Source organism: Cylas formicarius, unplaced genomic scaffold (genome assembly GCF_029955315.1).
Source record: "Cylas formicarius isolate icCylForm1 unplaced genomic scaffold, icCylForm1.1 PGA_scaffold_1__22_contigs__length_36826433, whole genome shotgun sequence".
Taxonomy (NCBI): domain Eukaryota; kingdom Metazoa; phylum Arthropoda; class Insecta; order Coleoptera; family Brentidae; genus Cylas; species Cylas formicarius.
In genome coordinates, this window is record NW_026844264.1 from 25,530,146 (window position 1) to 26,607,732 (window position 1,077,587).

The 1,077,587-nt window shown below is 33.2% G+C and overlaps 68 protein-coding genes and 1 non-coding gene across 112 annotated transcripts; 31 read left to right on the top strand and 38 right to left on the bottom strand.

The window, feature by feature from the left end:
- Window positions 1-10,871: 10,871 nt before the first annotated feature.
- LOC132696724 (uncharacterized) lies at window positions 10,872-43,389 on the top strand. Of its 2 annotated transcripts, XM_060661716.1 has the most exons (7): window positions 10,872-11,204; window positions 35,907-36,199; window positions 36,256-36,419; window positions 38,005-38,130; window positions 38,230-38,298; window positions 39,905-40,126; window positions 42,815-43,389. In XM_060661716.1, the coding sequence occupies exons 1-7, from the start codon at window positions 10,980-10,982 to the stop codon at window positions 42,883-42,885; spliced, it is 1,170 nt and encodes a 389-aa protein (XP_060517699.1). In that variant the 5' UTR covers window positions 10,872-10,979; the 3' UTR covers window positions 42,886-43,389. The 2 variants fall into 2 exon arrangements, with proteins under 2 accessions (XP_060517699.1, XP_060517700.1); XM_060661717.1 differs by lacking the exon at window positions 38,230-38,298.
- A 5-nt stretch (window positions 43,390-43,394) lies between these two features.
- On the bottom strand, window positions 43,395-74,598 carry LOC132696723 (GTPase-activating protein). Its single transcript, XM_060661715.1, has 11 exons — window positions 74,516-74,598; window positions 74,222-74,342; window positions 73,563-74,168; window positions 61,116-61,308; window positions 60,263-60,408; window positions 51,962-52,445; window positions 49,734-49,909; window positions 49,470-49,576; window positions 49,163-49,406; window positions 46,073-46,354; window positions 43,395-45,998 (listed from the first exon to the last, which is right to left on the bottom strand). Exons 1-11 carry the CDS (start codon window positions 74,568-74,570, stop codon window positions 45,896-45,898), a joined length of 2,517 nt encoding a protein of 838 aa, XP_060517698.1. The 5' UTR covers window positions 74,571-74,598; the 3' UTR covers window positions 43,395-45,895.
- Window positions 74,599-80,877: 6,279 nt separating this feature from the next.
- Window positions 80,878-90,915, bottom strand: LOC132696822 (uncharacterized). The gene is made up of 5 exons (XM_060661874.1): window positions 90,841-90,915; window positions 89,738-89,830; window positions 88,965-89,112; window positions 88,570-88,862; window positions 80,878-86,848 (listed from the first exon to the last, which is right to left on the bottom strand). The coding sequence occupies exons 1-5, from the start codon at window positions 90,902-90,904 to the stop codon at window positions 86,697-86,699; spliced, it is 750 nt and encodes a 249-aa protein (XP_060517857.1). The 5' UTR covers window positions 90,905-90,915; the 3' UTR covers window positions 80,878-86,696.
- Window positions 90,916-93,549: 2,634 nt separating this feature from the next.
- Window positions 93,550-101,197, top strand: LOC132697136 (uncharacterized). Its single transcript, XM_060662428.1, has 7 exons — window positions 93,550-93,746; window positions 95,856-96,096; window positions 96,149-96,282; window positions 96,525-96,674; window positions 96,837-97,004; window positions 99,227-99,592; window positions 100,843-101,197. The coding sequence occupies exons 1-7, from the start codon at window positions 93,671-93,673 to the stop codon at window positions 101,145-101,147; spliced, it is 1,440 nt and encodes a 479-aa protein (XP_060518411.1). The 5' UTR covers window positions 93,550-93,670; the 3' UTR covers window positions 101,148-101,197.
- A 984-nt stretch (window positions 101,198-102,181) lies between these two features.
- Window positions 102,182-106,429, bottom strand: LOC132696792 (uncharacterized). The gene is made up of 5 exons (XM_060661826.1): window positions 106,293-106,429; window positions 103,237-103,477; window positions 102,786-102,919; window positions 102,583-102,732; window positions 102,182-102,531 (listed from the first exon to the last, which is right to left on the bottom strand). The coding sequence occupies exons 1-5, from the start codon at window positions 106,381-106,383 to the stop codon at window positions 102,377-102,379; spliced, it is 771 nt and encodes a 256-aa protein (XP_060517809.1). The 5' UTR covers window positions 106,384-106,429; the 3' UTR covers window positions 102,182-102,376.
- Window positions 106,430-109,289: 2,860 nt separating this feature from the next.
- On the bottom strand, window positions 109,290-113,635 carry LOC132696795 (uncharacterized). Its single transcript, XM_060661831.1, has 6 exons — window positions 113,498-113,635; window positions 113,310-113,407; window positions 110,680-110,929; window positions 110,497-110,630; window positions 110,291-110,440; window positions 109,290-109,609 (listed from the first exon to the last, which is right to left on the bottom strand). The coding sequence occupies exons 2-6, from the start codon at window positions 113,365-113,367 to the stop codon at window positions 109,458-109,460; spliced, it is 744 nt and encodes a 247-aa protein (XP_060517814.1). The 5' UTR covers window positions 113,368-113,407; window positions 113,498-113,635; the 3' UTR covers window positions 109,290-109,457.
- A 2,264-nt stretch (window positions 113,636-115,899) lies between these two features.
- LOC132697137 (uncharacterized) lies at window positions 115,900-127,008 on the bottom strand. The gene is made up of 9 exons (XM_060662430.1): window positions 126,802-127,008; window positions 125,572-125,812; window positions 125,372-125,505; window positions 124,754-125,056; window positions 123,595-123,740; window positions 121,466-121,610; window positions 117,137-117,377; window positions 116,908-117,041; window positions 115,900-116,214 (listed from the first exon to the last, which is right to left on the bottom strand). Exons 1-9 carry the CDS (start codon window positions 126,854-126,856, stop codon window positions 115,910-115,912), a joined length of 1,704 nt encoding a protein of 567 aa, XP_060518413.1. The 5' UTR covers window positions 126,857-127,008; the 3' UTR covers window positions 115,900-115,909.
- LOC132696800 (uncharacterized) lies at window positions 122,691-124,655 on the top strand. The gene is made up of 3 exons (XM_060661838.1): window positions 122,691-122,837; window positions 123,521-123,728; window positions 124,526-124,655. The coding sequence occupies exons 1-3, from the start codon at window positions 122,826-122,828 to the stop codon at window positions 124,612-124,614; spliced, it is 309 nt and encodes a 102-aa protein (XP_060517821.1). The 5' UTR covers window positions 122,691-122,825; the 3' UTR covers window positions 124,615-124,655.
- A 151-nt stretch (window positions 127,009-127,159) lies between the features above and the next one.
- On the bottom strand, window positions 127,160-130,288 carry LOC132696797 (putative beta-carotene-binding protein). Its single transcript, XM_060661833.1, has 4 exons — window positions 130,130-130,288; window positions 129,833-130,073; window positions 129,082-129,215; window positions 127,160-128,928 (listed from the first exon to the last, which is right to left on the bottom strand). Exons 1-4 carry the CDS (start codon window positions 130,188-130,190, stop codon window positions 128,627-128,629), a joined length of 738 nt encoding a protein of 245 aa, XP_060517816.1. The 5' UTR covers window positions 130,191-130,288; the 3' UTR covers window positions 127,160-128,626.
- Window positions 130,289-133,842: 3,554 nt separating this feature from the next.
- LOC132696796 (circadian clock-controlled protein daywake-like) lies at window positions 133,843-136,616 on the top strand. Its single transcript, XM_060661832.1, has 6 exons — window positions 133,843-134,000; window positions 135,188-135,280; window positions 135,337-135,475; window positions 135,553-135,686; window positions 135,799-135,948; window positions 136,315-136,616. Exons 1-6 carry the CDS (start codon window positions 133,928-133,930, stop codon window positions 136,464-136,466), a joined length of 741 nt encoding a protein of 246 aa, XP_060517815.1. The 5' UTR covers window positions 133,843-133,927; the 3' UTR covers window positions 136,467-136,616.
- Window positions 136,617-136,850: 234 nt separating this feature from the next.
- On the bottom strand, window positions 136,851-139,764 carry LOC132696799 (uncharacterized). Its single transcript, XM_060661836.1, has 5 exons — window positions 139,582-139,764; window positions 138,601-138,841; window positions 138,197-138,330; window positions 137,216-137,353; window positions 136,851-137,160 (listed from the first exon to the last, which is right to left on the bottom strand). The coding sequence occupies exons 1-5, from the start codon at window positions 139,646-139,648 to the stop codon at window positions 137,009-137,011; spliced, it is 732 nt and encodes a 243-aa protein (XP_060517819.1). The 5' UTR covers window positions 139,649-139,764; the 3' UTR covers window positions 136,851-137,008.
- Window positions 139,765-143,668: 3,904 nt separating this feature from the next.
- On the top strand, window positions 143,669-149,689 carry LOC132697138 (uncharacterized). Its single transcript, XM_060662431.1, has 9 exons — window positions 143,669-143,794; window positions 143,855-144,095; window positions 145,077-145,210; window positions 145,273-145,570; window positions 147,685-147,758; window positions 148,423-148,666; window positions 148,742-148,875; window positions 149,234-149,386; window positions 149,511-149,689. The coding sequence occupies exons 1-9, from the start codon at window positions 143,737-143,739 to the stop codon at window positions 149,666-149,668; spliced, it is 1,494 nt and encodes a 497-aa protein (XP_060518414.1). The 5' UTR covers window positions 143,669-143,736; the 3' UTR covers window positions 149,669-149,689.
- Window positions 149,690-149,887: 198 nt separating this feature from the next.
- Window positions 149,888-153,047, bottom strand: LOC132696791 (uncharacterized). The gene is made up of 3 exons (XM_060661825.1): window positions 152,889-153,047; window positions 150,587-150,952; window positions 149,888-150,529 (listed from the first exon to the last, which is right to left on the bottom strand). Exons 1-3 carry the CDS (start codon window positions 152,989-152,991, stop codon window positions 150,225-150,227), a joined length of 774 nt encoding a protein of 257 aa, XP_060517808.1. The 5' UTR covers window positions 152,992-153,047; the 3' UTR covers window positions 149,888-150,224.
- A 2,452-nt stretch (window positions 153,048-155,499) lies between these two features.
- LOC132696793 (protein takeout-like) lies at window positions 155,500-158,750 on the top strand. 2 transcript variants are annotated; one of them, XM_060661827.1, is made up of 5 exons: window positions 155,500-155,615; window positions 156,900-157,140; window positions 157,764-157,897; window positions 158,379-158,528; window positions 158,581-158,750. In XM_060661827.1, the coding sequence occupies exons 1-5, from the start codon at window positions 155,522-155,524 to the stop codon at window positions 158,730-158,732; spliced, it is 771 nt and encodes a 256-aa protein (XP_060517810.1). In that variant the 5' UTR covers window positions 155,500-155,521; the 3' UTR covers window positions 158,733-158,750. The 2 variants fall into 2 exon arrangements, with proteins under 2 accessions (XP_060517810.1, XP_060517811.1); XM_060661828.1 differs by lacking the exon at window positions 155,500-155,615 and adding an exon at window positions 155,714-155,778.
- A 336-nt stretch (window positions 158,751-159,086) lies between these two features.
- Window positions 159,087-169,724, bottom strand: LOC132696789 (carboxylic ester hydrolase-like). The gene is given in 11 exon segments (XM_060661823.1): window positions 159,087-159,305; window positions 159,386-159,521; window positions 160,721-160,871; window positions 162,512-162,690; window positions 163,558-163,629; window positions 163,632-163,722; window positions 163,778-163,977; window positions 164,941-165,135; window positions 165,194-165,341; window positions 165,591-165,734; window positions 169,502-169,724. Coding segments are annotated over 11 exon segments (1,710 nt in total). The 5' UTR covers window positions 169,691-169,724; the 3' UTR covers window positions 159,087-159,100.
- Window positions 169,725-171,470: 1,746 nt separating this feature from the next.
- LOC132697139 (uncharacterized) lies at window positions 171,471-174,684 on the bottom strand. Its single transcript, XM_060662432.1, has 5 exons — window positions 174,493-174,684; window positions 173,339-173,471; window positions 172,586-172,810; window positions 171,663-171,787; window positions 171,471-171,611 (listed from the first exon to the last, which is right to left on the bottom strand). Exons 1-5 carry the CDS (start codon window positions 174,682-174,684, stop codon window positions 171,471-171,473), a joined length of 816 nt encoding a protein of 271 aa, XP_060518415.1.
- A 3,216-nt stretch (window positions 174,685-177,900) lies between these two features.
- LOC132696787 (ras-associated and pleckstrin homology domains-containing protein 1) lies at window positions 177,901-271,469 on the top strand. Of its 4 annotated transcripts, XM_060661813.1 has the most exons (11): window positions 177,901-178,042; window positions 189,261-189,368; window positions 260,019-260,217; window positions 261,638-261,882; window positions 263,189-263,423; window positions 263,481-263,866; window positions 265,597-266,086; window positions 266,257-266,520; window positions 266,582-266,742; window positions 266,860-267,543; window positions 269,478-271,469. In XM_060661813.1, exons 1-11 carry the CDS (start codon window positions 178,007-178,009, stop codon window positions 269,913-269,915), a joined length of 3,246 nt encoding a protein of 1,081 aa, XP_060517796.1. In that variant the 5' UTR covers window positions 177,901-178,006; the 3' UTR covers window positions 269,916-271,469. The 4 variants fall into 4 exon arrangements, with proteins under 4 accessions (XP_060517796.1, XP_060517794.1, XP_060517797.1 ...); XM_060661811.1 differs by lacking the exons at window positions 177,901-178,042; window positions 189,261-189,368 and adding an exon at window positions 229,077-229,388; XM_060661814.1 differs by lacking the exons at window positions 177,901-178,042; window positions 189,261-189,368 and adding an exon at window positions 236,398-236,627.
- Window positions 193,948-195,898, bottom strand: LOC132696206 (uncharacterized). Its single transcript, XM_060660916.1, has one exon. The coding sequence runs from the start codon at window positions 195,896-195,898 to the stop codon at window positions 194,411-194,413; it is 1,488 nt and encodes a 495-aa protein (XP_060516899.1). The 3' UTR covers window positions 193,948-194,410.
- Window positions 239,540-252,084, bottom strand: LOC132696798 (3-hydroxyacyl-CoA dehydrogenase type-2-like). Of its 2 annotated transcripts, XM_060661835.1 has the most exons (6): window positions 252,001-252,084; window positions 251,787-251,948; window positions 251,564-251,728; window positions 251,186-251,423; window positions 250,937-251,128; window positions 239,540-240,284 (listed from the first exon to the last, which is right to left on the bottom strand). In XM_060661835.1, the coding sequence occupies exons 1-5, from the start codon at window positions 252,001-252,003 to the stop codon at window positions 250,959-250,961; spliced, it is 738 nt and encodes a 245-aa protein (XP_060517818.1). In that variant the 5' UTR covers window positions 252,004-252,084; the 3' UTR covers window positions 239,540-240,284; window positions 250,937-250,958. The 2 variants fall into 2 exon arrangements, with proteins under 2 accessions (XP_060517818.1, XP_060517817.1); XM_060661834.1 differs by lacking the exon at window positions 239,540-240,284 and having other exon boundaries at window positions 250,317-251,128.
- Window positions 253,654-255,115, bottom strand: LOC132696794 (3-hydroxyacyl-CoA dehydrogenase type-2-like). Its single transcript, XM_060661830.1, has 5 exons — window positions 254,686-255,115; window positions 254,471-254,632; window positions 254,254-254,418; window positions 253,967-254,204; window positions 253,654-253,914 (listed from the first exon to the last, which is right to left on the bottom strand). Exons 1-5 carry the CDS (start codon window positions 254,710-254,712, stop codon window positions 253,745-253,747), a joined length of 762 nt encoding a protein of 253 aa, XP_060517813.1. The 5' UTR covers window positions 254,713-255,115; the 3' UTR covers window positions 253,654-253,744.
- A 1,123-nt stretch (window positions 271,470-272,592) lies between the features above and the next one.
- Window positions 272,593-277,821, bottom strand: LOC132697053 (Krueppel-like factor 10). Its single transcript, XM_060662313.1, has 3 exons — window positions 277,629-277,821; window positions 275,338-275,809; window positions 272,593-273,829 (listed from the first exon to the last, which is right to left on the bottom strand). Exons 2-3 carry the CDS (start codon window positions 275,398-275,400, stop codon window positions 272,888-272,890), a joined length of 1,005 nt encoding a protein of 334 aa, XP_060518296.1. The 5' UTR covers window positions 275,401-275,809; window positions 277,629-277,821; the 3' UTR covers window positions 272,593-272,887.
- A 127-nt stretch (window positions 277,822-277,948) lies between these two features.
- On the top strand, window positions 277,949-279,003 carry LOC132697054 (pre-mRNA-splicing factor ISY1 homolog). Its single transcript, XM_060662314.1, has one exon. It carries the CDS (start codon window positions 278,133-278,135, stop codon window positions 278,952-278,954), a length of 822 nt encoding a protein of 273 aa, XP_060518297.1. The 5' UTR covers window positions 277,949-278,132; the 3' UTR covers window positions 278,955-279,003.
- Window positions 279,004-281,402: 2,399 nt separating this feature from the next.
- Window positions 281,403-494,703, top strand: LOC132696788 (zinc finger protein ush). 6 transcript variants are annotated; one of them, XM_060661816.1, is made up of 8 exons: window positions 281,403-281,637; window positions 352,628-352,684; window positions 485,259-485,518; window positions 485,581-485,834; window positions 489,170-490,685; window positions 491,807-492,013; window positions 492,072-492,372; window positions 492,426-494,703. In XM_060661816.1, exons 1-8 carry the CDS (start codon window positions 281,598-281,600, stop codon window positions 492,731-492,733), a joined length of 2,943 nt encoding a protein of 980 aa, XP_060517799.1. In that variant the 5' UTR covers window positions 281,403-281,597; the 3' UTR covers window positions 492,734-494,703. The 6 variants fall into 6 exon arrangements, with proteins under 6 accessions (XP_060517799.1, XP_060517801.1, XP_060517802.1 ...); XM_060661818.1 differs by lacking the exon at window positions 352,628-352,684; XM_060661819.1 differs by lacking the exons at window positions 281,403-281,637; window positions 352,628-352,684 and adding an exon at window positions 382,877-382,955.
- Window positions 494,704-494,823: 120 nt separating this feature from the next.
- Window positions 494,824-496,125, bottom strand: LOC132696790 (uncharacterized). The gene is made up of 3 exons (XM_060661824.1): window positions 495,884-496,125; window positions 495,469-495,827; window positions 494,824-495,349 (listed from the first exon to the last, which is right to left on the bottom strand). Exons 1-3 carry the CDS (start codon window positions 496,025-496,027, stop codon window positions 494,965-494,967), a joined length of 888 nt encoding a protein of 295 aa, XP_060517807.1. The 5' UTR covers window positions 496,028-496,125; the 3' UTR covers window positions 494,824-494,964.
- Window positions 496,126-496,309: 184 nt separating this feature from the next.
- LOC132696662 (charged multivesicular body protein 1b) lies at window positions 496,310-497,423 on the top strand. The gene is made up of 4 exons (XM_060661618.1): window positions 496,310-496,493; window positions 496,571-496,668; window positions 496,727-497,094; window positions 497,156-497,423. The coding sequence occupies exons 1-4, from the start codon at window positions 496,460-496,462 to the stop codon at window positions 497,277-497,279; spliced, it is 624 nt and encodes a 207-aa protein (XP_060517601.1). The 5' UTR covers window positions 496,310-496,459; the 3' UTR covers window positions 497,280-497,423.
- Window positions 497,424-497,995: 572 nt separating this feature from the next.
- LOC132696950 (uncharacterized) lies at window positions 497,996-507,929 on the top strand. Its single transcript, XM_060662131.1, has 23 exons — window positions 497,996-498,295; window positions 498,452-498,641; window positions 498,735-499,011; window positions 499,358-499,428; window positions 499,481-499,624; window positions 499,677-499,862; window positions 499,912-500,004; window positions 500,055-500,167; window positions 500,227-500,632; window positions 500,773-500,992; window positions 501,057-501,298; window positions 502,092-502,288; window positions 502,348-502,460; window positions 502,977-503,092; window positions 503,682-503,781; window positions 504,223-504,311; window positions 504,368-504,777; window positions 505,570-505,806; window positions 505,864-506,096; window positions 506,151-506,349; window positions 506,405-506,624; window positions 506,702-506,870; window positions 507,309-507,929. The coding sequence occupies exons 2-23, from the start codon at window positions 498,498-498,500 to the stop codon at window positions 507,707-507,709; spliced, it is 4,380 nt and encodes a 1,459-aa protein (XP_060518114.1). The 5' UTR covers window positions 497,996-498,295; window positions 498,452-498,497; the 3' UTR covers window positions 507,710-507,929.
- A 225-nt stretch (window positions 507,930-508,154) lies between these two features.
- On the top strand, window positions 508,155-509,012 carry LOC132696742 (EKC/KEOPS complex subunit TPRKB-like). Its single transcript, XM_060661748.1, has one exon. The coding sequence runs from the start codon at window positions 508,207-508,209 to the stop codon at window positions 508,717-508,719; it is 513 nt and encodes a 170-aa protein (XP_060517731.1). The 5' UTR covers window positions 508,155-508,206; the 3' UTR covers window positions 508,720-509,012.
- A 207-nt stretch (window positions 509,013-509,219) lies between these two features.
- LOC132696741 (paternally-expressed gene 3 protein-like) lies at window positions 509,220-517,729 on the bottom strand. Of its 5 annotated transcripts, none has more exons than XR_009618071.1 (6): window positions 517,441-517,709; window positions 514,833-515,041; window positions 514,495-514,777; window positions 514,101-514,441; window positions 509,375-511,931; window positions 509,220-509,296 (listed from the first exon to the last, which is right to left on the bottom strand). XR_009618071.1 is itself a non-coding variant. In XM_060661746.1 (6 exons), the coding sequence occupies exons 1-6, from the start codon at window positions 517,629-517,631 to the stop codon at window positions 509,966-509,968; spliced, it is 2,046 nt and encodes a 681-aa protein (XP_060517729.1). In that variant the 5' UTR covers window positions 517,632-517,709; the 3' UTR covers window positions 509,645-509,965. The 5 variants fall into 5 exon arrangements, 4 of the variants coding, with proteins under 4 accessions (XP_060517728.1, XP_060517729.1, XP_060517727.1 ...); XM_060661746.1 differs by lacking the exon at window positions 509,220-509,296 and having other exon boundaries at window positions 509,645-510,039; window positions 510,984-511,931; XM_060661744.1 differs by lacking the exon at window positions 509,220-509,296 and having other exon boundaries at window positions 509,646-510,039; window positions 510,526-511,931.
- A 229-nt stretch (window positions 517,730-517,958) lies between these two features.
- Window positions 517,959-520,998, top strand: LOC132696937 (small ribosomal subunit protein eS4). Its single transcript, XM_060662093.1, has 6 exons — window positions 517,959-518,043; window positions 518,358-518,616; window positions 518,842-518,939; window positions 519,000-519,104; window positions 519,165-519,361; window positions 520,784-520,998. Exons 1-6 carry the CDS (start codon window positions 518,041-518,043, stop codon window positions 520,905-520,907), a joined length of 786 nt encoding a protein of 261 aa, XP_060518076.1. The 5' UTR covers window positions 517,959-518,040; the 3' UTR covers window positions 520,908-520,998.
- LOC132697521 (small nucleolar RNA SNORA16B/SNORA16A family) lies at window positions 519,391-519,530 on the top strand. Its single transcript, XR_009618167.1, has one exon. It is a non-coding gene; the product is annotated as a small nucleolar RNA SNORA16B/SNORA16A family (small nucleolar RNA).
- A 32-nt stretch (window positions 520,999-521,030) lies between the features above and the next one.
- On the bottom strand, window positions 521,031-526,017 carry LOC132696932 (coiled-coil domain-containing protein 6-like). The gene is made up of 7 exons (XM_060662078.1): window positions 525,470-526,017; window positions 524,776-525,069; window positions 524,515-524,663; window positions 523,951-524,109; window positions 523,714-523,904; window positions 523,180-523,451; window positions 521,031-522,759 (listed from the first exon to the last, which is right to left on the bottom strand). Exons 1-6 carry the CDS (start codon window positions 525,683-525,685, stop codon window positions 523,183-523,185), a joined length of 1,278 nt encoding a protein of 425 aa, XP_060518061.1. The 5' UTR covers window positions 525,686-526,017; the 3' UTR covers window positions 521,031-522,759; window positions 523,180-523,182.
- A 434-nt stretch (window positions 526,018-526,451) lies between these two features.
- LOC132696939 (programmed cell death protein 10) lies at window positions 526,452-527,832 on the top strand. Of its 2 annotated transcripts, none has more exons than XM_060662096.1 (5): window positions 526,452-526,811; window positions 526,864-527,041; window positions 527,095-527,224; window positions 527,278-527,442; window positions 527,498-527,832. In XM_060662096.1, the coding sequence occupies exons 1-5, from the start codon at window positions 526,746-526,748 to the stop codon at window positions 527,580-527,582; spliced, it is 624 nt and encodes a 207-aa protein (XP_060518079.1). In that variant the 5' UTR covers window positions 526,452-526,745; the 3' UTR covers window positions 527,583-527,832. The 2 variants fall into 2 exon arrangements, with proteins under 2 accessions (XP_060518079.1, XP_060518078.1); XM_060662095.1 differs by having other exon boundaries at window positions 526,463-526,811; window positions 527,092-527,224; window positions 527,498-527,829.
- A 54-nt stretch (window positions 527,833-527,886) lies between these two features.
- LOC132696931 (uncharacterized) lies at window positions 527,887-530,044 on the bottom strand. The gene is made up of 5 exons (XM_060662077.1): window positions 529,707-530,044; window positions 529,246-529,646; window positions 529,000-529,186; window positions 528,718-528,926; window positions 527,887-528,550 (listed from the first exon to the last, which is right to left on the bottom strand). Exons 1-5 carry the CDS (start codon window positions 529,868-529,870, stop codon window positions 527,922-527,924), a joined length of 1,590 nt encoding a protein of 529 aa, XP_060518060.1. The 5' UTR covers window positions 529,871-530,044; the 3' UTR covers window positions 527,887-527,921.
- Window positions 530,045-530,105: 61 nt separating this feature from the next.
- LOC132696938 (mitochondrial assembly of ribosomal large subunit protein 1) lies at window positions 530,106-531,136 on the bottom strand. The gene is made up of 3 exons (XM_060662094.1): window positions 530,721-531,136; window positions 530,409-530,669; window positions 530,106-530,348 (listed from the first exon to the last, which is right to left on the bottom strand). Exons 1-3 carry the CDS (start codon window positions 530,992-530,994, stop codon window positions 530,179-530,181), a joined length of 705 nt encoding a protein of 234 aa, XP_060518077.1. The 5' UTR covers window positions 530,995-531,136; the 3' UTR covers window positions 530,106-530,178.
- Window positions 531,137-531,596: 460 nt separating this feature from the next.
- LOC132696936 (serine/Arginine-related protein 53) lies at window positions 531,597-533,243 on the top strand. 3 transcript variants are annotated; one of them, XM_060662089.1, is made up of 5 exons: window positions 531,597-531,799; window positions 531,877-531,984; window positions 532,033-532,352; window positions 532,418-532,656; window positions 533,103-533,243. In XM_060662089.1, exons 1-5 carry the CDS (start codon window positions 531,726-531,728, stop codon window positions 533,199-533,201), a joined length of 840 nt encoding a protein of 279 aa, XP_060518072.1. In that variant the 5' UTR covers window positions 531,597-531,725; the 3' UTR covers window positions 533,202-533,243. The 3 variants fall into 3 exon arrangements, with proteins under 3 accessions (XP_060518072.1, XP_060518073.1, XP_060518074.1); XM_060662090.1 differs by having other exon boundaries at window positions 532,042-532,352; XM_060662091.1 differs by having other exon boundaries at window positions 532,045-532,352.
- On the top strand, window positions 533,200-535,875 carry LOC132696935 (divergent protein kinase domain 2A-like). 4 transcript variants are annotated; one of them, XR_009618096.1, is made up of 4 exons: window positions 533,200-533,990; window positions 534,168-534,277; window positions 535,252-535,421; window positions 535,482-535,621. XR_009618096.1 is itself a non-coding variant. In XM_060662086.1 (4 exons), exons 1-3 carry the CDS (start codon window positions 533,210-533,212, stop codon window positions 535,410-535,412), a joined length of 1,020 nt encoding a protein of 339 aa, XP_060518069.1. In that variant the 3' UTR covers window positions 535,413-535,421; window positions 535,482-535,621. The 4 variants fall into 4 exon arrangements, 3 of the variants coding, with proteins under 3 accessions (XP_060518069.1, XP_060518070.1, XP_060518071.1); XM_060662086.1 differs by having other exon boundaries at window positions 533,210-533,990; window positions 535,284-535,421; XM_060662087.1 differs by having other exon boundaries at window positions 533,210-533,990; window positions 535,284-535,421; window positions 535,468-535,606.
- A 111-nt stretch (window positions 535,876-535,986) lies between these two features.
- LOC132696934 (arrestin homolog) lies at window positions 535,987-538,004 on the top strand. Its single transcript, XM_060662085.1, has 7 exons — window positions 535,987-536,225; window positions 536,477-536,749; window positions 536,808-537,031; window positions 537,086-537,243; window positions 537,294-537,437; window positions 537,589-537,718; window positions 537,801-538,004. The coding sequence occupies exons 1-7, from the start codon at window positions 536,117-536,119 to the stop codon at window positions 537,906-537,908; spliced, it is 1,146 nt and encodes a 381-aa protein (XP_060518068.1). The 5' UTR covers window positions 535,987-536,116; the 3' UTR covers window positions 537,909-538,004.
- Window positions 538,005-538,731: 727 nt separating this feature from the next.
- On the bottom strand, window positions 538,732-543,471 carry LOC132696933 (cytoplasmic protein NCK1). 5 transcript variants are annotated; one of them, XM_060662079.1, is made up of 7 exons: window positions 543,325-543,464; window positions 542,859-543,018; window positions 541,763-542,001; window positions 541,482-541,692; window positions 541,195-541,420; window positions 540,066-540,339; window positions 538,732-540,010 (listed from the first exon to the last, which is right to left on the bottom strand). In XM_060662079.1, exons 2-7 carry the CDS (start codon window positions 542,965-542,967, stop codon window positions 539,807-539,809), a joined length of 1,263 nt encoding a protein of 420 aa, XP_060518062.1. In that variant the 5' UTR covers window positions 542,968-543,018; window positions 543,325-543,464; the 3' UTR covers window positions 538,732-539,806. The 5 variants fall into 5 exon arrangements, with proteins under 5 accessions (XP_060518062.1, XP_060518063.1, XP_060518067.1 ...); XM_060662080.1 differs by having other exon boundaries at window positions 542,859-543,013; window positions 543,325-543,454; XM_060662084.1 differs by lacking the exon at window positions 542,859-543,018 and having other exon boundaries at window positions 541,781-542,001; window positions 543,325-543,471.
- A 312-nt stretch (window positions 543,472-543,783) lies between these two features.
- Window positions 543,784-547,335, top strand: LOC132697231 (importin subunit alpha-3). Its single transcript, XM_060662565.1, has 6 exons — window positions 543,784-544,082; window positions 544,246-544,944; window positions 545,547-545,735; window positions 545,793-545,934; window positions 545,989-546,350; window positions 546,567-547,335. Exons 1-6 carry the CDS (start codon window positions 544,020-544,022, stop codon window positions 546,660-546,662), a joined length of 1,551 nt encoding a protein of 516 aa, XP_060518548.1. The 5' UTR covers window positions 543,784-544,019; the 3' UTR covers window positions 546,663-547,335.
- A 1,385-nt stretch (window positions 547,336-548,720) lies between these two features.
- On the bottom strand, window positions 548,721-572,568 carry LOC132697229 (chromodomain-helicase-DNA-binding protein 7). 7 transcript variants are annotated; one of them, XM_060662560.1, is made up of 19 exons: window positions 572,343-572,568; window positions 568,285-568,806; window positions 561,509-568,232; window positions 561,127-561,413; window positions 560,840-560,929; window positions 558,429-558,662; window positions 557,444-557,729; window positions 556,704-556,856; window positions 554,860-555,353; window positions 553,584-554,807; window positions 553,353-553,524; window positions 552,926-553,294; window positions 552,494-552,869; window positions 551,841-552,231; window positions 551,205-551,770; window positions 550,603-550,802; window positions 550,337-550,543; window positions 550,025-550,274; window positions 548,722-549,572 (listed from the first exon to the last, which is right to left on the bottom strand). In XM_060662560.1, the coding sequence occupies exons 2-19, from the start codon at window positions 568,752-568,754 to the stop codon at window positions 549,418-549,420; spliced, it is 12,648 nt and encodes a 4,215-aa protein (XP_060518543.1). In that variant the 5' UTR covers window positions 568,755-568,806; window positions 572,343-572,568; the 3' UTR covers window positions 548,722-549,417. The 7 variants fall into 7 exon arrangements, with proteins under 7 accessions (XP_060518544.1, XP_060518543.1, XP_060518540.1 ...); XM_060662557.1 differs by having other exon boundaries at window positions 554,860-555,356; XM_060662558.1 differs by lacking the exon at window positions 572,343-572,568 and adding an exon at window positions 572,004-572,147 and having other exon boundaries at window positions 554,860-555,356.
- A 396-nt stretch (window positions 572,569-572,964) lies between these two features.
- LOC132697386 (ribonuclease P protein subunit p30) lies at window positions 572,965-575,509 on the bottom strand. Of its 4 annotated transcripts, none has more exons than XM_060662849.1 (8): window positions 575,156-575,509; window positions 575,058-575,093; window positions 574,746-574,983; window positions 574,473-574,696; window positions 574,353-574,421; window positions 573,835-574,109; window positions 573,657-573,736; window positions 572,965-573,582 (listed from the first exon to the last, which is right to left on the bottom strand). In XM_060662849.1, the coding sequence occupies exons 3-8, from the start codon at window positions 574,837-574,839 to the stop codon at window positions 573,440-573,442; spliced, it is 885 nt and encodes a 294-aa protein (XP_060518832.1). In that variant the 5' UTR covers window positions 574,840-574,983; window positions 575,058-575,093; window positions 575,156-575,509; the 3' UTR covers window positions 572,965-573,439. The 4 variants fall into 4 exon arrangements, with proteins under 4 accessions (XP_060518832.1, XP_060518833.1, XP_060518836.1 ...); XM_060662850.1 differs by having other exon boundaries at window positions 575,044-575,093; XM_060662853.1 differs by having other exon boundaries at window positions 574,473-574,686; window positions 574,746-575,093.
- A 505-nt stretch (window positions 575,510-576,014) lies between these two features.
- On the top strand, window positions 576,015-579,648 carry LOC132697385 (uncharacterized). Its single transcript, XM_060662848.1, has 7 exons — window positions 576,015-576,238; window positions 576,777-577,000; window positions 577,779-577,841; window positions 577,906-578,087; window positions 578,385-578,618; window positions 578,683-578,804; window positions 578,877-579,648. The coding sequence occupies exons 1-7, from the start codon at window positions 576,152-576,154 to the stop codon at window positions 578,886-578,888; spliced, it is 924 nt and encodes a 307-aa protein (XP_060518831.1). The 5' UTR covers window positions 576,015-576,151; the 3' UTR covers window positions 578,889-579,648.
- Window positions 579,649-580,191: 543 nt separating this feature from the next.
- LOC132697384 (protein FAM13A) lies at window positions 580,192-588,573 on the bottom strand. Its single transcript, XM_060662847.1, has 8 exons — window positions 588,416-588,573; window positions 585,991-586,273; window positions 583,977-584,213; window positions 582,631-582,971; window positions 582,314-582,572; window positions 581,872-582,253; window positions 580,742-580,957; window positions 580,192-580,683 (listed from the first exon to the last, which is right to left on the bottom strand). The coding sequence occupies exons 3-8, from the start codon at window positions 584,201-584,203 to the stop codon at window positions 580,282-580,284; spliced, it is 1,827 nt and encodes a 608-aa protein (XP_060518830.1). The 5' UTR covers window positions 584,204-584,213; window positions 585,991-586,273; window positions 588,416-588,573; the 3' UTR covers window positions 580,192-580,281.
- LOC132697140 (ethylmalonyl-CoA decarboxylase-like) lies at window positions 586,162-593,094 on the bottom strand. Its single transcript, XM_060662433.1, has 5 exons — window positions 592,923-593,094; window positions 590,881-590,937; window positions 590,583-590,835; window positions 590,301-590,531; window positions 586,162-586,273 (listed from the first exon to the last, which is right to left on the bottom strand). Exons 1-5 carry the CDS (start codon window positions 593,092-593,094, stop codon window positions 586,162-586,164), a joined length of 825 nt encoding a protein of 274 aa, XP_060518416.1.
- A 1,594-nt stretch (window positions 593,095-594,688) lies between these two features.
- LOC132697383 (bifunctional 3'-phosphoadenosine 5'-phosphosulfate synthase-like) lies at window positions 594,689-600,801 on the top strand. Of its 2 annotated transcripts, none has more exons than XM_060662846.1 (10): window positions 594,689-594,749; window positions 598,254-598,479; window positions 598,536-598,769; window positions 598,975-599,129; window positions 599,180-599,413; window positions 599,466-599,702; window positions 599,753-599,961; window positions 600,017-600,212; window positions 600,269-600,554; window positions 600,609-600,801. In XM_060662846.1, exons 1-10 carry the CDS (start codon window positions 594,744-594,746, stop codon window positions 600,707-600,709), a joined length of 1,884 nt encoding a protein of 627 aa, XP_060518829.1. In that variant the 5' UTR covers window positions 594,689-594,743; the 3' UTR covers window positions 600,710-600,801. The 2 variants fall into 2 exon arrangements, with proteins under 2 accessions (XP_060518829.1, XP_060518828.1); XM_060662845.1 differs by lacking the exon at window positions 594,689-594,749 and adding an exon at window positions 594,803-595,059.
- Window positions 600,802-603,613: 2,812 nt separating this feature from the next.
- Window positions 603,614-605,219, bottom strand: LOC132696200 (endocuticle structural glycoprotein SgAbd-8-like). The gene is made up of 3 exons (XM_060660907.1): window positions 605,194-605,219; window positions 604,858-605,089; window positions 603,614-604,138 (listed from the first exon to the last, which is right to left on the bottom strand). The coding sequence occupies exons 1-3, from the start codon at window positions 605,203-605,205 to the stop codon at window positions 603,975-603,977; spliced, it is 408 nt and encodes a 135-aa protein (XP_060516890.1). The 5' UTR covers window positions 605,206-605,219; the 3' UTR covers window positions 603,614-603,974.
- A 1,602-nt stretch (window positions 605,220-606,821) lies between these two features.
- Window positions 606,822-608,110, bottom strand: LOC132696199 (endocuticle structural glycoprotein SgAbd-2-like). The gene is made up of 3 exons (XM_060660906.1): window positions 608,051-608,110; window positions 607,228-607,459; window positions 606,822-607,085 (listed from the first exon to the last, which is right to left on the bottom strand). The coding sequence occupies exons 1-3, from the start codon at window positions 608,060-608,062 to the stop codon at window positions 606,907-606,909; spliced, it is 423 nt and encodes a 140-aa protein (XP_060516889.1). The 5' UTR covers window positions 608,063-608,110; the 3' UTR covers window positions 606,822-606,906.
- Window positions 608,111-610,853: 2,743 nt separating this feature from the next.
- On the bottom strand, window positions 610,854-613,075 carry LOC132696274 (endocuticle structural glycoprotein SgAbd-2-like). The gene is made up of 3 exons (XM_060661013.1): window positions 613,064-613,075; window positions 611,667-611,898; window positions 610,854-611,339 (listed from the first exon to the last, which is right to left on the bottom strand). Exons 1-3 carry the CDS (start codon window positions 613,073-613,075, stop codon window positions 611,182-611,184), a joined length of 402 nt encoding a protein of 133 aa, XP_060516996.1. The 3' UTR covers window positions 610,854-611,181.
- A 5,916-nt stretch (window positions 613,076-618,991) lies between these two features.
- Window positions 618,992-626,299, top strand: LOC132697141 (uncharacterized). The gene is made up of 8 exons (XM_060662434.1): window positions 618,992-619,126; window positions 620,695-620,837; window positions 621,103-621,269; window positions 621,377-621,501; window positions 624,618-624,701; window positions 625,283-625,413; window positions 625,795-625,949; window positions 626,006-626,299. Exons 1-8 carry the CDS (start codon window positions 619,112-619,114, stop codon window positions 626,125-626,127), a joined length of 942 nt encoding a protein of 313 aa, XP_060518417.1. The 5' UTR covers window positions 618,992-619,111; the 3' UTR covers window positions 626,128-626,299.
- A 52-nt stretch (window positions 626,300-626,351) lies between these two features.
- LOC132697512 (endocuticle structural glycoprotein SgAbd-5-like) lies at window positions 626,352-628,930 on the bottom strand. Its single transcript, XM_060663113.1, has 3 exons — window positions 628,886-628,930; window positions 627,813-628,156; window positions 626,352-626,617 (listed from the first exon to the last, which is right to left on the bottom strand). The coding sequence occupies exons 2-3, from the start codon at window positions 627,941-627,943 to the stop codon at window positions 626,356-626,358; spliced, it is 393 nt and encodes a 130-aa protein (XP_060519096.1). The 5' UTR covers window positions 627,944-628,156; window positions 628,886-628,930; the 3' UTR covers window positions 626,352-626,355.
- A 2,710-nt stretch (window positions 628,931-631,640) lies between these two features.
- Window positions 631,641-633,560, top strand: LOC132697511 (endocuticle structural glycoprotein SgAbd-4-like). 2 transcript variants are annotated; one of them, XM_060663112.1, is made up of 3 exons: window positions 631,641-631,690; window positions 632,527-632,651; window positions 633,159-633,560. In XM_060663112.1, the coding sequence occupies exons 1-3, from the start codon at window positions 631,679-631,681 to the stop codon at window positions 633,442-633,444; spliced, it is 423 nt and encodes a 140-aa protein (XP_060519095.1). In that variant the 5' UTR covers window positions 631,641-631,678; the 3' UTR covers window positions 633,445-633,560. The 2 variants fall into 2 exon arrangements, with proteins under 2 accessions (XP_060519095.1, XP_060519094.1); XM_060663111.1 differs by having other exon boundaries at window positions 631,675-631,723.
- Window positions 633,561-634,759: 1,199 nt separating this feature from the next.
- Window positions 634,760-761,778, bottom strand: LOC132697510 (uncharacterized). Of its 2 annotated transcripts, none has more exons than XM_060663109.1 (15): window positions 761,492-761,778; window positions 761,314-761,410; window positions 682,081-682,203; window positions 667,577-667,747; window positions 665,433-665,577; window positions 660,899-661,026; window positions 651,228-651,431; window positions 645,272-645,497; window positions 643,699-643,836; window positions 643,068-643,273; window positions 642,574-642,879; window positions 641,950-642,014; window positions 639,740-640,093; window positions 637,373-637,492; window positions 634,760-636,715 (listed from the first exon to the last, which is right to left on the bottom strand). In XM_060663109.1, the coding sequence occupies exons 1-15, from the start codon at window positions 761,606-761,608 to the stop codon at window positions 636,488-636,490; spliced, it is 2,628 nt and encodes an 875-aa protein (XP_060519092.1). In that variant the 5' UTR covers window positions 761,609-761,778; the 3' UTR covers window positions 634,760-636,487. The 2 variants fall into 2 exon arrangements, with proteins under 2 accessions (XP_060519092.1, XP_060519093.1); XM_060663110.1 differs by lacking the exons at window positions 761,314-761,410; window positions 761,492-761,778 and adding exons at window positions 711,888-712,125; window positions 720,361-720,500.
- A 6,661-nt stretch (window positions 761,779-768,439) lies between these two features.
- LOC132697142 (uncharacterized) lies at window positions 768,440-789,163 on the bottom strand. The gene is made up of 19 exons (XM_060662435.1): window positions 788,905-789,163; window positions 787,814-788,051; window positions 787,509-787,732; window positions 787,385-787,447; window positions 786,241-786,342; window positions 786,139-786,177; window positions 784,781-784,881; window positions 777,483-777,692; window positions 776,848-776,898; window positions 776,640-776,768; window positions 776,137-776,344; window positions 773,746-773,926; window positions 773,141-773,324; window positions 771,503-771,640; window positions 769,948-770,086; window positions 769,607-769,844; window positions 768,880-769,112; window positions 768,672-768,824; window positions 768,440-768,625 (listed from the first exon to the last, which is right to left on the bottom strand). The coding sequence occupies exons 1-19, from the start codon at window positions 789,004-789,006 to the stop codon at window positions 768,596-768,598; spliced, it is 2,763 nt and encodes a 920-aa protein (XP_060518418.1). The 5' UTR covers window positions 789,007-789,163; the 3' UTR covers window positions 768,440-768,595.
- On the bottom strand, window positions 771,263-774,066 carry LOC132696834 (uncharacterized). 3 transcript variants are annotated; one of them, XM_060661888.1, is made up of 3 exons: window positions 773,965-774,057; window positions 773,746-773,901; window positions 771,263-771,640 (listed from the first exon to the last, which is right to left on the bottom strand). In XM_060661888.1, exons 1-3 carry the CDS (start codon window positions 774,026-774,028, stop codon window positions 771,630-771,632), a joined length of 231 nt encoding a protein of 76 aa, XP_060517871.1. In that variant the 5' UTR covers window positions 774,029-774,057; the 3' UTR covers window positions 771,263-771,629. The 3 variants fall into 3 exon arrangements, with proteins under 3 accessions (XP_060517871.1, XP_060517869.1, XP_060517870.1); XM_060661886.1 differs by lacking the exon at window positions 773,746-773,901 and having other exon boundaries at window positions 773,925-774,066; XM_060661887.1 differs by lacking the exons at window positions 773,746-773,901; window positions 773,965-774,057 and adding an exon at window positions 772,870-772,988.
- Window positions 775,784-776,996, bottom strand: LOC132696833 (uncharacterized). Its single transcript, XM_060661884.1, has 3 exons — window positions 776,848-776,996; window positions 776,640-776,796; window positions 775,784-776,344 (listed from the first exon to the last, which is right to left on the bottom strand). Exons 1-3 carry the CDS (start codon window positions 776,915-776,917, stop codon window positions 776,107-776,109), a joined length of 465 nt encoding a protein of 154 aa, XP_060517867.1. The 5' UTR covers window positions 776,918-776,996; the 3' UTR covers window positions 775,784-776,106.
- On the bottom strand, window positions 781,597-782,490 carry LOC132696832 (uncharacterized). Its single transcript, XM_060661883.1, has 3 exons — window positions 782,310-782,490; window positions 782,073-782,226; window positions 781,597-781,885 (listed from the first exon to the last, which is right to left on the bottom strand). Exons 1-3 carry the CDS (start codon window positions 782,383-782,385, stop codon window positions 781,630-781,632), a joined length of 486 nt encoding a protein of 161 aa, XP_060517866.1. The 5' UTR covers window positions 782,386-782,490; the 3' UTR covers window positions 781,597-781,629.
- Window positions 789,164-789,809: 646 nt separating the features above from the next.
- LOC132696770 (protein grindelwald) lies at window positions 789,810-795,725 on the bottom strand. The gene is made up of 4 exons (XM_060661781.1): window positions 795,327-795,725; window positions 794,445-794,498; window positions 794,035-794,192; window positions 789,810-793,690 (listed from the first exon to the last, which is right to left on the bottom strand). Exons 1-4 carry the CDS (start codon window positions 795,544-795,546, stop codon window positions 793,475-793,477), a joined length of 648 nt encoding a protein of 215 aa, XP_060517764.1. The 5' UTR covers window positions 795,547-795,725; the 3' UTR covers window positions 789,810-793,474.
- Window positions 795,726-802,227: 6,502 nt separating this feature from the next.
- Window positions 802,228-803,887, top strand: LOC132697025 (hsp90 co-chaperone Cdc37). Its single transcript, XM_060662273.1, has 5 exons — window positions 802,228-802,409; window positions 802,517-802,804; window positions 802,859-803,137; window positions 803,186-803,410; window positions 803,489-803,887. The coding sequence occupies exons 1-5, from the start codon at window positions 802,377-802,379 to the stop codon at window positions 803,756-803,758; spliced, it is 1,095 nt and encodes a 364-aa protein (XP_060518256.1). The 5' UTR covers window positions 802,228-802,376; the 3' UTR covers window positions 803,759-803,887.
- A 129-nt stretch (window positions 803,888-804,016) lies between these two features.
- Window positions 804,017-807,230, bottom strand: LOC132697024 (BRCA2-interacting transcriptional repressor EMSY). Its single transcript, XM_060662272.1, has 4 exons — window positions 807,055-807,230; window positions 806,831-807,005; window positions 806,401-806,775; window positions 804,017-805,517 (listed from the first exon to the last, which is right to left on the bottom strand). Exons 1-4 carry the CDS (start codon window positions 807,113-807,115, stop codon window positions 804,449-804,451), a joined length of 1,680 nt encoding a protein of 559 aa, XP_060518255.1. The 5' UTR covers window positions 807,116-807,230; the 3' UTR covers window positions 804,017-804,448.
- Window positions 807,231-807,529: 299 nt separating this feature from the next.
- Window positions 807,530-808,601, bottom strand: LOC132696907 (reactive oxygen species modulator 1). The gene is made up of 3 exons (XM_060662039.1): window positions 808,432-808,601; window positions 808,247-808,377; window positions 807,530-807,728 (listed from the first exon to the last, which is right to left on the bottom strand). The coding sequence occupies exons 2-3, from the start codon at window positions 808,375-808,377 to the stop codon at window positions 807,620-807,622; spliced, it is 240 nt and encodes a 79-aa protein (XP_060518022.1). The 5' UTR covers window positions 808,432-808,601; the 3' UTR covers window positions 807,530-807,619.
- Window positions 808,602-808,964: 363 nt separating this feature from the next.
- LOC132696317 (WD repeat and FYVE domain-containing protein 2) lies at window positions 808,965-811,619 on the top strand. Its single transcript, XM_060661070.1, has 6 exons — window positions 808,965-809,208; window positions 809,310-809,657; window positions 809,767-810,013; window positions 810,702-810,865; window positions 810,921-811,088; window positions 811,143-811,619. The coding sequence occupies exons 1-6, from the start codon at window positions 809,051-809,053 to the stop codon at window positions 811,276-811,278; spliced, it is 1,221 nt and encodes a 406-aa protein (XP_060517053.1). The 5' UTR covers window positions 808,965-809,050; the 3' UTR covers window positions 811,279-811,619.
- A 95-nt stretch (window positions 811,620-811,714) lies between these two features.
- Window positions 811,715-813,357, top strand: LOC132696318 (sperm-associated antigen 7). The gene is made up of 5 exons (XM_060661072.1): window positions 811,715-812,292; window positions 812,376-812,532; window positions 812,585-812,756; window positions 812,813-812,975; window positions 813,029-813,357. Exons 1-5 carry the CDS (start codon window positions 812,214-812,216, stop codon window positions 813,142-813,144), a joined length of 687 nt encoding a protein of 228 aa, XP_060517055.1. The 5' UTR covers window positions 811,715-812,213; the 3' UTR covers window positions 813,145-813,357.
- Window positions 813,358-820,672: 7,315 nt separating this feature from the next.
- LOC132696302 (homeobox protein aristaless-like) lies at window positions 820,673-936,914 on the top strand. Of its 4 annotated transcripts, none has more exons than XM_060661051.1 (5): window positions 820,673-820,875; window positions 825,992-826,216; window positions 911,255-911,492; window positions 913,249-913,294; window positions 935,299-936,914. In XM_060661051.1, exons 2-5 carry the CDS (start codon window positions 826,042-826,044, stop codon window positions 935,806-935,808), a joined length of 969 nt encoding a protein of 322 aa, XP_060517034.1. In that variant the 5' UTR covers window positions 820,673-820,875; window positions 825,992-826,041; the 3' UTR covers window positions 935,809-936,914. The 4 variants fall into 4 exon arrangements, with proteins under 4 accessions (XP_060517034.1, XP_060517035.1, XP_060517033.1 ...); XM_060661052.1 differs by lacking the exon at window positions 820,673-820,875 and adding an exon at window positions 824,745-824,771; XM_060661050.1 differs by lacking the exons at window positions 820,673-820,875; window positions 825,992-826,216 and adding an exon at window positions 834,081-834,351.
- Window positions 936,915-962,884: 25,970 nt separating this feature from the next.
- LOC132697143 (mucin-2-like) lies at window positions 962,885-975,445 on the top strand. The gene is made up of 13 exons (XM_060662436.1): window positions 962,885-963,143; window positions 963,546-963,578; window positions 964,231-964,425; window positions 965,345-965,386; window positions 965,493-965,687; window positions 966,158-966,205; window positions 966,288-966,335; window positions 966,872-966,913; window positions 967,014-967,178; window positions 973,009-973,194; window positions 973,289-973,471; window positions 974,505-974,696; window positions 974,845-975,445. Exons 1-13 carry the CDS (start codon window positions 963,104-963,106, stop codon window positions 975,219-975,221), a joined length of 1,746 nt encoding a protein of 581 aa, XP_060518419.1. The 5' UTR covers window positions 962,885-963,103; the 3' UTR covers window positions 975,222-975,445.
- On the top strand, window positions 972,219-973,709 carry LOC132697265 (peritrophin-1). Its single transcript, XM_060662611.1, has 4 exons — window positions 972,219-972,297; window positions 972,839-972,935; window positions 973,009-973,194; window positions 973,289-973,709. The coding sequence occupies exons 1-4, from the start codon at window positions 972,241-972,243 to the stop codon at window positions 973,480-973,482; spliced, it is 534 nt and encodes a 177-aa protein (XP_060518594.1). The 5' UTR covers window positions 972,219-972,240; the 3' UTR covers window positions 973,483-973,709.
- A 3,772-nt stretch (window positions 975,446-979,217) lies between the features above and the next one.
- Window positions 979,218-981,791, bottom strand: LOC132696998 (uncharacterized). The gene is made up of 3 exons (XM_060662225.1): window positions 981,670-981,791; window positions 981,185-981,485; window positions 979,218-979,562 (listed from the first exon to the last, which is right to left on the bottom strand). Exons 1-3 carry the CDS (start codon window positions 981,692-981,694, stop codon window positions 979,397-979,399), a joined length of 492 nt encoding a protein of 163 aa, XP_060518208.1. The 5' UTR covers window positions 981,695-981,791; the 3' UTR covers window positions 979,218-979,396.
- A 1,666-nt stretch (window positions 981,792-983,457) lies between these two features.
- Window positions 983,458-985,742, top strand: LOC132696532 (caveolin-2-like). Its single transcript, XM_060661408.1, has 3 exons — window positions 983,458-983,562; window positions 985,308-985,487; window positions 985,545-985,742. Exons 1-3 carry the CDS (start codon window positions 983,491-983,493, stop codon window positions 985,740-985,742), a joined length of 450 nt encoding a protein of 149 aa, XP_060517391.1. The 5' UTR covers window positions 983,458-983,490.
- A 98-nt stretch (window positions 985,743-985,840) lies between these two features.
- LOC132696531 (cell surface glycoprotein 1) lies at window positions 985,841-995,505 on the bottom strand. Of its 2 annotated transcripts, none has more exons than XM_060661406.1 (24): window positions 995,443-995,505; window positions 994,612-994,662; window positions 994,508-994,558; window positions 994,314-994,355; window positions 994,195-994,239; window positions 993,821-993,865; window positions 993,365-993,409; window positions 992,755-992,799; window positions 992,632-992,676; window positions 992,508-992,552; window positions 992,268-992,312; window positions 992,148-992,192; window positions 992,029-992,073; window positions 991,910-991,954; window positions 991,787-991,831; window positions 991,663-991,707; window positions 991,544-991,588; window positions 991,421-991,465; window positions 991,297-991,341; window positions 991,178-991,222; window positions 991,058-991,102; window positions 990,740-990,784; window positions 987,840-988,076; window positions 985,841-986,043 (listed from the first exon to the last, which is right to left on the bottom strand). In XM_060661406.1, exons 1-24 carry the CDS (start codon window positions 995,486-995,488, stop codon window positions 985,841-985,843), a joined length of 1,440 nt encoding a protein of 479 aa, XP_060517389.1. In that variant the 5' UTR covers window positions 995,489-995,505. The 2 variants fall into 2 exon arrangements, with proteins under 2 accessions (XP_060517389.1, XP_060517390.1); XM_060661407.1 differs by lacking the exon at window positions 987,840-988,076 and adding an exon at window positions 990,359-990,394.
- A 2,922-nt stretch (window positions 995,506-998,427) lies between these two features.
- Window positions 998,428-1,005,361, top strand: LOC132696625 (beta-galactosidase-1-like protein 2). Its single transcript, XM_060661563.1, has 8 exons — window positions 998,428-998,697; window positions 1,000,678-1,000,897; window positions 1,001,424-1,001,644; window positions 1,001,703-1,001,975; window positions 1,002,831-1,003,211; window positions 1,004,569-1,004,805; window positions 1,004,854-1,005,051; window positions 1,005,108-1,005,361. Exons 1-8 carry the CDS (start codon window positions 998,430-998,432, stop codon window positions 1,005,293-1,005,295), a joined length of 1,986 nt encoding a protein of 661 aa, XP_060517546.1. The 5' UTR covers window positions 998,428-998,429; the 3' UTR covers window positions 1,005,296-1,005,361.
- The last annotated feature ends 72,226 nt before the right edge of the window (window positions 1,005,362-1,077,587 follow it).

Here is a 1,077,587-nt window from a genome sequence, read left to right on the forward strand (position 1 = left end):
TAGAAATATTTGTTTAGGTGAATTTTTCTTGATAAAATGATTTTATGTATGTATGTAATGTCGTACTTACTGTTATCAGAACAAAAACTGGAATAAATTTATAAATAAAAATTAAAACCGCTATTGTTTCTTCATTTATTGCCTCACGAATATGAATCACCAGGTACTTTTCAAGTTCCAATTGAGGACATAAAGGATGATAGTTTTGTAAATAATTTACCTTCGCTTGTCCGTGATGCAATTACACACTGTAGTATCGCTTTTCATCTCCGCCGAACGCCGGGCCTGTGAATCATTCCGTCTTGTCGTGTTCTTGTAAATTGACGAAATAAATTTGCGTTCTTAATAATGCCAAAACGTAAAATAGCCAATACTGAGAAAAATTGGAAGTTGAAACGAATTCAAAAAAAGCTCAAAAAATTCAGAGCACACTGCAGTGTTGGCTACAACAGGTAACATATCTCATACAAAACAGCCCTTACTTTTTAGGAATCCGCAAATTATTAGTTATTGCCAACCTTATGCTCATACAGAAGAGTACGGTAACACTCGTTACCTTTGAATATCGTTGATATCAACAAAGGAGAGTGAAATCATGCACCACGCATGCGGTAACACTCGTTACCTTTTTCCATTGATGATATCGACAAAGGAGAGTGAAATCGTCCGATTTCAATATTCCTCGAGATCATGTGATCCAGACGAAAGGTAACACGCGTTACCCTTTTATATCGACGATATCCACAAAGCAAGTTCACAGAGGATGGAGGAGAGACCACTAATCAGAAGAAACAAGAAACACTGTTACCACCAGGAAATAACTTGCTTAAACAAGGTAAATTTTTAGATACGTGGGAAGCGATAATCAGTGACTGAACTAGATCAGAGGGATACATCTACCCTTTCATAGAAAGTCAAAACAATTGTGTACACCTAAGCCAGTTACTGCTTGTCTTAGAACATTAATCATTCTCTTGGTTGCTTACTTCGGCGATGTTCTGATTATGAACTTAAATAAATCTCAATGACAAAAAAACATTTTAAAGTTCACCGTAAACTACCGTAAACCGGTGGTCAGGTAGGCAGCAAGGAGCCCGCCAGTCTTTAATCTACAAGCGATTGGGGCAGTAATTTGACGGTGTTTGCAAACTACATTGCGTGAACAGAAAAAAATAAAGCGGACAAAGAGTCTAGATCATTACCACTCGATACCGAATGCGAACCGAACCAAACCAAAAAATTACTAAAAAATTCGGGATTCCTGAAGTAGACCTATTGGCTTCACGAATAAACAATAAGTGCAAAAGGTATATTTCCTGGCTTCCCGATGCAAATTCTTTGGCGGTTCACTATTTGGTGGAACAAATATTACTTTTACACCTTCCCACCTTCACAAGCGTGGTACCCTATTTTTAAAAGACTGTTGAAGAATGAAGAAAGATAATACACTCTAGACGGCAATATCAACCATGGTCAAGTCGCTAGCAGAAGTCACTCCCAATCATTACTTCAGTTGTTTGAAAAATATTGGACCTTCCTCCACGAGGATGATACAAAAATCATTAGAAATTTTTAAAAGTGTATCACGCTATCACGTGGAATTGGGATCGGGTGCTGGCGGTTTTAAAAACTTGGTTTAAGTTTAGAACAGTTAACGTACAAACTAGTCTTTTACTGTCAATCTCATCAGCAAGTAGAGTACAAACCTTGACGGCACTAAAAATGGGGAATATACTGTGGACGGGAAAATAGAAATTTGAATTACAGACAAGATTAAAATATCAGCTCCAAATAAAACCAACCCGCTTCTGAAATTCCCTTATCTTCACAAAATGGTAGAGCTATGCGTAGCTCACAACGTAGACTTATTTAGAAAAAATTCGCAACAAATATGAGCAACTGCTACTAATGCATAAAAAAAACCATTTCACACACCATAAGGTTCCTAAAAAGTTAGGTGGAATTGACACCAAAATATTTTCCGGCCCCCGTTGTGCAGCAACTTCGGCTGCTTCAAGATAAGGTGTCAATATTGACGTAATATCCCGTACAGCCGCTTGGACACGATGCTTCAATACATTTTTTAAATTTTATATTGGACCCTTAGTCCAGCCCTAAGAAACGTTCCCAAAAAAGCACTGAGCATAGAATAAAACACCATCATTTAAAAAGATATACTCGTTATTGTATATATTATTGTGTAGATAAAACTACACCGTTGTGGGTCGTTATTGCTTTGGTTCATATTGTTATAAATTATGAAAAATATACCTCCAGCTCCAGCTGCAGCGAAATCGCCTTTCACTCTGAACATCTACAGTGTGTAATCAAGGACAAGCGAAGGAAAATTAAAAGATTAATCGACGTAACTGGAAGATTAATATTAATTTTCAGAGCATGTCGGTAGGTTCAATTACAAACTTACCCTTTACCCAGTGATACCCCCTAGGCGATTTTGTTTCAAAACGAAATGATCCACAGGCGTTCGGCGGAGACAAATAGCGAAGAAAACACGTTTTTTCATTTAAACGTCGTAATCGAATACATGATGAACAAGCTCGGAAAATTAATATTAATCTTCATGGTAAGTCGATTATTATTTTAATTTTCTCAGATTTTCTTATAATTATAGAACGTGTTTTATATTTGTTACCCATATATTGTTTTGTGATTGTAGATGGCGTTTAATTCACTTTAAATAGACGGTTTTGTGTTATGATTTCAGTGCCCAGATAATTCGGGTTAAGTTTGCACAAAAGTTCTACATTTGAACCCGTGTACATTTGCTGTATAAACAACGAGCAATGTCACATAAATGTAATTATGCTTACACCCGCTGACCCAGATGTTTGCATTAAAAGTAGAATAACATCAGAAGTTCGTGTTCATTTTTGCATTCATCCGCTAAAAAATCGATATAATATTTTGAAAAATTTTGACCCAAAGCATCTTTTCATATTTTAAATGTGATTTTAGTTATTTTTGTGTTATACTCTATGCATATTTTAAGACAATCTTACTCTTCTTTCTTTTTTAACTTAAGGTTATTTGTTTTTTTTTGTTTTACTTCAATACCTTCATTTTAATAGCAAATATGTTTAATTTAAAGAAGCATTGTAGGGAAAGTTTTCCCTACAATGCTTGCCCTACAATGCTAGTTAGCCGACCAACGGAAAAAGATGTATATATACACCATTAGATAATATCATTGATTCACTAACCCGCACTTTGCGCGATTTCATAATAGCCGTTTCAATATTTTTTGATGTTATTTTCAAAAGTGGAAAGGCGTATTTAGTAGTTATATTTCATTAATTATCTCAATTGATTTTTAATAGCTGTAAATAAATTGTTTCTTCATGCTTGTTACTTAAAAGTACTTCTAAAAATAGTGATAATACTGAACCTGGTTAAATTTGAATTTGAAACAAATTTCTTACATATAATATACTAATAAATATTGGGATTAATCTATTTATATTATTGCATACATTATTATTTGAGGTTTTGCTTGAGTTTGTGAGTTTCTAGTCACTTTTTAATTTACTTTTTACAAGATTCATACCCTCGGATCCTAAAATATTAAGATATTGAATTAAAAGGATCGTTTAAAAATATTATGCCGTGCATGATTTAACCCGCAAATCATTTATTCTTTCATTCACTTTTTCAAAATTTCAATAATGGTGGTATTGTTGTTAAATTAAGGTCCGTTATAAAACTAAGTAAAATTAAAGCAAAAACTAAATATTTACGATAAAAATTTATCATAATATTGTGTACAGCGATTATGTTAAAAGGTGGTGAACTAAAGTTTTATTTTTTGTCAGTGAGAGTTTCCTGAATAAGCTTAAGAGGTTAATTGACATGGGCTACGAGTTATAAAATTGTACTCGCTTAGTAGTTTCGATACAAGCGGAATATATGTTTACCGCGTAATAAATAACATTAAAGCTTGCACGGAAACAACCGTATTTTAACTTAAAATTGACTTTCTACTTCAAAACTAAATCGGGGTATTCAGTGGCGAGCACAACAACATAACGATAATTAAGTACAGTTACGTAGCTTATAACGACATGGCCGAGAAAGAGAGCAAAAAGTGGCAAATTTTACCGCATTATAAGTTTTTGCAGGGTTTTTCTGAAAGCGGTATATAAGCCGAAAAATATAACAATAAAATGATTTTGGGAAAAACGCGTAGTCTCTAATCGCAACGTTTCGTGGTTGCGATTAAATTTGCGATAACAGAACAATAGGAAATATTAACAATATCGCTGGTAATTAACACTGGCGCCGGCGTAACCTAAAATTTGGAATTTTTAGGACGCGTTCGGCGATATTTGATACAGACACAAAGTGGCCACTGGATAAAGATTATTATATTAGACATTATATAAATAATGTATTGTAAATATTATACCTATGGCACTTTGCACTTTCAAAGATCAAAGTAATTATGCTAAAATAATTCGCACAATTGTAATACCGGCGAGTAAACAGATTAGCAAATTAAGTTTCTGAAATGAATTCATTTGCTATTTCTAGAAAATAATTGGTAAAAAGATAAAGAGGATACTAATTTCTAGTTACATACCTAAATAGTAACCCGTCACATTTCAGAATTGACTTTAATTTGAAAGATATGTCAAACTTAAACCAAAACAACTTAGAAAATAAGAAGTTTTCTTGTAGTAATTTTTCCAATTCCAATAATTTGACAGGGATGCTTTTTCTCTTTAGTATTATCAATTTTTTCCATATGGAAAAGTTAAAAAAATTTAGTCCATTCTTGTGAACGATAATAAAAAAAGGTGATACTAAGTTTATCAGTAACTCATTACAATAAACTAAAACAGAACGAAATCTTTTTATCAGAAAGATAACAGTACAAAAAAATTAAACCGAAAAATATAACAGAAGTCAGTATCACCATTGCAAAACAAAACAATAAGAAGTTTATTGGAAAAAGAAATAAAAAGGGGTTAACCCAAAAACAGGAGAAAAGTATCGAACATAAACTTAAACCTTCAAAGCTGATGGCGACAGAATTAAAATATTTAATTACATGATAAGCGGACGTTCAGTGTTTATTGATTTTATTTAGAACTCAAAATTAATTGTACATTTTTTCGCAAATATCCGATCGGTGAAATAGGTGAAAATGTGACGCAAAGATTTCTGAAAACTGGTAAGCAGGTAGGCAGTGCCGGGGCCTGGAGGGAAGGACGACCGAAGTGTAGAGTTAAAACGCCTTTTCTTTCAATTAAAATCCGACTATTTCTGATGCATTCAGGTACGCCGAAAAACAATACCTGAAGAAATTATAATTGCATTGTAATGATATTATTTATAATTATCCGATCGCTGGCTCTCATTTTGTTCTTATTTTGATTGTCTAACTAATCTCTGTCTTCAGTCCAGCCGCATTCCTGAGTCGTGGAAAACTTCCAGAGTTTGCCCAGTTCATAAGAAATCAGACAAGAATGTCATCAGTAATTATAGACCCAACTCGATAATATGCAACTCCCTCAAAGTTTTCGAAATCCTTCTCTATAATGTTATTTACTCGGCGACGAGTCAGCAGCTGTGTTCGAAACAGTACGGTTTTATAAGGGATTGATCGACAACTACAAATTTATTTCTTATCACGCAGGATATAGCTAATGCCATCGACGGCCATGCACAGCTGGATGTCATTCATGTAGATTTAACAAAAGCCTTTGACAGACTAATCACAACATTCTGTTAAACAAATTATCTAGAATTGGATTTTCCTCCTCTTTACTCACGTTGACGGAATCATACTTAACTAAAAGCAGGCAGTACGTTTTCGTGAATGGTTTCAGTTCGAGCGAATATAATGTAACTTCGGGTGTGCCACAGGGCTCCGTCCTAGGGCCCTTATTGTTCATTCTATTTATTAATGACATAGGGCTGGACCTTTCCTTCAAATACCTTCTTTATGCAGATGACTTAAAACTGTATGCTGTCATAAATCATTTTCTTGATTGCATTCGACTGCATCATGATCTGAAGATTCTAAATCTGTGGTGTAACAACAACATGATGCCTCTTAACATTAACAAATGTAGTGTCATGACTTACTCTTTGAAATCGTCCCCAATTCTCTTTGACTACAGCATTGGCTCAACATCTCTTGCTAAACCGGACTTAGTGCGCGATCTAGGTGTAATATTCGATAAAAAGTTGAGTCAATAGTGGCAAGCTCATCTAAAACTTTAGGTTTTTTGGTCAGATGCGGTAGGGATTTTGCTTCACATAACTCGATAAAGCTTTTGTTTACCGCTTTTATTCGCTCGAAGTTAGAATATGCCCCTGTCGTCTGGTCGCCTGGTTATAGCGTTCGTTCGCAGAACTTGGAGTCCATTCAAAGGCGATTTCTAAAATATATGTATTATAAAACTCATGGATTTTATCCTGAACAGGGTGTTCCTCAGACTGAGTTGCTGAATTTTTTTTCGATGGACTCTCTGCAGACCAGGCGCGAATATTTGTCACAAGTTTTGTTATACAAGCTGATTCATAATTCGGTAAATTATCCTGACTTACTTGAGCAGCTGAATTTTATGGTTCCGCGGTTAGCATCGCGATACTCTGCTACCTTTTACATTCCCACCGCGAGGACTAATGTCTTGAAGTTCTCTGCCTTATATAATATGTGCAACGTATCCAACCGTACCAGCGATTTAGACATTTTTAATTGCAGTTTGAGTAGCATTAGGCTAAAATTCTGTTGTGCCTAGTCTTCTTGCAAGTTCGTTGCCTTCGAAGTTGAGTAATTTCCTTCATTAGTATTTTTCTTATGTTCATTTTGTTTCGGATCATCTTTTTTGCAATATTAGTGTATTTGCGTGGTGGTGTTTATACTTTGTAAATAATTTTGTAATTCTGATGAAATGTAGTTGGTGTTCTCCTGCTCTATAATTGGGTTTGATCCTGTTGAGCAGTATATGTAAATAAATAAATAAATAAAATAAAAAATGGGGTTAAGTTTTAGAGAAATGTTATTTCTCAGGTTAGACTCACCTATTACTCTTATTGTCTTTTGTTGTCTTTGTTCTATAGTAAGTAAACCACAGGAAATTAATCAGTTTTTATTGCGAAATCATACAACGCAATCTAATGGGGATATTTAACATAACTAACAAACTCAGGAGCCAGAAGACAATCTTCTAGACAATTTTATTTGATCTGGCCATATTTGCAAAAAATACTACCGATTAACATTTTTTTATTTTGGTTACAACAGTACTTGTATTATCAGCATATATATATATATATATATATATATATATATATATATATATATATATATATATATATATATATATATATGTGAAGCCTTTATCCTTCGCAACTAGTAAATGCTGCTGGTTTGAGGATTATCAAAAATAGAAGCACATCGGTTAGTGATGGTGGAGCTAACAGACCGAATTAAAGCTGTAACACTTATCTAATTCTTGCACTTGGCTAGATACTCTAAAAAAAATCTTATGAAAAAACCTACATCTAATGGTTTCAGGGGTGTCCTATCTCTCAACCGTATTTGGTGGGTTTTGGTCTATAATTCCTCAGAGTTGAACGCACTTTATTCTTTTTATACAGCGTGATTCATTAATAATAGAAAATATTTCCACTGTTGAATATAAGTATTAAGACCTTAGATAAAATGTGTTTGTGTTTAGGTTGTGATAGATAAATGTTGAACGTAACTATTCATTGGAAAAAATTGTAATAAATAAAATTATGCTTTTTGGTAATACGGATTAAAGTTTGATTTGCGTAGTATGTATGTTATTTGTGCAAAATATTAACAAATCAAAAAATTATACCAAAATGGCAATTTTGTCAGTGGCGTAGAATTTGGGGAGGGTCAACCAGCCATTTGAAATTGTTGCATACTGTACTTTCCGTGTGGTAGGGATTCTTCAAATAGGTTTCCAATTACTAATGTATTACCCCATAACAGGCTGGAAGCAAGTTTTTCAATGCGATTGTACTGGTAAATCGTTGTTGGTACAGGATCGGTTAAATAGGATCAGAGTATTTGGATGCAAAATGCTCAAAAGCTACCAAAATTAAATTATCAAAATTGGAAAATATTTAAGAAAAACTAAATTCTTTGATATTAGAATTTTCCTTGCAGCATATTTATTTGCGATTTCATAAACAAAAAGTTAAATAAAAGTTGTAGGATTCAAAATTAGTTTCTTGTTGTTTTGTTTTACCAACACTGAAATTTTAAATAAAGCAAACTCTGTTATTATGCATTCTTAGATTCCTTATAAAAAACTAAACTAATTTTATGTTATATATTTTACTTAATTTTGACAAAAAAACTATTGAAAATCCGAATATTCTCAATTTTGAAATGAAATCTCTCAATTAATGAAATGAAATATTCCTTACTCAGTAGTAAAATTACAACAAATTGAAATAAGAGAAAGAAAAAATTCAAAAAGGTACATTATTTCGAATTGAATACGAATTTCATCATAATCTAAAAAAACGATTTAGTTTAAATTTAATCTTGGTAATTTCAGGGCATTACCTATCCATATTTTTTGTTTTGTTTGAAAGTGGTTGAAACTTACCTACACAGTTCGATCTATTTCTTCTAAAAATTCTGCTATTTTTAAAGTTTTTGCTCAAAATACCAAAATAATTATTAGATACATTATAAGAGTAACGTCATGGTTGTTCTGTTACTAGACGAGTGTATTTTGCTGTTGTTCAATCTCATATGAGCTATCGCTTATTTTTCCACCGTATTTGTCCCGCGTTTACTGGTTGGCCATTCACGGCGGCTCACAGTTGGCGGAAATGGTCTACGTCGCGCAATCAGACAGGAGGATTTCCGATTTTCGTCTGAGGAAAATTCGCGGATAAGTGGATGGTGGTCCAGACAGCCGACGTAGACGACGCCCTGCATCGCGGTTATTCGATTTTGGAGACGGGGATTACCGCTCTATCATACCAATCGCCAAGCAAGCGAAAATACCGCGACAATTTAATGGGTGCCACACAATGGGCGTTCATGATGCTGGATAAATTTAAAATATTCCCGAGGGAATATATTTGAAAAGATTACAGGTGTAAGGGAGAAAAATCTCATATGTCTAGACTTCATATTTTTTGCCTGGCGGGAAAATTGGTAATGTGTCGGAAAATTGCGAATTCATATCTAAATTAACCAATATTTAACATTTTTTATTCAGTGTGATATACCGAAATTTTTCAGAATAATAACTTATCTTAAATTTAATTATCTAAAAGAGTTCCAGTTATGTAGGGGGAGTATACAAATAATAATAATAATAATAGGTCTTTTTTTTGACAAAATTACTAATAAAAAATACCAATAAAAACTAATATACTTACATACTTTTCAAAACGCAAATTCTAGCGTAAGATCTTGATCTCAAATAATCAATATTAACCATATATCGAATATTACAATAATACTAAAACAACAAAGTATAAAAGTCCAAACCCCTTTTTTTCCCAAGCACTAGAACAGATGTGGATTCAAAATAAAAATATTTATAATAATAAATCATAATATAAATAAAAAATAATAATATAATAAATATAAAACATATTTCATAACCTCAAATACAAGAACTGCTGGTAAAAATTGGAACAGTTTTGATCCATTTCAACTCAAATACTTTTTCTGAAATGCCAGCAAACTTTTTAAAAACCATAAAAAAATCGGGCACGGCTGTTCTGGATTGTTGCGATCTGCTTTCATTAGCAAAGGTTAAAAATAGAAAATAGACAATACAGTAAATTAATATAGCGCGTGTCTGAGAAAACACAAAAATTAGAATATCGTAACATTGCTTCTTCGTATTACTATACGGCATGTTTTGCTAAAATAAAATAGCTACGAATTCTCTTTATTAACCTGTCACATATTATGTATCTCATGTGACGAATAAAAAATAAGTGGAAGCGACAAATAAATGTATTTAAATGTTTTGGTCTAAAAATTAAAAGTAATTAGAAATTGGAAGCAAATTTTATATTTTAGTTATAATAAGCATTTAACAAGCTAATAATTTAGTAGGTAGTCAACCTATTCTTATATCGGTTGGCGGATTCATAAAGATATATTGGAGGATATGGCTTATACGAATGTATAAATTGTTAGTTTTCTTTTTCAAGTGGGTTTTTTAGGTTTTGTCTTATTTGGTAGAAAATTAATGAAGAAAAATATTGCAGGAAAACATTGTATTTGCCTTAATATTTAAATTATTAGGACTATAGGCCAGATTTTCTAAGAAGGTACAAAAATTACAATATCTAAATAAAATAATTGCAAATAACTTCTATTAATTAATATTTCATTTTTCCTCATTAGTTGACGCATTGACAGACATTCTTTATCAAAAAGTATGTTAAATATTATAATAGAACATCATACGGAAAAGGCAACTTAAAAACAATTCGTGTATTCACAAGTTTTTAGTTCAAAATTTTCATAGTACATCTGTAAGCAACATGTTTAACTTTTAACAGCTCCTCCTGAACTGGTCGTCCTGTATTGGTACGAGTGTAATTTATTGCCCCCATAACACAAAAATAAGGCCTAGTTACAGCTACATAAGGAAAAATCGCAAGCTCGACGAAAACAATCACCAACAATTTCGGTTTAAAAAAAATTCCGCCACTACAGTTCAAATTTTATTTTTATTTGCGTGTTTTATTTTCAATTTCAATCAATTTCTGAGCCCGTTGGCGCACCGAGCTTGCGCCTTTCCGAATATGCCTCTCCCACCGTTCCAAACGAAACAGCTGAATTCTCCACGTCGTCGACACTTTGACTTGACAGTTCTCTCCAATCCGTAGAAGGAGTGAGTACGTTTTCCTTGCTCATCAGTAAGGATTCAACGTGCTCTTATACTGCGGAAAGCGATTAATAATCGGCGTGTTCCTTCGTTTTTGCGGTGATGTTGTTGCACTCGGACAGCTGTAGTTCGAGCGGTACCGCCACCAATACCACACAGGGTGGTACTTCGGCTAGAAGAAGCGGCGTTGGTGTTCCGGTAAAGAAGGAATTGATTCATCCGAGGATAATGGATTCGCCAACGTTAGCCAGGGTGGAACGCGCCATGCTGAGACACGAAGGGGTCAACAGAGAAGGCCAGGATGTGATAAGAGCTGGGTTTACTCAGGTCGGTACCACTTTGAATTCTTTCTTTTTTATAATGGATGCAGTGTAGAAGGAACAAATCTAATGTTTTTTTGTGATGTATCTACTTTTCTTACCATGACTTTTTTTTAAGCCGAAACGTAAAAACAATTGCAAATGGTAGTTAGCAGTCACTTTTTTATCCTTTATAAGAAGCCATTTCAGAACAAAAAAAAAACATCTAATTACTATATTAACCTCGAATAAATACGGAAGTTGGAAAAGTATTTCCTTGCATTGGTGGATTTTTATGGCGACCGCGGCAAACTTTTATTTTACAAAAAGGAAAAGGAAGTACTTACGTTCAACATGAATTTGTTGTGGGTAGATGGAATTATGTCCAAGTCATCAATGTTTTTGTCGTTCTAAGCATTTTTTTTTAATTCTCGTTCGAACAGGTAGATAAAATTGACAAAACGTACTAAAGAAAATTAGAAGTTAATGTTTAACAACCAGTATCTTGGAAACTATACAAACTGTTTTTTTTGTGTACAGTTTCATTTCAAATGGCAATTCGTTTTGACGAATTTGTAATTTGTTGCCGCCATTAAAAGATACAAGTAAAATTGTGAAAACATAAATCTTAAAAGAATTTGATTGCCGGTTATCGACAAATAAAAGTTTTGTCCTCCTGCCAAAAATTTGCGTTATTTTTAGTATCGGTGTCCAAAAGAAAAATTCGAATTTTCCAAAATATGTATTTGAAATAGAATATTTGATTAACCAATTACTAGGTATATATTCGCGTTTGCTAAATTATAAGTAATTATTATACTTAATGTCTTTCGTTTATGCTATATTTTAAGCGAATTTCGAGATTTTTTTTTAAAAACGAACAGCCTTCTATAAACATAGTCGCGGGCACTTGTTCCGGATGTTTACCCGTTTAACGCTCCACATCCGCATATATATGAACTTCTGGGTTTTTACTTCAAAATTCCTCGTAGATTAGCAGATACAGATTAGCATAATTCTTGAGTAAAATTTTATATTTTAATTCCTTGTGGTTAAATAAATATTTCGTTTAGTTAGGTTAGGTTTGGATTTAGGTTAGGGTTAGACTATGATTAGATTTTTTTTAAAAATGGTACTTTTAAAAATCAGTTTTTTTTTACTTTTTTTTTAAACGATGTATTATCTAGACTAAGATGCTATTTATTAGCTATTCGATAGGGTTTTGTCAACTGAAAATTTTGTTTTATCTGTATTAAGCATATTCAGGCAACTTGCACTATCCTAGTAAAAAAAATAAATTTTACACTTTACAATTTAGTTATTTCTTATATTAAATCTTTTTTTATTGTCCCAAGACTGACTAAAATTTAATATTTCGAAACCTATCGGACATAAGATAAAGCAAAAGAAGGTTATTATACAATTTGTAACAACAATAGTTTGCAGCGAGTGCCAAATATAAATATTTTTAAAAATGCTATAATATTCATTTCCTATGTCGAAAAAAACATAAAAATAGCAAATTTCATTTCGATAATTGTAGAAATGTCATATTAACGGCAACAAAACAATATTTCTATTTTATCTTTTTAACACCCCGTATATTCAAAGTTTCTGAGTTTGGTTTGACGAAAAAAGCAGTTATTGTGTTGTGTGCTACCCATTATTATAAACTTCTTGGCATATTGTTAAGCGAATTTGTTAAAACTCGGTACTTAGTTTAGTTAAAAAAAATTACCAAATTATTTTTTTGTCTATAAGCAAAGCAAAGATTTTTTTTATTGGTTTTGGTTAGTCGCACCCAAAATGCGCGACACACTGTATAGTGATTACGGGAACGATACACTAGTTACCGGGTTAAAAGGGGAACTTTCCAGTAGAGCTCCTCGTTTCCCTAAACTTTCATAGTCCTGTTTTAAAAGGGGATAAGGGCTTGGCTATTTGCGTCAACAATGGAATTATACACTTGCACTTATATGTTAATTTAATATTTCTCCCATATAACGGATGCTTTTACGGCTCTATCAGGCGATTGCAATTTAACGTTTTGTTTTTAGTCGATTAAATGGGTCTCGAAATATTTTTATAACCACTTATTTGACGCACTAAAAAGAGAGAAGACTAAGACCTAGAAATTGGGAAAAAAATTTAATAATTTTTTCTTGTGTATTTTTTCTTCACAAAGAATGTAGCATTGTCGTTACTGATAAGGACATCACCATTCTCGAAAAAAAAATATTTCAGATTGATTTTTTTATATCCTCATGCGTGAATTGAATCAAATCCAAATAATTTTAGAGCAAAGGGTATGAGGTTTACATATAAACTTCTAATTTCTGGGACACCCTAATTGTAAACTAAATAAAACTAAAATTTTTGTTTACCAATCGAGATATTTTTGCAACCTTCGTGCGTGTTGTACGATATCGACAATTGCGCATCGGCTTTGCCAGCGACCTCAAGAGGTCAACTCGTATGAGTTGAAACGAAAGGATGGCCGCGCAAGATCGCGACTGAGATTGTGCGTCTACAGATTAAAATTTTTTTTCGTGTAATCTCCATACAAGGCAATGATCGAATGAAACTGTTATCGTCGGGCGATAAGGGCCCCAGGACTCGACGTCACGCCATTTATGCTGAGGACATCTTCAGGTCATTAGCGGCGTAATTACCGAGAAATTTGCCTTTGGATTTGGGGAATTAATTAATCGCTCCTCATATTACATACACACAGTATTGCGTTCGTATAAACCGGTCGTGATAAACATTTTAATGTATAAGAAATAAACGAGTACAATTCAACCACCCAAAAAAATGTTGCTTGTGCCGTTTAAACAAAAAATTGATATATTTTTATATTATGCCAGCAGGTAAAACTAAAAAATAAAAATTTATATGAAAAGTTCCAAATTGTACTATGTGACTTTTCAGAGCAAAAAAATATTACGTAGCAACAAAAAACGTAAACAACAAATGACAAAAAATAAAACAGATATGTAGATTTAGATTTTTACCACCGAAAAAGAACGGTACTGCAATAATGTGACCAACTTTTAAATCTATCCACACTTATCCACTTATACAGTTTTTCCCACAATGACATTTTAAACCTTTGCTTTTAAGATATGACAATCAACAATCCTAACAATTTTGGAAATTTGGTTTTGTTTCCGCAATTTTATTTTTTACTAGATTTTCAAAATATTCTTGTCAAATTATTGTTATGTTGTTTCCATTTTTTTTTATTTCTAATTATACAGGACATGTTAATGTTGAATTCGGCTGTTCGACTTATCGAATCGAATGGTTGAAACACTTGTAAATCACATTCGTATGGCGTTAAATCCGTGTCATCTCAAATTTTTTCACGTTTTCGTGTAGAGTGACAAATATTAGTAGAAAAACGTTGAGCCCGATTGTGAAAAATCATTGAGATATGTATACTATTTTTCAATGGTCGTATTTGACAAGCAGCACCCTTAGATTTACACGAATGTCAAAACAACTTGAAAATAATATAAATACTTTAATATTAATTTATACATATATACATGGATTTACATAGTTCAATGGATTAATAGTAATTGTTTTCATAGCCTAACTAAGCAAAGCTACTGATGTTATAACTCGATTATGTATGGATGTAGTATGATTCAGTAGAGGACCAAATTTCATGATTCACACTGCTTCTATATTTATATAAATATTTTCTAAATGCCCGGCATATTATAGTGTTAAAACAAAAGCAGTTGACAGCGAAGAATCTCCGTCAGCGAGCACCAAATATGAACATAAACTTCTGAAATCGTTCCCAATTATGGAGAAGTAAAATTTATCACGCTAATATTTTAAAATAAAAGACATTGGGCATTAAGGATTTTTTTCTTTGCTGCAAACGGACATGCATGGCGCAGATGTTAATTATTTTAGCCTTTTGACAGTAGTCTATTATTGCCTAATCCGGTACAAGTTTGTAAACATTTTTCAACGATTGCGTTTGACTTGTCAACGAAAATATCGCACCATGTCGATGTTTTGATTAGTCGTACTAATAAACTCCAACTGATTAAACATACGTTTCTAAACTAAATTTTTGTTTTTTTGGCGATCCTTTCGTGTAAAGTATTTACCGAACTTGTTCCCTAAAAGCCCATGCGCGGGCGGGTCAAATTAAATTAGCTAGGAGAGAAACTTCATAAATATATCAAAAGTAACTCGGGGGGATTTGAAAATTCTCCGAAGCAGGGTCCTTATTACACAAAAAAGAGATAACTTCGACGGCGAAAAATTTCCACAGGCGACCACCGAGTGTTTCTTAATTATTTTGCGACGATAATGCCCGCGAAGTAAGTTCGTTGGAAGTTTAATGGAGTTGTCGGGCTTGCGTTGATGGATGGAGTCGAGATCATTATCGACAAATTGTAATCGGTTGGTCTTCAAGTTTATTTCGGCTCTTGCGAGCCGACAAAATCACATTTGAAATGAAATATTTGTGCTTGCAGACATTTCATTCCGGAATTCAGTCAAATCCTTTCGAAATGCTGAAATTCGATTTTTTTTTTAATTCTTGGACAATCTGGTGTCCACTGCTACCGGGTTTTTTTTTTCTGTTAATTTAAAAATGTTTTTTTCATAAAATTTTATTTGATAGGCCAAATAAATAATATGTACGTTTTTATTTTTGTTGGATAAGGAAAGTGGGCAAAATGAAACAATTTTTGAATCAATTTTTTTAACTTTTAATGTTTTTTTTTTTTAATGCGGAAACCAGCACAATCAAGATCACTCCATCTCAATCGCTCAATCTCATAAAGTACATTACTCTAATGAATATCCACAAAAAGGGAACACCATCGAAACCCTGGCTAAAACTACCAACCTTTGAAGAGGAAATTTTCTCAAAGGAAGACGTCATATTCAAATTCGCTGATTGCTGATTTAGCTTTTTATAAAAAGGTAGCAATATTTGACTCTTCGACAGCGGTTTTTACCAATTTTCTTTGTATATCAATAGATTTTAAATATCTAGTATTCTAATTTTAGTATTCTAGTATGGTTTGTAATTATAATGAAAATAAACGAATTAAGTTCACCAAATATTCGGACCTACCCCTCTGGTGCAGATGAGTACGAGTAATTGAAATAACATCAAATTTTTTCACCAGTTGTTTGTTGAGTTTCGGTAGAACAAAATCATTTTCGATTTGGTCTATAAACCCTTGGAACGACGTGAGGACGTTGTTAATTTTACGTGAAATGCTAATAAACGGAAACGAATGTTTAATTGCCACTCTCTAAACGAACTTATTAACGTGTATAGAAAGCCGAAGTGTCTGCGCATTTCTAAGTAAGAGAACCCCATAAATTAGTTGATATTTTTCGGAAATTTTCGTATGTCTAATATGGTCCATCTGTTTTATTGGAAAATTGTGTTCAATAGTGTCAGCGCGAAGACAAATGCGCACGTAATTCAGGGACACCAGGATTTAACAAAAATGACCCACATGAGTCAGTCAGAATGTCCAGCAAATTGAATAATTCTTTAATTACGCGTTGCTTTATTTTTAGTGGCGATGGAAACTTGTCGTAGTGATTCACCAGTTAACTTTAAAATAAGCGTTTCGCATTGCGAAGATGCTGGCCTGTGAATAAAACAATTAATAACTAAATGATGGACCGGCCGCACAATTTTAAATACGAGAACCCTTCAAAACCGCCTACGTATTGTTTGCATAATAATGCCATTGTATAAGGACTGACTACAAATTTATTAATTTGAAATAAGACAGACAGGCCCAGTGACGTTAGCAGAGATGCTCTACCGTTCATGTAGAAGCAGTGTTGCCCAGTCTTCATAAATGTGGCATCAGTTGAGACAAACATTTTATTAGTTATTTCGTTTACCAGTAAAACCGACGGAGAGGGATTATTTTGGCCTCAAAACTATATCTGCACGATCCCAATTTAATTTAAGTTAGGATTTAGTGTCAGTGAACATATTTGGCTGCTTACACTACTTTGAGTGGCGAGAGTTAACAATACTTTTTTTTAACTTGTATTTTAGATGCAATAAATTTGATATGTCGGAAGAGTACATTTTTTCATCAAAAAATATGTACACGTGTTTTGTTAATATAGTTGGTTGCACCTGGTGTCCCCTACTATATCAGCTGTAAAACTAGGCAACAATATCCATTTTCCACCAAAAAATAGTAGATGTTAATTTTTAATTTGTTAGGTTTTATGGTTTATATATCGCATATATTGATTGTATTATTTGGGAAGGTAATAATAGAGGAGAATCATGGATTTTTGGGTGGTATCAATAATACGTAATTAATTACATAAAATTAATTCTATAAGGTACTCATAAAATTAATATTAAGATAAGAAAACTATTATTAGATTCAAACAAAATAAACCCATTACTTAGCAAATGTGCCAGTACTTTACTTTAAAAATGTCCAATTTTACCATTGAAATATTAAACCGAAAGCTCACCGGTGAAGCCCGAGGAAAAAAGAAAAAAAACACCAAGAACTTACAAACTAGTGAAACAGCAGTAATATGTTTTGCTAATTTGATATAGATGTCGTTTTATTAAGATTTTGATTAATTGTTTTTTAGAATAATTATTTTATTAATAATTTATTAATAATTTATGAAATTGTTATCATTATAAAAAACAAATAATAATAATATAGTTGATACATATTATATAGTGTATATAGTGTATCGCTTAAAACTAATCAAAATATCGCCGTTTTTATAAAACTGGCACATTTTATTAGTATTATAATAGCACTAACTTTTGAACCCTTTTCCAATAAAACTTTCGCTATTATGATTTGCGCAGTGTTTTTCTATAAATGGCTCCACTGTGCGTCCTCGGTTTCAATAATAAAGAAGTCTGCAATAGTGCTGACTTCAATTTATTCACGCCCTACGTAGTGTCTATACTAACAGATTCCATTCATTTATAACAAAAAAATAACTTTAAATAAAATATTTTTTAAACCTACCTAAACAGAGAATGGCATGTTACTAATACACTAATAACAAAATCGTTTATTTATCGTTTAATAAGTACCTACTACAACAATCGCCGGGCCTGTACCGTAACATAAATTAGTTTCTGGAGTTTGTTGGACATACTGTTAAACCAGAAACAGTTCAATGTATACACGCCCTAGATTTGGTATTCTTAATACAGAAATAATATTTATGCAGGCGCAATTAACACCTAATGGTCTATCACCAACCTCCAAGCATCATTGTTAAGACAATACATCATTGTGTCTACAATTTGTACTTCGCGTGTACTCGTCTAAATATTACGCAATTTTAATTTTCTGGCGGGTTAAAGGATGGCGTTTTTTTTTTAATTTACATTTGACATTGATAGCTATAAATTTCAACTAACAATTAATTTAATTTCGAGCATATAAATGTTTCATTTAAAACTGAAAACATGCATTACTCCCCCTAATTCTTAGTCGTTAATTGTTATTCAGTTGTTTAGACTGTTTCATAATTTGGTTGTTTTTAGTTTTTTTTTTGTTAGAAACCCGCCTATAATGTTTACAAAGGAGTGAAATGGGTTTACGTGAGTGCGAGTCAACAACGTGTTCCCTCTTTACCACAATTTTCTTAGTAATTGGCCGATTATAACGATTTCGTGCTTTTTTGTTGTTTCGAATGATAATTAAGTGGTTGTTACTATCACAACTTTATCGTTTTACAAGCGAACGCCGCAGTCGGGTATTGCCATAAAACAACAAAAAATTGTACGATGTCAAGAAGCCACCGCTTCCTTCCGGCTTGAAGTTTGATAACGAGCAGACGAATGTACTTCGCAGCTAGTGAAAAATTATCGCTTTGGAAAAAGCTTTTTTTTTTATCTATGGAGGTTAAGTGTAATACGGAATACTGGGATATGATTTAAGTATAGACGTTTACCTAGTTGAAACGTTTAAATCTGTACCCAAAAATTTCGTTATTAGTAGCTAGTCTATTGAATCATTAAATAAGTCACTATTTAAGTTGCCTTGAAGAACAAAGACACTTTGATGATGCTGCGACGAAAATTTATTTCTCCATCTTACATCGTACATGTATTTCTAGGAGTAAGTCTATCTCCTAGTAAATTCGACGTTTATTAAAATAAAATTTGATTTTTCATTGATGAAAGATATGATGGTTGTGGAATTGACCGTTCAAATTTTTTTATGTCGATTGACCGAAATAATTTTAAGAATACCATGGTCGTCGCGTTGCTCTGGGAACCAAATGCAGTCGGTATTATTATTGGGATTCCCCAAATCGCTAAGTATCGTATTCGGACATTCCTTGAAGGGGGTTACAGGTACATTGGACATCACAAACCCATAATAATTTAATATTAAATGCATATTATTATTAAATAATGATAGATAACACTTTACAATTGCAAGGAGTCCATTGACCACGGTTAATTGGTCAGTCCCAACACTAATCACCAGCATATTCTGCAAGACACTCATATTCTTCAAAATGTAAGAGGCCCAATGTCTTAGTTAATAATGGTTTTTCTAGTTCAACATTTAAAGTATAGTCTTTAGTGACATGCGCTTTTTAAAATATGTTTTTTAAATACCTAGGATATTATAGCGTTGATTTAAGCTCAACATTAATATAATAAACATTACATGTGCGTGTGAAAGTTCTAGTCAGATTTCGAATTATATGAAGTTGAGTAAGAACGAAAACGACATTAGAAGTGAAAAGTTGGCTACTCTTAACTTATCTCTGATTTCATTGATTTGATTTCAAGTTTGATTTTTCTAGATAAGCCAAGCCGCGGTCCGAGCAATTAAATTAAATTGGATCAGACGGCTTATATCAAATCAATATGCTTTGTTCGTTGCCCTATTTAGATTCCGAGGAACGTGTATAACTGTAGGTAAAGTTTGTTAATAAAACCTTCAAGGCAAATGCCACTCGGTGACATTAATGCACACGCATCGCATTTTATATTGGAAAGCCATCCGGACACAAATATATCGCTTTTAAATGTCACTTCATATCTGCCCTTATAGCCCCCTTCTACTGGCGCCGGTTGCAACTATCGATAACGAAATTTCCATGCATTTCAATAAACACCCTCCAAACGACCTTTGGAATTTCAATATATTATCCCGACACACACCTTCGCACAAAACGTATTATATCATAGTCGAGCGGTATTTTCATTTTTAATATAATTACGTCGGAAATGCGATGAAACGGAGGAAAATGGATACACTTGTAAAATATAGATGCGAACGTTTCTATCTTTGCTATTTCCCGAAAAATCTGGGTTGCAAAAATCAAGTTGCACCCGTTTCGTTTTTTTGTTTCAATATTGCAAGGTTCCATATGAGCTGGCGTATTATTTTTTCATGTTAACTATGACGCAATTTTTGTATGAGAAACCGTTTTCAGACAGCTCGACAAACTACATAGAGCGACTGGCAATCGAAAGGAAGGCCTCCGAGGTATCCGCTTAGAATTTTGATGAGGTCCAATCCCGATGCCCATATCTATACATCCATTTTATATTGCAAGCGTTTCCTGTCCGATGACCCCACCCACTAGCTATGTGACTTATTTTCGCAAACCGTATCCATTTATGACGTTCAATTCTTATGAATTCTTCAATTGTTGCGGATGTTATTTTGGATGGTTAAATAAACCGTTGTTATATTTTGTTTGGTACTGTCTTCGCCCCAATATTTGCGGCAAGAACTTTGTGGTCATTGGCATAATAATAATAATAATAATAATAATAATAATAATAATAATAATAATAATAATAATAATAATAATAATAATAATAATAGTAATAATAATAATAATAATAATAATAATAATAATAATAATAATAATAGACTTTAGACTTTAGACTTTAGACTTTATTGGCCATTAAATACATTACAAGAACAACAAATGGCAAGTCACAATATCAAACACATTCTAATAACATTCATAGAGAGCAACATAATTATCAGATAGACAAACACCAAACACTTAAACAAAAATTAGGTAAAAAAAAAGTAAATAAATAAATAAATAAATTCCCAATTAGTATTATGGAGACACTCGTGACGCAACACGGATGTAATCATCTGCAGTATAGAATGCGTTCTCCAATAGAAATTGTTTTATTATATTACAAAATTTAATAATAATAATAATAATAATAATAATAATAATATCACTTTGTAGTATAAAATGGAACAGTCTACATTTTATTATACAGTTTCAAGTCCTGCAGAAAACTTATTTTTGATCCGCTTAAAAAAAAAAAAGAATATAAGGATATACAACTTTTTTTTTATTTTTACTGTGCGTGTATATGAGGTGTGTTGTACATTCGATATATTTTTTTTTGTGATGTTGGTACACATGTCCCTAACATATATTTACAGTTTCATCTAGTTTTGCACGTTTACCTTTTTTTGTGGGACAGAAGCGTTAGACGTGTTTTGTGTGCTCGGCGATTTTCTGCTGTCAAAAAAAAATGGAACAAAGCATTTGCATAAAATTTTGTGTAAAAAATGGAATACAGTGCTGCAAAACACATGAAATGTTGACAACGGCATATGATGAATCTGGTTTGAGCAAAAAAAATGTTTATAAGTGGTAAGCTGTTCCAGGATGGCCGAGAAGACGCCGATGATGAACCTCGTTCCAGCTCGTCAATAATTGATGAGAGCGTTAAAAAGTGAAACAAATGGTGTTGAAAAAGCGTTGATTTTAGAGAAGTGGCTAAAGACGTCGGCATCTGTATTGGTTCGTGCCATGCAAGTTTTGGGCAGGAAACTGCTTAATTTTGAACAAAAGGAGCATCGAAGGAGCATCGCTCAAGAGCTGTCAAACGACGTCAATGCTGAAAAAGTCATAACTGGTGACGAATCATGGGTGATATGACGTCGAAACCAAAGCTCTGTAAGAGAACCCAGAATCGCAAAGACCATGAAATGTCAAGGTTTTGCTTAATGTTTTCTTTGAATATTGTGGTGTAGCACATCAAGAGTTCTTACCAAAAGGTCAACAAAGAGTATTTATTACCTTGAAGTTATGCGTCATCCGAAAGTGTGGAAAAAAAACTCATGGATTTTGCATCACGACAATGCACCTGCTCACTCATCGTTGCTGGTGTCTAACTTTTTTCGTAAAAACAAAACCACAATCATGCCTTAGCCACCATATTCACCGAATATGGCCTGCAACGTTTTTCTGTTTCCAAAACTCGAGAAACTCGTGAAAGGACGGAGGTTTGGAACGATTGAAGAGTTTTAAGAACTCATTGTTCTCCCAGAATGTGCTTCCCAAAAGTGCTTCGAAGACATTATAAATAGTATAAAATTTAACATATTGAATTTTTACTATGCTTTAATTATTTTTGTTGAACATAAGATATAAAATGCATGTATATAATATGTAAAAAGATCATCACAAAACCTAGGAAAGTAATTCTTTAAGTGGGCTCGTATTGATGGTTTTTGAGTATTGCAAAATAGTTATTGGCGACTGCCAGTACAGTTTACCTGCGCTAGTGATAGCGTAAGAATTATTAGCGTTCCGTTAACAGTTTTTGTACGGGGTGGTTTGTGGAAAATACCGTATTTAAATTTTAATGTGGAAAGGAGACGTTTTGCGGAAGGCGAAGCCCTATTAAATGCAAAGCATGTGATTTTAATTGGTTCTACTGCAGGGATCGATAATTCAAATGCCATTTTTGCATTGTGCGTTCAAACAAGCAAAATTAAAACTCCGCATGAAATTAATAGAGTTTTCTGCAATTTTCCTAAGTTGGTCAAGTGTGGATTGGTTTAAAGAATCAAATAATCAGTTCAATATCATATCAAATTTTATTTACAGGGGATTAATTTTTTTTCACCAGAGGTCTCATTACCTTGTAAAATTCCTACATTACCTAACATACAAGTCTTAAGACAATAATGTCTATATTTACTTTAAATTGCCACCGAGTGTACAGTCGCCCATAAAAATGACAAAATTACATATTTATTCCATAGAAGTAAATTCGAAATTAAAAACAATTAGAATGCGGAATTATTTTAAAATTCCGATTGGTTTTTTAGCACCGCAAAAAATAGCGCAAATGCAAACTGCAGGTTATAAATAAATTCCCAGTCAACTTTACGCATTATTTAATTGTATAAGTTCGAATTAACGAGCCCGCAGATTAACACGCCAGATAAAGCTCAGCCTCAGCTTGCTATCGGTAAAGTGATTTTTATTGTGGCCCGTTTATTAGTTTACCGTAATTTCAACAACCTGATCGCATGGACGTTCTACGTGCTTTATTTATTTAATAAAAAAATTTGACCGAGTCCCAATGTATCGAAATTATAGTTCATTTTGGGTTATTGGATGGTAAATTGTGAATTTGAGTTTCTTAAACAGAGTTAGTGGAAAGTAAAAAGGAATGGAATGTTTACACAAATACCTAAATATATGTAAACATTAAATCTCAAAAGGAAAATTTATTAACCAAAATCAACCCGCCTCGAAAATGAAGAAGCTTTTGCTAAAATTCCGTTTGTTGGACAGACTACAAAATAAAAAAAAACTAATAATATGTCATCATATGTACACAAGAACGGTTTTGAATAATCTTGGGAGCCCTTTTTTACGCCAAAATGAGCTTTGGTTTGAAAAACCCGAATGTTACGCCTATGCCATCCCGTTACCGCAATCGCACTGACTATCGCAATTACGGTTTTTAATAGTTGCTTTACTCTCGAGCGACTGGCAACTAGGAAAATATTAAATTAAATCAAACAAGTTTCCAGAACGATTTGATTTACGTTGCCGATGCCCTCATGCGAAGAAATTGCGCAAATAAATATAAAATTTTATATAATATAAACTGATGGGTCTTTATTTTTTATACTTGGGAAGCATTGCGGCCTGCCAAAACTTGTTCACGTCTTGGAAATAATTATTTTGCATGCGAAGTTTGGGGGTCTCCCGAGAATTGTTGTAATTGACCTCCCTTGTCAATTTTAGTTAAATACGTAAGAAACTTCTATAGGCAACTGTCATACTATTTACAAAACTTCTGGATTCCTCCGGCTGTTGTGTCGAACTTGTTAACGTTTCTCCAATCATCCTGTAGGCTTCTTCAGAGCTTAATGAAAACAGATTTTTTTGAATAGTTGTATTAGTAAAAATGTCATTTTATACAAATATGTGTAGAAAATTTTGTTTGATTAATAATATGTAAATAATTTCTGTAATTCTATAACGATAAACAACAAGTCATTTTCTTCCATTTATATTGGGTTGTTCGGAAAGTCATTTCGTTTTTTTTGGGGAACATGAAAGACAGTTTTCGTATAATGAATAAATATTTTATTAAATTATATATTGGCCGTTCTGGTCCAACACCTTTTGCCATCTTTCTGGCAGTAACATAATTCCCCTCCCATAAAAGTTTTGGTCCTTGCTGGCAAAAAACTGCTTCAGGTGGTTTTTGACATCTTCATTTGAGGTAAAGGTTTTGCCGTCCAAAAAATTTTGGTTAGTTGGGACCGGAACAAATAGTAGCCGGAAGGGGCCAGATCTGGAGAATATGGTGGATGTTGCAGTACGTCCCATTCAAGCCGTAAAAGTTTTTGGCCAGTGACCAAACTTGTGTGAGGTCTCGCATTATCCTGGTGCAACACTACACCCTTCCTGTTGATTAATTCGGGCCTCTTCTCTTTAAGTGAATCATTCAATTTGTCCAGTTGATGACAATAGACTTCTGAATTAATCGTTGTATTGTCCCTCAAAAGCTCAAAAAAAAAACGATTCCTTTTGCGTTTAACATTGTTGTATGCAACCCATTTTTCGTCCCCAGTAATAATCCGCTTCAAAAATGGATCATTTTCTTGACGTTTGAGGAGCGAATCACACACGTCAACGCGACGACACAAATTTCGCTCCGTAAGGACATGGGGCACCCACACATCGAGCTTCGAGGTTAAGCCCATGCCTTTCAAATGGCCATAAACAGTCGAATTCGAGAAATTTAATCTCTCACCGATCTCTCGTGTGGTTATTCGCCGATTTGCATCAACTAATGCCTTTCTTTGTCAGCTTCGACCGGCCTTCCAGACCGTGGTGCATCTTCGACATTAAAATGGCCGGATCGAAATTTTGCAAACCAGTTCTGGCACTGGCGTACTGTTAACACGCCTTCTCCATACACATCCGTCAATTTTTTTCTCGCTTGGACAGCATTTTTACCTTTTCTGAAGTAAAAAAGTAAAATATGATGAAAATGCTGCTTATTGCTCTCCATATTTAAGAGGGCACCAACCAAAAACTACTGCGTAGAATTAATAGAACTTTTTCACACGCAAGCCTTGCAATATCAGCTCTCAAGACATATAATGGTTATGCGGCTTAAGTGTGAAGTTGGTTTCGAAAAAACGTAATTAAGTCCTCTGACGGGAAAAAACGAAATGACTTTCCGAACAACCTTATATAAATGAGCAAGAGAAAAGAGAACAGAATCCCCAATACTAACCGTCTTATTTATTCTATTGTAAAATTTGCCTCACTTTTCTATCATGCTCTGGCCATTTTAGATCTAGTTCATTGTTTTGTAAAATTCACTATATAAAAACATAGTGCCAATTGATATGGAAGATGTACAAATACTTGGCTCAATTGTTATCACTGCATTTGTATGCAAGTTATTGGTAGAACTAGAACCTACCTAATTACTATCCTAAAGCTTTAGCATATAATATATTAGCGTTAATGAGGTATATATGCTTATGCAAGCAATAAAAAATTTAGCCCAACAAATCGAGTAAACAGTTTTGATTAGGTTTTGCGCAGCGAAATGACTGATAAATAAGTTAATCGGCGAAATATAATCGTTAGATGATTATATAGCAGACTTTCAAAGCCAAAATTCACGTTAAGGAAATGACTGCCTAGGCATTTAGAGGAAATGCATAATTTAGTAAACTCAGCGTCATACGCTTTTATCAGGATATTTTTGATGAACACGATTCGGTAGTTTATTATTATATTTACATAAAACTCGCAGGAATCGCTTACTTGCGGGGATATACTATGACGCGCCTTTGGGAGAGTAAACCGTTCGATTTGGTTTCAAGTGATTTCGCATTTTTACAAAAATCGACACGATACTGTTTCGGTTAAGCTCTGAAGAAGCCATCAGGACGATTGGCGAAACTTTAGCAAGTTCGACCCAACAATAACCGACGCAGAAAGAATCCAGAAGTTTTGTAAATAGAATTCTGAAGAAACCTTTTTTATAGTTGCCATATTCTCATAATTTGACAACAGCAGAAACATAAAATATTCAGGACATTATTTCAGGTTAAGTTGAACATATGTACATACTGTCTCTCGCTCAAAATGATTGTTGATCTAAAGAAGGAAGATTTTCATTTACCTTCAAATAAGAAATTAGTCATCATGTATCATGGGACATGGTTGGATACCCATAACACCACCAAGTACATGTCAAACCAAAACAATTTTCAGGAGAGGATGAAACTCCCAGCTAGAGAGATGAAATAAAGATTTCAATTAATTGAGCCGGAGGAACTATACTGCTAAATGCTTTTTAAAAAATTTATCAAAAAGGGGCGTCCGCTTCATAAACAATTCAGAAACAGAAAATTGCACTCTTTGTGCGTTGTTAGCTGGGGGTGACTCACATATCTGAAAGCTCGATAATCTGTATCAAATAGCACTCCTCGATGCTATCGCTTTTCTGGGGCATAAAGCGCATTCCGCCGAGGGAGGGTGACGTGCCTTTAAATCTCACCCTCTCGTGCGTGCAGTTTTCGTAAATAAACTCCACGGGATTATTTAGGGAAAAGAGCTGACAGCAATATAAACGTTTTGAGAAACGGAACATGTATCTAAAGGAAACAAATATCTAAAACCTCTCTCCTGTTACCTTGGTTTGTATTTATTTATTAATTCGTCATCATTATAAATAGTATCGTGTCGACTTTTGTAATAACGCGAAATCACTTGAAACCAACCGAACGGTTTACTCTCCGAAAAGCCCGTCATAGTATATTCCCGCAAGTAAGCGATTCCCGCGAGTTTTATGTAAATATAATAATAAACTACCGAATCGTGTTCATCAAAAATATCCTGATAAAAGCGTGTGACGTAGACATTTTAGTTTACTTAATTACGCATATCCCCTAAACGCCTAGGCAGTCATTTTTTTAACGCGAATTTTGGCTTTGAAGAAAAGTCTTGTATATAATCTAATCTAACGAATATATTTCGCAGGTAAAAAAAGAAATTTATTAGCCATTTCGCTACGCGAAACTGAATCAAAACTGTTTACTTCATTTGTTCGACCAAATTTTTTATTGCTTGCAAAATCATATCTACATTAATGCTAATATATAACATACTCAAGGTGTAGTATAGTAATTATACTAGAATGGCAACAGTGTGATAAAAAAGTGAGGCAAAATTTAACAATAGAACAACACTGCTAGTAATGCGGTTTGTCTTCTCTTTTCTCTTGCTTATTTATATAAATGAAAGAATAGGACCTTCTTGTTGTTTATCGATATAGTCTTACTGAAATTATTTACACATTATTAATCAAACAATACTTTCTCCACATATTTGTATAAAATAACATTTTTAATAATATAACTATTCAAAAAAATTTAACAAGCGCATACAAATTTATTGGTCAGAAAATACGTATTTTTTAGGAGTATTATCTCATCATCTTATCATGTCGTGCAAATCAAATTCACGTTTTCACAATTCATGTATTAATTACATAATAACTAGATCAAAATTGTCACTATCAAAAATAGTCAAAAAAGTATCACAACGAAGAGTTCAACTAAAGACAAAAAATATAAAATGCGTACATATTACTGATGAAAGTTACTTGATATCAGTAACATTTACGCATTTCACTGGTTTGGTATACTGAAAGTAGTGGAGGCTGTTGTTTTCTATTTTTTTATTCGTTAGTTTGGATATTAATAATAATTATTGTATTTGAATAGTTAATAAACATTAATTTTAGCAGGGGTTTTGATAATTTAAATATATACGGTTTCGTCTATGAAACAAATAAATAAACATTGTTTTTCTACTCCCGTCTGTAAAATATCTAATTACCCACCCATCTAGCGTGCGGGAAGCGTCACTTTACCACGTCCAGTTTCCTTTCCCACGAATCCCAGCCACTTCGGACATTTCCGAGATTTTACCGCACGGGTTTGGGAGCAATCGGATGTTTTCGGAGATATTTCCCACGCTTTGAATTTTGACGTTTGCCAATTCTGACGGTCATGTATTCGTGTTGTTGTTTTACGAAACTGTACCCAAAAACTGACGGTCGTAGAAAAATTATAGTATGCAACACGTTCGGTAAACTTTTTAACTCACTCGCTCCGTTCATGTCAAATAAACTCGTGAGTCAAATACCGTTTACCGCACTTGTTGCATAGTATACTATTTTCGTTTTCTATGTGTTTTATGAATAACTTTCCTAACCAATATTTTTTCTCAAAAGTTCAAAACAAAATACAACCGCATCAATCCCTATTGCGAATATAATAAACAGTTTAATAGATTTAACACAACCAAGTTACAACAAGCGTAATTAGTAATTTAAATGGTAATTCAACGATCGAGATTAGATTTTTGTTGGGATTTTCAGCGCAGATCTCTTTAATTAAGTTGCGTATCTAACGAGATAACCCACTTTCGCAAAAATCATGCTTTATCTGGTCTACAGCGTTACCACCGGATAACGTTTTATATTGTTTGCGGAATGTATTAATCTAAAACGTTACGAAGCACTTTGCTTTGCTTTGCTTTAGTTTTTTAACGTTTGATTTCTTCTAGTTGGCAATTGTACTAAATTCTACAACTACACCATTACAACCACTAAAAAAAAGATGACCTCTTAAGAATTCATTTTATGGAGATAAGCATCATTCTTGCTTACGAGTGTGTGTTTTAAACATCTTTTGCCCACTCTTTCTATGAGATCCATCCGTTTAGCATCAGGCACTAGTATAGTATATAAGATGTGACTTAATAAAGTAAACTGCAGATGAACTCGAAGATCATTGGTTCTTTTGTAGTATTATCAATAAGATGCAAATTTCACCAGTAAAAATTTTGAAAAGTATATTCATCTCTTGAACCGGGTTGTTTTTTGGTGTCAACTCCAACAGTTAAAACACTGAGAATTTCAAGGTTCGTTACCCCAAAACAATATCCCTGTGTAGTTCGCAAGTATCCAAACAACGCTTGCGGGGTAAATATCGCTCGAACAAAGCGAACTAAAGGGTACACGTATCAGATTTTCGCCGAGGTTTGCATTTTGCCGAACTTTATCCTGCAGTTTTTGTTCTTCGAAGCGACGAGGGTTGTTTACTAAAGAAACGACGCTTCCAGACTCTGAAAATTGGAGTTTACGCGGATCGTTATAACACTACGAAATAAACACAGTGGCATACACAAAACATACCCTAATGTTTTAAATAATTGTCAGATCAACAAACTTTCAAATCTGTTTTGCTGTCAACTTATTGTCATACAGACAAATCAATCCAAAAAGTATATGTTTTTATCGTGTCTTGCTTTGCCCATGTGACCAACTTGACAAGTGAATAAAAGGAATTGCTCACGTGGGCTGAACATGATAAGGAAAAGACATACCTGCCTTACAGTGACGTGCAGCGGGCGCTGCCAAGCGACAGTGTAAATAATACAATACAAACCGGAAGGCCGCATCAAGTGCTGTTCCTTTCTTTAACTTGGAAGTAGAAATTAGCATTATATTATACAAGTGCGGTAAACGGCATTTGAGTCACAAGTTTATTTGACACGGGCGGAGCGCAGCGAAGCGAGTGTTTAATTAACGAGTGACTTAAAAAGTTTACCGAACGTTTGCATACTGTACTTTTTCTACGACCGTTAGTTTTGGATACATTGTCGCAAACGGAACTGACGTGGTAAAGTGACGCTTCCCGCACGCTAGATTGGTGTAGATTGGAGTAGAAAAAGTATAGTATGCAACACGTTTTTTAAACTTTTTAAGTTACTCGTTTATTAAGCACTCGCTCCGCTGCGCTCTGCTGTGCCAAATAAACTTGGGACTTTCCTCACTGTATTGAGTTGAATTTTAAATAATTTTGTTAAGAATTATGGAAAAAGATTATGAAGAAAATTGTAGATGAACAAAGTATAATATACCACCGAAAAACAAAACAATTGGATAATTTTTAAATAGAAAAGTGTCAAAATTTTATGTGCTCGTTTATTTGCACTTACACAACAATTTGGTAGTTTCTGTGTTTCCTGATTTGATCAATCTATAATTCGCATTTCTTGTCAAAAGCCAAAGTTCCGTTGTTGGTACCACAGCGGGATATTTTAGAACGTTTGGAAAGTAGCAAAATAAACGATCATTTTCCGCTGTCTAAATTCGCACAATGCGTTCGGATAAAGCGTTTTAATTTCAATTATTTAGACGCGTATAACCGGCTACATAAGTGTTACGGTGATGATTTCGTGTATACGGGGTGTCTTAAAATCCGACACTCGGTTTTAGAAATTACGTAACATAATAAACATACAAATTAATCAACATTACTTTATTTTCTTGAATATGTTAAGTTTGTTATTTTTGCATTAATTGTTATTATTTTATTTAAGAAAAAAATAATTTAAATAAATTTAATTTAAAATTATAATTTTTAGTAATCGAATCCACGCTTCTATAGTGGTTTAAACATAGTAATAAAAATTGTCGGTTTTATTTGGTAATTTTAAATTATACTCAGTTAAAAAAGCACTGCGTTTATATTTTTGCTTTTCTTTCAACGGAGGACTTAAAGGAACAAATGTTCTTTTTGGCAATCTTCAAAAACTCTGATTGGATTTGGATTGACAACAGAAAAATACCATTTTATACGTCGCTATTTGATTAATTTGACTGGAAATATTCAGTAAAAATCATTTTGATTCTATAAAAAAGTATTAATAGAAATGCTGCCAGCTTGCAGCAGCGGTGACTAATGCTAATGTGCAATTTGAATTCCAAAATGCCGGGTTTAATCATCGTGTAAATATTTTTTAGGAAAGTGCTTCATTTGGTATTCAGTTGTGGGCTAGCGATGAAAATTGCCACGTCGAATAACAATTCCAATACGTTTCAATAATTATTTTTATTAATCGATTGTTCTTTAATCATGATGAATTTGACGTTCTTCGAAATCATACGCAAACCTATTAAACGTTATATTACGAATTATACCGGACGTCTATAATTAATTAGTGGTAAAAATACAAAAATCATATCGATACGTCGACATAAAGTTGTGCAAGGTTTATAATTTCACCATTTTAGCCTTGCCTTTTGCGTCCAAACTTGGTAACAACTTGCTTATTTAGAACTGAACACCAATTACCACTTTAATTTGTTTGCCTTTAATTAAGTATCGTTTTTGGGATTACGGCCAATTATCATTGAAATGGACTATTAAAAAAGTTGCTATATTTGGTTTAAAATTTTGCTGGTAGGTGCATCTAACAAGTAGAGAAAGATGTTAGTTTCAAATTGCAAAAAGCTATTTTTATTTAACGAATACCTAATGCTCCTACCACCCACAGGTGGTACCTACGTAAAAGATGTCAATATATGAAGATATATTTCCTTAAACAAAAACCGCAAGATTTATGGTAAATTTCATCATCTATATACAGATTAACGACAAGATCCTATCCGCTTTTTTGACTATATGAGAATGAAAATTGAAACATTTGATTACATTTTAAACCAGTGTAGATAAAAACTAAATAAAAATAGTATCTGATTGTATTGCAGTATTGAGTCGATAGTTAAATTAAACCTCCTAAATGGCAATAGTTAAATTTCACATGATGTTTTGGAAACGGTGGTACCGTGTTAATTGCTTTTAATTAAAAGCTCATTATGTTTTAAAAATGCGTCGATACTACCAATTAGCTTTTAAAAGTTTTACATCGTTAAGGTGTAAGGGATAAAATATAGAAAATCAAAGCCTATTCATTCAAGCATTTCAAACGCATCTTTTGCAGAAATCCAATATTGCGTTCATACACAGAATTAACTTTGTTTCTATAACTTGTGAAATACATTTTCCTGTGAATTGTTACATTTTTTGGATTTTTTTTTCAAGTCTTATTTTATTGTTTTTTGGGGTATTTTAAAATTTTAAAGTTAATTTTAACGAAACCTTTTTTTATGAAATTAATAATTATTAAATATTGTTACAATACAATAAAGATCTTTTTTATTATTATATATTACTGAGATTATAAAAGTAAAAGTCTAATTTGAAACCGTTTGCAATAGAAAAAAATAATTATGACATTTCAATAAAATAGAGCTCACGAGTACATACATACAAAAATGTTTTATTGTATTTATTTAGAGTCGGTTTATTAAAACATTTATCAAAAATATGCTAATCGAATGATTCTTAAACTTAACAATTTAATCATAACAAGTTTGCGCTAATGATGCTTCTAACTATAAACAAACCCTAAGGAAGCCACAAAGTGCGTTACGACATCTCTTTACTTGAGCATCTCAGATAACTCGTAATAATATTTATCAGCGTTGTAAACGCCTGGTTCATTGTTTATTTACTTCAAATTAGGGTCGCGCAGTCGTCAGACAAGGGAAACTGATAATATTTACCTTACTATAAATCGACTCCTGTAAGAATATTAGAAAAATGTGTAAGCGAAAACGTTATTGGAAGCTATCGTGGCGAGTTTTGGTTAAAACTCTTCCAACTTTTTTACAGTACGCGATTAATAACAATTATACCAGATATGGCCCGCAAGTAGTGTTTTATGGCGTGCCAGAGAAAGTGCGCCAAGTTCGATTTCTTTTTTGTTCGGCTTATAAATTATGGAAAATAGCTCTAAACGGTGTAATTATATCTGCAATTTTCCGATACCAGATTTGTTACTTCAAGGTACAACTTGAACAGGCAATACTTTGGCAATTATTTGTAGTATTTGAAATTTGTTTTTTAATCCTTAACATTTCGTTTTAAATGGCGTAGAATACGCATACAACACTTCGCAAGAATGTAAAAAAATTAGATAACGTATAACATCGACTTATCTATCTATTTATTATCATATATGCTAAAATAATTGTTGAAGACGCGAACATAGACCAAGAAAATAAAATCACTTGCCGAAATATAATTGCTTTAGTTTCTTTGGCAAGTTTAAAAGTTTCTCTGATATCCTGAACCGTAGGGACTACTACGGAAAGATGTAGACGGACAATCAACAAAGTTCCAATGCCATGCTGCTTTCTATCCTTCTTTAAAACATTGATCATAAAGATGGAGATACGAATATAGGCGATGATGGTACTCGTTTTTGTGATTTACATTTCTGATTCGTGATCAGTGTGGCTGATCACTTATCGATTCTGAATCTAATGGATTTGTTGAGCTAGCCAGCTATCAGAAATTAAAAAAATCTTCAACCATGTTATACAATCATAATTCAGATGAACAATTCGAAAGTTGTGGTGTAACACCAAAAATAAAAAAGTGCACATGCGAATACGCTTTGAAAACTTAGTGCCTCATTTTGTAAATAATTTTGTGGTTTTAATTACATTGAAGAGTTTATTGAAGAGCCAGTTTTATGGTAAATAATAAAAAATACAAGAAATTTATTGAAAATTTGGTATACGCTATTTGGCTGTATATTTCAGCTATTATTGTCGAGTTATATTATCGAAAACTGGTGTAATAATAAAAGTATCTTGTTATATTATGTCTAATTGTTGTTAACTAGTTTTATAGTAGATATTGGCATAGAACGTGGGCAAAAGGTTATTAACACGGATAGAAAAACACATCTGCTTCGAATTATGTAAAACAAAATGATTCATCGACTCAATTCAAAACGACGCGACGCAAGGCGGCAATGTTAAATGTTAAAAAGGCCAAAAGGGCTCGCAGTACACTTATTAAACATCAAGTTTGCGTTTTTCGAGTGAAAACATTAGAACATTTAGAACAAGATACTGTTAGTACAATGATTATTGAAGTCAATTTTGACTATAGTGGTGTTAACTGACCTCATTTAGAAGTCACGTTTCTAACCGTCAATTTGGTCAATTTTTCACTCCTGAAACTACTCCCATTAAAATGCTTAATTTGCGCTAGTCGGGATCGTTAATAAAACTTTCCTTTTATAGTGTAAATTAATGCAATGCAAATTACATAACATTATGATATCAGGCGCTTTACTTTTTCGTAACACTAGGCAGTAGACTGGAAAAAAAAACTTATAGGTAAAAATTTCGCAAATTTAAAAGTAAACAACTCTCGAAAAAAATTTTTTACAAAATCCCCAAACAAATGATGAAATAAGTTTGCTACTGTACCATCCATTAGAGGTGTGCTATATTTATTTGGTTTAACTATTTCACTGAAATTTTAAAAGCATTTTTCAGTTTTCTCTTACCTAAAAGTGGATCATTAGGGTGCTTCATTTTTAGGCGATTTTTTTTATCCCGGTGCTACCTCAAAATGTGATACTTTATAGAAAATAAAAAATTATACCGCCGGGTAAAAGGCTTTAAGTGCAATAGCGGCATAGCTCATTTAAAAATTCATTTTCCTACTTAAATAACACAGAAAAAATTTTGTTTTGCTACAAAAAGTTCCTTTGCGTACATTCTCCCCGACCAACAGCTTTTAAGTTATAGAGCAGTGAAAATAAATGTTCATTATAATTGATATCAAATCATTTTCAAATTAGGATTTTTTATTTTTACATTAAATAGCAATTAATTATAAACAAAAGAACGCTTTATTTGAGTTATTATATGATTGAAGTTTCTAATTTCCAAAATTATTGTGGAACCAAACAGAGAAAATTATAATTCAATTATTAAAAATATATTGATTATAATTAAATAATAATTAATTATAGACATTTAGAAACTAATCATGTTTGTCATCCAGTGACCACTCTAAAATTTAGTGAACGAATTTTAATTAATAAATAATAATAATAATATTTTAAGGTTTTTATTGACTCAACAGAAACACACAACCATTTGTTTGCCGAAAGTCTTCAAAGAAATTAGAAAAACCAACCGCCGAAGACGAATCACTCTCCACGATGACAATGCAAAAAAAGAACTTTTTGAGCATTAAACACGTTGATTTGATGAGCCATCCATCATATAGTCCGATTTTTGACACCAGAAGAAGCGATTGATGCGTTTAAAGAGCATGTTTTGGAAGTGTCCAAATCGATGTGGGAAAAGTGCTTTGATAATTGGTTTTTGTCGAATGCAAAAGTATTGATCATCATCATCAATAGTGAATATTTAGAGATACAAGTCTTATTTGTTGGTAGCTTATAGTTTTTTATTACAAATCCCGAAATATAATACGTAGCCCTCGTAGTTTGTCCTGTTCATAAAATTTTACCAAATGTAAAATATATGTAAAGAAAACGAGATAAAACCCCCAAAAAATGTTTGACTTTGGCCTTCTAAAAAATGTTAATTGTTCTCATTTGGATGCCGAATTTAGAATAGAATGGATAAAAATATTACGACGCGGTCTCTTTTGGTTATAACTTCATTTGTTGATATGTTTTTTTCCAGTCGTTATTATCTACGAGTAATTACGGCAAAGAGTCGACCCACGCGATCAAAAGGGGCCTCCTGTGGCAGCAACGGGACAAACTTTTTAGCAGATGGAAGGAACGCTACTTTATTCTGACTAGAGACTACCTGCATTGTTTTCGGAGAGCTTCCGGGGCTGACAGGATATCTGAAATGGGTCAGTTCCTCTTCAAAGTGAAGCTGGTTGACGTCGACAAGGTGGAATGGGAGAATAAAAAGACATACAGCACCGTAGCGCTGATCATCGGTAGAGACGGCAAAATTTACTTGAGGTAATGGCTAGTTTTCGATATTGTTTACGGTTATGGCTGAGAATAAATTGTGACAGGGCTGCGGATGGTCTTGAAGATTGGTTCGAACTACTCGAGGAGTGTATGTTGACCAGCAAGGAGAGAAGGAAGGCGTTGAGGTATTCGCATGACGGTAAGCAGAAGGACAACAATAACATTGCCCTTGGTTTGGATGACTGGTTGGCTGCTCGTCAGAAATTTCGTAAGTAAATTACATATTCCATTTTAATACTCAAAATTACATAAATCTTTGCTTTTATTGTCGTAAAGGCATAGCTGAACTTAACACATCATATGTGGTGAAATGAATGAAGAAAATTAAAAAATATATATATATATATATATATATAACCATGTTAATTGCAAAAATGAAAAAAGTTAACGAATACTTATTCTTATTCTGAAGCTTGTCAATTTGTTAGCAGAAATAACTGGATATTTAGCTCACTATAAATCTGGGTCCATTCAGACAATTCAAGAAACACTGCCCAACAATCTCTCGCGACCGTGTGAATATAAAAATCATTTAGACGTTTTTCAAATTTAATTTCCTACATTCAGTTTCTTGTCCATATTCATTAGCCAGAAGTGAATACAATCAGTTGCTCGTATTCGAAAACACGAGTACAAAGCGTTTCTTTGCCTCCGCTGCTCGATTTTTTTTATTTTCAGTGTAATTAGCAGATAGTAAAACCCCCTTTGCTTTATATCGGGATTTTTCCTCCGCGTTGCAGCTAATTTCGCAGTCTAGAAAGTTTTTAGAGTGCTGATGAATCGTCGGCGTTTTTCTAATAGCTCCACGTCGTTGACGTTTTAGTTAGTTAGGTTAATGTTTTAACGACGAGACAGAGAAAGTTTCAATTAAGGTTTTTGTATAATTAATATTTTTTTCAATGGAAATTTGCTTTTTTCATTCAAAATATTTCCGGTTTTTCAATCGAATTGTACAGGGCGTCCAGTTTTGGGCACTTTCCTGGGTTATCAAAATATCCGATCGCTCCCAACCCCTAAATAAAATATCTAAAGCTAATGATTCAACGTTACTCTTTGTGCACGCCTGATCGGTGCATAATTTTTTTATATAGAGTAGGGAGTAAAAAAAATAATTGTAAACGAATCAAACCAACTAATGGTACCTACCAACCAAATTTTAACATTTAAGGTTAAGTAATTTCTTGAAAAAGAAAGTATAGTCATTAAAATAATTTTTCCTTTTTTTAATTTAAGAAATCTAGATTAGAGAACCGTTTTATGCGGGCTGACGAACATTCTCAACATTCAAATCAAAAAAGTACATTTAATTTGGTCAAAATATTAAACTAACCAAGATGATACTTATCTTTCGAGGTCCGATGACAGTTTTGGTTACAGCGTCTTCCATGAAGAAAAAAAATTTTACCCTCATCACGTTTATGAATAATCTACAAAAATATATATATTTTATTATTTTTGTTACACTCGTTATAATAGTTAGCCTCTGATTAGAAAAAAGGCTAAATACTTTTGACTACTTATGAAATATATCTCGTTTAATAAAAAAATATGATTGTTTGCGACTTTATGGGACACCTGGTACCTGATTAGTTTCCCCATTAACGAACAGTAAAGTTTTCATGGTACATTACATTTCATTTGTCAATGGTGGATCGGTAAAGACCAACCTATTAAAAATTAGCATAAAATATACGGAATCTCCCATTTAAAGCTTGCACAACACTATAATTTGTTGATGTTGTCCAAGTGATATATTTCTTATTTCAATTAATATAAATATTATTTATTTCCAGCGGTAGGACGACTGCTCGCAGACAGTGTGGCCAAATCGACACAGGAATCCTCTTGTGATAGGCGTAGAGACTGGACACCCAGGGAGGAGGACTGGGAACATCCGACTTTGGACAATAGATTATCGCGTAAGTACTTTTTAAGCGTGTATTTATAGTGTTGACGATTTACGATACTTTTTGGGAGTTTCGTATATTATGCGCACATTATTTTTCAAATTGCGATAGGTTTATTGAGGGCAGCCAAACAAGGATCTCGGGGCCGTAAACGCAAATGGTTTTTTCAAAGTAAAACTCGTAAGTACCCGACCACGACAGGGTCAAATTTCGTGTGTGTGACGTCACGAGGGGTACATGTTTCGGGAATATTTTATTCGTCCATGTATATCAGGCGCGTTTTATGGTTTTTTAGTTGAGGGCTTAGTTTTCTCAATTTGTATTTTGGATTGTCTGCTTTCTGTTTGTTTTTCCACAGGACACATTATTATATAGATACCTAGATAGATTACATTTAACACTTACTTTATAAAACTTAAATTTTAATTGAATTTGAATAACATTTAAACTGGCACAGAGTTAAATTTTATTGATAGGCACTTCTCTATTTTACACAATTTACCTAGCTATCGGTTAATATTATTTAACATCAAAAATCACAGATCAAAGAAATCATAAATAGACTAATGCAACTTTATGAATCCTGGTCGCCTACTGAGCTGACCTATGATGGAAATGTGAAGGAAAGTTTTATTATAACATATCTAGGTTCGGCTCAGGAGACAACCAGGATTTATGAAAATGTATTATTTGAAAAATATAAAATTATGATTGGTTTCTGTCTATCATTTCTCTTCTTGTTTTTTGTGCATATCTGAGTTCCTAGTTAGCTTGGCAACTATTTTAAATTCCACCTTGTCTAACTTTTTGGATCGCAAATATTCGTTTTTTAGAGATATTTTTTGAATGTAATTTTGTTTTAAACATTGTTTCTTATTTTTTCCAATTTTGTTTATTTTTTTTATTTTTATCTCAATCCACTGACAACACATTTCTTATTTGCTTATCGTATTTGAATACATAATTTTCTCGGTGATTTGTAACTAATGAAAGTCATTTTAAACTTGGAGGTGCCATATTAAAGGAAAGTGTATTAGTAAAATTCATTACCGAAACCAGTAAACATTTTAATCGACTGTAAAAGATTAATCCTAATTTTAAACATAATTTGAGTTAGGTGTAAAATTAAGATTTTTTCTGCCATATTGAATTTTGAGAATAATGCCACCCATGTAATTTAAAAAAATTGCAACCTTTAAGAAAGTGCTTACAAAAAAACTAATCAAACAACTGTTCGATTGTTTTCGTGGACATTTCAATAGGACTGTTTTAAAAAAAAATTATTATCCCATAAATACTAGCTTACAATTTTTGTGCTGAATTTTCTCTCGTCTGAATTATTTAGTTAAAATTTCAGCAATACTTGCCAGATGGAACTTAAATACGTACCCGCCTTTTTTTTAATAGCGTCTTTCATTTTGCCATAGAAATTACTTTCTAAATGAGATCTACGCGCCAAAGAATTGAGAGTGCTTGAAATTGATTGAAAAAAAAACGCAATATCGAAAAGTGATGTTTTAAAGGAATCGAATGTATACGACGCGTTTTTTAAACCAGTAGTTCTTTCGATTTGTTCAGCGTACCTTGAAAAATAATCACCGAGAGAAATACGAAACGCGGAAAGAAACGTTTGCGATGTAAATTAATATTTGGTTCGCTGGTCGTCGCGGCGCTCAAAATAATTTTTAATCGGCTACAATAATGGGGTCTGGGAGCGACCCAAACTTCTTGCTTCGAAGGAGATCGAAAACGAGTGCGACGATTTAATTTATTTTTCTTTCTTCAGTGCTTACCGACATAGATATCAACAGCTACGATGACAGTACCTTAGGCGCCCCTTCAGTTACTTCATACAGGTTGAGTAGGGATGTGTTGTGTGTACAGCCACCCTCTTTAAGAGCAGCCGGCTCTTTCAGGTCGACCAAGGAGGGCGGGAACCCTCCGGCAAAGAGGAACAGTCCGATGGTAAACGTACCGGAGGGTCAGTGCCAGTACATCAAATTCAGAGGTCAGTGTACATATCTCACTCAGAAACTCTAGTTTTTTGAAAAGTTTAGTGAAATTTGTAGGTTTTAATAAAAGATTTAATTGATTATCTTTTCATAGACCGGGTGACACAAGAAAGTGGGAACACTTGTTGTTGTTTTAAACGGCTGGAAGGGTAATAATTTTTTGACAATATGTAGTCAATGGTTGCACTTCCAGTAACTTTCGAATTTTAAATGGTACAACCGATATTTTTTCATTTTTTAGTTCACGATGTCATTTTACGTAGGTTAGGACAGTTTTTCCCATTTTGTTTTGTTCTTTAAAATTTTTATTTAATTTTTGAAAATTGTGTCTAGGAGGCTGTGACCATCATCAATACTATTTATCGGGTCACATGATCATGTGAAAAATTGGAAACGAAATGACAAATAACATTTTTTGAAATAGCACCCTAGTGAAAACAATCGGTATTTTTTTTTACACCAAAATTTTCAAAATCCGTTAATAAGCTCGCAGGAAGGAAAAAAGCAGATAAGTAAATACATTTTTATAAAAACAAAATATTACTTACATGTCGTGTTATCGAGTTGGAATATCATGGAAAACAATGATGATCAATATACAAATGGAGAAAAAGTTGATATGTTTCTGATATATGGGGAATGCAGAAAAAACTCTCGACAGGCCCGTGCATTGTATGCAGCCCGCTATCCGGGACGTCGCATTCCTGCACATTCTTTCTTTAGAAAGCTGGAATTGAAAATGAGAAATCCACGAATTCATCGACATGATAATTTTATTATAAGTGAAAATCAATGTTGTGGGATACGTCAACGTAAATTCCGCTGCGTCGCTAAAAGAAGTGGCATTAGAATTAGAGATCTCAAGAGAATCTGTGAGGATAATTAACTTAATTTTGTTCATTGATCACAATACTATAATAATACTATGTTTAACCGACAGAACAACATATACTGGTCTTTAAATAATCAAAGAATTATTTGTCCCGGACAGTTTCAAGAACGGTTCGGAATCAATGTTTGGGCAGGAGTGATAGACGACTTATTGGACCTGTTTTTTTTCATGGTGCCTTAACTGGTGCACGATATTTACAATTCCTAAGAAATGAAATTGAAGACTCGTTATATGATTTGCCTCTTTCCATGACATTAAATTAAAAAACAGCAGGTTGGCTCGCCTCCCCATAATTTTAGAAATGTGACTGAACACCTACGTGATGTTTATGGGGATAGACTAATCTCAACACACGGTCCAGTCAATTGGCCCTTACGGTCACCGGACTTGACACCGTTAGATTTTTTTGTTTGGGAGTACTCGAAAGACAGCGGAGAATATCAGCTGCATTTTTTTATTGTAACTCCCGAAATGTTAGGAAGGGTTACAGCAAATGTAATTTCTAGAGGCAGGGAGTGTCGTATACATGAAGGAGGTTATTTTAAAAACATTCTATGGAAGTTCTATCGCACTCATTTAATTCAAATAAATAGAAAACTCCAGTTGCAAAATAAATGAATGTTATGTTTTGTGTCAATGTAAAACTTGCCTTACAGTAACACTCTTTCAAGTTGATTCTACGGACAAAAAGTGACAGATTTGAAAAAACAAAAAAAAAGAGAAAAATCGTTACGTTCTACGTAGAATGATCTCCTGAATCCAAAAATGCAAAAAAATATAGGTTCTGGCATTTAAAATTCGAAGGCTACTATCGTTTCCGCTCAAAAAGGAGGTGCAATCATTGACTACATATTGTCAAAAAATTCAGTCCATATTAGCAATTTCAAATTTCAAATCGCTATTTCAAGCCGTTTAAAAGTTATAGAGTGTTCCCACTTTCTTGTGTCACACGGTATACTTGTCGTTCACGGACTTTTACTTTTTAATTTATAGTGGGATATTACATATTGGGTTATTATATATTTAAATAAGTAAATTCGCTAAATAAAGTTTTCTTTCACAAGCGTGTGAGACAGACAAAATACCTTGTTTGCTTTTATTGCACATGCTCAGACATATTTTTAATATTTAATATTTTCTTATTTCCGGAGCGATACTTGTGCCATCTACGTTCTATCAAGTTAAAACACGGTAGCAGTAGGCTTATGCACATTGACACCGATTGAGATATTCTTGTTTAGACGACTGGTTTCAGTTATTTTTTGGTTGCATATGAGATTTTGTGAGAGAATTTGTTTGTGGCGACATAAAACATAAAAGTGGTTGTGAATCAGTTAGACGTTACTGGGGATTATCAACGAAACTGCTATTTTGATATATAATGTGGGTAATTTAAGAATTGCAGTCCAATCGTAAAGAAAATTACGATCAAACATTAATAATAATTTGTGTCGAAATTTTTAATGTATTTTTTTTGGAAAAGTAAATTCTCGAGTGTTTAGTGATTTTCTTAAGGACCTATTGACTATAAGATCAGACGATTATGCTCAGGAAGTTTTTTTTTTTAATTTTAAATAAATTGTTAGCGGTTCAGCGTTTTCTCTTCTTTCTTAGCTAGGCCTTGAAATCGGCTACTTGCTTCTCAGCAAACGAAACTTACGTCACTATTATGTTATTTCATCAGTTTTCAATTGCATTCCAGCCTGCTGTAAATAAGTAATAATGAAGGAAGGAATTTTAAATATTTTTAATTCTTCAGTCTTTCGACTTTAACCTTTACTTTTGATTTCAGAACGTTCTTACAGCGACATACAGCACATCGAGAAGAAACCATGGAGGGCGTTAGCGTTGCCCCGCCAGTAAAATAGCAATAAGAGTAATTGTGCAATACCCTAGTCAATATTTAAACTTAATCTGCACACGCAGGTACTCACGAAAAAAGAAGGCGCCACTCATCACGGAACGTTTTCGTTAGTAAAAAGGTTTTATTTTTAAAAAATTTTTATTGCGTGTTACAGAACTGTTTGACTTTTTTTACTTAAATAGTCCAGACTATTATATTAGGATTTCTTGTGTTTTTAGTTTAATTTTTCAGTAAAAACATTTTGTCAAAAATTTCTGACTGAGGACCAACTGTGTACTCTGATCTCTTTCTTCTAAAATCTGCATAACAAAATATTTTCACCAAAGATTTATTTGCGACTGATGCACCAATTTTATACTTGCTCACTTAAGAAACGTTCTATTTATTAGCTCTGTTTTTTGTATGTATATATGTAATAATTTGCATGTGTTCCAATAAAATATCAGTTAAATTATTGTTGTAATCAAATTCGCGGTCGCTAAATAAATAACAAGCAAGTATACGTCGAATTGAAGTTTTATTGGACGTTTTGTACAATAGAAATATTCACAAGGGACTATATCTTAATAATTATAATAAAAAAAAAACAAAACATTAACATTGAATAATTTAAATTGTTAATAAGTTAATAAAGAACAATCAATATTAGAAATGCATTAAATGCGCGGAACAAGAAGAAAACCCACTGAGAAGATCAGTACAATAGACATAAAATACTATTTACAAAACAAAAAAGTATTTGGGAAAAACAACAGATTGGAATATTAGAATAAATAGAAGTTAGATAAATAAAAAGCAACGGAGTTATGTCTAACCTATATTGATTCTAATAGTGTATCTTCATGTTAAACAAATCGTCTTCAACACCAACTCCAGTATTCAACTCACTCTGTTAACAAAAACGATGAAACTGTTACAATATTTTTGATTTTGAGATATTAGTTTATAAATTGATTTTTATCAACTCACTACTTTTAGTGTCTTCTGCACACCACATGTCAATCTAAATGTCTTTTTCTTAACAACAACTTTTCATATAGTGATAAGAAAAATATGTATGTTGATTTGACAGAGTCTAGGAGGATACAATAAACAAAACTAAACCTGAACCATTCTAAAAAATTAACTCAAATAGTTATAAAATCTGATGAAAAAATTACTTGCATTTTTTCCAAAAAAACAAGTGATTTATTTTCTGATTCTATTTATTCTTATTGTTTTTTTTTTAAGACACACACTCTGTTTATGGTTTTTCTGAAATGTCGAATTCTTGTGGAGAACAAGAACAGAGACAATTCCATATGCAGGGATTAAAAATTGTTGCAGTATTTCATAGTCAGTTTACTCATTTTAGTCCACAAGAGCAGCAGAATACCCTGCGTCCAAGAAAAAAAATATACACTATTTTACAAATCAATAAAAAAATATTCAACATTCTAATGACCATACAAAAAAATTATAAAAAAAAGGAAACTATATACAGGAAGACACTTTTAACTATTCAAAAATTTAATTTCTAATCACTCTATCTGCATTATTGCTCATGAAACTTTTTCTTGTAACGATACCGCGTTTAATTTAGTTTCTTCTTAACTTGCCCGTACGACTATTGCTCTCTCCGAAAGAATGCGACCAGGTCTGTAAAATGAGATCTAAATTTCGTTTTTTATTGCCCTATTTATAGGCTTATTAATTTGCAACTTCAGTTATACACAAAATATATTCAAGTTTTGGTTTCCTTTTATCTTGAGTAAAGTCAAATGAAAAAAGTCATCTCCATAAAAAGGACATTTTCTAAGCACTAAAAAGTCTTAACAATGTGACTGATGGTAAATTAAACTGCTGGGATAAACACAAAACCTTCAAATTTCCGTTGTGTCTGGAAAATTAGGATCTTGATTTAATTAACAATATAAATTTAATTTTTAACTTAAAAACCAAGTGAAATTTGATATCAATGCACAACAATCTTCAAAAGGCATAAAAAAATATGACTGAGGAAAGCTAGTTGTCTACAGATTTGCAACAAATATTAACCTATTTCTAATGTTTTATGTATGTATTTGTCTCGACGTGATTTTTGTGATGTTGCTTTGTTAAATTTGTAGGACTCAGTTTGCAATAAAAGATATTATTATAACATAATACTTACCATTTCGGAGATTGCGATAGTCGCTCAACATATAAACAACCATTGTAGAAACTCATATTAAACCACCAAACAACGCAAAAATTCTTTACGATTCTAATTAGGGCTAGCGTCTTTGTACTTAGGATAATATATATACGTATATATATATAAAAACGAAACAATCTGATTGTCTATGGACATTTAAAACTAATAAAAAAATATGATTCTTCTAATCTTTATCCATACATATAAATTATTATGTATGCGTCTATATACAGGGTCGATCGCTAATAATTCTTCCTTTTTGGGAGAGCTAATGGAAGTAACTGGAACGATTGTTTTTTCTTTTTTAATTAACTTGGTGCCAAAACTACACTACATTAACTTTTATTAAGCAAGTATGAGGTTGATATTAAAGAGTCCCATAAAATTAGCGTCATTAATTATCGGTCGACACAATAATTCCACGTTTTAAACAGAAATTAACAGTAACACGTCCAGCTACCTCTACTAACATATGTAGCATATCTTGGTGATCTACTGTACTGATCGACCAAATCAATAACCAAAAACGACCATGTACAGGACTTGCAATTTCAAAAATTTTATATTCAGAGACACCTGTTTGACAATAGAACGCGAAGCCACAGTCGCCCAAATAGGCGACACCAAAATCGGTTGCTTACTCGATTTTTAAAAAATCGGTTAGTGTCAAACTAGCCATGTGAGGAGTCCTGTATTTGGCTCACACACACTCCCTTATGCGGTAGATATATATTTAGAATTGTTACACTGGTGTTCCTTAATTGCTTACATAATAAGTGACAGTCTTACATTCTGAGAATCTCCGGGGGTGTACATCCTGGATAAGTGCTCGGCTAAGGGACGGTCGCTTCGCTCGATATACACCTAAGCATTAGGTTAGGGTCTAGGTTCATTCGAGAGGCCAACAAGTAGTTATCATCGCCGATCGGCGCGGCCCTGCAATAAATATCTTGTCGTTATGTCAAGGTTACAAATTAAATAGACAATGTAAAAACAGAACAACCACTTACAAGCTGCCATATTTAGTATTTCTGTCTAGAGCCCTTTTGTATATCCGATGTCGTTGCTCAATCTGAAAAGCGACCTCGCGCAGCTGCTTCAAGATATCGCAGATAGCAAGCCCTCGTTCCTCCAGCAACTTGATAGATGCTTCCAGGGGCTGTATGTGACTGATTACGAGTGAATGGATCCGCTGGAGGTCCCGTTCGGGATCGAGAGTCATGTGATAATTGTTACTGTCGACTTGGGAGACCTCGCTGCAGCCCGGTGCCAACTCATTTGGTGACTTGCAGCTGCAGGATTGCAAAACTTAACGATTGTGCGAAAAATAATTTCTTACATTCATAAATATTAACTAAAACGTTTCAATTTTGAGTGATCAGCATCCACGTTATCCTTTAAATATGGTGTAAAACTTATATATAAATTGTGTAACATTGATCAAAGCAGTAAATGAAGCCATGTTAAACAATTTAATATTTTCTGGCTGAGATAAATATGAAAAGCGTTGCAATTTTTATAGACTAACGTATTGAAAGACTGATTTCTAGTATTCCATAGGGATTATTAATAGAAAAGAAAATCACATTCACAGTTGCATTACATATAAAAAATTTGTAACTAATAAAAAGAGACGTTGACAACTACACTAAAATAAACGTGGCATTAACTTTAATTTGTAAATTTACAATTTGCATTGCCAGAAATCACAGGATTTTTCTGTTTGACATTTTATGAAGTAAATAAGACGATGGGCTATGCAGCTCTGATCAGTTCCAATAGATTACTTTCTCTTGGAAACAATGTCTGCTACTACAAACCTTCAAACTCACGGATACCCAATTGTTGCATTGTAAATATGGATAGGGTGACCAATATAAGGTAACCCTATCCCTTATCTCAGAATATACAGGCTGTACGAAAAAATCTTAAATACAAAAGACATCTGGTTTGAAACGACAAACCCACAAATTTCATAATTTTATCTTATTTACCATTAAAAATAAAGATAAGTGTGTACAAGGTTGTCTATGCCGAAAATGTTTAGTTTTTGAAACATTGACAAATTCTTATCGTTATATGAAAATTTTGCTGCGGGTTTCAAGTTTCAATTTATTCTTTGTTGGCTATGAGAGCGCATAAAATCAATCATATTCCAAAGAAAAATATTAGGCTGAGAGTTACAATTTCAAAATTACCAATAATTTTTTTACTTAAATTTGATAAAATGTGCCATATTTTTGGTTAAAAAAACTATAATATATCAAGTTTCGGCAATTCTTTTTATTATGAACTAAAAATAGTATTACAATAAATTTTCAAAATGCTAGCCAAACACGTCGTATATATAGTTTCCAATTTATTTATAGCATCACTAACCATATTAGATCTATTGATATCTAGTATTTTCTGCATTATTTTGTCTTTTAAATTCTCCCTATCTTCAATCCGATTTTGAAAAACCTTATTTTTGAGGTTTCCCCATAGAAAGAAATCTAAAGGCGTCAAATTAGGGCTACGAGCTGGCCAAGTTGGAAATCGGTTGTTCAGTCAGCTAATAACAGGTCTGGACGTATAATACGGAGCACTATCTTGTTGAAAGAGCGTCAAGAAGCGGATAAAATCTGCGTAGCTAGTAGGTTTAAATTCATTAAATATCGGCCCAATAACTCTGTTAGATATTATACCACACCAAACAAATACACTTCTGTAATGCTGCTTCTGAATAATTTTAACACGGTGTTTCTTACTAGAAGACCAGTAGTAGCTATTTTTCCTATTAAAAATGTCGGCCGTATTAAAAATAGCTTCATCAGTCCACAATACTTTTTCAAATATATTGGATTCAAAGTAACGGTCCATCACTAGAGCGCAAAATGTTGCTCTTGCACTCTTATCCTCAGCTGTTAACTGAACAGGGAGGAATTTAAATGGAAAATTATTATTTACTTTCAAAGTGTTTTCAATGCTACTTCGATTTACTTCTGGAATGTCACGCCTTGGGAACTTTGTTAGCTCTCCTGAAAATACAGCAGAATATCTCATTGTTTTTCTTGAGTAAGGACAGTTATCGGTTTCATTCTGGTGTTTATTATGACTGAACCATTTTGTAGGTCACACACTATTCTACTAAAAATCTGTTTAGTGGGTAATCCGCTTGCTGGATATAACTGCCGGTACTCTCGAAGAGCCAAAGCTGGACTTTCATTATTGGGAATAAAGCACTCATATAACTTTAAGCGCTCTTCAACAACGTAGTAATAAAATAAAAACGATGAAATGTGATATTCTCGGCTTTTTTGTTTATCTTGGCCTTCTTGACTTTTTATTCGTTGACAAATATAACAAAGCTTGAAACCCGCAGCAAAATCGTTATATAAGAATATGAATTTGTCAATCTTTAGAAAACTAAACATTTTCGGCATAGACAACCTTATACAAACTTACCTTTATTTTTAATGGTAAACAAGATAAAATTATGAAATTTGTGGGTTTTCACTAAAAAAAAAAGAAGATTTTTGGAAGTTTTCTTAATTTGGTATTTAATCTTACTTTTTTGAACACCCCGCATCATTAGTTATCGAAATATTACACAAATTCTATTAAAGTAAGTTCTTGTCAACAAGGTATTAAACCCAAATTAAAAAATAAAGTTTTCCTTTTAGGAAAAATTGGTATTTTTCTTAGGGCCTGCAAATGACATATTTGAGATAAAAACTTAAATATGTTAAAAACCATTAGAACATTATATATGAAATTTTCCTAGAAACTTGAGTAGAATCCAAACATGTATTAATATACAGGATGTTCCATTAAAAAAAAAGAAGTGGCGCTTACCCAAGCAACACTGAGTGCGAGAGTATATGCGAAAATAAAATACAATAAAACTTTGTTGGAAACAAATGACATTTGTATTTAAGATTTTTTTCGTACGCTCTGTGTATTCTGAGATGAGGTATAGGGTTACGTTATATTGGCCACTTTATAATGCAGAACAGTAATACGACAACACAGGTATTTAATTTTTACCTGTTATTTGGTAATCTACAGTTTACCATATGCTTAATGTTTAATGTTATGTTTAAATATATAAAACTTACCACATCCACTCGCCATTGATAAATGCTGATGGATGATACTTTTTTAATCGATTGGCGTTAGTTTGACAAATTTTAGTTAGCAGATCCACCCACTCCTTTTCCTCCACACAGTTAGCCGCCTGAACATACAGCGCCCTCTCGGGCTGCACGATTTGGAACATATTTTTCATTTTAAATGATGTCTCGGCCAATCTTTCGACAGCCAGGATATTCGAGAGCGGTATCACACACAGCGCTTCCTTCCCTTTAAAAAATAAATAGACCATTGCTGGGTTAATCCGATACATCCGAGACGTAAAACACTCACCTCTGCACTTCGAATAGCTGAGGTTATGCGTTGTCAGTTTGAAGTAGCGTTGTTTAAAATTTTTCCTGCCGAAGCGCTTCCTACCTTGGGCTCTTTTTATCATTAACCTAAAATAAAGGCATAATTGTATAGCATAATCACGCAAGACGCGACGTTGAATAGTTGCAGTACCTTTTTATCTCCCTAATTGCATTAAAAAAAAAAAGAAAGGAAATCATTAATTGATAACGTGTTTAACTGGATTAATTCAATTTTTATGCTTACCCTTCTTTGAGTGTGACCGGTTTGTCGTTTTCGATTATCTGCGGACTAGATGTGTTGGCGGAAATTATTTCGAGAAATTTCCGCATGGCAGTTTTGTGTGTTTCAGTGCCGAATGCCTTGTAAAGGCAATCCATGTACTCCTCCTTGCAAACTTGCTGCGTTGATCGACAACTCACCTGCAGAAGAATGAGCAACCGATCTGGTAATGGTTATAAATAATCTAAAGTCGTTTTCAGGATTCAGGACCCGATATCGGTTAAATTAGGGTTGTTTCGTTTTTCATGCTTTTTACAAATTTGAAAAAAAAAAACAGTAGGTCCGTTTATTCTCCGAACTTTATTTTTAATGTTTGTATGAGAACCACGTCGTTATGTCAATAAATGCAATAAAGCACATATTTTTTATATGTATATCTTTTTAATGTCGCTATTATTTATGTAATAATAATAGGCATAAAGTCATAGTCACAAATACTTTTCACACTTTTTTTAATAGTATAAAAGCTATGATCAGTCACGCTTACGGCACAGGTCAATTAAGAATATATCTTCGAAAAGGGTTTATCTAGCTAGCACTCCGCAAAACATTCTACAGTGAACTCCGGTTATAAAGTACCCTCTAAGGACCAGAAAATGAGTACTCTATAAGCGCAAAATTTTTTTGTAGGTACGAACATATTTTTATTTTATATGAAAATAGAAAACTAATAAACACTAATATAGGTACTAAAAATGAAAGAAACTAAACTGCCTACACTAAAAACTATATAAACTTTACAACATACAAGTACATACTTTATTCTTTTTGAGAAATTCGCTATTTTTTCTCAATACAAATTTTATATTCTCCCTGAAGTAACATCATTCCAACATTGTGCAAGTAATTTTATGGAGTCTAGGAGAGTGATGTTGAAAGGTTCCTATTTTCAAATGACTGGATCAAAGGATACAGAAAATATCTGCCTGATCCATTAGATTTTTTGGATGAGCTTGTCAACCAGAGGCAATATTTTGCTATTCTGACGTATTAGTTTTTCATCCTAATAATTACAAAAAATTGCTGAAGTCATCCTGCTCGCTGGTTCGACTTATAAATGACAGGTAGATTTTTCACATTTTTCATGCATCTCGGTCGTTCATATTTACCAATAACAAGAAGTTTGATTTTTCGCTTCCTGTCACATTTGCACAAACCCAAACGGTGTACCTCAACGTCGACTGCTTCCCACCTAAACACTTTTCTCCTCTAAATTTAAGGGTACGATCTGGAGTCATTTTCTAAAATAGCCCAGTCTCGTCAACATTGAAAATATCCTTACAGCTGTAATTTTATGCAATACTGGACCACTTATCCTCTAACCAGTTCAACATAGCACCAGAAATTTTTTGTTGTGAAGAACTTTAAAACGTTCGAGCCAACCTGTAGAACAACTAAATTCCTCACCCTGTAATCCCCTGGTTAATTCTTCGGCTTTCGATTTCAGAACTGGACCACTTAATGCAATATTTTCGGATCTTCGAATTTGAAACCATCGTTAAAGAGCTTTATCTACATCTGAACGTACAGCATTTCTATTTTTTTTTAATACTGTGCAATTTACAGTTACTTGCTTTCTTGAACTTTTCGCGATTTCGCGATTCGAAATTGTAAATATTGTTGTTTTTGCCAATTTCTTTTGTCCAGCAATTTCCCCCTTACCGATGCCACTCTCAATACTTCTGATAATCTCCATATTTCCTTTTACATTTTTTTAAGACGCGCTGATCCGCCATTTTAAACTCAAAAAATCGTGCTAGCCCACCATTCCGTAAAACAATAAGAGAAAACCTCGCAAATGATTACTGAAAATCCCCAATTTTTTCGGGGAACCACCGCTCGATAATCCGGTTTTAGCGTACACTCGTACTTTATAACCAAAATAGTGAAAATATTGTACTTTATAACGGTAGTAGAAGTTAATTAAAGTAATATTCGATGAAAAATCAAGACTATTTTGGACGGACCAGTAAAATATGTACGTAATACCCGAAAATCCGTTATTTTCCATGTACGTTATAAACGGAGTTTACTGTATATAACACACATATTAGAAACTTTAATAACTTTTCTTTTCAAATTTATGGATATTAAAATTAAGTTTAACTACCGTTTCTAAGAACTTAACGGTGCGATTTAAATGTGTAATACCCCGTATAAATAATTGATATATTCAAAAATGCAAAACTCACCAAATTGCCCAGCGACTGTATGGTTTTCGAAATCAGCGTCAGCGTTCTGTTGGTCTGGCAGTCGATCGCTTGCGTCGTCAGATCAAACAGTCGGGGGCCCAAAATGGCGGGAGCGAAAAATCGCAGAAAAATAAATCCCGATATAACGGAATACCGCACCTCCTTGTTGTTCGGGAAGTACATCATCGCGCACTCTTTCAAATTGTGGAAAATTTGGCACATGAGCGCCGGACAATGAACCGCACTCTGGGTGATGTCGTCGAAGATCTTCTGGATATAGTATTTGAGGTTGCTGAAGTTCGTCTGAATCGTGTTGGGGTCTTTGACTCGCGTGGGGTCGATCTCGCACGGCTTCTTCTCATTGAAGATCTCCTCTAGTGTCGGGCGAAGAGTTTTGTGGAGGTACTGGAGGCCGATCAAACGCATCGCTTCGTCCATCATTTTCGAGACGAGAGTGTTGCCTCGGAATATGGTCGTCGGGTCGCTAAAATTGAAAACCATGATCGATGCTCACAAATTTTGGACAGAATTTGAAATAAATAGACGACTGATTATTACGTAGCTTGGTGTGAATGCTCTATAATTTTGTTAGATCAACTCTGACGTGATTAGTGATATGTTGTCAGCAACACCATAAGATCAACTAATATATGGAATACAGAATGAAGATGTTCGGGAAGCATTAGATAAAGAAAGTATTTCCTGTAGAAATTGTTGTTATAACAATACGAATTAAAATTTAATTTTCTTATATGGATTTGACGAGTTAAATTTTATTTAGAATGAGAAAGGTAATTAGTAATAAAGATTGTTTTCTTTGCCCTACAAATTAACACTTAATAGGAGATAACTAACTGTAATAAGAGATTTTTTATAATGACATGAATTTTTCTATTTGTTGATTTTTAAAGATTGACACGCATTTTGTGAAATAATTTCCACAAACATTTTTTAAAATGATAAATTCTTGTGTAGCAGATGGTGGAAGTAATGAAGATATATAACGGGCAAAAGAAAGTTTTTTTATGGGGTCACACCTTTTGCATATTACATGATCTAATTTGGTTTTGAAAATAAATTATAACTCATCAATTAAATATATATAATTATATAAAGTATTTCCATGTAATGATAGGTTATTGTATTAGTGTGGTACACGACTTATTTGGCACTAGTGGAGCGCAGCCGTTGCAAAACTTGTTGCATAATATACAGTATATACAGTTTTATCATTTGTATATGACATGGCAATAGTATATTATGCAACAAGTTGGGTAAACGGCATTTGACTCACGAGTTTATTTGACGTGAGCGGAGCGAGTGTTTAATAAATGAGTGACTTAAAAAGTTTACCGAACGTGTTGCATACTATACTTTTTGTACGGGGGTACATTTTCTCAAAACACGAATACATTCACTGGCATGACCGTCAGAATTGACAAACGTCAAAATTCAAGGCGTGGGAAATACCTCCGAAAGCATCCGATTGCTTCCAAACCCGTTCGGTAAAATCCGGGAAATGTCCGAAGTGGCTACGATCCGTGGGAAACGAAACTGACGTCGTAAAGTGACGCACGCTAGATTGGTGTGTAATTAGGTAATTAGGTATTTTAGAAAAATATATATTTGCCTATATTATATAGAAATAAATAACAAATCAGTATTTGGCATCCTTTTAATTATTGATTTAAATCCGTTTTTTTTTTAAATAAAAAGGATTGGTCAAATGTACATATTTATTTTTTTATGACACTTGTAAAGACTTACTTTAATATTATGCATTTGTAGGTATATTCATATATTAATATCAGATATCTAAATAAAATATTCTTTGATCATCAAATAAATATTGTGCAAATTATTTCAGTAAGAATACATCAATGAACAACTATCCCCACTAGATATAGATAGAGATATTTTTTTTAGATCGAGTTGATTGCATCATTATAGAAGTAACTGGGAAAGGTTTTGGTTTTGTTAAATATTGATATGAAGATTTTTAGAAAGAAAATCGTAAAAGCGAAAAATTTAACATTCGTCTGTTTCATACGTAACATTTAATCTGATTATGCTTGTTCCACTGTAGGTGAACTACTAGAATCTTTTATATTAAGTTTAAGTTTCGTTTAATGAGTCTCGTCGTCTCGAAACATTTATTTATAAATTTCCTTCAACCAAGCATTCAGGCATTTGGTCTCGTAATCTATAAAATCGATAGTGTGTTAGTGTGCTGTAATTAAGCATTCGGGACGCGTGATCCCGCGGCGGCCTGCCGAATAATCGAACGGTAATCGTGGATTTGATCAGCTCGACCGGACATTGTAAATTCATTTCGGTATTTGTCGATCCATGTTCTCATTGTTAATTGTTGTGCATTATTTGCATATTATGTGCCTGGCGTGCAATTATCAATCGGATTATTCGCTCGGCTGTACATTGACGTCGTTACAAACGCAACGATGTAAAAATTTGAATTGCAAAGAAGTTGAATTTTATCTGTTGAAAAATCCCAAATGTGTGGCGCAAACATCTTTTAAAACACATATTCTCAATTGCCAATAAAATGTTGTAAAATTTGGAAAAAATAAAAAATCCAAAAAAACGTTTTCCTATTATAGCATATATCTTTTAATCTGCATATACATTCTAAAATTTTAGTAAAGCTCCTTTCGTTATTATGTCATAAAGGAGGTTTCCTAAAATCTTGTCAACTTGACTCATTTTAAACTATGTATGTACCTGCTATACGGTTTTCGAATTGACCGGTCAAATTTTTTTGTGTCAATTGACCGAAATAATTTTTAAAATGCAATAAAATTTATATTTATTAATTTTTTTATATTATATATTCATTTATATTATACGTTACGTCGTGATCTCGTCGTTCTGAGAACTAAATAGGGTGGATATTTTTATTGGGATATTAGATATCACAAACGCATAATAATTTATTATAAATTGCATATTATTATTAAACAACTGTTATTTAAAACATTTTGATCGAATTTGACTAGTCAATTAAGAAGTCGGTCAATTGACCAGTGAATTAAGAAGTGGTCAGTTGACCAGTCCCAACACTAAACTGCTACATTTACATTTTAAATTCACATAATAAACTTAATACTCTCCTTACTTGAAAATAAACACGTTTTCTATTTCGTCTTAAAAAGTTGGGCAACGTGTCATACAAAAATATCTAGCAATTTATTTTTGTATTGCCACGCTTTTATGGAACGCAATGTTAAATTTTTAAATTAAAATGTTTTTCGATTTTATACAACACCTACAAGACAGGTTTTTTCCAAATAGTGATATATATATATATATATATATATATATATATATATATATATATATATATATATATATATAAATATATATATATATATATATATATATATATATATATATATATATATATATATATATATATATATATATACTGTTCAGAACAGTACATTGGGCCGAAATGGGTGATTTCCGCGAAGAGGTGTAGCGTATAATTCCGATCGAACTTCACTTACCAGGTAAGTTCGTTTGATTATCGAATTATTTGTTACACTTTTTCTATGAATTCAATATACGTAGACTTTCAAAGGCAATTCAGCAATCATTCTCTTGGCTTCTTCAGAGCTTGAAACTGACTCGTCAACGTAAAAAAGATTCTACGCCATCTATGGTTCGCAACCTTAAATCTGTTATTAAGGCTCTATCAGACTCCGTGAAAAAATCTGTCACCCCATGATTATAAAATTCCTCGTCTCCACGGACTCCCAAAGATCCGCAAACCAGGATTACCCCATCAACCTACTGTCAGCACTATTGGTTCTCAAAGATATTCTCAAGCTAAACATCTAGTTTCCTTATTAAACCCCTTTATAGGGAAAACTGATACTTTCGCACTTACTTCATTGAACAATTAAAAAGCATTACATTAGATACAAAAGATATTCTAGTCAGTTTCAACTAACCAAAGTTCCTATTCCTGAAACTCTGAACATCATTTCAGATATATTAACATCCGAGAATCTAGAACCAAACCTTCTCACCTTAATCGAAAGATGCTTGTCTGGAACATATTTTTCTTATAAAGGTCAAACTTTGGAACAAATATCGGTAAAAGCTATGAGTCCTTCACTATCACCAGTCATCGCGAATAAATTTATGGAGCATTTGAGAAGAAAGCTCTAGACACCTTTCAACTAAAACCAAAATTATTCAAACGTTACGTCGATGATACTTTTGTTATTTGGCCTCACGGTCAAGAAACCCTAGATTTCTTAGCCATTTAAACGATATACACCTTAACATACGTTTTACCACTGTTTGGAAACTAATAATAACTTTCCATTCTTAGATATTCTTAAAACTAAAACTCTTGCATGTACTTTCTTCTACCAACGAAAAATCCGAGAGTCTATAGAAATATATAAACAACCTAACAATCTTAACCGCGACTCAGGCCTCTACCTGTCACCAATATGGGTGGGAATCAGTCATCCGAGACGGTGTTTATGCTCCTCATAATGAGAGTCAATTTCAGTCAAGCTCTGAAGAAACCAACAGGATGATTGGCGAAACGTCAGCAAGTTCGACTCAGCAAAAACAGACGCAGGAGGAATCCAGAAGTTTTGTCAAAAATTTTAACATAACAAAAGTATAACATTATTTCCCCTCAGGGACTGCCTTTAGCTTTGCCTTGCATGGTCACCTTTTTGTCTTCATTATAACAGTTTTCCCCGCGTCTCAAATCCTAAGATAAAAAAATTGGACTTAAATATATGTAATTACTTAGTCTGAGATCATTCTAAACAATTGATGCATACCAGAGCAGTTCCTCGCCATTTCGCTACCGCGGAAAACCCGTTCACTATCGTGAACATTTACGCAATACGAACCGCATCATACCGCAAACAAAGCAAATAACCAGAATGAAATTCAAACCCCTGCAGTCTCGAAGCATCTGTTTTTCGTGTTTTTTCCTCGTACTTACTATCGAACGCTACACAAACACATATGCACAGGCTGGACTGTTTTGTTTGTGTTAATTTGGCCGCTTCTGTTTGCCAACCAACGCGCAGAATAACAATAAAAATTTTACCACGCATTGCGATCGAATGTTATGTGTGTGTCGTCGGATTGTGAATCATCGTCGGTTGCCGACAGCCAAAGTCACGTCGTTGTCGAGTCGCTATGGGATATTTTTTAATTTGTGGGACCGCGGACGAGGAAATTTTATGTCGTCGATTAGGAAGGTTTAGTTTCCGATTTCGCTGTTGAAATTTCAGAGAAAGCCATTAGATTAAACAAAATTTAAGGGGTCCTGATATTGGAACTGAAAACTTTCTTTGCAGCACGCCATAATATATCCTAAAATGGATTACCCAAATTGGTTGCCTTTTATGAAATAAAAAAAAAAATAAAAAATTTGAATAAAATATGCTATTTGTGCTGTCATCGTTCTTTAAAAGCAGAGGTTTCAACAAATGGTAAAGTTTTTCATATACGTGCAATTTGCATTTGACAAAACCGGCAGAAAAAAATTTGTATAACTGACTGGTCCGTTGCCAGCAAACGTAAATCTTAAAAAAGGGATTAAAACCTATTCTTCGCATATGACAGCTAATTCTTACACTTCCTACATAATTTGTGTTATTCTATAAAATAATCGCTTTTTCTGATCACTTTATCTGGATTTCCACTAAATCTCCACGACTTTTTATTATTGTACAGAGCAACCAAAATAGTTGTAAATATTCTTTTAGATAGCTGTTTGATCATGCATTATATGGATGTCCCAGTAAAGGAAACGAGAAAAAACGGACGCAAAATTTTGGCTGGAAATTATTTTCGAGTTTCTGAAGTAGCCATTTTAACTGTGGTTTAGAATGTTTATTGAAACCGATTTTTCAAATTTAAGATAACAATTACGCCCGCTGGTGGTCATTCCAGAAATTCGAAAATAATTTCCATCACTTGGCCGAATAGATTTTTTGTGGGACATTGGGTATATCTAAGAGTTTTGTTTGTTTGCGTGAAATAAGTTGATTATTTTCTCACGGTTAAATTATGACCGAATATATTTTGCAGAACATACCCGCGTCTCATCACAAATGTAAAATTACTCTAAAACATTGGCTACTGAAAAACTAAAATAATTTAAAAATATTATAAGGGCATATTTAAATCAACTAGTAAATTTCGAATGAGCCTAATCTCGGGGTCTCGACTACATGATCGATGGGTTCATAATTATAACGTCAAGAGGTGATGACGCAAATAAGGGTATCTAATACCAGATACATTTTTTAATCTGTTGGCACAACACTTTCAGAGTTTTAGGAATGGATAACAAATAATTAATGTGGATTAGGTATTCCTTGGACCAGTCTGTAGTCCATTTGCATATCTAATGAGATTTTATTACTCTACACCTTTCCTAAACTATTTCTGGATTCCATTCACAAAAATATTTTTTGGTTACGAAGGCTGTCCAAATTTCCCAATCAAGCCCATCACTTTGGAGACACTCGGTAAGTTAATATTGTTAAAAAAATTTCTCCGAATTCATCCACCTTCGTCGATTAAAATGCACGAGGCCGTTTCCTCCGCGTAGTTATAAAGCGAGAGCAAAAACGGTTCGAATTAGATCGTTCGGTGGGCGACGGCGCCTACGAAGGAAAAAAAATTGCGCGGCGGCGCCACAGACAGCGACAAAATAACACCCGACCGATCCAGCGATTATCCTCCGGGAGATAGAGGGCGGAGCCTCACCTTTAACAGTGTAATCACAACGTTAAGGGGCAAGCCGCATAAAACTAAAAATAAAGCGTTTCGGGAATATGTTCCGGCATTGCTAGCTATCAAGGGTCTTTTTTACGTTATTCCCATTTCATAAAACATAGTCTATTGCAGACCTAGGAGCGTTTTGCACACTGCAGATCCAGTCACTGCAGAGATGGGAAAATTCAACAACATTCTCATAGTGTTGAAAGTAAAAATATTTTTCTATTCCATTCCGTAAAAAACCTAATTATAAACAGATCTAGCTTGCGGAAAGTGTCATTTTACGATGTCAGTTTTATTTCCTACGGCTGCCAGCCGCTTTGGACATTTCCGAGATATCACCACACGAATTTAGAGCAATCGCTTGTTTTCGGAAATAATACCCACTTCTTGAATTTGGACGTAATATTTTATTTCGCTTATTCTGATATCGTCTTCTGATATTCTGATATACATTTCAATTTCAATCACTTGAAACGAAAAATTTCGTTTCTTTTGCATAATAAGCGACTATTGAATTAACGCTGTTAAAAGATGAATTGTAAATAAAAATCAAAACAGGAACAAAGTAAAGTAAAAACCATTGAAGTTTGCTTGCACATAAAGTGAAAACTGTTCAATAAATCGTTTAAAAGATTAATTATAGAGAGAATCAAAATATGAGACAGTTGATACGAGTCAGACGAATGGGTAATTGGGAACCGAGAAAATGAAGAAAATTCTTCGTTTTTTTTTTATCTACGTGGTTTGTATCAGTATAGGGTAGGCGCATTTGAAGTGTATTAACAAGAAAAAAATCTATTTCTGAATTAAATAGTGCAAAATCGACTTGCATGCCATGGACTTGATTCTTAACAACTATTTAACAGAGAAAACCGATGGCGATATTTTCACTACCAACCGGAATATAAGGCCTAATTCAATTTTAGATTTAGATTTCTTTCAGTATTAATTAAATTATTCTTAACGTATCCCTTCCTTTTACATAAACAAAAAAGATCTTAATCCGCCATTTTTTATGACAGATACCAAGAACCATGTATGATTGAAGAGTAATCAACACGCGTATTTTTTTTGAAGACCATATGAAATAAAAAGTTGCATTCATTTGTTGAAAGGAGCACTTTGACTCAAAACCAGTGCCTTAATAATGCTTTTAACCGAATCAGAAATTAAATTCAAAAGTTATCGAATCTTTAAAAACGTCCTATATATGTCGGCTAGCTTTGAAATGTATATTCTATCAAAAATACTCCTGTAAGGACCACCCAGTACGAGGTAGACAGATGATTAGTTTTCGCACAATTACTACAGTTTGAATTTTCGGCGTCTACTCATCAGGGATGGTCCGATTTTGAAATTAAAATTGGCCAACCTTTTTTTCCTTGACTTATAATAGTTTGTTAGCTCTCCGTTGCAGTTTTATAAAACAAAGGAGATTTTTAACGTTAAATTACAAAAAATACAATTAATAATTCGCAATACACATATAGCAGCTCCTAAATAACTACTTACGTGACATTGGATATTTCTACGGTAGCTAGTGACCTAATAATGGGCACCACCTTATCACAGTGCAAGAATATCCTCACCAACGGCTGCGCTATCTCCACCTTGTTAATTATCTCACCCAGGATGTAGACGGACGTGGCGGTTATAGGCTGTTAACAAAAACTTGTAGAAACGTCTACCCATTTACCTTTTAATAGAATAAAAAAGACAAAAATTTACCATATTCGATAACCGATGTAAACAAAACTAACCAACTAATTCAAATAAAAATTAATATTACCTTATCAATATTTTTTAAAGCGTTTTGGAAAGTTCGATACGTGTTTGTCAAAGTATCTACTAGTGAAATTTTACAGCAACAAAGTAAAACACATTATGATGTATGTATATGAGCTGATACTGTTTAGTTTTCTTTACTAGGTAGCACGGTAGTCAAAAGACCAAAATTTTATCATAGAAGATCGATATAATACTCCGTTTACAACTTATACAATGTTCTAGACGCGCGTTGCTCTTACCCAGTGAACATAATCAGTAGATAATATAAAAATGAGAATAATGAAGGTCCTTATTTCCAATAATAAACAAAAACAAATAAATTTAGAAAAAGGCGAGCTTCAGTTCAGGTTCCCTGACCTGTTCTTATACCTAACGTGAAAACTTAAGGCCTAAGAAATGCAGAGGGCAGATGTGACAATTAAGAAAAGGTATCATACACAATGAAATCTTTATCTTTAATATAAACGGTTCATATTGGTTGGCAGATGGCGCTTCTACGAGGTTGCAATAGTTGAGGTTGTATCTCAGCATTTAAAGAATAACAGATTCTGAAGAAAAAAAAACATCTAAAACTGACCTGTGTGTGTATACTTTGGAGTAGCAAATTCCTTAGATTGTCGTAAACCGACGCTGGAAATACCCTGTCTTCCGTGTACTGAACTTGCAGCCTCAACGAGCCAAGGCTGTTATCGTTAGACAGTCTGGTACCGGGCGGAGTCGAGTGGGTCAAAAAGGGACGGTTTTTACCAGAGCGGGGTTGAAGGAAGTACCTGGAATAAAAAAATGCACTTGAAAACTCCGGCATGCAACGAATTAAATATTAATATGTCAACGAGTTTGAATTATAAACAACCGACGCAGAAGGGATCGAGAATATTTGTAAATATTGATATCAATTAATTCCCCAGGAAATTTTTGAATATGATTTTGATGTTGCTTCAATTATTAAGGCTTATCTATTAACTATTAAAAAATAATTACTATACAATAGTATTTTCTGGAAATATGCAGCACGATAAAATCAAAATCCCCGTTGCGTAGGGTCAATACGATAATAAAACATCTAATTTATGAGAGAAGCGCAATTAAAAAAAAAAAGGTGCGAAATTTCAATTACGCGAATCAATGCGAAATCCGAAAACCTTAAAAATAAACCGAATAAAAGTTAGAAGAGTAAATCAATGCAAGCGTTAAAACGAAAACTCTCTCAGCCTTCTTATTTCACGCGAACTAAATATGATAAATTTCGGCGATGACCTTTCTACTCGGAGGAAAATCAATACGAGTGACGTCACACACCATTTTCCCACGGCCGTTTTACTGCAGGGGGAACGTCTGAAAGCTTCTTGACGTCATAGATATAGCAAGGCAACACGCTTGAATTGCCCGGTTTTTAGGGGTTTCTGTTGATAGGAACAGTTTGACGATCAAGCTGCTGATAATTTTTGTTTACTAAATTACTCAATGGTGCGCTACTCAATGTCAACTTCGTTAATTACTAGCCAATTCGAAAGTCCTGTATTTTAGTCACGGATTGGGTGGGATAGGATGTTTTCGGTAGGTTGAAAATATTGATAGTATTTTGACGTTTGTCGGTTCCGCTGGTTCTGAATTCACCACGTCACACAGACAATTATTATCCCTGTTTTCCACGTTTTACCTCTATTTTCCTTGCATGATTATATGGAGCAATTCATATTTATTTCTCATTACATGAGCAAAATAATCCAGCTTTCTTTGTTTTCCACATGTTGCAGAACCGCTATCCACCCATGATATCTTCAACATTCTCCGGTAAGCCCACATTCTCCACAAAGCCTCAATCACCTTACACATTGTTCCATTACGGATTCATGCTTCCATACTGTAGAATAATATGCTAAAGACATACCAACGCAATAATCATATTCTTAAGGGAATTCTTAAGGCTCTGTTGCTTAACACATTTTACATGTTCTTGCTTGCTCTATTCCGTTTTTCATTTCTTGAGTTGAGTCCCAGTTTTCATTCACCCAGCACCCCAAATGCGTTAAGTTATTAGTTATGTTTTTGTTTTTGCTGATGCCCATCCATTTGGTTTTCTTTATATTTAAAGCCTAGACCCATTTGTTGGCTATGGTCTGTTACCGCTGATACAAGTAACTATAAATAACCCTTATCTGTTGTTAGTGAGACCGTGTCTTCGGCGTATCTTAAATTGTTGATGACGATTCCATTAGCAATTACACCCTCTGTTCTTTCTTCGAAGGCTTCCCTAAAGTTTTTTTCTGCATATAAATTAAACAAAAGGGGGGAGAGCACACATTTCCTCTAATAACAGGCACTTCTTCAGATGTCTGGCCGTTAACTCTTATGTCAGCTGTCTGGTTCCAGTATAAGTTGGCTATTATCCGAATGTCCCGACCTTCAGGCCTATATTGTTCAGTATAACTATCTAGACATCACTTTATAAGAACCTGGATGCTAAACAGCGCCTCTCTTGTACCGAAAGATGACCTGAGCCAATTTTTAGGAATTATCCTGGCTTAACTTAACAGAAGTGTGCTATTTTCCCCCAACGTTTTCAAGACCTCTATTTGTATTTCGTCTGGTCCTGGTGCATTTCCATTTTTTACACTTGATATAGTGTGTATGAGTTCTGCATTGGAGTTATCCATCCCGTCTTCTGGAGTAACATGTGAAGTACTCCTATTGTCGCCGAAGAGATTTTCAATATATTTTTTCCATAAGAATTTGTATTGATCATTCATGAGACTGTTTTTGTTGTTCTTTTTATGTTGACCGGACGTAATAGCGAATTTATTTCATTATAAATTATTTATTATCAGTTATTTCGGTTGACGTGAAATTTCGTACATCCTTTAAATGGACATTTTGGCCAATCAACAGCAAATAAGCATTGAAGGATTATTCAAAAATCAAAATCAAACTGAACTAGGTTTTAAAAATTCATCCGAATTATATTTGACCGCACCGCAATTTTTTTGCCACGTTGCAATAAACCAACGTAAAGAGACTTTAAACAAACAGAGATCCCTAAAAGGGGAACGCCGAGGCGACGCCTCGTATTAATTACGTCCGGATATCCTTCGGGTCTATAAAATCGGGCGTCGGCACAACCAGCTGACAAAGTTAAATTTAACTCGATTATTATCGCGTCATATCCTACGAATAGCGCGTTTGTAGAAAAACAATATTGCTTATTAATCGTTTCCGGTTTCGCGTTCATAAGGCTTATTTGATATTATCCACCGGACATTTGAAGAGTTTTTCAATTTGGATTATTTGATTTGCGTCGGCGGTTTGGTCAGCGCTAATATCACAAAAGGAAAAACTACATGAACCTAAATATTTTTTTTTCTTTACAATTTTATACCAATGAAAATACCATAATAAAAAATTATATATTAACATTTAGTAATAGTACTATTAAAATACTGTCCTGTACGCTTTTACAGCCAACAGTATTCAGTTCCAAACGGCACGAGTTTAGGGAAAATTGAGGTAGTATGAAGTATACAAGACTCCTCAACAACAGATCCCTCAGTTGAATGTGTTTTATAATGCATTTACCCAAACACCTGCCCAGATGTCTGACAGAAGGTCAGAATTACTCACGTCCTAAAGAAGGGAAAAGCATCTGATATCTGATATCCAATTACAGGTCTGTATCGATAATAACACCTTTTACGAGGGCATTCGAGATATCGCCGCATGATAGTATTTTCAATCAAATGAAACACTTGGTAACCCACAAACAACATGATTGCTTTAAAGGTCGAAGCACCAACAGTAATTTGGCTTGCATTACAGAATTCACTGCTAAGGCTTTGGACGAAGTCCGTGCTATACACGGACTTTTCAAAAGCTTTTGACCAGGTGGACCACACTGTACTGCTCTCTAAACTGAGGATGCTTGGATTATGTGATGATCTGGTGGCAGTCAGATCTGCATAACAGAATACAGTATGTAGCAGTAGTAGCTAACAAGTAAGTAGCAAATTTTGCTCTTTGCTGATGATGTGAAATTGTTTAGAATAATTGATAGTGTGGTCGACTATGTGTCTCTGCAGAATGATTTGGAGATTGTTGGTGTGTTTCTAATAACCTACCCCTCAATACAGATAAATGTGTCGCAACTACATTTTCAAACAAAACTGATACCACCAATAACCTTCGTAATCAAATAAAATCGTAATCAAATTGATTATGTCAGTGGACATGTTTTCTTTTTTGGATTGATCTGACTATCTGACTATCTGAACCTGAACAGAGAGCCTGTATATTAAAGTCCTTTTCATATATAACGGTACATTAAGTGTCGTTTCTAACATATATAATATTAAACGGCAAAGAAATTTACCTTTAAGAAAGTTCTTGTAATTACAAATGAGTAAATTTCTTCTCTCATATAAAAGCTGTTTGTTCCATATTATAGTTTTCACATATTCTGCTATGTGGTGAATAGCAAGTTGGAGTTCTGGAAAATTCATTCTCGGATCAGGAAACATTCAAAATTGGAAAATGGAGTTCATAGGCCCCTTTAAGAGAGGCGAATTCACCTGGTTTTGTTGTTGTGAAGTTCTTAATGCAGAAAATCTTTTCAGTAAAAGTTAAAGCGAATTCAGCTTCAAACTACCAAAACTAACCGAAACGAACAATTGGGTAATGAAATCACCTTCGAAAGAGCATTTAATTTTGTGTTTGACAGAAACTCTGTGCCAAATACTGAATCGATGTCACACCTAAACCGACAAGATGTGCCTGTCAGTAAAGAATTGCAGGTTTGAGGTGCTGAAAGGTGTAAACAAAATCCATTTCAAAAATGCCTAAGCGAACTTTATGTGCCGTTCGAAATGCCGTATTCGATGCCAAATACCTATTCGGTAGTTAATGCACTAAATGTAATGATTAGTACAGCGAAAAATTCCCAAAAAAAAACTTCCAGAACGTGAAGACCGCATTTTAACGATAATTAACCGTGCCCAGACCAGTGAAATTTCCAATGATGAACGGGAATGAATGGAAACCTCACCGCGAGACCGGCAGATAACAACATCCAGCGTAATTTTTCTCGTACCTATTTTATCGAAATTTTATTTATGCTTACGCCTAGATTGTATTAGCGGAGTGAACGGATATACATGCCGGCGGCAATAAAATCCCACGCGGTTTCATTCAACAATTCAACATCGAACGACTGACATCATTCCCAATTGCCTATTATATTATTTACGGCGCGATGTTGCCAAACAACATTTTCCATTTTTTTCTTTAACGGATAAAAGTGTGATTGTGTGATTTGTAAAATATCTTGAGTTGACGGCACGAACACTATATTTCTATTTACATCTGAGACTTCACCAAGATTCATACAGTTGTAGTTACTAGTAGACATTTTCTTCGACCAGTTAACCCTGCAGAAGAGTGGAAATTAAATCAAAACCTCATTTTTTTTCGACACATTGTTAACATTTTCTTAATATTAAGTGCTAGTTTGCAAAATTCACTACATAGACATTTTGCACACTATACAATATAAAACACAATAAGTCTTACCAGCTTTATATTTAAAAAATAATTAATTCATGGACATTTCCTTATTTTACAAAAAACTTAACTATATGACAAAGTATATCATATATTAGGTAAAAAGTAAATAGAGAATCAAGATCGACAGAACAAAAAAAACAGACTAAGGACTATCGCTAGATTAAGGAGGGTTTAGAACAGTTTTATTCTAACCGACATCTAAAAAAACTGCTATACAAAGAAATGACAAGGCGAACAAATTGTGGAAAAATATTTTTTATTTTTATTTTCATTCAAGTGATTTACCAACAATGACTGAAATATGATCTGAAAAATTGATCATAACTAATATAAAATGAATTAAAACCATTTCAGTGGGCAAAGGAAATAGAGCAATGAATGTTGATTAGCGAAAATCTCAAGAATAAGGCGTAATTCGACTTCTTAGGCCACCTTGAAAGCTAAAAATATGAAGTAGCAAAATTTTACCAAAAACAATATTCTGGTCCAGCGCTGTTTTATATTTCGTGATAATTGTTGGATTTTTCAACATGTAGATAAACAAATTAATACAAAGTAACAATTTATTACGTTCTGTTTCATTACATTTATACATAGTATCATTATTAATATACAAAATATTAATTATAATAATAATAGAGTATCAGAGTGTCGTTCTCGATAAATATTTTATTCTTTTATTACTCGTTTTTCACAGTTAGACCAGCTTTGAACTGATATTTTAGCTACCCCTTGCCGAATTAGATTTATGGTACTATCACTAAATTTTAGTGCACTCTTTAACACTATTTACTTTATAAGGGTCGTAGATTATACGCCTAATTAGATCTGCTTGTTGCTCTTTAAAAACTCGCATCTTCTCTCACTTTCGTCTTGACTATCCCACTTGCAACAATTTTTCTTCGGAACTTTAGCCATATCACTTGTTTTATTGCTGCTAATTGATTATAATAAATATTTATCTATATTTTTATGACGTATCTACCGCGAATATTACCTTTAGTCTTTAAAAAGACGATTGTTGCTTACAAATTGAAGAACTATGTAGAAGAAACAAAAATACAACAAGAAGAATGTTGTTAATCGACAGGCACACAAGACTAAAATAATTATTTTCAAACTTAAATGGAACAGCCTCGCAGGGCCAAAGCTCGAGAATCAGGTACATAAATACATACTTACTTAAATTCTTAAGAACGATACATATCACCTGATGTTCCACTTATTCGAAAACACCCCGCATCATCAATGCTTAATCAAATTTAAAACGTTTCAAATAAAAATTTCGAGTTTCCCCAAATATTTCGGTTTTACCACGGTCCTGCGAAGGTCTGCGATTTAGGTACTGTAAAATACTGAAAACGTCAAAGCAATAAATGCACTATATTTTTGGTCGCATTATACGCTGGCTAGAATCAACTTCGTAAAACTTATTCTACCATTCAAAGCTACTGGCTGGCTTCTATGCATAAATATTTGTTTATGTTGGCTGAACGTTTCTACGTGGTTTATGAATGACTTGACATGTCAAGGTCCCCACGGACTTTTGCAGACTTTCCCTGAACTTTAAAAAGCTAACTAAATCTGAAAAGGGGACTCAAACGACGAAATACAATTTCATAATGAAAAGAACTAAAAACAATATGCGTGTGGTAATTTTTTACCCTTAAATTTAGATTTAGATGCCGAATATTTATTTTAAAAAAATGTCACATTTCGAAAGCATGTCGAAAGCATGAAATCATTTTCTTATTAACGATCGATCATTTTAGAACGCACAATTAAAGTAGTCATGTGTCACTGATAGATAATTTCTTTCCAGAGAAAAACGACTTGGCCGTATCCTATTTGTAAATGATAATACGAGGACGCGGCAACATGGTTCGCACGGTAAAACAATGAATGAACCAAATGATTTTTTAATTCGTGTATACCTAGTTCGTTTTGAGGCTACGTTTCACGCACGCGGCAAAATACGAACGAACCGTTTTCTATATTATTATACCGACGTTTCTCCTTCATTGACGCAACGAAACGTCATTGTTTGCCGTAAATATCCATGACCAACGTATCACCACCTATTTATTAGGAGCGTGCAATTGTGGGCAACCGTCGCATATATAGCTTGATTCACGTTGAGTATCACAGTGTTCGAATTATTGAAGAAAATGGGAATTTTCCAAATCAATAGTATTTCAGGAATATTTTAGCAAATAGTCAAGGTTCTATTTGCTAAAATATTCCTGAAATGGAAAATTCCCATTTTTTTCAAATAGGACTTCCACATTTCTTCGTGATCCGGCTACATACAATTCTAAGTAACTTTTGTCTACGATGTTTGTTTGTTTTTCTTTTTCTGACCTATTGCTTCTGACAATGTGTAAAGAACGAAGAATTACTTGAACTACGCAAAAATAGAAGGCAGAATTAATGGACCGGCAAAGCACCATCCAAAAATAGTACCACTAGATTTTACACGCCCATATCAAATTTCACAAAGATTTCATGAATTTCCCAAAGATTTTACGGAAAAAAGAAAATTTTAAAATCTCTTTTCAATAAGTGAGACAGTTTTGTTAGTGTCTAACCAAGAAATCCAAATTAAACATCCCACCAATCAAGTTAATTTGATAATAGAACGTTTATACTTATGTCTTGTGCATTTTTTTGTTTACCAAGAACGCTATTTGCTCATCGAAGGATCGAGCGATATGTCCCTAAAAAACATTATTTTTCTTAAAAAAAAAACATTTACAAATTTTTCAGGTACATTTTCCAGCACACGGCATAAATACCTCAGCGTCGCGTCACATATTGAATTATTGAATCCTCTAAATTTCCCGAAATTCCCCCAGAAACTACCCAAAATACCAATAAATTGACCACTTCTTATTTGACCAGTTAAATTAGATCAAAATGTTTTAAATAACGTCTTGCAATTGTAGAGTGTTATCTATCATTATTTAATAATAATATGTATTTTACAATAAATGATTATCAATTTACCTATTATTATTATTATTACGTATTATTATTATTATTATTATTATTATTATATATAGAAATTACATTTCTACACCAAAAAATCCATATCAGACATCACATAAGCCTAAAAAAACAAAATAGTAAACTAGAAAGGAATTGTTAGGTTATTAGAAAACTCCACGGCACTTAGAGCATTATACATCGACAAAAGATCTCATCAGGTTTAATGAAGTAAGCGCAGCCTTTATTGGTGAATTTCAGAAAAATATTAGGTAGGCATTAATTGTGCCATAATTCTTAAAACGGCCATTGAATTGGCAATTTAAATAGTTGGTGGTGGATTAAGCAACAAAGCTTGAGAAAAAATTCGTGTGAACCGACTATAATGTTAAGATCTGCTTCAAAAAGTTTTGTTTTACATTATAAGATGTCATTTTTTTAATGTCTTAGAGTTTGATATATGAAGTATGTTTCAAGGCGAATCAAAGCACTTGAAGTTGATTTAGGAAAAAAGATCGTTCTGAAATAAATAAATAAATATAAATTTCATTATATTTTTAAGATTATTTTGCTCAATTGACACAAAAAAATTTGACCGGTCAATTCCACAACCTTACCTTAGATCTCCTATGAAGTTTCTTTCTAATTTTATATTGGCATTTTTAAAAATTTTATTTGTTTATTTTTTAAATCGTTTTTATTAATGCTCAAAGTGCTAAAAAAAAATTTTTGGAAATGCATAAAAATATTCCAAATTTCTCCATGATTTTATGGACTGGAGAAATGCATGCATGCATTCTCCAGCAGGTAAGGAAGGTACGCGTTTACGGTTGGGTACCTAAAAAAAATTTTACTTAATCCGAGCTTAAGAATTGCTAGAAATTTCTAGTGCCCAAATGTCCAATGTTGCCATTGATTTCGGATAGATCTGAATCTTAATAACGATGGAACCGTGAGATGCAATTTGTAAAAACGGATTATTATTTCCGGTGATAAGACGCGTCGCGATATAATCTCAAGCGCTTTGAAGAAAAAAAAAACAAGGTAAACGATCTGACGATTTGAATGCGGCCTACGTCGCAAAAAAGTGCAAGAGAAACAATGGTGGCCGTTTAATGTCCCTCCCAACACAATTGATAATAGCTGGCGCGCTTTTAATTATCGCCATAGCTCGGTAGTGCCCCTGTATTGTTCTTTGTCTAGACTCCGGGCACCGGACAAGACTGGCATTATGGTCGAGCGGTTGCGGTTTTTGCATTTTAAATAGGCGTTTCGCCAAAAAATAAAATAAAAGGTTTAACAAGGTGTCATTACTACCAATGTTGTCATCTGTGCCGTAGTGGTAATACCCCCGCCTCTCTTTAGATTGAAAAGAAAAGACGCTGTTGAAGCTGCTCAAAAATACACACAGCCGTAATGACTGATATTGTTTTATACATTTCAATGAATCGTCGTTTATCTGAACCCTTACATGAATCAACGAGTGTGAGTTGCAACCAGAGAAACATTCCGGGAGCATGCTTATATGGCGTAATAAATAGAATTGCCATTTACACTTAACTTTAAAACTGAAATCCCTGAAATATTTGTGACATCCATTTATTTCCATTCATTAAAGCATATTTAAATAATAAGCAAATTAACATTAAAAAAATAAGTTTCAGTTATTTGCAGATTGCGTCTAAGGTGTAACATTTGGTTGGACCATATAGCAACTAGACATTTAGAGGTTCTGCCCATGCTGACAGTAGAGGAACTCATGAAGCAACTATGTAATTTTTTTTGAGAAGCTCCATTCAACGGGCGGATGCGCGCGAGATTTAAAATTTCGTTTTTAACGAATGATAGCTCTAATGGCAAATTCTGACGTTTATCCCATAAGACCTTGCGGCTTTCAACACACAACATGGCCGCTGACTGATCGTCCGTGTTTGGATGCGGCATTTTTAAGGCAGAATTTTCTCAAAATATGTCGAAATCCTATTAAATTTTCAGTCAAAAAAGGAGTTAAGGTCTGGAAAAGCAGTGTAGAATTGCAGCACTCGCGTCGGCGTCAATATAATTCTGTAATTAATTTGGCGTTTTTGTTCTTGAAGCCCTGTAGATACGACGCATGCATACATGTATATTTTCATGTAAGCTATTTTCCGATTTGTTTTGTTTGTAAATCGACGCAAATCGACTGATAGGTTTAATCTCTATTGAAATAACTTTGAGATGCTAGATATCGCACAAGAAACATATTTAATGGAAAAAGTCTTCAAGAAGCACCGCCTATAGACAGTAGTTGAATATGGGTATATCTTATGCTTGTTCTGGTAAAAATTCAACTTGCAGCTTAATTATTTTCTTATATTTCCTGTAATTCTTGTACACTAAAACATATGACCCAAACATTCTTCGTGGCTATTTAAGTGTATCTAAAAAAACGTATGGGAATTCTTTTAGTAATTTCTGTAAGTCTATTTTATAGTTGTAAAATATATAGTAATCACTGTTTCTCGAAGATCTTATTAGGTCCTCATATTTGCCACATTTGCTGTAATTTCATCAAAGAACAAAGTATGGAAAGCACCAATTATACAAGTTTGTGAGTAAGGTACGGAGATATTGACACCAAAAATAAAAACAGCAATGGTATAGGGCACTGACTGTTCTGTGCGTTGCTAATTATGTTCGCATTTCAGTTGTGCTCATAAAAATTAATCGATTTTCCAGAAAAATTAAAGCAATGTCACACGTCAGTCTATTGGGGGTTGACGCTTACACACCTTCTCTACGAAAATATCATAGCCACCTGCAACGCATCACTTTTTAACGTAGTAGGGCCACTATATTATCTTATAGCTATATGGGTTGGACGGTAATCAATTTTCACATAGCATTGGTGCTGTCTCTTTTAAAGAATTCAATAACTAACTAACCAAAATTATTCCCGACAGCAATTTTTTTTTTTTTTGAAATATAGATATTCCCCTATAAGGTTGTCTAAGGTAAGCTGGCGTTTTAAAGTGATCCTTTGCGCACTCCTGATCAGTGCCTATATTACATATACATTGGTACATAGATATAATATTTAAAATGATAATGACGTAATTCATTTATTCAACAATGAAAACTTCGTCACCGTTACCACTGACTCATCAAAAATGAGAAGTGAACTCCGGGAACTCGAATAAAAAATTGCGTTCTCATAATCTAGCCGTTTTCTTGGTAATTTACTAATTGCCGTAGAGCCGAAAATAATGTGGCTGTTTGTGTTGTTATATACACTCATTCAACGTCACTTTCAAGCATATTCCGATCGACGCGTTTGATGTTTTCAGCAGACACCGCGACGCGCCGTCCAGAGGATGTGACAGACCTCATGACGAGGGCGTCCGCCCGATTGGTATTCATCGGTCTGTCCCAGAGAAAATCTCTTGGAAAATGTCCGCCCATTAATAAATTATTCATTAGGAAGCGGTTATTATTATCACCTTAACGCTGCTTAAGACCGTCCCTTTTAATTGTGACTAACTCGTTTTTTTTTCTTTCAACGATATTTTAGGGTCTGTAGTACTTGTTACCCATTCCCTTTCTCTTATTATATAGGGTGAGAATCCTCGAATGATTTTAGAAAGAAAAATTACTTAATTATAACAAGTCATCTTAGATTTTGAGCCTACGTGGATATCCTCCCAAAATGGCAACAAAATATCAATATTTTTAGTTTTTGTTTTTTTTTGCACAAAAAGGTAAGTAAGTCACAGATAAAACTTGCTCCAAAAATTAGAGTAAAAAAATTATGATTAAAACGCGTGTATACAATTTCATAAAAGTACCTAGAGGGATAAGAAAATTATTTCTTATTATTACCGCATGTTGACATAAACACTTAAGTGGTCGGCACTCCATTTATCCACACTTCTTGAATATATAATGGAGTTATGGCCGGTCATCAGAAAAAAATTGAAATAAATAAAAATCAATTTTTAAATGGTTGAAACTCGCATGAGGCTGATGCTTGTTTTTTTTTTCTTTTAATATGAAGTTGTATATAGAGGTGTATGCGTTTAATATTGAACAAAATCACAAAAAAATCAATTCTTTTATATTAGACTCAATATTAGGCAAACATTTTTTAAACTTATTTAAAAATTCGGAATAAAGAAACAATATTGAAAAAGTAAGTAACATTTGGAGATACAAATAAGGATATTCCTATTTACACGCCAGCGGATAAGCGCGGTGAAAATCGAGGTAAAAACATATAAGTAACAGAGGTTAAATTCTACTTGCTACGAAGAAAATATAAATTTGTGAAATTCACAAAAATATCTAGATTCCGATTTAAAAAAGTGTTAAATTTCAGTACTCATATTTTCCAATTGATTAAAATTTTTAAAATGCTTGTTTAGTAGCTTAATTTTGTTGGCAATCATGAATGGGTAAAACACGTTTCGGCTAAAAATATGGGAACCTTAAACAATTGCAATAAACTCACCAGGCTTGAGGATGAGCCGCATTTTGTTGCTGCAGCCCCCTGAGTTGAACCCTGACTTCCCCCAGAAAAACATCATCGCTCATGCCAGGGGTGTCATGCCACAATGACACTAGCAGCTCACAGATTTCAGTCTCACTGTCACTGTCCTCAGAACTATTAAATGAAAACACTTCTTCAAATTGTGGATTTGTTGTTTTTTTGCGAGTTTTCGTCCTTTTTGACACCCTTTTACCGTTTGTGTATGTTACAGACACTAAGGCGTAGGGATCGCACGCACCATTTTTGAGAGTTAAATCTCTGCACTCGACAATCCGCACTGATAACTTCTTATTAGCACCATAATTCGATCTGCTTCGATTATTGTACACAGGTTCAAATTTTATCTCGATATTCGCTTTACCCTGCACCTCCGAATCTGCGTCAACCGCTTTTATGGGAAACCAGTGGTCTTTGGTGTTGTATGAGGCCAAATGCTCCCTCCTAATAGCAACTTTGCCCAAGATCTTATCTTGCTTGTTATTTTGACGGTCTTTATCATAAACATAGATAGAGATGAAACGGAAATGTCTTGGGACGTCAAACTGGAATTCCTCGCCGAAAAATGGGCTAAAATACATCAAAAATTAACATACAGGGGCGTTTTTGAACCTCCCGCTCACCTCAAAGTTTGGTAAACCACAGAAGTTCTAAATATTTCTTCTTGGTCCAACGATAACGTACAATACACATCTCTCTGAGTCGAAGACCCGTGCGAACGTGCTTGCAGATTTTTCGCTTCTCCTAAAAAACGAAACAATTAGCTCAAAGCGTCATTAAAAATCGTTTGATACACAAATCCAGCCACCTGCATTCAAATCGAACCTTAAATTCTCGATGACGTATTGCCACACTTATTAAACATTCGAATGTCGTTTGGCTGATTGGCAATTATTTATTGGGAAAGATTTACGTACCGATTTTGATTTTGAGCCGTTCCACTAGCCTAACTTTGTAATTGTCTTCCGCCATGTTTGCTACTCCATGTTCTCGGCCGAAAAGTGAATGGACGACTCGAAACACGACGGAATACGATGCACGCCGCAGCAGCGTTGCCACGTCGACAATGACTTTCAGATAGTACTAATAAAGGTGGTATTATTATTCAAAAATATATAAAAAACTGTTATAATTTGTTAGTGTAAAGGACAATTTTCTAATTACTGTCTCATGGCGTTATTCTGAGAATCAATTTTAGGCACACTGGTTTTTCTAAAGACATATTCTCCTCCGATTTATTTCTCTTATATTTTTATTACCTACCTCAACGAAATTACTAAAATGATTTTTTTGTAAGTATTACGGATAATTTTTGTACGTCACGTGGGTAAAAACAGTGCCGATTAATCAAAGCTGTGAAAGCCTCACATTTCAGTAAATAAGTCTGGTTGATCTATGTTTAATTGCAGTAATTTGTAATTACATAATGATTTTACCCACTAGAGTAACTTTGATTTTTTACTTCAAGCACATAACTATTAAAAATTAACCCCATCCATGATACTATCAAATCTAATTTGAACTCGTTAATATTAAACAATAAGTAAATTTACCCATAAAAAAATTTAAAGGCTTTTTTTGTTACTTTTACTGTAGAAAAAATTTGAATTATCACGGTTTCTAGAAGTAAATTGTATTTCTATAACTACGTACATGCCTATGTGTCCTACGTTTGACGTTCGATGTTTATTTACTGTCGGGGGACGTCACTAGAAAAAGATAGCGGGTTTGCGGCATTTTTAAATCCTTTTTTATTTGCAATTTAAGTTAGAGTTACAAAAATCTGTGAAATAACCTATACTACCAAAATTTCAATTAAAATCAATATTTAAAATGCAATAACCGGTATCAAATATGTAGCTCGACTGTTTAAAAATCGTTTAGTCAACTACAGAGTTGTTCAAACGGAAAACCGAAAAACCGGTAGACGTAGCAACATGGCGCCGTCTTCGAATTGATGCGGTCTGGCAAGAGTGCCCGAGAGAGAAAAAGACAGACGGCAAGTGAGACGCTAAACCGTACACAATCCCACACGTTTTGGGTTTATTTAACGACGCGCCTTCGAAAAGAGTTTAAAAAGCTCGACCGACTTCCTCTCTAAATGCCGCATTATCGTCGGGTTTTTCGCCGAGGAAGTAAGACGAAAATCGCAAGGGTCACGTGAGGGTAGGATCGATAACCTAGCGCGCGATTGTCATGAATGAAAGGTGACGTAGGTATTATAGGTATGCTACGACACTGCTGCTGCATCGGGGGTAAAGATACGCACTCGCGCGGTAATATGAATGAACGGACGGTATCGATTAATTATTTTTCGCTGAAAAACCATTCACGAGTTCGATACCGATAACGAAATGCCGGAAAACGATTAGACTTTGACCGCCCACGCGAATAATTAATGCAAATATACCTGCTCGATCGCATGTTATATTTTCGGAACGAGAAGCGCGTTTATAAAAATCCGCCTTGTGTAAACAATTAATAATTTCGTAATTTGGCCGGTCGCTATTCATAGAACTCATTCATGTATCGTAATTGCGGAAAACATGTGTGCTTTGCCGATAAATTCGGTAAATATACGCGTTAATGGTCGATAGTATTGACCTTAGGGTGCTTTTTTTTAATTAATACGTATATCAAAAGCATAAAAAACTGATTGGAAGAATTGAAAAATTTATGCTGATGCTAATTAAAGTGAGCATTCGTTATTTCCAAACGCAAATACGTATGCAATGTGACCCAAATTTACCCATTAAATAGTTTCCAGTTTACCAACTTGAGGTCGGGACTTTGATTCAATAAAAAAATTCAAGCTATTCTGATGATGTGATGTGACTGAGACAAACTTTAAAATAGAGATTGTAGTCTTTCTCTTGATCGTTTATATAAGTGAGGGTGTTTAGGTTGTCAGATTACTTTATTTACTGATATATCTTTATTAAAATGTGTTGCCCAACTTCTTTAAAACCCTTCGAACAAAGCGCATAGAAATTGATATACATGGAAATTCAAGATATTTAAGTCCTTCTTAAAAATATAATGAAAAAGTTATTGGTCGGGAAAGAGCAGGGTGCATTTTTTCAGGAGACATCAGATACGCACGATTTACCTAAATAGTTAACATTTTTTGTTTCTTGACAAAGAAAAAATTTTCAATATTTTTTTTAAATCTATAGGTAATGAATATGAACACTGGGTGCAATAATGGCATATATTAAAAAATAGATATTTTTAGTTAATTGTACCATAAAGCTCGCATATTTGTATTGTAACAACGAACAATACCGGCACAGTTATCTTACTTTAGTTCCGCTAGAGCGAGAGTGAGAGCCATCATTGAATTTCCCGCGTTTTTCAACGATCTTACGCGCAAAACCGGCACATAACCCAGTGTGTCTGTGATCGCCGCAGAATACGTAGTGTTCGTAAAAAAAAAGTTTAATGACATAATGGATTTGCTAAAAAGTAATGCTATTAAAAAATGTCACAGTCTCTGTTATAATAGCTTGAAAGGTGCCAAAGACGGCTTTTTAGTTACATTGAAAATAGCACTTTTTGTTTGTTTACATGCCATGATGATAATTCTTGTTACTTAGAATTTTAAGGACAGTAGCTCTCTATCAAAAACTATGTTCCGTTGTTTTTTATTGTTTACGTGATAAGAGACTACTAATCTGATAGTTGTTTTTTTATTTTAGAAATAATACCTACTAACCAAAATTAACCAGAACGATTTTTTTTTTAGTTATAGCTTTTCGATGTTTTTCGTAGCTATTGTTTGCATACCAAGACACATTTTTTAGCGTTTTATGTTTAGCAAGAGTTAACGAAAATTCTAATATTCATTATCAAGCCATTTATTTACCCATCTAGTAAACTTATACTTTTGTGAAGAGAAATTTCCTTGGCGCCAATAAATTGGAAAGATAGTCCATTATTACATAAAAAGGTAGTAAAACAAATATTAATAATTACAGACCAGTTACAGTCACCATGGTTTTCTCGAAGTTGTTTGAGTACGCATATTTGCAACGACTTTCATTCTATCTTGAAAACAATTAAATACTATCTGATAACCAGTTCCGTTTTCGAAGTGGGAGATCCTCCATTCAAGCAGTTACTTTATTCTTGGAGGGTATTGTTAATCCTATAGAGTCCAGCGAGCGTCTTGATGGGGTATTCTGTGATCTCGCAAGGGCATTGGATTATGTAGATCACGGCATAATGTTATCGAAAATATCTTGCGGATAAGCGTTCGTCCACTGAAATTTGTGGAGTCCTTTTTATCTTATAAGAAACAATATGTTAGCCTAATGTATAAAACGGATGGTGTATACACTGAAATAAAGTTGAAGTCATCCATGGTAAAATGATCATCCCTCTTGTATCGACGGTTTAGAGAGTTTGCGTGGCTCGAAAGAGTTCGAGAAAACAGCGTTTAAAAAGCTTACTGATGACTTTACGATATCTATGACGAGTAGGTGTGATTCATGCCTGGAAGACAAATGTAACATTGTTTTTGAGTGATGTGATTGATTTAATGATAATAACTTATAGATTAATCCACTGAAACATCTTTTATAAGATTCCATTATAGTGAAAAGCCATGTAGAGACCTTTCGCTTCATATGAATAGTGAAGATTTAATTTGATATTCATTTATTTATTGCTCTTCTTTGGTATGAGGGTTGGGGGCCATTACATAACCTGAAGGATATTTTAACAGAATCACAAATATTAAGTGTTTATTGGTCGGAAATGGTCGACTGATTCGACAAATGCGCTTGTGGTTAATATTGTATAGTCGATATTATGTATTTGAAATGCCTGTTTATGTGTTTCAAAATAAATCAGGATTTTTCGTTGACCAGTAATTTTTACTCTGTGAATAGATCTATAGACGTTAGAGTTCCTTTTGCGAAATATAATAGTTCTTATAGAATTCCAAGTGTAAGTAGTGTGCGATTTTTTAACCTCTTACCGAATGAAATTAAAATGTGTGATAATTAGTGTAGAAGAGTACTTTAGTTAATCTTTTTCCTTCCTTGTTTATAGATTACTGTTTGTAATCTTAGAATATGCGTCATTTTGTTGTAATTCATTATTGACAATCTCCTACACATTGAATTTTTCGAATTGAAAAACAAAGATTATTTTTATTATTATAAAGTCAAACCCTATAAAAAAAAGATACCCGAGCATTGCAAAAATTGTCGGAATTCGTTTGTTTAATCTTCGCGTAGCTTGATCTCTTACCTATCTAATATTATCTAAGAAATTTCTCAAATTATAAAATATAACTTCCGTGTTCATTTTAATCCTTCGGAATTCTAGATGTGAAAATATGAAAGAAAAAAACAAATTTCCAATATTTAAAATTCGACTGTTTTTGGAAACCAAAATGTAAATTTTATGCGGAAAAAACACGTTTGATGTATTTTTGGAATTAATATATCGTACATTATTTAAACAAGAACACTGTTGTGTACAGAATGACGGCACCGGATGTGAGTATTTATATTTTGATATAAAAGTTGTAATATTGCTGCTCGCTTGGATGTAGATTCTGTAACATATAAAATAGTACGAGCGGTTTCGTTAAAATTTTATTTGTTTACGTTAAACGATAAGCGAGGATCGATGGGGGAAGGTCAGATGGGGGGCCGTATTGATAGCAATATCGGTTGTGTTGTATAACCTAAGTTTGCTTTGCGTGGCAATTCCGTAATTCTATAACAATTTAAGTCAAAAAGAAAACGGAACAAATAGCCAAACCCCAGCTAGATAACAAACGACTTGTAACGCTTTAAAAATGTTATACGATTGGTGATAAAAAGTAGGTCGATCAAACTAATTTATTAATTATAATACTTATAACGCCCTTATTGTTTAAAATAGACGACTGTCAATTTATCGATTTCATATACGCCAGTTGATCTCTTCAATCAAACCATTTAGGTATTCAATTAATTAATGTTTAATTGAAACTTATTAGTTGTGAATTAAATATAGTCTAGTCTGTCCAGAAAAAGATGAGGACATTGTTATTAACGATCAAAATTATTGAGTCATTTCATTCTGCAGAGTCGTTGTGATCCCGATTTAAGTTGCAGGCCATACTGCAGCATTGGCATTGCAGTACCTGGCCAAGTGTACTGTCCCATCAATCCTGATGATAATATTTAGAAATTGGGCGTAGTATATTTTTTGAATAATCGCCAATATTGGCGTTTCCACTCATAACTAGATGTAGTGTTAGATTTATTTTTTTGTTATTTTGTTATCTTATGTTCACTTTTTTTGCGAAACCAAAAAAAATGGAACAAAAAATTTGCATTAAATTTTGTGTCACAAATGGAATATAGTGCTTAAAAACACTTGAAATGTTGAAAAAGTCATAAAGTGAATCTACTATGAGCAAAAATTGTTTATAAGTGGTACAAGCTGTTCCAAGATGGCTGAAAAGACGCCGATGACGAATCTCGCTCTGGACACGCCAGCGCGTCGATAACTGATGAAATCGTTGAAGAAGTGGAATAAATGGTGTTGAAAAATAGTCGAATAACTATTAGAGAAGTGACTGAAGACGTCGGTATCTCTATTCCCTCGTGCCATGCAATTTTTGGACAGCGAAATTTGTTTCGAAACAGCTTAATTTTGAAAACAAAATGACCGTCGAAAGTGCATCGCTTAAGAGCCGTTAAACGACGTCAATGATTATCATGATATGCTCAATGGAAGAACCCAGAATCGCTAAAACCGAAAAAATCACATCAAGTTCGATCAAACGTCAAGAGTTCTTACCACAAGGTCGTATGGTCAATTAAGAGTATTATCTTGAAGTTTTGCACCGTTTGCGAGAAGCAATACGAAGAAAACATCCGGGAAAACAATTCATGCTCCTGCTCACTCATGGTTGCTTGTGTCTAACTTTTTGCGACTTTTTTCTGTTCCCAAAACTCAAGAAACCCAAGAAAGGAAGGAGGATTAAAACGATTGAGGAGATAATGAAAAATCGCTGGAACTCAAGACTATACCAGAAAGTGCTTCCCAGAAGTGCTTCAAGGATTGGAAATAACGTTGGCACATCTGTTTTATATCTGGGGGTAGGGGGAGTTACTTTGAAGGGACTAACATTAATTTTGATGAATAAATAAATTCTATTTTGGTTTTCTAGAAATTTTAATAGCTATAATAATGCAGTATATAAATGTTAATAATATAAAGAAGAATACATTTAATTTATATTTCAATTCAACATACATAAAATATTTGTTTAAATAATATAGATTGGCTGAAATTTTTTAGGGCAATGAAATATAAATATATAAGCCTATGAATAAAAGATCTACTGAACGTAGCAAAATATTTACAAAGATTAAAAAATGAATTTGCAGTGCGTCTTTTTGCAGGAGAATTTCCAATACGTACCAGATGTGGGTGTATGTACAGGAATAAAGGTAGACTAAACGGTGCTTCCTGCATATCCGAAAATATCCGATCAGGGTCGTTTTAAAATCCTCATTACAGTTTAATATTATTCTCCAATTTATTTACTAGTGTTATATAGTAATCGTTCTATTCGTCATGCCTAATAAAATTCTCTGTCTAAGTACCGGATGTCCCATTTATTATAGTTCCTTGTACGAAACTTCGTTATTATTAAAGATAAAAAGCTACTTTTTGAACATTACTAATATTGAAAATAATTTGAACTCAAAGTTTTGTTTTTTCGGGGTCCGAATGTTAAATGCAAGAATAAATTTTCATTGCATAATTTATATTCGTTATATAGTTGTTTTCACTAATGGTTCAATTTAAATTTTATTTTTTTACTACTTCCCCTAAAATACCCAGTCACCCAGTACTAATCAAGACCGCATAAAGTGTAAGACGTCCACTCCGTTAGCTACTATGGCGGGCCAATTCGGAAGTTTCCGGTACTTTAGCCACGGATTTGGGAAGTACTGGATTTTTTGGTAGATTTTAGGGAGTGACTTTTCTCACATGTTTGTCAGTTCTGATTTTGACGTCACACGTCACTTAACGAGGCTGTTTTGCAAAAATGTTCTCAGAAGTTAATGGTCTTAGAAAAAGTTTAGTCTGCAACACGTCGATAAATTTCTTTAATCACTCCTTTATTTTAAACACTCCCACCTTTGAGCGCTGCTCGCTCTTAGTTAACCTAGAGACTAACATGGCGTTCATCAAACTTGTATGATATAGTATTTCGCGATGCTTCAACACTCAAAATATTTTTTTTTACATTTTATGTATTGTATCTATTCTGATATCATTATAATATAATAATCTAATCAATATAATCTATTCAAAAATCATTGTTTGGATGTTTTGAACTTCCGGGCGTCAATGTAAACACTTAAATTGGGATTCTAAACTGCTAGTGATTGATTGATACAGGAATTTAAAGTTAGGTTTTATAGGATTCTGTAGGTAACAATAAAACTATCGAAGCTATAAAATGGCTTTTTGAGACAATATATTAGTATAATTCATAATAAATAATAATTGTCTTTTGTCATAAAATAATAAAACACATAACGGCTTTAAATTCAAACATCACCAAATCAAAATATGATTTATATTAAAAAAGATATGGCGTATACAAGTCCTAACAGCGTTGGACCGTAGTCTGCAAACGACATCTTTGTATCTTCAATATTAACTACCACTGACGACCACAACGACACATCGATAGTGGGATATCACATTGGAAAATTTTGTATGTGCGACATTTTAGAAAACTGTTTTCGAAATTTGAAACAAAAAAAACAGGTAAATAAAAAATGCACTATAGGTTACCAACATTATATTAGTGAAGACCTTATTTCCTAAAGTGGTGTATCCTCCTTGTTATCCAATACTAATACTTAAGAATTGATTAAATTTATAAATAAAGACATTATATATTATAGGTACTTTGCACATGAATACCTCATTTTAGATTATGCCCACAAGTTATTATCTGATTACAAATTGTGCAATCGCATAAGACAATTAAAAAAATAAGTAACCAAAAAGTATTGTGCCACAAATGGTAATGTAATTCCCCACAATTCGAACGTGTATCATCGAGCAATTCATAAAGACCACATCCCATTCTTTGTGCCGGACGAACCAAATATGCAAAACGAAAATTGAATTACAAATTCAAAATGGACGCCTTTTGTGAATGGACGGGAAGTAACATGATTAATTTAGAGTGATCAGTATTACTGAAATTTTAACTGACACTAAAATGTTAAAATATTAAATATGTTTCAATTAGTTAAAAACGCCTTTTCAGAAATCACAGTATTTCATAAAAACCATAAAAACCACATCCCATTCTTGGCACGACTAATAGCTTTAAATATTAAATATAGCTTTAAATATTAAATATTCCTTGAAAGTGCCTTTTCCGAAGTTTCTTTTATGGCTTTGCAGGATATCTCGCCAATTTTGCAAGACTCAAAATTACGTTGGAACATGACGTCAGTATACAACGGCTGTCGCTGCCTTTTTGAGTGGTTTTTGAATTGCTTAATTTTTTATATACAGGGTGGTAATTATGAAGCTCCAGTTACATTCTACTTTTAAAAGTTACCTATGTATCATTTCACATCTCCTTGGTGTTGAAAATGTCTCAATATGAAATTGTCTAAAGCAAATTCACAAAAAAATATTTATACCAAAATTTCTTATACCAACGTATTTATTTTTAATGAAGTTGATAGAGCAGAATAATTCTGTCCACCTAAGAAGTTCAGCGGTGGAACCTAATTTAATATTTTTAAGACACTTAACATTTCTAATAATTTATATTTGTGTAAAATGTGTATTTTGAAATGTTTAGAGCTAATTTAATTTTAATTTCTAAATATAGCCACGCTACTGGATTCTACGAAATTACATCAGTAACCAAAACTAACCGAAACTATTATTATAGAATGTTGAGGTGTTGTCATGTCAAGGTCAACATGCAATGGAAATGCATGTCCATCACAATTCCTACTTTTTTTTTGATCATCTAATATTGAAATTTACCTTCGCGTAAAGAGTAGTCAATCTAATTCGATTTTCAAAATTTACGTAAACATACCAAAACCAAAACCAAACCAAACTAACGGATAATGGTTTGTGTTAATTGATGCACTACCAACGGGAAAAGTTTAGAGTAAGTGCATCAATTCATAGTAAATATCTGTAGACCATTTTCCGAGTGATTGATCCCGTGATATTGCATCTCACTGAGAGAAAATAGAAGTCCGTATGCGAGATATAATTTTATTTTAATTCTTTCGAACGAAGAGAAGCAAACATACAGGATGTTCACACACTCGGTTCTGACGTTTTAAAAATACATCGTCAAAACGGTGGCGTTCCGGCAAATCTAAAATTAATTTTAGACATCGGGGCTCGGTGGCCTATACGTCTATACTACGCCATGTATTAAAAAAAAGCGATAACCGGGGGAGTTATATGAATTCAAATTTAATTAGTCAAAAAGATTTATTTTATATATTATTATGTAAATTTCGGTAATAGCTGGATGATGTACAAAGACAACCTAGAATTCCATTTCTGCTAGTTAATAAGGTTTTTTCATTTTTTAATTTTATGTTTATTATTTATTCGTGCTAGGAAATTATGCATTCGTATAACATATAACTGAAGCTTAAGGAGCCAACAGTAACGTAAGCCAATTCCAGTAATCAATAAGAGACGCGGAGGAATGCAAAAGATTTGTAAATAGTATTACAGTAGGCTGTTTTTTTGAAAAACTCACCACTCTCAATGTCATAAGGACTGGTAGAGAATATTTCATTAATTTTTAGCTTTTACAATTTTTTAGATTAAATTAAACTAATAATATTGGAACAATAATAGCGATATGCAACAGAGTTATTTTTTCCTACAAGGTGAAGAAAATTACAGCAAAAAAAAACTTCTAGAATGCATCCCCAAAATTGTAGATGGCGAAAGTTTCATTTGTAGTACAAAACATTTTGCAGGGGCACTTTTATTTTTATTAACAAATAGTTGCTATTGTTGTTCCGATATTCCACTCGACTATGTGTGTATATGTATGTGAAGTTACTTACTATGATTAAAATACCGCCGTTTATTAACAATATTATACATAATAATTTGACATCTGAATATGGTTTATATAGCCTACAATCATTTTCTTGAAATAACTGTAGGTATCACAATTACTCTATATAACTACTAACATATGTTAACTTTTAAAAAGACACTTCTGTATTCTCACGAAAATATGTCCGGTCAACCAAAACTTTTGTTATTGTTATTAAGTATTTGTCAGAAATTTATTCGACCTGTTCACATGTTTAATTGTTATTCCCAATTGAGAATTTGCAAAAAGGAATAATTTATCAATTCTACAACAATGAATAAGCACCAATACTTAAAAAGATATAGGTAGTATGCAAAACAACCTGTAAATCGTATTGTTGAGGTAAGCACGCTCACAATATAGATATATAGAAATAATAAAAAAGGGAACATAAAGCAATTTCCGGTTAAATCGGATTATAAACTGGGAACTTATCCAGCAATTTGTATTGTTCTAGTCGGGAAACACTTTCCGCAACTTGACATTAAGCTGAAACGACATAGTGTCGAACTGATGTAAAAATATAAATACCTCTTGGGAAGTATGTCCCGAACAATAAAAACATTACGGAAAACAATGAACGTGTCTGAGATAGCGAAATTTTCCTTTTTAATTGTTTCTTGTGGCCGTTTGTTGAAAAGCAAAAACAATTGTTTTGTTATTTCCCAAAGCCAAAGCCCGAGGACTTTTTGTTTCGAATTGTCAAAATTTTAACTCAGCAATTAAGTTACGCTGTTAGGACGATTTTACGCCATACTACAAAACAAAGAGAAAATATACATTTATGATGAGCAATAAACAGAAAAATGCAAGCACATGTATGTTTTCAAAATTCGATTTTTTTTAGAATTTCGCAACAGGTTATGTCATTTACCTAAGAATTTTTATTAATCAAATGAATTCAAACAGCTATTAGTATGATTCATAACGTTTAAACTCAAAATATAACAATGGGTTTAATTTTGTATGATGAAAACTTTACTTAAAGCACTGCTGCTGAGGGATTTTGACGGCGATTTCTACATCACCCACTTTCAGAATCAAGGAAAAGTTTTTCCTTTAAAATGATACTTCATTTAATTTAAAAAATGCTGTAATAGCAAAAATAATATAAATAATTCATTACTTGAATGAGTACCAGTACTCCTTATCTATTTAAGTTTGCTTTATTTGAAAGTCTATTAAATTTGACGAACCCATCACTGTCAAGTATAATTAACTGCTTTTTAATGGGGAAACATATTTCTTGGTTCATTATGCATTTTACAATAGCACTCATTAGATTACAAAAAGTTATAGCAATATTTATACATTTTACATAATTTGAAACATAATTTGATCTAATTAATACTCAACATTTTGCATACAGTTATAGCTAACAAAAATAAATTTTAAAAGTTTGAAGTATTATTTTCGCCTTGCTTTTACCTATAAAGTGAAATAATTAAATTTTTTGAAACTTTCGTTTGATTGCAATTTGGTAATCAGGGTCGACTTAAAACTGTGTTATTTTTCTACAAAACTGCCAAATACAAAATAAAATAAAACTAGTACATAATTTTGGAAAGCCAAAAACAAGATGAATAATAATAATAATGATGATTTGACGGTATCCCATTAAAGAAACCAACTTTTGCTTGACCAGAGCAGCAAATATTCTTGTCGCATTGGTTACTGTAATTCATGCCCAATAAGGAGGCAGAAACAGAAGGAAACATTTTATGTAAAAACCGTTAAATTTGCTGACCAAAGTCTAGTTTAATTTTCTTCTTTTGAAAATAAAGAAGCGTTGGAAAAGTCACACTAATATCGTACTTAGAATATCTACAGGTTGCGATTACGGGAGACACTTTGCACCGAGCCATTATTCAGACTTGCGGTTGCGTATTTTTTTGTTTACGCGTCTGCAAAGCGGAAGCGAAAAACCACAAGCGCACAATTTCAACACTCGGGAATCCTCAACGCGCAAACACGCTCTCGAACGGGAAGTACTGGAAGTCCTTGTTGAAAATTTCGGTGAAGGCGGTACCGACCAAATCATTGATTAATGGCGCCATAATAACGAAACCCGGTTGCCACGCGTTGTTGATTATCCAATCGAGCATGTTTTCTGAAATTCCGAAAAATGTTTTGCAAACATTGAACTTCTTCTGCACGATTTGGTAACATAAAATTACCATAAAGACTGACAGATCGACTCACTTTGTACGGTGGAAATTATGATGTTGATGTTATTTTTTCTTTGCTAGAGAAATAGTATTTCGTTATTTAACTTCTAATAATATGTACGTTCGTGAGGAGTGCACACTTTAAGTTGGACAGCATTTAGCAGAATTTATTGTTCACAAATTCGTATTGTAAACAAACAACAACAGTTTTATGTAATCACCTTTATGTAATGCAATTTTTTGATTAATTTCTTCTATAATAAATTTTCATGATAATTTTTTTTCATGCCTACCCTTACCAATACACCCGCAATGTTAACAACTTCTTGGGCAATAAAGAATTGTCGTTGTAAACCTGGCCTTAAACAAGATGTTTTTCTTTTTTTGCACTCCCTTCTGTAAAATACCCAATTAGACACCAATCAAGCGTGCAGAAAGCGCCACTTTACCACGTGAGTTTCGTTTCACAAGGATCCGAACCACTTCGGACATTTCCGGGATATTCCGCACGCGTTTGGAATCAATCGGATGTTTTCGGAGATTTTACCGCAAAAACCAACGGTAGTACAAAAAGTTCAAAGTTTGGTGAACTTTTTAGGTTACTCGTTTATTAAAAACACGCTCTGCTCGTGACTCAAATGCCGTTTACCACACGTATTGCATAATAAACTATTCTTTCTATTTTCCTAAGTTCCTACACATATCTAGCACTTTTGGAACCTTTAGTACAATTCTTTATTTTTTTTTGTAAACAAATCTGTCAAATGGTTCAATTTGTCCTAGGCAGGGTCATAACAAAACAGTTTTATATAGCATGCCCTACTTCCACAAATAAAGAGGGGAGTAGGAGATTGAAACTCCAAACCAAAGAATATCTAAGAAAAAATAGAAATTTCAATGCCAACAGATATTTATATTAATGTCAAAATTCCTACACAATATGAAGATGCATAAAGACTGTCTCATTTTTAATGTGTCGGTAGGATAAGGTGGTCAGACTTTTAGATGGGCAAATCGGGACAATTCTGTTGTAGTGGGGGGAGGTATCAACAAAAATTTTCATACAGAATAAAAATAACATCGTAATGTTTCTTAATTCCTAACATAAGTACAATTTATAAATATAACAAAATGTAATATTTGACACATAAAATGGGATTTCGTTAATTTATAAAAAACATTATTTGTATCGCTAGACAAATTGTGAAATATGGGGACGCGAGAACGGGACGTCTGGTCACCTTAACGTAGGGGAAACTTCTTTATATTATATTCTTTATATTACATTGAATGGCGCCTGTAGTTTTTGAGGTACATGGAAAAATTGAACAATTGTCGATTTAAAAAAATTCGTCTGCCCTTAATATGAATGGATCTTTTGATTTTGTAGACATTTTTCTAGTGCAACTTTTTAAAAGAAATAAAATGGCACATTATCGTTATTAAATATTCTTATTATACAACCGATTTTTGGGCCAGATCATAAACTGATATTAAATAAGATAATGGGTGATACATTTGAAAATTACTTGATAAAATTGTCTGCTTCTTGCTACTGGAATATAAGCTTCTTCCAGTCAACAAATATTTCGAATTATTTCATTTAACTTCGCTCGTTAGCCTGGCGCATCCGCCTTATAATTATCGTTTTAAAGTGACTTACCCACAATCGTCCTACCCCCAGCTAAATTGCCTATATGCAATTCTAACTTTTTGCAAGTCTGAATGTTGCATTTCACTTTCAGTGGCGGTCGCTTTACGGGATTGCCTCTCAAGTCCCTCGCAGGCTTTCTCATCACTGTCAGCGTCTGCACATAGTCGAACAGCTTAAGATTCCAGGAACCCGAATTTTTAATTTTCTGACCAAGGAATGTGCCCTCGATTTCATAGTAACCATCAAGACGCTTGTCGGGAAAGAACTGCGTGACATGGACCGTATTTTTAGGCAAATCGCTTCTATGAAAATAAGTAAATGAACCTAAATTAGTAGACGAAGTAAACGATAACAGTGTAAACTTCCAAAAGCCAGCAGTTTTGGAACGTATAACTAATCGCTACCTAAATTTTGTAACTTGCGATTCTGTCCACCCAGATTCTGTGACATTCCTGAGGACGAGTTTGTAGTCGAAAAAGGCGTTACTTCTCTTCTGACGCACTTCGGTTGCGTAGAAAGGATCGAACGGATCCACACCATATTCCGGCAAGCCTGTAGATGCAATAAACATAACATACACATTGTCTATAAAGTAATGCTTGACAGAAACAGGGTCGTTTCAGAGTTCTTCAGGCAATAGCTTTAAAATATTATTACCTGTTGCATTTTCTTTAGCGGTTGGATCTGTTAAGTAGTATTTTGTGAAACTGTGCACTTGGCATTGTTCGTGTCTGCGCAATTTTAAAATTGACAATCCCGACATTGATTTCAGTAAAAAATTTCTGACATTTGTAGTATAAGCAAATAAACCGCAATAAATTGACCCCAAAAATTACTTCCGGGTGATGAAACATTTGTGCAGCAGAACAAATTTCTGCAGAATTGGCTTGTAAATTTCGGACCATAAATAAAAGGCAAATCTTATGCGGTTTTGTTTAAGTTCAATCAATATGGAGCAGAAAATCGTTCCTATTGTCGTGGTTTAATTATCTTCAAATAGGAATGAAACGAATCGACAAGCAATGTCACCACAGTTCTAAAATATATAAAAACGAAATAAAAAACCGCAATGGTACTGTAACAAACAATTTCGCCCAAGGTGTCAGTGAAATTTAATTGCCTTTAGCATATCAAAGAATCAATAGGATTCGTTGATTCCTTAAAACGTAATGCTTACCTTGTTTAAAGTATGGGTTTAAAGAGTTCATTCCTTCTTTCACACAGGTATCGAATGCGGTCGATCCCATCTTACATTTTCCAAAATAGTTTTCTGCAAGAATATGCGAGTTCAGTTGACAATCAATTTAACAATTGTGTTGCGAAATAAAGCCTAACGAAAAGAAAATTAACGCTTAAGAATGGCCCGATAGATGAAACTATGTAAGGTATATAAATGTTTCAAATATTGTAGATTTAAAAATATTATGATTTTTCTTCCAGAATAAAAATTGTGAAACTTGGATAAATTAGTGATAGCTCGAAGTATTGCACCGACCACGAAACAGATCATAAAAATACACTAATTAAGGAAACCTATAATATAAATTATTTTCAAAAATATTAATAATAAATAAATGAAGTTCATTCGCAGAAAATTAATTACTACACACATATTTGCATAGATTATATACAATTATTCGCAAAAAGAGACTAAAGGCAATTTAGAATTAGTCAAAGTTCAGTCCTAAAAGTATTAAGTATTACAATTATATGTCTAGACATAAAAGCTAAGTTTTATGATCCTAAGATTAGATTTTGAATAGACAAGGGAAGTGATAGAAAAAAAAAGAAAATAAAGTAGAACATAAGGATTTAAAGGCGTATTCACAATTAAAACGTAATCCACCGAACGGTTTACAAACCCATAAACCTTTATTTTTGAAGATAATCGGTTCATTCTTATTTTGTCTTAACAAGCGTCGAATCTGCTTCTTGTGGCCTCTAAAATTCAAAGCCTTCTGACAAATCTGGCAGTAAATTTTTTACGACGGCGATAGATCTGCCTTTTATAAAGATAAAGATTTCATCTCTATTCTATCTCGTGAATGTATAAATGAAATAATATGAAATGAAAAAATAATGTATTAATGAAAGGCAGGACTGAATTGTTTAGGTAAGCGTGTCTGTTATTTCATAATTTGGTAGTGGGATGACGATTATAGTCGTTCTTACAGCGTTTCGACTTAATCTTAAGTCTGGGAATCGCTATTACCTTTTTTGTAAAAACACAGACGTTACGGTTTTGTAAACAATGTTTCTACGATATTTGCAGATACTTACTCAAATCCACTTGGCATGTCGTACCACCGATTAGCAACACAAACGTGAACAGCAGTCGCGACATTTTTGTTTTCAAAAAATGCATCGGAAAAATTATACTTAAATACTTATTTTTGCAAACATTGGAAAAAATTAATTAGAACCTATATGTCGAACCGCGACTACTTTATTTTCTCGATATACACGGTGTGTACGTGCATGTGTTATTTCTCAATAAACGAAGAATCTGAACAACGCTCCCCCACCTTAGCGCAACGATTTACCCAATTTTATCTTTGAAAACGCCTGGTAGCACATTTTTAAGTATTAAAAGCTTTCTACTATAGACAGTGTGCAATAATGTGTTACCTAATCGGTCCACATTATGTATAACACAATTTTCTTCTTCTGCCGATATCAGTGTGTGCGAGAGAAAGGACTTGTAGAGAAATGGGGGAGACAATGACCTCCTTAACTTTGATACGAAATGTTACTTAAAACCGCTGACTATTGTTTAAAACATTGACCAAATATACATTTTTTAAACAAAATTTTCTCAGAAAATGACTGGATAACTCAAAAAAAGCATGTCTAGCCCAAGGTGGCTACAACCTATACTTTAAAAATGTAGAACGTTTGTAATTAAAGAAGATATCTAAAATCTGTTTACGTCGTGAATATGTAGTCCAAAAATTTGCGGTCCAACCCTGTACGTTTAAAAGTAATTTTGGTGTGAAATATTTTCGAATGCACGAAACTTGTACTTATACCTATTATAAGAAAATAGTTTAAATTGCTTATATAATTTGCGCAAATTGACAATTATCAAACTGTGATTAGGGGTAGAATCAAATGCGATTAGTATTATAATAACATAAAAATGATGCTTTACGTGCAACGAGGTTCTATCGCAATTAACTGCTTAATTTGAATTTAAATAATTGCGGAAATTTCTTCATGGCGTGAATTTCTTTAAGCTGGTTTCAGTTAATAAAATGTATGGTCCTGTATCTTTTGAGATTGTGTTTTATTTCTACGGATAAAATACAGTACTATGATTTTATTATTTATAAAAAATTTCATTAATCTTTATTTGAGCCTTCCCGCAATTTTCTTGTTCGAAACACACCTCGTCAAGTGTAAAACATGCACAAACAATTGCTAAAATATTTCGTCATTGTCTCCAGCAAAAGTGCTATTTTTAGCGAAACACTGTGTTTATATTAAGTCAGTCTTAAAAATTATAAGAACTAATTAAAGAACAGGCAAGCGTGAAAAAATGTTTTCCAGTTGATTTATGTGGGTTACAAATAAAGGCGGAAAGTTATAAAAATGTTTATAACTTTGCAGAAAAAGATAGGAGGTAGTTATAGTCTAAATTTCGTTTTAATACATGCATATTGAAGTTGTAGTGTGACAAAGCTTTATTATTATAGTAATAGATAGGCCAAATTCTTCAATAAATTTAAAATCATTCATCAAATTCACAGCAGAAATGTTTAGAGCGCAGAACATCAGCAATTAATACTAATAGACAATACGATGCCATTAAATATATAAAATACTCAATAATTACCCAAAGTACGTTTTTATTTAAAATCTAATGTATTTTCAAGTTTTACAATGTACTTTACTGCATTTTCTAGCTCTCAACAGATGTATTATTAATTACAATATTAATTAAAGTAGGAGCAACATATTGTCTTTTAAAAGCATATGAATTTAACGCTTTTAAACTTGCCAAAAGTTGCTGGATTCAAAATAAATATCATTTTGTAACGAATTTTCAAATTGAATTTTTTGTTTTTTTGGTAGTTTTTTAAATGGGTGCTTCTTATAGCAGTCTGCTGTGATAACTGGCTGGAGAAGAAACACCATCTGAAATAGGGGAACGTCATTTGCAACTCTAAAACGAAAGCTATAGCAAATGTGTCACTCGATTAATGCAATTGAGGCAGATTACTTAGATTTGTAACCATATAAATTCTATCCTACATGTAAGGCTATTGTTTTGAAAACTATTGTTAAAGTTGCATTAAATTGAATTGAATTATTTAATATTTAACGTATAATTTCATTAAGCGAGATTTGAGCAAAATATTATTTCGTCGTTTTGATGATAATTAAAAATGTGCACGAAGCTCTCCGCAATTTTTCGATAAGTTTGAGGCACCGTTTGCTATTTTTATTCTTATTTTATATAACATTGAGTTGGATAGGTGAGACATGAGACTCGAATTTTAGTACGAAAATCTTAACCCAAGCACTCCAATGCCTCATTTCAATACCAAGGCGTTTTACAACAGTTTCAGTGTTATTGATTGTTATACTCACAATAACGAATATCAATTTCATTAAGATCACTTACAAATGTTTGTCATATATGGAAGCTCCACGAAAATGAAACTGTATGAAATTATCCTCTTCAATGGAATGACTGATACAAAGTAACATTTTTTTCTTTCAATATTGTTTCCCATTGATTTTATGATTAGGGTTGACCCTATTTTTATTTTAATTTGTTGATTGATTATTACATTCACCATTTTTTCTTTTTTTCATTATCTTTACTATATTTCATGAAAATCAGAGAAACTCGGCATGTCCAGTTTCCGTCATTGTACTATTAAATTACTGTTAATTTCCGTGCAACGATAGAAATGCGGGTTTACAACCTATCTCAAAGCGCGACATGCAGAGAAAGTCATCGCTGTACCGAGTGTCCGAGCTAACGCCACAAATTGGTAATCCGCAACCGTACGCAACACTCATTTATCATTTGAAGAGGAATCTTCTCTTCGGCGCAGTCGAGGTTTTTGAGTCTAAAAATCAAACGACTTAGTGTATAATAATGTTATCGAAGATAGTGACTATCACTGGTGTGCTTTTATTGGCGGATTGCCTCGAAATGGACGCCGATCATCCACGTAAGTTTCTCGCTTAATGTATGTCGTGAAAAAGGCCAAATGGATACTGGTGTCGATTAAACTGATAAATTCTATTACATGGGGTGGTTATATAAGATGAATGAAAGTTGTCAGACAAACAGAATACTAACCAGCCATAACTAGATACGAATGGATCATATAGAAACAACTTCCTACTTGTATGAAAGTTCTATCACTACATCCCCGTTGTAATGTTGAGGATCTAGAAATTTTTGTGATATTGGGAAAAAAACTAATATGGCACTTCTATTTTTTTCTCATTAAGGTGCGAAAAATGGCCAAAAATTTAAGTGGTTTTTTTTTACTATTTTGCTTCTCTACTAAACTAGCACTCAGTTTAATGAGAAATGTAAAATTAATTTCTTTTAACTACAGTAAAAGTGACAAATTTTCTAGGCAATTCTAATGTGTAGTTAAAAATACCAGTACTTGGATTGTCGCGTGTCTTATAAATAAATAAAGGGGATTTCTATTGTTAATAACTATTTCGGGTCAATAGAGTTTTCCAAAAATCGTCGACGATTTAAGCAGTTTAGAAGCGGAACGACCTCGTCCCTGTTAGGAAGTGCGAACGCCAATTTGCTTTTTTCTCTCTTGTTCACATGAAATTAACAATCTGTTATGAAATTTTAACGAACAGCCATTCACCTGCAACATTTAAGTGCAGTTTATTCAGCGGCGTTTTAAATTGCGTTGTTACAATTCCAACACACTCAAGGCAAGACTAATGTGATAAAAGAATTGAAGCTTTCGTTGCAGAAATATGCTTTAATTTTTTTTTTATTTAAGAACTTTTAGTATTATTTTTGGATAACAAAAAAATATTACAAATCGGCTTTTTTATATCTTATGTATTTTTTGAATCTGTCACTCTTTCCTATACATATCGATACATTGTATATGTAATTATGTAGAAGAAGAAGACATTAATATGTCGAGTGGTTGACGAAAACAGTTTGGAGGTCCAAGATAATTGTTGGTAAACATTTTGAAAACGCACCACTCAAAATTATCATAATTAACACAGGCTAACAAAGCTGTAACATTTGGAAAATAGAGAATTTAAAAAATATATATAACAGTATTATTAGCAGTTGTAAAATTTGCATATATTAATTTTTTACTTCCTGAAATACCATAATTTTTGGATTTTGACGATAGGGAGAAGGTTTTATTTATTATAGAGTGTGTGAATGGTACATGTTTTTATGTTGAGGTGGGGAAAATAATCACCTGGACCTATATGAAGAAAAGTCTATTTTTTGGGTAAAATTACACTTACACCTGGAGAAATTCTGTTTTTTGAGGTTCTTTTAGAGATTTTGAGTGTGTAACGAATCATCAGTTAGAGATAGATTTGCTAGGACATATAAAAAAATGCAAAGAAAATTGGTATTGTCTTTTTTTTAACTTCAACAAGTAATTCATTCTGCATTGTTACGTTCCCCGAAAGATTGAATACGCTTTCACCTTCACCTGCATTTCGTGAAACCTCTCGTTTATCTCCTTGTGCGAAAGTTGCTAATTAGTAGTACATTCACCTTATTTTGTTTATGTCTTATATAGTTACGCAATTAAAATTGCGTATAAAGTATCCCCATTAAAAAAATACTTTTCATCAGACACTGTTCAAGTCTCAATTTAATGTAAACCAAATTACTCTAAGAACAAAAAAAATGAAATAAACAAAATTAAATAAATTAATTATTAATTAATTAAATCGTTAAATGTAGTTTTCGATAAAGAGAGAAGTCGCAGGACAAAGGAGAAAGCAGAGTGGCTTTCCGATACAGAAATTATGGAGTTCCAAGAAGATACTTTTTATGCCGGTTTTTAAAAGTTTTGGTTGATATTGTTAAATCGAAAACACTTAAATTGTTTATTGTGTGTGCAATGCGATAAGACAAATTTTTAATTTTTTTTTCTTAGATTCAATTCATGAACATCTGTACGAAAAGTGCTTTTGTTAAAAAGATATTCAGGAGATTTATACTTAATTAATTTAAAATAGAATGTAGCACGGTGCAACCTAAACTTTGTTAGGGTACTTTCTCGAGACATGGATAAACAAAAGATGAATTTTTATAGCCCCCTACGTAAAGCAGTGTTACCAAGGTGATCCCAAAGTCATAGAATGCTTCAAAAGCGCATTAGAGCATTTAAGACCATATTTGGCCGCGGGTATAACCGAAGTGGAGCTGCCTTCCGTGGAACCTTTCCTAATGGACGAGTTGACTTTATCCTTGACGGGCGGACCAAATGGATATCGGATATCTTTGAAGGAAATGAACATATTTGGAGCTAGCAACTTTACCATGTCTCGCCTAAAGTGAGTAGGTGAGTGAAACTAGTTGGCAACGAGCTAACCTTTATTATTTCAGACTCAGTGAAAATGATAGGCCTTTTGAAACAACGATAAAAATCCCTTCATTAAAAATCAACGCCCGATATCAAAGTAGTGGCGTGCTAATAATCTTACCTGCCAGTGGCAATGGGACATTTGTTGGGCAATTTGGTAAGTAACCAAACTCACTGAGATAGTTGACGAGACTTTTATGTTGAAAAGTGCTCCTAAAACTGGTGACAGATGGCTTTTAATACAACCTCTTAAGTACGCCCACTTGAATTAGAGATTTATCTATATTCTTGATAAAATGGTGGATGCCTTCTCTATTGATAAATTCGTATCTTTATTTGAAAGCTATAGATTTGTAAATTTTTCTTTGATATTTTTATTGTTTAAAATTAATTTTTTAGACGATTTGGTGGCCATGATCAAAGGTCGGGCCAGTTTCAATGACAAAAATGGTAAAAAATACCTACATATCGATTCTTTGAATTTGGATCTAACAGTTCAAAAAATGAGGATGATGGTGAAAAATGTTTACAGGAATAATAGGATTTTAAGTGAGTATTTTGAATATTACAATTTACATTGCAATGTGATACATACTATGTTGTATCGGTGTATCGGCAGCACTGAGTGTAAACGAGAATTTACACTATCAGCAAATATTTAATTTAAATGTAATGCCTATTAACTTAACATTAGGTATTTTGATATTTCAGCGGAAGCTATTAACCTGTTCCTGAGAGAAAACGGGCAGGAAGTTTTTAAGATTATGTTGCCTCAACTCAAGAAAAAACTGGCCACATTATTCATGAGTATATCGAACAAGCTGCTCACGAATGTACCTTTGGAAGTCTTTTACGTACCTGTATCCAAACAAGGACTCAGCGCCTAGCTGAACGCTGTGAGACAAGTCGTCTAAAAATTGTGATTGTAAACATCTAATATAAGTGTTATTTATTAAGTTGAGTTGGTTAAGGACAAGTGTTTCAATTTTCTGTTTTTAAGGGAAATGTAATTTTCTATGGCGTTTTGCTTAATTGTCTATAGACATAATTTCACATTAAAATTCAATTATTGGAATGTATAAATAAGCTTACCACCACTGTAAAACATTGGTGTATAAAACACGAAAACAATGTCTTTTTTACGTAATTTTGGTTTAGCCAATCACTGCTTCAAGGTGACACTCTAATTTATTTACCTGCGAATGTAAAAAAAATCAAATATTTTTTATTAAGGGTAAATATTAAGGAAAATATTTGCGAATGGAATATTTTTAAAAACGTTTCCGTTCAAAAATGTTTTCCCTTAAAAATGGAATCATGTTTTATTTGAAATATTTTTGCACCTACTGACGTAAGGAATCGATTTATATTTTTTAGTTTAAAACAAAAACACTATTTGTTATTGTAATTAATAATGCTGATTCTTAGATTGGCACTTGTCCAAATATCCTTATAAAAATTAATGGTTTCGCAAGAAAATTTAGACGCTTGTGTATACAACTAAAATTCGCTGGTGGAATATTAATGTTTTCGGCGCATCACCTTGTGTTGGTTATCACTGTGAGGTTTCGGAACTACAGGGGACAATTTCACGCACATTTTGTTGACGACGTTTGACCATATAACACACGATTTCATTCCGATTTTCGTTTTTGATCAAATACAGTCATGAATTTCACACGAATCATATTGTGTATCCTAATGGCGGTAGTGAGAATGAATGGTTTGGTGGCAATAGCAAAAAAATTTCGTAAGTTTAATTTGATATTCCATTTAATTGTATGAAAAATGGTCTAAGAAAATCGCCATCCATTTTTAGCTTATGACGAAAATACAGAAATATGACAGTTCTTCTTCCTTGTGCAACTTATTAACAGGTTATTAAGAATAATTATTAGATTTCTATTTTATTATTTTTAATATTACCGAATGCAACGTTTTTCAATTTCGTCGATAGTGTGTTTTCTATGTATGCGTAATTAAAGGCGATCTCCCTATATGCTGGATAAACAATGAGATTACTTTCACCCATAAATGAACCTCATTTTCATTTTTTTTATCATTTAGCTTAGGCATAATTAAATTTGATTGCGAAATATGTGGATTTTGACGACACATATCACATGTTCAATTTAGTTCAGAATCAAAGTTGATTTTTCAAAAAATTCAGGATTATACTGTCGTTATAACCACTATAATCACCATTATCACTTAAATTCGGAAATTTACACAACAGAAAAATACTTTTTTAACTTTTATTTGAACTACCTAAAAAGGAATGCTGGCTAATTACTTAGGCAAATCCTAGATTGACATTCTGGCCGTTTGATGGCGTAATTTGAATTTCAAGTATTCACAACATTGCGCATTAATTGATTTATTTTCAAACAAAATTTTTGAAATGTGTTTTGTCAGCGTAGAGAAATATTGAAAAGTTTTAATAAAAAAACTAATCATCCACATACAATGGATGAAAATGTAAGTTAGTATATGGCAACGCAAAATGCAGGATAAGGATTTTAAGTTCCAACTTGTGAGGAAAATTAACTTTTTTTCCTCATAAACGAAAGTTTTAAATTTCTCTTAAGTTCCTCAAATATATCGATTGAACTGTCTTCATCGGCTTGTCTCCACTTGCCGGTATTTTTCTGACCCATTATTTTGACCCAAAACGCCGACGCATGTTGCACTTATTGGTAGGTAAAAAAAGCCATTTTTAAAAATCTCTGCACAGAATTTTCCTGAATAATAAAAAATATCCTAATAGAAAATACGAAGCGATCGTTACAACCAAAACTTCAAAATACCACCTACAGCGATTGAATCAACAAAATATGCATATCACGCACGGACACTGTCATTGAGCCATTAAAATTTCATTATTATTAAGACCGTATTCGGATTTCTCAATAGCCCACTCGCGACATTTCTGTAGCATTGATTAGCCTGAAATAGCAAGTAAATTGCTGCACAGGGAGGCGATAAATAGAAACTAATGGTGCAATTTTCAAACATCAACCTCCGTGTTTCCTGCCCAATTGTAAACAGCGACATTTGCCTCTATCAATATTCTAAACAGCTCCTGCAAAACAATCTTGCAGCTTCCTACATCGAAAAGTGTCACCAAAACGACACCGACTTCAACAAATGCCTTCTGAAAGCCGTCCAAACTTTAAAACCGCACCTGCAGGATGGCATCCCCGAATTCAGATTGCCCAAGATGAACCCCCTGATTTTACCCGAGGTGGGTCTGGATGCAGGGGGTGGTTTTCAAGCGAAATTCGTCAACGTGGAAATCTATGATGCTGACAAGTTCACGATCAAAGATTTCGACATAGATCTTGACACGAACAAAATCAAATTCGATATGGGGTTCGACCACATCAGGATTAAAGCGCAGTATTCTATCGTTGGGAAAGTGTTATTTTTTAATCTCGATGGATCGGGACCTGCTGACGGAAATATTAGTAAGTATTTCTAAAATTTTTTTCCTCAAAATTCCCAATACTACATTTTTCTCGCAGTGATTTTTCTGTGGCGATTAAGTTTGCTTAAAATTTATCTACCAGAATTATAAACACAGTGTTTTTATAGACAATTTTGAAGATCACCAGCGTCCAAAATAATGATTAATATTTAATTCAATTTGCTTGCTTGGGTTTGGTCTGTCAAAAAATATTGGATAAAAATAACTTTAAAACAGAAGCAAGGAGAATACGAACTGTATTTTGTGATTATAAAAAAAATAATTTGCACTGATTGGCAATTAATTCGTATATTAACTTGTATTAAATTATTATATTAAATTAACCAGCAATTGAATTGATCGATAGATTTTTATTACATAATTTACTAAATTTACACGGTCATGCATAAAGAGCAAAGTAAATGCAAACTTTGCGAATTCAGTAATTAATAAACGGGGAGGTGATATGCAGCTCTCCAAATGATTTCTACATCGAACTTCTTAAAACAGTTTCTTTTCTGATAAATTGGTTAATGCTTTCGCGGCCCGTTGATAAGCTATTATCTTCATTCGGGTTTAAAGGCCGTCGTCTACGTCTACGTCTACGTCTACGTCCAACATCGGAGATGGAAGGACCTCTGAAGAAGCTCGCCACTCGTGCTAGCGAAACGTTAGGAAGTAATTCCAATCGACGACGGCCTTTAAACCCGAATGAAGATAATAGCTTAGTTTCTTTTCTTTTGAAGTTTCAAAGATCATAGCAAAAAATTTGAGATAACTACGAATTTATTATCAATACAAAATGTGAAATGTGAAATTTACTGTTAGCTATTTTAAATTGAAAATTAGAAACTGCACTGGTTGGAAATCTGCTTCTTTGAATAGGTGGAATATAGGACCATCAATAAAGTGTTGTATATTGCAATTATTTGAAAAGGTGGTATTATAAAAGAGTGGTATTTCGAGAAATATCCACCCGGTTACATCAATCTGAGGTTGTATCTAAGATTGAATGCTTCGCATATGCCATTTTTGGTTTCACTTTCACCTCCCAATATTTTGTACGAAGCTTTTCATACATTCTGTATAAAATACCATTTCGTCGGCACCATAAGACGTCATTTTATTTGTCAGGAATTAAAAACCAAATTACACGTTGCAATATAACTTACTTCCTTTATTTATGTTCACAATTTAGTATTCTTATTATTATTATTAATATTACTATTATTATTATATTAATATTTATAGCGGACGTAAAAGTCATGGCAACGATGTTGGGCCGTAGACAGTTCAAACAAGGCAAGCAGTACTTGGTGTTTCCCGAATTGGATATAGAAAGTATCGATTTCGGGCAGCCCAATTTCCACTTCTACAATCTGTTCAAGAACAACCCAGAGCTGACTGAACAGACTAATAAAATCCTCAACGCCAACATGGATCAGTTACTGGAAGACCTGCGGCCTACGCTCGAGACCACGATCGGAAAAACTGTTTTGGAGTTCGTCAGTAGGGTTTTCAATAGATTTTCTGTCGATGAACTGTTTCCGAAATAATGTAGGCTGAGTAATTTTAGAGAAAAATGCAGTTGAAAGACTTGGTTAATTTAATACAACGCCCCTCTAAATACCTCAACGGATAGAGACATCAAAAGTTCAGAAAAGTTTTTAGTAGACATTTTGATACAGTCAAAACAAATCAATAGGTGATAACGAATGCTATTTATTTCTATTTTGGAACTTAATTCGCTTATTTACATATACACAAATAATATTAATTATAGAGAATTATTTGTTCTCGTTTTCTTAGTTTGTTAGTATTAAAAGGCCGGCAGGATAATTTTCTTTACAATATTTTTAAAAAAATTTTGATGTCTATGAAATTAATTTAAATAAAGAAAATATTTGCCTTGGATATTGTTGACATTTATCGATTGGGCCTGAAGGTTCATTAGCATTTTTTTTTCAGTTAAATTATTTTTTACCCAATAGTAATAATACTGCCAAAAACTGTTGGTCCGGGATATTGAAAGCCAATGAGCTATTGTAGTGTTTCCTGTAGCTTAGTTTATTATACATTAAATATATGTTCCTACGTTGTCAATTCATACACGCTAGTTTTGGTTACGAATAAAAGTATTTTGTGTCTGTATATTTATTGATAAATTTACTTTCCAAACTTTTGTGGAATCTCTGAATAGTGCTTGTTTGTGGTATTTAAAAAAAAGTTTATCCAGCACAGCAATCATGCGTTGTTCAGTCCTGTTGCGTGTATTTTAATATATTTTAATCAGAAAGGAGTTTTTTTGTAAGCAAATAGTATCGAAATATTAAAAAAATTACCATTAACGGGGTGCAATAGATTTTTCTAAATAAATATATAATTTTTGTTTTTTAAAGAGCCTAAACATTACATTTTATAAAATTAATTTTTTAACGAAAAGTAGATATCTAAAGTAAAATAAATATTTGGATGTTTTCAGACCATCTTGGAACCGTATTTTGGAACAAAATTTCTTTAATTAATTTTCATTTTTAAAAACGAGGGTAAATCCAGTGTAATCTAGCAAAAAAAAAACCTTAGTAAGTTTTTGTCTTTTTTTTTCGCAAGGAGCCAGAATCGAGCAGCAAACGCAAATTTACAAAATAAGTGTTCTCATTACTTCCAAGTCAAATACTATATAATTTTTCCATCTGATTTTACTATATAGAGTATAGTTTCTTGTTTTCACTTTATCTGATTCACAAATACTCTGTGCAATACGAATACTATCTGTCCAGATATATTACTTTGGATACAAGTTATCGTAAGGGATATTCACAAACAACGATTTGAACAGAATATCTTCCAAAATACTGGTCAACGTTTGCTCTACCACAGGTTTAAGTTCCGCAAAAAGTTCGTCCACGTTGTCATTGATGGCTTTATTCGTCACATCATCTGAAATTGGTGTATTAGTCCCGAATATGACGTTGTGTTCGTTTCACCTACTTAATTGGGCGTTACCGCCAAACAAACCATCCAACTTAACCCTGGGACCACTGACATTGATGGTGCTGTTGGTAAAATCGGGGGTCAAGTAATCTAAGCCGTTTCTTTTCAGCAGCTTCACCTTTTGGTAGACGAAAGCTTCGCAGGAATCTAAAATAATAAACCATGTATCTGCTTTAGAAAGTTTGCTTTTACCTTTGCACCTATTTTAGCGGTGAACCTGCCTTTTCCCTCAATCGGAGCGATCAGAACTCTTCCGGTTACAGTGTAGTCACCTTCTAGGTTTAATCCCGGAATGGTGGCCTCGCAGAAGAATTGGAAACCCGGTATATCGTAACTGCAACGTAAATCTCGCGAACATACAGGATGTCCGATAAGTATTTATTAATCTCTTGGTGAGTTTGCTACAGTTAACTTTTTTGTTGCTGCTGCACTCGAGGAGCAAGAGGCATCTCGTTCTGGGTTTGAAATTTGAAATATAAACAATGATTCAACCTGAGTGTCGTACTAAGTAATAATAATATTTTTTTTTAAATCAAACCGAGAACAAAGTTTCCTTCTGTAAGAAAAGCATTACAAGAAAAATTGAAATGGTTTAAGCTCCCATGAGATTAATAGTTACTTAAAGACGCTCAGTATTATGAGTGAACTAACTCGAATTTAGTGAACTTGTAATTCGACAATCCGTAAGCGAGGACGTTAGTTAAAACGGCTTTGAAATTCAACGATCTCGTCCCTTGTGCCAATTCTATTTTAGGGATCTGAAAAGGTTCGAAAGGAGGGATTTTGAGCGAGGGAACTCCTTCCGCCAAGAACGGTTTAACTTTTTCGGTAGCGTCCACTAGACATTGATTGATATTAGGGTCGGTTCGTTTACAGACGGGGAAGTTTGATGCTAAAAAACGAGAAAAGAATATTAAAATTTAAACATTAATTTCGCTACACTCATATCCATAGTTTTATTAAATTTTTTGTATATTGGAGGGGTGTAGAATATTCAAGGTCTTCTAGTACAAAGTGCCTCGATTGGAATCTAATCAAATGAGCCAGAAAGGACGGTTTTACGTCGAAATCTGCGGTTTTATTAACGTTTTCGTTATAATAAAGGCCGAAGATGCCGATCTTGACTAGTATTTCAACGATGGTGACATGAAAAGGTAACTGTTTGCATCAAAAAATGATAGTTTAAGCTGATATCTGGAGTTTTGATGCGGTTTTAGATACGATATTTGTCGGAAGGGCAGATTTTAACTGGAATCTGGTTGAAATCAATAAGAAAAATCTACTATCAATCCAAGAATGTGGGTTTTTAACTAGCTATCTGCAGCTTTAATGTCAATATCGTTCAAAATCGGCGTCTTCGGCATTTATTGCAACAAAGACGTTAATAAACGAGCAGATGTCAGAATTTGGTTTTTCGCGTCTTATTGAACCGAAATGTACCTTAAAAATGTAGATATGATTTTGAAATCCCCGTTTCTGGTACAAATAACAAATATAAATAAACTTACCGTACTGAAATCTACATTAAAGCTGCAGAAAAATACTTTAGAAAATAACTTTCTTGGGTTGATAGTAGGTTTTTCTTATTCACTTTTTCTTATTGTACCGAAATCTACCTTAAAAATGTAGATAATTTGTTTTCCCTCTTGATTTCGAGCAGATCCTAGTTAAAAACAACATTTTAACTGAAATCTAATCGAAATCGGCAACTATTTGACCCAGCAAGGGCGGTTTTCCGTGGATATCTGCAGGTTTACTAACGTTTTCGTTACAAAAAAAGCCGAAGAAGACGATTTTGATTGGATTTTGTTTGAAATGAACAAGAAAAACCTACCTTCAATCCAAGAAAGTGGGTTTATAAACAGATTTATTGTAGATTTCAGTCCGGTAAGTTATGAAAATGCTATTTTTGACTATGATCTGCTTGAAATCAAGAGGGAAAACTAATTATTTATCACAAAAATAGGTGCATTAAGTTCATATCTGCTGCTCACAGAAAAGTAGGATTTTTTTCTGTTTTTTTTTGCGACATATAATAATATAAAATTATTTTAATATCGATATTTAAATTTTGCCTCCAATTCAAATAGGTCACACTATATAGTCATATTTCCACATTTTTTACTAGTATGATATGGACTATAGGAAGTTGTTTCCATTTCATCGTCTATTGAAATACCCAGCGCATTGGACCTAGCCTGTATTTTCCAAGAGTTTCTTCAATGCAATTTTATGAATATTAAGTAATTTTAAGTAATGTACTATTTACTGATTTTTTGTGGAATATTGAGGTCTTTTAGCACCAAGACTACGAAACTTTGCATTTATTTGTTGACTGCTTAATCTTATTTTTTTTTTTAATAATCAACAAGAAACGCATCGTCCACAAAAGTTCTGAAAACAATATTGGTTCTTTCGGCTTTTTATTATTGGCTACTTGGTTCAATTCCAAATTACCAGGAGCCAATATGCCTCACTAGTGCCCAGTTATATCAGTTTGTTAATTTAGTGAAATCCCTAAATACAATGTAGGGTCAAATTTGAACTACAATGATTCACTGATCCTGTTCAGACCTAAATTATATTACGTGTATTAATTTACTCAAAAAATTTCTTCAAACAATTCATTAAAAAAAAGTTCAAAATGGTAGGCACCGAAAACTGACTTTTAAAGTCACCGTAGGTCTAGTAGTCTAGTTATTTGATAGCACTGTCACAAGGTTGTATGATTTGAAGATGGAGTTGATTTGATCCAAAGAAGATCAATAAGTGTGTATTTTGTAATGGCTATCAAAATTGTTAATGATTTTCAATTTTGAAGTGAGCAGCCTTCGTATATGTCTTGAATTGATAATAATCGAAAAATCGGGTTAGGACAAATGGCCCAGGTTTCTTTGTCATTATGGTTGTTTTGAAGCTAAAATGGCATACTGAATAAAACTAATAAATAAATTAAGTCTTGTACAATTTTTACTTAAATAAATACGGGTGGTAGTTCATGGACGACCGGAAAATGGTGAGCAAACAAATAAAGTTAAAAGGTGTAATTAAAACACTTACCGCCTTGACCGAGCTTGTAATTATTAATTAATAGTTGTCAAAGGCTACAAGCAAATCTAATAACAGAATTGTTAATTACGGTTTAATGATAGGAAAATTCGAACTAAGAAAGTTTTTCCAAACGGTCGTCGGTTCTTAATTTTTTTGTTAATTTCGAGAGTAAAAAAGGTAATTCTGGAAAAATCAAATTGTTTTTTTGTTAACATCGCACGCTAAATCTGTTCATTGCAGTAAAATGCATAAAAAGGAATAATTGTCATCCTCATTCCCTCAATCACGCGCGTAAAAAAGGAAGTATCGACGATATTGTGAATACAAAGCATGAAGGTACTATCTACTGACAATTAAATGTAAATGATTTTCACCATAAAAATAATAATTTATTTTTAATTTATGCAAATTATCTACGACTTTTCTCGAAGTTTCTTGCTGCATTTTTCATTGGTAATTTGTGAAATGTAATAAGACATAGTTTTGGAAATATACATTAGTTTATTTTAATTTTACTTATTATTATTCTTTTGTCTGTGTGATTAATTAAGTTTTTTATTTTTATTTTCATTTTTTCAATTATAATGTACATTTATAGGACTATTGTGAAGATGAGAATGTCAATAAAAACACAAGAAAATATTATGTTTACTTACGCAACGATCTGCCCTTTCCGTGACAAACACTCAACCATAACGAAGCCAAAAACAGGTTTAGTAAATGTAGGGCGAAAGTGCTGCGGAACATCGTTCCAGTGCGATATTTAAACCAATAAATGTAAACATTCGCAAGCGGCGTATGATTTTAATGTTTTTAACAGAAAACTTGTCAATGCTAAACGAGACATGGGCGTATCAGAGCGAACATAGTTATATTCGCTTCTACAAATTCTCAATACTCAATATCGTTTATACGAATCCTAAAAAACGCTTGAATGTCTCTTTTGTAGCCTATTTTAACATTAAGATCCTTTTATTATTTTGAAAAGAGAAATGAACTCAATGGACTGAAAAGTTTAGTTATTTCATAAATTTAAGTTTATTTTTACATTATAAAATCTGATCTATTAAATTAATAATCTACTAATTTTCTTGTTCTTTTATTTTTGTTTTTCTAATATTTATGTTTGGTCATCTATAGTAGCCTAGACACATTAGATTATTAATATTATTATTTAGGCTTCTTGTGTTTATTTTTTCTATTTATTAGTTTGGTTTAATTAAAAATTCTATTTCTTTTTATTTTAAAATTATCTGTATTGTGTTTTATTATTAATTTAATTATGTTAAAAGTGGAAAAAATGGAAGGAAAGGATAGGAATGGTAAGAAAAATGTTTATTATTTCTATATTTATTTTTATTTTTTCATTTATTTATTTTTGATGTTTTTATTATTATTATTTACTTAATACTAATTAAGTTAATTCGTTAATAACTTAACCCAAGTCTAGTCCGTCAACGTCTGGTATCCGTGTATGTATAGACTGGAATATTCCCAACATTTCTTGTAATCACATTCATCTGGGATTTGGCCAAGAAGACATATAGGTCATGTACTGTCAGTATATCTTTAAAGGTTTTACATTTTTTTATACCGGCCTTGGATATTGCAATACATAAGCTTCATAGAGACCTAAATGGTTTCTGAAGATGAATTTTTGCTCGGCATAATTAAAAAAAATCCAAAAGTCGGGGTATTCGTCCGCAGTCCTACTTTCTGCCTGCCTCTCTAACATTATGTTATTATACTTACTGATAATGGTTCTACCTTGTATGTAATTTGGAATAATCTTTGACAAAAATAAGGTACATTGTAGTTAAAATGGCAATATATGTTTCCGTTGTCATCTCTTTCAAACAAAATTTCGCATGACATTCACATCCTTTGCCTTTTCTTATTGGATTACGTTCTTCTTGTAGGTGAACGATTTTTAATAGATCCTCGACGAACTGCACTGACCAAAGGAATACGATAATTACATATCTTGCCTTTGCAGACCTAAACGCAAGGATATCCTGCAACGATCGATCGTATGTCTGACTCACTTTATTTTCGGAAATTTTTTCTAAAGGTCCTTGTAGAAACTGGTATATTTGAGAGATTTGATTCAAATTTATGGTAATAACAAGTTTTGTTTTACGTGTGGTCAGTCTAGTCTACGGTTATTTTCTTTTGGAAAATTTTTAGGCATGGCAGGATGTTTTGAGCTAATGACGCAAAAGTATCTCATATCAATATATCAATTTTATAAATAAATAGACTGCTGAACGAAACACGCACCTACCAAATTATACAGAACAATTAACGCTCCAAGAATGTTTTATATATCTGCCTCGAATTTTTGATTTAAATAAAAAAAATAACCTATTAGTTCTGGTTCCATTCTGATGGTTCTTCAATCAGGAATCTAATTGTAAATTGATTGATTTCTTCTTACTCGTCCGTTTAACCGACTTAACCGTTTCGTCTGAAAACATCAATGAATAAGCAAAAGAATGATTACTTTGTATTGAGTGCTGATGGGTTAGGATAAAATTAGTTTTATTCTCCTTTGTTTAAAAATTCTAAATTGAATTGTTATCACGGACGTTCAACTAAAAGACACCGCCTAATTAATTCATAAAATTCCCTTTGTATTCTCTTTGTTGTGGTCGCAGTATAGGCATTTAGGCAAGGGCGTGATGTAAGAAGTGTTGCCTAGAAATGAATGATTAATTTTGTTTAGTTACATTATAAATAACTAAATTAAACAATACATAACCGATGCTTTGAATGTTTTTTGAAAATACTAAGATAATACTAAGCACAAGTATGCAAAATAAGAAAATAAGTGCACACGTCTTCTTCCATTTGGTTATTTGCAGTTGAAATGACACTTCGGAATTCAAAACGCAAAGTTCTTCGCAAACTGCACAGTATTGATGCATTTTTGCTATCAGTCTTTGTAATTCCAAATCCAATATCCAAAAACACCTTAACCTTAACAAATAAAATGAAAAATAGCAAAAGCATATGCATTTGAAAGCAATGTTAAAAACTCCCCTATATTGCTGTTCTCCTTTATTCATTATTGTTAAATATTTGTTTTTTTTAGGGGTATATTGAGTTAAATTTCTTATTTACCTATGCCTTTCAATACACAAATATTATTCTGTGAATAGTATCGGTTAAAATTTCATGTGATGTCCAGCAAAGGCAGCATTGTTTCTGCCCGTCAAGCTATTTGCATCGCATTGAAATGTAAACAATGCTATCTCCGTTGATTGTGGTTCACATCATCTTAAATTGTTATAAATCTCTTAAGTTTTATTACGTTCATAACTATTGAAATGTTAAAGATTTAGTTATTGCTTTGTATTCAGTTGTATGGGAGGAAGCATCTTTAACATAATTCAATGGAAATCCTTGGCTTATTTAGGAGTAGGTTATCGACTTGTTGGCAATGATAATTACATCAAGCTTTATTCTTAGTAAAAGAACTGATTGATTTTTCCTTTTATCTAATCTAGGGGCATATTATTTTTTTAACAGTTTTGTAATCAGAAATAACATTATCGGTATTCATCAAATTAGATATAATTCAACCACAGCACCTGTTGCGAATCTTTCGCAATGCTACGGATGAATGAACTTGTATGTATTTAACAAAAACATTATAAAATTTCTTAGTTTTTTATTACAAAAATTTAATCCCCAAACTTCTTCCTCAAACCCCCAATTTGTAAGCTGAACATTTTATGACTAGCAGCGGTAACTAAGATTCACTGATTGAATGGGCCAAATAAACAACTTTAATTGAACACTTCCGTTGCTGATGTTGGTTAGGCCGGCAACCATTCTGACGCTGGCAGGTTGGCCAAAATCTGATCGGCCACAACTCTGAATAGCTCGTTGGATGTTTCGACAAAAATCGGGTTGACAGCGTCCATTACACGTCTGGGATTTTCGTTGAAAAAAGACGATATCAAATCGGCTAAAAAAAATATACACGTTAGTTTTGTTATACTGAATGATACATTAATTAAATAGATTTGGGATCAAAATGTGCTTGTACAAAATTCTCACAACTTTGTGAAAAGTTTTTTTTTGTGTTTTTACCAAAAATGAATGAATTGACGTCATGGATTTTCGTTTTAAATCAAATGAACTCCAGACAGCCATGACGTCAGTTCAATCAAATCAATTAAACTGCTGCGAAGATTCGTCCTTCTCAAGAGTTCACACTGAAAATTAAAGAAAAGTGTTAATTAGGATAGTGGTCACATGACGAGCAGGAGTTGAATTTGTTCTAAACCACTCCAGAATCTCGTCTGTTGGCGCAAAACCTATAATAATTGTCTAAACTTGGAATTAAATATTACGTAATATATTATCATTAAATTTGAAACTTTTTCCAACACTGACGATTTCCTGTAATATAAATAGAATAAAATAGAAATATAAATACAAAATTGAAGAATTTGTTCTAACATTTTTTATACTTTAGCCTGTTTATCAAGTTCCAGAAAGAATTTTTTTTTTTTCGTGATTAAAGTTAAACAAAGTTCATTCAAACCCCGATAAATCAGAAAAAGATAGGGAAATTAATTTGTTGCTTATTTGTTTGGTGCAGTGAATGGGAATTGGTCGAATTTGCAGAGCTACCAATACCCACCGCCCAGCTGCAAATCTGGATTTTTCGATATTAGCTTAATGTATCCATCCCCGACAGTGATTTTGCTGTTGAGTTTTTGGACCCTGAAATAATCCACGCCATCTTTTTGGTACGTTTCTAATGACCCTTTGACGTGAATTTGCGTATCAGCTGCAAAATCATATTAATATTTGTGTTGAGCATGCACACGATGGATTAGCACTTACTAAAATTGCCTCTGAAGAAACCTTTGCTCCTGAGTGGAATGGCCAGGAGTTGACCGGTCACTTCGTACTCCATTTCCAAATAATTCCAAGGGATGGTTACCCTTATCTCGCCAGAATGGCTAAGTGGATCCGCCCTGAAAATAAAAGATACATAATGACATCAAGAAGTAGGAGAAAATTTACTTGACACCGTCGATTACAGTGTTCGCTCCACCCAACACTCTGATATTCCTGCAAACTGCTTGAATGGCGATCAAGTCGTTCAAAGTCCTGTTGACGGTCATAAGCGGGAGCTCAAATGGGTCTAATGGAGGGAAACTCATTTCGGGAATTCCCTTCAGGAAATAAGGACGAGCATTTTCAAAACCATTCAGCACACATTTTTCATATTCCGGATCGGATTTGTGGCAGACAAACGGTTTCAGGTAATCGGCTGAAAATATTTTAGACCATTTTAGTTTAAATAAAATTAATTTTGTTGTTCATGTTGAAAGAAAGGAACATTTTATTATGTCTTCTTTTAATCAAAACTAAACAAAAACTTTTATTAAAATCTGCTAGCCTTTCGAATTTCGAAAATTTTTGAAATATCAATATTGATATTTATTAAAAATTTAAGAGTCATTGAAAAAAATGTTTGCAGTTGTTTTTGGTTTGCCTTTTAAATTGTAAGTTTGTTATAGGCACTTTTAGTTACATACCTATAGTCTTATAGTAGTAGTAGTGCCAAATTAAACACGTCTATTAAACCGTTTCCATTTATTTGATAGTTTTAATTTACTACTTTTAAACTAACAAAGTTTTTATTAAAATTCCATTCGAAACTCAAATAATTTTGAATATCTTATAGACCCTATAATAACTTTTTACTATATTAAATAAAGAAAAAACAATAAGACCTCAATAAAATGGTTACATGTGAAAATAAAACTTCATTTATGTATTCATATATGTACAATACGTAGATAATAATAATATATAATATAACATAATATTCCAATGGTGACAACTTAAATGTATATTTTTACTCCTCCTCCAAAAACAGGAAACTGTATTGGAAATTATTATTATTGAAATAAAATTAATTAGAATATATCAAATTGCCTTTTAAATTGTAAGTTTGTTAGAGGCACTTTTAGTTACATACCTATTGTCTTATAGTAGTAGTAGTGAAAATTTAACACGTTTATTAAACCGTTTGCATTTATTTGATAGTTTTAATTTATTACTTGTAAATTAACAAAGTTTTTATTAAAATTCCATTCGAAACTCAAATAATTTTGAATATCTTATAGACCCTATAATAACTTTTCACTATATTAAATAAAGAAAAAACAATAAGACCTCAATAAAATGGTTACATGTTAAAATAAAACTTCATTTATGTATTCATATATGTACAATACGTAGATAATAATAATATATAATATAACATAATATTCCAATCGTGACAACTTAAATATATATTTTTACTCCTTCTCCAAAAACAGGAAACTATATTGGAAATTATTATTATTGAAATAAAATTAATTAGAATATATCAAATTCAAAGAGAAGCATCAAATTTAGTTTTTTTAGTTTTGGTTAGTTTAGTAAGTAAGCATTGTTAATGAACTACCTAACCAAACATAATACGTCAAAGTTCAGTTTTCAAAACCTATTATTTTCCTAATTGCAGTTTTAACCATTGCATTTTCATTTGGCGTCTCCTTGACACACAAAATTCGTATATTGTATATGTTCCAAATTTAATACGTTGTAAATAATTAGAATAGATCATTGGTTTAAAGAAAAGCTAAATGATAGACCGAAATGCATTCGCCAGTAAAATAACAATGTCAGCAACTTGCTAATATTGGCGGTGAAAGTTAAAAAATGTTGCGTAAAAATTAGCTTCGGATTTTTACGTAATATTTACTGTGGCGTCTTCAGCGGCCGGTATATTATTGTTCGTTTAAGCGCAGCCTTGCAAGAACCGTCTTGGCAATTAAAACTGATGAAAAATTCTGTTTCAAGTATGCGACGTAATTTGTGAAACAGGTTCTTAGTTATGGTTAAAGATAAAAAACATTAGTTTTTGTTTTTATGCAGTGACGAAATACATAGTTGCTTTCGGCATTAATTAGTTAAGGAAACTGATTAATTCCATGAAGAAGATAAAAAATCTAAAAAATATATTCTTATTTTTTTACGCCTGACATATTTATCTTCTTAAAACTATTTTTAATTTATTTTATCTTAATTCTTTTTCCAAATCACATTTAAGTTACATGATATATAACAAAATTGTTATGTAGTAATATATTTTAGTCACATATTATTAAGCATGTTTTATTCATAAATCTAGCAGCTTTTGAAGAAAAGATTGAATAATTTTTCTTTTCTAAAAAAAAGATTGTCGTTGCAATTTCATTAGACAATATGAAGAAATATTAGGTTGAAACAATTGCCGAAAATTATTGCCAATTGATAATGATTAGTCAAAAAATGTAATAAGTTTTCACATAATATACTAATTATCGTTAAAACGGTAAAATTTAGATGGTAGATTGGTAAAAAGGTACCATTTAATTCCAGACTATTAAACAAGTCTCTAAAATGGCGTTTTACACGCTTTTGTATTGTCAAGTTTATACAAGAAATAAATATTTTATTAACTGACATTTAACATGAAACTAATCTAAATTCAACTTTTTAAAACTTGGAAAAAAATTGTTTGAAGTAATTTACTTCTTCGAGACTTATCTCTTCACAAATATTTTATGCTAAAAAAAAGTAAATAGCGATGATCAAAATTAAACTATAATACTTACGTAAAACTTTGGCATTAGCAATACCCAAAAGTAAGAGTGGCACAAAATAAGTCTTCATATCGAATTGAGTTGCAGATCTGATTGGGAGTGTCACCGGGCTGTGCGGACATAAAAAGCGAGACTGGAGGTTCCACCACTTTCGATTTCGCAAACGAAGATAATATGGGGTCTTTTGTTTTGTTACTTACTTTACGAGGGACCGCAAAAAAGTGGTAAATAAAAATATGATATATTTAAATATCTAGGATGAACAAAATTGTCCAGCCTCTCTCAGGCACTCGGGAAGACTGGCAGCGTTTCTTTCGTTTCTGACATGCGTTTTTGATGTTTTTGTCTCATCTAGCTAAATATTTAATAATATGTAATTTTAGTAACTGAGCCTGCTGCACATTATTTATAAATAAAATGATACGACGCGAGAGAATAAATGTTTCTATCTCTTTGATTTTTGAGTTTGCGCGTTTCAAGCAGTCGCAGTTAAACGTGTAATTTATTTAAGGCAAATATGATTCTATATAATTAAACCCTCCCTAAATAGCGTATAAATAGTGTAATCTTCAACGCAGTCTGGTGAAAGCCTTTGTAAGTCAACGTCCGCAACATTCTTTACAAACTGCCTTGATTGCCCATCGCCGCCGTTCCTTCCGCTTCCGACCACAATATTTCTTCCAGAACAAAGAAACTCGTAGCTCTCTATTTTTTTTATTACGTAACGCCGCGTTAATATTAGGTAGAAAGACGTTTTCCAATTCGGTTGTTTAAAGTAAATCATGATGAAATAATCTGAAAACCTTAGAAAAATAGAGTTGAACTGTGCTCCTTTGAAAATAGCATATCGATACTTGAAACGGATAACAACACAATAAGTATAATAAAAAATAAATTTTTTAGTATGATTTTCTGTCGCTTAAATCGAAGATGAAATAATGATGAGTAGCAACGTTGCAGTGCATTTGGATTACTTAGCAAAAAAAGACAGGTCGGCCCCAATATGTTTGCTGACAAACATTTGAAAATGTACCCAGACTCAGCTGTTCGATACTTTTTTCTGTGTTTTACATTTTTGAGTTATACCAGATTCTCGGTTCCTATTGATATTTTTATTAGGGGACAAATTCAATATAATCGTCTCATGTTTTTCTTGGTGCAAGAGTTAATTAAGCTTTAATACTTTTTACATGTTTACAGTTTAGTAATCACTAATAAGCAAGTTATTGCGTAAGTGGTTTCAGTAATGAAGTATTAAAACTTGTTACTTTGTTGTTGCAATTTGTCAATTGTTAAAGCTTTTGCTTTTGGATGGGGGGGGGCAGGAAATTTATATTTAATTGCTTATATTTATTCTAAACTAAGGTAAAAAAACTTTTTACTTAATGAGCAATATTCGATTCTTTGTGTATTACCTTAGCAGAGGCTGCTGATATTAAGTTTTTTATATCCTAATTGTAAGTAAAAATGTAATATACCGTTACAGAAAATGTGAGTGCTATGTCGACAGTTTCTTGCGAAATTTGAATTAATCTGCACAAAATAACATATTTAATGTTTTGGAAATTATAATTCTTCAAAAAAAAATTATCTGTCCTTTTTTAGTTTGGTTGACACTCGAAGGAAATCAAACCTTGGGTTTGAACAAAATGTATCTTGTTGCTATAACAAATTTGGGCCCTAGTTATAAAAATTTCCAAGTTTGAAAATTTGCTTAGGCTGAGGTGGCTTTTACTTGATGAAAATGCATTTAACAAAATAAATAAGAACTAAAAGTTCAGATTTTCACGAAATTATATATTTTCAGATGACAATTTGTTTGTATTGGACAAACAGGTAGATTCTTCAAGAAACGCATTAACGAACATAAAAGAGCATTTAAAAACAATACTCTAGATTCTAATTATGCTACACACTTAACCACAGAAGAAGACATTTTTGACGACAATTTTGATATTTTATATACAGCCACGAAAAGTAGAAAATTAAATTTATTGGAAGCCATGAAGATTAACAATGTGAGAAAAATTCTCACAACAACGTTAATTAAGGTTTTATTGTCATTTTTCGGTATATATAGTAGCAGGTAGTTTTTAAATATTACCAATTGTATTGCGAAAATGTATAATTTCGTGAAAATCTGAACTTTTGTTTCTTATTTATTTACTTAGGCCTCAATTTAACAAATATGAAAACTACCCCGTAATATTCAAAATAGTAAAAATTTGTAAGTTTGATTTTCAAAACGGTTGGAATTAGACAATTCAATATTTGATTGGGCCCGCGCACCCGCCATATTATCAGGAATTTTGAACAAGCCGTATTAATGATTGAATAAAATAATGTAGTAATATTCAATTTAATTTGTTGCTTGCTAGATAATATTATACTTTTAGTTTTGTTCAATCTTATTTAGCCTTTGAGGGTGGGGGGGGGGTTTATAATATATTTTATTTTTGAGTTTTTGACATTCACTTACTAACGTCGATCAGACGTCTGTGCGCATTCCTCGTTTGTGCCGAAATTAATGTAGTTTCTTCACTTGCCAGTCGAATTGGAAAAAAACTAATAACAAATAACAAAATAAAACAATTATAGCCATTTAAATCATTTTATGTCGTAGGAAACAGTTCCTCATATGCAAATGTGCTAGTAATACTATTGGCGATATCGGTAAATTTTTGGGCTAGGGAATTCTCCAAAACGGGCTTTATTTCGTTAACAAATAAATCCGCATTATCTCTAACCACTTCGTTCGTCGCCCTACCAAGAACCGCGTCATCGGAGAACAAATTACCCAGATGCAGATGGCTTTTTCCTATCGACAGCTTTAAGCCGAATTTTCGGAAGTGCAAGTGTTGTTTTCCATCTTTTTTCACAATGTCGCCTTTCATTATGCAGTCGAAGTTGTAGTCAGCTAAAAAACGGATATGGCAATTATTATCGTTACGAACCTTAAAACCAGTAAACCAGACAATTAAGGTCATCGCCCCTATTGTTTGAACAATTGGAAATATCAACTTGATTTCTGCAATTGACCAAAATGTTGAGGGAAGTGAGGGCGCATACTTTTGTACCCGGGTACAGCGAGGTTCAAAATAATGCGAAAGGAATCCAATTTACTAATGACAATTTACTAATGACTAGACCAACCGCACTCGCGTTATCGTGAGGTGGTGGTTTTCCGGTTGGCTGAATCAAACGTACTGACAATCAGCAGAAAGAAGACTTTACAGGAATTTGCTTGAATTAACAAGAACGTGCAGCATTATATGAACTTGAATATTTTCTACAAAAAAATAACCGGCACCTTTTCAATGTAGACCAAAAATTTATGGAATCCCACTTTTTTTAGTGGAATGCAATGTGTATTTTTTAAAATTTTGATTGGGAATATTGTACGCTTTCGAAATATATAGTTGTTTTCTTTATTTTTAAATTGTTGGCAATTCGATACAGGTAACCTCATTAAAAATATTAAACGCAAATACTAAAATCATGGCAGATTTGTTAATTTCATCATCTCCTCCACATTATAGAACACTTTCCATTGAGAAAGGAGTGGCAAGTCTAATTTAAATTAATACATTTTAAAACTCATTGTACTTACTAAAATTTCCAGTGATGGGACCTCGTCCTTGGTATTTCAAGATTAGTACGTTCATGTCTATATCGTAATCCCCTTCAAAGTACAAATTGGGCAGAGTCACCCTCACTACAAATTTATTCTTGGCTAGGTTGGGCCTGAAACAATGCACTTTATTAAATTGAAGTTTCAATTCCAAGTTTTAAGTGGCCGCAGGCCAAAACATGCTCAATAAGAATTCTAATATACTCACTTAAGATCAATGATTTGAAAATGCGACGGACCCCACACTTTGACGTTTGTGATGTTGGCGTCTATTTTAGCCTGATTGGGCCCACTCCTCAACTTGATTTCATCCAACGGCAGGGGCTCTATGCTTGGCACCTTTAATTCTGGAATTCCATCCCTTAATTTCGGACGAAGTTTGTCTATCGATTCGATGATACATTTTCCGATATTGGGATCGCTTTTTCTGCAGACCTTTATATAAGACGCTGAAAGAAATTGAATCTTTATAGTTTTTTTCTGCTTTACTATTTTTACTATTTCCTTAATTTCAATAAAACACACTCTTCAACATTCTAAAACGAGTTCAAACAAAATCAGATGTCTGAAGACCACGACTTAAAATTTAATCCAAGTGAATCATGTGTTTCGGTGTTTGCGAATGACATGAATATTAACTTCCCAAAGAACAAATTAAATATAGTGATCAGCAACAAAATTAAATTTAAAAGATTGTGCCAAGAATCTGGGAATTATCTTAGACAGCAACTTAGATTGAAAGAACACCTAAAAAAATATTCAAAAAATCCTTTGCCTAAATGAAGGTTTTATATAATAATAGATATATTTTAAGTAAACAATTGAAACGCGGTTTGCGTTTGTGTTTTTGTCGGATCAGGAACATAAGAAGCGTGTTCAGATAGTACAATACGCACGTCGTTTATGGCTCAAAATAAATGAGCGTAAAGTCCTACATTTCTTGACATTTTTGTTTCGTGTAATAAATGTTTAATATTTGGTAACACTGTCTACAATATTAATATTAGAAATAATGCCAAACTAAATATGCCACGTCATAACCCTGCAATCTTTCAGCGCTCATATTAATACACAATAAAGTATTTAAACTCATTTCCCAACCAGTTCCTTTACATCTCATTACATAATTTCAAAATAAAATGTTAAAATATCTTTTAAATCTCCATTAAATGGCTTAAACTAAAATAACAAATATAGTGCCTATGTATATATATATCACTGAGTTCAAAACATTATCGAACCAATTAATTCTCCTTCAATGTTATAACCTAAAAGTAACTACAGTGTATATAAATGTATATAATTTATTTTTGCTTAACTTATTTCCACAGGCATAATTACAGGAATTTCTCTAGATAAAATTTTTATATAATTAACGTAGTATTGTTAAACGATGTTTGTGTCTGTTTTTTTCAGTAGAGTAACCAGATAGACTTGTACTAAACTTGGACCATTTATTTCTTTGAAATAACTTTGACCCATCATATTGTTCAAGTAAAGACAGTAATATTATTATTATTATGTTATTAAAAGTGTTATTTAAAAAAATACAGGCGCAGAACATTGGAAAATGGCTATTACTTTTAAAAGACGCAAACAGATTTGGCTGCGAATTCCAAGAATTCTAAATCAATGTTCAATGTACGATACCCACATCAAAAAGTTTAAATTAAAAAACAGTCAAAATTGTTCACATATGAGCTTTATTAAAGAAATACACCTCAGTGTGATGCATCTCTAATTGCCTTATATTTAGTAAAATTTAAAATGCAATCAACACTATAACAAAAGGTGAACTACACATATAAAAAAAACATGATAAAGGCCGCGCAACTTATGTCTCCATTCCGGTTTGTTCGGTTTAATTTTTTATTTAATGAGTCTTTAAGTCAACACAAACAACTTTGTGTTGTATACGGGGCGGCACAAAATATTTCATAATAGCCATATACATAAATTTCAAATCGGTGTATACAAGTTTAAAACTAGGCTAAACATATAGTATACAAATATTTTGTGTTATGCAGCAATGAATAATTGAATGAAATTCAACTTGAAATAGTGAGCAAAGTTAAATCACAAGTGGCAACTAAATAGTGTGCTCAAGCAACCCATTTATTAAAGCAAATTGGTTGCACACTTCTAATAAAATATTTTCTTTTGCATACCTGGATTATAAGATCCAGATCATTGACTATACGGTAAGCATTGGTGTATTTACAAAAGGGTCTATTAAGGCTTTTTTTTTTCAAATAGCGTTTTTAACGATTGCAATGTTCTATTGAAGTTTCAAAATTATAAAGAATATATCTCTATTCAATTCAATTTGTATTTTCAGTTAATAAAAATTTTAATCTAACAAATACATTTTTATTCTATTGCGGTCTGATGTGGTTTTAGTCCTCAATAATTATTCCGGTAATTTCACAATTCAATATATATATATATATATATATATATATATATATATATATATATATATATATATATATATATATATATATATATATATATATATATATATATATATATATATATATATATATATATATATATATATATATATATATATATATATATATATATATATATATATATATATATATATATATATATATATATATATATATATATATATATATATATATATATATATATATATATATATATATATATATATATGACACTATATTCCGGGATATCATCCGTTCGCTTGTTGAACTCCGACTGGAATCCTGCAGACGTTTCGCCAAAATCTCACTTGGCATCTTCAATGCTCGCGCTCCGAAAACACTTCGAACACTGTTTTCGGAGCGCGGATTCCAGTCGGAGTTCAACAAGCGAACGGATGATATCCCGGAATATAGTGTCATCACATTTTTCCATCCGTGAATCAATACTTAAAAAAATATATATCATGCGTCTCTGTTTCATAGCACCGCCAAACCGCCAAGCGCCAATGAGACAATTCAACAAAGAATCACGATAAATTAAGTTTAATAAAATACATTACTCCTCATAAAAGCAAGCAAAATGATACGTGCCACAATTTAATGGTTCTATTAACAAAATTCCAAGGTAAATTTTATTAAGGTATTCTGTGCAGGTTTCTTTGGGAATTTTAATGAAATAACGACACTTTTTTCTAAAACTTCAATAATTATTGAGGAGTAAAACCACATCAGACCGCAATAGAATAAAAATGTATTTGTTAGATTAAAATTTTTATTAACTGAAAATAAAAATTGAACTGTAAATTACACTAAAGACCATAACAATAATAATATATTTTTAGCGGGTGCCAAGGCTATTTGCTACCAAAAAAATTGTTTGCGTATACAAAGCGGACTTATAATTTATGCCATTTTTTTGAAAACTTGATTGATTCTTACAATTTAAATAAAGGTTTATGAAAGTGAATAACTGCTCTTCTACATCGAATATCCATGTAATGGACAAAATAAGTTATCTGCACTTTTAAAATTACAAACATAAATACATTATTCAATCCAATAAAAATATAAGCTACTATTTCCCTCGATGTGAAAATTAGCATTTTTGAAAAAACATCAAATGCTAAATAAATTATGTACAAAGTTCCTTGAAACCGGACTAAAAATTAGTATTCGCTTTCCGTGTTTCTTATTTACGATGGATTGCTATAAGATTATTGTTTATTTGTACATTGAAGCTCGATAAGTTATGCGCGCCTCATCGTAAGGCGCCCGAAATGACGAAAAAAAAATATCAACCTACGTTACGAATTAAATTTAAAGGCCGTGCGGTGCATTGTTTAACAATATTTATGGGAAATATCTAACAAATTGAGCTCTTGAACACAGTTATAGTTCAAACTGGAAATATTTTATAGTACTTAGGGACTCGCAACTTTCTAATGAGGCGCTTTAAACCGATTAGTGAAAGAATTTTGAAACTGTGGCAGTGGAATTTATTCTATAAAATAAAATGGTTAATTTTAGTTTTCTGATGAACTCTAAAGAAAAATGAATTGAATTTTTGTATGTACATTTTTATAGTTATTTTTTATTCTTACAATCATTAGTGGAAACTAGCAAATTTATTAAATATTATACTAAACCGTGTAGTTTGATATTGTTTGTTCGGAACTTGAGTCTTTGTTACAATGTGCATATTTAAAAAAAAATCATAAGAGATAGAGAGCTGGGAAAGTATACTTATGGAAATTGTCATCACACATTGATTTACTAGTGCATAACAGCACCGTAGTAACAATATTCTATTGTCTCGGAGCAGTAATTAATCTTTTGTTATATTCAAGTAGCCATCAATACATTATATTTAATACTATACAATAGGTTTAATAATGGTTAATGGTAATTTTGTTTATATGGTTCATTGTTATTACGACAATTTGCTCTGCAAGTGGTTTCTAAATAATGGTTAATATCATTAACGATATCTATCAAAAAGTTCTTCGTCTTTCATCAACAAAAGGGACGTAAGTGTCAAACTTGTCAATGCAAAATCCTTTCAAAATATAATGCAGAATACTTACGTATAATCGCATCTATGGATGGCAAAACAACTATCACAATGACAACAACGCCGGAAAAGGACACAAGCCAAGAGGCGTTCATGTTCGCAAATTCTTTGCTTTGCCGCCGATTAGGCGGTTGACGAAATAAGCAGGCATCGCGATACTACACCGGTTTTATAAGCAAAAGATGGTCCGCGACAGAGCCTTGAAAAATACTCGACCTCAACAAAGTCCACGATAAAAATTTTTCCATATTATTAGGTCAGTGACAATTTTTAAGATTTTTTTCCCATTTAGTAAATAATTTTTTTTTTAAATCATTTCTTTATAACACTGATCCCATTCAGTGGAGAAAAAACCTTGTGGTAGGGGCAAAAAATTATTGCAATTACAATAGTTTATTTTTCATATCCTTTATAAAACCTTTGTAAGATGTAAATCTCGTGAGTTCTCATATTCTGAATTTCTACTGTCTCTGTTTGAAACGCCGTTTTTCTGTGTTGTGTCGTTAAACAGAACACATGAACTTAAAACGCTCCAAGCTGTGAATAAGCGTATTCAATCCACAATTTGTTATCACTTCAAAACATAACTATAAAAACGCGATAGTCATTATACATGTTCCTATTGCTGTTTTCTTTTTGAACACATTTTATTTGAAGAGATTGTGACCCCCGAGTTCTTAGGTTCGAAATTCATGAAAAACTCACTGGCACATATGAAATCGAAAAAAATCCAGGGGAGGAGCTGCCTCACGAAACTCCCTGTATAAGGACTTTCAATATTATGGTGTTTGGCATAAAAAATCGCTTGAGCAATGCTTTTCCAAATTTAATTTATTTATTGAAATAAAAAAGTTTTGTAACGTTTTTGCATTGCAGATATGTTTCACTCTCTAGAGACTGAACGGTTCTCGATAATCAATTTTAGTTTGAACCGGTGAGTGTTCTATTAAATTCGATTCTGAGAAATAAGAATTTGCGGAACCAAAATGTTGGTCCACATTTTGTTTACTCCACAGTATAAAGCTGGACTTCGTTATACACGAAAAGAATCGATATTTGGCCCAGCCGCAACTACAACTTGTTGCCGTTATGAGTAATTGATAGAAAAAACGATAAACATATTTATTAATGTATATTATTCAAGCGACTTTTTGTCGAATACACAAACAAGTAGTGCACTGTATCCACCTAACATCTGTTTGCACTATGTTGCAACAAGACACAAAGCGGCGTAAGACAATAACATATAGTGAAGGTTAAGGTTATGGGTATGTCAATTCAAGATTCGTTACATATATAAGGAAGGGGTGTTTGATGGAAACTGTATCAGTTCAGTTTTCGCCTTTGCGGTGTATCCAATCCATCGACTCAAAATGAACTCTGTGGTAAGATTAAGTATAATTTCCAACACGAAATCAATATAAACAAATAACTAAAAGATATTTTCTATTTGGCACTAAAAGTGAATAAAGATATGTGGGCAATAAATGATATAATTATTAATATAGTTGCAAAAAAATAGCACATAAAATTATTGAACTTTTCTTTATATATTTTGCTGATATGAATTTAACCAGTTTTATAAAAGTTGTATTTCTATGTTTCGCGACTGTGATAAATGCCCAAATTTTTATTATCAAACAGTAAAACACCGATTTTATTTTAATTTGGTAAAAGTAATAATGCAATAATTGGTAATTTGTTATTTGCCAGTTGGTAACTTAAAGTTCTTTGAGGTTCGTTGTCTGATCGACCATTCAGCTCTCACAACAAATTATCAAGAAAACTTTTCGCTATAACATAGACGAAAAAAGATAAAAAGATATTTTTTTACAGAAATGATGTCTGCAAATAGCTTTAGGTCGATCATGGAAATTATCATACCGAAAATAAATAAAAACTTATTTATTTATATTTGTAATACATTTTTATTATATTGTATATAATATATATCAATATATCAAACAAATAAACAAATAATAATTCCTACTTGAAGAAATTGCATCGTATTGGAGATCCTGTAACAACGATTGCTCCCATAACCCTAAATATTTTTTCCGCAATGTAGATCGTAGCATGCCTGGTAGCCAGCCTGGCAGTTTATAGTCACGCAGGCCTCCTAGGTTTGGGTGGACGTGCTACCTTGGTTGGCCCAGGTAATCCGGGTGCTCTTATAAAAGGACCCGCCGCCGAAGGAGTCCTTTTGGGACCTGACGGCAGCCATATCGCTGCCGCCGCCCAAGCCGGGATCGTGGACGCCGCCCCTATCCCCGGAGGTAATAAAAATACTTGAGAGAAAATTATCGCCATGGTAACGCGACGTCCTTGTCTGAAATGGGTTAGGCGATTTGAATGAAAAATATTTCCTCCTGCTCAAGAAGCAATTATATATCCGCGGGTGTTTCACATCATATATTCCTGTGAAAAATCTAAATAAAGTTTTTGACGTTTCTTTTTTCTTGAACCATTAATTTTTTTTTTCATATTGATACCTGGATCAACAAGAAAATTTACTTTATCCATGATAAACATTTCTTACGATATTTCGTTTTCTTTAAATCATGAAATAACTTCATGTATTTATGTTTTTAAGTTATATTTTTATTGAAGTATATAGAATATATTATTAATGCTTTTTTGACATCAGACATTATTAGTGAGATTATAAAATTATAAAAATTAATTATAAAATATTTTAAGCAATCTCATCGAACTTTGTACCTCTTATTTCATGGACCTCTAGCAGAATGGATGAGCTGATGAGTTAGCTAATCAGATAAAATGAATACGGAATGATTTTTATGATATAAACATGCAAAATTGGCGTCGATGGAGATGCATCTAATTCAAAAGATGCACCAAAAATTTGTTATATTTAAGTTTACTTCATTACTGACCATTTTTAATAACACAATGACCACAAAAAAGAACACAAAGTCGTCATATCACTTACAGTAGCTGAAATCGCACTAGTTTGAAAAAACTTGTACTTATTGAGTTTTAACCAGATCGGAAAATGTGAGCTAATTAAACATAATAAAACATAAAAAACACATTTGTAATTATTTTTTAGGTGTGGTGAGTGCCGCTGTAGCCCCAGGTCGCATTGCTATCGGTCATGGAGGTTTATTAGGAGGTGGCCTGTTGCTTGGATTGCATTGATTCCAACGTCAGAAAAGTAAAATAAAAATGTTTCGCAATCAGTAGGCATTTTGATTCTTTTTTGCAAACTTAGTGACGGAAGTCACTAATTTGATTTAAAACAATCACTGTTTAGATTGTGCATTGCATAACGCGCATCATTTTTCCGGAAAAAGTTCCCGATAAGGTGCGGATTCGACGATACGATTTGAAATTTCCGTTAATGCTTCTTCCAAGGCTTTAGCCAGCTCCGGCGTGGTTTGTTCAAGAATTAAATCCGAGTTTTCTCTAACCACGTCATTGACGCCATTTGCTATGGCGGGGTCTTTGAAATCCAAATCGCCGAGATGTAAGAAACTAGGTCCGGTTTTCAAATCGATTTTGAACCTTCGAAATCGTAGGTAATCTTCGCCACCTTTTTTGAATACGTCTCCTTTCATGTCGCAATTGAACGTGTAATCGGCTGAAAATTAAAAAAATGTTTTTAAAATATCTCAAAAATTAGTGATCACACATCAACTCCCACTTTTTGGATTCGTATAAAAAGAAGAATCTGAAACTTGTGAGCTTAAACGCATCAGCTAAAAATTATTACAATTTCATATATTTTATCATTTTTAAAACACTTGTTTCGAACGACACTCGATCTGATTACAGAATCTCCAGAATTTTCCGGTAACATAGAATTTTTACTGCGGACGATTGTCTACACTCACGATAAATTTACTAATGCGTTGTACTCGTATCTAGCATACAAATGAGTAAAAAGAAATCTTACTAATATTTCCCTTCATGAGTCCTTTGCCTTTGTATTTAAGAATGAGCACGTTCATATCCAAAACGTAATCTCCTTCAAAATATATGCTCGGTATGATTCCTATTGATTTAAAGTGGTGTTGGCGTATGTTCGCTCTGAAATCAAATCAAGCATCGCCATAAAGTAAGGTGATTAGTCCGTCGCGTCTAAATATTACGTACTTGAGATCCGTAATTTTCATGGTGGACGGTCCCCAAACCTTTAAATTAGTAAGATCAACGTCAATTTTAGCCTGGCTGGGTCCACTGCGAATCTGTATCGATTTCAGAATGAGTGGTTCCATCGATGGAACGTTTAACTCCGGGATTCCAGTTACAAGTTTGGGACGAATATGGTCTATAGAATCTATTATACATTTGTTCAAATTAGGGTCCTTATTGCTGCATATCTTTAAGTATGGGGCTGCAAAATGCGCAAATAATTACGGTAAAGAATAAATAAAATATTCAGAAATATAAGAAGAAAAATATAAAATAACTGACAGGCAGTATTTTGTTGCAAGTGTCAAACTAACCAAAAACTATTTTATTTCACTAATTTGGTTAAAATCGAATCTCTTGGTTTTCGACAAATAGGAATTCAAAAACCCCTTTTAGTTGCAAACTAACCAAATCAGATTCTCTGAACAGAATTTTCCTATTCGTTTTGCTGTTCCTATTCTAGAGGTGCATGCCCAAAATAAATTTAAATTACTTTTAACTGTTTTTCTGTGGCGCATTTTGCTTTGCTTTGCGGAAAATTTTTGAAAATAAAAAAATCATTTAACACAAAAAAATACCTAATTTAATACCTATTAGTGCGCAATGTGTGGGTGGCAAAATTTTTTTCACACTGGTTCATTTGTCAAGCATGCCAAAATGTTGAAAAATTTATATGAAACATGTCACTTTTTGTGTTTTGTTCTATTTATTTGCTTTATTTATTTCATTCATTAAGTTACTACAATTTTTTTTACGTTTCAAGTTTATTAAAAGGAAATTTCCTCGCAATATGAATGTGACGTTTTAAATGGAAGGATTTACAATCAAATTCAGGCTTAAATAAATTAGTGTACACTGATTAAACTAGTACTAATATTTGGAAAAAATTATAAATTAATGATTACTTAATTAAAGCAAATATTATTTTTTTAATATTAGTAGAGCTCTATCAGTACAAAATAAATTATTATATAATTTTTTAAAATAATGTTGCGTTTTATAATAGCAATATTCCTATATCCACGTGCTAACTCTCAAAAAACAATAACAAAAAATCAAGTGCATATGAGCCACAAGTGAAAATACTATTACTAAACATAATTTTTTTTACAAACCACCCATAACATTTTATAATAACATATTTTGACATGCAAAAAATTAATAATTTATTTATAATAAGTATGTACTTACGAAGTCCACAATACGCCACAGAAAGCACAACGAAAATCGTCAAAATCACTTTCATAATTTTGGTAATTGGAAACTGGTTGTACGAATTGAAGCAATATTTGGATTTTATTGATTTTTATATCGGGCTATCGGTGCCGACTTGTCGGCCTTGCTTGGTTCACTGCTAACTTGATCTCATGGATTTTGGATGTTTTTCTTGACCACCCCACTTTTGTTATGCACGAGCCGATTAAGTCTTTGCACTTGGTAAAATACACACGCGCGACTAAAGTTATGTGCATAGCTGAGGTATGTGATAATACATAAAAGATAAGAACAATTTAAATTTCAAAGCGTCGCAAATACGCAAACAAAAGTATTGTCATCAGAAGTTATTTATTAATTACAAATATAGTTATTACAGACAATTTTTCAAAGAGTAAAAATAATTCTGCAAAAGGATAAATATAAAAAATTTGGTGCAAAATTTAGTTTAATCGATATATCTATTTGTGAGGTAGTTACCTATATATTTCCTTAGCTTAGCTGTCCTTTTGTTTATGATTACCTTTAATATACAGGGTGAGAAAAAAGGTAATTCACAAATACATTGGGATAGGAAAAATTAAAGAAATTAGAAAATACTGTCTAAAATAGTTCGATTGCCAAAGGGTCATTTTAAACCGGGTTAGTAACGCTTAAATAATTTCATAACTGGAAAGTTGGAAATTCAATATTTGGGAATTTTTGAAAGACAAAATTCAAAACTGAGTACAACAGTGTTGTCATATTAATCATCGTAAATTAAAAAATTCTTAACATCCCAGAATTCAAAATATGGTCCAGAAATTTTACAACATTGCCGTTAGTATTTTTAAATTCCGTATGTTCAAAAACCTCCAGGTATATATATTATATATTTATATGGTTCATATTAAAGAAATTGTCTTTGTGAATAAATAACTTACTCAACAAACAATCGTTTTTCATGCACTCTTTATTCGTATCTTTCCAATAGCATATTTCATTAATAAGAGTAAAACAAAAAAATTAATTTGGATTAAATCGAATCAAATTTTTAGCCAGAGTTTTACTGTTGGCTTTGCTTTTCTTATAATGGAACTTTGTAATCCAGTTTTGCTCACACATCAAAATGAATTTCAATCTCTTTTCTTATATGGCACATTCACCGTAGGTCCACAAAATTTTTAAAATAAAAAAATTGAACAAAATAATTGCAATATTTGTAACTACTAGTAAGTAACGTATTGGCGAAACGAGCAAAGCGAACGAGACAAACGGACAAAAATAATAATAAAAAATAATTGGTAACTTGGGATAAATGTTTTCTTCTTAACAATGGTTAAATGTTGTTAAATGAGAAAATAAAACGATTTCACTTTGGATCTGATAACCTAGTAAAAATATTCGAAGCATGCAACCAATTATCAGCTTAAGACTTTCGGAAAAGTAGTAACATGATTAAAAGGATTTTAGTATTTGAAATAATATTTATTATTGATAATATTAATATTTAAAATATATTCTACAGCACCGTATGATAGGGGATTTGAAAAGTTTGTTTTAATGTGAAATTCCAGTCATATTTAGTACTTTTAGTACTTACTTGAGTACCTAATTACTGGTTATGTAGGAATTAGGTAGGTATTATATAAAACAGGTATTATATAAAACATGATGATTAATTTTGATCTTTTTTCTAGAGCTCCCAATGCTGTTTTAATCCAAAATATAATTTCATTAATTATTTTCTGTCTGGTGATAATATATTATGAGGTACAATATTTAAGAGAATTTTGTGAGGTTATTTTCGTTAGGTTAAGGGCTAAAGCGGAAACAGCTCTTCGTATGGAAAAGCTTCGGTGATATGATTTCCTATATCCGTAAAAAGTCCTTCACAAGCTTCGGCCAGACCAGGAGCAAACTGCTCAGCGATCATATCGCCGTTCTCCATCAGCACCTGGTTGATGCCCTTGCCCAAAACCTCGGATTTGAATTTTTCATCACCAAAAGACATTTCGATCTTTCCAAGGGTCATGCCGTTTTTTACTCTGGGAAAGTGCAAGTATTGGACGCCATTTTTGTTAATTATTTCGCCGTTCAATTGAAATGTTAGCACCATATCGGCTGAAAAATATATAAGTTACGATTATTTAAATCCAAATATCAATAACCAAGTACAAATTTTATTTTTGCCGTTCTGAATTACAAGATCGAAACCGTTGGGGAACGATATTTTGAAATTTTTGTTTTAGATATTATCATGCTTAGCATACTTACTCAGATTGCCAGACATAGGACCCTTTCCTTTGTAGGACAGTACCAACATTTGCATATCGAGATCATAAGTCGCTTCGAAGTAAAGGTGAGGTATTAACACCTTTACGAAAAAAGAGAGTTGGGCTTCATCCACTCTTAAAATGAAAAAGAAAGTTCAAAAATTTTAGCAAACCGTTTATTGTGATGATAGTACAATATACAATATAGGATTATTTGCGTTTTTATTTATTTTTTTGCGTATTTTGCAGTTTTGATTTAACAAAATTTAAACAGAAGATAGGGGCCTTATTACCCTCTATGATTGGAAATAAGGCCCAATAACGAGTTTACGTTTTTTTTTAAAGAAAACCTGTTTCATGTTTTGTTACAAATTATTTTTACAAGAGAACTGTTTTAAATAAAAATACTCGTTTGATGTTTTAATTTAAATAATTATTTTTAGCAACATTTTTGTTTATGGTGGACCTTAACACGCCCGGGGACCTGCGAGCTTAATTAATTTAAAAAAATCTCATTGTGGTGTGCCGTTACACTATCCTGTATAAATATTATACTAACGAGTAATCTCATCCGTTAATCCACCCTGTACATTTCTGAGAAGCTTGTAACAATTGTAATGAATTTTTAAATATTACACAGGGTGCCATGTCAAAAAAACAAATATTTATTCTAGAATTAAGTAGTAACCTATAAAATTGTAGAAAAGTAGACACAAAATTCATTGGACGACGAAGGTAATCTTCAAACTTACTTCACCTCCGTAATGTCGAATTTTGATGCACCCCATATTTTCACATCATTCACTCCCAGATTAATCCTAGCCTGGTCCCTCCCACTGTTAACTTGGAAATGATCGATGACCAACGGCTCGAGACTCGGTACATCTAATTCTGGAATACCGCTTGCTAATTGGGGCCTCAAATAACTGATAGATTCTTTGATACAAACATCTATGTGAGGATCGTTTTTGCTGCACACCTTAATATAGGAAGCTGCAAATTCGAGCAATTATAGCTCTACTTTAACGAATTAATCTTCAAATGCTTACGTATGGTACAGTCCACCGCCAAAATCCAAGTGAACACGGAAATTGTCTTCACCCAAAACATATCTACTCGTGTGTGGGGAGGACATAGACAATTTTGTTGTTTTTATAGCTTGTGGGTTTTAATTGTCCGAAGGTCCAAATCAACGGGCAAAAGTCACCAGAAACTCTCCTAATCAACTAAAACGCCTCTTTAATTAGAAAAATCGGTAGCAAAAAGCGGTTGTTTACAACCTAATTGGGTTATAATTGGCATTAATGCACAAAATATCACATATTGCGCAACAAATTGGTCGTTCCATACAAAAAGTTGTGGAAAAGTTAAATTTTGATTTGCCGTTAAAACGGCTTCGCTTTTAGTGCATAAAATTTGCACTGACCTAATCACGAAATATTATTCCTCCATAGCTAATATTCTTATCATAAAAAGGCGGTAAGTGAATATCATTTACAAAACGTGTCAAGAAATCCAGCTTGCATAATGTCATATTTTGTTCTCTTTTATATCCAGAGGATAGCAGCCATTTCGAATTCACAAAAAGCATTGAATTTCCAACAATGTTAAAATTAACATGAGCCAGTTGTCAAGTAGCGATTTTTACATCCAGGTATACATACATACATATCATTAAAATTTTGTATCATGATCGTTATGCCATGATATGCAACTGTACTTTTCTTTTCTTTTTCTTTTTGCAGCAGCAAAAATTTTGGATTTACTCTAGACTCCCAGCAAAAATAGAGAGAGCAAGTTACCAGCAAGTTAAAGTTTGCAATACAGTAATATAAAATTAATTTATGGAAGTCGTCACAGGATTCTAAACGGCTTCTTTGCATTACTGCAGTACTATAACATTTTAATCATTGTAACAGCATATTCATGCCTTGTCTAGATAATATTCATATGTTCACGGGGTGTTTTCTGTACTACAAAATTAGATTGTGGACTTACTGTGCCACAGCAACGAAAAGAGCATTTGAAAAGGTCCCTCTCACACCAAATTGTAAATATAATTAAACAATCTTAATAGACTTTTCTCTGAAGCCATTGGCCCTGAATACAAAAATTGCATTTTGGACGCATACTAGCAAGATTTCATTTACCTATTTATTTACTTAGATTGTTCCTTGTCCTTTATTATCCCCAGTCTCACTCCAAATGTTATTGTTAATTTAATTCTAAATTTTGGGCTGCAACAGTATCTGGTGTACTTTTTACAAAAACTTCTGCGTCGGTTTTTGCTGGGTCGAACTTGTTCTCTTCCTAGTGGACTCAATATTTTGTTAATAACAATAATATGAACCATAAAAACTACATAATAACAATGAGTACAATAGTAAACTACAAGTTGGATCAATTAATTCAGAAAAAAAGATTGCTTTGTCGCTACAAAACAAGGTTTTCTAAGAACATTTTTTTCGTGATAATTTTACACTTGTGAATATTAATTTAAACTAGTGCTAATATAGGTTTCGACTGAAGCTTTTTGGAACCAAATGTAAATTTAATGCCAAGTAAGCATTATTATGAGCTCTCACTCCTTTTTGGATTTACCTTTTCGTCGAAATTCGAACAACCAGCCTCACGGAAATGAACCCACTTGGGAGATATGTTTATATGGACATTTTTCAATTAAGAGTAAGCAAGTAAAATTACTAAACTGAACAAAAATAATTCAAAGCGAGAAAGACAAGAAATGAAAGTTCCTAGAAAATAAAATTTTGATAGTAATAAAAATTAAATTAAAAGATCTGAACCTTTCGGAAAATAATTTTATTCAAACAAACGAAGTATATGATGGTTAAAGATAGAATTGTGTGCTAAATCGTCTTTGTTTATGTACATACCGTTTTAATTAAATCGCCAATCTTATAAAGTGAAAACTGAATCCTTTGAAGTCTTCCCCTGCATGCAAATATTTATAACATAGCTAGGACTAACTACATATACATATGTTCTAATAAATATAAATCCGGCGTCTTTGTTTATGACTTAAAACGTGTAAATAAAAAAAAAATCAAAAACCCATTCGCCATATTTGATTGAATTTTTCATTAAATGTTTCCAAAATATGTTTTTTTATAATCAGACGAAAAGTCCAAATATACGCTAGTCCAGTTATTTAAAAGGTACTTCGAAAAAACTCGAAAATTTACATCTTTAGCTTAACTGAGTTCGTTAAGTAAATCAAAAAACGATATGTAAATAGTAAAAATAGTAAATATATAGCATATAATATCCTATTTACAAAATATGCAAAACTGTAGCGATATACATACTCTTCTTATACCCTCCCCCATTTCATGCACCACTTCAATGTTAGTTCACTCGACATTTATTCCTGTTGGAATTTTGGAAATTCGTTTTAGTTCGCATCTATCAGCACATACAAGAAATTCCAACTATAATCTTAGAAAAAATTATTGGCTCAATCAATTAGGATTTATAGTTTATGATATAACCAAGATATTAATTGATTGGATCAAGAGATTGCCAATAAATGAAAAACCATGTGCATTTTTTTGTTATTTCTCTGAAGTCAAAGTTTTCAATAAAAAATATCATTAACAATGCCGCACGACAAGCTGTATGTCTTCAAACGTATACTTACCCAACAATTTTTGTATGGCACTTTATCAAATGTATTATTATTCGTAGGATAATACACGGATATCGCTCATTACTTGTATATCCATTCAATGTAAACATATGTTTTGTTAGACGAATTTTTTTGCATTTAGATGCTATTCACAATTAGTTCAATAAACACTACTTATGCTTAGAAAATATATTCCGCGCAGATCTATGTTAATTACAAACATTTTTATTGCTCTTATCGTTCGGTCTCTGTTAAAAATAACAAAGATTTTAAAAAAATCACTTAGGAACTCAGTTAGCTTCTAATTCTGAACTCTTATAAAATAAATCATTGTGGATTGAATCAAATCAACCATCTTAGATTAATAGATAAAGAAAACTTTTTAGTATTAAACCAGTTTTTTATTAATTTTTTTAATTGATCGACCTTTTATTGTGTTTACCCGTGATATTTTGCTATTATCGTCGTTTCAACTGGTAGTCTCTATCCCGTCGTTCTCTAGGGAAAAATTAAATTTATTACATTATAATAATTCCTTAACGTCGCCTTCTAGAATTTCCTTGAACACTAAATTAAATTGAAAATTGAGAATTAAGAACTCTTGCAAACAATTATAAGGAAAATGTAGTTTTACTTTAGGAACTGCAAACAGCACATGAAATATGTACCAGGATTATAGCATACACATTTTCCATTATTCACTTGAAATATTGTAAAAATAAATAATTAAAGATAATAGATAATAGATAATAGATGACTAAGAAACTTTCTTGACTCAAAAATCATGATCAAACTGTCTCGTTTTATTCGAAAAATCGCATAAATCTGTTAAAATTATAAAAACATAACTCATAAAGACCTCTTGATGAGCTCTTTGTACAATTTTTTTATTTTTTTGCGGGGATGTTGTTAAAACGTTCAAAATAAATTCCTATTTTTTTTAAATAATAAACAGGAAAATATCTGTAAATAGCCGATAACTAGATAGAGTAAGATCAACATTAATGGAGGTTAACATGTTAAGAGTCATTAAAAGACTAAATGTCTGTTTCCAATAATAGGGAACGTTAATTGCGAAAATTGATAGCGTTATCAGGAAATTGCGTGCGAAACATTTCTACCGTAAAATTTATATAAACGACGCCGAAAACTGGGAAAATGTCATCGCGAATAGCCGATCTCTTGCGATCTCTTGTACGCAATGCGGTTCGTCAGTATTATATTCGTATTTTTGGTGTATCGGATCAGATGTGGAGCGTTTGCGGATGAATTACGTAAGTGATTCTTCTAAAGTGTTCAACAGCAATAACAAATAATTCTTGTATCAAACGACGAAAAACCGAAATAAACAACAAAACAAAATACCATATGTGATGGCAAATTGTAATTTTTCTGCACAAAAATCGTACAACAATATACCTGGAACGATTATCGTTGATTTAAAGTATCTTGATTCTCTAACAAAAAGCAAAAATCATTCTCGTAAACAAGGTGGTTGATTTTTCCAAAGAAAAATTTTAATTAATTACACTTTAACACAACAAACGCTTTGTTTTCTATCACGTTGAAATTTTGATTTTTTACAAATTTTTTCTCAATTTATTTTCTTGTCTGATAAAAGTTATAGAAAAACTAATTTTGTGCAGTATGTATTAAGGGTTTAATGTTAAGACATTTTTTTCTTGCAAAATAACTCGTAATAAGATTTTTTTGCTTAGATTATTTCAATCATGTCCAGCAAATATCGGCCACATTTTTTTGATATTTCATGTAACAACCTATTTTTCGAAAAACTAATATCTTAACTTTTACTATTTCTTTATTTAACCCTATCAATGTTTGTAATTACATATTCCTTGTTAACATAATATACGGTTTCGTCGTCATCTCAGGGGCAAAATTAAAATTTTAATATTTAACATTCATCTCATGATCTTCCATGTCGTCTGACTTAAATATTTCATAGTTCACCTCTAGAACTTCCATTGTCCACTAACTTTCAGATCCCTAGTTACCTTATAAAGAAATTCTTTTAATACTGCTGTACCCATATTTCCGCATTTTCTTTTCAAGAATTTGAAGGATTATTCAAGGCATTCAAAGGTACAGTAACAGCAAATTTAAATTGCTCCTTCCAATAAATAGGATCGGTCGAACGTTTTACTGTTTTGACTCCATTTGGTCTACTTGACTTTTTGTAATTGTGTTGTCCTAGTTTTGGACACGCAAAATTAAAAAAAAAAGTATTGATATTATCGCTTTTTCCCACCACAGGATTTCCGGATTCCTGTGTTTTGTCTTTGCAATATATTAAATCAATATTGCAAGAATTTTTGAATATTTCGGGAAAATTTAATTAAATAATAAATTCAGGACGTGTAATGTGGTCACGAGTTATTTAAATAATTACTTTGATTTGATACATTATCTAGTTTTCTTGTTATACATCGGATATTTTCAGCCTCTTTTCTCCACGTATGTCACCGTAATGATCCCAATTTGATCCCGTGCCTGATAGCAGCGGTCGAAGAAATCAGACCTTTCCTCGTCAAAGGTATTTCGAGAATACCATTTTGGTACCTGCAGAGTACATCCCTTAAATAATTCTAGGTGTTCCCGAATACAATCTACCCAGCCTAGAGCCTCTGCATATGAAAGACTTTTTCGCTGAAGAGACGGCAGGGATGACGATAAAAGTGACAGAAGTTAGCGCGTGGGGATGCAGCGACTATTTCGTTAGAGGCATCGAGTAAGAATTTTCATAGTTCATAAGAGAAGTTGGTGTCGACTGAAAACCGAAAATAAATTTTTGGATAATATTTTCAGAGCAAACATGGATACCAATCAGTTCGTTGTTGATGTGGATCTACCCAAATTGAGAATCGAAGCACACTATCACGTCGACGGAAAACTTTTGATGGTTCAAGTGAGGGGTGACGGTGACATAGAGGCTAATATAAGTAAGCTAAAATATTTCCCACATGTTACTCCTGCATAAGTTATTGTTTCCAATAATTTCAGACGTTTTATTAGGGGATCAACGATATACCTAACAAATCGAAATTATTTTAGCTGACGTTAAAGCAAGAGCGGAACTCCAGGGAGAACTTTACGACAAAGATGGCGAGAAATACATGAAATATACCGATGTCAAACTCAAAGTCTCGATCGGTGGGGGATCTGTTAGACTGGCAAACTTATTCAACGGTGATCAAGTGCTGCGTAAGTGATTGCTAAGACGAAAATATTGTACATGGTGCTTTTTGATTCCTTGTGAAGTCTAAAAAGAAAGGGTGCATATAGTCACGGAAATGCTTAAGTTTCACTGGTTTCAAAAATTTTGTAAAAATATTTTTTTGGCAATGGCTAATTAGGTTAGCTTTTTTGACAAAACCAAATTTTTGAAAAAACGTGGGCGGCACTGCCTTTTGTATTTTTTTCAGACAAAATAAGTGACAGTATATGATATATTTTGATTCGCTTTGTTTTTGATATGTATGGTTATATGCATTTTTTATCTTTTCGTCGGTTAAACTTCCTCCTCCTGTGCATGTACATAACAGCCGTACTACAATTTAATTTTTTTAGTGGCCATGATCAATGACGTGGTTAACAAAAACCTGGACCTGTTTTTGAAAGAGCTGATGCCAATTATTCAAAAGTCGCTGGAAGGGGTCGTTATGAATACGGGAAATGCTATAACGGATGCTTTCTCATATAAGCAATTGTTTCCCCAGTAATATCATTATTGTCGCTATCGATTATTTTAAATAACCTGTTTAACCATGTCATTTTATTGCAAGTGCTTAGTAAAAATGCAGAATTCGACGATTCGGCATATTTTGTTGATCCGAATCCTCATTTTAATTTTAATAAAAGTTTGCGGATTACGTAGTCCTCTGTTCTCACACCTTTATTTTAAGTTACGCTGCTATAATTCACCTTGTTTAATTTTTTTTTTTTTCAAAATAGAATTTTTGCACGTATAGTTCGTGAACGATTTGTATTTTTTTTCTGTATAGATAATGGCTGCATGGAATACAAAAAATCTAAATTTTTAACGTATTCTTGTATAAAATGAATTTTCCTTTTACGCGAAAATTTTAGCGCATTCAGTCGAAATATACTGTTCAAAAATAAGTATATTATAACACAATATTTAAGCCAACAAGTTTGTATAGCATAGAAAAGTAACAAAAATTATCAAACACGTTTTGCTAGAGTAAGAAAATGACACAAATTATTTTGCGTTAGAATAACAATATTTTTTCAGTAGGGCTTTCTAAACCGGAAATAGTTCATCGTACTTGAGGTTTTCGGTGATCTTATTGCTTAATTGCAAAAATATTTCGGAACATTTTCTCTCAATGAACGGTATGGAAAGCTGAATTAGTTCATTCTTGTTGGTGTTAATCAGCTGGTTGGCCGCTTGACCTAAAAAAAATGTTTATTAAATTTGAATCCTGTACTTATTAAAAGGGCCTCTTACTTAAAATTGGGTCTCCCTTAAAAAGGTTCTCCAAACGGACGTTGTAGTCTCCAATTTTGATTTTAAAATCAATCGATTTAAATCGCAAATAGTTATTCTCCAAACTTGACTGAATGATTACGTTTCCTTCCACGTCAGCTGTGGGTAATACACAAGCATTAAAACTTTTAATTTAATTGAAACATTGATATCAAATACACCAAATATAATATAATCATTAGAAATCATAATATCACGAATATGAACAAGAAACATTATATTTATGCAAATTGTTGGGAAAGCCCATTTTAAATCTAACCAAACGATTTATAGTATGTCCAATTAACTGGACAGCATATAAAAAAATTATTATTAATTTCGCAAAAAAAAAATTATTCCATATAAAAGTTCTTCATATTCAAAAATCTAAAGTACAACTTCAACACGATATCTGAGGGTTGCCAAATTTTGCATAAGAGTATAAAAATATGTATACATCAATATTTTTCAACAAACCTCCTATGAGGTACAAAAAAAATTAATGTTGTTATTTTATATTTGTATTTATCATTCGAAATGAGCTTCAATCATTTTCAAATCCAAACGGGATTTTCTGGTAATTCGGCAACATACTTAGTGTAAGTACCTATTCAGTATTCGCCCTTTGTGTGAAATGTAAGAAAAACAACCAATTTTGCATATTTACGCATATCGCGTATTTAACATTTTATTTACTATATAAATTTATTATACCAAGTAATATAAATTTAAAAAATATATTTTTAAGAAGTAATCCTAAACATCTCCTTCATTTGTTAGATTAAATGAAGTTGAAGATGCATTTACGAACAATTTTACAGTTAGTTCTAAGGAAATGAACCATATGCGTTGCATATAATTTTCAAATTCCAAAATATATATATATGGACGAACTTTGACTCCTATAATGACCTTTAATTATAGAAAAGCATAAATGTTGTACTTTTAAAACAAATAACTTACTGGCATTGGCGTAGAATTTCCCGTCCCCGTCTATTGGAGCAACCAAGATTCTAGCGTGAACACTGTAGTCCCCTTCCATATCCAAAAGATCGAATCTGACTCCCACTCTGTATATCCGCTTGTCCAAATCTAACCTGCGTCGTTTTAACATAACAAATGCATTAAGTAATTATTGTTTGCCAACACACTATATACATTTTCTAATTAAAAATGCAACAATTTAACAATACGTTTGCTGTTTCCCTTCCTTATTCGATCGTTTTCGTGCAACCCTCTGTGGAACAAGGAATTAAACCCAGGATACCCTCTCCCTGATAAAATATATCGAATAATGAAAGTATAAAACTACAATAATTTCTATTGTCATTGTGATTTCAATGGTTTTTTCTTTTTTACTCACGTACTTCAGTTTAGTTATTTCAAAATTTCCGGCGTTCCTGACTTCCACGTTGTTTAATGACGCCGTGAGCTGATTGCTGTCGCTGCCGTCGAAAATCACTATCTTATCTAACTTAAAGGGATCGATTCCGGGAACGCTCAACTCCGGAATTCCATGAACCAGTTTTGGTCTGAGAGCTTCTATGGAATTCTGAATGCATTTGGCTACGTCCGGATCATTTCTGTGGCAAACGTGAATGTACTCGGCTGAAAAAAATGTTGGGTTTTAAGGCAAAATACTTATTAAAATCAGCTAGTTCTCTTATTTCAATATCCCGAATAATATGGTGTGTTAACGTTATTAAATCTTAATGGCCCCTACCAGAATTTAATTATTTTATTTTTTAATTTAGTAATTATACTGTTATATCTCCTAATTATACTGTTCTCAGTATAATTAGGAGATACATTCTCTCCTAGTCAAAATTGTGGTTTTTATTATCTAATATTTGAGATGTGACATATTTTATTGATAAATATGTCATTTTGTGTACAATCTAACGAACGCTAATCTTTATACCGATCATTCTCAAATATTTTATTTCAACCTAATGCATTATATAATTTTAAATACAGTCAATATTACGTGACAAGTACTTGTTAACAAAGACCTTGACCATTTGTTGTTGAAAGTTATATCGCACTTAATCGAAGGAAGGCTTTTTTAAATTAATTAATTCATGAATCTGCAAAAATCTCTACCTACAAATAACCGACAGAGAAATAAAACATAAAAACTGTCACTACGCTGTCGCAAGTTACCTTAAAAACAAAATATTGTGAACATTTAGAATTAAGGCAATTTTTTTCTGGCCGGCTGACAAATAACAAACCGGAATAAAAATCAAAATAAACTTCCCCGTTCTGCCTGTTGATATTTAAAGCATTAAATTGGACGTACTAAAAGAAATGAAATTAAACGATTGTGCTAATATTACAGAACTTACGGATAGTGCCGGCTGTAAATCCAAAAATCGTCGCAAAAACAATATAAAAATACCCCGAGAAAATCATGGTTTCACGCCCTTCACCGTCGACCAGTATTGTTGAATAATTAGCGCAAATGAATTTGCTTTTATAACATTTTCACGTGACGTCATAATTTATTTAAACGAGCAGCTGGAAACACTGCGACTACAGCAATGCGTCTCGCTTCAGGTTTAAGTAAAACATAAAAACAATAGAAAAAGACAGTTTTCCGCAGAGAATTTTTGCATTTGACCTCGTAGTAAAAACTATCGGGTATGGTAGTGTATACAGTCACATTATTATTGAACCCCTTGAGTATTTAATGCCGTAAATTAGTATTTAAATTTTGAATGCAATGAAACAATTTGTCGATTTTCGCTAATATTTCGCATAAGTCGATGACAAGGGAGTTAAAATGCAAAACTTCATTACGGTGAGGATTGGTTTAATTATTATTCGAAATCCACAAGACATTTTGTTTGATGATCTTGACCGGTATTACCCCAAACAATGACTGCTCAGAAGCAAATAAATTTGAACAAAAATCCTTTATGTAAAAAAAATATTTAAAGAAAAAAGAATTGTTTAACCTAAAATTAAAAATTCACCCGACATGTTAGTTAATCGGAATGATCCGCATTCTATCAAGTCTCTTTTTGATAGATTCTTTGCATTTTCATCTTTTATAGTTTATTATGCGAGTGCTTAATAAACTCGTGAGTCAAATTTCGTTTACCGCACTTGTTGTATATTATATTTCTTCTACGACCGTCACGAAAAAACACACAATTTAACAAATTAAAAATAATAACCGATTATCGGAGTACTAAATTTCGTACCATTCAAACATTATATTTACTAGTTGCCATTAAACCTATTCGCTTTTCATTCCGATCGGCTCTGCTTTTGTTATCTTTTTTGAACTGTGTACGTTAGACAGAGAGAGATGTATTTTTGGATATGTTTTATAAATAACGAAATAAACACAATTTCAAAACGTTATGTTTTTTATTCATCTTTTACAATTGATCATTAAGTGGTTTACTTAAAGAAAAATACTGTAATTAGATAGAGGATAGAGCTTTTATGAGGAGTAAATTTTTAAGATTTAAGCAAGAAAAATTAGGTAAATTTTTAATTACAGGTATAGGGTTATAAATTTAAATTTCACAACGGAGCTACCAACAAATTTAGTTTTTTGCTTTTTGAATGATTATGTAAAATATCAAAATTTTCGTCAAAGTTGTGCATTTCTGAATTTAAATGAGTCGCATAGTTAGAATCCGAACTTTTATTTTTATACGCCCTTTTATGTTCGTTAATGCGTTTCTTAAATGTTGTACCTTTTTGTCCGATTTGTCCGGATTATTGAGTTTTTCGTAATTTAGTTTTACTGGTTTTTAGAAAATGTCCTATGGTGTTTTCAGTTTTAAGAGCAATATTAAAAGCGGCACATTGATGAAAGCATAAAAGGCAGACATTTTTTGTGTGTAAGGGTGATTTGAGTTATTATGTATTATTGTGTCCGTGTGTGGGGGTTTATGGTAAATGGAAAAATCTAACTTGTTCTGTAGTTTAGTTAAAGTTAAGTCCAGAAAGTTTAGAGAGTTATCGAATTAATATGATTCAAAAAGGACTGCAGTTGTCTTTCGGTTCGAGTGAAACAAGTAAAAACATCATCTACGTATGAATAGCACCAGAGAAATCCTGTACTCAGAGGATGTTTATGTATGATATTTTCTAAATTGTCCATGAAAATTTCTGCAAGTAGTGGATTAAGTGGGTTTCCCATAATTAATCCTTCTTTAGCAATATAAAATTGACCATTAAATTTAAAATAATTTTGGTCTGACCAAACTATTAAACAATCCAGCAAGTCTTGTTTTATGACAGGGTTAACTTGTCTCTGCGTGAGAATGAATATTGTCTATTGGGTTTATTACGTCAATTGGTGGAATGCTAAGAACTAAGTTTTGAACATCAAATGAAACTAGAATTGCCTTTGGATGATTTTTTGTCTTTAATCTTGTTTATTAGTTCGAATGAATTTTTGATAGCATATCTAGGTGTAAAGTATTATATTCTAAAATTTTAATTAATCTTGTTGAAAATTGAACTGATGGTGCTGTTACAAAAGAAACTACAGGCCTTGGGATATGCTGTTCGTGTAATTTAATTAAATAATATAACTTTGTAGGATGAGAGTTCATAATTATTAGTTCGGATTCTAACTATGCGATTCATTTAAATTCAGAAATTCACAACTTTGACGATAATTTTGATATTTTACATAATCATTCAAAAAGCAAAAAACCAAATTTGTTGGAAGCTATGGAGATTAACAAAATGTGATATTTGAATTTATCGCTTATTTTTCAATTGGATTTAAATGCGCCTGCGTTGTCAAAGTTAAATTTATAACCCTATACCTGTAATTAAAAATCTATTACTACCTGTTTTTATATATAAGTGTCAGAATATAATCATATTTTGTATTTGACAAAGGAACGGTGTTGCCGAAACAGCTGTCATAAAGTATTAAAAACTGTGGAAACATTTTTTGTTCTAATTTAATTTGTGTTAAACGGATTTTCATCAAGTAAAAGCCACCTTAGTCCGAGGTTTAAAAATTAGTCGTTTTGCAAACCTAACTGTTTTCATTTATCTTCTTTGCAATACACGTTAAATCCGCGTGAGAAGTCACTGCGAAAGCAAAAAAAAAAAACTAACCGCAATTCAAATAATTACTTTTCAAACTTGTTGGCTGGTATACTTTGAACTCTTTTTTCGTTGACTCCACGTAATCGGAAAATCCAAGAACGAAAATATAGTCGTCATAGGCGCTAGACAAACAGCTTTAATGCATTGCGATTATTGTACCGGTATTTTTTTATCCGTAGCGAGTTTGATGAGAAATTAAGCGACGAACCCTATCCACTGTGCTTCTAAATCTAAGATCTGTTTTGCATAAAGTTTACAATATTTAGCAGAATTAATAAGACACTGTCATCGAACTATACGCTATGACTAGTGTACGGAAAGCCAAGGTTTTCGAATGGGTTAATTGAACATGTAATGGCAATCAGGAAATAATGCTTTAATGATTCTTTAATTTTTTAGCTTATTTGCGAATTTTGTGTGAATTCCCAATATTAATTTAAAATATCCGTAACGATTTTAAAAATTCAACAATGGTTAGTGACATATACCGTTCGAGAAAATGACTTAGTTTTTGCCAGTAACGCTTCTTTAAAACAGAAGACGTGCCCTTGAAAATAATGCGCAAAAACAATTGTTTTTTACACAAACCATAAATTAAATATGCAAGCAATTACAATATCTTTAATTATCCATTAGGAACAGAAGAAATATTTTGTATTATTTTCGATATAGCGTTCGAGGCACCATTTAGATACCTTTATTTACGTATTATTGAAACTATTACACAGAAGCAGATATCTTTACTTCGCTTTTTTATAACCTTTCTACAAAGACCAACAGATGCCGCCAGTTGGCAGGACTCAGTTATACAGTTTTAGCAAATTTTACAGAATTCAAATATTTTAATTCTGTCAACTTTGGTTTTAATTAATTTTTTAAACGCGGTTATTATATAAAATTTCACACAATCTTGACTATGTGAAGATGTAGATAATAGAGAGGCCACGATCTCATAACATGTTTATTGTAAATATGAAAATACTAATCCTTTTGAGAGAGTTTGAGACTGAAAATGTGGTCCCATGAAAAAAAGAATTAACAATTGACGTTGTAAATAACCAAAATTAATCCAAATTGGCATATTAGTTTTTTTTTATTAATTTCTCATCTAACATAAAGATAGATTTCTTTCTTTCTTTTCTTTTATTATTGTTTATAACAATGGAACAATTTTTCATAGTGAACAATTCTGTGTAAAGTTCAGGAAATGCAAAAATAGACTCTAAAGGTTCGTCTTTATTGTCGATCAACTTATACAAAGTTATATTACTGTTTGTTCAAAAATCCCGTTAAAATTGAGTGCAATAAAAAAAAAACAAAAATTACATGACTTTTGCCCGACAATTATATCGGCGGATCTCGAAACGTTTTCAATATACTTACTACCACTACATCGCAATAGTTCAAGCAATATGTTTCGAATTCTAAGTTATATTTCAGCGTTAATTGTTTTTGCGGAATGCACTATACGTAAGTTTCCAGTTAATCCAACTATAAATAATTAACTAACTCATTGCTTTGCACTCGCAGCCCCTTTCATAAAGGTGTGTAAAAAGAATGACCCCAATATAGCCAAGTGCATCACGGATTCAATTATATACCTGCGACCAAAATTAAAATCTGGTATACCCGAAATCAACGTTCCCGCCATAGAACCTCTATATTTAGATGAGGTCAACATTAGGAATGGTCCAGATCAAGCGAAATTCAGCGTCGATATAATCGATGCCAAAGTTTGGGGACCATCAAGTTACGAAATTTATGATCTCAAGTAAGTTAGACACTCCAATCAAATAAAACATTTCTGCGCAACTCCATCAGGGACGTAATTTTTTTGTTGTTTTGTTGTATTTGTTATGGTAAAAGAATATTGTTTGAAACAATATTTGACAGAAATGGTTTATGTAATATATAGAGTTTTCTAGAAGCAAATCATTTATTCATATTGTTTGTTCCAAAAACGATCGAAGAAAATAATGTATTCTCACTTATTTGTCAGTGTCTTGAAAAAACAGCTTTAATAAATATTACATATTATCAGAAGATAAACATTTAAAAAATATATTTTTAATTCTACAATCATTTTTTAATTCATTAGATCAATTGTTACTAAATTTGGTTTTGGTAAACCTGGATTCGAAATTATATTAATTCTTGTTCATATTGGCAAAAAAGAAGTGAAACAACAATCCCTGTTAATTACTCGAAATCAAGTAAAGTTACAATTTGAAACAGTAAATAAATTTGAAGAATTCACTTCACAAAAAAGACTAAGAAATTAGTTCTTCAATAATCTTTCTAATACCTCTTCGAATAGACTATATATTACTTTTATTTAATATTTCTCTATTTCTATATAACGGAAAAAACTGAATTGATAGGCATAGGTATAGATTATGGATACAGGGTTTCCCAATTAAAAAAGCAGAAGTATGTAATTTAAATTTCGTCAAGTTGGCAAGAATTTTATAAGACGGCCCATGAAATAATTTGGTTCACTAACTCTAATCAACATTTTTGGAGGAATCATATCTTGCAAATATAAATATTGTGTTCTAGATAAAAAAATATGTTAACCTAAATAAAACGTTTGTCTTTTTATTTTACGAAACACTTTTAAAATGATTGCTCCACTATTGCGCCACCCTGTATGTAATCAATATACGCAAATATAACTGTGATATACACTGAAAAATTTCTATCAGTATTGTTTTCAAAATTTTCGTTGTCTTATAGATATATTTATTTCCAGTGTAGATATTCCTAACAATCATTTCCAAGCCAGATGCGGCGTTCCACATATTTATTTCGAAGGCAAATACAAAATCGACATCAACGTACTTGTTTTAACTTACAAGGGCACGGGATTTATCAGTGGAAACTTTTGTAAGCGAACAGATTATTATTATACGCCCTTGAGGCGCTCTTTAATGAGTTTATTTTTTTAGCGAATTACAAATTCACGTGCGACATGCAAGGAGAACTGCACAAGAAAAACGGTGCGGAATATTTGCAGTTTCCCAGGATCCTGATCAACCTGAAACCTGGAGGAATACATCTTCAACTGACTGGAGATGAAGGGGACGACACGATAACTAGAGGCATCAACCAGGTGATTAGGGAGAACAGCGACATGATTAGCGGACAGATAGTTGGTCCGGTAACCAACGCCTTGGAAAATATTTTCACCGAGGTGGGAAACAACATAGCCGGATCGTTTCCCTACAGCGAATTGTTTCCCGAAAAGTGATAAAATATATCTACCTTAAACTCACGGGTTGTCATAAATGAAACTATTGAATATATTTTTAGTTTTTTGCAGTTTGGTTCCGAGGAATAGCATTGATTGAATCGCATCCCGGGTCGCTGACCGGCTGTCTATTATTTCCTTTTTTTCCAATATATGTAATTTACCACAAAAATCTGACGCAAATCGAGGTTTCGTAGAAGTAAACAATTTTCTTGACATATTCAAGTTTTTTATTTTACGGCATAAATTATAAACAAATCGGGAATTAATTGAGTTGAAATTAACGCCATTAACGGTAATTACTGTATATTAAAACGATTAAGGTAGTTAAGTGTCGCAGAAAGTTAATAGGATGTCCTAAAAATCGATGAGAAAGATAGATTGGAGCATCCACATCCATCTTGAGGATATCAAATTTTATTAGTTTGTCAGTAAATATCCCTGCCTAAGAGAAAATTTAATATTTGGCATTGGCGTTTGGTATTGACATTTGGTTTTATTTAAGTTTTGGTTAGCTTAGTCTTCAAAATTTTTAGCCTAGCTGACACAATTTTCTCTCTTGTATAGTATGTGAAAGCACTGGTATATCTTTTAGTTTTTGTATTGCCTTCAAATTGAATTTTATATAAAGAATTTTTTTCACGAAAATAATGCCACTAACCTCCGTGGACACAAATATTTATTTGCAAGTGACAAATTTTTAAATCTTTAAAGTTATCCTTTTTTGTCAAATAAGACTAGCTTTTTTGCAGCATTATCTTCACTAGAATGCTGGCTATGGTCGAAAAGTAGCGAACCTAATTACTGTCGTACTTCTAACGAAGACATGTACGAAAATGTTGAAGCTATAATAAGGTCCTTTTAACATGTTTAGGTCCAAGCAAAATGTACTTTACGGCACTGTACTATCAAAAATGTTAAAAGGGAAACATAAAAAAAAGTATGTTTTAATAATCAACAGCTGGGTATATTGTATACTTCAACGAAATCTGCGTATTAATTGGGAGGAGGAGGTTTTGCAATATCAAATACTTTTCGGTTTGATATTAAATATATAAAATTACTAAAACCTGTTTTTTCGAACGGATATTTTTCAAATTATACCATAAACTGCCGAATTTCGTCACATTCCAGGCGTTGGTATGAAAATTATGCAAACTTTGACTTAAACATTAACATTAAGATGCCACAATTCAATACAACAATACAATAAACAGCACCTCAAAATATTATATGACTGACTAGTCTTAGATATACGACTAATAGCTTTTGCATCTGGTCACTATAACGTTGTTTTATAAAACAGGATCTAGATAACTTGCATACAGTAAAATTTTCAAACCTCAGATGGTTATTTTTTTGGCAAGGAAACCCTAGACTTTTTTCCATAGAACTAACTCTTTCCAATTACATATTTTTTTATTTTATATATTTGCCAATCATTTGTTTCAGTTTCTATTTGTATGAATATTTTTTAATATCGGATCTACCTAAATTTGAAAGGAAAAGTTTTTTCAAGCATACTTGCTTCGACACAATTACGCGCAAGTCGCTTTTAACGCATTTCTTCACTTCTTACTTTTAGCCACGATGGCGTCTATAAGGATGGTCACCACTATCTACATTGTCGATTTTAAATAGCGTACATAACTGGGAAAATTTGAAAATTGATTCGAGAACTAAAATAGAAAATATTTAATTTACAAAAAGTAGATAGGGAAATATCGCTTCCGACAATAGTGTAATTACCATTTAACTTTTTAAAAACAAGTTTCGATAAATAAACTAACAATTTTGTTTTATACTCAAAAACCAGCGGGTTAGTGTTGCTTAGGTGAATACAAGTAAGCGTATTATCATTAGAAATTAGTCATTAGCACTATTTCGCTACTATGAAATATTCAATTATAATAGTCGATTCAATGCGCTGGGAACAATCCTATCGAATTTTCAATCAGTCAACAATGAAGAGAGTGAGTGTCCCAAAAGCCAACATCCTCGGTCAATGTCGACTTTTCTTACGAGGTCAGTCGACGACCGACGGACTTCTTTATATCTTCAGGAATTAAATTCTTTAGGATTCACCGTTAGTTGTCGAATTACTATACAGTATTATGTGTACGTTACCATTTTCTGTGATCGTTTTAGTGTTTCTTGCAACTGAAGATGTGGCTAGCCAAAACCGTAAGTATGAATTTGTAGATTAACTAAAAACACACATTACTGTATTTTCTAATAAGCATTTCTTTAAGCATATTGCATATACATCTTTATCACAAAATTCTAAACAAATCTAATTCAATTTCAAATTTCAAATTAGCGAGAGTACAAAAAATGGATTTCATAAAATGTTACCCAACAAACCCCAAAGATTTCAAGTTAACTGGAATCAAAAGAAAGTATGTTTTTCAATAGTTCTTCAATCTTACATGTATAAATATGTCCACTGAGTCGCTCAATTCTCATGTGAAAATGAAAATAGACATAGGTAAACTACCCCCAAATTGGGCTAACAACTGCATATCATATATACAGGATGTGGAATTTAAAAATAGAAGAGGAAACAAGAAACATTTTGTATATTTTAAGAAATTGGTAAAAATGCGAAAATTTACTTTTTTGATAGAATCTAATATTCCAGCTATATCCAGGAGAAGTTATTTAAACTTATTCAGGTTGTCACGTTTATATATACCGTTTCTACATAAGCAATACGTACTTTTATTTCAGTATTTGTGAGTTTTTTAATTGCTTTTGTTATTTTTAACAACAACCTAGAACTTATAGTTGCTACATCTAACTTTAATTTTCTTCTTGCTTTTCACATCTGAAATGGTGAAGTTTTTAGCATTCTATTACATAAAGCAGTGCCACAAGGAAGACCCGAACGTCAACATTTGCCTTAAACAAGCTACCAATCACCTAATAGCTAACATCAACAGAGGAATTCCGGAATTGCGTCTGAGCGAACCAGAACCTATTCTGATCGATCAAATCCAACTAGCTTTAGGCAGCGGACCTGATGGTTATAAGGCAACGTTCAGGAACATAGAAGCGTATGGAGTTAGCAACTGCACAGTAACCGCAGTCAGGTAAAAAAAATGTTTTTATATGGTACTTACTTGTTACGGCTATTTAAAAAAATAATTTGGTCTTTTTCTTTACAGGTCGGACATAGATACAAACCAGTTTCAATTCACCCTGTATATACCGAAAATTTCAGCAACTGCCAAGTATGAATCAAGTGGAACGCTTATATTGATACAGGCCTCTGGCGGAGGAAACTATTGGGGAGAATACGGTAAAAATACAAAGTTAATAATAAATACACCTCGAATTTGCCCTACAGATTGAAATACTGTCAACTCAGTTTAATTTGAAATATAAATAAGTTTCTTGCTATATACTGATCACAATCAACTAAACTAAATCAATAATTCCCATAGCTGTGTTTATATGGTTGCGGGAATGCTGGGCGTTTTCATGGGTTTTACCTATTTTTTGTGAGCAGCGCCGAATCCTAGTCTTGTATTATTCGATATATTAGGTTAAGATTTTGACTACAATTTATCTATTGTTTTTGTTGTGGAATAGCTTTATATACCAGTCCAATTTTCAATTCCGATTTCCTTATTTTTGACTGTTAAAATTTTTCTTAGACGGCGTCAAAGTGAAAGTATACTTGAAAGGAGCCAGGGTCCCAGCAGACGATGATCTTACCTACCTTCAACTTCAACAGATGAAAATGGACTTTAGTGTAAAAAATATCAAAATGGGGGTCGACGGAATACATAAAGGCAACAGCGTTTTGCGTAAGTTCCATTTTCATATCCTAAAACTAAATTTATTTTTCATTAAAATTATAGTTTTTATACCGAATCACATAATTTCATTTTAAAATAATCGAATGCTCTGAAAAGAAAAATGTATTTGCAGAAGCCGCGTTAAACCTTTTCATAAACTCGAATTCCCAAGAACTGTTGAAGGAAATGAAACCGCACCTCAAAAAGAAGCTGCTGGCCATAATGAGAGATTTCGTGGGAAATGTCCTATCTGAAGTACCTTATGAAGCTTTTATCGCTGAAGGCCACTGATGCGGGATTAGTTTAATTAAACAATGAAACTTGGATTTATTTATTTTTGAGTCTGTAATTTTAAACATTTACATTATCAGTTATTTATTATTTTTTAAATAAATCGACTTATTTTTGTTAATATCACTGTGAGAATTTTGCCTCATAAGTAGTTACGGATTGGTAATTGTAGTTCTAAGAACAAATAAAAATAATCTGAGATTATTACATTGATTTTGGGAAGGCTAAAAAATAAATTCGTAAAAGATTTCTTTGTAAAATAGTAGTTTATTAAGTTAAATCACAAGCTCAGAGCCGTTTGGTATGTTCACATTTCAGTTCCATATGTATTCTTTTTAGTTACGTATGTTAAAGATAAAAAAACTACACAATTCAAAAGATGGACGCGCTGTTTCTGAGTTACCCTAATGAAAAGCAATCATCTTTGGGTTGGGTAATTACTTTGAATTTAAATCCGCGGCTTTGAAAGCGCAATTTTAAAACGGAAAAAAATTTGTTATTTTTACATATTAGGGGTTTTTCCAAGGTGATTTAAAAATAAGGTCGTCCATCAAGTTTAAGAAATTGGAAATAAATCATTAATTGAATATCGCGAGAATAGCCTATTCACCACGCCGAAAACGAAGTCGCTGACAACTCCTTGAATGACTGGCTGAAGTTCCTCGATGATAGTGTCGATGTTTTCGTTAATAACCCTGTTCGTTTGATCGTTGAGCTGCTCGTTGTCTCCGAATATTTTGTCAAAGAACAGATGACTCTTTTCGATGGTAATATCGATTTTTTCTCGTTCCCATTTTACAAAATTTTTGTTGTTTTTATTAAAAGGAGTGCCTTTCAGGTTGAGATGTGCCTGAACGTTGGCTGAAAATATGAAAAACGTTATTTAACCACTCAAAAAAAGCAACTAGCATAACTTACTATAATTTCCATCTGCCGGTCCTTTGCCGTTCAAATTCAAAACCAACAACCTTCCGTTGATATTGTAGATCGATTTGATCCTCAGGGTTGGAAATCCGATTTTGATATCTACTTTGTATTTCTCCAAATCCATGTCAAAATTGTGCAAGTGGAATTTGTCGGCGTAGAAAAGCTCGATATTTGTGAAAGTGGCTTTGAAAGCGTTGCCGCTGTCAAGAGTAGCTCGAGATATCAGCAGCGGGTCAAGGGAAGGTATGAAGAGCTCCGGAATACCTTGTTTCAATTTCGGCCTTATGATTTCGACGTTTTCGTTGATGCATTTGCTGAGGTTCGGATCGTTGCGGTTGCATAGTTTCAGGTAAGACGCTGTAATGGACCGCAATTAATCAACTTTAAATAGAACAAAAGAAGAATATGCGTTGACTCAAAACAACTTTTTTTGCAATGGTTAATTAGTTTAAAAAAGCAAGTCGGCGCCCTTGAAAAACAAGATCTGCTGATATACCTACGAGGACTGCTTTTGGACGTCACTGGAATGTTGTTGACAGCGAGAAACACAATGAAAAATGATTAATAATTTTGAACTTTTTTTAAATGAATTAATAAATGTTATATACGGTGTACATGATACCTCTAAAGCGGAGAATCCTGTGAGTGATTTTAAGATAAAAAGTGCAAATAAACTTTTTGAATGAATTGAATTGAATTTGGAATGAACGTGTGCCACTTCTTTTTTCTGTAATATGTATTTATATATTTGCAACAACGAACTAACAAAACTAACCAAAATTAAATTAAAATTAAGAACAATCAATGACGCAAACTTTTTTGTTCAAAATATTTGATATTCACAATTTGGTTAAATAGAATTAGGAAGTAGTGAAAAAATAAAATAAATTGATAGGAACAATAAATACCTTCGAAAAGTATTTAAGTAATTTAAGTAACATCCTTTGCTTCCTAACTTGTTATAAAATTAACCCCTAGCACCGAAACCGCTCCGTATTCACATCCAGCTAACCAATTCTCTGAACTATAATGAAACTTGGATGGGAAATGTTATTTAAAAAGAAATATGTTATCCATAGACAGTACATCGGCGATCTTATAATATTTAAACGGTCATTTATTTCTTGACGAATGGTATAATGAAGTTGTATATAAAACTAATAAGGGTTTAGCATATTATTCATAAAAAACCAAAACCGTTTTGAGGAGTTTACCATAAAATTTCAATGGAGATTTAAATATTTTTCGTACAAAATATTTTTTTGAATGACGGCTGGAACTATTTTGAAGCAAAATCAAAATAGTTCCAGATCAAATGATAGAAGAGTGGTTGGTATAAGCGATATTACCAAAACTAACTACTAAACTACATACAATTAAATTACGTTTACTCTTATTTTAAGCATATTTAAAGATAAAATATTTAATAGATTGCGGATGTTTTTCTGAAAGATATGAAATAGCATAAATGATAACTTTATCTGAAGTAAAATACGTAATTTTCCATAGAAAATTTTTTATTATTATTTGTTATTTAGTAATATTTTAATAAAATGCATACTTACTACTAAACAAAATATTTCAAGTATCTTTCACACCTCAAAAAAAATGTTAGTAATGGATACGCCATTTAGTAAAAATACTTAAAAGAGCTGTTATCTCTGATGATATATGGCGAACTAGATTGAAAATAATCCCAATTATCATCCAATGGAAGCTTTCTCCACAGGCCCTGTATATGTCCATAAGAAACGTGTAACTCATGCGTCATACAAAATTATAGCTGATTTGTTCTCACCATTGTGTGACGTGTTTAAGCTATTTTGAACATTAAACCAAAAACATAATAAAAAAATTAGCACATATTATTTATTTATTTACTATTTCAAAATAATAATGCACGTGAACGAAAATCTGACATCCTGTTATGGTGTATATTAATTAATTAACAAAATACTTGCAAAATCCCCAACGACAATTAAATTACATGTTCTAACACCACCTAGTAAAAAAACAATTAACAGTGGAAAGTAAAAGTGTCATCATCAACGTTAAGGTCAACATCTATACCTAGTAGATATTCTTGATCTGTTTCTGGTAAAAACGCTAAATTGTTTTTTTACCATTAACGTTCATTAAGCGAAGTTAGCTTCAATCCCTCTAGATTATAAAATACATATAAAATAGAACGGAAAATATTTTATTAAATTATTTAGAGGAATAGGGGGAAATAGTTTTTTTTTTCAATTTCTCTGTTTTACACTATTCACAAATAATCTATTGAAATACTTACGTAGACCTTTGGCCGCGACATCTTCAAAATAAATCGCACATATTACTGCCGAAACTAAAAAAACTGGTTTCATGTTATCAATAAGTGTTAATAGTGATATCATTGCCGCGGATACTTCTGAGCGACTAGTGCGGTCATTTAGCGCCCGGTCACTTTTATAGAATTATTTCGTTGATGCACCAGTTGGTTTACTCATCACTTTTGGTTGGGTACGCGCGGGACCCAAATTTCAGGGACGGCTGCATAGACCTAGAGGGGATTACCAAGTACATATTCGCAAGGCGCCAACCTGGTAAAAAAAATTGTAGATTGCGAAAACAAGACTGTTTTGCTTCTTTCATTCAATTTAATTAAGTATAAAGTAAAGATTAAATTGCCACTGCAGACCCTTTAATTTTAATGAAGCTTTTTCGACTTTTCATTATTCTATATTATTCTTCTTATTATTTTTATATTCTGATTTTGTACCACGGTTGCATTCAGCAAGGTATAATTACTAAATAAATAAAGGAATTCCTCCTGCGTCGGTTTTTGTTGAGTGGAATTTGCTACAAAAACCGACGCAGGAGGAATCCAGAAGTTTTGTAAAATGTAGTGCAGTAGCCTATGGAAGTATCTTTGAAAAAAAAAAGATTTGAGAATTTTATAGCGCACATATTCATATTTATAGGCGAGGGGAGATAATTTAAAATTTAGTTTTGTTATTGTATATGTTATACATATTGTTATCATATTATGATATTGGAACACCACTTGTCCTTTACTATTCTAACACTTCATGTAATTTATTGCAAGCGATATCAATGGACTATAATTTTGACTTAAATTATATATTTTTATCTAATTAATATAATAATTCAATACCTACAGAGGACGCCTACTTTACTCAGGGGTAGAAGGTTAATTGCAGACGTAATAAAAAAGACGTACCGTAAAAAAATCTCGATGATATTTTTTTTTTACTACAATTCTAGTATCTTGTATATTCTAGTATCTAGTATCAAATTATCTTGTTATAATTGTAATAATAAAGACCTCTTATTATCCTTATAGCAGTTCGTAAATAGCAAGTCTTGTGGCGAGACCAGTCAACAGCCTATATTATCGCATTGAACACGGGACTAAATGAAAAGAAACTCAAAGTTTTAAAAATAATGCGTAATTGAATTATAAACATTCTCCGTCGGTGATGTCTTAATTTAACTATTAACGAAATTTAGTCAAATACTTTAAAAATTTGAGAAGAAAAAAGGACAGAAGTAAATAATTGTTGGCAAAAATGTATGTAACGCATCTAAATTGTAGCATGTCGTGGAAATCTCGGTAAGCTTGCCTTCTCAGTAAAATGTTATTGTGTATATTGTAGTAGTTACAGAGGTCAAATTTAACATAAAAAATCGCAAAAGTGTAATGTTGGATGGCCTTCTCTGGTTCGCCCGAGATCTATCTTAATTGGCCAAAAACAAGCACCGGTCTTAAATATTTATGTATAATTTTTGATGATTTCGCTTGCGAAATCCGTCGGAAATTATTTATTAAATTTAACAGCACCACCAACAAGTGGTAAACCGAAAATAGCAATTAAATAGGCAGGTAGTAAGTAAGTAAGAAGTAAGTAAAAATATATAACTAAATGAAGCTAATTTTTGTTTTAAAATATGATCAAAGAGAGACCTAAGCTGTAAGTTAGTTTTACCCGTTTCTTATATACAAGTAACATATAAAATCTTCGGATTGAGTAAAAGAAAACGGGCTACTGATCATAATTTATTAATATGTAATGTCAACAGAGAACATCAGTTAATTATAATAAACTCGCTTTGACCCCGGCTTTTCTGAAGTGAAAATGCTAAATGAATATTTGTATATTGGCAATCATTTATAGGTTTCAAAAAGGCCTTGTATATAAGAAATGGAATATTAATGACAAACAAAAATTTTGTAATTAATTATTATATACTTTTAGTTTCAATAGTTGAAATAATTTAAGAAAGTGAAACAATGTTTCTCAAATTACAATTTCTTAATTATTTATAATAATTTTGTCCAACTTACTACCCGCTGTCCTTCCAAACAGTTTATTGCTGTAAGGGATGAAATATTTATTGTTTTTTTGAAATAAATATTCGTATCGCCCGCAAAGAGCAATATTGCGTTACTTGTGTAACAATAACAAACAATAAAACAACAATGGGCTGAGGGTAGATTCTTGTGACACCCATAAATTGTGATTTACAATTAACAAAAATCGCTTGGTTGTTTCAGAGAAAAGAGAGAACTGTCAATATGAAATATTATTTCACTCTTCCCTTGCCAAGAAAACTAATTAGTCGGCCATTTTTCTTTTCGTTCTCAGCTCAATACATGTCTTTATGAGAAAAAATTGATTTACATAGGATCCGCAACTAAATTTGCTTCATTCCTGATGCGACAAAAAATAACGAATGAAAAACATCGCCAATTATTCAACCTTGGCAAAAACTGGGTCATGCGCTTCCAGAGCTGCCTCTTTTAATATTTTCTAAACAAATTTACAAAATGTTTATTTGATTTAGTGCTGACCCGCAATTTAATTTTTTCAAATGCGTGTCATTACCGATGTTATGAGCGGCCGACGTAATTATAGAAATAAAATGAAAACTGGTAACATCAACGTGTACTTGGTCCTGATAGCAATAATTAGTGTAGCTTTGGAGACCCCGGCCGTTCAGGGAAAAGACGCATTACGTAAGTTCTTCATCATTTTTTTTCTTAAATGGCGTAACCATTTTTTTTATTCGGTTCTCGGAGACGCGTCTAACGAATTAGTTAATAAATAGAGTGGCGTAAACTATATTCATTCGTTTGTATTGGTTGCTGGTCGTTTATACAGAGTGAGCGTTCTATAATGGTATACAACTATTTATTATTTATATGACGGAGTGATAAATAAAGTGATAACTTGAAAACTGTAAAAATTATTGGAATTAATTAATTTTTTTTTAAGCTGCTTGCGATATTTCATTTAAGTGACGAAGCTAAAAATTAGATGTATAATATATATAGTACCGCTCAAATGTTTTAATCTCGTGTTACGTATTAGGTACATGTAAAATAAAACACAACATCATGGATATGTTATATATTGATATATTCAATGTGTGGTTGATTGTGTGTCTCTGCGGAATGATTCGTGCAATTCATTAGCGGATTGCTCTGAGTTACTGAGACAGCTGAACTTTCATATTCCTTTAAGGAGTGTAAAGGCATCACCTGTATTTCATTAGTAACTGCAAGACAATTTTTTGATCAAAGGTCCTCTCTATCGGTCGATGAAATGATTGAATGACTTCTGTAATGATATTGACGTTTTTTGTCTTAGTCGCTCACAGTTTACCACATTGATTAAAAGTAAATTTCAAATACTATTCACTATTACTTTGCCGGAGTGTATATAGTTGACTACTTATTGTATTTATAGTTATAGTTCTCAAGATGAAATTGTCAGAGAGTAAAGATCGTTATTATTATATATGCAATGACTTATGAAGGGACTCATGTATGTATATTAATTAAACTCCCTGACATAAATGTCAGACCAAGTAACAAGTTTGGAATGCATTCATTCATTCATTCATTAAATACGGATGTTTAGTTGTTTCCACTTTCATTCCAAAGAAAGCGGCAATTGGGTATCCGTTTCTAAGTCTGCTGTGCTTTTACATATTTTAACCTAAAAATAGGCAAGTTACTCTATTTTGAGCTAACAATGGTTGTTGCTAAAGGATTTTGCCTTTATGTAAACACAACTTATATTTCATTTCACTAATAAAGATACAACCAATCAATCAATGCTTTAATTCACCCTAAATAAAACAAAAGTTCGTTCGAGTAAATAATAATAATAAAGAGCTCTTATTTTTTTATGAACATAAATACAAAATATATTAAAGCATGTACAAAGGTGTTCGTCTATTTTTTATATATCCGCCTCATTCAGCGTAATTGTAAATTAATCTAAATATGTTTTAGCGTCATTTTTAAAAATTTGCCGGAGGTCTGACACTAAGCTGAAAGAATGCATGAAGGAGTCGATAGAAACCCTGCGTCCCCTATTGGTCGATGGTATTCCTGAATTTGATATACCTAGTATAGAACCTCTGATTATTCCGGAGGTGATCATAGATCAAGGAAATGGACCGGTATCCGTCAAATCGATATACCGAGACATCAATGTACACGGACCCTCAGAATTTGTAATCAAAAATGTCAGGTAAGTCTACAGATACAGATACAGATACAGATACAGATATCCAGTTTTTGGAAGTTTTCTGTGGCGTTTCTTTTCTTTTTATAGAAATGGAAGTAAGAATATAATTTTACAATACTTACTGATCTCTATCACTAAATGGCAAAAGTCATTTTTATATAGTTGCATATTTTCGAGAAAATAAACTTGTAGTTTTTATTTATTTCTTAAAAATAGGCAGCAAGCAGTCCCATTGTTGGTGTATTATTTATAAATAATGCTGTAGGGGTCGTATTACTTTGTCATTACTTTATTATTTCAAAGTTTCTGCTACTGCAAGCATTTCAGCCAATTTGAAATGTGAAAACAACAAAGCTCGAACAAAATTTGGTTTTGCATGAAAAAAAAGCAGCTTTAAGTTTTCCAAAAATAAGATATTTTCTATTATAAACCAAGCACGCAATGTAAAAATTTAAAGCAATATATTTTTATTACTGGAAAATTTTAAATAACATATGTCTCAGGAACTAATCGTGGAAATTGTGTTTGCGGTGTCTTTCATTATTCGTAACATTATTAAGGTAGTTAATTTGTTTTTGATGCAGCGTGTATTGCCACAAATTTCATTTAGCAATTTATTATTTTAGATTCGACTTCGATAAGGACAAAGTAAAGGTGAAAATTTGGTTCCCTTGGCTACAAGTAAACACGAACTATTCCATGGACGGCAGGATTCTAATGATGCCGATCAAAGGATCAGGATTGAGCTACGGCAATTACAGTAAGCTTTATTCTACTTTCTACCACTGTTACGAACTCCTACATTTCACAGGGTGATTTTTCAAATATTTATAAAGTAAAAAGTTACTATAACCTATATAAAATGCATACAATACAAAAAATAAAAAAAATGTAGAATAAACTTATTAGTCTGCATTAAAGAAAATATAAACATCGATTAATTTACGTAAAAATGATTAAGGAATTTACTTTTTATACCAAAAATATAATACGGTGTCCTACATAAACTCAAGACCCTTTGAAAGTGAGAAAAAACATGTAGATTCCGCCCTCTCCAAGAAATTGTTTAATGAGCAACAAATTCAAATTTTCCATGCCAGAAAAACTTCAAATTCCATTTTTTTTAATCGGAAAAAACAAAAATATAAATAAACCTTTGACTTTGACCATACATTTATAGAAACTTTTTACCTAAAAAATAATTAGGAAATCACCCCGCGCAATTTCGTAATTGTTTGTAGCCGACATAGACGCCACAGTATCCATGAAAGCTCAAAGGCTACAAAAGGGCAATGAAACTTTTTATAATATTAAAGATTTTTTCGTCGATTTTAACATCGGCAAGGCTTCGTTATTTTTCGACAACCTTTTCAACGGAGAACCCCAATTAGGTAAGCTTTTCTTGAAGCCCTTTGCGGACTTTAATTTCTACTGTTGTTGCAGGAGAAGCGATGAATCTATTTTTAAACGACAACTGGAAGAGCGTGTCGAAAGAAATTAAACCCGTGCTTGAGGATACAATAGCAAAAATTTTCAAAAAGTTTTCCAACAAAATATTTCATAAGTATCCGATCCGGGTTTTGTTTCCCGAGTGAATTTTAAACCCGGCCCCAGCGCCATTTTCTCTCTAAAGTTTTCTAATTTATTCAATATTTCGTTAAGAGAAATAATATATATTTTAATTTATAAAATACGTACATTCATATTTACAAACGCAAATAAATTAAGATAATTTTGATGCTATATGTGATTTGCCATATACTAAACAACTGGTAATAATTAAAAAGCTAGTAAAATAACATTGAAGATAACTTCGCCCTACCATGGAAGAAATCTACTAAATAAAAATGAATCAGTATTTAATCGGTTTTACATTATAAAATTTGTAAGATGCTTCAACTGAAATAAAATAATAAAGAATAATGAACCTCTGTGATAAATACTTTCAACCATGTTAATATTATCACAATTCATCCCTTTTGCCTATTTCGTTTTCAACTAGCCGAGGATTTGCATTCAATTGCCTCCAAAATTTAGCCCTGTCGAGCAACAACCCGTTTCTCATCCCGCTGCCCTTGGAATCGATGTAATAGTATTCCATATTGTCCGACTGTATAGGGTGCCACTTCTCGCGGATTGTTTCGTCTGAGTCATCGGGCGTAGGTTCACTTAAAACAGAATGAATGTTTTCAATTACCGAATGTCTGAAAAAGTATAAATAGCCTAATATTTATGAAAAAAAACTCACCCAGTTCTCGCAAAATTTGTCCATAGCTTGGTGAATAGTTCCGTCACATAAATGTCGTCATCATTTGGCTTAACGTCTGGGAAAAGGTCAAGACCCACAGGGAACAAATATTGTAGGTCATCCGCGTGGCATACCCCTACAATACACACGCGCGTCGTTGAGAAGAAAATTGTCACGTGAGGCAGAAAAGTGCAGTCAAAATTAACCCATATTATCCCAAGCAAAAAAAAATGAAAAAATACTTTTTTGCTCTGAAATTATTTATTTATTTAAACCTCGAAACATACAAAAAAAATACTGGTGCGTAAACGAATCACTGGGAAAAAACATTAAATAATGTTTTGGGGCACATAAGATGTAACATATAATGTATACATAATTATACAAAAGAAAGTTCAAATTCGACAGAAAACAACTAAAAGAAGATTGTTTTCCAAATAAAACCTGATTTGATACAAAAAAACGCACAATATTTTATGGTGCGTGAGCGCACCACTGGTAACACCCGGTTTCATTTTTGGTGATATTTTACAATGCATGAAGTATGTAAATGCACATTGCACTTATTACAAACGTAAATTGTGTGGCTGTGGCAGATTCTACATCTCCTACGGGCTTTATAAGTATGAACAATCATGAGGTAACCAGAAAGCCTATTTTTTTAGTTCCTCACATGATCTAAATTCATCGGATATAGGTGTGTGAGTGTACTCAATCTGATCTTTCTTCCATTTGACAGTAGAAAGAAGCAAGTTTGTCTCTTGCAGAAAGCATACGTCTTGTTTTGAATTCCAGGGTTTCATCATCTGATGAGTCCCATTCAGGTTCAGTAGTTGATGAATTACAGGACTGTTGAAGGACAGCTGTGTCATTCGGTGTATATAACTCGAAAGTTCCAACTATATCTATATCCAAACTGTTGTAGATTTATGTTATAGTTCAAATCTTCTTCGTCAGTCAAGGTATCTACGTCGGGTGGAATATAGACCTCATCAATATGTTCTGTAAATATGTTTTCACGTTATTTTTAGCATAAATTTACAAGGAATGGAATGCTACAATACATAAGAATACGTAAATCCAAATAATACTTACGACTTTCATTGTTAATGTCCTCATCCATCACGATCTCCTCCATAGCCACCTCTAATTCCTTTTGAGTCAAATACCTCGGAAATGCCATATTTTACGAACTATAACGTTCACTGCACAAGGCACAAACTAATACTAAAGAAGACGCTAATTGTTGCTAAAGTTTTGTTTCACAGATAAAACCAGCACCAGTAAATATCAGACTCAGACAAAATGGGTTAAAGACATTTGTTTCTTACTCACCGTAATCGGTATCTCCCCCGCCGAATATCTTGGAGAAACTCGCCGAACCTCGATACCCGAAAAGATAGTAATAGACGGGGTGCTGCGAATATGTTTTGTGCAACACGGCAGTCTCGTCAGCGCAATTCAAAAACCACCCGTCGGTGTACATCTATAATACAACACGTCTAAGAAGTTTAACGCAATAGGTGCATTGGTTATTAGAATTCCTAGTTTGTTCTTTAATAATCACTAGCTAAAAAATATGAGGAAAAGTACTAAAAACATCTAAAAGTGATTTTTATTTATAAATTTGTTTTTTTCGGGACTAATAATATAATCTCTACTGAAGGTGCAGTACCGCCTGTTTCAAAAACGACGATAGGAAGAAGATTATTGAATTAAACTTTTATTAAAACCGACTTATAATACTCTGCTAAAGGATTATATTAAAACACATAATAAAGCCTCTGTGAAAACAATGGCATATATAAAAACGTCTGGTAATAATTTTGATATCAAAAATAGATACAAAGAATTTTTTTCGAATGATTCATTTAAAAAAATAAAATAACATTTTTAAAGTGTCTATCTATGATGAATCTCTAGACTTATTCTATATTTTCTACTCGCTTCTCGAAAATGCCCAGTTATACACCGATCTAGCGTATGTCAGTTTTGTTTTTCACGGATCTGAGCCACTTCGGACATCTCCGGGAAATTACTGCACGGGTTTGCGAACAATCGGATGTTTTCGGAGATATTACCGAACGGCTGGAATTTTCCCGTTTTGTATGTACCCCAAAAAATAACGGTTGTAGAAAAAATTTAGTGTATGCAACACGTTTGGTAAACTTTATAAGCCACTCGTTTATTAAGCACTCGCTCCGGTCGTGCCAAATAAGCTTGTAACTCAAATGCCATTTACCACACTGGTTGCATAATATACTATTAAACATTAAAATAATATGAATCAATTAAAACTTTTTTTTATCCTCTTTGACCTATGATTTCGTTATGGAAATTACAAGTAATTGGTGGAAGTATACTGGAATTATATTGATAATATTAGGTAATTGAATTTTTTAGGTCGCTCAAAGCAGGTTTCTGAAATATCGTAAACTTAAGTTCTGTAGAAATAGAAGAATATGCTATACTATAAGATGAGAGACAAAATATTGTAAAATTTGAAAATTTCTTAAAACCACAAACAAACAACTGTAATCTAAAAGAATCCCTTCAAGAACTTCACCATTTAGTAACTTACTAATATAAAAATCATTTTTTTAATTTGTGTTTGTCTACCGAGCGACTCCCGAATATGTGCTGTGGATGAAATTTTTTTTTTTTGGACTACACTATTAAAACTAAAGAATGATATCAAAATACAATAATTTGCCAAATATGAATGATGAATGATGACTTAGATTTTAGCTGTGAACTATATGTTGTTAATTTGTTGTAGAATTTACCAAAAAATCGTTTTATTTGCTGACTTTTATGTTTTTTTTGTCTAGATTGGGTGTGTCAAAATATGTTTTGTCATATCCTGAATACATGTCAGAATTTATATATTTTTTTAAGAAGTGCTATTTCAAGAAAGATAAGTTTCGTTTGCATCGTACTTATTTTTAATATGCTTGTACTTTGATATTATTTGTTTTAAAAACCTTTTTTAGTTATAATTATTTAGGTAATTAGGGGTACATAGATCCACTACTAAAATACAGCTCGAAAATTTGAAAAATCACTACAGCAGAATTTTGCGTAATTGCCTGATTCTGTGCAAAACATAGATTTGGTTTCACTTACGTTTACCACTTCCTTGGACTTCGAAGCATTGACTTTGTCGCCGCCAAAGTAGAATTGTCTTATTTGCTTGGTAACCGAGCTGACATCTGCAGCCGTTTTCTGGTACATCAAACTTATCGGTACCACCTTGTCAAACTCCCTATCCAATTCCGTCAAAAGATGCGGATTCCCTAACACACCTGCAGTTCGATAACAACAGTTAAGTAGATGCTTAATGGGTAATACATAGGTAAAACGAGAATTTACTAACGACTGTAGAAAAATAACCATCTCTCTTTATTGAATTCCATTATTTTAAATTCTGTCCCAACACTAATACTCACCATTGCCAAAGAAAATAATGCTCTGAAGTTATTAATACTAATATTTATTTTGTATAAGGGAAAGGGCGTTTGAAATTTCTTGGTCACCGTGAATCTTTAAAATGAATAATAATCTTCAGGTGGTTCTTAAAAATTCTAGTGAACTAACTTTTAAACATTATATATATATATATATATATATATATATATATATATATATATATATATATATATATATATATATATATATATATTTTGGCAAATGCAGCATTGTCGTATGTACCCAAAGCTAGTGGCAACTAATCAAATTCTTTTGTTTGACTTTAGATAGGCGAAATTATCCAGTAATTTTAATGAAATACTTGACTGGGCCGAGTTAAAACAAAACTTTTTGTTACTTATTAAACCGATGCCTGGGATCTTGAAAAACGGTGCAAAATCGGTGGGAGATGGGTATAGCAATACACACTGTGTTGCATTAACAAGAAATCATTTTTTATAATTATCAAATTTCAGAAAATTGAATTTTTGAGTAACTTGTGAATGTAAATAAACATTAAATTTATTTACCTAGGATTTTCTACAAAATAATATTTATTCAACCTATCTTGTTAGAATGTAAGTTAGAATTTTATATTTTCAATATATATATATGGCAACACTGCATTGGTAAAGGTAAGTTTTATTATATAGGTCATGCCAAACCTTTTACAATCATGATAAGTACATTGGAAATGAACTTACCCGCTCCTCTAAGGCCGCCATCTTCAGAAGTAACACCGACGACGAAAGGTACCTGAGCACTTTTGCCGCCTTTATTATAGTCACCGGTTCTTCCGTTAAAAAAGCACCCTCCACGTTTGGTTCCACTGTAGGCTTAAATGGTATCATCGGATCGAAATCCCATTCCTGAAAGAACATACTTTTTTACTTTTTAATTTTCATTAGGAAACGTTCAATATACCATAAACATTACGTCGTTTCGTACAAAGTCCAGGGGATCCCCAATCCTCCTCAAACATTCCACCATTTGTGTGGAACAGTTCGTCGGGCAGTTTAACGTCACAGCAAGTTTTTTGGAGTGGTCGACTGACTCTCCTTTCGGGGCGAAGGCCCATATGCATTGCGAAGTGCCACTCTGTGCTATACCTCTACTAAACAGACCTAAAATATGTGATATTGAAAGCAACGCACGTATTCATTATTAGAATAATTAGCGTTAACAAAAAATATCGGTTCCGATAAAAGGAAAATTTAAATCAAAACAAGGACATAAGTCAGTCCATCAATCAATTTTATGATTTATAGTGAATATTAAATCACGATAAGTTTTTTATAATAGAATTATGCTGTTTTAAATTTAATTTCCTACGCATATCGAGAACTAAGTGGAGTTACTTGTGGCTATAAAGAATAATAATGAAAATAAACTAGTGTGACATTGAGATATAGTCAAATCCATTCCTATGTATATATAGGCTTATTTTTTTTTAATGGATATAGTACACTTTTTTTATTACATAGTATATATATCATAGGAATCTCATGGTTTTGTTAAAACTATTTATTTTAATTACTAAAATGTCAGTAAATGTACAAATCTCATTGGTAAGAAAATCCAAAATTAATAGTAACAGTACCGATATTTGGTCCAACACTGGAGATAAACCACATGTCTCACTATTTCTCGCATCTGCCATCTATCAAAATATTTGCTTGAACTTTTCAAAACCGCTGGCACTGGAAGACCTCTCTAATGGGCAGTAATATTCAGTATTAAAGAAAATATTTTACAAGACATCTTTTACACATGTTTCAAAGTTATTAATTTAAATTTCAGTTAGATACCAAAAACTATGATTTATCATGACTATTAGTTGATGTGCAACCATGTGCTACAGTGGAACAATTTCTGAATAAATGTTGCCTTATAATATTTCTTTTTGCCTTACATTAATTTAAAAACTTATCCATAGTTCAATAATTAAAATGAGAACTGCAATTTCGCGGCGACAACTTGTTTACGTTAAAAATAACCCAAACGATTTATTTCTCGCCCTATTTTCAATTATTTAGATATCAAGCGCTTGTTTAAATGTATTGGTGACATCTAAATACAGCATTTACCTTTACTCATTGGTGACAACATGTGGTAATGAACGCTGGCTCCTCCAGCCGATTCACCAAACAGAGTCACACTCTTGGGATCACCGCCAAATGATTCGATGTTCTTTTGAATCCACTTTAAAGCCAAATTTTGATCCTTTAGTCCGTTGTTGCCGGGCACCACTTCATCGCCGGTACTTAAAAATCCCAATGCACCTAAATAACAGGATTGTTAAAAAAATTGTCTTATTATTAAATGAATGCATATACTTACCCAGTCGGTAATTAGGGATGACCAAAATCACATCTCTGTCGAGGAGTATATCGGGACCGTACCATTCCGAGTTGCCTCCCCCGCATAGCCAACCGCCCCCGTGGAAAAACACCATCACAGGAAGTAAATCACTATCTTGGGTTGGAATCTAAACAAGTTTCCTCGTAGAAGCAACGGGTATAAATTGTTTGATTAAAATGGATGAAAACTACATTTTTCACTTCACTTTTGTAGAAACGATGTTTTCAGCAACATCATGCATTCCAAAATAAGCACAGTAATATGAAAATGAAAATAATCGAAATAACATGGCTCGTGGTCAACACTCTACCTACTTTTTTCTATTCCGCTACAGTTTTTTGATTATTTACTATTTTATAATATATATATCAAATACCTTTGGCGTGTAGACATTTAAATACAAGCAATCCTCTTCCCCTTTGAAAATATTGGACCGTCGGTAAATATCCCTTTGGGGACACACGGGGTGAATTTTAGTTGCGTTGAATACCCCTTTAAATGGAGGTAATGGAACTGGTGGCTAAAACACGAAAAAAAAATACGCTATATTATTATCCTATCCTATCCTATCCTGTAATTCTATGCTCAGGCTTAAACTGTATCAGTTGGCCCACTCAATATTGTTCAAATATTATATTGGCAATGTTGAAAAATAATTTGTTATATGATAAAACCTTTATTTAAAAAATAGTCTTCGTCAATATTGAGAATTTGTTTGTCATTACTCTTTACTTTTTGCGAGTTTAATTTTATGTTTGCCGTTTCTTGTACCAATGGAATATGGAAAGTTTATTTGTGCATATCCTTTGTTTATGATGTTATTCCCATAATAAATACCATTTTTAGTCACTTGAGTCTTTTTATTGCGTCTTTATTTTATTATATTTCTTATATTTTATACTTTTTATATCTTAATCCGAGATTTATGATTCATTATAAATTGTGCACTCGATATTAGTGAGAAAAGACCGATATCGCAACAACATTAATTTTCCCATCTCGCCTTTGAAATGTTGGGCCAATATTTTTCAATGTAAGGTTATGCAATTCGCACGCAGGCTACGATTGTTTAAAATATCTTACGAGCACCTTTTAATGCCTATGTCCCGAAAATATTTGCCTCGAGCTTGGTTCTAAAAGATTTTTTTTTGTTATTGGTTTCTCGTTATCCTTGCGAGATTACTAATTGTTATAAGTAACCGTAAGTAAATAGTCCGGATTCAGCGAGCAGAAAATTCCCATTTAATCGCAAAAAGCGCGAAAGTGTTATTGCGGCAACCTAGATTAAACTGCACGGGATGGTAATGCGCGAAATTCGATATGCCTTACCGTATTATACACAATTAAGTGCGTGAGCGCGTAAATAAATATTCAACGGTTTTAATTAATTACAATATTTATTTGATTTGATCGCATGTCGATTTTATAATGGCATAACATGACAATTTTTACACATAATTGTTTTTAGAAAGGGAAATTTTCAAAAAATTCGTCATTGCATAATATTAGTATATTTAAACCACGTCATTTTCAGTACAAAATACATTCACTGTTTTTTTTTGTTAAAGAGTAGTATTTGCAACTTGCCCTAAGGATTTAACTGATACCATCGCCAAACAAATTTTTATACATTATTTCAACAAGACCCAGTATTTTGATATAAAAATACCAAAATAAAACAATTCTAATTCTCAACCAAACGCAATTGAAATAAAATTTGTTCTTGGTTAAGGTCTTCCCCAAAAGAGTTGATTGTTCTGCAACTTGCTTCAAGATGTTTATAATTATATAGGTGGGATAGTTTTAATTTATTAATTTAATGAAGGCACTATTATGTATAGGGTGGGCCTTTTATTTTGGGAGACTACCTTATCTCAGAAACTATAGGGAATGGACCCAAAAGTTAAACACAATAGTTAATTGTATTTAACGAACAATCAAAAATTAGAAGTTAACAAGGAATAATACTAATTGTAACAGTTGTTCAATATATACAATACAAGTAGCATTAAATATCCGATACCTTCTCTTAATCCGACGAATAAGTTCGTCGGGAGTGGGCGGATTGTGTTTATAAACTAACTAAATCTTTAAGTGTATCCCATAGAAAAAAATCTAAGTTAAGTCGTTGCTCCTAGGCGTAACTACCATTCTCCAAAATTAATGGTCTTAAATAGGTACTCATTTCTTGACTTCTGACTAGCCAAATTAAGTTTCGACGTCCCTTTTCAGGCATTTCATTTTCAACAAAGAGATAGATAATATTTAAAAGCTGTCAGTAGCGTTGGGAATTTACATTCTGATCAAAAAATACTGGATCTATTATTCTGAACCCCTAAATGGACCACCATACTTTGACAGAAGTTCCACCTGAACTTCTAACTTCCATATGTTTTTTATTATTCTTGTTTTTCCAGTAATTGGTATTTTTCCGATTAAATTTTAGTTGAAGTTGTAAATACGGACTCATCGGTAAGATTGTTGCAAAAATCTAACATGATGTAATCCCGTTGCACTATTCTGCACTGAACAGAACTTATAGTGCTTCCAGTTGTTTATTTAAAAGCACGTTCAAAGCGTTGTTCTTTTGACATCTAAAGACGCATTTCGTGTTAAATCTTCAGGTGTGTCTGCAAAATGCAACAAAATATTAAGGTGCTCTTCATTATTCAAAATAAACCCTGTGGAAGATCTTTTTTTTCGGGGCGCCTCCTTAATGAAAATTTTCTAATATAATCGCCAGGGTCCGATTTTTATTGTTCGATATGTAACTAAGATATCAATCTCTTCCTCTGTTTTAAACATAATACGGAAGCAGCCTGCTAGCACTTGTTTTGCTTACATTAAGTGAACTTATATGGCAACAGTAAAAATATTAGGCATATGAAACGTTATATAAAATTTCCTTTATTTTTGAATTCTAAATATAACAAGATTATTTAAAAAAAAAATCATTTTTAATCTTATTTTTCGAGTACCCTGTATTATTATGTATCGAAATTTCTTATGAAATCCGTTATTCCAGTCCTTTGCCTACAACCAAACTTACTCAAGTGAAACAATAAATGCTTCCGAATGAAGAAATTGGCAGATATTTCAGGTCTTGCAAACGTCATTTTCCACATAAAAAATTAAAAATATTAAAATCATTTAGATTTAGATATAGTCTAGAATTTTGTATAGAATTAAAAAATGAAGCAATATACCAGACGTTCCATTTAAAATAAGGATGTTGATACTAGCCCACGAAAAATGAACCACTCTGAACACACACATCAAAATAAATTGAAGGTTTGTAATATCCCCATTAACTTTTCTATTTAACTTTTTCCCAAGATAAACGGCCCATCCTAATTGCACGAGGAAACAATAGCAGGGTTAATAGATATTAATACTATCTTTTATTTGTTATTTTTTATCACCATTTGTTACAAATAATGAAAATAATATATTATTGTTATAATTTTAACTTAAAGAATAAATCTAAATAGTGTACTGAGTCAATTTTTTATTGTATTCTTAATACAAATCTTTTATTTTGCAATAAGTAATTTTCAGATTGACCATGAAGATCTTTCAGGAAACGTCTAGGTTAATAGGAAAAAACTTATGTTTAATTTCCAAAACTATATCCCCAAGATCTTGATGTTTATTGAAACACCCTGTATAAACTGATATAATGATCATTTATTGACATGTTTTTATTTTATATGTAATATATTTTATATATAATATATACCGATTCGATTTAGATACTAGCAAAGGTTTTTTTTTACAAAAAATACATTGCTACGACAACGATGTATGTTTATAAACCTTTTTCCGGGCAGTTCGAAATAAAATTTAATTATACGTATTTCGTAAGTAGGACCAATACTGATAAAATAAGTTACTTCTGATTGACTATGGATCTCAAAATTGTATATAATTATGCAGATTGGAAAAAAGAGAGTAGTAAAATTTGGTTCCGCGAACCTATAAACTTGTAGTGAAAGTATTCGTGGGTTTTAGTAACACGTTTGTAAAACACTTCACTTAATGTTTGTAATTGAAATAATATCAACACAAAAAGAATGAAATATTACATAAGTACCAAAAGAGGAAAATTAAAAACTAAAAATTCAAATCAATTATTCCACGTAACTACGGAATTTTCAAAAGTTTGTAATAAATTCTTTTTGCTTTTCCTTATTTTTGGAATATTAATATTTTCCAATGAATGAAAATGTTTGGTTTCTAGTAGTTCGTAGTAAGATTTTCGCTCCATATTTTTAATGCCATGTTTACCTTAAAACGCAAATCACCAATGGGTGGTTCAGCATAAGGAATGCCCATAAAACCGCTGAAAGTTTTACCGTTTCGAGTTGTCATGTAGCTTCCGCTAATGACACCACTTTCGCATTTCACTTGTGGTATTTTTCCATCACAAAAACTAACGAAAACCACCAATGCAAGAAACAAAGCCCGGATTTTCATCGTGGGCCAATCAAATTTGAACTCTCGCCGCGCTTACCAGTAGATAAATGATAGATATGAGCTGGTAAGAGATTTGCGAAGATTTATCAATTTAGTTGCTTTAAATATAACAGGTGGGAACTTATAGTAAGCGGTTGAATGTCTCACAACTTAATTTATACATGCAAAGTTCAATTAAAAGTATGTAAACTGCTGCTTATACAAAAGCGACAAATCTGATTAAATTTATTTTAGAAGTAAATTGCTGAGGACTCCAAAAATTTTTTTATTTCAAAATTGTTTCAACAGGCATACATATTTTTTATTCCTAGTGTAAGTGAAAGTGAAGAACAAAAAATATTTTTAGGTTTTTCAAGTTCTTTAAAACTTAGTTCGTGCAAAAATTTAGAAATACGGTTACGGGTGATGAGAGCTTTATATAGTACAATACAATACAATTAAAAATTTTTATTCGTTTCATAATTGATGAAAATTGTTTTCCTCCGATGTAACACTAAAATTTGTCTTGTAATGATAGCAAGGATAATTGGAAAAATGTGACCTTGCTTAACACAGATCATAAGGAAATAGCGAGTTATTTTTTTACCACTTTAATTACTGATGCAAGACGTTGAGTTTGTTGCCGGACTGTAGTTCTCATAATTTAAGCAATTTTCACGCAATTTAAGAAAACAAATTTATTTTTATATTATTCACATTCATTAATTCATTAATTTCACCGAGTGATTGAAATTGTTAACTGAGGAGAGTGTATATAATATTGGTATATTAATACGCATTCCTGTTTCGTGTACTTTCCGAAAAGTTTGGTTTTTTCGAAATAAGTCCAAAAGGTTGCAAAATATCAATTAAAAAAAATTCTGAAAAAATTAAGTTTTAACAAAATTTACTACCGACTGAGGGGTTTATTACAAGTTTAATATTTGGAGAGTAAAAAAATAAATAAGCCTGAGTTTGATAGCAAAATTATTCCTAAAAGAAAACAAAAAATATATTCTGTTCAAACACTATATATATATATATCAAAAAATAAATATCAAAAGAGTGTATTATTTAATTTTATTTTTTTTAATCGTATAATTTTATTGTATTTATCTATGGGCGAACCAATCTAAATGATTCATAAATCCAACTTTTTGTTTAAATAATTTTTATGTGACCACACGATTTTTCTGTGGCGTATTCTTTGAAGAATCTCACAATCTCTTAATAATTTAATTTTTCAAGTTGTTATAATTTGCGCATCCTCTAAGAATAGTTATAGTAATAGTAATGTGTGTCCGTGTTGAGAATATATTTTTTAAATATGTAAGCGGTTTATTACGCTTTAGATATATATATAACCTAATAGTTTTTACACTAATAAGTAACCAAAACAATTACAAAGCTGCAGTTTTTTTCCTTAATGTTTTATTTCGGTCTTGGACCGTAATTATCTCTTTTCCCAGTTAAGATTTGAATAATTATTCTCATTTAGTCTAAAAAATGTATAAAAAATATATAAAACGTTTATATAAAATAATACAGCAAGACTATATTTGAAGGGACATATTCAATATCCAATTTTTTTTTGAGTGCCACGATAGGTATTCTGGGTAATTCAAAATTAAAGTAAAATTATTGTTATTCTTTATTCAGATGATTTCGGGAGAATAAACATGTGAATTTTTGTCTATTAAAAAAACTTAAACGTTAAACTTACATGAGATGTTTCGTATACCGCATTATTAATTTATCAGTCATCGTACCACTTCTCGCCACTTTTTTTTAATAAGTACTCTTATTTGCAAGTCGTGTCCTGAGCAGTTAGTGGTACCGTGCCAACCATCATCGCACATGTATAATTCCCAGGTCCAGGATCGCAAAAAACCAGTTCTCCAAGTGGGTCCACCCAGTTCGCATATTCAACTTCATACAGTGTCTGCAAGGGATGATATTTTTAACTATACTTTTTCATTTCCTCTAAACTCACCCGATCTATGCCCACTCTTGTGGCGAGTTTCTGCATGCTGTAGCTATTAAATATACCCATCACTGTGGGAATCTTCAAATGTCTAGCCACGTCCATGCCCGCTCTCATTAGATGATACCCCAACCCTGCAATATAATTTAATATGGTCATTGATCGTTTTTAGGGAATGTACAAATTCTGAATTAAAAAAATGGCGCTAATGTCAATGATATCATGATATCAAAAGACTGCAATAAACGCTGACAAAATTTTTAGAACATAGTGTGAATTGAGTTGACGGAAGTAGTTGTACCTATATATAGGGAAATAAATAAAATTTTAATAATGTATAATGTAGTACGCGGGTTGTGACATCGGGTCTTCATCAAATTGAATGATAAGAGGTATTTAACTCATAATTGGAAGACTAACTATAGAAAGGTAGAGAAAAGGACAAATTAGACCACGCGATCTTACAGTCAGTTAGGCAACCGGCCGCACCTTCAGATTGAATAGTGGGTCACGAACCGCCGGAAGCTTTAAATGGAATAGTAATGAATCTATGATTTAGATATGAATGATGTAATATAAATATTTAGAAGACAATAAATCGAAATGTATTATAACCCTTTAAGAAATAGTAATTCAATTGTTCTGTTGAAGTTCCGTTGGCAATAATAGACTAGTGTGCTTTCGGTAGCTTTTAAGTTTCTTTCCTAACAACTTACGGGTGTTGGAGGTGACTTTTAATTTATTCTATTCCAAAGCCAACTTCGATAATTAAATCACGTATTTAATTTGCTTTAACGTTCTATAAGTTATGTAGAAGGAATTAAAATTGGGCTCTTGGCCGTTTTAATGGGTGGAAAAAAATGCGTCTTAAGATCGCTTATAAAAATAGCTAATGCAATGCAACTGTAGTGGATACTTAAGAATAGACAGACCTTGACCTCTGTACTCTGGCACAATACAGAGCAAGTAAAATTGAAGATAGGTGTCATGCTGGCATTCTTCAAACACATCCACTTTTCGGTTAACAAAATTCATAAATTCTGATATACTCTTGTAGGCGTTGCCTTCGACCAACATCGTTCTGCTGTAAATCCGAGCGAAATCGCTTTTGTTTACCACATTGAGCAGAAGAATGCCTGTTACTTTATTTTCATGTCCTAGAAGAGTTGTTGACTTTCATTTTAAAATTGAAATAAGATGATTGTATTGTATGCAATTGTGTAGAGTGATCATAATTAAAGTATTTTAACAGGGACAGAGTTTTTCTATACAAGATAAATCAGAGATAGAGAAATAGTTCTTTCCTGTTCCTATTAAAACATTCCAGTTACGATGACCCTGTATTATGCTACCCAAAGTCTCCTTTAGGCAATTTTGCGATTAAATTTTAACTTTTCTAAACATTTCTAATGGTGCGCCATTTGTTTTTCTATGCCATCACATCTTATGCCAATAAATTCAGCATAAAAACAACAATCAAAAACTGTTTTTATCATTTTAATATCACTAGAGACTGACGAAATACTGGGTACCTTTAAAGATACACATATTATGAAATCATGCAATCATATAAATATTAGATGTTTGTATCTTAAAATACGATTTAGGGCACAACGAATTTGGAATGCATTGTAATAAATAAGAATACTCAATACTCAATATTCTTCAAATATTCTTCAATATACCTTCATCTATAGCTATAATAGAAGTGCTGTCTTTAAGTTTATACATAATTCTTCTTCCGAACGATTCTTGTGATGAAGGATCATCAGCAATCTTCGTATTGCGAAACAGGACATCCTCGTTTATAAAATATTTCTAAAAATATTTTAAACAATTTATTCCGCCTAGAATATATACACAATGTAAATAATTAGGAATAGGAAAGATTAGGAACAAAGAGGAAGTAAAAAAACAAAATTAAAAAAAAATACAATGGCCAGTTTCTAAGCGGATAAAGATAATAAAAACATAATTAGTGTCCTATCGTCTACGAATGTAAGAATAAATGTGTTGACAAGACAAGTTGATTGTCATGCATCAATGATATTACTGCAAACAAATTTACTAAAATTTTAACATAATCTCATTATCATCGCCTACTATTAACATTTGCCACAACATGCACACAACAAACTAAAATAAATTCACCAGTTTTTAACTATATAACGAAAGAAAAACAGTAGCCTACACACTAATTGAAACACCACAAGCCACATTTTTTATATTCTATCTCAGTCAATTTCTGCTTCACGAACAAGCTTCTTTATGTTAGGACTTAAGAGACTGTAAGAAAACCTCAAAGCTAATCTCATCAGACTCTCCCTTCTCCCTAAAGCAGAACAAAATAATTATTTCTATTTATTACGGTGAATGCGCAAGGAAGTATAGCTTAAATCATACTTTGAAGCATCACAACGATATTGTTCGGTAGAAGCATGCATTATCCAAACAAGAAGAATAAATAAATTAATTATTTCGTAAATTGTAAAAATTCCCCTTCTTCGATTAAAAAAAAAACTTCAAAAATTGATATGACCGAAAAATTAAAATATATAAATGCCATAAATTTTAATGTCGATATTTGATTCTTGGTGGGAGTGGTTTCAAATTAATTATTTTTAGCTCTACTCAAACTTTCAGGCGAATATCAGGAAAACATTCTTTAAGAAATTTAAATTGAAGAGAGAAGAACGTAGGTGGTATGTTAATAAGCAGTTTCATTTATTAAATAAATGTTTAATTTAGTGAACTCGCTTGTTGGTAAATAGGATAGGGTTCAGTTAAGCTTTAAGGGAGAGGTGTTTACAAAATAATTTATTTGTTCGTAGCGAATTACCAAAATTATAGCTACCGCATCTTCATAATAATTCGATTTTAGATCTTGAATTTTAATTCCGCTACCCAATCTCCGCCAAACCAAAGGAGCAAAAATTTTTTCTTGCATCAATTTAATCTTATCCTCTTCCTCTTGTAATTCCTCTTTTAAGAGTTGTAATCTCTCTTCTTCCAGCCGCATTCTCCTGCTCATTGCCGCAAGTGCAATAAACTGAGAATTTTGAATGATCTTTAATGTTATAACAAATTTTTTGACATTTTTTTGGTATTTGCTGTCATTATCGAGAACGTTATAGAAAATGTGTTATTCCTGCTTGCCCTGATATATTCAGCAAGTCATATTTGTAGGATACACATTTAAATTAGATCGTTTAACAAAAGTTAATAATAAATATGCATGAATTATTGAGTTTCCTCAGATCAGACATTTAAAAATGGTTCAGTAAAATATCCTTTCTGCATTTTTTGAATAACTTGTCCAGCAATGTGAATTAAAGTTACATTTAAAAATCTGCGAGAACTTCTGTTTTATCAAATAGATGACAGCACCATACTTAAAAACGAAAAGGTTTCTTTACCGGAATTTTTAATATATAACAAATAAAATTAAATAATAATAATTATTTATTATTATTAGTTATGATTCCTCACGGTCTATCGCGCTGGCTCTTTTGACACTTAACTGTAGTGTGTGGCGCTTACCCATATATTTTGGGTAATTGTGAAAACATCCTGACATTCCTGCAGTTTTCTAAAACTCTGGCAGCAGGTTTTCCAGATATGCAATTTTTCTAACACCTTCTGCACAATAATTTATAATTATTAAAGAAAAACAATGGGGCCAGACAGATTGAAGAATGCGATAGCTGTCAGCTGCACGTTTTGTAGCTATGAGCCGCGCTTCTATTGCATTTTCCTGCAATTTTCGATCGATACTTAACAGTTTTGTATCAAACGCACTTGTACAACGAATGGGTGCAAATGCCATTGCATTATGGAGTTTTCAGAAAATAGAAGGTCGTTATAACAAAATACATTTGTTATTTCAGATTCCATTTTTATAAAACGGAAATTCATTCAAATACATTAACTATATTGTATTATACTATATCACTATTGATTTTTTTTTTAATTTCGTTTAATTTCATTTCCATTAACACAAATCCAGTCGAACACCACGATAAGTGAAATTAGTATGTTGCTTTTTAATTTTTATTTATTCGTGAAATTTTCATTTTCAAAGTTGTTGGAATAAATGTATTGTATAAATACAACGTACATACAATGTACATCCACCAATAGAACTTTTGATTTGGTAATTTTTAAGATCATTAATATTTCACAGCAATGATAAAAAAATATAAAATAACCCATCAGGTTTGACAAATGTCAATAGTATATTAAGCAACATGTTTGATGAACGCCATTTTGATTTGGCACGAGCAGAGGGCAACGGGGTTAAGTTGTACTTTAAAATTAAAGGGTACGACTCTAAAACAACCAGTTGTGCACTGACCAGGTATGCGCAAATGTTAATTCATTAAATACAGTCGAGAGCCGTGTGTTTAGTAAGGGGTTTTCGGTAGATATTTGAAACACTATTGGTATTTTGATGTTTGTCAGTGCTGAAAGTTCCTATGAAGCGTTAAATTAAAAAAATATAGTGCTTCCTAATCTAAAACGCACACCTCTGCTACTCTCGTGCTCAAACAAACTCGTGATTAAAGCATCTCTTATAAAGCTTGTTCTATAATATACGATTAACTGTATTCTACAACAAATTCTCGGCTTCCATTAGAATTAGCTTTGTTAAGGTCTGTGGATTGTTTCTACTCTAATACTATTTTATAATTAAACTATTCACAAAAGTGTTACTTGAAGAAATAGACAAAAACATTCAAATAATCATCATCATAAAAACGATTATTAGATAAATCATTAGAATTTAATCGACTTAATCAAAATGTGAATCACCATTTGATACAATTAGTATCGGAATTAAAACAGACACTGTAGTACTAACATCATAGTACTACAGTTACTAAAACTAAACATAAAAAGAGGAATCAGACAAGGGGATTGGATAACATTAAAAACAGCCTAAGCTTAGATCTAGAATGGGACGATTCAGAGGACAATTTGCAACAGCTACTTCACCTTTTTAATCAAGAAGCTAAGCGATTAAACATGATAGTGAACATCAACAAGACTAAATGCACATCATATGACCCGATAAGATGACAATTAGAAATTGTTGCGAAAATCGTTAAACGAGTCAATTAATTTACGTACCTGGTGCAAACGATGGATATTTAAAAATTACAAGAATAGCTGAAGCTTCTTTTATTTCTGGACGCCTAAAAGATATGGAGGAACAAATATCTAAACACTGAGAGCAGAGCCAGGATATATAAAAGCGCCTTTAAATAAAGGACCTTTATTAACCTATGCAGCAGAGACAAGATCAGAGACTACCAAGTTAATGAAATGAAAACTGTAAGACTATACGACAGAGTAACAATTGAAGAGAATAATAATAAAGTGGAAACCAACAAAATGGATAAGAATTAGAAGAAAATTCTGGAATAAAAACGTAAACAGAATGAACGATGACAGAAAATTGGCAAAAAACAATATACTAGTCCAAAGAAAACCCAGAAGACCACCTTCCATATAAGAAACTATCTTGAAAGATGACGAAGAAGCTCTGAAACCGCACTCGCATTCATTTTATTGTGGTTTTCTGATCACCGTTTTTGATCGTTTTATTTTAGATTGCTTTAGCGTATTACATTAAGTGATGTTGGAGTTGGTTGTTTATATAACAACAAAACAACAAAATACTCTGTATCGCAGTAATGAGCGCCGTGTTTGGTTCCATGTCATAACTAACTAACTATTCAAATTTCTGATTGCGCGAAGCCTATCTGACGTTAATTTTGTAAGCGGAAATGTCATAAATCTTTTCGAAAAAAAACCGCTTAAGCAACTATACGTAGCAAAAGTAAACATTATGTAAAATCTTGGAAAAACATGCATGTCAATACAGCAAGGGACGAACCTATGTCTGTATTTGTTTGCTTTTCCACGCAAGTCGCAAAATCTAAATAAAGTACATTCGTAATTATTTACGGATGCACCGCAATACGAGAAATTCGTTTCCCATTGCACCTTCTCCGAAAAACGTGATCGAATAATGTCCAGCGCGCATGCGTCGCGACACCACGTTGTCGCGAAGAGTTCAAATAGGACCCCAAGGGAATTAGCTTCGAAGAAATTCTGTCTTGCGAAATATCTCGCGTTTCTCGGGGAATTGCGCGTGGGCGGCAACACTGCGCGACGCCCGTCGTCTACGGACGCCCGACTGTATCGCAGAAAATAAACATTAGTCAGTAACGTTCCGACACTGCAGAGTAGCGCGCGATGGTGTTGTCCGTGTCGCGTTTCGCCATTTGACAGTGGATTAACATATTCCAGTGTTTAGCGTGTTTCCTGGCGATATCGGTAGTGTTTTGATGTATTGCGTCAACGGAACCAGTATTTATGACAAAGTAAGGCCCGTTTATCTTACACATTTTTCTGGAAACTTCCCAAAAAGTGCAAAAATTGGGGTTACGTCGTCGATTAATGTTGGAATTCCAACGAATTGTTTATCATCGCACATGAACCAATACGTTAATAAATATTCCGTAATTTTTATTAATATGTCGTAGCTCATGAAGAAATATTTTTCCAATTTTTTAAAGACGATATTGCGGATTTTTTTTTTCTTTAAAAACATAAGTATACTTTTGGGATTTAAGTATAGCATTTGAAAATATATAAATCTTTCGTTTATAAACTACTCAGAAACAGTCGCAAGACTATATTAATTAATATTCCATACTGCACAATTCGCATTGACAATAATTTGTGCATCCGTCTAACTAAATGCAAAGCGCTTAACACAGACTAATGAAGATTTTTTTTCTGATAAAGAAAAAAAGTTTTATTATAGCTATTTTATTTCCATGGCCGTTATGTAGATCTCCGGTATATTTCTGCATCCTACCTACGCATAGAATAAAAAGAGTAATTCCAAAAGATATTTTCCATTATCACAGAATAGTAATGTCGCCCGTAATGTTCACTATATATGGGAAATTTTGTGGTTTGTAAGATATGAGAAATCTTTCTATGTGCAATCGTTCCTGCATATCTGATAACCTGAAAGTACACTTTGACATGAGTCCCCAATGTCATGGCGGCAAATTCGAAAAATTCAATCTCAAAGTTACGGTTAAATAAAAAGAACAATAGAACAATATTACTTGAAAGGAGCGTTAAGAATAACATTACATAACATTACATATTTGAAACCATAGGACTACTGAGGCAGACAATGCATAAAATCTATGTTATACTATTTTTTGAAATATATAAGGTATGACGTTAAGTAAGATTAATTAATTAGAAAAAAGAATTTTATAACCATATTTCTCTAAAAGTATCGGATAAAAAAATTGAAAGTTATATATAGGTATTTTGTGTATTCCATTTTCCGCTAACTACTACGACCGTTGTGCAATCAAATCAAATCAAAATCAGAAAATCAAATAAGTAATAATAATATTATACAATAACATTCATATCGCGTTTTCTTTTTTTCATAACCAAAGTAATGGTAGCGCCGACCCAACTGACTGAAGCGAGATAAATTGAATGACACACTTCGTATACAGCTGGCCTCCTAGGATCATCATACTTATATGAGACTGGAAAACTGGCGAAATAAAGGCCTAAAGTTAACCCATCTTCTGGATTAACAATTGTAGTTACATCTAAGAACAAGCAAACCGAATGTTGAAAATTAGGGATTTTATGCAAATTTGTACAAACCAAAAACAAACGAAAATCCTTTTCGAATTTTTAAAATTTTCTCGCTGATAGAATGAGGGACACACTGAATCTCCTAATAAGGGCAACAAGGTACGCTGTTGGAGAAATGGTACTAGAACTTTGAAAAAAAAAAAAGTAAATCGGCTAAGAGAACATGTTAGAAATTGTTTTCGAGTTCCTGAAATGGGCACCAGGGGGCGTAATAAATAATAATGGTAGTTGGAGTTGTGGTTATTTTAAATTAAAACCTTTTATTTCAATGTTTTGTTGCTTATTGCCTTGCCGGCATTTGGAATTTTCTGCCATAATCAAAAAAAAAATTACGTCACTAGATAGTCAAACAATGTCCTAACAATCCCGTGAAAACCGTATCCTAAATATTTGTATTCTATCCTAAAGTATGAATGAAAAAACGTAGAAAGAAAAAAAGGTTGAATTTTGAAAACCATTTCTACTTTACGGATTGTTATTAACGCAAATTTGTTATTTAGAATGCAAAATGGTATTTAGAAACTTAAATAAAATGTCGTTTCTTCTTCTCACCTTTTTAAAACACCTTCGAAAAAGATATAAATTGTAAAAAATTTCAATTTGTCTCAGTTTTTAAGCAGTACTACTTCTAACCACGGGTTAATAAAAGAAAATTTTGTAAAAACTGGGTCTTAAAAATCAATATAGAAGATAAGTCCTTGGTGGCCATTTTAGAAATTTCCAAATAATTTCAAACATTTTTTCTAGGATTACTTACTGGTATACTCGATAAAATTATTCCCATTTTCAGACAAAAAAACAAAAAGTAATGCCTTGCAAGTATTTTTTCGTATTTTTGCATTCTGTTCCTGATAAGACATTTTTCCAATTTTTGTTTGTCAATTGACTTCAAGTTCAAGTAATGTAAGCATTTCGGCAGCTGTGATCACCTTGAAGTACTCAGTGAGTTTATTTGCCGAGGAATTTTGAAATTTCAGGATTAAGGAGTTTTTTTTGAGTTTTTGTCAATTATCAATTATAAAAAATTCGATCTGCAAACCATATATAAAATATCAATGTAGGCATCTTAAAATATTTAAGCGACAACATTAGGATAATACAAAGTTTTGCCATAATCACGTGATCACATAGCGGGAAATTTAATTCTTACACCATATGAGTGCCTTACAAATATCATCTGACATCGATTTTGTTCATACGTTTGTTAATACCAGCTTGCATTTTTTTCAAATCATCTTATTTGTACCTTAAACGGTGTCCGTAATGATGGTAGCATTAACCCAAATTGCCCTTGAAGGCTTTAGATAACTGAAAATGTAATAAATAACCCATTCGTCCACGGTCGAGTTACACAAGTAAGAAGAAGTATAAGTATGGGATCGGTATTTACCCAACTATTTGCTGTTGTTATCATTTTTACACCTCAAATATTGATAGCGGGCGAGACGGTTTGAAAAGAATTCGAACGAACTTTCCGTTAATCGTTCGCATGTCTAAATTCCCATAATTTTTCCTAAAAAAAAAAGAAAGTTTATTTGGGATTTTTTTATTTGATTAGGTTCTTTCCCAATTCACCAATAAAAGTATAGTTTATTTTTGATAGCCACAGAGAAAATTCTGAAGCAATAAATATCGAGAACACACGCCCACTTTTTTTTTATCAGAAGTTAATTCATACCTTGATACCTTAGCGTCTGATATGGGATAGAAACTGCTTTTAAGCCTAAAAAAATGAATTATGGGCATGGAAATACCCATAATTCGTAAAAACAGTCCCGATTTCTGACTTCCCTCATATTTTTGAAAAACATTTCAATAGCAAACAAAAAATTCTGGAGAGATTGCTGTTTTTGTTTTTGAAAAAGTTTTTTTTTGTACGTGTAAAGTTTTCGTTAAATTTTAATGCTTTATTAACTATATAATTTTCATTTATCCTGTTGAAAATATACGGTACAGTTTCCTTCATTTTGTGAGTATGCTTTCTATAGTAGAGCTATTGATAAATTTCTTACAAAACGCATTTGAATTGATCGATATCTTCGTAGCGTCCCGCGGTACATGCTGCATGCTTTTACTTCTATATTATAAGCCGTCGCGGACCGTTTTAAATAAAATAAAACCTCTTTCAGTCTCTCGACAGCTCTTCCAAATATGGCTAGCGACTTATTTACAAACTTTCCGAAAGAACACCGAATCCGAGCGAACAATAGCTCATTTGGATGCTGTGTGGCACAGACCATATGTGCACGAAGTGACTTTTGCGTTTGTTGTTCCTGTTGGTATGCACGAAAAATAGATGGTCGGTCAATAATTTTACAGTTCTTGTAAAAAATGCCCTTCGCCAACCAAACGCATATTCGACGGATGTTTAGGATCAGCAATTCCAATGGGTTCCCTTATAGTTTTGCCATCATAATGAAACAACGAACGAGAATTTATTTCATATTATGAAACCAGTCACGAATTAGATAGTATCAGGCATTTAAGTGCATTTCACTGTTGCAACTAGACTGGAGCAATAAAAAAAAATTTAATGGACGAAACGTTGTTGTCTCTTTATAAAGAAACAAATTTGCAGAGATTGATTGTTACAGAAACAACACGAATGACTCACACTCCTAAAGTTTCTATTGTATTGTCTTTCCATAAAACAGTGACGATTTCTACGTTTTGGTCGACTCTGATAGCGATTTTGAATAACTTCTTTTATGATGTAAACACTCTCCAGAAAACGCTAAAAGTGTATTCTTCTAAAATCTTTCAAAACCTTTGCAATATGAATTCCGTAATAGAATATGATGCTAGATGCTCCACATTTATTTTTCACCATTTCGATTCCAGTAACAACATGGCAGTGTTCATAATAATAATAATAATAATAATAATAATAATAATAAGTTTATTTATCAATCAATATAAGCCACAATGTCAGGACTACAATATAAAAATAAAATAAAACAAAAGATTATTTAGCAGAAGTAAATAGACTAAAATATCACCAAAGAAATACTTACTAAAAGGATGTCTTTATTTTTAACTTACACAACGTTTTTGACAGTTATATCACTACCCGTTATCAAGTGTAAACTTTTAGTTTATACTTGGTAACGGGTAGTAATACAACTGTCCGAAACGTTGTGTAAGTTAAAAATAAAGACAATGGAAGTTCGACATCCTTTTAGTATTTCTACTGAATCAGTGTCTACCGCCTTCAAGCAAACGAAATAAATACTTCTTGTCCTTGAGAATTAAACTTATAGGTCTTATATAATTATGGAAAGTAAAAAGTGTTAATGAAAGATATAGAATCCCTTCCTAAATTATTGGAAAAGTCAAAAGGGTAATGAAAAATCGAACGGTAACAAATTGAATGAAAACTAAAATGAAAATGAAACATTGGTTTGTCATGATCAGGTACAGTGTAGTGTAGTTCTGGATACGTTTTCTTTGTTATGTGTTTTTATTGACACATTCGAGAATTTATTTTTTTCGTCGTACTTTTTAAGCTAGCTATATTTTTTCATTAGTTATGAGATTAATTTTTGTTATAATAATTATAAATATATAATAATAATTTCATTCTCTCCGTTTAAGATAATTAGTCATTTTGTAGTTATAAAGATCGCGAAACAGTCAACAAATAGTATTTTTTTATAATAACAATTATAACATTATTTTTTTGCTTCTTATTCTATATTCCAATATATAAAACATATAGTTTTAATTTGTAATTTATTTTTTATCCACAGAAATAAATTTCTATTTCATAAAGGACAAACTTTAGTAAATATGGAATTTGAAATGGCAAAATATATACAGGGACATAAAAAAATCTTACCAAGTTGTTTTTCCAATATTTTCTAACAAATTTTTTGTCAGGTAAGTCAAAGAAAATTGTATCATGACCCTGTATCAGTAGCTTTATATACATTTTATAGTGCTTGTACTTGAACTTGTTGAAGTTTAAGCAGAGCATTAGCAAATTGGAAAAAGAACGTACGTCGGAAAAGCATCTACAAAATAATTATTTAACGATAAAATAGTTTCGCGTTTATTGAACTTACCAGCTACCACTTATGAATTGGGACATTGTTGCCAACGAAGGTTAACGATAAACAATAAACCGTTTCGTATCAATCTATATTTACTTGCGAGCTCACTGGTGCATTGATCAATAAATAATTGACACCCTTAAAATAGCCGTATGAAAAATTAGCGCCATCGCGTTTAGTATTGTTAATCAGTTATCAGCATGGCGAATTTGGCAAGGAAATATTTCTCGTTGTTAAGAGGGTCGCAGCTGGCAGCGCATTTATAAAATTTTTAATTTGTAAAGTGTTTCAGGAAATTGTACGTATTAATTGTAAAATTTGGTATTGCCCGGTGTGGAATTTTCATGCAGACATGATGCAGCAACCAGCAGAATGGTTATATAACAGTAACCCTGAATATACAGTAAAGTCGTTCATTTATATAATCTATTTAATACTCACCTTATTTTAAAAAATACATTTTTGTTACTAACTATATTGTTTTGGTAAACCAGAGTTGAAATTTTGATTAGTTCTTTTATTTTCAATTAAGCCATTAAATAACTATTTAGTTACGCGAAATCAAGTAAAGGTATCCTCTTGAAATAGTAAATAAACCTAAAATAGTTATTTAAAAACTAGGACGAAGTAGTTAGTTGTTCACTAATCCTAATAATACCTTGTTTAATGCAGTTTAATTTGTTCTTTGTCTTCCGATGTCAAAAATGAAGAATACACAAATTTGTTATATTTAGTAACAACGCAAAAATATTTTTGAGCAAACAGAGCATTAAATCTATTATTTATTAAATTTAAAATTTTAATGTATCACTTTTATTTTATATTCACTGTTTTTGGATTTTTTATTATTTTCTCCCAATAAGATCGCAAAGAACATATAAGGTCCAGATTCGGTTTAGGAATCATATTATATAACGATTTTTTTATATATAAAAATGAATTATTAAACTCAACAACTTTTTACTGTTAATTCTAAACTTTGAGTTAGACTTCATATTATAGTTAGTAAGAGAGTTAAATACAAATGACTCTATTATATGATTACATTGCAAGAGGTATTATAAGCCCAAGTTTTTCACGTAGATTCCAATTGACATTGATGTATTAAAGGTAATGTCGCTCTAAAGGCACAGAAATTGGAGTTTTAATGAGCTTAAAGTATTCATTCGTAATTTACATCGAAGGTGCATAGTGAGTCAACCCGAGTCAGCAGGGTATCCTGTAAATATGTTTACATAAAATGTTTATCATTTGAATTTATGCAACATGTTTTAAAACATTTTTTCGAAAAAGTTAGAAAAAAGGGAGTAGTTTGCGATACTCTTGCGCCACCCTGTATATACCCCTTGCTGGCCCACTCTGGATAAGTCGGGGAATCCAACCTCCCTTATTCTATTATTCTTATTCTAAACTATTTTTATTTAATTCCTTTTATTTAACACAAAAATTAGTATTAATGTTTAAATTTTGACAATGCTGTTAACTATCTTTCTCGACTCCGTACCCTGAAATGCCCAATAATGCCCGGATCATGCGTGGGGAAAGACGTCGCCTTCATTACCCATCGTCTCGAGCTGCTTCAGACATTTCCAGTCCTTTAGTGACGGGTTTGGGAACGATCGGATTTTAGTGGATCGGATGAGTGGAAAAAAAATGGCGTTTATCAAAATTGTTCCAACTATATAATTCATATAACTATAAAATACATTTTTCATTGTACGCATATTCACTTTTTATTCAGTCTGTGTGTCAAGTACATACGTGAACTATAACATAAGGTAAAATATGCCTTCAAAAGGTTGAAAATTCGTGCATTCGTTTCGAGCTTTCGTCGATCATAGTCCTGAAATTGTGCGGAAAATTGTCGACCCAATTTCTGAGAGAAAATGTTCAAGCGCCGGAAAAGCCATTCTCTGCGACGCGGCGTTCAGAGATGACAGAAGTAATTATCAAGAATTTCGCGGAAGAAATTTTAAGGTCGTCCTTTAAAATCGGTCCAATATGTTTAATCAAAATTCCTATAACCGCCGCTTTCCGTTTAAAAATTTGTAGGACCACCTACATCGATAATCAAATTGCGTCCTTTGGCACAACAATTGTATTTCCGTCATTAACCGCGAATGAAATTGCGTCTTGTCAACTTTCGGGTAATCAATTTGCATATCGTTTCATAGAAGATTCCAAACAAGCGGTGAAATTATGGCCGTCTGCCCTTGATGATCTTCCGGGGAAGTCATTATTTTATATCGTCGAATGGTTGTCTTGATGAGACTCGGGTCAAGACCTTTCCCGTTCTTACTCTGGGTCTACTTAATATCATTTAGTACTATATTATTACAGACAATAAAACCGACTATCGTCGGTTAATTTATTTAGTTTGAAATAAGGTTTTAAAAAAAAATAAACAATGTATTTAAGTAGCTTATTTGGATTATTATTGGATTCTTGTTCTCAGGAAATCTTTGTTTTGTGCGTGCAGTTTTATTATTTATTTATGATTGATTAACAAAACTTTCGCTGTCAATAATGACCAATTGACATTCAATTGACATTTTACAAACCACGATGCATTTATAGAGGATGTATCAGGTCAAGACAGCAGCACCTTGATCAACAGAAGAACAAACTAGCAAGTACTTAGTTTTCGCTAGTGGGTGTTGAATTTTTAAAGTAATTGGTGATGTTTATTTCTATTTCTAAAAGATATCAAATTTAAACTATGCTAAAATCCCCGTTACGCAATTAGTTTTCTACTTAACCATGACGTTTAAACATTATTTTCGTGAGTCCTATTAACGCTTTATTGTATTAATTTAATGTGTATCTTAAAGTGTGTGTTTTTTTGTTATCTTGTGTTGAAAACATAAATAAAATAAAAATGAAACAAATGTTCCCAACGTCTTTGGCCATATTTCTCAACTTAAATACCTACATTGTACATCCTGTTTTTTAAACGGGATCGCTCTGGCAAAATGTTTACGTTATTTTTTTGCCTATCAGATTTCGCATGAGAAATTTTCGGTTTATGACCGTCAAGTCTGGCATTTCTAAGACGTCAGCCACATCGTGTAAACTTCTTGGTAATGTTTATCCATTAAAAAATTGTATATACAATGTTCACGATTAAATGAATCGATCAATTTATAATTCAGTTGAATATTTTGTGAAATACATCAACTTCATGGAGTACTAGTTGCGTCTGCTTTGTGCAAAGCATAATTATCACATTTTTTCGACGATATCCTTTAAAGGTGGAAATTTGAAGAGAAAGATGGAGGAATAAAATTTCTCGCAAAATCCAAAGATTTTTGCCGTTTTCGCAAGGCGTTGGGCACTACTTTCTTTTTTCATATGTGAAACGATATGTCTGAAATTTCATAAAGACTACTTTAATAACTGAAAAACTAGATCGAAACACACGTTCTCAAATTCAAAATTCATATAAGTGAACGGACAAATTGTCCAAAATTTTTTATTTATACTTGGTGTCCTTATTTTGAATAAAACATTTTAAAATTCCGACACTTTTTACACAGAAAGGGAGCTCTACTCGGGATAAGGCACACAAAGACGCATTTGTTGTTTTGGAAAAAGTATCAACTTCAGCTAAAATATGGGGGCAAATTTTTCTCAAGTCTCGAACTTGCACTACCCACCCACTAACATGATAAGATACTAAGTTTCAAAATGGAGCTTAGATAGTTTAGTAACTCTACTTAAGTTTTATTTGATTATCTTATATCACCTTTAATACACTCTATTTTTATTTTCGAGGCACCTTATTTTCTGTGTATGCTTATTCCTTAATACCTAAGCCTGGTCGACTTTTTGTGAACGGACGACAAAATTCCGGAAAACGCAGGTCGTTTCTTATTTTTGAAAGCACGTTTGGAAAAAAAGAACCACATCTACCCTCACAGATGCAATGACAGTGCACCTCGAATTCAACAATCCACCCACGTACTTTTCTCGGACCGTTCACGCCGAGATTTGAATACGTAAAGATTAAAAGACATAAAACGTGGGAGACATATAATGGTGGGTTGCTATAGGAAACACCAGTAGAATAATGGGTGGCAGTAGGAGGGTGTTTCGAACTTTGCTGGTCCATTTTTAATTTCTTAGACTCGAAATACATTTGCCTTTTATTATTTTTGTTCGACTTTTTGTCGAGGTTGATTGCTTACGATAGATTATTTTTATTGCTATACAGTGAGCTCCAAAACCAGGGTCAACGAATTTTTGAAGTGAAATTGTACCTAATACTTAACTTAAATTTAATTGACTTAAAATTTAAAGTTCTATTTCTTTCTTTTCGAGTAATTGTTAATAACCAAAGTTTATACTTATTAAGCGTATAAAATTTGCAAAAAGTATTTTTAGGTTCGACTTTGCCGTGTCACTTTCTTTCCAAATTAATTAGTTTTGCTTCTCAAGAACAATGAGCGATCTAATGCAGCGGATTAGACGTGAACACAAATATTACGCAAGAAACTTTTGCAACTGTTCCAACAAGCGCCCCTCCCGTCTATTTGAAATTTTCAGGGTTTTCCCTTGGCATTTGTTACGCAGACAGCTAGATACTATTTTGCCGTCAAAAAGTAGTATATGTACTCAGTATTATTGGCCCCCCGAGAGTTTACTTCTCATTAAATACTCAACAGAATGTTACTGCGCTGAATAATTTCTTAACGATATACAGACAAACAAACAACTTATCCGAATCTTATGAAACAGGTGATATATTAAAAAAAAAAAAAAAACAAAAGTCTGTGAATTGAAATTATTTGAAATTATCAAATAAATGTTCTTTATAAGTTGTAACATTTTTATATTTAGTTTTGGTTAGCTATTATTAGAGTAACTCATTAAGACTCCTCATGCTTCTGTTGAAAATTCTTTGAGTTCGTTTATGAAGCGTTACAGCTGCATTTTTAACCGGAGATAACATAACTAGTTTGAAAATGTATTTAAGGTCCAAACAATTCAATTCAGCTCTATATAGCTTGGAGCAAATATCGATAAAGCAATAAAGTTGAAAACTGAAATTAGATATTTTGGAAACTGTTCAATATAATGCCAGTGTTTATTATTTAATTATTATTTATTAACAATGCAGAACTTTGGTTTTCAATAATGAGCAATTGACATTTTACAAACCACAGGTCAAATGAAGTTTAAACTACGCAAAAATGATTAATGTTTAGGAGCTATAACTTCAATACGCAATTATTTTTTTAATTAACTATGGCGTTTAAGCATGGCTGTGTAAACTTTTTTTTAAATATTTTAAGTATTCCTAAAAGCCTTTTTGTGCATGTTAAACTTTTGTTATAACATTACCCTTGAAATTTTTTGTTGTTAGTGTTCTAATCAATTCATTTTTGTATAGAATTTTGTAATCAGGTATTTTAAATAGCAAAAATGAATAATGTTTAGGAGCTACAACATCAATACGCAATTATTTTTTTAATCAACTATGGCGTTTAAGCATTTGTCGGCCATGGCTGTGTAAACTGTTTTTTAAATATTTTAAGTATTCTTAAAAGCCTTTTTGTGCATGTTAAAATTTTGTTATAACATTACCCTTGAAATTCTTTATTGTTAGTGTTCTAATCAATTCATTTTTGTATTGAATTTTGTAATCATCAGGTATTTTAAATAGTTTCCAAATTATCTACAAATACCTGATTTTAACATTACACTCTGTATCTTTTATTAATGCCAACCTTTGGAGTGCACCAGCTAAATATAACGCAAAAAAAACGCTCTTAATGTACGGCGCTTTACAAAACCAGACATAAAAAATAATAAACAAAAATCGAAAAATAAGAAGCGTTTGTTTCAGATGAATCGCCTGAGTGACACCGCAGATATACAAGATGGCGAATCGGACACGGAAGATCCCGAACAGCTGCTAAACGAGTGGCTCGGGGAACTCGACAATTTGACGGGGGTGAGCTTAGAATTAAATAGTTTATTGATTTTATAATTTATTTATTCAGACTTCCAATAATTGTAACTGCTCATTATATGAATGAATAAAATTTAATAAATTAAAATAAATTAAAAATAAATTCAAAAATTTCATCTACACTTTTGGTGTTCATTGCTATAATTTTTATAAATTCTGTTTGTTTTATTGAATTTGTTATTTTATATTATATTTAATTATTGAAAATACATTGTAGGGGATTTAAAATCGAGCACTGTTTAAGCAATGTCAATGCGATTAGTTTACAACTTTATGCGTCGACATGTTAATTACATGGGCAATAAAGGTGACACGCGTTATGATATCCACATATCAAGGATTTCTTGTTAATTAACTATTATTATTACACTATTCTGTAATACTAATGTTATAACGAATATTATTAAGACAACAATAATGCACTTTGCTGCTGCGCTCGTTTTTGTGTGTGTCCTTTTCAAAAGTTAGTTATTTTTTCAACACATTATAATAAAAAATTACTTTTCATTTTCTTAGAAATTGCATAGTTTCTGTTCTCGATCAATATTTAAAAAAGTTTTAATGTATTTGTATTTTATTCGATATATGTATGATCGTTAGCGTGGTTTGTAAAGCCGTGAAAGTAAGCTTAGCACAAAGTTCACCAAAACGAATGAGTTAGTCATGGCCTCTTTCATTTTGCACCATTACTAATTTGCGTATATCGATGGTATCCCTTTAATTTCTCCGTAAACAATGCGTCCACATTCTAGGTCATCGACGAGGATTTTTTCTTGAATTAGAATATTTTATATATGCAGCTACTGCTAATTTTTCCTTTTGAATGGTAAAAGCTCTGATTTTTCTAATATGTGTGCAGAGTTCGTTATGTACTGTGTGTGTGTGTGTTTGTCAAAAAGTAAGCAACAAGTTTTTAATCAGAATTTCAATGTTTTCTATGACAGAGTTCGAATCGTAAAAATGCTAAAAAAAAATTTGAAGTTCAAGCAAATAACCCAGCTCTAGTTGACTGCAATGTAGTCTTTCTCGGGTTAACAAGTAATCAATTTATGATGGGTTTTACAAAGTAGCAACAAAAACTTAAGTTTTAGAAAGTCGGTGTAGTAGAAACGAGTTTCAATAATGAATGTATACACAACAACAATGTTGGAGACAAAAACCATACAGAAATATCAATTTCAACATATTTCGATATATATCTGGATCTACTTAAAGATTTATTTCATAGATAGTTAGCAATTAAGTGTATTAACGGAGTATTTTCTTGAGCAAAAAACAATGTCATCTACAATTGTAAGTACAATCTTCCAAGTTCCTTTCAAGTTTTATTTGTTGTTGCATTTGTGATAACATTATGTTCATTAATCAGACCTACGCAGAATTCAGCATTTAAAAATACCCAAAACATAGCGTCCAACAAAGCGGAATCAGCCATTAAATATTTATGTTCAGTAAGGTATTCTTTATTGCGAATTTAATTATTTAAAAACCGGAAGCTAAAGTGTCGCCAACCATTTACCACGCCACTAGAATATTAATGTATATAGGCACGATGGTTGTTTTTTTTTGGGATCTGCATTGCTAAATATTCGGCGTAATTTTTGCCACTAATATTGAAAGAGTGAAGTAACCAAATCCCTCATTAATAATCCCGAATTTGTGGGTTGCTTTTGTGCCAAAAACAATGAGTCGGCATCTGAGGGGTTTGTCGGACACCGCAACCCCAATAGCGAATTTGACGGAGCCGAATGCGATTAGCCGTGGACGTGTACAAATGAAGGCACAACTTTCGCTGTAGAAATCGCTTATTCGATTTGACATATCGTGCCTATACATTGTTCATATTGATTACCGGAGATATAAACCAATCCATTTTAGTTTTGCTGCGCGATGTCAAGTTTGTCAAGAGAAAATAAAGTATGGATGGTATACTTCTTGAGTAAATCGAATTATTCATTGTCGGTAAAATGGGACAATGAAAACAATATGAAAATGTCACTTGCTCTATGTTTTGAATTTAGATGTTCAACGTCATTCACGACGTAAAAACAATTTTAGTGAAAAAGTAAAATTTGGAATTATTTTTCATTTAATTAAACTCATACCAATATGTAATAAATATAAAAATTTTAAAATGCAACAAACAAAAATGCCCTAGATTTCAGAAAATTGTGCAATCATACATACAGTCATCAGAATGGTGAGGGCGAAACAAAATATAAATCGACGAACTTAAAGCTAAAAAAAGTATAATTTTGAGAGGCATATCCACTTTACGGGTTGTTATTAGTGTCTAATTTTTTATTTAGAATGCCAAATGATATTTAAAATACAAATAAAATTTCGTTAGTAGCTAAATGAGTTTGTGATATCCTGGAAAACCATTTTTATATGCTATAAACCCATAAAAGAGCAAATTTTTGCAAATATTATTTATATTATTATGTCCTATTACTACTATTTAAAAACTTCTGGATTGCGTCGGCTGTCGTTGAGTTGAATTTGCTAACGTTTCGCCAATCATCCCGTTGACTTAGCAAGTTCGACTCAACAACAGTCGCAGGAGGAATTCAGAAGTTTTGTAAATAATATTACAGTAAGTAGCCTGCGGAAGTTTCTTTGAAAAATTATGTCCAATTACTATTTGAAATACCGTTTGTATAAGGATCATAAAATTTAAGAAAAGCGTTAACGCTTGCTTATTCATATCTACTTTTTTATATCATTATAATGACCTTTATTATTATCTCATTGTGTCAGTATTTAATTTTTTTTTTCTCTAAAACATTTGTGATACCTAAGCATTGGCGAAGAGTCTGTTGCAATGGATTAATCAAGTTAAGGTATAAAAATCGTGGTAGCTTAAATTCTCTCTTTTGACACCATCGACCCGAATTTATCTTCTGGACTAAACCTAAATGGTCGTGAACATTCACTTTGACACCCTATTATATCTTTATGATGAAGGAATTTACGACACACTTTTATATGAGCTTTTGGTCGTAAACGAAACATCATATTTAGGGATAGCTCGTATACTTGTATTTAACCGGTTAATGCGATATGGCAATAAAGGCCTCGAGTTTAGATATCATCCAGACCACACGAGCGGATTCTGCCGAGTTGTCAGGTCCTCATTACAATATGTATACACACAAAAGCGCTTTAATTGCAAAATGCACTTACAATTATTGTTTATGCCAAGGACTGAAGCGTCATTACATGGGGACCTTTTATACCTAACATTTGCGATTAACATACACATTGTTGCGAATAAATAGAATTACCTTAGCAATTTATAAATATTATCCCAAAGTTGGTGGTTACAATAGATACTGTTCTCGGACAATTTCTAAAAAGTGCATCGAACGTTTGATAACGGGTAATTCCAAGTTTTACAATCATATCGGTCGATTAATCGAAACACGTTACGTTTTATGCAATTCGATAGCGTTATGCGGATTACTTGGAAACTAAATTAACGATTACCGTGTTCCCCTAAAGTGTTTAAAAATCTTTGCTTACAATCATTGCCTTTTGTTGTAGCATTTCGTATTTCAAACCTTGCTTGATTGATTGCCTGCCCGAAGTTGTAGCGGGTTTCGTTGTTATTATGTTTAAGAATTTGCTTAGAGCTTTTCAGTTTTATTGCCTTTGGCGTATTGAAAACAGCTTCCTATCGGGTACCCTCAATTAAGTGAATTTGAACGAGATGACCGCTGAAATTGAAAAACAGAACCGTAGCGATGTTGTAGAGTGAAACTTTAAGAGCGACCAGTGATAGCCAAAAAGAGACATAGTGCTCTCACAGACCGGTTGCAACACAACCAGCACAATCAGACATGGAAGATAAACCAAGGACCGACAAAGATCGATTTATTTTATACCGTCGTCGCTTGGTATTGTCATTAGTGCGTGAGACACGCATGTACTAGGCGTGTTACGGTTTGGGGTGTCATGACAGTTGGAAATAAGTCTCGTCTAATTTTTTTTTGGAAAAAAACATAAACACTGTAAGACAATGTCATGCAAGGTCACCAGACTTATCACTGACTGTGGGATATGATAGATATAATGTTGAATCGGTTGTTATATCTTATACTGGATGTACAAGGTTTACGTCATAAGGTAAGATGCCACGAAGAGTTACATTAGAGAACTATTTCATTTTTAAGAATTCCTGTGAAATCAATAAATTTGTTTCCAAAAAATAATAAAATATAAGTATTGACATTCACTGGAATTGCAATGCCACCCAGTATTTTTTAAAAAGTATCTGTCGAAAATGATAAATAAAAAACACTCAATTAAGTTCTATATGAAACGCCCAAAGTCTTTCACCTCTTCCTCTATGCATGTAAATGTTGGGCCTTTTCAATTCTCTCTTTTGTTTTTTATTTTTGGGATTGGCCAACGTAGGAGTACCGTCAAGCACACATTAAGCCCTTGCCATTTAATACGAGTACCTGATAAGTATATTTGAGTCAATATTTGTTTGATAATTTTCATTATAATTATAATGCACTACATTACCAACCAAAAATGAAAAATGTTGCGGTTGTATATTTTTATTTACTATTCCAAATAAATCGGATCGCTTCCACAAAATGAGACAAATAGCATATTTCATTTTTCTAAAAGCAGTTTCGATTCGCTGTCGTCTCATTCTCCTGCTGACACTACGCTGCGTAAAATTTATTCTGGAAGGAGATTTTAAAAATGGAATCTGCCAGACCCATTATTCTTCGTCGCAGGACTTTATGTAATAACTGTTTTTACATGAACACGTACCCCTCAGTTGAATTTATATTATCACTTAGGCCGGGTAGAGCAATATGGGATTCACTATATAACGCGTGACATCGAACGGGTATAAGAATAAGTAGCTGTAATTTTATGGGATTCAAACTTTATTTTTACTCTACAAAAAAAACAGAACCCTCCCACATAAAATAAATAAAAAATTTAGGTTGTTTGAAAAATTGACTCGCAAGTTGCGACGAGTCTACACTAAACATTCTGTCTTATTTTATTTTTTTTACGACCCTAGCAAAATCAAACTCTTCACTTTTAACCAAAAACGACAACTTTCTGCTTTGACGATTGAACAGTACTTCAATGTCTAGAACGTGCAACGAACCTTCATTCTTGCCGTATTTCGTCACTTTATACCCGACCAATTCGTAAGTGGTTGTACCCAATTCATCCTCCAAAATCCGATAACAGTCTTCCCTAAATACCGCAGGAAATTGTGAAGTTTCGATAAGCTCTTCCACGGCTTCTGTCAGAAGCGCTCTGAAGTTCGAATCACTGTCGAACAATTCCAGAGCGAACGGCGTTTTATCCACAAACACGAATTTTATAAACTCTTCTTTGTCGTTTAACAATTTAATAAAAAACTCTTTGCTTCCGCATTGCTGTAGTCTTTGAAGCGCACCTTGTAACTTAATCTCGGGCATTATGTAGCTCACCGATTTCAAATAATCGTCAAAAGACATTTGAATGTCGTCCGCCGCTATTTGGAGTTTTTCCAATTCTTCCTTGAGATGATTGTGGTAATATTTCATGAAGAACGAAAATTTACGTTGCCTGAATGCACTGTCAGTGGTCAAGGAAAGAAATAGTAGCACATCGTGCGCAGGTACGTGATATCTTATCAGTTGAAAGTCTACTAATAGAGCTTCTATCGGTTGAGTGGAATCACCTATGTATTTATACATCACGTTTTTGGCCCACATGTCTCCTTTGCACACCACGTTACGAAACTTCGTTTGGTGTTTCATCAAATTTAGAGCTTTGTCTACTAGAATCCGAAATTTTTGTCTAAGCGCGTCCACCGAAAGCCCCGACGGTGCTACTTTCGCCAGTAATGCATCTAAAGCTTTTACTCCACCTTTGACCCAGGCGTAACCCAAAAATCCATCCTCACGTCTTACTAACGGTTCTTGTATTAACTTCTCGTCGCCAGAAAATAGTCTGTACTCGTAGCCTAACTCTGCAGACTTGTATTCCTCGAAAGCTAGGCATCCGGCATGGTATTTCGCTAGAGTTTTCAATATCAAGCAGATGTGATCTTCGTCTAATAGATTCAAACTTGGTTTTCTTGGCATATGGTAGTTTTTCAATGAGAGGTCTTCAAAAACCATTATATCGTCCAGCTTACCCAAGAGATATTGAGGCACGAAATCTATAGTATATCCAGGTAGGGTTCCTTTGAGATTTGGCAAAAGCGTCTCGTAGAAATATATTTCCCTAGCCCAACCGTCCATGGATTTTAAATATTCTCCTTGTTGTTGGTGTCCGTAAGGAAAGCGCTTCAAGAAGAATCGATGATTGATTTTCTCGCCGTCGATATCCACTTCCGTTTCTAGTAACACATGTTCACCCAAGAAGCCGTTTACTTCGTCAAAATAATTCGACGTTTTGAAACTTATCACTCGAAAATTTTCACTATTTATGTAATTTTTAACGATAGTGTAACAATCTTCTAGCGCTAGTACGTCCGACGTCATGATCGCGCGTTCAATAACGGTATAATGGCTGTAATAAATATTTTATTTAAATAGCGTTTATCTCCAGTCGTACGATAAGAGAGTAATTTCGGGTGCTCAACGTTATTTTTATCTATTCAAGCAGCACAATCAATTTTTCGGGTAATGCTAGACCTGTTTTGCAAATGAGATTAAGTCTTCCTGTGATTAAAGTCTTTCATCGTAATACTCCACTATTGTGTTGTTTCTACCAAGTTATCTAATGACTGAACTGATTACCAACACGAACTGCATAATTTTGTTTTTGAGGAATTTTGATTTGATATAAGACCAACTTCATAAATTGCGTATTGTGTTATTTGAAAAGTGAAACTTTGCATAATGTAGATGTTGATATACGTCCAAAATAATCTTGGACATTATCCAGTGAAAAGTTCGCATCGATGTACCAAACGCCTTGCATATTAAACGAACCATCGCAACTATTTATCTAGTCTTCTCCACTCTTCTGTGTCCGTTGTCCTGTTCATTCATATGAATCCATGCTTCCTCAAATCATCCTCTCATGTCATTTGAGGTTTTGCTCTAGTTTTCTTATTTCCCCAAGCAAGTTTTTAATAGTTGTGTTCCATCTATCGTCTTTTTTATATCTTCATTGACATTTCCATTGATCTCTATGCTTTTGCTTACTTTAGCCATTTTTGACTTTGTGATTGTCCATGTTTGCGATCCATAGATGAACACAAGGAATACGTACTTCGGTTTATAGCTATTGTGAAGCTCAAATTGCTGAATGCCTTATGTTATGTCGTTCTATTTTTTCTTGTGCAATTTTGACTGTGATGTTTTCACCTGTGTTAATTGGTGTAGTTCATATTGAGACCTACATTTGTAACCGCTGTCAACCGTTCAGGCAGCTCTTCTTTTTTATCAGTTATCTAGGTGATATCATCCGCGTATCTTAGGCTGTTCAAGTGTTGTCCACCTATTTTTATACCTTTTTCTTTCCAGTCTATTTTTTAAAAAACATCCTCTAGCGTCTGGTTAAAAACTTGTTAAAATTGTGTCGGTGAGTGACACCTCTTCCTATGCTTTTGGGTTTTGTTCCATCATGAATTTTGAAATACGTTTGCTAAAAGGTCCGTGTATTCTGCTATTAACTAAAGAGTTTTTCATAGCCCAGTGTTCAGCATTTTCTAAATCAATAAACACAATATATAATGGATGTCATATTCGTTCGCTCGTTCGTTTTGTAAGGAGTTTATAATTTACATTCAAGAGTGGAACGTGTTGATAGTTTTGGAAGAGATTCTTTGAGTTGTCTAGGATTTGTTGTAGGTGATGTTTGACGTCTTCACATTTGTAAAAACGGAATAAATGTTGTTCTAGTACATTCCAAATTAACTTAATTTTTTGTAAGTCAAATTAATAGAATAGTGAGCATATTAAAAAATAAATGAGTTAAAATGAGATTCCGATTTATTTAAATTAGTTATTGTACTGCAGTTAGACGTTAATATTTTAACCACGTATTCTTTGACCCAAAATAAGGATTAAAGTTCATATAAACTAGGGTCCAAAAGGTCTTAGTTTTTAACATACAGGGTATAAATTTTGAAGGGGTGATGGCGATTTTTGTAAATATTTTCGAAACACGTAAATATCTTTAAATAAAATTTGGTACAGTTTTGGAAATTTATTTACAAATTATTTTTTTTATTTTAATGTTTACAATCGAGGTGCAGCTAATCATTAGTAAGCCTTGGAAGTTAATGACACGTTCCATTTGTTTGTGTTGCTGGGTAAATAAAAATTAATTGTCAATTATTCGACGGCTTTCAATTTTATTCATTGTTGGTAAAAATAGTTTTTACTTGGATTGTTGTTATAAATCTTTTTATTAACGAAAGACAAATCAAACTATCAACTGGAAACCTCACTATTCTAATAAAAATTATAAACTTTAAATATTAAAAAAGGTTGATTGTTGATGAAAAATAAGCTATTTAAATCTGATGGAGTTTTTTTCAAATAGAAAATTAGCACATGTATTGTTTGTAATTATTTTGCCCGCAAATTTATCTTAGACTGAAAGTTAGTTTTTTAAAAGTTGCTATTTTATCCAAAAGCTGTTTTTTTACCAAAATAAAGAGTGTTGAATAATTTCAGATTATATCCCCAATATTCGCGCAGTTACTTGAAAAATTTTCCCCCTACACGCATAATCGCCACTCCATTGCAATTGTGTAGTGCCCTCATAAAAGGCATTGATCTTCTCCGGAACTCGAAGAGCTTAAAACGAGTTGTATTTCTTTGCGGACATCTTTTTGGGGGAGACGATTTCAATAGGTTTCAATTAAAAAAGGGGGATTATATGCTTGTTTGTATTCAGCTTTTCAAGTCGGGATTGCACTTTTATTTCCTTAAAGTGGTGTGTCTGAGTATTTCCATAGACGCACAAAAACCGCTTGTCTGAATTTATTGAAAAAACACAAGGAATTTTTTATTGGAAGAAAAAACGGCAACCGTGCATTAAACGGTATCTGGAAAAAGTGCATTATCTATTTGTGCGGCAGCTAAAAGAACAATGGTCCTTTGAGGGTCTAGAGGCGAATATTACTTCGGTCAGTGCAGCGAAACATCTTGAACCGTCTGACCCTTTGGCCTCGAGGAGAATCGATCGAGTCCCCTGCACTCGGCTGGATTTTGTTTTAGTTATTGGTGTTGTTTTGGAGGGCATAGATTTTTTGTAAAAAATATTTCAACGATCAAGTGGAAAAACGATGAGGTTCCTTCTGTCTCGTCAAATGTTGGAAAATATATAATATCATTTTCATACTAATGTCTCAATATTTATCCAGTTATTGCAATAACATTTATTCAATCGTGTTTCGGGATCATTTTTCTGTATATTTTCAAGCTTGAAAAAAATTTATATAAAATTATTCCGGAATATCGCCTGTTTAAAGTTAGCAAGTTAAATAATCAAGAACAAATTTTTATTGTTCTTGGCACTTCATAAATATATTTTTTTTAATCATTTTTTATCAATTTTATTACCTAGACCCCTGACTTTTAATTCCCTTAGTTTCAATATCACTTTTAATAAATATTAATTAAATTTTTCATTTTGTATTTGCTGCTGAAGTCAAAATGACTTGCGAAAAGTACTTATAAATATGCACTAAATGTTCTAAAAGTTATTGATTGGACGAAAACTGTTGCACCGTTAGTTAAGAAAGTTTTTTCGACGTCTTAGCAAAAGGTTTCATTATTTCATATAATAAAATTTAAAGATAATATGGATCGTCATCTACACTGGACCCTTGATTTGCTTGATATTTAAATCCACATATTTGATTTCCACGATATTTTGATCTATCGACAGCTCCTGTTGAAGATTTCCTAGTCCTATTAGGCTCCAAAACATTTTTTCAGGTTTTTAAAAGGCGTTTTAAAGACAAATAACCTAAGCTCGTAACAAAACACGTTGCACCAAGGCAATAAGGAATTGCTGTCGTCTTCGCAACAACCTTTTTCAGCCAACATTGTAAACTAAATTTCAGCAGGCTGCAGTAAACCGAAGATCGTAAACACTTTAGAAACGTGAGGTTCCCATATGTGCGACGCCAATGTACCGGAAAGCCGCTTAAACAGCTTTAAAGTTCCACTTTGTAACTTATTTTAATTTTAGTTACAATTGACATGCCATTGTATAGTTAAGTAGAGCAAACCCTTCTGGCATTTTGCTTCAGATTGCAGACATTCACCCGACTACACAAGAAAAATATAACTCAATATCAGCTGTTAGAAAAACTTCTCCTGAAAAGTTTTGCTCTTTCATAATTTTAAGTTAACTCGGTTAATTCGCCACAAAATGTCAGCAAACTTGCTTAAATTTATACCTGAGCTTACCGAACCGAATCATCGTCTTTAGTTCGCAAGCGAAAGCTCAGCCAAAGCAGTAAGAAACGAAAATTTATGATAACTGAGGAATTCCGATCGTCGGAATTGTCGGATGTTCAAGAAAAGTGACAGATTAACGCGATTTATTAGCGATCGGTTCATTAAGTTTCGCCGGATTGAACTACTCGATGTAGTTCCAAACTTTTCCAACTTCCTCAATAATGCGCTTCCGGTTTTGGCATTCACGGTTTTTCCCTAAAGGTCTGTTTTCGCCATACAAATGGAAATCGACGAATGGGGACCATAAAGAGTGGATGTCGTTGGGCGATTAGGGAGTTTTGGCTTGCTGCGGCTGCGAAAAAGTTTTGATGAAATGTTAAAGGTAAATATAAATGTGGGTATAGATATTGAGATAGGTATTTGTAAAACTTGTATTGTCAATATTTGGTTTGAAAAATGATGTCGCAGAAGATTTCAGAAGAACAAAAGGACAAGTTTTAAGTACGTATTAGATGCCATGGTAACACCGGAACTTTTTTTACTAAAGTGAAAAACCTTCTAACAATTGTAAGGCTATTCCACTCACTAGACATCACAAAACTATTTTAAACGCTTCCCAAATCGCAAAATTAGCAACAGCAAACAACCAACGAACAAACAATGATGAATGGAACCAGATAAACGCTATAGAAAAAAACGGGATAGACCTCCTGGTAGATTGTTGATTTTCCGTGTCTGAATTTTGCCATGATTTTGCCAAAGTTTAACTTTCGACCGAAAAAGGAAATTTGTGAAAACTGGTCGCGAGGTTCCGATTTTCCCACAACAATGCCGAGTATACAAGCGCACTCGTACGTATACATGCCTACCATTATTATACAGCGCCGTTATCGTGTATCAGCGCTTGGCTATCTTGTCGAATAAATCGGCGTGCAGCGGCAACAATAGCTATAGTAGCGATAAGCATCCAAAGTGGTCGAGCCAATTAAAAATGGCGAGTGGCGCCAACCGAACTGGCATTTCAATTTGTTACTACTTTAGGGTTGAAATTATTATTTAATATGCGATTTAGGAGCGATATAGTTTTCATTATCGTTTTTATTACGTTGAAAGGAGATGTGATAAACTAACGAATTGGGTTGCTAAAAAGCCAATGTTAGTGATAAGATCACACTAATTTTTGGAAGGGCTCAATGAAACACTGAAATCTTTTCAGCTTTCATGTGGATGTTTCGGCCATTTATTAAGCAGGAAAACGTAGATGAATAAATGTCCTAAAAAATTTCCACTTTTGTGTAAAAAAAAAGTGTGAATGTAGAGTATAATAAACCTGTTTTTTTTGCTTTAATGACATTGAAAAAGAATTGGACTGATATGGCTTTTACTTGATGAAAATCCATTTAACACAGATTTATGACAATTGTTTCGGCAACACGGTGTTGCCGAAACAGCTGTCATAAATCATTAAAAAGTGTGAAAATCTGAACATTTTTTGTACTAAGTTAATTGTATTACATTGAAAAAGCTTTCGATACCAGGTGACCTACGAAATATACTTGAGGGGATGATTCCAGAGACAAGGTGGCTCATTAAGTCACCTCGCGATGAACGAAACAATTAAAAGACTTCAAAAAACTCCACGACGCAACTCTGACGTGAATTTGAACAGTTCTGTGAGAATAACAGCTTATGATATCTTAAGCTTCAACTTTGTAACACTATCATCGTACAAGTGCCATCCTTCAAGGATGTCCAAATAACAAGGATCAAGAACATCAACGAAGAAATCAGATTTCAAAATATTACGGCGTCCGCCATGAAGAAGTTTCTAGCAACCGAAATAAAAGGTCTACGAAAAGAAAACACTGAGAAGAAGATCAAGTCACAGATGGCCAGGATTAAGAATGAAAACATCAGCGATAAGTACAAGATTGAAACAGTTAGCGCATGGGTCCAAAGGAGGAGGGCAGAGAGAATGAAGACCGATTGGTGACGAGGTTCATGACAACATCCCTTTAGGAAAGAAAAGTCGTAGCCGACCATGAAAGAGATGAAAGGACACTCTGGATTAAACAGCTCCTAAACCTGTTACTATAAATCAGAAGTAAAAATAAATGTGAATTTCTACAATCACATTTTTCTACAAAATTTCGTAAGAAGTTTGTGAATTCACACTTATTGAGAGAAATTTATGACAATGACAAATGATTTTGGAGTTCAGGCACTGGCATTTGGATAAAATACTCGCATAAACACTTTTCCAAAAATAGAAAGACGCCATTAAATCTACGATAGAAAGTCTTTCGGTTTACCATGCTATTAGAAGCCACCTAATGTGCACAAATAAAGAAAAATATGCACAATGACGTCGATTAATTGGATAAAATAATTTATACCATCTAAATGCATTCACACTGCGTATAGGCAAATGTTTCCATTGAGGTTAATTCCGCGTAATAGGGATTTGAGTAATGTTTCTGGTATTAGTTTTTAAACGCAACTAAGTAGGTGTGTAACGTGTATTTCCAGGATTTAATCTGGTTTAACGACTGCTCGCTGGCGTAAAGAAATATGAACACGGTTATCGTAAATTTTTTAGTCGCTCACGATTCGGAGACAATTTTTTTTAAGTTGCTCAAATACCGTTACAATCGTGTAAGCAACATAATTTTCGGAATAAACATGATATCGTCGGTAGGATTCTCCGAAACTGTGTTTTCTGGTCATCAAGGCAACGTTAGTGAATTTCCGGAAAGACGAAGTTAAAAAAACTCATTAGGAAGGAAAGGGCGCTGTTGAAAGTCGATTGCCAGTTGAAAAAACGAATAACTCTCAAAATGACATCTTGGCATCGGTAGTTCAATAAAAATAAAACCAAACCAACCAAATAGTTGATGTGTAATTTTTGTATTTATTGATTTTGCGTAACTGATTTATACCGATTTTTTTAAGCGATGGTGAATAATATTGGACATCTGTCAATAGTTTTGAATTATGATTGACTTTTCTTAATAACAATTGTCAATGTTTTCAGAATGAAGGATGCTTTGCTCTTGCAGAAAATTCATATTTTCCCAAACTTTCTATAGTGCTCAAAAATTCAGTATTTCAAGTTTTAGATCATGCAGAACTTTAAACAATGAATAAATAAGTTATCTGTATGAACTTAACCGGACGTACTCTTTATGTCACACTTATTAAAATACTCATATATATTAACATATTTACCAGTCTTGGTGAGTTTTTATTTTTGAATTATCAGAAATTACAGAAGTAAATTTAACCGGATCTACTTTCAGCCGAAAATATTGCGTATAATTATCGATTGTTGATATTGATATATTCATGCGTCTTTGCATACAAAATGAGCAAATTAGGCGCTCGTCTGAGCGTATAAGCGAATCACAAAAGGGTGTCACAGTCTGCTGAAATTTTGCGGTTCCGCTCATTGAAAACGCAACCACTCTACTATAATAAATTGGTGGGCGTCACCCACTTTTGTATTCCGCGTTTCGTTTTATCCACCCACATGATTATATTCAAACATAAACGCAGCCTGGAATCATAATTTGATAAATCTGCCACTCGAACTACCATCACATGAACAATTATTTTGACTCCAAGTACCTCTTGACAAGTGATGAATTCTAGCATAACATGTTCCATGCGAAAAGTTTGAAATATTAAAATTAGCATTAATTTTATTATGCCTATATGCCTCTCACTTCTCAAAGTAAATATTTAGGTACATATCCCTCCATTTACACTGTCAAAGCAATGACAGAAGATATATTTCAATGATTCCCTTTTTTGAATCTTTGAAGACTGTGTTTCGTAATTTATTTTATTTAATTTAGTAAGATATGTCTCGTTACAAAAGTAGAAAAGAAAACAGCACTCACTCGACAACACAATATCTTGTTTGAGTTTCCAGAGTTTGGTACAGGGTGGTTGCGAAATTTTAAATACCAGCTAACCAAAAATGCCTTCATATACAATAAAAATTCCTGTGATCGTTCGTTTCTTTGCTCTGGATTTTCTCACGCCTATAACTCAATTTTACGAGTTCCGTATGTGCGATTATTGAAGGCGAAAGTTTTCATCTTAAATGGGTAAACCGGAATCATTATTCCGATTCTCAAAAAGACCGGAAATAAATTCGAAGCATTTGTCACTGTCGTCAGTAAGGGTTGAGCTCGAAGACCCCTTATTATCTACATATTTAAATTTAAAGGGGTCGGTATTTCCTTACAAAAAAAGGAAAGAAATGGAAACTGTTGTAAAATGGAATATTTAATTGAGAATTGTAACACTCTGTCATAAATAACTAAGTGATTAAAAAGCAGTTTGCAAAGAGCACTACCGGGTGCGCAAAAGCAAAGCGTGATTAAAAAAAAAGAAACTCGTTTAATTTTAAAATTCCAACTTGCTTCGTCTGGCGTACAAAAGCGCTGCTTTTGTATTTGAGCTTTCCTTAATTAAATGGAAAACTTTGGCTCTAATCATGGGGAATGAATGTTTGCAGAGATGTAAAATATAATTCGGTTTAATGAAAGCGTTTTACTCTGTTTTACGTTCCAGTTAATCTGCTGCATTGCAACATAAAACAAAATTTAGTTAGGGCTAGAATTATCTAACTCTTAAAAAGTTTCAATTATTTAGAAATCACGTCCCATTTTAGGACATTTGTTTAAATGACCCAAGCAAGTGGTTAAGGTATTTTTCATAATGCAATTTTACCAAGATGAACAGAGACCCTCCTTTGGTTCAAGCATTTGTCGACGCGGTTTGTCTTCCCGGCGGTAGGTGGCGCTATGTTCTTTATTAATTTGAATTTGATTTTTTTTACAACTGTTTATATATTTTGCAAATTCTGGTGCTTGCAATCTCTTTTTTTTTTTAGTTAAGTTTAAGTATTAGTATTTTTCTTTTATAATTTCTATTTTCATTCGGTGATTTTTGTTCATCTGTCGGCTGAAATTTTAAATAAATTTTTAAAACTAGGCTTCTAAAGAATGGTGATACTATTAGCAGTGTTTATTCATTGGTAAATAAAAATGATGCCTTAACAATAATTGTTGTCGGTCAAAATTCGAAATTCATTTGATATGACTACAAAACACATACAAAAAAAGTAAATGTGTCGCTGCTACAGAAAACGTAACTTAAATTTTCAAATAATATTTTATCTATGTTTTAAGACATTTTAAAAACGAAAAACATATTTTTTTACCCCCGACCCAAATCTATACTCTGACTTATTATCATAATGCTAAAATCACTTACATTCTTGGTTTGAAGTTGAATCACGGCAACTTTTGAATATTCAATGACACCTCCAGTATTTTTTGATTTTTTGATTCAGGAAATTTTTTTCTACTGCTTCCATTTTTTTTTATTTGGCTTACTTGCCATTTGACTTTGAAAAAGTTATCTGAGCGACTGCGATCATAACAACAATGATTGAAAAACATGTTATTTCATTATTTTAGAGGTTATTTGGCTTTAGATAAATAAAAGGCTTCTACTTAGAAATTTTCCGATCATGAAAAGATGATGTGCATTTATAATTCAAAAGTCATTTTCAGTCATGCACCAAGTATTATGGTCGAAAAATAGCACATCACACTCTATCGAATCTTCCAAATTTCAAATCGCTATCTACAAATGTTTAACTATTTAGTTTAGAGTGTGCCTTCGTTCCTGGGCCACGCTGTATGTCGTAGGCATATAATTGCTTTTTGCCCACGACGTATGCGATAATAAAAACATTTAATCGGACCATAGGTCAATCAAAGATATACTGAGACAAATGGAATCATACAGAGGTACGCGGAATAATATGTTGTTATCAAATTATAAGGAATGCTGTTGCGTCCTTAACACTATTTTCGAACTTAGCTTAATGTTACGATCAATTGTTAATATCTTAAATGCGCACACACACAAACACAATCCCTTGCAGATATTTCATATTTTGTGTTATATCAAGGAGCACTAAAACAATAATCTACTATGCAAAATAAACTTTCTTTGTTAAAAGGCTTTTATTCATCTTAATGTCTCCTGATTTCTAAGTATTGAAGGTACCAGTGGTTGGTGCATTACAGTTATGCTTGTAAAATTCCTTGCTTAAAAGTGCTTATCTATGCACAGCTGAAACCAATACGTAAGAGTTTTGAAACTTCTCTCGTTTATACGTTTATTGAAGAAAGAGCGCAAATGTTGGTACCTTTTTCGTCTGTAAACGTTAGCTTTTACATGTAGAAAAGAGATTTGTATATAATTCCAAGCATTTTTCTACCATTTCCGATGAACTACCAAATATAACCTACCGCTTTGATTTTGGGGTTTTTATTTTTTTAATTATTCGTATCTGTTTTGAAGTTTAAAACCTATTTTCCATAAATGACTGCTAATTTGAGTCACCGAATTGAGAAAGGGATAACGGTATTGAATGTTAAAAAAGATAAAACTGATAAAGGTATCAAAAATCTCCCAAATTCCTTACCTACTTACTTTTACTTATGTTTAATACAAAAACTTTATATGAGCTAAATATGAAACAAAAAATTGTCATCTGTTTGAAAAAAACTCTTTCATCACCTAGTTTACCTACTTGTAAAACCAAAATCTCACAAACCGAAATTTCGGTCCTTTTTTATTGTTTCACAACCTTCTGAAAATGTAAAACAATTAAAATCGCTGTAAATGACATGATGAAGCAGAAAAAAAGGCAATACATAAAATCGCTTCGAGAATTGACGACAGAGGATATTAGTGGTAAGCTACGCTTAATCCCCACATCTGAGATAGGTAAGTACTTCGCGCTAATATTAATCCGATCTCTCATTAGCGACTCGGCATGTGGCTTGTCCAGCAGATATTTGCATATTCCGTGTTTATCTTTGCAGTTGCGACCACTGCCGTTTTTGCAATAAAACAGCTGCCAAACAGATTGAGCGTACCGCTTATAAATATTAATAAATTTTAAGTCCCGGCGGCCCCCTTTCCCGCTGTCGTACTACTTGTTTAAGTTGTTACAAGTCAAACCGGGCGCAGCTTTATCCAAAAGTTGTGTAACGTTTTTATCGGCTTCTACAGCTATATCTGGTACTAAAAAAAATCCGAAAGAGTTCTTTTTGTCCTGTCTGAAGTGCTCGTTATTGGAAAGTAAAAGTTTTGTAGGAATAAAGGTTCTTCTTGTAGTGCCCATCTGGTGCGGATATTGACAGTTCACCGCAACGACAACCGACAAATTCTTTCTCGACTTTCAGCTCATATTGAGTGTCATTTTCCAGTCTTCTAATGTTCCGTGCTCTATCATAGAGTAGATCTCTTGTGAAAGTTCACTGAGTGGCACATTAGGGAATTGCAATTGCCCCTGGCTGCAGAGACTTTCAAACGAGGTGGTCCATTGGTTTTGTTTGAAGGCTTTCTTTCAAACAACGAAGATGCAAGTTTGTATTACAAAGATCCAAGAATTTATACTTTTTTTTTTCGTAGTTCACACTCACTTAACTTGATATCTAATTTTTTTTTATACCCAATACCCAATTAAACACTGTTGCATGCGTTTCCGATTCTTTAATCAAGATAATTTTGGTATTTTGACCTTTCTTGGTTCTGATGATAACGTGGCGTCACTCTGTGAATGTATTGGTACTGTTCTGCAAAAATGTACCCATGTACTAATGGTTGCAGAAAGTATGTAACACATTCAGACACTCGTATTAAACACATAAACAACATAATTTAATGGAATTTAAGCTCAATCACAGTGTTAAGAATATTTAACATTTAAACGAACTCTACCTTTGGTCTGTAGTCCTGAAATATTCGAGGATCAAATAAAAGCAATTCCATTTTTTTTTTGAGTTTGATATTTAAAAGTGGGTTCCGTAAACCCAGATTAAAAACTTTTAATATTAAAACATTATTATCACCGCCCAACAAAGTACGCTGTCGTTTTTTTTCATAATATTAGTAATCATAATCAATAAATGATACCCATTTTAAATTGAAGTGATCTATTAAAGCGTTCAATCTAAATTACATAGAAGTAAAATCATTAATATTTTTCTTTCTTTCTTTTACAAGTTTTGCAAAGTAGAATTTAAAAAAATGTACTTAAGTTTCAAGTTCCAAAAAGGCACAAGATTTTTTTTTATTTGTTGTATTTATACATATGTTTATGTGTTATTTCAAGAAAATTTTAGATTCACAAAAATAGTTTCAAAATAACTAAATGGTGAGTTGAGAATATATGGAGTTTTTTTTACTTCAGGACATACACATAAATAATTGTAGTGCATTGCATAACTGAAATTTGTTTTAACTAGTTTTGGTTACTTAGAATTTTGCAATATTGCAAAAAGTGTAAAATGTTTAAAAAGCGATAATTAAAAAGTAACATTAAATTCTTTAATTCTTCCTCTTCGCACATTTTAATTACAGGTAAAAAAAACAAATATTTATAAATAAGGAGTGTTAATTTTGTTTGTGGTTTTCCTAAGTAGTTTTGTTTTTTTCTAATTTTTCATTCCATTTAAATTTTTCAAATAATGTATTGTAATGTAAAATTAGTATAATTAAAAAAAAATAACTTGACTAGTTTCTGATTTTAAGTGTTTAAGTTGATGGCAGGTGCTGCATGATTTTTTAAATGTCACGCTTGTGGGTCCGTGCGTACTGGACGGACGGGCAGATGCCACAATTCATGCTTGTTTTTTATCTTTTTTTTTGAGTTCTTAAGATATTATATTTCGATCTCGACGACGATGACGATACACTTTGGATATCATCGAGAGCAGGTGGATAGCTAATTATTTTATCGTATAGCGTGATTATAAGTACTATAAAGCCCAATTAGCAATTATCATTATTAGATGTTAAAATTGTGAACATTTTGAAGTTCATTTTGGAATTATTTCATTTTGCGCATTTTGTTTACCATAAGGTGCCGATCAGAGATGAAGCGAAAGGGCTTTTCAAGGTTAAAACGGGCAAACTTTACAATGTTTCGATTTCGCCCCAGTACCAGATGCTGGCGGTTCTCATTTGACGTATCCTTCGATCTCCGTATGGCTTCCCGACGATGCAGATGCGAGATTTCAAGAACGGAACGGCATAGTGGGGTATCAAGGGCAGATGGCACACGACCCAGAGTTTGTGCCCGTGCCTCAGATTAAACATTTGACTATTAGTATTTGCCCAGTCATAATAACACACAATAACGCGTTTTACCACAAACCGAAACTCAATTTTATGTACTCGACGCGCATTTCGCCCACCAAGTTGGCATCTTCAGGAGAAGATTAAAACTAAACCTAACAACAAATTGGCACGGCCATGGGAAATTGTTTATCTCCTTTCCTGGCTGAACTTTTCATGCATCATTTTGAACATAATGCTAAAGAAAATTTCGAGTGCTTTCCTAGGATATGGTATAGATACGTCGACGATGTTTTCGCGGTTTTTGATACAACTTGCATGGATTTAAATGACTTTATTTCAAACTTGAATAATTACTTCCCATCTATTAAATTCACATATGAAATAGAAAGTAACATGTAGTTGCCTTTTTTGGACGTTCTCGTTATCACAAACAGTGAAAATCATATAGTTTTTGACATTTATACGAAAGACACTAGCACTTTAAGATACATAACCAATTATTCTAACCATGCTTTTCAACATAAAATGGTAAGTTTTAATTTTCTAGTCCATAGACTTGTCACATGTCCTTTAAATCAAGAAAGGTTTGAGGTGGAAAGAAGCTTTATAATAAAGGTGGCTAGAATCAATGGCTAAGAAGATAGTTTTATCGATAAGTTAATTAGGCAATTTAGATTTAAAAACAAACTTCAAAAATCAACGACTTTTCAAGCTGATAAGAAAAATTTAGAAGTAGTATCAATCCCTTTCTGGACTTGATAGAGTCTTCAGGGCCGCAGGTCTTCGAAGTGTCTATCAGTCCGGATCAAAATTAAAAAATCTCTTGGGTAATCCCAAGGATAAACTAGATGCCCTTGAAAAGTCGGGAATTTATGAAATATGCTGTAACGATTGTGACAAGCCATATGTAGGGCAAACCAAAAGATCAATCAATGTTAGATTTAAGGAACATTTAGCTCATTTAAAATTTGGTAGATTAGATAAATCAATTGTAGCCGAACATATGTTCAACAATAATCATAAGGTAGATATAAGTAATTAGATGCCTATGAAAGCTGAGAAATTGTTAAGAGAGGGAATAAGGCACTGAACAAGGACAGAGGTCCAATCCCATTTAGCCCATTATACGCGCTGATTGGTTGGGTGAACAGTGCGTAATTCCCTCTCCCACTTCCCGATGTGTATATAGAGAGCATCTGTCTATTAAGTTTAGTTTTAATCTTCTGAAGATGCCAACTTGGTTGGCGGAACATAATGCTAAAGAAAATTTAGAGTACTTTAATAGGATATGGTATAGATGCGTCGACGATGTTTTCGCGGTTTTTGATACAACTTGCATGGATTTAAATGACTTTATTTCAAACTTGAATAATTACTTCCCATCTATTAAATTCACATATGAAATAGAAAGTAACATGCAGTTGCCTTTTTTGGACGTTCTCGATATCAAAAACAGTGAAAATCATATAGTTTTTGACATTTATAGGAAAGACACTAGTACTTTAAGATACATAACCAATGATTATAACCATGCTTTTCAACATAAAATGGCAATTTTTAATTTTCTAGTCCATAGACTTGTCACATGTCCTTTAAATCAAAAAAGGTTTGAGGTGGAAAGAAGCTTTATAAAAAAGGTGGCTAGAATCAATGGCTATGAAGATAGTTTTATCGATAAGTTAATTAGGAAATTTAGATTTAAAAACAAACTTCAGAAATCAACGACTTTTCAAGCTGATAAGGAAAATTTAAAAGTAGTCTCAATTCCTTTCTCTCCCCAATATACAAGTGGACTTGATAGAGTCTTCAGGGCCGCAGGTCTTCGAAGTGTCTATCAGTCCGGATCAAAATTAAAAAATCTCTTGGGTAATCCCAAGGATAAACTAGATGCCCTTGAAAAGTCGGGAATTTATGAAATATGCTGTAACGATTGTGACAAGTCATATGTAGGGCAAACCAAAAGATCAATTAATGTTAGATTTAAGGAACATTTAGCTCAATTAAAATTTGGTAGATTAGAAAAATCAAGTGTAGCCGAACATATGTTCAACAATAATCATAAGGTAGATATAAGTAATTTAAAATTATTTAAACATGTAAATAATAGTAGAAAATTAGATGCCTATGAAAGCTTAGAAATTGTTAAGAGAGGGAATAAGACGCTGAACAAGGACAGAGGTCCAATCCCATTTAGCCCATTATACGCGGTGATTGGTTGCGTGAACAGTGCATAATTCCCTCTCCCACTTCCCGATGTGTATATATATATAGAGAGCATCTGTCTATTAAGTTTAGTTTTAATCTTCTCCTGAAGATGCCAACTTGGTTGGCGAAACATAATGCTAAAGAAAATTTCGAGTACTTTCCTAGGATATGGTATACATACGTCGACCATGTTTTCGCGGTTTTTGATACAACTTGCATGGATTTAAATGACTTTATTTCAAACTTGAATAATTACTTCCCATCTATTAAATTCACATATGAAATAGAAAGTAACATGCAGTTGCCTTTTTTGGACGTTCTCGTTATCAAAAACAGTGAAAATCATATAGTTTTTGACATTTATAGGAAAGACACTAGTACTTTAAGATACATAACCAATGATTATAACCATGCTTTTCAACATAAAATGGCAAGTTTTAATTTTCTAGTCCATAGACTTGTCACATGTCCTTTAAATCAAGAAAGGTTTGAGGTGGAAAGAAGCCTTATAAAAAAGGTGGCTAGAATCAATTGCTATGAAGATAGTTTTATCGATAAGTTAATTGGGAAATTTAGATTTAAAAACAAACTTCAGAAATCAACGACTTTTCAAGCTTATAAGGAAAATTTAAGAGTAGTCTCAATTCCTTTCTCTCCCCAATATACAAGTGGACTTGATAGAGTCTTCAGGGCCGCAGGTCTTCGAAGTGTCTATCAGTCCGGATCAAAATTAAAAAATCTCTTGGGTAATCCCAAGGATAAACTAGATGCCCTTGAAAAGTCGAGAATTTATGAAATATGCTGTTACGATTGTGACAAGTCATATGTAGGGCAAACCAAAAGATCAATTAATGTTAGATTTAAGGAACATTTAGCTCATTTAAAATTTGGTAGATTAGAAAAATCAAGTGTAGCCGAATATATGTGCAACAATAATCATAAGGTAGATATAAGTAATTTAAAATTAGTTAAACATGTAAATAATAGTAGAAAATTATATGCCCATGAAAGCTTAGAAATTGTTAACAGAGGGAATAAGGCACTGAACAAGGACAGAGGTCCAATCCCATTTAACCCATTATACGCGCTGATTGGTTGCGTGAACAGTGCGTAATTCCCTCTCCCACTTCCCGATGTGTATATATATAGAGACCATCTGTCTATTAAGTTTAGTTTTAATCTTCCCCTGAAGATGCCAACTTGGTTGGCGAAACGCAGGTCGAGTACGTAAAATGGAGTTTCGGTTTGTGTTAAAACGCGTTATTGCGTGTTAGTGCAGTGCCGAAGGTTCCAGTCAAGAGTTTGACAGTCATAATGACGCTCTATTAGACTCATGATTTGGTGTATTTAAAATAGGTTTAATTGCTAATAATAGTTAAAATGTACATGCAAATGATGTTTATATGAAATAAATGAAGGAGAGGGCTTAAAATAAAATACAATAAATGGAATTTTTAAAACTGAAAAAATGTAAATATATATAATAGGCTATGCAACAAGTTTGATAAACGACACTTTACTGACCAGTTTGTTTTGGCACTTGGAAGTTTATAAACGTGTGTGTGTTCAAAAAGTAAGGTTACTTTTATCAAAAAGTATTTATTTGTTAATCAATGTTAATGTTGTCTCCTTCAAAGTTATCCCCCCCCCCCCAGATATATTACACTTGTGTCAACGTTTTTTTCAATTCTCGAAGCACTTCTGGTAAGCACTTTCTGATATAGCCTTCCAGCGATTTTTGCCATGTCACTTCTCTAATAGTGATTCGACGATTTTTCAACACCATTTGTTTCACTTCTTCAACGCTTTCATCAGTTATTGACGAGGTTCATCATCGGCGTCTTCTCGTCCATCTTGGACCAGCCCATACCACATATAAACATTTTTTTTGCTCAAAGTAGACTCACCATGTGCCGTTGTGAATATTTCTAATGTTTTGCAGTACTTTATTTCATTTTTTACACAAAATTTTATGCAAATTCTTTGTTCCATTTTGTTTAACAGCAGAAAATTGCACACAAAACGCTTCTATCTCACAAAAAAAAGTAAACGTGCAAACTGGCAACAAATATCGAAGATCGAATGTACGTAGCCCGCCCAATTACAAAAGTCAACTTACTTTTTGAACACACCACGTACATTCACTGGGTAACGCGATGAACACTTATAGAACCGCCAAGACTGACAAATGTCAGTGTTTTAAATACCTAACGAAAATATACATCCGATCTGAAGCACATATCCCTATAATAAAATTACGGACTTCATATGAGAACTCCGATGGAAGATTTATAAAAAATTATTGCACAACAATGGATAGGACGAAATCTACTCTAAAGCTATAGCTACACTACACAATGATTTTGTTTGTTACAAATGTAGGCATGGGTAATACTTTTTATGTACACCACATTGACATGAATTTGTTTTAAATATACTCTCTAGTATCGGAATAACAAAAATCATGCATAGTTTCCCAACGATATTGGTTATTAAATTCTACTTTTAAGCAATAAACTAAAGTTAAATTCAAACTACTTAAATACCAACGACTTTCATCCCAAGATACATCGTATTCCGTTAGAAAAAAAGTGGAGTTCATTTTCCTTAACTTGACAATTGAAGATCATGTTTTTCTTTTTTGTAGTATATTATGCAACTAGTTTTATAAAAGTAGACTTTAGCCACGCGGGTTTGTTTAGGCTCAAGCGGAGCACGGCGGAGCGAGTGTCCGTAAAAGGTTATAACTAAGTTTTTTTCATCACCCTCACGAGTGACGCGATGAATGCAGAACGCATGCGGAACCATCAGAGAAGACAAACTTCAAAAACACTATCATTTTGTCTTCTATACAATCATGTGAATTTTTATTTATTTATTATCCAATTGTACCTCTAAAGTAAGTGCAAATAATAAAATACTAACAGCGTAAATTATTACCGAACCAAAAAATTGTTTTGCAAATCATTTAAAAAAGAGGACACACTGTATTGCTAAATTTTTTACGATAAGTGGTAGGTTTTAAGTTGTACGGTGAATACCTACTTAATTATATATTAAAAAATTAAAGTACTTAGGGTCGAGTCAATATTTTGCTTATAATAAAATTGAATTTTCTGTGAATTGCCCGAGATCTCGCACATTGATACTTTGACCTGGTACTTTATTTTTAGCAAATGTTAAGATTTTTAGTGGAATTTATATTTAAACTAATCAAAACATATATAGAGCTATAATTACGAATTTGTTAAATTAATATTATTTTTGTCGGCGTATGCTAACACGCACTGTAAAAAAGGTTTATTTACAAGACGCACACGGCGGAAGTTGACTATCACATTTCCTTGGTCCGATGTTATCCATTTCCAATGGCATCACGTACACCGAATTAAATTTAGTAATTGTTGATCCAGAGGACCAAACAAATATAGCACATAACTAATATACTGATTCAAATTTTGTAGTGTTCTGCAAGTTCCTCAGTGAAAACATAAATCATGTGGTTCAAAACAATTGACAAACTTTAAATAGACATGGCTTTATACTTTTAGCTAATATAATTGTTCAAAATTAATGTTTAAAAATACGGAATATTGTAAATGAAGACCATATATTAAAAATTGCAAAAAAAAATTGTTCAAACGTCGGGTTTTGATAAATAACAACTCTATATTGCTAATTTTTATATTGTGCCAAAAGTCTTGAAAGTGTTGAACTTTTTATTGTTTGGAATAAAATAATTCAACACTGTTAAAAACATCTTAGCGCGGTTTATTAAAATAAAATTAGTGAAAAATATATCACTGTAACATAAATGAAGATCAGCGAAAGAACGCAGTTGCTTCGTTGAGATTTCTTAACTAACTACCTACAAACGGTCTTAAAAAGGCATCATAGAACCATGTGGTATATATCATTCAGAAGTACCAATAAGCAAAAAACGGACCAAAAGTAACACCAGCACTTTAATAGCAAAATATCTAAAAGGTGCAGATGTTACAAATAATACAATTTATGAGTCTTCATAAATCTCAACAAAAAGTGCTTCAAAAAACACGCGATTAAATTGAAATCTCTGTTAAGTGCTAAATTATAAGTTCTGTGTCAATCTAGTATGTTATGCAACGAGAAAAGGTAAAGGGTAAATGATAATGCTATAAGCAGGAACGTCTGATTAGATTACCTGACAGGTTTTAACAGTTTGCAATTTTGAATTATGACTAAATGTACGCTGTTTGAAAAACCTCCGGGTCCAAGTTATTGCTAAGGCTTATTAGGATTAGAATATAACAGTTCTGTTAAATACAGAATGTTTCATTTTAAAAATGAAAATCGGGATAACTTATATATGTATTGCGACAAACGAGTCGTCTTTTTGCCAGTGTTTTTAAGGGCATTTCCCGTTTTAAAATCCAGCAGTAGTCCACCATCATCGTTATGCTCCATCTGCCTTGGTATCGCCGTTCCATTTCCTTGATGTTCTGGTGAAACCTCTCACCCTGTTCTTCGCTAACTGCTCCAAGATTATCAAGTGTGAAAACAGGAAATGCTCTTTCAAACTCATAATACGACCCAGACGATGAGAGTGTTGTAACATATTTTGAACAATACTTTCGTAGTTTTCGTCCTTAGAGTTCTCAAGAAACTTATCAATGATTGATTGATTTCTCCTGTTGAATCCTTGAACATTACATGAACAAAAATAACAATTACCACTGTAATTCCTTCTTTCCATATTTATACGTTCCTGCAGCACTATGACCAATACAACCAAACTGAGCATAAACAAGTAACAACACTGTGTTGAGGCTTCTGCGTCAACTCTATTGCTTTGCAGAGAAAACAGGCAGTGTTGCCAAATCACATTTAATTTCATAAAAATTTAAAAATCATGCCTAACATTGAACAAACATATTAATATCATAGGAATGTATATTAATAACATAATGTTTTTAAGATATAGAACGTTATAAAAAATGACGTGATCCCAAATAGCACAAGGACGTCCGTAAAACGTCCTCGGATATCTGACGGGACATAGAGCTTATATCTTAGGGATACACTGTTTCAGCTAAAGGATATCCTTAAGACGTCTCAAGGATATACGATGTTCCTAATTGGAACGTCCACAGTATATCAGATACATATGTCAGTAGGATGTTTGTTAGGACATACTACGGATATCCAGTTATACTAGTTGAGACGTCGTTAGTATATCCGACTGTGAGGATATAGGATATATCTTATATAGATATTATAAGATTATAAGTTATTTCCAACAGCCTATGAGAAATACTGGAAAGGTAATGTCCAGTAGTCCAATTGGTTGTACGACAACAAAAATTCTATTTCAGTATTTGGTACTCGCGTGTGATAGCAGGCGATATTTGAAATGTACAAGTTTTTTCCAATTAATATTTCATCTTTAATTTTGCCTTTGATGGTAAAGGTGAAGGACTGCCGATTGATACCATTAATAAAACACATTTTATACACATCTGATTTTTTTCTATTGTAGATCTGAAAAAATTGTAGGTATGTAATATAGCAAAAATATAGAACAACCTAACCTAAAATATCTTAAAAATAGAGTAAGACGCTATATCTTGAACTAAACCCTAAAAGAATAACTAATATTTGACAGGCTTCCTGTCATTCTTTGATGAAAGTAGCTCTTTTCAGCCAAGCAGCTATTGAATTCTCACATTCTTTTGATGTTTGTGATGTGCTTGCCTTCTTATCCGCATCTGAAAATATTTTAGTTTTGAGAAAGACAGCTTTACTTTATAAAAAACAATAAAAAGAACGAGACTGGTATCTTATATGTTTAAAAAACAGATTTAAAATATCTGCCTTTTAAGTAAAGGCTTGATTTGACGCTGATAGAACTCTAATGAAAGTGATCTTAGATGCTGATCTCCACGATGATGTAGGTAGACATTTATGTATTTCATTTCATTAAATACAAACCTTATCGGTAAGATCTTTTTCATAATAGTAGATACTATCGCGCGCAAAAAAAAACTAGATCAAATATGTCTTTTCAGTTTGACAGTAAGGGCCTGTTCTAATGCATTCTTCTATTCTTGCATCCATTTTAAGGAAAAAAATACTGACTATACTATAAAACTAAAAACATTGTTCGGGAGGAATTTCTCTAACATTGCTTACTTTAATAAAAAATTATTTTAGTTTTGTGTGCCTAAATTTAACTGCTCAAAAATCATGAAGAGAAAGTGGATTGTATTTTTGTTTTCAAAAACGAAAAGAAGTCTAAAATCAAAAAACATATGTGATCTGAAACGTATAACATAGGTTTAGGTTACAAAAAAGTTAGTTTTATCTTAACTCTGTCCAGCAATCACTCCTCAAAAAAGTATCTATCTATTTAGAGGATATCTGTGGTATATCGTGTATAGTAAATCCACAAGCTATCCATTCATAGAATGTATTTTACAGTATATCCTTAGTATATATGCTAACGCATATCCTAAGAATATCCTCCACATGTTCCGGGACATGCGAGTTGAATGGGATATTGACCGGATATACTGGAGATATTGTGTGGTATCTGGGATAGAGCAAAAATATGGTGTTATTGGGAAAAGGGCCCCCAATAATATATATAAATAAGCAAGCAGCATCAAAGTCACTGTAGACTTGTGTTATTTATATATAACCCTGTAGAATTCGTAAAAACACATTTTGCTCTTAGAACTTCGCGTTGTTTGATTCTTCATCCACCAAAAGGCTAAGAAAATTCACATCGGGTCAGTAACATTCCGTCTTTCAATAAACGACCCGCGTTCCGATCACACCGCTAATTGCGATAAATCGCCCCTTAAAGGGCAACGCACACCACTGGCACGCCGTAACTAAAGGTGGTACTGTTGCGAACGTGGCGCACCTGCCCGGCAGGTGTCTTTATCTCAGTCAACGTCCAACGCGAAAAACCGGAGTGAAAACGTGCAGTGAGGGTGCAAGGATTTGATTTTTCAAAACACCCACTTAATTGTCCATAAGTGCCGTTGCGACCCGAATACAACTCCATACTTTCCGACACCAGACAAACGGTGGCCCAGTTGTTGTTGAGCAAATGGACAGTTGTTTTGTTTAAACGATTTTAAGCTCGGTTAAAGTTAACCGGAATCCGTTCTTCTTCTATATCGAACCGGTTAGCAAATTTGTCCATTCTAATGCTACTTATTTTTATTAATTTCAAAATTTTTCGTCTAATTCTTAAACCCAATAAACGCCAAAAAACTTATTAGTACTACTCCTCTATAAACTAGTTGATAAGCATATTATGGCAGAAGCATTATTTGTAATATAGTATATTATACAAAAATACACATATTATTTTGATAAACGCCATTTTGGTCACTAGCGAGTGTTTAATAAACTAGTAACTGACCAACTGTCAAAATATCATCAGTGGTTAAAATCTATCAAGAACATCCGATCACCCCCATAGACGTGACTAAGGTACCGGATGCGACTGTAGGGGCTCGCGCGGCGTGGTTAACAAAGCTGACGTCTCAAAGGAAGGCTTTGTGCACACTTAATCAGTGCTCAATTGGATCTCTTAAGGTACGAATTAGAAAAATTAATTTAATGCCAGTGTTTTTTTTTTTTTTGGCTTTAAAATGTCAAAAGCAAATGGATCATGAATAAGTATTATTTAGTTTCAATGTCGCCTTATTCTTTTGTTATTAATAAGAGATTATATTTTCTTAATAATTGTAACATCAAAAATTTTGATTTCAATTCAAAGTATGTGGCCGTTGATACCAGCCATTTATTTATTATGTTTAGATATTTCAAAAAAAAACACCAAGCTTTAACAATTCTCCTCTAACTGTAGCTATCTGAAATTTTAGTTTTTCCTATACGTACTGTATTATCTACAACCTTTCTTTTTAAGAGATAATATTATACTATAAATATTTTTCTCAACTGCATTTTGCAACTGCACTAACACAAAACGATGTAAATAACACTATTATTAAATAATAATAAATTGAAATAGTATATAGCTATATTATTGCAATCAAAAATCAACGAATATTACCTAAACAGATTTTTTACCTTACATCCTTACCCCACTATGTCTCTGTCTAAAGCTGATCTCAGGGGGGCAGGATATCATTGGTACACTGACGGCTCCAAAACGCATGAAGGCGTGGGAGTTGGCATTTATGGGAAGCACAAAAGGATGAAAAATATCAATTGGTCTTGGTACATTGGTATTGGTATTGGTATTAAAGGGGAGCGCCCTCGCGGGCGTCCAAGCACTTAGGCCACCAGATGGGCCCGTTGTGCCCCCAGGCCGCTCTAGAGGGCGTCCAGAATGCCGCCCCTCCTGTAGAAGGTCAGCAACTCCTTTAGCCCAATACCGTGCACTGAGTCCGGATCGATCAGGGCCGTTCCGAAGACTCCCAATCTTGCCCATGTCAAGGCACTCGGTGAGCAGATGATACGGGGTCTCCTCCCCTTCCATGCACCACCTACACTCCGGGTCGTCTCCAATGCCTAGCAAGCAGAGATGCCTCCTAAGCCTGCAATGTCCTATGTAGGCCCCTGTTAGTGCTCTACACATGGTACATACCCGAGTATATTCCAACCGGAAACACATGCTATTCAAATCTGCAGAAGGGAACGGGAAAATAAGCAACTTGTGCGGAAAAGAATTAATATATTACCGAAATACTCCTACAATGGCCACTGCAGTCTCAAAGTCATATGCACAAGTTTGGAATGGCGGTTGTACATGGAAGATGAGAAAACGGCAGTTGCCCTCAAAACTGCTGGCCAAAAACCGCCGACTTGAGGATCTAAGCAAAATATCCCCCCAAAATATAGCGCACTTTCTACGAGGGCTGAATGTGAAAGTAGGTTCGATGATTGAATTTAGACTGGCCGATTCGATAGCAAATGTGTGCTGAGCAAAAACCAATTGTATAGAGGTTCTCAGTATAATACATTAAATGAAAAATAAAAATGAACAATGCGCTATGAGTACAAATACTCAAAATAAAAAAGTTAAAATTACTGAAACGCGTTGATTTTAATTTTTAATCTGGAACTTCCTCAGAACATTATTATTTTTTGCGTCATCTGTATGAGCGCAATGACCTCCATCTTTCAAATGTTTAAATGACAATTATATTTACATGTATATTATATTCAGCCATATCAATTGTCATTTTTCTTTTTTATTTTATGTTTAATTTGAGTTGGCATATCGTACACTGTTGTCATATCGTCAAAAATTTCGTCAGCAAACGGCTGTGCCGAAGGGCCTATAGTGCAATTTCACCAAAATACATTATGTAAGAGGGTAGCCGCACGAATTGATATCGCTTGTACTCCTTTGAAAATTTGGGTGTATTTTCGTCACAATTGGTATTACTCGTGGTCGTTTCGCTTCGTTATTAAATTTACCCGCCAAAAGTATCTTAACGATATGCAATCTGTAAGATGAAAAGCACACTATTAAAGACAGAATGGAAGAATACTCGGAAAAATTAAAGGAGGATTCAGAAAAAATAGATCAGCAGATCAAGTCTTCATAAAATAAATAAGAACTAAAAGTCCAGATTTTCACGAAATTATATATATATATATATATATATATATATATATATATATATATATATATATATATATATATATATATATATATATTCACATGGCAAATGTTTCGACAACATTGTATCTTTATCAAAATATTTGATTGAATTTAAATAATTAATCATGTTAACGAAAGTTTTAATGGGTTTCTGTGAACAAAATATTCCTACATTTATGCTGTTTATAGATTTCATATGAGAATATGATAGTGTGAACAGAGCAAAATTGATAGAAGCTGTAAACAACCTTACGATGCCACCAAAACTATTGAAGATATTAAAACTAATACTCAAAAAAACAGATATTGCAGAAAAGTATAAAGAAAAGTAAAGTAAAACTTGTAATATAGGCAAACCATTAAGACAACAACCTTGTTCAATTTGAGGCTAGAGGAAATAATAAAAAAAGTGAGATGAGCAGACAAGGCACAATGTTCTATAAAAGCCACCAATGCCTATCATACGCAAACAAAAATAAGACTCTACAAGACAGTGGTCCGACCCACTTTAACTTACTGATGTGAGACATGGGCCCTCAATCAAAAAAACCAACAGAAACTAGGTATACAGGAAAGGAAAGTATTAAGACGAAACTTTGGCGGAAGAATTCAGAGCATGGCTGGGAGAGAAAGACGAGTAGAGAACTCTACGAACTATTTGACTACAATGGCTAGGGCACCTCACTAGGATGAACAATAATAAAAAAGCAAAGGAAGTGGTATTGAAAAAATCAGAGGGGAGGAGGAAGCGTGGAAGACCAAGGAGAAGATGAAGGGAGAGGAAGGAAGGTTTAAAAGAAGAAGAAGAAGATTTAAAAGAAAGAAGGATCATTAATTGGAGAAATATAGCAAGAAATAGAATCGAATGGAGGAAAATTACACAGCTCTGGGCCTAAATGGCCTGTCAAAAAACTGATGTATATAATATAAATCATCTTAACAATCTTTTGCGACCCATTGAAACGAAGGGCTTCCATAATTGCAAAAAATCAATAAAATAAATTATTATCCGATCTGTGTTCGCCACCACCTTAGAGGTCAACCGGTTTCAAAACTGAAAAACGAGCAAAGTAAACAAAGACATTAAATTTGATCTGACCAAATCTAATTAGTATGTACGGTTAAAAATTGTATATCCATTTCAACCAATTTTTATTGTGACAGCTTACGAAAACGTCTCAAAACACGAAAGAAAGAATGTGAGCAAGTGTCTCATTCCTCATCAGAGAACAAAAAGAAACAACTATGATGTCGTTGCTCATCATTTCACCACAACAGTGTAGTGTTATAATAAGTCTGAAGATAGAGATAATTAGTTTGAGATAAATTACAACCTAAGAGCTTGCTGCAGCAGTAAACTAGAACACCGTCAATTTCGTATCGAGCGACTTTGACTCTAGTCGCGTGTCAGGGCTGTTCACTGAACCGGATAAATAGAATAATAATTTAGTTAAACATGTTTTGCTTTGCGACATGTAACGTTTTATTTCTGTAAAGGGAAAACGGCACACACGAGTCAAACTCCCACGGTGTTTCGTTCTTTTTTGCATAATAATTGTTAACCGCAAATATAAGGCACACCCACATCTAACACTCGATATCGGCAATTTTCCTTGAAACACGGGATCGTTTTTACTTCAACAGCTATTATTGCTGGTAAGTATATAACGTTGGTAAATGTTGTACCATAGCGAAGCACGCTTTCTTTTGTTGAACGCTTTCTATCAAGTTTTAGATCGCCGGGTTGATGAGAGAAATGAAGTACTCTACGGTATTTTTGAATGCGATCGATAAGTAGATTTTCTCAAAACTTCCTATTTAAGTGAGATAAAGCTGCTCCGATTATATATGGAACTCCGAGCTAAGTTAGAATTTTTGCCAAATGATTTTTCAGGACAAGCATTTCAAAAATTCAAAATTTAAATATTATATTGGGTATATTTAGCTAATAGCTTGTTTTTCTACTGCTTGCACTAAAATAGCCATTTATGCGTTCGGAAAATGTGACTTTACGCACGTTTACGTTACTTTAGTCAACAGGTAGACAGCGATCGAATATTTTCGGTAGATTTTAGACACTGGTGGTGGTCGTAAAAAAAAGTGTAATATAGTTATAGTGCTCGTGGAACACCGGGGTCCTTTCCAATTTTCGCTTTGGAAACAGCTCTACCCTTAAAACTGTGGTCAAAATAGACAGGCTTACCTTTTTTTAATTAAATATTTGCCCTTATAATCAGAGACAGAATCAGACACCCTAAAGACCATGCAAATGATGCGCATAGTGGAAATGAAAACAGTAACATCAAAGTGGGAAGGAATAAGAACATTCTGGACCAAATGACGTAAACAGAATAATTGACGACAGCTAACGTGAAAAATAACAATATACCAGTAACAAGAAGGTCTAGAAGAAGGCCGCCGCCGCCGAGGAAACAATGCCGAACATCCTCATCAGAAACTTTACTAGCTTTACTATGGAAAACTATATTGAAAGAAAAAGAAAAGGAAGAATATTCAAATCTAGGATGTTTTAGTTCATCGACCTACCGCAACATCCATTTGTTTTTTAATACATATGTTACTCCTACCGTAAAATTTGGGCTACAAGATATTTAGTTTCAGAAAATTCTTCTAAAAACAACGAAATAAATTATTCAGTCCCGAAGATGACGTTTTTGAAGAAATGGAAGAAACTAACCAAAGGAAAAATTGATCCTGCGATGGAAAAAAATAATATTGAAAGAAAACACTTTGTCTACAACACATTCAGTTCCGGAAGTCGTATTTTCGAAGAAATGGAAAATAACATCATCAAAAAAAAAATTAGCTCAACTCAAATAAGTGCTCTGTGTTTCTAATTCAATTGGTGAACTATATAGTAATGGGGATTGTAATGTAAGAATGCATGTAGTAGATTTATTAATATTTTCATGCTGGTGTTAATAAATAGAGATTTAATAAAAAATTTAATTCTTATATTGCATATGGTTGCAGTAACGTATATACAACCGGCAAAAGAAATTTCCGTTTGAGTGAGTAAAGCAATTACACCTATTTATAAATAATTAATAATTATTCACCAAGAATACCCGATTCACCTTAATTTCTAGTTTATTTTTGGAAAATTATGGTTTTTCTTTCTCACTCGAATTAGAATTCTATGCCCCACAATTTGTAACCTAACGGCAGATAAAATTATATCAGACAAAAACCATAATGACAGTCGTAAACTTATGCTTTAAATATAGGCTCTAATTTTATTGCCGTCCCGTATCCGCTAGACCCGAACGCGTGCAACTTTTCGATAATGTGCCAGTCCTATTTCGTCGTCTATCTGTAGAATTTAATTAAATTGTCCGCTTCCTGAATTGAAATTTATGACGGCTCCTGTTAATATTAATCGAGGAGCGCAAGGGGGAGTTCGGTTATTTGACCGCATTGGATTTTTGTTAGTATTTAGCAACAGATGGAAACAATGGAAACTAAAAAAATAATTGCATTTAACAAAGCTGTCACCGAAAGCATCTCCCTTTTCACGTGAATTCGGTTCACATGTGAAAAGCTAAAAATAAAAAACTCGCCGCCTAAAAATAAAAGCTTCGATTCATGTTCGTTTTATCGGAAACCGTCAGACGAGAAGCACCAAACTGTGTGCCAAAATCGATCATTGTTCCGGGACATTTTCGTTAGTCATTTTTCCCGGAAAACGTATATCGAATAAGTGTGTTGCATGTTATATTAGTTTTAATTAATTTTTAAAAAATTAATAAAATAAGGGTGGCATTTTCCAGACAGATGAAAGTGATAATTTACTGCTCTTATTAAACGATCCAATCTTATTCGTTATAAAGAAAATTTTCGAAAAAAGTGGAAAATTCCTGACAGAATAAATTATAGAAAATCGATAATGTAGTAAAGAATAATAAGAAAATAATAATTAATTAAATAAAATAATATAAAAAATTAAAGAGGTTTACTATTAAACACACATAGTGGCATATTCGACTGACAGTGTGTACACAGGGTTATTCACGTTATTTTACACGAAGCTTTATGGCTAAAGGTCTTCCACAAAAAGCAAAATGTATCAGAATTGATTTTTTAATGGATTGCGCTGTAGTATCCAGATTAATGCTTAATTTCTAGATTAAATTATCAATTATCTAGATTAAATTAATAAAAATATAAAAATGGTGAAAATATTACAACCATTTTTGTATATCAAATCATTTTTCATTTTTCTAGAACCTTCAACAACATTTGCAACATTTGCTGGGTTACGTGTTGGAAGACATTGTCGGAGATTTAATATAAATCATCCCTTTAACTTATCCCCCCAAAAAATATCCGATGGCGTTAAGTCGGGTAATCTTTGAGACTAAGCCTGGAAACCATTACCTCCGAACCATTTGAAGCCACTTCGTTTCTCTTATGTCTAAAGGAATGCGTTGTAACTTGTCCAGACTTAAAAACTATCACAAGTTGTAAAAACAACCTGCCACTCTGTTCTTGGAAAAAGGAAGGGTCATTTAAATATTGACCCATTATTAGTGCCCACACATTCACTGATTGGAATCCGAATTATAGTGAAAGTTGTGTCGATTATCAGTACTATTGCCAACAGATGCACATCGTTATTAAATATAGCAAAATCTTTATTTTTCTGCAAACTTTTCTAATACACACTATCAAAATTTAACTCGTCAATCGTCTTCGAACAGTTTTTTTCTGAAACAAAACTAAACAAAACTATATATTCCATTTAAAGGTTCAAATTCAGTTTCAGCCTTTTCTGTCACAAGTTTTCTTTTATTGGTTTTTCATACTGAACACTAGTATTGGTCAGTTGACGGCCAATTGACCACTTCTTAATTGACTAGTCAAAATGTTTTAAATTAAATAACACCTTGCAATTGTAGAGTGTTATCTATAATTATTTAATAATAATATGTATTTTATAATAAATTATTATGCGATTGACTGGTCAATTAAAAAATGCTATTGAACACTAATAGTTTTTCTAAATTATGTTAACATTCTTTTTTTGAATAAATTTACATTTTTACTAAATAGAGTTATGAGAGTTATGGGTGACTTGATGAATAATATCTTGTGTAAAAGCAGTTTACATAATGAAAGAGTTCATAGTAATTTGAAAACGTAAGGAGCATGATATATGACAATATACTAACACTCTATAGATAATTAAAATTCAAATCTATTGTTAAACCTTCAAAAAACATCAGGCTTGGGTTTACAAACCTTAATTAAACCCACTCTCATTTTGATCATACAAACTAAAAATTTAATAATATACAGGGTATATAATACTTCCATGTTTTAGAAAAACCCTGTTTAACAAGATAATGTAAAGCCTCGGCGAGCCCCTAAGGAAAATATTTTACAATCAAATAACAACATGTTAGGCATTCTGCCACCGTCCGCTAAGTAGAAGTATATTAGACAGAGATATAGACAACATACAGCAGGCTCAAAGTGTCCTATCCTGTGTATATTAGACGCTTCAGTGTAAATTAAAAAGAAAATAGTACCACGTATCAGGTGTTAAAAGTTAAAGTCAAGAAATGTAAAATAGTGAAAAATAAGACAGTACTAGTAAAAGCTCAATAACTATTAAACAAGAAGCAATAAGTGGAAAATCTAGATATAAAGCAACACTTAATTAGTGACAATTTCTAATACCTGCGATTGACACGTTTACCACCTATTGTTGTAGAAAACACCTTTTTACTTAATTCAATCAAGATTTAATAACGCAAACACGTAGATAGTGGAACGTATTGGCAATCGAGTGCATTTCCTGGTGCCTTTCATATGGGCGCCGATGAAAGCATTCGCGATCAAACACGCATCAGACCGAAGCACAAGAAGAGATTAAAATATGGAGCCCGCAATCAGCGCACTGGCGCCAGTCGCCGCGGCACTGGTGACGCAATAATTGGAAATTGATCGCCTATATATACCCGAAGTGCGTACCACAAGAGCCTCTTATAGAAAGTAGTACGCCTCGGGTATCGGTCAGTTGGATATCGAAGATTGAATAAATCTCATTGTGTTCCCGTTTCTTGATTGACAAGGAACAATATTATTTTTAGCGGGCCCGAATAACTATTAAATGCGTCCCTAAAAAGGCAAGAAATTTTCGATGCGACTACAATAGATATTTAGTACAAAGAAAAGAAGAAGTTTTTTCTTTCGATCGTACTATATATAGGTACTACATGGATAGAGGCCTTAGTTATGCTGTTAATATAGGCACTTTTGTAACAAATATATAAAAATGTTGAGAAGGAATACTTACTATGTGCACGAGCAGCCATTTTCGAGAGTTTTCAGTTTTTTGGCAGTATTTTCTCAAAACCAGCCTAGATCCCAGTAAATAGCCAACCAGTGCGAAGATCTCAACAAAAAAAAAATGCGCATTTTCTGGCGCGTGTCGTACTAGCCTAAGTATAAAAAACTGTATTAGTATTCCCGACAGCGAAAATGTCATCCAGGTAAAACTATCGGCAAATTGTAAAGGCGGTTTCCTGCATTAAATTGTTATTTACTTGTACGTGCGTATGATTGTTATTAACATTCAAACACCTGAACTGTCGACGGACCGTGAATAATCGACAAACTCGTTTGAATAATGCCCTCTTAAGACTCCCGTTTCCTTTCGTTGTTGTATTAATTGGAAGTGACGTTTTAACAATTTGTCTATTTTTAAAGTTTTTTAATAGATTTTTAAAGAATATGAAGAAATATCAAAAAAATAAAATTATCGAGTTGTTTACCTATATTTTATTTAAATGGCGTTTGGTTAGTTGTAGTAGGTGTGTGTGAGCAACATCATATTGTGCGCTTCATGGTCATCAGAGTTCTGCAAAATGGCAAATGCCATGAACTTGCGCCAGACGTAGGGTCTGTGAAATTGCTACAGGGAGTTTTTGCGAAGCGCATTTATACTAAACAAACAAAAACCAACCAAAACCAGAAATTTAAACCATTTTAAATATTTTTATAAAACATCCGATTGCTAAATATTTTCTTTTTTATAAAATATTGTGTTGAACGTTTTCCAGCTCGAAGTTTGCAAAATTTAATAATTCCTTTAACGCATTTTAGGCTAAAATATTCCCAATTTCTATTTGGATTTTTTTTACCGCTTTGTGTTCCTAACTACTTGAGACTTTTTAGTCATTAGTAGTTTTAGGGAAACGAAGTTTTAAAGACCCACACGTATTACTGAAATATTGGAAAGATTCAATTCAATATATTTATCAACAATTTCGAACAAACACCTGCCAAATCGACCACTTTTATTGAATTTCAACTTCAATTTTAAGTGGAAACCCCTGATATATATCAATGTCAAATCTCCCACTCTTATTGAATGAAAAGTGGCATTTTTTATGCTCTTTGAAAATGAAGAAGATGAAGATGAAAACATTCCACCTTTGAAAAACAGTTTAAATCTGAAACCAATTTGAAACTGTCTGTCAATATGAAATTATTAGATTAGAATTTCGAGTTGAAAATCCGGTCTTGGAGTGCGGATCTTTAAACCACATGTTATGTTTTACATATTACACGTATTTCATCTCTATTTGCAGTTTCTTTCAATGCTTTTTGCGCCGATTCCTCACTAGATATATAGTGTAAACCGTTGAAGGTGCCTTTACAAATTTAATTTTGATTAAGTGTTACAAATGTTGTTAATGTTTGAGGCAGATGTGGTGTAATAAATATTTGGATCTCAAAATAGCCCTCTTTGATGGATAATTAGTTAATACTTCAAAAACGCCCAAAATTTATATTTTTTTGAATAAAAAAACTCTTAAAAACCTAATTAAAAAAATCTGAAATTAAATATAAAGGTAGACTGGGTGACCAAACCAACGCCAACGGCCATTAATTGTCCTGTTTGTAGTGCCATTTTCAACGTTTTATCGAAGCGTGCGACAGACTTGCCAAGATATTAGTTGACAGGAACTCAATAACTTCCACCTTCGTCGGTAGCCCGAGGAACCATGTCGTTTATTTACACGGAACAAACACATTTTCGGTAACGGTTTGGTTATTATCCCATTACTTTCGAACCAGAAGCATTCGACTCGCGATAGATGTTGTCTTAATGCGTGTTATACGTTTTCGTCATGTTTGAACGTCAGCGCGCACGCCACTGTCGATTCACAGGTAAAATGTGTTCCGAAAGGTAACCCGCTTCGCAACAACATGGTCAAGACGCAATCAGTTTAACAGCGTTGTTGGTACCATCGACACGCTGGTCTAACGTTGTTAATACTAATTTTCGACGCCGTTTCATTGGGATGCTGTTTTTTTCCTGCTGAAACTGATCGAACGAGTGTAGAAATTGTGACGATGTTTTGTGGTGGTAGTTTTCGGTCGAAATTGGTCGAAAAAAATGACGAGTACAGAGTAGTGAGGATAAACAATACCGACGTAAAGATTTTGAGATCCGCTAGTCTTGGTAAAGGCGATAGATCAGGAGGTAGGAAAGTGTACGTCGTGCCTCCAAAAGTGCCACATTTAGCGGCGAGGAGATTCCAGTTGGAAACTCAAAAGGTAAGCTAAAATCCGCGTTTATTTTAATTGACACGAAAAATAGATTTATTCGCGATTTTTTAAATGCACGATCCTGAAGCTGATTGTAATTATGAACAGTTCCAACTGTATCCAAATCACTCAAGCGTCGTGGTTATTCCTTGATGCATGTCGATGTTACTAATAATATTTCTTTTTGTTCTTTTGTTGTGACGACATATAACATAAACATAAAACCAAAAATAACAATACCAGTGGTGCCATATGACTAATGAGATTTTTACTTTTAACAAATCTGAAATTTGTTTTTAGAGTGAAAATAAAAAATATTAATATTTTCTTCAATGTCAGTTGCACTGTGCAAATATTTTCTTATGTAAAATATTAGATAAATTGTTATTTAGTTTTTTATTTTTATTAGAAGGTTATGATTGACATTTGGGCATAAATTTTGCTGACAATGTTTGATAATAATTTGGAAAATGTACTTTAGTTTTGCTTTTTAGCTCCTGGCTGTGTTCTTGAGCATGAAATACTTTTCAGAGCATCCAGAGAGTTACAGTTCAGAAAGTTCTATACTTTTTTATTTGATATATTCAAAAAAAAAACAGAAGCACACTTAATTCACCACACGGTCAATATTGGTACATATTAAAACTTTAAAACATACGTGGAAAAATGCACATACTTTGAAGCAAATATTGGTAACAATGGTTGTTTCCATGGCCACCCAATCAATTTGTTTATTTTATCGAAACAAATAGGCCAGTCATTATAATAGACTTTCACGTTGCCTACCGAACCCTTAGAAATTACGTTTTGTCCAAGTTAGCCGAAATAAGCAAGAAATTGAGTTCAATTTTGATTAGTATTTACCTATTAATCTTAAAGCTTGTTCTCAGTCCATAAAAAACTTTACGGGGCTTATTGCATCTTTATCACTCAAGGTATCCGTTTGCAACATTGTTCAATTTTTAATCCCCACCTCAAAGACCCAATTATTCCCAAATACTGTTACTTAAAATATTGATGCTTCGATATTGGGCGTTGAAAATAAATATACTCACAACATTTGGCGGTAACAAATTTAACATTTTTAAAAGATATTCCTTTTTATTAGCAATATATTTTAACACAAAAATCCAAACTACCAAGAGTCATTATCAAATCATTAAATTGATGCCTTCGCTGTGGGGTATTTTTCTAGCCTTTCGTTTTTGAGAATCTGGGCCTTTTTGAAAACATTGTATTGTAAGTCTGCTTTTTAAAATAACCATTTACATAACCTTACATTTTTGAAAACCCACATCATTCCCAATTAATCTCAATAACAAAATTAACTAAAACCATCCAATGTTGGGCATTCTTCTTTGAATTTTGTAAGATTGCGCTCGTTGCCGTATAAAATTCAGCTTAAAATTGGTATGTTGTTTTGTAACAGACTACATAAAAACTACCAATTGTCATTTTTCTCTCACAAAAAAGTAGCTCACTATCCCTCGGCATACTCTGTACAAACAAACGAAAATTTTACCTTTTTCTTGATTATCTAAATCAATTAATCAAGATCAACTTTCACACCACGCAAGTTTAACGTTATGGCAACCTTATCGATAAAAAAAGCAATACCCTGTATTGAATTAATGTTGGTCACATATTTTGCGTGCTTCGATACTCAGTTCATAGCGGTTCGACGGTTGCTTAAAAATAAAACCGGGAAATCAGTTACCCATTTACAATCGATTAACTCACACTGGCACCGTGAATTTGAAATATAAATTGCGATATCTCGTAATTAGTCGCAGTCGACAAGTCCTAGATACTTTTTACAGTTTGTCGGTTTTTATCGGATCAGCCAACCAGGAAATCGGTTATCTATTCTAAATGTTAATTACTTGTTTGTTCTTGTTGTTGCGCTTGAAAAAAAAAGCACAGATAAAGCAATCTTCATTGTTGTTTCCCCTTAGGAACAAAACCGTGGTAAATATGCCCAAAATCATATAGACCAAACGAAACAGCTACCACACACTAATAAATAATTCTTGAAAATCTGAACATCATTCTAATTCAACTTGTTAAATTGATTTTCATCAAGTAAAAACCAGCTCAGTTCAATCTATAGTTTTAAATTAGACAAAGTAGAAAAAGAATGCTTGTATTAAAGAAGAATTAAAAATTGAAGTTTTCGCACGTTAGTATTCGGCTATAACAAACTATAATTTATATTATACAAATATTATAACAAACGAAACGTCCAGTTCTACTCCAAACCAATCACAACCTTGGAATTTCAAATGGAACACGGTATATTCAGATACCACATAAAAGGGCATTTTTCCTTAACAGAACCTTTATTTTACTGTTAGTTAAAGATCTCCAAGACAGCCTGTGTGGTGTATTGTCATTATAACTTGATGATCTTACGTTATCTAACCCAAGGAAAATTTTATTTACATATATATATTTTTTTGTTTAATTCTCCTTATTATAGGAAATATTTCTTATTTGTGAGGGCTGAGACATTTTTTTATGGATTATCGCTCCTATTATTTGCATTCCAAGGTTCGTATACCTACTCCAGAGAAAAGGATTCCAAGTATAAAGTTTTTGCTTCGTACTCGTTTACATTAGTTAATTGACAATCGTGCGCATCGGGTTGGAACGAACTTAAAGAAAAAAATTCAAGCTGTGAAAAGTTGAGACAAAATTGGAACCCAACATTAACAGTGGCGCGTGATTATCTTGGAGGATACGTATAATCAAAGATTTGAATATATAATTTTTTGGTTTAGCTGTGTTATGTATTCGTATTGCGTGCACCCACACAGATATGCAGGCAAGGGTAGGGCGGTTTAAAAGCAGTTCAAGTTTTTAATAGCCGGTCCACATAAATATAACTTTTATGACCCTCTTTTTGTACAATGTGCGATGAGAGTCCGACATGATTTAAATGCCAGATCCGCCCGCTTCAAGAGCTTGAATTAGAATACTCTTCTTATCGCCCTTCCTACTCTAAAAAAAAATGCGTACGCGTCTATATTTGGGCCAAACCACATATAGCGTATTCACATGCACGCTACGTAAACGTGCACACATAATTTTTTCCTTCCCTTAAGAGTTTGAGACAGGTGACCTCTGTTTTTTTTTAAATTGGTCACTTTTAGACGCACCAATCGGTTTTGATGCGGCGAACACGTCGAAGAATGCAGAACGACAGACATAAGTGTTTTTACGAGTCGTTTTGGCGGCATTCGTTCAAAAAAAGACGAAGGCGAATTGACGGAATGCCTTTGGAAACGGGTTCCCACAGAACCGCTCGCAGCGAGAGAATGCGGCACCAGGGCGTTATGTCACGCTTAGGGACACCCTCTTTGTGTAGATTTGGGATGAGTTTATTTCTATTTTGTTATGTTCGAAGTGATTAACATTTAACTTTGTAATATACAGATTTCGCGCATTTATATCTAGCACTACTGCTTGGGAATATAATATAATATAAATATACAAAGAAAAAGTTACAGTTACCAGAAGACTGTAAGAAATTGGATTATATACATTGACTTTTTGTTCAGATGATGATTTGATGATCGCCAATGTCACAGCTATTCGAGTGTCAATTTTACTGGAATAAAATTTTTATTTTAATTTCTTATCATATGCCATGGGAGGCGCCCACAAGTTGAAACAGAAAATGAAGGCATAATGTGGATAATGCCTAGCCTTGCGCAGGCCTGATTTTTTATAATTGAGTCCATTTTGACATGGTGAGAATTCGCTGTATTTTCCACAACATTATTTTCGTAAAACTGCATGCATTTATTTCACATTGTTAGCTGGAGGAATTCGTCGAAATTATCAGTGGGTGTAACATAGCAGTGTAGATAATTGATGGTGCGAAATGAAGATCATTAGAGAGAGATAAACTGATAAGAACGTTGCCTATACAATTCATATAAAGACGTTTTATGTTTTGCTCTAAGACTCGTTATTAACTAGCCTGGTATGATTAAAGCTTCTGTATTCTTAGGTGTATAATTATAAACCCGTTTTATTATTTAATTATAGCATTAACATAAATACATGTTATTACACCTAGAAAAATAGATTGAAAGGTGCACATGAACATCGCTCCAACTTATAAAAATAACCGCCCGATCAAGATAGACGTATTGCAAATCTGAAAAATCCGTGAAAAAAGAACTAAAATGTCTGTTTCTGTTGATCGATCATTCATCATGTTAACCGTTCATTTCCGATAATGAGCTTGCGTAACATGCAGCGCTCGCTGCGGCGTGATCATCTATTTCAGGATCTATTTGATTTATTTCGGTCAGTATCGCTATAAAATGAATATTTTATCCATCTTGAAATACTGATTTTTTTAAATTAAGTAATTCTGCAAACGCCATTGCTGGTCATATTGAAAAACTGATTGATTGATTGATTGATTGATTAATCCTTAACAGTGGGTTATAAAAGCTAGTAATTGGTAATTCTTATCACATTCGAATTGCTCTACCCTTATTAGAACGCCAAAATTTATAACATTCTGCGGCTCAGTACGTATGAATCGTATTTTACGCAGTTTCGACACATCTTTTTAGAAAGTTTTACGTAGTGGTTAACGAGCATGTCGATCGATGTCTCCAGATTACGACAACGACAATTACTAAGCGCAAAGAACGAGCTTGCATTGAAGTTCTCGTTTTGTATTTGAATTCGAGTATTAATTCGTTCTAGAATCGCAACTGTTTTATGTATTGTCGTCACATACTTTTTCATAATTGGTCGAGACCTTTATGACCCTCTATGAACTTGGTTAGTTGGACGTTGCTTGCTCAGCGTTAGTCATTTGAAAGGGGACAAATGTAAAAACCACTTGCTCTTGTACATGCCAATTTGTATGGAAAGTCCTGGTGTAGATGCTGCGTATTTATTCCAGCTTAGGATTATATTTTCTTGTTTCATTTTGGTACAAATCGACTTTTGTCATCCTAACTTAAAAATTGGCTTTACGTATACTTAACAGCAACCAGAAACTGAAAAGGATACGTAGGTACCCCCTTTGCCACTATATCATTGCCAGGTCACAAAATAGTTTCGAGGATGAGTTACACCGAAACATAGGTTTCTCCTTTATCAATCTCACACCATCTGATCAGGTTTACACATTGCATACATCCCACATATTTCTTCTTTTTTAGCGTTTTCAAATCCACGCCTCTGCAAATTCCTTCTTCCATTTTCTTCTGCTAGAGGCTGTTTGTACCGCCGGCGATTAGTTTCAAATCATCCGTCCATCTCATTGGTGGTCTTCCCCTGGGTGTTCGAAATTCGTATGGTCTCTAACTAACCATTTATTCGTTTCTCTAGTCTTGCGTATTCCCAGTTCAGTCTTAAGGCTTTGTGCACTACGTCGGTTATCCTTGTTCTTTGTCTTATCCATGTATTTGTCCTCTTATCTGTAAGAGATATTCCCAGCATTGCCCTTTGGTCCATGTTTGTGATGCGTATGTATTGGCAAAATGCATGTGTCAAAAACTTGAGTTCCTAAATGTAGTAGAATTTATTGATTCTTTAGCATATAGCTTAGTTTTACGAAGGCAGCCCAAGCTAGTGTTCGCTTTCTTCCGTTTAGATATCTCTATTGAGACCAATTTTTTTGGCTCAGGCGGCCCCCTCTATTTTCTTGTTGTCTATCTTTGTGTCATTTTGTTCCGTGTACATTACCTTAGTATTTTCAATTTCCATCTTCAAACCAACCTTGCCGGACTAGGTGTGCAGCTCTGTTAGAACTTCTTGCAATTCTCTTACGTTATTAGCTGTTAGAATTATATCGTCGACGAACCATAGGTTATTGAGGCGTTTTCGATTGATGTTTACGCCTTTGTTCAGTTCGTTGAATATATCTTGTAGGACCAAGGTGAAGACTGTCGCCTTATTTTCTTTCTATATTCACTGGTTTTCTGTGTTCGTTCTGGTTGGGACTGATTCATTGTATTTTGTATTAGGCTAATGTATCTACTGTCAATCCTTCAATTCTTTTGCTTGAATGCTTTTTCATAATCTATGAATGGCAAATCGAGTGTAAATTTGTACTCGTATTTTTCTATCAGTATTCTCATGGTTAATAAGTGGTCTGATGTTGAATAGCCCTTTCAGAAGCCAGCTTGTTCGATTGGTTGGTATTCATCTAGCAAGTAAGAATAGTAGCCTGACTGATTGCCTGTTGTCCTTGGTATTCATTATCATTAATGGTTTGTCTGCACGTAGATTACAACATCGTACTAGTACTACAAGTACTACTACTGCCAGACTCTAGTTAGTAGTAGTGAGTAGTGGGATCGCATCTTTTATCGTATTAATGCTTCTAAAAATTATATTCTGGTAGTCTTACTGATCAACAAAACTAACTATTTCTCTTTGTGTTGTAACACATAATAGAAGTTAGTTGATAAGTTAAAAAAAATGAAACTACAATTTCTGTGATTGATTTTCAAATTTTCTATTACACGGGATGACATTGATATGTACCTATATATGTTTTCTATTTTAAGTTTTATTGGGAGGCTTTAAGTAAAGTGTAAGCTAATCCGGTCTCGTTTAAGTTGCCACAAATTTATTCGTTTTTTTTTTAATTTTACTGTTTGTAATTCATGTTTTCTGATTAAAATTTCCATAATTAGATACTTATATTGAGATTATAGCTTTACGAGGTGATAAAAATTGATTCTATTAAATTCTACAAACAATGCAAACTGTAAATTATATTTTTTTAGTTATAAATTTGAAAACAAAAACACGCCAGGATAATATTATAAGCAGCCGATAATATTCTCGACAGGGCTCTTTATGACTAATTCAACTACACGGAGAAAGATTCCCGGCTTGCCACATCGTGCAGTGGGTGACGCGTGTGCCCGTACGAGTGCGAGTGAGTAAGTTACTGCCTACTCTGTTTTCTTATGCAAGCAGCCAGACTTTTAGTTTCGGTTTGCTTAGTTGCTCGTCGAATTCGTCCGTACTACAACGTTTACGCTGGCGCGGCCGCCTTTAAAAATGTCTTCGGGTGCGCGGTTGCCCTTTCCGGTGGGTACTTCATAAATTCTTATAGTTTTTTGGTTGCGTTATAACGTAAGGATCTCGAAAGCCATGTCTTGGATGAGCAGGTCTTCGGAGCCGGTGGTCAAAAGGACTTGCAAAATTTCCGGTTACGAGTGCGATGCGGAAGACAGCAGTTCCATGTACTCGGATGATTCGGTATGACCAAGTCAACTGTTATGGTTCAACATTTTTAGGTTACCGCTCGCACTTAATTTCCCGGTAAATATTGCTGTCAAGCTATTTAGATTGGGTTTTTGGCTGTTAAATTCAAAGGTCTCTTACATGTTGCCTATGTAGTCTATTATCTGTGTGTGTAACTTGTCCCTGTTACAGTTCAGGGGAATAAAGAGTTTTATGACTATTCTTCTTGGTATTCATACTGGACTCGGCTCTTACCTATTTTAAGCATGATATGAACACGTGGGGCATCTGGTCTGAAGATGTCGGGTTTTCGTTATTTGTTGCCTGTCAGCGGTGGTACTGCGAGCGCTGTCTTAAGGTACCCATTCATATGCAGTTCGCCTGCAATGTAGAACTGTCGATTTACATGTCGTCAGTTAAAATTTGTCCATATACGTACAGATCGCCGACATGTTTGAGCCTGCAGTTTGTGTATGGAGAAAAATATACAGTTCACATCTTCCCAGCATTAAACCTGTTATAAAATTTCGTTGAATAAGCATATATCTTTTACTAGTGGCAAAATCTAGCACCTTTTCAAGTGAGTTTATTAACTTCTTGTCTGTTTAATTATGACTCACAAAATTGCTTCTAAATAAAAAGAGATAACAGAAAAAAGCGATCGAATAATACCAACTTTATAAAAAGTGTCTTACTTTTGAAAAGACCGAAGTCCACAGTTTGAAACGTGAAACATCTGGCCTTTGACAAGAAACAATCTTTATATTGTCAATCCCAATAATAGAGTACCGGAAGCAAATACTAGTTTGCCAACGGAGGGTGCGATTCAGTTCATTTCCCGGCCGGGTTTCAAATACAGGGTGAAGAGTTTGGATACGTTCCCAGCGCGTATTTTTTAAAGGAAATTCTCTGTTATAACTTAATGTTCAATAGTATTGCCTTTTTTCCATACCAAAAAAGCCTAACAACTAACCAAAACTACTAAAAATTAAAGGAATGCATATTTATTTCGATCAAAGTTGCGACGAATTGAAGACTTATTGAGGTAGAGTTTAATAAAAAAATATGTTTTCTTGAAAAGTAGACATTTTATGAACTTTAATGTACTTTTCCGATTTCGCGAGCAACACTTTTTGCGTTTTCACATTCTAATAATTTTATAAAAATGTGTTAATATTTTATTTTAATAAACGTGTTTTTTTTTTCTGAATTTCTTACACTAGTTGGGAAAATATTTATTTTGATTAGTTCACATTTTTAATAATATATTGTATTTAAATAAAACAATTGTAATTAATTAATATCATAGGTTTGGGATTGTCCGAAATAATTTTTAATAATACAGTCAAATTTATATTTATTTATATTGTGCGTGTTCAGAACTAAATCAGAATCGTTAAGTATCGTATTCGGGTATGATGATAGATAGCACTCTACAATTGGAAGATGTAATTTAAAACATTTCGATAGAATTTGATTAGTCAATTAAGAAGTGGCCAATATGATTGTTCTGAATGCATACATTTATGCGCGATGATTTAAATATAAGACCATATTGTTATTAAGTATTATTTATCAATCCCTGCAATAAATACATAGAAATTAGAAATAAAATATTAAATATACATATAATTGTTTTGTGGTGATCGCCAGAATAAATTTAAATAAATCAATTTATTATTTTTTAAAATGAATTTAAAGGAACCCGCACAGGCGCTAGGCATACTATTCTCCCTAGTTTTCTCCTACCCAGTATCGTTCCTATGATAATGACTTATTTCGACTGGCTTATGTAAATGCGAGAGTCTAACTGGAGTCTAACTAAGTGGAGATGTGGCTCATATTATTAATTGCTAGGCACATTGGCGTCGTATTTATAGCATTAAACAAAATATTTATCGGGTGAGGGCTGTAGAATATTGTCTTGAAATTTTCAGACGTTCTCGTTATACAAGAAAACATTCATTCATTCATCATTGTCATCAGACTTTGCAGTTAATCTCTAGTCATTAATATCAAACCATTTATGTATTTATTTATGTTATACGTTTTGACCTTTTGTTTCACAGCCAGTAAAATGTTACAATTTCTTTATGCCTTAAAATATTTTAAAATTATATTTTCAAAAAAAAATAGTCACTCTATCCTGCTTTTTTTTTATTATCGATTTAAAGGAGCAGTACGCTACTTGTATCGCAATGCGTCGTCATTATTATCAATGGAAACGCCGCGTCCTCATAAGCATTGCCGCCGATTATTAATTAATGTGTGTCGCTAATTGATGCGTATAACACTGACGACAGAGTGCGGCGAAGATTGATGGTTTGGCTGCAATGCCGCTTTGGCCGACCGGCGACGCCTTGACATCAAATTGCATACGTGACCTTTGCCAGAGTTCAGTGCCTGGCGACGACGAAGGGTTGGCTGAAATAATTCCACGTATTTCGGTCGTCATCCGAACGCATAATATTTCAAACTCTTTTCCATCTGTTTAATCAATCGCTTCTGTTTGAGCAATCACTTCGATCGCAAATAAACGCCGCGCTGTAGATAGATCAAAATCCAACGTTACGCCGTAAATTTTGTCACGTGCTTTAAAAATAAGTAAATGTGACAAACTAAACGACGCGTCCTAGAATTAACGCTTTGAGAATTAACTACACCCGCATGGTACTTCAACCGCACGCATATTGTGCTGTAACTACATTAATTACCTACATTGTTTTTGACCTTGCGAACAAAACGCTGGCACGCTTGGGCCCCTTGTTCTCAATTGTGTGGGAATTTTCATTTGTTAAAACAAAATTAAGTTTTTTGTTATATATTTCCCAACAACACAGTATCAATTAGTATAAGCATATTTAGAAAATAATCTGAAAATGTAACTTGAACTAACACAATGTTAAAATCGAAGCTTTACATGGGGACAGCAACAGTTCTTGCTGAATGCAATTCAAAGTCGTAATTTTGAACCAATAGTTCTTATCCATCTGTAACAATCTAATTTATTAACAGACTAAAATCATGTTTAACACCTATTGTAGCAAAAACAATCACTAGCTGAGAAACATCTTCGCAAAAAGTGCTCCAAACCTTTTTCTCGGCGGGACATCACCCTTTTTTCATTTCCTTGGTAACACTTTTGCTTTCATAAGATGTAATTCAAGCTAATGCAAGCCTAATAATACTAAATAATTTTTTCAGTCAGTATTAAAAGTTCTGGGCCTATTACAGAACATCCCCAAAGATTTTTCCTTATTTTCAAAAGCTTCTGAGAATTTGTTGATAGAATGATAAAATTGCTTCTCAAGCCAAAAATATCAAGTTCTTTTAGAAACAATGCATAACTGTGTTTGGAAATACTTATAAAGGAAGGCCTATGTAGCTCTATTGACTAAGAAGTAGAGAACACCATAACGAGTACGTCTGAGCAATAAGACGTAAATTGTTTACATCACTTGTGCATATTCTAAAACAATGTTTTTGCATTCTTGAATTGAGAAATCTCATAATACGAAACTAGTTACTAGTGTGCACTATGAAAACTCAGTTAAACTCCTTATAAAATGCTGTTGCATCACAACACATCACAAGACATTCACAGAATCTTCTTCGTCTTCTTCTTTGCTTTTCCTTAAAGTGGGCACGTCAACCAAGGACAATTCACAAAATCTGAAACATAAGTTAACAAATTATTTAAAGAGAAGTGAGATTGGTAGCGGAATATTTATTCTACATATACTCTTTGTGTTTTTATGAGGACGAAAACCAAACTGTTGGGTAATAATAAAAAAAAAATCAAAATTGTAACAAAAAAAATTCTTTGTTGGAGAATACGAGTATCCGACAAGTCGAATTTAATTTCAGGATGATTCACCAGCTCAGTATTATATCGGGTGCATTTTCGCCAGGGGGATGATGCATCAGCTGGGCAGTGGCGTCTCAGGAGTCGAATATGTCCTCGGATAATCATGCAACGCTTTCGCATGTACGAAAATCGCTATTTTTCAAAATTATATCATTCGAACAATTGCAGTTGTGACAGTGGTCAGTCGGACGTAACACATATAAACTTTCTATTAAACTGTGGGTTCGCGAGCAGTGAAAATTTATTCCACGCCACTGGCAACCCTCGCGAGCCCTCCCTGGTGTTTACCGAAATTCGGAAAAGGGGGCTGCCGGCTTCTCAGTCGAAATTAACAACGGAACGCAATTTGACGAGGAAACGTGATTCATATTTCATAAGGTACCTAACTAAAAATCGTGGATGGACATAATTTGCGTCGCCCTTGTTGTCGTTAAGTATTTATTTGTTGAATTTAACCCTAATTTATTTCAGTACTCAAAATCTTGTAAGTTGAACTTGTTTTGCCGTATAAGTTTTGAAAACATACTGCAATGTTACAGGATGTCCCATAAGTTATCCGCCAGAGGGCAGCAGATTCAAATAGATAACCTAAATGTGGTGACAACTTATGATCGTTGAAAACATACTGTGGTTGAAAAATGAAAATTAATTTTCCAAAAATTATAATAATTTCGAAATGGAAAATTCAAAATTTGGTATTAGCGTTTACGAAGGTAAGGAATCCGAATTGAATGTTAGTTTGAAGCTTGAAACAATTCCTAGAGGACTTCACTTGTTCCATAATTTTTTATCCTGCGAAGCTGAGATAGTTTTGACTTTACTTTAGAAGAAAGTAGTAATTTTTCATGCCAATAAATAGTAATTTTTATTTTTTATAAAATTATGTCTTGGTCCCATCGCAGATCGCATATATTGTGAAAAAGCGAGATTCAAGTTTTTGTCTTTGATCTTAAACGAGACACAATTAAAACTGCTCTATTATACATTTGGGGAGGTGCATCTCTGTATCTAATAGATCAATTAGAAAAAAATTGAAAAATGGATCTTAAAAGCAGTTTACAAGAAAACGGTGCCCTTCCCAACACAAGGATTATATCATTTGGCAAAAGTTCTCGATTTGCGTCAAATGTTCTGCCAGAATCTGTTATTATTATTATTATTATTATTATTATTATTATTATTATTATTATTATTATTATTATTATTATTATTATTATTATTATTATTATTATTATTATATTATTATTATTATTATTATTATTATTATTATTATTATTATTATTATTATATCGATATTAAGTCATTTGCGAGATATTTGCCCCTGATATTCCATTAGGTATCTTAACTAAACTAATGAAACAAATTTTGATTTATGGTGTCATCGATTGCAGTTGCGCTAAATTTTTGAACCATAGAAATATTTAATCCTACATGCTTATAAATTCAAGTGAATTAGTTTTAGTATTAACAACTTGCTTTTTAATTGGTAATAAATTTCGATTGGCCATTTCTCCGCTAATTAAATATTGGTATTACTTTGGGAAAAAGCGAATATGTATGTAGGTGCTCTTGAATGCGTATAATTTTTTCACCACTATTTTATTTTCTTTTCAAAATTCTACAAAATTTTATAAGGGACACTTTAGTAACGAGCTTGTTTTGATCAGTGTAAGTAAATAAGTTTAACGTGATGCATACTATACTCTTTCTACGACCATTACTTTTTGGGTACATTCTCATAAACAAACATAAAGGTTTAAAGTGTTTAATTATTTCAAATATATTATAATATCAACAATAATTAATTTTAACAAAAGTTTGCTTCCAATTGTCTGGATTTTTGACCGCGACGGTTTAAGCAGTGGTAAAAATAAAAGAGGAAAGAATTTTTGTACACCGTGGTATTTGATTTCGTTTCAAAGAATTTTATATTTTGTATCAAATTCCATCCACTTCAAATATAGTATCAATTTTGTATTAATAATATTCGCTAAAAAACGTATCAATATGAAATCACGCAACCATAACACTTTTTAGTATATCTAATGATTAAAGTAATAAATGCAAACAGGTCTTACTTGAGTATAAAATCCCTCGATGTTACGTATTCAGAACGAACAGACATAATTGGAGTAAAAGCGGACGCAGCTTGGTAAATAAATATATCGTCGAAGAATTTGAAAAATGTCAGATAAGCGCCTCTTACAGTGTCGAATAAAAATAAACCGGGACTTTGTCTAGAACTTCCCAAACATACACTGTAGATTGTAGATTTCGAGTGACAAAAGATTTATCGGTATTTTAATGTGAATAATTTGAAGTCGTATTTTTAAACAGCCATCGATGGTACCTTAAACAAAAAAAGTTTTATACGCCATTTTTATCCAAGTGGAATTTAATCTAATAATGGAAATATCTAGATATAGCGGGTTTTCATACCAAGAGCATAGTTTCCTGCGAGTTTGCATGGCAATAAATTTAAATTTAATTTTTTATCAGAAGTCAATAGTAAATTAGTAAATGGAAAATTCATATATGGCTTAATAATAAATAAATATAACAATGTATTTAAATACAAAACAGTTTGGTTGAAATAAATTTATGTAAAATTAATTATTAGTCGAAGAATTTCAATGGCGCATGTAACATAATGGCGTTTCCGCGCTAGGGAAAATGTCTGACTTTCGTCCGATGGCGCCATATAAGGGAAAGTTGGTGGGTATCACAATAATTAAATCTATTTTTATTAAAAGTGCGATATATTTTGTAGAGATTTATATTTTTTTATTTATCAGCTTTCCATGTAAAGCAAAACTCCTGAAGAGAATTCTTTTCTCGTCCACGAATGTTCGTCCTAGATGTTTTTGCTCTTGTGGGTTAAATTATTATTTTTACATGGAAGTGTAATAAAAACATATGAGGAGCGTAGACTTAAATTAAAATGTGTCAGGACAATTAAAAATCAATTTAATTACAATTTAGTTGGTTGGTCAGTCAAAATAAACAAACAATTGTTATGAATGGCAAACTAGTTACGTTTCTACTGTTTTGATGGTTTGTACAGGGTGGTCCATTTTAAACGCTCCTATACCTTATCTCAATAAGTTCGACACTGAGGGAAAAAAGTTAAATACAAAAAGTGTTTGCCCCCAAGTATATATTTTATTAACATTATTTTTATGTATACAGGGTGTTCCGTTGTGTCTGGGCAGTAACCAACTTTTTTTTTGATGGAATGCTATTAATATTCTTAAAAATTCTAATTATTCCCTTAATTTTGAGTATTTTTTTTCATTAACGAAATGTTTATATTTTTTGAGAAAAATAAACCTTTCCATTGTTTTTGCGGAAATACGGGACTTTGGAAAAATGTGTTTTTTACACTTGAAAACTAAAATTGAGAATTTTTATTATTGATCCACGGAAGTAGTCAATATTGGCGAAATTATATTATACAGGGTGTTCACAAGTGACCATAAAAATGTTTTTTCTAATTAAAAAAAACCATTTTTGTAAAATGAAACAACCTGTATTTAGCGCTTTTATTGGTTAGTTTTCCACAACAACTTTACTTTAAATTAACTAAACCCTATATAATATCCTATTCTGACTAAGCTTTTTTTAAACATTAATTACTTAAATTCAATATAAAATCGACAAGTAATGTAAGTAAATAGAACTTATTATTAACAAAACATTTTCTACATAAACTCCATCTTTCGCAATTCAAGTAGTATAAGCCTCCTGCAGACTTTTCATTTTTAACACTATTACACCTGTATTTATACACTTCGTTTTTATGAAACTCCATAAAATAAGTCCATAAATGTCAAGTCAGGGGTCCCCGCTGACTAATCTATGCTTCGGTACCGACCAATCCAAAATGGCAAACAAATTCATTTCGTGAAAAAATATGTTTCGTGGTTCCCGTCTTGCAGGATACAACCTATTCTCTATATTCTCTTAGGGCTATTGCTTGACTCTTATTTTTTAACTTATTATTTTTATTAAACGCCCTTGAACACTGTAAAATGACATTTTTTCTTTTAAAAAAGTTGGTGTCAAATAAAACTGTGTATTTCTGTCAAGCCAATAATTTTACTAATTCTTTTTTTCCATGGATATCTTCTAACAATAACTACGAGTTTACGGTTCGAAAACGTTTTGTAATTAGTAATAATAAGTTGTATTTACTTGCATTACTTGTTGATTTTGTATTGAATTTAAATAATCAATTAGTAGAGGTTATTATACAGATTTAAAATAAAAAACACCAATTGTTTGCAGAAAATTGGCCATAACTTCTAAACCACCCAATACAGGTTGTTGAATTAAAAAAAAATAGTTTTTTTTAATTAGAAAAATACTATATTATGCAATAAGTGCGGTAAACGGCATTCCACTCACAAGTTTATTTGACACGAGCGGAGCGAGTGTTTAATAAACGAATGATTTAAAAAGTTTACCGAACGTGTTGCATACTATAATTTTTCTACGACCGTTAGTTTTTGGGTACATTTTCGCAAAACAACACGAATACATTCACTGACATGGCCGTCAGAATTGACAAACGTTAAAATTCAATGCGTGGGAAATATCTCCGAAAACATCCGATTGCTCCCGGAAATGTCCGAAGTGGCCCTTCCCGCACGCTAGAACGGTGTGTAATTAAGTATTTCACAAACGGGAGCAGAAAAACATATATAATAATATATTAGTTTTGGAAATTGGTAGTGATCTTTCAGTCATTCGGAATCATTATTAGCAAATTAAAACTATGTGAATACATTATATTGAGATAATGCTCTAATGCGAATAAAGCACAACGGGTCATGGACAATTTGCGGAATAATAGAAAGCGTAGAGTCAAGTAATCGCTTACTTCCTGATAATGTTAAATGTGTCAGTGCGCGCGATAAGGACAACATAATGAAAATTCGTACACTATTTTGCTCCTTTAAAAACAGATTATTATAAACATATTAATATCGCAGAAGCTCAATAACCGCCGTCTCAGACTTTGACCGACGATTACGTTTAATAAAAAAATGCTTGCTAGGAAAACAGTATTAGGTACAACAATAATATATCATAGTTTACGGAATGTATATGTTTTCTGTTGACTTCGATAATATACTCAGAGTTATTGTCTTTCTGGCGCGACCACATTCACGCGAGTTTTCGTTAAGTAAAATTGACATTTAAGAGCTATTTCAACTAATGAACTGTGGCACTGCTGAACGCTTCGACAAATTTCCATATTTATAAGTCCAGCGACATGGTTCGTATGTAAAGTGTAGGTAGATAAAGTAGAGATAAAGAATGGGTTTTTGTTGTGGTTCGTCTGAAGTGGGACAGATACACAGAAGTCGTTTTCGTCGAAATATGTCGAATTTAACGGTAAAGCCTCGGATGTAATAGACAATTTTTTTTGAAAATTTCGAATTTTGAATAACATTTTTTTATGGGTTGAACACTATGACATTAAATATAATATTAATTAAATGTTTGAAATTTGGTTACTCCGATGTTTATTTATCATGAGGCTGACAAATAGGTAACAATATTTGAATTGAATCTTTTTCGTATGACTGAATTTTCCTTAGATGAGGTTGATCTTTGTCAACTTCCTAATAATCTGCTAGATCCAAGAAAGCAAATTTGTTTGGACATGCTATTGGTATTGGTAAACATTTGAAATTTAGTGCTTTTTGCTCTAGTGTCTTAGTCATCGTGTCGTGCTAGTTTTTGACTTGGTATTTGCATACCTTGAATGAATTTATTTTCATCGGTTAAATCTTCAAATAAAATCGAAACTAAACGTTTTGAAAACAGCCGGAAGACGCTGAGCCGCCACTGTCCTAAATGAAACGACGAAGTTTAAAGTGACCAGACCCGGCTTTATGCGTAAGAGTTTTTACAGTTATCTAAACAAAGAGATCTGGGAGTTAGTTTATTAACATATGGACCCGGCCCAAGCAAAACAAACAATACAAAAATAGTAACCGAAGATTTGAAGATAGGAGGTAGCTCTCTCTGTGACAGTGTGCCGTATGAAAGTCGTTTGCTTACGGATCGCGCAATGTGTTTATTTTTTTATTAGCTTAGATGAGTGATTTTGCAATTGAGAAAAAAATCTTGCTTTTCATATACGACAAAATTTTATAACTCATTCTTATATCTTAGATTCTTAAAGCACGCCGAACCGATAATTTATGCGTACATTTTTATTAGAAATCAACGATAATTCAAAACTTACAAAAAATTTTAAATAACAGAAATGTAATGCACAATAAAACATGAGTTTGGGGCGTTTTCTAGATAATGCTGGGAGTGTCTCTCATTTATACATATGACGTAGCGTAATTTATAGATAGTTCCTTATAAGCCGATAATTCTTCGACTGACATCCCCCCTTTGGAAAGTGAAAATTTATCGGCTCAGACGATAGATTTTCATTCATGCTGTATACGGTATAAAAGTAAGAATATTGAGTGATCTCACTCCATCAATCTATCTCAATGTCGAAGTGGAAAACTTTATTTGTTTCCATAGTTAGAAAAATTATAGCTAACAGAACAAGCCAGTTTAAATCAACACTTGCCGAAATTGTTCCGTTTCTAACATAACGGGTGATATTAAACTTTAGGAGTAACACCCCATTTTTTATTTTATGTACATTTTTTGAACATTTTACATTAAAATTTGGTACTTTGAATGCCGCCGTTTAACAGGAACTTCGCACTGCAATTGAAATGACCGTAACTCTTTTAGTGTTTTTTTTTTATTTGTTTCATTCAAATTGTTTTGAAGAAAATAAATCTGTTTTCTCTCTTTGATGGCGAAATTTTCAAAAAAAAAAATCTGACTTAGGTTGCTTAGTGTTAGATTAAAATTTTATAAACGGAGTTTCCAAATTTTTGGATTTTGGACCGAGATATGTCTTATTTTGACGTCAATGGAACTTTTAGAGACACTGTATATATATAGCTACAACTACTTATATGATTTAACGTACTCAAAATTGTCTCAATGAAATGAATGACCGAGCAAATAACCGAAGTGCCTAATAAATAATATTTGCCATGTCGGCCGACATGTCCAAGCGCAAATCGTAAATAAAATTGATTACGTGTAGTTGAGGGTCGGGTATAATCGAGTAGAAGACATAGACACGTTATAGGAAGTGTTGAATAATATTTCCTGTCTAAGGACTCGGGATGGGCCATAACCGTTATTTCCGGTCGAATATGACACTCGTAGGTACAATTGTCTACGAACAGTCGGCAACGCTGCAGCTTATTGTTTCACAGCGTCGGACAGCTTGAACAAAGTGCGAGATTTCAGGGTCAACATTACGACCAAGTAATGTTGACTTAGCTGATTCCCTCGACCCACGAATGCCGGCGATTGCAAAATCGTTCGCGTTTTGGTTAATTTGTTACCTATTTTATATACCGAGCGAGATACAAACATGTGTGAATAGTCGAATGAAATTGAAATTTGTGTAGCTTTATATGAACTAAACGTACAAATTTTCGAAGGGGAATTAATGGTCACAAACTATCGAATTGTAAAATTTTTTTAATGTCTATCAATAGTACCACATGAAGTTTTTAAAAATTGCTCTAATTTCCGTTTCTCGTGTGATCCCGTATACTGTGAACTCCGGTTATAAAGTACCCTCTGGGAACCAGAAAATGAGTACTCTATAAGCGGTAGTACGCTATAAAAAAAGCAATAAAAATTGTGGAGGTACGTACATATTTTTATTTTATATAAAAATAGAAAACTAATAAACACTAATATAGGTACTGAAAAACGAAAGAAACTAAACTACCTAAACTAAAAACTTATCGATGTAAATAATCTTTACAACATAGAAGTAAAAATACATACTTTATTCTTTTATTTTTTTATTTTTTCTCAAAATAAAACAAAAAAAACAACCTTCCAGGACGCTTGCATAATATCATCAGTTACATTATCAGTAGATTGTAAAACTTTTTAAACAATTTTAGCTTCACAAAGCGCTCAGAATCGCTTGGTATTTCGTCCCGTTGAACATCATCGTCGCTTTTGTTACAAGAGCTTTGCGAATAATTTGGCTGTAAAACTTAATAACTGCGTTGTTTTTAAATTATCATCAACAGTTGGGAAGCTATCCAGCTCGGGAAGATACGTTTGAAATTTGGTTAGCTCTTGACTACTATTGCACAACCAATTACTTTAGGGGAACCTCCCAGTCATCGTCGTCATTATTTTTGTACTTCTCGAACCACTGAACCAGAGATAAGTCCTCGTCTGAATCGAACTCATCTTCCGATTTTATCAGACCTGCATGTCGAAAGCTGTTTGAAATAGTGGTTGTAACATCATTCCAACAAGTAATTTTATGGAGTCTAGGATAGTGATGTTGAAAGGTCCCTTATTTTCAAACGATACGAAAAATTTCTGCCGTAATATGTCTTAAGGCATTTTTTTATGCACTGATCCATTGGTTGGTTCACTGAGGTGCTAATTGGAGGCAAAAACTCTAGTCTGATATTTGAAAGGATTAGATTTTTTGGATGAGCTGCACAATTGTCAACCAGTAGCAATATTTTTCTATTCTGACGTATTAGTTTTTCATCCCAATCCTTTAAATAATTATAAAAAATTGCTGAAGCTATCCATGTTCGCCGGTTTGACTTATAAACTACAGGTAGATTTTTCACATTTTTCATAAATCTCGGTCATTAATATTTACCAATAACAAGCATTTTTCGCTTTTCTCCTCTAAATTTAAGGGTACGATCTGGAGTCATCTTGTAGAATAGCTCAGTTTCGTCATCATTGAAAATATTCCTAGAGTTGTAATTTTGTGCAATACTGGGCCACTTATTCTCTAACCAGTTCAGCACAGCTTGTTTGTTAACATCTCCTGCTTCACCAGAAATTTTTCCGACGTTTATGTTGTGACCAACTTTAAAACGTTCTAGCCAACCCGCAGAACAAATAAAATCATCAGCCTGTAATCCCCGTGCTAATTCTTCGGCTTTAAATTTCAGAACTGGACTACTTATTGCAATATTTTCGGATCTTCGAACTTGAAACCATCGTAAAAGAGCTTTATCTACATCTGAACGTACAGGATTTCTAATTTCTTTAATTCTGTGCCATTTATAGTCTTGCTTTCTTGATGTTTTCGCGATTACTCCAAATTGTAGATATTGTTATTTTCGCCAATTTCTTTTGTCTAGCAATTTGCGCCTTACCGATGCCACGCGCAATACTTCGGATAATCTTTTCTTTCACAGTGAAAGAGACTTTCGCCTATCCTTTTTTTTAACCAGAAACTCAAAAAATCATGCTAGCGCACCTTTCCATAAAGCTATAAATTGGAAACTATGGGCCGGACACACACGTTTCAAAGTAAACCTCTCAAATGATTACTGAAAAATCACCGTACTTTATTTATAACCAGAGCAATAGTGAAAATATTGTACTTTATAACCGTAGTAGAAGTTATATATCAAGAATCAAGAATACCTGGAAGTATGTTATATAAACTCCGTTTATAACGTACGTGGGATATTTAGTTCCTCTTAAAGATGAAAAACCGTAAACTGGGCAACCACTTGGTAACTGCAATTTGAGGAACGGTTATGCCCAAGAACAAGTTCAGTCTTTATTTTAAAAATCCATTTCTATTTTGTAAATTTTGTGTATCAGATAAATTCGGGGTTAAAATATACCTCGAGTATACCATAAAATGTACCAAAAAGTAAGTGCTTACATAAAAAACGGCTACAATTATTTTAGTGTAAATATTGTTTCTTTTATTTATATAAAGTTTGTCAAAATACAACACTCATTTATTACAGTCATTAGAGCTAAAATATGGAGTAATCGTGTCTCAGAAAAGTAATTAGAAAATACCCAAATTTCTCGTTAATATAAAATTATACTTACTTAGTAAACTTAGTAAACATTACGTACATCTAAGAATAATTGTCTCTAAGAACTGTAACCTAAAAACACGACTATAATGGTTTGCGGACTAGAATTAAACAACTCATATGTTAAACTTAACCAATAACCAATTTCACATTAATATAAATTATAGTTGTTTTGTTAACTTTGTTAAAATTCAGCACACTGAAAAAGCGATTAAAACTATTTTAATACAAGTAAATTACATTTCATATGTAAATTTCGCCAACGTACAACATAGATCTATTACACCTATTAGCTAAAATCAGGGTTAAAGCGTATTATATCACAAACAGCAAGTACCTACTAAAAACAAAAAAATATTGATTCCAATTCAGATGTTAGATCATTTTAACGAATTTTAACGTAACGATGTTAATATAAATCACATTCATTTTGTCAACTTTGTCAAATACAATAGTCTATTACCGTTACGTAAAAGCGAGGATAAGGTGTTTATCAAATTAAAGAAATTACCTACCGAAATCACTTATTATTACATTCTATACGGACTGTCCCGCGTCAAATCGAAGTGTACAACCATTGAGCATTGGCGTAGTTAACACGACTTTTACGAATTCAGCCAATTCTTCAGGCCGACCTCCCCTGTTTGGAAATTGAAAATTTATCGACTCAGGAGCTACATTTTCGGTCATGGGTGTATGAAAAAAACCTGCAATTAAAATTTTTGAATATTGAAAAATTTTTGAAAAAGGTTCCAAAATTTCACCCGGTGCTATATCAACCACCCTAATGCACTGGCTAGCAAGCTCTTTGGCCAAAGCCGAGGTCATTCCAGACATGGCCGCCTTGCTAATTGTGTAAGCGATGTTGCCGGGTCTACCGTCCAATCCGCCAATGCTAGATATGTTGATAATCACACCTTTTTCGCCAATGTTGTTGATTTCGTTTTGCATTAATAAAGTTAATGCCAGTCTTATTACGTTGAATGTTCCAGTTAAATTAACCTAACATGCAACGGTCACAGTTAAAAGTTTTCAGAACATAATATATAAATGGTGAAAACAAATTTCTACAAGTCTCTTTAGTAAATTTTGGATGTATAAGTCGCGTGAATGTAATTGTTGAATTTTTACATGTTTTTTACCTGTAAGACTCTGTTAAAAAGTTCTAAACTGTGGGGACAGTTCGTTTCGAAATTGTAAATCGAAGCGTGGGCAAATATTCCAGCCGAATTGATGACGCCGCTGAGCTTTCCGAATCTAGTTTTTACCATTGTTAGTGCTGCCAAAACTTCGTCTTCTGAAGTTATCTATATAACAATAGCCGAACGATCGCTGTGTAAATCTCTCCGTAATAGCGAAACTTACGTCAGTTTTTATATAAATCACATTAGTTCTGTGTTTGTCCAAATCAGTTGAAATTGGCGGCTCGATGTCCAAAATGGCTACTCTACTTCCATCATCGAGCAATGCGTGCACTATAGCTTCCCCCAATCCGGAAGATCCTCCCGTTACCAAATAAACCGATTCCTAGAAAAAAAAATAACTGGGTTTTGAAGTTGCATTCAGTAGTTATACTGACCATGTTGCTCGATAATAATTTTCAATTCATTAACTTATTCCGGAAACTAATTTCGCTTTTTATACTACGGTATCCGTAGGCGACCCAACTTCGATTGAAATGGATATCAAATGGCAGCAGACGATACAAATACAATATAAAAAAAACTGTAGAAAAACATTTTTGAGAGTGGTTTTTAATTTGGATTCTTTATACGAGGCGTACCAGTAAAAATATAATGTCACGGTGTCGGTTTCGTTCAATTTACATTTAAAAGCCTTTCTTATGTCGATTATTATTTTATGAGTAAATAAATCGTATTTGCCAATATAGCCTCATGATATGAATTTGAAATCAAAATATTTTAAATTATTCCATATAAAAACTGGCAACCCGGCCGGTAACGAAGTTGAAATTTATTGGGTAGGTCAGCATTAAAATATGTCGGCTATAATGAAATATCCATTGGCGGAGTATCCAAGCGTCTTCTGGGTACCAACTCTTTCCCACAAGCGATTCTAATAAAAATATCTCTATAAAGAGGCCCATACTAAACGAACTCTTAATTGACTCACCTTCACACATGGACATTCTCTCGTACATTTATTTAGTTCACCAGGATTTTTGAATGAATATTCCATAAGTAAATCGTGACTATACTTTTATGATGCGTAATTCAGAAAATGAAATATAAAAAAGCATACCTTTTTTATAACCAACATAACTTGAACAATAACTTATGTAGCCTTTGTTTTTGGACACCCTGTATCATTATTTTCATATTATTTCGATAGGTAATCGACCATGTCCATACATAACAGCAATCCTTTGCGAGTATGTGGTGATTCAATGTGATGAAATAATTTTCCATAACATCCGTTCGTTTGTTGAATTCCGATTTTAATCTCGCTATCTTTCCCTGGTGATTGATGGAAGTTAACCGATGGTCAGATGGGTCATCTCAAAAAGACCATAATAATACCATACCCTCAATTTTTGTTTATGTTGATAATCCCTACATGGAGATGACTAATGTCACTAATATCAAGATTATATTGACCGACATGTGATAAACAAAGCGGATCGACTAGACCGGAGATAAAAATGTTTTGCGTGCTGTAATTAGCTGTACGAGTTATATATAGTTGTTGCCAGTTGTGGTTGTATAATAATACTTGGTATAATTAATTGTTATAAGTATAAGCAACATTGTTTGTTACTACAGAAAATTCGGCCGGATGAAGTCTTCGGTCCTTTCGCTATGGCGGTCATTTTAATCGCCTTCTAAATCCAGATTGTCTTAGTTATTTTTGCAGTCTTCAAAGATATCGTCTATTTATAAAACCTGGTAACTCCAACACTTAGTGTTATAATTAAACCATGGTAGTTGAGGTTATAAGTATTATTTTTTATTTAGCGAAATTTGGAGAAAAATAAATTATAGTTGGGTGATTTTATATTTACTTTTTTTTCCAAAAACGGCCACTATCAATTCGTTGAGAATTTAATGTTGTTATAAGCAGAATCATGAAAAAAAGAAGTCGCAAGGACATTTGTTTGTTTTTTTTCTAGAAGTTACTTCTTTAATCGTTGATCATACACTCTGGTCCGTTTACCTGCACACATAATGATAACAGAGGTGTAAAAAAAGACATTTGGATTTCGTTAAAGAATTTTTAATAGCATATCGTTTAAATACAAGCGGTGATACCATTGACGTAATAATATAACGAAGTATTTAACAAATATTAACCTAAATGTATGTCTAAATTGTTTGTGCCGAATCCAGCCTGATAGTGGTGCCATTGAGAACGGGCAAGTTTATTATAGCCTTAACCAGTTCAGCAAATTCTTCTGGTCGGCCGGCTCGTTTTGGAAACACGTATTGCAGTGTACCCAACGCCACGCCTTCGGTCAGGGGCGTTTCGAATAAACCTAAAATTAGGTGTCGATCATAGAAATAATAAAAGTTATAAAATTGCCATACCTGGCGCTATGTCCACTACCCTAATTCCTAGGTCGGATAACTCTTTTGCCAACGGTTTCGTCATCCCAGCCACGGCTGCTTTACTGACCGAATAAGCGATATTGCCGGGAGCGCCATCTAAGCCCGTGATGCTCGAAGTATTTATGACGATTCCTCTTTCTCCGTCGTTATTTGGTTCGTTTCCCAATATCAGTGGGATCGCAAGTCTCGTCACGTTAAACGTACCTATTAAATTCACCTAAAATACACATTTGTATCATCAAGTATTATAAAGGTATAATAGCCACCTGAATAATTTTGGTGAACAGTTCCAAGCTGTGGGGATTTTTGTTCTTCGAATCGTAAATGGATCCCGCTGCGAAGACCCCCGCACAGTTAACGATCCCATTGATTTTGCCGAATTTCTCTTTTACGATTGCCAGTGCGTTCGAAACATCCTTCTCTGAGGATACCTAGAAATAAGCGTGGCAAACCACGTCGTAGGTAAATTTTAGACAAACCCACATCCGCTTTAATAAACAAGGCATTATTTTCAAATTTTGCTAAGTACTCGTCCACTGGGGACTGAATGTCCAACACTGCCACCTTCCATCCGCTCTTCAGCAAGCCAATAGCGGCGGCCTTACCAAGACCGGAAGAACCTCCTGTTATGAGGTACACTAACTTCTGTTGAGCAAAACAACTCAAGTGAAAAAAAAGATAAAAGTTAAAATACTTACCGAGTTTTCGCTAGCTCGAATCGACATTATGAACTCTTTGCTTTTTTGTATGAAAAACCGAACCAACAATCCAAAATTTCTCAGCCCGTTTATGTGGAATTCGTGAACAGCTAGGAAATAAAATTCTAAATTCGGTATATAATCTAGAATAAATCCGCAGATCTAGTGCAAATTAATAGATTTTTCTTTAAAACTTTGGTTAATCAAGTTAACTACTCAAAAAATTTGAGAAAAGTTTATCCTATCAACGAGAATTTGAAAATCAAGTGTTCGCTCGCTTTTAGGAAGGTCTCTTCGACACCAAATTTGAATTGCTATTGGCGATTATTGACCATAGGTCAAGTTAAAATGACTTCGATATCGATACAGGCTACTGTGTTTAATGTTTTTATCGTTAACTGCGTTTGGATTGTTTTTTTTTTTCTTTTTTTGCAAAATGTAAATGGCTGCGTTACAATTCGGAATTAACAGCGGCGCCCGATGGAAATCCGCATTCATTTGCGTGTTGGAAGGTTTGCGTGAGATAACTTTAAACAAAATGACAACACATCGTGTTATGTGCACTCGCAGTTATTTACATTGTTGTAGTTGGTTATGTTAGAGCACAGTTTTCTGAAATCTGCTAGTTGTTTTAAAGTGCCACATTTTTATTCATTAGTTTTGCTATTCAGTATTTTTTGAGGGTAGGCAAGATTTGAATATAATAACGATGCTGGAGTTCTTGCGCAATAAAGGTTTCCCACGCAAAAAATATTTAAACTAAGCGATAATGGCACGAAATTCACTGTATATTTATTCGCTTTTTGTTAAAAAAGCAAACAATTTTGCAGCAGAACATAAATATAGGCAAAATTCAACTTGACAGCTTTATAGATTATAATGTGGGTTCTGATTTTATACTTTCTTGTGTGTAAACACTATTTTTATCCACAAATCTTTCTAATTTAAGTACGTATCATTCAACTTAAATCTTGTTTGTGCAAAAGGCTCCAATTTTATCTAAAATATAACCAGAACATCTAACCAAAAATGGTTACTTAATCTTAAATATACGATTAGTTTCCTGCGTTTTTTTAAAATATAATTAGCACTCAAATGCAGAGACGCTACCGGTTTCGTTTATGTAGAACGATGTTGCCAAAGAAACTTTATAATTATCTGTTATGAAAATATTTGAACATTTATTTTATGAATTATATCAATACTCTACATTGTGCGCCTATTGTCTGTAACGACCCGAAATTAAATTTTTGCTATTAATTTATATTTATTAATTTGGTGAGCTTTTAGAAATTTCTTCACCGCGTATTAGTTATTTTCCTTAGCAATTGATTTGTATTAGAATTGCAATACTGTTCTTTTGCAAAAACAACTTGCCAGCCCACTCTGTTCATACGATTGACATTGTAACGTGATACAACGTGCTATATAGGAATAAATAAATAAAAATACCCCCCAAAATAACTAGAAACCATTTCCAACGAGCCCGTCGAAAGAGGCTGTTTTAATCAATGACCCTTTTTACATTATGGACCGGAAACCAGAAAACGTTCGGAATTTCTGCCACAATATTCATTCAGTTCAAAGTAAACCGTGTCGAATCGGAATACTGCCCTTCTCTCTTCTCACATTCGGCGTACGTTTGTTCAACCCTCGCGTAAGCCGAACGTAGCCGAACGGGCCACTCGTTGAAAGCAGGATTACGAGGCTGTGGCATCGGCAGGATCCCGGGCAGCAGTAGTGTGACGTCACGAGCGGAAAAGATCCAGCAACACGACTCTTTCCTCCGTCCCGTTATACCATCCGCCACCGGCGTCAAACTAAATTTCCTGTCAATTTTGTCCATAATCTAATCCGCCCGCGTGTACCGGAGCATCATCGTGTTCGGTAATAAGAACGATTCATTGCGAGGGAGCTTTTCGAAAAGAGAAACTAGCTATAGGTTTATATACACGTAGAACAATGTATAATTTAATAGTTTTTATGGTGAACGAGAAAAATATTGTGATAGTTTCGCGGGTTCGGCCGGCGCCGTGTGTAATTTGGCATCATCGTGTACTCACCCTAGCAGGTTAAAGACCAGAGCCGAACCGAAATGCCTCAAAGATGTTCAAGGGATGGATGTTTGGCAATAAACAGGTTCGATGTTCGTATTGATATTAGAATGAATTAATTTATCGGTGGAGCCTGCGTAGGACTCGAGCCGGGACAATGCAGAACGGATGGGGAAGGTCAAAAAACCCACCGTTTCGCGTTATTTTTAAATGCCGGTGTTGTGGCAACATCATCGTTTGAGACGACAAATTTCCACTTTCGGTCGTACCGTGTATCGTCCCGGTCGTCGACTCTATTTTAGGCAAAGAGGCAAATATTCTATTATTCAATTAATTAAAGTAGATTTTCGTATATGACAAGGCGTTAATGAAATTCGCATCATATGCTTAGACTATGCGGACTCTTATTTTATTATTTAAGTAGCCTGGTATGGCATCTCCGGAAAACCGAATTTTTATTAAGATATAATTCTAGCAGATCAAAAATATTAGTATAAAAGGAAACATGTACGTATATAAATGTGAATGCAATACAAAGCAAACAAGTATCAAATAACAAAAACATCTAAAATACAAACAATTAAATGACCACAAAAAAAAACAAACTATTAATTATTTACTATGAAGGGATCTGTATTAGATTTTAATTTGCGTAAAAGACAAATCTAGCAGTCGACATTAAACTATTAATTATTCAGTATGTTAGATGTTTCAGATTTTAGTTTGTGTTGAAACCCAACAATAGATTAGAAACAGTGTACAATTTTTTTTTCTCAAAACATTATATAAGGCAAAATGGAGATGATTGCCGATAGATAATTTAAGACAATATTTGAATAAATTATTGCCATATCTGCTATCATAATTATGATGATTATGGGAAGGTCCGCTATTGCTGAGATGAAGGCTATTAAACTGCGATCATCGGAATTTTTAGGAATATAGGCACGATTTTTATGGTATTTTTATTTTTATTTAATTGACAATTTTCATAAAACTATATTCACACTTTTCTTTATATATGTAAAAAGGTCTATTTGAAATTTTACTCTTCTCCTTGAATTTTCGTGCATTCTTTATATTATCTAAATCTCTAGCGCTAAACTAATACTAATTAATTATGCTCAAAGTACTTAACTGGAGGATCGAATAGAGAATCTAAATATACTTGTCGCAGATGAGCGAGTATGTTAATTTATCTATCTAAACCTGCTGGTCTGTCGCATTTCTGGATAAAGTTGACCATATCTTTTCTAAAGCAGCTGTTCAATTTCCATTTGTTTGTACATGGTGTGTTTTAAATGGGGACTGTTTTTTTACCGAAAATTTCTTTCAAACTTCACTTAAGTATATTATTATTCTTTAAAAAACAACGACAATAGTATTTCTACAAATTGAAACTACATATGCGTGCCAATTTGTGTGTTTTATACACGCATCATAGAAAGATTTGTTATTAGAAAAAGTTAAATTTTACATGCAGACTTTCGATGTTGCTGATGCTATCGTAAGATGAATCTACGTAATGACCATGTTTGTTGGTAGAACTTCTTTCGTCATTGGAGTGCTTATCTAAATATTTAAATATTTAATTCAATTTGACCTTTCAACGCTTTGGCCAATTTCGTTTAAAAAAAATCGGCATGCGTGCCAAATTTATGCGCATGTGTGGAATCCTGGACAAAAATATCATAGTTGCCCGAGGTGTAACAATTTTACGGCCTCTATATTATCTGGTAGATGTATGGTAGCTACCATTATTTTGAACGAGCCAATTTTCAACCCACCTCGATTTTCAATCACTTTGTTGCTCATTCCCTTACTTATATGTATTTCAGAACAAGTGACAAGCATTGAATTCAGTTTAGCAAAAAAGTAAATATCGATATAACTGTTATACATTTTAATTAGTAATAATAATTTTCACTAGTAAAGTGTTTTTAAATAATTCATGGCGAAATCTTTTTTGCCATCGCCATATCGGCAATATTCCAAGCAAGTGGGTGGAGTATCTTGGGAAAAGTCGTTCGGTTCGCCCTTAACCCAGTTTTTCGTTTTCTATTGCGCGAGGAAAAAATAGGGTGCGGGAGCGGTGCATTTGTTTTATCGACGATAAGAATCGCCTGACGGACACATCTCGGAAAATGCCATTAACTATATTAACTTTTGCTTGAAATGCGGCTCATCCAACATTGTTTCATATTTCAAATTTGTTAATGGTCATATCATAATTTTCACCTCTTATCGTCTTTTTATCTCGAAAATAGAATTTTGTTTTACTTTTTGATTTTATTATTGCAGGATGCAGGAAACCCCCGCCACCTCTCTATTTTTTAAATTAATGCAGCCGCAAAACCCTGCATAAGATTTCAACATTTTTCCGTTACCAATTATGTTTCTGACTTTTAACTAGGTTCAGTTAATCTGGCAATAAAACAAACAAGTCCTAAAAAAATGCTGCTGTCATTTGAAAAGTGTTACAGTGCTACCAACTCACATTACTTATTAACCATAGTAAATCATTTGCAATTCATGAGAGGTTTGACTTTGTTAGTGTGTCTGAAAAGTGTTTCAAAACTTTTCGCGACGCTGATGCCCATAGGGACCTAACTTGTGCAGATTTCCCCGTAGATTTTCTTTTTTAGGTTATTATAAGATCCAGGATGTACGAGCAGAGACCACCGTCGGGAGATTTCAAACTTTATGAAAATTGCGACTGAACAAACGATATTCCTACTCCTATGCCTATAAATTATTGATGTATTAATTATCTATTAACGTTTTTGTTTTGCTCTCAGATTATACAAACGCAACCCAAAAGCTATAAGTTGCAAACACAGTTGCGGTAATATCTAATGGTAAATAAGATACCAATTGCTCACTTTTTTATTTGAGCAGGTGTTTTTACGACCACGGAAAAGTGTTTAAACTTGTTCAAATTTGAAATAACAGCTTTTTTCCAACTGCAGTCGAAAACTGGAATTGTAAATTTCTGTCACTCAATTGATTTTTTGATACGATGAATGTTTCTTGCCTGACGAAAAAATCGATTGAACGACAGGAATTTACAGTCCAAACCGTTTTCTGGCTGCACTTAGAACAAAGCCATTAGTATACATTTTTCCAACCGCAACAAACTAAATTCTAGGAAAAACAAAATACGTTCACACTGAGCTGTTATGTTTTTTTTTCATGTTTGAAAATATGCTCCAATCATATATACATACACTCAAACCTCACACATGAAAGTAGTCAGTTTACATTTCTATTCCTTTACAGGGATTGGATCCTGCGGGACACTTGAAGCCCCTAAACTCCGACATAGCCGCTCCACGGATCGACAGCTATCGTTTCTCCATGGCCAACCTGGAGGACTCGCAGGACGTAGATCTAGACGCTATCCTAGGCGAACTCTGCGCTTTGGAGACGGTGTGCGATCGAGAGATTGGCCACGCCAGGGAAAGCAAACGATATTCGGGTAATTTTTTACTTATCTTACTTAGAAATCGGTTAGGCTGGAAGCAAGAGGATGTCATAGCACATTAATTATTCGTTCCGCCGAGATGTTAGCGTGAAATAACACAGACATCCTGGATCGTATTAGCATATTCAAATTTAGTTCCGTCGCATTATATTGGCCTTAGTTCAAGATTCCCAAAGTCATTGTACAAACATGCTTTTCGAAAATAGAATTCGGATGGACGTGACACCTAATAACAGGACATTACGCCCATCCTTCACCCAGGAAGCAGCGTTATGTCACAGTTAACGTAGTCTTTTAGTCACGGCCTACGAAGCTTTCTAGTGGCCTTCTTTTTGCAAAGGTTAAGTTTTTCACGGACTGGACTCAGACGATACTTAAATAATAAATAAATAATTCAAAAAATAGTCGCATTAATCTCTTAAAAAAAAAACTAAAATCAATCTTCACCGCTCAAAAAATGGCACAAATCGACGAGACATCGACATTAGACAACTGTACCACCTTTTATATTGTTTGAGAGGAGCGGAGCTAAATGAGGGGCATAAACACCGTCTCGGATGACTGATTCCCATATAAGTGACAGGTAGACGACAGCTGAGTCGCGGTTAAGATTATTATTATTATTATTATTATATTATTATTGATTACATGCAAGAATTTTAGTTTTATGGAATAAAATTTTATGTCCGGTTTCGTGATTGTGTTCGGCAGCGGCTGATGAGTTTATGTCCTAGTCTTAAGGCTCTTTCATGTTCTTCAGCAGTTGCCGAACCAATCACGAAACCGAACATAAAATTTTATTCGATAAAACTAAAATTCTTGCATGTAATCAATAATAATATAATAATAATAATAATAATCTTAACCGCGACTCAAGTCTCTACCTGTCACCAATATGGGAATCAGTCATCCGAGACAGTGTTTATGCCCCTCATTTAGCTCCGTCCCTCTCAAACAATGTGAAAACAAGTATAGAGTAAACTACGAGCCACTTTCAGTCAAGCTCTGAAGAAGCCAACAGGGTGATTGGCGAAACGTTAGTTCGAGTCAACAAAAACCGACGCAGGAAGAATCCAGAAGTTTTATAAAAATTAACTTAGCATCTGATGTATTGAAATAGACGAGGTTTTGATTTAACTAGCAGTTATCACTTGAGGGACTGGTTTACAATCTGTCAACTATAATCACCGATTTACGCTTTTATTCGTAACAAGTCTAGGTGTGTAGTGCTAGTGCTTAGTTATCAAATTGTAAATCAATCCTTCAAGTGCGAGTAAAGTCTTTTCTCTATTGGCAACACTTCGTATATTAATTTATGATTAAACACTTATTGTACTTAACAACAAAGTGTAAATCGGCCATTAGAAAGGATTCACCTTATTTATTATTGATTGATGATTGATTCTAATTACAGATGTTCAAAAAATGGCGTCACAGTACGAATCACGAATGCATAGTCGGTCGTCTTCAGAAGCGTCGCGTTTAAAGCTCGACTCTGATGATGGCATGCTCCTCAAGGGCGATGCCGCTCGAACGGAATCGCCCGATAATGATTCGGCATTCAGCGACACCGTGTCGATGTTGTCCAGCGAGTCGTCGGCAAGTAGCGGAGCTAGCGGTGCCAAACCTCAATCGCTCAACCTACAGGGCATCCACCAGGTGCATGTCTTAATAGGACTCTTTTTTACATTTTGTGCTCAGAAAATGCAAGTTGTGTGGCATACATTCAAATCCAGACATTTCCACTTTTAAGTGTTTATCTCTTTAAATTGGAATGTGCATAGTTTAGTCAAAGTCGGACAAATCCAAAAATTTTTCATGTTTTTTCGAAGTTAATTTATAAAGACGTGGTTGTTTTTATACGAATGCGCTTTAATTAAACAGTACCACATAAAACTACAACCACATTCAAATATGCAAGGTGAAAGATTTTCTGCAACTTTCCGTTAGAGTGGTTTAAAAGATTTAAGTTCAAAAATAACAGGGAACTTGAACAAAATTTTAATACAAAAAATATTTCTTATAAAAGTAAGCATATACTATTAAAAGAACCACAGTTAACAAAAAAATGATGTCCTAGTTCTACGTAATAAATATTAGATATTAAAATTGTAAAATTCAAATCCTCTTTGAAACGTGCTGTCATTGGCTGTGGCCGTTTGTGACGTCAATTCGCTCGTTAGACTACACGTCAGCCGGCCGGTAGAATTATTTATTGCAACTTAAATATTGGGTTTTGATATTTGGTATGCGTTATTTCTATACATGTACGGTTCTTAAATTTTGAAATTTTTATTTCAAAGTCAGATTACAATTGGACGATAAATAGTCCCCAGAAACTCCCCAGTTATTAATTAAATTTAATACGGTTTTACAAACTTATTATTTAATGATGCAGTTATCGTCTTGCATATGAAAGACCGTATCTCAGTTTCTTTTATTTATGATTATTTAAAAATCTACAACCACAAAATTAAACCGTTAAAAAATGTTGAATTTATTGTGGAACAACAAAACTTGTAGATCGTTCCTCTTCGATGAATACCTTTATTTTTTGTTTCTTAGTACTGGTATCTTTTTTAAAAATTATGCTATGCCGTTTTTTATTAATAATATATTTAATTTCGGAATTGACGATAGCAGTATGTATTTATGTTTTCAGAGAACCTTGTTATAAGAATTAAATTGTTTTTTCTTAGGGACATAGTAATAGTACAGCCACAAAAACCTTATGGTCTTTAAGAAAAGTTTTAATTGTTTCAAGAATATAGAACGCTTCCTCTTATGTAAGCCCATTTAATAATTAATTAGGTAAGAACCGAGTTCGACTAATTTTGAAATTGAATGCCACTCATTCTTTCGATTGAAAAATATTAAAAGAGTAGTGTACGTAATTTCTATGCTTTTCAGTTCTAAATATTATTCTTACCATTATTTCTGCCACCTTACACACTGGATTTTTTAGGATGACGCATCCCGTGTTAAAGCCGAGAAGATCCGAATGGCGATGGAGAAAATCAAAGAAGCGAACATTCAAAAGTTGTTCCTCAAAGTGTTCACTACCGACGGTTCCGCGAAATCGCTTTTGGTCGATGAGAAAATGCTCTGTTCGTACGTCACCCGCTTGCTGGCCGACAAGAACCACGTAAAAATGGACCCAAAATGGGCGATTGTTGAACATTTGCCCGAACTCTATATGGGTACGTCTGAACGTAAGAATGTCGTCACCAGGAATTAACGCTCTCTCACGATTCCAGAGCGTTTTTACGAAGACCACGAGCAGCTCGTGGACAATCTGCTGCTCTGGACGAGGGAATCGAAAAATAAAATATTTTTCGTAGAACGGCAGGACAAAATCAAACTCTTCCTGCGGCCGGAACATTACTTACTGTCCACGGTCGATAAAAGGGAGATCGCGGAACACGACGAGCACTCAAGGAACGTTTTGCTGGAGGAGTTCTTTTCCACGACGAACGCTAGCGTGCCCGAAGTGGAAGGACCGCTTTACCTGAAGGCCGATTCGAAAAAGGGTTGGAAAAAGCACCACTTTGTGTTGCGGGCTTCCGGTCTTTACTACTATCCCAAGGATAAAGTCAAATCTGCTAAGGATTTGGTCTGCCTCGCCACTTTCGAGAACAATCACGTAAGCAACGCCACTGTTATGTATTTTGGAATATAGAACATGAAAATGGACACAATCAAAAACACCTTATAACAGCCGTTTAAATGGACACAATCAAAAACACCTTATAACAGCCGTTTTTTTGCGCAATAAATTTGGATCATGAATTCAAGATCATCTGATGATCTCTGATGAACCCGATTATAGGAAAATTCTTTATAAATTTCACCTGCAATTATTTAAAAATTTATTTGAAACCAAGTTTGACGTTTTGCCTTCTAAGGCATTGATTAACATCTTTTTTTATAAATATCACTCTTACAGAACACGAAAAATTTAAAACAATTTCATACATAGGAGAACCTAGTGAAAAAGTTTCAACACATTTGTCAAAATGTGGTTTAAAAATAGCTTTCAGAACTAACAACAGAATAGAAAATTTTTTAAAAAACAATAAAACGAAATGTCCAAAATCTCGAAAATCAGGTGTCTACAGATTGAAATGCGGATCTTGTCCTAAAATTTATATTGGACAAACAGATAGATCCTTCAAGAAACACATTAACGAACATAAAAGAACGTTTAAAAACAATAGTCTCGATTCTAATTATGCTACACACTTAAACACAGAAAAACACATTTTTGACGACAATTTTGATATTTTACATACAGCCACAAAAAGTAGAGAATTAAATTTATTGGAAGCCATGGAGATTAACAAAATGAGACATTCAAATGTATTGCTTAAAGATCAGTTAGATTTAAATACCTCTCCTTTATTGAACTTAAATTCTCACAACAACATTAAATAAGGCTTGTAAATATTACATTTGATAAAGACATGGTGTTGTTGAAACAATTGTCATGTCAAAATATATAATTTCCTGAAAATCTGAACTTTTAGTTCTTATTTATTTTAATATTACTCTGCTGTCCTAAATTTTGTTTTATTAATTGTTAAGTTGTTTTAAATAAAACATTCCCGCTCCTATTTTGTTCATTTCACTTCAAACTGTTTAAATAAATCCAAATATGTAAATATAAAAAATGTCTGCACAGCTCCATCTTAGTAATAAATTCACAAAACTCCGGTGCACTCACTAAAACTCTCAAGGTAGGAAGGATAGACTAATTTTTCTACTGCCTACTCTAAAGAACCCAATTCATTACGCGTGCTCAAAGTGTCACCTTAAGATGTTAACTTCATTAAATTCTGTCGCTAGTCAGTTCCGGCATTTCCGGTACTTTAGTAACGAGTTTGGTAGCCGTGAAATATTTTCAGTAGATTGACGTTTATTATTTCTGAGGATTATATCACACATCACTAAGAGAGTGTATTCGTGCTGTTTTGCAAAAATACACCCAAAAACTAATGTCACAGTGTTTTACAGATTGTACTCAAACACGATGGCACAATTTGTAATATTATTTTTGTGTTGCTTGCATTATTATCATGTAAAGCGCAGTAAGCACAAATACAAACTGGAGATTAAAGTACAAACGCACTTTTATAGGAGCCAAAAATAAACGTAAATAATATAAATCTTGGCCTATAACCTGAGAATAACACCAAAACATGTCGCCATATCGATCGAAAAGCAGCGGTATGACGTCACGATCATTCCTGCGCGTTTAGTCTCGTTTAAAAGTTTTTCTATACATAAACAATTGTATTAAAGAAATTTGTTTACAACTACGCGACAATTATGAATTAAAAATAAATTGGCTAATCCCGGCTTAAAACTTTTTAGATTTACTGCGGGATAGGCTGGAAGAAGAAATATAAAGCGCCGACCGATTTTTGTTTCGCGATCAAGCATCCGCGCCTACAAGAACCGAAATCGACCAAGTTCATTAAATATTTGTGCGCGGAGGATCAGACGACGCTGGAAAAATGGATGGTCGGGATGCGAATCGCCAAATTCGGCAAACAGCTCATGTACAACTACAGAGCGCTCATCGACGAACTGGCGCAGGAAGAAATGGACATACTCGCCAACGCCAGAAGCTGCTCGGTAAACTCGATTGCCGCGCAAGGGCTGCAATCGGGTATCGCCACTCCAACGCAGGGATATTCGGGAAGCGAGGCGGGCTACGGCACTCAAAGTGAAATTTATTCCGCCGCCAGCGAGTCGAGTTCGGGAAGGCACAGCCGGGCGAGCAGCTCCAGTTCGAGTGGCTGCATGTCAGACGGGGCACCTTCCAGCTGCGAGAACGCGTTCGATTCGGAATTTCCTATGGGTATTTATTTGATGAATCATCCATTGTCGTCCATTCGGCCCAAGATATAGCTCAAGTCGTAATATATTCTAACACAAATATTTAACTTCTTTGAAGTTGCTTCAATAATTGCTGTGGATAATTGTAACTAATAAACCAGTCTTCGAGATTTTTAAGTATGGAAATTTTAGGGACGATAAAAAGAAAACCGTCAATGAAACCCAGCCTGCCGCTTACGAATATCACAAGACAACTGAAAGAGGTGGGTGAGACCAGGGATGAGGTCGACGGCACCGCTCTCCCTACCAGTCCGATCTCATACACCAACACGGGAACACTAACCCGGAGGCACAGCCGCAGGAAATCCAATTCCGCCACAGACGACTCGTCAAATTCCGGCACTCTAAAGCGGCAGCATTCTTATAAATTGAGAGGCTCCATCGAATCAGTGGGAGGTTAGATAAATCACATTTATTCCCATACTTTTAATTGTATGGCAATTTGTCCTATTTACAGTGAGGACTGGCAACTCTACGCCACTGTGCGGTACGCCAGTTAGGGAGAGGACATCGCCTTTTGGTGAAAGGAATAGCCCTTTCAGTGAAAGACCTCCAAGTGCTACTTCTCTCAGAAGTCCAACAAATGTTCCTAGCAATATGGAGCTGCCCTCTTGTATGGTAAGTTAAAATCAATAAAATACAAAGCATATTTACTCCCTAATTTGAACCTCTCGAACAGTGGAATGACGCATTATTGAGATTGATAATTTTGATTTGATTGTGATTTATTTTCAGGTGGATTCAATTACTTCGCTTCCTCCTCCTCCGCCAGAAAATGGTGGCGATCTCATATTAAACGAATCTCCTAGCGATCAACAACTCCCTCCCCCACCGCCAGAAGTTTACAACTCGACGCTTTCCCTGGACAGTTTGCCGCCTCCGCCAAATCCCGCTGACCTGCCTCCGATGAGCGGCTCGGATTTGACGGGCAGTCAATTGTCGTTAATGTCACTTCCGCCTCCGCCGGAAGACAACACGCGGATTAAAAACAGTACGCCGCTGGATGAAACGCCCACCCACTCTAGATTGAATACTCCATGTGTCAGTCCGCCAATGTCCAATTGCAGCACGCCCACGCAAAGCAATCCCCCGTCGAGCTTCAGCCCTACCCATACCGCGGTGTATGGTCAAAATCACGATAGAAACACCCCTCCACCGCCTTATGTAAATCCTCCGCCGTTTAGACCCAATGGTCTGAGATCGTCTCTGAGGCAAAGTTCCGCGTTGCCCAGGCAAATATCCTCCACCAGTATTGCTTCCAGCAATAGTTCCAGTTCCTCGGGAAACACCTCCCTTTACAGTACCTCTAATGAAATTAGAAATTCGCCCAAGCTTCAGAGGAAGGTCAATTTCCAGGAGCCAGCTAGTCCTAAGAAAGGCATAGGAAAAAAGATATCCTTCAATTTAGCTCCCCAAGAGGTATGTATATCAAATAAGATATGTTCAGTTGATAATTATATTGCGCAAAATTTGTTCCGACTTTTAAAACGTAAATATTTGCTATTTTGTTTCTCAATCTGAAAGGGAAATAAAATTTTCTGTGTAATTCATCTTTTTGAGTGATCTTGATTTCATGTGAATTAAATATTTTTGTACCTGTTTCACATGTAATTCTTTTTTTTTTTTGCTTTTTTGGTTCATGATCTTGAATATGTAAAATGAAATAATCACTTTTGGTGAACAAAAGCGTTAGATATATCTTATCAATAATTTGGCTAATTCTTCATTGCATTTATCATAGAAATGAAATTTCTAACTAGATCTTAGTGAATTTTTTGAATCATTCTGGATCCACAAATCACACCCAAAATGGGGATAAAACTAAAAGATGACTGATTTGTCTTTATCAATCCACCTAGTAGTCAAATGTTAAACCATTCGGTAGTACATTGATGCTCTTCTTTATGTGCTGTCTCCTCTAAGAAAGTTGGCTATCATCATGGTGATTTTCCCTTTTTATGCCGCTGCTCGGAATTATTCTATTGATGTATAGTGGTACCACTCTTTTTCAGCCATGAAGTGCGCACGCTTCCCTTGCCTTCGATTTTTCCCTGTATTATTGTAGCATATGCTACCTTTTTCCGCGCATAACGGGACCCAGGTAAGCAAGATTCCTTGTCTTTACAGTCTCCACTATCTCTGTTACATTATCCATTCGTCTTAATATCTCCGCATTTGTTACTCTCTCTGTCCAAGAAAGTCTAAGCATGCGTCTCTATACCCACATTTCAAAAGCCTGGAGACTTTTAAATCATCTTTGTTGTCCACGACTATGTTCCATAAAGAAGGATTGAAAAAATATAGCTTCTGGTAAATGCAGCTCGAGCTTGTCGTATTCTGGATCTTATTTCTCAGGTATTTGTACTCACTTACTCTCTCAACTTCCTCATTGCGAACATACAATCTTTTTTGTTCATCATTCTTTGTAGGACCGCGTTACTCTGGGCTATTACCAAGGTATCATCGGCAAAACGGATATTATTTATGAGTTCACCCTTTATCCTTTTTCCCGCTGTGTCTTCAGAAATAGCCTCCTGCATGATTTGCTTCGAGTAGAGGTTACAAGTGGTGCAGAGTAATTAGTAAGATTTTTGGCGTATTTGATTTTTACTTTTGTGCAGTTCTGTTTTGTTATTGACATCCAGAGCTGAAAGTTCAAATCGTTTTGATACAGACAAAGAATTAAGCTTCCATTTGTTTCATCCGCTAAAAAGAAAAGCTTATGTAGAAACCTTTTACTTCATACTTTTATGACTCTAAACATTATTTAAATATATTACACACCTTGTAAAACGTAAAAGAAATGAGGGAATATGCATATTTTTAATAAAAAGCTCTTTATTGTTATGCATTAAAAGTTTACCAAATATTTCAAACGCACGTTTTTAAAAATCTCTTTTAGAGTTGAAGTTGAAGTTTTACTTGAGACGCCATTGCTTCCATTTCCTCCTGTTAGGCTTAATGTTAGCAACACGATTCTTCCTGAAAACAGAAAAAGGTACAAAAGTAAATTTTGACTATGAAGAAACAATTGAGTTTTTGCACATTACCGACTTCACATTAACAAATTTACCAAAAACAAAGGTTATGTAGTTGTTCTTTTTTATTTCTACAACCAAGGCTATGTTTTTAATTTGAAATCCCAGCTAAAACCCAAAACGTGTATTTAAAAAATATATGAAACTAAAACTATCAAACATAAATCCTTTCACTTTAAGGACTTAGTTTTGTGTGTTTATTTAGAAAGAAAATCAGGTTGTAAATGTGGACTGGTGTGGTTGTCCTCCTAATGCACCCTTATTACACCCATTCACTCTTACTAAGTAATTGACGTGACGTCTCCAATATTGCAGGTGCCTCCGCTACCGGTGAGAAAACCGTTGCCGCCCAAAAGATCGGAAACGACGAAACTATCGAGCCCCAAGAAACTGGTGGAACCGCCGACAGAATTTTTGAAAGACTTACAACGGGTTATGCGGAAAAAGTGGCAGGTGGCGCAGAAGTGCAAGCTCGAGCCCGAAACGACGCCCCACGAGGTACTCGGCTTCAGGGACCCCCATCCGCTGTCGTTACCCGACTACAAGGAGCACAACGTGTCCAATTGGGTCAAAGAACACTACGGGACCAACAATTTCTATGAAAACGTTTACAGGGAAAGCGCGGAAGCTGACACGGTGGTGGAATATGTCTCGAGTCCCGTTCGAGGTACGGGAGTAAAGAGACCGCCGCCTCCTCCCCCGCCCAAACGCAGCGATACTACCCATTTAACCACCTCGCATAAAAATTACTGATGTCGTCTCTCCTAATATGACTTTTGAAAAAACCCTGATGTACAGGGTGGTTCGTTTATCTTAGTCTTCTGTCTTATCTCGACAATATACGAAAGGACGAGAAAATTAATTTTCTCCTAGGTTATGGAGTAAAAAAGTCTAATGTTAATTTGTTTTTCACATATGATTCTTTTTAATAAACATTTTTTACATTTCTAAAATAGCTTTCATTTTTTCCTGCCTTTATTAATGATAAATAACTTGAATTATTTTTTATATATTCGACATTTCCAAAATGACTTCATTGGTTTTCTGAGATAAGATAGCGTCTCAAGATAGGTGTGTCACCCTTACTGACTCTCCTATATCTCATATCAATGGAAAAATATAATATGCTTTGCAATATTTAGTACTCCCTGGTTGGTAGCCAAATATTAGTATAGCCCTAATGTCGCAAAACATCAGTACTTGAGTATCTACCCCACTTTCAGATTTATAATCTTAATAATTGTTTGTTTTCTCTTTTTGCCTTAGTGGTTGGATAATAAAAAGAAGACACTGCCGAACTTTATACTGCCAAGCTGAGCTTGTTTTAAGTAAAAATCTATAATAATATATACATTAATTCTGTCCATTAACGAAATCAAACAAATTCAAAAGTGTTTGTAAATACCATGTGGGACCAGCCCAACGTCTAGAGATTTTTAGTATTGAGATCGTTTGAATTGAGGTTTATTCAAAAGTTGTGGGATGCAAACGAACTAAAACGCGATTGTGATTTTTAGAGAAAAGCTTAACAAAAATTTTATGTGCCATTTACATTCAGTTATTCTTAAACGTTATAGTGAAACGGGACTGACTTATTTTAGGAAATTTAATGTGGAAACGTCTGTGTACATATTAGTTTCTTAGTAAAATTTTTTTCAAATGAAAAATGTCAAACATTGTTATGGTGCTTTTTATAGATAATATAATTATGATAAAGATACCTGTCGCAGATAATTGTGCGACGAATACTAGCGAATGTTGTGCGTTTTTTGTAAAATTTTATACTTAACAAATTGATTTACTATTAAGTATTGTAAAGTTAGTGTTAAGTACAGGGTCAGAATGCACTTAATTTGAGTTTTATGAACCTGAGTAATATTTTTGTAAATACAAACGGCCATACCTACAGACCTGAAGGAATATACAATTTTTATTTATAAAATTTTAAATTTAGTGATTGATTTCTGCAATGCCGCTAAATTTCATGTAAGTATTTTGTTCCGTTTATCTTAATGATCGCTTGGGTTTAAGGTATTTAGGAACATTTGAAATTTGGGTGCTGTATAATTTACCTACCGTGCAATTTTTTATAAGCGTTCTAAATCTTTGCGATCCAAATTGTAGTAGCTAGGCGTTGTAGCGATCAAGTATTTTTATGGGATATTTTATTTCTTGGAAAAGAGGTTATTTTTCAAGGAGTTTTTTTGTTTTAAACTAGGGTGCTTATAATAAACACTTTGTATACTGTCTACGATTTATACATTATTGATATACTTATTAGTGGTTACAATATGAAACCATATAATAAAACTTATTTAAACTATGTATAAGTTTCTTTGTCACCCTTTTTTTCTATAGCGGAAACCGCAAAAACGGTTTGCCAAACACTTATTGAGTATATCTAACATCTTCGAAGACTCACTAACAACTTTTTATTGCAAAACTGCTTAATAACTTTTGAATTTATATGAAGTTTGGATAAATATTTTGAAGAATAAATTATATATATATATATATATATATATATATATATATATATATATATATATATATATATATATATATATATATATATATATATATATATATATATATATATATATATATATATATATATATATATATATATATATATATATTTTTTCATGTATTGTATTGATTCACGGATGGTGAACTCGCGGAGCACGAGCATTGAAGATGCCAAGTGAGATTTTGGCAAAACGTCTGCAGGATTCCAGTGGGAGTTCAACAAGCGAACGGATGATATCCCGGAATATAGTGTCATCACATTTTTCCATCCGCGAATCAATACGTGAAAAAAAAAAAAATATATATATATATATATATATATATATATATATATATATATATATATATATATATATATATATATATATATATATATATATATATATATATATACATACATACATACATTTCAATTATTTTTTCTAAAATCCACATATCGCATTAGCCATAATTACGAACAGGTTTAGTAAGGATAGGGAATAATCACTTTGCCGCGTTTTTTACAAGAGTTTATACAGATGTTTGATATCATAGTTGAATGATTCTCGCAGTGTGTCTGGGGTTCTTAAAGGTACTGGCGTCGTTAATGGATAGCCTGGAGACTTAATACCAATAAATTTAAACCTTCCGTTTACAAATAACCTCATTCATATCCTTTCCTAAACGTACTTTTTAAATACCTTCAACCTTGAGCGTTAATAACATTTAACACGTGAATAAAAACATATAAGATGGTGCCAGACCCACCTTATGAAATATTCCCGCATTTTTAAAATTTAGTAAAATATAAGTAAATTTTCATATCGCTGATGATTTTGTTCATTCAAAAATAAAACGACAAATATTTTTGTATAAAAAGATTATATTCTTAAATGTAATAAACTTTTTTGTACAACAAGGTGTGAGAAAATACAAATTTTAAATAAATAACAGAAATTCCTATTGTAAATCACAGATCGTAATATCCTTAACTTCTTTAAACAACACTAAACAAATCCGCATTCATGGGAATGTCGAAATAAAAAAGTTTGTTTTTTTTTTCAAGCTACACTAGAGAATAACAAAAATCAGTCAAATATAGTAACATAGCTGAACATTTCATTTCGCAAGTTTAAGGCGAATCCAAAATCCCTTTTGAGGACCTGCACAATGCTCATAACGGCCAAGCATAAAACAGGTCCAAACGAGCTAACTGTTTAAAGTCCTGTTGCGGTAGTTATCGGAACTGGTTCCAGTCTCCTCAACACGGGAACGAATTTTTCTTTGGAGTGCCTCTTGACATGTTTCGCTAAATGGTCAGACCGCATAAACCTTCTTTGGCATACCTCGCATTGAAATTTTTTCTCGCCCGTGTGCGTCCTCTTGTGCCTGCTCAATTCGTCGGATCGTGAGAACTTCCTCTCGCAGTCCGTCCACTGGCAGACGAAGGGTTTCTCGCCCGTATGGGTACGATTGTGAGCCGTCAAGTGGGACGACTTGAAGTAATTTTTCCCGCAGCCTGCGTACGTGCATTCGTAGATTCGCTTCCTTTGCGGTTGTCTCGGAGGAGATACCAGGACTAACTGCGTGGGAACCATCGCTCCGACAGAGCTGATGAAAAATGTTTGGGGTTGGGATGAAGCGACGAGTTTCGGGGCGATTGCTGGGAGAATAGGAACCGCTAATTTCACCTGTTTGTGGGAAACTTTTTCCCTATTGGTGACTTTCTCGCTTAAAACTACCTGCTCCTTCCTATTTCCCATTTTAAACTTGATCGTTTTAACAACATTTTCTTCCACCAAGTCGGGAATCGGCAATGAAGTGCAAGAACCGTCGCAGTTGGCTTTCATGATAACGGAAACGGTTCTTTGCAGTTTCGGTGGTGGCTCGGGAGTTGGCGGAGTAACGATAAATCGAAATTCTGGAATTTCGGGCGGCGGGGTGGCGGTTGGGTGGGGGACACTAACGGGATTTTTAAAGACCCTTAAAAACTCATGGTCGTTCCTGATGTGACGTTTCTTCAAAGGAAAGTCGTGTTCCTCTTCGGAATCTGATGGCTGCGGAGTGGGCGGAAATGCGGTCGAGGAGGTCCTTTTCTGACCCAAAAACTGACGCAATTGATATAGTGCCGACTGTTGTTGTTCGTCGTCGGATCCGGCCTGAAACAAGGAAAAGTATACGTCACACTACGCAATTTAATATTAGAACAGTGACGACACCATCCTTGCTTTGCGACACCAGCAGACGTATAAAACCGAAGGTTAAACATTTTTTTTTAAACCCATAGAATAATAAATAAATAATGTTCCGAAATAAAATTCTCATTCTCTTACGAGGTATTTGTATCAACGACAAATAAGAGGCACTGCCGGGCTCTCATGAGGGTATAATTAATATTTTTTCCTCGTGCTTTGAGAATTCCTCAAAACCTTTATAATGAGCTTCATGGCACATTCTAATGTCTTGCTTGGGCCAAGAAGCCTCAAGTATCGCCTATAAATTTTACCATGAAAAATATATCTTTACAAATATCAGTGAATATATAGTATCGAAGTTTATATACAGTGTGTTCAAATAAACAGTATCGAACGATCTTAACGAAGGTAAAAGCTACAAGATTAAATTAAACGGAAAATCTTTTTTTTTTATTTAATCTATTTTCGCTTAATAGTAAAATTCTACCAAATTCAAAAAGTACAGCAAAAACTTAAAGAAATAAAAAGAGAGAAGAAAAAATATTCCCGGTGGCTTTTGTCATATTAAAACAAACAGTTTTTTGAAAATTAGTTTTTCTCATAAAATTCTTTAGCTACATATTTTTTGATAACATTACATGTTACATACATGCATACAAAGTTTGGACAAATCACTGCCATAACAAATAATTTCTACTTGCTTTCTTTTTAAGTTTTCCTTATTTCTTGTCTTCCAAACAGTTTTAAGGTAATAAATACATTACTTATTTAATATGCCAACTAACTCAAAACCTTCTGTTGGTTTATACCATCAGCTCGCTTCAGCTACTAAATACGGATAAATTCAATAAAAATTAAAAGTAAGATTTTCTAAAGAGTTCTTGACGTCACAGTCACGTATACGGGTATAACGAAAGGAGATGACGTCGCTGTTATTTCTTTAATGAGATGCCCTAAATTTTCGTAAAAACTGGATAGAGTAAATTTTTCTACATATTGCAACATAAATACAAAATCAAAACATCCTTTTTATATAAACCTTGGAATCTACTTCACTGTAACATAAAAAACGTCGTAAATCATAAAATATTATCATCGGGTTTTTTCCTTTTCAAAAACGTGAATTATTTTTATGAACACACTGCCTGTATTGTATATTCATAACGACCCCACTTCAATAATTATTCTATCAGCGATATTATAGCCTGCAGAGCGCAATCACATCCAACGTGCGTGATATCCCGGCCTTAAACATGAATATTTTCAGACGCTAGGTCCAGCGTTGTTCGAAAAAAATACATCAGTTTAATACGTTTGGTTTTTAAATTTGGGAACACATTATAGCGAATAATTCTATATCTCATTAACCATGGGTAAATAGGATGTGCCCCAAATATCATAAACAAAAAATATTAGCACAAATGTTGCGAAATTAAGTTAAAAAGAAGAACAGATAAAAACAAAAAACTTACGATTTTTAAGGGTGGCGTGCTGGGTGGTGAAAGGACCAAACTTCCTACTTCTTTTATATCCATGTCCGCAATAACAAAAACTTAAACGAACACAAATATTAAAAATCTTAAACACTTTACAATTAATCACTCCTCTTCGCTGGGAACAAACGATCAAAAGTGGCTCCTTTATTTTGAAACCCGTTGTTGTTGTTCTTCCGTGGCATGTATTGTCGGGGTGTGTATCTGAATCAAGCCAATCGCAGACGCGGGCTCGTCTGTTTTGACGAATAGCGAGAGACATGCCATGCACAGACAGCGTGATCGACGTCGTGATGTTCACGTGAACACCGGCTGATTACGAGGACCACGCTCCGTGATGTTGACGTCATTTCGGCGTGTTGCGGCGATGAAACGTCACAGGGGCGGCAAGCCCGCGTCGGATTAGAGGTGTGCTACTCGTGGCCAAACGTACGTTGCCAGATCGGAACTTCTAGAATAGAATTTCCCTTTGGCTGGTTAGAGGACAATTTTTGTCTCTAAGTAGATTCAACAAATTAATGTTTAGAATAAATATTTGTTTTGTTTGTTTTTGTTATTATGTAATTTAAATTATAATTAATATAATTTAAGTAAATATGCAATCATTAAACCCTAATAAATACTCACAATTTGTATTTTGTATATTGGTATTTATAACTAAATATAAACAAAAATCTGGTATGAGCGGAGCTCAGCGAATCACATGCTTAAGAGCACAAACTTAAGAATGTCTAAAGAATTTGTTCTGCTATTTCTAAAACCATTAAATTTTGGGCACATTTTTGTCAAATGGCACGAATACATTTACTGAGTGACGTATGTGGTCATCTAAATTGACCAACGTCAAATGACCATCCATCTACCTAAAACATCCGATTACTAGTAAATTCGTGACTAAAGTACCGTAGAGCCAGCGATGGCAAGCGACCGTGGGTAATGCGCTGATGTCTTAAAGTGACACTTTCCGCACGCTTTATCGATGCATACCATGCATGCATGCATGGGTATTTTAAAGTAGAAATTAGAAAAATATAATTGATTGTGAAAAAGAATCGTTACTAGATCCATGAGATTTTCCTGAAGCTTGGCAACAGCGTGATGGGTTATTTTCCTTTCCCATTTAGTCACAATAAGCAGCAAGAAACAACTTTTCTGTGCTTAGGGCGTGAAACAAAATCAACCAAAAGAAAGTCACAATAATTAATTACAATTACTTAATACCTGGTCCTATTACAAAAAAAAATTGAAAAAATATTCTGAAAAACAAACTGTGTAAGGAATGGTACCTGCCTATTTGATTCGAAAGACATTAAAAGCATTATTGAACTTAGATGTTGGTTTTTCAAATTTTTATTATGTTTTGAATTATGAGTGTTATATTTAATATATGTTACTATGCAATAATATAGTTCAGAACGTCAAAGAGTCATTGCAACAAAATGGTTAGAAGTAAAATGATTTATGTGAAGTCACTTTAAGGAACTAGAATGTGCTCACTCTTTGTACCTACCTAAATAATTGAAATATTTCACTATTAACTGTATACGTATATACAGCAATTTAGTATCGAAAATTTCCGCTGACAATCACAGAAAGGTTGTTACAAATTGGCATACAAGTGTTACGTTACTACGTTATATTTTATATATTGGGTTTATTTTGTTGATATGCCAACTCTTTCTGAGAATTTATATTCTCAGAAAGAGTTTTTTTTTTATTAGTTTTTAGTTATAGTTTTTTAGTTGTTTCAATTCATTATAATATTTTAATATTACAGCCACGCATTTTGTTATGTGATATATTAGGTTCCTAATTAGGTACCGCCCCCACTTTCGACTAAATATAACTGATATTGCTACGTAGATCTATATCTCTAACATTCAAATACCCTATGTATTTGTATGTTATACAATAATAATCAAGCGGTCTGCAGTTGAATAACTGGGGTAACATCAGTTTTATAATTTCAATAAAATCTTTAGCGTTATTAGTGGCCTAGTGTCGATATAGGGAATTTGTAAAAATACAAAATTAAGAAAATAACTCAATTTTTGTTCTCATGTTTTCATCTAGGTTTATAGTTGGAACAAGAACATTTATTTATTGGAAAATTACTTTACGCTAATATTAAATGAGAAATATAAGACAAAAATCTTTAATTTTTTGTGCAAGAAGTTTAAAGTATATTTTATTTGTTGCGTTTGGTGGTATAACGATCCAAAAACTTTAGTTTAAATAAAGTTAGATCCCTTTTGTTAAAACCCACTTACCTACTGGTTTCTGATTCTAGTTTTTAAAAAATCCAACAGAGGACGGTAGTTTACGGTGCAGCACTCAATTCTTGAACAGTATCAAATTCAACTTCACCTGTTACTTGAGCAATTGAAATTACGGATTTAATCATTATTCACTGTAACGGCTTCTTATAATTATCTGTGCCTGAAACTAAAAGTAACTTTGAGAAGCGGTCCGTACATCTATAACGTATTTGAACATGGAAAGGTGACATCTCTTCTCTCACTAAATAACCGGATTACTGTCCTTGGTCTATGCCCATTTCGATTCAAGTCTGTGCCTAAAAATTATTGTGGTCCTTGGTTTCGTATTCAGTGGTTCTTTACGCCTCAAAGGGGTTAGTTTAATTTCGGGGATTCAATCCATAGACAGACAATTATAGGGAAGCGAATTAAATTTTTTTTTTTATTGTTGCGTTATTAATTTGCAGTAAATGCCAAGTTATTTTTTTAAACCGGTTAAGTACATAATTCTGGGTAATGGCAAGAAACGCTGAAAAGGCTATGACGACGTTAGCTCGGTGGAGAGCGGCTCAACTAGGGGAACATGAGAAACACAAGAAACGGCGTCCATATTTAGCATCCGAATGTAGAAGCTTGTATGCCTGTGAAAAGTGGAGAATGCAAATTATTAGGGAAATCGCAAAAAAGGTGACTCAAATACAGAATGCTGGGTTGGGTGAGTTCCGTATCAGAGATCTTAATGACGAAATTAATAAGCTCCTAAGAGAGAAACGGCATTGGGAAGACCAAATAAAGGAGCTAGGTGGACCAGATTATCAAAAGGTTGGTCCGAGAATGCTGGACCATGAGGGTAAAGAAGTACCAGGCAATAGAGGTTATAAATATTTTGGAGCAGCAAAAGATTTACCTGGTGTAAGGGAACTGTTTGAGCAAGAGCCTCCCCCTCTGCCGAGAAAAACACGTGCAGAAATGATGAAAGATATTGATGCTGATTATTATGGTTATATGGATGATGATGATGGTATATTGGTCCCACTTGAAATGAATGCTGAAAAAACTGAAGTGCAAAAATGTATCGCAGATTGGAAACAAAAGAAAGAGCAGCGGCTGGGTAAGGATACTGAAACTGACGAAGATCTCGAAGAGGAAAATATTTATGCTGAAAAGGATTCTCAAGAAGAAATAATGGAGACTGAAGTGCTAGATGGATCGCAGCAAAGATTTGTTGCCCATGTTCCAGTACCCTCACAACAAGATATTGAACAGGCGCTTTTACGACAAAGAAAACAAGAACTTCTTAGAAAATATGGGCTTCAAGAAGAAAAAACTTCTGTTTGATTTGTCTATACATATCCATATTATTTACCCATTAAAGTAATTGTAAATATTTCGAGAGTGCTTGTTGATAAATAAAGAAAACTGCATCACCACTTTTTGCTCACTTACTAAACATAATTAGTAAAATTCATAGAATACATAGATATTAGTTGGTTGCCTATTATTTATTAAGTTGCTTATTTTTATCGTTGTATATCGGGTTGCCTACCCATCAGGCCGTTTCTTATACAACTTTGAGTAGAGTTTAAGTTTACTTTTTAAGAATACTTTGGAAACATTTTATTTTACTTACCAATACCATAATTTCGAAAAGTTCTTGGTTACAATTTTGGACAGGAGATTGTGTTGGAGGGCTCAAAGCCTGCTTTGTAATTAAAACTCAAAAAAATTAAGTTTCTTTCGAACCTATGTTATGCAATTGCATTCTCGGGAATCGCTTGCATTGTTATATCAAGGGATCAAGCAACTGATCTTGATATAATATTTATTATTCCAAATTTAATTTTTTTAATTAATTAAACCTATCATCAATGAAATCATGCAAAGAAACCTTTAGGTCAAAAAAGCTTTTAACGTTCTATGAAATATATCTTTACAAACTTTTTATCTACCTCCTCAGTCACACACATAGTCACAAACACATAAAAAAGGCAGGCATTTACGATTATAAATTGCTACCTAGTGAATATAAAGATTCGAACCAAAAAATATAATACATATATACAAAATATATACATACAGACATTAAATAGAAATAATCTTAACATTTGACCTTTTTCAGTTACTTTATTCATTTTTAATTTAATAATGTTGATTACTTTATTAAATGCAAATAGCAAAAATTTGCAAGAAATGAGGATTTCTGGATTACATGGCGACGTAAATACTTATATTACCTTATACAGAATTGTTTTACGATGTTATGTAATGTTTAAAAATAAAATTTTATGTTATTGATCACTCACTCGTCTATTTATATGAATGAATTATGTGAATCCGAAATAGTTTCCGTCATTTTTCAATCGCATAACATCTAATAATTTTTAGATTCGTATATAGAACTTCATTGGAAGTTCAACTTACTTTCGTTCATTCAGCTTAAGGCATTTACTAAAATTGTCTATATACGGATTGCTCGAACGATTTAGGCGTAAAAAATAAATATTAGGTAATTAATATCATATTGTCAATAGTGTTTAATTCCCCAACTTATCTGAACGGTTATTAATAATTATGGAATTTAACTTCAATATATTTAAATAACTAATTAACCTTCAAGTTTTTGAATAATTGTTAAAGTTTGCAACCTGTGAAACAATTAATTCCTATTTTTTGCATTTATTGATGTCTCTAAGAAAATCAAAAGCAAATTACAGTGTGCTTGTGTGCATTATTGTATCCAATAAACTTTATTACTGTTATTTATTATTTATTATTAACATTTTCAAAAATCTTTTAATTTTTTCGTTATTTTACATAAAATGCTGTGGTGAAAATATAAACGTAGTAAGACTTTATTTCTGGTTATCCCCAAAATAAAAAAATTACAATTTTTCTTTTTGTCAGTTTTTGTATCAAGATTCAATATCTGCTCAAGGAACACTTATCGCTCCAATTTTTCATCGAATACGCTTTTTCTTAACGTTTCGTTTCGGATATATAAATAATTTAATCAGAAGCAATGTCTACTATGTGCATAATTGCTGCAACTGGAATTAGACGAGCAAACAAAACTCTTAATTTATCTCCGTCGATGTTCAATGGTTGTTGATTCCCAAAGAGCACGCACATCTTATTAATTAAGTACGTTAAATCTTAATTTTTGGTTTGTAATGTAAAGGCTGAAATGCCTACATGACTACAAAACATTTGTAAATAAGTCTTATTTAACCTGGATTGTTTTCGGCATACTTTTTCGATTAACTTCTCCTGTCAAAAGCGATCGAGATGTTGTACCGAGCGAGAATTTAAACTACATTCTAGCTAGAATGGTAGAATGCTACATTTACTACTGGTGCTTATTATCAATACAATTCAGTATTTAAAAAAAAAAAATAATAGTTTCATTTAACAAAATGCGTTCTGCAGTGGCAATGGTATTTTGGAGAATAAAATGGCAGGAGAGTACCCTCTCGGGTTTGAAAGTAAATTTGAAGTCAACATTAGGAATGGTCATTCGAAATAACGAACATTTAAGCTAAAACTGCCAATACGATTGTGAAGTTAAGTAAATGACAGTACTTTATTGTTCCCGTTTTCGCGGAACATTGAGCGCCAGCTGGCAACATCGCACCGACGCCAGCAACAATCACCGTGAGTCATTCTCTCTTGCCCGACAGTCGCTCGCCGTTCTAACGGAGGTGTGGTTTATGCCCGCCATCTGTGTGCCGACATATACGTAAACTGTCAAAATTGTCGTCCCAATGCCGGCAAAAAGCCGCGCTCCGTTTTAAACATTGGTTTTGATTTTGTTTATATATTCACCTACTAGTTGTTTTTGTTGCCTTATTGTTTTGTTGTGTTTTCTCGTCTCGTGGTGCTTTTGTGTGTTTTTATTTTGTATTTTTGTTGTGTTTCCGACCCGTTCGTGCCATGTGACTGAGCTTTCCGAATAAAAATCTGATCGAAGTGGGACAGTCAGCGATGTCTAGGCGTAAGCAAAGCAATCCGAAGCCCCTAAAAAGTATGTCGTTTTGTCTAGATTCCTTAACCGATTATATTAAGTAGTTCTATGGTTTAACTGTTTGTTTTGGTAAGCGCAATTAAATTATTGCTGATATAGCGAGCTAACTCGGTCAACCTGTCCTAAAAGGTACAATTTACCCGTCGAAACAAATATTGGTCATGGGGTGTCTTCGTTGTATTCGTTGTTTTAATCCGGCCAGAGTTTTACAAAACGGTATTGCTTGTAGGTGTACTTTAAGTTGATACCTACTTTATACTTTATAGCGGATGTAAACAAAGGACATCCAGTAGTAATTTGAAATCTAGGATGTTAATCTTGAGATAATGTTTACGTTCTGTTTGGTAGGTCTGTAGGTAGGGCAAAACGTGTAAATATATATGCAGGGTGAAACTCGGGGTTAAGTACCTATACCCACTAAATATCGGTTTCATAACATCTCTAAATATCAGAAATTATAATTAGGCCCCCATAATTCATACCTAGCGTTAATTAAATATGAAACATTTAAACTATACCCACAAAGAAACCTATATTTTCTGGATACCACATTATACCGTTTTATTCGAATTCTTTGATATTTTTAAAAATTAGATTAAGTTCCGGTTTATTCATAGTTTCAGAACATTTATGCGCGTTTATTTATCTATTTTTCCACTCGGAAGAGCTCCTGGGACATATACTATATCCAAAGGTTTCTCAGGTCTTCTCGATTTGGTGTGTATGGGATATGGTCATCCGGAAAAGGCGATAATCCTGACCAAATTACCATACAACGAAGGATGGTTGCTTGCCAATACAACTGTTCCAATTCTCAAAAATTGTTATCATTGTTATCATTGTTAATACTTTTGAGTTTTTATCGCAGGACGCCCCAAATTCGAATCGAACATCCATGCGCTTTAAAGCATGCCGTTTGGAAAGTTTTAAAATTCCGAATAGTTCCGTAGTTGTTTCGAAAATCGTAATTTCAATGAATCGGGGAATTTTCGTCGCTCAGGTGGTATGTTTTAATGCAAAACATGATAATTCAAAGTTAACGCCCGGATCTCTTTCGCCTTGTATATCTTATCTCAACATTTAAATCGGGTTTCCCCCAGTCTCTCACTAATTCTTTTTTTGCTCGAAAATTAAAACAACCAGAATCCATTCGGTTTCCCTTATCGTAGCGCTCGCAACGTTTCTAAATTTATCGCGTTCTTATCTGCACTTCGCCAAAACAAAACCATGTAGAAACACACGTACAGTTCGTGTTTGGTATTTCTTGGGGAATAAAAAGAGAAAGACCGGGGCGAACACTAAGGCGCACTATCTCGACGAGAGCGAACCCCCTTGTATCGCGAAATCAATCAATCCAAATTCCGAACCGCGCTTTCTTCGTCTGCTCTTTTTCCTTATCGCTATCGATTTCCATTATTAACCGCTTATTTCATGTTTAATAAATTCGATCATACAACGGGGTAAAAAACTGATGACTAACTAACTATTTTAGCAACCGGTTACTAAACAAATATTTTCCATCGAAGCAGGGATGTCGACATATACGAGGTGTGTTTAAAAAGTAATGTGACTTTTGCAATTGGGGGGTCTAAGTACATTTGATCTTCGATATATTTTTTGTTATATAGGTACACATATCCCTAACATATGTACACAGTTTCAGTCAGTTTGCATGTTGATTTTTTTTAGAGACGGAAGCGTTAGACGCGTTTTGTGTGCAAAACACTTGAAACGTTGACAACAGCATATGGTGAATCTACTTTGAGCAACAAAAGAGGTTGATAAGTGGTACCAGCTGTTCCAAGATGACCTCGCTCTGGACGCCCCAGGCCGTCAATAACTTGATGAAAGCGTCGGAGAAGTTGAAAAATCGTCGAATCACTATTAAAGAAGTCGCTGAAGACGTCGGCATCTCTATTAGCTTGTGCCATGCATTTTTTCCGAAGATTTGGGCATGAAACCTTTAGCAAAATTTGTTACGAAACTGCTTAATTTTGAAGAAAACGACCATCGAAGGAGCATAGCACAAGATCTGTTAAACGACGTCAATGGTGATCCTGATATGCTCAAAAAGGTCATAACTGACGATGAATCATGGGTATATGGTTTTGACGTCGAAATCAAAGCCCAGTCGTCCAAATGGGTTCTTCCATTGGAAATCGCCAATACCGAAAAAAGCACGTCACTGTTTTCTTCGATTATCGTGGCGTAGTACATCGAGAGTTCTTACCACAAGGTCGTACGGTCAAAGAGTATTACCACTAAGTTATGCGCCGTTTGCGAGAAGAAAATGTTAGGAATTGTTGGAAAACAATACATGGATTTTGCATCACGATAATGCACCTGCTCACTCATCGTTGCTTGTGTTTAACTTTTTGGCCAAAAACAAAACCACAATCATGCCTCAGTCACCATATTCACCGGATATGCCTCCCGGCGACTTTTTCCTGTTCCCAAAACTCAAGAAACCCATCAAGGGAAGGAGGTTTTGAACGATTGAGTACATAAAGAAAAAATCGTTGGAAGAACTCACTGCCATACCAGAAAGTGCTTACCAGAAGTGCTTCGAGGATTGCGAAAAACGTTGGCACATCTGGGGGGAGGGGGGATTACTTTGAAGGTTACAACATTTTGATAAATGAATAAATAACTTTTGATAAAACTTAAATCACCTTAATTTTTGAACACACCTCGTAAGACACATTCTCGACGATTATTAAAAGTTTTGACTTTTTGACTTTTGTGGTTGTTTACATGATCTTAAAAGTCGAGTCCAGCTGAGCGCGAATAATATTTTGTCTTATGGTCTGTGATCATAAGATGGGATTTTTTGACATTCCGAAGTCAGTCTAGACCGTCGGTCGCAGTTTTCCTTTCCTGTATCACTAATTATTAAAAAACACACACATTTGATAAAGACACGGTGTTGTCGAAACAATTGTCATGTCAAAATATATAATTTCGTGAAAATCTGAACTTTTAGTTCTTATTTATTTTGATAAATGGATTTTTATCAAGTAAAAGCCGCCTCAGTTCAATCATTAATTACGTCATTAAATCGTGAATGTATTATAGCTGTGAATAGTTGATTCCATTTAGGTTCTTTCAAAATGCGCATAACATGTTTTTTAGCTTTTTTAAAACATCGCATTTTTAAGTTTCGTCACAAGCGTTTGTATTTTTATTAAAAATTATTTTTTTGTCAATTATTCGCATGCTGTTTTGAACAAATCGAGAAGAAAACAATAATTTTTCATGCATTTTTATGTATGTAATTTTTACCTAGGATCCAGATAAAGATGCTATTCTGCCGGGTATTAGTTAATCATATATAATAAGCCATTGATGTTTATTTTTTTCTTTTTTTAATTTGGAGACCTAGCGACGTTAAACACTGTGAAGATTCAAATAGAATTCTTCTACTCACTTTAAGATGTTATGTTGGCAAGCCTGTTAGGATGTTTCCGGTATTTAGGTAGGAGTTTCAGCCATATTTGACATTTGCTAGTTCTGATGCTCACGCCATTCAGTAACACAATTTACTAATCGTCCGTATAACGCAGAATAAAATACCACGTATTTACACACTCGATCGTTGGCGACTAACAAGCCGGTATCATTTTTTCTACAAGACATCCACTTTCTTACTTAAATATAGTACTAGTGATGTAACAATATAATCGTGCTGTTTTGCAAAAATGTTCCGAAATGGTTGTCAAAAAAGTATTGTGTTCGACATATTGATAACGTCAGTCCAACTCGCTCCGTTCTTGCCAAAATGTGATTAAAGTGGCATTTATTAAAATTACGGTGCAAATTGGTCATTTAAGAAGCACTTTGAAAGTATTAGAGTATGTCTTATTACTGGAACCCTATGCACCTCTCAAATTTCAAGTCGATCAAACGAATAATACCTCTAACAAAAATTTAAAAGATGTGCGTAAGTATATTGTTTAGAAAATTTTGTTTTTCTTTCATCTGCTTATAAAAATAAATCAAGGAAAAATACCAAGATAGGGATGTACTAGATATTTAACTTTTGATTAACAGTTTGATTGATTAGCTATTCGAACTAGTTAAACAATTAATTCCTTGGATCTATTTAATTTTGACAAATTCTGCTGAGAGTTTAGCGTCTTTGCTTGTAACTAACTTATAACCATGTAACTATTACATAATATGCGGGCCCTACTACGTTAAAAATGGATGCCTCTGTTAACTATGATATTTTTGTAGAAAACAGACTAATTTTCCTCGTATGCTTCACCCACTAACCCGCATTTTGCGCCATTTTCTTTCTAAACAGTGATATCCAGACACTTAACTCCTTGTTGTCTAGATCTGGACATATTTTGCATCTAAACTTATTGACGATTTGTCATCGGCCATGTTGATTGTTGAATCCCGCTATGTCATTGGTTAAAACGAGATTTTCAATCTGTCGCATTTTTCATAGTCGCTACATAAGGTGCTGTATTATGTACAACATACATATTATGTATGTATATTATATATATTATTATATTATATTATGTATTATGTATGTATATAACACACGGTAAATTACAAAAGCTACTAAATACGGTTAGCTAGACATATTTGTGTCGGTTGTTTATGCCAATTTTCCTCGAAATTTTTTATCCGGTATTGTAGCATAATTCACTGTGGTTGATCTTATTGTGTTCCGTGGATTTTTGATACTCGGAGCACTCGGATTGTGCACCTTTCACACTTTCCTGCTATTGTTGGAGCTCAGAAAAACCCACTGAGGGTCTTGGTTAGTTATATTTTGGATGTATTCAGGGTCTTGCACTTTATAAAACTTGTGCATGTATTTGGAAAACAAAACAAAACTAACTTTTTTGAAAATTAGGTTTACCTTTGCATGAATTCGTTCGATTTGGGACGGTACCCTCCTCGTAAAAAAAAGGTTGCGGCGTTCAACAACTACATGGTCGCTCACAGTTCGTCCATTGGACAGTTTTTAGTTTGGATGTGGCGTTATATCCTTATTAAAAAAAAATGACGTAAAGTGCAGGTTGGTGTGTAAAATTTGGTAGCACACTCAGAAAATGTATGAAAATGACATATCCGCTTTGATTAGGTATTGGCTCAGCAAGTCCACAGTGCATCGTTAATAAAGCTTCACTAAGATTGGGCAACAGCTGTTTACTGAACTACCTTATAAAGTAAAAACAATTTCATAAGTTAGTTTTTTCCCAAAGTATATTAGTATTTAGGAAATAAGATTTTCCTTGGGTACAAACTTTTATCTCTGGTCATAGTTTCAAAAAAGCCTACTTTTCCCATAATAAAGTAATACAAATCACCTTTAAAAATTTGCAATGTTTATTGAGTCATGGTGGTCCCACGATTTACAACCCGATTTAAAAATAAGACCGGCGTACTCCACAAAGCTATTTTTTTTGAGCCAGCATGTAAAATTATTTAGCTCCTTCACCGTATTTTTTCCGAACTGTTTGTAGAGAATCGTCTTGCCCGCTTTTTCTAGACGCTCCTTTACTAAATATCCAAGTCTGGTCCAAACATACTGAATTGAATAAAAAAGCATCAGATCAGACCAGATATTTCCGGCTGGAAATACCGCATTTTATACAACAAAATTCCAACCTTTTTAACCCACCATGTGAAATATCATTACCATCGACTTTGTGTGAATATTTGCGTATCGATTCTGCTGTGCCATATAAGAGAGGAAAAGTAATGAAGTTTTTCGATCCAAAAACCGCGAAAAATGTATATAGATTTTTGAGTTTACCTACGCACAAAGAAGCCGTGCCACAAATTATGTTATTCATTTGGAAAAAGGGAAAGTTTCAAATTCAATTCATGTTTCAAGGGGTTTATTACAGTATCATCGACAACACTTTACAATCAGACATAAAAATGAGATGATTTTAAGTATGGAAACAGCGAAAACTTACATTGTGTATAGGGTTTAAGGGTAAAAGCGGTTTCCCCGAATTTTTTTCTCTAGTGAAATAATCTAACCCAGTCAAGTTTTAAAATTATGGCTTGTTTTTTTTCAGCAAATCGTTGGGCTATTTTGAAATGGTTTAATTATTCGCTATATTTAAAAATGTTAATCTTGACGGATTTCAAATAAAAATCCTGTGTCAATTTACGTCATCCAGTAATAAACTAGATAAATATGTCATGCTGTGATGTAACTGCACAATTATTCTGACTGGACTTCATGCTGAAAATACAAGGCACTGTTGAATGCGACATAAAAAAGGTTGCGGCGTTCAACAACCACACGGCCGCTGACAGTTCGGCCATTAGACAGTTTTTAGTGTGGATGTGGCTTTTTATCCTCAATATTTTGCCAAAATATGCCTATTACATTTTGCAGGGAAACGACGCATTGAACGGCGTTGAATGTGTTTAGGAAAAAAAAAATGACGTGTAAAATTTGGGAGCAGAAGCGGAAGATGTATGAAAATACCATATCCGCTTGAGACCCATCAATTTTACGGTATTTACGGCCCCTATATTATGTAATAGGCATACCTTTGGACATAATCGCTCTGCTCGTTCGGCCGTGCGGGCCGACCCTACTCCAAACCCTACCCCACCCTACACTGTCCAAGTTTAAATGAACGCATATTGTATATGTAACTACTTATTACCCTGTTTCTATTGCTAATTTGTTCCTAAATAACGTATTTAACTTCCCGAGGAACTTCGCCACAAATTACGCACGCCTTTTACGAAACCTTATTAACTTTTCCAAAGATAATAAAACGCCGTGGCAGACGTGCGGCGGACAGCGAAGCGACCGCATGCGGGTTCGACTTTTATCGCGGTCTGGACATTTTTTTTGTACTTTTTAATAAACCCCGACCCGAGTAACTCGACTATATATTATTTATTTCTCAAGAAATATTGCTCCCTACTCCTAAAAAAAAATTCTCGCATCCCAGCTGACGCTAAAACCGCAACTGCTTTAACATATTTAAATCTGCATTCAAATACAGAAGTTTATTTTTTCCACAAAAATAAAACATTCGCACTACTTACCTTATGAAATTTCTGAAAAACTGTTCATCATCATCACGCTGCCTATCCACTTAATGGATGTTGGCGACCACACGCTGAAATTGGTCTCTATCTCTTGCCGCGTTGACAAGTTCCCCAATTGTTTTTAGACCTGTCCATTGTCTAATGTTCCTTGCCCATGACATCTGTTTCCTTCCTATTCCTCTCTTGCCATCTATTTTACCCTCTAATATGAGTTGCAACAGCTGATACCTATCATGTCTAAAAATGTGTCCGAGGTAGGCCGTTTTCCTGCGTTTTACGGCTGTAAGTAGTTCTCTGTTCTTATGAACTCTTCTTAGTACTTCGTCGTTAGTTACTCTGTCCGTCCACGGGACTCTCAGAAGACGTCGGTAGGTCCACATTTCGAAGGCTTTCACTCTGTTGATCATTTTTGCATTCACAGTCCATGCCTCCACTCCGTACAAAAGTACCGACCAAACATAGCATTTTGCATATCGGACTCGAAGAGACAGGTGCAGGTCTCGATTTCTAAGGATTTTTTCATATCTCATGAATGCCGCACGTGCCATCTCTGTTCTGCACCTAATCTCTTTTTCCGAGTTCCATCCTGCATGCAGCCAACATTCTAAGTATTTGAACTGTGTTACTCGTTCTATATTTCGGTTTTCTATCTGAATTGTGGCATCTGTATACATTGGTTTTTTCCTACTGATTATCATAAATTTGGTTTTGTCGGCGTTAATGTTTATCCCGTATTCGTTGCTGCTGCCACATAACCTAGTACACATTCTCTGTAGTTCCTCAACATCATTGGCAATGAGGACAGTGTCATCCGCATATCGGATATTCGAAATTGGTATTCCGTTCACTCTCACTCCCAACTCTTGTTCTTCAAAAGCTTCGTTGAATATCGCTTCGGAGTATAAATTAAAAAGCAATGGAGACAGGACGCATCCCTGTCTAACTCCTCTCCGGATATCAATATCTTCAGTAATAATGTTTTGTATGGTAATATTAGCTGTTTGACCCCAGTACAATCTCTGGATACACCTTATGTCCTTGTCGTCGACGTCGGTTTTTCTCAAAATCTGCATGAGTTTTGAATGCTGTACACGATCGAAAGCTTTTTCATAGTCGACGAAACATAGAAATATGTCCTTATTAACATCTAGACAGTTTTGTATTAAGACTTGGAGTCCGAAAAGCGCCTCACGTGTTCCCATACCTGATTTGAATCCAAACTGGCTAGGGCCGATAATTTTCTCGCATCTGTGCTGTATTCTCCTGTGTATTATTTTGAGGAAAATTTTTAAGCAGTGGTTCATCAGACTTATGAGTCTATGATCTTTGCACTTTCGGGCGTTGCTTTTCTTGGGTAGGGGTATAAAAGTTGATCTTAACCAGCTTCGGGGAAAGTGTCCTGTATTGTAGATATAATTGAATATTTTGAGCAAGACGTCGATATTGTCGTCATCTATCAGTTTCAAAACCTCCCCTGGTATACCATCTGGTCCTGTAGCCTTATGATCTTTTGCTTCCATAACCACTTTCTTTATTTCTTCCCTCAATATAGGTGGCCCTGATAATGATTCGCTTAACTGGTTGTCTTTTAGGCCTTCACGAGAATCATCGGCAAATAAATCTGTGATATATTCTTCCCACAGCTGTTTCTTTTCATTTGCTTCTATTATGAATTTGTTTGTGTCATCGGTATATATTCCTGGAGGTCGTTTTTTATACATTCCAGATGCTTCTTTCATCTTTTTGTGTTCTTCACGTGTATTGTGTATTTGTTGCAAGTATTCAATTTTCTTACACTCCCCCTCCAGCCATTTCCTTTTAGCCTTTCTAATATCGGATCTTATTAGTGAGTTTAGTCTCTTGTATTCATCATGATTAGTGTTCTTGTGCTGTCTGCGTTTGTCCATTAGTTGTAGGATCTCGTCAGTCATCCATTTCTTTCTGCTGCGTCTTTTTTCATATCCCAGACATTCAATTGTGACGTTCTTTATGGTAGTTTCAACTGTTTCCCATACTTCCAGTGGTTGTTGATCTGTTTGGTCTTTCACAAATGGAGAATGCTGCCCAACCCCACTAAAACAGAGGTGTCATGCTTCCACCTTTGTAACCAATCAGCGAAGAGAGAGCTTACCATCAACTTCGAAGGAAAACGCCTCAACCATAACAACCACCCCAAATACTTAGGAGTCACACTGGACAGGACGCTCTCCTACAAGGAACACCTGATAAAGACCGCAAGCAAAATGAGAACAAGGACTAACATCATTCATAAATTGTGTGGTACCACCTGGGGCTCCTCAGCGGACACGCTCCGTATATCGGCAGTCGGTCTTGTCTACTCTGTGGCGGAATACTGCGCACCAGTGTGGATTAACAGCCCGCACACTGAGAGAATCGACACTGTACTGAACGACACAATGCGCATAATCAGCGGCACGATTAAGTCCACACCAATTGCTTGGCTGCCTTTCCTGAGCCACATACTGCCACCTGAAATTCGACGTAAAAACAGCCTTGTTAGGGAGTATCAGAAAATAAACAATAATACAGAGCTACCTATACACAATGAAATAGGCGATCTAGAGCGCAAACGACTGAAGTCGAGGAAACCAGCGCTAATCACCGCTAAAGAGCTGTTGGACTCAAATTTCAACGCAGCGAACGCCTGGCAACAAAGATGGCAGGAAAAATGCCCATCGCACTTTCAAACTTTCCTTACTTCAGAGAAGGTTGCTGGATCTGACTTGCCTCGAAAAGTGTGGACTACATTGAACCGAATACGTGCTGGCCATGGCAGATGTGCTGACGCTCTTCATAAATGGGGATGGATAACCTCGCCAGAATGCGACTGCGGGGCCAATAATCAAACAGTGACTCACATAGTGAAAGATTGCCCAAACCGTGCCTACCAAGGACCTATCACTGATTTTATGACTGCAACAGAAGAGGCGATTGATTATATTAAAAATTTAGACATAAAATTGTAACATCAATATCTATATGCTCTGAGAACATATAATAGCATAGCACAATGTACGCCATACGATAAATAAATAAATGTTTGGTCTTTTATTTGTTTCAATTTTTGGTTTAGTTTGTTCCTAAGATCAGACTTTATCTTCTCCTGCTGTAATTTCGAGGTGTCTAATTTTCTTATTTGACCTTTGTTGACCTTGCACAAAGCTAGTTTTAGCTTTATGCTTATCGTTAGAAGACAATGATCGGATGGCACGTCGGCGCCCGGGTACGTCTGCGCTCTTGAGACGGTTGTGCTGAACCTCTTGTTAACGAGGACAAAATCGATTTGATTCCGTACAATATTTCCAGGTCTATCCTGCGGTGCCCTCCAGGTATACAATCTTCTCGGAGGTAGGGAGAACCAAGTATTCATGATTATAAAATGTTCTTCTTGACAGAATTGTATTAGTCTGTCTCCTCTAATGTTCCTTTCTCCCAGACCCCAAGGACCAACCACTCCCCCGATCACTTCTCCTTTGCCCACTTTGGCATTAAAATCTCCTTGGATAATGTTCAGATCATGCGGCTTCGTGTACTTTAGGAGCTGTTTGATGTCCTCATAGAAGGATTCAATTTCTTCTTCGGATTTGTCTAGGGTGGGGGCATATACTTGAATTATATTGATATTTATTGGTTTTGCTTCAATTTTTAGTAGCATTGTTCTATCATTGTATGGTATAAAATCTGTTACACCCTTGCTTAGGTGTTTATCCACGATAATGCCAACTCCGTGTCTGTGATATTGATCTTCGTTGCCAGAATGGTAAAATACTGCGTCGTCAGTAATGCAACGTCCAGAGGAAGGCCACCTTGTTTCGCATATTCCTAACAGTGCTAGGTTTAGTCTTCGCATTTCTTTGATGGTGTTTGCGAGTTTTCCAGCCTCGAACAGGCTTTGCACATTCCATGATCCTATGTTAAATTTATTTTTGACTCCGGGGATTCTTAGCACCCTCTTTTTGCCGGAGACTGAGGGCCGTTCACTTTCAACTTCTTCCATGTAGTTTTCTTGGGAAAATACTTCAGTGGTTTCCCGTTGCCTTCTGAAGGGTTTGTAGTTTTCCTTCTGGTTTTCGACCGCCCCTAACATGGAGTCAGACGTCGTTTGAAGCCGCTTCTCACCTGAAGAACAGACGCTTCACTAGTTTTTGGTCCGCCCCGGGTATTTCATTTCTCCGGTACCACCCATATCTGGGAGGCATTCCCCGATCCGCCACCTGGGGAGGCGCCCGATGGGGGAACTAGTTAACCCCACACGAGGTTGTAATTATACAACACCAAAATAAACAGGATGGAAATAAACGGTGTCTTTGATTTTGTTGCTATATAATATTAAATCGAATATATAAGCGATTACATAATTTTAAAACCAGATTTACTACTCACAAAAGTCTCCCAACTTCTTCGATTCTTCAATTTCCGTTTTAGACACCAGGAGTTTACATTCCATGCATATGCGGCAAAGAATACATTGAAGAGGCCGGACCAAAAAATCTAGGTTAAAACTGCGTGAAAGCGCCTTAAGACTGCGATAAATAAGCTTATCAGCATTTGCCGAACATAATCATCAAACAGGACATTAAATCTTAATCGACCAAACTAAAATTATTACGCGTCATCAATTCTACTTCCACTGAAAAATCTTGCAGTACAGAGTAGAATGCAAACAAAAATGCAAAATGCAGGTAATCTCAGAAGCCAACAAGATGATTGTTGAAACGTCAGTAATTTCAATTAATCTACAACTGCGCAGAAGAAATCCAGAAAATTTGTTAATAGTATTTGCATAGAATTTAGAAAAATCGATTGTCTCCCAGAAAAAGATCGGTTAGTCACTTGTGGATAATACCTAATTTCTGGTTACCGAAAATAATGGTCTAAGCTACGGTCTAAGTTACTTTAGATAGTGCATCCTTAAGATTGTTACTTTCTTAATCGCAGCGTGTGCTTGTGATAGGGGTCGAATATTCGAGTCGCCTACCCAAGAAGCGGGCAGGGCTGGGCCCAGCCAATGCGATGCGCTCGTCACAATATTGTTTCAACTATCTCTTTTGTCATATCGTTAATTATTATTTAAGTGGAGATCCCACTGACAAAAGCGAAAAGGTGTTTGGGCTATTAATATAACACCCCCGCTGAGACATAATGGCAATGCAATGCAATGCCGACGAAGGTTTATGCGGTGCTGGAATAGTGTGTACAAAGTATCCAATACTACGTTAGCGTTGCGGTTTTCGGAAATCTTCATAGCCTAGACTTTATCACACTGATATTTTTTTTTGCACTCTTTGTGGCTCATTCTCCTATTTGGGATATCGGAATAGTAAAAATAGTTGCGGTTATAATTAACTTAGTAAAACCTTCTGAATTGAGTTCCCAAAAATGTTGCATTTGTGAATCTAATAAGTCAGGAATTTATCAGACGAATAAAAGAAAGCTTTATCCCTGAACCCTAATTTTCATATTTGTGACGAGGCTTTTGGGTTAGCCAAGCTTAGAACAGATTTTTTCAAATATTTTATGTTTAATTATTTTAATTCCTATTTAAAATGTGTTTCCAAAGAAACATTGGTTTCAAAGTTAACGCTGTGCTCCAGGTATTCTCTAAAGTATTTAGGTGTCCTCCATTTTTTTTTAATCTGGTTAGAGGCTTCAAGTTATTGCTTTTTTGCGTTTCTTATTATAAAATAATGATTTTTTTGGTTAGTTGCTTCCCACCCTCGACCATTTCCTCTTTCTTTGTTACTGACATTAAAAATACAATATCTATATTTATTCTATTTGTAAGGATATTATTCTGGTTAACTTCTTTAGCATTTTTATAATACTTTTAAACGATTGTTAAAGACGACATTTTTATAATGATCAGTCAAAAGTCAATTTTAGAAGAAAATCTTCGCAATCGTTACCTTTACTCACTGCTGCGACAAGAAGTAAAAAATATGAGGCTACGCCAATGAATTAAGCGATTATGTACGTTCCATATCGCTAACGGTGTAACGTTACTGGTTGTATTTTAAAAACTTTATCAGCCCGTATATAAGCCGTTATCGCTTTTCCAAGTGATAACAGTCTAAAGCACCAGTATAAACAACATTTGAAACCATACAAAAATAACGAAAATAATGCGTGTACGAGAAATTACAGATACCAACTTTACTATCGTTCATGCTGGAATGATACCGAACGCCGATAAGGGCTTTGCTTAGCGACCGAAATTTGGTAAAAATATTATTTTATTTACGCTATTTATGTCAAAGTAATTAATGCGTTTTTAAGGAACGTGTAAAAATCAAAATATTTTACTTGGTGATTATCACTATAATTTGAGAATTTGTTGATAAAATTTGTGAAATTAACCGAAAAAATGTAAGTGAAACTTAACTATCCCTTTAATTTTTGCGGGTATGCTCAGGGTGTCCGCTAATTAATGATGATAGGTGTCATTAATTAACCAAAACTCCCTAAACTTACCCCCGTTGAAAAGTAGATAATAATCAAGTCACAGTCTCAAAAATTTTCATTCGATTTCCGATAATTCTATAAATAAATTCATTTTTGTATTCTCTTAAATGCATTTGTTGAATTTGGTTTAGCTTTTTTGGCAAAAAAAAATATATTGGCATAGTTACAATCAGGCTTTTGGTTAAAGATTTAGAAAAGACAATTATTTTATAAGTATAGGCGTCTGTAAATTCGACCACTTTTGAAAGTTAAGCCTTTCGTGGGCGTCGTGCATAATTACCTGTCCCAGGGGAAGTTTCTAACCAAAACAAATTTTTCAGCTGCAATTGCTTAACCACAGATTAACAAATCTTTTTTAGCAATAACAAATTACTTATAATAACAGTTTGATTATTTAAGAATATGAACTGGAGATAGTTTGTGTATACCATTAAACAATGTTGCGAGCCACTTCCAGCGTGTTAAGTACTTTAGCCACGGAGTGAAAGATTTGAAACACCGAATGGTATTTTGACCTTTAATATTAATGGTTAATAATTGTTTAGTAGAAAAATATGCTAATTGTGAACGTTTTATTCAGATTCTTTGCATTTTTAGAGCAAAAAAAAAATTGCGTTATGGTTTGTTGATGCACTTGGTGGCACCTAGCTTCTATGTTTAATTGTGAAATTAGTACAATTGTAACACTTTTCAACTTAAAAAAATACATACACTCTATGGCCTAAACCAGAAAGTTTTGGGTAGTTAAGTTAGATTAGATAATTGCGCTTTGAATCATCTTGCATATTTTCCAACTTTTTTTTGCTATTCTAGAATTTAGGCAAAATTACAGTTTGTATTGGGTTGTTCGGAAAGTCATTTCGTTTTTTTTGGGGAACATGAAAGACAGTTTTCGTATAATGAATAAATATTTTATTAAATTATATATTGGCCATTCTGGTCCAACACCTTTTGTCATCTTTCTGGCAGTAACATAATTCCCCTCTCATAAAAGTTTTGGTCCTTGCTGGCAAAAAACTGGTTCAGGTGGTTTTTGACATCTTCATTTGAGGTAAAGGTTTTGCCATCCAAAAAATTTTGCAGGGACCGGAACAAATAGTAGTCGGAAGGCGCCAGATCTGGAGAATATGGTGGATGTTGCAGTACGTCCCATTCAAGCTGTAAAAGTTTTTGGCGAGTGACCAAACTTGTGTGAGATCTCGCATTATCCTGGTGGAACACTACACCCTTCCTGTTGATTAATTCGGGCCTCTTCTCTTTAAGTGAATCATTCAATTTGTCCAGTTGATGACAATAGACTTCTGAATTAATCGTTGTATTGTCCGGCAAAAGCTCAAAAAAAACATCCCACCAAACGGAGAGCATCACCTTTTTTTGGTGAATGTTGGCTTTTGACACGCTTTGAGCCGGTTCATCTTTTCTGCTCCATGACCTCTTGCGTTTAACATTGTTGTATACAACCCATTTTTCGTCCCCAGTAATAATCCGCTTCAAAAATGGATCATTTTCTTGACGTTTGAGGAGCGAATCACACACGTCAACGCGACGACACAAATTTCGCTCCGTAAGGACATGGGGCACCCACACATCGAGCTTCGAGGTTAAGCCCATGCCTTTCAAATGGCCATAAACAGTCGAATTCGACAAATTTAATCTTTCACCGATCTCTCATGTGGTTATTCGCCGATTTGCATCAACTAATGCTTTTATCGCATCTTTGTCAGCTTCGACCGGCCTTCCAGACCGTGGTGCATCTTCGACATCAAAATTGCCGGATCGAAATTTTGCAAACCAGTTCTGGCACTGGCGTACTGTTAACACGCCTTCTCCATACACATCCGTCAATTTTTTTTCTCGCTTGGACATCATTTTTACCTTTTCTGAAGTAAAAAAGTAAAATATGACGAAAATGCTGCTTATTGCTCTCCATATTTAAAAGGGCACCAACCAAAAACTACTGCGTAGAATTAATAGAACTTTTTCACACACAAGCCTTGCAATATCAGCTCTCAAGATATATAATGGTTATGCGGCTTAAGTGTAAAGTTGGTTTCGAAAAAACGTAATTAAGTCCTCTGACGGGAAAAAACGAAATGACTTTCCGAACAACCTTATAGTTTTGAATTGCATAAAAGAAATTTTGCAGTAAATAATTGCAGGCTTTAAATTCTTTAGTTGAATTCTTTATAGGATGAAGTTGCTGGTTGTAAATTTTGTTTTGCTACACTTTATAATAGGCGAAAATATATGCTGTGTTAGTTTAGAAGATAGAGGGTGTAAGGTTTGTAAGTTGCATATACGTTTTAGTACTGAATTGTGCACATTTTTATAGCAGCAATTATACTTATTTCTGTTTCGTAAGTTATTAAATAATTTTGGACTGGGTGTCTATACAATAATTAGACCACCGCAGACTTTGTATCCTGCAAAATACGATATCTGCGCAAAGTTTCCGATATCAACGGGTATCTAATTTGACGGTAATAATTTCCACCAACCTTCACATATGACATGTCATTCTTAAAACTCCAGATACCCGTTCACCCAAGCCGCACTTAATTTAGATGACTATCGGTGCCCTATTAATATACATCATGATCGCCTTTTCCTCGAAGGACTTTACAACCAGGTGGGTGGCTACATATACGCCCCCCTCTCGTTTAGTTTATTGTGATGTAGATAAGACACTCTATTTTCTATTTTGTAAGGCACACTTAACTCGGCGAGATTATTACTAGATGGTCAATAAGAGAGTCTACGATATGACCGCATACAATGTGTTGTTATTAATATTTAGTAAACTACATATTTCAGCTATTTTACGTTGAAGGGAAGTTCAGGCTCTTTATTCGCTTTGGTTTCACACGTAACGGTATTTTTATGGTGAACATCGCGTTTATCTACACTAGAGAAGTTGAACTATTCTCCTATATGGGATCCAATCATCCGTGACACCAAATGAATCTCACCTGCTGTTAGCCTCGACCTCTTTTACATTATAAGGTGTGCATTGCAATTTTGTTTTGATCGCTTTCTCGTTTACAAGAAGTCCTTCCAGTAGTTATTCGGTGAAACATCCGGAAGATATCTATCAAAAAGGAATCTTTGTTTTTAGTTTAGTTAACATTTCAGGACAAGAAAATAGCTAGATGTCTCTAGAAGATTATTTGTGGAAAATGGTAATACATTTTTTTCAAGATATTTATAGAGGCAAAGCTAATTTTGATCTTGCGGTGCAGGTTTTTCATTAACTTAGTCAAAAAATTATCATGCTAGTTGTTTCAAAAAACGCGCATGAGTTAATCATCGCGTGGCTGGGAAAAAATGATATAGCTAAGGTATACAAATTATACAAGAAAAATCCCTTTTTTTAGCATTTGAAAAACTATGATGAGCATCTTAATATGGAAGAATTTATAGAACAGATTATTTATGCACTGCATTGGTTATTGCGATCTATATAATTATTTGAAATTTCTCACATATAGTATTTTGTTGTTAAAGTAATTCAATTAGGTATGTATACCTCGAGGTCTGGCCGTGACTAAAGTGTGAGGCTTAGGGGAGAGTTTACTTTTATTGGTTGCTTTTTTTGTAGTTTTAGTTTTAGCACCGCTAAGGACTTAGTAAGAATGTTTGCCACAATTTCTGAAGTTTGGAACATAGTATCACAATATAGCAATACACTGCCTCACAAAATGATGTTTCCCAATATTTTTTCACGATATCACCAACGGAGATCTCTTTCAATATAAGGGTAAAACGAGTAAAGTGTGTGGAAATGGCTGTTTAGAAAAAAAATGGCGCAAAATGCTGGTATTCCCATTTCTAGTAAAGTATCATTGTTGTATATTTAATGGCTATATAATTGGGAAATAACTTGCATTTTTTGATGTTGAATTTGAGAGGCAACTCAACTCTTCTGACACGTCCCACTGAGTAGTAATCCGAATTGGTAAAAAAGTGGGTGTAAATCTTTTACCATCCATGCTGCGTTTTCTTTATTTGACGCATTCTCAGCGGGCCCTTCTGTAAAAACAACTTCGCTAGAAATTTCACCGTTTCCGAGTGTTTCGTTGACATTTTTTCGATATTGTGGGACTACTGCCAAAAAACCTAACCTCTAGAACTTTCCAAATTAAAATCTACCTTGTCGCTGCAATCAGACGCTGATGAGCGAACTGGTATATAAATTATTTAAAGACACGTTTTTAATTGGTGTGTTGACCAACGTTATAGACTGGTCACTCTAATACAAGAATTGCTTCAGTTATATTCGTAATACTCAAGACTTTAAATGAATTAATCCAAATTTATAAAATCGCATAAACAAAGATATTGTGAAACTTGCGTATGCGGTGCAACAAGTGTTCCGCTCGCACTAGGAAGTGTTTTGTTCGAATCTTTTAATAGACGCAGTGGCTTGGCCGAGCCATACGAGTGAGCCCTTCATTCGTGTGATACGCGATAGAACACATAATAACAATAGTCTTTCAAACAAGCAAATTCCCGAGATAGAATCACAATGTCGGCGAAGAAGATAAAGCAAAAACTATTAGCCTTTCCGCTCGTCCCTCTCCATTACTAAATTGGTCGTAGCTCGCGGACGCGATCACACAATAAATCAGAAAGTTAACAAGACGCACGTTCGTTCATGAAGTGCGAGCCCCGCCTTCCGATCACGACTTGATCCGGCCCGCCCTCTCGCATCATATGGGACGATAGTGGCGACCCCTTCGATCCCCCCGAAGATACGACCCGCGATATAATAAAAATATTTGCTCAACAATTACCGAGCGACCGTTATCGATGGTCGGGCATACCGGACGTTGAGATTTTAACAACGTTGTTTGTTCGTTAATATGTACCTGTTATCGGTGGATCGGCCTCAAATTGCGTAGAGAATGGGAAATCAATGGGAGGAGGAGGAGGAGGAGGAGGCCGGGGCCGCCTTGGCCGCCCGGCTTGCATCTCAGCCGAAGTATCTGTACTTCATCAGTGACCATTTGCCGTATTGCTCGTAAGGTTTTAGGAGCGTCCGATAAATCAAGCTCTACCTCTATACGGTTCGGACATCGACACTGCCGGGTTCGTCTGGTAAGAGTCCGGATTAATAAGGATAAACAATACTAAATTCGGTTTGACGGTTTCAACGGAAGCCGTTTACACTGAAAAGAAATGGCGGTTGGTACAAAATTTTTGAAACAAAGCAAAATATATATATTTGTGTTTGAGAGCATTTGAATAGGCAATTACGTTATCGCATCTATAGCAGAAGTAGAGGATTTATAAATTTTTGACATGACTGATTTTATTAGTTATTTGTTATACGCCCAACGACAATGTTGATTAAGTTATAATTGAAAACCCAAAAGAAATAAAATCTGTGTGTGAAATGTGTTTACTTCTAATTTACGCCTAATAATTATTGTACACATACATACATATTTTGTTAGTGCGAAATAAAGTTTTTTTTTTTAATTGGAACTACAATTGAAAAGTGTGAGTCAAGTGGAAACAATCTACACAGATTTCTCCGTAATGTTCAGAATTAATTAATTTATAAATGATCTCTGTCAGTGCTTAGAAAATGTTGTTTTTTACTGTTGACTTCGAATTATTGCTAATTATCAAAAATATATATAAAATTGGTTTCTCCATTCATATCGAAGCTAATTACAATGAGTGGTTAAGCATATTAGTACATTTTCGTTCAAGTTGGCCTTACGTGAAATGCAACAAATGCTAAAAACAATTCAAGTAGACTTTGTAAACAGATTCATTTCGATGTTTAATGCATTATTGTGGATAATCTCAGTATATTTCTGCTGGTCTTTGGAAATTCTTCGCTGAAAGGATTGAAAATTTTCGTTCTTTCATAACTAATTTTATCGAACAAATTATGGAATTTAGAAAATAATAAGTCTCAGCTATAGTTTCTGTGTTTAATTTGGATATCGATATTTTTAATACACCTTACGCTTACCAGTTTAATAAGTGAAAACAAAAAAAATTAGTTGGTGAGTCGATACCTCTTGCGATGATTCTTATGAATGACGTTTTAATATATAATAAAAAATAAGTTCGTGCAAGAAAATTTTAATGTTTGTATAATTATTATTATATAATTTTACTGTTTAACAAGTAACGGATTGAAATGTAATAAATATATTGAACAAAATCGTATTTCAAAATGAAATTTTAAATCGAATCAAACCAAAAGTTTTGCAACCTACGAGCACTTAACATTTTCAATAATGAAAATCATGAAACATTTTAATTGATGTGCATTAAATAAACTACTGTTTTCATTGAGCAACTTACATATTGGTAAGAGTATTATATTCGGTTTTATTTAAACATCAGAAGTTTTACCATTAATTTTATTTGTCAAATAATTAAATTTGGGATCAACGATATTTTTGAAATGAAATGTTGTACACATTTTTATTACCGATTTTAAATATTTCTTATTTTATGGTTGAATAAATAAAATGGTTGAATTAAAATAACTATGAATAACGTTGAGCGCTGCCTATTGCGTTGGTTTGTGTAAATTTTCACTATTGTCACACGACACAACTGGAACTGCAATCTGCAGCGCCCAATTAAAATGTCGTTAATTTCAATTCAAACATTAAATTCAACGAACAACAAAAAAATAGCAAATTGCTCTAATTATGTCACAAAAATGTTTAACAAGCATTCAATAAAAGATGATTAAAATTATGTTTCGTGAATTTATTTGTTAATTGAAGAAAGTTAATTCTTCCATGTACATTGCAGAACTTATAATAACATATTGTGTATATAATAATTGTTGCCCAAAAATTTCTGTATTGCATAGTAAAATCAAATGTTGACATAACGTACTACATTAAAATGATTATTATTATTTTGTATAATTTTTTGTTGCTATTAAAGAATACAATTGCGATTACTCACCCGATTATTTCTATATCCCATTAGCACATTAATCGAAGTAAGAATCGAATCAGTTTCGGGAAACAGTTGCGTCGCAAACGCTCAACCCAAAAAGTGAATTTCTTACAAGGATACCGAAATAAAGCAAGCCACTTCTTGCGATCGTAACGTACGGTTGAATCGGTGGCCAGTTGGCAGTTGACCAGCCGAACGATTAGTTCGAGCTAATGAAATGTCAACGACGAACAACGCGCTGGGTTCTTTACTGCGCTACACTTTGTATGGGTCGTTAATCTCGCGTTAGGCGGCTCGGCAAAAGGCCTATTCAATATGAAATGGGCGACGGACGGTCCCCCATGGTATAACTTCAACTAGCTCACTGGGACTGATTTATGCCATGCCACGGTTCGGATTTATACGCGAATACAAATAACTCAATACCGCACAATAGTAAATCCGCGTAACACGTCCGTAAGAGTTTTCGAAAATTACTTTTTTTACCTTTCTTTAAATACTCTTTCCCCCTTTTTGGAAGCGTATAAAAATAGTCCACGCGGAAATAATAAAAGTGAAACTCTGCTACCTGATGTTTTTATTTCCCGAGATCCTGATTTGAGATACTAGTCAGTATTGTGAACTGGCATTTAAAATCTACCAAAGCGGCAAATTTTTATTTTTTGACCATTTAAATCACTTAAACTTTAACAGCTGTTGTAAATATAGCAACTTGCCTCTCAATGCAGGGAAATGTAGTAAGTATCTTTTACTTTAAAGCGCAATGGATGGTATGATGGTGCCCTCTCAACTATATTTGAAGATTCATGAGTGATATTTGATGGTGGATTCGATGTACGTATATTGAACATTGTTGTTGTTGAATGTTCAACATTTTTATCAAAATTTTAGCTGAATTTAGAAAGCACTTTCTATCTTCTTAGACCTAGCATAAGATTTGCAGATCTTCTCCTTTGCGTCGAGCATGTATTGTCTATAACTGTATATACTTTCTGCAATAAAAGATTTTTACTCAAAACAAAAATATATTGGTTTTTTGTGCATTTTTCCGTATTGATATATTGCATTATATTTTTGATTATTAGAAACAACCGGATTTGACTGCATAAGCAAATATTTGCGTTCTTGATTCTGGCATATTGGATAATGGCATATTAGTTGAGCAAAACTTTTTCTTTGAGTTAAGTGTAGAGGTTTGAAATTACCTTTTGCGATGGGCAAATGAGCATACTCTGGCCCCAGATATCATATCAAAAATCACTGCGGACGTAGGACGGTCTGTTCCGTGTACATTTCCTCTTTGAACATTATTGCGAAAAAGTCGAGCTCGCGCTGGTGATCAATCGACGAACCAGCTATAATGACGAGGCTGTCCGTCCAGAGAAGTAACAAAACCTTATAGTCCGCTTCGTCTGGCAATTTTTCCTGCTATTATTATGAGTTATTTTAATTGTTCTTAGTGTGATTTTTAAGCAGGACCGCTAAATAAATTATTTGAACGTCACGTGCCGATATATCGACTCACCCATTCCCCGCAGCCAGAAAGAGACAAGATTCGTATATCAGCTACTTGACGTGCTGCACCGTACAATACATTTTACTCGCATTATATTATTGTAAATGTTTGCATTGTTGCCATTGCATTTGCCTCTGTTATCTCGACTGCGGAAAGCAGATATCGGCCGATATTAAATGTATTTACATCGGCGCTCCTAGCGCTATTTAGACACCGCACACACCGCTCTAAAATGCACAAATAATGCTCAATAGTAGTAGTAGACGTAAGCCAGCAGTCGCTAACTACGTACACAAAGAAATGATGGAGAGACAAAGAAGTATTGTTTCTTTTCAGTTCCCTGGCGAATCGCACCCGCAGATTAGCGCGCTCTGTGCGAAGTGGGATATATTTTCGAGCTAAGGAAGCTCGATGAAGTTTATTTTTGTTTCCGCGCTGGCAGATAACGATAGCGTGGATTTGGGACTTAAATTGTCCCGCTTGTGATTTTTTTTAGGAGCATTGAGGCTTGTTGCTGATATAGTGACTAATTTTTACCGACCGGTGAAGGCACGTGTCGAAATTGTCGAAGAGAAAATAAGTGAAAAGTGTCAGAGAAATACGACACGAAGAAGAAATTATCGTGAGTCGAAGAATCGCCAAAGGTGAAATGAAGAGAAGAGAAGGAAATGGATAGCTGCATCTACGAGTTGTAGCTAAGGAGGATAATAACGTAAAGCAACGTGAATTGACGATGTTTATTCTGTGATAAGATTGATTTTTCTACTCGCTTTGGAAAATCGTTTTCTGCTCGTCACCAATAATTTTGTTTCATACAGAGCGGTGAGTGTTCACTTCAGTCCTCACGATTTTGAGTCACTTTAACAAACTAGAAGTTTAACAGCTGCTACAAGGACACACAATTTTTCACAGGGTTGTCAGCCATAATTCTTCCTCGGCAGTACCTGTGTCAGAAAAGAGCAATTTTTAGTTTTACTAAGTTTAAAAATATTTGTGTGCCAATCAAATGACCAATGACAAAACTGTTAAAGTCACCAAAAAGAAACTTTGGTAATGTATTTAAAAAAGAAGTATACGTTGAGAATTCCTTGAGGGGGGGGGGGCATTATTTCAATGGTTGTCCTAGTGAAAAGGTACTATAATTAATGCCAGAATATTATTAAAATTTATTATGCGGACCACTGCGACAGTGTCCCTTATTGCAACATGATACTGCAACACCACAAGAAAAGGAAGGTAATTTCGAACCATTGACGATGGGAATTTAACTTCAGGTGCCATAAATATAATAAATGTATTCAGTTAAATGAAGATTATATTGAAAAACTTCAAATCTGACATTTTAATCTAATCTCAAGTGCTCCAGTTTTTTATTTGCCTTTTATTGTCTCAAACGCCATTGCACCCTTGGCGATTTTCAAAAACTTAGGAAAAGTACATAGTTCGTGTGGTGAATGTTATAAGAGATAAATATTTGATGTTGCGCAGGTAAGAATACCAAAAAGTTATTATTGTATTTTACGAGACTTCACTTCCAGTAGCTCCTCAGCAAGGTATATTTTAGTTATATATCCATCCATGTCATGACGTGCGGGTAGGTTTTGACTTTGAGTACATGTCCGCATAGCTGTAGCTTTCCCCTGGAGTCCGGTCATTATTCAGGCGACGACAACGCACCCCAGATTATTCGCAAACAGGCTCCTCGATTAAAGGGGTGATCCAGTACTCGCGGCTGCAATTAATTTCTCGGGAAGATAACCAGTCTGGTGGCGCTTTATCGCAGCAGGCAACGGGACGCATCCTTTCAATACACCAGTCAGCCGGGAAAACGTGAGAATTCGCGAATCTGATATAGTCGGAGGAGGCCGAGCCGATCCTAGCGCCCCCTGGCTGTTTGATGATCGGCCATGATATGCGGAAAGGTGCGCCCGCCACGCTACGGACCAAACGCACTTCAGCCGAAGAAACAACAATGAACAGAGAAGGAAAAAAGAGCGCACTGAAAAAGTGCCAAGGAAAGGTCAAAAGTTAGCAATTTTCCTGTAAGAATAGGCGAAAAGTTCGATATTTTTTGGATTATGTTATTTTTATATGATGGTATCAAGTGATAGCCAGTGTAATTTTTTTGTCGTTTTTTTAGCGGTCGCCGTCTTCGAAAAGTAGCATATATTTGCAGGTTGGTTTTATACTTTGCTTACGAATTTGATAGACTTCTCCGCAACTCTATATTTGATAAATATTATCTTAAATTAAATTGGACATGTTTAAAAGCAACATCTGTTCTTTCCTCCACTAATGCATCTGCATTTTATCAAAAATTTAGAAGAAAAATATTTTTAAAGAAGAATTTTTGTTTTTGGTCATACATAAATTGAATGTAACTTTTATAATTTTGATTTTATATTCAGGGTCGAAAGAGATGAAGGCAGACTCTAATTTCTAGATCAGAAAAAGGAAAATTGACGTCGGCATTAGGGGCTCAATTTTCATAAAAGATGTACATATTGGTGAAAACCGGACATGGAAATCTATTATCGTTTGAATGTTATATGGTCTTTTTGGAAAATGTACATTTTTAAAAAGTTGCTGCAAATTTTCTGGTATGGAAAATTTTGTGGTCCCATGTTTGCACCATTGTTTTTTATGAAAATTGAGCGGCAAACACCAACCTCAGTTTTGGTCGATTTCTTTTAGAAACGTGGATTTTCCTTCCATTCTAAAATTGTTCAATTCGGCTCACCCTGTTCAATGTGCCTAAAATTTTCTCATAAATGGTATATTTCATAAACCTCTGTTGAGATCTGATTTGGGTTACACTGTATGCTACTGTATTGATGAGGAACTGTAACGTTTTGGATATTTCGAACCTTTTCACAAACAAAGAAGTTTTAAATAATTTCCTTTTGGATTTTTTAAGGGAAATTTTCAAATCGATCTCTAGCAACATAAACCAAAAAAATGACCAATTTTATCCTATATATCAATTAGATGGCAATAATACAGGAACTTAGGAAGATACTTTTGAGAAGGTCCATTCGACATGCGCATGTGCTAGATTTAAAATCGCGCTTTCAATTAATGGGCAAGGTCATTCAACAACCAGCATGGCTGGGAAAATAAGTTAAGTGTGTGAAAATCGTTGTTTAGAACGAAAATGGCTCGTCAATTTTTACCGTAGTAGGGCTAGTAGTTATATGGTTTTATCGCATCACATCAAGATTTTTTACTATAGTTTTTGATTAGTTTTTAGATATTGTACAATTGTAGGCATAGACCCATGAAGGGAATGGAAATAGGCGTTTGATATGCTTCTGTTTTTTGGATTCATTCGATGTTAGTAATCGTATCAATTGTTGTCGCTCTGTGGTCGCATTTTTGTTATGGATAGTTTTAAGTCTAAAGTATTCTTATTTTGTAATGAAAAGTAACTATACCCTGAATGTATGACATCAAGCAGAAGTGCAAAAAAACATTTTCGTATATTCAAAATCTTCGCTACGTATCTGTTTTTTTGATCTGTAAGGAATGGCTATATTTTTGTATACAACTCTATTCTAAACACATGTTTCAAACAACTTTTTAGATGTTTTCGCTCCGCTTTTCGGGCTTTCGACTTTCTATTACTATTTCTCATTAATTCAATTAATAATTATAATAATAATTAATAATTAGTAGTTATAATTAATATAATAATATAAATTAATAATTATAATAATAATTAATAATAATAATTTATATAAAAATATAAATTAATAATTATAATTAATAATTAATAATTAGTAATTGAATTTATTTAATGTTAGACGTTTGATGTATATCAAGTATTACCATACTGACTCTGCAAATGATGCTTACCTATCGTATAAATCCTAAGGTTCAGTTAACAAAACGACATTATTTTAAAACAAAACCTAATCAATCAAAGATCAAAGAGCGTCGCTACTTAACTTATCTTAATCAACCCGAGGAACAAGAGAAACCGTTTAAATGATATCTTGAGTCGACGCATACCATCACTTAAAAAAAAATGAAACGGTCGACTGTGGGTGGTATAAATTAATTCCAGTTTTGTCTTACGTGTGCGTGTCTAGGTATTCATGTAGGGTGCTAGCTGGTCCTCGTTCGCATGCTGTTGTCATTACGTCCACTGATTACGTCTTGTAAACATCACGTAGAACTTTTTAAGGTTGTGTAAAAAGACACCTGTACTTGTTTTGGGATGGACGCCTTTTAAACAAGGTTATTAGGTGGGTGGAGTTACATATAAAGTATGGTAATTCACAAAGTGAGTCGGCAAGAGAACCTGACATATTTAAACCTATACTCTAAGGTAAATTTACTGTTGATTATAAAAATAAAAAGTTTTGTTCCAATCCAAAGATTTTAATGCAACACAGATGTTTGTTCAAGAGATGAGATTACAGTGATGTTTTTAGTTAAACTTACTAATATATTTACTAAACATTTTAATAATTATTTATGAAAATAGAAGCTGATTTAGTAATTCTGAACACAGGCATTAGAAAATAGTCTCCGAAACAGACAGAAACTGATTTCACAGTGACTACTGGCTGATATAATAAATATTTTGACCAGTATTATTAAGTCTTCATATATAGTTTTAAATCAAAAATAGCGATCTAACAAGGACGTTATAAAATATTGGTGTTAATTTACAAAATCTTGTAAATGCGGTTGCAATAATTGTAGTTTCAAGATATATTTTTTCGAAAAACTAGCATCTTCTTCTTCCCTATTGGTTTAACACACATAATTTGCAGTTTTAGAGTTAATTATTTGTATATTGTGCAGTAAAACTAATGATCTCAACATATAAAAATTCAAAAGTCTCGCGTGTTTTTAAACGATTGTTTCTGGAAGTAGTGGGTGATGTCCACCACTATATTGCATTTACGTTTTTGATTATTTCATCCGAGAACATAATTTTTTTAAATGGGCAACTGCGGGCATTCAATTTTATTACTAATTGCAGAAGTCCAGTCTTTCCATATAAATTATTAATCGTTTTTAAAACCAGATTCTTTTCTTCGGGTGTTAATGCATATTTTTGCTTTTGAGGGTTCAACATATCGGCTATGAGATGATATGGCGTGAATACCTACTTATATCGATCCTGAATTTTTTGTGTTTTTGATAAAGGTAATTCTACAACATAAATGTTTCCACTGCTCTACAGCATCTGAGATAGTAGCGTTTTTTCTCGCCAAAATATCAAGAGCAACTGATATTGGTTTTAAAATGCTTAAATATTCGTGTGCTGCATGTTTGACACCTTTTTGATTTGATAAAATATCAAATCAATTTGGTTGTTGTTTTCTTCATAGATTTTTAATAATATATCCCACTGGATGACGTACATCTTTAAAGATCACACATCACTTTGCCTCCTGCGTGACTGAATTTCGCTCTAGCTAAATGGTTCTTTGACGTCTGGTATTTGTGAGCCCTAAGTTAAAACTTTTGAGTCCGTGCTTTCTTTTCCAAAGTTTTTCTGATGGTCATATTTGCTGCTTTATCTGTCATAAAAGATTTTACCTCTCCGTCATCTTGTGTACGTTTGCCACCCGTCAATATTCACACATTGACCTGACAGAGATGTCATCTAAAAAGCTTTTTGATAACGTTTTTCTTGAGGGCGGCGTATAACCAGTTTTAAATAAGTGAATAGATTTTTTTTACTTCAGTTTTCAATGCATTGAAAACTCGAATTAGTAGCAAAATTTGCCTTTGCTATTTGGTTGTCAGTTTTTTCTTTTCAGCTGTTGATGTTCACATTACGAAACTACTCAAATTAGGCTGATTTTCAGTTTTTTTCTTTTTCTTTGTTTGGATCTCTTCTTTGTGTGTCGTGGAACTCGGGGCAGACGATGTAGTAGAAAGGTGAAAAGAAAACACAAACACTAAAAAGATAATTTACAAATTTATACCATTGGATTTTATTAATTTTTTTTTTTAATACACTGAAGCTCCTGTACATTCTTTCCTAATATAAAGAAATTATACGATATGAATACGACATACTTTTTTTATATGTCACAAAAATTAAAAATGAGTAACTATCTAGAAATCTACGAATTCAAATTTTCGCAAGAAAGACAAAAATGCGTTAATTCTTTGTAAATATTTTGTGAATACCATCCTTCTACATCTTACTATGTGGAAAGTTAGATAAATGCGAAATAAGTAATAATAAAACAGAATATTATTTGAAATAAGTAATAATAAAAAAGTATCCATTTTTTACCCACTTGTATTCGTTTCTTGCTGCTTATTGTCACAAACTTCATGGTGTGCTTTCAACTATCCCTTCTTTCTTGCAGATTTATTGGATCTGTCGTTTTAATGTAAAACTGCACTATGCTAGCTATTTTATTTTCTTCCAGTGTTTTTACCTAATGCTCTATTTTTTACTAGTTTTACTCCTTTATCAAAGCACCAACTAAATACCCGAGACGTATTCGACAACGACAATTTATAGATCGCGACAGAAATGCAAAAAGCGAATACTTAGTGTGTGTACTATATTGTTTATTGTACTATATTGTTTATATTGTTTGTAGTGGCATTAAAATATTTTGTAATTGCTATAAAAAAACGGGGAATACATATAGACGCAAATGAATAGATCATGTAAAATGTAGAATCATGACTACTTCATCGAACGTACTGTCGACTTGTTATTTATAACGTTAAAAGTAGATGACAATCCTGAGATGACGCAGAATATTATGTTTTTTTATAATTTATATTATGTATAATGTATTTTTTGTATAATGTTTAATAAAAATAAAAGTTACATAATAGATAATGGGTATTTTTTATTCTTCTTTTTTATTACGAAATCTTTAATACGAGAATCCTACCGGGACGTTTTGGAACATTATAAGTTTCGGTGACAGGATAACAATGAGGAAAAACCATAAATTGACTCAAACCCGAGTGGTACTACCTGCATTCGATAAAATTTTGCAATGAAATAATTTAATTTCTTAGTTACCGTTTTTGCGCTTGGCGCTGCAATGTCGCTCAAAGTCTGCCAATTTAAAAAATGAAGAAAGTGTCACTGAATATAGTTTCTTCAGTTATATAAGATTGAATGTGCAGTTCAGGAATTGCAGGTGAACAGAACCTCTACTCGAAGTACCCTTCGTATCGAAGCGTTCCGCTCGCTCAGTTTATTCTTGCCGTTCTCTACATTTATCTTTGGTTAATCGCGAAGCTGGCAGCGGGTGGCGCGACGCCGCGGACGCCTCGTCCCGATAACCGACGCTATCCGTCCTCCGCATTTTCGAACACTTCGCGATTTCATGGTGTCGCAATTCACGGAGCGGCGCGCCACCCGCTCAATAAGCTGGAACTAAGCGGAATGTATGGAAGTTATCAACTTTTATGTCGGCAACCTTATCGCGGTTACCGGGCTACAGTTTAACCTCCTCTATCAGACATTTTTCATTGTTGTAAACATTGGTTAAAAATCGGGCGCCCTTTTTTTATTACGTATCTGTCGGATCTTTTGACGTGCGTGTGCGGTCAATGACGTCGTAATCGCTTGCAGCCCACAACAAAATAAAATTCTAAACGCACATGAATGCCGTCGTCTCGCTTTTATTTTTCAAATCATTAGCGACATCGTTTCTTGAAATTTTGGGAACGTGATAAATAAAAACTAATTTTTGTGAATTAGGCATATTTGGGACATTAATGGAGGCAATACGATACCGAAAACTATCATCTGGCGTTGCGTCTCATTTAATTATTGCGTAGAATATATATTTTTGTACTCCCGTCTGTAAAATGTTTAATTAGACACCGATCTAGCGTGCGGGAAGCGTCACTTTACCACGTTAGTTTCGGTTCCCATGGATCCGAGCTACTTTGGACATTTGTCAATTCTGACGGTCATGTCAGTGAATGTATTCGTGTTGTTTTGCGAAAATGTACCCAAAAACTAGAAGTCGTAGAAAAAGTATAGTATGCAACACGTTCGGTAAACTTTTTAAGTCACTCGTTTATTAAACACTCCCTCCGCTCGTGTCAAATAAACTCGTGAGTCAGATGCCGTTTACCGCACTTGTTGCATAGTATACTATAACGCTAGGAGATCCAATAAGTAGTCACATATTGAGAATTAGTTTGCATTTTAATACAGTTGTAACCAAAAAATTTTGTATAAAAGTTTTCAATATTAAATTGATCAAATATTTTTAAAATAAAATTAATTTAAACAAAAACAAAAGAATCTAAAAAAAAATGGACAAATAATTTTGGCATTCTTTGCTTTTATTATTTTTTTAATGGTATTTTTTGTAAAATATTTTTTTTATTTCTATATATATAGAAATAAAATATATATATATATATATATATATATATATATATATATATATATATATATATATATATATATATATATATATATATATATATATATATATATATATATATATATATATATATATATATATATATATATATATATATATATATATATATATATATATATATATATATATATATATATATATATATATATATATATATATATATATATATATATATATATAATATTATGCAGGTATTGAAGTTTTATAAAATATATCTAGAAACGAATGGTTGTATAAAAATTATTGTAAAGTATATATACAACCCGGCAATAAACTGCTTCAGTCACTCATTTATTAAACATTCGTTCCGCTCTTGCCAAATCGAACTGCGTTAGTGTTTGGATACATTTTTGCAAAACAGCACAAAAATTCATTCGTTGAATAATGTGCTACGTAAACCTCAGAACTGACAATCATTAAAATATTAGAAGTGTTTTGAATCTACCGAAAATATCCTATCGCTCCCAAGCTCGTGACTAAGATGAACATCTTAAAGTCACACTTTGCGATCTCCTGATCAGTCCATAATTGGGTATTTTAGAGGGAGCAATAGAAAAACAATTGTACAGTAAAAAGTGGTTTTAATTAAGAATCCATAGTGTTTGGTTATGTTATTGGTTTTGTTAAAACAACTGCGCACTGTAGACCAATTTTTACCCGCTTACAGATTATAACCCTGCCTTGTATATACATATACCGATCTGTTTCTGTTTAATATATCCTTGAAAATGTTGATGTCTATCGAGTAACTGCTAATAGGCACGACTACAATACCAGGCAAGTTTTCGCAATCTAATAAGATTAATGTAAAATTTTATAATGTTCTTCCGTCAATTTTTAAGAACCCACATTTTAAGCAATTTAAAATAATTTCTTTTTTAATTAGATTGTCTTTTATAACACTAATAAATACTTGGAACTACTTAGTCATAATACGCTATAATGAACTTTCGCATTTTGTGTACTCTCATTATTAAATTTGTTTGTATTATAATATATATAATAGTTATTAGTTTTGGACGTACAGAGTGACCCGTTTAATCTCGAAACTTACGGGGTTACAAAAAATTAATTAAATTCAAAAGTTCGTCACTTTTTTATATACAGGGTGGTAAAACAAAGTTACATTTTTTAAATAGAATACCCTACATTTTATTGCATTTTTGGATAGTATTTTTAAAGACAAATTCAACGATATATATGAGTATGGGTCTTTGATGCACCGTTTCGAACTCATTAGCGATCATATTCAGAATTCGGGTTAACGTTTAAACTATCATTGTCGGATTGCTTATTAACTTTTAAAACTTTTTTAATAATAATAATGCTTTCCTTTAGGCAATATATTTTCTTAAAATACGCGGTGGTACCGCGTTTCGCAATATGATACTTTTCTCAATTTTCTTAAATCAGACACACTGTATATTATTGGATTTTCGCTTTAAAGAATATTAAACTTTATTCACTTCTGGGCACAGCGATTGGCAAAAGACTGAGTGACAGACTGTAGTCGACTTGATGCAAATGGCCCAGTGCCAGAGACAATCTGGATCTGTCTGAGTTTAATCCGGAAATTAGAATTCAGTTTGACTATACACCCTTGGAGTTGATATTCCAAAGACAAATCAGCTTTAATTAAGACAAGTATGTAAGTCGAGTCAGCATCAAAAGTCGTCCGCCAGCCGAGGTGGTGAACCGAATGAAGGTCAAGAGCCGATGGTGGTGAATATCTGCTGACTATTCACTTGGTTGGCAAAACACGGCCCAGTTAATTGGGTACAGTGCGTGTGAAATGTATTACTCTAAATATAATTTATAAAAACCCCGTTTTCCTATTTAAAATGCGCTGCCGAGTTGTTTATTTTGTCGATATAAACATTTCGATCCTTCAGGTGTCCCACCATACTGATCGCCCGTTGGAATATAAACACCGATGATATATAACAGATATCAGTCGGTGTGGGCGGTAAACGTGAGATAAATAAAGCAGATAAAAAAAGGTGGTGCTGCCGCCGTGGGTCATGAGGAGCGCAACACGGTGATGTATGGGCCAGAGAAGAGTATTCGATTTTGGAAAATTGATAGCAAATTGCTGGTCTGATTTCTGATTTTATCGTCGGCCAGCGTATATGCTTCGAAATATTTATTGTTCTCAATGATGTCTGCGACGAACCATTGTCCGTTTTGGCGAATTCGTTTTTTTTTATTAGCTCTTAGGTTTTTCGATAACATACTGACCAAAAGCTGCTACAGTTTGGTAAATTTGATTGGTTGAATGTAAAATGCAGAAGTTTGTAATATCCACATTTTTTCTGGTTTTACTTTCTATTGCATTGATGCACAATGTTGTTAAAACTACACCACATTAAATAGAGAAAAAACGGGAATGGAAATTATAAATAGAAAAACGACAAAAGTTAATTAGGAGCCTCTCAGCTCTTTACATTAAATTGGAATCGAAGGGATTTGGAGTATATTTTTATAAACGTTTTATCGATTCGTTATACAGGATGTTTCAAAATTCAATACGAAAATTTTAGGAGCATATTTATGAGCCAAAAATAAGTCTCTTTTTTCAAATAAACACGTAACCTCTATTTTAAAAAAGTAAAGGTAAGAAGAATAAATATTATCGCTTTGCGTTAAAAGTATGCTTTTCAATAAATACATTCAATAACAAATAATAATCATACCATGATCACAAAAAACCCAGCCATTCAAATTTGAAGAATATGAGTATGGGCAATCATCTGACGCTCAAAATATTTGGTAAGTTGGAAAATTTTACATTAAGGGTTTAAGAGCCAATTTTTTTTTAGTGTTTTCTTGCCTTTAGATGTTTATTTTTTGTCATACTTGTTTCTACGACTGCTTTGAAAAATATCAAAAACCAAATGCCTAACAAGATCTTAAATTGATTAATTTTTCTGAGTTGATTCATATTTGTAATACGATAATACGAAAGTTTGCCTTTAAATTTTGACATGAACAAAATCTTTTTGTATTAAGTTATATTATTTAAATAATACGTATTGATTGATACACCACAGGATACCTCTCCTGGATATATTTTAAAGAACTGCAAACATTACAGGTAGTTGGTTAGTCCAGCATTATTTTAAAGCTATTATAACCTGCTTTTATTTTATTTTAAAAATATTGTCAAAATCGAAGGATTAAAAATTATAGATGGATCATTAAATGTGACGAGGCACAGAACTTAATCTTCCCGTCGTGCTTTTGTTATTGAAATTAATTACCAGCTGCTACCAAGGAGCGAATACGCACTCACACGTATTAATTACACCGCAGATTCATACCCGTAGAACGGAGTATAAAAAGTCGCTAAATCCAAGATGTTAGCAAACAGACGGCCACATATATGCGATAAATTACTCGGATTCTGTGCGGCTCTTACCCAACAGCCGTACGCCCCTGACTGGAGGCCATGTAAAGTACAGCAAATACAGATTTTATACCCGATATGCAATAATTATATTCCCGGAGAAATAAATCAAAACGGCGTAGGTTATATTATATCCGCGATAATATATTCATTAAATACGTATCTGGGTGAGTTATGGCGATGGTGTAGATAAGCGCGAGACATTTTATAGTGGTTTCGATTTTTTTACGGTTCCATGTCGCCCATAAGGTTTGGTTTCCTTGTTGTTTATCTCAGTTCGATGTTATCATGTGTGAAAAGATTCGATGTGCGGGTATCGAAAGATTTGGCAGATTTGCCGAAACAAGAATGCACTCGAATGGTAATCAGTAAAGTCGTTGAGGTTTACCGGGGTTCCCAATATCGTTGACCTACGAGAAGTAGGTATATCGCCAACCAAAAATGATAGCACATCATATTGTGTTTTTATGAGGCCATGATCTTCGTTTTAAAAATATTTACGACGTTGCAGTGTTGCCATATATACTCGAAACATGTTCTTCTTAGATTTTAAAATCGAATTTCGATTGTGACATTGTTAGAGTCTCTCCAAGATTTCTTGCTGTTTTGGAAACGTTTTTTAAAAAATGTGACACGAAACATAACATAAACAAACAAAAACATCACCAAAATCATATTAGATAAACATATATAAATTTTGGCAACCGCATAAGATCTCAATTATTAACTACCATTTATAAAATTATAAACACTTTTATAGTTTCATTATCTTCTTCTTAGTCGTATTCTCATGTCTTCCACGTTTGTCTATCCATTGCTTCCGTTAGTATCTATCCATCTAACAGGTGACCTGCTTTTTGGACGTTTTCCTTCCACCTTTCCCTGTACTATCAGTTTCTCCAGGTTGTCGCCATCTCGTCTTGTGGTCAGTCTGTCATCCGTAGCATACATCGCCAACACCACATCTCGTCTATCGTTCGTATGTCTGGTGTTTTCATAGTCCAGGATTCCGCTACGCAGTTTTTTTACCGCCTATTGACACTCCTCCCTCGAAGTCGTCTAGGGCGTTTTTGATTATGTTTTCGCGTAGGCATTAAAAACCCTGGGGGACACCCACCCACTTTTGTCGCACCCCTTTTTGTATATTAAAAGTCTGTGATGAGTGGTTATCTATTCTCACTATGGCTTCATTTGATTCATATAGATTCTTAATTAGACTTATTAGGTGATTCGCTACTCCTAGTATTTGCCACAAGCATTTCCATTGAACGCAGTCGAATGTTTTTTATAGGCAATAAAGCAGAGTAGCATAGGGGAATTAATTTCTCCTGATTTTTCTATTAGGTGTCTAACATTGAAAATTCGGTCTCGTGTTCCTCTTCCTTTCACAATGCCGGGGGTATTTGTGAGTCTAGGCAAAGCTGTAAGCGGCAGTCGATTATTCTTGGGAGAATTTTGCTCGCGTGCGATATCAAAGAGATTGTTCTATAGTTTTCACATTTTTTGGTCGAACCTTTCTAATGTATAGCGATAAATATGGACTTAATCCAGTCGGTTGGCCATGTCTTCGTGTGCCAGATCTTGTTGCAAATGTTCAATAGTATGCCTATCCCCTGTTCCTCCAGTGTCTTTAGTATTTCGGTATTTATGTGATCTACTCCTGTTGACTTATTTGTCTTCAGATGTTGTATGGCCTCTATCACCTCAGCCTTTAATATATTCGCCTGTGTTTCCTCTGCCTGATTGTCACCGTAAAGTTCTTCGCAGTACTGTTTCCATCTATTCAGAACCTTTTTTAGTCTCCCACAATATAGTTCCGCTTTTATTCTCTATAGCCAGTGTTTTAGGTTTAAAATTTCTGGACAGGAAATTCACTTTCTAGAAAAGATCCCTCATTTGGTTGGTATTCTTGTGCTCTTCGCATATCTTTTTGATATATGTATTCATTTTTATCTTTTCGATATCTTCTCTGAATTTCTCGACTAAGGTGAGCGTGCTTCAATTGATTTTCATTCTTTTTTGGAATGTTTCTCCGTTTCTCAATGATCCTCAATGTTTCCCCTGTCATCCAGTGCTTGATCTGCGTGTTTTTCAGTTTCATTATAAAGAGCGCAAATTACTTGTTAACTCACCTATTTTGTTTTAATATTAAGTTAATTTCATTTTAACCTTAAGCGTTACTATATTAATTTTTTTACTTCAGTAGTTAGTTTATACGGACATCAGGGCATCGTCAAGATAAAAATATATCAAGTTTAAAGTCTGTTTTTCTGTTAGGTGTTAATTAAACCAACTCTTCATGCATTTCCGATTTTGTTTCTATTAATATCAAAATGTAGGATCGGCTGAATTATTTTTTTGGATAAATTGTAATTTCTATTTCTTCGTCTATTTCCATGATTCCATTAACTTGTTCATCTATTTGTTTGGGACCTGAACTCACTCATTAGTTCCGACTTCATCATCTTCATCATTTTTTAATACAAATAGGTTGGATGGCGTCTTTATTTTTGCAACCGAAATTAAGCATCTTATTCCACCGATTATCCGATCCGAAAAAAGTCGACAATCGCAACGTGCCGCTGAGTAAATACCGAGAGTACTTTTATATATACATATATTTCCAACGCATGTTCTCCGCTTGTTCGTAATTTGTTCTTTGAGTTATCTCTTGATCTTGTTAGTTTCACTTTAAATAATCCTGATAAGTGATCGTAGCAGCATTCAGACCGGTCTCGGTCCTTTATTTGGATATAAACTGCGTGGGCCGTACACGTTATCGGCTATGGTCTGTCTAAAAATTAACTTATCTGATGTCTTCTGAGCAATTTATACTTTGACGGGTGCGGAGGACGCGGCAGTAACGAACAGCGTTGTTACGTGTTTCAATATCGGCTGGTTCTAGATTACTTTGCGCTTTTCTAATTTGCGACGTCTCAATTTGCCGTGGTTTATGGGAAGATTTACTTTTGCCGCACCCTTTGCGTTGTGTAGCGGGTTCCCGGGAACTTAGAATGGACGTAATCTACTGGTGCGTACAGTATACCTACACTTTCCGCCAAGCATGACCAAGGATACGTTAAATAGTTTTCAAGTACTGTGCAAAAATATGGTTTTCTACTCCCGTCTGTAAAATATCTAATTACACACCGATCTAGCGTGCGTAGAAAAAGTCCATTATGCAACACGTTCGGTAAACTTTTTAAGTCACTCGTTTATTAAACACTCGCTCCGCTCGTGTCAAATAAACTCGTCAGTCAAATGCCGTTTACCGCACTTGTTGCATAATATACTATTTTAATTTTCTAGTAAAACACTTTTTAATCCTATCTAAGTGGTTTGAGTTGAATCATATTTTGAGCTTATCATTCTGCAGTTTATATATTTGGGTTTATTGTTGCCTTCATTTGGGAGTATATTTTTTGTGATAATATTTTAATGTTCTGTACAATAATGATATATTGTGCAACATGTGCGGTAAACGACATTTGACTCACTAGTTTATTTGACACGAGCGGAGCGATTGTTTAATAAATGAGTGACTTACCGAACCGAACGTGTTGCATACTATACTTTTTCTACGACCTTTAGTTTTTGGGTACGTTTTCGCAAAACAAAACGAATACATTCATTGACTTGACCGTCAGAATTGACAAACGTCAACATTCAAGGCGTGGGAAATATTTCCGAAAACATCCGATTGATCCCCACTCCGTGTGGTAAAATCCCGGAAATGCCCGAAGTGGCTCAAATCCGTGGGAAACGAAACTGACGTGGTAAAGTGACGTTTCCCACACGCTAGATCGGTGTGTAAAACTAGAAAAAATATTTTATACAATCTTCCCTATAAACTTCGATAGCAGTTTCTAAATTTTAATTAACTTGAACTCAATTGTTAATACTCAGGAGATGCTAGCACAACATATGGCTCATTAACCACGATTCCCCGACTAAAAAACACATAAGTAACTTTACCGATTAACAATTAGTAATTGAGTCAAAGTATCTTTGATGAAACATCATTTTCGAAAATGGAAATTTCATATAAATCCTCATTAAAACTTGAGATTTTGTATTTCATTCTGGTATTTTGGGTCATTAGTTTATAATTTATAAGCTTATCAAAAGATATCTAATGTTTTAAATATCACTTTTTTTAACAGATTAGGCGATTTAGATAAGTCTTTTTTTTATGGTAAGTTATTACTTTTGATTGCACAATGTTAAAATTTCTGGCGCCTAAATCCCTTTTCTTACATTACTTAGAGAGTGTTATTTTTTAATTGTCAACAGTGTCATACCTACCACTGCAACATCCGAGCCAAATAGAAATAGATAGACATTTTCCCATAAACTCCCATTCCGTGTAGACCATACGCCTTTTATCACACATCAAAGAGTTTCAAATTAATTTTTTCCGTATTAATTATCCAACCCTTTATTTGTTAGTTTTCCTGTTAATTACAGCCGTCCGGTAACATTAGTAACATCGTCGGGAAGAGAAGTACGTTTTAGACATGCGGCAGCAGAGACGGAATTTGATTATTTAATTCAATTACTTATGTAGTATTAATTTGAAATTATTGACGTTTAGCCAATTCGTTTAGCTTCTTCAGAGCTTAAATGAAACTAACTCGCGGTCTTCTGTGTGCCTGCTTATATACTGTTTGAGGGGAACGGAGCTAAATGAGGGACATGAACATTGTCTCAGGTGACTGATTCCAATATAGGTAAAGATCTGTAGAATCTATAAACAATCAAACAATCTTAACGCGAGCCCATTTCAGTTAACTTCTAAACACGCCAACAGGATGATTGACGAAACCTCGGCTAGTTGGATTTAGAAACGACCGACGCAGTGGGAATCTAGAATATTTGTAAATAGTATTACAGTAGCTTGCGGCAGTTTCTCGGAAAAACTACAAGAGGTGTACGACAGCAGCAGGTGGTTAGTTGACACTCCCCAAATTCTCCCCCGCTGGTGGATTAGCACAATTTTTTGACTCTATAATGCTTTATATATAAGTAACACGCCCGTTCTGTATAATATATTTAAAGTTAAATATAAAGCCGCACAACTATTTTGATGTACTTAGTAATTCTGTAGGAGTTTTTGCACAATCGAGAAGCAACTATAATGTTAACGAAACTTGAATCAGTATTAACAAAAAGGTATAATTTTATTTATTTATTTCTTCCAATGATCACAAGCGTTCATCATTTCATAACGAATCGTGTTTCTCAAAAGAACTATTGATGAAGCATGCGGAAAATATCACTTTAAGACGTCGCCTTCGTTAGTCACGGTCGTGATCGGATGTTTTCAGGATGGTTTTTGGAACGTTTTTTCGTTCTCAGTTATAATGTTATTATTATATTATCTATATATTTTTTTATAAATATTATTGGGTGTAGGAAAATACACAAACGTAATTTTGTTACACTTTTTGAGGCACTTGTGTAAATTCACATCTATCCTAAATTCATTATTTTTTATGCGTATAATAACTCAGTCGACATTATCATTTTTTAAATACACATATGACGATCTGGTGGACTGGAAACTTGAGAGAAACACCTCGTAACGTCGATAAAATTGGACTAGGGCGTTCCGTGATGATTCGCCAGTAGGTGAACGGCTCGATGCGGCACTGTGCGAAAAGGTGATTAGCTATGCTAATAGAACCGCCACGGGTGACTTTCAACTTTGTAAAAGAATGGTTTGTTAAAGAGGTTGCGATTGGAAAGAGAAGTCGTAATTCAGACGGGGGGAGCTCTGGAATTGTGAATTTATTGGCCGATGTAGATGTTAGATCGGCTTCGGCCATTCTTAACATGATTTGCACCTAATTTAGGCTTGGTGGTAGGTGGAATTCCTAGCTCGTTACCGTGATTTAGTAACCATAAAATGAATGTTCCTTTTTTGTCCTGATCGCGAGGATCATCGCTTGGCAAGGACAATTTCTTTTCGACTTTTTGAGCTCGTTGTTACGAGCTTTATCAGATTTTTTGGTGCAAAACGTATTTTTCGGAGAGGTGATTTCTAGTGTAGACAGTCATTTATCTTACGCAATTTTATATCGATAGCTGTTTTTTATTCTTTTTAAGACTTAAGATATTGAATATATAATTAAGTTTAATTAATATAAATAAACCGGTGACTGTCGACTGGCAATACCGCGAACTCATTTAAAACAGACGGTGTGCCCTTTCATGTAAAGGTGATTGCTTAACATCTCGCCATATTTCGACACGTAGTTGTAATTATTTGTTAGGAAATAACACTTATTCAGGGTAATTCATATTAAGTATCCTGTTAAAAGTTCTGGGAAACTAAAGAAATTTACATTGTGTGCCATACAAATTGCAACACGTTTGATTGCATGCATGAAAATAAAAATTGTCTCAAAAAGTACCAACTAAACAGTTAACTAAAATAAATGGTTTCCTCCGTAAAAGAATCGAATGACCTATTTTCATAAATATAATACGGCATCAGTTGGTAAGGGTAATTATTTCTACTTACATATATGTATTAATTTTGTGATTAACATTTCTTGATGTATGAACTGTTATCGCAAGGAAACTCGTATAATCTCCGAATAGCATTTTAATCAAGTTGTTTTGACTTTGGTGCGTTCTGGTATTTCTAAAATGTTGATAATATTCTCGATAGATAATTATTTGAAAGTTACAAGTCGATTTGTTCGTGTTGATTTGTTATCATTCTAATTGTTTCAACTTTTTCTCGCTGACTAAGATTTTAGAAGTAAACCACAGATAAGAAAATATTGTTTGGAACATTGTTACTTGTCTGTTCGCCACGATTGTCCTAAAATATTCGCCTAGAGGACCAGACGGTGGAACGTATCGTTCGGGCATAAAGCATAAATAAATTTGCTAATTTAGGTATATCAACGAAATTATCCGTTAATTTATTCGGTTGAATGTAAGATAATTTGTAGATATTTTGAAAAAATATAGTTCTGTTCCTTGTTCTAAAAATGTTACTTTATAAGACGCCGCGAGCCACTTCATATACGTTTTCAGTTGTTTGGCCACGCTGATGGTATTTTGTCATCTCGCTTAGCGCTTTTTTGCAAAAATCTACTCAGAAACTAATGATTGATAAACGTCTTCAGTCACTCGTTTATTAAACATTCGCTCTACTGTTATCAAAACTAACCAACAAGACAATATCGATGTGAATCAAGGGACTGTCAGAAGGACCTAAAAAGTATACTGAATATAAATGCTGTATTTATGCGAATCGGAGTTGTAGTGAGAAATTTCGTTGAAAGGATTTTTCGAACTTTAAAGGGTTTAAAATACAAAAAAATCAAATTGAAGGACAATTTTTGTAATTAAGTAAATTGGAAGAAAAATTTATATAGTTTTTAGAATTTAATTTGTTGATATTCTCGAGCCCAATTAATGAGTTATTTTGATAAATATGGTTACATAAACGTGATCTCTACTGCCGGCAGTTGGATTACGCTAATTATTTTCTATTCAGTGCTGGATGTACTTACGTATGATACTCTAAGAGATTTTAAGCGAGATAATTTCGATTTTTTCTCACAAAGTATTTAAATGATTGGTAAGTTAATTTCGTTTAGGTCTAAACGTCAAACCACAAGCTATATGGTCGCATGGAATTCGATGGCTTACGTACTATCCTTATGGGCGTTGGCTTTCGTAGCAGTTATCTTTTTCCAGTGTTCTATAGTAATATACCGAACTTTCGAAATTATGTTTCCGGATGGAAAATATGATTGAATTGTTAAGTTGTCATAGGGCATGATTAGAAGAAGTAATTATTAAAAGATCTTAGTTATAACTACTATAACTACCAGTACCACATTTTGATAAACAAAAGTATCCTACATCCTCATTTCAATCCTAAAATAGTTGTTTTAAATCTTAATCCGTACTTATGTTCGATCAGATTTTATCATTGATAGTTTATGTTTTTTTGTCAGAGGTGCAGAGCTGATTATTTATTATTTTTATAATAAGATTTTTTTTATCGATAGTATTGGTTACTTTTTTGCAGTACTTTATTTCTTTTCGTACAACTTATTACCAAATTTGCTGTTAGAAGTCTATTCAGACATTTTCATTTAACTTTTACAATAGTTAAAGGCGACAGTCAGCATTATTAGCGATATTATAGCCTTGAAATGTTTCGCAAACATGTGTAAATCTGCAAGTACCAAGCCACCCGCCGTACCGCCCATGAGCGAGAGCGTACGTGCATGAATTATAAACTTATTAGGCGCAAAAAAATAAGTTGCGTGCCTTCGAAATGCATTAACATAAATTTGATAAGCGATACGTGAACGATAAAGCCTACGAGGGTATCGCCAATCGCTAGGGAATATCTTCAGTGTACGTATTTTTTTTTAAAAAAAGCGGCGCCGTCGCTAAAAGCAATATGTACGGGTGTTGATACGATTTGATAACTCTAGGAGAGGTTCGAGTATTTAATCTTTATTTCTTAATGGTATAAATTATTCGAAAATTGATAAGTAAATAGGTAGAACACATTCCATAATCAAGAACTGATGTTATTTACGTTGTACCGTAACGGTCTGCAGTGGTGTAGTTATCCTTAAATTTGTTTATTTATAAAATCGCGTTAATGCAAAACACGGTCGGACGAAACCAATATGTAAATTAAAAAATATATGAAATTATGTAAAGTACTTAAGGTACTTAATAAATAGATATAATAGTCCTCAACTAGAGTGCATATGACGTGAATTCCAGTTGGTTAAATAATCTTTCGTCGACGCCAAAATAAATGCTTCTGGTCTATTGTAGAAACCTAGGAATATTTGCATTTTGATATGCACTTATTAAGCTAGCCTTTAGAGAAACCTAAGACGTTGACCATTAAAATAGAACGGTAGGTGATTGAAAATTATCGAAAATGTCACTACGTCACATTTAAATGTTTCATGCAACGTTAATAATTTTTAAAGTTTTTCAATTATTTGTTTTCTATACATACACAAAGTAATTCGCACGCCCATGGTTTATAAAGAAAATGCCGCTTTTTACTCGACTTTCTGTTTTTATGCTGCTCCAATTGACTTTCTATGGACTGTACAATTGATTTAGAAACAATATTCACTCTTTATGACTAAACATCACATCATCGTCAAAAGGCTTCTTTCTCTCAATTTTGTCGCTCTGGCATGATATTTACTTGGAACACTGGGAACTCATTATGACGTTCTGTATTTCTACATTTCCAACTTCATAAGCTGGTCGATTAAATAATGATACGATAGACGACAGATTTATTTTCTTTCCCTTGCTATGTATTTTAAAGTAACGTACGTTGACTTAAAGGAACCTCACATTTAGTACAGAGATTTACCCATTTTTGGGCGTATCTAACTTGTAACAAAAATAGCTAAGGTTTTTAAGAAATACGGAGAACAATTTTATTGCTCTGCATCAATTTTTAAATGGGACACGCTATTCGTAAAATAGCTATGAACATGCGTAATTATCAAATACGGATATACAGAGGCAACGCTATCAGCGATTGCTATCGAGGAGACAGGAAGTCTATATAACTCGTTATCTTGCATTTTTTATCAAAACATGTTTTTCACTTCCCTCGCCGAATGTTATTTATTTTTTCTCGTAAAACACAAACAAAATTAAATGTACTTTATATTATCTAATTAGTTTGTGTTTTCAATAAAAAAAGCCTATTAGAAATGCAATTACTAGTAAGTAATATTTTTATACACATTTGAATTTCTAAATTAGTTCAAATTCCAGGTGTTGTTAACCAAGCTTCCATTGTTGAACTATTAGACCCCTGACTTCTGACTTAGTTTAAGTGTAACATAAGATATTAACTAATTATTAATTGGTATTTTTGATTCTTAACTCGTATTTCGCCAACAACAACAACAGTTGACGTTACTCGACCAAGATGATTCAATATATGGGGCTATGTCTATGCAATGACCATGCTGTGTACAAAAACAAGTTTTTTTATTTTGTGCTAATTATAATCATGTGAATTAAGGATTGTTGCAAATACACAGGTTTAATAGATTAGTTTAAAAGTGCGGTTAGTTTGCAACAATCCGATTCTGAAATGAAGCATAGTTTACTGTTTATCTTAAAGGACTGGAAAATATGGAAAATATACTATTCGCTTTTCGCTTTTCGCAACTTAGCAAAAAACATTAGTATTTGTTCGGTCGCCATTTGCTAAGGTGTAATTTGTGAAGTTAATTCATACTGTTACCAAGTTAATAAAGGAATCATTCGTCTCCTGGGCTTATCATCCCTTTAGTCTTCCGAATCCGTATAAATATGCAGATTTGTTCCCGGTCCGTTTTCAGAGATTGTCCTGGCGCGGCGGCAGCATCTCGCAATATCCTCCGGCTGTCTCTGTGCTCCTGATTAATGATAGGGCATCGACGTAGCAGCAGCAGCATGCGCCGGCAACACAGGAAATTACCGCCAATGACGTTGTCAGCATCATTTATAATTTTACAATTACTCGCGGAAACGAGATCAGAAGAAAGGGAGAGATTAAGGATGATGCTGGTAGGTGTGTGTCTCAGATACCTAATGCTTTTTTTTCCCTGGGACGAACCGTTCAATATTTATACTGTGGTGCGGTATATAATATTTTTCCGCACAGTCAGCTATTCTTCTACGTCACGGATTCATTACATTACTTGGTTGCTAAATAATTTCACAGTAGCCAAATATTATAGGATCCAATACAATTCGTTCTTTTTAGATCCTTTCCTTCTAACGGGTAGGACTGTTCAATTAAGGATGTCATAAAGAAGGGCATATACATCTTAGTTTAAGTGTCACTTAACAACAAGGAGAAGTGAGGAATCGTTATGACACAAACTTCCCAATTTTTTACTGTGATGAATGTAATTTGATATCAAAAGCATGATTGAATTTGATTGCAAGTGAGACTTTGATATTATTTTTAGTTTCCTTGTGATTTGTATTCAGACCATGTCTATATGACAAGAACAATATTCTAGGCTAATTCGACAATTTGGTTTTTGTAATGTTCCAGAAATTTAATGAAACATTATAAAACGGTTCATTCTTATAAAAGTTGTTGTTTGCAGTTGTAAAAGTTAGTGCTGTTTTATATTATATTTAACAGAAGCAAGTGTTAATAGGCCATTTGGAGAAAAGTATTCACAGGGAAGTACGAGATGACCAATATAACGTAACGTATCTCAAAATATAGAGGGTGTACGAAAAATCTTAAATACAAAAGTCATCTGATTTGAGACGAAATGTTATTTTATTATATTTTTGCATACACAGGGCAGTCAATGTTGCCTGGGTAAACGCAACTTCATTTTTTTTTTAATGGAACATCCTGTATATTATTACATTTCTGGACTCTACTCAAGTTTCTAGGAAAATTTCGTACATAATGTTCTATACCTATGTCTAATGGTTTTTGACATATTTAGGTTTTTATCTCAAATAAGTCATTTGCAAGCCCTAAGAAAAATATTTTTTTTTCTGAAAGCAAATCTTTATTTTTTATTTGGGTTTAGTGCTTTATTGACAAGAACCTACTTTAATAGAATTTTTATATTTTGATAACTAATAATACAGAGTGTTCAAAAAGTAAGATTAAATACTAAATTAAAAAAACTTCATTCAAATTTTTTTTTAAATGGAAACCCTCAAATTTCATAATTTTATCTTATTTATCATCAAAAATAAATGTAAGTTTATATAAGGTTGCTGAAAATGTTTAGTTTTGGTTAGTTACTGCGGGTTTCAAGCTTTGTTATGCTTGTCAACGATTAAAAAGTCAAGAAGGCCATGATAAATAAAAAAGCCGAGAATGTCACAGGCTGTCGGTAAAATCATAGATCAAGAACTGGCTAAAGAATGGATTTGCAACTTGGATAGGTCAACACGGAACAATACCTTGGTCAGCTTGTAGCCCTGATTTGACGCCTTTAGATTTCTGTCTGTGGGAAAACCTCATAAATAAAGTTTATTAAAATCGGACTGAAAGTATTTAGAATTTAAAAGAGAAAATAAGGAAGGAAATACTCTATATCAACGGATCTAACATGGTTAGTTGTGCTATAAATAAAATGGAAACTATATATACGACGCGTTTAGCAGTTCATGAAGAACATGTTGAGAATTTATTATAATACCTATTCCAATCCAAATCCAAGTTTATTGTTCTTTAAGTGTTATTATTTTTAGTTGCTAATAAAACAATTGCTAATAAAACAATTTGCCAAAACTTGAGATATTTTAATTTTTATGATCAAAAGTATGGCGTAAAACTTAGTTCAAAAAATTATTGATTAATTTTGAAATAGTAACTGCCAGCCTCATACATTTCTTTGGAATATCATTGATTTTAAATGCTATCACAGCCAGCTAAAAATAGATATATCGAAGCTTGAAACCCGCAGCAAAATTGTCATATAAGAATATTAATTTGTCAATCTTTCAAACATTTTTATCATAGACAATCTTATTCAAACTTACCTTTATTTTTAATGGTTAATAAGATAAAATTAATTTGGGGGTTTCCATAAAAAAAAGATTTTTGGAAGTTTTCTTAATTTTAGGAAAAATGGTATTTTTCTTAGGGCCTGCAAATGAAATTTTTGAGATAGAAACTTAAATATGTCAAAAATCATTAGACATAGGTATAGAACAATATATATGGATTTTTCCTACAAACTTGAGTGAAATTAAAAAATGTAATAATATACAGTATGTTCCATTTAAAAAACATGAAGTTGTGTTTACCCAGGCAACACTGAGTGCTCTGTATATGCAAAAATATAATATAATTAAATTTCGCCTCAAAATGATGATGATGATGACTTTTGTATTTAAGATTTTTTTCATACACCATGTATATTCTGAGATAAGGTATAGGGTTACGTTATATTGGACACCCTGTACATATTATCTCAAAATAATACACACCTTATTCCTGGGTTTGTTGGTTGGTTGGTTCGTAATAAAACGAAGAAGCTGCTGTGTTATGCATATGCCTTTCAAAGGTAATATGAAATAATGTTGTAATAAATATTTTATCGAGCTTTTTTCCGCCGCACTTTCCTAAAGTGACACCATGCACAACTTAAAGAAATTTAAAGCTTGTTCTTCCCTAAGTGAAGTTTAATCAGGTGAAACGAAATCTTAAATTATGACCAGCGTTACCGCCCGTTGGAAATCGTTAAGAAGTGTTTTCAGAACCCGTTCATACCAGCTTCTCTCCAAAACATACAATGTTAATCTCTACTGAAGCAGGTTTAGTTGAAATAAACATATGGTTTTGAAAAAAATGAGATCGTATGCAAATGTTCTTAAACGGTTAGTCACAAGATACAGACAATCGTTATTTTTAATTGTGATTAAGCGATTAACCATATTTCTCTAAGATAAAAGACAAAACCTAGAACGAACTTTATCAACATGTGTGGTAATTTTGCAAAGTAAGCGTCATGCTGATAAGATGGTGGAAAGAAGACTTCTGAGATTTCAAATCGCCTTTGTAAATCACGGCTGCGGAATGTGAACCGCGATAACGAAGGTTTATCGAGATTTTTTCTAAATTCATGCGCTAGTCGTTTTTATATTAACAAAGACCTCCCTGTTTGCGAACTCTACGGATTATTAAAGAAAGTATTTGTTATTGTGACCTTGTTTTAAGCTGTTGATGTACGCGGGTAGTTCTACAAAATTTTCACGCAATCCAAAGAATATGTCGTTGGCGATGTATTGAATAGCAAAATATTTAATTCGTAATTTTTCGAAAACAAATGGATTCAAGGTTACTGTCATTTTGATGCCAGATTGTTATATGTTAGATTTCATTTCTACGAAGAAACTTAAATAAGTGAGGTCGTAAACATAACTGACAAAAAAATTTAAATTCTATATTAAATGTTTCATAAACATAAAGTATTATCAGAACTTTATAATTACAATTAGAAAAGTAGAATTTGATTAACACAGTCACATCGTGAAATTGTAAAACGCAATGCTAAATCGGTAAACTCTCGGTGTTTTTGCTAGTTATATTTTTCCATAATAGATAAACTCAGTTTCGGGTGAGATATTCTACACGTTTCTTTATAAACCCATTATTTCTATGGTAGAATATGGTTATAATATTTTAAAGCCGGCTACACACAATCCGACACGCCTTTCAGTTCGAACTGAACGGTCCGCCTGAAGACCGTGTAGATTACCGGTCGAACTGTCAGTTAAGAATGTTCAGACGGACGCTCCTTTTTTTCAACCAATCTTTACACCAGGGTATTATCTTCATTCGGGTTTAAAGGCCGTCGTCGATTGGAATTACTTCCTAACGTTTCGCTAGCACGAGTGGCGAGCTTCTTCAGAGGTCCTTCCATCTCCGATGTTGGACGTAGACTGTCTACGTCCAACATCGGAGATGGAAGGACCTCTGAAGAAGCTCGCCACTCGTGCTAGCGAAACGTTAGGAAGTAATTCCAATCGACGACGGCCTTTAAACCCGAATGAAGATAATAGCTTATCAACGGGCCGCGAAATCCTTAACCAATTTATCAATCTTTACACCATTCCGTAGCTTTTTTTGGATTTCTTTTTACCCAAAGCAACTATTAAGCCGAGAAGTGCTAACGCATCGTCGTCAATAGAGGCCATGATGATTATTGAGACTGATATTTCATATTCGCCTGTGGAGGATTTTCAGTCCATCAGGCGGTCGTCAGGCGGATTGTTCAGTTCGAACTGACAGGCCTGCCGGATCTTGTGTAGCCGGCTTAAGATTGAGGTTGCAACTTTTTAAGGTCTTATATAACATAAGCGGATCAAAATGACTTCCGCTGACGATATTATCTATATAGTTAGTGTAAACACCGCATTGCATTTTAGACAGCTACAGCAGTAAGATCTTTGGCACAATTCCCTAAATTTCACACATTAACCTGGACTTTGTGTCATTTTATTTCTATACAACCATAACCATACACTCAACTCGCTTTTCTCAGGAAATTTGAAATTTGAATGTTGACGATATAGATTTTAAGGATAAAGATGTGGGAGATAACTGAATATTTAGTTAATATCTTCCTTAGTAAAGATGTTTCGTAATGCATAGATAACTTTAACCACCTTTTGGTCCATTAAATACGACAGATAAATTTAGAATAACGCTTTTTTCGTTATTAAAAAAAAGTTATTTTTAATTGCAACAATTGGTTTTGACTAACGCACTCAAGTATGTTTTACCATAAAATTAGCTTGAACTAACATTGATTAACCAAGACTAACCAAAGTATGTTGAACTCTTAATAGCATTCAAGTTAGTCGGTAATCGGTAACTTGATGACGCTTCGCTTATCTCCGTTACATTCTGCGACCCTCTGTATAACATCCTTATACCCTTAAATATTCAGTTAGCGTTTCCTTATTTTATACATTTTAATGTTAGGATGGCGCTTTTGTTTTCGAATCGGGACGCGTTTCCGGTTACAGGCGAACGCGAACCGGAGAATGCCGGAAATGAATTTTAGCTTTCGACGTGAATAGTATATGTCCAGTTGTATGACGTATTGTGTATATACGGATTAAATTTTTGTAAAATCAACACCATATTATTATGTTATTATGTCATTATCATCTTGATCGTATTTTGTTAAAATAAAAATAAATTAAAAGTACAAACAAAAGGATTTTATACTTATTCAGGTCAATAGAAAAGGTAGACCTAATGGATAGTAAGTTCCGAGCACTACAAAAAAATTGGAATGAAACAGATCATAAAAAAATAGACAAGGAAGGTAAACATACAATTTTCACAAATTCATTTAAAAAATAACAGTACGCGCACGGTACTGTTTGTGGGAAAACAAATATGTTTAATTTAGCGGCATTATGACACGGGTAAAAATATCGTGTGGTATTTTTTAATTTTTTTAATAGGCATGTGTTTTAACTTCTCTAAAAATGAAAATTAGAAACTTAGGAACCACAAATTTTCAAAAAGTCGGCAATGACTTTTTTTCAACAATTACTGATATTTATGAATTTTTGAAGAACCGCAAATGGTTTCGTTTTTACATCGTGACTCGTTATTTGTACTCATAAATAAAATGTTGTTCATTATCTGTTCAATTATATTAAATTGCCTAATGATATTTTTCTGGAATCTCGAAATGGAGTGACTTTTTATAACTTTAAGTGATCTGCGAGTTAATTTGTTCATATTTTGTGGCTCTTTTATAAATCTTTGGCTACTATACGATTGATTGTATCAAATGGGCTGATGCACAGAAGAGTGGCCCGTTGAATTAAACATAGGATTCGGTCGCCCGGTAGTCAACGGTACTGCTTGGAAACGGATGGTATCAGAGAATTCGCGGAGAAAACGACCATTAAGCTGTTCTAAAAGACTCCTTTTTGTAGACCTTGTTTTTTTACAGGTGCGATTTTTTGTTTTTGATAAAGCGTTCAAGCTTACGCATTTTTGCATGTTTATACTGTGTCCGTTTGTATAAGATAGTTAACGAAACATTAACATTAACCATATTAATGAATGAAGCATTAACATTAAACGTATTAATTATATCAGTATAGTAGTCTCACAACAACATATGTTATTATCTTCTGACTTAATTATAATATACAAATAAATGGAAACTGAAACCCGCTAAATTTGAGAAAGACAATGTTGAAACCCCAGTTCATCGATACCTTAGGAAGTCACGCGTCACCAAAGTTCCAAAGAGTTGCATCATCAAGTATTGAGAGATAGAACATTTTACATGTGTATCATATTCTTTTATGTAGTTACGTTATTAATTTTGGTTGATATGATTGTTATTATTATTATTGTTATTATTATATTTCATTACCATTACAATGAATGTTTGACCTAGACAGCTATGTTTAAAAAAACCTGTAAATTACAAACCTACAATAATTCAATCCTAATTAACATTATTAAGATTGGGCATACCAGCCAAACCTGGAAGAGTTTTCAAGTATGTAGTTTTTGCCTACTCCGCAACATATCTTTTTTTTTTAATTTTTCTTACACATTACACAGATTATAAAATTTAAATAATAAATAAATAAATTATTGTCTGCTGATTAATAGCTTATTACTTGTTAATGAATGTATATACATGCTCTCAAAATAAACAATGTACTAACACTGCAAATCCTTTTTTTTTCATAGAAACTTTAATAATAATAGTAATTAGTAATACTATTTTCAAATCTTCTGGATTCCTCCTGCATCGGTTGTTGATGAAATAAACTTCTTGCCGTTTCGCCAATCATCCTGTTAGCTTCTTCAGAGTTTAACTGATAATTTTTACATTAGCGCTCCATCACAAAGTATACTTCACCACAACCTTTCAAAGACAACGAGTCCAAAAGTACTTGTCAGTGTTTTCCTTCCTTACATTAAAAAAAAATGTAATCACATATCAAAAGTCGAACACAATAAAGAAAAACGATATATAACGAAAAATCGAAGAATCGATAGAAATCTGTTAGGAACCAAACAATCTTCACCGGGACTCATGTCTTTACCTTTCATCAATACGGGAATCAATATATAAGCAGGTACAGAGTAGAATGGGAGTCAGTGTCAGTTAAGCTTTGATAAAGCCAACAGGATGATTGGCAAGTTCGATTCAGGAGGAATCCAGAAGATATGTAAATAGTACTGCAAGTATCTGTACCATAAACTAAAGTAAAATTTGGATTTTTAAACATAATTTTAACTCTAGCGTTTTGTATTTGTGTTTTTATCAACCATTACCCCCAAGTATTTTATAACATTAGTTTCCTTAATTGGTTCCAGTAAAGTGTCATTACATACTATGTTTCCCTGTCATAGAAAAGGCTATCTATTTAGTCTTATTTATATTAAGGGATAGTTTAAAAGTGTCCAAAACATTTTAGTATTTTTAAACCATTCTCCATTTTCACCTTCACATCGTTTTTCTTTTGAAAAACGATCAAAATTTTATGTTGAACTGTTATATAGATATTCCAGGAGCACCAAGAGCAGATTTTTTTTGTTTTTAATATTAAAGAGCGGAAGGCATAGTGACCACGATATTAAAAAAAAACTGTTAATTGAGAAGTTAGTTGTGTTCTATACAAAGTGTGTTGAGTTCATTCCGCCTTTTCGTTAATTACTTTTCACCCAAGTTTCCACAATCTTTCGGTCGAATACACTCAGCGCCACCTGTCAACGGTTTCGTCCGCATAGGAAACAACCATACCTCCCGCATCTAACTTTCCTAATTTATTTATATATACACAATTCCTCGCGGTATACACTGTAACAAATAGCCAACAATACCGTGGATTCCATACTTTGCAAGTATATCAGTTAATTGCCCATCTGACACTGTATCAAACCACTTTTGTAGGCCGAGAAAAACAGCAGCCCACTTATTACCATCGTCCAGATGGTTAGCAATTTCATTAGTGAACTCCACCATTGTGTCATTAGTACTCATCCCTTGAGTGAAACCAAATTGAACTGCTAAGAAGTTCAAAGAGACGTTTATTTTTCAAATATTTTGCTTAAATTTGATTTTACACTAATTGGTGTATCATTACCGGGATCCGATCTACATCCTGCTTTGTATATAACTGATACTATAGGCGTTCTAAACTAATAGCGTATATTGCAGACTCAAATATCATTCTTATTATATTACACATAGGATCAACAATACGTAAGTGTAAAAATTTTCAAAATTTTGAAGTAATGGTTTATGTATTCTATTACCTCATTTATCGTGACTGGAATTAAAAACATTGGTCGTATTGTTTTATTATTACTTATTTATTATAGCTGGAAGTAACACTTTCATCTGCACCTTCTGCCTTACAAGAGCAATTTTTTAAGGATTGGCAGATGGTGATGTGATTCCATAATCAACGATTTCAACGTGCACCTTAAATGGGACATTAACACTTGTTCAATAAATTATAATATTTACAGACAGTGCCATCCGTATTACTAAATAGATCCAAGGAAAATTTCCATGTCGCTAACTCCTTTGCAAAGTTTAGTTTAGTTAGTTAGAGTTTGTAACATATGTGTAGGCTTAACTCTATATTTTTATCGAGCTTTACAATTAAATTAGATATATTTATTCCACTAGTCTCTAGCTTTATGGTCGAGGAAACAGTATCCAATGAAGAATTATAAATAAGTACGCCATCAAAAGAATTAAACCTTCCATGGTCATAATACAAAATAAAACCAAGATTATAAGTCTGAAGGAAAACAGACAACAAATCCAGATTCGATTTAACACCTCTAATGTTTAGATACAATTAATAACTTTTCTTATTTAGCAAATGCGTTATTAAATTAATCTCTATCGTAACATTTTGATCATCAATATAAATGTTATCCAAAATTTCAATTTTCGTAAGGGATAAGAAATATTGTAAGACTAGCATTAAACTTGTCTGGTGTCTCTACTATAATCCTCGTTGATAAATATTTTTCTATTTGGACCAGGAAATCCCATCTTTAGTGAATTAGGAATACCTTTACGCTTTCCAGGATTGTACTTTTAAACATTTCAGACTTGAGAGTAACCAAAATAGGTTTGTGACTCTCTTGACTGGGGAGTTTGTTTACTTTCAGTATCTCTGGTTACATCTGCTGAAACTGAAGATCCCTCGGTAGCCCCATAATGATTATATTATTCGATCGCTGTTCAATTTCCTTTTTTTCAGTGATGGTTTTTTTTATTAACTTCTATTTCGTTCTCCATTTCAGCCATATTGTTTTTAAGCGTCTCGTTTTGTTTTTTCAAAAGTTCGTTTTCTGCTTCGATATTTTTGAGAGTCGCGCTACATATAAGTTCAATATATTCAACTCAAAGTGACATGTTTGTGTGTTTTGTTACTTCCGGAAAAACATATTCTCGTTCTCATTTATTTTCAATTTTTTTACATGTTTTTCTCGTCTATCGTTTAAGTTAATGTTCTAACACCGGCAGTTCTACATTTTTTCTTGTTAACCAAGGTTTTATATACTTTTTTATGTTTCGCACTCTAAAATACTTAATTAAGATGTCAGTTTCATTAAACACTGTCTGCCGGTATTTTAGCCACGGGTTTGGAACTATCAGAAAGTGTTGGTAGATATTTAAAACAGCAACACGCACGACACTTCAGACACTTGTTCATAAAGTTTGTTGCTTAATATGCTAGTTTCAGCAGTTTGATAAACGAAAACTGAGAAGATAGTTCATAAATTAGGTCTACATGTACAAGTACATGAATAATGAGTAAAGCAAGCAAGATCCTTGACTATTCAAAGTTCAAGTTTTGATTGTTTTTGTTTATATTAATTCGATAGCAGAGTTAATTAAATTAATTAGGTAAAACTTATTTTTTTATAGAAGCAGGGTTAATTAAATAGCAGGTTGATGGCAGGCCCATGATTTACAATTCATCGGTGCTCTTCCATTTGGTTGTGGTTTGTTACGACTTTTTAATAAGTTCTAATTAGTAAATATCGATTGGATAGCAATTGGAATGGGGCAGTTTTGAAGTGAATTTAAACTGGTGAGACACAAAGGAAAATGATGACAGAACTATTAACAATATTGATTCGTAATCGGCCAATAAAATTTCAATTAAATATATTTCGCTTCGTTACTATTCACCAGCTGGTTATCGATACGACAAACATCTCGAAGTAATAATAGCGCTATTTAAAAACTTCTCACTTCCTTTGACAATACTATCGGCGTTCATCATCTATCAAACGTGATTGATTAGAAGCGGCGAATTTTAATTTGATTTCGATATCGCGGCGTCCAACAGCGATTCGAACTGATTTCGTGGTCGATATCAACACTTCGGAGGTGTACCGGAACAATACTCGAACGCAGCAGGTTGCTTGTAGATGGGAATTCAATTTAGAGAGAAACCATGCAGACAAAAAAGTGCCCCTGGCTGTCACAGGATTTCTCGACGACGTCGCGCTGCAGAAAAGAACTTTTTCGATAAACTTCGCCTCAAAATTATCGCACCACTCAAATTTTCTCGCCAACTGCTGACCCGATTTGTATATATTTTTTTAAATTGTAGGTTAGATCTTCAGAGATGATGTTTTGAAAAACAATTTCATATTCCATTTCATCAACACTATTAGGTAATTTTTTAAGCATACTACTGTAATACTATCAATCTTCTGGATTCATTCTGCGTCACTTGTTGATAAATCGAACTGACTGAGGTTTCGCCAATCATCTTGTTGCCTCCTTCAGAACTGATGTTTCAGTTTTTCTTTCAGTTTCAGTTGAGCACCGCGAGACATCAGCAAGTTTAATTTATTAACAACCGATGCGGAATCCAAAAGATTTATCAAAATCGATACACCGTAAATTAGTCATCAGCAAAAATCAAAATAAAAAGATATGGGAGCAATACTTGAAAGAACTATTCCACGACATCAAGGCAAGAACCTATCATTGAAATCGACTTAGGACCGGAAATCCTCCCAGACGAAGTTTCTTCCGCCATATACAAATGAAGAAGGGGTAAGCACCAGGTCTAGATGAAGTGCCGTCAGAGCTGCTTAAGCTACTTGAGAAGGACCAAATCAAAGCAGTTACAAAAATTTTCAACTTCATTTATTCAACAGGAGTAATACCGACAGAAAATCTGAATTTATAATTGTTCCAAAGCCCGGCGCAAAGATCTGTGGCGACTACCGTAGTATTAGCCTAATGAGTCACTTGTTAAACTATATTTAAAGGTTATAGGACCTGTCGAATATGCGAGGAACAAATAGCGCCAAATAAGTTTGGATTTGTAAACGATGTAGGCACAAGGGAGACCTTATTCACTGTGCCAGTTTTATTTCCAAAAAAGTAGGAACGTGAACTGTGATGTTTTTGCCTGTCTAATAGACTATAAAAAGGCGTTTGACTGTATTACACATGACCAGATGATGATGAGGGGTGTTAGACAGGGGTGTATTATTTCTCCCCCGATTTGAAATCTACATTCGGAGCGTATCTTTAGAGAAACACTAATAGATATAGATGAAGCACCGGTAAAATCAAACTTATGATAATAAGTACATAAATACATAAATCAAAAACGAAGCCGAAGAGTCTCACAATATAATTACCTGGGAACTATAATTAATTAAAAGTGCTTTCTTAGCTTCAAGCCTTTGAATGCTGACCGTACAGGAGAATCTTGAAGATACTATGGACCCAGAAGGTTACTAATGAAGAAGTGTAACGTAGAATGAAAACCTCCATGGAAATAGTCAACATCATCAAATGCCGCAAATTTCGATACCTGGGTCACATCATGAGGACCAAAGGAAGAAAAAAGGGAAAAAATCCAAGAGCGCCAGGACACTTTTGGCTATCCAATCTTCGAGCATGTTTTGGGAAATCTTCCACACATTTGTTCCGGATTGCAAACAACAAAATTATCATAGCCACAATGATCGCCAACGTTCGTAGCGGACAGTTATCCTAAGAAGAACATTATTAGGTCTAAATTAAATGCCATATTTTCTCAGCATTTTGTCCTTTTTTTATATTATTAATACGAAATTTAACGTAGAATAAATCAGTTTTCCAGATTAGAAGAGAAGTTTTATAAAGCCAGACTAAATGTTGCAAGAATAGTACAAAATTATTTAAATGAGGTGAATATTTAAACCTTGCACTAGCCTCCAGGCAATCTAGATCTTAACACAATATATTTATGTCATCACTACTCTTTTTGGAGTAGATTAGAGATCATCAATCCCCACCTGCCTCCTTGGATGATGACTAATATCTAACAAGCACAAATTAACCGTCTGTTCCAAAGTATAGTATATATAGTATAGTATAGTAAACACTTTGTACCTGCCTAAAATTCAAATTTAAATAAAAATGTTTTATAACATTGTTTCTGAGGTTTGCAAAAAAAAAACTTTGAAATGGACCGAATTCCTAATATTGTGTTAATTTTTATGCGAATCCAGAGACCTTATGAAGTTAAGGCATTCGTGTGCGGTTTTTCCTTTATTTTTATATCTTTTCGATTCGATAAGTTTTGAATTATATAATGTGAGCTATTGGGATAATATTTTAAAAAATATAGCAGATGAAACAAAACAATAAATAAAAAGCTAGCAGATATATTTAGGTGATACAAATAACATGCATAATGTTCTGGTTGAGTCAAACGTTTTATGAAATATTGTAAATAATAAAATAAAACCATTATAAGAGCAAAAATTCTTCTTTTATTGTTGTATGTATTCAGAATTGTTTTGTTGCTTTTATACCCAAATTAAATGATCTGGATATTGTGTCTACCATTTTGGTTGGTGCTTAAAAAAATGGACGACAGGTCTATATGACTATTTTACGTGAACGAGCTGACATGACCTAAACAGCTATTTTAATCACTGACCTGCAAACGTCGATGGGATTTCCACGAAAAATATGAACGGTTAAAATATTTATTATTTGAATCGGTCTGCCTAGGCAAGTAAGTGTTATTTCGCTTCGTTTTGTTTACGTTGGTTTGATAACGACTCTCTGCTTACCGTCACAAATGGTTGATATTCGGCTTGCAATTCGGGTATGAGTATTGATAATTTCTAATGAGGCTGGGAATAATATTGTAAAAGGTTAAAAAGTTAAAAAAAAAGGTTAAAAAGGTTAAAAAAAACTAATCAGGCGATATTTTTTTTCTTAGACAATTTTACTGGAATTGTCTAAGCATGCGCAGTAGTAAGATATATCGTTTATTCGGTTTATATTTCGAATAGGTTCCCGGTTGCAAAAAGTGTCACTTCAAATTGCTGACATATTTTGAAAACGAGGTTATGCCGTGTTTTTCCTTTGAAAAAGTTGGATACATTTAGAAGAATTGTGTAATCTGCGTCCTTATCGAAAATTAATGTAGAGACTTCCCGGGCACTCGGCAAGTGAAACAGTTCATCTTGATAGGCGCGTAATAAATTAGGCTTATACTCGAAACCTTTTTTTATTTTTAAGAACTGCGACGTATTATCTTGAGAACATTTTATCTGCCGGTTTAACGCGAATGTCTGGCCATTTCTTGCATATTTTTAACCGGCCGACGCGCACTTGATTTGTGGCACAAGATGTCTACCGAAAACTCCATGTCTTCTGATAAAAATTGGGAATTGCAAATTAAGAAATATAGTTTCATCGCGCATCGAAATTGTACGCGATGTTGTTTTTTTTGGTTTCATTTGGAATTATCGTAGATATCAAGATGGAATCTGGGAAACGGATAAATAGAATGTTTACTATTATAATTTTTTTAAGTGGAAGTGGAAAGAAAGCAACGTAATATGAGCAGTTTTATTTTCAAAATATTATTTCTAAGAAGTAATAAAATTGTAATTAGAGATTTCATAACATTGAATTCTTAGGTTAATTAGTTTTTTTAAATGATGAATCTTGATTGCATAGACGTATTCTTGTAAATAATAGAATTAAATTCTGATGCTGGCATTCCGGTGCATACTCCTCTCTGTGGTTTCTTATCGTGTATATCATAGATCCAAATATAATAAAATTATAGGCTGGTTAAATTTTAGATACCATAATTTCAATACAATGCTACCTTATTGACAATTTGAGTCATACTTTGGATAATATTTCCAATATGAAACAGATAGTATGAAATAAAATGTTTTTTTTAGATTATAGCTGTGCTTGCGTAATTATTGAAAAAAGATTTAGTATACTTCGAAGAGAAATATAGTGCTTTTACAACCGACCCCGTGATCCACTTGGCCCAATGTTTATTTCTCCAAAACCGCAGCCCCATATAGTACACCCTCCCAGCAGACCCTTACCCGTAACCATTCCAGGACCGTCCTAGAAATTTATCTACCTACACTAAGCGGGATATAAGTATGTTTTCAATATTTTTCGCCGAGCAATTCTTGAAACAAGATGTACATAAAAAAATTAGTACAAAGTAACAATTTATTACGTTCTATTTCATTACATTTCTACATAGTATCATTATTAATATACAAAATATTAAATATAATTATAATAAAGTATCAGTCACTATCGTTACTGTCGTCACCTAGTTCAATGATCAACTCCGCCACTAATCGTTCTCGATAAATATTTTCTTCTTTTATTACTCGTTTTTCACAGTTAGACCAGCTTTGTACTGATATTTTAGCTATTTCTTGCCGAATTACGATTATGGTACTATCACTAAATGTTGGTGTAGTGTTATTTCTTCTTATATGCGCTTTCAAGTCAGACCAACTCATCTCAATCGGGTTAAATATATTTTATTTTTAATAATTCCAGAAGTTCTTTTTTCAAAATATAAATCATTTTCGTACAGAAATTCTTTAATTTCTTCTTTATTTGGAGAAGTATTTTCAATTTTTCTAATCTGGACTGAATGATTCGAGGTATCAACACAATTTGGCGATAGTTTTGGCAACAGTTTATTTTCAAACCAGTCCTCAAATATTTCCGCGGTCATGTTTTCATGGTAATCTACACTTGAATCTTTGACGTTTTTGACAGACAAAAATAAATGCCAAAAATCTTCCAACCATTTTTGAACCGAACATGAAGAATTATTATGCGTTACACACTTGTTACTGTTATGACATCAAGACAAAAATGATTATTTTCAAACTTACCTGTAAGATAAATACAGTACTTACGCTTACCCTTTGAACTATCCAGTGAAAACAGCCTTGCAGGGTCAAAGCTCGAGAATCAGGTACATAATACCTTCATAATATATACGAGCATATTGCTTAATCAAATTGAAAATGGTCCATTTACATTTACAAGTTTCTACCTATATTCGTTACGGTCTATCTCAGGGAAGAGCTACTTAATGCAGAATAAACATCTGTTGGGATGGGTTTCACCACGGTCCTGCGAAGGTCTGCGGTTAAGGTACTGTATAATACTTAAAACGTCAAAACAATAAATGCACTATATTTTTGGTCGTATTATAATTGAGGAATGCACATATGGTGTGAAAATAATTTATTGACATTTATTTTTTCAAATAAAACTCAATAGTAACTAAAGAAGTTTAAAGAAAGAAAAATATAGATTGTTATCGTAACGACCCAGAAGTTCGTATAAAATTCGCCGATTAATCAAAACTTCAAACGAATTTTTTTAAAGATAAAAACGTACTCCCATCTCAGCTGAATCCATCTTTCTAAATAAATATTCGGCAGCCTCTGGCGTTTTATAAGAGTTAAACTAGAGTTACGGAAGATAAGGCAGCGCAGCTATTATAAACAACATGTCTAAAGTAGATAAGGGACGATAGGATCGCGCTTTTTAAAAACTTCGCCAACTTCAGACTAAGAATCATTAAGATAAAGCTACAGATTAATGGGAAACTGTAGCGGAAAATTTTATATAAAAATTACATTACTTTATATCATTGTGCATGATAAGTATGAAATATTGTCAGCCCGCAGGTACATAACCATGGAAAAGGTAAAAAAACGCGGAAAAATAATTACATTCTTAAAAACCGGGTCATTTAGAGTCCGCTTTTTATTGCTTTTCCGCAGGGAGGCGGGAAATTAAGGAAAGTGTTACTTTTTTCCAAACATCAAGGTAATTAGTTCACGATCCCGAAATCGTGTCGCACTTTTAAACGTTGGTGTTAATTAAAATGCGCCTAAAATATTGTCATTTTTTTAACGACCTCGGTTAATAAGGTTGTAGGTTTCTTGGTTGCGCATCGAGAACCATAAATTAAGAGCAAAATTTGCAACTGTTTTCGGCTCTTTCAGAATAAACTTAAATCTATGAATGTGAAACAAGTGCTTGCATCTCAATCGTTTGTAGGAGAGCACTCTCTAGAAAGTACAGTACCTCCTTCATGGAGAGTTTGAAGAGCCCTTCCTCCTAGTTTTCGCAGTACTTGTGCACAGTTGGTTATTAGATGATTAGACATTTTCTGTTCGAAACATATCCTTCGTAGGATGCTGAGAGCCCAAATTCGATGCTAGATCGTAGTGAATTTTGGAAAAAAATGCAAAGTCCACTACATCCACGGAGCACGGTAGCATTCGCGGAAACATTTTATTAGTTTCGTTAGAGCGAGTTATCCTGAAAAGTTATTGATTTATACGGACCTTAATTAATATGCACTTAATGCGATTTCCGTCGGTTTGTATATTAAATAATCAGCATGGAACGTGCACAACTTCCTTGTTTGTAATACGTCGTCGGATCGCCATTAAAACGGATTTATTCTTTTTTATTCGTTCGCGATCATTAACTAAATAGTGCCAACCGCATTTCAAGCTTTTCATTATAATTTATAGTTAACTATCTATCTACTCACAAAATAATAAAAGTTTGGTTACATGGGTATTCCAAGGATTAATTTTTCATGACGGCCAATAGAAAAAAACAAAATTTTAATATGACGTTGGTACAGGGATGGACTGGATTCTATCGTGTTCGAATATTCTACGCCTTGTATGCTATGAACAGCCTTGCCTGATATGCACTTACTAAAAGATTATTTGATTTTTGCTTTACTTTTTTTTTAATGATGTATAATATGGCCGTTTTTATTTGACAATATGTTCTTGCGAAACTTATTTACACATTAATATTTGATTGCGAAATAATATTTTACTTATATGTACAGCAATATAATAATTACATAGTCGAAAAAGCACATAAATACGTATTTTTCAAGTGTATAATATAATAGGAAACTCTTGAAGTGTATCAGTGTAAGGTTACCAGAATTATAAATGTCATCGCAAAAACTGACAATATTGCTGTCAGCATTTTAAATTCTGCATGTTCAAAAACGCGCAGGTATTGAATTTTATCATTCGACTTTGGCAGTTAGGTATGTAATTAATTAATTAATTAATGTATTCCGGTACTTTTCAATAACCCGGTATTTTATTAAGATAATTAATCGATAAGTTGTTATTTATTTACATAACAAAACTATATCATGGAATATGCAATAGGTGTAAATGCTTTACTCAATCCCAAAAAAGAAACTTTCTTTTGTCGGTTTAAGATACACCACTGACTGCATCATAATTATTTACGACACAGGAATTTTTTTTTTTACTAGCAGGGAAATTATTATTAAATATTCTGTTTGCACAAGATTGTCAGTATCAAAAATATAGAAAATGCATCACAAACATTTAGTTTAAAGAAGGATTTTGATTATTTTATAAATAAAGAAAGATTTACCCTCAATAAACTCAAACATGTAGAAATAAACAAATCCCTTATTCGCTTTCAGCGTTGCATATGACAAAGAAAACAATTTGCATTACCATCCGTCTCTTTCGAATTCCATATTGGCTATTATTAGGGGAACTATTCCGATTCGTATAATGAAGTTCACTGCTGTTCTTACTCAAAAGTATCGTAACAAATTTCTGTGTGTGTCCGATATACGATGTACTATATGTAAAAAAATATTTTTGAAGGGTTGCCTGACTTGCCTACATTAAATAAATCCAATTCTCAACGATTTTGTAATGCATGTTTGATAATAATTTTCTATAGATATGAGCATGTAGGAATTCAACTCCGTTAACATGAAATATCTATACTATGCCACTTTTAAATGTAATACGAATTATTGAAGATATGAGTGCTATTAAAAATTTACGCATTCCTAAGTTCAGATTGATCTCTCTCAAATAATTTCCAATCTTGACTATCATCTACTCACATAAAACGGTATTTTTTTCTAACGCCGTCGTTGAAAATGAGTGAACGAAATAAACACACATTATACGGGCACTTCCTTGAAAAGAACTGGTAAACGTAATCGCCAACCAAACCAAGCAGAACGGGTTTCTCGACGTATAGAAAACCGATACCATCCCGATTTTTCAAAATCGGTACGGCCAATCTCGCAACAGCATCTTCCCCATTGCGGACTATTTTGCCCGCCTCAGCTGCCATCTTAAACAGATCTTTAAAGTAAGTATAAGTGCTGAAATGTTAGCACGCGATTTCTGGATTTGATATTGGCGTTGGGAAAAGGTCGTGATCGGACAAACGTTACCTTTATTTGGTTCCAGTTTGGTGCTGCTCTTTTTTCCAAAATTGACCGAAGTTTCTTTTGCGTTTTACTTCGACTGTATTGATGATAAAGTGTTAAATAGTAAATTGAAAGTTCCATTGATTTCTAAACCTCGAAATAGTAGATTTTTTACTAGTGCCCAATAATCTGGCCATAATTAATGGATGATTTATTCAAGCAAATCCGAAAAAAAAAACTTTTCTGTAGCTGCCGTTACTTAACTGAAACTAATCCTCATTAAACATAAATAATAATAAATGTTTATTGATATTGAAGCAAACTTTACTGATAAAAACATAGCAAATTTGTAGTAGTATTATTTTTACGAGAACGAAGACGTATTAAATTACTTAAGTTTATTATCAAAAAGGAACCAGATTAACCGTTTTTTTTATATTTGTAATATAAATACTACTAATAAACGTAAACGTAAAACGTAAATATGGAAAAGAAACACTATTGTAATCAACTCAATAGATAGAATGAACAGAAACGTAAACATAGGTACATGTAATCGACAACTCGATGTTGTACTTTTTACAAAACTTCTGGATTCCTCCTGCGTCGGTTTTTGCTGAGTCGAACTTGCTGTTTGCAGTTTCACTCAACCTCTGAAGAAGCCAACAGGATGATTGGCGAAACGTCAGCAAGTTAGACCCAGCAAAAACCGACGAAGGAGGAATCCAGAAGTTTTGTAAAAAGTATTACAGTAGCTTGTTGAAGCAGTCTTTAAAAAAAAAAAAACTCGATGTTGTATGACTGAAATAATGAAGAGTTTGATTTGGCAAAGGCGGGGAGAGCATTGAATAAAGGAGTGTTTAAAGAAGTTTATAAATATGTTGCGTACTATACTGCGACCATTCACGTTTGCGAAAATTTTTGCAAACCAACATGTATACATCACATGTGACTGTTTATCCCAAGAATGATCAGTGAATAATTGACTATTTTCGATGCCATCGCTTTACAAAATAGTGGTGTATCTGTTTTTCGGTACTGTCAGAAAAAATGTATTTCCTTGTCTAACTATAATACATTAGGTAAAATAAATAAAATAGCTCTTTATTTCCAGCATACACGTCGTCTACTTAAAGGAAATTTAGACATGTAAATTAAGTTAAAACCAAACTAAACCAAATCATATTTATAGAGTGTTTGAAATACAAAAAGAAGTATTAATGAGAAAACCGAAAATAATATTAACAAAATCAAAACGAAATCTAAATTTAAAGCTAAAATGATTAACCAGACAGATTGCGCAAATTTTTTTAACAGATATAAAAGAATGTCACAAAAAATATCGGAGGGATGCGAGATCCGAGGAAATGCGAAGGAGAACGTATTTTGATTCTGGCACCCTCACGGTAAGTAGCATCCCCTCTAAATAATCGTCTTTGAACGATCCCAACAAATTGGCTATGACAATTATAATTAGAGGACTCTCTGATTGATCTAAAATCCAAATTAGACCTCACAACAGTTTGATGTTGCATATATTAAGAAAATGTTTATAGCTTCGCTAAGAGAAATCTAGAGGCGCTGGCCACCAACTTATCAATATGAGGAATAAAGCTGAAACTCTCGTCAAATAACTTTGTTGTTATTCATAGTTTGCTTGCTTTTGGTATATATTGCTTGGGATAAGATTTGCAGGGTAACGATAGTGTCACTATGGTTCATGAAGCGTCAGGTAATGTAATGATAATTATTAAGATTTTTAATCTGTAATTCTTACCTTGTACTGTTGATCTATAAACGTGTCTTGGAGGGATTCATACTGACCGACAGTGTCAATATTTTGAGATCATCAGCGTAGGCTAGTCTAGTGCCTAGTCTAGTTAAGAATATGTTATTGTTAGCAAATTTACGTTTTATTATACAAAAAAAGTTTTTTTTAATACCTAACTGCAACTAGTGTCGAATATCAAGTCAAGCAAGTGTCGAATAAAATTGGTCTAAATAAACCTGTTAACAATTCGTTTGAAACGCCAAATCGTAAATACAGTCACATTTTAAAAATATTTCACTTTATTATCGTTCCGTAATAATATTTTTCTACTGCCATCTGTAAAGTGCCTAATTACACACCGATCTAGCGTGCGGGAAGCATTACTTTACCACGTCAGTTTGGTTGGATTGTACCGAACGGGTTTGGGAGCAATCGGATGTTTTCGGAGATATTTCCCACGCCTTGAATTTTGACGTTTGTCAATTCTGACGGAAGTCACTCGTTTATTAAACATTCGCTCCGCTCGCCCGCTCAGCTAGCCTTACCAAAACTAACCATCTGGGACTATAAAAACAGGCGACAGGAAGTGCTGTGGACAATAAGGAAAAAAATCTTATTAAGTAATGTCGTAACCGTTTTAAATTTTGAGATACAAGATGGAAAAGATTCAGTCATGAGGTATTTCTACCATTGCAGCCCTCCCGCGATTTGTATCTTTTTCAAATTTGTGTTTTCAAAAAAAAATGATGCACCATATTTTTTTTGGATAGTTTAGTCAGTTCGGGAGCCATGTTCTTGTTTAAAGTAATCGAGTTTTTTTTAAAGATAAACACATAATCGAAAAGTCCAGTACTAAAATCGAAAAAGGCCATTTAAAATCGAAATAACTGGGGTGAGAAGAAAAATACGGAAAAGCGACATTTCGGCCGAGTAAAATTTCCGTTGCCAAAATGCATTTCTCGTGTGAATCCCTGAATCGAAACGCGTAGAGACATAACGTAAAACAAATTGAAACCTCGTCCTTAATAAATCGCCGCCGCCTTTATTTTGGACCCACTGCTGCATCCGAGAGGCGATAATATAAAACAGCGACGGCCGTAAAACCGTTAAGACAAGTGAATCGGAGTTTTGGTTCCTATATTCGTTTTATGAAGTTTACGCTTTTTGCGGGTTGTAACTGTCTTATTTTATTGGCGGGAGTATCCAATTTCTGAGTAAAATTATGAAAAGTTTTAAAGTTCTCTGCTTTTTCAGTCGTATTTGATGTTTTTTTTTTGGAAACTTATTGGACATACTTCGATATAGAACACAAAAGCCGTGAGGTACATTTACAAAAGAGAATGTATACATTGCAATATTTCCAAAATTATAAATATTATATGGAAACTCATCCGAATTTAAAATTTTATTTCAAATAAAATTATTCAATTTCATTTTAATTATTTTTTCCGTTAATCTTGTAGCGAAATTACTAACCAAATTTGTTAAACATAGCTTTCTACATAGAAAATTATTAAGGCATTGCTAATCGTATTTTTAGTAACCACAATTATAGCACGTTTACTGTGGACCAATATTAATAGTTTTCTTGTTTGAATATAAATCGTTGTGTAGACATAAATCACGATGTTGTAAATTTTTATATGGACTTTTTGGGGATAGATTTTATTAGTGAGAATATACAATTTCAGAGTAAAATCATATAAAGTTTTAAAGTTTGCCGCTTTCTCAGTTGTATTTATGAGAAAATCGCTCTACACAAATGCATTCAAACAAGCACTAAGCTTAAAGCCTTCCTATATCAAGTATTTTTAATCGATTACTACGGATTCCTTAGGGAGCGACTTGCCATGTGTGATGCAGAATCATCACACATAAGACTAGGAACTAAGCAATAAGCAATTTTCAACGCCATAGGTTTAGGGTTTAACAATATGTTATGAAACCACAGTTGGTATACTTCACCAGAAATATAGTGCTTTTTCAACTGACCCCGCGATTATTGCTCCAAAACCTTATAGTACAACCTGCCGAGCAGACCCTTACCCGTAACCATTCCAGGAACGTCTTAGGAATTTATCTAGCTATACTAACATGTATGTTTTCAATCCTTTTCGCCGAGCTATTCTTGGAACCTGTACATAAAAAAATTAGTAGAAAGTAACAATTTATTACGTTCGATTTCATTACATTTCTACATAGTATCATTATTCATATCCAAATATTAGATATAATAATAATAATAAAGTATCAGTCATTTAAAAAATCGTCACTATCGCTACTGGCGTCACGTTTATTAATTGTTTGGAACTGAAAATTCATTTTCTTCAAAAAAGTACGCAACGACTCTTTGGCACAAGTAATGTTTAAGTTTGTCAGTACTTTGCTGTGCAGTTCTTCTAGGATTAAAGCAATATTCATTTTATAAGCGAGGTAGATTATATGCCTAATTAGATCTCACTTCCTTCGTTACTATTCCATTTGCAACGCTTTTCTTACAGTTAACTTCGGAACTTTGGTCATTTCACTTGCTTTTATTGCTGCTTCCACTTCCCCTTCTGAATTTCTTATTAAATTGTAAACATTCAAAACAATTTGTTTAGTATCCAAAGACAAATGGATCCGTTTTTTTATTTTCTGAGGTAGTTCGCCTTCTAATTTTTTTTCGTTAGGTTCGACTACCATCTCCACTTCGTCTTCAAATTCTGCGTTGTTTTTCATGTCTTCTTCTAACAGGGGAACATCTGCTTCATTCTACTATCTCCATATTTTAAAGTTTAAAAAAACAAGAACCTTCAAAAAACGTTTAATTGTAAGATTCTAATAAATATTTTTCTGTATTCTTATGACGTACCTTTATCTACCCGCAATATAGTCTTTCTAAAAAAGACTGTTGTTGTTCACAAATCGAAGAGCTATGTAGAAAGCACAAAAATATAAGAAGCAGAATGAAATAAATTACTTAAAACGTCAAAGCAGTAAATGCACTATATTTTTGGTTGTACTATAGAAACAGAATCGGTCTAATTGTCCGATCCGCATACGTTATATTTGAGAGAAAATATATTTTTTATACTCCCCACTCTAAAATACCCAGTGATATACTGATTACGGGTGCGGGAGGTGTCACTTTCGTCAGCTTCGTTGCCCACAATCGCGAGTCACTTCGGACATTTCCGGCACTTTAGTTATGGGTTTTTGCTAAATTTTAGCTGCGGGTCATATTTGATGATATTGGAACGAGTTTATCTTGATGCATAATATACTATTTTTGTTGCTGGTTAGGTATAGTTTTCCCTTAACAGATCGGCACGAGATTAGACGCCCTTTCGAATCTTGTGCACTAAAGTAATTGAAATATTATGTGTACATAAAAAAAGCAACAACAATTTCCGAAACGGATTTTACTTTAGTTACACCCTTGTGCGATTTTGGTGGTGTGAGTGCAGTGTCGCCGACGGCTATGCGAGGAGAGACGTTTTATCTCGCCTCGTACTCGGATTGGCTGATGCGCTGATATATTCCCGAACGGGCGGATTTATTAAAATAAATTGAAAGCAGCGGCCCGGTTATATTCCCGTGGAGATAAGTCGAGGCTGGTGCGTCGCGGCCAGCGTCTCATTTCCTGCTAACGCCGACGTCGTTCCTGCAACGCCTGCCTTTCACCCATCGTATTCCATTTGCCGTTATTTTTTGGTCGATATCGAGCGCCGTCGGCCCGATATTAGTACTGAGTTACCCAAAAATTTCGACTATGTGACGGTGTTTTATCTAATACCCTCAGAAAATTTCAACTTTTTTAATGAACGCTAACGAAGAATTTAAAAATGTTACATTTGGGAAATTTCTTAAAACAAATTTATACAAAATTTATGAGGGGTGAACCGCCGTTTATGAGTTCGTACGGGGTGGGCACTTTATTAAGGCCCTGTTTATGCAAAAGTTTTATAGTTTAAATTAGATTTTAAAATTATTTTTTTTTAAAATTTTCTTCAATTTTAATTTCAACTTCTTTTTAAATGAGACGCGCATATTTCGGTATTTTTTCTCAAAGCGGGTCATAATACCTATAATGTGCTATATATATATATATATATATATATATATATATATATATATATATATATATATATATATATATATATATATATATATATATATATATATATATATATATCCTATACCTAAATCTATTGGTTTTAGAAATAGAACATTCTTATTTTTTAATTAATTTTAAGGATTTTTGCAATTGATGATGGGCCTTTTGTGTAGGTACGGTAATACGTATAATAACCTAATCATTTGTAAAATAATATATATAATTATGAAAGAAGTTTAAAAATTTAGAACAAGTAACAGTAACAATTAAAAGCAACAAACAAGGCTACCATCTTGCCTAAACTTTGCATAAATAGTTTCTTCTCTGGAATCTGTCTTACAGGAAACTTTCTTTGATCTCTCTAAGACTTTTCGAATTCGATAAAAACCTTTCAAACATAAAGTAATAATAATATTGCTTGATTAAAATCACATCTGCCAAACTCTGACTCTTAATTATGACGTCACTTAAAACAATTATAAACTCTTATTTGGTTACTACAGCCTACTACTATTATGCCTTTTAAAAAAATGGGAGTTTTTTAGTATTGACGAAAACTTTATTTAAAAATGTGAAAGCTTAATAAATTGTCCCATCATTCGTTGAAACAATCATTAAAATTAAATAAAATTTCTGTCTAAACTACACAAAATTCTAATAAAAGTTACCTTTATTTTTGGCAAGTATTCTAAAAACATTAATCCATTTAAAATTTTAAAATTAATATCGCTCCAGCACTTATCGGTCACCCTGTATATATAAAAAATAAATAATTTTAAAATTTAATTCCCTGTACATTGGACTTTAACACTTTAACACACATTGATCTTTTTAATTCGTTTTTGTTGGCCCGGATTTGTTTTGGGGCCACTATCGCTTAGTATTTTAAATTTTCTTGTGACTGGATCAATTTCTACTAGTTAGGGATAGGGATAATTGAAGAATCGCCCTAAAATTTTATTAAAAAAACACCCTGAATACCTGTGACTTTGAATTTAACATTCAAGTAAAATTTAACAATTAAACTTATTAAATAAATACCCTGTTACGTGAAAAAAGTTTTGTTTAAACGGCTAAGCCACGGGCGCTAAGGACGTAAAATAAAAACACAAACATGTTTTCACAAATGCGGCGTTGGGATTTGTGACGGATTCGAATCTTATATATATAGTTCTAAGCATATACGTTTTTTTTATCAATTATATCCATATTATTTTTTGAGAAAATCATTTGGTAAATTAAGTTTAATATTTGACTCCGATGGTGAGCTAGAAACAATATTCTGTTGCTTAAATTGCATGAATATCGAAGCGCGTCGCGCTATCTCAAAAAAGTATATTTTTTTATCAAATAATTGAAAATATCTCGGTGATTGTTACGAATTTTTTCAATATTTGATATCTTTGTATGTGTATGTTATTTATTACTGAATGTTGCAATGAAATTGTGTTGGTATGATTATTTTAGATTTACTTTGTTCCGAAATTTGTCAAACCTAAATCTAAATGATGTTTGAAGAAGGTTTTGTTATCAACTTGTTTCGACTTTTTCTTTCGTTAGCTCAGTATTTTAAAAATGACTGTTGCTCATTTGAACAAGAACTTGATTATTTTTTAATTATATTAGATAAATTTCAATAATTAATATATTTTTTATTTTTTTTAAGGATTTGATTTTTTAAAAAGCAAAAGCACATTTTTAACACACTAACACTAAAATAATTTCGAATTTGTGCTTGAAATTAGAAATTGTTTTGTTTTTTCACATTCAGAAGGTTTTTTGATTGGGCAGTATTTTTTTTAACTTTAGTTTTTTTACAACATTTTTTCCGTAATTTTGCAGCTATGTTTATACTAGCAGAAGCAGAAGTTCATTACTTTTTCATTACTTATTCATTACAGAACAAGAACAAGTCAGTAGCAGGAAAACACAAGGAACACAAACGGTTATTGTAAAACTAATAATAATAATCATCATCTAGCACCAAAATTTTTTAAAATTGAATTAGAAGTAGTGTGTTACCGGGCCTTTAATTTTGGAAAATATTTATGTCGGATTAAATTAAGTAAGGGTTTTTGAGGTTTTCGAATTGGTCTTTTAAAACATTCAGAGTTTTACTAAACTCTAATGACAGGGTGTTTGTGAAGACACGCCCATAAGTTTTAATTTGCCGGACTTGAACTTTGGGACGATGTTTTATTAACAATATTGTTATTTTTAGGTGAGGCCCATGACAAGTTGCCAGTAGAGTTTTCTTCTGATACCGAACCGCGTAAAGGTAAGGGTGATTGCTTTGTATTACTTACTTTTTTGCGTTTAGGTGGTTTTTCGAAACTACCGAAACAACTGGGCCGCCTCACACTCAAATTAATTCAACACCTTCGGCCTTCTGATAAATTGGCCCGATAAGGAACGACACAAAAAAAGGAAAACAGGCAAAAAGAATCCGCTAATCAAACAAACGCGCGATAACATCAATCTGGGGAATATTTATGAATGCAAATTCGGTATGAATAAGATCACTTTATCGGCGTTCAAGGCCGAGTGAATGAATATAATCAGGCCCTAATAAGTCCGGTAATTGCATGTATAATTTAACAGAAGGTGCCACGATAAAACCGTATCCAAATAATATATTCAAATTTATGCTAAAACTACCCACGAGGTGCTCCCGTGCTCTTTTTTTCGGACGTTCAGCTCGTCCCCGAATTATCTCTCTTCTCTTTTTAGTTCTTGGTTTGCTGGCGTTTTCCGTTTACGTAGTTCTTTCGGTTATTTATCAATGTTTGAACAAGTGATTGTCCGTAATCAAACGGCGAATTCCCTTCTGATGTATACCGCCATTTGCATTGAAAAATGGCGGTGTGTCGACGAGATTGTTTTCGACCAAGACTATTGTAAATATAACCATCCACTACAATCTTCTAATAAATTAAGTTACCTAAGTAATCTACAAGAAGACCTTTACATTTTTGCTACATCAGCAAATATCAAAACCAATTAATTTTGGCAACGCCTTTGATAGCCCTCTTTCTCTGAAAATTTTAATAGCATATTAGGAGTTACCAGTTCTAAGCATAATACCGTATGACGTATCTTTTGAAAAACATTCGTAAGCTATAGGGATTTTTTTAATTAACTTATTTATTAGAACACCAATTTATTTCAATATTTGCCTATGCAACAGCAAAGCTTTTCTTTTATCCGTTAAAAATATATATATCACTTGCTTTATTCCGCAAATCTTCAAATTTAATTAATTAATTAACAGTTAATTATGGCGACAAAACAGGAAAAAATAAAGTTAAAAGTCTAATTGATTATCATTTTTATTGTCGTGAAATTGAAGCTTTTGGAAGGCTTTGTTAAATGTTTCATTGCTAGATGGCATCTCCTTTATCTTAATTTTATTATAAATTTAGAAAAATGTAATTTTGCTGTTGCGTTAAAAAAATTTGTTCTTTTATTTTCTTACGTATTTTTAATAAATATTTTAATCTACCCCATCTTTAAAATGTTAAAGAAAGGCAAAATACATAAACCAGTGCGAATTTACACATCTTACAGTAAATCTCAAGTGACAGTTGTCTTACGCATCTATTTTTGGTGATATTCATAATAGAAAGCCTCCTAGGATAATTCACGTTTTGTTCTGCCTCTGGTTTGAGTGCTTTTTGTCGGCGAGCTTGGAGATAACGGCCTTTTGATTAAAAGTCACATTGATAGTATTTTGATTATGACTTTTGATCTTTGACAATCTGTCTAGATTGTATTAAATGTAATGTAAATACGGTAAATTATATCAATACTGGTTAACTCTACTAATCTCGCTATTAACCTACCCATTTCTCAATAAAAATTTAAAAAATAAAAAACTGATTTGGAGAAAATTGCCTTACACTATAATATATAATTTTATTCGTATATTTATATTATTCTTCTCTGTCTTTAGTTTTATAAAAATGTTGAAAATTTTAAGCTTTAAGTTATTATGTGATATTTTCTGAATCCAGAACTCATTTTATCATATTTATTTATTATATCATTTCATATTCTTATGAAAAAAATAGCACAACAATGTTTATTTGTTTTGAAAAATAATAAGTTTTCCATTTGAACAGTTCAGTTAATTTTTCGAAAATTAACTATTTCACATAAAAAAATCCCCACTCGACTGATTCTACGTCATTTCAGTTCCAATAAATTTCTCACACACTATACCGAAGTTGAAATTTTGAGCGGATCAAATGAGTTGTTTCCAGTAAACCGTTAAAATTTGATCGACCGATGGCCGTGTAGGGTTTAATGTATTCTGATACGACATGTGGTATACCAGGTTAAAGTGTTCGATCGTTGACAACTGTTTGGTAATTCTTAAAGTTTTTTTCCGAGATCTAATCGATTAAGGCAGGAAAGACAACAGATGTAACGCAACCGTCTAGAGATAAGGTTTTCGTCAGAAGAGGGTCGGACAGGTACTGATTCGGTTAGAAGGCGACCAGTTGGCATTGGAAGTCAAAATCGAAACAAACGGGGAAAAGCTCCAATGCACTTACATTTTCGCTTTCTAACCAAAATGAAATGTTCTAATACTATAATGCGAATTTGTCATTCATGTTAACGGAAAAATCTTACTTAAACCTGGCAGTGATTCATTGGTTCTAAGGTCGTAATAAGAGTGTTTTAAAATCGATTTTTAAGAAATATTAATGGTAAGAACCTTATCGCCATGTCATCACCACCAGTTCAGACATATATATGCGTTCTTCATTTTGCTATTATTTTGGAAGTTACTGATTATTTTTTTTTAAGAACATTTCTGATTCAGATAAGAACATTATTATACTGTACTTCGTAATGCGAGAGAGTGAAAAAATATAAATTTTGCAATAATAGAGGTCATTAAGCAGGGTTAAAGGTTATATTGTAAAGTTTTTAAAAATCCCTTATTTCAGTTTGAATCACTAAGTTTGCATACAATAGAGAGACAACTTTGCTTAATGAAGCAATGCGACAACGGTGTTACTACAGGTAGTTTATTAGAATAATAAGTATAATAATACTTGAAATATTAATTATTCTAATATCAAGTAAATAAAAACGAATTGAACGGAGGAGGCTTTTACTTGATGAAAATTCATCTATCAAAATAAATAAGAACTAAAAGTTCAGATTTTCACGAAATTATATATTTTGACATATTGTTTATTTGTAAGTAGGCCGTGTATATAGCCCGTCATGGATATGTCAAATAATCTTTAACTTGAACGTATTGGTTGAATTAAGTAAGTTTTGGGAATGTAAGAAAGATTCGTGGTGAAACCCTTAATCTTTTTAGAGTTCCATCCATTGACAAAATAAAAATGGTAAATATGGAGGTTTCAGGCCTGTGCATCGCCTTTTTTGGAAATGATTGGATATTGATGATTTTTGTAAATGTTTTTCGATGTCCGCTATTTGAAATTTTGATCAATACTACTGACGAACTGGACCTACATTTCATCCAACATTAGAATATTCTAAAATATAATTCGCGATGACTGCGTTCGCGATGGAGCACTAAAAATGGCATCGGTGCATGATCCGATAAAATAGAGAATAAAGAACGTCGGTGGCCGACCACGATAGCGTCCGACTCAATGAAAACACATGAAATATATTCAATCTGGCTGTTGGCGATAAGCTCCCGTAGCCAGAAGTCAGTGGTGGGGAGAAAGGCGAAAGAAAATGTGACGGGATAATAGAACATTTTACCCAGTTAACAAAATTCCATCTTGAAAGGGAAATGGAGTTTGCTTTCCTTAGGTCCGCTTTAAACTATGATTATCGTCAGATTATCTGCAACCCTAAAACTCTAGTTTATTCAAAAGAGGTATGTTAATTTATGATTAAATACTGCTATTAATAGCCATTCTTAACTTCGAAATTTTTTAAGTTATGGAATTACATACATTGCATTACAAACTATTTATGAATATTTAAAATCATATTCACTTTTCGTACTCTATATCCTACTCCTGAAGTGAGGTAAAGTGTGTCTCAAAGTATAGCATCTTGTCTTTTGACGGACTCTCCTCCAAAAAGTAATTGCGTCCCTCATACGTATGGTTACATGACAGGGAAGATTCAGGTAGATTTTTCTGTTATGGCACGTCGAAATCACTTTTGATGCTTAATGAGTAGATAGAGCTTCAAAAGAAATCTTCCTACTCACAAAAACGCCAATATCCTGGATATTGTTAACAGTAAATTGAATGAAAGTGTGATTTTCAATCTCCCCGTGTGGGATAATGGTCAACAATATGTGATAATATTTGACAAAAGTACCTTTCAATAAAGGAAAACTCATCACCACTCACGTTGGATCAGAACAGAATTTATTCGAAACTGCTTGTTGTTGTCTGCAAAGACTATTACGGGCTCTAGATTCGACTATCATGAAGATAAAAGTTCCGAACATTTTGAAGCCCAACGGATCATACATTGTCTCCAGATCTTCATCTCTAGAAACACTCTGTCCGCATCAATTAAGCTCTTAGTACTTGACTATTTGACTTTGCTACTGACGCGACTATGAAAAATGCATTTTAGCAATCGTTATAAGTGCAATATCCAATTAGCTGCTACCTTGCTCGAGTGCCGTTTGTTTTTCTCATGAAAAAGAGAAAATGTAATGGTCACACTAAGTAACAGCCTCTGATTTAATAAAATAGTCAGTTTCCATCGAAAAAACAATAGGTTTTATCCGTCTCGGATCTTTTTTCCTCGGTTCGATGCGATCAAATCCCTGTTCCCACGTTTTGCATACACGTAACTTATAAAGCAATCTTTAAAGGAAACCAACTTAATAAGATATAAAATAACTCATTAACAGTAACCGTTTGTGGCTGATTAATTAACTTTATTATTAAGAAAAATATATGGCGTAAAATGGCAAATTAAATATTATGGAGAATACGAATAGTGTATAGGTTAGATTTCGCAGAACCATTTTTGCATTAGTTTTAGCTCAACAGAATTTGTATCGAGGTTAAACATTATCCAAAAATGCCGCCAAAATGAGACTTGCCCTATCTAGTATTTTTCCAAAATACCATATGTATTTGAGATAATATCACCTCAAGCTATATACGAAACACTGTCCTTGGACTGTATGAACATTTTTGGAAACCTCCTCTGCCAAATATAAACTAGATTGCCTCAGATTTCTCGAGTCTTATTTTGTTTTCAGATACCTTATTGATATTAATTAATCCCTCTAATTTGGTAGCAATCCGATACACACCATTTTCATGACTTTTTCTACTCCTTTCTCGAAAATACCTAATTAAACACCGATCAAGCTTGCGGAAAGCGTCACTTTACCACGTGAGTTTCTTGTCCCACGGATCCGAGTCCCTTCGGACATTTCTGGGATATTACCGCACCGCGTTATGTCAGTAAATGTAGTCTTGTTGTTTTTCAAAAATTAACGGTCGTAGAAAAAGTATAGTATGCAATGCGTTTGGTATAATTTGTAAGTGACTCGTTTATAATATACTGGCTTTGCTGCGCTCCGCTTGTGCCAAATAAACTCGTGACTCAAATGTCACACTTTTTGCATATTATACTATTATCCAGCAAATTTTGTTTATCAACTGACCCACGATCTGTTTTTGTGAGATTTGTTTATCAAGAAATTAAACAGAAATGATTACACAGAATAGGCCACTTTTAAACCATTTTAAACCAAACCAAGATCTGAAGGTATTAAAATTAAATTAAAAGAGGTGGACTAACAAATAATTCGGAAAAACGAAATTATTGGAAATTAGTATTTCCTTCCTAACACATTTAGTACCAATTAAAAAAAAAAAGTTGGAGGGTTCAAAACCAGTTTAAAAGTGTTAATTTTTTTATTTTTTCAACACTACCGGACTCACTTTTTGTATAAATAACTATTATTTCATTTACATTTACCTACATGGTAAAATTTACATTTACCTACATGGTAAAATAGGCATTGGTTATCTTATAAGAATATTGATTTGAAACGTAGTATGTTAAACTGATTTAGCGGAGTATGTTTATCATAATCAATATTATTTCATTACACATAACTCAAAGTACACAAAACCACGTTTTGCGAGATCTTGAACGAGGATAGTGGTAGGGTTTACGAGATAACGAATGATATTAATAGGCTCTGCCAAAGCACCCTCCAACTGAAAATTCATCGTTTCAACTTGACTGTTTTATTTGATACCGCTGGAGCGAAAGATCATATCAGTGCTAGCCAGTGGCGGTGCGGATTGCTACTATCATCGCACGGTAAAAACTAGGGAACTCAAAATTAACGTTTTACAGGAAATAATAGTTTTCTTGCTGGACGAATATATCTTATATATAGTTTTTTTTCTGATAAAATTGTCAATTGCATTTTTGCACAACGCGCTGAATTTTGTTATTCACCTACGACGTCGTAGTTGGTTTAGTAGTCTGTACCAGAGATTCAAAAAAAAAAGAAATCACAAAGCGTTAAATCGGACAATCGTGCTGGTCAGTCAGTCATTCAGAAGACACCATTGGGAAACTCCAACAATTAAATTGTTGTTTAGCGTATGCCTATATTTTACCGACTAAACCTTATTTCAGGCCTAACTAGGCCTACTTTCCTTGTTTCTTATATACATAAGAAAGAAGGAAAGCAGCAAAATAAAAAAAAACTTTTTTCTTTAGCCAAGAGTTTACCCTATGAGAAAATTAAATATATTAACCGTTTTGGTACGCTTTGTTTTAGTGTTTGCTACTTTTTATCTTACCATGACCATGATCGAAATGGACGGCCTGACTATACTCTCACTTACATACTTCTCAGTAACAGCATTCTAAGTCATTTGATCACTCATTTCGTTGTCCTGGTCTGATCATTCCACCTATAGGCACCGGGTCAAATTACGCACCAAGTGACTGAATGGAGTTATCTTCACGAAAACGACTCAATGAATTTCTTCACCGATGTATGCGACAATATTGTTTTTAAACAAAGTCTTTGTGGCGGAAAAATCGATATTCACAAGTTGTTCTTGCAATACCTTAGAAAAGAATGTATGCCGTGGCATATAGTCCAGTGACTTCAATTCTTGGGGAAGCAAATTTTTTAAGCATTGAAAAGAAGATCTTTTGTGGGGATTCATGTTCCTGCATTTCTCCAGCCGTTTTACAGAAAAATGTTCTCAGTTTTTTGTAAAATAACAATTCATTGTTCGGTCACAGATCGTTCAATGGCTACTAATCATAAATTTTTACATTATTCTATAATTTTGACGCTTGATGCTTCAGAATAGAATTTTGAAACTGTTATTTAATTATGTTATGTTATGTAATTATAAACTTAATATTGTTAGGCTTAGTAAGACATTGGAGTTTGAACATGAATTTAACAATTATGATTACTACCGATGAACATAATTACAATATCATTTAATTTCTAAATATTATCAATAATATCAGATATATACTGCAGAACACTATCTATGAAACTTACTATCCCTTATTTGCTAGCTACGATAACATACAATGAGTTTCCAAAAATCTAAATAAATATTAAAAACCACTGTTTTTATGCCCATAGAAACATGTTTAGCTATTGTTATAAATAAGTATTACTGTGATAAATAATTGCAAGTATTCTCGATGCCATTAAGCACTGTTTAGAGAAATTTTTGTTGCATCTTGCTGTATTGATTTAGTAAAATAGAAAAATGTTAAAAGAAAAACATGCTGCTAGTACAATACTAATAAGGCGCTCTTGTAAACGTGCGTTTCTATTAGGATGCAATTCCAACTCTCAACGCTATATCCTGATCCACATTTTTCCTGTAAGTGTTTATTCTTAAAAAGGGCAGGTAAAATTTTGTCAATATTGTAATTACTGATATGTACCGAATTTCTGGATTCCGTCGTTATGTTTTTTTAGCATCGCAATTAACCCACAATACAAATAATGAAGTTGATAATACAGTCCACTACATTACAGCACAATAAATTTACTATCGAAATTGACGAAAAAAAAAGTTTGTAACATGATCTATCATTGAAATTTCCAATGCTTTTGGTTGATTTTTATACATTTTAAACAAATTTGTATTTCTTGTGTAGGTTTTGTAGTTGATTTACTCATACCATCAAATGTCAAGAGTTCTCACATGCTTGCATAATTTTTTTAACATTAATTCCTAAAATGTTAAAATGGGGTATTCTGGGCCCACGTGTTTTAAATTCAATATATGCATAATTATCTAAAACCTGTTTTATTGTAATTATTGCCGTTATCTAAATGACATATCGTAGTGAAAACAGTAACAGAAAACTTTCTTCTACAAACTCATCACTCTTAAAAATGCATTTTATAAAACTTCTGGATTCCTCCTGCGTCGGTTTTGGTTGAGTCGAACTAGCTAACGTTTCGCCAATCATCCTGTTGGCGTCCTCAGAGCTTGACTGAAACTGTCTCGCACTTCACTCTGTACCTGCTTATGTATTGTTTGAGCGGAGCCAAATGAGGGGGCATAAACACCGTCTCTGATAACCCATTCCCATATTGGTGACAGGTGGAGATCTGAGTCGCGGTTAAGATTGTTGGGTGCTTATAGATTTCCATAGACTCTCGGATTTTTTGTTGGTAGAAGAATTGATTACATGCAAGTATTTTTGTTTTATCGAATAAAATTTTATGTCCGATTTCGTGATTGTGTTCGGTAATTGCGGATGATTTTATTTGTCTTAGTCTTAATGCTCTTTTATGTTCTTTGAGCCTTCTTGATATTTTTCATCCGGTTTCTCCAATGTGTTCTTTGCCGCATGTGCATTTAATGCTGTAAACTCCTGCCATCTCGAATGGAATTTTGTCTTTGACGGATCAAAGATGTTGACAGATTTTTGGGCAAGTGGTAAATCTGGTTTTGATGTTACATTTCTTATTTCTTTTCTTTTAGTATTACAGTAGCCTGTGAAAGTTTCTTTGAAAAATTCTAAAAGTGAATTCTAATTGTATAGATAGTGTTAAAAATATTGAATTTTTTCATAAGCAATTTCGATTTTTTCATTTAATTAAAATTTGAACATAAGGTCGCATTTTAGAAAAATTACCACAAAACGTTTTGCAACTTACGACAACAAAACATTATCTCTATAGATTTGGTGGTAACAATGAAATGATCACTATCATAAAATCATGTCATGTACGTGATTCTGAGATTTGTGAGTGCAACAAAAGTTGTTTTATTTTGTTCAACGCTCACAAATCTAAGCTTCTCACTAAACAAAATATCACTAGAAACTTGAAGTTTTTTTGTTATGCTCTTGTTCCACGTGGAAGTTTCATCCAATTTGAGCAGAAATGTTTTTGTTACAACATTGACATCTTAATTATTGTAATATATTTTACGCGAATAAAATATTTTATACGAAAACTGGCATTAAACCATTCGGTAAACGTGATTTATTTTTTATCGGTGCAGTTTTTGCTCATCACTGCGACACGGCCTGAACCATTCCACCGTTGGCGATAAAAGCATCAATTTTTGTTTATTTTTAATAAAATACTCGAAATACCAACGCGGCGGAATTCATAAATAATGATATTTCAGCCATCCCGCCCGATTATATTTTAAATAAATAAATATTAGGTATATTTATTATATGGAATAAATTGATAACGGGAAGACAAGTCAAATAAAATTGGAAATCACATCGGGAGATTAAAACGCCGCTATGTAAATATTTTTTTCGTATTTATCGTATGCAGCTTTAAACGAATTGAGGTAATTTCACAAATTGGTGAATCGAAATTCTGATTTGGTGTTGGCGGGTGTGCGAGAGGCGTCTGCTATTCTTCACTTCCTATTGAAAACGAAAAAAGGAGCCAAGCCAAATTATGTACGTTCTCGTACATAATGATCCAAATAGTTTGTCAATAGTATATTATGCGGCAAGTGTTGTAAACGACATTTGACTCAGGAGTTTAATTGGCACGAGCGGAGCGAGTGCTTAATAAACGAGTAAGATAGAGTTTACCGAAAGTATTGCATACTATACTTTTTCTACGACCGTCACGAAAAAATCCCAATTTAACAAATTGAGAATAATAAACCGTTCAAACAAAATATTTACTAGTTACCATTAAACCTATTCGTTTATCGTTCCGATCGGTTCTGCTATTCTTATATATTTTTAACTGTGTACCTTAGACAGAGCGAGAGGTATTTATTTGATATGTCATATAAACAACGGATTAAACACAATTTTAAAACGTTATGTTGTTAATTTAACTTTTACAATTGATCATTAAATAGTTTATTTAAGGAAAGAGACTGTGATTGAAAAAAAATCATCCAAGGATAGAGCTTTTAAGAGGATTAAATTTTTAAGATCGTATAGGCAAGAAAAAGCAGGTCCTAACCTTCAATTTTGTTTTGTTTGAGACATGGATATTTGAAAATGGCAAGATATTAATATACAAACTGTAAAAACTACTAAAGTATTTAAATTGCCTGATATATTGCATAACATTTTTATGTGTATTAGTTTTTTGGTACATTTTTGCATGATATGCCTGCCAGAATTAACAAACGGCAAAGTTCAAGGCGTGGAAAATATGTCCGAAAACATCAGATTACTCCCAAATCTGTGCGGGAAAATCCCGGAAATGTCCGAAGTGGCTCGGATCCGTGGGAAACGAAACTGATGTGGTAAAGTTACGCTTCCCGCATCGTTGTGTAATTAGGTATTATACAGACGGGAGTAGAAAAATAGTATATTATGCAACAAGTGTGGTAAACGGCATCTGAATCACGAGTTTATTTGACACTAGCGGAGCGAGTGTTTAATAAAGTTTACCGAACGTATTGCATTCTATACTTTTTCTACGGCCTTTGGTTTTTGGGTACATTTTCGCAAAACAACACTACATTCACTGACATGACCTTCAGAATTGACAAATGTCAAAATTCAAGGCGTGATAAATATCTCCGAAAACATGCGATTGCTGCCAAACCCGTGCTGTGAAATCCCGGAAATGTCCGAAGTGGCTCGGAAAGGGTGGTGAGCCTGCTTACTGCTACTTATCGTACTTTTTATTGACCATGCCAAACGGAATACAAAACGTCCGATTTGCATGCTCTAATACATCCTTTTCTGTTTTTGAATCAGTTTGTTCTCAATTTGTGGTGATTGATGGCAACCATTATGGATTATGAAAAAAGTGTTAGTGTTATTTCTTATACTCGTTTACCTCATTCGGAGATAGTAAAAGAAACAAGGAAAAAATATGATGGTCAAAGCAGTGACTTCTATAACGGAATCAGCACTCACATGGCAAACTTCTAAAAGATAAAAAATGCCAGACGACTCGCGCAATTATTTGCGAGTAGACGCTAGATCGTATTATGAACTGTTGAAATTGATAACACCATACATAAAGAAGCACGCTACATGGGAAAAGCCATTTTACCTGATGAAAGACTCATTCACAACTCTTAGATTTCTTGCCAGAGTAAGAAGCTATAAGGACTCCTAAGGACAACTAATGCCTTTTAATACGATAAAATTGTCTGCCTGTACGTTTTACGTTTTTATAGGCTTCATCTGTTCTGATTAGTTTCGGAAAATATGGTCTGTTCGTCAGTTTTCCGACTTGTTTCTCTATTAAATGCTGTGGTACGTACGTTTTGTTATTTACATGCTCCGTCTTACTTGATAGGACTTTTCCTATGGGAGAAAACGTACGATGATTCGTAGCGTATAAACCGAATTATTGCTGCAAACTTTATTCATGCCATAGTAGTAATTTCGTTTAATCAAGAATCGGATAATGGCTTAATCATCGATGGAGACCGCCTCAGTTGTTTTACAGAGAAGTCGTAATTTACCCTCTAGTATTATCTCTCAATTAATGTGCAATGTCTAATAGTGTCCATTCTAGAGGAAGAATGAGTAGCGTGGAAGTTTCATAAACGACATTTTGACCACCATTTTGTTTAGACATCAGCGTTTAATAAAGAAGTATAAAGAAGTATATTAACTGTATTTTTTCCACGCTATGCCAAAAACAACAATGTTTTGTAAAAAATCTACTAACAAAAGTAAAACGGGTCGAATATATTCACTGAGTGATGTGTGACATGATCATGAGAACTGACAAACATCAAAATACAATCGATACAATACAATACAATCGCACTCAAACCAGTTGTGGTTGTGGAATTGATCGGTCAATGTTTCTTGTGTCATTTGAACAGTCAATTGACCAAAATAATTTAAGAACTACAACGAAATTTATATTTATTTATATTGTACATTACATCGACATCGCGTTGTTCTGAGAACTGAATGGAGTGGATATTTTTATTGGGATTCCTCAAATTGCTAACTATTCGGGTATTTCTTGAAGATGGTTATCGGTAAATTTGACATTACAAACGCATAATTTTTTTTAAATACGCATTATTAAGAAGTGCTCTATTGTTGGTCAATGGAGTGGTCAATTAAGAACACAACACTACCAGTAACTAAAATATCGAAAACTCTAATTTTTTCAAGATAGTGTGTTATAAAGATGACGTTTCAAAGTAACCCCTTGCTCGTTTGATCCGTGCATAATTGGAGATATTTGGGTAGAGAGTACAAAAAAGCTATTGTAACCAAAAATTGGAATTGGAATTAATAAACGATTATCATTATTTTAAATTGTATAGTAAGTCCAAGACTGTCTAATCCAAATGGTGCAATAAATTGTATAATGGTAATACCCAAGCACGCTTAACAGGTACACACACAATTCGGATTCTATCCCATTCATAACCGACACCGTAGAGCATGCCAGTATCTCGACGACAGCTGATGGGACCATAAAGTGAATGTATGTCTGGCATCGCCATCCCTTTCTGCGTTAAATGCACCCCTTTTCTCCCGTCGTCGCCCCGCGTCGACTTGGTATCGCGCATTTGCACACCATTACCTGTCCGATGTTAGGCCCTGCGTTGATAACGGAGCGTTGTGGCTGTGATGCGACCTGTCTACTGCCTGTAGTTTATTTATCCCTCTCCCGAAATAAACAGTTCGGATTCAGATACGCCAAGATTTTTCAGAAAGGATTGGTTTTCGTAATAATTTGTATCTTTAGATCCTTATTTTATTCTTATTGTAACACAAATATTCTCGTAGAATATAGACAGGAAATACTAGTAGAATTAGCACGCATTTCAAGTTAATATCCCTAAATTAGGGTGAGTTTTTCTTCGTCCTTTAATTTTATTTAAATTTAATTCATTTCTGGCAAAAAAGAAAATAATATTATAGTTCTCGATGGTTAGTTGGTAACTTCCAAAATCATTGTTGAAACCATCTTGATTATCTTATAATTTGTATAGTTTTAAGAGATATATTTGTGCAGCCGGATTGATCGTTCTTATGGAGTTAGATGCCGATCAAATAATTTCTATTTTGTGATCCTTTTAAGATGAGCGAAAAATATCCATTTTGAACAAATTTAACTCCTTTGATACAAAGAACTTTGCATATTTGATAATATCGGTTCTCTATTTCCCTTGAGAGTAGAATACGTAGAGGGTACATATTTGGATTTGACGCATCTGCTAGAAACCTACCTTACTAGTATATTATGCAACAAGTGCGGTAAACCGTATTTGACTCAAGAGTTTATTTGACACGAGCGGAGCGAATGTTTAATAAACGAGCGAGTTAAAAAGTTTACCGAACTTGTTGCATACTATACTTTTTCTACGACCTTTAGGTTTTGGGTACATTTTCGCAAAACAACAAGAATACATTCTCTGACATAACCGTCAGAATATCTCCGAAGCCAACCGATTGCTCTCAAACCCGTGCGGTAAAATCCCGGAAATGTCCGAAGTGGCTCGGGTCCATCAGAAACGACACTTTCGCGGTAAAGTGACGCTTCCCGCAAAGTGTGTATTTGGTATTTTACAGACGGGAGTAGAAAAATAGTGTTCTTCGTGTCACTTAGTTCAAAATTCTACCTAATACCCAATTCAAGTTAACAAAATATTGTAACATTGTAATAATAGTAAACTGTATCACAAACTTTTAATGTTCATCTTCTTTATGACCAAAACAATTCCAACAAACTCGTCCTGTTTTCTTCAAGCGTCTTATTAAGTCGATTTTATAACGTCTGGGGATCCGGTGGTGATGTTATTTTTAATAAATGATGATTAATTTAACCAACACTTATTTTGGGATTGTAGACAGGTGGTACACAACGATCATGCAAAAATTAAAATTTTATCAACTCGAGTATCCAGTGCCGGAGGGCGTATATATTTTCTCGTCTCTGAATACATACGGACATTGCCGCATCGCTGCTATGATCGATGTTAAGTGTCTCGACATTACTCTAACGCTGGTGGATGTTATTCGACAAGAGTCTGGATACACGATGCCGATCAGATCGAATGATAACGCTCGAACACAACGTCTGACGGACATTGTAATACCCAAACGTTGCTGCTGGCGGATAAGAACCCTCTCTTTCTCTCCCATTCCCTATTTGCACGGTGGTCCCTTCAATGGGCTTGCCGCTGTTCAGTTTATATATTTCGCATCACCTAATACACAAGGCCAAATTTACTTACTCACTTATCAATACCAAATTTTTTTTGTATACCGGAGTGTCGATTTACCGAAAAAATGTAATGCAAGATACATCATCCTTTTTAAGGAAAGTCGTATCTTATATAAATTGTGCATATGCAGGGTACAAACTTTTTCATGGTCTGAGATTTTCTGATGTCTATTCTGTAATTCTCTCATGGTTTAGAACACGATAACGTTTGAAGTTTGTTTTACTACAAATGGATTCATAAAACTTGATAATTTAATTATTTGGTTCGGATTTAAATTACACGCACAACTTGGTTTGTGAACAGATTTATTATTTTGTTTTTTTCTTAAAGATCGTATTAAGGTATTCATTATTATTTAAATTATATTCTCTGTTTGATAGATGTTTCTCTCTTCTTTTTAGAGTTCTGATGAAGCCCAGCTTGACCTTCCATAGAAAATAGCAAGCTTAGAGGTTCAATGTCATTTCTTATTCTCTCATCCTTTTTAAAATTTCGAATGAAAAATTCTATATTAAGTATCATTACCGAAAATTAAGATAAATTTGCACACTATTTACAAATCTTCTGGATTCCTATTGCGTCGGCGTATTGATGAATCGAAGTTGCTGACTTTTAGCCAATCATCTTGTTGACTTCTTTAGAAGTGAACCAAAAAAAAAAAAAAATTGCATAAAATAGGCAATACGCATTTCTCACCGTTTAAATGATATTTTTTATTAGACTTTCTTTATTTCTAAGCCACCTTTGAGAAGTAAAACTATTATAAATTTTTTAAATGTTGGTATTTGCGTCTTTTATATATTTGTTTTCTTTGGTAAATTACTGCCACAATATGGCTTACTTCTTCGCGTTTCATTAGCTTTTACTGCTTTTCTAGAAATGTATTCTTAAGTTTGTTTGGCGTACAATCCTGTTGACTTCTTCAGAGGTTAACTAAAAAAAAAGGATTTTTTTATTAAACTTTTTTTTATTTCTAAGCCGCCTTTGATAAGTAAAATTATTATAAATTTTTTGAATGTTGGTATGTTCTTCTTTTATATATTGGTTTTCTTTGTTTTCAGAGGTTAACTGAAAAAAAAATCTGCATAAAACAGCCAATACGCATCTCTCGCCCTTTAAATGATATTTTTTTATTAAACTTTTTTTTTATTTCTAGGCCGCCTTTGATAAGTAAAATTATTATAAATTTTTTAAATGTTGGTATGTGCATCTTTTATATATTGGTTTGCTTGTGTAAATTACTATATGACTTACTTCTCGGCGTTTCATTGCTTTTTACTGCTTTTCTAGAAATTTATTCTTAAGTATGTTTGGCGTACAATTGTTTTAGTTTTTTTATTATAAATTCTTTAAACCAGCGTAATTTTGTAATAATATCAGAACGGATTCTCATGCAGAAAGAACGTAGTTTTTTACTGTACACAGTTTGCAACTTTGTAGTGTGAACGTTTATCTGTTTAAGCAAATGTCAAACAAATGGCTAAAATACTTGCGTCCTAATAAGTGAAAAATATGGTAAAAAAAAACTAAACAATCTATTAAAACTTTAAACGAAACGAAGTCGATATGAAATTAGAGTTTTGATTTCAAAATATGCGGTGCCAAACCGGAATGATAATAGTACGCCAAACCTACTTTATCAACGTCCATTACAAACAACTGAAAGATGTTTCGGTCCAGCCCACAGACTAAAGAACCCAACAAGTCCGCCCATTTTCAATTTATAACTTCTCCAACTACAAATGAGATACAATGGAGATAGTTGATCGGTAAAAATGCTAATCGACTAGTTAATAAATGAAAAGGGGCATGGCAATAACCCGTAATCGCGGCTGTATTTATACGTTTCGTATTTACAGTTTGACCTAATGGTTACCCAGGATTAATTCATTAGGAAAGTTATCGAGAGTACTATAATTAAAGATATATCAGGCTTATTTCTTTCGAAATTAGAGGGTGTGCTGGTTCGGGTATAACTCATCGATCGTGTTGTGTTGCCCGCGATGTTAACGAGGTTCGCAACGGAAAATTTGTTGTAACGAAGTAGGAAGTAAGCAAATATGGTAGGGACATACTTACATTCCCAGTATTGACCCTTAAACTAAGTAAATAAAGGAACCTGCTGGTACCTAACAGTTCATTTCCGCATTTATTTTGTAAGAAGAAGACGGTATAAAGAAGATACCGCATTAGAAGGAAATATAAATTGGAACTTTTTAAATGTTGTTTTTTTATCAAATTATCTTCAGTTGTATTTTTGCTTATGGACAACATGTTTAAGTTCGATATACGATGCCTTTGAGTTAACCCGGTGGTTGGGACAGTTTTAGAAATAGGACAAGCTAGAAAGTAAAATGTCGACTTACGTCTTGCTCCGTTCAAGACGGGATGGTTCGTAAATCAAAATTTCGAACCACTGATGGTACGCTAGGTGTGCCAGCTTCGTTGAACATACATTTATGTATTGTTGGTGGGAAATCTTAGTATAAACAAAATTGGAGTTTTGTAGCACTTGCATGACGGTTTCATGTCTAATTTCAGTACCAAAATCGACAGATATTGGTCATGCATCACTGCGATCAATATCTGAGCGGAAAAATGTTACCTGAAAGTCGGAAAAAGTATAGGAAATAAAAGAATATTGCATGAAGTTAAACAACATATATATATATATATATATATATATATATATATATATATATATATATATATATATATATATATATATATAATGTAGCAAATATTATGGGGGACAATGTAGTGTTTTTCTGAATTTTCTGTAACTATTCTATATTCTGTTGCGTTTACAGAATTTATTATTTAAGAAAAAAAATGTAAATATGTAAAATTTAATTAAAATTTTTAAAAGTAATGAACGGTTTCAATGAACCCTTTAGCACATAATTTTATAATTAGCCTGCAATATGGTTTATTTGCGAAATTTCCCTTTCCTTGGTACATGTAAGTGACACACTTCAATTAAGTATCCTCAAAAATTCTCCAAAAAATTTATTTTGAGTTTTGAAATTCCGTTTTTTTACTCCCTACTCTAAAAAAACTTAGTCATCAGCTTCGTTAAATATTGTTGCTAGTGATGGCGGGCGTTTCCAAAACTTTAGGATCCTAGTCAGGAATATTGTGGCAGTTCACTAGTCCTTCCTGAGTAAAAGCTTGATGTGACACCAGGTGCCAAGTACATGCTGGTCAGGAAGTGTGGACGTTAACAATTCGGATGCATACTTTGGAAGGTGCCAATCTCTAATTAAATCATTTAATTCGCTCTGGTTAAACAGTTCGGGCTCTTTGAAATCTGGTATAAAATCTGAGTCGTCTGGGTCCGAATTAGATTCCGACGATATGACGTTTTCTAGTTCTTTTGGGTCGGTAGGTATCGGTGCATCTGTTGCATGAGGAAATGGTGGACTAGCCGAGTTAAGATTGGGATACACAATTTGTTTCTTATTTTTTCTGTTGAATCCTTGAACATTACACGGACAACAATAACAATTATCACTGCGATTCCAAAACTTAAACATTTCTTCCTACCTTTTTGCTAGTTTCTTAAAGTTTCAAAGAAAATAATAAGCGTGGTATACATTTTTCACAAAAGAAGTTTGCATTTGCTTTACTGCGAGATAACTACCACAGATATTACAAAAGTCATTTGGATTGTTCACACAAGGCCTTCTTTCCATGTTTATACGTTCAAGAACACTAGAAATAAACAACGAAGACAACAGCCGCGAACACAATAGCTCGACGACCAATACAACCAAACTGCGCATAAGCTTAAGCTTAAGCATAAGTTTCAACACTGTATTGATGCTTCTGCGCCAGCTCTGTTGCTTTGGAGAGAAATCCAGTGTTGCCAAATCTCATTTAATTTCATAAAAATTATGCCTAACAATAAACAAACATATTAACGATATAGAGGGCTATAAAAAATGTCGTGACATAGCGAAAATATGGCGTTTTCAAACATCAAAATCACTGTAATCCGGGATTATGTATAGAATCTTATTGCCTCAATATTTGTAGTTTCCATCCAAAACGTCCAGTACAAGTCTTCCAGTACACAATTTCTGGCTCTTCGATAGTAACGCGCTAATATTGGTTGGAATATAAGTATTTCAGACACCCACTGGGAAATTGATTTTTATACGACGACGCGTTCAAAAACTTCCTTAGCCGCCGCCTTCGCATTCATCATTTTATCCTTCCTTACCGCCGACGCATCCTTATCAGTACCGGCCAAATTTTCATGTTTTGAAATCACCCGTGCGCGGATTGCGACAGGTCACAATCTATCAAGATTTCCCTTCAATACACCGTAACTTTCCCTTCAAGTGCAGTCAGTGTGATGACCGCGTTTCATCAAACATCAAGATTAATTCCTGCCACGGAATCGGCGCAAATTCGCAATTGTCTGCTGTGGCAGAAAGATAAGAAACCGTCCCGGTGCCGGACTTATACTTCATTGGACAATTGATGCGGATTTCTTTTTTAATATTCACGATCTTTTTTATGGTTGACACAAGCTCGTTAGCTTCATCCACAACTTAATATTTACAAACAAAAACGTCACCTTTTCGTTGATTTGTAAAGGGGGTGCTGTTTCGAACGTTTTTTCAGTAACGTTCTGATTTCTCGCAGCATTTAAAATCAGTTTTTCTCTACCGTATTCATTTCATTCTTCATTCAAATTCATTTCAATTATTCTAAGAAAGACAAAAATTTTGTATTACTTATCGTTATAGCATACAATGCGGCAGTGAATAATTATAATTAATTTGTAATAAGCCGGAATATTGAAAAATACAAAATAAGATCAGATAACGTAGGAATGAAAAGGTCTGAAACATTTTTGGAAATAATATAGGTATTGCTGTGGATGGTAGGTCGTTGCTCATATTCATTAAAAAAAACTTCAAAAGGCAGTTCTGCTTATTAGGAATTCGGTTAAAATTGCTAAATGCATTTCGCAAATATTGTTTCGAATTTTGTTGTGGCTAAATTAGGATATTATTGACATTGAAAAATACAAAATAAATCATATTAATAATATAGTGAAAATGTTTCAAACGTTTTCAGAAACAGTATGGGTATTGTGATGGAGATCATAACGTTACTGACGTGAATTAAAAAATTAGGCAATTTTGTATATAAAAAATAGCATTAAAACTGCAAAGCAAAGTTCGTGGACAACAAATTTCGCACAAAAAGGTTTATTCATATTTAGAATCTCGTTTTCAGCATATCTTTCGGAAATTGGCTGGAAGTGGTCTTGAAAAACATCAGCTATCATGGCTTCGTGATAGTCTAGAGTCTGTTTTGACTAGACAAATCCATTTTCGTTGAGATTGTATGTAATTATATTATTCTTGTATCTTTTCCTGAGGGTGCTTTCATTCCAGTGAACCACCATGAAGGCTTGCCTCGCGCTATTACCAGCGGTAAATCCTTTTTTAAAGAAAATTCAATTCAAATCAAACTTGCTGACGTTTCGTCAGTCATCTGTTATTTGGCATCATGGTCAAGAATCCCTCCGCGATTTTCTTAGCCATTTAAATTCGATACTGCCTAACATGCACTTTACTCACACAGGCCGATACCTTAATGCATTGTCATATCACCATTCGGACCAAAAATTGTCGATTATCAACTCTCCGGTTTACAGAGCCTTAAAACTATCTCAACCCAAGTCAAGAATTAAAACACCCTACATTTGCTTTTCTCTCTAATAGTTTCCACTTTTGCGATATTACGCGTTCCGTTAAAAATACACTTCACCACAACATTCGAAAAACAATGAGTCTGAAAGCAACTCCACATTCCACTGTTGTCGTTCCTTATATTCAAAATAACGTTAAAACTAGATTTACCACTTGTATAAAATTCTCTCAACATCTTCGATCCGTCAAATACAAACTTCCGTTTGACATATCAGGAGTTTACAGTTTACTTATGTGGTGGAGAGACAGGACGAAAAATATCCTAGACTCAAGGAACATGAAAAATCATACATCACATCTTATTCGATAAACTAAAATTTTTGCAACTAATCAATTCTTCTACCAAAGAGAAATATGAGAATCTATAGAAATCTATAAACAACCAAACGAGCTTAAACGCAATTCAGGTTCACCAACATGGGAAGATTTGTAAGTGGTAAATCCTTCAATTACCCAAGTTTCGTCCAGATAATAGATATTTCTGTTTTTCCATCGAAACTGTCTAATTGCTCCCAAATGTCGTCGTCGCCAGCAGATAATTTCGTCTTTCTTCTTTCTTGTACCTGAAATTCGTTTCCTTCAAAGTTTTCCACAATGTCTTACCCGCACCTTTTCCTCATTATATTGTCCAAAATAGATATTTCCTTTTTTTTTAAGACGGGTGTATTTTTCTTCTGATTATCTATATGGTTGACTATCCAACTACTCCAGTCATATTCGATTGAATACATTACAACTATTTCTGCAATTATTTTTGCAATTCCGAATGTTGACTTTTAACCTCTCAGCAAGAAAGTGAGCTAGCCATTTTCAAGTACGAACTTCGGCAACAACTACCGTCAAGTAACTGTAGTTCTAATTAAGAAAAAAGTTTTACAGTTCAATAATGATTTATAAGTTTCTAGCATTAAGAAAAAGAGCATAATAACGAATTGTGTCATAAAATGGACCAATATTTAATACGTTTAAATTTTAAGGCATTGTGATGTTTTTGTTGGCTACGTAACTTTTATTTTATTTGTTTTGTCAGGGTATCGCGCAGTAGTTTAATACGTTTGGTTGTACTAACACTTGTTGGTTTGCACTTTGCAATTCCCAATGAACTTTTCTGTTAATCGTTTTATTCCTGTTTTTTGACCTAGAAATGTCCTAAATAAAATGAAACGGGCGAACAAACGTATCACATTAGGTACTAATGAGGTATTTCTTTCGTTTGCTTGAAGGTGGTAGATGATGATCCAGTAATTAATTAACATATTGTATTGTATTGTATTTACTACCCGTTATGAAATGTAGACTGCATCTACACATGTATTGAAAGTGCGTCAATCTCTTGGAAGGCATTTCTTTAGCAAATCTTTTGGCTTCTAAACCACTATTATATTGGAAGGATGCAATTAAGCAGAAAAAATATTTTTCAAAGAAACTTCCACGATGCTTTTTACAAAACTTCTGGATTTCTTCTGCGTCGGTTTTTGCTTAGTCGAAATTGCTTACGTTTCGCCAATCATCCTGTTGGCTTCTTTAGAGCTTGACTGAATCTGTGAAACTGAAACAGTTTCAGTCAAGTTCTGAAGAAGCCAACAGGATGATTGACGAAACATCAGCAATTTCGATTAAGCAAAAAGCGGCGCAGGAGGAATCCAGAAGTTTTGTAAAAAGCAGAAAAAAAAACTTTGTACGTACGTTGTACACAACGGGTTCACCGGGTTCCTATTTATACCTGCCTCGTACATAAAATATACCGGCAGCTTTTAGCAACTATTTATGGGAAATGATTCGTGGCCTAGATGGTGACGTGACAATTTCGCTTTAACGCGCTTTTCTGGGTATACCCGTCGATAAGATTTAAATAAATTGTATGTTCCGTCGTTGTAAGGCACGTTCGGGTACAAAACAAATATTTATTGCGAACTTGGAATTAGTTTACTAATAACCGGTTGAGCTGGTGTAGTCCTTCTCCAAGTTGTTCTGGGACTTTTGAACCGATTAGGGTTACATAAGTATTTTCTTACCAATCGAATATGGAAGGCAATCATTATAACGCATATCCATTAATACCCTTTCAGTTCCCCCGATCCTTATCGCGAACAGGAGAGTGAATTGGAACAGATAACGTTCCCTACGATTCGTCATTTTCGGACCCGACATCGTCACAGGACGATAACTGTGGCAACGTCGCCGCAAACAGTACGAATATTCCATCGCGAGTATCGCACTTTGCCTTATCGGCAACCGGCCAGATCTGTTATCCACGTCGAACACAACAATGCCATTGGGGAGTGATAGAAGCGAATGCGGGGTCTTGGGACCATGTCGAATCAGACGATTACGAAAACTTGATTTTCGTGGAAACCCAATTGGGGAATAGACATTCATTTGATTAATCCCATTCAAATTCACAAAAATAGATACAGGGCACATTGCTGCGAGTTTTTTTTTACGTCCTCTTAAAAGTTTTTTTATAGGAGCACAAAACTTGTGATAATTTAAGCGGAAAACCACGAAAAATTAACCCAAATGGTTAAGAAGTTAAGAAAGTTCCAAATCAGTATAAGGAAAATTTCAAAATACGAATTTATGGTATGCCGTTTTGTGGGTCAAGTTTGGATGAGTTTCTTTCTTGCATGCAACGGCATTTGACTCACGGGTTTATTTGGCGGAACGCAGCTGAGTGACTTAAAAAGTTTACCGAACGTGTTGCATACTATACTTTTCCTGCGAACGTTAGTTTTTGAAAATATCTCCGAAAACATCCGATTGCTCCCAAATAGAAAATATTTTTTAATAGATAAAGCAAAACTATGTTAGATAATATAGTTGCCGTAAATTGCGTAAAAATCGATACACATTTTAAGGGGCTACCACATTTTCGTGAAGAAGGCAATGATCTTCCAAAACACATCACTCACCACCTGCATATCGCGTCATTTTTTTAACACCGTTCTCCACAACTGGAAACTGTCTGACGAATCCTGAGCCGCCATGTTGTATGGTTATCTTATTGGTGAAAAGCGAGATTTGAAATGGTACGTGTTATTCGTTGTTTCTTTATCGAGTAGCTATTTGGTCCTCCCATATAGAAATGTAGAGGCCATACCTCTGCAAATAATACAGGAACTTAAGAAGCAGAAAAAAATTGAGATGGTCCATGCGCCATCAATAAGTTTAGGTGCCGCCGATGTTCTGGAAAAACGAGTTAAATGTGTGGAAATCGTTGATTACAAAGAAAATGGCTCAAATTCCACAATAGTGGATGAAATGTAGAGGCATGCGCAGAAAATCATTACTTTCTGTACGACAATATCACTGCCGCCTGCGACGCATTAATTTTTGGCGTAGTATGGCCACTATATTATTTGAGAACCATATGGGTCTTCCTAACTAGGCTTAAGGGGATTGCAAGGTTTTTTCATATTACTGATAATCATCATCTTTGAATATGACTGAATAATAATCAGTCAAGTCAGGTGTAGTTCGAGAAAAACATCCATCTGCATTCTATAACAGAATTTTTTCGTTTTCCGATAATAATAATTCCAGTGATACCAATGAGAGCAAGGTTATTTTCTTCTCCTTATTTTAAGATAACTAATTAATTGTGGGTAAATTCTCCCGTTGAGACGACAACTTAAACTCTATCGTGAGCGTTTCCTTAGTCTTTTTTATACTTTAGTCGCGGATTGGAAGCGATCGGTTGTTTTGGTAGATCCAAAGCTGGCCGTGGAAGAAGTATAGTGTACAACACGTTGATAAACTTCTTCTGTCACTTGTTTAAAAAAAATTGTTACTTAATATACCATCTTGCCATTACTTTTCGACGACTGCTTTGTGTCAAAACTCAGATCCATTTCAATTAGAATTAAGTGTGCTAAAAACTAACTCCATAAACCTCTAAAGCAACCAAGATTGCTTGCATAAAATTGTCAAAGTTCAATTTTTTTTTCAATGTAAAATTTCAAAAAAATATAGAGAGGAAATATTTTAAAATTCTAATTATAGTATTAAGTATTCACTAAACTAAACTTAACTTTTATTATTTTTTTGTGAACCTCAAAAATTTGACAGCTAGCGTAGCTTGTAGAAAATCATTGATGTTATCGAGATTTGGGCAATTTGGATTGGGTATGGAGAACCTTCGCCGCTACTGATTTGTTTTCCAATAATTTTTAGTTCGTAATCAGTTCGACTGCACGTTATCAGCACCGCAGGGTCAGGTCAGTCGCCGGGACGGTTACCGATCCAGATAACGTGAAATTAAAGATCGGAAGATAAAGGTCGTAATTTGTTTTTCGCCGTCGATTTATTTTTAGTTGCGGGAACAAAATACGAACTGTCGCTGTATGTTGAATAGGATCGACGTAGTTTTGATATTATTCCGCGTCATATTAACATACACACGCAATTTAACACATTTCCTCACGTAAAAATTACAAGGTTCCGGTCAACTACTAGAACAATAAATATTACAATGAAGGCTGCAGAAATTATGCAAATGAAATTATTCTCCCCATTATCGTATTGCAAATTATTTTTATCTAATCCAAACTTCGTATTTAAGGTTGGGATTTTTAAAAATTATTTATTGTTGGAATTTTTTCCATATTCTATCAATTCATCTGTTTATTGTGAATTTCATATTCGTTTATTCAACTTTCCGGCAATACCAGTGGTCACGTGATATAAGTCAAAATCGATATTCAGATTATCAGACACGCATTTTATCACTTTTTATAATAAAAATGTTTTACCATATGTTGATAATTCTTTAACGTTCACTGTATATACTTTAACATAACAATATCATAAAACCACAGAAAAAGGAGTTAATTCATTATTTATGTTAAATTGCTGCTTGATGTGCTTTCATTTTAAATTCCAATTTAGTTCCGGTTTCTGCATGTTCATAATTTTCTTCTTTTTTTACTTTCTTCTTATTTCCTATTGTATACTTATTCTCATCAACTTCTGAACTTTCTTTCTTTGTTTTTCAGATTTTCTGCCATCACTCTCTCACTTCTCTCTATTCCGTAGTTTGTTTAATCGAAAACTGCATTCCTCCAATAAAAGCGAAAAAACTGAGAACGCCGCCCAACCAGTGCGTCAGAAATTTTGTCAATAGAATTTTTAAAATTTTTCGACTTTTGCCTCTCGAAATTATGCCATGCCATGAAAGTTCAATTTTGATATGTAGGTAAGTGAACAAGTGGGTATTTTGCTTACGTTTGTGATTATTTTGTGCTTATCATACAATATTCATGGACATAGGTAACTTATGATGTCAAAAAATTCTGCACGAAGAGCAAAAAATGGCCGCTAACTTATACCAAGCAGACAATGAAGGTCAATTGGGTAGAGTGGATTAATATTTTGAACAGTACTTTAGAATATCCATTTAAAGAATGGATAATGTTAGAAAAAGTCAGCTTATAACCTGAGATCCTCAGATTAATAAATACGAATGCCAAGCTAGTATTTAGAGAATAAGAAAATTTCAGGGGACATAGGTGAAAGGGTTCCATTACAACCAATAATTAATTAAATTATCAAATCGAATTATCACCAGTTTATTATCCTTCAGAATGTTTCAACCTTTCACCTTTTTACCTTTTAGAAATTAGTATAAATTTTTTAGTTTTTTATTCTATCTCTAAATAGATCAATATCCCATAAGATAATTTTTCTACTCCCGGCTGTAAAATACCTAATTACACACCAATCTAGGATGCGGGAAGCGGCACTTTACCACTCAGTTTCATTTCCCACCGATCCGAGCCACTTCGGACATTTCCGGGTTTGGGAACAATCGGATATTTCCGGAGATATTTCTCACGCCTCGAATTTTGACGTTTATCAATTGTGTTGGTCATGTCAGTGAATGTATTCGTGTTGTTTTGCGAAAATGAACCCAAAAACTAACGGTTGTAGAATAAGTATAGTGTGCAACACGTTCGGTAAACTTTTTAAGGTACTCGTTTATTAAATACTCGCTCCGCTCGTGACAAATAAACTCCTGAGTCAAATGCCGTTTACCGCACTTGTTGCATAATATACTATTTTGAAAATTTCATCTGTGACTGAAAAATATGCCTGTGCTGCGTTTCAAAAAATTAATTTTGGTACAACTTGAACTGTAAAAGTTACAATAGGTATTGACCAAAACATTTCAACGCCATTTGCAACGTGCTCTCCGCAACTATACATCGTATTAATTTAGGAAATGCTACGAGATCTAAAAGATAACTCAAAATCTCCGATCATTAAAAATCGAATCGTTTTTTCCAAACTTCGGAAAATGATTCGGAAAAATTTAATAATTTCGTTTTCGAGTTTCTTTTTGTTTGTTCTTTTCAAAAGTTAGGAAAAACCTACACATTTTGTGTGTTTTTAATTCTAAATTACAAAGACATAACATTTTTTTCATATATATCGATCATTTAGAACCAGAACTTGCTGCTTCTAGTCTTAGAAAGGAAGATCGTTCGCATCAGCTGATTATAAGCACCCACTGCTTCTGAAAATGTTAGTAGTCCTCCTCCCCAACAGTCTCGCGGTAGGAAAAAGGAGAGACTAAATGCTGAAAATTATCGACTTTTTTGTTTTTCTGTTGCCCTTTGATTTAGTGAGATAGTCAACTTATCTGGCTGGATGTTCAAATACCGTATGAAAAATGAAAAAGTTACTGAAATTGCACAATTGATTATTTTTACAATAACACATCATATTAAGGCATACAAAGGAGGCACTCGCAAGCCAAATAATTGTTATGACGCTATTCTCTGAAACGAATATTTTGATTGATGAAATGAAATGAAGTTAATAGTAATTGCCTAACATGGCAAAACATCTAATTGTTTGACATTTGTTTTATATAGCTTTAGTTGTGCTGAAAAAGTTCAAGTTGTTAAAAAAAACTTAAGGACCAACGTCCACGCGAAAAAGTCGATTGTAACGTCACGGAAGATGTTCAAATTGAAAGCAAGATAGCCGTCCCTATCAGGCTGCTGGTACCTCCACGCTTTTCCGTGCTAGCGATTTATCCCAGGCGGATTATAAGACACGAAAAGTCGGCGAATATCGCAGAACGTGGTTAGATGGCGTCTAAACTCTAATGATGCAGGCAGCAAATAAGTAGGGTTAACCTTGGTCCTACACAGTGTGATATAGATTATATACCCTGAAGTATTCTTAAAAATAGTTTTGTTTATAGATTTGATTTGGTTTTTGTTTATAGCTCTGCACTTTTGCTAGTACTGTCGAAATACTAAACTTTTGCTATAAGAGCCAAGTTGTTGATGGTTATCGTTATTAATTTTGACATTTTTTTTTAAATCGGACTTAAATAGAAATATTGTGTTGTGATATGATCCGTTTGCTCGTTGAACTACGACTGGAATCCTGCATCCGACTGGAATCCTCCATCCGACTGGAATCCTGCAGCCGTTTCGCCAAAATCTCACTTGACATCTTCAATCGCGCTCCGAAAACACTTCGAACACTATATATATATAGCTTTGTATCACGAATCTCCATCAATTAAAACTGTTTATTATGAGATAATATGTCGGACTCGTTTATCTCAATTTATCCGGGTTTAAACTTTTAGTTTCTACAGGCCCGTAAGCTGAAATATCTCTAAATATTTATGATATTCAAAATTTAATTTGATCGAAAAGATGTTTTTCCGGCAATATAACTTACTAATTTTGTACATATTGATTTATTAGGAATCGTATTTCCCAATATAGGTTTTAAAATAGATGTTCACAGGTTAACGCTGTTAAAGTGGTGGGATTAAAAATATGGTTTAGATGGGCAGCATTTGGTGATCCAAGTGTTGTTTAAGGAGAAAATATGTATTAATTAAAATAAAAAATAAAATTATTTCTACCTCATCGCTAAGGAGCCATGGGATGTTTTTTTTTGTTCCGAGATCTTAAACGTGCTGTTACGTACTGTATATCCCGAATTCATTTTCCCGTATATAACTTGAATCTTAAAAAGGTACACAAAGTAAATTGATACCTTGTTTATAATTTTTTTATAAAAAATTTAATGACGAAACTAATATTGGAATATTTCTACAACTTTTGAAGTTGCAAGATAAATTAATTCACTTTTGACGGTATCCTGTATATTTTCAGGTTTTATGTAGAATACATTGACTTGCAAATTTTTTTCCACTCTCTGCTCTTCGATATATAGTTATCAGGATGATAATTGATTATAACGTTCAGGCGTACGTAAGGTTGCACTTTGAAATATCAGTTCAGTTTTGATGGTGTAGAAAAGCTATAGTATGCAACACTTTTATAAGCTTATTCTGACTAAAGTATCGTTTATAAAACTTACTAACAAATATACTATTTCCATTGTGTACTATTCATAAATGTGGATAGATACAAACATCAGAAAGTTCTTTATAATATGACTATTAACATTTTTAGTGAGCTTGTTGTTCACCTGAGTATATTGTTCTAATGATTAGATTAATATTGGTACCGTCATCATCGCATGATTGTCAAGTTGCAAAAATCGTTATTGGAAAAGTTGGTATTTACGAATTTATTTATTCTTAAATTATAAATATTTCTCTGAAAGGTCAAGTTACTTCGTAATTGAAAATAATTGTTTTAGCGATATAAATGCTGCAGAATGAACATTTAAAGGTATCGTTTCAAATCGCCGAATACCGATCTGAGTTTAAAATATTTCGGAATTAGTTACTTTCTATATTTAGGTGGCTTATCGCGATGGCTTCGTGATTTATCTTAAAAAATTTTGCGTGTTCGAAAGAGCACTCGACAGCCTTGTGATCACGATTGCCGACTAATGGACCGTATCGGACCATTTTTAAATTATTGTTCCCGAGATTTTGCGGGCTAATATCGCAGATTACAATGTCGGCTGATAATTGAGTCCGAAGTTTGACTTAAACGGATATACCGTACACGGAAAATATTATCGGTCAGTATGCGACAAAGTTAAAGGAATTGAATCGAGAAGGTTGTAATATATTAGAATGAGATAGCCATATTTTACCTGCCGCCATGCCGGAGATCACGTCACCACTAGTCAACAACACGAGTGACGCGGTCAAGTTGGCGTGACTTGATTTCTGTCTACATTAGTAATATAGGTTTTACAAATTAATAAATAATCACATATTAATCAGCTAAATAACACTGACGCATTTGGCAAAAGAAACATAACCTAATTTGTTTTTTCCCTTTTATTATTTTCGATTCCGCGTGGTATACGCCCATGTCGGGCAATCTCGCACGTTCGGCATTACTCCAGTCTCTTTTTTTGGTTCCCCTTTTTAACTTTTTAAATTATTGTTTTAGATGCTTCGTATTTACCTGAGAAAGAACGAGCAGAAGTACAGTTTAGAAGATCTTAAAAATAAGCTCCGTCACTGGGCAAAGCTGCATATATGTGCAAAATATGAAGTCGATTGCTCCAAACTTCGAACACTTATCGTGTTTCATAGCAAGGTCCAAAAAACAGTCGAAAATCGCGAAAAAAAGATGGATACCGGCGTCGGATCAGGACCATTTCTTATAAGGTTATGTGCCTCCTGGAGGGTTAAAAGAGAGGCAAATTTCAATTTTGTAGCTCCAACGGTTCGAAAGTTATTCAGGAAAAATCAAAAGATGTGAACGGAGAACGAACAGACTAAAAAAAATTTTTTTTTCGACGGTAATCATTTCTGTACCAACGGCGATCCCATAGGACGAGATATAAACTTTTCATACGAGCGCAGATACTTTTGAAAAATTCGATTTTATCGATTTTCGAAAGTAACAAGCTTGTATGAAGGTAATTAAAGTAAAATGTTGTTTCTGTTACCTGTTCGCCCTTTGCAGCCACTCAACGTATTGACGACTTCAACAGGTGCTTTTCATCGACACCCCCACCCCATTAACGAGGAATCGTAAACACGCGGAGCGGGCGACCCTTCGAAGGGCGAAACGGCATCGGGGTTGTCAAAATGCCCGAAACACATCAGGAGAGTCCCAGTTGAACCGTAGCGTATATAAGTTCCGTGCTCGAATTATGAATACAGCAACTGAAAAGTGCACCGCATTTTGTGAATCAGTGTGTTTTAAATATAGTTTGTAACAATTTTGGTGCAGGTAGATGTGTCTACCGATAACATTTAATATGGGTAAGTAAAATTGCTTTCAAAAACAACTGTTAAATTATCCACATATTTTTTTAATTATTCTGAATAGCAAACCGACAGAAAATTTATGATTACTAAATAAGTCGATTTCTCTGATCGATTGATGACCGGATTGTTCAGATAACCAAAGTTACCTTCATTGTTAAAAAAATGTATTATTTCTAGATCTCCCATCATGACGTTCATCTAAACTGAAACAAATAACCTATTTATTTTTATCTATTAATGACGGGATTGTGTTAAAATATGTTAATGTAAGCCCTTTCGCATATTTTTATCTACTATACCTTTTTATAATTAAAATTGAGGCATTTTGTTTGCAGCAGAGATTTTCTATTGTCGCTAACGTCCTCGTAGTGAATAAACAATTTTCACGGAAAATAGGTACGATCATGTGTTACGGTCTCCTTATCAATAACCGAACGTACTTATGTCATTGCATTTAAATGTCGTTTCTGCATAGACAATTTGGGAAAACATATTTAATAAAATGTTTCCTACATATAGCCTCAAAAAAACAAGTTTGAAAATATTACCCATTTCATCCTCTGCGGTCTATGTTCATTTTTTTTTTGCTTAATAACGTTGAATGCATTATAATTTTGGTTAGTCCTACCTTTTTTTGCGAAATTTCTACTTTTATTTCGTCACTTTTCATTTTCGTTAGTTATAGGCTGCATCCGATATACGTGCCAAAAAGCCCCCACCACACGCCGTCCTGTTTAATTTAATCAAACTGCGAAGGTCCTTAAATTCGGCTTTATCTTTTTGGGCCGCTGCTCTTCCGTATTACTTCTTCTCATACATATACTCCTCTCTCACACACATCCTCAACCCCTTTTGTGCCGTGGTAAATTACATTTTAACTTATTCCGGACACGAGATAGAACTCCGTGGAACAAGGGTTGCGGGGCCAAATGACGTGTAAGGCGAACGGCCAGAATTTTAAGCGGCGTGGAATCCACTCCGCTGACCATTTATCGTGGCTGAAAAGTGAAAATGGGCTCCTGTTTGCGATGACAAGGACTTCATATTTATTCATTAAAACGACGACGACGGGGTGTGCTAATCGAGATTGCCGTGTCCATTTTTCTTGGGCCGATGAGGCGACAGTAATTTTGTGACGGGGAGATTAAACTAAACCGATGTTCCAGATCAGCCCGGAAATTCAAAAACCCGTATGCGACTACACAAAATCCTAATTTATATTCTTATATCATTGTGCGCTCCCCTATCTATATTTATTTTCGTTAACGTTTTCGTATTTTGCGTCTACTGCTGTTTCTACATATCGGTACGTGAGTAAACAAATGTGAAATGTTAAACTTGAAAACAATACAAGTTTTCTTTTTAGGTTATGTTTAGTTAATCTCTAGCGTTTTTTAAGCTTGTTTTAACGCGGTCTGTTGCCAGATCGTGAAATTTATAATAATATTATTGAGATTTTCCTTTATTCTATGTCGTCCAATATTAAATTAGTATAATTTAAAAAAAATACATTTAAAGTTGTCAGTATAAGTTTTCGAAGTAAACATACATTGTATATAACAAGCAGTTTACGCCTACACAAACAATCTAAAATTCAGAGATCATGTAGCTCTCAAAGTTGCATTGAACAGAATCTTTATAATTATAATAGCTTTCTTCTATTAAAATGTGTTTCTTTAAATTCCATCGGGGGACAGTTGGTTTTAAGAATTGCCGGTATTTTGTTATACAATTTAATACCCATGAAGTTATTGGACGATTGCGTTTTGTTTACACGAAGATAGGGAATGCACAGATCATACACGTGAAAGTCGGAATTCTTTATTGTTTTATTTTGTTATTTTTGCTGTATTATTGATTATTACCATGTATGTCCAATTTTTAAAAACGAGTATCAAATTCGGAAGACTCGGAGGCGTTTTAAACCTCTCTCAGAGGCGACTTTTTATGTTACCTCGTACAGCTTTGTTAAGAAATAATGTGACATTTAGCGTGGAAACCGTGTGTGTTACAGTAGTTGTACAAGTTACACATAGTGCATCAGCAGGTAATACAGTTCCTTCGTGCGAGATTATGGATGGGTTACGTACAATCTGCATCAGAGGAATTAAATTTATATCGCTGTTCCCAAGTTACTGGGTGTCTGTGAAGTTTTAGAGCAAGGTTCCCCGACTTATGAGTCCGCCTAATATAATTATTATTTACGCAGAAAATATAATATTATTTCTATATCACAAATGTGGTAATTAAAAAAATATGAAAAATATAATGTTATAAACATATATTCATATAGAAAATTTGTTTATATGTATTGCAATTTTCGCTATTTTAAAATGAAATGAAAAAATACGATCAAGCTAGCATTTTCCGCATATTTGGCGGACTATTTCAAAAAATAGTAAATGTATTCTCAAAAGGACAGGCAGTTTGCACTGGACACAACTTGTAATTAAAGCTAACAAATGGATTTCGTAAAAAAGCGTCTTATTCGTTTTTGCGGTCGATAGAATTTTTCCTTCCGTGCTGTCTGTCCCGCGTCGAGGAAATCTGGCATCGAGGCTTTTACGTAGCGACTCACAGTGACGCGGCAATGTTGTACGAAGATTCGGTGAGATAAGATCGTTCCAAGCCGATAAAAGCGCGACGAGATGGGAAGATATCGCGAAATGCGATGCGATAAGATCGTCGTAACTCGTTGTGCCTGGATCCAGGTGATCGGAAAAGATCGGATCAGTAAATCAACTTTGGGTAAACGCGTAGAGGTAGTTGGGATGGATTAGGAGGGATTATAATAGAAAGCAATTTAACCCCCCGACAATCTCAATGAATTAAATTCGTTTTTTTTTTTGTTTTGAAACATTATTATGTTTGTTATTAATTCATTTATTACATCTAATTAATTCACCCAAGAGTTAAAAAATGTGGCAATGAAAAAATATATCTACTATATTAAAAGGCGCCTTTGTTTATAAGAAAATCTGTTCTATTTCGTAAAGTCTATTCCATCACATCCGCCCAACCTTCTATTTTTATGGAATATTTTGATAATACCCTTTTTTGGAGCAGTGGTGTAGTTATTTCTTATGTCTAGCGTTAGTTCTAGCGAAGCAGATATTTATTTGAAGGTTTGTTTTTTATTTGTGTTTGTAAGTATTTATAGTATTTAGGGTTTATTCAAACGCATAATCGCATAATATTCTATATCTCTCAGCGAACCTTTTTCTTAAAATATTAGAATGTTTATGATATTTTACTGATAGAAGCAATTGTGCCAAAACGAATATTTAAAGCTTTGTCATGTATCATGTTTCAAGGTGTAGAAACAGTCGTTTATCTACTACCCAAAATCACATTCACAATTCACAAATATTCTAGTTAGTTTCGACGTAGAATCCCTCTTTACCAAAGTTCCTATTCCTGTAACTCGCAACATCATTTCAGATATATTAAAATCCGAGAATCTGGAACCAAACCTTCTCGATTTAATCGAGAAATGTTTTCCTGGAACAGGAGCTCTCGACACCTTTCATCTAAAACCAAAATTATGGAAACGCCACGTCGATGATACTTTTGTTATTTGGCCTCATGGTCAAGAAACTCTAGTAGATTTTCTTAGTCATTTAAACTCTATACACCCTAACATACGTTTTACCATTGAGTTGGAAACTAATAATAACCTTCCATTCTTATGTCAATCAATAGAAAATCAGAGCAGACATTGGGTCACTGTGTTTACAGAAAACCTACGCCCACAGACCGACACCATGGTCGCATCACCACCCGGCCCCCGGTTATCAACTTTCTTGTTTTCAGAGACGTAAAGCTATCTCAGCCCGAGTCACTGAACCTGGAATTAAAACACCTTACCTCTGCTCTTCTCTCTAATAATTTCCACATTAAAGATATTAAGCGTTCGATCAAAAAATACACTTCACCATGACGTTCCAATAGCCGAAAGCAATCCTACACTTGCCACTGTGGTTCTTCCTTACATTCAAAATATAACTGACCACATATCAAAAGTTCTAAAGAAGTATAACGTCAAAACCAGATTTACCATCTGTTCAAAAATCGGTCCGTCAAAGATAAAATTCCATTTAAGATGCCAGGAGTTTACAGCATTCGATGCATATCAACTAGGCTCAAAGAACACGAAAGAGCCTTAAAATTTTATTCCATAAAACTAAAATTCTTACATGTAATCAATTCTTCTACCAACGAAACATCCGAGAGTCTGTAGAAATCTATAACAAACTAACAATCTTAACCGCTATTCAGGTCTCTACCTGTCACCAATATGGGGATAGGTCATCTGAGATGGTGTTTATGTCCCTCATTTAGCTCCGCCCCCATCAAACAATATATAAGCAGATACAGAGTAAAATACGAACCAATTTCAGTTAAGCTCTGAAGAAGCGAACAGGATGATTGGCGAAACGTCAGCAAGTTCGACTCAGCAAAAACCAACGGAGGAGGAAGTTTTGTAAAAAGTAAATTTAAAAACATTTATAAGTTTATAAGTCTGGTGGCGGTTGCGCTAGGAAGATGAGGGACAGAGCATGTATTATGCGAATTGTATTTCTTATTATGACAGCGTTTTGATTTACTATAGGGTTAAAAAAAACCTCGCACGCTACTGCTGCCCCGACTTCCGATAACATCTTCGCCGCAACCCGGAGATTCCCGTTGCGGATAACGCCTAGTCTAGGGAGTTCGGAGGGGTTTGCGGGGGCGCTGGTGAAACGATGCACGTCGTCGATAAAAGCGAGTCGGGGGGGTCTTATCAGCGCTCATCAATCAGCCCGGGCGGCGGCGACGCTGATAAACAAACTTTTCGATAGGATATTAAATTCTATTCACACTAGTTAATGCAAAATGCTAAATGCAATTTTTTATCGAAGGTTTCAGTGGCTATTATTCAAATCGCCTATACAACGATAACATATTGCACAGTGCCACCCAGCTCGGATATTTTGTTTTTTATTATATATGTTAAGTGTCAAGAGGTATTCTAGTAAATAGTTCCATATGAGGGACCCATGTAAATGGAATGGAAAATGGAATAAATATTATGGTTGTAAACATGTTCATTGACACAAAAAATATTACATCAATTTTATACGCAGCTTGGAGAGAGTTTATAAAATTAGCAGCACGGTAAATTGGAGTTGGAGTTGGCAACATTGTAGCTATGTAGGTAATTCAATAAGCTTAAAGCTGCATAAAATGGAAAAAATCCCAACGTTCGCTAATAAAAACAAGGAAACAAAGTTTTATAGTGATGTTATTTGGATAGTCGCAGAAAGTCATCAACCATCGACTCCATCGGTTAGTGCAGGAAACCAGTGCAAAAAAAAGTGATATTGCAATTAATAATTAAGGAGCGGTTATTCAAGACGCCTCCACATATTCCATAAAATATGAATCGAAGAAATTTAGAGTGTTCTTTCAATTTTTTATTTATTCCTTGTATAAAAATTGTCCATAATTAGCAAAATTCCCTAAAAGTTACAAACAGATCGAAAGAAATTGTGCCGAAAATTGAGACTCCCCAAAAACATACGCAAAAAAAATGTTTTTCATTTTTTTTTAAATTATTTGTTGTAATAAACATTACCATTTTACAAGTTTATTTTCTTAATTATAACAAAAAATTGTACATATTAAATATAACTTATGTTATATTTATTTATAACGAACGGTTTACACATGTCTAATACAAGTAAATGTAGTTGTATAGCAATTACTGTTCGAATGTCTCTCGGAAATTACGTCAGTGACGTAAATAGCTGTGCAAACTAGACATTAATAGGAATCTTTGAACTGTTTTCGCGTTTTATTAACAAATACAATAATTTATAATCGCTTTCGCAAATAGGGTTTTTTTCTCCCTTTGGGGCTGTTAAATAGCCAAATAATTAAATTAAAACAATTTGTTAACAGGTTTTCGTGTTAGTCCGTGGTTTCCAGTTTGTTTTCTAATTAACTAAACCGTAATCACCTTACGGAATCGGATTCGTGAGAGCAGGCTAAATTTTAAACGGGTTCTTGTTAATGTATTCGTTTGATCGTATCGCCTCCCAGTTGTTTTTTTTTTTTCGATTTATTAATTTATATGTTTGTTTACGATTCTTCCACTTCAATATTGTCGTACGGTGGTGTTAGAAGAATTAAGTGACCAATTCCAATAATTAGTACAACGTTATATTACTTCAATTTTTTTTCTTTGAATTGCGTATTTTTTGAATTATTAATTATAATAATTAAAATATACATTAATTTTTGAATTATTTTGTGGACGATTCAAAAATGTATAAAAATAACAACAATAAAAACAATATCAACGATTCTGTTTCTGCAGTCATTGAAACACGAATTTATTCAGCGTTTTCTTGGTTAGGTGGTTCCATTATATTCAATTTCGCAAGTCTCCAAACATATTTCGTTTCCTTCTCTTCTATTCGCTCCGTGTATGACGCCTAGTAGCGCCGCCCACGGAAAAGAAGGAATTACAGCACTCCAACGTGTAACAAACAAATAATAATAGTTTTTTTATTGACAGCATAACCTGAAAATATGGCATCGGTAATATTGCAGACCGGGTTTGAAAATATCTCCCATTCAATAATTTTCACTGCAGGTACGCTAGAAAAATTGGCTTTTTGTCATATTAAACACATTGAAGAATACGTTGGTGGCAATATTAGCAATAAGTTAATTGCTAAATGCATTCGGCAAACGTCCGTCACTGAAACACCATATAATTTACAGATTACAGAAAAAAAAAACTTTAAAAGTGGCTTTTTTACTTGATGCTTTAATTTTTTTAGCTGAATAGTAAAAGGGAGGTGGTACATGCTCAATGTACTTGCATTGCCAAAGAAACTGGCGAATGCAAACATATTGCGGCATTTATCCACCAAATAAACAATGACCGGAGTGTGTCTAAAACGAGTGTTCAGCAAGAGTGGGGATTTCCATCAATTAATCATTTAGCAAAAGAAAAATATTCTCGAGGAGCTACGGTAAATGATCTTTTTCCTCAAAAAGTGCTTAAAAATCCTCCTCGGCCACTGCACTTGACTTTGGAAGACTTTGACGATATCGAATGCCCAATTAAAAAAAGGTTAAAAGTCGATCATATAAGTAAAGAAGAACAAGTCTGTACGGTGGTCATGAATATATGTCTCGAAGAACGACAGGTAGAACTAATATCAGATTGTACGAAAAAGGTGATTGCTTGTCTTTTAAAGAGTGCTGGTCAGTGTATCACCATAGGAAAAGACAAGTTGGCTCTGTCGCAAAAGCTCATAAGATAAAAACAATAACTCGCACTTCAGCTGAATCTTTACTACAGGATTTTCTGCATCCGAAAAGTTTAAATTATGGAATTCAAAATGAGGTAAAAGCTCGCGAAAATTACAAATTACTCCATGATGTTCACGTATTTCAAATTGGATTATTTGTGTCTCCCAAACAGGCCTAGTTAGGAGTCTCAGTAGATGGAATAGTAGTGAGCAGTGACGGCATGGTAACTAAAATAGTCGAAATAAAATGTCCAATATCATGCAAATCGAAACCAATATGGGATAAAGAAACTAAAAAATTTAATGTCGGCTATATTGAAACTGTAGCTACCGGAAAAAACCAATTAAAAAAGAACCATATTTATTATATTAAATATTATATTATTTACGAAGGTTGAATTCATTTCTTCATGAAAATCAATCTGTACAGCAACGTCTTTAAACCGCGGTTGCAGTGAGTCAATAATAACTTCACATATGATCATTCAGGTTATCGGTATCCTTATTGTCGTTGAGGTCATCGTTACGTGTTCTTATATTAACAAGCTTAGTGTTGTCCATTTCGGAACCATTTAAATTTTTACTTCTCCGCATTGCTCTCGCGAATCTGTAATCGAGAAATCCTATATTTTTTAGTAAAATGAACATCTACGATTCAATTAATTTTTCATATCATCCTCTGTACAAACGTGGGTCTTTTACGTCCAGCCATTTTGTATCTACTGATCTCGGTCCAAAAATTATGTACAATACCAATAGAGAAACTTCTTGAAATGTACGTGGTTTACTCAATAAATATTACATTAAGGACAAATGAAAAATTTTACAACCAACTAAACGCCAAATGTAAAGCAAAAAATATAGTTTTTCGTGGGAAAAAAGTTTTGCGATTTTTTTTCTTTTTTTAATGTTAATTACATGGCCGGGGCAAAACATACCCACGTTTATAAATCAAGGTTTAATAAATAGAAAAATTACCTGCTTTGTGCTTGTACTTGCTCTGATTTATTTATTTTTGGTTTTCCGTAATATTTTTCAGGAAATATTGTTGGGAGATATGCAGGGCTATTAGGATGCTCCGATTTTTTGCCTCCTACAAAATGTTGACTGCAAATACATGATCTTAAACTAGGTTCCCAAGAACTTCCGTCACGACTACAGAAAATTGAATAATCATTTTTACAAATTTATAACAATAAATTCTGAATCAGTTATTACGATAATCATGGTGTTACTTACTTCATTCTTTTCACAGCTTTAACCCACTTTACTCTCTTTTCGAGGTTATAGCCTTGCGTGGGGAATTTATAAAAATTTTTGTTGTTTAAGTCTTCATTAACACAGCAGCCAGGAATACAACAAGTATTTCCTGATCGCCTCGTTCTAACAATTTTTTATTTATAATTAAAAACCCTTTAAAATTATTTATATTTTCACTTTTAATCACACTACTCATTAGAGTGTACGAAAATTTGGAGTGCAAAGATTCGACTGACGCTCACGAGGATCGCTGGCATCCAGTTTTTCCTTGACCACGCCCCCCCGCACAGAGCCTATGTATTGCGCACCCTAAAGAATCTCTCTAAAAAACATTTAGGATTTCTTGATTAAGCTTTAATGTTTTCGACACTAGAGGGATTTAGAATATTCTAAAAACAATTTAGTACGCAATAACCGCCTATAATTTTTTTGAACTATCCGGCTCGATACTCTAAACTAATCAACCAGAATTTATCGTCTCAGGATCCCCGTGCCAAAACAAATCTGTTCTAAACGCACAGTTGCACCGACAGCGTTACGGATTTAACTTCAGTTATCTACATTATCCACAACTCTTTCAAAAAGGCTGATCAATCTGTATACATCAAATAGGACAAGAAGCAATATCATTTAAAAGGTCACAACTAGGATTTAGATAATTTTCATTTTCAATTAATTTTTATTGGCCTCCATGACAAAATATTAATAAATAAATATTAAATAAATAATTTAAAGAAAGTGCTTTGGTCTGCCAAATACTCCGACCATGTTGAAACAAGATCTAATTTGAAGCAAAATCCTTTACGATTTTTCAACAATGCTTTCAAATAGGATCCAAAAATGTGATCTACATGCTGAAACGCATTAATCAGAGACTCAGGGCACCAAACATAAACAAAAAAAGAAGGGTCACTCCAAGCCTGCCTCCAGTGTACTTCTTTTTCTACTCTTCCCAAGTACTTCGTGGCACTTTTAGGCACCGTAGATAAAAAAACAGCAATTGTTGGTTCAACAAAAACAGTGTGATTGCAGGGAGCCGGCAAATCGAAATATCTAATAGCGACTCGTAGAGCGCATACATCCTGTTTGTCAAAATGCATTTTTTAAATCGTTGAACCTGGCTTTTGTGAAGACCACCAGGATATGTCGGTTTTATAATACAGGAGCACGTGCACCGATCGTCAGGTTTGCGCACAATGCCGTCGATTTTATCATACCACGTGGTACGCATCCGGCGACGACTTTTTCAAGTCAATGACGGCGGCGTCCCATTGCAATGGCACATTTCCCCTTGTCAGCTTACACCAAAATGATCGGGTATAATACGACCAAAAATATAGTGCATTTATTGCTTTGTCCTTTTAAGTGTTTTGAGTACCTTAACCGCAGCAAATAAAAAAACGGATCTATTTGTCTTCGGATGACAAACATATTGATTGGAATGTTTACAATTTAATAAGAAAGTCACAAGGGGAAGTGGGAACAGCAATAATAACAAGCGAAATAACTAAAGTTCCGAAGTCAACTGTAAGAAAAATCGTTGCAAATGGGATAGTCAAGATGAAAGTGAGAGAAGATGCTGGTACTTCGCGAGTTTTTAAAGAGCAACACGTAAATGTAATGGCGTATAATCTATGACGCTTATAAAGTGTTTTAACCCTAGAAGGACTGCATGAAAAAGTAATGACAGACTTAAACATTAGTTGTGCCAAAAAGTCGTTGCGTACTACAAAGAATTTCGAAATGGAGGGTGGATTATTTAAATGCAATTGATAAATTTCGAGAACAAAATAGTTTATTTAGCCGAAACGTGGTTCCACACTCATGACACAGTAAAAAAAAAGGATGGTGTGATAACAGTAACAAATGTATACTAGATGTTCCTGCCGCCTTCACATGGAAAACGCATATAAATTCTTCATGCTGGGTCCAAAAATGGTTGTGTGGAAGATTCCTTATTTTTGTCTGGCAAAGACGTCGTGTGGATTACCATGCAAACATAACCGGTTTGCAAATAAACTGCCTAAGGCCTCGTATCCTTCAGCCCAAACTAGGAAAAGCATTTTATTAAAGACTACAAAATCGATTCGATAGCACAACAAAACGGACATCTTGAGATTACCCCCATATCATTGTATATTTAACCCTATTGAGATAATTTGGTGGGAGTTGAAAGCGCATATAAGAAATTTAGTGGTAGTACCATAAACGTAATTCGGCAAGAGGTAGCTAAAATATTAGTACAAAGCTGGTCTAACTGTGAAAAACGAGTAATAAAAGAAGAAAATATTTATCGAGAACGATTAGTGGCGGACTTGATCATTGAACTAGGTGAAAGTAGCGATAGTGACGATTTTTTAAGTGACTGATACTTTATTATTATTATATTTAGTATTTTGTAGGAAAAGAATTGCTCGGCGAAAAAGAGTTAAAACATACTTATATCCTTAGTGTAGATAGATAAATTCCCAAGACGGTCCTGGAATGGTTACGGGGACGGGTCTGCTCGGCAGGGTGTTCTATAAGGGGCTGCGGTTTTGGAGTAATAAACAGTAGGAAAATTGAATCACGGGGTCGTTTGTAAAAGCACTATATTACTGGGCGAAGTATGTTGATTTCGTGGTGAAGGTTCCCAGTCATTTTTTATTACTATTTTTTGTACAAAAAATATCATAGATATAAATATAAATGGCAACTGATTTGGATAATGATAATATGTGAGGTTAACTATGCCTGTAATTCCGACAACATCGTGAACGAACCACTAACAAAGAGTTTCAAAATTTCTTAAATATATCTATACCATTCGTGCCTTATATTTTAATGGAAGAATAAAAGTGATTTTTACACTGTCAAACCATACGATTTATTATTTCCATCTTTCATTTTGAAATTTCCAACATCTTTTAATTTAAAGATCTCATGAGAAATTGCCGTACATTATATTTAAGATCTTAGAACTACCGCCCAATAGCCAAAATCTGCAAAGGTGAAGTGGTGGGAGAAGGTTAGATATGTTTTTTATTTTAATAACTCTCTAGCGATTATCAGGTTCAAATAAACTCCCTTAACAAATATTGTGCGTTTTCTATAAAATTTTATATGTGACTGTAAGCATAGTGAAGATAATAACATCCTTTTTTAAAGCCAAGGAGGCAGAACAGGTACACCGCGTTTAAAGAAAGTGACTTTTGGAGTAATACTTAAGTAATTAATTGGGTACTGTAAGAGCTTATGTAGGGCAAAATATGCCGCAATGATATCAACCGCTTTTTTAACTAATACAGCCGTTTTAAAGCAATAAAATGTTCATCTTATACCATTTGGCCGTTATAGTATTAATAGTTACTAAAAATAGCAGAGAAATTTCGAAGATTCATAAGTTATTAAAGAGATTATGGTGTGCATTTTTTGCGGTTTATCTCTCGAAGTATAATTTCAAATCATTTTTTATTTCTCGTTGTTAACCCAGATGGCATTAGAAAATCTGGTGTTTTTTTTTTTCTCGCAGGCTATTACTTTCCGAGATGCAGACGAGAGCCATTCATTTTGGCCACTGCACTGCGAAACTAAAATTATATGACAATTTTGTATATAATTCAACTATATCAATTTTAATTATTAAGACTAAAATTGTTATCAATTTGGTAATTGCTTTTTATTCTATTTTATTATTGATTGTGATGTATTACAAAAGAAATTTATCAGACCAAATATTGGTAATGTATGAAATATTTAAACCAAAATTTTGAAAAACTGTTAATAAATAATAATATATTTTCACCTGGTTATTGATTCTTCTCGTGTTATTAAATTTTATTATCGTGGGAAACGATCAACTTACAGAAGGAGAAAAATGATGTGCTTCTGATATACGGGGAATGCACCAGTCTATCCGGTAAATAATGATTGTTGAACTGAGGTTTTACATGATAATTGTTTCGACAACACCATGTCTTTATCAAATGTTTGATATTTGATTGATTTGATAAAGACACGGTGTTGTCGAAACAATTGTCATGTAAAAATAGATAATTTCGTGAAAATCTGAACTTTTAGTTCTAATTTATTTTGAGTATTTATTGTGGTCATAGCCGCCTACATACAACTTTCAATATTAAAAAGAACTTAAGAAAAAATTCAAAAAACTGAAAAGTGTAGGGCGTGCCAATTTAATTTCAGAACCGACCACTAACTTCATAGTATTGAAAAATTGCACTTTTGGCAATTTTCTTGTGTCTCCCGGAATATCGCAGCAGGCAAGTCTGCAAGGTCCTTACAAATGATTATAACTAGAGCAGACTTTCGTTTTTTTTTATTTTACTTGAAAACCGTTAAGCATTTGGAGATTTCAGAAGTATACATTCTTGATGAGAAAGTTTTCAAGGAATCCGAATTTTAACAAAGACGAAAAGGCTTTGAGATTGATACAAATTATACAAATACCTCCCTGTATTTACTTCCTCGACTTTCCAAAAATATCTTTTTCTACTCTCTTCTGTAAAATGCCAAACTATAGACCGATCTGGCGTGCGGGAAGCGTCACTTTACTACGTCAGTTTCATTTGCCACGGATCCGAGCCACTTCGGACATTTTCGGGATTTTACCGCACGGATTCGGGAGAAATCGGACGTTTTCGGTGATTTTACCGCACAGCTTGAATTTTGACGTTTGTCAATTCGGACAGTCATGTTAATGAATGTATTGGTGTTGTTTTGCGGTCTTATGTGACTCTATTTTTAATTAAATCGCATAGTCACTAAGTTAATTTTTTAAAATTTATGCCACATGGATCCGCCACCCCATAAACACCCTGTATGTTAAGTATCATTCACAATAAAAATTATCATCAGACCTCCCTTTATTCGACGTCACTGTCGCCGTAAACGTTAAATTTAGTGTGAGAAAAGGTTATAACGCGAAGATACATCGTTTCGTCATCGAAATCATTTCCGCGCATTCGACAGGTTTGTCACTGTCTGCATTCGGCGGTAAAGTGCCATTGTGGAAGGCCTTATCGGCGATATTGCGCCGGGTTTGATGTACTGCCACCGCCGTACGCGATGCTACGTGATTGACAATCGAAAATAAAAATGTCGCTAGTTCCCCTCTGTTCGATTCGCAAATTTATTGAATTTGATGCTGACGAGTAAGATGGTTTGTAAGCTTTCTGAAAGATGGAAAATTGTACAAGTAGAGCCACCAGTCACGTAAGCTCAGATATTGTCAGAAAACTATAATACGACTGAAATATCATCGATTTTACTCAATAGAGTGCGATTTGGAAAGTTACGTACGTCTTCAATAAAAGATGTTTATTCGATTTTTACAGCGACAAAATTCATTAAATTTACGACAAAAATTCAAACATGTACATCAGGCTAATTAAGCAAATCTTACAAAAATAAATGATTTTTGTAGATGGGACTCTGAAGCAAAATGTTGGACTTCGTAGATGCCAAGAAGAACGTAGGTTTATGTCTGGCGCCCTTGGCACTCAATCTTACAGTTGACAAGTTTATAGAGAAACAATTGTGACTCTTAAGTTTCAGCGTAAATACAATCCTCGATATTACATACTGAAGAAATCGCCTCTGGATTGTATCAATAAATTGATAATGACAGTTATAAATTGGGAACCGTATGATTGAAACAAAATTCAAGGTAGACCTCGTATAGGAATAATACAACAGTTTTAAGGTGGCTATTAAGAAACTGGTTCTCAAACAAAAAACGTTCCACAGGCGCTGATCACCAACTGATCAAGATGAGGCATGAACGTGAACCTCACATCAAACACAAATGCAAGATCCCTACTGCAGTAACTCTGTTCAAGGTGGAGCCCTTTATAGAGTAATTGAGATGAAGTGGATTTTTTGATCAAGAGTATAAAATATCATTAAGATTTTTTAAACGGAACAAAACATCCTATTAGTCAACATAAGTTAATAAATATAACTATAAGCTTTGTTGTTTAATACAATTAACAACATAGTAAAAACCAAACCAAAGCCCACATTTAAGGACATAAAAAAGAAACTAAAACAAAACTGAAAGCTCACAAAATAACAGTACCTAAAATAATTACCTGAAACATAACAGTCTGGCATTTAATATACTATAGAACTACAAGTACAATTAAAAATGTCCATTGCTTGAAAGCGTGGACTTTAAACCAATAAGAATGTGGAAGGAGTTGGAAGGTGCAAGTATTACAGCAATTTAAATATAGTAGTTTCGGGTGTGGTAAATTAATATACCACATTATTTAATATAATTTTATAAATGATCTATCTATTAAGCTATGTTAAAATTGTAGGTGAGATTTTCGTAATCTTTTTAATTGAACAGATTAAGTATATTGCTCCACTAGCCCCTGTAGGATTTGAAACTAAATGTAAATTTAGTTATTTATTTATTATATTTTATTATTTATTATTTTTGTAAATTTATTCAAACAAATTAATAAAAATTGATTTTTTCGTTATTTATTTCCATTTAATCAGGGAAATTTCATTCAATAGAAGAAAACCCTTTTAATTGATAACACCTAAATAACTTTTTCGGAATGTTTAGTGCATTAGTGGAGTGGTCGAGTAGCTGGAGAGAAAACGCTGCCTTTATGGAATACACTTATATAGATCCATCGTTAGACCATTAAAAAGTCAAAGACAAACAAAACAATTAATTATAGAATCGAAAAAGTAGGAAAAGAAAACGAGATAAAATTGGACATTTGAAAATCTTCCAAAAACGTTAAAACATTCAAATACCAAAATCTTGGCGTCGCTTTTTTCGAAGTCCACCGCCATCACCCCCGACAGTAATGAATCTTAACAATAAGAGATACACGAAACAATAAAAATGACAAGCGTATTAGGTGCTCCACATAATAACGTCCTTCCGTCACAGCGGGAGGGGTCCCGACCTCGCTCCTGCGTGCTTCTGTTGCTGTCATCTCAGGCGGCTGCGATATCTCCAAGGTTTTAATAGAGCATCGCGAGTTCGCTCGTCTTCCACACTCTTTTGTTTGCGGTGAAGTCGATCACGTGTGACCGGATGAATGACATATCGCGCCCGGCCAGCTGCGACGTTTGAGATTGCAATGAAAGAGAGCGGAGGCTCACTAAATGCACGTGAAGCCGGAAAACTTACGGGTCGTTGAAATTTGACGTCAACGCGATAAGACAACGGGATTTTGCCTTAATATTGTTGTATTTTTGGAGTCGCACTTAAGACCCTGTGAATTTAGATTCGAAAACCGGTCGCTGTAGATTATCATTTTCGTACCAAGCCCTAGACTTAAAAATGTCTACCAATTTTGATTGGCTCAAATGCTCAGTAATAATTCGTATGTTCAGTATTATAAATGTGTGACCTGCTGGGCCAATGGTCGGGACACGGTAGTACGCTTTAATTAATAATATATTTACATGGTATATATATCCAAAATACTTATTTGATTTACTTAACGTTAAAAAAGTCATCCTTTCCATTTTAAATGACTTTGTGAATCATAATATACGTTCTAAATTATAAATGTTGAGAAAATTAACCTAAATAACTGCCACCAACCCTGAAGACGCAGAAGGAGCAGTTATAACCTTGGAGTAGATGATTTTTTATTGGAAAGTACATATTAACAACTTCTTTTCTTATGGGCATTTTTTTTAACTCTGTACCGCACATATTTCCGATACGTAGTTGGAATTTGTACGAACAACTGGGGTCGACGTTTCCATGTAACTTTGCCAACGGATCCGTAAATTCGGTTTCGTGTTCGTCTCCCGTTTGATACATTCCAAGATAACGATTTTTATCGTTGATTTCTGTGAACTTCTTGTTCATTGCATGTTACGCTTCTTAGCATCAAAAGCGACTGAGGCTGAGGTTTGAACGATTCTTTTGAAGCAAATTTCATCACTTTTTTACAAAACTTCTGGATTCCTCCTCTGTCGGTCTTTGCTGAGTCAAACCTTGCTAACATATCGCCAATCGTCCTGTCTTCGGAGCTTTACTGAAACTGAAGAATTAAAGAGTTTCATCAAATTATGTCGTGTACCATGGCCATTCTTATATGAATATACATATTTGTGATTTTCTACTATGAAAATTAACGCATACGCCATGCGGGCTTGTATAGTCCACTATTTTTGCGTGACTTACGCAATATATGACATCTTTGATGATGATAGGTGGATAATTGGATATTTTAGAGTAAGGAATGGAAAAAAGTATTTTATTACACTATAGCTGGCTATTAATGGCCAAAAATTAGACCAATAATCTAATACAGCAATATTAATTTAGTTAATATTAAAATTGAACAGCTTAAAGCTAAAATAAATAAAATAAATAAAAGTAAAATTTTAGTTTCCATTTATTACCAAAACATTTTCTAGTTTTTAAGAAAATTTATAGTTTGATCTGTTTCCTGAATAAAATGTTGTTTTGCGAGCACATTAAAATTTTTCGTATTTATCGCCGACTGGTTTTGGTACATGAGAGCATGTTGCGATTTTAAAACGGATTCAAGTTTTTGTTGCTCACTTGTAGCGTTTGTATCGGGTTCTGGGAAATATGTTCCGATTGAAAATTTTGATTATAAATATTCTCGTGTTGCGATCAGAATGATAAACGAGTGGTAAACATGTATGCGCGAAAGATGTTGCTTGTGCAGCTGTTAGTCACGAATTGTTTTAATAAGCACCGGTGTTTTGTTTTAGTTGTTTTGTTTTTGTCTTGTAAAATATTCGTCTCGAGTTATGAGCCGTATCCTAGAAATCATATGAAAGGGGATAATAAAATAAAAATATGTAAGTGAAAAATATGAGACCTTGTAGTATCCTAGTTTGTCATTTTTTTGTTACCGTTGACAATAGAATGTCCCAAAGTTTCGCAACTCGGGACACCTTGTATGTTGTTGTTCTCATACATATACACACATGTTTTGCATGTGTTTTTTATTTTGACCTGTGGTCTCGATTATTTTAAACAAAATAGAAACGTATTTTTATACCGTTGCAGCACTTGCATTTAAAAATGAACAAGAGATATTTTTTTCGATTGCGAGACCGTGTCATTACGCCAAAGCAAAATGTGTGCGAGACATTCCGCATTAAAACCCTTATCGGGCGATCCCCGAGGCAACCCTTATCGGACGCTTATCTTGCCGTTTCGCCCACGATCCCGGGTACTGCCGCCCCTTATATAGAAGTCGACGATATTGTTCACGGAAAAAGGCGATTAAAAAATAACTGAAAATTAAAAGGGAACCTATATAATTCCGGAACGAAATTTCATTTTATCACGTTTGCAATTCTTTTAATTGCATACCGGGGATCGCGTTTGTGGATATCACCGGTCTATACCGCAATAACTGTTATTGGATTGGGCAAAAAAAAAAAACGCTTCGATCCTCGCGAGTCCTCAGGGCGCAATAAAGGAGAAATGTTTTTCCTTCAAAACATGGCGTCATATGACACTTCTACAGATGGTTTAAAAGACAAATAAAGGCTGGTTCGACTAAAATTTTATACGATTCTGGATGGTCTATATACAGTAAACTCCATTTATAACGTACATGGAATATAACGCACTTCCGAGTGTGACGTACATATTTTACTGGTCCGGTCAAAATACTCTTGATTTTTCATCGGATATTGCGTACCATATATAACTTCTACTACCGTTATATTATAAAGTACAATATTTTCACTATTGTTCTGGTTATCAAGTACGAGTGTACAGTTATATGGCCACTTATAATGAATTAAATTAAATAGAAGATCGTAATATGAGACATATGATATGCTTATTTAGCAGCTTTAATAATATAAATACGCAGGATACGTAGTCTTAAAGTCGCTTTGCGGTGGTAATTATTTTGATACTTGTATTTTAAATAAAAAATGGTTTTTTAAAAATACGAGTTTCACATTTCGAAATAAAATTGTACGCTAAAATCGGATTATCGAGCGGCCGTTCCCCGTAAATCGCATAGGACTAAAAAAAATTGAAATCCTGTACGTTCAGAAGATCGAAGTTCCGAAAATATTGCATTAAGAAGAATTAGCCAGGATATTTTCAGTGGTGACGAGACTGGGTTATTTTACAAGATGACTCTAGATCGCACTCCTAAATTTAAAGAGAAAAGTGTGAAGTGAAAATGCAAACTTCGTGTTATTGGTAAATATGAACGACCGAGATGCATGAAAAATGTGAAAAATCTACCTGTCATTTAGTCCAAGTCCAACCAGGATTGGGATGAAAAACTAAAACGTCAGAATAAAAAAATATTGCTTCTGGTTGACAATTGTGCAGCTTATCCAAAAAATCTAATCCTTTCAAATATCAGATTAGAATTTTTGCCTCCAAATAGGACCTCAGTGGTCCAACCAATGGATCAGGGCATAATAAAATGCCTTAAGACACATTACCGCAGACATTTTTTGTATCGTTTGTATCGAAAATTACTTGCACAACGTTCGAATGATGTTGATGACTTACCTCTGGTTCAGTAGTTCGAGAAGTACAAAAATAATGACGACGATGACTGGGAGGCTCCCCCAAGTAATTGGTTGCGCAATAGCGGCCAAGATCTAACCAAGATTGAAATGTATTTTCCTGAGCTGGATAGCTTCCCAACTGTCGATGATAATTTAAAAACAACGCAGTTATTAACGGATAATGATATTATTACGGAAGTTTCACAGCCAAATCATCCTCAAAGCTCTGGTAACGATAGCAACGATTATGTTCAGCAGGACGAAGTACCAAGTTTTCGGGAAGCGCTTTGTGCCGATAAAATTGTTACAATTTTTTTACAATCTACTGATAATATAATTGATGATATTATGCAAGCGTCCTGAAAGGTTGAGAAGCACAGTGAGAATATGTAATTTGTATTGAGAAAAAACAAACAAACAAAAATAACGATTTCTTTTACTCAAAATGAATAAAGTATGTATTTTTAAAGTTTATTTAGGTAACTTAGTTTCTTTCGTTTTTTAGTACCTATATTAGTGATAATCATTTTTTCCTATTTTTATATAAAATAAAATTATCTACGTGGCTACATTTTTTTTTGTATTTTTTTCCGCTTATCGAGTACTCATTTTCTGGACTTTAGATTTTTACTTGTATGTTGTAAAGTTTATATAGATAGATAAGATTTTAATTTAGGAAACTTAGTTTCTTTCGTTTTTTAGTACCTATATTAGTGATAATCATTTTTTCCTATTTTTCTATAAAATAAAAATATCTACGTGGCTAATTTTTTTTTATTTTTTTCCGCTTATAGAGTACTCATTTTCTGGACTTTAGAGGGTACTTTATAACCGGAGTTCACTAATACCAGTTTACTGCCACCAGTATAGTTACGACCGCCCAGACTAAAAACACATTTTGCCACCTCCAACTGTACCTAAAAATACCTATCTTCTACAGAAAATGAAAATTATACGGTTTAATTATAATGTATTTGAAAGATGTAAAACAAAACACTTAAAATTACTTAAATGTTCACAAAATGCATTTTTAATGCTATCACAAACATGTTTAATCATAAACTAAAGAAGACTACTTTCTCACTTTCATGTTTCGCAACAAACTTGGCTGGAATATTCTTTTCTCACAGCTACCCGACGAGGGACTATGTTTGATTAGGTATTGGCTCAGCTCATTGTCCGTTATTATTAATGGAGGTTCACTAAGATTGGGTATTAGTTGTTGGCTAAACCAACTTTTAAAGAAAAAAAATTACACAAGTTAGTTTTAGCTAGTTAATTTAGAGCATATTAGTATTGAGGACATGAGAGTTTATGTGGATACAAAACTAAAACTTTTAGTTCTGTTCATAGGTTAGAAACAGTCTACTTCTCCCATAAAACAGAAATAGAAATCATCTTTTAAACTTTTCAGTGTTCAGTGCTCCGCTATTTGCAGCCCGATTTAAAAATAATACTGGCACATTCCACAAAGTCATTTTTAGCATTTAATAGTATATTATGCAACAAGTGTTTAATAAACGAGTGACATAAAAAGTTTACCGAACGTGTTGCATACTATACTTCTTCTGCGACCGTTAGCTGGCCTGGTAAAGTGACGCTTCCCCACAAAGAGGCAGTTCCACAAATTTTATTTTTCATTTGTAAAAATGGAAAATTTCCATTTTTTTTTTCATACCTGCTGCGTACATAGCATAAATTCGGGTGTAGCATACTTTATAAAGGGGTGTTCCGGTGTTCCGTGCGCTGCGATATGACTGGTCTGAACTACACAAATGTAGCATTGAGGTTTATTTGACAGATGTCGACAATTTTGTGACCAGTGAGTGACTTTAAGATCGTTCTGGTAATATCAAAATGTCTTTCTGTGAAAATTGGATCGAATTCGATGAAATTTGTGAATATTTGTTTGTAATTCAAGCGCAAAATGACATAGCCTCTTTCACGAGGTAGCCAACTTCTCGCTATCTCATCATTTTAACGGTATAATTATTTTGCACAATTCTATACCCATGTTACTATCCACATAAACGGGATCGTCGAGTTTGGTGCAGTAGTTTAGTCGGTATTTTAAAATCAATAGCAATATGGCGTTAGGTTATTACACCTCTTGGAAATAAGTGCTGCTGGTTGTCGATACTCGCCAGTTCAATATACAACGTGTCCCACTTAAGAACTGTACACCCTTGTGAAATATTTGGTTATAGGTGGATTTTGATTAGTTTTTTTTTTGTTGTTGTTTTGCTTGCTGCTTCAACTTAAAATCTGGATCTATTTAACAAAAGAGAGAGAAGAGAGAATTACTATTAAAACTTTTATTCAGGCTTAAGGCTGCACATCGTAGTAAAATCTGTGTTATGTTTCTTTTTACATCAACCAAAAGTCATCGCCCACTGTTTTGTTTGTAATTTTAAGATCTTACAAATTTTAATTATACATATTTCAAGGGTCATTTATTTATTTTTATTTATTTATTTTAGTATCATCTTAAAAAATCAACATTAATAAATCTTAGTATTCGAAAGGTATAATGTAAACAAAATTAAAATATAAATTAGATAGTGAATTTGACAGTCGAGTATCCGCTTCTTCTCTCTAGCAAACTTGGTTTTACAAATTAAATAGTATGCCGACGTCAAACAATTTTAATACTTCTGTTATTTTCATTATTAGATGAGAATTAAAAATCCTTTTTTATTAAAAAAATGCAGCGTTGTAAAGTCTGTTTAGTTCATATCTAATCCTTTATAACCATATTTAATTTTAAGAAAATCGTTAGGGTCTTTCAACAAAAAAACATAAAAAAACATTCTACAGGAATAATACTTAAGCGAGGCGCCCGTAATATTTCGAGCACCTTATATTCGAACTTCATGGAAATTAGTATAGTTAGGTTTTATGTAGTTTTTGAGACAGCAATCCAACAAAAAAATATCAAATTCAAACCTTAATCAAAGATTTTATAACGATGTACATCCTTTAGCGGGACGCAAACCATATTTCAAACACCCTGTATTGAAACATAAAAATTGGTATAGTTAGGTTCTAAGTACTACTGAATAAGATTTCGTTGCCAATTATTTTCTTTAAAAATCCCTAATAGTATTTCTCTCTTCTGCCTCTTTTGTTAAATAGTTTCAGTTGGCCATGACAAGTTGAAGCAACAAGGAAAACAAGATTTTAGTGTATTTTTCAACAAAAAAAAATCAAAATCGAATCATAAATAAAGATTTTACAAGGGTGTACACTTCTTAAGTGTCACACACTGTACATACATTTTGTGCTATCGCTATACGTATGACGTTGGGCACAGTCACAGCGACCATAGTGGAGCAGAGACGGCAATAGGCGAATTCATTACGACACCGCGCGGGATATTATTTAAATCGTAATCTGCGCACCATTTTCATTCCGGTCCGTAAATAAACCGCAATAAATTATGTTTGTCACGTTCGCGCCAATTAAAATCTTACAATAATTAATTACCGCGGCATAAACGGGCTGGTCCGACTTTATCGATCACCCAGTCGCGGTGTCGATCGGGTGAACGATTTCTCGTTAGTGCGAATATAGAGCGAGCAACGACAAAATGCCGGTGCGTGACGATTAGCTTGATTTTTTTTATCATTCAGCCAGCAGCTGATCTTTGCGATTACCATGTTATAATATTCCAAAGAATATGGAGACAGTACTTAGTATTCATCTTCAGTATATAAGGAAATATTGAGAGAAATGAATCCAAAATATGTTTCAAAATATCAGAAATATTGCTAAAAAAGTTTATATAAATATATCTGGGAAAAAAGAATATATAAAAATATTGTGCCAAGTATATTGTTGTATAAGTCGGAGACATGGGAACTAACAAAACAGAGACTGGAAGCGACAGAGATGAAGTTGTGGAGCATCACGGATGTATATAATAATAAACAACGAAATAAAAGGAAATTGAGAGATGTAGAGTTAAATGATAGAGTTTTCCAAATCATATACGACGTTTTAAGGTTTCGACGTCGGAATGAGTTAAGATTCGCCTGTTGTAACGCGGAAGGAACCATTCTTTTCAGCACGTGTACCACAAGCCAGGAACGCATTTTAAGAGTAGAAAAATTTTCTTTGATTAAACTGTTATATTAAAAATACATTAAACTGATTTCCAACTTATGGGTTAACATAATTACTAAAATATTGATTGATTGATTTATTTATAATAGACTTTTTACCAGTTTGCTATTGGTTGATTTGTGGACTTGGATAAAATCGGAGTATGCTGTCAGTTCTTTGAAACAGTATTTTCTTAGCCGTCGAAGCTTTGGAGTTATTTCTATTCCGTCTTGTGTTTTTAATTAGTAATCACCAATTTACTGTTATTCAATTGTTTTTCAAGCCTCAGTGTGCCATTTTATTGAGGTACATACTAAAATATTAAATTTTGTTAGTCACTTGCTGGTTCGTTGCAATATGGGTCAAATGTAGAGGCATGCGGAAAAATCATTCCCTTCTCTACGAAAATATCAATGCCGCCTGCGGCGCCTCAATTTTTAACGTAATAGGGGCACTATATTATGTAATAGCTAAATGGACTCGCTTTTACCTTTAAGACAAAAATTCTCACGCTGAATATTCAGAGTGATTGAAAATCCATTACAAACATTTTGTTACTCATTTTTGAGAAAATAAACGAAAGATATAAATATATAAAAGATTCAATCAGCAGTGGAAAAGAAACAAAATTTTCAAATTCTAAATAAGTTCCAATCAACATTACATTTTAATTAACGTAAAAGTGGTTCAACGCTATTAAAAGCAAAAAGTGTACAAGAAATGGGCCAAAATGGACCATTACAATGATGCTGAATATGGCTCCGATATCAACGCGTCTTGAAAGGAGCAACCTTATAACCATGGCAATCTGTTGTCCTTGGAATTCTTGATGATTGATAATGTCAGGTATAAAATACTTTTCTTTCTATAGTCTTCAATTTCTTTGTACTTCTTAAATAAGTTAATAATTTTGATAGTATGATTTCATGTCGGATCTTTGTATCCTGATCTACTTGTCACTGATTATTATAGTTGTTTATAATTCTCATTTCTTTAAATAAATAGTGCTTTTCTAAGAATTCGCTTTTCTTAAATACTTCACTACAACGTGATGAGTTACGCCACCATGCAACGCTATAATTCAGGCAAAATTTCCATGGGAACCAATGGCACCACGTTGAAAGTTTTATTCCGTAATATGACATATGTCAAATTAAACTCAAAGGAACTTGTTTGTCATTGTCATTGTCTAGTTCTACTAAATTACTTTTCAACCGGAAAAACAATTCTGTTTTATCGTCATTCAAACTTATGCTGTTACACTATAGTTATACCCCTGCAGCTAAGATATATAGAGGCCGTGTGTAATGCCACCACCAGCAACCACGAAATGGTCATTAAATATGCGCCTACGCGGTACTTTCAAAACTCGATTTTAACCGATAAGACTCGTCATTTAAAAACACATAACACCGTTTAACAACTAACATGGACGCTAACACTCCTTTAATTCCACTGCTTCTAGCTTGAATGTGGCATTTATAAGGCAGTATTTTCTCAAAACATGGCCAGAATCCGTTAAAGGGAAAAACGAGTGTTAGGGACAAATCGTACTTTCCGGCAAAGTTGCATACAACCGACACAGCAGCATCACAGCTCAGAATGAACTGTCTAATTTTTACGTTCTGTGTCATATTCGAGGTCTGCGTTCTACCCGGGTTCATGCCCATAATTGGTCAGGAATAAATCTCACAATGTCAACACGTGTGTATGTTTGATTTCAAATCAAAAATCACAAGAAATTAAGCTACGAATTTAGAGTTGTAATATTAAAACGACTCAATCACGAGTTAAGTGTTTAGTGATCAGTGTTAGTTGTTAATTGCTAGTTAGTGTGTATGCGCAGAAAATAATTCTTCCTTACGACGACCATGCTTAGACCTTATACAGAGTGACATCAAAACGTTGACGTAGAAGTATGAACTGTTGGAATTGATACTCTAATAAAAGAAAATCGCTCAAATTTAGGAAACACCTGCAGAGTTTACACACATGTTTAACAAGCATCCGATACCGATCGTTTTGAACCGGTATTGCACCAGCTCGACCGGGCCGTAACGAAACGATATGTCGGTAATCAGATTACCGGTGATAAATTGTTCGCGAGGCTGGGCCGTTAACAGATAGCTCTGGAGGACTCACGACCAACGCACCACCGCCAAACGCCCACGTTTGTTAATATAAAGAACGATTTACAAAAGGCGATGAGAATTCGTCCTTGGAATGTTGTCCCCGATAACGTGCAACATTTTTGTTGATAAATATTGTACGGTTGCTAATTATTTGTTAAATAATACATTTACAAAATATTGGCCCAAAGTGCAGTCGCTATTGAATTTTGGCTGTCACGAAAAGAAAGTGTTTTCTAAAATCGATTTTATTGTTTGGATTTACAAATCTTTGATTCTAGTCTGGTTGAAAAACACGTGACCTAAAAAGCCTCATTATATTCAAATGAAACTTAAAAAATGGTTTATTTCCATTTGGAGTTGGGTAGATAAGTTTTGGATGTCAAATTTAAAAAAAAACAGACCTATAGAGAATAACATAACAATTATTATATTATATTATATGCTGGGACTGGTCAATTGACCACTTCTTAATTGACCGGTCAAAAAGTGTTTTAAATAACATCTTGTAATTGTAGAGTGTTATCTACTATTATTTAATAATAATATGTATTGGATTTTGGATATATTCTTGCAAAACAGCATTAATATAATTCACCATATTACCAAATCTACTGAAAACATGCCATCCTGATGTCTTAAAGTCACATTTTCCGCATGCTTAATCCGAGCATAGTTCGGTATTTTCAAAAAGGGAGTTTAAAAACTCATTTAAATTACTATGGAGATACCTACTTGTACCATTAAACACAAAATAAATTTACTTCTCACCCAATGTGATATTGAAATTGTTTCTTAAGCTGAACCTCGTAGATCTTTAAGCTAAGAGCATTTATCGTTTTAAATTAAATTATTAATTCTAAACTCTATTAAAATCAATGAAATATTTTAAACATATAAGTAAGGGGTCATTTGTTCGAGCAAAAATAGCTTTGCTTCTTAGATTCGACTGTGGACTTTTCTACTTTAATGAGTTTTGGTTCAAGAAAATTGACTTTTTTTTCTTTCTATTCGCTAAAGAGAACGGAAAGAAATTTTCAATTTTTTTTTAAAGCGAACGACGTATAAAATCGATAATTTAACTTAAAGGTATGTATGTATTTTAATTTCAATTTATTTGATATTTATATTTGATACATTTTTTTGTATATGACTAACACAAACCAAAATATTAACGGGAAAACTTGAACGATAGGTAAAGCTAAATTTTAACAGACTAACAGGGCGATAAAGTGGTTAGATTTTCCATTTAAAACATCTGTGAAAATTTAGGTTAAAGTTGATCAAGTTGGTAATTAAATTAAATCGTTTCAAAAAATCGTATAAATAAAAGTAGTGTGTTTTTAGGGTGTTTTATTTAAGAATATCAATTATTTTATTACTATCCACGCCTTTGATTTTGTGAACATTTATTAAAACATTTCTTAAAATTTGTCTTAAATAATTCAGATCAACCCAATTCATTTTTAGATTTTTTTCGCACCTCATCCAATGAAACCACTTTTTTTACAGAATAAAATATATATAGTAAATGTAATTTTATAAAATTCTGTATCAGGATGTTATCAGCACGTATTTTGAGCTTATGTGAATTTGTTTAGGAATGACTGCTAATTTTAGATAGTAAATAGATAGGTGTATAGTTATATACTTTAAGAAAGGGGGTAGAAATAATATATATTTTTAAAATTATAATAATTTATTTATTATAATATGGCAAATATTTATATCAATACCCGAGCAGTTGTAGTGTATTTTTAGTCCTGACTGCTTGTTAAAACCTTTAAATTTTATGCCGTTCGATACGCTACTGCGATACAGTAATCAGACAAGCCATTTTTTACGAAGCAACATTTTAATTTGATTGATAAATCAAGATAGCGCCCGTAATTGCTGGCTCTTTTCCATGCGTACAAGTGTTGCAGTGTTCTCGAAAGAGTGCGTCTCTGTTTTGTGTTAACTTTCGTGCGTATCTTGAGCATTTTGTTTATTTTCGGTATAAAGGACGGTTGTGACTTTCAGATCATTATGAGGCCCAGAAATCGAGCCCAGTCAATGGTTCAAAACAAAATGCGCATTTCTTTTGTGTTTTGTTTTAGCCAATTTTAAGAGACGTTTCTAAAGCGGGTTTCACACGGAGACGGACACTTTTGGAATTTCCAACTCACGAATTGCAATCAGATTGTTGTTTTAATTATTTATAAAAATAAATAAATAAAATATATCATAATCACACATCTTTAAAAAAGTTCGAAATTTAAATATTTTAAATCTATTTATCGTTTTGAAAAATATAACGGAAAATTTGTAAAACTTAAAATATATAGGCCCCTTTACCGATACATATTATCAATATTTTTCTCGCAATTTTTGACACGCTACTGATTTATTTTTTCTTTATATTTCTTAATAATACTCATAATAATAATCATGTCTCATACAAATGATAAAATCAAATTCACATTTTTCTTTTTTATAGGTGCAAATAATTCATTTATTTATTAACTCAATGAGATATTATTTATTTATGAAACTAAATTACATCATTAATATGCAATAGGCGTATATGTTTTACGTACCCAGAAAAAGAAATTTGCAACAAAGAAGTTTTTGTAACTTTACATAAAACATACTTTTTCCACTCCACTGTGTAAAATACCTAATTATATACCGTTCTAGCGTGGAGGAAGCGTCATTTTACGTCAGTTTCATTTCCCACGGATTTGGGAGCAATCGGATGTTTTCGGGAATATTTCCCACGCTTTCAATTTTGACGTTTGTATGTATCCGTCTTGTTTTTCGAAAATGTACCCAAAATCTAACGGTCATAGCAAAAGTATAGTATGCAACACCTACGGTAAACTTTTTAACTCACTCGTTTATTAAAAACTCGCTCCGCTTGTGTCAAATAAACTCGTGAGTCAAATGCCGTTTACCGCACTTGTTGCATAATATACTATTACCACACTTGTTGCATAATATACTATTTCGGTTATAAAATTTACTGAATTGATAGTAATATAACTAGTCTTCAGAAAATTTGCTAGAAGTTGCTTTATATTTTCACTTTACGCAGGAACAAAGGTTTTTGCAAAAAATTGTACAACTGATTGAACAATCATTTTTTGCAAAAATTGTTCGTTTAAAAGCCGCGTAAATGATGAATAGCAAACCGTATGTACGATACAATTTTTGTGTGATGCAAGTAGAGTTTTTTTAGAACGGTTTTTAACGAAATGGTCAGCAATTATAAACAGTTTAAAAGCCAATATAAACAACGCTGGCCAGTTTATCGTTAATAACAGAAACGATATATCCATTTAGTCGATAAGGTTTTCGTTTGGTCGTCAAACGACATGAAAATCGCATTAGAAGGCGTTTTTTTAAACCCGTATTGATGGGAAAACAACATACTTTATCGAACCTTAAACACAATATTTGCTTTTTTGCAATCGGCCTCGTTTATATCAAACCCACAAAATGACCCTAAAATCGATAAAAATCGAGTTTCGGTTCGTATCGAATACGAAAAAAATACATCACGGTTATGAAATTCATCCCAGAAAGTATGAAATCTATTGAATTGGCAAAGTTTCTCATTTAGTGGACGAAATTCTTTAGCAATTTGCAGATAGCCGACATATTAGACAAGAGGTTCAGTACATTTTTAGAACTTTTCTGTTTCTGCAATTATTGTTTTTTGTTATCAGTTTCATCATTCCGGATAATGTAACACAAGAGAGTAAAAAAATAGCTCTTAGCTTTATTGAAGATTCGATAACCTGTTGCAATTCCTTTTTATTTCATGAATGTGAAGCAACTGACAGCAGCAATTTGATTTGCCGAATGTTTACGTCGTTGCATTGGATTTATCATAGTTGCCAAGTAAGAAACGGCCTTAAAATATTTGTGGATGTTTATTTCCTTTTGATTTTGTAAATATAATTTATTACCATTTAAGAAAATATTTTACGTCGGAGTGTAAAGCGTAAATAACACATCTATTACATTTTTCTATAACGTTTAAAGAATAATTTAAGTTTTGATATATGTTAATTTTTATTACAATATAATATAATATATAACTTCTATTAACTCCCGTTATATTTCAAAGTATACCATCGTATAGTAAATAACATAAAATGGCCACATTAATTTTGTTCTCACGATATAGGTGTTTAAATAAAACAGCGTTGCCGCCATGTACATATTCTCCTTTATTCAAAATATGTATTTTATATTGTAACATGCAAACATTTGTTACTTACAATGTAAACAATGTGTCGAGGCTTAATTTTATATGTTTTATAACAACTCGATTTTATTTGCTCAATCATAACAAAAAAATATAACAGACACTGAAATCACAAACATCATTAGAATCTTCATAATTGCACGTGCCTGTCCATTACGTGTTCCCTGTTACACTACTCCTCAATTATATATTTGAATTTTTACATCTGTCAGCAGTAAGTTTCCAGTGTTTCTGGTTACATTTTCAAACAAGCATCTCGCGTATGCCCATCTCCAGCAATATGGCGTTTATTATGGCTTTTTCTAATTCCCCAAATAACTTAATCGTAAAAGTTTTATATATATACTGTTCCGCCAAGTCATCTACTATTACATCTGGTTTATTCCTGAAATTAGATATTTAAACATATGAGCATAAAAAGCATAAAATGTTTTGCGACTGTTCGGCTGCTTCGGCATCATCTACAGTTGGAATTACAGTCTGACTTTTAAAAAAATTCGACCAAAACGTCGGCAAATATATAATTTTTATCTCAAAATAGCACAAAATTCACCTAAAGCAGAAACTATATACAACGTAACATAATAAAACTATAACCTGCTAAACACGATCGCAACACAACCCAATTAAGTCAGAGTAAATATTCTCCTAAATAAGTGATTTAACTCGAATGTTAATAATAGCGGAATTCTATATGACTTTCTGACCTTACGCTTCTTCACGATGCTCAAAAGTTTGCAAAATTGTGGAATAAGTACTAAGTACAAAAACTAAATATATACTTCGATACTGAAATTGACGTTTAGCAAACTACTAATCTCTATCTCTACTCCTTACGAATTCGCACTCATTGCAAAAAAAATGTTATTCCAGATTTACAGTGGGTCCCACTTAAGAAATGTACAGCCTTGTGAAATCTTTGTCGATGGATCGATTTTGATTTTTTTTTGTTGGATAGGTCTCTGAAAAATGCTCTAAAACCTTGTTCTGTTTATTGTTTCAACTGAAGGTCATAGCCAACTAGAACTATTTAACAAAAGTGAGAGAAGAAAGAAGTACTGTTAGGGATTTAAAACAAAATAAATTGGCAACGAATTTTTATTCGAGAGTACTTAGAACCCGATTGCAATTTCTATTATGTTTTGTTATATCGTTTATTCCTTGCTTAAGTAATCGTTGTAAAATCTTTGATTACGGTTTAATTTTGATAACTCTTTTTTTGCTGGATAGATCTCTGAAAAACTCACTAAAGTCTTATGTTTATTATTACATCAACCTGAAGTCATCGCCAACTGAGACAAATTTTTCATGTCTAATACCGAGAAGGGCTATTAGGGATTTTTTTTTATGAATAAAATGGCAGCAAATTGTAATTCATAAAACTAATTTCCCTGAAGTTCGTTTAAGCATTACTCCTGTAGAATGTTTGATTGTGGCTCAATTTTTATAATTCTTTTTTGCAAGGTAGATCTTATTAAAGAAAAATGAAACGGATTTTTCATTTAGCATCGACTAATCTCATGGCTAACTGACACCGTTTTTTGAAACGGAAAATCGAGAAGTACTTTTAGTGATTTTTTCAAATTGAAAATAACAACAGATTCGCATTCAGGACTATCCGAAAGTAACTAAACGAATGATCAATTTAATGTTTTAAACCTTGTAAATAACGATTATTTTGCATCTAATTTTAAGTTCTTATAAATTTTAATTATTCAAATTTCAAAAATAATGGTAAAAAGGCTTTTTAAAGGGCATTTATTTTTTAGTATTATCTTAAAGCAACAACATTAATAGATCTTAGTATTCGAAAGGTATAATGTAAACAAATTTTAGTTAGTGAATTTGACAGTCGAATATTCGCTTCTCCATGGCAAACTTGGTTTTATAAAGGAAACAGTATACCGACGTCAAACAACCGTTATTTTCATTATTAGATAAGAATTAAAAATCCTTCAAAAGTGTACTCTATCCAACAAAAAAACTTAAAAAAACATTCTACAGGAGTAATGTTTAAACGAGGCACCCACGATGTTTCGAGCGCCTTGTATGCAAACTCCATGGAATTAAAATAAATAGGTTTTACGTAACATCAAAAATTATTCCCAATTCGCCATGGCTTCAGGTTGATGTAATAATAAACATAAGGTTTTAGTACGTTTTTGAGAGAAAAAAAAAATCAAAATCAAACCGTAATCAACAGCCTTAGGTGGGGCGCAAACCATATTGTAAACACCCTGTATCGAAACATTTGGCATAGTTGGGTTCTAATTACTACTGACTAAGAACTCGTTGCCAATTAAGTTTTTTAAAAATCCCTAATACTTCTTTCTTCTCTCTCTTTTGTTAAATAGTCTTCGATGGGCATGAAGCAAAATAAGGTTTTAGTGAATTTTTCAGAAATCTATCCAAAAAAAAAATTAAAATCGAACCATAAACAAAGATTTTACAAGGGTGTACAGTTCTTAAGTGGGACACATTGTATATTGAACTGGCGAGTATCGACAACAAGCATGTCGGTTAGCCATGTGTTAGTTTTAAACTGTTACGTCTCAGCTTCCAATTGACTGTTTAAGGTTTTTGATTGCCTACTGGAACCGTCAGATTCTTGTTGCTTCAACTTTATTGCTTACTAGATATCTGGACCCGTATTAGTCTATTTGGGACACTATCATCGCAATCACCGTGGGCATCAAGAACGCACGCCCAAATTGCTGGAAATCGCGAAACAACGCCCGCGAATCCCTATTGTGCAGTTTGTTTACGCTGCATTGTCCGATGATACGATATAGAGATCCATCCATAACGGACCTCGCAAACGAACCGCACAGACCTAAGAGATAAGTATCGTGGTTGGCTACGCCACGAAAACAAATAAAAACACGACAAGCGGGGCCGCCGCCGCTGCGAAGTTTCGTCGCAGTGAGCCGTTTCTTAACTCTTCATCTTGGACACTACTTGAGCTTGTCCGGTTTAAAATCTACCAGACGTTTTTTTTTTGCCAATTACGAATTTCACGATTTGAAATTGTTCCACTCCAAATTCTCATTGAGACGCACATTTTCGGCGCGCATGTCCATTTTATCCTATTTTATCTTCTTTTCGTTGATGCAACGAAACCTATGAAATATCATCGACAAAATAGACCGGGTATTTCAAATTAGATTCTCGGTAACGGTAAGAAATACAGGGTGACTAAAATTTAAATAATGTTCCGTTTTGAAATTGAAGTTAGTTTTGTTACTTCCTGAAATATGGCAGAAAATCTGAAACTTCCTGTTTTCATTTCTATTTGATTATTTCTTTATTTTAAAACGTATCTTCATCTTATAGCTATAGTTTCGTTTTCCTTAAACCATCATTAACTTTATTTTTTCTTATGGTCGCCATATTGAAATATTGAACAAAAAATTTCTGTACTCCCATCTGTAAAATACCTAATTACACACCGATCGGGGGAAGCGTCACTTTACTCATTTTCCCACGCCTTGAATTTTGACGTTTGTCAATTCTGACGGCATTGTCAGTGAATGTATTCGTGTTGTTTTGCGCAATAGTATGCAAAAACTAACGGTGGCGACCTGGCTGGCCATCTCACTGGTCCATTATATTGATGAAACCACATGCTGTTGTAGTGGATCAAAGGTAAATGATCCAAATAGTCTTCAAGAGTTGACGTCACGGATGGGTCATGGGTACATTTTCGCAAAACAACACGAATACATTCACTGACATGACCGTCAGATTTCACAAACGTCCAAATTCAAATCCCGGAAATGACCGAAGTGGCTCGGATCCGTGAGAAACGAAACTGACTTGGAAAAGTGACGCTTCCCGCACGCTAGATAGGTATTAGGTATTTTACCGACGGGAATAGAAAAATAATGTGTCAATTATTTTCAGTGTTATAAATACATATTTTGTAAAACGGCGATGGGGTCAAATAAATAAATTACACTTGTCTGCAGTGATTTTGATGTTTGGTCGCTGTTTGCTTATTTATATATTTTTGGGAGCCTTTTTTCCAAATAACGCCATATTTTTGCGCTGTCGCGTCATTTTTTTATGGCGCTCTATATCTTCAAAATGTTAGTTTATTAATATACACTCCTACGACATGTTCCTTTTGTGTTGAAGCATTAAAAAACTAGCAAAAAGGTAGGTGTTTAAGCTTCAGGTGCGAGAGCCTAGGAATCACAATGATGTCTGTTATTTTTGTTCGTGTAATGCGTAAGTTTAGGACTTCCTTGAAAGAAAATACGCTACTATGAACATCAGTAGAAGCTTTGTGGTGACGTTAAAGTGCTGTGCATGCTCCTAGGACAACAGGGAGGATATACAAAATTTCCATGCTTTATTTGTGATTCGGGTAGTCGGACTCAAATAGAATGGTCCCCTAGAACAAGCCTTGCACCTGGTAGCCAAAATGTATTAAGAGATAGTTTAGTTGACCCCAAAAAGTTTTTACTGCCTCCTCTTCATATCAAACTTGGCTCGATGAAGCAGTTTGCTAAGGCCCTAGACAAAAATGGACAGTGTTTCAAATATTTGTGCCAGAAATTTCCAGCCATATCTGATGCCAAGATAAAAGAACGTCCTTGTGTTGGGCCCCAGATAACATTATGCAAGGACAAGGATTTTCGATAAACAATGAGCAATGTTGAGAAAATCGCACGGGATTCATTTAAAGAAGTAATTGATAATATTCTTGGGAACTCTAAGGACAAAAACAACGAAAGTATTGTTCAAAATATGTCACAATACTTTCATCGTCTAGGGTGTAATGAGTTTGGAAGTGCATTTCCTGTTTTCACAGTTCATAGTCCCTATTTTTCTGAAAATCTTGGAGTAGTTAACGAAAAACAGGGAGAGAGGTTTCAAAAAAGTCTGATTAAAGTTTTTTGTTTTATTTTTATTAAACTAAGATTCCACTTTTTTACTGACCAGAAACGTAAATTATTTTTGAAATATCGTTTCGTTTTTTACTTTGATATTTGCAATAAAAACGTTACGCGATACAAATAAATGCATAGAATTTTTGAAATCAGCCTACCAAAGTTATATAAAATCAGTTTTTAAAATAAAAACATCTGTCAAAAAGTTTAATTTATAACATAACATGGATAGTTTTATTACTCTCGCTTCCAAACTAACAGAGTATAGCTGTTGTTTAACATTACAGGCGTAGCTTACTATCGATTTCTCCAACGCTGCATCATTTATGTTGATTTTAACTTTAAGCAAACACGGGGTTGCGGGTATTAGATAAGGCCAATGCTCGCGTTATCTCAATTTAAATCTAAGATATTAAAGGTTCCAGATAAGATACGGATAACATAATAACGAACTTCGGCTTTGTACAGTTGACAACGCACGTTTGTCAGATTCTTTTAAAACAGAAATGGCTATAAAATTTTATCAAAGGATTGTCGAGCAATTTTTTTCCGTTGTTTTGTAGTGCTTATGTACGTAGTGATGCAAGTGTGGGTAAACAGAAATGCATCTTTTACAAAAACGCTGGGTCCCAGCGATTGTAGGTTGACTTTTAAAAGTAAGTGTTTAAATATTTTTTTAATATAATTAGATACTTAAAGGAAACAACAATTCGTGTTTTTGTAATTATTTTGTTTTGGTTTTGGCTGAATTATCCATTCAATCGTTGTCAATAATAGTAATTGAAAACCGATTAATTCTCAATTAATTTCAGCTCGAGCAGAGAGAGAATTTTTTAGTGTAGTTTAATTCTTTGCCTGATGTTTGCCATGTCAATACCACTTCTCTAGCGAACGCAAGGCAGACGCGAAAAAAAGGTGTCAAAAGTATGTACGCGCCTCCGTAAGGAGAGGATCACGTGATGATTGGAAGATATTCGTCGTAACGTAAAATTTCTGAACTGAACGGCAGAGCTTATATATGTAGAACACTGAAATAATCTGAACAATTTTTAAATCTTTAAAATCTCGAACAAATGTGCTTTTGGGAGAGATTGGATTTCTCCTCTCAAAAGCCAGTCTTTTTTACGTAAAAATATTATCGCAAGAAAACTGTCTATCACATATTTTTCACAGCTTAGTTTTTCCTAAAAACAATAAAATTGTTTGGAAGAAAAAACCGAAACCCCTACTTCAGGGCATATTACTGCTTCGAGCCTCGAATGTTCTTTTCCTGCTCCGCGGTTAGGCGGACTAATTCATCCGTAAAGATGGCGCTACCAACTTTATAAAATTGTAATCCAGATGATTGCATGATAGATCGCACCTCAACCTAGGAGACGAAGGTGCTGTTAATAAACACAAACACTGTCAGGTCCCCTCATACAGCTACTAAACATATAGAGGCCCTGCCTATGCTGACAGTACAGTACAGATCGTCCATGTTTGGATGCAGCAGTTTTACGGCAATATTTTCTCAAAATATATCGGAGGGGGAGTTAAGGTGTGGAAAAGCAGTGCAGAGTTGCAGCACCTGGCGTCAGTATAATTCTGTAATGAATTTGGCGTTTTTTTCTTTAAGCCCTATAGATACGATGCAATTTGTACATGTATTTTTTCATGTAAGCTATTTTTTCCGATTTTCTTGCAAAGCGCTAGTTTTCATAAACTCGTAGGTTTAACCTCTATTGAAATAACTTTGAGATGTTAGATATCGCACAAGAAACATCTAAGTGAACAAAATGTTCAACAAGCACTTCCTATAGGCAGTAGTTGATGATGGGTATGGCCTATGCTTCTTCTAGTAAAAATTCAACTTATAGCTTTATTGTGTTCTTATATTTCCTGCAATTCTTATACACTAAAACATATTACCCAATCTTTATTCGTAGCTATTTAAGTGTACCTAAAAATGTAGGAAATTCTGTTTAGTAAATTCACATGTAAATATTTGTGTAAGTCTATTTTCCAGTTTGTTAAATGTCAAATATATAGGCAGCACTGTTTCTCTAAGATCCTATTATCCTATATTTTGAACATTTGCTATAATTTCGTAAAAGAACAAAGTTTTGAAAGGACAAATTATAAAAGTTTGTGAGTACGGTACGGAGATACTGACACCAAAAATGAAAACAACAATGGCACATGGCACTGACTCTTCTGTGACAATAGTTGCCAATAATGTTCGGATTTCAGAGATTGATGTTGCGATATTATAAAAATTAATCAATTTTCCAGGAAAATTTCGGCAATGTAGCAGCACAGACAGTTGAGGTGGCGCATGCGCAAAAAATCCATATCTTCTCTACGAAAATATCATAGCCACCTGCGGCGCATCAATTTTTACCGTAGTAGGGCCACTATTATTATCTTATAGCTATACGGGTCCCCTACTACGCGTTTGATAACATTTTTGCAAAACAACGCTAATACATTCATTGTGTAGCATATGAGCATCAGAACTGACAATCAGTGTTTTAAGTGAGCCAAAAATACCCGATTACTTCCAAGTCGTTACTAAAGTACCGGAAATAGTCGAATGCCTTTTTACTTATGCGGCGCCAAAATAGATCAACACAGAAGTTATGTTGTTATCAAACTTTCAACAACTTGATGTCTCCAATGATTCAAAAAATTAAATAGGGTGAAGGCTTACGTTACATACGCACTGCACATACTTATCTTACTTAAATATAAAAATAAGTTTCTTAGTCGAATTTTGTGGTGCATTAAAGAAAAGTGGTTAACTTGTTAGTTATTCTGCAGATTATTATTTTATCTTTTTTTTATCATGAAGTGACAATCAATTTTGGAATCTACATCTGTCCCGCTCTCTTATCTCTTGTTTGTCCTTATCTAGTGCTTTCTATGTGATGTTATCGCGTTAGTAATATTAAAATGCGAAATAAACATCGTACTTATACCCAAGATTTAAAATCACGTATCTTTTTCCATTATATTCCTATAGAAAAAGGCAAGATGGGTGATACTCCATCTGGTGGGCAAAATAAACGAAAACAATAACGTTTTTGAGGTTTAAGATAATATAATGAAAAAATAATACAATTTACACTATTATCACATCTCAGAAACCCGAATCATCACAGGCATAGGCAAAACTAACCAAAATTATGAACTCCTTTCTTTGGTCGCACGAATTCCTTAAGATGATTTTATGTTTTCGTAAATATCGTGCCACTTGAATGAAACTTTTTTTTAAATTTAAGTTTACACCTATCAAACATAAATTAATAAAAATGGAGTATGGCTCATCTTGCACTTCCATGTCAAAAGTATTTAGAAACTGATTTACTTTTATTAGACAAACTAAAATAAATTAGTTGTTCGGTATTACAAATCTACTTTTTAAATGACCGTATTGGTTCTCAGCGATTAAAAACTAGTTAGCCATCGCTATTAATATATTACACGGATAGTTATCTTATAAGCATCATTAACGAACTGTAGCAAATGCATGCATACCAGATAAAAACATTATTTAATAAAGGCACCAAAAACCGGAGCTGATATATGTACGTATAATACGAGAACCGGAAAAGTATGGGGGAGGTTTTTAGAATTTCGATATTGCAGCATCCAAACAGGCGCTAATGGCTGATCATTAGGGCCCACACCAGGTAATCTACGACTGTTTTTTTTTTCGCACCGAAAATAATAAATCATTGGGTTTTAATTCAAGTCCGATGCTAGTGTTGTGCGAGCACTGATACGTAGTGATTTCGTCGATAAGCTTAACAATTAGCTGCTTTGTAAGTGCGAGTACATTTGTTTTTCGAGGGTTCGTTGATGGCATATTTCTACAGACATCGCATTTGATGGGATCAATAATTCCTTGACGTCAATCCGAATCTTTTTTATTATTATTTCTTTATACTTCAACTTTGATTTGTTTCTGATATAATTTTATTTTATGATAGTCATCAGCATGGATGGCAGGTGTACGAACTTGTTGGTAATTTTGGTCATTCCCGCGGGATATTTTTGGTGGTAATCTGCCTGTATGGCTGGTGTATTAGAAACATTACGAACTAGCCACAAATTAACTTATTCCGTGATGATATTTGGTATAAAATGGTCTTCCTATTGTTTTGATTAATTGGGACATACACCAAATATTGTACCTTATTCAGTTTCAAATCAAAATCTTTACTGTGTCATCCAGTATCTGCTAAAAGTCATATGGTGACATAGAGAGCTATATTAGCATTTTTATATTTATTTCAAAAAATTTCACAACGATTCGATCGACTATACTAATATGTTATCATCTATTAGTCATTTATTTTCAATGTTTCCAGATGCGCTGATATCCAAATACACATTATTAGATAACAAAACACTTTTAAATTCACGTAATCACCAAGTAGGTAGGTATTTACGATAAAATCATATTCTTGTAACATTATCTTGTCTTGGTAACAACTGTGAAAAAAATGCTTTAAAAGCAATAAACAACGCAGTCATCTCATATTTGATTCGTGGAATTTGGTTAACTAAATGAAAGCATCTAACATTTCAAATAAATCCATGTCGGTAATAATAATAAATAAGAGAACGAAATGAAATCCCATTTTGGTCGTTTATATCCGTGAGTGAAACGCGCTTTTGTGCGAAATCAACCCCTTCATCAGCGGTAGGACAGACCCGATTAATATTAACTCGTAGGCGTTATCGTTTTGTTTTTTCTCTCGCCCTCCTGCCGCTTCGTTTACATTTGATGTAATAATTTATCTTCAGGGAATAAGGAGACGGCATCCTATCCTATATGGTTGATATCTTGTCGCACATAACTATTTTCTCAACACCCCTTGATGTAAACTATTTAGATTAAAATTAGGTTAATTAGTGTGATGTCGAAACAATATTTTATTCATACATTTAGTTCTTATTAAATAATTAATGATTCATTTGTTAACAATGATAAACCAGATTTTAAAAAATACTATCTTATTGTATTGTATTCGTAATACTGCCTCTTAAATAATGATTGGATCAGTGAGAGATGAAAATATTTTATAAATATATCAAAAAGTCATAAAAGTTAAAATAAAAATACTTTTTAAAATCTTTTATGATTTTTATTTTTTCACTCAAAAATGAGGCGAGATGCGAAAACAACTTATAACAAAAAAAAACAAAAATAGATAATACTCATTTGGTTCAAAGTTTATTTTTACAAGAAGAAACTTGAAAGCCTCAACAACATTAGAACAAAGACTTAGTTGTCTGGTGAATATAAATAGAAAGTCAAATATCAAAAATTGATAAAGAAAAAAAACAAGAAAATTGTACAAACAATCGAGAAGAATAAAATCCTAATAAAAGAATTTTACAAGTCGCTAATTAATCAAAAACCTGAACGCAAAATGATGGATAGGATAAAAAATCGAATCCCAAAAAAATCTGGAGGTAAAAAGATCGTAGCCTATACATTGCTGCTATCATGTCATTTGTTATATTAAATATTAACTTAAAAAAAAACTGGTAGGTTATATGTCTGCTCTGTAATTGATGCTGGTCATTATCATCATTTTTACTATACTTTGGTACTATATCCAAGCTGAATATAGTGAAAACAAAACATTTCTAGATTCATGAAGAAGATTCACCAAGAAAAATTTTGTATATCTTGGCGATTTCTTTTATAAAATATTTTTGGTCCTCTCTAGTTTGTCATGAAAGCCTATGTGATAAACGTATTATTATTATATAAAGGTTAGGGATTCAACTAGACATTTTACATTATTTTCTAGCCCTTTATGACAAGAACATTGTTGCTGTCTGAAGTGCGCACTGTTTTTTTTTATTTTCTGCTTCTTTAAAAAATAAAATTCACAACTGACATATGTTTTTTATTTTCAAAAGTTCAAGTCAGTTCTTCAAAATGATTTAAATTCCAAGCTAACTAAAATTGACCGCTTGATTTTCGGAATGTAAACCTGAACTAGTTTGTAAAGTCTGCAAACCAGGTTCGAAAAATCTGACGCTTAGATGAAAGTGGAGTTTTAGTAGAGAGTATAAAGTACAGCACTGCAAGCAACGGTCCAAAATTTACAAAAATCCTTTGCTAGTATTTATGTAAACCGCATTGTATACAAGAAAAGATAATCTTATGCTCGGTAATGGTAAAAGAAAGATAAGCAACGCCGCCTGGGTGGTTTGGTTTGGACTTAAGTCGATGTCAGCTGCAGATACGGATGCGTAAGATACGACTATGTGCCTGCATAGCTTGCTGATTTATGGGGATTTATGAGATATGCTGAAATCATAAGTACGTATCTCGTGTATATGTTTTAGACTTCTTTTCGCCATGTATTTGTTTTTTTTTTATGAAAGCCCACGACAACAGCGTTGTAGGTTATGATACTTAGATCGGTGAATTTAAATATAGGGAGATTTTTAAGATAGAGCTTTCCTTTCAACATCACGGGAAACTCAAGATCTAAGCACAGATAGAATAAAAACTACAAAAGCGATATGTTTTTTCATTCAAAATTGATAATTTAGTTTATTTCTTTCTTAAATATATAAACAGCGTGCTTTCCCACAAAATTCTTACAACGGCATTTGTTGTACTTTTATTTGCAACCGTTTTTCAGAGACTGCGCATAAATAAGCCTCATTCAATATCATTTCCAAACAATACTACGAACAAAATACCTTCAAGGCCGCAAAGATAGGTCTAAAAGCCCATTTGCCATATTTTACATTGCAAAAATCGAATGACAAACTATTTTATGTAAAACCGGTATTGTTAGTGCTTGCTTGGCATTTGTACGTAAATGGCAGGATAGTTATCGCGACAAGAGACGCCGGATTTTGCACAATATATCCGACTTCTACTGGATTCCCGGACCAAGTTTTTATCGCCCTTTGGAATAAAAAAAAAGATTAATGAAATAGTATAGGTACAAAAATTGTAGTCATGTAGGCAAATTCTGATTTACATGCCTCAAAAGTCAACTATAGATAAAAATTACGCAATGAAATGAATGAATACCACTAACATCAATTAGTAGTCTGTAACACAATTTAGTTATCTTTTTATTTTTTTATTCAAACTGTTTTAAAATAAGGGATAAATAGTTTAATGGTAAATGGCATATAATTCTTACAGATTTTTTTCTGTTGCAGGTACGTAATCGACTTGACTACCTCAAAGGTAATGTATTCTATGAGTTTTCGTATTTTCATTTCTAAAAAATGTTTCAAGTGAATGAATCTGGTTATTAAATAAAGTTTAGTTTTATTTGCTTTCGGGATACTGATCTTTGGAAAATACATTTTTTGATGAAAGTGGACATGTAGGTTTTTCGTCCTTACTACGAGATATTGGAAAGATAATTTTATATGTTATTTCTTGATTAGACTTTTTTTATTAATAAGTTGTTTATGTTTGATTTTTTTTCAATATTCCAATTTTTTTTGTACGAAAAGAAAGGACTGCTTGTAACAATGAAACATTAAAGCAGAGGGTAAATTATCAACGTATGTGATTATTAAAATAATTATTAAAATATTGGTAGTTAAAGTATATTGTCGCCGCAAATATTTCGATGCTCATCGACAACCATTAGACTTGTAGTTTCAATATCAACAATAACCTATAAAATGTATTTATTAATTATATGGCAATTTGGGCAAAATCACATAGCACTATATCTTTTTGCTTGTATTACCATTGTGTCTTTTGCCTGTAGAGGACATTTTAAGCCTTTCGTACAATGGCATTTTACATTTGGACTTAGAATAAACTTTGTGGAATAACGACCCAAAAATTGATAACATTAGCCTATAAACTTGCGGAGCGTAGAAGACAATATCACAAGTTTAACTCTGCAAATGGGCAAGCAGGGATAGTTTCTTGAGAAGACACAATTTCATTAGCACTGCTTGAAGCAACGTCGACAGTTAGGGTCCTAGCATTTAATAAACCCCAAGTTAGAAACTTTTTTAGAGCACTTGAAGAAGTCATCCTGAAAGAAAAAATTGAGCCCACAATGATCTTTAATATGGCTAATACTGCGTTAACAATGGTGCAAAAAACTCTATTATTATCGATTATCGCCAAAATCCACACTACAGACTACAAGTCTGCGTTAGTACTTCCAGAAATGTTGGTCCTCCAGGCCTTATGTTTCCACGGAAGAAGCTAAATGCAAAAGATTGCGCCTTACGTAGTACATTTGTGTGATAAAATGAATTCGCAAATATGACTGGAGAGCTTTTTCTAAAATGGATTAAACATTTTGTTGAAAATGTAATGCCCATAAGTGATAGAAACGCCTTATTCTTACGAGATGGGTATGCAAGCCATAAACATATCGAATCTCTGGAGTTTGCCAAACAAAATTACGCTTATAGTAAAATCGCAATTGTTAGAGTAGCTGCGAGCGGTTTTCCACTGGTTTAACCTTTTTCACCTTTTAAGACTGCCCCATTCAAAAAATGTTGGAGAATAATTTACCCATCCCGAAAGCTAGCACTTCTTCACGAAGTAACAAAAAAAAATACATTCTAGCCAGTCAGTCCATATATCAACGATTTCTTGGTTAGAATCTGATGATGAGCCTGAGCTATTCCAAAATGATAAAGATGACTCAGTTGTGGCGTGTATTTTTCAACTATTTAGTCGCTTAAAATCCAGAAAGAAGTGGATACAATATCGGCAGTGTCGCCAGCTGTCCAATAATTTATTTGTGATCCTTGTAAAGAGTGATTTCCAAAAATATATTTCCTTTTTTTTTTTCAGTTTATTTTAGTATCTACAGTAATTTTTTCCAAATGTTTAAAATAAAAATTCTGGTCTATTGTTATATTGTTTGATTTTATTTAATAAATTAATATGATCATGTTATTATGCCTTTGCGGCAAAAAACTGGTATGTCAATTTGCCTTACCCGGTAAGGCAAAATGATGTTTGTAGCGCCTGTTATGTTTTGAAAAATTTAAATATTGTCATTATTACTATTACTACTTCTCTCCCCCGTTTTTAAAGGTGCGATTTTTCTATGACAGTCATAAAGAAAGATTTCTTACTATAGCGGATAAGCTATGGGACATCCTGTATAAAACATTACCCTCCTCACACCATCAACAGAATAAAGTGCAGAGACAATCATTAATCCTGTTCTCAGTATAAACCAATACATAATACCTAATGCATATTGTCTATAGAAAAAGCCACTTATCGAAGTTTGTATTTACAGATGAGCCAAATGTATTTTCCTCCCTATAGCGGGCAGGACATAAATTATTTAACCAGGCAACAGCTATAATTCTCTCGTACACACCATGCATTTAACTTCATGTGTTTCTACTTCCTCTGTTCTCAGACTAGTGGACGCTGTTTGCCTCATTGCTATGCCAAAGTGGTAACTTCTGGGAATCTGTGATCTGTTAAAGCTGGGTTTCATTTCTATGCATATAATCTGCTTTAGCGGGCAAAAAAATCCAATTTGCTGAAGTCCGGATTGCGCTGCCCTACTGTTTCATTAGTACGAAGAAATAGGAAAAAAACACGATTGGATAGATAATTATTATATTTTGTCCCTATTTTATTTATAGTTAATAAATATGTATATACAGTGATAGGTTTGCAATTTGCAATTTTCAAATTAATTAATCATTTTCGCCTAAAATATTTTCATAAAACATGATTGATTTGAATTAAATTATTTATTTCAAAAAATGTATGATATATTAATCGAGTCTAACATAACATAACATGTTTTGGTTTCACTCTAAGGAGAATTTCGAAAATTGTTTATTCTATTTTAAATTGAAATTTTGCATTAAGTTGAAATTTTGTCCGATTTTGACAAAATGATTTGGAATTTTTTGGAAAATGAAAGTTATCCCTTCGCCCTTATTAATATATTTGCATATTAAACTAAATACTAAACAACTAAATAGTTGGACACAATTATTATTGTGTGTTTAATTATAAACGAAAGAGATTTAATTATTTTACCGTGTGATCCCATTTTGCGTTCGAGAAATAAATTCGGGGCAGCTACTGCTAACTACTTTGTAGCATATTTACCATACACGCCACTGAAGTCGTCGCTCGCTTCTTTGATGATACCAGAACAAGTCGTTATCCGTCTCAAATCACCGGGATCCGCCACGTAGAGGCTCAAGAACAATGCTCAAAAAGCGTCTTCGACGACTTCGGCAAGCGGCTAAAAGAAGGCTGTGAATGCGGCGGTGCCAAATTGTGTTCTCGATAAGTAAACACCGGCAAAAATTAATGGCTTACGAAATTCACTTGATTGTTACAATATAAATTGGTTGATGAGGTTTATCGCCTGTGCTAACATTACGTTTTGTATTAGTACTCGCCTTCATTATTTAGAGCCTAGAACTAATTTTGAATTGTGCTGTTTATGTTCGAAGCCGCTTAGCACGTGCTGTTCCAACAAAATACCAGTATCGTTTTCGAACAGTTCTGGAAAATTGTAGGATTTTTTGGAATGTTCATTTTTCACATGTACTAAAGACACCTTAGCAATTGGCTGTTTTAAATTCTTACAGTTTTTATTTGTTTGAGGTCTTGAACGTTTGGAAGCCTGGAAGTATTCTTTGTAAAATATTTTCACGTTGTTTGCTGAAGCTAAGATAATTTTTGAGAGTTTTAGCTCTTCTACTTTTATAGCAATTCCAAATCCTAACTTGGGTAAAAAACTATCAGGGATTTTGTGTTGGAACAAACTAAAAGTAGACGATTACCTATTTCATACTAAGCAGAACTCTTGATAACACCACTGTTGCATATCTGATTAGGAAAATTTAGACCTATAGGTACTTATTAATATCATCTTTCGAACACTTAATCTTAAGTGATAGGCACCAAGATAAGGGAAACCAAGGGACAAGGTGTTCACGATTCTACATTAAACCTCCAGTTGTGCTAATAAAATAAAAATAGCAACACCTTGATAGTGACATAATCACAGCTCATAATAAATTACGCAGTATTCTTTACAGCACCTTTTAGAATGAGCAGTTGATACGTCGAATACTACTGACTGACTGATTTGATTTACAGATAATTGGAATTTATTTTATTGAATTACACATTACATGGTTTTTACTGAAAAAAAAAATAAAAATTCAAAAATTGAAAAGGTTTTTCATCTAAAAGTTTCCCTTTCGACTTTTGAAACCGGTGCCTAATATTGGTAAATATTTATTCTAGTATACTTGACCACATTAATTTCTTTGTACCAGAAAATATAAACATTTTTTAAACTTTCAACATTTTATTTTTTCTAAACGATCAGGAGAAGAAATAAATTTTTGTTTCCGTAGTATCTAGTTGTTAATAAAACACCCTGTAGACATATTTCAGCGTGACAAAGTACTGACAAAGGGAAAAAAATTATAGAAGCAATATGTTGGAAATATTGCTGGTTACGTATATATTTTATTATTATTATTGTTATATTTGTTTATCTATTTATTAAAAATGTTTGTGTAAATACAAATATACCATTACACAGAAATTATTTCGAAGCTTTCCATCTCAAACTATTCGAGTCTGCTCTGAAAAGACCGAAATTTTTAGATTTGATAGGGGAGGGTAGGCAATGCGGCCCCCCTGGCTCAAGCAAAATTAACCAAAATTTTTTTTTCGGTTTTTTCTTCTAATAATTATAAATTTTGGTAATTTGTACATTTTCAGCAATTTGCGTACCACCAGGGGTAAAATGAACCGCTGAAAAATTCTAAAAAAAGCTATTTCATATTATTATAACCGAATCTTAATTAATTTATTGAAAGTGTTATTTTTTGAATAATTCTATGGATTTTGCCTAAAGCCAGAGCTTTCGAAAAAAAAATAATCCATAGGAAAATAGTTACTAATCAATTACTAATAAAAATAATAAAAAGCTAAAGTGGACCGCCTTGTCCCACCCTGCTCTACAAACCACATTTTAAAACTTGGTTGGCTTTGGTTAGTATCAGTTTACATGTCTTTAATATTTTCGATATTTTTTTTTTAAAAAAACTTCCACAGGCTACTGTAATACTTTTTACAAAACTTCTGGACTCAGCAAAACCCAACGCAGGAGGAATCCAGAAGTTTTGTAAAAAATATGATCTCTCCTAGATATTAGCTAGATATATACTTATCTACAGTTTTTATGACGACATACTGCCTATCTAATACACCTTAATAATCTTGTTGAAGCAGTGTAAGTAATAAAACAAATGTAATTATTTTAATGTTAATAAACGAAACCAGTGCGACAGTGGCTCGTGAAGGACCGCGCTGTTACTTGTTTCTTATTGGGTTTTTTGTAATAGCTCAATTCTTCTTTCACGTTTATTGTCCAGACCCGACTTTAGTTTTTTCACGCAGACAGCCAGCGAGCAAAATTTATCGCCTTTAATAAAGGAAAAATCTTAGAAGGACTATCTACCACTGACATTATCAAACGGTTCCATTAGAATATCTAAACAGATGACGGAGGGGCCAGCCACCACCCGGCGGCCGCCTCCTGCACCGCACCGATAAGCGAAGCAGCAGCGCCGCCGAGGACTTATTTATATTCATCAATGCCGCCTCTTATCGTTCGGGAGCAGCGAAGGGCCAGCGGGATGATACGGACCCATCTACGAGACGTATCCTGCTCTACGTCCTGCAGGTAGCGAAGGGATATATGCAGGACGGAGATAGTATCGCTTGGCAGGATGTCTTTCATAATAAATTCGCATAGACGGCCGATATATCTTCTCGCAATATTTTTTTTGTAATTGAATAAAAAACGGGGTTCAGGAAAATCGATACAAATTTTGGACGGATGGCACCGGTCGCATCACCTTCCTGCAACTAAAATCTTGAATATTGTCAATTGTCAATTTTAAAATAAAAATACATTTTTTATAAATTCAAAGTAATAATCATTCCATTATAATTGACTGTCAATGATTAAGGGGTCGATTTTTGGGTTCATTTTAGAAAGAAAACTTCATATGAACATATATCCTAAATGTCTTAACTTTCTAGGTACAAGGTGGTACAAAGTTTTAGAAAATTTGGCATACACGTACTATGTATAAAGCAGTATTTAATGTACCATTGTTTTTTTTTAATATATATATATATATATATATATATATATATATATATATATATATATATATATATATATATATATATATATATATATATATATATATATATATATATATATATATATTCTCACGTATTGATTCACGGATGGAAAAATGTGATGACACTATACTCCGGGATATCATCCGTTCGCTCGTTGAACTCCGACTGGAATCCTGCATCCGACTGGAATCCTGCAAATCCTGCATCCGACTGGAATCCTGCAGACGTTTCGCCAAAATCTCACTTGGCATCTTCAATGCTCGCGCTCCGAAAACACTTCGAACACTCGAAGTGTTTTCGGAGCGCGAGCATTGAAGATGCCAAGTGAGATTTTGGCGAAACGTCTGCAGGATTCCAGTCGGATGCAGGATTTGCAGGATTCCAGTCGGATGCAGGATTCCAGTCGGAGTTCAACGAGCGAACGGATGATATCCCGGAGTATAGTGTCATCATATATATATATATATATATATATATATATATATATATATATATATATATATATATATATATATATATATATATATATATATATATATATATATATATATATATATATATATATATATATATATATATATATATATATATATATATATATATATATATATATATATATATATATATATATCTGTGTGTGTGTGTGTGTGTGTGTGTGTGTGTGTGTATGTGTGTGTGTATTGGTGGTAATCCGGGTGTTCATCCGTTCGTTGTTCGACCCTGGAGTAGGATCATTCGCCTGACGTTTCGCCAAAATATCACTTGGCATCTTCAGAGGCCGCGCGTCCATGTCACTCGGACACGTACGAGTCGTTGAAAATAAGAATTATTCTTCAATCTAAAATCATTTCTAAAAAAAAGAATATCTTTCTTTTTTTTGTCAATCCGACGCACGTTTTTCGTTTAAAAAAATACAAACCTCTGCATGGTGATAACCATAGCGTTAATACGGCAGCACGCAAAGAATTTTTTTTTAAGTGAAAACGGTGCCACGGACTAAAAAAAAATATTAAAAGATCAAATTTGCTCATAAATGAATGCAAATGTCATTATTTTTTTAAGGAAGTCAGCGGCGTGCCACTGACTATTTGTGAACAAATAATATTTTGGTTAATTAGGTCGCCACTGGACTGGTTAAATCGAGAACTTTTTTTGTAAAAAATAAAATATCAACTTTTTAGTTACCAACTAGCGTCCTTTAGAAAAAAAAATAAGATTGTTCTTTTCAGTTTTACAGGCCCCTCTTAAATGATTATTTGCCCTCAAAGACCAAAATTCACCAACCTCAACACCAAATTAATAAGACGCGCAGAACTGAATTAAAAAACTAATATCAAACAACTTTTCTTTTCTTTTTTTTTAATGGATCCAAAAATAGCCGAGTTAATTATTGGCATTCAATTAAAAAACACCCTGTATAAGAGCATAACACGTAAATGGAGCATTGAAAAGAATTTGATTACTATGTAACGAAATTTTATTAATTTTTATATAATTATCAGTTATTGTCAGATATATTTCTAACAATCTTAAACACATATCTTGAAAAACAACGTTACGCAGTTGATGGCAATTATAATTTGAATTCCAAAAAATATGCAAAATTATTGCATACATATATTATACAACCATTATTGATATTTAGTGTCTTGCGAAACTTGAACTTTAACTAACTAATTATATTTTATCTTTTATTACTATTTATGAAATTTACTGTTGATTCAGAGAGTTTGGAAGTAACAAATATTAAAATTTGTTATGCTAGTACGATTTTGTAATTTCTTTAAAAGTTATAGCTCCCAATCCCAAATATTTTCTTTTCGCTTCACCGCTGATGTATTTTTGCCTATTTGCCTGTTTTTCACTTTTTGTGCAGTCTACATAGAAAATAGGTCGGAATTAGTTAGAATAAAGTTGTACAAATTTAAGAAGATTTTGTTACCAGTGTGCCAAATAAAAGTTGCTTTCCGGTTCACTGTTTGATGACGATCGATTTTGGTTTTTGCGTTCGATTTTAAGAAAATTTAGTAACCATTTTTGATTTTTTTTTAATTTTCAGTGTTTGACGAATAAGACTTTATGATACCAACAATGATTTGAATATGACATTTTTGGTATTCCGAAGTCCGCTTTTTGACAGACCTGACCCTTGTAAAAAGAAAGATACTAAAAAACGACAAGCAAACATTTTTTCATACTCCGTGTTCGACCTTGGTCGAAATAAATATTTCCCAGGCATCGGTATAATACGACCAAAAATATAGTGTATTTATTGCTTTGACGTTTTAAGTATTTTACAGTACCTTAACCGCAGATCTTCGCAGGACCTTGGTAAAACCCATCCCAACAGATTCTGCATTAAGTAGGACTTGCCCTCTGGACCGTAACGAATATTTATAGAAACTTGAATTTTTTATTTAAAACGTAAATGGATCGTTTTATATTTAATTAAACATTGATGCTGCGGGGTGTTTTCGAATAAGAAGAAGCGTTTATTTTATTTGCATTTGGCTGTGATCGTTCCAGTAAGAACGTATTTATGTACCTGATTCTCGAGCTTTGACCCTGCGGGCTGTTTTCACTGGATGGTTCAAAGGGTAAGTACATGCACTCTATTTATTTTACAGATGAGTTTGAAAATAATCATTTTTGTATTTTTGTGTCTTCTACATAGTTCTTCAATTTGTAAACAACAATCTTTTTTAAGACTATATCTTATATTCGCGGTAGATAAAGATAAAGATAAAAGATTACACTTTAAAATGTGGAGACCGTGGAATGAAGCAGATGTTCCCTGTTAGAAGAAAACAACAGAATTTGAAGACCAAGTGGAGATGGTAGTCGAACCTAATGACAATTTAGAAGACGAACTACCCAGCAAATAAAAAAACGGATCCATTTGTGTTCCGATGCTAAACAAATTGTTTTGAATTTTTACAATTTTATAAGAACTTCAGAAGGGGAAGTAGGAGCAGCAATAAAAACAAGTGACATGACCAAAGTTCCGAAGTCAACTATAAGAAAAATTTTTTGCAAGTGAGATAGTCGAGAGAAAAGTGGGAGAAGAGATGCTGGTACTTCGCGCCAAATTTTTGCCGAGTGGTTTGAAAATAAACTGTTTCCAAAACTATCTCCAAATAATGTTATTGTATTGGATAATGCCTCGTATCACTATGTTGAAATGTAATGAAATAGAACGTAATAAATTGTACTAATTTTTTTACGTACATGTTTCAAGAATTGCTCAGCGAAAAAGATTGAAAACATATTTATATCCCGCTTGTTAGTGTAGGTAAATAAATTTCTAGGACGGTCCTGGAAAGGTTACGGGTAAGGGTCTTCTCGACAGGGTGTTCTATAGGGGGCTGCAGTTTTGGAGTAATTAGCAGTAGGCAAAGTTAATCACGAGGTCGGTTGTAAAAGCACTATATTTCTGGTCGAAGTATACTGCTTATTTTGAGCAATTTAGGAACACCTACGGTTAGAGTTTCCAGGATTAACGGCTTTAAAACACACTTTTGCGCCATATTTAATAGGTGACATATTTTGTGCTTATACTATCCTTATTCGAAAGCGTGCACACTGGTCCAAGGCGATAAGGCCTCGCGACGGCGGCGGTGGCACCGACGCCGACCGCCGATAAAGACGGTGCTGGCGGAGCTGCTGGTTTGCCATTTTCCCAAAGATAAGGAAAGATAAGCGTCTCGGAAATAATATAACAAGGTGGTCGTTCGTGGTGGAAGGGGTATCTGAACGTAAGTGTTAGAACGATGGCGGTTCCAGTTTTATTCGAACTATAGGGTGTGGGAAGATAGTTTCGTCTGAAGCTTTATTAAATAACAACAATAAATCTTAAATTCAGTGATCTGCTTCGAATATTCGGTCTTCTCTTTTTTAATATTTTTTCGTGTCAGAAACATAATTTGGTCGTTACCAAATTCTGTAGAACACGTAACGGGATTACTTGAGTAACATACCATAATATTTTCGCAGCATCATCAAAAAACTTTCTAATCATTTCAAAAATCTTCGAAGTCAAAGAATGAAGAATGAAGATTTGTTAATTTTTGACAAATAATTATTGTGAAATGTTTTCAATTATTCTTATATGAAATTTATGATCAATTAGGATCTTCAATTGTGATTAAAGTAAAATTGTAAAAGAAAATGTCGTTAGAAATTTGATTAGAAAGATATATACTCCCAAACGAATGGTAAAAAATAATTTAAAAACTGTAATTTTATCAAAATAAACTCCAATTTTTGAGAATGTTGTGAAAACTGGTCAATTTAATGAATAAATTGTAAATATTTATTAAAAACTATAAATATAAGTACCCATTGGGATTCCAATGCAAATATCTTCAAAATGTTTCGAGTTGTCTTTAAACCAGAAGATACCTTTTTTTGTAGAGCATTAGGTGCTAGTACAGTCTAGAATGTTATCCGGGTAACGATTAAGCAATTAGGTTATGCTTAAATTTGAAAAAATTGGTAAATTTTATACCTTGTTAAAAACTATTTTTGTTTTGAAATTTCTTTAGTTTCGAAAATTCGGAGTGACTTATAAAAATCCTAGAAATTAACTGTGATTTTTGGAATACAAATTATGAATGACAATTTTATAATTTTTAGAGTCTAGAATACGTATTTCGCTTAGTACGTTTTACCTGACCTTTCGTTTCGGCGAAGCATCAACTTTAATTATTTAAATACGGACTTCAAATTTAATGCCGCCATCTTGTAGAGGAGAAATAATTGTAAAGTCACCGAAATAAAAACTTAATCTTAGCTAACGTAATTTTTCCTAAATTAACCTATTTATTTAAAAATCTAAGTCATTTGAGAACGGCCAACAGAAATGTTTAACAAATTTTAAAATTCACAATTTTTTTCTAATTTACTGCTATTATATGTTAATACTGAACCTAATTAGTTGAGACCCGGAATATTAAAACATATTGAAAAATGCTGCTTCGCTATTGGTCTGCTAATAAAATGAAAATCCATACGCCAACCCTTTTTCTTTTTTTTAGAGGCTGGGAAAAAAGCAGCCGCAATTGGCAACTCGAAAAGCTACATTTTCATTGAAAATCCGGAATTCATGTCGACAACATCAAGATACACTAGGAACCCAGTCATGTGCAATTTTTGATTACCGACGATAACCGCGCTGGCAACGTCGCTTTTTTATTCGAATTTTTGCAACCGATTTCACGCCATATTTTGCTATCGTCGCCGACCAAATTTTCATTCATGCAGATTTACACCTATTTTGCTGTCAATAAAAAAACGGGATGGATAATAATGGTAATATAATAAAAATGATCAGGTTTATCTTTTTTTGTTTCGCTCGGCAGACTATTTAATCGATTTTTAATAGTTTCAGTACATTTGACTTGACGCAGGGAAGTAGGTGTAAATTTTAAGTAACTTTTGCTTGTAATAATAATAATGTTACTTGTTACGCGAATATGAATAATAAGTCACAAATACGTAATGTCAAAATGAACGCACATATATTCTGCTCCTGTTAAAATCATTTGCAGGCTATGTAATTAAAATTGTCAGCTTTTATTAATCTACCACTAATTCTGAATGATAAAATAAATCTTCTATTTCCGCGTAGAAACAAACAAGATTGAATTTTGTCCATTTTCTTTAAAATTCTAAATATTCTTTTTCTTATAAAAATATCTTGCATTCCATTTCATATTTAACTCAATAACAGACGGAACTTGTTTGTTTAGCAGCTGAATGTTACTGAACATACTCAGAAACATTTTTAAAAGCTGAAATCTTTCCCGATTTTTAACTCAGTGGTTGTTTTCCACCCTTCAACTTTTTGTTTTGAAGGAAGGAAGACTAGCCTAACTTTCTGCTTTTAATTAAATCGTTAGCTGATAGATAGATAAGATAGTGCTGCTGCAGCGGTCAGTATATTCAATGCAAGAACGCAACATTCAGAAAAGAACAGGGAAGAAAGGTTAAAGTCATAACGGACCAAATTTAAATTTACTTTAAAAATCATATAAACACATATTATCGATTCTCATGCCAATTTTATAAGACAGCTGCCAAACATCTTGACCAATAAATTTATTTGTTAATTGATTTTTATAAAGCGATTCCGCGATTTGTTGTTAATTCTTCCATTGGATATAAAATTGTCTTCTTATAAGTTATTGTTGTTAACAGTTTGCCACGTTAATTCATAATATCTTATTAATGTCTTAAATTAAAAATAACTGAGTGACGGTAAAAAAACACTGAGTTTGTGTACAGAGTGGTGCAAGGATAAAAAAATATGAGGATATTAATGCCCAATATAACATTAGTATCAAAAGTTTTAGGTGTACTTAGAAATCAAACGGTATACATATATACATAAAATATAATTGCGTTAAGTGCCAATATAAAAATAGGTTTTAAATATTTTAGACAAGCACAAAGTTCATATTTGTTGCAACGATATTGAGCACAACTTTAAGATTTCGATTAGATTCTGGACCATACTAGAATACTGTGAACCCATGATTATTTTAAAATAACTGATAATAAAGTAAAGATTACTAATATATTGATAACCTTACCCGTGTGCAATTTTTACACTGTATATGTATTGTATGTATGTATGTTGAGTGTTCTTTGGTTTTTAAAAGTATTCATTCTAACGGTAGAATTTACCGATGCTGATGTTCAAAGCCAAGATAAAATTTTTGTCTGTGTCGTAAACTAATCTGAAACAAACGAACCAGGAAAGGAATAAATATTTTGAAAAAAACGGACGGTTTATTTCGAGGTCCCCGAAAACCAGTTCACACATCTAAATAATTTAATTGGCAAAATCTTGCCCCGCCATCTTTTGATTTACATTTCGCTTGCGTAGCTCGGATCAGATAGCGGCGTTAGATAAAATATCAGTCCCCATTTCATTTTGGTTGATTTAAAACCGAGCAGCGGATTCCGTTTCAACTGCACGGCGTTCGTTCTTTGTCCGATAAACATCGGACCCCAAATAATTTAAACAATTTTACAATTTATCTCGTCTCCGCTTTTTAGTCATCTCTTCGCCTTTAAAAAATTCAAATATATCTTAGAGATGATAAAAAACAAAAACTGAAGCCGCGAAGGCCGCACCACCGCTCCACAATATTTTAAGTGTTTGATTTGGTGGGAGATTATTCTGAATATATGAGAAAGTTTTGGGTGGACGTTTTAGGAACCGCACGTTGTTGCCGTTAGCAGCTCAAGAAAATTCGCCAAACTTTAGTTGAATAAAATTGAATAGAAAACTATGACTTCAATCTATCATTTAAAGCATAAACACAACGCGCATGACCTAAAACTAGGAAACATACCAACTCTTACCAACTTACCAATTTTGTAAGTGTTTTTATAATTTTATTATGAAATACATATGTTAATAAGATTTATATCGTCCAGTAGAGTAACAAATAACGACAACACCCTAGTCTCCCAAATAAGAATGTTCATTACTAGCAGTCTTTTGTTATTGTAAAATTTGCCTCACTTCTCTATAACGGCGAAGCCATTCCCATTTAGGCCGCAGTCACTGCTGATAACTAGTGAAACCTTTCTTGGTGTCGAGAAGTCTTGATACAGGTTTAAAATTGAGTCTAACATGATAAAATGGTAAACAGTGTCGTTATACACTTTTCCTTTTCTAGTCTTTAACAGTCATCACGTATGAATTTTAGCAAGAGTAAAACTAAAAACTAATCGCTACCATGTAGTAAGAAAATAGCGAAAGACTTTTTCTTGGTATTAATCAGTAACTCTTAGCCAGAAAACTTGACGAAAAAGTCTAAAACGCATGGAAAATCTTGTATTTTTTAATAAGTGCCGAAACAACATATTTCGACCATTATCATAAAACTTTTCCACTGTTAACTCTCGAACGGCGCACTATAAGAAACAATAACCTGTATAGAGTCCTCGTAAATAAGGCAAAATCGATTTAAATTACACAGGACCGCATTACTTGCTTTTAAGCAAACGTTGTGTAGTAAAAAAAGTTTGACGTTGACACTCCTGAATTACCAATAGCAGTAGTAATAATAATAATAATAATAATAATAATAATAATAATGAGATTTTTTTAACTCAATATATACAAAGAAAGGTTTATATGAACTTTAAAAAATCACGATCTTCTACAAGTTAATGAATATCATATTACTCCGAAGCGCTGATTCATCTTCGCAGAGAAACCTTCTTAGTTATTGAACGTTTATCTACCATTATAAAGTAACTTTTATAAATTTGAAAGCTTTCTAGGTAAAAATTCCTGAAGCTCTGCAATTTTTAAAAATGCTCGTAATTCAAAGATTCATTAATTCATATATAGATAAATGTATTATCACGAAAGCTTTCACATCGAATTTGCTTTAAGAATCTTTTTCTACTCCCGTCTGTAAAATGCCTAATTACACACCGATCTAACGTGCCACTTTACCAATTCAGTTTCGTTTCTCACGGATCTGGGCCACTTCGGACATTTTGGGGGTTTTCGGAAATAATTCCTATGGCTTGAATTTTGACGTTTGTCAAAAACTAACGGTCGTAGAAAAAGTATAGTATGCAACACGGTCAATAAACTTTTTAAGTCACTCGTTTACTAAACACTCGCTCTGCTGCGCTCCGCTCGTGTCAAATAAACCCGTGAGTCAAATGCCGTTTACCGCACTTGTTGCATAACATACTATTAAAAATTAGTGCTACCTCTACTATATCATTTTATTTTACTTTCACTATTAAGTTATGGAACGTATCTGTGGAGGAACAAGCAGCCTACTCTTCAAGTTTTAATTAAAAAAAAAAAATAATTTCATAGTCTCGAAAACCTTGATTTTGCACTGAATATTTCATCTACACTTTTACAACAGTTTCTGCTGGTATCATTAACCCATTGACTTAGTTGACAGGTGCAAGTTTAAATCACATCTTAATACATTTTTCTTAATACATCTTCTAAGTGTGCGGCTAAAATATCGATCTGTCAATAATTTCAGTTATTAATAAGAAAAGTGTCAGTGCTGAGCGCTGTAAAAGACAGAGTTCCTCCCTGAACCGAGTCTCGGGGATATCGCATTCGCCAGAAAAGCTGTGGAGGCGAAAATGTGATCTATCTGTCATCGGAGCTAATGACATAATCAAAAAACGCGGCTCGGTGTTAGCCACTTCCCGTTCGCAAGAACACTGCGAAAGGTAGATTTGACACACGCCAAGAGGTTTATCGGCGCCGGCCAAGAATTGAGTTTTAATCTTTCTTTGTTATTGAGCTAATAAATTGAGTTTTTATTGTATCCTAATCCGGAAAATGGCGGTAAATAAGCCTCCGAATGGAATTATTTTACGAACAGAGGATATTTCGTGCAAGGAAAATGCAACATTTTAAAGCATGCGACTGGTTAACATTGTAGTTGAAATGATTTTTATAATAATGATATTTATTGATATCCTCTTAATATTTATGAAAGAAACTCCGAAAAAAGAATAGAGCTTTGACATTAAACGTCAAAATAGAGATGCAAATTCTCATAACCTAAAAATAAGGGCTTGAAAAATAAACTGGTGCTTCACCTTCATCTGTGGGTTTTTCACAAAATTGTCAAAATTGTACAGGCTGCCCCATTTTCGACGTTTTCTTATGGGAAACTTGCTCTACGTTTGAGCCACACACAATTTATATGCGTTTTAGATGCGTGTGTGCGATAAATATTCTTATATATATATATATATATATATATATATATATATATATATATATATATATATATATATATATATTCTCACGTATTGATTCACGGATGGAAAAATGTGATGACACTATATTCCGGGATATCATCCGTTCGCTCGTTGAACTCCGACTGGAATCCTGCATCCGACTGGAATCCTGCAAATCCTGCATCCGACTGGAATCCTGCAAATCCTGCATCCGACTGGAATCCTGCAGACGTTTCGCCAAAATCTCACTTGGCATCTTCAATGCTCGCGCTCCGAAAACACTTCGAAGTGTTGATTGAAGATGCCAAGTGAGATTTTGGCGAAACGTCTGCAGGATTCCAGTCGGATGCAGGATTTGCAGGATTCCAGTCGGAGTTCAACGAGCGAACGGATGATATCCCGGAATATAGTGTCATCATATATATATATATATATATATATATATATATATATATATATATATATATATATATATATATATATATATATATATATATATATATATATATATATATATATATATATATATATATATTTTATATTTCACTTTTCAAAAATAACTTTTTAAAAAATATATTTATTAACTTTAAATTAAAATAAAAATCAAAATGAAATTGGACGTAATAACCTCGTGATGAGAGAATGTTATCAGACCGTTAAAATCAAACTAAAAATGGACATAATAACCTCGTGATGAGAGAATGTTATTAGACCGTTAAAATACAAGTAAAAATGGACATAATAACCTCGTGATGAGAGAATGTTATCAGACCGTTGAAATCAAACTAAAAATGGACATAATAACCTCGTGATGAGAGAATGTTATCAGACAACGTTTTACAATAGAAATTGGTATTTATAATAAATTTATGCTGACGTTGACGGGGTCGACGGCTGCGGATGTTGCGACATATCGTTGACACGACGTTTTCGCAATCGTTGCACTCTTGCAGGTCGGTGGCATTTAACCCATATGGACAATAGGATTTCCGGATATAACAGCTCCCCCATTTAGTAAAAAGGTGGAGCCTAGCTGCGGCTTTTCGTAGACTAATTAAAGCGTAGCTTCTCGGGTAGTTACTTCTGGGTGGATGCTAGTCCGTCTTTTCGGAGTTAGTGATTTGAGTTGCATCGGGAGCAGGGGTCTTCGACTTGGCTTCGGAGGTTGTTGGGGATCGTTACCATCGGCGATGCTGAGTATTGTCGGTTTAGTACTATTTTCATTGCTGCCTTTCGAGACGGTTGATGGGTTTATCCTTGTTCCGGTACGATGGGCTGTCTTCGTTGTTCCCTAGATTTAGGGGTCGGAATCTGCCGCCACTAGTTAGAATACTCGTGTTCTAGCAACGTGAACAGATCCTACTCCGAATTCTTGCCTCTCGAAACGGTGATGGAAGGTTCCTTGTTCCGGCACGACTGGGCTGCGATGGTTCTTCTTTCCGTCTAAGGGATTGGAATCCGCCGTCACTAGTTAGAATACTCGTGTTCTAGCAACGTGAACGGATCCTACCGACTGCGCCAATTTTTATATTTCACTTTTCAAAAATAACTTTTTAAAAAATATATTTATTAACTTTAAATTAAAATAAAAATCAAAATGAAATTGGACGTAATAACCTCGTGATGAGAGAATGTTATCAGACCGTTAAAATCAAACTAAAAATGGACATAATAACCTCGTGATGAGAGAATGTTATTAGACCGTTAAAATACAAGTAAAAATGGACATAATAACCTCGTGATGAGAGAATGTTATCAGACCGTTGAAATCAAACTAAAAATGGACATAATAACCTCGTGATGAGAGAATGTTATCAGACAACGTTTTACAATAGAAATTGGTATTTATAATAAATTTATGCTGACGTTGACGGGGTCGACGGCTGCGGATGTTGCGACATATCGTTGACACGACGTTTTCGCAATCGTTGCACTCTTGCAGGTCGGTGGCATTTAACCCATATGGACAATAGGATTTCCGGATATAACATATATATATATATATATATATATATATATATATATATATATATATATATATATATATATATATATATATATATATATATATATATATATATATATATATATATATATATATATATATATATATATATATATATATATATAAGAATATTTATCGCACACACGAATCTAAAACGCATATAAATTGTGTGTGGCTCAAACGTAGAGCAAGTTTCCCATAAGAAAACGTCGAAAATGGGGCAGCCTGTACAATTTTGACAATTTTGTGAAAAACCCACAGATGAAGGTGAAGCACCAGTTTATTTTTCAAGCCCTTATTTTTAGGTTATGAGAATTTGCATCTCTATTTTGACGTTTAATGTCAAAGCTCTATTCTTTTTTCGGAGTTTCTTTCATAAATATTAAGAGGATATCAATAAATATCATTATTATAAAAATCATTTCAACTACAATGTTAACCAGTCGCATGCTTTAAAATGTTGCAGTTGTAGAATGTTATCTCTCATTATTTAATAATAATATGTATTTTATAATAAATTATTATGCACTTGTGATGTCCAATTTACTATTAACCATTTTCAAGGAATAGCTGAATACGATACTTTGCAATTCGGGGAATCCCAATAAACTTATACACTTCATTTAGTTCTCAGAATGACGCGACGGAGACGAATCGCGCAATATAAATAAATAAAAATATAAATAAATAGATAAATTTCATTGTATTTTTAAAATTATTTCTGTCAATTGACACAAAAAAAAAATAATTGAAAAAAAGTTAGGTCTGTATTTAAGTCCTGAAGACACAAAGAGATGGCAGATTTTTTAAATCGCCAATTTTTCAATTTTTACTCTTAGCTCAGAAACTACAGGTGCCTGATATGATTATACCATTTTTGAAGTATTCAAATGGGAGACTCCGTAATGTTTTGGTAACTCGCCAAAAAAATCATTTTGCAATTTTTACTAAAAATTGATATTTCGATCGAGGGGCCAATAAGGGAAGCAATGTTTATAATAATAATAATATGCTTTATTTGCTTTTGCACTCTACACACTACATTATGTTCAGCATCGTCCCATAGTACATAATAGTGATCAAAAAATAATGTAAAACACAAATAGTTAAAAATTTAACTAACCCAATAGATAACGTTTACATTTAAAGTTTGTGACAAACAGAAATATAATTATTAAAATTTTTAAATGACCCTCACCAATCCAGCAACAAACTCGTCCACTGTGTACGGTGAGATCTCCAGGGTGATTATCTTTACTTCTGCTTTCAATCTTTGAATTGGCAGGCTTGTTATGGGGGGCCGAAGTAAATTAAAGAGCTACAAATATATAGCTTTTATGCCTATCTTTGACAGTTCTCGACCTAACAAAACCTAGACACTGATACAGACACTGCAAGGTCAGAATCCAATATTCCCTGAATAGATCCCACAGCTATTCCAGGGTTTGCGTTTACCGATAATCCTTAGTGCGGTCTTTTGCATTTTAAATACCCGCTCCCAATCAACAGAGCTCCCCCAAAATAGAAGTCCACATGATATTCATGACTGAAAGAGACTAATGTAGGCAGTTCGAGATACATTGAGGGGTGTAATATCTTTCACTAAGCTCATTTATGTGATTCTTCCAGGACAACCGGTTGTCTAGATGTACACCCAGAAATTTTACGGCCGTACGTTCCTTAAGAGAAAAGGTACATATCTCGATCTTATTGAGAGTTTGTTTAATTTTGTTTAATTAATGCACAGTCAGTATAATTATCGAGCAAGGTGGGGGGAGCAAGAATTTCTGTACATAAGAAAAGAAAACCAAAATACTTTTATAATATTAAGCAGATAAGAGAATGTAAAAATCAGTTGAATACACTTTATGTAATGAAAGCCAATGACTGTGGTTATAAAGAATTGTACTGTTTAAAAAAGAAAGAATATGATAATTTGCTAAAAGAAGGTAAAAAAAAGTTATTATGTAAATCGACTAGAAAATTCAGATAACAAATGTAAAAGTGCTTGGGCAATTGTTAACGAAATTAAAGGCAAATCTAATGGGAAAGAAATAAAAATAGAAGGTGATAAGCGTGTTTTAGCAAATAATTTTAACGATTTTTTAATAAACGCAGGACCCGATCTAATAGCGAAACCACATACAAATTTTTTTAGCTCGGATATAGATTTTAATCAGGTAAAAATTTGTCTGGGCACTGTGAACAATGAGGAACTATTTGAAATATTAAAAAAAAACAATAAACATAGTAGCGTGTTTGATGAAGTGTCCAGTAACCTATTAAATTTTGTAATTGTTGCAATTGCTCAACCACTAATTTACATAATTAATAATTCGTAAAGGTGTGGAGTCTTTCCAGAACAACTAAAGCTTGCTGTAGTCATACCAGTTCTAAAAAAAGGGGATTCAAGTCAATTAGTTTACTTTCAACAATCTCGAAAATATTTGAACGTGTTATGTGTAAGTGTATTGTCGAATTTATGAATAAAAATAATTTATTCAATGAATGTCAGCCTGGGTATCTACAGGGAAAATCCACCTTTCCAAATCCAAACCTTTCCTCAGGCCTCTTTCTTCACCTGACAAAAGCATATGATACCCTAGACTACGATATTTTATTCAAGAAACTGTATCAATATGGTATCCTAGGTGATGCTAAAGTGAATGAAATCATATCTAACCGGTAGAATGCAACAAGTAGCCATATGTAGAATATAGAATATGGATAGAATTGTATCTAGCCCTGCTCCTGTGTCATTGGGAATTCCACAGGCAAGTGTCATTGGTTCTATTTTATTTGTACTTTACATAAATAACATAACACAATTACACAATTACAGTAGTAGAAAATTGTAAAATAACGAACTATGCTGACGATACAACTTTGCTATTAGTGCATAATGACATAAATATCTTAAAGAATGCAGCCACGAGCTTTATGACGACAGTTGAAGATTGGTTTAATAAAAATCGATTGGTTGTTAATAATAACGAAACAAATGTAGTACTATTCAAGACGAACAAGAGCAAAATAGCTGAACCAAAGACGATAAACATCAATGACTGTGAAATAGACCTAAGCAATAAGATCAAATTCTTGGGGATGTTCTTGGACAATATGTTAACTTGCGAATTCCACGTTAGTTATGTTGTGGGTAAATAAAACAAGATATGTTATACGTTTCGGGTTCTAAAAAACTACATAGATATAGATACTAAAAAGATGTTATATCATGCTAACTTTGAAAGTCATATTAGATATGGAATTCTACTGTATGGGAGTTGCAGATACATTGAAGAAGAATTTATAGTACAAAAGCGCGCAATCAAAACACTTCTAGGTCTAGAAAGTTCAAAGAAATTAATGTGTTAACAGTAACGGCAGTGTTCAACAGAAGTGCGTACTGTACTTTTTTAAAAATAGATCCTTTTTTACTCCTAATGAATCACAAACTGTTTATGCAATACGCACACAGAATTTTAGTTTTCCTCCCCATCGACTCACAGGGACTGAAAAGGGTGCTTATTACCAGTGCATAAAAATATTCAACAACTTCCCGGAATGGATATAGAAAATTAGAACTGTTAAAATCTTAAAGAATGAAATTTTTAATATTCTATTCAGAATGAACCATACACTATGCAAGAATTTTACACCAAGATCAGGAAATTGTAAATATTGTTATTTAGACGCTACTTAATGTATGTACATATACTTTAAATGAAGATATATTATTATTACTATTATTATAATTATTATTATTATTGAGGTGGTATCGTCCGCATAATGGAATATTTGGAAAGGAGGGTGGAAGTTTGTTTATATATAAAACGAACAATAACTGGCTGAAAGTAGATCCCTGTGGGACACCCGATATGGCTGGTAAGGCTGATGGTAGATTTTTTATGATCAACAAAATCAACAAAACAAAAAATTGGATTAAATTGTATCTCCTGTATAGCCTCCTCCCACTCATGAAGATGATCTAAGATTAGTTTCAATCCATTCCAATAGAGCGTAAAAGTTTAGTTAACATCTAGCTATTTAATCTAATTAATCATGTTTGGTTACCACCAAATTTAGTATATTACGCGAACTTAACCACCAGTTGTTATTTTTTGCTTACTGACGAAAATCTCCCCAATCCTGTAAAACAAATCTTTTCCCCAAAAGGGTAGGAAATAAATAACACGCTACCCACATTCCATCGAACACTTAAGATAAACATAAGCCCCATTTCTCATGTTGATTGATCTCGCACACAGCTCCCCAGGCTCACGGGGGGGCGGCGGACATTCTAACACGTAACTGCACCGGTGCAACGGCGGCGGGCAACGGGGCGGTTCATATCGCCGTCCTTATCTTCCTGCACCAGGAGCCATATTACTTTCTTATCTCGCCGTCTCGTTTCCTACTTCCAGCTCATATCTTCGTCGCTATCGGTTCCTGTACAGCTAGCTACCCGTATACACGCGGGGGTTGGGGGTGGGTGGTGCACGTCGTAACGACGCTGCTCTGGCGTTTTAAAGTACGAAAAATTTCCTATGGAGTTATTATCTGTGTGTCGGCGATCGCATTGGTTGAGCAAAAACAAATTTTCTATACATTATTTTGAAAGGAACTTTCCGATGCAACATGATTTGGTGACGGAAAAACAACAGCAAAATGCTAAAACATCAGTTTCTTGTTGATATATTCATATCCATTTTTTCTTCATTATTTCACCTTTTATATGTCAAATTCTGTATAAGGATTCCATACAAGTCGTAATCTAACCACATCAGCATGCAATTGTCATATTTAAAATCTGTTAATGGCTAATCAGAAATACAAAACAAGGTAATAATTCAATTATTAAGAATAATGTAGGAGTTTAATTAACACATTAAAATTCTCTTTTCATTTTTTTTACTATCTCGGAAAAGTGATTTGGATAAGCTACGTAACGTAACACCGCTTTCAGATTGTGCAATAAACAAATACATTAATACAATAATTAAGTTCCCGAGATTGATGAAAATATTTCTAGCCGGATAACAACGTTTTTCCTTTAATATCTGGACTGTTGAGTATTAGCAGACGTCAAAAAATTGAAACTCAAGATCGCACTTGCTTATACTTTAATGATAATAAAGGTAGATAATATTATGATGTGCATCAACCATAACTTTTTATAATACTAACAAAATTAGTAATGCATCTAATTTTACTTTTAAATTTATTGAAATTTCTCATCATATTACCGAAATCGTATCAGAAATAAAATTTGGTGCTATGGGGGTCAACGGAATCCCATGAATTGTTGCCTTGAAATCAGATCTTTCCCAGCTTTGTGGAAGGAGGAATTGTACCAATTCCCAAGAATACTGATCCGTCCGTATTTGGAAAATTGAGGCCGATAAGCTTATTGCCGATTTTATTCAAAATTCTGGAAAAAGTGGTATACAAACAAATAAATGAATATGTGGCTGTGAATGAGTTGCTTCCAATTCACATAGCACAGCTACTTCCCTATTGCACTTATGTGACAAATTCTGGAGAGCAAGTGGCAAGTCAATAGCGACAGCTTTAGTTCTCCTGGATTTCACAAAGGCCTTCGATACTATTATACGTTAAATTTTCTGCAGTCGTATATGTAACCCCGTTATTTGTAGATATTTTATCGGGGGCGTCCCAAGGCTCAGCATTGGGACGGTTATTATTTTTTATTTATACGGAGGACATCAAAGTGTAATATCATTATTTTTACTCCCAAGAAAAAGAAAATCAATATTAAGTCCAGGATGAAACTATATGTGGACAATAAAGCTATTCAAGTTGTAGTCTGTTAAAAAGCTGGGTCTGTATATTGATGAGAGTACGCAGTTTTTGGATCATGTCGCGCATATCTCGAAACTGTGTTATATGAGTTTGAGATTGCTATATTGCTGAAACACTGTGACCTCTTATCAGCTACAGAAAATTCAGAATACTTGTTGTCGCCTTACTTCTAACTTACGCAAATTTGACCATATGGTTAAAATTAAAAAATATTTTGAAGCATAACCTTCTATGCTCTTTGAAACCTGTGATAAATTCCAGCATTCCTAAATATTTGGATGACAAATCATATCATGATCTGAAAGACACCGAACCATGCTCACCATGCCGTTACATAGAAATGCAAAATTTCGATGTTCTTTTATATATAATGCTTTAATTTTTTTTAACTCTTTAGATGATGATCTCAAATCAAAGTTTCTTGGTCCATGCAAAATTTTTAGCTTTTATTTGAAAAAGCATTTATTTCTTCCCGAGTGAAATAAGTAAATTGTAAAAATACAGTGTAAATTTATACATTAATAAAGTTCTTCTATTTAGATATGGGTTAAATGTTTTAAAGCCAGAATATTATTATTATTATTATTATTATTATTATTATATTATATAGATAAGCTTAATGTAATACCTATTGAATATTAATCGATTTATCCTTCTTCCTTCTTAGGCGTTGCTCAATTAGTCATGAATAGCCCTGTACATCATATCGCGGTTTGACACGTACAAATTGCTTGCCTTGAACCCAATCAGATTTATAACTTTCCCGAACTTATCGTCACGATAAATTCGACAATACTCTCAGCAAGCCGCTCGTTTGTTAACAACCACGCCTTTTTCGTCTTTACTCCAAGCATCGATCTTAATAACTGTATAATGTCAAATAGAAGAACGATTGACTATGTTTTTGAAAATGCTTTTAAGGATAGGAGTAAAACAATATTTTATAACATTAAAAGGTATTTATTTATACGGCTTTCTGAGGTTTCTCCTAAATCGAAAAAGTTTTCAAATTTGATCGGGAGGGGCTATGATGATGATGCAATGATAACCACCTGGACACCCCTTTTAACGTAGCCCATTGTAACCATTCTACGATTTCATTAATACGTTCGCTGATTTCCCAACAAGCCTGCGATGTTCAGTTTTCTTTAATATATCTATGGCAGTAGTTAGTGCACGTAGACATCTATATCCCTAATACTTAATCAACAGAAAAAAAAATTAAGTTTTTATATTACATATTAGAGAGTATCACATCTCATATCGAAACCATGACTTATATTTATTTTATTTTTTATTTTTATATTTATTCCAAATAATGGTATTCAAATTTATACAGTGTGTTAATATATCACTGCTCTTAATTTCTATTATTTGTTTTATTTATCAGTTCAATTTCCACAAATCCTTTTGGCACAATACTGTAAATCAGAATTTCGAACAGGAATGTTTAGCTGGCGATCGAATCAACAAAACGCATTTCGTTATCTAACACTTGAAACAATTCTTATATTTTATGTTTATCTTGAAATAATTACGTTTTTTTAGCTGCGTAGTTAAACACAAAACCAAGTTGCACAACTTTATAAATTCCATAAGAATATCTTGTGAAACTGAGTGGAAGGGGTTTCATGTATGTCCGTTATCTCTTTCGAAAGCCAGAAATAAGTTTTGCAGTCAGGGTGCTGTTCTTATCTTATCTGCCTCTATGGAATATACCGACAGTGTTCAGACTTATCTCGGTATCTCAAGAACGTTCCCCTAGCTGTCCGAAGACTAATCATGCATATCTAGAAACGTCGAGTTGCTCGCTTTGTGCTTGTTTCGAAACTTTACCGTGTGTTTGTCGGAAAAGAGTAAACTAAACTATAGTTGATTTAGCGGGCATTCAAAAATTAACTATATATATTAAATATATTAAAACTGAACTGAAATGTCTACTGGCTTTTGGTTTCAAAGGAGTTTTGAATATCAAAAGAAAGTCTTTGTTTCGCATTAGTTAGTATTTGAAATATTAGCAAAAAAAGTCTAGTCGAGTTTAGTTCCACTAGAGAATAAGTTCTACACAAATTTAGCTATCCCTATCTGCCTTTTCAGCTACAGTAGGATGAACCTAATCGGTCGTGTATCCTACTAACAAAAACATATTAGTAATTAAATGCGAAATAAAACTATGAGCAAATGGATTAAGAAAGTTATAGCAACAATACAAATTTTTGTTCTAATAGTGTAGTGTAGTTGGTAGTTGGTGTGGTTCTAGTGTGTAGTTGGTAAAATACACAATGCGTTTCTTTTGGCAAATAAAAGCGTCAGTTATTCATCATAAGTTTTTAAAGTCTTGATAGAGTAGAAATTAAACAAAAACAAACACCGAAGAATTTAAGATTATGTTTTAGGATTTTATGTATATTTGGGTCCCGGGTTTATATTTATATTGAGTGTCAGTTCTAAACGTTTTTTTTAAATAGATAATATTAACTATCAAGTCGAGTTTCATTGTATATTCAAGCATAAGTTTGTGTTCCTTCCTTCAGTAAAAATTTTACTTACTTACTTCAACCGGTCATCATCATTTTGCGTTCTTGTTTTTTGAATCAAAACTGACCACAGATACTTCCTTCTGTAAAAATTGGTACACTGCAGTGATATTTATTATATTTCTGTTAACCCGTATATTCCCAGCGCCATCTAAGAAACCACTTCATCAATTTATAGACACGCAAGAAACACAGGTTCATCTTTTACCGGAGACAAGCAATTAGCCTCGACAGCTATATTGCTATTACTAATCATGACAAGGAGTAACCGATAAGAACGAACAGGTCACCAAAGGGCAGTGTTCGAAACCTACTTTTTGCGATTTGCGAAAAGTGCTAAAGTACGATTGAAATACATATTCAAAATTTTAATTTTGTATTACGCTATATCACCTAATTTGTCAGTAAACAATATGCCTCGCTTACTGTTTATTTAATTAACCCTTAGATAAGAGATGTGTTCAAAAACTAAGGTGACTTAAGTTTTATCAAAAAGTATTTATTTATCAAAATTAATGGTGTCCCCTTCAAAGTAATCCTACAGATATAATACACTTGTCCGACGTTTTTTTCCAATCCTCTACACTTCTGTAAGCACTTTCTGGTATACCCTTGAGTTCTTGCAGTGATTTTTTCTTTATGTGCCTCAATCGTTCCAAACCTTGTTATTTTTACGGGTTTCTTCAATTTTGGGAACAGGAAAAAGGTGAATATGATTGTGGTTTTGTTTTTGGCCAAAATATTAGACACAAGCAATGATAAGTTAGCAAAATCCATGAATTGTTTTCCAACAATTCCTAATGTTTTCTTCGTATTGCTACTACGACCGTGAGAACTCTTGATGTACTACGTTACGATAATCAAAGAACACAGTAAGCAAAACTTTGACATTTAATCGAACTTGGTTAAATTTTTTCGGTTTTGGCTATTCTGGGTTCTTTTATTGGGACGGCTTGACTTTGATTTCGACGTCATAGCCCATATAGATACACATTATTCCTCTCCAGTTGTTAAGCAGTTTCCGAAGAAATTTTGCTGCTACACGTTTCATGCCCAAAACGTTTTCACCCACTTCTCGAATAATGATTCGACGATTATTCAACATCATGTTTTTCACTTCTTCAAATAACTGATGAAAGAGTTATTGACGTGCTGGGGCGTTCAGAGCGAGATTCGTCATCGGTGTCTTCTCGGCCATCTTGGGGCAGCTTGTACCACTTATATACTTTTTTTTTGCTCGAAGTAGATTCACCATATGCCGTTGTCAACATTTCAAGTGTTTTGCAGCACATTTTTTACACACAATTTTATGCAAATCCTTTGTTCCATTTTTTTTTTCACAGCAGAAAATCGCCGAGCACACAAAACACGTCTAACACTTCTGTCTCACTAAAAAAAGTAAACGTGCAAACTGGCTTTAAACTGTGAATATATGTTGGGGACATGTATATCAACATAACAAAAGAAATATCGAATATCGAATGTACGTAGTCCGCCCAATTACAAAAGTCACCTTACTTTTTGAATACACCTCGTGTAATATAGGCGCTTTCTTAAAATTTTATTTTAAATTGACCGACAATATAAAGAAAAATTATTGTCTCTTTAGATTTACGACGTAGTGGAACTGAAATATCTGTTTGTTTTTTCTTAATTAGAAGTTATAACCTTTTAACAAAAAAAATGTTTTTAGATAAACAGTGCTCATAAAAAATAGGTCTTTCCAAATTTGACAATAAACAATAAAGAGGTTTCGTATCAAATTTATAAACATTTATACTTATATAAAGTAAAGTTAGTAAGTAAAGTCGAGTAAAGTAATGTAAAATTTATTAATGTTCATAGCATACAAAGAATTGCATAAAGAAGTCCGATTTTTTGAAGCAGAAATTCGTGGGCACGGACGCGTAGCCGCTTTAATAGAAGCGCTGCGACCACAAAGCAACAGCACCAGCGCCCATATTCTCTGTCTACAAATTGCGAAATTTCGTATCGAAACAATAGTCACAGGTGTTCGGCTCGGATAACCGAAGAGACCACAACATATGACGCGACGCTTGACTCGTCCCCGGAGTGCCGGACCCTAATTGTCGACACCGTTTTACATACAATGACGCAGGAACGGATTTGATACCAGAAATACAAATGCATCGGAAAAAAAGTCGACAGCTTCACAGTTTATAATAGGGATATCTGCAAAGATTGTTTTTACTTGCACATCTTCACTTAGCAGATGAAAATTGCTAAGTTAACATGAAATACGGCTTTTTAACTGAGATATTTGCATTCCTCTATCTATCTATCTATTTTCATCTATTTTTATGCAAACATTCTAAACTGTTTGTGCGTAAAATTGGTTGCCAATCTTATCAACAAATTTTTCTAAAATTTAATAGCTGTACGTGTCTAATAAGTTGTTACAATCGTCCTAGTTTAACTTTATCCGTATAACATGTAAAACTGATTAATAATTCATTCTAAAAATCTGTCTGTTGGAGTATAATATCCTTCTAAAAGTCTTTCGAGTTCCTAGCTTTCGTCACTAGAATTTCTGAAAATTTATCAGTATCTTCTTCCAAATGATGTGGTCACCAACATCATTCATATGGCTTGGAATTAAGAAAGATTAGAATAACATTTTAGGCTTTTATTCTAATCATATTGGAATTCAAATTCGTGATTATAATTATATACGCAACGTGTTTAATCTGGATTCTCTAGCTTTATTTTTGATGTTCTTAAATTTATTACAGAGTCTCCTGAAATAGAACGGAAAAAGATTCTCGTGCAAACAAAATCTTAAATTTAATAATTTGTAAACTTATTATAATTAAAATCACTAGCTAAGCTTAGGAATATTTTTATATGTTGTAAAAAAAAATTAAATTAATTGAGTTGCTTTTGCTATTTTCAAAGTTCTGGGATTGAGTTTTTACTCATTTTTCTAGGATAATATCTACCGTAATCATCGATCTAAAAAATCATAAAATTCGCCTTGTTGGTGAAAAACTTAAGCTCATTTCGGTCCTGTAAAATCCCAGTGCCGGGGTCCCTAATTGTTCACATGGTTTTACATACAATGCACGACTGCTGCCATACATCGACATCGATTTTTATAAATGTAGCCTGCAGCAGTTCAGATTAGCTATCGACAGTGCCATCTCGACCGCCTCAACAAATAGCTATTGTACGCGTTTGTCTATGCGCCTTGTGAGAATTGCTGGATGATTCTTATTCACTCGACTGATATCTTGGGCGCACTTCTTGTCGTCGATACGACGTTTTTTCTTAAAACCCGGTTGACGGAAGTGCTTTTCGGTCGATTTATTTTGCCAATGCTGTACCTCAATTGTCCAAGTAGAGTATGTATTTATATTAACAATTAGCTGATCCGGCAGACTTCGTACTGCCTCAATCGATAAATAAAAGACCTAAACTTTTGTATAAAATAATCTTAAAACAAAAAATATTCTGAATGATCGCATTGAGAACCTCGAACTCGTTATTTTTCGCAGCGAATATGGCTCGTTCACCCAGCCAATTATGGTGGTTGGGAAAACACGCTGAATAAGCCCCTCTTTTGAGTCTTCGCACATTTGATTGACTGCGACGACCTAAGTCATGTCGTCTTCTCCTCGGTATCGTAAATTATAATCAATTAATCCATTTGAGATGCCAAGAGTTCACAGCATTCCATGCATATGCGGCAAAGAATACATTGGAGAAACCGGACAAAAAATATCAACTAGGCTCAAAGAACGCGAAAGAGCCTTGCGACTAAGACAAATAAACTCATAAGTTGTTGCCGAACACAATCATGAAACCGGACATAAAATTTTATTCGATAAAACTAAAATTCTTGCATGTAATCAATTCTTCTACCGACCGACAGTCTATAGAAATCTGTAAACGTACTAACAATCTTAACCGCGGCTCAGGTCTCTACCTGTCATCAATATGGGAATCAGTTATCCGAGACGGTGTTTATGCCCCTCATTTAGCTCCGCCCCGGCCCCTCAAACAATATATAAGCGTGTACAGAGTAAAATGCGAGCCAGTTTCAGTCAAGCTCTGAAGAAGCCAACAGGATGATTGGCGAAACGTCAGCGCGTTCGACTCAGCAAAAACCGACGCAGGAGGAATCCAGAAGTTTTTTAAAAAGTATTGCAGTAGCCTATGGAAATTTCTTTGAGAAAAATATAATTAATCAAAGTGAAAAAATTTCTCGCTCACTCGGCAGTAAAGTGTCACAATCACAAAATATCAAAAAAGAGAGAGTACATTATTTGGAATGTCACTGTCACAAAGGATCACCAAAGTAAAGAATGTTTTCGCGAGCTCATAGATATCGTACTACTCCCGTCTGTAAAATACCTAATTACGCACCGATCTAGCATGCGGGAAGCGTCACTTTACCACGTCAGTTTCGTTTCCCATGAATTTCCGGCATTTTACCGCATGGGTTTGGAAGCAATCGAATGTTTTCGCATTGAACTTCGACGTTTGTCAATTCTGGCAGTCATGTCAGTGAATGTATTCGTGTATTGCGAAAATGTACGCAAAAACTAACGGTCGTAGAAAAAGTATAGTATGCAACACGTTCATTAAACTTTTTAACTCACTCGTTTATTAAACACTCACTCCGCTCGTGTCAAATAAACTCTTGTTGCATAATATACTATTACCTGTATTCAGCATAGTTTAAAAAAAGTGTTCTAAAATATGAAACAAAATCTATGCAATGTGGTTTTCCTCTTCCCAGTGGCGTCACACCGGAAACAGCGGCCAACTGCGGGACCGAATTCCATAGATGTATCTTCGAGTTCTCGCGAGCAAAATATCAAATGATATTGTTTATATACAGAGTGGTTTATAAACTGATTTAATTTTATATATGGGATTTAAATGGGAGTATTTGAGCACTCGCGTTTTTTTTGTAGCAATAAAATGATTTTTGGTTTGGAAATGTATTTGAACATTTTTTATCCATCAACTTATTTTTTTATTAAAAAAGTTTTAATACGTGAGTTTTCGCATTACATCTACGACGTAGTGAACTGAAATATCTGTGATGTTTTTTAAAATTAGAAATTATAACATTCGAACCAAAAACATATTTTTAGATAAACAGTGCTCATAAAAAATAGATCTTTCCAAATACGAAAAAAAAAACGAATCAGTTTAGATTAGCTAACGACAGCGCCATCTCGACCGCCTCAACAAATAGCTATTGTACGCGTTTGTCTATGCCTCTTGTGAGAATTCCTGGATGATTCTTATTACTATTATTTTATCTCATTCTTGGCTGTGCCAGATGTCTGACTTTCTTAACCCTTTTGCTACCAAATTTTTAAAAAGCAGTAAAGCCTTTTATTATTATTATTATTATTATTATTATTATTATTATTATTATTATTATTATTATTATTATTATTATTATTTAGATCTGACCCACCATCATCATCATCACCCAGAAAGTAAGCAAATGTCGGTGACCTTACGTACACATTATCTTTATTTTGTCGATTTTAAATTAAGAAAAACTTTAATCGACTTCATTTAAATCTTGATACGGAAGTATTTCCACCGTTTAAATTAACAAAACTACGTTAATTGAAAACTCAATTTCATCTATAAAATATTTTAAGATAGCATGCTTCAAAAAGAACTTATCAAAAAACCAACAGAGTATTATTGTACGAACTACGGAATTATTTTCAAGTTTATCTTGTGGCGTGTGTAATAAAAATAATTTTAAAAAATGTGAATTATTTAAATTTTAAGTTAAAAGCTTACATGATAAAAATTTGAACGAAGTATACAAAAAGTTTATTTCCTTTCAAAGTGTGATTTTTACAAAACTTGCGCAGGCATGATGACAATGGGTCTCGTGTGGGAAGGGCTTCTGGTTATTCATTTTTTAAATATTAATGTTATTCATAGAAAAATTAGCTTCTTTCTCTTTCCGAATTTTCTAAATATCAAATTAATCAAATTTGTTGAAAACCCCAGTTTTTGCATAGTTACTAAAATGCGGTTTGACATTAGGTGGATGATTGGTTTGCTGTACACACGACACCGCAGCTAAAACGTTTTTCTAAAAACAAGTGTCAAAGAAGATGGATAACCGGACCGTAATCTCAAAATCTCAGATGTTATTCTGCGTCTGACTCTGAAAGAAGAAGAAGAGGTGTAGATTTATTAAGTCTCCATTCCAAATATCTGATTCTCTCTTCGGATAAATGATTATTTAGCTATCCGATAAAGTGAAGAATTTATAATGGATTCTAATTAAAATTTAATGAAATATGCAAAAGGTGGACATCTATGAGAAGCTTATCGATGTCGTTTCTACGGCAGTGATAAATGTAGAAGATGAAATGCAGGGCCGTAATAGTAAATGAGGCATGAACGCGATTGAAGAGCTTTTATATTACCTTTATAGCAACCGGCGCCGGTTAAAAATTGCATTGGCAAATTTCCCGAGAAGTTATAAAAACTTGAAGCTATATTTTCTTCAAGTAATTTTTTATAAATAATCTTACAGAATTAGAGATTTAAATTTGTCTTAGCTTCTCGCTCAGACAGTATCTTTTAACACTGTCATTGAAAATAAAAATTCGCATTTTTTTAATACAGTAAAGTATAATTTTACACCTGAAAATGGAAGAATGGTTTTTAGAAAATATATTATGATGTATATTTTATGTTTTAAAATAATCCTTAGAATTTTACCACCCTGCATGTTAAAAGTTATGACGTTTAGAAACGTAGAAAAAGTATAGTACGCACTTGTTGCATAATATACTATTTTCTACTCCCTTCTGTAAAATTATACATTAATTATACACTGATCTAGCGTGCGGAAACTGTCCTTTTACCACGTCAGTTTCGTTTCCCACCGATCCGAGCTGCTTCGGACATTTCCGGGATATTACCACGGGGGTTTGGAAGCAATCGGATGTTTTCATGTCAGTGAATGTTGAAAAATGAAAAACTGACGGTCGTAGAAAAAGTATAGTACGCAACACATTTGGTAATAATATATTATTCAACAAGTGCGGTAAACGACATTTGACTCACGAGTGACACGAGCGGAGCGAGTGTTTAATAAACGAGTGAGTAAAAAAGTTTACCGAACGTGTTGCATACTATACTTTTTCTACGGCCGTTAGTTTTTGGGTACATTTTCGCAAAACAACACGAATACATTCACTGACATGACCGTCAGAATTGACAAACGTCAAAATTCAAAGCGTGGGAAATATTTCCGAAAACATCCGATTGCTCCCAACTCCGTGCGCTAAAATCCCGGAAATGTCCGAAGTGGCTCGGATTCATGGGAAAGGAAACTGTCGTGGTATTTTACAGACGGGAGTAGGAAAACTTTTTAAATCACTCGCCAAATAATCTCGTGACTCAAACGCAGTTTACCACACTTGTTGCATAATAGACTATTATAGTGATGTTTTTTCTTAAAATAAATACAAAAATTATACCCACACATGCCGATAAAATATTATGACAAAACCAACATAGAAGCTAAGAAAAGAAGTAAAATTAATTTTTGGCATTGACTCGTCGAATCGCTTGTCTAATAAAAAAAGAATTAATTAAAATTAGTGCTAGTGCTACTTGTGAATGAGACGTTGTCAATGGACAATCATATCGATAGTAGTTATAGTGAAATTAGTTAGTTGTTTAATTAAGATTTTCATTATTTCATTACCTTTAGGGACAAACGGTTTGAGAACAATCATTTTTTAAAACGCTAAGGAGGCGGAACTAAACTTTTTCATAGGTATAAAACTCGCCACTAATGTTTCACTTACCGGCAGTGGTCGTATCAATTCAGCGAACCTGTAACATGGGTTGCCCTAATTGGGTATCATTATAAGAGCAATATTGTCAAATTCTGTTAGAAAAGCTGCAAATGTTAAGAATTTATACTGTGCCATAATTATTCGCCAGACCATTACTCAGGCTCGCGTGTTAAACCGGCCCCCGTAATAGTTACAAGCGCTCGGAATAATTGGAGTGTTTGTAAACTACTTAGAGACCTGTTAAGTCGGAAACTACCTGTTTGGACACCGCTAAAAGCCTGTTGTTCGATTTGTATTAGTCGCCGATTCTCGTACCCACGGCTAGCCGCGATTAATAGATAATTATTATGGTTAGCCATGTATCCCCGTCATCCTAATCGAATTATGAAATTTTAGCACCTTGTTGAATTGTTATTTATTTTTGGGGCCGATCAAACGAACCCAAAACAGCCAGTTGCGATATAAATTATGACAAAAATGTATAACGTCTTTTAATATAATGCCAAGAAACTTGAATAAAGTTGCTTAGTTCCATTTTATACGACTAGATCCTTGGCGGTTCGACATTTTCTTGCTTTAATTTTGATACTTTTCTTTTCTACTTCTAATTTTAACTTTAAGCAAATTCATTTTTAATTTTACATAAAATCTGCCGAAATACATCTTTCCAACAATAAGAACGTGATTGCTAAATTGATTATGGTACCTATAATATACTAGTAACTACACCAGGAAACATTCTTCGTTGACAACTAAACAAAAAGTATAACCAACAGTCAAACATATTGAACCCTTATTAAAACTTTATTTTTATTGTCTTCGTGTATCACTTATTTTATGCACGTATATATTATTTAAAATAAAAGTTATATTAAATAGAATAACTTTACAAATCTATGACGTAATTGAGAAACAAAATTAAATTTTTTATTTTTATTCGAGCCTATTTTAAAATTACAACTGTGTAATTAGGAACAGCAATATATGAAAAGAGAAAAATATAATATTTATAATAATTGTAGAGACCAGCGACAAGTGGTCCACAGACCTCAAAGAAGTGACAGCACATTACACGGTCATTTGTAAAATTGATGATTTTGTCATTAAGTAAATGCTACCCGGTAAATGTACGCAACATTACTTCAGTTTTTAACATCAGATTTTACTTCATCGACGTTCATTCCACACGTAGTTGCGGAGCTGTGAATTGTCTTACGAAAAGTTTATCTGGTGCGGGTATTAGAGGATGGAACATGGAAGTTTTGGAAGTCAGGTAGGAAGAATTAATTGTAGAGTTGATGATTTTGTGGATACGTTTCATGTTCCTCTGGATTCCTCTATATGAAAAGGTTGACAAGTTAACTTATTTGAATAGGAAAGAACTTTCGAAAGTAACATATGTCGTATTAAAAAAATTGGTTTAACCATTTCCATTAACCCTGCTAGGTATATCAGTTGGACCTCGAACAATAAAATCCTCCCCGGTAAATGTACATACGGTATGGCGTGCGACATTACTTCATTTTTAAAAATCATATCGCCAACATTCGTTCTACACTCAGTTGGGATAGCCACCCTGTATAAAAAGCGACATGTAGAAGTTTGAGTGGTTCGAGAAATTTAACTTTCGATTTTCAGCGAAAATACTTTGATCAAACTATATATTATATAATATAAATAAACTGACCGATTGTTTTCTTGGCCCCCAAAAATGCAAGATAATGGAGAAATAATAATTATTTGCATAAAAACTTAAAAAGTTTATTCTAAATCCATAATATTCCAAACATACATCTCGTTTAAATGGTGACCGACAAAAAAATACTACAAAAACACTTCGTTCTGTCGCTATCTTTTATGTACATACAGCTACCAATTCGCCCGGGATAACACTACGTTTTTGTCAGATTAATCTTCACAGAAAATGCATTCATACTTCATATCTCTCTAATGAAGATCGTTTTTCACGCTTTTCTATCTCCCTAATACCAGAAACCTTCTCTCTCTCTCGCTCTCTGTCCCAACCTCCGTCTCTCCCGTTAGTTTAATCTGAATCAATATTGAAAAATTACGAGACGATAAAGCAAGAGGGAGCTGACGACGGTACGTCATCTATTTCATTTCATCTTTCGGCTTAATTGAAAACGATAAACTCGGTCGCTGCCGTAGATGCAGCCAAAGATACTATTTAGAAGCGATTTCGCGCCACGGATCGTTGATAACGGCTTTTTGTTACATCAGAAATATGTATATGTAAGGCAAAAACGAAAAATTATTTTGATATAATAGTTAATATCAATAATTATTTAAATAATTAAAAATTAGTAATTAATACAAGTTGTTTTTGAAATACTTGACGGAACCACAGCGTAGTTATCTCTCTCCCACAGCGGTGAGGCAAGGGACGGAATTAATATTTTTGTTGATTTTTATTTTTAAAAATTGTTTTCCTTAAATTACGTAATTATTACCACGTTACACAAAAAAGTGAGAACACTCTATAACTTTTAAACTGCTTAAGATAGCGATTTGAAATTTAGAAGGGTTATAGGCGGAATGTCCAATTTTTTGACAATATGTAGTCATTTCCGGTTTGAGCGGAAACGACAGTAACTTTCGAATTTTAAATTGCACAACCTATTTTTTTTTGCATTTTTGAATTCAGGAGATCATTCTACGTAGGATAGGTTTTTCTCTTTTTTTTTTAATTTTTATTTAATTTTTGAAAATTGTGTCTAGGAGTCTGTGGCCAAAACAAATACTATTTACCGGGTCACCTGATCATGGGAAAGATTGTACTTAATAGCACTTAATATATAATTTTTTAGGATAACCTAGTTTTTTTATATAGCACCCTAGTGGAAACAAAAACTTTTTAAAACCGGTAATTTTTTTTTGCAACATTTTGACACCAAAATTTTCAAAATCCGTTAAAAAATAAATTCACAGTAAGGAAAAAACCAAATAAGTAATAGTATATTATGCAACAAGTGCGGTAAACGGCATTTGACCCACGAGTTTTTAATAAACGAGTGATTTAAAAAGTTTTACCGAACGTGTTGCATACTATACTTTTTCTACGATGGTTAGTTTTTGGGTACATTTTCGCAAAACAACACAAATACATTCACTGACGTGACCGTCAGAATTGACAAACGTCAAAATTCAAAGCGTGGGAAATATCTCCGAAAACATCCGATTGCTCCCAAATCCGTGCTGTAAAATCCCGGAAATGTCCGAAGTGGCTCGGATTCATAGGAAACGGAACTGACGTGGTAAAATGACGCTTCCCGCAAGCTAGATCGGTAGATAATTAGGTATTTTACAGGCGGGAGTAGAAAAATATATTTTTATATAAACAAAATATAACTTAGGTGGCTTAATTGTCAAGTCGGTAATATTAAAAATGCAGAAGAAACTCTCGAGAAGCTCATGCAGTGGAAAGAAAAAGATAGATTAGTATTTAAAAAAAAAATAAAATTCTGAGATTCAACGATTAGAATTTTTTGTTGAAAGTATGTTATTATGGTAAAAAGTTGTTGATATGCTTTCTGGGTCAAATAGTTGCCGATTTAGATTAGATTCCAGTTAAAATGCGGTTTTTGACCAGAAAGAGGACATTTCGGTACAATACAGTCAAAGAGATAAGATCTATACAAAATCCTTCAAAAATTACAGTTAAGTCTTCTTTCTGTGCTTATCGTATATATTTATTGTAGCTGATTGACGCCCTGATGAGTTCCACGCTGTATAAAGAGTGAAAAGAATAATAGAGATCATTAATATTATACTTTAAACATTTTAACCAATTTTGTTGTTGTAAACTCAGAAGGAATGATCTATGTTTAAAACTATCAATGCTGGTAGGGCAGTAATTAAAATTACAAACTTTTCTCCTCTTATTGAATTTTAAATGTTTTATAATCCAAGGAACAACAAACATATAGGTATTATTAACACATAATCTTCGGATCTATATACTTTTTCCGTTAAGAAATCAACTACTTGAGATTAATCTGGCAATTAAAAGGCCATTTTGAAAGCAGACATTATACTCTTACTAGAACTTATTCACGTGAAATGTAAAATTGTAAGCATATTCTACACTATACTCTTTGTTTTGGTTCAATTTTTGAATGGTTCTAAATTTGCACATATGCAACACAATCAAATGTGCGTGTTGGAGTCGTCCTAGAACCAAAACTAACCGAAACAAAGTTTTTAGTTCACTTACTGAGTTGTGATAAGTTCTTTAATTGTCCTTATAGGAATTATACACTAATCATGGGCAAGGTGTCACCATAAAATATCAGCTTCATTAAATACTGCCGCCAGCCAGTACTTTAGTCACGGGTTGGGAGCGATGGGATATTTAAAACTTAGATGGTATTTTTGCGTTTATCATTTCTGATAATTCTGTATTCCCCAATTGTTACTATATTCCTGCTGTTTGCAAAAAAGTTACATTTGTAGGAAAAGTTTAGTGTTCAATACGATTATAAATTTCTTCATACCATTCAAATCAAACTCGTGACTAAAATGTCCTATATAAAACTTTTTACATTATATATTCCTCGGGTTGACCTTCAATTAATTCTTATTTTACTGTCGATTCTTTTTTCCATTTGGTTATGTTATGACTACAATCTCTCCGCTTATTGCTCGCTTCTTCTAAGTCCTGTTTGACAATTTACGCGCTAACTAATCTGCTGCTTTCTCACTTTTTTCTACCAAGATTTTTTACAGTCGTAATCAGTCTAAAATTTTCTGAGGTTTTCACAGACATGAAGATCCACCAGATCAATTATTGACGCTTCTCCGAAAATTCGATCGTATATTTTTAGTCAAGATGACGAAGGTGTGCCGATTTCATGCGGATAGAATTCGCAGATCAATTTTAGATTCGAAACGATTTATAACTTCCTCCTATATACCAGCGTCGGGACCCGATACCATCTATGGATCACGCTACATTAGCATAAAGACATTGATTTATAATTATGACACTCATCGTTTACGGTATATCGCAACGCTTTTTGGCATTTTTTTATGAATTAGGGGAAATTTGGATTATAATTTTGCGCGTTTTTTTTATATATAAGAGCCCATTAGTTGAACATAGATGCGAGCTGCCAAAAATTTTCGACGGTCGTATAAAAATACGAACTTCATCGGCTAATGCATTTTCCTATTGATTTTGGAATAGAGTAGTGAAACATAACTTTCTAGCGATCAAACAATTTTTATATAGAATTAATAAGAATTAATGTCCCAGATGAGAAATTTTTATTTTTATAAATAAAAATGTTGTGGGAAAATATTCTTCAATAAAACAATAAAATCAATAGTATATGATTATGGAACGTATTATTTTTACACCAAGTAGAGAAAAATTGTATACTTTAGAATGAATCTGTACACCACATTTCAAATCAAAATTTGTACAAAAAAAGTCAATTGGTAGAAAAATTGGATCCAGTCCGAAGTAATCGAAAAAATAAATGTTATTTAGATATTTTAACCAATCAACTGAAATTAATAATCTGAGCTACTAATTGTAGGACACCCGATATAGCAATATAATTAATATACCGACCGATATTTACCGACATTTGACTGTTCATTTTTGATTTAATTCAATTTCTGTTACAAACATCTACGGTTTCAATGATAAGATGTTGCGATACGTATTTCGTTATTTTCATTTTATATAAAATAACTGTTGTCTAATAATATGTCATGGTATATAATACGTCTTCTTTTTAGTGTCCTATCGAATACATGCAAAATAAACATGTAGGCAAATCTATGATGCTCAGAGCATGTTATTTTTCCAGTTTTTGTAGCAAGTGTTGATTTTACTTTTAGTTTTTAGTTTCTTTATTGACAGGTTATTCCCTATTTTGCTCATGTTTTCATTTACTAATTTTTTTTATTGCTTGTTTCCTTCAACTTTGACAAGATTTGTGAATGAGCGTTATTTCCTTTGATTAAAGTTTCGAAAAAAAAAACAACTGTATGTGATTAAATTAGTTACGTCATGGCTATGAAAAAATTGCTTAACAGAAATCAGACAGCTGGTTTTTGCACGCAGCAAAAATTTGCAATTGTTATTTTTTAAATATCTTTCATTTCATAATTTATTCATTTGTAAGAATTCCAATTCTTAATCGCAGACGGCTATAGAACAGAAAAATCTTATTACTGAAATTGCGTTCCTCGTGGGGCTAATTTTCCGTCCAAAAATGCGGTCACTCGTCGAATTTCTATTCTTCGACCGCGTTTCCCTATCGACATATCAATGAAGAAGAAAAGCGAAATGTTTAAATATGTTTAAAGTTAATCTCCAAGGAGGATCAGTAGGCAATACAAAAGAACAAAAGCGCAACAGTATGTGCAGGTATTGCATTTCGAAGATGCACACCTCAGATAAAGTTTTCAATGAATATAATTAACTCGTCCCGAATACGAATGTTTAAATGCGAGATTATTCGCGTCGGCTTAATAGGATATTCTTAAAACAGCGAATTAAAAAAGATTCGAGAAATCCCTCACCGATTGCACAGTGTAAAAGTACCGAAAAATGTCAACCTAAAACGTTAGTTCGAGAAATTCAGCGACCAGCGGTTTAACTAAATTTTTCCTTCAAATTATCAAATCACCAACAGATAAAACAGTTTCAATTGATAAGAACACAAAACAATCCCTAAAAACGTAGGATTAAGTCATTCACACTAATCCGCTAGATTCTCTTTAAACAGTTGGTACCGTGCGTTCAATTTATCTTGATAACTTTTTAATTGGCTGTAACTTTTTTGTTTCTATAGAGATATCGAGGTAAACAAAGAATAAAATGTAGGGTTAGTACACAAGTTTTTGTCCAAGTGACGTATAAAACAAAACACAATCAATTTTCTGACATATAAGAATATATCATATTTTTTTATATATGATATATGTGTTTAATAGAACATCTTATTCCGATTACTTTATATTTTAGTTTACTCGTTTTTGACATATCGGGAAAAGTAGGAACTATGGATTGGTCAGCCAACAGCCCCGACTTAACTTTAATGGATTTTTTCTTTTGGCGGCACATAAAAAATCACGTTCACAAAACTTTTTGTAATGATGTCGTGGAACTTCGACAAAAGATTCCAGAGGTAGTCAATCAGTTAAGAGACCATCCGGAAACGTTACTAAACACAAGACATCATAAAATTAGAGAAATGTATTCAGGAAAATGGTGGTCAAATACAGTATTTAGAATAGTTAAATAATTTTTTACTTTAGTGTGTCTTGTCATTTTTAGTTTTATAAATAGTTATTGTTGTCGAGTTGTCAAAAACGAGTGGATTAAAATATAAAGTGTGTTACATAATTGTAATCGGAATAAAATATACAGGGTTTTCCATTTAAAAAAAAAAAGATATAGGCTTATATGTCAGAAAATTAATAGTGTTTTGTTTTATACATCACTTGGGAAATAACTTGTCTACTAAACCTAAACCCTACATGTTGTTTTTTTATTTACCTAAAAACAAAAAAAGCTACAATCAATTAAAAGGTTATCAAGATAAATTGAGCGCAATTGTCGGCGCTAGATTGAGAAGGAACAAACCATTTTCAGAAAGTCTTGAGGTGCTGTCTGAATAACCTTTGATTTCATATTAAAGGTTAGTTTTATTCCCAGGATGGTTTGCAACTTATGCCATAAATACTGCGCTCGTCAAACTCAAAATTTGGCTTTGATATGTTAACGGCAATTTGATAATATGAAGATACGCTGAACTCCTTTGTCAATCACCTTAATTCACTTAGTAACTGCATCAAAATTACGATTCAGAAGAAAAGAAACTCCCGTCTGTCGTTTTTAGATGTCCTTGTCACTAGAAGTAGTGAATCGATCATCTGTCCAAACATTCTGGAGCAGAGAAACTTGGAATAACTAAAATATGTCTTGTTAGTTTATATCAGAATGTGTTTTATCTATCTCAGCCTTTGTGTAGCTCGATCGAAAAGACATTTGAAATTCTTACTATACAATCTTAATGACCACGGACCAAACGACCGTATACCTTTGACCAACGTATTGTATCCATAAGCGGCAATAACACATTATTGGCTCTGTTATCATTTTTATCATATTTACGGCAACAATCTATTAATTAAGCGACACATTTTTACACCCAAAACTATTATTCATCGACAGAACAATTTGTTTTGTGTTTCGATTAACCGGTACGTTTTTCCTTTATTGTTATTCAATATTTCTTGAGTGAAATTCGTGCACAGAACAATTTGTTTTTTGTTTCGATTTGAAACCGGTAAGTTTTTCCTTTAATGCTGAATCTTCAGATGAATCCGTAAAGGCACTGAATCGCGTACTATAACCAAACGAACTATTTTAAAAAATATCAACGTAAAAAAAAACAACACCAACATGAACCTCATGGGAAACCAATGCAACCGGTCCCAATTTTACTTGGAATCAACAGAGGGCTCATTGAATTGTAAAATCGCCCATTAAGCAATCCGAACCGCATGATCAAATATGGCAGTCTAGTGCAAACAATAGAAAATCATTTATGTGACGAGTTTTGAAGTGTTCAAATCCATTTTTGCAGCGTTCTATTTTGTGTCTTAGTTGTTTTGAGATGGAGAGTCATTGTTAAAAGAAATTCTTACAAAAAATACCGATATTGGTGGAAGAGAATTTTTGTTGATATTAGATGAATCTACAATTAGTAGATGGTTTAGATATATATTTTAAAACATGGATAGTTTAGACTATTCGATTAATAGAGTGCAAGTGGCCTCAACTAATAGCTTCTCCAGACAGATTATTGTTTTATGAGCGTTGGAAATTAAGTGCCCATATTTATTAAAAACAAATCATATTGTGAACATTTACGAATATCTTAAATTGAATAGTTGATGAATTATCAAGTCCAGATTCAAATATTTGTATCAAATCTGCAATATTGAGATTTTGTTTTATATTGTTTAAACCAAGAATTTATCCAAATTGGGAATTTTGGCAAAAAAAATTAAAAATTGCTGAAATAATGCGTGAACTCATGTGTAAATTCTTCACCAATGAAATGGGAGTTGCCGAAGTTACTCATTATTGCATTTGTAACGGAGTTGGCAATAGTAGACCTATGATCCAATCTAAACAAAAACATGAATTGAATATTGCAACTTGATTCAAAATAGATTTTAAAAAATAAAGTATTTTTTTTATTAAAACAATTGTTTCGTTTTTTAGGTCTAGCTTTTACAGTTTTTTTTACAGTTGTGTCTTATATCATTGTAACTTGTGTGTAGTGGTTCTCTTCTTCTTCTTAAGTTTCTTCGTTTCTGCCTTGAGCAATTTGCCAGCTAATTAGGTGTGTGTAATGGTTCCAGTTTGATAAATAGACATCATATTAATCTTATTTTATCTTATTATAAAAAAAAATTATTCTTTACAGCTCACACATTTGTTGATTAATATTTTAAAATCGGTTTTTAATAAGTACAAATTTTAAAATGACATGCCAAATCTTTAAAGTGTGGATTCAGTCTTTATACTTTTATAAAGGTGGGGGTGGGGATCAACTGATTAAAGCAACTTAATGCTGTGGTAGTCCTTTATGCTTTCAAATATTAACAAATGAAGCATGTATTTCCATTTGTTAATGAGAGTCAACTCATCCATTGGTAAGTCCGTTTGAGTAAATTGTCCAGTAGGTTGCTCCTTATCTTTTCCAAAACATCGTTTTTCGTAGCAAAAAATCTTATTCGATTCGCGGTTTTCACAACCAACCACAATCCTTGTCCAGAAATGGACTCGGGCGAAATTCTGAATACGTACTCAAATCATAACTCAAAAGGAGGTAAAAAAAGGAGACATGCCAGTGTCGAAAGTTTGGACAAAGATGAAAATGTGATTCTGCTCGTAAGTTAGTAACTTTTAAGCTTAAGCTCCATGTTTGCCGCAAAATGTTGCAAGATTTACCACAAAGAACATCTATGCATTAAAAGTTTAATTAGTTTGAAGTATATGTCTCTTCCAGTAATGACTTTTTATAGGCGATTATCTCAAAATGACATTTTTCCATTTTCGCCGCTGTGGTTCTCAACAGGCGATATGTCCCCCTTATTATTTTGCACAGCCGTTTGGTCGATTTAAAAAAAAGAACCTGGAACTGGCATGCCGTGTATCACGACTGGGGAAATATTTGCATATCTTTGCATTAGCATAACAAGGTAATCGAGCCAAAACACGGAAGTTTCTAAATCTAGAGCAGATTAAAAAATTTAACTTTAGTTTGTAAAATTCATTTTTCCAAACGAGTGCGGTACAAAATTGAAATTATTATTTTCATTCAACCTCTTAGTTAAGCGACGTTGTGGTTTGTCGTTTTTCGTTTAAGTTATAATTGGACGTCTGTTTTTTACCCGGGTTCCAGATATACGATATTTTCTTTTTTTTATTTCTAGATATCTTCTCGGTCGTACGTCACTGACTTTTTCATTTATCAAATCTAAGAAATGCCCTTATATCTGACGAAGTTAATGCACTTGAGCCTATCTAACGCGCATTATCTCGAGAGAAGACCAATCTAACAGCACTGGCGCCTGACTGCCGTATTCACAGACCATCCTTTTGTAAAAGAACACTCTCCGTCCGATATTAATCTGATCAATTAGTACATAAATATAAATTACTTAACAAATAAGCGATGTGTCGAGCATTCAGTGTTTTGCTGAATGTACGGGTGTAGTTGCCAAAAATATTGAAGATTGATTGAAGTAAGTAATTAACCATAGATTTACATTTATATTTAGAATGCGCCCATTAAATTTAGTTTGTTGTTTGGTTGATAAACAAATATCAAATTAAAGTAAAAGAACTTTTTCAAGTCTCTTTGCTGTGGTATCGAGGATTTTTGGTATCGTTACTTTTAGAACAATTCCATGTTAATAATTTCGTCGGAATAACGCTATTAAATATAAACAATTATCTAGTATAGTTATTTTTGTCTCAAGGGTAATTCAAGCCGTCACACATGGACACGTGTGTGTGTGTGTGTGTGAGGTTTTTTACTTGAAACTTTTAATCTTAAAAGGCTAGAAATGATTTTTAAACACAGTTATATTGTACAAAGAGCCAACGTCTTAAATTAAAAAAAAAATTGTTACTTTACATGATTTAAACCATATACAGGGCAACCCAACAATATGGTGCGTTTTACAAAAACCTATTTTTTTTATATGTATACATTGCTTAAATATCATCTAAATTTTTCGTCTTGAATGTTTTGGAAAGAAGGAGCTTTCAATTTTATTATAAAAACATATATATTTTTTAAAACAGTAAAAAACAGTAAAAAATTTACTCAAATATTTTCGTAGAATTTTCATAAGTTTAGTCATTTTTGAAAAAGCCAGTAGGTATTTCACCACATAAAAATTGTCACCTCCCACATTTTATAAACAATTACGATGGTTGACAAATTTAGCTATTAGGCTATTAAAAAAAAATATTCTTTTATTTATTTATTTTTTTAACCTAATAATACCTTTTTGTTAACTTTGCGGTGACTAAAATATTTAATGCTTCTTCCTTACTAATACACTGTTGTTTGAGTTCATTTCAGTTGCACAGATTGTTTAACTAATTTTATATTCTAAACATCCGTACAAAAAGTAAAATTGCGACAAGACTTCCAACCCAAAGAAATTTAAACCAAACTAATGCAAATTATTAAAAAGCATTTCCACCGTAAAATTTCATTATTTTCAGTTAATCAAAGCTTCAAAATACCACTATAACCATTATTGCTATCCAATACCAAATTGAAGAATGTCAAAAATATAAAAAAAATGTTACTTACGATTTTTTTGTAAAAATTATACTTTTTGAGATTTCTTTGAAAGAATTTTTTTTTGGTCTATGTCTCTGATATTATGCCTCTGTGCGCCAAGCACCAGTGGTATCTGGAATTCCCCAGGGAATCATTTCAATTAATAAAAACATGCGGCAAGATTGCAACACAAATGTATCGCATAAACTAACCTACCCAATAGTGTAAAATAGGCAACTAAATGATATATGGTAATGATATCGATACTTTTTCTACAAATATATACTTATATACGATAATTGTTACTATTGTAGCATCTCTAGGTGTTGAAAAATAGTTCGACCATCAGGTTCAGTCCAGTCGACTATTAAGGTCAATTTCCACTAGGCGCTCAAGTCACTGTGTGTTCACTGTCCGCTCATGGTCAAGGTTTATTAGTTAGTTTTTATCGGAGCATCTACATTTGCAGATTTGCTCAAGGCACGCTTTGAACTAATAAAACTTGATGTCGACTTTCGTTGCGATCCCTAAGACTCATGCCACAACCTGTGCTGACCATGGAACCATATCCTTATCCACAACCGAATTTACAGGAGAAAGGCAAAGCTAAAGTCTGGGTGGAAGATCAATATCCCGAAGATATTAATATACTGAGGGTCATACTACGGGCCTGTGCTCTATCGCCATTACTCTTCAATGTCTACAGTGAGGCCATATTCCAAAAAGCATTGACCGATTGCTCGGAAAGGATAAATATAAATAAATTGAATAGATGCTGCAATGATTGCGGCCTAATGATCAACCTTAACAAAACTAAAATTCGTTAGTCGTTCCTAAATCACCACGCATGAATATTCATTGAGTGGTAAACAACGCGAAGATCGAATGAGTGGACTCGTACAAGTACTTGGGAACGTGGATAATTTCAAACATATATCAGACCAAAGAAATTGAAACTGCACGATCAGCGTTTGCCAGGCTTAAAAAGTTCTTTACTAACAGGGACTTGAGTTTGATACTGCGTGTGAGAAAGCTTCCGTGTTACGTATTCTCCACCCTTTTATATGGTATGGCGGCATGGACGCTAAAGCAGGTGCAAGTCAATAAACTGATGGGGTTTGAGCTCTGATGTGGATTTTGAAGATATCGTGATTAGAAAGGATCTCAAACGTTGAGGTTTACAAAAGGATGGGATGCGAGCCAGAAATTCTTGTAACAATCAAAAAGAGGAAGCCAACAGGATGATTGGCGAAACGTCAGCAAGTTTCATTTACAAACAAGCGACGCAGAAAGAACCCGGAAGATTTGTAAATAGCATTACAGTAGCCTATGGGAGTTTATTTGAAAATCTTGACCGTGAGCCGACCCTGAGCGTACTGTGTGTCTAGTGAAAATCGACCTTTATGTCAACTAGTACTGAGTTTTTCGGTATATTCTTACACCTTGTAGTGTGTGTCACCTGAAAAGGCCATTAAATATTAGTAAATGCAATGTTTCGAAATATTGGTTTTAAAAAAATGGAACCATGAGTACAGTAAACCCCGTTTATAACGTACTTCCAGATATTACTTACATATTTTACTGGTCCTGTGAAAATACTCTTGATGAACGACAATATCCACAAATAGAAGTAGTCGCGAAAAGACCAAGAAAGCAAGTGACTAAATCGTACGGGATTAAAAAAATTAGAAATCCGGTACGTTCAGATGTAGATAAAGTTCTTTTACGATGGTTTCGAGTTCGAAGAATTGAAAATATTGCAATAAGTGGTCCAGGTTTGAAATCGAAAGCCTAAAAATTAGCCAGGGGATTACAGGGTGAGCATTTTAGTTGTTCTACATGTTGGCTCAAACCTTTTAAAGTTTATCACAACATAAACGCCGGAAAAATTTCTGGTGAAGCAGGAGATGTTAACGAACAAGCTGTACTGAACTGGTTAGAGGATAAGAGGGCCAGTATTGCACAAAATTACAGCTCTTAGAATATTTTCAATAGTGACTAGTCTGGGCTCCAGATCGTACCCTTAAATTTAGAGGACAAAAGTGTTTGGGTGGGAAGCAGTCGAAGTTGAGGTACACCGTTTGGGTTTGTACAAATATGACAGAAAGCGAAAAATGCGAACTTCTTCTTATAGGTAAATATGAAGGACCGAGATACATGCGAGCGTGGATGACTTCAGCAATTTTTTATAGTTATTTCCAGGATGACTGCAAAAATATAATGGAAAACTATATACCAAAAGTCCAGAATTTAACCGACAAGTGACTAAGCGGCTTTAAGCTATTTCAGCAGGTGTTGATTGATGATTAATGTCAATTAGAAATAGATCTTAAGCAACGTCAAAAAACCATTTTTATCATTGATATCTCCTATTGAAAATATTAAAAGTCCTTTGAAAGTATTTTTGGATAAGACTGCCATTTGCGTCAATATCTTGGGTGTATTTTTCAATAGTTTATCGGTAAATTTGATTAGATAAAAATTATTATGCCAACAAATTGCTACAGATTATCTAGAAAGATATTTGAACAGGTACTCATAAGTAAATGACAGAAAAAATGTTTGCAGATCTGATTACGTTCTATCTGATTTTGGTCTAAAAGTTGCTACGTACAGCTGTAGTCGCGATTTTGTGTGCCAGACTTGTATAGCGTTAAGTCAAGTGCTGCTCTTCTAACCAAGGTATGTTTCTTGAATTAACAAACCAGTTTAATATGAACTGCGACACGTTAGACTTTGTGACCATATGACTTTTGAGACTGAGTCACCATAGTGATCAAATGATATATTTAGGCTTATTTGCAAATACACGCAGCCTATTGCGGGTAACTGATAACTTGGCGAAATTGTATTGGCAAGACTTTGTGCTTTCGAGAAGTGATTTGACAATTTAGAGCAGATCACTGTGAGACTCTGAAGGAAAGATTTGCTGGTATGGGATATACATACTATATGTATACCCAAAAGTCATGGAATTGTTATACTACTGATTGCAAAACTAACTAGGCTGATATCGGTGAAACACGGTAGCGTGCCATATGCAGTTCTCGGGACTATTTTTATTTTTGACTTTGTAATAATTGCCATCTGATCCTGAGTTTTGTTTGCAAATCATTTATCTGATTAGTCAAACGTTGGATTACGATTAAAATGTTATCAGGGAAGATAAATTACGAGATCCGTCAGTTAATTAATTCATAAATCCCAGAGTAATTGATTGCCTTTTTCGTGCAATTGATGTTAGAGGTGCATGGAGATTGAAATTTGGATTCGGATCTTTTTCAAATTCGTCGTATGTCGGATGAAACCTAATTAGAACTTTTGAATTTAAAATAAAATACCTGATATTTTGTTTTATTAGATCTTACGATTCTACAAGAAATTCTCAATATATTAAATTAATTATTATTATTAATATTTACTGGTGCTTCAGTAGAAAAGAATGTTTACTATCACTACTATTATTCTTGAGTTATACAGTATTCAACAACGGTATCATCAGGAAAGTATTGTAGCAACATAGAGCACAATATTTTAAGTATTTTGTTATTTTCAAAAATCACTACTTATCGAAGCTGGGTGTCGTATTTGAAATTAGAACCTTGACTTTTAGTAGCTGCTTTTCAACAAATTATGGCTCTTTCAAAATTTTTAAAAAGTTACCATTTTAAATATCTAATGCCATGATGTCTTAACCACTTCAATAAAGAGAGAACAAAATTAACAAATCGTAGTGTAATAGGTCACCTACCGTAATTGTAACTCAAATAACCTTCAAATTCATGACATATTAAATAGCAAGTCAAGGCAGCAAGCTTGTCCGTAAGTCTTAAGGTTTTAAGATGTTTGAGTTCTTTCCTCGGTTTTTCTTGCAGGTTTTCACGTATATTATAGATAAAAATTAAAGCCTAGGTTACAACATGCCCGTTGTATGAGTTAGTTTTGGTTATATGATATTATACAGGAAGATATTTTTCGCGGTGCGTCTTGGTAGATTCTATAATACGAAATGCATTATCACAAAAAATAGGGTTATCAAATTATTTCTTACAAAATAATTTGAAATGTAATTGAAAGTATTAGACTTTCACTGCTATCTTGTTTTTAACTTTTTGATTATCTTGCGATTTATTTATATTATTATTTAAAAATGGATTTATTTTTAATCGTGTATTTTATAATTTTGTTTTCATTTGATTAACATCAAAAATGAAAAATATTTCATGAATCTTAAAAATCTAACATTCTGTAGATAGGTCAGGACACATTTGGCATTTACGGACATATACGGAAGAAAAAGATCTCAAAATGAAAAATATAACCCTAAAATATTGATAATGAATTTTAAAACATCGTGTTCCCTTTCTGCAGACATAAAATTAGTAAACCTGCAAGGCATAGTTGCGATATAGCAAATAGGAACCCACCGTTACTGTCGTCGATAAGCTATTATTATATTTTATAGTTACCCGGATTTGTTTTATGTCGATAATCGTAATAAATAGCCGACAGAAATGGTGAAAAATAAGTACAATAATCTTAGCCGATATACCAGAAGCGGTAGTATTTTATACTTGTCGCCAGGAAATCTGGTGCCAGTCAATAACAAAAGTATCCTGTTAGAATATCGTAATTTGAAAAATTTTGCTGTACTATGTCTGCAGGCGGTGTTTATGTAATGTCTAAAAAAGGTTGCTTTACAAATTTAATCGGGTTGATTATTTCAACAATGTTATTGGCTGATTCCCAACGCTATAGTACCTAGGGGTACCAAGGAGATTTGTTTCCCTCTAAAACTTGACTGGAATAACGAGCATCATATTAAACAAAATATTAATTAATTACACTGTCACTTATTTTATATTTAAGACAAATTAACTTTATCATCATATGTTATGCGAATTATAATTTACATTCTATCCGGCTGTCATGTTTGCACATAAATGTTTCAAAATACATAAATACAGCGTGTTTTAAGAAACGCTCGGCTAGGGATGCATCATCCAAAATAAGAAAAAAGATTCGTATAAATGTATAAATGCTTAGTTTTCAAGATGTGTTAAATATTTTGGTAAAAAAACTTTCACAATATATTAAATATTAAATATGGGGCCTTATATAAAGTTTTAAAATAAGGTTTTAACATATATCTGTACATACTAAACTTTGCAGCCAATGCAGTAAACCAAAATCTTCAAAAATCCACAGCTTGCAATTCCGCTACTCTCCTGACGCACCGTTGATATCTCCCAAGTTTTCTGGTTGCAGTCAATGGTGACGTTATATTACGCCGATCCGACAATCCTCAAATGTTTACGGCATATAGATTGCAACCTTAACGAAAATCGTCAAATTTGTCGAAGAATGTATTACTTGTTTATAAACAGGATATTCCATTTGAAATAAATAATTTTCGATAATATAAAAGTCTAAAATCAAGATTTTGTAAACACTCTGTACATTGTAGAAGTTATTGCTTTACAGGGACAGGAAACATTGCAATAAGAAATCCTTAGCAATAAGAATGTTAATTAGGGTATCAACCGAAAAATATGTAAATTAATTAATATGTCGAAAATCAGTGGAGATATAGGGTATATTTTAAAAAAATGTTCAGAAAAGGGTGGCGAAGCGGAAAATGGAACAATATACAGAATATGCAATTTAAAAAATCAAAGTTGTTGCTACTTTTCGATACAATCAGCGATACTACAGCACTGGAAATATTGTAGATCGATAGGGACGAGACAAAAACTTAAGACTTTAGACTAAAGTCACTAAAGTCACGTTTTCCCACTATATATAATGTAAGATTTTTTTTGCTTCCTGTAGAATATCTACTAGTCAACAACTCGTAAGAAGTTTAATGTACATACGCAACAAAAATAGGTCTTAAATTGAAATTGTCATTTTTATTGAATATCCAGAAAGACCCATTACAAAATCCACAGCAAGTAAAATTGAGAGATAATTTATTGAAACAGGGCATGTCAAAGATCGTCTACGGCCAGGTCATCCAAAATCCAATGAGAACACAAGATTAAACATTTTATATAAATTGAAGTACCTTCAAATGATGATGTAAGTCCAAGAACAGCTTTGCGTGTATTAAAAAAAGAAAAGTATCATCCGTACTAGAGTACAGGAAACTATGATGGATATGTGCAACTTAAATCTATTTTTTTATCATCACTATTTAGTCCTGAAGCCACGTTTTGTTTAAATAATCCCCGATGGATGAGAGAAAATCATATAGAACATCCACAAAATATAAATGTTTGGGCAGGTATTTTGAATAACAAAATTATTTTCTTATTTTCTCGATCAAAATCTTACTGGAGCCCGATATTTACAATTTCTTCAAAATTACTTAATTCCTACTCTCGCAATTTCGTTCCCAAATCCGAATTAGCCTGATTGACAGATTTGGTTTCAACAGGATGGTGATCCGAACCATTTTGGTAGACGAGTGCATGAATATTTAAATACGATATGTCCCGGACAGTGGATTAGTCGAAGGGGATCAATAGACTGGCCTGCAAGATATCCAGTTATTACTACGCCCAATATTTCCTCCGGGGATATCTAAAATCGAAAGGATATAATGAAAATCCACAAAAATCAGATGCTTTAAATTTTCGAATTAGCTACGAAATAGAGCAAGGGTAAAGGGGTACTAGAATAAAAAAAGAAACTTTTCTATTTACTGCAAAAAATGCGCATAAAAAAACTTATGTTGGACGTGTGCAAACATTTTTCTTGAAATCCGATACCTGATATTTAAATGAATTTGCTCCATATTTTAGCCGTTCACTGTATTTATTTTCTAATTGTTTAAATTTATATTTATTTTCAAATCATATATTTGTTTATTAAATATACGAAACCAGTCTTCAAATGTAACCCAGTGGTGTCATCATTTTGGGTTTTTTTAATTTTAAATGGCATTAAACAAGCAATTAACTTACAATAATTATAAATATCCGTTTCCAACGTTCCAATGTTAAGAATCGATTTTGAGACACCCGGTACAGGAATGCCACTATCAAATAAGCATGTCGATTACATCCTTATTCGGTTGAAACGTAAGCCAAACAAACGAATAACTGGAAGACATTCTTCTACGCAACCGTTAACACGTTTTGTGGTAATGTGCGCGGTTGCCACCCATCGCGGCCACCATCCAACGAAAGAAAACAATGGCGATAACGGGGCCGTAAAAATTCCGATTGAACGGCGTATTAGGAATTAATAATGCTCCGGATAGGAATTCTCGCGTACGATAAGAATCTTCAGTCGGACGGGAGGGAACGGTAACAGATTTCCATCTGTCGGGGAGCAGAACGGAGTGGGTGCGATCCGTATTGCGACGCACGCATGGCCTACTGATTCCGGGAAGTTGAAACGCGACTAGCCGAGGTTTTTTTTTTGCTCCGCGCGTGTTAGTGAATTCGATCTATCGAACGGGAATGGCTCCGCCAGTAATGCACCCAATATGGATTTTGTGAGGAAAATTTTATTCAGAGTGAGACGGATATTAATGTAGATAATTTGTCAGATAATCCAATAAGAGATTCTTTATATTATTTCTCAACTTGTCTACTTGTTTGGGTTTATTTGAAAGTAAATCATTTGCTGACCTTGTACTCTGTGATCTACCGTTTATCCTTATTTGAACTAAGCGGTTGTGATATATATTAGTTTCATGCTGATGCTAATTAGTAAACATGTTCTAAACATATAGAATAACCAAAACTTTTTTCTTATAAGACGATCTGTATATTATTTAAAATTCTAAAATTCCATTAAATTGACTTTAAAATGGCGACTATTCTAACTAAGTCTTGCGATTTTCAAAATAATCCCCATGATTCTTAAAAATCACATTATATTGACATATTTTTATTAGTTAGCCGAAACGCCATATTGTTATAATTATGATTATTATAATTAATATTATTATAATTGCTCAATTAGTGTTTCAAGAAGATTCCAAATATTTGCTTAAAAAAATCCTCGGCGGAGTTTTAATTAATCATTTTATTATCTACTGATAATATTACAGAATTGTTTTTACGTGGTGTGTAAAGTGAATTTTAAATTGTTTTATTCTCATGTTACAAGATTGACTAGTGAATGTTTAAGAAATTCGAATAAATTGTCTGTTTGAAAAAAATTTTGCAAGTTCGACACAAATATTATACAGAGTTACAAAATAAGTTTTGACCATTTTTCTATATGTCTTCAGAATCATTAATTTTAAACGTCCCTGTATACTATAGAATACAACGCTTTCGTAAACCATCACCAAAATTGCAGCCTTGTGTGAGTTCAAATGGGTAGTCAATTGGTAGTTAAAGTTTTAGTGACATCATATTTTGAAGAAAAAAAATGAACAATAATTAATATGTTGAAAAATGCACTATAGGCCATTTTATATAACGATATTGAAATATGTTATTGTAAACGGTATATAACCAACAAAAGAAAGTCTCTTTTTTTCATGTATGTATTGATCAACAAGGTATTTTCAAGAAGTATTATTTACATGTACATATTAAAGTTAATACGTGTATATATTGTGTACATACAGCTATTTTTTTAAAAACTTAGATTATTATAAATTTTATTTAATAGAAATATTTAAGTAATATATTTTTATTGATGTGATCATACTTGATCACAATGATACATAATGTCTAAACAATTTCAATAATAATAAATAATCAACAAGTAATTTAAATAATAATGTAAAAAAAGCAAACAGCGAAAACATTGTCCTATTTATATAAATAAGCAAGAGAAAGACAACAATGCCCATTAGTAGACGACTTTTTTTTTAGTGTATAATTTGCCCCACTTTTTCATCACACGAGCCCTGGTATTAACTATTGACAAGTACTATTTACCATTGCCTCGGTAGTTTTGGAAAATACGACCAACGTAAGCTTGTAAGCTCGGACCTACAACGAATGTGTCATTTGAGCCCGTTATATTTCATACCAATCTCTGTTAATTATTAAATTCCCGATATCATTCTCTCTTCTCTTCTTTTTTTCAGATAACCCGCACTGGCTCTAACTAATTAGATGACTTTATCTTTCCATTAACGTTATATCTAAGTTGCGCAGATAATTCCTCCACCGACATGAAAATTACATTTACTGCATTACTTTAAAATCTCCCTTAGATAAGCTGTCTGAGGCGAACTATGGACAAACGCGATTACAGATGTTGCTAATATCTTCCTTTACGTATGATGTTATTAATTTACGAGGTAGCGGATTGCTACGGGTATAAATACGGCGGTTCACGGACGTCAATAAACTGGTCACACGGTTAATTGTAATATTTTATACGAAATTGTTAAACGATTTTCTAAATTCATTGATTCGTAAATAAAATAGATGTAAATACATATTTAAAATAAATATGTTACTAAACTTTATCATTTCTCCAAGCGATGTGAGTCAAAGGCAACTCAGAAAGACTAACCGAAATTTAACAATACTTGTAAAGCCAAAGTCAAAAAAGAAATACGAACGGAAATCAGTATTCAAAAACCGGGCGAATTTTTATCACATGTAAGAAGAAGAGAAACTGTTATTTTCAGAACTTTTAATTAGGATAAAATTTTATTGCGTCAAGAAAATGTTGTCGTTTTGTGATATTCGACAAAACTAAACTTGCGTGCATATAAATCGATCCATTGTGAACTTTTGACTCAAATTTCATTTTTTTTTTTAGAATCTACGATCAGATAAAAAAATATGCTATTTGTAAGCCAATTTAATATGCTTTAATACGAGTTTAAATTAATTAAAATTTATTTCTGCTTTTTAGGTTTAGCATAGTAAAATAACTGCACGAGTCAAATTAACTGTTTTTTATTACTAAAAACAAATAGGATTATTGGCAATTAGCAACTCAACACTTATTTTTTAATAATGTGTATGATCCCCTCTTGGCCTAATAACATCTCTTACTCGATTAGGCATACATCTAATCAAGTTCGCTATTGTTTTTTGTGGAATGTTAAGCCACTCTTCCTCTACTGCAACGATAAGCTCTTTGATTGAGGTCGGGGTACGAAGTCTAGCTCGAATTCTCCGTTTTAGCTCATCATGCAGGAACCACCTCCATAAGGGCTCCGCTCTTCATTGCGACATTCTGCAAATCGCTCCTCTGGTCTTCGGTACACTTTTTTTCGTCGGTAACTACCGAAAAGGCATCTTCTGGTCTCATCTGAGAACAGCGTAGGCGTGCTTGTCGATAAACTGTAGTAAGTTTTGGACCAATTGCGGATATTTTTAGAGTAAGGTTATTTTTCTTCATTAAGATGACGATTTCTTATTATTGTTGACACAATAAAGCGCTCATTACGAGCCGTTGTAGTCCGCGTTCTGTATATTGGAATACTCTTCGAACTGCGGTGCGTGTCATATCCAGTTGTCGAGCAACAACTCGCGGGCGAAGTCCACTTTCGATTGAAGCAATAACTTCAGCGGCTTTTTGCGGTGTAGTGCGCAACAAGATACACAATTAAACGCTGTCCAAATGATTAAAAACGAACAATGTGAAAATTCCTGTTGCAAAGGCTATAACAAATTAGTTACTATCACTATAACTACTGCATGAACACGTTTCATTTCTTTAAGCGTATCTACGCATATAAAAGATCCGCACTCTAGACAAACTTAAACTCATAATAAAGCATATTAAATTGTCTTCCAAATAGCATGTTTATTTTTTGGGTCAGATGAATAGTTTCAAGTCAAAAGTCAAAAATTTACAGTGGACCGATTTCTATGCACGCAAGTTTATTTCACGAGGAAAACCCAGTGAACAGTTGCTCCAAGATATTAAATTTATTTATTTGTTAACAAAATTAAATATATTTACAAGTTTTATTAGTAATATTATAGCGGTTCCATTCGTTTCTGCCAAAGCATAATTTTGTATGATTGTCCTCTAGCATTTCGAAAGTTAAGTTCTGAGATTTTCGACTGCTGATTTGGTTTCCACATTAACTTGTTAGCGACTCTTTACAGTCTTCACCATTGCCGATATGCCGTCATAGATTTTTCAAGTGTAAAATTTTAATTTTAATTGACTGTTATCCAACTGGCAAACATATCCTTGTGACAGACTGTCATAGTTTTATTGCTGAAATCCACTCGTAGACACAATTTTTGTTCATAGGGAACGGGGCGTTATGACTTTTTACCAGTAAAAAACTTAGCTATATATAAACTTGTTCTACTTTAGCTAGCACAAAGAGTAACTAAGAAAGATTGAGGAAACGAATCGTTATCTAGCGTTTTCAAAAAAGAAATACATATGCAGGAAGCCAGGATATTTTGGTTAGTTTTTTTTTATAAATTTGTTTAAGTACCAGGTGTAGCTAAAGGACTGCGTTATTTAAAATGGCAAATATATAAAATCATAATCGTTACCGAATCTTAACAATAGTTAGCAAGTCTTAATAAAAACATTAGTAACAAACTTGATTTCAAAAATAATTGTAACTGAAAGCTATCAATTGCTGATTGCTTTCAAGCTCCTTCAAAAAGTAAATATTTAAAATATATATGTAATACAAGAGATGTAAGATCACTCCACTTTTTCAATTTGGAATCAAAAATTACTTTTTTATTTAACCCGTATATTTTTAATTTTCTAAAAATTTCAAATATGGGTGAGATGGTTTACAAATCGACTCACGATAGGAAACAAAAATAATTCAAATCGTATTTAAAATTTAACTTACCTAACCAATTAAAAAACTTGACCACTAAACGATTTGGGATTAGCTAAAAATAAATCTGATACGACTCCTGTACATCCGAAAAATGTCCCTTTTGCCTGCGTGCAGCGAGCGGTGATAAAATATATAGGCGTTACACCAACCACGTGTACGCGTATACGTGGCAGTGCGTTTCTGTGTGTGTGCGTTTGTGTGTGTGTGTGTGTTTCGAGATTAAAATCGCCGGAGCCCAGCCTCTTAATTGCCTATGAGGGAATTGAGAACACACGGTAGATGTTAAAGAAGAAGAAATTCGTGTTGCTCGTTAGTTGGAATGTTTGTAAACAATGCAGTTTCTACGTTTGCACCGGCATTGTACTTGGATTGTGGTGCCGTTTAATTTTTGTTTCGCCCGTTATCTGATAATCAGATTCTGTAATCTGGTTAGGTTTATTATCGATTGTTTTGTTGTTTCGTCCGATAAGAGCCGAAATTAGCACACGGATATGTAAATAATATATATTATTAGTTCCCTATCGGGGGCAGGTTAAAGACTGAACAGTATTTTATATAAGCTGCAAAACTATTTATTGAGCTAGAGCATCGTTCACTTTAGAAATAGATATTAAATATTTTTTTAATAATCTAGTTTGTGGAACAATGAAACAATTCTTTTTTTGTTCGTAAGCGTATTACACCATTTTTCAATTTCGAATTCAAGCTCTTACGCACGACACTGTTACAGCTTAAATGTAGATTGAAAAATTGACTTTCGGCACACACCGACCGAATATTACTGCAAAATTATTGACTAATTTCTTTTGATTTTTTTTTACGTATTTTCCTTAGAATATACTTTTCAAATAAAATACGTATGAAAATCCTATGGCATAAATATTCTGAGGTAATATTTTTTTTTGCAATTGAAATATAAATTTGTTTTTAAATTACTGGAAAGACAATTCAAAACTTGACTCACCGACTAAATATGATCTTGGCATATATTAGAATTATTTAAACAATCTCGTTGAAATTTCAGAAGGGCTCGTTTTTTTTAATGTTACTGCAATAATCTAAGTAGTTAAACTTTAGCATTACCAAACTAGTACGATAATAGTAAAATTCATAATTTAATAACTTTTTATTTACTTATTTTTTCATACGCCCTTCTGATATGAGGGTCCTGATATGTTTTTAAGCAACTTCAAGCATACTTAATCCTTTCACATGAGCACTACCCCAAAGACCACTACTTGATTCTAATAACATTAATTATACAAATATTTTAATTTGTTCTATTGCACGTAGGACATCAATTCGCGATCCATTGTAATCGACCTCATCAACGAACACCCAGTTCCCACGGGTTAATGGAACTTCGAAGCACGAACCAATTCTCATAGTCTCCGTACGATCGAAAAAAAAACGGAAACGGTTTAAAAACTTGGGTACTCGACACCCGATTAGAATCAAAGTTAGAGTCCGTTCTAGCTATTGCGCTATTCGGGCATCCGTCATTATGATATATCGCGGCCAAAGGTGTATCTTAAGGGCGCTGACAGTTTCGCGTGGGTACAGTTGACGGACTGCTTCATTACCGCGAACATGCCCGACCCGTGTATCCGTCTGTCCTTATCGGAAGTTCGCCATTTGTATAGGTTGCTTCGCCGTAAATCTCGAAGTCTTCTCAAAACGATCGCATCGCGGTTCTTGGTATTCGAAACGGTGAAGATTGCCAAGAGAATCACGCGTTCGGCGACCCGTCCAAAGATGGCTAGGCGCGATTTGCAAATGGACGCCGCAAACCGACCAAACCATTTCAATCGCATAGACGAATTTCAAAAATAGCATTCCATAAACTAACCAGAAAACCGTTTGCAGATATACTCCTTCTCGATTTCTCTTGCTTAGGGTACTGACTCTGTCTAACTGATGTTTTGCCAAAAATGTTGCTGGCTTGTTAAGAGCGCAGTCGGAAACTGATAGCCGATTGCTCTGCATGTACCTTAAATGCTGGCGGTAGAAAAGAGAGGGGTGAAGAGCTTCTCAGATGACCGAATCCCAAATGTTGCTTGTATAGACAAAAGTGCTAGGTGCAAGTCTAGTCGAATAAAATCTGATATCCCGTCTCGTGGTGATTGTTCGACTTGTTTCTCCGATGTATTCGTTGCCACAGCTTCACGGTATACTGTACACATTTGCTGTCACGAAATGAATTTTGTCTTCAATAGATCCTAGCTGAGATTTTAGGACAAGTAGAAAATCTTCTCCACTTCTTGATTTTATTGGGCACGTTTACCGTGGACACTCGCCCATCGCCGATGTAAAGGATCTAGTATGGATATTGTGTTTAAGGTGACCAGCAATTTTACAAAGAAATATACCAATAAAATTTTGCAAATATTTTAAGTCAATCAAACTAATTTCGTTATAAACAACAATAAAATATGTTTGTGTAAATGTTGTTTCGTGTTTACAACATTTTAGTAATTTTTTTAATTCTCGTGGGCATATAATATTGCTGCGTGCGGACACGTACGAGTGACATAGACGCGCGGCCTCTGAAGATGCCAAGTGATATTTTGGCGAAACGTCAGGCGAATGATCCTACTCCAGGGTCAAACAACGAATGGATGAACACCCGGATTACCACCAATACATATATATACTTTTGTCTCTACTTGTCCTAAAATCTCCCAATATCTATGATCGGCTAAAGATGAAACTCCTCTCTAAACAGCAGGTGTTTACCGTATTAACCTATGACAAAGAATACATCGGAGAAACAGGTCGAACAATATCAGAAAAGAGAATACAATAAAATATGTCAGACTTCGACAAATAACGACATAAGCAGTTTCTGAACGGTATGACGAGATAGAACACCGATCTAAGAAAAACTTCAAATCATCTAACATGCTAACATAAGCCGCGATACAGGTTTCTATCTCGTTCAATTAGGAATCGGTCATACGTGAAGCAATTATACTCCTCTCTCCACTCCCCTTGCCCCGACAGGTATTTAAGCTTCATGCAGAACAATCTGCCTCAGCAAGAAGGAGTCAATCCATAATCGTTCTTTGCCAAGCGTTTAAGCAATTGTTTCCTTTCTGATTCAGGCGAGGTGGAAGATTGGAACGGTTCCGACGTCGCATCATCAGAGGGTAGTGGTACCGCAAGCAACATGGTTACCGCAACCGAAGCGGTACCGAAAAGAAGCGAGACGCCAGACAAACCCAATTGTCCCGACGATGACGACAGGAAAAGTCCGACGAAACCCGACCTGGACGATAAACAACCTCGGATCCGGTTAAAGGCGTCTCTTGCGACCGACCCCGCGTTACATGCTCAAAACTTGATTCCGGGTTTGCGGAACGATGTGCGTTTCCGACATGTCGTCAATTGTTTAATCGATCTAAACCGTTGCCTCGAAAATTTTAGGTGGAACCCTCCCAGTCGCAAAACAAGTACCTGGTGTCCCTCCCGCAAGCGATCCAGAGCGCTTTGGCATCCAGGGCGTTTCTTCTTCCGGTAGGTCTAAACCTGGAGGCGGTTGCAGCAGCGACGAGATCTGTCGAAGCGCCTTCGGAGCCTACTAAACCGTTACCGCCCGTTTATCAATGCAGTCCCTGTGGAATTCGCTTCTCGTCGTTAAGTACACTGGAGGCGCATCAGACGTACTACTGTTCTCACAGGCAAGTGAATTCAACTTCTGCGCTGGTATACTCGCGCCAGAAATATAGTGCTTTTACAACCGACCCCGTGATTATCTTTGCCTACTGTTTATTACTCCAAAACCGCAGTCCCTTATAGAACACCCTGCCGAGCAGACCCTTACCCGTTACCATTCTAGGACCGTCCGAGGAATTTATCTACCTACACTAACGAGCGGGATACAAGTATGTTTTCAATCTTTTTCGCCGAGCAAGTCTTGAAACATGTACATAAAAACTAAGTACAAAGTAACAAGTATTAAATATAATAATAATAAAGTATCAGCCACTTCAAAAATCGTCACCTAGTTCAATGATCAACTCCGCCACTAATAGTTCTCAATGAATATTCTCTTATTACCCGTTTTTCACAGTTAAATCAGCTTTGTAATGATATTTCAGCTACCTCTTGTCGAATTACGTTTATGGTACTATCATTTCTTTGAGATTCCATTAGCACTTGACGTTTATAAATTGCTTGGAACTAAAATTCCATTTTCTTCAAAAAAGTACGCAACAAACCTTTTTCACAACTAATGTTTAAGTCTGTCAGTACTTTTTTATGCAGTTCTTCTAGGGTTAAATCACTGTTCACTTTATAAGCGTTGTAGACTATACGTCAAATTCCTCTTGACTATCCCATTTGCAACAATTTTTCTTACTTCGGTTGACTTCGGAACTTTGGTCCTGTCATTTGTTTTTGTTGCCGCTCCTATTTCCTCTTCTGAATTTCTTATAAAATTGTAAACATTCAAAACAAGTTGTTTAGCATCCGGAGATAAATGGATCCGTTTTTTTTTATTTGCTGTGGTAGTTTCGTTTCTAAAATGATATTAGGTTCGACTACCATCTCCACTTCGTCTTCAAATTCTGCATTATTTTCCCTGTCTTCTTATAACAGGGGAATATCTGCCTCATTCCCCGGACTCCACATTTTATTTTTATCTTTATCTACCGCGAATATAATCAATCCAGTGAAAACAGCCTCGCAGGGTCAAAGCTCGAGAATCAGGTACTTACTGGAAGGATCACATTGAAATACCTCCGTAATATATACGAACATATTGCAATTTTAATTCAACTCTTAAGAACGAATTCTACTTATTCGACAATACCCCGCAGCATCAATGCTTAACCAAATTTACGTTTAAAATAAAAATTTCAAGTTTCTACAACATCTGTTGCGATGGGTTTTACCGCGGTCCTACGAAGGTCTGCGGTTAAGGTACTGTAAAATACTTAAAACGTCAAAGCAATAACTGCACTATATTTTTGGTTGTATTATATTCAATCCCCTTTACGGTTCAATTCAATTGTCAAAGAATTTCAAGCAAAATATGGAGGCGTGTAGTGAGCCTCAAAATTATTGTTGAAGTTAGCTTCCGATACCAATAATACCTACTCCGGACCCTTAGGTGTTAAAGGGCAGGACATTAGAGACTGACTCTTACCTGGCCCACCTCCACTCAAGTAGGAATAAATTATTTATCGACAGGTTTATTTATTTAAACAAATACACTGCTTGGAAAAAATCGATTATTCATACGCTAACTAAGAGCATTCTCACTGAAATATTACAGAAATTCTGTTCCTTTCCGTTTTCTAAAGGCAAATAAATTTTTAGAAACATAATTAGTTAAAATGTTTTTTTGGCAGTCCGTTTAGAAGGCACCATAAAAATGCTTTAAATTCGTCTGCAACGTCGGTAATGAATCCCTTGCCACATGGACTGTTGATCTGACTGTTTATTCACTTAAGTATATACTGCAACGCAGCAAAAAATGTTCTACCTAAACCTAAATGCAAAATTAAGTTTACAATTAGAAATGAAAACTAACCAAAACTATAAATTCCCGACCACCAATTTTACTTATGAAAATTAACAAAATAAATTAGAATCCACACTACACACTTAGAGCTTAGAGCAGAAATTCCACAGAAATCTCAAACCACAATAATTTGTTATAATTCCTTGCGACCTTAGATTTACTAGAAAACTAGAGAAGATGTTTTATTTCATTGCCTATAAAGTAGCAAGTAGATCAGCTTTAAAAAAAACACAAGTTTTCGAATAGAAAGGAAATTGGTTTGATTACGATGTAACGTATATGGGACAAAATAAACATTCAATAAATGTTCGTTTTATCACTTAGGGAAAGAATACAAAATTGAGTATTACCCGATATTATTTAGAAAGTATAGTAATTAATAATATAAGGGTTCATTAAATAGTCTAATAATAGCTCGGCCTAGTTGCTGTTCTATTAGTTGTGGGGTTTTTGTGGTAAACTCTACTCTATTTGCAGTTCACAATGGAAAAAATGTGATTTTACTTTTCTTTTTCCTAAATTGCACATTTATAATACGTTCGAGGATAACGGTACAAAAGCTAAGTTTGTCAAGGGATTTCCCTTAAGATTTTTTTTATTGATGCTCAAAGGTTGTGTGCCAATAGTCATATATGATCCAGAAACGCAGGGTTTTAAGATTCTAAGAAAACAAAAGTTTTTAAAATAATTTTAATATTATTTTTGAATTGTTTATCAAAGGCGAAGTGTTTTTTTTTTAATCTTTTTGAAGAAATACTTACTGAAAAATTAAAATATTTTCGAAAATCTAATATTTGTGTTTCATAAAATACATGTAGTTCTGCATGTATTTTTATCAGATAAAAATGCATGTATTTTTAACTGACAATTAATTGGCAGCAAGTATAATGCAGTTTTTTCGAGTTTAATTTTTTTTGTATAATTTTGATTAATTACTTATTAATATATATTAATTTATTTATTTATTATATTAATAATGATTTACCATGTCAGAAAAATCTATTATTGTATTCTCTAAAAGTAATTTCTGTACAATTCTTATAGATGTAGGGCTAACTTGGGTTATATGAAAATATAGTTTTTTTGCTGGTTGAATTATAATATCCACGGTTTTTTACACAAATTGTGTATTGGCATTGTTTATAATAGTATTTGGGAGACGAAACTTTGATCTGCAATCACTAGATTTACGATGAAGAAATTTGTGAGGCTTGACCTTTTCTATATTCTTTATTTTCTATTATAAACTTATGAACACAAACGCTTTGCGCCAATTTTCGCACACAAATTCGGGATAAAATAGCTGGCAATTTCGTCTGCCAAAATTCCTTGCAATGGCTCAGTCTTTAGTAAACATTATTAAATCCCTTTTGATCTCGCGTTTTTTTGGAACTTCGAACGCCGTGATCTCGCAACCGTAGCAATTTGGAAAATACGTCCGATATGTACTTTTTAACTTTTTTAACTGCTCCGATTCACGTATTTTAGGATAAACAAGGTTGACGAGGATTCGAAAGCGTCGGCGAGCGGTGCGGTCGATTCAAGTGGAAATCAATCGGACGCCGACTGTTCCGAACCATCAAACAAGAGTTTGCGCAGCGGCAAACAATATACGTGCATGCACTGCTCCTATAGCGCAGACAAGAAAGTGAGCCTAAACAGGCACATGCGAATGCATACGGTATCACCCCCCGCCCCCATCGCCGGTTCTGCGACCGCGGTGGTCACCAACGGTGATACGGCTTCGTCCGATGCCCAGGATCGGTACTGTGCGGAATGTGACATTCGGTTTAGTTCATTGAAGACGTATCGCGCACACAAAATACACTATTGCAATTCGAGACACGTGGTGAAATCGACAATCCCAGCCAAAACTACGTCTAGCTGTACGTCGGGTTCGTCGCCGACGTCGCCCGTAGATCCGTCAACGTGTCGGACTCCGCCATCGCCAACCTCGCAGGTTCCTCCTCCTCAACAACCTTTTTTGGCGTTACCGACCAATCCCATTATAATCGTGCCATATTCTTTGTTCCGTTCGGCCAGCGTTTTACCGGCTCTTTCCACGGCATCGGGACTACCTAATCCGGACACTCCGTGTTTCTTGCTTCCGAATGGTACCCTCGCTCCAATGACCAGTGCCATACCGCCAGCCGCGACGACGGTGCCTCAGCCGGAAGTACTAAAGTCGGTAAACAAAGCCAAAGACTTGCCGGTTAGTAATTCGTCGGCGCCGTTGGATCTCAGCGTAAGGAAAACCCCATCACCAAAAGAACTGGTAGTCGACGTATCCGACGAACACGAAAAGGAGAACCTGAAAACTCCGACGCTGTCTCCGGAGAAAATTGAATGTGAGCCTTCTATACAAGGTTCGCCGCCTTCGACGCCTGCTTCGAATGCTAACGCTTCCCCCTCCCTGAGTAACAATTCTCCCAAGAGGAAATACGAAGAAACGTCCAGAAGCAACAGTCCCAGATCTTTGCGCACTCCGAAATCCAATCCCGGCGGAACGGAGAAATCTAGAACCAGCCCGGACATCACCGTACCGACCTTCGATATCCACACCGCGTTGCATCCCCTGTTGTTCAGATCGGGAAACATACCACTGATCCCGCCCGAACTGCAGATGCGTTTATCGGATGTACCCACGTTACCACCCGTAATGCCCCAAGTGATAGTCAAGCAGGGAGTGTCCAAGTGCAAGGAGTGCAATATCGTGTTCTACAAGCACGAGAACTACGTCATACATAAAAAGCACTATTGTTCGGCTCGATCTCTCGAAGATGAAAATTCCAAAACTTCGGGGAGTCCGCCCGTAAGCCCGAGGAGCGCGGGCACCACGAGTCCCGCGGCGCAGTACCAACAGCTGATTTGCTTGGCCTGCGGGATTAAGTTTACCTCACCCGATAATCTGAACGCCCATCAGCAGTACTACTGCCTGAAGAGGAGCGAGTTGGAGGTTCGAAAATGTCTCAAATGTCGGAGCGTCATGGAACCCGGACATCAGGTGAGGTTTTGGCAAGTTTTGTTAGTACAAGGTTTCTTTGCATGATCTATCTAATGGTTTGCTGAACGTTTTAGAGTGATTTTTAGTGTTTCCTGTATCCTGTATCATAAACCCTTTAAGAAATACTTCTCAGTGGCGGAAACTCGTGTAGAGACTGGCCAATTGACCACTTCTTAATTGACCTCTTTTTTTAATTGACTAGTAAAAATATGTTTTAAATAACATCTTTGCAATTGTAGAGTGTTATCTACCACTATTACTATTCGTTACTTAACGATTTGGAGAATCCCAATAAAATATCCAGATTGCCAGAACGACGCGATGGCAACGTAACGGACAATATAAATAAATATAAATTCCATGAAATTTATATTTATTTATTTTGTGCGTTACGTCGCCGTCGCGTCGTTCTGGGAACCAAATGGAGTCGATATTTTATCGCTAAGTAACGTATCCGCACTCAAAAGAAATTGACCGGTCAATTCCACAACACTAGCGGAAACACAATAATTTTAAAAAATTATACGAAATTAATTATTGTATGAATTATTATTGTGAAAGGCATAAAGAATCGATGTAGCATTCAGGGTGTCGTATCTAAAAGGCGAAGTTTCTCAACGTTGTAATTAATTCTCAATCTTAATATAACCTGTAATATAAATGGCATTTCATTTAAAAAAGTAAGGTGAAACAATTTTTGTATTCAATTTTTTTTAATAAAACAAACTCTTTTGGAGATACAAAAAATCTCACACTAATTACTATTTGTTACAAGATTTATCCCAGGATAAGCAATTGAAGATCGTGATTTTTAAAGCTTTATTTATTAAATTTTATGAAGCGCTTAAAAATTGCTATTTGTCTATTTTTGTGTCATCTTTTCACTATCATTTATCAATTATGATTTTATAAATCAATTTATTATTATTATTTGCCTTTTATCCCAAAACTGAGTAGATAGACTTACGAAATTTTAAAATAATGGATATTACCAAATATGAAGTGGGTCCCAAAATGCCGACATTTTTTCCAACTTCCCAAACAACACACAGTTATGTTTGTTTTTTTTTGCATTTGTATTAATTTATTAAATAATCTAAGTACATTTTCCGTATTTTTAGTGTATATCACATGCAGCGGTTTCTGGTTGGAAATGTCCGTGCTGTGACGTCATTAGTGCCACGTCAAGTGCGGCGCAGAGACATATGGAAACCCATACAGGTGTAAAAGCCTATAGATGTACAATCTGTAAATATAAGGGAAACACTTTGCGAGGAATGAGAACCCACATTCGAATGCATTTTGACAAGAGATCGCCAGATTTGCAGGTTTGTAGCGGATTTAATTGGCTCGTAGCGCCGCTAATAAAAGTATATGTATTGATAGGAGGAGAAGTACATAACCTACATTCTGGATGACGAAACTTCCAATCCGGGCATGTCGGAAATGTCGATCCCTCACTCTGCCCCGTCTGATGAAAGAGCTGTATCCCCAGCGTCAGAATCTAGACCAGAAGCTTCCCACGCATGTCCTCAATGTCCGTACAGTTCTCCATATAAAGCTAACGTCATCAGACACATAAAACTTGTGCACGAGTCAACGGCCAATGAGAATATCGCTCTTAATGGGGACGAAAAAAACACAAGCAAATCTATGCCCGTATTAGACGAAGAGGAGGAAGTAATAGGTAACACAGCTAATATTCTCAATTGAACTTTTGAGGTAAAACGAATTTTACAGTTAAAAAAGAGGCAATGGAACCGGAAGTGATCATAGCCCCGGCGGAGGGCGCCTCGATTAAAGAAGAAATGGAATCTGCAGGCGATCCCAATTGCAAAAACCCTGACGCTGAGATCCTACAAGAGGCTCAGAAATCCGGCGCTAAATATTGCAAATCGTGTGATATTTACTTCAACTACTCCTCAACGTTTATAGCACATAAAAAATTTTACTGCTCCAGTCATGCCGGTGAAATTTCGGCCGCCAACGCGAGTAATAACAATAACAACAATCAGCCGTCTCGCACTGCAGAGACACCTGTGTTGTAATGGTGGAATTAAGTTGAGTGATATTTGATCTGGAAAGTGTTGAGGTTTGTGAAGTACTGTTATTTGAGGTGAATTCAGGCGAATTTTGATTTTTTTCTTTTTTGGGACTACTTATTTTATTTAGAGAGTCAGATTTATTTCAGACTCTGCTTCTATTTCACTGAAATTTTGTGTGAATTTCGACAATGTGTTTACAAAAGTAACTGTCAAAGATTCAACATTGTTAATTTATATTAAAAGGCACTATGGGCCTGAATTCACTCCAAATAGGGTAAAACGCTTGAATTTGCATTGCTACCATTCTAAAATTTTGTATACCCACATTCCATATATTTTTGAATAATATTGTTTCACAAAACTTTGGTATTCTGTGACTGAACTGTTGAATAGATTAATAATTGTTAATCTCAATTGTTTCCAACTGATAAATTGTTGATTTGGGCCAGTTAAGTATCTAATGTTATTGTATACGCATTTTTGATGTCCATGAGGCTCTATACTAGCGCAGTATAAATTAAGATTATGCAGACAATTAGTAACAGAATGTTTCTGTGCTTTAAAATCGTAATGAAATAATGTAAATGTGAATCTCCAAATTTTAAAGCACATGAAGCAATTATCAAATTGCCAAGTGATGACATGAAGAAATAATAGTTCGCAATCGCTGCCAGCAGTACAATCCACAAACTATTGAAATGGAAAAAGCGGAAGTTATGTGTTCAAAACAAATTTTTGGATATTGCAATCTGTTCCCTAAAACACTAAATACCAGTTTATTTCCGTTTCTGTTTCTTATTTACGCGAGAATTTTTATAAAACATTTAATTTAATTTTTTATCGAGAACAAGATCATTAAAATTTGAAAATATTTTATGCGGTCAACTGAACATTAAATTTCTTTTTTGGATGGATGTTAAAAAAATCTTTGATATATCCTAGGTTATATTGAAAATCAGTCAGGGTAAACTTTTGTAGTTTGTTGACTGCTGTATCCCTTTCAATTACAGGTATTACAATATGTGTATGTATAGTTATTACAATATATGTTAAAAGTGACTCTTCATGGTTAAATAAAACTAAAACTGATATTTATTTAATAATTGGTCATAAAAAAGTAAATACTTATTGCCAGTAAAGTAATATTTTCGTTATTTTATAAATTCATTATTTTTTGGTAATGAAAACGAAATATCTTGAAAATGTTATAGTAAATAATGGTGTTGCATCAAATTTAATCTAAATAATTTCATTTATAAATCAGTTTAAGAGAAACTTGTAGCAGTTAAATAAGAAATCAAAATTTGGGTTCGTTTAATCGTTATATTAGAAGGTAAAGGATAAAACGTTTATAAAATGGTTGTCTGTATAGCTAGAACTATTATTTTTTTTGCTCATATGATGTGTAAATCCCAAAATTAATAGGAATGCATTAACATGTATACCATAAAATAAAGTTAAAAAATGTGGCAATTTACCTTACATAATCCAGTATATATAAAAACATAGGATTACAGTTAAAATTAAAAGTTTAGATTTGTTTTGTATAAAGATTTATTTGTCTAGTTCTAAGTTATAAATTTGTTAAACGGAAAATATAAATATTATGCCAAAGCATTTTTTTTTCTGAAAGGTATCAAATTCACACATAATAAGGTAGGCTTCCTAAGTTTTTGTATGGTTATAATTCTCTTATAGTTGTAAAAATGAATCTATGTCCGATGTTAAAAACATCAATCTATAATGTCATTTAAACATTGTAACAGGTGATGATTACCATTCTTGGAGACAATAAAATTATTTATTTCTTAATCATTCCTTTACTACCCCTATGTTCAATATCCACAACACTTCTCATAAATTTTTGTTGAGACACATACAATTATCTAACTTTTGTTATAATTCTGTACTAAAAACATCTTTTCCTGACCCATGTGGATATATACCATTTTTCAATTTTTTACATCAAGATGTTTCTTTTTTTATGGAGTGTTACATTTCTTAGCACTCAACAGAAGCAATACTTCAAGAACAACCAAAAATACTTTCATTCAATAGAAAGAATCTCATAGAAAAATAAGGAATTTAATGAAACCCACTTTAATTTTAATTTTTTTAACCTTTAATTTAATTTTTTAATTAAGCAAATTAAACAGCTAATCACACAGCAAAGTGAAATATACTTTTATTTACAATTGAGCCTTCTTCCGAGTTTTTACAACAGAACTCGGACATCAGTGAAAATACTCATCTTCATCTATATCACTGTAATATGAATCATTCAAATTTTTTGCTTTAAAGTCCGCATACAACTTCCCATATTTTAATTTATCTGCTCTCAAATTATACCCTCCATTATCATCATATCTGGAATATACAAAATCCTCTTCACCGTCATCAGAGGAGAGATCTTCACCTAAATTAATGTTATTAACAGCTCCGATCATATCATCTTCGTTTATACTTTCTAAGTCATCTTCATCTGGGTAATCATTACGCCAATTACATTCAGCATTTGAATCATCACTGTCACCATCAGAGTCTTTTCCTTCCAAACCATTGTCTCTCATAGAACCAAATATAAACGGGTCATACTGTGAATCCATTAACGGATAAACACTAAAAACAGACAACAAAGTTACAAAAAGTTCAGTAAGTTTAAAATTAAAGAAAATATGTTAAAACTATACTCTACTCCTTGATAGTAAAAGGAGACTTTAAAATTTGTTAATATATACCTAAGTTCATCCAAGTCTGCATCTCCAAGATCGTCAGAACTAGTATAATAAAAATCATACACATATTTTGGGATAACGCTATCATTTTTATTCCTCTCTGTCGAATCATTCCTATTAAAATCAGTTTCAATATCGAAAACAGTAAATTCTGGATCTGATTTCAAGTTTTCACATTCTTCATTAATTTTTATTATCTGCCTAAAGCGGTTAACTATTTTGTATCTATTATTTCTTGATTGTTCTTTTACTTCAGTACGAAGTTTTTGCAAAATATCAATAGGTGGTTTCTTAAAGTGTTCCTTTATGTCAGCGGCCTTAGCCACATTATACTTATTTAAAAGATTTTCTATATTTTCTTCCTGTAAAATAATGATGCTATTATTAGAGCCTAGCCCCTCGGAATACCCTATCCTACTTCTGAAGTTCCCGCAAATTGTAGAACTGCGGATTTTTCTTCCTCATTTTCACCACAGCTTAATTTTCGCCTTTTACAATTTAAAATTAAAGCATTCAAAGGATCTTCGTCTAAATGACGTTTTATTCTTACAACAGCAGCCATATTGAGAGATAATTTCAGTAAATTTATAATATAAAAACTAAATAATATTTATTAAGACAAAAACGCATGGAATAAATAAGATATTAAACACAGAACAATTTAGGAACGACTGAAATCTCACCAGAAAGCATCGTTGCCAACAATGAAAATTATAAACTTTTAAACTCTGGTTTCCGAAAGAACAATGAGGCCACCATGCAATAACATTCTGAAAAAGTTAACCATATTTTAACCATAAATTTCGGGGAATTTTTACCAATCGTGTGGTAACATTGGTAATGACTCACTAAAGAGTATATCGCTAATAAAAACAGGTGATGATATCAAGAGATGTCGAATTACGTTTATTTGGAAGAAATTTATATTATTTTATTTCAATAATTCAAAAAGACATTAAAAGTATATAAGCATAATAAGTATAAATTAGGAAACATGGGAAACGAAATGTCACAATCAGCAATGGAAAGTATCCTTTTTTCAGCTAGGTACCAATGCTAATTTCACTACTTTAAAATATTTTACAATCCTTAAATAACATATTAGAACACCTATTCAATTTAAAATTCGCTGCCAAGGAATTAGAAAGGAATTCAAAAAGATGTGAAAAGGAAGAGAAACAGGAAAAAGCTAAAACAAAACAAGTGAGTTTTTTTATCAATAACTAAAAACAAGTAATTGATGTTATGCTTTTTAAATTAGGCAATTCAAAAAGGCAACATGGAAGTAGCTAGAATACATGCTGAAAATGCAATTCGGCAAAAAAACCAATCACTCAACTATCTCAGGATGGCTGCTCGTGTAGATGCAGTAGCCAGCAAAGTACAATCTGCAGTAACAACTAGAAAAGTAACAAATTCAATGGCCGGTGTTGTCAAAGCTATGGATGCAGCAATGAAAAGTATGAATTTAGAAAAGATTTCAAATGTGATGGACAAATTTGAGCAGCAATTTGAAGACTTGGGTGTACAAACAGATGTTATTGAAAACACAATGGCGCAGACAACAACCACTCTAATTCCACAAAACGATGTAGATTCTTTAATGCAACAAGTTGCAGATGAAGCAGGGTAAACTTTCAAAGTTAATGATTATATCTTCAATATTATATAAACACAATTTTTTCTTTAGCTTGGAATTAAACATGGAACTACCAGATAGGCCTGAAGGTAGCATGATTGGAAGTGCAAGTCAGGTGTCTCAAGAACAAGATGAACTCACTCAAAGGCTTGCAAAATTAAGGCAGACCGAATAAAATGATGATATAAATTTGTGGTGTGATAAATATAGTTTTATTCCCATAAAGTTTTAAGTGCTTTGTATATCTATATTATGTTGAATAAATCTCCAATTTTGTATTGTATTTGTAATTATTGTAGTGTTAATAAAGCCAGTGTATAGTTAAGTGAATAATTTAATTTATGCGCTAAAAAGAATACTATCTAATTGGCAGGTGATTAAAAAATTAATAAATAATCTCTATCAATCAAGTTAAAAATTATGTACTAAATAAATCTTATTGGAAATGAAAGAAAAATCAAACATTGATGCCAATTTTATCTGTTTTCGAAGTACATGTGCGAGAATTAGGTTAGATTAAATAGATAAATAAGGTTATGTTGCGCGACTCCTAGTTTACGAACTTGGGCAATCTGAAAATATTCAATAATTATCAAAGTAGAGAAAAACTAAACAAATTTAATTGCCAGTATTTCTTCCATCAAGTTTAAAAATTTGGTATTTCCAAAACTCAATCTAAAACTGCCGCTTTTACTTAAAATTTCCCGTAAACGAAAATGCGTTGCCATGGTAAAATACAAACATCCCACGTCCAATAAAATCTTAAAATAGCGACACGTGATAGACGCTTCCAATTTTATTGGTTCCATAACACCAGTTTAAATTTACCGCCTCTGGGAGGCATGCGTTTGCCGAACACATGTCAACTTGGCAACCCTGCGCCGTCTATACGTATGGTTAAGCGATTCTTTTTAATGGAAAATAGGTTTTTGATAGTTTTAGAAGAGTTTAGAACATTTGAAACTAAGAAACATAATTTGTCGAGTCTAAAACATATATTTTCTATTTTTGGCGGAAATATAAGCAGCGAGCGAGTTATATTTGTGAAGTGGTAGATCGCCATTTTCTTCACGCATACATACGATCAGATAATTTGTCAGTTCCCTTATGAAATATAAAATAGTTTTAAGTGCATAACGTTAAAGTGCTTCACAACTATTTTGTATGCTTTATAATGAGGACTTTTACTGTGTGAGTAGTAAGAAACTATCCATATTTGTAAAACTTTATTGTTTGTCCATAAAAATCTGGAGTGATACGGCCAAATACATATTGGGGTATTTGAACTCCTGTTTTAACATCCTAATGCTAATAAAGCCTCCATATGACTAAAATTTTATATTACAGTGGGATTAGGATATGCTGGAACATTTAAACTCAAAGTTGCTAAATAATGGCACAATACTTTGAGGTTTTAAGTCAAAGAGAGAGCAGCGAACAAAATCGGCATTTTTTTAGCACCAGTGACGAAAATCAGCAAACCCAGCAAGTGAGATATATTTTAGCTGATGAATCCCAAACATTTCAACAACAACAGGTTAGAATTTTTTCTTATTACTGCAAAATAATTTTATGTAAAATTCCATGCTTAAAGATATGAAAATTAAGGCAAAGTGTTTCCTGATTTTAGTTGGTTCAGTTATCTGGTGATCAGGTAATGTTAGTTGATGGTTCTCAACAGCAAGTACAACAACTTGTTATTGAATCAAATCAGTTAACATATCAACAAACACAAAATCAAGCGCAACCCTTTATGCAGATGTCTAATGCTAATGCACAGACGCGACAGATATTTTATATGGAGTCCAGCGAAGTTCCAACTCAAGAGAATGTTCAAACTGTTATTGAGCAGACACCAACAATGCAACAGGCTCAGGCTCAACCAATTGTGCTGAATCATCAATTAGGTTCTCCTATCTTTTCTAGAATATATTTTTTATTTTTTAGCCCCTAAGTTTTTGCAATTTAGCCATTTTGTTGTGCCTCATTTGTTTTGGTGCCATTTCTTGATATATTTGAATTACATCATTTCAAATTAGTATGAGTTTAGGTTTAATTTACCAGGGTTACTTTATGAATACTTGAAAGTCAATCTGTTTTCTGGAAGAAATTAAAACAAGGAAAAAAACTTTGGACATAAATAAATTCCAATAATAAAAAATATAGCAAACTTGTAAAAATGTTTTTTGTTTTTTATTTATCAGTCATTTTATTTATTATTCTATGAGTTTTATATTCATTTTCATTTTACAGGGGCATCTTCAAACCGACAAACTAGTGCTCAGAGGCCGCTTTTAATACGAAATAATTCCAGACCTACTCAAGTAAGTAAAATAATAAATATAGTAATTATTTACGGGAATATGTTTATTCAAGATTAACATGGCAAATCAACCTGTAACCAATCCCCGAGCTCCAATACCTCAACAGGTGACAAGATCTTCTGCCGTTCAAATGAGAAATAATGTAGCCAATCCGCTGAGAATGAGGTCCCCTTCTTTACCTCAAATTAGAACACAGGTACAATCTCTTAGAGAAGTTTAAAATGAAAAATTTGTATTGGGCTTTTCAGCAACCAAGATCAGTAATGCAGCAAAGGAGTGCAGTTCTTGGTATAGTGGCCAAAGATTCAAATTTAGTCTCTCAAGAACCACAACTTCAATCTTCTTCTCCACTTCCTTCCTCTCCAACAGTGCTGAAGCAAGTTCAGAAGCAAATAGGGGATTTCGAACATTCTCAAGACAAAAACTCAGAATCAGTAAGTTGTTCGCAAGTTCTACTCAGTCTTTTAGCAAAATATATTGCAGCCGAGCTCCGGGGTCTCTCAAGAGCAGCTGCTTTCTTCTCAGATTGTAAAACCAGATTTTCAGAAGCAATCTCCAATGAAATCAGAAAATGTTGTAAGTAAATGACTTTGTATTAAATATTAAACACATTTGACAATTTTCAGGATGAGTTGGATGATCATGATCCTTCAATGAATAGTAATCCTGCTCAAATGGCTAACTATAAAAGGATTCTTGAACAAAAGCAGCAAATGACAAAAATGGGCCTTTTATCCAGGTAATCATGAAGATCAAAACAATGTCTTCAATTATAATACCATATTTGCCATATTTCAGACTTCCAAGTCAAATCAAAATCACCCAAACACCACAAACGACTCCTCAACAGCAAATATTAAACCAAATTGCTGAATTGCCACCCCCTCAAGAACACCAACAACAGTCACCAATGTCATCCCAGACCTCACTGCCCCAACAACAGCAGATACTGCAAACAGGAGGCCCAGCAAGTTTCCCTGCAACTCCACAGCTCCCTCAACGCAAGCCTAGAGCACCAGCGCGACCGCGGAACCAAAACGCTATGCCAAGAAACAGCGGAGCTGCAAAACCCAAAGCACCTCCAAGGACGCCACAACCCTTACATCCATATCCAAGAGCAATGGGTCAACAAGCAAGGTTCCCTTTGAATCAACAGCAGCAACAGTTAGCAAACCAAGGGCCAGTTAGAAAACTGCTAAACCAGGTACGTTATATATAAAATTTATGTAATTGCATTCTGCAGATCTCGCACAGCAGGGTTATTCCTACTACCAAAATCTGCTTTTGTTTCATTATTAACAATACTTAATTAGCGATTGCTATAACAAATTATTTTCCCCTAAGCCTCAAAACCAGGTGGCATCTCAGAAGATGGCCCAACAGCAGCAGCAGCAGCAACACCAGCCCCAACAACAACAGATAAATGACATTCAGCAACAACATGCCGCCGCCCCTCCACAATCTCAGATCAATTACCTTATACCACCCCCCACTCCTAATAGACCCAGACAACAACGTCCTTTACCATCATACATACCGTCTAGTCAAATTCAACAAATAATTGGTAAAAATGAGTTTGCTTGTAAATTTTATCCTTACTAAATGTATCTTTATTAATTTATCTATAGAAAATACTCCATTAACAGAGGAGTATTCTGACTCAATTAGGATGCTGGTCCTATTAGAAAATGGAGAACAGAGATTGATTACGTTCACTTTACCAAAAGAAGCTTGCACAATCCAGGAGATTCTTGAGCAGGTCAATGTACCTTTCACTCCAGAAACAAATATTCAAGTAACAGAAGCAAATACCAATGGAATTAATTATATTGTCACAGTTGGAAATGTTACCAACTTTGGGTATGGCGAGGTAAGTTGATATTAGTTTCATATTTTTATATTTTGAAGTAAAATTATTACAAAATGGTAAAGGTTATCCCCAACTTCTAGAAATGTTCTTTTATGTAATATAAACATGGCAAGAATTTTTATGATTTATCATTTTAATAAATTGAATAATTAAATAAATGTTTTTTGTGGCAAATTACTACAAGAGAGTCAATTAATTAGTATATTTCATCTCTAATGCAACTGAATAAGTTGCATGTTTGTTGCAGAGATATTACTAAAAGGCAAAGTTATTTTTAAAAAACAAATATATTTCACGTGGAAATTGAAAAAGATGCATTCCAAAACTTATTTGTATTGCAGATTGACAATTCACAAATACAGATATTGTATTCTGATTTTTTTTTGCTTTTAAGAGAACATTACCTCGTATTTGGGAACAACTTTTAATTCTCGTAAACGTTTATTAATGTTATTTGTCTTATTTGTTTCAACAATTTTGCACATTTTTTTATTACACACACACACATTGAAAAAGATGCATTCCAAAACTTATTTGTATTGCAGATTGGCAATTCACAAATACAGATATTGTATTCTGATTTTTTTTTCCTTTTAAGAGAACATTACCTCATATTTGGGAACAACTTTTAATTCTCGTAAACGTTTATTAATGTTATTTGTCTTATTTGTTTCAACAGTTTTGAACATTTTTTTATTAATAAAATTATAAATTTAAAAAATCCCATTTGTTGTACCCTTAATACACAACTTCTGTAAAACCATGTTTTAAGTGTATTTTCCAATTACAACAGGACGAATGTCAAGATAATATTGATCCCTCCCAGTCTCCTCCACCTGCGCCTCTGCCCCCTATTGTTTCTGAACAGCAAGAAATGATCAAGCCTGCTTCACCGGAGCCTCCAAAAGAACAGCCGAAGCTGGTACCAGGAAAACTAGCTGTATGTTCATATTGCGGATATACTGGCGAGGATTTCAATAGATGCGCGAGGTATTTATATTTATACACAATTTTGGCAACCAATGAGAGAGTAACTAACTATATCTTAGATGCAACCGGAAATTGCCCGACAATGTGAAATCTATCGACTCGCCTTTAAAAAATAATGGTCAGAAATTCAGCTCGGCAGAAAAGAAATCGCTTATTGGTTTATCTCCTTCAGGTATGATTAATATATTGTTCTGCTTCCAATTCTAACATATTTGAATATAATTGGGAAAACCATATTGCTACTACAGATGTTGAGGTTCTCCCTATGCCGATAATACAGGAACTTGTGAAACAACTATGAAAATTTTTTTGAGAAGGTCTATGAATGATTTGAAATATTGCTTTTAACCAATGACCTTCTGCCAGTATTTTCTCAAAGTATGTAACAATTATATTAGATCTACAGGCAAAAATCAGTTAGGTGTGTGAATATAGCTGTTTAGTGGCTGAGGCGCATCACTTTACCATGGTAGGGCCAATCTAATAGCTTTATGGGAAAAACATAAAAAAACTAAATCATGTGGCACCAATCTTTAAAGTGAGACTTTTATCCAACTTCAAATACAAAAAAGCTCTTATTTAAGAGTTAAATCTTATTTTGAAGGTCCATTTTTTTTAACTAACCAAATCAGTTACTTATTTGATACTTTCCATTAATTGTATTCCATCTATTGTATTTGTCCTTCAGTACCAAAACCGACGACTCCAATTAAAAAGAAGCCTACAAAAGCGAAACCAATGGATAATGAATCGGTGGTGATAAGTTCTGATGAGGAAGAAGATGAGAAAAAATCTGCAAAATCAGTAAGATTGCCCTAATTCCATAACCCTTCAATTGATCCTCAACCAAGTAAAATAATTGGGTTGGGCACTTGCTTTTAAATTAGTTTTACTTTTTAATTTTTCACAGAAACTTCCACATGCTACTGTAATACTATTTACAAATCTTCTGGATTCGTCCTGCGTCGGTTGTTTCAGATAAACTCTAATGAAGCCAACAGGTTTTTATCAACAACCGACGCAAGAAATCCAAACGTAAATAGTTTGTAAATTCTTTACCGTTTTAGCAAACAAGACCTGGGTAGCAAACCCAGAAAAAAAAAAAAATTATATATATATATATATATATATATATATATATATATATATATATATATATATATATATAGAGTTTACCTAAAAAAAAAACTTTTAAATGTGCACCCCAATTGTATCAAAGAATTTTTTTGTCTATAACAGATTGGGGGGAAACTGCGTGTAGTTTTTGTAACTGAAAATTTCACTTCTTTTAGTTTTGCCTTAATTTTCTGTCCATTATTACAACATTTTTTACTCATTTGGAAAATTTACTGTAATTTCTTTATACCCCTTTAATGTCAATATTGTTTGCTAGGTTAGTGAACAACTTTTGAAAAGTTTGGGGGCATCTGTGACAATTAGTCCTGTAACAAAAGAGCCGTCTTTGACTGAAATGAAGAAGCACATTTGCAAAGGTAAGTATTGCAATACCTGGCAAAAATTGTGAGGGTTCAATCTGATAAATCAAAATAAATCTTAAAAATAAATACTGTAGAACTATATTATTTCAAAATATTTGTTAATTTTTTAACCTACTTGCCAATTTCTCTAAATTTATTGACCACTAAAACAAAAACCAAAGAATTTTACAAATTTGTGAATATATATTTTTATATTTGTGTCATTAATGATTGATTTAAATTAGTAAACAAAATAAGCTTTGTAGATCTGAATTATATTGGCGAAAATATCAACATCCACTCTCTTAGCTCCAGAGCAAGTTATCACAGAACAACCTATGGCCAAAATATTCCAACAAATAGTTAGATTAAACTTGAAATATTTTTTTTTTTATATTTTTGCCTTTGTCTTTGAAATGATTAATCCATAAATAAACCTTTACTTCATTTTTTCAGATTTGCCTGAGACAGTTAAAAGTCTGACAATGGTTTTGAAATGTCGAACAGTGAGAGTTGGATCCTATCGTTTTGCCCCACCCGAGGAGGTAAGTACTCGACACCTTTACTAAAGTTCCTATTTATGTGATTTAAAATTTTCTAGATTATAATTGATTCTCGAAGCGTATCAATAAAGGCCCCTCCTGTGGGTACACATGGAGAATTCGTTACCCTAACAATTAATAGATCTGAAATAGTGAAGGTGCTGGTCAGTTTTAATAAGGGCTTACCTGTCGTTTTTTATTATCTAAATGTGGATGCTGCACCAGTGATTAGGGAGCTCCTCAATCTCCAGTTAGAAACCGGATTATATTACGATCCAATATCAGAAAAGGATGAGTCTTTCAAAAAGATAACATTGCTACCCGACGAGTTTCTTGATGAACAAAAAGCAATTTTCCAACAAATTTACGGCGCTCAGCCTTTTAATATTATGGATGAACTTACATCTAAGGAGGCCAACGATATTTTACTTAAAACATGTCCGAAGGATGGGAACTCCTGCTCTGCTGGGTAAGCAAATTGGTCTTTTCAGTTTATGAATGTGTTGAACATTTAATATTTTGTTGGTGTCAAATATTGATATGATAATTGTGATTTGTTATATATACATTGTTTTTATTCCACACACTAGGCAGTTTAAAAAAGTGGTTACATTTTATATAATAAAAAGAAATTTCTATCGCAAATCACGCGATTACAAATAATGTAGTGGACTTGGTTCTCATATTTAAAAATTCTTCAATAGTCACCAAATGAACTAAAATATAAAAATAAAACTAATTTTCTGCGGTTAGCTGGATAGCAATTGTACTTTAATAATAATAATCATTTTATTATCATTAACCATCTATTTGAAAAATTGCAAATAATAAAAGCTAACCTACCTTTGTCTATTTTCTCTTAAATCCTTGTCTTTACATTTTAATACTTATATAGTTGGTTAAATTTATTTTTTGACTTTACTGGAAAAGCGTGCAATAACAAAACCTACCTTACTGCATTTTTTTCTATAATCTTTGTCTTTACATTTTAATTTTTATGGGGTTGGTGAAATTTATTTTGTGACGTCTCTGGCAAACAAAAATTTACATGTTTGGCGTCACTGATTCACTGATCAATTAACAGTCAAATGTGGTGGTACCATTGAATGTCTAAATTGAGGTTAGGACGCGTAAAACATGTCCTAATTATAATAATATTGCTTAAAATGAATGGTCCTTTTGAAAACGTTAATGGTTGGCAGTGAGTTGCGAACACATAAGTAGTTTTAAAACATTTTCTGTCTATGTTTTCGATTTTCAGAACATATACGGAAATAAAGCAAATATTGTTTTATCCCCCTGAAGGACCCGCAAGACTTACGTTAAATACTGAAGATTACGTATGTTTGGCTGCGGATCAATTTCTAAACGATAAAATAATCGACTTTTATCTCAAATATCTATGGGAAAATCTTCCTCCAGAGACGCAAAGTAAAGTGCATATTTTTTCTACTTTCTTTTACAAAAGGTTAACTACAAAGCCAAGTAAAGCTAACAAGTAAGTAAAATGATGAATTTTAATAGTTTTTCTAATAGGATACTTATTGTCTTTCAGAAAATCTCTTCCCCATGAAGTTGACCCAAATTTAACTGCTGCAGAAAAAAGACACTCTCGAGTCAAAAATTGGTCAAAAAGGACAAATTTATTTGAAAAAGATTTTATTGTGGTGCCAATTAATGAAAATGCTCATTGGTTTCTTGCCATAATTTGTTTTCCAAACTTGCAGGGTATGCAAACATTTGATGGCAAACCTTATGTTATTGATGTCAAACCAAAGAAAGGCAAAAGTGTGTCTTTATTATCTTGTAACATTCAGCTTTGCTAATAGAAAAAAATTATAGAGCATAAGGCAGAAAAACCAATCCCGTGTGATGATCCTTTATTAAGTGACAAAGATGAAGCAGAAAGTGAAGCTAGTGACCTAGAGTCCGATGATTCGGATTCTTCAACCGCATCCGCTGCTGCAACTAACATTGCTGCATCAGTTAGTATAACCCCCCTCCCTAGGGTTAAAAAACCTGAGAGACCTCCAATCAAACAGTAACTAGTGAATTTATAGATATATTTTTCAATTCTACTACCTCCTTTGTTTTAGGCCTTGCATTTTAATATTTGATTCATTAGCAGGACCAAGCAGGTCACGTGTTGTCGCTACGTTGAGAGATTATCTGACTGTTGAATACAAGAACAAAATTGGAGAAGAGAGAATATATAATAAAGATTCAATTAAAGGCTCTGTGGTAAAAGTACCACAACAGACAAATTTTACTGACTGTGGTTTATATTTATTACAATTTGTTGAACATTTTTTTAAGGTAAACCATAATTATTATTTTTTCTATTATATTTTTTATATCTACATCTTTTATTAATTCCTTTCTATTTATTTTAGAGTCCTATACAAGACTATTACATACCAATTAAATCCATCAAAACCTGGTTTGAGGAAATTACAGTCACTAAAAAGAGAGAGGACATTGCAAATTTAATTAAAGAATTAATGGACAAGAATGGAGGAAATCTAAAACTTTTGCCAGATATAATATTGCCTACAATGAATGGTAAGCATTTTAAATGTGCAAAAGTAGTTTAGTACTTATTCTTTTGTAATTCTTCATGTCCGAAGTAATTGAATCTTAGAATATATTACTAATATTTTTTTTTATTAACTTTATTAAAATCAGTGTTACCAACAGTCTTTTTTAATGTTCTATGTTACCAACATATAATCAATAACTATTTAACTAACACTGTTGCCACCATATAAGAATGTGAATTTATATTTATAACACTAGTGTTGCCTAGTGTAAGTTGATTACATTTATTTATTTGATAATTATTGTCAAGTTCATTGAGGACATACATACGGAAAAAAATGTTTTATTTTCATCTGATGTCAATGCACGAGTACCAACATACAAATGGTACACGAAAAAAAAACGGCTATATACTTTTTTTTGGATTTCATATTTTTAACAATTTTTTAATTTGATTTTAAGGGAAGTTGATTGAAAAAACACAACAATCTGAAGAGGAGCATGAAAGTGAAGATATGTTTACAGACATTGAAGATTCCGAAATGACCGATCCAAATTTGGCAAATTCTTCTCTTCAATTAAATGAAAGTAGTGAGATGTGCCAATCAGACGAGTCTTCTGTGGCAAACACTGATGTTTCTTGTTCCCCTATAAAACCTTCAATTGAAAGTGTTAGTGATAAAGGTGACATTGTTGCCACTGTGATGAATTCAAACTTGCTTAGACCTACATTTAGTGAATTTCCTAGGATTACAAACAAAGACACTTTAAATTATTTAAAAGCAAAACGAATCGTGCGGCATAAGCAAGCTGAGGGTAGTCCAGAAATAAAAAAAATAAAATTTGAAAACAGCACCAAATAATACTTGATTGCAAATTATACAACCTTTGTTATAAGAAACTGTTTTAATATTAAATTGTAAATGTAATTTTTTTATTTATGCGATTTACCTTACAGTTTTAATTGGGTGAGAAAAGAAATGTTTATGCAATACACAAATTGATTCTTTTGGTCATTTTGGTTAGTTGTTTATTTTGTATTTAGAATGTAAATGCGAAATTTAATTTGAAATAAAATGGTTAATGGCGTTGAGTTCATTGACTTCCAAAAACCCCTTACAGTGTTGCCATGCGTTAATTTATTTTTAAATTTTTCTTTTCGGGAGCACCAACATAAAAAAAATATTTATGGTTAATTATCAAGGTCAGTCTAAAGTCTGATGGTTATTCAATGTTGCCAACAAAATTACTCGTGGCTCGTTAAGTATGCATAGACCACAATTATAATCGTTTGGCGATTTTATTTTTATTACATTAGTGGTCTGTGTTTCAACCTAAAATTTTGATATTGTGATTAGCAATGTCGTACATTGTTGACCTGGACAATGAGACGAATACCGCAATAAGAGTGCAGCTTTATGAAGATGTTAAAAACACTGAGATGCTCAAAACACAATTGTTATCGGGAAAACTTAAATGCTGCATTATCAAACCTTCCCTGATTTTGGATGTGTTGCAAGTTATCGTTGCAGCAAATAAAGCTGTAACAGCCCGCAAAATCACTACAAAGTCGATTTATACTGAAATTTTGTTTAATTTATCTCCATCAAACAATATTACCCAAAGTTTGCAAAGATTTGGAATTGGTGATAATGATACCACATTGTTAGTTGTGAGTTTAGTGAAAAAGGATGACAGCAACGATAATGTATTTACATCAGTGGTCGGACATGAGTTGGATATTTCTGAATTGGGATGTTTAGCTGACTTGCATGCACTAAAAAGGATTTATAAAATTAGTGAAAAGGAAAGTCATTCCCTGGAACTTTTGGATTCTATAGTTAGTAGAATAGCTTGTAAAGAAATTTTGTAACATTTAAAGATGTTTTTCTATAAGATGTTTCTTACATTGTAATTATGTGACAATAGTGCTTTATGTTCATTTATTATTTTGAACTGCAGTTACTAATTATAAAGGACGATGAATGTTTAATTTCTTTTGCACTGAAAGTCATGCGGAACAGATTTAACACATCTAAATTTGATGGTATTTAGTTCGAAAGTGCTAAACTATTATTAAACACCTATATTCTATTCAGTCTTTGATATGAAAGGCAGGTACTGCACAGCACAATAGCGAATAAAAGTGGTAAATCATTAGTGCCTGCTTTTATTTGGTTTATAAACTTTTTTTTTATCTATCCTAAGTAAAAATTATTGTATAGTACATTATAGTTGCATTCATTTATGGTACTCAATTCGTCTGATTACTTTCCGCAACTTAAGTTGTAATTTACCATCAGTCATATGCTGATTACCGATAATATGCCTTGGTGCAAAATATAGCAGTTTCCTGCCCTTCTTGAACCAGATTGGGATGAATTCTCCGGGGCACAGGGTTTGGAGAACTATCATATAATTACTGATGTTGATCCTGCGTCTGCTTTGAACTGTGTACCAAATCAGTCACATGATGAGTTGAAGCAAAATTCACATACAACACATTAAAAATAAGATTCTATACTTACCTATACAATACATTTAGGTTCCTACAGGCTATTTTAGGAAATATAACACGCCTGCAAATTATAATATGTTTCTAGAAGATCATGGGAATATATTTCTTTAGTTTGTTGCATTTCTTTCGTAAGATGTTCCATTGAATTTTTCTTTTATCCTCACTGAATGTTTGGTGGTTTTATAACACTTGTACAAGAAAAAATAAGGTTGCACTTTTATAGGATATAAGAAAAGACAAACCATTCTTTAAACATATTGTTTATAAAGTCTAACAAGTTGATATCTCTAACATGTGATTCTTACAAAGAATGAAAACTTTGGTAATTTACTGTGGACTAGGATAAACTAAGCTTAAACAAATGTTTTTAACAAAATAAAAATATGACAGCCAATGTGGATTTTTGAAAAAATGCTTCAAACTTCTAAATTTTATGAGTACAGAAGAATAAATAATAGCATTTGATAGTCTAAGAGAAATCTGCTTATGTACATTAACAATGGCACAATATATTTTTTAAATACTTATATCTTCATCTTTAATTAGCCACACAATTTCGGAAGTTATAATCATTATACATATCAAACAGACCTTTAGGTACTTATATCATCATCGTGTATGTGTGACTCGGTAAACAAAGCAGCTCAAACATTTTCAAATCTTCATTGCCAACACCTAATTAAAAAAAAAAAGTTGTTATGGTAATTTTAACAGACTGTGAGAGTGTCAGGTTAGTTATTCACATAATTCGCCACTTCATCAAGTAGTTTCTTGCAAACTTTCTCCATTTTAATTATTTTGAGTAGTAATACACCTTGCATAAAATTATAGCTATTTTTAACTTTTAAATTGTTTGGTAATAGGTAGCATCTTTGGTAAAAAAAGTGCTACAGAAACTTTTCGTATTGGATATTTTAAAGTAGAAATGGTAACGCCAGAAATTATAAGTACTAATACAATCCGCTAATAACTTTGATATTTACTTTTATTACTTCATTTATGATTCCTTTAAGAATATAGTTACAGCAAAAAAAGGTCATACCTTTTTTCTTACTAACAACATTAAGAATGACTAGTATACTTTTAGTTAGCGAATATTTAAAGAAACCTGCTGTAATTGTAACTGTTAGTCACGGAAATCGAAATCCGGGTCCACCTTACCTTCAGAATACAACAGCCTAGCTTAATATTTGCTCTCACACCCTAGCATTTGCTCTTACTGACACAACCCAACGAAAAGTTCTCAAATCCTTTGCACTCTGTAGCAAATTTAATTATTTGCCTCAGATGATTAATTGTTTTAAGGCACAGCACGACGCAACACTCCTCTCCCTTTTCTCTACATCCGTCCGTTGAATTGACGATACCCATGACAGTTTCCTTAAACTTTTGGCCACCACAATTTTCCGCAGACGCATTTTCCGACTCTGCGTTGTTTCTACACGCGCACTGACTAATAACATTGGAACAACAGCTAGCTGGCTTTTTGGAAAGCGTTTTGCTAGAGCTTGAAGGCGGTGTTATTTTTGGTCTGGAGACGCTGGTTAGAGCGGAAGCGGGGCTAATTTCGGCTGGGGCGGGCTTGCAATTCTGGCAATCACTGAAATTGTCACACTTACAGTCGCTACACTTGCATATCTCCGCCTCACTGGTCAAGTCCTTTAAAACATCAGACGTCTTTGGGCGAGTTTCTTGCGGATTTAGAGAATTCAAAAGCTTGCTCACGTTTTCCACTTCGGCTAAGAAATTGATGCCTGGCAATGGTTCCGACGAATTATCCTGTAATGGCGACAGGCTTAAGCAAGACTGGACGGAAGTTGTGATTGCCGTAAGGGGATTATTATTTTCGCTGGGGTTCTCTTGGAACACGTCCACCTGACCGACCGAGAAATTGCCTACGTCCCACGCAGGAGAAACCTCTTCGTGAATGGCTAAAGACAGCTGCAGCGTTTCTGGCGGAGGCGACGGGTTTACGGCGGTTTTATGTTTCTGAATGTATTGCGGTACGACGTCGTTAGGGGGCACCACCGTTTTGACGCTGCAAATACGCACGTTGGGGCTCCGTCCGGCGGGCTTAGCCAGAGGCGTTTCATCGTCTTGTCCCAAGTTGAACATATTTTCGGTGAAACCGTCGCCGTCGTTCAAGTCGTATAGACCAATGCCGGCATTTTCGAATTCGGTAATCAGCGAATTTTCTTCCGCTTCCGAGTGCGGATCATTGATAAGCGTTTCACTTTTAACGACATTCTCCATCTCGGTACCGATATTAAAAGGAAGCTGGACATCTACAGGTTCCGTGGTATTGACGGTAGCATAGTTCTTGAGCCCGTTCGCCATTTCAAACTGGGAACTTAGGTCGGTCTCAATGACCGCGGCAAACTTGGCCTTGTTTTCGACCTGCAAATGGTTTATTGAATCGGAATGCCCCAAAATAAAGTTATTATCGGCCCCAGTATTATTGTCGTTGTAATCAAAGCCATTATACAAGGGGTTAAAGTTCATTTGTTCCAAATCTTGATTCTCTAACAGTTTCGTTATTTCGCTTGTAGACGTATCATTATTTTGAGCTGAAAATTAAAAAAATTGAAAAGCAATGTGTAATTAACCCTAATAGATATGTGACAGAAAGTGACACATTAGAATTACGAAGAAAATAGATATTTCAAATTAGGTCATTGCATATGGCTCTGCTCATAATATAGAAACTTTTGAACCAAAAAAAAAATGTTGAGAAGGATGATTGAATATGCGCATGCGCGGTCTTGTCACGCTTCATTTTCAACCAATAACAGATATAATTTCCAGTTTCGATGTAATATTTTCACAACAGTCTTTTCTTAAAGTATGCCCAGATTCCGCTAAATGTTCAGAAAAACAAGAACTAAGTGTGTGCAAATCGCTATTTAGAGAGAAAATTGCGTGCGGATTGGTGAAATTTACGAGCATGCGCGAAAAACGATTGCCCTTTTCAACGAAAATATCACAGCCACTTAAGGCGCCTCAATTTTTACCCTCCTTGCGACTACTATAGTTCTAATAGCTGTATGGGTTGTGGCTATAGGACGCTGCAATCTCTATTTTTTAATTATTTAGAGCATTGCAGCGTTGAGACATCTATTCGAAGCAAATACATTTTTTTTAAACGAAATTCTCGGTAAATTTGATTCTTAACTTATACTATTTTAGCCAAATATTCCGAAATATACAGTATGTTTTTTTTTGCTTTAAATAAATCTAAACACAAAGGATGTTTGGTGAAACAAAATTACAAAAAAAGAGTTGGGAACGCAATAATACCAGGGGTGAAACAAAAATTTAATGACAGTGTAACTAACGAGAACGGCGAATCTTTAGTAAATTTCTGTTCACAAAACGAATTACGAATAAATAACACCTTTTTAGACACAAAGAACACAAAGAACAACATGATATGACAATATCTTAACAAATAGGGAAATACATTTCACACAACTACTAGATATAAGATGTTTACGTCCTGCTAATGTAGAAAGTGACCATAATCTTGTTTTAGGGAAAATAAGAATAAAAATAAACAAACATCCAAAAACTAACATAAAAGTTTGGGAAACAAAGACTAAAATTGAAAAACTACAGGATGTATCAATAAAAAATCACCATCAAACAAGATTGAAAACAAAATAAACTAAAACTCAGTAATAGAAGAAGAAAATACAGAAAATAGCTGGAGAAGGATTCGACAAAATATCAAAAACGTAGCAAAAGAAGCGCTTGTTTTGTGACGAAGTAAAACTAAAATGTCAACAGAAAACAAGAGCCTATCTCAAATATAAGTCTACAAAAACAGGAGAAGACTATGAAGAATATAAAAAAATTCGCAACGATGCAAACACACTGATAGGAAAAAAGGAAATAGAACATCGGGAAAAATTCTCAAAAGATATGGAACACGACTTTTATGAAAGAATTAATAGCGGTAAAGTATATCGAAAAAGAGGCATTGCCAAACCACTTAAAACAATTGTACAATCCGACGAAGAATTTAACACCGGAAACCCCGAATATAGTAACAGATGAAATACTAGAAATAAATAGTGCAGAAGTGGAAGAAGCACTTAAAAAAATAAAAAACCGAAGATCGGCTGGCAAAGATGGAATACAGAATGAAGACTGGAGGATAAACATAATGATACCACTTTTTCAAAAGGGGGAGATAACCGATTCAAATAACTATCGAGGAATTAACCTCCTATGCACGACTTTAAAACTGACAACAAAGATGATTACCAACAAAATAACTCCACATATAAAACTCTCTGAAGAACAACAAGGTTTCAGAAGTGGGAGGTCTTGTAATGACGCAGCATTGGTTATTAAACAAATTATAGAAAAATCAATTGACCCCAGTGTTCTTATGCTTCATAGACCTAGAAAAAGCATTTAATGGCGTGCAGCTACAGGGCGTGATACATATACTTTATAACAGAAATATCCCATTTGATATAATAAAACTAATCAAAAATATATACAAAAATGGAATCAACATATAGATAGAATGTCTGAGCAACGGATAGTGAGGATAGCAAGAGATAAATCGCCTGCCGGTTGGAGGAGGAGGAACTAAAACAGGCAGAAGTACCTAACATAGAAGAAGAAGTAAATGGGACGGGTAGAGGCATATTTAAAAGATCTTAGTTTGCATCAAAATGCACAAATATAATTGGCACTATAAAAAAATTAATAGTAAGTATACTTGCCATCCACTTTTTCATTGCACTGCTTGCTACTATCATTCCAGCTCCCTATCTCCTTTTGATATCCATCAAAATTAAAATTACTTGCAAAGTCCAAGTCCATGTTATTTTCGTCATTGAATTGATCCTTTCCCCCCTTAACATTTTGCGCATTTTGGTGTTGACCGGCGATACCTCTTTGGTGCGTCTTTATGTGTGATTTAAGACTGTGTGACGTTGCAAACGCTCGACCACATTCGGGACTCGCTTTACACGCGTAAGGCCTTTCGCCGCTATGAATGCGATTATGAGTTTTCAGATGATGACTCGCGGAAAATGATTTGCCACATCCGGATTCTGCACATCTAGAAAATCGCAGCTACTTACAAATAAATTCGGATTTTGAGAGCAATCTTACTTGTACGGTTTTTCGCGTGTGTGGGTGCGTCGGTGTTTTTTGAGGTCACTCAATGTGGTGAAGAATTTTTTGCAGCTGGGTATTTCGCAATTAAAAGTTTGGCCGTTGTGCAGTCTCTCGTGTGCTCTCAGCCTGTATAATGTGTTAAAAGCCTTGTTGCAGCCCTCATGAGAACATTCGAATGGTTTGATTTTTGTATGCACTCTCACGTGAATCTTTAAACTATAAGACGTGAGAAACGCTTTACTGCATCCCGGAATCGTGCACTTAAATCGGTAGTCACCTGAGAAGATAAAGTTTATAACATTTATTGTATAGGTTAATGCTGGTAGATAAACCTTTGTGTGTTTTCATATGAGTTCGAAGATTGCCTATGGTACTGTAAGTCCTCTGGCAGCCCTCATATTCACAATGAAATCTGTTGCCAGAACTGTCTTTAAAATCTTGTACGGTCGTAGAAACAAAAGTGTAATTCCGTTCAGTTTTTGGTTTCAATTTGGGGCCGGTATTTTTAGAATCATTGTCACTGGGTGATTTTGAAATGTATCTGTATGAACAATAACACAATATTTTTTATCTTTCGATTATAAGGACACTTTTCGAAACTTTTGCAATAAGAATGGACGAAGAAGACCTGCCAGATCTTCTTGCGTGTAATATGTCCAACGAAAGCTGTGGTGAATCTTCAAAATTATGTTTCAATCAAATATTGCAGATGTTGGATCAGCAACAAAGATATGAACAAATATTTTGAATTATATACAAGACTACATTTTTTTCCTGTACTCCCGAGCAATGATAGCTATCAGCTAAGCTAATCTAGATAGGGAATAAAATTATTTTAATCAGAATTTCACTTGAATTTCATGGGTTTGAAAAAATAATTTTATTTTTTTTTTAATTGACCATGAGCACTTGAACTTGGGATGTCAAGTTGAAACCATTTAATGTGGTTTTTGAGTTTGTGACATCTGATAGCAACTGAATGACAATACTACAGCGGACATTTTTTATACCCTACTCCGAATATCCTATTTAGCTTTTTGATTGATCTCTTATATTTTCTGACATGAATGTGGCAACTTATAAGTCCTACCGTGCTGTGCCAGTACCAATTATTGTGAGCAGGATTGTGAGGCTTAAGCCGCGTACACATCTGAGCAAATGAACCGAATGAACATTTTGGGCACTCGTGCGGTGCGATAGCCAATCCGACAGTTATTGGTCCATGAAAGGAAATTCGTACTCGGCCTGGATGGGTTTTTAATAGCATTTAAACACAGACGGAACAGCCCTGTATGACTTGAATTTTTCGCAGATATATTTATAATTAACCAAAGAATTGAAGAAAACACCTATTTTATGGAAAGTTAAACATGAGCTTGTAAAATTGCTAAAAAACTGAACAGGGACATCGGAGAGATTAAAAAAAAGTGGATATTCAAAAATTAAAAAGAATGTTAGAACGGGACAACGTAAATTTGAATTTGTTTAGAACTTTCTATAAATTGTATTCACTTACATAATAATGACACCCGTATTTTGTGTACAACAACATTATTTTACCAAATATTGAAAACTGAATGGTACTTGCAAAAAGTTTAATACAGTTGTCAGTTTACCTCCGAATTTTTAACACACAAACCTGGGAGTTTTGTTAATGTCAATGACATTATATGAACGCAGCACTCACTACTCCAAAATTTTCCATGTTTCTTATTAAATTTGGATACAAATAATGGAGCGCTTCCGAATGCAGGCTCATGCGGCTCTATGCGGAAAAACATCAATTCGCCCGAATTGTACTCAAAGTGTACGCGGCTTTAGCAGAGTACGAGAAAAAATCGTTTTCTTATTAAATTTATTAATTATTATGCCACAAGCTGTACACATAGCATAGTATCTATGGACTTTGTTGTCAACTTTTTTCATTTTCGGAAATGGTTAAAGCGATTCCACTGTACAAGAAAATAGTATTATGTACATACCATACACGTTTAGAAACTAGGTCGCCTCATATTTTTTGCACCAATGGATATATCAAATTGTAATGTTGGTAATGTGAATAATAAAATTCCAAATGTTTCATTACTTTTTTCGGATACTTTAACGATGTCCATATTGTAGATGCCGCTGCGGCGCCTACCGACGCTGAGGTTGAAATTAAGCCCATTTCAAAGCTACTTTCAATGTAAACAACCCACTAAAATATTTTTTAATTATTTTAGTTTTTCAAAAAATTATGAACAGTTTAATTTATTTTGTTTTTCAGCAAGTGGATTTGGTTAATTTGTTATAGAATTTATTACGGCAAAAAATGATATTTCGTCCAAAATAGCGGTCTTTTTTTTTACAACAATGCCAATAAATGTCAAGCATATAGTTACTGGTTTAATGAACCATTGGTGCCTTCAATATGCGTCCAAGTAGGTATAGGAATGGAACGTTTCAAAAAACTCGAAAACAACCACACACCTACCTAACCTAAACTATGTGCGGAAAACGAAACAAAAACTATGTTGTCAGAATTCATGATTAATACAATTATTGTAATGAGTGTATGTATGAGTGTGTATTGTATGAAGTATAAGTATAGGTATATCCACCATCCAATACTAAAAATTTAAATCATGAAAGACCAGTTGCATTTTTTCAAAATCTTATTAAAAGATAAACAAAGTTACTTCAATATAACTACTATTTGAGTCGCTCTCGTAATTAGCCAGTGATGCCAACTCTGTTTTTAACATTGTTAGAAACATTGAAAAGGATATTAAAGTGATACATGAAGTTTTTATTTAATTTAAAAATTGCTTGTAGTATTTCAAAAAGTCACACCAAAGGCATAGATTTACACATTATTTTAAATTCAAACAAAAATCCTAACAATCCTAAATTTGGTCATTTGCCACAGAGAGGCAAACTAGAAATATCTTTTCTGCTTACCCCTCGTCGTCGATTTTGTGATTTTCTGAGGAGGAAAAAGTATCTCTCAGAACTTTAATTTCGCTGGAGTATTTAAGTTCGGCGGTATTTGTTTCGGCGATATTAAACAAATAATCCAAATTTTCGTCAAGGCAGTCTTGTAAAGACATCAGAGTCTTCTTACCCCGGTTTTTTTCGGTCCAAGTGGCCATATCTTTTCATGTTCCAATTTTAATTCCACCATCAACATCACAGCGACCGCAAAAAACAATAATCAGTTATCATTAATGTTGGTCCATTATGACATGACTTAAGTCTAATTAATTAATAAGTCAACGCTAGATGGTGCTTATTTGTTTGTCTTTGTTGAATCATATGTCCATGTATATTTTCGCTGGTAAATTTGTTATTATTTCACTTTTCTTGGGTATTTATCTAACAAAGTGACTTTTATACAATACTTCCGAATTTGTAAAACATGCTCAATATTTCGTCGATTTAAATCTGAATTTGGGCGCGTTCCCTCAGTCGGCAACCGTGACAAATGACAAGACGTCAATTGAATGGAAAAGTCAAACGTGAACGTGTTTCTTCTTTCTTTCTCGTTTTCAAATTGTTAATATGGTGGGTTTACATTTTCTCAAACGAAAATTCGGCAATCATCCACTTAGTTGCTTAAAAAAACATTAGTTTTTCACTATACATTCGACCTAAATCCGTCGCTTTACTAAATAAGTTTAATATTTTTTGAGTAATTCATTTAATTTATTTTTGGTGGACGTGTTTCATAGAAGTTTTATTTATGTTCAAGACAGTTATACTAGTGACTTTATTATTGAAATGCATTGTTTTTGTAAATGTTTTAAATCCAAAAATTAATAGTTCGATAATAATCGGATGTTTAGTGCGTCATTGTTACCCAAATTTGTACTTTCTAGGCTCGAGGCCCAAAAAAACATTTGAAGCGTTTAAATGCGCCCAAAGCATGGATGTTGGACAAACTTGGGGGTGTTTTCGCGCCTCGTCCATCCACTGGGCCGCACAAGCTGAGAGAATCCCTTCCCCTTGTAATTTTTCTACGAAACAGGCTTAAGTATGCCCTAACTAACAGTGAAGTTACTAAAATAGTTATGCAGAGATTGATAAAAGTTGACGGAAAAATCAGAACAGATCCTAATTATCCCGCCGGGTTCATGGGTGAGTTTTTTTTGCATATCCACAAATATTTCTAGTCTTCATTAAAGGTTTCATACAGTTGTATATTGTAATACAGTCAAAACGACGCGAATAGTAATGATCTGAAATGGTCAGTGGCCAATGTAATATCAATCATTCAAAATTTGTTTCTTTTGCTGCTTATTTTTGATAGGTTGTGAATTTTTTGAGTTTATACCATTGCAAAATTAAACAAGTGATTTTTAGATGTCATAACAATTGAAAAAACTGGTGAATTTTTCCGGCTCATATATGATGTTAAGGGCCGATTTGCCATTCATAGAATTACAGCTGAGGAAGCTAAGGTATGTTCACCCAAATGTTTATTATCCTTATTTTATTCACCCTTTGGTTTTTGCTTTTAGTACAAGCTTTGCAAAGTACGTAAAGTTCAAACTGGACCAAAGGGAATTCCATTTCTGGTAACACATGATGGTCGTACAATTCGTTACCCAGACCCAATGGTTAAGGTAATTAAGATTTGTCATTACAAAGCAGACCCTTAATTTAATGGAAATTGTGTAATCTAGGTAAATGATACCATTCAATTAGAAATCGCAACCTCAAAGATTCTGGACTTCATTAAATTTGAATCTGGAAATTTGTGCATGATCACTGGTGGTCGTAACTTGGGAAGAGTTGGGACTGTAGTAAGCAGAGAACGTCATCCTGGTTCCTTTGATATTGTGCATGTAAAGGATGCTAATGATCACATATTTGCGACTAGGTGAGTAGTTTATATAATTCTAGTTTTTTGGGTGGCCATATCGAAGCTGTATCTTGCAGTAATATTTGCATTTCACAGTCAAAAATTGGCCCAGAGGAAATGTTCTGATTTTGGTCACTGAAAAGTTTCTATAATAATTTTATCAGTATTACCCAATCAGAGTACAGTTTTTGTAGTTAAAATTACTTGGGCACAGGGTCGTGGGGCAGGTACTTGGGGTACTATTTTATTAAAGAGTCTGAAGCTCTGATGTAATTTTGTAAAAAGAAGCATTAATAATGTTAATTTTCTTTTTCTGTTGTAATTATAATTAAAAAATTCTAAGTAGCTAAGAGAAAATAAAACGAGAGATAAAGTGCAATGTTGACATAAGGGATTAAAATTTCGCTTTCTTTAAATTACCTTCATGTTCGAAATGAGTCTTAAATTGTACTCTGTTAAATAGCATAAATCTGAAATTATTTTTAGCGAATTATGAATTGAAATTATGCGTTGTAACTGTGTTTCAACCATTAAAAATGTAAAATCAAAAATATATATTTTAGGTGTTTGCTTTTTTTTTTAGAAATTTGTGTTTATTACAAGCTTTGTTTGCTTTGTAATACTCTAAGCTAAAATGGTCTTGTAAATTACTGAATATCTGTTCCTACTTTTATAATAGTAAGTTCTCGATCTAGGTGGAGCTCTTGTCAGTTTTGGGTACCTTAAGTTTGACAAATCAGACCTTAGCAAATTAAAAATAAGTGGTAAAAAATTGTGTTTATGTGGTCTAAGATAAACGATCCAAAAGACGGACAGTTGAAATCTAGAAAACACCTAATCTAAGTAAAAAATTTAAACACCAATTATGTATAGGTATATTTTGGAAAACAATTTTGGTAAATTTGAATTGAGCGCACCTAGGGATAACCTTAAAAAGCTCAATTATAAAAATAATTTTTGACCTATTTTGTGAACATTGCCATCATTTAAACTTTTACAAATTTACAAAAGTTCCTAAATAGAACATATTTTTATTTAACTTCCCTTGAGCCCGCATCTTGTGAGGGTTAACCAATGTTTGCTTTTAAGGTTGGCATATGAATCGAAATGATATGTCATTTTAATTCCTTGAAAACCTTGAAGGGTTCATCATTGTTATTTGCATTCACACGACAAAATATTTCTTGTTTCAGATTAAATAATGTATTTGTTATTGGCAAAGGAAGCAAAGCTTTAAACTTTTACAAATTTACAAAAGTTCCTAAATAGAACATATTTTTATTTAACTTCCCTTGAGCCCGCATCTTGTGAGGGTTAACCAATGTTTGCTTTTAAGGTTGGCATATGAATCGAAATGATATGTCATTTTAATTCCTTGAAAACCTTGAAGGGCTCATCATTGTTATTTGCATTGACACGACAAAATATTTCTTGTTTCAGATTAAATAATGTATTTGTTATTGGCAAAGGAAGCAAAGCTTTTGTTTCATTGCCAAGAGGTAAAGGTGTCAAGCTGTCCATCGCCGAAGAGAGGGATAAGAGGTTAGCTGCCAAGTCACACTAAAAAAAATTGTGTTTTTAAAAAATATACGGATCAAACCCACCCAGATTGCGTCTCTTTGCCTTAATTAGTAAACATTGAAAGAAAAAACATATTTTTTGTTTGTTTTTATTTTTTATTCATAACTCCTACATTTTGCGGTTACAAATTATACAATAACAAATAAAAAATAAAAGTTCTGATGCTCACGACAAAAATGACAACAGAATAAATTGAAGAAAAATGCAAACATTTTCCAAGTACAAAATAATTTCATAAATTTAAAAGCATATATAAAAGTTTCTCCAAAAGGATGTAGTTTAAATATGTTAGGGGTTAAAGCAAGTCCAAATCAGTTGGTTCAGTATTTTACATCAGAAAGATTGATATATCCACCATACCCTAATCTTAAATTCTTGTAAAAACTAAAAAAGGAAATATAATTAAAAAAACATTACGAAAATCTTAGTGCTAAGAAAATTCCCCTTCACAATGTGACAAGTATTTATCTTATCCAGGACATAAAAAACAACCTTTGGAGGGTGGTTTTACAAAGTAAAGCTAATTTACTCCAAACTGAATAGCAGGAGTTTTAGTGTATATTTCCATTTTAAAAATATGGCATTTCAAGTAAATTTTTGGGGTTCACTCTATTATCTCCTAAATATTTTTAGAGAACTAAAAACAATTTGTTTTCAAAAATCTATCTAAAATTTTCTTCTAGTTTTAACTAAGTTGCTAACGTATTTGAATACATAACTATAGATTGAGTAAAGCATCTCAGTAGAAGGTAAAATGTGTCACCTTCTAAAATCAAAACATGTAACCTAAAAATATATCAGTTTTAACTGTAAACCTATCAAGGTTTAGACAGGATGCCTGGTAATTCTGAGAGTAGAGAGAAGTAAAAAGTATAGTTTGCAATTTAATTACAATATTTTCATGGTATACAATTTTTTGGGGTATATTGGAAATTATATTTTATATCTAAGACTTAACTTTGTTAGCATGCTGTTTTGTATGTTTTTGTGGCCAACATCCAATGATCCACAATGACAAAATTGTCTTGATTGGAAAATTTATTATTTTTTTAACTTTGTAACTAACTACCCGTGGAAAATTATCATAGTTAATCAGTTAGTGTAGCACTTAAATCACGTTTAGTGTTACACATTATTTATGTGTTTAACACTAGCACAATTTATTATTTCATTTTATTATACAGGTCAATCTTTAAGGGCTGATTGTTCATTTTTTTTTTAAATAAAGCATCTCAGAGATAATTGCTTATAACGGCTTCTTCTTCTGGAGCTGTTATAGACATATCCTCTTATTGTTCAACTTACCAGGCAACCCATATCAACTTTGCTAAGCATCCCTGTTGTGACAGAGTCGAACAATTTTTGAGTTACCAACAAAAAAATAACAAGGAAACATTAGAAGTTACTTTAATTACAAACTTGCGAAGCCAAGCAAGCCATGCGCAAAATATCAAAAACCTAATATTAACACCCAGTAATTTTTTTAATCTTTTTAAAATTTTTATCACAAGAAGGCTGTACACTTGGCAAATATTAAATGGCTGCGCCAAGAATAACTAACATCACAAGAATCAAACAGACATTTAATAAAAATTGGAAAAAGACCACTCAGAAAAAGTTGTGTCTATACTCTTTGAAGGTATAATAGTACGAGTATAATATATATGAGACCAGAGAAAAAATGAAGTTACAAATTTTCAACCAAAACTGAAACTCTTAATTATTGAAAACCATACCATGTGTGTATTCAAAGGAAGAAAAGCATTTCCACCATTGTGTGGGTAACTGCCAAAATCGTGCGCAAGGTTAAACTTGAGAAACTTTTCTAAAAACACCTGAAACGAAACAAACAACCAATCACTCACAATAAATTATGGAATATTTTTTTTGGAGATATTTAAACATTTGAGTATAAAGCAACATGCATCAAATAATGTAAATCACACTCCTAGATCAATCTAAACCGGGACTTTTATGAGACTTGAAGCCAAAATTTAACTGTATAAAATTTTTTATAATTACTTACAGATTTGGAAAATATTAACCTTGAATACCTTGTATTGCTAAGAGAAAATACAGAACTCACAATCTGGATGATTTAAAACAGAAATGCAAAAGTAATCTGTCAAAGTGGGTGTTGTAAAATCGAAGAATGATTCAATTTTTTTCACCTTATACTTTACTTTAAGATTAACAATTATTAATTCTATTATAATTACATGGGACCTTGTTAGGGCAAGCCAGCCCCCACTAACCTATTAATCTTTGCTAACGCTAGTATCCATTGGGCTGGCGGGTTGAATGTTGCTGGAGACTGCTACAATAGCTGTCGGAGTGGGATTTGGGGCAGGCACAGCTGGTTTAACGAAACGCTCGGATGGCCTACGATGTGGGGGTGCTGGCGGGCTGTTCTGCGCCATTGCCACTCCCGATGGTGGGGGTACCTGCTGACCGCATGAATGGCAACGCGGTAATACTACGGCCATCAGACTATCGCGGGGAGAAGGGGCCTGCATCTGAGATAGTCCTTAAAAAAAATTATTAAAAACCTCACAAATTGAGTAACACAATCAAGTTGGTTTGAAATTATCTTATTATCCCATATATCTGACAGAGTCTAGGGTCTAATCGAGTATGAAATGAAATTTTTTTATTCTACCCACAATTCATATATAAAAGATGTAAAAGATATAAGGATATGCTGTGATTTATGGCTTATTTTTGGCATGAATAAAGTCTAGTATCGCAAAAAAGTAACACTGCAATGTTTTAATTACCCTTTTTATTACCTGGGCTTAAAGGACGACTCTGACTAGGTGAAGGATTATAAGGAATGGGTGAAACAGTATGTTGCCTAACTCCTAGAACTTGCTCGTTGTAATGTCTCTCTTCTTCCATTTCCAGGGAACTCTCACTTTCAGACAGATGTCTGCACAAGGCTTCCCTCCGTTCTACTTCCAACTGCAGCTTCCTCTGCAACCTAGAACGCACAAAAATACTATTGCTTACAATGGATCATAAATTACCTAAGGTTTTCTTCTTTGATGTTACGCTCCTCTTGCGCATAGCGTTGCATTTTTTGTGTATGTTCCTGCTGACTGATTGCCAAATTCTGTCTAAGACGAGCAACTTCCTGCCGCAAGGTCTGGATATGGGCACTCAGATTTGTTGCAGTGTCTCCATTGCTTAAAAAAAAATAAAATAAGTTGAATCTATGATTTAAGGGAACTTGATAATGCAATTAGCGTTGTTCAATTAAATAATAAGCATAATATAAATAACGAAAACATCAATCTAACACTCAGTTCATATGAATATATTTTTTGATACTTAATTAATAAATTGTTGAATATTAAAAATAATCATAATATACTAGCGATCCAAGTAAACTTAAATAGTAGTAATAGAAAGTATTATAACTATTACTTGACATTTAAATTTTACCCATCCAACAAGGGCAATATTTGTTTGGAAATCCAAACGAAATTTAAATACCAATTATTGAAAATTATTTTAAAAAAATACGAAAATTTTAAAGATTATATGAAAAAATTAATCCAAAGTGAAAATCAAATAAGAATCCAGATTACCTAATATCTCTTGGACTGGCAGGGTCTGATACGGGTTGATCAAGTTTTATTTGCAACATTCGTTTCTCTGCCTCCAATTTATCCATTCGTTTCCACAATTTGTTGACGAGTGCCTCTTGCTCTTGCTCCAGTGTATTTTCCAATTCGACCTTTAGAAATTGACAAGCATATCTTCATTTTTATAACATTTAGTTACTAGTATTTTAAAAGACTGTAAAATATACACATGCTGATCCAAAGACATAAAACAACAAAGCGTACCTTCTCTCTCCGGAGTTGTTCCAAATTGCTTTGCTTGGCTAGTGTTTCCGCTTCCAACTTTTCAATTTTTCTCATCAACCTGTTGACAAGACATTCCTGTTCCTGTTCTAGAGTCTGTTCCAAGCGGCACTTCTCCTGTCGTAGCTGAGTTAATTTTCTAGACAGATCATTAGTCAGACATTCTTCTTCACGTTCATAATGATGGGCTAGTGATTCTTTCTCTTTCTTCAAAGCTTGGATTTTCTTCAACAGAGTGTTGGAGATGAATTCCTCTTCTTGTTCTGCTTTTGCTTGCTAACAGCAAAAATATTTATGAAAACATAAGTACAAGTACAATGCGAAACCACAGCTTTTATAGCACATCGCACGTTGCACCTTATATTTGTGAACAATAATTTGCTATAATTCTAATTTAAATGCAAAAAAATCAATTAGGTGACTATCTAAAAGAGTAGTTGCTTTGGTGAAATTAGTGGTGCATGTGTTAACTATAGATATGCATAAATAATGCCAATTTAAAGCCAGTCTGGCTATTCCAAGTAAAAAAGATTCAAAAAACTTTTTGCATAATTATCAAATAGTCAAAGAAAACATTGTTTTAACAATATTTCTTATACATAAGAATAACAAAAGTGGATGCAAAAGAAATGTATTATATTATTACATATTAACACCAGAAAGGCCTTTTACTTACAATAATGACTGATGCCTTTTTTAGGTCCCTATTTTCTTCTTGTAGAGCTTTGACCCTCAATTTGTAAGTTTCAAGTTCTACTTTAAGCACCCGATTTTGTTGCTGAAGACTTTCAATCCGTTTTTGAAGCTGCTCTCTCGTTACCGGACTGGGGGGCATCATTATTGGCCCTCCGTCGATGCTGCTGGAATCAGATTCGCTTGCGGAATCTGCCATTATTTCAGTAATTTTTAACGATTCAATCCTGTACGATTCGAAAACCACGACACAATTGAAATAGTCGCTTTACCAAGGAACGGTTCCTTGAACTGTTACAATTTCGACGGTGTATAGATCATGATTTTCGCTATAGTACAAAGTGGCGGAAGTTCACTTTTTAGGATCACACTGAAAAATACAACAATAATTTTGTTTCTTCACGAATTGCTTTTATTAAACAATTTGCAATAAACATGAGGGATTGACAATCTTTTTTACTTTTTTTTTAAAGCAGTTGACTGACAGAAGACAGATGACGATAAAAGAATCAGGAATAGCGAAAAATATAGACCATCTATGTTTTGCCACGGAATGAAAATCCCTGTGTACGTTTTATGGATGCTTGATGTTTTGGCGATCAAAAATGATAGAAGTTAGATCCATGGCGGTAAACAAAAGAAGATAGGAGGACAATTAATTTTTTTAAGAAACTTCCAAATCGTCTAATTCTTTCTTCACCTGTTATTGCTGCCGAAATTTTTCCAGTTAAACTCAGAATGATTCCAGATTTGTAAATAGTGGGAGGGTAGTTACTACTCACAAAAGCAGATTTCGGTCGACCGCAAATTATTCTGTAATATAACGCAAGAATCTCGTTAACAGAACAAGTAAAATTGGCAGAATAATTTGCTTGGTTTACACATGTACCTTTCCTTGAGATTATATCTGTGCTTAGCTCATTTATAATAGATGTGCATCCAATGCCGTGAGAAATAATAATCCGTTGTGAATTATTAGACCGTTTTTTAAAACTATTTTTATTATCCTTGGCAACACTGTTTTATATTTATTTATTGTTGGAATCAGCAACTAATAGGGACTTATAATATTAGAGAAAAACGACTCATACTTACATGTTGGTATTGCTGATTTTTATATTTTTTTCTTTTGACGTTTAATTATTCCCGGACGAATTGACATTTATTAAAATTTTTATCTTTTATAACTTTTATCAAAATAGTGTGCTGCAAGAGGGAAAGGCACGTTACCTTCAGAGTGATTAAAATATGACAAGAAAATGAGCGACGATACTCCCGTGACAACATTAATATTACCAGTTTTAATTCGTCCGATTTTATCTCAAGTAGGTTACCAAAACAAAAAAGAGAGAAAAAATTGAACTTTATATTTTACAGTTAGAGAAACAAAATGTAGCAGCTTCGCAAACTTTGCGTGCAGCTTTTACAAAAGTTGAGGCGTCATGTCCAGGATTAACTCTAGATATAGTTTTGGGGATTTTAAAACAAGGCGAACTGACCGTTAACATGAACGAAAGTATATTGAGATTGCAAGGATCAGTTTCTGATACAGATGGTAATCAAGTTTGTTATATGAGCGATGCGAATTGTGTTTTATTGTTTTAGTAGTTGAATATAGACTCAATCGATCTGAAGATGCATTCCAAGAACTGAATAGAAAATCTGCAGCTTTAAAACGAATTCTAAGTAGAATACCTGATGAAATTATGGATCGTAAAACATTCTTGGAAACTATTAAGTAGTATTAAGTGAAGGCATTGCAGCCAAGTGATTAATTTTTTTGCTTTTTAGGGAAATAGCAAGTGCCATTAAGAAACTGTTAGATGCTGTAAATGAAGTTAATGCCTTTATACCAGGAAGTACTGGCAAACAAGCTGTAGAGCAAAGAAAAAGAGAATTTGTAAAATATTCCAAGAAGTTCAGTAATACTTTAAAGGAGTATTTCAAGGAAGGACAGTGAGTAGAAAAATATATGTACACCATTCATATATCAAACATCAAAAATTTTTAGAGCCAACTCTGTCTTCGTTAGTGCACTATATCTAATCCATCAGACTAACATGATAATTACAACTGTTAAAAATAGGTGTGAATAGGAATAGTGACCTACATTATATAAGACTTCCATCAAGGTAATTAAAATGGTTGAAGTTTTTCAAGTATTAGTTGATGATTCCATATCTTAAGTACAACTTCTAAAAGCATGAGCGATTTTCTTGTAAAATATGTGTTATAAAGTATTACATTGTTATCAGACGCGGACAGTAGTTTCATGTCATCTGTAGATTGTGTAATTACTAAATTTGTTTATTTTAATAATGGAATTAAAGGGAGATAACATACAGGGATTCGTTATTGGTAAAATAAAAGTCAAATGGGTTTTTAAGCATTTATTGTTAAAATTAAAAACTTTGACAAAAAAAAAATAAAACCTATTATGATGAATTTCTACTATTGACTAGAGTAGTTGGTATCAAAACTGATTTTGGCTTGGTCAGAGTCAAATAAAAGATCATTGAACACAAGCTTAGCAAGCTACTCCCTACAACAACATAAAATGTGTATCTGAACCAGTAATCCGTTTCCAGGGATTCTAACTGACCATAGTACCAAACAAGGCACATTGTAAAATTCTCCAAGAACACTAACGTAAAGTAACCAGAGTATATAAAATAGGCTTTTTTAAATTTTATCTTAAACTCTATAATGCAGAAAATGTAGATGATTCCTAAAAAAATAAAAAAGAAAGCTTTCGCTCGTCGGACTTCATTAGATTTTACGTCATAAATTAGAAAAGCAAGGACAAGCACAAAATGAGAAGTCAGTAACCAAATTGTTTCTTTTACAAAGAAATAAGCAAATACTGATATTGCCAATACTCTACCCAATAGAAATGTAAACCACCAACAAAATGCAATAAGTCGTCCTGCAAGGTCATCTTCTTGCAAACCTTTAATGTAAATTATTCTAGCAATATTCAAATCTGGTTCTGATCGATTTGACAATGTTGTCCCTCTTACTTCAGAATTTACCTCTTGTCCTCGGAGCGATTCTTTGGAAGTTCCTAACAATTCAAAGTTAAGTTCAAAATAAGGTTTATAAGTTTCTAGTTTGTAGTAATATATAAAGCTGAATAGATGATAATTTTATACATTAATACTTAAAACATGTCATGAATTCTTATTCTTTCTAAAAACTAAATATTATTGATTGCAATTAATCGACACTTACTTCTTATTCCATCAAATTCAGTTGTCGATTGGGCCCCACTTTCGTCATTCTGATGTTTAGTTACTGCAAATTCATGTAAATCTGTGTTGGTTGCCGTTGGTTCTAAATATATATCACTGCTTCTACGCCTTTGCGATACGAGTGAAGGTAGTAGTTGATATAGCTTTGACATACGATTCAACTCTGTTTTTCGATTTTCAATGACTGATCTAAAAATAATTATAAATAAGATAATTAAAGCTGTGAAATTAGTCTATTGTACGTATATAGATATCAACAAACCTGGATTGTGAACTGCCTGAATTTCTCAAAATTACTTCCTGATTTTCTATTAATGATTTAGGTGTCTTTGATTTGTACCAGGGATACTGAGAACCAGCTATTTTTTGTGACTTAAATCTTTGGTAGAAAGTAGTGGTGATTGCAACCTTAGCAAGGTTAAACACTATACAGAAAACCTGCGCGTCTTCTGAAAAATTGATGATAATCATGTAATAATTATGTTTCAAGTAATATATTATTTGTTACTTGATTCTCTCTCAATATTTGCATTGTGCCTCATTAGAATGTAAAGTTGAAGAAGCACCTGTAGCAAAGAATGCATATAAGCCTGAAGAAAAATATACAGTTCTATTGTACGAGGAGCACTTATTATAGAAATGGCTTCATTTATAGCGAATTCATCTTTGCTTCGAATAACTTCAATTGACCAGAAAATTCTTTCAGCGAACCTCCACATACTCCAGATAGGGAATAACAAGTGTGCACTAGTTTTCTTCAACAGCCATATTATATTTTCTTTTCTTAGTAATGGTGCTTGCGGCCAATAGTCCGAGTTGGACAAAATAAATAAATAACTTCCTAGTGCTGGAAGATACATGATAGACAATGTTAAATTTCCCCATATCGGGTTGTAGTCTTTATAATGCCTAAAATTGTTAGTAATGAAGTATAGAGAATCTGCAAGTTAATCGAAACTCAATATTTACCTGAAAATTACTGCTATGTCACCTGCAATTATAAACATATAGAGTACAGAGGCACTTGCTGCTGGGACTAGATAGTTTACAGTGGCATCCTCTGTAAAATTTAACTCATATCCCAATAAATTTTTTAATCTCTTTGAAGATGTTTTGTTAACTGTGCTCATCATTTTTTACCATTTTATTGGAACTTTGCAAGCAACATATTTGTGAGTTAACCTGCTTATCTCATTTACTATCTATATAGCAAGGGATATGAGTAATATATTTGATAAACAACGTTCGAAATTGTGTTATCTTATATTGTAAACTTTGTCATTGGTAAATTAGTAAGTATAATTTTTATGTTCGAATTTCTGTGAAAATATATAAATTTGAATGAATTAATGCGTTAAAGGAATAGTAAAAAACCTATTACTTTATTACCTTTATTTGAAAAGAAATAACTATTGATTAACACAAAGTAAAACAAAATATTTTAGGAAAATGGTTTTAAATTTGATAAATATATGGAATGCTTATCTAATATTTCAACAACTGGTTCTTTTTTGTTGCACTCATCATCAAATTTTGATCCTAATGCCCATAAAGAATCTAAGTCATAGAACATTCTTGACTTTTTAGAAAAAATATGTAAGGCTATGTTCCCTAAAAAGCAAAATGTGGATTATTTATTACATAAATTTATTTTAATTATAAGAAATTAACCTAAATCTAAAGCCATCCAATCTTGCGAATCCTTTCCTTCTATTTTTGGTATTTGATCTATGTGGTGTCGTTTGTGTTTATATATTCTTCGTACAAACTGTATAATAGCGTGCATATGTTTGTAAGACTTTGCGCTAGCAACTACAATATAATCTACATATTTAATTTCTTTTGAAACACACGCAACAAAAACATCTTCTGCATTTTCACGCTTCAGTGTATCAATAAGATCTTCTATATCAAAAACACCAGATGTTCCTCCTGGTAAAAGTGACAATTATTCACTTTACTTAAATTTCAAGACTACCATACTTTGAAGATTGAGACCCTCATATCGAGCCGCATTTCTAGATTCGTCTTCCTCGACCATGGCAGCATGTTGCAAACGCATCTCGTTTATATCTAATATGATTTTAGAGTCCTTCTCATCGAATTCTTTATATTTTGAACCAATTTCACCCAAGGTTTTTCTTTTTTCTGAATTATTGTTGTCATGGGAAAAAGATTTCGCCAGTGCACAACATATTTTATTACCTTTGGTTAATTGATTTTTTGAAATGTTACTAAAACGCGATACTAGCATCATTTTACAAATTTAAAAATTCTGTAAATAATAAATTGTATAGCTTGTTTATGAACACATGCTTTTCAGTAGATACTCTACAGAATTCTAAGGTTAGGATAAGCCGTTACTATGCAACTTGTGCTCAACCAAGGATGGTAAAAACAAGCGGGTGGTTGCGTTGCCACTTTAGCGCGACTGACTACAGATATCGCGACAGAAAATAATCTTACGCGTAACAAGTTTAATTATTTGTATAATTGTATAGGAGGATATAAATTTCGCATGTATGGCGAATTTCTATTAGAGAAATTAGGAACAATGCAACTATTACTAAATTTCTGGATTCAGGGGGTCAGGTTTTAGTTTTCCGGTCGGTCGGTTTGATATGAGCCAGAGAAACAAAACGAAAAAAGGAGAAATTACAAAAACTCCCATATACCGTCTTGCCTGTTTGTCTTTAGTTTTTGTGTGCTATGAGCCCGCCTACTAACGGACCCTATCTCCTCAGCAGCTTTTTATGCCTCTTAATTAGAAAACGAAGTCTGAAAAGTAAACTTCCCCAGGAGAACAGTCTCGATTATCTGGGGCAGTTCTAAATAGTGCTGGCAAATTGCCTAATAGCAACGCCAACCCCAAAAAAGAAGAAGAACTCCAATATATTTTCTTTGATTTTGAGGTTATCACTTTAAAGATAGCATTAAAGATTGAACATCAATGTAGATATTAATGAAGAATATCACTTTAAAGACGATATGGGTAAGTATTCAAGCGATTCCGAGAATGAAAATTGGGGTAGTAAATCCTCAAAATCTAGACGACGACGAAGGTAAGCGTGTAGAAACCATTATAAATGTTTCGATTGTTGTTTTATGAACAAAATATGGAATAAAATAATTTTCGTAGATCATCGTCTTCAACAAATTCATCAAGTTCCAGAAGTAGATACAGACGCGATTCTAGGAAATCAACACGCGGATCTAAAAGTCGTGATAATCAGTCTTTAAATTCAAGGTAATTTGTTGACTTTTAAAAGATGTCTATTTGTTTAATTCATTTCAGGCGCTCAAGAAGTAGTAGTCAAATTAAATCAAAAAAGTATGATAACAGTTCTAAACGGAAATCTAGGTACGATAGAAACTCATCAAGGGAGAGGAGACGTAGAAGCTCTTCTAGAGATAATCATACACAAAGTTGTTCAAGGGACAATTACCACAGGTCTAAGTCAAGAGATCTTCAGCAATCAAAATATTCTCGTTCAAAGTCATATATAGGAGAGTATACAAATAAGCCCAAGAAGAGGTCATCTACATCATCAGATAGTTCTAGTACTGACAAAGAGAAAAGTAGCAGAAAAGTCAACAAAAGCATAAACGAAGCAGGTTGATATCTTTTCCATCTATCTTTCATATTTCTCACTTTATTTGAAATATTTTTTTAATTCAAGCTTGTAGCAAAAGTTTGCATTTGGAGAACCACAAACAAAGCAAAAATGATGCTGCTGAAGTTATTACTTTCGATGATGAAACTATTGATAAAATAAATCAAGACAAGTTTGTGCCAAAACAATTTGTTTCTAATAAAGCCAAAAATCTTCCAGATAATATCGTGATAGATTTGAAGAAACAGACTATTAAAGTACCTGAAGTTGAGCCACTTGAACCTGATAGCATATTCCATCATAATGTAAGTGATATTTTTTTATCATTTAATCAATTTTAAAATTCAGAAAAAAAAAATTAAATTAAAATGCTGTCATTATAGTTACTTGATAATGATATGAGAACCAAAGTGTTCAAATAATTCAATTCTATGAAACTTGCAATGGATGCTGTTTTAGTATTCTAAGGACCGAAAGAGAGTTTGATGTAATTTAAAAGAGTATGAGTGACAGATTATTAACTGGCTAGTAAATAAGTTAAAAAAGAATTCTCTGGTACTTTATAAACTTTGTTTGTTATTGAAATTTTCATTCAAAGTGGTATTTTATATTGATAGATTATAAATCAAGCCTTTAAAAACTACTATCATAATGTGTTTTAATATTATGATAGTGAGTTTTAATATTATGATAATGCAGCTTAATACAGCTATGAAGTTAAAATAAAAAAAATAATTTCAATGTGTTACAGCTGTTTCTCAACGAAGAAGCACGAATGGAAAAGTGGGTGAAGGAACTGTACTCTTACAGGCAAAAAGCATTACAGCAAGGATTTCGTAATAATCATTGACCACAAAAATGAGCACCAGTATTTACTTTGTTCTGCTTTTATTCTGGCCATTAATTCTTAGTTTGTTTTATTATTGGACTGATTTATATGTGATTAACCTATGTGAAATAGATAGTTGTCCTGTGTGTTATGGAGAAGACTTGTGCCACAGAATTGAAAACAAAGAATTTCATTTAAGAATGAGCTCCATCTTGGATTTTGTATATAATTTTATTAGTGTAAAGAATGTATATTTTGCACGCTTTAATGATATTGATGTTGTTATAAAAAAGTTAGCTCACCAAAGTGATTTAAATAGAGTGAATCGCAAAATGATAGATACAATTGATAGTGATTTGACCCGGGTGAACTTTCTAGTGAATACAGTTAAACGCGATTTTCAGGTATGTGATTCTGAGTCGGCGCAAACTTTTTTAGAAGTGATACAATTCAAGAAATCATCACATCTTGATACTTTATTAAGTGTAAATGTAGAACCACTTTTAATGGAAGTATTTCACAAAAATTATGGATTTCCCGTGCCAAAAGTGTACGGCTACTGTGGCAGAGCTGTTATAGTTGAAAATTGTGGAGAAACATTGAACAATTTTAAAAATATTGACTGGTATGATCGAGCCTATATTGCCTATGAAATACTCCATGCAGCCAATTTATTTGTATTTGAACATGAACATTTCAGATTATATTTAAAAGATATCTCTCCAGACAATATTGTAGTAAATGAGGAAACATTGGAAGTATGTTTTGTCGATCTGGGACACTCAATTTTAAAAAGGAAATCTGCATCTGGTAAGTTTTGTTTACTAACATTTATTGTTTTTGTAATATACAGAGTCGCCCAGAATATGTTTCTAAGATTCTAAGACATTCCTCGTGCAGCAGAAGTATCTTATTCAATTATCAAAATAGCATTCCTAACTTGATTGTTCTTTATCTATTGTAATAATACACAGTATCTGTTTTCAGATGATGAAATACATATATCAAATGCATATGAGGATGGAGTTTATCAATTTTCAAAAGACAGCATATGTGAAAAGGATGTTAGTGACCATAATGTATTTTCTGTTTGTGCGGTAAGTGCGCATTTATCCATTTGCTTTTTTGCATCTACTAAATTGCATTAAATTGCATATTAGGGCCAAGGGGAACCAAAGAACTGATTTTATGCATGCAATATGCATAAAATGTTTTTATAAATTTTTACATTTTTATCAAAATTTGCTTACAATACTGTTTTTTTTGTAAACTATAAATTTTTCGATTTAAAAATATTTTCATCAGGTTTTCGATAGCGGCGGGAAATTTTTGGCAAATTGGAATAACTTTTTTGCCTTATTTTTTTGTTGTTAAACGATTATATATATTTTTAAAGTTTGTGTTTCACTATTAACATGTTGAGTGAGACAAACAAGTAACATGAGTAAATATTTTTATATACAAAAATATTTTCTAGATTTAAAGTATAATACAAATTTAGACTAATAGCTGCAGTTTTTGGTTAACATTTACTGATTACTGGGTGTGGAAACTGTGTAAAGAAATTTCTAATAAAAAATTATAAAACCTATTTAAAAAAATTGAAATCATTTGAAAATATGTATATGATAAATAAATTATTTAAGTGATTAATTGACATCATTGGATTAAGGATTAAAACCAAAATGGTTTGCTTTCATGGTGTATATTTATCTTACTCATAGGGTAAAAAATTACCAAATATGAAAAAAATCGACTTTACTACGTTTTTTGATACTGCGGCCCTCATACGCCGAATGCTATTAATTTATTTAATAAGAATAGGTTTTAATCGGTACAACGTCAGCTTGCTTACTTAGATGTAAGATTGTCTTTTCGTTTTCCTGCTTAAGAAATTCGAAAGGAAAAACTGGAAATAGTGGCATATAGAAAATAAAGGATGATCTAAAAATTAGGAAAAGAATTTGCTATTTATAATTTTTCTTTATGTTTGGGTACAATGTTATTGCTTTAAACGGGTAACATGATATAACCGATTTAGTAGCTTTTAATAAAAATTTGACAAACTCAGAGCTCCATCTTTGAAAGATTCATAAAAAACAGAAACATCCTTCTAAGAGTCAGAGTCCCCGAATAAAGTTATTAATAGACAATGTTACTGAGCATTACTTCTGTGGCGTCTTGGAATTTTATTGGATATGGAAAGAGTCAGTTCAAAAATCCGTCTATTAAAAAAGTGGGGTAAAATAAAATTCGTTAAGCAATAACATTCATAATCAACATTTAGGTGTTGTATTTTAGCTTCTCCTTTCAAAGTATGCGCCATGGCCCATGATGCATGGTGGACTTTTACATTCGGCGCCTGAAAATCTAACGAGGCACCAATTGTTCGAGCAGATTCGAGCTTGTGAAGGGCGGGTACAGAACAGAAATTTGACGCACAGAATTATTCATAGCTTTAACATTATGAAGTCCATAAGATCTATCCTTTTACCTAGAAATACGTCCCGTTATTACAAAATTTGGGATTATGGAAATTAAAGTGTTGATCAATAATTATGTGATTTTATGTATATATGTATTTATAATATATCTGCAAAATTAAAGTAGTTTATAATTTAATGCTTGTTCTTATTTCTTTCTTACATATTTAAATTTAATGTATGCTTCTTGGTTAGTTGTATTTGTTTTTTTTAATTTGACCCACACTTTAATTGAAACTTTTCATTTTGTTGCGCAAACATTTGTATTTACGCTATCTTGTTTAGAGATAATTCAATTTAGAGCAATCCCTGTGTGGGTTAGATCGAGGTATTAAATAGGATTAAGAAGCCTCACAACCTCCCTATATAACAAAACAACTAACTTGCGGTATTAGAAAAGTGTCTTGGCAGTGTCCATTCGCATAGAACTTTGCTAAGAAGTGTTAGCGAAAAATGGTATTCAATTTTCGGGTATTCAAGAAACAATCCCCAAATGGCAAGCTTACTGTATATTTAGGAAAACGAGATTTTGTTGATCATATCTCGGGAGTGGAACCTATAGGTAAATAAAAATATTCTATCATGTTACCGACTCCGCCTTGTATTAGGAACATTGATCTTAAGTACTTGTAACGATGGCAGACAAATTTTCAAAAAAAAATAACATTAAAAACAAATTTTCTTGAATTGGTTGAAAATTGCAAATGAAAATTATACTTTTTATAACATCGCTAATGTTATTAAACATTGTTTTATTAGCAAAAAATATTTAAAATAAGTATGGATGTCAATTCAATATATTGCGTGATTTAGATGGTGTTGTGGTCCTTAATGAGGAGTACAAAGATCGTAAGGTATTTGGTCAGGTAATCTGCAGCTTCCGTTATGGAAGGGAAGAAGATGAAGTCATGGGTCTCAATTTCCAAAAGGACCTCTACCTAGCGTCTGAGCAAATTTATCCCACACCAGAAAAATACAATACAACAAAATTGCAAGATCGCCTCTTACGAAAGCTAGGGAGCAACTGTTATCCATTCAATTTTCTGCTTCCTCCAAATTCTCCAGCATCTGTAACTCTTCAACAAGGTGATTTTTTTTATAATACCGTTATGAAACGAGGCATTCAAATTATTTTTTAAATTAGGTTCTGATGATGATGGTCAGCCTTGTGGAGTTCATTACTACATTAAAATATTTGTGGGGGAAAACGAAACTGACAAAACTCATAAGAGAAGCACCATTTCCATGGCAATAAGGAAAGTTCAGTATGCCCCTTCGAAGCAAGGGCGACAACCGTGCACTATTGTGCGCAAGGATTTTATGTTAAGCCCTGGAGAACTTGAACTTGAAGTTACGCTTGATAAACAGGTAATCTAAATATAATTTTCCTCAATTCTGCACTATAGCTTGATAATGTTGAAGTTGTATTATCATGGCGAGAAAGTGGGTGTAAACATTTCTATCAGGAACAATAGCAATAAAGTGGTAAAAAAGATAAAAGCAATGGTACAGCAAGGGGTTGATGTGGTTCTGTTTCAAAATGGGCAGTACCGGACTTGCGTAGCAAGTATTGAAACTCAGTAAGAAAAAATCATATCAATCAAAAACCTGCTTTAATTACTATTTATAGAGAAGGATGTCCAATTAATCCCGGTTCCAGTCTACAAAAAGTAATCTACCTATTTCCCCTGTTATCCTCAAATCGAAACCGCAGAGGCATTGCTTTAGATGGGCAATTAAAGAAACAGGATACAAACTTGGCTTCTACCACTTTGTAAGCAAATCAAATTTATAGGTTAGGTATAGGTAATAGTGTGCCGTCGTCTCATCAAATTCAGTGTATGTATTTTCAACCTCTAGGATATCAGCCCCTAGTTTTGTGTATATGATATTGACATTGATTGTATAGTGATGTGGTATTTCAGACTTGCATCCCCAGACCAGAGAGATGCATTTGGCATTATCGTGTCATACGCAGTAAAAGTTAAACTCTATCTTGGAGCTCTAGGTGGAGAACTGGCTGCAGAGCTACCTTTCGTATTAATGCATCCAAAGGTATTGTAAAAAAAATTGAAAAATTAACGTGATATGGTTTAATACTCGTTAATAAACAAATTCTGCATTAAAAAAATTTCAGCCAAATGTGAAGGGTCAATTAATTCAAGCTGATAGTCAGGCGGATGTGGAAATGTTCAGGCAAGATACGGTCATTGAACCTGAAGCTGATGGCGAACAATACGATTAAATTTATTTTTAGCCGCAAGCTTAGGTATGGTAATATGCAATATTTTACTCAAACCATGATTATAGTTTATCAAATTTAATAAAAAATTCAGTTGCATGCTTTTTTATTGTGTTATGATTACTAAGAGTGAATGCCGCGGCACCATTTTTTTTTTCAATTTTTTGTTGTGTATAAAACTAAGATTAAAGTGTGCACAGGCAAGTAAATTTGCCCAAATAAAGTAAACTAACCAAAACTATTTTATAAAGAAAGAATTAATGGGTTTTAGGGAGAGTACTTATTTAATTGTATAAAAAATTAAAACCCTGTGTATATGAATAGTACGTACATACCCATACATTCAATATTTGATAAAGGCACATCTTTTGTCCTTTCTTAACTTATTAAATGGATTTTCAGTTGAAGCCACCTCGGTTCAAAGCAACAATTACTAAAACTATCACTATCCAGAAACTACTAATTGATGATAATAAAAACGTTTCACTCCACTACTTTAGGAAGCAGTGTTTCGCTTTTAATAGATGGTAGCACGATGAGTACAAAAACTTTTTGTCGACTCGCGACTAGGTCACTTTGCGTGCAAAAAGGCGAATTTTAAAAATATTGTCATCGATGAGCAGATTCTCCAACTCCTTTCGTGAAAATACCTTAGCATTTTTAGAGTTGCAGTAGGGTTTTGGAAGTAGATGTTTTCAAATTATGCTAAATCAAAACATCAATAAAAATGAGAATAATTTAATGTTATGGAAGGTTAAAAGATAAATTACCACCTGGTAAATATCAAATAAAACAGCGGTAGTGAAATTATATATCTTTTATTTTAGCTTGGCTGACTGTAAACTGGCATGAGCAAAAAGGTATATATTAAATTGGACTAATATATTAAAAGTGGTTCTAGTTCATATATATATAAAGAATAAAAAAAAAACATATTCTTTACATCTTAATGCAAAACACTAAATTTTATTTAATAACTTACAAAATATATACAAAAATAACAAAGTAAAAGGGTAAATATACGACCAGATATTTTACAGAGTATGTAATGGAAAAAATGACAATTTACCACACTGAAGAGATCAAAATCAAAAACTGAAAAAAAAATTGTTCTGGGCTAATTAACCTATTCCTAATATAAAGCAATATCATGTTGGTACAAGCACTGCCAAGAGAAGTATAGCGAGAAAATCATCAATATTTCCATCACATATTTAATTTTATTAATGATATATCATTACACTAAAGCTGTCTGCAAACTCAAAAATTCACTCACACAAAAATATATCTAATGTGACGTTCAAAATAAAAAAGAATGAATGGATGTTCCAACCATAAAAAAAACGAGAGGCGCTAAAGAAACACCTTTATAGAATAGAACTGGCTAAACTATTATAAAAATAATTTATGTAGCTACCTAAAGTTAATAGCTTTATAGATAAATTGAATATATCTAAGCCGCTTTCCAAACATCACGCAGAATGCCATTTGCGCAAGCGCCAGTCATTTCAAGCTTCGCATTCAATGTGGCCGAGGGCACCACTTGCTGTAAGTGATTTGGATGATTTTCACTATAGCTGTGGCATTTTTCCAGCAATATTTTTCAATGCCATGATGGAAAAACGGGTTAAATCTGAATATATTACGGTTAAAAAAAATTGCAAGTAAAACTGAAAATTTTGTGCATGCGTGGAAAATCATTTAATTCTTTCCTCGTTGCTGTCTGAGATGGACCAATTTTACCTGTTTATTGCTTTTATATTCAATTTACCTAGTATGTACCTACATATAATTAGTTAAAATGAAACTGCCGACAATTTACCTATATGTAAAATCTGAGTATTGCAGCAAAACATCCACATTCATTTTCATAAATAACGCCCCTAATAGTATTTTGTCTATTATTTTGTCTTGGGCAATGGACGCACCAGATACAATTTTTCACCTTGTTTATTGGTGTATATAGGAGCCCTCTGGTAGTGGTCTACTAATTGGTCAAGGGTGTGAAATTTTCGTTGTCCTATGCAGTACAGGGCGCCCTCGACGTGCACTCGGAAATGCTTGTTTCGACCTGGAGCTTTCAAAGAAACTGAGTAATCTCCAACCTACAATCATTTATCTGCAATGAGTCATTTAATAGCAAATGAAAATAATCCTTACGTTTGTTTCACTATCTCTAATTAAAAAGTCTCCATCATGTCCAAACTGATTAAGGAGATTATCACATTGATTTCTGGTAATGGTTCCATAGTACCATGGCTTATCAATAAGATGAGGTTTATCAATCATTGACACCTGCGAACTGACCATTGATGAATCAATTCGCTCTTGCTTTCCTCTCTCCTGATATGGCCTATCCATATAATCAGACAATTCTTGTAAATAATTTCTTGGGACTAAACCTATCTGACCTTGGGCATTTCTTGCCTTGTACCTAAGCAATTAAAACAAGTCGAATATAATGAATCTAACCCTTAAACCTTCAATTACATATATAGTTTATGAGGTTACATCTTTATGGTGAATGAGATGGTCGAGCGGGTGATATATTTACTAGTTTCAGCAATGTGACCTTGCCGCTTCGGTAAAAAAGTAAAACCAAAATTGATATTTTAAATGGGACACCCTGCGTATGATTGGAGTTTCCGTTCTGCAATCAATTTATGACTAGTTTGTCTAATATTTCCTTTTGTAGGGCTGAAATTTTGGCTACAGTTTATGAAGGTATTATGCAATAATTTTATGTAGGCAAGTTCACTTGAAATATACAGCGGAGATCAAAATGTGCGACTATTTACTAGGAAACAAAAATTATGATTTTTTTTTTAAATAGGAGCACACTATAGTTTATCAACTTATTAAGTAACCAAGAACTGCGCTTCAATAGCATCTTCAAAATTTATTATTAATATTTTATTATTTATTATACATACATTTTTTACTTTTTCCTAAATGCTATTTTATCATATTTGGTATTTAGCGTGACTACTAAACTTAGTTTTGAACCAATTAATGAAATTATTTGTGTCCAGAATACATTTTATTAAACTTTATGCATGTTCACCCTGTATATTAACATATACTTCTACTGACCATATAATATAAGTTGTTTCAAGCAACTCTTCTTATCTTTAATGTTATTTTTAATAACAAATTTTTATATGTATATCATAATTTCTATTAAAACGCGGTATAAATTATAGTTGTAAGTTGTAAATACTGCATTTGAGAGCAAATCACAACATTTAAGATGAGTGGTTAACTATTATAAAATTAAATAAACTCTTACCACTCTGGGTCACTAGGGGGCCTGTCTAATATTTCCAGCCTATCGCCTTTCTCAAATGACAGCTCTTGGTCATTTGAAGAAGTGAAAGAATATAGAGCTACTACTATATCGAGTACATTTTCAGCCATGGCATATGTGTGCATTGTATCATCAAGATCACCTTCCTCTTGAGTATAATTTGATGGAAACCATCCTGTAATATTGCTACTCTGCCCTCGCCACCATCCTTGTTAATAAGGTCTTTATAGTTATTTTAGATTAAATATAGATACTTTTTCAACACTTACCGTCATTACTTTTTTCGAGAATCAAAATTCTTGACCCCTTAACCAAAGACAATTCATCAGGTTGTTGTGCTTGGTAGTTATACTTGACTACAGCAACCCCAATAGCTTCAGCAGGGTCTGTTGCAGCTCGTCGTGCCATACTAGGAGATTCTACTGTTCTAGAAGGGGAATTGTTCGATGGTAGCGTTTTTGATCCTGAACCTTTTTTTACCTATCAAGTAAGGGAAACAATGTTGGAATTTATTAAGAAAACATTAATAATGAAAAAAAAAGTTACATACCGCGATAGTGGTGCCTACCTTCTTTTTGATACTATCAAAGAGGGAAGGCTTTTCTTTTTTAACATAATTGCTAGGAACATATCCTGCTTGATTTCTAGAATTCTGTACTTTCCACCAATGTTTGGAATCATCAATTAACACATAACGTTCATTTTTACGGAGATCAAGTTCTTGGGGGCCTTGGTGTTCATAGTCATATTTTGCCACAACATAACATATATCATCTTGGCTCGCCTTGCCTATGACATAATGAAAGAAGGACATACAAAAAACTCTATTAAAAGTGTTCACTTGCAAATTGTTAAATTAGTAATTTTTTACAGCTCCTACTTTTTAAAATTTAATAACTAATAACGCAAGCAAATTACAACTAGTATACAGAGTGGACAAACTCAAGCCAGCACTAGTGCTAATCTCTGTATTATTAAAACTATGAAGTCTATTGTTCTGTTTCTATCTCCGGTGCATCCCTATGAGGTCTAATAAATAAGTGATATGGTAAAGTCATTTTAACTAAAAAAACCACTGAACATAGCATTTACGATTTGTTTGAACAAAAATCCTTGCCACCTCCTTTCTTAACATAAAGGGGGATAGAACATGTTTAAGTGTTTTTCTGTTACAACTCCAATCAGCGGAAAAATACTACCAGTTCACAAAATTTTCCGACATCCTAGATTCAATAATACAGAATTTACCAATACTACCAACTTCTAGTAGGGTCTACTAAAGTAAAATTCTCAATAATTTTGTTACATAATGCTAGAACTATATAGCATAACATTTACCATCATACATATTTTTATTTACAATTGATGATAGTTAATCAAGAGCCATTTTAGGGGAATCAGATATTGGGGTGCCATAATCATTAAAAATAAAAGTTCTATATAAATAGAAATAAATAGAAGGTAAGGCTATTGTGAATCAATATAGCCTTAAACACAAAACAAGTACAAATTAAAGTGAAATTATCATTAAAGACTGATAAAAAATGAATGTGAACAGGTCTGTGGATATTAATGAACAAAATTATGGAACTGGCTCTCCTCAGCTCTTGCATGACCATTTAATAAATGATGAGCTAAAGACATACCATATTTCAGATTAGGTGCAGCCATTTCCTGGTGAATCTTTAGTCCGTAGCTAGAACTAGGCTGCCAAAAGGTATCTGGCATTCCACGCGTAAATCTGGTCTCCAACATGACCACAAAGCATAACACTATCTAGTGCTAGCTGACACACATGCTTCTACACTACAACAGATAATTTCGTATACCTATAAATAAATTCCCGCATGCTTAAAAGTCTACAAACAAAAAGCAGTTGGATCTTTGGCCATACTTGTATGGAAAAAATAATCTAAAGTAAAATTGAAAACAAACTAAATATTGATAAAAAAATACAGTATGAGTCATTTTATCGGACATTTAAATAGCAAATAGTGCGCTGGACATACATATTTTTACCCACAGGCAGATTCGTTTCTGGGGGTGGGACCAACATTAAAATTGAGAACACTGAACCTGCAAGCACCTTAAACTTTGGGATATATTACTTACCGCTTTTCAAACTAGACATATTCTTGAACTATTCATAGGTCTTTCCTCAATTATACAACTTAATTATATTTCTGTAAACTACCACCCTCAAAAAATTGTTTCAGATATTATCTTAGAAACTGACATTACATCTAATTCATGTCTAATTTCCACAGAGGGCGATGGGTTTTGTGTTTGGAATAAATGTTGTCAAATAATGGCGGGCATTTCAAATATTTCGATGAAATGAAGAATGCGATGAAAATTGCACGCGAAAAAATATATTTTGTATGTTTGTGGCTTATACATTTCATAGACAACAAAATTTTGAGCATTAAAGTTAATATTAATAGATCCCACAATTGAGGCACCATCAATAAATTAATGGCTACCAATAACATATAAAAATACTTACCAAAACTAATTCCCAAGATACGTTTCAGATTAGCCAACAGAATAAATTTTGGCATTTGAGATTAACCATGGTCGGAAATAGACATTTGCCTAGAGAGAGAAATTTGCGTAAGCTAGGGATGGCGATTTAGAAGCAATTTCTTCATTTCAAGACATTTAAAAGCGCTTAAGTTTTTATTAATTTATTGGTTTATGTTAGTTTTAAAGCCATTTCGATTTAGCTAGAAGCGTCCAGTGCGCTCGTAGGGAACGAAGTACGAAACCGGCTCCGCTCGTGTTTTTTAGTTGTCAAATTCATAAAAATGGCGGACCCAGGTAGCAAGAACCGTATTCAGAACTTCAAGAACAAAGGAAAAGATCAGGATGTAAGTATCCGTTTTCTTACGCGAACGATTTTTGCATTAATAATTATTCATATTTTTGTATAAATTAATTCGAGCGAATTGAATAATTTGCTATTATGGCTTGCATGTTATATAGGCTTGCACATGTCGGAGATTATTCACATTAAAGTAATTGAAATTATAGGAAATGCGAAGGCGAAGGAATGAAGTAACGGTTGAACTTAGAAAAAATAAGCGTGAAGAGACATTACTGAAGAGGCGGAATGTTCCAACAGTAGATTCAACTGATGAAGATGACATTGAAAAGTCTCTATCCAATACCAACTTGGAGCAACTTGTAGCACAAGCTACAATGGTTGATAACCCTGATGTGCAATTGATGGCTGTTCAATCTACTAGAAAACTGTTGTCTTCAGATAGAAATCCTCCTATAGATGCTCTTATTCAGTGCGGAATTCTCCCTATTTTAGTAAAGTTTTTAGAGCGCCATGACAACCATAATCTTCAGTTTGAGTCAGCTTGGGCTTTAACTAACATAGCATCCGGTACTTCTGCCCAAACTAATAAAGTAGTATCGGCTGGTGCAGTCCCACTTTTTCTAATGCTCTTGCATTCTCCACATCAAAATGTTTGTGAACAGGCTGTGTGGGCACTAGGAAATATTATTGGAGATGGTCCGGTACTTAGAGACTATGTAATTGAATTAGGAGTTGTGGAACCATTATTGTCCTTTATCAAGCCAGAAATTCCTATTACATTTTTACGAAATGTAACATGGGTGATTGTGAATTTGTGCAGGAATAAAGATCCACCACCACCAATTCAGACAATTGAAGAATTATTGCCTGCTTTGAATGCATTGATTCATCACACGGATATTAATGTAAGTATCCAATTTCTGGAAAGCTACAAAATTTGTATTAAAATAAGTTAGTAATTAAATAGTTTGGTTAGTTTGGACTGTTTTGCTAATAACTCTTTCAGGCCTACCTGGCAAGGCAATGGCCTCCTGTGCATATTTGACTGACAATCATCTTTTAAAGCCAAGTGCACATACTATTTAATTTTTTAGAATTCCAAGAACAATAACTAGAAATTTTAAAGTAAAACAACTTATTTGATTTCTTTTCAAAACTATAATTTAACAAAGTTTGCATTAAATTATGTGCCATCAAATATATTTTATATTATAAACATTTTCTGTATAGTTTCATATTAAGGATTGGGAATGTGATTTATATTTACTATAATAGTTCCTTTATCTCTGTAATTGATGGCGAATATACACAGTTTTTCTGTGTCAAGATTTAACTCATTTTTGCTGCTTGACTAGTTGTTGGAGATATTTGTTTGTTGCCTGGTATCAAAGAGATATTTAAATAATATTGCTTTTGTATTGTTGATGCTACAGTCTTTCTTGTGTTAAAAATTCTGTTCTTTAAATATAGTGTTGGTTAATTAAAATAAAATGTGTCCAAACTTCAGATTTTAGTTGACACTGTTTGGGCTTTAAGCTATTTAACAGATGGCGGCAATGAGCAGATTCAGATGGTAATTGATAGTGGAGTTGTACCGAAACTAATTCCCTTATTAAGCCATATAGAAGTTAAAGTTCAGACGGCTGCTTTGAGAGCTGTAGGAAACATTGTGACAGGAACAGATGAGCAGACTCAGGCAAGTAGAAACTTTGTTATCCTGGTTCCTCCTGCAAATTAATGAAATGTTTTACAGGTCGTTCTAAACTGTGATGCATTATCTCACTTCCCTGCTTTACTCACTCACCCTAAAGATAAAATTTGTAAAGAAGCTGTTTGGTTTTTGTCAAATATAACAGCTGGCAATCAAAGACAAGTTCAAGCTGTCATAAATGCGGGTTAGTAATTTCAGTTAAAGACAAATAAAAAATTATGATTGATGGGTCTTTTAGGTTTACTGCCAAAAATTATACACAATCTCACAAAAGGTGATTTTCAAACACAAAAGGAGGCCGCCTGGGCTATATCAAACTTGACAATAGGGGGCAATAAAGAGCAAGTGGCTAGACTTATTCAGGAAGGGGTCATCCCTCCTTTTTGTGATCTTTTGAATTGCAAAGATGCCACTGTGATTCAAGTTGTTCTGGATGGTATTAATAACATGCTTAAGATGGCAGGCCCTCAAGTTGAGCAGCTCTGCACCATGATTGAAGAATGCAATGGTCTGGATAAAATTGAAGCCTTGCAGAATCACGATAATATCGAGATTTATAAATTGGCTTACGATATCATAGAGCAATATTTCAGCGGGGATGTAAGTATGCAAATGTTTTTTTTATCTGATTTTTCCCATCCTCCCATACAGTTACGGGATAATTATTAGAAATGTTCTGAATAAAGTCAATTTTTTTGAGTGATTTAAATGCTAGTTATTCAAACTGTCTCAGTCAGTAGTCTTTGGAATGATCCAATTGTCAAAATCTTTTCATAGCGTTCAGATTAATAATATGATGTTTATTATCTGTTTAAGGCTGAAGATGATCCAAACTTAGCGCCGACAGCAGGAGATAGTGGTTTCAATTTCGATCCAAATACAAATGTTCCCAATGAAGGGTTCAAGTTTTGATTTTGCATTATATAGTTGTTGCTCGGTTTTGAATGATTTTTCAACAAACCCAAAGCAGAGCATACTTTCGCTATATATTTATCCCTTGAACCTAACTGACTGTACGTTCATTTTAATTATCTTCTTGTACATATTTCTTTTAATCGGGATGACATTGTGTAGGATATTTATTTAATTTAAATTATGTATTTACAAAAATTTATACCCCAACATTTATATTAAAAGACTGTTTAATTTTGTCTTGGTGACTTTTAAATTAGGTAAATATCTGCTTACATTTGGAAAAATTGTATAAATAGCAAATAATCCTGTCTATTAAAATGACCGTACATGAATAAAAGATCTGTGCATAACACGAAAATATTTATTTATTTTTTTAGTTTTTTGTTTTTTCGATAACCAAGGCTGGTTTTTTTTCAATGAAAATGCACAGATGTTTTTAAATTTTACCTGTGTATTTATGATATTATATACTTATTAATTAAAGAACAATATTATTAAATTGGAATTTTTGAAAGGAATATATTTTTTATTAAAAAGTTTTACAGGCAAAGGAATCCTTGTATGGTGCCAGTAGTAAGTGGATTTGATTTATTTGGACTGCATTGGTTCTTTAGAGAAAGCCTTGGCGTATTGTATAGCTCAACTGTATTTTGCTTTAAACATTTTCCTCCTTACATGTAATTGTTTTACATAACAAAAACATGAGATTACAGTTTTAAGTGTTTTATTTTTCTGGTCCAGGCAATAAGCTATAAAGTTAATTAAATTTTACCAATTTTAGCTTGCAGGTAACCGCCTAGCTTTTTTTATGTTCATCAATTGATTTTTAAAGTGTAAAAAAAACTCCCGAAAGAATCTGAAGTCGTAGTGGGTATGTATTGTATGCAAAGTGGCACTTTGCCTGAAAAACCTTTAAAAACAAAATTTCACAAGGTTTATTTTATTAGTTCTACCTATGGTCAAATATAAAGGGTGGTCCAAAGTATAATGGAGAAACTTTTAACAGCATATTCAGCAGGTAAAAAGAAAAAAGTTCATATAAACTTGGAGTTGGAATATTGCCCAAATTTCTACATTGTGCTTTTAAACTTGGGTCTTATTATTACTTAAAAACAGATACTTAGCATAGCTGCACAGGTTTTGGTTTAGCCAGGGATGTTTGAGACCGTTTTAATTTATTTAAATAATAAAAAGTGTTACCGCAATGGTTTATAATACCCTGATCAATTGTAAACAAAATTGATCTTTTCTAAAAGAACCGTTTACGAGAAAAAAAAAATTGCAAATGAATGGTGCAAATTAAATTAATAAGAATTTCAGAAATTATTATACTTTGATAATTTACAAAGTTTGAAAGCAAAATGTAAAAGAGATTTTGTAATAATAAAAAAAAACGATTATCTTCGAAATATTTCAACACCCTGGAAATGAAGCATTAATTTTTTTGCTGAATATGATGTTAAAGTTTGTCTATTATAATTCGGGTTACCATTTATATTGATAAAGAGGTTGACATATTTTAATCACCCCAAAATGTTGAGATTTGGAAACTTAAAATTTGGTCGCTCAAATAAGCTATAATTCTTTCACTGCGCTTAGGGACAGAGTATTCTTTCTCTCACTAGCCTAAAAGATACTCATTAGACAAACAGTGTCATTAAAGTTTAGAAGGAAACGCTATTTTTTTGTCGCACATCCCACATAAAATTTTAAAATGTCAAGGCATTAAAAAGATTCTATGGAATAATTTCGCAATATCAAACAATTTACTCGTTCAGCAAGCAATGTGATACCCACAGATTGACCTTAGTAGGGAATATAGTCAAAAAAATGTATTTAATAGATTCATAAATAGATCACTGCCATCCCATTATGGCTATTGTGGGGGGGGAATATATATTTTTCCCAAAATAATCTACAGATTCATTTCCTGAATCAAGTAATCTTTTAAAAATCACCATATTCTGCAGAAAAACAATAGCGAAATTTAAAGGCAAAATTTATTTATAATCATTTAATTGTTACCTATCATGAACATCATAACAATAAATGAGAAAGAGAGAGAGAGCTACCCTACCATATAAGTGTACACGTTTACTTTTGGAGACAACAGATTGCTCATCCTGTCAGCTTGTTTATAAATTAAATGTAAAAACTGTAAAAAAAGAGAATGTCAATAAATAGAGATATTATACTGCAGGACACTAGAAAATCCACAATAAATAAATTTTTAGACTTACTAATACGCAACATATTGTGTCAAGTAAATAATAATAAAAAAAGAATTTTAAAAAACACTTAATAAATTTATTTACACACTTTCACACTTCATGTATAATATATTTACAAATAAAAATCAATGATAAAATATCATACATTCTCTTAAAAGGAAAAAGATATTCATCTTAAAAAAATTAAACCGTAAAATAAAAACTTAACTCGAGCCAATTTTGCATTACTTGGCGAAACCAAATGCTCTAGAAAAAAAAAAAAAATTCGAGTTTTATCCAAATGCAATTCAACTTTAAGATAAGTTTACGTCTATTATAATATACCCTAAACAAGTATTCATTGTAATTGGGGGATTATAAGTGTACCAAGCGTAATTAATCAGTACCGCAAGTCCGTTCTATTCGGAAAACTTTCGCACCATTTTCACTATCTCTGTGTGTGTATCTTCACGTTCGATTTTATCACAGTTCACCAAATACCCATTTAGTTTCTTAAAAGTGAGATTTTTGTCGCGACCTTTTTAAGAAGCGTTTTCGCTTTCCCGCTGTGCGTTTTCAGCTTCCCGTTGCTGCCTTGCCGCAGCTGCTGCAGCTGACCGGCTTGCACTAGATCGCAAGTTCTTCTTCTCAATTATCGCCTCGGGATCGATGAGAAGTTCGCCAGACTTACGCTTGCCTAAAATAATAAGCAGACAAGCATTAAAAAATACTATTTAATCAGCTTTTCTTTTTTACTTCCATACAAAATGATTTATTTTTTACATATTTAAATTTTCGCTCTTGAAAATGGATAAACTTTGGAGCTCAAAGGCTACAATGGCGTCTCTAGTTGTGATTTTAATACTTCTAAAATTACAAGGTGAATTTCCGACTGATTTTGTAAATATTGCGATTGGCCCGGAAAATATTCCTAAAAAATTATTAAAAATTTCTCACTTGTCCATGAACTACAATTACTTATTCGAAATTTTGCACACTTTCAAAATGTTACTTCCTGTAATCCAACAAAATAAATGCGGAGATTGCACATTACTCAATAATTTGAGATTCAACAGCACCAGTTAGATATTATTGTTTGTAGAAATTTGTAACGTTTATTAATGTTCATTATCAATCCCATCAAGTTACCTCTTCTTTTTGAATTTTTCTTTGGTGGCGCATCAGTTTCATCAGCCTGACCCGCAACTGTCAGTTTACTGTCAGCATCTTTGGAGGCATCGTCGTTTTTGGTTTCCTCCGCAAACGTGTCATCTAGAGTTTCCTTGGGTTCTGACATGTCACCCTGTTCCTTGGAAAGATCCAGTGACTGGGGTTGCTTTTCTGGCGTCACATTCGCAGATGTAACTACACTAGATGGCAATAGAGCCTCTATGTCTACCTTAATTATAAATGTCGAATGAAAATAAACGCCGACAATTTCAAGACAAACGATTTACTTACCCCTTCTTGTTCACCGACAGTCGACGTGTTTGACTGGGGTGGTGGTGTTGCCTGCGTCGTAGGGGTAGTAGCGCGTGACTTTTGTTGATCTTCCTGTTGTTTTGCTTTCTTTGGGGTTGGTTCTTCTTCAGCCGACCGTTTATCGGGAAGAAGTTGAGACTCGCTAGTTCCCCTCGGGCGTTTGGACGTAGGAATATTTAATCTTGCCTGCATAAAAAAAAAAGAAATAAAAAAGACCCAACACAAATAAAAAACGCATTAGTTACCTGCTCCTCCACAAACGCCTTAGCCATTAGTTCAGCGTTGTTTTTGCTGAACTGCTCTAACGCTTCTTTCACTTGTTGCTCTTGTGATTTTTTTGTCGACTGGCTCACCTGTGCCTCTAGCAGTTTAGTGAAATCTGCCAGTCCCGGAAGTCCGCTTTTCTTATCTTTCGAAATTTGAGTGAAATCTGTAGGTAACATACCTACAAGCAAAACAAAGTTTCATGACTAATGATTACTAGCAATTACATTACACAGACGTTATGCGCAAACATTCTTAACGTTTAAATAAACATTACATTTCAAGATAGTAAAACTTTTATTAATCATTTTGTTCGACGTTCAAAGTGTGGTTGATGGTATTGTGATTACGCGTAGAAAATTTTAAATGCTCCTCTTTTTCCCATATTACTAAATCTCATAGACACTCACTAATGAAAAAAAATGTAAAAATCTTCAAAAATAAAAAAGGAAAAGAATTATTGTCACCAAGTCTAAACAAAAATGATATGAGTTAGCGACGTAAAAGTAAAAGACAAATGCAACCACCTTCATAGTTAAATGGATTCAGTGAAAGACATTAAACATTAAACACTGTCAATCACCTCTTAAATTCTCCAAAGCTTTTCTTTTGTCTTCTTTTTTATCGGCTTTGCCAATTTTCATGCCTAAGTCAAAAGAACTTGCTGTTTTCGATATATTCTCTAGAATCTGAGTGTCTGGCGGTAGAAGCAACTGTTGTATGTGAGCATCTCTACTAGATGATCTGCTTGGCTGTTTCATACCACTGCTGCCGCTGCTTCCGCTGGGGCTAGGAGCTGTCGTAGCAGTTGTAGTTATCGAAGCTGAAGAGGGCCTAGAACTACCTGACGAACTGGACTTCATTTTTGAATTTGGCGATGCGGCAGGGTTCAAATTTCCGTTCAATAACCCACACTGCTGCGCCAGACTGTCATATGCCGATAAACCTGGTTGCAGTGTAAATGGATTCAAGCCTCCTAGCCCAAGCGGGGTGTAAAGTAAACTTGGATTAGGGAAAAAGAAAGGGAAAGGATTTGTTGTGGGTATGTTTGCGCTACTTGATTGACTCTTATTTGAAGTATGAGCTTCCTGTGGTTTTTCCGACTTACTAGAGCTAGCTGATGCACTAGCCTTACTGCTTTGACTTTTACTATAAGAAAGGAAAATTGAAGTAGCTTAAGTACATCAATTATATTATAAAATTGTGAAAAATCACTTACCCTGAAGAAACTGCCGCCGCATTAGCTAACACAGATGGATCCATTCCGCCTAATCCGGGAAGACCTAAACCAGCTAAGTTGGCAAATAGATTCATGTTGGAAAGATTTCCAAGACTGTTCATGGAGCCCATGGGCAGGCCAGCAAAAGGCATTAGCAATGGATTAGACTTTGGATCAAATTGTCCCAAACCAGAAATGCCAGAAAGAAGATTAGAGTTCAATCCAGCAAGCCCTGAGTTAGTCAATGAAGGGAAAGACATGCTCGATGGCAATGATGTGTTCACATTTGCTGAACTCACACTTGAAGTAGAACCAGTGGGACTAGATAACAAGGGAGGTCTGCCTGAAGAAGCTCCAGACTTTTGTTTTCCAGTTGAAATTCCGGACACACCTGCAAATATAAAACGTGTAGGAAAGAATAATTTTTCTCTAATTCTAAGAAATTAGAACAACTTGTCGAAATTAATCTCAGTAAACATAACAGTTGAAAATGAATAAAATGAGATATCCAGAATAAACCAGTTTACAAAATGTTGTTCAACTTCTCTCAGTGTATCTCGTAAGTAACTAAAAATCAATCAAATTCTAATAAAAATATTGGTTGTAAAACAACAATAAATGATTTTCAAGTCTATGTATGAATAATTTCTCACCAGATTGACCAGGCATCCGCTTATGCAAATCCGATCCAAGATTCCCTCTTTCCTTTACTAACTCTGACCACTTAGGGTCGATATCGTACATGGGATTCTCCATCAGCCACGGACCCAATCTTTTAAGGGTGGGTGCCTTGGGACCAGTTAGTTTCTTTCCGGTTACCCTATGTATGACGGAAACATTTTCATCGCCAGTTAGTTTCTTCCAATCCAATAAGGTGGGGTCGACTCTAGGTCTTCTTCTTCGAGTTGATAAATAATCCGCACCCAACGGTTGTTCGGCTAAAGCGGCATTTTGTTCCGCGAGCCACTTGTTAACTTTAGCCTCGTGAGAATAAGAATTTACTTTGGAACCAATATCCGCAATCATTGCCTAAAAAGTGTTAGCAGTTTAAAATAAAGAATTCCTTAAAGTAACGAAATTCTTACCTCATAACTCTTTCTTTGCTGTTGTTGTTTCTTTAGCATAAGAGTTTGTTGCTCGGCTTGGGCCAAAAACGTCGAAAAGCTGTCTTTTGCAGACAAGCTAGGTAAAATATTTGGCAGTCCACTATTTCGACCGGAGGTTTGGGCTGTAGAAGGAACGGATGTGACAGTTATGGTAAATGGTTTTTGGGAAGGACTTGAGGATGAGCTTACAGGTGCAGAGGTGGGAGTGACAGTGACACTGGGAGTCACCGGCTGTTTTTTGGTAGTTTCTGGAAACAGCGACTGTTCTTTGGCAGCGGACAACCCCAAAACAATTTCATCTAATTTTCTGCGTTTCTTTTCTTTGCCTACCACAGCTTCCGGTTCCGGCTGCGAGACGCAAAAATTTGTAAAGAAAAATACAATCACTTAACATGTAAAAACTTACGCAATTCTTTCTTTTCATTAGTTTCGACAAAGTATCGTCGAGTTTGTTGCCGGTTTTGGATGTTCCACTACTAACACTACTACTGCTTCCAGTAGACATAGAGGGCTTTTTTAATGAAAAATCCTGAACCTCGTTTTGCATATCTAGACATTTATCGCTGCTCTTGGGGATGCTTAAAGTGAAAAGGGAAAACCATTATTATATTAACGCAAATTAAACCGGATTTACTACCTTGAACTTAAGTCAATTGGGGTAAGTGTACTACTCGTTCCGGGAATGACAGTTGTCTGTCCGATAGTTTTTGGAGTTAAAGGAGGTTGGTATTTGTTTGAGAAATCAAATGGCATTGTACCAATATTAATATTTAAAGTCGATGCCTTATGTTGATGTGCCGGAGGTGGTTGCAGATTTCCTTGTGGAGTAGATCGTTTTGAATCTTCTGAATCATCATCCCAATGAGACTTGCCAAGAGGATTACTTAATTGAGTACTATTCAAAAGAGCGTGCAATTTCGCCCTTTCTGTTTCAACATCTATAGCGATGTGTCTTTTTCTTTTGTCAGTCTTTTTCATTATGGATACACTATCTACTTCGGGGGTGGGAGTTTCCCGTTTCATAGGTTCACTTGGGAGTTCATGAATGGGAATGTCAAATTCGTTGCCAATACCAGTCGCATATGCAGAGAAAGATTTTGAAGCAGGCCACTCTTTGGTTTCTACAGCATAGATAATGTGCTGCAGGCGGACTTGAATAGCATATTCTTTGGGCCATTTCACAGCACTGTTAAATAACTGTGCAACTGTGGTCTCGCTAAAATCTAATACACCTGTTGTACTTGGTTTGTCCCGTAACACAAAGGTATCCACTTGAGACAACCTTGAAAGAGGTTGAATAACCTCCAAGTCTGGAAACATCGCCTTCAGCTCAGCTGCTTGTTTTGAACACAAGTCAGTAGCAGACAATTCTGCTTCCACCTTAATCGATTTGTCCTCAATTTTTGGTAGTTTGCTCTCGCCATCGGCCACAGTTTTTGAAAAATTATCTTCTTCCCTGTTAGTTTCTGATGTTTCTTTTATATCAGCATCTTTATCTTTACATTCTTCCTCCTGAACTGAGTCCGAATTTTCTTCTTTTTCCGGAGGTTTTTTCTCTGCGTCAGCTTCTTCCTTTTCAGATTTGACACTTTCCGAATTTATAGTCACTTCATCTTCAAGTTTTTTGTCATCTGCATTTTCTTTTTTTGGTGCAACTTTTTCGATTTTTAAGGTACCTTCTCCTTTTTCCAATTTTACCAATATCTCGTCTTTATCAAACTTTAAAATGTCTTCGTGACTCTCTAATTTAATTGCCTTCTTTGCATCTTGAGATTCTGAGTTCACTTTCTTCTTAAGCACTTCATGGAAGGACAAGTCCGGATCGTTTAAAAGGAAGTAGTCAGTTCGCCCAAGGCCATGCCTACATGAGAATTGAGTTAAATTTTTGATGAAGTCGATTTAATCATACTTACTTTGCAACGCCTAATAACAAATCCTTGTCGTGTTTACCGGGTATCCACCACTCGGGCATATCGGCAGAGGTTAGACAGACCTTGAGACGATCATCTAATTTGGGATGCGTTAAAATATCCTCCCTTATCCTAGAAAGCAGTTCTAATCTTTCTAACGTCCTTCGGGCTTTTTCTTCACCAACATGCTCAATTGTAATGTCATAAATCCCTTCATCCGAATTTAATCCGGTCTGCTTTTTGCACATCATAACAAAGTGCTTATAATATTCAGTCAGCTCTTCATCGGCTTTTTTCTCCAATTTCGCGAGCTGTTTAAACTTTATCCAATCATACTTTTTAGATTTCCTATAATATATAATGCCATATGATGACACAATTCTAAAGAAATCTGCCTCTTCTCTTCTAGTCCAACGTTTGGATATGGAGAGTCTTTCCCGTTCTTTAGTGCTGTCCTTCATTGCCTGTTCTAATGCTTGCTTACCTTGGCGTTCCATCTTCTGAAAAGGTGAGTATCAACTTCTAGTGTACAAAAGAATTAAACATATTTTATGATTCGCGTGGTTTTTGAAATTATTATCAGTATTAAATGTTATCACAATTATAATCACAAAGGAATTTTATTAGTGGCGATGGGGATGGATGCTTGTAATACACACTAGAGCACGATTTATGAGAAGAGAGTACAGTGAGTCATTGGTACCTGGACAAAACCATTATTTTTTTCAGGTGCCATCAATTCGTTGTTTATTTTTTGTTTTAAACAGCAACCAACCATTTTGACCACGCCTAAAAGATTGAATGTAGCTGATGCAAAATTATTTAGCTTATTTAAGGCCTTTTCCAGCGTGGAAATGCTGGTCATAAAATTGTTGCGTTTTTTATTTCGGAAATGCGCACAGATATTTTACTCAAATGTCTGATCGAATTCTAATGTTAGTGCGTTGCGGGCGTAATCCATTAAAAATTCGAAGGAGACAAACATTCAGCAATGCCACTAGGCTGTACATAATAGAGCTACTTTAGAATTCTTATGCTTTGTGTTTATTTTTCTTATAATTCTCATCACTTCAAGCGACCAAAAGAATAGCTCTTTAAAAAATATATGTTTTGTTTAATTTTGGACAGTCTGCTGTAATTGGTTTTATTGCATTATTATGAAACAACTAGTAACAGCAATTTTAATTGCCCAATGGTTATTTAGTATTTATGTAGTACTTCCCAAAGTTTCCAAGTAAGAAACTGGCTTCAGGCTTTCAAGTAGCATTCGTTTTAATTTAACTATTGATTGGCAAAACAAAGTCATTTAAAATTTGGGTAATTTAGTTAGAAAAGTATTTAAACTTATCTAGATCCTAATAGCATGTATCAAACATTTCAGTCAAATTAAATTGCATCCGATCCAGTTGGATGTACATACTATATTTAAATGCACGCCTTGCCCACCCTACATATAATTAATTAATTTGTGTGTATATCAAAAATGTATCCACCAAAATGCAAATGACATGTGAAATACAACTTGACTAAACATCAGAATGGGAGGCGGTGACAAAAAGCAATCAGGAAGGACTACAAAGATCTTGGAAACATTCAACAGTTAGAATTGTAACAAAACAGTTACAACAATAACTTTTGAAACTACACTTGACCGATAACTTAATGGCAAATGCGGCCAACCATTTTTTTTTAATGCTCATAAACCGGAATAAAGGGAATAAAATCTGAAAACTTCCTGAGTTACTTTTCCTTAACAATTAGGGAGACAACGCATCAACTATCACAATCTAAATAGAAGCTCTGAAAACAAATAAAACGTTGTTTAGAAAGGGTCCGCCACTACTTACCAGAAGATAAAGGGCGAGCTGTTGCAGATCCCAACCTTGCAGACCCAGGGAGGCGGCGTCTCGTGGATCAAACTGCTGTGAGACTTGTGCTAGTGCTGCCAATGGAGAAGAGAGAGCTGATGTGTCTAACGCCGATTGTTGCTGCTGTTGTTGCTGCGAGACAGTGCAAGGAATGGTACTACTAGTCTACCCGACAAACAGCCACAACGCTCATGCAACATTTGTGCACAAGAGAATTATGGATAAGTTCAATGTACAGGGTAGACAGGCGTTAAGATGATGTCAAGACTTTTAGGGAGCAACTAAATATATGACCACTAAACTGAAATAATTAATGACTTAGATAAAATGTGGTAGAAAAACATAACTTTAACATCAACAAGCAATCAAATGGGAAAATATCACCAAGTATGAACAGTATGTTTAAACTTTGACATATATTTCAAATAAAACACACAAATTTGATCATCATCATCATCCATCATCATTTTAAAAGAGCCCCCCCCCAACTTGGCATATCAACTACTTTAATAAATAGCTGACACCTTTTAATATGTAAGTCTCCAGATATGATTAAGACAAATTTAACTTTCGCTAGTCTAGAGAGAATGAAAATAATCAATGGTAAATTATAAATATCTAACTAAAAAATAGCATTAAACATACAATAACACAGGTATTTTAAGTTCCAAAATTATCTAAGTTTTAATATGACACATGATGGATAAGAAAAAAATTACCTTAGCCTTCAATGCCTGTGATTTTTGTTCCTCCTTGCGATAATTCCTTTGATAGGAAGTAATGACTCGCCTAAGTCTTGTATTAAGGTCAGTAACTGTGGGCCAAGGGTTTTTATCATCAAGTAATTCATCTTTAAGTTCCTCTCCTTCCAATGGTTGTGTCTCGGAACAAGCTGACGGACCAGGCGATGGCTCCGCTATTTCGGAATTTCCTTCTGATTCGCGAGTTTTTGATTTGAGACTGGACTCCTCATTGGTATCATCGTCGTCTATTTCTTCTTCATTGCTGTTAAACAATATTGGAACTGTGAGATTTATTGCGCACTTAGGCCCAATTTAAATTCGCAAAACTATGGATAAGCTTTCTTTACCTAAGGAAAGTCCTGTATTAAAGTTTATATAAAAAAGCAAATAAACCTTTCGACTGTACAGTTTTAGGAACAGCAGCAGCGTTTTTTAGGACTTTTGTACCAAATAGATCTTACCTTTTTTCAAATATCTGCACAAAACTCTCATGCACTAGGGAAACAAAAAAGCTTGGATAAATAATACAACAGGGCAAGCTAATGGCAAAATGGAATGGAAATACCACATGAAAACAGGCACTTTTCTACATAATGGCGAATTAACGAATGAAAGTGTCAATTTGCACCAAAGTTACCCCCTGAAAACCAGTAATTAATGACTGACTAAAACTGAAGCAATTTCCTACATTTAGCAATTAGTGCTCTTGTATGAACCAACAAAATGACTATCTAATTTCTGTTAGATGAACTGATCTACATAATGTTAAAGATATATTAAGAAAAACGGATTATTTATATGCACCAAAAAAGTAGAAAAACACTTTGTTTCCATTGCGACTAGACTGTTCATGTAACAAAGTTAGACATCATTAACAGCCAAGTTGAGATCTAGCGACTTCTAATATAAAATGCGCGTTGATCCGCTCTGCACTTTTTGTTTTAGCCAAAACTCTACTTACGGTGGGGCTTGGGTAGGCGTAGGTGGTTGCGTGTTAGTTGCAGCCTGCATCTGAATCTCGCGGTCCGTCGGAGGCCCAAATCGAGGCAAAAAACAAAGGGTGGGGTCTTGGCGCATCGCCGTGTAATTCTCGTAGCCGTGTTTCCATGTTCCGATGAGCAATGACTTGTCGCACTCAGAGTCCCACCACACGGCGGGCAATTGCTCCGTTACCGGGGGGTAAATCGGCAAGGCACTGTGAACGTACATACGTAATCGCCAATTGAAAAATTTTGACTAGTTTCAATAGTGACATTATTGCTTTCCAAATTCAAGACTTCAAATGAACTTTTGGAAACCAAAGCGTTCTACAGAACGGTTGAATTGAATTTGTATGAGAAACTTGAAAAGTTTAGAATAGAATAATTTAAAAAATCTAAGTAAACCTCCGACATCAAGCAAACTTAGTAACTACTTGCCAAGTTAGAAAACTTAGCTGGCGACTGAAAAATAACCATCTGAGAGGAATGGATTTTGCTTGAGAGTCAAATTAAAATTAGCGTGGTGTTGAACTAAATAGTATGAATCTTGTTTAAGTTAGTAAATAATGCTACAGCAAACTAATCTCCAGATATTGAAAGTGTCTTCAGTAAAAATCTGTTATTCAAAGTTCATTTGAAGTTTTTACTTTTCAGTAACCGAATAATTTTCAAAAGAGATAATTTGGTATCAAGTGCCGTACCGTTAACATTTTTTAATTCTTATATATGAGAATGACATTGTATTAACAATTTTCAGGAGTGATTATTTTCATTTTGGAAACTGCGTTCACATAACTGAATAGAAAATATACCCTCTTTTAAGACTTTGTTATTTTCATATTTATCCCTACTATAAAAAACAAGCCTTTAAGTAGTGTGTATGTCAAAACTACCCCTCATAATTGCTATTATACTTTTCATTACAAAATTAACATAAATTCGTCTATATTGTAGAACGGTGACAGCTGAGTTATCTTTTTTATACTTTTCGAACATGATTTGTCTGAATCAATTTTTTAAACAGAATTATCAAAAATTAGTGAAATTCCATCAATAATCAGTTATAAATTCACGAAACATGCGTTACAGTAGTTGTGGTTGCGAACTTACCATTTAAATAACAAAATGTATTTTTTTTACCAATGCAAGCAAGTTTGTATTATTGCAAAAGTCATCGGCTTGGATCTTGTGGTCTCAAAGAACAAAGGCTAATTTCATTAACATTAGTCAAAAGTGTAATTCCTAATGAAATAGTTATCTGAATGTCTTAAAAAATAAGAGTTAATTAATAAAAACACTAAACCTTTACAAATTATATTGCAAATCACGTAAATAGGAATCGTGAAATGTACAATCACATTTATATCTTAAATAGAATACACATTCTGAAAAATAAGTGTTTCGCAAAAGCAATATCATTTTATCAATCAACCAACAAATTTTTCTATATATTTGAAAAAAAAAATTTTTTCATTGAAGACACATGCAATGTAATATAGCTTAACACAAATTTCTAAACCTACAAAAGGGATGTGCAATTAAATTCTTAATAACTAGTGATATTTTATTCATTTTGTTCAATGTAGTAGACATGTTAGAAATGATAGTAAATATTGTAGGTTTAAGATGCATGTGTCACACTATATCAGGATATTCGCTAAGATGTTTAAAACGCTATATGATAATTATTATAAATTTAACTAAAATGAGTCTCATAAAAATTACAGCGAATTACTTTGTTTTTTACAAAAACTTTCATTTCACAAAGCAATTCAGGTACCAATTAGATGAAACACCTATATAATTTTTTTTTTACCGCAGACGCCTTAAAAGGGGGTCAACTTATTATCAATATATTTAATTCAGTGCAGTATCCAATGAATCAGCGATATTACCGTAAACAATCATTCTCGTATACAATAAGAATAATACCAAGGAAGTTGGGAACCAATACAAATGGATTGATATTAGTGTTATTAACAATAATGTAAGTATAAGCCATAAGCTGTGATAAAATAATAAATGACGTACAAGGATAAATCTATTAATGCAAAAAGCACTGGCATGACCTCATAAAGCATCATGCAAGAAAATTGAAAAACTGAAGCTGGTATCCCAACAACGAGAAACAAATTTGGGCAATAAGTTAAATATAAAATCTTACCTTCATTTATTTAGCAAAAACATTTAATATGATCTTTGTGAAAAAGTTAAAAAAATAAGGTTGTGTTCTTACCTTTGCACAATATTAAATTATTTTTATTCAAAAGCGTTTTAATGGACAATAAAACCCAATTTTTTATTAATTATGATGAAACAGTACACAAATTAATAGTATTATGCACTTTACTGAACACACCTTAATACCCAATATTCTCGCAAAATATCTTACCTTGCTTGTACACCATCGGTAATGTGCTGTACTAGATCCCCAATAATTTCGTGTTTGATGTAATATAACATTCTTACGCGAAGAAGAACTCTGCAATAAACGTTTAAAACAATTTTAAATATGCCTAGAGAAACAGACTAAATCAAGCAAGTATTAAAAATCCATCAGAAAAAATGAGAAACATTTGTTTTCATTAAATACCTATGTAATTTCTAAATTAGCATGGTATTCATCATAACAATTAATTGTACTGTTAAATATAAAAAAAAAACTGTTAAACTACATACTTATTCGCATGTCTTCCCAAATGCTTCTTATAATTATTTTCAAGGAAAATGTCGCCATCATATTTTTCACTCTTGCTCCAATGATTGGGATCTGTCAAAGCAGCATGCCTAATATCCTTTGAAGGTTTTTTCTTGTGTTTATTTCTAATACCCCTTGGTACTGGATCTTTCAGGCCCTGATGGTTTCTAGAAATTTTCTGCTCGCCATTTTCAGATGGAGCAATAAGGTCCCAAATAAAATTTCTAATTTTTTCATCGCCCCGATAAAATCTCAGGCAATATAAAAGCTGCAAAAGAAAAGTTGTGTAAATCTCAATGGTGGGCCAAACAAAGAGATTGTACAATAAGACGAAAAATACAATATGATTCTAAATATACTTACTATCACTCTTGCACAGTCTTCAATGTCCTGTTCCCTCCATCCTTTGCGCAACTGGGAATTTTGCAAAATCTCAAACCAGCGTCCCCACCCAAAAGTCAGCAACCCCCTTTCAACCATAAAACATTCCCTCCTAGACCAGCTTCCATAAACGATTTCTCCCCTACTTTCACCATCTCTGGGAATGTAGTCATCCCGGTATTTCTTCTTTTTTAATTTATTTCGTCGACTTCCTCTTAGACCCAAAGCCTCATTTTCTGGGTCAGAGTCTGAAGAACTTTCTAACTCCGACATATCAATTGCGCTTTCATCATGTCCATAACGTTTAATCTGAGTTCGTCTTCTAGGCTCTGAAATTACTAAATCTTCACTCTCATCTTTTTCTGTAGTATCAATTTCTGCTTTCTTAGCCCATTTATTCCAAAAGTCTGGATCGTCCAAATCAATATCAGACCGGCTAGCACTAGAAGCAAAACTAGCTTTGGAGAATGTAGACCCCTTTTCTGATTCCATAGTTATAACCTGTGTTCTTCGAGCTAAAATAACATCAATATCTTCTTCACAAAACTTGTCCCCGTCATTTTCTTCGTCAAGTAGAGCACCATAGGCACCTTTCTTTAGCAAATCTTCAATTTCCTTCTTACTTAACTGTCTTGGGCCAGTTCCCTTGTCATTCTGACTAGTATTCATGCTTTGCAAAATGGCTTTATCCAAACCTAATTTCAGAGAGGCCTTATCAAACATTTCCCTTTCATAGGTATTTCTGCAAAGTAATCTATAAATTTTTACCATTCTTTGTTGCCCAATTCTGTGACATCTAGCTTGCGCTTGCAAATCATTTTGTGGATTCCAATCACTATCGTAAATAATAACAGTATCCGCAGCCGTCAAATTAATTCCCAATCCCCCTGCCTTGGTGCAAAGGAGAAAGACAAATCTATCAGAATCTGGTTTTGAAAATCTGTCAATTGCAGCCTGTCTGAGGTTTCCTCTAATTCTTCCATCAATTCTTTCATAGGGATACTTCCTAAACATCAAGTAGTCTTCCAGAATATCCAAACATTTAACCATCTGGCTGAAAACCAGTACTCTGTGTCCATTTGCTTTAAGTTTCGGTAGCAGTTTGTCAATCAACACCATTTTACCACTAGAGTTAATAAGAGCCTTGTAATAAGCATCTGGATCTTCACCATGTTGTTGCTTAAAATCATATTGAATTTGCTCTTCGGCCCCATTTAATAAATATGGGTGAATACAACATTTTCTCAACTCCATCATAGTATTCATTAAATTTGGTATGTTTGCATATGTGGTGCCTTTAGTTAAAAATGAAAAATTTCGTTCTAAAATTCCCCTGTAATACTTTTTTTGAATATTTGTCAGTTCAACTTCAACCACAGTTTCTTCCTTTGGTGCTAAAGACTTTTCTACATCCTCCTTTAACCTCCTCAACATCATAGGTTTTAAAAGACATTGCAACTTTTGTACTTCTTGTTCTGTTTTTAATGCCCCAAATTCTTTCAAGAATGCATCGCAATTTGAAAACTGTGTGGGTTCCAAGAAGTTAAGAAGTGAAAATAACTCGTTCACATTGTTCTGAAGCGGCGTACCCGAAAGTAGGACTCTGTGTTCCAGTGATAGCTGTCTCAGTCCTTCAAGTAACTTGCAATTCCTGTTTTTTAAGCGATGAGCCTCATCAATTACGCATAGCCGCCAATTAAAACATTTCAAATCAGCAAAATCTGTGACTATAATTTCAAACGTTGTAATCAATATATTGAATTTTGTTATATCCTTAATATGTTGACCCTTTTCATTTTTAAAATACATTTCATACTCTTGGATCATATTGCGACTTGTAGATGAACCATGGTATACAATAACATTCATGTCAGTCCAACTTTCAATTTCCCTTTGCCAATTTGGAATTGTTGAAAGTGGTGCTATTACAAGAAATGGTCCTCTTATACCGTATTCCCACACAGCGTTTATGAATGTCAAACTCTGAATGGTTTTTCCCAAACCCATTTCATCTGCAAGTATACAATTTCTGCCATTATACCAAGAAAAAAGAAGCCAATTCAGCCCTTCCAGCTGATACTCTCTTAAAGTATTACCCCCTTTATAAACAGGTGATTTTTCTAGTTTCGTCCAAGAATCAGGATTTGGTCGCTTTCTTGGTTTCCACTTGTCTTTTGAAGGCACTTTCTTAAATCTCTCATACTGTTCAATTTTTATAGGATCAACATCTTCTTCTAACTCCCATGTGCAATCCTCATATTGTAATGCACGCCACTTTACCAAGTAGTGCTTTACCAATTCCCCGGTAGCAGGATCGGTATGTTCAGAATAATCTAATACCCTATCAACTTCAACATAGTCTGGGTTAAACGGGTCCTCATCTAAATTCTCAAATATGTTCATTAATTGGGCCTGCTTTTGTTTAAATCTTTTTATTTTATTGGCTATGCGTTTATCACCTTTGAAAAGATCATCTTCCGTTTTCCATTCACAATGCAAATATGAAAAATTCCGATATTTCACAAAAAACTCTTCAACATCAACTAGGTCCATTTCTTCAGTTTTATCATCTGTTGCTTTTCCTTCAATTCTTTCTTGTTCTTTCAACGTATCTGCCATTGGTTTGTCTTCAAATTCAGAATCGCTACCTTTCTTCGAGTCGTCTTCCTCTTTAAGAGTGGTTTCCTCTTTCTTTAATTCATCCAGTTTGCACTCTTTTTTTACCATTCTTGATGCCAATACATACTGAACAACCATGGAATCCTCATCTGAAGTATTAACATAAACATAATTCATTCCCTTAGAGACATCGGCGGAATCAATAGACTCTTCCGCAGTAACATTCTCCTGTGTACCAGCAGTGTTAGAAGATGAAACTGAAGGTGTAACAACAGCAACAGAAGTAGACAGGACTGGTTTGTCAGGAACCGGAGGTTTTCTACTTCTAGGAGGAGGTGCTGGAGCATCATCGTCTGAAAATCTGAGCATCACGTCATCAATGTATTTTTTCCGCTGTGTATTCCTTGCTGAACGACGTTTATTTGAAGTATCATCATCCGGCGGTGGCGAAGGGGGAGGAGTACTAATAAGATCTTCTCCCTCTCCGTCAGATTCAGGAACAATTCCTCTTCGTCTGTTACGTTTTGATCCTCCAAATTTACTTTTTGGCTTAGAACTGACCACTTTCTTTGGCGGACCTCGTGATTTCTTGGTTCTCTTAGGTAATTCGCCTATTTCTTCTTCTGTTTGATTTTCATCAAATGCATATTCATCTTTCTTATCTTCACTGGACTCGGGCGCTGGCAAACCTTCTGACGGAGTTTGCGAGTCTGCCTGCATCTCTTGCGGATCTTCAGGTTTGGACTCACACATCTGCTCATCTAGTGACATAAAGGGAATATGCGATTTTTCAGGTAATGCTTCAGCTTCTTCCGAAGCAAAATCCTGTCCCTGTGATGATATATCTAAGTTTTCTGTTGATTTACTAATTGATTCATCTGTAGCACTCTCCTCTGAACCATCACCCAGTTTCTTTTTCCTTACATATTTTCTTTTGGCTTTAATTTCACTAGGATCTTTTGGTTCCCGCTTTTTTCTTTCTTTCGTGGATTTAGGTTCTTTTGGAGTCTTTGGTTCTTTTGGAATTTTTGGTTCTTTGGGTTTCTTATTAGGATCTTTGGGTTTTCGTCCCCTCTTTTTCTCCTCTGGAGACTGATGGTCCATTCCTACTTCAGAAAATTCCGACATTTCACCGGAAGGTATATTCAGTCCAGCACCAGCAGTCACAAAATCTTCCGAAACTGGCAATTGCTGAGTCTGCGTGGTAACTATTTGAGCAGTTATTTGCGGCTGATTCATTATTTGAACTGGAGACATCCCCTTTTCACTTTTTTTTGTTCTGGGTTTTCTTGGCTTACCCGTTCCTTTTGCCCTCCCTCTACCTGTTGTACTTGTTACTTGAGGACTGTCTATCATAGGCGATGTAAATAGAGAGCTCTGTAGTATACATTGAGGACCACCATTGCACTGGTCTGTACTTTCATGTTGACTTAAAATATTTAACCTCTCTTGTAAGTTTATTATTTTTTCCTGATGCTCAGGTGCTGGTGGCATACAATACAGCTCCTGCAACTGTTGTTGTAAAGCAGCTCTTTCCTGTTGATGGTTGATAGGTGGGTGATACCCTGGAATTTCTTGATTTGGGATCATAGTCATATTAGGCATCAACCCCATTCCTGGTATGATATTCATTCCTGGATGCCCCAGGCCTTGCATTGCTCCGTGAGTCATATTTGGTGTCATTTGTCTAGATACAGGAATTCCATTGGGTCCTATCATTAATGACTGATTCTGATCATACATTACGGTGGAAATATTTGTATTAGGAGTCATTTGCCCATGTAGAGTTATTGCTTGTGTTTGAGAGATACTCGGAATATTTTGATTTTGGAGATTTTGCAAATTTGTTACAGGCATTCCTGTAAGAACTGACTGTGGAGTCAAGTTTGTTTGTTGCGACCCCAAATTTGCTGGTTGGGTCGTCAGGGTTGCCGATTGTGAGGGAGAAGAAGTTGACGTATTATTCGTTCGATTTGGAGTAGGACTTAATGAATTACCAGAAATATTACTATTTTGATTATGTGAAGGCGCAATACCTTGATTTCCTGCATTTAGAATATTTGAAACAGAATGTTGCTCTGATGTTGCTATATTTTGTGTTGCAGGAGGATTATGTGTTTGCTGTTGCAAGTTGGCAAAGTGCTGGGCCATACTTGGAAGTCCTTGCTCTGATTGACCCGACTGGTTAACAGGGACATTCAAAGCTTGCTGGTTACTATTTAGTGATAAATAATAAGGTTGACCCGGCGACGATGGTGCATTTGCATTATTCTGAGTAATATTTGAAGACATTCTATCCTGATTTGACAAAAATGATGGTGCCGCCGTCTGATTTTGAAAACTTGGAGATTGCAAACGAGGCGAATGTGCCATGCTTGATTCGGATTTATTAGATTCAGCCAAAGATTCTTGTGACAATGAATTGTCATGACTAAATACTGATACATTAGATTGAGCTAGATCGTCTACTTTGCTTTGTTTTGGAGTTGTTGGTTCACTCTGATACCCAGTCATGCTGGAAACACAATTAAAATCAGTAAATGTGTTCATTGTGTTGCTTTGACTAGGTATTTGTTGGTTAGATACTGAACTAGCATTACTTAGTTCATCAATTTGTTTCACCGAATCTCCATTGGAAGGAAGACTAGACTCTTGCATATTTGTAACATTATCATCTGTAGTAGAAGTTGGAGTGGGGGTAGGCGGATGAGACAAAGTAGCTGTAGTTGAAGTTGGAACCGTCAAATCTGTATTAGTAGTGCTACTAGGCATTTTATCTGGCATACTGGTTGTGGGAGATTGCACTGAACTAAACTCATTTTGAGAAGCAACTGGCATACTTTGAGGTGTCTGAGGAGTAGTAGTATCTCTTACAGGTGTTGATGTTCCAGTTTCGGAAGGAATTTCTGATGCAGAAACCGGTTTTTCAGTTCTAATTTCTTCACATCCATATCCAATTTCAGAAGGGGTGGCTGTTAAATTTGAATTTGGAGGCAGTGTTGTTGGCATCAGCGTTTGCGTTGTTGGTAATGGCTGACTGGTCGGGATCTGTTCCATCATTGACATAGCATTATTCATGTTTGTAAGGTGAGGCAATGTTTGGCGCGGAGATTGTGATGGGGGCCACTGTTGATCTGCCATGTGATTTCTGTTAACACTGCTCATGGCTGGCGATAACGGATGATGAGATCCAGGCGGTGGCCCCAACGAATTTCGAGACTGATACGGATAATCGGTCCCACTACTGGATGGTGGGATTACCATCTGTTCCAATGCTTGCAACGTCGTTTGTTGGGAATATGACGGTACAGTTCCAGTAACTGTCGTTTTTGGGGTTAAGCTTGTTGCTGGTCTTGGACTTAAATTGGTCTGTTGTATCTGAGAATGTTGTTGATGAGGCGACATGCTCGGTTTTGCAGGTGACATTACAGGTCTGGGAGACATCTGAGGAGCTTGCGGTCTTGGAGACATTTGGGGCCTCGGAGACATCTGTGGTGATAATTGCGGATAAGGTGCTCTATATTGTGGACTCGCATTTCCCAGGGGTCCAGTATGTTTAGACGTGTTAAATTGTTGTTGTGGCGGAGGGGGTTGCACCTCCAGCGGTCTTTGTATTGGTTGATGAGGCTGATGAGTTTGATTATAATTTGGCATGGATGTTTGATGAGTCATGGGATTTGGAGTTGGAGGCTGCTGACTTTGACTTTGAGGATGACTAACAGAAATAGGTGCTTGACCCATATGACCAGGGGCGGTGTGAGATGGTGGATGTGAAAGTGATTGAGAGTGCCCCAATTGACTATATTGCTGAGACTGAAGATCAAGCTGATGATGACTTTGTGGATATTGATGATGAGGCATTCTTTGGTGCATATAACCTCCATAATTTTGAGCAGCAGCAGGATTTGGATATGCAGACCCTTGAGGATACCCATGCGGCACATGCCTTTGTTGGATCTGGTAGCTTGCTTGGTGAGGTTGCTGCATCATTGGATGTTGACTCGAAGGAAATTGTTGCTGTTTCTGTTCTTGCTGGTGCGGATAACCTGCCATTGGCTGTTGCCTGTATTGGCCCATTTGTGCATATCTGGCAGATTTTTTTTTGTTGAATCTTTCCTAATATAATAAAAAATACCTACCTATGCATTCCAGCATAACCAGCTGCATGTTGACTCCAGCTACCTTGCATGCTACCTGTATCACCCATTGTTCCAACCTGTACATCAGGCATAGAATACATAGAGTCAGCAGGTGCTTGGTAAGAATATTGAGTGCCAGTTGGCGGTACTGTGGGTGGCCTAGGTATTTGCCTTTGGTGCGGATAAGCACCACCTGGAGGACCCATAGGCGGTCTACCATCTGCACCATATCCTTGGGCATACAGGCTTTGCTGAGTGTTTGGGTCCATATGGTTAAATGTGCTTGTATTGCTAGTGCCAAAAGTAGCCAATTTTTGAAGAGGTGTCTCTTGCGAGTAGGCAGGTTGTGAGTAGGCCGATGGTGCATTTCTATCTCCAGTCACCGCCGGGTCGAGGTGTACCGCGCCCAACTCAGGCAATCCTTCCAACATTCCACTTCCATCTTCCCCGAACAAATCGTATGAGTCCATCGCTTTAAGCGACACATATCGCTTTTTTGCTGCTCATTTCACAACAGCATGTCTTTAAAAAAAGAAAACTGTCAGAAATCAAAAATTGTCGAAAGAAACATTTGTTACCAAGGACAGTTTCAAACAACAAAATTTTTAAAAAATTAGTTGGTACTGAGATAATTATTATTATTTGCAAAGAATTTATTAGTTGTTCTATGTATCTTCCTTTATTTAGGATTTATCCTAATTTTGGCCGTGAAAACTATAGGAAGAAAATACAGCTACCGCGTTGCGAAATGTTTGACAGTTTGCTTTGGTTAGTATAAGTATATTATACCCTATACTTAATGCAAAAAGTGATTAGAACCAAAGGGGAAAAGCTATACGCTTATGCTTTAAAAATAACATGAGCTGTACAGCCTCTCACCCCTGGGCCAAATCAATAAGTTCAAGGGAGACATACCTAGCAAAATTTGAAGAGAAATATATGTTACACATAAATTTTGAGCAATTATGTATTCTGCTGCATACTGAATATCTGAAAATACTAAAAAAACTCGTAATAAAAATTCATTACACAAAAATTTAAAAAAATATGTAAAAGGACAGGATCAGAAAATTAACAAAAAAAAAAACAAAACTTGGGACACAAAGGCATTGTTTAAATGCTTAAAATACTAAACATAAAAGTTAGAAAGAATTTTCAATTTAACAATTCCACGAAAACAAAAAATATAACAATATTTAATTGTTTAATTATTTTTTTAGCAAATGTTGAAGTGTTTGCACTTTGGACGAAAAAGCGCCGAAGTATGGTTATGGTAATCATGCGTGCTTTGGATCACTTTTGATCTATCTAAAAATCACGGAGGACGTAATGCGTTATGTCCAGTCGTCGAAATTACGATTTGCGATTTTATCAACAGAAAAAATGTTAACCTACTTCGTAAGTAATATACCGAATGGTAGCGTTGTTTTCATATGAATCTAATGTTGCTGTATATTTTATTTTGATATTTTACTGTTTTTGCTTAAAGCACAATGCAAAGATGTACTTTAAATTATCGATCTCCGTAGTAATATGGGTTAAAGAACACACTATGAAAAATGTAACGGAGCCAAAAATACCGCGCTTTAACTAATACTAGTGCAGATAAAATATGCCGGCCGGCGTTCAGCCGCAATACGTAAACAATATGAGATATCTTTGTTCCACCATGTTTATTAGAATGAGCAGCGCCACCACATAGTAATTCATGCGAACTCTGCAGGAGATCCTTATGGTAAAAAACTTACTAACAAAATGTCCCCCTGTTGAACATAACGGGCAGTTCCTAATTACATTTATGACTTTACCAATAAGTTAAATTGGTCAAAAACTTTACTGTTGTAGCCACAATTTGACACTTTCCGATCTAGTGTGAGATTTTCTTGCAAGCGTTTGTGTTAATTTATGGGTCATCAATTTACTTTTAGAAAATTCCTAAAAAGGAACAATTTAACTTAGTATCGTTCCAGGCCAATTTTGTGAGACAGTGTTAAAGATTATTATAAAGATTATAGACAAAGAAGTTTAACTAAGAAAACTTATGCAGCAAACAAATGCAGCATTCCTGAAATCTTATAGAGCGCCATTAATTCCCTTATTTTAATGTTTTGTTTCTCTAAACCCCCGCAAAAACTAAATAACAACTTACGTCTTTTTAATGTAGCCATATATGTATGTCTCAATATTTTAGAATTGCTTGTTTATATAATACAATAAAATGAAAATTCAAGTTTTTAATTATCGGTAAAATAATAAGTTGGTAGAGCTAAGTTCCCAAACCTTACATAGATAGTGCTTGAATTTTATATTTTAAAGCTAAAAAATATTTATGTGGCACTGTGGTACTAGTAAGCACTACTGCGGCATTCCCGCACAGAAAATAGCGTGGGAAGAGCCATTTTTACATGCTCGTATAAAAAAACTTTTTTATTTGCTACATTAAAATACAGTTTTGCTTTTCCTTGTTAACATAATAAAATTTATTTAATGCATCTGCGGCTATAAAAACAGTCTTACCATGTACTAAGCACTTTTTAACAAGCAAGTATGGTACTCATTTCTCGAGCAAAAGGTTTTATTTTTAATGATTTTAGGTTGACGAGTATGTATATACTTTTCTTTACAGTTTGACTTTATATAAAAAAATATATGCACAGTATACATTTCCAGATATCAATAGTTAAAAAAAAATCTGGTGTCTTAAATCAAAAAATTAGTATACACATACATTTGGTAGACAGCTTTTCTCAGATGTATTTCTTAATAAAAACTAATTTTAAGAAAATTTTCCTATTTCCAAGATTTTCGATGTTGCTTCTACCCTCTGAGGCTACCTAAATAAATTATGACCGCCATACATATCTGAGCGTTTTAGCTTGTTCCACTTTTTGCACATGCAACAAAATTTAATATAATTACAATATTTTTAACAAATGAAAAGTTTTTAATACCTTCGCTAATATGTATAAAATCTTTAAAATATACTAAACTTCGGAATATTATATGAATGAATTAATATATCAAATAAATAAATAAATCAGAATACAGATTCACAAGTTCAACAAAATAACTGCAATCGCCATATTAAACTTAATAGTACAATACCTATTATTAGCATTACACACATTATCCGCACTAATTACTAATTAAAATCGATACACATAGAATGGGATTAAAGACACAATTCCCACAATGAGAACTTATTTACCCATAAATCGCAAAAAATAAACGCACAGAACCGTATATCTGCATAAAATAACAAAAATATTAACTGAATCGACCAGGGCGATTTCACAGCATGACAATTACATCGACTACCAGAGCAGACAAGACGAGGGAGCAGTGAATAGAAGTGTAGGAGACAAATAATTACAAAATTGATTAGCGGTCGCGTATCGATAATCCCTTGGAATCTTTAAAAAACTCACAGAAATATATTGAATCCGCGCATCAGTACGCTATTTAAACCTAAACTGACAAAACGAAAATTTAAATGCAAAATGTCTCATGGAATTTGATAAGGCATAACGTCGTCATTTACTATCAATCTAAACCCGGCGTAGAGAACAATGAACCTTACGACGACCGCCATTCGTAATGTCCAGCGCTTGGGCCGCGCTTTAAAATCGAAATGAAGATCACCGCGATCCCCGAGACGAGGAAAACTAGTCATTTGTTACGGATCGGTCGCAAATTTTACTTAAAAACACAATACTCACCATTTTTTCGTTTTTTCGCCTGCTATTCCGATTTTGTTGCACAAAAATACACAACTCGACCCGTAATGAGAGAAAAAGGAGACAATTTAATTGGTTAGAATAAAACAGTTCGGTATTTGGTTGTCGAAATGCAACCAATCAGGTGATATCTTTTATGGATATGTTGATTTCTGACAAGCCAATGAAGCTTTCGCGAGCACTAAACATTTAACACAAACCTAGAAAATCCCAACCATTGTAAAAAAAATCGAAAATCGACATAAATTATTAATCACCTTTCTGCCAAAATTCAGCAGTTTGTTTCGCGCACATTGCAAAATAAAACAAAACGTTACTCACCATGAGCATAGAAGATTGTGTACAAATCGCTTCGGAATCGTTAGAAATTTTGCACTTCAATCACTATTTTACGAGTCGGGAACTGTCCTGCGGTAAAATCACATTTGTAACAGGTGGATTTTACTTATAAATACCGCTCTTTTCTTAAATAATTACATTAAAACTTGGCAATCAAATTTTGTGTCCAAACAGCACTTCAACTGCGGACTCCATCTTAACATTTCTGATTTTCGTAGGCTTGTGATCTATCGTGGCGCCGCCTACACGCGGGAAGTTTGAAAATCGTAACTCTAAATTTCAATCTAAAAAAAGGCTGCCACCGTTATTCTTTATTTTTTTAGAACATTTAAATTAATTTAATAATTTATCAAATAACTGTTAAGGCATTCCACTTTTTATAATTTGACACTAGATGCAACAATTTTACATCAGAAATTCATTGGTAAAATTCTAAATTTTATTAACCGAAACCAACTCTCCAGCTGACTTTTTTTTTAAAATTACTAAACAAATTAAATTAATTTCGATAATCACAAGGACGCATCGTGGCATATCGCAAATAAAAAAAAATCAGTTTTAACTCAAGAAATTCTTTATTTATAAAAATAAGTTACCAGTATTATTCAAAAACTATCAAATTATAATGTCTACGCGTTAAGGAAATCTGTTCTCAATAATTATATTTGCAAATATCTTGCGATTGTCTTCTTAAACGGTACGAAATGTGTAATATAGATTTCTTTGAGTATAAACAATGATCATCTTGATCTGACAGAATCAATTTCAAATTCATCAAAAGGTTGCTTTTTGATTGCCTGTAATTCCCTCTTTTCCCTTTGCTAACGTTACAGGGTCTACACCTTTACAAAATTAGAATTTTTTTCTATATCCTTCTGTAATCAGTTATTTAAAAGGAAAGTCAAAAAGGGAGTGTCTACAAAAAATGTTGACTTCACTTTAGAACTGATACAGAGCTAAAAAACATAGGGACACAACTCTTTCTGGTAATTTAGAATACAATTTAATTTATTCATGAAACACTTGCCTTAAATTAAAAAAAAAAAACAAACAAAACAATGTACAAGTAACAATTATCTTTATTGTTTACATTTTTTTTGGACTGGCTTTGTGTCCATTTCTTCTTCTTCACTGTCACTGGAACTGAGAGTGATCAAAGATATGTCTCTTTCATTTTGTGTATTCTCTATGAACATCACAGATTTTCCATGTATCCTGCCCACTGTAAAGCAACACCATGTTAATAACAAATACAGGTTGAAGCAATACTTCACACTAAAAAAATATTTGCTATACCTGAATTGATGACCACCCTTTGAGGACAATGGGAAATTGAAGCTTTACATTGTAATTCACCTAAACCAAATATAAAACCCCTGTACTATTTAATTAAGAAAAGTGTACCATGGTATTGAGTACAAAATTAATCATAAACCAGGAAATCGTGATTGTAGCAGGAATACATAAAGGATACAAGCTAATTACATCATAAGGACTTCTCAGTAACATGGAATCTTGGGCACCACTTGAGAATATAACATTCTTAGATTTTCCTATAGAATGATATAAGTGGGATGTGTATATAAGATTCTTGCGTTTAGTAGAATCTTCAATGGCTGGACTATACAATAATTCAAAATGGCATCCTTTTTCAATTAGCTGATTATACAATTTTCTATTCAATTTTATATTTGTCTTATTTTGTGGATCTATAGTTAAAATATCTGCATCAAAATTTGAACATGTGAACTAAAAGCATAAAAATCATGAAATTGAAAAAAACAAATAAAAAAGCAACAATAGCATTTAAGACTAAATCTAACATGAAGTTTCTCAAACTTAGTACAATAATACGTAGGATGCTCCTTCATAAAATTTCCAAAGCCTGCTGGACTGCAGTAAAAATTTAGTTGAGTAATAAATAGGAACTTAAAATTAAAAAGTATTCATTAATGAACATGGAAGTTCATGTGTTATTTTTCATTTTCTTACCATAAATGCTGCCGTTGATGTTGGTAAAGATGCGACAATGTGATACTTTTTGTAATTTGGAGATTTTAACTAAAAAAATATGAAACTGTATAATATAAAAAAAAATGAAAAAGTGCATACTATTTTATGTAAATTATCCTGATTTGAAAATATCACTGTCAGTCTATTTAATATTGTAAAGTCTTTAAATCCAAGTTCATTGGAAATTTGATTTAATTTACTGATATCTATAGGGTTTGGAACACAATCTATGAAATCTCTGGGCTCTCCCTTTTTCTTTTTCCTCTTAATTTCCATATTAGAATCTTCCACCATTTGATTTACTGCTATGGTTCTATAACCAACTAATTTTTTAAAAATAGCAAATAATTATTTAATGTAATGTAAGCTTACATTTGTATAACAACTCAAGAGTTTTTCTTTGATTTTCGTCAGAAAAACATGTATCCATAATATTTAAATCGTAGTAAGATCGAGTGTTTAGCATTATAAAGTTTTTCAAGTAGCTACAATACAGAAAAAATATTTTGTAGTGCTAACAACTCCACCAAAGGCTTAGGATAGGGGTTAGCGGTTCATTATTCTTCTTTTCTAACTCATATATCACTTTTGCAACTTAAAATTGGCAACCCTGGAAACAGACTACATAGTTACTTTGCATAAGCATTGCGAATCCCAGAATCATGTCTACCGCAAAGATAATACCTAGCTAGGTTTGCGACGTAGTACTTTCGGTTCAATCTAAAAAATTCCTCTGTAAAACAAAATTAACTGTGTTTCACGCAAAGGGTAAATTATATCACCTTCCTTATGAAACTAATGAAACTTTTTTTTTCAAAGAAACTTCCACAGGCTACTGTAAAAAAATTTTTCAGTCAAGCTCTGAAGAAGCCAACAGGATGATTGGCGAAACGTCAGCAATTTCGACTAAGCAAAAACCGACGCAGGAGGAATCCAGAAGTTTTGTAAAAAGCACTAATGAAACTTGTTTCGAGTGAAAATAAATCGCTGATGTAACATTCTCTCTCACTGGTCATTCTTGAATCACCACAGACATATATGACAGTATATGATCACAGCTGTCAACAATAGTTCGCCAAGTTACCACAACAGAAGAAAAGTTTGTTGACAGGACAATAGAGTTGCCAATAAACTTTCCAATAGCGATGGTTACCTGTAACCACCATTACAGACCATGCTATTGTGTCACCATGATGATTTTCATAATGGCATAATATTTTATTAATCTCAATCATTCTATGCCGAAAATGACCTTTGATAAGACATGTTTCCGATTTCACAATTCTGCCAGAATCTTGCCTTGAATTCGTTATTTGTTACAGATTTGGGCGTAATAATTAGCTAATCGTGCGATTTGTGTTCTTTCGGGCATAGTTCCTGCTTTAAATATCAATACTAAATATCAATCAGATAAATTAAAGTCATAATTGGGATATAGCTACAAATTTTTATGAGAATTATCCCATCTCTACTATGCACATACCCCTTAACATGAACCCGATATTTTTAAAAACTCAAAAATTTATTTATGGTAATTTACTTAAAACCTATGATCCCTGTAACTTGTTATAATTTTTACAATGTAAACAAAAAAAACTGCAAAACATTGGAACATTCCTGTACAATGCGTGACAACAGTGCCGTTACTATTTGTTTTCATTTCTTTGACGTTGACAGATAAAACAGAACCAAAATTTTATTGATTAGTGATTTTGTGCGTACGCGAATTAAGCTTTTCTTGAAAACCGATATCTACTTTGCAAATTCTCATAATAACAATGACGATTCTTGCGAAATCATTTTCGCAAAAGAAAAGCGACAAGCTCGTAGTCCCCCTTGTGGAAAATGAACAAGTTCCAAAGGCGGTAAGTGTTTGTGAAACCTACTCTTACAATGTTGGTGTTTTGAATGAATTTGCTGTAATATCTTGGGAATACCATGTTTTTGTAATAACTGTATTATGGATATAAAAAAACTTAAGAATACTAGAAAAATTGTTACTAAATTTCCAACAACTGCAAGATCTAGTTGATTATTGAACTAAGTATATCAGAAAATCAGGTTTATATGCTGGATATACTTTTGTGTATCTATCATCGATTTCAAAAATGTATTTTCGGCATCAAAATCGCTAAACCTAATCTTTCGAAAGAATAGGGGAGTTGTATATTGTGGTCCCTTTAATTGAATACTTTTATATTTTTAAGTTCTAATAAAATGATTATTCTTTATATTTTAAAATGAGAAATAATTGTTAACGATAACGCATATGAATTAATTGAAGCGAGCATAAGTTCTCCTTCACACTAGGCCGCTAAACACTCATCAAAAAGAGTGTTGTGGAAGTTTTACACAAATTTTGTCGGAGGTCAGAAGTTTTGTTGATTATATTTTTTCTTTTAGCCTACAGATGAGGACGTTGAATCCCAACGGGTCCATCGTAGAATTATAATTTTCCCAGCTCAGGCTCACCGTGTGCCATCTTCGACTACATTTTGCTTGCTGATTGTTGCATTGGCAGTTGTTAGCATCGGCATTGTGGGTGGCAAATTTCTCTATGATGAATACATTAGTGTTACTAGGAGAATGCCTCCTTCCAAATTCCAAGGATGGGCAAAAATCCCAATGTAAGTGTTTCCTAAGCATACACAATTTTTAGTATAAAAATATATGTTTCTATTTTTTTACTTTGATAAATATTTAATTTTATAAAAATTTATACAAAAACATTCTAACTTGAAAATATTGTTTAGAGAATTAAAAAAATAAATGTTTCACTTTTTATTTAGCTTCAATTTTGTTTCCGTTCATTTGATATATAAGTTGTATTTTCAGATAAATGTTTTGAGTTTTATCTAATTTAAAACTGTGATATTTTTATATCATATATTAAATAATCTAAAATTATAGGGACTGTAACTTAATGTAATAAACTGTTTCCTTAAATATACCAAAAATTAATCTTTTAATCCTATCATGATGGTAACAAATTATGTGCTTAGTGAGGTCCAGATAGCTCTTTTTCGCATCACAATGAAACACTGAAAATCTCTTTTAAATTAGATGTAAGTTCTATAATTTTACGGTTACCTTTTGACTTTGCATGTAACTACTAATTTTAATGGTTTAATGGTTTTCAAAATTTTTACTAATTATCTTTGATTTCAAGTTATTATTTGTGTTCTTTATTTATTGTTTTCTTCCTTGATTTAGGCTTACATTATTATTTTCTATGTGGCACTTTTGTATTGTTGCAAAAATTTCTTTTATTGCTTAATGAGCTATGTGGCCAGTACAAGTTATGAGCATTTATCTTTTGACGAAATTTACCATATGCCGGTATCATATACCGGTACCGGCCTATCTGCAGAACAAACTCTTCATAAATTTCTGTATTATTTTTAGTTCTGATAATCCTGATGATGACATTGATGAAAAGTCGGTTGATATTCGAGACTTCGGAAAATGGTATGAACATTTTGTTAATTATTCCTTGAATTGAAGTTATTTAAAATTATTTACATAATGCTAGGAGTTCCGAAAACATGAAAGACTGGCAGAGGATACTGAACAGGGCTTTCTTTCAAGAGAATTTCGAAATCGACGATGATAAGAAATATGAAAAGATTGATGTTCCCGATTTCCGGAATGGACGGAATGGCCGTTTTATCCACGATTTCAATACAAATATTACAGGAATCATCGATGTTACTGGTAAGTTAAATTTAGAATTTTTGAGAAAAATTTCCACGTTTTTTTGTTATATGCTTTTTTGAACATTTTTTCTCAAAAATTTGGAGTGATAGGAGAGAATCGATGACATCGTTCAAATTTTTGACAAAAATATGGAATTAAATTGAAAATTGTATACTTCCTTCCTAGTAATAGTCAGCATTTGAAATTCTTCTTTCGATAAATTGCTTGCGCAGTCAATTAGTTTTGGATATAAGATTGAGATTGGTGTTATTATTAACTATGGTGACCTATTGTTCGGGCCTTTATTTCTACTAGGTCAAAGGTGTTTCGTAATGCCACTGAATAGAGGTAATGTACTGCCGCCAAAATCTCTGTTTGATTTGGTTCACAAGATGTGGGAAGGTTATTATAAAGTGGATACCGAAGTGATTCGAGAGACCATGAGGGTGGTTACACCTCCAATGACTGACAAAAGGGAAATTGGCGTATATATTAACAATGAATGTGAAAGCATGCCTATTTATAAATTGGAGAAATTTGTATCGGGAGGTATGTTTCAATTTTATACATGTAACAGAATTTCTTATTAATTAAAATTAAATTATATTTTCAGTTGTTAAAAGATCTGCAATGTTGCACTCCGAGGCCAAGTTTGCTCAATTTGCAGGTAGAGGCATTTTGGAGCTGGATATTATGAATTTGGATGACGTTCTGAATTATGAAGAGCAACAGAAAGTTAGTAAATAATTAAATTTTTTAATTGTTCTCATAATTGATTTTAGTCATTTACTGTTTATATGTTTTAAGGTATCAATTTAAAATTACTAAACTTCCCTTTGCTTTGATGAAGGCAAGTTGAAGCATGAATAATATTTACTATGTTATAAGAATTGATAAAGGTATGCCTACCAGACTACCTGTTTAAATTATAATGATTTTTATAATAAATTGCTGTATAGAATATGTAAGTTAAAGTTCGTTGGTAGTGCAATAGGTTGACATATCAGTTCAATATTATATATCCATTTGAATTAGATTGATCAATAAATATAAAATATCTAAAAATAATTAATTTTTCTTTCCTAACTTGATAATTGTGTAATTTGTCAAAGTGTAGAATATTCAAAACAAATATAAGACACAAATGGATGTGTTTGGTTTTAGTTGCACCATACATTTATTTGTTTTTATTGAAGTAATAACCGATAAAATGTTTATACATTTTGTGGATGAAGTTTGTGTTGAAACGCCATATTGAGAAAGAAAAATAGAAGCAAGTGAAGAGGTGATGTGAGTTTTCTTATAAAATATCTTCAGCACAATCTTTTTTTGTTTTTATTTATCAACCTCTTTTTATTTTTACTTTAACAATCATATTTAAAACAAGTTGGCAACCGGTAGATATGAAATATCGCTAAATTCTTTAAAATGATTGATAAAAATCAAAAAATAATAAAATTCTAAAACCCTGCATTTCCACGTACTAAACAAATCATTGTTGCATCAACGTGCGTTCATGTAGCAGTTTAATTTTCGAATTTTTTTTAAAGAAGAAACATTTTCAGTCACTATTATTATATTAAAAAATCATTCTCGTTAACAAAAATAAATATTTTTAACCTATTTCTGTAATTAAGTAAGAATAAATCGTTTAAAAAATCTACTGGTAATTTGTTGATCAATTTAGGAGCTTTATAAGAAAAAGATCTTTGAAATAATGCTGTGTTATTTCGAGGTAAAAGTAACAACTGTTTTTTTTTTGTTTTAATACTGTTTTGCTCACCAAAAGACACACATAGACAGCTGATTGGTTTTTAATGTTTTGTATTGCCAAATAAGTTGCCCCACATTTCTTGTTATCTAGAGGTTTTCTAAAACTATTTTTCCCAAAGGGTAAATAAAAAACTGACATAGTGAAACACCACATTTAATTGCATCAATTACAGTCGGGTACATTTTATACCCATAAATGTAGTTTCTAATAAAAACATTTTCACTTTTGCCATCAGTAAATAACTAATTTTTAAAAAAGGTGCAACGTTAACATAGACTTTTTAACACCCATTACGTTAAACTGTGTTTGTACACAACAATAATTACCAAAAACTATTCAAAAATAAAATTTGCCAAATCAACAATAAAGAAACGAAAAAGATCCTTGGAGAAGATTTTATAATAAGCATTTATTGACCAACCTAACAGCTAAATGAACTTATGGTTTCCCAATAAGTGCTTCGATCAATCGCAGTTTGCCTTTCGCTTTTTTATAAGCCATATATACATTTTCAATTGGTACTTTGTCCTCCCTCGTTAACATTCTACCCGTTTTTGCCTGCACATCTATTTCAAACTCCTTAATTGTACGCCTCAATTGTTTTTTCTCTTCAACCACGATTTTTAGTTGCTCGGCCAGTTCCGCTTTAGATAGCGAATGGAAGTTTTCGCTAAAAGAGGACTCCGTGTCACTGTCGCTACTATTAGACGGTGCTTTTACAATGTGCCTTGGATTTTCTGTTTTTTCGGATTCGGTGTCGTATGACGACGATGTGGGTGTTATGAAATGCATGGCTTCATTCTCATCGATCGTCGCGAGCTCAGTGACAGTAGTATTCGCCTAGAATCCAAGGCCGGTTAAAAAATAAACGGGAACAACACCTGAATCGACCACTTACAATAGACAGCTTGGCCACCATTCGTTTAAGGGTTCTGTATCGGTCATAAAAAGGTCGGACGACATCTCTGTCCTCTTTACTTTGGGCTCGCCCATGCACAGATTCTAAGTATAAGAGAGCTTTTTGCATGGACACCTTCTCTTCAACTAGCTGATCGGATGTCATTTCCTCTAACTTAATAGATCGTTTTCCTGATTCTCGTTTTTGGGCCAGTTTCTGCAAACACACACATTTTGGATATTTTGCTTTTCCAGTTTTGTAAATACCCTTATGATATAGGTACCCTTAACATTTTCGACAGTTTCTAGGAAACGTTTTCAAAACTCACATCTGCCATTTCAAGTGGTATGGGGTATTTGGATAGGGTCAATATTCATTAAATCAGTATGGAACCTCCTTTTTTCTACATTTATTATGATAAAACACTTTTGAAATTCTATTTTTTATCGGATTTTTGTTTCAAAATTGAAACTGCAACATCTCATTAAATTCAAGTAATATTATGTATAACAAATGTCAATAGTCAATTATATTACTATGGAACCTATTTTCTTTTTACGTTTGTCAGGATACATTTTTTTAATTTTTATTTTTAAGTGGGAATTACTTTTTTTTTATCATTAAAACTGTAACATATTTTAGGGAATGTACACATTATTATTTATAACAAAGTCAATAATGCTCAAAAATCATTCATTAAAGGGTTCACCTGAAAATTAACAATTTTATTTTTTTTTAACTTGTCCCATATTTCTTGTTATCAAATTCAAAATCTAATAACCAGAATTTACGCTGCTAATTTACTGCCTTTACTTCTGTGTGTGAGAGGTATTTGGTTCTTGTTATATAATAAAATTATTTTTGTCTGTATTTTTAAGATAATAAACACCGCTTTTATAGTAGAAACGTTAAGTTTTTACCTTTGAAGTATAAGTGTTGGCTTATTTAGTATCCCCTACAGAGTTACATGTTTGACATTAGTTGCTATTACTGGTGTATGCTAAGATACAATACTGAGTTTGCAACCACAATTGATATAACATACGCTTCGCTAATCAAACGTTTGGTGATAAAATCAGTAGTGTATCTATGTCCCATCACACGTTCCAGTTTTTCAAAGGGAAGGTTACCTGCTGTATTTCATTCACGGTATCCTGCAGGCTAAACTTTCGTCCACGTTCACATGTTGCTTCATCAAAATCGATCATCGAACCACTTTCAGGCAATTCCAACCTTTGTTTCTCTTCCTTCTTCAACTTGCTCAACTCCCCGTATAGTTTCCTTAAACACGAATCGTTTAATTTATCGATTTGCGATGGTTTAAAACCGCGTGCTGTCTCAAATTCGGTCTCGTAATTTTTTATTTTTTTCTTTATACTGTTTATTTGTTTGTGCAACCTTTGCATGGGACTCTGGGGCAACTTTTCCAAAGATACATTCATGTGGGGTATGTCAGGGTCCAAGTAGATTTTGTGAGTGGCTATTATGGAATTACGTGGCGACGAAAGGGACCTGCCAATATTGATCCATTATAAATTTACCTCTTTGATGGAGCCTCTGGCTGTGTTTTACCTGTTCGTGGCGATGGCAAGACTCGGCAACGTCTCCATATTCTCATTGACGTGTCGGGTAGTAGAAGACAGCACGGGTTCTGAGCAATCCACTTGTTCATAAAGGGTGGAAAAGTCCAATACGGGCGAGACTGGAGTGTGATTTGGGCTGTGTGTGGGTTCTGCCTCATGTTCGCCTAGATTCAGATGGTTTGGCGATTTTTTGCCTTCGTGGTCTTTAGGGTGTTCAGCTGCCATAGAGCACAGATATGGAAAAGTTCCTTAAAAAGAAAACGGTATTCAAATGTCCTCGATTAAAAACCGATTCAAATGTCATACCTTGGTTATGCGTCAGACTAAACCTTTTGCCATAATCTTTTTCGTTGATGGTCTCGGCCTTTATCTTGACTTTGGTATTATATCGCATCCTCAGACGTTTGCTTGGCTGCCTCTTATTCTTGATGGTGTGAGGTTTTGCGAATCTCTCGTGAGATCGTCGTTTTTCATATTCGCCATCGTCGTAAGTGAGCCATTTTTCACACGTCGGTATTCTGTTCGGTGACACGCTGATTTTTTCGATCGATGCAGATTTCGGGAAATCGCCCGAGCTTGAAACGCGACGTATGTTCGTCCGAGTTTCGACGGATTTATTGTGAACCGGTCTCTCTTCGGAATTTGATCTAAAACATTTATTTCAATTTAAATAGCTTTCTGAATGGCTTCTGCCATTTAGATACTTCCTCCATATTAAATTTTATTTATTTATTTATAACTGACTCCAAAACAGTGTTACAAACTGGTACCGGAGCCTTAGATTTTATAATCAAAATAAAACAATATAATAAGCTTGGTATTTTATATAAGTCTTTTTAAGTTTAAGTAGAAAATGTAACTAGTCACTGCAAATACTTTTAATTTCTGACAAAATTGTTTTATTATTTTTGCTTCACCAATCACTTTTGGTAGAGTTTTGGATAAGAGTTTTTGGAAAATTAGTTCTAAAGTCACCCGCACCAACGAATATTACGACTATTATTTGTTTGACTTACTTTACATCTAAATTACTTTTTAACAATTTATTCTTTATGGAATACATATATTTTGCTTGTTCAAAAGTCACTATTTTTTTATGTCCCTCGTTTTTGTTGTTTCATACACTGTTTCTGTTGAAGTTTTGGTTTTCTTTAAATGTTTTTACTGATTTATTTTGAGTTCTCTGTCATTTATCTTGCAGATAGCTTCCCCAGCATGAAATGCATGAAACTATTATAAAGTAAAAATCTAAATTTTTTGTTTAAACTTTCTATTCGCCGTTTTATTGCACCAACGACAGAAGCAATTTTTTTATGATTTGGTTCACATGTATTTGTATTGGTTTAGGAACAAGTTTATATCACAGTTTTGTTTATTTTTTTGTTTGATGATGATATATACCGTCATTCCATCATTTGCACATTTTTCCAATTCTTCTTCACACAGGAGACAAGGGACACCCAAAATATCTAAGCTACAGCATTAACAATCAAATTATTTTATTATTCCAAAATTCATTTTGGAGAGCTTTATCTCGATATTAAAGGGTAGAAGGCCGAAAATATGGTCATCGGATTCATTTAGTAAGTTTAGTTCTACCCTACGTTCAGCTAAATTTAAGTAAGTAAATTTAGTTGGTTTGCATTACCTACCTGATAACTTTTCTTTCCTGGCATAAGGAACTTATGCTCTCTTGTCGCTCCTTCCGTTTTCTGGCTTTGCATGAAGCTTTGAATTCGTCAAAGGTCGTTGTCGTAACCGACGGCTGTTTGTTCGCGACAGGTAAAGTGATCTTTTTCACTTTACATATTTTGTGATCGTAGTCGATACGGGCTACGAATTTTTGCGGTTGCTCTTCCCTTCGCGAAGGACCTTTCATGCTTTACACTCTGCAATTTGGAAGGAATCAAAACTTCTAATATTACACCGGTGATTTGCGCTTTAATAGATGTCCAGAAACGTTAATCGACACTATTGTTGGAATTTTATATTTCGTTAAAATTAGACGATGTTACTTTCTCAAAAGTTTACTCGCAAGCACACATTCATTATGCTACGTGAAACGCTCGCCATACAATTAGGAATTCGCTAGATGCGCAAAATAATGCCGAACAGCAACACATAAGTGCAGGGAACGGAAAACATAATTATTTTCGCAGATAATGCAATTTGAATAGCTATATATAGGACGCAAATAGATCGCTATACCAATATATCTAATCTAAATATTCTTCTAAACATGAGCACTAATTATCACCTCTCACAGTGACCATTTATTAATTTCAATCGAATTTAGCAACATCTGCAAGTTTGGGAACGAATTTATAAAAAACATTTTTTTGTGTCAGCAGGCAAATTAAAAACACTGGAAGCACACACGGCGATTACGAAGTATGTATCAAAGCATTAAAAACCCGAAATCGTTAGTATATACTAATCTATAAATGTAACTCTTGAAAATAAGGCAATTAATTAAATTAATTAAATATTTAATTTAACAACGAACTAGGGAGCAGTCCCTATGCCTTGTATTTTAGTGATCTTATTAAAGTATACTATAGAACGAATTGGCATGAACTGGACAAAAAACTTTAAAAAATGCTATAAACTTTATGCGTCCCTACACTGTGCAAAATTTCGGTAAAATGGTTTTATTAACAGGAGGCATTGTTTGTCATGTTATTATATCATTATTGTTATCATTCTATTAATTGTACCGATGTACCACTTCGTATCTGCCGTTTTGCTGGGTTTTCAATTTGTGGTATTAATCGTTTTCGACATTAAAATTGTTATAACTAACCTTGTTGTTAATAACTATCTTATTATTGTATGATGTATGACGATTTTTGTCTAAGTCATATTTGTTTAACGCTTATGAAATTAATGTGCTTAATTAATGCACAATGTGTGCTTTTTAGGAGTTGATTATTATTTGGTTTCAAATGAAACGGTGTAGATGTAAACCAGAATAAAAAAAATTGAATATGAATGATAAACTTGCTGAGTTTGTTTAATTGAAAAAATAAAATTATAATTGATTGATCTTGATCTCAAGTGTATAACATAAGACTCATAGTAATGAGCCACCCTGTATATTGGTTAGTATCTTGCTCGTATGTTCATATCTAGAGAACAATATCCAGCGTTTTTTTAAAGTTCGCATCACATAGTTTGACATTTGGGTTTATCTATTCAATGATGGTGAATTTTCAGAAATTTATCTTTCGTAAATATCTTCTAAATATTAAATCCGATTTTGATGATTTTTGTTGTATATTGTGGGACAATTTACAATTTAAGAAAGTTACAAAACTAACCAAAACTAACCAAACTGTTTACTTATCGATCGCTAATAAATTATTAAGTTCGATATTTTATTAATTTATTAAAAGTAGAAAAAGCTGAGAATTTGCGAAAAATTATCATTAAAGTATTTTTTTAAATATATTTAAGGAAAGGACAGTATGGATAAGTGTAAATAAACAGATTTTTCTGAATAATACGCCAATAATATCATTAGTTAAATAAATATGTGGAAATATTACTAACACAATTTGGAGAATATCAATTTATATTCAAAAACGGTCTCACAAGCCCTCGGTCAAATTCTAAATTCCAACAAATAACGTGGCCACATTTAAAATTAAAAAACATGCGAATTACCTCGTTCTCCTTACGTGGACAACTGTGCTATGTAATTAGAAACAAAAAACACGGACTACTAGAGTAACGATTTTTTAAAATACAATTACGGTTTAAAAATGACAGAAACTACGATGCGGATGACGTTTTCGAAAATTATGGGTTCATATCTCTATCACGACACATTATAATCTACGGCTGTTTGAGGAAATGCGTGGAGACCAGCCGCAACTTTAGCATGTGGCTGTAAGGTCTGCTCGTAGCACTTCGAAGCTGTTTAGCTCTCGAGTTGGCCGTTAAAAATCTGAAAACAAAAAATTATCTTGATAAGTGTATTTAATCAGATGAGTAGCCCGTAGTGATGTTTTGACACATATTTTTTATACTGACCAACCAAACAAACTACAGCTATTATTATTATTGCACTAGACAAAAAAAGTATAACAATGTAATAATCCACTAAAAAACTATATTGCGTGTAGTATATATAAATACCAAAATTGTTCTTTTTTAGATTCATTCTTTAGAGTTATTGCTATAGTTTTTTACCAAAAATATATGCCTTTTTTAACAAATATTTGTAATAAAAAAAGTAATAAAAATAGTAGCCTAATCACTTTCTTATTATTCATCCGCATTCATAGTATTAAGCAGTAGGTAAGTTTACTTATAATTTATAAAGACCTAATTCTTAGCCTTATTGGTCCGGATTATCGAGCTTCTTTATGCATCACACTATATATTGGCCGGTATTTGAAAGTAATAGCTTATCGGAAAGATCCGAAGTGATTTGTGGTTTTCATAACTGTGACTGTGCAGAATTGGGGATTCTAGAGAAGTGAGTAGAAAAATATGTTTTCGGTTAAAATGGTTTAGAATTTGTAGCCTTTTTACTTACCGCGTCTAATTTGCTGCCCCGTTAAAGTTTTAACTTTTCAGCGATAATTTATATAAATATTCGATATAAAAGTATTCGAAATGTTCCTAAGTTCCACAATTTTCGAAAAAGTTGTTTTTGTTTGTAATAATTATTGCAATGCAAATATCTAATGATTTTTAGACTGCAAATGATTGAAAAAGTTCATTTGACCTCGTGGTATATGCTACTTAGTCGATATCTAGTAAGAACATCACGGGAATTTAGGGCTCTGTTCATTTCATTGTGAGTTTGTGTACAGTGGCTTTAACGATTTGTTTAGTATCATTTTTTGCGCAAAATAGCAATGCCGAATTTTCAAAATTTGCGGTTAGTGTGGCTAAAAATAGGTTTCATTTTAATAATCAAATCAATTACATAAACATGAAAATTCAGTTCAAGGTGTAAAATCTATTTTCTGATTTTGAAAAGTTATAATTAAATCAATGTTGGGTTTAGGTTTTGCGCATGACTGTGAAAATAAATTCGTGCCGGTGTGCACGTACGAAGTTTGGTTTCTTATTCCGCACAAAAATCGATTTTGAAAAATAAGTAGAGCAACGATTTTTTGGACATTTGTTAAATATTCAACCTCAACTAGAGATTTTGGAATTGTTGTACAAATATCTCAAAGAACCAAAATTATTTAATAAAAATGTACTCTATATGTGTGGCAAAATTTGTTGGATCTGTGGGATAATGAAAATTATGAATACATAGCTTCAAATATTCCGTATTTCCGTATATATATATTGCATATTTATATTCATATAATTTCAATTACCTTAACATAGTAAAATTAGTATAAATATAAATATAAACATTAATATGAGTGTTAAGTAATAAAAATAAATATAAAGTATGCATTTTACAAAAATTCATTTCAACAAACAGAACAAATTTTGCTTTAGGACTCAAAATTGCTAATATTTTTATTTATATATTTTTTTATTTTTTCTCTGCTGATTTTTATAAAGTAATGTCAAATAAATCGTAAGTTATGTTTCAAGAGGTAGGAGGAATCTTTAAATTGCGATAAGTTGCGAATTATTATTTGTTGACTAAAGGAATCCTCTCGGACATTGTAAAATCAATAGCGTAGAACTATTCCGATCGTTATTCGACGTAACAGTGTATTTATTTTTACGTATCTGCCACCACAACAAACGGACAAACCACAGCGAACGACTATTCCCTTTAAATCCAGGGAATCTGTTATTGAAGTTTATTTCCACAACCTTCAATATTCGTAAGAGTTATATTCAAGGTAATCAGAAACCTACTAATTAATAGTGTCAAAGGAAATGTAATTCGAGCACAAGCGGGATTAAAGATCTCTGCACATTTAACCCTTCCAGTAATATTATGTAACAATCAAAACAAAGCTGAGTTTAGAGTGAATGGAAAATTCCGTTCAAGGTGAGGCATCAGCGCACACCGGCAGCCGCACCGCATAAAAATAGATAAGCACCAAACAATTGAACAAATATTTGCAATTGCCCAAAATTAACAAAATTTCGACAGACTTACCGTAAACCATGTTAAACCGAAACAAAGTAGTTAATGTTGACAGAAAACAACGAGATATTCGCGATTGTCAACTAATCGATATACTGTCGGGACGACTTTTGGATGTTGACGAGCGTACACCTTGCGCCAACGCAATAGGTTGGCAACAGCGCAGGCTGAAGCAATGAATGTACATGTGTGCTGTATACTATCTCTCCGGCGGACCTTTGCCAAAGTGCTAACTATGATTTTGTTGAGTTTGTTGCGAAGGAAATGCTATTTACTCGATGATCAAAGTTAGAGAGCATTCCCGAGGCAAGAAAATTCAATAATCTGTTGTAATAAGGACTCTTTTGCTTAGTCACCATTCCTACAATTTTCTATTTATTTATGTCAACAAAAAGTCGATAAAACAAAATGTATTTTCGCGGCATCTAATTTTTCACGTTATTATCATAGGCTGTATTCCGGAACTAAAATTTCCTGTTAAATTTACTGACTGACGTAGCAAGAATGATGCAATAATAATATTAAATATTTCTTAACATCGTAATGGCAAATTTAAAACAAAGAAGAACTATGAAAATATTCAGGTACAATTTTGAACATTCCAAAGGCAAAGATAAGCGCGTTGCCCCAGATTCACTGAAAAATTGTATTTTTTGTCATTTTACGACTTCAGTGTCGTTTCGTTTCGTGGTCGTAAGAGAATTATAATATGCAATACGTTTGATATAATTTTTTAAGTCGCTCGTTTATTAAACTTGTTGCATATTATATACTATTTCTATCAAGTTCGTTCGTTCATGTGTAATTAAAGCCTTACGAATAAACGAGCTAAGGAATTTGTAAATTTTGGTTTACGAGAAGACGGTAGTTTCCAGTAGCAAAAAATTGCAAATAAAGATGCAGTTCCAGAGTTGGAACAAAAGAATATTTTCTGGAGACTGAGTACCATAAAGTAAACTTTTTTAAAAACTTATCCATAACCCCGCTAGTTTTGGTTCGTTTGCCCAAAAGGGAGCTCCCAGCTCAGGCATACGAGATTATGAGCACTGATCGAAATCCTGATATGATACTGCCAAGAGAACTACAACATGCTGGTTGCCTTTAGAGAAGACACTTAATTTTATATCCTAATCCACTGAGAGGCTGGGCAATTAGGCAATTCAAACTCCCTCATCAAAGAGGTATTGTGGACATTGTTGCCATTTTCTTTCTTCTTCTTTTTAAAACGCTCATAATTTTAGAAGTTTTTTAAATATTACTAATCCTATATTCAATATGAAACATTTGATCTGTATACCCCTTGATCCGCTTTTAAAATCACAAATTATAGTTCCAAATAAAAAAGTTCTTGGCATTATTCAGTTGCGAAAATGTAAACAAGCCCATAAAAACACTGGAGAATAAGAATTTATCTGACAAATAAAATATTACTAGAAATCCTAACAAACAATTTGGTTAAATAAATACTGTTTTTTCAACATAACCTGAATTAGTCGATGCTTTGTATATTGTTAGTTTATCCCTCACAGCGATCAACGAACTAACAACGGTGTACATAAATGAAAATAAATTTTAACAAATTCTGGACCACTAATAATTATTTACATTAAAAATATTGCTCGCTACAACATGACTAACTATTTATTGGTAGTCAAGATGAAAGGATAAAACTACAATGTCATAATTCTCTAGTTTATTAGCCAGTTTTTGGTTTAAATAAGCACATTTAATTGAAATCTTAGCTAGGTGCTTACCAAACACGCATCAGATTTTCATTGGAATAAAAACTTATTTTCCAGGGAGTTAGTTTCTAATATGTTTAATATGCTTATGAAGAGCCTCCTTGTTTGGAGGTGCTCCCCACAGAGGACAAAATACCCTTCGTTCGTAAACTAACGATTCTTCGTAATTACAACAGCTGGCCGTTGCAATAATCGATTTGTAGGCTCGAACCACTGACCTGTGGTGTTTAATGCGTTCTTTCGTCCATAGAAGAGTTTCATTTAATCCCCCCGAAGATGAAACAATTTTCTTAACCAGACCACCTTCTACGCATGCCTGGGCGTCAAGAATTTTTGAAGACAGTAGTAGATCCAAGGCTCGCTTTTCACCAACGAGTTGAACCAGCCTGCAATACGCAAATATTAATGAAGAAGCCTACTATCACAGTTGTTTTTACCTAGTTGCCCCTCCCCAAGCAGTAGTGATACCCATGTGACCCTGAACGAAACCAAGCTTAATATCTTCACAAGCCAGAACAAAATCACTTTGGATGGCAATTTCGGCGCCACCTCCTATAGTTGCCCCGTGAGCAAGTGTAACGCTTACGAGTGGCAACTTGCGTAACTTAAATAAAGTATCCATCATTAATGAGCTCAAGTAGAAACCGTCTTGGGGGGTGCTACATGCTCTGGCGAAGTCCAGGTCAGCCCCTGAACAAAAATTAGTACCAATGCCATGCACAATAAGGGCTTTACCATCCCCCCAATCTTCTAATTCTTTTATGATATTTCGTAACTCTACCATCATCTTACCTAAAATTAATCAAATTACCACCATATACCAACGAATTAAACAATAGTATATTATGCAACAAGTGCGGTAAACGTCATTTGACTTACGAGTTTTTAATAAACGAGTGAGTTAAAAAGTTTACCGAACATGATGCATACTATACTTTTTGTAAGACCATTAGTTGTTGGGTACATTTTCGCAAACCACGAATACATTCACTGACATGACCGTCAGAATTGACAAACGTCAAAATTTAAAGCGTGGGAAATATCTCCGAAAACATCCGATTGCTGCCAAACCCGTGCGGTAAAATCCCGGAAATGTCCGAAGTGGCTCGGATTCGTGGGAAACGAAACTGACGTGGTAAAGTGACGCTTCCCGCACGCTAGATCGGTGCGTAATTATTTATTTTACAGACGGGAGTAGAATTTTTTTTTTAATATGTATGGTTGAAATTTGTTTCTTAACCTACTATGTTCCTCAGTTACGTCACGTTTACATGTTTCTTTGCAAAATATTTTTTTAAAAGGACGAGCAGCTCCACTTTCGTTCGAAGCTTCTTTTTTGTCACTTGATTTACTTTTTGAACAGCACAACTTATAATTCATAAAGTATGTTGATTTTACTTAATTTTTGCTCATATTTATCATATATCATGTATCATATATTAAATAAATTTTTACAAAATAAAGTTAGTTTCATTTTGATTAACCTGGATCTTAAAATGCCCCCTTCAGAATTAAAAGGAACCGAAAAAGTTAGACCAACAATAAGTCCCAAATGATTTACAACATTTTAAATTCATAGTTGCTTCTGAAACAATAATTATTTCCTGAGATAGTGCGTGCTTTCTTTTCATTAAATTAATTAAGTTCCTTAAAATATTTTATATAATGTGGATATTATTTGCTAAAACTTTTTTTTTAACAGTCGCATAGTAAGCAAGCATACAAAACGAACAAGTATTCATAAAGTCTTTGATTTTACAATTTTTGACTATACTTGAATTTGTGTCTCATGCAGGTAACCTGGCGAAAAATAAAGGGTGTTCCAAAAAAAGTTCCGGTAATTTCTAGGGTAAATAGACTATTAGAAAGCAACGTTAATTTGGTTTACAAGACATTGGTCTGAAAATGCCTAATTCAGAAGACGCGGCTCTGTAAAAGGACACCAAAAAGTTAGACCATAAAGAAGTTGCTGCTCACAGAATAAAAGTCCAAAATATTTACAATATTTTAAGTTCATAGGCGCTTCAAACGCAATCATTACTGAGGTAGTTCTGCTTTCTTTTAGTGAAAATAATTAAGTTACTTAAAATATTTTATTAATTCGGATATTACTTGCTATAACCTCAAATAACTTTATTTTTATGGGCTTTAAATAAAAGTTTCTTTTTATGGTAATTTAATAATTAAAATAAGTCGCTATACTAGTGCACAATGTATTTAAATTTTGTTTGCAGTAGTTTAAATAATCCTCATTAAGGTACCCTAAAAAGAAATAATAAGAAAAACGATTTTTTGCGATCCCCCTTACAGAGCCTTCTGAAGTAGGCATTTTTTAACACATTTTGTGTATCCAAACTAATGTTATTTATCCCAGAAATGAGGGAAATATTTTATGAAACACCGAGTATAAATTGTAATTTATTTACTACAGCATGCGATTTTTTTTTCTATCAACGCAACCTTGAGTTTAAATTATTCGATTTTTCTGATTCCATGAATTATATTTATCTTTTTTATCTCAACAAATTTGTGAAAATTTTAAATATTGGGTTAGAGTATGTGTACGAATTTTATCAAATATATTTTTATATTTTAAAAAAGGATAGAATGAAGCGAAACCATTAGATTTTATTGTACAACTTCTTCTCAAGGGCATTTCGAAATTAGGGACGAAAATTTTCCTGTTCGCGATAAAATCGTAAATTGTTTTGAAAATTAAATATAATTCAAGTCCGTCCTAATTTCTAAGTTTTGGTCTAGTTGACAATCATTATTACCACTAATTGCATTCTTCTTTTGCGGATTGTTGAGCTCAATTATTGCTATTCCTTCATCCCAGTATGTTTTGGACATGGTTATTTTGCCACCACCAAACTGAGACATGTGCTTTTCTATTTTGTTATAGTCAATAGGGCCGTTGTCGCATCCAGGCAAAGCCGATGATTGCATAACTCTAAAAAAAGTGGGAAAAAAATTGTAAAAATCTTATTCATTCATATAATTAGATTGGTAATAGCAAGCAACAATGATTTTCCCAAAGCTGCTTCCTAAAACATTTTCTCGAAACTGCTTGCTAAAACAGACAGGACAGTGAATAAATACGTAAGTTAATTTTTGTACCATCCGCAGAACCCACTGGAGTAGTTTGTTCACGCATGGACGATCTAAACATTGTTTGTTAATTTGTTAATTAAAAAAGAAACATTTTTTTGAATAAAAACTTAAAATATTAAACAAGTAGGTATTTAAAAAAAAAAACAGGTAAAATATGAATTCTTAGGTAAAAGCTAATGCTAAACAGTCATTATTAAAAGGTTTTCGTTTAGAAGAAGCAAATTTTATTGTTTGGGTTGGCATGGCTTCTTTATCAAACTATTTCAAAAAAGAATGCGATCTATAGAATACAGCCTGGCCAGTCGAACATCTTTCTCTCACCTAAGATGTTCTATGCACCGGTCACTGGAAGAAGCAGATTTGTGTTACGATAACTATATGTTGTTTTAGGATTTAAATAAAAAACACAAGATCCAATGCAAATAGCAAACACGCGAATACTGGCACCGTACTACACAGTTATGTAATATCCTTGTAGTAAAATAACTAATCAAGATGAAATGTGTAAATATTATTAACTCTCTTCTTTTCTAACAAATTTCGTTATGCAGGTATACGAGAACACAAATGAATATCAAATTGATACACAACCTTGTGTGTTTGACCCGGGAGGTTAATGTTCGTGTTATTGCGTTTTTTACAGAGTGGTCGTTATATAATTTTTTATTGGTGATATGCTCGTTATTTCAGAATAATTTTAATATGGTGCCAGAGTATTTAGTAAACTAGTGTGGTAAAAAGTGAAAGCCATATTTACCAATATTTTAACTATTGATGTAGATAATGATTATAGTTAGGTGAGACCTAAAGAAGTAGAAGTAAATAGCAAAGATTATGTATCAAGATGATTCATAGCCAGGGATCTCCACTTTCTCGTTATATAGTTCAAAATCAGCAAAAACCATGTAAATTTGCAATAAAATCTGATTTACACAAACATTGTTCGTGATTTTCTTGGAATTAATTTATAAGTTTCTCAAATTACTATTTAGTTTCATCTACATCCTCACGAAGTTTTAGGCATTTTATTTCCAATTTAATTCCAGTAGCTTCGGCCTACTGTCGGAGGATGGTTTAAAATTTGTTTTCCGCGAGGTAATATTCAAAATACTTTGTTAAAACAATAAAAGTTGCGAAACCGCCTTGCATTATTTTGTCTTCTAAAACGCCAACTTTTTTGACAAGTTCGCCTTGAGAAATAAATAAACCATTACGCTTGCTTGTAAAATTTTGCAAAAAAACCAAAATAAAGCCACTTTATGAATTATTTCACTACAAAGTCACGGTCATGGGACGTTGTAAGGTGACCGTTAAAGTTTTTTTAAACTTCAGGAATTAGAACGGCACCTTTACTTATTTCCTCGAGATCATACAACCATAAAATTTGTATATAAACATTGAAATTCACAAATCAATTTGGGTTTTTGGTATTCCGCAGTTGTGTCGATCCAATAACAGAATCTAGATCAGGAGTTTTTGACACCATGTCGGTGAGTGTGTATCTACTTAATAATAATAATATTTTAAATTGTCAGTCGAAACATTAAGTTGCATTGTATGTTGCACATTATATATACGTTTATTATGGTTAAGTCTATCGACCGATTCGATGGGTAGAAACAAGAAACGGTATAGTATGGGTAACTTTCTCCGAAACTCTTCCGCATTTTGCCATAAGCGAAATTGTACACATTGGACGTCACAATACCACAATTTGGTGCAAAGTGTTTTAAGAAATTCTCTGAAGTGTCGTTTCGACAAAACATGGGAAGAAATACCGCAGTATTGGAATATAATTTGGTAAGAAATTTGATTTTGCCAAATTGTCAACGAACATCATCTCGTAGGTGTTAATTTTATACTTATAAGGTGATTGTAAATTTAAACCACTCTTGATACAGCTCATCTTCCAAAAAAAAAATGCAAACTAGATTTTAGTCCGAATTTAATTTCATTTACTTACTAATTAATTGGCAAAAGAAAGCAAAAGTTTCTTGAATACAAAACTACGTATAGCGTGCTGGCGTTCATTGCATATATTTAATGCCTACAGCGCATACCTATTTTCATTAAGTGTAGGATCTCTTTGTAGAGCACATTATTGTTTGAACGTTTTTGTCACTAACTTTACTGCAAATAAGGTTATTGATTAATGAATCAAACAAGTCGTTGTCTCAGTAAAATTAATATTTTTAAAAATAACAAACTTATCCTTTTCTTTAATGACTATCAAATATTGTTTCTTCTTATGTTCTTGTTTTATAATATGACACGCGAACAATTTTTTTATACTCAATTGTGATAAAACCTTTTCTTGATGGCAAAACTAACATCTGCTTTATTTAATAATTCTAACTAACCACCATTTGCAATATTTAATAATAAACTATTTTTCGAACGAGCTTAAGTTTGATAATAATACTATTTACAAAGTAACAATTTTTAGCATCATAGTTACTAAATTAATTAATCGATTTTTATACAAGGTGTTCGGAAATTGAGTTCGGAAACTTGGAGGAAAGATTCAATGTGGTAAAATAATGGTAGTAAGTCATATAACAAAAAATAGCTTATCAATATTTATTTTTCTAAAATTTATTTTTAACGTAACGCGGCGGGTATTTCACACACAACCCTGATTTAGTAAAAGTCATTGTTGCAAAATAAAAGTGTTTCAGCAATCTGTCACTAGGAGGCACTTTATCTGGAACATTTTTTAAAATTTTCCCTGTATTTTATTTATTTAAACTGATATCGCAAAATAAAACAGATCGAATTAAGCAATCACGAATTCTCAAAAATTTTTACTCTTGTTTTGAGTCGCACCCCGCACTTCTAATTTACAGAAAGGTGATCCTGGATATCGCGATATATACTGAAAGGCAAGTGGAAATGCAGGCCAGCATTGTTAAACTGCAGGCTACCTGCACTAAATTTTTCAAAACAGTGTGCTACAAATTAAAAAAGTGAAAAAAATGGCATAGGTCAATGCTTGTTTAATGCAATGTTTAATTTCAGTAACATAAATATATTTAACATTTTGGAAAATAAAAAATTATTAATCAGAATCTGGAATTAAACAGTATACAACGCTAATTACGATTCATTTTCAAAATGTCCACCGTTCATTTCTAAACATTTTCTTATACATTTTAAAAAATGCAGTCGAACACGAAAAAATACTCCTAGACTATTTCTAACGAATTCGCAGCCGTTTATTATTTTTTGTAGTAGATCATTGATATCTGTTATAGGTGTTTCATACAGTAAAGACATTAAGTGCCTCCAAAAAAAGAAGTCCGTCGGATTAAGGTCTGGTGAGCGAGGCGGCCAAGCTAGAGGTCCGCCCCGACCTGTCCATCGTTATTCAAATACCTGATTTAAATATCTTCGTACAGGCAATGTAAAAACCACATGTTTTATCTCCAGCAAAGGTGGTAGTTCCTCTTGAAGAAATTGCAAATATATTTTCCCAATAAATGATCCTTTAAAGAAATGAGGTCCTATAAGATTATCTCCTATAATCCCTGCCCATACATTTAAAAAAAACCGGCGCTGATTTTCCTTCAATTTTTGCATGTGGGTTTTCAATGTTCTACTGATGGAATGCCATCACGACTGAATTCAGCTTCGTCAGTAAACAAAATAACATTTAATAATTGCTGGCAATGTAGAATTTTTCCTAAAATTTGATTGTAAAAAATTACTCTCAATTGTTCATCATCTTCATATAGTGCTTGAAGCCTTTAAACATGAAAGGACCGAGGATAATTTTCATGCAAAACTTCCCAAACTGTAGAGCAAGCAATTCATTCCTGAGCAACAAGTTTTCTCGTACTCATCTTGAAGTAATCTTTCTTCTCTTGCAGCGGTTCTTTTATACCTTGGTCTCCCTTTATTCATATTATCAGGTTTGAATGATCCTTTTTCACTAAGTCTTCTATATAAGTCTTAGCAGATGGAACAAGCCTCGATATAAAGTCGTCGTGCATTTCATTTTTGAGGATTTGTGATTCTGCTTAAGGTAATCTGTTCTATTTTGCAATATCAGACTCAATAAATTACAGATACAGGGAAAATAAAAAAAATGTACTAGGTAAAGTGCCCTCTAGTGACAGATTTCTAAAACAGCGCTTTAAAAATAAAATTTAAAATTAAATGAATTTTGACAACTGGCAAAATATTACGATTTCGAATTTTTGTTATATGACTTACTACCATTATTTTACCACAATGAATCTTTCCTCCAAGTTTCCGAACTCAATTTCCGAACACCCTGTATAAAATAAGGATTTGCGAGCAAATAGATTTCTATGCGACAATCAAATTGCTGATATTTATAGTGATCATCTGCCATAGACACAGAAATTTACCTTAGTTATTAGAAAATGAAGGGTATAAAATTAATTAATGTTGTATTTACTAATCAAATAAAAATTTTATGGGTTCCAAATTTTAATAACGATTACCCCAAAAATAAAATCATTAGAATAAAGTTAACTTCATATTCTGTTCTTAAAGAAAAGGAATCTGAATCTGCTTTTTTAAAATTGTTAAACAGAAGCTCTTGAAGAAGAAATTGAACGTATATCAGAGTCATTAGTCTCGTCCTTTTGAGATACTCTATAATTTCTGTCAAATAATGCCATTAACATTTGTCAGAAAAAAGGAATACAAACTTAATTGAAATGCAAACCGCAAGAATAAAAAATTAGAATATTCGTTGTTTTCGACATATTTTATTTGAAACATATTTTTCCCGCGACAATAACTGTTTGTGACAATTTGCTTTAATAGAAAAGGGGAAAATCGTGAATACGAAACAAAGTCAAATCTTCTTCCAACGTTTTCGCCTCGAACTTTTACATTTACCTTTGGTGAATTACTTTTCATGAACAAAATATTTTTATAAATACGGCACGAGATTCGGGACAAATTCTATAAAAAAAAATTCTTTTTGGATCAATAAATGAACTAAAATGATACTTTTGCAGAATACCCAAGTGGCCACTAATATCAGATATGAATGGCAACACGTGTCCAGAGAAAAGCGGGCCCAAATTCTCGGACGTGGCCAGCAGAAAAATTTTAGAGGCTGCACGGTGTGGTTCACAGGTCTCTCCGGAGCTGGAAAAACTAGCATATCTTTTGCTTTGGAGGAGTATTTAGTCAGCAACGGTATTCCTTCGTACAGTTTAGATGGCGACAATATGAGAACAGGTGGATTTTTAGAGTTGCATATTTATATATTTTTTATTTGTTTTTTGTATCTTCAGGGCTAAATAAAAACTTAGGTTTCTCGAAAGAAGACCGAGAAGAAAATATCAGAAGGATCTCTGAAGTTGCCAAACTCTTCGCTGATGCTGGACACATCTGTCTTTGTAGTTTCGTATCACCGTTTAGGGCTGATCGAGAAAACGTGAGGACAGGACACGAGAATAACAATCTTCAGTTCTTTGAAGTTTTTGTCGATACACCATTGGCGATTTGCGAAGAACGAGATACTAAGGGTAACAACGATATTTCAATAAAGTAAAAACAGTGTTTAATATTATTTTTTGTGTGAAATATATGCCTAAATGTTTAAAAACAGTTTCTCTTTTCAAAAAAATAGCTTGGATTGTATTGGACTTAAATACTGTTAGGGTTTCATTTGTCACATACAATACTACAAGTTAATATTGAAATTTAGCACCTGCTTGTTATATATTTTAGGCCTTTATAAAAAAGCTAGACAGGGTCTCATTAAAGGATTTACCGGGATTGATCAAGACTACGAAAAACCGGAACACCCGGATTTGGTTTTAAAAACGGCCAGGACCTCTATTGAAGAATCTGTAAGATTGGTGGTAGAAATGCTGGTCGAAAATGTAAGTTTTTAATAGTATTTGAATATATTTAAAAAAATCTTAATTTTTAGGGGGTTATTCCTAAAGTTTTAACTAGCCCATTGGCGAAGATTTCTAACGGCATTATCGACACACCAGTAAAAGAACTCTTTGTACCAGATCATAAAGTCAAACAGATAAAAAATGAAGCCTTCAATCTACCAAGAATCGACATGAACCAGGTCGATGTTCAATGGTTGCAAGTTCTTAGTGAGGGTTGGGCCACTCCTCTGCAAGGGTTTATGAGAGAGGACGAATTCCTACAGGTTAGTTCATGGATTGCTGGCTACATCTCGAATGCATTGTTTCCTCGTCTAGGTTCTTCATTTCAACACCATTAATAATAATGGAACCAGAGTTAACCAAAGCATACCGATCGTGCTTCCAATAGCAACCGCCGTAAAAGAAAGATTGGTAGGTTCCAATGCTGTTTCCTTATATTATAACGACGAACTGTACGCCGTATTACGACAACCTGAGATATATTTTCACAGAAAGGAAGAGAGAGTGGCGAGGGAGTTTGGTACGACTCACAAAGACCACCCGCATATTAAGGTGGATACTCGATTTTTGTAAATATCCCTCGTTGATCTTGTTGCTTCTAGCTTATTTACGAATCGGGTGATTGGCTCATCGGAGGAGATTTGGAGGTCGTCAAAAGGGTTAGATGGAACGACGGACTGGATAAATATCGGCTAACTCCGAACGAGTTACGAAAAAAATTTAAACAAATGGGTGCCGATGTAGTGTTTGCCTTTCAGCTTCGGAATCCGATTCACAACGGACACGCGCTTCTAATGACGGACACCAAGAGGTTAGTGTTTAGAGAAAACTAGTAATTATTTCTTATCGCCAGTTGATAACTTTAGGCAACTCGTTGCCAAAGGCTACCAGAGACCCGTGCTCCTTCTCAACCCTCTTGGAGGATGGACCAAAGACGACGACGTACCCCTCTCAATACGTATGATGCAACATGAAGCTGTTCTGGAAGATAACGTCTTGGAAAAGTGTTCTACGGTCCTTGCAATTTTTCCGAGTCCCATGCTGTACGCTGGCCCCACAGAGGTTGGTTTTATAGAAGTTTTAAAATGTGCATCCAACAATCCCGGATTTAATTTTAGGTTCAGTGGCATGCGAAAGCAAGGATGGTCGCTGGAGCAAATTACTATATAGTTGGCAGAGATCCAGCTGGAGTGCCTCATCCGGAAGGCAAAGATGCAACTCCAGATGGGAACTTATTCGACTCAACTCACGGAGCCAGAGTGCTACGCATGGCCCCAGGTCTAGACTCATTGGAAATCCTACCCTTCCGGGTGGCAGCGTATGACATGATTGAGAAAAAGATGGCATTTTTCGAGCCCAAACGGAAAGAAGATTTTGATTTTATTTCCGGTACAAGAATGAGGAGTGAGTAATGACTAGTGTAGATGACAAGTTTTATGTTCATGAATATCTCTATAGAGTTTGCGCGTACCGGAGAACAACCTCCAGATGGCTTCATGGCTCCCAAGGCATGGAAGATTATATCGGATTACTATCGGTCGTTGGGGGCAAAATCCTAATTGGCAGATGTGCAGATCATATTTGGTCACTTTATTTTGTGCTTACTATTTTTAGAAAATACTTTATTTTGTGAGAAAATTTTGGTTTTTATTTAATAAGTTATTAATTAAGACGGCTATGGTATTTTCGTATAGAAAGAAACGATATTACGCGAATGACGCACCATATTGATTATTGAACGTCGAGTTTTCGTCGTGGAAAACGAATTTGATTTTTTTTTAAATTTCATTCAAGCGAGATGACAAAAAGCTGGCGATGTGGTTCGCACCGTGGTTTTATATAAACAAATTGCTGACAGTTTGGGAAACTAGTAATACAATATATATGGGAACCTCTATTCAGCGGTTTACAATATTAAAGCGTTTATAACTCCTCAGCCCTTAGATGAAAGCACGGGTACAACAAGTGCTTTCAGTTAAAATAATAATATTCTCTTCCTGTTTATTAATTTTAGGTAACTTTTCAAATGGAAAACATCTATATAACAAATAAATCAAAATCAATATAATTGTTCTTGTAGAATATATAGGTAATGACATCTTTCCAAGGTTTTCTTTTGCTTCGTCTATTTGGATTTGTAGCTCCTTTATTTGCTTTAGGTTGATCGTGTCCAGTGTGAGTTCTGGTGGATTGAAGATTATTTCTGCTTGTGTAGTAGTGAGAGATTGTCTTCCGGTAGACGAGTATCATCAAATCTCAATCGATTAAGGGTATAGGTCCTTAGTTCAGTTATTCCAATTTGTACACATGAACTCATTTTTTAATAGTTTTGCACATTCAGAGTCCATAAATGAGTACATATTTCCACTCAATGCAAGGTATGGTTTGATCGGTATATTGACGTAATATTGCAGTTCTTGTTCACTATTAACTGGTAGCGGATTTGATAAATTTCTGATTCTACTAGCGGTAGTTCCAAAATAAAAGTTGTTATTAGTCCTCTAGAGTAGCTTTTTTTTTAATATAATTTTTTCAAAATTTAATATATTTTCGATAGATAACTCGAACGGCAGTTGATTTTCCTTTAATTCTTTTTTAATATTTTTAATTTCTTCGAATAGTTCAGACGGATCAATTATCGAATGATGTAAAATGTTTAATTTAGCAAAGCTGATTGCGGTTTCGATTTTCTCAAAAATGTTATATATTGAATTATACATAAAGGTAATTTGATTCATTACTACATGTGTTTGGAAATACTCATAATCATTCGTTTGTTCAACGGTTATCTTTTTAATTATTTGATCAATTTGTAACCTTTTGGATTTAAGGATGATTTGGTTATGAGAAATATTGGATATCAAATTTTTAAATGTGTTTATTGTTTTTTCTAACAGTTTTATTTGATTAATTGAATAGATCCTTAAATTATTTTGGTTTTCTTGCAGATTTCTATATCGTATTTTCCGCATCAGATTGGTCCAGTAATACATTTAATAATAGAACCGATTGGGTTTCATAGGCCTCTTTTATTTCTTCTTATAGATGATGGATTGAGTTGATTAATTTGGTTTTCAATGCGTTTTCCTAATGTTACAAGAGGGATGACTGAATTAGAATATTCGTGAGAATGCTTAGTATTATTTTTAATCTGACTACTTAATATATTTACTTGGTTATAGATTGCATAGAATTCAGCAACAGCTGGGTTTAAATCAAGAATTTGTATAAAGGAGAAATGGATAGAGGTTATTTTTGCGGTACCTAGTTTATAAGGAAGGATTCCTGGATAGTTGTTCAGGTTGTGGATTTTTACTTCGTTTGCTCCGATGTTTGCGAGCCATAGTAACAGTGAGAGAACGACGATTTTCATTCCTGGTTGTCTCGTTTTCTTAATCTAGTTTTCCAATACGATGAACGATGCTTGTCTCTTCCCTGCGCTACGTATGAAATTCGGACGATTTTTGTTCCTTATTTCGCACCAATAGGGTTGTGGACGATGCTTGTTCCTTTCCCTGGCCAATTGAGCACTTTGCACTTGAACAGTTTTTTGTGTTGTTTGGATTTCGCGAATAAACTCTTGAGAGTGTCGATTTTTGAATGCTTGTTTCACGGAATCCTACCGACTGAGCCAGTTTTCGTCGTGGAAAACGAATTTAATTTTTTAAAAAACTTTGTTCAAGCGAGATGACAAAAAGCTGGCGATGTGGTTCGCACCGTGGTTTTATATAAACAAATTGCTGACACTTTGGGAAACTAGTAATATACAATATACATGGGAACCTCTATTTAGCGGTTTACAATATTAAAGCGTTTATAACTGTCGGAAAGTGTTATTGGTTAAAAGCGAGATTTAATTGGAATAGTTACAAGCGAGTTTTGAAAAGGTGAGCGCATGCGCACATTGAATGTTTCTTCTTTATATAGGCAGTAGCTATATGGACACCACGAATCAAGTGATTGCATCCTTTTAATTAAAACTTTACGTGCGGCTGTAAATTTTAAATATTTTTATGAACATAGATGCAACTCATTTAACTGCTAGTAGATTTTTTTTAATACACCAATTGGGGCCAGTCTGTTGTGAAATCTCCGCGAACGCGTTTCATTAACAACTTCGCAACATATATTAAATTTCATTGTTTTGTGACACGGGGAATATATGTTTTGATAATGTCAGTCGAATATTCTAGGAAAGAGAAATGTTGATTACTTAATAAGTAATACGTTAGTTAATACGCAATGTCTACGCCATTTCGCAATAAAAAAATATAGAATACGAGACGTCTGACTTGTTACTCAGTGTCCCAAAGCTTTTTGAGAATTATAAAAGAAATACGTTATATTAGGTGGTTCATTAGAAGTACCTGGAGAACGATTTTGTAATGAACTTCTAAAAACATACTTTAGCGAGTTCTTTAAATGACAAATCCGGTAGATTGTTTCATTTTTTATTTCTATAAAATAAAATTTTATTTTTATTATGCGTATCATCAGCTTCGAAGCCCGTTAATTAACAGAAAGCTTCGCACCTAGGTAGAGTAAACTTCAACTTAACTACAACTATTTATCTGCCCATTATGCCATAAACTTGCTATATTTTATTATAAAGAAAGCTTTCGAGTTCTTCAATTTTTAAAAGTAAAATGGAGTAAAATAATTACACAAATCAAGTAATTATGTTTGTATTTATAATTTAGTTACGTATATTTTTTGTTTATGTGACGTAATAAGCATTCAGCAGCTAACATAGTAATGGCGATATTGGTTCATTGAAACCTAGTACTATCTTTAAATAAGAGAGTTTGATTATTTAAGATCTAATTAGACTCTCCTGTAAGGCAGTTCTTGTTCTGTTTGACCTTGAGCGGCAATGTATTGCTGCGCTCTGAGAATCTCTGGCGGAATTGAAGGAGGGGTGGGAAGATGTGAACCTTTGGGGGAAAAGCCGTTTTCGTCCGCTGTGTACTCAACTCGGACCAAGGAACCTGCAAAATACTTCAAAGTCAATTGGCTTTTTCTAGCAAACTTTACTTATAATAATAATATAATACACATGACTCAATAATATATCGACAAAATGCTAAGCAATACTAAAATCGTTATAGTCGCGAAAAAATTTAACAATAAAGAAAAAATAATATGATTTTGAAAAACTGCAGCAATAAAAATTAAATTAATTTGTGCAAAGTGCATTAACAGCATCAACCACTAAATATAATTCCGAGCATTTTTGTTTTCAAGCAAACAAATTTATTTGACATTAAACATCGAAATATGCCCTACAAAATTCCATAAATGAAGGGAAAACTGGATTGAAGAAATGTCAGCTGCCATGTTGAATGCCAAGGTTCTTTTAGTGGTTAAATGCGTTTGGCACATGCACAGACTAAATATCTATTCTCAACATTTTTTTATATTTGTAGCAAAACTACCTGTGTTATCAGAATAGCTAAGGCCTCTATGTTATTATATCTAGTATTGTTGTCAATAAACTATTTTTACTGTGCGGCAGTATGCTTCCCCAACTCACAAATCTCTCTAAGACGTTAATTTTTGGCTTGCTTTTAATATTTGTTAGCTTTGTATTATTAATTTAAATATGAATTAAAATAATCTTTCACTATGTAAGGGCTTTTTTGGTAGAACTGGCCGAGAACTGTCGCGGCTAGCATATTCAGAAAATCTGATGCAAATGTTCACTCACCGTCTGGGGCGGTATACTGGAAGAATCCACGTACTTCTCCAGCTTCGGCATCAGCCTTGCCAGTATTTTTCAAATTACCTTCTTCCTCGGCAAAAATTCCATTTTCGGTTTCGAATGACGAATGGTACGACCCATCGAAGAATACTTGACTATCCTGCTTAAGAATCAAAGCAGCAGCTTCGCTTGGTTGTTGGGCAGCTGCACCCAAACCTACCAGGCTGAGAGTAATGATCTAAAATAAGATACATTTTCGGAAAATTGATGGTAAACGTGTCGAACTAACCGATTTTGTTGATGGCTTATTGAATAAATATTTTTTTAAATTATTTTACTTACTAAAAAATTCATGTTGATTAGGCTCACACACACGTCCGGAGTAATATAAGATTTTGGCAATTAATGCGCTATATTTATACCAAACCATCGATCGGCACCAGACGAATGCAGTATCCTCGATTTTTAAAGGTCTCCAACTTTGTCGCATAAATTATTTTTACTAAAAAAGGATTTTTTATTCAACGAAGTAGACGCCTAAAGAATAAAGAACTGTTGGAGCGTTATGTTACTAAAAATTGGATTATCAAATTTTCTTAAAATTTGTCCTTATAGTTTTTTTTTAATAATCAACAAAAAATGACAATGAATTGCTTTCGGAATTTTGAAATAAAAATCCTGTGAGAGATTTCTCGAATCGACAGTTGTGTTTTCTGATTAACTGTAGGTATATAGTAAATTATGCAACAAGTTTGGTAAACGGCACTTGAGTCACGAGTTTATCTGGCACGAGCGGAGCGCAGCGGAACGAGTGTTGCATACTATACTTTTCCTACGACATTCACTGACTTGACCGTGAGAATTGACAAACGTCAAAATTCAAGTCGTGCGGTAATATCTTCGAAACCATCCTATTGCTCCCGGAAATGTCCGAAGTTTCTCGGATCCGTGGGAAACGAAACCGACGTGGTAAAATGACAATTTGCGCAAGCCAGATCTGTTTATAATTAGGTATTTTACAGAAGGGAGTAGAAAAAAATTGTGTCAATTCCTATTTTTTGTTTCATAATTCATAATTTTGAGATATTTTATTTTTGATTTGGAGGTAGGTGGGAGCCTTTGTAATAAAAAATTGGGATCATATATTCAGGGTTATACAGAATTTTTTGAATTTGTCTTAAAATTCACTTCATATTTCTTACCTAGGGCTACTGCAAAATTCTTCAGTTCCCTTCAGTGAAATTGCACGAAAGTACACAATAAAGATTCGCTTATTAGGCTTATTCCTTTATTTTTCAAAGAAAATAATCAAAATTGACCTATTTAAGAATTTTATAGATGTTTTTAAGCAATTTCATTTTTGGCATAAAAAGACCATTAAATCTTCACTTTAAAGGCGTTAGGCGAAAAATATTCTGGTTTTTGGTGCGAATGACAGGAAAATAGCTTTCAAGATTTTTGATTTTATCAGGGTAAAAACACATCGAATGCAAATTTTGCCGAACTTTAAACTCAAAAATTGCCAACTGAGCTGTACCTAATAAAAGCAGTGGCGTGAAATAAAATTATATCAGTTTTTAACTTACAAGTTTATTTATCGACAACAGCGCTAGGACATTCAAAACCAAATCAAATCAAAATAGTTTATTTGTCATAACATTATTTGGAATTCGATTCTCCTCATTGACAAGTAAACTAAGGAGGATGTCTTTCACTAATCTGAAAGTTGTTTGAATATCATTTTGTTTTTGATCTGTTCGTATCAGACGGACTTAATATATCCACCTCATTTTTTATTATCAATTCCCATTTGAAAACTGTATCAGGTAAAATGCGAATTTTTGGAAACTTTTCTCATGGAACGTCACCTACAAAAAACCGTAGGATTCTGAAACTGTGAAAAAGTGAAAAATTAAAACTCAGCAGGGGGTAACATAAAGGTTCGCTTAGGGATTTAGACAACATTTTCAGAAAACATTTATTTTTGTACATGGCACAAAACAACAAAACAATTTACAGAAAGTACGGCAGCGAAAAAAACAAAGTGATCGCAACTTAGTAACGCCTGTTGGGAGGTTGTTGTTGAGCTTGTTCCTGTTGTTCTTCGGGGTGCGCAGCATTCCACTCAATTGATTTCTGGATGGCGTCCGGAATTGGAGGAGGTACAGGAAGGTGACCACCTTGAGGTTGGAAACCATTTTCGTCGGCAATGTATTGCAGCTGAACTGGAGTACCTAACATACACAAACGCGGTAAATACAAAACGAAGCGGCTATAAAATTTGACTTGAAAAAAGTTAATCGTTATCGCAACTCTATAAGAGCTGTTTAGAATTCGGGTTTTTACAATCTCATTAAAAAAAAATGGATTCGTTACCATCAGGTGATGAATATTGGATAGTCCCTTGGACTTCTTGGGCTTCGCCATTTTTGCTGCCAGCGTTTTTCAATTGACCTTGCTCTTGGATTGATATACCGTTGCTTGTTTGGAAAGATGATCTGAACGAGCCGTCAAAGTTTACTTCCGAATCCTGGCTAAGAATTTCTGCCTGCGATTCATCGTTTATGGCGGCGCCTGAAGCCAAAGCAAGGATGCTGAGACCAACAATCTGAAACAAATGTGGTATAGTCATGAAGTACAGCTGAAGTATGAGAATTACTTATAAAGTTATAATGTAATGTATTTAAGACACTGTAAGAGCCAAGAGGTCAGTTATCCGTTTTTCAGTTTTTCCGCGTTGACTTTAAATATATTAGGTATTAGATATAAGTCACGCAGGACTGTGTTTTCGTGTCCTAATTTTCCTGGTGATATCTAGCAACTCGTACGCCTAACATAATAAACAATATTAATTAGAAACAAAAAATTGAAGTAGTCACGGTCAGAAAAAAATATTTAAAAAATCTTAATCAAGAGTTTGTTCAGAAACTTGACTACAACTATTCAATTTTATATAACAATTTTAGGTTAATAAATATAATGCAAAATGTTTGAAGCTCATAGGTGTTTATGCGTTTAAAACGAATTGACAAATATATATGATGGGTTAATAAAATATTCTAAATTAAAATTTAAAAGAAAATGTGATTTTATATGCAAATCGTTAGGCATAAATGTACCGTTTTCTAATCAAACCGACCCTCTTGCTCTTACCGTTTTCAATATCCGCACGGACAGACGGTATATTTGTGCCACTTACAATTTGTTTCATGTTGCTCGTTCGGTAGCAGACGCTATGAGGAGACTATTGGATTTTGACACTCCCATCTCCTGTATTTATACCGAAATTTATTTAACGTTCAGATGTGTCGATTATTGAATTGCATCACATATCTTTCTCGAAGAAGGTCTTTTGCCTGTCTTCTCAAATAAATTATTTTTATTGTAGTGACACAAATAAAATCGTGAAAAAATGTTGAGCTAAATGCTAGATAAGAGTATATAAAACATTAATTACTGTATGCCTGTATTCTAAGATATCAGATTTTTTTTTGATATTAGTAATATATGAATATTTCTGTATAAATGAATAAAAAAAAATTAACATTTTTGGGTGAAAGTTTGCGGTATGGTATACAAATTGTTGGTAATATATTAACTTAACAAACAATTTGCGTTTATTATTATTTTTTTTCTCTATGTGGAATTGCTAAGTTTCTTCACTCTGAAATCGCCATGAAAATGTCGGTACATAATAAATATTAATTTAACCCCTTATTTCAAATAGAACATGTCAACAGCACCCCAAAAAACAAACAAGACATCCATTGTATTAACATCAGGTTTTTCAGCTTATAATCTGGTCGTAAAGGACTGCCACGAAGTGTTTAGGACTAATAAAGAAGGAAAAAGGCTCGCTGTGACGATGCTTAGAGTGGTCCTTCTTATCCTGTTTATACCGTTGTTTTTGAACGGTCAGGGTTAACTACACTCGCATTTGACGAACTAATATTCTCATACCAATAAACAACACAAATTGGTTATTCTCACAGAAGACCGAATTTTACCTACCAAAATGTAACTTTAAGGAGTTATTCAAGCGATGATGCAAAGTTCGGATATTCTTAAAAGGGTTAAAACTGCTTCTAGTACGTGTTAGGAATAATATTTTCCTACGAGTGAAATAGCGATACATTTTTTTAAATGTTCTAATTTTTATCGGTATCACAAACATTACCTATTCGTTATTATTAATAACATGAACATTAACTGAACAGTTGCTCTTTGTTTAACAAAATATGCTAAAAGTTAACGTTTATCCTCATTGGTTCCTACAACATTTGTTAAGTTTTCGTATTAGACAGAATGTATAATTCCGAATTTTTGGATTCTCTACGGTTATACAAAATTCACATTCATTTTAGAATGTTTTCAAGGTCGTACCGCTGCCGGATGTATGGGAAGTCGTTCATTACCGCATACATACAACATACATACAACAAATTTTTCAGTTTTTCGCTTATGGTTTTTATTCCAGCCATATTTTTTTGAGATAATTTCAGGCTACATTTAAATGAACACATATATTCCTTTAATACTAAGTTGTAAAATGTTTATTAATGTCGGTATGATTTTAAATATCTCGCTATTGTGCAACGGCAAGTATCCATTAACTAATTGACGAATGTAGAGAGCTTGTAGAGATGACTCCGTTGTGATGTGTGCAAAGTAAATGCGCGATTATTATGCAACTAAAATTTTCTAAAGAACGTATGACACATTTACGTTTTTAGGAAGAAATCAAATGTTATATAAAATTTGATGACGCAAAATTTCATACTTTAAACAATTCAATTCGGCGCAATGCAACAATCTGGGTGATAATTAAATTAACACAAAATTAATAAATCTTTTTATTTTTGCATAAGTTTTTGTCTAAAATATTTCGAAAAGCAGCTTTTTACACATTCAATGCCGTAATTGACGTCTGTTTTTAAGCAGGTTTTGAATGTTGAAATAATGATAAAAAACAAGTTTTGGATAAATTACAATTCTCTTATGATTACATTACTAAAAAGCTTATAAAATATATGGAAAGACGCTTCTATATTATGGTAATTCTAATTCATTAAGAGTTTTAAAGTAAAATTATAAAAAATTAAACAGGACGAAGAGCGTATTTTCTAATTCCACCAATCAATTTAAAAGTCGGATACTCTCTAACACTTAAGCAAACCTCAACAATTGGGAATTTTGTGTAAGTATTTAAAGAGAAAGTTGTTGAAATTTGTTTGCTGAACAACGGGCAGTATTTTTATAGAGGACCGTTATCATATAAATTTCCAATTTCATAAAAAAAAATTGTCACAATTCTTCCGTATATTTTTTCTACAGAGCAATTGAGTTCTAATTTCTTGGGACTATGTATTTCTGTTATAATCACAAAAGCTTAGTTCTCGGGATAGGGGCTGCTAAAGTTTACGATATTGCAAAAATAAAAAGTACGTTTTTTTTTTACAATGGTAATATATCTTCGAGAAACGAAAAATTAGCACTATATAGTAGAAAAATACAGTGTGATGCATTTTATAAAAGGCATATAATTCATACACGTCATACTAGGAAAATTTTGCTTAAATCTCTAATTTGTATTAAGAATTTGAAATCTTATGTGTTTGACGAAATACTCTATTAGAATAGCAAATTCTTCGATGCACTGACGAGGGAGGAAAATTATGTAAAGCAGATGGGAAAACATTACCTAACTCTTTGAGTGATGTTTTTTTTTTTTAAATAAATTGACAGCTTTTAACTTTTTGTACTGTCCGATACCACGTCTATTCTTTTTTCAGTTTCAATAACCCTCCTCTTAAAATTCATCAAATATATATAAATAACTGTTATACGATTACATTATTGTAGGATATGTTTGAATATTTCTGCCATAGACTGATATTGCATTCTTGAAAAACATAATTTCAACAATTTTGGCTGCCTAATACCTCTAACTAACCAAAGTTCAACATAATATAGAAGATGAAAGGTAAACTCATACTTAACTTGATTTATTAATTGCGGACTAAATAATAAGCGGTGTTGTTTAGGTGTCAGCCTACAAGAAAGATCAGGTTATGTTTATAAATTATTATTGCTTCAACAATTTTAACTTTGTGTAATTTTTCGCATATAGAGCATTCTATAAGTAGAACCAAATGCAAATTCTAGGTATATAAACCAAGGGTAACTAAATATAAGCACACCTTCAAAAGATTTTGTGTGCATAGCACACGTTTTTATTTACAAACTTAAAAAAATGTCATTTGGCAGTTGTTCACCATATTATTTGATCACATGCGTTATTTCATAAATATCTACACAATTTTGACTAGATCATTGCAGTTGATCCTGTTCGGGGTGGGCAGCGTTATATTCAAGAGACCTAAGAATCGCAGGTGGAATTGGTGGAGGCGAAGGTGCCACTGGAAGATGTGCCCCTTGCGCTTGGAAACCATTTTCGTTAGCGACGAATTGAAGTTCGATTGGAGTACCTAAACAAACAATAAAATTTTAAAATGGAAATTTAAAAATGAGGAAGAGACTTTTAAACTGTGTAAAGAGTGACTTAGCGCAAACATTTTAATCCATCCATCCAAATATCGATTTCTGCACCTAACCATCAAAGCAAATTAATGATTTTTTATCTCAAAAACACAGCCTTAAAATATTTGCAATAAATTTTGGATCATAATATGCTTTATTTACAAGCTGTCCTAAATAACAAATAAATTTTTCTTGGAATATTGGTGGTAAGGAAGACTCAAATTAAATGAAGAAAAAGCTTTTATTAAACTAGTCGACGACCACCCTTGTCTTACCTTCTGGGGAGGTATACCGGACAAACCCTTGAACTTCTTCGGCCTCGGCGTCTTTGTTACCGGCGTTTTTTAACTGACCTTGCTCACCATAAGAAATCCCATTTCCAGTTTCGTATGATGAATGGTATGAGCCGTCAAAGTTCACTTCAGCGCTTTGGCTCACTATTGGAATTGGCTCATTTCCGGAGAGTTGAGCAGCCGAGCTCACCGCGACTACTGCTAGGGCAATTAGCTGAACAAAAAAATGCCAAAAATAAATAAACTTTCTGCTTCAATAAAATCGTATTCTCCCTTCATTTCAAAATATTGTGTATTCGGTGTTGGTACAATGCAAGGTACAATCAAATCCAAGTATTCGTGTTGAAATTGTTTTATTTTTTAGTAAAAAAGGTTTTGTAAAATATAAAATTTAAATTAAGTATTTGTATAAAGAGCATTTTCAAGATCAAATCAATTAGGAGGGAATTTGATTTCTTACATTTTTTAAAAAATCCCAGACATTAAAAATGAAAATAAGAACAAATAGTTTCTACCAAAATATGTACTCCAGATTCCGAGAGAGTGCCATTGTTTTAATTCAAAAGTAATGGTACATCAAAAAATTCCTCTTAACGCTTTGTTATTTAATAACCACGAGCACAAAGACTGAAGCTGTCAAAGTTTTACAGTATTTTTAGGATTTTTTCGTTTTGCTAAGACAGTTTGCGAGATAGATACTTCCAAATTTCAAACTATTCTAGATCTCCCTACTTTATTTGCCATAGAAGTTTTATTCCACAAATGTGGCGGCCAATGTCAATGGTTAAAAATATACAGGATGTTGAAACTGAATTTTAATTTACGAAAAACAAAACTGGTAAATTCAAAATTAACATACAAGCATTTTCGAAGGTGAAAAAAACAATATTATTATTGGTTTGAATTGGTAGCAACCAAAATTATTAACAAATTATTTGTATGTAATTTTTTACCCTGTAATGCTGACGCTGTTTTGACTCATACTAGAAGAGAGGGTTTGCGAGGACCTCCCTGGAGTATTTCATTGGCTATCTTATGACGACGATTACATTTAAAATATCCTCATCAAAAATTCTTCCACCTTATATAGCCCGAAAGAAAACAATAAAATTTGCACTAAAACTTTGACTAAAACGGTTTCTAAAAAAGTTGATCTTTGGTCAATGAAAAAGAATGAGAACAATAAAATTTTTATAAAATGCCAGCCGAATCATTATCTTACGTGAGTTACTTATGGTGGTTCTGTTAAGTTATCTAGACGTTACCGTCTTGTGAGTTTCCGAAAGTGTTTCCACATGAATCCGAAATATCTCATTAAATTTTTATTTCAAAAGTGTGTCTCTAATCGAATGAATACGTACCGCGTGTTAAGTACTTACGATTAGTTTCATGTTGGCTGTTTAACCGGCGAGACTCGAATATGACTTTGACATTCTCAACTCTTATATTTATACCTAATTTATTTAACGTTCGACCGATTGGAACTCTTGCAACATCCACGACGAATATCCCACCCGAAGAAGGTCTTTTACTTTTCCTCTTAAATAAATTATTTTTATTGAATGGTTTTATAAATACTCTGCATTTTTCCCATACTCTGTTCCAAAGTCTGCGCTCAAAAGGTTATAAAATCAAAGATTACCAGTAATAAGATCTTGCATAAGTACCGACAAAACTCATGTCTTGGGTGTAAATGTCAATCTTGTAATTATTTGCGAAAACGGATATTATTAATGACCGAGTATCGGAGAAGATTATTTTCTGCGAGGCAATGCTTGCTTTATTGTGATGGCTTTCACTCAGTGCATTTGATAAGATTTAGAACGAAAATAAAGACACCCTTTGCATCAAAATTGGCAAGAAAAATTTACTAGATTGAAGTGTTAAAATAGTTAAAATGGGAACAACGTACTACACATATATTAGAATAAAACAAAATTATTTCTGAAAAATTTACCACCTATTTCAGAAATGAAGACAAATGTTCGGATAAACTACTTTTCACATCACCCTGTATATCTTATAAGGGATATGAAGCCATCGTATCTCGCCAATGGCAAGGATTAGAGATTTGGGAAAAAATCCTTGTTTAACAAAGTTAGCATACAAGAGGAAGGGAGGCAAATTATTTCGAAGGTTCTTTTTTCCACCGCTAGGGCTGCACAATGTTTGGAAATAGCGCATACCACATTTTTTAGCATCATTTTTTATTTGTGACAATTTTTGACTTCTTAAAGATTAGGGTATAAATTGTTTGATCGTTCCAAGTTAATTTGCAAAAAGGATGAAATCGAGTTCTTTAATCTAAAGTCCAGGTATCAAACGTATCATGTCGGTTCATCAAGATTAAACTTAACAACATAAAGAGCGACTTGAAAACCAACGCGTCCTGCGCCATCCTACGCTTACTGGCGAATGAACATTTTCCGCCAGTTCCACGTACGGAATGAAAATAAGAAGATGACCATTCCCACACAACATTCTTTTAATATGTTTCTGCTTTATAGGACATCTATAAATAATTCCCTGTCAGACCGCATTAAAATGCCGAGGTTACTTTAAACTAGATAAATGTTGGGAAAATGTGCAACTTTTGATTCAAGATTTCTATGCAAATTTATTCCGTATTTTTGGATAGAAGAGTGCGGAATAACAGTAATTTACTTCAAACCACTTTTATAATATGTGCTGGATTTTTAACTCAATGAACAAAAATAAGCAAAAAAATGATATCCTGCTCTTTAGTAAAACAAATTTAAGTATACACCCGAAATTATTTAGAGCATGTTTCCTATACACGAAAAGAAACTTTTTATCACCGTACTGGCAAAAATTCTGTGGTACACATACCAAAAAGTCACTCATTATGTTTTTGCAGTAATATTTTCTGAATGGATATTGTTGACAAATTGTGCAATATTTCACAAATAAAAAACAAAAAGTCTTCTAGTTCCTTTTGTGCATGTTTATGTTTGTAAGAAATTACAGATTCTGATGCCATTCATGTAGAAATATAAATATTTAATTTGACATTGAACGTGACATCAGTGAGTAGCTAAAAAAATTCTTAGATTGATACAATAAATTCAGATAGTGGTTTAAGCCGTTAATAGCATATTATCAAAGTAGATATATGACGTTTTAGTGATGAGTTTGTTTTAGCGTATTATATTTTTTCTACGACCATTAGTTTTTGGGTACATTTTTGCAAAACAGAAAAGATACATTCTTAAAGTGACAGTCTTAAAGTGACACGTTGTGCACTCCTGACCAGTGCATAATTGGATATATACTGTTTACAGCAGAGATAAGAATTTTTTTTATATGGTGTAATATTTGCGTTGCATCGGCATTTCTTATTGAATATGATTTGTATTTTGGAATGTTTTTTGTAATCAGCTTGTTATAGGGGAATTTCCTAGAATTCATATTTTAAGATCGACTCCGAGCGCGGCATATTTTCCTAATAAAAAATTAATTAAACTAGTAAAATTAAGAAGCTTTAAACATAATGAGTGACTTTTTGGTATGTGTACCACAGAATTTTTGTCAGAACGGTGATAAAAAGTTTCTTTTCGTTTATAGGAAACGTGTTCTAAATAATTTCGGTTGTATACTTAAATTTGTTTTTGTGATATAATAGGGGATACAGGATTCTAGTTGGAAATGTTAAATTTAAATTAACTTAATCATTAACATGTAAAATTGTATATTAAACCACCAGACACACCCTAATAAGCAAAAGGATGTTTGAGAATACGTCTGTGTTTATTGTCACAGTTAAGGTTGATACAATGCAAATGCATTTTTTAGGGACTCCGTAGACATATTAAGCAAACCATGTTAAGTAAAATCGATGAATTCTAATTGCCGGGCATACGAAAAAAAATTGCAACAGGTACTTTCAAAATTATTTATTTCTGGATGTATAATGCTTACTCGGCACCATTCATCTGTCAGTTATGAAAATATTCAGTAGCGTACAGCTATACATGCGGTATCTGATGCAACAGACTATCAATTTAAGATGTTACCCGTAAATGATGAACTTGCAAAATGGGTGTGGGGTAATTAGATGCGACCTCTGATTCTCAATTTTGCAAGAATGTATAAACGTGCCCGAAAAAGGTGGACCTGATCTTTGATATTTTTATAATTTGCGTAACATTTTGCAAGCGTTTTTTACAAGAGGTATTGACAATGATCTAACGTCGTTATATAAATAAAAAATTGCGCTCTAATATGTTGAATCTAGGCTACATTACAGGATAAGTTTTGACGAAGTGTCAAAAGTACATTTATTACTATTCCAAAATTATTGAATTGCTAATTTTTATAAAAGAACGGGACCTGAGAAGGCAATATTTAATTTCTCCTTTTGCATTAAGTTAAACCTTTGCCCAATAAACAAAATTAATTAATTTAGTAGATTCTAAAACTAAAGGAAATGTGCAGCGACCAATATTTCTTAATTTTCTTTTATGGAAAACACATTACAACTTTAAAACACTGAATACTAATCGAAAATTAACTTTTATGTTATCTTGATATTGCACACAATATTGGGTAACGTCTCAAGAAGTCAGAGGTGGTATACCATCGGTCCATTAAATGTTGTGATCAACAAATTGGGATTCTATAATGAACATATTATATTTTTACTAAATTTAATTACATCTACTTGTGCAACACGTGTGGCGGAGAAATATTAATTAGTTATTGTTACTCGCGATTGAGTAGTTCTTTTTATGAACAACACAAATTTGATTTGTTGCTATTTAAATTAGACCTTCACTAAAGTAAAATCAAAATTAAAAAGACTTGCGAAATGAATGCCCAATACGTCGTTACAATAATTTAGTCGGTTTATTCATTCGAAGAAAAATGTCAGTAGCATCAACTATTGCATGTAATGTAATGCGTAATGATATATGATTATTAGACGCGGGATTAAACGATATCCAAATCTGACAGTCTAGTCGCGAAATTTTTCAACAACCTACGGAGGAGGGAAGAATCCAGAAGTTTTCTAAATAGCATAAATAAAAATTACCTCAAAACGAAAAAAAAAACATTAATTTCTAACTAGGGACTTATGTGCAAATATTTTATATCTTTGTCACCCCTTTTTGTAACACTTTTCACTTTATGGAGATATGTTTTTTATATATATTTATGTTTATCACTTTAATTTTTAATGTTTTATCATTTTAAAAGTGATGAAGTATGCGTGAGGTACCAAGTAAATTGATCAGATAACGTTATATTTGGAAAATAAATTATATATTGTATATAGGAGATATACTAAAAGATAAAACCCAATTTTGTTTATGTAATTGGATAATCTTTTCTTAAATCTTATTAAAAAATTATTCACCGATCAAACGCGCGCAAAGTGTCACTATAAGACGCCGCCCTCATTAACCGTGACGCTATTTGGTAAGTTCTCGGTAGATTTTAGTCACTGCTGCTATTTGGAAATTAATCAGTTTAGATCGTCACGTCACAAGTCACTCAGTATTTGTGCTGCTTTGAAAAAAAAATTATTGCCTTAAAAAAGTGTATTATAACAGAAGTTAAAATTGTTCTGATCTTGCAGAGAAAAGGTTTTTATTTTTTTAAACGAGAACCGTACATTGGATTGAAAAAAATCAAGAAATTTTTATTTTCAGAGAAATCAGTGTCTGCCAAAATAGAGGGTGAAATTCCGTACGCCCGCCGCTGGTGTATGTTAAAAAAATTGTGGTACACTAAATAGTGGCTCGTGATCCATGTATGCAGTACATGTGTGCCAAATTTAAATAGAGTAGTGGCATGGCAAACATATTTTATTTTTGACAACTTCACTACTGTATCTTAAAAGTTAAGACGTTTGAGACATATGTTCATATGAAGTTTTCTTTTTAAAATGGACCCAAAAATCGCCCCCTTAATTATTGACATTCAATTAGAAAACACCCTGTATATATGTGTAATTGTAATTCCTGGAAAGTTGAGAAATTTGATTTTATCCTATAAAAATCCTCTTTAAAATAGAAATAAAAGTTCTTATAAACTATGGCAAGGGTTTTGAAAATTACCTGATGACGGTCCTTTCTACTATTTATTTATTTACTACAAACGATATCAAATATCTTAAAATAGCTTATGATAAATTTGAATATATATATATATATATATATATATATATATATATATATATATATATATATATATATATATATATATATATATATATATATATATATATATATATATATATATATATATATATATATATATATATATATATATATATATATATATATATATATATATATATATATATATATATATATATCCTCACGTATTGATTCACGGATGGAAAAATGTGATGACACTATATTCCGGGATATCATCCGTTCGCTCGTTGAACTCCGACTGGAATCCTGCATCCGACTGGAATCCTGCAAATCTTGCATCCGACTGGAATCCTGCAGACGTTTCGCCAAAATCTCACTTGGCATCTTCAATGCTCGCGCTCCGAAAACACTTCGAACACTGGGAGGTTATCGGCGGTGCGTGCGGCACCGCCGATAACCTCCCAGTGTTCGAAGTGTTTTCGGAGCGCGAGCATTGAAGATGCCAAGTGAGATTTTGGCGAAACGTCTGCAGGATTCCAGTCGGATGCAAGATTTGCAGGATTCCAGTCGGATGCAGGATTCCAGTCGGAGTTCAACGAGCGAACGGATGATATCCCGGAATATAGTGTCATCATATATATATATATATATATATATATCGGTCATCAAGACGTTCTTCAGACATTTAATTTTAACCTTAAGCCAAAAATCAACGGTTCACTATATAGTTCTTTGGTAATTTAGAGTTTTACAACATTCACAACAGACATAACGAATAAATCGACCAGCCACATTGATGCGACGAGCCAAAGCAATAATCAATCGTCATCAATCAATCATTATTAATTTAATAAATTAATTTAATTAAATGGGCTACAAGTGAAGATCTGATATACGACAAAACATAATTCTAAAATAATTATTTTATAAATTATAATTTGTCGGTAATTAAACAAATTACAAATGTTAATTATTTGTTACGAAACTTCGCATTGCCTCGCATTATTACAGTAACACCGTGTACTTTCTCTACCCTCTTAGTTTTTACTTATGCATTCCTTTATTACGTGTCAACAAGGAATCTAAAAAATGCTCAACCCATCTCGAAGCACAGAATATTTAAATAACCTTTATTACGAATGCGATGCTGCTGAAATATGCAATATGCACTTTTAAAGAAAATGTGCCTACTGCTTCAAATCGCAGACGGTTACGTTTTATTTATCGCTTTGCATCTTCGCTATAAATTGTTCAGTGATCTGTAACGTTTGACAGTGTTTGAGTGACCAAGCGGAAGGAAACGCAATGCTGCACCCAGTGGTGAGTTTGTGCAGTGATTTTTTTCTGTATTGGGAAAGGACCGGCAGCAATTAAAATGGATATCCCCGCGGAGGCGATAGAGTTAAAAAACAAAACATTTTTTGAGCGCTCGGCCATTTAGCAAATTTCATACTCCATTATATACATTATATACATTTCGGATGGTAAAAAAAGTCTTTAGATGTCAGTATATGATGTATAATTTTTTATTTGAACATTGTTAATACAAACATAAATTACATTAACATACAATTTTCATTTAATATTGTGGCATCTCCAAAAATTTACTGAATTTGTTTTTTATTATTCAAAAAAAATTGATCGCTCTAGTAGTTTAATTACGTTAACAAACCAAAACTAGCAGAATATGCCAGTCGCTTGGTTAGTTTTTCTTTATTCCGAAAGGTAAACCGAACTCTGGTGTATGGCAGAAAGAATTAAAAGTAATTAAAGGAATTAAAGTGTGCACTAGCTTTTCCTTCTGCGGCTTCGGTTCGACAAATGAGTTTTCCTGTATTTGTGTTTCACGTTATATGTTATAAGTTGCGTTTTGAAATTTAGCATTGTATATAGAATTGCTAAGAATTTGTATAGGGATCCTTAAAACTACCCGGCATTATATGAAATAAATAATATTACTTTTATCTTCTAGGCATTTTATACAATACCGATTTGATAATTTCAAAAGAAGCAAATACTAACCAAAAATGACCCAAAAGTAATTATTTCTGAGCCAAACAGGTTTGTCCCTAATTAAGTGTGCTGATATTTTTGGTTAGTTTTTGCTCCTGTTCCTCTAACGGATAAAAATTTCACTTGACTAGTTTCGTCTGAAATTGGATTTGGTCGTTAACAGATCCATAGAGATTTTGAATATTTTTCACTCTTTAGTTTTAGCAAAAATGGCTGCGGTTCCAAATTTTTAAATAGGACAACCTACTTTGGTAGAGTCGATAGGAAGAAGACAAAACCAACACATTCCGAAAAGATGATTTTTTTGGGAATCTAACTGTAAAATTGGATTGAAAATAACCTTATAATTGAAATATTACCAATTAACATACTCTACTATTATTTATTTAGTTTTGTCAATAATACATTTGATATCCGTGTGCATAATATTTTGAGTTGTAGAGTTGGTGCAGAAATCGAAATAAATTTCAAACCGAAGCAGTTTCCGGTGGAACCGGAAGTGAAAAATATCCGAAAACTTAACTCTTTACCATTCATCTATATAATTTATTTATAACGACAAACCTAGGTATCTTATATATATTTGTTGACACTTGGTATATTAATTGAATTGCACACAGTCTGTGGAAATCGAAAATTGCAACTTTCTTTCGTTGACAACACAATATCATGCTATTTTTTCATTCCCTATTTTGCATTTTCATTCCGCATATTCTCTTTTCTTATGGTCTTACTTTTCTACTTTACATCATTCGGTACACTAAAAATAGCAAATTTGTGGTGTTCAAAAATTAGTTTATTAGAATTAATTTTTTTTTCCCTCATACGATTTTCGTCACATTCATATTTAAAATGCAATTTACAATCTGTTTCAGATATTATTATTAGCAATAATTTGCACGGCAATTGCCCAGCGGCCGTTCAGGCCTGTTCCAGTAGCTCCACAAACTCCGGGACGACAGGTTAATATTATTAGCGAAACGAACGATGTTGGCATAGACGGATCATATAGATGGAGGTAAATGGAAGTAAAATGAAACAAAAACTTTCTCATTCATAGCCATTTAACTTACACTTGATTTTATTTGTTTCTTGATTACATTAATAAAATCTACTTAAAATTTGTAAGATGTGAAAAAAAAAGGAAAAATAATAATAAATTGGAAAGTAAAAACCATTTTAATTTTTCTCCTTTTCTCCTCGAGAAAATACTAATTTAAATCTCATTGGAATTATTAAGGTTGGGTTAGGTTGCTTCTGAAATTACATTTTTTTTTGTCCAGTTTTGAAGCGGACAATGGAATATCGGCGCAGGAATCTGGTCAGTTAAAAAACGCGAATTCGCAAGATCCCATTGAGGAAGCTCAAGGATCGTTTCAGTATACTGCTCCCGATGGCACACCCATTCAGCTGCAATATATTGCCAACGAAGGAGGTTTTCAGCCTCAAGGTACCAAACTATTTATTTCATTTACTTATTCATTATTATATGGTAATAATAATTACCTAACAGTTAGCTTGGTTAATTTTGATTAAACTTACCGACATTATTTTTAGGGAATCATTTGCCTGTGGCACCGCCCATTCCGCCAGAAATTTTAAAAGCATTGGAATGGAATGCAGCACACCCGGAAGAAGAAAGAGAGGAGATTAGTCGACCTGTAACTGGATTTAGGGGAAAATGATTAGTGGTTGTTTTGTTATTCATATTTTATGTGTGTATATATATTTTCCATTATGTTATAATTTTTTGCATTAAATGAGTTTACTCGCTAACCTTATCTTTGATTCCTTATATCACTATTCTGGAACATTGACTTAACTTAACAATAAAATCATAAATAACCATGGTTTTTTAATTTTTTTCGAGAAATGATTCTAATAAATAATAATTGTTTTATCCTTCTCGTGAAAAGTGTATTCTTTTTTAGTTACGTCATTGTTCTTCCTTAATAATGTTTTCCTTTGTTTAATCTACAAAAAGTTCAAAGTATTAATCCAGTTTGAAGGAACAAATATTTTTCTCAGTTCTATATTATTTGTTACTCAGATTTGTCTGTGGTATTTCAATATATAACAAATTCTTGGCCACGATCTGTTCATATTTGCATTCAGTTGAGAAAATTTACGTAAAGTACGAATGCGGAACTATTACTTAACAAAATTGTCAGTTCTAACCGTTTGAGTTCGATCGAACTTGAAGAAATTACATCATAAAAGTATAATGACAAAATGATGAAGGCGCAGATATTGAATTATAATTTTTATATTTAAAGAGTGAAAAAGTTCCAAGAAATTAAAAACTCTTTATATGAAAAATTTAAAAATATTTCGATGTTTCTGGCCGGGTACGCAAACAGTCACAACTGTATGAACGAAAATAATGAATAATAATTCAAAAATTAGTGCTTTTTTTTACATAATTTGGACGCTTATTTTACATTAATTAAGATACTTACATTTAGCTACTGTATGGCAAATATACATTTTTTTAAATAATCAACCGAAAGTATTTTTCTAAAAAGTTTAAGTATTTTATGTCAACTTCGTGGGACGTTTATTTTTTTTCCTTTTTTCGTTTCTTTTCTTGTTTAAAATGAAGAATATTTGTATGGAGGAAAATCCAGGTGAATTACGCAGATCGGGGCGTAACTTTAGCATAACAACAGATACCGAAATTACAATAAACTACAATAAATATTCTGTAGTTTCAAATCCGTATTCTCCTCCAGCTCGACCTTGAATTTATTCTGTCCTTTAAGATAGTTCATCTGTACCCCAAGGGAAGCATGTTTTATATTTGTTTCTCCTATAAACGTGCAAGAATTTACTTAAAATTGAATAAAATTACACAGCTGGGTTATTTACGTAACATTTAGAATAATATAGATTAGGTATGCTACGACAGTTTTTGAAGTTAAAATGGCGCAGAAAAGTCAACTTTTTAGTTGAATTTAAATTTTAATTGAACCGATAATAAAGCAAAAAATATATTAGTTCGAAAAATATGGCACCTGGAGATATTTCTCTATTCTATTATCGAAGAACTTATAACTAACAAAAATAAAAAAACTAAACAAAATATTCTATATTCAAAATGAAATTACATTTTGTATTAGAGAATTATTTATAACCAAATACACAATGGCGATTTTCACTAGTATGGGGAGAAAACTTTTTTTGTGGTAATCACTTTCGGCGGTTTTGCATTTAAAATATATACTATAGAATGAAACAAATTTAATCTTCCCTTTCCCCCTATGATGCTTCACTTCATGTACACGAGCGAGCTGAGAATTCGAACCTTTAGATTTAGTTTAAACTGTAGCGCACCTCCAGTTCCCAAAATAATCGTTCAAGAAGACTAAATACAGAAAACATATACGGGAACGATAATGCTTATGCCTGTAAAGTTCATTTAATTAATTCTATGCCATTGATTGAAAATATTTCTTTCTTTTTTCCTTTTTTACTAAAATGCGCCGCAGATGGCTTAAGTGTAATAAAATTAAAGTGTGCTGGACGGGTTCATCAGCAGTTGATTTGAGGCAATATTGTTATCTCTGAAACTACAATAGAAAAATTCATCAAGTTTTCAGACATTAATATGAGATAATATGAGCACTCCATGAGATTGATCTTCAGAAGATTAAAATTAAAAATACAGTCCGTCACCAGTGAAAATTAATTTATTTCGAGAAAATTTGACAAACTTTTGAGGGCCCTCTGTTCTTGTATTACTGTAGTATGTAACACAAAAATAAGACAGAATTTTGTAAAATTTGCCAGTTTATCTTTTAGAAATGTATTAAGAGCGTAAAGTGGGACATTACCGCTTGAAAGATACGTTATCTCGCCCGCTGTGATGGGATAATACAATCATTACAAAATTAGTACAGTGGATTTTTTTTTGAGATCAGAAGAAATAATGCGACTGCCACTGTGCCTGTAAAGGGGAAAATGCGATCTCTATTGAATTTTTGGAAATTTTGAAGCAGATTTAAAGTTAAAATACAAAAGTTCGTTTTCGTTACCTGAATGATATTTGTAATGAGGTAATGAGGGTTTCAATTTATATTAAATTCGGAAAAAATTAAGATCGTATCCAACTAGTGTGCGAACTTCATGTAAGGATCAATAATTTTTGGCTTTATGTTCGTTTTTGCGCACTTTATTTGCTCCTTAAATATTTGTTGAATTGGGAAGAAAAAAAAAAGAAACAACCTTGTCCTCCTGCACACTAATTTAATATAAAATCTGTGTTTACCTGAGCCTGAGCAGGAATCGTAAACTAATATGAAGGAATTAAAAACTGCACAGCTGGGTTAAAACTTTCAATGTTTATAAAATATTTAGTTACCTTCAATTACATTAAGTTAGGGAAATTGTTTGGTGGGCGAAAATGCAGCCAAAAGAACAAATATGGGAAATTTTGAAGTGGTACCAGAAACTTTCGTTTTTAGACAGACCTCTTGATTCTTCTATTATATATGTGCGTTAATGCAGCTTTTGTTGTTGAATTCTTTTAGTTTTTTCAGAGTATTCAAAACCAGTTTTGAAAACAATCTGAGTCACAGTAATTGTCAGATGATCTATTCGTCCTGAGCCCGCCCACGATACGGCTTGAAGTTGTAATTACCCCGACGCGATGGTATCATCCTCATCTCGTCTTGACATTTCACATAAAACGATGGTTTAGGAGGTAACAATATTTATTTAAATGTTATTGTAAAAACGTAATTTAGGAGGAGGCATTTTATATGGCCGGCCCATGTGAATATCTTCGCGTATATAAAAGTTCGCCGTCATAACTACGCGCGTTAATTGTCTCTGTGCCCGCGTGGGTTTTCGTGTAATTGATAACATGAGTAAAATTTCGCTGGTAAGTTTAATGAAAAGATGTGTCGATTTTGTTTATTTTCTGCACTATCTTTGTTAAACCGTTTTTAATCGGAAATATTTGGGTGACGTTCATAAAGTAAATTTCACAGAGGTCCTGTTCTATAACACAAAAAATAGCGAAATTTTGTATAATCGAAAAAAAAAACACACGTAGAATTTTCCGATTTTTCATACCAATGTTAACTTTTATTTTGATTCTCTACAATTCCATCGTTGAGACTGGTTTAATAGTTTTTCAAAAACTAAAACGAATTTTCGTTTTAAATTGTGTGTCTATATCTTGTCAGCGTTGTCAATGTAGTAGTTTTGTCACAACATTTTTTTTTTATTGATTAGTCTCACAAACAACGAAAACATTTTGGGCAATAAGCGTGACGAGAACGCGTATTTGTCGCTTATTTAGCTCAGTGAGCATTTGCGATGTTTGAATAATATATACAAAAAAATATGGTGTGATATAATGATACAATTAATAGTATTAGTACGCATATTATTCAGTTAATTTGAAAAATACGCCTTCAATTAACTATAACTAACTTATTAAAACTTGAAACATTCTAGATATTTCTAGCAGTAGTGCTTGTAAGTACTTGCGCTCAACGCAGGCCGCCGGTTCAAATCCAACCAGGGCAGATTATTAAGATAATCAGGCAAGAGTCTGATATAGGACCAGACGGATCTTACCAATGGAGGTATATGTATATATTTTTATTAAACTAAGTATATAAAAATATTAGAAAAAGATCACAGTTGTTAAATAAAAATTCGTGCATTACTTGGTTCTCTTATATGTAATGTTTCGAGTTTTTAATTTTTGTACTTCGTTATAAAAGTTTTTCTTCTTAACGCTGATTCCATTTTTTTGGTACTAGCTAAGACCGGTTTTGGATTGTATCGTGCATAGAAATGAGAACAACTATTATGTATCTACTAAGCAGCAAATGGTCTATTTGCTTTCAGAAATCGACGGTAATTTGCAAAGTGATTATTGCTGATTAATATTGGTTGAAGATGTTATTAAGAAATTCAGTGGTAACTAATATTATCTCAAATTCAATTTGTAATTATTGCAGTTATGAGACCGAAAATGGAATTTCTGCGCAGGAGCAAGGCCGATTGAAAAACCCTGATACCATGGAAGCGCAGGGACAATTTTCATTCACTGCAGATGACGGAACCCCAATTCAACTCCAGTATACCGCCAACGAAGACGGCTTTCAGCCTCAAGGTATTCTATATCCGCATCGCGTATCATCACTTCTAACTTTGGGAATTGCATTTCAGGTGCTCATCTTCCAACGCCTCCACCAATACCCGCGGCCATTTTGAGGGCTTTGGAGTATAATGCGGCTCATCCAGAACAGGACGAGGAGCGTCCTAGACCAGTTGGACGCCGTCGACGATGATAAACGATGTATCTAGAATTCTGTGATCTTACATAAAAATAGGATATTAATTTTTTTATTGACTGTAGCATGAGTAACTTATAATAAATACTCGGCAACTTGGAAATGTCGCTTAATGCCATGGGCGAATGAAATTAAAACGCTAGATTAAAAAAATGAAAAATTTATTTGTGTGCGATTTGACAATAAATTAACGTCTCGGGTTATTGACGGAGATTGTTTTGAGGTTTAACCCAAGCCACCTCCAGTCAATGAAGCTAGAGCGCTAGTGCTGATTCTAGGTTTTAAAATAATGCCCGTAATTGCGTTTCTCGGTCTTTGAGCGTCGCTATATCTGATAATGGGCCTGTACCCATTTTCGTCAGCAATATAGCTGACAGTTATAATAGTATTTTCATCAATTTGGTAGCTATATTCTCCTTTCACTGTGATTGTGTTGTCGCCTACAATACCTCGTTCATTGTGGGTGATTCCGTTACTGGTTTCATATCTGCAATAAAATTATATAATTAACAGATTTTAGTAGTACTAATTTCAGTCAATTAGTCACCTAAAATATGTCAAGTTACCGAATGGTTACTTTTCTGCATGGTGGAAGATAAAGTCTATTTTGTCAGGAAAATGTTTTTATTAATTGCTACAACACACTGTTAAGTTAATGAACTTAATTAATGTCTAAAACCACATGATGGAATTAATTCAAAACAGTAGTTTTTTTGACAAAATGGTGTACATCAAACCGTAAACATTTAAGATTAATACCATCCATCTTTATAATTAACGACTGTGATGAGGTAATTTTATCTTCACTTTGGGTGTTGTCATAATTACCTAGTGTTTTCTAGTTTCTTACCTGGAAATCTTTTCTATTGCAACGACGTAGTAGTTAACGACAGTATTATGGCGGTTAAATAGACTTTGTTCTAACAAAATATTTTTAATATGTTTATTTATTTATTATTATGTATTTTAAAGTTCGATACGAATACTTAAAAATTATTTATCATTTGTCACAGAATTTTTGCAATAAGTAAGTTTATGTTTAATTCTGCTTCTTCAAAATTTTTAATGCTTCTGCTAAAAATGATCAGCCTGCACAACTGATAAACGATAGCTCAGAAATGAATACAAATATAGATTTGCAAACAATTAAATTCAAGGTAACATTAAAGTGTTGTGTAAAGGAAAAGAAATAAAGACTTTTATGGAATGGAAAAAATAAAATATTGAAAAGCCCCACACACAATATGTACATTAAATTAATTAGAAATTAATATAAACAAATTAAAAACCTGTTTATTACATTATCATTCTTTAACAGAGTTGTTCTTGCTGGATAGATATAATGTAAAATCTTTAGATGCAAGCCGATATGCAACTAAAAAATCTATTATTTACGTTAAGTTTACTTTATAACGGGTTTTTTAATGAAATTTTAGGACATGATGCGCAAACAAATTGCTGCTACTGTCCTGTTTGTTTAATTGCAAATTGTATAAAATAAAGTGTTTAAACTACAAACATAACATAGCATGAAGCTACATTTATGTTTTCCTTATATATTATAAAATTTCAGTAATAACGTTTTTGATATAAAAAAGCGTCACCTCTATTTATGTTAAATGTCTAAACGTAAACGAGTTTGCATTAATTTCACGATTCGAAAACACGATATAATAACGTACCTGAAATTGTAGCCTTGTTGGTCAAGGTAATTGCTGTAGTTGATGATTTTGGAGTCGGAATCCTGAGATCTAATGCCGATAACGCGATACACAAACACGCATCCCACGAACAACCACTTTGCCGCACTCATCTTTTGTGGAATTCCTGGCTTATTCAATTTCCTGTCGATTTATAATCTCACTGATTTGTGATGAATCAGTATCGCAAGGATCGTCAAAATTCAATTGTCTTTTTTTCGTTCTTTTTGCGTCGAACGACTTGGTACGAGGGACTTCATTGGCGTTTTCAGCGTTTAATGGGTTCAAATGTTTGCTTAACTGTGTTTTGCTTTGTTATCGTGTTGCTAGAATTTTAAATAACAGTTTACGGAAACGTAGTTAATGTATTTAATTAGGCTCTTAGGTTATATCGTATCTTAAGGGTAATATATATGTAAAGTCATTCATGTCGGCAACAATTTTTTTAATTATTGGTTAACATCATCTTGAGAAGGTAGGCAGCGTAATTTTCAAAGTATAATCTCTTATTTCCTTTGGATTCGAAATAGTAAAACGCTTTTTTATAAAATGTTTCTTCTTCAAGTTTGAAGCTACCATTGCTGCCACTGAATTTAAAATTTTAAACCTAGCATAACTAAGTAAGTGTAAGTGTCATGGAAGCTGGTTTGGAAATTCACGTATTTCCAGTAATTTTTTGCTTAGTTATCATATACCAAATGTCATACAAAGTCAGTTTCACGATTATTTGGGTGCAGAATTTTCGACGTTTGTTTAAAAAGTTGTAAAGTTTATTTAGGTTTTGCTTCTAAATTTCGATATAAGTTTAGTATGTTTCGCAGCTTAATTGTTAATTTTAAGATGAAAGTTTTGGCAACATTAGCTGTTGCGAAATTTGAAACTGGGAGGCCGTTGGTTGGTCTGTTTGAATCGGTATTTTGGTGTCTTACGTTGGGTTCCATATTGAATATTAGAAATAATAAATATCTCACATGCTGGTGTACACGCAAATTATCTTTTTCGCCAAATGCATCAAATCAAACTATTTAAACCTAGAATGACTTTTAAAAACTTACCGATTCTGTATTAATTGAACCAAGAAACGCTGGAACTATTTATATTTTAAAAAAACTTTATCAAGTGAATCTCTGATTGTATTTGTTTGGTAAGAGAAATAGACAAAGGAGTTAGCAAGAGATAGAGAGGTGGGGGAGTATTCAATTTCAGCCAAACAAAAAAAGCTGTCGTAAAAATATAAAAAGCCCGATCATCTCCACATAATAATTTTACCATATTAGAGTGTGTTAATCACGCTTAATCTTAGAATCAAGCCTGGCCCTGTCAAACGCGCCGCATCTGATTACGGACTGACTGAAGAATAATGAAAAAAAAATCATGAAATCCCATCCCAAGACGCAAGGTCTACCTGGCGATTTTATTTCTTTGTAAACATTTCAAATAGGCCATTATTAGAATGTAACTTGCACTTTGGAAAAGGTCGCCGCCAATATACGGGGCTCGGAAAAAATTCGTACCATTTCGATTATACAATAATAATTGCTGGGATGATTTATAGAACATGTTCTTTTACGCAGCGTATAGACTTCGATTATAATAGTGTGGTCGAGGAAAGAAGACTCACGTTTCGGTGAACACAATATTTTTGTTTCCAATTCAGAGGAGATCAGCCCGTTAGAATTAAAACTAAACTAAATTAAAAGTGTTTCTGTTTCGATATTTATTTTCTTACAATTTTACTCAAACAATATATTTCGATGTTTTATGCAAATATGTTAACAGTGCTCTAATTTGTTATATAAAATTGTACAGCCATGTGTAAACCTGCCTCCATCTTTTTGAGAATTGTATAAAACATCAATTTTATGAATATGTTATTAATGATAGAAAATTTAGCTAAACAATTTTACATAAGCAGTTAATATATAGAATATATGTTATTGTTACGAGAGGTTTAAAATGACTACTTGTAGAATATATTTACCCCCGAGTTCACATATAAAAAGAGTACTGATCGGAAATAGATTATTTTCTTAATCAGTTGCACTGATTTTAAGTATTTAGTTTTGCTGAATAAAGACCATTACTATTATCATTATTATTATTACTATTATTATTATTATAAATAGACATTTTTTAATATAAATTCATTTCTATTTCAGTTTTAGCAATTTTATCAGTTCGGACCACTTCAATTTTCCTTTTCCATTCCACACCATTAAAAATACAGAATTTGACCACTGAGAACTTGAATTGATTGACTAATTGAATTGAATTTGGTTGAATTGATTAACGGAAAAAATGGGGATAATTTACTCAAAATATTTAATTGCACAACAAATTGTTATCTAAGTAAAAAGTAAAAAAATTGTACCAATTTGTAAGTTTTATTTATTTATTTATGAAATTTGTCATAAACTCTCAAACGATACGACAATTACTTCCTCAAAAAATATCATAAAATCAAAATATGCAAGTGAAGATAGATGAAAGATAAATGTTTAAATGGTTTAAACGTTAAAATGGTTTGGTGTATTTGCTTTTAAGAAATAATTAGAATTTAAAAATTGCGGCAAGTCCCGACTTAATTTATTGGCGTTGGGTTACTTTTGGAACGATATTTTTGAAGCTTTCGACTATCTACTTGCAAATACTAGTTGACTGAAAACCAAGTGTTAATTGGCAGCGTAATTTAATTTATAAGCGGAAATATTTTAAAAAGTAAAAGATAGAACTGCTTCGAACATTCCAAAAAAAAGAGTATATCTCAACCCGCAGTGATATTTAAAAAAAAGTAGTTAATTTGTGCTGATTTTTTGGCATAAAATGTTAAAACTAAATTTGACAAAATTGTTTGCGGCAGCTACTCGAAGATACACTTAATTTATTTTTTAACAATTGACAAATTGACGAATGAATGATTTATTTTTTATTAATCTCTTTTTTTCATTGATAATCTACTAATAATAAACTAACTAGAGTTTGTTGCACAAATCATGAAGTTTGCAGTTTGAGACGAATCAAGAGCTGCAAACTGCAAACAAATCTATTTGTACAAAATTCAATTGAACCAGTCGAATATTAAGTTATTGTTGCTTCATGGCTGATACGAATAATTAATTGTGTGTATTCGCCTCGTTTGGGTTAATAGCTGCAATAGCTGTCGCGTTCGTGGCTATTAAAATATCTTCTCACATAACTCAGACAACGAGTGAGAGTGCAATGCCGCGATCCTTAAAATCCCCTTTGATTAATCATTGTTCTGTCGTTTTTTGAATTACCTGAATAGTAATTGCACTTATTATTTTATAGATGCAATTATAATATTATGAATAAACATCGAATCCTACACGCCCAATAAAACACGAAGAGGAATCATCTTTTAACATTTCTGACCTTTTTGTACAGTATACATCAAAAGTTCAAAATATGTCTGCCTCAGTGGCGGAACCGACTGGTGCTATATAGGGCGAAATAAATATGACCATAATTAAAATTGATTATGTTACAACAGGTTCATAATAAAAGAGTTTGTTAGGTTTTATGTTAATAATTATTGTGACCTGAATTATCTTTGGATTTTGAATTGATGTAAAATTTATATTCCCCTGTTGTTATCTATGTTTATCACGCAAGATAGAAATTCGAATCCTAATAGAAATTTATTGACATAGGATTTCTTAGATACGCCTGTGGATTACCAAATGTAAGATGCAAATTATTGCAGAAGGAGGGTTTGCGAATATTTGCGGCAATGCATTTAAGGTAATCTGTATTCCATATATAAACTAGGTTGAAATTCTGATTTGGTACAGTATCTACCATCGTATAGTTAGTGACCATCGCGCACCATGAAGATCGTGGTAGGTTTGAGCGAGCAAGAATATACATGGGTGGTGATTATCAGTGGCCGTTGGTAGGAATGCAACGATGTGATTGTGTGAAGTTCGCGTTAACTATATATCAAATAGTTGATCGTGTCACCTTCCTAGTCCCTACGGATGCGGAGTTCATTTACCTAAGACAACATTTTTTAAGTTTAATAAATATCCAAGTATCTCGCCACTCTTTTCCGATTTCATTAAAATTTATTAATATATGGGTTAATTTGGCGACACGTCACAGTGGCGACTTTTTCAAAACTTTGGTACTTATACGATATTTTTGAGTTGGAAGCATATACATTCCAAAACTTCAGTGAATATTAAAAAAACTAAATGAGCTATATGAATTTCTTTATGGTGTGTAAATACTTCAGTTGCATAATTACTTTGCAAGAATTACTCAATTCCATTCTACTGGGAGCAAAATCAGAACAATAGTGTTATTGCAGATACAAATTAGGATGTATGGTTTAAACATGACACTGAAGTCCTTTATTTCAGTTCTGATTTCTAAGTAGGTTAATTAAAATATTTATTGGTTTTTCACTTGCCTTTTGAAGTGCATTATTGAACAATTTAATATCATAAATATGTAGCCAAATTCAACAGGTCAGCTTAGTTTGAATGCCGAATCATGACTATTCCCATACAAACTTCATTTATCCTTAATATTGAATTAAACTAAAACGGAATGTGCATTTTTGAGTTCGATTTAGTTGACGAAAGTCTTGCAGCTGTCAAATTATATAAAAGAGAGGTGGTGGGGTTAATGCTTCCCTTGTGTGTCTCTATTTTCTGCATGTTTTCTGTTTCAGATTGTAGTACTAGCTATTGCCAGTTGTGCGTGCGCTCAATACAGACCATACACGCCCGGCCAAATCATCCGAATTCTACGACAAGATCAAGTAGGACCCAATCCAGACGGATCGTATCAATGGAGGTAATTTCAACTGGTCTAATTTGACCAAATTTAATTAGATTAAATCGATGGATAGTATTAGGTAATTCCCTTCTTACCGCACGCTTATACGAATATTTTAGTAGTATCTTTGTACACTGCAAGTAAGATTGAGTCATAGACGACCAGCCTTAATCTTTTTTCTATATTGGATAAATAATTTGCTAGAAAGTCTCCATTATTAGTTTTGTATGTCATGAAATGGGTATAAACTAGTAGTTTCCTATTTCACAAATTCCAATGAAATTTTTAAAAATTTAAAATTTGACGGTTGATTGGATTTTTTCAATTTTAGTATCATGTTGCTTAATTCCTTTAAATTTCCATATCAGCATGTCAGTTTTTTGAAACAAAAGTTATTTCATCAAAATTATCATATTATTATTATCATCATTATATTATTATTATTTGATAATATTGTGCGTGACAATTATTGACGTATATAAAAATATATTCATAAAATATATCGTGTCATGATATATTTTTCAGTTACGAAACTGAAAATGGTATAGGCGCAGAAGAACAAGGTCGCGTGAAGAACTTTGGTAACGCTCAATCGGAGGCCATGGAAGCTACAGGATCATTCAGATACACTGCTCCAGATAACACTCAGATAGTTGTATCATACATAGCCAACGAAAATGGATTTCAAGCTTCTGGGCCTCATCTACCGACACCTCCGCCGATACCGGCAGCTATTTTGAGATCATTGGAGTACAATGCAGCTCATCCAGAGGAAGATGAGAGTCAAAGCGGAAGAATATACGGGAAATAATTATGCTAAAGAATTATGAGTTTTAGAAGTGTTACTGCGATCTCTGATATAATGTTTAATGTTGTTTATATTATACGAGTACTAAGCAATTGATTAGATTACCACGGTAATCCATAAAGACAGATATTTGTAGTTTATTGATCATTTTCCTCATCCTCATCATCTTATCAACTTATCCAAATTCGTACCTATACCTCATTGTGGGTTTTATGAGAATATTTAACCTCAATAGTATAATTTAAATTTGATCCAAGCTTATTTGGTTAGATTGGTTAGTTTTTTGTGTTTGCATTAAATCTGGAGCGAAATGCAATAACAAACTAACCAAATGTTGTGTATACCGCATACTAAACCGTCATCTAAATCAAATAACATTTGTGTAACAAACTTTATATTGAAAGAATTTTGATGAGATGTTTTATGACATCGCTAAAAGTAGAAATATACAAATTTTCGATTAATATTTTAACTCGTGACAACTGTAGCTTAATTATGGTCAGAACACTACCAAAATATATTTCTTAAACCTTTCAAAGCTTTTGACATAATGGTGATTGCACCATTACCAACATTACTTGAATGTTTTTCCGAAACAGATTTAGAAGATATAAATTTTAGAATGCTGTTAAAAATTTCACTGGAATATGACAGGCAATATTACATTTTTAAATTATATCCCCTAAAATATCGGTAACCAGATAATCAGGCTGGATTGTATTTGGGCACGAACCGCGAGGTGGCACTTGAGGCGGTTTTAACGATTTGCGTCATTTTGAATTTTGTCACATATACTTTTGTGTATGTTTATTGGATTCAGTTGTGAAATTGTCACCATCACGTTAGAGAAAATGGTTCTCCTGATGTATTCAATAAGACACATAGGGGACTTTCGATAACGAGACTGAAGAACAAATATAATAAATATACTAAATATAATATAATATATAAATACAATTCTTGCTGTCACATATGGTGCGTAATTCAACAGAAAAAGGTTATTTAAAATTATTTTTGTTGATCTACTCGTGTGGTGACTTTATTATTTATTAAAAGGAGCCTTCTATAGTTGGCTAGGTTTCATTTCAATAGCGAATTATTGTCATATTACCTCACTTAAAAGAAAGTAGTAGACTACGAGGATTAATATAAATAAAGAGAAATTCGAAAAACAGTTAATCATTTTGCGACGAGCCAAACAAAAAAAATTGGTGGTTGCCTCTCGAATAACCATTAACATTTTCATGCACCACTCTATACAACATTCTACGAAATGGTAGTGTAGCCACAGCTTATAGATAGCGAAAAAAAACTCTAGTTAACAAAATCAAAAAGCTCTATTTTGTAACACAATTCAATACAATTTCCTATGGACCTAATTTCTAAAAACTTGTAGGTAGGTGTAAAGTCAAGTAGCAAAAAAAAGTTATATTTTCCATTTAATTTTTGTCTATAACAATCTATACGCGTCGTGTACTATTAACACTGTGATTTTTACATTAAAGCTATTTTATGATATGTATCTGTTACATTTAAGCCTTGACATGGTTTTGTTTTCAAAGCACACTAGTGAGAATGCATCACAGGTTAGATTTAGCTAATTTACCTAATAAAACTTTTCAATTAAACTAACATTTTCCTAATACGAGGTATACACTGCAAAATACACAGTCAGGGTAGTAATGAATTAAAATTAACCAGATTTTTATACCTGGAGGGTGTACATAATTCGGGAAATTGATTTCGCTAGTACACGGTTACCTAGGCACAGTCGAAATTTGCATTTGCTTCTATTTTACACGATAATAAAACGCATGGTTTGAATAACAGTCGGTGCAAATAACAACAGGAATCGGTATTGTTACATTTTAAAATTTTGACGTAAATTTTCTCAGAAGCAAATATTAAGCATTTATTTTAAATCAAAATATGTTGAAATATAATGTGAATAATAATAATTTTATATAATAAAATTATATATTATTATTTAAACCGTCCGTTCGGCTGTTACAAAAGCAAACTGCAAATATAAGGCAGAATTGAATTATTTAATTAAGTAGAAAATGTGGGGATGTGTCTGTTAACCTTAACGCATTAGAAAAGTTATAAAACTCTTACGATTAGGTAGGTATAATCATTTACTCACCTATAAAAGTATTAACATCAATAATTAAATACTCTACAGTTTTTAAGGACTTCATATATGCTCTAGATTTCTTTAGTACCATTAGTTATATTCACTAGAGTCACATGACACATTGGAAACATCTCTAGAGACTCTAAAACACTGTAAAGTCTTGGTGAGTTAAAGCTAAAGCTCCAGTGGACGGGATAATTCTATGCCTAATATCATTACCGCAAGGTGATTGCATTATTTAGGGGGTTGTAAAATTTTTTTGTCGTCCATTCTTCTATAGTAAACCTCCTACAACACAGGTTTGTTTCGCAAGCTCTAACTTTATTTAGTTTAAAATATTGAGACAATTTTAACAATAAATTTACAACAAATAATTACACACCTTTAACTCCAAAAATTTGTTAAGAGTCAAGCATTCTTCTCAGCTGTTTCTAATTACCCAATTTATTTAATTGTTAAAAACTAATCCATAAAACCATAAGTGCGATCTTATTATTTTATTGTTAGCGTCGGATTCGTATTCGTAAAATCATTTACTGAACATATCGGCGCCAATTTCGAAAAACGGACGAAGACAAAATTTTGGTTTGTTTAACTAGTATCATATCCTAACCTGTGATATGAGTTTGCACCTCACAATAAGGAAGACATTTCCGGATATCCCTACACCAAAAGCATTTGTAAAATAAAATATAAACAGTTGTTTCTCAATTTAAAAATTTACCTAGAAGGTCTGAGCAATGCCTTTAAAACGACAGTCTGTGACTAATGTAGTCTATTTTGAATGGTAACAATAATAGTCAACAATGATATGTACAGAGTGTGACATCTTCAGCTATGAAGTGTTTAGAATAACACTTCGCACCTCATAAAGTACAATATTATGATATGTATCCGTCAGTCTCATTGTCACGAGCACGACAAAAAGTTGCCAAGGAATCCAATAAAATTTACCGAAAATATTAATAAAAATATAGATTTTTCTGATATGTATCTTTTCGCCGACGAAGCCGTCTCGATGGGCACGATCTCCACTTCCGCCATTTTGAATACCGACAGCAGCACGTGCGACATGAAATCGGCATTTCTGGTATTTATTCTATCGCTGATTATTTCCATGTAATCCGCACATTCATCCTGAAAATGATATTGTTATAGTAAATTTAAAAACATTCGTTGCTTTTTTTTATTTAACCGTTACATTCAAAAAGTTATAAATATCACTTTTTAAAAAAATTATATTTATTTATAATATTGGAAACGGGTTATTCAGATTCATTTTCTAAACGTAATTCAAGCAAATTAAAAATGTGTAATGACGGTAAATGCGATATTGGAATTAAAATAGTATTAGTAATAGTTTATGAAACCTGGGAAGAGTATAACGCCCCCCCCCCCTTCTCTTTAAACTTCAACTCTTCTATTATGCAGTATAATTATTATTATCCACTTGTATAGAAAAAATATACGGGGTGTCTGGTAAATTAAAAACACAACACCATTTCGTCTATTGTTAGAACGTAATAAAAATTACGCCGATGTCAGTTTTTTTTTTAAATCTAACTATAAATATATTTAAAAATATGGTTATGACGATTGGTGAAGTTGGCCAAATTTGACCAACTTCAATAATTTGATGATGAATAATGCTCTGAAAGGAAAAATTTAAATATGGAAATTTGTGCCCTAATAATTCCATCTTCACTGCACATTATGATGTGCACCAAATAAAATACCGTTGCAATATTTATGAAATTTGCTTATCGAAAAAATAAAGCACGATAACACGATTACCTTTTCTTTTAGTAGCAGTTCTGATGGAGTGAGCTTCGTAGTATCCACTTCGTTCGACAATTTTCCAACAATTATGACGTTTTCTCTAGTAGAATTGAAAAACTCCAATATGCAGGCCGTCTAAAGAATAGAACACGTTTGGCATCAATTTGTTCTGTCAAATCCGTTAAATTTATGGCAGATTCAGTAGTCTACAGTGTGTACCACTTAAGAACGGTACAGCATTGTAAAATTTTGTTTACGGTTCGATTTTGATAATTTTTTGCTGTTGTATAGATCTTTGAAAAATGCACTGAAACCACTTAACAAAATAAATTGTCAACGAATTCTTATTCAGGAGTATAAGTTATAAGTATACCAATTTTTATAATATTTCGGTACATGATGTTTGAAATATCGTTTTCGCCCTACTTAAAGTTGATTGTTGTAAAATATTTAATTGTGATTTTGATAATTTAATTTGAAAATTTGATAATAAAACCTTATTACATTAACCTGAAGTTATGGTTAAGTGGGAATAATTTTTGACGTCAAATATCGACAATTTTCAGAATATCGTTAGTGTCTTTCAGTGAAATGTATTCAACAAAAAAGAATTATGAAAATGGAGCCATAAATAAACATTCTACATGAGTTTATGTTTAAGTGAGGCACCCGCGATATCTGACATCAAAAATTAATTCTAGTTAGCCATGACTTCAGTTTGATGTAAACAGAAACATAAGGTTTTAGTGCGTTTTTGAGAGATCTATCAAACAAAAAAAAATGTATCAAAGGTTTTACAAACATTTGCAGCCTTAGGCGGGGCTCAAACGAATATTTAAAACACACTGAATCGAAATATTATAAAAATGTTGAAATGTTGTTGGGTTCTTCTCTCTTCTGTTTCTTTTGTTAAATAGTCTCAGTTGGTCATGACTTTAAGTTAAATTAGTAAGCAAAACAAGGTTTTAGTGCATTTTTCAGAGACCTATCCAACAAAAAAAATCAAAGTCGAACCATAAAGAAAGATTATACAAGGGTATACAGTCTTGAGGTGGGACACACTGTATATTCAGCAATGAAATCAATCTAGGTATATAATATAATCAATAATATTAAAAATCGTAAAGCGCGCGAGATTGTTGATTATAAAAAGTCGTATAAGTGATATTGAACTTTAGAGACGCAGACGCACAAACGCTTTATTAAGAGTTTTTTGGATTGATATACAAATTTCTATTTTTGAAGTTATTAATACTGTTATTTGCGGTGCGAAGGAACATCACTGAAAATATACCCACACAAATGAACTTTGTGTCGAACTCACATTCTAATAAACTTTTAATTAACGGGATGCATGAATAATCCTGGGTACGTGACCGAATTTATTTATTTTAAACTTTTTATTATTAGTATATGTCACAACATGCAAATTAAATGATCTGTAAATAAATGACACATAAAATTATGATCCTTAAAATGTTATGAACATAAGAAAAATGTCGGCTAGTCTTAAGCGATCTGATTTCAATAGCTTTTATGTCTTTTAGGTAAAATATTACGATGTGTATAAATTTATCTATGTCTATAAATTTCAAATTTATGTCTAAAGCGTGAAAGTTATACTAAAAATAGTAAAATACCAACAAAATCGAACTGATTCCACATTATTTATGTCATGCGATTCATAACTTGAATTAACTTGATTTAATTGTTCGTTTTAAGGCACAAATTAAAATTAAATTAAATTTTAAGCAGAAAAGATCATATAAACATGAGAAGATCTTGGTCAGTAGTTAGCCAGTAGACAGTCGGAGGCGTGTTTCGAAAAAGTTGTAGGAGGATAGAAATCTTTGAAATGCTGAAAATGATAATTTTCTAAAAAGCATTAACCACGCACATCAAATTGTAAATCGACATCTTCAAAAGTCAGCATATTTTAATAAAAATTTAATTTGTATACACTTTTTTGCTTAAATGATGAGATTCATCGCCTATTTCAGATCCTGCTTAAAACCTGAATTGAATGACTTAGTGGCATTATTATTAATTTTCCAAGAAATAAATTTTTAGGTTTGTTGAAATTAAGCGAAGAAAGACGTAACAATCAAAATAAATAAGAACTAAAAGTTCAGCTTTTCACGAAATTATATATTATGACATGACAGTTGTTCAAATGTCATTTGATAAAGACACAGTGTTGTTGAAACAATTGTCATGTCATAATATATAATTTCGTGAAAATCTGAACTTTTAGTTCTTATTTATTTTGATAAATGGATTTTCATCAAGTAAAAGCCACCACAGTTCAAGACGTAACAATGTTCCCGAACTCAGAAAACACTTATGCAATTCTGATTTTCCCTTATCTGTGTCCACACCTACCTCGTTTATATCCCTTATAAAATTCTGCAAAACCCTGACAACGTCCTGAATAACAACCAGATGTGTCGTATGGTTCCTGTTCAACTCTCTTTCATCAACCTCGCTGTATCCGAGAAATAAGTACACGCCGTGCGGCAAGGAGTAATCCATGGGAGATGGCTTCATGCAGATAAATCTTCCTGAGTAACAGAGGCACCGACCCCGAAACGCCTGGTATGCCGGCGCGGCGTGGTTGTAAAATGCGAATTCCGTCTTGCAAGGCATCCGATCGATGCAAATGGTTCGGCACGACAATTTTTCCCCTATTTCGCATTCGCACACGTCGGAACATTCGAATTCGTCTTCGTGGTAAATCTGAGGAAAAAAAAAACGAAATCCAGAAACTTTAGGTTAAGATTAAGCCTAACTGGCGCTATACAAATGTTGCTATAGACTATTTCAAAAAAGTGCGGAGCAATAAAACGGCATGTTCGGTCCAAGTGTAGGTAAAGTCGAATGAAATTCAATGAAATTAGTTTTGATCCCCTCTTGGAAATCCGATACTAATAAATTTTTGACCACTTACCTTCTTATGACGTAGTAAATGTTAAGGAATGACTTTAATGACTGAGTATTTAAGACATACTTAAAGTCGCACCTTTATGAGTATATTGTTTAGTTTAACAAAAAAAAGGTTGGATTTACACTTATAGCGAAACTCACATCAAAGGAAAGATGTGCCAATAATTCTCCACTTTCAGTGAGTGAATTTCATTTTCATAAAATACGCCCACCCGAATTTTACTGTGCAAGAAACTGTCGGATGTTCCCGAATGACTGGAGCCGAAAAGTTAGAGAAAGTCAGCAGGCAGCAGTTTCAGGGAGACCAGTAAAAGTTGATGGAGATGCCAGAAGTGTAATTCGAAAAAAGTCCACTCCTATTATTTTATAATAGAAATACATACTCCAGATAAGATTTTTTTAGTTTTCGAGCTGCCAAGGTTTTCGTACAAAAATTGAAAAATTTTATGTTGTAAAGTTCAGTAAAACTTGTCTATATACTACACGAGATAACAAAGGGAATTGAACGACAATCGTCGATTATTTCATTGGCAGTTAATCTGTTCTTCGTAATTTCATTACTGACCATATTGAAAACTTTAATGGTTTTAGGTGCGGACAAAAGCATCAACTGCGTATTTTAATGAACAACATTGTAATATATATATATATATATATATATATATATATATATATATATATATATATATATATATATATATATATATATATATAGGAAATGTGTGTTCTTTAAGTTTTTAAAACTTTTGTATTATTTTTAAAGATCAATAAAGCGATATGTTTTGAGCATGTAATTAGCTTCACCTAGCACCACTCAATAACTCCTAGAGTTTTGCGAAAACAGGAAAATACTTCTAATATTTCTAATAATTAAAAATGGTGGAAGATAGGTTTAAATATATGTATGGAAACATTGTAGATGTGTTATTTGTTTATTTGAAAGTACCATAAAATCCAGAACTCTATATTTAAACGGAAGAATTTTTATCATTAATATATATCAAAACAAAAGTGAACATTTTTGGGACACTCTGTGAATGAAATTTCAAAGTGGTTCTTGCCTTGAAAGTAAGAAAAGTTTCCTTTATTATTAATTTTTATTATTATTTAATAGCAAACCCCACGTATAAAATATAATTAATAATTAATTGAGTTATTGGTGCAAGACGACTAGAGATGATTCTTCAACATTTTTGTCAATATACCTGTCTTAATACACCTGCATAATGATATGAAAGAAGAAGCTTTAATTTGAATCGATTTGTAGTCCAAAATTAGACATTTTTGATTACGAGCTTTTTAAACTGCACTAGGTCGCATTTAACCTATATTAAATCGTTCAAATTTTAAGTTGCTCTTTACAGTCGGTATTAATTTTTTAAATACCTATTTAATAATTCATAAATAATAAAAATTAATATTAAAAACCTATAATGATAGTAATTAGATAACACGTATCTAATCTATATAAATAATTTGAATAACAAGAAATGAAAATTAATTTTTGACATAATTCTAAATATATCTCAATCAAAAAAATCCATTCTTTGCGTTTCTTGGTGTGATTGGTTTTAGAAGTCTGAGGATAAAAACAACCCGTTTTTGTTCTATCAGTAAAACGTCGCGGATAACGCTAAATAACAACTTACTCGTTTAAAGCTTCCCTCCGTGATAAACTGGTCTGGAAATTGAGGACGTTGCACCACACACGACCCTAAAAATGCATCGGGAAATATTGAAAAGGTAAAATCTGAATTCGTATAAACCGTATATCGGGTATTACAAAAAAGTGAGAGAAGCACATCGTTTTATCTTCCCATGGGGCAGTTTCTGAATTAAAAAGATCCTGTTTCTACAAAGGTGCTATTTGAAAAAATATATAAAAATAAAAATATAGAATAAAAAGATATTGCTTAACTACTGTGAAATTTGTGAATTTTATTTGTATATATTATATCTTATATCTAGAACATTGTAAAGAATTTAAATGCAATAATATACAAAGTGTCCTATTTACAATAAGAAAAAAACATTTTAATAGATTAATTTGGCTATGAGGGAAATTCGATATGAAAATTTCACGCCAAATCTGTTTGGAAATAAAAATGTTTTATACTAATTTACGCACGTGCGTTACCATGGCTACCTGTCAAAAACATCAATTTCAATTGTTTAAAAACTACTGGTGTGAAATTTTCGATATAAGTACATTTCCAGTTATTTTTCAAACGCATTTTAATCAACTAGTATTCCAAAACAGATTTGATACTTACTTGGTGGTACTGTAGTAGAAGTCGTAGTGGGCCTAGTTCGTTTGGTCGTAGTCTTCCTAGCAGTTGTGGTCGGAGCGGCGGTGGTCGATGTAGGTACGAAAGCTTGAGGGGGAGGCACAAACTCGATGATGGTATTCGCCCTCAGTGAGGCTTCTGTAACCGATTTCATATCTGTCAGATGGACCGTGGTGGTGGTACTGGTTGTGGTGGTAGTAGTGCTGGTTGTTGTTCGCGTGGTAGGGATGTGAGTAGTAAGTCTACTTTGTTCCGCGGCTTTCTTCATGTGATAGTGCTTCTGCGCATCGACTAAAAAAAATACAAAATGAGATTCACAACTTTTTTTAAATAAATAAATTACCCTCGTTCTTGAATTTTTATGTTTTTTAATTGACACAAAATAATTTAAAGCTATTCGAGCTTGAGCTTGCTGAAATTTTTTCTTTTTCCGATAATTAGCATCTTATTTCAATTTGTTTGTCGAAAAATTCACTTACCAACGCACGGATTGACCCAGAGCAGTCGCTGCCATCCCAAACATTCATATAATTGGCTAATGTCCGCTCCTTTACAAGCACAAGTAGTTCTCAGATCTGTCCCCAATATAGCTAGGATTGATTTCCTGCACTCGACTGGAGAGCCCGCGCATTTTTTCGTTACACTATCGACCGCACAGGATTGCTCGTAATATTCAAGTTTCGCTCTGTAAGTGATCCAAATTAAATTGGCAATTAATTTTGCGGGTAAAATATGTGACCGTGGTTTACTGTGTGAAACCGATGTTTGTTAAATATCACCACGGGCATGCAACATTGCAATTTCTGATACCTTTTTCGTTTGATATCTTAAATACTCATGTATGAAACCATTTGTGTAAAATGTAATATTAGTATTTTAGCCCAAGTAATTTATTTTTCTCAGTAACGCTACAAAGCGTCCCAAGTTTTTTAAATTCTATTTTTTTGTAACTCAGAAATAACCTTAAAAATGACTTTTAAAACATTTTCCCGTTGTTATTTACTAACCAACATGTAATAAAACAATTTACGAAAGCAAAAAATTACAAGTGACTTTTTATTTTTTTTAACACAAAACTGGTTTCCTGAAGTTTACGAGATAATTGGTTACCTGCAAGAACTACTTTCTTTACATGCTTCAGCCATGTGGAGACATGTGGGTTGAGGTGATTCTTCAGTTCTCTGGGCACATATCGGATGTAATTTTTCTTGCGCAATTACGCAAGCGTCTTGTTTGTTGTCAGTCTTTCTGCAACATGTTTTAAGCATTTTAATTTTAAAGTAAACGCTTAAATTTGACGGTGATAACGTGTGTGTATGTGTGTGTGTGTGTTCCGTGAGTGTGATCTACCAATGTGGATGCAGCCATGAACTATCACGGTCGTTGCGTTTGCAAAAACAATTTATTACCTTCCGAATTCGAAGCAATTTCGCAAGAGATCCTGAATGTGTACAAAGAGCTCTTGTTGGCTTTATTAAATGAGATGAAAAAAAGCTCTTAATACAGAATTTGTTTTCTCTATTCTTAACTAACCAAAACTAATAGTTTATGATGGTAAACCTAACCTTTGACTTTTTAAATGAAACATCCCGTATATTTTATTACAGGTTGACAGTATTTAAACCTTAGCTTTGCCTTTGGCAACAAGATCGACCACGTTTAATTCATTACAGGGTGTTTACATATGCTTTTGTTACAACGTATAATAGTTATCAAGAAATGTTAAAATGACGTATTTAAGGGAATTTTTAGATTATTCACTTATTGATTATACATTATATATGAAACCTACCCTACTTATTTGACTTCCGCAAGGTTTTAGGAAATCTTTTAGGTTATCTAAGTTGTTATTGAAAAACCTGTGTATTAAGAAAAGCTCTCAAAATAGATGGTAGACTTAGATTTAATGTACCTTCATGATTTTCGAGTATATAATTATACTGTATAATTTTTTATCAATACAGTAGGAGAAAGCGCGTAAAACATCTATACCTATATAATTACATATATAACCAAACTTTGCTAAAGTAAAAGTGTGTATCTAAGACAAATAATATAACAATACTGTAAAAATGAACAAAAACTTTTAATTTTACATTTAGAGAGATTTAAAGGACGAATATGTGGAAAGTGAATTAATTTTATCAAATTCTACATGTGTTATCTATATATCCTCCATTTTCTCGAATAAAAAAAGCGGAAGGTGTACTTCTAGACTCGAAAATCATGAAAATTTATTAAGTGAGTGTGTTGAAAATATTATCAGGTAGCCTAATATCTATTTTCTGAGCTTTTCTTAATATGTTGATTTTTCAAGAAGTCACATAACCTTAAATATTTCTTAAACCGTGCGGAAATCAAATACGTGGGTCTAATGAAAGTTCATTTGTTTTAGCCACTAAACCTAATTAATTAATTTTTTTTAGAGCTATTAATAGGAATAAATCCAGATCCAAATATGGTTATGTGTTATTGAACTCGTCTTTCAATTTATAATTAATTTATTTATATTTTGTACACTTCTTGATAGTCATGAAATGTTTTTCTATTGGGTTCGCACCGAACATGTGTATGTGCGGAGTGTGGATATGCGGTTTTAGGTATGTAATTTCGATTTCTCCAAAACTAAATAAAAACAGCTTAACAATTATTAATTAAAAAGGGTATAAACGCAAATTCTTACTTGCACAAACAAAAGGCAATTTCGACGTTCCAGTGAAAGTTCGGTTTGCCATAGAAGCCCTGAAGGGCCTCCATGCACGAGTTCCTATTACAATGCGACACATCGCAGTGTAACAAAACGGGCGACAACAATCTCCGGCACTGGTAATTATTGTTGCAGCTTTCCATTGCCGTGTGACATGTGCTTTGAAATACAAGCTTTTCACGCTCCACTTCCTCCGAAGTACCTGCGAAATATTCCTTACTATGAACTTAGAACTCGACTAGTTTGCCAATGAAAAATGCAGATTTTTTAAGCAAGGATGGAAGGGGTAAAATACCACACCCTGAAAAGCATACGTTCCACTGGGGATTCAAGTTCGTTCAGTTCACTAACTACGGTAATATGTGCTGGTGCACTTGGCGTAAACTGCAATTGTAAGGTTTTTCACATCTCTATCGAAAACGGAAATAATATATTAAAACGAGTATAACCCTGCTCCGGAACTTTTCTTTGCCGAGGAATGATTTCTTTTTGTCCTGTTTCGGCAATTATTTTAAGAATATAAAGATAGTTTAACGTTTCATTGCTTGCTTCGGCAAGATAAATAAATAAATAGTAAATTCGCGTTTTTTTTTCTATTTTTAATAACCGTCATTATCAGCATTACGTATTTCATGTTCTCTAGTAATCACGGAAAACATCACACAGCACAAACTCTATATGTATATTTTTAAGGTTGAAATTACTTTTTTGGTTGCTCTTTCATTTCAGTAAATGATTTCTGTGTCGAAGCTGAAGACTGCAGAGGCAATATGAGCCTAATCAAAGCTATATTCTGTGTTACTACCCATTGCAGTTACCATAAACAATAACATTGTTAATTTGCTCCACGAATATTTGCAAACTTTTTATGTAGGAATGAACACATATAATAATATATGCAAATAAAAAGCTGCTTTGGTTATTCTACGCTATAGATTATAGATGAACATCATGCAATAATGGTCGACCGAAATAAATGAAATAAAACGATCTCCCTGAAAAAAAACTCACACAAAACTTTACAAAGAATGCGTTTTATGGAGATATAACGACATTTTAATATCCTGCACCTACATTTTGTACTTGCATTTTTCATTATTGTTAGTTCTTAGCAATTATTCTTCGATTGACTTTACGGTCACTTCGGTTAATCTAATGGTCATTTGTTAAGAGTTAATATTTCATTCTGTTTACTGTTTAATATGCGAAGTAGCATTACTGTCTTCATTAATCTTGAAATTAAATTTATTACCATCGTTTTACACGAGATGTTTACGTATACGTATATTTTTCGTTTATTAAAAACTCGCTCCGCTGCGCTTCGCTCGTATCAAATAAACTCGTGAATCAGATGCCGTTTACCGTACTTATTGCATAATATACTATTTTCTACTCCCGTCTACAAAATGCCTAACTACACACCGATCTAGCGTGCAAGAAGAGTCACTTTACCACGTCACCACAAATCCGAGCCTCTTTGGACATTTCCGGGATTTTACCGCATGAGTTTGGGAGCAATCGGATGTTTTCAGAGATATTTCCCACGCCTTAAATTTTGACGTTTGACAATTCGGACGGTCATGTCATTGAATGTATTCCTGTTGTTTTGCGAAAATGTACCCAAAAACTAACGGTCGTAGAAAAAGTATAGTATGCAACACGTTCGGTAAACTTTTTAAGTCACTCGTTTATTAAAAACTCGCTCCGCTCGTGTCAAATAAACTCGTGAGTCAAATGCCGTTTACCGCACTTGTTGCATGATATAGTATTACTATACCGCGTGACACAAGAAAGTGGGAACACTCTAGAACTTTTAAACGCATTGAGACTGCGAGTTCAAATTTGGAAGAGTTAGAGAGAGAGCCTGAATGTCCAATTTTTTGACAATATTTAGTAAATGGTTGCACTTCCGGTTTCAGCGGAGACGACGACAGTAACTTTCGAATTTTAAATGGCACGATCTCCTCCTACGTAGGATAGGACGGTTTTTCTCTTTTTTTTGTTTTTTTTTAATTTTTATTTATTTTTTGAAAATTGTGTCTAGGAGGCTATGATGATCATAAATACTATTTACCGAGTCACCTGATCATGGGAAAAATTTTCAAAATACGTTAAAAAATAAGCTCACAGGAATGAGATAAGTAAATACATTTTTATAAAAACAAAATATTAATAAGGTGGTTTTGCTTCTATTCATTATCAACGTTCAAGTCGGTAAGATTAAAAATACAGAAGAAACTCTAGACACTCTCATGCAGTAGAAAGAAAAAAACCAGATTCAAGGAAGACAAGTTAAGAAAAGTTTCATTTACAATTTTTCACGTGATCCGTTGACCCGGTCAATAGTATTTATGATGGTCACAGCCTTCTAGACACAATTTTCAAAATTAACTTCAAATAAAAAAAAAAGTGAGAAAAACCAATCCTACGTAAAATGATCTGCGGAATACAAAAATGCAAAAAAATATCGAGTGTGCCATTTAAAATTCGAAAGTTACTGTCCGAATTTCAAATTACTATCTCAAGCCGTTTAAAAGTTATACGAGTAGAATGTTCACTTTCTTGTGTCACCCGGTATATGTTATGCTCTGATCTTACAAAATCAAATTTTATACAATTTCCACATCTTGCATTATACGATCCATGTATTCAAAATTTACCCTGAAGATGAACGGAGATTTTAATTTTTTCACCTCTTTAACGAAAAATATTTATAAGATATTAAAACTGACGTTTGGAATGAGGTAAGTGGAGTTGCACGCAGGAACTTTTCGTTTAGGTACCGTTTTCGATTCATTGTATTCAACAGTTTTTTTTGCGATGCGTTCCACCTTTTCCTTTCCTACGATGATGAAAAATAGTTATACACGATCATTTTCTCGCCATATTTGGCTCATTACTGGTGTCGTTGGCGAATGAAATTCGGATATTTCCGCTAACGTTGCTTAATTTAACCTCCATAGTGTTTCGTTAATATGAACCGTTTGAAATGGCATTACGACCTCCATTTGGGAAATGATTCGCTGCCGTTAGTTTCGTTTAAACGCTATTTACCAGCCCAGTAATTGCGTTCCTAGTTACATAATTTGACATTCGCATTTTACGGCATTAAGCATACCAAACTGTTGAATTATCGAAGAATAATTTCCTCAAAATTGTATGACTACCAGCAGTTTTAGTTGAAGTAAAATTGCACCATTGGAAGTTCTTTAAGAGAAGTACACCCAGTGCTGTAGCGTAATTGTTTAAGCACTACCGATGAGCTTTCACACTATTTTATCATTCAGGGATTGAGTATTTAGACGTAAAAACTCTTCAATTATTTGTGGTACTGTAACAAATTTTTGTAGAATGGTTAGAGTTCTCCAAGCCATATACCATTTTTACAACCTTTTATGGTTTTGACTTCGGAATGAGTTTAAGATCCGCCTGTTGTAAAGCAGAAGAGTTCATTGTTTTCACCACGTCAAGCCAAGCCAAGGTCGTATTTAAGGTGTTGCTTTGATTAAAATTATTAATTCATATTAGTGTGCTTTTTATAAATCTTCCTAAAGCAGACCCTAATTGATGTAGCTCGCTTTTAAGTTGAATGTGCCCATTAGACACACATTTAAAACACATTAGATAGCTTAAACTGATTTCCAATTTTAAGATTTAACATTATGACATTAAAGTATTTTTATAGTAAAGCAATACAAAATATTATATAGATAATTGATTTATAATGGATGATTTCTCAGTTTACTATTGGTTGATTTGTGGGGGTTGGTGAAGTCGGAGTATGCTGTCAGTTTTATGAAACGGTATTGTCTTAGCTGTCGAAGCTTTGGAGTTATTTCTATTCCGTCTTGTGTTTGTAATTAGTATTCATCATCGACTAAACAAGTCATTCAAAATTTTTTGCTTGAAAATGATATCTATTTTAAAAATTGCTATACAAAGAAGCGGTTATTGGAAGTTCTTAAGATGGGAACAATTGATAAAAAGTATAATGGCAATAATGACAAGTTGGCTATGGAGCGGGGAATCAAAGTTGTAACTGATATGGGGAAAGCTGAAACCCAGGTAAAGAAAAAATTTAGTTTTTGGGGCAATAGAATTAATTAGAAGTGAAGTAGAAAAAACATTTGCTTCTAGTTGGAAAAAATGTGTAGAACATGTCATCGAAGAAGAAAATGTTTACAGAAGTCGACTAGATTCGGAATAAATTATTAATGTTGAGGACGAGTCCAGTGATAATTTTGATATAGAATAACTTTTTTTATATAAAAATTCTTTTATAGCTAAATTTATTCCTTCATTTATATTTATAATAAACATTTTGAAGTAACAATGGATTTTTCACTATGTGCACTAATAATATTCGAGGAATCTCATCGATCAAACTCTACACAAATCACACAAATTTGAGCATTTGTATGCACGATGTACCGAAGTACGGTTCTGGAGTGTCGTGGAATTGCGAATCTATTTATTGAGGTTTACATAGAGAAACCCAAGTGAGGTAAGCCTACGGTTAGACCTTCATAAAAATTGACCAAAGTTAAACACCGGATTATGTAGTAAAAACGGTATATCGTTCGGAGAACTCTACTATTAAAATTTTGGTGTGAAATAATTACCATTAGCACCATATAACCTACTGAGGGAGACGTGATTCCTTAGAATCGTCTTCAAATGAATTCAAACCTTTTCATCTAAAAAGATCATTGTGAAGTTGTTAGTTTATCAACATATTGCAGGCTACACTTTTTCCATTATTTTTTGGGTACACTTTTGTACAAGAGATCTGATAAACTAGACGACATTAATTGGATATTTTAGAGTACGGAGTAGAAAAAGTAAATTAGCTTGGATTCATCAGCACTTTTCATGAATCTCAGAAATATTTAATAATTGGCAATCTTATTTTTGCATTGCATATCCAATTTGTAAGCGTTTAATGTATATACTGCAGACGTTTATTCTAACTAGCAGTGTCATGAAAGGCTGAACATTTTATAACACACCGTCAGACAAAAGGCCATTTTCGACGATACATGAAAAGCCAGCTAATAAAATTATTACGTTTTGATTAAATAATATTTCATAATGCGAATAACAGGCGGAAGAATAAATAGTAGGAAAATAATGAAAATTATTTGAATGATTATAACACATGAATCGACTGTTAAAGAGAATATCATTTTCGTTATAAACCCAGTCAATTTTGTCAGACATTTTAATATGGTGGTTGATCTTCTGATTCCAAAGAACAAGTTTCCGTTACTTACTTTTTACTCAAATTGTTGCTTACCGAGTAGTCTAGAACTCGATAGTCTAATGATTAATACGGTCGAACTTTAGATTTGCAACATAAAAGTGCTTTTGGCATCATTCCATGCACAAACTAATGAACTAATTTTTGGAAATTCCATCCATCATTAGATCGTTCGATGCCTAGTTGCAGGTTTACCTATTTTATCTACAACGTCTAAAAAGCGTGTCACGAGAAGTTCAGACATTTTATGAAATTTATGAAACGTTAACTATTCGAAAAAATCATGTTTAAATTTTCTAAAGTTTTTAGTTTTTGCGATTTTAAAGTTAAATGGCACATTAATGGTCTCAAAATGTGCGCAGAAATTCATTTAGATGGCCGTAGATGCGACGTTATAGAATGGATCACTCAAATAGAGCGTTGGACCAACTTAGTCGAACCACCCTATCATGATACACACGAATTACCAGAAACTTGACATGCATTGGAATTACACACTGTCCAATACGCGAATACATGCGTACCACAAATCCTACCCCGAAGGTATTAGTGTCGAGTAAAGGAAAAAATATATTCCACGTTACACTAACACAAGACATCGGCCGTATAGTTAGCTGAACATAAAGCTACACAGATAACATTGAGTATACAGCAGCACAGGGAAATACGTACTTTGATGTATTGCGTTTCCCGTTTGACCATTCGGTTGTGTTTCTTCCTCTTCAGGATACTGCCGGTGGTCGCTGTAAGGTTTGTTCTTTAAAACGGAAACAGATATGCGGTCGTAGCCCGCATGAGCTTCTTGGCCATGGATCGCGTCTACCAGCGGATTTTTAAGCGTTATGTCGTCGTAGTATGTTGAGGTATTGTCTGAAGCTGAAATAACTTTAAGTGAACCTCGCGATTTAAAATGGCAAGTACGGTATTTACAAAATATACACCATTTCCCAGTTTTTCGATTCTCTTATCGTTGTAAACTGTTACGAAGTTGAAAATTTACTAGTGAATGGTTGTATTATTTCCTCTAATATGCCTCTATTAATCTTGTTAAGTTGCACTCATGTGTACAGTTTCTACATAAACGACATAAAAAGATGTAAATATTTCTGAGCTTGCCTTTCTAGTACTATCAAAGCAGCAACATCCTCATTAGAACAGGACAAAATTGTATTGCCATTGCGTTGCCTACAGTACTGGGACTTGAAGATTGACTATGGTTATATTCAGATATTGATTTGGAAAAAAAGATTGCAATTTTCGTTTGCAACTAATTATTATTTTCGTAGACTTTGACTTAATTCTGGCTTGCTTAGTGATACGATGACGGACGTCCATCTGATTCTGGTAGGCGAAATTGTTAAATTTTGAAGGTTTTAAAAACTTCGATTAAGAGCATAGCGGTTTTGTTCTATTAGGTTACATTTTGGTTGAAAAAATAATGCTGCGAAAGAAACTTTTTGTGAATGTCTGACTAGTATCTAAGTTATTAAGAGATAATTGTAGCTTATCGGTGTCCAAGTGTTACGTCATTTTGGAAAAAATGAGAAATTTTTGTAGCAAAAATGAAGAAGAACTTACTTACTGTTAACTGAGAGAGAATATTATTCTAAGATTATAAGTAACAAAAATCCATAAATTTTTATTTGAGCCACCGAATGAACATATGATCGATTGAACAATAAATGCTGTTGGGTTTCGCTACAATTATCCGCTATGCATATCACAAGGTGATGCAGTTACTTAGAACACAATATCTTACAATTTTGTATTTTTAAAGCCATAATTTTATTATTATAATGAAGAATATGAACATAATTAGCTGGTGATGAGATCCAGAAGAAGTGCACCTAAAAAGTTCCACAGCCCGAAAATAGACGGTGTCTGTGGTGCCATTTTGAAAATAAGCATTACTGCTGGTTCAAAATGTTCAAGGTGCAATTTAAAATGAGAAAGTTGATGCCTCTTGGGGATTATACAGATCACCATTGCAAACCTATCAATATTAGATGGCATTATCGTTATTATTGTTATTTATGATCAATAAAAAGCGGTAATTCTTATCTCTTCTAGGTGACGCGTCAACCCGCCACAAATAATTTTGAATTTACTACAGCGGCATTTCAGCTCGTATTAGTTTGAAAACTTTCCGCGATCGGTCGGATAAACTCAATCATTGTTTAGTGTTCGCAAAATAACATTAAATTTTCAGCAGCTTCATTTCCGCCATGCAATGAGTCACATATCCGGTCCCTTACCTCATTTGCGAATTTGTATATTTCGATCTACAAAGTGTTACTTTCAATATACCGTGTCACATAGAAATTGCAACTGTAAATATACTTTATTAATTTTTTGGGTAGTAGTTGTGATTATTATGAATAAGAACCGATGATATTGCCAAGTTGTACAGGATGACCTGTCTAAGAGGGGCCTATACCTTATCTTAAAACCTACGGTGGTTAAAATAGTATATTATGCAACAAGTGCGTTAAACGGCATTCGGAGCGCAGCGGATCGAGCGTTTAATAGACGAGTGACTTAAACAGTTTACCGAACATGTTGCATACTTTACCTTTTCTACGACCGTTAGTTTTTGGGATACATTCTCGGAAAACACGAATACATTCACTGACATGACCATCAGAATTGACAAACGTCAAAATTGAAAGCGTGGGAAATATCTCCGAAACTATCCGATTGCTCCCAAACCAGTGCGGCAAAATCCATGGGAATCGAAACTGACGTGGTAAAGTGACGTTTCCCGCACGCTAGATCGAAGTGTAATTATGCATTTTACAGAAGGTAGTAGAAAAAAAAATTAAATACAAAAGTTGTTTCTGTTAAAACGACTTTTTTTATTTTCCTAATCGTCACTTTTTTATATACAGTGTGGTAAAACAAAGTTTAATTTTTTTGCATAGGACACCTTACATTTTTGCGAAATACGAAATACGAAAATAATGCTTTTCTTTAGGCAATGATCAAATTTAAAATATTTTCTTAAAATACGCCGTGTTCCCACGTTTCACAAAATGACACTTTTCTAAATTTTCTTAAATGAGGTATCTATATATAATATATAATATATTGTGCAATTGTACAACATAGTACGGGTCTTTGATTTACCGTTTTGGTTTAATTGGCTGATAAAATTAAAAACTAGGTATCAACTTGTTTACAACCGTTTTAGAGCATTGTCAAGAAGTCATATTAAAAACAGAATATTAAGCTTTGAACAATGTTGCCTAATTTCGCAAATTATTTATTTCTACGTTTAAATGTCTACTCGAAATGACTACAAACAATTAACACTAATTACTAATGCCTATTACTTTCAAGTAAAATTAATTAACTAAGTTTTTCAATATTTCCGCCATTTTGAAGAATACAAGTAGTATATGTTGACGGTTTATCTTTGTAAACCATATCTTTCAATGTGCCCCACAAACAAAAGTCCATCGACGTCAAATCTGGACTCCTCGCTGACCAGGAGATGTTTCCTTTTTGTCCAATCCACTCTCTGAAATTTTCGTTTAAAAAACGAATGATTGCAGCATTTCGATGGTAAGTGGCGCCATCTTGCTGCCAAATTAGATTTGCATGCTCTCTTTGGAGAATATTATTATGTATAAGTGGCCGAATTTCGTTCCTTAATAAGTTTAAATATCGTACGGATGTTAAATTTTGTTGGTAAAATATGGGTAATAAAATTCTAGATCTCCAGATTGCGCACCATACTTTCACGGATCTTCGCCCTGCTTGTTTACTTCAAGAACACTTTTTTTATTATCTGAACTTCAATAATGCGTATTTTTTCTATTAAATAACATTGCAGATGTTGTAAATATTGATTAATCGGTCCAAATTATAATTTGAAATACTTTATCTAAACAATGCCTATCCATCATTATATTGCAAAATTCGAATGTTAAGTTAAAATCTGCATCTTGGCATCTTGTAGTTTTTGTACCGGGGTGAATTTAAATGGCTTATAACTGTTAATTTTTAAACATGTTTGAAGTGTGGTTCGTCTTAGGTCTCTGAAGCGCCAAGGCGGGTGGAGGTCTCTGGACTATTTTCAAAATGCAGAAGAATATCTAGCAGCATATTTTCTATATATTTTTTAAAAACATTATTTGAAAATAATTGCCAATTAAGCCAAAACGGTAAGTCAGAGAGAGAAATAATTGAAACTGCTATTAAAGTATCATTTTGCGAAACGTGGCAACATTGCGTATTTTAAAAAGTTAATTGGCAACCCAACAATGACGGATTAAACATAACCCGAATTCTGAAGATAATCGCTAATAGGTTCAAAACGGTGCATCACAGGCGCATACCTATATATATCGTTGAATTTGTCTTTGAAAGGACTATCCAAAAAAGCAATAAATGTAGGGTATTCAATTGAAAAAATGTAACTTGGTTTTACCACCCTGTAAATAAAAAAGTGTATTTTGTATTTAATTTTTTTTTGTTACCCAAGTAGGTTTCGAGATAAGGTATAAACCCGTCTTAAATGTACACAGTATAAAAAGGCAACCGACTTAGCCTTCTACGTATTACATTTCATGTTCAATAAGCAATAAGTCTGGTGTCCGTACGGGCCACAAAAAACAGTTACTTTAGCCTGTCGGAGAAAGTTTCTTCTAAGTGCAGTAGTGGTATGTGGTCTTGCATTATTCTGCTGAAAAAATAGATCTTGCAGTTGTCGACAGGTTGTAACATGTTATTAATGTAGAACTAAGCGTTGGTCTTATACAACTATCGCGAGCACCTCCTCCTTCTTGACACCAGGTCCGATCGATCTCATGGCTGCTCTAAAGTCATATTCGATTGCACTAAATCTTAGGAACCGTTCTTTGCGATCACTGGTTTTTCTCAAAGCCCTCTGATTTGCATGGTAAGATGATGTACTCTGCTCAACATCCTTGTCCTAATTTCTCGAAAGCCTCTGGTAGGAATACAATTCTTAGTTTTAAATAAAATGATATTATTTGCTACACTTAAATCGAGCAATCAACCGATAAAACTTTATTAATTGTTCTGGGTGTAGCAATTTTTATAGCACACTGTATATAGATGCACGAGATTTTGAAAGACTTGCTGCAAAGGCCACTATTAAACTGTAAAAGCTCTACTCGCGAAGACACGCCAAAATCCTCTTTTACGAAAGTGACCAAGTTAAGCCGACACTTAGCAACACAACACATAAGAATTCGAGTGATGCCGTTTCCTAAATCCTGCTGCACGTATTATACTTTTTCTTTCGATCAAGACGTTATCGCATCCTTGCCGTTTCCATAACTACCCTCCTCGGCAAATTGCTTTCCCATTTTTTGCGACGCAGGCTGCCATAAGTCAAGGGACGTTGAACCGCGAAAATAAAACAAAAACAAAAACTGCCAACGTCCGAAACCGAAAATTGTGTCTGATATTCTTATTATTTTACAACTCATGATCCGAGCATATGACCCGATTATATAAATTGTTCTATTACAGTGCAAGACGTTTCCGGAATCCTGATGAGGTATTGATTTGATCATTGGAAAAGTAGCGCTCGCTCCGTAGACGAGACCAAGACAAGTTTGTGTGCTTTAACGCAATAAAACTAAAACGAACTTTACGTCCAATCCTTTGAAAATATTTTTTTCCGCTATTAACAAGGGGTTTCAGCATCGATTCATAATAACAGTACATTTAGTCGGTCATAATTAGTAGTAATCTTGTCCGCTTTTATTCAATTGATTTGAAAATAGAGAAAAAGCGTGAAAATATACACGGGTTGATTCACACATTATTTTTCTGCCGACTTCATATAACATTGATGGTGAAACTTCTACACGTTGCGTTTTTTAGATACCTTTGAAAAGGGCTATACTTTCATCGCGTACACCCCACGAGAAAATGTTAAAAACTAATGTCACTGCACGTAAAACATTAGAATAGTACTTTTTTTACTCAACTTAAAACAATATATAGTTTTATATTTTTTCGAGAGCTGTAGTTTTTTTCTCTTGAGGACAAAGCAGGTTTGACATATCATCTAATGCCCATCAATGTTATATGATACTACGCCTCATCTGTACTACTATTTATCAATTGCTCTCTTCTTTAATCATGATATTTAAATCAAAATATTTAAAATTTATATGTCAATCATAAATATATATACATAATTTGTGCCCTATATATTTTTTTAATTTATTTTAATCAGTTAATTTCAATGGCGAAGATATTTAAAATACTATGTTCATATGTCAATCGTAAATATATGTATATATAATTTGTGCCCTATACTTTTTATTTAATTTATTTTAATCAATTTAAAATTTAATTTGCACTTGTTAAAAGATTATTTAATAAAAATAATTTTCTCTACGTTAGGCAAATTTGGGCTACTCCTCGGTTTCGTAGGTTGCCCAAAGATTTCTTTTTTCAATATGTAAAGAAAATCATGAAATGATTTAAAACGCCGCTGATAGATGATATAAACATATACAGGGTTTCCCAGGGAGAACATCCATTAGACGTGTTATCAGAACCAAAATAAATATTGTCATGAAACTTGGTATATGGTGATAATTGGCCCTGACGTACAATTAAAAAATGTTTTCGCTTTTGCAATGTGGCAGGAAATCAGTGGCAACATTGAAATTTGAAATTTAACCTATTGTTTTTTATTACCTTTATGAATTCGACATAGAAATTTAACCAACTTCCAGTGATTGTTTCTGCACCTGTTTTGTTTAAAAAAAAATTATTTTGGATATAGTGTGATATTTTGACGTAAAAACGAATTATTCATTTAAAACTTTCACAGGTGGTAGTTACTGAATTATTTTAAATTATTTTTGAATATAATAAGATCAATTTTATTGTAACATTTCGGAAGTTAAAAATAACAGTTTCGAGAATTTAAAGAAAAAAGGTATGAAGAACTTAATCGGCTTGGCATTTTCCTTCGCATAGATTTATTGGCCACCTGCAAACTCTTAAACAAACAACATCAAAAATGGGGGAAACGTAAATGGGTTTTCATGTTCGTATCATCTTTGCAACTTCGGGGAACCCCAAGAAAACATACCCATCTATAAATAATATACTCGGCAACATTCAGCGAGAAAGCCACAGAGGTCAATCAATTTAGGGTCAGCTAATAGAATGAATTGTGGGACGACTTTAAGAAAAATACCTCGTATTATCATTTTTATTATTTATATTGGTAGGGACTATTGAAATTTCGTAAGCGATGAGTCAAAACTGTCAGTCAGTTATATATATATATATATATATATATATATATATATATATATATATATATATATATATATATATATATATATACATGTTTTGTTTTAGTCCTTCACGGATGGAACTATGTGTATTGGTGGTAATCCGGGTGTTCACCCGTTCGTTGTTTGACCCTGGAGTAGTGCGGACACGTACGAGTGACATGGACGCGCGGCCTCTGAAGATATATATATATATATATATATATATATATATATATATATATATATATATATATATATATATATATATATATATATATATATATATATATCCTAATATCTCGTACTCTGGAAATCAAAAAGTTAAAAAAATATTTTCTTTTGCAATGGTTTGTACAGATCTAGTGGGACGTATTTTTCTACCACAATTGTTTTCATGTAATTCACTAACCAAAACTAACGAAAATTAGTCGAAGCTGGCCGAATAGGAAACGCAGTATGCATGTATCCGCGTGCAGAAAATATTATTTGATAAACAGTAACGCCCGATGTCGAATTCCAATGTAGGGAGTTACAATAGTGACAATAATTCTTTAGGGTGTAAGGTGTTGTTGATGTTTTCGTAAACGATAAGTTTGTACGCAGTTGTCAGATGAATATCAGTTTAGAAATTTGGATTCAGTTTAGTCCCCTAAACCTATTTCAGTGATTGAAATAAATTATTTACGAAAGTAAAGTTATAAAGCTTGTCGAATACGGAAAACCAATAATTCTATGTAACGAAGAGATCGATACTGTCGCGCCACCTACTAGTTGTCACACTATTACATGCTTTAAAAAAAATATCAGTTGGGATAGAAAGCTAAAACTAGTTAAATAATTGTGGCGCTGGCAATATTAAGAGGTCACCGAATTAAACGTGGTTTAAATTGAAGCGATTATCTATAGGTAAATGGAGTATATTTTGTTTTTGCAATGTCAAGAAAGCACTCTCACCCGCGTGAATGACCACCGACGAGGCCGATGAAGGCATCCCCTCCGAATGCGTAAATGCCATACTACTCTGGTGATCGTGCCATACATTGCTTTCGTTTCAGTGCCTGTGCCAACTAGTATCTGTGCTGGTACATGCATATAGTTTACTGGAAGGGGAAAATGCTTTCATTGAAAGGAGCTTTGCCAAGTTTCATTGATTAGTTTGAGTTATGTAGCGGGCATTGAGCAGTATTCCGGTACCCAAATCGTATACATCGAGTGAAAAGATTTCTATTTTAATTAAATTTAATTTAAAAAAATTCCATAAAATTACGAAACCTAATACAATTAACAAACTTTCAGAGCACGCTCAATGTCCAGCAAAATATCTCTTTTTGCGAACGATTTCGCTGATTCATGTAATATAGAAAAAAAAATAGTAAAAATAATAATTCTATAGAAAATAATATATCTTTTGTTGTTCAAGTGAATATATTTATGTAGTTTAGTTATTATTTATTATATGTATAAAAGTAATTTTAGAAGAATAAGAAACAAAATTTTTAATTTCACTAATCAATTGCACAGTTCGCACATATTTCGAAATGAACTCCTACAGGATTTATTTTTGTGTAATAACAAAGTAGCTCAATTCGTTAATTGTATATTTATTAATAATTCCGATATCCCTTTGAAAATTTAAATTTATAATACAATTTTATTAACGTTAAGATATATTTACAATTATATCTGAATTTAAAAATCAGAAATAAAAAAAGCAACTGATGTAATGACGGATATAATGAGTTATTATTGTCACCATTGAGTTTATCCTTAAGGATATTTATGTTCAAATTAAGTCACTAATAAGGTCTTTGTAACTCTAAAAACACCCGCAGATTTTAATAAAAATATAAAAACACTAACTTTGACACCCCTGTATACTGTATAGTTAGTATGTAGAAAAAATGCAATTATTTTAGCTCAAAGAATGTACCAGTGAATTGCAGTACATCACTACTTTCTTCTTCATATAATCGCCACATTTGCAATTAATGGTAACAATACAGTATCACTGAAATTAGGAACACATAAATGTCGTCTTAATTCCTATAATAATGGAAAACATTTTCCACCAACAGTAAAGTGAATGTGCAACGTGAACGGAGCTTGTAGAAAACAGAAAACGTTGTTAGGCTAGCTAGAAAAAAAGCAATTCAATTATGTTATTGTCACTATTAAACAACCGAGATGCATTTATAAATAACATTTGGCTAAACTTTTGAAAATACGGTTGATTTTTAAGAACGCCTGAATCTGAAATTGATAGATATAAACTCCAATTTATATCTCAAATTTCTTAGCTACATTAACAAAACGTTTAAATCGGAATCAAAAAATATATTTTACAATACTTAATTTTAATAATACTATTTAGGGATTATTTTCTTAAATTATCGATGCCCTTATGAAAACTAAAACTTTAATGTAATTTGCGAATCTACAAAATCCAAACTAGTAATATACAGGTAATAGAGCATATCAAATTTGGCTCACGTAAAATTTTTAAACTCCCTATTAGTAGGATATTTGAAAAGTTTAACTGCAATATTCCGTGGTATAAAGGAAAGAAGTTTGCCGAAGTTCGACGAATCGAAGGTCGAATATCATTAAGTTCCCGACAGTTTAAAGTGATTTAGCGCTTCTGTTGAGTTCGAAATGGTCGATTTTCTTCTATGTGTAAAATTTCATGATTCACTTTCCAAGACTCCTTATTACAATCAATATAGTCGAGACATTTTTTTCCTAAGAAATGTTTCGATGAAACCAGCCTAACATTTTTTAGTCGAGTTACGAGTCCACTTACTATGAAAATTTTTAAGCAAAATACTACAAAAACGTTTTTTAGAAAGGTTATACGAAAATACCCACCGGAAATAAACGAATTTAATTCAGTCCAGAAACAAAATCTGTACTTTTTAAATCGCTTTAAAAACTTTTAATTGTGTCGTTTGCCTGTGACTTGGGGCAGTGATTAAAGGGACTATAGTATTACTTGAGAAATAATAATTGAATTGCAGTTCTTTCTCAAAGCGGTCATCTAACATCGCAGAGTATAAAAGTTGTACTTACCAACACACGGATTGTGGTTCACCATGCTAAATATCCTATCGCATCGTTTTTTCATGTGATTATTCGGACAAATACATCCGAACATGGGAGATTTGTGCAGGTTGGTCCAGGCTTCAAAACATTGTACCCTGAAAAATTACGTAAAAGCGAAATGTTATTTTTCAGATATGGAACTCGCAAATATTTATTTATCAAACGAACCCAAAACAAAATAAAGCAAATAACGTAGAGCTAGTGCGGAAACTACAGGGCCGACAGGGGTTGAATCGAATGTATCAAGCAAGATCAAGGAAAGGCGATTGGCGTCAGAAGTTCATCATTTATAATGTTTATTACTTGGCTTACTATTACAGGGCGTTCCTTAATAATATATTTCTCTGACTCTGGCATGAACTCTGACTCAAAAAGATGTGTTACAAAAAGACACGTTAACAAGAGAGTCTCAATGAAATATTTTTAAAGCTTACTTTAAGCAAATGCTCTCTTAAGCTGCTTTTAATGTATCTATGTATTGTACGACCAAAATGATAATGCATTTATTGCCTTGACGTTTTAAATATTTTACAGTACATTAACCGCAGACCTTTGCAGGACTGTGGTAGACTAACTAAACTAAATTAAAACAAAAAATGTTTATTCTGCTTTAAGTAAGTCTTGCCCGAGATGGACCGTAATGAATATTTGTAGAAACTTAATTTTTTTATTTCAAACGTTAATGGACCGTTTTAAATGTGGTTAAGCATTGATGATGCGGAGTATTTTCGAATAAGTAGAAGCGTTTTTTTTTTAACATCAGGTGATATGTTCGTTCTTAAGAGTTTAATCTAAATTCAAATATGTTCGTAAATATTACGGAGGTATTTCAATGTGACACTTCCAGTAAGTACATATTTATGTACTTGATTCTCGAGCTTTCAAGTTCAAAGGGTAGGGGTTAGTACCTGTACTATCTTACAGGTAAGTTTGCAAATATTAATATTTGTTTTGTGTGCCTGTCGATTAACAACCTTCTTCTTCTTGTAGCTTTGTATCTTCTACATAGTTCTTCAATTTGTAAACAACAACAGTCTTTTTGAAGACTATAGATGATATTCGCTGTAGATAAAGGTACGGCATAAGAATACAGATAAATATTTGTTAGATTCTTACAATTAAACAATTTTTGAAGGTTCCCGTTAACACTTTAAAGTCTGAAAACCGTGCAATGAAGCAGATGTTCCCTTGTTAGAAGAAGACATGGAAAACAGCTCAGAATTTGAAGACGAAGTGGAGATGGTGGTCGAATCTAATGACAAGAAGACGAACAACTTCAGCAAATAAAAAAACGGATCCATTTGTCTTCCGATGCTAAACAAATTGTTGAATGCTTACAATTTTATAAGAAATTGCAGCAATAAGAACAAGTGACATAGAACGTGTTAAATTGTTACTTTGTACTAATTTTTTTATATACACTTTTCAAGAATTGCTAGGCGAAAAAGATTGAAAACATACTTATATCCCGCTTGTTAGGGTAGGTAAATTCCTAGGACGGTCCTGGAATGGTTACGGTTAAGGGTCTGCTCGGCAGGATGTTCTAAAAGGGCCTGCAGTTTTGAAGTAAGAAACAATAGGCAAAGTTAATCACGGGGTCGGTTGTAAAAGCACTATAATTCTGGTCGAATTATAAGTATAATATAATAAGTACAACGTCATTCATATAGATATGGATGGTTAATCTGATATAGAAAATCAAGAAGCTTTATCGCCAGGGATTAATAATGACTAAGTTATTGGAATTTGGACAGTACTGTGCAGTATAGGGTAGTATCTCCTTTTTTCATTTTTTCATTAATCGCTAGAGCTATAGACTTAATTTATCTTAATTTTGTAAAACAGACAAATCTTTATTTTCTTTTTTTTGAGTGATCAAATCCCTATATGGGTTATTTTATAATATTTTATATCCCGTGTATAATGCAAACTATGATTTTTTAAAGTAATTAACCAACACAATTTAGAAATTAAAGGTACGTAGTGAGCTGTCATCTCGAGTATCGAATTGAAAAGACAAACTTTCGTGTCTTGAATCTTGCATTTAATAAACGTTTGCATTTTTGTGTAGTGCGAAAATGTGCTACAATTTATTATAATAAACACAGCAGCAGCTTGTTCCTTATTTATCGAATTTCTTTGGTTGTTCGCTCAGCATAGTCTACACAGTACCAGAACAAATCAGGAATATAGGAACATAGTATTTCACTTTGCTCAAGATGCTCTCTAATGATACAAAAGGTAGATCTTACTTCAGGTAACACGTTTATTCGAGCTATTGAAATAAGTCAAGCGAAAATCGATAGTATGTTTTTTTGCCTGATAAAGTTCATGGGTTTCTGGCTTTAATTAGAAACATCGGAGCAAATTTAGCATCGCTGCGAAATTATTTTCTAACAAGTAAGGAAAATTAATTACATGTCTGAATTAAATCCTACCCGTGACTAAACTTCAATTAATATCTAGTCGAGACTCTTAAAAGCAATTTATGTTTGACTGACGCACCTTAAAGAATTTGACACTTTGTTTGCTATTCATTAAACCAACATCTTTCTGCGTCGACGCGACGCCGACGTCGAAGAAGTATATGACCGATATTTTGTCACACAAAAATAATATATTGATCGTCATATCGTAAGGACTTTGACGGTCGCTTCGGTTTGATCACAATCGTTATTCAAAAACAAAAAAACAATAACAAGGCCAGCGTGAAGGAAGGAATGTAGGTAGCACGGTGAATTTATTAAAACATTAATGAGCTATTTTTTGATTGCTTTTGTTTATTATCACATCAAAATGAAAGTAAGCCTCATGCTTTCAGAAAACGTTAGCATCAAGTTTAATATTTCAAATTACGCAGGGTTTTTCGGGCACGTAACGTTATTGCCAAAATAAAAGGTTTTCAAGAAGTTTTAATTTTGGTGCGGTTACTTTTTAAAATTTTATTCATCATTATTATATAATACTATAATTTCGTAAATATGCAGGTTGTCCCAAATATGCTGTTGATGTTGTTGATGAATTGCACTTGGGAATCATCTTGTTGCCTTCTTCAGAGCTTAACTGAAATTGTGTACTGAAACTCTGTACCTGTTTAAATATCCTTTAAGGTACGCGGAGCAAAAGGAGGGGCATGGACATGTTCTCGGATGACTGATTCCTAGATTGGGGACACCTGAGTCGGGGGTAAGATTGTTTGTTTATTTAATTCTTCGTTTCTTAGAAGAATTGATTATATGGAAAAATTTATAGTTTTTCGTAAATTTCTGGTATTTGGTAATTTTGTCCTGAACGGAATGAAGATGTTGAGAGATTTTTGGACAAGCGGAAAATCTTGTTTTGAAGTTACATTTTTTAAGAACTTTTGATATGTAGTCAGTGATGTTTTGAATATAAGGAAGGACAATAGTGGCAAGTGCGGCATTGTTTTCCGACTCATTGCTATTGAAAGGTTGTGGTGAAGTGTATTTTGTGATGGGGCTGGGATAATTTTACAGCTCTGTAAACAAGAGAGTTGATAACCGATGATTTTTGGGCCGGATGGTGATGTGACAATGCATTAAGTTATTTATCAGTGTACGTAGGTTTTCGGTAGACAGAGTAACCCAATGTTAGGTCTGATTTTCTATTGATAAGAATATCTGAGAATGGGAGAGTATTATTAGTTTCTAATTCAGAGGTATGTTGGGGTGTTGAGAAGTTTAATAACAAACGTATCATCAACGAAGCGTTCCATAATTTTGGTTTGGATAGAACCAATAGAGGCCTTCCTCTCAAAGGGTTTTATAAATATATTCGCGAAGACTGGTGATAATGGAGAACATATAGCTGTTTGTTGTTTGTTCAAAAATAAGAAAATTATGTTCTAGACAAGCATTTTTCAATTAAGATGAGAATGTTTGGTTTCAAATTTTCGGATTTTCCTCAACAACCTAGGCAGAAGACATCAAGATTTGTAAATAGTATTACGGGGGCCTGTGGCCTTTGAAGAATTAGAGTTGTATTTTGTTAAATAAAACACTTTGTCTACAATTTTTGGATTTCGAAATAAGTGTGAGTCTTAAAGTTTATGATATCTAAACCTTAAGGTTTTTTAAAAATTTGGTTTTGTCAAAATGCAGCGTAATTTTAAATTTCCCGAATCGGAAGACATAAATCATATTTCAAATACCAACTATATGGTGTCCAAAAATTAATTTTAATCTAATAAGAATTTTAAGTAGCTATAACTAGAATCATTTAAATACAGGTCCATATTTTTTAGCTTATTAGGGAATGTTCTTTTGAATTACCGATCGAATGGTATTCAGCGATATAGAATTCGTTTTATCGCATCCAGTTGTCTATGAAATTTAGAAATTTCAGAAGCGCAAAAGGTCCATAACTTGTGGTATATAAAAATTGCAAGAAACCAGAAACTATCTAAACAATGGTTCGTGCTAAAACCGCATAAAGTCTCGTTAAAAGCCACCCCGAATAATTTGCCGTCCGGCTTACTTACCTGTCGTCCATGCGACATTTGTTCTCTCTGACTTTGCAGTGCATTTTAAAGTCCTCGTATAACTTAATGCATTTCGGTTCTTGCTGACATACGAAATGGGCATGGGTGCAAGTTGGCAGCGCGTCAATTGGATAAGGGTCTTTCTCTGTAACAAGAACTTTAATCTGCATACTATAATTTACATAAAATGTAACGGTTATTTGAATGCAACACAAACTTTCATAATTTTTTTCTGTATCAACAAGGCAACAGAAGCAGCAACTTACTCAACTTTCAATTCAAATCAAATAATTCAAGATTTTTTAATAAAATTCTCAAAGAAACTGATTATTTTGTATTGATCGACAATATTCAAAAACATAAACTTTGACAAAGTCTTAATTTAAAATGTGGAGGGGATAACAGTACTTAACTGCCTAAATTCGTTGTGCACATGCACACGATATATAATAACTCTTAAGATAATTTTCATTTTTTTTTGTACTTACTTATTTATATTAAAAGCCAAGATTTTGGTAACATATCAGATTTGCAGCCGTTTATTTATCTTGTTTCCTGTGATGGACACCATCAAAAAGGAATAAATTCTTAAAATCCGATTTCACAGGATTTATATTTATTGCCTTGGACACGCTAACACTTAATGCGTTTATCGGAAACAGGAACTAGAGCTTTTGGGAAAATTATATACATTTTGCTTAAAGTCGTTGTGTTGGATTTACACTATCAAACAAACCTTTTGGAGAACCGTTATTCTGCAAGCAAAATGTTTTCGTATCGAAATAAATAAACTTGTTTACCCGAAGCGAGCACTTTTCTAAATTCCTTTTTGAATTCAAATATGAGAGCCGCAAGAATTAAAGAATATCGCACCAATCGTTCTTGCTCGGCGGCAGGTAAACAATAACAAGTTTTTCATTTATTCCCCTGTTTGCATTTATATTATTTTCTTTTGATATTTACTTTCTCGTAGCGGCGAAAGTTGTGTATTCACAATTCTTATCATATTTAGCAAAATTATCCGAGATCAAAATGTCTGGTTCCGCTTTTTGAGATCGAGCTCGGTAGATGTTAGATGTTATCTGCTACTGGAACAGGGAGGATCGTTGAAATAATGTTTTCATAAAGCTTTTCCAAACATCGGGCACACATCAAATAGAGAGTCAATGGTAAACGTATACTTGGTTGCCGATTTACAAGTGCAGATTTTTGTTAAAGCTTCTGCAGTATTGAAATCATATCCCGTAAATATGAAATATAAGATGCATGCTCTACTACTTTTTTTGTTGTTTGTTGATATAAAATCATTATAATCTCTTATAATAATAAAATTATCCAATTTTATGTTAGAAAATTGAATTTGATCATTAAGTTCTTTGAGCACGAAATTTATTAGCAAAAGTATGCCCAACTTGCAAAAATTATAAAAAAGCAGGAAAATATGCTCTTGCTTCTAAATGCATAAAGTGATTGAGTTTTTTAATGATTATCTATTTATTGCAGCTACGATACATTATTTCTTCCGAAGTAATGTATCATTCGCATCGAAAGAACATAACTCCTTTTTAAATTACAAAAATAAAGATTTGGACATTTCGAGGCCAAAAAATATACTTCATGTAGTTTTCTATAGTTAGTAGTTTCTATAGTTGTTAGTTTTTCATCTGCTGTAAAAAATTTTCAAAATTGAGGTAAGCGGTTATTAAGGCGAATTTTTGCTATTTATGCTAAATATATAAACCAACAATTATTATACATATCAGAAATAGTGTACTTCGGGAACGCAGCTTCCTGCAATAACTGAACTTATTGTGAATTTCAAAAAAGGTACAGATTTTCCATATGTAAAAAAAATAAATCTAAAAAACAATTATTTTGTATGGTTTTTGTATATCGACATACATGAAAATGGAAATTACCGCCTAATTTACTAAAGTTAAGACAACTTTAAGTTCTACAAAAATCTACAAAAAAGCTAGAAATAAACTTTGGTGTTTCTGGACACTCAGTATACAAAATACAATTGGAATGGAACTCACGTATAGCGACTATCTGAGGAAAATGGAAAATTTCATTACTATTACAATAGCAATTAAATTTTTTGTCTCCATATATGTCTTCTTTTCCTTAGTAGCGCCCCTCACCTTTTTCCTTGACGAACATGCACGGATGATCGAAAAGGAAATCTCTGAACGAGTTGCACTCGGGGTCCATATGTGGCTCACGACAGAGACATGTGGGTTTGAAAAACGGAAACGCCTGTAGTGTGCGTAATGCTGCCTGGCATTTTGTAACCGTCACAGTCGAACAGGCAACTGAAACAGAAATAACTACAATTATCTAGAGAAATATTGTAGTTAATAAAGTTCATGGTCGCACTTAACCACTCATCACCCTTGAAGTATTTTGAAATAAACGAGACTCTTCAGACTACTATCTGGACGTGGTAAAAAAGCCTATAGCTCGTATTTGGTTGGTTAGTTTTATCTCCCGGGGTTGAATTAGGCACCTGTAGCAATATTGAGATTTCAAATATGAAATGTTACTTTTATACTAACGTATACTTTTAACGATTTTAAGGTTTAAGCGAAAGCGCTGTCGTTTTATTAATATTAATTTCGTTCGCCGATTTAAATTAAGATCTTAAAACTCAAGCAGCGACGGGACTTGCTAGAAGAACTTTAAAGAATTAATTTTACGACTTTAAACAAGGAAATATTTCCGTATCTCACTTTTCGAGCAAATATATTTTAAACTGTAAAGCTTTGGAAATAATTAATAATTAATTAATAATTAATGCTTATTTAATTAATAAATAATTAAATAAATAAGCAACAAATATCATGTCAGACAAAACATCTATTGTCTATCTCCGATGTGTCGTTAGTTTCAGAAAATTTTCGTTCATTTCTAATATGCAGTAAAATTTCGAAGAATTAGTGCTTAGGGCTGCAACCATATCGATATTGCCATTAACCAATAGACATAGACCGCTACGTCTGGGATGATGTTAAGAACAAGGTGACTGAAATCTGGAGTGCAATAGTACGTTCCCTCTAGTTTTTTTAGACAGAAACATAAAAATTGAAAAAGGTTACAGAATGTCGAAGCCTAAGCGGAGGCGCAAACTTAGTTGAAAATGTCAACGATTGTTATTCATATTTACCACAACTACAACCTACCATATTTTTACATTTACTGGGTGCTGCAATTTCTATGGCACACAAGTTGTTATGTTTTTTTTGTGCACATATTTTTACTGAAGCTGAAGATGTGAAGCGTTATGCATCAATTATAGGTCCATGAACTTGCGAAAACTCATAAAGTAGAATTGCTTGTTAAAAAAGATCAAGCAGAACTGCTACCCCAGGCCTACAGATACGGCAAAAAATTCGCAATTTAACAAAATATATCAACAAAACATTGCTGGTATTGTCAGTATTTTAAATGTTATTTTTTGTTATAAGAGCAGTTAAGAAATATTGCCTATTGCATTATCAACTTCTATCCACAAGAAAACAATAATGAAAGGAGCCACTTTCAAATTAAACATTGATATCGACGAAATAAATTCCGTTCTAAAGTATTTATCGGAAAATTCGACCAAATTTATCAAGGTTGTATTTGGCGATTTCAGCGTCGTTCTTGTATCAAAACGTCTCTATAAATCAAGTTAAATCCTCAGTTTTTGCGAGCGCTATCGGTTTCGCTATCTGGATGCTGCGTACGTACGTTAAGGGATTATCTTCGTCCTTTTTCTTTAACAGAATTTCCCGTAATTGAGGATTTTAATTTAAAGTTTTTTCCATGTCTAAAAACGCAATTTTGGAAGCGAAAATCCATTTATTTAATCCGATTCGTGAATTGTTGTCTAACAACAAAATTTGTAGTAGTTGTATGCTGCAGTTATTTTCTTTTTTGCCTATTTATATCTACTTAGGTATTTATATGTTAGGTTCCAGTCTACCGATGGTTCCACGTCCAACATATGCACATTCTATTTCTATTTTGGCTATGTCGATTTTTGGATTTCATATTTTATATTCGAAAATCCGCATTCCAGCTAAGTCAAGATTCTAAAGAGTTTATGACCTTCAGTAGAGAAGTAGCTTGGTAGCAAAAATATTTTTACATTTTTGATTTGACCAAATTAGTGCTTATATTTTTAATGATTCTGTGACAGTTAGGCGCCTGAAGTTTTACATTTCATTTATATCACATCCACCAACACATTTATTTCATTTTATTTTTAATTAATTACTCATATAGGGGGTGTAATTTAAACTATGTAAGTTGCTGCCACATTCGACACATTTACAACAAAATCTGATATTTTGATAAATTTTTATGAAGGTCTAATCGCAGCCCTACCTCGCTCGGGTTTCTTTTTGTAACCCTCAATGATTAGATTCCACAATGACGTTGCAGAACCGTACTTCAGTACTTCGTGCTGAAAGCTGACGACAATACTCTTTGGTGGAATATCGGGAAGCTTTTTTTGAGACAACCATTTTTCAAAGATATCTGCTGTTAGCCTTTCTTTCTTTGAAGTCTTTTGCAGAAACCAATAAAGCGTTATCTGCCCAACGAGTTTCAGAGCCCGCATATAGTATGATAATTCGTTTCCCCAGCGAAACTCACACGTCCAACGACCATTTCCTGCTGTTACCATCAGTCCATCTTTTCTTGACGGTATCGTGGCTAAAAAATCATCTAAATATATGATGGGGACGTTTTTAACACTAATTTCTTGGATTTCTCTCAAACATCTTGTCCTCCACTCCGAAATTTTCTTGATTCCATCAAAACTTGTCTCTTGTTTATGATTTTGTAATAAAAACCAGTTCTTGGTACGAAGTCAATGTTCAAAATACGACGCAACTCTTCATGTAAAGTTTTAATTGTTAAAAACTATTCTTCTGATACACATCAACCGAGTTTTTGGGATCCCATGATCTTTCCGCGGTTTTCTTTTTTGGACACCATTCACAACTATGTCACGGTGCTTTAGTCATCTCGGACGTTGATTTTCAAAATTTCACCAACCCCCACAAATCAACCAATAGCAAACTGGGAAAACATCCACTATAAATCCATTATCTACATAAGATTTTGTATTGCTTTCCTATGAATATATTTTAGAGTCATTATGTTAAACACTTAAATTTGAAATCAGTTTATGCTTTCTAATGTGTTCTAATATAATAAATTTAGGGGATCAACCTATTTAATTCAACTTGAAATCGAAATACCTCAAGTAGGGACTGTTTTAGGATGAGCTATTATCTTGATTCGGGTTTAGAAGCCGTCGTCGGTTGGAATTACTTCCTAACGTTTCGCTAGCACGAGTGGCGAGCTTCTTCAGAGGTCCTTCCATCTCCGATGTTGACGATTTCTCCTGCGCAGGTTGTATTTATGCCGATTGGTGATGGGCGGGATTTGTTCCGCTTCGGTTGGTCTCGGGATATCGATCGGTCCTGCTCGGGCGTTCCTAAGGATCGGGTTCCAGATTTGGTTGAGTCTAAGGGTGTCCTCCTTTCTGTTGAAATTGTGTGGGTGTTTTTGTATCTCAATGGCTTCCCTGACTAGTCTGTTGTGATAACCGTTGACCGATGCTAGTAACTTACAGCTCTCAAAGTGTATCCTGCTGCCCGCTGCCCAGTGCGTGTTCAGCTACTGCAGACTTCTCTGTCTGTCCTAAGCTCGCCACTCGTGCTAGCGAAACGTTAGGAAGTAATTCCAAGCGACGACGGCCTTTAAACCTGAATCAAGATAATAGCTTATCAATGGGCCGCGAAAGCCTTAACCAATTTGTTTTAGGATAATCTGTAAAAATCACACTAATATGAATGAATATAACAGTTTAACCAAAGAAAATTTCCCTACTCGCACGCCACAGTTCTTGTAGGCTAATATCTTTAATACGTACTACATGCCTTCTGCTTTACAACAGGCGGGACTTAAACTGATTCGTAAGTGAAAACCATAAAAGCTTGTAAAAACGGTATATCGCACGGTGAACTCTAACAAAGTACATTAGTTAAATTGTATACATCATACCTGATTAAACTCAAAATTATCCAGTTATCTCTAGGATTAACCGACATGGTTTGGCTACCAGTAACACATTGAAATTTACAACATAAAGGTCATCCTAGGCATTGGTAGCCAACCTGTCAGGACAGATTCTGTAAATTGTTCCTCCAGTGTTGATTAAATATTTAATTCAATAGTATTAAGTATCAAATCGAAATAATTGTTTCAGAAATATTATGTCGCAGGAGCAATTCCGAATAATTTATGAGAATCAATATAGAGAGAGAAGACAAAGCAAATATAGGCGTTTGAATATATCGACGGATAAAATTTTGGGCTTGCTTCATTTATCTTATATTAAAACCCATAGGCATGCGCGGATTCTCCTGAAATGTTTTGTCTTGATTTCTATACGTGCCTAATTATACTAAAATTGTGGGTTTGCACACGATTGGTTCACAGATACGGTTATAACGCTTGTTAGGTGCCACGCGTCATTAATCATTCAATAGAATTAACGGACTGAAAATTTTGTTTGTATCGCTGGCGGTTTATTGTATATCCAAACGTGTGTATATAAGCGTAAGAAGACTAGTATTTTTACACATTTATGAATTGTCACCGTCGTTTCAATGTATAGTGCAAGTCTCTAAATTAGAATATTCATTCAAGAAACTTTCGTGTAAGAACATCGTGTCCCAAATTGTAGATATTCCCAAAACTAAGTTTTTGTTTCTTCTCACTTAAAACATATTTAACAAGCATCTAATCTAACCTGAACCCAGCTCTATTAGATTCATCAATGTTTTCGCAAGTCTTCCACCCGGATTATCTATAGCATAAAATGTTTGCGCTCTTAGATTTTTTTCTTTTTCTAACTGCCTGTGTAGAGAAATGATGATTTACTGTACTTACTATATTTTAAACCTTAAAACTTTCTTGATATCTGATAGCTCACAAACCCGTGACCAAAGTACCAGAAACGAGAGTGTGTTTAACTTAGATTTTAGAGTAGGGAGTAGAAAGAACATATTCAATAAATGAACTTTTTCTTCACTTATATCTGTTTTTATAATGCCGATAACAAAATCGCGTTTCCGATCGCAAAGTGAAGGTATTATTTTCCGTATATAATAATAAGTTCTTCAACCGATTCGACAGGCTACAGAGACTATTGTGCGGCTCTTTTGTCGTGTATTCTTGTAATTTGTCGGAATGGAGGAAAATCGATTTCCTCAAATAAAGAATATTATTGGGTTATAACATGGCCGAGGAGAACTATTACGAGTTACCTTTTTTAAAGAATTTAAGAGACCATCGCAAATGATTTGGCTCGATTCCAACTCTGACCGTAGTATATTGGACAAAAAACTAAAATTATGATCTGATGCAATAAATGTTTTAGTTGATAAAACAAAATATTTTGCACGAACGTATCTTCACTTCACTAACTCCAAACGGGATCCTTTAGCGGAAACAATATAACAACAAACTAAGTTCGGCGTTCAAGATTATCATAAACTCGACGAAAACTGAACTTTGCTTTATTCAATTGAAAAAGTAGATAAGTATGCAAAGTAATGTAGAGTACAATGCTTGCGAGACCAAACAGAGGGACGATACCGTTAGTTTGCGAACTACTTTAAAATTTATTTGAGCGACTAGCCCGGGTCGGGAATAAACCTGTTATTTAGACGACCGGAGTTCGACTTCTATAATTTAGACGAATCCCTCCGAAAACAAACGTGATGTATTTAGCTGAAAATAAGAGAGGCATTTGTTCGCTATTTGATAAAGTGGCGGATGCTAAAGGATGAGCCAAAAAAATGTCCATTGTTGGGTAGCTATTCGTAGGATTTTTTATAATACTGACGATCTATTCCTTCTTTCTTTACAGGGCAGCTTAAAAGCAAAATTTGTTATACACGATAATCATACGCCACAGGGCATGCTACCTGAAATTGAGCACTAAAAATTTTCAAAGTTTAGTCTAAAATATTTTTGTTCTGACATATATGTATGACATTTTAAATTTCTTGGAAAGTCCTAGACATATTTCGTATACAGTGTGTTTAAATTTACCTTAAATTTTGACAGCGTTGCAGAATACCAAGAAAATATCAATTGGTAGGTAAATGTATTATAAACGGCCTCTGATGATGATGATTAAAAGGAGCACCAAAAATTTTAAAATTTTGGTCTAAAATATTTTTATTCTGGTTTTAAATACAGTGTGTTTAAGTTTGCCTTGAAAACCGTTTGTAAATGTGGACCGCGTTGCACAATTTAAACGGAATTTTTGTATTCAGTGTGCATGAAAGTTAATAATTTTATAATAAATTTTGATAAAATTCTTTCAAAATTAAAAAATTTTTAAATTTAATTTTTACTAAATAAGAAAAGGAAGAATTATAGAAACGCGAAAGACAGCAAAAAATTTACTACCATTAGATTTTTGGGTACATTTTTGCAGGCAGCACAAAAATAAATTCACTGGGTGACGCGTGACGTACACATCAGAAGTGGCTAAAGCAACGGAGGTGGGACTCTGTAATTCGTTTTATGTGAAGAAGAAGAGATTATTTCGGTAATGGAGCATTTTCAAACTCTGTAAGTGCTTTCGGGTACGTACGGTGGAGCCGAACGTATTTCCGAACTTCAAGGCAAAAGATCGCTAAGAGGTTCTCTCTAAAAACGCGTCTGTTGCACGTGTTTATATATTCAGTTTGTTTTGAGCGTCGATTATTTTACTAGTTTATTCGAATGTGTCAAAATTAAGAAAGACACAATGATTTGTTTTCACAATTATTGAAGAGGTTGGAGTCAAAATACTTTTTTAAATTGAAAAGTGTCTGCATATTCTATTATGTTTTTTATTATTGTTTTTTATAAATAGTTTCCTTGTTATATAATTTTTTTAATTATTTTATTGTCTGAAATATCTATTAACAATTACTGAACGTAAAATCCCAAATGCATAAATAATCCTGCCAACTTTCTAAGGAGTATAACAAAGTTTGCGCTCCCCATTATGCATCTAAGTGGAGTTTTAAAAACACATGCATCTTTCCACAGTACTTCGGGTTTGTCACAAGTCATGACCCAATATATTCCTTTAAGCTCGAATAAAGGAGTCGAATATAATTAAAATGTACCTCGAAATACACAGGTTGGCATAAAAATAAAGTAAGTGCTGAAGGGTGGAACTTTTTTTTTATATTCATTCAAAAACAATTATTCATAGATCACATAGTATACATAGTGAAGAGCAGAAAATAAAAATATGTAGGGCAATCAGTTCTCGTTAGTTCTGGATTTCTTGAATTCCTATGACTATTTTCGATGTGTGAGAGCAATTCGTTAAATAAATTGAGAACTATCCGAAAAAATTCTCCTCCTTTTGCAGTAAATGTGCAACAGGACGCATCTGTTACACAAATTTTAAAAATTTTTATGTCCTAAGAGGTTTCAAGATAAAATACGGACATAACAAATTTTGTTCTATATTTTCTTATAATATTAATTAAATTAAATTAAATTAAATGTGCAAAAGCGAACTAATGAAAAACGATTTTTGGTTAGGTTGGGATTTTCTTTATCATTGTTTCTATGTTTTTAAGACGTGGAGTACAATTATCGTGTCTGTATCTCTTTCGCTTAAGAATATGATACAAGTTAAGTTTCAGTCCAGATGTCTTAAAATGGGTATTTTAGAACAGGAATTACAAAAAAATATTTGCGAAACAGAACGGAACATATAATACGCAACCCATCATCTAGTTAATCAAATGGCGTAAAACATTTAAGACGGTAGAGGTTAAACAATTCTGTAACATGGTGGCGAATGTAGACAATTAGTACGTAGCATAATTTATTAGCCGATGTAGAGAACTAAAGAGGTAGAAAGTTAAACACACATTATCTTATATGGCTCGACACATCTGAATTATTCCGTTAAAACGTCAAATTAGGAATTGACAATAGTTTAAAAATGATTATTCAATTCCTAATTTGAAAAACCAGTTACTATAAAAGCTTGATTTGGATATGGAAAGTTGCCGACTATTATTTACTGGATTTTTATATATACGGTCTAAGAGAAATACTGCGAGAAAATATTCGAAGACAAATTTTTGAACAAATCCTTCACTAGTAAACTTATACGGTTTTTACTCGGTACAGACACATAGATTAGGAAATTTGTAACGGAATTCATAACAATGGAAGAATGGATTAAGACAACGCGGTTGAGCAGTGAACTTTGAAGTGAATGTTTTAGATAAGAATCCAGAGACCCAGAATACATAATATATGAAAATTGCTATAAATATATAACCATAATTCAATAAAACAATTGGGCAATATCCTCTGCATTGCTCGTTATTCATAAGACCGACAGCTGCTTATGTGTAAAATGTAATTTATTTAACGACCAAAAAAATTTTGCTTAAACATTTTCACTCACTTCAGTCATATTGTGACTCAAAAAAACTTTTTTTCGTGTACATTCCATTATTGCTTTCTTTTCTAATTTAGTAAAGAAAAGAAGTTAGTTTACTTATAATGAACGTTTGCTATTTGACAAATTATGGTCGTTTAGTACTCGGATAGTAAACGGTTTAACGGTTTAAGGAGCAGTTTTCTCAGACCATCAATTTACGAACGGTTAGAATAGAATTGTTGAATTGGTATCTTGATGTGATATTTAGTAGAGTTTATGTTTTTGTTTCAATAAAATTGAGTACTCTATCAAATGGGTGTTTTTTTTTCGATGTATAGAACTTTAAGTTTTCAAGCTGTCAAGTGATTTATTCTCAGTTTGGTTTGGCAATTCATCATGAATAGACTCACGCCTGAACAACGCTTGCAAATAGTGCAATTTTATTTCGAAAATAATGGGTTTGTGCGGAATACGTATCGCGCACAACGTCCATTTTATCGTCGACAAAATCGTCCATCTGCGCAGTTAATTCGATTAACCATGGAACGTTTTCGCACCACGTTTACTTTTATTGATAACTCGCATCCCCAGAGACGCCGTACGGTGCGTACAGAAGAAGCTATTGCTGCTGTAGAGCGTAGTATTGAGGAAGACCCGAATGAATCCATCCGCCATCGAGAACAGGAATTGGATCTGTGTCCATCCACTTTATGGAAGATTTTGCGGAAGGATCTTGGTTTACGTGCTTACAAAATCCAACTCGTGCAAGAATTGAAGCCAAACGATCATCAAGAAAGGCGTAGATTCGTCGAATGGGCCCAAAACGAGATTGCCGTTGTTCCCGATTTTCATAAGCGAATTTTGTTTAGCGCTGAAGCGCACTTCTGGTTGAATGGCTACGTCAACAAACATAACTGCCACATTTGGAGCGAAGCTAATCCCCAAGTGTATGTCGAAACACCGTTACGTCCAGAAAAACTGACTGTTTGGTGCGCTTTATGGGCTGGTGGAATCATTGGTCCGTACTTCTTCAAAAACGATGATGGCCAGAACGTTACAGTCAATGGTGATCGGTATATAGCTATGATTACTAACTATTTCATTCCTGAATTGAATAACCATGATGTCCAGGAGATGTGGTTTCAACAAGACGGCGCAACATGTCACACAGCTCGTGCTACAATCGATTTATTGAAAGACACGTTTAGTGACCGCCTAATTTGACGTTTTGGACCTGTGAATTGGCCTCCAAGATCTTGCGATTTAACACCGCTACACTACTTTCTGTGGGGCTATGTAAAGTCATTGGTCTATGCGGATAAGCCACAAACGCTTGACCATTTGGAAGACAACATTCGCCGTGTTATTGCCGATACACGCCCACAAATGTTGGAAAAAGTCATCGAAAATTGGACGTCCAGATTGGACTACATCCGCGCCAGCCGTGGCGGTCATATGCCAGAAATCATATTTAAAATGTAATGCCACAAGATTATCTTTCGGATAAATAAAATTCATGTCAATCGAATAATCCCTCGTTGTTTTATTGCAAGTTAAAGTTCTATACATCGAAAAAAAACACCCCTTATTTGTAAATAAATGTCATGACGCATTTAAGTCAAACTTTTGTGCGTCGAGGCATAGCTATTTATGGTAAAGTATTCGTATTAGGCTGAGACGTTCTAACCTTCCCAACCCGCTTGTGAACTGTGGGTCACTCGGTGAAATTTAAATCGATCGCTGGAACGTTTCAGGTGAGTTATAGCTATATACACACGACGCATAAGAATTATTGATTATCTTAGGGCTTAAACCCATAGCTGGTCATAAATGTTTCTTTCACCTATTAAAATTTTATATTTCTAGCATTCTTCAAGACGGATTCTTGGATGGAAATATTATCGCATGCGATTTGAATAGGTTTATATTATTCTACTCGGCTCTAATCTACTCGATAGTTTTTTGTCTTTCCACAAATTTAATAACTCAATGGACAATTATTTCACGTGAAGCTCCAAGCCACTGTGATTTCGCAAAACGGAGAAATGCATCGGTATTATTCAAGTTGGCAACCTTTATAGAATTGACTTTTCCGTAAATATATTTCGTTACATTACTTAGCCGACTTGAGCTTTAAAGTGCTAAAATAGAAACTTTATAAGGAATAAAAAACGTTAAGCAAGTAATGAAATATGCTTTAAGTAACTTCGAATTTTACGAATTGAGTTATGAACGATTTGAGAAATTTAGAGCAAATTACTACAAAGAATAGTTTTTAGTACAAAGGACAACTCCACATCCTTGGAAAAAGGCAAAAGATTGATTGAATTTGTTGCCTAACAAAATGTTGGTTTTAGTAAATAATTATTTATGTGCCAATAAACTATTTTTTGGAGCTCAATAACAGTGCCAGTGCCAGTGGGCATAGCATACCAACTTGGCTTCACCAATTTACTGTTCGATTAAGTCCGGTATGGGGCTCAGATGTTCTACGATCAGAGCAAAACGTTGTCGTTGCCCAAAGTAAAATCTAAACTTAAAATTATGTATTTCAAGTATTAGTGAACCATATACTTTATAATGTTTAAGTTAAATTTCTAGAAAATATTGCAATCGCTTCCGATTATGGGGGATCGATAGTAACGCAGTGTAAAACTTAAAGAAATATTTAATTATTCAATAAATATTGAATTACTATCATTTACAATTACATTTACAATTGCAAAAAATTTGTTTGAAAACGTCCATTCAACATTCGCATGCGCGAGATTTAAAATCTCGTTTTTAACCAACGACCTTGCGGCATTTAACAACCAATATGTCCGCTGAAAACAAGTTAAGCGTAAAATTAACTGTTTGGACAGAAAATGGCCCAAACGTAGGATAGTAGTAGTTCTTATTGTCTACCTTAACGGCTCAGTTTCGTTTTTGGTTAGTTAGTTCAAGTAGACAACGAAAATAAAATACAAAGTATCTGGGAACTACTATCTATGTTTGTGAATTGGAAATCTGGCGGTTAGGTTACCTTTGCATTTTGACTATGACTTAGCATTGTACCTCAACTCCTAGGTTTTGAGTTGAAAGTGGTAAAGAGAGTACAGAGTTAGTAAAAACGAGAACATTGTGGATTTCAGATGTCAGTGATAGAGTCAGGTTTATTGATTAAATATGTACAGAGCCACCGGCCAGGAGCCAGCTGCACAATTTATGATTGTTACGCGAAGACCCAATGGAATTTTCATTTCCATCTTTTACTTGGTTACGTGCTAAGATGAATGCCAATAAACCAGAACAAATTCGAGCACTACCACCGGCGGCTAAAACCCACGTTCCATTTATTCTCATTAAAGTTGCCTTACCTGCGCTAAGAAATCTTCTTGACAAACTGGACAAAAGAACAAGAAAAATCACACAATTCGTCCACAATCAAACAGAATGGAGAACAATTCGATGTTAAGATCGCATTCTTCATTTAAATACGTTTCTCTCCAGTATGCCAAAATAATTTCATCTGTGTTAAAAAAAAATGGCGAAAATTATCTTGAATACTAAAAAAAAATACTTTTACTTTTACTTTTAATTGAACTGTAATGTACCAAACTTTGACTTGATTGTGAATAAAATGGCTCAAAATAACAAATATGTTGTCTATGCGTTTTGTTTCGGTGTCACCCTAGATATTCATAATGGTTTCGAGCAGTTTTGTTTTGAAGCATGTGGTGTACATGCGGGAGCCATTACTAAAAGATAGTAGGTACAGTATAGATTTTGTTTTTCAACTAGTGAGCATGAGTAACCTTAGCAATAGAGAAAAAATGTTTTTTGTTTATTTCTACAATTATACGCGGTTGTAGAGTACAGATAGGGTATCGAAACATATTAAATTTCAAAAGAACTGACTCATATTTCTTATTATAACTTTATGAAAGCGTACACTAAATGTGTAACTTATAACTTTAAAACTAGATGATTGTGTATTTTCGTTCATTATTTCGGCATACTGAACATTATAAAACTATCGTTGTAAAAGTAGACTAAATAATAACGAGTTATTTTATGACAACTTTGCGGAAGAAGCATTTGTTGTTATGTTAATAAATACGTATTCGATAACGATGCAAACCGTTATCGAATGCTTCAGTAAAAATTTCCGGGCTCCCCAATTATTTCGAAAAAAGGGATTTCCTTTCATGAATAAACGATCGTTCCAAAAATGTTTCCATCCGTTCATTCGACCCGTAGCTGTGCACCCCCCCATCTTTTCAGTTACTATTTATATCTTTCGATTAGATCTGTATATTGATTTTTATGGAATCCACGGGTTCAAGGTTTCCTCGAGTTGGAGTTTTTCTTCAATTGATAATAATTTCGTTGTTGTAAACCACAACGAATGAGAGACCAAATTTATTTTGGACCGATCCTATTAATTTGTCATTGCCATTTATGTTAGTCTTCCTATTTTAAGTTCCAATGGCGTCGCTGTTAAATATTCAATTACCAACACAGACGTTGATTTAAATCGCAACATTACCTAATTAAAGGCATCACGCAATGGTAAAATTTGTTATTACCGACGACCTTTTTGTATCGTTATTTTACAATTTAGAAAGCTCCTAAAACTAATTAAAAATATAGGACATGTTTGTAATTTAAATGTGCGTAGCTACTAAATATTTCATCATTTTAAAAATGACAATTAAAAAATAAATTTACTTCATAATAGTAGGTTTTGCGTTACATATTTCTAGTTATTATAATCTCCAGTTAAAAAGTACGATAATTTAACTGAAATTATGAAAAGCTTGGCCAATAATAATAAAGAATTTTAAGTCCCATTGTTTTTAAACTTTCAAAATACCTAAAATTATAACCAACTACAATTTTGCTCAAATATTTATTTTGTTAAGCCTGTAATACAATTAAGTTAGTTTTGCATGATCTTTGAAACTTAGATTTTTAATATGAGCTGCCAAGATATCCAGTTTTTAAAAATCAGCTTTGAAACAAGGAGTCCTTAGAGAAATGAAGCGAAAAATACTTTTAAACGACAGATTTCTATCGCTATGAAACTAGGGGAATACGGCATCGTCATTTCTGATGATGGGTGACTTACTTTTCGTCAGTTTTGTAATTGTGATGTTTTTCTGGTTTGTGTATATGTTTTTTAAAATTAAAATTGAGAGCCAATATATACAAAACAATTTGAACTTTTGAATTGTAATAGAGGGACAATAAAGATATTTACTTCAGAAAACGTTCTCCAGCAATCACGCACCAAGAATTAACAAACAAAAAGTGAAGAAACATTTTTGTTGCGAACTATGACCATGACCATTTGTTATGACCTCGATATCGTATTCAACAAGCTTAATAAGTCAGTGAAATCCATGGGAGAAATTTTATCTGGTTGAAGTGGTCACAGATTTGCGGGAAGGCAGTTAAAATTAAAATGACGAATCAATTTTTAGAATAATAGTAATACAATGCGATGTGATAATCAGGTATCCTTGTGCAGATGTAAAGCAGTACGGAGTTTTCTCGTATAATTCGCAATCTACTTACAGAGTCAGTCATAGGTGTTCGGGAAAAACAGTAAATACGAGTCAAAATTTCAAATGCCGAGGTTCTCTTTTTTTAAATAATACACTCTTATTTTTTGATTTTAACAGCGTATTTTGATCCAAAATAATTCGATTTAGCTATATTTAGTTGGCTGGAAAAATTGGAATTTGAAAAAAAAAATTACCGCACGGGTTTAGGTTGAATAAAACTTTGAAAATAAAGACAGACCTATCAGTAACGCCCTTATAACAAGGTGCTAAATAAAGAATCAATTTTCTAAATCACTGTATGTAATTTTTTATTGTGTTCTTAATAATCGTTGTACTTCACTTTTGTAATTATTGTAAGAGTGCCATTTGTAGGATCTCAATGGAATTGTAAGTTCTGGATGCCAAATTCCTATCAGTTTCATTAAAACTACTTGGGTAATATATATTAGGAAGCCGTTTTTTCAAACTGCGCTTTTTAAATATCTTTCTTTTTAATTCATTTTTTGATTAAATCTAATCATGGATCAAAAATTTATTTTACGATCTTGACCCAATTAAAAGCAATCAAAACAGTAACTTGGAACATATCTGTATAATTGTTATACTGGATGATACTTACCAACTTCGGGACCGCAAACTAGTGGAATTATTTCCAAAATGGAGGAACAGGAAGCATCCTCAAAGCACAATTGACGAGCCAACAGGCAATTCAGAATGGCAACTGCCGATTTAGTGTTTGGACCTGAAACAACAATTGCTTTTAGTTTAATGTATTCATCCAAATTTGCTATATTATCGACGTGGGCAAGACATAATTGAGATTGATATCGTTAAGTTTCCGACTTATTTGCTTAACTTAACGCTATAGTATTCTCGGAATCAGGTTCAACTTTAAGCATTAATCCGAAGTAAACCGGCTATTGCATATTCGCAAAGTCAACTGTGCAAATGTAAATAAACTGGCTTGCTCTTTGGTATCTTTGGGGTTGTTTACACATAGTACGTAAGACTAATTTCCGCAAATTACCGTAACCGAATAGAAACCCACAAATGCTTTCGGTGGGTAATCAATCCCGGAGGGAGTTGCGACGGAACTGACGTTTGTCTTTATTCCGCCGAAATCGCATTTCCGTACAGGACGCGTTCCGCATATAAAATATTTAAATTTGATGCTTAAACTTTAACCAAACTTAATTTAGTATGTATTTCAAAATCTAAACCCAATTGGAAGTGTTTAAATTAAAGACCTAAATTCGCAAGGTAAAAACATATTTAGTAGTATATTATGCGACAAGGCATTTGACTCAGGAGTTTATTTAACACGAGCGGAGCGTGTATTTAATGAAAGAGTGACTTAAAAAGTTTACCGAACGTGTTGCATGCTATACTTTTTCTACGACCGTTAGTTTTTGGGTACATTTTCGCAAAACAACGCGAATACATTCGCTGACATAGCCTTCAGAATTGACAAACGTCAAATTCTAGGAGTGGGAAATATCTTCGAAAACATCCGATTGCTTCCAAACCCGTGCGGTAAAATCCCGGAAATGTCCGAAATGGCTCGGATCCGTGGAAAACGAAACTGACTCGGTAAAGTGACGCTTCCCGCAATCTAGATCGGTGTGTAATTAGGTATTTTACAGACGGGAGTAGAAATCATATTTCAAAAGGCAACTTTAATAGAAATACGTTAAAAATACGTGCTGGATAAAGTAACGTTTCTCAATAAAGTATAGAAAACTCAAATAAAAAAGTAAATAATAACAACCCTTTAATTTTAACAAATATTTTATTATCTAGCGAAATCTCAGTTGATCAGGTAATAATATATTATGCAACAAGTGCGGTAAACGGCATTTGACTCACGAGTTTATTTCACACGAGCGAATGACTTCAAAAGTTTATCGAACGTCATACACGTGTATTTTGTCTCAGAAATAATTTTATTACTATGTATTATTTATTTTGTAGGAATATCTGAAAAATATATTAAAATCGAAATAGCAGACTTCTGAATATTTATTAGTTTCTTAGAGAGATTATTATTAAAACGAAATTAAACAAAGCGGTAGACTGTATAACTCTTCATTTGAGGTTAATTAGTAGGACTATTAGATTTTTCTTCCTGAAAACTTGACCGCGGACCATTATTTTATTTTTATATTTTGATTTTAAATTTTGCAATATATTACAATATGTATACTCCTTTTTTTACTCCTGTCTGTAAAATACCTGATTACACACCGATCTAGAGTGCGGGAAGCGTCACTTTACCACGTCAGTTTCGTTTCCCACGAATCCGAGCCACTTCGGACATTTCCGGGTTTTTACCGTTTTTACCGTTTCTTCCAGAACCGTTAAGTCACTCGTTTAGTAAACACTCCCTTCGATGCGCTCCGTTTGTGTCAAATAAACTCGTGAGTTAAATGCCGTTTACCGCACTTGTACCATAATATACTATTAACCGTTTTTAAAATATTATTTTATGGGTATTACTGTGGAAGTTTTTAAACAGGTTATTTTTGCCGATCCTGTGCATTATGATTTAAAACAACTCTTAACGGAGTTTACTATAGAAGTTATAAACATGCCGTTTGCACTTTACCGTCCTACGATTCTGAGAATTAAATGGTGTAATCGGCTTTTGAAAAATAAAAAAGTAATAACGGTTAATACGGCCATGTTATGTTTTTTATATTATTTTTTGTTTTTGGATAACTTTATAATAAACTGATTGAATGGATGTATTATATCACACCTACATGAGTTTCAAAAGTGTGACTCATAGTTATAAAAATCGGGTAAATTAATGTTAAGATTTACAAGGTTCTGTAGGTAACAATGAAAACTAGTGCCGTGGCATATTTTTAAGGAATCTGAAAATTGCCAGATTATAGCTTGTTGTCACTTAATTTAGAGAAAACCCAATTTATTAGTTAGTCCATGATGAAAGCTGGTGCTCCAGACTTGCAAGGAATAAAAAATCATAATATTGACTGTGGCTATTACACGAATTGTAAATGCAGTCTTTAAATATTTAGGGGTAGTTTTTGATCAGAACCTTAAATGGGATGACCACATCAATTATATCACTGTGAAAATTCGCAAGTTATTCCATAATATGTTTATATTACATCAGAGTTTGTCAAAGAGTTCTCTTATTAGGATATATAAATCTTTAGTAGAATCAATTTTTTCTTATGGTATATGTGTCTGGGGTGCTACAGGGGATAAGGTTCTTCAACCGCTAGCAATTAGTCAGAAGCGTGTTTTGAAAATAATGTTTTTCAAAAATAACCTATATCCTTCTAAGGAATTGTGTACTGAAGCGAAAGTACTAAGTATAAAGAAAATCTACATTAAAACAGTAATCACACTATTTGGTCTTAACAAAATTCGTAAAGAAACAATCAGCCATTCAGTAAAAACCAGATTTGTATTGTATTGATGGTAAAATTTACATCAGTTGCTTCAGTCTTCTGTTTGCAACCTTTAGAATACATAACGCCCTTCCAGTGAATTTGCGAAATAGTAAATATACAAAAATACATATTACCAAAAATCTCAATGTGGAAGTTAAAATATCGATAACAAAAAATGTTCATGGAACCATCATAGCAACCACTTAAATTAATTATTAATTAAATTATGCAAAAAAATATCAAAACAAAGATTTCAATTCAAATTTTAAACTCGCAATTTTATTTCTCGTAACAAGCTGCAAAGATATAGCAAAACTTGTTAAATCGCCCTCGTAACTCAGCAAATGTAGGTGCTATTCAAAATCTGACTGTGCTAGTGCTATACTATTAGTAATGTGCAAACTAATCTATGTTGCAGCAATAATAAAAGAGCTATCTACTATATCGCTCCAATCTAATTTTCCTTGGGGCCCAGTTATATTCTATCGCTTTAACTATCAACGAAACGAAACGAAAAATGAATTATTTTTAAAAACAAAATCTGAACAACCGATCTGGCAAGACAGCTGCATCGAATAAAGCTTCCGCGTGAAGCGAGAATTCAAATAACACCATTAAATTAGATTTCAACAAACCGTCAAGCGAACGCATTTTGCAGATCTAAAACGAGACGTATAACATCACCGGCATATTTCATACCGCTTCTGTTCTACTCAAATAAATGGATAAAGAATCATTTCTTTCATGCCACTAAAACAAATGCGATATACGCTCAGTTATAATTGATATTTAAATCCCGTCGAAAATGGAACGTTTAAATGTAATTATCCACTTGTGTTTTGCCGCATACACGAGTCTATAAAATGGAAGCGTTTAAACATTTTCTCGTAGTGAGAATGAAATGAGAGGACTAACGTACTGAGTTTTTGAAGCATGGCTCATCAGTCCACTTGGTGAACTACTAAACATTTGCTGGCTGGAAACGCACGATATTCTACAGAAGAAGAATTAAGTTTGCTATGCATATTATGTTACATTCCACCATTTTAATCTAAAATTTTAGTGGATGAAACATATAAGGATTCGGATTTTTTTCCTTCAAAAGTGCTGAGTTGAAACCCCTTTCTGCCAAAATTATAATAGTAAAATGATGCAACAAGTTTGATAAACTAAAGTATCGAGTTTGTTTAGGGACGAACGTTGCGAGAAGCAAGTCTTAATCAATTCATAATCTAATTGGAAAACGACAGTATTTAATGAAGTTGAGATTTTATAGTGACCTCTTGTGCGCGCATAATTGTGTACTTTAGAGTAGGGAGTAGAAAAAGCTTTTCTCCTTAGAACTTTAATTTTTTTTTTTTAAATCAAACTTTTTTTCTGAAAGTTTACTTTCTTTTTGCTCAGTTACCTAACAAAATTAATGATGCTTAAGATGGACCACCCTGTAGATTATATTATCGCACGCAGTCCGTGGATCAATTTAAGAAGGTAAATCAATTATACAAGTATTAAATCATTTTTTGACTCTAACTTTAAAACACTATGAAGAGTGATGCAGGCGGTTTTATCTGTTCATTAGTGGTCAAGCCACTTTATTTCTTGATTTTTGCGTTTTGGATTCACTTTAATATTCTAATTTTTTTAACGGATATGACTTTTGAGGAAATACCCATTAGTGACTTATTCGTTGAACTGAGGAGGCTTTTACTTGATGAAAATCCATTTTATCAAAATAAATAAGAACTAAAAGTTCAGATTTTCACGAAGTTATATATTATGACATGACAATTGTTTCGACAACACCGTGTCTTTATCAAATGTTCACATTTGATAAAGACACGGTGTTGTCGAAACAATTGTCATGTCATAATATATAATTCCGTGAAAATCTGAACTTTTAGTTCTTATTTATTTTGAGTGACTTATTCGTTATTTTTAATTTTAATTTTATTTTTTTTTAATTAAGATAAAACTTAGGTTTTTAAGTGGAAATTATAAAAAAGTTGCGTTAAGCAAGTTTTTAGTCAGAATTACATTGTTGATAAATTTACTTACAATATACAAGAAAAATAACTACAAAATAAAAAATAACTACAAAAATAAAGACAATATTGGGATCAAAATTTTGAACTAGCTGTAATATAAATTCCTTGTGGTATTATTAACAAACACTTTCGGGATTTAGTCAGCTGGCGTTGTTTATTATTACGTCGATAAAATGGCCACGGGTGTAAAGTGGTCCAACAGAATCGATTTCAGTGCCCAAACTTAATCAGTTGCAGGATTAGTTTCCAGGCAATTTCGGGAAAACGTATGGTGGGTGTTAAAAGTGATCGTTTATAAAAGCATTAAAAGATCAATTTTGGCATACTGGTAGCAAAGACAAACTTGGAAATTTCGCACTTACCGCCAAATTTTAATACGCATTTCTAACAAAAAAAATTAAAATGGTGTCGGAATAATGCATTAACTTTGCCGTTTCTATACCACTGCTTACCTAATGTGTGTATATTTGTTTATTATATTATATTATATTTCTTTCTATATTATATTGCGCCTACTCTTTATTATTAACAAATAAGTGAAGTATAAGTGATGAGAAATTAGAAAATTCGATCAGAATGCCTTGAATATATTTTAGCAATGCAAAAAAATTATTCCGATGGAAGGGGTCACTCGGATTTGCTGTTTGAAATTTCACAGTATGCAGAAGTGGTCTGGGATATTAAATTTTGTAATTACATATACATGGTAGTCAAAAACGGGAGCTAGGCTAACAGTTTATCGAATATGTTTGGTTTAATGCCAAAGTTGATGTTTAAAAAGGCACGAAAGTATTATAGTTTAAGTTAGTTTATTAAAACTACATAATGACTTAAATTGATTTATCGTAAAGCTAGTCGCTTTTCAAAATCTGTCAAAAACAATTCTAAAAACAGACGTACTCTTTCTAGTAACGTTTTTGGACAGCTCAAACGTGTCAGTATTATTTGGCATTAAATCATTGTATTGTATTGTGTTGTATTACTTTCTGCAAGGGATGGTATTTCGTACGCTTAAGGGCAACTTATGATCCGCGTGTCCACACGCTGTGCCATAAGAATATTCACGTCGTCGAAAACTGGAACTTCAAAACGTTTCATGTTAGACTTAGTTTGGACTAATAAATGAATCTTTAAAACACATTTTTTAATTTTATTTATATCAATTAAAATATTACTTTATATTTCAGTTTTTTGGTTTTTCAAAATTTTATACACTATATACAAAAGAGATTTATTTGTATACTAAGGTACTAGGTACGTATTCAATCAAAAATAAGTCGGCTTGGATTAAACAAAATACCTACAATATTTTGAACTTCACCCTACGATCAACATTAACAAACATATTCTTGCAGGAAAATACATGTTATACTGTATTTTCCTTGAAAATGCGATTCGATTTTTGTTTGTAATTTCAAATTTAATTATTCCAGCCTACAGGCGGAAGGGAGCCTATTAAATTATTTTCATCGAGTTTCGTGACAATCGTCTACGTTGGCATTGATAAAAGTACGAGAGAGCGCGATTATAATTGGACTCTAAACAACACCTTGACCGGTTGTGATGCTGAAACAGACAAAACATACAAGACTCCCAAATTTTGCTTCGTATTCGTGAAGCGTTAATGTATCTATAGCATTTTCACAATCCGTTCAACTAAGGGAAACTTGTCCGTCTGCTTTCGGGTTGAGAACACCTTACGAAAAGCAGCGCATTACACTAGTAAAACTGAAAAAAAAAAGAGAGCACAAGCACACGATACTTGAAGGAGTGAAGGAAATATTAGTCCACAGACGTATGAATTAAAAACGTAAGCTTATGATTTTTTAATTCATGGATCATTATAGGGCATCCGATTTAACATGTTGTATTCGTAATGTCACGTTGAATATTACAGACGTTTATTGCTTTTTTTATTGTATGGACAATCCTTTGCATGTCAATAATTCGGAAACCGCTACAGTAACTATTCAAAATATAAATTGTTCCAGTCCCATCTAAAACATGTTGTTATTTTCAATTTATTACGACCTATTAAGGTTACTTATTTTATTATATGGTCGAATCATTTAGTCTCTTATTTATAACTGCTCCAATCAATCTATCAAGTCCGCCCATAGGTGAATTTTTAAATATGTGATGTAAGAGGATGCTATTTACCCTTAATGGGGCACTGAACAGAACGATATCCTTATTGGGTTTGGAGCTGATTAACTCTAAGATCGATTGCTCATTTTTTCTGAAGCAATTACCATTTCAGGTTCACGCGATACCACAACATACGTTCTGCTTTGCACTTGCGAGGTCCAACATTTTGCTTCAGAGATCCACTCATAAAAATTCCAATCCATCTCTAGTTGGCTTCTTTAGCTTTAGCATTAATTTTTGTTTTGGTTTTGTTAATATTATGCTCCTTTTTGTATTTCAAGTATTTTATACATATGATTTAGTTTTGTAAGATTTGCTTATTTAACTCGATTTAAATGTTTAAATTTCCTTTAAGTAGGCTCTAGCCTGTTGGAAACAAAGATATAATTATTATTATTATTTGTGAGTTAGTGATCTTGTTAAAAGCAAGAACCTTTTGCGGTGCTGAAAGGAAAAGTAGTTGCATTGGCGAATCAATAGTGTTGAGTTTCTGAATTAGCAATATTTGTTGCAAAAATTAATCGGGAACCTTTTAGCAGACAAAGTAATAAGACCGTTCAGATCGGATTTCCTTTAGTTGGAGTTATTAAATTGATAGTGGCAACATTTTGTTAACACTAATAATAGAAGAAATTAATTTTTAGGGTTTCAATTTTAGTTTTTATTTTGGTTTTGTTAATATGATACTCTTTTTGTATTTCAAGCATTTTATACATATGCTTTAGTTTTGTAAGATTTGAATGTTTGAATTTCCTTTAAATGGACTCTAGCCTGTTGGAAATAAAGATCTAATATTATTGTTAGTGAGTTAGTGATTTTGTTAAAAGCAAGAACTGTTTGCGGTGCTGGAAGGAAAAGTAGCTGCACTGGTGAGTCACTTTTGTTTTCAATTTGAATTGGTGAACCAATGGTGTTGAATTTCTGAATTAGCAATGTTTGTAGCAAAAATTAATCGGGAACCTTTTAGCAGACAAAGTAATAAGACCGTTCAGATCGGATTTTCTTTACTTGGAGTTATTAAACTGATACTGGCGAAATTTTGTTAATACTAGTAATAGAACAAATTAGTTTTTGGGGTTTCAACATATGTGCAGCAATGCTCTTGTTAAAAACTATCCGAATCCTTTTCACTGTTAGTAGCAAAAATAAGAATGTTTTTTTCATATTTGGACGGTCCCAAACAAATTATTTCTTTGAGCTTGAATTTATGATATAAATATGCTAAAAAATAATCGGGAATCATTGGTAGTGTTAATGGACAAAATCATAAGATCGCTTAATCAGCCTTTTTCAGTTTTTTTGGGATTTGAATTTGAGATTAGTTATGTCCGTTCTAAAAATTAATCCACAACTCGTTGTAGTGTTAGTAAATAAAACAGTAAGTCCGCTGAAACAGTTTTCTTTCATATTCATAGCCAATAATAATACATAATTCTGCGCAATATATGGTGAACCACTCTGTCGCTGTTCATTTTATAATTACATATTGCACATACTGCCAAGTTAAAGTTCAAACGCAACCTATGTAGTCTTTGATCTTTTCGAGTTCGTTATACAGTGTCACGTCTATACTTCTGGGTAGTATGGACCAATTCTATGGTAAAGGCAACTCCTCCTCGAAAGTTGCTTTTCTCACGTTTAAATAACGAGCCAATATTTGTAAATGCCTACCTGGAACAATCTCAGCTGAACCGGCTCCGACGAATCGATAAACAGACGCGAGATGAAAGGGCTGGCAAAATAGCACGGCAAAAACTGACGACTTTCTATTGGTTTAATTAAAAGGGGGTTTAATACAAAGCGATTTGTATGTTATGCAATATTTCATCGGTGTGATTTAAATTTTTATGTTGACGTTTCCTACGTTGAACACGTTAACTGCCGACCCCCCCCCCCCATGCCAAGGAGTATACGTCAACCAACGCTGTTTTCCATAGAAGCAACATAAAAAATGACTGACTGACAATAAGGGATTTGACGTTGTTCTAGTATGATATTGATATCAGAGTGATAAAAATTATAAAGAAATAAAATCATCATTTGATATTTGTTGGTTTATGATATATAAGTCATGGAACATCCTGTATAATTGCATTGCTTATTCTATGCTATAACTGTATATGTTTATGTGGATTTGTTCTTATACAAGTATGCAAATATATTAATTCTGCACCCGTTTCTGAATAATATTTTAGTAATCAAACCAAAATTTTTAAATTCGAAACTAGTTCCAAAAATGTTGTTACTCTGCTTCATGCCTGTAAGCAAACAATCACATGCTAAAAGCACATAACCACTAAATAAAATTTAAGAAGTTTATAGGATTGGTTAAGAGTTTAGTCAAAGTTTAGCAAAATTATTTTGTTTAAAAAGTTAAGTTGCCTTACCGAATGTAGGGAATAATACCCTATTTTATATTTGGCATGACGATGATAAATTACCGAATATTTGGCAAACACTTTCAGGAGGGCGTCGAATTTGATTCTGATCGATGAAAACATGAGAAAGGCATCATCAACGGTTTCTAATTTTTTGTTAACTATGCCTTGCATAACGCGTTGTGATTGATTGCCCAATATTTTCATTTTAATCCATTGATTGTAAATGAAATTAAAATACTTTGATAAAAATACTAATATAATAATTCTTTTTTAAGGAGTTAATTTACTTTTTATGAAATATTTTTCAGGTCATTACAATAGTACCAAAAACAAAACAAAATGTAATAAAATAATATAATATTTCCTCAGCGTCTCGTTAGAAAAATCAGTTCTCGGTCACCAAGTTACAATTTCGCGCATTAGATACAAAAATAACTATTAAAATGTTTCTGGATTGGTATTTCCTAATAATGATATGCACAGTAGAGTAAGATTTTTATTGATGAAAAAACAATAAATATTAGCTTTTCGATGTGAGAAAAAAGTATATGAAAACTTTTTTTTAATCCGTCCGTTATTTATATGTTTATATGCTTCCCTTCGAATTTGGATTATAGTCATGTGGAGCATCAATTCTTCGCCTTGGCTTGACCCTTGTTCCTTTACTTTCCACACGAGGTGATCACAGTTAACCATTTCAACTGGTTGTAGTACTTTCTTCGATCCTACACATGAAAATCAAGCAGAAAACCCAAGAAACTCGCTGGTCATAAAATTGATTCATCTCTTCTTCTGCAACAATTGGCAAAATAAAAAATGACCAGTCAGGCTACTCTACTTACTTTTTGAGGTTTGATAAACGTCCATTTAATTCACTGCATATACATAACAGGTGCATGTATTATAACATATTGAAACTAATACGTGGTCAATTATCAAGTATAGATGAAGGATGGTAGTATATATTTTATTAAAATGACAACTTTTGTTTTTTTTTTGGATTAGAAATATTTTTTCTCAATATTCTCCCCAACACAATATGTCTTTCAGTTTTGTAACTATCCACGTCAGGAAAAGCTTCAAATACGAAATCACAAACGGAACAAAATTCGAACCATCATATCAGGAATAAATTCCAAACGAATTTTGTCCTTTACCCCTAAGTGCTTTCGATTTGTCACGACTCGAGTAAAAATAAGAAGAAAGAAGAGACATGCTTAAAGTTACCTCATTTTCTTAATCCAACCGAAAGGGACTGATTCGAATGAAAGTTGTCACAATTCCTCCACGGAATTTTCGGATAAACATGAAGCTTATGCTATATTTTCTTTTTGAGAATTTAGCATGTGCGTTGGCGAAGGTAATAGAAATATAGCATTATTATAATCTTTGATAACGTCAAACGGTTGGTGTCTTTCGATTTTTCAATTGTTTTTTTAAGGTGATAATTATTTCTGATGTAAACTTGTAAGGCCATTTCAAGGAATCGTTTTTTTTTCTATTCATTTTGGACAAAAAAATTCTGAAAATGTTAATGAGGCAGTTTTCACCATTTATATTATATATTAAAAGTATGATAGCTAAATATACAGTAGGTTTCAGGTTAAAATACTGAATTTTAAAGGTGCGAATCGATAAGCAATTTAAGGAGTAAATTAAAATTAATTTCTTTTTTTGACTTTACTTAAAATAAACAGCCTTACTTTATTGATACTATTTAATTTTCAGACCTCCTACACATAAATTTCAATTCAATTTAAGTAATTTTAAATTGGTTGTTTGGAGAATTCTTTTTCTCGATAACCAGCAGGGGTTGAGAACAAACTTGCGGCTGCTTAACAGAGTGTTATACAATGCAATAAGTTTTATTAACGATACTTTAACTAAGTGGAATGAGTATCTAAAGAAGTCTCTAAAACTGCATCAAAGTAACATGTGTAACTAATTTGCTAAAGTGTTGGTATCTTTGAAAAATCAGGGAAGGAAAAATCATATTTAGTATTGATTTCACTGAGATAATAGGGCCGTTGCTGTTCTTTGTGTACCAATTTTTCAAAATAATAGGATTTGCCCAAGTGCTCTGTTTGCAGTTTGTGATAAAAATAACCCATATTTGCAATTTTGTTTGACCTCAAATGAAAAAGCACATAAAAGTAAATATTTTGCTTAAACCCAAGCAGCTCTACCATATACTCGCGCGGTTATTGCACCTCGTTTTTTAACACCTTTCCCAAGCACACTTGACAATTGTACGCCAGCTTATTACGACCTACTGACACGTTAGAAAATCCTTCCAATTATAACTATTTGTAGGGTAATTTTATGTTTATGATACGAGATGCCTCAATGTTTTATCTTATAAGATGACTAACGATATGTCCTATCGGCGCTAGTAGAGCATTTTTACTTTAATGTAATTATATATCTAAAACGCAATTTTTAAATAGTGAGCACTTGAGGTAAGACCCTCTAATTTTATTCTTTCAATATCTAATTAGAGAGAGAGACTATATCAAATGACATACAGGGTTTAGTTGTGGTTAGTTTTGCTTTCGTCTAGATATAGACGACTCCCGACTTTTTCATGGCCCAAAAAAATTTTAATCATGTTTTTCAAAAAAATCGACCTTTTCACCATTATAATTTTAAGTTAATAAACATTTTTCTAAAAAAAAACGCAATAATGAACAAATTACTAAAATTATATGAAACAAATGAAGAAGATTATTTGCGACATTCAGACAGGAATACATACAAGAGATTTTTTATTAAAAAATGGTAATCAAATGCTACAATATACGAATACATATAAACACATATAAAAATCAGAACAAAAGTACAGCAATTTTTTTGTTCAATAACTTATACCGTTTGCCAGGATAACATTTTTGGCAGTCTTCGTACATAATATGAGCTAATATAACTGTCACAAGACACAAGCAATGAAGCTACCCAACTATTAAAGAAAAAATAACCAAACGATATTTAATTTAATTAAAAATTAATTTTAAGTTATTAATGAATTAATAATTACAAAACTATGAAACGTTGGACGATGAACATAATTTGACCATAGAATCGACGAACAGCAAAACAAAAAACAAATGTTCATGGTTTAGGTGACACGGACCATAGATCTATGATTTATAAAAAATTGTCAAAGGACGGTAAATAGTGGGTACCATTTCTGTAGAGCCCAATTGCTTTTTTTTCTGCCATATTTCACCGTTATTTTCTTGTTTAGGACTTTTAAAAAGAATGCTTTATACAAACTCGCCATTTTTTTAATGCCCAATTTGACAAAATTAAAAAAAAGTAGTGTCTCCATTTGTCAGAAAAATACGTTAGAAGATTTTCTTTATTCAAATTTTTAATATTACTTTTTGGCCACCCTGTATTATTAATTTATTTTTACAGTATCAACACATTTCACCGAAGTAGAAACTTGTTACTTGTCCACAACAACACTACAAACATCCTGTATATATATTTTTTTTTTCTTTACGTCCCATCCCATGATTAACGAACTCCAATCACTTCGTGTTTTGAATTGTAAACTAACCAAAGCTAGTATTGACAGAAAAAAATAGTAAATGGTGATGTAAAACAAAGATTTCTCATCCATCCCATCCGGGATGCAATTGCAATTGATCGGGGCGATCCCGAGAGTTCATTAATTTTTGTCATCAAAAAGGCAAAAATTTTATTAAAAAATTATTTTTAAACGTCGGGTATCGTGCCTTTCACCGGCTTAGAGTTCGATTTTACCAAGATAAAGTTTAACTAAGTTTATTTAAAACTAACTATTTAATGGATTAGTTTGGTTCGGATTTTCTTTCGAGACCAGTCAATCAAAATTACCAAGAATTAATGCCAACTTGGGCAAAGGGATTACGCTCTCGGTTTCATGTCTATATCAGTGAAGCGAAAAGCAATGTGGAAACAGGAAAAACGCAACATCTGTCGGGCGTGTCAAACATAAGCAACGCATTAGACTTGTGCTTGTTGTAAAATTTAGTATTCTATAAATAGACTGTGGACGATAATTCAAGTCTTAAAAGCCTAATGAAAAATTTGAGAAAAATGACAGGGGCCCTAATTAAAAAAAAAAGTAGGTACTTGGCTGTAGTAGATATACCAACGTCACAGTGGATCAAATACTTTTAAAATGGAGCCTCATAAAAGGTTCTGTTGTGGTTGCAATTTGAAATCCAAAAAGTTTTCGCAACAAGGTATGCCTTTCGTTTATAACTAAAAATATAATCATTTTTGGATATACACACACTGAACGTAAGGCAGGAACGAGATATCACTCTACGAATAGAAAAATTAATAAAATCTTTGTCACAATATCGAAGGAAAAATCAACGAAACGATTAATTGCTAGCAAGCTCCTTCCCGTCGCTCATAACCTCATCCCCCGTGTAACACAGGTTGCCAGCAGGCCTGGCGCCTAACTTATTTGAATTTATTTTATTTGTTCGGTCTTCCCGCAGGCTCATCATATGCCCTTAATAGGCCAACGTCTATGACAAATACTGAATATTCCAGGTACAGGCAAGGGGTCGATATGGTAAATTATAAAATTGAAGATTTCACCCTCTCAAACTACGCTAGGATAAATTTAATATTATTAAAGTCTGGTGTTCTATCTTTCAATCCTTCAATTGCGACTAAAAGAGGACACTATAGAAAATTGCATTGGTTACGCTGTTTTCGATTGGACTCTAAATAGTGCACAAACTAACCAAAACATCTGAACCAATATTGAAAAATTGATATAGGAAAATGGTAATAAAGGTTACAAATTGTTAAGACCAGACAGATTTCAAATTAATGCAACACGGAACTGAAAAATGGTAATACATTAGCCCGTTGCATTTACGACAAGCATTTCGTGCCTTGCGTACTTATGGCATGATTTTGGAGAATTGCTTGGTCTTTTATCGTCTGAATGGATCAGTTCGGTGTAAAAGTTGACCCCTGCTCCGTTGCTATTAGCGAAATGACTGTCGACCAGCACGCAATCATTCATTGGCTGTGTTAGTTTTTGCCGGATTATTTAGGACAGGTGCGATCAACATTAAATCTTCGTTATTTTTAATAAAGTCGTTTAAAATTGTTTCCTCGAACATATTTATTTTTATCTAGAAAAATTTGAAAAATTATAAAAACGGATAAATGGGCAAATTTGGTTTTTAATGTTTTAATGATGATTTATTTTAATTTTTTTTTTAAAGTGATATTACATCGCAATTTCATTTTGTCGTTTTGATTATTTTTTACTATCATCAAATTTTTAAAAGCTCGATTTATTTGTAATATTTATTTGTATATGCCACAAAATATTAATATAAAGTTTATTAAAACATATACGTGTAATAGTATATTACAATAGGTTCGGTAAACGGCATTGGAGTCAAGAGTGACTTAACGTTACGAACGTTCGATTTTGGGTACATTTTTGCAAAACAATACGAATACATTCACTGACGTGACAGTCAGAATTCAAAAACGTCATAATTCAAGCAGTCCGGCAATATCTCCGAAAACATCCGATTGTTGCCGAACCCGTGCGGTAATATCCCGGAAATATCCGAAGTGGCTCTTTCCGCACGATACTTGGGTGTATAATTAGGTATTTTACAAAAGGGAGTCAAAAAAAATGCTTTTGCAAATCAAGACAAAGGTTAATTAAATATTATGAAATTAAAATTATTCCAAAAATTGCTCCCTCTGTTTTCTGAGGCGTTTCTTATTCCTCTCGCAGTCACTCGGCATCTATTCCTTCCTATCTCTTTCTCAGTGGCACATGTATATTTTGCAACGACTGCTCTTATTCTATCCGTTTCAATCCTAAGAAGGCCATATCATTCATATCATGCGGGTTATCGACGGATATGATGTAGACTAAGCTCATAAGAGGAACAAACGCCCATTCATCCTCTATCCAGCTGCCCACAATTATAGGTCAGACGACCCAGTTCATAGAGGCCGGCGAATTATTCAAATTCTCAATGAAAGAGATACTGTACTCCATCAGGAGTATGGGGCTGGAAGGTCTGAATGGAGCATGATCAGCATCCACGAAATTAAAAAATTACTCTTTTATCATAAATCTAGTGGTGTCGTATAGTTTTTATCGAATTTAGTGCTTTATAACGTATAAACTAACGCTTTGTCTTCAATCCATTAAACTAACTGAACATGAATGAATAGAATCCGTATTCGCGTGCTAATAGTTTCGCAGAATTCTTTAAAACAGTTTCGCAGCTTTATTGATCGAGGACGTAATAAAAAAATAGCGCAATTACGTGTGAACGAGGATTTGAAATTCAAATTTTATTTTATGACGTTATCGCGTTCGTCTCTGTATTTTTTTCACACGTGATCACACAATTATTACCGGATAACATTTTGTTATTATTTATTATCAAAAGGAGAAAATTATTTTCGGCAATAGGTTTGGGTGAACCAAAATTTCGACAAAATATTTATTTTATCTGTACAAATACAAATGCATTGGTTTTCTTTAGAATATATTTGAGCGTATTGTTCGATGAGATTAAAAGACATTAAACTTTCAAATAATATATTTGACAGGTATATAGATTTACAATATATAAAATATAGTAAAAATAGTTAAAATACGATCCGTGTTTTAAATGTATAGAAGTGATTCAGGACGGCGTTTAATGTTTCTACATAGTAAATAATAGTGTGCATATAGTTGTAGCTCCTAGTGACTAGTTATTTTTTAACGTAATACATTTTTAGGTCAGTTTGTCACAGAGTGACATATTTATTTTCACTGTCGCGCCTGACGAACGACTTTTTTCGTTTAACAACATAACAGTAACAGTACTCGTTTCCCTAATCATGAAGAAAATTGTAGGTTTCTTTTTATAAAATATCCAGAAATGTTTTTAAAAAGTTATAATTGCGTAATACTGTTTCAGGTTTGTTTGACAAACTATTATATACTTTATTCAAATTGAAATAAAATGCTGTAATTCAATGTTAACAAACTTCATTAGAATAAAATGCATTTTTTTCTAGTTTTCAAACAAAATATAAAATCGTAGTACATGTTAATTATCGTAAACTTTGATAGCTGAACTCGTAACTAATCTACGGAAAGTGCAACCAATTTACAATGGCTTTGATAAATGCGTTCATCCGGACAAAGGAATTTTCCAAGAGAAGTAACGAGATTAGAACGTATTTTCTAGATGAAAAAAACAACCATACCTGCCGGCGTTGTTGACTTAAGAAAACAGATTAGTCTTATTCCCTAGTTATTTGTCTTTCCTTTGAACTACTCGCCTGAGCTGATCCCAGTTTTTAATGGAATAAAAAAATATAATTTCTTCGCCATGTCTTGTAACGAATAAATTTTCTCCATGAAATGAACAGAATCTGTGATGTTCGTGATGAAAGCGATCCGGTACCAACCAAGCCAAAAGCATAAAAATTCGAGCCTTCTCGATATGTATCAGTAATCATAGTCAATGTTCAGTAGAGAATGTATAAAATGAATTTGCTAATCGTCGATGTGAGAAAAATAAAATAAAAATCATTTGAGACACCTTATTTGAACTATAATAAATAAGGCAGTTTTAGAAGCAAGAAACTATGTCAGATACGTCTCCATACACCAAAGAACCGCTAATTATCAATATTTTATCAAGTCAGCTTGTATCAAAACAAATGAGTTGTACTTGTTTATTTTTGACGCCACTTTTAAGTCAGCGGTTTTGAAGCAAAAGCAAAATGAGCGCTAAAAATTGCGAAATTCCAATTGAGCGTCGAAAACTCATAGTAAGTTTATGGGAAGAGAATTAATCCTTTGGAGATATTGGTAAAATAATTAAAAAAATTATCAATCAATAAAATCAATACAAATCCACCGGATCTTATAAAGTGCAGCCACGCTCTGGTTGTCCCAGGAAGTTAACTGCAGGAGAAGAGTCTTCTGTTGTGAAAAAAATCAGAATTAATTCTAAAGCAAGCGCTCAGGGAAGAGTTCTGAAAAAATGTTAACTCTCAAACGATTAGAAACTGCTTGCATCGAGCAGGTTATAACCATTAATTTCGGAAAATAATTAAAAAAAAAGGTTTGGAATTTGCCCGAGAACAAATTAACAAAACCAGCTAGTTTTGGGAAAAAGTTATCTTTAGTGACGAAACAAAAATTAATGTTTTTGGATCAGATGGTCGGGATAAGTTTGGAGAAAAAAAATACAGCTCTGAAAATCGAAAATGTCTGTCCTACGGTGAAGCATGGTGGATGTAATGTTTTATTGAGGAAGTGCATGTCAACTAATGGTACATAATATAGCTTTTATTGGCGGAATCATAGGCAAGCATGGTTATTTGATCATCTAAAAGAATAATTTAAACCAAGGTGTTGAAAAAATTAATCTTGAGGGGCTTTTGAAGTGAGGTGGCTTTTACTTGATGAAAATCCATTTATCAAATTAAATAAGAACTAAAAGTTGAGATTTTCACGAAATTATATATTTTTACATGACAATTGTTTCGACAACACCGTGTCTTTATCACACATTTGATAAAGACAAGGTGTTGTCGAAACAATTGTCACACATTTGATAAAGACACAGTGTTGTCGAAACAATTGTAATGTAAAAATATATAATTTCGTGGAAATCCGAACTTTTAGTTCTTATTATTTTGAGGGGCTTTATTTATTCCAACAGGATAACGATCCTAAACACACTGCTACGCTTGTACGTCACTGGATTATCCATAATATCCGCCAAAAACTTCATACGCCACCACAATCTCCGGATGTTAACCCCATAGAGCACATGTGGGAAGAATTAAAGCCAAAACAAGCGAAAAAACATCAAGTTACGAATAAAGTAGACCTCAAAAATGGGATTATAAAGTATTTGAAATGATTTTTATTTCATTTTTATTACTCTTAATGAGATTACCGATGCTTACTTGAAATATATTTCTCATTAAATATGAGTGGAAGAAGAAACTCAAAAACAACCTGAAAAAATACTATGTGTACGGAGACTTTTTTGGCCGGCTGTATACAAGATGGCATTTTTTTTTAAATTTAAAGGTCATCTCCAAAATGATATTGCGCAAGCATTTCACATCTGATCTCCAAAATTCGACCGCAGTTACGCCCTAGTAACTTAACTTAGTAACTAATCCAATGTTTTAGTTAGAGACCGTTACAAAAATAAAAGGAAAAAAATCAAACGTGAGATTTATTTCTGATCTCGTATCGTCAAAGAGTGATAAATATTTATAATTTGTAAGACGGGCGATATTTTCAACTATTTTCTTCCCAGCATCCGTAAAAGAACGAGAAACGGAAAGTTCGAGCTGGAAGGCCTTAACGGCTTCCCATTTCCATTACAATTTTATCGATCTACGTTGTTCTTATATTCCCTACGTGCCAGTGGAAGATTTTTATTGGATATATCTTTTGTCTGTTCTCATTCGGCTTTTGGAAAGTTCTTAAAAGTATTTACAACCTCTGCTTTGCTCTCGCGCCGAACTTTTTACTCGCTTTATTAAACCGAGACGGCGATGATGAAATATAAAAACATATCTCGAAAATTTTAATAGTTCTTTTATGACTTTGAAAATGTATCTTGTATTGATTATCAACTCTGAATAATCGCCCAGCGAATTAGATATGGTGTACCTGTTACCAGCAAAGTCTGTTATGCAGTCACACCTAGGATTGCCTAGACAAAGTCCGCGTTGCCGGGCCACTTTAGGCAAAGACCACTCCACGCTGACTTTGGAAATGACGGTGGCTTTTCGTGGACTATACTCAGTTCTCGCAACATCACTTTCAGCTCTTCAGCAATGCGCTTTGCAAATTCACATCCGTCATGGGACTGCAACACAGAAGGAGTTGCCAAAATACAAAAAATGTCTTTTAATCAATGAGCGACATCTTCTGTTGTTTCCATTTTTGATAACAGTAAAACTCGTTATTCCTTTTTTGGATGCTTTTTCTTCTTGTGACAGGCTTCAGATAGCTCTAAGTAAAGTGTAATGCATTCTAGAGTTACGTTAGCATATTTGTTGCTTAGTGCATCATAATACCTATTCCTTGAGAGCATTTTCTAGCACTTCAAACAATTCTACATTGGGCACAAAGTATTTCACTTCAGTAACTTGGCAAAATTAACTTTTTAATGCCCCCAACAAGTAACACATCGTAACATTTAAGACGTCGGTATTGAAGAGTTGGTTCTTCCGCAGCATTCTTCGCTTGTTCAACTTCTGTAATTGATGATTCGTACTTCTCCATCGTTAGTATGTAAAATGAATTAGTTGGTTTTTGCGTACTCTTTAATTTCTCCAAAAATCTCACCTTCATTTAACTCGCGTCACTTCTTGGTCATACATCAGATAACGATTAAACTTAACTGAACGAAACAGCCGACTAATTACAACTGAAAAGAAATACAGAATACAGAAAAGAAGAATACAGAATTCAGTGAAGTCGCACCCTGCCGCGATTATGTGAACGCGTAGTTTCGAGCGTCTGCAAACGGTATATCACCTGCTTTTGGAGTTTTCCTGCTACACATTTGGCAAACCTAAGATTGTCGTACCACAATGTAGGCAATGTCCGAAATATCTATTAATTTAGGACCGGCAATGCGGACCTTGCCTTAGCAAACCTAGGTATGACTGCATAACGGACTTTGCCGGTAACATATCGATGGAGTGTGTGGAGTTTACATAACTCAGCGTACTCCGATACTTTTGTTTCTAGGGATGTAGGCAAACAAAATAAGCACGTTCACCAGAAATCACTTAAATACAAAATTTATTTAAGAGGGACGCAATATTTGCAACTACTTCCGCAAAATAGCGACACAACGTGCAGATTTATATTTCAACAGAGCCGCTTAGCGGCTTATTTCTGTCGAGCTCTTGCGGACCACTTTCGTAAAATGAATGAAATTAGTTTGCGCACGCATCCGGTACAAAGCACCGTTGAAATAGGCGCTCGACCCAACTCCAAAATCAAGAAAGAAAATTTGTACCGTTAACGGCAATTTTCATTTATATATTTTTTTTTAAACCTCGCTCACCGTGTAAGACGAAAACCGTCAATACAGAACTTGTAGTTCTCAACGTGATATACATCCGCTGTTTAAACAAACTTGTGCTATCTGTAACGGTATTTCAGTAACGGCTAATAATTCAAATTGCGACATTTATTTTGCCCAATATCTCGCCTGTACAATAGATAAAAACACAAAAATTATAGCCCGTGAAACTCTTTGTGCAGGTGTTCAAACTAAAATAATTTACCCCTGGATAAGGGAACGTTTAGGGACTTTTAGTTTTTTGCCCGTAACGGACTCTACGCATCGAAAATAGTACAAATTCTTCTGATCGGGTAAATAGAAAAATCAATTTTTCTAAACCCAAAAAAATTTATGTATGTTTTCACGTATCTCGGAATATCTAACCACCCCGTGCAATATGCGAAAGCCTTAAATTGTAACATATTCTACATATTGTTTCATTTACGACCGACTTAATAATTGGCTCCCCTTGTCCAAGATCTAAAAGATGACTTAAATTATAATATAAAAATATATTTAGTAAAACGTTTCAAGTTTTTATATATTTGGTCAAACTTGAAGTCATCTAACTTGAGAACTTGAACTTTTGACTCGCGGCAGGGTTTAAAGGTGTCAACATTTGTATGGTGGCCTGCGTGCCATTAGAAGTTATTTAAATTTTGAAGTTTTTTAACTTAAAACCCTGTGACTACTGTTGCCCAGCTTATTTGCAGAATATTCAGAAATGATTTTCAAGTTAAATTATTCATATTCATCGACCAAAAATTTCACGGAAGATTCCTCTAGGGTTGCATCGTAAATAAGAAAAGAATAGCTTCAACGAGAATATGTCTCTGACGTTTTCAAGTAACACGATAGCTTAGGGCAGCGTCTGCTGATAGCGACAACATTGTTTATTTAAAACGCCCAAATAAAAAAATTAAATGGGAAATTTCTGCTTTTAAAAAGATTAAAAATGACGTTACCATGTACTATATCGATTGGAGCAGCTTCGCAATTTTTGTTCTGCTGAATTTTATATGCCGGGATCAATAACAAACGGAAGCTTTTTTTGTGACGATTTCATTAGTTTGGAAACATTTTGCCGGCCCATATGGGCAGACAATAGAAATTATATATATTTTTAACGCATGTAGAGAATATTTAGATATTAATAGGATTCGGGAATGAAACGCTTTCGACGAGTTTTCAGCGGTGTTCATTTCTTTGCATTCTAAATTAAGGAGTTAAATTGCTGCAGCAAAAAGGTTCCGTAAATTAATTATGTGAACGGGAAAATAAAATGCTTTAAAACTTCCGCAACAAATTTTCAGAGAAGTTTCAAAGATTAATTTCTGCGCAAATCATTACTATGCTTTAGTTATTTTGAAATTAATTTCTCATCCCATTATTCGGCACGGCTCGTTCAAAGGGTAAAGCAATTTTTTTTCAGCAAGTTTTTAATTCGCCTTTTAAACAAAAATCCGGGTATAGGTTGAGCGTTGCCATTTTTATTTGACATAATAAAGTGTTTTAACGGAAGGGACTAGAGGATAGGGATACTAAAAGCTACCCGCTTTATTTCAAGCAATATGTCAGTAAAAAATATATAAATTTAGCTACAATCTTCTATAACAAGGCGCCCTTGCCACATAATGTAAGCAGGATCTCTGGAATTACACCACCGCAACTGGATATATCGAATTTCACGCCTTCGCTGTCCAATCAACAAGGTTCCCTAAAGTTTTTTGACATAATAAAAAGTGACAACACGAAATGTTATAAAATATTATCAACTGTCAATACTCAAGCAATTTGATTGTGAAACTTACTATATATCATTAAAAAATCAAACAAACATAAATAAAACAAAATGATGTATTTTTCAAAAATATATTTTCTGCTACAAATTTAAAGCTATAAATAAAATAACATTGAAAATCATAATTTCCAATGGTTCCTATTACTAGTGGCAAAAATGTCTTCTAAAAGTTTCAAGAATTTTTGTTCAAAACAATCGAAAATCGATGCCTACCTATCGATAATGGAAACCTTTTCAACAGTGAACAAGCGGAAATAACTTAACAAAATCCCTTTTAAAAAGCCAGAGATAAATCAGTTTAAAGCGCGTTAATTAGGCAATTTGGAAGATTTGACAAGGGTGATAAAATTATTGATTTCTTATAATAGAAAAACATAGATAGATCAAACCAAAAAAAGTTTTTCATATATTTTCTACATCTAATTGTTTTTCTTTAATTTTTCAAAAATGTGATAATCCATAAAGATACAGTACTTTGTTATACCTAACCTGTTTAAATTTCTTCAATAAATAAAATTTTGTTTTTGGATTTGAAATAATAGTGCTACAAAACTCTAAATTTATAGTTTCATTTTATATGTAAAAATATTATATACGAAAATTATTAATGTAATATTCAACCTATAGCTTACAATTTATTCAGTTGAGTATTCATCTATTATTAAAACTTAACATTGCACTCTACAAGAGTTTTAATCTAAACTCGATTATAAAATTTAATTTATGTGCTATTTTTTTTACAATTTTTCCAAGTCTTAAAACAAATTCTTTACAATGTATGCGATATCATTACAAGAAATAATACATTCGTAGTTTGACGAACAAATATGAAAAACAAAAAAGGGAAATTCAAACTATATTTCTATTTTTGAATTTCATTTTCTATTTGGCGAAGTACATTATGGTGGTTGGTTATCTCTCAGAACTCGGGAACGTTTTTGTTTGTAAATTTAAAAAAGTTTTTAATTTTAAGTTGCCGAAAAAGTTGTACTGCTGTTTCAGTTCAAGCAACATTCCAGCTTAGATAATAAAAAAAAGTACAGACTGTCTTACATCATTTCAAAAAAGAACTGAATCCAACGTGAATATGCATTCCTGCAAAACACCATTAACCCTAAAAATTACACGGTTTCCTTTTTTATATTCAGATAAACTTCGTTGTCCACCAAACAAAACTTTTCCATAAAGTTTGGTATATTTTAAAATCGCTGAACTGGGAAATGTGCCGAGTATCTCTAGAATCGACAGAAAAGTTTGAAGGAAGATATATGAAAACCTCAAGAAATATTCGGTGCATAGCGGCTCAGTTTGTGGCTTACGGGTGAGTTAATAATATTGACAGTGAAATTTTCGCACAATAGGAGCCTGATAAATAAATATTTTCAATTATTCAACCATAATTATTTCATCATGTAACGACATTTACCTTGGAACACAATAAAAACGTAGAAATCGAAAATAAATATGGATTTCCAAGCATTGCAACTAATTTATCACAAGCTTGATTGAATTTAGAGTGCGGATGTTTTTAATAGATATTTAAAACACCGATTGTATTTTAACGTTTGTTATTTGTACTTGTATTCAAGGCAGTGGAAAAAGCATGTTATGCGTTTAATAAACCAGTGCGGTAAACGGCATTTAACTCACGAGTTTATTTGACACGAGAGGAGCGCAGCGGAGCGAGTGACTTAAACAGTTTACCGAACGTGTTGCATACTATACTTTTTCTACGACCATTAGTTTTTGGGTACATTTTCGCAAAACAATACGAATACATTCACTGACATGGCCGTCAGAATTGACAAACGTTAAATTCAAGGCGTGGGAAATATCCCCAAAATCATCCGATTGCTCCCAAATCCGTGCGGTAAAATCCTGGAAATGTTTGAAGTGGCTCGGATCAGTCGGAAATAAATCTGGCGTGGTAAAGTGATGTTTCCCACAAGGTAGATCAGTAGGTAATTAAGTAGAAAATAGTATATTATGCAACCAGTGGGGTAAACGGCATTTGACTCACGAGTTTATTTGACACGAACGGAAAGCAGCGGAGCGAGTTTCTTAGAAACGAGTGAGTTAAAAAGTTTACCGAACGTGTTGCATACTGTACTTTTTCTACGACCGTTAGTTTTTGGGTCCATTTTCGCAAAACAACACGAATACATTCACTGACATGACCGTCAGATTTGACAAACGTCAAAATTCAAAGCGTGGGAAATATCTCCGAAATCATCCGGTTGCTCCCAAACTGGTGCGGTAAAATTCCGGAAATATCCAAAATGGATCGGATTCATAGGAAACGAAACTGACCTGGTAAAGTGAGGCTTCCCGCACGCTAGATCGGTGGATAATTAGGTATTTTACAGACGGGAGTAGAAAAAGAATATTATTGAAGTATGTAATATCTAAACTACAGAGCTCATTTGAAGGAATGCATCTCAGTAAGGCACAATATCCATCGGAACCTTTATTCTATATTTGTCTCTAATTATAGCTTATTATCTTTTGTACCAAATAAAATATTTTATAAAAACATCAAATTTTAGTTCTGGTTAGTTTGTTTTAACTTGACACTTGCATTAAATTTGAGTTGTATGAAGTAGGTTTTGTAAAGGATTTGTGCAAAACTTCTGCTTCGAAAAATTAGCAATCTGAGCGTACTGATGATTACGAGCATTTTTATTCGACGTACAATTAAAACAAAAATGCATGGCACAGTAACAAAGACAACTGTGTCCTATATGAAAGTCAAATTGCGAGGTTCTCTCTCATTGTCTCCGATACGCGCCCGACGAATTTTTTAGCGCTTTATGAATTATTGATACCTTCTATTTAACCGATAATTTCAACTGTTTATTTCCGACGCATTATTCAGTATAGTAAATCCTACTTAAGGAGAACTCGCGATGCTTTGGGTGGTAATCTAAAACTACAAGCCAAAAACTGTTTCCTTACAAATTGACTAGTCATGCTGTCTTTCAAACAACTGTCGCGAAAAGCAAATTGGTCTTGAAAGATTAAAGTAACTTGGCCCGTATTAATAGACCATTCCTGTGAAAGTTTTGGTTATTTCTTCTACTTTTTACATTATTTGCATTGATCGTGCAGATAAAATGAAAAGAAATGCATCGGAAAAGAAAAGTTGTGTGATAAAATTTCATGAAAGTTATTTTATATCCTTCAGAGTATGATTTCACAGTGTAAAAGCAATATTCGTAAAGAAATATTTTCAAGTTGCCGTTTACCGAATTGCCTGCAATTTATTAATCGATAAACTGTTTTTTTAGTATCAATCTGGTGCATAAGGGTTAATGTTTCCAACTTGGATTTGCAAAAAATTGGAAATATTTTTTTGTCTGTTGTAAAAATTATTTCCTATGGTTAAAAAAATTATTGCCTCGGGCAATTCCAAAAATAATGCATCAATGGTTAAATCCAACGACGAAGCTGAAAAGTTATCCACCAAAAACTCCCACGTCTGCTGGATTTATCATTAACTCCATAAACAATATAAATCATGTATAATTGTGATTCGTGAAAATACGTCACATCTGCTCCATAATTTTACATTGGAAGAAACATTAATTGTTTCGAGGTTGCTTTGGAAATCTGCAAAACCATCTCCTGTCTCTAGCGAGAAAATCTATTTTGGATGTTGTATTTTTGGAGAAGTTTTGATATTTAATGGGTGACATTTTCGGTTCACACGAGAGCTGAGGCGGCAAACGGAAGGCCAATTTTGAGGTTCCTCTGTGGGAAGATTGTGATTTATTTAGAGTTATACGGCAGTATGTTCATAAAATCACTTATAAACAGTACTTTTACAGTATTTCATATGGCTCGAAACACATTTTGAATGAACTTCTCTTTGTGCATCTGCGTAATTTCGTTCTAATTGTTACCTTTTTACTTAAAATTTCTAAGATTTTAAAACTAGACTTTTTATTTTTTTTAGACAATATTATTCATCTACTATGCTGTAAGAATAAAAGCCTGAAAGGAATTTACTACAACTTCAAATTGTCAAGTAGTATGTACTTACTAAATTGTGCCACGTATGTAAAAAGTAACTCTAATCTTTATATGCCGTCAAGAAATTCAGATATTCAGTACAGTTTAAGACCGAATCTTAACATAAAAATACCTACACATCGACTGTCTCTTACAGCAAATAGTCCCTTTGTTTTGACTGTAAAAATTTATAATAAATTGCCTATCGAACTGAAGGAGATAACTAGTCAAACAAAGTTCAAATGCACTCTTAAAGACAAATTGCTACGCCTCGCCTATTACAATATTAAGGATTTTCTTTCTTGTGATACTTTTCAATACGTATTCGTTGTTTGTTATTGTTTATATATTTGTTATTTATCTATCGGTATTGCGTATTATTATTATTATTATTATTATTATTATTATTATTATTATTTATATTATTTATTTTATTATTAATTTACTAGTTATACTAAGATAATTTTATACTTTTACATTCGTATTACGCTGACAATATCCAACACTTGTAAATCAAGTCTTATGGAAATAAAGACATCTTTATCTTTATCTTTAACGAGAAACTGATTTAAAATTTTCCGTTCCACAATACTGACTAATTTCTCCACGGTACAGACTAAAATAAATTTCAGTTCTAAAATCATATAAACCCGTTGAACTATTTTATCAACTCCATTTTTGTAAACAATAATAAGATGACGTACGTTCAGCATGATTCACTTTACATTTCATAAATCTCATAGTAGGTGGCACTCGAAACACGCTCGAGCCACATAAATTGAAATTCAAAAATTAGGTAAATTTTAAAAACAAAAATTATTGTGTCGGAATTCGATGTAAACCAAAAAAGTATCAACCTTTTTAGCTTGATCGTGGAAATAATAATTTCTGAGGTTATTAGTTTATGCTATATTATGCAACAAGCACGGAAAACGGCATTTGACTCACGAGTTTATTTAGCACGAGCTGAGTGCAGCGGAGCGAGTGTTTAATAAATGAGTCAGATAGAGTATATTATGCAACAAGTGCGGTAAACGGTATTTGACTCACGAGTTTATTTGACACGAGCGGAACGAGTGTTTAATAAACAAGTGACCTAAAAAGTTTACCGAACGTGTTGCATACTATACTTTTTCTATGACCGTTAGTTTTTGGGTGCATTTTCGCAAAACAACACGAATACATTCACTGACATAACCGTAAGAATTGACAAACGTCAAAATTCAATGGGTGGGAAATATCTCCTTGGGAAATGAAACTGACGTGGTAAAGTGATGCTTCCCGCACGATAGATCGGTGTGTAATTAGGCATTTTACAGACGGGAGCAGAAAATAGTATACTATGCAACATGTAACGGCATTTAACTCACGAGTTTATTTGACACGAGAGGAGCGCAGCGGAGCGAGTGTTTAATAAGCGAGTGACTTAAACAGTTTACCGAACGTGTTGCATACTATACTTTTTCTACGAGCATTAGTTTTTGGGTACATTTTCGCAAAACAACACGAATACATTCACTGACATGGCCGTCAGAATTGACAAACGTTAAATTCAAGGCGTGGGAAATATCTCCGAAATCATCCGATTGCTCCCAAATCCGTGCGGTAAAATCCCGGAAATGTTTGAAGTGGCTCGGATCCGTGGAAAATAAATCTGACTTAGTAAAGTGACGCTTACCGCAAGGTAGATCGGTAGGTAATTAAGTATTTTACAAACGCGAGTAGAAAATAGTATATTATGCAACAAGTGCGGTAAAACTCATTTGACTCCCGAGTTTATTTGCCACGAGCGGAGCGAGTTTTTGATAAACGAGTGAGTTAAAAAGTTTACCGAACGTGTTGCATACTATACTTTTTCTACGACCTTTAGTTTTTGGTTACATTTTCGCAAAACAGTGAATACGTTCACTGACATGACCATCAGAATTGACAAACTTCAAAATTCAAAGCGTGGGAAATATCTCCGAAAATATCCGATTGCTGCCAAATTCGTACTGTAAAATCCCGGAAATGTCCGAAGTGGCTCGGATTCATGGGAAACGAAAGTGACGTGGTAAAGTTGACGCACGCTAGTTCGGTATGTAATTAGGTATTTTACAGACGGGAGTAGAACAAATTATTCATTGCGATAAAAAAAAAGAACTTATAGACTTTTAGAAATGGATATGACACTATACTGACATTTAGCCGATATATTGTAGGTTCTCTCTGAATCTCAAAAAATATTATATAAAAAATATGACAAAATGTCTGATCTACTGATTGTGATAAGAAAATAAAGTTAGTGGACTTCCGGTCGAGTTTAAAGAAAATCATTTTTTTTATTCTCTATGTTTCGGTAAATTCATTGCATTCTTCAGGACAAACGATACCTTATTAATTGCAATTAGACGAAAGCAAAAGTTTATTCCAAATATATTTTAAAAATATCTATCCGTGTAAAACATTAAAATTTCGTTTTTTAGGTATTTATATTCGCCTCAATGGATCGATAACCGCAGATTTACAAATTTGTTGAGCACACTTCCCCAAAGAAAATATGTTGGTGAAACGCCAGACAATCATATAAATGTCCAATATATATATATATATATATATATATATATATATATATATATATATATATATATATATATATATATATATATATATATATATATATATATATATATATATATATATATATATATATATATATATATATATATATATATATATATATATATATATATATTACACTTATATGTATTACATTGTCTGGCGTTTCATCAACATATTTTCTTTGTGGGGAAGTGTGCTCAACAAATTTGTAAATCTGCGGTTATCGATCCATTGAGGCGAATCGACATAACTGCTTCACTAACGAGTGGATGCTCAAGATTTTCTGAAATTTTTAAGAATAAATCGACATTTATGTATTTTTCCGGCCAACTTGTCAGCGTCCATTACTGTTTGAATTGTCATTGACAATGTCATTTTAATCTTTTTTAGTTCTAATCACTTCTTATTTTAATTTATACTTATACCAGGGTTGCGTCACACTTCAATATTTAGATAAATATATGTTTTATAAGAATAGAAAACATTTATAAAACTAGGTGTACATAACTACAAGCTGGGTTAACAAGTTTTAATTGATACATACATCTCTATAAAGGAGAAATTTGCATAATTTCTGATAAAAGTTAGTATAGAAATCAAAAATCTCTAATAAGATGAGCAGCAATTAATCACGCAATAAAAGAAATACTAATAAGAACGTACTAAAGTCAGTTTGCCCTTCGAATAGACGGATAATGAACAGCTATAGTTGTCATACACTAGATCCTTATAATCTGTAGCAGATATGTTCTTATTTTGGCTTTGTAATTTGAAAGTCCCCTATTGTCGACAAGACCCCGCTTCGAGAAAATAACTCTCATACTTGGGAAAAGGTAGAATTCTACCTGTTGATGCGAAATTTCCGGACAAGCAAAAAACAGGACCGACCCGAGATTTCAACAAAAAGATAATTACCTGGGCGTTGCACAGCTGCTGGAGTGGATGGCGGGATAGCTGGGGATGTGGCTTCTGGCGTTGTTAAATCGCAACACTCTCTTTCCGGAAACTCGCTACACGTTCCCGGTCGGGATATAATGGCCAGCAGCCACAAAAGTATCCCAACGCGATGCATACCATCCGCTGTTGCGCGGCTCTTTAACTCATCACATTGCGTACTTCTGGCAAATGCAATAATAATTTTGGGGACCCGGAGCTGTGGAAAACTTTAATGTAACCTCGGGCGTGTGCCTTTCTGGCGAAACTTGTGTTCTGCTGATTTTATTTCGAGTTGGGCGACGGCCACTTAAATTTGGCAATTAAAATAAATGAGATAAAGAAAAGGGGATGGGGAACAAAGGGTTATTTTAATTTAATGATCTCATTTTGTGTATACTAAAGAAAATGTGAGCAATTTAGAAAGAATATAAATAATAAGGTGACAAATTGTGTGAAATAGCCTATCGACAGAAACACTAATTCCAAAAAGATCCCGCTGTAGATCGTTTTCTTGTAATTGCCTCTTAATGAACTTCATATAATTCAATTGAAGTGAAATATGGTAGGCACGATTAAATACTAATCAAACATTGTCATGGTTATTGTATTTAGCTCCCTTTGTGATAAAAAGAGAAAATTAATAAAAAAACAAATATTAAATTTTGACTAAAATGAAAATTATTTACACAAGAAATGTAGGATTTAAAATGGTTTTAAATAGCTATCCTAAAATAACTCAAAATCAAAACCACATTTTTTCGACAATAATTTTACATTAATAAATAGGAACTCACTTTCTAGATTTTTTTTCTTATTATTAACAGCAAAAAATAAAGCCATTATTATAAAAAGATATCTAATAATAATTTAATTCTAACCTAAAAATAAACCACCTTCGACAACGTTGAAAAACATCCACCTCAAATCGATTTTATGCGGTGTATAAAATGTAACTCATAACGTCAGTAATTGGAGCATGCATAATCTACATCTTGAGATCTCTGCCCTTGAAATATTAAACTTCATAAGCATGATAGCTTATACTCCGGAGCGAAAATTTTAAAGATTCTTAAAATGCGATATCCAGATTATAAAAATGTACTATAATTACAAAAAAAATGTGTTGGAAGTAATTATTAGTGGGTGTTTACTTTTTTTATGTGTACAAGCCTCTGATTTTTTTAAGAAAATCGATTGCAAATGCATCAAAAATTGCTGCAGTTATTGTTTTATATCACTAAGTAGAAAACATGATAAAGAATAATAATGCATTTTAGACAACTTTCTTTAATGGCACGTTCGACTTGTTTACGCGATAAGTTAATTAAAAGCTCATTTAGAGAGAACAATCCGCGTTTTTTTTTTAAATTTACTGTTTTGACAAATTGAAATTGTAGTTTATTCGTTTTCCAGATTTTTTTTTGTGTAATCGTTCTCGTATTGGTCAATAGCAATATTGATTTTACCTCATTATTAGCGAGATTTAGTCAGGAGTATAACAGAGTAAAAAAATTATTGAAGTAGTCGAAAACAAACAGTTTATTACTGCAAAATCTGAATACTAATAAAGTCAACATATTGTATTCTGAATTTTATTCATAAAATTAGAATCGCTCAATTAATCTAAAAAAATAATATGATAGATATAGATTAGCAAAAAGCGCATTTATTCCAATAAAATAATAAAAAATATGATTGAGGAGAAATCGATTTATGTTTAAACGTGTTTTATGCAACTAATCGATGGCGTTTTTCATATATAATCTACTCTGGCATAACGCTAGTTACTTTACGAGATTAGTAATAATATATACCAAACTAAACAGAATAGGAGATGAAGTGGGAAGGAAATCCATGAAGTTACCCAAATTTAAATAGCTGTACATTTCTTTGAAGTTGGATTTTTGAAAAAGAAGACAACTTTTTATAACAGCGTTACTATTTAAAACATGTAATAACGTTAATAAGATTATTCTCTATACAGTTTGGACCTACACGGTGTCTGTTATTGTTTAGTTTTAATTTTAAATTAAAAACCAAATTTGATAAAATGGAAATAATTCAAAAAATTGCCAAAATGTCTCGAGGTGCAACCCAACATTACAAAAAGTAGAATTAACAATCTTTCCAAAATTCTTCCTCAAAAAAAGGATTTTTTTTACTGCATTGCATGAAGACTCTGTATAACGTATAAAAAATACAACAGCACTATGTCATAAACCAAAGATAAAGCTTTGCAACCCTGGTAAAGAATCCAAAATCGACAAAAAATATCCAAGCAATAGCTAGTAGCTGCAGCCATTTTGGTTCTGAATCGAAATTTTCTATTTAGGGATTTGTCTTAAATTCCGAAAAAATAAAAACGCACTTTTAAGCAATCTGTCTGACCAAATTAAAAATCAGCAGCACACAAAAAAGTTCACGATAACGATTTGCAGCCCAAACTGCGGATACATTGAAATTTAAAGCGCACAAATAAAATTAATTCTATCATTTTGCAGTCGAGTTTTATTCAAATTGATCTTCATTTCAGTTGTTTGGCGAATTACCTATTCAAATGTGGTCGGTTTAAAATTGGACTTTATTTGTTTAATTTATCTCTTTCAAGAGAATGAATTTAATAAATACAAATAAAAATAGATCAACAAACACACAAATTTATACATTTTCAATGAAGTTTCGAAATTTTGTTGGTATATGATCATCTTAATCGACATGAAAGTGGAATTTATAGCCGCCTCGCTCTACAACGAAATGAAATTTTTGTGTTCGCAGATTCACACACATATATAAATGAATAAAATGGATGTTATTCGGAAGTGTATAGTCAGCGTAGTTTCTTTCTAATTTTCCTTATCATATACGACAATATAATAATTTTATGATTTTTGCGCCATTCAATTTACACATTAATAGAGTTAAATTTTGTTCTGTCGTAAATAAATCAAAACACGAAACACAAAAACTTGCTTAAAAATCATAGACTGTAACTTTCTTATTTTGATCTGCCAAAATCAACATTAACATCGCTGTTAAAAAAAAATATTACCGAAAATCAATCTTGTAGTGGAAGGTAGCGGCCCTTCAATGAACAGCACCGTTACCACCTCTGAAGATAACCTCCCAGTGTTCGAAGAGTTTTCGGGGCGCGGGCATTGAAGGTGCCACGTGAGATCTTGGCGAAACGTCTGAACGGATGATATCCCGTAATATATTGTAATCACATTTTTCCATCCGCGAATCAATACGTCAAAATACGGGGAGGAGACCTTTACAGACACCAAGTTTTATGAAAAACTAAGAAAAAGGAAGGTTATTTCGCTATGCAACTTGAATTTTCTTAAAAATTGCTGCAACCAGAACTTGCTGCCAACATTTACAAGGTTGTCTTATCACACACGCACCAGAAAGACTTAAGCCATCCTGGACAAAGTTAGCAAGGCCCTACTCCAAGACCAGATCAGGCGGACCCAGTAAGAAATTAGTGAGACTGAGCGACAACTTTTCAAACTCCACCTAAAACTGATCAACGGGATCCATCAATTGCTGTGGGACCGCATAGAATTATTAACATCATGGCGCACTGAGAAAGACAAGGACATCACGTCAAAAAAACTGTGGAAGAGATTAGAAATCTTTCAGTCAAATTCCAAGAAATCAGTTCCAAATACAAACCGAAGCAGTACAGTTCATAACATTTCAGCATACCAACTTTCCGATACAGAAGTCAGCGTACTGAAAAAAAGATTTAACTATGCAATAGCTCCAAAAAGAGTACCGGTCGAAGAGATCGTTTCCAACGTCGAAGCAAGTCTTTCCACCATAGAAGAACGAGATGCGGAGCTGATTAGGCAAGATATCGCCAGAGTCTTAAGACAGTCAAAATAACCGCAACCAAACTTAAGCAGAGAAGAAATGCAAGCCTTAAAGAATCTAAACAAAAACGAAAATATTATAATAATGGCAGCAGACAAAGGAAATGCCATTGTCGTCATGAATACGTCGGATTATAATGCAAAATTGGAGGATATTTTGAATGACCCAATATACAAACTAGTCACCAGAGATCTCACGACATATTTGGAAAAAACAACTAAGTCCAAAATTCTCGATTCTTCAATAAACGAGGATACAAAGAAGAAACTTATTTCGAGGGAAAAATCGAGTCGTTGCCCAAAATTCTACGGGCTCCCAAAGATCCATAAGGACGGGGTTCCCCTGCGTCCAATCGTAAGCGCCTTTAACACACCAGTATGCAAGCTGGAAAAAAATTTGGCCAGTGCACTTCACGCCATAGTGGAAAAGGCAGATTCCTATGTTAAAAATTCAGAACATTTCACTCAGATTTTAGGTTCTCTCAGGATTGGCAAGGACGACATTATGGCAAGTTTCGATGTGAAATCCCTATACCCGAGCATTCCAGTAGAAGAGGCACTCTTTCTTATAGAAGAAAACGAAGATCTTTCGCCGTACATAATGGATCTGTCAAGATGTTGCCTGAAAAATGGCTACTTTATGTACAACGGGAAAATTTAAAGACAAGTAGATGGAGCAGCAATGGGACTGAATCGGCCGGATATTACGGAAACACGAGATATCTTCGGTATACAAACCTGATCATACCATTGGAGCAATGTTAAGATAGCCAAAACAAAAAATTACTTTGGAGAACCAAGGAGTATATAGTGTGGCTTGCGGATCGTGCAGCTGACGTGCGTGGGACAGACAAATAGGAGGATTTCAGCCAGGCTGGAGGAACATCGATTAGCCATAAGAAATAAACAAACAACATCGGCTTTATTCCAGCACCAACATCAGACAGGCCATAAGATTGATTTTAGCACTTGTAAACAAATTGCTAACATTTCTGATTTTAGTACCAGGATTATACGAGAGGCCATCGAGATAGAAAAGTCCGGACACCTAAATACGAGAGACGACGCTCAGCATTCATCCAATACGTGGAAAACGATAATCAAACGGCAGAGTGATACGCAGCAGCCAACGGGGACATCGTAACTACGATCGGGCGAAATAAACAAGGCGATAATTCGGGGGGCGGAGCCGTCTCCCCTCCAGCAGAAGCAGCACCGTTACCACCTTCGGCGCAGATTATAAATACCGCACGCATCGCCGATAACTTCCCAGTGTTCGAAGTGTTTTCGGAGGGCGAGCATTGAAGATGCCAAGTGAGATCTTGGCGAAGCGTCTGCAGGATTCCAGTCGGAGTCCAACAAGTGAATGGATGATATCCCGGAATACTTATATATATTTTATTTCAGTGTCTATGCTTCTGACCCGTAAAGTAATATTAAAAAACGTAGCAAGTATTTGTATTTTCTTACTCTTTCTATCGTTTCTTTCATATGTATCATTTAACCTCTGCAGCGATCTGCGATCCATTAAGTATGGATTTGAAAGCCTCTCGTTCAGCGCGAAATAAACATACCTAACGCTGTGCTATCACATCTCCCGCAATCTTGCGAAACCCATTAACAACGAACCACCCTTTTGTTCAGAGTCGTTTTCCGATATCTATTGGCTTTATATCTTGTTTAGGACATATATTTTGGCAGAAGCTAAAGGAAGCCTTTATTACTGGCAAAGCTAAAGGTACGGACCGAAATAAAATTATCCGAAGGCAATATTACACCGAGGCTTCATTTATCAACTTTAGTCTTTTGTTCTGCAGTAAATATTTATTGTATACAGTTGTGTATGTATGGGACAGATTGAAAAGTGAGCGGGGGTAACGTATTTATAGATTGATCTTGCCTGTCTTCTTTGAAAATGTTATCAAATTACATTTAATATATTTTTTCTTTCAGCAGTATTCCATTATTTAAATACTTTAACGTTTTGATTACTGTTAATTTTTCTTCACAGCAAGCACTTTAAAACTAAACAATAGAGTCGTTGAATGAAGCAGATTCGTTTAACTTCTAAAATGGTTACAAGCAAAAGCATGTAAAGCGAAATACGTGTAGAATGAAATTAACTGTTATACGGTCTGTTGTGTTAGTCCAGCAGCACAAATTTATATCCTCGTGGAATGAAGGTGGTTGCAGTCGCTAAAATGTATGCGCGACTCTTTGCAGATTTGATTAACTTTGTGGCGTATATATTAAAATTTTGTTTATCGTAATTTTTTAAATTAAATTGATGTTCAATAATAGCTTATGTCATTTACGCAACAACAATAAAACAACAAACGAAAACGTACATATACTATAAAAAAAATGGTTCAACCGGAGTGCCGCAGGGTTCTATGCTGGGTCCGGTATTTCTTCTCTTGTTTATAAATTTTACACTATAGATCCTAACGCTATATTTACAGATTTCGATTATGATGTTAGTTTCAGTTCTTGAAAGTGATTGTAATGTAATGGTTGAAAACATTGCAGAGTGTAAATAAATTGAGACTTAAGTTGGATAACGAAAAGATTCCTTTCAGCGATAATATAAAATTTTTTGCCCATATATGAATGAAAACCTGAAATGAAACCGCGTAGCCAATATGTAAAATCAAGTTGCTTAATGAGTTATTAATAACTTGCCGAAAATAATTTTTTTAAAGAAACTTCCACAGGCTACTGTAATACTTTTTAAAAACTTCTGGATTCCTCCTTCTTCGGTTTATTCTGAGTCGAACTTGCTGACGTTTCGCCAATCATCCTGTTGGCTTCTTCAGGGCTTGACTGAAACTGGCTCACATTTTACTCTTTACCTGCTTATATAATGTTTGAGGGGGGCGGAGCTAAATGACGGGCATAAACACCGTCTCGGATGACTGATTCCCGTATTGGTGACAGGCAGAGACCAAAGTCGCGGTTAAGATTGTTAGGTCGTTTATAGAGCTGATGAGTTTATTTGTCGTAAGACCCTTTCGTGTTGTTTGAGCCTAGTTGATATTTTTCGTCCTGTCTCTCCAATGTATTCTTTGCCGCATATGCATTTAATGCTGTAAACTCCTGCCATCTCAAATGAAATTTTGACTTTGACGGACCGAAGATGTTGAGAGATTTTTGGACAAAATCACGAAACCGGCCATAAAATTTTATTCGATAAAACTAAAATTCTTGCATGAAATCAATTCTTAGATTTACCGCTTTTCCAAAAGTCTCTCAAAATCTTCGGTCCGTCAAAGAAAAAAATCCATTTGAGATGCCAGGAGTTTACAGCATTCCATGCATATGCGGCAAACATTATATTGGAGAAACCGGACGAAAAACATCAACTAGGCTCAAAGAACACGAAAGAGCCCTACGACTAAGACATATGTACTCATCAGCTGTTGGCGAACACAATCACGCAACCGGACATAAAATTTTAATCGATTAAACCAAAAATATATAGAAATTTAGAAACAAACTAACAATCTTAACAGCGACTCAGGTCTTTATCTGTCACCAATATTTAGCTCCGATCCCCTCAAACAATATATAAGCAAGTACAGAGAAAAATTCGAGCCAGTTTCAGTCAAGCTCTGAAGAAGCCAACAGGATGATTGGCGCAACCTCAGCAAGTTCGACTCAGCAAAAACCGACGGCGGAGAAATCCAGCAGTTTTGTAAAAAGTTGTCCAAAGTACTTTAAAGTTATGTTGAAAATATATTATTCTACCTATGACATATAATATACGAAAACTACAAACTTTTCAAAGTTACCACTAAAAACCGCTGCATTTCTATGCAATATGGAAATAAACATATTGAATTGCATACAATTTTACATTTTTGATCAGGAATTATCTGGACTAATAGGGTTGGTCAAAAAATTGCGCCTGATAAGTAAAGAATGTTTTTGGTAAATTCCCAAACAATACAAAGATCAATATTTAACAAACGAGAAACCTTGAATTGGTTTCTATTTTGCATTTAAAAGCGTTACAGCGCCCAATAGTTTCATATTTTTTGGTAGCGGTACGATATTTACACAGCTTATTAAAATGATCATAGAATAATAACTCAGTTCATTTCAATTATAGACGAAAGAATGTCTCAATCTTGAAAGACTTTTAGGGATTGATCTAATATATTACCAGCCGAGTTTCTTACTTTTTGAATAAAATAATTGTAGTCACAGAAAAAGGCGATAAAAATAGTGAAAAACTGTTCGCGTGTATTGATGAATCCGTCGAAAAATTTTATTGCGTATGCAAAACTGATCCGCTTTAATATGCAACGAATTCCTTTTTTTAGAGCTTTGACGAGTGTTGGCTTGGCTTATAAATCAAATGCAGAAACTAATACTGAAGACATAAATCCGTTGCGATGCACAGATTTTTTTTAATAAGTCGATTCATATACTTAATTATTTTTTGTCTTGAAACGTTAATTTCGATTCAGTTTTAAGTTTGATCCTCAAATGCGTTTCAACATTGGTTTCGCTTCGGCGAGCTGAATCGTTATCGTGGCCTTGAAGAGAAAAATATACCCAAAGTTATTTTTTACCTTGTCACGCGTCACTTAAGGAACGCCACGAAGGGTCACAGCGTAGCACGTTTCTCGGTGAAGCGCGAAGGGACTGAGGGCCGTCGCGGCGGAAGCAATGCGCCTTGCGTCGCGGCGCCGACACGAGGTCGATGGCGCCGTTTTCGACCGGCCGGTATTCGCGCACCTAACCACCCCTCTCATACCCGCCACACTCCACCAACTCGAACCTCCACTTTAATATGCATCTAAATTTACTACGGGCCTAGTAACGAGTGTACTATAATGTCTTGCAACATCGGTAAGGCCGGAATTTCAGGCGATCATCTCGGGAACGTCCTTGACATTTGATGTGGAAAAACGCTAGCTATACAGACGCACATTCGACGTTGTTAATTGGGGTTAAATTCGACGACAGGTTTTTTATAAAGTGTCAGAAAAAAAAATAGGTTTAAAAAAACAAACATACGTTCCACTATTTCGCTCTTTCAGAAATGTCCGCGGTGGTCACACACTCCGTTTGGCAATAAACGAAACTAGATATGGTCAGTTTAAAGATTTTTCGTTGCGCAATAAAATTTAAATGACACTGCGAGTCGTAAAATACACAACATAAACCTCCACCGTGTAGGCACGAAATTCTCTAGCACAATCCTGAAAGGGTACAGGGACGAATTCAGGAGTTTTGATGGATTTGGTCTGAATTTAAGATAAAATGTTTGTACTGTTACGAGCAATCAAAAAAAAATATATATTTATATTATTGATTCGTTCTCAAGGATTTCGGTTTCATTCACTGTTTTTATGTGGTCCTTGTAGATTCAGAAAAGCAAGTTGAATGTTCATTTATTGCAAGTGCTCGTGTCACAAAGACGGACAACGATATTCAATAAAATATTCAACGTAACTACCGAACATTATTATTGATACTATATAGATAATAACAGTTTTATATATTCCCCTATTTTAACAAAACGACAAATTGGTTGAAAACACTTAGAATTAGTAAAATTATCTCTATACTTTAACTTTGGTACCAGTCGCATAACGACATGTTTTTATAATAGGCACGCGATGTTACTTTCTTCTTCTACTTACTATTCTACGTCCCCCATATTCGTATTACACGAATTAAGTACAGTGATGCGATATTTTGCAGAGTAGTTTTATACATCATCGTCATATAGAGCTTTAAGAATCAATGATCGGAAAGAACGGCTCACTTAGAGAAGTTTGCAGCGGAACCAGCTTAATATCGGAAGATAAGAATGTAGTCAGGAGTGCATTCGGTTTGTTGGCTCACGAACCGTAAGGCTGCGCTCACTAATAGATACGTTACAGTTTGGCGTGCTGCTATAGTGGAAGCAAGTTACCGCCAATTCTCTTGGCAGAAACAAGAACGCTCAATCCTGCATCAGCAACTGCAAGATCCAATTATTCAGCGAGACATTGGTATTGGTATTAAACGTGGGCGCACTCGCGGGCGTCCAAGCACTTAGGCCACCAGATGGGCCCGTTGTGCCCCCGGGCCGCTCTAGAGGGCGTCCTATAGAAGGTCAGCAACTCCTTTAGCCCAATACCGTGCACTGAGTCCGGATCGATCAGGGCCGTTCCGAAGACTCCCAATCTTGCCCATATCAAAGCAGGGCACTCGGTGAGCAGATGATACGGGGTCTCCTCCCCTTCCATGCACCACCTGCACTCCGGGTCGTCCCCAATGCCTAGCAAGCAATGTCCTGTGTAGGCCCCTGTTAGTGCTCTACAGTCCCTTCTGGTCAGTCTAAGCAGCTCCTTGGTCCGAGGGAGGGCGGGCCGAGGGAGGGCGGGCCCATCCATCATAAGCCTCGCCTGCCTCATTCCCGGAGCCACTCTCCAGCCCACCGCGGCCCGGTCTCTCGCCCAGGCTTCGAGAGCTCTTCGCCTCACATACGGGACGATCCCCAAGCGGGGCTCTGACCCTATATGCCTAGACCAACGTGACCGTCCTCTCCTCAGCCACTCTCCTCAGAATCGCTTTGCACTCCTTTATCAACAAGGAGCGCGTACGCACTGACTTCAGCGCCATAAGTGCAGCCCTACTATCCGAGCAGAAGAAGACCCTCCTGCTTCCGTGGTCGAGCCGAAACACCTCTCTGGCCGCCATCAATAAAGCGAAAGCGAAAGATCTCCCATTCTGGACCCGTCCGTGTACCAGACAAGGTCATCCCAGGAGCCGACTCTGCCCTCTCTCCACTCTTCCCTTGATGGGAAGAGAAAGGTCCATTTGTCAAAGAAGGTCATCTCGGGGATCATGACGTCACTCGGCATGCCCATGACCCCGTGATCCCCGCGCCAGCCCTCTAAAATGTCGTACGGACCCCGATTGAAAGTTCCCTCCCTGCTGCGCTCACTAATAGATACGTTACAGTTTGGCGTGCTGCTATTGCCAATATATGCCAATATGCCAATTCTCTTGGCAGAAAGAAGAACGCTCAATCCTGCATCAGCAACTGCAAGATCCAATTTCAGCAAGACAATACGAGACAATATACCGTTGTAGTTACTAGAAGCTTCTTCCGACAAGTTGATACAACTGTTTTTGTAGCCGTCAATATCAGAAGCAACTCATTACTGAATTTTTAAGAATTCCTACCAAAAAATTTGATTCAAAATGTGATCGACTGTTACCCATATTCATCACTTCTGCAAATGTTAATAATAGCTATTTGCTATAATTACACACCGGATTTTTTCTACATTCCGCGTTTTTATTAAAAATGTTTAGTAAAAATTAATAGTATCTAACTAGTAATCAAATTTAAAAATGTGAGCATCACTCAGAAATGTATCTACGTTTTGATTTGCATGGTAACCAAGCGAGTAGCTCGCTCCTTGGAAATGTGCAACTTTGCTAATTCTTCTGGAAGCGCAAAATACTTTTCGCTGGGTTACAGAAAAATAAAATATTATGCAATAAGTTTGATATACGCCATTTTAATCTGACTCTCGAGTATTGAGTACAAGAATATATTTACATTTTTATTGGAAGTCGCCATTTCTATGTCACATATGATGATCAGTATCTTTGTCTTCTTCTTGTGATGCATTTTTGAACCAAAGCATTCTCGTTAACGAAATTTAATTCTTAAATTTTTCTGTCTTGAGCAAATTTTACAAAATTCCATCTATCCTATTAAAAATCAAATTTTGTTGAAAAAATACATTTAGATAAAATTAAAATTGTCGATTTGTTTTTGCGTCATTTTTTCATTATCCAATTTTTTGAATTATCAAAATTGACTATATTTATGTACCCTTTTTTATAATTAGACACCTGAGAAAAGTATTGTAACATTAATTAGGTACAATGCTCTTTGATTAAGTGTCTCTTTCGACATTTCAAAAATTGTAAGGGCCTTTAAGGCATAGTAGTTGGACGTTATTTACCTTTTTAGAATACGAAGAATCCAATATAAAATAATAATTTCCAATAATCTTGAATACGACTATTTCTGAAGAGATTAATTATTTAATACATAAAAGGGACTAAAATGTATCGCAATATTATCCCACAATTCACTACTTTCATCCCATGTAACCTGGCAATTTCGCATTGTCATTTGCTGGATGAGGAAAACGATGCGTAAACTGAATCCTACTCATATTTATTTTCAGCTTACTCTCCTCCAGTTGCCGCCAATTTTATACTCTGCACAGGTACTTAGTGTCATCTGCAAATAAAGTTTACATATTCTCTACTATGTTTTTCGCAAGATGTCTAAATTAAATTAAATAATAATAATAATAGTAACAATAATAGCGCCTATTTTCATTGAATTTTACGCAAGCACTACACACTTCCTAAACATTTTGGAGGAAACTTATAAAAGTGATATTGCGTGTTCCAAATGTGCAGAAAATATGCCTTCTGAAATAGTTTGAGCATAAGGTTCAATTATAGGCTGAGTCTGGTTTGCTACTGAAATCCGACAGAGCTCATGAAAGTGTTACTTCATTACTGTTAGTAATTATTATTATTATTATTATTATAGTTAGTAGTTATATCTATCTGAATTCTGAATGTAAATTCTAAATATGATTATCGTGATGATCGCTCGCACTGCTAAATCGTCCGTACGGAAAGGTCCCCAAACAATCAGTTAAACCGCAATCCTTGCCTCAATGGTGGTTTCGATTCGAAATCGAGAGCGATGCAACTGTTTAGCGAAACCTGACTGTCATTAGCAATTGCTTTAAATAGCAAGCATCTCGATGTTCAAGTTGTCACTTTAAGTTTCGGAGTCTCTAGACGCGTCATTTTTTTTACACTAATTTCTTCAATTTACATCAACAGATGATTGAACTAGATAACTAGATAATCTAAATATGCTAAAAAATGTTAAAGTGGGAAAATAAGAAATAATGTCTTTACATACTTTTCAGTTCTTTATTCAGGAATATGTAGGGTGCTGCATATGGCATGATTTCGAGTGGCCAAATATTGCCACAGTATGTTTAATAAGCTCAAATATTATCGTTCAGCGATTTAATTCTTTAATATATTAACATTACCAAGAGCTTAGGTTTAATTTTTGGCACCAAACCCCTACTGCAGTTACTAAAGCAATTAGTTATAACTACTAAGCCTAAGTCATGTCAGTGTGTGTTTTGTTTTGCAAAGATGTACCCAAAAACTTGTTCATCCAAATTAGAATAAAATGTTTCATCTTCAAATCTGACGCTACAAAAACAGCCACAGGATACTGTCGGATCAAATCGGTATATGTTGTTATTTCACTAACCCAGCATACAACATGGCATGACAAATACCGGGGTAGTAACAAGTACCGGAAAGCCTAAATATCTCCAAAACTGTTTGGAACGATAAAATTCAATACCTGGGGTTTGTGAACACGCAGAATTTAAAAATGATAAGAGCAAGGTTGTCAGTTTTTCCATTCTTTTGGAGAGTATATGCGCTCCTCGCTAAAGTCCGGATCTCAATAACGGTGTGTCCTACAGTGTAGCCGTTGGTACAGATGGAACCAGCATCGAAAAAACCTTTTTATTTTTTATCTGTCCGTTCTCCGTTCTCCGTTTCTCCGTTCTCTGTTCCAGAATATTTCGACGATAACTTTGAAACGGTTTGAGATAGACGCTTCGAATTTTGCTTCTTTTTAACAGTCCACGGAGTGAATAAGACATGTAAAAATGGCGGCAGTCAAATTTCGGCATCTATCTTTTGTTTCGATTTTCTACTGTTTTTTGGACATTGCTATGAAATGCGATAATTGTCCGAAATTTGAAGGTATCGGCTTAAATTTAGCACACATATGAAGCTTGGACCCGTAACGGAACTTGTTGAAATTGGGGGGTGGGGCTGTGGGGTCGAGAAGTACTTTTTTAAAATGAAAATTCGCGCTTGCAAGGATCTAAAGAAAGACATTTTAGAGAAGGTGGTATAAAATAGTATATTATGCAACAAGTGCGGTAAACGGCATTTGACTCACGAGTTTATTTGAGACGAGCGGAGCGAGTGATTTAAAAAGTTTACCGAACGTGTTGCATACTATAATTTTTTTACGACCGTTATTTTTTGGGTACATTTTCGCCAAACAACACGAATACATTCACTGACATGGCCGTCAGAATTCATCCGATTGCTCCCAAATCCGTGTGGTAAAATCCCGAAAATCTCCGAAGTGGCGCGGATTCATGGGAAACGAAACTGACGTGGTAAAATGACTCTTCCCACACGTTAGATGATTAGGTATTTTACAGATGGGAGAAGCAAAAAAAATATATTTTTTAATTTTTTTAATTTAGGTTTTACAATTTTTGTTTCATGCAATTAAAAATCATACAACACAACAACAATGTTTGAAAAATTACAGTTAAATAAACACCCATGTTTAAATTAATATAAATAATGGAAATAACATTAAATATGCATTTTAAGTTAACATTGACATCCTGTATATTTAAAACTAAGAGTTCAAATAGAAAGTTACACAAGGAAAGGTGCATCGAACATCCTCCATACCTAATGATTGCTCATCCATAAAGATTAATGAAATTAGATTTAGTAGCTGCGTTCAACGTTCTCATTTTTCTTAAGACTTCAAAAATAAACTCAATTTATCCAGTTGATGGAGAGTTGCCTATTTGTACTAGTCCTTCCAATCACTGCGAATGATTAACCGACATCTTAGAAACTTCGTATCGCTGCGCAAACCTTTCCTAATTCAATTTACCCGCGTACAATTTCTTGAAAAGAAATTATGCTTCAAAGGCTATTTTTTTTATTTTGCTTTACATCATGTTATGCGTAACCACAATCTTTATGAGAATATCACAGTGAAACGCTTTCAGACGTCAACTCGGGCTGATTTATTTCGATTTCATAAAAACAATATAAATAAGACATTGATAAATAAAGTAAACAAACAAAATAATATCTTAATTATGTTTGCTCAAAAATGGCCAATAAAAAGGTAGGAACAGGTCATTTATTTTAAACTTTGTACACTATAATCAAAAGTTCATGCCGGTGGCGTTTTGATATTATCTCATAATAATGTAAAAATTCGACTTTCTTGCCGTGCGTGGCCGTGCCTGTAGAGACACCACTAATTTTAATTTAAATTTTAATTATCTAGAATCATGTAGCAGCCCGACAACACTGTATAATGAATTTTATAACAAAGGACTGAATTATAGTTCAACAAATTAGCTGAAGTTTATACCGGATGCGCATCCTGTAGGAACTCAGCAGAAAAACGTCAGGGATAATTGGATGTTACCGAGCGCCATAATTGCTCTGAATAAAATTGTCATTAGATTCCAGCTTAGGCTTTGTTGAGTTTCTCATTTTAGCGCAAAGTTTTTAAATCGCGTCAACCTTCCCTGTGGGCATTAGGAACTGTTTGCCGTGTTGGGAATGGAACAAGTTTATGTGCCTTCATAAAGGGTTTCAACCTATTTGGCTTGAGTGACGTTAATTTTCAAATCACCCCACACTTTATAACATGCATAAAACATAGGCATAAACTTCTCGGCGCGCTCAGTGATCCTGCGAAAATGCAAAGTGGATTTCATATTCTGCCCGCGCCATTTTTACGTTGTCAGTGTTCCCCAGGTTCGTGACGCAACGTTGCTGTCTTTGCCTCCTCAAAAAATACAGAACACAAAGTATATAACTAAGTAGTCAAATGTAAAAAAAGCATTACAACTGAAATTAAACTACCTAATTAGGAAACCAAAAAAAGTGAAAATGAAAATCAATTCATAACAATTATATTTTTTAGGACATTCAAAAAACGAACTACATTTTTTATTTTATACAACTTAAGAAACATTTGCTTAGCTCCGCCACCATTCTATCCAACAAAAGCAAATTTTAAGAATTTACGATTTCTTTATGAAGTATTTCTCCAATAAAGCTCTGAAAATGAGGAATATTATATTTTTGGGGCGGAGCTGACTGTAGACCGGAGCCCTCTATTATCGGGTAGACGAACCCACCCGTTTTATCGAATTCTCGTGCCTTCATGAAATCGATAAAGCAAACTCTAAACTGTCGTTTAGCGTTTGCTCGGTAGATGTCGCTTTGTTGCTAGTTGTTCCAATCAAGGGCCTTTTTGTAAAAGTTGCAAAGAAAATCGGAAGTATAATAAACATCCTATTGGTCAATATGACAGCGGCAAACCGGAACCTAACTTTTAAAACGGCCTAATTTTTGTCGCTTTTTATCACTTAAAAGGTGACATACCTTTCTGGAGAAGTTAAGTTCCTAACTTATTCTGGTTAAAATCGCTTTTTTATATGTATGTGGTTAAAAAATAATCCTACAATTTATAGCGTGTTCGAGTCACTTTTCTTACTTTCTAAAATAAGGTCGAGGTGCCACCATTATTTGAGCAGCTTGATGTATCTAGTTAGAAAGAATGATATAATAAATATATAAATAATAAAATAAAATTTAATCTTGGCGCACTGTAACAGTTTAAAACGCATTTACATTCTGTGTGCTTTTTAACGTTTCATTTTAGGCTTTATTCTAAGACTTGCTATGAGCTTTGAGTAAAATGCCTTATTTAGTATGTACATGTATTTAATATTTAACATATTTAGCAGACACCGGCAACATAAAGCTTGTAATGCTACCTCTGCTACTTGAATGTGACAATAACATTTTTAGTTTAAATAGCACGGTCTTTTCTTATTAATTTTTTATCACATCATCACAAAAAAAATCGATTTCCATCTATTTTCAAAAAATTTGAAATATTTTAAGATCTTCGTTCTTAACTTAGATGTTCTTTTCGAAAAGGACCACCCTTGAATAAAAGATATTTTTTGGTTGGTAAATAAATGTAGAAAAAAAAGTGGTTGCTGCAGGATAACTAAAATGAAAAGAAAGAAAGATTTTTGTCATGCAGCTGATTCTCCGTATTTAAAAAAATGCAAGTGTGATTTAGAAAACCTCTCCAAATATCTATATTACATATTCTTTGACAGTTTCATATATCTTTTATTTACCAATTTTACAGTTTTCTTCACTACACGAAATTTAATATATAATATCGAGTGTATCAAATTCTAGATCAGAATGAAAAAACTAAGTATATGTATTATGTATGTGTTATCTATATCTATTCGTTGAAGTTGGGGGTTTTGTTCTTAAGAAATGAAAAATTCTTTGCAAATAAAAAGGACAAGTCCGTTTGAATGTGAGAGAATTTTCGAATGGATGGATTAGGAACGAGAAATTTCGGCAGTTTCTGTGAAAAACAAACAAAACTCAAACAAGGGGATAATTTTTTGAAATCACAGAAATAACCTTTTTGATACTTTTTTCATCTGAACTAGCGAAGCGGATTACCGAGACACCCACAAAAAGTTCACAGTTCAAAGTTCTGTGAAGATACATAGACGATAGCAAAATGTTAATGATGTACTTTTAAAAAAATGTTCGAAGTTATCAAGCCGGAAAATTAAATTTGCCCACGAATTTACCAGTTATAATGAAAAGTCGATATCCACTACTAGCAGAACAACTCTTTTGTTCGATAAATACGACCATTCTGAAAAACTTTGACTACAAAGCCGTAACTAATTCGTTTGTTAGTAAAAGCGAACAATGGAAATATACCGATAGGAATCAATTGGGAGTATTTTCGGCTCTTTTTCTAGCAAATTTAATAAAGGTAGCTTAGATTACGAAAATTTTATGAAAAATAGACATTCAAAAGTATGTTTTCAAACATAAGGAAGGGATGTTTCTATGGGATTTTGACCACAAGAATTTGTTTTTATTTTCATCCAGAATTGCACAACATATTTGCTTGCAATTCGAACAGCTATCCGGTTTTTAAAACAACCTCAAAAAGAAAGAAGTTTAAGCTGTGACAAACAACCAAGGCACTTAATGTGCCCCGCCAAATGGCGGCCAAGTGCGTGCCAGAAGGTTATTTTGTCGTTGCAAATTACGTGATAATAAACAATTATAATGCCCTTCTCGCATACCATAAACGAGTTTTTCACGTCCATAACGTTAGCTTAATATTGCTATGATATAACTATGGAACAGTAAAGGTATAATTTGATAATTTTTTCAGTGGTTGAGTCCTTAGCAGGCAGTAGATCAGGCGATTCTCCTAGATTATGATATGATCTATTTCTAATACTTTTTACAAAACTTCTGGATTCCTCCTGCGTCGGTTTTTGCTGAGTCGAACTTGCTGAGGTTTCGCCAATCATCGTGTTGGCTTCTTCAGAGTTTTACTGAAACTTTCTCTCATTTTACACTGTACCTGCTAATATATTGTTTGAGGGGGGCGGAGCTAAATGAGGGGCCTGATGACTGATTCCCATATTGCTGACAGGTAGGCACCTGAGTCGCGGTTAAGATTGTTAGGTTGTTTATAGATTTCTAGTGTCTCGGATTTTTCGTTGGTAGAAGAATTCATTACATGCAAGAATTCTAGTTTTATCGAATAAAATTTTATGTCCGGTTTCGTTATTGTGTTCGGCAAGAGCTGATGAGTTTATTTGTCTTAGTCGTAAGGCTCTTTCGTGTTCTTTGAGCCTGGTTGATATTTTTCGTCCGGTCTCTCCAACGCATTCTTTGCCGCATATGCATGGAATGCTGTAAACTCCTGGCATCTGAAATGGAATTTTGTCTTTGACGGATCGAAGACGTTGATAGATTTTTGGACAAATGGTAAATCTGGTTTTGCCGTTATATTTTTTTAGAACTTTTGATATGTGGTCAGTGATATTTTGAATATAAGGAAGGACCACAGTGGCAAGTGTGGCTTTCGGCCTCATTGCTATTGGAAGGTTGTGGTGAAGTTTGTGCTGGAACGCTTAATATCTTTAATGTGGAAATTATTAGAGAGAAGAGCAGAGTTAAGGTGTTTTAATTCTGGGTTCAGTGACTCTCGCTGAGATCCATCAATGTAACAATCTTAACCGCGACTCAGGTCTCTACCTGTCACGAATACGGGAATCAGTTATGCCCTTCATTTAGCTCGGCCCCCCTCAAACAATATATAAGCAGGTAAAGAGAAAAATGAGAGTCAGTTTCAGTCAAGCTCTGAAGAAGCCAACAGGATCATTGACGGAACGTGAGCAAGTTAGACTCAGCAAAAACCGACGAAGGAGGAATCCAGAAGTTTTGTAAAAAGTATTACAGTAGCCTGTGGCAGTTTCTTTGAAAGAAAAAAAGATTTGTTTCTAACTGGGTCCTTTGTTGATGCTTCAAAGCTAGGTCTTGACTACTGTCTAAAATAGCAGTTGCTGATTCCTTTCTCTCTCTTCAGTCCCTGCAGTCATAAGGCCGATCTCTGAGACTCGAATTTAACCTTGGCGTGTAGAGGCTCGAGTATGAAGACGACATAGAGTCAGTTCAAGTTATTAGATGCAAATCGGAAAATAAGACTTACAATAATAAGGATATTAGGAAATGACACAATGAAGGATGAAGAAACAGATTGGGCAAACAAGAACATGTGTCCAATTACTCAATCCGGTGCTGTATGGAGAGATATACATCCCAAAAAACACGAAGCCAAGAAAATTTCTGAAACACAATAGAAGTCTACAGCTGAAATACAACACTAAGATCACTATCACTAACTCGCTTCTCCTTAACTTTAACAATACGTTGTACTAGCCAAAACTAACTAAAATTAAATTAATTTTCCTATTTTTATACAAGGTAAGTATTATATAGTAGATAGGACAAAAAAGTGCTTAAAATCAAAATCTGTCTTCAAAATTTCAAAATTTTTGGATATATGGATCTAGTCAAGCAGTTTGAAAAAAACTGATCTTATCTTCATCTTCTTCATCTTATTTCCTTCTGTTAGTTTAAATTAATTTTCCTATTTGTATACAAGATAAGTATTATATAGTAGATGGGACAAAAAGGTGCTTAAAATCAAAATCTGTCTTCAAAATTTCAAAATTTTTGGATATATGGATCTAGTCAAGCAGTTTGAAAAAAACTGATCTTATCTTCATCTTCTTCATCTTATTTCCTTCTGTTTAACTACTCTTATGGATGCCATTATCAAGTCGAGTAAGAATAAATTATAACGATCAAGTAATTAAAATTTAGGAAGAATTCAATTTGTAATCAAATTACGAAACTGTAAAGGGAGCCACCCATTATAAAAGTAGTTCTGCGAGAGCGGGATTTAATTCATTCCGAATGGTAACTGTTCACTTTGTTTCAAACGAGGCTCATATATCTAGAGGTCTTTTCCTGTCGGATTCCATTCTTCGATATATCTGATATAAATGCGTCGTTTTGTGAAACGATATATAGGTAATGACGCTTTGTGTAAAACGCCACCTCAAATCGGTGCTGTCGTGTGCGTTGTGTGCGCTCCTGATTAATACGCCGACATCGAAACTCAAATTGGATTGGCTCTGGTCGATAGCTGCGGTTAAAACCAATGGCAACCATCATATATCAATTTGGTTTTTTGTCTGCCAATGACATGACTTTTTGTTACCAATTATCATGCCACGTGTGATTTGAACAGGTGATATTGGTTCGGTTAATAAAGTGTTCCAAATGAATTGAAAGGAAACAGCGCGTATCTGCAAGTGTTGAATTAACAAGGTTTACGCTATACATGTTAAGCGAAAATATTACTCAATAACAAATTCTAGTTTAAGAAATATTTTTTTTTTAAATAGTTAATTGACGAATAGAAGACTGAGGAATGACAATATAACGACCGCATTCACTCACTTAAACCTACAAGAAAAAATGTTGACACTAAGAAAACTTCTAATTTGTCTTTAGTTGACTTTATTACCTAACGTTCCAGGCATTCCTTTATCAAATGTCAAGGTGTAGTAAACCAATTACGCCAGAACTGGTGGATTTTATTAATGGTTCCCAATTCATTTGTATTTCCACGCATGAGTTGTTAAAAATATGGTTACTATTTGCTCTGAAGACCCCTTCTGTTTTTTTTAGTTGGCAACAAGGGCGTTTAATAAGTTGCTCGGACTAAACATGTTTTCCGTGTTTTTTGACAGGAAGACGTATTATTGAGTCTGCTTTGCAACTGCCAACAAATTTACCTTAATATTATTCAATTCAGCAAGGGAGGTTGATCGTTTACATAATGTTTTAGTTTTCATTTATAATATTTTTTGATACTTCTTCCTACATAAAATGTTTTATATTCATTTTAACGTTACGTATAACACGTAATATATATTGTATTATATTAATATATTTCAAATAAATCATTTAGAGAGTTTGATTGGATGAGCTCTGCAACCATCTTGCCAACCGAAAAATCTCTAAGAATATTAATTTTGGACGTCTATTGTTGTTTGTTTATTTTTTCAATGGGAAATAAGGAAAAATAATGAGTCTTATACTATTATATAAGCAAAAAAGACTAAAATAGGGCAGATCGTGGCGCCGATCTATCCATCATCGTAATGCGCACTGAAGTCTTCTTTAATATAGCGATCCCAGCGGGATTAATTTCGCGAACAAATTCGGAGACGCTGCACGATATCAACTCGCTGACGCGGTACGATAAAATACCCTATATAAATATTTATTTAAAGTCTGCATGCAATTTGCATTTCATTTTGAATAATCAACGGGTAATGTTTATTTTTGGGATTGAGGGATGAACATTTCACGAACAGGCGTAAATGTTGTTTTAAGTTGGCCTTACAGGGTGACCCTTTACTTACAATGGGGTCACCATTAACTCATCTGCAATTGTTCTGACTATTACTATTTGTCCTATAATTAATTAATTAATTAATTTAGAGAAAACACGAAGCAATGACCGGCAACATTGTTGCCAGTAACGCACGGCTGCTTAGACGTGTATCAACATCAAACTAAAAAGTGCAGCTGTGGCAAGTCAGTTAAATTTTCGCTATTATGTTAACAACATTCTTTTTTTCAAAAACGTTCCGCCAACTTTTATTGAATAACTTATTTATGGAATAGCTAAATAATCCCTCAAAATCGCTAGCTTTGAAATTACATCACTTTCAAAAAACATGCATAAACCTAGAAACTAAAGTAAATAACAACATCAACACAACTACCGAAAAAAGTAAAATTCTAGATCTTATCTTCGACCATAACCTACACTTACAATATCACTGCCATCATCTAATTTCAAAACTACATTCAGAAGCATTCCTCTTGAAAAAATTAAAACATATTTAACCAAAAACAATTAATTCAAATACCAATCTAATGTAGAATTTAAAATACGATACGGAATGCCTTTTTGGGGCTGCTCACTGGGAAGATGTTTTTACAGCCCCCAGCTGCAAACCTTATTTTTAAAAAATGAAAATACTGAGCCTACCATGTATACCTGTATATCAGATATATATTAGTATGTTTTCAAAAATAAAAAATCAATCTTGGAAAACTGATAATTAGGTAATTTTTACACTAGAAGTAGGAATAAATCTCCAAAAGGTATAGGACCAGAAATTTTTAACAACCTATATGCAGAAATAAACAATTGTGAATTGGAGAGATACTTAAAATTTATGATAACGCGGTATGGTATATACACTTTTTGAGAAATGGCCATATTCATCTTATGGAAATAAACTGAACTGACCCAAACTCACGTCTTGTCCTTACTTCTACTAGACTTTAAAATCAGTTTTAATAAAACTATCAATTTTCATCCTGTAGATAATAAGTTCAAGCTCGATTTCACTGGTGGCATCGAGATTTACAATCGAAATTTCTAGAATATTTAACATTAACTCCGCTAAAACGAAAAAATTTCAATAGTTAGGTTACCTTGCCCTGGAACCACCAGTGTCGAAAGAAAGGGGTAGCTGTCGAAATTCAGATTCTGTTCTGATTGGCTGGCTGATATGACTCCACGTAAATAATCATTCTTCATACACGAAAATATTTCGATCGATAACTTGGTTCGGAACACAGTTGCATTCGTCTGTCACTGCCAGGGAACATTAAAATGGTTACAGGCTTTTCCTCGACAAATATAATCTTTGTGTTTTCTTTTGGTACCATTCGATGTTAAAAACGAAATCGTACATCGGAGTCTCGTGCCCATGTTTTGGGATAGATTCAGTTTTTGGCTTGGCGTGATAAAATTGGGTATTTAGGATGGCTTTGCATAGTTTTAGGCTTTTATTTTCGGACATTTGGAATTGGTTTTCATTGTTCTTTGAATAAGTTTAGCTCATATAGCTGCTAAAAATATAGAGGCCCCGCCTATACTGACAGTACAGGAAATCATGTAAGATTTTTTCATAAAATCCCCTTACCAACTAGATGGCCAAAACAGGATGTATTCCTTTCGGGTAGTGAGTTAAATCCCAGAATAATAGAGTCCGGCTAACATCTTCCTTAATGGTGAATTCCTTATTTTTGTGGTTAGCCCTCCGAAGTTCCAACAATATAGGTTTTGAATACGGGAAGCGTGGTCGTGGTGGTGTAAACGAACATGTATTATTAATTGGCGACACAGGTATTTAAGGTCGATTTAGAAATATCGCCAACAAAATTGTAATATCATCTATTTAGATGAGAGTTGTGGGTCATAAAATTAAATATACTTGGTGTGACAATATCAAAGCACAAATCTTAAAGCACATAGAAAATAGATAGAGTTCTACCCGACGCCGACCGAGTTTCGGACTGCCATTATCATGACGAAATGAATAGCGAATAGCATTACTATCGTAATTTTGTCTTTTTGTTATAGTTATTGTCTTAGGACAGGTTTAAACAGAAAGGCTCAAAACATTTTTTCCTACAAACTGCTCTGAAATTTCCAATTACACTGATCAAGCGTGCGCAAAGTGTCACTTTAAGACGTCAACTTCGTTAACCACTGTTGCATTCATTCCATTTTGCAAGAATGTACCCAGCATGGTGGTTTGAAAAAATGTAATATGCAATTTGTAGATAAACTTCTGCAGACACTCGTTTATTAAACACTCGCTTGGCTGCGCTTCGCTTCTACCGTGACTAATGTGGTGTTTATCATATATGAAATACTATTTTTATTTTGTTTATCTGAACCGACTCATAATAATTGTTCAATGTAATTGATTAATATTCTTAATATTTGGTTAGAATATTTTCTTTTTCTAATGCTGATTGAGCTTTATGTATGATTATTTATACTACATTAGCATAGATCTTAGATAATTGCATTCATATTTTTTAAATACTGTAGTCGTTAGGTGCTTTGCAACATTGTGCAAGATTTGAGAACAAAAATATTTATATTTGCACAGTTGTAAGTATTTTCCGAATGGATACAAGGTCAAGATTATATCTTGAAGTTACCCCTGAAGCTTCCTCTTACATTATTCGCGTAAGTATAGTTTATAAATTTATACTAATCCATATATCATACTACCTATATTGTTGTGTTTTCTATCGGAAACAAATCTCTCGGACCGGAAGAGGTTCACTGTTTCGCAAACTTAATTTAAATGGACGCATTAACGGCAGAGAACCGGCGAAAACAAGGAATTAATTTTAAATAGATTCACGATTATCGCGATGGTCTACACTGGAAAGCAGTAGTTTAGCTTTGTTAGACACTGTTTTAATTCAGGTGGAAAACAAATAATGTGGAACAGTTGTTTCACTTATCTGTCGTTTCCAATTACCATTTCATACTCATTTGTTAGTCACAGAGAAATACTTCAAGCTGCTCAGGTCGATGAATTAATTTTGCGTTAAAGTAAACGGAGACAGGTTTAGCGATTTACAAGGACTCGTAAGCTATAGCCTGCTTCATGTTAACTGCGCAAGATAGAAAAAACGTAAAGTTTACATTTCAATAACTAAATAATAATAATAATAATAATAAAATTAATTGCTACACGTTTACATTCAATTACATAAATATGAGAAAAATAATGAAAATACAGGACAAAATACAAGGAAGCTAATTGCTCGCACACGTACTCTAAAGCTAACTACTCATACATGTACTCTAAGCAGTTATAAGCTTTGCGCATGAAGTAAAAATCAGTCAACAATCACACGAAGTGTATCCCCATTAATATCACATTTGTCTTAAACAATATTGAAGTTATGACACATAAACATGTGGATACAAATTTTACTTTAAAAGCCACTTAGAGCTCACCGTACCTACAAAGAGGTGATTCCCCGAACCTGCCTAATAGTACTACTATCTTTCTTAAAAACTGAGTACGTAAGGATGGTCTTTGGATCAACTCCAGGCTATCAATATGACATTGATATATTAGACGCCACACCTATGACCCGTATTGTAATTTAGATTCCACGTAAGTAAAAGCAACTTACACTTAGAAATGTTATACTGAAGCAACAAACAATCTTCGTTGGAATTAATCGTGTATACTACTTTATTGCAATTCAACGTACCCATTAGATCATCAATAAGAATGATAAAAACAAGAGGTCCCAAATTTGACCTTTGTGGTACCTCCGACGTGGGATGAAATACTAGCGAGCTAAACCACTCGTATGGAACAAGATGTCTACGATCTAATAGTTAGGATTTCAGCAAATTTTTGTAACGACATCGATATGCCAACATTATGGAGTTTGGATTATAAAATATAACGAACTATTTGATCAAATGCTTTTTGATAATCCATATATAGTACATCCGTCTGACCTAAATCATCAATTAATTCACATAAATATTGAGCCAACGTTGCCAGATTGCTTGTGCACGACTTACTTGAAACAAAACTTTGTTGCACAACACTAACATTATTCTTAAGACTAGAATAAATCCAGTCACACACTATAATTTTGAAAAGTGTAGAAAAATTGCAAAGAATTGATATGGGCCGATAGTTTTCAATTACACTTGCGTCATCTTTTTTAGAAACAGGAATAGCTTTGGCAATCTTCCACAACTCAGGAAACGTACACGATTTGATAATGGTATTGAATATGTGAGTGAGTGGACGAGCGAGGACACTGATACAGTCCTTAACAAAGAAGCTAAGGACAGACTCTTGGTTTATCTTTCAGTTTTTTGCTGGCCTTAATAATCTGCCTTCCGGTAAGTCCATCAATAGCAATGTGATCATGCGCTGAAAGAAACATCACACCCGTATAATTTTTATCGCAGGAAATGTAGACCGAACTGATATACCTACCAAACGCATCTACTATGACTTGGGATTCCTTAAAAGAATCACCGCCATAAGACATCAGGCCTGGGATTCTGAAGCTATTTCTCTTCGATTGAATAAAATTTTGATCATCTTGTATATTCAATTCGATATTATTTAAGTACTTCTTATATGGTTTCAGTGTTTGATTTTTTATTTGACGCCTAAGTGATTTAAATCTAGATAGCAACAAAGGGTTGCCTTTATTTTTATAAGCACGAATAAGTTTCTCTTTTTCAAAGATTTGTATAATAATATGTCCAGTTATTATAAGTCATTATAATTAATTATAAGTTATTATAAGTTATAAAAACAACTAAAGGACTCATCCATGTCAGAAACATCACAAACAGGGGACCATTCCAGTCTCAACAACTTATCATACAATAGAGCAAAGTTTCCCTTTCTAAAGTTAAATTCTTTTACGGAGTCACGGCACAGACCAAAGTCTGTAGACTGATTAGACTATGTATCTCGTATTTATTCCATCAATATTTTGGTAATAACAGATGATAGTATCAGAATCACCTTCATCAAAACCTTTGACATGCCTCGTATATATTTGATTCTCAATCCATCCTCACCATTTCCTTTCTTCTCCTCTAGTTGGGACTTCAGAAGGTGATAGTAACCTATGTGCCGAGGTGTCCTGTCGGGTGAGATTTAATCAGAATTATAATCTGTTAAGTTGTTCAATTTTTTAGAGGCTTTAAGTACACTAACAGCAGTTATCGTATTTTGAAAACTCACTTTTAACAGGCACGGCCTCCCGCTACCCGAATTAAATCTTCCCGATCTGTGATGCGCAGAAACAATGACTTGGACAAATATATTAAAAACAATCAACTAACCAAAGTTACCGCCTTCGATCCGTGACGTCTGGATCCAATTAAAAAATATGCCTTATGTTATTTGCCCTACACAAAAAATTCATTAGACTATTACCCAAAAATAAAAAGTAATACATAATTTATTTACATATAAGTTAAGTTATACGGTTATTAATTATTCGTCCAGTAGAGATCAGCGATCACCTTTTGATACTGGTCGCTGTTTTCCGCCAGTCCACCGAATTATGCATTGGCCAAAACTTTAGTCACCGTTGTTTTTAACCAATTCGGGCGGTCACATTACACCTCACTCCATTATTTAACGCTGCGCTCGTGCCAAATCAAACTTGTGACTAAAAGGCATTTATCAAACATGTCGAATAATATGCTATATTATAGAAGTGATGCCTGTGTGGGTGAAACACATTTTTATAAATAGTTTTAGTTTACCTCTAACTGCATAGATTCAACATATTCAACCATCCTCAAATAATCTGATGCTTCCTAGAATATTTCGTTCAAATTTAGATAAGCGTTTCGGTTATAATTCATTGAAATTTTCAATTTGCAATTTTTAACAAGAAGTTCGTTCAATTTTTCAAATAAATTAAACTTATCTTGTCGGGCGCGGGCTGCGGAAAACTTTGCGAAATACTGACATTGATTTAGACGCAGAGTTAGTTGTATCTTTGTTGATTTAAACGTTTTATTTATTTTCTAAAACTCGTTAGGATAGAAAAGCAGAAAATCCGATGAGTTCGAAACATGGTGGTGACAAACCAATGCACAATTTTGCAAAATTTAAAACTGATATGACGCTACGCTAGAAAAATCCCATGTAATCCTTTTGCTGGGGCTTTTCGGTGCATCCGAGCCCAATTACGTCTAAATAGACTTGCGATCCAAAGCTTTTGATTGAATTATTAATTTGTTCGACCTTTTCCAAATGAGCCTCTCCGGAAAGCAGTTTCCTAATCTCGGGAAGACCAGTAAATATGGTTAAAACTTGAACGCACGAGAGACTCATTTTATCTGCAAATACGGTTTAGTAGTTCCGTAATAATGAAATGTGGTTTGCGTTCTTTTAAAAAAGAACCGAGATGTCGAAAACTTTATTTTGATAATAATGTATAACATTAATGATATACAATGTTTTTGAATTGCAAAGACGAATTGATGGAATATACATTTCTCAGGCAAAATGTTTTCATGGCTGCTGTTGTTTTAAAAAATAATGAAACTAAAAATAAAACTCGTAAACCACTCAAATATTTCCTAACAATTTCGAAGCAGTCGGTAAATGTGCGATATTCCAAGGGTTATCCAATATGTTAGTCAAAGTAAGGGTCATCAAATATGCTGCGGGTGAGCAGATTGATAGCTTATTGTAAAAAAACTACTTAATAAAAAAATAAATGTTAACGGGGGGTCTCAGCTTTATTTACCCTAATAACCTCAAACAATAATGATCGTCAACCAAAGAATCAAGCTAATGATAGATTTGTGGCATCCAATAATAAATAATCTGAGGATCTTTCAAGCGACACGCATCACGCACTCTAATCTCTCGTCAATGCTGCCACTGAATTTGTTGGTTCGACAATTAGTATTTAGTTAAAAAAACTAAAATATCGGAAAATTGAAACTGACCTTACGCCCGGTCAGTGCATGAGTATAGAAAAAATATATTGCAAATACTGTGTATATATGTTATGAAAATTTGTGACTCTATATGGATATTTTTGTCAACGAGGTGGTTAATACAGAATATTTTTATTATTTACAAATATATCAATTGCAAATGCTATATAGGTGAATGAACTAAACCACGGCCTAGTACATTTTACAAGTAAGAAATCAGTAAAAAAAAATACTTGGGACTTAATATATATATTTTCTTTGAGAAGAATTTCATTTAACACAATTTCATAACAAAGATAAAAAATAGAAACGTTCCTCTAAATTTACAAGACAACAGCCCTTACATGTAACGAGAAATGAAAGCGCAATTGTACATATTATTGTGATTCAAAATTTATAAACCCCTATAAAGAAGCCATTCGTGTTTTTGATTAGTTTTAATAGACTAATAAAGAATTTAGTTTTGAAATAAGATTTCCGCATAACAGTTTTCAAAGCATTTGTTTCTCATTTCGGAATTACAATTTGAATGACTATTAAGCAGAATCATTGGGAATCAAGAGAGATCTTGGAAACGTGTGAAAGGTTCATTTCGTAATTCAACAAACGAACGGATGATGTTCGGAATAATTTTTCATCACATTTGAATTATTTATCGCAGGTTAAAACCGTTCCATCCAATTTTCACTAATTAAAGCTTTCAAGGAAACTTTACGTTGCGAATGGGGCCAAATCTCTTTTCGGAAATTACGTAAAAATAATTGGCACGGGGCTGAGGACACGACATTGAAACGAAAATTATCCTACCAATGTTTTCAAAAGCGTTCGCAAATTAAGTGAACTGGCAATATCATTTTGCAGGATAGAAGTTTTGAATAATTAATTTAGGGTTCGTGAGTTAGAGGATCTCAGTATCAAAGCCGCTTCTTTGTGTAGTGATGAGTTAGGTCAATTTCGTAATAGTGAGCATTACTTTTGGATTTACGCATAAGCCTAGCTTAACGCGACGTCCCGTACAACACTAGAATACTTAGTCAATTAATTTACATGAAGGATTTTACTAAATAACCAGATATCGTTGAACATACTGATTAAGAATTACATTAATTCCAAACGGCTTTTTTATCTTTTTTTTTCAGATGCCGATGTTTTTTTATTATTCTCTAACCTTTAATACCCTTTATCGAAGTGAAGAATCTCTAAGACTCCTTTGCAAATTAAAAGTCAAGCGACCCAAAGAAAAAAAACTATGCTACAATTCCATCTTAAAAATTTCATTTGACGAAAGTTACTAGGAAACACCCTGTATTTTAGACCTACATCGGCCGGTTGTGCATAGGTCTTTATTACTCGAAATAGATTTGCTTTGTTCTGCGGTATCTGCAGTTCCCTAACTTAGCCCTATTTTCCACCACACGCTAATTTTAAATTATAAATATTATATAATTTCTATTTGACCTCGACAACACTTTAATAATTAGGTTAAAGATTGAGTGGACGACCAACACTAATATGGGACTTTGAACGTTCGGTTTGGATAAACGTTTATATATTTCCGACCAACTAAACTTTCAATACATTAACATTCTCCAATTTAGCAATTCAGTAAATAGAAACACTTGTTTTCATTTTCTGCATCTACCTTGTTTTTAAGGGTCGACGGTCCCTTCTGTTTTTGCGACGATTTTTTGAATTCTTTTGTTAAGATTCTGTGACTTTGAGACCTATTGATAGATCAAAAATGTTTGAGAATTTAAAATTTTGAGTATCGCTCCTTAACAAATCCAACCTTTGTAGAAGGAAAGTAGCTAGAAAATGACAAGCTTAGTAGACCATACTTAAAAGTTTATTTCATGTTTTCGAAGTTTGGTTGACCTTAGTGCAGCTAAGCCACTCCCGCAGATTTATCTACGCTGTTAATTTTACCTTCTATCATTAATGGCTAAGGCAATGCAATTGCATGGTTCCTTTCATTATCATTGTCAATGTAATGTTGGTGTCCACAAACTCGCAGGGTAAACTCCATACGAAGTATGCAAGTCAAGGCATCAATACATCTAATTAGTTTTTATCACTAACTATACCAATACTCCAATATATTTGATCAACTTGATTTATTTGTAAAAATTATTTAGTTATTCCCCAGTCTATTAACATAAAACTTTTTAATGTCAAAGCTCTAGATTATGCAACACGTTGAAGAAGTTTATCAAAAATACTTTGTCTACAATCATTAGTTTTTGAATATATTTTTGCAAACCACAGACGTGTGACGTGGCCATAAAAACTGACAAACGTGAAAATACTAACAGTGGCTAAAATCTATTGTTCGCTCGCAAACCCCTACTCAACGTAAGGTAAAGGTTAACAAAACTGGCGTCTTAAAGTGACACTTAAAGTAAACGTATGATCGGTAAATAATTGGATATTTTAGAGTAAGAAGTAGCAAAACGGAACTTGTAAATGTAGTTCTACAAATGTCATTATAATTTCATTATTGAATTTTCATCACCACAGGTCTTACTTTTTATGGTGACTGAGAAAATCCCGTCGACAACTAAAAAGAATTCTGATACGCTTGCATTTATCTATTTATCTATCGCTTCTCAATTAACACTATCGGAAAAAACAAGATTAACCGGCAAAAGCGCTTCCGTGTCTGTTCGAAGAGACGGTAACGAATTTCCAACAGTCAGTCATGCAGCGTATTTATTCGCTCATTGAGCAGCGTCGTTAACATTCGATCGAGTGAGCGAACATGGTGGAAAAAAGCTTCCGTAAGCAAATATAGTGTAGCTAAATACGGCACGATATTAAAATCCATAACCCTATTTTGCCGCATTGTATCATCCTTACTGGCACATAATAAAACGATTCGCCTTTTACGATGAAACATCGTTACATTCCAAACACGCAATTGCAGGGGGTACCGGCATCAGAAAATTACCGTCAACGGGGCGGAATAATATCGTGTTAATTAGCGATAAATTAAACACTTGCCAATTAGAACGTATGAACCGAATTCCGTTCGGCTGGGGCTACATTATTAAGTAAACAAGGACCCGGTGCAACGGACCATCCATTATGACTGAATGAACGCGAATAAAACGATTTTCGAAAAATTCTAAGTTCAACCCGGATTCACGTGCTTTTGGAAAGGTGGAGCTTTCAATGAATATTTCAAGATATTTGGTTTGGATTGAATGGTGGCGCCAGAATTACCTGAGCCGATTCGGACAAAAGCTGAGAAATAGACATATAATACTAACTAACTTTCAATTATTCTAAATAAGAAATTAAACGCCTGTGATTCGTTTATACTAAAATGCCAGAAATGTATTTCCAGTTTATTAAGTTACTCTATCATTAGTCATCCTCATCAACATTTATATGACAAACGGAATTTTTAATTATTTAGGGAACTATATTCTCTATATTACTTGTATTAATATTGTTTCTACTTTCTATGTATTTATTTTATCTATTTATTACTTTGGTTTAAATTTTAGAAATTTCAAATACTCTATTTCTTTTTGTCATTAAAAATTTTAATTTTTATTAAGCCTTTACCCTAGCCGATATATCTCTAGATAATTGTTGTAATTAAATTTAAATTTTAAAAAAGTTGACAATAGGAAACTAAATTATGTTTTTATTATTTATTTAATTTTTCTAGTTTTGCCTGCAAGTCTGTTGTATTGCGTTGGTGATGAAAGGGAGAAAAAAGTATAAGGAAAGTAAGAAAAAATAATTATTACTATTTAATACATTTTTATTTATTTTATTATATTTCATATTATTATTCTTTATTTTTATTATTTTTTAGCAATTATATAATTAAAATTTAATGGACTCGTTTATATTAATAATGCATAATATTAATAATAATAATGTTTATTTCCGTTGACTTTTAACAAAAGTATCAGATAATGTCAACAAGTAAAAAAATACATTAGAACACTAAAATACAAACTTCAAAAATAGATACGTACAAACATACATCAACAAAAGAAAGGAAAAAACAAAAAAAAACACACACAAAGTATGTCACACTGAGAGATCAGCATTACTACAATCAAAGTATTCATCGATAGAATAAAAACATTCTTATTCAAAATGAGCTTTAATTTTTGCTTAAATAAATATACAGGCAATATCTGTTTGACGGACAAAGGCAACTCATGCTTTTAGACTTGGTTTTAATTTTGTTAGAGCTGTTTAAAGAGTTGTTTAAAGGGGTGTGAAAAAAAGACACCATTTTTGTTCGTCACTTGAAAAGTAGATTGTGAACTTTGACTAAATGTATTGATTCATTCCTTAAATGTGTAAAATTTGCCAATTTTATGGCATATACAGACATATAAATGAAAGAAAAATATATTGGCAAAATCGTTTTGTTACTTGTTATAATTACACATAATCCTAGAGTTATCTGAACGTTAAAAATCTGATGACAGAACAATGATAAGCGCAATGTGGGTTTAAGTAGGTATAAAATAAAACGTCTATAGAATTTGCGAGAGTAGAGTTCCTTGCAAAAAAAAAACAATTTTAAATACAGTGCCATGCAATTAAAATTTTTAATTAAACAGACGAGTCAACTCTATTTTCTACTTTTAACGAATTTAACCATACACAAATTAAAACGTATTCACGAGACCTGCATAAATTAATTTATCAAGCGACACACTTCAAACAAACAGAATTAGTGAAAAATTCGGATTTTTTCCGTTGCTGGCTTCGCTTGAATACCGAGCTTTGCGAAAGTTCACATAGGTGTGAAATTTCAGTGCTACAAAAAGTTGATTTAAAAATTGCGTTTTTAAAGGGATTTTATACAGGTTATATGAAATTTGGGATTTCTGTTCTGGATTTAAAACTCAAGTGGCAATAAAAGCAGAAAAACACAATTTGTTCGACATTTCGCAAACCTAGATACAGGTGTTCAACATCTAGTTTGGAAGCAGCATATGCATATGCATATTTAACACGCATAATTATTAATTATATAAATTAAATTTAAATTTAAAAATGGCGTCAAAATATACTAACCTCATTTTGTTTGCAAAATAATATTTTTTTTCTGCGCTTGTTTGAAGGAGGGAATTTATATTTATTGGCACTGTTTAATCTAACAGCTTAAAAGTGCAGACGTGTTAAAAGTACTAAAAAAACTGTTTAATATAATAGGTAAGAGACTCTGGGAAACAAATATAAGCGTAAATAAATATATAAAGCCAAAATCCATCGGTAAATTTGTCTTTCAAACAGCGGCTGAATTAAATAATTGACAGGATACTGAACACTGAAACGACGGAGCATCAGATTTTTGAAAATTAAATAAGATGAAAGGATTATGAGTCGGGGAAATATTTTTTGTCCAGTAGCGTCTTATATATCATGAAGTTCTTCGAATGAATGGACACTCATTCGAAAATAATTAAAATATTGATAAGCGTATCCGGTATCAATCTTCGTGCGAAGGAGCTCCATAAGTGTCAAACTGGACCAATTGAAATTAGACTAGAATTTGGATATGGTAAGTATTTTTTAAAAAGCGCCGAATTATTTCGGATTCCAGAAAAAAATATTTTTTCGAAAACCATTTTGAAAATCCGTCGTACAGTGTGGGCTGGATATTTAAAAAAAAAATTGAGATATAAATAATCATTTCTGGTACAAATTTTCTTTTTTTTTTTTCATGCGAAAGTGAAAGAAAACGCCTTTTATCGTTAAAAATAAGTGCCTAAAAGTGTCGAAACTGCCTGTCAGTACACCATGCATAATGGAGACTCACTTGAACATAAAAAAACCGTGTTTAACCGTGACTGAATCGTTAATCTACCAACTACCAAAAGAAAAAAATCCAGTTTCAACGGGTTTACCGTCTTGGTGTGCATTTAATGGGAGCAAATTTATCTTGCTTCGTATTTAGTAATTTTAACAAAAGACTTCGCAGTTGGACTCAATTATGCAGAGCGGTAAAGGAACGTGGAGTTACGAATTAATTCACTACTCTGAAGCACGAGGCTAATTGTAAAATCGATCCAGCAATTTGAACTAAGCAGGAGCAATTGTCTTCGTTGCAATTAAACGATAACAAATTTTGGAATATCGAATGCCATAAAATTAAGATTCTGAATTTCGCCGCATTTAAATGTTACGATTAAAATGAGAGCAATTTCTAGAATAAAAATGGATCTCTCAACAAAAGTTCTCGAATGCAACATGCCGATCACTCGTGTCAACTGTCGAACACATCTTACTAATTAATTCATTGAAATTATAAGTGACGAATTAAACCGTAAGAAGAAGAAGAAGAAGAAACTATAATTGCCATATTTTAAAGTCCGTTGGATATTATTTCAAAAATCGACCAATCAAAATTTTTCCTCCAAAAAATATTGTTACAATAGTTCGTAACAACTAGATTCGCTTTTATAGGATTAAGGTCGTTGACATACATTAATTGTGCAGTTATACTTATATTTATTCGTACTCATTTGTGGTCCATTAGTGTTCTGACCCAAAATACCACTTCAAAGTAATAAACGGACAAGCACATAGACAACACTATTAACGACTTTTAACAACATGGTGCGATGCATTATTAAAACAATATTTCCGGAATACAGTACTTGTAAAACATCGCAGAATTCAGAATAATTTCATGTGAAAATTACAGAATAAAACGTGTAATTTGCAATCGAGCTTGGTGGCGCATGCATCTTAATATTTGTATGATTATAAGAATGCCACTGCATTTGTGATTCGTCAATCTAACTGTCTGTCCATACTTTAATTGGTTAGGTGCCACCGTTGTGTTAATAAACCAGTAACCATGATTACGTTAATTTTTTTGTGACTGTGTTGTACTTTTTTGTTTTTCTTAGGTCGGAGCTCCACCCAGGTAGCTATAACTAGCCCCAATATTAAAATAAAACTGTATTTCGTTCAAAATTACAATAGTGAACCTGAACAAAATTTGTATTTGAGAAATATTGCATAAGCAATTAAAAATTGTAAAATTTAAATCCTCGGTGAAACGCGTTGTCATTTCGCAAGTTAGACTAAGCGCCAGCCGGACGGTAGCCTAGCGAAACCATTTTAAAGAACGGGGGTTGCTGTTGTTATCTTGCGTTTAGTACCAAAAATAAAGTTTTGTAAATGACCAAACTCGATATTTTAAAAAGTCAATCTGAAAATTTACCTTTTGTAGATAGGTTTATGGTGACATTTTACATATAAAACACCTAAAGTTTTTCGTTATGTTTTTTCTTAAATGTTTTAACTGTTTGGCCGATATAATTTTTGAGAAATGATCGACATTTCACCTTCCAGAGTTTTGAAAGCAATTTTAAGACCAAATTTATATAGATGTTTCGAAATTTTCCTGCTACGTTCTGCTATGTATTTTATTGTTTCATAAATTTTGGGTTCGGTGTTTAATATGGGAAACATAGAATTCCGAGTTATTTGAAACAGTTTTTTAGTTATAATCTTATCCATCGAAAGATTGTTTTTGGAAGCCAAATGGGTACTTTAAAACTTGACTCTGATGGTGTTTTTTTTTAAGTGTACAAAGTCATCCTTTTTTAATGGTCTATAATTCGTCTTAAACTTGTGCAAACAGCTCTTATTGATCAATATTTTTTGAGGAAAATAGTCATGGCAATTTTAAATTGGAGTCAGTTTGCGTAGATGGTAATAATTAATAATAATTACTGAAGTTATTGTAGAACACTAAATTTATAGTAAAAGTAGGCATTTTAGAACTATCGCAAAAATACTGTAATAGTATATTATGCAACAAGTGCGGTAAACGGCATTTGACTCACGAGTTTATTTGACACGAGCGGAGCGAGTGCTTAATAAATGAGTGATTTAAAGAGTTTACCGAACGTGTTGCATACTATACTTTTTTTTCGACCGTTAGTTTTTGCGTACATTTTCGAAAAACAGGAATACATTCACTGACATGACTATCAGAAATGACAAACGTCAAAATTCAAAGCGTGGGAAATATCTCCGAAAACATCCGATTGCTCCCAAACTCGTGCGGTAAAATCCCGGAAATGTCCGAAGTGGCTCGGATTCGTGGGCAACGAAACTGACATGTTAAAGTGACGCTTCCCGCAAACGTAATTAGGTATTTTACAGACGGGAATAGAAAACTATATTAAGACCAAGCAATTTTCGTATCGATTTCACAGAGCAAGCCATTGTTTCCGCTTCAAAATCAACAGTCTCCTCATAGTCACAAAAGCGAGTATTCAATTCGACGTTGGTGCTTGTGCGGATTCTCTAAACCCGTTTGAGAGAGCAAAATTTTCGTCTTTGTGCTTAAATTAGGGTGGTAATCCAGTTTCGACTTGAAGATATCTAAGTGAGAACGTAACGTTCATAATCCCTTAAAAAATCGTTATTTTGTACGCTGTTAAAATTAGGTTTCTTCTAAAGTGGTTACAATAATTCCTAATTCGCAAGGGACAAGGATTGTTAACCACTATTTAAAACAATATCGATGTCACAAATCCCGAGATTTAAAAATGCGCCACGTAGGTTACAAAAACAGATACTAACGAACCAAATAAATCAACCCTGGGCGGGACTACAGCCATTGCATTGGGCACTATACGCAGATCTGATTAGGTAAAACGTTTTTAAAATCCCGGCGCGTCCGCCGTCCGAATTTGGGGAGCAATATTCGTTTCGAAATTTGGATTCGCTCCGTAAAGGTCATTTAGGGGCACGTTACCATTTATATACTCAGTCGCCTTGTCACGAAATCGCATTACAGGGATTGGACACCTACGGTTTTTGTCTGTTATTTGCACACCGTTTTTTCGTTCGTAATATTCAATTATATTACTAGTGCGGTATAAGTTTCACTGCAGTAAACAGTGACGAAAATTGTTATAACGAGGTCGTAGATCGAGTAGTATAACCACGCGAGTATTTCAATGAGCTTTACCGCACGTGCGATATACATTTTATGTACGAACTCAGTTTTATAATTATTTTTTGTTTAAAATTGTCAAATATGCTTTTCACGAAAGCGTAGTAGGGCAACCCGGTAATAGTATATTATACAACAAGAGCGGTAAACGGCATTCAACACACAATTCAACAATTAAAAAATAATAACAGATTATCGGATTACCATTCAAACATTATATTTGCTAGTTGCCATTAAACCTATTCGTTTATCGTTCCGATCGGATCTGCTATTGTTGTCTCTTTTTCACTGTTTACGTTAAACAGAGAGAGATGTAATTATTAGATATGTCATATAAACAACGGAATAAACACAATTTTAAAACGTTATGTTGTTTATTGAACTTTTGCAATTGATCATTAAGTAGTTTATTTAAAGAAAAAGACTGTAATTGGAAGAAAGATCACCCAAGAATAGAGCTTTTAAGAGGATTAAATTTTTAAAACCGTACAGGAAATAAAAAGCAGGTCCTAACCTTCAATTTCGTTTGGTTTGTACTGAGACATGGATATTTGAAAATGATACAGTTCGTCTTGGGAAGGTATACATATAAAAACTTTAAAAACAACTAAATTTCATGCGAACGATATGTAAAATTTTACTTTACTTACCTACTAATCCACTAATTGTAGCATATAGCACGTAGTATTTAAATATATATTGCATAACATTTTTCTTTGTACTAGTTTTTGGGTACATTTTTGCAAAACAACACGAGTACATTCACCGACATGACCGCCAGAATTGCCATACGTCAAAATTCAAACCGTGCGGTAAAATCTCCGAAAGCATCCGATTGCTCCCAAACCCGTGTGGTAAAATCCCGGAAATGTCCGAAATGGCTCAGATTCGCGGGAAACGAAACTGACGCTTTCCGCACGATAGATCGGTGTGTAATTTGGCATTTTACAGACGGGAGTAGAAAAGTATTTTTCCCGTAGTAATTCCCGAGTAAAAAGTCAGACTTCCCAATTATATCTCGGAATTCCGACTTACAGCTCGAAATAAGGCAATTCGGACGTATTCGGAATTCCGAGATAGAAGTCGGAATATTAAGTAGGGTTTCCGGTTGATTCACTGATGAGAGTTTCAATATTTGCGTTTTTAGTTTTGTGTTTTAAAAAACTACTTCTCCAGTGGTTGGTTTTGGTTGGTTTTAGTTATTGCCTTAGTGATGCGAAACCACGGGCGATTTGAAAATCGAAATTCCAACATATAAGAAGAATTCAGACATTTTAAGAGGTTGCCCTGTTACGCTTTCGTAGCTTTCCATATCGCACACGGCATATAAAACTGTCAACTTGGCAGGACATTGGAAATATATTAAATATATATATATATATATATATATATATATATATATATATATATATATATATATATATATATATATATATATATATATATATATATATATATATATATATATATATATATATATATATATATATATATATATATATATATATATATATATATATATATATACATATATATATATATATATATATATATATATATATATATATATATATATATATATATATATATATATTCAAAACATAACGGCAACTTTCCATTTTAGATCCATCCGGCACAAATTACACGTAAAAATGCGCTAAAACTTAACTAGTATTGTTTTGCGCAGCATGGGAGTAACTAAATCATTGTACGTTTTAATAAAAATTTAAATTTTAGGGACAACGCTTCAAATCGCCAAGAAATCAGAGACTAAGTTTAATAATAGAACACAGGTTCAGACATTTTTGAAAAATATCTCTTAATGAGAAAAGAATCTTTACATTTTTGTAAAAAGAAATATAAGTAGTTAATCCGTTTCTTTCCAACCAGCCGAAACAACCATTTTAATTACAAATGAAAACTGTCGCAAACACTATAAAAATGTACAACTGTACTGCAACATTGTTGGAAGTGTATAGTTTTCATATCTCAATCCTGACGCTGATGGTTTAACATGAATTCTAAAAGATACTAACTAGATGTAATTCCAATAGCGTTTCGATTCTGTACAAATCGTAATAAATCATTGCTCCTGAAAATCGGTAACAGGATGACGCGGCAATAAAACTACTTTCTGAATAAAGGAAGGAGAATGAGGAAGCTTATAAGTGTATCGATTGAAGAGACAGTAAAATAAGGGCAACCTTTTTTTGTGAACAACATTTCCGGCTAAATTTCTTTAAGGAGGTGGTTTATTTATCCCAAGACTTCTCATGATTTTTGAGATTGTCAAATTTGTATTACATTTCGTTAAGTAAAAAACGGTTACATTCGAGAGTTTTCAGCTTCAGAATAAGGAGTCTTTGGAATCAACTGAATCATACAGAATAACAAATTAATATAACAATAAAAATTCATTGGGTCAGATGGTCGGGATAAGTTTGGAGAAAAAAAATACAGCTCTGAAAATCGAAAATGTCTGTCCTACGGTGAAGCATGGTGGATGTAATGTTTTATTGAGGAAGTACATGTCAACTAATGGTACAGGTAATATAGCTTTTATGGGCGGAATCATAGGCAAGCATGGTTATTTGATTATCTAAAAGAATCATTTAAACCAAGGTGTTGAAAAAATTAATCTTGAGGGGCTTTTGAAGTGAGGTGGCTTTTACTTGATGAAAATCCATTTATCAAATTAAATAAGAACTAAAAGTTCTGTTGATGTTTGATAAAGACACGGTATTGTCGAAACAATTGTCATGTTAAAATATATAATTTCGTGAAAATCTGAAACTTTAGTTCTTATTTATTTTGAATGCACTTATCCTTTAAAACATAGAAAAGAAACAACACATTATGGTTGAACCAAATCGAACTATTAAATATTTGATCCTACGTATTAATTTTTTATTCCCTATAAAAATTTCAAAAAAAACATTACCTTGATTTAGATTTACCTTTGCTCGTTCCTAGGAGTATTATTTCGTTGTTCTAAACAGTAAAAACTGAAAAAATAAAACTTTACATTCATTGCCTTAGTCATGCCAAAACACGGCAGAATTGCACATCGAAATTCCGATATATAAGTTGGAATTCAGATTTTTAAGAAAAAATATTTACAAGGTTGCCGTGCTTCGCTTTCGTAGCTTTCCATATCGCACAAGTCATATAAAACTGTCGCTTTGACATGACATTCGAAATATATTACTTTGACATAATATTACCTCATTAGCGATGTAATGAATTCTTTTTTATTTTACTTTTAATTATTTGTTTGTTTATACAGAAATACAAATTATTCATACAACTCTTAAGGTTAATGCGTGCAAAATACTATCCTGCATGATAGAATAGAATTACATTTTCTTGGAGATTGCTTATAGTGCAAAGTTCAGGACGATTTGGTTGATATGACAAACCCTTATACGCAAATTTTGTAAAGTAATTATGCATTAGTCTAAGTTTAGCTAAAATCGTAGTTATGTGCAGCTGAGTTATTTTTAAAAACAGTCACTAATACTTAAGCGTTGTCGAACACCGTGCACTAATAATTTCGAGCAAAGTCAAAGTCAGCCTGAAAGCAAATTTCTTTCTATTCAATAGGGACGTTGGGCAAAGTGCGTTTTAGTGAGCTTGGATTAAGATTTTGCTACAAAAATCCTAGTTCACAAGTCAGACGTCTCACCTACGCAACCCAATTATATTTGATGTCCATAGCGTCCGCCAATTGTAAATGGTGATGGGCCTTGGGAGTCCATCGGTGACCGTTCTAAGTAACTTTATTACGTTTTAAGTGAAGTGACTTTAAAATGAATTTCGGAAATATTAGGAAAAGTTTGAAGAAGTTAGAGACAGAAATTTGTATTACATTTCGTTAACTGTTGCAAAATAGAGTTTTCAGCTTCAGATTAAGAAGTCTTTGAAATTAACTCAATCATGCACCAGTAACAAATTAATATAACAATAAATTCATAAAATTCACTTATCCTTTTAAAGATAGAAAAGAAACAACAAATTATATTTGAACAGAATCGAACTCTTAAATATTTGATCCAAGCTATTAATTTTTTATTTTGTATAAAAATTTTAAAAAAATCATTAACTTGATTTAAATTTACCTTTGCTCGTTCCTAGGAATATTATTTAGTTGTTCTAAACAGTAAAAACAGAAAAAATAAAGCTTTAAGCCGTGAATCTTCAAAAGCATTAGAACAGGACGTCTATACATACCGTCTTTCTTTTTCAACAAAAATAAAATTGCATCCATACATACATTACAACAATCCATACAATCAAGAAACATAAGTTCCATTCTTAGTGGCTGAAGCTAAAAAAATATTAAAATTTTCAAAATTTGATTTTTTAGGAAACGCTGTAAACAGGTATAACAAATGCTTAACAAAATTGAAAGACTATAAATTAGTTATTCCTAGCACAAATAGGAGTTAACCTAGATGCGCAAGTTAAAGCTTGACTTCAGCGTTACCCGTAGATTGGTGATTAGATTTTAAACACTTGCCGCGCGGCGAGTTACAAAATTACCGCTCCGATCGAACTCCGTCAAGTGGAATTCTACATAACAGGATAATACCGAAATTCCCTGACTGAAACTCGAACCAAACGGAAGTCAAAGGAAATATGGCGTTATTAGAAAACGCCAGGAATGCTTGCTTCGGAAAAATCTCATTATTTTCTGTAAATCAAGTTAAAAGTATGCAAACAGAAAATTAATTATCGATCCCGACAAATTTTAATTCATTAAGCGCTTTCAAAAATGATTGGCCGCGGCGTTACCTTTATTTCGTTGGAAAAATTTTCCACATCTCGAACGGCGAGGGTGCCTCGAAGCTTTTAATTTTGAGATAAATTTTCTACGATTTGAAAGATTCATTCAAAAGTCGTCACTTTGTCAGGCGTTTTATTAGTGTTTAAAAAGCTGAGTGCACAACAAATTTGGCGATACTGCAATTGGAAATGTAAAATAAAATTCGACATGTCCATATTTTTTGAAATAATTTAATATTGTATATATTATGCAATGTATATAAATTTACCAATTGTTTGCATTTTTCCTCCAATATCAATTATATTGAATATGAATTATTGAATATTGAAGAGAGTAGAACGGTTACGGTGTTGTCATATTTGTCAAAGATTTTGTGGTTGAGATGTGCGGGGTGCCAATTTAACGTAACCCGATACCTTATCTCAGAATATACGAAAAATCTTAAAACACAACTTCATTTTTTCCTTCATTATTACAATTTTGGATTCTACTCAAGTTTCTAGGAAAATTTCGTATACAATGTTCTATACCTATGTTTTTAACTTATACTGTTGATAGGAACCTACTTTAGAATTTTTATATAATTTTTATTAATATTTTGATAACTAATAACACAGGGTGTTCAAAAACTAATTTTAAATATGTACTAAATTAAGGAAATATCAAAAAAAAAATTTTTAAATGGTAACCCCCAGATTTCAGAATTTTGTCTTATTTACCATTAAAAATAAAAGTAAGTTTGTATAAGGTTGTTTATGCTGAAAATGTTTAGTTTTCGAAAGATTGTCAAATTAATATTCTTATATGAGGATTTTACTGTGGGTTTCAAGTTTTGAACAACACATAAAAACGAATGAAAAGTCAAGAAGGCCATGAGAAACAAAAGGGCAAGAATGTCACAAGCCCTCGGTAAAATGTAATTTCATCGTTTTTATTTTATTATTATCAAAAATATGGCTCCTTACACTGTTAAAGAACGCTTACAGTTATATCAGTGCTTTATTCGCAATAATAAAAGTCCAACTTTGGCTCTTCGGGAGTACCGGCAGTTAATTTCAGCCAGCAGATTACATACTAAACAGATTTTTAGTAGAATAGTGCATGACCTACAAAAAAACCCAGGACGAAATCGAGAACTGTCCTTACTGCAGAAAAACAATTAGATATTCTGCTGTATTTTAAGGAGGGCGAAAAAAGTTGTGAAAGACAAGCCTCCCGTGACATTCCAAAAGTATGTCGAAGTAACATTCAAAACGCATTGAAAGTAAATAATTATTTTCCATTTGAATTCCTCCCTGTTCAGTTATTAATAGCTGAGGATAAGAATGCAAAAGCAACATTTTGCGCTCTGATGGACCGTTATTTTGAATCCAATATGTTTGAAAAAGTATTGTAAACTGATGAAGATCTTTTTAATAGAAAATAAAATACCCACTACTGGTACTAGTACTAGTTACTACTAGTACTAGTAAGAAACACCGTGTTAAAATTATTCAGAACCAGGGTTACACAGAAGTGTATTTGTTTGGCGTGGTATAATACCTAACAGAGTTATTCGGGCCGATATTTTATGAAGGCGATCTTAACCATGACCTAATCGTTCAACAAGATAGTGCTCTGTATCATATGTTAAGACCTGTTATTAACTGGCTGAACAACCGATTTCCAAGGAGAGGTTGACACGGAACCTTGGCGAGCTCGTAGCCCTGATTCGATGCCTTGGGAAACCTCAAAAAAAAAGAAAAAGAACATTATATATGAAATTTTCCTAGAAACTTGAGTAGAATCAAAAATGTAATAATATACAGGATGTTCCATAAAAAAAAGGAAGTTGTGTTTAGCCAGGCAACACTGAGTGCCTTTTATATGCAAAAATATGGTAAAATAAAACTTCGTTTCAAACCAGATAACTTTTGTATTTAGGATTTTTCCGTACACCCTGTATATTCTGAGATAAGGTGTAGGGTTACGTTACATTGGCAACCCTGTACACGCGGTAAGAATAGAATGCCCTTAATTTTGGCTACATTTTAAAAATACCTAAGACATTAAATACCATTTCTGAATTCGATGCAAGTTTTCATGAAAAGGCGTAAAAAATCGGAGCACTGATTCATATAATAGTTATATTAGATAATTTTTCATATAAAACCGCAAAATGGAATAGAAGACAAGGAAGATGCTCAAGGTATTAGAAGGAACCTATCGAACAGGCCATAAAAGGAACATATATAGATATCAATATTAACAAAAATATTCACTTTGGAATTTATAATGAGCACCGGGTCTGGTCTCATTTTTTATCGGATTTTTTAAAATTACAGATGCCTGACAGGACATAAAGTTGTTAATACTAAAAATTTATGTGGTTGCTTCTGTTCTTCGAATAATAATGTGTTACATTACAATTTGCAGTCGCTATTGGCTTCGTACCCAATTCTTCTCATTGTGATTTGGCATCTACCTTTCCTGGCACACATTGGAGTTGTTTCCTTATAAAACAAATTGAAAGGGAAAATGTTGATCCGGCATCGAAAAGAAAACTGTGGGAAATGTATAATACTTGGATCCCCGGACATTTCCCTGGAGGACGAGTCTGTAATAAAATATATTCCCATTGTTTTAGTGTTCTGTGGCATATGCAACAAATTGTAATAATTTACATTTCCTTTTTCACCCTCGAGAATTGAGCAATTAGGGAATTTTTGCTGAATAACAAATCATATTATTGGAGGGTGAAAAGCTACGTAAAATGACGCGTTAGGGCCTTCGTAAATTTTAGTCCTATTGAGATTTATTTTAACGGTGGCGGACTATAAAAATTCGTTCCAAATACATCGTTGTTTTGTTTTTTTTTACCAAGTTTAATTGCATTTGCATTTCACGTTACACATACTCGGTAATTTCCAGTAAAGTCAAGCAAACAGTCGTATCGATGAGAAAAACTTTCTTCGTTGGCATATTATAAGAAAAGAAGCACGCAAGACTTTGCACGCGAATTCAACTAGAAATCCAAAGTCTCCTGCTTGCGATTCTGAGAAGTGTTTGTCACTTAAAGCCCCTGGCTAAAATTTACAAACATTTATTTTTTTTCCGTTAATACATTACACCTTTTATCAAAAAGGAAAAATATTTTACAAAATAACAAAATCAGAAACAATAAACATGCAGAAACATATGTCGAGACTACTTCTGTAAAGAATTTTTTCATTTGTTTGCTATTTAAGCCGAGCATTCTTAATTATAAAAAACTACTTTTTCTAAAACAAAGAATCAACAAATCAAACAAATAATTGACAAAAATTAAATTTATAGATTGCTTGCAGTTATTTTCGCATGTCCAACGATCATTTTATCTATAGACAACGTTATTTTAAATAAAAATAGCAAAATGTTATAAGGAAAAGGAAAAGTTATTTGGAATTAAAAAAGTTCTGCCTAAGTACAAAAGCATGATCAAACATTTTGATTTAGATTGTTTTAATATGCCGATTATAATCAATATTAAAAAATTTAGAAATGTTAAAGTTTTGCTTAATTAATATCGCTGTAACCAACGGAACAAAAATATAAAAAATTTAATTTAACAATTTAATTTATATATATATATATATATATATATATATATATATATATATATATATATATATATATATATATATATATATATATATATATATATATATATATATATATATCGGGATATCATCCGTTCGCTCGTTGAACTCCGACTGGAATCCTGCAGTGTTCGAAGTGTTTTCGGAGCGCGAGCATTGAAGATGCCAAGTGAGATTTTGGCGAAACGTCTGCAGGATTCCAGTCGGATGCAGGATTTGCAGGATTCCAGTCAGATGCAGGATTCCAGTCGGAGTTCAACCAGCGAACGGATGATATCCCGGAATATAGTGTCATCACATTTTTCCATCCGTAAATCAATACGTGAGAATATATATATATATATATATATATATATATATATATATATATATATATATATATATATATATATATATATATATATATATATATATATATATATTGTTTGGCTTGGAACCACTCGAAATGGTTGTCGAACACGCAGCAACTTTGGACAATAAGTTTATTATGGCAAATAATAAAATAATCCCATATTTTGCACACTTAAGTAACCACACTGTAAACTGTAGAAAATATTTGTTAAAAATGTTAGAAGAAATACAGTCACTTAAACCTCGAATATCACCAAACCAAAAAATGGACCTACCTCTTTTTGGAGCACACAAGATATTGTCCAATTTTTTTGTGGTAAACATCCTGCATACAAGCGCATTAACCAAAACGCAAATAAAATGGAAACATGGGCAGCAAAATCGTATTGCCCGAGTGAAACTCGAGCTGCTCCGAGGTAAGTAAACATATTCTCTGAAACTGTGGATGTCGCTTCAGAGTTCAATGGCGCTTGCACTTCTCCCTACTGCATTTGAGCACTTCTGGCAAATTAGTCGATTAATTATTCAAACACGAAATATTTTCGATCGACTCGAGCTGGCCCGATTCCAATCTTATCAATAATATAAAACAAATGCTTTCATTATTTTGTGTGTATTTTAATCGATACCAATCACACTCAATAATAACGTAAAGAATTAAATAGCTTTCTCCCCCTATTTTTAGAATAGAATTCAAAACAGATATCCTCCAACATATGATTTTAATACTGGCTTTCGATATTATGTAGTTGGAAAAATAAACATTATAGACTAATAACGGTCAAAGTTTTATCGTTATAGTTAGTTATGAAAACATTAATATCTCTTGAATAAATATGGCTTCATTTGTAATTGTGCAGATGATAATAAATGGATACTTAACTTTAAAAATACAGTAATAAGTGCTCAAATCCCCATTAAAAACATTGGCTAAAATTTATATAAATAAATAAATAAAACAAAATATCGAAAATTTTACACAATAGTGAGGGAGCACAAATTTACATAAGAAAAACTTATCAGTCAGCGTCAATTACGGTTTCAGTAATTATAAATGAATCATTAAATTAATATGTAAACAAGAGAACTAGTTAACGCAATATTCAAACTATTTGTATTTAGTACTGCTTCACAATCATCGCCTTTATCTATATGCCAATTTTATTTTGTTAATTTCATCTGTCCTAACCATTACGTTTGGGTAATTCATGTTATTTCCTATACAGATTACAATAATCAGGATAAAGAGGCAAAATTTTATGATCAGAGGAGCTAACAAAATTATTGTCAATTATTTTATGATCAAAACATTATTATATTAAAAAAAAACTTTAAACAGGATTTATCTTTTTTTTTCGACGAAAATTTTTGTTGTTTGTTATTTTTTCGGATAAGTAAGATTTCTGTTTAGCACTTAGTGAACTTTGGGTGTAGGTAGAACACGAAGCGCATATCACTGTTTCCTGCAAGTAGAATTGCTGCGAGGCGTGCCTGTTTTAGAAGGTAAACCATCAATAATAAATGCGAATCGAAAATCGCCAATGCATTTACTTAAAGCAGGACGTGAAAAGCACGTTATACTAGTAAATGTTAATGCGCGCTTTGCGATTTTATTGACGTACACAATAATGTGACCGCAGAGGTCAACAAACTTGCGAAATACCAATTTCTTACCTTTCAGCGTCGCTTTTATTTATACCTAAGCTCGACCAAGCCAATAAGACCAAACACTTTCTTTTCTAGCACTTAATATGTAATATAAATATACTACAAAAATAGAGAGCAGATTTGTGAATTAATATTTTATATTAATGAGCGACATTAATTCGCTCAATATCGTTATATATAAATATGGGATTTCGTTTTTTTTTGTATTTGTATTCATTACGAACCCTGTAATTGCCAATTTATTATGCATGATGTCGCAGAAGTCGACAATCACATTTGCAGGTGTGTGCAGTGTGGGGCAAAAGGAAGACATTTAGAATTAATTAAAATATCTCCAAATATTTAATGAAAAAATGTAACTTTTTGTATTTTTCACGAGAATCTACAATATGTTGACTAGATAAAAGTTACCAAAGTAAATGCGATATTGTGTGGTGTTACTTGTGGTTATGTTCCATTACTTTCCATTCCATTACTGTTAAACTCAATCCTTATAGCAATCGAAAAGGTGGATTTTAAAAAATCTGTTGAGTTTCTAAAAAAATTTTCATTTCATTTTTTAAAAAGTTAATCGACTTTTAGCAAAACTGCTTATTCTGAGCAGTAGTTAAGATATCAGACACGTGTTTTTTTAATATTATTTAAAAATACAAAAAAATGATCGTTTATCATATTTGTTAACTAGATTAAATTTAAAGTCTCTGCCTCTGAATTTAAAATGCCACTACATTGAAAATACTCGAATATTCTAAATGTAAAAAATTTTTCACCTTAAATTTTGAAAATACCTGCAAGAAGAACTAAATTTAGATACTAATTTTACTCTATTAAATACTAAGTTTTTAGAAAAAAATTACTGTAGATGTAAAATTATGACACATTTTGGACCTCTTTCAAGATTTTTCAAAATCTATTGTATCTTTTTCTCGGCACTATTTAAAACTTTTCGCAACATCGACAAGTTGCCAAATCAATAATTTCTACAGTGATGAATATTTCACATAACATTAAATAAATTAGAATACCGCATTAATCGCATTAATTTTGGCGAAACTTTTTGATGAGCGTAACATTATATATTCATGTATCTACAGGATAAGGTAAACAATTAGCATGAATTCGAATGAATAATGATTTTGAATCGTTAGAATGATTCCTTCAAATTATTCATTTATTCTTATAGAAATTTTTAAATAATTTTTTTGTAAATCCTCTTAAGAAAGATCAACGTGAATGATTTTTAAAACACCCAGTTAAATTCTCTCCGATGTCCGATTCCTCTCTTAGTTTTTTTCTGACAAGATGTCTTTGATTGCTTCATTTAATAAATCGCAAATAACTATTACGCTTGTTCAACCATCATCAAGCTAATCAACATGTGCGGCCAAAAACTCGATTTTAGTTCATCCGGTTCGTTGATCAACTGAACCGAAAAAACGAGGTTCCACTTACCGCACATCAAAACCAAAAACAAAAGAAGTCGTCTGCCGCTGGCCATTTCTTTCCTACCGTCCTTCGAGTCCTTTTTACCGCGCGAACGTCTAAAAACCTGCACACAAATTGTTCCGGGTGTTGGAGAGCTGTCCCGAAAAACACCAACGCGAACGGTTAACCCTTATCTTAAACTTACGTTTTGGCACGCGTTGAAGCGACAGTTGTAATGCGGATGTGGTGAATCACATGGCAACGAACATGCCGCGGTACAGAATGAAAAAGCTCCCGCGCCAGCGCTTCCTACTAGTCGCATTCGAGCTTTCGTTACGCGGTCCGTGAAGCTTTGCGCTCCTCGTGCCGCTGCCGCTGACTGCAAACTCTAATGCTTAACTGCGGTATGCAATCATTAACAACCGAATGCCCCGTAGTGACGCGTCGACTTTTTGGAAGTCCCGCGACTGTATACGGGATGTTAAAAAATAATATACTAAACTTGGAGGGATGAAATTACTGAGAAGAAAGTTCCTACGCACAGGGTGGGTCAAATTAAGCACTTTTAAATGGAAAGCTCACCTTTTTCATTAAAAACATATTGCTACATTTAAAAAAGATGGCAAAGTAACAATTATATTAACCCGGGTGGCTAGAAGTGCGCGGCTATAATTATATTGTAATGTATTATATTGTAATTGCCTTGTATCGTCATGTAATAAATACAGTAAAAAGGCTGCAGCAGAGCACTATTGGAGTTGTTACGGTGTTCAACAAAATGTAACCAATCACATTTCAATACTCTTCGATGCCAAGACTCATCGAAATATCGGAAAATTATTATTTAAAGTACCCTATCAGCACAAAGAATAGGGTGTTACCGCCTCTATGTGAATGTGATAGCACCTTACTTTGTTTAAATTTTAATATTAATATTTATTAAGAATAAAATGGAATAGATGTGTTGGTGGATATGATAAAATAGGATATGAATAGGAGGTTTCTATTTAAGGACACTTAAAGCGCCTCAGTGCCACAGAATCTTTAAAAATGTCAACAACAATTTGGTCACATCAAAATGTAGCAAGATGTCTTCAAAAAAATATATAAAACAGCCAATGCTTTAAATATGCCTATTTTTGACGAGGTTTTAAGGCGTTAACAAAAATGTAAAAATATTCTTACTACCAAGCTACTTCATCATTTTGTGTTCCAAAGGGCATAAGCTCTCTAGAATCATGACTTTGCCAGAATACGGATTTCCGAATATATAATATGAAATCCAAAAAGCAATATAGCCAAAATAGAATTGGAATGTACATATATTGGACGTGGAAGCATCTGTAGACTGAAAGCAAACATAAATACCTAAGTAGATATAGGTAGATAACTTTTTTTCTGTGAAAAATTTTTTGTTTCTAAAACAAACATTTTCAAGCCACCTTTTTAGTGGAATTTAAAGTTTGAAATATATTATTTTTCAAAGGAATAGTCAATTATCAACACAAAAAATGTTTTGTATATCGAACAGCCCCTATATTTTGAACCATTTGCAAAAATATAACAAACTTCATATTTTGATCAAGTCTCCTTAAAAAAAAAAGTTTTGGCCTTTGAAATATGTGAGCTGTCAAGTTATATTTTCTTCTTTTATCATCCTCGAAATTAAAAACAAATTAACCCCAATTTTCATACTTTCTATTCAAAATTTCTCAATAGTCAATGCCAGATGCAGATAAATGTTATCGGCCATTTTCAAAATAGCCAAAAATTGAATAAAATGATATCTCGATTAGTAGTGAAGATCAATTAAATATTTCTCAAAAATATAGTCCTTCTAGTTCAGAAATACGGGTTTCCTGTCAGCTTTGTATATTATTTAGCTCTGTAATAATGTTACTCGAGTCCTATTCAAAATACAGAGTTTTTACAACTTGAAAGAAGTTGCCTACTAAGAATCCTTACTGGCAGTTATCAAATTGTGAATTTTGTTGTCAGTACGTCAATTTTTTTGTTAGATTCATAGAAGCATTACAAGATGGTAAGCAATTTGTACTACGTCGAATGTCTTAAGAGAAAGAATATTTTGGATGATTCCGGCACAACCTAATTATTAGTAGTCAGTTTAACGAAGATCTGGTAATTAAGTTGGTTTAGTCTGTATAGTTGACAATGTGTTTGTACTCATCACTATTAAGCAACAGGCTTAAATCAATAACAAACGATGTAAACATCATTGGCCCCTAATGTGCTTTCTTGCGCAATAATATTACTTGGTCTCTTCTATCATCTTGTGTTACTGTTACAATCTATTTCCTATTTCTTTTCTTGCATAGAAGAAAGTATTAGATGCAAATATTTGATGATGTTCAAAAACTGCTGTCTAAATCTCTGGTATTTAGTCTGGTTGATATTTTTTGACCTGTTTCTCTAACGGATCTGACACAACTGCACATCTGCTATCTCGAACGGCATTTTATCATTTGCCGAACCTAGTTCTTGTCAGATTTAATATTATGTTTTTTCAGATTTTTCTTTATGTTTGATCTGTGACATTTGTGACAAATTGAGCATATATGTTGAAAATGGAAATTTTTAGAGAGAAAACTGTAGTGAAATGTGTTAATTCACTATCGATTTAGACTCAATTCCTATCGCAGGAAAAAATAAGAAAATACAATTTCTGCCTTGGTTCTGTTTAAAGAAAATGTGCTCGTACGAATGTACGAATGGTGCTCTATTAAAGAAATGCTGTAATTGCTCTGATAGGGTACTTTAAATAATAATTTTCCCAAATTTCGGCGATTCTTGGCATCGAAAAGTGTTGAAATGTAATTGGTTACATTGTGTTAAACACTGTAACAATTATAATGTTGCTATGTGGCAGCCTTTTTACTATATTCATTAACTTTGATATCACAATATAATAATAATAATCAAACCATCTTGTGTCTCGTGCAAACTTTTTTATTTTCTTATGTAACATCACTATAAATTTAGTACACTATTTTTTTTGCAGCCTCTAGATACCGAAACGCGTCAACGAATTTTGTGTGCGGATTGGTGCAGAGATATTTTTAGCCATTTAAATAATTTAAGCACAAGAAATCCGAAAGGAGCTCGACATGAAAGACATCTATTCAAAACTTAAAAAGGGTTTCCTTTTGATTCTTTTCGAGCAGGATATATTATATTCTCTCTAGCAATAGACCCTCACCATCCTCTAGTCACGAAGTGATTCGGAATTTACAAAGCTGTTAAGGGCTGACTGGAATGGTTAAGCTGTTTTTCTTAGTGACTCTCATCATCATTTTCATCAAACCGGCATTAAAAACTCAAGTAAAATTGGTGCGAAATTTTAAGTTTTATACAAGACGTGGGCTTAGAGAAGGTCCAAGGTGTAAGGTCCAAATCTATGAAGTCACGGCTTTGAAACTAAAATAATGAGCCAGTTTATATCGCAAATTCAAAAATTACAATACAATTTGAGGTGTTTTTTTTTCTTTCGTTCGTTTCTACACGCTTATTGATAGTGAGATTAAAATAAACTGCAAAAAATATCCCGTTCTGGTTCTGAAACAATTTATTTCGTCATAATTTTCCATCTACAATGTCTCCAAGGCATTTTATTTAAGTGGCTCATAAAATATGCGAAATTTTTCCTAATTAGTAAATTAAATATGCTAAAAAATGTAATGTTTTATACCGAACAATATTTTGTTATCTACAAACAATATACGGCAGTACACTGAAGCTTACGCTGCCTGTGCCCGTGCCCTAGGAAATATAGAAAAAAATTTCTCTTCACCCGAAATTATTAATCCATGAATTTAAATTTGGCTCGACTGTGTATCTTGTGTATAGCAAATGCTGAGGGGACAGGTATCAGATTAAAACAATTAATTATAGCTAAAAAACATATCTAGCTTAATGAAAGTATAGCCTCTTCCTCTTTTCAGTAATCAACAAATAATGTAAATCAACAAATAATGTGTCAACTATAATGTTCACTGCATATGGGATTTTTTTTTATTTGTACAATATGTGCTCCTTTATTTTAGTCCAAATTTTTCAATTACATTTTTTTAACTTGGCATTGACCGCGTGACTAAAGTTAAAATGTTTAGGTCGCCGAACATACAAGAAGGATCGCACATAAAAATTTTTCCATCCTTTACAAATAAAAAAATGCAATTACTGGGAAGCACCGAGGGCGGTTCTGAGGAATTCGGGATTGTCGAATTATTCATTTCGCATCTAATCAAATTTGCTCGGATAGCTACATGATGCCGGAGACATTGATACAATGTCAGTTAAACTTACTGGGGTTTATCATTTTAGTGGAATTGAAAGGCAACTGGATACTGAAAGCTATGGAATGTAAATTTCCAGTTTCCTTTCGGTTTTCTCTAACGATAATGATGTAACAAAAAAATTACAATTTACAATCACTCTAGAGATTTCAAAATTTTTTCAAGATGCGAAAAACATTCTTTTAAAAATTCAGTTCTAAAAAATTTACGAAAAATACGAAAATGTTATACCAAAATTTGTTTTCAAAAGAAGTTCCAGTTTTTGACAGTTTACTTGGCGTTTATTAATAATAATAATAATTTTATTCACGTATTGTTGTAAAATGAATAGGACACGGTTCGGATGAACAAAATAAAATATTTTGCGCCTCCGTTTTTAAACCCATCCTATTGATGTTTGGTGGCTTAAAAAGCTAAGCCCTAATTATGGTAGTTGTTAGGTGCAGAGGACATGAAAATTATAGAAGTTCAACAAAATAGGTCATAAAGCTAAAGAAATAGTTTCACAGATTGCAGCGCCTTCTCACGATGAGTATCGAATGTTCGAGTTGTTCCTCTAAATGCTGATTCCGTAGTGAGACACTTGTTGCTTAAATTAGTTTTTCATAAAGAATCTCACATTTTAATAAACAGGAATTTGGAGAAAATAGAAGCTGTCAACCACACCGTACATGATTAACAGTTTCCTAAAACCGACAATATTCAAACTCCGGAAATCAGTTCTATAGCTTCACGTAGTAACGATATCGTAGTAACATTTGGTAATGATGAGCCAGGAACTTATAGGAATGGCGGAAACATAAATATACTCATTTATGCTTAAATTTTTAAATTTACACTTTAAATACAGTTTATGTAATAAATTCACTACATTTTTCTATTGAAAGATTGCCCTTAGAGTACGACGTTAAAGAAAAGTTAAAAACTTTTGAACCCCAACGATTCTGCTAAATTAAAATTTCAAAAGGCTTACAATTTTCGAGGTTTAAAGTTTTATCAAGAATGAGTGCTAAATTGTACTCATTATATAAGGAATTTCTGTGAATCGGGATTTTTCCACTACAAGAACGTTGAAAAGTTTCGGAGCAGCCAGCAAAGATTTATTCAACCGTTTGCAATTAAAAAGTGTTTCTCCGCATATTTTCTTTCAACTTTTCTTTAGTATTAAACTTCCTTAATATGCAATACGTAATATAGAATTGCCTGTCAGTGACTATACTCATTTTATTGCCTTCTTTCTGAATATCACAATCGAATTAGCGTTAGAAAAGAAGTTGCTATAATTACATATTGTTACGAACCGCCGTATTTTGCGTGGGTTAATAGCAAAGGGGTGTAACCAATTTTTCCTGGGCAGCGATGAGGAAAGATAAAAAGCCCATTTCACAAACAATGGCGTCTTTGTAATTTTTCTCACAAAAGAAAAGGATAAAAATCAATAAGTAGAAAAGTGTGTAAAACGGGGCCATTGATACCCATCAAAAAATGCGCACTGAAACTAGAGATTTGATGACAATGATATTAAAAATAAAGAGTCTAGGTATAATTTGGATCTCTTATCTTTCTTGCTTACACCCTTACTAAACTAGCTTACTGACGAAGGTATAATTTGGATCTCTTATCTTTCTTGCTTACACCCTTACTAAACTAGCTTACTGACGACTTACTTACTTCATTAAGTGTATTGAATGTCTCTTATTAAGAACGACTTGTACATTTCCTTGTACATATTATTTGGTAATGTATATTGACGCCGTAGCTCACATTTTCATTTATACTCATTAAAAGTTATTAACGGTTGTCTATCTACTAGTACTTCTTTCAATGGTAAAATAATATCAATAAATAAACTAAATTAACTATTAACATTGATATTTTTCACACATCGATAGGTGTGTATGATAGCTATAGTCTCTTACGCTGTTACATATTACCTTCACTATTATATATTTTGTATGTAATCAGTAACATATACCAAATAGAGAGTGGACGTACTCCATTGGTTTTCCACCTTCCATTATACATAGACATATTATTTTGATGGTAATTATTAACATTTTCGTGTCTACGGGTTTGCGTAATGGAAACCAGCACGTTTTTCTTGCATGTTACGCAATAATTTTAGTTTGAGTTAATTGACTTTGGACGAGAAAGAGTCATGGACTGTAAATTTTGATAAAATTGAAGCTAGAAATAACGCGACGATTCAAATAATAATATAATGATGTAACGAGACAAAAAATGACAATCTCTTTTCTTCTTGGCCAACCGTGATGCAGCTCTGACACGCGGAAAATGCTCTCACGTTGATCTCTACCTGAGTCGTACTAGTCCCGATCACAGTGGAGTACGACACTGGAGCTACATACGAGTTTTTCCTGGTCATATACCCAGTGAGATTGTTACGGAGAATATAACAGTAGCAATTAATTAAATAAAAACCAATTTCAATTTGCTCGACATAAAAATTATCAAAAACTAAAAGGAAAAATAAAACAAAAACAATTCCGATTGAACGGAACAAAGCTCATAGTCAGTCATAGTCCATTTTTTTTTGTATGTTTGTTTTTATTTGACATTGACATTTGACATTGCTATAGAATATTAAAAAGAGCTAAGTGAGAGCAGCAGGGATAGTGTCTAGACTATAGAAAATTGGGCTATTTCGAAAACTGAGATTACAAAGATAATCGGAGGACAGAAAATGAGTGAGGCTAGCACAATCAGGCTAATAAGTTAATACATTTAGCGTTTTGTTAATTACTATTTTTCTGAAAATGTCTAAGTAAATGGAAAGAAAACAGTCTTACGAATAGAATAAATTTTATTATTTGAGCAAATGGAAAGAAAAACTCTCAAAAGATTGATGTCCATCTGTCCGTTCAAGTTACCTAAAATAGCTTTGCATTGTATCCAGTGTTATCTGACGGAAATCGAAGAAATCTGATGAATTGCTTCTCCTAATAAACAAGAAGAACTCTGCAGCGGCTTCCGTATTAGAGTTCGGTAACAATGAGTTCGTTGATCTAAAATAAAATCGCAATTACCAGTCAAATAACCGGCGCTACATACATTAACGTGAGGAGGTGTGGTTAGAGCAAATACCACACATTCCGCTATATCCTCAGGGTACAACGTTTCTCCTTTATAGGCTGTATCCACAAGTTCCTTAGCAAAGTTTCCCGCTTCAAGAATTTCAGTTTTTACCCTACCTGGACTCAAATTCTAGAATAAAAAGAACTATGTTCTGATTACTCCACGAAATTATCGAATAACTAACTGTTATTTTTATTTTCTTTTTCAAATAACTTAGTTCCATCTTCAAACTTTCCGCCAGTGCCTTAACTGCAAATTTACTTGCAGGATAAACATTGGCATTGTAAACATCAGAGACGGCTGATACTTTATGCCCCAATATACTATTGATGTGAATAATGTGTCCGTTTACACCATTTTCGGCCATTTGTTGGTAAGCCTCTTTGGTAGCTATGCAAAGTCCGAGAACGTTTACTTCTGCAAAGAAAAAAAAATGGTATGGAAGTGAGGATTTAAAGAAAATAATCTTTTTGGCGAAAACAATTTCACTAGAAGACGAAAATTTTTATTTTGATAGTTGCTCTTTTCAAAATAATATTAAGCAACACGATAAACTACAACGCTGAAATGGTTTATGCAGTAATTTTCGGTTCGGCGATAAAGTGGACTAGACTTAGGCTAGTCTGGAAATACGTCATTATGCAATTCAGCCCTACAAGCAGTTTTGAGTTTGGAAATGATTCATGGAAACTTTAGGGCATTTGAAACGATGGGGTTATTTGTAAAAACAACAATTATCTAACTAATTAATTACCCGATACACCAAAATACATGCCTGTATATTTTTCCATATCTTATTTTTACAAATAATTTGATGGTAAAACAACCAATGGCTATGGTTATTTGAACAATTTATATGTTATCGCGACGACCTCACTTATCATCATATTTAAACTAATGAACAAACGTACCAAAAACCCGACGCCATATCGCCGAATCACCACTTGTAAGGCTTGTGAATACCCCAATTCCGGCATTATTTATTAGGATATGAACATATCCCAAATTTTCCTTAACATACTTAAACGCATTGAGTATGTCTTCTTCTTTGGAAATATCGCAAGTTACTGGGTGAAATGTTCCTTTCGAGATTTTTAGTTGTTTTTCAAGTGATTCCAAACGTTCTTTGCGTCTCGCAAGACCGACAACCTGAGGTGATTTCAAACTTTATTCAACAATCGGGATCGAACAATTCAAATTAAGATCGAGGTGTCAAAATGTCAATGTATAATAATTTACGAGAGTTACTTACGATTAAACCTTCTGATACAAGTCGCCTAGCTATAGCTTCACCTATTCCAGAACTGGCACCTGTAACTACAGCCACTTTTCCAATCCATCGTTCCAACGTGTAGGCCATTTTAAAAAAAAATATGAGCATATGCGTACTCCTAATGAGATTTTATAAGCGCTTTAGCAAATAAGAAGATACTTATCTAGTAATTCCTGCGCCTCAAGTTTACATTTCATACAGTGGCGGCTTGTGATTTGGTTCGTGGCCCTATTTTAATTCGTCGATTCAAAAAATTACAGAAATTTATATTACTTTTTATAAAACTTCTGGATTCCTCCTCGTCGGTTTTTGCTGAGACGAAATTGCTGACGTTTCGCCAATCATCCTGTTGGCTTAACTGAAACAGTTTCAGTCAAGCTCTGAAGAAGCCAATAGGATGATTGGCGAAACGTCAGCAATTTCGACTCAGCAAAAACCGACGCAGGAGGAATCCAGAAGTTTTTTAAAAAGTATTACAGTAGCCTGTGGAAGTTTCTTTCAGAAATTTATATTTATTACTTTATAGCTTTTCGCAAGTGATGTCTCTAAGGAAAATGTGGTTTTAATATATTTTTTTCTACTCCCTTCTGTAAAATACCTAATTGTACACCGATATAGCGTGCTTGAACTTTGAAGTTCGTTAATTCCAATGGTCATTTGTACCCAAAAACTATGGGTCGTAGCAAATGTTTAACATGCAATACGTTTGCTAAACTTTTCTAGTCACTCGTTTATTATGCAACTTGTGACTCAAATGCCACCTTCTCTAAAATATCCAATTATACACTGATCCAGCGTGCAGAAAATGTCATTTGACCATGTCAGCTTGGTTTCCCACGGATCCGATGGAGTTTTAACATTTCCCAATTTCGAATGTCACTTCAGACACTGTTATAAGTTCCGAATATTTAATAATTTTCAAGAAAATTTAAATTGTAGTTTGTTAAATTGTACTATTACGTTTCAACATCTAATGACAGTGGGGTTAATCAAACGAGACGGTAAAATTAAAGTCACTCAGCGAAAAACTTAAAGCGAACAAGAAGATTGTTTAGTCCAAAATAACAATTAAATTTGCACTGTGCACACATTAGATCAGTGGACCGCTCCATTCTCACTGCACTCTGTTGAGTGCGTGCTCGCGATGAGGTGTCGAACCTTCGAGTCCACTCTTGAAAGGCGTCCTCTGTAATTAGGCGCCGTTCCCGTGCTTCCGCATCTTTTTGGTTGCAGTATGTACTTGAAAAGGGGAATTCAGGATACCAAAAACTAGAGTTGGGGTTTCTCATTTACTTAATATCAATAATATACTGAGAGCGCAACCATTTAGTCTTCAGTTTATTTTCCATATATCTCGTAAACTGAAATGTTTCTCAAAAATTAACACTAATATTAAAACAAAAATTCCAGCATGAAAAGCGATATTTATGATTATAAGCCTGGGATGTATAAATGTCGTAATAAAATCTTATTCTTCGTATAATCTGCGGGGTCGTTCTTCTTTATAGTCAACGTCTCATTGTTATCAGCTAACCCAACGATTGAGTTAGGGTCACACTTGCTTGTAATGTGAGTTCCATCCAGGAAACCGAATCTCTGTTTTTTTGTTAACTGTTTCGGTTCTAGTGATATCACCGTATTGCCGCAACCACCTTTAACGGTTAGCAGTTTCCTAAAATTTACAATTTGCTTCACATAACGCTTAACATAATGGCTATATTATATTTTTTGAAATATTATTTTTTATTAACAAAATTTATTAATTTATTTATTATTAATTTACATATTTCATGCTTTGTACTTTAAATATTATGACAAAAAGGAAATCACAGTGTCTACGGAAAAGAAGATCGAACGAGCTTGCTTGGAATATGAATAGCAACACCCGGTTGCATGAGCAACATACATACACAATGTAGGCGAATATTTGGAACGTTTATTTCACGTGGTATTTTGTGCAACACGGGCTGAGGGGCAATTGAGGCAACTGAGGCAATTGAGAGGCAACTGAGCAAAACTCATTAAATCCATTTTTTATCATTTTCAAGATTAATTAGGTAATATAGTGCGTTTTAGTCAATCTAGCATTAGCAAAGCGAGTTAAATCCATTAGAAGTAGTCCTAGCAAAAGAACTCAGCTAAGCAAAATGCATTAGGAATAGGAATTTTTAGATTCAAACATAGGTTTTGACATCTATGTAGAAAATGACAGTGTGGGAAGTCGAAAGAAAATACGTAGAATTTTTGAAAGAAAAGAAAAATGTAAAAGGTAAGATAATAAAATTTTAAATTTATTATTGTAACTCTTTTTGTAATACTTTTTTTCGCTTGTTCCAGATATGAAAATAAAGATTCATTGCTTAAACAAATTAACCGATACTGTAAGCATTCAAGTAAACCTTCTAACTGTAATAATAATAATAATAATAATAATAATAAAAATAATTTTAATCATATTAATTACATATTAAGAATTTTTTTTATGCTAGTGACATTAAAACCGACCAAAATTTAAAATTATCGTATATGATAACCACTGGCCCTGTCGAACGAAAATCTGTTTCCAGACAAAATCCTCGGAAACATTCTTCCAATACTCTTTACTAGGTGCACAAAGGTATGTCTAAAGTTTTTAGTAAAAGCTCTAGGAATTACAGAGCGAAGAGTTAACATTGTATGTAAAAAGAAAGTTTGAAGTTTGAATAGTTTAAAGTTTGAATGTTGAAAGCACAGGAGTGGAGACCAAATATCCCATAAAACACAATACAAGAAAACAAAAATTATCCAGTTTGTAGGAAATTTAAGAGAGTGTGAATGTCATTACTCAAAATCAAAAAGAATATATTTGCCTCCTAATCTAAATATTGCAAAATAACACAAAATGTTTATCTCAAAACATACCGACATTCATGATCATTGTAGTCATTGATATGCAGCAGATTTAACCATTTCCACGGAAACATTTGTTGTGTTAATATGCAAATTAAAAAACCTATTTTTTATACATGGACCGAAAATACGGCTGGGGGGGGGTTCTGTGGTATTATCTGTACTTTTTTTCCCATCCTAATTCCCTAGACTTATCGAACATACAAAAAAAATCGCGTTTTCCAATTGAGCAAATGGTTTTCGAGAGAATAATATTTATTTGAAACAATGCCGCACATCGTACGTCGTAGTAGTAGGTGACGTCATCGCGTCTAAAGTGAGCGCGAGTTTCACATGGATTTTTTTAAATATCTCGAGCAGCGTGTGTGATACAAGAAAACCGTAAAGACAAAAATTGTAATTCTCGATGTGGACTATAACACTGTTTAAACCAGTTTGCTCTATTCTTGACGAATTTTGATTTACGGCTAATAATTTAATTGCAAAAAGAACAATTTTCCAAATCTTTTATATTTTTGTCTATAATTGAAAAACCCTGTAGATAATCAAAAAAATGGCTGAAACAAAATATTTAGCCTTAGATCTGCCGCGTTTCCCTATTCAAGAATTTATCCGGTCCGGTTAATCGTTTTGGAGAAAATAATATTTTTGTGCAAGCCAAAATAAACCAAAAATTTTTTTCAACATTTTTTAAGAAATACTTTGCGATGTTTGATTGATGACATTTTCAAAAAATTATTACAAATTCGAATTTCTCGTCCTCGAAAACCACCTATGCACATTTGAAAAATAACCTCGAAATCCCATTTTGGGCTGAAAAATCGTCCCGAAAATCGATGGTTAATTTTGAAAGATACTATGAACTCTGGAAGCGAAACCGCATCTTACCCGCTTGTTTGCGCGACAAAATAAGCACTGCCTTGGTGGCAAAGCGTTTAAGAAGAAATTTTTCCGTTAGAAAAAGGTTTTTAGTTAGTCGACCGTTCTCATCCAAATACTGTTTCGATTGGCTATGGCTGATTACAAATGGATCTTTAAAATAATCTAAAAACAATAATGTCACCAACCCCTGCAATGAGCATATATCATATAAAGCTGGATAATTACCGGAACCAGCTGCAAAAAAGCCTTCCACCATAAGTAATATCCAGAGAATATCTAAACGTGTCATTGCAATATGTATTTGTGCTTTTAACGAACGTTGCCTCATACTGCATTACAGCCTACAGTAACAGGCCCTTTAATGACACATATTTTTTAAGTTGTCTAAGTATGATAAGCGAATAGTGTTATCAGTTTGCAACTATTTAGTCTTTTCAATTACACTTTGGCAGACTACATTGTCGCATATAACTGAAATCCGCTCCGCTATTCCCTTATATAAAAGCACAGGGGTTGGATCCGTAACACTTTTATGTGATAAAAAATCAATATTCTCCAATAAAAACAATAACACATTATCTATTGTAGAAACAAAAAACTTCAGTTCAGTTTCAAGTTGCTGAAATGGTCGCCAGAGGGCGCAATTGCTATTTGGATTTTCCTAACTCGGTTCCTACAGAAACTTCTTACATTAAAAATATTTAATGTGAGTGCTATTTTAAAGTCAAGACAAATTCAATTTTTTATTGTTTAATTATGTTATCACTGAAAGAAAAGTGCTTGCTAAAGCAACTTATAGAGTGAAATCCTCCTTTCGTGATTTTCGCAAGACTGACAATCTAAAGCCGTTTTATAGTTTGTTTAATAGTCTCGATTGAACCATTAATAATAAATAATAATTAACTACTTTAAATTAAACATTCCGATACAGGTCGCCTAAGTATAGTTTCGCCACTTGCACTTGCAGCAACTTTTTCAATTCATCGGTTCATTTTCTAAAAAGAATGTATGTTCATACTTTTATTTCCATTGGGATTTTATAAGCGTATCAACAAATAAGATACTTATCGAGTAAGTCCTTAGGCATAAGTTCAAATTTCTTATGAGTGGCGGCTTGTGATTTGAATTTCACGAATTTTTGTTTTTTTATAAGCGACAATTTTTCGTAGGTGAATATAATCAATATCGGGAAAAAACTACTCTCTACTCTACTCAGATGTTTTCGGCATGTACCCAACTTGTGAGTGAAAAAGCGTTAATTCGACTATTTGCATAATGTACCATTTCTTACAATTATAGTTTTCCTCGCAATTTCCTAAACCCGAAGTTTAGGTTTTGATAGCAGTCAATAAACATTTCAAATGCATTCAGTATTACTAATAAAACTTGCTAAGAAAATATGTTTATAGTGATTAGAATGCAAGTTGTTTTTCTTATAGACTTGGCTTTCAAGAATAAAAGAAAACCATTTTTCTGGTATCTCTTTTTGTTGAAACGAATATTTTATTCGAAAGCAGAATATACTTTTTCTGGTAAACGCTATCATACAAAAATATTTTTTTTAAAATCTGCTTTAGTGGCAAATTAATTTAGGGATATAAGTTTGTAAATTTATTGTTATTAATGATTAATAACGCTGTTTATAAAATTAATGCAGAAATTCGTTACAAAACTATTTAACAACTAACGTCGATCGGACTCATCAAACGCGACCATGAAATTAAGTAACTCACAACGCGAAAAATTTAAACTGAACTAAAAATTTATTTAGTTCCAAATAACAATTAAGTATTAAAAAAGCTAAAAAAAGACACGTTTATATTCACTATGCAAACACTATATTATTCAACCACTCCAGTCTCACTGCACTCTATTATATAGCGCCTACTGGCGTGTAGAATCTTTGAGTCTCACACTCGAAGGGGGACATCTGGACTGCGGACGCGAAGGGTAAGCATTTCTCTACACTTCTTAGCTATCATTCGGGCCACTGATAATTATACGTGTTGAAAACATAGAAACAATGGTGAAGAAAATCCCAACCTACCCAAAAATCGTTTTTTATTTTAGTTGACTAATGTTTGTTAGTTGGTTATTTCACATTCAATTTAATTTAATCAAAATTATCAGAAAATATAGAACAGAATAACCGCATTATAGGTAGGTATTTGTTATGCTCGTATTCTATCCTGAAATTTGTCAGGACATACATTTTTTTTAAATTTGTGTTCATAATCCCCAGCTTAGTTCGATTATTGTTTTAGTAATATTACAGTCAACCCCGCATATGGTTTATCGTTATTTAAGCAGAAAAAATAAAATCAATATTTAGAATCATGGATTTTACGTTGATTTTAAAAACAAAGCTTATATGTTTGTATGCAGCCATTCAAATACAATCCTATTCTTCGTATAATCCGCGGGGTCGTTCTTCTTTACAGCTAACGTCTCATTGTTATCAGCTAATCCAACGATTGAGGTCGGGTCACACTTGCTTGTAATGTGAGCTCCATCCAGAAAATCAAATCTCTGGTTTTGTGTTAACCGTTTCGGTTCTAGTGATATCACTGTATTGCCGCAACCGCCCTTAACAGTTAGCAGTTTCCTAAAATTTACAATTTTAATCACATAAGGCGCAATTACTTTTAATTTTAATTAATTTATTTTTTATAGGACCTTCCGATAATATGATAGAAAAACAAAAACTTCAGTGTCTATGGAGAAGGGGAAAAATCTCATATGAGCTTGCCAATGGCTTGCTTGAAGTCTTACTAACAAGAACTGGTTGCATGCGCAACTCTGAGTGAAAATTAGGCGAATATTTGAAATATTTGTTCGACAAGATACAACAACCACCCAACAACTGGGTTGCTAAACTTTGTTTTCAAAAAGCGACTTACCCACTTGTTTGTGCGATAAAATAAACGCTGCCCTTGTGGCAAGAGCGTTTAAGTAGAAATTGTTCCGATAGAAAAACATTTTTTGTTAGCTGACCGTTTTCGTCCAAGTACAGCTTCGATTGACTATGCCTGATGCGAAATGGATCGTTAAAAAAATCTAAAAACAACCATTCTACCAAGGCGTTTAATTATGGAACTGAATAATTACCGGAACCAGCCGCAAGAAGGCCTTTGACTACAAATAGCATCCAGAGAATACCTAAACGTGTCATTGTCATATGTATTTGTGCTTTTCAAGAACGTTGCCTCTGTTATACTGCATAAGCATTATAGGTTCCAGTAACGAACCCATTCATGGCATAATTTTTTTAATTGTCTAGGTGTGATAAGCGAAAAGTGTTATCAGTTTACAACCAATTATCCTCCAATTACACTTCTTTGTCAGTATGTCATCGCCTGAAGTGGAAGCCAAAGCCACTCCGTTATTTCTATATATAAAAGTACCATGAAAACTCAACATTCTCCAATAAAATATATTAACACACTGTGTACATTAGAAAGAGCAAGGTTGAGAATTTCTTGTTTGCTGTACAATTTTGAGAAGAATTTAGTCACAAAAGCACCTTATTGGAATTAAAAGAAATTCGGCTTTTGCAATAGGGCGGCGTTTTTTTACATAATCGCAAAAAAAAATGGAAATTGCAACGAACTGACATTTTTTTGGAGAATAAATAGTAAAATAGTGGAAACCACTTCTCAATATGAATAAAAGAAATATTTCAAAATGCGTAATGGAGTACGGAAATAGAAGTCGGAAAAAATCTTTATTAGCTCTTTTAATACCAAAAAGCCAAACGATACAGCGGGTCTGCTACTTCCCCCAAAGGTCGCAAGATCAGTTTCTCCTTTGTTGGATCCGATACTAGGGACAAATTAGTATTGCATCTTGTCTGGTAAATATTTCTTCCTTCAAACTGTTGATTCCGCGTAAGTTGTTTCGGTGCCATTACAATATTTCTATTCCCACATCCTCCTTCGACAGTGAGAAATTGACTGAAAATACATAATCTTCAGCGGATGATCAAATGTGGCGATTGCTTAAACGGTTTAACCACCATAAGGCCCTTACCAGAACAACTGTAGAGTCTTTCTACGCTTTCGTTTATGACCTTTGTCAATGATATGGATTCATCCAATAAAATATTTAATAGAAAAGGGCAAGTAACCGATTGTAACAGTATATTAAAAAGTTTATCGAACGTGTTGCATACTATACTTCTTCTAGTACCGTTAGTTTTTGGGTACATTTTCCCAACATGAACACATTCGCTGGCACGATCGTCAAAATTGACAAATGTCACATTTTAAGGGGAAATGAAACTGACATGGAAAAGTGACGCTTCCCGCGCACTAGATCGGTGTGTAATTAGGTATTTTACACACGGGAGTAGAAACTAGTATATTATGCAACAAGTGCGGTAAACGGCATTTGATTCACGAGTTTATTTAACACGAGCCTAGCGCATGTTTAATAAACGAGTGACTTAAAAGGTATACCGAACGTGTTGTATACTATACTTTTTCTACGACCGTTAGTTTTTGGGTACATTTTCGACAAACAACACGAATACATTCACTGACTTGAGCGTCAGAATTGACAAAAGTCAAAATTCAAAGCTTTGGAAATATCTCCGAAAACATCCGATTGCTGCCAAACCCGTGCGGTAAAATCCCGGAAATGTCCGAGGTGTCTCGGATCTGTGGGAAACGAAACTGGCGTGGTAAGGCGACGCTTCCCGCACGCTAGATCGGTGTGTAATTAGGAGTTTTACAGACGGGAGTAGAAAAATACCATTACCGGTAAAGAAGTTAAGAGATGAAATTATGAGGAAGCTTTTGAGAGTAGCTTCTCTTTTATTTAAAAGCGACAACAATGCGTATTCGATTATGTTGGCGCTAGTGCAACGTAAATTTTCGGTTCTCTATTAATTTTGGTTCCAACACACCTATTTTATAAAATTTTATTAAGTAGGCATTATTACGATAAAAAAACATGCTGGAAATCTAAGTCCAATTGAACACTTAAACAAAATTGAATGAAATGCCCATCTAAAGATAAACATTAAAAGAACTGAAACGAAGCAGTATGAACTTAAAAATGACTAGCTAATGATATATTGCATAGCAAGAAAAGGACAGTTAAACAAACACATGTAGCATAGCAATTTTTGAACGCATGATTAAAAATCAACCCGTACTTAACATTTGATCAATTGTTTATCAACAATAACAGTTTCTAAAAATATGGAATTTAATGTGCAACTGTTCAACAATGTTATTATTTACTTTTTAAGAACTTAAATCACTATCCAAACATTGGTGAAAATGGTGTGACCTTTTAAATATATAGTGTCCAAACAAGCCACAACTTCTTAGTGTCGTTTAACTATTGAAGCGGATGGAACCCTTTACAATTTCCCTTTATTTAGGCTTGTTTAATTTTAATTGATGAGCTGCGGTTTCTACAATTCAATTTTAAATTTTTATTTACGCTCACAAGAACATGGTTATTCTTGTGAAGTCAGTGACAGTAGTCGTTTGTCAGAGGATTTAAGAAATATACACAGAGCAAAAATCTACTAAAAGTTTGCAACTTCCATTGCTAAAAGATCACCACAACAGAATTTGTCATCTAACCTGTAGTTGTTCTATTTAATTTATTACACACATAAAGCAGCGAAAATATTACAAATTATACAAATACACAGATAATATACAGAATACGTACCCAGTTGAATTGCTAATTATATAAAAAGCTCCCCTGTGGCAGGATTTTCTAAGTAAGAATTTATCTCTATCCTGCTTATTCTTCACGAGATGAGCATTTGAGTCCAACCATTTTCCGGATTGTAAGTGATTAACATAAAACGGGGTCTTGAAGAATTTCGCTACAATGCATATTATCCAGATAATTACTTAAAATTTGTTAAGAAGGGTACTCTCACCATCTATATATCGAATAACTGCGTTCGAATAGGACAAAATGTACAATAGAACGCAGAGCGACGCAATCTTTCCCATTTTTACAAAATTCGCTCAAGGCGAAAACAGCATGCCATTAAAACTGAGAAGTTTATGTGGTGCTAACAGCTCTTTATCGGATTGATAAAGAGCAAATTAATATCTTACCGTTTGACGCACCGTTTTTAAAATTGGTCGTTAGTTTTCGAAACGTATCTAAAGCCCCTCGTTATTAGCGCGTGTTTTGGCGATAAGAAGTGGCACTGCTATAAGTGCAGGCAGACGTAATTAACGCTTGCATATATTACTTGCTAATTTGATATAAGTTAGTGATAAAAAATTTGGCAATATATTCGAACGTTTCATAAAAAATCATTATTTAAAATATCTACATTCGCTTCATGTTTCTGAAAGCACTCAAATATCGACCATGAATGAACAATTCCTTTAGATTATTTTGGGCGTCAAGGTTTTGCCTGATCTACGCCAGCAGCAGTAAACGAATGGGATCATCCTATATCATCAGCAAAATTGTGAAAATGCCATTAATATTTTTTAATAAATACGTTTTATAGACCAAAAAAATTCAGATAGAACTGCCTTCAATTACCAAGATCATTTTCTATAGAACCTTTATAGTTCCTTCCGAGCATCCATAACAATTTAGCTTAGCACAATAATAAGTATTCCAACTTATCAAACGCCTTAGTGTAGTAGTCTACGAGAATTATATATATTCTCATTAAAAAATGTATTAAGTTGCTTACAAACTATTCTTTTCGACATAGCTGGCAAAATGGTTATTGGTCGCAGATCTGAAGGATTTTTACGATTAGCAGTACCTTAAGAAGACCATAGTTCCAGTTGGATGGAAAATTATTTTGTATTATGCAACAGTTCACCACATATGCTTATCAATCAGCTTCATTATTTTAATACATTTATATATGTTTTGCAGTACGTAAATGTCTATCCGGAACAGTGATCTATTTATTGAATCTGAAGTTTATCTGAAGCATCGTGATTTTTCAATTTTCTTAACTGAAAATTCATTAAATCCTTCTTAGAGGCTGTAATATAATTAGGCAAATTTTTGTAAAATGTCCGTTTAGCTTGGGCCTTCGTTAACGTCGCCAAATTAACACTTTTTAGAGATTCTGCAATCATGGTAGGTTTTCATCTAGAAAATATTTGCTTAGAATAAAATGTTCAAATAGTGAAGTAATAAAGGACAATTATAGAAAAGAATAGATATATAACTATGTGGATCAATATTCTAGTCATGACATTCAGTATATTTCAAATACCAGGTCTTAACATAAAACTTTTAAATATAGCATCATTTAATTGATTAATACGACATTTTTTAAACTTCTTCGACATGATATTATTAGTCAATATTTGTGCGAAAAGTACGTACTTACTCTTGCGCAGCAAATGGTAATACTCGTCTTTTCTTGGTTAAAGCGAATACATATACTTACGGAATGCGAACCACGGTTTAAAAAATAATATACAATATTTGAGCTTGCTTAATTAATGTTTCAGTAAAGATTAATTACCGTACTGGGCGACGGACGAAACCATTATAATGGTTTTAGGTGATAATATGTACTAAATGTTTGGTTGGATTTTTATCAAAATGACGGTAACGTTTCAATTGTAAATGGCAGGCCTTGTATTTTTTTGAATTTTTTGATACTCCATTCTGGTATTATTTCATTTCGAAAATTTTATCTCCGTGGCTGCTATTATAACACCAGTGAAATTTTATTTAGAAAATTCAGCAAATCGACCGATAAAAATATTTATGGAGGTCAAAGTAGCCTAGATTCAATCTGCTGAATACAAAAACATAAAAAATAACGGGAGTGACTTTATATATGAAACTCTGAAACTGTTTAATAATTATAGACTGTATTTTATATATATTTTATTTACTTTATTCCGTTGTAGTTCTACCGTGAGACTATACATTATTCAGTACAGTTGCAAAGTTAAAGTAAAACTGACGCATATTGGAAGGGTCCTTTTTCTTCAATAAAAGTTTATTCCTACCAGAGTTTATGGTTAGGTACATGTTCAAATCACACTTGCTTGCCAATACTCTAGTGCTGTTGGCATAGTCACCGAATATTAAACGGAATCGCTGATTCCGAGTTAATTTTGCTGATTCCAGACCAATATTGGTATTTCCGCATCCACCAGTCACGCTCAAAAATAGTCTAAAATAATAAATATTCCAGTTTTACTACATTTTGCCCCTATTAGCAGGGCCTGAAATAGATCACAATAACATGGATAACCTAATTTAGAAATGTAAATTAATAGAAATATACACAATGAATCTGCTATCTCGTTATAAGTAATATTATAATTATAATTTAGTTTTCTTCAGAATTCGGCTCTCACCCGCTCTTTTCGTTAATAAAATAGTAAGTATCTTTGTGGCAAGATTTTTTAATTTTGTATTTGCTGGCCTTCAAGCGATTTGAGACTCCTCCTTCTTCAGTCCAGTACAAGTGAGAAGGTAAATGTGACACAATGACGACCCTGCCATCCAAAACTGCAATAAATTAGAACATAAAATACCTTGAAACAATTTTTTGACACAAATGCATTCTTCAGGATACAAATCTAAATTCTCACCTTCTTCTTGGCCCTCAGCGGGACAATAACTCACAAAAATGCATAACGCCAAACAGAAATAAAATTCAAGAGACATTTTGAAGGAACTTCAACTGAATTTTAGCGATGCATATAATAACTACAAAAGTCTAAAGTACATATAACGTTCTTCATTTATTATGATAACATTTTTAATACCCTGGTTATTGGTTTCGGCCTAATACCAATAATAACACCGCTAATATTTCTGACGTCGTCAATTTTTTTCGATAAATGTAACATCATTATATAAAATAATTAGTATTTTAAAGTAAATTAGTACGAAAACATTCCACTTCTATATCCGACGTTTTATCATTTAGTCGTAGCTGTCGATGTAGTCTAGTGGTCCCTGTCTCGTAGATCATGTTGCAATTTCTTAATTTCCCTTCTAATATTAGATTTTTGTGTTTATTCTTCAATCAATTCGAAATTTAAATTAATTTTTTATCTGCAATCGGATTGAGTAATTTTTAAATCTTTTTTAGTCATATCATTGACAAACAGTGCCAAGCACTGTTTCATCTAAACTGTAAAATATAATTATGAATTAATTTTTCAAAGAAACTTCAACAGGCTAATGTAATACTTTTTATAAACCTTCTGGATTCAGCCTGCGTCGGTTTTTGTTTAGTCGAAATAGCTAACGTTTCGGCAATCGTCCTGTTGGCTTCTTTAGAGTTTCACTGCATTTGCATTTTACTCTGTACCTTCTTTTATATATATAAGTGAGCGTCACGGATGGCTGATTCCCATATTGGTGACAGGTAAAGACCTGAGTCGCGGTTAAGATTATTAGGTTGCTTATAGATTTCTATTGACTCTCGAAATTTTCGTTGGTAGAAGAATTAATTGCATGCAAGGATTTTAATTTTATCGAATAAAATGTTATGTCCAGTTTCATGATTCTGTTCGATAACTGCTGATGAGTTTATTCCTCTTAGTCTTAAAGCTCTTTCATGGTCTTTGAGCCCAGTTGATATTTTTCGTCCGGTCTCTCCAATATATTCTTTGCCGCATATGCATGGAATGCTGTAAACTCCTGGCATCTCAAATGGAATTTGTCTTTGATTTTTGGACAAGACAAATCTGGTTTTGACGTTATATTTCTTTAGAACTTTTGATATGTGGTCAGTGATGTTTTGAATATAAGGAAGGACAACAGTGGCAAGTGCGTTCGGTTTCATTACTATTGCAAGGTTGTGGTGAAGTGTATGCAGATATAAGACAATTTTTTAAATCAAGATCGAAAAACTTACAAAAAGGCGCCAAGACTATTGGTATTATTGGTATTGGTATTAAAGGGGGGCGCCCTCGCGGGCGTCCAAGCACTTAGGCCACCAGATGGGCCCGTTGTGCCCCCAGGCCGCTCTAGAGGGCGTCCAGAATGCCGCCCCTCCTGTAGAAGGTCAGCAACTCCTTTAGCCCAATACCGTGCACTGAGTCCGGATCGATCAGGGCCGTTCCGAAGACTCCCAATCTTGCCCATGTCAAGGCAGGGCACTCGGTGAGCAGATGATACGGGGTCTCCTCCCCTTCCATGCAATACCTACATTCCGGGTCGTCTCCAATGCCTAGCAAGCAAAGATGCCTCCTAAGCCTGCAATGTCCTGTGTAGGCCCCTGTTAGTGCTCTACACTCCCTTCTGGTCAGTCTAAGCAGCTTCCTGGTCCGAGGAAGGGCGAGCCCATCCATCATAAGCCTCGCCTGCCTCATTCCCGGAGCAACTCTCCAGCCCCCCGCGGCCCGGTCTCTCGCCCAGGCTTCGAGAGCTCCCCGCCTCACACACGGGGCGATCCCCAAGCGGGGCTCTGGCCCTATATGCCTATGCGAGGAGCCCTCCCTGGCTAAGGCGTCCGCTACCTCATTGCCGCCAAGACTAACCAAAACTTCTAACTAAAAGCAGTATAGGATAAATTCTAGTCATTTTACCGCAACGGGGCCTTGCTGTAAGCTATAACTTCGATAACAAAATTTATGTCTGAGACTCATTGGCGTGCCGATTTTAATTAGAGTGGACCAATTATTTAACTCACTGTATCTTCGAAACGAGTAATAAGGTTTAAACAAAGTCACAGACAGAGAAATTTTAGTGTTTTCAAATAAATATATATATAAAATTGGTGCGAAAGTTTAAAGCAGACGATTTCATAATTTTCTATTGTAATCTGGCGCAACTTGGAGAGAAAAAAGAATACTTTTGAACGCATTAATTTCAAACACAAATTGTTTTTATAGTTTCATCACTTTGTAGCTAGGTTTAGTAACAATTGGTTTTCATTTATTCATATTCCAATAGCCCAAATTTATAACCCAAATTGGAGCCTACATATACACATGCCAATTTCGGTCTTTTTTTTTCGAATGCCTTTTGATTTTCTGAAACCGCTAATACATAATAGAATAATTCTGAAATGTTAACAAAGACAACATGGACTCTACTAATAATTGACCTTGTTGTGGGCATATAGCTGTTAGATGGTAAGTATTCTTCGGCGCATGCCTCTAAATCTTCAAACTTAACTTCTTTTGCCTGAATTTCCAATTTTAAGTTCTACCGTACAAATGCGGCATCCTAACTCATTAAACATTTGGTAGCTGCCATGTTGGTTGGTTTTGGTTAGTTAAACAAACTTTCACGGTAGCTTCATAGACTTACCTCTTATATATTATATAAAAGGCGATCTTTAAGACCGATTAATAGATAATTCCTAAATAGATACTGCACAAAATAGTATATTATGCAACAAGTGCGGTAAACTGTAAACGAGTGACTTAGAAGTTTATCAAACGTGTTGCATACTTTTGCTTGCTTTTTAAAGAATAATCATATCATTCAATCTTTATTTTATAATTCACCAAAACGATCCTAGCTGACTTTTATATAACACAATTTTTAATATAACAGAAAAAAAATTTAAAATAAAAATAAAGTGAGAACAAATTTTCAAATTGATAAAAAATGTTGAAAATTGCTCCACACTTACACACATACTCATCATAGCAACCACAATAAAAAATAATAAATTATGTCCATTTTTAAAAATAAGTTCTGGTAGCTTCTTGACCTAACCTCGTGCCGATACTGAATTTAACGCAAAAATTTATCAAAAAGGACAGATAACTTAGAACGCAACATGTTGCTCGGGAAATGTTTTCATAGGAACAGAAAAGTTTTCATAACAAAAAAGGTACATCGATTTGTTTAAAATTTCTGAAAAACACCTATAACTCTGAAACGGAAACAGATATCCATGTGCCGCTTTTACCATTAAAGCTGGTTAAACCAGTTTTTGTCTATCTCCTTGAAAAAGGGGAGTTTCCCCTCAAAAGGGCCCGATTTAACAACGCTGTATATACCATATGTCACAGAATAAAGCAACTAATAATAACGGACGATCTTCTAATTAGTAGTGGTCAATCATATTATTCGTTAATGTCTTGATTATGCCAAACAATTTTACTATACACTATACCATATTATACTTTATTATACAACTAGTGCAGTCCTTATATTATCTTACTATAAGTTATTATGTAATTGTTAATTGAACACCACCTATAAAATCTGCCCTACAGGCGTTAGTTTTTCCAAGGTTTTTCTTATTGATCCTTGCACTTATCTCTGCAAATAGCTTACGTTTTTCAAAGAAATTGGTTTGCGGTGATATTAAAAGTTCTTATCAGATGACCGGTGTTATTATTATATTTATTAAATAATTAACAAAGGTTGTTTCTACGCATTAACCGAAAATGTGGTAAAGTTATTCATGGACCAAACTTTTTCCTTTAGGGGGACCATGCTTTTTTAATTTTTGTCACCAACTGCAAATAGTCGGAGTTGCGACACCTAAAAAGTTCAAATCGTAAAACTCACTCTGTGATATTTTAAATGAAATAGAGTGTATTTTACCTGGACATGAGGAGGGGTGGAGAGAACATAAATCACCGAATCGGCTACATCGCTGGGATATATTTTAGGCAAAACCTTCAAAACCTCCGCCAAATGGGGATCCTGAAATTATAAAATACATTTTCTATTTATAGTAGGAAAATAGACTCAAATAAATAAAACAAAATAAACTATAAACCAAAACGTATTGTATTGCATGCCCATTCTTTATATAATACGTTTGCATAATAGTCTGCCTTCTCAATTTACGATTATTATTATTTGTAAAATTATATTACTATATATTGCTGTTACGGTTTTGGAACTTTGTGTATTCAGTATCATAGTACATGCCGGAAATTTGCTGAAAAAATTCTCTGAAACATCCAAAATGAACAATTACAGGTTCTACAAATCCTGCAGATTACTACTTCAACCGTCGGCGACACATAAAAAAATGGAAAATCTGTCCTACAACCTGCATCCAAAAATTCCTCTTGGTGCACAAAAGGCATTTACCAAATTTCAGAAAGACATCTAGAATCGTTGCTAAGATGATTTTTTTTTTAATTTTACGACCCTGTATCTTTAAAATTACGAAGCTAACATTCACATGAGTTTTTTTTTGATAAAATTAGGTCAACAATTGTTCCCTTCAATATTGATACTACCATTAAGGAACACTCTGTAAATATGATTAAGAAACGTAACTGAGTGTAGTTTCTAACTAAAAGGGCATTGACTTAAATGATATTCCGTAGTTCTAGTTTCACCTTCCTTTTACATTATTCTTATTTTCTTACTTTAATCTTGATGGAAATTTCGGTTAACTAGCTGCACTCTGCATTTTGTACCAGTTCGATGCGAGAATAAAAGAAAATATAAAGTAAAATGGCACAACGTCCCAACAATCATTTTTTTCCATTTAAATATCCTGTTAAACTATAATTTTCAGACTTTTTGGTGCACTATATTGCTATTTTTATCTAACAAGATGTAATTCCATTGCAAATGTTTTGTGTGTAACATTTTTGATCTTTTTTTTAGGTTAGTTTTGAAATCTATATATCACAACGTGGATAGTTAGAAACGGTTAACATATTAAATTCAATTTTATATTTATATTTATATATTAGCTGGGTAGAAATTACTTTTTTGAACTCACTTGATTTTCGCCTAACAATCCTTTCTCTGCAAATTCTGACTGGACTAATCCGGGATAGATTCCCTGTAATTACAAATACCAGCCACTGCAGCAGTTTAAAATTTTTGGCGATCTCAATAGTTACCGTCACTTTTATTTTAAGCCCTTCACCATTCAACTCGTACCTTAGCGTTTCTGCCAATGCCGTTACGGCATATTTGGAAGCAGGGTAAACGTTAAATTTGGGAATATCCAAAACTTTATATCCAACGGTACCGTTGATATGGATTATGTGTCCGTCGGTTTTATTGGCTTTCATATCTTTTACCGCCTCCCTGGTGGCGATACACAAACCCATAACGTTTGTGTCTGAAACGATATTGAAACGACAGTGAATTAAATAAATAGCTTTGACGTTCCATTAAATATTTGAAAAGTAAACGAACAAACCAAAAATCGTTCTCCATTTGTCTGCATCGCCGTCAATAAGACTTGTGACTTGCGTTAGTCCAGCGTTATTTACTAAAATGTGGACTGGCCCTGAGTTCTCACGAACTTCCCGAAATGCTGATATTATACTCTCTTCTTCGCGAACATCGCATTTCACTGGATATAACTTTCCTTTTTCACCAGTTAGCTGTTTGGCCAGGGAATTGAGCCTGTCATCCCTTCTTGCTAAAGCTGCCACCTATAGCAAGTGGTCGAAAAAAGTATATTTTTTTTTAAATGAAGAATTATTGAAACTATCGATATCACATTATCAGCTGGAAGAATGTCGTATCAAACGTAATCAATTCTCTGCTTAGTAGATTTTCCTTGAGTATTAAAATTTTGCATTTTGCTTAATAGCTTGATAAACCAATCCAAGGTTAAGCTAAATAAGCATCAATAATAATCGTCGAAACTCGTTATTCGTTATCCGTTATTCTATATATGAAAACTGGGAAAAAATATATATTATCGTGGTAGATTTTTAGTATTTATCACTCAGTAAGTTAAATACATGCATAGGAAGTAGAGCCCTATGGTGATCTTTTAAGAAAGAACTCATAATATCTTCTGCTGTAAGTCCGGTAGGTTATTTATTACAGTGCTCACATATTGTTTATGGATAATATACGAGGAATGTAAGCTACTAACATCTAACGGCAGTAGCAAGTGTATCTTATGCTCTATTATTTAACTTTTACGTTATAGTACTGCCCAAAATAAATTAAATGCTATATTAATGACACTCCGTATAATACTCAAAAGTCAAAACTAAAATGTTGTTGCACGTGACTGTAATATTAGAGGTTTAGTTTGGTTTACCAGACATTATAAATTATATCACGATGAATTACCGAAAATGTATCAAAAAATCTTTACAACAAGCCAATAAAATGATGACCTCATCGATATCACCAAAAAGGCAATGACAATTATTTACACTAATTAAACAGTAAAGTGAAAAAAATTGCTATCAGATGTAAAATGCAAATACTGTAGCATTTATTTTACTGTGTTTACTGTAAGAGTGTTTGTCCTAAGCACCCGCTCACCGTAACTCCATTTTCTACTAATTTCTTCGCAATGGCCTCACCAATGCCCGAACTGGCTCCGGTCACAACAGCTACTTTTCCGACCCATCGGGCTAGAGACATCTCGTTAATCCTTGGTAAGAGTTTAAGTATTGTACAAACACCAATGTCACCACGAAACTATTCGTTTAATCAGGAGATGGATTTTCAATAATAATCATTGAATTGTTTACTTGGCGCGATAACAGGTTTTGGCGCTGAATTAATTTATTTCGCGTGCAGTCTTAGATATTAGTAAATATTAGTTATTTCATAATTTCCAGTTAAGAATTTACCCCATTTAAGCAATTTATCGGCGATGTACCTTGGATGTGTTAGCAATTACAAACCTTATATTTTACGTAAACTTGTCTTACAAGTTTCCGGGATATCTAATTTAATTTGACCCCTTTGCATCAACCTACGTATTACAAAGGATTAGAGTAAATTCTAAGCTGATAGTTTAACAGTTTTAATTATACTGAAACTTTTCGGCTCGCTTTAACTTAACGTTAGTTGAATTGAAGTATTCAAAGGTGCCCTTTATCATTATCTGATAAAAAACTAATTTTTTTGCATCTCCATTCATAAAATATCCAGAAAAAAATAATTAAATTCTTTTATCAAGATAAATATCCGTTTTTGTTTAACAAAATCGTTAAAGGTATAGAAAATCTTATCCCACCTTAATTGACTAAAATGTTGCCTTTATATAAACTTTGTTTCTAATGTTTTAGTTTCATCGTGTAATGTTTAAGACATTTGGTATGAAATGACCAGAGTTCTTAAAGTAGCTTAATAGACGTCATTCCAAAGTCTAATATTATTGATACAATTTTATCAATTCGACTAGTTTATTGTACCCAACTGCGAAATAAAACACTTCATCTAACTTTACGACTTTACTAATTTACACGTATAACAATATTTCATTTATTTTGTTATTAGCACCGAAAATCTAATTTATAGTTTGCGCCCACGTTTGCGATACCGTATTCGATTTGGATGCGTCGATATTTATTCAGCTCATTAATTATCGATATTAATTAATTTTCGTCCACGTAATATAAATGCGACCAGTATGCGTTTCAATCGGCCTCCAAGAAGAAAGTAAAATGTTTATCATTAAAATGCAACAAATACAAGAAAATCCAGTGTTTACTTTAAAAATTACACCTTTCAATTTGATTCTTAAATAAAACGGTACTGTCATTCCGCCCGTATCGCACTCAAATTTTTCGTGTCTGATAGCATAAAAACTGGCCAAGCGCGCTTCCTAAATATTTTTTTAAATTAAAACTTACGAATAATGCAATGATGATAAAAAAAAATTAATATACGACTAGACATTGATTTTATATTGAACAATTCATTTTTTGCAAATCCTAACGATTGATGAAAATGTGCATCTTTGTCTGTGATAGAATACTTACAGCTGGTATTATTGTATTGTATTACTTATCACTCAGACAAAAGCAATTTTCCTTAAATATGTTACTTGCAAGCAAAATAAAACAATACACAGACGGGCTGTCATCCGAAAAGGTCTATTATGAAAAAAACATATTTCTAAGAGCAATTTATGTTGTTTTCAGTGGGAAGTAGTAGAAGTAAATGTGTTTTTTTTTTATTGCTCTAATGACCCTTGACGACCGTGGAATATCGTGTAAATTGTATTGTATATTATTGTATTGTATAATATTAAATTTCAAAAACAGTTAGATAAGCAAGTTCACACCTACTACGGATGATTTAAAAAAAAATCCCGTAATATATCGAAATGTTTCTGGGAGGGACACATACACATTCACACATACCTTATATTAAGTAATACATAACCCTTTGAACATTTCACGTGACTTACTAAATTTCACGACTTCATTAAAATCTCTATGCCTGAATAGCAGAAATGTAGAATATTAAATGTTTGGAAAGATAACAATCGGATTCGAGTTGTATTTAACAATGCGCCATTCAACTTAGACCGACTCGAGACTTTCAGAAGCAAGTTTTAATTACTTCAAGTTCGAAAGAGTCCACGCTCATGAGTTTAAACTAGAAATCAGTCAAATTATTACAAACTAATGGAATGTTTCGTATGGACGGAAATGATGAACCTTAGAATGTTGGTCTCTATAACAATAACATATAAAAACTAATTAAAACTATCTACACCAAAAAGTTCGTGGGTTTGTGGTTTGACAACTAACGTTAATTAATATGTATGGTTAATTAATTCTACAGCTATAATTAAAATATACGATTAGGTAATTCTACAGCCATAATAATTAAGTACGTGAATATAATTAAGTAAAACTGCGCCGCAGATATGAAACCCAATAAATGTTCTACAAAGTCGTCAAATATAGATGTTTTCGTAGGAGATCTCAGTAATTATAATGGCTATGGTAAAATCGATGGCACTTTCTCAATTGCCTTGTAAGATAGACTACATAGTGAAAATCACCACTCGGTATCATCTGTTGTTTTAAAGCTATATTGAAGAAATCGGTTTTTTGATGGTTCCATCCTAAATATTTTTTATATACATATGCGCCACTCATAGGTGACTATAAACAAATTAAGCAGTGTTGTTCTTCTTTCAACGATATATAAATTGTGTATTTTATAATCATTTTCCAAAATAAACTAATATTGTCATAGCCGCGCGAGACTTTTCTTTTTATTTTGATTATTCGCCATGTAGGACTTAAATGTCATTTATGATTTGCATATTAACAAAATACATCTTAGTGTTTTGACCAAAAAACAAATGAAGATATTAAATTTGTTAAGACTTTTCCATTCTACCCAAAAATGTGCCCGAATAAAGCGTAAATATCCATTTTGGTAACTTGAAAAACGCGAAAAAAAAATCGAAATCCTAAACAACTTGTTGATATAGCCCGAAAACAGAAGACAATAGAGAGTTCTGGTTCTCACCATTCAATTCTTCTCAAGAAAAGCGATCGAGAATGTGCAATCCGCTTTTGCCGTAGCTTCTGTAGCTACCGAGATCTATAGAAACCTACAGAACATCCTTTTTTGCCCACTTCGAACGTAAAGTAAGATAGATATTTTAAGGGAGTGGAAGTTCTCCTTTAAATAAAAAAATATTTGAAAGTGAAGCTATGATATATGCATATACGTGTGTACTAAAATTACTGCATCAAAAATAAAACATTATGTCACCACTTTTATACATTTTTTGCTACTATGAGGGGGATCACTCTCCCAGATATTTATTTTACATTGATACCTAAATAACCTAGCATGAGTACCACAAGCTTTACCAGAGGTTTGGGAAAAACTTGAGGGTTTGCGACGGGTTCCTACTTGAGTTAACCAACATTGCACAATGCCCAAACGAAAGTGGAACGGAAATATCTTAAAATATAAATAAAATTATTAAGAATGACTCTTAGTTACAAAAAAATATTTAGTACGATATCGACTAAAACTAAAAAAAATATCCTCTTATAATATCGCTAGTATTGCTGTGATGTTTTTCTATTTTGTTCAGATAACAAAGACAACTCAAGGAAATGTCAGTAGGCAAATTTTCTGAGGATCTTTTTTTGGTTGTGTTGAATCAAATCACTTCAATTTTGAGGACACTTCTAGTATACGCTTTGACACAAATAATTTCAAGGACATTTATAAAAAACCAATTAAGATATAAAAGACAGCAGAATAAAGGAACCATTGAAACTGATATAGCTAATACGTAATATTTTCACTTGACTTGAGCTTGAAGACAGAACATGGTCGTAACCATCACATTTAAACATAAAAATGTAGGATTTTCTAAAATCGAACTGCCACCATTGACGTCATATCCGAAGTCGTATCGACAAAGTAATATTTTAAACCCACTTCGATATTCTTTTTTACTTAATTTGAGACAAATGATTTAAATTTATTCAATAGGCAGTTGCCCAGAACACAATGATGTCGTTTTTCTAGTCCTTCGGTAGCACTTCCAGACCTTTGATTTTGTGTTTTGTACAATTTGTTCCGAACCAACCAAAACTCATGCTTCAAATAATAAGTATTCGAGAAAATTAGAATTTTCCAAACTGAACCTTCTCAATTTCAACAGATCATATTTGACAGTTAAAATCTAGTTCTATACGAAACGTCAAATAGCTGTGGATATAGACACATTAAGCCTTAGCTACCGCGACAACACCTTTGGTTTAAAACCTATAGCTAAAAACTCAACATTATGTTGTTCACTCTTATGCAGTCCTTTGTTGTAATTAGTTCGAATTTAAGTGAAAACAACCAACAAATATAGAAAAAAAAATAGGTCGTGCCAAGCAAATTAATTCAATTAACTTTCCAGTTTAACGTTCCATTAAAACCTGTGGGAATGCTATGGAAACTAAAAAGCGATTTTTAGACCTTTTTGGGTCTTTAGACTTTGAAGTTATTAGTCTCTTTGGGATACAATGTCATTGGCATCTACCTACGTATTACTGCAAGCGTCGCGCTGTTAGCGCTAACTAACAACTAAGCAACAAACAGTAACAAAAACAAAACATTTTAATTAAAACGAACTGTTGGGGGTTTTCGCCATTGCCGGATTGTCGTAGGCATAATCAAGTGTGCTGTCTTCCGCAGGCCTTCTACTAATTGACGTCGAAACTGTAACGGGACTGTTTCCGGAATGAACCGTAGGAGACGGCATTTCCAATCGCAAGTCGCGTTTTTTATTGTCATCACCCACACTGTTGGAAGATGGAGAATCTACGTTATCCCCTTTCTGAAAATCAACAAATGACATTGTGCTGATCCATAAGTAAGTAAATAAGTATAAATCTTAATGTAGGTAAAGGTTCTAAAATGTTCCGGTTTTAAAATACAGGGTGTTAAAGCGTTCTATTGAGTCCCTAAAAATTGTGCATTTGACTGTTCGTCTATGGACGTGCACACTTGACTTAAAATATGTTTTTTAACGTAAATACAAACCGTAACATTTTAATGACTTATTAGACGCACCAGTTCTTAACGCGCAATTTTCAAAAACTAAAAGACAATTAATTGGGATAACAAACTCTATTGATCCAAATCAGGTTGAAAAAAAATTGATACTTCTACGATACTTACTGAGCCAAATATTTTATTGCGAATAATTTCCAATGTGATGTTCTTTTTAACTTTCCACCGATACAATTGGAAGCATAGAAGACAGCCTAGTATTATCAGCATGAAACATACCAACGTCAGAGTCGCGGAAACCATGGACGAAAGCTTTCCCACAGTACCTACAAAAAATGCTTAAACATTACAACAGGTCCGTTAAAAAAAATACCGGTAGGCTGGATAAACTAATTATATTTTTCTTTATTTTGGCGAGTTTTCATAAGGGGATTTAGGTTTTTTAATTTCTTAGGCTTTGTCATGTTAAATCAGTATTTGGGGTTTTGGAGAAAATATTTTGGTATGTTCTAGTCTAGAGTAAATTTCGATAGATCTATAATCCTTTTCAAATATTTAAACTTTATCAGCGACCTTACCTTTCAGATCGTCATAATCTTCTTTGTGAACGTATCTTGCGTCATGAAGGTAATCTGTAAAAATTTTAATTATTCAATTTTTGTTTTTCGCTGCAGTTTATATTATCTATCCATAGAGCTAATAACTAGGATATGTATACTTTTACCGTTATTATATTGAACTTTCGATTTTATAAACTTAGTGAATCCCAAATATTTTATGTACAAAAAAGTCTAAATAAAACGTAGAAAAGCACATTAACAAATTATGAACACTAATTTACTAGTTATCAACCAGTTACAGTCAAATATGCGTAATAAGTGTCAAGTTTTTTAAGCATTTTTTGTTTTTGAAATTTTCCAAATATCGCAAAACGTTTTGTTAATATAGGAAGGATAATAGAAAGTGTAAAAAAATTTGATGGCTCTATTTCATCTTATTTTTATTTTTACTTTTCGATGGAGTTGCTGTATATTATAGATAAACAGGCTCGTTTGACTTAATCGCCTCTTTATAAATATAATAAGCTGAATTACTTTCCAGAATTCTCTTTCAAAAGGTCCTCACAAAAAGCATTTTACATACTGATTGTGATTGGCAAATTTTATCACTATAAAGTTCTTATTTGAAGCGTAATAAAAATGCTATACGTTTCTCGTTTTGTTTGTTAATTCGTATTTATTAATTTTTATCAAAGCCTGTGTCCCTCTTACGGATATATTTTTGGAGTTTTTTGCCGACGTTTATGAAGAAATCCTCGAATTTGCTGATAAAGAATGCGAAATTTGGAACACTAGATCGTTTTTAAGAAAGGAAAACAAGTACGTATGGCACATTAATATCCAAAAATTTACGTTCACACAGTAATTTAAGGTCATAGATGCTTTCAAAAATGTCTATACCTTGACACTTTTCTTCGCAAAGCTGCTTTTCGAAATTGTGATGGGATGCGTTGCATATCTGAGCACACGATTCGCACGCTTTGTCAAACGTGCAGTACTGTCCTACTTTGCACGTTTTTTGACCACATATCGACCCGTTTACACTAATAGTACCGCCCACCAAAACCCCGCAGCACAGTACGACCAAAACCACCAAACCTATTATCGATTCGTCCGCCATTTGTGCACTATAGTACGCTTTGCAATTTCACATTTTAATTTCCGCGCTGATGATAACACCCAGGATGCGACAGGTGCGCCAAATCAAGAATTTAGTAGCTGTTACCTTCAGGGTACGCCATACGTAATACAACGTTTTTACCTGGATGAGTCATTTGTCTACGTGGTACTGTTTTGTGCGGTGCGGCAGTATAGGAGTTGCGAGACAGGTACAAACAGTGGAAGGGGGCCTTCGCGAGTAGTTTGGAAACGTGTTTTGTATGCTTTCTATGTTTATAACCAGGGACGTAACAGCAGTTGAAATGCCCAAATAGTAATGCAGTGCTGCAGTACTCCGTTTGGGGTGTACCTAAATTCAAGTGAAATTATTCATTTCAGTCGCTCCTCAGGAGGTAACTTTTCTTATGCTACATAGAATACTCTGTATTAAGACATTCCTTAATCCCTCGGAAATTCTAGACATATTTCAATTAACACCCAAGCTTTTCCATTTTTGATATATTGTAAATTTTATGTCAAAAGGGACGTTTGCTCGGTTGTAAATATATCTATCGATTTCTCTAATACGGTCCTGCAGTTTTTACGAAAAATATTCAAAAAGCCAGAGAAACTTCTAAATCAAAATAAATGTTTACTAGAAGGCAGACGCAAAGAAGTTCGAGATTCATCCTCTATTTAGTCATAATGCGAGAGACAAAATCTTAATTACGAAATAATAAACGGAAACACGTACGGGAAGTCTCTGAAAAAAAAAACAGAATTTTAGTTAGTTCAAAATTAGGAAAAAGTTGCCCAGATCATAAAAGTAGTACTAGCTATATTGTGTTCATATTAGAAGAATTAATGTTTATCAATTTGGATTAAAATAAAGAAATAATCAAACTAAAAATATCCCATTTTTTATTAGTAATAGTAATAGTAAATATAAGTAAAATAATTCGTACCATGATGTCAAAAGATTTTTTGACGCAGCAGGAGGGATAACTGTTTTTTTTTAATAGTTTTCTATTGAAGTGATAGACGATGAATCACTTGGTACGTCCCTGTTTATATTCAACGATAAACGGAATGTTAATAATTGCCATGTTAAGCGCAATTTGCGAGGTTTATGATTCTTTACTTATTATACTGAGATTAGAAATTTATATAATTAAAATATAGGTACAAATTACTTAACATTAATTTTCAGTTTGGTAATTATCATGTCTCATAGTGTCTGGAAGTTTGCAACAAATTTTTTAATCAATTACAATTAAACAAAAATTTTACTGCCAAAAGTTTGTGCAAATTTGGTAACTACTTGACAGTCTCATAATCTAATATATTTTTAGCGATGCGATGTTACTGCTTCGCCGGAAAAAATAGCATAGATGCAACACACCAATTTACCATTTTAAAAACGTTTATTAATTAACATCAGCATAAAATTATTAATAGCTTTCTACATACATAATATTATCACTGGCAAAAACAGTCCAAATAAATCACAACTGCTTAGTTCAAAAGAAAATAAACGATTAAAAGGATTTCACCCTCTAACAAACGATTTACCTTAACAAAAAAAACAGTGAGAAAAACTGAGAAGTAATATAAAACAATTACGGTCATTAGTATTTACGTGTATGACAAAGAAAAGAGTATCCATTACTTTCAGTCTACTTCTAAATTAAATATACTTTATAAAATTGAATATTGGGTACATTACGGGACTCATTACGTACTTTAATATATCATTCTATTCTATGGTGGCGACACGTAAAATAAACCCTTCTGAGAACAGGTAAAATGTAAAATCGGGTTGACGCGATCTAATTTTTACATGTACATATATATTTAACTGGTAATTTTTTGGTGATAGACATGTTTATATTTTTTCGAAACTTGACTATTTTGGTCAATTTTAAAGGTTATTTTTTAAATTTTGATACAATAACCTATAGTTTTTGGTGTTCGGACATTTTAATTAAATAATGTGGGCATAGATTTAATTCCAATTTTTTAAGAAACGGAGTCGTTCAATTAATTCTTTTTGGCACTGTACATATCAAATTGCTACTGAGAAAAATGAACCAATAATTGATCTGTTTTATTTATTATTTAAAAGCGAATTAATTTTATCTACCATTTTTTATGTCATCCAACCACCAACAAAAGTGAAGTGAACATTTTAATGGACAAGGCGGATTATTCTTCTCCACTATTCGTTATATTGCATATTATTTGTAGTTCACGGACAAGGCAAAAGTATTTATCTCCACCATTTTATACCTTATACCTTTTCCCAGTTTTGTCTCAGTTTCTCTTACGTATTTTTTTTTAGTTGAGAAAAGGTAAATAATGCGGTATGCTCCATTTGTTTCCTTTCTTAAATGCTGCTATTTTTCGCACTCCCATGGTTCGCAGTTTTTTATGCAATTTTCAACTTTTTTTTGTCACTGATTCCGGTTTTACTAAAAAATCCTGGTTTCCTCTTAATGCTTCGCTTCTGTGACGTCAGAGTTAGAGATTAAACTCTCGATGGATGTCGGTAATGGGCAAGTGTCCTTGGTAAATTTGGTAAAAAACGCTAATAAGTAATGCTCAGTATTCTCTAGATAATGGGTTGTAACTCTACTTTGCTTTATTTTTCTCCTGCAAGTTTTGGAAGTTTTAAGCAGTTCGCTTTGAACTTAGATCGCGTTTGTAAACTAATCTTAGTATTATTGGTGTATTTACGAAAATTTAACTAAATAGTTTCAATTTTATATCGGTATAAGGTGGCGTAGGGGAAACACTTTTTTTTATTTTCAATTAAATTTTGTTTTGATTACAGCTAAATGAGGCTATGCTGCGGGATTTATTGACGTATTGATAACATTACAACAAAGAAAGTCGCAAATCTGGCCATCATTGGGATAGAAAAACATGAACGAAATGTAAAATCACATATTTACAAACATATTATTCTGCATGGTGAAGTTACCTTAAGTGTGTAAGTCGCTGTTTGTTAAGAGAACCAAACACGAGGCGTCGGAAATCTGCGACTACATCTTGTAGAAAATAAAAAAATGTTTGTATTACACGCACATTGTATTATATTAAGATAATTATTTTTTAATAGGAGATCTGATCTTGTTTGTTTAAGGTTTTGAATCCTGTCATATTCATACGCTTATGTTTAGGGGTAAACAGAATTTAGTTTTTGAAAACTCAGAACACAGGACATTACATGGGGCGTTGCAAAGGTTTCTGGTTTCTTTGCTCCTTTACTCAGCCTGAAGAATTGATAATCGATATATGACTGTTTACTGAGCACGTATATTAACATTTTGTTAGAATTGTCGCACATGCCCCGTAGCATCTCCTTAGAAAAGGAATATGTGTCTGTCGTAATTGCCTGATTTTTACGAACACCGACAATTATAATATTATAAATTTAAACAGTTTCTTTCGATTATCTCAAAAACGTAATTTTGGCACATACCCTCTTTAGCATTTTCACTCTTCAATCCCTTGAAATACTTTAGAGTATTCCCTTATTGACGCCTGCCAAAATTAATCAACTTAATTGTTTAAAAGATGAAGATACTATTACACATGCTCGCAATCTATTGGTGCTCGCTTCCACCAATTAGTTCTATAGTTCAACGACAGATAGCTCCACAACTGCTTGTAAGCCATCTGTTTATGGTGTCTCCAACCTCTGACAGGAGGTGGCGCCACTGCCTTTTAAACGCCATCTAATGAAGCTGGCGGTCACTAATTAACTTCAGTGACTAACAAGAGATGGCGCTATTAACGCATGCGCGTCATCCGCTGGTGATTGTTTCAACTAATTGAATTCAGCCAAAGCGCATAAGATAGAGGCGAAGGTCGCGTATACTGTTACGAACGCTATCTAGTATTTGTGTCCAAGTACTAAAGTACTGTCATAGTGGTTTAAAGTAATGTGTTACACTGGAAATACTACAGCAGGTTGTAACGGATAACAGCACATTGTACCCTTCATACTTTAAACTGAATTGAACCGTGAAGCTCGTGTGCGCTTTTTAACATTGCCACTAATGGGAGCCTTCCCCTCTATCTTATACTCTGTGGATTCAGCGTTTAACAATGATATCGGTAGGGTGTAGGCGTCGTTTATTCGTTTTTGCGTTAACTAATTAGTTCCTTAGAAATCAGACAAAGTCGCACTCTTGAGAAAATAATATGATTTAAAAAACATTTTAATATACAACATGTACAGGTCGTGCTTGAGTTGAAAGTCGGCGAAATGGGTGTCAGTAATACTCGTGACTGAAATGAGAGTCATCCCCTGGTAAGTACCCATGGTGTTGTCCCTATACTCTTCTTTTCCATCCGCTTGTGGATAAAATCGTTCCTGATCCGGTTGATGAAGATGATTAGCATTAGAAGGGGTAAATTTGAAATCACAAAATGGCAAGCTGAACAACCAGTGTAACAAGATAAAAAAAAACTATGCTCCGAACTATTTTTAAATTTGAGTTTAATGCGGCAAAGTATAAATTAACTTCACTATGTGAAGGCCTGCACGGAAACAAAATAAGAATCAGATGCAAAACGGCAAAATGTCTTTTCGACATATGGCGCAGTATCATTTTCAAGGTTCAAAGAAGGTGAACACTCTAGAGACTTTCTCTGGTCTACAAAATGTAGCTAAGGATGCAAATTTCCAGAAAAATTTAAGGAGCTTGGGGATTAATCTAGAAAGGCAACAAAAGAGGCAGTTAAAGCACATCCTTTCAAAACACATGTACACTGTACCTTCCTTTAAGCTTACCATTAAAAGAACAAATTGAGTCGCCAACAAATAAACAAAAAACAAACTTTAATAAATTTTAATGTACAGTAGATAAACATTGAATTTAATCAGCATATGTGATGGTTGTCGCATACTTGTACTATATGAGAAACACTAGAATTAATTCGTCTGTGTCACCATTCTGTAAAAGAGAAAAAAAAATTTGATTGGTTTTATTGGTTAGTCTATCCTTGGTCCTAGCTAGCCATTATTTGCTACAACCAAATAATTATTATTATTTTTTATGACTTATATTAGTCAGTCTATCCTTGGCCGTAGCTAGCAATTATTTGTTACTCAATGCTTCTGAAAAACAAAGCTGTACACAAAAATACACAGGGCATAGTAATATCAAAGCTCTTGCTGCCCTAACTGACTGCTTAACAAAAATTTCTATGTAACAATAACATATTTACATAATATAATTTTTATAAAATATTTTAATAAAGTATCAGGAAGATCCCACTACCTGGTATAAAGCAACCATAAATAGCTGGTTTTCATAACTTTACCGATGCATTTAAGGTTAAAATTAATGGCTCTTCAAATACACCGAGAATTAAATTTATTATGTGCTCCCAAACCATATTAAACCTATTCAACTGCTACAATACGAAAAACCAATCTCAAACGGCTGCTTTACAAAATGACGGTGTGTTTGGATTGAATTGGATTTACTTCTAATGGCCAAGACTACAATAGGACATTCGTCCAGCTTAGACAAGTGTGAACATAATACAAAAATGCTGAAGAATGCCTTCCTAAAAGAAGGGTATTGGTCTAGACCAATCATCCTCCAGGTTGATTAATATATAGAAAATGGATTTCAACAAGAAAAGTATCTTTAAACGATAGCAAAAAACGGCCTCCCCGGAGCATCCGGCCTCTATACCGGCGTCAACTTGGAAACATTCACAAAACACTCAGAAAAAAAATCCACTTTTGGAACCGATATTAAAAATTTAAGGACGATTACACCGGATTCTGTAGGGAGCGAGCGGAGGTTAAACCTCTATGTACAATGCCACCAACAGAATCGATGCGTTTCACAGAAAACTATTGGGCACGACTATCAGGATCATTCGCCCATTGCCGACTTCCGTCGAGGGTACCCGACAGAATCGGTGGTGTGTTTCAATTCAATTAAATTATGCGTTTCACAAAAAATGTTTGGCGCGACTGCTAGGATCATTCGCCCATTGCCGACTTCCGTCGAGGATCTTCGCTTTTGGTCATGGACCAACACGTACAAAGAAGACATAACCAATATTTGCTCAACTAGCAAAAAACAATTTTGATAGATACCGAAAAAACCGACACCCCCACGCTCCACCGCGTACCAGCAGGCCACCATACCGACGTGAACGGGGAAAGGCGTAGGGATCGGTGACGATTATCACTTTAAAACGTTCACTAAACACTGAAAACACTAAATCCACCTAGTGGAGACCGATTTCAAAAATTTTTGGACGATTACAAAGGATTCTGTAGGGAGCGAACGGAGGTTAAACCGCCGCCGCGGTGTGCTTAGTGCCCTCGTTACTTCGTTCTTCTTTTTAAGCACAACATAGATGCTGTAAGTTGAAGCGAATAGTTCGTAATGTTTTAATCAATCGAAAATCCATCATTTTGCAAACACAAAATCAAAAAAAAATTGCGGTTAATTTCATCTTCCAATTTTCTTGTAGCAGACACGCTGCAATGTTAACATAAACAAATAAATCCTAAAATGCATGTATAAATTGGATAGCGCTTACAAGATTTAACAATAACAAAACGAAGAGTTCTTACCTTTCACGTGAATTGGATTATTGGAATTGGAAATTATTTTTTTTTTTTGGAGGTTATCCACAGACGTCGGTAATGAGCGACTGTTCTTGACATATTTCATTTGAACAATGGAAGGAATTAATTCCCTATTTTGACATTTACAGATTGAGAAATTATTCGAGAATTTTCAGAATTAAAGTTTGTTTACTAATTAAATAAATTCGCATTATACTTGGGGTACACCTTAGTGAAATAAAATCATGGTAGATTACAGCAAGTGGAAAAATATTGAGGTATGATTTAATTATTAGAATCCCTTTTGATGACTTTCTTTTATATATTTCGTATAAGAAAAGCGGTTTATATGTACACAAAGCAGTTAATTTTTGTTTGTTAAAAGGTATCAGACGATGAAGACGAGACGCATCCAAACATTGATACTCCTTCGCTTTTCCGCTGGAGGCATCAGGCCAGAGTTGAACGTATGGAAGAAATGGAGAAAGAACGAGAAAAACATGAAAAATTGAAAGTTGCCAATGCAAAGAAACTGAAGGAAATTAGGCAAAAATTAGATGAATTAAAAATGGAAAATGCTGATGCAAAAGACTTGGAAAAACAACTAAGAGAATTAGAACTTGAAAAAGAAAAGTTGCTTAAGGAAGAAGAGGAGTTGAAGAAGAAAGAGAAGGTTTGTTAGATTTTGTCATATTATGTTTATTAAATTAATGTTTATTTCATTTAGCGGACTCCATGGAATGTAGATACTATAAGTAAACCTGGTTTTACTAAAACAATTGTGAACAAAAGCCCAAACAGGCCCAAGGAAGACAACTTGAGTGAAGAAGAAAAAGAGGAGAGAATGAAGAAATTTATTAAAGAAAATGAAAAGGACCTTAAACACTTTGGCATGCTTAGGAAATATGATGATTCCAAATTGTTTCTAAAGCAACATCCACATTTAGTGTGTGAAAATACCGCTAATTATTTAGTCATATGGTGTATAAATTTGGAAATGGAAGAAGTAAGTAGGTTTCTTCAACCAAATCCAACCTTATAACTATCCTTTTAGAAACATGATTTGATGAATCATGTGGCACACCAAACAATTTGCATGCAATATATTTTGGAGTTTGCTAAACAACTTGATTATGATCCCAGGGCTTGTGTTGATGCATTCTTTACAAAAATTCAAGTGGCTGAAATTGAATATCGGCAATCATTTGATGATGAACTTTCAGAATTCAAAGAAAGAATAAGAAAAAGGGCAGCAGAAAAGATCGAAGCAGCTATGAAGGTAAGAACAGAATTTGTTAAATGTGATCCAGTGAGCATTTGCTTTGAAACTTCATAGTTCAATATATATTTTCCTCAGAAGGTTGAAGAACAGGAGAGGCAACATCGGTTAGGGCCTGGTGGGCTTGATCCTGTCGAAGTGTTTGAATCCTTGCCAAAAGAACTTCAAAAATGCTTTGAGTCACAAGACATTGCTCTACTTCAAGAAACTATAAGCGCGCTAGATAAAGAGGAAGCGAAGTACCACATGCAAAGGTGCATTGATTCTGGTTTGTGGATTCCTGATGCCAAAAAAAAACAGGAGGAACAAGAAGAGGCACAGCACGAGCAACTTTCATCTGTATCTTAATATATAACATATATAAACAAATATTTTTTATGGTAGAATATAAATTTTTGTTTCAATCCTGTATCAATATATGTTTCAATGTTAATTAATCAATAAAAAGAAGCACTGAATTTATGAAAATTTATATTTATGGTTAAAATAATTAAAATAACAAACATATAAATTCTGTTCTCCCTTTTTTTACATAACAAAAAAATTTGATGCACCTTTAAAAATTTCTTTCATCAGTTGGTGAAAGCCACAAAAAACAAACATCATAAAAATGAATGTTGAAGATTAAAATTATGAATAGTCAATAAATAATTTGAGCAATTTGTTTTATATACAAAAGTCTTAAATGAATTAATAGGCAATATGTTAGGATAATCATATCAGCAAAAATGGTAATTCCTTACAAAGTTCTTTCCTATAAAAATAAAACATCTAGCAGAATATTTTTAAAAGAATAAGATGAATTTTATTCACATTTGTATCAGTTTCTTTAGTTTATTTTTTTTAATTTCGGTATGGTAATAAAATTGAAAGGCTAATTTTTATTTTTGTTTGGATTTAATAGCTTCGCTTCCAGATTCCTTATCAATAAAAAAAAGATAGGCGTTTTAAAAAATTTAAATATACAACTTTCTCGGGTTTTCAATATGTACAATAAAAACTACTATTTCAAAATAAATATAAATATTTCAATTATTCCTAAACAGAAGCCATTGATTTGTTGTATTCAACATTTTCAATTATCTTATTGCCCAGCGATGCAAGTATCTCAGAATTTATCTCTTCTGCGGCTTCACTTTCCAGCCCATTTTCCAGTGCTAGTTCAGTGTTTACTTTAACATCTTTCACACAAATGATTTTAGATTCGTTAGAATTCTCACACAATACCTCTGCTTGTTGCGTTTTAATGTCACCGTCCTCTATAACTGCATCATTTCCAGGAACCAAGAGTTGGACCCCATTTTCAACTAAATGTGGTTGTATTACTGCCTTTGTATTGCACGCTTTTGTAGTGTCATCCACTTTATTAATGCTGGTTATACCTTTAGGAACACAAATTGAATTGCTGCTAGTCACACTGACAGTTTTTCCCAATATTTTACCACTCAAAGGCAGCACCTTGATACCACCTTTAGAATTTAGCATTTGGAAATGTGATAAAGGTATCACCTTTTTGCCATGATTGGATTTTAATGTAACCACGTTGTGTTTCGCTGGAGTGGTACTCTGCGAATTAACCACCGCGGTCACTTGTATGGTGGAGGGAATAATTTTAAATTTGTCTAAGTTTAATTTAGTTACTTTACTCATGGGTACAGATAGTGTTTTCTGTAATATACTGTTGGATGTTATGGTTTGAGCATTGGACACCACAATTAACTTTTGACCTTTGTTTATGGGTCGTGGGGAACCAAATCTTATTTTCTCTGGATCTGTACTTGCACTAGATTGCTTGACTGGATGATTGACTGGTACAGCAACATTAGGTTTAATGCTAACAACTTTCGCTGGATTGGAAAATGAAATTGGAATCCTTTCAGCACTTTCTGTCGATGCTGAACCGTCATCCGTAGGTGTTGCTGGCGGCAGTGCAATATTTTGGATGATATTTACCTTTCCCATTCCACTTTGACTGATCTGACTATTGCTCTGTTGCAGTTTTGCATGGGATGATGGTTGTACAGGATTAGGTTGTATAAAGTCATGTTCAATTTCTGAGGGTCCCCCCATTTCTTTTTGCTTAGGTTTAAATGGCTTTGAAGTTTGTCTGAAAAGTAAAAAGGCAGTTATTTATTATTATTTCGCACATTAAATATTGCAGATCAGAAGTAGTAGCTAAAGGGTCACCACTAAATGATGTTAGTTATTGCAGGTAATTAGATCGATATAATATGACCCAACCATAAATTAGCATTTTAAAATTTTTGCTACTATTAAGATTGAGTGTTTATAAGTTTATAAGAAATATGCCCCCTTGTTATATAATAACTCCCTCAAAATTTTTAAAAATAATAAGTATTTTTATTAACAATTGTTATTTGATATTGCTATATATAAGACAAACTGGATTTCAAATTCTTAATGCAATAAAGCAGTAGGATAAAAACTATATAGTTTAAGTGTGTAGATCCAACATTATAATTTTTTTTTACCGGCGTCAGTCTGCTTGAAAGATAAATTTAAATTCATAAACTGCAATTCAAATTCATTCCTCGCAAATAATAAAATTCCAAATTACCTAGTTTTTGACAAAATTAATATTTACCATTGCAAGCACAATGACACTACATTTATATCAGGAGTACCAAATATTTGGTCTCTGGATCGAATGTCTGTCTACCTACTTCTTGTCCTATATACACCAGAGGACTGAAATTTGGTTCTCCAGTGTAATCTGTCTGAACTTAGATACAACATCCTCTGTTACAGGCAAGGGATGTATGATGAAAGGTACAAGATCCAGTTCCCATTTGCCACTCTTGCGACATTGCCTATAATCTCATGATGATTTGCCCCTCTCTTTTTTATTTTGAGAAATTTTTAACATATAAAATTAAAGGTAAATCAAATACTATCCAATATTACTTAAATAGCGGGTAGCACAAAAATATACAAATGGGAGTTTTTGTACCTATATAATCTTCCATTACCTGTATATTTGTTGAATTTTACTCAATTTGTTTCCGGAATTAGGGCCCAAGAGATGTTGAGCTAAACTACTATTTTCACTAGGTATAGAGATTTTACGCTTCTTCATATCATCTTTTGGTACATCCGGTACTCGAAAAGTTTGTGTTTTGATTGCAACTTCTTGTGAGGCTCCAGACATGGACTGTGTAGTGATGGGCCTCTTTCTATCTGTATGAGAAGGGAGAGGCAACTGTTTATTAAGTTGACCAGCTACATCGGATACTTCATCAGCAATCACTGAATAAGAAGTTTGTGGAGGTACTCTTGGTAACAAGGGCACTAGCCTTCTTCCTTCCTGGGCCCAATCTTCTAATGTGGCTGACTGTCCTGTGATGCTAAATAGAAATTGTCACAATATCAGAGCAAAAGTTAAAAACATAAATAACTCACTGATATGCAATTGTATTTAGTTTCTCATCATTAATAGCTCTTCTTATTTCTGCCTTATGTCTTTCATTTGTAATGCTTAATGTAATACCTGTGTCTTTTAACAAGCGCCTTTTCTCTGGATTAAGAGGCCCTTGTGCTCTCAGTGCCGATACAAGTGTAGAATACGCTTCTAATTCTAAAATGTATTCAAATAAAAACACATCCCTTAATTGATGGACACAAACCTAAATTTCTAAGACACTGAATTGATTCTTCTTTGGTCATATCTAGTAATAGTGGCCACATTTCTAATACGATATTTCAGAGAGATTTGATAGTAGACATAACTGATAAATTCAAAATTAGAAATTAAATTAGTTTTGTTTTGCCCTGACAGCGTCGATTAAAGTGGGGTTAGGAGGTTTAGAATGTACGGTAAGTTAGAAATATTTTACGTTCGCTTCCATCTGCACAGTATAGGCCGACAAGTTTCAAAGATTTATCTATCCGTTTTTCTGACGTAACGAGCAGTGCTTGCAAGGTGCTTGATTGGCGAAGGAACGGAATAGTTGCCTCATTTGTATTGGTAATTTTGTAGATTTAATGGTATTTTGAATTTTTGTAATTTTAAGTCTACTTTGCAATTTTTCAATATTCAACATTAAAGATAATACTGTAGGAGCGCAGTAATTAAATTACATAATATAATTTTGTAATTTTACTTTAATACTACAAACAATTTGTTGACTATTAATAACAAACCCTGCAGGCACATAAAACAATTGAACCAAAGTCAGTCTTATATTAGTTTCAACACCTTAATCCAGATCCGATAGCTAAAAATGTACCAAATGAACCTCCTCCTTGTAACATTACTTTCCCAACTGTATTCACAAGTTCTTTACCTCGTAACCCAGACCTAAAATAAAATAAGTCAGCTATAATTCACTTTAAAAGCAATGTAAGGTCTTAGTTGAGGATAAATTGTTTTACGTACATACAAACCAAAATAGATGTCTGAAATGTTATGTTTTCCTTACACACTACAAAATTGGTTACTAAAAAATAGATGCATATAAAGTTTCAAAGTCACCTTGCCTGTTAGTTCCACCAAAACTAAATTTATGTGAATGGTACGAAGAACACAAACAAAAAATAACAGTAGATAACAGTAACCCTAGGTGAGGGAACAAAATAATCTATTCAACAGTGAATGTACAATTCAATTTAGCATTAAATTGTGGAATACTAGTTTCATCATATGACAATGTGCTTATCAACAGGAACTTTACTTCTAGATTGATACTTCAAATAATAAAGCATTCAATATTATTAGTAATTTAGTGGGACGACCTTCTGATAATCATTTTACTCATACTCAGTACAAAATCATTATTGTTAATATGTCAATTTTCTTGTGTAATTTGAAAGATTTACCTTAAAGCGGAAAAACCACCAAATAAAGCTCCGCTGGCCATACCAACGCAAAATCCTAGAACAAAACCCATTTTCATTTTATCAAAGCATGAGGGACCCTGTTGGGAATACACTCCTGGTACCGCTGGCATCTGAAAAATATTTGATAATCACCAAAATAATTGTATTTGTATAAGCAAAACAACTTTTAGGGCAATTTGCACAAAAAAATCCTTAACCCCAAGTTTTCTCTGTTTTCGTACAGAATAATAATTGAATATTATATCAAACACTTAAAATTTTTCTAAGATTGACTTTCATATCTTAACCCGACATAACCAAACTCTGCAAATTCCACGGTTCACACAGAAAGAAAACTAATTTTTTCTATGGGTTTTTATGTAAAAACACAGACCATCAGTTTTTTTATGGAAGCTGGATCTTTTCTATGTTTTAAGTTAAGCATTGCATCGAAGCTCCGTAAATAAACACTTTTTTGACAAACTCAAATGTCGAAGCTAATTGGAATTTTAATTCGTGAAATCCGGTATGCGTAAAGTACATGCATATGGAATATTGTGATCTAAGGATAGCAAACTATCATTGGCCAATTACAGCGATCCAAAGTAAAGATGTCTTGAATGGGTAATGGATAAGTGTTTTTTGTAATATTCACCAGTCAAGTGATGTAGGAGGAGATGTTCTATGGTGTAAGTATTAAAATTATTAGATTTAACTGTCAAACTTCTGTGGTAGAATTTGATATTGAAATTTTGGGTTTTTCCTTAAAATATAAAGAAACTAGAAATATTTTTAGATAGGGGAATGGCTGCAGAAATAAAACCGGCAGCACCACCAAACGATAAATTTTGTACAACGAAAAAACCAATACTATTAGCAAAGCTAGATGGTTGCAGTGATGAAATAAATGCCGCCGTCCTTATTCCAGGAGAGGATGGTGTTATTAGTGTGTCCGATGATAAGTCAGTAAATAATATACCCATTTTTATTAATTGCATTGCAATAATAAGCTGTTAAAATTTTGAGAGGTTCTAGTTAATTAAGGATTTGACTTTAATTTTAGAACTGTTAGAGTCTGCTTAAAGAGGGATTCTGGTCAATATTGGCCTAGCATTTGTCAGTACATGCCTAGCGGAACCACGTCTATTTACTACACAGTTGAAACAAGACAACTTTTTATTGGTCAAGAAAATGGGACTGTATCTGAGTTTTCATTGGCATTTGATTTTAACAGGATGATGCCTATTAGAGAATATTTAGCTCATCAAGCTCGTGTAACTGAAATTATATTTTCAATAAACTGCGAGTGGGTTTTAAGTGTTGGAAGAGACAAAGTATTTTCTTATAATTGTACTCAGACTGGAAGAAATATTGGCACATATAATGCCGAAGCTTGGTGCACCTCATTGCAGTATCCTTTTTGGTTTGTTTGTTAATAGCACGTACTTATTTATTAATTATTATTTCTTTATTTTCTTCTCACATAAATGAAGATTTTTTTTCTTACATGATGCTGATAGATTTGATGCGCAAACTAAACATGCTTTCATTGGGGATTATTCAGGACAGATCACAATGCTTAAATTAGATAACAATGGACTGACTGTTATAACCACTCTCAAGGGCCATTCTGGTTCAATTCGGTCCCTTGCCTGGGAAAGTGATAGACAAAGGCTGTATAGTGCTTCTTTTGATCACAGTGTAATAGTTTGGGACATTGGCGGACGACAGGGGCATGCTTATGAATTGCAAGGTCATCATAATAAGGTTTGTCTGCATTTATATGTATTAGATGTGTTGATGTTGCCTATGTCAAATGACAAAATTAATGCAAAATTTAACTTTCAAAACCCATAAAACAGCTTCAGTTTAGTTGTATTTTATATAACTTTACAAAAATGGTACCACTTTCATTAATTGAAGACATTAAATGCATCTTTATGAGAGTGCCGATAAAAAAGAAACAATTTAACTTTTTCCATTATTAGCTGATATTTGTAGATACTCATATGTTTGTATTGTAACTCACATACTCTATCTCAATAGAAAGGAATGCTTCTGAGGAAGTAGAGAGATTAGCTCATAATTTCCAGCTTCACATAAGAAGCACTAAATCACACATTAAACAAACATCAAAACTTGTACAACAGGCAAATAACTTCTACTCACGCAGCCTCAATTACTAAACACAGCCTGCATATAACAGATAAACAGATAAACATTTTGGGCACAGCAGACAAAAAAAATCATTGAGCGCTTTTAGGGATTCAACAGAAGTAAAGCACCTATGTCCCTTCAGATTAAGTTTTCGGAGAGAGGTAGTCTTATCAGATTGAAAGTGAATGTTCTAGATAAGAAAAGCGGTAATGCCAGGGTGTAATTATTATATTGTATCTATATGTATATACTATTGTATTATATAGATATCGTGCATAAAAATCACTTTGTAATACAGGTTTCGGCTCTCCATTATTCTCAATCCACAAAGCAACTAATTAGTGCTGGAGAAGATGGTGTGCTGGTTTTTTGGGATATGGTACAACCACGACAAGAAACTCCAGATTGGATTGAGTCTGACGTGTGCCAATTGTGTAAAAGGCCGTTTTTTTGGAATTTAAGGTTTAACCTAAGAAGCATTATATTTTTAATCAGTTCCTGATATACTGCATTATAGAGGTATGATGGATCAGAGACAGCTTGGTTTGAGACAGCATCATTGCCGTCATTGTGGCAAAGCAATATGTGAGAGATGTTCAATGGGAAGGCTGACTATTCCGTCAATGGGTTTTGAATTTGCCATAAGAGTTTGTGATCCATGTCATCATTTCTTAAAGGAAAAAGAGTAAGTGTCGATTACAAGATCAGCATTTGACACTGAAAAACAATTCTTTTGTAGTCGACCATCGCTTGCAACTTTTCATGATGCAAAGCATAGCATACTTGCGATGAGTGTAGATGAAACCACTAAGAAACTTGCAACAGTTGGTCAGGATCGGGTAATAAAAATTTGGGATGTTTCAGTATTGCTATGAGCGTGGTCTGTTCTAAATACTAAAAAAATTGTGATTCATTGTATAATCGTGCTATAGTTAATTTAATCCAACTATAGTTAATTGCGCTGGTGCATTTGGATCAGCAGTCATTTTGTTTTTGAGCATTTAGGTGTCTTGCTGAAGCATTAACATCCAATTGCTCTAGACTAGTCCCGAGTTATTTTTTGCTTGGTTTAATTATATAAATAAAACTTTAAGTTTCTTTCTAATTAATAACGAAGTGACTGTAGAAATTTATCCTCAAAAGTTGTATTTATATTGTATAGGTTATGTTTACAAACATGTATATTATTATTATTATAATTTTTAAAATGACAACTCTTTCTTGTTTTACCTGGTGATTGTGCTTAAATTAAATATCCAAGGCATTAAGTAAAACCCGATAATGTTTTTAGATCGTTCTTTTTTGATTTTAACGCGAAGTAGTTGGAAAAAATGCTATAGAAATTGGAAAATTTAATATATGAGATTTCACTGAAAGGAAAACAATATATTAATTATTCCACTACCACAATCTGTAAAATAAACTTTGTTCTTTTTGATCAGTGTTTTAAGCAGATTCCACATGTGGCTTCATAGTCATTCACAAATATAAATATAATTCTGGTTCGCTGGTAGACATATTAACAGCAACTCCTAATGTAATTCTTCCATAATGTTACTTACGAAATGATTTCGCTAGGGCGCGAATGAGCCATGCCAATTTGCCCAGCTTGTATAAATAGAAAAGATATGTATGATCTATGGTTAAGTTTCCTCTTCTTTTTGTCAGCTCTATTCTCTAAGAACACAGACTAGTAGAAGGGGTAGTATTTTGTGCCATGGCTATGCTGTAATTTCATATTTGTTAGTATTTTTGTAGGGCATTTATTGGAATTTTGTTGACTAGTTTTTTATTGCTTGCTTTATCCACCATGGACTTGTTAGGTTCTATCATGGACTCAATGGATAAACCTCCGTCCTTAACTGAAAAGGAAAGAATGATAATAAAAAGTAAGTATTTTTAACCTCTTAGAAACCTCTGCGCCCTTCAGATGCTAAGTTTTTCAATAATAACAATGGTAATGTATTTTTAGAGAGAAAGGAAGAAATCGAGAGAAGACAAAAAGAAAACAAAGACCGCCTTCAAAGGTTTAAAGAACGAGTGGAAGCAAAGTTGATCTCACATTTTGATGATTCCAAGAATACCATGCTTAAGTTTGAGCCCATGGATCAAATTTGCAGGAGCATAGTGTATGGAAGAAAATTATAGGTAAGGTTAAAAGTTAAAAACTTTATATTTTAGTCATGAAGCAGCAGAACAACAAAATTTGCTATCCTATGCATTTGGAACTGATGGAGTTGATAGATATATTAGGGTATATCGCAAAGATCATCCACCTTGTGAAGATGAATTAGCTGCGAGAAGGAGAGGGGAACCATGGAATGAACAAATTAAACAACAACTTATTAGAGATGTAATTTTTAAATAATGTTTAATTTCTCTTTTATGTATTTGTAATATATGTTGCAGAGGGAACTTAAAAAACTTGAGGAATTGGAAAGCATAAAACCAAAGCCTAAAGCAGATTTTACTCCAAATAGTAATTACAAAGATAAATATGCTCATCTGATTGGTCAGGATGCTGCTTTAGAAGCAGCTAGGAAAACCCAAACCAACAAGTCTTACGGATTTGGTATATCTAATGGTTTTATTTGTTGTCATTTATATTTAATCAATTTATTTCAGTGCCAAGTGAAAACAAAAAGGATCATAGATCCATAGAGCAAACAATGGCTGACATTAGGGCAAAAAGAAGAAAAGTTGAAGTCGATAAATGCACTGGGCAGCAAGGTTCATCGTAAAGCATTGTTACGCATATTGTAGAATATATTGTACAAATTTTGTTTAGGTTTAGAATTGTTGAATCAATTATTGTGAAATACCAATTTACTCTTCTGGTAATTTATAAAAACCAACAAAGATATGAAACCAGAGGATTGTCTCTGAACATTGTTTTTAGTGGCTATTAGTTTTTGACTTATATTATTAACACTATAATAATAAATAATTATATATTGCCTAAATATGTTCTTTTTACTCACCTTGAAATTAAATTTTAACGAAAACTAAATGACTCGTATATCAAACTGGATGAAATGTTTTATGATTAGTAGAATGGTACAGAATGATCAAAAATAATTTTAAAAAACATTACTATTGAAAGATATAATAATATGATTTGATATATAAGAGTGATCAATAATTTTTTTTTAATCTTGGAATTTTCTCCATTGGCAATGAAAATGTATATTTGATTATTGTTGTTTGGAATTGCTTAAAATACTGAACAATTTTTTAGTGTTCTTTGACACCTAATTTTTTCCTGAAGGCTAAATTTGAACATGTGGAGAAGTCACGTACTACTTAAGTTTTTTACTATTTTTGTATTGAATTTATCTTGCAAATGATCTTTAAATTTTGCTTTGGTCATAGATACCATAATGGAAAACTTCACCATTGAATTTTTCATTTGAGGTTGCGGAAAGAAACTTCGATCACTTTTGACTAAATCCTAAATGTTTAATGTCTCAACAGGTTAAGCTTGTTCTAGGTAGAGGCAGCAATACAATTTTTAAGAAATTTTTGTTGCATCTGCAATTCATCCAAAATCTGAATTCTCAGTTTTCAAATCCTTAAAACATGTGACTAGTCGAAAAGTTCAATTTTCTGTTAAATTAAAGAATGGAACTTAACTATATATTTCAATCGAAAATTGAAAATGGCGGAAGCTATACTTTTAATTTCGAAAAGGGTCAAATATAATTAAGCATGCTTAACAATGCCAACGCAATAATATACAGGCAGTGCCATTCAGGTAAACTAAGTAAGATTTAAAGATGGGTAGTTCATAATATCCATCGTAAAGCAGATAAATTAGAAAAAGTCACTTATGACTCCAAAATGATGTCACGTTGACGAGCCTCTGATATGGTCTGTTCATATTATATAAGAAAGTGACCATTTGCTTTTGAATGGGATTATTCAAGGGTGGTCATTAACATACAATGCAACAAGATTAATACCTAAAGTTTCGGAATTTAAATTCAGGTAAAATTGTGGTCCCTAATAGAAAATAATTTTATACCTACCTGTGTTTAATATTCTTTGGTTTGGTATACTACTTAGTTTAAGTTTAGTTATCATTCTTACTTCGTAATAATACAGCGTGTGTTAAATCATGTGCCAATTATGCAAAATATGTGCGAGTCTAGTGTATCTCAGGAGATGCTCCCCGCCCAAATGTAGAAAACACTATTCTATTGAGACTAAGGAAGTAATAAACAATGTTTATTTGACTCTCATTGAACGTGGTGCCAGCAAGCAAGCATCTTTAGCAGAAACGGCCACATTGACGAAAATTCCAACATCAACTGTATGGGACGTTGTGAAAAAAAGAAGCGATGCTGACATTTTCTCGAATGTAGATGAAAGTGATCTAGATATAATACGGCGTAAAATTTGCCTACATTAGATATTTTAATTAGGAGGCTTGAAAAAGATGAAACCGGTGTTAAATGTGACAGAACTACCTTATGGAAGTGTATTCGACTCATGGATTTTAGATTTAAAAAAATTGACAAAAGGCAAGTTTTAATGTCATCGTAGACAGTTGACTAAAACCCCTTCCTCATGTGACACAAAAGCAACAAGTCAAAACTACATGTATAATAACGACATTTATTTTCACGAAGATTATATCAAAAAGCAATTAATTGAGGTTCTACAAAGCTTGAACCTACAGTTTTAAGGTTTCCACCTTACTACTGTATATTTAATCCCATTGAACATGTTTGGCACCAACTGAAATCTGCCATTAGTTGTAACAATGTTTTTCCCCGTGTTAACTCCAATGTCCTCAAACTTATAGAAACCGAAGTTTTCAACATCCCTCCACAAAGTTGGGCAAATTCTGTTAAACATACAGAAAAAGCAGAACAATCGTATATTCATATTGCAAATAAAATAGAACAAATAATAATTAAAACAGGCGATGATAGCGATAGTGATACTGATATATTATGTCAATAATTTTAAGTAATTTAAGTAGGTAATAAAAATAATTGGTAATTTTATTTCATATTTAATAAATAAATATTATTTAGTATCTTTCCTAACAAAACCCCAAATAATTAAATTCTAAGCAAAGTACGGACCTGTTCGGCCATATTTCGTTCTCACAGCTTGCCTGAGTCTTTCCTTAATTCGTCTCAGTTAGTCACTTTCTTATATCTATGAACAGACTTTACCTGGGAAGTTATATCGGTAATTTATTTTTTTCTTCAGAAAATTTAATGTTTTGCCACTTTGTTAGAAAAGTGTGTCAAGGTAAACAATCCCAATCGCCTCACTCGGAGCACGATTAATAGCTTAGGAAAAGACTTTTTTCACATATCCAACTTTACTAAAATGCGTTAAGATTTTTTGGAATTACCTGTATTTTTATTCAATAATGTTAGAACAGCCATATCGCTTTCCTTTTGGATGGAGCAGAGAGCAATAAACAAAGCGACATAAATTGATCTCAACTTTAAAAGTGTAATTACTTAATTGTGATTTATAAGAAAATTTTGTAGGGACTAAGATTTAAGAATGTTAGTTTAAAATCTAATACGGTGTATAGTATATATTTATACTTCGAAGAGGTTGTTACAAACAATTTTTCTAAAAACCCTAGTAGTTTTCTAACTTCTATTCCAAGTATCAAAACAAAATCTCCATTTTGTGCATATGTTCTATTTACATTGAAGGTAGTAATGCCAATATTTTCTTAACTTATTCATTCAATCCCTTTTTCAATTCTCCAGGTTTGTTACTTACTATATGTATTGCGCAGGCTGTTGCTGATACTTCATTAAACGTTGACTTCGTCAGCGCGCTGTTCAGAAGTGTGAAACGAATGCTCTGTGTATACCTTAATAGTGGAGTGAAAACGCCTGAAAAAGACGCTTCCTTCTTGAAAAAAAATTAATCGAAATTAATCGAATTAGAACCAGATGAAAGCTGACTGGAATCATTAGTTAGCTTATTGTTTATATGAAATTGGTAATTATATTTTTTAGTGGTACTGGGTTTTGTAAAACCCAAAAGACTGTCAAAAATGCGGAAATTCAAAAAAATTGCTTTTTATCATTTACCCTCCAATAACTCCGAAACTATTTACATATTTGAATAATTTTTCGTTTGACTTGCGATGACTAAGACGATGTAATGTTCAGTTTTTTTATTTTCCATTTTTTTTTCATTTCGAATTTGAAAATTTGAATTTTTGTATTCAAATGGTGAATAAGCTAGAAACTTTTTTATTTTGAAGATTTTCATACTATACTCTGCGAATGAAAAGGAAGCAAAAAACGCGGCCTTTTATCCGCAATAGTATTCGAAATATGATTTTTTGATCCGCGAACCTAAGTCATTACAGACGTGAATGTATTATCATAAGCCTATGATTAGGAGAATCAAGAAAGTATAGACGTAATTTTAATGAACTAATGAAGATTTTTATTTCTGAATTTTTGAATACATATTCTTTTAAAAATCATTTAGAAATCTTTATCCAAAGATTCCGCTGTACCTATTATAGCTTTGTTGCTACAGAATTTGCAATTTCATTCTTCGTAGCAGTTCAAACCTTGCGCTACACATTTACATTTATTGTCGTTGCAGGTTACATCAGAAACTCGCAAAAACCAGAATGTTTCTGATTTTTTGTGGTACAGGATCTTATGTCGAAAATATTGTCGAAAAATAAATATTGGTATCCCGGTATCCATCCATATATATTTGGATTATCAAAATTTGTATAGGATGCGTGACTGGAATACCAAATTTTCAGTTGTAAATATGAATCTAAAATAATAAAAAAAAACATTATTGTTTTGAACTAACATCTACCCAGGTTTCATAATGAGTGGTTTACCTTCTTAAGTGTTGTTGAAATGCATTCAGTTCCAGTTCCATCGCAGGTCTGTTTGAATTTGTTGTTAACCCTGTCCGCAGACCATTAAGGATGAAATATCGCTTTTCTTATTTCTATACAAAAGTAAAATATATTTGGTGCTCAGGTCCACTGCTTCATTGTCTGGTAGAAACGTCAAATTATATAATTCTTTTATGTCAATATTCTTGATTAGTACAACAAAGGCTGTCTTGCCAATTTTGAATAATGTACTTGTGTCACATTCCGTAATGTACAGCCAAAATATTTTTTGAAATTGTTTCTCCCAAACTTTCTGTGTTCTGAATTGATAAGAAACGTTTATCTTTCAATTGCCTTTCAATGACATAATGATGCAGAACTAAGATAAAAACTTTGGTATCCACAGAACTAATGGTATTACTATGCTCTCTCTCGGTCAGAACATGGAGAATGACCCGCGTATTTGGCTCTTCTTGGTTACTTTTGAATTTCTGCCAAAGTTGAGGTGTTATGAAAAATATGTTTTCGGGATTTGCAGATAATTCTTCTATTATCAATTTTTATCTAACAAATTTGCGGCATTCTTCAAAACATGGACCATAAAAATTGATAAGGATTTCTTATTGGCGGATGATTTTAGAAAATCTTTAAAAACCGGAACGTTTCGGGACCCAGAAACTTTTTATTCAATTGTTAGGTGATTCACCACGTCTTTGTCTCTCAGCAGTCTAAAGCGTTGAATGTTATAGAAGAAGTAAGTTTCAATTCATGAAGAAGTATCATATCATCAATAATATAAGAATGTACATTTGGATATAAATCTATTTTCTCAGTATTTTGTTCCTCTATCTCTCTATCTATGACACAACCAAAGTTAGCTCATAGGTCATTTAAATCAATTTCTTGGATTCTTGCTGCACAGATTATTCTACGAAACATAAATTGCGACTATAACCATTTTTTTAGAAAGACTTATGGGCTTCTTAGTTCGGTCTTTAAAAGTAATTATTTTGTTGTATGCTAGTTGTTTTTTTCAGCAGCTGTTTGTAAATAACTAGATGAATCAAATGGCTTACACCAATGGGCTGCATTCAACATTTTCCCGTTCACTTACACGGAACACAACGATCAAAGCCAAGTGTCGAGGCTGCCAAGTTACGATTCAAAAAATCATATTTCAAACACTATTATAGATAAAAGGCTGAGTTTTTTTTCAAATTTCTTCATGTATTTTACCACATTCCATTCGCAGCATATGGTATGAAAAAATTTAAAATAAAAAAGTTTCTCGCTTACTGGAAATTTGTATACAAAAAATCTGAAAATTATATCGACTCGTTTATCATCGCTTGTGTATGCTCTTCAAGTCAAACGAAAAATCATTCAGATATGTGGAATAGTTTCGGAGTTATTGGACGATGAATGACAAAAAGAAATTTTTTTGAATTTCCGCATTTTTGGCAGTTTTTTCGTATTACAAAACTCGGTACCACTACAAAAAGTCGTCATTCGTATTTACAATATCTGGTTCTAAGTCGCAAAAAAAAACTGAACATTTTTACCGCTTTTTTATTCCACTATGAATACTCAAACAGGGCGGCGTCAAAAAGAGAAGACATTTTCTGTATTAGGATGTTTACTGATTTCAGTTGATTTTCGTATTATTGTTCTTTGATAAAAGAGTGTGTGTTAAATAAGGATTTAAGTTTCAGCAAATGAAATGTTGTATAGTGAATGATCAGTCAGACCTCGACTCTTGAAGGCTGGTGTTTTTATAGTGTGGATGATATTGTTCGACCTGATTTCTCCAAAATATTTTTTACGCAGCTGCTTGGTGGATGTTTTATCGAAGAGTCAATTTTAGGGTAAATGGTTGCTTTGAAATTTTATTTATGATGTTTTTGTAGTGAAAATTGTTGGGGAGAAAAGCAGATTGAGAGATGGGACAAAAATTACATGGATATCATACGTTCAGTTAATAAATATCCGCCACGCATATAGAGATAAATTTTAGAAATGATGTATTTTACGCAATTAAGAGGTAATAAATAAAGTATCGCAGAGCTGTTTAAGTTCCATGGTTGTCCAGTGTTTGTAGACTGATTGAAATATCGATAGCTCAACTATAGGAAGCGTATTGTATCGTAGCAAACGTATTGTAAACCCATTTTTTCTATTCCCGTCTGTAAAATGCCTAATTACACACCGATCTAGCGTGCAGGAAGCGTCACTTTATCACGTCAGTTCGTTTCCCTTCGGATCCCAACCACTTCGGATATTTCCGGGATTTTACTGCACGGGTTTGGGAGCAATCGGATGTTTTCGGAGGTATTTCCCACGCCTAGAATTTTGACGTTTGTCAATTCTGAAGGTCAGGTCACTGAATGTATTCGTGTTCTTTGGCGAAAATGTACCCAAAAACTAACGGTCGTAGAAAAAGTATATTCTATATATAAACGACTCTGAAAGCTAAGTAAAAATTTCTAAATTCCAAAAAAGAAGGGAAAAATTAACAACACATATTATATTTTATGTTTATTTGCGTCTACATGTAGTAAGGATAATTAATATAATAACTGTTGCTATAGTGTACATTAGAGAAATTGTTTTCTTACCTTTAAGTTGTTATTAGTGTTATGTTGTACCTATAAATGCCATCGAAGACTGTTTTTGACGAAAATGTCCGCCAGCCTTGAAAGATCAAGTTCCTAAAAATAAAATGAAACAGATCGCGGGTATACAGCGAGGATTCTTAGCGGCACAATAAAAATAAAATAGAGAAGACTGCCACATGAAAGATTGTGGCTAAAACATGGAAAATGATCCGAAAGAGAAGACGAAAGAGAGGAAGACAAACAAATTCATTTGACAAAGTCTAAATGATCAAAATAAGTATTGAAAAACCAATCACGGCAATAGCATTTGGCCAACGGAGTATACCATATATTTACATTATAAAATATTACTTCAATATTTTTTGATAATTGTTATTTATGGTAAAATGGAAAGCGAAAAAAGCTTTTAGGTGTTTTAAATCCCGGAGCAACCGAGATTGTCCATTCTTTCATGGCGTTTTTGTTGATAATAAGTGCTGATGCTCACTTATATGCGGTCTGGTGTAGTTACGTTAACTCTCAGTTAAGCAACCCTCAAAAATCATCACACCCCGAAAATATTTCCAGTCGTCCGCACGCAAACTTCCCCGGCGCGGTAGTTAATAAAGTATTTATCCAATAACCGTTTTATAAGTGTGTATATTTTACGTTCATTCGGATAGACAGTAACAAGGGCGATAATTAATGATTAGAAGCTGGACACGCCCATGGGCCGTCTCAGGTGGGTTCCGTCCCACAAGTATGTTCGCGCCAGAACAGTGTGCGCGTGTATCCAAGAGGCATCGCATGTACCGTTCTTAAATTGCTGGCAAACTGTTACACCTGTCCGTAATAATATCGCGTCGGTACTTTTATGACCTCTTGAAACAGACGGCCGAAATGCGGTGATGACGATTGCGACGTCATCCGTCGACGTCTCGTGTACGGCGAATTTTTTGCTCTGTGATATAAATTACCTAAGCCGCGATTTTGCTAGATTAGGATTTCCTCGAATGACTCCTGTAAGTTTTTTTTTTCAATCTTTTTCACCGATAATGATAGAAAAATCGTCCAAAAAACGTTTGAAAATCAACTGAAATTATACCGATTAACTAAATATTCAATATTCATCGGCACAATCAGCTGTCAGAAACCGGTTAGGAACATTATTGAGCAGAGGTTTTGTTTCCGTTTGGAAAATATTAAACCTAGAGTTATTTTTTAATATTCACTATTAAGGCTACCGATAAACTTTACAAATGTCAATGTTTCCTTTGAATTAGGTTGAATCGTTTCGGTATAATTTACAATGTTGTTTTCGTTGGGTGGATTTAACCTATATAGGGACTATTTATTAGTTTTGATTCGGAAACACAATTAGTGGAATAAAGTTTCTAAAAAAAATTCGTCAAAAAAGCATTATTTTGTTCCATACTTTCCATAATTAGATGTTTTTTAAAACAAAATATATTTTACAATGAAAGTTCGAAGTGACCTGAGGAATGAAAATAGGTATGGTCTGTTCATAGATATAAGAAAGTGATTATATATATTCTTTGGTTTGGTATACTACTTAGTTTAAGTTTATTAGTAATCATTCTTATTTTGTCTGTAATACAGCGTGTGTTGAATTGTGTGCGAATGATGCAAAATATGTGCGAGTCTAGTGTATCTCAGGAGCTGCTTCCGTCCAAATGTAGAAAACACTATTCTATTGAGACTAAGGAAGTTATAAACAATGTTTATTTGATTCTCATTGAACGTGGTGCCAGCAAGCAAGCATCTTTAGAATGAACGGCCACATTGACGAAAATTACAACATGAACTGTATGGAAAAAAAGAACTCAACTCCAATGTATTCAAACTTATAGAAACCTAAGTTTTTAACATCCCTCCACAAAGTATATCTATATTGCAAATAATATAGAACAAATAGTAATTAGAACAAGCGATGATAGCGATAGTGATACTGATATATTATGTGAATTATTTTAAGTAATATAAATAGGTAATAAAAATTATTTGTAATTTTATTTTAGATTTAAAAATAAATACATACATAAATGAATAAATATTGTTTAGTATCGTTCCTAACAAAACCCCAAATAATTAAATTCTAAGCAAAGTGCGGACCTGTTCGGCCATATTTCATTTTTACAGCTTGCCCGGGTCTTTCCTTAATTCGTATCAATTAGTCACTTTCTTATTCTATGAACAGACTTTACTAAATATTTATAGTATTGTTCAAATTAATATTTTTATATTTTAAATATCAAAGGATATTTTAATTTTTTCCATTTTTATTTATTGAAGTTAGATAAATATACATATATTTATTTTTTAACTAACCACCCGTTTTAACATATATAGCAAATAAATATAGTTACTTAATTGAGCGACCGAGAACTAGTTTTGATAAGTTTTGAATAGTCTTTCGACCACAAGCATACCTCAGTTAATTCCCATAAAGGATTCATTGTATCGTTAAATTAAATTTTAAAACCTAATGAATTCAAAAAATTATTTTGAGGAACATGAACAAAGAAGAATTCTAAATTTATAAATACCGGTGTAATGCTCAATATTTTAGTGCTTTTGATGCATTATTCACACTGCGCACTAAACCTATATACCGTCTTGAATAACAGCAAAGTTTAACGATTTTTTTAACATGGAGCCGATTATTCCACCAATATAATTAGCGAGTATGACAAGCTATAACAAGGTGAAGGCCTAGGGCTGCCCGCGGATACTCCATGCGGAAGTACTCGTTTGTAGAACACACATAAGTTCCGATCAGAGAAGAAAGCAAATATAACTAAAGTGACCAGAACTAACAAATACTCAAGAAGGTGTAAAAGCAGGAATCTTCGAAATAAAATAAAAAAAAATTTCGATTCCAATGGAAAAGCAAGTCATGAAGGAGACTGTTTGGATCGTTACAATGCATTAAACGATTTGACACTGACGTCGTCAAGGGTCAGGGCGAGAAGGTCATCACGGCAACCAAATAGCTAGAGAAGTTTCTTTAAAGTTCATGATTAAGCCACAACCCTTTCTAGGGTGGTTAAGTCCATTCCCGAAGCAACCATTAAGAAATTGATGGAAAAATAATGCTTGCCTAGCAACTACTGAATCGATCAAAGAAAAGCCGTGGCAATGATCTTATCTAGGTCCACTGCTGTCTCAAGAAAATCTAAACCCTAATGGGAATTCCGAATCATACTTCCACAAGGGTTATCGAAAGTGCGTTTTTATCGGTTTTTTCTAACCACAGGCATATTGTAATCTTCTACAAATATCAAATTTAAATTTAGTAACAAACCCAAAATTTTTATTTAAAACATCTCACAAACTTTTACAAAAGTAATGTATAAAATGCATTTTATGCTTGGATTCAAGTTTTGTAGAGTTTTTCTATCCAATTATTTGATTTACTTTTCAATACTAGTTAATTTATTTGTTTTTAAATTTATTCTTAGTAGATAAATAAAACTTGAAACATTTTTTTCGTGTAACGTGTTTTTTAAAAATAGATAAATATACCAAGTATTAATTTTTAGGTTTATTTGTTCGTTTTTGAATCAATTACTGTTTACATAATCATTAAAATTAGGCTGATTTCAATATAAATTCATTTTTCAATATCTCGATAGCGTTCTGTGATATTAAAAAGATGAAAATGGTTTTTGGTAAATGTGTTCATATATTGGCGGGTATTTTTTTTATATTCTGGTTTGGTATTATTAGTTATTATATTTTATTTAACCTCTTTTTCAATTTCATATACATTTAGCAAAACAAGAAGAAGGGAAAAATTAGCATTACTCGATGGGATGAAATATTACAGGGCGATCTATATAAAAAAAAAGTTCTTTTGGGGATATAACTTAAAAACGTCTACCGAAATTCGTTTTCACTACAAGAGACCAACTATATAGTACTCTCAAAAGATGAACATATTTCTAAAAATGCCATTAAATTTCTCTTATAAGAGTGGTCCAACAATACAGAAGTTAGAAATGTTAAGTTCATGGCTATTGGCGACAGCGATTTTGCAATGTAAATTGTTTTAAGATAACAGCAGAAAAAAAATGAACCATATTTTAGAGCTACTTTTTCATAGGTAAAACTGATATTTCATCAATAAAATTTGATTATAATTGAAGTCGTTATGTAAAATCTTGAGGTTTGCAACAATTTTTGAAAAAAAATTGCTTTTATCGACAAGGGAAATAATAAACGCTTCATTACTTATCACATGCGTAATCGTTCTGATTAGTGCCTTATTAAACTAATTTGATAATTCTACATTTAAGCGAAATTTACGGTTGCGTCAATTAACGATTCCCAGCGGCGTAATTATCATTTTTGTAAATGACTATGCTGTTTACGTTACTTGATAAAATTCGTTTACTTATTATCAATGCCTTAATAATAATGCTAGTTAAATACAACGGGACTAATACCATTTACGTGCGCTTTAAATTTTATCATGTCAACTGTAATATTCTTGCCTATATATTTTCATATGGGCATAATTTGTTGATTATTTATGCCCCTGCCGCACCGTCTATTTATATTTAAATATGCCTATCACAGACAGTTAGTTTGCGACTAATCTAGACCGCATAATTAGCTGGCTTTGGGTCGTCATTTGCTGATTTATATTTTAAACGGAGACCTTTAATCACTTTGTTAACTTTAAATGAACTATTTAACGACCAACAAAAATTCTGCCTCCGTCCGATAAGTTAAAAAAAAGTATGATGTGTGCCTGCATAATTATTATACATAGACTGTCACTAATTAGGTAGCTACATATTCGACGGAAAATTTATGCTAAGCAACGTGAGTTTAGGTGGCTCAATTGATTTATATACCATGGAAAGGGAAATTATTATATAAGGAACGACAGGTAGGATAATGAAATTGGCCATAAAAAAACTTTCAATTAACTGTTTAATTAATTGTTAGTTTCAAAGCGGGTTCTATAAATAAACTTTATTATTAAAATTAATACACTACGCTCCTTATATTTTTCTTTTCCATTTATATTGCATGTGCTGTACAGTCAAGATTTATGGTAAGTCTTTAACATTTTTTGAAGATGTGTTTAATAGAAATACACTTTTTCAATTTTTTCCTAAATTTTTTTCTTAATATGAGTTATTTTTATTTGATTTTATACAAAGTCTTTGCTAACCGCGTTCGTAGAATAAAAATGGTGAATCCTAACCCAACTTTAAGTCGTCTTACATTTTTTTGAAACTTGTTTCATTTATAAAAAAACATTACGACATGGTTTTAAAAAATTCGATCAATGCAATGCGAGCGAATGCAATTCACGCAGAAGCCAAATTGTCTCTCGCTCTCCTAAGTCGTCAGTCTATATCATCTTCGTTTAAGTCTTTAAGGTTATTTGTAAATAATTCATGAATTGAGCGAACAAAGGAACAAGGCATATTTTCAAATTAAAAAAAGTCCCCATCTAACCTTGAAGATATGGAAATAAGGGTCTTAAATTCTTTGAATAATAAAAAAAATGCTCGATGGAGTTACTCATTACTTTTGAGTTGAAGAAGAAACTAGGAATATTTTGAGATTTAAAAAAAGTCTGTAAATTAACTTTGAAGATACGTAAAGAAGGGTCTTAAATTCAATGAATAATGAAAAAAAAACTATTTCGTTTCACAGATTTAAAGTGCCAAGAATCGATGGAGATATTCATTGATGGTATTTAGTTAAAGCTTCATAGCCCTTTTGACATTTTTTGCTCAGGCACTGATAATAATAATGTAAAAAAATGACAATATTTTCAGGTTCCTTTAAAAACCAGTGTTTTCTCAAAATGCAACGAATTTTCCTGTACCCAAAAATTTAAAATTTCTATTTAAAAAAATTTAATGCAAATACTGCACATTACTAGTAAAATTTTAAAAAATATAATATTTAACTGTTTAGTTTCGCCACCTACCTGTTTTCTGTTTCTAAATATTAATTAATTGTTAATTTAATAATATTTAAATAGGTATTTCCACTTTGGTGTATGGTTTTTTAAAACACTGTCTTTTGAACTATGTTTAAAATGCTTTTCAAATACTATATTGGTTATCACTATTTTTTTTTTATTTTCAGATTTTATTGGGTCGTTAACAGTTGGGTGTCGTTTATATATTTTGAAAGTGATGCTCGGTAGTTGTGTGGACGACATGGATTTAACTACCAAACAAAAAGATGAGGACATTACATCGGAAAATGGAAAACTTCGGGCTGCCAAATCCGTATTTTCCATTCGAAATTTGGTCGACGTGGGTGAAAACTTGGATCAACTCGCAGATAAATTGTCCACTAACAATTCACGTAAGAACATTATATATTCTAGGACGAATGTGTGTTGTCGAATCGTAAAATTCAATACGAGTGTCACAACTGACTGAGTCAATTATTTAGGTATTATAACCTCTGCAGGGGTAAACACTAAATCTGTACTAATGCCTATTTTCACTAAATATATCGCTTGCCCTTGTCATCGATTTTGACTACTATATCGAGCATCTTGTCGAGATACAGATACATCACACCAGAATTCCATTTGAGTTTCCACAAATCAAATCAAATTGAAACGGTTTTTTGGATATTTCCTAAAGAATAGTTGTCCTCAATATAAATAAAATATACGGGATTTTTATGAAAAAAGCAACAATTTTTTCAACAAGTTTTTTTGGGAAACAACTATTGTTTTTCTTTTTTACTATCAAGGGCGCAGGAATGTTTCTCATAAAATTTTGTTTTTTTTTTTGGTAAGAGGTTTAGTTCAAATCCTGTATATGTTTCTTTTAATCAAAATGAAAAAAATTATAAGACCAGATACTCTACAGGAAATTTCCGCAAATGTATTAAGCTATTACAAGGATTTTAAAACATATTTGTGTTGAAAATTACCTTGCAGATTTTAATTATATTCGTGTATTGTCTGGAGGTTTAATTTTGTTCTTTTTTTTTGTAAATACCCTGTATAACTTGACATTATTCGAAGTTCATTAATGTTTTATAGCTGTTTTGTGCAGGTATTTTTCTGCGTTGCTTAATCTTGCACATCTTTACAAAAAGGAGCGGCTGAAAATGTAGAAACTAAAAAAAATAGCATAAAAAAAGTCCAGTGTCGTACCGGGTGGAGTTTTGTGCGATTTTTGATATTAATTTCCATAAATGAACAAAAGTATGACTTTATTTGATTCAGTAAAAATTCTTAAAACGTATTATGGTGAACACATTTTTTGGGCCCTTAGTTCTAAAAAATTAGTACAAAAAAAATGATGAAATGTTGAGGCATGTAGCCTACGACGTAAGGATTTTCGACTAAGCTTTTAAAAAAATATATTTAACAACTCATACCTTGCAATTTCTCGACCTGAATTTCCAGGTGAATGTTGACGCATATTTTTTGAAACACGCGAATACGAAACTCTTCTTGATTTGGGCATCATCTAAACTAGCGAAAATAAATCAAAGATCGTACCGGAGAAAACTTCGTATATCTATGTAACAGGTCAAATTTCTAAAATTAAATTTAAGAATCAATCCAATTACCAGAAGGCATCGTTGCGGAAACGCAGACAAAACCTTCTCTAATTAAAGAGTTTTTCTAGAGTTTCGGATGAAATAACCGCAGGTTCATTACCGACCGATCAGATTCAAGCATGACCTGCCATTTTTGTTTTATTTGCCTTAAACCGCTTGTTGACAATACCTCGTTACATTCGGAGCAAATCGAATCGACGCAATATATTTTTAATACGACAAATCAATGAACTAAATCAACATTGCTTTTTTATTATCGCCTTAGAACGGTTGGTTATAATCTTAATAACTTTTTTGATGGGCCTGCGGATCTTTGGTTAGAACGGTGTCGTACTAGTAACACTAGCTTTTAGGAAGTTCAAATTGTTCTTATTTATTTTGATAAATGGATTTTCATCAAATAAAAGCCACCTCAGTTCAATTTTTAAAATAAATAAAATTATTTATGTAAAGCAAAAAAAAAAATCGTCTTGTGCTAACAGCTATGGTAGTCGAAACAATAGAGCATCGCCCTCAGCAAAGTGTTGGTATGATACGGCATGCGACATTCATGTTGACTACGTATCTTTTAACAAAATTACGACCATTTTCTGAAGAATATTGGACACTAGTATTTGTTTGTTATATTAAATTGGAATGGCAACAGCGTGAAGGAAAAGTGGAACTAATTTTACAATGGAAAAGGACGGGCTATATATCAAGAATCAAGAATCCCTAGTAGATTTTCTTAAATTTCTTAGATTTTCTTAGAAACTCTATACACCCTAACATATGTTTTACCATTGAACTAGAACCTAATAATAACCCGCCATTTTTAGATATTCTTATCAATAGAAAATCAGACCTAACATTAGGTCATTGTGTTGACAGAAAACCTACGCACACAGACCGATACCTTAATGCATTGTCACATCTCCATCCTGCCCAAAAATCATCGATTATAAACTCTCTAGTTTACAAAACCTTAAAACTGTCTCAACCCGAGTCACTGAACCCAGAATTAAAACACCTTGTCTCTGCTGTTCTCTCCAATAAAGATTTTAAGCGTTCCGTCACAAAATACACTTCACCATAACCTACACCTTCCAATAGCAATGAGCATGGATGCAACCCCACATTTCTAAAGAAATATAACGTTAAAACCAGATTTACCACTTGTCCAAAAATTTCAAAGACATGCATTCCATGCATATGCGGCAAATACCGGACGAAGAATATTAACTAGGCTTAAAGAACATGTAAGAGCCTTAAGACTAAGACCAATAAACTCATTAGCAGTTGCCGAACACAATCACGAAACCGGACATAAAATTCTTGCATGTAATCAGTTCTTCTACCAACGAAAAATCCGAGAGTCCTAACCTAACAATCTTAACCGCGACTCAGGTCTCTACCTGTCACCAATATGGTGTATGCCTCTCATCTAGCGCCGCCCTCCCTCAAACGATATATAAGCAGGTGCAGAGTAAAATGCGAGCCAGTTTCATTTAAACTCTGAAGGAGCCAACAGGATGATTAGCGAAACTTTAGCAAGTTCGACTCAACAACAACCGACGCATTAGGAATCCAGAAGTTTTGTGAATACTAAAAACCCTTTATTACAGTTATTTGAAATTAATATCAAGCTTTATGACAAAGAAAACAATCTCCATTGCTAACCGTCTTACTCTTATTAAAATATACCGGACAAAATATAATTATCGATATCGGCAACGTGCAGCGTATTTTGATAAAAATGCCAGCGCTTCTATCTAATCATCTGACAAAATATGCGTCCAGCTGAAAATTATGCACCGCCATCGTAGGTACAGCGCGCAACGTCCGGCGTCCTCGTAAACGCTGTAGCTGTAAAATATTATATAGGCTTTATATTATAGGTTGTCATATTAAAAAAGAAAAACAATTTTTTCAGCTACGATAACACAACTATTTACGATATAATAACGATATTAACAATTTGAGTGAAAACTAGACAGTTTCTGCAGTCTCAATATTGTATTAACCAGCAAAACCAGGTTTAAATCACCTCGAAGACGTTTTGTGCGTATGCATTTTGCCCGAACGATCATTAATTCGCCTACGTTACCGGCGCACGTAATAAGTAAAATATATACGTATACGTTATTCGTGCTTCCAATATGGCGTCGAAGAGAAACCCTTTGTGGATTGTTGCCGACCAATCGTGTACTTAATTGGCATTAAGCCTAAAGGCACAGTTGTTTTCTTGATTGGAATTTATTACCGGCGTTAGCCTTTTAATATGACGTACCCTCAGAATTAACTTATTATATAAACTTCGAGTTTGCCGTTTAAATAACGTCGAAATAGAGAATTTGCTACGGGTAAACACATTAACTTTGTTAGATGAAAGGCAATTATTAATGCGATAAACTAACCTGGTCGACCAAGTACATGCAGGTTTTGCAAAATAGATTTTACCAAGTATACTTTATAAAACTGGTTATAACCTTAAATATTTTCTATTTCGTTGCGGCGTCTTTAAATTAACTGGAGCATTATTTATGATAAGCGATATTTGAGAAAAATATTCAGGTTGTCAACTGTTCTCGCATCCACAATTTATACGACACTGTGCGTTTTAAGTTTGGACGAAAAAGTTGCAAATAAAATACGATATCACAATCTACCTTAATTACCGCACTCGAGGCCACATCAACACCTACTTACCTCCTACCCCACACCGCTGTCTGTGCAGTATGGAACTGTATTCGGTAAACATACACGATAACTTTTATTCCTCGTCAATTAAATAGGGGCGGGAAATAACGTAACACGTAAACGTTTTTGAGACAAATGAAGTCGTAGAAAAAGATACTGGCGCTGAATTAGATCAGTTGTTGGAGAAAGGGCATTCTGTAGTACCGTGAGTAGTTACAAAGCTTCGGATGTGAACGAAAATTTTAGTAAAAAAATACACAATTTTGACGCAACCTCAATACTACCATGCAGGAATGAACTCTACCAACAACTTATGAGAGCCCATTACATTTCAATTATTTGGAAAAACGCTTACAAAAAGCAACCTTCAACCTTGGACCCATTGGAGTATGGTTGGCTTGAGTAGGACAACACATTTGTCTTTAAATGGTTCGATGGAGATATCATTATTAGCGACTTAATTACTAATGTCCCTGGTAAGTTGATAAAAATTAATTCTTGATCAAATATATTCGGATCAATTTATTACTTATTTATACTTTATAATTTACGGTTTATTTTTACAGAGTCCGATTCAATGGATTATGAAGAAGAGTTAACCTACGACAAACATGACTACGATACCTTTCAAATTTTGTCTTTGTTACTTGCATTATACCCCATGATTTCAGATTATTTCGTAATATATCTAGTTCATTTATCATCAATCTTATAAAGTTTAGTATATAAAGTACAAAAAAAGTATTAATTTCTATACATATAGTGATAAAATTAATTATAAGTTAGCTAAATTTATGTAAAACAGCGATCGTAATCCATATACATCGGACCGGGTAATAGTAAAGATTTTGTTATCTAGTGAGGAGGAGTGTACTCAATAAAAACGTCTGCCGCTATTAATATAAGCTTTTAAGACCATAACGAATAATATATCTCAATGGCAGATCTGGTCAAATACTTTCAAAATTTTATTTTTTTGAGCATTTCCAAAACTGTCTGCCATAATGTTAACCGCATGCTAATGGTCTACCATTATTATTTTTCGATAATAATAATAATATATTTTAAGATTTCAAAACGGCAGCCGTGGTCAAATATATTTAAAATTCGCCAAAAATCAATACCTGTCTCACCCGCGCAGTACCTGGGTCCAACGCTTTGGGCTTAGTGGGTCCCCACCTCATGTATAGTAGGTATAGGGACCTCAATGTACAAAAACCCAGGTCTGGTCGAATACATGCAGGTAGCCGCCCACTGGCTCTTAGACTATTAGTGAATCTGGACTCCTAAGCTGATACCGAATCGATATTTTAGATAAACAAACGCACATACGCGCGATACAACCTAACGTTGCCAAATGATCCGAAGATGTTTGTGTCAAATATTTCACATTAATTTCTAAATCAGTAAAATCTATTTAGCCAATGGTTATGGTTCAAAAGTAAACAAAACTAACCAACCTTATGTGTGTCGTGATGACTCGGGTTATGTTTTGTATGTGTTGCCGTGAAAGACCGAAATTAGTGACCAAATAATTATTGGTTTTATTATAAATTCGGTCCTTCACGGGGGTATGTCGAGAAACACATATAAGCTTCTTAAGTCGATGTCGGAAAGAACAGGTCCTAACAGGCTTTTGTGTGGTTTCTTCGCTTCGCTTTCGTGTGGGTTTGTCGACAGTCTCACACAAAGTTTGATTGATGCCGGTAATATAATTTCGTGAAAAGTTAAATATCCTAATAAGAAGTACACAAGGAGAAAATTGTTTTTATTTTTCTTAAGAAAGGTACCCTAAAATCGTTTTTTGCTAAAAGTATGGATGCGTAACCAAAATACCATCGAGACCAATCCACCTTCACCTCATGTATTAAGTAATCCGCAATCCAGCACGTCCTTATCTGAAATGCCAACTGACCTATAAGCCAGCACTCAACTCAAACATTTATTGACCTACAACCGATTACGTCTTCATCTCAAGTGCTGACTGCAAAAAAGAATCTGCTGCTTCTGTCAACAAAAATGTTGCGCTAACTTAGAAAAAAAGGTTTCGACTGCCCAAGTTGGTGATACCGTAAGAATTGAAGTGCCTGATCGACCGAAATGTTTGTTGGAATAAAGGATTCAGATTTTTATATATTAGCAAACAAAAATGGCAGCTTTTCGCCCGTAATCAATTTGCAATTTGCAAAGAATAGTTAATTCCCAAGAGAAGCAGCTTCTGCTAATTCAGAAAGTGGAGAGCAAAGCTATACACGCTGTAACTCTAATGTAGCCGTGTCATGGCAGCCTAAGTTGTTGCAAAAAAGTTGTCATACATTTACTTTGTCTTTTTAAATTTTGGTTTAAGAAATAAATTGCATTTTATTTTTATATTAATATTAAGTATGTTTGTTGTGTCTGTTTTAAGTTCGACAACTCCTTTATGTTCATTTGAAAACTTCTTCCATATTTTAATCCAAATAAATAACCTATAAAGCTTTATTTTGTTTTCTCTTTTATAAAAAATTGTTTTGAATATACACCTTGAGTGCATGATGATATTTGATGAATATATTGGACATAAGCCAAGTAAATTGACTTGATCATCGGTTTTTGGACTTTCGCGGTATTAGTTGTTGGATCTTAACGATGGTAATCAAATCTCAAGTTAAGTAGTAGAAATGAGAAAAGTTATATAATAGACCACTATCACTTTGATTTTAAGTGGGCACATCTACCGTAGATATTCGCCCACTGCCGACATCCGTCGAGGAACTCTTTCTTTTGGTCACAGACCAACACGTATATATAATAATATAACCAAAACTTTTACGCACTCTGGTTGGAAAAAAGGACTTTGACCGATCCCAAAAAATTAGACTAACCTTTAAAAAGTCTACAAAACACTTAGGAAACCAAAAACCACTGGATAGAAGCAGATATCAAAGCTATTGAGACGAATACGATCAGAATCTCGTCATATAAAAAAATATATCATTTAAGAGACTAGCTAATCCAAATTATATTCTTATAGAGTAAATTTTAAAATGCAAATTGGAATAGAAAAGTTTAACTGAACCATTAGTTCTCATTCAGAAGAGTTATCTGCCAAAGCAACTAAATATTTTCTGAAGATAGAGGTCGGTAGGTCATAATGGACAATTCATTTTCATTGTTATAACTAACATTAATTTAGCCAAGTCACTAGTTCTCAAGTTAGCTGGGCACATGGAAAGAATTTGACAAAATCATTATTTGGGAAATCCACAGTTCAACTCGTGCACCACTTTAAGCTTTAGCCTCTGCATGGCTACGGTCCCTTAGCGGTGAGGACAAACGGTAAGTATAGCTTTTTTGATTGCTGCTGCTTGAAATTACAATCCTCATGTTCTGCGGCTTGGATTATTCGGTATTACTTATTGAAAGATTCGCTTTGCTTATACCGTTTAGTTACCGATCAATAATGTATTCAGCGGTCATGTAGACGTAGCGCCAGCAACTAGAAAGTAAATTTAATTTGCCTTAAGCCAGCGGCATGTGGCATGTTTCGAAGCAATAACCACCGAATAAACGGGGTTTGTACCTAATTTTATTAGATTTTCCTTGTTTTGCGATTAAAATGCTTTCGTTTTGAGCTCCTTCGAATTTGTTTCTGTCCAATTTCACGAATTAGATTTATTTTATTAGCACTGACACGCAATGATCGCTATATTATTAGAATGCGAATACGCTACATAGTTACCCAAGTCGTTTATTTTATAATCAGATAGAAGCGATTTAAAACGCTGGCGGCGAACTTTCCGTAGGAGACAAGATAAGATTAAGGGCGGGATTAATTTAATACCTACATTTATCAAGCTATCAGCTTACACATGGCGCTTTTAGCACATAGTATAGCCAAGCATCTTCGGAAAAATATTGTCGCGAACGTTGCATTATCTTTTCTTCAATGTTAGGATTATTTTATAAGCTGGCAGCAGCGCGATTTGGCCGAGTAGTCCAGGAGATGATGATTCTGAAGTTATTACTGCTGAAAACCTGGAAGGAAAACATAGGATGTGTTACCGGAGTTTTGAAACCCGCCGATCTGCCATCTCGTGGGTGTTCCGCCAAGTACTCAGAGTCGTCTAAATGGTGGGAGGGGCTAAGTTGGCTCTATTTCGATCCAGAAGATGTCTGCAAAAGACCAGCCGCCGAAGTTGAGAACTTCGCTCAACTTAGACCAACAGTGTCAGTGCGTAAGGTAGATCGGGAAGGTGAGGGAAAAGAAATGGGGGCAAAAAAAGGCAGACTATCTGACACACTAATTAGTGCGACTACACGAAGCGGGCGAATGACACAAATCCCTAAACGATTTTTGTAGCTTTATGTTTTAGTTCGAGACCCTATTGTAATGTTTAGGACGGGTCTCGGGTGGGAGGATTTCGCAAACGTTGCATTATATTTTCTTCAATGTTAGGAAAATGATAATTAAAAATAATAAGGTGGCAACAGCGCGGTCTGGCCGAGTAGTCAAGGAGATGAATACGTCATAAAATAATAAATAAAGTGTTGTTATGGGGAAACGGTCGTTTCGTATCCTTACATTTTTTTTGTACCGAGAATAACTGTAACCGAATCGAAGTATATCTTCGTTAAACAGGAATCGCGGGAATTCGCAACAAAAATTTCGTTTGTTGTTTCTCACACTCTCTCATATTAATCTGCATTCTACGCCTCTGCATTCTACAGCGATCTAACACACTTAACTCGTTTTTCCCAGAAAATGGAATGGTATCTGAGCATTTTTTGAGAAAACACTTTTGAAAAAAACGAATTCAGGAGCGGTCAGCTGTCATGTTGATTGTTAAACACCGGTTGACAGTGAAGTTTGGAATGGGAGGTTTTATCAGTTCAAACCGATGATGAATATCACTTTCAACATGTTTCGATATGTGTTTACAGTGTTTATATTATCAGCATTTAATATATATATATATATATATATATATATATATATATATATATATATATATATATATATATATATATATATATATATATATATATCCAGTTGGATGCAGGATTCCAGTCGGAGTTCAACGAGCGAACGGATGATATCCCGGAGTATAGTGTCATCACATTTTTCCATCCGTGAATCAATACGTGAGAATATATATATATATATATATATATATATATATATATATATATATATATATATATATATATATATATATATATATATATTCAATAGAAACTTCAGTATACAGGATGTTTCACAACTATCATACTTCCCGGTGATACTTTAAAAATTTACATTTTTTCTTATAAAACACGGTGTGTTTGTTCTTTTACCTGGAAGGTCCTTGAAATTTTTTATGAATGATTTTCACAGAATTAAAAAATATACGCCTAAAGATTTTGACAATGGCGGGTGTCAACAGAAAAATGAAGGTTGAGAAACCTGCCACGCCAAAGATATTAAGAATAAAGAGTTTTTTACTCAGCTTGTTCCCCCAACCACGGCGCACTAAGACATTTCAACGTAGAGGTTCTACATTATAACACATACCACACCAAATATTATTGTTATTTAAATTTTGACTTTAAGTGAGGAATTAAATTTTTTATTTCAAATATCATGAAAAACTTTTTCAGAAATTATGATTTAAGTTATAAATTTATGCACATATATTTTCAGAAAAAATAGTTTTGGCGACCTTTCAGCGCTTTCGTACTGCTCGTATTTTGAACGTTTTTCAGTAAATATAAAAAAAAAACTATTGCATAATTAAAATATTATTACTTATCATTGTAACTTTGAGAATTATTGATTTAGTGTCGATTTGACAGTTTAGTTTTCAAATTCGTCTCTCTAAGAATTATTAGTTCTGTGTTTAAATTGTTTGAGTATTATTATTTTGAAAATAAATGGTCAAGCTTATTAATGAAGAGTTATAACAGGATTACATCAAGAGCGCTTTCCTAATAGTGTCTTACTAGATCCTTTACGAACCTCACTGGTATTTACCAATCTAAAAAATTCAAAGTTCAAACCTTTGATGAATAAATATTGACATTCATTTACAGAACACCCCGTACGTTTCAACGCTAAAGGAAAATGCGAAATGCGATTACTCGACAAGAAATAATACATTATTTTCTCGAGAGGTGGCTGTTCATGGGAGTTCGTTTTTGTGCACGAATCTTAATCAAGATGGAGACGACTAAACAAACTTGCGCGTTCAGAAAAAGAAATCGCCGCGGAGCGACTCGCTAGTTTTTTACTGATACGATTTGTTTGAGCAGCGCATAATTTTGCCGCGTAACGTCCGACAAAATCGACGGTTTCGCTAGTTTTTATCCAGAAAGCCCGCTAATTTAATTTAAAGTTATTTAATTTTCTCGGAATGGTCAGAAGTTTTAATTCCATTTCAAAGACATCGGTAATACGTCGTTGGACCGTGGCAGTCGGGACAAAGCAAACCGCCAGAGCGTAGACGAGCTGACTTCCTGTCATCTTGATTGAAGGTTTATCCGCTTCTTGCGTTCAATTTTGTTTTCAATCGGACGAATTATTTGTTAACGAAATAAATAAAATTACTGTAAGTAAACAAAAGGCCCATTGTTACGCTGAATTTCGGACGACGTTTCGGTATAACGTCCTGGAACGTCTTCGATTCGATTGGGTTTCTGTTTTGTCGTTAGTTTCTTGATTAAATCATCCGTTAATTGATAAATAAATGTCATTACGATGCACACAACTTTTTCAAACAACTTCCACAGGCTACTGTAATACTTTTTATAAAACTTCTGGATTCCTCCTGCTTCGGTTTTTGTTGACTCGAACTAGCTAACGTTTCGCCAATCATCCTGTTGGCTTCTTCTCAGCCCGAGTCATTGAACCCATAATTAAAACACCTTACCTCTGCTGATATCAAGCGTTTCATCACAAAATACACCTCACCACAACCTTCCAACAGCAATGAAACCGAAAGCAATCCCACACTTGCCACTGTTGTCCTACCTTATATTCAAAACATCACTGACCACATATCAAAAGTTATAAAGAACGTCAAAACCAGATTTACCACTTGTCCAAAAATTTCTCAACGTCTTCGATCCGTCAAAGGCAAAATTCCATTTGAGATGCCAGGAGTTTGCAGCATTCCATGCATATGCGGCAAAAAATACATTGGAGAAAAATATAAACTAAGCTCAAAGAGCATGAAAGAACCATAAGACAGACAAATTGGCGAACAAAATCACGAAACCGGACATAAAATTATATTCGATGAAACTAAAATTCTTTCATGTAATCTATTCTTCTACCAACGAAAAATCCAAGAGTCTATAGAAATCTATAAGCAATCTAATAATCTTAACCGCGGCTCAGGTCTAATCAACAGAAATCGACGCAGGGGGATCCAGAAGTTTTATGAAAGGTAACTTAAATGACCTCTAGCATCTAGACTCTTATTTAACACACTTGTAACATTCTTGAAACCTTCAATGCAAACTAGCAATCATTCCTGTTAAACCGGTAACTTTTCTAAGCGTTTAAGTTCATTTTTGGTTGAGTGTTTGTAAAAGAAATTTTTAACAAAAACAAACAATTTATCCATTGGAATCGATGTTAGGGCACAGGTTAGATAAATACCTCGCAGTACGCCACTGACATACCAAAAAAATATTAAATCAAATGTGTCTTCTGTAAAACATAAACTAACCAAAATGAAATGGAAGAAGTCAAGATTAAAATACTTATTCTATCTAAATAACTGCAATTGAGAAAATTGCTCATTCTGTACGACACTCACAATATATTTTATATTGCTAACAAACTTTTTGAAAATGAAAATCCAGAGAGATCAAATGTATCGGATATATGAACATATCTTCGAATACTTGAAGGAAATGTCAATATATTATAGGTTTATTCAAGAGCTGACCAATAACCAATGCAGCAGAAAGTTTTGGATGGTTAGAGCTCTATTTTCAGCTTTACTTATTTTCTTTAAATCTGGCACAAGATGTAAGTCGCAGATCAGGATGGATTCATAGACTCAAATTTTCGAAACATTCCTTAAAGCCTGTAGTATGCACTTAACTTAACTTGGGGGTAGAAAACAAAACTGATTTAATCGATTAATTTTTATCTTTAAAGTATATCGAAATCAACAAAATTACTCAATTGAAACAAGATAAAAAGTGAATTTGTTTGACTCTGTATTTAAAGCTAGGTTAGGATTGCAGTGCTCTTAAAAAGTAATGGGTAAATAACTAAAATTTTAAGTTTTCTGTCACAATTATCTACTGCATTCCGAAGCAAAGTATCATTTAATATTAAGCAACAGATTTGAAACTGGAAGGTCCCTTAAAGAGTTTGTGATTAGAATATTGATTTACTACGACGGATTGAGGCATTCTACAGAAGATAGAGACACCAACAGACACAAAATTTTAAAAGTTTAATATTTTTTCAACATAACCCACAAGTTCTATACGGTGGAAAATTCCACAAAGTCATAACTGGATGTTCCGGCTCCAAATTTCAACTTCTATAACATCACGTCACATATAATATCCTCTAATGACCAGCAGGTAGGAAATCTTAATATACCCCCTAAAACATAGTACAAATGTTGTCTGACGACTAAGTTAAAGCAATCACCTCCTTTATTTTCACTCAACTCAAATATATCCTGGGTAAATGGTTCGCTTATGATGTATGTTATTTGGATAATGTGTAGTGTGGCTTGATACATCTATGTCATTACATTTAGATAACCAATCAGAACCTGATATTTAATATTATTAGGGTTTTGCCTTGGTCGTCGTTGTGTCGTCAGGGTCGCATTTTGCATTCGTTTAAATTCTCAAACGTGTTACAGTTAACATTTGAAAATTTTAGTTAAGTTATGGCTGTTGGACGTAAATTTTAGGGTTTTTGGGGATAGTGGTTTTTTATTTGATGCGGAGAGTTGTTATCTATGATTACGTTTTATTTTTGGATATTGTTATTACAATATCGCATGTAGATTGCGTATTTTTTTATGTAAACATTTGTTTTCTTATTAATTTGTTTCAAAATGTAATTTTTATGTATTTCCCGTTCCAAATAATTTGAATTGCGAATTCTACACTTTTCAATTCGATGAGAGATAATGTTTCCATTTAAAATTTGAACAAACTCAAAGCAAACTAAAGGTGGGAAGTACTTTCAGTTCTGCTTATGCACGGAATGCATCTTGGCCCTTTCTGATATTAAAGCCCGGTCCTGGTCGATCCAATTTGACAAAGTTCCGCGATAACGTACCTAATCAAATTATGTTATTCCTTCGTATCATTATAATGCAATAAAATATTTTATGTGTATGTTACGGTCACGTTATGCTTCAAAATTACATATTGTTGAACGGTTTACGATTTCGAGTTCTAACAACTAACCAAACGGGGGTTATTGGCAATTATATCAATTCGAAACTGAGATTTTCGCTTGGCCGTTGGTGAGTGCTTACGTCAATAGATTCATTGTTAGAAAACCTTATGGAGAAAAATAGCTCTAGCATTTAACGAAAAATAGTCCAGTTAGATTAAAATATTGACAAGTTTATCAATTCGCTATCAAAACTGCTGGCCATTCGGTAACGCTGTGAGTTGAACACGGTTTTGGCTAGTATCAGAGAACTGCCTAAAATCCTTCCTTGTTCAAAAATTAAAAAGGTTTTCTGCCTAATTTTTGCTCGATTTTCAAATTTCTGTGCCTTCTGTTTGGCGGTTATGAATTCAATCTTGTTCTTGTCCTCGAGTAAATAAATAATTAATTTTGAAAAATAATGCAGTCGTATTAACATGATAAGCAAAACAATAATTTTTAAAGTGCGCTTCGTTTCTTTTTTGTACGTAAATAAAATTTAAATGGCTATACTAAACTAGTTTTGTGGAATCCAAAGACAGTTCTTAAACTTAATGACGTATTAATTAGCTTTGAAATAAATAAGCTTATGTTAGTGATCTGTTTTAGCCTAACACATTATTTTTTAAATTTTATAGATGTAAATTACGAGTCCATTTGCATCCGAGTGCATTAACTGCATTACTATATTTAAGATGTTGTTTGCTGGAAATAAAACGAAGTATGATGTGAGTTATTGCTTCTGATTCTTTAACTGGGTTAACTCATTTTATAAACGATATCCCATTTTTATTTTGGTTATACAGGCTAAGGGAGTGGTTTGACAATCAGTGACGTAGCGACACCCCTCCACACTCATAGTTATTATTATTACTGGGCTTACATCGTCTTTTCTATATAACCTCGCCATTCAATTAAATTACTCAGAATTGTGCCTCAGAAGCTTCATTCAACATTTGAAACATATTTATAAACTTCTTTAGACCCTCTTCTGTTAAACACTTGCTCCGCTCGCGCCTAAACAAACTTGCAACTAAAGTGTCGTTTATAAAACTTGTTTCTTATTACTAATACTGTTTCAATTATAATAATTATTTTATCGACTTTAAATGTTGAATATTTTGAAGCTTGAAATGCTTTACAATGTTTTCATATGTTAATTAATATGCATTACTATCATAATGTTTTCTGAGAGCCGGTCATTAATATGTCCACTTTGATCCACTTTTTTGTTTGCTATAAGGTAACGGAGTTTTCGAAAAATTAAGAATATTAAGAAAACACGCATGCGACTCAAGTATAATCAAGAATAAGAATTTTATGTCTTTTCAGTCAAGGTATATTCGATTTTAGTAACTTTTTAACTATTGAAAATGGGATAAAAACAAATAATGTTATTTTGATTCTAACTGACTTCCCCCTCAACTTCGAAAGATAGGCTTTATAGTTTTCCTAAGTTTGGTAGGTATTCTGACTTCACAAATTTAATATTAATATGGCTTTAGGTTTGTTTTTTTTTGTCAATCGTAAAAATGAAAGCTAAATTGAAATTGAATTTTCAATAAGCGCATATATGGAAAAGTTTTCGAATTCCCGGGTGCACGAACGCGTATAAGTGATATAAAAATGATAAAATTTAAATGAACGTAGTAAATCGCGCGACAACGAAACAATTATTTTCGTTCACGTTTTAAAAGACACTAAACCGTTGAATTATGACTTTGGAGGCTTGTAATTACTGTCATACACTTTTATTTACACATTGCGACAATAATCGTAAAACACGGCGGTACGTACCACAGCTAATACGCCCGTATCCCTAAACGAATTAACATAATTTCCAACGTATTCCGTACAGAATCCTTGCATTTATTACATAAAACGGATACAAAGGAAAAACAAAAGGCGCCCATTTGCTTTACATAAAATTTGTTTTGTGACATTTCAATTCGGCTTCATATCCAGTCACTCGCTGTTTTATTGGCGTTATTTCACCTTTCTTATGCGACTTTAGCCGCATTTAACGATATCTTGTGGCCGTAACGCGATGGTCGAGTCTCGGCTGGATACATTTTACAACTTGGAAACGTGCTCACTCACTGTCGATCTCGCGCCCATTACGAAATGCTAAATTGGTTTCATCATCAGTTATTTTCTATAAATACCATCTCCTAGGCGAATCGCACCCTTGGACAATTTGTGCGTATTGGCAAAATTATTCACGTCGTCGGTTGAATGGAGGCGCCATCTATTTGGTACAAAATTGTTCCATTAATTCACAGTCGAAATGCAACAAATAGTCTAAACTAACCAAACCCCGCATACTAAATCTAACTCATCTAAAACATGACCTTTAGTATATAATTATATGGTACATAATATATATAATAATTATATAATATATAATATATACTAATAAAAGTATATGCAATATACAGCGTGTCCCACTTCTTTGTTTATGGTTCGGTTTTGATATATTTTTTTGTTAGATAGGTCTCTGAAAAATGTATTAAAATCTTGTTTTTCTTATTGCTTCAACTCAAAGTCATGGCTAATGGAGACAATTTAACAAAAGAGAGTGAAGAAAGGTAGTATAAGGGATTTAAAAAATAATAAATTGGCAACGAGTTCTTATTTTTATAATTTTCATGATGTTTTAATGTGTGAAATATCGTTTGCCACCCGCTTAAGGCTGTACATAGTTGTAAAATCTTTGATTATGGTGTGGCTTTATAATATTAAGATTTATTAATGCTTTTGTTTTAAGATGATACTAAAAAATAAATGTCCCTTAAAAAGTCTACAAAAATCACGTACAAAATATTTACAAGGTTTACAATATTTATCTTTTTTAAACATTAAAAACTTTGGTCATTATCTTGTTACTTTCAGGTAGTGCGAATTTGTTATTTTCAATTTCAAAAAATTTTTAAAAGTACTTCTCGATTTTCCGCTTCAAAAAACTGTGTCAGTTTGCCATGATTTTCGTCGATGCTATATGAAAAAATCGTTTTATTTCTGTTGTGTATCTAGCAAAAAAGAACTATCAAAATTGAGCCATAAACATTCTACGGGAGTAATGCTTAAGCGGACTTCACGGAAATTAGTATAGTTATCTTTTATGTAATCCTGAATAGCCTTTCTCGATATTGGACATCAAAAATTAGTTCCTATTTGACATGACTTTAGGTTTATGTAAAAATAGACAAAAAGTTCTTGAGAGATCTATTCAACTAAAAAGAATTATCAAAATTAAACCATAATCAAAGATTTTACAATGATATTAAGCGGGCACAAATGATATTTCAAACACCCTGTATTTAAACACTGTAAAAATTGGAATAAAAATTCGTTGCCAATTTATGTTTTCTACAAATCCCTTATAGTATTTCTCTTTTCTCTCTCTTTTGTTAAATAGTCTAAGTTGGAAATGACTTTGAGCTGAAGCAATAAGTAAAACAAGGTTTTAGTGCATTTTTCAGAGATCTATTCAACAAAAAAAAATCAAAATCGAACCATAAACAAAGATTTTTATACAGTTCTCCGTTGTATCATAAATGAATACAACAACAAAAAATTCGGAAATATAGGACATTTTTTTGTAGGTAGGTTTTGTAGGCTGTGCATAATATGTTCAAAGAGACGTCGTATAGAAAACTTTGAAATAATTCAATAAAAACTGGAACTTTAAAAGCGATATAAGACCAATTTAAAACAACTTGAATGAAACACAATAAATATTAGAATACACAATATTAAAATTTAACCTTTTACATTAATTACATTGAAGTTCTTTAATCGTAAATGTTCAAATTGGGCACCGCCCTCTTCAATTCATTGAACGCACCTTTTTCGTACTGGATGGCAACTATTCACTAACTCTATAGGACTCATGGAAGCAAATGCTTCTCGAGTGTTTTCCTCTAAGTCTACTTTGGTTTGAAAACTTCTATCTTTTAATATAAGATCTTTTAATCTCCCCCATAAACAATCTAGAGAAGCTAAATCGCACGATCTCGCAGGCCACAGAATGGGGCCTCTAGTTCCAATCAATCGGATGTACTCCTTCCAAGAAATAATGGAAGTCTTCCAAAAATACGCTGTAGGAATTTCATTAAAAAAAATGAGGTCCCACGAATCTACCTCGGAAAATTCCTACCCACACATTGAATTCAAAGCGACCTTGCCAATTTTGATACTCTACATGAGGATTTTCTGTGCTCCAAACAATACACAATGGAAAATTAATGTTCTCATTGTATTTTCCGATACCAGTGGTGTATTATTCTACCGGCATCCCCTTCATGTAATTGGTGAACTTTTCTGATACGATATGGATTCAATTTATATTTTTTCAGCATTTGTGGCGTCAGCTGGTACCTGTGAGGATATATTGGATATTCGATCTTCCAATACTTTCATAATTATATTCAATTCCGGGATTTCCTATTCTTCATTTAAGTGGATTTAATTTTGCCTTAACTTTGTGAAACTTTTCTTATTGGTTAAACTGTTTCTTAACGTCCGAAATATTCTCTTGTCTTGTTGATGCGGCTCTGGATATGTATTGAAATAAAGGTGCCTCTTCGTTTTCGTTTTTTCATAATTTTGGTACATTCCAAATTGATAAATGAGCTTAAATTTGGTCATTAAAATGACAGAACACAAAATTCAATAAATAATAAAATTTGTCCTTAACTGACATTGACAGCTATATACTTTTCCTACTAATACATAAACAAAAAATGCCCCATATTTCCGCCTTTTTTTTTTTTCACTACAGATACAAACAAATCTATATGGGCTCTACACGAGCATTTTTTGAATACCATATATATGATTGCCATATAAAATAAGAAAGTGGTTTTTTTTATGAGAAAACGGACAACTGTAGAACTGTATGTCATTGCATTTGCCTAAAAAAATGCCCTAATAATGTCCGAATTCAAAACTTTTCATAAAAAAATATGGGAAATTTTCAAAAGGAATGAAAATTGAAAGACGCCCTATATTTCGGTTTTTCATGTTAAAACACTCCAATTACGCCACATTGTATAGTAGTTGAAATTACTTCTTACAAACAAGATTTCTATTAACTTTTATTGATGTGACTTAAAAAGTTTACCAAACGTGTTGCATACTATACTTTTTCTAGGACCCTTAGTTTTTGGGTACATTTTTGCAAAACAACACGAATACATTCACCGACATGACCGTCAGAATTGATAAACATCACAATCCAAGGTGTGGAAAATATATCCGAAAACATTCGATTGCTCCCAAACCCGTGCGGTAAAATCCGAGAAATGTCCGAAGTGGTTCGGATCCGTTTGACACGAAAGTCACGTGGCAAAGTGACGTTTCCCGCACGCTAGATCGGTGTACAATTAGACAAACGAAGTTAATAAACAAAATATCTGGAAATTGATAATGTCCAATGCGCCCACTTAGTCCTACTTCATCAAATAAATCGATTTAAGTTAAACACTAGCAACCTGTGATCGGATGTTTTTGGCGATTTTACCGTACGGCTTAAATTTTGACGTTTGTCAATTCTGACGGCCATGTCAATGAATGTATTCGTGTTTTGTAAAAATGTACCCAGATTCTAACGGTAGTAGAAAAAGTATAGTATGCAAAATGTTTGGTATACTTTTAAAGTCACTCGTTTATTAAACAATAACAATTCCAAATAAACTCATTTACCACATTTATCACATAATATACTATTTAGTTATTTTTTTGCCTCTACCACAAAATGAAAATGAAAATGCACTGTCGATAGTCGATAAAAATTAATTTCAAAAGTAAATCAAAGCTATGATTTTCTACCAATAACCTCACTTCCTGCTAGTGTGCTAGTGATTGCCTTATATCATAATTTTCAATGAGGTCGGTTTGAGCTACAATCTGTTAAAAATATTTTTGCTCATTTTTGGTGAAATTTGGCAACGTGATTAATCATGGTATCTTGACGAATAGACTTATCAAAAGGATGTATACCACTCATGCTGAATGTTATGCTACAAAAGCCCCTTTTATAATTTAAGGCCACATATCTTCTAAAATAAGCATTTCCGGACCTACAGCTACGTTCGGCATGAACTTTTTGAATGACGAATCTCCAGCCGAACGTTGGTGCATGCTTTTTGAGACACTCCGTATAATATTTGATCGTCTCAAAAAAATACTACTTAATATGTAACGCGATAAATAAAGTACAAACTACACATACAAAACCACAATTTTTTTATATCTACAGCAAACATACGATCGCTTTCAACTCTTGATTAAATAGCGGGAAGCGGGAATTGGTTTTCTACAGTGTTTAATGAAGCTGGCGATTTAAAGTGCGCGGACCTTATCAGTAAATAAATGGATAGCTATGCTTTTTGGCCAATAGCTCCAAATGTGTATTTTAATTGAAATTCGTCTATTCGTTTTTTATTTCCTTTTTCAATTGTAGGACAACAGGAAAAATAACAAAAAAAATCATAATCAAATTAAACGAGTCGTAGTTACGTTTTCCCAGAAGTAACTTCTCGGTAGGACACTTTTTCACGTGGGTTACGGCAAATTTGAAAATGAAATTGTTTTTCTATCGTTAAAATGGTTGCTTGCGACGAAAAATAAAAATAATATTCAATGTCCTTAAACCTGTATTTTCATGAAAAAAAAAACAAACTTCCGATCTAAATTTAACTAAAACCCCGTCCTTGAAAATCTGTGGTATTGATTAGCGGGATGATATCATTTTAATAACATGTCGGAAAGTGTATTTGCCGAAAAAGAAATAATACTCACTCCAGAACTATATTTATCGATCCTTCGTTGTTAGGGTGGTCTTCAATTAGATGGAAGGCGCCATTCGGGGCTATCTACGGGTCTCTTCAGTGGCACCTAATGGCACCGGATGACAAATTCATCAGCAGAATAAAGAGGCCGCTATTAAATATATGGCACGGAGCAATTCTTTTGTCATTTCTAATACCCTGAGAATCGCTGCCAAATTACTTTTGACGATAATATCACGGCTGTTGTGTATACTAAGGCGGTAAGTGTCTGTCGCTAACATCGGGGTCCCTTGTCCTCTATCAGTTATTGCCAAAATCAAGTGGAGAGCCAAATTTTGTTTGTTAGTTTATAACTAAATATTAGATATAGTTAATACTGGGAAGTTTGCACAACTATGAGATTTTAAAGCAAACTGGTGAAAAGAAATATTTAGATGGAACACACCCCAGATTCAAGTCCTCAGTCGACTCTGAATGCAACTGCAACTGCAACAGATATTGATGATATCGTAGTATGGGTTACTTTTTTTTCTATATTGAGTAGCTTCGAGATAAGCAAATAATATTTATCTATTACTTTACAAATTATATCATATTAATTCATTTATTTAAGACGAAACACCACTGAAAACTCTATTCTGGAATTCCATTGAAAAATACACGGTACTGTCTGAGAGATTAGGAGCTGTACGGTGTATCTGGAAGGTTTTAAAATTATACGAGAGGTTAATGTAGTTTATGACTTTTCCTAGAAGAAGGCCTAACGACAGATCAAAATGTATTGCTTAAGAAAATTAATTGTTATTCACAAATCCTTTGAATATATTTTGCTTTATTTGAACTGTGTTTTTTACTCTGCGATAAAGCAGAACTACTCACCAGTAGATGATGAAATTATCATCCAATCGGGAGTTATTTGGCGAGGCGGGCAAAGTTTAAAATTAGAATTCGCAAAATATTTAGGCGTTTATATGCATATATACAATTTTGAGTAACCGTAAAAGTCGCTTTTTAAATTCCATTCACTTAAATTTGTGAGTCCGGCGCATTATCGTTAAAAAATATTGAATTAAAAGGCACAAATAATGTCAGAAAATAATTTTCCGTTTTAATAAATGATGCCTCATATAACGGCTTTGAATATATTATCATAATTTTGAGTGCTGATCCCGACCTCGGCGCCATCTACCTCGTAAATTATAATCTGAGCTTATAATGAAATTTAAATTAACAAAGTCCCGGGGATTGTTTATGCACCACGAAATAAAACTCAATCCGATTCAATTAAACTGAACCTGATTTGTTTTTTCCTTTATTGGCTACTTCGATTTGGGCAACGGAAGTTTTCTATTTGACTTTTAACACAATGGGTCGTCTTTAGAAGTTTTTAAACAAACAACATCCTACGCATTCCGAGCAATAGAGCAATAATAAACTAATAAGTGATGTTTTTTAACTATTAGAAAGCAGTAGCAGAACGTATAGCAAAACTTGTTGTTTGTGTTAATTATTTGCGTTAAATTATGTGCATTTTATTATAGGTAAGGTTCATCTAATATATGGTGGTTATATCACAACAAAGTCTGCGCGTGCAGATATTTTTAATTAAGTAATGCTTGCCCTAGTATTTCTATAAATAATTAATGCTGTCACGCTGGGTGTATTTTTTAATAATTCGAGTTAGACAAACGTTAAATTGCCTAGCGAAGGCAACATTATGTTATTGTAGCAGAAATAAAGACATCCGACCGCAATTAAAAATACATAAATTGCTCATCGTCCAGAAAAATTTAGACGACTGATATGAGATAAGATTTAACTAATTTACATAATGTCTTAAGCGAAATAGGAATAAAGGGCAATAAGAATGAGCCGTATGATCAAAGAATTACACTAAGATATTCCAGATGTTGAATTCAAAGAACATGCTATTCTCGCTTAAATGTAGTCCAGCCACTTGAATTTCTTATTTTTGGCTGCTAGACCAAAACATTATACTAATTTACTCTGAAAAGACATGACATGCTGGACTCTGAAGAAACTTTGCTTTACTGGGATCGGCTATTAACAACGCACAGGGCTGCCGATTACAACAGACCCGATATTGTATTCATAGAAAAAAAAAGAATATATAGGAAGCATAAGTTATATTTTTCTTCCATTGTACCCCATAACATCGGAATGGAAGAAATGAAGAAGATCACGCTGTATGAAAACCTTAATATGAAGATACATTTTTACAAATAGAAAACTCTAAGAAAGGTAGTTACTGACTTGTCACATAGTTCGCAACCTTCTAAACTGAATGAGAATGGAGTTGTTATAACATTATATCGGAGAGAGTTAAAAATGCATAGCATGTAATATTAATAGTGTTTATTTGCTCTTCGTGTCAACATTTAATCAATAAAAATACAAAATCAAAAAGGATCTAATTCTAAAATAGATCAGAGTGTATAGATCTAGATTCATAACATGTGTACAGATGAAATTACACTAAAATGTTTTATTAACAGAAAAATTATTGAAGCTCAAACCAACCAACTAAAATTTGAGACTCAAACTTTTATAAAAAAATATATAATTTGTTCCATAAGATGTGGACACCGTTTTTTTAAATGGTTATTGGAACACCATGGTACCACTTTAAGGCAAGAAAGAAAAAGAATATTTTAATCAATGCTTTTCGACGTGGCGAGATATAGCACCCATTTTTTCGAAGAGAAGTGAAAGACACATATTTAAAATTATGTTATGGAAAAGAACAAAGTGATTGCATCGGGAACTGTATGGTATCACCTTTGAAATTGCACGCCAAACATAGAGTTCACTGAATTTGTTTCCTGATAATTCAAAATTCTTCCTTACCAACAATTATTATGCGGTGATAGTAGAAGAATAATGTGTCAGCCATCCTAGACGCGCCTCTAGACAGCTTGGAAAAATGTCTCTATTTAAAAATACATATTACAGATTACGGTTGGGAGAGTTAGCTCTTAGCCGCCTCACTGCGACTCAGAGGAGCTCTCGTGATTCCTTCCATGGTAATAGAGCCTTATGTAGATTTGTCTGATTGGACTTGATAAAGGCTCCTTCATGTGGTCTCCGGATTTTTTTTCACGTTGGCAGTATTCTATTCCATTCCCATTAGCCCTGAAAGTCTCTTAGCCGGCAGCTGCCTTCAGTAAACTTGCTATTATAATCATATCCTTCTTTTAGGTTTGTGAGGTATTCCTTTGTTTGTCTTAGTCCATGGTTGATTTTGAATTGTATTCAGAAAATTGTGCTGATCCAACAATTCTTATAAATTCTTCTTGATTTTCTGTTTTATTTACTCTGCTCAGCACTCGTATTCATTGTCCGATCCAGCAGATCTTTAACTAGGCATATTTTTAATATCAAAACTAACGGATGTAATGTTTCGTGTTTAAAGTAAAATAGAGAGTATTTGAGTTCATTATTTTATTATTATTAAATTTTATTGTCATTTTTTACCAGGAATTTTAAGGTCCAGAAAACAGGTATTTACACTATATTTCATCACGGAACTCTGTAGATGGGGCGCAAAAATATGCGAGAAAACCCTGTATAACATGTATACAAGCTCGCCGTCAAATTCATTTGCATTTGCTGTTAAACAAACAAATTTTATTGAAAAAAAATCTGCCTATTCGAAATGGTAATTTTACGACACAAAAGGGATTATCAACCAACAAATCGTCTTTAAGTCGGTTTACCATCGCACCGTTTTTTATTACAAACGGAATCGGTGTGGGCCTCCCGTCTTCGGTAGTGACCACGAAATACCCATCCAAACGAGCCTATGTCGTGTCGAGTTTGAGATAAAAATCAGTGGCTCGGCCAAATCTAACAAATGACCACGCTGTGTTACAACACAACGTAATTGGTTTTATATTAACATCATTAGTGACTATTGTCGGGAATAAAACTGTATTAGCGGCTGCTTTCTAATAAATCCATAACGTAAAAAAGGGGAATGTGATGAATTATCTGCACGCTGTTAATTTATACTAAACTGTTTGAGATCGAGGTTATACGAACGAAATTAATACGACTGGTTATAATAAATCTATATTTTATCTTTAATTAAAGTAGAGCGAATGTGTTAAATACATCCTTACGAAACGATTAATAATATGTACCGATTTTTTTAGGAAGTTTTCTCATTACAAACGGCGAATCTGCTACTTGTCAGAAATTGATAATGGATTGTAGTACAGGGTGTCAAATTTCTTATGCTCTTAGAAAGTCGAGGGTATCTAAAACTAACGAACGATATATTTTTATAAACAGAAATTTTAAATTTTCCTTCAAACATTTTCAAACTAATGGAATTGGAATTGTTATCTATTAAATTTAAACAGCTACTATTTTAATATTTTCATCTTATACTTTAATTACTTTAAAAAAATTAAAATATTATTTTTGAAAATAAATTTGAAATATTATATAGTATTTAAAGTCGAAAGTAAATTAAAAAAAAAATAAAATAAAATTAAAAAGGCTGTCCGATGGTTTTATTTGAAAAGGAATGAACTAATTAATTGCTCAAAAAAAGTTAAATCATAATAACACACTGTATAGAGAATAACAGCTTAAAACTATATTGATATTGTTAGATTTGTATGTATATTTTAACAATGAAGGAGGAAATAAAACAGGGGGAAACTCAAAAACAATGAAAGAATTTGAGTTATGGAATGTTATTCATGTTTTAACATATTTCAGATAAACTTTACAATAGGACGCAAACAAATTGAGCATATTTGAGTAATTATTCGAATAAAGAAGGTTAATCAGACATTAATATTCGTAACTTCAGTTGACAAGCATAATGGAAAAATACATCTTTAATTAAAGATTTAAATGTAACTTCGTGATTAAAAGTTCATTTGATGATAATATAAATATAAAATAATAACTCTCTTAGAAATGTTATGTCTATTGGGGTAAGTTTCACTAAAACAAAATAATGTGTAGTGACACTCCTCTTAGATTTCAAATCTACCAGAAAAATTTTGGCCGATCTTCTATCAATTTTAATTTGTTTAGCAAATCTGACAGTCTAGTAAATTGTTCCATGCATAGACCTGGTACCTAGGTACTTCAGAATTATAGTCCTTCAAAGTGTTTATTTTTTATTAATTGTATAAAATGTATGGTTGCCAGTTTTAGATTTTATATTTGGAAAATCGATTAATTTTGAATTTAATCATATTGCTGAATGATCAGGTTGGCCTTTATGACAGTAGGTATAGACATTTGCAAAAAAAATTCTGAAAGTATTGTCACAGACCTTGCATTTTTCTTTAGCAGACCTGTGTATTCCAACACTGAAATAACAAACAGAAAGATTCGAAAAGTACAAACTCACCTGCCTTACGAATCAAAGCCTAAGATATTAATAATCATCTGGAATTTGAAAGGAAATTTCAAGCAATCTTCGGCCCATTCATAGCACAGAAGCTGATTTAGAAACGAGAATAAAAAGCAGTGGCTTTTATTAAATCGTTGCACACCTCTGTAATATGTCGGGTTACAACTCAATATAAAATACAATTTAGTTTTCTATAGTGCATAACAAATCATTTAAAATGCAGAGAAAATTGCATTTCTGGAACGACCGAGTTGGTAGCGTTTTCAAATAACTAATATGTTTACAATTAATATTAGCGAGACAATAACTATATTAAAGTACAAAAACCAAACTTCGATCTTTTAAGCCAACAAAAGGTATCGATAACGCCCGGAGCTAGTTGTATTGTCTGGGCTAAACAATATAACCGTGTTACAAGGCATTATAGAGCAATAAGGGAGCTAATAGCATTAGCATGACTTTAACTTTCGGAATTATCTAGTACAATTTGACAAAAGGGCGTAAAAAATTCTTGGTCTCTAACGAAACCCAATTTGACCTTTTTAGATTATACTTCCAGACCCAATTTTTTTTTCGACGTAGAGTATGTGTCCATAATGGTGGTTGATCTGAAGCACAATTTTTAAGAATATCAAAACCCTACGGCCAGTTTTTTTATGTATATTTAAATGTATTATAATTTTGGTTACTTTAAGATTTATGATATAACATGTTGTTAAAGGAATTAATCTTAACGTTATTCCAGAAACTTCAACGATTCTTAAGAAATACTAAGAATAACGAATAGACACTATAAATATAAAAAATTAAAACCAATTGAAAGGGAGACGAGACAATTAAGAAATACAAAAATTCACAGTTCAGCAGTTTGGATTTAAAAATTCATATGGTGAATAGGATGAGTTTTCTATTTTAATTATATTTTTGCCAAAGTAGATTTTCTATCTCAACGGCCAACTTCAAATTCTTAATTTCAAAGTAATCTAAACTAGAATAGTTATAACTATCTCTCTGGATACTAACAGTTTTCTATAAATTCGAGATAATTGGCAGAAATGGCATTGGACGTTTGACATTACCTTTTTCAAAAAATCCTCTACCTTTAAAATTTCAGGAAAATATTTTGCAAAGAACATTTATTAATTATTAAAAGACCCGCCCGAGTAATAATATTTTTGAGAAACGCAAGAATGAAACAAAGAAAACGAACCATTTCACTGACAACTCTTTACTTTGTTGATTAGTTAAGCGCTCTGAAAAAAAAGCTTTTGTGTATATTAATATAATTTATTATTATAAATATTATTTGTATAACGTGCAACACCAACATTTCATTTTTATATTGTTAAATTTCTACCCTCTTTTCTTTGTGGCTCACCAGCTGAAAACTCAGTATCAGTATTTTAAAGATATTTAATTAAATAGTTCAATCATTAGTCACAGATTAAATAAGCAATATGGACTATAAACAAATAAACATTAGACTTGTAATGGGAGGTTAGTTTTACAATGGACATCATAAGAGCATTCCACAACGCAGGTGGTGCACCAAAGGAAAGACGCCTTTAAAATTTGTTTCATCTGAGCATCTCAGGTTTGGAGTTAACCGAGACCGCAGTGGAAATTTGTGGCAATTAGCGACAAAGCTGACAAGTATATCGTGATGCTAAAAAAGTAAATTTTATTCTATGAAATAGATGTATAGAAAAATGGGGTGCCTCTCCTAGACTAAGCACCTGTTACGATAGGTAATGGGGTTTTATTGCGGTTAGAAACTGTTGACATAGATCATTTTATTATCGATCGTTTAATACATATAATTCACAAGGTTGCGTTCGTGCTTGGTAATCTGAATTAATTTTTTCGACAACCGAATAACGGAAATGAATGAAGAGAAGCTGCATTAAAATGGCATCATATTTTGGCATCGCTAATGTATGACAGTTGAGAATTATTACATTATTTAGTACTAATTTATATTCTATAAATAAAAATAAATACTATAAAAATAAAAATGTATTATAGGCATGAAAAGAGAAGATTTTTGTACAAATGTGGACCACGGAAAAAGAATTTGTATCTTGCATCGGTTAAAAAATACAAATATATTTTTCTACTTCCGTCTGTACAATGCCTAATTAGACACCGATTTAACGTGCGGGAAGTGTCACTTTACCACGTCAGTTTCGTTTCCCATATTTCCGGGATTTTACCGCACGTGTTTGAGAGCAATCGGATGTTTTCGGAGATTTTAGCGCTTGGTTTGAATTTTGACGTTTGTCAATTCTGACGGTCATGTCAGTGAACGTATTTTAGCGGTCGTAGAAAATTGATGAATAGTGAGGAGTACAAGGTATAAGTTGTAATTTATAAGGAAGTGGTACGCTCAGAATAATTTAAAACGTCCGCCTCTGACTTTTTATATGGCGAAATTAATAGGCATAAGTTGCCAAGTCATTGAAATCATATTACCAATAACGTCAGCAAATAAAATTATTCGGAAAACTACAACTGTTTATCAACTTATCAATCAACGGGAGCACAATTATCTTGATATGGCTACACAAAGATTGAAAGGGAGTCGTATGATGTGTTGCATTATATTGCGTAATTGCTAGAACTGATTGAGTTATGGTGTTTCTTTTGGCCATTGCTTATTGAAGCTTTTTCTACTGGGAGGTGGCGTTCGTATGACTCTATTAAGTTTCTCAATGGATGCTGGCTGATGAATTCTATTATGATGGTTAAATGAGACGTCAATAGCTTTCGTAATAGTACTTTCAATTTTTTCTTAAGCTTCTTTTTGCAAATCTAATAACCCTGAAATTGTAAGATTCAGATCTGGTTATGGCATGCTTGGGACTGCCCGTCTAGTTTTAACTTTAGTCGCCTAAAAAGTTCCATTAAATGGACACAAAATATCGAGGGTGTCATATGTTGGATTTTTTCTTATGCTTACGTAACTTATTAATTTGTTTATTTTGACACTGCCACAAGGTAATAATTTATAACAAACTTTATAACTATTAATATTGTTGTGAAGCTGTTATGTTTGGTATGGTTCAGGTTAATGTCTTTTGATGCTTACAAATGTGTAGATACAAAAATATGAACTAATGATAAAATTATTATGGTTTCCTTAGAAATATGGCACTATTTTTGTTATTATAAAATTTTCTAAAGAAAGTCCTTTATTTTTGTTTCTTTATCACCTATTAACATTAATAACGTTTAACCTGGACCACGCCGTATTAATTCTAAAGAATGTGTCCCCTACTGGAAAAATGTTACTGTATTTTCTAATACGCCTTTTTCTTTAAATAACTAGCAAGTGTATAAATAACACCTGCTGCTAAGTTTGAAATAATTAGGTTGCTCTTTCCGACAAATAATAAATAATCAAATTTAATGAGGTGTTGAGATTCTCTAAGTTTTTCATATAAGCCATTAGCGTCATTTTGTTCAAACCAGTGTACTGAAAATAAGTAATAAATCGGGAAATATGTGGAATGGGTTTGCGAATGTACAATGAAGGTACGTTTTACTTAAATACGTATTTTTAACACCTTAGAAAGTTTCTCAATCAAGAAGATTCACAGGTCTACGAAATTAAACTTTTGACAGATGTTTTTATTTTGAAAACTGATTTTATATCATTTTGATGGACTGACTTCAAAAATCCTATGCATTTATTTGGATCATGTAACGTTATTTTGCAAATATTAAAGAAAAAAAAACGATATTTCTAAAATAATTTATTTTTTATTCAGGAAAAAAGTGGCATCCTAGTTAGAATTCTAGTCAGGATTTTTACACCAAAATAAGCGTGGCATACATATTTCACAAAAAAAGTTATAGTTTGCCTTTGATTTACTACCACATAACTACCAGAGATATAACAAAAGTTATTTGGATTGTTCCATATTTATACGTTTTAGAGCACTAAAAATACGCAACAACGAAGACAACAGTCAAGAATACAGTAGCACGACGACCAATATAACCAAACTGCGCATAAGCAGATTACAACACTGTATCGGTGCTTTTGCGCCAACTCTGTTGCTTTGTTGCTAAATCGCATTTAATATTATCAAAATCGATTCATTTAAAAATCATGCTTGACGTGGAACAAACATATTCATGTCATAGGTAGAGATCTCCAAACGATATACCGTTTTTACGACATAATCCGGTATTTAACTTTGGTCAATTTTTATAAAGGTCTAACCGCAGTCCTATCTCGCTTGGGGTTCTCGTCGTAACCCTCAATAAATAGATTTGCAATTCCACAATGACGTTCCAGAACCGTACTTCGGTACTTCGTGCGGATAATTAGTAGTAGATTATTATTAGTCCATACAGTAAAAAATCCATTCTTACTTTTAAATCTTACTCTCAAAATACAACAGTCCGCACGGCACAGCTCTTGTCGGCTAAAAAACTTAAATGCGGTACTGGCTTCTGGTAGACGTGCTGAAAAGAATGGTCCCATCTTCTTTACAACATACGGGTCTTAAACTCATTCCGAAGTCAAAACCGTTAATATTAATAAAGTATTAATTAATTAAATTAAATTAATTAAATTAAATTAATTAAATTAAATTAGTAATAAAATTTAATCAAATAACATTTTTAAACATCAAAATCACTGTAGACCTATGTTATTTATGAAAACCGACGAAATTACTTTCACTGAGTACCAATTTCTCAAAGGTACTTCCCGGGATTCCTCCTGCGTAGGTCTGTATTGAGTCAAACTTGCTAACGTTTCGCCAATCATCCTGTTGGCTTCTTCAAAGCTGAATTGAAACTAGACAGTTTCAGTTAAGCTCTGAAGAAGCCAACAGGATGATTGGCGAAACGTTAGCTAGTTCGAGTCAACAAAAACCGACGCAGGAGGAATCCAGAAGTTTTGTAAAAGGTTTCGCTGAGTACTATACACAGATCTTCTGGATTCAGCCTACGTCGGTTGTTGATAATTTGAACTTGGTGACGTTGGCTTCACAGAGCTTCACAGAAACAGGATAATTGGTGAAACGTCAGCAAATCCAGAAGATTTGTAAATAATATTATAGTAGTCTGTGGAAGATTCTCTGAAAAATTATTAAGCTAATTAAAAAAGAATATTAAGTGACATCACCAGCTTTTCTTGTTGAAGGCTATAAGAATGTGATTTAATAAGGTTCTCTAACATTTCTAAAAGAACTGCAGGTTCACGTGGTTTCTGCTATTTTGAGTTGCAATTTAAATAAATTTTTGATATTTGGTTGTCGAATTGCTGTACCCGCTTTGTAGCGCGCGTTATTTATCTGACATGCACGAGTTTTGCCGGCTTCACCCGTGTCGTGCATTTGACAATTTCGTTACCACTTTCCCTAGTCCAAAAAATCGCCGTTGGATTGTCCAATTAAACCGTACAAATTTCCTATAAGCGATCACCACAAACGCACTTTTTATATAGAAAAATTCAACGTCGGCGTGTGAGACATTCGTGTTCAGTTTCCGTGTTTAGTAATCGGAATGAATTCTAACGTACGTGTTGACAGCAATCGTTTCATTTTTGCCGCAAAACAAGAAATCGGTTTAATTTAATAGGTCTATTACCGACTGAACAAACATTAACCGTTACTAATGACAAAAAATAAATTGATTGCACGGGAGGTACGCCGAAAACCAATAAAAATGTAAAATGACAAAAACGAAATTAATCGAAAGTCGCAGCAGTATTTAACAAAATAAAGACTTTATTTTACGTGTTTCTCCACTAATTTTACACTTCGTCTCGTCACCTTCCGCTCCTCTTCCATTAATTTTTTGTCGCCTCAGTTATTCATCAGATTAAAGCCGCTTTTTGCCCGGTGCCGATTCGAAAGGCATGAACCATTAAGACAAAAAAATATTTGAATAAAGTATTTAACAATTACCAACCTGTGAAAACTACCGATCTGAAGAAGACGGCGTTTTCTTGGATTTTTTGAAAAAAAATTGGGACACGGTGGTCTGAATAATATTGAATAGTTTGCACGCTGGGTGTCCGTGCAGATATCTCGGAAATGTTATAGTTATATTGTTACTTTTAATAATAAATAATTTTAAAGGCAGAACCGAGAATTTGACAAGCAGTGAAAATGACCTTAGGTTTCCACACTAGATATCTTTTATTTTTTTATATTTTATTTGGCAGAGTGGGAACCGAAAACTTATTCAAAAGGGGGGTCTGATTATAATAAAATTAAGAAACTTTTATATTGAAAGCTTAGAAAATTTGAACCCGTTACACAAAGACTTTTTGTTATTGTAAATGAAGAATATCCTGCTAATTAACCACGTCTTAACTGAAAGTCTTCAAGTCCTGTTTAATATTGTATATTCGAATAAATAAAAAACTCGAAGCAAATATTAGGAATATCCACTTTGGCATAAGAAGTGAATGAGAAGCTCTGTTTTCCATTAACATTTTGTAACAATGAGCTGGGTGAACTGCTTTGCATATACCTGCTTTATAGATTTCAAAAAAGCATGTGGTAGGTTGCAACATCCCAAACTGCTTCAAATATTGAAAAACCTTGGTATTAATAGATTTACGCCAAAGTAGAGATCTATACTTGTTGCAGATGGCGGCTATGTGCGTAGATAATGAAACCGCACACAAATTTACAGTATTAGGGGTAGTTTTCACGGGAGAAATATTGGTCAGGGAAGCTGTCAGTGGAGTAGAAGAGGGCGTAAAAATCATTTAACAAAACATAAACAATTTGCGATATACAGACGATACAGTTCTAATAGCGGATAATAAAATGATCTACAAACATGAATAGACCGCGTATATAGTAACCAGAACCCTTTTATATGGGGTGGAAGACCGGATTTTCGCCTAGACAACATTCAAACGCTTTGAAATGTTGTACTATCGTTTTATGCTGACATTTTCTTACACATCTCATGTCGCGAACCGCGATAGAAATTCTAAGACATGTAAAAGTAAGAAAAATATCATACCTGGGGCATGTGATGCGATGGTGATACAAACTGAAGGCGTGCATGTGACGGAGTACCCCCTCCCGCCCTTTGGAAATAGATTTCATTTAAATGTACCTAAGAATTGTATCTCAAGGGGTGGTGCTGGTTATTTTACAAGTATAACTTTCCTAGTAGGAAACATCTGAATCTCCCAGCGCTATTCATATATGTTTTTTTGGACTATATTTTTGTACTTTCGGAATTTGGGCTATTATTAAACTCGTCGTAAAAACCGTTGCCAAAAACGAAACGGCATCTCCAGGATGTAAGTTTTGCACAACGCTGGCTTTGAAGGGTTTAGAGTGTTTATATTTAGGTTTTTTTCTAATGTCGTTTGAACTCGCGAATTATTTTGCTATAAGAACTAGAAGTAGGTAAACTCTAACCAACACGTTAAAGGCTTCAACATATTCATTATATTTTCATTATTGTAAATAATATTTTAAATTAGGTTTAAGTTATAGTATTTAAGAATATTTTGCTTGCTTCCTTGCGGATATCTGTTGTAAAAGTTAGTTTTTATGAAACTAGAAAGATTATTAAAACGTTATTATTACCTGTTCAAATAGAGTTCAGTAGCCGCATTTATATTTTTATGTTTCAAAACATACATATTGTTTTTAAGTTTTGAAAATAATATTTGCAGTCATAATAACGAGTAAAAGAAACTAAGAAAAGTAATTTGCCAAGATTGCTTCATTTGATATGACTCTATGTTCAAAAAATATAATATTCCCAAAAATGTTAAACTTGTTTTTCGAAATATTTTTTAAAAGCTACAAACACGCTGAATAATAATTATTAATGACCCGACCCCGCAGACTTATTCCGAAAACGCCATTCAACTCCACGCAAATTATGTTAGCAAAAGTACACGGCATTGTCCAATGGACACGTTTCTTCTTTATTTAGTAGAGTGATATGCTAGGTTAATATGTAAGCACAACTGAACCAATACAAAATTATAAATAACATTATTTTTGAAACATCTTTCTGGCTAGCGGTTGACGAGAATCATTCGTTGCAGCACCCACATATATACGATAGGATAAAATTGATTCTACTCAGAATTTATATATTCTAATAAAGTAACTCTTTGACAAGCTTTGACGCAATATATAAAATTTATAATATAACGATGTTTCAGAGCAATGTATGGTCATCCCATTTAAGGTTCTCATCAAAAAATACTCCTAAATATTTTAACTTTTTCGTAGAATTTATGTAAAGATTGTCCAATTCGTGTTATAGCTTGAGCAATCAAAATTATGCATTTTTATTCTTTGAAAGTTTGGAACATCAGCTTTCGCCATGGAATAAGTAATGAATTGAGTTTTATCTAGTAGGCTATAATCTAACGATTTTCTCCATATCGCAAATTGTTTATGTTTAGTTAATTGATTTTTATGCTTTTACTCCACTGATAGCTTCCCTGACCAACATTCATGAGTACACCTTAAACAATGTCGACGACAAAACGCAGCCCTGTGACGAACTACCCCTTATACTTTAAATTCGCGTATAAGTATATCTATTAGTACCAAAGTTCTTCAATACTTGAAGCAGTTCTGATGCCGAAATTCATGTTGCTAATATTTTCTTCGAGTTTACCATTGTTTCGAAACTTTAATGGACTTAGTAATTCTTCAGCTTTTGCAAAGGCTTTTTTGCAAATGTTTTTAACTATAACAGTGCCCAATCATCAGTATAGCCGACCATATCGTCTCTCGATAGAATAGATAATATTATATTCATATGTAATGTGAGTAAGATTTTCTCCACCACCGGAAAAGAGCAGCTCAGGCTGTCAACTATTTTAACTTTTGTAACCTCTCTTATAAGTATGATTTAGTCAGTTTTTGTTACACTGATACCTAAATCTTCGAGTTTCTCCAGCACGCACAGCGTGACACATCTTAAATTGTTTCCTTTGCGAAACAGTAGTGTTTTTTTTCTGCAGATTTTTCATATCTGAAAAATCCTATAGTATTATGCACAGAGGACGATGGGAGTAAGAAAACCGTTGGGTGAAACAATTCATGGAAACTGTATTGTGAGGCTCGGCAAAAGGAAACAAAAAACTACACTTCACGTGCATTTCTTTCTTTTTTAATGCAGTAGAGCGCACCTGTAAGTCCCGAGAGAAGATATCGCCGGTACACTCCGCTCGTCACGTCTTGTCCGCCATTAGACCAATCAGGACCAATAACGCAACAATTTCGCGAGATTATGTTTGTCTAATTTAAAAATAATGCGCCGCGAAACGAGCCAAACGAAAAAACAATGAATAGTTGTTATTCGAAATCGTGCAGCCAATTACTTGATCCTTGTTCAAATAATATCGGACGCAAAATTGCACAGCTCGTTTCCATAAATTCATTTTACCGCAAAAAGACGACAACGGATGTACGAAAAACGCCGCGGACAAAAACTTGAAAATAAACAGTCGGTGCGAGGAGTTGATATTCTCGAGTGGCGGTAATCTTGTCCGTGTTCAATCAATATGTCTAATGAGAAGAACGCGGGCACACGATGTGGTCTGCCTCAAAAACGGTTTCGTACAATCATTGTCATTTCTGCAATTAACTAAATTACTTTCGACGATAATTTTCTTATTGGCTCGTTGAGTACTGATTATTACTTAGGATTGTGTGCATAAATCCGGTCGGTTTGAGAAATTGGATATCGGTTATGTGATGCGTGTCGATTATTTTTATTCTCGTTCGAAGGTCTTCTATCGCGTTCCATTGCGTTCAATTGCGAATGCGAAATATTTTTTTTACAACATGCCAAACGTGTTGCTGCCATCTTGTTCCGTGTTCGCAAGAAAACAAAATGCTGGCCGCCTTTTTAAGATCATCTTAGAGTCATTAGATCATCATTAGAGTGACAAACATTGAAACTCCTGTTCAATTATTATCAATAACTTGGTTATTCCAATTGTGGATAAATGTTGATTTAATTTTGGACCCCAGGCTACGTGCTAAGACCATATTTCCAGCAAAATCGGGATAGCGAATTCAATTTTATTTAGCTACAACCTTTCCCTTGAAACTAAAATGTTGCTTTGTGACTCAATTCCATCGCAGTTTATCCACTACTGTGCTGAATACGGGCCATGTGGAAATGGATTTGAGAAAAAGCGAATACAAATTATGCAGAATTCAGTTAAATTAAAGCAGATTAACGAAAGATATATACGAATCTAACGAGGAAGTGATATTTCGGCAAGCAAACCATTTTGGTTTTCGTGGGAAGAAAATCTTCAATCCCATGATTTCAGCCAATCATTCCGATAGGCTTCATCAATATGTTGCTTAGACGATTGCCTTTTTTTTGTATTCAGGCTAAAGTTAATTAAATTACACACAAAGCAGTTTCGGCAATTTTATTTAGAACTCACATTATATCGAGTAGAATTACCCAAGAGGATTTTCTTTCAGTTTAACTTCATGCTGGAATATCAAAAGCTAGCAATCACAACTGCATCTAGGTGCAAATGTGCGAGTTACTGCGTTTTTTCTTACCAAATGTTCAATAACAATACAGTATAGTGCGATTAGTCCAAGATTTTCATGTATGGTTGAAAGGGTTAAGAAACTTATTAAACAATTATTTAAAAGCTACGCTTTCTTTGATATTTTTTTATGAACCAAGAATGGTGGAGAATTTATTTGATAATAATCTATTGCACGTTTTTATACGGGAGTAAGATTTTCGCCTCTCTCAACCTGGTCAACTGGATTAATTATAAAAACCGGTTAAAGAAAACTTCCTCCGAATAACAACGTTTGAAAATAAATTACCTATCAGCTAATACTGAGTGTAAACACTAATAGTTGGGGAACAGGTCTCTGTGAAACGGTAGCCGGGCATGTTTCGATGGACACCCTGCTGGTTCTTCAAATCACAAACGGGAATGGTCGATGAAACAAGTCTGATGAAATCTATGCTCTTACCACAAATAGAAGCTCTCGATAGCAGCAGACCGTAATCAATCTTCCGCGCTAATGAAATAGTGACTTTCATATAGGCAAAATATAACTTCCGATTAGTCTGACGTATTTTTTGACGTGTATGGATACGCTTTAAGAAGACGAAAATTATTCATTTTCTTGTGTAGTGGATCTATTACCAGAACGCAATTCTTTCTAATTTTTCAAACAACTTAGCTATTTGCTTTTGGGTAAATCGACTATTGTATCGGATGTCCTTTTTGCTAAAATAAATAATAATAATAATAAATATAAAAAAGAATTTATAAGTATTATGGCGCCATCTATGTGTTGGTCTGTTACCCAAATTAAATACGCAAACCGGCATCCTCGATTAAATTCGGTCGTTTTCGACCGATAGCATTCACTGTTTTACCATTTGCATTATCCGATCCAAATGATAAAAATGTGTGGTTGTACGGCGGCGCTTTTTCGAAAAAAAAAGGGTCAAATCAAGAATTCTAAGAAAAGTAAGTTTTAGTTTAGAAATTGACACCGTTACGAAACCAGTATTCAAGAGAAAATTTCATTTTTGTATTTAACATATCCTCAACATGATTTCGTAGCAATGTGAGTAATAATTGAATTTAATGGGCCTTAATAACTTATACATTTTTAAATTTTTCTTTACAAAAATATGGTCATGAAATGTCGTGGCTTGAAGGCCAGTTGGCGGCAGGATATGATGGAAGAAGCACTGTTGCTTCCACGTCAAGGAAAATCCCAGCGTTATGTGGAAACTACATGTGGTATACCAAGTTGAACCCTTAGAAATCATTTGGAAACCGGAGCTTTAAAAAGAATTTTGCGGCAAGGCCTACCTTGAATGAAGTACAAGAAACTAGATGTTGTATACCAAGTTGCACCCATTTGAAAGCCGGAGCTGTAAAAAGAATTCAAGAGGCAAACTGATTTAGTTCTGAAAATCATTAAATTTACAGACATAGGATTTCCCATGACACCAAATTCACTACTACGAAATTTATTCAAGTATGTTGCGAACCAAGGCATTTCTAGTCGTTTCAACATTGAGACAAAAATTGCTGGATGTAACATAAAGCGACATCCCTCCTTATCTCAACGAAAGGCCTAGTCGATGAATCCTCCTCGGGCGGCAACACTTAATCCCTTCATTATGAACGACTAGTCTGAAAAACTTGATATTCTCGAAAACATGGCTTCATACATCAACCGGCAAAGGTATACAATATGGATGAAAATGGATGGAGACTAACCCTGCATTAACAGACAGTTATTGCCAAAAAAGGGAACAAGCGAGTTCACCTGGTTGCTCCAGCATTAGGAAGTGGTATCCCACTCATGATATTGTTTAAAGGGCAGAGACTGAAACCAACTTTCAGTGACAGATTACCACCAGGATCTGAAGTGAAGATGTCTCCAAAAGGTAGAGTGACCACCTGATATATTGAATGCTGCGTCACATCTCCACGTTTCAATTGTTGATGCTGTCGAAATTCACTCATTATGCCTTAATTCATTTAATTAATTTAAATAAATATTTTTTGCAAGATTTTTGTTTATGGTGGGCCTTAATACCCCCGGAGACCTTATTATTTTTTTACTAGTTGTTAGTGACTCACTAACCAAAACTAAGCAAAGTTTGTTTAGTTTCAAGTATACCTTTGCCTTAATTATTGAACCCGACCGTAATTTGCTTAAACGATGGTGTTATCACTACTTGTTTGTTTTTGTCTTCGGATTGGAATTTCATGAAAAACTCAGAGATAATTGAATTTAGCAATTTTACGTTATCTCGACGATTATTAATTACAGTTTAATATTTTTCTTAAATTTCACGGCTATAGCTCCTATTATTATTAGCTCATTTTCTTAGTCGCGTGGAAATTGCTCCGGTTAATAATTATTCATTACTAAGATTTATATCGTTAATTATCAGACCTGCCCGCACGAACATTATATATTCATATTTTTTGCTATTTATACATATAGGTACGTCCAAGTTAAAGTTAAGTATTTCAACTTATTTGGCATTTATTGCTTTTGTTTATACCAACTCTAATGCCTTTTCAATTTTTGATTAATTTTAAAAATTAGAATTAATAGCGTATTACTTAGAATCTACAAATATATTAAAAGTACATTCAACCGGTAGGTCAGTAAACAACCGAATCAATTGAATAGGGAAGAATAATTCTGATTATGACTAACTGGAATAGGTTTGAACAACTTTAACATAATTGTGTCATTAGCACGTGTGTTTTTTTTTGTTCTTTTTATTCTTTTGAACAAATACCATGAGTTTTATAAATAACTCTTAAATGTTAAAATTGAGGAATAAAGAAAGAGAATGAAACACTCGTATTCCGGTAGTAACAATCAAGCCGTTATAATTATTAATTATGATCATAAAAATGTCTTATTGGTTATATAGAGATATTGTTTGTATCCTCAATTTTAGTTAAATATTTGTTAAATTTTTATTTAATTAATTTTTATTTGTTTTTTTAATTTTTCACAGTTCAGTGTATACATAATTTTGCTTTTTTTTAATTACATTTTGATATATTACAGTATAATTAGAGCACTGAAAGGCTAAAATCACTATCACTTAGCAAGGTCGTCCAAATATTTAGCTTTTGGAGGTACCATAATTTGTGCGCTGAAAAATGAACCTTTTAATTGTCCTGTTTATTTTGGACTGATTGCTGCCCTTGTGACGTGTTCTGGACAATTCTAAGTTCTAAACAATACAACTTCTCACTTCCGAACAGCTTTAATCACAATGATCACAACATCTTGGACAGTGCGCTTCGTTTATTAAACAAATATAACCCTTCAAGGTTCCCGTGCACTTTTTTACATTACCAGATAACTAACCTATGCTGTATTTTCTTTTCAATTTATTCGATTTGTGAGGTAAACCTTCATTATAACCGGACCCTTTCATACCCTCTATTACAATTTTCTGTGGGCTTTGTATTGAACGCTGGGGTTAATTTGACATTTTTCCCGACGTTCAAACTGATCACCTATTATCCAGCTTCCTTTTAAATGTTTGATGCAATTGACTGCTGAATAGAACGCGCTGGCCCGACAAAATCACGACTGAGATGTGCTTTGAATGCGAAAGGCAATTACCAGAAATTTGGAGAATATGTTTAGAGATTAAACTAATTTTGGCCAGAATAAACGGAATTTTCAATAACTTCAAATAAATTTTTTAAAAATAATTCTTTATTCTGTCAGGCACTGCATATAAATATTATAATTGTATTGTAATACACTATTATGCTATCTAGAAATGAATTAAGATAACTTTCTAAACAATGCATTAAGCATTGGTACTGAAACCATTTTAACTGAATTTTCTAATCTAATACAATAGGTTCGAGCCTTGCAAGAATGAAATTAAGGATTATCATTTTCCACAATGTAGTTGTAGGTTGTATGTTTCTGAGGCCGCACCTATTAGATTTTACAATTCCTTATTTGTTCTGGCACTCCGTAACTGTATATATCAGTATCATTTCTTAAGTTGTTTGAGTGTATTTCCTTGATATGGGTTATTTTGGTGTTGGTTTGGCTTGGTTTTAGTTTTGTATTGTATGATTTTAAAGATGAGTTTAGATTATTCAAATTTTGCTAAGATGATTTCGTTATATATACAAACATTGTAAAGTTGAGGGTCACAAGTCAGGCCAATTTGAAGGTTCGAACGAGATTTTTTCTCCTCTAGTATTCCAGTTAATTTTAAATTATAAGAAACATAGTCTTAAAAAATACCAAGAAAAATATTACTGCGATTGATACGTCATTACAAATATTTTTCGTTGTACCCGCAACAATTTTCTTCTCTTCTCTTTTTCTTTTTACCAAAATTTACCTATGTGGAATACTAAATGAATACAGAAAAAAAAAACATTTGTTTCAGTTAAAACAAATACGAAATCGGAACCGATTTTAGAGTGAAATATTTTGCGATTTCCCTATATTTATACACCTAACAATTATTTGAATTGCAGTTACGGTATTAAAATTAACCACTACACAATTATGTCTGAATCGATTTAGCTAAAGTTAACGATTTAGGTACATAAATCGTCCAAAAGTTAACGATGGTTGCATTGTTGTATTCTTAGCAACTACTTAGCAACATTAACGTGATGTTCCAAATGCATTTGCCGATTCCCTGTAGGTGTGGCTCGTTAGTTATAATCCGATTTATCTATTCCTACCGGAGAAATAGTTTTAGGTGTCCTTTATTTAATCCGACGCCTTTGAGCCAGACTATAGGATAGATTAAAAATTTCGATAGTAAGTTTCAAATTTATATTTCCAAATCGTTGAAGGGCTTATTTAAAAATTGGCAACCCTTTGTTTAAATAAATGCGAATAAAAGTCCAATGGCATTTAAGGACTAAACTCGGGTCTAGTATATATGCTCAGACGAGTAGATCGTACTCAATTTGTTATTCAACGCTATAATGAAGCGTGTGTTTGCTGTTTCGAAATGCCGTTTTGAAAATTATGTATGAAGACTAAGAGCACTCGTGTTTATTTTCATCAGTAGGTATATTTTCCAAAATTCAGTAAAAAGAAGGAAAGAAATTAATGAAAATAGAGGAACGAAATATTTTGTGGAAATGATTGATTTAATATAAAAAAATTAACAATTACAAAAATAAAATGCTATTCACAAAATCTAGGGAACCTTCAAACTCCCAAACGTCAGAAAAAAGAAAATATATTAACTAAAATGAAGTAACGACATGTTATATAACAACGATTGATAAAAAAAATAAAAATTACAAAAATAAAATGCCATGCACAAAATATAGGGTTCCTCCAAACTTCCACGTCAAAATTTCCAAATCGTTCTCTGCATTACGCCGTTAAATACTCATGGCCAATCTTTGCAAATTTTGTAAAAAACAATGGGTTTGGAGTCCACTCCTGCCTAGTGAACGCTGCCATTTCAATGATGGCTCACAGTTTTGAAGTGGAAATTCGTAAATTTTTTGGCAGATGTTTTCACATTACCTTGAAAATTTTGGCAAAAAAAGGAAATGTGCGACGTGCGACTAGCATTCATACTTTTGCATTTTCCAAATACATGGATGGCTGAAGTAATTAAATTAAAAAAAAAACGCAATGTTCAAGTACGCTGAAACAATCGAATTTTTTTATTTAAATTGGTCCTGATATTTATTTAGCTTCACAATTCCCCTGAACTTAAGCGATGTTGCGTGGGCCATCTTCTTCGGATTTTTGACATTTACTACCCAAAGCAAGAAAGAAAAAAAATGGAGGTTGAAAAACGTTAAAGAGATCGGTAAAGAATTAAAAAATGTAATATAGAACATTTCAGATGCGATGAAAAATATAGTATTATTTTGATATAAATAGATCAAAAAGATCAAATACCAGAGGCCATGAAAGTAGTTCAAAATATGTGGCCTGCGTGGAAAAATATTCTCAAGATAAATATTAAGAGTAGGAGAGAGAATTAGTGCAGGTAGTCATTTTATAAAAAAAAGTTTTTTAAGTGGACTTTATTTAAGCTTGTGCTGGACAACCAATGCAACTGCAAAATATCATGCCTAGGCAAAAGTCACCGAAACCAGTTTCCAAGCGGATAGAATAGAGTCAAAGCTAATTATCGAATTTATTGCAATATCCTCTTAACTATAATCGAGCCGTTTATACACATCACTCAATATATATAAGGCAATTAGGGAATGTTTACAAATAATTAACTACCATAATAGCAATTTCATATCTCTGCCTTCCATTATTTCGAACGATCGTCGACGCCCAGCCCATTCATTGGTCAGACGTCGGTTCCCGGTGTACGCCCCTCGCGATCATTGGCTTTTCTTGATTAAATGTTCGTAAGGTGATATCCGATACAAACCAGGGAAACCAGTTGCTTACAGAAAGTAGGCCTAAGCGTTACGTTGTGGTATCGGGAGTTTCCATTGTTTTTGAATTTCTTTTTTCTTGCTCTTTTTGTGTTGTTTTTTTTTATCAGCGGCCCTGGGTGAGTGTTTACTTGTACCGGATTACGTGTTTGTGACGGAAGCGTTTTATTAGTGCGGCGATTTTTGGCATGAATGCGGATAAGGTATAGTACGGGTTGCATTATACCGTTGATATTTTGTAACTGCTACAAAATTTCCCAAATTTAGAGCTTTTATCTATCGGATCGGATGGTGTGCCGATTACACAAAACGGATCTGATTTTAAGTAAGGACAATATAATAAAAGTAAAACAGACTTATTCCGATGTATAGGTTATTTTTCAGCTACGAGTGCAGCAGGTTCTTCTCTAGGTTGGGTATTTCCGACAATTTTTTTAAAATCTCGATGTATACTTAGAAAAGTTTTCTACTTCCTAGAGTAGATCTCGTGATATTAATGTGGCACCAAATATTAGAAATGACGATACTTTTTTTACATCAGTGTATTAGTATGAAGATATAAATGTTTTCAAGCCGACTCTGCATTTGTTAATTGCAGTATGAAGATCTCGTAAACCGCCCAATAGGGGTTTAACCCGACGGTTAATTTAATGCAGTAAAGGTCAGCGGTATAATGTAAACCATATCATATCCGTGACGGGTTATTTGAATAATGGCATTGCCGTTTCGTAAAAGGAGGTTCTACTCCATATATTGAACTATCTTTTTGTGAGTTCTGTAGTGATAATTGTCGGTTTTGTAAAAATTTTAGCATTAATTGCAGTTGAAATTATAGTTAAGCAAATTTATAGTGAAAATTAGGAGACACCAACTCTCGATCAGAAAACGAACCTTCTTAAATTTTATTCGTGAAAAACTACTAGGTATTTATTTGTTTATTGTGTTTTCTGATATTATTATGAAATATAGAACCCTCGTTTTGAGATGTAAATGCATAAGTAACATTGTAGTTCCCAAGACGTAATATTTGCCTTTTTTTCTTCCGCACAGCGCATGCTTAATACACATATAGAATTACATTAAATCCCTGGAAATAAAGATAAATTGAGCCTTAAACATTTTACTGATTACATAGATGAGACATGACAATGATGAATCTTAGTAAGCGGTATTTTACTTTTAGAATAGCATCGAATTTTGAACTAACAATTTATATACTTAAAATAATAATTTTTGCATACTTTAAATTACATTACTTTTAGCGTCTCGCAAACTTTTACAGAATAAAGTTAACACAAAGAACATGACGTGAAATTCAAGTTTTGCAATATTTGCAAAAAGCTCATTTTTTCACTTGAATTTTTTTGATGTGTGCATAAATGGCATAAATTAAATAAAAACATTAAGATTGAATTATATCGGTTAAATCGATTGCAGGTATACGTAGGCAAAGTAAAGCTTCTATATACACTGTCTTGGTTGTACTTTTCTGTCGTTTTTTTATATGATTTAAAATTATTGCTTTCCCGTGGCTGCTATCGTTTCACTAAATAAGTGCAGTAAGATGTGTAGAATCATTTATTTAACTATTTAACACTTTTTAATATGCGAGTTGAGATTATTTCTGCTAAAGAAAATCTTTACCACTGACAAAGTATAAACGAGTCGATTGAAATAGTCTTACGCTGGGAAGAGCAATATTTTTTCATTAATTCGAACAAGAACCCTATAAGTGTCGTTTTTTCACACGCAGCACGAGAGAAACCCCTTACAATTCCATACTAACTCAAATTAACCGTAAACCGCATTCAGCACACCTGATGGGATTTACTGAAAATTGTTAAATTCACCAAAAAAAATTGCGCTTGTGGGGTGCTACAATATAACCCTGCGAAATGGTGGGCCTATTTTAAATGTCAAATGAGGCATAATTTTTAGTTTGAATTCAAAAGATCAAAGCGATATACCGCTCTAAGCCAAAACGGTTTTGTATTTAGAGAAGATAAGGGGAGATTTTAATATATATTAATTTAAGATGCGTGGGCGAATTTCAAATTTGCTCAAGATCGGATCGTGTGCTCAGTTTTAACGTTTCAGGCTAAACCCAAAATTAACGAGTCGCCCACAGGGAATTTTTATGAAGTTACTTATTGAGCAAACAATATAATTTGCAACTATTTATAATACTAATTTTATTGGTTCATCGATCTATACACTGAATTTTTTTTGGTTAAGTCAAATCTGACATGTTTTAAAGGGCTTGATGATATAATTGTCGAGTATGCTCACTATTTATTACCTGACGTTTTCATTATAATAAATTAATGGTAATGGCATCTATAGGTAAGCCTGGAGCATATTCGACGCTTCTTTGGAAGTTTAGAAAGCACATTGCTAATAATTTGGGCTTCTATTGTTGTACCGGGGCTGTTTCCTAAACCGAGTTTTCTATTTTAATACATTATTGTAATCGTGAAAAACGAACACATATATTGATCTGAAAAATTGTCCAGTTGTACGGGCCTGTAATACATTTGTTTGTTTAGTTAAATTAAATTAATTAAAAGTTAATCTTTATTTTTTTTACCCGGCAGAGAGTTCATAACTTTCGAAACAACGATGTGTGGCTGTAATAAAAATGCGAAAGACGTGAAGTTATCCTACAGTCCCGTACAAAACATTTTGAGATAAAATTTCAAGTCCGTGTGCCCAATTACCAAATTATTTTTCAAATATAAAGACTGTAGTCAGTTGTTTTTTCAATCTGCAAATATGAGTATGAACCGAAAGCAGCCACTATAGTCTTGTTTCTAAAATCTAGTGTCTACAAATGTCAGCCCTTTTCTTGCGAAAAAAGTTCGTTGATCAAAGAACTTGGTTATCTGCCAGTAGGTCTCATTTATATTGCATTTAGAAGAATTACTTAAATGTTCACTACACCTATGTGATTGTTGATTTGTATAATGCTGCAAGTATATAGTTGCCAGTCATTGTCACATAAAAATTACCGTTGGATTTAATGGTATTTTAGCTTGTTAACACACAGTTAATTATAAATCGATTAAAATACAGATTACTTAGTTACATTTCACCTGCGGCCATTTTCCGTTGGTTTTTGTTTATGCATTGTGGTTGGAAAATGTCTTTCGTCAAATGGAATTGATAGAAGATCTGCCTTTGTTATAATAATACAATGTTAACAATTTGTAATAATATTATAATAGATAGCAGAGAAAAATAAGAGATACCTTACGTTGTCTAATATAAGTTAATATTATTATTATAAAAAAATAACGAATTTCAAACCTTTTGGTAAAATTAATAAATGCAAAGAGTACATGACAACAAACAGAATTACTGGGTTGCTTTAAAGAAGGTGTGACAAAAATTTATGTTTTATGTCCGTAAAAGACCTATTTTAAGGTTATCGTTGGCCACAGAATGGTAGGTATCAATAAAGGCATCCCTTAGAAAAGAAAAAAAAAGAAATACGAATACGAATTTGCTAAGTGAAAAAACGATATTCAATACAAACAATTACGGTTACAGTTACAGTGTTATTACTAGTAAATTAAAATTCTATAAATTCGCCTTTCGAAAAAATGGCGGCAGCGCTGCGATAAATGCGACATTTATAAATTAAATGGAAGATTATTACTGAACCTTTTAAAGAAATACGACTCTATATGCGCTACACGAAACTTATGTTCTCTATTATTTTCAACAAAACACGCAATTGCCAAGGTCTAGAAGTTACTAGACAAAGATAGGGATTAACAATACGGGAGCAATACATGAACGAACAGATTTAGTTAATTAGTTGACCGGAATATTACCCAAAAGTGATTATCGAACAATAAACGCTAAATTAAAATCGATCTAGAGTGCTTTGTAACGTAGCATTGTTGTATTGTCATCCAGTGGCGGAAGCGGAATTAAATTTTAAAAGGTGCCAGAGTTGTTTAGTCATTGGTTAATTGAATTGACTTCGACCGAACGAGAATTGGTTGTTTACGATAGAATGGCAAACAATTTAATTTAAAGCGTAGAAAGGTTAATTAGTGGGCATGAAAGTGCGCGATTTTTGGCATATTGTTTGTAATTCAATGTTCGACTCCGGTTCACAACGTTGATAATTAACGCTAATAGGTAAAAGGCTGTAATTTTTTGTTTGATGTCAGGCGATTATAGTTATCGTAGTCGTATAGATACAGGTAGCGTGTTCGTAGTAACATAAATGTAAACATACTTCGGAATATGCATAATATTGCATGAAGATGAGAGAATCGTCATATTTTCAGCTTTCGCTGAAGAATTGTCTTCTGTTTCGTGCTTGGTCTCAATTGCGTAAAAAAAAAGAAATAGAATAGACAGCAATTTAACAAACGACGTTAAGAAAAATTTGTTTGTTATGTTTTAATAATAATATTATATATATCTATATAAAATCACGGAGTGCGCATATATTTTTTAAATATATTTAGAAAAAGGCGAGGTCCCCGATCGATTCAACCTCCTGAAATACTTTCTCCGGCAGCATTTAATTTTAATAACAATAATATTGACTTCAGTGCAAAAAAATCACAAAAGGTGAAGTTGAAATTTAGATTCCTCTATTCTATTCTAATTTAATCCAGCCTAAAATTGTGGCAAGTTGTTTACATGATAAGGGAGATAAGTCTTCTAAAGAATCTTTCGGTTGTTTGAAGGTGAAAAAAAAAGAGAAAAGAATCTTTTAAACTATTTGTTACTTTATTGTAGCAGCTATAGCCCTAGTAACTAAATGATGTTTTATATTGGGCCGTTCTATGTAAGAGAGGTGATATTTATTGTATAAGATGCCCAAATTTTGTGCGAAAAAAAATTCTTTCTCTCATACCTCCCTATCATATTTTCTCATTTCACCAAATACCCTGCACCTCACAATAAGACACGGAAAGTCGTATGCACTAGGAAGGTATATAATAGTCACCGAAACATTTTACTGCTATTGAATTTTTTTAATACCTTTCGCAAAATTATTTGTTTGTTTGAGAATATGTTCCGAATAGTTCTATGGAACAAACACTCTCCATAGAACTCTCTTCTTTGAACCATATTAAGTCAGCTAGATGCAAGCAACTTCGCAGATATAGCAATATTAACGAACGAATGGACATTGATTCCGTTTAGTGATAAAATTTTTCGGAACAGACGTGCTGACAAATTACCCAAACCTGCGCCTCTGGCCTTTACCAAAAGCGTGTTCGATATATGCACTTACACTATCTCGACTTTCTGTCTCACTAATGGAGTCTTTATCAAAGTACGCCGTAGACAAAAGCTCGCCCCAGCCAACTTCCTAAGGTTGTCGGTTAGCATTCGGATTTTTTATATCTCGTATTGGCTTTTAGCCCGCATTCCTGACATTTCTTTTCAAATAAGATTTTGTTTACGGCCATCAAAAACACCAAAAATTATTGGTGTTTTATGTTTGGCCGAGATTATTGTTTTAAAGTGCTGCTGCCGATTTTAAATAGGCCAATTAAAACAAATGCGGCGCTGGTCTGTATCAGATAATTTTAATGCAGAAAGCGACCAAAAGCTCCGAATTACTTAGTTTAAACTGTTGCTAATGTTGGTAGAATTTTATTTTCGTTAATTTTATCTCTTTTATTAAACACCTCTGATTGGGTTGCTCGTGAATACAGATGGAAGGTTTTTCAATTTGGGACTCCATCATATTTGTTGTGCAAAATTATTTACAGACCGTCCAAAATCGTATTAAGATTAAACATATTCCTACACTAAGGTTTTCGTGCTTTTGAAATATATTCACTATTCAAACTTCATAATTTCTTCTTGAAATATTCGAACATATCCGTTATTTTGTTGCCCATATTCCTTTATTCCATCTATTTCTCTCATCTTTAATATAATTTTTCTTTCTGGGAGCAGCAACTTTCTCTTTATTGAATTTTAAACTGAAACTCTTTAACGTATACTTGGAACTTTATTGTAGCAGCTGGATCCCTAGTAACTAGGTGATCTTTTATATTGACCTGTTCTGTTCAAGAGAGATGATGTTTGTTGTATATGGTGTCTTCAATCTAAACTATGGGCATCATGACTAAATAATATTTTTTAAAAACTACCTGTGACAAGGCCGTTAATCTCATTGTTAGTTTAATTTTTCAATATTTTAATGCAAATTATATTAAAGTTTCGTTGGAACTGTAAATTGTCTATTCATATTCTTAACGGTCTTTGCACGGTTTAACGACAGAAAATTGGTAAAGGAATGGCTTGTAAGAGAAAAAGGTTGATTTAAAAAGGGAAGCAGATGTTTAATGGCCATTTGCGGTTTTATGTAATGGTCGAAGGCTCATCATCAAGGAGGAGTTTAAAATAATTATAAAACACTAAAGCCCTGACAACTTTGTAAACAGTAGATCATTTACGCAGGTTGAACCTGAAATGCTATGCCATCAAACTTAACTGCAAAGTAATCATAAAAACTACACAAAATTCAAATCTGGAATGCCCCTCAATTAATGCCTACAGCATAATTATTTTTGAAAATATATTGGGTCATTCACAATCAGTAAAACTTAGTAAAAATCCGTTTAGGTTATATGCGCAATACAGAAGATGCATATTTTTGTGAAGAATGTACGGCTGGACAAATAGCTCCTTTTTTAAATTCAAATTCCACCTAGTGTTTTGCTTTACGCTTGAGTACCGCCCAGATTCCCTATTATCAAGTTTCTTTATGGTATTTTAATAGCTTCGTGCTAGATTAAAAAAAATTAGTTGTGTACAGAGTTGTAAGTTGAATTATTCCTTCAATACAAATTATAAAATAATCTTTTAATCGCAATTTTAAGCTTTCAGTATGAGATAGTGAATTTTAGAGTTAATTTTTGGTTCTGGTATATTTTTGAACTATAAGTTTAATATTATTTACTGCCTTGGCCTTTGGTTCATTAAAAACGTTAAACTAACTCCGATCTATGTATGAGAGAGAGCATAAACGTTTTAGCTGTTCACTTACGTTTTTGATACATCTGTGAAGTTTTATTATTATTATTATTATTTTATTATTGCTAAATGGAAGTTACTTTGTTCATTTTTATTTAGTCGTGCACCGTAATGCTCTATGTGTTGTTACGTAAAATATAATTTGTTAGTAGTCACATTCAATACATAAATTTAAATCTAGATTGGATGATCGATCGTTTTTTTGTGCATTCAAAACTGCGGCGCATTAGGCTGCAATTAAATCAAGATAACTTTCGAGATTCCGCTCGATACGTGGCAAAAAATAATATAATTAAGGAATTTCTGACGGCTCGGCATTCATAAATTGATAATCAATTTGCTAATTCGATGTCCGTTTATAGGCTTAGCTCAAGAACGAAATCACTCATTTGGTATGTAAATTGTCCTTGATAACAACGAAGTTAAATTGCTCTCGTGATATTAATGCAGACTTTATACGGGTTGTCGTCTCAAGCATTAAATCTTTTCATAACGCGCGTTAGTGTGATGTATTGAAAGGCGTAATGAAGATGTCAAAATAGTGTCTGCTGCAATACGCTGATCTCGTACACTATGCCATGAGTTAGGAACTCAAAAAGTACAATAATGGATTGTTCCCAATGCCTTGTAGGTCTGAAAATTAGAAGTAAAGGAAAACTATATTAGAGAAGTGAATTGCGTGCGAAATATGAAGGTCGATGAAAGACCAAGTCGGTATAGCAGGAAATTTCATACATCATTACTTCCCGATGAGAGGCGGTTGCTAACTGGTATTTTTATTACATCGCATGGTTGTGACCTACATGCACTCTTAAGTTTTAAGTATATATTATAGTTTGCATTAACTGATAATAGTAAAGACTGTTACATATAATTACCGTTCTCTGTTGTGGGAGCGTAAATATATTTTTGACTGTGACACTAATCTGATACTTTGCTGACCTACTTACTGAAAACGTTGGCACTTATATAAAGACTCTGTTTCGATCAATAATTAAGTCAATATACATAATCATTAGCAAATATTAAATAGTATTTTGCCTCAATTTTCAGTCCAATATATATTTAACGCTTCTTTATTGCTTAGTATTTTATTTAACTTTTGTGGATTTTTTTTAATTCCCTGTAACTACTTCTATGGGATCTAAAATGCATGCAATGCATTTCAGTGGTATAGATATAAAAAATTACACCCCTTAATTTATTAACACAAGTTTAAAGTTTTGTATTGATTTTGACAAGTTGATATGACTTGACTTAAATTTAATTGATCAATCTATACTTAAAAAATTTTCAGCAGTAAATTTTTCTTTCGAATTTCCCGCGATTTTAAATTTTTTCTCGTGTCGTAGATGAAAACTTCACATATCATGCTAATGAATGTTTTAGTTTGATTAGTGGTAGTCCCAAATAAGTAAAGCAGATAGCATAGACTTTCGTTAACATATTTTTTCTACTATTTTCTGTAAAAGGCCTAATTACACACCGATCTAGCGTGGCGGTCACTTTACCACGTCAGTTTCCTTTCCCACGGATCCGAGCCACTTCGGATATTTCCGGGATTTTACCGCACGGGTTTGGGAGCAATCGGATGTTTTCGGAGATATTTCCCACGCCTTGAATTTTGACGTTTGTCGATTTTGACGGACATGTCAGTGAATGTATTCGTGTTGTTTTGCGAAAATGTACCCAAAAACTAACGGTCGTAGAAAAAGTATAGTATGCAACACGTTCGGTAAACTTTTTAACTCACTCGTTTATTAAAAACTCGTGATTCAAATGCCGTTTACCGCGCTTGTTGCATAATATACTATATACTCACAGTGTTCTTTTAGATTAGATTATATCCTAGGCTAGAGTCTATATTAACTTTCTTCTTTTTATAATGTGGAACTATTCTGCAAAGTCTCTTTTCCGCATTTTTTTCTTGCCATTGGTTTGCAACAAGATAAATATAAATTAAATTAAATAATACCTTTTATTTTGTTGCAAAATTACTCGAGAAACATGGTTAAAATTTTGAAAACAATATGTCTAGCTTGTACTATATGGTTTAATTAAGATTTACGAGCCTTGAATACAAATCAAATTTTGAGTGTGGTGTGTGGTAGAAAAACCAAGGCGATTCAAATTTTAATACTACTCGTACCGCATCCGAGTTAAAAGACATGCCCCGTAATAACGTAACCGTAACAATAATTACCGTGTTCGATCAATTAGTTTCCGTAATTACATAATAAGTTTTTGTTAAACGCGAAAAATAGGTACTTTCGTGGAAACCGCAGCAGGAGGATTTCTGAAATTATCTGAAACTAACATTAGGCCGAAGACTCGACCGTATAACGAAATTTAGCTAATTATATTTTGGAACTGTAATTGCCGTTGTTACGGCGAGCAGGTGTGTAATGATATACTTCGCGATGCATTTAACCTCTTTAATTTTTGGCGATATATTTTGGTGGGAATGACTTCTGGAGTTTAACGCATTTCTTCTGAGCATATGATTGTTGTTCGTAATAGTGATTCGTGTTTGAGCTTGAATATGCAATTTTCATCAAGAGGGTATAATCAACGACGGCTTTACGGGAAATAGGTACGCATGTGAGCTTTGATATCGAAATCGTACAAGCACTTACGTTCTTAATATTTATTTACTGATGAAAGTTATATTTTATCAAAGAATATGACGAATATAAAGAAACTGAAGGGTACATAGATGTTGCGTAACCATTTTACCGGTTATCTCAATAAGAAAACGAGAATCATTTTGTTTTGGTTAGTGCTCGATATGTGAGAGGAAAATATTTGGGGTGTTGGAACATTAAATGTCGATAACTCCGGAATGCTTAACGCATTTTAATAAACTTGGAAGTAGCTGAAAATGACAGGTCTTTGTCTACCAATCGTGCTCCGACATAAGTTGTGATCGGGCACTTTGTCATAAAAAAGGAAATGAATGCAATGATAATCGACTAAAAACCCGTTAACTCAAAATTAAAAAGAAGCATTTCCACTTTTTTTTACATTACGGTCGAAGGGGCTGATGTCCTTTCACGTTGTCGAATATCTTATATTATCACTTTTTTAGTAGTTTAGTAAAATTTAAGACCTAGCAATTTAATTTCAAAAACTGTGCACAATTTAATATTTTAATCGAAAACGTATTCTTGGACTTACATAAGAAAAACTACAAAAATGTATCAGAAAGTAGTCACGAGTGGAGATACTCAAATGAATTTAAATAATACGGAACTAATAAGGCAATAATAGTAAATTATGCAACAAGTGCGATAAACGGCAGTAAACGGCATTGGACTCACGAGTGAGATAAAGAGTTTACCAAACGTGTTGCATACTATACCTTTTCTACGACCGTCACGAAAAAATCACAATTTAACAAATTAAAAATAATAACATCGAATTACTAATTTTCGTACCATTCAAATAAAATATTTACTGGTTGCCATTAAACCTATGAGTTTATAGTTCCGATCGATTCTGCTATTGTTGTCTCCTTTTAACTGGAACGTTAGACAGAGGGAGAGAAAGATGAATTATGTTATATAAACAATTGATCATTAAATAGTCTATTTAAAGAAAAAGGCTGTAATTGCAAGAAAAATCATCCAAGGATAGAGCCTTTAAGAGGATTACATTTTTTAAGTTCCTTCAATTTTGTTTTATTTGTAATTATGAGAAATAGATATTTGAAAATTGTACATTTGGTCTTGGCAAGATATTAATATAAAAACTGTAAAAACCACTAAAGTTCATGCTAATGGTGTGTGAAACTTAAATTATAAATGTCACTTTGCTTACCGAATAGTCCACTAAATTTTAATTGTAGCTTATAGCACGTAGTATTTAAACTTTCTGATATATTGCATAACATTTTTCTGTGTATTAGTTTTTGGGAACATTTTTGCAAAACAACACGAATACATTCACTGACATGACCGTCAGAATTGACAAACGTCAATATTCAAACCATGCGGTAAAATCTCCGAAAACATCCGATTGCACCCAAACCCGTGCTTTAAAATCCCGGAAATGTTCGAAGTGGATCGGATTCGTGGGAAACGAAACTGACGTGGTAAAGTGACGCTTCTCGCACTTTAGATCGGGGTGTAATTAGGTGTTTTACAGACGGGAGTAGAAAAACCATTTTGCTTGTATTTAACTAATCAAGTTTTCTGTAGAACTCACTCGCGACAACAAACAACACCAATTTAAACAAACATCACATAAAGGTTGACATTGACGAATACCTCTTGGTCTGTGCAAAGTACAGTTAATAGGGCATACAGATTCTATTTTTCATTTTTAATATTATTATGTATTAGATTTTATATTTTATTCACATGTTCTGCAGCCCTGCAGCTCTGTTTTCTCCGATGGTTCATGGTCATGTACCAAGATATGTTATTCGTAATTTAAGTTCCATACTCTGTTGCAAAACTGTCTTTATATGAGAGAAAAGTTTTTTAATAAAAACATTTTAAGGGGAAGCGCCGGCCGCCCTCATAGTAAACATGGCTATATAATTTTTTTAAGTTTTTTTCTGGTATATTCGTATACTGTATAGCTATAAAGTTACAACCAATAGCTGAAATGCGTCATATTTTTCGATAATAGTTATTAGTGACGAATAATACGAAATCTTACATCACTTGGCACAACTGCATTTATGCTCGATTTGGCTAGTGCATAAGATTTATTCGCCGTCCATGGTTATAAAATTTCTTCATATGCTCGATATTTTAAAGGTGATGATTCTTAAAATTAACAGAAGTAGGCCGTCGCATGCTGTATAAGGACAGGACCCTCGCGTGGGACATTAATATACCTAATAGAGAGATTTTAGGCCACTCGTTTGAACAATTTAAAATTAATTCTTTACCTAATTCCATATTTAGGTTGATATATAGCAAATCCTAATAAGTAATAAAACTTTGATATTTTAGTGGTTTTAAATATTTAACTTAAGGAAAAAACACTTTGAAGTTTTGAAGTAATTGTGGTCGGGACAGTTAAAATTCTGTTGTAAATATTATTTATATTATAGTTGCTTTAACAACTACAAGACTATAATTTTAAGCTTAAATCAAAGAAATTGCGCAAGGTTAGTATAAGATTTAGAAAATAAGGTTTTTAGGTGGTTTGAAATGTTTCTTTCGTATAATTGACCACTCTTCGGCGGGGTTCTCAGGGACTTGAAAAATCTGAAAAAATCAGAACATTGCAATTGTCGAAAAATCAAGGATTCAGTCTTTACATTAAGAGTCAGGACTGTTTTATTTTCAACTCGAATTATCCCCGCACTAAATGGCGGTGATTCCTTGACCGTTTCAAGTCCATGCTTCTATTGAGTTTATACTTTTTGTGTGGGTATACGTATGAAAGTTGTATTAACCACAATGTCTCAACTTATTATTATTGCTAAATGAAATGAATTGAAAAAAACATTTTTTTTTCCTTCCTACTATAAGGTACCCATGCGCTCAAAATATTGTCGGCCCAATGTACTCAAAAACTAAAAGCCGTTCAGGTTTTTGCGTAATGTACCATTTTGAACCATTATTTTTTATTTAACTCATCGAAGTTTACCTGGAAAGTGTCACTCGCAGATCAGTAAAAAAACTGGTTCAATTTTACTCGTAGTATGGGTATTCATCTCGGACTAAATCATTTTGCCCGCACGCTTTTTTAAGTAGTGACTCATTCTATAAGTCGCAGGTAAAAAGCGCCGTCTTCTTTCAAATTCCCAAGAAAACTACCACACACAGTAACTCGAACACTAATAAAACTAAGTGACCACCGCACGGGTTACCGATAACGCTAGATAAAAACAGCTGACGTCGTTATTAGAAACGTACTTCTGATGTTTTCCCTTTTAATTCGTCACTATCTTCTTCTGGGCGTCGCTCGTCTGCCTTCGAGATACTTTATCACACATCTTAGTGGAAACAATTATGTGAGGCCGCGGCCAGCTGATGGAAAATTATAGACGAGCGAGATGTACATTAGGACGTAATGAATTGCTCGGAAATCGCTTAGCTATCACGGGATGGGCGCCTTATGGGGTCGGTAGTTAAAAGCGAAATAACCATCTTCGGTGTTTGAGTTCTGTCAAATCTGTTAAAGAGGAAGTCCAATAAATTTGCCACCGTTTCAGGTGAAAATTGACTACAGAATTACAAATCTCCCAACCAGAGTTATTTATATTTTTGGTCGTTTTATAGTAAATATTTTAATCAATTTAGTGAAAGACAGATGGGAAAATAGTATATTATGCAACAAGTGCGGTGAAGGGCATTTGCGAGTGTTTTATAAACGAGTGACTTAAACTTAAAAAGTGTACCGAACGTGTTGCATACTATACTTTTTCTTCGACCGTTAGTTTTTGGGTACATTTTCGCGAAACGGCACGAATACATTCACTGCATGACCGTCTGAATTAAAAAGTCACAATTCAACTCTTGGGAAATATTTCCGAAAACATCCGGATGCTCCCAAACCCGTGCGATAAAATCCCGGAAATGTCCGAAGTGGCTCCGATCCGCGGGAAACGAAATTGAAGTGGTAAAGTGACGCTTCCCGCACGCTAAATCGATGTGTAATTAGGGATTTTACAGACGGGAGTAGAAAAATATATTTTTGTAGTCCATACTTTAAAATAGCCAATTATCCACTAATCGAGCGTGTCAAGTGTCGTTTTAAGTTGGTTACGTTTTGTAGATTTTAGCCACTGATGGTGCTTTGACGTTCTTAATTCAGACGGTTATGTCGTATGCAACTTAACAAATATATTTGTGCTATTTTGAAGAAATGTACCCAAAAACTTATGTCAGTAGAACAAGAATCGTATGCAACATGTTGATGAATGTGGCGTTTATGAAATTTGTTGGAAAATAATAATAATAATAATAATTTATTAGAAGAAGCAGAATCAATCAACGTATTTCCTCTAATGTAGTAAGGGTATTACAAAAAAATAAAATTCAAATACAACGTATGTAATATGTACACAATTGCCAGCACTAAATTTTAAAAAAAACTGGATAATTACCGGATCTACTAAATTTCGTTTAATTTCATTGCGGTTTTAAAAGTTAATTGCAGAGTGTGTCCCTTTTTTTGGGGTACTACTACTGCTACTTTTCCATGAGATAAACGGTGGTACAAACACGGTTATCTTGGATTTTTGGAAATTTTGCATTTCTAGAGACCCCCTTTGCACCGCGGTTAAACTCATTGAAACAGTGAAAACTGGTCTGGAAGGGTTTTTGCGTAGGATCCCGAGGCGTAGTCAGTTTTATTCTTAAACTCACAAATGGTTTTTTTTTAATTGAACGCCCTATATTTTATTTTATTTTAGTTATATATAATTTTATTAATCGTTTTATTAGCTTTTAAAAAATATATCTCATGAGAGCTATTTTAAATAAAATGCATTTTTCTTTATTTTTTTTTATGTCTAGACCATGGAAAATACGTTTTTTTTATATAAATTAAATAATTTATTACAAAAAGTTAGTTTCCTGTCAAAATAAACTTGTAATTGACAACTATACTTTAGTTAATTTTTCAAAGAAACTTTCACCCGCTACTGTAATAATTTTTATAAAACTTCTGGATTCCTCCTGCGTCGGTTTTGTTCGAGTCAAGAAAAACCGATGCAGGAGGAATCCAGAAGTTTTGTGAAAAGTATGTTATATCTTGTTTCTGTAGTCTACTCATAAAAAAATAAAATTATAAAATTAAAGATATATGCTTTGTATTTGTTGTGCTTATGTATTACATATTTTTTAAGAACTCATAACAAGCCTGATAAAATAATTAAATGACATATAGATTGACTACTTTTTTTTATATTGTCCAAAGTTAGAAGCCATTGCCAGAGACCGATTATCTTTCTCTATTCAGTATGTATATACTAACCAGGGCGAATGGATTCTGGAATGGCTTAACTATCGTGCTTTATAATGAAATTTTCTATATTAAGAATGAATTTATTATTTAAGTAACTCTCTAACGTGATATTTGCAAAATTTACAACAAAGCAGTTAAAATTTTAACTTATTTAAGATGCGATTGAGATTTTTTTAGAAGTAGTATCTGGTCATTATAAGCTTCTCAAATCACTAACCGGTTTCTTTTCTTTGGTGATCTAGAAAATGTTGTGCCTCTTGAATGTATATGTTCGTTGATGGTTGTTATGGGGGTATGTGCTGTATAACAATCATCAGAGGTATTGACGGTAATACTAAGTTTCGATTGAAAATTTCAACGTTTCCTGGTATTGAATTCAACTGTGTATTTGGACTTGTACCAGCAACTAACTTTATAGTTTTAATTAACATATAGGCGAGTGAAATCCACGGTGACAGTTTTCTCTCTTTCTGGTCTATTTGTTTTTTTCACTCGCTTTGTGTTTTGGTATTTATCTGTGGATATATTATGATAGCAGCTTTTAAATTTATGAATAACTAAAATTGGATATCAAAACCTATTCCGACTCCTGATGAAACTATCGTCTTCTAGTGGGATAACAATCTATCTATGTCCATAACTTTAAAATAACGTAGCTATTTAATTAAGCTGCGCAGCTTGCGCCAAAATATTTTGACGTTGAAATCATACCAGTGACTATTATATTCCTCTCCACTCCTTGAGCTTTATCAATTCAATAGTTAATTAAACGTCTTTTAAGAGCGCTATTCAATTTCGTTTTCTGGCGGCGAGGAAAACTTGGTTTGCAATTAATTCGCATGTAAAAATAACGAAAAAAGCATTTCGATAGCGCGCAGTGGCGCAGTGAGAATTTAATTAAAGCGGTATTATGGGGAACCGAAGAATGATAATGACAAATTTCTTTGGTAATTATTGTTAGATAGACACGGCTGTTAATTGTTACTTAATAATTACTCCACTTCATCTGAACGGATACTTTCAATTACGTTTCAAATGGCCGTAGATTAATTTGAAGTAGGAAGTATTTAAAATTACTCCACGTGTATTGGCTAAAAATCACTGTGAATTTTATTTCTTATAAAGAACTTTTTCTACAATCGGTAATTGTAATTATGCAGAAAAAGTAATTATTTTCCAATTAGGCTAATTAAAAAAAAAGTTCCTTGGAAAATTATGGTTTGTGAGCATAACTCGTTTGCGTGGCCGATAATAAATATATTTTATTTCGCTACGTATATAGCTTATTTCATGCTTGTTTTTTCTGTACTTTGGTCACGGGTTTTGGGAGCTGTCGAAGGTATAACTCGTGAATAAAGTGTCGTGTATTAAGCTTGTAGCAGTATGTACTACGTAATTACATTTCATTGATGTAAATATTCGTCAACAATGAAAATGTGGATATGGATTGCATAATATTGCGACAAACCGAGGGTAAACCTGAGAAATGAAAAAAGTCCTGACCCTGTTATTTGTTTAAACTACCTATCGGTGTAATTCAGACACAAATTATTGTTATTAATAAATAAAAAACAAGGTACCGATTTTATCTGGAACCAGAAACCTTCTCGGATTCGGATTCAAAAAGACACTTTATTCATGTACGGTATCGCTTAATGGTATAATTATTTAAATGTAATACAGCCGATATGATTCGTAAAACTTTTAAGGAGTATTGAAGACAGTTACAAATCCTCCGATATGGAAAGTTGTTTGTAAAATCAATTAATGTGAAGTGTCTGTGCACTACCAAAAGGAGTTTTGACTCTTGACGCTAAACTTCCCGCGATGATAACCTTTTTCGCACTGTGTGCATATGGGGATACTTTTGCATTTCCATAAGAAATACAGTGCATATAAAATTGATTGAACTGATTCTAATTGTTTAACATACACGAACAAAAATGTTGACCGTTATGAAGAAAATATTAAAGAAATGTGCTAGTTGCAAATCAAACTCGTGACTAAAATTCCATTGATCAAACTTGTTGCATAATACACTATTATGAAATATTTCTTGATGTACTTGTTACTAGTTACTTAGTTATACATTCAAGGTTCTTTCTAAAAGCCGCGGTTGAATCAAGTAGCTAAATAGCTAGCTTAGAATTCTTTTAGGATCCTCGAAATTTTGAGTTAACTGGCGGGTTAACTCAAGAAAACTCTGAAGTAATTGTAAGTCAAACTACAAAGTTACTGCTGTTTTAAAAAATACAATGCGAGTTTAATGTTTACCTACGTCTACGCTAATGCGTCTAGCACTACGTAGACACTGGCACTACAATATGCAAATCTGTACTTAGATTAAACGAACTGACTCAACAATATTTACAATTCATATTTATTACCTTAAAGTGTCATCACTCATACACATTAAAAGTATTAGATCAAGGCACAAACCCAAGATAATTTTATTATTAATTGTGGACATGTTTATCTCATGTTTAAATTAACTTAAAAGTAATTTGCATCTTTAATGTTAGACTTAAATTAATTTGACGGCAATAATGTAAATGAGAAGTCGCTCCAGCGCAAGTGAGGCGCCTTCGGGCGGTGGAATGAAATTCCTGCAGCAAACGAGATTTTCGTATTTTTAAACAATGGGCTTGATTGCAGGAATTAAATTGAATCGCACGTCGTTCTTCTTTTTTTCACCACGCAGGCAGCGAGCGCTATTGTAGGACACGTAAATGTCAGAGTTGTGCGCTTTAGGGCCGGAAGTTTAGGACCCACAACGAAGCTTGTCAAATTGTCTTCTTGGATTAGATTAGTTCAATTGGTAGGCTTATTTTCCTGTTCTATTTGTTTTTCTCCTATTTCTAATTTTATGAGCGATAAAATATGAATCGTCGAATTTTAATTTTCCAAGATTTCATTATTTGATTTTTCAAAACAAAGGAAACCCTCTAAATCCAAAAATAGAAAAAAACAACCGTATTTTGATCTATATAGGCATGGAAATTTGAATCAATCATTTCAAACCTTTTAACAGTTTTACAAAGAAAGAGTTTATCAAAAACCATTTTTTTTTTCATGTAAAGAATTACAAGTTGATGCCAATTCCGATTAAACCAGGCATTAAACAACCAAGTTTGTGAACACTACGTTATAATGAGTTGGGATGCAGTCATAGAATATATTAGAAGTCTTGAGGTTTAGCAGAATTAAATCGAACATGTACCCTTCAAATGAACTGTAAAAAGATAAAAAAACACTAGCATAAGCTGTATTTTTAGCAGTCATTATGGAGTTTTAGATATTACATGAATATTATTGACATTTGCTTAAGACGAAATATAAAGGATATTACTACTGATTGGCTAAGAAGTAAAAGTGGAAATTAAATTTTAAACTTATCAATTAACTTTCGAAATTAATAAAGCATGTGTGTAATACTGTTAATAGCATATCTGTGAGAAATTATCTGCTCGATATATTTTACCTTGAGACGGCTTTTCCAGTAAATATAAACAAAAAAAAAAGATGAAAAATGTGAAAAATTCATTCGTTGAAGTCAAAAATAAACGATATGTGTGGGTTCCACTTAACGATTGTGTACTAAGGTGAATCTCACAACCACAGAACCACCCGCTTGATTAGGAAACCAAAACTAATCAATTACCAGGAAACTGGGGTTACGGGTAAAATTAAATCATATTGTTCAGATCCGATTGTTGTATAGAAAAGTATTTAGAAGAATCACTTAAGAACGGAACCTTTTAAATTCTTTGTTATGGTTATGGTTCGATTTTGTTTTTTTTGTATTGGATTAATATCTCAAAAATGCACTAAAACCTTTTTTTGTTTGTTGCTTCATCTAAAGTCATCGCCAACTGGGGCTTATGGCTGTACATCCTTAATTTTGATAAAAAAAAATTGTTGGATAGATTTCTCAGAAACACACCAAAACTTGCCGTTGTTTATTGTATAACTTGAAGTCATGGCCAACTGGGGCTATTTTTTTATGTCAAATATGGAGAAGGGCTATCAGGGATTTCTTTAGCAATAAAGGGTCCACGAATTCTAATTCAGGACTATCTAAAACGTAACTATACTCATTTCCATGAAGCTCGAATACAGGGTTTAACCATTACCCTTGTAAAATGTTTGTTTTTTTTTTTATTGGATAGATCTTGCTAAAAGTGACACAATTTTTTAAATTAGAATATCGAGAAGTACTTTTATTAATTTTTTTAACTTGAAAATGACAACAGATTCGTATTCAGGACTGCCTAAAAGTAACTAGACTATATCTCGGACACTTTACCAAATTTCATAAGTTATTCCTGAATGGTTTAAGAGAATTAGTACTACATTATACCTTTCGATTTCTAATTCTGTTGATTTAAGACAATAGTAAAAAAAAATGTTCCTTAAAAATATTTCAAGTCTTTTTTATCATTGTTTATGAATTCTTAAATTTTTTTTAAAAATTTTGGTCATTGGTCTAGTTACTTTTGGGTAGTCGTGAATATGAATGAGTAGTTATTTTCAATTTTGCCGCTTAAATTGTCATTTGGAAATGACTTTAGTCGATGCTATACGAAAAATCCATTTCAGTGCCTTTTAGTAAAATCTATCCAACAATCGGATTGGGAATTTTCATTATAATAAACAATAATTATTTGACTTAAAGGAACAACACGATTGCGATGTTGGCGAGTTCACCGACAGTCCCGTTCTTATCAAAATGCCTATTGATATTGAAAAACTATCCAAAAAAAGAAATATCAAAATCAAAGGTTCAACAAATATTTTACAAAGGTCGGAACTATATTTCAAACGCCATGAATTGAAACATAATTGAAAATGGGTTAGTTGGGTTGGATTCCAAGTACTCGTGAATTGGAATTCGTTGCCAATTTATTCTTTAAAAAATCATTAATAGAAATTCTCTCTTCTTTATCTTTTGTTAAACAGTCCCAGTTGACCATGACTTTAGGTTGGAGCAATAAGCAAAACATGGTTTTGGTGCATTGTTGAGATATCTGCACGAGAACAAAACAAATCAAAGTCCAACCATTACCATAATAAAAAAATTGCAGTTCTTAAGTGGGACACACTGTATATGTCATTTTTATTATGGTTCTTCTAAATACTTTTCTATACAACAATCCGATCTGAACAATGTTTTAGTTTTACCCACAGCCTCGGTCCTAGTAATTCAAGGGTTTTTGTTTCTTCGTTAATTGCCTGGTTTTTAAGAATTTATAACTGAGGTTAACCACTTGCTCAATTTTTCTTTCTACATTTAAACGACTCATATTTGATCAGTTTCCTAAATGCAGCTAACAGCTTGTATATAATTTGGACTATTTTTTTAAATCCAGAGCACTTTCTTATTCCTCACACAGTGCGTTACTCTGTGTGTTATTGTAAATGCTATTTTATGATATGATATACCTACATTTTATTACATTGCAACAGAATTATGTGTTATAATGAATAAATAGCATAGGTACACCATTATTGGTCCGCAGAATTCGGTCTTTGAATGGAAAATATGCACTCGTTTGAAACAGAAAAAAGACGTAAAATGTAATGGAAAAGTTAATAGACCCGTCTCGGTTAGTGTCGTTTGAACAAAATTAATAGTGCTCGGGAAATTCCAAATTAGCATTTCTTATTAAAATAACTAATTGGGTGTATTCGTTTGGCCAAATTGCTGAGTAATAACTGCAAATTAAAAACAATTTACATTTCATATTTTAATAAACCAAAGTTATTTTGCAACGAACGGTCGGTCACTAATTGATGTTGCGGTATTAAAAAACGATAATATTTTAATATAACGCATAAATTCACTTGTATCGGGTTGATAATTAACCAGTAAAACAGGACCGCGGAGCTAGTAGAGTGATTCCCGGAAAACGTAAGCGACTCTCGATTCGAAACAGTTTAAAGGTAATGTCCGGAGACCGTTCAGAGCACGAAATAAATAACCGTTTTTAAAAATATTAATCTTTATTGAGATACGCGCTTATGGAATATTGTAAAATACATTTTACGTGTAATATGCTAATTGAAGATACAACTGTCACCTTCTCAGAAGGATTGCCCGCGGCTTTCTCTCCTGCGAATGACGAGTTGTTACTAAGGCCAGTCTTAATAATAAAAGAAATTGTTATTAATATCATTTTATAGGGGGAACATATTAATAATAGTATTTTATGAGCCATCAATAACAACACATAAGTTGGTACCTAATTATTTTGAGTTTCATATTCAATTTATAAAATCGGAATACTGGATGATTTATATCGAGTGTCCTCTTAAAACTATTCAAAATAAAATAAACATGTAAAAGTTTGTTTGCCATTTCTTTGTGGAAAAAGAAAATGCTGTTATTTATAATGACATAAACAATAATATCCCAAAGAAATAATATAGCAGAAATTGTATTCACCGAGTTATATCAGATTTGTTCGCAATAATTGCCATTGGAATATTCGTGACAGTAACAAACGTTGGGCTGCTTTGCGGATTGTTTTCGGGACTGTCAAAAGGCCAATAATCCCTATCAATGCAAATTATACATTGAACATGATGCAGCGCGGTGCTATATATAATAAGCATGTGATCTCTTTTAAAATCCTCAAGAAGGCAATAAAATTGCCGAAACGTCGACCACAATAGAAATTGTTTTTTTAACCCAGTCCAAAATCCAAAAATTGTTTAATAGTGAAAGTGAGGCCGTTAAATTTTTGCTTTTTACAATGGATAATAATTGTTTTGGTTTTCCTTTGTGATTATTGTTCAATAAGTCGATTTTTCCTGAAAACACTGGTCGCTCTTTCCTTAAACATTCTGGATTTTATTTTTCAAAAAGCGAAACCCAAACGATAAATAAAATGTTTAGTACCTTGTCTATAGCCTGTCTATAGCTAAAAAGATTAATATCGGTTATTTGAGAAATTCGGGCAAATTTGTAAGTGTTTGGATGAAGATAACATCGACCAATTACTTATATCAACTTCAATCTTTTTTAAAGATAATTGAATAAAAAAATTGGGTTATGAAGCGTATAAAATCATAATATTGAACTATTCAACAATAGATAGGCAAGTATTTGGAGAAAGGGCGAAATTAACTCTAAATGACAGATGAAATCGTCATTAAAGATCAGTAACTCAAGTTTGGTTGGAATATAACAAAAATTTCTTCACTTTGATGTAAATGGTTTCTACCTGGCTAGGGGACTACCACAGAGTGGTTTATTGCTAATGTTTAACGTTCCCTCACTGTCGAATCGTAGGAGGTACCTTTCATTTCAGTTTTTATATAAACTTTGCAATTCATTGGTGGATGTGTCTGAGTTTCTGAGCCAGCTGAACTTACATGGTCCTTCAAGGCGTGTAAGGGCATCAGCTGTATTTCACCTAGTAACTCCAAGTACCAATTTCTTAATCAAAGGTCCTCTCTAGTAGTTGATGAAATTATTGCATGACTTCTGTAATGATATTGACGCTTTTTGTCTTAGTCACTCAGAGTTTATCACATTAATTATATATATATATATATATATATATATGAATATAGTTGAATACTTATTTTAGTAATAGTTTATATTTATTAAGATGAAATTGTCTTCTAAATGGATATTAATATGTTAGAAAATAAAGATTATTATTTTTAATATTGTTATTATAAGCGTGATGGTTCAGTTGTTCGGCTGGTTAGAACAAACTTATTATATACAACATTAAAAAGGTATTCGCCGTGGAGGAAAGATTGTTACTTTTATAACCGTTAGTCTTGCGTCGTACATCCCGTAAAGTTTTTGTTTATCAAGCCTCTAATTTTCCGCATGTTTTATAAGCAGCCCCGCGGGACTATCATCTATCAATTAAGAACCATCGTTACGGTTTAATATTCATTGCATGATAAAACATGTCAATAATTTATTTATAAATGCAATGATACATTTCGCCAGTGATCCATGGGAGATATTTTTAATGACAGCAGATCAATTAAATTGTTCCGCAGTGACTGAATGCTACCGAGTCGAATATAGAATCTCAATAATTTCCGTTTCCATTGGCAAATAAAACTTGTATATGAATATTAAGTAAAAGAAGAGAACAGAATTATATTTATATTATCACAGTTTCACAAAAATACTTAATTGCATTTTGTTGTAAATTTTTGAAAAGTGCATCGACGTTTATAGCCTGTAGTAGTACTTACATATATAGTTCTGTTACTTCCAGTTTTGGTAAGAACTAAATTCGCTGCTTGATAATGTCCAGTTTATAAAAATGCACATTTTTATATTAGAGGATTATGATGTTTTTTCAGACCCCCTGTACAAGGGTGTCTCAAAAAATAGGTCATAATATACGTGGTGTCCTAATTTGAAAAATATGTCCGAAAATATTTCTGACTGTAATAATATATACGTAAATAAATAAATAGTATCTGGGAAGGTTTTGATGATAATCTGAAATCAAGTGGAAAATTTATTTATTAGATTTTTCGGCGATTCCTTTTACACTATCGAATATTTCGATAATTGTTCTAAATAATACAGTGAAAAACGAAATTATATAAATCGATATCAATAGTTAATTAATGATCATTTAATTTAGATATAAAATGCGCGAGTTACCCGCGCAAAAACATTTTTCCACTACGGTTAAAATAACATGTTTATTGCCCAGTCTAATAGAGAACAAGAAGTATCTAAGGCGTAGTAAATGCACAACAAATATAATTAACTTTCTATTACACATTAATAAGAAACATTTTTTCGTATCTATACAGTTCTCCGCATCGCGTTTCTAATTAAATTAATGCCGTTCTTGCGCATTATTTATAACGGTCGATTGTGGAGCTATAGATATCATTTCGATAAGCAAAACGATTGCAATCTCGCACCCCATTACTTAGCAAAGTTTTTCTTAAATAAGTTGACGATGTGGAAATTTAGGCAGAAACAAAATAGTAATAATACATATTGAAAATAAAATATCTGTTTTCTATAACAGAAATTTTACCATATACGCCTAACTAAAAACCATGACTAATAAATAAAATCATATTAGCAAACTGATGTTTGAAGCGTGTTTTGCAATGTTAAACATTATGTTGTTAATAAAGACACAAAAACGCTGCAACATTTGCATTGTTAATTAATACGATAACAACTTTTTACCGATTAAAAAATATACTTGGCGTAGCTACGTAATACCATGTAATTAGGTTAACCGAGTTATAAAAAGTATAAAGTTTATTGCTGAGGTGGTCTTCCACAAAAAGCTGCCTAAATGTATTTGCAATTTGCGGCAAATGCATGGCAATTTAAAAAACATATTATGAAACAAGTTTGATGAACACCATTTTAGTCATGAGTTTTATCTGACACGAGCGGAGCGACAAGTTTTTTGATATATAGTAATCAAAATAACACTAATGCATTCACTCGTTTATTAAGCACTTGCTACGCTCTTGCTAAATGAAACTCGTAACTAAAATGGCGTTTATCAAACTTATCGTATAATATACTATAACCTATTTGTTTATTTCCAAATAGAGAATAACATACATATTAGCATTTACAAGCAAATAAACAGTTTTGAGGCGTTGATGCAAATAGGGCAATACTTATAATTAGTAATTACTCTATCGACATATGCGGCTGTATTTAATAACTTATATATTTTGGATATAATTTTCGGAATTATTTAATTGAAAATTTGAAAAATAAACATAAACTAATTTTAGAATGTTTTCGAAACTTTGTTTACGAGTCCCGGTAATTGAATTGTTTTTTTTTGCAATTAGTTTCGATTGCGGAGTATTTATTATTGCATTACAATGTTGATATTATAGCGTTATTGAATCAGAATCTTGGTTCCGCCCTCAAAATGAAAATGATATAGAGTATCTTTATTTTTTAAAATGCCCATTTGGAAAGTTCTGACTACTGGTAATTTTTTGGTTTTAAAAGTATTTATCACCTTTTACAGATCAAATTATAGATATAAATTTTTTTTAACCAATATTGACTTAAAAAATGCATAACGCACTTTAAAGAGAATTATTCACAAAACAAAAAACGGTAAGTGAACGTACGTATTCACTTAGGCAGTAACGACTAATTTGTAACAGCAATAACCTATTGCTATTTATATTAGCGGTTTAATCACATTGTCGGTTGGTCAAAGTTATTTCATGTGTGCGAATAATTTGACCAACGTAAGCCGTATGGTTATTTTATGTTTTAATTAAATTGAAAAAGATAATAGAGGGACGTGTATTTCTCTGGAATTCCCTTTTTGTCATCGCGAATACATGGAATGAAATTGTCATTTTCATTCCACGGATTGCTTAGCATTTACTTTTTTGTACTCGCAGGCAGTCATGGTTCAGTTAAAGCTTAAAACGGATCATTTTGTTGCCGATACTGGGTGTATCATCTGTATCATTAACGTTTGAAATTTGATATATTTGGTTTATAATAATCGTATCAGTATCAATAAATATTTTCCATCTTCATACCTAGGTACCTATTTGGTATGTAGAAATGTTATTGCAAATTGTAAAGCAGGATTGTGCAAAAGATGCCGTGATAGATTTCAGATGTGTAGCACGACCTTCGCATTAACCTCGACCTTACAACCAATATTGAAGATTTCAATTTTCGAATTGAAACCTAGATACGAATTTAGGTACAATACCTAATTATACCCCGATCTAGCGTGCGGAAAGCATATTATATTACCGCAATCGGATGTTTTGGAGATTTTACAGTACGGCTTGAATTTTGACGTTTGTCAATTCTGACGGTCATGTCCGTGAATGTATTCGTGTTGTTTTGCAAAAATGTACCCAAAAACTAAAGGGTGTAGAAAAAGTATAGTATGCAACACGTTCGGTAAACTTTTTAAGGCAGTCGTTTATTGAACATTCGCTGCGATGCGCTCCGCTCGAGCCGAATAAACTCGCGAGTCAAATGCCGTTTACCGCACTTGTTGCATAATATACTATTTCATTTCGTTGCTATTATTATGAGTCACTAATGATAATGTAGTTCCAAAATAGATTCATTAATGTCTTTCTAGTTTAAGTCATTTAAGTCATTGTGTGTTTTGAAAAAAAATCATTCTCTTCAATGCCTTTCTTGATTCAATTGAAATAGATATTATTATGGATACAACTAAGTCAATAAGCACGACGATTTACTGATAAATGAAAACTTCAAATGGTGCAAAAACTCATTAAAATAACCACTTTAATTTTAGGTAATGGCAAAATACCTTGATACATTATTTGAAAAATAGTTTACATTAATTATTTCTCTACGCAATTAACAAAGAAGCAGTAACATAAGAATCACCCTGTACTTATAAGACGAACAAAACCGTTTACTTTAATGTGAACCGATCTCTAAATCTTTCTTCTCGCGTTGATCGTGGAAAATCGTTACAACTCGGCATAAGGTTGCCTTATTCGCCCCGTTTTAAACACTCAAGATTTGCCAAACAATAAACTTTATATGGCACAAAACGCACTGTGAAATATTTCCGACAGAATGCCTTGAAAAAAAAAGCTATCCGCCGGCCTTTGCTGCATCTTTATTTACCAAAGCATCCGACAATTAGGTCATTTACCGGACTGCGATGAAAAAACATAATTAAATAATCTCCTTTGTTGCGGTTGTGAGAATTTCTTGTCTTTGGACGATTCGTTTGAACGTGCGTGTCTTTTAGAAACCCATAATTGCGGGCGTGTTTGAAATTGAAGTATTCCGCTGGGCCATTATTGGTCTTAATAACATTTCTATGCCTTTGTTCATTTCTGAGATTCTGCACTATTTGATTTTTGAGTCATGAGTTTTTATTAATTAATTAATAACTTTCACACAGATTTGGTCAAAATTCATTCTGCTTTTTGTATCGAATCATTCTCATTTTCTTAGATTGATTGATGCAGGAGCTTTGGGACAAGCTTTTTTGTCATTAATATTACAGGTGCGTCCATAACTATAATTTCGACATAGTTAATCACGATCAATTCCTTTAAAAGCAATAAAAGGGCCCGTACGTCAACTCCCCATGCCTATCGCGTCGGTAATGGTCACAAATTTTTATCACTCTTTACAAGTTGTTAATGTGTTAAGCTTGTTCTAATATTTATACCGATTAATTACCTGTGCAGCTTTCACAGGATATCCGCACACAGAATGCTTGACGAATATAATCGCATGCCGAAAAATGTACATAATGCGGCAAAAGCGGGTAATTATATATATTAAACAACTAGAACTTATGCTAAACAGTCTAGGAAGGATAGGTACATAATTTTCAATAGCACTTAATAATTGAGGAATAGGCTTTTGGTCAAAATCGCCGTTATTATCTCTCGAAAAGTTGTAGGTTATGATATTAATTTAGTTTTGAGGGTAGATGACCTGGTTACAGTTTCTTAAATTATTACTTACCTTTCCAAGTATTGGAATGGAAGAATATATTGTGCAACAAGTCTGATAAACATCACCTTAGGAGTTTATTTTGGGCGCGAGTGGAGCGAGTGACTATGTTGAATACAATTTTTTTTGTGCAGCCATTAGTTTTTCCATTAGTTTTTCGCGATCGTCAAAATCTACAAAAAACATGTGATTGCTCCAAACCCATGACTAAAGTAGTGAAAATTTCAGAAGCAGTGTGGTTAACGTATTAATTTATTAAAGTGATAATTTCCGTACATAAGTTTTTAAGCATTCTTGATAAAAATTGTTTATCATGGAAAAATTATTCAAGTTATTTAGCTTAAAAATTAAATAATATTTTAAAGTGAAATGAATTTTTTATGACGATTTTCAAAATGGCCTCCAATTTTTGTGTGTCAATGGCATGTTTTTGTAATTTTCTTGATGTTATTAAAAATAATGGCATTGGAAGATTTTCGTTAGTTGGTTAAGTTAATTGCTTTACTAAGTTTCACTACATGTTCCAACATTTTTTATGTTATTTTGCACAAATCTTAATAAAAAAAAAATTAAAGCAGAATGTCCGCTTTACTATTTTCAATAGATTAACGTTTTTTAAACAATAACTTTCAGAATTTAAGTAGAATGTTATTTTTATATCGATTTAAATTGATTCGATTTTTTAAAATTAAGGAACAGTGTACTGTTATTAAAAGAAGTGCTTACATTTTTAATTAGTATGACCGCTGGGTTTTACCATTTTAAAAAATATGACCTATTTGTCAGAAATTTATTAGTGGCTCGCAACTTAGAATAATTTAATACATGGAACTGTGTTTCAAATTCCCTGTTCCCAATTTTCCAAATTTGGCCTTTTGATATAGCAAAACTCAAAAAAACATTTTAGCTAACGCCGCTAAAATCGCACTTCTGACGCAAGACGTCATTAAGTGTTTAATTAAGGCGGCAACTCAATCACAAATAATTGGCGAATAATTAATTTATAATAAAACTTTTTCTAAAACGTTCATAAACCCACTCTCTAAAAAATTGCACTGCACAAATAAATTGGTAATGGTCTTTTTAATGGTGGCCGCACTTTATTACTAATTAATTTCTTAATTACCGGCATTATTCCGCGTTAATTCTATTACAGGAAATGCGATGGTCAGGCGGCTGTTATAAATATAATTAGCATAGTTTTATTCAGACAAAAAAAACACGTGTGGAATCGAGGAGTAAATTAAATTGTCATGTAAAAACCGTTTGTCCGCAATTGCGAAGGCATTACGGATTTATTAGTTTATTTCGCTAGGTCAGCTATATTGAATAATACGCTCAGCCTTCGGTGCCTAATATGCATAGCATTGAAACTAATTAAAATACGCAACCCGGGCGTTGTAAACTTGTTACTATAAATAAAATTTGTTCTATGTCTATGCGGAGCGGAAACTAAAGTTTTTAACTCATATATAGGGTGATTCACAGTGGCAAGCAATTTAGGTTAGGCAGGTCGTTTATATGAGCGATCAACTTTGATATTCTTTATTTATTCTTCTTTATATATATATATATATATATATATATCCCGGAATATAGTGTCATCATATATATATATATATATATATATATATATATATATATATATATATATATATATATATATATATATATATATATATATATATATATATATATATATATATATATATATATATATATATATATATATATATATATATATATATACGTAACTAGAGTTCCCTGGCAATAGTGTAACTTACATTTAGATGTCTTTATTTTTTGTAAGATCCATATTTAGGGGCTGGGACGACAGAAATACATGATACTTCCAGTTGTATCTGCAATTGTTTATGTTTCTATACACATGCCTTAAAAAAAAATCTAAACACACAAACACAAAAAATTGAGGTTTAATTAGCATATGGGAAATTACGAAAATCCTTACTTGATGAACAATGAGCATATATAAATATAATAATGTTTGTGCGTAGTCCTTCACGGATGGAAGTATGTGTAAAATAAACTTAAATATAAAAATATATATACACGCGTATTCCGGTGAACCAATTGTCAGAAACAATTTAAATTTTAAAATCACTCCCATCCATATCCATATTTTTTTGTCGTCGTGGGTGTTTCCAAATTGTAGCAGGAAAAGTTTATTAATTTACTTCAAAAAATGGTCCAGTGCAAATGCTCAAAGTGCATATTAACAAAAACCCGACGCGACGGTGAACGAAAAATCGGAAAAAAATCCGCGGAGTCCTAGGTGGAACAATTACATTAACGTCTTATATTCTTATTTTATGTTTGTTATATATTTTTATGGCACTCTAAATTGACAGTGCAACAAGGACCCCGCGGTGTTGTTCCAACATTTTGCCGGGCGCTATTTAACATGATGCGTGATCGAACTGAGCAGGTGGCAGGTAAAACTGGCTGGTCGATTCCACTCGTTCGAAACGGACTCGACTCCTTATGAGGGAATAAGCGGACAGTGGCGTACCTCACTTATGTCCGAATCAGCGGATAAAACGGGTTATATGCTATTATCCTAATATATTCATGCACGAATTTTGAGTAAAACTTTTTTTTTGTAAGGAGTGTTATACGTTTTTCACTTCCACAGGCTACTGTAATATTTTTTATAAAATTTCAGGATTTCTCCTGCGTCAGTTTTCGTTGACTAACGTTTCGCCAATCATCCTGTAGACTTCTTCGGCGCTTAACTGAAACTGGCTCGCATTTTACTGTGTACCTGCTTATATATTGTTTGAGGGGGGCGGCGCTAAATGAGGGGCATAAACACCGTCTCGGATGACTGATTCCCATATTGGTGACAGGCAAAGCCCTGAGTAGCGGTTAAGATTGCTAGGTTGTTTATAGATTTCTATAGACTCTCGGATTTTTCGCTGGTAAATGCACATTAAATTACATGGGCGGTTTCGTGATTAAGTTCCACAACGAAACGTAACCAATATGGGAATCGGTCATCTGAGATGGTGTTTATGCCCCTCATTTAGCTCCGCCCCTCTCAAACAATATATAAGTAGGTGTAGAGTAAAATACGGGCCAATTTTAGTCATGCTCTGAAGAAGCCAACAGGATGATTGGCGAAACGTTAGCTAGTTTTATAAAAAGTGTTATAAATGTTTGGTTGGGATTTATACAGGTTAGTAGAAATGTCTGAAAAGGTACCAAAAAACAATCCTAGTTTTAAGTCCGTTCCAGCCTCAGTTGCAACACCAATCTCTTTTACTAAAAATTTTCTAATAGAAAAATACGATTTTGCGGTTGACCGTTTGAAAAGAGTACCTAGACATTGACATAATTTTATTATGGGGAAATATCAATTTTCGATACGAGTAGAACTAAAAAAATAATTACAATAGTCTTTGCAGTGGCGACGCCAAAACAATAACAGTTAAAATTGGCCACCCTTATTTTCAACCTATACTTGAAATCTCCAAGTGATTGTGGAATTGGCATTCTATAAGCAAGTCCGTGGCATTTTTTTTCAAACACTCAAAATAAAGTTGCAATATATTTGTACGGCTTTTCTTGTGGGGAATAAGGTACACTAAAAAAACTGAATCCAAGCGATTGGCGTTTCATGTACCACATTCCACTGTGTCATTTTTGCAATGGTTAAAACAGTACATTACAAGTAAATATTGAGAAAAAGCAACGAAGAAACAAAAGTTGACTAATCAGTGCTTAGAAGCATACAAAGAATGTTTACAGTTATCCTTCATTATAAATTAATTGCTTATCCATAAAAAATTAATTCTATATATAAATTTCGGTTAAATTTTGCATTGTTTCGATATTATACAATTATCGTCATCAATATTTCCTCTAATTCTTAAAGTTTGAAGGATTAGTTGATTTCAGTCGATATATGAAAATGATTCTTTTAAAAACCTTGTGAGAAAAGAAAATAAAAAAAAATTAAATAATCGTCCGTGGTGAAATCAATTATAGAAACATATGAATCCAATGAAACTTGCCACTAATAAAGTTTGTGGGGAAAAACCTTATTCTTTACTATTACAAGACTTGGTCAATACTGCACCAATGCACAATTTTGACAACGTAGCACGAACGACATGCAACGAGACTGTCAGAATTGACGAACGTTAAAATATTATCCGTGACTAATATCTAAAGACGACTAAAGCACCGGAAATGCCTGGCTCGCGAAGCTGATGTCTTAAAGCGATACTTTCCGCACTCTTGATTGGTTATTATTATGTAAGGAGCAGATTTTTTTTGTACGAGAAATTATCCCTGAAACGGTTTGCACGGCACTGAGATGGACCCACCTTTTTATATTTGGGGTGTTACCGCAGTTAATAATTAGCCAAGGTGGTATCTACGTTAAGTACCCCTAAAAATAAACTTGACATTAATCATATACCTACTTGCAGTTTAATTAGCTACTAGCTTGTATTTTAAAAGGCCAAAGCTCGCTTTACGAATTCATAATGAATAATGATATGGCTAGCTGCGACGTTAATACACGTCACACCAAAACGATCATAAATCTAGTATATATATATATATATATATATATATATATATATATATATATATATATATATATATATATATATATATATATATATATATATATATATATATATATATATATATATATATATATATATATATATATATATATATATATATATATATATATATATATATATATATATATATATATATATATATATATATATATATATATATGCTCGTTTTGGGGGGGTTGCATGAGAACAACTATGTTGGAAGGTGCCTCCACAGTTAGTTATATATGTTGTAAGATATCTTCAAAATCGAATAAAGGACCTTTATTATTATTATTATTTTAGTTGAATAAATTAATATTGGGGTTCTTTTTGGTTCAATAAGTTTTTATGATAGTAAACATACATTTTCAAAAATTTGTAAATGCAACGTTGTCAAATCTAGACAAAGTCAGAGAAACATTGAACTTTTAAATGTCGCATTTTTTGTTTTTTTTTTCACGGGCGATTGAATTTGTTGCCATTCCTATTGCATTTATACAAATTATTATTTTCTTTTGATACTTTTGCCTTTCTTTTCCAGTATATATGTGAGTGTTATATTGAGTCCCGATCTCTAATTTTTTCAATTATTATTACGTCAAACTTAAATTTTAAATAACTCTACCAATTTGGTTGTAAACTAACCATTACGATTTACCTGCGTAATTTTTAGATTTAGATACAAGTCGTTAATAATAAGCAACATTTCCCGGCAGAAATTACATCCGAATTTTTCCCATTGCGCATGGGCCATGTCCACGTTACCGTAAAAATTCACATTTACTTAATGGTTTAATCGCATAAAACGACGTTACTGTCACGAAACATCCCAAGCGTAAAATTAACTTTTAATGATTTAGAGAAATTAAAATACTGTTCTTGTTCGGGTGAATTAAAACCACGCGAGGATAATATTTATTTGTTTAATTATTCCTGTACACACTTCTACGTGTAATTAACTGAAACACTTCCGTCAATTGTACTTACAACTTTTATAACAATTTTTGCCAGGTTTATGTAATTATTATTTTGTTTGTATCGTTGCCGTTTAATTTGGAACTGACAAATAAGTCAATTTATAGTCGATTACGGAAGCATTACTATATTTTTTTTAATAGCATTTTTTCCTTGAAAATCAGCTTAGTCAGTGTGATTTTTCCACACAATTTGAACGTATTTTTATAATGCCTAAGTCACCGTGAGTTTTAGAACGACTCGAAATAAGTGTTTAATAGTAATTATCGGTGTCGCAATTATTTTTCTCTTCTTGTCAACGTTTGATTTGATAATTTAGCTTTAATTATTTCAATCGCGGCAATTCTACGATTGATTGTAACATAATTTATAATATAGATGCCATGATTGTATTTCTCATTTGACCTTAAATCCAAAGGATGCCCCACGGGCAGTACTTATTTAGCCAACATCCAAATTACATTTTCAACGCACATTAATATAATACTTTTTGAAAAACAGAAGCCTTTAATTTGTTGATCTTGAAATATGACTCGATATATTTTTTTTGTTGAAAACTAAAACGTTTTTTCCAAAATAATAAAATACAAGATACACTACTACATTACTAATATTTTAAGAACTATATCTAAAACTGGATTTTTACTAAATGTATGATTCGCTAACTTTTTCATTTTTTGCCTAGGTTTAAATAATTTTCCAAAATTGTTAATAATATGTTTTTATAAAATTTAAAATATTTTATAAATTAATTTGAAATTTGAAATAAGTATGTGAAAATGTGAAAAACTTTTCGGGAACTGTGCAAATCAAAATATTTGGACGAATTTTCTTATATTTCTTTAAAGAGCAAATGCATATTACTAATATGACAACCGGGATAACTGAACTATCTCGAGCTGATATAAAATCAACGTTTATTTTATCAGTAATTATTTTAATGGGAGCAACACTTATGTTGCAAATACGACATCGTCGCCGAAAAGCTAAAACTGAATCAGGCAATACGAATTTTGCGGCGAATAACAATACAGTATATTGTTATTCGGCAACAACGGCTATGATTGTATTTGGAGTTTTTTGTGGAATTTTTAAGTCACGTAATGTTCAAAAGTGCAGCAAGTTTTAACAGGTAAGACCGAGTCCATCGATGTGTACCAAGAAATTTTGAAAGGTTATCTTTGCCAACACAGTTTTGCTTAGTTATACATAACATAACGTATTTGAAGTATTTTGGGTTATTTTTAAGTCACGTTATAGTTAAAAGTGCAATAGTTTTTAACACGTCAATAGGCTAACAAACCTCAAAAATCTGTGTGACTCTAAACGTCCGCAAAAAATGCTGATATTAAGATGTAATATGATGACCTCACTCGACTTATTTCAGTGGAAGTTAGAATGATTTCTGATACATTTGAGACTGTCAGGTTTTGAAATAACTTTTTTGAGGCCCCACACATCTAACTATTGTTGAAAATTTCTTTTTATCCAACGTTTTTTATCTAAAATTGTTAATAATTGACTTTATGGCAGCAGTTTCTGAAATATTGATATATAAAACAAATTGAAGCAAATGCGTTTGGTTTTATTCTTGTGGCAATGTCAGAGTGAGCAAGAAATGAAATATTTATAAAATATATAGTAGTAGCGTCTTCAAAAATCTGCTTTTACCACGTATATACCAAGTTTAGTTAATATGAGTATAATTTACTAACGGTGGTTGCGCAACGAGAAATTTTATCTCACAATTAAATACAGTATTGCCCAAAAAATATGTCAAAAGAACCTTTGATATTCCGGTTTCTATAATTTATTAATGACTATGAATATAGAGCCACATTTTTAAATTTCTTTTCAAAAACATGTGTGTTTATAATAATAATAATAATAATAATAAAGATTTATTGTTGTGACAAATATACCTATTATTACACTTAAAAATATTAGATGGTGCCCATTTTAATGTAAACAAAAGGCCTAATAAAACGCAGACATTCAGAAAAAGCACACACTCTTCAAGCCTTAATTTAATGTATACTAAATTACCCCAAAATTAAATATTTAACATTAATTATTAGATGTCTAAAAAAAAGAGAGACGTCTTAGGATAAAGAATGGGGGAACTGCAGAGTGGTTTTCCGATACAGAAAAACCGAAAGATATTTTTTATACCGATTTTTTAAAGTTTTGGTTGATATTGTTAAATCGAAAAGGCTTAAATTATTTATTGATAATGTAATGATCTTTTCTTTTCGGTGTTGTGGTATTCCCAATATAAATTTGTTTCTTAGATTCAAGTGGTGAATATCTACACGAAAAGTGATTTTATTAAACAGACAATCGGGATACTCATTCTTAATTAATTTAAAACAGATTGTAGCACGGTGTAACTTAAATCTATTGCGCATGTCAAACCAACCCGACACAGCCAAGTATGGAGGAATATGATTCTGCCGCCGCACTCCGTAAACAAGCCGCAAACATGAATTTTAGTATTTGTATTAGTCAACAGCAAGAATGAACTTTTTAAATTATTAAATTAATTCAATCAAAATTCAATAGCCTTGCTCTTTATTATAGCTGTTCAAGCTTTAAATTAATTTTGGAAACCGGACGGATAAGTTTTGAAGCTTGGTCGACAAACATGAAATAACAATTTGACGTAATTAAGTGCTGAACGGCGACTTTGTAATAATATTTTCCGCTAATAACGTGTAATGCAGTTGGGGACTGACAGTAATAGCATGGGCGCGCTATATAATCAGTGTCATCATACATTGCATTGGTGGTGCAGTAATCGAACTAGTTTACAGGTTCCCGATAAAACAATTATTTATTTAATATCCGACTTTACTGTTAGTTACGAAAAACATTAAGTTGCAGAGAAGGAAGTTCTAAATTAAAGTCGCCAATTTGACATTTCTGGAAAATTATTCAAGCTCAGTTCTCGCTTGATGAAAGGTTAAAAAAACAACGGTCTTAGATCACTGTCTCCTCTAAAAGGGCGAATGGAGTTAAATAATATTACATGGTAGTCTAGGCTATGCTGAAGAATGCACTTGTGGTATTTTTTGAAGCTTGCATTGAAAAAATACTTTTCTACCATGGTTTTACACATTATTTTTCTGCCACAGCCAATATAATGGTTTTTGGTAGTCATTTCAAACTATTACACAACGCGTTTGTTTTGTGGTTAAACTAAAAAATATTTTTTTTTGGCTAGCCATTTTCGATTGTTTTGGGTTATGAATAATCGTAGTTGAAATCGTAGTACATATTTACAGCCCCAAAGTCCAGAAACATCAATACATACTTTACACATTATTTTTTCACTGCCACTGTCATTTTGTGTTCTCTGGTTTACTGAAGTCGTTCTGTATAATGTTTTACTTTTTGTGATCGATTTTTTCTCTCTTTATATTGTTGCATTCCTTGTTATGTTACTTTAAAATATTGTAGGTGTTGATTGATTTCTGTGACGAGATGAAACGCGGGTTTTTGAGTAAAACTATCAAGAAAAAAAAGATGGAGCCGGTTATACTTTTCTTCCTAAAACTACTACTTACGTCAACAAAGGCAGGAAAGCGTTTATGGGTTAATGATCTAACTTAGAATTGCTAACATATGTTTCAATGAACTCTTTGTGGTAACGCTGTTGCCATCGAAAAAATCAGAAATGGGAAATGCAGTTACAGCCGAAGATAGCGAAAAGCAAGAGATTAAGCGAACACAAATTGTTCAAGTTGGGAAATGAAAATGTGAACCATCGTCAGTATACATTGTATAACTTGTTTATGGATCAATTTTTTTTGTTGGATAGATCTCTGAAAAATGCACTTAAACCTTATTTTGCTTATTGCTTCAACTTAAAGTTATGGCAAATTGGGACTATTTAACCAAAGAGAGAGAAGAAAGAAGTACTATTAGGGATTAAGTATGCCCACAGCAAACAATTTTGATAGTTCTGTTATTGTCGTTATTAGATGAGAATTAAAAATCCCTTTTTAATTGAAAAAATCGGCGTTGTAAAGTCTGTTTTGTTTATATCTAATCCTCTCTAATCATATTTAATTTTGCAAATGTATCCAACAAAAAATAATTATCAAAATTGAGCCATAAACAAACATTCCACGGGAGTAATGTATTCGAGTATTTATTCTTAAAGAAATCCCTAATAGCCCTTCTCGATATCTGATAACAAAAATTAGTCCTCGTTGGCCATGACTTAAGGATGATGATGAGGTTTTAGTGAGCTTTTGAAAAAGCAATCCAAAAATCAAAGATTTTACAACAATGCGCAAACGAAATTTCAAACACTCTGTATTGAAACATTATAAATATATGTATAGTTGGGTTTTAATTACTTGTGAATAGGAATTCATTGCCATTTTTTTAAAAAAAACCTAATAAACCTATACTCTCTCTTTTGTTAAATAGTTTCAGTTGGCCATGACTTGAATTTGAACCAACGAGCAAAATAAGATTTTAGTGCATTTTTCAGAGAACTATCCAACAAAAAAAGATTTCGCAAGACTGTACAGTTCTTAATTGGGACACTCTGTATAAGCTGCAGGTTCAGACTCGCGGGTGTATGTGTAAGATCAAATTTGAGCTAACGAAATGCAAGTCGACAGTAGAAACCTTCCATTCATTCATGGAAAGGTTTATTTTTTCCTCTCAATATATTTGCAATATTTTTCATCATTAATGTTCGTTTTTTATCTGTGGTGAATATCTATTTTTTATTTGTAATGCCATATAACATTGTGCAAGTCGTGTTGAAATTCTAACGAGGAAACGCGGGCTCGAAAACAGCTTTGGCAACAAGTGTGGATCCGGTGTCTGACAGAGATGTCAAACCATACAAACGCCGTAATCTTTGAGCTCTTTACCCGCCCTAACGGTCTGAAGAGATCATTATAAACGTAATGCCACGACCAAATAAAAAACTCTTCGCAAAGGGCGTTCCCTTATGCGCGCCACATGAAAATTTCACAATACGCGCCCAGCACAAAGGAGCTGTTTATACGGAGCGATGTTTTCCGCAATAACGCGTCGGCACATTTGAAAGATTATATATGGCGACGCCGCTTGTTACATCGCGAGGATTCTTTCCTCACTTTGTTGTGATGTGTAATAACAATAGAATTCAGCCGCCGGCACTTAGACCGAAACCTAATCCGGGGCCTGTTAAGCAGTGTAATGATTCGAGAGGTCCCTTTGTCGAAGATTTTCAACATAACCAGATCATCGCAGTATGACTTCTTTATTTTCTTTATGCACCGGTGCTCGAACCAAGATTTTGTCGAAAAGATAATCCGCTATTTGGAGGCCTAAGTCTATTATTTCGAGGTATCGGAGAAAATGGTAATAATGGAATTGCGGCAAATTGGTTTGTTTGTTGAAAACGTGTTGGGTTCAAGAGAATTGTGTACAGGAACCCGATACCGGCGACACAAGACGCAACACCTTTTTTGCTATTCGATTTTTTGGACGGGTGGTTCTTTACTTTATCCGGTGCCCACTTGTGAAGTATACAGAATACAAGGATCACAATAACAAAGTTTGACGTGAAGTTTTAATTTTGAAAAAATCTGCAGGCTTAATTATTATTCATAATGTCATTTGAATATTGATTTAAATGTTTTGTACCAATTAGAATTTTTTTTATAGTAATGTATTTATTTAAAAAAAAAAGTGGAATTGGTCAATAAAAAAAATAGTTGCAATTTTTGAAAAGACGTTAAATAGCGTAGTAAGCTTCGGTTCGGTTAGGTAAACATTAGTGGAAACAGCATCAAATTATGTCTATCCATTCTCGGGTTCTAAGAGAAATTGTTAAATTGTATCAAGAATATTTTGGTGTTATGGAAATTTTCTAATTTCCAATAGAAGCTTTTCCAGGGTTAGAATTGAAACAGCTCTTTTTTTTGTAGTTACAACCATTTCAAAAGTTAGCATTACAATTTCGAACAAGACTATGAAATTAGGACTCGCTGGGTCAGAAACGCATCTCTCCTTAAACCATATTATCCCAAGCATCAAAAAAAAAAATAAATAAAAAAACACTTTTTTGCTCTGAAATTATTTATTTTATTGCACTTAAGAATCATGTGACAAAAAAAATAAAAACTCGAAAAATACAAAAAAATACTGGTGCGTAAACGAACCACTGGGAAAAAACATTAAATAATGTTTTGGGGCACATAAGATGTAACATATAATTTATGCATAAATATACAAAAGAAAGTTCAAATTCGACAGAAAACAACTAAAAGTAGATTGTTTTCCAAATAGAACCTGATTTGATACAAAAAAACGTATAATATTTTATGGTGCGTGAGCGCACCACTGGTTTCATTTTTGGTAAATTGTGTGGCTGTGGCAGATTCTACATCTCCTTCGGGATTTATTAGCATGAACAATCACGAGGTGACCTTGATTATCATAACGCACTTCATCCATGACAGGTGCAAGATTTCTTTGAGTAATTGTTTTATCAGTTTTTCAAAGTCGCAAAGCAATGTAAGATATAAAATGTACCTGGGAAATTTTTTGTTCGTTGACAATATTATACAATTTCCGTGTATTCACTACTAAACTGAGTTACGAAATAAAGGCCACCATCATTTTTTTCCAAATACCTGGCACTTGTAATTAGCAACTTCGTTGTCATGTAAATCTACCCCGCCCATATATCTATTATATTGGGCAATTACATAAGTTTGGGGTATATTTACATCTTTCCGTTCTTTTTTATTATAGCGTTTTACATTTTGGACAGGATATACACTAGAAACATTATTTGCTACAGTTACAAGTGAATTGTAGACCAATAATGCTAAATATATGGCAAGAAATGATAACCCGAGAACAATAAAATGCCTACATATTTAAAAGTATCATTTTTTGACAACGAGAATTCATGGCGGTTATTGTCTCGGGCATATTTTAAAACATAAAAAATATTTCAAGCGTAGTTTTTCCAGAAAGAGAATTTTTTAGTTCCTCACATGATCTAAATTCATCGGATATAGGTGTGTTAGTGTACTCAATCTGACCTTTCTTCAATTTGACAGTAGAAGCAAGCCTGTCGTTTGCAGAAAGCATACATCTTCTTTTGAATTCCAAGGTTTCATCATCTGATGACTCCCATTTAGGTTCAGTAGTTGATGAATTACAGGACTGTCGAAGGACAACTGTATGATTCGGTGTATGTAACACGAAAGTTTCAACGATTTCAGTTGGTACCCCAAACTCTTATAGATTTATGTTATTGTTCATATCTTCTTCGTCAGTCAAGGTATCCACGTCGTGTGGAATATAGACCCCGTCAATATGTTCTGTAAATATTTTTCCACGTTGTTTTTAGCATAAATTTACAAGGAATGAACTGTAGCATTCCATTCCTTGTACATAAGAATACATAAATCCAAATAATACTAACGACTTTCATTGTTATTGTCCTCATCCAATACCTCGGAAATGCCATATTTTACGAACTGTAACGTTCATTGCACAAGGCACAAACTAATACTAAAGAACACGCTAATTATTGGATGTTTATTCTATATGCGCTGACTTGTCTAGGCTTGCAATCACAAAGTTTGGTTTCACAGATAACACCAGTGGTGTATTCAGGCACTTGAAAATGTGATACAAATGTATATACCGCTTTTGTCAACTTTTGAAGTCATATATAAGATCTTTTTTTTACACATAAATTAGCGATTAGTGATCTAAATGGATGTGCAAAAATATTTCCTGGATGTGACAAAAAAAAATCATAGGATAGGTGGTGCATTAACGCACCACTGGGACAAAATAAGTTAATAGGAGATGCAGAAACATTGTTATAAATAAAGGATACTTATTTAAACAGGTCTTGCCAATGTGTACCGTAATCTAAACCTCAAATATTCAAACAAGATATTTACAGCAACTAAGAGTAAGAAAAAAGAACCCAGCTCAGATAAACTGAAGATGTATAAAAGTAAAAAGTTTAAATTTTGGTAGTTACTATTAAACCGTAATGGAAGAAGCTGATATGTATTCGAACCGTAGATGGACTGAGCCATTTTTCGACGCAATTGTTGATAATCGATCGCAAATATCGATAATGTTTAAAGGGACGAAATAAACTGCATTAATGACAAAGTTAATCGAAACTCCAAATCATATTCCACCAATTTGTAGTCTCGGCTAGTGCCGCTCATTTATATTCTAAATCAGTTAATAAATAATTTGTCCGCGCGATGAATGCAAACTTATTAAGCAAATACACGCTTCCTAGCTCGTCCCTATATTAATCATTCGAGAATTTTAACTTTTGAACGTAATCGTCGTCAGACAGGTTCGAGGCAAGGACGGAACTAGTTTTACCTGTATTTATGGCAAAATAAACCTATATTTTTAAATGAAACGCGCCAGATAAAATTAACATAATCAAAGTAATAACATTATCACCGCCTCATTTATTATTAAATTAATATAGCTGATGTATACAGGATGTTTTAAAACTTAATCTTTAACCCTTACGATTGGATAGGTTATAAATGAAATCTTCTTCGAGTGCTTTGACCGTTTTATGATCTCAAGTTTACTTTATTCACAGCACCGCACTATGAGCAAATGTCAATTTCGCCATGTTCGTTTCTCTTTTACTGAATATATTATCTAATTCTCCTTATTTCGTCTTTTCCTTCCTTCCTTTCCTTACACTTCCGGTATCGCTTACTGCAGCCGTGATGAGAATCCGGACTTCTCATGCAAATTCTTGAGCCAGGATACTTAGAACTTGCTTTTTTTTGCTTCAGTGATAATTTACAATTCTATTTTTAATGAATTCTATCATGTATTACTGTGTTCATTTAATATACTTACCTATTTCTTTATTAAAACGCTTCTGCATAGGTTTCAAGTGTGTAGGATTCTACAACTTACAGTCGTACTGAGAAGAACTTGCATTGCCATTTCTACTTCGAATCTCCATCGCCCAGGAATTAAAACTGTTCGCTTTTTTAAATTATAAAGGTGTGTTAAAATAGACGAGGAGTAATTTTATTTTCATTATCAGCATAAACTTTGTTTTTTTTTTTCATATTCATGTTCATGCTGAATGCTAATTCATACTATCCATATTCTTAAGCGTCCTTTGTAGATTTTCAAAATTTTCGGCCAATTATGTATTATATTTCATCGACTATATGCAAAATACTCCAGGTGTTTCTTTGTATTGTTTCAACCACTCCTCTTTCTTGATTTATCTGGTTTAATACCTATTTGGTATAAATTCAAATCTAAAAGCTTGTAATAAGCTTCGAAGCATTGGGTTTAAGATTTTCGCATATAAAACTAATGAGAAGAAGACACGCTTTAGAATCACTGATATTTCTATGGCCAACTTTAGGGAACGATCCTAATTCTCAATTAATATTTACAAAACTTCTGGGTTCCTCATGTGCCTGTTTTTGTTGAGTCAACTTGCAAACGTTTCGCAAATCATCTTGTTTGCTTCGTCAGAGCTTAACTAGTATTACAGTAGTACATTTCCGGTAGGCAACACTTTTAAACACGAAAACATGAAACTGATTATTACTATGAATTGTTTAGTTCCAAGATCCAAGATCTTCTTGAACAAACTTTCTTGTTATTTCAGAATCCGTTTCACCCGAGACCAACTCTGAAGACATGGGCGTATCAGAGGAAGTGACACCAGCCGCTGGAGTTGAACCCAGAGCGGCGGGTCAAGAACATAGTGATGGAAGTGATCCTGAACCCGACGAATTTGCACCAAAACGCAAACAAAGAAGGTACAGGACCACGTTTACAAGTTACCAGCTGGAAGAGTTAGAAAAAGCATTTTCTCGGACTCACTATCCAGACGTATTCACCAGGTAACATTTTTTTCTTGAAATTTATGAATAGTGTTCGATCCTGCTAAGTAATAAAAATGAAAATGATTATTTATGCAAAATGACAAAAATCCTTTAGGATTAGAAAATTGCTTGATTTTATATTTAGTTCACTTCTATTATTTCAACTTAAAGCTTGCATGCTTAAAAGAATATTGAACTGTCCCGCGATTTATGGAAGGTGTCTCAATCTATACGTAGATCTTTTCGTGGGTCTAAATTGCCGAGAGCGAGTTTTTATGAAAAGAAAGGAGCCGCCATCGGACAAATTGCAGACAAGCCGGAATGTCTTGCCGTGGACATTCGATTGCTTTATCGTTAGTCGCAGAACCCAAACATGATATACACATTTTGCTTATTTAGATAACGGTGATTTGTGGACGCTTTTTGTGCTGTTTTTTGTTACAAATAGAAAGTTCTCTTCGGTATCCGCGTAAGCCACTGAACAGCCAAATTTCGTTTCGGTTGACAAATAAGGCGGCGAAAATGTTTGACAGTATAAGTAATTAGTTAAGCTATATACAAGCAAATATACTTCCATCACTTGAGATATCCTTCGTCTCTGAACGCAATGAGATAAGAATTTTCGTTTTTGACTCTGTTTTTGAAGCTTGTTTGCATTAAACTACTGTGTTTACTTTAACTTAAAATATTGTAGAGAACGTTAAAAATTCTATGAAATAAAAAATTGAGTAACCAACAGGGGGCGATAATACAAGAAAATCGTGCAACTAATTTTTAGGACCTTGCAAATTTCCTTACTCGTTTAGTTAGTTCTGGTTGGTTAGGGCAGACGTTAGAATGACGGTATTATTTCTCCAATTTCACACGATTGATTTCATGACATGTATTTATTTTGCGATGTATGTATTTGCTAATGTTTCGCCAATCATCCTGAGCTTAGCTGAAACTGCAAATCGGATAGCAGTAGCCTGCGGGAGCTTCCGTGAAGAATTACATTAATTTTATGGATATTTTAAAACGTGCTTTATATTAGTCTGTTGCTATCATAGATTAATACAACAGATTCTATAAGAAAGCTATAAATTTCGAATTAAGAAGCCATAAAGAAGTATCCTCAAACCTTGCTGCATTGTAGTCGAAAAAAATTAAAAGAAATTGTATTGGTTTAGAAAATATTTACATTTATTAGGAGAGAGCTCAAATAATGGAACGGTTTTTTTTGGTTTACTTATACAATTCTTACTACTTTTTTGTTCTATTGAAATGAACCAAAACATAAAAAAATGATTTTACACAAAAAATGATTATACATACTACTTAACATCGCTAGTTAATTTGAGGATCTGTTGTTGTTGCTGTTAGATTTTTGTCATTTCGACTAAAGCACCTGCCATTTCTGTTTCTCTCAAACTTTCGCATGCGCATATGTTTTGGGCGAGACTTTCACTCTAATTATTCCATTGTCAACGTTTGAAGTTTATTTGCTTGAAAACTTTTGCGGGTTTGCTAGCTTTGCACTTCCAATTAGATGTTTGCGTGCGGTGTGCTTGCCTGCTCCATCATAAATTTGCTCTTCAAGATCTGCTTCTCCATTAATAAAAGCAAGAGAACTGCGATTTTAGAGATAATTTAATGAATAAATAAATGAGACGCTAATCGAAAACTCATAACATTCGCACTTATGTAACTTTTTTGAAAAACAATTGCAAATGTTTTATTTAAAGAATTATTTATTTGTCTTACCTATAAACTACTATTTTTTTTTCTTTTGCAGAGAAGAGCTGGCAATGAAAATAGGACTAACGGAAGCCAGGATACAGGTAAACAAGATTGATGTAACTAAGCTATTAAAATCACAAATTCAATTGAATAAATTACAGAGCAGCGAACGTTATTCAGCGTAAAATTAAATAAGTAAATACTAGTTAGGTGCGACCTTCGCGCCTATCAAGATCAAATAATAACCACAACAAACGGAGAAAAAGGGAAATTATGCAATTCTCATTAAAATCACTCGACTTAGATAAGTGGATAAATTAAAAGCCACATTTCAAGTCCGAAATCGATTAAATTAAGTTCGTTGCGCGCGGGTCCAGTTTTTCTAAACGGAAATTGAATTTTAGTGGTTTGCAATTTATTGGCTGAACGTTTGTTATTAATTTTTGACTGCATTTTTATGGCGAAATTTTTTTATGCCTTGTATACCGAGTTGTGAAGAGAAAAAACGATTCTCGTGTTTATGCAAATATACAGGACGATTCAGAATGAAACGGAAACGTAGAAGCGTAAAAAATAAAAAAATAGTATATGTTGAGATAGAGATAGAAAATCGGTGAGATAGTTTCTTCATATTCGATAACCAAAGTTCATTTTGACATCAAGTGAATAATACAATGGTCATAAATTTGAAAAATTCCACTTGAAAACGCCAAAGTGGAATTAAAAGAAAAAAGGTGTCTAAAACATGTTTAGTGGATATTTTAAAGTTGCGAATAAATAAAATTCCGATATTTTACATTTACACTGCATATAGTTTAAAAAAGTAGTTGCAAAAATTTGAAAATTTCATATTAAACTAACCTTGATGGGGGCTAAAATATTTTCAAGATAGCGTCACATCGTGATATACCGGAAGTGGGTATCAACTTTCTTTTTTTAAATAAAACACTTATATGTTATTGCTTTTTTGGGTTCCCCGAAAAATTGTATTTCTGTGATATTTAACAATTCATGTCCGAATAATGATAATAATAATAATATAATTTATTTCCAACAAAATTAATTACAACGTTCCCTATCAAAAATATCGTATTATGAAGATCACAGTCAGTGTGTGCACATAACATGGTGCTGAAAATATTTTTGCAAATTATGCGGACTATATATATTGACAATTATTTTTTGTTTTAAATATTATAACCTTTATGATTAACTATAAGAGATACAAATGGAATGAGCATTAAAGAACGTGTAATGACAATTGGCAGAGACTATACCCAACGTGGTGCAATTCGTATACTAAGCATAGAACCAAGTTATTGTTTTACTATTTATTAGGCACTGCTTGATTCTATTTTTTATTTTATGAAATGGTATATTCTTAAATTAAATATGTTTGGTATCGTATAAAAAATATATTTTTGTTATTTAGATAGATAGTTAGCCTTTGGAATAATACAGTTATTTATTATTTTGTGCGTGTCTCGTGATATTTTGCGTTCATTTTTGCAAGTATTTTTGATTTTTTTGGGAAAATCTTACCGCTGTTTATATATAGAATTGATTAATTTGTAATGCTTTTATAGATTAATCTTCTAATTTTATTAGAGATGTATTCAGTATGCTCTTAAGTAGAATGTCTCCAAGATATTTAATTTTATTAGTGTTATTTATTTTAAGAGTACAATTGGAGTGTCGGTAATAGTGGGGTCAATCGCTTTTGTTATTGAGCAGCAGGGAAAGCTTGATTTATCAACATTTTTATGATACCCACTTTTTATGTTTCATAGCCTCTTCGGCTTTTATTATATAACCTCAGAATAGTTTTCTCCACTAATGACTATGGCGGTGTCATCTGCAAAACAGTACATGTCTCCCTGTTCCTTGGATATTAAGCTAAATAGCTCACTAACGAAGATATTAAAAAGCCCTGGGCCAAGCAAGTTTGAGAGCTACTGAGGGCAATATTAATTTTTTCACTCTGAGTTCTATTTAATATGTAAGATTGGAACAGTTTATTGCCAGGACCTCTCACTCTCAGCTTTTCCATTTTTATTAGCAAGTTTTAGTGAGTCACTGGGTCCCCGGGTCGAGTTTTTTTTCTACACCGCTCCAGTCAAACTGGTGGTCATGGTTAAGACCATTGTTAACGGTAAATAAGATACAATTATGAAAATAGATGGTTTCAATTTTAAATAAATTGATGTTTTTTCAACATCCTGCTTTAGTAATAATTGACATGGCTAACTAAATAAATTTGTTCAACAAAACATGTTGGACAGGGTTAATTAATAGGGAGAAATTTTAAGGAATTGAAAAAAATTTACAGATATTGTTTCCTACAAACGTCATTTTTGACATGAAATTTTAAATATCTCAGAAAATAAGAAAGTTCCTCTACCGCATCTACAGATCGACAAAATTCCCGGTGTGACACCCTGTATGATTTTACTGATTTAAGTAGCATTATTTTCCCGTACCATCGACCGAATTAATATTGTCGACAAATTTGGTCGAATTCAGCTCGATCCGCATTCCCTCTGAACGATGAATCCTACTAAGACAGCCTTCGCAAACCGCAATTCTTGTGAAATAGAGACATGTAATTTATTTAATTAAACCTAATCGCTCAAGTCCGTGACTGTACTCGGTGTTCGAAAAAAAAACGCATCACTGAAATGAGCCTCTTCCTTTAGTACTGTGTCATTTCAACGCAACAGGTGCTTTAGAGTTTTTTTATAATGAGCAGTCGAATTATATGTCTATAGATGTTAGTTATGAGCGCCGGACTTTATTGTTTTTCTTAAAATCTATTACGTTCTACCAAATTTTGTACCGGTTAATGGCGTTTTTATATTATGCAAGCCCGTTAATGTACAGGGTGGCCCGCTTATTGTGGGATGGTATCTTTTCTCAGAACCTGTTCAATTTATCGGGAAAAATTCCGTTTAACCGAAGTAGCGAACTGCGAAAATGCATCATTTTGATTTTGCCGACTTTAGAATATTCGAAAATTAGTTACATTATAATATAAACTAACCAAGAACGAAGAAAGAGAAAATAATACATTTCCGCAAAAAATGTCGATAAAGGCTTCTAAAAGACAGAAGTATTATCCTTGTTATGTAAATGATTTTGGCTAAACGAAAGTTAGCCCAAAATCTCTCTGTATTCATTTATACTCCTAAAATATTATATTAGTAACTATACAGGGTGTTGCCATTTTTGGTGGACAAGTATCAACGTCATTATTTTAAATACGTTTTAAATAAGTCTTTTTTCTGACATATTTTGAATTTTATGTGAAAACGTATATAAAAATATATCTATCGTTTTTTCCAACTGAAAGATTTTGTTGATTTGCGAGGGATTTATTCTACATATATTCTTCTTTAATTATGATGTGTATTAAAATACCATCAATTTTTGCCTCTTTTGGAAATATTGTAGCATTCAAAACCAAAATAGTATGATCAAAATATATGCAAAAATATTAGTACCTAAAGTTTCGGAATTTAAATTCAGGTAAAATTGTGGTCCGTAATAGAAAATCATTTTATACCTACCTGTGTTAAATATTCTTTGGTTTGGGATACCACTTAGTTTAAGTTTATTAGTAATCATTCATATTTCGTGTGTTGAATCGTGTGCGAATTATGCAAAATATGTGCCAGTCTAGTGTATCTCAGGAGATGCTCCCGCCCAAAAGTAGAAAACACCATTCTATTGAGGCTAAGGACGTTATAAACAATGATGATTTTACTCTCATTCAACGTGGTGCCAGCAAGCAAGCATCTTTAGAAGAAAAGGCCACATTGACGAAAACTCCAGCATAACTGTATGGAAAATTGTGAATAATCCCATTTCAGCGAAGAAAAAAGAAGCGATGCTGACATTTTCTCGAGTATAGATGAAAGTGATCAAGATATAATACGGCGCAAAATTTACCAGTTATACGAGGAACAAAGCGTGCCTACATTAGATATCTTAATTAGGAGACTTGAAAAAGATGAAACCGGTGTTAAATGTGGCAGAACTACCTGATGAAACACATAGGTTTTAGATTTTAAAAAATTGACAAAAGGCAAGTTTTAATGGAATCTTTTAGAATTCGGAAATGGCGACTGAAATATCTAGAAAAAAATTGCATTTACCGAGAACAACAAAGGCCAATTATTTACTTGGATGAAACCTGGTTCGACGCTTATGATACCCCGGAAAAGGGTTTGGGTTGACTCAACTGATAAAACAAACGCGCTATCAAAAAGAGGTAAAAAAATAACTATTTTGCATGCTGGCTCTAAAGATGGTTGGATGGATGGACTTTCTCTGTCTGCGAAAAATATTAAAGATTCTTCTCTGGATTACCATGAAGACACCACTGCTGATTTATTTGAAAGTTGGTTTAAAAACAAACTAGTTCCAAACATTCCTCCTAATAGTGACACAAAAGCAAAAATCCAAAACTACATGTATAAAAACGACATTTATTTTCACGAAGATTATACCAAAAAGCAATTAATTGAAGTTCTACAAAGCTTGAACTTACAAAAGGAATAGGTCTGTGATAATTATGCAAAAAATCTACGGCATACAGTTTTAAGGCTTCCTCCACCTTACCACTGTATATTTAATCCCATTAAACATGTTTGGCACCAACTTAAATCTGCCATTTGTCGTAACAATGTTTTTCCCCGTGTTAACTCCAATGTTCTCAAACTTATAGAAACCGAAGTTTTTAACATCCCTCCACAAACTTGGGCAAATTCTGTTAAGCATATAGAGAAAGCAGAACAATCGTATATCCATCTGTCAAATAATATGGAACAAATAATAATTATGTTAATAATTTTAAGTAATTTAAGTAGGTAATAAAAATAATTTGTAATTTTATTTTAGATTTAAACATAAATACATAAATAAATAAATATTATTTAGTATCTTTTCTAACAAAACCCCAGATAATTAAATTCTAAGCAAAGTACGGATCTGTTCGGCCATATTTCATTCTTACAGCTTGTCCAGGTCTTTCCTTAATTCGTATCAGTTAGTCACTTTCTTATATCTATGAACAGACTTTACCTTCTTCAAGACTTCGATGCCGGATTTGGCCTCTGGATTTCCCATTCAAGATGTGCGACAACGGCTTGAAATACTGTTTAAGCGTAATTAGCGTATCCCGCTATTGAAAGCGTAGATTTTGTGCGGCAGTTCCCAAAGTAAATCAATACGATTTACATTGGAATCGTCTTATCCAAATCAATCACGCTCGCGTTGCCTACATCATGTAGTTGTTATATCATTTTAATTTTATGCACACAATGGCAAGAAATATAGCTTTTTGCCGATGCGGTTATAGGCTAAACCTAATCGAAAATCATGACGTTAACTATATTAAATGCTAACCTTTTGTAGCACACATTGTGAGAGATAAATGAATATATAAAAATATAAACTATAACAACCATGGATAAAGTTTAACAAAACACCGCTTATAATGAGACGAGGAACGCCTAATTTTCCACTGATTGCCAAATTTCACGGTCGTATTCTTCGTTTATAAAACTGACAATGGTTCCCGGTGGTGAGCGATGAATCAAAGAAAAACGGCCGAGACTACCTGGCCTTAATATATCTCGACATAAACAGTTTCGTGATTTTAGAAAAACACTTCGAAATTCAATATTTAAGCCCATTTATTTTTTAATTTAGGAACGCCTTTCGGTTGTTTGTGGAATAGGATTGGAATTGATTAACCTGTTGAAATGATTAATCTATTTCGTTAATGGGCTATAGGGCACTACTTGTTTGCCGTTAAAATTGGTGTTATAAATTAAATGTTTTACTACGTGTGTATTAATATCAATTGTGGTTTATAAAAATGTAGTCAAATTAAATAACATTTTGAAGGAAAGGAAAAATTATTAGATACAAACTTTTATCAAGCAAAGTAACTAAAATCAGGTTAAAGTTATGTACTTAGACTTGGTCAACGATTTCAAATGACTTTTGAATCTTAACCTATAATCTACTATTTATGTCTCAAATTACGTACTTCCGCTGTATTTCAACTTTTTTTTTGGAATAAGAAAATGGGTGGAAATTAATGTCGTACCATAAACTCTAAAAAAATTACTGTTCGTACAAGCACTTTGAAATCTATCAAAAATAGAAACATCCATGAAACTTAATCGAGATTCGCAGTGACAACAGGCCGTAAATACTGTAAATTACCTGAATTGACTTTTACACAAACTGGCACTTTGCAGTTTTTTTTTTAAACAGCAATCTCCACACTTCGTTTCTTCGCCATAAATTACTATGTACACTTCGTCATGTCAAAATATATAATTTCGTGAAAATCTGAACTTTTAGTTTTTATTTATTTTGATAAATGGATTTTCATCAAGTAAAAGCTTCCTCAGTTCAATCGTTTCAGTAAGTCTCACACCATCCTACACAATCACAAAAAAAAAGACAAAACTGTCTTGTCGGTTGAGAAAGTGATAGCAACTGTTTAGAGAAAAAAGGAGCATACTACGTGTTTTTATTTGTCAAAGTGAAGGCACATTTTCAAAAAAAGAAAATGTTTTTTTCCAAAACAAGCGCCGTCTCACGCCTCAACGCTTCCCATTGGGAAACTCCAAAAATTACCCCTCATTTAAAAATGGTACTGGGGGTACACATTTTCGTCAAATGAGGAAGCTATCGTTTTCGTGGACAACAGAGGAAGATGCTAGTAATATTAAGACGGGCTAAAGAGATGGGAGCATAACTGGAAGTAGTGTTTGGACATACAAGGAAACTATGCAGAAAAAGTAAATTTAAGTTTGTTCGAAAACTTTTTAGCCTTCCCTCGTATACCTTCCAATGCTCGGGTATTAAACTTATTAAAACCGAAAGTATAAAACACACCTCGCTGCATTGACTATAAATTTGAATATATTCTATTCCAGTAATCATTCAAGTATTGTTATTGCTAATGATTCTACTTGTGATTTTACGTTTTACACAAAATTTTGCACTCCGTCTTAACAAGTATTTTACGTTTCTTATCTTTGTCGTGTGCAGCGCCTGTAGACAAGAGCCTAGTACGTAATTCCACATTTATCACATTTTACCGAAATACTCATTCAAATGGTTGATTGATTTCGGTTTGCCTATCCGATAATAGTAATTTCTGATTTTTTTAAAAATATTTTTAAGGTATTTGCAAACATTGGATATTGATTGATTCGCGAGTGGATATTTTATTTCTGGGGATCGAAGTATTACGTTGCCCTGCAACGCTTATCTGAGACAATGATGGCGTGCGCAAAAGTGGCACTTTCCGTACTTAAAGTGATTCCTGATTTCAAGTAAACGAGAAAAAAATAATCGGATCCGATGCACCTACATCATTTTGAAACTGCCAACTAATATTTTAATTATTAATTAGTAACATATTATTAGATAGGTCCGAATAAATTAATCCATTCAAATGTTATCTTCTTCCATTTTGCTCTGGCAAAAATTTAAACTAAATAAAGAATTTCATTCTGTCATGTTATGCGACAAGTTTGATAAACGATACTTTAGTCACGAGTTTCTTTTGGAGCGCAGCGAAGCCAGTGTTTAATGAATGAGTGTCTGAAGAAGTTTATCAATGCTTTGAATACTATATTTTTTCTGCTACCTTAGTTTTTGGTTACATTTTTGCCAAGCAGTATAAACACTGAGTGGCGTGTGGCATGACTGTCAGAATTAACAAACTTTATAACAATATTGAAAATATCTGATCGCCCCCACACCTGTGACTAAAGTACCTCTCACGCGCGTAGTGACTGCCGACGATGTTTAACGATGCCTTTTAAATTGCCACTTTGTATATTCCAGGGTAGAAAAACTAAATTTATACTCCCACACACAGGACGATAAATAACGTGGTGTTTGAAACATTTTTTTTCCTAGATTTAATGCCACTTTAAATTAAATTGTTGGTGCCTCGAACCGTTGTACTGAATTGCAGCTTTCCCAGCATTCCATTGCAACATTACGTGGCGGAAACTACAAACAAATTAATTATCTTTTTCGATTAAATACCTTCAAAGAAAGAATATTAATTAAATTTTATATTTGTCCATTAACTAATTATCGTCATTAGCGGTCGTAAACCATATCATTAAGGCCTAAATAACATGCCGTTAATATAACAAATGTCCCAAAAGGAATTTTAACTCCATCGACAAAGAGACGTTAAAGAAAATTAAGACGCTTAATTTTTATTGGACCGATTCGCGTGATTTGCTTTAAAGGATGAAGATAAACATTCTTCAGCACTCGTTCAAATTCTCAGCCTTTAATAGATAAGCGATGTAACATGAGAATTTGCTGTTTTATATGTGGTATACAGAAGAAACAAACTTAAAAATTTAATTTGATGAAATCTTATCAGTTGGAATTTGCAAAGACATAGTGCAGGATCGAACTTGCAAAGCAGTTTGTTTTTGTTTTTCACGGATTGTAACTCACAAGTAATAGAAAATTATTGCTATTCGTGGTCTTGAAGTTTTGTAATATGACGAGTATCGTCTATCTATATGATCCAGGTAATAAAATACTTATGAGTATTTCAATTCAAAACAATACTACAAGTTGACTTGTATTAGGATTGGTTTCTTTCAGTTATTAAATGAATGATTTAATTTTATTATAAAAGTATTTTATACTCGTTATATTAGACAATTTGTTTGGTTTCTTGTGTAATAATTATTATCTTATATTTAAATAAGGAAAACAATTATTCCGCTATTATATGGTAAATTTAAAAAAAAGAATGTTTCAGGACGTAGCAATTTTACCTTTTTGCCTCACAACGTATATCCGCAAGCAAATCAACATGTGGTAGTAGATAAGGAAATAACAACTTTTGATTATTCCGAACATGCAGCTGCGTAGCAAATAAGGATTAATTAGATTAGTTAAGGATTAATTGAGCAAAATAGGAAAATAAACCTGCTTTTAGATACCTATTATAAAACTTTGGTATTTGCAAATTTGCGATTCAACCGAAGTACCTATCTCTCTAGCCGGGCCCACTATTGTTTGGTTAAATTAAAAAAAAAAGATGGAAGATCAGCAAACATTAATTAGAATAAGTATTTCTTTATTAATGAAATAAATCTCAACAATATAAAAATTATGAAATTTACTTGGACAGTTCTAAATAATTATATACATTTTTGGTTAGTGTTTTCAAAAACTATTGCAATAACCATTTGAATTGACCTTGTGGGAGGCGTTAATTAATAACATAACAAAAATGTTAAGTTTTCTGAGACGGAGTTAGCCAACAGCTTATCAATAATTTTTTGTTTAAATCTATTATTTTGTGTCTAAATATCTCAGAGACATGTGTGCATGCAGAGCAAGAGCATAATACATTTTCTTAACTTTTCGGATAAACATTATCTTAAAACCACTGAGACCGAAGGAAATAAATTCTGTCTGTTAGTTCCTTTTCTTATACAGAACATTTTAGTCTGAATAGAGAGGTTAATCAAGGACAATAAATTCAAAATTATGAAATTTATTAGTTTATGTTTTTTGTGAAATTTTTATTTTTGTTTAATGATGTGTGAGGGCCTTTCTAATAAAAATTCATTTTTAATAAAATACATCATTTACCCGCTTCCCTACATCCGGGAGAAGGTTCTCTTGTTGACCACTAGTTCCGTTAGTGTCCTTCAAATTTAATTATTTAAATTAGCATATAAATAATAGAACCAGCAAAACCATCCCACCTTGCCCGACACAAAAAAACATCGTTGTGTAGACGAGAGAGATGATGGGTCTTAATTAAATTAAAAATTCTTAACAGGCCATTGAATATTTTGTCTACAAAAGAAGCCGAGTAAATTTGAAACAATATGTTAGTTTGTCTTTAATGGGCACACCGTAGAGCCCTTGTCTGCGGGACACCATTGAACTAATTTCGTACGCAGCGGGTCACTTTTCGTTTGGCCCGCCTCGGTTGTTAAATGTGAGGTCAGTATAATCACACATTTGTCATGTTTACACTAAAGACGTTTCGAATTTAAAGGCCCCGAATACTGATTAAAATTAATTAAACACGATATCGTAAATGGGCCGAAATAACCGTTCCCCATGAGAGGGATGGACTAAAGCTGTTTTTTTATTAATGACATTTTTCTAGTAGGGGTTATTTTTTTAGATTTTAACTTGGGTTCCGCTTTTCATCGTACTGGTAATCCAATAATTTAAAAAAGAGAAATTGTTACTTTTCGACACTGCGGTTTAGAGTAATTTCGCTAACAAAGCGAATATTTGCGCAGGTATGTAATAATTATTTATGATGTCATGATAGTGCTATTTTATTTTGTAATAGGCTCTTGCTACACAAGCCTCCGAACAAAATAAAAAACTCTTTTGACATCATTTTTCTACAAACAATGTCAAAAGATCATAGAACTCAAAATCACATTAAGATTGAATAGTACGTGAGTTGTGTGAAATAATATGATAACAAATATTTGTTTGTTTTCACATACATAACAATCGTTTATTGCTTTTAGTTGTTATAAAGATTGTCATAGCTTTTAATGGGACATTTTCAAGACAACTGGAATAAATGAGCAGCGATTTAGTTACGAAATTCATCATCCATCCATCATGGCGAGTTGTTTGCAACATTGTAGCACTTCTCGCATCCCCTACTCCAGCGTCTCTTGTTATTCCAGTCTCCTTCGTTGAGACTTCCATTTCGGTTCGAATGTTTGTAATCCATTTTTTCCGTGGCCTTCCGCGTTTATTTCATTGTGGTGGTGTCCAGTTCAAACCTTTAATGGTAGCATTTCTTCTCTCATTCGGCGCAGGCGTCCATATTATTTCAATTGTTTGGCATTTATGTGGTCCAGTATAGTATTTTCGACTTGCATTCTTTTTCGGATGGTCTCCTTTCTTACATAGTCAAGTAAGATTAAACCGGAAAATCTTCTCCAGTACATCATTTCGGTTGAAGGAAGTTTCTGAGTAATGTTTTTCTATGGAAGCCACACTTCTGACCCATACGTCAATACAGGCTGAATCATAGCCTCGTATATATTTTATGTGCTTTTTTGTTATGTTATTAGTCCACAGTGCTTTAATCATTTTCTTTCCTTTTCCTATTTTTTTTAGCATGTCCTTATTGTCCCAGTTTATTATGTCCTGTTGGTCTTCTGCCAGTATAACCTGATCGTCCTCTATATTTATCCCCAGGGGATTGCATTTTCTTATCCACTGCTTTAAAGTGCTGCTGAGATAAACTTTAAACAGTGTTCTTTCTGGACTTTACAATCGCTTGGTTTTCTCTGGACTTTTACACTGTTTATATTAGCCTCTTTCATTGATATCTACAATTTCTGTAAGGGCACAGAGTCGAACGCTCTAAGAAAGACTATAAAGACAGCATGAAGGTCCATTCCTCCGAATGAACATATTGTCTGTGCAGGATCGCCCTGGTAGAAATCCATTTTGTTCTTTCATTTGTAAGACTTCTTCTATTCGGGCTTTTAGAACTCTGTCATATAGCTTTCGGATGGACGATGTAGTGTTAATACCTCGGTAGTTATTACCTTCGCTTCTGCTTCCTGTTTTATCAATGAAGTTTATGTAATAATTTCTCCAATCTTTTTTAACCATCTTTCCTTTCAGACATTTGTTTAGGATGTCGCGCAGTAGTTCGTACTTTCTTGTGGTAGCGTGGAGATTTATTCTTCATTTTTCGTAATGCTGCTTGCATCTCTTCTAATTTGATGTCATCTACTTTTTTTACTATTGCTTCGTTTATGTTCAGTTGTCTAAATACTCATCGAGTTTTTCATCCAGTAAGTTGCAGTATTCTTTCCACTGTTCTGTTTTGATTGGATTTATTTTTCTTCTTTCGTTTGTGTTACTTTTGCGATTATTTATAGTTCTCTAAGCGGCTCTAGACCTCCTCTACCATTGAAGTAATTTCAGTACATTTATTTTCCCACTATTTTTATTTCTTTTTTTACAATGTATTTATATCTGTTGTAGTTTTTTCGTTCTTCATTGTCTTTTGAACTTAAGAATAGGTTTTTGTTTTATTCTACTACCAGAATTAAATCGTTTGTCCACCAAGAAGTTTTGTGTTTGGTTTTGTCTTTAACGCCAAGTGCATCTAATGCTGCTTCGTGGCTTTTGCTTTTTAAGATTTCATACATTTCTTCTGCTGGGCCGTTGATTTCTTCGTCTAATTTTTGTGCTAGCCGCAGTTTGACCAGGGAACTAGTGGATTCATCTCTCAAACTGTCTATGTTGTATTGTTTTGTGACCTCCCTCTTGTTATTTTGTTCCTGATGTGTGTGTGTGGTTGTTATTGTATGTGATTTGAATGCGTGCTTTTACTAATTGGTGATCTGAACCATATTCAGCACCTTTCCAAGATTTTACATCATAGGGAATTACTACGTAATCAATTATTGATTTTAATTTTTTTGTTTTCTGTACTCCTCTTTGTAGCTATTTCCTTTACCTTTCTCTTTTGTTTCACTGAGTACAGTTATATCGACATCGTATCTGTGGAGTTCTGTAAATACTTGGTCGTCCTTTAGTCCTTGTATGTTCCAGCATCCAATATTCATTTGCTGCTTTCTTTGTTTTTGTCGTTTTCCAAGCAATCCGTCAGAGTTCCGAGGCTGTCTAGGGGAATATTTAGCAATGGTTTTTTTTCACATGGCAGAGAGCTGGCCTACCGCTATAACCCTCCTCTTTTTTCCGGGCTTGGGACCGGCACTGGGCTACTCAATCCATCCAATTTCTATCAGAGGAGTTCCGAAATTAACGTACTTCATAAAAATTAAAAATATATTATTTTAAAATTAAAAGTAAGTAATTTCTAGCACTACCTTTCTCGACGCTTAATTCTTACAAAAAAAAATCAATGCTTAAGAAATTATTAGTTTTTTTCATTATTATTTACTATTTGTATAAAAGTAGGTTCTAAAAATGATAGGTAACGTTTATTAGGCCAGAGGTCAGCTATTTTGTAGCAGCAACCCTACGTCCCTTAGTGCAACTGTATAAATTAAATAGTCACCCGTTTAAGTGACTCACTCAGTATATAAAGAAAGTAAAAAACAACATTTATTCCCAAGCACATCTGCCCTACCAACGTTTTTGACGCTTCTTCCTTTATCGATACAGAAAACACTGATAATATACTTGATTAGCGTATTTACGAGTTATAAAATCACAATTAATATTACAGGCTGTGTTTGTTCCCACACTAAAATTAACTTTATTATACTCCTAGTTTGGTGATTGATCCAGTAAACGTAATATAAATTTAATAAAAACGTGTAGATTACTTATTGCCTTATCTAATCTTTATTTAATATAGTTCATAATGTTGTGAGTCTATCCGAGTTAATTTGTCGGTCGCCTTTAATCTTTTGTGAGTCGTTTAATTAAATTTGGCTAGTATTTATTAGGGAGTTTTCTCGGTACTCTTTTCTGACTTACCGCGGTACTTTAGCTATTTTACCTCTAAAAAAGGTATAGATTTTTATGTTCATTTGGTTTGAGTTGGTGCCTTTGCGAGCCCAAGGGTCCAGTAGTTATTGCAACAGAATACAAACTTACCAAAATCAGAGTGGAATGTATTACTATGTTATTATTTTTTTCTATAGTCTTTTGACATAAGTTTTTATTTACCAAACAGTTACCAGTTTACTTGTGATGCTTTTTTTACTCTTTATTCTGACTAGGTGTTCAGCTATAGTCTTGACTAGGTAAATATTACACAAACTATATTTAATTACGATTTTTGTTAGCTATATGGAAAAATACATTTTATACAAGTAAATATAGTTTGTATTTGTTCTTATAAGAAGTTTTCCGAATTTTGGATAGTTATTTCTACCGCAAAATCTATGCACAAAAGGAATAAAGGCAAATTGATTATATCTTCGGCAAGAGGTTTTAAAAAGGAAAATAGAACAGGATTGCTTTCGAAAAATCGTCACTGGGCGGGGCAACTTCGTGGCGCGTAGCAGCTTTGTATTTTAAAAAAGAAGTCGCTTCGCGTTCTTTGTGCTAGAGGGATTCATTTGTTTTTCTATTGTGCTCCTGCGGACCACTATGGGACTTTCGCAACATCGATGTAATTATATGTATGTAATGTAAACGTCACATATCACTGAATTTCAAAGTCATGACAAACTTTGATAAATATAAAAAATTGTACAAGTAATAACGATTTCCAATGATATTATTCTAAGTATCTCGCGCATCCTGTATGATAGACGAAACCTGAAACTGTCTCTCCATGCTGTGCGCCGTAATAATCAATAACGTCATGGCCATGGCGTCTTCACTGATCCCGAGGTATAGTGATTTTCATCTCGATTTTTTCAAATATCTAGAGCAGCGTGTGTGATAGACGAAAACCGTAAATATAAAAATTGTAGCTCTTGATGCGACATATGACACTGTTTGAACCGATTGGCTATACTGTTTACAATTTTTGATTCGCCGTTAATAATTTACTCTAGAAAAAACACTTTTCTTGGTCTTTTAGATTTTTGTCTGTGATTGGGAAACCCTGTATATAATAGAAAAAATGCCTGAAATAAATGTTATAGCACTGGATCTTCCGCGTCTCTGGGCTAAAGAATTTTGACCATACAGTGAATGGTTACGGAGAGAAGCATGTTTTTCTGGAAGGCAAAATACCAAAAAAAAATCAAAATAAAAAAAAATACTTGCTGAAAATTGATTGCACCCAACTTCCACTGTTTAATTTTGAGCATAGACTTTGACTTCTCTGACACTTAGGACACTTAACACTTAACACACATACACACACAGTAGGTGAAAACCTTAAATAGAATAGTTTTAGCTGTCTATAAGGGCTATATCGTCATGTAAAAGAAACTAACATCTGAAACACAGTCTTTTAGTTAAAGCCAATTTTCACTATTAGGGGTACCCATTTTTCAGTTTTTTTTACAATGCGCCCCACCCTGTACATTCTTGAAAAATTATGAAGATCGGAGCCAAATCTTGTGCGTGTTCCCATTCAAGAATTTTTTCGGTTGCATAAAGGGTTTTCGAGAAATTATTTTTTTGTTAGACCATTACAAACGCAATTTTTTATTTTTTTTAAATACTTCCCGATCCGCCAACAACCCCAATTTCAATAGGTTCCGTTAGGGGACCGAGCGCTATTGGCCTGCCAATTTTGAAGTCGATAGCTTCAATTTTCGAACACATCGTGTTTCATAGCAACGTCCAAAAATCAGTCGAAAACCAAAAAAAATATACGGACGCCGAAGCTTGACCACAGAAACGTAGAACGGACAGACAAAAAAATTTTTTTTCGACGTTGATCATTTCTGTACTAATGGGGATCCCGCAGAACCTACCGTTACCCAAATCTCGAGTTTAGTGAGGAGCGCGTATACTTTCGAAAAGATCGATTCCAAGGGACTTCTTAGGATGAATTATGCAACCCAGTAATTTTTTGTAACTAAGATTATAATTAACTTTTAAAACGGAAATATGTAAAAGCAGATTCTTCCAACAAATCGACACAATATGTAGCACTTTAATAGTATTAAACTAATAACTTATCGATAAACGACGTACAGTAACATGAAGTAGCATTATTTTGTTAATACAAGACGCCAATTAATCGGAATTTTTCCCGAACGGCGTGCGATTTATCCCGGCAATTTAAGTCGATAAATAAAGTATCAGATACGCGGCCAGTAATAACCTCTTTATTACGCTGAGTGGTGTCAGAGGAATAAATTTAATAAGGCGAAATAATAGCAAGATAGGGAATGAGAAAGCTAATTACAGGTAGTGGTACTACTGGTTAACGCCGGGAGCGTGAGTGGGCACATTTCTTTCGGATGTATTACTGCTCATCTTAATCGAATACAGTCAACGATACCACTGATGGCATCGATAACGATTAATTGGCTCCCGATTACCCAGCGTTATTGAGATTGGACCGATTGTCGGTTACCGGGGCATTATACTTTATCGAACGAGCATTAGCGGTCTTATTTAGACGGTGACGTTGCTGGATTTAACGAAACGGAGCGCTGCTTCTAAAACGCAGCGGGTGTACCATTATTTTTAGTTTCGTTACGTACTGTGAGGCACAGAGAGTTCTCCGGAGTTACTGACAAAAGCGGTTTCGGGATGAACTGAACAAATAATTGCATTAAGTGGTAAACGTCCGAAGTCCAGGGATGTTTGAATGAACTGGCTGCGAAATTCGTCTTGTGCGTCCCAATATTCTATTTATATTCTATTCTGTCTGCGGTGCGTCCACTTATTAATGGAGAAATAAGGCTTTCACTGCAGGTGGACTTGTTCCCGCTAGATTTGGTGCTATCCGCTTCAATTTTCATCCTTTAATCTGTAATCCTGTTCCTAATTCATTTTACTCATTGCGTATAATTCAGAAAATGTATGCACTGTTTTGTAGTTCCAAAATAGTAAATGATTGAAATGAAAAAACTACCGCAATATTTTGAAAACAGCCACAGCTGAAACAATAATATTCAATGCGTTGGAGTTTTAGAACATTCAGATTTACCACTGTCAATAAGAAAAATTCTTAACATCTCAGAATTTCGGAGGTTTTTCAACATAGGAAACTGTAAAAATGTATCAGTGAAAGGTTACCGGAATTATAAATATCATCGTGAAATCTGATAACCGTTTTGGATTCTGCATGTTTAAAAACTCTTGGGTATTGAATTTCATCGTTCCAGCTTTGACAGTTTTAGAGATATTTAGACGTCCGGCAATTTTAACTAACCCGGTATAATATGGCAGTCACATAATGCCCATGGCACGCAACTTTTGAATCTTCAAAGCACGGAACTGTAAACAGAATGACGTTGCCATAATCAAGAAGATAAATATCCCTAGAAATCTAAAAATCTTATTTGTCGACGCTATCGCGGGACGGAACTAACATGCGACACACATTTTAAAATGATTTTGCAATTCCTATGCAATTCAAAAATAGCACATCCATCCAGAGTTCTGCGATTCTGGAACTGGACTTTGATATAAGACTAATACATTGACGTGAACTGGAATAAAACACCTTCTCTACATTTTTAATATTTTTTTTTAAACAAGATTATATGAACAGCCCCAAATCATATAGCTGCTGGATATATAGAGATATATATGCTGATAGTACAGGCAATTTTAAAACCGACTTCAATAAAACTAAGGACCTTGAACCGCATGCAATCGCTTTAAAACTCGCAATAACTTTGCAAACAGCGCAGTGAGATTTTGAAATTTGGTGTACTTAAATAGGCTGAAATGTCAAAATATTCTTTATAACTGAAGACAATCGTCAGAGTAGTAGCAGAGGTGTCTAGAGAACAAATTATTGAATCTCAAAGGTTTTTAGCCAAAAATGGTACACTCGTTTTGAAGATGCTCTAGTCACTTTGGTAACCATTTTTCGTGGCAAGTAAATCTAGATTATCTCGCGTCCACCAAAAGCAAAGAATTACACCAAGCAACACTAACTTGATAAAGTTTTCAATAGATCATCTAGCTCAGAATAGTCACAACAGATTATCTAGCTCACAGTGATAGGTAAATGGCTAACTCTCCTAAAAGTAATCTGGAGTAATTTGTAACACTTGTCAAGGGTTTATGAGGATCAAATGGGTACTTTCCAATTATACCATAGCATTGTTCCGATTCCGAGGTAATGGTGCTTTGTGTTTAGAAAAGCTGGAGAAAAATTAATATATAGGTAGAATTAGCATAAAAATGCCAGAACTTTACTGCCAAGTATACTGAGTTGACTGACAGAGCTAATTTTAATAGTGACTTATATGGAATAACTCGTGCGCTTAATAAAAAATTATAGCTAACAAACTTTGTTATATTACCGTTTTAATAATAAATAAAATAAATAATAAAACGTAACTCACTGGTGAGTTATCACATATGAGTGAATGGTAACTAACTGTGTCGAGTTATAAGTTAATATTATTATGAACGTGTAGTGTCATTACATGCAAGTGTTGGATGAACGTATTTTGTTGTTAATACCCTCGGCCTTCGACAAATTTACTATAGCGATATATCTTCGCAGATCGGTTATAATTAGATTTCAGTCAATTAATTAAAGTATTGAATTAGACCCCGCTATGGATATTCTTATTAAGGTGTTTTGCGTCGAACGCGTTGTTTGGCATAATAACGGTCTCTAATTAACAATTTAATATTTTTCAAATAAGAGGAAGTCGATTATTAAAAACGACCAGGTGAGCTCATAAAGTGTCTAATGCGGGTTTGGAAACATGTTATTACTTAATAATAAATTGTGTCTTGGGCAAAATGTTTTCATAGGCAATTAAGGAACGATGAGGTGTATTTTGCTCGATCGATATCGCTCGTGAATACTGCGCGAACACTGGCGTTTTCTTGGGAATTTGGTCGGGTTCCATTTATCGTAAAGCGAAGAAAAATTTGAATTTTTTTTCATGGTACGTTTCAAAGCATGGAGAAAATCGGACACAAAAGAGTCCTTACAAATTACTTGCCCACTATATCCGACAGGCGTTCTTAATGTATTAACTTCAATCATATTGCTATTGTCTTGGTTAAAAAGCGGACAACAATACATTTAAAAAATAGCTATTTGAATATTTGTACATTAACTAATGACCCCTCCTTTAATACGTGGCTAATGAACGTATATTTTAAGCGCGTAAGAGTTGTTAAAGGCCTAATTGTTTAACGAAATTTTAACATTGATTTATGTCGGCTACTTTCTACGGTGTTAATGGACGGTGATCAATAATGCTTCTTTGGAAGGTAATTACTCAAACAAATTACCTAACAATGAAATATCGTCTCTATGTTGTCGTCGGTAAAATTCAAGATAACTTAAAAACGAACCGGAGAAGAAGCTTAGTTCGGTGTACTAATGCCAAAGTCATTCAAACAGGGCAACCTGGAAATTTTTACTTGAAACCCCCACATAATTTAACTTAATTAAATTAATTCTTTAATTTCATCCTGAAATTGAAATTTTGACCAATAGGAGCAACATTTTATTCTGTTGTAGACTCTTAATCCTGATATATTTTACGTAAATTAATACCTATTTGGGGATAATTGTTTCTAAATGTATCGTGACGATATTCGTCTTCTTTTAGAATATGGTTTTGCACAATTCAGTCTCCTTTGTGAATAAGTGTTCCAAACTTATATGAAGTTCCAAGAAAAAGTAGTTAGTTCCATTTGTTGTCCTACCGGGAACTGAAAGAAAATGTATATTTATTTGTTTTGGCCATTGTTAATTGTTAAATGGTTTTTTGACCAAAAAACATTATAAATTCTTTCTCATTTTAACTAGTTTAGATTGTACTTCGAGTTTTTTTTTCTTTAATTATTTTTCGAAAATTGAACCTGTGGTGGAAAATCGAAAATCGACGTAGGGGTTAGGGGCAGGTGTGATTGATTTTTTGGTTTGCAGCAAAAATTATTTTAAAGGAAGATTAAGACTAAGATTAAGAGTACGATTTATTCTAGAAAATGTAATTTTTTATACATTTCTTCAAAGTAAAAGTACAGCAGCAAAAGCGCAGTGTCTTACATTAAACCTTCCGGTGTACGTTGAAAATTTAATGCCCGATTGCATTAATTACCTACAATTTTAATTGGCAGCGGTATTAATTTACCGATTCGCCGATAATAAGTTTATTGCAGTTTTAATTTAGTGCGCTGACTTTAACATTTTTCCCCTTTAAGGAACCCGCATTTTGCCAAAGACATATTTAAGGCATGGCTTATTTAAGGTCGCCGTTTGCGAATTTTATAGGGCGATATAAATTGAATTGATGTTTGCCGTATGATAATTAAATTCCACGCAAAAATTAGAAACTGCCGTCGACGTTTTTTAGAAATTTATTTGGATTTTTGTCTTTAGAGATGGAACCTAGTCTTTTATTTATCTATCAGAAAACTTTTCTTTAAATTAGTTCGCAACAGTAATACCAAAATGCAAAAAAAACTGAAAAATGTTTGCAGTGCTCCCCTTACTAATTTTTAAAGAATTATGGAGAATATCTTATAGTAATAATTTACTTCATTCATATTTTGTTGCCAAAATTTTTAATCAAATAATCCCACATTAACTGCAAAGTGAAGATTTTGCAAGAATACATCGAGTAGAATAATTCTCGTATAAGAAAAAATCTAAAATAGATTGTGAGAACAAAAATTTTTCAATTGATCAAAAATTTTCAAATTCTACTGGTTTTGGATATTATTGTGCTTTGCTGTTTTTAGTGGTTATCCATAGCTAACTATGTATTTATTTAAAAATGAATTAAATTATTGAATAATGCTAAATAATTCTGAGTTGGCTGTTATAGGGGAATCTATATTTTTTATGCTACATCAGATTAGACATGTACGTCGGGCGTATTGATTTATTTCCGGAGCTATTGTTGTGGCAAAATTGCACAGTATGAAAAATGTAACCGTGTTATTTAATTTTACGATTTTAAAGTTAGGACTTCGAGCACGCAATTTGTTTCGTAGAAAAATTCCCTGTACCGCATTGATTGGTGACATGCACTTTGCACGGCGTTTTTAGCGTAAATTTTATTTTTAATTGAAAATGATTTGACTCGCTATTAAATTTTTAGAGCGTTTAATTTAAATAAATTTTATAACTAAACATATTATTATTTTATTGCCTTAATGGTTTGGTAATTTTATGATTTACAGTCGGCTGATATATAACCTGAACTATTTTAATTGCGTTCGATATCAATCTAACTTTTTTTTTGTCCATTTTGCAATTTATTACAGAAATATTTCTAATTATATTTCATTGCCATTTAAATCTTGGTTCCCTTCGCCTTTGCAATACGTTACATTAAATTTTTATTGAACAATGCTCCGTCTCATAGTTTGATAAATTTTTTCTACAAAGTTTCACAAAAATTTGCTAACCTTAACAAGATCTATTAATACTTCTTAAAATTACTTTCATATCATACAGGTTTTAAAAATATCAAAGTGTTTATTTTTTGGAATTTTATTATTGCTCGTTTAAATGCTACGTCTAAAATATGTACATGTTTTAATAACATTTGTGATAACTAAACCTTAAGTTAAAAAAAAAGTAAATATTTTATTGCATCTTGCTGCCTCTCTATTAATTGGTTGGTCTGTGAATTTAGATATTTAATGACTCATTGATCACTTTTTCTGATACATTTTTTTTAAATTTATTATCCAGGCTAAAACGGCAACTAACTAATCAAAAGTACCCAATAGTAAAATAGAAATGCGGAAAACATGTATTCTACAATAAGTTTTTGAAATATGGATCTTCCATTACCAGAAAATGACCGATTCTTTTCCTGAAACGATTGTCTAAGTCTAGACAACATTTTCGGGGTTACAGAGTTGAAAGCGTTTGTAATACCCATTTTCATATTCAACTAGTGTTTTTGAAAACAATACCTTTTATGTATGGCTATAAAAAATGGAGAATTTTGAAACCAATGTCTTCTAATCCACCTATTTTCAAAAGTGATAATGTAACCAGATCGTTCTTATAATCTTTAAAGGAACTTCTTACTACCAGGAAATTTTCATTACAGATAATAATTCCCTTAAAGCGAAATGAGACAGACATGACAGCATTAATAAATCATCTGATATTTTCAAATTCCACAAGCAAAGTGATACAATATTTTGTTTAGAAAACACCAAAATACCTTACACTATCGATTAATTGATTGATAAATTTAGCAAGTTATAGCCACTTGATATTGTTGGATAAATCCTTGAGAATCTTTTATAAGATGAAGGGAAGTTTTTGATAGTTGGGATATGGTCAATTGTTACACTCTACTGAAAATGTCGCTGACACAATTATTAATTAAAGACCCTTATGATTTAGGAAACACTTTTGGGACAACCTGTCAAGAAAATGTAATTTTTTGAAGACCTTTGTTAATAATTACCAACCTTAAACCTTCTAAAGTGTTCGTTCGTTAAACATATTTTTCTTTTTCAGGTATGGTTCCAGAATCGACGCGCCAAATGGAGAAAGCAGGAAAAGGTCGGACCCCAAGCTCACCCTTACAACAACCCCTACTTAAACCCGAGCGCGAGCAGTGCTACTCCTTCAGTGGTGCCAGCGTCACTCCCTGCTCCTTTCAATTTACCTTTCGGTCTTCGAAAACCTTTCGATTCTTTAACCTTTCGGTATCCGCCACACGTTTTACCCGGTTATCTTCCAGCACCTCCTTCTTACCATAGGGGCGGACCCCCTCTTCTACCACCTTCCGTTGGACTATATCCGTCGGCAAGTTCGTTCCAGACGCTACTAGCTAATATATCTGCTGCTCAAAGGCCAAAACAAGAGTTTACAACAACTCCACCTCTATCACCTGGAACTTCCAGCGCCGTGACGCCACCAGATGTCGATAGAAGAAGTTCTAGTATCGCGTCTCTACGATTGAAAGCTAGGGAGCACGAACTGCGATTGGAAATGCTGAGGCAGAGCGGTGATTTGATCAGCTGAACGTATTTTTTATCGAAACGTAATTGTAAATAAGCTGGGATGAATGGACTTGTGAATTTGTATTGGGTTGAACCCTTTGATAAAAAAAACGGGTAGGATATTATGAATAACGTAGGCAAATTTAATTTTCGTCATCATCTTCTACTCACCATGTGGGTGGATAAGCACGCCGAATGAACGATCTGTATGAAAAAGGAATTTCTCGAATTGAACGATTTCTAAGTAAGCATGATGTAAAAAGATATCGGAATAGATATTTATGGAATTTTACATAGAGTCAACCAAATATGGCGTTCACAAGAAAATTTTTAAATATGATTGTAATGCTAAGAAATGCCTGAATTGACATAGCAATTATTATTTATATTTAGTAAAGAGTGTATGAATTAGATGTTATTATCTACTATTAAGATTAAAGCTATTTAAATTCTAATTATTTGCAAGGAATCCAGAATGAATTTTTCGCTTAGCAGTCAAAGTAAGTCAAGCGATTTCTGGTATTGTCCATTTTGGTTTCATATTACGACCAAATATTTGAAGAAAATGCCTTTAAATTTATTATTTCGTAGTTAAGCTGTACTTATAATAATACTTTTGAATCTTAGGCATCGTTTTTATTACAGTATTTTCAGTTGTAAAACTGTTTAGATTTAGTTATTACGCTAGCAAAGTTTTAGGTTGTGTGACTGTTTTTTCTTTTGTTTTATGTTGCAATCGTTTAGAAAATAAAACGTTTGTATTCTTTTTTGTATTATTGTCATTTTTATTCCTAGACTTTTGCCAAATTCCCATCTATTTGATATAGGTGCTTGACGACCACTGAGTTTTACGTCACTACATGACGCAGGAATACGAAACCAAAATGGACGGTTTCAAAACAAGACAACATTTTCCGGAAGTTTTATTTAATAATTTGGTATTCGTCTAATAATACTTAACAATTTGTCACCTCCGCAAGTATTATTCCAAGTAGTGTAAGAAAATGTCGCCTTATAAAAGACACTTTTATAATATATATGTATATAAACTTTTAGTAAATAGAATTATGCTAATTTTGTTCGATTTTATTGCAATAGTAATTTATTACACGATGTGAAAATGGAACGGATCCGTCCAGATATGTACATTTTATATGAGTAATAAATACATATTTTGAATTGCGTTTTTGTGGTTAATTAATACGCTTCGGTAAATGGAAGCGAGACTTTGTGGCATCGCGATATAAATTAAATTAACAATGAGGCAATGGAATAATTACTACATATGAAAGTTACTCCACAAGTGACATGCCGTTGTTGTCGGTGATAAAATTTCACACGACCTGGGAAACATTTGGGGTGTACTGTGTGATAAATTGACGTTTCGCCCAATCACATGACTCTTCTGACATTTACTACTATAAATGTCAAATATTTTGACGAAAAGTAATTTCAAAAAGTCTTTATGCGCAGTGTTTATATTTTAATCAAATACTTCTTTTAAAACCGTCTTAAAATTCAGAACTTAAATTGTTACTAAATATACAAATTACCTATAACGGACAACCAACGTGAACATGAGTAGGAATGGGTTTTAGAAAACTGTATACAGTAAATTTCAGATCGCATAGATGCATTGTTCTTAAAATGTTAATAAACATTTTAAGAACAAGCAATTACAATGTTAAAACCGGAAATACGAAGAAAATTGGAAATTTTTGATTGAAAACAACGTCGCAACAAATGGAGTGATCTGAAAATTTTTTCAAGTTATATATACAAAAAATATTACTTCCTTTGTGACTGTATCTAATTCGAGAACAGGAATGTTACTAAATGTTTCAAACATTCGATTGGTGTCGATAGTAAATTAAAGTTTAGCCAAGTTATGCTTCTGAATCCACTACATTTTTAACCTTAAGATCTTTGCATCTAAGCAAAATAAACATAACGTCATAAGTAAAAATTTGTTATTCATATAAAATATTTTATTTTGTACGTTAATTTTCTATACAGCATTGTGATTGTAATTCCAGCTATGCCTGGGAATAAAAATATCGTTCAAATGGTTGCATGAAAGACGTTTTTAGAAATATTTCATTCAAGCTAATCTTCAAATATGATAGGACTGATATATAGAAAGCGAGGTAAGAACCGCCTGTATTAATATATCGAGATCAAATTGGCCTAGCGTGAACTATAGAATAGTTGCTACTTTGTTTACTTTGTATTTATATTGCTTCAAAAAAAAAGAGCAATCCGAATCTTTCCCAGTTTTGATTGCCTTTTTTTTTTACTGGTATTATTATCAGTTACTTTTGCTTTACAAGTTTATGACAAACCGATTGAGCGACAAAAACAAAAGCGTTATATCAAAAATCTCTCTCTACTCTGAATATTTTACAAATCCAAGAACTCCTTAGAATTAAAGTAGGTCCTTATATAAAAACCAATAACTCACAAATGGACGCATAATAAAAATATCCGACGATTTTATTGTATACCTGACAACGTGAAGAGATAGATGGGATTTTTGTCGAACACCATTAACCCTTTTTTTTAATAATCCGCTAATAACCGAGTTATGGTATGGTATATATTAAAGCGGCGATATGATAAGAACTTATTATTTATGAACTAATATAGTTAGCTAACGAATCGGTCCGTTTAGGCGGATCTACTTCCATAAAATAGCGGTACCAATTAAAACATTCTTTTATCATATAGAGATCAGCTATGCGAACGATGTAAAGTAACCATCGACTTTAATTACTGCCGTTTACGATTTTAATTATTCTTATCTCGAATTAATATAATAACACGGTATAAAAGTTGAAAAATGCCACATACTTCGCGAAGATGTGGCTCAAGATATTAGCTTGGTGAAACAATTTAATAAGGTATCATTTTACGACATCTACATTTTCGAATATAGGCAGTACTTTGTGGATACATTCTGAGTAAAAAAATCATTATTCTATACCAATCAAAGCTGCAAGCAAATTGTTATGTTATATGGTGAGTGTATATCGGTGTACTAATCTGTAGAATTTATTTTTTTGTTTCAAATCTGAAGCCACGGATTCCAATAAACCAATAAAATTTTCACAACTATGCAAAATCTAAATAAAAATATATAGGGCGTTTCTATCTGCTTGGCGTCATAAGTGAAACTTTGTTATTCATCTTAATTATTTTGTTTGGAATTTCGTTCTTCTATAGCAACTTCTTATAAAACTCCTGCGTTGGTTTTGGTCGTTGGATTCTTCAAGTCAAGCTCTGAAGAAGTCAACAGGATGATTGGCGAAACGTTAGCTAGTTCGGCTCAACAAAATCCGACGCAGGAAGAATCCCGAAATTTTATAAAAAGTATTACAGTAGGCTGTGGAAGTTTCTTTAAAAAAAAATTAACTATTAAACATGCAGTTGAATTTCGATAATGATCGAATTTCAAGTCTTCTAAAAATTAGCAAATAAAAGTATTGGGATTCTGATTATCCTCTCTTGTTTATTTAAAAATTGCACACAAAGCTTTTTCATACTCCTTAAAACGTAAAAAGAAATCAATTACCTAATTATATTTAAAAATAACCCCCTTATCGATTTTTTGTCTTATCCAATTTAGTAGTATTTTTGCTTAAGTCTTTGGTAAACACACCTGGTAACCTATTGTTTTCGACTATTTTTCATCTTGCCCAATGACTAACGATGGTTACTTACATGACTTTTGGTTCATTTGGTGCAAGATTTTTCTTTTTTTGCAAAAGTATTTTTATAACTTTGTGATAACGCGAAATTGGTTATGTCGATTAATCATATCAGCGGTAAATAAATAAATATTAATATCCTACATTAAGATTTTTTCTCCTTTAACCCCTAATGGAAGTCAACTATACATGGGATAGTAAAGCATTTAGGTTCTCTTTTTAGTTATAATCAAAGGTCCTTAATGATAGCTAGAACTCGCTTTATTTAATGAGTTAACAATTTTTGTGGCACGCATTAGATTATAACAATAAACCGGATGGTAATTAAAATAAATATAAACGTTTCATATATTCAGCGGCATCGAACGGATTTGTCAATGTATGTAACGTTCAAATAATAATTGGCTCTTAATTTCCCGTGGCTGTCAACTCCGATTTCGACCCCTGTTAAACCGACATGTATGTACGCTACAAAAGTGGCTGAGAAAAATGGCCCGGCTATTAGGCGATCCTGTTTAAATTAAGCTTTAATTGTCGATCCACTCAAAAAAGCAGGGGATTTCTACATTGTCAAATCTGCAATCTCCCTTGTTAATCTGAAACAAATTGTTGCCAGCTTTTGTTCGAACGAATGCTAGATTACGTTTTTTATCAATCGTTGAGAGGATTATTACCTCTCTGGGTCGGCTGCTGCAGTGGCGTGCACATAAAAGCTCGCTTTATCCAGCTGGTGACGCGTTAACTTTTTTCGAAAATGTTCATTCTATGCTACTATATATACCGAAAAATGACCATAAAACTTTAATTAATGTTGTTTCGAGAATTTAAGTTCAATAAAGGAGAGGTACTTAAATCTAATTAATCTCCATGGCTTCCAATAAATTTAATTTTCTACTTTTTGTGGATGTATGTAATATATAGAAAGCTAGTTTACAGAATTTTGGGCCAATCGTAGGAAAGTAAAAAGCAAAAATTATAGTTTACCGCGTTACCTTTAATGGTGCAAATATACTGAGAAATAAAAAAAGCTCTTTCCTATTCAGTAGTAAGCTGTGTAGCTGTAGTAAGTACTAAACAAAATAGCGGTTTTCAATGGAATTTATCTACTTATACTTGTATAAATCCGCTGTTTGATCAGACGCGACGCCTATGCGGCATTTAACGCCTAATTAAACCCGGCTTGCAGTTTATACAAAATCAACAAAAGAGATTATGGTAATGACTGGCCCTTAGTATTAACGTTACTAGAGGGTATTGAGACCGAAATTAAAATTCTTTCAATAGACACGTAAATATTAACCGTTATTCAATGGCAAAGAATAAGTACTTCATTAGCTTTAATCCCTGACTTTTACTCGCTACTCATTAAATCCAAAATAGGTTTACGCCGATAATTTTCAACAAAATCCGGATTTTCTTAAAGTTTTAGGAAGCAAATGATGTTCAAAATTAAATTAAGTAGTGGTGAAACAATTTTTACAAATTTTTTCAATGTGACCACTTACTTCAATTCGATGTTTTCTATTTTTACGTCCCGGCAACCAATCACATATTAACAAAAAAAAAGTATTAAATTACCTGGATTTATATTTTTGTGGGTAAAATCAAAATAAAGTCATAGATACAAAAATTTTCAACCCACAACAGAGAAAACCAAATATATTAAATGGTTATCCTCATACTTTTGACAGAAAGTTCTTAACCAATCTTATTATGGAAAATTTTTTACCTGTAGTTTTATAAATAAATTGTATATAAATTTAATAATTGAATTAAAACATACTTTTAATTATAACCAATAAAGATAAATTACATTATTGTTAATAAAGTTATTTTTCTACTCCCGCCTGTAAAATACCTAATTACCCACCGATCTAGCGTGCGGGAAGCGTCACTTTACCACGTCAGTTTCGTTTCCCATGAATCCGAGCCACTTCGGTGATTTCCGGGATTTTACCGCACGGATTTGGAAGCAATCGGATGTTTTCGGAGATATTTCCCACGCTTTGCATTTTGACATTTATCAATTCTGACAGTCATGTCAGTGAATGTATTCCTGCGGTTTTGCGAAAATGTACCCAAAAACGCACGGTCGTAGCAAAAGTATAGTATGCAACACGTTCGGAAAACTTTTTAACTCACTCGTTTATTAAACACTCGCTCCGCTCGTGTCAAATAAACTCGTGAGTCAAATGCCGTTTACCGCACTTGTTGCAAAATATACTATTTTAAATTTATCGAAATCTAAAAAACTTTAACGTTTTGTTATTTCTTTCCATCATTGCAAAGAAATTGTAAAATTATTAAATACAGTCTCTTAAATCCACAAGAGAATCAAACTTTTGTTATTTACCGTCAGCGCTTGAAGTTGTGAGAAAAAAATGATTGTTGTTTGGGGTGAACATCAATTAATGCATTACTTCTTTAGTCTCACTATTTGTCGCGATAGAAAAATAATAATCTTTTTGGTTGCTGTTATTTACCTTTATATTAATCAAACTTTGTATCATTTCATAGGCTACTGTCGCGTATTCTGCGTCTTAAGATTTTCTCTCTATCGTTGTGATGTTCTGAATCAAAAAATATGAATAGTGATAGCTCTTCGTGTTGTCTGTCAGTGGGTGCAAAATGAGCACAATTTTTACCTAACCAAATATTAAATATTACAAAAACATCTCTCCAATTTGCAACAAAATAGAATTAAAATATAGACAATCGTATATCATGCAACAAGTGCGGTAACCGGCGTTTGAATCACGAGTGAGATAAAGAGTTTACCAACGTGTTGCATACTATACTTTTTCTACGATCGTCACGAAAAAAAAAACTAGTCATTAAACTTATTCGTTTATAGTTCCGATAGGTTCTGCTATTGTTGTCTCCTGTGAACTCTGTACGTTAGACAGAGAGAGATGTATTATTGGATATGTCATATAAACAACGGAATAAACACAATTTTAAAACGTTATGTTTTTTATTGAACGTTTACAACTGATCATTAAGTACTTTATTTAAAGAAAAAAACTGTAATTGGAAGAAAAGAAGAAATCTAAATTACAAATGTCACTTTACATACCGCCTAGTCCACTAGATTTTAATTGTAGCTTATAGCACGTAGTATTTAAATTGTCTGATATATTGCATAATCTTTTTCTGTGACATGACCGCCAGAATTGACAAACGTCAAAATTCAAACCGTGCGGTAAAATTTCCCAAAAGATCCGATTACTCCCAAACCCCTGCGGTGGCTCGAATCCGTGGGAAACGAAAGTGACGTGGTAAAGTGACGCTTCCCGCACGCTAGATCAGTGTGTAATGGGGTATTTTACAGACGGGAGTAGAAAAAATATATTTTGAGGTTATAATAGTTGCATTTACATGAATACATTCTAGTTTTCATCTCGATAGGATTCCATTGCTTTTCGAATCGAATTTGGACTAAAATATCCCTCGATACCGAAGAAAATAGTGTTTTTTATGGGACACGTAGTAAATGTTTTGTTTCAATTGAATCTTCAAACCAATTAGAGAACGACCAGAATTAGAATTTGGAATAATAGTAAGGACAAAATAATAAAAATAAAAATAATATAAAAAGTTAATTAAATATTATATGGCATTATTAACTGTGTAACAAATTTTGTAATTTGTTAACAATATCGATTCCTTTTTTACTAACCAATATTTTTGCCCAACACTAATTATTAAACTGCAGCCACACATTTTACACTATCGATGTAACGGATTATATCGTCGCACCAACACGGCAGACGAACCAATTTAACGGTCACAGGGAGCTAATAAAAAAATCAAAAATCACAAGCGCTTTGACGCTGTTACGCAAGGGTTGTCACAGATTTTTAGAAGCCACCACGGACTAAACATTTTGCACGAATGCTTGCATTACTGGTGGCCGACTTAATTTCGGGTTTCCCTAAATTAAATTTCGTGGCAGACTACCTAAAAACACTTCTATAATTTGATGCGGAGTCGAATTATGCAAAACGTGTGTCTAAAAGTGGCTTTAGCCAATTTAAGAATGGCTGATGCCATTATAAAATTATATTAATATCGTATCCCTTGTGATGTTCGATACCTACATGTTCCGCGCGGTAATAATATTGCTTAGAGCTATCATATTAATAATCTAATTATGAACTATGACCGTAAAGTGGCGGGTCCGGTAATCAGAAACTCAGACGGTAGCGGAATGTAACTTATCAACCCCCTCCTCCGGAACGGCATTTTAATAAAGTCAATCTCGCGTCGTTTCTCTTCGCATCGCATCTTTCGTCTCCTTTCTGAAGGGAGCTGCAGGTGGGTGAGACTAGGATGCCGCGAGATGACGTGCGATCAATTACAATCTGCATGTAATTTAATTTCGTCAGGGTAGGACTGGGAGGAGTCCAATGACAGGCTGATTACAGGGCAGTCCTGGTTCGGTCCAGCGCACGTCAGTATATAAACTTTAGACGTGCCACAACTGGAACTTTCGATTAACTTTTTTTTGTTCCGCGCCTCATTTATCGAAATTTATACTTGAAATGGATGCTGCAGATAAGAAATATAGGGTGGTATCTGTTCGGGCAAATAAAGTGACTTCGAGAGTTGACCAAGGACGACACTTTCATCGAGCTTTAGGAAGAAGATAATGTTGTTGTCGATTCGTCAATACTGAAAACGCAATTCTTTTGTGTGTCCAAATCTTAGCATCATAATACAGAAAATTATGAGTATTTATTTTATGAATATCTTTAAAGAAATTTTGCTTGTAACATGTAAAAAAAGGTAAAATAATATACAGGGTTATTCAGGGTGAGTGTCCTATTTGACGTTTTTGGAGAATGACTTACGGTAGAAACCTGAAATGTTAGTTACTTATGTAAGCGAATATGTGCTACCTACGTAAAATATTTTTGTCCATGCGGTGTTGCCAGGTATTCTCCTAACGTATATCAACTTTCATTTTTTAAATGGAACACCCCTGTAAATTATTACGTTTTTCTGCTAAACATTCTGGAACTGGAAGGAAATACATATGCCGACAAAAATTTAATATTCATAGAAATTGTCATACACAAAACTAATGTTAAAGACTAATAAACTGTTCTAAATTGTTTTTAATTACGCACAACTAGATATTATGCTCGAAATGACCTCCACATACTCTAAGATATCTATGGAAGCCTGTCTGACACGGCGTTCCAAATCTTCTGTTGTTCCAACTGGAGTTTTACACACTCTTTCTTTAATAGCGCATCAACCGGTGTAATGTGTCGAACCCGGAAGCCAATTCCATGTACCTAGAAGCCTTATCCGTTGGTTTTCAAACATGATTGTAAATTCTTGACTTACTCTATTTGTGCAATGAGCCGGACCTCCATCAAGTTGGTACCAACATCTGCGAAGTAAGTTTTTCAGATTCTCGTTGTAGATACAAAAATCTATTTTATTATTTATCATCAAACACAACACGTTGAAACTAAATATATGTTGAAATCGCTTTTCTTGTACAAGTTTTCAAAAAATTTCAATCTTCTTGTATTCTAATCAATATCATGCTTTTTACAATGGACTTTTATATTCTTAAAAAGTATTTTTTATCTCTGAAAATATTAAAGATAGGTATGGTACATTTGACACAAAAAAGTTGCAGAATGTTTTACAGAATTTAAAAATGTAATAATATACAAGGTGTTTCAAAAACGAAACATATGTTAGGAGTATATCGGGCAACACAACATGACCAAAAATATTTTACATAGGTAACCTAACATTTCAGATTTTTACGGTAAGTCATTCTCCATAAACGTGTAATAAGACACTCACCGTGAATAACCCTGTATATATATTTTTTATATATCGGTTCATAACGTTCTCCGCCGACTTCCGATACCCAATCGCCATTTTTCCCTATCGTTCCGTAAATCATCGTCCAGTTCTCTCTCTGTCATCACTGATTTTATCCAGCTTCGCCTTGGCCTTCCTCTCTTCCGTCTACCATGAATTTGTTTTGGTAGTTTTTCATTACTCAATCTAATCATTGTACATGGCTGTACCATCTGAGTTGTTTCATTTTTATATCATCTATGATGTTGTGTGTGACTCCCATTATTTCCCGTATTCTTTCATTTCTGATTTATTTCCTTTAGCATTCTCTCAATCAAGTTGCAATTTTTTTTTTAAACCCATAATATATAATTATAACATTTAATATACAGTGCGGTCAAAATCTATAGAAATATGCTAATATACTAAACAATACAGTATGGCAAAACCGTCATAAATGTGGTTCATTTTATCTGAAAAGGGTACATTATATCCACATGTCTAACTTTATTAGTAATGAAAAACTATTACTATCAGTGCAAAATTCTATCGCGCTATTGTGCTTTCAAAATTGCAAAAAACATGATCAATAGTTAAATTATTTCTTAATGAAATTTATTTATTTCATAAGGGAAAAAGAGGAATTAAAAGGAGAATTTCATGAAAAAAGTTTTATAAACGGCACTTTATTCACCAGTTTATTTAAGCATGGGCAAAGTGCAGTGGAGTTATTGTTTAATAAACACGTGTCTCAAGAAGTTATAGCTACTGTTTTGCCGTTGACCGTTTCTTTTCGGGTACATTTCTTAAAAATAGCAGCAAAAACGTTGCACCTGGCCCCACCACCAGGAAACTTTCGGAAGAGGACGCAATAATGTTTAATGAAGCTGACGTATTAAAGTGCACACACGCGTGATTAGGTATTTTAGAATAAGGAGTGAAAACGACTTGGGCTGAGGAATCCAAAAATGCTAATTTAAATTTTATATATTTTAAAATTTTTTGTAAATATAAATACGAAAAATGTTTCAAAAGTAAAAAGTATTTTAAAATTAAATTGCTTATTTATAATATTCGATAAAGCTCAAGCATTCTTTTTAAATTACCGTGCGTATAGTGTGCCTATTTTAAATTTGAAATAAAATTACAAAAATTTAATTTTGATTGTTTTTGACGAAATTGGGAAAAATATCACTCCTACTACTTCTTCTGGTTGTAAAATTATCCTCCGCCTCAACCTTATGGGTTAGTTTACTATCTGACCTGGATGAATATATTGCTCCCCCATATTAGTAGTGATAAAAAAATAAAAAGATATACATATAAGTAAAGGTAAAATGAGACAAAATTTGAACATTTTGGAAAGCGGTACCTTCAAGGCGACGCGACGAGTCTCATGAACGAGACCGGGAGAAGCGGACTCGATCATTATCCAGTGCAAAATTAATTTTAGAGGGGAACGACGGTGGTAGGGCATTCATTATATTTAATATTGTTTTACCGGAATCTGACCGGCCTCTTTTACGCACCTGCTAACAAGACCATAATATATTTCTCATTATTTATTAAATTAAAAAATCCATCACGGGCATCTCGATACATCCGTGATTAATTTACTCCGCGGGCCCATTCTGATGAGTTTCAGCTTTAAACGGGCATTAATTTTAATTAGATAATTGTTCAAAGGCAAAGCAGGTATACTCGGCTCGATATGGCTGACAGCCCGTAAAATATAGTTGCCGTGTTTGAACGTCCGCCATCGACGTTTTGTGCTCTTATTTTTAAGGGTTGCTCACGATTAAGGCCACGTTATACGGGTATGTTCATTTTTAAGTCTTAACTTATGAACGTGTTTTTATACAAAACGATTGACCTGTTGGGAACTAGTTACGTATAGTTCTTTAAGATCAAGTTTAAATGGTAGAAATTTGGAATAAATTTACCATATATGCGTACAATATGTCTCATTTTTGATGGTTCGTTTTGTGCCCCAAGGCACAAATAAAATAAAAGGGTGCTTTGGAAAATTTTGAATTTTTAGTCACCGTTTGTAGCTAGGTTATGTCAGGTTAGGTCTGGATAGGGTTTTTTATGTAGGATCCAGTGGCGTAGTTAGTTTCCTTCTGGAACTCAAAAATTTTGATATATAAACTTAACTTGCGTTGTTTTTTAATATATTATTTTAAATATATAACACAAGAGTTATTTCAAATACAAAGAATATATTTTTAGTTTGGTTTTTTCAAGTGTAGGAAAATTACAGTTTTTTACATAAATTAAATAATTTATAATAATATATAATATAATCTATTACCTATCAAAATAAATCTGGGTGTGTGGTACATAAAATGCGCATTGATAATATAATAATATTATGGGCAATGTTTGTATAATAGTCGTATTTTGTGTTAATATGAGTCATAACGAAAGAAGAGAAGACAGAAATTACAATAATAATTATTAGGAAATGTTATAACTGTTAGACAATTTACATACAAAAATACATATTTATAAAATTTTTAATTAAGGATTTTAATATCTTCACCCGTTTTAAAACTATTAAAATTTTAAAAGTCAAATTTAGTATGTTTGTATCAACGTATTATTTATTTTTTAGCACAGTTAACATTTGACAAATCTATTATAAAAGTACTTCAAATATTATGTAACAGCAACATTGCTTAAGTGTAAATGCAATTTGAATGACAATTTTTAGAAAAATAAAAATTGGCATCGCTTCAATCCTGTTGAAAAAAAAATTATATTAATATGTTACACAACTGAAATTGTAAATAATTTTAATTAAAAAAATATATATAATATATTAGATATGAGATTAAATTCGTTTGAAATAGAGCAATTTCGCAGTCAAATTCTGATTAACTAATTGATTAATAAATTAAAGAAATTAGAATACGATAGTTGAAATTTTAATTAGATATTTGGTAGGATTTAGATCTCTGTGATGCATCTACTGCCTTGACAATTTATCTTTTAGTTTGGTTATAAATTTTGAATATGAATTGGTTTTATTCGTTTTGTTTTGTAGTAGATTTGTTTCGATATTTTTTGTAGAAGAAAAAATGCAAAAGCTAACCCCAACCCCAGCTTGCCACAATTGCAAAAAATGGTTTTTGCTTAGTTTTAATTATAATGTGCTCCGTTCGTACCTACTGGAGTTAATCATCTGGAACAATTAGTTTTCTATTTTATTCGTTCCTTCCTTTCGAAGATAAGGTATCATCTAAAAACGTCGCGAAAATTTGGAATGAGTTTGCGATCCTTTATTTTAATATTAAGATAGAACTGTTAATTTTTCTATCTATTTGGTATCTCAAATTCAATAAATATGTAAATAAATATAATATTTCATAGTTAACAAATTGACAGACAGTTAAATATTTTAGAAACGTGGTATAGAATATTAACAAATTTATTCTAAAATTCACCACGCTTGTTTCTGATCGGTTTCGGCAAGATTTAATAGACATTAAAAAGTCTTCGATTTTAGTTGGCCTTACTCTTCCCGACCAAATAAAACTCCAACCACCACGTGATTTACAATCAAATTTCATTAGGCTGTGGGTTATATAAGCAGACAAATAAACCGTCGGATATAATGGTAATATCTGTCGTATCAGCTGGTCTATAAAAGTATAAACAAAATTAAACTCTGAAGGAGACCCAGCGGGCGCCTGGCGCTAATCCATTGTGTTCTAAATTTATGACAAAATCGGTTTTTATACGAGCGCATTAAATGCTTAATAACTGGGCGGAACAATTCCGACGGACAAAAATGATATTTGTATTCGCCTTTTCAGTGGTTTTAATGACGAAAATAAAACTGTTCCTTATTCATTGGCTCAGATATCAAACGCAGAGAAATATATCCGTTATGGATTTCTGAAGCGAGCAATAAGAAGCAACTAACCTATACCGTATTCAGTTTTTAAAAACGAAGTTTTTAAAGCAAAGTACAAAAATTAAATGTCAAAATCAAAATGATTTGAATAATTGACAACAAAAACTCGAAACGATTTATGGCTATTTTCTCTATTAGCAATTAACTGGTAGCTTCAACTTTCAGTATAATTTCATCAGTCCGCTTTTTTACTCGATTTGCTTATTTATTACGGGCAACGTCGAACGATCATTAATCAAATAGTTTATTTATTAACAAAACGTTAATAAGAGCTTTGTGTGGGTTCGTAGTGGTGGGTATGTATGACATGCGAAACAAATTATTTATTTTACGGGTTGCATAAAAAATAAACGAAAATTTTGATTTGCAGGATGTCGCTATTTTTAATTAGTTTCTAACACACTGAACGGTGAATGAATGAAAATTTGGCAAAATAAAGTGTTAGGGATGGATTTTTATTGTTTCATGACAAGTATTTTCAAGATTTCTCCTGCACGCACCAAAAACGTTTGTACCAGAGGGTTTAGTTATGGTAAGCGCATCTTTGTAGAGTCACATACACAGTTGTAAAGGGTTCCTGACAGCTTACACGTATTGATGAAATTCTGCAAGATCTTGTCACTTATTACTGTGATGTATGAAGTCAGTATTATAGATAAAATTATAAATAAAAAACAAATCCAAACAACAGTAAACTCTATTTATCCGAAACCTAATGCAGAACACGAACAATTTAAAACAATTACATACATAGGAGAACCTGGTGAAAAAGTTTCAAAACATTTGTCAAAATGTGGTTGAAAAATAGTTTTCAGAACTAACAACACAATAGGAAAATATTTAAAAAACCTTAAAAATCAGATGTCTACAGGTTGAAGTCGGATCTTGTCCTAAAATTTATATTGCACAAACAGGTAGATCCTTCAAGAAACGCATTAACGAACATAAAAGGGCGTTTAAAAACAATACTCTATATTCTAATTGACACTTGACACTTGAACACAAAAGAACAAATTTTTGACGACAATTTTGATATTTTACATACAGCCATAAAAAGTAGAAAATTAAATTTTTTGAAAGTCATGGAGATGAACAAAATGAGACATTCAAATGTATTGCTTAACGAACAATTAGATTTAAATGCCTCTCCTTTATTGAACTTAAATTCTCACAACATTAATTATGGTTTTATGGTCATTTTTCGGTATATGTAGTGGCAGGTAGTTTGTAAATATTACATTCGATAAAGACACGATGTTATCGAAAACGATTGTCATGTAAAAATATATAATTTCGTGAAAATCTAAACTTTTAGTTTTTATTTATTGTGATAAATGAATTTTCATCAAGTAAAAGCCACCTCAGTTCAAAAAAATAAAACAACATATTTAAAATCGGGCTCAATTTTCTTTTGTGGAGGTGAGTTTGTTATATTCAAAATTGAAATAAATTCGATAAATAGAAATGCCTGTTACAGTTTTCCATTACCATCAGACTTCACTAAAGGTCTCATGCCTTAAGATACGCATTTCCAATGTTTTATCAAATAAATATTTGTTAATAAAAGACGAAAACAATTCGGCTGACATTCATTCCCTACAAATTGAAAGTTATGTAGCGGACGTACCACCCACACCTACTCCACGCAGTGTACAAAAGATCTTCACGCTGTGATATTATTACTGTTTAAAACGTTATTTTAAATTCGAGGGATTTGCATTTAAAATTTACACGAACCGAATGCATTGATGTGGTGGTATTCTTTCTAATTTTTATTTGTTGCTCGGCTTGGTATCAAGTAGCATTAATTATCGCATTGTTGAATTAATCAAACCATTAACAACGAAGAAAGCAGAAAAAAATCCATTAGCGTTTACTCGACAATCACGGTTGGTCTGTGGTAGGTACGAATTACGGAGAATAGATTTAGTCATTATTTATTGTATCAAAAGAATTTGATTTGTGAGCATTCACAGTGCAATTAATAACAATTTGGTTGTTATTGTGGTTAGTCTTGTGAAAACCCATATATTAAAAAAGAACATAAATTCAAAGGATCCAAAATATTATGAGTTCGGTATGCCGCTAAGTACGCACTATTCCTATAGTTACAAAGGTCTTTTTATTTGAAATTTTTTATACCTCCTGCTCATTCTTCCACCACTCTGATTTTTAATGAAATGAATATAATTTTACGACTGATTTGCCGACGGTTAAATTTTTGAAGTATGCTTTTAGCTTTCAGTAATAATGTAAGTTGCTTGGGAAAGGGTAGTGTTTTAATTGTTCGTGAACTGTTTTGTAAATGTTGCAGGAGTACGCTTCCAACTCTCAATAACATATGGAGTTTTCAAGTAGCGATATTATAGCTCGACCAATTCGGTGTACAACTCTGGATCAATACACACCAATTGTGTGTGTGTGTGTGTGTGTGTGTGTGTGTGTGTGTGTGTGTGTGTGTGTGTGTGTGTAGCGTCAAGAGACGGGACAATGCTACCAAGTGTGGACCAATTGAACGGCGAATTGAGGAGTAATTAGGGGCAAATGCAGAACCCATTCAGACTAACTAAGGACCAATTAGGAGCCGAGCCAGTGCTAATTAGATATTATAAAGTTGACTAGGTATTTAGCAGACTTAATCTCAGCTATTGCCAAACTAGACATTTTAAAAGCATTAAATAAACCACAAAATCAGATAATTTGGCTTCAAGAAAAATATGGTTCTATCAAAGCTTTTAGAGAACTAACAAAGGGAACTCTTTCAAATTCCTAGAAATACATTTCAGAATGCCTTGTTTTGTTGCATTTATATATCCGATCTTATGAAAAATGAGAATGAAAATCACAAATTTTCTTACAGCAATATTTCTTTGGTATATTGCTACTTTAAAAACCTCAGAATACCAACTATTTTTTGTTAAGAAGGTTCATTATACGGTATTATCACTATGACTTCAAATCACCAACCGAAAATGTAATTGTAATGTTTTAGTTTTATTACAATTTTTTTAGAAAATCACTACGTAAATAAAATCTATTCGTGTATTCCTGGATTAGACAGTGAAACAATTTGAATAATGATCATCTTTTTCAATGCACAACACATAACTAAAATGCAATATTTCAAATAGGCTACAACCGAATTAATAATATAATAATTATTGATGAAGACTTTCTATAATATATAATAGCCCATCTAAAATAATTCTTGCTTAGCTAAGTTATTTACTAAGTTTATAATGCCTTTAAGAATTAAGAAAATGCGTTTGATTAAATTTAGGGCAAGAATGCACATTTTTGGGACAGAATTACTGGTATTTAGGTTTTATAACATGTAGGGACATTAATTCAATAACAATTCCAGTTATAAGGAGTTTATGAACAAATGAGAGCCAACAGATCAATTCTAAGGGGTATTAGTGGCGACTTCAAATACCAAATACCATTGGACCAATACTAGAACCAATGAAGACCAATTATTGACCAATGTTTAATAAAGTGCATATAATGTTGAATGATGGTTCAAGCCTTGATTACTTTCAGAAAATTGGGAAAAATAAAAATAGGAGACAGTAATTTTATCTTCACTAATGATGAACACTTCTTCCGATAAAACAATAACTAAACTGCAATATTTCCATACTAAATTCAATCGTTTTGCAAAAGGGCTACGACCGAATTAAAAGCTATGAAGACTTCCTATAATATATAATAGCTAAAGCAAAACAATTCTTGCTTAGCCAAGTTGTTTGTTTAGGGGTAACTACCCCTAAACAAACGCCGTTGAAAATAAGGAAATTTAGGCCAAGTTTGCAAATTTTTAAGACGGAATGACTGATATTTAGGTTTTATACCATGTAGGGAAATCAATGGAAAACAGATCAAGTGTAAGGGCCTTTAATGGCGAATTCAAATATCGTTGAGCTAATGTAACGGCCAATGAAGACCAATTATGGACCAATGTCCTACGCATTGGTTAAATTGGGAAAATTGTGAAAAATAAAAATAAGGAACACTAATTTAATTTTATCATCATTCATGATGAAAGAAACGGAGACAAAAATGATATGCTTGCCTTTTAAACAAAATAAAAATCTGTTTTAATGAAGTATTTTAACTAATTTTAAACGATTTTTTTGGAAATCGAGTTCGAATTTATTCTGCGATAGTGACCAGCTTATTGTACCCGAATAAGCTCCAGCAAAGCACTATTCGTGGTTACGTTAAGAGTTTTTGTGGAAAATAGCACCAGAACGATATATGACGATAAAATCTGTTTTATTTTATTTAAATTGTAATGTGTACCTTAGAACTAGCAACACAAAAGCACTTCTTATGAAATTAGAGGCCAATTAATATATTGTAGAAGGTATCGCGTTTCTTGGCCGTTGTGACACTGATTTATCGGGAAGTTGCAAATATAGTTCTGCATCCCTAAGTTGGTTTAAAGAATAAAATTTTTACATCAAAAGTTCTTATTAGGATGAGTGTTATTAAATGTTTCTTGAGTGACATTCATCAAAAGAGCGATTAGTGTTGCGTTTGGATTTCAAACCGGTAATATCATCAACATGAATCTCATATTGAGATATATTGAGATATCTCATATCAACTCTCCTAGTTATTACAAAATGTATAGTGATATATCTTTATAATTATGTATTGATTTGTATTATTCTCTTTTTATAACAAAAATAATTTTTTGAGGCCCTTTTTGAAATGTTTTTAAATTTTGAGCAGTTATTGTTTTTTTTTCTCACATCAATTTTACAAATAAAGTGCATATTTTTATTTAAAAAATCTCAATAAAACAGTAGATCAAAGTTTTAACATCGTTTTATAGTAATATTTATAAAAATATAATACTTTAAAAAAACCTAAACCACTAAAAACTATGCCTTTATAAACTTTGGCACGTAAACACAAACTACAAAAAAACATTGAAAAGCTATGGCTAAAAAACATGTCGAAGTAGGTATTATTTACAAAATAAAGGAAACCACTATCAGATTAGTAGTCTTTTAACACGTAAACAATAAAAAACAACGGACCTATAATTATTGATAGAGAGCTACTGTTGTTAAAATTATAAGAAACAAGAATTATAATGGTAAGTAGACAAAAGCTAAGCTATTCTACAGTAAAAGCAACAACCAACTGACCTGGTTTTTGGAAAATAAACAAAAAGTACTATTTTTAAAGTAACTAAAAAACCGTTACACTTCAGTCTTTGCCAGCTTTCAGGCTATTATAAAAGTGACTGACATTTTTTAATAGCATTCAAGATTCACATTTCCCAAAGCTGTAAAAGTTGCACCTGCTAGCATTTTTCTTTGCGTAATGCGTATGCTTCTGTGGTCAGTTTCACTAAAAGATATTACATACAAAAATATGTCACGAGCATCTTTTTTTACTTTCAAAACAATGTGTCATTTATTTTGACAATATCGTCTGAACTGTACCAATGAAAATTAAAAGAAGTTTGAATTAGTTGAGTATTTTAAAATCAAAAAAATCATGGTAACTCATTTTTTGGAATTTATAAATAGTTCCAGTCTTCTCATAGACACACTGGGTTATGTGCCGGTTTTGAGCGTAAGATCGTTAAAAAACGCGGGAAATTCAATTGTGGCACTAACTCTTTCTAGCGGAACTGAAGTAAGATAACTATGGCCCGATATTGTTCGTTGTTAAAATAGAAATGTGCGAGTTTTATGGTACAATTAACTAAAACTAGCTATTTTTTGATAAGTGCCATTATTAAACCCGGTGAGCGATATGAAAACAGCGACGCCATTCGCAATTTTACTTTTGAAGTAGTTCCAAAAAAAATTCTGTCAGGTGTCATTGAATTGAAAGATCGCAAACAGTCAAGTTTTGATAATTGCTTGACCGGATTCGTGTACAGACGAAAAGCGAATTATCCGTTGTTACGAATTGCGTTTCTCGATAAGCTCGTGGGTTATTAAAAAGCGCTAAATCTCTCTCTGCAAAGTTTTCCCGCGCGATGAGCGTTCCCCCATAAATAATGCCTTTGGCAAAAAAAGAAACTGTTAGTAAATCAAAAGTTGCCGGTTTGTTTACACACACCGACAAGTTTATTGGTTTTACGTGAGTTATAGCTCGGTATGTTCAACAATATGCTTTTATTGTTACCGGGTTAGGGTTATTCCTTGAAGAAATCAAAACGAAATATTAAAAAATATAGAATACGCGACAGCGGCGTGCGAAACGACCCCGTTAGATTTCGTTTTAAATATTTTGACCAATCATTTTTACAGAATTAAATTTGGAGACCACGATAAAAAGTCAAGTTTGCTGTAAAGTTGCATTGATAATTCCGGGAGAGAAGTCCCAGTCAGACTTATCTCTAAAAATTTTAAATCAATGACCACTGTTACTTTAACTCTATATTTTATATATATTGTATGTATTGATGCAATATTTTTAAAATAAATTGCCTCATTGCAAATAATTTTTTCCACATTTTAACCGCTGTTTTATATTATTACTCACGTTGTTTTGCTTGGTTGACTGAGAGGAAGGGGGAGAATGCAGAAATAGTGATAATAAAGAGTATATATCACAGATATTGAACATTTTCAGCACGGGTAATTTATGTCACAAAAAAAATTTTATTTTAAAAGTTATTTTTGCATCTACTGCGCGCAAATGCTGGGTGATCCAAGCGCAGCCGGGTTACAAAATAGTAGAGATCTGTCTTATATTTAAGGAAACGATTATTATACTTCAAAGTATCGTATTTTATAAGGTGCTTCTTAAGTGGATATTAGATTTTTTGGATAGTTGATGTCGAATTGATAACGCGTACTTGACGTCATAGTATTCACGTTAACAAGACACATTAAAAGAGACGTTTTTTAAACATCTCATTGGAAACTTTTTTTTTTGGTAGGCGCTTCTAAAAAATAGTTTTCTGCAAACACTTACGTGCACTCGTAAAATTTTAATAATTAAAAAATATTTTTGAAGATCATTGCCATAATTTAAAAAAAGGTATTTTCTTAGAATCCAAACTAGCAACACAAAAAAACATGTTGTTCGTAGACCAAAACAAAAAATACATAAATTAACTTTTTGCACCCGCATGTCGCCATATAGGCGGGTTGGCCGGTCTGTCACCCCCTAAGCTCATTTCTAATATTTCTAAATTGCTTTCCTGAACCTTTGTTGAGGACACGTTTATGTAAAAATAAAAGATAGCATGATATTTATTTTATACACGCCATCGTAAGTTGTTTATTTTATATCTGTTGATCTATATATTTCAATCACTTCAGTTCACATGTGCAAAAAAAAATTCAAATGCCCAAGCAATTTTTACAAGATGAAATTGAAAATGAATTGCAAAGTAGCGACGATGAATTTTATATTGACGCGACTGTAAATGATACATTGGATAGTGATAATATTAGTGACTTTAGTAGTGGTAGTGATATCTACAAAAAGACAGAGAACCGTACCTTTATCATCAAGTTCTAGCAGTGGTGAAGAAAACAAGAATATAACACAACCAGGTAATTTTGGTCCATGGCAGGACGTCGCATGCCAATCCTGTCTGGTACCTGAAGTACCAGACAGGATTCTATTTACTTATGAGAATAAAATGGTAGGACCACAAATTCCTGATACTTGTACAAAACCCATAGATTTTTTCAAGCTCTTTTTTACCAATGAGGTAATAATAAAAATAATGGAATAAACAAATAACTACGCTAGACAAAATAGCACAGAAGAGGTTGTCAAAACGTGGGTAGATACTACGGTAGAAGAGTTTACCGCATTTATTGGGGTTGTCCTGCATATGATAATCTTATCTAATTTCCAAGAGTTTTGGTCACAACATTCTAACACCAAAAAACCTTTTTTTAGTAGCATATTTAGAGGAGAACGAATGTAGCGGTCAGTGACAATAAATTTATAGGAAGCGTCGACCGCATAGTTTGTTTAAGGAAGTCTTTAAAATCTCGAAATATTTAGTGTCAATGCATATTTATTATATAAAATTTTACAACTAGACCAAAACAAAAAATCAATGACACATCTCAAGTTTGTTCGGGAAATGGTTGAAGAGATGACAAAAAACTTTCGGCAGGGGTTCAAAATTTCTAGCAGACCATCATCTGTAGAACGGCTAAATGGTAAATGACATATTTTATTCGAAATTCATGGAAAGAAAAACTGTGCGGTATGTTCTAACCGTAAAGTACAAGGCAGCAGGCGGGAAACTAGGTATGTTTGTGACACTTGCACCCGTACACATCGGTGACTGCTTCGAACGGTACCATACACTACATTATAGGATGTAATTTTTGAATATTGTATATGAATTTATTTAATAATAATGGTAGTGATTATGATGACAATAATTAAATATTTTTTTAAAAATCCCATAGTTTCTATAAGTCGATATTTTTAAATTAAAAAAAACAATATAAAAAAATTCGAGTAGACAGATAATTGGATAAAATAATAGTCCGAGCTTTTTTACACTTACCAAGGATAAATTGTAATATATAATTTAAATTATTTGTATAGGTAACCTAAGTTCCAGGCTTCTTTGACGACAGGACGAGGTTTCGGAGCAAGGAAAAAGATTTCAATGACCACATTCGGGCCGAAATTACTGGGGGGTAATGACAAACGCCAGAAATCTCCTTGTTCACTGTACAGTGGACGCGTCACCTAGACGACGAGATTTTTAAAACTGTGTCAAACAAAATTTTACACATGTACATTTAAAAAAAAAATAAGAAATTTCTCTTCTTTTTTTTTCTTTCTTTCAGACAGTCTGCACTTGATAACTGGTAGTGATACATCTGCCCGAAATGTGTAAACAAAAAATAAAGGCAATGGCAATGGGATGGATATGAACCTGTTTGTATGAATTGTATCGAAAGTTGCCTAGTTTAATAACAAAATAACTGAAATTGTCGAATCCTGATGCCAACAACCATATAACTTGCTAATGCGGGAGGTGATATATATATATATATATATATATATATATATATATATATATATATATATATATATATATATATATATATATATATATATATATATATATATATATATATATATAATTTGAAGCAATACAAAGGATGGATAGACTTTCAACCCCCAAAAACTTCTCTATCACGAGCTGGACCCCTTTGGTTTAGAAATAGGTGAATATTTGATCATGTACTTTCTGTGTTATTAATGTTAAATGAAATTATGTAGTGCAAATTTGTCATACTTTGAGTGCTAAATACTTATAAATAATTAGAAATTAATGATTTCTTGAATTCATGCTATATTGAGGATCACAAACTTAAAATACGAACATTTCATATAGATTTTTCATATTGATATTCTTTAAAAAAAAGAGTTCGTTTGGTGTCCTTTACGATTCGAATGTATTCAACATTAAATCCCATCACCACAATACTATATTATGAAAAAAGTGAGGTAAATGGCATTTGACTCACGAGTTTATTTGGCACTAGCGGAGCGTGGCTTAATAAACGAGTGACTTGAAAAGTTTACTGAACGTTTTTTTTACCTTACTTTTACTTTTTGGGTACATTTTGACAAAAACAACACGAATATATTCACTGAAAGGACCGTCAGAATTAACAAACGTCAAAATTCAAGCCGTGCAGTAATATCGTCTCCAATATCCTCCCAAAATGATACTTTCCGCACTCTTGATCGATGTATAACGTATTTTTTCGGCTCCTGTATGTAAAATACCTAATTACACACCGATCACTTTATTTCGTTTCCCACGAATCCGAGCCACTTCTTTTTGGAGATATTTCCCACGCTTTGAATTTTGACATTTGTCAATTCTGACTGTCATGTCAATGAATGTATTCGTCTTGTTTTGAGAAAATGTACCCAAAAACTAACGGTCGTAGAAAAAGTATAGTATGCAACACGTTCGATAAACTTTTTAAGTCACTCGTTTATTAAGCACTCGCTCCGCTCGTGTCAAATAAACTCGTGAGTCAAATGCCGCTTACCGCACTTGTTGCATAATATACTATTACAAAAGCTAGTAGAAAAAATATGTTTTGTTCATATGTCACTCAAGAAATGTTAAACAGCTAACAATCCTCTTACTAAGAGTTTCAATGTAAAAATTGTATTCTTTCAACCTACCTAGGCACACGTTAGCTACTGTAAACAAAGCTATGTATGTATTGTCGGCTTATTACTATGTTTAGTCGGCCTTTAATTTCATAAGGAGTGCTTTTATACAATGCAAACATATTTTTATGATTTTTCAAAGTTTTAAAATGAGTTTTTATTGATAAAGTTAAAGATATTATTTGTAATAAAATTGCATCTGCTATTCATATTTAGTTCACACATAATACTTGGCATTTTATTTATTTTTTTAACTTGTTTCCTCATGGTCTTCTCTTTTTCTTTCTTTTATTGATACCTAGTTGCTTTTGAGACTTTTGACCTTGTCTGTTGGGAACTAGAAACTGGTTTCCGGCCGTTAAACAAAAACGAAAAACAAAGCAATTCATGGCATATTATATTGTATAAATATATAATTTAATGTCCCCGCACCCTATATTACACTGCATTTATATTATGCAATATTATATTACATTTATTAACTTAAATTATATTAAAAGTTATTACTATTTGCAAGCACATTACCACTTAGCACTTTTATAAAATCACGAGAAATGCATGCGATCAGTAGGAATGGCAAATGCCTATTAATTCAATAAGATTTTTTAAAGAAGATTGGGAGGTTAATTTGAATGTTACGCATAGTTAATTGGGAAGGTGGTAAGGAACTAGATCCGGTCGGAAAACCATGACATTAACCCTTCTTGTGCCATTTTTACAAACCACGCACAGCAAAAACTGTTGGCAGAGCCTCAAATATTGCTTCATTGTCGCTTATGGAGGTAGAAAGAGCCAACCAAAGCTTCAAAGAAAGGGCCAGCATTGGGAAATACTTCCAAACGACCACGTTTTTTTACTATCAGCCATCCATCGGGAAAAATTCTAGAATAAAATACCCAATTATGCAGTAACCAGATGCGTGTTAAGTATTAGAAGTCAGCATACGAGCGACGTTGAGCGTTTCCTATACTTTTATTATGTTTATTATATTTTATTTAAATTTGAAAAAGTAAGTTTAACCCCGATGTTGCGCCATTGATTTGTATAACCCTAATTAAGATTATTAATTGGCAATCAGCGGTTACGGTTATAAAATATTTTTATTGGTTGGCCGGAGGCAGCGGCGCTCTTTTAAAAGAACAAATGTAACCGAGTTGAGCCCTAAGGGCAATAAAAGCTGATCGGAAAAAACAAAGATATTTCTATACGCAGTTAATTATCAGAGTACATTCTTTAATTAGTTTGCAGTCAATTTCCGGAAGCTAGTGAAATTTATTTCTAGTTTACTATGTGGATTTAATGAACTTTTAGCTAACGTCGCCATTTAGAAGTCGTTTCAGATAATCGTTTTTACAAAATTTTATAAATGAAAGCTTGGAGTAATGCAATATCTCGAAATTGTCCAAATAATACTTAAATTAAAATAATTTTTATCTCACTAAATATATTTAAATCTAATATGACCATGTACTATGCTTTAATGTACTCGGGTTCATTCATTGTGCTTTGAGATTTCTGAGAAGTGACAATAATTGGATTTGACATTTTGTTTTGCACGATTGATCCCGCAGATTAGTTGCCTTATTTTAAAAACTGTTATTTAAAAAAAATAGATAGAAATTTAAAAGCAACAAAGGAACAAAATCAAGGTAGGCGCTGAAGATTTCATGAACAGTAAAAAATTGTCTGATTCGACGAGCTTTAGAATTTAATTCTTTATTATATAATTCCTTTTTTCTTTCTTAATTTCATTGTCTTAGCTATCGTACTACTTTATTTTACGTAATAAATCACGTTGTATTTGAATTATGTGGCGCTCTCTGGTTGGCACTAGCTGCAGTTCTGTGCAAATGCGGAATTCGGAAATCTGTCAATTGGTTCTACGACAACAGGTGGAGCCATATTACACAAATTTGACCAAGTGAATGCCTTGGGCATATTTCATTTTGGGTTTTTATAATAGTTGCAGAGATATTTGGGTGTTGATAATAATTAAAGCTATTACATTTTTACTGTCTATGTGACGGATTAATTTTGGATTATTGCTGATAGTCACCGTATTTGTCGGACTACACATTTAGCATACATAATTACCAAAAGAAAGCAGATTTGTTTCTATTAGAAATCTGTATTTGGTGGCGCAGTCTAAATATGGTGTAGAAATCAATTATCCATTATTTCGTATTTTGGTTATGTTTGGGCAGAAGCCGCTAGAGGGTGCAACTACCAAAAGCGTAGGTGTGTATAAAATACCAAAGAATGTGAATTACCTGTTGTCCAGGATTCTGTGATGCTTTCTCTGCCAAGTCTAATTATGTAAACCCTAATTTCCTTTTCTACTCTCGTCTGTAAAATACCTAATTACCCACCGATCCAGCGTGCGGGAAGAGTCACTTTACCACGTGAGTTTCGTTTCCTATGGAGCCGAGCCACTTCGGATATTTCCGAGATTTTACCTCACGGATTTGGAAGCAATCGGATGTTTTCGGAGATATTTCCCACGTTTTGACTTTTGACGTTTGTCAATTCTGACAGTCATGTCAGTGAATGTATTCGTGTTGGTTTGCGAAAATGTACCCAAAAATTAAGGTCGTAGAAAAAGTATAAGTATGCAACACGTTCGGTAAACTTTTTAACTCACTCGTTTATTAAACACTCACTCCGCACCGCCGTTTACCGCACTTGTTGCATAATATACTATTAAAAAAAAAACATCCAAATCTATTAGATATAATATGTATAGGAAAGATGTTGACGGTATAGTTCTAGTTTTAATTTTTTGATTCGGCTTTCTTGACAAAAGTTATATGGCAGTGTCTTTTCAGAGTTTAAAATAGCAGGAAGAGGATGTTCTACTTGCGTATAGCTGTTTTCATATGAAGAGTTTGCTGCAATGCAAAACTTAAGGAGGTACCTGTGGAAATTTTTGTCAACACAAATATGCTTAGTATTTTTCTCGATATTTTTTAATCCCACTTATAACACTAGTAATAAAAAATAGTTACTTATAAGTTACTCGATATTTTTTCATTTTTATTAAGTACAATAATTAGCAAATTAAGGAGAATGTCAACTTTTTTGCCATCAAATTGAAAGCAGCTTAGAACAAGCAATGTTTGCTATTATGACATTTTGCGACAATAAACTTTGTTATTGTAATGTTGAATTCCTGATTTATTTATTTCACACAGTGCAGTGACAGGATGTTTGATAGCTGTAGCACATTTTTTCCGGATATTATTGATTGGGTAATCGTAACAAATAACACCAAACAACCACGACAAACGATAGGTATTTGAATGAAAAAACACTTAAAAATTGCCCGATTTCAGTGAAATCGAATCAATCAATCACGAAATGACAGAAATAACGTGAAATGTCCGAGGTTTCGGATATCAAAGATTAAATACATATTTTTCTTGAAATTTATTATCGTTCTAGGATTTTTTCCCTCCTGCGGGCGTTTTAAAAACTACTCCTATAAACAGTCTCCAGAAGGTTGAATTTAAATCGTGAATGCTGTTTATTGTCCAAAGGAAGTAGTGACCGCCAATCTGATTTATCGAACTCTGATAGCCATTTATTTGCAAATATTTTTGTTCAATGCTATCAGATAAACACATGTATATATAATCGTATATAATCAAATATATTTAACTCTGCCATAATTATTCTTGCTAAACAGATTGAACGCGCTTAAAATGAAGTTTTACATGTCAACATTTTTGGGTATATTTATCGGTAAGTACTATTAGTGAAAACAAATGAGTAGTATATAATTCACGTCTACCGCACACAGGATTCTTTCACTTACCTGCTTAACTTCATTGTTACGCTTTAATGGTTCCACATTAATCTTTATTTGTTTGATTATGTCTTTTTTTTTGTTAGTAAGGAATGCGATTTTTTTCTATGTAATGGCTACTGTTATTTTTGTTCGCTCTTTTGTATACAGCTGCTAAATATCATACTATGACACATTTTTATAACCGACCCTGCATATGAAATGATAATATAGCATATATTATGCGCATATATTTTATACGCAAATTTTCTTACATCTTTATATTTGGTACAGTATTATTTATCATAAACAATAAAGTTTATTATATTATAATTAATATATTATTCATTCTTTTTCAGCAGCGGCGGTAAGTTCATTGGAATCCTCCGAAGGTAAGCATAATTTTCAATATGAAGTGAAATTTAGGTAATTTTGATAATAAGATGAAATAAATTGGATTGTAAAGTAAAAAAAAAGAAACATTACGTGGAACTTTCTGGACTCCTTTTTGATAGATTTCAATAACCTAATATTCATCTGCATCATTTCTACAAAAATCGCTTTTGCTATTAACATTATTTATAACCACATTCTATGTGCGTCAATTTCGAATTCCAAACTCATAGACACGCACAAATCGTTATTTCACATAATGATTATTGAATTATTTAAATAAAAATCAATAAAAAGCAAGGTTAAGACGTCAATTTTCAACTCATTAAAATCAATTTAAGGAAAAAAAAAAGAAAGGAATTTGTCAAATCAGAGTTAAAGGTTTAGCCTTACATTTTTTGAATGGAGCTGTACAGACACATTTTGTATGATTTCAGAAACAATACGAACCCCTGATCGTATTGTTTCTGAAATCATACAAAATTTGTCTGTACAGCTCCATTCAAAAAATGTAAGGCAAAGAAAGGTTTAACTCTGATTTGACAAATTCCTTTCTTTTTTTTCCTTAAATTGATTTTAATCAGAGTTAAACCTTTCTTTGCCTTACATTTTTTGAATGGAGCTGTACAGACACATTTTGTATGATTTCAGAAACAATACGAACCCCTGATCCCCTCTGTCCATATCCTTCACACAATGTAACCTTCTATCCAGATCCTAATAATTGCGCCCACTACTTCGAGTGTTACGAGGGAAACAAATATAGCATGGAATGTCCTCCAGACTTGTACTGGAATACCGTTAGTGATTCCTGCGACTATTTGGAATATGTCGATTGTACAAGGGGTAAGTTAAATCTGCTCGTAATCACACATATGGCGTGTTTCATTTTGATTGCTTGAAGTTCGGTATTTATTTTTAAATAAAAATTATAATCAAAGTTTGTATTTTCAATTATTTAAAAGGTAATAAAGACTAAAAGTAACACCGAATTTAAGAAATAATTTTATTTTGTATATTCGGTATAGCCTCAGAGGTCTTCCAAAAAACTGCATTTCCGTACACGTGCTAATTTTGTTACTCTAAGAGGGTATTCAAAAATTAATATCAGGTATTAATTAATTAAACTGGTATTGTAAATGTCTATTAATGAATTATCAAAACCAAATTTTAATAAAGCACCTGTGTAGGTAGAGCTTTGTATAATGCATGTTTTAGAAAATAATGTGTATTAATAAGAGCTTTTAGATTAAATGACATCATTAATACATTTCTCGGCTGTGAGAAATGAAGAAATGAAGAAACAAACATAGTAACGAACTGCTTCCAACGCTTAGCAAATCACTGATTGTGAAATTTATATTAGACTCATTTAATTTTCGCATTCTGATAATTGAACATAATTATGGGCTAACTTCAGAGTTTTACATAAAAAAATAATTGACATCGAATTTCGGAAATAATTTTTAGTTTTGGAGGTCTGATTTTTTCTTTTAAAGATGATGCGGATGCTACTTAAAAAAAGTAAAATATTTTGGAGCAAAAAATGCCATTTGATGCTTTCAACAAACAAATAGAAAATAGCATTAAAATTCATGAACATTTTTGCTCTTTACATGACATTGAACCTGGAAAACCATGCTGTATTAACATTTCACAATAATTAAGACATCTTATAAAGTTCCGATTGCCATATGTGCAATTTTGCTGTACTTCTAATTTATGTGCGACGAGTATAGGTATAACAAGCTCAATCTGATTTTAGCTCAAACGGCCACAACTGGGAAGAGTACAACACCGACAACTGGTAATTGTGTTTTTCATTATCCAAAATCCACTTCCAGTGGCAACATTTCTTTAATTATATTTTCTATAAACATATTTCATATAACCTTGATAATTTTGAATTTTAGAAGGATCTTGGGCACCTGACCCGTTGTGCCCATATCCATCCCACAATGTAACTTTCTATCCAAATCCGAACAACTGTTCCCAATACTATGAATGTTACGAGGGAAACAAATATCTTATGGATTGTCCTCCCGACTTGTACTGGAATACCGTTAGCGATAACTGTGACTATTTGGAAAATGTGAATTGCGGCGGATGTAAGTTATCTTTATCGTCGTATTCAAATGTACAGTGTATTTAAATTTGACCTTAAAAACCCTCAGTAAATTTGGAGAGAGCTCCATAATTTTAATATTTCTCTGTCTCTCTTGACAAACTACATTACCTTTTCAATTGTATCTATAATACTTCACACTCGATAATTTGAGTTCCTGGTACTTTTAAGCTGATGTTTTCGTGTGGTGGTGAGTATTGATATGTGTTGCAGAGATATTTAAGAAGCATTTAAAACTATATCAAGCTATTTTTAGTAAAGCAGATACTTTATCCATAGCAACTTTTTGGCCTTTTTTAAACACAGGATCATGAATTTTGATTACAATTTCTGCTACTGATATTTGTTGCAAATTCAATGCGCGTATTAAAAAATGGTTGATATCTTGCAAGTCTTTCAAAATTCACTGGGAGGTTTTTAGGTATAATTTTGACAAGTATATTATAATTTTAGCGGCAACCAAATCCAGTACAAGTCAATCAACATCATCGACAACAACTGGTACGTTATACAATAGAAACATAGAGTAGTACTTGTTAATTTGAATTTGTTAAATCTAAAGCTAGTTTTTTTATTATTTTAGCGGTAACCAAGTCCAGTACAAATCAACCGTCATCATCGACATCATCGGGTAAAACTTTTTTACGAGAGCTCCTAACATAATGTGGCGTATCTACATTTTTTAAAAATTTTGTGCTAGATAAACATTCTTCATATTCAGCGAATACCAGAACCAAATGTGAAAAAATTTTCATTTTATAAAAATGGTATGTTTAATAATTTGCTTCCAAAGCATTTTTAAAAATATTTTCAATTCTGTTCTTCTTTACTCTAATTGGTTTCATTAATTTAAATATTGACCATGGCTATAAGATAAAATATATAAGGCGTGTACAAAATTATAACACGTATCCTAATATCCTAATATAAGGCCAACAGTGAAATAAATTGTCTTTTTCTTTTTATTTGCCATCACGTATCTTGGAAACGAAGTAATTAAATCTGTTTATTTTGTACAGATCTTCTTTAAATACGATAAATTGGCATTTTTGTTGTTTAATCATTGTCTGGGAATTTAATGATATAATGATAATAATAAAGCAATTTGTAGATACAGCGCTTTCCGTCATACCTAACCTCCGAAAATTTCATTATCTTTCTTTCTAGCATCACCTACAACCAGCCGGAGCACAACGGCATCTCCAGCAGGTAACAATTAACACTTTTATTTTTCGCAAATGTATACATAAATTGTATTTTGCATCTATTCGTCGACCTTTACACGTCAAAAATGTTTTCTTTTTTTTAGATTCAGTTTGTCAAAATAAACCGGACGGCACTTTTGTTGAAGATCCCAACGACTGCACAATATTTTACGAATGTAATGGCGGAAAAGGTATTGCCCAACATTGTCCCAGCGGAACCTACTGGAATGAAAGTATCTTATCGTGTGACAATGCAGCAAATGTTCAGTGCTGAGAAGTTATGAAACATATATTCCAAATGTTAAGAAACTATAAAATATAAAAGGTTTTCATTCAAAAAATAGTAGAATTTTTAGTTTTCTATTCCAATTAAATTATTCAAAAACTCTGTCATTGCACTTTTAACTACCCCAGTACAGTTATTTCAAGCACAAGAATTTTGTGAGATTTTTTTTTAATTTTGAGAAACTTTCAAAACACCTGGTAAGCAGACAATTAGATCAATGATATAAACAGGTGTCTTTAATGTAATTAGATAACTTTTTAACATTTAGGGGACTAGAAAAAAGAAATTGTTGTCGACGATACAAATAAAATGATAGTAAAATAGTGATAGTATAAAAACATATACAAAGTGTTATTGAATATTGATATAGAAAGTCTCCCAGATTCGCCTCTCCGTACTGGGATATCTGCTACTACACCAAAGTTTAAATGCGGAAAGTTTAACAGGAACCATAGTGCATTTGCTAGCCGACTTAAAGTTGATTATTTTTCTCTAAATTTACTCTGTTTGGTAAAAATAATTAAAAAAATCATAGTATTCTTTATAACAATGTTAAAAAAAATAAAATTTTATTGATAATCATTAATAATAATAAAATAACACAAATAAAAATAAAATTTGTTTTATAATAATATTTTGTATTATTATATTAATTTTTCACTGAGAAAACCTTTAATGCAGTTCAATACGCTCGGCAGTGCGGCGCTTCCGCGGCGCCCGGCGCGCTGTCATAAATAAATTCATTTTGTTTAAACTAATGACTAGCAATGAAATTTCTTAAAAAATCTTAAACTTAAATGTGTAAAGCATGTGTTAATTTAAAAGTTAGATAACAATACGAAAATAAACAAATAATTTTAAGTCGATAATATATTTGACCATGGATGCTGAAAACTTCATAAGTTTATTTAATTAATTAACTTATTTTTTTAATTAAAAGTGCTTAAAATTTTTATTATAAAAAAATGTTGTTAAAATCAAAATTTGAAAAAATCGTTTGAGGGGTCAATTTTACATCATAAGTAGTTATAAAAAATATATATAGATTAATTTTTTATGATCAAGTGGTAAATGGGGGGTCATATCATCTAGGACCACACACAATAATTCCTCAGATTTCCCTTCCGAAAAATTTAAATTTGATGAAAACATTAACGACTGAGCTTTAACTACGTTTAATTTTAGGTGATTGGCTGTAAACCACTGATTCGGGTTTAATGTTTCAAATGTTTTTTCACTATTGCAAAAACCCGTTTTCTTTCTATCAGAAAGATAAGACTGAGTATAATACTCAGTGCAATGGATTTAAAAACGTAAATATCTAGTTTTTTCAGCAGTCAGACAATTTTGAAGGGAAAACAAAAATCTATTATCTATACAAACCTTTGTAAATGAACGATATGCGATTCGTAAAACACGGTAAGATTTAACAAGCGGGAGTCAAGCCTTCATAGAAAGATGGCCGGCTGGAATAAAAGCACCGTCGCGAACAGATTAAAGATTCATAATAACTCACATCGGTAGCAAAAATAACTTTGTAGGTGGTGGCTTCCTAACATCTCAATCAAAACTCACTGGAGACTATGGATTATCATGAAGACATGTTTGATGTTGTTTTACTCATGGATAATGCCACCTTTATTGAACTCTGGACTCTAATTATTCTATTCAATTCATCTATAATTAAAAAATTAATAATTAATAATAAATTAATAATTAAAAAAAATAATAATAATTAAAAAAAGTATAATTAAAATCTGAATTATTCTATAATTATAATCACGTATAATTATTATTATATTTATTGGTCTAATAAACCATATGTTGTAACGCAGCTGTGACATTAATTTCATTCCCCAAATTCCTCTTTCTATCGTATGCAAAGTTGTAACGATTGACGGTGTGTAAGTCTTAAAAACTGAAATACGGAAACCTCTCATTCTATTATTCTATTAAGCATTAAGAAACTAGGTAGAGTATAGGGAAAGTGAGGCCACTTATATATTCTGTAAACTTGGCCAAAATGCTACAAAAAAATCCAGCTATAATAGTTATTTTATTAAGTCATAAAAGTCATTCATCGCAAATAAAAGTGCATTAACAACAAATACATGTTGTATTTACTGGCCACTGACAGGAAAGTGCGGTTTGATTCCAAACTGTACCGGGTTCACACTCGAATAGGGTGGCGTCCCCGTTGGAGCATTCGTAAAATCTCGTGCAATTAGTTGCGTCGGCTTTGTATGTTCCATTTTCGCCTTCACTGCATATACTCGCAGCTGAAATTATAAATAAATGATCCATACTATTTTTTCTTATCCTACCGTAAGTACTAACCCAAATAGGCACCGAAGAAAAGAGCCAGCCACATTAGAGTTACAATTCGGGACATTTTCAAATAATTTTGTTTAGTTTTGTGATGTAACATTGTTGTGGGTTGTTATATTTATATATGTTTAGTTTATTAAAAATTTGAGGGATAAGTATGTAGTGCATTTAATCTCCACAAGTAAGTTTCTGCTTGATGGATGGATAGATAAGCAATTCACAAGTGATTGCGAAATAAAAAAATTATGTTACTCGAAAATGTATTTTGTTAACTCCACGTGATATGTTTCTGTTTTATTTTAAATATAAAAATGTAATAACAAATCCCTTTTAACTTCCATATCCGAAAGAACATTCTGTTAAACCTGTATGTTACAATAATTACTTTAAGAAATATGTATGCTTATATACTCGCGTAGTATGTATGATTAAGCAAATAGTTAAAAAATGCTTATTGACAATTATCCGCATTTTGTCGATAACATGTCTGTGTTGATACATCAACTATTAAACCAGAGCAAATATTAATTTGACAATTATCCACATTTTGTCGACAACATGTCTGTGTTGTTACATCAACTATTAAACCAGAGCAAATATTAATTTGACAATATTAATTTGACAATTATCCAGATTTTGTCGATAACATGTCTGTGTTGACACATCAACTATTAAACCAGAGCAAATATTAATTTCCAATTTTGTAATGTGTAATGGCCATTACAAACTAAGAATGATATATTATGGAACAAATTTGATAAACGCCATTTCAGCCGGGATGCATACTATACTTTTTGTATGAGCATTAGTCTTTGGTTAAATTTTTGCAAAACAGCGTAATACATTGAATGGGTGACGTGTGACGTGACTGTTAGTACCGACAAATGTCAAAATATCCTAAGTAACTTAAAATTACCGAAACCCTCAAATCGCTCTCAAACCAGTGGCCAAAGTACCGGACGCGTCCGAAGCTGGCATATTAAAAGTAACTCCTTGCGCACGTTTGATAAGTGGATAATTAGATAATTTAGGGTAGGGAGTAGAAAAAAACATTCTGAATAAAAATGCATCTAAAATATCCAATTATACACTAATCTGACACTCGGAATGTGTCATTTCACAACATCAGTCTCGTTTCCTATGGATGCGAGCCACTTTGGACATTTCCAGAATATTACCACACGGGTTTGGGAGCAATCGGATGTTTTCAGAGATATTGCCAACGGCTCGAATTTTGACGTTTGTCAATTCTGACGGCCATGTTAGTGAAAATATACCCAGAAACGAATGATCATAGAAAAAGTACAGGATGTAACACGTTTGGTAAACTTTTTAAGACACTCGTTTATTAAGCACTTGCTCCGCTCGTTTCTCAATTGCCGTTTACTACACTTGCTGCAGAATATGCTATTGACTCATGTTAGTGGTAATAACACCTTTTTAAGTCGCATTTTTTATTTTATTAGTAGGTATTTACAAAATTTTAACAAATACTAGGATTGTCGTTTAAAAAAATATATTTAGTTCAATTTTTTTAAGGTGTCCTTTGAAAAAAAATCATTTACAATAATTAAGCTATGACCTGCCGTATTAATTTAATTTCATTTAATTTAATTTAACTTACAAAAATTGCTGAGCGATTAAAGCATAACTTAACAAAGCAACTCCCCGCAATTTAAGTCGCCAAACTCTTCAATAAAAAATGTTATTAATCAACATTTTTCTATAGTTTTCAGCTTTTTTTAATAGATCATTTTTCTAGGAACTGTAAAAGGCTATTTTTATCTTCTGTGTCGGTACTCGTTATTGAAAACTTAAAAAGTTGACTAATGAATTTGTTAATTTAACCAACATTAAAATTTACCAACCTTTTTAACGCACTTGGAATCGAACATTCAAGTTGTTTATAGGAAAACACATTTTTACTGATAATCACTGTGTTTATTAAAAATTGTGAAATGTTTTACATAGATAAGGCAATGATGAGATGTTTTGTGGATGACTTTAGAATCCACGCATATGCACGTAAATGCAATTGTGAATACATTTTAATTTTAGTTTTGGTATAAGTATACAGTAGACTGCGAATTTTTTTTGCGCATGTTTTTCAGTAAACAAAATATATACTGGGTGGGTCAAAAAAAAAGAGGTCTATACCGACTTTTTTTTTTTAATGAAATACCATTTTTTTAATCCATTTTCGAATTCGTGACAAATTTCACACAAAATCCATTTAGCGTATGTAATACCTATCTCGCATTTAATTTTTAAAAAAATTGGTAGTGCCGGTAAAGCAAGTATAGGAAGATTTGGTTATAGACAATCTCAGGTGCATATTTGGCTCAATATAACAAAATTCAAGTAAGAACTTTCTTTCTATTTTGAATATTACATTTTGTCCTTTATTAGAACCAATATCAATTAACTTGTATCTCAAAAATTAGAGCCGATAGAAAAAATCTTAGAGCATTTTTGGAAGCAGCACATTAAAAACAGCAGTTGTTGCATACTTTATTTAATAAAGTGTTCTTTATCAAAAAACTGAAATAAAATACCTGAGTACGGGTCAGATAGTAAGGTGACATTAACAAGATTGAAAATTAGGGGAGCATTATCTTTTCTCATGATTTTGAAATAGATAAGCGCCATGCCTAATAGATGCTCGGTATAAAACTACAGTTATAGAGTGCATTGTTTAGTGCATCGCAAGTATCGCCATGTATCATTTCCATAATATTTTTTATATTTCACTTATCTGCTTCGTCGGTGGAGAGGTAGGTTAGTAATTTAAAAATATTTATATAAGTATATCATTGTTTAAATCGTTTAAACTAATTCCCACCAACATTGTCAATTTGATACTAAATTTTACATAGATTTTCCTTAACTTAACCGCGCTTTACAAAATAAAAAAATAGTTCTGTTTTATTAATATATGGTAATAGTTCAAGTAATATTTTTTTTATCAAAAATATAAGCTCTAATTTGCTATAATTCCAAAAACAATATAAAATTATTGATTTAAATTATTTTTACTTTACTAACAGAATATGGACTAAATCATTTCTCTAAGAGACTTCTGAAATCGTATAACGAAAAAATATAATAACACTGCGAGATATTGCTATGCAATGCTTCATTTACAAAATTTTCTGAGAGTTACAATCGATCCCGTTTTAGAGAATGCGCAAAGTGATATTGACGTTCTTTTGAAAGAAATAATTTAGACTAGTTTGCTTTTCATCGGCTCATTTCCTTCCCAATCCAAAAGCATTTATTTCTTATCCTATCGTATCCATATTTATATTTATTTAGGATTCAGAAATACTCACAACGATATGGACAACCCAAACGTTAACACCAACACGGCAAATGACAACAACATCAGCAACTACAATTTCAACAACCCCAGGTATTCTATGAACTGACGTATGTATTTTATTTTAATGGGGAATTTAATAACCACTTTTCCATATCATACTAAGCATCCTCCCCAACCTGTACGTCAAATAAAGTGGAGTTCTATCCGGACCCGCAGGACTGTTCCTCATTTTACGAATGCGTCAATGGCCAAATCAGTAAACATCGCTGTCCAGATGGCCAGTCCTGGGACCCAGAGTTTGTTGCCTGTAATTTTAGCCATGAAGTTAATTGTGGCAGTAGACCAAAAGGTAATATAATACAGAAACAGCGTTGTTAATATAATAGAATAAATAAAAATATTGGTTATGAAATTTTTACTAATAATTGTTGATTCTTTTGTAGAGCATTATCCCAATTGTCCATCGGAGGGAGTAAGTTACTTTCCGGATCTTGAAGACTGTTCCGGATTTTACATATGTATTAATGGAAAAACTGGACACCTCACTTGTCCAGATCAGTTAAGTTGGAGCACGGATCATGAAGAATGTCTTATTACGGAAAACGTAGATTGTGGACTGAGACCCAGCATGTCATAAGTTTACACCACTAATTTTTTATTGAACTATTTGGTTTAAAATATAAAATAATGTGTAATAATACTAATGGTCAATTGAACTTTTATTTTAATTTAAAATAATCTAATCAGCCAGTAGTAGTCAGTAGTTAGTAGTAGGTAGTTTTTCGTATTCTTTATTCAAGGTATCTAAATAGCTAACTGGTTTGGCACATTTTTTTTATTTTAATCAATAAAGTTTGCTTTTTCAAACAGCTCCTAGTTTTCCAAATGGCTTTTACCCTTACTTCAAATCCTTCGTTTTTTTGAGGTGCGAGTATTTCTTTGCACCTACACTGGAAATTTGCAGTTTTTTATAAGAAATTTCTGAGACAAACCCATAAATTCAAACCTAGAAATAGATAAATAAGTCACGGTTTATTATATGGCGAGTAAAATATTTTTTTGTTACAAAAAACTTTTTAAAAAAGTGAAATTTGGTAAAGTTACTTGCTCAAAAATCACTTTTAAAATAGATAAATATTGTTGCCTGTTGGCTTCCTCGCAGCTTAAGTGAAACTGAGTAAGAATCCTATGAAAGTTTTTTTGAAAAAAAATGCACAATGTCCTTTTTAACATTTTGGTTTTCAACATCCTTTTGCGTCTTTAGAAGTCTTGTGTTCTCTTTGTGTATGGGATTTTGGATACCCTATAATGTTTATTATATTCGTAACAACATGACAATAAAAGTGTTAACGATAAAATCATCCTGGTCCACGCAAAGTACATTTCCCACTCCTAATGGTTCTCGAAAAATATAATTTAAAAAGTGCAAACAGATAATCTAATTATAAGTGCATTTGATTTATCGGTGTGACTACAAAGGTTGCGTGCGTTATTTAGTCTAGACATTTTTCAGAAATGATTTTCATTTGCAAAATTTGGCTGATTCTAAATATTTACTTTACACTAGGTAAGATATTTTCTTTCTATGCGTTTAACTAGCCTCAACTATCTCTCATTTGGGTAACCATGATTTCTGTAAATGAGCGTCCTTGCTGTTAGGTAATACACAACAAACAACGTCGACTACGACATCTACGACATCGACAACGGCGTCTACAACATCAACATCCACGACATCATCCACAACGTCAACAACAACATCCACAACATCGTCGACCACGTCAACATCAACATCCACAACATCATCGACAACGTCCACACCAACATCCACAACATCGTCAACAACAGCAGGTATCTACAATTCTATATTATTTATATTTTCTTTAAGTGAATATCAATCTGAACCGGATGAACTTAATATAAAACTTTGGTCAATCATTTGAAGCAAAATGTAAGCGTATTACTTTTCTAATACTAATTGATCTCTTTTGTTTCAAAGCACCATATCCGGAATGTCCACCAAATAAAGTGGTCTTCTTTCCTGATCCGGATGATTGCAATAAATTTTATGAATGCCTGAATGGCCAAAGCAGCCATCGAAGCTGCCCTTCAGGTCAGGTATGGGATCCAGAGATCATTGGGTGTAGTTTTAATCAAGATGTTAATTGCACCAGTTTACTTAAACGCTCTCCAGAATGTGCATCGGATGGAATCAGTTACTTTCCAGACTTTGAGAACTGTTCCAGATTTTACGAATGTATTAATGGCAAGGTTTATCATTTCGTGTGTATAAAAGATTTTAATTGGGACTCGGAGAATAGTAGATGTCTAAAAACAGAATTTGTACGTTGCGGAAACAGACGAATAATACTGTGACTTAAGATTGTGCAGATGTGTTTTCAAATTGTTGTATATGACATATTCTACAATTGTTTTCTGGGAGAAATTCTCAGTTATACATACGTAATTTATTTATCTTTATGAAGTAGAAGTAAGTAGGGATAGAGATAGTGTAAATGTCGCAATGTATAATTTTTTAGCTTCGAAGATTATGACTGGTAAAGAATTTTTAAACATATTTAAGTAGAAAAGATCACACATTACATTTATACATACACATTAACAAAATCATGACTTAGTTTCTTATTGAAATCCTACAAACCTTTGAGTCATTGTGGTGACACACGGTCTCTACTTCAATATCGATGGGCGCTGAATTTTTGTGTAATCAAAGTATCCTTAATAATACAATCCATTTAACTACTACCAACATTCAAAAATATCTTTTTTATACGTACAGGCTTAATCATTAACTCTGTTTTGGTTGTTTAACAATGTAGCATAATAATGTAAACTGTTGCCGTTATTGTATAGCAGGCTTTCGAAGTTTTAATTTATATTTTTCTTTTTCGCTACTGACCAGAAACGCTATATGCAGCGTGGCTCAATAGCTGAATTCACCGTGCAAAATATTCGTATTTTGTGCGCTTTCAACGTAAATACATTCGTTTATTAGCAGAAATAACAAGTTGATATTTAAATTTACTGTAAGACAACTGCAGGGGAAACGAGGTACAACGCTCATTGATTTGAGTGTACAAGACTGTCAATAACAGGAGAGTATTTGTCGGTGAGTACTTGCAGCTTAAATGTTGGGGTTATGGAATTTTGAAAAAGTATCGATGTATTAGGTAGTGCGCAGTTCGTTGAACTAAAAAACTTACATGCGGTGCTTAGTGAAGCAATCACTTTAATTAAATTCAAAGCACATTATTCAATAATACACATCATAAAACACACACAAACTGGAAAAATGAGTATGTACCCCCTCTGAGTACACGACAAAATGACGCATTACTACTACACTCCCCGTTCATAGCCACCTATAGCTTTTTTCTACTCCCGTTTGTAAAATACCTATTTACCCACTCATCTAGCGTGCGGGAAGCGCCACTTTACCACGTCAGTTTCGTTTCCCACGGATCCGAGACACTGGGGACATTTTCGGGATTTTACCGAACGGGTTTGGGAGCAATCGGATATCTTCGGAGATATATCACACGCCTTGAATTTGAAACTTTTTAAGTCATTCGTTTATTAAATACTCGCTCCGGTCCTATCAAATGAACTCGTGAGTCAAATGTCATTTACTGCACTTGTTGCATAATATACTACAGGTCACTCGTTCTGACGGTAATATCAGTGAATGTTTTCGTGTTTTTTTGCAAAAGTGTACCCTCAAACTAATACACAGAACAATTGTATGCAATATATCAGACAATTTAAATACTACGTTCTATAAGCTACAATTAAAATCTAGTGGACTTGTCGGTAAGTAAAGTGACATTTATAATTTATGATTTAAGTTTCCCACAGAAATTTTACATACCGTTTGCATGAATACTAGTGGTTTTTACACTTTTTGTATTAATATCTTGCCAAGACCAGCTGTATCATTTTCAAATACCCATGTCTCATCAGCACAATCAAAACAAAATTGAAGGTTAGGACCTGCTTTTTCTTGCTTATACGATATAAAAATTTAATCGTCTTAAAAGCTTTATAATTGGATGATTTTTCTTCCATTTACAGTTTTCTTCTTTAAATAAACTACTTAATGATCAATTCTAAAAGTTAAATAATAGTATATTATGCAACGTGCGGTAAACGGCATTTGACTCACGAGTTTATTTGACACGAGCAGAGCGAGTGTTTAATAAACGAGTGACTTAAAATGATTACCGAACTTGTTGCATACTATATTTTTCCTCGAACGTTAGTTTTTGGGCATATTTTCGCAAAACAACACGAATACATTCACTGACATAACCGTCAGAATTGACAAACGTCAAAATTCAAAGCGGAAATATCTCCGAAAACATCTGATTGCCCCCAGATCCGTGCGGTAAAATCCCAGAAATATCCGAAGTGGCTCGGATTCGTGGGAAAGGAAGCTGACGTGGTAAAGTGACGCTTTTCGCACGCTAGATCGGTGGGTAATTAGGTATTTTACAGAAGGGAACAGAAAAATACATTTCTCTCTGTTTACCGTACACAGTTAAAAAGGGACAAGAATAGCAGAACCGATCGGAACGATAAACGAATAGGTTGAATGGCAACTAGTAAATGTTTGGTTTGAAAGGTATGGAATTTAGTAAGCCGATAGTCTGTTATTTTTAATTTGTTAAATTGTAATTTTTTCGTGGCGGTAGTAGAAAAAGTATAGTATGCAACACGGTTGGTAAATTATTTATCTCACTCGTTTATTAAGTTCATAATTTTGCATATACTAAAATTGGGAGCACAAGAAGTGTTGGGAAATTTGCTAGCGGTTAAAAGGGAGCAGCTAAAGAAAATTGATTATTTACTGTTATTATTTTCTTTAGTCAGAAGTTCACAATGCGAAATTCGTTATAAATACGAAGAGAAAGTGTCCACGCATTAATTGTATACTTAACGATTCGAATCTTATTTTTGATCCTAAATATTACCGATTTTTAAAAATTATATTTTTGTTTTATTAAGGCAACACAAATAACAGAAATAAAACAATTAAATTAGAACAAAAAATGTTCAGATTTTCACAGTTCTTTATTAGTTTATGACAGCTGTTTCGGCCAGCCGTGCATGACAATATTCCGATATCTATATATGTAAACAGGTTAATTATAGGTGTAGGGTTATAAATTCGAATTGAATAAGGGAGACGCATTTTAATTAAAATTGGTCATTAAGTAATGGATTCCAATATCTCATTTTGTTAATCTCCATAGCTTCCAACAAATTTAGTTGTTTGCTTTTTGATTCATTATGAAAAAATATCAAAATTAGCTACAAACTTGTTAATGTTAAATGAATCTAATAGTTAGAATCCGAACTTCCATTTTTATACGCTCTTCAATGTTCGTTAAATATTCTACCTGTTTGTCCGATATAAAAGTCTTAGGACCAAATTTAGATAGATGTTTCAAAATTTTCTTGCTAGGTTCTCCTATATATTTTATTGTTTTATAGGGTTCGGTGTTTAATATGGGATAGATAAAGAGTTATTTCAAACTGCTTTTTAGTTATAATCTCATCTCTCGAAGTGGGTTCATAACCATTGTTCGATATTTTTTCTATTCGTACTTAATTCTTTTTCAACTTTTTCTGTGGAAGTGCTATCTTAAGAAGTCAGTGGATAAAAGAATAAAATTCAGCCATGTGTCAGAGTTTATGCTAAATAGAAAAATTTAATTTGTTCTCTAATCTAGTTATAGTGAAGTCCAGAAAGTTTGAAGAGTTATCTAGTTCCGTCCCCATGGTAAATTTTATACTGTTGTGTATTGAGTTAATATGATTCAAAAAGGACTACAGTTGTCTACCCGTTCCAGTGAAATAAACAAAAACGTCATCTATTTACTACTAAAGAAATCTCAAAAATCCGGAGTGTACAGGTTGAAATGTGGATCATGTTCCAAAATTTATATCTGACAAACAGATTGAACATTTAAGATACGCATTAACGAACATAAAAGAACGTATAAAAATAAAACTTCGGATTCTAACTATGCCATTCATTTAAAATCAGAAATACATAAGTTTGACGATAATTTTGACATTTTACATAATGAAAAAGAAAAAAACTGAATTTATTGGAAGCTATAAAGATCAACAAAATGAGATATTCGAATCTATTACTTAATGACCAATTGAATTCAAATGCGTTATTAAATTTAAATTTATAATCTTACACCGGAATTAAGAATCTAATATATATATATATATATATATATATATATATATATATATATATATATATATATATATATATATATATATATATATATATATATATATATATATATATATATATATATATATAATTATATAGATGTAAAAATATTGTCATGTTTGTTATAATAACTGTGAAACTCTGAACATTTTGGGTTTTAATTTAAGTGTGTTAAATGGATTTTCATCAAGTAATCATCAATAAAGTTGTATCGCCAAAATATTTTTTATGCAAGATAAGTTCAACAATGTTTTCACTTTATTTCGACAGTTTTGTCTCAACTGAGGTTTTCCGGCCCGACCAGTTTGGTATCGTCTTCGGGGAGAAATTCACAACAGCATGCTTGATATGGATAGTCGCACCTTAAGGTTTGTTTGTTGAACATGGTTCCCGGCGCACATTTCATTATGTTCCACGTTCCCGGTCCACATTGCAAAAAGGACCTGTTAACAAAAAAACTTGAAAATGATAACAGTATTTGGTATTTTTATTTTCCATCGATTTGGAAATCTATTTTCAATCTTAAACTAACAATCTAACGTTTTTACAGTCAAAATCATAACAACTACCAAAGTCTTCTTGATTAAAGTTCTAAAGTATTATGGGTGCTATTTTATTTGTTTAGTTTAGTTCGCCCTTTCTACTTATTTAACAATATACAGGGTGTCATTTATAAAAAACGACTTTTTTGGGAAAATTAAACTATTGATTAGGGTCCTTTGGAGTTCGTGGAAATAAAAACGTGTCGTTTTCACAAAACATCCTATAACTAAAACTATTGCAGATCTACACCTGGAGTTGTTATCAAAATGATTTTATAAAATTTGATTTCTGGATACCGGCATTACTTTTCGTCTGTCTTTTAAAAATAAGAGTTGTCCTTTGAAAATGTCGGATTTGGTCCACGCTGTGCTTAAACCAAAGTAGTCTGATGGGTTTATGACGTTTTACGAACAAATGTTTTATCTGGCACACAAACAAACGGTTTTATCTCAAGTGGAATTGACGAAATCTCACTGTTGGTTGATAACTTGATAAAAATTTCCAGTGATTTGGAAAATTAAATTTGAGACTACTGAGTTTCCGATTATTACGTTTCGATAGAAATATCATTAATTCGTTAAAAAAATCTGTTTTTAAGATTAACAAAAGATATATACGACATAGTTCCATAGAAAACCTTGAAACCAGGATCACAATTTAATCACTCCTTGGAGGAAATTGGAATCCCAGAGATCTCTGAACTTTGGCAGTTCCAAACAGTAGCCGCGAAGAGCATGATAATGTAATAATCAGAATCTATTTCAAACGAATTTTTTCATGTCACAAATATCAATGACCTATTGTACAATACAAGTCGAATTTTTGCGTAATATTTTTTATACGACCGAATTAAATTTAACAGTTTTAAAATAAAATATTCTCCACTTCTGTGTTTAACGAAATGGCAAAGCAATTTTAGCACTAGCGCAAAAAGTAATACTGTTGACACTCTCTTCGAAATTAGTAATGTGTATAAATAGTGCACACAGCAAGTTCGCAACTCAAGACCGAGGCTAGCAATGAAATAAAAATTTTGCAATAGGGAAGGCAATATTGAGAACTATTTTCTTCGGATTAAGTTATTATTATAATTTCCAAATTTTGGTCTTATCATCTACGTTAGAGTTTTGGTTTGTGAATAATATTGGCAGCTTTAAATTTAGAAATTATGGACTGAACAAGTTGCTCCATGTGATAGAGCCACGGAAAAAACTTGCTTGCATTCTGGGCTATTTTCTTTTTAACTACTTACACTTTGCTGATTTTGAGAAAGTACTGCCGTGAATTGTCAGTGGATATATTGAATAACGCAATGCAATTGGTTATAAACAAGATTTTAAATCTCGCGCAAGCACATGTCGAATGCACCTTCTCAAAAATTTATTTCATATTTGCTTCTCAAGTTCCGCTATTATCGTCATAGGAGGGCCTCTATACCTCTAGTAACTGTACGTAGAGCAGTAAATTAATGCAAATTCGAAGCATTAAAGCAAATGCGTAACATATTTTGACATGTTATTACCCGCAATCGTTGGGATTCGGGAAAATTCCCAGTTGTGGGAAACCGTTTCCATCTTTGCACAGCGATGACTTTGGATCTTGGTCCCACGAATTTTTTTTCGCAGCGTAGGTTTCGAAGATCTGGCAAGTTAGGGTATTTCTGTCGAAGTAGGTGTGCCTGGGACACCCGATAATATCGACTTCATTGTTTGGCAATGTTCTAATAATGTAATTGGGATTGGCTGGATCGATTTCCTGTACGGGCAGTACTGGATCTTCTTGTGACACTACAAAGCCTTTTGCATTTGCCACGAATATCAACACTGGGAGAATAAATATTATGAAATATCACATGATTACCTGTAAAAATGATATATACTGCATTACGAATGTAATATGAATTTCACTAGAATCAACTGAAAGAAAAGGATTTTTTTTTTCTGTCAGTAAGTAGATAATGAAAAAATACGTAAAGCAGCTACCGCAATGAATAAAAACTTAACTTACGTATGTTGGCAACAAAGAGGGACATTTTAATTTAGTATACTGCAACGAGGAGACTATAAATATGGACCGACATAGTCTCAGTAAGATTACGATCATTATGTTTACGATCCAAGTTATTCACAGTTCATTATAATCGATTTAATATCAGTGACGATTCTGATTATTTCCGCGCTCTCCATTGTAGTGGGATTGTAGACGTTTAAAAATATTTTGTTGCTTTTGTCACAATTCTGTTTTGCTAAATAATATGGTTTCACAGGCCGGTACTAAACACTTTCCATATTGTGATAATTATTTATTAAACAAATAGTAATTGTCATTTGGTTTTCCGTTAAAAGAAAATTAATTTGTAATTGGAAAGATCAAATTAGTAATACTAATATACTAGTCTTATTTCATAAAATTTAGAATGTTTTTAAGAGTAATTTAGTTTGTATTTAAAAAAAGACTTAAATAAATAACTACTTGGTTTCGTTTGGACAGTTTATCACCTTAACGAGTTACATTAATTAATCACTCTATATATTATAATAAATAAATAAAATAAATAAATAAAGTAATTCTGTTTCTATCAATGATAATAGTATATATGTTTGATAAACGACAAATTAATTTCTAGTCTGTTTTGATCAGATGGATTACTGTCCATCATCAAGTGTAAAATAACGGGTAATAAACAGCGATCTAAGTTGTGTAATTATCTGCAATAGACACTATGGAAGTTCAAATTTCTTTTATTTTCTCACATTCAAGGAAACGATGCCATTTCTGCTTCTTCCTCGATAGGGTACTTTAAAAACCTATCGATTCTTTTGGTTGACGCAGAATTTAGTAAAGTTTGATGATGTGATATATCGAGGTGGGCCCAAGTCACCTGGCAGTCTTGAAAACAATGCATGTGTACATAATTTCGATCGAAATGATAAAAATCGGAGTCAAGTTTTCTTTACAAGAGTTACACGATTATGAAGCTTTTAAAGAGCGATTTAAAGAAAACTGTACTGATTCATTCCCAAACTGCAAGATGGTTTATGCCCATCTCTGTACAATCCTAATTCATCCCATAAGTGAATTTTGGGTCTCTAACTGTTTACTCATAATTTGAAAAATATGTAATATGTAGGAGTCGCGGATCAGTAGTCATGTTCCTGTTGTTTTTGAGCCATACGAAATGTCCAGTAATTTGATGACTATGAATTCAGGATGTGTTTACAATTTTTTTAGGTTATTCTGCTTTAGTTGACTTTGTATTTGTATTATTGCTGTTTTCCAAAATAATAATGAACATAGAAAAAGTATGTTTCATTATGCATTTTAATTTTAAAATTAAAATAGGATGATGCTATTAACTGCGTAGATCTTTCAAAATTTCGTGAGATTAAGTTTTTGAAGGTGTGTTTAGAAAATATCAACTTGGTATCTCCAACAATAAAGGCTCGGGCGGGGCGTACCTACAAATCGTGCAATAACCCAATATTTTCGTAGAAGTGACATTAAAAATAAAAACCTTAGAAAAATCTACTCCAGATCATTCAAATAATCGATTTATAGTAGCAACAGCAACATTATCGGCAAAAGAAAACTTTAAAAAATTAGTTTTATTTTATTTACTTTGCGGTCTACATGGAAATGTTATTGTACGAATATGCAAATAAGTGCTCCACTCAAGCCGGCGCAGAAAAAACTTGTTGAATTTGATTCGATTTTTGCCGGGTGTTCGCGTGAGGTTTAATGAGTTCGACCTCCTGGGGGTGAATATTCTGAAAGTGTTTCCAGTATGCCTATTAACCTACTACCAAAAACAACTGCAATACGATCGCCATGTCGAAGTCGGAGAGCGAAATCGTTGACTTAGAGGATCGAGATCCTCGTAATCTTAGCCAGCATATACAGGTAATACGTTTCAATTATTGATTTTTTCACAGCCATTATGGGCTATACGAAGTCAGTTGGAACAGCTTAAACACTGACATTGGTCATACGCGGCATCTTCTTTACCAAGGACGGGTGTTATATTAATTTATTTATTGCAACGATACAAAACTACTAAGTTCGGCATTATGGCATTAACATTTAGTTTTAATGCTATTTAAATTTTTATTAGTGATAAGTTATAAGGCATAGAACGACCATAACAAAATACAGTTCTTCTGTGATATACCCCTAAGTAGTAAATAATTGAAAATGTTAAATTTTAAGATTCTATTCGTAAGTAACTTAAGAAAGCCATATACTTTTCTCAAATCCACCTAATTCTCGGTAAAAATAAAAGATAATTCCAAAAAAATGGGTTAGATCCCTTAACTTTTTACTTAACCCGAAACCTAAATTGAGGGTGGAAATAAGACAAAAAAGTAGCACACTTTATATCTGTGAAGGTAAGTGGGTATTTATGTTATAATACGAACAAATTCTAACGCTCCCTTTCAAAGTACTCCAAAATTTTAAGTTGAAACGAACTCTTTTAAAATTTAACAATATCAATTTGGCAAAAACCGAAAAAAAATTATGCTTTAGATTTCATTCAGTAAATTTAAAATAAGCGATTTTAATGTAAACGAGCTTATGTTGTCTGTGTCTTTTTCTTAACACCCACTGTAAATGTCACTGGATTTTTGTATTTGATTTAATATTACGATGATTTAGTATGGCGTTCATAACAATGGATGGTAATAAAAAAATGCTTTAATTTTGCGCAAATGAATCGATTGCTGGAATGTACACAAAATATCACTTTTCGTTTTATTGTATATATCGGAAAACGGGAGGGATTTACTTTAAGTGTTTGGAAAACCAAATAAACAGGGTAAGTTTTGTCGATGTTTAGTGAACGAAAGTCGGAAATTATTAAACTTACAGACAGAGTTCGTTAAATAAAGTTTTGCAATTCTGTAAGCTTGATTTAGGCTTCTCAAAAATTGCATGTCTTACTTGATATTTAAAAAAAAAAATAAAGAATTTAGTCCGTTTTTCTAAATCAAACCTTATTGATTGCAAAGCGTAAAAAATAAAGTAAGAGAAGAAAACATTTTGACTTTTAATTATTTAGCATTTAACTACCTACGAAATCGCAACTGATAATTTAAATTAAACTAAATTAAAAAATAATTTATAATTAAAATTATATACAGTTTTAATGACTTTTTGTTAAAATACTTTTTATAAATACTATTGAAAATAACTATACCTTCTTAACACTAGACCTAAATACGATCAAAAGAAAAATAATGTTAATAAACAACCTAAATATTTGGTTTCTATAGAAACTGTAGGGATAAGGTATGAAATAGATAATCAGCATACGACGTTCATTTTTTAGAATTTATGTAAGTGGTGTTAATATCGTTAGTGAATTCGTTTTTCTTGGAATTATTTCTAACTAGGGTTTCAGAAAAAACCCTTAATATGTGTTATAACACCGGAATGCAAAATTCTGTAATAAATCGGACGCGATATATTATGACTATGGTAATTATGTAAAAGTTTTTCTTTACGCTTTTTTCCTTAGATTCGGTTTTCTCGAGCAATGGATTTTTAAATCTGAAACATCGATCAAAACTCACACTATATATGAGATGCACCAACAAGAGTTGGCCAAAATTTTGCCAATTATTGTTCTCATTATAAGAGCATTTCAGGTATCTTGGAGTGATATCTTTGGAGAGCCAGGGTCTATCAGAAGTCCGGAATGTGCCTGGAGCGTCAGCCAGCACTGTTTCAAATTATCCAGAAATGTTGTCTATATATGTTTTACTGTTTTGTGCGCTCCCGTGGTATCTTGTATCATGGGTGCGTGTTTCGCTTGCATTTCGTTCCAGGTGAAATTTCGCTGCCATAGTTCAAATATCAAACTAAAAATATCAAATGTTTTCTAGTATATTTGGTGTCTTAACCCGTGCTTGAGGTTATGGAAGATCTCTTGTGGTGCTACAAGGAATTTTGTAAAGGGCGTGACAAACGGAATCGTCATCCCATGCGCAGAAGCGTGCGGTTACGTATTATCGCAGATAAGGGTAAGGACTAGCGTGATGTCGGATGAAAAAGAAGAAAATGTTGAGTTCTTAATTGTTTAATAAAATTCACCGGTACAATAAAATTGCTAAATTTAACAGTGTATCCTTTTTGCTGCATAGACGTCGTATTAATTGTAACAATGTACCTGCCATTGTGCTTATATTTTAATCATTCCGCAACTACCCGGTGTTTCGGAGACTCCTGGTAATAAAGCAACACATGCTTTTAAATTATTGTTGAATACGTGTTGCATAGGACACTTAAGCAACTGACGACTTCTACCAAAGCAAGAGAAATAGGTGAAGCAGTCGTTTGGATTTCCAACGTAATCATTCCGATTCGTCCTGCAGATCGCGTTAGCTAAAATATTTTTTTATGAATTGCTACTTGGAAAATTCGATCAAATAGTCGTTAAGTGCCACAATCGAACCACTCTATGTTAAATGTTGTGCATGGGGAGAATTTTTTTTTGGGAAAATGTAAAACTGAATATCGAAAAATGTCAAAAACAAGGTGGTTTATAGAAAACAAAATTGTATTTTGGCGATTTTACGTAGATTTACATAGATCTGTTGCCCTAATTTGCTGTTTTTGAAAAAAAAAACGAAATTATTTATTATAGTTTGAACAAGTCTATAACAGCTCCATAATAACTTAAAAAAGTGATTTGCTGAGCTGTCTTTAAAAGTTTTTGGTGGTGGATATAATTAATTATCGAAGAGTTTTACTAATTTAATGCTTTTGTTGTGTTATTTTATAAAATGTTAAATATTGTTCGTTGCCAAATTAATGTTTATATAGTCGCTACGATTTGTGATGGCAATAAAATGCCAGACAGAATAAAACAGATTGTTCATCTTGCCTCTACTTTTACTTCGACAGATGTTGTTCCGCCCTAAATGTTTATCTGACGAATTTAAGACAGCCGTCACTAACGATCACAATTATATTACTTGGGAGTAAGAGAGATAGAATTAGTTGTACTAGGCATTTGTTAAATTAACTAGTATGATATGTGAATATTTAAGTAGCCGAATGTGCATGAAAAAATTATGATAATTTGTTAAATCAAATATTGATAGTAGATATAGGTACCATACCCTATAAAATATAATTTTCCAAGATTATTTATACAAATAAATCATTTTTAGTTTGTGTTTGTGAAATATCTTCATCATGAGACCCACAAATGAAACTTCTACTATCAGAAAACGACCCTGTGTCTACATTAATAATCATTATTCCTTTATAATATTTTCTGTATGTGTTATTAATTCAACTGATAAAATTTTCCTTGGCAACTATCTGGGAAGCTGCTTTGCCTCACTTACAATATAAAATTATTTCGTCTGTAGCATACGGCATTGTTTTGTAATTTTTGACAATTTTTTTTAACTCACATTTTAGACCATTTTCTGGGTAATTAATTAATCCGTTTACTGCGGAGCCAATTGATAATTTCTTCTTTTCTTGTTGATGCATTTGGTACACTTTCACTAAGTCTAGAATGACTAGCGCATTATCCATAATAATTAAAGACGGACTTTCGAGTTTCGGCAGTAGTTTTTCAAATATGCAACCCTGTTTTGTAGTGGAAGCTACTATAATTCTCCGGTATTTCGTGCTATCTCTGTCTGGTGTACGACACTGGCGTAACAGAGGTAGAACACTGACAAGTAAATGGGTGTGTTTTGTCATCCTTAGTATACGACTGGAAGCAGGTAAAACACTGAGGCACGTTCTGCATTGGTTTTATAGCCGACTATGACATCGCAAATCGTACCGGCTATATTACTGACATTAAATAGTTTTTTTCAAAAATGGAAGACTATTTCTGTACATCCCCACAAGCTTATTAGTATACTATGCAACAACAGGCAAGGACGTTTTGGTCTTGGTTTATTTATGCACGAGCAGAGCGCAGCGGAGCGAGCGTCTTAAGAATTTTATAATCTTGTTGCCGACTACACTTTTTCTGCTACCGTTAGTACGAATATATTAGCCGGGTGTGAAGTATCGAAAATAATTGAAGTGGTCCGCAACAGCCTTTAAGGAAACGAACCCTTAATGTAAGATTTTGCGAACGTCTGACCAGTGGTATTTTAGAGTAGCGATTTGAAAAGGGAATTTGCGATGTAGATTTCAAATTCTTATACCTGAATCAATTTTACGCACGGCTACATCTGGTTGTTGAAACCCAGGTTTTGGCCTCGATTTACAATCCACCAGGCTGTTCCACCTGCAAGTCTTTCTTTCCTCGTCCCAAAAGTAGCTGTAGGGACATTTCAAGCTGACTAACCTCCTACCGAAACACATGTAGAATGTGGAACAATCTTCAGGATCCGCGAAGGCGAAATAATATTCATTGTTAATGCAGATAGGTGATTCGCTACCTGTAAATGAAATTGAGGCATTTTCCAGCAAAAGCTTTTATATATATAAAACATTCGTTGAGCGGTACTCCGGTTTCTTTGACAATGAGTTTTTTTGAATAGTGAGTTTTTCCAGTCCGTTTCTTCTGACAACATGTCCAAAAAAGGATGTAATTCACTCGGAGACGATGGAGTGCACCCTTTTTTTAATCTTTAACTGATTTAAAATTGATTCGTTCGTTCTTCTTGATATGCCCAGCATCTTTCGTCAGCAACACATTTCAAAAGCATCAATAGCACGTTTGTCTGTTTCCTTGAGTGTCCAGCACTCCGATACACAAATGAAGACTGAGAATACCAAGGTTTTGATGAGTCGCATCTTTGTAGACAGGGCTACCGCTGACGCCTTTTCAATTCCGCTGTGCACCCCCCTGAATTCGTTATGAGAGAACTAAGATACACTAACTGATTAACGACATATATACCATTTATTTCCTTGATTTATTTCGTTATCTTTGTCTTTAATCTGTTAATGGTCAGTCCTGCCTCGCGACTAGCCATCTCGACTCACTGCAACAGTTCCATTAGTTCTTGCTCGTTGCTGGCAAATAAAGTAGTATCGTCAGCATACCTAAGATTGTTTATTATTCGTCCTACCACCCACAGAGATACCTCCTTCCCAACATTCTGTGACTTTGCGAATTATATACTCGCCATAGATGTTAAAAAAAGTGGACTCACAACGCAGCCCTGCCTTACTCCCTTACCAACGCGGAAGGATTCGGTCAATCCCAGATTGACTTCGACTTTCGCAGTGTTATTTCGAATAGGCCTTTTAGTAGTTTAGTCAGGTGTTCTGGGGTACCCATTTGGGAGAGATACTCCCACATATCCTGCCATCTAACACGGTCAAACTCTTGGCTATAGTCTATAAAACAGATAGAGGTAGTGACATTAAACTCTCGTGATTTTTCTATTATTTGCCAGATATTAAGGATTTGCTCTCTGGTGCCACGACCAGCAACAAATCCGGTCTGTTTTTTGGGTTCCTCGGGCAACAGGTGTACCTTAAGTCTCTCCAGAATTAGCTGTAGCATTATTTTACTCGCATGAGGTATCAACGCGATCGTGCAAATTTCTTTTGAACCTTTCTTATGTTGGGGAATATACACAGAGGTTGTCCAGTCCTCTGGCCATGTACATGTGTGTACAGTAATGTTACATCTGTCTCTCCTGTAGCGGTGATCATTTCAAGTGTTAAGTATACCTTGGGGATTTATATGTTTTAAGTTTATTAAGGGCTGCTTCAACTTCTGCTCTTAACACGCCGGGTTCAGAATCTAAAACATTTGCTACCTCCTCTGCTATACCTTCCGTTGCTTCCGGATGAGCCATAAGTTGCTGACCATATGATTTCCATCGTTTCAGTATTTTATTTGTATCCGTTAGGATTATTCCATCTTCCGATCTTATACTATTGTGGTTTGGGGAGAATTTTCGCGTTCTTCAGTTCTTCTTTATTGATCTTCATAAATAGATATCTGGTCTTATTTTTGTTCTGATTTGCTTTGATTGCTTGGCATATATTGTTTAGATATTTGTTTTTGTCGCCTCTGCACATTTGTTTGACCGTTTTATGGTGCATAGCATATTCCTTTATAGTTTTTTCGTTGGTCAGTCCTTTAGATTTTAGTTCCTTTCTTGTTTGAACTTTCCGCCACGTTTCGTCCGAGAGCCATACTTTTCTGTTGCCGCTCTGCGCAGGTATTAAATTATCACTTGCATCGGTAATTGCACTTGTTATCTTTTCCCATTTAGAGTTTGAAGTTTCATCTGTGTTGGTGGTGATTTCCCGTAGATTGTTTATGGCTAGATCTTTATATACGGTGTTTTCCTTCAGTGACCTATTCGGGTGATTAGTTTTGACCCCGAGTAGCGCCAATTGCTAGTTGGATCGTCCGACTTGTTAAATTTTCTAATGCTTCTATCCATGATTGTTTCATCATTCATGATGATTCTTATATGTATCGTGATGCAGTGGTGTCCCTCTTCCTTTTGCATATAGCGAAGGCATATGTATAAAGAAATATGAGATTGCAGCATTTTTACGTAGGTATAAAATTATTACAAAAAAAAATACCATTAGAATTATCCAAAAAATTAGTCAAAAATACAAAGTGAACCTCGGCAATTGATTAAAATAATATGGATTCAGAAGAATGACATTGGCAAAATAATTTAACATTAACATTTATAGTAACAAACCATCTGAAAGCTGAATAAACAATGGCAAAAAAACTCACCCGTTGTTGGATTACGTGTATAAATGTCAGTCGCTTCTGAAATTTATTAATTGTAAAGCCTAATTAAAATGAATCAAAGGAAACAAAGTAAGTTAAATAATGCGAAATAACTGTAGGACTAATAATATATATATATATATATATATATATATATATATATATATATATATATATATATATATATATATATATATATATATATATATATATATATATATATATATATATATATATATATATATATATATAGAAAAAACCTATTTAAGCACTAGACAAAGATAGAAGAATATTGAAACAAGACATTTTTAATGGCAAATACATGAAATAATCATATTTAATAATACTCACCCGAAGGTGGAAAATATGAAAAATAGTACTCACCTGTAGGTGAATTATGTGTAGAGATATCACTACCATCAGTCGTTTCTAAAATTTAATATTTATAAAATGTATTGTTACAAACTAAAAAATAACGTTAAAAACGTGTGGAATAGGTCTGTTCTTTAATATATATTTTCATGTCTTCTAGAGTGTTTATAATCAATATATGCACCCTACAAAGGTATAATAATCTTGAAGAAAAAGATTTTGAAACAAAAATTGTATAGATGAAAAAAACTACGTCGGTTGTGAAATTTAATATTTATAAAACTAAAACAAAGAGTGCAGGTCTAGTGAACAAAGAAAAGCAATATTCACCTGTTGGTGGATTACTTGTAAAGATGTCGCCATTATCTGTGGGTTCTGAAATTTAATATCCGTAAAAAATTATATTCACAAACCGAAGAAGTCTAGGGAACACAGAAAAATAATACTCACCTGTTGGTGGATTACTTGTATAGATCTCGCCACCATCGGTCCGTTCTGAAATTTAATATCTATAAAATTTACACTCACAAACCAAAGAGTGAAAGTCTAGGGAACAAAGAAAAACTCACCTGTTGGTGGATTACTTGTAAAGATGTCGCCACCACCGGTCGGTTCTGAAGTTTAATATATATAAAACTTATATTCACAAACCAGAGAGTGGAGCAGAAGTGAACAAAGAAAAATAATATTCACCTGTTGGTGGATTACTTGGAAATATGTCGCCATTATCTGTGGGTTCTGAAATTTAATATCTATAAACTTATACTCACAAACCAAAGAGTGGAAGTCTAGTGAACAAAGAAAAATAATACTCACCTGTTGGTGGACTGCTTGTATAGATTTCGCCACCATCGGTCGGTTCTGCAATTTAATATCTATAAAACTTATACTCACAAACCAAAGAGTGAAAGTCTAGGGAACAAAGAAAAACTCACCTGTTGGTGGATTACTTGTAAAGATGTCGCCACCACCGGTCGGTTCTGAAGTTTAATATATATAAAACTTATATTCACAAACCAGAGAGTGGAGCAGAAGTGAACAAAGAAAAATAATATTCACCTGTTGGTGGATTACTTGGAAATATGTCGCCATTATCTGTGGGTTCTGAAATTTAATATCTATAAACTTATACTCACAAACCAAAGAGTGGAAGTCTAGTGAACAAAGAAAAATAATACTCACCTGTTAGTGGACTGCTTGTATAGATTTCGCCACCATCGGTCGGTTCTGCAATTTAATATCTATAAAACTTATACTCACAAACCAAAGAGTGGAAGTCTAAGGAACAAAGAAAAACTCACCTGTTGGTGGATTACTTGTAAAGATGTCGCCATTATCTGTGGGTTCTGAAATTTAATATCTATAAAACTTATACTCACAAATCAAAGAGCGGAAGTCAAGGGAACACAAAAAAACACACCTTTCGGTGGATTGCTTGTATAGATTTCGCCACCATCGGTTGGTTCTGAAATTTAATACTTATAAAACTTAAACTCACAAACCAAAGAGTGGAAATCTACGGAACAAAAAAAATACTCACCTGTTGGTGGTTTACTTGTATAGATGTCGCCACCATCGGTCGGTTCTGAAATTTAATACTTATAAAACTTCTACTCACAAACCAAAGAGTGGAAATGAATTGAACAAAGAAATGCAATATTCACCTGTTGGTGGATTACTTGTATAGATGTCGCCACTATCTGTGGGTTCTTAAATTTAATGTCTATAAAACTTATACTCACAAACCAAAGAGTGGAAGTCTGGGGAAAAAAATACTCACCTGTTGGTGGATTACTTGTATAGATGTCGCCACCGTCGGTCGGTTCTGAAATTTAATATATATAAAACTTATGTTCATAAACCAGAGAGTGGAGGAGAAGTGAACAAAGAAAAATAATATTCACCTGTTGGTGGATTACTTGGAAAGATGTCGCCATTATCTGTGAGTTCTGAAATTTAATATCTATAAACTGATACTCACAAACCAAAGAGTGGAAGTGAAGTGAACAAAGAAAAGCAATATTCACCTGTTGGTGGATTAGTTGTAAAGATGTCGCCATTATCTGTAGGTTCTGAAATTTAATATTATTATTATTACTTGGATAGATGTCGCCACCATCTGTCGGTTCTGAAATTTAATGTCTATAAAATTTATACTCACAAACCAAAGAGTAGAAGTAGAGGAACTAAATAAAAATATTACTGAAATTTAATATTTGTATAAGTTATACTTATAAAACCAAGGTAAGCTAATTATTTTGAAAATATGAAATCTTGTATTCACCAGAAGTAGATTTGTGAATTTGAATCATAAGATTTTTAAAGTCAAATGGTTTTAAAGTCAAGTGGTAAAAATAAAATAACTATGCTTAATAATACTCACCTGTTAGTGAACTGCGTGTGGATATGTCACCACCGTCAGTCGGTGATGACATTAATATTTAGAAAACTTAAACGTATAATTCAAATGGTATAAATGGAATACCGTAAGCAAATTAATGTGAAATAGGTGTACAACTTGTCCCTTCTGAAATATGGTGTTTGATATGCACTAGACAAACATATGGTAGGCTTAATACATAAAATTTTTAATGCCCAGTGGTACAAATGGAACAAACTATTCTAAATAATACTCACCTGAGCGTGGAATATATGAACTGGTGTCGGTACGGTCAGTCGGTTCTGAAATTTGAGCCTTATAAATCTTATTTACAAATATGTTATACATGTACATATATTTACAAATTGAACAGTGAAAGTCGAATAAAAAAAGTAATATCCATCAGTTGGTGTATAAATGAATCAAGGAAGTTAAGTAATGTGAAATAATTAGATAATTTAATTTAAATATAATAATTAGATAAATGTTCCAAATATAAAATACAAAATCAGAATTCGGTATTTCCTGGTAAATTTGAATTTGGAAAATGCTATACACAAATTAGGTTTAGTTTGGATAAATTATGAGGCAAATACCAACACTTGAACGCCTGGCTCCAAATGTAGATTCTTTATAAAATATATGCAAAATTTGCATTTTTCATTGCATTTAGATATCAAATAATAAATAATGGAAGGAACTAAACTACTCACCCACAGATGGAGCATCTGTAGTGCATTCTGGACGATGAGTTGGCTCTGCAATATAATTGTAACTTCTTAACTTCTTTGAACGTTTAGAAAACAAGTGCCAAATGCATAAAAAATAAAAATTGCACAATAGTAAAGTACTTATCTTCTTGAATTTGTACGATGTTTGGTGCAGTTGATGCAAACCAAATTTTCAAAAACTTGAATATCTACTTAATATAAAAAATATTAAATTAACAAATTGGTTTGCAAAACTACCCTCAATGTCGAATGAAATATTAATTTTCGGATGGTATTCAGTTTTAATTGAAAAAATTATTCTTGACAAGGCGCTCCACTTGAAAAAAAAAAGAAAACGATGAGAAAGGTGTTCTTACCGTTTTCGCAATTGCAGTCCGCTTTTTTCATATCGTTCGAGATTTCTGAAACGAATGTTATTTAAATATGGAAAAATGAAATAAAGACATAGAATTTTTCACCCTGTCGTTTTCCTTACCTACTTTAATGTTAGGGATCTGTGGCAGTGAATCTGGTAACCCTAAAATGGAAAACCAATAATTTTGGTTTAGTGTGCACATTTATTTCTCGCCATGTCACAGTATTACATATAAAGTATTAATAACTAGAAACTAGCATCTAGAAAAAAACCAGAAAAATAATAAATAAAAATAAAAATACAATTATAAATACCAACTAATATTCTGATCCAGGAGACATCTGGCGTGTTTTCCTGAACGCAATCTGAAAGCACACTGGTTATTGTACTACATAATAATTTAACTGCCTTGACTTACCACTACTCGTCGATGCACAAGGCGGTTTTACTTTTGTACTTGAAGGCACTGCTAAAATAAAAAATTGAGGCAATTCAATTATATTCTATCCTTTTAATTTTGCTATAAATAAAATTGCGTTACTATGAAAGTAGTAAACTATCAAGGAATCAATCAATCAAAGATTTGGCCAAATAGATTTTCTATATGCCAGCTTGATTTCTTCTTCAATCCCAATTAAGTTACTTGATAAAGGAAACGTACCAAAGCAAGTAACCAGTTCTTATCTCTACTTCACCATTATTTTACAGAATAAAATCAACCAATATAAAGTCACAACGATTAGATCAAACACGAAACACTATCAGGACGAATTAATACATTAAATCATGGGTTGGCAGTACAAGCTAGTTATTATTTGTTAATTTAAAAATGAATAATCACTGATATAATCAAGAAGTCTATAGCACCAGATAAAAGGAGATTTGTTGCAAACAACCAGGGTTTTATTTTCACAGCTAGTAATTTCTGCTTGTACGTGAAGAAATATCGTATATTTGATATCGGAAAAGGATTTGGTTCAAATCGAGAGGGTTGTGATAAAATTTTACGCACCCAAAAAATCTACCTTAACAAAGTTTACTGTAGAACTAACTCCTTCAGTTATTTATATATATATATATATATATATATATATATATATATATATATATATATATATATATATATATATATATATATATATATATATATATATATATATGTATGTATACATAATAATTATTATGTTAACTATTGGAAGATTCAGTTTCAAATATTAAACAACACATTAATTTAGTTATATCAACTTGCCATAACATTCCACAAAAAGAAGTAATACCACTATATGTGTTAACATGTCGCCTACACTAAAGCAGGCAATGGTCAATAAAAGCGACTAACTTATCGAATGCAAAACAATAACTGATTACAACGAACAATTGTAATAATTTTTTTGTCTGAAGCTGGAATGGAAGGCCAGAAAAGGCTATTACAGTTGAGTAATTTTATAAAACCTTTGTCTTCTCATAAAAATCTGATTTCCCATAGTTTGCTAACTTGTTTATCTTTTTTAAATTTAGTAGGAATAAGCTGGTTGGCTTCATTTTACTAGTTCCCGTCTACCGAGTATAGAATCTTTTAGTGTTTAATGTAAATTTAATTGTAACCCCAACAAAAACAGTTGAACAATATTTAGTACAATAATTCGAAAAACAGTTAACGTGAAGTACCCATTTCCATAACTTAAATGCATGAGCACCCAAATTCATATAAGCACAAAATGTCTCCAATTAATTAATGGATGTAGATTAGAAATCTTTACGGATCTCATTTGTGTATGGAAACTCTTAATATGTTTAAATCCTAATTTTATTATACATTTCCTTTTGTATTGCAGTTTAAACTAAGTTGACTTAAGGTCGACATCTGTCATTTGACAGAACAAACTGCTCCTATAAAAATTACTGCGAGAGAAGAGAACCAGAAGGAATTACTTCACATTGAGGCACTGCTCGATAGATGGCGCCAGCTACACAAAGTGCATCTGATTATAAACGAAATGCTTTTCACACCAAATTTAATGGGTGTAGCTACCGGAAAGTTCAGCTTGCAAAAAATCGAGTGAATTTTCTACATTTTGTGATAAGAAAACATAACAAAATTTATTCCCAACTAAAAGTAACTATTAAATGAGGTAACAAAATTAATTCAAAACCTAAAAGCAGTACCATGTGATTATGTTTATATGTATTGTAATGTAATGAGCAATATGAGCAATAACTGATGAACTAAACTACTACAGTGCTCGGATTACATGCATATTTTCGAAATATGTCGTTGTAGGGTATTTGATTTAACGTAAATCTATATAGACAGGTATTTTTATAGCCTTCACCGAAAATTCAATTCAAATACCACTAAATCGAAAATAATAAACATTTCTAAACATGTTTATATCCAAAGTACAGAAGCAAAAATTATCAATTGAAATCTACTGGTGCCGTCATTCTCTTTGTGTAAGTGATAAAAGTGCTTCTGGTATCTGCCTCACACTGTCTTCAATAACTTTAAATTGAAATAACCAACATTTTCACATAGTTATTCTCGTCAGATTTAATTTTCTAACTTATTTATAAGGATCACCTTCCACAAGATAATTTTATATTTATTTCAATAGGACAGGAAATTATACCAAAATATATCTAAGAATACATTTATGTGGGATTTATGATTTAGTACTACTAAACCTTTAATGTAAAATTTTGCAGGTTAACTATTTCCATGTAATAAGTAAACGTGTTACCCAGATATTTTACAAAATTTGGGAATTAAGAAAGCGAAAACAATTCCAAAATAACCTAAATTCATATTTTACAAATATATTGAAGGTTTTCGGCTGCCGTTAAAAATTCTCCACTCTTATCTTGGCCACACTGTAGATAGAAGACTTATAAATGCAACTGACAATCTTGTTCATTATCATATGTTTTCGACTATATTTTTGGCTAAATGGGGCTACGAATAAAATAAAAAACTGGTATAGCGACCATCTTTGAATAGCAAAAACTGTTTTACGGCTTTGAAAAAAAAGAATTCATATGGCAAATTTCCTTGCACTCTCTCCAGTGATAAGTAAGCTCTTTACTTCGTAATCGATCAATCACAATCATCGATCGACGTCAGAAAGTTGTTTTTTTCGCAAAACAATAAGCATGACATTAGAATATTTGATTTGCAGAGCGTGACATCCTCTCATCGTTTGAAGCGCTATTAATAATGGACTGAAATTCACAAAGGTCTTCTATTATACAATTTTTTAATGTAAAACACAATCTCTCTAAATTAAGTGCCAACTTTTTCCATAACGCTGTGTTCAAAATATCATGGAAAAATACTAAAAAAAACTGCATGCTGAAAAATTCTTACTCTATCATTGAAAGGTGAGATAATCAGCATGTTCATATCAACTTTTTTGTGGCAATAATTTCCTCCTCGAGTTACTAACCTTTCCAGACACCCTCGTGACGCTATTAATGAATTACAGTCTGGAATTGCAGGAAATGATAATGAATTGATTGACAGGTTTTGTCTTAGTGAGGTCAACAACTTGCAAATAGAATATATTAACTGCCATGAGCTGGTTAGGGAATAAAAGTTGCAAATGTGAGTGATTTTGGTGATCGCCCTTTTGAAAGTCCTGTTTGATTTGACAGTGGAGGATAATCGATATCATTAATAGAGTTCCAACTTGCTCCAATGCTTTTTATATTAACAAAAGAGATGGAATTTTAATTAATTAATCTTAATTAATTAAATCTTAATATTTTGGGAGTTTAAGTGTTAGGATAGATAAATCCAGAACTCATCAGTAAAAGCACACTTATTTAGGAGGTCGTCTGTCTTTGCACTCAATTAACAATTAACACAATTAATTGATTCATAAATTAATTAATTGATTTGTTGCAATCGGGAAGTTAATGTTTCTATTACAAAGTAAGTAATTGAAGGAAGTGAACATTTTTTTCTGTAAAGAAAAAGAGTATTTTTTCAAGCAAAATTCTTCCGAACAACTTATTTCAATTGCTGGAATTGCAGCTTGTAACTTGGTGTCGTGTCTTACAAAAAAAATTGTTTTGCAGCTCCCATTCACTTTTTTGCGTTAAATTGATGACTGTACCAAATGTCAAACGTTATAGAAAGCAAAATACTCGAGTTAAAATATCGTTTAGATAAGCCTGAAGTGTTTATACTAATTAATTAGGAAAACATTCTCGCATCAGTTAGTGTATACTGAGACCATGGCCCTCGTAGCGGGCTCCTTGCCGATCACGGCAAATCTGCCTACGAATTATGAATACTACACGTCAGGCGGTATTAACAGAGGCCTTAGCGCGGACCAGAGTTATTTCACGCTCAATGACAAGCTCGTAAGAATTTATAGTGGAGCTATGCACTATTTCAGGGTCCCGAGGGCGTATTGGAGAGACAGGCTAAAGAAAATCAGGGCGGCTGGCTTGAACACGGTGGAGTCTTACGTGCCGTGGAACTTGCACGAGCCCGAGACAGGTTGGCTTAATATTTTGCAATTTATATTTCCAAATTTATAAGCAGCATTTGCTTTAGGACTGACATAAATATCGAGTTATATATTAAAGAAAAATAATAAATTATAGCAGGGTGAGTAAATGGCCGCGCGGGAATATTTTTTTCTATTCCCATCTGTAAAATATCCAATTGCACACCGATCTAGCGTGCGGGAGGTGTCACTTTTCCACGTCAGTTTCGTTTCCCACGGATACGAGCCACTTCGGGCATTTCCGGGATTTTACCAAACGGGTTTGGGAGCAATCGGATGTTTTTGGGGATATTTCCCACGCTTTCAATTTTGACGTTTGTCAATTCTGACGGTCTTGTCTCAAAAAAAGTATAGTATGCAACACGTTCGGTATACTTTTTAAGTCACTCGTTTATAAAACAACAAGTAAATCTTGCGAACTTGACAACCTTTAAGCTAAATTTTCTCTGATTTTTTAAATGGATCACTCTGTATCTAACTACGTTGCTGTCTTCGGCTGTTTCCACTCTACTACTTTTGCTCAGATTTTTGTAATTGATATGTTCATTTATATTAATTAATTAAATAATGAATATTTTATAATATTTATTTTTTATTTTCTTTGAATATTTACACAATTGTTACGGGCGATATATTTATGACTTCGTGATTGTTTTTGAATTTTATTCCCACTCTACCACCTTTTTGGAAAAAATGAAGAAAATAAACAATATTTAATCTTCTAAAAGAACTTTAATATAGTAAAATGCACAAGTTAGTATTTGGGGGGGGGGGGGGGGTTCAAAAATCTTGCTAACTTCGACAATAATTGCATTTTTATAATTGCAGAATCCATATTAAATACTGTAATTACTATTTTAAAAACAATTAAATGAGATCTTTCTATAATATTTATAAATAACCATACATATTTTTTCAACTGTATAGTTAAAGATATAGCAATGTTATCATTTTTTAATATTTTTTACTCAACCAGTATATTAATTTTATATTTTCTACTTTGATAATTACATACAAGTGGATTTAAGTCTTAATAACCAGCACTATAAGAGTTGGTGGGGTTGCACATTTATTTTGCTGTTTTTTAAAACATAACCAAGTGATTGAAATTATATCATGACATTGCGATTATGAACTAGGCAGGTACTCAAATTATTATGTGACATTCCAATTTATTATTTAGCCACTTTAATAATGTAGATATAGATCCACTACACTAAAAAAATAAATTAAATAATTAAAAGTAATAATAAGTTTGAGCGATTTTTGGCATCTTTACAAGTTTTTAAGTTATGATTTATTTCTTCAAAAGTTTGATGTTTTTTGGGTGTCCAGTTGATTTCTTCAACTTCCAATTTGAATTCTTTTTGAACCTAAACCCATGAGAACTGCTTTCAATATTCATTCAAAAGATTAAGTGTAAACAGTAGCACACTAGCAAATACAAATTTTATTGAATTCTTTACAGTAATTCCTTACAAAAAATCATAAATAACTTTTAAAGATCCTGTACGTCAAGTTTGGCAACCAAAAAGGCACACTAATTCAACAATTTTAAAGTCTTTTTGATGAAGTTGAAAAGTTAAAATTTGTAGGTTAATTTTTAAAATTAATTAATGAGATTAGTGGATTGATTCGCGGCATTCTGTTTAGTTTTTGGTTAGGTTCGCTAGTGCGAAAACGCCGATCAAAATCACATAAAGAATTTTATAATATTGAGTTTATCCGACTGTATCCTAGAAGTGACCTACATATCCGGTAAGATTTATGAAGCCTCTTCCTTTAAGCGACTATATATTAATCATAAATGAATAAACATAACAACTTGTCTTCGTTAAACACCGCTCAGGCATGACAAATGCTCTTTCATCGTTTAGCAACTGCTCATGCATTATCCATCGGCTTTTTGGGTTCCATTCAACAATTTCGAAAACTTTTCATTTGTTTTGCTAAGGTAGTAACGCTTGTAGGCAAATTTGATTTTGGAAACGGCGGCTCGGAGATGGAAGATTTTCTGCACCTCGAGGAATTTTTGCAGACTGCAAAAGAGGAAGACCTTTTTGTCATTTTGAGGACCGGCCCTTATATATGCGCAGAATATAATTTTGGCGGGTTTCCGAGTTGGTTGTTGAGAGAAGAAACCGTCGGATTTAGGACTTCCGAACCCACTTATATGAAATATGTAACCAGGTACACTTACAGGACCCTAAAATGAAATATGTAAAGTAAGAAACAAAATTTGTGGACTGTTTTCACCGTACTGAATTTGCAAGACCATAAAAGATTTGCATTATTGGAGTCATTTGAAAACTTTTTACACACAAAGTGCTACATCGGCAAAGCAATTTTTTTAAATTGCATTTTTTTTTTTGGTATTTTACGTACCTTGCTGAAGTATGAAATCAAAATAAAAAAATCAGGTGCGTATGGCGTCTATAAGAAATTTTGGATTTCAATTTAAACAGCAACAGTCAAGTCAAGTGCCAGTCAAGAAATGTTGTTTTCCCCTTTTTTTAGTTATACAATTCTTCTAAAACATTTACAATGTTTTAACTTCAACAACAGCAATTTATTTTAGTAATGTTATCATATTTGTATTATTATATTATGAACTTATAAAAATTTTTGTTTCTTTGGAGTGTCGATCGGTTTATTTGCAACCCCTCCTTCCTAGAAATCCTCTATGTTGCTTAGAATTTTGTATTATCTATTTCAGATACTTTAACGTTCTCCTCACACTATTGGCAGCTTTTCAATTTACCAAAGGTGGACCCATCGTCGCGTTCCAAGTTGAAAATGAATACGGTAACCAAGAATATGGGGATGTGTTTCAACCGGAGAAAGCGTATTTAGAGCAACTACGGCAACTTTTTATCAGTAACGGCATACAGGAACTATTAGTAACTTCGGACAGTCCATTATCTCATGGGGACAAAGGTTCGGTATGGGTCTATCTACTAACGCACATATTTACCCAAATTGGTTTCCATTTCAGGTACTCTACCGGGAATCTTCCTGCAAACAGCAAACCTCGGAGACGGTGCCGACGAACAACTAGACAAGTTGGAAGAATTACAACCGGGAAGGCCTCTGATGGTTATGGAGTTCTGGGCCGGGTGGTATCAGTACTGGGGAGAGAACCAAGCCGGAAAAACCGACGATAAAACTAGATCTGTTCTAAATCACATCGTCAGCCGCAATGCATCTTTTAACGTCTACGTCTTCCACGGAGGCACCAACTTTGGATTTAACAATGGAGCAACGATGGGTGAGTTAGAAAGTGCAGAGAAGTTTGGTTGCGTCTGTTTCGTTGCAGATTTTAATAATTAGATCTACGGGTGAATTAAAATTTGCAACTTTTTTTTTAAATGAACGGTAATTTTGGCATTTTGTTAAATAACGAAATACATTAATTAACTTCCTCAAAATCGTACTACTACAATGTCGTTTGGTAGTTAGTTTTGGTTAGTTTTCTGGCAATTTCGGTTGTCAAAATTTTTGAAATTTTAGCTAACATGATAAATATTTGCAAAATGCTAACCAACATTATACGCACTTCAGCAGGAAAGTGATTTCATTTTTCTGAATTTGGTAGGTAATATACTCTCCAGCAAAATGAAACTCAGAATCTTAATTTTAATTTTAAATATATGCTAAAATCAGCTAATTATGAAACTACAATAAAGTAAAAACATCCTTTAAAGATTGTAACTTTGCTTTGAACGAAAATTTTGTGGTTTCATAGTAGGAAAACTTATTGATTTTATTAAATTGAAATTAATTTACGTAAGAGCCGGCCACGGGACGTAAAAATCAGGTTTTAAATTACTAAATTTAAATTAACATTTTTTCCAAGATTAAATTTCATCACAATTTTTTTTTAAATTTTAAAAGTGACAAGAGATAGTTTTAGGAGAAGAAAGGAAGTTATATGAAAATCTGTATCCGTATTTTCTATACACATTCCTGTTTGTCAATTAAAGCAGTTTTAAACGCATCATAATATATACATGTATACATATTTTTCTAGTTGGTTTGTTTCTTATATATTCCACTAGATAAAGATTTTTGTGCTTCTGCTTCATATTTCAAGTAGGTTCTAGTTGAATGACAAATGTTGTAGGAAACTCGCTTCTGGATAATGCCGGTTACAAAGCGATCACCACGAGTTACGATTACGATGCCCCGCTAAGTGAAAATGGAGATTACAGGACGAAATATACAATAATCAAAGACATGATCGTCCCAGCTAATCCTGTCCAAACATATCTGCCCGACCAACCGGAGGTTATCCCGCCGGTGGCCTATAACAACATCCAAATCATTAGGCAGCTGCCTCTGGATTCGATTATAGAGTATAATTCGCCCTATACAATGGAGAGCGAAAATGTTATTGCCATGGAAAAATTGGACATAAATCATAACTCCGGTCAAAGTAACGGTTATATCGTTTATAGGAAAGAAAACTTGGATTTAAGCGCTAACGCCGTTCTGAAGATCGCAGGTAGGGCGGTTTTTGTATATTTTCATATTTTGGTGCTAAACTCCGTGCATGCGGAACTTTTGCTCAAATATAAACTTCGCAAGACTAAAATTTCGGTCAATTTCAAAGGTAATTTTCTCGAGAACTGCTAGCTCGATTTGGATATACTTTTTTTTTGTTGTATCTTAGTTCTTCAGAAATACTATGAAAAATAGTTCTATTTAACTTTAGGATTTAGGTATGTACAGAGTGTTTTAATGAAAACCAGTTTTATACTCAATGTTTGTTATATTTTTTAGGAATTTCGGTCAAAACTATTACGTGTCTGTCTAAGTCAATGCTTAGTTTCATCTTTTCTCAGCATTTTGTTGCTTTATTCATCTCTTTATCTCAGTTATCTCAGAATAAGTATGAGGGATTAGAAGATAATGTTATGCAGTATACTGCAAGAAGAGTACAAAACTATTTAAATCAGGTGAATATTGAAACCTTAAAAAAATAAAACATTATGAAGCAAAAATTAGACTTCTGGTTCAAGTATGAGTCGTCCATGTTGATTGGTTTGAAGGAGTAGAGAACGAAACACCCGATATTGACTTTTTATTTGTTTACTGTTTATGATTTTCTTTAAATTTTTTTTTGTAATAGGCTGCCATTTTTTAAGTTTTATTAATTTGTTAGATAAAAAAATTGAACAATCATTGAGTATAAAACGCATAGCAGCACTCTGTGCATGGCTAAACTTTAAACAAAAAAAAAGGTTGTAGTATCTTCTCTGAATATTTAAACTACAATTGAAAAAAATGTAGTCAAATCGAGTGAAGGTTGTCAATGGCAATAGCTATGAGAGGTTTTTTAGCTCTAGCTTTTCAGGAGGATTTGGTTGGAAAGTTAGTGACAGAGAGTAGTAATAGGCAACGATGTACTTAATATTATTTTCACTAAAATGTATGTTTTTGCTTTTTTTGGTCCTAATAGAGCCTGTGCTCGATAACTATAATTTTAATATTATCTGGAATAAAATAGTTTGGTTCCTGTGGTAAGGTGGTGAGATATGTTTAGGGATCCTGAGGGAAAGAACTCTTTTGGTTTTGTGTTACTTTTATGATATTGCTCCTAGGTTTATTCGTTAAATAAAAAATGTTTAAAACAAAATGTAGCTACCGATAGCCTCTGCAAATCTATCGAAGATTGGAAATAGGATCACATTATCAAAGCAAACATTATTTGTGTAGGTAGCTTAAAATGCATACCACTAATGAAGTCATAACAGTAAAAAGCAAAACCCTAATAATAATATGCGCATCAGTTTGATATCGCTTAATATTAATTACGCTGCATGGATTAAAGGCTAAATCGTCCTTACTCTGTTGTTTAGGCCACGTCTGCGACACCGTAGTGGTTCTCGTGAATGGGAATCTCATCGGGCCGAAGCAATTCAAGTATTTGTCCGATCTGAAGGAATTTGGCTTTGCCTGGAAAGCGGACCCGACCATCACCCTAACAAACGAAGCGTTGCGCGGCGCCACATTGGATATTATTGTGGAAGAAATGGGACGAATGAACGGAGGCAAGATAACTCAGTACAATCACACGTTCAAAGGGCTTTGGCAAGGTGCGTTTATTCGTTTTAAATTCGTCTTGTTTTGAATCAATTTTTTAGGCGATGTGACTATCGATGATGTAAAAATCACGAACTGGAAAATAATACCTTTAGAACTTAAAAAATATTGGGTTAATCATCTACAAGAATGGCAAAATTACACTACAGGACATGTCGGACCGACGATGTACAACGCTCTGCTGCGCATCAACGATGAGGCGAGAGATACGTTCGTAGACTTGCGGGGGTGGGGCAAAGGTCGGCATGACTCTCTTGATTTCTTTCAAATGCTACCAACTGTCATGTTCTTTTAGGAATGGTATTTGTCAACGGATTTCCATTAGGTAGATATGCAGCCCTGGGACCCCAACAAACGCTCTATTTGCCGGCACCGTTTTTGACCACCGGTTACAATTACATCAACATGTTTGAACATTTCTATGCGCCCGACGACGGTCAAGTCAGATTTTCTGCAGAACCGATTTATGTGGACGTCCAATAATATAACACAATAATACATAATCGGTAATAATAATGTACACTCTGTTTACAATATATTATATTGAAACCGTCATTGCTTAATTCGATCCGATCCACGGTGATCCTTTCGCTATAATTTAAATACTATTCAAGAATGCCAATATCAGACAGAAGAATAGACATGATCTACGTCTTAAGAAATGGATAATTCCTATTCATTTTCTTATATTCATTTTTATTCGTTCCTACGTTATTGACTTCCTCGGGAGGGAACTTGAAGAAATACAAAAAACAGGTTGACAAGATTACACAAGACAAACCTAATGACAAATCAAAAATTCCCTACATAAGAAACTTGTCGATTCTATATTAAGTATTTTCAAAGATTTCAAATATACAAATAGTGTGTCGAGGTCAAAAATATTGAAGATGAAAAGAAACAATATAAAATTATTTTCGAATATCCAGGGTGGTTCATAATTTTTTTAAGGGATCACCCAATATATTATTGCATTATATACTCCCTTTTATACTCATCATACTTATCACCAACGTAGGGTTGTTATAGTCTATACCCAGTGTTATGATTGGTATGGATTTATGGCCATTTTTTCGTCGTTTAAGACTATATTCTTGAACCCATTTCCGACGGCTGCTATTTTATGATCTCAACAATTTTATAAAGTAATTTATTCCATACTTGTCTTTAAGTTAGATTGAATCGTTTATACAGGGCGAGTCAAAATGAAAAATATATATTTTCGTGAAAATATCAAATGGCACATCTTGTACCTTGTACTTTTATTAATTACACGTATTAATATAATTATTAAAGTTATACACCTTTTTATGAACAAAACTCCGATAAATTGACAAATTATTATTAAATAGTGAAAAATATGTTTCCTTTCTTTACATTAATTTAGAAAATCTGCCTTTCTTAAAAAACTACAGGGTGTCCAAATAGTGTCAAACTAATAATAATTTCTAAATTAATGGAACGCAAGGAAATATTTTTTTCAAAAAACTTAATTATTTTTTTTTGGCTTATGGCGACATTTTTTCATATTCTGACATTCGGAGTTTTGTTCTTAAATATGTGTATTCCCCAAAGAATACTAATTTTAATTATAGCCTTAATAGGAGTAATTAATGGGAGTATATATTGTTTCATTTCATTTTTTCACGAAGAATTATTATTTTTCATTTTGACTCACCCTGTAAGAACTATTCGAACTAACATAAAAGAGAAGTATAGGATAAATGATTGTAGTGCTTTATAAAATTACAGCTGTCGGAAATGAGCTCAAAATTACACAGGGCATTTTTTAACGAAAAAATGGCCATAAATCCGAAAACAATACGTATAGACTATAACATTCCCACATTGGGTGATTGAGTATAAAAAGGAGTATTTGCTAATGCCTGTATATTGACAAATAATTTTAAATCGTTTCCTTTAGCCTTATCTATAACTTTTGTTTTTTTTTTTCTAAACAAATCATATATGAAATATATCACTTTTGGACCCCCTATCCAGGTGAAAATGGCATGATACAGTTATATATAGTTATATATAGTTAGTTAGTAAAGTAAAAACATTTTCATTGTGCAACCGTGGTTAACTATTGGTAAATCCATAACCGTGGCAACCGTATCATAATTTGCTCAGTAGTTTTGGTTAGTTAGAAGCGTCACATTAATTTGACTTTTACCATCTGATTATTTCAAACCATGTGGATGATTACAAATATTATCTGTTTTTCGAAAAGTGCAACATTATGAACCAAGAAAACTCAATTAATACTAATCTATTAACCAAAAAATAAAATTATTGGTATTAACCAAATTGTGAAATGTCGATTAACATTATTTCCATGACCAGGAACTCTAACAAATATAATTTACTGTAGTGATTTTGGAACTTGCCAAACAATCCAATCAAAAAGTAACAGATTTTCGTTAGTAGTTACTTCGTTTTGGTCATTTCACTATCCCCGCTGCCGGCCAGATTTGATATCATGAGTTCAAATTCAACTTTCCTTTTGCGGTAATTAAAGAATTCGGATTATTTCGTCAGTCATCGAGAGATGGCGGCACAATTTAGATAATACTACAAGGCCAATGACCACATAATACTGCGTGTCCCACTTAAGAACTATACACTCTTGTAATGGTTCGTTTTGAAATATTTTTTTGGGACTATTTAGCAAAAGAGAGATGTACTATTATGAATTCTTTAAAGAATTGGCCACGAATTCTTATTCAGGAGCACTTATACCAACTATACCAAGTTCTATCATGTTTAAATACAGGGTGTTTGCATATCATTTGCGCTCTACTTAAGGCTGTAAGTACATTCCTGTAAAATCTTTGTTTACAATTTGATATTGAAAATTTCACAGGCAAGTCTTTCGGTCTATCTGTCTACTCTTCGCAATCATTATAAATACGATTATAGAATACGCATATCGCTACTAGAGATTAGAGGCTCTGCCTATGGTGATATCCAGCAATTCTTCATGCGAATCAGTTCCATATTAATACCGCTAAGATCACTAAATTGAACTGATCAAAAATGATTATAACACTCTCGCATTAAGAAACAGAGTATATAATAATAATTTTTTAAAAAGAACTTATCCTATCCGTACAGGGCAGGTATCCTGCTGTCAGGTAGGACATTGTTTTACGGTGACGAAAATATAAGGTGTTAAGGGACATCTTTCTTAATTTTCCGAGGGCAAATAAAGTCCTCGAAAAGGAACTACGGCTTAGGTAATCATAAAGCGCGGAAAAGATAAATCCGAATTAAAATGCTACGCTGAACTTTCTGGAAGCTTATTTTAACAAGAATACATTTTCATCTCTGTCAAGAATACGTAAACCAAAACACAGCTGTATTATAAAACCCATTTCGCGATGGAGTGATGGAATCTAAATAATTTCTCGTTCGTTGCAGGCGCTCCGGTAAGTAGGATCTCCTTTTGACTCAATAAAGAAAGGCACACACATTTAAAGCGAGTAAATGCGATTAACGCTAATCATTTGAAGGTATTTTTTTGAGTTAATGAGGTGCACTCTAGTACTTAACTGTGTGAAAAAGATGAAAAATAATTAATACTTATAAATAAGCTGTGCCGAGCAACTTAGTTAAGGTAACTTTGTTAAAGGTGGAGATCTAAAACAAACAACTGGTTGGTTAAAGGTGATTTTCCTTGTAATTGAGCAAATTAGTACGATAGTTAGTTGTGTTTTTGAATTATTAGGAACCATGCTACGATTTTATGGGTTCCTTTACCCGGTTTTATTATTATAATAATATTTATAATAATAATTATTATTATTATAATTATTATTTATTATTATATTCAGCGAAACATTTGTTACTAAGCTGTTTATTAGTTAAAAATGGTGCTCAACAAAGGCATCATTTGACTGCTTCCATAATTGGTTAGGAACATTGCACTGGGTGAATAACGCTCTTCTTTTGGCAATATTCACGCAAACTGTACCTAATATAATAAAATATGGAATTAATTAATAGTCTAATACAATTTTTTTTTCAAATGTTCAAGTTTGTAGTCATACTTTTAAGCTATACACAAAACGCATACACTGATTTTGGGCTTTTTAATTTCGCACATAATTGATAAATAGCATAAAATTAATACGATTTAAACTGCCACAAACTTCAACCTCATCAGAAGATATCCCGGGTTCAAGTATCATATTCGTTCCATACATTATTCAAATTTGCAATTTCGTAGTATTTAAAAAAAAATTATGTAATTTCGCAAGATCTTTTTCTATATATCTTATATCTTTTCGTTATGGGATGTTTATTTGTGGATTATATTTTAACTAAAGAATTAATATTTTCAAAACTGGAACATATATCAATTTTTGTATATAATACAAAAACCAAATTTTATTAATATTATTTACATTACATTATGTTTTATACCATATCATCTAGCTGAAATCCAAAAATAATCCAGGTTTCCTAATGTATAATAAGAATTTTGAAATATAAAAATCCTCTCCAACAAGTAAGCCATAGCAGGTAAAATGACTGTGTTATCCTTATGTAAATATCGTATTTGCTTTTAGATACGATCTTTTGAAAACAGTTTATGCAGATTAACTATTTACATTTGTTAATTCTTCATCATTACGCTCCTTTTGTATGGCTTCCAAGTAGCGTATATTTTATCCACACTACGATTCCCGAAAAATCTTCATACGCACTGACTTTTGAATTTTAAGGCGACATCCTTAAAAGTATATGCATTAGTGGGAATTTAGTAAAACGATTAAATGATTATTTGATACAAGGATTTTTCCGAAGTCTTGCTAACTTGCCGACCAATTTATCTCAGAATTTTTAAATAGAACAGCCTCTATATAATAAGTTTGACGTGTATTAAAGTGCATAAAGGAAGCAAATGGAAAAACAGACTCGAAGATGGAGGAGATAAGAGAAAACCATACTTTTCAAAAATGTTACATTTAAAAATTTATATTGTAATTGCATTGTAATTTTTTTTTATGGTTTGCTTTTAAGCCCAAAAAAATGTTCTGTAATGTTTTTTGGTCGGCCGGTGGATGTTAATCGTCTTGCTTCTAAAGTAATCATAAAAATAAACAATATTACTCTTCCTCTTCAAAACGAGGCAAAAAATTTGGGATTACTTTTAGATACAAAACTTCGCTTTGAAAAGCATATTTCGACTTGTACGCAAAGGGCTATTGGCCGTTTAAAAGGGTTGTATAGCTCATGGCATATTCTAACTCGAAATCTTAAAAACCTTATGCGATGCTCTTGTTCTCTCCGTTTTTAATCATTGTGGCCTTGTTTGACAGCTAATTCGTCACAACGTATTGAAAAAATTCAAAAATGCTGCTTGAAGTTTATTTACGGCATCCGCCGCGGAAGACCTATCAGCTACAAGCTGAAGGAAGCGGGTTGGATGAACATGAAGACGAGGCGCTTGATCCATCGCTGTTGTCTTTATTTCAAAATAATTAAGACAAAATATCCAGTTTAAGGGGGTCATAGTTTCTCGTCACCGATCTGGTATATTTGAAAGATCTTTCAGTTACGACTTGGTTAAACTTTATAATGACCTACCCCATTCCGTTCAGAATGCGACAATAAATTATTTTCCAAATAAACTAAAAACGTGGTTATGTTCTAGAATTTAAAGAGAAAAAAAAATGAAAAAAAACATTGAGAAGTTACAAGGCGCAGGAAGAATCTAACTAATGTGCACTGCTAGAATTCTTTAAAAATTTGTGGTACTTACAGTACTTTAGTTAATAGTTTTTTCATTTACAGAGGTAGGTTTAGGCTTTTCATTCTGCTATATAATTAAGTGGGTACTTAACGTATTGTAAATTGTAAACATTAATTAAAACCATGGTGTGATGTTATGTGTAAGGATAAGTGTAGAAATCAGCAAGCAGATACGTCTGGGCGCTGCACTCTTGCCTTTTCTTGTAATTTTTCTTGTCGAAATTACCTGAATAAGTATATTATTATTATTATCATTATTATTATTAAACAGTGGCCAACAAGGTAGGGTGCCACCCTGTATAAGAACCCACAATCTCCTATCTCACCAAATCACATTTTCCATGGCATCGATTGGCATTCAACTTCTCAAAACAAAGCAACGAAAAGGTGTCTCCACACCAAAGTTCAATCAGGCAATGCGATAAAATTTGCAGCATCTGTTATCAAATAGCTCAATCTCTAATAAGCGCCATTAATTATGTACCCGCAAATACGGCGAATAAGCGGGCGTTCCGTAGTGTTTATGCTAAATAATTTATCGAAGCATTACACTGCTCGCACCGAATTTAATTTACCTAGAAATTATGAATATCGCACGTCGCCATGATAAATCGCGTGGCGAAACAGCAAGGATTTTGTTCGCACCCTGTCGAAGGCCTACCAAAGAAAATTGTTGGATCGCGATCAGTCGGATCGAAGGACACCAACGTGATTCCTTCCACAAAATATTTGACGCATATGACATATGAAGCGACAAAAAAAAAGTATTGTTGGAGGTTTAGTTATTATTTACTCTTCATGTATACTGACATTTTAAACTATACAACGTTTCGTGACCATGATCAACCTCTATTTTTGTTTTCTTCCGGCATTCTAAAAGAAAAGGTAGTTTATGTATATTAATGGTTCATAAAAAGCTAAGAGTAGTGAAAACCATATTTCTGAAAGTTCAAATAATTTCGAAAGATTTTAAATCAAAAATCTAAAATTTGATTGTTATCCTAGCAGAAACAACCTGTACACAAAACAAGTGAATTCTGAAAACTGAAAATAACTTTTTTGTAAAATTGTAAATAAATGTGTTAGGAAAGAAATGCTAAAATCAAAGAATTTGGCTTTTCTAAAATATTTGTTAGTCCCACACCTGATAATTTAATTTTGGCTGCTTCAGAACATTATGTATTTAAATACACAACTTGAGATACAATCCCATTAATAGTTGCAACCCCATTGAAAATGTGAGCACATGTAAAAATCCAGAAATATTTTATTTTCCTAGATATAAGGTATCTAAAATGTAGGAGAATTGTTCATTTTTCGTTTTTGCTTCTTTTTTAGTATCTCACATCGTTTTCGAGATAAAAAATTATAGCGAATGAAAAAACCAAAACTGCAAAGGATTTTTTTAATTAAAAGAACCATCGGACCAAACGAAAAAATAACATTCTGACACACTTTGGTTGTGAAAAATATTTAATTAAATTGGCACCCTACTACTGCACTGCAGGCCAATTTCAACAAAATCGGCTAAAAGGTTTTCCCGCAGGTAATGCGAATGTAATTGCAATAAATCCGTTTGCTACTAATTAAAACACCCTTGTAGGATTTTTTAAATTTCTGCTGATAGTAGAAGTAATAAAAAAATATTGAGATGAAACCTAAACTATAGAGAAGGAACGTAAAGTGACTCATAGTCATGTTTCATAGCCTTATCACCCTAAACTTTTATTATTACAAATATTTACAGAGAAATGATGTAGGTTTAAGGTAACATCTTCCTAAAGTTTTTGAGTCGACTAAAAGCATGTCAATGAATTTAAAACATTGAAGTAATCTATATTTATTAGAGACTATAAAGTATTTAAATCAGAAAATAATAAATTGGCAAACAAAATAAAAAACTGATCGTTTGATAGAAATATTATATATTTTTAAGCAAAATAAAAATACAAGCAGGAGGTTTTAAATGAAATGTTCCACCAATACAGGGTGTTAAATTTATTTTGTTCTGATGCGCATTTTACCTACGTCGCGCAAGCTTTAAAGATGAAAAGTTGGAAAACAAACACTTTGATAACAGAGAGACATCGCCTGACTTGCATATATGCGAGAAAGCCCTTTGTGTTGCAATCCATATTTTCCATTTGCATATACATTTAAATGAAAATGTTTCATAGTGGAGAACACTTCGATAACACAAAGCATTGTCTAGTTGTCAACAAAAGCTGAGTGGACACTGGACGCCGCCATTATTTCAGTTGAAAGAAACACCTGATACAGTGTTGTCTATATATGTCTCGACGCTCAAAGAAATTAAATCCGCTGACCATATTATGCCCCTGAAGTTAAACTTATCATCATACAATTGAGAAGGTGTTTGCTCGAGCATCCTACGATTGAAGAAGCGGTGATTAATGTGTTGGTTCATAAAAGTGAATATGTGGTAGATAAATTTAGAGACATTTTTTTCATTTTCAATATATAAAATCATAAAACCAATTTCGACGGCCAGTCAATAAGGGAATAAAGGATAAAGGTAATTGGTTAAGGTCTAAAAAGCGGTAGCAGTAGATGCAATTCTTGTAGAAAAGCTTTATTGAGTCTTTTAGAACGCATTTCCATTTAAATTTCTACTTCAATCTTAATGACATTAAGGTGCTATTTGTTCGCTTGCCTCCATTTTCATGTCCCCTTTTTCCACTATCAGAAAAATGATGTTTTCTGATAGCACAATATTGAAATCATTGGGTTTTAATAATGCTGTTAGAATACAGTGCTACACATGTAATAAGAATTTCCGTCAGGCTTGTATCAGAAGCAAAGAATATTTGAAGGTCTTTAACTACCCTAGAATCTCAAGCTAGTTCTTATAACAATAATCTTTACAAGCGTGATACCTAAGAAGTGTGTCTAAGATTAATTAATTTTAAATTAGTTTATGAAGCTAACGAATCTTTTACTCGGAATCAGTTTTGCATCAGCAAAATTTTCTCAACAAAGGAGTGGGAAAAGGAGAAAACAAATACTATTTACAAAACTTGTGGATCCTTCCTGCGTCGATTAATGTTGAGTCGAACTTGCTCTGAAGAAGCCAACAGGATGATGGGCGAAACGTTTCCTTGAATAAAAAATTGTTATAAAAATAATGTTAAAAACAAGGTGAACGTGATCGAGGCGATCCATTATTCAATCGACGCATGCCAATTCGGTTTCGTTATAAACAGCAATATTTTAATTGTAACGTTATATCATCCATTTTATACGGTCCAATCAATAAATCATAAAAGAATTTAATTATTACCCTTCCCAAAACGGGGAGCCGGTATTTATGGCTTCATTGTGCGGCGCTGAAATATTTTTGCGTAATCCCTATCTGCAGTCGCGGTTATTTATGCCACAGGGTTTAGTTTTGGGATAAATATTCTAACCGAAAACTTTTGAGTTTGTTTTGGAATAATTGTCGCGCTTTGTACTTTTAAATAATAGTCCACTTAAAAAAAAATGTTTAGTTGCAAAATACAATACTTGCCAAAACCGCTAGATAACAAGAAGGAAAATTTCTGAACATGCAGTCTCAAAAATCTTCAACGTAAATACTCTGGTATAATTTGTACATTCCGCAGATAGTCCACCATTCAGAGTGGAGGAGTAAATGAATATCATAAGCGAATACACTTTTCCTTAACGAAAAACAAAAAAAAAATATTGAACTGAGATGGGTTTTACTTGATGAAAATCCATTCAACACAATTAAATTAGAACAAAAAATGACTTTATGACAGCAGATTTGACAACACCGTGTCTATATCAAATACAAAATATGAAAATATTCCGATTTCTATATATCAATCAGGTAGTATTATATTTTTAATTACCAATAGGCTGTTAAATTGATAAATCTATTGTAAAATTTATAGAAAAGTTACAAATGACTGTCTGCTTTTTAGTAGGTTGTATTAAACAATGGTTACGAACGCTCTTCGATAGATAAGATTATAGCTAAAAAAACATTTTTCAAAGAAACTTCCACAGGCTACTCTAATACATTTCACAAAACTTCTGGATTCCTCCTGCGTCGGATTTTGCTGAGTCGAACTTGCTGACGTTTCGCCAATCATCCAGTTCGCTTCTTCAGAGCTTTACTGAAACTGGCTAGAATTTTACTCTGTACCTGCTTATATATTGTTTGAGGGTGGCGGAGCTAAATGAGGGGCATAAACACTATCTCGGATGACCGATTCCCATATTGGTGACAGGTAGAGACCTGAGTCGCGGTTAAGATTGTTAGGTTTCTATAGACTCGGATTTTTCGAAAAAGAAATCTATAAACAACTTAACAATCTTAACCGAGAGAATAGAGAGAGAACCTAGCAAGAATATTCCCAAACATCTATCTAAATTTGGTCTTAAGATTGCTTTTAAAACTGAAACCACTATTGGAAAATTTTTAAAAAACAATAAAACTAAATTAAGTAAAACTAGAAGTCGGAATATTGTCATATTTTGTATTTGATAAAGGCACAGTGTTATCGAAACCGCTGTCATAAAGTAATAAATAATTGTGAAAATGTGAACATTTTTTGTTCTAATTTAATTGTGAAAAATGTAGGTGGGACAAGAACCAAGAATTAGAAGACTCGGGAATGAAAAAGGTATAACTCGAAGAATGACAAAAAGGCAGCACTGCCGAAAGTGCTCCTCATGTCTCTGTATATATGTTTTGTTGCCAAGTTATGCAATGTATTTATTGAAAAGTAAAACGTCGACGTACAATTTCAAGCATAATATTAATCTAGCAGTAATTACAAACTCGTATAGATGGAGAAACCGAAATTCCGATATGGTCACAAGCGGCAGGGGAAACTATTCGGTATTGCATAAGATGGCGTATATATACTTGATATTAATAAAGTTGTTATAGTTTAAGCGCCGGTTCTAACTTCCTCCTATTTCGAAATTTATCGCGAAAGACCGAACTAATCAATCAACATTTATAGTTTGGCTCTGTTAATAAGGTACAGAGTGCGCAGTACGAAGTATAATGGTTCAACGATCAATATTACTATCGGGATTAGGACGCTTTGGCAGTTTAAAAAAAAAGAAGAACCGAAATTTTATAACTACATTAAAATATTTTTTAAGATTATCAAATCTACATCTAGCATACAAAATAATTTTTCAACTGCCTTCTGTAAAATACCTAATTATACACCGATCTAGCTTGCGAGAAGCGTCACTTTACCACGTAAGTTTTTGGTCCCACGAATCCGAGCCACATTTTCGAAATATGATCGCGCGGTATTTGGGAGCAATCAGATGTTTTTGAAGATTTTACGGCACGGCTTGAATTTTGACATAATATTTGAATTTTGACATAATATTTGAAGACAGTGGAAGCTTGAATATTAAAAACTATACGCAAAACGTGGTTGTTTTGTGAAAATTCTTGACGACCTAGTTGCTGATAATATTATTATTTAAGAAAATATGTCTTATATTGCTGAACAAGATCAACTGTGAAAAATCTTGTATTGTAAATACTTCCTGTTTGGAGTTGGAGCTCAACGGGGCACCTTTCAGCTAATAATCTTTTTAAACTTTTTATTAACGACATTAAGAGCGTTTTTTCTGTTTTCCAGTTCCTTGCGTCTACAGACGACTTCAACCTTTTTATAGTAATTAGAATGGTTGCCACCTTTTGCAGGGCACCTTGACAACTGCGCAGTCTGATAAGCAAAGAGAGTATCTCCTTTTCGGATGCCGAAAATGTAAAGTCGTAGTTTTGCAAGGTTAGAAAATCAAGTTATAGGTTTAAATACTCTTTATTGTCGCGGGTACTAGACAAGAGTATAAGTGTTTGGTTTGATTCCAGACTTTCGTGCACAAATCACAGAGCTCACTGCTAATAAAGCCACGATAGTGCTTCGTTTGTACTCTTCTTTCTGGAAAATTCACAGTGCAGTCGTACGTTAGGTTTTACGTTATACCGCTTGTATGTGATACCTCACTTATGGGGAACAAGGATAAACTAGAGCAATTTTAAAGGAGGTTCTAAAAAATTTAGGGAAAAAAAATTATTAGAGAATAACTTGGTTGATGAACCCGGATTCCTTGCGATAGCTTTATAGTTCTGCAGTAAATGTTAGAAATCGGGAATTCTTTAATGTCCAGTTCCATAAGACAAATTTTGGTAAAAATACTCCAATACTCAGAATGTATACAATATTGAAGGAAATATTGCAAAAAATAAAATAAATCGTTGTTTTCATCTCCGATTGGATTGTTAATGACAGGTTGATTTCTAAATATATTTTTTTGATCTTGTTGGTTGTGGCCGTTTTATTTTATGCTATTAGGTGTAATCTTGGTTTAAATCAATATAGCGTAAATAAAATTGATTATTTATTATTATTATTATCCACACATATTATACCTTTCTATTATTTAAACGTCCAACGACATACTAGTAAAGGTATATAGTAGAATTTATACATACACTCACACGATTATTAATATTGTAGATAATTTCTTGTATTTTTAAATTGAACTGGGTTCGTACATTTAAAATTAGGACAAGTGAAAAATTAAAAATCTCTAACAAAGTCTAAGAATACATGGTGTTATCCAATTTCTAATTCTATTTTGATGTTGATATATTTTTTTATAAAACATCATTTTTTAACAATTAATCTTAATATTAATCTGTGTTTGGTAGTTCTAGTTCTAGCAAGGCTTAATACATAAAAAGGCATTTTCATTATAGGGACACTCTATAACTCTTTGACATTTGACCTGACAGGTCGTTATCGGTGTTAAAATCCACAATATAATGATTCTCGGTTTTATTTTGGCATCGCTTTATGGGGCAATACTCGCATTCGCAACGATTGCCTCGTTAAACCATATTACGGCCAAAGTCAATAAAATCGGTCGAGTGTAAAATGTCCACATACCGGAATATTTAAAAAAATTAACGACCCACTAGCCAAAACGATAATGTACCGCACAACTCTTTACATACAAAGTTTAGCCGGATAAACGTTAAACGCTTCCCAAATTAATAACCGTCCAGATTAGTTTGCAGTTGGTTAATATTTCGGATTAACTGTTATCCAACAAGTAAAGGGTTGCTAGTTCCTTGCCTATTTTCAACGTTTTAAGTAATTTCGGATTTGATATTTATTTATTTATTAACAGATTCAGAATATAACAGAACTCATGTTTCAAACCACAGTACTGGTTCAAATAGCATATTATGCAATAAGTGCGGTAAACGGCATTTGACTCACGAGTTTATTTGACACGAGCGGAGCGAGTACTTAATAAACGAGTGACTTAAAAAGTTTACCGAACGTGTTGCATACTATACTTTTTCTACGACCTTTAGTTTTTGGGTACATTTTCGCAAAACAACACGAATACATTCACTGACATAACTCTCAGAATTGACAAACGTCAAAATTCAAAGCGTAGGAAATATTTCCAAAAACATCCGATTGCTTCCAAATCCGTGCGGTAAAATTCCGGAAATGTCCGAAGTGGCTCGGATTCATGGGAAACGAAATTCACGTGGTAAAGTGGAAAAAAGCTATTACAAAATACGATGATCAAAGTACCCCGGTATTCTAATGATAATGAAATAACTTTTTTCTACTCCCGTCTGTAAAACATCTAATTACGCACCGATCTAGCGTGCGTCACTTTACCACGTCAGTTTCGTTTCCCACTGATCCGAGCCACTTCGGAAATTTTCGGGATTTTACCGCACGGGTTTGGGAGCAATCGGATGTTTTCGGAGATATTTTCCACGCTTTGAATTTTGACGTTTGTCAATTCTGACAGTCATGTCAGTGAATATATTCGCCGGGCTGGTGTTAAATAAACTCGTGGGTCAAATGCCGTTTACCGCACTTGTTGCATAATATACTATTGAAAAACATGTATATATGGGTAAAAAGATAGCAGCAGCAACTATAGCGAGATATCAGACATATTCACTTACACATAGTCATTTGCAGTACCTCACGGCTCACAGCAGATAGAGTTTTTAATAAACTAGTGACTTAAAAAGTTTACCGAACGTGTTGCATACTATATTTGTTCTAGGACCGTTAGTTTTTGGGTCCATTTTCGGAAAACAGCAAGAATACATTCATTGGCATGACTGTCAGAATTGACAAACGTCAAAATTCAAAGCGTGAAAAATATCTCCGAAAACATCCGATCCAAACCCGCGCGGTAAAATCCCGGAAATGTCCGAAGTGGCTCGGATCCGTGGGAAATGAAGCTGACGTGGTAAAGTGACGCTTTCCGTACGCTAGAAAGGTGTGTGATTAGGCATTTTACAGACGGGAGTAGAAAAATGTCTTATCACAGGATCACCATAATAAAAGTCAAATTAGTGTCGATGTAGTTAATCCAAGTGAAAAATATTTAACAAATAAATTTTACACAGGGACTCGTTGTCAGCAAATTATTGTCTTGTCTTCTGTTTCTACATTAATACGAAAAAATCTATATTTTTTGAAGGTGAGGGAACATGGAGGAAAGGTCAAGAAAACGATTTAAAACTTTTTTGAAAAAGTGTATTAAAACAAAGAGGTTCTTGTAAAATGCCTAACTGGATTTTTATTCCTACAGATGCGATAATTTTGCTTATTTACGTAACAGTAATTGTGATTCTGTATGATCCATTTTGGAAATACACGATGTTGTGCCTTTATACAGACATTTATGGATATTCAGCCACAGTTTTGCGAACCACCCGTAGTTTCGAATTTCTGCAGTATTTTGCGAATGGTTACTTCTTACTTTACTTTTTACTTCTACTTCGCGAAAATGTAGCGCTTTATTGCTAAAATTTACTGAATTCCACAATAATATAAGAACCGAATAACATAAACAAAGAGATAACGAGATAAGGGTAGTAGCAAAAAAAAGATTCGAAACCTCTTATTGGAATACCCATTATAAGTGTAACTTAACAGTTTAAGAATTGTTGTGAACATTATTGTTACGTCTGACAAACAGCTTTCCTCTATTTCACTCATATAAATATATTGGACCTCTGCTTTTCAATATATTTATAGATGATCTCGTATCTTCGATCATCTGCAACAAGCTTGCCTAAGGGGATGACCTAAAGCTATACGAGAGCATTGAAACTGAAAAATAAATAAATTGCATCTTAACATCAGCAAGTGTACTATGGTTTCTTACCACCGCACAAAAACTCCTATAGTCTTTAATTACAATATGGATGGTACTGTCCTGACTAGACTTGCTACTGTGAAGGATCTGGGGATTTTATTTGACCAGTCATTCTCTTTTGTACCTCACATTACAAAAATGGTTTCCAGTGCAATGCAAATTTTAGGATTCGTAATAAGAAATTGCAGGCATTTTTGTAGCTCAGCTACTGTTAAATTGTTATTTAACTGTTACGTTAGGTCCAAGCTTGACTATGGCTCGCTGATATGGTCACCAATTTATAACTGCCACACTCAGTCCATTGAAAGTGTGCAGAGAAGGTTACTAAAGTATCTAATGTTCAGGGAGGACTGTTCCTATCCTGAGAGGCGACTTGATCACGATCTTCTACTAAGAAGGTTCGCTATACTGCCCCTGAGCTTGCGCAGAGACTTGCAATCTGTTTCATTTCTCTATAAGTTAGTTCATTACGGAGTCGATTGTCCGTTTCTTCTGGAACAATTACGTTTTCATGTGCCGCGGCTGGAAGGGAGACATCAATCAACTTTCTTACCGCAGTTACCCAGGTCCAATATCCATTTTCAAAACCCTATTTACAATATGTGTGCTACCTTCAACAAACTATCATCGTACTGCAATTTATATTATGATGGTCTCCAGGACATACTTCAGCAACTTCGAATGGCGTCGGGTTATGCGTACCGATAAGTCTTATCCTTTTCTTTCTCTTTCTCATTCTATCCTTCTTCATTTTTTTTTAGTTATAAGATTAGTAGATTTAAGATTAGTTTCTACGTCCCCTAGTATATATATTATTGGATGATTTATATTTAATATTTCCTGTAATTGGGTCATGTTACCTGTTGGAAATAAAGTGCTATTATTATTTCACAATGAACGAGATGTTGTTAAAGTGTCCATAACTCCATTTTTGCAGACCTTAGGACTCACTGAAAAAAAAGTAGAATGCTATAGTATTCATTAAATACGAATTGCTTTTTCGTGAGTGACTTGTCCCAAATCTGTTCTGTGATTTTTTCAGTTTCTTAATATAAATTAATTATCCTGAAGAGGCCGGATATATTCTGGGAAAAGCTAGAAAACGTGTTTTTAAAGTTAATATTATCAAAAACTTGTTTTTAACAGGCTCGCTTCTTTTTCTTTTAATCTGAATGTATATTGATGGTTACAGACAACTGAGGCAAATAACAATTTTTCAATGAAACTTCCACAGGCTACTTTTTACAAAACTTCTGGATTCCTCCTGCGTCGGTTTTTGCTGAGTCGAACTTGCCGACGTTTCGCCAGTCATCCTGTTTACTTCTTCAGAGCTTGAACGAAATGTTAGCAAGTTCGACGCAGAAGGAATCTAGAAGTTTTGTAAAAAGTGAGGCAAACGACAGTTTGTAATAAATATAGGAATTAATGTAAGCAATTTTTTTGATTTGATTTCCGATTGTGGGCTAATATGCGGTAGTATATCTGAAGCTCGATCTAAACCAAATATTGGTCATGTAACGGAAAGAAATAATTATTATATCAACTAAGTGAAATCAAGTGTTTATTTTCTGTTTTTGTTTATATATTTTCGGGCGGTACAAATATCTAACGTAGAAGTTGCAAAGCCTCGGTGATATTGTAATATTATACCGACAGCTTTGTCGTCATAAACCTATCAACAGGCTCTAAAGAAATCTCAAAACAGTTACACTTTGAGATCAAAATCTGATAATCTTGTGTAACAATGTTCCCGCGCAACTTTCTTCGCTAAAAGCATTAAGTGAACCGCAGTTCTAATGGAAAATCGTTTATTTAGATGGTATTTCGGAAAGGCGAGTGTTTGTTATGCGGGGGAAAATGTTCATCGCCCCAATGGGGAGAATTTTGTACGAACGAATGGGATGTTTGGGCGGTAAAGGCGATGGAGTCTTCGCCAAATGTTTTCATTTTCTCCGAATGCAATTTTTGACAAACGCATCCGGTTTAATGTAAGGGATATTTTTTCGTTTGTTTTGGTACACGCAGTTTACAGCGGAGCCGACTAACTGAAGAAGTTATGTTATACTTTTTCCATTTAGTGACGTCAGTGCCTAAAATCTACTGAACACATGATTGCTCCCAAACTTGTGAATTCCGAAATGGCTTGATATTTGCTGACATCTTAAAGTGACACTTTTAGAGTTGCGAGTAGAAAATGAGTGTATATTTTGGGTTAGATCCAAATTTTTCCAAATTAGCCAGTCCTTAAATTTAAATTATAACTATCTTGTAAATATTAATAAATATATAAATAAATATATTAAATATCTATATTTCCTGAACCACAAGCTCTGATACTGCTTAATATATGCAGTAATGACGACATAATAATAAAACCAAATGGCTTTAACCGAATAAAGAAAAAGGGCTGTAGTTTAATGTTATTTTGTATTTTGGAAAATGTGGTTCGCAATCCGGAAATTTCCGGAAGTACGGTCTAGATAAGATTAACTGTTGTTCTGATGGTCGAGCAGGAAACCATTTTGATTTTGGTATATAAATATTAAAGTTTCATATACTGCAGGGAGAGTAACATGCGAGATCAGTGATTTAGTATTTTTCCCCAAAAACTGTACTCTTTTTTCAAACATTTTTTATTTCGTTACATGTTAACAAAATTAAACTTGAATATTATCATTATTATTACTTTTATTATTATTATATTGATATTTTGGGGTATATTGTCAATTTTACCAAGGTGTTTTTCCCTCTGGTATGTACTTCTTTAACATTGAACTTTTGTTAGGGTTAAGTTGCTTTGTTGTTTTTTTTTACATGGAAATAAGTCGCATCGATCCCTAGGTCTTGAGAGTATTATCAATATGAAACAAAAAAATCTTAAAATATATGTCTTAAGTGAAAAATTAACAGAGATTAGAAAAGGAAAACATTGAAGCAAAAACCAGATACCCTGTTTAATATTTTTGATACTACATTCAGAAGTTAATCAATATCATTATCCCTTGGTTAACTATGGTATAAATGTATTTTGAATAATATTAATAATAATGTAATTAAACAGAAACTGTAAAAATAAATACATTCAGGAGGTAAATAATTGCGTGGCAAACAAACAAATTCTATACTTTTTTCTCTTCTTAGAATTTAATTAGTTTTAGTTTCAATGTTGGAAGTTAAATAAAATTTTATTAAATTATGTAATTATATTAAGATAGAATGCATTTGACAATCGTGAAATCAAATATCAGTGTGTAATTAAAATTCACATCTGGGCCTCTCTTACAGTTATCGTGTTTTATTATTTTCCTTGTATTTTAGCCAATATGTTAAACGTATATTTGACTATTGATTTACATGGCAGAGGTTTAAATCAAAAAGAGTCTTTTTGACAAATGTAAGACCGTGTGTAAAATTTGCAGAAAAAAATGAAGCAGACACCATTTTACTTAAGGGATTCTTCCGAAAAATACATATTTTTACTAAAGCTTTTTTTAAAGGTTTACTGTTTATGAGCTTTAAGCCTTGTTGATGCACTCTGTATGTTCGCATAATTAATTTAAATTTACTCACTTACATTATTCCCATCTAGATGCACGAGCTTGCATGCAATAGCAAAGTAAAGATAAAACGGGGTTGTCTCGTAGGTGGAACCCCTAACAATGGACGAATAGTAAAATTAAATGTTGGAAAACATCTGCCGGCGAAGCTGCACCTGCTACCTTATATAAAACCACTTAGAAGCTTTTAAGAACGCCATTGTAACTTTATTTACTTCGGAAATTCCATTATACTTTATATAAAAAATACATGTGAGCTACAAAACCGGTTAAGGCGGTTCGTCTTTGCATTAAATCTTTAAAGGGGAAAGTTTTTTGCCAGAGGCTTGCTGCTCGGGAAACTGTAATAATTTGGAAATTAAAATAAGTTTTTTCTTTCTGCCAAAAAAAAATTAACAAGTGAGGGAACGACCTCTTGTATTCCTTACAATACATTTTAGAGTATGTAAATGGCATAATCCAAATTTACTGAAATTTCAAAATATGTGTAAACTTACTTTCGAATGAATACTTAATGCAAATATGAATTATAATGAAGCAGATTGATTCCGTTATACTAAAAGCGTTTTTTTAACACCGCGGCCTTAATGTTGTATCCATGTAATCTCTTAACAAATTTGTAATATCTAGTTCCATTAATATTCTTTCTGGCGTCGTTAAAACCTGACACAAACCATGCAAGATGGTTACATGCCTATCTCTCAGAACCCTATAGCTAGGGCTATTAGGTATTCAAGGTATTCTATTCATATATTGAGTGGTTCCTTTATAAGTGCGAGCCCTGTATCCTTGTTTTCTTGTATCCAGTTTCTCAAGATCGTTGAGCTACCATTAGTGTATCAGAGGATCCCTTGCCTGAGATTATGATCAGTTAACATTTTCAACATTTTATATATTATGCTGTAATCTCATTTGTTGTGTTTCGATAGCGGTATCCTAATTGGTTTTTGTGAATCCACCTGCAAAATAGATTGATTCTCCATTGCTTTGCCACTTTTGAGAAGTCCTTCAAGGAAATAGTGATATAAACCATTTCTTTTGAGTTATATTTTGGTTCCTATTGATATAATTCAGTATATAAATGGGATTCAAATTCAAATTACTGAAATTACTAGCTGCGCACCATTCATTAAGGACACACTGTAGATGTGGCGTAATCATTTACCCCACCCTTGCGAACATATATAAAATTATTGATTTCATATTAGAAATATTTGGGTCGTATTCCATCCAGAAAACAAATGCCATCGAAAGAGCATTTAACAAAGTTTGCAGTATCGTATATCAAGTGGTAAAATCAATTTGGGCCGATCACCGACATGGATTCATTGGCCAATCAATCACTGCGTTTTCCTAAATTGTAATTGACAGTCAATTACTGTTGGCGAAGCCTTTCTATAGAACCTTTATTTAACGTGACTAGCACGGGAGAATTTTTGACCGAATATATTTTTTTGCGGGCCTAGGACTCGTCTTACATTTGTCGGAGGAAGATTTATCCCTCAGAGTTTTCCGAGAATTTGTACGCACCTTTTGGGAGAAAAAATATTATCGCGGAATCCCGAGCTGATGTGCCGTATAGAATGTTAAAATTTACAGTGTTGAAACAATGAAAAATCGCTAACTTCATCAAAATAAAATCAAGTTATCGCTTCCTTTCAATTTCTAACATAACCTTTCAGTGACGACCCAGTTTTGAGAATGTCGTGTGATGTATAAAATTACCGGAAATGATATTCCATATCCATTTGGTCGTAAAACTGGACTTACTGTAAATAGGTACTCATCTTTATTGGCTATAGATCGTTCAGTTGGCTCGTCCTGGATTTTTGCTTGACACAATGCTTGTAACATATATTGGTCTAATCAAATGATATGTACATTAATAATTCCTAATTATCTTCATGTTTTGAATTTATGAAATTAGACATGTTCGTTCCAAAATTAAATTCTGAGGTGTTTGTAATGTTGGTAGGTGGAGTAATGAGAGCGCTGATTCAGTTTTGTTTTCATATTTTAACCTATTAAGTGAACGGTAGCAAGATTGTTGATACCGAAACATCCAACGGGACAACAAACATGTTATATCAACATTTTTGATACGATTTTTTCGAAAATTCTTCTCTAAACTTGAACCCCAGAGTTCACCCATCATTTTAATAGAGTGATTAAAAATAGAATAAGAACTTCTAACACAACTCTTATAACTGCTGATATTATTTGTAGTTTTGAAACCACACACCCTCCATCGCAATTTTTCTTTCATCCAATGTGGATGAGGTTTCTATGCTAACAGTCACATTTGTTGAAGAAGTGGCGACTTACTTTTCATGCATACATAGCCTTCTACAGATTTCTTAATTACCAATTCAAATAAACCACTGAATTCGAACTGGAAACCATTATGAATTTTGTAAGGTTAATTTTATTTATCGACACAGGGGTATTAATTAGTTTAGGGTTTTTGGGGTAAATTCTTTCGGTACTTTGTTGAATAGTTCCAATCGTTTATACTTCCTTGAACGAAGTGAATATTTTCTGACCAATAACTTTTGTTAAAACGTTTTTTTCTTATCATATCATTTTGTACACGTTTTGTCTGGAAAGTATTTTAAAGAAGTTTGATTATTATTATTTGATGCCCAAATATCCTTCTAACCAAATGTCCTGCTACGTGCCTTCCCTGAGGTAGGCCAATACTTCGTAAAAATTAACGACTGCGAGCCGCGTTAGCCGGATCACACAATTCGACAAAATTGTTTGGTGTAAAATCCATTTGCCGGCAATTAAGAACGCTGTGCTGGTGTAAACCGAACCAACCTGAGCCTGGCTGCGGATCGAATAAGGGTCATTATCGGGAACAGTATTCGAAAGCAATATGTTTCTAACTTTGCGACATCGTCGGTGTTAGCCAATACGATCAAACTTTGGTACATAAAATATAAGTTTATTAAACTGCTCTGGTCTGCCGCAATTTAATATTTACCGTCGACCCAAGCGGGAACACCGGTACCGGTGCACAACTTTGTAATTATTCGAGTGTTTAAGACCAGTTTAATTTTTAATTAGTTTTCTTGAAATGTTGCGTGTTTCCGTGCTCCTTAGTTTACCGGGATCCTTTAATTTTGTATCACACGCTGGAGTTAGGAGTTTGAAACTACTTACCGACAACACTAATATACTATTCAAAACATACTATTTTGTAAATTAAAAAAAATAATAATTATGTTCGAAGAAACAGGAGGACAAGGTACAGAATTAAATAATAGAATAGAAAAGGCAAAAAAGGAAATGGAATCCGTAGAAGAATTGATAGAAAAGAAACAACTTGGCTGGTGGGGCCATTTACAGAGATTGAGCAGCACTGTACCGGTTAAAGGAGTTTGGCAGAGTAAATTTCAGGGAAAATGAAAAAGAGGAGGACCTAGGGAAAGATTTTGAAAACGAGAGGAAGAACATGCGTAGAAGCTAAAATCAAAGAAACTTCAACAGGCTATTGTAACACTATTTACAAAACACAACGATTACGAAGGAGTCCTCCTGCGTCGGTTATTGTTGAATCAAATCAAACCTACGCAGGAGGAATCCAGAAGATTTGTAAATGTTTAAAAAAAAGTTATTGTTGAAGACCCAATAAGTTGTAAAAGATTTGGTCCAATCATCAGGGATAGTACTGAAATTCCTAACCCAGAATTTAAAAGTCTTAATCATAACAAAATTTCTTATCTGCTATTGACAGCTCGAGAAAATAAAAAAAAATATAAAAAGTACACACAATAAAGCCGTACACACACGCGAAATCAATTTTAAATTACAGCGGTTAACATTCCCAGCACCTTGTAAGAATGCAAAACCGATTAAATTTGCCTCCAAAGAAAATATATCTCGGGCTATCGCCGTCGATATACAAGCGTTGTAATTGAAAATCGTGTCAGTCCGACAAATTTCGTCAACACTTCAGGGTGGGAACCAGATTCGCTTTGGTTTGAGTTTTCTGGTTCATGATGACTTATGATAATTCTTGGTTTGCATATGATTCGGAATTACTCGTTAAAGTTAATGCGATTAATTAACAATTTTGAATTTATTTGTTTTCTAATATTTCAAAGAAATTTCCACGGGCTACTGTAATACTATTTACAAAATTTCTCCATTCCTCCTTTGCTTCTCCAGAGCTTAACTGAAGCTGAGTATTTGACATGATGGAATATTTGAAGAAAAGAACGCAATAAAAAGGTCAATGTACAGAGTAATCTTTCTAGTTTCAGTCGGTGATCTTTTTGTAAATAGTATTTGTTTTCTCTTTTTCCCACTTCTTTGTTGATAAAATTTAAAAAAAAATTAAAATTAATTAATCTTAAAAACATTTTTTAGATATCACGTTCAGCATCTCAATAGTTTAGTTCACTTTGTAGCTTAATCGCTAATATTCCATTAAAATTTGGTTGGTTAATTTATTTCAAGAGATTTATCAAAAATGCAAGTAATTAAAAAAGTTTGTGCCAATGAAATGAATTTATTATTTGAAAGGAAATGAATTTGGTCAGAATCTACAAATATGTTCCATACCGCTTGAAATTGCTGGTCCTTTGGGATTTTGTTCTATTTTGGCAAATACGGTACAACGAAGCAACTGGAGCATCATTTCGATTCGAGCAAACGAATCCTCCAAGGAACTTTCGATTGCTTTGATTTATTGGGTTCGTTTTATCGTTTATCAGTCGTGCTCTTCAGCGCCATTCGGCAACTACGTAATCTCTAAGGTGCTAATCAGAGACATAAGTCGGTTTCAGAAACCGGAGACGCAGCCCAAATCCGACCCTGGAAGTGTAATTGAAAATCGTGGCGGGCCAACAAATTTAGTAAACTTTCCGATATCGAATCACATGCGTCGGACTAATAGAATTCAGAACCAGCTCTCGACTTGGAAAAGGAAATAAAAGGAATGAAGAAAATCAAATCGTGACGTCCATTCTAGTCGGTGACAATTAACTCATGAACTTTTCCTTCTCTTAGAGGTTGTGCTGTTGTTTATCGAAATGTTTGTGATTCGATATGACGAAATTCAAATTAATTGTAATGAGAAAACAGTATTCGGTTGCACGTCATTGCTGATTTTCATTTTCAACTCTTGTAGTACATTCTTTCGTACTACATATATACTAAACCGAATGAAGCTGCAGTTATGTGAAATATTCTTCTTTTCATCGTTTTGTAATTTTTATTCCCACATTAGGGGCACTGTTTTCTTCCAAATTTTGGTTTTTAAGTCTTATAATAAGCAATGGTTTTAAACAATTTAGCAAAATAAAACATATTTTTTATTTATTATCTAGGAACATTCTGCCAATTATCAACAGCAAACTTCCTAATTTTTTAGATGGTTAATTTTTGGATTCTGTATGTGGTGTCGGGTGTGGGGTCAAACAGGTATTATTTAAATTCCTGTTAATTATTTTCCAGTTTGTGTGATTGGTTGGAGAAATATTTGAACTTACCGTACTGTATTAGTTCATAATGCACCCGTACCTTGGGCCGCAGCCGTCTGTTGAGAAAACTGATGGTTGCTATACTATTGGCGACAGGAAATGTTTTTATCTGTGATAACAAAAATCACACAGATATCGGCTATGCCTTTCTTTGATCTTCGTGTTGAAAATATTTATAATTTTAAATTTTCAGTAATGAGAAACCGTACAAAATCTAGAAATAGTGGTCGTCGATTGTTCTTTAGTTTTGATTTATCACCACAGCCTACAGTTTATTTACATTCGACATGTGTTCAAAAAGTAAGGTGACTTTTGTACTTAGGAGGGCTACATATATTCGATCTTTGATAATTTTGTTTTGTTGTGTCCCTGACATATGATCACAGTTTCAGCCAGTTTGCACGTTTACTTTTTTTGTGAAACAGAAACGTTTTGTGACCTGTTGACAAGTGTTATTTTAAGCAAAAATAATATCTATAAATGGTACAAGCTGTTCCGATATGACCTAGAAAAAGTCAATGGCGAACCTCGCTCTTAACTCCTCATCACGTCAATAACTGATGAAAGCGTTGAAAAAGTGAAACAAATGGTGTTGAAAAATCGTCGAATACCTATTAGAGAAGCGGTTGAAGACATCGGCATCCCTGTTCGCTCGTGCCATGCAATTTTTTCAAAAGTTTTGGGTATGAAACGTGCAGCAGCAAAATTTGTTCCTGCTTAATTTTGAACCAAAGAGCTGTTAAACGATGTCAATGATGAAGCTGATATGCTCAAAAAGGTCACAACTGGTGATAAATCATGAGTATAAGGTTATGACGTCGAGAAAATGTCCGGAATTCTGGGAAAACAATTCATGGATTTTGCATCATGATAATGCACCTGTTCACTTATCGTTGCTTGTGTCTAACTTTTTGGCCTAAAAACAGACACCATATGGCCTCTGCTACTTTTTCCTGTTCCCAGAACTAAAGAAACCAATGAAAGATTACTTTGAAGAGGACAATATTAATTTTGATGAATAAATAAATACTTTTTGTTAAAACTTTAAAGTCGCTTTACTTTTTGAACACTTCTCGAATGCCGGAATTATTAACTTATTATAAAAACTCGTGCTTCAGTTCAAATACTTTAATTCGGGTAATGAAATGAGGGAAAATATTTTTGAATCTTAATTATCATTATTAGGAACTAATTCGACTTCGATTGCGTGTCCCATCCTCTTAATATTCTCAAGTTCTACTCGCAAGTTATTCTAATGTAGAAACGACCATGAATGTAAAGATTTAAGTAAACACTCGAAAATGAACGAAATAATATGTAAATTGTTTAAGTACCAACAAATTTCGAAAACTTATAACAAACGTATAAATGTAACGAGGAATTGGTAACGTTGGTAAATTTGAATAATTTCTGGAGCTTTGTGAATAATTTACTAAGAAAAATTTAAACATAAATGTTAATAGTGTCGTGGCAATTAAAAGTACATAGTGCCAGTTTACAACTTTTGGAAATGGTAAATAAATGTACATCAATATTTCCAGTAATAATTTGGTTGGTATGGTGTAACCAACGAGTTGTTACATATTCAACATTTACATGTTTCATTGACCCTAGATATGGGAAATCATGTCTTTCACTTTTAGTTAGTTAGTTGATTATTATTGCTGGCACGAATTAGATAATAATAATAATAACTAAATAAACTCTGATATTTTTCTATATTTGTCAAGGGCAATGACTCACGCATGTGACATATGTGAAGGTGGTGGTCTAAGCTTAGGAGCATCCTGAAATATTTCTGCAAAAACACAATAACAACAATAATAACCGACAGTAGCCATAGACGTTATTAAATCTTCAATATAGGAGTTGATTAATCAAAAATCAATATCTGGAATCCAGAATATCCTTTATTCACTTTCATTTATTATCATTCTTCCTTGCATATTATAAAATGGCTGGTCACTGTTACTATATAAACCATCAAGAATTTTTTTATGTTTAAGACGGCTCATAACGTTATCATCATAAAAGCTCATAAAAAAGAAATATTTTAAAAACTCGTAATTATGAGCAGAAAGCTATTGTTTTACTGAAATCGGTTATAGACAAGGAATCGAAATATATATTTGCCAATTCTAGACCACAAATTTGCTAAACATACAATAAAAAGGAAGGTAATTATAATAAATTCTGAAGTTTGGAAACATTGCCGGCCACATTGTTTCATCCTTCTGTGAAGTAGACCGTTAGAATTACGACGAAAGTAAACATTTTGCGAAATTTAATCAGCTTAAACTTTAGTATAATTAAATTGTTAACTTTACTTTTAACTACGTTCTAAACATTAATTAAGCTTTCATAGAGTGCTTTCGTCTGAAAGGCAAGTAGGTACCTAAATTACATAAAAAAGTCTCTCCGAGTTTAATAAAACGAGGGATCAAAGTCTGAATTTATTTAGCTCCGAAATCAGGTAAACTCGATCGGGATTTTATAATTAGCTTATGCTTAACAAAGATCTTAAAAATACTGCATTCCATTTAGGGGTTTTAGCAGACGATCGCTAACGAAAATTTCAAAAGTCGATTAACTAATCTGTTTCGGAATATTAACCGTCTCAAGCAGTTTCCCATTCATCGATTTTGACTGAGCAATTATTCAGATTATTGAAAAAGAAAGTTGGGTTAATGTATTGGACAAAAGTTTACGTCGTTCAGAAGGCTTTCATTTCCCTGAATAATTTATCATTGCTCTAAATCAATCAAAGTAAATGAATTTCCTAATAATATTTACAACGCTCTTAGAGTGCTATTGTGCGTCCAGGATATTCATAATAATTTAGCAATTTCCGAAAACAATTCTTATTACCCTTGACTCAAATTAAGAGAAAACTAAATTTATGTAATAAATTGCTGTAGTCATTTCGAAAAGCGCTGAAATTTTCAGTAGTCAGAAAATGTGATTTTGCAATGAACGTATAGCTCGTCTTTTTTTAAATCACGTTTAACAAAAACAAAACAAATTTAATAAAATAATTATGGTTCTTCACCCTTAAAAGTCAGAAATTGGCACACAAAGCATTAAATAAATAAACTTGAAATGTTTGTTTTGTAACATTTTGTAATAATTTATATGTATCTTACGGCAATCAAGGAATATTATTTCTGTTTTATGATCAATTCAGCAAAATAATATCCAAAATCTGCTATTCTAGTAAAATGACCTTCTATAGAAAGCGTGGAGTCTAATCATAGCTGAATATGGTGGCCACGATTGACAGATCAAAATCTAATTTCGCCAAATACAATTTGAACAAACCGCCAATATTGGAGGAGATATGTTTTTGCAGAAAATGTTTTCGCAATAACTTCCGTAATGATCCGAGTATTTTCGACCTCAATAAAAGTCCTTATCAACACAATTACAGTGGCCACACTGTAGATAAATGTCTCTATAGACGAACGGCAAATGTTTTTTGTTGGAATTTCGCGAACATAAATAACATGATTTAAATGAACGATCAGACGCGAACTGGAGAATCTTTAACCTTCGAAACAATCGGAAAATTATACAGCAGAGGAATGCAAATACAGACGTTCCTTCACTTAATACATTTTGCGGACTCCATGGCAGAAGGCTGACACAAGTTACAAAGTATATGCACGCCCATCCGCAGAATACGGTTCACAAATACATTTGTCTAGTGCAGATTTGGGCGTTGTTAATGTCGACCGCTTCAAGATTAATAGCGTGAGATAAAAACGATATATTTATAGCTATATCAGTCCGCGTTCTGCGATCTTTTATCTCCGACGCTGTCTAAGAACCTGTTGGCTTCCACACTTAACCCATTTTCTCATACTTTGAACGGAAAGTTAAGTGTTTAACGCTTCCTTTAAGAAAACGAATTATCCTTATCCACGATCCTTAATTTATTATACGTTTTTTGATGCAGAACCGCTTTTAAAAATATGCTACGTGAAAAATGGCGCCTCCTTATCGTGAAGTTTCGATATAAATAACTTTTTTTAGGAGAGATGAAATTTACATTATGTTGAGGTTCGCCCGAAAAGTGGCGAGGCTTTTGAAAAATTGTCTTAGACCTCAACTTCGGCTGATAATGGTTTTTTTTTCTTTTGCTTGAAAGTTCGAAGAAAATTTTATTTTTATTAGTATATTCGAAACTTGCCGGCCCGTCAATCGATGTGGACTTCCGAAATTTCGCGAAAGCAGCTGAACCTCATTTTTTAGGAAGAATATTAGTACAAAGTTTGTTGAGCGATGGATAATACTCTTCGAATTTTGACGTTGATACGCCAGCTTCGCAATAACGAATTGGAATAATTTAACTTCTCTAAATGGTTACGTAGTTATCCAATTTCTTTGAAAATTTGGTATTTTGGGAATGTTTCCTCCTTGTAAATCCCAGAAAGTCGTTTCTGGGATTCCTTTGGTCACCTTTTGGTCGCTTTCAGCTGAAACGAAGTAGAAGAAAACTTTACTTTGACTATATTTATATAACGTAAAATTAGTAGTGTAGAATCGATGGTTCCGAAGATACAATTTAATTTTCATTTGTCATTGTAATTTCTTAGCTTGTAGTTATGAATGGTTATTTCTTTCAAATATTTTCCCATAAGCATACCGGGTGACACAAGAAAGTAGGAATACTCTAAAATTTTTAATCGGCTTGAGATAGCGATTTGAAATTTGGAACGACTAATGTAGGCTGAATGTCCCGTTTTTGACAATATGCTATTGCAATTAGAAAAGTAAAGAAAAGTTTCATTTACAAATTTATAATATTTATGATGATCACAGCCTCCTATTTTCAAAAATTAAATAAAAATTAAAAAAAAAAAAAAATCCGTCCTATCCTGTATAGGTTGTGCCACTTTAAATCCGAAAGTTCCGTTCAAATCGGAAATGCAACTATTGACTATGCCAAAAAATTGGACATTCAGCTCTTTCAAATTTCAAATCGCTATCTCCAGCCGTTTAAGACTTATGGAGCGTTCCACCCGATATACATTTTTCTGGAACTTTTTCTTCAACATCCAAACTGCTTGGTCTCATCGAATATCTCTATCCTGGGTGTCCTTTCCATCCTATTATTTTAGTAATAATTTCAAACTAACTCTAAATCTACCAATACTGTTAAAACACTATATGTGACGAGCATGGTTCTCTAAGATAGAGATGATATTTTCAATATCCCACACCAGGATGGTTAAAGACACACAAACTAACCAAAATTCAAATCATTTCTGTACATGACTCCTCTCTATAGATCAGATAATTTTGTGAAAACTTTACAAATTTGGTACTAGACATTGGTTCAAAATCAGAAAGGGAAACTGCGCCTGTGTTTTTTGATAGACGTTTAGAAATGTTAAATGTAGATACCCGGTTTCCTCAAAAAAAATCTATTGACGATCCTACTTAATACTCCGGTTATCACATAAAGCGTTTTTATGGATATTGGTACGGCGACCGATGGCTGACAAAGGCAACTCATCTACTAAAAGCAGCTATAAAAAATTATATGAATATTAGGAATTTTGGAATTTCCGCAGAGTATGTTGCTCTCAAAACCAATGCAGAAAAATACATTTCCATAATTAAAATTTATTTTTCACATTTTAAATTACCAATATATCGTTTGCTCATTCACAAAATAAAAAAAGGACCTGCGCCTGCTGCAATTGCATCTGTTACACGGTAATCTAGGCGAATTCTGATTACCTTAGCTAATTGACTATAATGGCGTTGAGCTTTGAGCGGAATGAAGGGTAATAATATAAAAGTCAACTAATTTATTAGTGCCTGAATGTACAAATGATTAATTTCTAGTATTTGTGTCCCTCCAAGTTGCATGGAATAATTTTATAAAAATGCTGGAGAGATATATGCATAATTTTAAATATTTGATAAATTAATTAATATAATATAATTTAGTAGGTTCCTACCAAGTAATACAGAGATAAGTGACGTAAAGTGAAAATTAAGTAACACACGCGTAAACTATTTCAATAAATTTCCTACAGCTTTTATTATTATTTTTATATTATTGGTGCAGTTTGAAGCTGACAATTTGTAGAAGTAGTAGTTGGTTTAAAATTAACTCTATATTTGAATCACTATCACATAATTCTATGGCTTCTTCAAGATATGTGAATTTGAATTACAAATCTCGTCGAGTTTGTTAAACCAGTCAAACTCGGAACCATTATTAATTAAAATTTAATTAAAGATACCCAATAAAGTTTTCGACCCATCATAACCTTTGTTCCTCGTCTGTCATCCGCTAAGAAATTAATTGCGTTCTACAACTTCGGCGGTTTAGGCCTCGGATTTAAGTTTGCTGCTAGTTGTCACTTAGGGAAGTTGCCTTATCGCGTTCGGATTTGTACGAACGTACAGCTTGGTAATACAAAACTATACGGCACGTGATTTGGAAACGGAAATTTCCCTCAAGCTTCTCCTCCAGATATTAGCATAATATTTGTCAGGCCATTTATTTACCGCCCGTGTACGTTCAATTCCACAACAAGTTAAGCGGTTGCCAACAAACTATGAAGGTAAAGTGTTAGTTCAAACAGAATTAAATATTCTGTTTCGTTTGGAATATAACTAAGTAAGATTTTTCCGGTCTCAGAAATTATATCTATGTTACCAGTATTTTTCTGTTCACCTCCTTATTGTGGTTGTTATTCACTCTTCAGCATTTTTTCCTATTCCCATAATAAATATTATCTATTTGATCAGTCACTATTCTCCTAGTCCAGTATATCAGTACTTGAAAAATGCTATCTTTGATTATGCATAGTTTTTTATCAAGTATTTTTTCAATTTAAGTACTCTGTACACAGTATTTAAGTTCTGAGAAAATATAGCTTAAAGTAACTACTACCCTCTAGAGGGCGCTTGTTTATGTTTAGTAAAGTTAATGGCTTTTGAAATTTTTTTGATTATAAAAATTTTATTCAATCCCTTTGAAATTAATTGCTTTGCAAGAACCATATATGCTTAGTTAGATTTTGTCGAAATATGGTTTAGAAATAATTTACAAATAAATATATTTTTTTTAAGTATTTGCTTAAAGGTATTTCGTATTATTGCTTCACATCGATAGTGTGTCTGTAGGTTTGTAGATCTGTATTTCCTTCTTTTCTGTGTTACTTTTGTAACGTGCCAGTTATTTAATAGGAACGGTTATGATTAAAGTGCTATTATAAAGAGGTATCCTTATGGTAACTAAACATAATGAGATCTTTATTATGTTACTATTTACAAATCTTCCAGATTCCTTCTGCGTTGTTTTTTGATAAATCAAGCTTAACCGAAACTGCCTTGCATTCTGCTTTGTACCTGCTTATATATTGTTTGAGTGGGACGGACCTAAAGGAGGGGCATGAACATTGTCGAAAAGAAAGAAAAGAAATTTGTTTCACCTCCGAAAACCTGTTCGCTTTGCTAATTTTTCAGTCAACACGCGAGAGTTCACTTTATCTCGAAATGTTTGTTTTTTTTTTGCTTTTATCTCAAACATGCGCTGTTTGCTGATCTTCGTCCTCTATCCGTTAACCATTTCACTCATTCGGTTAAACATAATGAACCATGTAGATAGAAAACGCAGTGATGGTCACGAAACCGATAAAGACTGCCAAATATGAAAAATAAATTAAAGAAAGCAAAAAGTGATCTATTTGTTGCATTCATGAAATATGAAGCAGAAAACTCTTCCCAAAAAAGAAAACAAAAGATCCTAGAATATTAAAAAAAAAATAATAGCAGTATATAAAAAAACGGGTTTGATTCGAAACTGGTCTTTTAGGTATTGAAAAAATCATTTAGCAATGGCTCCTATCAAATAAGACTCACCATATATCGTCCAGCAGGTGAATTTGGACGAGGTAATAATGATAATAATAATAATGAGTTTATTGTTTAAACAATATTACAGCAACAAAATAAACTATTCGCATAGCAAACTGCAGCAAAAGGCTTTTGTGAAAGTCAACCTTCCGAGAATTTCTTCTTCTTTCTTCAACTTTTATTAAAAAATCTTTTTTATTTTTTGATTTAAGTGACCGATGAATTTGACAAGTATAAATAGTAGACAATAGGGGCCCCAGGATAGTACCTTGAGGTATTCCGGATTTAATGTCGATGCTATTTTAACGCGTTTCATTAATAAGCACTTGTTGAGTTTGATCAGACAAGTAGATGATTGACCATATCAAATGCTCCAACTAAAATCTAGTAGCCAAACTATAGAACTTTTTCCACTGTAGGCAGCTACGCACAGGTCATCTGATAACTAAATCTTGATTGGGTAATATTTTACTTTCGTTAAGAAAATTTCTAAATTCAAGATCTATATTCTACTATTCTAGAATTTTTAAGAATATGGGCAGAATTCTGACTGAACGAAGATGCCCAAATTTAATTGGATTATTAGTTTTTGGAGGAGAAATAATTTCAGCTTGTTTCCAGATGAGTGGGGCTTATAAATAAGGTCAATTATAAAACAGTTTAACTTTAACCCAAATGTGTTGTAAGATATTATTAATTTCTGCTAAAATCATCGGGTAGACACACAAGATCTTAAGATCTCTTTTCGGGAAATTTTAAACAGTGATGCCATTTTGGGCATATTGGATATGGGCGTAATACACGTCGTAAAGCATTATGGAGATCTTTTCAGCACCACATACGTAAGAAGATACATATATTAACCAATAGAATGACATCAAGGGTAGAATCGAGTGGTTTTCACTGACGAGTAAATTTTGATTGATACTACGCTTACTAGAGGCGTTATGGTTTGGGGTGACAGCTCGAAGCAGGCCACCTCTAGTTTTTTTTTATAAAAACGTGAACGCATAGTTCTATATTAATAACGTGTAACAACCTAGGAGAGTTTTGATTCGCAGTATACCACGAAAAGTAACAGAATGTCAAAACTCACTCGATTTTTAGGAATTAGGAATCTATTTACACAGTACATGGAATTTTCGCATTTAAACTAAAACAAATTTTTTAAAGGCGCGGACGCGAATACTTACTACGATCGAAAGTACTCCATTAAAAATTAGAGCGGAAAAATGCTTATTCGAAAAAGTCTACAAAGATCACGAATATTTATTCAGTTCCAGCAAACGAAAAAGATTTTCCAATCAAATTTTCCTCCTCGCTTAATGCATCGAAGTGGAGAGTTTTAGTTTCTGCATTCAAAATTTATGCCGCTACCGAACGTTAGCTCCCGTTTTAACAGCCTTTTTGTTTCGTTCCTTTTGGTACGTCCGTTTTGTATAAAAGATTTATTTTGTCGAAATTCTGCATAATTAGTTTACGTTAGTCCATTTGCACGAAACAAATCGACAATTCGTTGTCAATTGGATTTTCTCAAGATACGATTAGTGGATTTATAGGCTTTCCAGATTTACATGATGAAATTGCGTTGTTATTAGGGAAATAAATCTCGCGATCAAATCAAAAGGTAATCCGTTTTCGAAGTGCAAGTCTGAATATTTTATCTCGTCTTGAACAATATATTCGCCGATGCCTTTTTAATGAATTAAACATTTCGATGTTTCGAGAGTGGGGATTTATCGCCCTCCAATGCCTGTCGTCATGACTAGACAACTCATTACCCTATTCAATGAGTTCCGATATATTGCTCAAGGTAAGATTAAAGCTCAACAAGCACGTGTTCATTATAAGCGTTTGACGTAACACCGGTTTGGAAGTCTACCGGAATTAACTTCAGCAAATCGGTGGTAAGATTTTCACAATATTTTTATTACTGTAGATCCCCAGTCTTGGTTAGTTAATATAGTTAATTTAACAAATACACCAAACCGTCGTCTTTAAATATTTTACGAGGGGGTGGGTACTCATAAAAAACCGGAATTGAATTGCCTCGCGCAGAGCTTGTATAGTACACCTTTCTGTCGCTAGGTGAGACCGTTAAGCTTTTTATCTGGAAGTTTTAAGAAGATTGCGCAACAGTATCCGACAAAAAAGACCCGATTTGTGGCGGACAGGGGACTGGTTCTTTCACGTCATAATGCACCTGCACACACAGCCATTTCTGTTAAGCAGTTTTTGGCTAAAAATGGCATGGTTCCTCTGCCCCATGCACCTTACTCGCCTGATCTCGCTCCGTGTGACTTCTTCTTATTTCCACGTACGAAAAAGGACATGGAAGGACAGCGATTTGACAACATTGAAGAGGTCAAGAAAAAAACGAGGGATGGGCTGTCGGCTATAGCCAAAGATGGGACAAAACTTTAACTAAATATTTTCACTTACTCTTAGACACTGAAGATAACAGAACGTAGTAGTTCAACTAATGCTTTAATTTCAATACCACATTCCTAAGTTAAAGAACTTCAGCCATAAATAGGTAAACATCTGGACCTCATTGCTTTATTTAAATCGGAATAAGTAACAAGTTTTAAAAAACAAATAAGTGACAGTAACTTTGGTTAAAAATATGTGTAAAAACTAGAATTCGAAAAAATATAAATTAGTATTTACAATGATGATAATAATATGAAGGAAAAGTTTGAGAAATGGACAAAAATTCCTTTTAAGAAAGCCTGTCATTGGTTAGTAAAACACATATTTCTCCATACAAAAATACACGGAAGTTAATTTTCTATCCATTGAAAAAATGTTACATCAAGGCACAATGTAATCATATCCTTGACTGAGGAAATCACGCTGTTTTTCATAAAAGGCTAGGAATTGTTTGAGGGTCACATAGACGCGGCTCAATTTCTATTTTATTTATTTATTTTAAATATAGGTTTAAATTGTTGTGATATTTATTTTTGTAGTAATACCTTCAGAGTTGCTTATAACACAATGAATAGCAATGCTCATGAAATAGACTTGTGCCGTGAATACCAACTGATTTCGACATATTTTAACATACTAGTCAAGTAGATGACCATGTGAAATAAACTTAAGATGTGAATACCTTTTATGATTAATTTTCTTGAATTTAAAATAAAATGGCTCGTTGTTTACAGAAATATCCTTTGTGATCTGTTCTATAGTTATTTTTAAATTTGTGTCTTATTTTAATGGCATTACTAATCCAAACAATTCCAGGGAAATCAACCAAAATAGAAAATATCCTTTTCATACATACAACATATTCACAAGTTGTTTTTCCTATCGCTAACTTCCGGCACACGACTTACCGGATTTTCGGTTTTGTGCAACTCGACATCTTTCAATATCTATAAACGTTACGCGAAACTTTTCAAGCAGAAAACCGAAGTTTATAAGAGTTTTTAAGAAAATGGGACTTTAAGGTTTCCCATTGTTCCATTGGTTTTGTTTCGCGCGCTTTAAAGTGTCATACTTATCACGAACTACGGCCACGCACCCAGACCGTTCACATAAAGAAAGCTAACAAAACGCCTTTTTTATTGTTATTTATTTATATTTCCCTGAAGTTCCCCGCATCCTTCTTCAGAAACTAGATAGATAGATAGATAGAAAGGGAAGGCTAACGGACAGTTTTGAACCAAAAAGCTACTTCTTCAGTTGACTTCTGCAAAGAATTGTTTGGGTTCTTGGTTATAATTAAACAACATCTCAGATCTGGCGGTGATCCAGCATGAAAGCTGGATGGTAGAAATGGATATGTTTGTCTTGCCTTGCACGAATTTGATTAGTAACTGGAATTGACCTTTTAAAACATTCGGCAGAACCTTTAATATGCGGCTACCAAATTTATTACGAGCTGTGAACAAAGTTTTACTCCAAATCATCGTACCATAAAATTGAGTAAATAAAGTTAAATAGCAGAACATTTTATCCGTTTCCTTGGAAACTAGCCAAGTCTGGTACGCGCGAGATAATCTACAAGAAATATAAAATTCGAGTATGTCAAACGGATTTCATAAATCGGTTTAAGAAAGTGGTAAGTCATGTGAACGAATCTGTACGAAAATGTGGAAAAAAGGTAGAGCGAATTTCGCTTGGCTTGTTTTCGATGCTCGAGCTTTTAGTTTGGCGCCGAACGACAGAGTATCCTCGGTTTACTATATTAAATAACGACATACATTTTGTGTTTTATGGGACACCGTAATACACTAAAGGTGGTCCCGATATTCTCCGATGCTAAGATGAAATTGAGTATTTTATGTTGTTGTAAATCCTGGTAGTCGGAAAATTTTACGTTGAGTCTCTTAAGCCGTAACATTGTTGCAAAAATATGCATAATCGATGGTAGAATTGGGAGGTGGAACTTTTATCTGAGGGCTGCTGGTATACCGAGTGACACAAGAATGTGGGAACACTATAACTTTAAAACAGCTTCAGATAGCGGTTTGAAATTTTGAAGGGTTAATATAGGTTGAATGTTCAATTTTTTTGACAATATGTAGTCAATGATTGCAGCGAAAATGATATATTTTTTTTTTGCATTTTTAGATTCAGGAGAGTTTTTTTGCTTTTTCAAATTTTTATTTAATATTTGAGAATTGTGTCTAGGAGGCTGTGGCCTTCATAAATACTATTTACCGGATCGCCTGATCATGGGAAAAATTTGTAAATGAAACTTTTCTTTGATTGTCTAAAATTTTCAAAATCCGTTAAAAAATAAGCTCATAGGAAGGAAAAAATCCGATACGTAAATACATTTTTGTAAAAGCAAAATATTACTTCGGTGGCTGTGGGTGCTGTGGCGGTGGCTTATTAATTGTCCAGAAGATTAAAAATGGCGAAGAAACTCTTGACAAGCTCATGATTGATGATGAATAGAAGCAAAGCCACCTAAGTAATATTTTGTTTTCATAAAAATGTATTTACTTATCTGGTTTTTTCTTTCCTGTGAGCCCATTTTGAAAATTTTCGTGCCAAAATGTAGCAAAAAAAAAGTACCGGTTTTAAAAAGTTTTTGTTTCCACTAGGGTGCTAAGTGACAAAACCAGGTTATCCTAAAAAATTAATAGTTCATTACATTAAATGCTATTTGCCATTAGACAATTAACATTTCATTTGAAATTCTTTCCATGATCAGGTGACCCCATAAATAGTATTTATGATGGTCACAGCCTAAAAATTTAACAAAACAAAAAAAATAGGAAAACTGTCCCATCCTACGTAGAATGATCTCCTCAATTCAAAAATGCAAAAAAATATAGTTCGTGCCAATCAAAATTCGAAAGTAACTGTCATTTCCGCTCAAACTGGAAGTGCAACCATTGACTATTGTCACAAAATTATTAAGCCTTCCAAATTTCAAATCGCTATCTCAACCCGTTTAAAAGTTATAGTGTTCTCACTTTCTTGTGTCACCCGGTATATGTGACGGGCAATATTTAAAATCCGTCATTATACAGATTTAGTAGAATTCCCAAAAACTATGAGGTATTGTATAAAATAAATCAAATTATATTAAGCATATAATCGACCGTATAAGCTCAGTACTGACGAAGATATTATTAAATCGCTTCGCAATTTACAGTTTCCCAGGAAATATTTTTGGATATTAAAGATATCCATGAACAAAATTAAATTACGTTCAATTAAGACATTGTGGCCAAGGAATTGACAAATGCAATGGCAAAAAAATGGAACAATGAGTTGCCTATAGGTATTTAATAAATGCACGGTGTCGTCGATACAGCTGTCATTATGTAATAAGTAACCGTGAAAATCCGAACATTTTTTATTCTAATTTAATTGTTGCCAATGCGTAAACAAAAAGTTGCTTGCTTTAAGTAAAGGCCACTAAAGTGTACTTTTCAAAATCAATAAAAATAAAGACTTTAAAGCAATACTTGTGTGATGTTTGTTAGATTTCTGTTACCTTTATTTACTTAAGCGTTCAGGTAGATTCAAATAAAATATAATTAACTCTTTTATATTTTATATTTAACAGGTAATCTAGAAACCTTTCTGTCTTGGTAAAGTGTATAAAAACATCTAAATAAAGCTGCTTGAAGCCCATTATCAACTTACAAAATTAGGTTACAAAAGTAATACACCTTTAAAACTAACTCTTTTGATGAACTCAAGAGTGAAATCAAAAATTTAAAATTTAAATTTAATCCCCGAATTGAATCGAAGTTGGACGAAGAGCATCTCACCCATCTAAGAACTCCAAGAAATGCTTAAACGGTTGAAAACAGGATCAGAGAAAGTCGGATTAAAGATGAATCTAATCTAAACCAAAGTGAAGACTTAGCAAAATCTTGAAATTTAAAAGTAATGAAAAAGAGAAAACAAACGAATAAGTATACCTAGAACACGCAATAACGCTGGGTAGGCAAAACGAAACTGCAGAAATCATGGGAAGAATTCGTATGACCTGCACGGCACAGAAAAACGTTTAACACCTGTATACCCCCAGTTCTCACCCACGGTATGGAAACGGGTATGGAAACGATGGCACTCACAATCCACTCAGTAAACCGAATGAGATTGACTAGGTTGGGAATCTTCTTGAGAGACTATATTCGAAATTAAGAAATGAGAAAACCAGGAGTAGAATATGTAATCGGCAGTGTAGCAAGAATAAAATGGACCTGGGCCGGACATGTAGCTCTTCAGGAGAGTGATCGATTAACTCAAAGAATCGTATCATGAAGAATGCAGAAATATAAAAGAAATTGGCATCAGTTAGCCCAATATCGAACAAACTGAAAAATTCAAAGGAGCCCTACATCCAGAAGTGTCTCCTAGTTCAACTGGGTGCTTATAACTTAATTGTTATTTAGTTTTGCATTTCTTGGTTCCGTGACTTCACCTGGCGTGACGCCAAATTAGAGCTGAAGATATAAATAAAATAAGCTCCTCTGAAAATCATGGAATATCGAATAAATTGAGATTACTCTTCGAAAAAATTTCCTCAACAGGATATCTCAAAATAGATAAAGAGTTTGCGGGTATCTTCTCTCACATATAAGTAAAGGAGCGCCTTTTATTTGGTTTTTGGGTGCGCAAATCGTTTTGGAGTTTTGTTTTTAATTTTGCTTTTTAATCAACCTTTTCCCACCTAAAGCCGAAACAAAGCGATACTCTATACTCTTTAATTCCAAGTTGGCAACTTTGAGCTGCCTGTCAAATTATATAGGCACTGCATTTCAATTTCGATGTCGATGGATGACAGGATTCACTATAATAGAAATTAGACATAATTTTTACACTAATAAGCTAGTAATCCGAAACTATGTAGCGATTTAGCCTGCTAATTCAATTAAACCGCAAGAAAACAAAAAAACTACCTTTGCGAAACCCGAGTAATTTTAAATGTTAATTTTATTTGAATTAGATTTTCCCGTTTCCGCAAAGAAATGAAAAGAAAAGCCGTAATACATTGAGTTAGCGACATTATTCGAAAAAGTTTTCGTCGCCTTTAAGTCAGGCAACGTTCCTTCGAAAATTTATTGTATTTGTTTATCAACTGAAATTCCCTTATTAAAAGTTTTCGTTATACAACTCGCGAAAATCTTTTCTTGAGATAGCGGAAATATTTCGTGTTACTGGAAGGATTTACTTCTTTGACGTGGTAAATTTTTTTGCGAGGCAAAGAATGTAAACAAACATTGTCGTAACCAATTAATTGTATTGAAGTGTGCAAATGTAGGTCTCGCTTTCCAGATCCGTTTAAAAATGTTTGCGAGTTTTTTGAAAGGCTTTCTGTTTTTGTGTCTCTGATGTCGAACATTTTCGGCTCGGATTACATTTACATTTCGCATTCTGTCAAAATAAATTATATTAATAATTTTGTCATCAGGGTTATGTTTTAGTCTTTCTGAAGGCGTCGAATCTAATATTAGAATTTGAATATAAAAGAAACTGTAGACAATTTTTTTTGCATTGATAATGTCAGCATCGATAAAAAAATTGTTTTTCTCATTGCGGGTTCAAATCAGCGTATTCTATATCATAATAAAACAGGGTGGACTTCTCATCTGACTTGGGCTGATTCTAAACTCATTGTTGAAATCCCTTTATGTTAAGTGACTTTCGATAATTTTCTTGTAAGATATTGTAGTGCTATTTATAGGCTAGATATGTAGTGAATTCAAACCAGTGAACAATAATTTACAGGTACGATGAATTTTGTTGTATTTTGTGTTCATTATATTTTAACACCCATCTACAGGGTTATCTTATGCAAATATAAAAAAAAAATACAAACGAAGATCGTCGTTTTCAAAATTAATCCTGTAGGTGGGTGTTAAAATATAATGAATAACCCCGAACTTGCGACAAATTTAAAATTTGGACATACGCTCCAGAAAACAACTAAAAGCGCTACTCATAAACTGCGGGAATTAAAAGAGAGAACGTCGTGTTCCCTTATGTCCATTGATTCGGAAAAGACGCTGAAGATTTCTGAAATCTGACTGATTCGATTCGGGCTTTACAAATCCCGCCTATTTGCTTTCAAATCTGCCGTACTACTTCCTAAAGTGACTGGGATTTCAGTGTTAGCGTTATTACTTCGCAGTTGCCGTTTACTAAAGTAGTTGGGCCTATTTGACTATCAAAGTTTAATCGATTTACGCCAAAACAAGTAAGGTGTTACTCAAACTGTAGCGTATTTAATTTGCTAAGTGTCAAAATCAATCATAAATAGCATCTCGCGGTCTGTGGAACGTTACATTTTTTGGGGGGAAGGAATTTTGACTGACTTGCTAACTTACCGCAATAATCATGTTGGCTTCTTCAGAGCTTTTCAGTTACGCACTGAAAAAGCCAACAGGATGATTGGCGAAACGTCAGCAACAACAACCAACGCAGGGGAAACACAGAAGTTTTGTAAATAGTAGAAATTTCTTTGAAAAATTATTATGACATTATTTTTCGGATAAATCAGACCCCAGTTAAAATTTTCATACCAGTATCCTTGATGTAAAGTCATGATTGTACCCTACAAACTTTCTCCGATTTATGCGTGAATCAGGATCAGGATGGATGATAGTGAATTTCTTATATATCAAACTCGTAATTCCTAAAAAAATTAATAAAGAGTGAAATAATCTGGGAGTCGTGAAGTTAAGCGGAAACAACACTACTTGCTTAACAATATAACTTAATAAAAATTAAATCAGTCAGCTCTAGATTTAAGGTAATTTAGTACCTTACAATTTGTGCGGGCAACAGTGTCAAATAGAAATGAAATAAAAAAAAGCGATTAAAAATCGTTTTCCTCTTGTCCATCCAGAGCACAGGGTGAATTTAAATTGAAATCGGAAAATGGTACAAATAAAATGAAATTCTGCTTAATGACGTAGTTTTACTTCCGAAATTAAAACGTTAAAACGTTTGTTATTCTTGATGAAATGGTGCATGCTCCAATAGCTTATTATTCAACAAGTGCGGCAAACGGCATTTGACTGACGAGTTTATTTGACACGAGCGGAGCGAGTGTTTAATAAACGAGTGACTTAAAAAGTTTACCGAACGTGTTGCATTCTATACTTTTTCAACGACCGTTAGTTTTTGGGTATATTTTCGAAAAACAGCACGAATGCATTCACTAACATAACCGTCAGAATTGCCAAATGTCAAAATTTATAGCGTGGGAAATATCTCCGAAAACATCCGATTGCTCTCAAACCCGTGTGGTAAAATCCCGGAAATGTCCGAAGTGGCTCGGATGCGTGGGAAACGGAAATGACGTGGTAAAGTGACCGCTAGATCGGTGTGTAATTAGGCATTTTACAGACGGGAGTAGAAAATCTTTTTAAGTCACTCGTTCATTAAACACTCGCTTCGCTGCGCTCTGCTCGTGTCAAATAAACTCGTGAGTCAAATGCCGTTTTCCACACTTGTTGCATACTTGGAAACGTAATAATAAAATATCCTTTTAAATTAGCCCGTTCATTGATAAATATTCTTGTAGGTAATTAAAATTGCTTTTTATTTCTATATCATGTTTAATATGAGATCTTGTATTGTATTGTTTGTTATGTTGGGTAATAAAATGTTGCGGATATTGAATATCAAATATTTAAAATACCCAAGTGACATAGTTGAGGTTTTAAATAATATTTGCAAAGTTTGACTGAACTTTCATTATATTTCTGTATAAACTCACTATAAACTCGGCATTATTTACGACAGCAGTTCAATATAATTAATTAAAAATACAATACAAGTTGGTAAAGACATTTGGAACGGCGGTAAATCCTTTTACATCATTTCGCGGTGTATAATACCCACAACTTTACACTTTGGAACTTTCAATGAACAAAGGTAAAAACTTGATTTCTGTATCGCATGAAAATGTATCAATACAAAACGCAACAGATAATGTAAATAATCTATCATTCTGGATAAAATAATGCCGCCATTCTTTCGACAATATAAGTAACCAGATTCGAGTTGGTCTGTCTGCGTTTAACTGCTTGTATGATTTAAAGCTCCGGCTATCAATTCCCGAGAAGTACGGGTTCATGACGTGACGCAAATGCTACTATTCTCATGGGAGCCAATCAGACCGCCGCCAGCAACTTTGCCAATTTTGTTTCATGTAAATATAACCCCGGGAACCGTGGCGATACCAAATTATTAACGATCCTTTGGTTTTTGCCAAACCGTGAAAAGGGAATCATTTTGACATTTATGATTTTATTTCAGAATCGCAATCCACAGCTTCTTGTCAATCACGAACGTAACATCCCTAGCTGATATCTGCGACATAATTAATTTCATTTTAAGTTCCTCATCATAATTACAAAGAGAGTAGAATATTACTGATCAATGATTTGTGTAAATAATTGTTTCTAATTGTAGCTATAATTTAACTGAAGTGAAAAAACTTCCGAAATTTTCGCTTTTTTTATATTATCGACACACTGAATGTGGTATTGAACATAAAAAATATTGTAACACGAGTTTTGAACATCCTAGGATTCCAACCCAGCAAAGTCCTATTTTTTCCTATAAAGATTTAGTTCAGATACGTTGTTGTAACCAATAAAATTTAATCAAATTTTTGAAAAAGTTTAAGATCATCCCGTTAATTGGCGCAGTCGTAGCAGGAGTTCCAAAAATTGACTACCACATCATAAATTAACTGGAAAACATATCTGCCAACTCTACCGATCGAAGTTTTTGTTTTTACGGAAGGGATGTCCATGACAGCCTAGCCAATCGTGCTTGCGGGCTTTACTTATGACCTTAACGAAATAACCTTGCCAAAATTGGCTTATAATCCCGCAATTATAGCAGTGAAGTTATATATGCTTTCAATAATATTGGAAATTAATACATTATAACTAAAGAAGAGTGAACATTTCACAAATAACAATCAGGCACCCAGGGTAGTGAAAACCACATTAAAGTTCTAAATATCTTGGAAAATATGGTTAAAAATAAAATATTGTGCCTCATCCTAAAAGATCGAAATGAGGGTTCATAAATGTGCTTGGATCTGATTTTCAGGTTAATACAGGAAACAACCAAAACAAGTTACCTAAAAGCATTAAAAAAAATCTTAATTTATTAACACAAATACTAGGTTTAATTGTTCAAACGTCAGTCTATAAAGAGAGCTCACTATTTATTAAAGAAATTGATATAGATATAGATCATTAGCACTTATAAAGTTATTTTATCATTATTACAAGATTCGATTACTTTTTTAAATTTAAAAATTATTCACCAAGTATTAATAAAATTAAAGACGTCTAGAAAACTTTTTATTTTGAAAACTAAAGTAGGAAAAACACAAATTATTCTACTTGTAACTTTAGAAAACACTTTTATTTTCGAAAAATTAATTAAGGGTGATTGTTTTGTTCTAAATGATAAAATTATTTAACTCCTTGTAACTTGTAACTTATCGAACGAATTTTGAATAATTGAAACGCTATTGATTTCAAATATCTGTCAATTTGCCCCAAAACACAACTTAATATCACTCAGCTATTTGTCAGTCAATTGAAAAATTATAATCATTATAATCAATGGCTTTTAATAGTTGAAGCGGAATAAAATAGGATGAATATTAAAATCTCCATGAGACGTACTGGCTACTTTTCTCTAAATGCCGTTTCTTGGCTCAGTAGGTCATTGCGCTTATGTGCTTATCGTGTACGTAAATCGTTTATGTCCCTTGTTAGTTGTTCGTTTAATAACATATTTTGTTCGAGTTGTCAATAAAATACTAAAATATAGTCCACATCTAAGATTTTCAACAAAAAGTTATGCGGCCAGGATTCATACCTACAACAAACCGCGTACCAGCTTAAACTTCTAAATTTCCAGCCAATATTGGTATATGATTTGCCAAATAAAACAACAAAATCAGAAATAATAAATTAGAGGAACTAAATAATCGAAGAGAAGTACTGTCAATTTACCCACTTCTGGAGTTTTCGGAGTTCTCCAAATATCCACAAATATCGTCGTCGTCAGCACTATCATATTCATTCTCGGTCTGCTTGTCTGCTATAAAAAGTTGTAACAGCATAGATGCAGTAAATCAACAAAGAAGAAACCAGAAGGACCTGTAGAACAAAAAGATCGAAGTTGAGGGACAGACTAGACTCTCGAGAGTAGTTAAAATATGTTGTGTTGAAAAAGAATTTGTTTATTCATGAGAGGAGTGAGTGTTTAATAAATTAGTATCTGAAGAAACAAACTACGACAATTAGTTCTTGGGTGGTGACCTGCGACATTACTTAAGTACTTAATAATACTGACATTTTAAGGTGACACCTGATCAGTGTGAAATTGAGTATTTTAGAGTAGGGATTGAAAAATTTCCCTCCTTTTATAAATTTTCTAAAAAAGGTCGATACATAAGGTGTGCAATCGGAATATCGGTAAAGTTATGGTGCTATCGCGTCGCGGAACAAGTGATTTTATTAAAGAGCAAAAATTGAATCAGGCAACCGCCGTTAAACCATTTATTTGCAAACGAAGTTATACCTACATCAAAGATCCAGGCATTTATTAAATCTGTTATGTATACGTTTTCTGTAGGTGCTAAAATTAGAACAGTCATATTTCGAATGTTTTATGGCAACTAAATTAAATCTCGCGGCTTTCTTCCGTGCCTGCTTTCAGGACCCAATTCCCAGTTAAAAACGTCTAAATGGAACGGAATTTTTAAAATTAAATTTTAATATTATAATGCTGATATATTTGAGTGATATTTTTTTTAATGTCTGAGCCTTCAAAACACGACGAAATGACTAATAAAATTTTGTTTTCATACATATAAATACTTTTGGAGTTATAACTAATTTTTGAAATTTGGATTAAATTATCACTTGCAGATTTTGTATAGAGTCCGCCTCCAATTACATTATGATCCCAAATAACATTATTACGAAAAATATGGTGCCTATAGGGACCGTCAAAATTGCTGGACCACTTTTCAAAGTTATTATTTTATTCAGAAAACCGTAAATATAAATAAAGCCGTATAACAATTATATTTAATAATATAATATACCCATAGTGTGTTGCAAATAACCAGTGTTCATTCTCAATACAGTCACGAAAACAGGACTATCAGTCGATCATGTTATAGTGTCGAATTTGTCACTTTTCTTAGCCATGATAAATGTGGTTTCACACGCTAAATAGCAAACGGTCTAATACTGCTTCGAAAAATCAAAAATTCCTCACGATGAGTAAAATTTGAACTATAAATGTTTTCACCTCAACTGATTTGATTGATAGCCCGATTTTCGTCTAAAAAACTTAATTAAAATCGATAGTGCGATGGTTGTCCTCAACAAAAACTTAGTAGATAAAAATTGGCTAAACGATACACAATTAAAGAGCGATTGTAAGCGAGTCAATAGAACCCGAGCGGCAAATGTGTCTGAGAACGCGCGAATGAACTCAGGAAGACCGATTACGCGGGAGTACAACTTAAAATGATGATAAAGTTAATTAATGGAGGCATCCGCGCGCGTATCCTAAGAAACTCCGCGAAAAGGTACATCGCTTAAAATGCCTCGGATAAGAAACTGCTTGGTCATGATAGAAATTCCTTACGTAAATGAACTTGATTTTGGGAAAAGTTTGACTCTATTAGAAAACTTTTTGCAGCCAAATAACCAAAAAGTTGACCGAAGGTTGCGCGTGTTTCCCCAACACGAGTCTAAGCGAAATTTCTTACTTGCTGCAAAGTTCGTTTCACAAATTTTTGTAGATTTCTGACGTCGAATAACACGTAAGTGACACCTTTATGATTGGTTGCTAGAAACGACCGACCGGCGACTAAAACTAAGCTAAAAACTTTTGCATTGTTTCACAATTTGCATTTAACAATTAAACTATTATTGGGGATATGAAGTTTTATTTCAAAATAAATAAGAACTAAAAGTTCAGATTTTCACGAAATTATATATTTTGACATGACTTTTGGTTCTTATTTATTTTGATAAATGGATTTTCATCAAGTAAAAGCCACCTCCGTTCAGTTTTATTTCGCCTCTTTAGAGGTTCTTTCCAGCTAAACGAAAGGTCATCACAAGATGATTTTTTTTCTTTCTAGCTACTTTTCCAAAGTTTTAGTCTTAATTTAAACCATGGCGTAGTATGTATTTTTTCATTTTTAAGTATTATCATCAGTACTCTTTCCTTTTTTCATTTTTTTGTAATTTTCCTTTTATCTTCCCCTGAATAGAGTCTATTATTATTATTATTATTATCTTTCTTCTCTCACAGGTCGGTAAGTAGTGAGACGTCGGTCCCGAAACAAGACGCTCCGCTTCTATATTGCATTAGAAATGCTTTTATTCACCTCCAAGCACCTTCCTTATTAAATTACAAGTATATAAGATGACACATTTTTGTAACTGTAGGTATATATTCTTTTGCAGCTCTAATGATCTTATAGTGTTAGTTTTAGGAATTTCAGTTGTTGCACCTATGATAACACAAGTCCACAGTGATTTTGATGTTTGAAATCTGTTTGCCAGTTTGTATATTTTTCTTGGCCCTTTTTCCGAAATTCGCATCATTTTTTTATATCTTAAAATTGTCATTTTATTAATATGACATGAGTAGGTTTGTTTCATGTTAGGCATGATTTTTAAATGAATTTACACTATATTACATACAGCGTTGTAACTTGGTTATGCGCAGTTTGGATGTATTGGTTGTCGTTCTACTGTGTTCGCGCGTCGTCTTTGTTGTTGCGTATTTATAGTGTTCTAGAAGGTATAAATATGGAAAGAAGACATTGTGTAAACAATCCAAATAATTTTTGTTATATCTGTGGTACTTATGTCGAAGTAAAGCAATGGCAAACTATAACTTCTTTGCGAAAAATGCATACTACGCTTATTTTTGTGTACAAATTGGTGACCAAGACAAGTCTTGGGGTCCTCATACTGTTTGCTCCGTTTTCGTTGAAGTATTAAGAAACTGGCAAAAAGCTTTGGTGTTCCTATGGTTTGGCGGGAGCCTAGCAATCACAGTGTTGATTGTTATTTTTGTTGTAATGTTCAAGGATTCAACAGAAAAAATAAGAAAAAGATTGTGTATGCCAATGTTGACTCTGCTATTGGACCAGATGTACCGATATTTACCGTCCCAAAAGAACTAGAAAACGTCATATCGTCAGAATCAGAGAAATCTTCCGACGCAGATGACTCAGATTTCACACCAGATTTCGGAGAATCCGAAGTGTTTAACCAGGGCGAATTAAATGATTTAATTAGAGATTTGCACCTTCCAAAGGATGCATCCGAATTGTTAGCGTCCAGACTTCATGAAAAGCATTTACCTGACGCCACATCAAGCTTTTACCGAGATCGCCAAAAAGAGTTATGTCAATATTTAACTCAAAAGGACCTCTAGTGTATTGTAACAATATTCCTGATTAGGATCCTAACTAGTATTCCACTTTTTTACTAAATAAAAAATAAATTATTTTAGAAATATCAATTTTTTTTACGTGATATCAATAAATGCATAGATTTTTTGAAATCAGCCTACCAAAATGATATAAAATAAGTTTTCAAAATAAAAACTCTGGTCATTTTCTACATTTTCTCGATCTCATCTGCTAATGGTAAGTATTTTTATTAATTTTTTCGGTTTGTGCCTTTTGTAGGTTTTCAGGAGGGGGTATAGACACGTCTATGACCGCCGGTTCTTTCAGGGTGAGTATGATCTTAGAAATAGGCTTGTAAATAACAATTTGTCAAGCAAAATGCAGACGTTCAATATTCTTCCTCACAGACCAGCGGCGGATCATGATGATAGTAAGGAAATTGTTTTTAAGGATCCGCTTTCTGTAAATTATTGTTCGAATGACGTGATCCTGGATGACAGCGAGAAAGCCTTCAGTTTTAGGAAGCCCGTGGGCATATACGGTGTAGATACTCCAGTGTCTACCTCTTCATTCTCTTCACTGTCAACAGCCGCCAGATACCCTCAGTTGATCAGAAGTAAAGATTTTTAAGTGAAGTTTAAAGTCTGGTGCTGCTAGTCTTTTATTCATAGATCTTTGGAATTCCTCTTCCACCCTGGTGTCGCGGCAAATGAAATCTTTCGATGAAGGATTGCGAATACTTTGTACGATGGTTTCGGAATGATTTACGAGTTTTGGTGTCCATGTCTCGAGCTCAGTATCAGTTCACTTCATCACCCCAAAGCTATAGTACCGATGTTGCGTATGCATTAATGGTTTTATCATTTGTTATTATTATTATTCACCTCGAACATCAACATGAAATTTCACAACTTACTGACAAACTGTTTTCAATTGTGCGAGTAGGTAACTTAATACGAAATTCTTAATAATTTATGGTTCGATAATAATGGCCGCCCCTAACAAAACCATTTTGGGCGACAAAATATTGCTTAATCTGAATAAATCGCTTAAGTGCGCCCATCATTCAGTTATGTGTTTGACAAAAACGGGCAATTGATTGCATTGAAAGCGAACATATATCAAAATATGATTTTATTGAAAGGCGTGCAGTAGGATTGCCACATAAATAACATAAATCGCGGTGCTCGGTTCAACGTGCAGCGCAAGCTGGGATATTTTTAACGCGAGAGATTTTGATAAATTCCAAGCTATCACATTATGCAAATGATGGAAAATGTTTAATCAGAGAAAATAACAAGTTTGGTTACAAATAGGCGAATATGTCGCAAAAAGAGAAGACACTTTACTACTTTTTTCATTTTTAAATTTTCGTCGAGATTGTATAGGAAAAGGGTGATGAAATTACTATTTATCAATTAAAATAAAATGGTTGAAGTGTGAAGCTGAAATTCTTTGTACTGACGGACGAAAATAGCGCAAACTATAATAGCTATTAACGAAATTGCAGATAAGTTCAAAAATTATATGATGGATCTCGTGATTCTCTTTTGCGTCGATGAAATATACCTTATACGAGCACAATTCTTTTTTGTTTCTTTTTTTTCTAGACAAGTATTTTTTTGTTCCAATTAGGAAAATAATTACTTCAATGAACTCGTATTGAGGTAACGATGATTATAATGGCAAAACTTGTTTTTAAAATATTACCTATTTTTTGTTAATAAATTGGCCAGATCGCATTAAAATTAAGAAATATCTACAGTTTCATGAAGCATTTACTGAAGTAAACATACTTGGCAAAAATTTAATTATTATTATTAATTGTTCACACGATTAGTATAAATTTAATTTTTATTGTTATACAGTATTGTGCCACCGAGTATATATTATATTTCACTAAAAAAATGGTAAAATTACTTTATTTCTCTAAAATTTCATATTCTATTATTGATTTAATAAAAAAAAAAACAAAAACGAAGAAATATCTTGAAGACAAAAACAGACATCAAAAGTTTGATGAAAAGGCATCTTCCATAATTCAAACAGTTCAGAAAATCAGTTTGATATTATCCTTCCTCCTCTTTAAATAAATAATTAAAAATACGTAAGGAAATATAACCCACCGGATAAACTTACGGAGTTTTTCTACAAAATTTTATTTTCATTGAACCCTCGAAACATGATTTCTTATGCTTAAAAATGGTTTTTTTTTCTCTACGGTGCAATTTAAGCAATCCGTTCCCACGCTTCTTTATATAGATGCAGCGACATAATGTTTGTATGATTTTTTGTAAATTTATTATTATTTAACCGCAATCAATTTCAATAAAATATGTTATTTCGTTCTTCAGATGAAGTTGCTAATTGAAAACATCCCAGTTAAATGCAAGTTTTGCATTTACCTAGTTCTACCTTTTACAAAAAGTCAGTTCTGAGAAAATAAACATAAGATTTTTGTGTAAAAAAGTCTATAATATTGTTTTATCCTTTACTGGGCATGAGATACAATAATTCCCATTTCCTTCTTCAAAACATTGATATATATATATATATATATATTTCGGCTCTAATTTTTCATTCTCCAGTATATAGTATATAAGCAATAAGGAGTTTAAAGACAACCGCACTAGTGATTTATTTAAGAGAACGTGCTCTAGTTAAAGTATGATAGGAAGCATATAGACGCTGAAGAAAAATAGTTTAAAAACTTTCCGAACGGATTCAGGCGATTTTTATTACTTCCACAAACTTCGAAATTAAAATAACTGCGGTGACTTTACGGCGGTTTTAATTGGAACGGATCGGAAATTCTTTTTAGTTCAAAAACGAAGATAAAGACCAGATTTGGTGTATAACTAGATCCACGGAAATAGGCGGGACCAAATTTAATGATTGATTTGATATGACTACAACGCGGATATTAAATATATATGTTGAAACTTTGTTTTTGTGTACACTCCATTGAACGTTAGTACTTGTGTCCATTTTTCGCTATCAAAATATCTATTTACCAAAAAGGCTACAAATTTCGAGAAATAAGTTATCAAATTCTAGCTCTGCTTCAAGGTAAAAATTATTGTTATCAGCGAATTTTTATAAAAGTCTGAAAACGATATTAAAAACAATGATGATGAGCCGCAGAATATTTTTTAAACCAATAATCAGTTAAGGCCGAAATATGTCAAATTCAACGGCTTACCAACTAACAGTTGATTTTTGTATCAAACAACACAAAAAAAAGTTTTTCGATATACAATCCTGAGTTCTATTAACAATTAAAAATATTTGCCCATATACAGCATTGTCCGATCTATCTGAAAACAATGAAATTGTGTGAATTTCAATGTTTTATTTTATTTTATGCTTTATTCGTATATAAGTTCCAAGTAACATTAGATAATATCTTCACATACTATACGGTTTAAATGGTGTTGATGCAACATTGGTTCCTTTCAATTAATTGTTTATCTATTTATACCAAGGCCTACGAACCATTAAGCCGAAATCGCATGGGTGCCTGCAATTTTAATTTATATAATTTTTCATTGGCCCTTAATTGGTGCAGAACTGGCATACGAACAGAATACCGTACTAAAGTGATATTTTAGGGTAATGTGGTATTTTAGAGTATTCATTATATTTTTCATATATACAAAATGAAAATAATATCTGAAAGATCAATTTCCCACATTGGATGCTTGCATTTCCTATTAGTTTGCCCTTTGTTGAGACAACTTATCACAAGAACTGATTCTTATTGGTCCAAGTTTACGTTTCAAAATATTTTTATTGTAAAAGAAATAAAGTTAGTATAAAATGTAATGTAACACTAACCAGTAATAGCGATTTTTATACGCCAAATGATGCGATGTTTCTGATAACCAGAGTGGGAACCAGAAGTTTTTTGCGACCTTCAGTTTTAGGGCAGATTTGTGCAAAACAGCAGGAATGCATTCACTGAGTGATATGTGCAATGAGGATTAGAACTGACATATGACTAGAATACCGTACTAGAGCATTATTTTAGGGAAATTATGTATTTCGGGGTATTTATTATATGTAAAAAATGAAAAGAAAATTTGAAAGATATCGGTATTTAGTACAGATGTATCGTATGGTATAAAAGATCTCTGAGTAAGCATAATAAGTAGATGGTTAGTAACTCACTGCTTTTTTTTTATTAATTCATACGTATTTTCCACTCTTGCCTTCTCAACCAATTTATTTTGATAATTTTGAAACTGTCTGGGCAAGTGTAGGATTATCTCATATGAGAATTTTGGGTGTAACAGACATAGAATCGAAGCGAAATTAGTTCAATCCCATTACATTCTATAGTTACGACGTATAAAGTTAACCTCATTATATAGTAACGCTGCTCTAACTTGAAAATCCGATTAAGTGATTAACGTAACCCTGCCTTTATTGTTAATAATTACTACATCAGTTTCAGAATGTTACATCATATACGAAAGCCAGTTTCATTATTCGAAAACTAAGTATTATATGAAACAGACGTCTGGAATATTTCCGAGTAGTGTCTTTAGACGATCTTACCAAGAGCAGCATTTAGAGATAAAATCGACCCAATAAAACATAACACAAATTTAATTTTTGGATAAAGCATTTACGTATGAAGAATACTTTCACTATTATAAGAGGAAAATTAATAATGCTAAATTGTTTTTTCTTCAAAACAAAGTCATATTGATATTCATTACTCAAATAGTCATTTGAATATAGTGACTGATTCATGATTCTGGTTTTGTTATTGGTCAAAAAGTTAGACACAAGGAACGGTGAATGAGCAGGTGCATTATCGAGATGATGAGAGGAGATAATCAAAGAAAACAGTAAGCAAAACTTAATATCTTAAGCGATGCTCCTTCGATGGTCAATTTTGTTAAAAATTAAGCAGCTTCGGAACAAATTTTGCTGCTACGCGTCTTCAACCACTTCTCTAATAGTGAACCGACGATTTTTCAACACCAATTGTTTCACCTCTTCAACGCTTTCATCAGTTATTGACTGCTGTGGCGTCCGGAGCTAGGTTCGTCATCGGCCTCTTCTCGGCCATATTGGAACAACTACTGTACCACTTATAAACATTCTTTTTGCTGAAAGTAGATTCACCATATGCCGTCGTCAATATTTCAAGTTCAAATTTTATACAAATTCTTTGTTTCATTTTTTTTTTGGACAGCAGAAAATCGCCGAGCACAAAAAACACCTCTAACGCTTCTGTGTTACAAAAGGAGTAAACTTGCAAACTGGCTGAAATTAAGAACATATGTTAGGGACATGTCTAGCAACATAACAAGAAAAATATCGAAGATTGAATGTACGTAGCTCGCCCAATTACAAAAGCCACCTTACTTTTTGAACACACCTCGTATGGCACCGTATGTTGTTCTTTTGGCCGGTAAATTATGAGACACTCACAGTTTTTCAGTTTACATTTAATATTTGCGAAGAAAATTTTGATCAGTTTCTGATACTGCTGGAAGCGGTCTGGAAACCAGGTCTATTAAGGTAATATTTGATCCCACAATTTTTCGACGAATCGGCCAACGATTATCTTCATGTTGATATGACCCTTTCGCACGTTTAACTTTTGTACCATTTTTTCCCATAATTTACCATAACATACTCACCTCACTATCTTGTAGTTAATGTAATGCTTTACTACATCATTACGTTGTTATCTATTAATAACAGAACGTTTACTTTATTGGTCGCCGCCGGTAGCGCAAACCGAATCTATAGGCATCAGGCTTACACAATGTGACTCACAATATCAGGACATGCAGCGTTAATTTAATGCAAGATAACAAGTGTTAATTATGGGTTTAATTATGCCACTAAATTATAATTACGGAATTATCGGGGGAAAGCAACGAAAACCCTGTCAAAGAAATGTTATCATCTTTCTGCCCTTCGTTAAATCTTTCTCAAATTGGTTCTAAAATGTGTTCAATTTCAATTAATTAATAATTTGGTAAAAACTATAAATGCGTTTTTTTATTAACCCCAAATCAACCTATATTCATTTTGCTCGTCGTTAGGAGCGAAAATTCTTTGTACAGGTGTAATTACTTTTCCACACAGAGCAATTAGTCTCTGTGTCCCGAAAGATTAATGAAACGAATGAGAATAATACCTTTCGCTTCTAATCCCAGTCCGCGTCAACTTTTAACAACCTGGCAAACAAAATTAATTACGCTGTCATACACAAAAACCACGCATTTCAATTGATTTACAAAATCGAGACACTTGCGAAACCAAATGAAATATATAAAAGCGATTGGGTCCGTATGAGCTATCGAGTGAATTAAGTACACAATTTGTCATCGTCATGGAAATAGACTTGGTGATTTAAAAAAAAGTGAAAATACTTCGGTTGGAATAATGGAATACAGAACTCATATTAATAATTTAATGAATAAGTTGGTAAAATAATCAATTTTATAATTTTTTTTTAACACAATCTCCACTAAAGTATATCGCGTTGATATTTGACTGTATTTATCGTAATTAGCAGTGGACGGGTAGGTGTCAAACCACAGAAGAATAAACACAGCCTTATCAATGACAGACCTGATGTAAGGTAACAAAAGAAAAAAATAAGAAACTTGGGATCATTAATAAAAATTAAAAGGTTGATTATGTGTCGGTAGTATCTAGCATTCTTATGTTATATTATTGAAGGACATTCCTCTGGGAATTCTGAGACTGCGTTTGCACTACTCTCGGGAATACCCAGGCAATAATTAACTAATAGAATTGCACTTCTGCGAGAGATTTTTATGGGACGTGAAGGAGTCGTAAAGTTATCAAGATAGGAATTCCAATGCAAAGGCTGTGCATTCATAATTAGAGTTTATAGTTCATTTCTTTCTTTCTGAAATGGGTAATAGTTTTATGATCGCTTGTTATTACCCTAACGGGGCTCTGCAGCTATAAAAATGGGACAAATTATGTAGTTATTTTTAATTTAAAGCCTAAGACAAAGTGAGGTTTTTGATTCTCTTGCGATTGGTTTTGCTACAAGAAGTAACTGCTCCGTAATTTAGAGATATACAGGGTTTCCCCCGGTGATTGTCCATTAGAGGTTTTATGAGAAACAAAATTGATATTGTTGTGAAACTTGGTTGACCCTGAGGTAGAATTTAAAAAGATTTTCGCTTTTACAATGGTACCGGTTCTACCTAAAATGGCATTTCAAATTTAACAGTTTTTTATTGCATTTTAGAATTCGACATAAAAATTTTAGCAACTTCCACTTATTGTTTTTACACTTATCTTGCCATCTTGTTCGCAAAGGAATTATGCTCCGATAAAGTGTGATATTATGGCTTAAAAATGAATTCTTCAATTAACCCTTTCACAGGGAAGAAAAGCAATGCAGATAAGTCTAGCAAGCTGTAATAAAGGGAAAATATTTTTAAGTTGTACGTCAGAGCCAATTATGGACATGTACCAAGTTAAACAACAATATCTATTTTGGTTTGGTTAGTTTAGAGAGTCCACTCAACTCTAAAGGGTATTTTCATACTATGTAAACTATGTAAATAGTTCGTAATTTAGGTAGGTAGGATAGAAAGTAGTAGCAGGAGGTAAGTTTAAGAAAAAAATATTCATTAATTGTAGTGAGAGTCACTGAGGTTAAGTTCATCTTTTTTTTTTATTAAACACCGTTTGCTGGCATCGAAGAGATATGTTTGGGCTTAAAACAAGTTTGCTTATTATAGCTCTGTACTTTTAAATTTATTAATCATTTTAATATGTGAGAAAATTCCTTGTTCTTATATAATATTTTTAATATCGACATATTCGATGCCTGTTAGATAAAAAAAATAGAATTTTATCAAAAATATATCAGAAAACTGACAACAATGGCTCTGTCATTGTCAAAATAAAAATATTAATTAGTAATAATCTGGAGGCAAATTTTATAGAAACAGCAGAGAATTAAGCAACAATAAATTGACAGTTATTCGGATATTCCAATTTTTGTAAATTCAATAAATTGATTCGATTTTACCATAAACCGTATATGTATATCTTGGTTTGTCAAATAAGTTACAGAATATTATTTGTACAGCTTAATGGAATCCTTGTATTCAGAAACATTTTCTTTGTTGGTGATCTCGATGTTTTTTTTTCCTATCCCGTGTTTCTGAGTTTTCTTAGCCAACAACTGGACAATTGGTTTCATGTTGCTTGGTGCGCTAATATTGACTATCAATCAATTGTCACGATTCTTTGAAAAGTTGTAACTACATTGTTGAGGTGTCTGATGCCGCAAATATATTATCTGGTGGGCGGTGATCAGTTTTGTCACAAATGAATTGATATTCTTGTTTTTAGAAAACCCAAATAATGCTAAAAGAATATACAGTGAAAGAAAAGATATCAAAATGTCGCTACCAAGGTCTTCTTTATTTCTTGTAGCTTGTCTCTTTTCTCTGTGTTAACATTCGGTTTTTGAGTGTCATTATTAACTAATGTACAGGTCCGATCGTTTTGCGAAACTGGAGCACAAAGAACAAAGGGCTACTTTTAATTTTCAAAATTTTAATAAATCTTTTATCAAATATTTATAAATCTTTATTTAATATTTAAAAGGCCTCTAAAATTTAAATGCCGAGAGCTGAACCGAAATGTACATTAACATATAGTTTCGTCCAGCTTAAGAGATATTTTCTAAACTTAGAAGAATACGAAGAATACTTCCCGCGTTCGCTTCTGGGGATGTAGTTCATGCATTACAGCATTCGACTAAAATCGCTTCCAAGAAATGTTGCAGCTTAAGGGACCTAATCGCTTATTTGATAATGGGGCATTCGCTATATATAGGTGTGAGGCATGGTGCAAAAAAAATTGTAGTTTTGCTATTGTCGAATTGTAGAAAGCACCGAAAATGTAGGCTCCGCTATTGGTTGTATCGCTAGATTTATTAGATTAAAAAATATCTGATCTAAAGCTATAAATGTGGTTCAGATTTTGCTTAGGAAGCATTGTCCTTCCTGAAAGTGGAGAATTTTACATTAAATTTGTAATAAACTCCGAGTAACTCGGCGCAATACTAATATCTCAATTTTGACAAAAATGAGATATTAGTATTGCGTCGCCAAAATAATATTGAAAACCTTTTAGCTGTTGCAAAGTGTTTCGAGCTTCGGGTGCACGAGAAACATGCAATTCCGCGCAAATGATATTTTAACTGCTCCCGAATAGTTCCGAATGTTTTGACCGGAATTCGCCTTATTTGACCCCCAAGATTTATCTACACGGTCGTTAAGTTTTCCAAACAAAATCCGACAAAAACCGAGTGTTTTTCGTTTTATCTATCGCGGACTCGCAGAGACAGATTTATTATGGTTTCGCTTTTTTATCGCCTTGCTAATTCCGACCCTTGAAAAGCTATAATGTGGGACGAATGAACTGTTTATTATTTTCTTGTATCCTTTTAATAGTTCGGAATTATACTTCGGGGTCGCAGATAATCGAGCGGAAAAAAATCCATTCTTAATGGCGTTTTCCAAATAAATTAACGGCTATTAGAAGGACGCTGACGTAAATATTTATGAGGCGGAATAATTGCGGCTTATAAAACGTTAAAATGTCGCAGCTAAGTTAAATTAAATCAGTAATCGGAGGTTGTTATACTTACGCTTCTGGTGTTTGCGGAGCGCCGCTCCAAATAGCGCAGTCAAGCGAAGAGCATCGCAATAATTGAAGCACTAATATATTACACGTTTTTTATTTTTCGAAACTGGTATTAACGTATATCTCGTTCACCATAATGGTTCATCAGACGAAAGTGACAAGCAAAACAATTTCTTAGTTGACTAACTATGCGAATTTTTGGGTTTATTTGGTTAAATTAATTCTAGACGAAAATTAAGGTGCATATTTAATGTACTTAATAAACTAGATGGACTATATTAACAAACTGAATTTCCCAAGCATTTTGAACATGAGCATGAACGTTTTGAAGAAAAAAACAAACAAATTATGGACACCGTGTTCCAATATATATATATATATATATATATATATATATATATATATATATATATATATATATATATATATATATATATATATATATATATATATATATATATATATTGATTGATTGAGAGTACGCCATGTTTCTTCAAAGCAAGTTGGACATTTTTACTTCAATGTAAATTTTTGTTTCTTACTGTTTACGTACCAGCAGTAACGTTCAAATATAAGGCTCAAAGAGTTTTATTTTGGGGTGTACTATTTTGTACAAGTTTCATTGTGCCAATAAAACCAGACCTTAAAGGCAACGAGACATTTTTATTAAACTTCTGATGAAGGAAGATTTTACGCGTACAGCCCCATCCCAAATTTTTGTTTCCAGTCGCCAGAATGGCAGACATATGGTTAGTTATTATCAAACTGCACTAAACTTGTGACTTTGTTGTTATCGGAAATTAAGCCATTAAATAGTAGTTCGAAGTTCTAGGCCCACTTATACAACGGCCTATTTACCAAATACATTTCCAATATTCCCTACGAGGCATAATCTAAACAAAACGCATGGCCATAAAGCTCAATTTTCGCTATCGATGGATCTAAAAGGGATTGTCCATGATGTGGTTCGTTGATGCATAAGGCAATGTCCGTTGCCATAGTGACAGTAAAACAGCAATATTCACTTCACCATCGAGGTAAACCAATTTGAAACTCGCACATTTTACACACACCTAAAACAGAATAAACCGTCATCCCAGAAGAAAAAGCAGAAAAAGGAGATTAAAAAAAAAGAAAATTTGTATTTTTTTATTTTTATGAAGATCCAAAAGAATTTGAATTAATAAAATTAAATAAATAAATCAAACAGTTCTTATTTCGATTATTAAAATAACAAAATTCTTAATATTTAATTTTGAATATTATACAAGTTTGGTGAACGATATGTGAGTTATGAATCTTGTTTTGGTGCCACAAGCGGAGCGTAGCGAAGCGAGTACTTAATAAACGAATTACTTATAAACTTAATCAAATGTGTTGAATACTACTTTTACTTTTACTTATACTTTTTCTATAACCATTATATTTGGGGTACATTTTTGCAAAACAACACGAGTATAGTCACATGTCACATGATCGTCAGGAGTAACAAATGTCAAAATTCAAGCCGTGGATAATATCTCCGTTACGCTCGATCGGTGTATAATTGGGTATTTTAGAGACTGGAATGGAATAAGTATTATTAGATGTATTGAGATGAAAGATGGTACAACTTTAATGTGACCCGTATAATAAAAAACTAACTTGGCAGTTAAGATCAAAGGGAAATACAGCGATGTTAGTTTTGTAGTACTGCGCTTATGTACCGTGGGTTCAATTTATCTTGACAACAATTTAATTGGCTTTAACTTTTTTGTTTTTAGAGACATCAAGATAAACAAAAGCCAAACAGTAGCCAAGTTTTCTTCAAAATGACGTATAAAACAAAACACTATCAATTTTCTGACATATAAGCCTACATCATATTTTTTAAATGGAACAGCCTGTATTTCTTTTTAATTTAGCATCCGTGAAAGAGTGATATGCTTCAAGTATACTTTCTAAATAATAAAAGGGCAACCGCAGCTCGTCGTCACTATATTAGACTTTATCCAAAGCGCCGAGCTCCTTCAAAACAGATATTTCCAAGGCTGGCAAAGAAATTTTCAGAAAACGGTAACGAATTAAATGATAAAAGGTATGCCGGAATCATAATGTTTTAGATAAAGAAGATAAGGCAAACGTATTAGAATTCTATGAAGCAGTTCCAGTTTCCTCTATAATTAGAGTATATGCATTTATTTCTCGGCGATTAATCCACTCACTTTTGAAAGAATATAAAAATGCATTTAAATTTCGTAAAATACAAAAACTAAGTGCAGAACAATGGAGGATGCCGTTTTGTTCGGGTTTGTTAAATAGACAATGATTACAATAATTTTTTGAAAAATATCTTATGGATTGATGAAAGTTCGTTCACTAAAAAAAATGGTTGTAATAGACAAAATATGCGAGATTGGTCTTTAAATAATCCTAGATAAATCCACGAAATAAAAACCCAGGGGAACCAATCAATAAATGATGAGATAGGCATATTTTGGGTCCGATATTTATAGATCAAAAGTTAACTGGAGATCATTATTTGCAATTCTAAGAGCACCAAATAGAACAATATATATATATATATATATATATATATATATATATATATATATATATATATATATATATATATATATATGTATATATATGATGACACTATATTCCGGGATATCATACGTTCGCTTGTTGAACTCCGGCTGGAATCCTGCAGACGTTTCGCCAAAATCTCACTTGGCATCTTCAATGCTCGCGCTCCGTTCAGGAATATGGTGGTCATATATAGCAGTATTTCGAATAAAAATTTCATATTTTTACCGATTTGTCAAAAACGAGTAGACTAAAATATAAAGTGTGTTACATCATGGTAATTGTCATGTAAAAAAAATTAAAAAAATATGATGTAGGCTTATATGTTTGAAAATTGATAGTGTCTTATTTTACACATCACTTGGAAAAAAAAGCGGCTACCAGCCCTACATTTGGATTTTTTGTTTACCTTGATATCTCTAAATATAATTAAAATGTTATCAATACGGTCATGCCTAACTTGAAGTGTTATTATTTTGGAGTTGTTGAAACTGCCCTAGAGGGCATCATTCAATACAAGTTGCAGTTACCGCCTCATCGATGACTAAAGTCCTAAATAGCCCTTTAGTTCGATAAAAATATACAAAATATTTCCGGTATACCCTAAAACAATAGAAAAACATCCTAGTCATAAAAAGTGAAAACTTTTTTGAAAACAACTATTTTTTATTCTGGTTCGGAAATTTTTGAATGTAACACCTGATGTTTTTGCTGGACTACTACTTTTTTTGTACCTTTTTGATATATTATGGAAAAAAAATATGTCTTTGTCGATAACAAATTGAGCTTCTCCATCCAAACCAATGTCTATGTCTATAAGATTATCCAAGATGGCAACCACGTAAATCTCTACCTATTTTCCCAATGAGGGAATATACCTTGCCTGCGTTTGGTAAAGCACTTTTTTAGATTACTAAAATTTACGTCTGACTTCTGTGGTCCCAACAAAGAATTTTAATTGCGCGATGCTATAAAATTCAATTAGAATTGAACATTTAATTTCAATGTCTGGATTTCTATATCGATTGAGAGTAAACTAACTCAAATTTCTAAAGTTACGTGTATAGTCGCGTAGAAAGAGGCAATGAATTTTTAATTCTATTCGAAATTCCTGTTAAAATCTGATTAGGGCCCCCACGGGTAATCTTATTTCGGCTGGGGTGGCTGTCCCATTTTAAAGTCATTAGGTGCAAAATCGATATTCGTTTATTATCTGGTTTATCTGGCCAATATTTTAGTGAGAAATTTCGCAGGCAGGTTAAATTACTTAAAGGGTCCGATCGTCAGGAAAGTAACAGCATGCCGACAGTTAATCTCGTTAATTTTCCTAAAAAAACGACTTTTTTCACAAGGCAGATCATTTATTCAATTTTAAATTCATCATTGTTTTTCACCTGGTTATATAGCTACTAAATATATTGCTAATGCTAATAAAACAGGAACTTTTCAAGTCAATGTTAAAAAACATTGAGAACAGATGTTTAATTTAGGCGTAGAAGCCATATTGATTTTAATGCCCGAATAATATATAGGAACTATTACCAAATAGGAACCCCCGATTTTATTATTTGTTATAAAAAAGAAATGCTTTTAATTCCAAACCGCGAATGTGAGAATAGGCTTAATGGAATAAAATAAGAAGTTAAACCTATGTCATTTTTTGCTGTGGTCTGTGATTGTGAATCGCATAACTTGTTAACGATTGTTGTTGTTAACTTGTTGTCTGAGTTTTGCATATCTGCGATAAGATTGAATAGCTCTTTATCAAATTACTAATTTAGACTTAAATAGGACTAATAAAGCTGTCAGTCGTATTCAAATGTTCGAGCTAATCCCATACGGATTTGGTCAGTTTATAGCTAAAATAATAACAGAAAAATAATAAAGACAAAACATCAAGTTCATTAAAGGTTCATTTTATTAAAAGCAACTCAAATATTCTAAGAGATTAAAGTTGATGAAATTTAAATATTGAGGTTCTTGTATGACCTAAACACCTACACCGATCTAGCGTGCAAAAAGTGTCATTTACCACTTTAGTTTCATTTCCCTGCTGACTGATCCGAGTCACTTCGGACATTTCCGAGAAATTGTCAGTATTCGTGTTGTTTTGCAAAAATGTCACTCTTTTATTAAGCTCGGCTCAGCTCGTGACAAATAAATTCGTGACTCCAATGCTGTTTAACACACTTATTGCATAACATAAATAAAGTAGGTTTCGAAATGCCGAAAAATTAGTCAGTGCATATAATCAGTTCATAGTGTCGGTGACTCTAGAAATGTTAAAAAGCTTAAACAACCAATCTTTGATACTAAGTCCAGTAACACCCGAAGAAATTTGTGCACTAGCAGTGGGGTCGATGAGATGACACCCACAAGTATTATTAAAAAGTAGATTGTAGAAATTAAAAAAGTATTAAGCTACTTAACTAATAATTCAGTTCTAAATGGAACCGTGATACAAAAGGGGTGACATCGAAAAAATGGGCAGCTATAGACCAATGAGTCTGCCGCCGGGATTCCCACAAATCTTTGAACTAGGTACGTGCAAAAGATGAACAAATTTTATGAATGGGGGTTACCTACTTAATACAAATCAATGTGGTTTTTAAAAGGAAAAATCCACGCAAACCGCTATATACCAATTTTTACAAACACTTTTGAATCACTTTGAAAAATGGGAAACAGCGATTGGAATTTTCTTAGACCTATCATCGGCTAGATAGAGATAGAGATATAGATATATAGCGTAAAATGGATAAACTCATATCCAAGCCAACGTGCTCAAATTATTATATAAGTCTACAAAAGTGCACAGGGTGAAAAATCAACAGTTTGCCATGGCGTAGCTCAGGGAAGTATATTAGGCCCATTATGTTTGTTATAATAATGCTAAATAAATCCGAATTGTTCCTTAGTAGAATTATTATGTGGTTCCTGGAAAACAAATTGAGTCTTGACACAGACTAAACAAATGCCGGATTCCTCAGAACCAAACAGTCTAATATACAAACAATAGGCAACCTCAGCGTAGGCGGTTGGTTAGTTTAAGAACGAAAAACCACTAACGGGATTATATTTTGCTAACTTCGAATCAAGAATGAAATGCGGAATAATCTGTTGGGAAAAAATAGTGCCATTTTTAAGCCAGAAAAGAGTAATCAAACGTGCCGAAATGTGTTTAAACAAATGGGACTTTTGACAGTATACGCTCTATACATATTTGAATGCCTTATGTCCCTTCACAGAAATAAACATTTATTTCAACGACTAAATAAAGAAAATTATAATGCGAGATCGTTGAGAAAGCTATCCCTTCCATAGCTTGCAAATCACTGAAAACAGCCCTGAGTATATGTGTGCAAAGGTGTTTAACAAACTACCTCTGAATGTTAGACGAATTAATAATAGCAACGCGTTGAAAAGAGAAATTATCAACTATCTAAATATGTAAATAATACCTTTAGTCATAATATTCTGCTCACTATTCTTGAATACTTAGGTTTTGGGGAGGTATCCGCAAATTTAATTAAAGACTACTTAATAGGGAGAAAGCAAAAGGTGGTCCTGAACGAGATCGAGTCTGCTTGCATAAGAAGTGGAGTTTCTCAAGGCTCAATTTTAGCTCCTGTTCTGTTTATTATTTTCACAACAAAATTTTAAGATTTTCTCGAGTATTGCAAAGGACAATCATATGCTGATGACAATCAAACTAACCAAAATATCAACAATGACTTTGAACGAATTGACAGAATTTCCACGGTTTGCGTTCAAACCCAAAAAAATCTTCTGTAATGTTTTTTGGTCGACCGGAGGATGTTAAGCGTCTTGTTTCTGAAGTAATCATAAAAGAAAATAAATAACATTACTCTTCCACTTCAAAACGAGGCAAAAAAATTGGGGTTACTTTTAGATACAAAATTTCGCTATAAAAAGCATATCTCGACTTGTAAGCAAAGGGTTATCGACCGTTTAAAAGGGTTGTATAGCTCAAGGCATATTCTGACTCGAAATATTAAAAAAACCTTATGCGATGTTTTTCTTTTCTCCGTGTTTAATCGCTGTAATGTCGTATATGGACTTTGTTTGAAAAGATTCAAAAATGCTACACCTCAGGTTTATTTACGGCATCCGTCGCGAAGGACCTATCAGTTACAAGCTGAAGGAAGCGGGTCGGACGAATATGAAGACACGGCGTTTGAACTTTGAACGTGAATAACTTAAATCTAAGATTTAAAGGAGTCATAATTCCTCGTTACCGATCTTGAAAGATCGTTACATTGGAAAGATCCTTCAGTTACGAGTTGGCTAAACTATATAATGACCTGCCCCATTCCGGTCAGAATGCGACAATAAATTATTTTCCAAATAAACTAAAAACGTGGTTATGTTCTAGAATTTAAAGAGAAAAAAAAACATCGAGAATTTACAGAACGCAGGAAGAATCAAACCACTGTAACAATTTTTGGAATAAAGGACTATCTGTCTATCGACTATTGCCAAACCTTTTTTTTGAAAATTTTAAAATTTCATTTTGAATTTCAATTAACACAAGTTATTTAGGTTTTTGGCAGCTTACTTTATCACTAGTATACCTAGAAATTGCTGATCCTGCAATTGATATTTTTGGGTAATGTTTTATTTTTGTGTAATATTCCGACCCCCCAGCAACTATTTTCCTTCTGTTTAAATGATTTATAGACTTTCGTGGTATTTGATAATTCTAATAATAATCTGTACAAATTGAAATTGATACTTGTTTCCGAATTTCAATCAATCAATTTATTAAATCTGAACAAAGAATGCTCATAACTCAAATGTTTGCATGCTAATGCATGGTCACGTCTAAACAACAAAAATAATAAGTTATTTCCATCATTGGTTTTTAGAACGATATCAAAAATTTTACGGCATATTATTTTTATTTCTTTTATCGAGCAGTTTAAGCTGTACTATTCGGTTCGCGAAATGACGGGAAAAAAATAAAATGAAATGAAAGCCTCATTAATATTCAAGCTCGGGAAAATTGTGTTTACTCCATTAATTTGAAACTACGAAATCAGAATGCCGCCCAGGGTCGTTTTATTTTTGTATTTCCTTGTTATATCGAGTACATAAGGCATTAACATCAATTATTGTTGCTGCCAGTAATTCGCTGCTAAATCAACGTCGTCGATGTCATTATTAAAAAAGAAAAATGGAAACAATCGTTTTCAGTTGAATCAGCCCCCCGATCGAATATATCTCCATAAATGATTATATTTCGTAAATTGTTTTAGCACCCCGAGAAATTTCGAGGTCTTAAACTTAATTACGTATTTTTCACATTTTGCGAAAACTTTCGTTAATCAAATTTGATAATAAATCAGTTTACAAAAATATAATGGAAGAACGTTGCGGATACAAATCCTTGCTCGAAGGTGTGATATCAGAAATGTTTACAAACAAAAAAGAGAATCCGTTCCTTTAAAGTTTCAACTTTTATCTTTCATTTTTTTTTTAGTTAAATTTCCATTTTTTTTTAAAAAGTTGTGCGTTTTTAAATTTTGTGACAGGGACGCGAGCAAATTAAATCGGCATCATCAATTTCGATCCTAATCACAATAAAATTCGGAAAAAAAACTTGCAAAGATAAGTATACCCAAAAACTAACGGTCGTAAAAGTATAGTATGCAAAAAGTTCGGTAAATTTTTAAATCATTCGTTTATCAAACACTCGGTCCGCTGCTCTCCGCTCGTGTCAAATGAACTCGTGAGTCAAATGCCGTTTACCGCACTTGTTGCATAATACACTATATATTCTTAAATTTAATTTTTTGTAACTCAATCTACTTATTTGAGAATTCATAGAGAATGAAAAAAATAATTTCATAGTTATAAATTAATGGCATATTCAACCACGCATTGAAGAAATTAAGTACTTTACAGGGTACATCAACTACAAAAAACCTCAACATTTGGTAAAATTACTCACCCTAATCCAGAAAATATTTAAGGAAAACTTGTACACAAAGTTAATTTAAGAAAAAGTGCACTAATAAAAATCTGTCTTCGGCGTGCCAAAATATTAATGACAATGCAAACACAAGAAGAAAATTAGTCGGACTCGGCAGCCAACACTAGCAAACATGCAAACAAACAACCAATCACGCTCTTCTTTTGGAAATGACAAAGCTGTGTATGTAGCTTGCCTACGAGGACTAAAAATGGGATGATCGTTAATGGTTAAACAGTGCAAAACTATTTTAAATAAGTCTTAAAATAATAACAGGAAATAAAACACTTCGCAAATCGCAAAAAATGGCAAAATCATCAACAACAAACAAAAGAATTCGACGTCAACATTCGAAATTTCAAGAATTCCAAAGCATCCGTTAGGTCAAAATTTTTGCGTATTATAGTAAAATGCGCCAACAGTAATTAGTTGCATTCCCTAAAAACGTTACATATAATCTAATAATCATTCTGCAGAAGTAAGCTATCTTACCGCACTCCATATAGTGCAACGGAACTAAATTAAATTTAAATTATTTGTTTTATTAGGGATAAAAATTGTGGAGCTGTTTAGTCTTCTTCATACTTTCCAATCCCCACGTAAGAAACGGAAAATATCTATGTTTGTGCAATATATTTCGCAGAAGTATTTTTTGCTTACCTCTAATTCTAAATTATTGCCTCCTGAACCGATATAAAACCGGAAATAGGGATGATAATGGTCTGCACACGGAAAACAACTATCAAGGACATTCGTTTTCCTCTATTTTAGGTCGTTTACTACTTCTTCCCTCAAAGCCACGGGGGAGGCACCACGCTGCGAAACAGAATAGCACGGTCTATTAAATGTGTCTACCCCTTAAATTAATTCGTATAAAAGTTATTACTTTCACTGCCATCGGACTTTCCCCCTAAAGATTTATAGCCACGGTGGGGATTCACTTTATTTGTTGACAAAAATATGTTAAATAAAAATGAGCGCTTTTTACGAATAGAAAAGGGAAACAATTACAAACAAAAACTGCAGGTGCATAGGAAATAAAATTAACGTTTAGGACAATTTCATTGTTTTAAGGAATAATTAACAAGACAAATTGCATTAATTAGACAAAAAGCAGAAACAAATTTAAATCAGCAGTGTATTCAGACCAAAGAAATTATGTCCAAGGGACCCGACCCAAGCATTTACTTGCCGGTCGAGACACCTATCATATTCTAAAAGTACGATTATATCAAAATAACGATAGTTTCCAAGAGAAACGCAGCTGATGCACTTTAATACGATGCTTAAAATAATTCGTTGGTTTTTTTAACTGCCCATTAGGTTGCTTGCTGTTGTGAATTTTTGTATGCGGCATTTGAGTCAAGTGTTTATTTGGTACGAGCGGAGCGAGTGTTTAATAAACAAACGTTAGTTTTTGGATCCACTTTTGCAAAACAACAGGAATACATTCAATGATATGGCCGTCAGAACTGACGAAAGTCAAAAATCAAACCGTGCAGTAAAATCTCCGAAAACATCCGATTGCTCCCAAACCCGCTCGGTAATCCTTCGGAAATGTCTGAAGGGGCTCGGATCCATTGAACAAGAAACTCACATGATAAAGTGACGCGTTACGCACGCTAGATCAGTGTATAATTAGGTATCTTACAGAAAGGAGTAGAAAAATATCTATTTAAAATGATTTACTGTGTGTAACCAGTTATTGTGATCTTCACTTTAAATACATCGAAAAAAAATCGATCTCCGATGTCAAATTCTCGATGGTTATTTATTTATTTGGTTAAACAAATCACGAATTTTAAATAATAACATTGTATTCAAGTTAAAAGTTATGGTATATTATGCGGTATATTTGACTCACGAGTTTATATGGCTTAATAAACGAGTGAGTTAAACAGTTTACCAAACGTGTTGCATACTATAATTTTTCTAAGACCGTCACGGAAAAATCACAATTTAACAAATTCAAAATAATAATAGATTATCGGAATACTAAATTTCGTACCATTCATTCGTATTTTTTTTCTTCTATAAAAACCATAATTACCATTAAAAAAAAGTTTTAGTTGGCGATCAACGTTTTACCAGGATGTTTTTTTTTTACTGAAATAAAAGAATCGTATATTTCTTTCTACAAAATATGTTATTTGTGTCAATAAATATAATTTTCTCCTAAAGTAATATAGTACATGTGACTTCTATTTGAGTTAGAAATATATTTGCTTTAAATGAATTGAATTTTGATATTTGTCAACTCTGGCGGTCACGTGAGTGAATGTATTCGTGCTGTTTTGCCGAAATCTATCCAAAAACTAACGCTCGTAGAAAAAGTATAGTATGCAACTCGTTCGGTAAACTTTTTAAGTCAGTCGTTTATTAAGCACTCCGCTGGAGACAAATAAACTCGTGAGTCAAATGCCGTTTACCGGACTTTTTTCATAATATACTATTGCTTTAAATAAAAATCAATTCAATAAATTTTAATACGTTTCAAAAAGTCTAAAATTTAGTTAAGAGACAAAAAAGAAGTTTTGCATAATACGAGTTTATTCAAGTTATATATGTGTTTGCGTCAGCAAATTTTTGATAGAATTTATTTTGAAAAACCCATATGGTTCACCCATTTGGTTCACCCTATTCAAACGTACATTTACTTTTTGAAAAGTTTTGCATTTTCTCAAACAGTTAGAACGTTACTGAACCAAATCATAAAAATCCGTTCTGCCGCCGCAATCATGTTTTAATTTAATTTTCATTTGTGTAATAAGTAGGAAAATACTACAAACTATTGCAAAAAAAAATTATGTTAAATTAATATAGCGTAGTAAAATCATATAGAGAGTGGAGACGGTCGAATTAGAAATATTAAGGCTAATTAAATTCAAATTCAGAAAATATTAAACAACTTGGAAATAGCAATATTTATTTATTTTGCTCACCAGCCACTGCCGGTAGCCACAAATATTTCATACACTATTGATTCATTGCAAGGTATGAAAAAAATATTTGATTGGTAAATACTAGAAAATAATTAACGTGCCACTGTAATTATGCGAGTAGGTGTGTATACACAAGGCTGTTCATTTATATTAACTACGATCTACGAATTTCTGGCAATAATTCGCATTTTCCAAAATTTCGACGTCGATTCTTCCAAATTAAAACTAATTCAATTATGCCTACGTAGGCCACGGGTGGAAAAATACGCAAAACATGTTAGTTCCCACATCAAACAATGCTTCCCTTTAAAATAAAACCAATTAATGTCGTTTCGCCACTTTGGCTATAATACAATGCTGCTTGCTCAAGCAAAATGAAATTTCGCACTCGAAACACCCTACTCGGCATCACTCTTGCAGTATCTCTTAGCTCCACTTTGCTTTAAAGCGCCTATAAAATCTTGAACCTGTCTTAAGATCGTGTCGAATTTCTCAGTGTATTTTGTTTTAGGTATTAACTTGATCATTCAGTTAACCACTTAAATAGAAACACGTTTGTTCCCATGACCTCATATTTAACAGAGACAAGAGTTGAAAATGTGGGCGTAGTTTCAAATCTTTGGGGCCAGATATACAAGGAAGCCCAATTCGTCAAAAAGTTTGCATTTCGATTTTTCGGAGCTATGATTGTAGCTTGAAAAAGTCAATCACGAGGCTATTCTATGTCCTCCATAAATGAAAATGACGGTTGATAAATAAATAAATAACAATAATAATAATAAAATTAAATAAAGAGAGTTCGATATAAGATCATGTATTTGCAATTTTTTCCAAAATTTTATATTGTTGAAAAAATTAAATGATAACACGGAAATTTTAGTATTTTTTCCATCTTTACCGAAGTGCCAGAGATAATTTATTTTTTTTTAACGAAATTATGCCGGGTTTTGCCCTAATTTGAGCTATCTTGTGTCTCTTATTGATAGTTGTATTTGAAACATCACGTATGCATAATACAAACGGGTGTTCTATTTTCCTTTGGTAGGTATCTGTATATGTATATGTATATGTAGATTGCTTCTGGATTCCTCCTTCATCGGTTTTTGCTTAGTCGAAATTGCTGACGTTTCACCAATCATTCTGTTACCTTCTTCAGAGCTTGACTGAAACTGGCTCGTATTTTACTCTGTACCTGCTTATATATTGTTTGAGGGGGGCGCTAATGATGGGTCTCGGGTGACTGATTCCCAAATTGGTGACATGTAGAGACTTGAGTCGCGGTTACGATTGTTAGGTTGTTTATAGATTTCTATAGACTCTCGGATTTTTCGTTGGTAGAAGAACTGATTACAAGCAAGAATTTTAGTTTTATCAAATAAAATTTTATGCACGGTTTCATGAGTGTGTTCGGTAATAGCTGATGAGTTTATTTGCCTTAGTCGTAAAGCTCTTTCGTGTTCTTTGAGCCTAGTTGATATTTTTCGTCCGGTCTCTCCAATGTATTCTTTGCAGCATATGCATGGAATGCTGTAAACTCCCGGCTTCTCATATGGAATTTTATCTTTGACGGACCGCAGATGTTGAGAGATTTTTGGACAAGTGGTAAATCTGGTTTTGACGTTATACTTCTTTTGAATGTAAGGAAGGACCACAGTGGCAAGTGTAGGATTGCTTTCGGCCTCATTGCTATTGGAAGGTTGTGGTGAAGTGTATTTTTTGATGGAACGTTTAATATTTTTAATGTGGAAATTGTTAGAGAGAAGAGCAGAGGTCAAGTGTTTTAATTCTGTTTTCAGTGACTCGGGCTGAGATAGTTTTACGGCTCTGTACACAAGAGAGTTGATAACCGATGATTTGTGGGCCTGATGGTGATGTGACCATGGATTTAGGTATCGGTCTGTGTCCGTAGGTGACCCAATGTTAGGTCTGATTTTCTATTGATAGGAATATCTAAGAATGGCAGGTTATTATTAGCTTCCAACTCAGTGGTAAAACGTATGTTAGGGTGTATCGAGTTTAAATGTCTAAGAAAATATACTAGGGTTTCTTGACCATGAGGCCAAATAACAACTAAGCAAAAGCTGACGCATTAGGAATCCAGAAGTTTTGTAAAAAGCATTAGCCTGTGGAAGTTTCTTGGAAAAATTAGTTGTAAATTAATTAACAGTTTGCTCAATTTTTATTTTAAATAATGCGAAGCTTCCATTTTTTTTGTGGTTATTTTTTTTGGCCAAAAAATTAATTCTTATTAGTTTTATTTACTATTATTTAAAATTATTCTTTAAAATCTGATCTTGTCTTTTATGTTTGTGTACACATATGATATAGCGTTAAATGCATAAAGCATACCTTCCTCCCCAACATATTTTTGAATGATGCTTTAGATACTAGATAAACCTTATCGTTTACAAATCTTCTCCGTTGGTTGTTGATGAACTGAACTGATCAACAGGATGATTCGCGATACGTCAGCAAGTTCACTTCATCAACAACCCACATAGGAGGAATTCAGAAGATTTTTAAATAGTATTGAGGTAGCCTGCGGAAATTAGGTAAATCTTTTGGGTACGAAACAAAGTACTGCATAATAAATTTCAAATTCGCTCAAGAAACAATGTTTTTTGTCTCATATCAAACCTCTGGACTATAACATATTTTCAATTTCTTTTCTACTGGAAAAATCAGTTCAAATTTTAATTAAAATACACTCCTAAAAAACTGGGACTCTCAGAAAGTTCACTCCTGCCCAGTTTGCATGATAGTTTTTTTATATTACTAAAACTCTCTTATAGGTTTATTGTTGAAATTTTAATTTATTTTTATAATATTAAAAGGTGGGAAAAATTCCTATTATTTTAGGGTTGCGTCGGAAACTTTATGAATGCTCGTATGTTGTATATACTGGGAAATGTCAAGAACTTTGGTTTCTTTATCGTGTGTTTACGAATTCGATTGAGATAACTTTACTAACAATACAGCTGGGGGAAACTAACCAATTTTCTTACCCAGGCTATAACATATTTTTGACAGATTCAGTGAACATTCCAAATATCCTGACCGCAACTGTCACGAGTAATAGTGAATACAGATGAAATAATTATATACGGGCAACACTGTCTTTTACAAGTTTTCAAAATGAACTTTGCTGATCATGTTAGAATTAAAATGAGAGATGTGTGAAATTTTCACACTCATGTTTGTATTCCATACTTCTGCTAACAAAAAAAAGAATAGAACATTTTACTCGCATTTATTGCTTGGTGAAGAGGCAGTTTTAATTCGAGGGTTTTGGTTTAAAGTGTTTGGTTTTCTAACCATAGGTCCACCATTTCAATTTAAACGTTCAATTTCGCTGGAGACCATTAATTGGGAATCGATCAAAAGGAAACCTGTTAACGTGAGATCAGAGAGGTAAAGCAATTTTAAAAGTAAAACCGCTCGTTGGCAACATTTCGCCAATGCTGCGCCAAGTGCTACGGGATTTCGATGCAATGAATGTCGCCTTTGTTATCTTATAATAATTCTCTTATAAAATATTTTTGCATTTAAGATTTTTAATTAAAATTTCGCATTTGGACAAATCAAGTTGATATTAAGTAAAGAGGGAGGTTGATGCTTAATAAATATATAGTATTTATTTGTATCTTCCTATTCCTCGTTTTGACATATGGATGACTTTGGCCATATTTGTAGTTTATTTTTGCAAACAATTACGTACAAAATGGTGTTTTATTTAATATAATATTTTATATTTTATAAATGGTTTAAGTATAACGTCGTTTTTCAGA

Coding starts and splice junctions, on each gene's coding strand:
- LOC132696795 (XM_060661831.1), bottom strand. CDS start 113,367: ATGAAGACTTATTTTGTGCCACTCTTACTTTTGGGTATTGCTAATGCC. Junction 110,631..110,679: donor ACTGTAATCGACGGTGTCAA/GTAAATTTTCTC, acceptor TTTTATTTTCAG/GGCGGATCCACTTAGCCATT. Junction 110,441..110,496: donor TTTCTTCAGAGGCAATTTTA/GTAAGTGCTAAT, acceptor ATGATTTTGCAG/CTGATACGCAAATTCACGTC.
- LOC132696798 (XM_060661835.1), bottom strand. Junction 251,729..251,786: donor TGATTTATATAAAAACTGAC/GTAAGTTTCGCT, acceptor ATTGTTATATAG/ATAACTTCAGAAGACGAAGT. Junction 251,129..251,185: donor GGTGGTTGATATAGCACCGG/GTGAAATTTTGG, acceptor TTTTAATTGCAG/GTTTTTTTCATACACCCATG.
- LOC132696302 (XM_060661050.1), top strand. CDS start 834,102: ATGATGATTCTGAAGTTATTACTGCTGAAAACCTGGAAGGAAAACATA. Junction 911,493..913,248: donor TATCCAGACGTATTCACCAG/GTAACATTTTTT, acceptor TTTCTTTTGCAG/AGAAGAGCTGGCAATGAAAA. Junction 913,295..935,298: donor TAACGGAAGCCAGGATACAG/GTAAACAAGATT, acceptor TTTCTTTTTCAG/GTATGGTTCCAGAATCGACG.
- LOC132696796 (XM_060661832.1), top strand. CDS start 133,928: ATGCGGTTCGTCAGTATTATATTCGTATTTTTGGTGTATCGGATCAGA. Junction 134,001..135,187: donor AGCGTTTGCGGATGAATTAC/GTAAGTGATTCT, acceptor GGATATTTTCAG/CCTCTTTTCTCCACGTATGT. Junction 135,281..135,336: donor CAGACCTTTCCTCGTCAAAG/GTATTTCGAGAA, acceptor AAATAATTCTAG/GTGTTCCCGAATACAATCTA.
- LOC132696907 (XM_060662039.1), bottom strand. CDS start 808,377: ATGCCAGCGGTACCAGGAGTGTATTCCCAACAGGGTCCCTCATGCTTT. Junction 807,729..808,246: donor GGTGGTTTTTCCGCTTTAAG/GTAAATCTTTCA, acceptor ATTTTATTTTAG/GTCTGGGTTACGAGGTAAAG.
- LOC132697137 (XM_060662430.1), bottom strand. CDS start 126,856: ATGAAAGTGATTTTGACGATTTTCGTTGTGCTTTCTGTGGCGTATTGT. Junction 125,506..125,571: donor ATGAAAATTACGGATCTCAA/GTACGTAATATT, acceptor ATTTGATTTCAG/AGCGAACATACGCCAACACC. Junction 117,378..121,465: donor ATCCATAGATGCGATTATAC/GTAAGTATTCTG, acceptor AATTTCTTTCAG/CGTCTTATATAAAGGTCTGC.
- LOC132696939 (XM_060662095.1), top strand. CDS start 526,746: ATGAGCGACGATACTCCCGTGACAACATTAATATTACCAGTTTTAATT. Junction 527,042..527,091: donor ATCAGTTTCTGATACAGATG/GTAATCAAGTTT, acceptor TTATTGTTTTAG/TAGTTGAATATAGACTCAAT. Junction 527,443..527,497: donor GAGTATTTCAAGGAAGGACA/GTGAGTAGAAAA, acceptor AAAAATTTTTAG/AGCCAACTCTGTCTTCGTTA.
- LOC132697136 (XM_060662428.1), top strand. CDS start 93,671: ATGTTATCGAAGATAGTGACTATCACTGGTGTGCTTTTATTGGCGGAT. Junction 96,283..96,524: donor GACATTTGTTGGGCAATTTG/GTAAGTAACCAA, acceptor TTAATTTTTTAG/ACGATTTGGTGGCCATGATC. Junction 97,005..99,226: donor TGTATCCAAACAAGGACTCA/GCGCCTAGCTGA, acceptor ACAATCTTGCAG/CTTCCTACATCGAAAAGTGT.
- LOC132696935 (XM_060662088.1), top strand. CDS start 533,210: ATGAGCACCAGTATTTACTTTGTTCTGCTTTTATTCTGGCCATTAATT. Junction 533,991..534,167: donor AAAAAGGAAATCTGCATCTG/GTAAGTTTTGTT, acceptor ATCTGTTTTCAG/ATGATGAAATACATATATCA. Junction 534,278..535,481: donor ATGTATTTTCTGTTTGTGCG/GTAAGTGCGCAT, acceptor GTTGTATTTTAG/CTTCTCCTTTCAAAGTATGC.
- LOC132697025 (XM_060662273.1), top strand. CDS start 802,377: ATGGTAGATTACAGCAAGTGGAAAAATATTGAG. Junction 802,410..802,516: donor GCAAGTGGAAAAATATTGAG/GTATGATTTAAT, acceptor GTTTGTTAAAAG/GTATCAGACGATGAAGACGA. Junction 803,138..803,185: donor TAAATTTGGAAATGGAAGAA/GTAAGTAGGTTT, acceptor CTATCCTTTTAG/AAACATGATTTGATGAATCA.
- LOC132696797 (XM_060661833.1), bottom strand. CDS start 130,190: ATGTTTTGGGTGAAGACAATTTCCGTGTTCACTTGGATTTTGGCGGTG. Junction 130,074..130,129: donor GGCGGTGGACTGTACCATAC/GTAAGCATTTGA, acceptor TCGAATTTGCAG/CTTCCTATATTAAGGTGTGC. Junction 128,929..129,081: donor TCCTATGTCTGGCAATCTGA/GTAAGTATGCTA, acceptor TATATTTTTCAG/CCGATATGGTGCTAACATTT.
- LOC132696274 (XM_060661013.1), bottom strand. Junction 611,340..611,666: donor CCGGTATACCTCCCCAGAAG/GTAAGACAAGGG, acceptor TTGTTTGTTTAG/GTACTCCAATCGAACTTCAA.
- LOC132696931 (XM_060662077.1), bottom strand. CDS start 529,870: ATGATGAGCACAGTTAACAAAACATCTTCAAAGAGATTAAAAAATTTA. Junction 529,187..529,245: donor AAATATTGAGAGAGAATCAA/GTAACAAATAAT, acceptor TCAATTTTTCAG/AAGACGCGCAGGTTTTCTGT. Junction 528,551..528,717: donor TGAATTTGATGGAATAAGAA/GTAAGTGTCGAT, acceptor TTGAATTGTTAG/GAACTTCCAAAGAATCGCTC.
- LOC132696200 (XM_060660907.1), bottom strand. Junction 604,139..604,857: donor CCAGTATACCGCCCCAGACG/GTGAGTGAACAT, acceptor AGTATTTTGCAG/GTTCCTTGGTCCGAGTTGAG.
- LOC132697231 (XM_060662565.1), top strand. CDS start 544,020: ATGGCGGACCCAGGTAGCAAGAACCGTATTCAGAACTTCAAGAACAAA. Junction 545,935..545,988: donor TCAAGCTGTCATAAATGCGG/GTTAGTAATTTC, acceptor TGGGTCTTTTAG/GTTTACTGCCAAAAATTATA. Junction 546,351..546,566: donor AGCAATATTTCAGCGGGGAT/GTAAGTATGCAA, acceptor TATCTGTTTAAG/GCTGAAGATGATCCAAACTT.
- LOC132697511 (XM_060663111.1), top strand. CDS start 631,679: ATGAAGATCGTGGTAGGTTTGAGCGAGCAAGAATATACATGGGTG. Junction 631,724..632,526: donor AGCAAGAATATACATGGGTG/GTGATTATCAGT, acceptor TTTCTGTTTCAG/ATTGTAGTACTAGCTATTGC. Junction 632,652..633,158: donor GACGGATCGTATCAATGGAG/GTAATTTCAACT, acceptor TATATTTTTCAG/TTACGAAACTGAAAATGGTA.
- LOC132696723 (XM_060661715.1), bottom strand. CDS start 74,570: ATGGCGGAAGACAATTACAAAGTTAGGCTAGTGGAACGGCTCAAAATC. Junction 61,309..73,562: donor GCGGCTCATCCTCAAGCCTG/GTGAGTTTATTG, acceptor TTTTTATTCCAG/GTACTTCCTTCAACCCCGCT. Junction 49,407..49,469: donor CAGCTATTCGAAGTGCAGAG/GTGAGTGTTTTA, acceptor TATTTTTTAAAG/GGAAGGAAGCGCTGTGTGTG.
- LOC132697140 (XM_060662433.1), bottom strand. CDS start 593,094: ATGCAATCATCGGCTTTGCCTGGATGCGACAACGGCCCTATTGACTAT. Junction 590,938..592,922: donor AAAGAAGAATGCAATTAGTG/GTAATAATGATT, acceptor GATTAATTTTAG/GTAAGATGATGGTAGAGTTA. Junction 590,836..590,880: donor ATTAGAAGATTGGGGGGATG/GTAAAGCCCTTA, acceptor ATTTTTGTTCAG/GGGCTGACCTGGACTTCGCC.
- LOC132696206 (XM_060660916.1), bottom strand. CDS start 195,898: ATGACGTCGGACGTACTAGCGCTAGAAGATTGTTACACTATCGTTAAA.
- LOC132697024 (XM_060662272.1), bottom strand. CDS start 807,115: ATGTGGCCACTATTACTAGATATGACCAAAGAAGAATCAATTCAGTGT. Junction 807,006..807,054: donor TCAGTGTCTTAGAAATTTAG/GTTTGTGTCCAT, acceptor AATACATTTTAG/AATTAGAAGCGTATTCTACA. Junction 806,776..806,830: donor CTAAATACAATTGCATATCA/GTGAGTTATTTA, acceptor ATTTCTATTTAG/CATCACAGGACAGTCAGCCA.
- LOC132696787 (XM_060661811.1), top strand. CDS start 229,185: ATGTTTTGTGGTGGTAGTTTTCGGTCGAAATTGGTCGAAAAAAATGAC. Junction 260,218..261,637: donor GGAAAGCAAACGATATTCGG/GTAATTTTTTAC, acceptor TTCTAATTACAG/ATGTTCAAAAAATGGCGTCA. Junction 263,424..263,480: donor TTTGCCCGAACTCTATATGG/GTACGTCTGAAC, acceptor TCACGATTCCAG/AGCGTTTTTACGAAGACCAC.
- LOC132696998 (XM_060662225.1), bottom strand. CDS start 981,694: ATGTCCCTCTTTGTTGCCAACATAC. Junction 981,486..981,669: donor CCTCTTTGTTGCCAACATAC/GTAAGTTAAGTT, acceptor TTATTCTCCCAG/TGTTGATATTCGTGGCAAAT. Junction 979,563..981,184: donor CCGAATCCCAACGATTGCGG/GTAATAACATGT, acceptor TTTTGTTAACAG/GTCCTTTTTGCAATGTGGAC.
- LOC132697384 (XM_060662847.1), bottom strand. CDS start 584,203: ATGAAAGGTCCTTCGCGAAGGGAAGAGCAACCGCAAAAATTCGTAGCC. Junction 582,573..582,630: donor TAGTCTGACGCATAACCAAG/GTATGACATTTG, acceptor TTTCTTTTTAAG/GAACTTTTCCATATCTGTGC. Junction 582,254..582,313: donor CTTGCCATCGCCACGAACAG/GTAAAACACAGC, acceptor CAATATTGGCAG/GTCCCTTTCGTCGCCACGTA.
- LOC132697053 (XM_060662313.1), bottom strand. CDS start 275,400: ATGGATATAAAAGAAGTAGGAAGTTTGGTCCTTTCACCACCCAGCACG. Junction 273,830..275,337: donor GCACGCCACCCTTAAAAATC/GTAAGTTTTTTG, acceptor TCCTTGTTTCAG/GCCGGATCCGACGACGAACA.
- LOC132696932 (XM_060662078.1), bottom strand. CDS start 525,685: ATGGCAGATTCCGCAAGCGAATCTGATTCCAGCAGCATCGACGGAGGG. Junction 524,110..524,514: donor GCCAGTCCAAGAGATATTAG/GTAATCTGGATT, acceptor TTTTTTTTTAAG/CAATGGAGACACTGCAACAA. Junction 523,452..523,713: donor GAGTCGTCCTTTAAGCCCAG/GTAATAAAAAGG, acceptor ATTTTTTTTAAG/GACTATCTCAGATGCAGGCC.
- LOC132696317 (XM_060661070.1), top strand. CDS start 809,051: ATGGCTGCAGAAATAAAACCGGCAGCACCACCAAACGATAAATTTTGT. Junction 809,209..809,309: donor ATTAGTGTGTCCGATGATAA/GTCAGTAAATAA, acceptor CTTTAATTTTAG/AACTGTTAGAGTCTGCTTAA. Junction 811,089..811,142: donor CATTTCTTAAAGGAAAAAGA/GTAAGTGTCGAT, acceptor ATTCTTTTGTAG/TCGACCATCGCTTGCAACTT.
- LOC132696792 (XM_060661826.1), bottom strand. CDS start 106,383: ATGTTCCGCAGCACTTTCGCCCTACATTTACTAAACCTGTTTTTGGCT. Junction 103,478..106,292: donor CGGAAAGGGCAGATCGTTGC/GTAAGTAAACAT, acceptor CTCGTTTTTTAG/CATCAAACTTCCCCGTCTGT. Junction 102,920..103,236: donor TACAAGTTCACTAAATTCGA/GTTAGTTCACTC, acceptor TTTACGTTGCAG/TTACGATATACCGGGTTTCC.
- LOC132697142 (XM_060662435.1), bottom strand. CDS start 789,006: ATGTCTCTAGCCCGATGGGTCGGAAAAGTAGCTGTTGTGACCGGAGCC. Junction 776,899..777,482: donor CTGTATCGTTTGGCTTTTTG/GTATTAAAAGAG, acceptor TGACACGTTTAG/GTATTCTCTGGATGCTATTT. Junction 770,087..771,502: donor GACCCTAACTCAATCGTTGG/GTTAGCTGATAA, acceptor AAATCTCATTAG/GAGTACGCATATGCTCATAT.
- LOC132696793 (XM_060661827.1), top strand. CDS start 155,522: ATGAAAACTGGTAACATCAACGTGTACTTGGTCCTGATAGCAATAATT. Junction 155,616..156,899: donor TCAGGGAAAAGACGCATTAC/GTAAGTTCTTCA, acceptor AATATGTTTTAG/CGTCATTTTTAAAAATTTGC. Junction 158,529..158,580: donor CAACGGAGAACCCCAATTAG/GTAAGCTTTTCT, acceptor CTGTTGTTGCAG/GAGAAGCGATGAATCTATTT.
- LOC132696794 (XM_060661830.1), bottom strand. CDS start 254,712: ATGTCGATTCGAGCTAGCGAAAACTCG. Junction 254,419..254,470: donor CCTTGTTTATTAAAGCGGAT/GTGGGTTTGTCT, acceptor GCTTATTTCTAG/GTATCCTCAGAGAAGGATGT. Junction 254,205..254,253: donor TGTTCACCAAAATTATTCAG/GTGGCTATTATA, acceptor TGTGTATTTTAG/GTGAATTTAATAGGTACGTT.
- LOC132696799 (XM_060661836.1), bottom strand. CDS start 139,648: ATGATTTTCTCGGGGTATTTTTATATTGTTTTTGCGACGATTTTTGGA. Junction 138,842..139,581: donor ATTTACAGCCGGCACTATCC/GTAAGTTCTGTA, acceptor CATTTTTTTCAG/CCGAGTACATTCACGTTTGC. Junction 138,331..138,600: donor TTTGAAATAACTAAACTGAA/GTACGTGAGTAA, acceptor AAAACGACGCAG/GTTAGATTTGGACAAGCGGA.
- LOC132696791 (XM_060661825.1), bottom strand. CDS start 152,991: ATGATATCACTATTAACACTTATTGATAACATGAAACCAGTTTTTTTA. Junction 150,953..152,888: donor TGTCGCGGCCAAAGGTCTAC/GTAAGTATTTCA, acceptor GGTCCATTACAG/CGTCTTACCTGAAACTATGC. Junction 150,530..150,586: donor ACCGGCAGATGGAAATTATA/GTAAGTTATGCT, acceptor TCATATTTTCAG/CCAACGTTCAGGCACATCTC.
- LOC132696741 (XM_060661744.1), bottom strand. CDS start 517,631: ATGGCCACTTGGACCGAAAAAAACCGGGGTAAGAAGACTCTGATGTCT. Junction 514,778..514,832: donor TCATATGAAAACACACAAAG/GTTTATCTACCA, acceptor TTATCTTCTCAG/GTGACTACCGATTTAAGTGC. Junction 511,932..514,100: donor GTGCAATGAAAAAGTGGATG/GCAAGTATACTT, acceptor TTTAATTTTCAG/CTCAAAATAATGATACGTCT.
- LOC132697265 (XM_060662611.1), top strand. CDS start 972,241: ATGTATCATTTCCATAATATTTTTTATATTTCACTTATCTGCTTCGTC. Junction 972,298..972,838: donor TCTGCTTCGTCGGTGGAGAG/GTAGGTTAGTAA, acceptor ATATTTATTTAG/GATTCAGAAATACTCACAAC. Junction 972,936..973,008: donor TACAATTTCAACAACCCCAG/GTATTCTATGAA, acceptor TATCATACTAAG/CATCCTCCCCAACCTGTACG.
- LOC132696625 (XM_060661563.1), top strand. CDS start 998,430: ATGGCCCTCGTAGCGGGCTCCTTGCCGATCACGGCAAATCTGCCTACG. Junction 1,001,645..1,001,702: donor ATTATCTCATGGGGACAAAG/GTTCGGTATGGG, acceptor TTTCCATTTCAG/GTACTCTACCGGGAATCTTC. Junction 1,003,212..1,004,568: donor CGCCGTTCTGAAGATCGCAG/GTAGGGCGGTTT, acceptor TCTGTTGTTTAG/GCCACGTCTGCGACACCGTA.
- LOC132697383 (XM_060662845.1), top strand. CDS start 595,024: ATGGGAAGAAATACCGCAGTATTGGAATATAATTTG. Junction 595,060..598,253: donor CAGTATTGGAATATAATTTG/GTAAGAAATTTG, acceptor ATACTTTTGCAG/AATACCCAAGTGGCCACTAA. Junction 599,130..599,179: donor TAGAAATGCTGGTCGAAAAT/GTAAGTTTTTAA, acceptor CTTAATTTTTAG/GGGGTTATTCCTAAAGTTTT.
- LOC132696936 (XM_060662089.1), top strand. CDS start 531,726: ATGGGTAAGTATTCAAGCGATTCCGAGAATGAAAATTGGGGTAGTAAA. Junction 531,985..532,032: donor AATCAGTCTTTAAATTCAAG/GTAATTTGTTGA, acceptor AATTCATTTCAG/GCGCTCAAGAAGTAGTAGTC. Junction 532,353..532,417: donor CAAAAGCATAAACGAAGCAG/GTTGATATCTTT, acceptor TTTTAATTCAAG/CTTGTAGCAAAAGTTTGCAT.
- LOC132697141 (XM_060662434.1), top strand. Junction 620,838..621,102: donor GACGGATCATATAGATGGAG/GTAAATGGAAGT, acceptor TTTTTTGTCCAG/TTTTGAAGCGGACAATGGAA. Junction 621,502..624,617: donor TAACTGGATTTAGGGGAAAA/TGATTAGTGGTT, acceptor CGTATATAAAAG/TTCGCCGTCATAACTACGCG.
- LOC132696833 (XM_060661884.1), bottom strand. CDS start 776,917: ATGACAATGACACGTTTAGGTATTCTCTGGATGCTATTTGTAGTCAAA. Junction 776,797..776,847: donor CCTTCTTGCGGCTGGTTCCG/GTAATTATTCAG, acceptor GGTTGTTTTTAG/ATTTTTTTAACGATCCATTT. Junction 776,345..776,639: donor TTTATCGCACAAACAAGTGG/GTAAGTCGCTTT, acceptor TGTAAATTTTAG/GAAACTGCTAACTGTTAAGG.
- LOC132696937 (XM_060662093.1), top strand. Junction 518,617..518,841: donor TTATCCCGCCGGGTTCATGG/GTGAGTTTTTTT, acceptor AGTGATTTTTAG/ATGTCATAACAATTGAAAAA. Junction 518,940..518,999: donor TTACAGCTGAGGAAGCTAAG/GTATGTTCACCC, acceptor TTTTGCTTTTAG/TACAAGCTTTGCAAAGTACG.
- LOC132696834 (XM_060661886.1), bottom strand. CDS start 774,028: ATGACACGTTTAGATATTCTCTGGATATTACTTATGGTGGAAGGCTTT. Junction 771,641..773,924: donor GATATATGCTCATTGCAGGG/GTTGGTGACATT, acceptor TGTAAATTTTAG/GAAACTGCTAACCGTTAAAG.
- LOC132696933 (XM_060662079.1), bottom strand. CDS start 542,967: ATGTTGGAGACCAGATTTACGCGTGGAATGCCAGATACCTTTTGGCAG. Junction 540,340..541,194: donor CCCCCTAGTGACCCAGAGTG/GTAAGAGTTTAT, acceptor TTAATTGCTTAG/GTACAAGGCAAGAAATGCCC. Junction 540,011..540,065: donor TTAGAGATAGTGAAACAAAC/GTAAGGATTATT, acceptor AAATGATTGTAG/GTTGGAGATTACTCAGTTTC.
- LOC132697054 (XM_060662314.1), top strand. CDS start 278,133: ATGGCAAGAAACGCTGAAAAGGCTATGACGACGTTAGCTCGGTGGAGA.
- LOC132696934 (XM_060662085.1), top strand. CDS start 536,117: ATGGTATTCAATTTTCGGGTATTCAAGAAACAATCCCCAAATGGCAAG. Junction 536,226..536,476: donor CTCGGGAGTGGAACCTATAG/GTAAATAAAAAT, acceptor TGCGTGATTTAG/ATGGTGTTGTGGTCCTTAAT. Junction 537,244..537,293: donor GTAGCAAGTATTGAAACTCA/GTAAGAAAAAAT, acceptor TACTATTTATAG/AGAAGGATGTCCAATTAATC.
- LOC132697143 (XM_060662436.1), top strand. CDS start 963,104: ATGAAGTTTTACATGTCAACATTTTTGGGTATATTTATCG. Junction 964,426..965,344: donor ATATGTCGATTGTACAAGGG/GTAAGTTAAATC, acceptor ATCTGATTTTAG/CTCAAACGGCCACAACTGGG. Junction 966,914..967,013: donor CACAACGGCATCTCCAGCAG/GTAACAATTAAC, acceptor TCTTTTTTTTAG/ATTCAGTTTGTCAAAATAAA.
- LOC132696662 (XM_060661618.1), top strand. CDS start 496,460: ATGGGAAACGAAATGTCACAATCAGCAATGGAAA. Junction 496,494..496,570: donor GTCACAATCAGCAATGGAAA/GTATCCTTTTTT, acceptor ATAACATATTAG/AACACCTATTCAATTTAAAA. Junction 497,095..497,155: donor CAAGTTGCAGATGAAGCAGG/GTAAACTTTCAA, acceptor TTTTTTCTTTAG/CTTGGAATTAAACATGGAAC.
- LOC132696822 (XM_060661874.1), bottom strand. CDS start 90,904: ATGTCGCGACTGCTGTTCACGTTTGTGTTGCTAATCGGTGGTACGACA. Junction 89,831..90,840: donor GACATGCCAAGTGGATTTGA/GTAAGTATCTGC, acceptor ATATTCTTGCAG/AAAACTATTTTGGAAAATGT. Junction 89,113..89,737: donor AAACCCATACTTTAAACAAG/GTAAGCATTACG, acceptor TTGCATCTACAG/GCTTGCCGGAATATGGTGTG.
- LOC132697139 (XM_060662432.1), bottom strand. CDS start 174,684: ATGAGCAGGAGAATGCGGCTGGAAGAAGAGAGATTACAACTCTTAAAA. Junction 173,472..174,492: donor ATGCGGTAGCTATAATTTTG/GTAATTCGCTAC, acceptor AAATATTTTTAG/AAATATTTTATAAACGAGGA. Junction 171,788..172,585: donor GCCAGAGTACAGAGGTCAAG/GTCTGTCTATTC, acceptor ATTATATTGCAG/GGTTGGGGTATCATCTAATG.
- LOC132696800 (XM_060661838.1), top strand. Junction 123,729..124,525: donor CGCCGCCCCTATCCCCGGAG/GTAATAAAAATA, acceptor ATTATTTTTTAG/GTGTGGTGAGTGCCGCTGTA.
- LOC132696790 (XM_060661824.1), bottom strand. CDS start 496,027: ATGGCTGCTGTTGTAAGAATAAAACGTCATTTAGACGAAGATCCTTTG. Junction 495,828..495,883: donor AATTTGCGGGAACTTCAGAA/GTAGGATAGGGT, acceptor ATTATTTTACAG/GAAGAAAATATAGAAAATCT. Junction 495,350..495,468: donor GCAGACTTGGATGAACTTAG/GTATATATTAAC, acceptor GTCTGTTTTTAG/TGTTTATCCGTTAATGGATT.
- LOC132696770 (XM_060661781.1), bottom strand. CDS start 795,546: ATGGCGGACGAATCGATAATAGGTTTGGTGGTTTTGGTCGTACTGTGC. Junction 794,499..795,326: donor TTGCGAAGAAAAGTGTCAAG/GTATAGACATTT, acceptor AAATTTTTACAG/ATTACCTTCATGACGCAAGA. Junction 793,691..794,034: donor GCAATAAAATATTTGGCTCA/GTAAGTATCGTA, acceptor GTTGATTTTCAG/AAAGGGGATAACGTAGATTC.
- LOC132697138 (XM_060662431.1), top strand. CDS start 143,737: ATGTTTCGAATTCTAAGTTATATTTCAGCGTTAATTGTTTTTGCGGAA. Junction 148,876..149,233: donor AAACTATTGGGGAGAATACG/GTAAAAATACAA, acceptor AATTTTTCTTAG/ACGGCGTCAAAGTGAAAGTA. Junction 149,387..149,510: donor TAAAGGCAACAGCGTTTTGC/GTAAGTTCCATT, acceptor ATGTATTTGCAG/AAGCCGCGTTAAACCTTTTC.
- LOC132697512 (XM_060663113.1), bottom strand. CDS start 627,943: ATGAGTGCGGCAAAGTGGTTGTTCGTGGGATGCGTGTTTGTGTATCGC. Junction 626,618..627,812: donor CAACAAGGCTACAATTTCAG/GTACGTTATTAT, acceptor ATTTTATTGCAG/ATATGAAACCAGTAACGGAA.
- LOC132697229 (XM_060662557.1), bottom strand. CDS start 568,754: ATGGACTCATACGATTTGTTCGGGGAAGATGGAAGTGGAATGTTGGAA. Junction 560,930..561,126: donor TTGGGAAGACATGCGAATAA/GTATGTAGTTTA, acceptor CGTTTATTGCAG/AGTTCTTCTTCGCGTAAGAA. Junction 554,808..554,859: donor TTGTTATTAGGCGTTGCAAA/GTAAGTATGATT, acceptor ATTCTCATGTAG/GCATGGCCTTGGGCGAACTG.
- LOC132696832 (XM_060661883.1), bottom strand. CDS start 782,385: ATGTCTCTTGAATTTTATTTCTGTTTGGCGTTATGCATTTTTGTGAGT. Junction 782,227..782,309: donor CGCTGAGGGCCAAGAAGAAG/GTGAGAATTTAG, acceptor AATTTATTGCAG/TTTTGGATGGCAGGGTCGTC. Junction 781,886..782,072: donor TTTATTAACGAAAAGAGCGG/GTGAGAGCCGAA, acceptor TTATTATTTTAG/ACTATTTTTGAGCGTGACTG.
- LOC132696531 (XM_060661406.1), bottom strand. CDS start 995,488: ATGTTAACACATATAGTGGTATTACTTCTTTTTGTGGAATGTTATG. Junction 994,663..995,442: donor TCTTTTTGTGGAATGTTATG/GCAAGTTGATAT, acceptor TTTTTATTTTAG/CAGTGCCTTCAAGTACAAAA. Junction 991,103..991,177: donor TACAAGTAATCCACCAACAG/GTGAGTATTATT, acceptor ATTAAATTTCAG/AACCCACAGATAATGGCGAC.
- LOC132697386 (XM_060662849.1), bottom strand. CDS start 574,839: ATGCTAAACACTCGATCTTACTACGATTTAAATATTATGGATACATGT. Junction 574,697..574,745: donor TCTTGAGTTGTTATACAAAT/GTAAGCTTACAT, acceptor TTAAAAAATTAG/TTGGTTATAGAACCATAGCA. Junction 573,737..573,834: donor CCTTATGATGTAATTAGCTT/GTATCCTTTATG, acceptor TAAATAGTACAG/GGGTTTTATATTTGGTTTAG.
- LOC132697510 (XM_060663109.1), bottom strand. CDS start 761,608: ATGCGACTAGTAGGAAGCGCTGGCGCGGGAGCTTTTTCATTCTGTACC. Junction 665,578..667,576: donor CATGTTCGTCAAGGAAAAAG/GTGAGGGGCGCT, acceptor TTCTTGTTACAG/AGAAAGACCCTTATCCAATT. Junction 643,274..643,698: donor AAAGAAAGTAGTTCTTGCAG/GTAACCAATTAT, acceptor GATCACTTACAG/AGCGAAACTTGAATATTACG.
- LOC132697385 (XM_060662848.1), top strand. CDS start 576,152: ATGACGATTCTTGCGAAATCATTTTCGCAAAAGAAAAGCGACAAGCTC. Junction 576,239..576,776: donor ATGAACAAGTTCCAAAGGCG/GTAAGTGTTTGT, acceptor TTTTTCTTTTAG/CCTACAGATGAGGACGTTGA. Junction 578,619..578,682: donor GGAGAAATTTGTATCGGGAG/GTATGTTTCAAT, acceptor TTATATTTTCAG/TTGTTAAAAGATCTGCAATG.
- LOC132696938 (XM_060662094.1), bottom strand. CDS start 530,994: ATGATGCTAGTATCGCGTTTTAGTAACATTTCAAAAAATCAATTAACC. Junction 530,670..530,720: donor TGAGGGTCTCAATCTTCAAA/GTATGGTAGTCT, acceptor CACTTTTACCAG/GAGGAACATCTGGTGTTTTT. Junction 530,349..530,408: donor TTGGATGGCTTTAGATTTAG/GTTAATTTCTTA, acceptor TTTGCTTTTTAG/GGAACATAGCCTTACATATT.
- LOC132696788 (XM_060661816.1), top strand. CDS start 281,598: ATGTCTAGGCGTAAGCAAAGCAATCCGAAGCCCCTAAAAA. Junction 485,519..485,580: donor TTCCGGGTTTGCGGAACGAT/GTGCGTTTCCGA, acceptor CGAAAATTTTAG/GTGGAACCCTCCCAGTCGCA. Junction 492,373..492,425: donor CGAAGAGGAGGAAGTAATAG/GTAACACAGCTA, acceptor CGAATTTTACAG/TTAAAAAAGAGGCAATGGAA.
- LOC132696742 (XM_060661748.1), top strand. CDS start 508,207: ATGTCGTACATTGTTGACCTGGACAATGAGACGAATACCGCAATAAGA.
- LOC132696950 (XM_060662131.1), top strand. CDS start 498,498: ATGGCACAATACTTTGAGGTTTTAAGTCAAAGAGAGAGCAGCGAACAA. Junction 503,093..503,681: donor AGAAAAAATCTGCAAAATCA/GTAAGATTGCCC, acceptor ATTGTTTGCTAG/GTTAGTGAACAACTTTTGAA. Junction 506,625..506,701: donor TTGTTGAACATTTTTTTAAG/GTAAACCATAAT, acceptor TATTTATTTTAG/AGTCCTATACAAGACTATTA.
- LOC132696532 (XM_060661408.1), top strand. CDS start 983,491: ATGTCGAAGTCGGAGAGCGAAATCGTTGACTTAGAGGATCGAGATCCT. Junction 983,563..985,307: donor ATCTTAGCCAGCATATACAG/GTAATACGTTTC, acceptor AGAGCATTTCAG/GTATCTTGGAGTGATATCTT. Junction 985,488..985,544: donor TCGCTTGCATTTCGTTCCAG/GTGAAATTTCGC, acceptor AATGTTTTCTAG/TATATTTGGTGTCTTAACCC.
- LOC132696724 (XM_060661716.1), top strand. CDS start 10,980: ATGTTGTTGCACTCGGACAGCTGTAGTTCGAGCGGTACCGCCACCAAT. Junction 11,205..35,906: donor TAAGAGCTGGGTTTACTCAG/GTCGGTACCACT, acceptor GTTTTTTTCCAG/TCGTTATTATCTACGAGTAA. Junction 40,127..42,814: donor CCAGTACATCAAATTCAGAG/GTCAGTGTACAT, acceptor TTTTGATTTCAG/AACGTTCTTACAGCGACATA.
- LOC132696199 (XM_060660906.1), bottom strand. Junction 607,086..607,227: donor CCAATATTCATCACCTGATG/GTAACGAATCCA, acceptor TGTGTATGTTAG/GTACTCCAGTTCAGCTGCAA.
- LOC132696318 (XM_060661072.1), top strand. CDS start 812,214: ATGGACTTGTTAGGTTCTATCATGGACTCAATGGATAAACCTCCGTCC. Junction 812,293..812,375: donor GGAAAGAATGATAATAAAAA/GTAAGTATTTTT, acceptor ATGTATTTTTAG/AGAGAAAGGAAGAAATCGAG. Junction 812,757..812,812: donor AACAACAACTTATTAGAGAT/GTAATTTTTAAA, acceptor TATATGTTGCAG/AGGGAACTTAAAAAACTTGA.